This window comes from Crinia signifera, chromosome 5 (assembly GCF_055691185.1).
Source record: "Crinia signifera chromosome 5, ASM5569118v1, whole genome shotgun sequence".
Taxonomy (NCBI): Eukaryota; Metazoa; Chordata; class Amphibia; order Anura; family Myobatrachidae; genus Crinia; species Crinia signifera.
Genome location: NC_139221.1, coordinates 200,506,357 through 201,590,501, shown reverse-complemented (window position 1 = coordinate 201,590,501; position 1,084,145 = coordinate 200,506,357). Strand labels below are relative to the sequence as shown.

The following is a 1,084,145-nucleotide window of genomic DNA, read 5'->3' as shown; positions in this document are numbered from 1 at the left end:
ACTAAAGATGGTGTCCAGATATCCGTGTGAGCGAAAAAACATGAAGTATATAATTATTTATCAAGATAGCATGGTTTAAGTTTCTGGTGTTTTTACACCAGAGATCCATTGAGTACATTCATAGTGTGGGCATAACATGTAAAATATGGTGTAGTGGCCCCCACAACCTCCTAAAATATCAGGACTTACTGCTCACATGATTGGCATACACTCCAATTCCCATTGCGCATCGGGTCCGACCCAAGAGATGAATCCTCCTGCACATAGGATCTATCTAATCGGGTCCATAATGCACGCATCAGGGGACATTTTCTCCTACGATCCCCATGGCAGCCATAACACTGGGATATCCTCCCTCCTCCTAGTTTAGACTGGATCTTTTTCAGGGACCGTCCACCTTGGGTATATCAGGCTCCTCCTCCCATCCCTCTTTTTCTCCTGTCTCAGAGGCAGAGCAGGGGTTTTAATTTTGTTTCTAGCAGGGTTACCTCTATTACAGCTGGAGCTGGTAGGGTGGCTCCCTGGGAAGAAGGATATTATGTGAAGTGTGGTCTGGAGATTTCTCAAATACTGCATATACCTGTCATATTCACTCTTTAGAAAAATTCATGGTCATTATGGTACCTGTAGTGCGCCAGCATGGCGGGTGTTGCCGGTGGTCTGTGGACGAGTATCGGTGCAGAGAGAAGCTGTCTAGAGACCTGTAGGTCTGGGACAGCGGGGACTGCATGCTGCGGCATCTCCGGCAGAAGGGGCGGAAGTGCACGAAAGCCTTAACTTCCGCCCAGCACTGATGCGGGTGCGCCATCTAAACAGGTCCCCCGGAAGCTCGGCTGGTGAATAAGCGGTAAGGATGGGGTTAAGGCGCCATATTTAAACCTGCATGTGCTAGCATGGCTGTCAGTCTATGCAGCGTGCTGCTGGACTTCAGGATGGAGCAGCCTTCTTCCCCTAAACCTGTTGATGCCCAGGAGAGGTAAACCGTTTGTTTTTATGGGCATTAGATGTTTTATTTCTAGCTTAGTTAGTAAAAGCGTTTCTTGGTTGTTTGTAGTGTGCCTTCACAGATTCCTAAAAAGAAGACAGCCAAGAAGAAATGCTTATCTTATACATGCATGGCCTGTGATAAGTTTAATGCAGCTCAGAAATCAGCGTTTTGTCACCAATGTATGGAGTCTCAAGTTAAACTGACTAAGCAGAATGAACAAACAGATGTATTGAAAAATGTAATGGAGTGGGTGAAGAAATCTTTGTTTAAATTCCTCTTTAGAAAAAAAATCTCAGTATCCTAAAAGATCCAACACTCTAGCAGAGTTTTCTCAGGAGGAAGAGTATCTCCCTGAAGAGGCTGATGTACAGGTTGTTGATTCTGAAGAGGAATCGGGAGGTTGAAGAGCCTAGAACATTCAATTTAGAGCTTGTAGAAAGTTTATTAAAGAATATTTACAAAGCGATGAATTATAAAGAAACTCTGTGTACTTCTGATGAAAACCCACTATTTGAAGATGGATCAAAGAAAAATAGGGTGTTTCCTGTACATAAAGTAGTAAGGGAATTGATAACCAAGGAGTGGTCAAATATAGATAAGAGCTGGATTGACTAACAGATTAGAGAAACTGTATCCATATAAAGATGAGGAGTTCTTGAATTGGTGCCTGATTCCGAAAGTAGATGGAGCGGTGGCAGAGATTGTGTCCAAGACCACTATTCCTGTGGAGGACGGAGCAGCATTCCGTGATGCAATGGACAGAAAAATGGAGAATGCGCTGCGCAAGGTACATTCTACATCCGCTTCATCATTGAAGGCTAGCGTGGCAACTGCCTCAGTGACAAGAGCATTAAGATTATGGGCAACTAATTTGCATACAGACCTAGAGGATAATATTTCCAAGCAATATCTTCTAAGAAATATTGAAGTAATGCAAAAAGGCATTGACTAACTTTGTGAAAGTTTCTCTGGATACAGTCTCGTTGGCAGCAAAGAACATAGCAGCAGGAGTCACTGCTAGAAGGGCACTTTGGCTGAAGCCGAGTAGTGCGGATGCTAGTTCCAAGAACAGATTGATTGTTACAGTTTGAAGGGTCTTACCTGTTTGGGTCCAAGTTGGATACCATAATCCAAAAACTATCTGGAGGAAAATCTACCAGACTGCCTCAAGATATATCCCAACTTCCAGCAGGCAGAACTATAGGGATTATAAGGAAGCAAAGACTTACCGTCCTGGTCATCCCTACTACAGATGGGGCAATCCGAACACATCTAGACAAGCCTTTCGGTGAGGAGCTAGATCATGACTATACAATGAATGTAGGGGCAAGACTTCTTCAATACTCAGATCTGGAAGAAGAATGTCTCAGACAAGTGGTGGTTGAACATCATTCAAGATTGTTATACGTTAGAATTCCTGACAGTTCCCTATCAGGACAGATTCATGTTATCAAGAACACCAACAGACAAAGAACAAAGAAAGGAATTGTTTCAGAAAATTCTTCAAATAAAGAAGATAGGAGCCATAGAAGAAGTTCCGGAAGAACAGAAGAGGGATTATACTCGAACCTCTTCTTGGTAAAGAACACAGGTGGTTACAGGACCATCTTGGATTTGAGGGATCTCAACATCTTGATAAAGACTTTGAAATTTCGAATGGAGACGTAAAAATCCATAGTCATAGGGATCAAGAGCCATGACTTCCTAGCGTCCATAGACTTGTGGGACGCCTATTACCCTGTAGGAGTATATCCCAAAGACAGAAAATTTATAAGGTTTGCAGTCTTGGGTCATCACTTCCAGTTTACATGCCTGCCCTTTGGCCTCAAGACCTCTCCCAGAGTCTTTACGAAAGTATTGATACCACTAATGGCAGAATTAAGGCAGAGAAATATCCAAATATGGCCTTATCTAGACGACCTGTACGAACGTAGAAGCAACTATCGAATTCCTACAAAGCCATGGGTGGAACATCAATGGAGAGAAGAGCCAATTACAACTGACTCAAGCTATTCAGGTCCTGGGGGTACAGATCGACACAGTAAAGTTCTCAATAGCTCTGTCTCCAGAAAGGTGTCTCAAGATAGGTCTGCTGACAAGAACACTGTTACAGAGAAAGAAGTTTCAGCTGTCCTTGGTGTTGCAACTATTAGGAATGATGGCTTCATGCATTCATGTGATTCTGTGGGCACAATGGAACATGAGGACTCTACAGTAGCAATTTCTCTTCACAAAATGCTCCTACAACAATCATCGGTTGGTATCTTTAAAGCCCAAGAGAAGATCTCTGATGTGGTGGACAGAAGGTCTAGATTCAAGATTTATCAGCCTGGAGTCTCCAGAGTATCTAGTCCTGACAACAGAAGCACGTCTAGTGGATTGTGGGGGCCCATGTACTGGGAACATCAGTCCAAGGTGTATGGTCACTAGAAGACCGTCTCAAATCTTCAAACTTTGAGAGTTATTGGTGGTTTGGAAGGCGATAAACTGTCTTATGAAGCTGGTGCAGAACTGTCACTTGAATATCAGGACAGACAACAGAACAGTAGTCTCTTATGTCAACCACCAAGGTTTCACCAGGTCCAGATTTCTGATGGAAGTCTCAGAAAGAATTAGGAGTTGGGCGGAGAAGAATCTATGGTCCATCTCAGCAATTTATATCCCAGGTCCAGAAAATGTGGTGGCGGACTTCTTAAGTTGCAAGGAAGTTCTCCCAGGAGAATGGGAACTGAACAATGACGTTTTCGAGATGATTGTGAAGAAGTTGGGAAGGCCGGAGATAGATCTCATGGCTCAGTTTACCAACAAGAAGGTGAGAGACTTTTTACTCAAAATTATATCACCCACAAGCCCAAGCCTTGGATGCCCCCTCCATAAAATGGCGGTTCAATCTGGGTTATGTATTCCCGCCTATCCCAATGATAGACAAAGTGCTAAAGAAGAGAAGACAAGGTGGTCATAGCGATCTTGCCTTTCTGGCCCAGGAGGCCTTGGTTCTCAACAGCATTCAGAATGTCATTACAGAAGCCATGGAGTCTACCATTCCGACCAGATCTACTGAGTCAGGGACCAATCTATCATCCAGATCCAAATCTGTTCTCCTTAAGGGCATGGAAATTGAGCCGCAGATATTAGGGCGATACAACTTATCTCATCAGGTCACCTCTATGATTCTGGAGGCTAGAAAGAAGGTGTCTTCGCTAGCATACTAGAAGACTTGGCTTAAATTCATTGCCTGGGGACAATTGAAGGACAAATTTCATGAGATTCCTACAACCACAGTTTTGCAATTTCTGTTCGACGGATTCGAAATGGGCCTGGCTAATGCAACAAAGCTCATCTTTCTGCACTGTCAGTGTTACTTGACTGTAGTCTGGCAGAGGAGAAGGTGATAAAGAGATTTTCAAGGGCAAGACCGCCCATAAAATCTTTAGTTGCACCCTGGGACTTAAACTTAGTTCTGTCAGTTCTATCAAAACAACCGTTCAAACCACTATCAGAGAAACTATCAGAGAAACCCATGAAGTTCCTGTCTTGGAAGGTAGGCTTCCTGATCGCGATCACTTCCGCAAGAAGAATTAGCGAACTGCAGGCCCTATGGATAGAACAACCTTACCTGGTAATATTGCCAGACAGAGTAGTCCTAAGGTCAAATCCTGACACTTTACCCAAAGTAATAACTTCATTTCACCTTAACCAAGATATTATATTACCAAATTTCTTTCATTATATTACCACATCTCCTGTCCTCCTTTCACCATATGGGCTGGTCTCCCTGCTGATGCAGAGACTTGGTCTCTTCCTGCCCTGTGTTTGGCGCCTTTTTCACTGTGCTGCGGAGCTGACGGTGATTTTTACAGAGTCTGCAGTCTCTTCACAGAAGCGCTTCCCTCGCTGATCGCTGACAGGACTACAGCTCAGATAAGTACACTGACACATTGCTCTGTGTGGTGCCTGTTCATTTGCATTGTGTTAAATACATGGCTGAGGGGTTTACTTCTGCTGCTGTGGAGGAGGGAGCGCTGGACATGTTTATTTACTGTAAAAAATGTGATGCTACATTTACATGTGAACATGAGGATCAGGGGGATTTATGCCTGTCCTGTGAGGCTGTTCCCTGTGGGTCACGCGCCCCCAGAACGGAGATAGCTGAACCTGCTTGGGCTTTGGCGCTGGGCAGGTCTATGAATGCTCTTACTGAGGCTTTGAATAGGCAGAAGGATTCCTTGATAGGGTCTCCTGGCCACTTTACTTAGTCTCAGGTGTCTGGGGGGTCACTTACCCCGGCTCAGGGGGACCCCATTTTGCTGCAGGCTATGCAGGATACTGCCCAGGGAGTTCATAAAATGACTGCCCTGATGGAGCAGTTTACAAAATCCTCTGATGTGTGCTTAGGCACCCTGTTTCTACACCACCAATTATACAGGATTTGGATGATGATGGTGGGTGTGAGGAGAACTGGAGTTGGGACATGAGTGATGAAGCTGAGGCTTTGACTTCAGGCATTGAGGATTTGATTGTGGCTGTTAAGCAGACTTTGAATCTTGCAGAGGAGGAAAAGACTCCTGTCTCTTGTGTGTTTAAAAAGAGTCGCAGGGACCCTGTGTGTTTTCCCTCTGAGGGAATGTCATCTCTTTTAAATGAGGCAGGAAAGACTCCTGATAAGAGATTGTTGATGGCAAAAAGGTATGCTAATATGTGCCCTATGCCAGAGGAACATACCAAATGGTGGGAAAAAGCCCCATTAGTGGATGCATCAGTTGCTAGACTGTCTAAAGCCACTGTCCAGGGGGGTGTTGCCTTTAAGGGCCCTGTGGACAAAAAGTGGAAGGCTGCTGGAAGGCGTGGGTTATACCTTGAGACCCATTACCGTGTCTGCTTGGGTCACAAAAGCCATGATTAAGTGGGGCGGAGGAGCTGGCTGGGCTGCTCCACCAAAATTCAGAGGCTTTTATTCTGGCAGAGAAATTGAGATCTGCCATGGAGTATGTTTGTGAGGCTGGTGAGGAAGGAGCTAAAATGGCGTCCAGTGTGTCTGTAACCTCAGTGTCTGCTAGAAGGGCTCTTTGGCTCAAGGCTTGGAAGCTGATAGTGAGTCTAAGAAGTCCCTTGAAAACTTGCCTTTTAAGGGGGAGTTATTGTTTGGCTCGGAGCTGGAAGCCATTATCAAGCAGGCTACTGGGGGCAACAGTACGTTTCTTCCCACTACTTCCAAGAGTTCAGGCTGCAAGTTTGGAGTTTTCAAGCCGTCCTTTCGGCCGCCATTTCGGTGCGGGGCGTCCAGCAGAGGATAGTCTGGCTGTGGCAAATTTCAGGCCGGCAGAGGAAAGGCTTCCAAAGGCCGTTTTTGTGCCTTTACAAAAAAGCATGCAGCAAAGGGTGATGACAAGTCCTCTGCATGACGGGGCGGGGACTCCCCATTCTGTGCTCAGAGTGGGGGGTCGCCTCCTACACTTTCGGGACAGGTGGAGAGAATCCATAGTGGATCCTTGGGTCCTTTCCATCATTTCCGAAGGTTACCGGATAAATCTCAGGGGCATGCCACCCAAGAGATTTCTTCCTACACCCTTGCCGCGGACAGCATCACTGAGGCCCGCTCTGTTGGGAGCAGCTGTGTCTCTCAAAGAGAAAGGAGTAGTGATTCCGGTTCCCAGGAGGAGAGAAAACAAGGGTTTTATTCAATCCTGTTCCTAGTCTGTTTAAAGTCTTTAAATCTTCACTTGTGGGTAGATCACTTTCGAATGGAGTCTCTACGCTCTGTGCTCCTGAGCATAGAGCTGGGGGGGGTTTTGGCATCGGTCGATATTCAGGATGCATATCTCCATGTACCCATTTTCAAGGACCACCATGCTCTCCTAGGGTTTGCAATTGGAGAAGACCATTGGCAGTTTCAGGCACTGCCATTTGGTTTGGCAACGGCTCCGAGAGTGTTCACAAAGGTGATGGCGGTCATGGCCTTCCCAAATCGCATCTAACACCTACACAGAGTCTGCAGTTCCTCGGGGTTATTTTGGACACACAACTTCACAGGGTGTTCTTACCACACCCCAAAGCGGTGGAGATTCGACAGATGGTGCTGGCAATTCTCCGGGCCCTTGCACCGACGGTGTAGCAGGGAGTAAGGCTGCTGGGCAAAATGGTAGCGGCTTCCGAGATGTTGCAGTTTGCCAGATACCATTCAAGGTCCTTCCAGTGGAACATACTAGCATGCTGGTCCGGCAATGCCAAGACAATGAAACAGGAGCGGCTAGTCTTGTCTCAGGAAGCAAGAATATCCCTGGAATGGTGGACGGATATAGAGACTCTGCAGATGGGGCGGTCCCTTTGCTCCTGGGACTGGTTGGTCATCACGACGGATGCCAGTCTCAGGGGCTGGGGGGCAGTGGTGCTTCACCTGAGATTGCAGGGCCTTTGGTCAGTGGAGGAATCCAGTCTTCCCATAAACATACTGGAACTGAGAGCAGTATGGAATGCCTTGTGCCAAGCAGAGGAATTTCTGAAGGGTTTGCCAGTACGAGTACAATCCGACAATGCCACTACAGTGGCATACTTAAATCACCAGGGTGGTACTCGGAGCAAGATGGCGATGGCAGAGATTGTGAGAATCTTCACCTGGGCGGAGGTTCAGGTTCCAGCACGGTCAGCCGTTTTCATTCCGGGGATCCGGAATGTGGAGGTAGACTATCTCAGCAGGGTGGACCTGCTGGAGGGGGAGTGGTCACTCCATCGGGAGGTGTTTCAGAAGATGGTAGAAAGATGGGGACTGCCAGACATAGATCTTATGGCGTCCAGGACCAATTGTCAAGTGCCGAAATTTTGTTCTCGGTCAAGGGATCTGTTGGCTTGGGCAGTGGATGCTATGACAATTCCTTGGTATTTCAATCTGGTCTACATCTTCCCTCCGTTCCCAATGATCTCAAGGGTGTTGAAGAGGATAAAGAACCAGAGAGTATCGGCCAATCTGGTTGCACCAGAGTGGCCCAGGAGGTCATGGTACTCAGACATACTGAGATTATCGACGGAATCGTGGCGACTTCCTCTTCAGCCGGACTTGCTAAGCCAAGGACCGTTTTTGCACCAGGACCTAGCTCGTCTAAATTTGACGGCGTGGCGTTTGAATCCTCCTTGTTGAGAAAAAAGGGGTTTTCAGAAGAGGTCATACAGACCATGCTAAGGGCCAGAAAACCGGTGTCTGCGGCCAATTACCACAGGGTGTGGAGGATCTACATCAGGTGGTGTGAAAGGCAGAGAGTTCATACCTCCAGGTTTAAGGTAGCGAGGCTACTGGAGTTCCTACAGGATGGCCTGTCGTCTGGGTTAAGTTTGCAGTCTCTGAAGGTGCAAATTTCGGCGCTTTCCATTCTCTTTCAAAAGAGTGGCTCTGCTGCCGGAGGTACAAACTTTTTTGCAGGGTGTGGCCAGGATTAAGCCTCCTTACACGCAGCCAGTTGCACCATGGGACTTGTCTCTTGTTATGTCCATGCTGCAGAAACCTCCTTTTGAGCCACTGAGATCGGCTGATCTCAAGTACCTTACCTGGAAGCTTAATTTTTTATTGGCCATTGCTTCGGCTAGGCGTGTGTCAGAATTGGGTGCCTTATCTTGCAAGTCACCATTTTTTATTTTTCATGATGACAGGGCTTTACTCAGGACAGTACCAAAATTTTTACCTAAAGTGGTTTCCGCTTTTCATTTGAATCAGGACATTGTGCTCCCAGTTTTTTCACCGCCTGAGGGTGAACAAAAGTTTGTGGTTCGCACATTGCGAATCTATATCAGTAGAGTAAAGGATGTTTGCAAATCAGATTTGCTGTTGGTTTTGTATGATGTACATAAGATTGGGTGGCCTGCTTCAAAGCGGACTATAGCCCGCTGGTTGAGATCAACTATTGCGTTTGCCTACTGTAAGGCAGGTAGGCCTGTGTGATCTCGCATAAACGCCCATACTACAAGGTCAGTTGCTTCGTCATGGGCGGCGAGGCATGGGGCCACGGCGGAGCAGCTGTGCAGGGCAGCCACCTGGTCCTCTGTTCACACCTTTACAAAATTCTACAGGTTTCATGAGTTCGCGTCGGAGGACGCTTCATTTGGATGGGCAGTGATGAGAACTGGCAGTCTGAGCGTACCCTCCCAAAGGACCGGCTCGTGAACGTCCCATCATGAGCTGTGTCACCGGACTGGACGAAAGAGAAAAGGGGATTTTTGTAAGAACTTACCGTTCGAACCCCTTTCTCTGAGTCCAGTCCGGTGACACATCGATCCCTCCCTAACGCCCAGTAAGTTGTACCGTTCATGGTTGCCATGTTATGTTAGAAGTTGCATATATGATGTTCAGGCATTGTACTGAGTTGTGTATCCTAGTGTGCTGTTGAAGTTTAACTGAAGCATTATGGGATGCAGTAGGGAGGAGCCTGCTCCCAAAGAATTAGAAGCATAGGTGCCTGGCTCCTGGCGGACCCTCCTACATACATCTTGAGCTGTGTCACCGGACTGGACTCAGAGAAAGGGGTTTGAACGGTAAGTTCTTACAAAAATCCCCTTTTCTTCCTAGAGATCCCATGGCAGCCATTTGATTCCCTCCCAGATATGTGTTTATCAGGAACCTTCAGAACAGAGACATATGAAAGACACAAAGGGTGGGAGGAGGAGCCTGATATACCCAAGGTGGGCGGTCCCTGAAAAAGATCCTGTCTAAGCTAGGATGAGGGAAGATATCCCAGTGTTATGGCTGCCATGGGATCTTTAGGAAGAAAAGGAATTATCGGGGAGTATAATTCGCAATTTTCCCCCACGGTTCAATTTATCGCCCGCCCTCCTGGGAGTGACTTGCTGATCTGTACTGCCCACACAGCAGTAGAGGAGGCAGCCATTTCAAACCACAGTCAGCCGCCAGCATAGCAAGTTGTAAGTATATTGTGGCTGGTTTATGTTTTTTTTTTTTTTTTCTGCTACCCATAGCAGATTCCCCCATCATTTGCATAGGGGGTCCTGGTACAGATCTGATTCCCAATGACCTCAGGCTGGGCGTCTGTCTCTGGGAATCCGCTCTGTACAGGTGATGAAGTACACAGGTCACAACGGATCACCCTCTCCCCAGCCTATTTCCATGCAGCCTCTTGCTCCGACACTGGGCGCTCACTCGCAGTCACATCTGCTCAGTCGAGGCGCCATCCCCCAATCACTACAATATATTGCCTGTATAGCCAAATCCTTATTTATCTTTGTGTCTTTATCCTTTAACTTATACCAAAGAGATTGTATTCAACTGTATAATGCATTTTTATGTACAAAACGATTAACAGTGCGCTTTTTATTACATTTGAAGGTCACGTGATTAGTTTGACAGGTCATTAGTTTGAAAAAATTGGTTTAAAAAAAATCTGGGGATTCCCTACATAGTTTGTCCTGTGAGTTTTTTTTATTAGTTTCAAACGGTAATGACATTTAGTTAAACATCAAATGTCAAAATGTTGGTCACATATCCAACACGTGTTACATCATGTCTATATCTTAACTGAACGTCAATAAACAAAACAGTCTGAGAAAACATGAATATATTGTGGAGTTGAATTTGTCATTAAGTATAATTCAACATGGTAGGGGAATATTCTATTGAACATGACTGCCTTGTTGTAGAATTAACAACTAAACACTACATTATAACACGCTAGAGGGGGGGGGGGGAATACAAGACATAAATAAGGTAAGACAAAAGGGGAGCATATATGGAGGGGTAATAAAGGGCGATGAGATGAGTATCAAATGCGATCAATGTCAGAGTAGGGCAAATTTAAATGAGGAAGTAAGTCTAGGTATACAGTCTATAACATTGCACTATTATTCTAGAGTCTATGAATATAGCTGTTGTACATAACAATTGGGATTATTTTCGAGAAGCCTGTACCAAAATGTACTTCATTGATCTCAGAGGTATCTAGAAAAAGGTTCACTGAGATCTAAGCCTGGGGTAGCCAACCCTAGTCCTCGAGAGCTACCAACAGTGCATGTTTTGCAGGTCTCCTCACAGAATCACAAGTGAGCTAATTAGCTCCATCTGTGTATCTTTTAAAATGTGTCAGTGATTAATGAGTGCAGGTGTGAAGCAGCTAGGTTGTCTGGAAAATGTGAACTGTTGGTAGCTCTCGTGGGCTAGGGTTGGCAACCACTGATCTAAGCACTGCAGACCACGTGATTTAGTAAATTAGTGCTATTACCTGGAGTAATGTAAGCATATGCCATCTTTCTCGGTGCGTCATCCAAAGAGCAAATAAATGGATTCCATTTTCATAGGAAGTGGTTATATCCATGGAGAGCAAGATTGAACGTTTTTCAAATAACATCAGTTGGAACAATTTAGCTTCCAGCTCTTTAATTGTGGGTGCAACGTGTGAAATCCATTGAATTGGGATGAGTTTTTTTGTTACTGTAAGTATTGTTACTAGAAAGGGTATGAGATGGGAGCATTTGCAGAAACCCATCCATCAAAGATTAAGCAGAGACAAACATTTGGGTCTAGCGGGAAATTTATCAATGTGAGTCTATGTAGATAATTCTCTGCCAAAACTTCAGAATTTTAGAGCATGACCAAAAACAGTGGAAAAAAACTTGGCATCTCTCATACCACATTTGGGGCATAGGCCAGTTGCTTCTGTGTGCTTACTTTGAGCAGGGGAGATATATAATCTATGTATAGATGGAGCGCCTCTCAATATTGCCGCCGGCTCGCCTTGGCGGAGGTTCTGGCCTTCTGATTTTCTTCTTGCGCTGCCGCCCGCCAAGGGGCGTGGGCGCACTCCATGCAATACAATCCACCACCACTGGGTGGCTAATGCTCCATCAAGCTAGCGTCGGAGTGATATACTGTAATGTGCCAATGGAATCCCGCCATTCGCCGTACGGAGCGCGCTTACAGTATGAGATGCTTGTGCGGAATGAGATGCTCATGAACATTGCTGCGAGCAAATGGGCTGTGTAGTGTAATGATCCTAAACAAATATTTACATTCACGTAGCCGATGCTGAATATTTTGAACTGTGCATAATGTGTATGCAGCTGAAGTCAACCGCCTCCTCCCCTTCCCCCTGGGGTGGAGGGGGTCGACTTGACCTGGATACATTACTTTACAATATCTGCAGCAGCGCTAATCCACGAAGGGACCATCTGGAGTGACTAGTATCTGAATTAACGGGTCCATTCTAGTCAATTGGGAAAAATGTGTCTACTTTGCACCCTAAAATATCTCCGGTTCTCTGTATCTTAGAGACTTGAGACTGGTATATGAAAGAGGAGACTCTTGACTTACAGAGGAGACTAGTAGTAGTTTATATGATATCAGGAAGGGAAGCGGAAAGCATCCATAGTTAGGGCCCCCTCCAATTGTCCACCTAATGCAACTCATTACTACTACAGTGTTTTTGCATCCAAGGACTTAGGGAGGAGCTATTATCTGTCACCATTAACCTTTTATTGCTATCCTTTATAGCTGTAACTGTTACAGCAGAGTACAAAAAAAAGCTGTTCGTGCTACTAAGTGCACAAAGTGCTATTGAGTAGCAAGTGCTACTTATTGCCCAAATAGGAAAAACTCTATGGACGGACTAGGAACAATGTTTTTTTTATTGTTATAATTATTTTTTTAATTGAAACATTTACAAACCTTATATTTAATAGCACTGCAAACAAGGAGCTAAAGATCCGCACAGACTAACAATCTGTAAAACTGTTTAGAGACCAACTTTTTAACTACAAACTGGATAGATTCTGGTAGTTAGATAGTTGGCAGTGCGCCCAGCGTTTGAAATCAATGGTTATACACTGGGGTTTTTTTGTCAGAGAAGAGGCTGACAAAGAAAGAAAAAATGCTTTTTGGGCTCACTCTTTTGTTGATGAATTTATTGCATAATTTAAGACATAACTTTTATTAAAGACTTTTTTTTTTTTAAAATGGTTTGCACAATTTTTTGTTAAAAAAGTAGTGTGATCCTTGAAATAGTATAATTTAAGGAGTATTCATAGATTTCACACATTGCTTTATCATTTGAGCACTGTTGTAATCAGAGGTACAATTACCTATGATCATAGGCAGTAAAATGATTCCAATCCCCCGGGTTTATGTGATAAAATGCTTAATGACACAGAATCGTACACCTTAAATGATTGTTAGGGGAAAAGAAATAACACAGCCTCTAAACGGGGTAAATAATAATCTTTAATAGAAAACTCACTCTGGCAGTCATTAATACAGATATTAATTGATACGGCAGCTCCTACCCCTTGTGGCAATATAAGATTTCCCACATTTGAACACCTTAAGACTAAATATGATATTCCATCCAAGTCCTTTTATCAATACTTACAAATCCAGAGCTATTTTCTGAAAGCAAGTAAAAAGCAAAAAGGGCAGCCCAAGTCGGTAATAGAGAATATATGTCAGAGGAGGGCCGCTTGTAAGGGCCTGATCTCAAGTACATATAAAATACTCCTGAGCTATGATGTCCAGTATAAATTACCACATGAATTAGTATGGGAAGGCGAGATGGGGAAACAGCTCACCCCAGAGGCATGGATTGGAATTAGGCAGAATTTGATTTCCATATCACGATCGACCCGCTTTAGAGAAAACACCTATAAAATATACACGCGATGGTATTTAACCCCGAGTAGATTGAAATATATCTATTCAGACGCCTCAGATCAATGCTGGCGAGAGTGTTGATATACGGGCACCCTATTACACATATACTGGGGTTGTCATCGAGTCCAGTGTATCTGGAAAAGGGTGGGCCATCTAATTCTGCAGCTAACAGGGTATAAAATCCCCATGTCTCCAGAATACTTAATCCTCCCTCTGAGAATGCCAGGGATTGATACCGCAACACAGAAACTCATATGGTTTGTCCTGGGCGCAGTTAAAATAAAAATAGCAACGAACTGGAAATCAAAGTCAATACCGGCCTACAACGCAATAAAAGAAGCCATATGGCATATATATCAGATGGAATTGATGTCTAATTGGGTGGACGATAGATCGGACATATTTAAAGAAATCTGGGCCCCATGGCTAGCTTTCCATAACATCCCGTCGGAGTAAAGGCCGAAAGATACATCAAAAGATAGTAGTGGGAAAAATAACCTAATAAGGCCAAAAATTATATGTAAATATAGAGAATTATTAATACCTAAAGAAAAAAAAAAAGAAAAAATAGGGTGACAGTCTGGCAATACAACACCTTTCCCTCCCCCCCCCCCTCCCCCTTCCTAAGTTTAGTCTCATAGGTTCTAAAGTGTGCATGAAGAAAGGAAGTACCAATGAAAATATCCGAAAAGATGTGTAATAAAAACCTCAGAATAAGAAAATTTTACTGTAATATGAGCTTATGTGATTAGAACAAATATTTAATAAGAAACGGAAATACTAAAATAAGAAATACAGATGTTGATGGTATCCTTCCCCTTATCCCCCCCCCCCCCCCCCCACACACATATTTATTTTGTCTTTGTTATTTGTCCTGTCTGTCGATCTGCCCGTTAGGTTGTCGAGTATTAAGTATTGTAAATGTACTACAATACAATGACGTGATTAAGCGATACAGATTTATTTAGTTTACTCATCCCAATGTGGCAGACCAACATCTTTGTGACTTGACAAAAAAAAAAAAAAACTGATGAGATGTAATGAATTAACATGGTCATGTTCTTTATGTTTTTGTGAGTGAAAAAAAATTGCAATAAAATATAAAAAAAAAAAGAAAACTCACTCTGGCAGTCATTAATACAGATATTCATTGATACGGCAGCTCCTACCCCTTGATCTTATATTGCCACAAGGGGTAGGAGCTGCCGTATCAATTAATATCTGTATTAATGACTGCCAGAGTGAGTTTTCTATTAAAGATTATTATTTACCCCGTTTAGAGGCTGTGTTATTTCTTTTCTCCTAACAACCATTTAAGGTGTACGATTCTGTGTCATTAAGCATTTTATCACATAAACCCAGGGGATTGGAATTGTACCTCTGATTACAACAGTGCTCAAATGATAAAGCAATAAATCAGGAGGAATGTCTAATTGGCTATCACATTTCCCCCATCTTACAATACAGACCATAGAAAAAGCACTGGAGTTCTCTAGAAAAACACTACCAGCTAGCAAATATACGGAACTGTTCCTCAACAGATTTCACTATACATACCTCTCTCCATTGTGACGATTCCACATGGGAACAATAGATAACTCCCTATGCCCCCGATGCCACCAGACAGATGCTGATTTATTCCACTGCTATGGTCATGCCCTCTAGTACAATACTTCTGGCACCTAATCCGACAGTATGCAGAAACCACACACATAAATTACGTTCCATTCACACCAGATTGGGCAGTATTGGTGATTTTTGACCCGAATCAATGCATGACTCGGGAGAGCAAAAAGATTTTATTGTCCCTCAGCGCAGCGGGACGCAAAACCATACTGCAAAGTTGGCTAGACAGTACGCCCCCACAGATCCCATTGTTTAAAAAAAAAAAATCACTTTATCTTTAGAATGGAATGGATGGATACATTGCTAGATAAAGAGAAAAAAGTAGCCAAATTTCTATCCCTATGGGAAACTTACATATATACATTGCCAATACCAGTAAAAAGACAGCTTCATAGTAGTCTTAAAAACACTACCTGGTATCTCACCAGATTAGCTACCAATGACCCCCCAATTACATTGAATGAATAAAGGACAGATGCAGAATGGTACAACCCAGGCTCCGAGGTAAAACTTGCATATATAACAAAGAACTCTAACTGAAATAATATAAAAAGGAAGCTTTGTTTATTGTATTGTTTGATGTAATACTTGATTACAATATATAAATGTCTGACTATTAAAATTGTGTAAAGTTACTATAGAAAGAAGGTAATCGTACAATCAAACGCAACATTAATGTAACTGTAATTACAAGATAAGTCATGTTATGTTTATCTTCAATGTACAACTGTAATGCCTTGAAGTAATAAAAATATTTTTTTTAAAAAGCATGTCAGCGAAGAGGGCTCGTTTTAATTCAGTGGTTTTTATTTGGATGCCAGTAAATTCCTGAGAAGATCTTGGTGCAATGGTGAGGGGGTTGTAGGGCAATAGCAAGCAGAAGGGGAGAGAGTGGCAACCTTGTCTCGTTGGTCTTGTAATCTGGAAAGGAGGGGAGAGGAAACCGTTACATGCTATCTGTGATGATGAACCTTTCTAAAGAGTATTAAGGAAGGAAATGAATTGGGAGGGGATGCTGAATTTTTTCATTGTGTGAAATAAGTGTGGCCATAGCACCAGATCAAAAGCCTTTTCAGTTTCTATAGATCAGATCAGATTCGGAGAATCTGAGCATTATCGTGTACAGTGCTTGTGTGGCTGCTATGACTTTGCGTATGTTTTTTTTACTGAATGTCTGCCGGTAATGAATCCAGTCTGAACCTGGTGTATTATGTGGGGTAATATGGGGCTGAGACGGTCCGCTAATATTTTAGTTAGGGGCTTGTAATCACAATTGAGTAGTGAGATAGGTCTATAAGACCCTGGTTTAGATAGGTCCCTACCTGGTTTTGGGAGAACTTTTTTAATCACAGTATTGAAATGAGGCGGGGGAATGGTTGATTTTAGTATATGATTAAATACGTTGACTAAGACGGGGCAACCGTGTCCATCTACTGTCATAAGATTGTTGCACCTGGTTCAATAGAGGTACTGTACTAATCTTCATATTTCTGTCACATGAGAGCTATAACCACAGTAGGTATAACTGAATATACTTAGTGAACACTATGGTACATTTAAAAAAAGGCAGAAAGTTGGACTCTAAACTAATACTAAGTCTATGTAGCATATTGCACTAAAATATCCAACTTCTAACATATGGTAGTGTAGCCAGTGCAGAAATAATATAGATACAGTGTGATAACATTACCTTTTTGTTTTGTTTCTTTTTTTGTTTGTTTGTTTCTTTTGTTTTTGAAAGTGCTTTATAATATATGAAGTCTCCCGTTCTCGCTATCTTTGCTAAAATGTAATCACAAAAGTTTACTCATAGGTAGGCCATGGGGACTATTGAACTGTGTTAGCACTTACTTACGAAGCCACTGCCTAGACAGACTATTATTACTTATTTCTTACGGTGATCTCACATTTGACTATAACTCCATACTGTGTGCACTATAAAAGAAATAAAAATTCTACAAAAACACAATATTGACAATTGAAAATAACACAGTCCCTCTGTAGGGGCGATGGACAAATTTATTGACAAAAATATGCCATCAAAGACCCCTGCAAACTCTAAATCCGGAAAATCTAATAAATCCTCCCAAAAATCTGGTCCCTCCTCTCCGACTTGCTCAGACGCAGATGTCAGACTCACAGGGGGCCAAGTCTACTCCGCTAACTGCTAAAGAAATCTCAGACTTCATTATGCCCCTTTTAGACAAAAGATTTGAGGACCTCCAGATGATAATGGAGGCAGGATTAGCTAGGATAGATTCACATGCATCACGACTTGTAGCCTTAGAGACTCTGGTAAGTGACGCAGACCACATACAAGAATGTCAAAGCACAGTTGAGTCTCAAACAACTCTTATTTTAACTATGCAAGACAAAATTGAGTGTTGACACATATTAAACGCTTCACCCCTGACATTACATTTCTTCAAGAAACCCATTGGATAGACACAGAGGAGAATAACCTGAGAGCAGCATGGATAGGCTCTTGTGTATCGGCTCCATTCCGTAGAAAAGCACGAGGAGTAGCTATTCTGATTAAAAAAGGTCTACCAGTCACTATCTTATCTCAGGTCCTAGACCCTGAAGGACGATATGTGATCCTGAATATTGAATTATATGATGTCTGATACACCCTGGTAAATGTGTATGCCCCTAATATAAATCCTCACTCTTTCATACAAGACCTAGAACACACTCTCCTGAGTAGTCAAACATATGCTTTAATTATAGGTGGTGATTTCAATTCCGTGGAAAATCCAGTTCTAGATAGAACCTCAACTACAAGATGAGCTCAGGGACCACACACAAGAGCTTTCCAATCCCTATGAATAAGTCTGAACTTACCAGACCCTTGGCGCCTGCTAAATCCCACGGATAGATCCCACACTCACTTATCCTTAGTACACGGGATGCTCTCCCGTATAGATAAAATACTAATAGCCGATACTTTGATGACCAGACTTAATAAAGTGGACATCCATGACATTCTTATCTCTGACCATGCCCCAGTCTCGTTGGCTCTCACCCACCCAGCAGCACAAGAGGTAGATCATTTGTGGAGATTTCCACACTATTTGAAAGACTCAGCAGATTTTAAATCCTATTTTATATACAACTGGATTAATTACATTGGCGATAATCTGACTTCATGGGATCAACCAGTCCTGTTTTGGGAAGCCTCTAAGGCTGTAATGAAGGGGCCATATTACCAGTTATACCTCCAAAAAGAGAAAAGAAGCTAAGGCAGAATGAGGCTTTACGCGCAGTAATGCTCGAATCCTACCAGGCATACACAGCACATCCAACAGACAAATTATTAGAATCCTATAAAAAATCTAACCAGATATTAGAAAACTATTTTGCAACACAGGCCAAGACATCTATGGCATATACACAACATAAATACTACAAATGGGGAAACAAGGCCGGAAAACTGTTAGCTTCACTATCGCGACCCCCCAGATCAAGACACACGATCACCAGCCTAAAAGACCCCTCCAATGGCTCAATAATTAATAAGTCAAAAGATATATTAAAACAATTTCAAGATTATTTTGAGACAATATTCAGCCCTACCCCGGTCAACATGGAAGAACAAAAACTATTTTTAATGACCCCACATTACCTAAATTAACTCAGGATCAAAAAGAAACCCTGATGGGAGACATTACAGCAGAGGCAGTTAATGAAGTCATCTCGGGATTCTCCCTGGGTAAATCACTGGGCCCTGACGGCTTCTCAGGGGAATATTATAAGCTAATGCAACCTCATTTAACCTCAACTTTACTTAATTTGTATCGTGACATACAAAAAAATAGCCACTTCTTGTCATTTAATGAGGCATTCATAATGCTTTTCCCAAAACCAAATAGAGATCCACAATCAATGGCCTCGTATAGACCCATTAGCCTACTTTATGTAGATCTTAAACTACTCACAAAAGTTATGGCCAACAGGCTTCAAAGTATCCTTCCCTCTCTTTTAATGGAACACCAGGTAGGCTTTGTTGGCGGGAGACATGCAATAAGAGCTATACGAACAGCAATAGCTGCAGTTGCTGCAACAAGCGGTTCGTCCGGTGGCAAAACCATGTTACTGAGTCTGGATATCAATAGGGCCTTTGACCCGGTCCTATGGCCTCATTTGTTTGCGGTTTTGGAGGGAAGAGCCTTTGACACCAATTGTATTAACATGGTACGATTCTTGTATAATACCCCTTCGGCTTCATTAATAGTAAATGGAAAAGTTGGAAATAGATTCTATTTGGGAAGGGGCACGCGCCAGGGATGTCCACTTTCCCCACTATTGTTTAATCTCGCTCTTGACCCCCTACTAAGAAAACTCCAACATGAAACGACCTTTCAAGGAATCACATGTGGACAACAAACTATTAAGGTCTCGGCGTTCGCGGATGACATTCTTCTGTATATAGATAACCCAGATCATTCCCTCCCTAGCATCTTACAAACTATCTCTCAATTCAGCAACATATCAGGATTATGTATTAACCTGAATAAATCCCTAGCGATGTCTCTAGAGTCGGGTAGACAAATCCCCAGCTAGGCTGGCCCTTATAACCTACAATGGGCAAGAGAATACATCCCATACCTTGGGATCCTATTACCGTGAAATTTAGCTAACCTATACAGTTTAAATATTAGAAAAACAATCCATGCCTTCAATAATACTTTAAATACTTGGGAACGACTTCCGCTCTCTTTCTTTGGTAGAGCAAACTTACTAAAGATGGTGGCAATACCCAGATTACTATATCCTATCCAGTCCCTACCAATACTATTGACCAAATTGGATATTACACAAATTAACGCCCTCATCAGGCGGTTTATATGGAAAGGGGGGAGGGCCAGAATGGCATTAAGAAAACTTCAGCAACCACAATTCAATGGGGGAATAAATTTACCTGATATAGTAACATATAACCATGCAGCCATCTTGCGGCATCTACATGACTGGCTTCATAGAACATCAATATATACAGACACGGTATTAGAACAGAATTTCCTCGACAACCGTGACTTGGTCTGTTTCCACCATTTGTATGATCAAGAGATTCATGATCATTTTAAATTAAATCCTCTATTATGGACCACACGCAGACTATGGCACATTCTACGACACAAAAAAGGCCTCAATCCTTATTACTCTCTACACCTCCTTCTAATAAAAAATCCCAACTTCTTGGATGGTATGGCCGCACACCCCTTCACTATGTGGAGATTAGCTGGGATATCGTCACTACGAGACCTAGTATCCACCGACGAAAAAAAACGTTCTGACGTACACTAACTTCACTCACCGATACGCAATGGTAGCTCCCTATCCGCTGGCATACCTACAGATGAGATTTTACATTAACCATGCTATAGGACACTTTTCACCAAAGGATTGGCAGAACACACTTTATACCCTGTTAACATATATAGTACCAGACAAAAGAGCAATAACGATCCACTACAATTTTTTGAGGACCATAGTGGACAATGAGAAAGCCAATTAGACATTCCTCCTGATACTATCACATTTCCCCCATCTTACAATACAGACCATAGAAAAAGCACTGGAGTTCTCTAGAAAAACACTACCAGCTAGCAAATATACGGAACTGTTCCTCAACAGATTTCACTATACATACCTCTCTCCATTGTGACGATTCCACATGGGAACAATAGATAACTCCCTATGCCCCCGATGCCACCAGACAGATGCTGATTTATTCCACTGCCTATGGTCATGCCCTCTAGTACAATACTTCTGGCACCTAATCCGACAGTATGCAGAAACCACACACATAAATTACGTTCCATTCACACCAGATTGGGCTGTATTGGTGATTTTTGACCCGAATCAACGCATGACTCGGGAGAGCAAAAAGATTTTATTGGCCCTCAGCGCAGCGGGACGCAAAACCATACTGCAAAGTTGGCTAGACAGTACGCCCCCACAGATCCCATTGTTTAAAAAAAAAATTCACTTCATCTCTAGAATGGAATGGATGGATACGTTGCTAGATAAAGAGAAAAAAGTAGCCAAATTTCTATCCCTATGGGAAACTTATATATATTGCCGATACCAGTAAAAAGACAGCTTCATAGTAGTCTTAAAAACACTACCTGGTATCTCAGCAGATTAGCTACCAATGACCCCCCAATTACATTGAATGAATAAAGGACAGATGCAGAATGGTACAACCCAGGCTCCGAGGTAAAACTTGCATATATAACAAAGAACTCTAACTCTGAAATAATATAAAAAGGAAGCTTTGTTTATTGTATTGTTTGATGTAATACTTGATTACAATATATAAATGTTTGACTATTAAAATTGTGTAAAGTTACTATAGAAAGAAGGTAATCGTACAATCAAACGCAACATTAATGTAACTGTAATTACAACATAATAGTCATGTTATGTTTATCTTCAATGTACAACTGTAATGCCTTGAAGTACTACAAATATTTTTTTAAAAAGCATGTCAGCGAAGAGGGCTCGTTTTAATTCAGTGGTTTTTATTTGGATGCCAGTAAATTCTTGAGAAGATCTTAGTGCAATGGTGAGGGGGTTGTAGGGCAATAGCAAACAGAAGGGGAGAGAGTGGCAACCTTGTCTCGTTGGTCTTGTAATCTGGAAAGGAGGGGAGAGGAAACCGTTACATGCTATCTGTGACGATGAACCTTTCTAAAGAGTATTAAGGAAGGAAATGAATTGGGAGGGGATGCTGAATTATTCGGAGAATCTGAGCAATTATCGTGTACAGTGCTTGTGTGGCTGCTATGACTTTGCGTATGTTTTTTTTTACTGAATGTCTGCCGGTAATGAATCCAGTCTGACCTGGTGTATTATGTGGGGTAATATGGGGCTGAGACGGTCCGCTAATATTTTAGTTAGGGGCTTGTAGTCACAATTGAGTAGCGAGATAGGTCTATAAGACCCTGGTTTAGATAGGTCCCTACCTGGTTTTGGGAGAACTTTTATAATCACAGTATTGAAATGAGGCGGGGGAATGGTTGATTTTAGTATATGATTAAATACGTTGACTAAGACGGGGCAACTGTGTCCGAGAATGTTCAATAAAAATCACTGGAGAAGCCATCTGGGCCAGGTGCTTTGGCTGCTTTTAATGCTTTAAAGGCTTTAGTTACTTCCTGCAGATAGGAGATCGGGTAAATAAGGGGGGAGACAATGTGTGGTGGGGACTGTGGGTAAGAAAATGAGGACCAATATTCTGAGTCCCTATGCCAGGGATTTTGTGTGGTATCTGGCGAAGGGGGTATGGGCACCTCTGGGGAGGCAGTATAAATAGAGGAATAAAAGTCTGACATTACTTGAGAGATCTGGGCACTGGTGGAAGTAAAGGAGCCATCCGGTAGGGAAAGAGGGTGAATTACCATAGGGGTCTAGATGAGTTCAAAATATTTAATAAGTTTGCCAGTTTTGTTACCATATTTATGATATTTAAAATTTGAGTAAAATTAAAGTTTATCTGTCATGTGTGTTGTCTAAATTAGTTTTGGCCTGTAAATGTGTGGCTCTATTGGTCGGAGTAGTGAAGTACTCAGAGTAGGCATCAGTAAGTGCTTTCTGGTGTGAGAGATATGTTTGAGTGCTGTTTCTTTAATTTAGCTTCATATCTCAGAATATTTCCCCTAAGGAAACCGCCTTAGCAGCCATCCAAAAATTGGAGGGGTTGTCTAAATAAGACTGATGGTTGTGGGTAGCATATTCAGACCAAGCATCATTTCAAATTTGTTTGAAAGTTGGGGATAGAAGCAAGTGCGCTGGAAACCTCCAAGAATGGTAAGCAGAGGTTTCTTTATTTATTTGGACATTAATGGTAATTAGAGCGTGATCAGATAGGAGTATGGGGTGTAGGACAGCATTTTTAATTAGTGGAAACACAAAGGAAATCAATCTGTGAGAAGGTAGTATGTGCCACTGAAAGACACGTGTTTTCTCTTTGGGTTGGGTATATTGCCCTCCAAACATCCACTAATTGCAAAGAACACCGTAAAAAAGGGATGCCGAGTGTAGGAAGGGTTCTGGGATGTTTTTCGGAAACTAGATCTATCTAGTATGGGATGAGAGGTCAGATTAAAGTCTCCACATAGAATTAGAGAAGAGGAGATGTGTGGGAGAAGGAGAGTAATCAATTTTTTTTAAAAAGGTTTAGAGTATGTATTGGGGGCCTAGACCGAACATAGAGTAAAAAGTTTGCTGTGCACACTCCGATGGATTAAAAAATATCTGCCCTCAGGGTCTGGAGTAGTTGAGGATACCTCTGCAGGTAATGATTTGGAGGCTAAAATGACTATTATATGTTGCAGAGGCCAAGACCCTCCAGCCCAGCGTCTGTAGCTTTTCTATTTCAGGAGGCAATAAATGCGATTCCTGTAGGCAAGCTATGTCACTACCTTGTTTGTGGAGATATAGTAGAACTTTGCGCCGCTTTGCCGGAGAGTGAAAGCCCCCATCATTGTACAAACCTTCAGATCAGTCATGAGTATTTGAGTGAAAGGTAATGAGTCTCCACTCCACACAAATCACATTCACAACTGCAATTCTGGACCTGTAAATGGGAAAACAAAGGGGAAGAATGGGGTAGGGGGACAAACTTTGACATGGGGGACACATTAATAGCCACAGATGATGGTCAACGCATCACAAATGAACAGTAACAGGCTGAACTTCCGGACACTGTACAAAACCTGTATATCTATCGTAGAAGACCATCAGTTTGTGGGCCTCATATTTCTACATAACCGAAGCATAATGAGCTTCCCAACCCCTAAATTAAATACTAATGCAGGGATAATGATTCATAGTATCTATGAGAAAGTATACCACATTCTAAGCTGGGTTTGAGGGGTTAATATTTTTCACATACAGATGTGTCCACATACATCGTTGCTGCGTACTGTACAGCGCATGCCTCTAATAGCCAACAGAGTTTTTTGTCTATACTCTGTGGGTTGTGGTATAAATAGTAGACGGACGTTTGATCGACAATCATTTGGTCGACCATGTTATATCGATTGTAACAGTAGTTCAACATACATTTAATTTATAGTATTAAGAGATCGTCATTTTATATGTCGATTGTATAAGTTAGACATGGACTAAAAGCCAACAGAATTTACAGACGCTTATAAAGATCGCCAATGCACTGATCGGCATTAGCAGTAGGTTGACAGTTGTTAGGTTGACCGGTAATAGTTTGTTATTCATTAGATCGACAATGCACTGATCAGCATTAGCAGTAGGTTGCCAGTTGTTAGGTTGACCGGTAATAGTTTGTTATTCATTAGATCGACAATGGCACATACACTATGGTACATTTCATCAACATTACTTTGATCGGCTTTTATTAGATCAACTTCTCCATCGGTCGACAGTGCATAGGGTCGATCGCTAATAGGTCGACAGTTAATAATGTTGCTTGCTAATAGGTTGACTTAATTATTCTGACCGCTAATAGGTTGACTGCTTTCCGTGGGGCAGACCTTAGGTTGATAGCTACACCTTGCCAACCTTGCCCCTTCCCTATACCCACTTTTTCACCTCGTAAAATGTCTTCATCTGCACCCTAACAGCCTGTAAAAGCCCCGTTATCGGGGGGGTTATACCGCTTTTTGGGATGCTCTAAGCATCCCCTGCTGGGTTATCACGACGGGGGCATCGACAGATTTTTCTATGGGCTTCTAATGAGACCCGCCGACCCCCCCTCACCTGTGTCCGGGCAGCACAGTGCTGTGCTCCCTGGACCTGTGACCTCCTCCTCTATGATCCTCTAATGGGTGCAGGGAGCCGAGGAGCCCAGCGCTGCTGTAAGGGAGGGGGGGGGAGCCGCCGGGTCCCAGTGGGACCCGCTGTCTCCCACCGCAAATGACCGCTTTTAACGCAAGAGATGTCCTTTGCCATAATTATCGCATATGTTAGAGCAGTGTTTTTCAACCACTGTGCCGTGGCACACTAGTGTGCCTTGAGCTGTTCTCAAGTGTGCCCCCAGATCTAGAGATGCCCAAACCAGTTTACAGCCACCACCAGTTCAACTGTTATTTACTGGTCTCTTCTTTTCATATAAAGGGCCAATGTACTTTATTTTGTTACCTGTGAGGACCAGTGTGATTGTTTTTTATAGGGGGGCCAATAGGTTGTATGTTTTCATGTGTGGGCCAATGTGTTTTGCCCTGTGGGGATCTCATGGTGTGCCTTGGCAATTTTAAAATCTTATTTAGTGTGCCGCAAGGTAAAAAGGTTGAAAATCACTGTGTTAGAGCATATGTGATAATTATGTTTGCGGTAGCCGGCGGTAAGGGGGCGCGGATGTTAGAGCATCCCCCACTATGTGCATAGCTTTAAACATGTGGATGCGCAGACATAGCCATCTTAGTAACTCTCCTTGTAAACTGTGCCACTATAAATACCAAAATGCCCTGGCACTGCTCCCTGCTAAGCTCGTGTTGGAACCCCCCCATGATGGCTAGCACCCATGGGAACCCTCCTTTGCCCCTGCTGCACACTGCCCCCTTAGGCACTCTAATAGCCGTCCTCTAGTCACCCCGCTGCCGATCTACATGTAGAGGCAAACCCCATCTTTATAGCCGTACTGTTTTGTTTTCACCATAGTCGTTTAAACCTGGACAACGCAAGCCTGTCCCTAGTCACCCTGTCCACATGTAAATGCACACGTCATCTTTATAGCAGATTGCTGTACACTATTGTATCCACCATTGCCGTCTAAACCTGGATGCTGCATGCCTGCCCCTAGTCTCCTCGCAGCCTGTCTGCAAGCCTGCCCCTAGTCACCCCACAGCTTGTCTACATGTAGATGGCCAGCTACACCCTCCTGTAGAGCAGTTTGCATGACTGTTTTTTTTACGGGGCACTACAAGTACCAGAATAACCTGGCACTGTGCTATGTTAGTGCTGCAACCACCATCAGCCACCTAAACCTGATGTTCAGCAACCTTGGGAACCTTCCTTAACTCCTAGGGCACACTAAAATCTGCACCCCCAATGCTCTATATATGCTACCCGCTGTCTAAACAGGGATGCATATATTCAGGTGGCTGCAAACTTTGATTCAAGACAACGATCATTGACGAAGTACAGAAACAGGAGACACAAGACAGGTTTCTTGGTATTAGCTCTTTGCTGGTGGTGATTTCTGATTCGCATATCAGAGCTTTTGGATTCAAGTGACCGGGAGGAGAGTTCTGCCGATGCTGGGAAGGAGACCCATCTGGAAAGGAATCCATTTATTTTTCTCTTCTTAAAAAAGTAAGCGCTGAACTCCTTGTCTTTCTATAACTCTCCTTCCACATAAAATGGCCTCTTTCTTGTCTTCCACCCTCCACTTCTCATTCTCTAAACAGCTATCCAACACCTCAAGGTAATCTCTGGGACCCACCTCCTTTCCCTCGCACATCTCAAACTACTACCTAACGCCACAGAGTAGACTCCAGAACCCACCTCTGTGCCCTTGCTCCCCCTTCCCCTCCATCTCCAAACAGCTCCTTAGCACCACAGTGTCGTTTCCGGGACCCAACTCCGTACTCTCGCACCCCTACACCCCTAGATCTCCTTCTCTATACAGCTCCCTCACACCACAGGGTAATCTCTGGGAACCTCCTCTGTTTCTTTGCACACACTAACCCTAGCATGCTGTACACATGGTTTTTACACACACTGCGCTACTGTACTTGTAGTTCCCACTAGCTGTTTAAAAATACAATCTTCTATGTATATATTTTCCTTTATTTTAATGTTATTTTTTAGTACTGATTTTGAGTTTTCTATGTAGTGCATAATGTATTGTGTGTAAATGTTTTCCTGTGGGTTTTTTTCTGCATGGTTTATTGCAAAGGGTTTAAAAATCTGGTTTCTTTGTTTTTACTAAAAACAGTCATGCCTTGCTTTATGGATTTTCAAGTTTATGCTGTGTCACTTATTTGTATTGGTAATAGATAATATATAGGTATATCCAAATCTGCGCAGTTGCAGTACCTGTGATGGATTACAAAGGGGATTGTTCTTCAGCACTCCTAGAAACAGGTGATTACAGAAAAAAAGTGTTTGAACCCTTCACCAGTGCGTACCTTTATAAATATTCAGTCCCTGTTGGTATTGGGAGGTCCTAGGGTATTTCACTGTAGTAGTATCAGATATGTATCCACATTATTGGTCCATATGAAACAAAAATGATTGTTATAGTGTATTCCAGTTTTTGATATACAGAATCCCTAATATAATAAAATCTATCACATGAGGCAAATAAGTATAAAATTGGCACACAAACACAAAGTCTTCCCTGTGTGGGTGATGGCTGTAAGGCTCTTTACCAGAGTTGTTAGAACTGTCTGGTGAAAGAACAGTCCAAAAGCGACTAAGTGAAGCAGGGCAGCAGCCCGGGCAGCCAGCCATCTGGTTCACAGTCATCGGGCAAAGCAGCATACAACGTCACTCCTAGCAGGGGAACGCCGTCGCGTTTCAACCTATGATAGGTCTTTTTAGCTTCTGTTCCGGTTTGTCCTTATATACCCACAGAGGAACGCCTTCATCGGGTGCCGGACGGCATATCGCATAGCTTAAGTCTGTGTTTTTCAACCACTGTGCCGTGGCACACTAGTGTGCCTTGAGCTGTTCTCAAGTGTGCCTCCAGATCTAGAGATGCCCAAACTAGTTTACAGCCACCACTAGTTCAAGTGTTATTTGCTGGTCTCTTCTTTTCATTTAAAGGGCCAATGTATTTTATTTGTGTTACCTGTGGGGACCAGTGTGATTGTTTTTTATATGGGGGGCAATAGGTTTGGTTTTTTCCTGTGGGGACCAATGTGTTTTGCCCTGTGGGGATCGAATGGTGTACCTTGACGATTTTAAAATCTTATTTAGTGTGCCGCAAGGTAAAAAGGTTGAAAATCACTGCCTTAAGTTAAGGTATGCGATGGGACCTGACGGGCGCCCTGCTAGGAAACAAGTACCGATAATTTTAAAAGAGAACAATGTATAGTTTAATAAACATAACTCCTAAAAACCACTTCAACTCAAAGTCAGCATTTAACCCATGCGGTTTGGGGGTGTTAAATTCATGAATAATTTTAATTTCCATTCTGGGTTGTTGTGCATCTATATCCCTTCTCCTATCTCCTTCCACGTTTAAAACCTAAAAATATTTTTATGTGTATAGGGGAACAATTATGATGTACTTTAAAATGTTGGGCAAGGGAGTATGTTTCCATCTCCTTTTATATGTTTCTAAGGTGTTTCATGCGAGTTTTCAATGGACGAGAGGTGCGTCCTACATAGAATAAGTTACATGTACATTCAAACAAATAGACAAAGTTCTTTGTATTGCACGTAAGGAATTATTTTACCGTTTTATCAACACCATTTATTTTAACCCCTTATATTTTCCTGTTGTGACTTGGTATATTTATACATGCCAGGCATTAACCGTATCTGTGGAAACCCACACTGCATATCCCTCTTCTGATGGGATTTATCAGATGGATTCCTCTTTTGAGGGTGTTGCCCAAGTTGGGCGCTTTGCGATAAATAAAGGATGGTTTCATGGGTATACTAGTGCCAATAACTGGATCTCGTTTTAAAATGTCCCAATGTTAATATATTGATTTTTCCAGTGTTTTGTATTGTGTACTAAAATTGGTGATAAAAGGTCACTCTACGTTTTTCTTTTTGGATGATGTTTTAGGTATATGTTTGTTTTGTAGGAGGTCTGATCTTTCAATCTTTCCAACATTGTCTTGTTGGAAAGTTTGAGAGAGATCATATATTGAGAGGACGATGGGGGATTTTGTCATGAAATGCATTTTTTTTTTTATTGGGTCTCTTTAAGACTGATATATACGAGACTAGAGCACTACTAGTTCCCATCTGCCACTGGGACCCTGCCGCGTACTTCCCATTCGCCTAATGGACCCCGCCACACACTGCCCATTCACCTATCGGACCCCGCTGCCTCCCAGGCACAAACTCCACTGCCGGGGCCAGGGGGGGGGATGGGGGATGCACAGCTTAGTACCAGGGGAGGGGGGAGCGCTGGCAAGGGGGGGGGGACACCAGTGTAGCGGTTCAGACCCATTCACACTGCACAAATAACCGTGTAGGGTCCTTCTTTTTACCTGTTTTCAATTACCGGTTTTCTCACACTGGTGCTTTCACACTGCAGCTTTAACCGTTTTAAAAAGCTAAAAAATCAGCAATATACCATTTTAGAGCTGCAGTGTGAAAGGGGTATAACGTGTTGGTTTGTGCATTCTCCATTCTCCTGCTCATGTTAATGTCCTTTCACATGCAGCCCTGTCATCACTGCATACTTGCCTACTTTTGAAAACTAGATTCAGGAAGATTATAGTTGGTATTAGAATTTTGCACAGCTCCCCATTGAGGGAGCATGTCATGCTCCTCCCAAAGGGCGTGTCTAGTTCCATATATGGAGAGATTGTGAAAAGAGATTGTGAACGTGGCACCCAGAAGCGTGGGTGTGTATGGCTACATCTGAGAGGAATCTTGTAAAATGACTTATATACAAATTTAGATGAGCCCCAAAGCATTAAGTAAGAGATACTATACTTGGTAAAGTGCTGGGAAATGGTGCTGATGATTCTGTATCCATCTCTCAATCCTTTTTTTCCAAAAGACAGTGTTATGTGGGCTAGGTGACATGAGGGAGATTGGTAGACTAATGAGGCAGGGAGGTCTCCTGCAGAATGCAGGAGGGTAGAAAACTATGCATCACTGACATATCATGAATGTCCTGATATAGTCTATGCTGCTGCCCCACCCCAAGGAGTGCCCGGGGTGTTTCCCCTACAGTATTTTTATAATTGATGTGTACCATACTTTGTGTCAATTGCTCCAGTCTTTCCAGAGTTATGCTGTAATACTCTGTGCTGCTACATCAGTGCTAGTGGTGTGTTACAATCTGGGAACAAACACTGTGGGGGCAAGTAATATGTATACTATGATTGGTGTACATTGCTGCAGTAATTGCTGGAACATAAATGAGTGTACAGCAAAAATTGTGTTTTTTATTAAAAATGAACAGTAATTAATTTAAATTTTAATTCTTAGAGTTGATTCGGCCGGTATTCAATACGCTTGTATGTAAAAGATCACTATCTTCGCTTGTAATCTGGATTTTTATAGAAAGACAATAGGACAAAATTTGTCTGTGGTGGGACATTGCCAGACCATGCAGCAGACGATTGATGCGATGACCACAACACAGAATCCACCGAGGGAAGAACAGTTGACTCTGCAACAACTGAGTACACAGCTGAATAAATCCTGGGCAAACCTTTCAATCCAATGGCAGCAGATGCAGCAGACTCTTCATAGCATGCTAATGTGGCAACAGCAGTGCAATGCGAATACCAGCATGATCTGTACAAACCTTCAGCTGCTGATGGGAGAAAGAATATCTTCAGGCACACAAGTTGAGACAACAGAACTGCAGAAGTGCACAATCAACATCATCCATTGATCCTAAATGGTATGCACAACAAGAGTCAGCTGAAATGGAATATCAAATAAGATAGCACTTTAACAAAGCATGCATCAAAGACAGGATCAAATGGAGCAGTCAAGAGAGCGGTACCAGTTTATGCAGGCCAGAGTCCATGATGAGCTGAGGTGGGACACAGCACAGGAGGAGGAGAATTGTAAAAGAGCCCAGGAGCGGGCCAGAGCAGAGAAATTGAGGTGGGAGAGAAAGCAATAAAATGTGGAACATGGCACAGAAGGAGATGGAGGATACAGTCCACGATGAGAACCAATCAGCAATAGCCCAGCAGAAGGAGCAGGCGGACATAGCCCAATAGGAGATGCAGGTGAGCATGTTCTAATGAAGATGTGAGAGACAGCACAGGAGGAGCAGGCTGCTGCAGGAAACCAGGAACCACAAAGGAGTTTAAGGTGGTCAGAGCAACAAAGGAAAAGGAGGACAGAGCACGGCTACAGCATGCTTTGAGAGTCGTGCACAAGAACCTGGACACAGCACAGCAGAAGGAGCAGGTGGTCAGACCTAAACATTATCAGCAGGTGGCCAGAGGCCCAAAGGACAAGCCGGGAAGAGCCCAATAGGAGCATACCTGGAGAGTTGTAAAAGAGATGTCGGACACAACCCAGCAGAAGGACCAGGCAGGCAAAGGTCAAGGTGGTAAGAGCTGAAAAGGCGGACCAGGGGGGCAGAGCCCAAAAGGTGGACCAGGCCCAAAAGAAAGAGAAAGTACAAAAGGAGGACCAAGCGTAACATAAAGGTAAAAGCTTAATTTGTTTTGTCTTTTTTATTGAATAGGTTTCATAGTACTTATGCTGCAATGTGTATGTGAACTACTGTTTCCTCCTAAGCTAGGTGTTTGTTTTGACAACGGTAAGTTAGGGAAAGGAGAAAACAAGAAGTAGGAAGGGACAGTTCGGAAACTTGAGGAATGTGTCAATAATTGACTTGTGGGTTTTTTAGAATACATTTAGCATCAAGACTCTGGAACAGAAGACTGCCGCACTGAAGAATCGCCAAGTCAAACAAGAAAAAGGGTCCAGTCTGCAGACAGACTGGCATGGAGCTGCAATGGGTATGTGAACTACTGTTTCTCCTAAGCTAGGTGTTTGTTTTGACAATAGTAAGTTATGAAAAGGAGAAAACAAGAAGTAGGAAGATATCAACAAGAAAGTTTGTGTTATTGGAAAACTCTAGGGCATGGTGGGAGAATGAAATAGTGCCCGAAGCATTACAAGCGATGCGAGGGAATGCGGTGCACTTCAAACTCTGTCCATGTCGACTGTGTTGACATTCGGGTAAAAAAACAGTGAAAAACCCCATGTCTGACTTTTGACTGTCTACCTTGCCTATGTCAAATTAATGTCCTGTCGACTTTGATCCATGTCCACCTTGCTGCCTGTCGACCTAGTGGTGTCGACCTAGTTGTTGTAGACATAACAAGCCAAACCCTTAATATCTATGAATGAGATTATGCATGTTCTGATCCATTTAGAAACGGAAAAGAGGAGACAATAATCCCATATCAGGGATGTTCATTTTCTATTTTCCCTGTTAGCGCCGGTGAAAGGAACACGCCTTTTGTGTTTTCCAATAGCACAAACTTTCTTGTTGATACTTTGTCTTTGGTGTGGGGACACCATTCCAGTGTTTTGTTTTCACCAGCTGCTTTCTAGTGCATTTAATAACCGGTTTATCTTTTCCTTTCCAAGAAGTAGGAAGGGACAGTTAGGAATCTTGAGGAATGTGTCAACTGATTTGTGTTTTTTTTCAATGTTACATTTATTGAGTTTAAAGGTTTAAGCATATAATACAAACAAAACATAAAAAACAATAATATAACAAAGGAAAATTAAAGAAATTACGGTACTTGTTTCCTAGCACGGCCACAATCGCGGCCATCGGGGGTAATTTTTAGTGGCCTGCGACGCGACCGACGCGATGCACCCGATTTTTCCATTGAAATGCATTGAAAACAGTGAAAAATCGGGTCGGTCGCGTCGTGTGCACCTAAAAATGCTTAAATGGTCCAGACGCGATGCCCCCGATTTCCCCATAGGGAACAATGTTAAATGCCTCAATTTACCCGCGATGACCACGATTTCCCATAGGAAACAATGTTAAATGGATCAATTTACCCAAATCAGCATAGGAACAATAGTAAATGGGCCTAAAACACCCCTGAACATTGAAATGTCCCCCCAAAAGTAGTTGACGCCACCCCGCCATCAACGTGAACCCGAAGCGTGGCGAGCGCAGCGGTACGCGTCCTCTGACCTTTTCATGCCCTACTATCCACTAGGGCGTGGAGTGAGAATAGAATAGTGTGGCGAGCGCAGCGAGCCACCTAGCCCGAAGCGTGGCGAGCGGACGCGGATACCTTCACAGGTAAACGCTTCCCTTCGTGGGCTTCCCAGGTGTCCACGTCGCCATGGACACCTGGGAAGCCCGCGAGGGGACGCGTATAACTGTGAAGTTATCCGCGTCCCCTCGCGGGGCTCGCTGCACTCGCCACGCTTCGGGCTCGGTGGCTCGCTGCGCTCGCCACACTATTCTATTCTCACTCCACGCCCTAGTGGATAGTAGGGCATGAAAAGGTCGGAGGACGCTTACCGCCGCTGCTCGCCACGCTTCGGGTTCACGTTGATGGCGGGGTGGCGTCAACTACTTTTGGGGGGACATTTCAATGTTCAGGGGTGTTTTTGGCCCATTTACTATTGTTCCTATGATAATTTGGCTAAATTGAGCCATTTCACATTGTTTCCTATGGGAAATCGTGGTCATCGCGGGTAAATTGAGGCATTTAACATTGTTCTCTATGGGGAAATCGCGGGCATCGCATCTGGCCCATCGCACCCGATTTTTTAGCGGCCGCGATGGCCCCGATTTTACCCCCGATGACCGCGATTAAGATCGTTGTGGCCGTGCTAGGAAACAAGTACCGAAATTACATCGCTACATGTATCAGCTGTAGTATAGGTCCAGTAAATTAAAGTATACTGCGAAAACTTGATAAAAGTCATAGAATAGGCAAGAAATCAATTCTGATAGGATTACTAACAATAATTAACTATCAGATCCGGATATGTGGCTAGGCGCAATACAGATACGTCTGTAATGGTGTTACGGGTACATGAATGGCCTGCTTTCTACCTGTATTAACTCCATCTGAACCATTTGATATGGATAGAAGATGCCTTAGAGGAATAGACAACATCAGACGTCTCAAATAGGAAATGTTTATGAATCTTGTTTTCAATCATAAGTAGAATAGGTATATCAGGGGACTTCCAAAACTGAGCTATAGAAGCTTTAGCCGCTATCAAAATGTGACCAAGGAGGTATCTATCGCTGCTGGATAACACACCAGGATAGTAGTGGAAGAGGGCAACAAGGGGGTCCATTTGGATGGACTGGTTAAGTACATTGGAGAAAAATCTCTTTCCATAAGGGTATAAAACCGGACAGGACCAGAAAACGTGCAGAATGTTTCCCACCGAGCCACAACGTCTCTAGTATTGCAAGGAGGCGGTAGGTCAGAACTGATGAAGTCGGTTTGGGGTGAGGTATGCTCTATGGATCAATTTAAAGTAAATCTCTGAATGGTTGATACATTTTGAAGCAGGAATGGTAAATGAACTTCCACACCTCATCCGAAAAAACATTTGGCAAATCCTTCTCGCACCGACATTGTGAAGAGAATTTTTTTTCAAGCATTCAGAAACCAAATATCTATACCAGCGAGAGATACCTCCTTTTGTGGCTGAAGCTTCAAAGAAAGAGAGTAGTACTGCAGCATAGGTATTGAAAGTTGGACAGGGGGTTTGGGAAGGAAGCTGCAAATATTTGTAGAAGTCCCATTTCGGGACTTGATATTGTGATTGAAGATAGGAAAAGGGTAATACATTCCCATTAGCAAGAATATCATGTACAGACACTAAGCCTAGGGTAACCCAGGAGTCTACATTGAGGGATTAGGTTCGCAATGGTTTTCAATGATAATTGCGGGGAGGGCAGAGAAATGCTCGCACTTTAGGAGACTAACCTGCGCCCCACACGAAGTGTCATGTGGACGGCTTTACAGGTATTCATTTTAGATGTGGAAGCAGCCGGGGGCAATCTAAGTAATTTGGGGAGATCAAAAGGACACAGAATAGCTCTTTTAATCGCCACCCATTGTTTAACATTGTCGTTCTTGAACCAATCCCTCGATTGGTTCAAAATACACATAGTACATTCTAAAAAGAAAAGGTGCATGCAGGGGATAATGGATAGTGGCTCAGTCCTTACTGTCCGTTCCTATATTGCCTGGTATATTGATTGGACCACCTCTGTGGCTCAGAGTGTAACAGATGGGTATAGTTACCGTCCACTTTGATGGATGAAGGGGGCACTGGATCCTGATGGAATGAGGAATTTCCCTTTGATGTCCAAAGTCCCTTATTTGTAAGTCCAATTGTTTGGTAAATACCAAGTGGTACCGATTGGTAGAAGCTGTTTTTTCTGGTCCTTTCCAGGCTGGTTCGGGCAGATTGGAATTACTGTGATGTTATCACGGCTGAGAGTCCACTCCTGCTGGGAATTGTAGGTCCACCTAACGCGTTTCGCTTATAAAAGCTTTTTCAAAGGTAGCATGGGTACCTTTGAAAAAGCTTTTATAAGCGAAACGCGTTAGGTGGACCTACAATTCCCAGCAGGAGTGGACTCTCAGCCGTGATAACATCACAGTAATTCCAATCTGCCCGAACCAGCCTGGAAAGGACCAGAAAAAACAGCTTCTACCAATCGGTACCACTTGGTATTTACCAAACAATTGGACTTACAAATAAGGGACTTTGGACATCAAAGGGAAATTCCTCATTCCATCAGGATCCAGTGCCCCCTTCATCCATCAAAGTGGACGGTAACTATACCCATCTGTTACACTCTGAGCCACAGAGGTGGTCCAATCAATATACCAGGCAATATAGGAACGGACAGTAAGGACTGAGCCACTATCCATTATCCCCTGCATGCACCTTTTCTTTTTAGAATGTACTATGTGTAGCCATTAGGCTTATTAAGTTGTAATTTTTGTGTAGCCAAAAGGCTTATTAAATTGTTATATGTTATTTTTTATGCCATATTTTTATATATAAAAATCTGCTAAAAAGTCAATCCAATAGTCAGAAATTTCTTTAATAACTACAGAGCGCTGCATATTTTATTTTTCTTTTCCATGTGTATTCTTTTCAGGCTTGACACACCTGATATTATTGCAGCTGCTACTGACTAAGGCAGCCCAGGTTTCTGCGCCCCAAAGGGTTCCCGCCCCCACCTTTACAAGTGGGAGAGGATACCCCCAATTTGCACATATGGTTCAAAATACAAGCTGAGTGATATTTTTCTAAGTTTGGGTATGCTAGGCCACCGTCATTTTTGGTATATGATAAATTGGTTTTCGCTATTTTGGGTTTAGCACCTCTCCAAATATAAGATGACATCAACTTCTCGAATTTGTTATAAATTACAGATGGGAAGGACCGAGGTATAGTACGAAAAAGATACATTAGCTTGGGTAAGAGTACCATTTTAGCTGCAGCTATTCGACCAAGAACATGCAACAGGTGTAAAAGTATTGATCAGATTTAATAAAGTAAAATAAATACAATAAACGTTAAAAAGCAATCAAATGGATTTGCTTAATAGCAATATTAAAACAACTGTTACCAAGAAAAATTGTATTGCCATGGATAATCACAAAGTCCAGATGAAATAGTGTCCTGTGTTAATACCCATGATGCTTTCCTTAGATATGTCCCAAGTGTTGAAGGCTTGTAGGAAGGACTATGTGGGAGAAACTGGGTGTCTGTGCTGTATTACACCAACCTGTTTTGCTTTACAGCTTTCTCAAGATCACCTTTCTCAAGGTGATCTTAAGAAAGCTGTAAAGCAAAACACATTGGTGTAATACAGCACAGACACCCAGTTTCTCCCACAAAGGTCTCCCACCTGGTCTCTGAATTTGTCCTCATCATTTGTGACCGAACCAGCATCCCTTACCACCCCAGCAGCCATGTATTATTGGGACTCAAACTTGCCAGTTCATTCAGTGGATCCCCATGCCAGCAGGCGTTCCCTGGGCAGGAGAACACAGTTTCTCCCACAAAGTCCTTGCTACAAAAATCTGCCTTCAACACTTGGGACATATCTAAGGAAAGCATCATAGGAATGGACACAGGACACGATTCCATCTGTACTTTGGATGATTATTAACGTTTATTGTATTTTTTTTTTTTTTAATTGAGTCTTTATTTATACCCCAAAAAATCAACAAATTTATATGACAATATGCTATTACATTTTCCCCGCATTTTGACAGATACATACCCACCCGCCCCCACACAAAACATACATACATACATTTGGCCCACATTACACTTCAGTTCACATTTCTCTTAGTAATCTTTTCACTAGACATAAGACAAGGCATTGATCATACCCATCGTACTCCTGAAGTAGAGGCATTTTCTAATCATTACTCCCTAGTATAGTTGATGCGCCTTTGATTCTAATGTGTGATGAATCTGTTCGGTCACAGCAGCTTTCTCTAAACACTGTAACTGCAGCTTGAGCAAACCCACCCTCTTAGGACTCCAAGTGCCCTAACCCCCCTGCTTAGCTATTCGACCAACCCAAGACACCTCCTGCATCATCCATTCTTTTGTGAGGGTATCAAAAGCTCATAACAGAGGGTCATAGTTGGAGTCCAAAATGTTGCAGTCTCTAGCTAATCTTTCCAACAATATTTAATAGACTTATCTTTCCAAATATACCTATATTTGTCTTTTAACTGATTTATGTGGTCACAAGCCACTGCACCCCAACCTGGGAATGACGAGTGCTGTTAGCAAAAAGGAAAAATAGTGGTGCGCTACCAACAGCTGCTGGCACTGGGTTGTCAAACCCAAATAGTTTTTAGGAAAAAAAGAGATTGTGTGCCAGCGCTGGCTAATCCAATTTGTAGACAAGACGGTTACTCGGTTTATAAAATTTATTTAGTAATCACATATATACATAATACATTGACTAAAATCAAGTTTCATATGCTAATGAGCAATAACAGGGGAATGCCTGAATTTGTTGGCTCCATATAATATGGCTTATTCGAGGTAAGGATGATGTTAAATATTACCATCCGATGTTTTCTGGCGATTTTGTGAACCAGAACGATGAAGTGACAGAGTCCCAGAGATCCCTTGTATTAGGGTATTCACCTCCCTATTCGGCGTCTTCTCCTTTAAATGGATGTTTAGGAATAATGCAGATATCCCATACGATGTTTGTAATCCAATGGAACCAGGAGAGTAGTGGATGTCATTGGGTGGTGGGTTGTCACAAAGTGGATGGATGCAGAGTCAATCAGAGAGCTCAACGCGTTTCCCCGGATGTTCACTGTCCGGCTTCCTCAGGAGCAAGCTCCTGAGGAAGCCGGACAGTGAACATCTGGGGAAATGTGAGTGCTGTTAGCAGCCCATTCATAGGACTGGTGAGTGCGGTGGTATCCTGAATCTATCTATCTATCTATCTATCTATCTATCTATCATACTTAGTAAGTATACTTACCAATATATACTTGGTGTCACCCTATCCCCCTTATTCCTCCCTTCCAGAAGATTAACTCTCCTTGCTAGTGTTTAACCATAACCCCTGTACCCCTTAACCTAAACCTAACCTCCCTGCCCCACAGCCTAACCCAAACACACCCTTTTAAGTGCCTAATTCTAATACTCCCCACAGCCTAACCCTAGCCTTCCCCCGCTCCCCTCAGCCTTAAACATAAGTGTCTCCCCCCCAGTGCCTGAACTAAATCCACCCATTCCCAGCCTAACCAGAACCCACCCGGTATATTTACATTTGGAATTCAGTCAGTTGGGTTCTGGTGCCTATCTCCTGACAGTAGTTGTGATGCTGACTTTATAATAGATGGTATACTGAGCGCATTACTATAGAAATAGATAGATAAGTGTATAATTCCACTGGCGAAGAAGGCACTCACAGGTGTATTAAATACTAGCCAGCATAAACCTAGTGCCTTTGGGGACTCTGCCCCATCCTCATGGTGTCTACACACCGCAATACACTGATAGATTCTTTAACAAGTCCCTTCGATATATTCAGTCACTGCTTCTGGCCTTTTGCCACTCGAGTGGGAGAATACAAGAACTGACACCAGGCAACTTTGTTTTAAGCTGCATTCTAACTTTATTACACCTCATTTGTCTTCTTATACACAAAACAACATACTTGCAACACACAGATATAGGATAAAAGTAGTATAGACACAGTGCGCCTCAGGCGGAGTCAGCAAATACGTACGTGGTGATAAAGGGGTAACCCCAAATTACCCCAACAAAGTACACGTGGAAAGAAAAGATTTAACACCAAAACGTTATCTGCGCCTCCACCTTTACATGTATAAATAAAAGAGAGTTATACAACCCTTTTCTTCACAGCTGCGCTGTGGACGGTACCTCCAGTACAACAATCACAATGATGTTCTCATCAGATGGATATCATATTCATATGAAAATAAAACAGAGAGTGGATCATAGCGTAACACAATTTAATACAATACAATAAAATCCAGTATGATGCTTCAAGCTCCCTCCTGGGATATCACAACTTAAAGCTCAATTACCAGAATAAAATGAGAACCTTAATGAAAAGAGTTCTCAAACAAGCATAAAATGACAGCCTTGGAATCAAAATACATCCTGAGGTAGGTGAAAAGTCTGCAATTACCCAAAAGTGTGGAGAACTAGATGGAATCAGTTCTCAACAAAGCTTTTCAGGAAAAGAACAGCTTGGTGTTCAAGTTACCAGTCCTGGACCACTGCAGCAGGTTCCTGGCTGATGTCTTCCTCCCCAGAAGGTATGGAGCTCCTCTTGTGGCTGTAGTATCGCTGCCAACGCGTTTCAATCACTACTGTGGTCTTTTTCAAGGCTGAAGTCCTTGAAAAAGACCACAGTAGTGGTTGAAACGCGTTGGCAGCGATACTACAGCCACAAGAGGAGCTCCATACCTTCTGGGGAGGAAGACATCAGCCAGGAACCTGCTGCAGCGGTCCAGGACTGGTAACTTGAACACCAAGCTGTTCTTTTCCTGAAAAGCTTTGTTGAGAACTGATTCCATCTAGTTCTCCACACTTTTGGGTAATTGCAGACTTTTCACCTACCTAAGGATGTATTTTGATTCCAAGGCTGTCATTTTATGCTTGTTTGAGAACTCTTTTCATTAAGGTTCTCATTTTATTCTGGTAATTGAGCTTTAAGTTGTAATATCCCAGGAGGGAGCTTGAAGCATCATACTGGATTTTATTGTATTGTATTAAATTGTGTTACGCTATGATCCACTCTCTGTTTTATTTTCATATGAATATGATATCCATCTGATGAGAACATCATTGTGATTGTTGTACTGGAGGTACCGTCCACAGCGCAGCTGTGAAGAAAAGGGTTGTATAACTCTCTTTTATTTATACATGTAAAGGTGGAGGCGCAGATAACATACTTGCAACACACACCTAGCCAGCCATTTGGGCTGGCTGCATACACTAATCTTCCCCGAAGGGAGGAGTCACAGACTAAATATTTTTTTTTTTGTGTAAGAACGTGTACTCCATCTTGCAACATATGGGATGCTCCTTCCCTTAACTAACTAGACCAGGGGTCTTCAACCCATGGTCCGTGGGCCACGAGTGGCCCGCTGAGTTGTTTTGAGTGGCCCGCTGCCTGTCATTGCCATGTAAAAAAAAACTTCCGCACTAGTCCCCTTTGCACATGGGACACGCCAGAGGTGAATCATGGTTTGTGGCATAATGTGTAATGGGCATCATGGTGTGTGGCATAATGTGTAATGGGCATTACGGATAAACAGTGTATATTATTAAGGAGCCTGTCATTGTTTGGGCTTGATTTGTGAGGCGTACTAGGTCACTGTGTGGGCCTTCATGTGTATATGTCACTGTTCGGCCTTTAGCCAGCCAACTTAAGCGAGGAAAGACAACAATATTCCTGCTGTAACCAAGGTCTGGTCATGCAGGTTGCAAAAGTGAGATGCCAAGTAATGGTTTTCCTGCTAGTTCACACTCTTATAATTAGACAACGCCCCTTAGAAATAGGACACACCTTTTTGGGGTGCGCAATTTCTTCAATATATTATGTATGGGGGAGCTGCATTTTTTTTCTGTTCGCACTGGGACCCTAATTGTCTAGAAATAGCCCTGGTGCTGACTATATTTTGGAGGTGGGGTTTATGTGTATGGGCAGCTGTGCCAACTATGTATGCGGGGGCTGTGCTGTCTATCTATAAAGGGCTGTGCTTTATGGGGGCTGTGATGTCTGTCTAGGAAGACCTGTGCTAAATACCACAGTAGAGATTAGTGGCCCTCGGGCTTTGTTGAATTTTTTAATGTGGCCCACACTGTCGTAAAGGTTGAAGACACCTGAACTAGACTGTCGTCGTCCCCCCCCCCCCCCCCTGTGAAGACATGGTTCTATCTCCAAACATTTCTTCTGTTACCAAAACAATCCCTGAGAGAGCAACTATTTCCCCTAGTACAGAATGGAGACTGTTCTTTTCTCTTGTGTACAGACAGTTTCTGCAGATATAAGCATATAATAAATGTCATGGCTAAGTCTTAAGTGGTTTACCTCATTGTAAATCTTATGGTGCCCAAGGAAGATGACTATCTGCTTGCATAATTGAAGCTTGGCTTTAGACACTACACACACACACACACACACACACACACACACACACACACACACACACACACACACACACACACACACACACATACATGTGTCTGTGATCTACAGGTGTCAGCACTGTGACTCACCCAACAGGATAACCACAGCACAGACAGTATTTTCTCCAGCCATCATATGCGCTAGGCCTGGGGTAGCCAACTCCAGTCCTCGAGAGCTACCAACAGTTAATGTTTTCCAGATCTCCTCACAGAATCACAAGTGAAGTAATTAGCTCCACCTGTGGATCTTTGAAAATGCTTCAGCTAGTAAAGAGTGCACCTTTGCAGCAGCTAGGTTGTCTGGAAAATGTGAACTGTTGGTAGCTCTTGAGGACCGTAGTTGGCTACCACTGCGCTAGGCCATCTCAATGGAGGGGAGAACCACCAGGGGGCAGAGCTTAGTGTAATCAGGAATGGAGCCTTGTGACAGGGGCGGAGCTTAACATGATCAAGGGGCAGAGCCTAGCAGCAGCAGTGTCAGGTGGAGCTTATGGATGCTAAATTGCTGTTAATAACAGTCAGCACCCAGTGCAAGCAGTGCCCCAAACCTCTGGCCCTAGGCTAGGCTTGGAATGCCCCAGGCATTTGCACATTCTGCCTATGCCTATGGACAGCTCTGACCTCGGCCATTGCAGACCACTGTCTAAAGAAGACTGGAAGACCTGCATTTCATATTAGAGTTGACTGTGGTCGTAGGTATTGCTTGGGGACATAACCCTGACACCTCCCTGCATAGCCAGCCCCCATTGCAGGCTTTCCTACCCTCCTGCATTCAGCATGAGATTCCTGATTTTTACAGGAGCCTCCCCGTGCCCCTCAAAACCCCTCTATCCTCCTGATTTCTGCGATCCCTCCATAGAAATCCAGAATACACATGCACGAGTCCAGAAATGGTGGGCACAGGGCCCGCAGGGACTACATCACAGCCAGCCACCACGGTAGCGGTGGCCGAGCTGCTGTGCGCAAACAGGAAGTCACTGTGTGTGGCAGATCATCGGGAAGAGCAGAGAGCTGGCAGCCAGGGCTCTGCTGCTACTTCCCTAAAGCTGGCCCTGCCCACCACTGGCAGTGAGCTACGTGAGGCCTGCTCTCTTCCTGCTCCTGTCACTGTGCCTGCAGTGAGCTGCCTGCCTCAACACACTGCTGGGTCCCTGCACCTCATCGAGCAACATAGACAGGTGAGTGCTGTGTATACTGATGGAGTAGAGGCTGTATATAATGTGTGTGTGTGTGTGGGGGGGTGTGCTGTGTATAATGCACAAAACAGGATTAGTCTCACTTGCGCTGAAAGTAATTTCCCAGTGGAATTTTGAAAAAGTTCTCCTTTTTTCAAAAAAACCCATGTAGTATTACACGATTGTATATTCTCCTTTTTCTCCACATATTCAAACCTCTGAGCGGGAGAAATAGTTGGAGATTATGTGGATTACATCATTCCACTGGGACATTACTTTCAGAGCAAGTGAGACTATTCCTGTTTTGTGCATTATCTACTGTGACCGGTGACCGCTATTTTAGCCTACTGTAGCTTTAAGTTTGCAGTGCCCGAGGTGGAATTTCTTTTCCATGTGCTGTGTATAATGTATCATAGGGGTGTTTATACCGGCTGTAATATGGGGGTGTATAATGTAATATGTAAGGGACTGTGTGTAATGTAATAGCAGTGTGTGTGTACTGGGTGTAATATGGGGGTGTATAATGTAATATGTAAGGGACTGTGTGTAATGTAATAGCAGTGTGTGTGTACTGGGTGTAATATGGGTGTTTGCGTAATATATCATAGTGGTGTTTAGACTGGTTGTAATGGGGGGTATGTAATGTAACACAATTCCCTTGAGATCGAGGAGTTCATGGAAAACATAGATCTCCCAGCACTACATAAAGATGCTAAAATAGAACTGGAATCTCCTTTAAGGATCACCGAGGTTGTCAAAGCAATTAGGGACTCACCGAGTGGGAAGGCCTCGGGCCTAGATGGGATCCCGATCGAGATATATAAGAAATATATTAATCCCCTGGCACCTCTACTCTTGGAAACATTCAATAACTGCTTTGTGGAGGGTATCGTCCCGGCATCTTTCTCCAAGGCCAAAATTGTTGTTATCTTAAAGACGGGTAAACCAGCCTGTGATCTCGACTCATATAGGCCAATATATTTGCTCTCCGTTGAGGCCAAGATATTGGCAAAAATACTAGCTCAAAGATTAAATCAACATATTCATACGTTAGTGCATTAAAACCAATCGGGATTCATGCCGGGTAAGGATACATCTGCAAACATCCGTCATCTTTATACCCATTTACAGGCCACTGGCAGGGAGTGCAGCAGCTCAATTGTTGTTTCACTCGATGCTATAAAAGCATTTGATGCGGTTGAGTGGCCGTACCTTTGGGCGGTGCTCCGAGCGTTCGGGCTGGGTCCTAATTTTATCAAATGGGTACAGCTCTTGTATACAAGTCCGAGGGCTCGGGTTGCCGTTAATGGATGGACCTCGCCGGCTTTTGCGCTTGCCCGGGGGACGAGACAGGGGTGTCCGCTCTCCCCTGTCTTGTTCGCCCTGGCAATAGAACCATTGGCTTGTCTGCTAAGGCAACACACGGCAATTGTGGGCCTTCCGCTGGGCGGTAGTAACGATGTTGTCTCTCTCTACGCTGATGATTTGCTAATTTATTTACGGGACTACAGTAAGTCCCTTCCTGTGGTCCTGAGATTGATTGACGACTTCGGTGATTTTTCGGGATTCAGAATTAATAAAACAAGATCAATCATCTTTCCAGTTAATCCATCCCTAAAACCGCCCCCAATACCCACTCAGCCACTGAAATGGGTTACAATCTTCAAGTATCTCGGCATAAATATATCCTCGGATCCTGGAGATTATGTGCAACTTAATATTCAACCCCTATTGGTTTGGCTAAGGGACAAAATCAAAGCCTGGACCAAACTCCCTTTGATAGTTACAGGTAGAATAAATCTTGTAAAAATGGTGGTTCTCCCCAAATTTCTGTATGTATTTACCCACTCACCCATATACCTCCTGAAATCCCTATTCCGTAAAATGAAAAGCATGATAGCTGCATTTATCTGGAACGGAGCTCGGCACAAAATAAGTCTAAAAAATCTGATGAGGGACAACGGAGAAGGGGGATTAAGGTTGCCGGACATGAGGCGATATTATCTGGCAGCTCAGCTGGCACAGCTGAGACCGTGGATAAGGCAGGGGGAGTATGGCTGGGAATACGCCAATAAATTAATTTCCTCCTCTACTATTAGAGTCGACCCATTACAAAAAATCCTACATGGGAAACTCACTAGTGTAGACCCTCCATTAATGATACAGGCAATAAAGATCTGGCGAGAGGCAGATCAAATATTGGGTGTAGACTTCATGGATATAGATCACCAAATTGTAGATCAACTCACTGACCATGAAGTATCCAATCTACAGATCATAGAAGCCTGGCACCCCTATGAAGTAACTAAACTCCAACAGATCTACACTGCATCTGGCCTAAAATCATTCACCCAATTAAAAACAGAATTTAATCTACCTCAAACGCACTTCTATCGCTATCTGCAGTTGAGAAGCGTTGTCCAGTCATATTTTCCCAACGACCCCCCGATATTCAGGGAATCACTGACAAAAACGATATTAAAATCTAATAACAAAAAAAAATTAGTCTCTAGGGTATATAAGACCCTGGGGAAAGAAGTGTCTAGCGATGGTTTGAAATATCTCCGGGAGAAATGGGTACAAGATATTGGTGAACTGAGTGATGAGGAATGGCTATCGGCAATGAAATCCATAAACAAGGCCACTAGTTCTCTCCGGGTCCAGTTGACGCAATTATACATATTCCATAGATCGTACCTCTCAGTTAAAACACTAAGTAAATTCCCAGGCAGAACCGCCGTAGCATGCCCCAGGTGTGGAGACACCACTGGCACTTTCCTGCACTCGTTGTTGGAGTGCCCGGGGGTCGCCAAATTCTGGGAAGAAATCAAAAAGGTAATAGTAGACACTGGGTCTAACATCGAGGTATTAACCATTAAGTGCTGCTTATTAGGCATTATGGGTGATAATATGAGCGGTAATGAGAAAACCTATATTAACAACTTAGTCTCGCTGGCGAAGGTCGTAGTCGGGAGAAATTGGATGGCGAAAGCACCACCCGAGCTGAATAATTGGGTAGCATAAGTAAACTACATTATCAGACAGGAGCAATTTGTATACATAAACCGTAACTCAGTGATAAAACACAAATTAATATGGCACAAGTGGATTAATTCCACATACTACCAAATGTAACACATATTGTTATGTCACAATGATAGTCAGAAATGACAGGAATGGGGGGAGGGGGAGGGGGGAAGGCACGGGATAGAAACAATCACGATAAGTAATATATAGTAGATATTGTTGGGGGTATCACGTGGTATTAAATAGCAAGATATAGCACAAGCTTAAGATTCGTTTGTTGTCGTTTTATAATCATACAGTGTGAAGTATAAATGCCACTACTACATGTAATAGGAACTGTAGAAGCGATTATTATAAACTATTCCTTCATACACTTTTTCTCTCTCATTAGTGTAAATCTCATAAGTTTATTCTATACACATGCACTTATTTTCACCAAATTGTAGAAACTTGTATGGTATGGTAATACTATCCTGTCTGAACTAAAACACCCATACTTTAGTATATTCAGCCCACACTTCCAGGGGTCATTACCGCGACCTTAACCCAGGGATAACACTAACTCTTGAAAGACCTTACAATGACTAGCAACACAGGTGGGTCCCCCATGACATCTAGCCTTCAAACGGGTTAATAACTAAAACCACTACCCAGGTAGCGCTAAATATATGAATAGGCTTCTGACCTTTCAAGAAGGCTCTAGGGTAGTATAAAGGTTAATAATTTTACCCAAGGGAGGAGAGATGTGACATCCCTCGCTATACAGGCCAAGCTTTGTGTAACATGAGTCTGGGCAGCAAGAAGACGGCGCAATGAGTTAAAAACTGTACTTTATTCTGTATATGTAACAAAAAGACACTGAACTGTAACTATATGTATGTGTTTGTATGTTGTAAGTCCTTTTCTTTCATATGTCTCTATTTGTAAAAAAAAGAAAAAAAAAAAAAGTTTGCAGTGCCCGAGGTGGAATTTCTTTTCCATGTGCTGTGTATAATGTATCATAGGGGTGTTTATACCGGCTGTAATATGGGGGTGTATAATGTAATATGTAAGGGACTGTGTGTAATGTAATAGCAGTGTGTGTGTACTGGGTGTAATATGGGGGTGTATAATGTAATATGTATGGGACTGTGTGTAATGTAATAGCAGTGTGTGTGTACTGGGTGTAATATGGGTGTTTGCGTAATATATCATAGTGGTGTTTAGACTGGTTGTAATGGGGGGTATGTAATGTAATATGGAGGAGACTGTTTAAGGTTATAGTGGTGTGTGAACTGGTGTAATATGGGGGGATGTTTATAATGTAATATGGAAGGGGCTGTGTGTAATGTAATATAATGGTGTGTACTTGCTATAATATTGGGGGTGGATGTGTGTAATGCATACTTACCTATGCTCTGGCATCCCACGGGAGCCTCACAGGCAAATGCAATGTCTCCCACAGCCCAGGAAGCCTCATAATTCTACCGGATTCCCCCCTGCCCTGTCAAAATATAGGTAATCTGGGTATTCCAGAGACCCCACTGCCCCGGACGGAAGTAAAGAGGCCGGCCACCGCAGCGTAGGGGTAACGGTGGCCTTTTGCATTGCCTCAGGCAGTCAATATAATTCTGTTCTACATATATTGATATCTAAAGTAACAATGCCATCTACTGGACCCCGAAAACCGTTAATACTTAATGATCAAGCTGCATCTCACTCTCATATAAAGAAATCTAGGAATTTGCCCAACCCTTGCAAATTACACAATCTCTTGTTCTGAATTATAACCAAGAAACAGTGCCACTTACTGGAGACTTTATACTACTGATAATACAGAAAATCAACTAATCAATAAATCTATGCTTTTATTATATTCTGTTTTCCTGACTGCTGCTATTATTGCTGCAGATGACTTTAGCTTGTTGCACACTGTACTATTCACTGCGTATGAGGCCTTCCCTTTGCGCTAAACAGTTATAATATGTTAGAAGCAGCAGCCATTTTGTTGAACCATGACTTGCATAATAATATTATAAAATGGCTGATCATTCAGAACAGAGCTGTAAAAGTGATTTCTTATAGAGAATTGTTTTTGGTTTTAGAAGCTTAAGAATGTGATGTTGACAGTATAATAGAACAAGAACAGACACCTAGACTCCACAATCATCAACGGTACTTGTTTCCTATCTGGGCGCCCAGGTTTTCTACGTACGGCACCGTAATGAAATCAGATCGCATCGCATCGTACACATACACGATATTGAACGATGCGATGCGATTCGATTTCCCATAGGAAACAATGTGAAATGGCTCAATTTAGCCAAATTCTCATAGGAACAATAGTAAATGGGCCAAAAACACCCCTGAACATTGAAATGTCCCCCCAAAAGTAGTTGACGCCACCCCGCCATCAACGTGAACCCGAAGCGTGGCGAGCGCAGCGAGCCCGCGAGGGGCGGCGGTACGCGTCCTCCGACCTTTTCATGCCCTACTATCCACGTCGGCGTGGAGTGAGAATAGAATAGTGTAGCGAGCCACCGAGCCCGAAGCGTGGCGAGCGGACGCGGATACCTTCACAGTTATACGCGTCCCCTCGCGGGCTTCCCAGGTGTCCATGGCGACGCAAACACCTGGGAAGCCTGCGAAGGGACGCGTTTACCTGTGAAGGTATCCGCGTCCCCTCGCGGGGCTCGCTGCGCTCGCCACGCTTCGGGCTCGGTGGCTCGCTGCGCTCGCCACACTATTCTATTCTCACTCCACGCCGACGTGGATAGTAGGGCATGAAAAGGTCGGAGGACGCGTACCGCCGCCCCTCGCGGGCTCGCTGCGCTCGCCACGCTTCGGGTTCACGTTGATGGCGGGGTGGCGTCAACTACTTTTGGGGGGACATTTCAATGTTCAGGGGTGTTTTTGGCCCATTTACTATTGTTCCTATGATAATTTGGCTAAATTGAGCCATTTAACATTGTTTCCTATGGGAAATCGGATCGCATCGCATCGCATCGCATCGCATCGTTCAATATCGTGTATGTGTACGATGCGATGCGATCCGATTTCTCTACGGAGAATAGCATGGTGCGCAATTAACTTAGTGGGCGCCCAGATAGGAAACAAGTACCTCATCAACTATATGGGAACAAGGCCACACATGCGTAGACCCACAAGGCCACTGAAGTTGGGTGTTGGGTTAATTATGACATCATGATTGAAAGCAGAGCTTTCCAATAAGACTCAATGCTTATGAGTAATTAATTAATTAATGTGATTTAGGTTTAAATATCAGAGTTATAGAAGGAGGGAAAAAGGCAGTTGAGGAAGAACCAGCAAGCACGGGGGGCTGGAGGTAATTATGAAGAAGGTTTAATCATGGCTGATCACTGTCCTTGAAAGGTGTCCATTTTGATTTGATTTAGAATTACTGTTTAAGTATTAGCTAGTCAGTTTTATGTTTCTTGTGTTAGTCTGCATTTGCAAATACCTGTAATGAAGCTATTCTTTAAGTAAAGCATTGTCATACCTTTTATAACAAGGTTGTGTGGGTGTGCAATCATTTCAGCGTTGCCGTTATATTTAAAGGTAATAAGGTAAATATATACAAGTTTGGGTTATCAATCATATCTAATCTTATCAGATAAACATCTGTGTTATCAGTTGGAGGCCCCAGCGAGATGTGTGAGCAAGTGAGAAGGAATAGAAAATACTATGCTGGTCATAGTTAGTTGGAATTGGCGATGATGATGCACCTGTGAGGTAATGATTATTTGATGAGAGTGAACGCGCAATGGTCTGGTGACAGGTGGTGAAAGCTTCAAGAATTGAGATAGTATATCCCACTAACCCACATATGTTTGGAAAGATTGTACTGTCCCACTGAGGGGTTAATTCTGTTCAGTGAGAAGTGAGGAGAGGTGATATGTCTTTTAGAGCCTTAGGGAGAAAAGAAAAATGAGGAAAAAAAGAATAATTTAGACATTTTTGTTTATTTTTGAAAAAGCAGAAGGGAAGAAGTTTTTTTCAGTGATAAGGTGAGAGTAACATCAGAAATAACTCTGTAGGAGATTAAAGGCAGGAAATGGTTAATGAGATTGATAAGAGAGTAAAGTTTTATTCCTAAATTATGTGAAATATCCAAGGAGTGTTAAAGAACTGTTTTCCATAACAAGGACATTTAAACAATTATGTGTTGAAAGATCTTAGAATTGAAGATATTGTTTACCCTTTTGAAAAGGCACAATGAATAGATTAAAGTTATTGCAATGTTTGTATGGGACAGTGATCAGCCATACCCAAGGATGACCTCCAGCCCCCTCCCCTCTGCTTCCCTCATGTGATAATGTTGTTTTGTCAACATCTGTTTAAAAACTGCCATTTTTTTTTCCAAATGACAAATGCTAATATGATGTCTGAGCTCAATAATGCTATTGCTTTTGCTTGTTTTATTTAAATTAAATCCCAGCCAATAGAGGTGTGACCATTCCAGAAAAAAGATTAATTTACAAATTGATGCATTTCATTTTGCACAGAAAAAGCAAGTGTTTTAAAAAAAATATTATTATTATTATTATTATTATTATTACTGAGCCACTAGAAATTATTTAGAAAAAATATTGAGTCTGCAGGTAATGCTGCAGAATCATTATCAAAGCCCTTATTGGAAAATATAGATTTTATAGTGATTATTATAAGATGTATATTGAGTTGCATTTTTATGCTTACTGATTTATCTGATTGCATGTTGCCACTTTACTAGATCTATTGGTCATGCATATGAACCCACAAATAAGGAATGGAGGTCACAATTAGGTGCAGCACTACTGGGTACTACTACTAGTAATCGCATTTGCTGCATAACTAATCATGATATTCTCTCAAATATTTGTAATGATTTAATGATTTTTCTCAGAGTGGTTTGGAAGAAATTGTGTATTATTAACAGGAATCCATGAGACACTGCTGTCAGAAGGCACTAACCGATATGAGGACCCTCATGGGGCTAGAGGATATGAGTGATGCTCATAGGGCATTAAGCAATTAGTATTTTGATGAGTTTTTCATTACTAATCATGTCACAAGTTTCTGAACATCTATGGACCACTGACAGGCAGGTTACATATATATTGAACTGAAATGAGATGCCCAAAGCTTCCATGGATTCCACAATGCCCTCTAAAATCTGAGGCAGAAATAGTTTTTTTCCAGATTTTACAACAAAGCATATTATCTAATACCCATAGTATTTGCAACACTCCGTTATTGTAGGTTATCTACCCAATGCGATTATTCTTATTATTTTTTTAGTGTAAATCAATTCACTTTACAGTTATGGAAGTATTACAGTCATCTAATCATTGATTTATGATCTGCATATCTCTTACTATCAAATAGCAGATAGTCAGGACTTAATACATTTATTTACAGCACAGTCCAATATACGTGGACTCAATTAAGCCAAAGTTTTATGGACAGCCCCACTATGTCCCACAATGAGTTGCATGATTCCTACCACAATGCTGATTCAATATGTTTATGATCTAATGATGTGTTTAAATTCTTTACAGGATTCTCTTACTGACACCTTTTCTATTACTAGTACTAAATCTAACTGACACAGAGCTGACAAAGTACAATATACTGACATAATTGCTTCATTTGAGGCTCTGATACACGCACTGACAGAAACCACAGCACTGGATATATCAGATTTATCATATACCTGTCTTTACTGTAATGAACAACAAGCAGCGGTCTTGGGAGTTTGAACACATATACATGGGGGTTCACATAGACCCATCAGGTTCTACAGTTGCACACTTGACCGAGTGGCATCTGCTTTACCAACATGTTTAAGGACTGTGGCGGCTGCTGCAGCCTTTGTATAGAAATTACAGAACAACGCACATTATGTGTCTCTAATGCTACATCTTTTCTAATGAACTCTTTACGGACAAGACACATTTCCAGTGCATGGTTCTCTCGTTGGGAAATTTTGCTCCCAGCGCCACATGACCTGACTATTGTCAGGTGTGGTACGCTAAATCCTGCTACTCTGCTACCTGGTGGGACCCGGGAGTCCCAGAGGATGGATGAAAGGCAGGATTTAGAACATGATTGTGAGGAATATTTAAAGCAAAATTTCTCCAATTAGACCTGATATCTCTGACACGCCACTGCCATCTACAAAGATTGTAGTTGTCACCAACAAGGAGACTCAGGATGGCCATATACGGGATATGCGGTAGTATTGGATTTAGAGATCCTCATATAATGATATAATACGCTAATATCACAGCAAGTAAAGGAGCTCATTGAGGCTGTGCAACTCCCTGCAAAGGGAGTAGTTGTTAAGTGTCAAGCTCACATGTTATAAAGTGATCTTGTTGCACTTGGTAACAAAAATAAGATGGCCACTGTTGTGAATCACACCACTATACAATTTAATGTTTTTACAAATTGACCAGCAGAATCTCATAAAACATCAAGAGTTGTGTATTTAAAAGGAATGTGCCAATGGATGATGAATGGATACAGTCAAAAGGCTAATGGCCTATGTAAAGATGGTGGGGGCAGATCAGTAGCTCCCCAAACCCCTCCTCCTGGCATATGCGGAAGCTGCCCATGGGATGACCCATGTAAGGAGAGAGAGGGCATGTATGTTGATTTCATCTTATGCAGAGGCCCAAACGCATCTGCAGAAGAATGAACTCAGGAAAATTATTCCTATAGAACCATCAAACATTTCTCCTACCACTGGTCCATTCCTAAGGTTAAAAATATTTTTTTGGGAATTTACATGCATTTAAAATTGTCATTATATTTAAATGGTATCTGATATGTTTTCTTGATTATAAGGAACATCCCAGCTGTCCCATGTACAGCATCCATTACAGCAAAGAAATTTATTGAAAAATTTGTGTTCAGATATGTTATCCCATAAGGTATATGGTCTTAAAAAAAAAAATTATAGAGGTATTTGACAGGAAAGGTATTCTAAGGAATAAATCAATGTATGGTTATTGAAGGTTGGTTGCACTCACCATTCACTAAAATGTTTTAGTCAAAATTGAACATGTTAACAAATGCACATTGAAAACACATTATTTAGGGTGGGTGTGGAAATTACCATGAGTTGACTTGAAGTTTTGTCTTCGGTTTTGTATAACATTCACACTACTCCTCAGCAGCCACTGAACCTGTCCTCTTATAAGATCATTATTTTAATTTATATATACATTTTTTTTTTTTTTTGGGAGACCAGCAAACCCTATTCAACATCCAGCAGCAGACTTGTCACTCTAATTCTCACATCATCTAAATACTTTACCAGAAAAGCAAACAAGCTTATGAAGGGATGTTGTTATAAGGTCCAGCCTGGAGACTATGCAATGGTGAGAAAATTCTTACAATTAAATGTCTCGTAGATCAAAGGCAAGACCCGTCCCTGTGAAACAAACCAATTGAATTAATGCGTCTCACTGCAAGAAGGTTTCCGACCTGGTGGTGATATCAGTTGAAAGAAAAAGAAACTGATGCAGATAAATATTGTGACTGTGATTCTAACTTAATAAACTTATTTGATGATGGGCCTGTCCAGGGCCCCCACACAGACCAAGACAAGGTCCACGGAATCGGGGGGCATCCTTAGTGGTGTCCCTGCGGGTTGTGGGCAAGAAGAGGTTCACGGAATCGGGGGATACCCTTAGTGGTGTCCCTGCGGGTTGTGGACAAGGTGTAAAACAATGATCCCCATGAGTGACCAAGTTTCCCATACACTCACTAACTGAAGAAGTCATTTTTGTTTTTTAAGTTTTCATCTTTTTATAGTGAATGAGGGTTACCAGGGATTGGTTGCTGGCAAGGACAGTGTGTATAGTTATCAAAGAGGTATTACTAGAGTCATGGTGGTGTATTCTACTTCTGCTTTTAATTTTAATCCCACAAGTATAGTAATAATCATAACAGACACACATATACATCATACTACTGATGCTCCCAGGTTTCGATATGCATCAGAGGATGGTAATAAAATACTGATAGCCAATATGTTAAACTAATTAGAAGGTTTAAAATAAATATATGAGTAATAACATAAAAGTAACTGAGAACGCCCACACCAGAATTATTGATAGAATACATCTAGTAAGGTATCAGTAAAGAAGAGGCATTCCAAGTAAGGATGGTAACAATGGTGCAAACATAATATCTATATGCAAACTGACATTTCTTCCTAAGACGCTCATCATGAGCTGATAGAAAGAACAATAAGGTAAACTGATTGTTGGTTAGATTGTCATCTACGGTATCACTCCGGTAATGTTGGGTTAATGGCTACTTATATTTGCAGTCTAATCGAACAACACTTCATTTTCTATGTAGGATTTACACAAGTGAATCTTATAAGGTTACTGACTCTCCCAAGGTTTAAAATTGGTAAAGTGTGTAACAACAGGAGATATTTTGGAGTACAACAAAACATGTAGTTATGTGACAGAGTTGGGTGTGCTAGTATAACATCTAGATAAAAAAAGGGTACTCATTGAATTGTTTCTTATGATGTTTTCTCAAACATACTGTCTCTTAAGATATGGACATTACCACAAGGATTATATTATATTTACAAACTTAAGGTTTCTAAATGGTTACAAACAAGATCTATTGTAATAAAATTGTACTTTTACTAATTAATACAGTGGTGATTCAACATGAAGATTTGAAAGTAACACATGGTATATTAAAGAAACACACTTATTTACATTATCCCAAGTTTATAAAATTGTATTTGAATTTGTGAATATAATTAAAATATGGTACAAGCATCACAAATACTAAATGGATGATGACGTTAAAAGGAAAGTTGAATGAAATTATTTGGGTTAAAAAATTAGTTTATTGAACAGGTGTGAGTGATGTGATTCCCTACAGTTGGTTTATTTGGTTGAACCCCAATAACTGGTTCGCATAAGTCAATGTTATATATGCTTTAAGAAATTTAATGTTTTTGCCAAGATAATATTATTGATTTTTCTGTATACTAGTGAAATGCTTCAAGCAGGTTTTCCGATGTATTGAGAAAAACAAATGATGCACAGTACGAGAGATATGAACTTTCTTCTGAGATATGAAAAAAGTTGAGGATGGACTGATAATACAGAAAATCAACTAATCAATAAATCTATGCTTTTATTATATTCTGTTTTCCTGACTGCTGCTATTATTGCTGCAGATGACTTTAGCTTGTTGCACACTGTACTATTCACTGCGTATGAGGCCTTCCCTTTGCGCTAAACAGTTATAATATGTTAGAAGCAGCAGCCATTTTGTTGAACCATGACTTGCATAATAATATTATAAAATGGCTGATCATTCAGAACAGAGCTGTAAAAGTGATTTCTTATAGAGAATTGTTTTTGGTTTTAGAAGCTTAAGAATGTGATGTTGACAGTATAATAGAACAAGGACAGACACCTAGACTCCACAATCATCAACTATATGGGAACAAGGCCACACATGCGTAGACCCACAAGGCCACTGAAGTTGGGTGTTGGGTTAATTATGACATCATGATTGAAAGCAGAGCTTTCCATTAAGACTCAATGCTTATGAGTAATTAATTAATGTGATTTAGGTTTAAATATCAGAGTTATAGAAGGAGGGAAAAAGGCAGTTGAGGAAGAACCAGCAAGCACGGGGGGCTGGAGGTAATTATGAAGGAGGTTTAATCATGGCTGATCACTGTCCTTGAAAGGTGTCCATTTTGATTTGATTTAGAATTACTGTTTAAGTATTAGCTAGTCAGTTTTATGTTTCTTGTGTTAGTCTGCATTTGCAAATACCTGTAATGAAGCTATTCTTTAAGTAAAGCATTGTCATACCTTTTATAACAAGGTTGTGTGGGTGTGCAATCATTTCAGCGTTGCCGTTATATTTAAAGGTAATAAGGTAAATATATACAAGTTTGGGTTATCAATCATATCTAATCTTATCAGATAAACATCTGTGTTATCACTACATATTTGAGTTGTCCATTGGCAGATTCAGGGGGGGGGGCGGGGCGGAGGGCAGGGCTTTCCAAAGAGCTTAGCCCCGTGTCTCTAGCCCCCAGGAAACCGGAGATATCGCCTGCAAAGCTGTAACGTTTTTCCCCATAGGATAATATGGGACCCGTTAATTCTGACCCCCACCCTGTTCCGACGGCTGTCAGTTCCTCCCCTGGCATCACAGAAGTTTGTGATTGATTTCATTCAATTCCAAATCGCTGGGCCTTCAATACCAGGCTGGTCTATATCGGTCAATTGGTTCCAGAGATATTGCGGATAAATAACCAAACGTTCCAGTTTCACTAGACCAAAATCATTCAAAGACCACTCAAAAGTTCTTCAATATGATACTTGTCTCATGTAAATGAGTCAGTTGGTTCCGGTATATAACCGGTTAAATAAGATAACTGGTTAAAGGGGGAGGGGTGGTTTTCTCTCCCCCTCACACCAGAAAATGCTTTTACTAAGCTGGTGTAAAAGGGGCCAACCTGGGAATGCATTTTCTGGTGTGAAAGGGGTATTATTTTAAATAGCCAGGACCTGAATACAGCCAGGCTCTGCCACTGTCGGTGGCTGTCACTTCTGCCTGGCGGCGGCTGTCCCCCATTTACCGCAAGCATGTATTCCCCCTTTGCAATGAGCATGTAATCCCACATGGAAATGAGCATGGAACCTCTGGCAATGAAATGAGCATGGGACCCTTGGCAATGAGTATGTAGATAAGCAGCATTTATGTAGCATACTTTTTAATAGACATTTTTGTGTTTGGCATAATACATAATGGACATAATGGCGTGTCCATTATGTATTGGCAGACAATGTCCCTGTTCATGAAGCGTATTATGAATTTTGACTTAATCTGTGTGGCATTATGTGAATTCTGGCTCAATCCGCGTGGCATTATGTGAATTTTGGCTCAATCCGCTTGGCATTATGTGAATTTTGGTTCAATCCGTGTGGCATTATGTAAATTTTGGTTCAATCTGTGTGGCATTATGTGAATTTTGACACAATCCATGTGGCATTATTTAAATTTTGGCTCAATCCATGTGGCATTATGTGAATTTTGGCTCATTCCATTTGGCATCATGTGTAAGGGTCAAGTATAATGGGGTCTAGTATTTTGTTGCATAATGTGTAGGAGTTGTATATGGTGTGGTACACTACACTCACTTTGTCGCCATGGTGGGCCTGCATACTTTAAATGCCAGGGCCTATTTTTGATCCCATTCCGACCCTCTCTCTGCCGCTCTCTTAGCATGTACACTGGCAGCACTTACACTGCCCCTCCCCCACCCAAACCCTCTTTTATCATGGTGCCCCCCCTGTCATTTTATACTGGATCCACCCCTGGAGTTGTCTCTTGCTCTCATATAGAGATCTTTCCAGGAATTTGTCTAACCTTTACAAGTTACACAAGCTTGTTCGGTATTACACGGTACAATTATTGTATACAATATCGCGATGAGATGCAATCTAGTACAAAAAGTATGTGTTGCGCATGCTTTTTGTACTAGATCTCATCTCATCGCAAAACCTGTGCGATGCAATGAGATGAGATGTGATGCGATATTGTATACAATAATTGTACCGTGTATGGGCACCTTTACTGACTCCAAATGTCACTCTCTGATATATTAATATCCAGGGGTAAAAGTGGGGGGAACAGGGTGGAACTGAGGGGTAGATTTATTAAGCTCTGTGATAGTGTCGGGTTTTGATCAGCTCCTACCTGTCATTTTTTAAACAAAGTGGATAGAGGTTTGGGCGGGTTCTGCACACAAGAAATAGAAAATTGATGCCCTCTATTTGGCGGGCAGTCTACCACTGTATGTCGGTTCACAACAGTGGGGGTGCTATCCCAAACATTGGCATACAAAGTCAAAGAAGAGAGAAGAGAGTTTGTACGGATGCACTCCTTACTGGACAATCATGGGAAGTATAACTGGTTTTATTCCTTTTCAAATATTGTTAAAAAGTGGAGGTTCCTTTTATCTTTATTAGGACCTATGATGGATAAGGAAACCACCACATGTAGCGAAATAAGAGGTTAAAAGATTTTTTACATTGATCAACAAACAGTGATTTAGGAGAGAAAATGTGATTTAAAGATTTTAAAAGTGTAGGTAGATACGAATGTTGGTGCTAGTACTTCGATATCAATTAGGGTGTATTCCCACTGGAGTCCTTACATTTACAAATCTGTATCAATAAAGAAATATTACCACACGTGTTTATTTATTATTGCTTTATGGGGGCTTTTCTTGGGTATGATGGGTTGAATACTCTGAGATGTGTCAGTATGGTGTTTCACCCATAGGAGGTCCCTAGATATATTTAGTATAATTTAGGGATAAATTTCCCATATACCAAAATGTGTGTTGGTTCGCCTATACAGGTAAGTTGACTCTTTATGTGGCAGGAGGTATCTCAAATTATGATATTATACCAGTTAGTTGGTACACTCCCCAGAATTTACGTATTTTAGGGGTATATTCCCCAAAGAGTATTTTGTACACTGACAGAATCAATGTATTCAGTGTAATTAGGGATATCTTCCCAAAGAGTGTTACATACATTGACCCAAAATCAATACGGTTGGAGGTATTTTCCAGAGAGTGTGCTCCCATATAATTTTTAGGGTTGAATTCCCTGTGGGAGTCCTAAGGTGTATATACTGGTATAAAGTCTATATAATTAGGGGTGTATTCCCCATATAGTGTTGAGTACCCTGGCACAGAGTTAGGGGTATCTTCCCCAAGTGGTATTACACACACTGGTGCAGAGTCAGTATAATTAGGGATATCTCCCTCAGAGAGTGTGATCCCAAATGATTTTTATGGTCAAATTCCCTATAAAATTCCAACAAGATTTTTTAGAAATAAGAATTCAGAATTTTCTGCTAAGGTAGCCCAATACAATTTTTATATAAACAGGCAATATGTCATCTTGGGGGGTGTATATTCCCCTTTAAAGTGGTGGTAATTGGTTCTAAGCGTGCAGATGTTTAAACAAAGCCTGTAACTTCACAGTTGGGAGCTGAATGGCCGGTGATAAAAACCAGTCACTTTGTCACTTCTCCTCCCTTACCTTATCACTGCTTCATAAATCTAATCCAGAGTTCCACCTCTACCACAGCCCTGAACAATAATTCCAATAGAAAAGCCTGTCCCAGCGGCTTCTTCTGTCACAGCGTATGAGATGTTATGCCATCACCGCTACAGAATTGAAGAAGAGAGACTAAGAGGAGGCTCTGTGCTTGCTGAAGATAGGGTGAGAGGGGGCTGAAGGAACTCAGAGGTGGAGAAGCTGCTGGGAGACACAGGGCATATAGCTGCTGAGGGACATGGTCAGTGAGCTGCTGGAGTGACATAGGCAGATGCATATAAGCAGCACAACTGTGTGTATAAGGGGCACTTCTGTGTGATGAATCAATGGCACTATATGCAATGTAATGTGTATATAATATTGCTACTGTGTGGATCCTGTATTGCTCTGAGTTGCAGGTACAGTATAACCACTTTGATATTAATTTTCAGGGAAATAATGCCATCTACTGGTCATACATCATAACAATTTGTAATTATTTGCGGTTCATCACTCTGGACTTGTTAAAGCTTGTTTTATTTCAATTTACGATGACATCATACAAAATAATTGAGTTCTCTTATAAAGAACTGTATAGAATTATATCTGCCTTTTCCAAATTACATAACCCTGCTTAATATATTAATCAGGGTGATAACAACACTCACTGACTTTATTGATATATACTACTAACTTATATGTAATTTCGGTATTCGATTTGACCCTAAGTTGCAACTGAACTTAATGTAGCTGGACTTATTTAATCTCTCACATACTGTATTAAGAGTTTATTCACTTACTATAATTTGGGATTTTGAGATATTAATGATGTACTTACTAACCTACTTATTACTGTATTGGATATATTCTAGATTTAATGAATGTATTTATTTTTATTGTTCGTGTACACATTTTTCATGTAATTACTATATTGATTCAGCTAACTTAGCTTTTACTACATTTTCAGCAGTTTCATTAGGGTGGTCCATTACCTGTTAGGGACAGATATTTGGGGCATTATAACTCGGTTAACCCAAATATGCATAGACGTCCATCCTCACAAAAATCAGTTTCCACTCTCTTGTGGCGAACTTGGGTAACAACCCTGCCTTTTGCTAGGACAATTATCCCTTCACCACCCCTTCTCGTCCGGCCTTTTGGCAGCGCCTCTCCTTTCCAGAGGAAAGTACAGAGACTTAAAATGGCACTGTTCATCCCTCTTGATACCCCAGTGGGACATTTAAGTACTATAAAAATTCCTGTGCACAGATCAGTAATAGACTGAGCTGGATTTCTGGTATCGTTACTCTAATACCGGTTAGTTGGTGCAGCAAGGGCCCTAAGCAATTACTGTGAACGGTTCCCAATTTTGTGTTGATTACTGTGGTATTTATGTGCCAATAGGGCTTATCTGTTAGTCAGTGATAGGGGTATCGCTACAATTCATATTAACGGAGTAGTGTGTGGGACTGCTCAAGTGATTGACCCAAAACGAATAAGGCGATTTCCCAACCATTGAATTGTCCGGAGCAACTTAGGCTCCTTATATAAGTCACGTTTCAGATGATATTGCAAGTGGTTCTGTATCGTTAGTGTAGAGATCCTGGAAAACCCAAAGCCTAGAGCAGGGGTTCCCAAACTTTTTCAGATCAGGGCACCCCAGAGTATCAGAATTTATTTCACGGCACCCCTAGGCAAGAGTTTCTCATTGAAAAAGTCAGAAAAAAATATAAAGTTAAGTATAATGTGTCTATATCTCATCCTAGTGGTTATTTATGTTGTAATGGACAGGATTCACTTCTGTTTTCCAACAATTTGACTATTATATTGGCCATAAATAACTTGAATTTGTCATAGACCACCAATCCAAGGCACCCCTGCAAGTCTCTAAAGGCACCCCAGGGTGCCATGGCACACAGTTTGGGAACCACTGGCCTAGAGTATTGTATGTTGTGTACACAGTCAGGGACTGCAGTTGTGCCTTAAACAAAAAGTGCATTATATCATTGACTACTGAACCTCTTCCTGCTGACACACAAGTAACAATCTACCTCTATTCCTCTGTAATTTAGAGTGATATACTGTTTCTAATGAGTGGCATGCAGCTCAATGGAGTATTTATTGTATTATTCAGAAATTTAGATACTTTTTCACTGGCGTTCTTGTTACTGTTTATTTTGTAACAATTTTTTACACAGGGTGTACAGTTTTTATGGGCATTCGCAAAATTATGCAGGATCTCTCTTATTGTGGAGATCACTTACAGTGTGGGTGTTAAGTTTTGATTAGGTTATTATATATTTTTATGCTGTGTTTATTACATTGGTTTTATTATCACTTTCTTATATCTCTACAGGTTATCTCAAGGATTTTATGCTGCTTTGCAATATGTTGAGAGAGATAATCTTTATGCTGTATTAGTGATAGTCTGCTGACCTCTTGTGGCCAGGGAACCCAGTTTCACTAGCATATATATTATAACCTTTTATTGCATTAAACTCTATCTGTATTATGGCTAATTGCTCTCTTCTGGATAGGGTTGATTGCTATTCCCAATATGGGGATGTCTCCTTCCCTTGGGAGGGTATACCTTTATTGAGCACCGTTTAGGTGACACTTTATTGGAATTTTCTGTGGGTGCTGTTATTTATAATGTGGCAATAATCCCATGTAAATTGTAATTAGGTTTATTGCTCTGCAGGTTATATACTCAATAGTACTGATTTTATGAGGTGTATTCAATGCCGCAGCGAGCGGCCGGCGAGGGGGTTAAACAGCGAGGATTGCTGAAAACCAGCGATCCTTGCTGTTTAACCCCCGCGCCGGCCGCTCGCTCTATTCAACATACTGGGGAAATCCTTACCATCACAGGACGGCGAGAATTCCCCAAAACAGCGAGACCCGCGGCTGCTGCAGAAAACTCGCAGTTTTTAGCTGCGGGTCTCGCTGCTTCTGGAGCCGTATCCGTCAAAAAACGGAGCGAGGGGGAATTGGCGGATGCGGAGGCTGTGTTGAATGCTGTCAGGGTGAGTGGTGACAGCGAGCAGGAAGACCTGCTCGCTGTCACCACTTGCAAACAGCATTGAATACCTGGCTTAGTCTCTGCAGGCTATCTCACTAGTTCTGGTCACTCTTTACACAGTCTGGGAAATCAGCATATAATTTCTATGCTGTCTTCCGATATATATTGAGGAAGATGGTTTTATTGGTGATCACACAAAACAGCGAGTTGTTTGACCAACCCTTGTCCCTTTCATTGAAGTGTCTTATCTCCGGCCCATCGGATACAAGAAAAAAAGAACTAACCTGTACCCCATACGTGAAGGTAAGGAGAGGATTTCCTCTAGAGAACTCGACCATCACAAACCCATGCACATTAACATTCCTATTTCTGCTGATAATGCTAAAGAAGTAATAAATATGTTGATGTCCTTAATGTTACGCTGCCTGGCGAGGCACCACGTGACTTTTACGGGCGACTGGAGGTGGAGGGTCAGGCGTGAGCCCGTAGCTGGGACCGCTGTTTAGGACGGCCACAGCGAAGCCTACACTAACTCTGTTGAGTCCCCCGGGCAGATGGAATACCCTTGCGGTTGTGCTAGGCTTCGCCTGTAGCCGCCGCATTCGAAGGAGCCGGTTAAGCCTGCTCCAACCCCGATGCAGCCAGGTGTTATGTGGAGACAAAGGGAGAACGATCGCCAGGGGGTATCTCAAAAGGCAGATCTGGCTAACGGGCCTAACTGATAAGGAACCCCTAACTAACCGGCACCAGGCCAAGGACAGGACAACGCGACCGAGTCGCAAACCCAACAGAGAATAGGGAATCCTTGGAACCACAAAAAACAGGAAAAGGATATTCCCCAAAACCGGGTGCAGAGAGAAAAGGGGAAACCCCCTACCTGACGGAGACTAGGGAACAAGATCAAGGGAGAAATAGGCGACAGGGATAAAAAGTACACTGAAATGAAGAGAGAACAGTCCCGCGGAGGGGAACGGCCACGGCGGGCCACAACTGAATCAAAAGAAGTACCGGGGCTCCACAGGAGCACTTACGTGACCCACGAAGTGATGGAGAAGGTGGAAATCACGCGGGCTCCGTCCCGGGACAGGAACACACACAGCGGGAACCAGGAATTCCCCAAGCAGGAACACTGGACGCTGGGACACAGGAGACGCAGGACACAGGAGACGCTGATACAGGATACACAGGAGACGCTGACACAAGAGATGCTGGACACAGGAGACGCTGACACAGGAAACGCTGGAGACACCGGGAAAAGAACCCCAAAAACTCCAGGGACCGGGGTAGCATAGAAAACGCTATAGCCGGCGTCTGTGCCCAGCAGACGCCGGCTATTTATTCAAAACCCGGCGCCTGCGTGACGTCACGCGTACAGCGCTGCCGGGCGGAAGTTCGGGGACGTTGCCTAGCAACGCCCCGACGCCCGGCTCCAGATCGAGGCCTGGAGCGCTGCTCGGCAGCGTCCCCAGCCTCCCTGCGCCGCCCAGCTCCTGCCGTCCGTCCGGGTGCTGGGGGTCCCGGACGGCGGCATGTGACAGTACCCACCCCCTTGAGGAGGGGTTAACAACCCCTTACCACCGGGCTTGTGCGGAAACTGTCGGAAAAAAGATCTCTTGAGATTGGGCGAATGCAGATCCTTATCAGGAACCCAAGACCTCTCTTCGGGACCGAAACCCCTCCAATGTACGAGGAACTGCAAAGACCCTCTCACAAATTTGGAGTCCAGAATTTTCTCAACTCGGAATTCTTGCCGACCGTGCACCATAACTGGGGTAGAACCGCTCCTGGTCTTGCGTGGAAATTTCTGTGAAAAGATCACCGGCTTAAGAAGCGAAGCATGGAAAGTATTCGTAATTCTGAGAGACTTAGGTAGCGAGAGCCGGAATGCTACCGGATTAACTCTCTTGATGATCCGAAAGGGGCCGATGAACCGAGGTCCCAACCTTGCCGAGGGTTGGTGAAGCTTGATATTCCGGGCAGAGAGCCACACCCAGTCACCAACCTTAAAACGGCAAGGACGTCTGGATTTATCCGCAAATACTTTCACCTTAAATGCAGCTTCCTTAAGCGCCATGTGAACCTTCCTCCAAATGACTCTGAGCCGAGTGGCAGCCGAAGAAGAGGACCTGGAGGCTTCTGGTCCCAGAGAGTTGGCTCGCGGATGGAACCCATAGACTGCAAAGAAGGGCGAGGTCTTAGAAGCCGAATGATATGCGTTGTTATACGCAAATTCGGCTAACGGCAAAACGTTCACCCAATCGTCCTGCAACTTGGATACAAAACATCTAAGATATTGTTTGAGAGACTGATTCAACCGTTCCGTTTGCCCATTAGCCTGTGGGTGAAACGCAGAAGTGAGACTGGTCTTAACCTTTAGGGCAGAACAAAACAGTCTCCAAAATTGTGCCACAAACCGAGGGCCTCGGTCCGACACAATATCCGCGGGTAATCCATGTAGTCTGAAGATATGCTGCAAAAACAAGGTGACCAGCTCCTTGGCTGAGGGTAACTGCCTAAGGGCCACAAAATGGGCCATCTTAGAGAACCTGTCGATGACCACCCAGATGACTCGACAATGAGAAGAGACTGGCAGTTCAAAAATAAAGTCCATGGCCAAGTGGGACCAAGGTCTAATAGGAATAGACAGCGGCATTAACTCCCCCACTGGTCGTGCCCGCGGAACCTTATGCCGGGCACAAACCGGGCAAGATAAAACAAAGTCCTTGGAATCCCGAGCCATGCCTGGCCACCAGACCACTCGAGAGAGCAGGGCCAGAGTCTTAGACACCCCTGGGTGACCGGCAGTTTTAGAATCATGACATTCGACAAGCACCTTACGTCTCAGAGATGGGGGAACAAATAACCTGTTCTCAGGAGTTTGGGCTGGCGCCTGACCCTGTGCCTGACAAAGAAGTCCCTCCAAAGTCTGGCTAATGCCTGCATAAATACAGGAAGGCGAAACGATGGGCCCTTGGCTGAATCTGCTCTCATGTTGAGGAATGAAACATCGAGAGAGAGCATCCGCCCGGGCATTCCTTGACCCAGGTCGATAAGAGATGATGAAATTAAAACGCGTGAAAAAGAGGGCCCAGCGAGCTTGCCGGGCATTCAACCTCTTGGCTGATTCAATATACTGAAGGTTCTTGTGGTCGGTCAAAACAAGAACCTGATGGGCGGCGCCCTCTAGCCAATGTCGCCACTCGTCGAAGGCCCACTTGACAGCCAGCAATTCTCTATTACCAACATCTTAGTTGGACTCAGCTTGTGAGAATTTCCTGGACATGTAGGCACACGGGTGTAAAACAAGAGACTCGGGATCTCTTTGGGACAGGACTGCCCCAGCCCCAACCTCGGAAGCATCTACCTCCACTATGAAAGGCAAGTCAGGATTGGGATGCCTAAGAATCAGAGCCGTGACAAAGGCCTGCTTCAGGGTCTTGAACGCTTGTTCCACCTGGGAGGTCCACAGAGAAGGATCAGCTCCCTTTTTGGTCAAAGCTACCAGTGGAGCCACAATGGTGGAAAACGAATGTATGAAACGCCTGTAATAGTTGGCGAATCCAAGAAAGCGCTGGATCGCTTTCAAATTCGTGGGCCGAACCCATTCCACCACGGCTTGCACCTTCTTGGGATCCATTTGGAACCCCCGAGAGGAAATTATGTACCCTAAAAAGGATACCTGGGACACCTCGAATTCGCATTTTTCCAGCTTGGCGAATAAGGAATTTTCCCGCAGCTTCTACAAAACTTGACGGACCTGAGACCGGTGCGAAGCTAGGTCTTGAGAGAAAATTAAAATATCGTCCAGCTAAACGACAACAAATTTTCCCAGAAAATCACGGAGGACGTCGTTGATCAAGTCCTGAAAGACGGCCGGGGCGTTGGAGAGGCCGAAGGGCATTACCAGGTACTCGTAGTGCCCCGTCTGTGTACTAAAAGCCGTCAATTTTGGAAAAGATGGTTGCGGACCATAGCTGGTCAAACAGTACCGTGATAAGGGGGAGAGGATAGGTGTTCTTCACCGTGATCTTGTTGAGTGCACGGAAGTCAATGCAGGGTCTCAACGTACCGTCCTTCTTGGCCACAAAAAATAATCCGGCACTGAGGGGAGATTTGGACGGCCGAATGAATCCCTTCGTGAGGTTCTCCTGAATGTAGTCATCCATGGCCTTTGTCTCTGGAGCAGACAAGGCGTATAATCTGCCCTTGGGTAAAGGGGCATTAGGGACTAACTGGATCGCGCAGTCATAGGGACGGTGAGGTGGTAAGACATCCGCTTTCCCTTTAGAAAAAAACATCCGTGAAGTCCCGATAAGGATAGGGAACCTCCGGGAGTGATACGGAACCCAGGGGTAGTGAGATGTTCAAACAATGCTCACCACAGGTGGAACTCCATCGAGCAATCTCCCCTTGGTTCCAGTCAATGATAGGATTGTGCCTTTTCAACCACGGGAACCCAAGTACGATGGGGACCGCTGGGCAGGATGTAAGCAAAAAGGAAATTTCCTCTTGATGAAACAACCCGACAGACAGATGTAGGGGAGGTGTCTGCAAGGAAATTGTCCTGTTAGAGAGGACACTACCATCCAAACCCCGTAACGTAATGGGTCTTGGGAGCTTGACATGTGGAATGCCTAAACCCTGGGCTGTCGAGATATCTAAAAATTTCCCGGCCGCACCGCTATCAATAAATGTGGACCCGGAAAACTTAACCCCTTGGTAAGAAACAGTCCCCGGAACTAGTAAAGAGTTAAGAGAGGAAAAGAGCTGGAGGCCTAAGTGAACCCTCTCTTCGTTCACTTGGCCCGAACTTTTACTGGCCTGCTGGGGCAGTTGCGGAGGATATGCCCTTTACTCCCACAATACAGGCAAAGGCTCGTACTCATTCGGCGGGTTCTCTCCTCTGGAGAAATGCGGGATGCACCAATTTGCATTGGCTCCTCACTCTCCTCTGGGACTGCCGACACAAAGGGAACTGGCTGGATCTTGGAACCCCGTTCCGACCTCCGCTCCCGGAGGCGACGGTCAATCCGAATGGATAACTCTATGAGCTTATCAAGAGAGGTAGGAGTGGGGTACTGGATCAGGCAGTCTGTAATTTCTTCGGACAGACCGCAGCGGAACTGACTGCGTAATGCAGGGTCGTTCCACCCGCAGTCATTAGACCAGCGGCGGAACTCTGTACAGTAGACCTCTGCCGGATCCTTACCCTGCTTAAGGGCCCGAAGATGCGTCTCTGCTGAGGCCTCCCTGTCGGGGTCATCGTATAGCAGACCTAAAGAACTGAAACAATTGTCCACCGAAGACCAAGCCGGACTATCAGAAGGCAAGCCAAAGGCCCAAGTTTGAGGGTCTCCCTGCAGTAAAGAGATGACCAGGCCTACCCGCTGAGCCTCAGACCCGGTTGAACGTGGCCGCAGCCGAAAATATAGTTTACAACTCTCCCGAAAGTTGAAGAATGACCTGCGATCGCCTGAAAACCGATCAGGCAAGTTCATTTTCGGTTCCGGAGTACCGAGGTCTAGAGGACGCGGCCTCTGCTCTTGGGATGCTACCTTCAGGGACAGGTCTCGCACCATCTGGGTTAACCCCTGAATTTGATCCGAAAATGCCTGTGCTGATGGATTCATAATGATAACTCCTTGGAGAAAAGGGAAAATCTACAGAAAAATTGGTGATACCTCCGACGCAACCACCAGTCAGTCCGTCTTTTGGGCCGGCTATAATGTTACGCTGCCTGGCGAGGCACCACGTGACTTTTACGGGCGACTGGAGGTGGAGGGTCAGGCGTGAGCCCGTAGCTGGGACCGCTGTTTAGGACGGCCACAGCGAAGCCTACACTAACTCTGTTGAGTCCCCCGGGCAGATGTAATACCCTTGCGGTTGGGCTAGGCTTCGCCTGTAGCCGCCGCGTTCGAAGGAGCTGGTTAAGCCTGCTCCAACCCGATGCTGCCAGGTGTTATGTGGAGACAAAGGGTGAACGATCGCCAGGGGGTATCTCAAAAGGCAGATCTGGCTAACGGGCCTAACTGATAAGGAACCCCTAACTAACCGGCACCAGGCCAAGGACAGGACAACGTGACCGAGTCGCAAACCCAACAGAGAATAGGGAATCCTTGGAACCATGAAAAACAGGAAAAGGATGTTCCCCAAAACCGGGTGCAGAGAGAAAAGGGGAAACCCCTACCTGACGGAGACTAGGGAACAAGATCAAGGGAGAAATAGGCGACAGGGATAAAAAGTACACTGAAATGAAGAGAGAACAGTCCCGCAGAGGGGAACGGCCACGGCGGGCCACAACTGAATCAAAAGAAGTACCGGGGCTCCACAGGAGCACTTACATGACCCACGAAGTTATGGAGAAGGTGGAAATCACGCGGGCTCCGTCCCGGGACAGGAACACACACAGCGGGAACCAGGAATTCCCCAAGCAGGAACACTGGACGCTGGGACACAGGAGACGCAGGACACAGGAGACGCAGACACAGGAGACGCTGACACAAGAGATGCTGGACACAGGAGACGCTGACACAGGAAACGCAGGACACAGCTGGAGACACCGGGAAAAGAACCCCAAAAACTCCAGGGACCCCGGGGTAGCATAGAAAACGCTATAGCCGGCGTCTGTGCCCAGCAGACGCCGGCTATTTATTCAAAACCCGGCTCCTGCGTGACGTCACGCGTACAGCGCTGCCGGGCGGAAGTTTGGGGACGTTGCCTAGCAACGCCCCGACGCCCGGCTCCAGATCGAGGCCTGGAGCGCTGCTCGGCAGCGTCCCCAGCCTCCCTGCACCGCCCAGCTCCTGCCGTCCGTCCGGGTGCTGGGGGTCCCGGACGGCGGCATGTGACACTTAATTGATATTGATATGAGGATTTACACGCAAAGCATGCTGCTTCATTATCTAAAATTGACAGTAATACCACCAGAATCGTCAACCTTGAACAATTCACAAGTGAAACTAAAGATACAGGTCATGTGTTGCAACAAAAATTGGCTGCCAAATCTTTTAATTCAAAATATGTCTGAAAAACTAGCCTATTTAGAAAATTGCAAATTACGTAGCAATTCACGTTGTATTGGGATCCCAGAATCGATAACAGATGCTCAGCTAACAAGCTATGTGAGTATGTTGGTCCTGAAATCTTTGGGTCTGGATGTAGAAACAAATCCCATCCAGATCAAAAGAATAGGTAGAGTACACAGAATAGGTTTAGGTTGCAGAGAAAGAGATGACCGTCCTAGGCCTACCACTGCAAACGTTTCGGATTATAAAGAAAAAGAGAAATTGCTACAAGCTTATCGCTCTAAACCTGTTCTCAGACTTGAAGGACAATGTATACTTATATTCTGTCTTGGTGTCACAAAAATGAGGAGTTTTCTCAGATGTGTGCATATTGTTAGTCGACAAACATATCAAATTTGCCCTTTTATATCCTGCTAATCAGAGGGTGATTGAAAATGGTTGTCTGATTATATTTTCTGACCCCCCATCCATCAAAATTAAATTTTGCCGCATCGTAACCTCCATCGCCTGCCCGTTCTAATGCTAGCTCTAGGGATGGATAAATCTCTATTGCAATTAAGTTAGGTAGTGTAACGTAAATGTTAAGTAGCATCTCCATAGATTAGAATGGACATGGTAGTCTGCAAAGACATAAGAAGTGAAGCATCCCCTACCCAATGATGGGTATCACAACCGGGGTGAGACACAAAAAAACATCATGGTGTAGTATTATGGTACAAGATACATTTTTAATTTGCACATAAAACTCACAATAAAATTATGTTAAAATCGCATAATCAAATTACCACTAGCAATGAACTGCAACAGGATGTTTGTCTGGGGCCAGTCCTCTTTGATGTCATCAGAGGGAAGAAGGGATGCACAATTCGGTATTAAGAACCACCTCATAGGAACGCCAGGTAAGCAGAGCAGTCAGCAGGGAAACCATGAAGCAGGTAAGTGTACCACCACTTAACGCGTTTCGGATGTTGGGGTCCTTCTTCAGAAGTGTGGCAGAGTAAATACTGGTTGCTTTATGTTTACACTGCAATATAGATTTCAGTTTGAACACACACCACCAAAATGCAACTCTGCTCATGTTACATCTGCCCCACCTGCAGTGCACATGGTTTTGTCCATTAAAGAAGGAGTTTGCTTTTGCAAACCATCGAAAACGTGGTGTTGTGTTAAAGGACACTTATCCTTCTGGCGCTAAGGCAATTAAACTTATTCTGATTAATTAATTGTTAATGTTAACAATTGTTAATGGAGTGGTGATATAAAAATAAAAAGGATTAATTTGGAGAGAGGGATCTATTTAGTATAAGGTCCTCTCAATAACTCTGCTGCAAGTGCTCAATGGGATTAGCCGTCCCAATGATAAAGAGAAAAAAGAAACAGGAGTGCACTGCGCCAGGAGATTAATTGGGTTAATTCAATAATTAGATATATAAAGATAGGTAGTGTTTGGTTTTTTCTTTGTGTTAATTGTAGGTGAATAGTTGCTTGCTCGTAGACATCAATAGAAACTATGTGTGATCTTTAAGTAGATTTTAATATATAAAACAGAATATACATAACATACACATATATTTAAAATAAGTAATTAATAAATTCTTGTATTGCAATAATGAGTTAACTTGGCATGACCCACAAAAATGGTAACTTTGATCCATATAATAAACAGATTCAACTTGTCTATAGATGTTTAATGCATCTATTAAATGGATACTTTTCTGGCTGCTTAAAAATATATCGTTTGTATCCTAAATGGACACAGTTCTTTCAATTGTGAGCCTGGTAAATTCCAAGGACTATATTGCAATGTTTGGCCGGCGTCCCGGCTAAAGGCTCAAAAAGGAAAAAAAAATGGAAGTTTTTAAAAGCAGGAATTAATCCTTTCAATAAGGTTAGATCACTCGCCACAATGTATAGTGGAGCTCTCTGCAGGTTTGCTGTAGATGAGCTTTTGACGGTGACCCCAGAGTCCGCCATGGTTAAGTAATATCTGGGCTCTCACCGATGTTCAGCGGGAGCGTCGGTATAGGTTAGTCAGCTCGCAAGTGGAAAGGGAAAGCGAGTCCAGGATTTCCGTATTGTCAGCACAGCTACGATGATGTGTGTGCTGGCCGGGATGGAAGCGCTCTACAGCTTGCAGCAGGAGTGTGAGCAGGGAGAAATGTGTGCTCACCGACGGTATCTATAGTCCTGGGATCTCTCTCCAATGCAGTTGTGTGGTGACTGGCTTGCGTGCCTGTGGAGCACACATTTCTCTCTGCTCCCGGTGCAAGTGGTAGAGCGCTTTCATCTCAGCCAGCACACACATCATCGTAGCCCTACAGTTATGTATATATATATCTGCAGATATATGCAACCAAAATCTCTGTGTTATCTGATTATTATGTAGATATCTCTCACTCAGTGTGCAATTGGGATACAAAATGTTGTTTTCCTAACCAGAATTGCCCCTCCCTTTTGGCACCTGAGTGACAGACCTCTGATTGAGCAGCTTACCAACAAAAGTGTTGTGCAGTTGAGAGGCATAGATGGGTCACCATTAGGAGGGATTGCTGACACCTGAGTGCCATTGGAGAAGCCAGGGGTATCTCCAGGTAAGCTGGCTCTCAGACGTTATATGCCATTATCATGTGGCCTTACACTGGGCCAGAGGTTCCCAATCTTTTTTGATTCACAGCACCCTAGAGAATCAGAATTTTTTTCACGGCACCCCTTGGTCCAAAAAAATTAATTAGATTGGGTTTATATGCGATTCTTAGCGGCAGTTATGTGGTAAAGGGCAGGATTTGCTTCTGTTTGTACACATTTTATGATTGGCAGCCACCAGCACTGGTTTTGCTCCTAAATAATTAACCATTAATAATTTGAGTTGGTCCTGGACCACCAAGCCGCGGCACCCCTGCATGTGTCCCGAGGCACCCCAGGGAGCCACGGCACACAGTTTGGGAACCACTGCACTGGGCTATTAAGCCCAGACATATATGTTATTGCTAATGGGATGGGTTTGGGAGTGTGGTCCCCCTCATGTTGATACGGCTGGTCTGCTCCAGGTTAGCACACCCTAACACTTTATTAACACTTATTTTTTCATATCACATTGTATATATTTTGTATTTTAATCACACCTTCACTTCCTTACATAGCACCTATGTGCTTCTTATTAACCCCTACTAATTTTCATTTGTGTGCTGCCCTGGAGTACTCAGCCTGTGTCGGCATGTTGGGGGCCCACACCCCAGACCCATACCCAGTATTAGGGACCCCCAGTGACAGAGATGCCTTGACGTACGGCCTGGGGGCTTAGCCCTATATCTGCAGATACAGTATACGCAACCAAAATCTCTGTGTTATCTGATTATTATGTAGATATCTCTCACTCAGTGTGCAATTGGGATACAAAATGTTGTTTTCCTAACCAGAATTGCCCCTCCCTTTTGGCACCTGAGTGACAGACCTCTTTAAGATTGAGCAGCTTACCAACAAAAGTGTTGTGTAGCCCTACAGTTACCTTACACCTGTGATAAGATATATGTAGCTATTTAAAATTTGACCACTAGATGGTGCTCATTTAGCAAGTACACATTAACAGCCTTAAATGATTACAGCTAGGGATATTACCCAGTGCACTAACAAAATTGTCTAAATTTGAAGACTACTATTAATATTAACAGATATTTTGCAAGTCCTCTAGAGTGAATCAGATCTGTGAGAGAATGTAAACATTGTTTCTCGAGAATTTTTTTGCTCTAATTCTCTTGCATACCAGCAAAATTATTTAATTTACTACGTCTGCAAATATTGTATCAGTGTAGTGTATATATGTGCTGCATATACTTTTTGTACTAGATCTCATATTATCTTAAAACCGAGATGCACTGAAATGCGATATTGTATACAATAATTGTAACGTGTCTGGGCACCTTTTAAGAATCTGATAACAATACACTTTTCAACAGTAAAATACATAGGGCTTAAATTAGGGTGTGAGTCCTGAAAATGTTCTTTTTTTATCTTCCTGGGATCTGTAGTCCTCCTGTAAAAACAATATTATTTACAATCCAAACTTAAATGTTATCATCTCGGTACCCACAGCCCAGAGGTGGTGAGTATAGCCATATGCTTCAGCCCAGGCCTCTAATATTGAGGAGGGAATCCACTGTCTAGTCTAATTAGTTAGCTGGGTTAATGCTTCAGCGTTGGCACTCCATGAATTGTGTCCTCTGGATATGGTATCAGTGGCGCACGCAGGGGAGTTTCTGAGTACCCACACCCCCCCCCCCCCCGGAGTCTAAGGGCCCTAATCTGAAAGCTGAGGGTCCCCTCTTTCCATGGGTACAAGAATTTTAAAAATCGGCCCATGGGAACTGGAGATATCTGACTTCAAAATAGTGGTCCCCATCCAAGCCTGTTTATTGCTCTTCCCAGTCAGATATTTCAGGTTCTGTCAGGTTCCCCATCTCCCACCATCTGTGCAGTAAAGGGGAGCGGTTGATATAATACCCCCTACCACCTGCAGGACATCAAAGCTTCCCCTACCACTGGAGGATCGGTAGGGGACCCAATACATTGCTATGCCCAGGGGTCTACACTGCTGTTGACCCCCTGTATGTATATATATATATATATATATATATATATATATATATATATACCGTATTTGCTGGCGAACAGGACGACTGGGCGTATAAGACGATTGGGCGTATAAGACGACCCCCCAACATTTCCACTCAAAATATAGAGTTATATAAGTGCACCCGGCGTATAAGATGACCCTGCCACTTGGAGGTATGTTTTTCAGGGGAAAAAAGTAGTCTTATACGCCAGCAAATACAGTATGTGTATATATATATATATATATATATATATATATATATATATATATATATATATGTGTGTGTATCAATTCATGAACCAAATCTCCACTATTTGTTATCAGTTAATTTAGTGTGTACAGAGCCCCTACAATGTCTTTTTAAACTATGTGGTCACAAGCCATAGGGCACCCCAAAACTAGGAAAGGTGAGTGCGATGTTTAGTGTATATATTGTTTATTAGATTAATTTTTTAAATTAGTCTTATTGTGGTCACATTCTCTCATGCACCCTGTTTTAACTAAGATTCCATAGCTTATGTAAACCATTTGCCTAGATGATTAGTGACAGGTGTGTTGGTAACTGCTCACCTATAAAAGCATAGTCTGCTGTGAGCTTTAGACCAGATAGCATGCCTGGAATCAAACATTGATGTGATAGCTATGTGTATTGTAGCCATTTTCAGCGATAGTGTTAGGACCTGCAGAAAAGTGGGGTCCCGTGAAGGGGGCTGCAGGCTTAAATGCATTGATCAATTCATGAACCAAATCTCCACTATTTATTATCAGTTAATTTAGTGTGTGCAGAGCCCCTACAATGTCTGTTTAAACAATGTGGTCACAAGCCATAGGGCACCCCAAAACTAGGAAAGGTGAGTGCCGATGTTTAGTGTATATATTGTTTATTAGGTTAATTTTTTAAATTAGTCTTATTGTGGTCACATTCTCTCATGCACCCTGTTTTAACTAAGATTCCATAGCTTACGTTAACCATTTCCCTAGATCATGGGTCCTCAAACTGCGGCCCTCCAGATGTTGTGAAACTACAAATCCCAGCATGCCTTGCTACAGTTTTGCTATAAGGGAGTGTTAAAACTGTGGCAAGGCATGCTGGGATTTGTAGTTTCACAACATCTGGAGGGCCACAGTTTGAGGACCCATGCCCTAGATCAGTGTTTTTCAACCACTGTGCCGTGGCACACTAGTGTGCCTTGAGCTGTTCTCAAGTGTGCCTCCAGATCTAGAGATGTCCAAACTAGTTTACAGCCAGCACCAGTTCAAGTGTTATTTACTGGTCTCTTCTTTTCATTTAAAGGGCCAATGTATTTTATTTGTGTTACCTGTGGGGAAAAGTGTGATTGTTTTTTATATGGGGGCAATAGGTTTGTTTTTTTCCTGTGGGGGCCAATGTGTTTTGCCATGTGGGGATCTCATGGTGTGCCTTGGCAATTTTAAAATCTTATTTAGTGTGCCGCAAGGTAAAAAGGTTGAAAATCACTGCCCTAGATGATTAGTGACAGGTGTGTTGGTAACTGCTCACCTATAAAAGCATAGTCTGCTGTGAGGTTCAGACCGGATAGCATGCCTGGAATCAAACATTGATGTGATAGCTATGTGTATTGTAGCCATTTTGAGCGATAGTGTTAGGACCTGCAGAAAAGTGGGGTCCCGTGAAGGGGGCTGCAGGCTTAAATGCATTGATCAATTCATGAACCAAATCTCCACTATTTATTATCAGTTAATTTAGTGTGTGCAGAGCCCCTCCAATGTCTGTTTAAACAATGTGGTCACAAGCCATAGGGCACCCCAAAACTAGGAAAGGTGAGTGCCGATGTTTAGTGTATATATTATGTATACATATATATATTTATTTTATTATTATTTATATACATTTGGTCTATCTATAATACTGACCCGGCATATACTGTGTCACCTAAGTGTCCATCTCCGTGCTTTGCTCCGCCCCTCTTGAAACCCCCTTCTGAAAATCCTGCGTTTGCCCCTGGGTATTATACCTCTGCTAGAGGAACTCCGTGCTGGTTCGAGAGCTTGATAGAGATTCTTTGAATACAGTAAAATCCAACACATATTTTCCCTGTAATTTAGAAATAGGAATTAGAACCAGGGTTTTGGCCTGGGATTGGTTATTATTTAGGGGGCAACACTGTTAATGCAATGTTTATCTGGAAAAGTCTTCAACGCTTGTTTTCCAAATATAGGGTTTTTTATTTACTAAGCTTTGGACAGAAATAGTCGACACCAATCAAGCAGCTTCTGTCATTTTTCAAACACAGCCTGTAACATGGCATTAGTAATTGGTTGGTTAGTACTCTCTATGCTTTTCCAATGCTTATTAAATAGACCCCATAGAACCAATGTCAGATCTGGGGTAACTGGTGTTCCTGGAAAGTGCCCTGTGAATCAGTAGTTGGAGGATTTAGATAAAATATTTTACATAGTCAATTTCTGTCACTGACCCTGTGAAGGGCATGTGGTAAGGCATGATGGCATTTGAGAAGCTGTATGGAGGTCTTTGGGGCATATAACAGACATGCAGGGAGATATTTTGGCATTTGGTTTTGGGGGCTCTTAGGATACAACTTAAGAATGTAAATTCTTAACTTTATATTTTAGTACAGTAGCTGTTTTTCTTCAATAGAACCATAACATTCCAGATTTGGCAAAGCAGCAACGGAGTTTAGGACATGAGCAATAATATCTAGAGATGAGCGGATCCGACCCCCCCCCCCCCCCCCCCCGCCCACGCCCAAATTACCTAATCCAAGGAGTCCGCCGGGTCCCGCCATCTTTACGAGGCCAAAGTGTTATAATCCTGCATCGGATTCTTGCGAGACCAGATCGCTGTATAAGTCCCAGCTCCAGTACCATCTTTATTCGGCAAGTGAATGTCAGACAGCAGGGATGTGTCCATGCTGTCTGTAGAGGGGGAGGACGCATATGGGGGCTGCAAGGGGGGGGGGTGTGACACACTAACGGTAATATGTGCGGTCTGAAAGGTGCAGAGTGATTTTACCGTTTCCAAAAAAACTGTTTTTGGAAACGGTAAAAAAGCAGGGTCCTACCCATTTCATACCCGTTTTTTTTGCCGTCTGAGCGGGACTGAAACGGTACCCAGGCAGCAGTGAGCACAATTGGTCCCCAGCGCAGTACATATTTAATGAGCCGGCCGCTCATAACATATGCGCATATGTAATGAGTCACTCATTACATATGTGCATATGTAATGAGCGGTCGGCTCATTAAAAATGCACAGTGCAGGCTCACCCTAACAGCATCCTGCAGCTAAGAGAGAACTACTGTGGAATAAACTAAGGGGGAACTACGAAGGGTACTATTCTGTGGCACTACTCGGGGTGCTGCTATGGTACTGTTTGGGATAAGGGGCTCTCTGAAAAAATTTTTTTTTTACTGCAGGGTTGCATGGTATTAGTCCAGTTGTGCTGCCCAGTGTCCCATATCAGTCCAGCTGTGCTGCCCAGTGTCCTGTATCAGTCCAGGGGTGCCCTATAATTCCAGGGGTGCCCCCATGTGTCCCATATCAGTCCAGGGGTGCCCGCATGTGTGCCGAATAATTCCAGGGTTGCCCCCATGTGTCCTGTATCAGACCAGGGGAGGTGCCCTTTTTTTTTAATGAAAAGGAAAAATTTATTATTTTTTATTTTTACTACAAGGGCTGTTAAATGTGCTGTATAGGTCCAGGGGTGAGCCAAGAGTGCCCTATAATTCATGGGGTATTGCTAAGTCTGCCGTATAATTACAGATGTGTTGCTCTTTTTTTAATTAAAAGAATAACAGTTTTTCTTTTTTTACTGCAGGAATCTTGCCATGTCTGCCGTATAATTCCATGTCTGACTCCCATGTGTGCCGTATCAGTCCAGGGGTGCCGCCATATAATTCCATGTGTACTGTAGCAGGTCAGGGGTACCCGCATGTGTGATGCATAATTCCTGGGGTGAACCAAGTGTGTCATATAATTCATGGGTTGCTGCCAAGTCTTCTGTATAATTCATGGGGTGCTGTATCAGTCCAGGGGTGATGCTAAATCCAAAGGTGCCCGCATGTGTGTCGTATAATTCCAGGGGTGAGCCAAGTCTGCTCTATAATTCATGGAGTGCTGCCAAGCAGTGGTGTAGCGCGGGCGGAGCACCCGCTCCGGGCGCAGAAAGTTGACTTGGCGCCTGATCCGCACACCGCATCCCCCTGCCATTTATGCCACCCGCCCGCTGTCTTCTCTCAGTACAGTAGTAGTCAGTCTACAGAAAAATGGCCGCCGGCCTCCTGCACTGAGGACATGTCTAGTGCAGGAGGCCGGTACATAGGGAGAGGTAGCTGGAGTCTGTGATGATCACAGGCTGCTGCGCTGCCTGCTGTGAGCTCTCTATCTACCTACAGTTCACTGCAGCCCACCGCTACCCGCCTCGTTCACACGTGCACACAAGGGGGTTTCCGAATACATAGAAACCCCCCTGCCCGCCGATACAACTGCTGAGGTGATGATCAATGTTTTTTTTTCTTTATGAAAGCCTGCCTCGTATTGTTCTGCTGCTGGCTGACAGCAGCATCTCTCTCTCTCCATGAGAGAGACTGGTCAGCCACTGTCTGCCAGTGGGGGGGTTGCAGCGTTAGTGCACAGTGTGCAGCTCCTCTCAGTTCTCCCATCTCTTCGTCTTTCTGACAGTGCTGGGCTGACTGGGTGTCGTGGGACAGTGAGTACTAACAGTAGAGTAGTGTGAGTGTCTCATGTAGGGGTAGTTATATTGTGCTGGTCGGGCAGACAAGGGGACAAACAGCCCTGACTCCGTTTGCCACTTTTTAAGTGCATTCAAACACTGCTGACAACACTTTATAGTGGGAAGTAGTTTGCAGACTGTCCCTTACTTTCAGCGTGACTTGTGAGATCTGGCTGGCAGCAGCAGCATTCCTGGTAACTTTTATGGGTGGAATGGATTGTGTGGGGTGTCACTTATCCTATTTGTGTGTATCCCTTGTACTTATGACAAACCCAGGTGGGCATACCCTTAGCAGTACTTTTCCCACACTGTATCACTGCCATGCCCTTCTCATGGGAGCGTACGTACCTGAGATACACAAAAATATTCCTGTGACTGCTAACCCCTTCCCTATCAAAGTGTCCCCCTGTGATTTACTTCTGGATCCACCCCTGACTTAAATAGTTTTGAATGTAACCATACTGCTTAAATAAATTAAAGGGTGATCACAGGTTTTCTGGGGTATAGTTTGAGTCTCTAGTGCACAAGTTCACAAACTCGGTCCTCAGGACCCCACATAGTGTATGTTTTGCAGGTCTCACAGAATCACGAGTGAAATCATTATAATACACGGGGAGGTGTCGTCCTGCTACAAATTGGGGGGGCGCGAAGCATGCCCATGCTCCGGGCACTGTGACACCTAGCTACACCGCTGCTGCCAAGTGTGCTGTATTATTCCAGGGGTGATGCTAAGTCTGCCATATAAGTCCCGTTTTTGTGCTGCCCACTTTTGTCGCTTATCAGAGTTATCCAGCAACCTTGGTGCAACCTTTTGGCCTAAAAACAATATTGTGAGGTATTCAGAATAGACAGGAAATTAATGTTATTGAGGTTAATAGTAGCGTAGGAGCAAAAAGAAAAAACAAGATTTAACCTGATTCTGGTAAGGCCCCCATACATGCTGCGATGCGTTATTGGCAGGATCGCAACGCATGCATTTTGCGTGCGATGCAATCAGCGGGCAGTACAAAAAGTATGTGCAGCACATACATTTTTTTACAATGCGATGCCCGCAGAAGCGCGCATCGCATCGCGATGGGGGCCTTTATAGAATATTGAAGTAAGTCACGATCGCTCTTTCTTACTATCTTTCACTGTGACTGGCAGTGACTTCCTACTGGAAGGCCTAACTACCAGCCACCCGCAGTAAAGTAGTCTGCCATCCGGGACTGCCATTTTGTGATAAGCAAAGAGCTGGCTTCTTGTAGTATGCCACTCACTGCCTAACAGCCTATAGATGCTAGGCTTTTGCGCATGTGCAGTGCCATCACCATGTGCTGTGCAAGTGTCGGGACTCTGGATGGCGGAGACCTGGCAGCTACCCTTTCGAAGTAGGAGCCGCCTCTGGTTGTGATCAAATTTTAGGAACAAAAGAAAATGATTCTGTCAATTAGACATGATACCACAGCTGCCAGATTGCCTTTTGGTGCTAGAGGTGTCCCCTTTTTTTTTTTAACTAGCCACAGCTCTTCATTTACTATGGCACACAGTTGGGAAGTGGTTAACTATTGCTGGTTGATGGCCATGGGATACATACGGATGACCGGTGGTCAGGAAGCCAGTGGTCAGAATACAGATGCCAGCATCCCAAAGGAGGGAATCCCAACAAGGGTTAGGTAAGTATTTTTACCTTCCCTTTACCTCTGCTAACTCTACCGTGCTGCAGCCTAACCCTAAGAACTTCCACCAGTGATTAAACCTATCCCCCTTCTCTGGCCTGACACTAAACCCTGCACACTCACCGATCGGGATGCTGGCTGTTGGTATTCTGTCATTGGTATCCAGCACAATGGGTGAGATTTAATAGGATGAGAGATTCAGAAAGTGAGAGATTTGGGAAGAAATCTTCAGTTTTTTTTAAAGCGGCAATCAGTTACACTGCAAAATCAAACTGGTTTTGCAGTGTAAATGATTGCCGCATTAAAAAAAACTGGAAATTTCTTCCCAAATCTCTCACTTTCTGAATCTCTCATCCTATTAAATCTCACCCCAGCTTTCTAGAGGTAGTCAGGATGCTGGCATCAGTATACTGAATGGCCAATCGCAATGGCCACCATTGATGTTATATGTTTAATATTTATTTATCATAATTTGGCTACTGAATTAATTAACATGAATTATAATGTAAAGGTAAAGAATGATTGTATTGTTTCGCTATCTGACAAAATCATATCAAGTTCATTGGATCAGGATCCATAGTTATCTTTTCATTTAAGAGAACACATTTTTATAGGCGTGCAAAAAAGTTGTTTACTACTGTTGCAAGATAATACCTTTTTGTTTGAATAAAATATTTGTATAAATTCCAGATGGAATTTTTTTTCTTCACGGTTCCATGGACATTTTGATAGACATTCTCTGAGGGCATTGTGCTAAAAAGCAGCCCATGCGCAGATCAATTTGCTGGACAGCCTACTCCATGTAATTGTCTGTAAAAACACCATAAATCTCATTCCTAGCTCACATCCAGATGGCAACCACTGTTATGTGCATGCAGTTGTAATGCTCCCATTTTTTTGGTTTCTTGATTAATATATTAATTATATTTAAACTTTTAAACAATAGCAAACTATATCAAATTTGCTCCACCTATTTAACATTTTCATATATTGTCAAATAAGTTAGCTTTAACGTGACAAAATAATTATTATAAGCATTTAAATTGTATGCTACTTTAAAATTTATTTTCATTGAAGTATTTTATATTGATTGAACTTTGTTATATTTTCATCAGTAAGGTGTTTGCCTTTGGTGTGACATGCCATGGGTTTAAATTGGATGGAGTTCAAATCCCGGCATTCAAAATCCCGACACTTTCTCCCTTCCGTGGGTGTCCACAACACCCATAGAGGGAGAATAAATTAGTATGCCGGGCATAGCGAGGCACCGGGCCTGCTGCGTGGCGAGCCTGCAAGGGGGAGTGATCCACGCCCCCACCCTCCCTTGTCAGGATTTCGGCGGTCGGGATTCCATATCAATCCCGTTTAAATACCCGGATGCCAACAAATAGTGGTATAAAATGTAACTAAAAGTGTCATGAAAAGGATTGGTGTCTAAAACTGATTATCTTGTAGTGTTAAAAAAAGATATATATATATATATATATATATATATATATATATAGCAGACGTTGTTAGAAGCAGCACCTCCGCCAAACCGATAACTGTAAGGGTGCCGGACCAGAGATTCCACAGTATAGGATCCCAAATATAAATGCATACGGCCGCACTCCCAATAAGTAGTCAGGACACAGGTCAAGTAGAATAACGTTTCGAGGTCTTTAATACCTCTTCATCAGAGTCTGATGAAGAGGTATTAAAGACCTCGAAACGTTATTCTACTTGACCTGTGTCCTGACTACTTATTGGGAGTGCGGCCGTATGCATTTATATATATATATATATATATATATACCGTATATACTCGAGTATAAGTTGACCCGAATATAAGCCGAGGCACCTATTTTCACAACAAAAAACTGGGAAAACTTATTGACTCAAGTGGAACCCTCACTCGAGTATAAGCCGAGGGGGGCTTTTTCAACATAAAAAAATGTTCTGAAAAAGTAGGCTTATACTCGAGTATATATGGTGTGTATATATATATATATATATATAAAGTCAGAACCAACATTATATGCTGTGTTGAAAAAAATAAAACAGCCTTTTTGTTTATTACAGTATAAAATGTGTTGTGATGTTATTAGATACCACGTCAAGAAGGAAATTCCTTTTTGTACAGATTTAATGTTTTTATATTATTCAAACACGGTCTTTACATGCGATCCTGCCAAGATAATTGGCTCCGATTTCACCCCTCAGAAAAGTCTCAGTAATGTATGGGGGCCTTTACATTTACCCAGGCTGCTGTTGAAGATGAACATCACAACTGATGGTCGCAATGTTCCTCTGGAACTCTGATTGCAAATTAGTGTACACACGGTGCGACTCAGGGTCACTTTCTACTTGATTTGGAAATTTAGAGTGAATCACACAGTGTTAGCTGCCTTCGTTGCAGATTCAATCCTGATGCGCAGGCCTGCAGCATCGAAAACAGAAACAGATAGTGCAGGCAAGTCTGTTTCTGCCTGATCGAAAGGAGAGCCATGCTGCACTGCTCCCCCCTCCAGCCGATGTCGGCATCCCACAAGGTCCCGGTGGTCATCGATATCAAATCGATTTGGCAGCCGTCACATCGCCTCATGTGTACATCTCCATAATTTACATCCATATACTGACAGTATATCTGTTGAGCTAAGTCCCTTATCTATAATTTATTGTAATATTTATGGGTCTTCCATTTAGTGTAGGTTCAGAATATGTCTCTCCAACCAATATTAAGGTATATCGTAGAAAGTTCAGCAAAACATATACATTAATCACATTTTCGATATAGAAAGAGATTCTTCAAGAACTGTGCATGGGTTTGTTCATTTGACCTTAATTTAACCATACTGTAGAGCAGCGGTTCCCAAACTTTTTTCTCTCCCATAACCCTTAATAAAGCTTTTCATTTATGAGTACCCTCTCCTCTCAATTTGAAATATCCAAAGTACTTTCGAGTGGAGTGGAAGTGAGCAGTTTGCATGTCCTTATATTAAGGAGTAGCAGAGGAATCAGGTCCCTCTGTGTCTGGCTGCTGGCTTCATACTGTCTCCAGGGTTCCCACTTATGCCTGTAGGATTTATGCTGCTGCTTCCTCCACCCAAGTCAGCGCAGGGCAGATGAACGCGGATATCTGAGGGCAGCGTGGGTAGCTCCCAGTGGATTGCTGGTTGGGTAAAAGCATGAGGAGATGCTGATGACACTGCAGATAGAACCGCAAGTTATACAACATGGTTCTTCTTCATGGCAATGGGATACTTCCGCCATCGGGAGACTTCTTCTGCAGTGTACAAAGACCCCAGGTTGGGAACCACTGCTGTAGAGAAAAGAAACTCACAAGATAACTTTGTAATTTATGGGTGAAACAATAACAATGAACAACAAAATACATTGCCTTTTGAATCAAATGTTATAATAATATTTCACATTTTTCTTTTACAAACTTTTCAGAAGCCATGCTATTGCAGGCACATATTGCTTAATGTTAATAATTAAAAAAATACTGTGGTGGTGTCATCTATACTTACAAATTCATGAAACAAAATGCTAGCATCATATGTATGATGCAACAGTGTGTGGTACAAAATGTCAACAAACAATGTACTGTATGCATGCCAATATATAGAATGTTAGATGGTGTTAACAGAATAGTATAGAATAAGCAAAAAAGCATGACCTAATAAAGTTCTAGATGTGGAACACCTATGAGTAACAGGACAGACAGAAGTCTCAGGCAGAAGTCTAATTTAAAATAATTTCAAATGTATGATACATACATGGGCATATTTAATAATGTGTGGTATTCTTGTCACCACTTATTACTAATTATAAGTGGTGTTTCAATCAATTAGCTTCTGTCATGTGTAAAATAACAGAAGCTGATTGGTTGGAACACCATTTAAGATTACTAATAAGTCATAAGAAGAATATAATTTGTTACAAAATGTGCCCCACAGTGCAGGCAAACAATAGCAATAGAGGAGTCATGAAGAGTCACAGTTCTAAAGGACTGAGGCAAAGTGCAGGCAAACAGTATTGGGAACAGAAGGAAAAACAGAACACTGCGCTATGATGAAAAATTGTGTATTTTATTAAATAAAAAATTGTATATATATATATCTCAATTCTCAATAATAAAATTGTTTATTAAAAAATTGGTACTTGTTTCCTAGCACGGTGCCCCCGATTTTGATCGTATTACATCTTATACAATCGCATTGCATGCAATATAGCGGTATGCAATGCAATGCGATCCGATTTTTTGTACAAGCACCCTGATGGGTGCTTTCAATGTTAAATGCACCCCCATTGGCAATGCCACCCCCACTATCAACGCCAACTCGAAGTGTGGGAAGCGTAGCGAGCCCCCGTGGTGCGGCGGTACGCGTCCTCCAACCTTTTCATACCCCCACTATCCACGTCAGCGTGGAGTTGATTTTAGATAGTGTGGCGAGCGCAGGAAGCCACCGAGCCCGAAGCGTGGCAAGGGGACACGGATTACTTTACATGTATTCCGCGTCCCCTCGCCACGCTTCGGGCTCATATTCCGCGTCCCCTCGCGGGGCTTGCTGCGCTCGCCACACTATATGAGATCAACTCCACGCCGACGTGGATAGTGGGGGTATGAAAAGGTCGGAGGACGCGTACCGCCTCCCCTCACGGGCTCACGCCACGCTTCGGGTTGCCGTTGATAGTGGAGGTGACGTTGACAATGGGGATGCATTCAACATTGTAAGCACCCATCAGGGTGCTTGTACAATTGAAAATCGCATTGCATTGCATGCCATTTGGTGGCATGCAATGCTATGCTATATTTCATTGTACATGTTAATTTAATTGTACATGTTATAATTGCACTATGCTATATTTCATTGTACATGTTAATTTAACATGAATATTGTATCACACACCATTAAGTATGGTATGCGATGGGTGCCGTTCTAGGAAACAAGTACCAAAAAATTAAATATAAAACTGGATATTTGGACTCATATACTGGTTTTAATTACACCACATTAATGGTCATGCACAGACTTTTCCACTAGATGTCACTATATACCATTAATTAATACACATCATTATATCATTGAAAATAATAATTATCATCCAAAATTATAAAAAATGAAGAAAACAACAATATACCAAATAATAGAAAATGGATAAATTAATAAAACCACAACTAATATAAAACTTAGCAAGGTTCAATTTAAATGATGGAAGATGGAATTATTCCTCAAATTGTTAGTATTAGTTAAATTCAGCTGTTAGATCAAGATGGAAAACTCACTGTCTGAGCTTTTTTAGTTAATGGTCCAAAGCAGAAAGGTAGTCCTGTTAGTAATTGTAAGCAACTGCACAATGAAGCAGGAATGAGTTTAAGTGAAGAAATTGTGTGATATAGTTACCACATAAATTGTCCTTCTATGCATGCACAATGATAAATCGACAGGTGGCCACCTGATTAGTTCTGAAGATTATCGGTCCCCGGCTTGGATCAGATTCCAGCCATATCAAGGTCCGCAATCCAGGAAGTCCTTATTGTCCAAAGGAATACTGGTACCAGAAGTATAAAATGATAACTTACGCGTTTCTCCACCTCTAAGACACTCAGCGGCTTCCTCAGAGACATTATGCATAGTACTTGGACTTCTACATCTATATTAAGGTCCTCCATTTACCACTTATTGCTGATTTCGCAGGCATTTGGGCAATACTTCCGCATTCCAAGTAGGGAAGCCAATCCCGGGGCATTTTTTCAATCCCGGGATTCGGGATTGAAAAATGCTCGATCCCGGGATTGGCTTTCCTAATAAAAAAACGCCCTGGCCGCCCCGCATTTACTTACATTTGCAGGGGCGGCCGGCGGCCGGGTTGATGGGTGGGAGCCGGGATGCCAGGTGGGCAGCTTCATCCGGCCGGCGGCAGGGTGGGAGCCGGGATACCGGGTGGGCAGCTTCCTACTTCGGGAGCCGGGTTGCTGGGTCGGCTGGCTGGCTGGCTAGGTGGGCGGGCGGGCGACTTCATAATGCGGAGTTACTTGCTTGCTGAGTGGGCTGGCTAGGTGGACGGGCGGCTTCATCTGTGCCTGCCTGCCTGCGCAGCGTGACCTCTCGTCACGCTGAGAGGTCACGCTGCGCAGGGTTGCTCTGCCGGGTATGGGAGTATCCGGGCAGCGGCTGAGCGAGTGCTCAGACGCTGCCCGGCATTAGACTGCGCATACGCAGTCTAATCCCGAAAATCCCGGGATTGGAAACTCCAATCCCGGGATTGAAATCCCGGCGTTTTGGGGGCCAAATCCCGGGATCCCGCCGATCCCGATCCCGGGATTGGCCACCCTAATTCCAAGTCTTGCATAGGGCATTTGCCCTCCACACCTCAACCTTAGCTTGCAGCTGTGATTGGACCAACTTGGTCACACGACATACCACATGATCAAGGGCACGAGGTGTTCCCTCCGCACTCCATATTCAAATTTCTAATCATTTGTCCTTCACACCTTGACATCAGTTCGCCACTGTGCTTGGCCTATGATTTTTTATTTTATTTTTTATGTTCCTGAAGTGTTCTAGGATTCGTATTTTCAGAACCCTTCTTGTTTGGCCAACATATTTTTTCCCACACGGGCAACTTAACATGTACGCTACATATGTGGTATTACAGTTGATAGGACCTTTAATTTTAATTTCTTTTTCATTTCTGCCCATCACTGTTTTACATCCTTTTAAAACCATGTGAGCACATTTTACACTTCCTACTTTTTATTACCACTTCAGTAGAAGAAAGAAACACTGACAGTTTTGGTAATGCACCATTCCAAGGGTTTCTAAGTTGTGGGAAGTGTAAAATGTGCTCACATGGTTTGAAAGGATGTAAATGGCTCTTAGTGCAAGCTTCTCTCATTGAGAGAGAAGCTTGCAGACTAAAGTGAAGCTTGAATACTTAAGTGACTTGTGAGTTGGAAACAGAAGCTGGTGAGTTAGAATACAGAAAAGGTGAGTTTGCACACAAAAGTCTAAATTTTCATATTCTATTTTATTGTCCTATATGTATCTTCTTTTTATCTTATTGTAACCTGTTGCTTAATTTTGACACTTAATTCATTTTATCTATATTTTATCCCACATTGTATTTTTTTTTTCTCATTCACTGTTACTTTCTCTTATCTTTGCCATACATTTATTGCACTCTGTTTCCCTCTTCACGCCTGCTCACATTTTCCTCTCTTCTCTGTTCCTTTCATCCTCTCGCTTGTTGTTTCATACTTAATTGGATTACTCAATCAACCTGATTTTATCCACTTGTCTCCTCTCAGCTGTTTCTTGCCTGTTACCTTCTCTCCTCTTTCATATCCCAAGTTATCTCACTCTGTTATCTACCATATCTGCTCAATCTACTACAGACACTGTCTGTCTTCCCAAATCCCTGCTCTCTGTCTTCTTTCACTAATCTACCCTCTCACCTCTGGTCCTCATGGCTGTTAATCTCTCAACTTCACTTTCTCCTACCGCTCCTCCCCTCCTCCCTGTGTCTATCTCTTCACTGGCTCCGCATTCCTTTCCGGGTTCTCTTTAAACTCCTCACAGCCACCTACAAGGCTCTCTCCTTCTCCACCGCTGCTTACCTCTCTTCACTGATCTCTATCCACACTCCCTCCCGTCCTCTTCGCTCCGCTGCTGACTGACCTCTCACCTAATCACCTCCTCCCACTCCCGTGTCCAATACTTCTCTCGAGCTGCCCCCCCCCCCCCCTGCACTGGAACAACCTCCCGCCACCCATCAGGATTTCTGATTCCCTTACCTCCTTCAAGCGCTCCCTCAAAACCCACTTCTTCCGATTAGCCTATCCCTCTTCCTCCTAACCTCTTTTTCTTCTCCTATTCTGCCAACTCTACCCCTCCATCCGTTTCTACTTATCATATTGTTTTTCGTTCATCCACCCACCTCCTTTTAGTCTGTTAACTCTTATGAGTAGGGCCCTCCTTCCTCACGTACTCACCCTACCTCTTTACCTCACCAGTGCTCCTGCCCGGTTCTTCCCTTTCTCTACTTCATCTTCAGTCTCCTCGACAATTTCCACACCTACTTCAGAACTGATGCTGATTTTAGTTCTACCAGCTATACCCCTATTTATGCTGTATTTTATCAACACACCCTGTACGTTACCTTGTAATTTGTTTTTTGTTTGCTATGTACGGCGCTGCGGACACTTTGTGGCACCTTGTAAATAAACGTACAACAACTACTTAGTGTGCCTCTGCTGCCTCTCCCGCTGGCTCCTCTGATGCTGCTGCTGGCTGGGACTGGCCCACTGCTGCCTATGCCACCTGCATTCCCACACACTGCTCCTCTCCTGTCCATTCTCCTCACCTTACTACCTTTCAAAGGTCAAAATGGCGTCTGTGCCCCTTTATATAGGGGGTGTGATGCATATTGTAGGGGACTTAGGTGGGCCAATAGGTTAGGGGGTTGTTTGGTATGTGGAGGCAGTGTAGTAATTCGCATTCCGGTTGGCCAGAAAATCGCACATGACCTGTGCTGGAAATCGCACATGACCTGTGCCGGATATTGCACATTACTGTGTCATACATTTGCACCACATAACACCTCTTTGCACTTTACCGCACTTTTTGGGCACATTTTTGCATCCCATTAAATTATCGGTTTTGGAGAAAAAATGCAATTTCAAAAAAGTGCGATAAGGTGTGAATCTGGGAAATGACTAAAATTTACATCCTATTAAATGTCACCCAATATGTTGAAATAGTTTATTATAGATTATCCTTATCTGGGCATAATGGCCTTTAAGCTCTTTGCATGGCCGCCATTAACCAAGACTTCTGGCACCTTCCTGCATCTTCACCTGGGGGGGGGGGCTGAGAACCTTCAATCTCATTTGCATGGCTGCCTCCTCCCCAGCGCTTATGGTCTCTTCACCAGGTTGGCAACAGACTTTAAGCTCTTGTGCATGGCTGCTGCTCACCAGAATATCCAGCTCTTGCATGCTCCATCCCCACTAGCTGAGTCAGCCCTGTAATGGTGCAGGTTCTGGTTCATGTTCAAATAGACACATCACAGCTAACTAGCCCTATCTCTTGGGAATTGCACATTTTATCAGACTCCAGTCTGGTTCCAGTTTGCTACATTCCACCAGTTCAGTGGAGTTCCTAGTTGAGGCAAACAGATTCATGGTCCCGGGGTTTAGGCCTGAAGCAGAGTTCATCTCATTAGGTTCCATGAGGCTTTCTGGTGATTTCTCTGGTTCAGAAAAAATCCTTGACCAGAGTCATTTCTTCTTGAGTCTACACTGGTTAATGCACAGAAGATACATACAAGCACCCAAGTTCCTTATATCCTTAGTCCAATCTAAGGGTACTGACTCAGAAACGCCAGACCATGATGGTAGGACTATAGTTGGACACACTCTTGTCGATATTTGTATACAAAATGAACAATAACAATATCTTTAACAATATAATATGTACACACTAGTAAATATTGTTAATGATGCATGCTCTCGTAGGTCATTAGTGAGCTACGACTACCTATTTGTCTGGATGTGCAGTCAAATCCTGACTATATAGGCAATAACAGCATGCTCGTGGAATGGCCATTGATTCTAGATCATTTGTAAAATTGTTCTGGGTATATGATCTACACCCTTCAAACTCATTCTGAGGTAGCCCCAGGGCCTCGTTGAACGCAGCCGTTGGGTGCCTGGATCTAAAGGGTTGAAGGTGTCCTCTCCCATTTTCAAAGTACACCTGCCTCCCCAGGGAGGAAACCGAATACCTTCATCTCCCCAGGGTCAGACAATTCCTCCTCCCCCTACGGTCTGCTATAGCCAGTGATTGATGCAGAGCTGCTGGATGGCATACAAGGGGAAAACCCTTGGGATATCCCCTGCTTTCCCTCTCTTGTTGCCCTAAGGACACGACTTTGGGAGATGGACATTCAGGAGATTGCACGAATGATGATGTAATTCATTGATCAGAGCTCACAGGTTCAGTTAGGTAGAGGACCTAGTGGTCTGCCTGACTGTGGAGGGACACTGCCAAAGCCACAGACACTTGATGGGGCATTTAGACCTTTTACCTACCTGTGTTTTCTCGGATTCAGTATGAAATCCCGGCGGTCGGGATCCCGGCGTTCAAAATCCCGACCGCCGAAATCCCGACAAGGGGGGGATGTGGATCCCCCCCTTGCGGGCTCGCTGCGCTCGCCACGCAGCGGGCACGGTGCCTCGCTACGCTCGGCACACTAATTTATTCTCCCTCCGAGGGTGTCGTGGACACCCACGGAGGGAGAAAATGTCGGGATTTCGGTGTCGGGATTCTGAACGCCGGGATCATGACCGCCGGGATTTTAACTGCATCCCGTTTTCTCTGCTGCTCACATGGCATAGCTGAGGGCAGTTACAAGTGTTTGCCTTTCCCCTTCTAATATAAAAGGGATCTGACTGCCTTTGGCTGTTAGCTCAGAGACAAGGAGGAAAAAAAACAATAGGTGGATCAGACATACAGGAGGGGCTGAGGTGTAGGATGTACTTGGCATCTGGGGTGGTCATCTGCAATAAAGGACTTGAGAGCTTATTTTTACTAAATGTAGCCTCTAGTTGTGGCTCTTGCAGGCAGTTGCCTGTCCTGCCCTTCCATCTACTCACTATCTTGGCCTGTGCAAGGGCAGGTGCCCATAGGAACCAGAATACAGTAGCTGTAAGAAAGGAGGTGACATGCCTGCCGTAGATCCCATTACGAGGCTTAATAGTTGGCATCCAGCAAAACTCCATGGAGGGGCTTAATGGTCCTCTCTCAAAGAGGCCGCAACAAGAAATTGGCCTGGGAAAGTCGGGCGATCCCGTCATGGTCTTAAGGGTATGTGTAGTATTATTTGAATTCCTTCAGTGAAAAGCAGACCCTCATGACCCTCATGGTTAGAAGACATAAATATTAAAATATTGTGGAATCTTAAGCATTCTCTCCGGCCACCATTGTTAAAACTTGCCATGCTTTTTCTACTTTACCTATTTGCATTCTACTTTTTTCTTTAATGAAAATAAATATTATTTTAAAGTTCACCCTTGTGTTTATATTAAATTATATAGAATTTTAGATAGGTCCATTCATATATAAATATATATATATATATATATATATATAGAAGACGACAACCCGGCACTCACTTCTCACAATAAGGCTCATAAACACATGAATTGCTTTTTCAATGTTTCGGATCTCTTTAATGGATCCGCGGTCAGGCAGTACAGTATGGATCCGTCGTCAGAGCGTATGGTCTTACCCACATAGGTTAAGCCACAGGGGCATTTAATCAGGTATGTAACGTAAGATGTACTACATGTTAAGGGATGTCTTATAGTGTATTTGGTGCCATTGTGGGGGTGGTGGAAGTACTTTCCAGCGATCATGTGGCTGCAGGTAGTGCACCCTGTGCACTTATAGCACCCGGCACTTCTCGAGTTGATGCCCTTCATTAGTTGTACATGCTCTGTAACATCTGACCTGATTACCCAGTCTCTGATGTTTTTGCCCTTTTGTAACAGGAGCGGATTTTGGTTCTTTTTAAGCACTGTAAACCCTTGTCATTTTGTACAATGGGTCATAAATTGTTTGTGACACGTTTGATTTCTTTGTGTGCAGTATCATAGTTATGTACCCAATTAATCACATCAATGCTGTCTTTTTCTGGGGATTTCTGTGTGAGTGTGTCCTGTCTACTCATTTTGTCGACTTTTTCTTTAGCATTAATCAGAGTAGATTCTTTGTAACCTCTACCTGTTCAGTAGATCTTATGACATTGGTGGTAGAAGAGTCGGCACGGGAGCTGGGTATTATAAGAAAGAAAATAGATGAATATCAACTCAGCCACGTCACCATCTATTCGCAGGCCACTGAAGCAGCGATGTTTGATAAATTGCAGACACAAGTGAACAGCTACAAAAAAAGAGTTGGTAGCATTCAAAAAGAAGAAATTCGAGGTTGTCGACAAGGACTACCAAGAATCACGAGTGTACCGCTGGCTATCAGGTGGACCTGACAACCGCCCCCCATATCAACACAGGAGACGACAACAGGGCTGGAGAGGTAGAGGTGAACAAACCTCCAGCGATTTTCAGAACTCATCTGATGACTCAGATGTACAACCTAAAGGCTCACGAAATTCCAGAAGACCCCCTTTAGGGGTACAAACCAGGAGAGGCGGACCTCCAAAAAACCCCGAATCCGGCGGGGAGGTCAGTGCCGCCGGGGGAGAAAGAACGAAGACCGGCAAACAGAAAGCTTAGTTTTCAATTTGTCCAAACTTGAGTTCTCACCTTTAGAGATTGCAGTCCTAGACAAGGGACTGGGGTATGTGCCTACCAATCCTTTTAACACCTTTGACTGGCGAGTGGATCATTATAAATTCAACAGGACATTGAGATTGCGAGAATTTTTTGCCAACACTGATGACACACAGAGTCGACCTGAAATATCTAAATTTCGAAAAAAATCGACATTCGACCCTTTCTCCAAAAATGTCGCCATAATAGGATTCACTAGAGCAGTGGACAATCAGATCCTGGAGCCTAAAAAAATATCTCCTGTTTACAATAACAACCTGAACCCTGATGAGTGGAGAGCCCTCAAACAAATCAGTACATACCGTGATGTAATAATCATGGCAGCGGACAAGGGGGGAGGGGTGGTTATTCAAGATGTGGACAAATACACCAATGAGATCTATGGGCAATTGAGTGCCACTCAAACTTATATGAAGTACCCAGAGACCCGACCAATAGATATAAGGTTGAGTTAGATACAGTACTCAATGAAATGCTCCGATTATGTGTTATTGATGAAGCCACTGTGTCATTCTTGAAAACTGATTATCCGCGAGTTCCCCTCCTGTACACATTGCCGAAGGTGCACAAGGACAGGGTTAACCCCCCCTGGGAGGCCCATAATATCGGCCCGAGAGTCATTATACAGTAATGTCTCTCAATACCTGGACCACCATCTGCAACCTTGTGTACAGGCGGGGCGAACTTACTTAAAAGATACTACGGATCTATTGTTGTGTCTACAGGATCTGGGGGAATTGCCAGACAATGTATGGCTGGTAACATTAGACATCACCAGCCTCTACACAAGTATACCACATGATGGTGGTGTACAAGCTGTTGAAAAATTGTTGACCAACAATGAGTTATACACGGGTCCTGATGGTTAATATTTTCTCAAGTTATTAACACTCATATTGGAACGCAATTATTTCTATTTTATTGGTGATTACTATGCCCAGCTTACGGGGGTAGCGATGGGTTCTCACGTCGCACCCACGTATGCCAATGCATACATGGCAGTTATGGAGGAGGATCTGTTCTTTAACAGAGACATCAGAGAAAGAATCCTCTTCTATAAGAGATTCATCAATGACCTGCTCCTAATATGGAGAGGTACCTTTGATGAATTTCATGAACTTATGATGGCAATTAATGGGCGTAACAGTCCAATCAAATTTACTTTTGAAATGAGTAGAGAAAATGTTTCTTTTTTGGACGTGAATATACAATTGGAAGGAAATAAGTTGGAAATCAAACTATATAGCAAGCCGACAGATCGCAACACGTTGCTCAAAGCTGATAGTTTCCATCCACACTCAACCCTGGAGAGCCTTCCTTACTCACAACTTCTTAGAGTTAAAAGAATCAATAGTAAGGAGAGTGAGTGTGAGATGCAAATGCATTCCATGTTAGCCAAATTTAGAGCTAGAGGTTACAAAGAATCTACTCTGATTAATGCTAAAGAAAAAGTCGACAAAATGAGTAGACAGGACACACTCACACAGAAATCCCCAGAAAAAGACATCATTGATGTGATTAATTGGGTACATAACTATGATACTGCACACAAAGAAATCAAACGTGTCACAAACAATTTATGGCCCATTGTACAAAATGACAAGGGTTTACAGTGCTTAAAAAGAACCAAAATCCGCTCCTGTTACAAAAGGGGCAAAAACATCAGAGACTGGGTAATCAGGTCAGATGTTACAGAGCATGTACAACTAATGAAGGGCATCAACTCGAGAAGTGCCGGGTGCTGTAAGTGCACAGGGTGCACTACCTGCAGCCACATGATCGCTGGAAAGTACTTCCACCACCCCCACAATGGCAACAAATACACTATAAGACATCCCTTAACATGTTGTACATCTTACGTTATATACCTGATTAAATGCCCCTGTGGCTTAACCTATGTGGGTAAGACCAACATCTCTTGTCTTAAACATATGGTGATTGATCATGTACCCGATGATCACAGGGGAGGGGATCGTGGTAAAAAACTATTATGCTTAGAAACCAAATGGATACACATCCTCGATACAGTGTACCCGAGAGGGTTAAATGAAAATTAGAGTTTAGCATGTTTTTTATAATGCAATATAACTTCGATCTGACCCTGCTATATAGTCAAGATGTACAGCTGCTATGTTCTTTTTGTATATATGTAAAAAACTTGTTTATATGTATGTGTTTTTAATATCTCCTATATATTTGGCTACATCTGTCACTCAAAGTGGGTGTCTGTGTCTATAACGCTCTGTTCCTGGACTTTCCTCTTAATGTGTGATTGCCTTCATCTGTGCTGAACACCTTTCTGAGAAATTAACCTGTTTAAAACAGGTGATGGCAATCATACATTAAGGGGAAGTCTAGAAACAGAGCATTGTGTCCCTCCTGGAGAGGGTCATGTTGGGAGGTATGTGACAGAGAACCAGCCCAGTGAGCCCACAGACAGTGCCAGACACCCACTGCCTTCCCATGTTGCCCAGCACTGCTACTCCACAGCCACCAGGTGAGCGCCCCCCTCCCGCGATTTGCGGCAAAACCTCCCCCCCGCGCCCCCCCCCCTCCCGCGTTTCGCGGCAAAAACACCCGCTCCCCCGCGACCCCCCCTACCGCGATTCGCAGCAAAAACACCCCCGCGACCCCCCCTCCCGCGATTCGCTGCAAAAAGAACACCCCCACGACCCCTCCCGCAATTCGCGGCATAACCACCACCCCGCGACCCCCCCTCCCGCGAATCGCGGCAAACCCTCCCCCGTGACCCCCCCTTTTTGCCGCGATTCGCGGCAAAAAGAACCCCCCCGCGACCCCCCCTTGCACGATTGGCGGCACCCCCCTGCGACCCCCCTCCCGCGATTCGCGGCACCCCCCCCCCCCCCTGCAATTCGCAGCAGCCCCAGGATTAAATGGCACATGCAAAACACTGACATGGCTATGGTCGACAATGAAAAAGGTTGACATGAGTTTTTGAAGATTTATTTTTAATTTTTTTAATTTTTTCATATTCATTGTCATGTGTCGACATGGACACCAATGAAGTGGCACACTTATGTCAACATATACATGTGTTGACCTTTCTGTGTTGATTTTTTCTTGTGGCGATTCGCATCACACCCCCCGCAACCCCCCCTCCCGCGATTCGCGGCACCCCCCGTGACCCCCCACCTCCCGCAATTCGCGGCAACCCCCCACCGGAACCCCTGTGAACCCCGACCTCCCGCGATTCGCGGCACCCCCCGCGACCCCCCCCTCCCGCAATTCGCGGCACCCCCCCGTGATTCGCGGCAGCTCCAGAATTAAATTGCACATGGAAAACACTGACATGGCTATGGTCGACAATGAAAAAGGTTGACATGAGTTTTTGAAGTTTTTTTTGTCATTTTTTGAATATTTTCATATTCATTCTCATGTGTCGACATGGACACCAATGAAGTGCCACACTTATGTCAACATTTACATGTGTTGACCTTTCTGTGTTGATTTTTTCTTGTGGCGATTTGCGTCACACCCCCCCCACCCCCCCACAACCCCCACTCCCGCGATTCACGGCACACACACACACACCTCCCCCGCGATTCTCGGCACCCCACCCCGTGACCCCCCCTCCCGTGATTCACGGCACACCCCCGCGACCCCCCCTCCCATGATTCGCCGCAACCCCCGCCCCGTAACCCCCCCTCCCGCAAATCGTGGCACCCACCCCCGCGACCCCCCCTCCCGCAATTCGCGGCACCCCCCCCCCCCGCGATTCGCGGCAGCTCCAGAATTAAATTGCACATGGAAAAAACTGACATGGCTATGGTCGACAATGAAAAAGGTTGACATAAGTTTTTGAAGTTTTTTTTTTCATTTTTTGAATATTTTCATATTCATTCTCAGGTGTCGACATGGACACCAATGAAGTGCCACACTTATGTCAACATTTACATGTGTTGACCTTTCTGTGTTGATTTTTTCTTGTGGCGATTCGCGTCACACCCCCCCCACCCCCCGCAACCCCCACTCCCGCGATTCACGGCACACACACACACCCCCCGCGATTCTCGGCACCCCACCCCGTGACCCCCCCTCCCGTGATTCACGGCACACCCCCCGCGACCCCCCCTACCATGATTCGCCGCAACCCCGCCCCCGTAACCCCCCTCCCGCGATTTGCGGCAACCCACCCCGCGACCCCCCTCCCGCGATTCTCTGCAATCCCTCCCGCGATTCGCAGCATCCACCCCCCCACAACCCCCCCTCCTGCAATTCGCAACCCCCCCCTCCTGCAATTCGCGGCACCCTCCGCGACCCCCCCTCCCGCGATTCGCGGACACCTAAGTTGCAATACAGGGCATCTTTCATACAATTCTAACCATATTTCTCATATACAAACGTTCACAAATTAAGGGGGCGCAGCCCCTTACGACGGTGTGAAGAGCGCCCGTAGGGCGCGATGAATCACCTAGTTTTCTATATATTCTCACTTCTAGGCTGCTATGTATATGTATATTAAGTTCCTGAGCTGCCCCGACCGGGTCACCATGGCTACGTAACAAACTCCCGATGTGAGAGGGCGTGATCATACAGTCCACACTTCCGGTTGAGAGCTGCGAGGCGGGGACCTGGACGGCGTGGAAGCACAGAACTCACCTAGTATAAAGGTATGCTTTGTATGTTTCATTGTTGATACTGTACTGCCTGACGACGAAACCATTAAAGAGATCCGAAACATTGCAAACGCAATTCATGTGTTTATGAGCCTTATTGTGAGAAGTGAGTGCCGGGTTGTCGTCTTCTACATACCCCCTGGTCCCGAGCACCACGCTGCTGACTCAGAAAGCGAGTGCCGACTGTTCGCAACATATATATATATATATATATATATATATGTGTGTGTCTATTTTCTGATTGTGTGTCTCCTAAACACTGCCCTCCATTGGCAGCAAGTGAATCTACATCTCTTTTTCTTTCACACATGCACAAACACAGAGGCAATCACAAGGTAGCATTTGCTTCAAGCAGGCTTCCTAGTAAGGTGTAAGTTTTAAATGCTATAGCATTACTATCGAGTTATGAAAATGCTATGTGCTTACTTTCATACTTTTACCACTAGATGTCCTTCTCCATCTGTTTTTTGAAAAAGAATAAGTAGACAATTGACAGAAATTATGGGTGAAATTTAATAGGATGAGAGATTCAAAAACTGAGAGATTTGGTAAGAAATCTCGAGGTTTTTTTTAAGCGGCAATCATTTACACTGCCAAATCATACTGGTTTTGCAGTGTAAATGATTGCCATTTTTCTTACCAAATCTCTCACTTTCTGAATCTCTCATCCTATTAAATTTCTCCCTATAATTTGTTACTTACACCACCTAAAAAGGTTTATTGATATGTATTATCCTGTGCTTCTATTAATACCGGGTAATAAATGGCTAACTTTTTTTAAGTAGTTAATTAAAAATGAGCACAGAAATAAAAATTAAAAAATAGGTACTAGTTCCCACCAGCTTCTAAAACACGTGGCTTATTTATTATTACTCCAATGCTGTGTGTCCTTTTGCACATTTGTTTTAAACATACAGTGATTCATTTTTATAAACAATTGTCATTAAGCATATGAAGATGCAGGTAAGATTCGGCAAATAAAATGTTCTCTATGAATGCTATTCCTTTGTTTTTAGAAATTGTTACAGTATTTTGTTCCTTCATCTTCTGACTTTAAAGGTGCCCATACACACTACAATAATTTTATGTGTTATGGACTAGATCGCATGCAATGCGATCTAGTTCAAAAAGTATGTGTAGCACATACATTTTGAACTGTGCAATGAGATCTTCGCAGCAGCGCGCATCACATCGCACACAAAAACGCACCATGTTTGGACACCTTAAAGTTGAATATCTGTCAATATTAAACTGCTAGTACATCATATTACATTTTAAACACAATTGTAAAAAATCATGAACTGACACCGAAAGTCCCTCCACTACTAAAGGGGCCTACACATGTAGCGATTTTGGGGTAGTTTCTAAGATGTCTTACTAGATCACTTAGAAAATGTCCCTTCATCGATTCGTATGTAGGGGCACAACAATTGCGATGCGCATCGCTTTTGCTCTGGCAATTTATTATACATTTACATGCTGGATAAATTTAGTTAATCGCCGGGTTCAGGGCCAGTGTTCTCACCGGAGAACACTGGCCCTGACAGATCACTCAGCGCCGGCACATCACTGTGTGCTGAGCGACCTTTCTGAGTGCAATCTAGCGTCACTCAGAATGCTCAGCAGTGTCGCTGTGTGTGTGTATGCCCCTTGAGTAACTGCATTCTGAATGCAGTATAGCACATAGCCCATAGGCAATATAAAAAAACAAAACACTGACATAGATTCGGTAACTCTTAAAGCCAAACAGATGTATGACACTTTGTATACGGAGAGTCACTACAATAATCGAAATGAATAAGTTTCATAGATTGGGTAATTTTTTTTTTTTTTTTAATTCTATTAAAGAACTGAGACATAGAAACTGATTATACACATAGCCAAAAAATTGTTCATTTGTTTCTGATCAAACTGCTATACAGTACACAATACTTAATGTTATCAATCATTAATGGAAGGTATTCAATGTTAAACAATATTTTTAACAGGTCGAAAAATCGTTTGTTTCGACATTAATCGGTCAAATTTGCAATTGCCTATTCAATGTCAAGGCCTTTTCTCCGACTGTCAGAATAAAGCCGACGGTCTGAAAACACAGGGATCAGCAAATTAATTCCCAATCCCTGTGTGTGTTTTGTCAGAAACGGACGCTAAATCGACAATTTAGCGGCCATTTCCCACAATTCCGCTCCGATTATAGAAAGTGTCAGATTAGGGGAAGGGGGGGCAGGCATCTAGACAGGAAGTCATCAATAGCAGCCGCTGTATCAGCCCTGATACTGTAGCTGTGGCTTCTGCTACATAGTGCTGACAGCCGCTGGAGGGAGCGAGAGGAGATCTGTCAGCCACTGCAGGGCTCCCTTCACTGACAGCAGCAGCGGCTGGACACACTGCCTATCTATCTATAATTCTCTCTCTCTCTCTCTCTCTGGGTGACTGATCAGTGTCGGCTCCGGAGAGAGAGACTGTCCCACAGGCAGTGTATCTGGCCGCTGCTGCTGCATTAGTGAAGGGAGCCCTACTGACATATATCCCTCAGCTCCGTGCAGGGCTGTCAGCACTTTCCCCTGGCTACCGCCAGCGACTGTAAGCACTCTGCAGCAGTGGTCACAGTATCAGCCTTGATACAGTGGCCGAATGAAGATATTTCCACCAGCGGAAATATTGGCACAGATTGAATACCTCCCCATTGTCTACTTAATACCTAGGTAAAATTTCCCCCAAATTATTACTTCTATTAGAAGGGCCCATATTTAAATTTGGAAGTTATGACACTTTAAAAGTGATGTTAACAGTCCAGCCATTTACCATCAATTGGGACTCAAGAAATTAAGAGAATAGGGAGGTATTCAATACGGGATTCCGACTGTCAGATCGTCCTGACAGTCGTATTCCCAGGCTGTTTTTGCTCTCAACAGCTGGAATTTATGTTCCGACTGTCAAGTGTTGGAAAGTGGGCTTATTGGCAAAAACGGCCGCGGATTGAAAAAAACAGCCATTAATTCTACAATCAGTGTCCACTTACAACAAAAAAGGCAGATCTGTTTTGTTGGACTCTAGCTTCAATGCCGTTGGAAAAGGCAGCATTAAAAAGGCAGTAGCCACTATTTCTCGCAAATAGCTACCAAGATTGATTACCCCTCTAAATGGACAAATCTCAAATACTTCTTATATCATTGTCAGGGGACAATTATCTCTCACCCTGCATTTACCTTTATCTCAAGCTACTTAGTTATCATTTGCATTATATTCTGGCTGCATTAAATCAACAAGTAGAAAACAGTACAATAACAATGCAGAGCAAAACAGAAGTACAGTCAATAATCCTATAAACACAGTGGGATATTGAAGAGTGTACAGTGAAAACTTGATTTAAATAATGAAGCTTCTCCCATTCCTCTGTTTTCAATCAATTCTCTCCCACCATAGCCCTACTACCCCACCACTAAGCCCTTCCTTATCTCTCAGCCATCTCTCAGCCATCTCTCCTCACATCTAACCCTATAATCTGATGCATAACTCGTACTTTAACTTTCCCCCCGTTCCTGCGCTCTCTAAAATGTCAGATATGTCTGTTACAAGCTGGTACACATCCATGACCTCTCTAACTGCAAAACCTGAATCTCCTAGCGATTACTGAATCCTGGATTTCCTCTTCAGACACCACTTCACCCGTTCCAGTCTTCTCAGTTGGCCAATCATTTTTGTACAAACACAACATCCTGGCAAACCATACAACCAGAACTCTCCCTTTTTTATTTTCTGTATTTGAGGGCTTTAATTTCATGTAGCTGCCATGTATGATACCCATGGCCCTATTTCCAAATTACTTGATATCTTTGTTTCCTGGCTCGTCCTTCCTTTATTCAGATTTTCATTCAGATCTTAGGTGGCTTCCATAATCCTATCAATGTCCCCTTTGACGTCTCTGCCACTAAATATCTTACTCTGGCTCACATCAAATTTGGTCTCATCCACCCATGTCAGCGGCACCCGCTGTTCAAGTCTCTGTTGGCGGGTTGCAGAGATGTGGCTGTGTTCGATATGAATGATGTTGCTGCCTATGTTAACTGTGGCGGCTTTTAATGTGAAAGGACAAACGTGGTGTACAGTCATGGATCTGTTTGTAAACTTGCGGTCCCCCTTTTATAGGCTCTAGTATCATCTGGGATCTGCAACTGTACAATATGTTCCACTACAGCTAAGAGGCCACTATTTAGATGCCACAGTTAGTGTATGTCTAGTTCCCTGCACATGTCACCAAGCGATCTGAAAGCAGCTACCAAATTCCCAGAACATGGCTCCATGTTTCCTCAAAGAGGGTGTATACATTTTGGTCATTTGTCCAGTATTGTGTATTCACAATCTTTTTTTTTTTTATTGCAGTCTGTTTTCTAACACATTTTTCTTCAGGCCTTCTTTTCTATCGCTTGTTTTTCCCAATTTCCAATTTTTTGCTTCACTCTGTTTTTCTCTACAGTACACATACAGCACACTCGCACTCGCTTTCCTGTCTCTAGCTGCACCTACCTGTATTTCCAGTATTTTGTCTCAAATTTACTGAGCCGCTTTACACGATCGGCAGCACGGCATACCATTGCTTTACATTATGGAAATTGAGATGCCTATTTTAAACAAACAGTATTCACTATGAAAGCTATTTTGCAACTATTTCTAATTGATCATTTTACATCATTATTGAAGAAATATTTTATGTCTGACAAACCACAGAGAACTGATTTTTATTATGATATTGCTGTTACTTAATGTACTGTAAACATAAAAGTACAAAAACCAGTAATTCTGGGGAAAGAGATTAATCTTGCTGACCAGAGCCGGATTAAGGCCCGGGGTACTTAAAACAAACAGGGCCCCTAAATATTAAAATAACAGACACACTTAGCATACATTCCATCCAAAGCACACTGCATACATATACAAACAAGATACCTGCTTGGGGTTGGTGGATAGTGTCACATGACGTCAACGCCCGCCCCTAGGTTGTGGGGAACCATCTGAGAAAAGTAAGTATAGCCATACTTTTTTTTTTAATGCACAGAGGGGAAATCATTAGATGATGACTATCCATCGAATGATTTCATCCGTTCACATCATAGCATGAGGATTCGGGTGATAAGGGGGCATTCATTAGGCGGAGCAGCGTTTACCTGCTTTCTAGGCAGCAAATATACGCAGCCCAGCCAGCAGGTCTGAATTACCCCTTTATAACAGTGATCACACAAAGAGGTGTTTATTTCATAAATATTTGCTGCTTTAAACAAAATGGCAAAAAAAGATAGAGATAGATATATTTTTTTTATCTAACACCTCTACCAGCTATTACAGTCAATAGTTTTGTGGATATACTCTATTTAACAGATCTGTACATGGAAGCAAATAGCAAATTATTGCTTAGAGTGTAAGTACAGATGCTAATTTACACATTTTTGAATATCTCTGTTCTCTGTCCTGTCCTGAGTCAGACATAACTTGTCTAGGTATATTTTTCCATGACAAGATGGATCCATGCAATCCCATCACCGCTGACCCATAATGTCCCTGATTTGTATTTTGTAGAGGTGCTATGGTGTTCCCTAAAGCTCAGTCACACGCACGGTGAGTGGGCATTTGTTTTCCGCAGATCTCATGCTCCTACCACCGGACTGCTGTAAGTGCTGATACCAATGCAAACTGTTGGGTTAATTACCTCAAAAAAATCACAGGGCAACACAGCTTCCCACTTGCAGAAGCAAAACACCTGCATTAGTCCTATGGATTTTTGCATTTGCACTTGATAAAAAAAAAAAAGTTTGTGTTGGGGCTGGGCGGAACTGAATTCCACCAGCTGTAATGGTGGAATTCACAGTCCTGCACAGAAATTCCAATAGAAAACTTGTCCCAGTGGCTTCCTTTTCTGGCATGGCGTGTGTGATGTTATTCTGTAACTGCTACTGAAGTGTAGAAGATCCATGTGAAGGAGCAAGCTATGTGCATGATAAAGACAAGGTATGAGGTGGATGGAGGAACACAGAGGACGAGAAGCTGCTGGAGGGGCACAAAACAAAGATTCTGGAGGGACATGGGCAGAAAGCTGCTGGAGTGACAGAGGTAGATATGTGCAAATAGGTTTTTGTTTGGTAAGGGATAAGGCGCTACATCAGATTAATCATAGATAGTTTGAATACTTAGCTTCTTATGGTTGGTGGTGATCAATTTTTATCTTCTTATATAAGAATGATCCTCGTTGTTGTTTAATATATGGATAGAAGAGAAAACAATTGTTTAGTGATGTAAACGTCCCTAGGGAAGGAAAGTATGTCCTAGTGTCTAGATGTTCATACCTCACTTACATAGACATGTAGTGAGAATAAACTCATCTGGGTTTCTTTTGGTGAATGAATCTCATGTATAGATATCTTCCTCATACGTGAAGATTCTTCTTATGGGGGTATCTCACATGTGAGAATGCGTACCAGTACTCACGATAAAGTGTGCAGTGTCACATTCATAAAGGTTTCTTTCTCCATTCGAAAATGCTTCTTTAAAATTTGTATTTCATTATAAAAATCTTTTCAAAAATCAATATAAAATTTCATAAAAAAAGGCTGTCTGTTGGTGGAGTGACTGCTCCGTCCTTCGGGGATAAGGCAGGGTACAACGGGGCTGCGGACCGGTATCGCAGTTACCGTGTACAAAGCTTCAATCCTACCTTAATCCCAGAAGGGTGTCGCTAAATCCAAAGCATGATGCCTTGATAAAGAGATATACATCTCGAAACGCGTCGGCAGGAGGAATTGCTATTCCATGTTGTGACACTTTGTGCTGGAGGCTTTGTACTTAGCGACACCCTTCTGGGATTAAGGTAGGATTGAAGCTTTGTACACGGTAACTGCGATACCGGTCCGCGGCCCCGTTGTACCCTGCCTTATCCACGAAGGACGGAGCAGTCACTCCACCAACAGACAGCCTTTTTTTAATGGAATTTTATATTGATTTTATAAAAGATTTTTATAATAAAATACAAATTTTAAAGAATCATTTTCGAATGGAGAAAGAAACCTTTATGAACGTGACACTGCACACTTTATCGTGAGTACCGGTACGCATTCTCACATGTGAGATACCCCCATAAGAAGAATCTTCACGTATGAGGAAGATATCTATACATGAGATTCATTCACCAAAAGAAACCCAGATGAGTTTAATCTCACTACATGTCTATGTGAGGTATGAACATCTAGACACTGGGACATATTTTCCTTCCCTAGGGACGTTTACAGTGAAGTTCCCTCATCACTAAACAATTGTTTTCTCTTCTATCCATATATTAAACAGCAACGAGGATCATTCTTATATAAGAAGAAGCACAGGAGACAAAAATTGATCACCACCAACCATAAGAAGCTAAGTATTCAAACTATCTATGATTAATCTGATGTAGTGCCTTATCCCTTACCAAACAAAAACCTATTTGCACTGCTTCTATTGGGGCGAAGAAGGAATAGCCCTCTCAGGTTAAGGCAAGGCAGCATAACACCAGAAAGAAGTGCCCAGGACTCTGTTTGTAACCCTCTTTTTTTCAAGAGGTAGATATGTGTTTAAGGGGCACTACTGTGGGCATTATGTGTAGAAGAGACACTACTGTGTGGCATAACAAGTATAAGGAGTACTACCATGTAGCATAACTTTAATAAGGGGCAATACTATGTGTCATAATGTTAATACGGGGTATGACTATGTAGTCTAATATGAATAAGAGGCACTACATGCAGTGTAATGCAAGAAATATTTATACTACTGTGTGGGGTATTTTGAATTGGGGTTACTATTGTGTGACCATGCCCCTTACTTGTAAGAACACTGTCCCTTTATAAAAAATGGGAGGTAGTGCACAAATTTAAAGTCTACAGGAGGCAGCCAAAACTCTGACACTGTCCTGGGTGCCACCTAATTGGGGGTCCGATGTAAGTGGAGGGAGAAAAAAGTTCCACCACCTCTCCAGTACCACTTTAAGCCCTGGTTTTGAGTCTATCTTTGTATTTTCTGATTATTATTATTTTTTTTGCAAAGGAGTTTTTTTTTTGTATGTTTCTGACCACAACTTTACTTACAAATCAGAATCAGTCCTATGGATTTTTATGCAGCCCTGCTCTATTTTTATCTGTAAAGTCGTTGTACAGTTCTAGCGACCATACAGTATCTGCACAAAGCACACATGGTAAGCTATTAACATTGATCAATAAAGTAAAAATGTAGTTTCTCATTATTCTACCAATCTCTGTGACTTTTCCCACTGATTGCTGTGTGTTGGATAACAAAGAACACTATTATGTGATAAAATGTGTATAATTTGAATTGGGGGTTACTATTGTGTGGACAAGCTCCTTTCCAGCAAGAACACACCCCTTTATGGATTGTTTGACTTTGGTGCACTGTGTCGCAATTTAAAATATAGAGGATGAGGAAACAATGCTCTTGCTGGCACAGGGCACCAAAATGAAGATTGCTATAAGATGTGATGATTCTGGAACAGTAGTGCTGGGTCAGAGGTGGAATGAGCAGCGGTGCTAGGAGGTACAAGACAAAATCTTGCCTTGGTCATCAAATTGATTATAGATGTCTTTGGTAACTATGCATTTGCCACAGAGTTTATCAATAGGACTTGATTGAAAGACACAGTGCCCTGAATTCGTGGGCATTCATGAAAGTAAGATTTTTATTTCCCATTGTCTGATGTGCTGATTGTCCCTTCATGTTCACTAGTATTAAAATAAAATAAAAAATGCTAAATTCAATCAAAATAAAGATTTCAAATATCTTAGTATTTACAGTATATCTTGCTAATGTATTGACATATATAGGTACAAATCCTTTTGTTTCAAAGTCAGAAAATGTGTTATAAATAAACAATAAATGGGAGCATTACAACTGCATGCACATTACAGTGTTTGCCATCTGGATGTGAGCTAGGAATGAGATTTATGGTGTTTTTACAGACCATTACATAGAGTAGGCTGTCCAGCAAAATGATATGTGCATGGGCTGCTTTAACACAATGCCCTCAGAGAATATGTCTATCAAAATGATGTGTCCGTGGAACCGTGAAGTAAAAACTTTCTATCTGGGATTTATACAAATATTTTCTTCAAACAAAAAGGTATTTGACCAGACAGTAGTAGCACAAATGACCAATGTCAGGTGTGGTAACTTAAGAAGTTGACAGAATCATCTTCTTCGGTATTTTGATCAAAGCATACAGTATTGTTCTAGTGTCTGTTGTTTGGAAATTGCATAAATAAGTCAGTCGCAAGACATTTAAAGAAAGTAGCAGATTCAAATTAATAGAGAGAAAGAGAGAGAGCAGGGAAAGAGATGCTTCAGGATACCATAGGATAGTAGCACTGCACCAGAATCAGGTTAATTGTCAGAGTTATGTTTGATTAAAGTTGAAAAAAGAAATTCTGGTGGGGTGCAAGCTTCATTCTGGACATTGGCCCTTATTCTGGTTTACTCGCAAACGCAAATTCCTTTTCAAATGGACAATACCATGTGCACTGCAGGTGGGGCAGATGTAGCATGTGCAGAGAGTTTTCTACAGGTTGAAATTGTTGTTCTTTATTTGTAAACAATAGTAGGTATATAGCAATTAACCTTTTCAATATAATTGCCTGACGCTGTGGACTGGAATATTATATTCCTTCAAGGTTTACGATTGCTATTGATAGATAAATATGCGACACATGCACGATGTGTCCGAATCATGTGTATTAGTTTACAATGCAAGTAATTAGTACATGACAAAAGATGCAGGAAAATAAAAAAATATAATGATAATAAAAAATGAAAAAATGGAAAAAAAGTCAACACACATGTGTCGTCAGTTATCTGTCCAATAAATTGGGCGGTGTGTATACACTTGTTGCAATAGTATGCAATAGATTTGGGTTCCTCAAAGAGAATAAAAGTTTAAACTCAGTCTGTGGTTTAGACAATGTCAAGCGGCGTCCCGCTATTTGTAATCTTCCTTTAGGTGTCAGTTTTTAACGGTCAATGCTGGTACCTGTATGGTCGGTTTTCGTGTTCGGTAGCGGCTTCTCGTCGGGAGGTGGCTTGGGATCACAGGGTCCCGGACTTGGGTGCTGCGTCCATCTACTACGTGGCACCGGCGGATCCGTGTGTTGCACGGCTGACCGGGCTGCAGTGAAGGCAGACGCTACACCCTGTCTGGAGATGATGCGGCTCACCGTTTCTGGATGGAGATCCTTCACGGTGACCGCTTGGTCTCCTGTACAAGACCCTGTTTGACCGGCCTGGCTCCCCCTCCTCCAGATACTCACCACTGCCAGTACACTGGGTTCCCGTCAGTCTCACTCAGGTCTCCGTTGCGTGGCGGTGTGTGCACCCACCGGCCGCTTCGACGTGGGATCCTTCCAGATGTTGCTAGCTCAGTTCCTAGCAAGTATGAGTTTAGCAATAGTGTGTATCCTATCTATGGTACTTATATAATTCTCTTTATATTCTACTAGTGCCTAACACAAAAAGAAAAAATGATTGAATTGATACTTAAAAAATCAAAACAGAAAAATTACAATTCAGTGATCGAGTAGGGATCATAATGTTACATCATTTCATTAACCATCTGTGCCATATTTTATAAAAAATATTTATAGTGTTTCTATTATTATAAAGGTGCTTCTCATGTGATACCGTATAATCCATCAATGCACTCCATTTCCCATGGTCTGGGGCTTCCTTAGCCATTCATCTTCTGGCTATTATAACTTTAGCTAGCGCGCTTGAATTCATGATGAACACCTTATCCTCCCTCTTTGTTATACCGGGGGGGGATCTTAGAATGCACACCCGATTTACATGAGGTGCTATCATGCTGGGACTTGTAGTTCTGCAAAGAAAGACATGTGGTGCAGATGCACACTCCATATTATTAATCAAATTCAATCAATAATAGAGGTTCTTGGTATATTCATTGGCCAAGAAATATTTGCCCACCAACCAGCTTCACGGTAACCTCATTTCTGGTGGGTCCCTAATACTAAGGATCTGGGGCGCGGAACCCCAAAAAGGCCAGCATAAGCCAGTCACCCCAGGGCAGCACACAAGTGAAAAACTAAGCTATAAATGTGTGTTAATAAGAAAGAAGCAGGAGCTAGAGGTTAAAAAGTGTAGTGCTAGGAAGTATAATATTAGTGAAAATAAATAGTGCTAAATAAATGTTAGGGTGTGCCACCCCGAAAGCCTACTCGGTTACACCAACCCAAGGGGAGCCGCGCCCCAAATCCATCTCCAAGACTAGCAATTAGTGTAAATTTTTAGGTCTTACCTTCATTGTGCCCTCAGTTTGCAGTCTGTGGCTACCAGGGACCAAACTGGTGAACTAATGTTCAGATCAGGTGGGCGGGGTGCTACTCTAAGTTGAAGGAGTCCCAACCTTCAGGTGTACAGGTGTACACAATGTTAGCTTAGGGGGGGGGGGGGATCTTAGAATGCACACCCGATTTACATGAGGTGCTATCATGCTGGGACTTGTAGTTCTGCAAAGAAAGACATGTGGTGCAGATGCACACTCCATATTATTAATCAAATTCAATCAATAATAGAGGTTCTTGGTATATTCATTGGCCAAGAAATATTTGCCCACCAACCAGCTTCACGGTAACCTCATTTCTGGTGGGTCCCTAATACTAAGGATCTGGGGCGCAGAACCCAAAAAAGGCCAGCATAAGCCAGTCACCCCAGGGCAGCACACAAGTGAAAAACTAAGCTATAAATGTGTGTTAATAAGAAAGAAGCAGGAGCTAGAGGTTAAAAAGTGTAGTGCTAGGAAGTATAATATTAGTGAAAATAAATAGTGCTAAATAAATGTTAGGGTGTGCCACCCCGAAAGCCTACTCGGTTACACCAACCCAAGGGGAGCCGCGCCCCAAATCCATCTCTGCGCCTCTCAGTCCACTGCGGGGAGATGTCAGAGTTGCCAGCAGCTTGAAGAAGATGGAAGAAGCCCAGGACTATGGCGGATCAAGACTGAAGAACTTCCATGGCGGACCTGGGTGAGTAGGATTTCCTTCCACAGGTCCACCATGGATTTCTTCGGACCGGACACCGACCCCCGGACCCCGGACACCGGAGCCAGGGACCCAGGGACCTACCGACGGGATCAAGATACGTAAGTATCAGTATGTGTGTGTTATGTATGTATTAAAGTTTTATTTTACTGGTGTGTCAGTGTGTATTTATTTAACTATTTTTTTAACTGTGGAACTACAAGACCCAGCGGGCCCTTTAATGCCCCGCAGGCTGGCACTTGTGGTTCTCCAAGTTCCAGCTTGCGGGGGAGGCTTGCTGGGACTCATAGTTCCACAGTTTAAAACAATAATTTTTAAATCTATTTTTTTACACTGAATCAGCCCGGTGGCCACCGCACAGGGCCACCGGGGACAGCACCAGGCTTCATCCTGGTCAGGTAAGTCCTGGAGGGGGGGGGGGGACCGCTTTATTGGGGGGAGTCCCCACTCCCCCAAGGCCCCTGGCCAGGCTTACTTTTCAGAGGGTTAATGCTTTGGCCAGGGGGACTTGTATAAAAAGTCTCCCCCCGGCTGTGGCATTACCCTGCTGGCTGGTTTGGCCTGGGGCTGGTTCTTAAAATGCGGGGGACCCCTAGTAATTTTGTCCCCCGTATTTTGGGAACCAGCCCCGGACCTGGAGCCTGGGGCTGGTTGTTTAAAATCAGGGAACCCCTTTTTTCCTCTATCAGCCTGGTGCTGGTTACAGCTGGGGGGGGGGGGGGGACGGGGGACAGACCCCACGCTCTTTTTTGTTTTAAATTTATTTCTTTTTCAATTTTTTTTTAACACTAAAGCCTTCACGGATCTGACTGATCCGTGCAGGCTTCTGCCAAATACGACAGGAAAATAAAGTGTATTTTCCTGCCATATATTCGTGGCAGTTTAACACTAATTAGCATTTTCAATACGGCTGCTTAGTAAATCAGGAACTACCATTCTTTTGAATGGTGATTCCTGTCATATTCTATCGATGGTGTAGACATTCATATTTGTAAATACAAATATGAATGTCCCATCACTATGAATACGAATATTTGTATTTTTGGCATAGTAAATGCCAAAAATACGAATACACCCAAAAAATTTGTATTTTCGTAGGAAAATACGAATTTTTTCTACTAAATCATCTTAGTAAATTTCCCCCAGAGTGTGAGTCATTTTTAAAGACAGAATATGATTCCTATTCGTACCCCTGGATGTTTCTATCCAATAAATGCCTGTCCAACCTTATTTTAAACGTATTTATTGTGTCCGCCGACACCACCTCTCCAGGAAGAGAGTTCCACAGTTTGACTGCTCTGACCGTGAAGAAATATTTTCTTTCGAGGGAACGAAATCTTCTTTCTTCTAATCTAAACTTGTGCCCTCGCATCCTAGATTCTTTTCTTGCAGTAAAAAGGGCGATTGACAGTTCCTTATATTGGCCCTTGATATATTTGTACAGGTTGAGCATGTTCCCCCTTAAAGATCTCTTCTCTAGTGTAAATAGTCCCAAAGTGCTCAATCTAGTTTAAATTCCCCATTCCCCTGATGAGCTTAGTTGGTCTTCTTTGGGGTTTTTCTAATTCTATAATGTCCTTTTTATAGTGTGGGGCCCAAAACTGTACTCCATATTCAAGGTGAGGTCTAACCAATGCCTTGTACAGTGGCATAATTACTTTTCAGTCCCTAGTTTCCATGCCCCTTTTAATACATGCTAGAATTCTGTTGGCCTTTTTTGTTGCTATGTGACATTGAGCACTACACCCCAGTTTGGTATCTATTTGGACTCCAAGATCCTTTTCAAGTACTGAAATACCCTATGCCTCCCCACTTAAGTTATAACTAGAACACTGTTTATGCCTCTCGAGGTGCATAACCTTGCATTTATCCACATTGAATCTCATCTTCCACCTTTTAGCCCACTCATCTAGATTGCTAAGATCACTTTGAAGTGCGATGACGTCCTCTGCTGATTTAATAACTCTACTCAATTATGTGTCATCAGCAAAGATTGATACATTGCTGAGTAACCCCATCCCAATATTGTTAATATATATGTTTAATAAGATGGGACCTAATACCGAACCCTGTGGCACTCCACTTAGTACTGGTGTAATATTTGATACAGCACTGTTCACAACCACTCTTTGTTCTCTATGACACAGCCAGTTCCCTACCCATCTACAAATGTTTGCCCCTAATCCCAGGTCCTCCATTTTATTTATCAACATCTTGTGTGGTAAACTTTTGCAAAATCTAGAAAGACCACATCTACTGTGTTTCCATTATCAAGGTTTTTGCTGACATCCTCATAGAATCCTAGTAAATTTGTCTGGCATGAACGATTTTCACGAACCCATGTTGGTTAATAAGTAAACTATGAAGGTCTAAATATTCCATGATACCATCCCTTAAAATTCCTTCAAATATTTTACCCACTATTGATGTTAAGCTCACAGGTCTGTAATTAGCTGGGTCATCCCTTTTACCTTTTTTGTATATCGGCACTACCTCTGCTATTCTGCAGTCTTTTGGTACCTTACCTGATGATAGTGATTATAATAAATGCAATATAGAGGGTTCGCTAGTTCCTCCCTTAATTACATTAGTACCCTAGGATTGATCCCTTCTGGCCCTGGTGATTTATTTGTTTTGATTTTGCTGAGTATCAATATTATCTCGTCGGTCGTGAAAACAATATTAAGATCTGGCGTATTCGTCCCATTTGTGGTATCTATCTGCTCTCCCTTAGTAAACACTGATGAGAAGAACCCATTTAACAGTTCTGCTTTTCCCTTATCCTCTGTAAAGCTTTCTCCATTTATATCGGTTAATGGGCCTATGTTCTCTTTAATTATTTTCTTGCTATTTATGTACTTAAAGAATTTCTTGGGGTAAGTTTTGCTATCAGTAGCTATGTGCTCTTCGTTTTCCCTTTTGGCAACTTTGATTACCTCTTTACAAATTTTCTTTGCTTCTTTGTACTTGTTGAACGCCTCCTCGTTTACATTGTTCTTATCAAATTTAAACGCTTTTGTTTTATTGTTGATTGCTGTCCTTACTTTTTTGTCCAACCATGATGGCTTTTCTTATTGAATCTACCCTTATTGACTTTTGGGATGTATATAGTAGTTAGTGATTTGAGCACATTTTTTAGTGTATCCCACATTTCAGCTGCATTCTTCCCTTCAAATAACTCTTCCCACTTAATTTCTTTTAGAGCTTCCCTGAATAATTCGAAGTTAGCTTTTCTGAAGTTTAGTTAGTTTAGCCAGCCCTGTGAATGGTTGTATGCCTGCCCCCCTTTGGGGTTCGTTCGCTCGTTTTACTTAAACATCCATTCGCATGCCAGTGGGAACCTCCCCCATCTTTCGATGGTCGCTGACCATCGAATGATGTTGAAGGTGCACGCATGTAGGGGTGGTCCAGACCACTCGTACATATGCATGTAGAAATCCAGGGAATTGGGCGGGCAGCTGACATCCCGTTATGTCAGCTGTGCTCCCCCCGCACATGCGTCCCGAATGCATTAGCATGTGTACGCCCAGTGTTTTCATGGGAACGTCCATGAAATGCTGGGTGTTCACATATGCTAATGGGCATGCCTGGCACCCCACGCTCCTCTCCACCCCCCACTCGAAAGGCAGGGAGCGTGCACTAGGCGAACAGATTTTGCGCCGAGTTCACATGCTCCCAGTGTATGCACATGTGCAGAAATGCTGCTGTGCATGCGCATATGCAAAACATCAGTCCCCCTTGCAAATTTGTGCAAGAATGAGTCAACCAGAATAAGGGCCATTGATCAGGGCTTAAAGTGGTCATGGAGAAGTGGTGAGACTCACTTTCCCTTCACCTGCTCCACCCCCCTCCCTGAGCAGGCAGACCCAGGGCAGGAGCTAGCGAGTTCAGTTCCCTCTACAATTTATACATTTGTGCCCTACCACCAGGGTCGGCGCCACCACTAGGCAGCTCTAGGCATTTGCCTAGGGCGCCGGCCTCTGGAGGGCGGCACTTTGTAGTGCCGTATGGAAGCGGTGGCCCCTGCACCTCCGTGGAGCCAGGTGAGCGTTCCCCTGTGTCTCTCTCCAACCTCTCCCCCCCCCCCCCCCTGGGTCAGAGGCGCGAGAAGCTGCCTTAGTGCTTCCACTGCCACGCTGCGGGGAGGAGGGTGGGGAGAAGCTGGCCAGTGCCGTGGAGCAGATAGGCGGGATCCCCCCGCCATGCCATGGAGCAGGTGAGCTTTCCCCTGTGTCTCCCTCCAAACCGGGTCAGAGGGGCAAGAAGCTGCAGAGTGCTTCCACTGCCGTGCTGCCGGGAGAAGATGGTGTAAGGAGAAGCTGGCCACTGCCGCACCCACCCGCCCACACCCCCCCCCCCGCACCGCCGTGGAGCAGGTAAATGGCCGGACCGGGTCAGGGCGGGGAGCAGGGGGTGTCACCTGGGGCGCTGAAACAGCTTACACCGGCCCTGCCTACCACCAGGCTAGAGATGAAAAAAGGGGTGTAATGTTGCAAAAAATTCCCTTAACCAAACAATAGTAGCCCCAGTTCAAATTATGTAGAACAATCCTATTCAGATTACACAACGCCTAGTGACCCTTATTCACATTACACAACACGTAGTGACTCATTCACGTTACACCTCATGTAGTGACCCATATTCATGCTATGCCTCATGTAGTGACCCATATTCATGTTATAAAACATAGTAATGTCTCTTATAGACATAATAATGGCCACTGTAGTGCAAGTATACACTAATTACCACCCCCCATGCAATTCACACAGCCACGTGACTGGATCAAAGGCCAGATCTCCCCAGCAGCCGCAATTGTGGTCAGCTCCGCATGAGCAGTTCTTTGCCAGAGGCATCTGTCCCAGCATCGGTCCTTCTCTTCCTTCTCCTGTGTTCAGTTGCAGTGTAATCACCAGGGGAAGCGAGGCTGATGATTACACTTGCAATATCTAGAAACAAGCAGTATAACCAGCCCAAAGCTTAGCGCAAACTGGGTAATATAGGGAGCAATATCCAACCAGAACAGCTAGAATGGAAAAGCCCCCTTAATGAGGTAAGTCACTGCATGTGAGCAGTCTCACACACAAGGCAGAGTACTCATTGCCTAATTATGTTACAGGTGAACTCCACACGGAACAAATACAAGAGTCAGGTTGCATTTACACAGACCCGCCAGAGGTCCTCTACTTTAACCCTTGGTTGCATGATTTATTTGCAGGAAAAATAATTAAAAAAATCTGGCCGTTTGGTGAACTAATCACATAGTATTGCTTTGTAGCAAAAAGTCCACAACATGAAATGTTTTACTGTCTGAGTTTCAAGTGTTTTATAGTGAGATGTTTGGGTATGTAGCACATTTGCAACAGTATGCAACAAAGGGTTAACCCTGCTATGGGGAATCATCTGGATAAGAGTTTAGGAAATGCAAGTATTGGATTTCCGGATAACATGAGAGTTGTGTGTTCTTGTAGCCTATGTGCCTGTGCAAGTTGTAAAAAAAGTGAAACTTAAGGTGTGTAAACACTTACTGTTTTATCTGTCCAATCTGTCTGGTGGGAACAAAATCCTGGAAATGTATAGGAGCAAATGGCATCAAATATCTGCTCCCAAATGCAGGAAAATGGAAAAATATGCTTGGATAAATTTGTGATATCAGATTGATTTAAACAATTTGTCTTACTGATCATTGTCAATATTTGATTGTCATCTGCTCCTATACATTTCTAGGTTTTTGTTCCCACCAGACAGATTGGACAGTTAAATCTGTAGATGTGTATGCACCTTAAGTGCTAAACTGCATACCTTCCAACATGACCCTCTCCAGGAGGGACACAATGCTCTTTTCCTCTTAATTTCTGATTGCCATCACCTGTGGTGAATCACCTTCCTTAACAATGACCCTGTTGAAAACAGGTGATGGCAATAATAATTTAAGAGGGAAGTCCAAAAATAGAGCATTGCGTCCCTCCTGGAATGGGTCATGTTGGGAAGTATGAAACTGACACCCTATTACATTTAGCCCATGGTTTTCTTGACCAGCATGTGAATGACTCTCTGGCCAGAACAATACATTCAATTTAGTCATAAAGAGCCAGATGTAATAGCCTCCAAGTTTGGCGGCTGTTCGTGATGACAAACTCTAAGGTTTTGTTAAAGGGGCAGTTATTTACTAGGCATGGTTTTCCCGGCCCTCCAAGAGTTGGGAGGTATGGTTTTGTGCACCGCCGGCCACTAGATGGTGCCCAACAGAGCAAATGCAAATGTTGTTACATTCAGCAATGCACAGCCCCAGTCCTGACAATACTGTTATGCTGGTAATTTGTTTTATGATGAAGTACTGCAATGTGCTGAACTACAGTATATCTCATCCCACATCTAGTAACGTTTACCATCCTGAAACAGTTGTTATTGCTATTGCTGCTATATCCATAGTTTCTGATTGAAGAGTGATGTTCAGTTGAATTTCAGCTCTGTGAAAAAATTTTGATTCTGAAGTGGAATGTGCTAATTTACTTTAAGTGTGAAAAAGATTAGAGCATTGGAGTACATGATGTAAAACATTTTCAGTAAGTGTACAAATAAATCAAAACAAAAAATAGAGATCAAACATCTTTGAATTGATTACTCTGCTTTTTATTGCATCTAATGTTAGAATTAATTAAATTTGAGCCTTCAATTAATCTTTTCAGCAACTACAGTACCTGCCTCAACATTTTTTGAATCTATCTTAATTGAATATTATTTACTTATTTTTTTTTGTACAGAAAACTTGATATAAAAATTATGGGTCACTCATTCAAGACAATAGTAAGTACATTGTGTGTAAGCAGCACTACAGAACATATCAAAAATATCCCCACCCCTCCCCCAATGGAGCCCAGAAACACCCTCAGATAGCACCCTCAACAGTGAATATATGCACTTAGCTGTTTACGGTCACAGCTTCTTCATTATTGCTGCAAAGCCCCCACTTGAGTGCCACCAGCACTGTGACTTATCTACCTACCATTGGAGGGAACCTGGGCCGCTGATTCCTGTCTTATGGAGTGCTGGTTTCTACATATTATGGCAAATCCACCACTGCCCTACAAAATGCACACTGCCTTAAAGGAGACAGACGTCCTCCTGCACCTCTAGTATCTGTCAGTAGCATGCAGTGTTCCCAGCAATACCCAAAAGTTTGGATTCCTGGGACAGCTGGCGCGATATGCACCTGCAACCCCCCTCCCCATAGCAACAAGTTTGTAACCCCCATGGTAATGAGCATTTCACCCTGCTCACAATGAGCATATAACCCCCTGGCAATGATCATGTAACCCCTGCTAGACATGAGCATGCACACCCCCCACCCCCCGGCGATGAGCATGTACTCTCCCTGGCAAGGAGCATGTAGCACCTCCCCCAGGCAACGAGTATGTAACCTCCCTGGCAATAAGCATGAAACATTACCCTCTAGCAACAAGCATGTAATACCCCATGGCAAGGAACATGTAACCCTCCTTGGCAAGCAGCATATAACCAATTTGTATGTAAACCCTGGCAAGAAACATGAAAGCACTGGCAGTGAGCAAGAAAGCCCTGGTAATGAGCATGTAACCACCTAGCCTCGAGCATGTCGGAAAGCGGCACTTCAGGGGGAATTATGTGTGTAAGAGGAACTAGTGTGTGCATTGAGTGTAAACAGAACTACAGTGAACATTATAGGTGTAAGAAGCATTACAAGAGGGCATTATGTGTGTAAGCAGCACTTCAAGGAGCATTATGTGTGTAAACGACGCTAGTTGGGGTATTACATGTGTAAGCGGCATTCCAGGGGGGCATTATATGTATAAGCTGCACTACTTAGGGCATTATGTGTGTAAGCAACACTACAGGGGGCATTAAATGTGTACTCAGCACTACTGGAGGCATAATGTGTGGGATCGACACTAGTGGGTGCATTATGGCCCTTATTCAGATCTGATCACAGTACAAATTTGTTCTCAAAATGGGCAAAACCATGTGCACTGCAGGTGGAGCAGATGTAACATGTGCAAAGAGAGTTAAATTTGGGTGGGGTGTGTTGAAACTGAAATATAATGTGCAGTGTAAAAATAATTCAGCCAGAATTTACCCTGCACAGAAACAAAATAACTCACACAAATTTAACTCTCTATACATATTACATCTGCCCCACCTGCAGTGCACAGGGTTTTGCACATTTTGAGAGCAAATTTGTACTGTGATCAAATCTGAATAAGTTCCTATGTGTGGAAGCGGCACTACATGGGGCATTAGCCCTTATTCTGGTTCACTCACACAGACAAATTCCTTCGCAAATGGACAAAACCATGTGCACTGCAGGTGGGGGGGGGGGGCAGATGTAGCATGTGCAGAGAGAAAAAAATTTGGGTGATTTATTTTGTTTCTGTGCAGGGAAAATACTGACTGCTTTATTTTTACACTGCAATATACTGTAGATCTCACTTAGAATTAGATTTGAGTGGGGATTTACTTCACTCTGCACATGTTACATCTACCCCCCCTCCTGTAGTGCACATGGTTTTGTCCATTTGCGAAGGAATTTGCCTTTGCCAGTGAACCATAATAAGGACCATTATGTGTAAGTGGCACTAAAATGCCAATGAGGGTTTGTAACATTTATAATTAAGCCATGCGTGTATAGCTTTACCCGGAAGTGCCGGGAATGTTAGCTCTACCAAGAGAAGATGCAGAAAGCTGCATCTTTTGCCATGAATCCACTGGAAACAAATAATTAGAAGCCTTACTGTGGGGCATCATTTGCAAGGGGCATTTTTGTGTACGTGACATAAAATGGTGTCAGCAGCATAAATGTATGTGGCATTAAATATAATAGGCATTATGGTGTGTGGTATAATCTGTAATGACATTGCGAGGTGTGGCATAAAGTGAATTAAGTATTACGTATGTGGCATGTGCAATGGGCATTACGTTGTATGGCATAATCTGAAATGGGCATTCCAGTTTGTGTGGCATAATTTCTGAGATGCATTACTGTAAGAAGTAAAAATGACTGTGTGTGGGGGGGGGGGGGTGCTAAAGCATACCCTTGCTCTGGGCACCATGTCCCCTACTGTAGCTTCTCCTTTGGTTCTATCTGCTGCTGCATAACAGTGTTAAATGTTGTGGACATTGCTGGGAGGTTGCATGGGGGGCTAGGCAGATACTAGAATGATGCTGTAAGCAGCTGCGTCAAAAGATGCTCAACCAGTCACACAGGATGCCATACTAAGATGGAGAATCTGCTCTTGCTTTAGGGCTAGTGAACAGCACTATTATGCAGTCTCCAGGATGCTCCTTTGGGGAGTCATCAAGTACTTTACTAGGTAGGTCTTCTGAAAGAGCACTGCACCATCTTGTCACTAGAATACCTCCCAATTGTCCCGATATTCATGGGACAGCCCTGTTTTTTGGGACTGTCCCACCCGAGGATGGCAGTATCCACAGGGAAGAGGGGGGGGGGTTTGGGAGAACCCCTGCATGCCGCTGCTCTGTTCAACAGAGCAGCAAGGAATAGACTATTCACTGAGACAGAGGGGCTGGGGACATGTCCTGCAGTACACACCGCATAAGCCATACCCCAAATGTGACGTAAAAGGGGCCGTGGCATGTGGCAGTGACATCCATGTGAGGGCATGCCCCTTCTGTGTAGGCCAGACCCCTTTTGGTCCCAATTTAGGGATTTTTAATGTTGGGAGGCATGGGTATACAATAACACATAGTGCACCTAAACAGATGGGTTTAAATAGTGTATTTTAACTAGCAGCTTTTTAGAGCTTAATACTCAGCACCAGTCCTTTCTGGTATAAGCTTTCTGGCTTGACATCCCTCTGCCTTGCTTACCCCACTTAGAGGGTTGCAATCACCCTCTCAAACAGGGGCTGGCTGGCAACTTTCAGCCTGGGGGGCAACACAAGCAAGTGGCCCACCACCATCGATTCACTACCCTGCCCTCTCCCTTCTCCCCTCTAGTATGCAGCAAGGATTAAACAATCATTCCCCCACACACACATACACCAGAAATGGGGACAGTGCGTGCCAAAGGCGCGTTGCAAAATTTTACCATGTAATGCCCATTACACATAATGCCACACACTGTAATGCCCATTACACATAAAGCCAACACCATAATGCCCATCAAACATAATGCCACACACTGTAATGCCCATCAAACATAATGCCACACCTTAATGCCCATTACACATGCCATACCGTAATGCCCAATACACATAAAGCCAACACCATAATGCCCATTAAACATAATACCAACACCGTAATGCCCATTACACATAGTACCAACATCGTAATGCCCATTACACATAAAGCCAACACCATAATGCCCATTAAACATAATGCCACACAACGTAATGCCCATTACACATAATGCCACACAACGTAATGCCCATTACACATAATGCCAACACCGTAATGCCCATTACACATAATACCAACAATGTAATTCCCATTACACATAATGCCACACACCGAAATGCCCAATAAACATAGTAATGCCTATTACATATTATAACACATAACTGCTGCTTACCTAAATGCTCACTGTCAGAGGTATATTGCTCGATGCCAGGAGTTACATGCTCATTTCTAGGTAAATTACATGCTTGTTGCTATGGAGTGCTACTTGCTCATTGCTGAAGGAAGGGGCATGAAGCACTCCATATGGGGGGGGGGGGGGGGGGGGGGTGCTTGTTGCCAGGGGGAGTGATATATTTTTTGGCATGGGGGAGCCAGGGTACATACAGGGGGGGAAATAGTTACATTTGCAGAAGAGGAACTGGCTGGGATAATGGAAAAGTGCTATTATACAATGCAGTAACTCTAACTGAAGGGGAGCTATACTCTATCACTCCTTAACCAGCGCGCCAGCGCTACCCGAATCCGCACTTCAAGGTAGCACTGGCTGCACTGACAGACACTTAGGGCCGGTGCAAGGTTTCTTGGTGCCCTAGGAAAATCTAAATAATAGCACCCCTGCTCCTTCCAAAGACTCTCTGGCCAACCCCTCACATACACATAAATGGTTTCCAGTAATTAGGTCAACAGTGTCTAGGTGGACAGTCACTAGGTCGACAGACAGAAGGCCGACATATTAAAAAGGACAACATGCATTAGATTGACATAGTCAAAGGGTCAACATGAAAAAAGGTTGACATAACTTTTCATGATTTTTTTAATAAAAAAAGACTATTCAAACTTTACCATCCCAGTGGGCATACAGTTAGATTATAATACTGTGTCACGGGCACACTAGATAGTGTCCATGTTGACTTATGTTGACATAGGCAAAAAAAAAGTTAAACTTATTCCATGTCAACATTTTTCATGCCGACCTTTTGACCATGTCAACCTTCTGTCTGTCGACCATTAATGGTCAGTCTAGTGCAGGCATTCCTAACCATGGTCCTCAAGGCACACCAACAGTGCAGGTTTTGTAGATATCCAGGCTTGTGCAAAGGTGACTTAATTAGTATCTGAGGGATTCTGATTAATCCATCTGTGCTGAAGCCTGGATATCACTAAAACCTGCGCTGTTGGTGTGCCTTGAGGACCGTGGTTGGGAATTCCTGGTCTAGTGACTGCCAACCTACAGACTGTGGACCATTCATGCCATAACCCACGTAAATGCCCACTCCTGCCCTGTAGGCCTACACAGGACAAACTGTGAATGTGCTGCATTGGCAATGCACATGCAGATGTTCCATGGCTGATTTGGGAATGTACTGTATATCTTCTGCTGCTGTGGCCAGTCTGCATAGTCATGGACCAGCTCTTAAGCCCCGTACACACGGGGGAGATATATTGCTCAGTTTCTCCTTTTCATCAGCGACCAGAGATGGTCGCTGATGAAAAGGAACCTCTGCTGGGGGAGCCGCAGAGGTAATCAGCTGGTCACAGGAGCAAGCTCCTGCGACCAGCGATTACAATGGGGCTGAAAACGGGAGCGCGCACCCAGCGATTTATCGCCGGGGCACACTCCAATCACTGGCAATATGGTCGCCAGCGACCATATTCACAGCGATTTCAGCCCCTATCGCCCCCGTGTGTACACAGCTTTACTCTTGATGTTTTCCATAATAGCATATACTCAGCTAATGTGGACACAATTGCAAGTCTGCGATGGCTCCTGTTGCCGTATCTTTACAATCCTGGGCGGCAGCTTCACTTGTAAATGTTAGCAGCTCAACGGCCCAGAGAATCAGAATTGCTATTGTATTTGCCGGGATCCTGGTTGGTGAGTGTGTGGTGCTAGCTAGCAAGCACCCTGGAATGGGGGGGGGAATTTGGTTAATGAAACCCTGGGGGGACGTAGGGCTAGGCTGTGGTAATGGGAAGGTTTAAGGTTATGCTGTGGGAGGTTAGGTTTAGGCACATACAATGGGGGGGGGGTTAGGTGGTGGGGTGCGGGGGTTAGGCACTAGTCGGTAGGGTAAGGAACAGGCTGTTTGGGGGTTAAGTTTAGGCAGTGAGTGTTAGGCACTAGGGGTTAGGTTATGTCCTGTTCAGGGGGGGTTAGGGCTAGGCTGCAAGCTGTGAGGGGTAGGCAGTGGGGTGCTGGGCTAGGCACTAGTGGGTAGGGCTAGGGTCAAACTGCAGGGGTGGTTAGGGTTGGAGTTAGGTTGCAGGATGCAGAGGATTTAGGCATCATGGTGCGGGGGTTATGGTTAGGCAGTAGCGGGTAAGCTTAGGGTCTGAATGAAGGGTTAGGGGGTAGAGGTGCAGGTTAGGGTGTCATTGGAGCCCCTGTCAGGATGCAGGGACGGTATTATGACCTCTGGTATCCTGATCATTGGAATGCTCTATGTGTCCGAGCATACGCTATGCAGAAATGAAGAAAAATTGTTATAGTAAAAAAAAAAAACTGACGCAAGATGTAGTACTTACACATACTCCTGTAGTGGCACTACAAGTACCAGCACAGTATGGTGGGACTTCTAGTTTAATTAATGCTGGACAGATGCAATATAGGTGTATATATATATATATATATATACACACACAGGACACCTAGACACCCCCCAGATATTTAGAGACCTCAACCTTCTCACAGCTCACCTCTGCATTTCAGCTTCAGGGACAGGACTGCAGCTACATTGGGCAGAGAAGGCAGATGGGATGGGTTGCATATGCCATGGATCTGTCAGGCCAGCTTCAACTTTGAGCCCTGGCCGCTGGGGTCTCTGACTGTCGCTGCTGCAATCTGAAGATCCTCAATTGATGATCATCATGCAGCTCCCCAGCTCAGACCAGCTCCATGTCTTCCCCGGAGGCGGAGCTTCTCTGTGTCTGGCTGAGGGGGAGAGGCAGCAGTGCACTGAAGCTGCCGACATCTCTTGCTGTGTGGTGACCACACTAGAGACTTGTGACTGCAGACAGACTGACAGAGGGCTGGTAAGTCACATGGCCACCGAAGGATGTCTTTTTTAGAGACATCCTTCATTCTTGTGCTAAGAGAACGTAGCAGCGCCCCCTAGTGGCCAGCACTTATAGGCAGCTGCTTAAACGTAGCTCCGACCCTGCAGACACTAGAGGTATGGCAGTACCTCTAGTGTGTGTCTCCTCCAGGGCCGTCGCCTTACAAAAGGCTGTCTGCTCTGCGCTGCGGCTGGACCCGGAGGAGGAGGCAGCGGCTGCGGCAAGATGCACACAGCCAGCCCAGCCCCAGCCAGTAGATACCGGCCCGGGGGGCATGTGGCACCCTGCCCCCCGGCCCAGCCCGCCCCTGCTCTCAAATAACATTTGCCAGAAAGGTGCTCCCCTCAGATGCACAGTGTATACTGGGCACTGAGCAAGTAACTCCCCCTGGGCAATGAGTGTGTAATTCACTGTGGCAATGAGCATAAAACCCATGATAGGAAGCATTTACCCCCCCCCCCCCTCCCCTATGACAATTAGCATGAAACCCTTTTCAAGGAGCATTTAACCCCATGCAACAAAATGTAACCTCTGGCAATGAGCATATAACCACTGGTATCAAGCAAGAAACCCCTGGCAACATGCCTGTAACTACTGGCAATGAGCTTGCAACTCCTGGCAATGAGCATTTAGGTAAGGGGCAGTTAGGTGGCATAAAATGTAATAGACATTACAGTGTGTGGTATATTATGTAATAGGCATTATGGAGTGTGGCTAAATATGTAAAAGTCAATCAGGGGCGGATTGGGGACTCAGGGACAGATTTATTAAGCTCGGTGAAGTGTCTGGTTTTTATCACCGGCCAATCAACTCCTAACTACAGGCCACTATGCGGAACTAATACACAGGGATTGGGATTCGGGCCAGGAAGTGTATATTTATGAAGAAGGAGGCGGGTGCTTTATGCAGCTGATGGAGGTGGTGCAGCCAGTGGCAGTCGGAGCAGGTGGGGCCATTCGTGAACATGGACTGACAGTGATAACTTCGGCCTCACGGGAAACTTCCCGGTGAATATAATGGCCAATCCACTCCTGTAGGCAATATGGTGTGTTGTATAATAGATAATAGGTAATAGGCACTACGGTGTGTGGCATAATATGTCATAGCCATTACGGTGTAAGGCATAATGGCCCTCATTCTGGTTGACCTGCAAAGCTGTGAAATTTGCAGCTTTGCGGGTCATATAAATGCCATCCGCCGCCCGCAAAAATGTCTGCCCCCCCCCCCCCATCGCATGCCAATTTCCCCGCACTCACACACATGGATGTTTAGCATAATCAATTGATGGTCACCGAGCATTGAATGATTTTGCAAGTACCCGCAGATCTTGTACGGGAAGTGGGCAGGCAGATGACATCCACTGATGTCAGTTGCACGCCCCCGCAAATGCATCATGGCCACAATACCATGGGAATAGCCAGCATTTTCATGGGGATGCCCATGAAACTCTAAGCATTAAAATGTGTGGTATTTTATTTTTTACGACGTGTGGCAAAATATGTATTAGGCATTATGGTGTGTTGTATAATAGGTAATAGGCATTACCGTGTGTGGCGCACAATATGTAATAGGCATCACGGTTTAAGGCATAATATGTAATGGACATTGCGGTGTGGGACAATGTGTAATGGCCATTACAATTTGCTGGTGCAGTGTGTCTAAGAGGATGTACCTGGCGTGCCGTGTAATGTGAAATGGTACTATGTGGCAATGCCCTTTCCCCACAAAGCCACGGCCTACATTTTCAGTGCACACTGTCCCTATTTTTGGTGTGTGTGTGTATATGTGTGTGTGTATGGGGGCACCAAATTCTTTTCTGGTACATGGCACCAAAATGTTGCATTGTGGCACTTAATCACATTATATGAATAAGTAGCACTACTACTACAGGCACTATACACTCTTTTTCAGTGTGTGCCTTTGGCACCCGCTGTCTCTTTGTAAAGTATGCGAGGGCGCAAATTTATAGTTTGCAGGGGGCACTGAACACCCTAGCACCGGCCCTTTCTATAGTCATCATTGTATTTATTCCTTCTGATAAGTTCACAGAGAAATAAGCTACAGATGGAATTATTGTGTATCACTGTTAAATATCATTATTACTAATTACATATAATTAGGTATTTCTAGTTGCTGCTCATTGCAAACCCCAGCTAGTGATAGCTCTTAAGACAGTGATGATGCAATGTACAGGCATCAAACTTTAGCAGCCATGTACAGTAAATTATTTTAAAGACCTATAACTATTATGCAGTGTCTTCTATCTGGAGGTTTTTATTTGTGTGTGTGTGTGTTTTGTGTGTGGCTAATACAAATATTGTAAGAATGTTATGTTGATTAACATAAGCCATACATATATATACACACACACACACACACACATATTAATATGATAAAATGTCTATATTTGAATGTTAAGGACATACCAGGACACAGTGTAGCATGTTGTGTTTATACTGAGACCTGTTCCTGAATCCCTTGTTACATCAGGTGACAATGTGATGGCAAAATGTATCTCCCCTGACATTTCACATGATAGGAATGAACAGCTTGCCATGCAGAAAGCCTGGAGTTCTGTCATAAAGAGCCCCCAAGAGATCAGAACGGTAAAAAGAAAATACAGGATCCAGACTTAAAAATTAAATATGCTTTAAATATTAAAAGAATGCTGTGAAATCTTCTTTAAATACAAAAAAACAACTGTGATGGCTGTTGGATGACTCTGCATCCCAGGCTATGGCCAGTAATTTAACACTATTGCCACCACCCATGCAAAAGTGGTCCCATGTCCCCCAACACCCTTATATAACACTTTGGCTTGGAGGTACCCACATCCATACAATCTGTGGTATCGTCCATCATTAATAACAATTTATAGCATAGCCTTGCAGTCTGACATGGCTACGCTACTGGAGCAAAGTTCAATTAACTAACAACAACAAAAGCTTTATTTATACTTATTTGGAAAAGAATGTCAAGAAGAAAATGGTTACAAAAGTACATACTTGTAAGTAAATTCAAATAAAAAGGACAAAAAGTACAGTTTCTTATGCAGAAAATCTGTCCATGCGGTAAGAAATGCAGGTAAAAGCATGTTAAACTTTAATGCATCATTGATCCCTCAGTTTGAACCAAGAACAAAAGGTTCTCAACTTCTCATACCTTTTACCAGCAGACTATCACACCTTGGATGATGTCTACTAAGTCCCTGCAGATTGGCTGATTAGTTAATTAAGTCTGAAGTCATCTCTCAAATCACTTTTAACTTAAATCCCCATAATTGTGCATAACTCCCCCTCAAAATGTCATAAAATCATAGTCATAAGTCATAGATCATATCCAATATGATGTGCCTTTAATCTAGAGTAGTTACCAATGTGGGTACCTGAATACACATGTGAGCTGATTACCTCGCACTGGGTTCCATTAGATGTCAGTTACCTTTATTATTGCAGATTTTCCCTTCAGATAGGTGAAGGTAGGCAATTGTATTTATTAAACAAGAGTCAGACTTGTAAAGGAACAGATTAACCCTTTCAACAAAAGCAGTTAATACTCTACAATGGAAGTATGGTAAGGTAGTCCAATAAAAGTTCAATTCCAATAAAATATACAGGTAGGAGTAGTTTGTTACAAATAACTCATTACAGACACAAATGAGAAGTGTATTGCTCTTCAGATGCTTCTGGTTAGCAAATTAAAGGGCAATAAACATTTTGCCAATGATTAGATCTATAGTCAGGGCCGGATTAACAATGGGCCTGATGGAGCTCCAGCTCCAGGCCCACTCTCTAAATAGATGAGGACTGGGGCTTTCCAACGAGCCCAGCCCTGCATCACTAGCCTCCCGGGAACCGGAGATACTGTTGGGCAAAGCTGGAACGTTTTCCCCATAGGATAACATGGGACTCGCTAATTCTGACCCCCATCCAGTTTCGACGGCTGTCCCCCTGGCATCACAGAAGCTTGTTTGATCTCATTCGAACCCAAATCGCTGGGCCTTCAACCAGGCTGGTTTATATGGGTAATTGGTTCCAGAGATATTGTGGATATACCAATAATTTCATGGCTGTTTATGTTCTTTGACGGCAGATTTCTCTGGAACCAAATGGTCCAGTTTCATGGGACCAAAATCATTCTAAGTCCACTTAAAAGTTCTTCAACATGACACTGGTCTCGTGTAAATTAGTCAGTTGGTTCCGAAGATATAGACGGTTAAACGATACAGGCGGTTAAATGGGGTGGTGGTTTTCTCTCCCCTTCACACCAGAAAATGCAGGGACTAGGCTTGTGTAAAATGGGCCAGCCCAGGAATGTCCCTGCATAATCCTGGGACCATATTGCTGGGTAAGTCCCTGCATTTTCTGGTGTGAAACGGGTATTATTTAAAATAGCTGGGACCTGCAGTGCTCTTAATACAGCCGGGCAGCCCCCCCGCTCTCTGCCGGCTGTCAATGGCTGTCACTTCTGACCGGCAGCAGCTGTCCCCCAGTTACTGCAAGCATGTATTCCCCCTTGGCAATGAGCATGTAATGTCACATGGCAACTAGCACATAGGTAAGCAGCACTTATGCAGCATAATTTGAAGACATTGGCGTCTTGCGGGTGCACCTTTGGAGGGCACCCGGCAACATATCTCCCTGCATCCTGTGAGTGTCGGCATCTGTAATTTATATATATGCATTAAACTGCACCAGCACTTTTCTTAATACATTTGGAGCCTTATGTGTGCCGCCTACTTTCCTGGGACCGTATAGATTGGAATCACCCCTAAGGGGGTAACCCAGATTTGAGGGAGTGTGTATATATATATATCATCTGATGCTCTTAGTGCTGGTGATACATGGTCGACACTGAAGCCCAAAGTCTGCAGCCGACACTGGAAGGCAAGTATATTGTATTGTCCCTCTTTTCTGTGCCAGGCCCTTGCATATGCCAACCTCTTTGCCATTTTCCACCCTATACTAAATCCTTTGCATTTTTCCTATTTCCAATTTAAGAATAGACTAATAGTTCACAATATGGCAGCCCAACCACTACCATGTTGCCCCGATAATAAGACCTACCCCAAAATTAAGCCCTACCCTTGATTTTGGACACTGGTCCAAAATAAGTCCTACCCCGAAAATAAGCCCTAGTAAAATTTCCTTATAAGGAGTTCAGATACTAAATTCTACCCCATCACCACCCCCACTAACCCCTGCTAACCCCCCTCACCTCCACTTCAGCTCCCGGTCCTGGTCCCAGGGATGCACTATGAGCCACGCATGACGTCACCGCACACATCATGCGGCTGCAGCACAGCGTAGTGGCGCAGCTAAGAAGATATGGAAAGTTCTTTATTGTTTGTGACTGTGACGGTATGTTATTCAAAGGAGGACTGGGGGCATGTAAAAGAAGGAGGACTGGGGGCATGTAAAAGATGGAGGACTGGGGCATCTTTAAGGAGGACTGGGGCATTTTTAAGGAGGACTGGGGGCATTTTTTAAGAAGAAGGACTGGGGGCATATTAAAGGAGGAGGACTGGGGGCTTAAAATAAACCCTACCCTGAAAATAAGCCCTATGGTGTTTTTTGATGAAAAAAAATATAAAAAAAGACAGTGTCTTATTATTGGGGAAACACTTTAGATTCACAGAGGGCCAGAGTATCAACAGAAAAATAAGGGATTTTGCTATGTACCCTTGATTGAGGATTAACTTTTATATTCTGTACATAGGCGAATCTAGAATTATGGTAATGGGTGGTCCCAGATCTAGACATAATCGCAGGGGGACCTTTGCGCGGCATAGCCGCGCTGCAAAAAGGGGGTGTGGCCTCATGGAAAGGAGGCGTGGCATCACAAAAAGGGTGTGGTATTACACTTTAGACCATACACAGTAATGCCCATTACACATTTTAGCAAACTCCGTAACACCCATTACACATAAAGCCACACGCCGTAATGACAATTACACATAAGGCCACACACCATAATGCCCATTACACATTGTGCCACACATCATGATGCCCATTACATACCATATAACAAACCGTAATGCCCATTACATATTTGCTACATAAGTGCTGCTTATCTACGTGCGCATTGCTAGGGGGTTCTTGCTTGATGGCACCATAGTACCCATTACACATGATGCCGCACACCATAGTACCCATTACACATGATGCAGCACACCATAGTACCCATTACACATGATGCCGCGCACCATAGTACCCATTACACATGATGCTGCACACATAATGTCCCTTAAACATGATGCTGCACACATAATGTCCCTTAAACATGATGCTGCACACCGTAATGCCCCTTACACATGATGCTGCACACCATAATGCCCCTTACACATGATGCTGCATACCGTAATGCCCCTTATACATTAAGCCACACATATATGCGTAATGCCCCCACATACTACCACTTGTAGCGTCCCTTAAGCAATGCCCCCAAAAGTGCCACTTACTGTAAATTTTTATATGAGCCTTCGCTGCTGCTGCAGGGAGAGATGGAGAGCGGTGCAGCTGCTTCTATGGGGAGAGGAGCAGAGCGCAGCGCAGAGCACGCTCCCACTCCCCTCCTGGTGTCCCCTCTAGCCGAGTGGACATTTGAAACATTGTGCGCGCTGTTGTTGTGCGTGACGTCGGGGGAGCACGCCGGGCGCCGGCACCACATGATTAAAGGGGGGGCGGGCTGAGGTGAAAGTGGGGAGAATTGGAGCGGAAGCTGCAGGGGTGACAGTCATTGAAAGCTGGGCAGAGAGCAGGGGGCTGCCCGGCTGTATTCAGAGCACTGCAGGTCACGGCTGTTTGAAATAATACCCCTTTCACAACAGAAAATGCAGGGATTTACCTGGGAATATGGTCCCAGGATCATGCAGGGACATTCCCAGGCTGACCCCTTATACACCAGCCTAGTCCCTGCATTTTCTGGTGTGAGGGGGAGAGACAACCACTCCCCTCTCCCTACCCCCCTTTAACCAACCAGCTATACCTTCGGAACCAACTGACCCATTTACATGAGACCAGTATCATATTGAAGAACTTTTGAGTTGGCTTCGAATGATTTTGGTCCCGTGAAACTGGGCTGTTTGGTTCCAGAGAAATCTGCCCTCAAAGAACATAAACAGTCATGAAATTACATTTAAGAAATGAAAAAAAAAATAGGTTTACCCGCAATATCCCTGGAACCAATTAACTTATATGGATCCAGCCTGGTATCAGATTGAAGGCCCAGCGATTTGGCTTCGACTGAGATCAACCTCGAGCTTCAGTGATGCAGAAGGGGGAACTGGCAGCCGTTGAACTGGGCGGGGGTCAGAATTAGCGGGTCCCATGTTATCCTATAGGGAAAACATTCCAGCTTTGCCTGGCAGTATCTCCGGTTCCCAGGGGGCTAGAGACACGAGGCTGGGCTCGTTGGAAAGCCCCATCCCTCAGCTACAAAATGGGCTAATGGGTGGTCCTGTGCACCCCCGGACCACCCCCTAGATTCGCCTATGATTCTGTACCTACATCCGAAGAAACAAATAAATACGCCCTTTGGATGAACAACGTCTTTGCTTACTTCACTAAAAATTGTGGACTTTCTTACCGGAATTTTATGGTTTAAATTAGTTAAAAGTATTTACACAAATATAGACACACCAATGAGCAGACCACTGGTCACGCCCCCCCACATTATTACGTGCTGGCCACAACCCCTATTGCCCATAACAGGCCCTTGATAATTTTCAGCTCCAGGCCCTTTTAGACCTTAATCTGGCACTGTCTATAGTAAGCACCTAATTCGGTACTATTAAATGTATGTCCAGGGGGAGGGACAGACAGACTGGGATGACACAGAAGGGTTAGCGTAAACAGAAGGTTTATTCAACCTGTCACTCTTTACTGACATCTTTTCCTCACCATTAAAACATGCTATTGTCTCACCTATTCCTAAAAAGCTCCACCTTTGACCCATCCTCACCCTTTAGCTACCCAATCTCTCTTTGCCTCCAAACTATGTGAGCGGCTTGTATACATCCATCTCATTAGCTAACTCTGATAATTCCATCTTCGATCCTCTTCAGTCTGGCTTTCGCCCACTCCACTTCACTTAAACTGCCCTGTTCAAAGTCACCAATAACCTGCTTCTCATTACTAATACTATTGGATCTTTTTGCTACTTTCAACACTGTGAATCATTCTCTACTGATCAACATCCTCCAGATTATTGGCCTCTCTAGCACTGTTCAGGCCTGATGGTCCCTCTGTACCCAATGATGATCTGGTGACTCATGAGACCAAATCTAGACCTCAGCCCATTTATCCCACTGCCCTATTTACTACTACTCGCTGCTTTACTCAGCGGACAATTAATTTATTAACAAGTTCTCATATAGTGCAGCAATGGAGGCACAGCACCCCGCCCCAGCCTGCGCTCAGATGCACCAATAAGATGCAGATGAGACATAGACATAGATTTGACTCAAACTGCCATTATGAAGACTATTCAAATGGTGCTTTTGCATTTGCCACGTACTTAAATCACAGTTATTACACCTACTGTATGTAGCATGGACCGTTCATTGACATGTGAATCCTTACAAGGAATACACACAGGAAGAGATCTCCCCCAATCTTGATCTCCCATACAAGCTGAGAGATTTGAACAAGAGTTTTTTGCTGAGTGATTTAGTATTGGAGATTTGTGGGTACTTATGTAGTATCTGGGCTGCCGATTTCTAAATCGGGTCGGATCGGGAGATCGCATCGCATCGCATGCGACCATGCGATTCGATGCGATGCGATGCGATGACCCGATTTTTCCATAGGAATCAATGTTAAAATGGACTGAGTCCATTTTAACATGGAATTCAATGGGAAAAATGGGTCCTTTTCATACCCCTACTATCCAAGTGGGCATGGAGTTGGATATAAACCTGTGGCGAGCGTAGCGAGCCACCGAGCCCGAAGCGTGGCGAGCGAAGCGAGCCCCGCGAGGGGACGAATACCGTCCCCTCGCGGGGCTCGCTTCGCTCGCCACGCTTCGGGCTCGGTGGCTCGCTACGCTCGCCACAGGTTTATATCCAACTCCATGCCCACTTGGATAGTAGGGGTATGAAAAGGACCCATTTTTCCATAGGAATCATTTTAACATTGATTCCTATGGAAAAATCGGGTCATCGCATCCGATATCGGATGCGATGCGATGCGATGCGATGCGATATCGCATCGCATCGCATCTGATTGTATGCCTTAACTTAAGGCATACAATCAAAAAATCGGCAGCCCAGATACTACATAAGTACCGATTTGTGTTAAGCAAAAAATAATAATTTAAATAATGGGTTGGTATTACAGGAGTGAGGGTGACATAGATTGCTCAGATCACTCAGATCGCTTCTTAAAACACGAGCGATTTGCAGTTTCTTGCTAAGTGATCTGACTAGATCTATCAGGGATGGGAAACCTTTGGCCCTCCAGCTGTAGTTGAACTACACATCCCAGCATGCCCTGCAAGAGGTTTCACATTGCCAAATAGTAAAACTGTAGCAGGGCATGCTGGGATGTGTAGTTCAACAACAGCTGGAGGACCTAAGGTTCCCCATCCCTGAGATATATACTGCATGCTTGAATGATCTATATTAGACTGGCGATAGCGCCGCGCATAGTCATGGCTATGGGGCATACACACTGTGCGATTTGTACTTAATTTCCAAGAGATTTAGACAAATCGCTTAGAAAGTAAGCAGAAATCTCCCCATTGTGTATGCCCCATTAGAGTACAGAGATAAAACTGATACATTTTAAGAATTTATTGAGAAAATAACTTCAGGGATAATTTGAAAAGAAAAATAGGTACAGATGGGGCCACTCTTCCTGTAGATGGGGCGGATGGCAATCCTGTGGCCTGGGCTGGGACATGTACATGCAAGCACCTCACAAGCTAATGCGTCCATTGCCAAGAAAGGGACATGGGAGCGCCTTGTGCGCACACAGCCCTTTCTGGTGTACGGCGCGTGGCAGCGGATGGCGGACGATGGGAGCTGCTTTGAGGAAAACAAGACATACAATTATGATATGCACAGAATGACTTAAAATAAATAAATGAAGTCAAGTGAGAAAGCCTAAATCTTCCTGTGAGGTTTTGGGAGGCAAAGTTTCTGCCCTCCTATTCCATTTACCTCTCAGAAATTCAAAAAATCTAAATAGAAATGTTGCAAGAATTTTACATTCCCTCCTTTCACAGTAGTTAATACACACACTTGGAGTAAGAAGGTAGTTTCTTGATACATAGGCGGAAATTTACTAAGCTTGGCTGCAAGGGCTGAGACACTATATGAATGTCTACGAATGGGATTGGCCACAAATAGCTGTACTTTCGGCCTGAGAGCTCAGCAAATTAGGCTTCTATAGAGCAACACCTATCTGAAGATGGCTTTGCCCACTGATTCCAAGACCCAGAATCTACTGGATTTTGGAAGGTTTGGCTGCTTGCTGCCCTTTTGCCTTAGTGACATTTTTAACTTCTCATCCGGTAGTTTCAGCAATAAATGAATGGGCAAATAAACTCCAGCTATGGGTCACAAGGGACCACCTTCTAGTGTAAATTAGCCCAAAAAAATATTTGTTATTGTTGCTATTCAACCAGATTGTCAGAAAATATGCCTATGCACACTTATAAATGTCCTCAAATCCCCAAATAAAAAATATCCTGTAAAATTAAGGAGATACAAGCTGGTCTGCCTCACCTCTCAGGGGATACAGTAAAGCTATAGTGATTGTATTTGTTTACAGTGACTAGCATTTCTTGATTGGTGATACCCACTATAGCAACTGAACACAATGAAAGGATCCCCTAGGAGCATTGCTGTAGGAGAAACTGCGCTAGGGAACAGAATACAGAGAATTATATTCTATGATACATCCTTGTTTCTAGAGATATAATATTGCCTGGTAAGAATTATTTATATATGAACTATTGTTTCCATGACACATACCCATTTTAAGTTTATATAAGCATCTAATATATCAATTCTGCAAAGGTTGTAAATAGAGGTAATGGCCCTCCAACAGTCACTGTAGAATATAATATAATAAAATATAGAAAAATTAAACAAACTTCAATCTGTGAAAAAGCTAATTATCACATATGGTCATATACCTAAGACCTAATGTTACCAGGATAATTTGACATTTGACCTTCATATAATACATGTTAATAATTGAGCTTGCCTGTAGGTAAATGCCTATATCCAGTGGCGTAACTATGGAGGGTACAGGGGCTGCAACTGCTATGGGGCCCGTTCCTTTGGGGGGCCTGAGGGCTAAGCAGGCATCCCCTGCACCCATTAAACTTTTATTAGCTAGTGCCTTGGCAGCTGCAGTGCCGCTGTCCCGTCCCTTTCTTCCTCTGATCCCCACTGCGGCGCCCCGTGCCTCTCCCCCCCCCCCACCCCCACCCCCTCCAAAGCATCTTTGGTTTGGCCAATGAAGGGGGAGGAGCAGGTCTGGCTAAACCAGCCTCTGCTCTCCCCCCTCTCTCTCTCTGACGTTGATGCCGGGGCTCAATGTCACTATCTGGTGACCAGCCCCAGCACTAAAAAGGAGCTCACACTGGCTACGGCGACAGAGAGACCCAGGCTGGCAGCCTGACATCTGCGACGCTGAGGAGACACTGCTGAAGTTCGCTGAACTGCTGAGGAGATCTGCTGGCCACCGCTGCTGACATTAGTGTTATGTTTCTGTTTTTGACAGGCTGGGAACTAGTTATATAATAAAACATTGTCATATATTAAGGGGAATAGAATTCAGGAGGGTAATCAGAGGCAGATTTTCCACAAGGCAACCTAGGTGCCTACCTAGGCCTCCACAGGTCCCTAGCGGCCCCATAAAAATATCCTGGCCAACCAAAATTTTCCCAGAGGAGCATTGTGTGACTATTGCGTGATGTCATGGCATCACATGGACCTGCAAAGTCCCTTTGATATTCTTTGATAGGATAAAAAATATTGTAGACACAAACCTGTCCTCAAGTTCTACCAACAGTTCATGTTTTTCGGGCAACCCCTGGATCTATAGAAGGAATGAATGCAGCATTTTTGAAAATGTGACCGTTAGTAAAGACTACATCTGTGCACCAGCTAGGGGATTTGGAAAACGTGACCCATTGGTAGATCTCGAGGACCAGTTTGGCCACCCCTGCTCTATTGTGACGAGGAGAAGAATTTAGTATTCCATTTTGAATTGCATTAGATTAAAAAGCACAATGCACTGTAACCAGAATAATTAATACACTTTGCAATGAGTTCCCTATGGGGGTGATTCCGGTTTAATCAGTCCCCCACACGTTTGCACAGAGGACCAATTTTTCATGACTGCGCATGTGCATAGTCAGTTATGCGTATGTGCAGCCGCTGTGTGCGAGTGGCCATGGCAAATAGATTATTCACTGAGCGCTTGCACTCAGCAGTGCGGACGGGGGGCGGCAGTCTGGGGGATTCGCCCATGGGAACACCCAGTGTTTCATATGCGCTCCCATGAAAAAGCTGGGTATTCTCATGGTAATTCCCTGATGATGTGGGTGAGGGGGACGGGCAGCTTGTGTCAGCGGATGTCAGCTGCCCGCCTGCTTTCAGCACAGGGCGCCCACAGATCTGAGACTCCACAGAGGTGTTTTAGATCAGCGAGCCCTGGAGAAATCATTCGATGGTCAACGAAAATCAAATGATTCCCCACCCAAGGTTGCAAATGAATGTCTATGCTAAACAATTACAACTGTGCGGGGCTTTGTGGCATGCAAAGTGGGGTAGGCAGCTGTGCGGGAAATTCGCAGCCTTGCGAGTCAACCAGAATAACCTCCAATATCAGGAGAATTCCTATTTTCCCCCCAAAAAAACTGCTTCCAGAATACAAAATGTGAACAATATAAGAATCAAAACATGCTTTAGTTACAGATGATTAACTAAATAGGTTGCAATGCTGCATTATTATTATTATTATTATTATTATTATTATTATTATTATATATAAACAGCATGACAAAAAACAATTGTGTAAATCAGGAAATGACATCCACAGATCTGTATATTCCTTACAAAGAAGAGGAGTTTGTGAAGTTCATTAAGATGTCTAATATGAAGATGTGAAATATGAAAAACTTCACAAAGACATGCTAACTAAAAAGAAATGAAACTAAGAAATCAAATTTCAATGGGTTCACTTCACTTTAATCGTCAAGATATATTCTGAGATTCATGGTGGGAAGGATGAAATATAACAGAATATGTATATAACAGATATGTTCTCCAATCGGTGTGGTGAAGATTAATATTTTAATTATAAATACATGGATACATTTTAGGTGATTATAACATCTTCAAATCTGAGACACGAACATCAAAAACAATATAGAAATGATTGCAAAAAGTATATAAACTACTGTACAATCAGGCATTAATATGGGCCCAGAAAACAGGATAGACAGACTGGGTGCCGGATGGGTTCCCGACAGTCGGGATCCCGACAATCATTTACCCGACGTCGGGATCCCGACTGTCAAAACGCTGACAGCCGGGTGCCCGACGGCCACCCGCTATTTTCCCTCGTGGGGGTCCACGACCCCCATAGAGGGAGAATAGAATAGATGGCTCGCGTAGCATATTGTTCACATAGGCTAGTATGCACGCTTCAATGCGTGCCTTTGTGCATCATTTGTTGCGTCTTTCGATCGGCCAGTGTGTACAGCCAAAAGACAAATGCTTCCATTTTTCATGCCATCATCCACAATCTGGGATTGTCTAGTGCAGTCGTAATCCAACCTGTGACCCTCCAGCTGTTGTAAAACTACAAGTCCCATCATTCCTTGGCACAGTTTTGCTATTAGGGAATGCTAAAACTATGGCAAGGCATGCTGGGATGTGTAGTTTCACAACAGCTGAAATGCCACAGGTTGGACATGCCTAGTCTAGTGTGTACCCACACAAGACAATCTTAGATCAACAGCAAAGTTTCTTAGGGTAAGAAAGTGATAAATGCGTCCAAACCTGCGAAAAATGCCATTTTCAGAGGTCTAGCCAACGTCTGCGTATGCATCACGCCTGAAATGTGTTACATTCTGGGGCTTGGATGCGGTAGGTAATGCCATTTTCAAATTGGTTTTGCCCATAGAGGCCTATGGGCTTCTAATGAAGATGGTTGCTGTCACTGGACGCATGCGCAGATAAGACTTCAGGTCCAAAATGCAGAAGTCCTATCATCACAAAAGACATCTCTTACTGCAAGAGCCGTCCTTTACCATATTCTTCATGCATATGGCATTACTACGGTATGCATGCGGAGAATGGAGGCAAGCTTCGCAAGTTGCATGAGAGGCTTGCTGCATTCTGCCCATAGGGTGAGTTGTACTAAGTATTAAAAAGTGAAAAAATGGAGAGTGATAAACAACGAGCCAATCAGCTCCTAACTGTCATGTCACAAGATGTGCTTGAAAAATGATAGATAGGAGCTGATTGGTTGGAGGATTATCACTCTCCATTTTAGCACTTTTCTAGCCTAGAACATCTGGGCCACAATGTTTCAACAATGTATTCAATTCAAAAGTTCTACAGTTCACACTGTTCTGTAACATACAGTAGTATTACAAATATTTATTTAATGTAATTCACTTTTAAAACATATTACAAAATAAGCTTTTTTTTTTATCAAGCATGAACTATAATTGAACCATGATTTCAATTTATGATTTGTCTTTATTTGCCCACCACAATCTGGTGAACACAGCCTTACTTTAAAGTGTGCTGGGGGGAGGCAATGTAAGAGGTACAATAGTTTCGGAGTGACAGGGTCAATATGCCAGTTAGATATAAACCTTATTCGTTTTTTGGTACTTATGTAATATCTGGGCTCCCGTTTTTCTTATGAGACCGCGTCCCCTCGCGGGGCTCGCCACGCTTCGGGCACAGTGGCTCGCTGCGCTCGCCACACTATATAAAATCAACTCCATGCGTAGTTGGATAGTAGGGGTATGAAAAAATAGGGTGCATTTAACATGGGAGCCCAAATAATACATTTTTTTTTTACTATGCCATTGATAACACAAGCTTCCTAACGATTCAGCATCCCCTTACATTTATTTTAGATATATCCTTTCATGTATCCTTATTCTGCAGTCATCAATGGCCGCTGAATAGTAGTAACCCCATAATTATGACTTAAAGATTCCTTTTAAGTTTTCCTGATTTCAACCCTACTGTACATTTAAAACTGTTTGCCCAGAAGACTGCACATTGTGCACATACTGTATGATTTTAAGTGGCACAAAAAGCCTGAATCATTGTCATAATGGTGTTCACTTAAAAATACACCTATGCTAAAACCCTTATAATAAATATGTATTTATTGCATCCACAGCAGTTCTTTTCCCATAATCAGATGCAGCTTCTGATTATTTTCATATAAGAGGTATTGCCTGTGCACATTTAATATTCCTAATAATGAATAAACAACAAAGCATAAAGCATGTGTCTCTGAGCCTGGTCTGCTGTCTAGAGACCGAGCTGTGCTTTACTGCTGAATTAGATGACAGCACACAAGCATTAGGAGCAGATTCATGTGAAGACTGATCCAATGCTGACAATTAAAATAATTGCAGCAATTCGGGAAATCGCGTGTGCTCTGTATTACCTGCTTCTTATCATCTACCACACGATAAAGACATGTTGTTTTGTGGCCCTTTATGGAGCTTATGTACCTGTTCTCCCCATGATCATTGCATGTATAAAATAACAGGCAATACAGTATATACAGTATAGTTATACATGAAGGTGTCTGCACCATTATCGCTATCACCCATCCTTCCAAAAGCTCCAAGAGGAAAACCACAGATGTGCCTGTATCCTGTGCGCTGTGTGAGGACTGGTCCCAAACCAGCTGTTCCCCCTCCTAGTTGCCAGAACACAAGGCAGGAAAGCCTGCAGAGCGTCTGCATGACCACCGACCCCAGCATCACCGACCAAGGAATTACTGATCCTCCGTCCCTCAGGACCAACAAACCCCCCACAGCCCGCAGCGCCGGACACAGCAGCCCTCTCCCTGCAGCACACACAGCGCAGGCACTGCGGGAGCATACTGTACGCCACTCTGCAGATAATACATGTTGTCTATAGGTGGAATCATCCGGCATAGGGTTTGGGTGAACGGGCCATAGAAGCCTCAGGTCTGCCATGTACAGGAAGGAGTGCAGGAGTGTGCCTGTGGGTAGCAGTGCCTGGATTCCAGCAGTGCCAGCAGCAGCAGCATTCGTGCAGCCACCCTATCAGCAGCAGCAGCAGCAGCAGCAGCAGCAGCAGCACACCTCTCCCTGCCCATGCCTGTGATGCCTGCACCGGTGGTGGCGGTGTTACAATTGGAAGCTGAGGAGGAGGAGGTGCCGCTGGCAGTAGGACTGTCAGGGGTGTGTGTGTGAAGGGAGGAGGGAGACCCTGATCCTCGAAGGAAAACAAATAGGAAGCGGAGGAAGAGGTCTCTTGGAAGAGGAACCTTTGGGCACCTGCTATGTGTGACTTGCGCTGTCTCCCCCGGGTGTTTCTGTGCAGGTAGCAGATGGCATGCAGAAGATCTAAATGATATCCAGCTACGCGTCGCCCCTTCATCTGTAGCGGGAGGCGAGTCTCCGGGGCGCCCTGCACATCAGCGTGGTGCGGCGAGTGTGTGATCTCCCCTCCCCGGCCCGCCTATGCTTGGGGAGCCTCTGCCTGGCTTTCTCTCCCTGACATGAGAAGAGAGTGAGAGGGCGGACCTGCTCCATCTCCCCCGCAGTCACACACAGGAATGGCTCCGTCCCCGAGGAGACACTGGCGATCGGGCTGCGCTCTCCGTGGTGCTGATCCTGCTGGTGCTGAGGCTGCTGGAGGCTCCGTCAGAGCCGCCGCCGTACACATGGCAGTGCTGCCGCCGCAATGCCTCTTGCTGGTGCTGGGCTTGGGATTGGGACCTGGTTTGGTGACTGGCTCCAGCGGGACAACGATCGAACAGCCCACAAACGGGACCTCTTTGTCTATCATGGGCTTGATGCCCATTAGCGAGACGGTGGCAAAAGGGAATATCGGCAGGGGCATCCTGCCCGCTGTGCGGCTGGCTATAGATCAGATCCACAATGACTCTCTGCTGCATCCCTACTTCCTGGACCTGAAGCTGTATGACACCGCGGTAAGGCTCACCTACTGCCCAGTGCTGCTGTGCCTGTACCTGCCCTATATATGTACCAGCAGCATCTTGCACTGCTCCCTATTGTGTAGGTCCTTGATATGTGCAGGGCACCCACTGGTTATACAGAGCTATCATACCTTTCCCTGTGCATTGGGGCTGCAAAGGTATGCCACAGATCAGAGTGGCTTGCTATAGGGTAATAGGGATGAGGTGTCAGATCTTTATTTCTGTACATTAAAGCATTTGCTGGTAGCTGTCACTATGAACACGGCTGTGTGACATGATTGATTGTGCTGTGCGTGATTTTACCATAACATAGCAACAAGGCACAATTCCGTGAGTGGGAGTCGGTGTAATGATGGAGAGAATGCAGAAATGCAGCACAGTCTTCCAGCACCATGATGCTGCATAGGTGCATGCTCACCTTTCTCGCTGGATCTGGAAGCTGACTGTACCCACACCTTATATCTTTTCTACCATTTGCATCTCTAAATCGTTCATATGGTGTAAACCACATTGAACAGTATGCATTATGTTTAATATCTTTAGTCCAGATGCCTCCTCCATTCCTTGAAATAGATTAAGTTCAGATGACTGAGCAACAGATACATTAAAATGTCTCTCATTTCATGCGTTAAGCATGCCATTTGCAGAAATTCATTTCTAGACATGATACATCAAATGATGGCTCTGTAGGTGTCTTGTTGGGGGCCAGAATAAAAAGGATAATGATCATTTGGATTGACCAATGCAGTCTCTATACCACACATAAGGGAAAGACGCTAGTAGTATATAGCTGCTAGCTAGTGAATACTAATCAGCATTGCTGAGAATGAGCCACACTTATCTGCTGTAGCCTGCATCATATGAGATGTATTTGGGTATTGATAGATCAGTCTAGTTACAACAAAGTTACTCATAGATTACAAATAACAGATTCACCGGTTATTAGGTTTAAAAAAGGCATACACCTGTCTGTCATTTATACAGTCTGCTTCATTGTGATCAGAGCCAATACTTGCCATGCATACTAAACTGAAGACATTTCTTCTTCAGTGTGTTCCATCTTTTTGTGATCCATAAAATATTCATAGATATATAGGAAATAAGATACTTTGTACATTGAACTATTTAGTTTGGTCAGACTCATTAGGTGCCTTTATGTACTGCATATGATTCAGTAAGTAAAGTTTACATTCATTGGAAGAATTGTATCGGCTTTCCCCGCAATTAGTTGGTTCTTGTCATTATTCTATTGAACATGTTTGGGATGACCCTGTTGAATGAGCTTGTACCTGAAGATGGCAGTCATTTTGAGGAGCTTGATTCCATTTCCTAGGCAACCCCTCGGAAAATTCAGATTATTTGCAGGACAACACCTATGCCCCTTTGACTCAGATGACTTGTTAAAATAAAAAGTCAAATAAATATTATTCCCTCAAATTTACCTTAAAAAGTGAGTTATTTTGTATTTGATATAAAAGTGTTTCCTATAAATACAGTAGTAATATATGTGATAAAGCAAGCACTTAGCAATGAATGCTACAGATAATTGTAATAAGATTCACATAGAGTACATTTATACACCCAAGACAAGCTGTTTCTACAAAGGGTGTAGCGTGTGCAGCTCACATGGGCCCCTGGGTACAGAGGGGCCCATACCACACACCTTGCACTTATATTTAATAACTTAACTTTCTGTAGTCCCATATTGGCACAGCCGCAAGAGAAATCACTTTGAAAATATTGTGATGGCCATTTTCCCAGTGATTCATGCCCGTGTTGTTCATTTGTCTCCGGGAACATGGCAGGAGCTATGTTTTTAGAGATTCACACATGCGTGCTAGAAATTGGTTCCCAGGAACAGTGCAGCCACCATGTTTCCAGAGACTAGCACATGACCAGAATCTTTGGAACCGCAGAGAGGAGGGGGCCCACACAAAGTCTGCACACAGCCCTACTCCTCTCCTAAAAGTCCCATGCACCCAAATGCACATACAAAGAATATATACACTAACAGTACATGCACATATACATGCAAGTTCCAAATTAATTACTTTATCATATTTTGTGTCAAAAAATATGAGTGAATACAATTTGTTCAACAAACTATGCAATACAATGAAATTGCTCATGTTTGAATTAATTACCCATTTTACATGCTTGCCATCTTTTGGATTATAAATTATTTTATTTATTTATAAACAGTTTCTTATATAGCACACACATATTCCGCAGCGCTTTACAGAGAATATCTGATCATTCAGTGGAGCTTACAATCCATATGTACAGGCACACAGAGACGATCTAGGGGTAATTTAGCTGGGAGCCAATTAACCTACCAGTATATTTTTTGGATTGTGAGAGGAAACCAGAGTACCTGGAGGAAACCCGCACAAGCATGGGGAAAATATACAAACTCCGCACAGTAACACACCAGGACGACTAGTGCCCGATCCCCTCAATCTAGATCTAATTCCGACCAATTGGATGTAGATTGTGTGCTGATTGGGCCCTTTTCTGTCCTGGTGTGGACCGATACCGATCCGATGCGCGGTCCCACAGGTCGGTCGGTCGTTATTGAGATCCTACCTGGTGCAGGTAGGATCTCAATGGCGACCATACAGCCGGGTGCGGGTCGCCATTGGATCGGACCCGCTCACGGTGCACATCATGAGCGGGTCGTGCCCCCCCGCGTCACCGTGAGCGGGTCGGACGAGACACTGACGACCCGCTCACGATGTGCATCGTGAGCGGGCCTTGGTGGGAATCGGGTCCATGAATTTTTACTGATAAAATTTGTTCTTTATAAATAATTAATATGGTACAATCTACATCTACATCTGCATCGCAGGAACTTCTATTTCTGCATGGCTGCCACTTTAAGTCTATGCTTTTGCCATTTGGTATTCAGAGCAGAACAGTAGCATTTGCTTAAGTTTAGTGTATCCTAAAAATATGGTTTCCTCTTGTTTTGGGTCCAGCAATCCAGAGAAAAGTGAAAAGTTAAGTAGGTTGTAACAAGTTCTAAAGCTTCTTGCCTGTGACATTATATGTAAATGTAAGAATCTGTATTTTTATCTACATAGCTTTATTTCCGAAGGGAATCATATGATTCGATGTAATACTCCATTATGTAAAAGAAAAACAACCAAGAAAATATAATAGATTTTTTTAATGCTTTATAAATACTGCTGTACATTTATTGGTGGCACCATTTATTATTAAGTAGTGTGATAGGATTGCTACCATAAAGCTTGGTTATTATTTCAATTGTCCATTGCTTAAAAATGTATTGTACTTTTGAGTAGCAGTTTATTTCAATTAATCAGTAATAGTAAATATATACAGTATCTCACAAGACAATATTAAAATTTTGTGCAGTATCTGCATATTTTGTTCAATGTGTTAAATATTTGGTAAGTGTACATTAGGGACCTGAGAAGCTGTATCTGTTTTATTGTCAGTTAGTCAATTCTACTTCTTAAGACCATGTTTCAGACTGTTGCTTTGCAGTTAAGTTGTGCTTGACTCAATCATCTACACATAGTTACATATTTCATAAAGAGAGTTGCATTGAGCCCTTGCTATCATTCTCATTGATGTAGTACAGTAACTTTGGTGCAGGTAATGTGATTGCTGTATTATGGGATTGGACATATTGTATGTGCCTACTGTCCCAAAAATCATGTGGCACTCCAGGCCCCCTGGAAAAGTGGGCAATTCTTCTGCATCTGGCTCATGTGATCATTATAAAGTGGGGGGCGGGACTATGATGATGCAAGCACATCTCCTTGCCCTTTACCACTGTCTCCTGTGCAAAATGGAAGCAACAGATTATACTATGGAACAGAACCTTTAATTCTATGTTGGCACATGCTATGGGGAGCATTGTCCTACCACGGAAAAGCATTTTTTTTTAATTTTTTTTTACACGATTAAAATGAAAATCAGCAAATGAAATAGAAAAATTTGATTTTGAATTATTAATATGACCTTTGTTATTTTATACAGTATTCTGCCAGCTAATCAATAACCTTCCATTAGGATTTAACATATGTTCTACATTTGACTAATAATAGTTTAGGATACTGTAACATAATTAATTATTCATAATTGCCCAAATCTAAGTATCTAAAGAACCAGTGGATCAGAACCAAGTGTGCGTTTCACTTTTAAACAATGGTGATGCTCAAGGTACAATAGTAAATACAGAATGCGGCCAATTACAAATTACTTATTTTACCATCCATTTACAGACGATTTAAAAAAAAATCGTAAACCTTGGTTCACAGAAGTCACCTAATATAAGGGCAATATGTATTAAGTCTTGGACATAGATAAAGTGCTACTAACCAATCAGTGTCTAACTGACATTTTACAGGCTGATTGGTTGGTACTTTATCTCTCTTCACTTTTTCTCGTGCTAAGGCATCTCATCCTAAGGCTTGCCAGAGTTATGGTATGATGTAACTGATTACCGGCGTTCAGGATAGACTTAATTACATGTGATGCCCTGTATATAGAATATTTCGTTAACCAGTATCTTAAATGCATGCACATAGAAACCCACAATGTTATGTAAATGAGCCAGCTACTGTACATAAAGATAAAGCAGAATTGAATGATATGTGATGTTCCAATCCTGATCGATTTGAAACTGATCGTGAGTCTGACAATCAGGGCCAGATTCTCTAAGCTTCAAAATTGATAAACTGGAGAGTGATAAACAGCCAGCCAATCAGCTCCTGTCTGACATGTCACAGGCTGGGTTTGAAAAATAACAGGCAGGAGCTGATTGGCTGGCTGTTTATCACTCTCCATTTTATCACTTTTGAAGCTTAGAGAATCTGGCCCTAGGGAGTTATCTGCACATTTAATCAATAATACAGAAATATAATGCTCTACACAGGTTCTAGGCACATGTACTGGAGCCATGGCTATTGTATCTCAAATTCAGGCTTACGTAGGTTATCTTAAACCATTTGATCTACCTAATTTCTTAGGAACAATAAACAACAAAACAAATGTATATAGTAGGTGAGAGTACACATTAAGTATATACTTCACTCACCATTACTGTAACTGTGGCGCTCCACCTTGTGAACTTGAACACAGACAACGTAAAACTTCACTTTATTGTCCCTTAAGGCCATTTAGGCATGTGCTGCTCAATTTGCCAGTTTTCTGCACAGTTTGTTTCGCCCCACACTCAGTCCATTTGCAGAGGACAAGATCAGTGCATTGTATTTTTACACCTGATCTAAACACCATTCTCTTTTAGTTTGCAATGTTACTGCCTCAGGCACATACCTTTGTGACCTCTTAAATCCAGGTCTGCCCTCAGACACAGAGCTCTATACACTAAATCTATACACAGTACATGTATAGGGTACCTCCCTGTTGTTTATATTTTTATATATATATATATATATATATATATATATATATAAAAATCAAGCTAACAAATACATATTATTATTGTAAAATATTGTATATTTTGGGTATTTGGCATTTTCTTTTGGATTTGTATATACATATGTTTACATGGTGGGAGTTCTATTGAAGATGAGATGTTGCCACAGCTACCAATTAGATTATAGTTCTTATTTATTTAGCACCTTCTAGAAGATAGATAGAATCTGATTGGTTGCTATGGGCACCATTACATCTTCATTAGAACTCCCATCTTAGTAAATTTACCTTTAGTGGGTTTTGGGCCCCAGGATTGCAGTAATGCACTGTTATTGTTAGGATATTCAGGGGTTTATTTACTAAAGTGCGGGATAAGAAAGTGAAAGAATATAAAACAATAGCTTAATCTGGCTAATTACAATTTCTGCTCCAAAATACATATGGGAGGTGAGCAATTTGACATGAACAATATGAATCCATGGATTAATTCTGCCTCGTCTCAAAGTTTTAGGCTAAATTTTTAAGATCAACAGTGAAAGAAATGTGAGGGGAATGTTTCTAGTGCTGAGTGATTATATGCCGTACCATACTTAAATATTGTTTTCTATATGACCAATGTACACAATTTCAAGTGTAGAATACTGTAATGCCATAAAGTGCTGAGCAACTAAAGCTGGTTCCATGAAAATGGCAATGAGTTTAGGATGCTGTTATTGTAATAATGACTGTATACAATGTATTTAGCTGACGTGAGCAGTTGGTATGTTATTATTCAAATACCTGTATAAACAATATTACCCTGGCTGCCTGTAGTACAAACAGTATTGCCCCTGCGCATAGGATACCATGAATGCATGGCCTCCACGCAAGTCTTCTTAATACTATGGGACAGATGCAGAACTGAATGGAAGTCAATTCAATTCTTGCATGTTTTATCACTGTGGGACTGATTTAAGGATGTCTATCACCACCAATGGTTCATTGTCATAGAGGGTTTATGACTAATGTTGATGGAAGAGAACCACATGATTCAGTGGGCACAATCTCACCAAAATTGGACAGTTAAAGATTGGAAAAACATGTGTAGTAATGTCGAAGTTGATGTACTTTACACTTAGTCTGCTTCGGCTGGTCATGGGTTAGGCATAAGTACCAGTGGAAGCCCTGTATACTGAGGAGATTACTTACAGAAGCCTTGTGGTAGTGGGTTGCAAATACCAGTGCAATGCAGTAAGAATTGGGCGCCAGGCCATCTTGTTACAAATAGCAAAGAGTTTATTTAAAGTTCAAACAGGGTTATCACAGAAATAACATTTATTTTTCTCTCCAGCACTACACTTGTAATGGTGACATCAATTTGCATAACTCCAGCAGTTCCACTCATTCACACTGAAGAGCATCTTATATACATTATCATGGTAGACACGCTGCAGGAGACAGGAACGGGGCAGAGGGCATGGGGAAGGCAGCTACAGCACTACTACTATTAAACCTTGCAGCGGCCAGTGGGAAGTAGGTGGTCAGTGGCAGCAGCATACAGATCCTCCTCATTTAGCCTGTTAATTGGATTAAGTGAGTAATAGGATTACTATGCTAATCCCCTACTGTATTGTTCTATGTATTGTATTGCTGCTGAGAACAATAGGATAGCCATGGCTAGCCATGTTGAGCCACAACCTAAGGAACAAAGTTGACAGGGGCTCCTACTGTATATGGCATTAGAAAAATTGGCTGAAATACCTGTATGGGTTCTGGAGAGGGGTGTTGTATAACACACCGACAGTCGGGATTCCGACAGTCATTAGCCCGACGTTGGAATCCCGACTGCACAGCGGGGGGAGCGCAATGAAGCCGCTTGCGGGCTCGCTGCACTCGCCACCTACTTTATTCTCCCTCTATGGGGGTCGTGGACCTCCACGAGGGAGCAGTCGGGATTCCGATGTCGAAGTAATGACTGTCAGAATCCCGACTGTCGTTGAGTCGTCCGGCACCCCTGGAGAGCTAAGGGTTCTGTTAGTATGATTCTGCAAGCGTGGCGGTTCCAGGAGTTCTAGGGACAACTGAGTAGAATACGCAGGGATCTGGAAAAGAATGCTACCAACAAAGGTCACAGGAAAGACTGTAAGTCAGATTTGATCAGCCACCATGGGACAGGGTTAGGACAGGGGAAGGAAGTAACTGACAGACCAGGAGCCGCAGACAGACCCTCAGAGGAGGTGGCATCAGGAGGAAACAACAGCAAATTCAGCCATAAACTGAGGCGTCAATATAGGCTTGCAGTGGGGCTCGAGCACCGAGTACCACCTAACTTTCTGAGCAGATTGCCACAGGCAGACCAAGGGCGGGATGTTGTAAAATTCGCCGCCCCCCTTCGCTGGACATCGCATTATTAATAACGGCATATGTTAAAACATATGCTGTTATTAACGCAAGGGACAGCTCTTGCGATAAGAGCTGTCCCTTGCGATGCGGTTCCGGCACTGGACTTCCGGGTCTGTGACCTGGGAGTCCATCTGCGCATGCGCAGACCCCGGTCGCAGGGCACGCTGGGAGGGATCCGTGATGGATCCCTCAAAAAGCGCTGCGGTAGGAAGCCCATAGGCTTCTGCAGGGAATCGCCAGCTTTTGTTGGCGATTCCCTCCGCAGCGCTGTCTCTGCGGAGGGACAGTACAGCATACAGAAATGCGGTAAAAACCCCGATAACGGGGTTTTTACCGCATTTCTGTGATAGAGAATCTCCCTCCAAGGGAGAGTGGGTAAATGCCAGGAGGAAGAGCAGCAGTTAGATTCCAGCTTAGCTGCGGTTGTCCCATTCACTGTCATCAATTGCACCAGCACTCTCATTAGTCTGGTGCTCTGCACAGCAATGTTCCCAGTATATGTTTCAAGCCAGCAATGATCATTAGTATTGCTATTTCATTGTCATTTTGGAGTAACTGAGTAACAATGTTTTTTTCTTTAGTATCATGCTTGCTGGTGGAAACCCAGGAGAGTTGTTCCCATGTTTAATGTCAGCAGCTGTCATCAAAGAGCCAGCAGATATCAACACAGGATGAATACCAATGGGAATGCCATGATAGTTGTTAGAAGTGACAGTTGAACTTTCTCGGTCCAGTTGCTGAGCATGGATGATATTCTGTGTATCTTTTAAACAACTTTGTCATTGGAGTGATGACATGCCTTGTTACCATGTCATAAAAAGTAAATAAATATTGGAATACAGAGAAAGGTAGATATTGGAATATTGGAATACACATGCATTTGTTTTTGGCTGCTCCCTCTTTAGGAGAGAGCAGCTACATAGTGCTACAAGGGCATGTCGCAGTATAGTGGGCGGCATGGGGGTGGGTGTAGTGCAGGCTAACTGGAAGTGCAGGGAGATCTATCTCATCATCATGACCTTATCTTTAACTATTCAATGGCATGAATACTGGCATTATAAAGTGGGGGCTTGGGCCACGATGATGCAATTCAGCAAGAGTATCGTCATCAAATTGTCCATGTGTAGGGATTCCATAGCATTAGCTTTTTCCACCAAATATTTTGCCAAGTGTTTCGTCAAAATAGGTGTAATAAATGGCAAGCAAACATTTTTATTTATTATAATGAATTGTAATGCTTACTTTATATAACAAATCAGAGCGATGCGGATATTTTAAGCAAATATTTTGAACATCTCTCACAGAGATATTGCCACTCAAAGGGTTAATATCCAACCTTATCTCTTTGATGAAGTCCATTATTGAGATGAAACATAATGAAACCTTTACATTGGCATCATAACTAAAGATGAACCCACCTGAATGTACCAATTCCAAATGTATCTAGATCCCAGCTCTGGTCTTCCTGCCATGTTTGCATCTAAAAACAAGGTAAAATGTCACGTCCTAGCCCTGGATTTTATGAGTTTCGTATTCAGGCGCCATTTTAATTCCCATTGAAGTCTACTTGCTGACTCTTGATTGGTTCAGAGAGCCATTCTCACATCTCTCTGCAAATATCTCCCTACATTCTTGTACAGCCCAGAGGCTGCTGCAGCCACACACAAGTCAGGCACTGCTCATGCTGAAACAACAGCATGTACACAGCAGCACCCAGACCATCATCATCCAATTCCTCACATTTTGAGGAGCTGATAGATGAATGGGACACCGGTTCCTTAGCTCTCATAAGGATCTGGCACTGATCACCTGGCTGTTGAGAGCACAGGGCCCATGACACACAACACTGTCTGCTGGGTTATTGTGTAAAACATAGACTGACTCATGATAGACAGTGATATTTTTGACCGCTAATGGTAGACAGTCACAAGGTCGACAGGGTCTAAAGGTCAACAGGTAAAAGGTTGACATGGTTAAAAGTTCGACATGAAAAAGGTTGACATGGGGAAAAAAAAGGTCGACATGAGTTTTTAATGTTTTAGGGTGTCTATGTTGACATAAGTCGACATGGACACTGTTTAAGTGTACCGCGTCCCCTCGCATTGCTCACTGTGCTCGGGACACTATTATTATTATTCTCCATCTACGCCCTAGTGCAGTGGTTCCCAACCTGGGGTACTCTGCAGACCAGTTGGGGGTATTTGAAAATAATATTGGTAATGGCGGACGATGAAAAGGTCTTTTGATGGCTGAAGAAGACCCATTGCCATGGAGACAAACCATTTGAATCATATGCCTGACCAGCAATCCACTGGAAGCTTCCCATTCTGCCCTCAGACATCAGCAGTCATCTGCCCAGCACTGACAAAGGTGGAGGAAGCAGCGGCATTAATCCTACCGGTGTTGTCGGGAATCCTGGAGATAATACGCAACCAGTGTCTAGACACAGAAGGGCATGATTCCTTGCTGTATACTACTCCTCCGCTCCTCCTTAATATAAGGACATGCATAAGGATCCGCATACCACTAAGTACTGTCCATAGTTCAAAATGAGAGGAGGGGGTACTTATCAATGAAAAGCCTAATGAAGGGGTATGGGAGAGAAAAAAGTTTGGGAACCACTGCCCTAGTGGATGGTAGGGCATGAAATACCACCTGTCGGCACATGTCGGCTGAAAATGTTGTAAATAAAATCTATGTCTACCTTTTTCATGTTGACATTTTCCATGTCGACCTTTTGACCATGTCGACATATTGTGTGTCGACTGTTAAACCCCATCAACCTTTTTGACTGTCGACCTTTTGACCCTGTTGACCTTTTCACTGTCGACCATTAGTGGTCGACCATATGACTGTCTATCATGAGTCAGTCTATGATCAGTTCGGATACCGTCTGCTGATGCCTGGATGCACACCCCTGCCCCCCACCCGTAGGAAGGAATTGGCTGCCTCAACAATAAGGCTGATCAATAAGGGTTTTACATGGACACAGAGTGACAATTATCACTGGCCCAGGGCCCAAAAGAGAGGTTACAGATTAGGCACTGAAATTTGCATATGCTAGGAGAATGCAGACTAAAGTCGGGTGCATCAACTTCTGCTGTTTTTTACATGTTACTAATTGTTTAGGGTTTTTTCATTCTGTTTGTTTTCTACTACTACTATTGAGCAATGATTTTCCTACATGATTCTTATTAAATTCTTATTTAATTTCCGTGTTGTACTGTTTTCTATTGAAAGTAATTGCTAGCTGGTTCGATTGGTTATTGCTAATACATTGCTAGTTTGCCACACATTTTTAAACAGAAATAATTGCTTTGTGCTGCTGCACTGTTGCTTAGTTTAGCTAGCTAGCCTTTTGCCTATGATACAATATTGGTAAACAATATTGTGAGCTTTGGGGTGGTCAGATTTACTGTAAATGACTGGAAATTAATGTTATTGAGGTTAATATTGCCGCAGGAACTGGCTCAAATTACATGATTTTAGCATTTTTGTAAAAACTAAATACAGATCCAAAACCAAAACATGTGATTGTAGTTTTGCAAAATTTAGAACCAAAACATGAAATTGAATACACGTCAAAAATAAAAACACAGGGTCACAACCCGTCTGCACTCATAACTAGACCGATAAGCAGAATTTGGGGATTTTTATGACAAGAATTTAATTTTTGTTTTGCAAAATTAATCATGTTTTAAGCATCTGGGAGGGAGGAAAATGTTATAGTGTATATTATATAAAAGGCTGGGTGGCATCAGGGCTGTTATAATAATAACAATGGGGTGGATGGAGCTACAGCTCCAGGCTTCAATTGAAAATAGGCCAACGGGATACCAAATTGGCAGGATGAATTTGCTATCACATCACAGCCTGACTGAAGATATGGGGCCTTATTTTGGTTCATTCTTTCTGACAAAATCCTTCTTAGATGGGCAAAACCATGTGCACTGCAGGTGGGGCAGGTGTTACTTGTGCAGAGAGAATTAGATTTGGGTGGGGTTTTACTTCAAAGTGAGATCTATATTGCAGTGTAAAAATAAAGCAGTCAGTATTTTCCCTGCGCAGAAACAAAATTACTCACCCAAATCTAATTCTCTCTGCACATGTTACATCTGCCCCCCCTGCAGTGCACATGGTTTTGTCCATCTAAGAAGGATTTTGTCAGAAAGAATGAACCAAAATAAGGCCCATGGTCCGGTCTTTTAGCTCTGTCTCGGCACTCCTTGTGAAGCTCCTCCCTCTATTCTGTCGAAAGTTATTGCGTACCCACTACTCTGTGTCTCTGCCCACTATCAGGCATGTGGCTAATATTGATAATCTATTAAATGGTGCACCAACTATTGCTAAATGAACCAATAGATCACTAATTGATATTTGACCTTTATTTGCAATGTATGAAGGGCATTTGGATGCTTGGTGTATTATTTGGCAGTCATTGAGATGCTTTCTGTAGATACTTAGATTTTTAGCCGTGGGTTGCTTTGTGAATCCCATCGAACTTTCCAACATTAAGGTGTATAGTCTGGTCCAAGTGAATACATTTATGTACCCACATAACTGGTGATGACTGATGGGTAAACCTATGTGATGGGAGTGGACCAGACCATTTGTCTAAACTTTGGGATGGTCAATATGATCCACAATAAAACCCACAGATAAAAAGCAATTACCATATATACTCGAGTATAAGTCTACTTTTTCAGAACATTTTTTATGCTGAAAAAGCCCCCCTCGGCTTATACTCGAGTGAGGGTCCCACTTGAGTCAATAAGTTTTCCCAGTTTTTTTGTTGTAAAATTAGGTGCCTCTGCTTATATTCGGGTCGACTTATACTCGAGTATATATGGTATGTTACAAATCAGGGCCGTTAACTAGTTGTGTGCCAGCTGTGCCTTGCCCACAGCACATCTGCATGTGGGTGCATCCGTTGGCACACACCCTCCAGCCCTGACAGTGCTAGAGCCAGTTACAGCATGTCCCCTTTGCGCTGCACTGTCTTTCCCAGCTGCCTGCTGAATAGAGCCCCGAGTCTAGGATACATAGGGGGAGCTATACTGTTTCCTAGACTCGATGTTCTGCTCAGCAGGCAGCACTGTGACTGACCGAGGAGCTGCCTGAGGCTGGGAAACAGAGTGCAGCGCTGAGGAGGACGCACTCTCACTGACTATGGAGTCAGAGAGAGCAGCAGCAACAAGTGGGAAGTGGGGGAAAGGGGACAGTACTCAAACTGGGGGGATGATGGGAGACAAGGCTGACTCTGGTGGAAGGAGGATAGGATTGATTCCGGGGGGGGGGGGGTATGGGCAATGGCTGACACTGGGCAATGCTACTCCTGTGAGCATTGTGTATAGAAGTGTCAATAGTCCTTTGGGAATTGTGTGCATGAGGGGTCCTGATGGTTATGGTATAGCGGATAAACGGTGTCTAGATTGACCATGTTTAGTCACACCTATCTAGTTCTACAGTTACAAAAGTTATTCGCAAGCGTTAGATCAACAAGGTTTTTTTTTTTTGGCACAGGGTATCAAAATGTTTAGTTACGGCACTGGTAGGCATATTACTGTATTTCTTTAATTAACTACCAAGTTTATACACTAGAGAGCACTGTTTCTCACCGTCTTTTGGACAATATCTCTGACCAAAGACATTGTAACAACAATTTATTATTATTGTTATTTTATTTATAAGGCACCACAAGTGTTTTGCAGCACCGTACAAAGGAACAGTACAGGGAGACAAAACGTAACATAACCGTAAATAAATAACAGAAATAGAGTACAGGTAAAATTAATGCCACAATTCAATACACATTACAGCTTAAAAGTAAGTAGTGAGGACTTGATCAATGTACTACTAGGGGCTGGTGGTCAAAGATGGACACTGAGTGTTTGAGTATGGGAGAGCTGTGAGTGAAATGTGAAGAGAAGAGAGCTCAGACGACAGGAGGGAAGAGGGCCCTGCTCTGAAGAGCTTACAATCTAGTAACATTCCAGTAGGAGAAGGGATAGCTGCCACCCAAGACACTGGGAGGGTATTTAAAAATTGGAGAGTGATATATATTTGGACAAAACATGGACATAACACACACACACACACACACACACACACAAATATATATCAAATATATATCATAACCATGCCCCTGTCCTGATTTACTGTAAATGCTGGGAGGTATGTGATTATGGCTAAGTACTTTGTAAGTCAGATGTATTGGTTGTTTTATGTGGCACCAACAGGTTGAACCGAGCAGTCTATTTAGATTTATTTCTTCTGTATTTATGCTGTTTCAGCACCTTATTTGTTTGAATTGTATGGAGAGACAAACCAGGAAAAGGAAATGAATGAAGTAAATGTCCATGTTGACCTGCAATCCTGCAGAACATTGTACCTTCTTAAATGGTGGAGTATCCTTCCCAAAAGATAAATTAGGGTGCATCATGAGATACTAGTTAATAGGGCCTTCTGTGTGTAAATCACCGACATAGGGCCTTATTTTGGTCCATTCTTTCTGACAAAATCCTTCTTAGATGGACAAAACCATGTGCACTGCAGGGGGGGGCAGATGTAACATGTGCAGAGAGAATTAGATTTGGGTGAGTAATTTTGTTTCTGTGCAGGGAAAATACTGACTGCTTTATTTTTACACTGCAATATAGATCTCACTTTGAAGTAAAACCCCACCCAAATCTAATTCTCTCTGCACATGTTACATCTGCCCCACCTGCAGTGCACATGGTTTTGCCCATCTAAGAAGGATTTTGTCAGAAAGAATGAACCAAAATAAGGCCCATTATGTTTTATTTCTATAGCGTCAGCCTGTTCCAAAGCTCTAAAAAATGGTTTAGATAGAAAGACACACAGTGGTGACTGTAAACAAGTACAAAAGGCAATCAGAGCTCTATTGTACTTGCAAAAGCAGATAAACTGCAGGGAATATGAACAATAGGACACAATGCTAGTGATTCTAATGTAGCTGATCCAGTTTTTCAATTAGGAAATGCAAAATACCTAGCTTCAAAAATTATTTTATTAATGACCACAACTAAAATATTCTTGTACGCACAAAACAGCTCTGTTGTCATTAACTCGTCCTCTCTAAAACACAGTATTGAAATAAAATGTGCAATGTTTTCCCAGGACCAATGCTTCCAGCCTGTCATCAAAGAAACAATGGGCCTAATTCAGACTTGATCGCAGAACAAACTTGCTCTGAAAATGGACAAAACGTGCTGCACTGCAGGTGGGGCAGATGTAACATGTGCAGAGAGAGTCAGATTTGGGTGGGGTGTGTTTAACCTAAAATCTAAATTGCATTGTAAAAATAAAGCAGCCATGGTTTACAGAAACAAAATAACTCACTCAAATCTAACTCTCTGCACAGGCTACATCTGTCCCACCTCCATTGCAACATGGTTTTGCCCATTTTGAGAACAAATTTGTATTGTGATCAGGTCTGAATAAGTCCCAATGGCTCTGATGGATGCAGATAATATAGCTGATTTGTCTTTATACACAGCTGCTGTGTGATAATATGCTTACGCCGCAGAAGTCGTCTTGTGTAAATAAACTCCTCCTACCGTCTTCTCCCATCTTCTGGAATTCCCCAGTCCCTGCCCTCAGATAGCAACAGCATGTCAGTCATCTTGTATTAGTACACTTTTTGCAGATACATCATAATGAAATTTTAATTAAAATAATTCACTGTTTTACACACAGGCAGCTTTAAATGTCATAAATATTTTCAGACCTACTCTAGTTCTTTTGCAAAATTTGCTACATTATGTGGATTACACAAGTACTATAATGTACTGTAGCTGATAAATCTAGTAAATGCTCTTGTATAATCTGTAAATTATGTTTGACATTGGAAAATATAGTCCTAACAGTTGTGTGTAAATCATCGCAGGTAATTAAGTCAAATCAACTTACTTTAATAAATGTCACTTCAATATTTTTGACACTGATTTGACAGTATTTCCATATACATTTACTGTTTGATTTACTACAGAAACCATTTACAGGTGTTTAAAGTGTAGGAGAAAACATGACTTAGCATTTTTGCAGAGTTATGCTTTTATCATTATTGAAGGTCAAGTACTCAAACAGAAAGAGGCATATGTTTGTATTCTCTCCCCTAAATCACATATTTTGTGAATGATTGGTGCTTGTACACAGGGCATGTGACAGGGGGGGTCAAAGGGGACACTTGTACCGGGCCCCAAGCTTGTGAGGGGCCCCAATGCTCTGAGGGGCTATGGGGATGTAAACATGGCTAGTTTATAAAGGTGCTGCCTGCCCACCTGGCTTCCTGGAAGGAAACTTACATGGATCCCAATCCAGTAACCCCCCCCCCCCCCCCCTCAGTCTGGTCACCTGTCCGGCTACCAGTGACATCACACAACACAGCTAACCATAGGACGAACCAATGCTGCGCTCTCCCATGCTCAGTTGTACCAGGAGCATAGAGCACACCTGAACCCTGTGATACAAATATTAGCTTGACAAGTTACAAAATGATCTTGGGGTGATGAAGTTGTACTTGTCCTTGCCTATAAATGCATTACATTGAACCTGAAAAGGACCCAAAGACTATGTGGCAATCAGCGGCAGGAATATTTTCACATCATCATTTAGCTTACTGATTCATATCTCCGATTAAGTAAATTTGAAGGAAATGATGGTTCTTATTGGGAATAAGTAGCAGTGATCCTACTCAATAGTAGAATTGAGTTATAATGTTGAATCATCCACTGGACATGTTGCTCCAAAGGATGTCATTACTGGACCTGTATTAATGTGAAAAGTGTGATCATTGCAGCATGAGTAAAATCTGTAACAGCTGGGCAGTCCATGGCCCTGGATGAAACAATTTGTGCAGCCTTGATTGACTGGCATTCTTGTCTTGCAGCTGTGGACTCCATGTTCCTTAAGGCTGCATGTCTAGCAGCATCAGATGACTGATGTGTTTGTCTGCAGCTAGGAACTCCATGGCCCTAGACTCTGCATGTCAAGCAGCAACAGGGAGTTGGCGAGCCAGCCTTATATTCAGTGATTCTCTTTTGAGTTGCTTCCTGTCTCTCTTGTTGAGCTGCCAAGTATGCTTATACTTTCTCTGAAGTGTCCTTATGTTGTGCCACTCTTTAACTTCTAGCAGCTGAGAAACTGAGACCCAGACTGGATAATTGTGTTGGTGGCATGGCTTTTCTGAATCTTAGAGTCTAATTACGACCTGATCGCAAAGCTACTTGTTTTAGAAGACAAATGATATGCATTGCAGGTGGGGCAGATGTAACTTGTGCAGAGAGTTAGGGTTTGGGTTAGTTATTTTGTTACTGTGGCAGTATTTATACTGTCTGCTTTATTTTTAGACTGCAATTAAGATTTAATTTGCAGTCTAATTTGTGATCAGGTCTGAATTTGTGGTCCTTCTGGAAATAAGTAACCTGGGTTTAAATATGGTATACTAAATGGGCAAAGCATTGAAAAGGAACACAGAAGGCCTTCAGACCTGTAATGCAAATCAGGAATAAACAATAGTGCAGGCAGGCATATTCCCTGCCTGTTTGGAATGTGGTATCTCAAGAGCAGACTGACTTACAGTACAGAAATCAGTATAGCTTCCAAAATTATTGCTGTTTCAGAAATGAATGCAGAAAATAAATCATAGCCAAGCAGAAATCTCTGCATACCAACACTGGAGACGGTGGATAGTAACTGACAGTGCATGGGCAGAGTTTAACCTCTGGTCTAATGCTTTTCCACTGGAGCTCTGCCTGTCCCGTCCCCCCACAGGTACATATTATACTGTGCTTTCAGGTCAGTACAATTTTTGTCGTTGCGAGATATCCTGAGATTCTTAATCAAACATTTATATTCAAAGGCTCCAGGGCCTAACTAATGGCCACCATGTAGACCCCATGGAGTTTTCACAGCAGCTAACATTTAAAACAAGCATTTTGATATATATATATATATATATATATATATATATATATATATACATACATACATATTTGGTTACATCTGGCATATTAATACACACAAAATCTTGCACTCCAATGTCACTATCTAATTTTCGCCAGGCCCTCACAGAGATAATTGTACACATGGTACATAGAGTGGCTTCAAATTGATAACAAATCCTGCAGAAAGCTCAAGTGATTTTCAACATTTCACAAGTTTACCACATGCAATTCTGGCATTGGGGCTGTAACAGTCTGTATCCTGATCCCTAGAGGAGGAGGTGGGCAGTAGGGCACACAGTGATTTGATCCTCGGTACTCCTGTGGGCCTGTCACCATAGTAACAAAACATAATGGGGCAGATGTATCATAGCAGCGCTTATCGCGCCGCTATGATACTTCCTGCTTCGCCTCAATAGCGAGGCGAAGCAGGAAGGGACATCGACAAGATGTATTAACATCTTGTCTGCCGAAGCGGGGGAGCGTTAACTCCCCCCTTCGGCGATGTCCCTTTCTGGAGATAGCGCATCAGTTAATACTGATGCGCTATCTCCTGTCCCCCGGCCGGCCGCACTGGGCATGCGCGAGATCTCGCAAAAACCGCGAGATCTCCAGCGCAGCCCAAGCCAGACGCAGGGCTAGCGTTGTCCCCATAGTGGGGGATAGGACAACGCTAGCCCTGAGCTGGCGAAGCGGCCGGGGCGAATTAACGCCTTGAAGGCTGTTAATACATCGCCCCGGCCGTTAATCCCTGGGGGGGATTGCAGGGACAGCCCCGCCGAGCGTAACTCGGCGGGCTGTCACTAGCGCACGTTAGGTGCGCTAGTAATACATTAGCAAAATCGTAATTCCCCCCCCCAGTTAACCAGCGTTATGTGCATTTTTGCACTTAACGCTGGTTAATACATCTGCCCCAATGGGGCAGATGTATTAAGCTTTAACAAGAGATAAATCCAAGGGTGATAAGGAGAGATAAACGTCCAGCCAATCACCTGCTAACTGCCATGTTACAGGCTGTGTTTGAAAAAAGGCAGTAAGGAGCTGATTGGCTGGACGTTTATCTCTCCTTATCACTCTTGCATTTATCTCTTGTTAAGGCTTAATACATCTGCCCCAATGTCTGCAATGGGACATAGATTGTATAAGAAACTTCATACACCCAGATATCTTCAGAAACATAAAGTAATTGTATAATAATGTTAGATCTAAATGCTATATAAAAAATACTGTATGAAAAATCTCATATAAAACATGAGTATGAAATACTATTATTTAGACCCTTCAAATGGATAACACCCAATCAGTGAATCCATCTTGCTTAAAACTACAGCAATTTTAAAGGACAAATTCCCCCCCTCAATGACAGAAGTACTGTACATGATCAGTCATTTAAAGGCTATATATATATATATATATATATATATATATATATATATATATATATATATATATATATATATATATATACTAGTAAGCAAATGCTTTGAAAGCTAGTCTGCTACCTTGTGTTTGTGCATGTGTGAGAGAGATAGAGATGTAGTTTCACTCACTGCCAACAGATGCCAGTGTTTTGGAGACACACAGACACTATATACTGTATAATCTATCTATCTATCTATCTATCCAGGAAAGTCCGGCACTCACAATCTCCAATGGCAGCCCAAAATGCCGCAGACTGCTGCTCCAGGAGAAAGTAGAGATATGCTGTAGTAGTACAGTGGGAAGGGCTTGAGGAATAAGGGCTGTTTAAATGATTAGACAGCAGTCAGATATTCAGCCAACATTTCAGAACGGATGTGTTTTTTCACGTCTTAAAAGAACATCCATTCTGAAATGTTGGTTGAATATCTGAGCGCTAATCATTTAAACTACGTTGCATAGTTCTGTGTGCTTTTCCACTGTAAAATACTTTATATATCTATACCACTAGTGGCGGATTCAGGGGGGGGGGGCACCCGGGCACATGCCCCCCCCCCTGTAGATGAGGACCAGAGCTTTCCAACGAGCCCAGCCCCATGTCTCTAGCCCCCCGGGAACCGGAGATATCGCCTGGCAAAGCTGTAACATTTTTTCCCCATAGGATAATATGGGACCCGTCAATTCCGACCCCCACCCAGTTCCGAAAGCTGCCAGTTCCCCCCCTGGCATCACAGGAGCTTGTCATTCAATTCCAAATCGCTGGGCCTTCAATATGATACCAGGCTGATCCATATCGGTCAATCAGTTCCAGAGATATTGCATGTAAACCGATTCTTTTATTTTTGAAATGTAATTTCATTGCTGTTCATGTTCTTTGAGGGCAGATTACTCTGGAACCAAACGTTCCAGTTTCACTGGACCAAAATCATTCAAAGCCCACTCAAAAGTTCTTCAATATAACTTCAATATAATACTTGTCTCATGTAAATGGGTCAGTTAGTTCCGAAGATATAGCCGGTTAAATGAGATAACTGGTTAAAGGGGGGGAGGGGTGGTTTTCTCTCCCCCTCACACCAGAAAATGCAGGGACTAGGCTGGTGTAAAAGGGGCCAACCTGGGAATGCATTTTCTGGTGTGAAATGGGTATTATTTCAAATAGCCGGGACCTGCAGTGCTCTGTATACAGCCAGGCTCTGCCACTGTCAGTGGCTATCACTTCTGCCTGGCGGCGGCTGTCCCCCATTTACCACGAGCATGTATTCCCCATTGGCAATGAGCATGTAATCCCACATGGCAACGAGCATGGAACCTCTGGCAATGAGCATGGAACCCTTGGCAATGAGCATGTAGATAAGCAGCATTTACTGTATGTAGCATAATTTTTAATAGGCATTATGGTGTTTGGCATAATACATAATGGACATCATGCCGTGTAACTTAACGTGCAATGGACATTATGGTGTAAATGTTTAATGTGCTCCTTTGGTGGACAATGTCCCTGTTTATGAAGGGTATTGTGAATTTTGTCTTCATCTTTGTGGCATTATGTGAATTCTGGCTCAATCCGTGTGGCATTATGTGAATTTTGGCTCAATCCGTGTGGCATTATGTGAATTTTGGCTCAATCCGTGTGACATTATGTGAATTTTGGCTCAATACGTGTGGCATTATGTGAATTTTGGCTCAATCCATGGGGCATTATGTGAATTTTGGCTCAATCCATTTGGCATTATGTGAATTTTGGCTCAATCCATTTGGCATTTTGTGAATTTTGGCTCAATCCGTGTGTTATTATGTAAATTTGGGCTCAATCCGTGTGGCGTTATGTGAATTTTGACACAATCCATGTGGCATTGTTTGAATTTTGGCTCATTCCATTTGGCATCATGTGTAAGGGGCAAGTATAATGGAGTCTAGTATTTTGTAGCATAATGTGTAGAAGTTGTATATGGTGTTGTACACTACACTCAAGGACATGCCCCCTGTTGAGTGGCCACACCCCCTTTTCCAGAGCACGCCTTCGGCGCGCGCACAACTACATCCTTCACTTTTGTTGCCATGGTGGGCCTATTTTTAATCTCATTGCCACCCTCTCTCTGCTGCTCTCTTAGCATGTACACTGGCACCACTAACACTGGCCCTCCCCCACCTAAACCCTCTTTTATCATGGTGCCCCCCTGTCATTTTATCGTGGATCCGCCCCTGTATACCACTGAACAACCAGATGCCAGGAACTTTGTCATGGCCAAACACAATTATCTAGTTTATGCTCTTGTATTATCACATGCCACCGCTAGTGAGGGTGGGTAATAGATCAAGGAAACTTTTAATGTAGATGCTTTGGTCCCACATGGTATGTATTCTATTTACTTTTAATTTACAGTACTCTTTGACAAATAGGAGTGGTGGGGGAGATCCGTTGGTTAAATAACAATGGGGTTGCCACCTCTGTTAGAGATATGTAGCTATATTACTAGATTGGTTTTATATACACGAGTATATTTTTGTTGCGGAATAATGTCTTGCTAGTGTTAGTTTTCATGTTTTGTAATTATTTATGTATAATTAGGCACTATTTTACATTGTATTAACATATTTTTTTAAATGTAGTTTACTATGTATATTGAATAATTTGCTGTTTGCTGACCAGAAATGGGTCTTGGCATTCAATGGGCCTGATTCAGACCTGTACACAGGGTTGCGAAGGAAGGACGCTTATGTCACCCAACAGCCTTCACAGCACTGAGTAAAGGTGCCCATACACGTTACAATTATTGTATCCAATATTGGATACTATATCGCATCTCACCGCATCTTGGTTTTGCGATAAGATAAGATGAGATGAGATCTAGTACAAAAAGTATGTGCAGCACATACTTTTTGTACTAGATCTCATCTCATCTTATCGCAAAACTGAGATGCAATATTGGATACAATAATTGTAACGTGTATGGGCACCTTTAGTCTTAATCAGTGCTGCAAGCAGTGGTGGGGGGAGTTAGCTCTGCGGTGCTTCTTTTACCTGTTTGCTGGACTCCGAATACTTGCAGCCCAGTGAGCAGGTCTGAATCGGACCCAATGTGTCTGGTGACAGTGTATGTTATATATGTTGATGAGTACCTACTTTTTGTATTATGTTTGAAAAAAAACCATATTAAAGCACTGAACCATGTTGCAAGCTCATGGTGCGCTGTCTATTTCATTGGCATTCATATTGCTGCCTTTCCACTCGGATGATGTATCCCATGCTGAAGGTCTTTGGCACGTCCTGTATCAACAGCTTTGATTTGCAAGTACTGAGATGTCAGAGCCTTCTAAACATCTTGTGTGTCTTCGGAAAGGAGAGTGGACTATGTAAAAACAAGTACTTTCCTGGATATTTTTGATAGAACTTATATAAATATAACTAATATAACCTACCGTATTTATCGGCGTATAACACGCACAGGCGTATAACACGCACCTTCATTTTAAAAGGGAAATCTCAGGAAAAAAAGTAAAATTTCTAAATAAAAACTTTGAAGCAAAATAAGGGTAACTCAGAACTTTTTTTTATTAATATTATTACCACTTATAAGGTAAATAATGTAAAAGGACTGTAAAAGCAACTGTTTTAACAAAAGAAACTTGGATATTTTGTTTTTACAAAAGTTTACTCAGAAATCACTATCTGCGAAACCAAGAAACTCTTCATCTTCACTGCTATCTGCAAAATCGCAATGAACACTGCTGCTTTCACTGCTACTATCTTCATAAATCAGCTCATCTTCTTCACCATCCAAAGCATTACTTATGCCACATTTCTTAAAAGATTTGATAACAATATCTTCTTTAACTGCGTCCCACGAAGTCTTTATCCACTGACAAACTTTTGAAATGCCAGGTCTTTTCATTCGCCCAGAATTTGTCATTTCATGTTGGTTTTCATCACACATGTATTTATTCCATTCTTCACGCATTACGGCTTTAAAGGGCTTGTTAATGCTAACATCCAATGGCTGCAATTGTGATGTAAGTCCTCCTGGAATGACAGCTATTTCTGTTTTGCATGTTTAAAATTCTCTCTTTGTTGGTTCTGTAAGATGAGATCTGAATGAGTCCAGTACTAACAAGGATGGCTTCTTTAACAAAGCACCTGGGCGCTTCTCCCACACATTTCTAATCCAAAGCTTCATGCCTGCTTCATCCATCCAACCTTTGGGATGAACATGCACCTGTATGCCACTTGGAATTTTCTCTTTAGGCAAAGTTTTCCTTTTAAAAATGACCAATGGTGGCAGCTTGTTTCCATCTGCAGTGACAGCAAGGACCACGGTATAATGATTTTTTTCATGCCCTGAAGTTTTTATTGTTACTGTCTTGGCACCTCTTGCTTCCACAGTTTTGTTTGAAGGAACATCGAAGGTGAGTGGTACTTCATCCATGTTGCCTATTTGACCAATTTCAAAAATTTTTCTTTTCCTTTGTTTGATAATAAACTTATGAAAATTTATTATCTTCTCTTCATAATCATCCGGCATACGCTGGGCAATCCTGGTTCTTGTTCGCATCCGAAGCTCATGCCTCTTCATGAATCTTTGGCACCATGATGCTGTTCCTTTGAAATCATGTATTTGCAACTCTTTGCTGATTTTCACTGCTTGAATAATGATCATTTTTGTTGATAAAGCAATACCAGCTTTTCTATGATTTACTACAAATTCCTTCACCTGTTCTTCTAATTTTGGCCATTTAACAATACCGCTGCGAAAATTGCATTTTGTTTTTGATGATGTCTTGAGTTTTTCTTCCATTTTTCGCCACTCTCGTATTGTGCATTCTGTTGGTGGCTCTCCAAAATGCCTTGCTGCAGCCCTATTTCCGTGTTGTTTGGCATATTCCACAACCTTCAACTTGAAAGCAGCTGTATATGCTCCACGCTTTTGTTTTAAATCCATTAGGGATACCAGTAGTCACACTGCAGTGGTATACTTTTTAACCTAAGTTTAAATATAAAAAAAGAGTAAGGTACCGTAGTATCAGGGGGGTGTAAATTTTACCACAAAAAACTGTGAAAACTTATTGAGTATAAGCCTAGGGTGGGAAATGCCGCAGCTACTGGTAAATTTATTTGACACATCAGTAGGTTAAATGTTTCTGAATATTTATTTCACAGAAACACAGTAAACAAGCTAGCTCTTTCAGTGGAAAAGAAGGTCAACCAAAACAATTGGAGATTTATTGAGCTTGGTGTGGTGATAATGTGGCTGGTACTTTGTCACCGACCAATCAGCTCCTAACGCTCATATTTCAAACCCAGCCTGCAACTTGGCAGTTAGTAGCTGATTGGCTGGTGAGAAATTGCCAGCCACGTTTTCAGTTCACTGGGCTTTATAAATCTGCCCCTGTGGACAGTCTGCTATATTTTATTTTCTTGGACACAAATCTTTATTTAAAATACGGTAAACTTACTTTTTTAAATATACCCCTGCACTAAGGAAGGTGGCTGGCTGCACTGGCACACTTCACGGAGTCAAGAGCAACAAATCTCAGACTCCGCAAAGGCCCATGGGAAGAGCTGCTCTGGGCATGCTCAGCAGCACTCCTTAAGGACCGGCAGCCATCTTAGACACTGGCAGCCAGCCTCCTCGCATAAGTACCGTACAGGCTGCACAGAATCCCGGTAAATATGAGCGCTGGAGCGGGTGCCTTCGGGGGGGCGGGCGGCAGGACTCTGCACATGATGTGCTGGTGTGGCGCTGGAGCGGGTGCCTTCGGGGGGGGCGGGCGGCAGGACGCTGCACATGATGTGCTGGTGTGGTGCTGGAGCGGGTGCATGCGGGGGGACAGGCGGCTGGACGCTGCACAGCGTCCGGCTGCCTGTCCCTCTGCATGTGCCCGCTCCAGTGTTGCACCAGCGTATTTATTGTGTGCGGCGTCCTGCCGCCTGTCCCTCTGGGGGTGCCCGCTCCGGCGCTCCCTCGCTATATCGACGTATAACACGCACATATCGGCGTATAACACGCACCCATCTTTTCCCCCTATTTTCAGGGGGAAAAAAGTGCGTGTTATACGCCGATAAATACGGTAATTAAATTAATTAATTTAGAATATATATTCTTTAATTTAATATGAAACAATTTGACTTTGGCTTTTTTATCATTAATTGTTCTGAAATCATGTGAAACTTCTGCTTTTTGCATGATTATAGAACATTAGAGTATCAGTGGCATAAATTAAAGCTTAATGCAGGAGATATCACATACATTTCATGCATACATTAAGGACTCACAGTACAATGCAATTATGGGAACAGCAATGTAGTCCAGTTTACCAAGATTCAAAAACTCTTTAAGTTTGGCATCTATGGCTCATGTCATCTTCAGATAGCATTAGGCATTTTAGCCTATAGACCTCCCTTTTGACAGAGAGGGATCTTCAGATCCCCATGTTGGGATCTCATATGGTGCAAATGCACAGCTCAATGGTCAATTATCTGCAGTAGCTAAACCACATTTGTACCTCTTTGTAATGTAATAGTGAAGCTTTTGCTTTGCAGTTCACTCTTTGCTCTAATTGAACAGCGAAGATTACAGTTTGATTCAGTCAAACATAGACCCCTTTCTCATTGATTCACAAATGTAGAAATATATATTCAATATTTCTATTTGATTTGGCTAACTTCATATATCTATACACAAGTATGATAAAATTAAAATAAATTGAACACGTTATTCAAATCAAACCTCACAAACCAGAACTAATTCTTTCAAGCACTTTTTTATATTCTAATCTGTGTTCATTGTATGATTACTGTTATGTAAGGGCATTATGTGCTTATATATTAAGCCAGTCACAATGTTTTGTACTAGATATATTGTCCATTGATTTAATTTTCAATAATTTATGTATAATTAGTGCATTGTGTCCTGATAACTTTGCTTACTTCACAAAGATAGATCTTCCCTGGAACTTTTCTCCCAAACTCTTAATGATCTCAGCATAGTTTATTTTAAAAAGTTGTTTTTGTGTGTTTTAATGTTTCTGTGCAGGGTAAACACTGGCTACTTTATTTTTACACTGCAATATACATATCAGTTTGAAGTACACCCACCCACCCACCCACCCAAATCTAACTCTCCAAATGCAGTGCACATGGTTTTGTCCATTAGAGAGTGATTGTGCCTTTCCGAGTGAATCAGAATTACCCCTTATGTTTGTATTAGTAAGTGGGATATTACCTAAGTAAGCTGTGCACCACTCATTCATGATTACACTTTAGAGCTGGACAGTGGGAAAAAAATAACTTTACTAATGGGTGCAATAACCTTATTAATTGCCTTAAACTACTTAAACATTGTTGTAATAGTGAAGCTGGATCCTTAGATGGTCTGTTTGTGTCACTGAGGGAAGAACAATATTAAGTACAATATAATCAGTGGCATCACAAGGGTTTGTGGGGTGGTGAGGGCCACATGGGGTGCCAAAAAGACTGTTTGCGGTGGCAGACCACATCTACTGGACCACAGAGTGACACAAATAGTGGTAAGGGCATTTAGCCACACTTGCTCCAGCAAAACCACACCCTGTCCCACAAAGCCACATATCGGGTGTAGAAGGGGTAAGTCATGCCAATGAATATAATAATAAATGTGGCACAACATAAAGAACTGGCCTACTGGACCTGGCAATCCCAGGTAAGGGGTCTCTCTCTTCTTCCCTACACTTAGCATATGGCCACATTTTCCTTCTGTCCCTTCTATTTTTCTCCCAATGCAGAAGCTATTAGCAAGAGGGGGCTGCTTACTCCAGCTCCCACTGTGCATGCCTGACACAAGACAGACCGTGCATGATTATTACATAGATATTATGGGGGAAATTTACTAAAGGAAATTTGTAAAAAAATAGGTGTATTTGTATCCAGAAATACATTTACTTTCCCGAAAATACGACAATTCGTATTCGTATTGATAGCACAGCAATACGAATACGAATTGCCGTATTTTCGGGATAGTAAATGTCAAAAATAAGTATATTTCTGGATACAAATACACCTATTTTTTTTACAAATTTTCTTTAGTAAATTTCCCCCTTAGGGTCTCCTTACCTGTATAAATTCACTTAGCTTATTCTCACAGATCTACTTGGGTATCTGACTTAAATAAATATATAGATCTAATTTTTACTCTTTTTTTCTAAACTAAGAGCTGACTACCTGGGGCAACCCCATAATGCACCATGTGGCATGTCAAGACTAGCACCTCCTCCTAATTCCAGTTGCCTGTGGGCTAGATGCAATAAGCTTCAAAAGTGATAAAAATGGAGAGTGATAAACACCAATCAGCCAATCAGCTCCTACCTGCCATGTCACAGACTGCGCTTGAAAAATGTCAGGCAGAAAGTGATTGGTTGGTTGTATATCACTCTCCATTTTATCACTTTGAAAGCTTAGTGCATCTGGCCCTATGTCTCTCACCACAGTCATATATACTGGTAGACGCTTAATCAGTTTAGTGATATTATTCATGTATGTGAAAAGGAGGGGTAATCCTGAGGAAGAAAACATAAATTGTTGAGGATGTAGCAGTTTCTTTACACACCAGTGGAGTCCTAATTACGTAACCCATTTAGAGGTTATATTGCAGATAAAACAGGAACAGCTGTACTCACTTTTATGAACACTAGTAGTTGGAGCAGAGCAGGTGTCATACAGTTTACCATCTGGTGAGTGTATGCAGGTAGTGGGTAGTGGTACAAGACTCTGGAAAAGCATTATTAATGAAAAATCTCTGTAGTAGATCTGGAGAAGTGATATTTAAGTAGTGTACACACAGTGCAATTAACTTTCTATTCAATCCCAATTCTATCCCATATCGAATCACACGGCACTGTATACACATTCGATTTTGAGTATATAGTACAGATCTGTACTACAGTATATAGTCTTGCGTGCACTGTCAATTTTTCTGGGATCTTCGGTGTGATCAAATTAATTAACATTCCCGTACTTATGGCATTGGTAACCTATATCTGTAACTTCAGCAAAGATATTTGGAACAGAGTAAAAATGTTACTGGAAAATAACAAATGATAAAGCACTACGTTTGCTTTTGCAAATGTTTAGTTTTATGTTTGCTCAGCAGGAGTTTAGAAATGCCTAATTAGAGTCATTAGCAATGTCCACAGGAGGTATTTAGTCTTATGTAAAATGGAGCTTAAGATTCAAACTGAGCCACAAGCCATATTTACTTTTAAAAAAAAATGTATGCACATACAAGGGAGTAGACATGTAATGGCAGTTATGTAGCAATAAATCAAAAATGTATAAAAAATCACATTAAAAAGTGTATTTATGTGTTGTTTAAAATTTCTACTTTAGATCTAGGCATATATAAATCCAAAAACCTGTTCTTTGCTCTCACATTAAATTTCCAATTTCCAATCTGGTTTCTTCTTGTGGGTACAGATCGCCCTGCCAAACTCAAGGGGGCAGGCAGTCCAACATCTCTCTAATCTTGGTACTACAGGAGATTGAGGACAGACTTTGTTTCAAAAAGTAAAGTAATACTAACATGCCTCCAGGAACTGGCGATCAGTGATCTGGTGAGGACAGCCAGTCATCCTGTGCAGTAATGTGATGCTGAGAAGCCGACATCTTAAAGCACAGGGGGTCACAGCAAACACAGATTCACATGATTAGCTTCCCTGCTAGATCACCAGTATGGCTGTATCACCAGTTGTAAGGCATGGGTCTTCAACCTATGGCCCTCCAGACGTTGTGAAACTACATGTTCCAACATGTATTGCCACATTTTTTCCTATAAGAGCATGCCAAAACTATCAGGGCATGCTGGGACATGTAGTTCCACAACATCTGGAGGGCCACAGGTTGAAGACCTGTGTTGTAGGGGGTCTTGTGGTGTGTGTGTGTGTGTGTAAGGGGGGGGCAAGCCAATGGCTGTGACACAAGCTCATGGTATTTTTTGTGAAAATACCCTGGGTAATGCGGTAAGAGGATTCGCAGGGATATAGCTTTCTTGTAAGTTCTGTCCCTGTATACAATAATTGATACACCATTGCGGATTGTGATAACTATAGTACTCTACTCCTTTCACTGGCAACCTGTAAGATGTAGAATTGTCTTCAGAATTGGCAATTTGTCCCCTGCCAAAAAAGTTTCTGCTCCCCCCTCTTACATTAATTATAAAACAAATGACATACCTGCTTGTTCCTGGAGATAATTATGCTTGTTTCCAGGGGGCACATAGCAGCGTTTATAATGCTTCGCCACCATAATGACCCTCCTTACATCTACCCCACAGCCTGTAATATGACAGTTAGAAGCTGATTAGCTTGTACTTTATATCTATCCACTTTATCTCTCTCCAAGGCTTCATACATAGACCTCTAAAACAATTTATTTTCTTCAACTACTTTTCATAATTTCCCTCTATATTGTGTCATGAGTTAACATTTTTATTTTGTAGCGTATTTAATCAAATGTGATTTTCTTTTTTTTTTTGTTACCCTCTATTTGAAGATATTAAAATACAAAAATCTATATTTCATGCTATAATCAAAGGATGCTTGCATTTCAGACTTGCAGAAGGATATTCACCAGGGACATTGCTGAAGATTATTGCATGTCTGCATTTCTTCTTACCTAACCTTGGTTTAAGTGATCATATTTTATTTCTTCTCAGCATAGATGCTATCTAGTACAAAATAATCTACAGTTAGGAATCTACCAACATTGTGTATACTATAACCTCACATTAGTAGTCTCTCTGAAGGTGATATAACAGCAAGATATTCATTGACAGCCTTTGAGTCACTGAGTTTATCTATAGCCACGGATTTGTTGAGCAGGTTTACTATGCAGTGTAGAGTTGCTGGCTCTGGTGAGCTCTTTATCCCTTAATAACAGTCATCCCTTTCTCAGACACACACAGAAGACGATGTTGACAGATAGCTCCAAGGCTCTAGTAATGAACATTCCAGGAAAGGAGAGCAACAGACCGAGTATAAAACATGGTGACTGGGAAGAGGAAGAGGGGTATTTTTGGAATATATTTGTTGCTCATGATACTGTTCTCCAGTGAATCAAATCCCGTTGGATTATCAATTCTTGGGCTCCTTCCTATTAGTCGCTTTATGGGCCCAACAAATCTTACAGCAGGTGTCCTGCCTGCCATTCAGCTAGCCTTAGAGCACTTAGAGAGCCACCCTGCCATCCTAAAGGACTACCAGCTGCAGTTATCCTTTACAGATACACAGGTACAGTAAGTAAAGTACTTATAATCACATGAACAAGTAGTTTAATAAATTAAATCCTAAAGGCCAAATGTAATCGGGTGCGAGTTTCAGAGAGTGGGAGATTTTGGGAGAGTTTTCCCATTATATTTTAAAGTGGCAATCATTGACACTGCAAAACCAGGTGGATTTTGCCCTGTAATTGATTGCTGCTTTAAAAAAATGGGAAAGCTCTCCCAAAATCTCTCATTTTCTGAAACTCTCACCCTATTACACGTAGCCCTTTCTGTTAGTATTTTATTTTTCAATTGATCATAATTGACTGTGCTATAGGGTTACCAAAGGGAAGTGTTTAAGGTTCAATTAATAAATATATTTTAGAAAACTGTGCTTTATCAGGAATTTGCCATTGTAGAAATGCAGGCATAGCTATTGGAACTATCATTATAGGAACTGGAACTGTATGAAAGTGGAAATATGTATTAAATAAATACCTAATGATGTGTAGTAATAATAAAGATATGTGATAAATAGCACAAACATTTTACATTATTACTTTATTGGGACATTTTACAGGTTTAAAAATATATGTATTTGTCTACTCTGACATGTTATCCAAATTACAAAAATATATCCTTTACTCCCAGGACAAAAAGACGTCCCCTGGATTCTGCTAGCTGTACTAGTAAAGTGAGTGGGGCAGGTCTTTGATGATGTGCTGCAGTGGTGGTTCTAATCCATGTACAGTGTACTGGATTGTGTTGCATAGCAATGGCCAGGGCTGTGCACTGCTGACTCAGCTCTTCTGTCCATATTTTCAATCAGAGTGATGCTGTTTTCTTTTGCAGCGATGAAGGGTAATAGATTCCAGCTCTATTGACACTATTGGCATATGTGCCCATAAAGAGTTTAATAAGAACTTCTTCCCACTAAACAGAATTGGGTTTAGCAGTTACATATTCTTCTTTTGGGGACTACACAAGGGGAGATGTGCTGTTAAGTGCTCAAAACGCATCACAGCGCTGCATATTGATGTTCCGACGAGCGATATGTCAAGGCCAGTCTTTTCCGGTGAGAACACTGGCCCTGACACCAGCGATTATAGATTTATCCAACATGCTGAATATTAAATGCCAGGCGATAGCGTTGTGAGGGTCCGCACATCTCTATTGCTATGGCCCCTACACACACAGATATCTAGGGCCATTTTCTGAGTTATCTAGTTAAATTAAGCAATATTGCTCAGAAAATGGCCTGAAACCGCTACGTGTGTACGCCCCAATACTGTCTCCTTTAACTGCAATTTCTTATTTTTTTTAAGTGGTTAGATGTATGAAGCAGTGAAAAGAGTGCAGAAGATAGCCAGTGGAGAAGTTGCCCATAGCAACCAATCAGCTGCTGCAGATGAGTCTATGCTCATCATCTCTACAATGCGTTAACACATGCGCATGCATAGTGGCATACTACTATTCGTGGCTGCATTGGAATTGTCATGCATGCATATTCACCATGGGAAGCGGTTGCATACACAGTGCCTATGAGCAGCTACAAGAACGCTCCCGGAGCCCATGCATAGCCGCTGTCATACTGGCCATGGCAAATGACCAACAATTATGAATAATTAGATGCGCGTGGCCACATCTGTACCTACATGCACTTGATAAATGTTACCTCAAATCTGACTGGTTTCCATTGGCAACTTCGCTTCTAAATCACATCTCCACTTTTTTCACTGCTTCATACAGTATGTGGGGCTTTCTTTCTCTAAATGTATATTTCGGATATTTTAATTTATCTAAGGGAAACTGATCATCCTTCATGCACTGGCAACGCTAATTACAGTTGCTGTCACTTATTTCCTTCCTAGGAGCCTCATTCAGTAGTTGAAGACCCTGGTAGGTGTATGCCCTCCCTTTCCCATAGTTAAATACACCAGCTTATAAGACAAGGCTTATTTAAAAAAATATATATACAAAGACATATATTCTAACCAAAGATAGAATGGGCAAGAATAGACTTGTAATTGTTAATAGTAATTAGCTGTATAGTATGTATGTATAAAACATTTCTACTCTAAAAATACCTAAAAAAGTTGGGTCCTATTTCCATTTGGAGCGTTGAAAAGTTGGACATTCTAACTTCCGACTTTTAGGGACATTTGCCCGACCGCTATCATCGTCTCTCATAACATCCCTGCCTGTATCTGTTATGTATCTGATATTTTCATGTCATTCAATGTATTATTTATGCAGTTGTAATGCAAACCATTTTTTTTCTATATTTATTTATTTACTAATTATTGGGGGGGCTTTTAGATATACAGTATACAGTACAGTACTTGTACAAACCTTTTGCTTTCTCACACAACAGCCAGCTGTTGTATACACTTTCAATACTCAAATTAGTGCCCGTTTCCAACAAATAAGACGTTGATTTGCCAATCCATTTTTGACTTGAATGTTTTTGAAAATCGAAAGATTTAAACTTGATTAAATTGGTTGAATGTCAACTCGACTGATCTAGGAATGGTTGTATTGAAAACTGTTATTGGGCCAATGAATGTGAGATAGCACAGTTAGATTAGAATAATTAACTCTCTAATATCCAAAGTGGAAATAGGGGAATAGTGGTGATGAATTCAGCAGATTTTACTCAATGAGGGCTTTTTTGTGTTCTGAAAACAGTTATACATAGTGGCGGCTCCTATCTTAGCATAGAAGGGGGTCACTGTTGGCCGTGATGCCGCCCCCCTCCACTGCTGGTATCCCCAGCCGCCAGTCCCCGCTGCTGCTGCTGCCACTGTCGGTCCCCGCTGCAGTCATGGGAATGCACATGTGCAGTATCATCCTTGGTACTGCAAATGCGCTGGCCTCCAGCTTCTATGGGCTGCTTCAGCAGCTACCCACAGAAGCTAAATCACAGACCTGGTTCCTGTACTCTGCAGATGACAGGCACCGGGACCGGCGCATGCGCAGTATCAGCTTCCGTACTGAGAATGTGCATACCCTAGATTCTATGGGCTGCTGACATAGCAGCCCATAGAGGCACCCCGGAGGGAGGAAACACCTCCAAAGGGAACTGCCTTGAGTGACTGGCAGGTTTGACTTCCAATAGGAAGTCATTACCAGTCACAATGAAGCCAGTGCAGTCTCACAGACTGCATCTGGCATCACTTTTTTGAGCACAGTGGTGGGTTTTACCTGGGGGGCTGCAGTTACTGCACTGCAGTCCAGCCACTATTTATACAGTATGCTGTAAGACAGAAGGTGGTTTAAAAGTGATAGAAGGTAGTACTTGAGGTAACAGTTTTGTTTCACAGTCATGCATATTTTAGTCAATACCAAATGTTACTGTACTTAAAGCAAATACATTGCAGAATGAGGACTATGCATTATGCATGAATGGAATGTTTCCTCAGAGTAAAGCTCACCACACATTTGTACGTGAGCTATAGTAGTTTAGTCATTTAGACCATTTACTATCTTAATGGATCTGTGGCCATGAGACAGAACAGGCTATTGGGGCCAGGCTGTAACCAGCTCATACTGTATGTCCTGGTTGGCAGTGGATTGCACACATGTACTAGTGCAGTAATCTGCTCTTACAGATGTTCAATCAAAACAGAGCAACATTGGGTTAGCTAGATCCAATTGTTTATATATGACATTACCTAATTGCCTGACAAAATCGTTTTTCTTTACGCCAGCTTTATTCTCATGCATCCTAATGTTCAGTGTTTCCCATTTCTCACTATGTAATCAGTTTCTACTATTATTGTGGATGTGTGGCATGTGTAACGTGTTTCTGCAACATAACACATTGACTGCATCCAAGGATAGCAACAGTAAATAGTGGGTTACAGCGTAACACATTTTCTAATACGCACATTTGCTTTTGTTAGTATACTTTTGCATTGTGACACAAATAGTGATGGAATAGATTTGGAAGATTCCTTTTCAGAACTTAATGACAGATTGCTAAAGAATAACAGGTGTGATTTGTCTTTTAAATAAAATATGTTGTTGATGGCCTCTATCATTAAGCTGGCATTATATAATGAATAATAAGGAAAAATTTACATAAATGACCTGGATGTGCATGCTTATTTATAGATGTATCAATTAACTCAATGCTATATTGTACAAAAGGCTGTATATTTTAAGGCAATAGTAATGGTTATAGGCTTTGATTCCATTTACGTTTGTAATTATATAGTAATTGCTTTGGATGGTGCGTACAGTACTTTTAGTTACTAGTGGAAACTGGTCACTGTGCAAAAAGTTAGTGATTTGTGTTCAGGTTCTAAACACAGTATTTTCATTTATGTTAAATATGATCATATTCCTATATGGCGAGCTGTGTTTAACCTGAATTCACGATTTGCATGCTATATTAGGAGTCACTTCAATGTCATAAATTTAGGAAGCAGGTACAATTACATAGCCTTGCTGATGGGTGGATTTTGCATGATTTTCCACTTAAAGGAACTGAATTACAAAGCCATAGACACTTAGATTGTGGACATGTCGCACTTGTCAAGCGTTAATTATAACTTTCTGAAACTCCCATATTACCTTCTCTATTATTAGAACAGCTGTCTCACTCAATGTACAAAAAAAAGTACTCAATGGAGCATTTAAAGAACTACATCCCAGTGTTTTCAAGTGATGAATAAAGGGCTTGAGAGACAGAAGAGAACTTGGATTCTTGTTGCAACATTTGTACCTGAAAATACCATTTATCGCTGGGTACCCACGATGCACGCTTCTGCGGGTCATCAGCAACATCCTCCGTTGGCACTACATGCAGGCCTGACAGGGGATGTCATTCGCAAGGGCCATGTTGCCAAATGTCCTATTGGCCCTACTGTCGATGTCCGCATCTAAAAGGGGGTATGCACTTGCCAATACCGGCTCCCCCATCTGCTCCTGGCGCTGCTGATGTCAGGCTGGGTACACATTGTATAGTGTGTGCCAAGCTTCATGCTACAAGTGGGAAAATGGTAAAAGTACTACCTGATACCATATGCAAGTTGTGAGGGAGGCATGACTTAACCCAATACTGTAATGCAGGGTACAATATGTGTCACCATGCTACAGTTTGTTTCCATCTCTTGCATTGGAAGAAGCGGGCTTATATGAAGTTCAAGGTACTATATGCCTTTTGGCGGATAGTATTTTATATGCAAATATATGTGATGCAAGCACGTGTGATGTACAGTACACATTTCAAGTACAACTCCATTTACACCTAAAGAGACTTACCTGTGCTGAAATGGGGCACTGAGCACTTTTGTGTCACCCCTCAGAGGTTGTGGTCCTCTGGAAACTACTCGCAGCCACCTTTACACACCAATCACCACCAATAATTTCATATCCACTACTTTCTACTAGGACATTCCCAAGCTATTGTATTTTGGGACTAAGGGGGCTTTGTACTAAGCTTTGAAGAAAGATAAAGTGGGCAAAGATAAAGCACCAACCAATCCATTATATGTTACAGGCTGGGTTTGAAAATTGAGCTGGTTTGTACTTATTTCTATATCTATTCACTTTATCTATCTCCCAGGCTTAGTACATAGACCCATATTTTACACAACACATATTTTCAATGATAAAGATTGAGGTGAAGATTATGGAAATTGTGAGACAGAAAAAATAACAGTACTATAATGGGGCCCTTTTTTAAACAGAAATGAGCACTCAAATAAGCATCATATTTATATTCTAATAAAGTTTTCAGGTGACTAATTATAATTAGAAAGAATATTATTATTATTATTATTATTATTATTATTATTATTATCATCCTTTATCTATATGTTCCATAAAGTATCCGCAGTCCAAATGACAGAACTAATAAGGAAAACAGTGACATAGAGTTGAATACAATAGAGGACAGGTACAGGGTACATAAACATAGCTGCATCGGCAGATGACACTGGAATAAACACAAGATTTGGTGCCATTAAAGATGGTCAAGTGAGAGAAGGAAAAGCACATGAGGGAAGAGGCCCTGCTCATGAGAGCTTACATTCTAAAGGAGAGGGGCAGACAAACAGCGGTGGCTCAAATGGGGTAGACAGCATGGATGGAACAGTGAGAAGTGGGTCTTGAGAGCCCATTTGAAGTTTTGTAAAGAGGTGGAGAGTTTGAAGGAGAGATGTAGAGAATTCCAGAGGTAGGGATCAGCAAGTGAAAAGTCTTGGATGTAGGAGTGGGAGGAAGTAATCAGCAAGCAGGAGAGGCAACATGCATGTTCAGAGCAAAGACGAGGAGCAGAAGTGTAAAGGGAGATGAGGTCAGAGATGTAAATGGAAGAGGAGTGGGTGAGAGCTTTGTATGTGACTGTGAGAAGCTTGAAATGGATTCTCAAAAGGGAAGGAAAGCCAGAGAAGAGGGGAGGTGGATGTAGTGCAATTGGTGAGGAAGATGATCCGGGCTGCAGCATTGATAGATGGGAGTGGTCAGAGACATTTGTCAGGGATTCCACATAGGAGGAGATTAGAGCAGACAGTCTAGTCTGGAGATAGTGGAAAAGGGTTTTGGTAGAATCCTGCTTGAGAGAGGTTCTGATCCTGGAAATATTTTTAAGATGAAAACAGCAGTAAAAGGTGCTGCATGTGTGGTTTGAAGGAGAGGGAGGAATCAAAGATTACTCCAAGACAGTGCACTTGGGGCTAGAGGAAAAAGTAGTGCCAGAAATAGATAATAAGACTGTAGGAGGTGAGACTGTGCGGGATATTATTATTATCTCTGTCTCCACACTTACCACCACTATCTCACAATTCTCTCTACTTTCATTCTGCATTCCCAGAGCAATGTATAAGGACAACTCTGTATCATACAGTATGCTTACCATATATTACTTCACTGTTAATCAGTTTGAAATGTTTTTGATTCTTTAAAAAAAAATGGTTTTGTCAAATAGAGCCCTATTTATTTCTCTGAAATGAATGTAGTCGATTATGTCGACATTCAGAATGTTGGTCTGAAGTCAACATTAATCATTTGCTTGGAATAGTCATATCAGATGAAACCACACCAGGATGGGCTTTCCCTGTCATGGTCGAATCTGATGCTCCTTCAGCCTGAAAGCACCACTCACTAGGCAGCTGCAGACATTAGCAGCCGCTGGGGAGATGTAAAAAAAACTGCCACCTTACCTTTCTTCTGGTCCCCCAGAGGCTATACATACAGATGAAGCCAGCCTCTTTCTTGCAGGGGCTGGCGATTCTATCACCAGCCCCCACCAGCAGCCGGCTCTCGTCAGGGGTGCGCGCGCACAAGATGCTCGCTCACTCCCCGTAGCTACCGAGCTTTCTCCGCCGCCCGCCCCCTCCCCCAGTGCCCCTCGCCGCCCCGCTGTCCCCCCTATCCCTGCCCATCTCCCTGAAGAGGAGACGGGCAGGATGCAGCGGCGGCGCTTTCATGAAACTGGGGTGCGCGTGCGTGTGACAGATGAAGCGCCTCTGCGTCGGCAATAGCCAGCGCAGGCATGCTGGCGATCCCCGGGCAAGGTTTAGAGGCACCATCTGTAGTAGCAGGCACCAAAAATTTAAATATGCGGTGGTCACAATGTTCTGAACATCAATGGTCTGATGTTCCAACCATCAATATTTGTGAGAAATGCATTGTAAAGAAAAATAAGTATTTTTTTATAAATATTTTATTAGTAAAATGAGAAACATTACAAAGATAACTTACGAAAAGGTCCAAAAACAAAATCATACAGTCACAAAAATAAGCAGATGAATAAATTGTGTATTGTATAGTACACAGCAAACACTGAAAAAACACGTTCAATAATGAAAATGATAAAGTCTCCTCTAATTTTCCTATATCAAAATAAAACAGAAAAAAAAAAAGTGGTAAGAGAAGAAAGTGGTTGATATTCTCCAGTTAAGTGGTTAACTCTCTGAGTGGCAATGTTGCTGTGAGAGATGTGCAACATATCTGCTAAAAATGCCAGGGCTGTTATTGAGGAATATGAATCACATTAGTTAGTGACAGTAAATGATCTGAAGTTCCGCCCACAAAAACAACAAACGATGTAAGTGATGCTGGAACTTTAACGTATAAGTTGGCACTCAAAGGGTTAAGGATGTAGACACATTCAGTATTATGGCCCTTATTCTGGTTGGTGCGGTAATATCCGCGTGCGTTCGTGCCACCGATGTTTTGTGTCTGCGCATGTGCAGAGGCGTCTCTGCGCATGTGGGAGCGGAACGCACGGCCACATTCCGCATGAAATGTGTACACTACGAACAGGGGGTGGAGAGGGGTGTGAAGGGCTGTTTGGGCTCATTACCATATGTTTACACCCCGCGTTTCATGGGCGTTCCCATGCAAACGCTGGGCGTACGTATGGTAATGTGGCCCTGACGCACGTGTGGGGGGCGGACATATGACATTGCCGGATGTCAGCTGCCCGCCCAGATCCCTGCTTTTGCACGGAGAAATGCCCGTGTGGTCTGAGGTTGCGGGAGCTGCCTGACCACTCGGTCCTGCATTCGATGGTCTGCGACCATCGAATGATGGGGGAGGTTCCCTGAGATGGAGGACAGCTTCTTACCGCGTACGGACGGAGTTGGCGATCCGTATGGAAGGCGGGGTTTAGGACGCACGGTGCTGGCCGCATATTCGGATCCGGCCGCACCGATCAGAATAAGGGCCTATGTCTTGACATTGCCAGAATGTTTGCCTTGTGAAAGTGACATTCATAATGTGGACAATGTTAGCTTAATATCCTAACACCGACCCTATTTGCAGAATAACTAACATGAATGGATCCCTAAAATCATGTATCGGAATTCTGGCTGTTTGCTGTCACATGCAGTCTTGAAGAGTATGTTCCCATGTCCTCCCTAAAGCACAGTATATTATGAACCTAATTGATCTTGTTTGTATAAAGTTGCTGTGTTCCATAACATGCAGATGAGGTACAATAGATACTGGATGCAATCATATCCTGGTAGCCGTGCTCCTAACAGTATCTGATTTCAGGAGAAGTAAATGAGACGTGGACAGGGATAGGTGCCAGTGCTGGTCTCCCATAGCCATGTTCTACATGAAGTGATAGCTGTCTTCTTTGACATAAAATGAAGTGAAGTGGACAAAGGTGAGGTGGAATTAAGGGGGAAGAGGGCCCTAGAGGAGTCTGGGTCCCATAGCAACTACACTGCTTGCATCCACAACAATAATACCCTTGTCAGTCATTGCAAGTTTTTAAAACATTTTTATACAGGGAGTCAATACCCTCAACCAAGCTGTTAATAAGTATCATCATCATTATTTATTTATAAGGTGCCACAGAATCCCCTGTGACCTACAGTACAATCAACAAAATGTAAACAGTTATTGAGTAATTACTTTCAGTTTCAGTGCTAGTTTGATACATTATCTTCCACTTTTTAATGCTTTACTAGTAATATTTTAAAATACCGGTATGTGTTGCTAAGCCTTTAAATCATGAATAATATAAATTAAGGTGTTCTACATGATGGGACGCACATCTAGTAAATAGGCTTTAATGTATATATATCAGCAGTAGCTTTCCTCATTCAGATTTTTAACCACATTAAGCCTTGATCGGACCAGTGAAGAGTTATGTGGCTGATAAAGTGCATTTAGGATGGAAGTGAATACAAAATTAATGAAGTTTTAACTGGAGAGATATATTACAGCACTTTCCCATTTATAACCACTCACACAGCTCCCGAGAGTAACCGAGATGAAGTGTCTCAAGAAGGAAGAGTCTCTGCTCAAGCTTGTCTTCACTGTACATGCTAAAGTAGTTTCTTTCTTACATTTTCTAATTAAGAATTTTTCTATAAGATTGCATAAACCACATGACATACAAGAATATAAGTAACAGCATTTTTGGGAAAAAAAAGAGCCAGAATTCAGAATATTTGACATAAGATAATTTACAAAGCCACAAAAATGTGGTCTAGCAGGGTAAATTCTGTTTTGTGATACCATGCGCCATGCGTGGGCATGGATGGCTTAAAGCTTTTAGATAATGAGACTACAGAGAAGCAAAATGTTCTAAAGTGCTGCTTGAGACATTCTTTTCTAACTACAGAATACTGTAGATACAGGAAAACCCTTACTCTGAGCCATGATATCATTAACCATGATAATTGTTAATGTTGCAGGACAAATAGGGACAACATTTGTAATTGTGGGCCTTGGTACTTAGAGGGTGTGGCCAATATGTTGGGGCATGGTTACTACCTTTTAGCAATATCTAGATGCTGAGGGGACACAGTAATATCATCATGGGGACGTGGCTGCACCTCTGACATACCTTCCCCACTCTCTTAGGTAGCTCTGAAGATAAATCTTTAAATTAGTTTTAAGACATAGAAATGACATATTTAAGAGGCCACCCTCTATCATGTGTCCACAGAATCTATTTCCCTAGGCAAAATCAAACACATTTTTACATATTTGCAGAGATGGTGGAGATTGGACATTAGGGTACTTGTTTCCTAGAACGGCCACAATCGGGGGTAATCGTGTACCTTAACTTAAGGTACATGATTACCCCCGATGGACCCGATTTCCTTTGAAATCAGGTCCATTTTGCCGGCAAAGGCAAAATCGGGTCCATCGCGTCGGTCGGGTGCATTAACATGGCACGCGACGCGACCGACGCGATGGACCCGATTTTGCCATAGGGTTCAATGTTAAAAAAAATTTAACATTGTAATCCGGAAAAAAATTGGAAATGGCCCAATATGGGCCATTTCTCATTGTATATGGCCGCCCCCATTGTGAACGTCACCCCACGATTGACAGCAACCCGAAGCGTGGAGAGCCACGCGAGGGGACGCGTATACCTGTGAAGTTATAGGCGTCCCCTCGCCACGCTTCGGGCTCGGTGGCTCGCTGCGCTCGCCACACTTTATATTCTCAACTCCACGCCGACATGGATAGTAGGGGTATGAAAAGGTCGGAGGATGTGTACCGCCGCCGCTCGCCACGCTTCGGGTTGGCGTCAATCTTGGGGTGCCGTTGAGGGGGTTAAAATTGGGGTCTGGGGAGAATTTTACATTGAATCCAATGTAAAATAGGGTCCCAGGGACCCTATTCACATTTCAATCAATGTAAAAATCGGGACCATCGCGTCGGTCGCATCTCATGCGATTTGGTCGCATGCGATCGACGCGATGCGACCGACCCGATCAAAATCGGTGTGGCCGTTCTAGGAAACAAGTACTGACATTAGTGTTTACATTCAATTTGGTACCTTTCATTGGCCTACAAATTGGTTGCTGCGTAGCTGAGAGAGAAAGGTTAGTCCACACATTAACTTCAACTAGATTAGGTTTTATTGACGGTAATATAAAACAGGTAATAGAAGAACAGCAGACATTATGATAAGGTATTAATCTTTCCTGGCTAAGCACTGTACCACTCCAATAGCACAGTGACAGGTTTGGATATATGCAGATCCGTGTATAAACCAATGACACAAAAAGCACCTGCAGTCTAAGCAGCCTGGTCTTTAAGTCTGTTGACTTATGATGTTGTTGTGGCATGACAGTAACACTCAGTTAAGCGACGGCTCATAGCATTTAACCATTAAAGGATATATCTACACGTTTGGCATTATCTTTTCACATCTAATGTAGGGCACAGACCAGAACGACCATGGTCGTGCGACGATCGTGTAAAAGGATTCCCTTGATATTGTACAATGGTCGCACGATGGATTGGAATACACGATCTGCATATGATCTGCATGTGATTGGTACCCAATCCAGTTTAGATGACAAATCTTTATTGCAGCAGGTAAAATCGCCAAAGCAACCCATCGATCGATGCGCATTGGATCGGAATCGCATTGAAAACATGCACCATTCGGCTCTTTTTGCATACAATCGGTCATAAGACGCTTCAAAATTGGGAAAATTGAGCCCAAATCGTTCTGCTGTGTACCCAGCATAACATTACCCCCATTCTTCTACTCTATATTTCACTTCATCAATTCATGTTAATTCACATATAGAAATAAATAATAAAAATATAGGGAATATTAAGATAATATTAGTAAAAGTTATATTTTTAAATAAATAGCTTTGCGTCCCCCATAACAGTCCTTTCCACTCTCTTGTGAAACTTCATCACTTTATCAAACTTTCTGCCAGTCTCTGTACCTTTATACAAGCACTTAATAATCAACTTATTATAATACAGTAACTTATGATTCCTCATCAAAACTCACTACTACTGAAAACCCCCCATGTTGACCTTTTGACTGTTGACCTAACCATGTTGACCGTATGAACCTGTCGACCTAACCCATGTCGACCTAGACTCATGTCGACCTTCCTGCATGTTGACCTAGACACATGTCGACCTCATGGTGTCGACCTAATGACTTGCTGGTGACCAACTGATCCACACCCATTAATACACCCTTCCTCTCCGCAAACCTGGGTACAAGCTGATTGAATTCTGCTTTGCTTCATATTTCCTTACCCTGTGTGACTCGTTATTTCATGCTTCTACAAATCTTTGTGACTTGGACTACTATACACAATTACATTTCTTAATATACTCTAAAATTATAGCATAAAAACAAATGAAAAATTGTTGATAAAAAGACATTATAGATTTATTTTTTAATAGAATGCAATATAATTGTGTCATTACTTCCCATTGTAATGTTTATAATTATCCATAGAAATATGTAAATTGTGTTGTTACTTACAGGGCTGCAAGGACCTTATAGCACCCAATAAATAAAAACCAACAATAAACTTGAAAATATATTTTTATGTGCACAGAAACCAGTGCGATAAAAACATAAACATTTACATATGTGACAAAAAATGAATATAAGTATATAAGTCCTAGTGCCCTCTTACTATCATTACTTAAATGAGAAATAAATCCCTTGATCCCATTGAAGAAAAGTAGTGCACATAAGGTTTTAAACAAATTGGATGATGAGAATGGGTGGTGGAGGAAAGCAGCACTTACTATACTGGCCTTTATCTGCGTTAATAATCATTTTATATTTTAAAGTTTGAGTGAACATTAAAGGGCATATTTATAAAAAATATTTGTACTAAAATAATGTGAAAATTGGTGTTTTCACACCCTTTTTCACAATATTATTGTATTATCACCTGAATGGAATAAAGGGCTTCTGGAGCAGTTTTTGTGATAGGTAATCTCTTTTAGGCAAAGTAGGAAATGAAGAAACTGTTGCAATTAGCCAAACGGGAAAATACTAGGGTAGAGAGTGCAGGAAGGAGCACACACCTCTCCCTAGCACCTTGACCAACCAGGACTTTCACAACCCTCTATGTTGTCACACAATAACACTATAAATCATATATTTTTAAAAAAAAATCACATCTCTCAGGAGCAAAAACAAAGGGGCCTATTCATTTTCAGGGGTCTGGTGGTTCCCTAATAATTAAGTTAAGTAATGCATGACCTTGAGTTTATGCATAAATTACATCTAGCAAGGGGGCAGAACGTGGAGTAGTAGATTATGCATCATCTGAAGATTACGTAGGGTCACACTTTCTAGCTACAGAAATTTAGACTTTAATTAGCTTGATGATACTTCTATATGCGGCCACATTGTATGCCAATTTCTACAAGAGAAGATAAAACATTTTTACCAACTTTTGTAAAAATGCAGGCATAGTGAAAGACCCTAAAGTCACTTCCTACAACATGGGATCCTTGAGTGACACTGAGAAGACAGATTTCACTGTATTATTGAACACACTGTCATGGAGTGAATTAAGTAAATGCTATAGATAGAGTTATCTCTGATAGTTTATTTGTGTGCCTTTGCATTATTAATCTGCTGATATTATCTGATGTGTAGAATTGATTATTTTAGATGTGTACTTTGATTGGACAGAAAACTACTATTTTCGAAAACTGAAATATTGATTAGTTGCAAATTAAACATGAATATAGTAGATCTCATCCTGCAGAACACAAGCAATTTGTAAGATTACAGATAATGTAAATTCCTTAACTCAGACTATGGGACCTCTTCCCAGAGGCCAGGTGGAAACAAGAGTGTGGCTATTAAAACGGTGGGACTTGCCACAAAATGCAGCGGACTCACTGCATTTGTAGCAAAGCTCACATTTAAGGGGGATCCTCGCTGTCCTCTCATGGCGAGGATTTGCCCCTTACATTGAATATGCAAGGGGACAGTGAAGGGGTTTGATGGCGAGCATGGTTTGTTTTCAGTGAGGAAAATCCATACCGCCTCGCCGCCGCATTAAATACCACCCCATATCGTAAACAGTGAAACTCTAGTACTTCTTTTGCTTTTTATTTTCACTAGGATTAATGCAAAAATGTTATATATTTTTAAGGTTTATCAATGTTGCTGCAGAATTTTATGAAAATTTAATTTTGGAGAGGACAGGCTAAACAGTTTCAAAGTCAGCGATACCGTGTTGAGTTTTCCATAGCAATGATCATTCCTCAATGAATTTGTAAATTCACAATTCTGAATCATTCTAAAGGCCAGTATTCAAAGCTGTAGGCGAGCTGTGACAGCTCACAGGGCTGCCTGCTTTCTGTCACAGCTCACTGGGATGCCTGCTCATTGTCATAGCTCAACTGACCCTATTTAACTGACCCCCTGCATGTGCCAATTCCCCCTCACTCCATTTTTTAAACGAGGGGGAATCGGCATATGCGGTCGCTAAAACAGTGAGACTCGTGGCTAAATGCTGCCCTGCATTAGCCGTAGGCCTCGCAGTTTAAATAGAACATTGAATAGAGTGAGCGGCCGGCGTGGGGGTTAAACAGTGAGGATCGCTGGATCCCCACCGTTTAACCCCCTTGTCGGCCGTATTGAATATGGGCCTATACTGGAATGTGATTGGTGATAGGGAAAGTCAAAATGTGTAAGAAAAATATTCAGCATAAGGTTTTTTTTTTTTTTTTACCTTTTTTCAAATGTATATTCTCCATCAGTTATTACAAAAAAAGCTCAATTTTCTTATTTTATGGTTCCCTTATTTATACTGCAAGCAATTATTGAATTTGTTGTTTGTATTTATATGTAATTAAATAATTCTAATTTCAGAATCTGTATCTCCTCAATGGTGTTGTCACACGCAGCCGCGACGGAGCGCGGCGGGTACAGTACTCACCCGTCCGCGCCCGCCGCCGGCTAGCGTGTGCAGGCTCCACTCTGAGGCGGGCAGGTGGGGGCAGCGCTGGGTAGAGGCGGCAGCGACGGAGCATCAGGTAGCAGCGTCCTTGACGATTGCGGCGCCGGGAGGCCGGCGGCGCCATCTTGAGTAAGGGCAGGTAGCGGATTGGGCCAGAGTAGAGAGTTCCTCCTCATCCTGCACGGACAGCCAATGGCAGCCACTCCCTGGGGATATAGTGGAGCTGCCCAGGCTGATCCGTGTCAGTGCAATGAGTCTTCTGAGTCGTTCACATCTCCGAGCTGACTCCTGGATCCTGGTTCTCTCTCCTGACTCTGGTGCCTTGCTCCCTGCACCTTATCCAAGGAAGGTTTTCTCCTGACACCAATGCTGCAAGCGCTATCTAGTGCTGGCTCCTGCTTGTTGCAGAATTCCCTTTCTTCATCATCCATCCATTCCATCCTCTTCCAGTCTTCCGGATCCATTTCTTCCATCATCAAATCAACCTCTTCCTGCATCTTCTTCTATGTACTCTGGCTCACCTAAAGACTGGTTCCAGAATTACCACTGGCATTATATTGTGCTGGACTTATTGATTTATTCTTTTGCCACTTAAAGAAGTATTTAAGTGAACTTATTATTTATGAAACCAGTTATTAAACCTGCACGTTTCAATCCTACTCGCCCTGGTCCGTCTCCAGCTTCTGTGCACCACACGACTCCATCCAGCCCTTCTGCCGTGACAGTTTGCACTGACCCGATGGAATCGGGTGAAGCACAGGCTTCCATGACGGATGTTCTTCAAGGCATCATGGCTCGCCTGGAACAAGTAGAAACCACCCAGCGTCAAGTGGCTCACTTCCTCCAGTCCTTGTCACCACCTCAGGCGGCTCCCTCAGCTTCGGCCGCACCCACTGCTGGAGTCTCTGCCCCTCCTGCTCCTGCGAGTCCATCTGTTCCTCACCATCTACAGCTGTCGACACCCAGTAAATATGACGGGTCTCCGAGAGGATGTCGAGGATTCCTAAATCAATGTGACGTGCATTTTACCCTCCAGCCTTCCAATTTCCCTTCGCCCAAAACCCGGGTGGCCTACATCGTATCCCTACTGGCTGGTCCAGCCCTGGAGTGGGTGTCCCCCCTCTGGGAGCGTGCGGACCCTCTTCTCAATAATTATGAAGAGTTTGTGGCCTCCTTCCGTCGTATATTCGACGAGCCCGGCAGAGTGTCCTCTGCAGCCACGGAGATCCTGAGGATTCGTCAAGGCAGTCGCCCAGTGGGACAATATGTCGTACAGTTCCAAACCCTGGCGTCCGAACTTCGATGGAACGAAGAGGCTCTCGTATCTGCCTTCTGGAACGGTCTGGCTGGGCGCATCAAAGACGAGTTAGCAACTCGCGATCCTCCTTCCACCCTGGCAGAACTCATCTCCCTATGTACCAAAGTCGACCTGCGACTCCAAGAACGCCAACTTGAGAGGAATCGTTCTGATCGCCTTCGTCCTCGTTTCTCTCCCAATGTTGCTCCGGGTCCCAAGGCAATTCCTTCGCCTGCTGCACCAGCTGATGAACCCATGCAAATCAATCGTTCCCGCCTGTCCCTCGAGGAGAAGTTCCGAAGACGGCGAGAGAATTTGTGTATGTACTGTGGCTCATCTGCTCACCTATTGGCTGCCTGCCCACTGCGGCCGGGAAACGACCGCTCCTAATCCCCCCGAGGGAGGTCCGATTAGGAGTATTGTTTTCATCTCCCTCTTCTACTGACTCTATTATTCCAGTGACTCTTGTGTGTCCCCAAGGCGAGAGAAGACTTCAGGCCTTATTGGATTCTGGAGCAGCGGGGAACTTCCTTTCTTCTTCTTTTGTCAACCAGCATGCCCTGCCTGTGCAACCTCTGGATCATTCGCTGGTCCTCACGGCTGTGGATGGGAGTCGAATTCGGAGTGGACAAATCACTCATCAAACCATTCCGCTGAAGTTGCTCATCGGAGCCTTACATCAAGAGACCATTCAATTCTTCATTCTTCCACAATCTTCTCATCAAATGGTCCTGGGTCTTCCCTGGCTCTCCAAACATAATCCACAAATTGATTGGACCACTATGGAGATCAAGGCCTGGGGAACAGTCTGCCAGTCTACTTGCATTCCTCAGATCCTTCCGGTCTACCAGACCCATCCACAATGTGAGGATAACTGCTCTTCATCTTCTTCAGCTCCACCCTTGTCTATACCCGTACCGTATCGTCCATTTACAGATGTCTTCAGTAAAGGAGGTGCTGACACTTTACCTCCCCACCGGCCTTGGGACTGCCCAATAGAATTGATGGCTGGGAAATTTCCTCCTCGTGGCCGCATCTATCCTCTGTCGCTACCCGAGACTGAGGCCATGTCCTTGTACATCCAAGAGAACTTAAACAAGGGGTTCATCCGACCTTCTACCTCTCCGGCCGGGGCTGGGTTTTTCTTTGTGAAAAAGAAAGATGGCGGTCTTCGGCCTTGTATCGACTATAGAGGCCTGAACGACATCACTATAAAGAATCGCTATCCCTTACCCCTTATCACAGAACTGTTTGATAAGATCAGAGGAGCGACTGTCTTCACCAAATTGGACCTACGAGGGGCCTACAACTTGATACGAATCCGTTCCGGTGACGAGTGGAAGACGGCTTTTAATACAAGAGACGGTCACTATGAATATCTGGTGATGCCCTTCGGCCTTTGCAACGCCCCTGCCGTCTTCCAACAGTTCGTGAATGATATCTTCCGGGACTTGCTGTACCATTCCATTGTAGTCTATCTAGACGATATACTCATCTTCTCCTCCAATCTTCAACATCACAGACAGACCGTGTCCGAGGTGCTACGACGTCTTCGTCAAAATCAACTATTCTGTAAGTTGGAAAAATGCGTTTTTGAAGTCACCTCCATTCCATTCTTAGGCCACATTCTCTCTGCTACTGGTATCGAGATGGATCCAGAGAAGGTGAGAGCGATCCAAGACTGGGCACCTCCCACAACACTCAAGGGAATTCAGAGATTTTTAGGATTCTCAAATTATTACCGGCGATTCATCCGGAACTTCTCTACCATCGCTGCTCCCCTCACAGCTCTTACCCACAAAGGAGTTGATCCAAGTCAATGGCCGCCAGAAGCATTCTCAGCCTTCCAACAGTTAAAGAGGGCGTTTATGACGGCACCCATTCTCCTCCAACCAGATCTCGACAAGCCCTTCATCCTCGAGGTGGACGCATCCTCGGAAGGTATTGGGGCCATCTTGTCACAAAAAGGAGAGGATCAAGAATTACATCCTTGTGCTTTCCTCTCCAAAAAATTCCTTCCGGCAGAGAAGAATTACCCCATTGGGGAACAAGAGTTACTTGCTGTCAAAACTGCGTTAGAGGAGTGGCGATACCTTCTGGAGGGTGCGCGGCATAAGATCACCGTGTATTCAGATCACAAGAATTTGTCCTTTCTCAAACAAGTTCAATGCCTCACTGCTCGTCAAGCCCGATGGGCTATGTTTTTCGAACGTTTTAATTTTCAAATTAAATTTCGACCTGGCACCACTAATATTAAAGCTGACGCCCTATCCCGTTCCTTTGAAACGACTTCTGATATAGAGATTCTTCCTCGTCCAATCCTTGATCCAGTGGTTTTTGCTCAAGTGTCCGTACAGCCAATTCCTCCTCCAGGCAAGACGTTTGTTCCTCTCGAACTGCGAAAAAAAATATTATCATGGGCACATTCCTCCCGTTTCGCAGGTCACGCAGGAATACAGAAGACCTTGATGTTCCTGTCACGTTCTTATTGGTGGCCAACCATTCGTCACGACGTCACCAACTTCATCGCGTCTTGTGTAAAATGTGCTCAGCATAAGGTGCCCAGAACAACTCCTGTTGGTCCTCTCCGTCCTCTGGCCATTCCCACAGAACCATGGACTCATCTATCTATGGACTTCATTTGCGAGTTGCCTCCTTCCAAAGGTCATACAGCAATCTGGGTAGTGGTTGACCGATTCTCAAAAATGGTCCATTTCGTCCCACTAAAAGGTCTTCCCTCTGCTCCAGTACTGGCTCAGCTATTCATTTCCACCATTTTTAAATTACATGGTCTGCCCAAAGAAATTGTGTCTGATCGCGGAGTACAGTTCGTGGCGAAATTCTGGAGAGCTCTCTGTGCCACGGTAAAGGTTAACCTCAAGTTTTCTACTGCCTTTCATCCCCAGACCAACGGCCAGACGGAACGGGTGAATCAGGACTTGGAGGCCTTTATTCGATTGTTCATCTCGTCCTCTCAAGATGACTGGGTAGATCTCCTCCCGTGGGCAGAATTTATGCATAACAACTCCTATCACTCTTCCTCCGGAACCACGCCCTTCTTTACCGTATTTGGTAAACACCCACGATCTCCAGACTTCTCAGAATTACCCTCTTCTGAAGTTCCTGCAGCGACCACTTCCCTCCAACGCTTTGCGAAGATTTGGTCGGATGTCCACACCGCTCTCCTTAAATCTTCTGCTCGATACAAGAGAATGGCGGACAGGAAAAGAAGAGCAGCGCCCAGATTAAAACTCGGGGATCGGGTATGGCTATCTACCCGTCATATACGCCTCCGTCTGCCTTCTATGAAACTGGCTCCCCGGTACATTGGGCCATATGCCATCACCCAAGTCATTAATCCAGTCGCTTATAGACTTCAACTTCCTCCTTCCCTAAGGATCTCGAATTCCTTTCATGTGTCCCTCCTCAAGCCTTTAAGATTGAACTCTTATCAGAAGAAGGTTCCCAAACCACCCAAGATTAACTCCGAGAGTGGGATCGAATTCGAGGTAAGACGTATCATAGACTCTCGTCACCGCAATGCTCGTACTCAGTATCTGGTGGAGTGGGTCGGTTTTGGTCCTGAAGAGAACTCTTGGGTGGACTCCGCTGATTTGCATGCTCCAAAGCTGATTAAGCAATTTCTGCAGCGAAATCCTCACAAGGCCCATAGGCGTCCTGGGGCCACCCTGAAAAGGGGGGGTACTGTCACACGCAGCCGCGACGGAGCGCGGCGGGTACAGTACTCACCCGTCCGCGCCCGCCGCCGGCTAGCGTGTGCAGGCTCCACTCTGAGGCGGGCAGGTGGGGGCAGCGCTGGGTAGAGGCGGCAGCGACGGAGCATCAGGTAGCAGCGTCCTTGACGATTGCGGCGCCGGGAGGCCGGCGGCGCCATCTTGAGTAAGGGCAGGTAGCGGATTGGGCCAGAGTAGAGAGTTCCTCCTCATCCTGCACGGACAGCCAATGGCAGCCACTCCCTGGGGATATAGTGGAGCTGCCCAGGCTGATCCGTGTCAGTGCAATGAGTCTTCTGAGTCGTTCACATCTCCGAGCTGACTCCTGGATCCTGGTTCTCTCTCCTGACTCTGGTGCCTTGCTCCCTGCACCTTATCCAAGGAAGGTTTTCTCCTGACACCAATGCTGCAAGCGCTATCTAGTGCTGGCTCCTGCTTGTTGCAGAATTCCCTTTCTTCATCATCCATCCATTCCATCCTCTTCCAGTCTTCCGGATCCATTTCTTCCATCATCAAATCAACCTCTTCCTGCATCTTCTTCTATGTACTCTGGCTCACCTAAAGACTGGTTCCAGAATTACCACTGGCATTATATTGTGCTGGACTTATTGATTTATTCTTTTGCCACTTAAAGAAGTATTTAAGTGAACTTATTATTTATGAAACCAGTTATTAAACCTGCACGTTTCAATCCTACTCGCCCTGGTCCGTCTCCAGCTTCTGTGCACCACACGACTCCATCCAGCCCTTCTGCCGTGACAGGTGTTTAGTTTATTGGAAGAATGCAATAAGCTAAAACGTATGTCATTATATTGTCTATACAGGCTATTATAGATATCCAATTAGTAGTAAAAAATGATTGGGAAGTTTTTGTGATTTTTCCCTGATATTTTTGAGGGGCAATCCAATTAAGAATTCTGAAAAAAAATTTGGTACTTGTACTTGGGTTCGGCACTCGGAAAACTATCTAAAATAAAGTCCACGCCAACGTGAATTGGTTCATACCCCCACTATCCACGTTGGCATAGAGTTGATTTTAGATAGCGTGGCGAGCGTAGTGAGCCACCAAGCCCGTAGCGTGGGCGAGCGAAGCGAGCCCCTCAAGGGGACACAGACGCTGCTGCGACTGAGACGCTGCCGCAGTGAAACTAAACAAGTACCAAAGATTCTCACAAAAACACAGTTTCAGTGAAATAAATGTGTCACAGCACTCTGCTCCAGCCTGCACTCAGATACGCCAACCTAACGCAGATGGGCAGTCGTGAGGTGGTCTTAAACAATGCAGCCACAACTGTGGACTAGTAAAACTGATACTCATAAGGTATTTACTTTTTGGGAGCAATAAATAATAATTCCTGTAAGGTTATGATCACAGTTTACCTAGGAAATACCCAATGGGCCTTTGTGAAGTCACGTTAACCCATGATAAATCCACAAAGTGCTGCAGGTGAAACAAAATCCCTGATAAGAGATGGCCTTCACCAGCATTTCATGGCTAATTGGATAGCCCTAGGTAAATCCATTAGCCTTGGGTACTGCCAATGAGTAAACTACAGTAATGCATTTGTGTTGCGTTCCATTTGTCTGCTCTGAGGCATATTTATGTACATCAAGTCTTGCCCCCAATTTCTATACTGTATGTCATAATCACTTTTATACAGTTTATACAGTATGGTGGATTTATGGGACATTGGCGAAAAAAGGAGCTCTTACAGTATAATTGTAATTAGTGATGTGCGGTCCAGTTTTGACTTGGTTATTCCTGACAAAATTCTGTTGAAAATGAGGGTCATCCATCAGGGACAACTTTGATTGTTATAGGCTATCAAATACAAGATTTACATAAAAATGACATTTATCCTAGCTTTGAGGTCCAAAGTTGGCGGGAAGAACCAAGTCAAAACCAAACTGAAACCAGATCGTACATCTCTACTTGTAACACTTTGGAAGATCCAGGTAAGAAGGGGGGCCACACATATACTTTTGCATTATTTAGAAAAAATTAGAAAGGGAATTTAGTAGAAATTGTATTAAGTTGCCAATCTGATTTTATTTAAGATTACCAGTAACAAAAAATTATCCCAGGTTACAGTATTTTATATCTTTTCATTTAAAAATCGAAAAGCTACATGCACAGTTTATGTATGAATATTTAGGGTTGCTCGTCAATATGCTAACACTTGATTTTCCATGTTGTTGTTTTTATTTGTTTGTTTTTAGAAATAATTTGGTTTCCCGGGGGCAGCTATAAAGTTGCACATAACAATCATGTATCCTGTATAGGTTTTTAGTACAAATCCTACCACAAAATGACCACTATAACCTGAACAGGAAGTTAAAATAAATGACAGGATCAGATAACATCTATGTGAAGTATATTTGTGTTTGTTAGTATTGTACCAGTCAAACGTATTAGAAGAACCCCCCATTCTTATAGTTCTTTATGAAATGTGTACAGTTTAGTGTCTCAATATGTTCTGAACCTAAAGCATAGAACAGTGGATAGCAAATGCAAGGCACCCAACCATCCAGGTTTTAAGGTTATCCATGCTTTGGCACAGGTGACTTAATTAGTTCCTCAGTCAGTGTGATTATATCTTCAGTGCACAAGTGGCATTATTTCTACTTTCTGGAGTAGTCTATCTAGCCACCACCCACTTGCTTGCACCTCTTGTAATCTGTCTTTCTCCCATTCCTACTAGATTGTAAACTCCTCTGAGCAGGGCCGTCTTCCCTCCTGTTGTCAAAGCCCTCTTCTCTTCACATTTTACTCACAGCCAGGGCTGCAAGCATGGCGGTACGGGGAGGTACGGCGTACCGGTAAAACATATTTCGCCGGTACCCCGTACCGCCATAACAAATACTCCCCCCAAGTGCTTAATGCGCATGCATGCATATGTAAGTGGCGGGGGCATGGCTTCTGACACCCAGCCAGAAATGATTCTCTTCTGAGGGGAGGGGAGTGCATCGCGAGTCTCTCCTTTCCCTCCCTGTGTCACTGTGACTGGGCTGTCAGCCAATCAGAGCTCGCGGGCTGGCAGCCAATCAGGAGCCAGCCCGCGAGACATGATTGGCTGACGGCTCAGTCACATAGTGAAGCCGGGGTTAGGAGAGACACACGATGCGCTCCCCTCCGAAGGGCAGCGGGCCGCATGCCGCTGTTTGAAGCAGGTGGGATCAGCTCTGTGTTGCTCCTCGGAGAACAGGGGGGGGGGATTAGTGGGCTGAGAGCCGGCTAACCCTGAGCGCAGGCGGCAAAGGCAGTGCTGCTACTGCCGCTAGTGGAGACAGAAGGAGACTGTGAGACCGCTGCTGATACGTCGTATGCTGCAGCTGCTGGGAACTTGCTTCAGGGCGGATTGGGATCCCGGGCAGGGCTAGTGCTGAGCAGCCCAGACCCTCTGCTGCTGTGCTCAAGGGCGTGGAGCTAGAGAGAGGGATAGTGAGTAGGGGACTTCCCACCCCTGCCAGTGCAATCCAGCTGCGAGGCGATGAGGCAGCGGGAACAATGAGAACACCTTGGCCGCATTCACTCCAGGAGAACCGTCCAGCCCGATCCAGTGGGAAAGGTGACTAGTAACCACGCCGTGTATGTACATTGTTCAACCAGGTGCACGGTCCCTGCCCTGTGCACCCCACCCTCTGCGCCCCTGCCCTGTGCATCCCCACCCCTGAAACCCCTGATTCCATTGGTACCACCAGCACTACTACTACTGTACCTCTGCATTTGCAGCACTGGTAATGCTGGGTGGCAGGGCAATTGCTCTGTGTATACTGTCTTCATGGTAATAATAATAATATCTCTGGCCAGCATACTGTTCTCCTAACTCCCTGTATGTATAGGCTTGGGAGACCTGCGCCTTATTTTCCATACTCCCCTGCGCTGGTTCCTGGGATACAGGGACTTGTGTAAAAGCTGGAGAAAGACGGATGTTTTGTTAAGGATCATGTGCAAATCCTTCTGCCTAGACGTCTCCCATTGAGTAATATGTGATACAATGTAACCCCTACATGGCTGGGAGGGAGCCTGTGTATTGCCAGTTTGGCCTGCCCTGTGTGCAGTGCACTGTATTTGGCAGCTGAACGCCCAGGAACTGTGCTGGGATATAGCCATGGTACATACTGTGGGAGCATATCTGGCACTGGGGGCATACTTATCACTGTGGGGGCATATGTGTGGCACTGTGGGGGCATATCTGGCTCTGGGGGCATATGTGTCGCTCTGGGGGCATACCTAGCACTGTGGGGGCATGTGTGGCACTGGGGGCATATCTGGCTCTGGGGGCATACTTAGCACTATGGGGGTACATCTGGCACTGTGGGAGCATATTAGTAATGGACATCAGTTGTGCGGTAGCGGTTCAGTTGTGCGGCAGCGGTGCAATGAGCATTATGGTGTGCGGCATAATGTGTAACGGGCATTATGGCATGGGTAATATGTATTGGGTGTGTGACGCGTAACAAGCATTACTGTGTACATTTTGGCAGCGCACCTTCGGCGTGCAATATCCCTGTTTGTAGTTTATCTGGCGCCTACATTTTGTGTGCAGGATGCAAAGCACAAGCCCAAACAGAAATGTCATTGTGGTCAAAAGTTTTCTCATGTAGCCACTCCCCCTCATGTCATACGAGCACACCCTAACCACGCCCATTTTTGGCATGCGCCGAAGGTACGCAGCACAGTACCACTAGGTCTTTTTTTCTACTTGCACCACTGCTCACAGCTCTCCTATAGTCAAACACCCTGTGACCATCTTCATCCACATACTCATCTCCATCATTGGCCTCAAGCCTCTAGTTGTATGTTAATTGAGTCCTCACTACTTATATTTAAGCTGTAATGTGTATTGAACTGTGGCGCTCTTTATTTCTACTCTATTTTTGTTATTTATTCAATGTTATACCAAGTTTTGTCTCCCTGTACTGTTCCTTTGTACGGCGCTGTGAAACACTTGTGGCGCCTTATAAATAAAATTATAATAATAATAATAATAACCCTGTCCATTTCATTCTAAGCTTACATGATGGGATTTAAGTATGGCGTCTATGCTGTCAATTCCATTTGTGCATTCTTCTGCCTTGAAGGTAGTTCTGACTAGGGTTGCCATCATTGGGGGATTTTACCACCCAGGAAGATGCCACTGGTTGACAGATGGGAAATCAGAAGATCTGTCCAGAGTACTGTGGGCTGTTACATTTGGATGTATATTGTCAGGAAAATGTATGGGGGGTGGTGGTGCTAAGAACTACACTACAATCAGTGCTGGAGGGCTGCTTATGCCCACCCTGTCCCAGACCATCCACCCATGGGCTACTGCACTGCTGTGAGGATTCATGATGTCCCAGAAACTCTCTGCCATCCTTAGGATCAGGCTTGCCCTAGTGTACTGTAGAATACAATGTGGTGAGTTATATAGTGCAGTGTATAGAGTGGTCAGTGATGTAGTGCAACCTACAGAGGTGTAAGGGTGGTAATATGTAAAATGGGGGGCCAGGGCAGTCGATAGCCAGGCAGAGCCAAGGTACCTTTTAGGGAGAGTGGACTAATTGTGAAATGTGTGGCCATTATTCCACCCTTAGAATAAAGCTAGAAAAAATTGTAAGCATCTCGCTACCCACATTGCAGCGCAGCAACACTGCAGCATGTGCTGGGTTGAGAAGAGCTGCAGCAGCTGCTTCTGACAGTTAATGAGGGCCCCACCGGGCCACTCCATCATACCTGGGACCAGGGAATTATCCCCCCCTGCAGCTGGCCCCACTGTGGAGTTCGTAAAGGATCAGGGCGCATGCAAAGGCACGAACAATTGAATAACTAAGAAAAACATAAAATGAAGTTAACATTTCAAAATTTTCCTCTTTGTAAAAAGAAAATTGAAATAACGTCCCTGTCAAATTGCTATCAAAGCTCCAAAGTCACTCACAGATCTCTTATGATGTATGATAATATAACTAATGAGAGAGAGAGTTATGCAAATGTTCTCCTCTTTTCTGAATTTGCAATTCAACTTTCAATTTAATTAATTTTAGTTCCTCTTATTTTTTGTTTGTACCTTTTCATGAATTGTACTTTGTACACTGCTATGTTGTGTATACATATATACTGTAAATTGCAAGATTCTATAGAACTTTGGTTACATTTTCACTTAGTTTAGTAAATTAATATTAGCATTAAGATCGTTATAGAAGCATAAATTGCATGAAGCAACCATGTAGAGTAATCGAAAAAGACAGACACCCTTTTCTATATATTTCTTAGACAGTGAAGGAACATAGAAAATAGAAACTGCAGTATTATGTTTCTATGGTAACTGAAGTTTTTTGGGAGACTGCAAGATTTGAAATATTAATTCACTGGAGTGCTCATTAAATCACGGAAATGTCTGTTTCTTATACTGACAACATTGGGTGAGCTCTGAAGTCAATGGGAATCCACAGAAACTGTGCCGTAAACCAGAGGCTTTCATATTATGTAGAAATAATATTTATTAATATAGTATGTGAGATTGTTTGTGAATTATTGACATTCCTTAGGATATCTTTATAATGCATTGTAAACTTTGCATTGTTTTATTTCATGCAATCGAACTGTCTGTTCATTAATTATGATACCATTTGTCCTTATGAAGTCAAGTAGGCATATACCGTGTCAGTTGTTTATGTGGTTGTCATCAGTGGCGTAACTATAGAGGGTGCAGGGGATGCCGCTGCTATGGGGCCCGAGGGCTTGGGGGGCCCGAGAACCAGCAGCCAGTCCCCTGCATCCTCTATAGTTACAGCACTGGCTGCTACCTTTTGAATATTATTTGTAGCTTTTCATTTTTTAATTTATTTTTTTAATAATGTGTTGCGGCGCAGTGCTGAGTTAAGGACTCGGCACTTCCTTCCTAGCTTGGAATGAGGACGGGTGCTGTGTTTCTGGGGTCCTAAAAGGGCAGGCTGCTTCTAGCGCCAGACTAGAGAGCGCTGCGACTGCCCCATCCATTTGCCGGGCGCTCGCTGAGATTGTTACAAGCGGCTCCTGCAGGGACATCTGAGTGAGAGCGGTGCATGGTGCAATACTCTCACAGTCACCGCTACCCACCGCAGCAGCACAGCAGAGAGTCGGATGGCAGCTGTTCATCCGTGCTCACACCTGGCAAAGTGCAGTCCACACTATCTGAGATCAGGTAACAAGGGGTGAGGGAAAGGGGAGATTACATGTTCAATTTAAAAAAACTTTGTGCCTGCTTCCCATTTCACCTTAATATTCCTACTACCTCCGTGACAGCCTGCCCCTCTCCCCCACCTGCACTTGCCTATCCACCCCTCCCCCCAGCTTGCTTCCTTCCCTCTCACCATAATGTGTCTGCCACGGACACCCACCCTGTGACAGCCTGTCCCCCTCTCCAAGCAGCATGCACCTGCCGCCCCCCCCCCCCCAGGAAGTGATAGCCTGCACCTCACTCTTGGGGGGGTGGGGGGACCCCATAGCAAAATTCCATAAAGTTCTAGTTACGCCTCTTGTTGTCATATACAGTATATGCTATATTTACAGTATATCTTGCTTGGAATATTAATAGTGCATTCTACATGTTTATTTAATTTAAATAGTGATTTCTTTAGTAAAAAGATGTCTATAATTTTTATAGTTACTACCTTTTGTTCAGCTTCCAGTCTAGGGGGTATGGCCATGAGTCATGACCAAACCCGCAATAGGATTTGAAATCATTACCCCAGTGGCGCTGCTGGCTGAACTGAAGGACGACTGAGGCAGCAGTGTGCTGAGCTGGTCCTGCTCTGTGCATATCTAATGAGCGGGGACCCAGCGCAGTGTATATTTAATGAGTGCCTGAATGCCCCGTGCATATGCTCAGTGCTTACTGCTGCCTGGGTCGCCTGCCAGCTCAGCCAGTGGCGCCCATAGTCAATCGCCTCAACCCTTCTTGGGGGGTGCCGGAATTTTTTGGCAAGGGGGAGGAACATTTCTAGCTACACCACACTGCAGTAGCACCCCCCCCCCCCCCCCCCAAAAAAAAAGGGAACGGCCTTGTTTTTGTTGAATTAGATTCCCAGTTATGCAACTTGCATTCAATTGGATATTTCCTAGCTTTGGATTGGCTTCTATATATAGAGTCCACATTGCACATTTACCTGGGTTGGTACTGCTAATGGTGTGTCTAATACCAAGCTGTTGGTATCTCAGCCGCTGATACACTTTGGTTAATTACTGATGATGTCATCAGGTCACTGCTATCAGTGAACCTCTCAAGGAAATGTCATGGTTACTTTGGTTACCTAATACATACAAGAAAATGATTAAAAACAATCAAAAACAAACTGCAATGACACATAAGAGGAGTGAGAGCAGCCGCCTTTGAATAAACAGTTGGTAGTTGTCATGTTATTGCTATTATTACTCAATATAAAAGAGTAAATATATTCAATGTAACACCTAACATTTGTAAACCTAAACTTTAATTTAAACCTTGAGGGGTCAATGTGTCAAAGTATTATATATTCACCTACTTATTAATTGAAGCAATTTAGTTGCGCCAGTTGAGGACTGACAGAAACATGGTCAATGTTCTTGGAACTAATACATATACCCCTTTATATGTCAGCATGAACCCCACTGAAGCCATGCCTCTTTCTATACTATCATATAAGGGCTCCCTCATGAGTAACTCCACTTTGTATATCGGAGCCCCCTCATCTCATGAGTCACGTTTCCATTTATATGGCAGCCCAGAGTATCCTAAAGTCATGCATCATGTACCCACTCACCTTGTGCTTACTATGTCTCACTAGCAGTGTTCCAAAGACTGTCTGACCGTACTATATCCAGAACTCACGGAACTGCCACTTCAAAAATGTGCTCTCCTAAAGCAATTAAGTTTTCTTACTTACTTAAATTTTCTTACTAATGTATTAAAAAAATAGTATATTCAGCATAAAGAATCATTCATGTTTTCTTCCTTCTTATTCCATAAATATTTATTGCTCTCATTATACCAGACATGTCCAAACTATGGCCCTCGAGCTGTTGTCAAACTACAAGTCCCATCATGCCTTGCCAGTTTTGGTATTAGGGAATGCTAAAACTATGGCAAGGCATGCTGGGATGTGTAGCTTCACAACAGCTGGAGGGCCATAGTTTGGCCATGCCTGGATTATACTGTAGGTGTATTGTAATTCCTTACCCTCTAATACATCATATAGATGAGGTAGTTTGATGGTGATTTGGGTTGAGATTTGAGTTCTAAGATTTGAAAAGTGATAAAATAGAGAGTGATAAACAACCAACCAATCAGCTCCTAACTGCCATTCATTTGAAAAAATGACAGATAAGAGCTGTTTGGGTTTTTGTTTATCACTCTCCATTTTATCCCTTTTGAAGCTTAGTACATCTGGCGCATGTCAATTTGTGGTGGTTTTGGTCAAAATCCCATGAGAAGACATCAGAAAACCAACATAAAACAGAAGGACATTGACAATGGATTACACAACTCAAATCAAAACTGCTGAATAGTAATATTAGGTATGTTTTCATATTTGGGAAAATCTTTGATTGCAAAACCTTCTTTACAAATATTTTAAAATGTTACTGATTAATCAGTAAGCTTAGGTACAGTACATGGTGCATATGACCAAAAGTTATTTCCTAGGTGAAACGGGAGCAGGCTCTTGTGATTGATTTTGGTTTTGGGAGAATGGAGGCATAGTTACACAGATTGTAGCCATAATGTAACTATAGGGTGGCTTGGACCCATTAGTAGCTGAATTATTTTGTCCCATTTCTGATTGGGACAGATGGTGGTATTATATGTGTTACTATATTGTTAACAATTAACAATCTTTCTCCTTACGTCAACAGATTACGCAATATGATTACACACATGAAATGTAAATGTGTCCAATAATCATTTCTTGCCCTGAACAGATGCATAGTAAAATACATGTATTTACGTAGCCAAAAGATGTGGACAAGTATGTGATAACATACAACATGATGCAAAAATAAAGTACACAATTAACATTCAAATGAAAGAAATGTGTCTGGCAGCTGCCTCATTGTCCATGTGCATAACAAAGAAAGTGACACAATGTAAAATTATGCATTAGCGCTATTATACACAGAGGCCAAAAGTAGTGCATAAATGATATCCAATTTGTGTTTGGAGAGTGTGTTGGCAAAATGACAGAGTTTATTTATTTGCAAATGAAGGTATCTAACAGTTTATATCATGTCCTCATATGGCTGAAGACAGTGGGGTTTTCAAGCTTTTTATTTTTTTCTTATTTTACCATTATAGTTTATAAGAAAGAATTACATGTCAGTAAAACTCTGCAATAGCAAATACCAGCTTGTGACAATGCGGGAAGGGGGGTGGGGCTATGTTACATTGAGTAGGATGGCCCTTGTTCCGATATAGTAGAAATAGACTGTGCTGCCCTGTTTAGTTCTAAGTTCCATTAAGATGCCTCAGGGCTGTACATGGGGACCGAATTGGGATCGGGTGCAATTTGCACTAACTTGCTATCAATTTTGACTTTATAGTCAAAATCAATAGCCCAAATCTCACTATGTGTACACAGCTTAATACTTCTCGTCAGTCTTCTGTGGTTTCTTCTTGTGTTGTGGGTTCTTCTTCCTGCTATCAGCTTCAGTTGCTGAGTTCTGTGCTAGGAATTGGAAATGACCAGATATTGTTGATGCTGGGAGATGGGGAATATATAGCACTAGAAGAACTGCTTCCAATGCATTTGTACATAATTTATATGTACTTTGTCAATTAAATTCTTATTCAATACATTATTGCACTCATCTGTTTGTTTAATATAGATACCAGCTGCCTACCTTGGTAAGCTCCCTTAAAAACAACAACCATAAAACAATGAAAACATGACAGAAATTTTGGCTTTAAATTTTGTCTTCATTTATTGACTACAGTTTACAAAGGATAGAAATGATATGAGTGAAAATAGGGGGTGGACAGATCAGCATCAGACTGTCGAGTTCTACAAGTCACCTGTTTGACTGTCAGAAAGGAAACATCAGCAATATTTATTTCTAAGCTATTTAACATATGGAGCAAATTTAATTGTGTGCATACATATGTTTGAAAAAAAAACCTCTTTTGTCGAGAAATTACTGTAGTTCATATATAAAGTAAAGTGGATTATTTGTTACAGCTCAACAGCAGTTATCAAGTCATTTAAATACCTGGTTTACGTAAAAAATGTCGGTGAAAGCACCAGAAACCCTTGCCCCCTCATGACTAATTGTTGGGTTTTAAAAAAAATGGCCTCAAATAACCCAAAAATGTATTTGAGGCCAGTATGTTTATGCAACCTACATTTATTTTAATGCAAAAGTTTTTTTTAGATACATTTTTAAATGGCCTTACATTACCCCAAAATTGCATTTTCTACTTTTATTTTCGCAATTTTATTTTATTCATTACACTTTCATATGTTTAGGTTTTCTGAAACCTGCACTCATCCTAACTTACCGATTCAGAGTGAATCTGAGTTCGGGTTTTCCCACCAGGCTTAGATTCCAAAACGAGGCAAAACTTTATCTTCCTTCTAGATTGTAAGCTCCTCCGAGCAGGGCCCTCTTCCCTCCTGTTGTCAAAGCCCTCTTCTCTTCACATTTCACTCACAGCTCTCCTACAGTCAAACACTCAGTGACCATCTTCGTCTGCATACTCATCTCCATAATTGGCCTCAAGCCTCTTATAGTATGTTGAGCCGTATATTTAAGCCGTAATGTGTATTGAACTGTGGTGCTTTTTATTTGTACTCTATTTTTGTTATTTATTCAATGTTATGCCAAGTTTTTTCTCCCTGTACTGTTCCTTTGTACGGCGCTGCAAAACACTTGTGACACCTTATAAATAAAATAATAATAATAATAATAATCTTCCCAGCATCAGATCTCGCCAGAATGCCCCCACTAACGAGCGGGCGCTACATCTGACTGGGACGCACGAGCATCCCACACGCACGTGCATCCCATTTTCCCGTCAGCGGGGGACGGGAACCCTGCCCATTTCTGCTTCAGGGTTGGGGGGGGGGGAGGTGGGGGAACGTGGCGGGTACCAGCGGCGGGGCGGCAGGAAGAGCTCCATTGTAAGGGGACGTACGCGCATCTCGTGCACGCGCATCCCCTTCCGAAGTCTGGCGGGGGCTGACCCGTGGCAAATCCACCGCCAGCCCCTGCAATGAAGAGAAGAGCTACATCTGTAAATCCCTCCTGAGGTGATTTGGGTGTTATTTCACACAGAACCTCCAGAGAGGACAGTGGACTGGCTGCAGTGTTTCTAATCCTTATACATTACAGGCAGGGCCAGATTAACAATGGGCTGAATGGAGTTGCAGCTCCAGGCCTCCAAATAAAAATAGGCCCATTATCATGACAGTATGAGGTTCACCAGACAGGTTCCAACTGGCCACATGGTTGGCCATACATCATAAGTATTATAATTGTATTTTTATTTACACATTTATGCAATTTTTGTACTTTTATATATTTAGGGAGACATTGTGCTGTATATTATATGGGTTCTACATGTCTACATGGCAATGGCCTAACCTATTACACTTCTTATAATAATAGGCCCTTGAACATTTTCAGCTCCATGCCCATTAGGCCCTGATTACAGGTCAGCATTAACTCTACTGGTGCACACTGGTACTTCAACTGCCCATGGTGCAGCCCAGAGCTCCTAACCCTAATACAGGGCAACATTAGCCTTACTATTACACACTGGTACTCTAACTGCCCACAGAGCAGCCCTGAGCTCCTCCCTTTATTGGTGCACAATGATACTCTAACTGCCTGCAGTGCAACCCAGAGCACCTAATCCTAATACGGGACAGTATTAATCCTTTATTGGTGCACACTGGTGCTATGACTGTCCACAAAAGTTTTTGGTGTGTGCCAATTTGAAAAGCTGCCTGTTTACCATCATTAATATAAGCGCAGCAAGTTGCAGCAGTGTGTACAAATTTTGTGTGTGCTGTTCATGTTCAGACTATGGCCCTTATTCAGATCTGTTTGCAATACAAATTTGGGTACTTGTGTACTAGCACGTCTCCCACGATAATTAGTCGGCCGATTTTTAATCGCATCGCATGCCATACACCCGATGGCATGCGCTGCGATGTGATTTTGACCCATATACGATATTAAATTGTATAAGCACCCTAATGGGTGCTTTTAAGCACCCTAATGGGTGCTTACAATGCTTAAATGCACCCCACGCCACCCCCAAGTATGAACGTGAACCCGAAGTGTGGCGAGCGGTGGCGGTACGCGTCCTAAGACCTTTTCATACCCCCACTATCCACGTCGGCGTGGATTTGATTTTATAAAGTGTGGCGAGCGCAGCGAGCCACCGAGCCCGAAGTGTGACAAGCCCCGCGAGGGGACGCGGATACCTGTGAAGGTATCCGCGTCCCCTCGCGGGGCTCGCTGCACTCGCCACACTTCGGGCTCGGTGGCTCGCTGTGCTCGCCACACTTTATAAAATCGATTCCACGCCGACGTGGATAGTGGGGGTATGAAAAGGTCATAGGACGCATACCGCCGCCCCTCGCGGGCTCGCTGTGCTCGCCACACTTCGGGTTCACGTTTATACTTGGGGGGTGGCGTGGGGGTGCATTTAAGCATTGTAAGCACCCATTAGGGTGCTTATACAATTTATAATCGCATCCCATCGCATTGTATGGCATTGTATGTCATATACAATGCCATACAATTTTAAAATTGTATGGCATTGTATATGACATACAATTTTAAAATTGTATGACATTGTAGAACATCGGCCGATATCGCATCGCATCGCATGCGATATGGTCTGCGATCCGATGGGCGCCGTGCTAGTACACAAGTACCTAAATTTGTTATCAAAATGGCCAAATCATGTGCACTGCAGGTGGGGCAGATCTAAAATGTATAGAGAGAGTTAGATTTGTGTGAGTGATTTTGTTTCTGTGCAGGGTAAATACTGGCTGAATTATTCTTACACTGCAATTTAGATTTCAGATTCAACACATCCCACCCAAAGTTAACTCTCTCTGCACATGTTACATCTGCCCCACCTGCAGTGCACATGGTTTTTCCCATTTTGAGAACAAATTTGTCCTGTGATCAGATCTGAATAAGGGCCTATGTATTGTAAAATAATAACATTCATTAGGTAGCAATGTACCTTTAATGGCAGTGAGTTGCAGAAGTGTGTAATTTTTTAAGTTTGTATTTTTCAAGATCAAGCCTTGTGATGAAAAATAATAATTCTCAGTATGTGCTAGTGTGCCTATAAGTACAGTATGTGAAAATAAATTCTATAAGTTGATATGGAAGAGAAGGAGCAGCAACCAAGTACTCGTGCTGTTTCTGCTGCCAGTTCTGCTGGTCCCTGTAAAATGAGGGGGTATGGCCAATTTGAGAGACGTGGTCAGACTCCTTTAAAAAAAAGATACATTCGTTAATATGGAAACATAGAATTTGATGACAGATAAGAACTATTTGGATCATTTAGTCCAGCCCTTTTTTACCTATATTTTTACCTCAAACCCTATTAGTTAGTTTGTGTATCTACAAAGCTGACTCTCTCCCTAGCTCAGCACACAGCACTGAGCAACATGTGCTCGGCTAGGGAGAGAGGATGCTGCAGTAGCAGTTAATTTCCTCTCTCCTGCCCGGCTCTTTGCAATAGGAGATGGGAAGCGGGACTTGGGACCCTCCTATAGGCCTGGGTAAACAGTACCTGCCCCTCTCAGTACCACTGACTAAAGCCATTAATTAAGGGCATATAGCACATATTATATCTGCCCCACTTGCAGTGCACATGTTTTTGTCCATTACCAAACCAAATGTGCTTTGCGAATTAACCTGAATCAGGCCCCCTGACTCAGAGTCTAGAAGAGCTGCCAAAATGAAACAGGCAAATTAGTGCAGAAAAAGGCTAAGGCTGAGGAACACACTCTGTATTCAGAAATGTCACACATACCTAAGGGTAATCTAAGGGTGTCCACAAGTGCTATGTGTGAGTCTGACACTTCTGATACTGTACTCATAGAAAATCCTCTTTGCACCATTTTCCCACCATCTGCAAATATGAACATCAAGTAAAGATGTAATGATGACAAAGGCTGACTAGCACACAATACTGTCCTATGTTCACTAAAGCTGGAATATATGTATGAAGGGTGCACACTAGTTTCCAGATGTGCAGTGCATACAGTAGGTAGACACAATCTGACTGTCTGAGTGTAAACTGTAATCTTTAATGTCAAAGCACAGAGCAGTATATAAACAACACTGTGCACCAAAGAAGGCAGCATGTTCACTTCCTTCTCAAACTCGTTATGGAGCTCAACAGAAGCTACTGGAGAGCCATGATCTTGTACGACTACAAGAGTTGTCTGTCACAGTAGAAAAGTTTTGGCTGACTAAACTATTTTTAAGGAGGGTGCACCATCCTGAACCACTGTGATTGAGTGGTTTTCAGGATTTGGGCATGGGAGAAGTGGCATAACAATTGCCCCACAAACCATATGGTGGCTTGGAGGTCCTGGGTGGCTTGTGGGCACTGGGGATGTGCTATTGCTACACCCCTGCCAGGACCTGCAGACTTTCATGTTGTGCCTGCCATCATCGAAAATGTCCCTCGCGAAATGGAAGGGATATTTTTAATGGGAGCAGCAGCGAAAGACCCGGCAGCAGCCGGAGGGCGGTCTCCCTTGACAATGAACAGGACTGGTCAAGTAGCTTCTATACCACTCGCGCAGCAATGAACCATCACTGGAGACTGGTATGCCAAACACAACCTGCCACAGGAGCTGGAAGCCATTTCTAGGTACCATCCAAGAACTCATACTCATGGTGCCCTTCTGTATCATGACAATGTACCTGCCATACAGTCTAGGCCTGGCCCCTTGCCCTTATTTATATTCCCACAAATACAGTGCAAGGTTCATGGCATTCATTTTGAGTCACTGGAAGCTACAGTGGGCACCTTCATCCTGCATGTAGAATAAATACTTGATCAGACTGGTCCACTTTCAGTGCATGCAGTGGCATTGCTACATTAGGTGGCTCCCGCTGCTTTTTTCCTGACTTCATTGCTGGCAAGCATGGTCTCATGGATGGTGGTCGTGGCCTCGCACCCTGAACCATTGTTTCCATCATTTCATGGGTCCTGGATATGCTGCTTGCCACCAGAGACTACCTAGTCTGCAGTGCCCACTTATAAATGACACTCAAACGTATTTCCCCCATTTGCACCCCCTTGTGACACTGAATGCATGCAACTTTGCATAGACTCCTCTGGCAAATACTTTGAAAAAATGTGAACACTTTCTGTGCATTCGGAAACGTATTGCATATACAGTGCATATTATATCCCATGAGTTCTTTGTGAACTGAGCTACAGTATTATAACCTACCTGTTGAGTGTAAGCAACCTTGTGCGCTGGCAGAGTTACTGTACCTGTTACCAATGAGTGCTAGTAAAATGCTCAGCCATCAAAAACAGCTAGAAAAGCATTAAATAAATGATCTTAGCCTGTTGAACTATGGGAAGCATCTTAAGGACAGAGAGTGTAGCAATAGCATTTATTTTGAGCATAACGCTTACATCCTGAAATCAAGGATGAATCCAATACTGTATGTTTGGAAGGCTGAAACCCAATCCAAGTATATTTAAATTGCACAATGAGACATAAAAACTCTTAATCTAAGTGTAGAAAATTGTGAACAATTAAATATCTTTATACAAGCTGTAACTGGAACCCGAATCATTGCTTAAAAAGCATGAATGAATATATTCTAGAAGAAAATGAATTAAGGCTTTGGATATGATTCTAATTTGAAAAGTCATAGGAAAAGATGGAGTTTCCTTCTACATAATATTTCAGATACTGTATTATGATAGACTTTACTGCTTTACTGCTTTCCCAGGTTTGGTAACATTGGTAGCTATGGCAACAGTGATAATGTGCTTCTATACAGCTAAAATTAATTTAATAGTTTACATCATTTAACCACTTCACAGCTCTATGAATGCAAAGCCTTAGAGCCAGTATAAAATGTCCATTTGAAGCTTTAAATATTTGGTTGATATAGTGTATCTGTTTTCACCTGTAGAATGCACTGATGTAACAACACAGTTTACTGTGACATGTAGAATATATACTGTTGTATAATTTTGGTTATTAGGCTTGCGTTGGTAGTTTATATTTATTAATTCACAAAAATCATGATATCCTAGTGTGTTTATATCCATGTTTAAACCATACTTGCCTACCTGACCCGCTCTATGAGGGAGAAAATGCTCTGTTCCTGGACTTCCCTGGTAATGTATGATTGCCATCACCTCTAGGGAAACACCTTTCTTATCAATTAACTAGCTCCCCACAGGTGATGGCAATCCTACATTACCAGGGAAGTCCAGGAACAGAGCATTTTCTCCCTTACGGAGAGGGTCAGGTAGGCAAGTATGGTTTAAACTCACAATGTCACCACCTCTGGGGATATAATTGTTATTTACACCAATAATAAAAGAAAAGGTAACTTCTATGGGTCTGTCTGGTTTTACCGTCCTCATCAAAAATAAAATACTAGGTTCGTAAAAGCAGTAAGATAATGCAATGAATTACAACACATTTTTGCATGAACATCTCTATATCCATTGTATTATTGTTAAACAGTTTTCGTGTCACCTCTCCTAATATTACCAGCCTAATGGTCTGCATGGGGGAAAATAAAGGGTTTTGATTTAGCCATGGTTGACTTTAAATGACATAGTCAATTCCATCTATTACTATATTCTCTTTCATCTCATGCTGTTTGCAATGTTTTCTTTCACTGTTGTAATTAAACAAAATAAGGTGTTTGCAGAGCAGTGGGGAAAAGTGTAATTATTACTTCATTGTAAGCAGCATATCAAAGCAAATGTTCAATCAAAGCATCTAAAAAACAGGGTTTCAGAATATTTCCTATAGTGTGGTACATATTAAATGCAATTAGAGAAGCTATTCATGTATAACAGTCGTTGAGTTTGTTAATAATGATATATATGTTTAATGTCCCTCGTTTGTTTTAGAATCATTAAAAGCATTTGGATCTGTGCTCTCTTCCAATCACAATGATCCTGCGGTCTAGGTCAGATGGGTGAAATATGTGCATCCGTCTATATAGTTTTGTGCTGAACAGTTGTCAATTACATGAAGCTTTTTCTTAATATGCCAAAACTAAATGAGTGACTGTATAATGTATACATTTAAAAGAAAATTAAATACGTTTTACACACAATATCTATAATATTAATATATCAGTAATATTAAAATAATTGGTACTTCCTCATCTTTGAAAACCACTGCTACACCAGTTACATTAGCCGCTACTTAACTGCTTCGGCAGCTTCCAGGAGTGTAGGCAAGTATGAATTATGCACCTTGGTTTTAGGACATTCCAATTTCATACTGTATGTCCAAAATTTTAATCAATATTAAGAATGGCAACATATAGAACATTTATATGAAATGCACTCCATATTGTAATTAATTCCCCTCCAACTGTCAGAAATGCAAAACGCATATGCTGATTGGACAAGCAACTGTAGAAGTTTGCATTGCAACAATTGGGGGATCCCTACTTAATTTTAGTAGTGGTACTGTTGCTTCCCCCCAGCTGCTTGTACCTCAGCATGTGCAGAAGCCGCGGTGTGACTGGTCATGTGCAAACCCTGCCTTCTATGGACTGAGAGTGGGGAGAAGCTGCAGTCGTGCCCACAGGACAGTCACTAATTACAGGTCTGCCACTAATTACATTTCCAGGCTTTGAGCCTCTGTGTCGCTGGTCTATAGCAGTTAAACAGGGAACAGGCAATCTACCTAGTGAGTTATACAGAACGTTACTTAAATAACATTTATTAATAGAGTTAAAGACTTAAAGTGTATATTGCGCATATCCACACCCTTGCAAGGACCCATACCCCTGGTTATCAGGTAAGCCTGTGTCCTGATCATATTTACAAGCTCCAATGCAAGTAGCCTAAAGCTATAACTAGGCTATTTAAGACACTTGTATGATCTGGACTCTATAATGGCAAATTAAATTTTTCTATAGGTCAGGTCATGTCATGCAGCCTTTGAAATGAAGCAGTTGGTGTTACGATTGATGTACAGGCTCACTGCCTGCAGTCAGCTACAAAGGATTTCACATGATTCTGTAATTGCAGTTAAAATTGAATTGCAACTAAGTTTCTTCCTAGTACAGTATGTAACTAATTAAAGAATATTTAATGCAGATGTTTTAGAGTAATGTACAGACTTATTTATTTTACGTGACATTTTGAGAACAACTATATATCCTACTATTTTTTAGCAGGAGTCCAAATTTCTTCAATGTAGTAAATCCTAACTATTAAGTACATCATATATTCTGTATTCCATTTTTTTGTGGCACTGGGCTGGGTAGATTCTTTTAAAAATGAAATGAAAAGTCATCCGGCATAATATTGAATTGCAACCTAGAATGTAAGAATAGCCCTAAGAGGAGATGCTAAAAATATAAATCATAATAATCTTGTTCCCATACCCAAGTATGATTTCTAATAAGATCAATAGACTTAAAATGAAAATAATATATATTATATAACTGTTGCTTAAAAAAAAAAAAAAAAACCTATGAAAACTTATGAACTTAAGTGACCATGTCCCTGAAAAGATTGCTAATATCTGGCTGACATGTGGGATTACTGTAATGCCATAGTGGGAGGGTACTGATAATAATGAATTTTACACATTGGTGAATTGTTCAAGAATAGTATTAGGGTGATACGCTGCCGCTCCCAGTAATGTTTCCCTGTGCGGAATAGAGACGGCAGGGCAGTCGTCCCCCTCCCCGGGCCTGCCCGCTTCCGGCTCCCAGCAGTGTTTCCCTGTGCGGAGATAGAGACTGCAGGGCAGTCATCCCCCTCCCCCCCGTCACCGGGCCTGCCCGCTCCCGGCTCCCCACTGTGTCCGGGGGATGTTCTGCTATTTAAAAATCATGTCTCCCGCTGGACCGCTAGCCAATAGGCGCTTGCGGTCCAGCAGCCAATCAACTGGTGGCTGCTGGACCGCGAGAGCCTATTGGCTAGCGCGGTCCAGCGGGAGATGTGAATTTTAAATAGCAGAACATCTTCCGGACACAGCGGGGAGCCTGGAGCGGGCAGGCCCGGTGACAGGGGGAGGGGGACGACTGCCCTGCCCTGCAGTCTCTATCCCCACACAGGGAAACACTGCTGGGAGCCGGGAGCGGGCAGGCCCGGCGACGGAGAGGGGGACGACTGCCCTGCCGTCTCTATCCCGCACAGGCAAACACTACTGGGAGCGCAGCATATCACCCTAATACTATTCTTGAGCAATTCACCAATGTATAAAATTCATTATTATCAGTACCCTCCCACTATGGCATTACAGTAATCCCACATGTCAGCCAGATATTAGCAGTCTTTTCAGCAATTACTGTAGTTAATACACACAAGCGTTTATGAAGTTGTAACTGCTTTACTAGTTGGGAGAGTGAAGCATCAATCACTCCAGAAAGCAACTTTTTGCAGTAATAAAATTGTACATGTATGCTTGTATTAGCACTCTCCTCACCTATATTGTGCCACCCAATATTAGTATTTGTATGGAGGTCCCCACATTATAAGGGCCACGATTACGGCAACCACTACTTAAACTAAGCTGTAAGCAACTACACATTTATTCTTCGTGAACAAAGTAACAGTTTAGCTCTTTGACGACACACTCTTGATACAACACTAATTTAACCATTCAACAGACATCTAGTCTGCAGGACTGTTTTTTTGGAATCAATACACACAGACTTCACACTAGGGAATATTAATCCATATTACCCCACAGATATCAGTGTAGGAGCCCCATGATTTCTCCCCTGCACCATCAGGGGAGCTGGTGGTGCATTGAATTGAAAATAGCGGCGGGGAGCCGGGAGCGGGCTGCTGCACAGTTCTGCCCCCCTTGGCAACAAGCAATTTCAGTCCCCCTTGGCATTGAGCATGAAGCCCCTGGCATCGAGCATGTAGATAAGCGGCACTTATGTGTCAAATGTGTAATGGTCATTACGGTGTGTTATGTAGTATGCAATGGGCATTACGGTGTGTTATATAGTTTGTCATGGGCATTGTGGTGTGTTATATAGTATGCAATGGGCATTACAATGTGTTATATAGTATGCAATGGGCATTGCGGTGTGTTATATAGTATGCAATGGGCATTACGGTGTGTTATATAGTATGTCATGGGCATTACGGTGTGTTATATAGTATGTAATGGGCATTACAATGTGTTATATAGTATGCAATGGGCATTACGGTGTGTTATATAGTATGTCATGGGCATTACGGTGTATTATATAGTATGTCATGGGCATTACAATGTGTTATATAGTATGTCATGGGCATTGCGGTGTGTTATTTAGTATGTCATGGGCATTGCGGTGTGTTATTTAGTATGTCATGGGCATTGCGGTGTGTTATATAGTATGTAATGGGCATTACAATGTGTTATATAGTATGTCATGGGCATTGCGGTGTGTTATATAGTATGTGATGGGCATTGCGGTGTGTTATATAGTATGTTATGGGCATTGCGGTGTGTTATATAGTATGTGATGGGCATTGCGGTGTGTTATATAGTATGCAATGGGCATCATGTGTGGCTTTATGTGTAATTGGTATTACAAAGTTCACTAAAATGTGCAATGGGCATTACGGTGTGTGGTATAATGTTGGGCCACGCCCACTTTTCACTGCGCAGGAGCCTCACCTACTACAATTAGAGGGGGGGGGGGGGGAGAAACATGCCCTTGCTCTGGGCGCCGTGGCACCTAGCTACACCACTGCTTACATATATTGTTGTGATACAGGCATGCATGTAATGTAGGCATTTGGTTTCATGTTTTATTTTAAGTTGACTTTAGTCAAAATCAGGCAACCAGTGTAGGGATGGACAGCAGCAGAAGAGCTTTTAGTGAGGAAAATCAGTTTATTCACTGCAGTCAAAATAGATTGTAATGACGAAAGTCTGTTTAGGAGGAGACAGCAATAAGAATGCAATTAGAATTCAACAGTTGATAAATATATGAATTAAGTTTAAGCAGTATCTTATGTCAGTTATTTTAATGTAATTATTTAATATTAATTTCATTTATCAGAGTTGGTAATTGTTGGTTATTGTTGTTTGCAATAAGTCTTATAGTGGCCTATTACTCTAAACTAATTGCAGAGGTGGATAATTAACTAAGAGCATTGCTTTAGTGCAGCGGTTATCAAACTGTGGGTCCTGACCCCTCAAGTGGGTCCCGACCTTCTCAGTATGGGGTTGCAACTATTCAAAAATCTGTTGAATTGTTTATTTTAGACTCTTCCCATCATGTTATGCCTCCACAATGCTGCCATGCAGGTGCTCTCTGATGACTACACATGTTATGTGATCTTCTGCAGTAACTTTTTGGGGTCCTGTAATTATTTTTATTGTCTGATGGGGTCCCAGAGCAAAATAGTTTGAGGACCCCTGCTTTAGTGCAATAATGACCTCTCTGGCACTGTATGGATGCTACTTTTGGAGCTTTCTTGACAAAGGCACATCAGGGTTGAAATGTCGACAACTGTACTAATGTGGTAATGTAATGAAATCCCCTATAAAACTATGCTGGATTGGTCAGTGCCTGTTTTAGACTCTTATGGGTCTGACTAATATGTACTGTGTATGTATGTATGTATATATATATATATATATATATATATATATATATATATATATATATATATATATATATATATATATATATATATATATATATATATATATATATATATATATATATATATACACTGTTATATTGCGGCCTGGCACTCTCCAATACACAACAGTTGCCCCGGTGCCCTCCTGTAGATAAAATGCAAGTACTGTATATTCAAATACTTTACTCTGTACTTGTACCTGTACAAATTCAAATGCTTTACTCTTTACTTGTGAAGAGTGTTACCCTTTCAGGTACAGTATATGTAACCAATATCTCTGAATTCTATTATCATGTAGTGTTCAAGATTGGTTACTAATACCACTCAGTGTGCTGGGGGGAAAAATGTCTTGTTTTACTTAACCAGTATTAACCCCTCCCTTGCATGCACCTGAATGGTATTACTGAACTAATTTGAGCATCTACCACCAGGGGCGGATCCAGGATAAAATGACAGGGGGGGCACCATGATAAAAGAGGGTTTAGGTGGGGGAGGGCCAGTGTTAGTGGTGCCAGTGTACATGCTAAGAGAGCGGCAGAGAGAGGGTGGCAATGGGATTAAAAATAGGCCCACCATGGCAACAAAAGTGAAGGATGTAGTTCTGCGCGCGCCGAAGGCGCGCTCTGGAAAAGGGGGTGTGGCCACTCAACAGGGGGCATGTCCTTGAGTGTAGTGTACAACACCATATACAACTTCTACACATTATGCTACAAAATACTAGACCCCATTATACTTGCCCCTTACACATGATGCCAAATGGAATGAGCCAAAATTCAAACAATGCCACATGGATTGTGTCAAAATTCACATAATGCCACATGGATTGAGCCAAAATTTACATAATAACACACGGATTGAGCCAAAATTCACAAAATGCCAAATGGATTGAGCCAAAATTCACATAATGCCAAATGGATTGAGCCAAAATTCACATAATGCCACATGGATTGTGTCAAAATTCACATAATGCCACACGGATTGAGCCAAATTCATAAGATGCCATACGGATTGAGCCAAAATTCACATAATGCCACACGTATTGAGCCAAAATTCACATAATGCCACACGGATTGAGACAAAATTCACATAATGCCACACGGTTTGAGACAAAACTCACATAATGCCAAACGGATTGAGCCAGAATTCACATAATGCCACACAGATTAAGACAAAATTCACAATACACTTCATAAACAGGGACATTGTCCCCCAAAGGCGCGCATTAAATATTTACACCATTTTAAGCTACACGCCATTATGTCCATTATGTATTATGCCAAACACCATAATGCCTATTAAAAATTATGCTACATACAGTAAGTGCTGGTTATCTACATGCTCATTGCCAAGGGTTCCATGCTCGTTGCCATGTGGGATTACATGCTCATTGCCAATGGGGAATACATGCTCGTGGTAAATGGGGGACAGCCGCCGCCAGGCAGAAGTGATAGCCACTGACAGTGGCAGAGCCTGGCTGTATTCCGAGCATTGCAGGTCCCAGCTATTTGAAATAATACCCATTTCACACCAGAAAATGCATTCCCAGGTTGGCCCCTTTTACACGAGCCTAGTCCCTGCATTTTCTGGTGTGAGGGGGAGAGAAAACCACCCTTTCCCCCCTTTAACCAGTTATCTCATTTAACCGGCTATATCTTCGGAACTAACTGACCCATTTACATGAGACAAGTATCATATTGAAGAACTTTTGAGTGGGCTTTGAATGATTTTTGTCCAGTGAAACTGGAACGTTTGGTTCCAGAGTAATCTGCCCTCAAAGAACATGAACAGCCATGAAATTACATTTCAAAAATAAAAAAATCGATTTACATGCTATATCTCTGGAACCGATTGACCGATATGGACCATCCTGGTATCATATTGAAGGCCCAGCGATTTGGAATTGAATGACATCAACCACAAGCTCCTGTGATGCCAGGGGGTGGCAGCCATCGGAACCGGGTGGGGGTCGGAATTGACGGGTCCCATATTATCCTATGGGGAAAAAATGTTACAGCTTTGCCAGGCGATATCTCCGGTTCCCGGGGGGCTAGAGACATGGGGCTGGGCTCGTTGGAAAGCCCTGGTCCTCAGCTACAAAAAGAATGACAGGGGGGGCACGTGCCCAGATGCCCCCCCCCCCTGAATCCGCCACTGTCTACCACTATCTGTATGTCAAATTGGATTATACCTGGTCCAGAGGTGTGAATGAAATAAATCACTTTCTTTAAAAGTAATTTAATTGGACACCTGAAGCCAAACAAAATGCAAAATGATCCTAATAACTTATTGGTAGAGAAAGAATTTGCACACGTTTTAACACATTTGAAGCACAAGTTCAATCCATTCCAAGCCAACAGGGACTGTCAGACAAATGTATAAACCATGTCATGTATTTCTATACATGAAAAGTCACTTTAGGCTCAAAAATAGATGTACATAGTTACAAAAATGGTGAATTATGTACCCAATCTATGGAGCCAGGACTCTATGAGGCAGATGTGGAATAAATGGGGGTCATTCTGGTTGGCTCAAAAAGCAGTGACAGTTTGATGCTTAGTGAGCCTTCTAACATCACTCACCGGGCATGCAAATGCACGCCCCCGCCACCCTCCTAACATCCCCACCCCTTTACAAATGGATGCTTACAAATCTATCAGTCTTGGCTGACTTAGACTTGTGGCGTCCGGCTCAGAGAACTGGGCTGAAGTCATGAGACGTCAGCTGCCCACCCCAGGCAGGAAGCTGCCTGCCTTTATTCGCATGGGGACGTCCAGCGTCTTCCTGGGTACACCCAGCGTTTTGGTGGGTAAGCACAGGAACCTGCCCATTTCCATCCTGCCCCCCCTGTGCGAGCACCATGCTAACTGTATAAGTCGAAAAAGGTGTCCGCACAGAAGCCCTGCACATGCGCATATGCAAATATGCGCATGCGCTGTGCTAAAACATTGTTCCCCGGTGTGAACACACCAGGGACCGAGTGAACTAGAATCAGGCACAAAATTTAGACCTAATTAATTCCATGCTGGTGGCAGCCACAAAGCTTAATCAAAGCAACATTCAAGGCTACTGGCTGACGCACAACTTGTTAGTTATCGGGTCATACTAGATTTCTAAGAGTGAGCTCCAGGTGGCTGCATTGATGTCTGGTGAAACATTTAGTGTTTGCAGTTTCTGCTACAATACAGAGCCACCTGGGTCAGCTATTAAGCTACATGGGATGATTTTTACAGTAGAGGTGGCTATTAAATTCTTAACCATCGATGGTGCTATACATGTTTATTATTGATTGCATGAAACTATCGACATAGAGCCATCAGTGATTTTTTTTCTTTAGTTTTTAATGTATTTTCCAATTAATACAGAAAAAACACAAATTCATCTGAGATATGTTATTTCCCAGAGAGAGGAGGAGAAGCGAAGGACAGATTTGCAGAAGCAATTGAAAACTACAGTAGAATGTAAGGCATAACACTTCAATGGTACATTCCAGGTACTCTGCACACTATCTCCTGGCTGCCTAAAAAATAACTTACTGCAGTGGAGGAACTTGTGGGTGTTGAGCCCAGATGCAAAAACATATTTTTGCTCCCTCCTCCACCCCAGTCTATGTTCATAATATGCAATATTTCAGTGGGTGACAGGGACAGGCAGAAGGTGATAGGGTGAGGCATGGGGAGGCAGAATGTGGCAGGGAAAAACAGTAGGTGAAAGAAAGGAGGTAGACAGGGGCAGCATCAATGTTAGTTCTGTCATGAGGGTGGAGGTAGACATGAGAGTGAGTCCTGTAATTAGACAGTGTGCATACATGCTGGAAACACAGTTCTCAGTGCAGGTCCCGTATCCTGCAAGTTGCGCTGTGACGGTATAGGCGGAGTGTTGCTCTCTGCTGCTCCTTTACTTTATGTTGCTGCCTCCTTTGGGGATGAGGGTAAAACATGGGGGCAGAAAAGTTGAGTTAAAGCAAGGAGGACTTCCCTAACTTGACAGCCAGTGAGAAATGCTTGGGTACACCCTTTTTACTTTTCCTTACTTGTCTTGCTTTCTGAAAAGATGCCATTATCACCCTTGCCCTGCCTTATCAACATGTCTAATGCTGCACCTGGCCTTGTTCTCCCTGAGATTGTGAATTCCATTCCATTCCATTCTTCCCCTTTCCGCCAGCAATCCATATCTGCATAGCTATGAGTGCTGGCAGATGTCCCATTTTGGCGGATGGTGCCAGAGGATGTACACTGGTGAAAATGGCTCCATCTGCAGGTGTGGTGTGCTCTGTTTGTGCCGATTGTGTTTAGATCAAGTTGATTGGTGTTTTTTTATTTCTGTAGCTTTTTCTACCTGAATTGTCCTGTTGTGAGTGTAAAGCCAAATTATCAATGTTTTTCTTTTTGTGGGGTGTGGGAGTGTTTATATTAAAGTTAATATGTAACCAAATCCATTAGACAAACCTTTTTTATGGTTATGGTTAAAATATATATTAATTGTGTATATACTAGGACTGGTTTCACTATTTCTCAAATTCTAATAATGTATGATAATGTGAGAGATGTGCAAAATATCAGCTAAAAATTACAGCGTCACTCACATTTGTTATATAAATTCAAATACAAAAATGTTGTGTAAAAATAGATTACCTTTCCTATACAAGTTAACCATTACAGGTCATTATGATTAATAAAAATGTTTGCTTGGCAACTTTCAAACCTATTTTGACAAATTCACTTGACATATTAGATGCCAAAAGGATTTTGCAGCTATAAATATACAGTTAATACAACATTAGTATGTCTGTATACAAAAAGGGCCAGATGTATCAAGTTTAAAAAAGGGATAAAGTGGAGAGTGATAAACCACCAGCCAAATACAGATGGGTCTTGTCCCATCTTGGCAGGGGATGGCGCTGGCGTCGCCAGCCGCCATCCCCCGCCAGCGCCATGGCGATGGTGAGAAGGGGACGCGCGCGCACGAGAGGCGCGCGCGTCCCCTTCCGACGGCGCTTCCATCCGTTCCCCCGGGTCCCCGCCGGCTTGCCGGCGGTAACCCGGGGTCCCCGCCGCCTGCCCGCATCCCCCCCTAACCCCCCTAACCCTGTCCGTCTCCCTGAGGCGGAGACGGACAGGGTTTCCGTCGCGCTGGTGACGGAGACTGAGACGCGCGTGCGCGTGAGACGCACGCGCGTCTCAGTGCATTCGCTGGCGTGGCTGCTGGCGGGTCGCCAGGGCAGACGCCATGGCGACCTGCCAGCAAGGATGGGACCTGACCCATCTGTAGCTCCTTCCTGTCATTTTTCAAACATAGCCTGTAACATGACAGATAGAAGCTGATTAGCTCACTCTCCATTTTACCACTTTTTGAAGCTTAATACATCTGGCCCTAAAAGAGAGAAAAATAACATGAAAATCAATGTGTATTCACTTTTGGTTTTATATATATAAAAAAAAAAGTGAAGAGTGGGTGAGTTGTGCGAGAGGAAATGAAAATCCACACAAACACAGAAACCAGATTTTCTAATGAGTATTTCAGCACTTAAAGATTAACAGAATAATCAGCTACTATGGCAACAACTGTTGTCTATACGTATTGAATATGACATTTTTTCACCTTAAGAGCACAAATAGTTTTTAGCAATTGGCAGATTCTAACATCGTAATAAGAACCACTAATTAGTGTACAGACATATGTAATCGAAGTGGTTACAAGAAAAGGAATAATATAGCACGAACATTGCTGCAGTGAATGCAAGGTTGTTGTTTTTTCAGAAATGGTCCTTGCATTTATTACTGGTGGTGTGTTAAATCTGCTATAAACGCATCTTTTATATGAATAATCTGATGGACACCCTCATGCTCATCAGAATTCTTATTTCTCTTGCACAATTAGAAATAGGTTGGAGTATTTCAGCAATCCCTGCTTTCGCCTTGTTGCTAAGAAACATGTTATCTCACTCGTACTGCTATACCATAAACAAAGCCAGGTTGCTTTGGTAACGAACTCTGGCAAAGCAAAGAACGAAGATGGAAAAAAATGGCTCACAGTATAACATATATTTTACATGTCTAAAGAACAAATATATATAGGTACAGGAAATACCTTGGGTATTTTCAATATTGTATATTAACACCTTGAGTGGTGTGTTTTACTGGGACAGGACAAAACTAGCAGGGCAGGTTTGTCCTCATAGGCGAATCTAGCGGGTGGTCCAGGGGTGCATTTTGTAGCTGAGGGATGGGGCTTTCCAACGAGCCCAGACCCGTGTCTCTAGTCCCCTGGGAACCGGAGATACTGCCAGGCAAAGCTGGAACGTTTTCCCTTTAGGATAACATGGGACCCGCTAATTCCGACCCCCACCCAGTTCAACGGCTGCCAGTTCCCCCTTCGGCATCACTGAAGCTCTAGGTTGATCTCAGTCGAACTCAAATCGCTGGGCCTTCAATCTGATACCAGGCTGGATCCATATGGGTTAATTGGTTCCAGGGATATTGAGGTTAAACGTTTTTTTTTTTCGTTTCTTAAATGTAAATTCATGACTGTTTTATGTTCTTTGAGGGCAGATTTCTCTGGAACCAAACAGCCCAGTTTCACGGGACCAAAATCATTCAAAGCCAACTCAAAAGTTCTTCAATATGATACTGGTCTCATGTAAGTGGGTCAGTTGGTTCCAAAGATATAGCTGGTTGGTTAAAGGGGGGGGGGGGTAGGGAGAGGGGAGTGGTTGTCTCTCCCGCTCACACCAGAAAATGCAGGGACTAGGCTGGTGTATAAGGGGTCAGCCTGGGAATGTCCCTGCATGATCCTAGGACCATATTCCCGGGTAAATCCCTGCATTTTCTGTTGTGAAAGGGGAATTATTTCAAACAGCTGTGACCTGCAGTGCTCTGAATACAGCCGGGCAGCCCCCTGCTCTCTGCCCAGCTGTCAATGACTGTCACCCTTGCAGCTTCCACTCCAAATCTTCTCCCCGCTTTCACCTCAGTCCGCCCCCCCCTTTAATCATGTGGCGCCGGTGCCCGGCGTGCTCCCCTGACGTCACACACAACAACAGCGCACACAATATTTCAAATGTTCACTCTGCTAGAAGGGACACCAGGAGGGGAGTGGGAGCGTGCTGTGCGCTGCGCTCTGCTCCTCTCCCCATAGAAGCAGCTGCACCGCTCTCCATCTCTCCCTGCAGCAGCAGCAAAGGCTCATATGAAAATTTACAGTAAGGGCATTACGCATAATGTGTTGTGGCTTAATTTGTAAGGGGCATTACGGTGTGCAGCATCATGTGTAAGGGGCATTATGTGTGCAGCATCATGTGTAAGGGGCATTATGTGTGCAGCATCATGTGTAAGGGGCATTATGTGTGCAGCATCATGTGTAAGGGACATTATGTGTGCAGCATCATGTGTAATGGGTACTATGGTGTGCGGCATCATGTGTAATGGGTACTATGGTGTGCGTCATCATGTGTAATGGGTACTATGGTGCCATCAAGCAAGAACCCCCTAGCAATTAGCACGTAGGTAAGTAGCACTTATGTGGCAAATATGTAATGGGCATTACGGTTTGTTATATAGTATGTAATGGGCATCATGATGTGTGGCACAATGTGTAATGGGCATTATAGTGTGTGGCCTTATTTGTAATTGGCATTACGGCGTGTGGCTTTATGTGTAATGGGTATTACGGAGTTTGCTAAAATGTGTAATGGGCATTACTGTGTATGGTCTAAAGTGTAATACCACACCCCTTTTTGTGAGACAACGCCCCCTTTTTGCTGCTCAGCATAGCCGCAAAGGTCCCCCTGCTGTTATGTCTAGATCTGGGACCGCCCATTACCATAATTCTAGATTCGCCTATGTTTGTCCTGCCCCAGAAATACTCACCACAGAATTTGGGGCAGCCACTACCTTCTGCAGCAGCCCCTGCTCCCCCTCAGGGTTCGGGGCTGCTTGGGCGCACTCAAGCATTAATGTGTTTGAATGCCTGAGCAACCCCAATCTTTCCTGAGTGGGCCTGCTCACTGGTATGAATGGCGGAGCGGGCATCGGCAGCGGACTTGCAGGTGACTGGCAGGAAGGTGAGCCTCGGTGGCGGGGGAACAGGGTTGGTCCTAGAAGTGGTGCGGCAATGGTATACAGCTGGAGACACCACTGGCACACACCTACAGATGTAGAGCCTGTCATTCAATTCCGGCGCCCACGAACGCGACGGATGGGGACCGGGCCACGCATGCTTTTCACACACACGTGTACCAGTCTCTCGGCGACTGGGCAGAGGGTCGCTGCCCGTCTCCGCTTCAGGGGCATGTGGGCGTCTCGTGCGCACGCGCCCCCCTGGCGGGAGCTGGCGGCTGTCAGGGGCTGGCAATAGTTTTGCCAACCCCTGCAATGATGGAGCCGGCTCCCTCTGTACTAATCGGTGGTATGGAAATTTCCCGGGAGAGACCGCTTCTGCAGTGCAGTTTAGCCCGGGATATTTCCAGTCATACCACTGAAGTGGTTAATTAAATGCCATTTAAATTGTGAAAACCTTAATGAAGGGGACAGTTCCAAATAGTTGTATTGTGTAACCACTGTCCTTAATATAATTATTAACTATTTATTATTAATATAATTAATTATTATTAATATAATTAATTCATAAATATGTTATATATTCATATAATAGAAGTCCTTAATCTTTCACCAAAGCAAAGGTCTCCCGAGTCTTTATAGGTAGAGAGCACGTATACACTCCAATCAGATTTATTGGTATTCAACCACTAGGACGACAAGAGGAAGGTTGATGTGCATTGGGTCGACCAGTGAAGGTTGACATGCATGAAGGTCAACATGTCTGACGGTTGACAATGGGTTAGGTTGACAGAGTCATTAGGTCGACATGGGCTAGGTTGACAGTCAGAAGGTCAACATGGGGTTTTTCACTTTGAGCTGACAGGTGGTATTCCATGCCCTACCATCTACTAGGGCGTGGTGGGAGAATAAAATAGTGTGCCCATGGCGAGCACTGCAAGCCAGGCCAGGGATGTGGTGCTACGTTTCAGTGTCCATGGCAACTGTGTCGACATTAGGGCAAAAAAAGGGAAAACTCCATGTCCACATTTTGACTGTTGACCTTGCCCATATCGACCTAATGCCTGTGTTGACATAAGCCCATGTCGACCTTTTCATGTATCAACACAAAGCAGGGGTGAGGTACGAATAATTTGAGAGAAAATTTACACTATGTATAAATTAATAGTAATAAATGAATTATAGCAAGAGTGGTATAATTAAAATTATAATATTTTTACTACATATAAATAATGAAATGGAATGCATACAAAGAATAAGTAAAATCACACTTGTTATACCTATGCCATCATAGGTACAGTAAGCCATTTGTACATTGGTGATCGTGATGAAGTCTTTTTGAGAAGATAATTCCCAATTGAGAACTTTAATGCTCTGATCTATTTTTTTTTAAATACATATGTTTAAGGTGAGCTCACCATTGTGTCCCAAATTGAGGGAAGAATCTGTGCATCCAACGTTGCCCTCCTAACGCAGGGATCTGGGTAGGAAAGTTGGTGGCTTGCTCACCATCTGGATGGTAAAGGACAAGTCTCTTCCGTTCGTCCAAGCTCCCGAGTGGACAAGCAAGTGAGCACATCACCGACTGGTGCAGGCTACTGCTGCACTGGGAAAATTTGTTGTAGGCTACATGACGACAATCCTTTACCTGAAGAGAATGAAAATCTGCAGCATAATGTACCATGGCAATAGAGAATAAAGGCAAAACTGAAACATTGATAAAATTGAATATTCATTGAATTTTAACATTATTAATTTCTGAGACAGCTTCACATGCTAAAAATATTGTCATCATATTTTTTTCAATTTAACTATGACATAATTGCTATGGCAATAACACAAGTATTAAGGCTCATATACACAGGGCGATGTGTAGGAGCCTAGTATGCTGAGCGATCTAGTCTACTCAGATCACTCAGCACACAGGGCTTGCTAAATCCCCACGCCCACTTAGTGATCCATTTTATCACTTTTCAAAGGCTTAGTACATCTCGCTTTTTAAATTGTACATGAAAATGACTTTTGAGACACATTCATGACAAGTAGAAGAGGTAAGCCTTTAGTTTCTACCTTAGTTTTGGCAGTTTCTCTTGTTCTGGTCTGTTTTTGTGTAATACTGTTAATAGAAGACTAGTAAGGGGCAATGCCTACGGATGTGTCAAGTTTAATGACATGGAATCCATTTTCTGAAGAGCCTGAGCACTTGAGGGAGTCAAAATAAGCCCATTCCTGGCATGTGTATGGAAAGTGCTATTGTCTCAAGCACTTGTTATTTCAAAGAACCTTGGGGAAATGTACTGTACTAAGATGTGTATTTTACTTCACATGGGATGCTGCTATGGGCAACCAATCAGAATCTACTGCTTATTTATTTAGCAACCTCTAGAAGATAGTAGACAGGATCTGATTGGTTGCCCATAGCAGCATCACATGTGAAGTAGAATAGACATCTTAGTAAATTTCCCCCATTGTGTAGTCAGAGATATCTTCTTAATAATAAGGAACCTAATTTGTTAATTTTCCTTGTCATGTTGTTTAAACAAAGGATAATTAATGTTTTGTATGCACAGAGCCTTCCACATACAGCCCCGTTTATTGCACCACAAGATTCACTATGTTGCAATCTATGAGGAAAATGTAGCAGGGTGAAGGGAAAAAACTGTTGAGCAAAAAGTAGCAAAGTTGAGGAAAGTACACAGTGCTGGTCATAGGCACGGGACCCTTACTATGCATAATACCGCTTAATGTGAAACCTTATACCAATTACTTTGCAACAAAAACCTAGTAGACAATTTGACAACTAAGATTCAGGAAAAAGTAGAAAGTGTGAAAGAGTATGCAGCATGGAAATTATGGCAGGCATCTCATGTCATATGGCCCAAAGGGGGAAAGATACTATACATTTTTATACAGGAGGGCTAATATTGCTGAGGAGAGACACATCTGAAGTCAAAGTCAGAATCGAAGGAACATTTGCAAACGGTCTTGGGTATGGATGATGAATTGTAGCCCAGTTCTCATCTTATCTATATCCTGGAGGTGTCATGTCTGACCACTGGAGATGGGCTTTTAAGTGATGTTTCAGGAGAGCTTGTGAGTTTCTGCAAAGGAGCGGAACATGGAAAAAGCCTGGATCAAGGGCTATCATTTCCATTATTATTATTATTATTAACACTAGATCTCTGAGAGAAATAGCTGGTGTTTGTAAACAAAGTGATAGTGTATTTATTTTTATTCTCTTTTGTCAACGAGAAAGAAGGGGTATCAAGAGTGAACCCCAAATTGATTATTTGGTGACAAGGATAGTTGTTGTGAATCCCAGATCTGTTCATTGTTATGGTTCTGTGTTGAACTAAAATGAATTATTATGAGTTTGATATACAGGTAAGCAAATCATCTAAATATATGCGATGCACATTTTGTCTCCAGTGTGTATTGACATCTTTAATGACAGTACCTTGGTAAATGTGTAAGGGACAATTAATAAGCCAAATATCATTACAGATTTGTAGTACATACTGTAGTTCTTTCTCAGGAAAAACTAAGATTGTCTGTGGATGGGAATATAAATACAATATCTACAGTATCTGCTGTATAAAAATGTCTTAGCATGCAGGTCAACGCAATTAAGGTCGTCAGTCAATAGGTCAACAACTAACACATGAAAAGGGTCGACATAACTTAGATCGACATAATCAAAAAGCCGACATAAGCAATAGGTCAACATGGAAAAGGTCGACATGAATTTAAAAAAAAAAAAAATTTTTAAAAGGACTTTTTTCATACTTTACCATCCAAGTGGACATAAAGTCAGATTATAATAGTGTGCCGAGTCATGTGAGGTGACTCTGTACACTTACTGTAAACGGTGTCCATGTCAACCTATGTCTAGGTCTAGATAGAGGTCAGTTTAACTCACCTAGACATAGGTTGACATGTGTTGCATGTCGCCTGGTGTTGCACGTAATGACCCTGAGCAGGAGAACGCCAAAACGGCTCATCAACAAGGGGGTTGTGACACCACTGATGAGCCATATTGTCATTCAGGTAATTGTTTAATTGCTTATGATTAACAAGTAATGTTTCCCTTCTTTATTGCCTCTAGTACGGTATATTTTGAAGCCATTAATGCGTCTAGTCAACAGGTAGATTCTCCTTCTTTTTCTGTCATTTTGAACCTAATCTCCCTGCTTGCTATATCTGTGGCATCGGTTATACTTTTTCATAAACTAGGGCATTTAAGGAGGAATCCGTTGTCCTGATTCAAAGTTGCACCTGATACTGATGTTCTCGGGGTTGAGTGATTTTTTTGGCTACTATGTGAAAATCCCTAAAAACTCCCATGGCATATGCATTACACAGAGCACAAGCCCAAAGCCACTGTTTAGATTGAGACACACTGTATCAGAAATGCCGGGACTGGGAGGTGGCTAAACCGAAGAATGGAGATGATTAGTCCTATTTGTGCGTTATGGGAGTGTTACTGAGATGTGTGCATGCTCAGATGCTCAATTATTCACTGTGGAGGCTATACACAGGATGTAAGTTTGCACTTACTATAGGGCTGGTGCAAGTTTTGATGATGTAACCGATGTGCTGGCGCAGGGGTGGCCAAACCAGTTCTTGAGATCTACCCACTGTCTACGTTTTCCAAATCACCCACCTGGTGCACTGCTGTAGTCATTAGTAACTGTCACATTTTCACAGGGCCGGCCTTAGGCATAGGCAAACTAGGCAATTGCCTAGGGCATTTGGAATGCCTAGGGGCATCAGCAGCTTCTGCTGATTAAAATGATATGCAGCATGCCTATATTCTGTATGTGAGTGAGGCTGTATCTGCATAGGAAATAGTGTATTCACTGAAATCACTGTAACATAGCATTCTGTATGCAGGTACAGCCACAGTCGCACACAAAATATAGGCATGCCGAATATCATTTTAATCATCGGAAGCTCCTTGTGTGTGCTGGTCATACCAATGCAAATAAGACGAATTTTTAGGCACCCAACGTTAGCAGAACTGGCCAGGAGCTGCATGGCCTATTGAGACAAGATGTATGAGGAAACATCTGTATCCAAGCAGAGGCAGAGGTAACAGTGTTAGCGGCTGTGCGAGTGCTGTCTGTGGGTGGGTTGGGTGTGCAATAGTGTTCGGCATATGTGTAAGGGGCATTATGTGTGTCATGTATAAATGCATTCATAATGTGTGACATATGTGTAACAGGCATTATGTGTGTCATGTGTATAAGGGCATTAATAATGTGCAACATATGTGTAATGGGCATTATGTGTGTCATGTGTATAAGGGCAATAATAATGTGCAACATATGTGTAAGGGGCATTATGTGTGTCATTATGTGTATGAAGGGCATTCATAAAGGTTGGCATAATGTGTAAGGGGCATTATGGTTATAAGGACATTAATAATGTGTGTCATGTGTAAGGGGCATTACTGTGTGGTATTATCAGGGGTGCCAAGAGAAAGGGGTATGGGGTACAAATTACCCAGGCCAAAGTCTGATGGGACTCCCCCTTAAGTGACAGCAGCAGCTGCAGCTCTTCTCATCTGCCCAGCACACACTGCTTTGTGCTGGGTTGCAGTGTGGCCATGGAGGTGGTTAAAATACAATATTTTCTCAGGATTTCTTTCTAAGGGTATAATGTGAATAATGTGAGGAGTAATGTATATAAGGTAAAGTGGTACTACAGTGTGATGTAACGTGAATAAGAACCACCATCACATGATATAATGTGAATAAAGTTGCACTACTGTGTGGCATAATTTTAATTGGGGGTAAAATTGTGTGGCCATGCCCCTTCCCAGCAAGAACACACCCCTGTTTGGGCTGCGCACCAAATGTGTGCACTGTTTCTATTTAAAATATTGTGGGTAGGAGCACCAAAATGATGACTGCTATGATGAGGGTTGAGGGGAAAGGGGAGCAGGGTCAGAGGCGGAACTAGTGGCGGTGCTAGGGGGCACCAGCCAAAATCTTGCCTAGGGGTCATTTAGGCTAGGGCCGACTCTGCATTTTCAAGCATGCTGTATTCATTCCTACAATAGGTCCACAGATTGCCTGATAAACATGAACTGTTGGTAGATCTTGAGGACAGGTTTGGCCACCCCTGCTCTAGGTGGTATTACATTGCATCTTCACAGCCCCATACACAGCAAGCTGTGATACACAGTATACTCTCACCCCTTTCTATCATAACCAGCATAAACTGCATACCATCTAACATAACAATTTGGCATCAAAGTTACTCAGAACCTTACACCTGCCTAATGTTCCTACTTCCACACATTAACTGCAAAAGCTGTTTAATTACAGCCACATATATAGTCCAATCCTTAAAAGATGTAATGAGATAATATATGCTATTCACTTCACCTACCAGTGGTATTAATGTTATTACAGTATACCCATGTATTCCTCCATGTGACCACCTCTCCCTATCTGTATGTCTGCCTTGGCCACCATCCCTTCTGTGCCTTTGCCTCCTCCCCAAGGCTGGTGGCTGCTGATCAGAAGTAGCATGAAGATTAATCTATGACAAAAGCAAGCAGAGCAGTGACAATTTTAGTGAAGTAAGTAAAAGAAAAGCAGCCATCTGGGCATGGGGACAGTTAAAGGCGCAAAGTGAATGGCTCGGCATATGTGAAAGTCGCTGAATGCTGCTCGTTTATGGATTTTGCACATGCAAAAACCCCAAATATCGCGTACGGGGGCCAAATTCGGACCCAAATGATTTTAGTATTCAGTGAAGATTTCAATAGTAAGAACCATTTATATGTTTAGCTGTGCTTCCGCTATCCTGAACATGCAAAAGGAAGAAGAGAAATGAGACAAATGTAGTCATAGCTACCTGTATAGCATGACAAATGTTCTGTAGGCCTCCAGCTGCTTATTGTACTGCTACTGTACATGTCTCTGTAGTCTGTATTATCGGTGTTTGTTCTGCCAGCTAATAGAAATTGTCCCATACTGTCTAAGCTGTTTCCAGCAGTGACTTTATAGTGCAGCACAGTAATAGGGCTTATTGCAGCCAAAATAGCTTTGTACTATGGAGTTCTAGCATGTGGTATTCAAACCTATGGTATGTATTCATGTATCACAAGTTGAGCATCTTGCACTGGTACCTTTATTCTGGGCTTTCCAGGATTATGAATTCAGGGACAATAAACATTTGAGGGAAGATGTATCCAAGCTGGAAGAAGTAAAGTACCAACCAATCTGCTTCAAGTTCTTACTGACATTGTTCAAATGCAGCATATAAAATGCAGTCAGTAGCTGGTTTGTACTTTTTCCCACCACAAGGCTTAAATAATCTTCATCTCTAACATTCCATATGCAATTTAAAGGCTTACTACAGGAGGACACTAAAGGAAAATATGTATAGTAAAGCAATTACTTATCTACATTCTAATAAGTTAAATGTCAAATTATATTTGTGAAAGTTGTTATTATAACTTAATCTCTGATGTAGCAAATAGTACGTTTAATTACGCCTCTTTGAATATGAATGGAAATTCCCTTTATTCTTGCTACAGTTTTAAAGTAGACATTTAAGTTATGTGATGTAACCTCATTAATGTTTTATTTAACCCTTTGAGTGCCACCATCTCTGTGAGAAATGGTTAGAATCTGAGTGTCAACATCTCTGTGCGAGATATGCAAATATTGGCTTCATTTGTTATATAAATTCAAACAATAAAATTGTGTTCAAAAAGATTAGATTTGCTATATAAGTTAATCATTACAGGTCATTATGATGAATAAAAATGTCTGCTTGGCTTCACACATACTGTATTTTGACAAATCCACTTAGCACTCAGAGGGTTAAGGTATAAAATGACCTAAGCAACGATCGTTATACAGTACATAAATTATAAATGCTTTACATTCATACACTTTATATTCTTTTATGGCTTTTGACAACAAGTGATTGTGTATTGGAAACTTCTGTTACTCATATTAAAAACTACCTGGTTTACTGGGAAATTGCAGATGTTTCTCTCTACATTAACAACATACAGTAACTGGCTTATGTAATGTCCAAAAGGTGCTCATATATTGTACTGTAGGTTGTTTTTAGAGATGTGCATTTAAGTTCCCCAGAAATCTGAAATCAACCTGAATTTTGTTCTTCTGAACCACACCGAAACCTGGTCCAGATCCCCAAGGAGATCAAATACAAACTGTGGACCTTATTCTAGTCTACACGCAAAGCTGCGAAACTCAAAATTGTGCATGGATTAAACACCACCTGCACGAATGCTGCCCCCCTCACATTCGCAGTTTGCTTGCGGGGAGGGAATCATTTGATGGTTCTACAGCGCTCACAGACCTAAAACACCTCTGGTGTCTTAGGTCTGCCAGTGCCCTGTGTGGGAAGCAGGCGGGCAGCTGACATCCGGTGACGTCAGCTGCCCACCCCCCGTGTCATCAGGTAATTATCATGGGAACACCCATGAAACACTGGACATTCCCATGGACGCAGCCCGACACCGTCGTCCCATGCCCCCCTGCTCGCACTGCTAGGTGCAAATGGGATGCCGAACAGGTAGTTTGCCGTTCCCGCTCGAACCAATAAACATTGCTCCCCCGTGCGACCATGTGGGGGGAGCAAATCTATTAGAATAACACCCTTGGTTTGAATCTTCCTGTGGCACAAAATATGGATTTTAAATCTCAATTTTAGGTTTTATATTGCAAAAATTAAATGCTTTTAATGCAAAAACAAAGATGAAACAAAACATGGGTGTCTGCACATCTCTTGTTTTTTTTATGATTGAATTAGGTTAGAAATATATATTTTAAACTTCATTTATGTAATTTTTTTATTTATAAAGAAAATTCAGATACCAATTTTAAACATAGGTGATCAATATATAAATATATATTGAGGTATTGTTGCTTTACTTTTCACCAGTGGCTGCTCCTCTCAGCAGTCACCGGGTATACTTTGGAAGGGATGCTACTGTATATTTGCATTTACCCATCAGCTGCTCCTTTCTGCAGATATGATCACTACAGATCAACTGCACTGGACTGGGATCAAGAATGCTGAGAGGCAAGGAGATCTCTCCGAGATTATCTTCCAGAAGCTGTCCACCAGTCATTTCTAACCATATCGGGGAAAGTCCAGCCTAGCATCATAATATCAAATGCAACCTAGCCAGGCAAGTGGTTAAACCAATTATCGTATCATTATATGGAAGCCACTCGGTGGTACTACTCAGTTGATTCTAAATATTAGCTTGGTGGTTTATTATAATTGATGGCCAGGTGCTGGGTACACGTTGACCACTAACAAATAATAGTGCTTACTCAGCTGTAAAGATGTCTTCTTCCCTGCCTTTCAGTAGTTACTGCATGCTTAAGCAGTACAGTCTTGTCCCTTCCTATCAATTGATCAATAATGGCAGGATGAAGTCATCTGCAAATCTCTTTTAGCAATAAATAGGAGGGAGGGCAATATAGAGTGAAAAGTTTGAAGGGGAGATGTACAGATGGAGCGGGCATCATCCTTGGCCGGCGCTCGCCAGATCCCTTGCACTGGCGAGCACCGGTGATAGAGACCGGGACACGCGTGCGTCTCACATGCACATGCGTCCCAGTATCACGGCGGCTGGGCAGCGTCTCCCTGCCCATCTCCGCTTCAGGGAGACGCTGCCCAGTTCGGGGGGGGGGGCGGTGAATCGAGGGGGACCAGCGGGGGAGGCGGAGGAGGCGGCAGGGACCGGCGCCAGGTTCCATTTGCAAAGGGGCAGGCGAGCGTCTCGTGTGCGCGCGCCCCTTGCGGAAGCCAGCCGCTGCAAAGATGGAGCTCGCTCCATCTGTATCAAATCTTCGAGAGAGATAAATATAAAAAGTTGGTTGCCCATAGCAACCAACCTGTCATTGGATCAGATCAATTAAAAGATGATCATTGTCTAGTTACAAAACAATGAATATTTAACCAAGTAAATATGTGTGAAGACAGTTTAAATCTACATAGAAAACATAAAAAATGGCTACTGTATGAAGCAGAGAACTTGCATTTATAGCAATAACACATAAGGGCCTATGCAGTCCCGACATTCAGACCTGGCATAAGGGCCTATTCAGACCCATTCATAGAGGGACGAATTTGGCCCCTTCCTTAATGTTTGGGGTTTTTGGTTGCGGATTTATGTGCATGTGCAAACCACAGACGCAAAAGGCTTCATCGAGATTCACAGGAGGGGGGCGTGAGTTCAATAGGGCAGCGGATGGCGCTGACCTGTTTGCTAGGCTGCGAGTCTGAATCAGCCCCATACAATACTTGACTACTTTTAATTTCACCTCTCCGGGAGAAGCCCGGAGAGGCAACACGTCAGGGGGGCAGGAGCAAGTCTGACATCATTTGCTTAAATGACGAGAAATGGAGCGATCGTGTAATTTTAGCCCTGCCCCCTTTCCGCGGACCCGCAATTTCAGGTAATTTAACCAGCAGGCAAAGGGGAATCGGGGGCAATTAGCAGAATGCGGGAGACTTGGCCACCTTCCCGGGGGGCCGGGAGAAGGACCCGATTTCCGTTCCGGAAGGGTAGGCAAGCCTGCGCCATACTGCATGACAGGAACATGCATTAATCCATTTACTTTGTAATGGAAGAATGCAGTTATATACTACATTGTAAATCACTTTAATGGTATATCATGAATTCATGGATGTATCCAATTAGTGGTGAAAAGTCTAGTCAGCATGTGCGAAAAAGGTCTCTTTTTTGTGCTTTTTCCCAATGTTTCACCAATATTTTGTTTACAGGCTATCCAATTTAGATCATCTGTTAAGTAATGAATTGTTTCATGAAAACACACAGGTTCAGTGAACCGGTGTATTTTGGTTTCACTTGCAGACCCGTCGTTGCAACCCCAGACCTCCTTCCCATGGAAAGGAGAACTTAAGATCACAAAGGTTTCTGCTGCAATGGTCTAAAAATGTATTATTTTAGGCGCTTGATGACATTGGTCCCCATATAATAGCATAAAGACAGCAGGCTAGATTGAGAGTAACACTTGGAACACTTTTCAACCCTAATGTAATTTATTTTTATGTACTGTTTTATTTAACTTTTAAGATCATTAAAATGAATAATCGACAACAACGTGTGTTTTTTATTTCTTGTTTATATTTGAACACAATACAAGTCTTGATGTGAGTAACATGACAATTCTCATACAAAGACCTAATCTTGCACTAAATCTAGGGTGGTATATTTTAACCTTGTTACTTTTACCAGTGTATGCTATGTTTGTGCAATGAAAATGTTGCGACACATCAGAGGTGAAAGGCTGTGCTTCGCTGCACACGCACCGCCAACTTTGACTGATTCCACTTGGATAAGTAATGAGAAACTACCATGGTGACACTTTTTTCTCAGAGCAAGTAGCACCAGAAGCATTTTTTTTGTGGAGGCTGCTAAGTCAGCTTTGTTAATTTATTATATTATAAGTAGAATTATCCTGTAATTTATGTTTACAAGTAAAACATGTTTATCATTTTAGCAGTGTATAATTTTTTATAGAAACTGATGTTACAAAAGTGTATTCAGAAAAAAGGTGTCTTTGGACTAGCTAGTAATATATTTAAACATTCAAATACTTGAACAAAGTTCAGTGCTATTGAAGGAGAAAATTAACTAAGATGGGCGTTCTATTGAAGCTGGCCATAGGAACCAATCAGCTTCTGTTTTTGTATTTAGCACCTTCTAGAAAATAATAGATAGAATCTGATTGGTTGCTATGGGCAACATCCCATCTTCAATAGAACTCCCATCTTAGTAAATTTACCTCGAAGAGTTCAACATATGCAAAGATAGCAATCTGCACCGTCCGACATCCTCCGGTGTGTCCGGTGGCTCAAGTTATCAGGCAACAGCTCTCTGGCGGTTCTGGTTATCCCCTACGGGTATGGGTTCCGCCATCTTGGTCGGGGACTTTCAGGTCGGGGCATGTATATATACCCTCTCCAGAGGTCATTAATCAATGGCAGCCTCTCCTGGGGAATAAAGGCCACAGCCTCCTCTTCCCAGACACAGGTGCTACTTCCTGGATTCCTAATTTGAAGCTGCAGTACTCTCTGATCCTGGGTGCTCTGGTTCTGTCCATTTCATTCTGGTCATCTTGAAGTCCAGTGCGGTCCACAGCCCCTTACCATCTGCTTTGGTTCCAAGTCGCATCCGGTACTCCTGCTGCCAGTCACCTGAATTGTCTGCTCCCTACAGACTCCCTGCTACTCATTGGAGTATATCCCATTACTTTGTTATTTTCTTGTTATCTGTCGAGTAGACCATCCTAAGTTGCCAGTTAGGCTTTTTCAGTTACCCTTTGATTATTTAGTTTCACAGATGAGTAGGCTTCCAGTTTAGTTGTTACTGAATTTGTATATTTACCATCCAGGTTGTGTATCCTTCAGTTTGTCCATTCGGATCTCCTAGAGTCTTTTGTTGCCAGTCCAAAACCCTGGTTCAGTCTTCAAGTATCTCCAGAAACAACAGTCTGGTTCCAGCCGCCAGTCATGAGATTCACTCATTCCCAGCCAATTTTGACACCCCTGGACTTCATCTGATTACACCCGACAGTCCAGAGTTCCTGCCGGTCCCAGATGGTTTGAGCCAGATCTCTGCCTCCATTCCCAACTCGTTACATTCGGGATCTCGGGGGTACTCCCTTCAGAGGGCCACAACCTGCTGGGCAGAAACAGCCAAGTCCAAATCCCCTTGCGGGGGTCCCTGGTGAACACCGCTGTCCAGTTAGACTTGCACTCTTTTTGGAAATCTAGCCAACATCCCTGTGGTTCCCACATATGCAAAGGCAATACATTTGACCTGCTATGCTAACTCTACCCAATCAGACCATGCCGGAACAGCTATCTGAGGTGGATCCATGAAAACCTGTCATGACACACACACGTGCACTCAAGAAGACTAAAGTTGAGTACACACTATCAGATGAAGCTCCCAATTAGATGCAGGTTGTTATCTGAAAGAGCTATTTTCGGATTGTGTTCACCCGTACAAGCTACATTTTTAGCTTATTCTTACTGTGTTTAGATATCTGCCATTGGAAAGGGAGGTGAGGAATAAGATGGCGTGTGCAGCACCGCAGATCTCAACCTTCTGATGTGATCGCAGCAGGATTGTTTGCAGCCATTTATCAGCTAATGCTCCTGCATACACATTATTCAACTATGGGGCTGTTTAGCCAATTATCAGCTTATTGGCCCCATAATTGAGTAGCGTGTCCAAGGTTTTACATGTGTCAATAAAGAGAAAATGTTAATTTCCCATGCTAATGTGATTTTCAGTTGAAAACCTCCTTCAGTTGAAAACCTCCTTATCTAACAGAACTGTAGGGGTTCTATAAATGGGTCTTCTGCAATTCAGTAGTCAGTATTTTTTTTATATATTTAATCTGGTAAAAGTCTCAAAGAAAGGTCCAAGCTGAAAATAAAATACAAAAATGTATTCGCTAGCTGTCATTTTTAACAATCATTAGAACAAAAAGCATTGCAGATTGCAATTTTAGGACCTTTAGACACATGTTACCTATACCTGAAGTCACAAAATACAACACTATGGGCCTTATTCTGATCGGTGCAGATATTCCCGCATGCGGACGGACCGCCGATGTTGATCGTCTGCGCATGTGCAGAGGTCACTCTGCGCATGTGCAGGCGATTTCGCCGCACGGATTCTTTATACGCCGCACAGGGGGCGTAGAGGGGCGTGAGGGGCTACCAAGCCTCATTACCCTATGCATACGCCCCGCGTTTCATGGGCGTTCCCATGCAAACGCGGGGCGTATGCATGGTAATGAGGCCGTGACGCGTGGGTACGGGGCGGGCATCTGACATCGCCGGATGTCAGCTGCCCGCCCCCATACATGATTTCACACGGACAAGTGTCCGTGTGGTCTTGTGTTGTGGGACCTGGTGGAGCATGCGGCCCTGCATTCGATGTTCGGCGACCATCGAATGCAGGGGCTGCTCCCAAGACGGAGGAGGCGTATCCCCGTCCAATTTCATGCGGATCGCCACATATCCGCGTACGGACGGCAGGTGGCGATCCGTATGGAAGGCGGGGATTCGCCTGCACGGTCGCGGCCGCATATTCTGATCGGGCCGCACCGATCAGAATAAGGGCCTATGTGAGATGGAATTAATACAATGAAAATTAAAACTTACTTAGACTCATTCACAAATATACTTTGAAGTTTAGACAAACTATTTCTGTTTATGTAAGCTTGCCAAAGGTAGGATTACCGGTAATGCTATCATATTAATTCTGTAGCTAAAAATAGAATTTAAAATGAATGCATATAATCTCAAGATAGTGTTTGTATTGTGGATTTGTATTTTATTTACATTTTGTAAGTATTTGACTTCTTTTTCTTATTATCATCTGTGAACAGATTTGACTTTATCATATTCATTTTCACTAGATATAACCTAATGTATATAACATTGTAATAGTGTTGTTTGGCTGATAGTATTTTATTGTAAAACAGCAGGCAAATACAGTAATTAAACTATATTACATTATTTGTTTGAAAACATAAACACTTTATCAGTAGATAACTGCTAGATTAAAAATACAGAAATAATTATCTGTATAGATCTGTATAGAAAAAATATCCAGACAAGTACAGTGGGGTAACTTTACTAATATGGGAGTTCTATTGACCTAGGATTTTATTTTTTCATTTATTTTATGTGGTATATAAAATTTCTGAAATATAAATGTAATTTTGTACCCAGTTGATTTGTGACATCTGACAGGGTAATCATTGAGACACAACTGGACCAGACCGTAATCTGATACACTGGGGACGTTAATAGGATCCAGAGATGATTCCGTTGGTTTTAAAGACCCTGTGATATGCACATTATTCTAAACCCTGTGTGCAAGTTACTTTATTCCTCTATTCAATATCAAGATATTACACTAGAGAGCGAACAGCTGGCACATATATATATGTGTGTGTAATCACCTCTCGTTCCCACGGCCTGTGAAGGGTCTCGGGTGACGTCATCAACAGCCGCCGGAGACGCCGGACCAAGCCGCGGGAATCGACAGGGACTGTTCAGGTATTTAAACACTGTTTGGAGTTTGTTTTCACTTGTTAAAGCACCTTGATAAAGAAGCCGCCGTGCTTCGAAACGTTGGAATCACAACCTGGTGTGTGCGTGTTCATTTTCGAGTGCCGCCGACCCCACAGAGACGCGTATATATATATATATATATATATATATATATATATATATATATATACATTAATGTTACTCCCAGCTGGTAAAGCTGAGGCGTAATTGAAGCACTCTGAAGATATTTGATGGTCAAGTAGAAATTTATAGTACATGGATCAGGGAAAAAGAGTATACTAAAGAACTTATACAAACAGCTATCAATAAATGCAGAGGACTGGAGCGGAAACAGTTAATACAATATAAACTAAAGACTTAAGATAAAAGAAGTGGGAAAGAATTGTTCTGTCCCTTCTTCACTCGATATAATGCTAGAAGTGACGATACAATACTTAATAGACCAGGCATTCCAAACCACGGTCCTCAAGGCACACCAACAGTGCAGGTTTTGTTGATATCCAGGCTTGAGCACAGGTGACTTAATTAGTATCTGAGGGATTCTGATTAAACCATCTGTGCTGAAGCCTGGATATCACTAAAACCTGCACTGTTGGTGTGCCTTGAGGACCATGGTTGGGAATGCCTGTAATAGACACTGGTCCAATATTAAAATAGACCCAATTTTACAGAAGGTAGTATGCGGCCTGAATTAATATTCAGGAAAATGACTACCCTTAAAAAACATCTTGCGCCCAATCTATTGCAAATTGATCCTTCAGCAAACTTATGAAAACTCGACCAAATGCCATCCCCACAAGGGTTTTTCCAACTGTGGGAAATGTAAAATGTGCCCTCACAGCCTTAAAGACTTGAAAAAAAAATAAAGTCAATAAAGAGTTATTGATAAAAGGGTTAATAAATTGCACTAAAACGTATGTAATATACTTATTGATAAGTCCTTGTGGAAAAAGATACGTGGGGCAAACGAAAAGGATGTTAAAAGTGCGTATAACAGAACATTACATGAATATTCAAAATAGAGTGAGGCACCACTGTGTACCCTGACACTTTGAAATGTGCAAAGATAGTGATCCAAAGGGGATGAGATTTGTAGATCTTGAAAAAGTAGTCCTTAATATGAGGAGGAAATAGAGATGTGTTACATCATATTGGATGTATGTGCTACTGTAGATATGCTATTTCCAGCCAGTTTAAATGATGTGATAGAGATAACTTAGTTCTTTAAACAAAGGTAATATCGCTGTTCCCTAATAAGATGTATATTATAATAGGGTGTTTTTTACATTGTTTGTGTTATGTTATCTAATTTTATTAATTATAAGAGTTTTTATTATGTGGGTGTGATGGTTGCTGAGAGCGACCGCAGCAGTGAGCCAATCACAGATAATCAAGTACACCAGAAGATCAGGTACTTGAGAAGTAACTGAGCAGCACTAGACTGGCCCTCTGACAAAGCCTTTGAAGAAACACATAGGGGCGTGACCTAGCTTCATTCTAACTGTGTTGCTCAGGTGAGTGTAACCGCTACAACATTGTAAGGTGCTGTGCAACACCTTTTTGCTGATATAGTGCAGTGATTGTGTGCCGCCGTTTGCAATATGTGACCCCAACCCTTCTGTCTACTTTGTGCAGTAAAAGTCTTTTGTTTGACAAACATGGGCGCTCCATAGTGCAATTACCACTTTGTTTAAGTTTAGGATTTATATATATATATATATATATATATAATGCTTAAGCGTAGGAGGGGAGCTGCTGCTTTTGTCCATGGTGCCCTTGGTACCATGTAGCCCATAGAAGCTGATAGGGCTGCATCTCTCTGTTTATCGCAGCCTGGACTAGCATTCCCAGAGGAACAGGAACTGCCTGTTCTGAGGGTAACTGTCAGGTAGGACTTCTAATAGGAATTCACTGCCAGTCACAGTGAAGCCTTTGCAGTCTCATGGACTGCATCTGGCTTCACTAATGCTGAGCAAGGTGGTGGATTTTACCTTGACTCTGCAGTCCTGCAACCTATAGCTATAGGTACCTATATGCAGGGCTTAATTAAGGGTTCTAGCTGCCCTAGACTAATGCAGAGGTGGTCACCCCCCCCCCCCCTTCCCTACCCCCAACCGCTAACCTTGTTCAGTAAAGAACCTTCTCGCTCATCTCTCGCCACTGACAGGGAAATGAGGGCCACTGTTGCCGCTTAGAAGTAAAATATAGTAGAGAAAGAGAAACCTATTTCATCTATTGTGCCAGCGTTGAGCCCCCCCCCCCATTAATAAGTATAATTGCACTATAATGGAAACTACTGAAGAAGAGAGGGATCTAGGTGTCACTATTTCAGGGGACTTAAAGGCAGGTAAGCAATGTAACAAAGCAATGAAGAAGGCAAGTCAGATGCTTGGTTGCATAGGGAGAGGTATCAGCAGTAGAATGAAAGAAGTAATAATGCCACTGTATAGGTTATTGGTACGACCTCATCTAGAGTATTGTGTTCAGTTCAGGAGGCCATATCTCCAGAAGGATATAAATACATTAGAGACTGTACAAAGAAGGGCAACTAAAATGGTGCATGGCCTAAACGTACAGGAAAGACTAAAAGATCTTAATATGTATAGTTTAGAGCAGAGAAGGGAAAAGGGGGACATGATAGAAACTTTCAAATATATCAAGGGTTTTAACAAGGTACAGGTGGGAGACATTCTTCACACGAAGAGGAGCAACAGAACACGAGGACATGCACTGAAACTAGAAAATTACTTCATTACTTTACAGGAAGGGTAGTGAATAAGTGGAATAGCCTCCCATCAGAGGTGGTAGAGGCAAATACAGTAGAACAATTTAAACATGCTTGGGATAAGCATATTGATAAACTAACAAAAAATTAAGGATCAAATATGGTTTGAGGTAACATGTTTAAAAAAGTGGCAGACTAGATGGGCCAAGTGGTTCTTATCTGCTGTCAAATTTTATGTTTATATGTTTAATTGTGTCAACTAATCTGTATATCTGTGAAGAAAATGTACAGTTTACTGTAAATATCTAATTGGTAACATAATTTGATAATCCTAAAAAAATCATTGTTGTGTGACCATATCATACAGCCCACCAAGAACCTTTGCAATTTGGCAAACCTTTGTGCAATATATAATACATATCCTTGTGTATTAGACCATAAGCTTGACAAGCAGGGCCCTCTGACATCTATATTTGTCCGTTATTACCCAGTTTGTTTTATTATATTTGTTTCCTATTTGCTGCGCTACCTTTGGCGGAACTCCAGACTTGTAAAATGAAAACACTATACTGATATTAGTAAACAAATTTTCAACGCCTTTAGTGGCGCTTGTATCAAGCCTTTTATGACTTGATAAAAGCACTAATAAAGGCATTGAAACATTTCTTTATATATATCTTTTTGGTACTTATGTAGTATCTGGGCTGCCGATTTTTTGATTGTATGCCTTAAGTTAAGGCATACAATCAGATGCGATGCGATACGATATCGCATCGCATCGCATACGATGCGATGCGATGCGATGCGATGACCCGATTTTTCCATAGGATTCAATGTTAAAATGGACTGAGTCCATTTTAACATGGAATTCAATGGGAAAAAGGGGTCCTTTTCATACCCCTACTATCCAAGTGGGCATGGAGTTGGATATAAACCTGTGGCGAGCGTAGCGAGCCACCGAGCCCGAAGCGTGGCGAGCGAAGCGAGCCCCGCGAGGGGACGGTATTCTGTGTCCCCTCGCGGGGCTCGCTACGCTCGCCACGCTTCGGGCTCGGTGGCTCGCTACGCTCGCCACAGGTTTATATCCAACTCCATGCCCACTTGGATAGTAGGGGTATGAAAAGGACCTTTTTTCCCATTGAATTCCATGTTAAAATGGACTCAGTCCATTTTAACATTGAATCCTATGGAAAAATCGGGTCCATCGCATCGCATCGCATCGCATCGCATCGCATGCGATATGGTCGGGTGCGATGCGATGCGATGGACCCGATTTCAAAATCGGCAGCCCAGTTACTACATAAGTACCATCTTTTTATATATATATATATATATATATATATATATATATATATATATATTAGTATGGTGTACTAATTCTACAAGTAATTATACGTTCCAATCAGTTAAACCAAATTCGTTATCTCCAATATGTCTGCTTGCAGATAACAGGCAGCACACAACCCAGACTCAGCAGATAGAGATTTAGTGGGGTATTCAATCCCTGGTCAAGACTGTCGATCCGTCTCGACAGCCATGACCCTGGCCCATTTTCGTTTTGCTCAACAGCATATAGCCAGGCGGTATTCAATGTCCCGCCTGCCGATCGGCAAAAAGGGGGCATGTCCACATAACAGCCTTGGATTGTCCAGATTCGGCCGTGCTCGCGGCAATTCACAGCCGTCATCGGCAAAACGGGCCCGACAGCTTTTTTTTTTCATTTTATAGTTTAGAAAATGAATTCAATGAAACAAATGATTGGCTAATATTGATTATATTTCTCCCACTGCACCAGTTTTCATATATATTTACTGAAATGATGTATGCTACATTGGTTAAGTATGTTTTCCTTTTGTTTTTAGTATAACATGGCTTTTTACTGATGAAATTTTAATCCATGTTAACTGGATGAATATTGCCCATCCATGCAAATGCATGCACTGCTTCCAAAACTAATTATGCCAAATCATTTTGATGCTAATTAAGGTGAATAGAGAAATGAATTATTTACTTTATGCAATTTTAAAGAGTCTAACATTGAAACATATTTTATGGATAAATGAATGCATAAATCAGTGTCCAATTAACCCCATAAATAAATAACACACATTCAAATCAATTGCCAGCATATTCTTTTACCATGTAAAATGTTATGACTTAATTACATTTGGATTTTTTTATTTTAAATTTGGATTTTTTTATTTTACTTGTGTAATATCTGGGCGCCCGATTATTTCATTGTATTGCATCGCATCGCATACAATATAGTGGCATACAATTCATGCGATGTGATTTTTCATTGTAAAGACCCGATTTTTAATTGTATAGTCACCCATGGGTGATTTCATACCCCCACTATCCAACTACGCATGGAATTGATTTTATATAGTGTGGCGAGCGCAGCGAGCCACCAAGCCCGAAGCGTGGCGAGCGCAGTGAGCCCCGCGAGGGGACGCAGAATACATATTAAGTAATCCGCGTGCGCTCGCCACGCTTTGGGCTCGCCACACTATATAAAATCAACTCCATGCGTAGTTGGATAGTGGGGGTATGAAATCACCCATGGGTGACTATACAATTAAAAATCGGGTCTTTACAATGAAAAATCGCATCGCATCGCATGCCTTAAGGAGGGGCATGCAATGAAAAAATCGGGTGCCCAGATAATACACAAGTACCCAATATTATTACAAATATTGCAATAATTTATCAAGCTAATAAATATGATCATAGATATTTGTATCTATTGTGCTATCTTGCTACAAGGTTAGAGTTAGTGCTGGAAGGGAGGGTTGAGAAGGTTGGGACCCCTCGGGATGCTGGAGTTGGCATTCTAAACACCAGCATTCCCACTGCAGGTCATCCATATGTATCCCATTGGTGCAGCTCTAGACTAGTATACAAAATGTACATGGGAAATGGGAAATGGGAAACACAAAGACTTAGGCAGCAAAATTAAGTGGCAACAAGTAATTGAGTTAATTTTTCATAATGACAATTCATTAATGCAACAGTGAAAAAAATATTTAATAGCATTTTGGGGAACAATAGTGCTTAAACATTACAATATTCTACAATTTACCGAACTTGCATGCAAAGATCAATGGTACAATAGCATAAAGTATAGTTAGGGAGCAAGAAGACCACAGAATGCTAGAGCAAAATCAGTATGGGAAAAGGTTATAAGAAAGCATAATAAAGCAAAATCATGGGGTAAATTTACTAAGATGGGAGTTCTATTGAAGATGGGTTGTTTTCCATAGCAACCAAACAGATTTTACTTATTATTTATTTAGAACCACCTAAAAGATAATTGTTTACTACAAGCAACATCCATCTGCAATAGAACTCCCACCTTAGTAAATTTACTCTTAGATGTCTAAATGTTATTTTTTTAATTTTTTCTCATAATATTTATTGTATAAAGATGTTTGTTGTAATGAGCTTGGTTATATTGAGGACAACACACCTTATGTGTCTTATTTACCTACTTTATGGAGAAGATACTTATTTGTATTGTATGCCTGCATCTAGATTGTTTGTACCACATTATATGAGCCTTTAGTCCCTGTATGTTTGGAGAAGCCAAATGTGGTGGAGCAAATGTAAGCTTACAATACGCATGTGGCCCCATAAACACAGCATGAGATCTTAGGAGGTGCATCTCATACGGGCACTGGATAGCTAGTGCAATAATGTCTAATGGTCATGGTGCCCAACAGCAGAATTAACTTAATGCCTTCAGACTGGCTGTTTGCATATTGACCTTTTCGTTTGATAATTCATTAGCATTTGGCTATATTAAATCAAATCTCTATTTACAATACTTGTCATTTTCAAGTAATTTCATTCAAGTAGGATTTTCCCATTTCATTTTTAACTATTGAAGTCATTGTATTTCATTACATTTAATATGGATACTACATCTTTCACATTTATTTATAACACTGTGAAAACACTATTCCTTATTCTGTATGTGAAACTTGCACATTCACTTCTAAGAGGGAATGCCTCTGCATAGTTGACAGGCAGAGGAGTTCCCAAATAGGGCCTAGAGCAGGGGTGGCCAACAATTTAGACACATTTTCACAGGTTGCAGTTTCCTTGGACTCACAAGTTGGCCTGGGACTGCAAGCAGAGTTGTATTAAGGGGGGGGGGGGGGGGTGGTGCTCTGTGGGTACATATCCCCAGACCCTCCTCTCTGAAGGGGCCCCCTTGCCCAAAGATCAATCTGATCCAGCTGTGACAGTTGTTGTTTTTTATAGAGTGCAGGGGAATGCAGGGAGGCAGCTGTAATGCTGAGAGCTGCATGTATGTGGCGCTGCAGCACACAGCTCATCTCCTCAAGGAGCTGCTGCTGGTCTGACCGGGTGATACTGACTACATGGGTGCGTGTCCTTTATTGCAGGTGCCAGCTGCAGGGGCATGGGGGGGGGGGGGGGACAGAGAATGTTGTCACCTTTAATACATTACTGTATGCTGGCCCAGGGGGTGGGGGGGTGGGGTCTATGACTGCTTGTGGGGTTTATTTGCCTTAATACTAGTTTGTTTGTAAGTATGCATACTATGTATATGTGAAAAAACTGAAATTGAGAATTTCAAAATCGGCTAATGTGGGAAAGTTGTGACTTGACCTGAATAAGAAACGTGCAAAAGCTTTTTGGGCTTTTTGATGAGTCAACATCTTCTGTTCTGGCAAGAGGCCTGAAGTTTCACTTTTTTGGTGAAAATGACGAAAACTGTGAAGATGCTCCGATCTAGTTAAAATGATGTCATGATGTCTTAGAGTGGTTTATTAATATACTTTAGCTTAGTAAAATATAGTACAAGCTTGTCCTAGTGCAAAGTGTCTGACTTTGTCGGGAGAAAAAAATCCCCGATAATCGAGCCATTTTCATGGTTTCAATTGTGAATGTGGTGTTTTCTCCGAAACGTGTTTTTTTTTTTTTGGGGGGGGGGGGGGGGGGGGGGGGGGGGAGGGGGAAGTTTGCTCTGTAATTGATGTGATCAAGAAAAGAAACTTGGTGAAAAAAAAAAACAGGGTAAATCCCTTTTGTTTGCCTTTAATAGAATAGTGCACCTATGTGTCTTCTAATGTCCAACAAACTCTGAATGCTCCAGTAAATTCAATAACAATGCATTACACTCTGTTCTTTAGGTGCAGTATTAAAAAACTCCTGTTTATTGTCTTTACTTATGGTAACAGTTACTGTTTTTCAATAACAGACTGCAACAGTTATTTCTTATTAGCAAGATCTGACAACCGGACACTCTTATTGATAAGACACAATGAGGCAGATGTATGAAAGATCATTATGGGGAAGAAGGGGTATCAGTGCACGTTATGTGCACTGATGCCGCTTCTCTCCCATGTATGATGGAGCCAGCATGCGGAAAAGGACTGCAGAAAATCTTCTGTTCTGGCAAGAGGCCTGAAGTTTCACTTTTTTTGGTGAAAATGATGAAAACTGTGAAGATGCGCCGATGTAGTTAAAATTATGTCATGATGTCTTAGAGTGGTTTATTAATATACTTTAGATTAGTAAAAGAGAGTACGAGCTTGTCCTAGTGCAAAGTGTCTGACTTTGGCAAAAGAAAAAATCCCTGATAAATTACCCATTTTCATGGCTTCAATTGTGAATATGGTGTTTTCTCCGGAACGTGTTTTTTTTTTGGGGGGTAGGGGGAGATGATGGACAAATAAAAAGTGCACCACGTCCCCTCGCATGGCGCACAGTGCTACACTCCCCACACTATTTTATTATCCCGCCACGCCCTAGTGGATGGTGGTAGGGCATGAAATAACACATGTCGGATCAATTTTTTTTTAAACCATGTCGACTTTTTGACTGTCGACCTAATGCTTATGTCGACTTAATAATGTCCCTGTCAACTTAATCCATGTCAACAACCAGTCATGTTGACCTTCATGAATGTCGACCTTCATTGGTTGACCTAATGCTTGTCATCCTAGTTGGAAACAGAGAACGTACTTACTGAGCTATTTGGGGGGCACCAATATTAATCTTGCCTCCGGGCAACTTGGAGGAACTTATGCCACTGGTCGAGCATAATCTCATGTTCATTAAATGTGTATATATACACACACACACACACACACATACACAGAGACATTTGTATTATGATTTTCATTTTAGATCTCAGAGCCATCTGTCATAAGTACCCCGGGCCCTCCAGATCCTTACTCCAACTCTTACTGCAAGCATAATTAAGTAGAAGAACACTGCAACCATAAAGAAAGGTTTCAAAACATGAAACAAAGTACTATCTCACATACTGATTTTGAACACCAGCAATCATTTTCTTGCACATATTTATTGCCAGTTACATATCCTGTCCTCAGTAGTGCTTTTAGCACTACCATACCTCCCAACATCTGGGACCCCTGCGGCGTGACAGGGTGTGCGCCGAAGGCGGGGGCATGCCCAGCAGCTCTGTGAGCTGCTGGTCAGCCCCCAGCCCCTCTGCCTGCAAGAATAGACGCTGTGCGCATGCCAGTGGCCTAGCTAGGTTTTGGGCGCCCCCCCGCCATTAGGGGGGGGCGCCCCCCCCCCGTTGCCGCCCCGCCAAGCACCCCTACCCCGCCGCCCCGCCGAGCACCCCTACCCCGCCGCCCCGCCGCCCATGCAAACCCCCCTCAATCCCCCACAGCTGTACCTATCGCGCTGGTCCCGGCAGCTCCGTTCTTCTGCTGAGGACCACCAGAAAATGGCCGCCCCCATACAGCAGACAGTTTCAGAGAACTGTGCCGCCGCCCCGCCGCCCATGCAAACCCCCCCTCAATCCCCCACAGCCTTACCTATCGCGCTGGTCCCGGCGGCTCCGTTCTTCTGCTGAGGACCACCAGAAAATGACCGCCCCATACAGCAGATAGTTTCAGAGAACTGTGTGCCATATGGGGGCGGCCATTTTGTGGTGGTCCTCAGCAGAAGAACGGAGCCGCCGGGACCAGCGCGATAGGTAAGTCTGCGGGGGATTGAGGGGGGGTTTAACTATAGCACCGCAGCCCCCGGCGCCCCCACATGCACAGCGCCCCCCCCCTCGGTGGCGGGGGCTGCGGTGCTATAGTTATGCCCCTGGCGCATGCATATAGCAATATATTGAAGATCTATGTGAATCTTGTCACACACAGAATAGCTCCATAGATCTTCCTTTACAATCTATTTGTGTATTATAGGTAGAATTTGTTTTGTGAAACACTCCATGTAAACTCTATATTATAAAACAGATCTGTATTATTCAATGATACAATTAGTCCAATGTCCAATTTCTAAAACTAATTTGGATAGCTGGATATATTCTAGTACAGGTTGGGTATTCCCTATCCAAAATGCTCGGGACCAGAAGAATTTTGGATAACGGAATATTCTGTATTTTCGAATATTTTCATATTTGGATGAGGTATCTTCAGTTATCTTGCATTTATGTTGTATAAACACACCAAACACATGAAATACACACAAATATATTTTTTTGTGCATGAAACAAGGTTTTAAAACATGACACAAAGTTTGTGTGCAATCTCAGACACTGAATTTGAATGCCAAGCAATCATGTCCTTGCACATATGGGTATTCAATCTGGGGGTCACGGCTGTCGAGCTTGCTCGACAGCTGTGACCCTGTCCCTGTCCAGTTCTCGGTCTGCTCGACTGAGAACACGCAGGCAGGATTCAAAGGGGGCGTGGCCGCGAGCTGCGGCCGGGAAGAGGCGAGCTGCAGCCGTCACTTCCTGGCCGTTCTCGGCAGGACGAGCCCGACTGCTTGTGAAGTCGGGCTCCTTCTACCGAGCTCCCCAGTTCAATGCTGTCAGGGAAGACAGCATTGAATAGGGCCCAGCGGCCATCTCCCCCTCAGGAGATGGTCGCCGGTGATTGAATACCCCCCTTATTGTCAGTTACATGTTATTTCCCCAGTAGTGCCAGTTACAGATGTAGCCAGCAGGTTTTTAGCACAAAATAAAAAAAAATTGGGAGACTATAGTTTTTGGAATAATTTGGATAATGGATATTTGGATAAGGGATACTCAACCTGTATAAATAAAAAAACACATAAAAAAATAACACCAAAATAGTGCTGTGCTCTTTAGCTCTTTACCACAGATACAGAAAGTGGAATATAATATACCACAAGTTGGTCCTTTACACCTTGTGCAGCGTTTTTCCACAATAACATTTTGCAGACATCAAGAAAAATCACAGGTTAAATTGAATGAATTGCCTGTAGGTGGAAACTTTTTAAACAGCTACAAGTGCCTAGATACAGGGGCATGATAATATGTCACCCACTGAAATGAATATTTTTTTATATACAAAAAAGTGTTAATTTTTTCCCAATTTTTGCTCCATGTTTATTTCCCACACACATTCATAGAAAATTAGACTAAACTGCAATTACTTAATTTTAACAATTGAATATTACATAATACAAATTAAATTCTCCAAACTTTGACAATCAACGTAGTTTGAAAGTGAATATTTACACCAGTTGGACACCATTTATCTCTTATCACTTCCCGAGGAATAATTTCTAGATTCATTTGAAAAAGCATAGGAAATTGAGCTCAGATGGAACTTGGATCAGGAGTGATTGCCACTTCCCGATATCAAACAGCATATTGCCAATCCATGCATTAACACATGCTTCAGAGGCAATGTTCTGTAGATAAGTTTGCTCCTTTAATAAGATATTGTAAGTAAGATCTCATATTTCATAGCACTGATTCTAGTGACTCTCGGATTTGATAGTACTTATTCAAGAGACACAAATAGTTCTTGATCTGTTTATGTGACTGCCACCTGATAAACAAAAATAGGCAATAAAATAAAAAAGTGTTCTAAATAGCTAAAACAAAGTGAAATAACAGATAGTTAAAGTGAAATAACAGATAGTTAACAGATTGTTAAAGTGAAATAACAGATAGTTATAGTGCAATAACAGATAGTTATAGTTACATGCGGTAATTTACTGCAAGGTGAAAACTGGCGTTTTAGCCAGATTGGGTAATAATGCATGGGATCCCGGATAACTTCCATGTGTATTCAGCCATAGAAAGCAGTCTCCTAGAGCTTCTTTTTGGGGATTCTGCTTTGCACACCTGAGGCAGCACCAGTTTGCAGGGCTAATTGTATAGTCCTCAGGGGATCCAATAGCTGCTGTAATTAACAGAGATACTAAGATATTATACTTAGCATATTAGATAAATTACCTAATATGCTAAATCTCACTATTACCATCTCTCATACTTGGTATATTACTTACATGGACTATAACAAGCTCTCTGCACAATAGGCCTTGGCTACAAACTTACTAGAGTGAAATAGGCATTGATACAAAAGGATAATTATTACATATTGCTTTTTGGTCCAGTCAGATTGCAGAGGTTCTTGGTGGGGTCTATGATTCAGTAACACAGTAATTTTGGCCTAGAGTCAGCAGGATGTTAATTTGTTGTTAGTTTGGAGATAAGCAAACATGTATTTTGGTGTAGTTTAACCCCTTCCCGACATTGCCTTTTTTGTTAATTTTTTTTTTTTTCCTCCTTGCGTTCAAATAAGCGTAACTTTTTTAATTTTCCGGCTATATAGACACATGAGGGCTTTTTTTTTGCGGGACAAGTTGTACTTTGTAATGGTACCATTTACTATACCGTATAATATTCTGGGGAATCAGGAAATAATTCAATGTGGGGTAAAAAAAAAAAAAAACGCCATTCCACAATTTTGCGCTGGTTACGCTTTTTTTGGAGTTCATAGTTCGTTTAAAATGATGGGTTATCTTTATTCTATGGGTCGTTACGATTCTGGTGATACCAAACTTATATAGTTTTCGTTATGTTTTACCACTAAAAAAAAAAATAGCAACTTTTACGGTTTTTCTAATTTGCGTCGCCATGTTCTGCGGCTTATAACTTTTTTATTTTTCCACCTACGGACCTGGGTGAGGGCTCATTTTTTGCGGGCTGAAGTGTACTTTTTAATTAATACCATTATGGGATATGGGCGACTTTCTGATCTCTTTTAGTTATTTTTTTTTGGGTAGGCGATGCGACCAAAAAACGTAGTTTTGGCGTTGGGAATTATTTTCCGTTTACGCCTTTAACCGTGCGGGATAACTAATGTTATATTTTAATAGATCGGACTTTTAGGAACGCGGCGATACCAAATATGTTTATTTTTTTTATTTTTTATTTATTTTTATTTGTGAAATGGGGAAAGGGGGGTGATTTGAACTTTTAATATTTTTTTTTTTTTTTTTTTAACTTTTTTTTTTTTTTTTTTTTTACTTTTACTACAAGGCCCCCTAGTGTACTTGACCACTAGGGGGCGCGATCGCCTGTACTAGGTTCAGCCATAGAGCTCTATGGCTGAACATAGTGATTTTCAGCACTTTCTATTACATCCTGCCTCAGGCAGGATGTAATAGGAATGCTGACACGGCCAGCACAGGGGTCTACATTAGACCCCTGGCTACCATGGCAACCGATCGGCACCCTCCGATCTCGCCGCGGGGGGCCGCGATCGGCGCCGGAGGGGGGCGCCCCCCCTCCGATCAGCTATTTAAGCACTGCGGGCGCTTTGCCCGCGGTGCTTAAAGGGTTAAACGGCCACGATCGGCGAACTCGCCGCTCGTGGCCGTGAGAGCAGGTGCCTGGCTGTAATATACAGCCATTACCTGCTCTCTTTCAAGCCAGCTCACTCCGTGAGCTGGCTTGATTCCCCCGCAACCGACATATGACGTAAATGTACGTCATATGTCGGGAAGGGGTTAAGTGATAGCCTTATGTATGTAAAAGTATTTTAGATTGAATTCAATATAATATAGGTAGTCAATGGTGGGACTGACAGAACAGAGCAGCAGATAATAAATGTTTACCAAAGAAGGTCAATCTTGCAGTTACATTGAGGTGGTAAAAGTCTGTTTGAGTGCAGACCAATAATCAGTGTAGGAGTGCATGAATTAATAGTGTCTTGTGTAAAATAAGATGTGTTATGGACATGTCTTTTATATATGTAACATGATTTGGTAAAAGATTGAATGTGGGGAACAAACTAAATGATGACATATAGGCAATGACCTTGTGGAGTAGGGTTGATAATTGAGTTATTATCAGTGACAAAGATGTCAGACATTAACTATTATTAACCAGTGGAAATGTTTTTCATTTTGTTTTGGAAATATAAAGATTGAGGTGGCAAGTTGACATTTAAGATGAAATGGCAGAAAGACATTCAGTAATATAGTTCTGTACAGACGGTTACACATATGGAGAGGTTAGGTAGATTTGAATATCATCCACATACAGTTGATACCAAAATCTGAAAAAGCTGATAATCTTGCAAAAAGATATGGTATCGATTGAGAAAACCAGAGGACTGAAGAGTGAGACTTGAAGTACTCCAACCAGGGTCAGACTGGCCCAAAGGGGTACAGGGGAAATCCTTGGTGGACCCAGTGCCTCTGGGTTCCAACACCTCCTCTACTATTAGCTTCCAGACTATTCACCCATGTTATACAACAAAACGGGATTTCCAAGTCCTTGGCGCAACACTTGAATCAGGTAAGTCTGGAGATCTTTTTTTCTCAGAGGCACTGGGTCCACCAAGGATTTCCCCTGTACCCCTTTGGGCCAGTCTGACCCTGGTTGGAGTACTTCAAGTCTCACTCTTCAGTCCTCTGGTTTTCTCAATCGATACCATATCTTTTTGCAAGATTATCAGCTTTTTCAGATTTTGGTATCAACTGTATGTGGATGATATTCAAATCTACCTAACCTCTCCATATGTGTAACCGTCTGTACAGAACTATATTACTGAATATCTTTCTGCCATTTCATCTTAAATGTCAACTTGCCACCTTTCAACAATAAATAAAAAGAGAGGGGGAATCACTGGTTAGAAATATCTCTACCCCAATACGAGGAAACGGCAGTGAAGGAGATATAGGTATAGGCGTACCCCTACTCACGGTAAGTAAGGTGATGTATAGGCCCGTAGCAGTTTCTTTGTGATTCTCTTCTTTTGGTTTTCTATTTTCTCTGTCGAGGTTTTTGTTCTCCGTTCAAAACGTGGGAATGAAGACAAGGGGGGGAGGTTAGTAAGTGGATCTTATGGTGTAATGAACACCCCGTGCAGATTCAGATGTGAGAAAGATGTGATTATCGTACCTTACTCACCCCAAGATAGAGCAAGATACACATATAAAGGTTTCTTTGTGAGAAAAAATAACTGGTTGCTACAATAGAAGGCGGATATGCGTACCGCACTCACGTAAGTAGGTGCGGGGTATATACCCATAGCGTTTTCTTTGGCTGTGTGAATTTCTGTTAATCCGTGAAGAACGGTGTTTCTCCCGAATGGATGAGTGGAAGTATACCCCTATATATATATTCGGTGTCTAAGAACACCTTTTTCAAGATGTCTTGAAAAAGGTGTTCTTAGACACCGAAACGCGTTGACCAGTTCTGTGGAGAGTGAGCAGCCATCATCCTTTCCATCTCGGATACATTGTATGTATTTTAAACATTGTACTTTTTATCGGTATTTTTTTATTTTTATTTTTGTATTTATATTTTTGTACCTTTTTACTATCCTTTTGGATGTGATGTGGATACTTGTGGACAATTCTTGGACTCTTGTATAATCCTACCATTGTTGTGATGGAGGATTTTTTATTTTAATTTTTTTTACTATGGAATAAAGGACTAACAATTTTAAACAACTTTTGGTCATATCTGGGAGAAAAAGCATCCTCACTGATTGATTTCCATCCAGAGTATAAAGAAACCATTATAGGTGGTGAAAAATCTTACATCACTGTAAGTTTGGGTACGCAGATTTCCTATTGGTTCATTCTTGGGTATATACTGTTATACTAATATACATCACGTGGTGAAGCTGTATCTTCTTCCATAAATAGAAACCTTTCTGGGTGTTTATCTACACACTCCATTGTGAGTCACGGTACGCTTGTGTTACCTCTACTTTGGTTTATAAAAGAATCAAGACACCAATTTTCCTTATACCCACCAATATATATATGGGGGTATACACAATATTTAGCTTGATAAGCACATATTAATTTATTTTATTTTCTATATTTACTTCCACTCATCCATTCGGGAGAAACACCGTTCTTCACGGATTAACAGAAATTCACACAGCCAAAGAAAACGCTACGGGTATATACCCGCACCTACTTACGTGAGTGTGGTACGCATATCCGCCTTCTATTGTAGCAACCAGTTATTTTTTTCTCACAAAGAAACCTTTATATGTGTATCTTGCTCTATCTTGGGGTGAGTAAGGTACGATAATCACATCTTTCTCACATCTGAATCTGCACGGGGTGTTCATTACACCATAAGATCCACTTACTAACCTCCCCCCCTTGTCTTCATTCCCACGTTTTGAACGGAGAGCAAAAACCTCGACAGAGAAAATAGAAAACCAAAAGAAGAGAATCACAAAGAAACTGCTACGGGCCTATACATCACCTTACTTACCGTGAGTAGGGGTACGCCTATACCTATATCTCCTTCACTGCCGTTTCCTCGTATTGGGGTAGAGATATTTCTAACCAGTGATTCCCCCTCTCTTTTTATTTATTGTTGAAAATATCCTTGAAAAGTAAGAAAACCTCTGAGAAAAAAAGATCTCCAGACTTACCTGATTCAAGTGTTGCGCCAAGGACTTGGAAATCCCGTTTTGTTGTATTTGTGGTAATCTATGGTTATTGGGTGATAACCAGGGAAAGTACATCTCGCAGGCAGCAGCACGCCATCACAGGTCATATCCTAAACTCTATTTTTGTATTGTATTCACCCATGTTATCCATTGTTACTATGGGGGTTATTCTAGTCCATTCTTTCTGACAAAATCCTTCTTAGATGGACAAAACCATGTGCACTGCGGGTGGGGCAGATGTAACTTGTGCAGAGAGAATTAGATTTGGGTGGGGTTTTTCTTCAAAGTGAGATCTATATTGAAGTGTAAAATCATGCAGTCAGTATTTTCCCTGCACAGAAACAAAATAACTCACCCAAATCTAATTCTCTCTGCACATGTTACATCTGCCCCCTGCAGTGCACATGGTTTTGTCCATCTAAGAAGGATTTTGTCAGAAAGAATGAACTAGAATAAACCCCTATATTAGAGGGTCAGTTACCTGGCAGAGTAGGAACATGGATAAACATGGCTTTTTGGTTTAATCCTATAGAAACTACATCAAGATCTACCTTCCTGCCAATCAAATTATTGTTTGCGTTTATGGGTACTTATGTATTATCTGGGCTCCCATGTTAAATGCACCTCATTTTTTCATACCCCTACTATCCAACTACGCATGGAGTTGATTTTATATAGTGTGGCGAGCGCAGGGAGCCACCGTGCCCGAAGCGTGGCGAGCGCAGCGAGCCCTGCGAGGGGACGCGGTCTCATAAGAAAAACGGGAGCCCAGATATTACATAAGTACCCGTTTATGTAATTATATGGGCCCAGGCACTGTAATACTAATATCCATGTTGTTTGCATTTATGTCCTCTTTAATGGTTGGCCAAGTCTACTAGGAGTGGGGCTCTATTACTAGTGGACCCTCAAATCCCCAGTCTAACATTGACTCCAACTGATCAAAGTCACAAAGAGGAAGTGAATTTATAGAACCAAATTCTGAAACATCTACTGTATTTCATAAGTTGGATGAGAACCAGGGACTATGCCCTGAAGACCTAGGGATTGTGGTGTTTGTATGAGAAGAGAATATCAAATGCAGCAGCGAGAACTAGAAGAATAAGATGTGAGTAAAGGTCTTTAGACTTAGCAATGATGAAATCATTCACTACCTTAGTCAGAGCATGTTGGGAATTTAAGTGTAATGGAAATTGGTCCAAAAAATTGTGTTATTGAAGAAACTGTGTGAGGTGGATGTTGGCACATCTCTTAAGTAGTTTGTATGGGCATGGGAGCAGAAAGATGGGATAGTAATTTGTGAAAGAGTTAGGGTTCCCATACAAAACTCATTAACTTACACAAGTCCTTGTTGGAAAATTTGAAACAAAAATATATTTAATCTAACACATCATTTGGTTAAATGACATTAAACGTAATTTAATGTTTTCAAACACCAAATACAGTATGTATGATAAAACCAGGTACTATAAATATGTGGATAGTAATCGTATAGTTGTTTAGCCAGTGCTTTATACTTTTGTAAAGTACAGAATTTATAATATCTGTTGTTGTTGTTATTATTATTATTAATTAATGTATGTTAATAAATGACTTACTGAAATGAGCAAGTTCAATAAACCATGTCACCTATGAATTTAAAATGCAGAACTATTTAATTAGCACTTATTTAAAGACGTGAAAAACACATACTGTATTCCATCTACACCAATCATTAAAAAGTATGACATGTCTACAATATAGATAATAGTGAAATATTGGAACCTATGTTATAGTTGGTGGATTTGGATATTTTCCAAATTTAAATGTGAAATGACTTTAGAACTCTAATAAACAGTAATTAGGCCAATCTACACAGAGAAAATAATATAGTTTTTATATAGCTTATCTTCTAGCAAAATACATTGTATAATCCAGCAAATGTTTCCAAACTACAAATTAGCAATTTCTCATTTGGCTTGTCTTTTGTTTGAGTCAGATTGTCTTTAACTGTTTCCTGTCCGGTCTTTGTATGTTTACAACTTTCTTGCTGACACCTAACTCTATAGTGACAGCTGGGCATTCCAGCTGGTGATGGTGCTCTCATATGTGCTGCCATGAATGGTGGGATACATCATGTATGAGATACATTGTGATGCTTTGTGCTGAGGGTTTGTGCTAAGCGGGGCTTTGCCTATTTTTATAATATCAGCTGGTGCATTATCACCTTCCACTTTATCCCTTCTCCGGGCTTAATACATCTGCAACAGAATTTAGTTTTATTTGTTTATTCCTTGTTTGGAAATAGAGCATTGACAGTAGTGTTTCATCCAATACTTGACAGATGAAGGCAGGATACAACTTTCATTCTATTCTCTACACATTTCTAAGATGGAACTACTACTTAAACTTGGAAAGAGATCAATATACTATACCTAACAGTAGGTACAGATGGTGCCCCTCTCATTCTAGCCCGGCTCTCACCAGAATGTCCACGCTGGTGAGAGCCGGTGGAGAGGGACTCTCCATCAGACTGGGACGCATGTACACATGCACGCGCATCCCAGTCTCTCGGCGGCTGGGCGGCGGGACCCTGCCCGTCTCCGCTTCGGGAAGACGGGCAGGGTTAACGGGGGGGGGGGTGTCTGGGCGGCGGTGGGGATCGGCGATGGCGGCGGGGGAGGCAGCTGACAGCTGGTGGTGGCTGCCGATGGAAACACCAGCCCCTGCAATATCGAGTGGCGCTCCATCAGGATTTAGACAAAGAAGTGGCACAATATCTATGAACTATTCGGTTTAATGAAAAGTACGATTTTCCTAATCAATGCAGAAATCTGACATTTCTGTATAGTGTAATTTCTAGACACAAATCCCTACATTTAGATAAATCCTTACTATTGGAAGAAAGTGAACGTTACTGTAGTAGAACATACAGTATGCATGTTGTTGCATATTGCAACACACCGTAAAATAATATGTGCAGTGTAGAGGGCAAATTAAAATCGTATCTATTAAGATAATGCTATGCATTTATTTTTCAGTGTGTTTGATGAGGGGTTAAATTACAAAATAATTTTGCTAGCCATCAGTCACATAACATAATCAGGAGTGTAGGTAACTGTGTTACCACGATCAGCACACTGATATCCTGAAATACGATGTCCAAATGCTTTAACCCCACAAAATTCTAAACCAAGAAAAGCATGAGTTTGAAAAGGAATTCATTATAGTCTTATTTGGCCAAACAAACTATTTTTTTTCAATGTTGTTTGCAGAGTTTATCAATATTATTTTGACAATCAGTCTTCTTAGAACAAAGGTTCTCAATCTCTGTTATAACAGTCCAGGTTTTATGAATCTCCTTGAGCACAGGTGACTTAGGCCCTCGTTATGGTCTGTTCGGTCCCTGACAAATTTGCAACGGGAAGCGATGTTTACGCTCTGCATATGCACATGTGCAGGACTGCTGTGCGGACGCCTTCGGTCACTGTGGCGTTCACACAGGGGTGGGGGAGGCAGCAGGGGGCATTCACCTGCAAACACCCTGCGTTTCCTGGGCTTATCCTTAAAAACGGTAAGTGCACCCAGGAAAATGCAGTGCTTTCCCATCTGAACGCAGACGGCCACCTGCCTTCATTTGATGGTCAGCAAAATTTTAATAATTTAGATGCTGTACGCTATCCTGCGAATGGATGTATATGCAAAACATCCACCGCAAAGCAGCGGGGATGTTCAAAACACAACAGGGGGCGGGCATTCGCTCATCCAGAGGGCAGCGATTCAATCAGAAACACCCCCTTAATTAGTAAATGTGACAAAACTGAAGTTTGGATAGCCTTAAAACTTAGACTGTAATAGTGAAGTTTGGGAAACTCTGGCTTAAAGAGTGCGCACCTGCATTTTATTTCCCTGTATGGTATTAAAAATCTCAGCATGATAACACCTCTTATTATGTTTAAGATGAGTGTGTGCAATCCAAGCACCGCAACCCTTTTTCACAAATAAATGTCAGTCCTTTGATAAGTATAGTAATATGATCATTTACACAGAATTTTATTTTGGCTTGCATTGTACACATTAAAGTCACACCCTGCTGTGAAGAGTGCATACAATATACTGTATGTGTCCCATTTTATTATGTAGTCATAGAAACCACCCCATTTTTTTTTACGAATGCATCACTTGTTTAAATGACAAACATATTGTGTTTTATTTGAAAAAGAATTTAGATTGATTGAAATGTATTATTTTTTCAAAGCCTGGAAATAGGTCAGACAGGGAGTGGGATTGCAGAAATGAAGCAGTTGAAAAGAGAGAGCAGAAATTCATGGAACTACGAGGATTTATTTAGTTTAGTGACATAAAAATATGTAAATCGCAGGATTTTTTGCATTTTGCTTAGTTCACATTGGCCTGGATGAAATAGCACATACTGTAGGCAGTATAGTCCAAAAAAGCTTATTTAAATATAGTGGGTCAGATGCACCAAGCTTCAAAAAGTGATAAAGTGGAGAGTGATAAACAACCAGCTCCTTACTGTAATTTTTTTCAAACCCAGCCTATAACTTGACAGTTAGGAACTGGTTGTTTGTTTAATACTCTCCACTTTATCACATTTTGAAGCTTGGTTCATCTGCCTAGTGTCTCAAATATCACTGTGATATACACTGTAACCAGTTGTTAACTTTAACCCCTTCAGTGGGGGGATTTTTATGGGAGGCGCTCCCTAAAAAAAAACAGCACTCTTTCTACCAGGACAGGGCAACGCCGCTGAGCACTATGTCAGCCGCTACCCAGCCCTGCCCCCGGCAACCTATCTCTGCCCCCATCAACCCGGTGTGACGTTACAGTCCCATTGCAGATTGTAACACAACAGCCGGGGTGGCGTGGAGAGGAGGAGGCGCTGCCGAATGCTAAGCAGTGGCAATCCCGAGAATTTTCTGTGGTTGCCAGTCTGGGCACTGAAGCATAGCCTGTTAAATTCTCGGGATTACCACTGAAGGGGTTAAATGACAAATTCACCCAAAACTAAAATGAAGCTGTACCCTGTCCACATGTCATTTGATTTTAAATCCAGCTCCGTCAGCAACAGATTTGTTTTCATTAGTCTTACTTCTACTAGAATGATTAAAGGATAATTGCTCCCAAAATGTAAAACTTAGTAGAGAAGGAAATGAAGTAAGTAAGTAACAAGTTAAGTCAAACATTCACTTGTCGGTCAAGTTAGACCTAGGAGAGGACCTTATCTGTAATCCAGGGTTATTAAAAACCTGCTTGTACTAGAACCTCTTAGTTTACTCACGGTCATTGCAAATTTTACTGTAGCCCTGTCATTGTGGATATGTTTTATATCCATCACGTGTTTGGCAGTTGTGAGTGTTCTGAGCTTGCTGAGAGAGGAGTTGTTTTTTCTATCAAGTGGAATTACTGGTAATTTTTGGGCCCCCATAGCAAAATTTTGTAGAGAGCCATGACCCGCACATTGGTTAAAAAAAATAAAAAAAACCCCTCACATACTGTAACAGAGGGTATTTTGACAGTGAAGGTGGACTTCTCAAATCTGTTGGTTGCGTAGCAGCTGCATCTCCTTCACCTGATAAGAGTTTTTGGATACTTGTGTATTATCACGGCGCCCACGATATTCAGTCGTATGGCATTGTATTCCATTTAAAATTGTATGCCATTGTATATGGCATACAATGGCATACAATGCAATGAGATGCGATTTTAAATTGTATATACAATCTTTAATTGTATAAGCACCTTAATAGGTGCTTACAATGTTAAATGCACCCCCACGCCACTGCCACTATCAATGCCAACCCGAAGCGTGGCGAGCGCAGCGAGCTCACGAGGGGCGGCGGTACGCGTCCTCCGACCTTTTCATACCCCCACTATCCACGTCGGCGTGGAGTTGATATTATATAGTGTGGCGAGCGCAGCGAGCCACCGAGCCCGAAGCGTGGCCAGTGCCCGCGCATTACTTCACATGTATTCCGCGTCCGCTCGCCACGCTTCGCGTCCACTCGCCACGCTCGCCTCGCGGGCTCGCTGCGCTCGCCTCGCGGGCTCGCTGCGCTCGCCTCGCGGGCTCGCTGCGCTCGCCACGCTTCGGGTTGGCGTTGATAGCACGGGTGGCGTGGGGGTGCTTTTAACATTGTAAGCACCTATTACGGTGCTTATACAATTATTTATCTTATAGGGGGCACATTTAACATTGAAAACACCCATTAGGGTGCTTATACAATTTAAAATCTTATACCATTGTATATGCCATACAATGGCATACAATTCAATGGTATACAATTTGAAATTGTATAACATCTGCTAACATTGTATCGCATCGCATACCATCGTATGCCTTATGGTATGCAATGCGATAGGAGCCGTGATAATACACAAGTACCAGTTTTTGACTTACATGTGGTCCTGTGATGCTCTACTTGTATATTTAACGCAGCCTAATTTTCTTTCTACAATCCACGTAACACAAGACCAATCAGCACTAAAGTGAGAAATGTGCTGCTGCTCTAATTCAGGATTAAATGAAAGCATGCTCACACACACCGTACCCTGGCCTCCTGTTTAGGTTTTCTAGAGTGTAAAATGGAAATTGTTTTGGTATGGGTGAGAGCAAATTTGCTGGTTACTACTAGTTGCTAAATAAATCATGACATTTTACTAAAAAGCCAGTGGATCTACTACACAAGAACAAAAATCAATAACCCCTCATGCTTAAATGCGATGTAATCATGATGCTCCTTTATCCCTCTTTACTAATTTGTGATACAGTTAAATCTCTGAATCCCAGCAAAAATCAATGAAACCTCTAACATCTTATATCTGTGAGATGACCCTTAATCCACCACTTTCTGTATTGTGGCACCTAGTAATGTCTATAATTTGGACACACACACAGCTTAAATGCTAGAAAAAAATCCACATTACAGTATTCTCTAGATCTGGGGTAGCCAACCCTAGTCCTCGAGAGCTACCAACAGTGCGTGTTTTGCAGGTCTCCTCACAGAATCACAAGTGAGCTAATTAGCTTCATCTGTGTATCTTTTAAAATGTGTCAGTGATTAATGAGTGCAGCTGTGCAGCAGCTAGGTTGTCTGGAAAATGTGAACTGTTGGTAGCTCTCGAGGGCTAGGGTTGGCTACCACTGCTATAGTAGATAAAAAATTGCCTGATTTATTGACCTTTTAATTAAACATAATTTTGCATTGCAATTAAGCCTACCTGTTCCATTCATGTGGACATAAATGTTTGCACTTCTTATAAAGAATTATGAAATTGAACTACATTTCTAAGTTATTTTTTCTATTAATATAGATTGTAATTTCTCATTGAGCAGTCTATTTTTGAAAGGGAGAAAATGTAAAAAGTACCCTATTTATCAAAGGCTTAGGTGGTGCCTTCACCAGAAGTAGCACCTGACAGTGAAAAGCTTCACTGAGGTTCTTGTGGAAAAAGATTCCCTGACATAACATGACGATGCCTGTCAAGAAAGATTAAGACAATACGCATATGGCTGAAATTTCCAAATTGTTATTTAAATCTCAGTCATATGTCTGAAAATATTTTCTTGCTCAATTGTGGTGGCAATAGATGTTCTTTTCAATGAATCACAAGATCCATTTGAAGAGTGAATTGGAGTGCTACTGTAAATAGAGCCCTTTGACGGTAAATTCCTTATCTAACACAATTAAAATAAAAAGAAAATAAGCAGAATTCTTCATGGAACAACACTCACAATTGGAAACTACATAAAGCACTAAAGGCAGAAATCCATGGGAGAGAAATGTGAAATTCTGCATCTAAAATGAAGTTGATATTCAGCAGAACAGTTTAGACATCTTTAGCAATATCTGAACCTTATTTAACATGACTATATCAAAGTGTCCTCTTTTGCCATAATTTTATTACTTCTCATTGATTAAAAATACTGATTGTTAATATTTTTTAAAGATAGCATTGAATAGGGCCCGGGGGCCATCTCCCCCTCAGGAGATGGTCGCCGGTGATTGAATATCCCCCATAGGGACTGATTTTGATTATTACTTTGCAATTAGTCAAATCCATGCTGCATTGCAGGAGGGCAGATGTAACATGTGCAGAGAGATGTACATTTAAAGGGGGTATGTCCAAACTCAAATATAAATTGCAGTATAAACAATGAAGTTATCCAGCATTTCTTTCATATGTAAATACAGCCAATATTTTCTTTAAAAAAAACTTTTTACATTGCAATAGGGTTTACTCCATATACAAATTAATTTGATTATTTTTGAAATCCTGTAAGTATCAGGCCTATTATGTAAATCATCTATAGAATGGCCTCAGGTGACTATGGATATTACAGTGGTAATGGTGCATGCTGCAAAGCACTGATGTGAGGTACTTTGACCATGCGCTGAACCGCAATGTGTATATGCAGTATGGGTCTGTGATGTAGGTCCCACTACAGCATCAGATTGCCAGTGATTGACAGTCTGATATCGCTTAAGAGTGGCAATGGCATCCATTTCCCAAAATGGAAGTGCATCATTGTCACTGTGGGGGGAGGGACAAGGCAGGATTTAAGTCCAAGGATGGAGATTTCCTGACATCCTTGGTGTTGCTGCGGTGACAGTGTTGCAGATAATACACTATTGCATCCTAGGATGCAGCTCAAATCAGTAATGCATACAGAAGGTGTGACACCTTACCATAGCATTACCATAGTATTGCTGTCGCACTGCTTCCAGGCCCTGTGTGCAGTGTTATATTAGTGGCATATTGTATATACCAGTGTTTAGAAATGAAAGGCATGTGTGATTATGTATAATAACTAGTTAAATGTCTGGTGTTACAAAGGGTTGAAGAAATCTGAAGAGATAGTATGGTAAGACTAGTGCAGCATATTATGTATGAGAGGGTGACAGTGTGTGGCACTGACGCTGTTCAAACCTACTATAGGCAAAAACCTAATCCTGGACAAACTACACCACATACTTGTCTACTCGTCTACTCTCGCAGAACTCCCTGGAGGCTCAGATAGTGCTCATGGCTTCCTGGGGAAATGGTCAAATGGTCAAGTCTCCCAGACTCAGTCCCCTCCCTACTATCCAGATGCTCACAAGCCAAGTAAAGTGGCCAGACGGAGGTGACACAATTTGCGCTGAATCACGTCATCGTAGCCACTCCTTCACTGTAAAATGCCTATACAATAAAGTGCTCTAAGGGCATGACAGTTCTTTATCCCTCACTACACTTGACACCTGTGTTCTTGCGGGAAACTAGGCTTAACCATATTGAAATTACTGCTGTATGTTTTAACAGTCTTATGCTGTGTACACACGGTGAGATTTGACATTAGATTTTGACTATATAGTCAAAATCACATGCAGATCGCATGCAGATTGCACAGGTTTTTTACCCTGTGACCCCGATGTGTGTTCCCGTAACAGCACAAATCAAAACCCAGATAGACAGGACAGCAATGACTATATAGTGTAAATCTAAAGCAAATTGTATGATGTGTATGTAAAATGTACAGAGATAGCAAAGATTGCATAGCACTGGAATCTTAAGTCGAATAGCAAGGGAATCTAACCATGTGTACACACCATTAAACAGACAATGAAAGCAAAATTATAAACAAATAACAAAAACATACAAAAAACATTACATTGTTGAAGTATTGCCTGCAATGTTTGAATAGTTTTTGGGATGCTTTGCACAATGGCGTGGTTGATAGAAAAATATTTACCCAATAAAGGACACAATAATATTTTATAATAAAATGATGACATTTCCCTAGGAATTCAAATGAAGTAGTGACAATGACAAATTGGCATGTTTTTAGAACAGGAGATTTTTTTCCTTAAATCTCCTGACTAAAAGAGAAACATTGTTATGAATTTGCTCCGGATCAAAGAAAATTAACCATGGCAGGCTTATAAATGAATGATGAGTGAATAAATGAATTATGCTTTCCTTATAATTATGTAACGAAAGATTTCAGTTTTGACTTTTTGATATATTTCATTTACCGTGATAAGTAGAGATGTGCAGTTTACTGTGAAACAATTTGATTCTGTCCTATATTCATCTACGATCATTCTCAAAATTTGTTGTGTATCTAGTATTAGTTAAATTAAAATGTAAATATAAGAAGGTCATTTTCAAACAATTGTGCCCAAAATAGTATATATATAACACAATACTCCATGACGCGCTTAACAATATCAAACAGAAGAACTTTCTTTTAACAATATATACTGAGGCTGCTATACCACAATGTTACCCAAGGCCTGGGTAACTTACATACAACATACACTTCCCAAATGTGGTTCAGCGCCCTTTACTCAATTGATAGTTCATACGTCATTTCTCCAAGATAACAATTTATTAAAATCTTCAAAGTTTGATTGACTGTCTGGCCGTACAACAGATTTCCAACGCGTTTCGTCCTAAAACTTTGTCAGGGGATTGTATACAGTCCGAATATTAAATTTCTTATTGAAACGATTAGGAGATGCGATGTCGGTGAACAATTTTTACACCAAAAAGAATATATGATATGTCTCCTGTCCTTCTCTTGTAAGCCCTATGAGGCTAACCAATTGCACTGGTAGAGATTAGTTTGTTCTGTAAAGAGCTCGGCCTGTTACAGTCTCTCTCAGGGACCTCTATCTCTTGCAAGGAAGGAAAGTAGAATGTGTGTATATATATATATATATATATATATATACTATCCAAGAGATTGTCCTATATCCCGACTACTGGGTTCAATAAAGATAAATGGACAATTTAATACCATAAATTGACAACTTCAACTACACGAGTATTTTACACGTCCTAAGGAAAATCCTTTGCCATCAATTCCTGTAAATAATGAACCCAAGTTACCTCCACAACTACGGAAGATCCTACCGGGATCTAATTTTGATCCACAGACATTTAATGCGTCTATTAAGTCATTTTCTTGTGTATTGAATGAAGATGTATTATCTGAATCTACTGAATTTAAGCCACCTTTTGTCAACTTCAGTAAAGTGGACCATAAAGTACTGCGTGATTTAGCTTCTAACAAAACGTTGGTATTCCGTGTCATGATTGGATGCCATCTTGTCATGAGCGACCGCCATTTTTACGCCAGAAGGACCGTAATTGTACCACGCCATTCTGTCCTAATTGTAAATGCCCTGGATGGTTGGGAGGAATGGGGGTGAAGCAGGAAGGCAGATGAGATCTCTTTCCGTTGAAGTCTATGCTCTGTTTACAATACTGTTTCTGATATGGTGTGCTATCTACTCATCCTATATTTTTATGAAGAAATTGTGGGTAAAAAGGTTATTCCAACAACCCTTGCCCATCTGTTTGAAAACTCAACAGGAAAGCAGAGGTTATCTCCTTCCCCCCTGCATCTATAAAACTTGTACTGAAGTCCAGGATCTCTGGCAAATGTCTTCCCAGACCAGAAGAGATGTCAGAAAAGCAATTCCCTTAGAACGCTAGAATGACACCTTATTTGAGATAAGAATTAGGAGGCCCCAGGGGGGTGATTGAATGGCTAAATTGCTGAGCCTCAAAAGGGAAGTCAATTAGCCAGCCCCTGGGTATATCCTAAGGAAACCCCTTGACAGGGAGATTCCTGAGGTGGGGGCTGTGATTGTGTGTGTTTTGCAAATCTTAAAAGGGTGTTGTTCACAAGACATGTTGTTCATTTTCTTTGGAATGGGATGGGTCCGATACCTGTCTCTGAAATGATCCAGTATCCGGAGAGATTTCCACTCCAAACCCCGCTTCATGCTGTGTGTCCTTGAAGTGGTTTGTTTCTTTATTCTCATTTTGTTTTATTTCGAAACTGGTTTTTACATTTGACTTACCTATTAATCATATATCTTGTAACTTATGTTTCTGTAATATACTGTAAGCCTTGTAGTGTTTTCACTTAATTAAAAGTCATAATTAGTTCTGGTATCTGCTGTTTTCCAGCCCAAGTCTCTGACGAATTCGCCAGAATGCTACCATGTAAATCATAATTTGGTGTGTCGGCAGAATCAAAGCTGTCGCGGACTTAGTCCAAAGAGCTTACTTTGATTGGTGGCAAGCGGAATCGTGGTGAAATACGCACACGCTTGGGATACTCAGTAGAAGTGTCATGTGGCCGGGATTCTCAGATTGCCGTATCTGGGGAATCGCCGACTAGGGTCGTGACAAACGCTCCGTGGATAAAGGTGGAGCTTTGGTAGTTCAGGATGTCGATAAATACCATTTACAAGTCTACAGGACAGCGTTACTTACAGACAGCTAGACAAGGATCCCACTAATTCTTTCACTAATGAACTTAGAACTATGCTACAAGATGTGATTGATGATGGCACTATTACGGTTGAATAAAAAAATAATTCAGTCAAGATTATTTTGAAGCGTGGTGACCTCTTCTGATGATTTAATTACTCTGCTCAGTTTTGTATCGTCCGCAAAGATTGATACATTGCTGAGTAACCCCATCCCAATATTGTTAATAAAAATGTTAAACAAAATGGGCCCAAGAACCGAACCCTGTGGCACTCCACTTAGTACTTGTATCATATTTGATACGGCACTGTTCATGACCACTCTTTGGTCTCTATTACACAGCCAGTTCCCTACCCATCTACAGATATTTGCCCCTAATCCCATGTCCTCCATTTTATTTATCAATGTCTTGTGTGGTACTGTGTCGAAAGCTTTAGCAAAATCTAGGAAAATCACATCTACAGCGTTTCCATTATCAAGGTTTTTGCTAACCTCTTCATAGAAACCAAGTAGATTTGTTTGGCATGAACGATTTTTCACGAACCCATGCTGGTTATTACTGAGTAAACTATGAAGGTATAAATATTCCTGGATATCATCGCTTAAAAATCGTTCAAATAGTTTACCCACTATTGATGTTAAACTAACAGGTCTGTAATTAGCGGGATCCTCCTTTTTTTCCTTTTTTGAATAATGGCACCACCTCTGCTATTCTCCAGTCTTTTGGTACCTTTCCTGATGGTAGTGAATTATCAAAGATATAATGTAGAGGGGAAGCTAATACCTCCCTTAATTCCATTAGTACCCTAGGATGAATCCCATCTGGCCCAGGTGATTTATTTGTTTTTATTTTGCTGAGCCTCAATATTATTTCCTCGGTAGAGAAATCAATATTGAGGTCCAGCTTGTTCATCCCATTTGAGGTATTTGTGCTTTCCACAGTCTGCTCTCCCTTAGCAAAAACTGATGAGAAGAACTCATTTAACAGTTCTGCTTTTCCCTTGTCCTCCATAAAACCTTTTTCATTGATATCGGTTAGTGGGCCTATGTTGTCCTTAGTTATACGTTTACTATTTATGTATTTGAAAAACTTATTGGGGTTAGTTATACTTTCAGTGGCTATGTGCTCTTCATTATACCTTTTAGCTACTTTGATTGCCCCTTTGCAAATTTTTTTTGATTCTTTGTATTTGGTGAACGCCTCCTCATTTAAGTTACTTTTATAGAATTTTAATGCTTTTGTTTTATTGTTGATTGCTGACCTCACTTTTTTGTCCAACCATGGTAGCTTTTTTTGAATTGAATTTACCCTTAGTTACTTTAGGAATGTATTTAATAGTTAATGATTCAAGTACATTTTTTTAGAGTATCCCACATTTCCTCAGCATTTATCCCCTCAAAAACGGTTTCCCACACAATTCTTTTTAGGGCTTCTCTGAATAATTTGAAGTTAGCTTTTCTGAAGTTTAGTATTTTTGTCATCCATTATGATGTAATTTACTGAAGTTGATTTCCAGGTGACAGAGGCAGAACTCGCAATGGAGTCATCTGCCGCCGGGCTCCTGCTCCCAAGGGGGCACCTCTCCTCGCCTGCAACTTTGAATCAGTTAATTGAAAGCCATTGATATCACTTCTGTTGCTAATTCCTCCTAGCAGAACCATAGATGTCACAGTTTCTTTATTTTAAACATAAAACACACACGTGCATACATACATTTATATAATGTGGGGTGTGTGTGTGTTGGGGGGTCACCAATATTTATCTTGCCTCCGGGCAACTGGGACGAATTTACGCCACTGACAGGTGAGGATCTTCCTCCCCTCCCTGCTGTGACCGCACATCACTGATACTGACAGCCATGTTTACGGAGCAGTATGATTACTTTTGTTAATGAAAATCATTTACAATACTCTTGGGAGCGTAGGATAAAATCTGTGAAGTCATCACTGTTTTGGGATGTTTAATATGCTCATTCCACAAGATAGTTCCTTTACAGCCATAGTTCTTGGAGGATTGAGTAAATTACAGGATTAACTACGCTTCACCTACTTTAATCTCATTTATCATTTATGATGTAAAGTCATTTCAATCAGAACAGTTTTCCAAGACTTTGATGGGAAAAGATACACCCTCCTTATACGTTTATTTAATGTCTTTCTTTTATGTGAATATGTTTTGAGGGGATTCAGTTGAGTGTGAAGGGTGTGTATACTCATTGTTATGGCATTTAATCGGTAGCAACAGCAGCCTTTCTCACACCCTTTGCCTGGCCAATCCGCATACTGCCGTAAAACAAGGCAGCTGCTGTGTATGATTGGCTATGTGAATGGATTTTGAATTTCCAACTTATTATTTAGAATGCATATTATTGGTTATAAGAACACTAGGCAAGCCTGGCCCTCAACTAATGGAATTATATTTGCTCCAGTACCCTTAGTGTAAAAGTAAAATACATGGAAAATGAGACTTCATCTTGACAAAGTGGCTTGTGGGCCCTGAACGTTGGTGCTTTTAATAAATACTAACTCTCAGACAAGTCATACCTGTGTTTGGGGGCCTAATGTTATCTGTGATTTATAGCTAACAAATCATAATCAAACCAATAGTAAAAGAAAAAACAGCTTGAATATGTCAGTAGAGTGAATCTTAGAAATATACACAAAAAGAAAGAGGCATCCAGATCAAACAAATAAAAAAAAATACCATATATACTCGAGTATAAGCCTACTTTTTCAGAACATTTTATATGCTGAAAAAGCCCCCCCCCCCCCCCCCCCCTCGGCTTATACTCGAGTGAGGGTCTCACTTGAGTCAATAAGTTTTCCCAGGTTTTTTTGTTGTAAAATGAGGTGCCTCGGCTTATATTCGGGTCGATTTATACTCGAGTATACACGGTAGTAACACATCAAGATCATTTTTCTCATTATTATATTTTGGTATTTTTTAACATTACATGAGTTGATGAACTATAGTAATTGGACAGGATGGCAGCACTAGCAGGAGCCCAGTGGAACAGAGGAGGGCCCAAAGAGAGGTCTTTGTCAGATAACTGTAGCACCTCAGGCTAATTAGTAGTCCACGGCTAAGAAATCAGGCCACAGTACAGATAGGTAACTTAGGGGTAGATTTATTATTGCGGCGCTAAGAGCGCCGCTATAACACTCCCTGCTTTGCCTCAGTAGCAAGGCGAAGCAGGAGGGGACATCGAAAGGATCTACTAAGACCTTGCCGCCGAAGCGGGGAAGCGCTAACTCCCCCCTCCGGCGATGTCCCCTCCAGCTGACAGCGCGTCAGTTAACACTGACGCGCTGCCTCCTTCCCCCCGGCCGGCTGGACTGCGCATGCGCGGGATCTCGCTACTCACGCGAGATCCCAGCGCAGCTCAGAGCCAGCAGCAGGGACAGCGCTGTCCCTGCTGTAGGCATAGGGCATCGCCACCTGCAGCTGTGGAAGTCGATAGCTGCAGGCGGCGGAACGGTCAGCGATGCTGACCATTCATAAATCAGGCAGGAGGCAGGGGCGCAGCACGAAATATCGTAGCTGCGCTATGCCTCCTGCCCCACACCGCCGCCGATAAAGTACCCGGCCAGCAGGTGTGATAGATCAGGGGAAGCGCTATCCCCTGCCTTAAGGCACGTGGATAGCGCATATTCCCCTGATCACCAGATAATACATCTACCCTTTAGGGACATATCAGACAGTTGACAAGTTAAGGCTGAAAAGAAAAATAACTATAATATGTACACCATTATACAATGCATGTGCATCATTGAGGCAAATTCTGAAGATGAGGAGATTATAATGTTGATGATGATGATGATATTGAGGACAACTAGTTACACAATATATGTAAGTGATTTGATATTTCCTTGAAGTGCTGACCTCTACAGTATGTGTTTATTAAAACCAATGACTAATAACATGATGGTACAGTCATGTAGCTGGTGATGGTATGTAGAGATAAGTGAAAAGGTAAAAGGTTTACATACACTTAATCTACCAGTACCTTAATCTTGACTTTTCTTTGACATTTCCAATGGTGTATCTATTATGAGTGCAAGGTGTGTGGGTGCCCACACTGCACATCCTGCACCCATTTCTTCAATATTGACCCCACTGGAATCCCACATCACATGGGGAATGTGTCACATGGGCATTTTCCCAGCATTTGAGCATGTGCACTCCCAGTAGAAAAATGACTATGAAAAAAGCCACTTTACCATTTTCCAGGAAACCTCTGCATGTGCACTAGACTCTAGCACTCAGTACTCGTGTCTACTAATGACCCCAGTGCTCAGAACCTACTGTACAGCCAGCTATAGAGGAGGGCACCAGATTGGAGGTTGCACACATGCCTCCTCTCTTAATACGACCCTGGACATTTCTCCTGTTTTGCTGAAGGAATTTGGAATTTGAACTTAAACCTAAATACACAACAGACTGTGTTCCCAAGCTCACTATGGGCCTTATTCTGGTCGGTGCGGTCGGAGCCGAATATGCGGCCAGGACCGTGCGTTCTAAACCCCGCCTCACTCCGTCCGAATGCGGTAAGAAGCTGTCCGAACGGACCGCAAGTGTATTTCTCATGAATACACCTCCTTCATCTCAGGGACCCTCCCCCATCATTCGAGTGGTACGCCAGCTCCCGCAACCTCAGACCACACGGGCATTTCTCCGTGCAAAAGCAGAGATCTGGGCGGGCAGCTGACATCCGGCATTGTCATATGTCCGCCCCCTACACGTGCGTCACGACCGCATTACCATACGTACGCCCAGCGTTTTCATGGGAACGCCCATGAAACGCAGGGTGTACACATATGGTAATGAGCCCAAACAGCCCTTCACGCCCCTCTCCACCCCCTGTTCGTAGTGTACACATTTCATGCGGAATGTAGGCGTGTGTTCCGTTCGCACATGCGCAGATATGCATCTGCACATGCGCAGACACAAAACATCGGCGTACCGACCGCACACGGACATTACCGCACCAACCAGAATAAGGGCCAATGTGCTGTGAAATATGAGTTTGCATATTTGTGCAGAACACTATGAACGGTCATCAAACCCGCGTGCAAAATTGTGGTAATGCTGCATGCAGTGTTTTGTGTAAATGGATGCTTCTGCAGACTTCTCTGATCAGCTTCAGCCATGGCCAAAAATGCAGGCTTTGGATCACTTGCGTGATCATTGCCCATCTGAGGAACCCTAACTTTACTCAGAAGGCTGTCTCAAATCTGTAGCTAATGCCAGCATATCTGTTTTGGAAGACACAGAACTGGCCTCCCTACTCCCACTGTTTTCAGAAAAAAACTGTCCAATGCCTCCATCAATCTGCATCAATAATCATATCATCTCAACACCTATACCTCCCAACTTGACCCATTCCAGGAGGGATAAAATAGTCTGTTCCTGGATTTCCTTACCAGTGGCAGTTGCAGAGGTGGGGCTGCAGCACAGTCCAAAATTCAAATAGGGAGCACCACAACTGCCATCTCAAACACTTTCAAACACCAGAGCATGGGACTCACTGGTGGATTGGTTTGAAATCCCGGCGGTCGGAATCCCGGTGGTCAAAATACAGACTCCGGAATCCCGACCACCGAAATCCAGGCAAGGGGGGGACGTGGATCGGGGCGCCCCCCCCCCTTGCGGGCTCACTGTGCTCGCCACGCAGCGGCACACTAATTTATTCTCCCTCTTTGTGGACACCCACAGAGGGACAAAGTGGCGGGATTTTGGTGGTCGGGATTTCGACCGCCAGGATTCTGACCGCCAGGATATCAACTGCATCCCCTCATTGGCATTTGGGATGCTCCTCTATTTGAATTTTGGACTGTGCTGCAGCCCCACCTCTGCAACTGCCACTGGCAAGGAAGTCTAGGAACAGAGCATTTTCTCACTCCCGAAATAGGTCACGTTGGTAGGTATTAGTCCAAATTCCTTTCTTTACAGAACATCAGGACCCTTGTGTACAGTACATACCAAGTTAAATTATATATGTAGTATATCAAATTAAGGTTATATGTTTCTAATTCTCATGTGATGAACAAATATATCATGGATTTTAATAAACCAAAATCCTTGTTTAATCTGTAAGTGAATGAGGCTCCACCTTATAAAGTAACTTATTTATTAGTAAACATTTTAGAGCAGTGACGCTGTGAGAAGCACAGAATAGTGCATAGCCTGAGCTTTGGGAGCAGAAGAGCAACACTAATAGAAATAGACTCACGTTTCACATAAGAAAGTCTGCCTTTGTCCATTTTTCTTATTCCATTGTAATTGGAGTCATGTTACATCATGCTATATAAGCTGTATATATATCACCACATTCACTTCATATTCAGCTCAAGGAGAGCAGTATGTTCCTTTTCTTCATCTCTAATAACAGTTTCAGGGCCAGATGCACTAAGCTTCAAAAGCGATAAAATGGAGAGTGATAAACAACCAACTAATCAGCTACTGCCTGATATTTTTCAAACACAGCCTGTGACATGGCAGGTAGGAGCTGATTGGCTGGCTCTTTATCACTCTCCATTTTATAACTTTTGAAGCCTAGTGCATCTGGCCAATTACCTAATAAAATAGCAAATGATGTCTTTCAATACAGGATTAGTGAAAAATAAGTTACCCACTACAGAGGGTTCTACTTCTGTAAATGAGACGCTAGTCATTTGTTGAATAAAAACATTTAAAAAAATTAGGCGCAACTTCCAACAATAAAAATTAGAATTTAAATTAAACAATTAGTATGGATTATAATTATAAAAGGAGAATATCCGGTACTTCTGTAGTTTCACGGCGCCGCCGCGTGCACACTCTGGCTCAGAAACTTGGCAGACTGCCAGGGGCTCTGATTAACCGTGCGCGTGCCGCTCTAGCTCAGACAGAGTGTGCTCGCGCCGCTCTAGCTGTACTGACAGCTACGTAAACAGCGTGGCGGCCAGGCAGCAGCAGCAGCGCGCTGCCCAGGTGCTGGCAGGTCACTGTGGTACTTGTAGTTCCACAGTGAAATAGGCAGCGCCTGGGCACCGCTGACAACAACGGGGGCAAGTGGACACACCCCGGGCACAACGCTGACGTGCCGGGGCTTGTAAAGTGCACACCCCTGCACACCGCTGTGTACACGCTAAATTCAATGGCTTGCAGACTAGATCTAGGCGCTAATGCGCCTGGATTCACACTCCCTGCAAGCCGCTAAGAAGGAGGGGGGCGGGCTTCCGGTTCCGGCTCCGGCATGTGAGCACGCTCTGAGGGAGAGCTCCGCCGTCACGAACCCCAGCATCACATAACACGGCCCTAAAAAGCCTCCAAACTGCTCCAAACTGCTCCGCTACACTCCCCCACTCACCCGGCCGCAAAACCGCCGCATGGAAGGATCCCTGACGGCGTCCATGGCCCGCAATAAACAGAAGAAAGCGCGCCAGGACGAATCCAACATGGCGCCCGACACCGGAGCTCCACAACCTCCTGCCAGTCTGTTCTCACACGCAGACTCCACAGACAAAAACAAGCAGCATCTACAACAGGTGAGCGCTGAAAACTTACCTAAGTACACCCTCCAGGCTGAACAACAAGCCGTAGTACGCTCAAAGCAGCCCCAGCAGATAGACGCTATAAGGGAGAATCCTTTCCCTGCAGACAAGCCTGTCACTCATGGGGAGCTGGTACAGGCTATTAGAGAAGCAATCAGCCCGATTCTGGCCACCCACACAGCAAGCATCACAGCCCAGATTGCCACTCTCTCACAAAGGCTGCAAGAATCCGAACGCCAAACAGGCTCACTATTTGGCACGGTAGCACAGCTGCAGACAACCCAGCTCAAGCAAGAAAAGGAGCAATACCATATTTGGAATAAACTAGATGACCTAGAAAATAGATCCAGGAGGAACAACCTCAGAATAGTAGGTCTCCCTGAATCCCTTAAAGGTACAGACCTCCTAGCATTCCTCAAGAATACATTACCAGCACTACTTCAAGTAACGTCTGCCTGCACAGATATGGTCATAGAACGGGCCCACAGAATAGGCCCCACACGACCATCTCCCAATCCACGTCCAAGGGTCACTATCCTGAGAGTGCTAAACTATCTGCACAAAGAAGCATTATGGATGGCATCCAGACGACACCGGAACATAACCTGGGAGGGACATAGGCTATTCATATTCCAAGACTATTCCGCAGAACTAACCAAGGCGAGAAAGGCCTTCTCCCCATTATGCTCACAACTGGTGCAGAAGGGACAAAAATTCGCTCTCCTATACCCCGCCAGGCTACGTCTCTATGAAGGAGACACATTCAAAGATTTCAACACCCCTGAAGATGCCATGGGCTACCTCAACGAAACAGCTGAAGATCAAACCAGAGGCCTCTCCAGCCCCCGTGGACCGTCATCACCAAAACACCTTTCAACCACATGATTATGAAGCGAGATGGCAAGCACCTGACACCCTCACACCAAACCCCTCCCCCCCCACCCCCTTTCCCTTTCCCCCCCCCCCCCCTTCTCACAATTAAATATACGACTGGAATCTACCTGTAATATGAACAGCCCCAGGGAACGGTTTCAAATCTGCTAAAACCTATGTTTTGGATGCTACCCACCCTTTCTGGACACCCCCCCCCCACTGCCGTATATAACCATGCCACTTACCTTCAACCTGCCGCATAAAGATATACTCTTCTAAAGATAACTGGAGCAACACATTCCTTTACCCCAAAGCTGGGATCATCGTGTGGACGGTAGCCTTCCCAACATCTTTTACCTAGAGTCCTAACTTATGGACACGTATCCACACCTGAAGCCTCGACGTTGGCTAAGATGGTCAAATCTCTCCCGGTTGGTGAGATTGCCCGTCATACTTGTTATTTATGTTATTTTCTCTTATTTTATCTGCTTTAATTGTTTAGATTGTAAGTTGTCTTTCGTCTTCTGTCCCTCCCCCCCTTCCCTATGCCCCTCTCATTCCCCTGAGGTTATCGAGTATCAAAGTAGACCGTATATTAGCAATAACCAGGATGCCTGTATCAGTCTATGTTTAGTCAAAACTGCATATACCAATGTCAATAATTATCTATGAGTGAGTTGTGTTTTGGAACGTGGAATGTGGGAGGCATTAACTCGCCCCAGAAAAGAAAGAAAATTTTAATGTATTTAAAAAAAATGAAAATAGATATTGCCTTTATTCAAGAGACACACCTAACACAAGTCGAAACCTTGAAGCTCAATGCCCTCCAATGGAAGGTGCTGGCTTCATCCCCATACTCCTCAAAAAAAAGAGGTGTGGCAATCTTGGCCAAAAACTCGGCAGTGATAGAGGTGATCTCGTCAATAATGGACCCAGAAGGCAGATATGTTTTAGCCGAAGTGAAAATAGCCTCTCGTCATTATATTTTATGCAATGTTTATGCTCCTAACGTTTATGCTAAATCCTTTTTTCAGTCCCTAATAGCCCTACTACAACCATACACACATCTCCCCTTGGTACTGGGAGGGGATTTCAACCTGATTACTTCCAATGTACTAGATAGACAGACTAGCATCAAAACAAGGAAAGCTCTCCCGTCGCTGGGTATCCCGGCGTTACTTAGGAGACTACAGATAATAGATTTATGGCGTAGTCTACACCCCACAGACAGAACCTACACATGCTTATCTGCCGCACATAATACACAATCAAGAATTGATTATCTATTCATTTCTCAAAGCCTACTACCCAAAATCACCAGCACTAACATAGAACCGATAGCACTATCTGACCATGCCCTGGTATGGTTTAAAATGAGAACAGACCTAGACATGGGCCCCTTCATTACATGGAAATACCCACAAGCTTTAGTAAACTCCTTACCCTTTCGCACCAAGGTAACGCAAATGTGGAAGGACTACGAAACTGACAATCTACCCACACTAGAAGGCAACCCAGTACTATACTGGCAAGCCTCCAAATCAGTTATCAGAGGCCAAATCATCTCTTACGTAGCTAATCATAAAAAGACCCTCACTAAAGATTACACCCTTGCCCAAGCCGACCTCAATGACAAATTCCACACATACACAACCCATCCTTCCCCCCGAACCAAACAAGAATACATGCAAGCCAAAACAATATACGAAGAGGTATTTACAAAAATGGAAGCTAACTACTCCTTTAAAAAAGACTACAGGTTTTTCAGATTTGGAAACAAGTCTGGAAAACTTCTCACTAACCTGCTAAAGGGCCAATCCCCACCAATGATTGTCCGTCCTCTAAAACTTCCTGATGGATCAATTACAAAAAACAGTAAACAGATCGCAGAGGTAATGAGATCCTTTTATAGCAATTTATACCAACACTCCCCAGAGGATGTAGAAGCATCCTCCAATTTCTGGGAAAACCTAGATATACCCTCAGTTAACACAGAATTCCACGAAAATCTGCAAGCTAAAATCACAGAAGACGAAGTTAGACTAGCCATCTCTCACCTAAAGAATGGTAAAGCACCAGGCCCAGACGGCTTCTCAGCCGAATATTATAAACTCCTCAGTACACAAATCACACCAGTTCTAACATCAGTATTTAACCACATCTTAGAACACCAAGACACCCCCAAACATTTTAACACAGCCATAATTAAAGTCTTACCGAAGAAAGGCCGAGATCTCAGTAGCCCAGGCTCTTACAGGCCTATCTCACTACTCAATGTAGACTATAAGCTTCTTACAAAGATATTGGCAAACAGACTCAAACATGTTCTCCCACACATAATACATGAAGATCAGACAGGCTTCATCATGGGAAGAAACTCCGTCATAAATATTAGAAGAGTCCTCTCAACCCTACACCATTCCAACACACATGCACCAACCATCTCCTCAGCTATTTTATCCCTCGACGCCGAAAAGGCATTTGACATGGTGTCATGGACACATTTGTTTGACACCATGTCAAAATTCCAATTTCCCCCTAAATTCATTACATTTATACACACTTTATACAAATTGTCCTCCTCACAAATCTCATGCAACGGCTACCTCTCAGAACCATTCGATATTCAAAGGGGAACACGCCAAGGCTGCCCCCTGTCCCCACTCCTCTTCGCTATCGCCCTAGAACCCCTGGCCATCTCCTTAAGGCAAAGCACAGAACTCCAAGGAATAAAAATAGGACCCTTAGAACTACGCCTCGCACTCTTTGCAGACGACATGTTACTATTCATGTCGGACTTAGAACGCTCCCTACCAGCAACCCTAGACCTTATAACACAATTCAGTGCCTTCTCGGGCTATAAAATTAACATCGAAAAATCTGAACTTTTGCCCATTCGAGGCGGAGAGACTCATCATACTCACAATCTCGCGGGATACCCGATCAAAGTAGTCCAGACCAACTTCAAATACTTGGGAATACACATCCCAGCAGAGCTGTGCGCGCTCTACAAAATTAACTATACCCCTTTGATCTCAGCAGTGATTAAACTGTTGGAAGGCTGGATGTTGTTACCCTTGTCTCTTCTTGGCAGAATAGCAGTCATCAAAACTATAATCTTCCCCAAATTATTTTATACAATGCAAATGCTCCCACTCTGCATCACACAGAAAGACATCAAGACACTCAACACAGCCATATCCAAATTTTTATGGAAAGCGGGCAAACCAAGGATTGCACGTCACAAACTACAATGCCCAAAAGGGGAAGGAGGCCTAAATCTGCCTGATTTCCAACTTTACTCCCATGCAACTTTATTCAGATATATTCTAGACTGGCAAAATAACACGAACACATACACTATTACAACATTAGACGACGCACTCAACTACCCCTACTCCACTAAAGCACTACTCCATACTCCAAAATCCCAAATTCCACAAAAAATCATGCTTAACCCACTATTTCATGACACGTATTTAACATGGCTAAATATTAACAAAATACTCCGACGTCACCCAGGCCATTCTAAGGATATTCCACTCTGGGGAAACCCAACCTTCATCCCAGGCATAGAAAACCAGGCATATCTTCATCTCAGACATAAAGGCATAAAAGACACATCAGATGTATTTGACCCAGGAGGCAACCTCCTCACTTTCACTGATCTTAAAGATAAATTCGATCTTTCCAACAGATACTTATTTGCATACTTCCAAATTAGGCATTATATCAACTCGATCCCACCATCGGGCATAAACCCCCCCCAAACAGACACAATCCTTAAAATTCTGAACAAAACAGAAAAATCACCCTACAAAATCAGAACTTTGTATTACCCTCTCCTAAGCACATTCTCCAAGAATGTATGGTCTAAAACACTAACAGCATGGAAAAAAGACTTACCTCTCCTCCAATCTCAAGAGGCATTCACCTCAAAACTACCTTATATAATGAAAACCCTAGGGTCATCGTACCTTCAAGAAGTGCACTTCAAATTTACACACCGAGCTTATCTATCCCAAGCCCAACGCAAGCACTTCATCCCAGAGGAAGTCGGGCTATGCCCCAAATGTAACACAATTATATCTCCATATATCCATCAATGGTGGGAATGCAGGAAAATTAAAAAATTCTGGTTCAAAATCGTACACTTTATAAACTCCACCTTCAAAACTAACTACACCCTTGATCCAGTAGCACTTCTTTTTGCAAACTTTGAGGGCTGGATAGACTCAGACCTAAACAAAGATCTAACCCCGATACTTACGCTAATAGTTACAATAGCAAAGAAGACAATACTGAAACACTGGACGACTTCCTCTACCCCGTTGATAGGTGAAGTAAAGAACATGCTATTGAAATTCTTGTTTTATGACAGACATTCCACCCCACCCGACAAGGAACTTGGCATAGAAAAATTCTACAGGAAATGGGGTCGATACATCGACACACTAACTCCAAAAACTAGAGATCAGATAAGACAAATATTTGGGGAAAAAAAAAAAGGAGACATGTAATTTGATAACCATTACGATTCTGAAATGCCTACCCCCCCCCCCCCCCTCCCAATCTCCTGACTCTTATAATGCCTGAAGATACACTGTTATGAGGATAGACCAAGACCTATTCAGGCGCTACCTGGTTTACAACGACGAAGAAGAGAAGACTCGAACATCTCCCCCCCCCCCCCCCTCCCAAACACCCCCCCCCCTCCTCCCCTTCCCCCTCATGTCTCGTCTTTATGTTAATTGTTGTAATTGTTTATTGTTTATTAGTAATGAGTAAACAGTTGTATTATTTTACGCACGAATACATGGAAATGCACATGCAGGACTCCATACTAAAAGAAGTCATAGATGCTGGACATCTAGAAACAACCAAGGACACAACCTTCAGAAGGAGTATGTTAATGCAATGTAATACAAATGTAGACACCTTTATCAGATGCAAACTGTCAATTTATTTGTATGAGTACACATTGAAATTTCTATGTATTGTATTGAATGCCTTTGAAAAACCAATAAACAAATGTTACAAAAAAAAAGAAGGAGGGGGGCGCCTGGATTTAGGCGCAAAACCCTATGAATCCAGGCGCTGTGTACACGCTAAATTCAATGGCTTGCAGACTAGATCTAGGCGCTAATGCGCCTGGATTCACACTCCCTGCAAGCCGCTAAGAAGGAGGGGGGCGCCTGGATTTAGGCGCAAAACCCTATGAATCCAGGCGCTGTGTACACGCTAAATTCAATGGCTTGCAGACTAGATCTAGGCACTAATGCGCCTGGATTCACACTCCCTGCAAGCCGCTAAGAAGGAGGGGGGCGCCTGGATTTAGGCGCAAAACCCTATGAATCCAGGCGCCTTGCAAACCGCTAAGAAGGAGGGGGCGCCTGGATTTAGGCGCAAAAGCCAGGCTCCCTGGGAGCCGCAAAGGTGGTGGTGCTTCTAAATTTAGACGCTAAAGCGTCTGGATTTAGTTGGGTGTAGGGGTACATCTAAATTTAGACGCAAAAGCATCTAAATTTAGCTGGGTTTAGGGGTACACTATTAAAACCCGTCCACGGTGGCACTAGTCGACGCAACAGCTGTCGACCGTGTAAATCCCACTATCCACGCCCACCCGAAGCGTGGCGAGCGCAGCGAGCCCCGCGAGGGGCGGCGGTACGCGTCCTACGACCTTTTCATACCCCCACTATCCACGTCGGCGTGGAGTTGAGAATAGATTAGTGTGGCGAGCGCAGCGAGCCACCGAGCCCGAAGCGTGGCGAGCCCCGCGAGGGGCCGCTGACACCTGTGAAGCCCGCGAGGGGATGCGGATAGCTGTGAAGGTATCCGCGTCCCCTCGCGGGCTTCACAGGTGTCAGCGTCCCCTCGCGGGCTTCACAGGTGTCAGCGGCCCCTCGCGGGGCTCGCTGCGCTCGCCACGCTTCGGGCTCGGTGGCTCGCTGCGCTCGCCACACTAATCTATTCTCAACTCCACGCCGACGTGGATAGTGGGGTTATGAAAAGGTCGTAGGAAGCGTACTGCCGCCCCTCGCGGGGCTCGCTGCGCTCGCCACGCTTCGGGTGGGCGTGGATAGTGGGATTTACATGGTCGACAGCTGTTGCGTCGACTAGTGCCACTGTGGACGGGTTTTAATAGTGTACCCCTAAACCCAGCTAAATTTAGATGCTTTTGCGCCTAAATTTAGATGTACCCCTACACCCAACTAAATCCAGACGCTTTAGCGTCTAAATTTAGATGCACCACCACCTTTGCGGCTCCCAGGGAGCCTGGCTTTTGCGCCTAAATCCAGGCGCCCCCCTCCTTCTTAGCGGTTTGCATGGCGCCTGGATTCATAGGGTTTTGCGCCTAAATCCAGGCGCCCCCCTCCTTCTTAGCGGCTTGCAGGGAGTGTGAATCCAGGCGCATTAGCGCCTAGATCTAGTCTGCAAGCCATTGAATTTAGCGTGTACACAGCGCCTGGATTCATAGGGTTTTGCGCCTAAATCCAGGCGCCCCCCTCCTTCTTAGCGGCTTGCAGGGAGTGTGAATCCAGGCGCATTAGCGCCTAGATCTAGTCTGCAAGCCATTGAATTTAGCGTGTACACAGCGCCTGGATTCATAGGGTTTTGCGCCTAAATCCAGGCGCCCCCCTCCTTCTTAGCGGCTTGCAGGGAGTGTGAATCCAGGCGCATTAGCGCCTAGATCTAGTCTGCAAGCCATTGAATTTAGCGTGTACACAGCGGTGTGCCGGGGTGTGTACTTTACAAGCCCCGGCACGTCAGCGTTGTGCCCGGGGTGTGTCCACTTGCCCCCGTTGTTGTCAGCGGTGCCCAGGCGCTGCCTATTTCACTGTGGAACTACAAGTACCACAGTGACCTGCCAGCACCTGGGCAGCGCGCTGCTGCTGCTGCCCGGCCGCCACGCTGTTTACGTAGCTGTCAGTACAGCTAGAGCGGCGCGAGCACACTCTGTCTGAGCTAGAGCGGCACGCGCACGGTTAATCAGAGCCTCTGGCAGACTGCCAAGTTTCTGAGCCAGAGTGTGCGTGCGGCGGCGCCGTGAAACTACAGAAGTACCGTTTCTGAGCCAGAGTGTGCGCGCGGCGGCGCCGTGAAACTACAGAAGTACCGAATATCCTTGTATATTTAACTCTATAGAAAACCTGCAGCTTCCAGATACCTGTAATTCAAATGCTAAAAACAAACACAAATGATTGAGAGAGCGCATTGAGGTCAAAAATTCCTATTTTAACCCCTTCCCGACATTTGACGTACTTTTACGTCATGGTCGGGATGTACTTCCCGACACATGGCATAAATGTACGTCATGTTTTTAAACTGTCACCGCGTCTATAGACGCGGTGACAGAGGGACGATGTCTGCTGTCCCTGACAGCAGACATCTTCCCTCATTGCCCAGGGGGGGCAGCGATGCCCCCCGCCATCGGCGATCGCTGCGATTGGCTGTTCAAACGTGAACAGCCAAAAGCAGCGTTTACTGTGTTATGTGTAACATTTTGACTCTGCTGCCCCCTAGTGTCCAAAAAAATTAAAGGAGGTTGAAATAATGATGTAATAATAAAGTATACATATGGTCTATGTTAGTTATTAACTATTTTGAGTGGTATGATTATTTGTCTCACAAGCAGAAAGTTTAACATTTTGCAAATTGCAAAATGTTCAATTTTTTTACGACATTTTGGTATTTTTCACAAAAAAAAAAAACTGTATCGACCAAAATTTACCACTAACTTAAAGTACAATGTGTCACGCATTCGGATCGCAAGGTTTAAAAACCCATGCGATCTGCATATGACCCACATGAGATTTTTGACTATATAGTCAAATTCTCATGCAGATTGTACCCGTGTGTACACACCATTAGTGAGTAATGAGTGCACCTGTGCAGCAGCTAGGTTGTCTGGAAAATGTGAACTGTTGGTAGCTCTCGAGGACTGGAGTTGGCTACCACTGGACTAGTCTCATATTAGTGTGACTCTGGATATAATGTCATATCCATAATGAAGCTGCACTTAAATTGCATTCACCAAACAGCAATAGTTACCCGCACTGTGGAGAATCGTCTCTCACCGGCTTCCAGTGATTGTGCTGGCCGCTCCAAACATTCCTATGAATGACTTCATATTCCAAAACAGGAACACTTACAGGCTCTAAATATAATCATCCCTTTGCTTTTATAAGTAGAATAAGATATCATTTTTAAATCGTTTTTTTTATTTGAAAAATCAAATAACTAATCTAGATGTTTTATTGGTTCGTCCATATTCATTTCTGCAGCACAAATGAAAAGAAATGCAAGTGTCAGTGCTCACACGGAATTATATCCAATATAAGAGCATCATTTTGGTTTAGCAATTTGGCTGACATTAATGATTCTCCATCTCTCATTGTGCCAAGGGTAGTGACATACAGTTCACATTAAATCATCACCTGAGATTTGTTTCCCCATATGTCACTCTATTGTACAGTGTTATATCAATGACTCATCATCCCCTGTCCCTTCTTAACCATATTTTCACCATAACATTATTTAATATTACAGTGATTCACATAATTATGTCACATCTGCTGTGTATGTGCCTCTTGCCATGAAGCATGTTGACTCATAGAGCATTACATTTATTTAAACAGATTTTCACTGAATTTGCCGCCTATGGTGAGTAATGTTTCTTGTTTGTTGCAGTGCAGCAAATCGGAATGACTCATTTTAAAGAAATTTTGACTTTTTTTTCCTTCCGTTTTGTATTTGCTTCGGTGAGGGAGTTACAGACGGCAGTTTGAGTGAGTGGGTCATGCACTTGGAGAGACACTTAGAAGAACACTTAGTTGAAAACTGCAAATGGTTACAGATTCCCCCCAAATTCTATTTTTCCAGAGTTTATTTCCTAAGACAAAATCAGAACCGAGCCGCATACCTCCCATCTGTACCTATTTTCATGGGATAATCCCATTTTTGGGGGGACTGTCCTGCTGTCACCTGTGGACCAGTTTGCTATGATGGTGGGATTGTTGTAGGCTCCCTGTCACTCATTGCTTTACTTAACAGAAAAGTGGTGAATAGATGCTGTGCACATGGATGAAGTGATGCTGTACATACGGGCAAAGCATCTATTTACATGAAATAGAGGGACTGGGCTGGGGGCATAACCAGCAGCTCACAGAGTGCTAGGCATACCCCCAAAATGGCGAAAACAAGAGGTGTGACTTGTGAGTGCAGTATTCTTGTGAAGCACCCCCCAATACACACACACTTTTGACAAGGCCATGCCATTGACTGGGCCGCTCACAATGTTAGGAGTCATGCAGTGTGCCTAATTCAGGGACAGAAACCAGTTGTATGTTGCTTCTGACCTGTGTCCATACTTAATAGGGATTAATGTACAGCAACGTATTCAGAGTTGTATGCATATTTTCGTGCACCCACTCTCTATGTTTATGTTTGGTTGTCACCAGTGCATCCATTACTCAGTGCAAAAGATACATCAGGATATAGTTAAAGTCAATGGCTCTAGTATTATCCCGGGAACCTCACATTGTAAATTGAAGAATGTAAAGAAGACTGATTGTGGAAAAAAGCCGTACTTGGTAATGGAAAGTTAGTGAGTGACTGTTCTTGCACTAAATCACAGTTTGTTGGGTTGTATCAAATTAAATTGTGTTATTAATTGTCAGGAACTTCCATAGTGTCTTAATACTCAAAACAATATTGACTCAGCCCATATAAGATACTGTAATTCTAGAAATCTCTCTTTAGAGGGTCAATGTTTTATACCTTTTCAAAAGATGCTACAAAATTGTGTGAACTAGTGGCACTGCCTGGAAATGTTTTATATGGGAGAGTAAGGAATGTATTAGGACTTTCCCGCCATCATCCTTTTACTATTCCATGTGGTGATTTACAGTCGGTCTGACATTTTATGGAACATGACACAGTGTAATAGGGAGAAGATCAGCTGCATTCAGTATCTTTGAGTTTATTTTAATTCCATTTTAGTCACCATCTCTGGGAAATAAAATACTTCCAGTTCTACTTCCCTTAAAGCTATTTAAGTTTTTTTTTGTAGTGGAGGGAAATTATGAAAGTATATGTTATATAGATTCCCATGTATTTTAGACCTATCTTTCACTATTTAAAATAACATATAAGAGAGAGAGGTATTTTGTGACATGGTAGACATTGTCCTGAAGATGTATGGAGACTCTTTTAAGGATGTGAAATGAGTGATTTATTCATAGTTATACAGTATATACAGTGTATCAGTGTATGTATGTATATATGAGGGTAAGAGGAGGCTGGGACCACAGCACCATGTGGCGTGAGGCTAGCAGCAGGACCATAGGACAGGATCATATTGCCTGTGCATCACAGGAATAGGTTGCTGCCGCATGACCCCTGCACTGTGGATGTAATGTACAGTCTTTCTCCTGATCGCACAGCTCACCATTCATCTGCTTCTTCGGGACATAATTGCCTCTGCCATGTTTGGAGGTAGCAAGATGCCTCCACTTAACATCCCCCCCCCCTTTTTCCCTCCTTCCAATACCTATTTATGCTATGGTTATATTAATCTATTGGTATGTCAGAAAAGAAACTCATGACTTCAAGGCTGTTAAGTATTAATGCTAACTACTATGTCAAACATGTTGCAGCAGAGATGGTTGGTTGGATTGATTAAGTAAGGGAAGGGAGTATGTTTTGCCAGTGTAGGTGAGACTAGTCTCAATAAACCTGAAGGGGCTCAGGAGCAAATTAGTATTCTTTTATCAAATGAGTAACTTACATGCCTGAATGATAAGAAGATGCAAGTAGAAATGGAGAGTCTACAGTTCTTTGTTAAGGTTCCCACACACTAGAAAGATCAGCGATCTTAAGATGTGCGCATAAATTAGCCTTGAAATCTTTTGTCTGTCCTGGACAAAAGATTTCAGGCAAGAGCACATCTTCACCAAAGATTTTTCTTAAGATCTCATGTGTGTTCCTATGGGTCTTTTGCTAAATCTTCTAGTGTGTGGGCACCTTTAGTGTTAAGCTGAGCACAGGAGTCAGAGAACAAAGTGGGAGACGAAAAGAGATGAGACTTATGGGGAATTCAATTGCCAGTGAAGAGTGCAAATTACTTTTGCCCTGGCAGTTAAATGCCAGCAACAACACCCTATCAACACCCTTCATTCAGGTGTCCGAATGCCAGATTTGCACAAAAGTGCTTGCTACAGTGTAAGGCATGAAATACTTCTGTGCAAGATGAGACTGCCATACAGTGTGGCTAGAGTCGCACTGATTCGGCTGAGTGAACAGATTTGTCTGGAATTGCATCCATCTTAATGATCCTTTGCAAGACCAAATGTAGGTTCAGGAAAGTGCAATAGTAGTAGTAGTAGTAGTAGTACATTTATTTATAAGGAGCTGCAAAGTGTCCGCAGCGCCGTACATAGCAAACAAAAAAACAAATTACAAGGTAACGTACAGGGTGTGTTGAAAAATACAGTGTAAATAGGGGTATAGCTGGTAGAAATAAAATCAGCATCAGTTCTGAAGTAGGTGTGGAAATTGTCGAGGAGACTGAAGATGAAGTAGAGGAAGGGAAGAACAAGACAGGAGCACAGGTGAGGTAATGAGGTAGGGTGAGTGCGTGAGGAAGGAGGACCCTACTCATAAGAGTTAACATACTAAAAATAGGTGGGTGGACGAACGAAATACAATAGGATAAGCAGTGGGAGGAGGTGATTAGGTGAGAGGTCAGTTGGCGGTCAGCGATGGAGCGAAGAGGACGGGAGGGAGTGTGGATAGAGATCAGTGAAGAGAGGTAGGGAGCTGTGGAGGAGGAGAGAGCCTTGTAGGTGGTGGTGAGGAGTTTAAAGAGAACTCGGAAAGGAATGGGGAGCCAGTGAAGAGATACATTTATTACCAGCAACTATCGACCAGTGAGCCTTACATCAGTAGTAGGGAAATTGATGGAAACACTCTTAAAACAAAGAGTTGTAGAATATCTCAAAACCAGCAATTTACAGGATCCAAAACAGCATGGGTTTACTGGGGGAAGATCATGTCAAACAAATCTTATTGCCTTTTTTGACTGGGTGACTAAAGTAATAGATCTAGGTGGGGCTGTAGATGTAGCTTATCTAGACTTTAGTAAAGCTTTTGACACTGTCCCACATCGCAGACTGTTAAATAAACTTGAAAGCTTGGGATTGGATTCTAAGATAGTTAAATTTATAAGAGCGTGGTTGCAAGACAGAAAACAGAGAGTTGTAGTAAACAGAGTACAGTCAAAGGAGGGAAAGGTTACAAGTGGAGTACCCCAGGGATCTGTACTTGGACCGGTGCTTTTTAATATCTTTATTGGTGATATTGCAAATGGAATTGAGGGTAAAATGTGCCTTTTTGCAGATGACACAAAGGTATGCAACAGGGTAGACACACCAGGAGGGGTAAAACAAATGATTGAGGATCTAGGTAGATTAGAGAAATGGTCAAGAGAATGGCAACTACAGTTTAATGCCAAAAAATGCAAAATCATGCACTTGGGTCTCAGAAATCCAAAGACTCAATATAGTATAAATGGCACTATAATGGAAACTACTGAGGAAGAGAGGGATCTAGGTGTCACTATTTCAGGGGACTTAAAAGCAGGTAGGCAATGTAACAAAGCAATGAAGAAGGCAAGTCAGATGCTTGGTTCCATAGGGAGAGGTATCAGCAGTAGAAAGAAAGAAGTAATAATGCCACTGTATAGGTCATTGGTACGACCTCACCTAGAGTATTGTGCTCAGTTCTGGAGGCCATATCTCCAGAAGGATATAAATACATTAGAGACTGTACAAAGAAGAGCAACTAAAATGGTGCATGGCCTACATCACAAAACGTACCAGGAAAGACTAAAAGATCTTAATATGTATACTTTAGAGCAGAGAAGGGAAAGGGGGGACATGATAGAAACTTTCAAATATATCAAGGGTTTTAACAAGGTACAGGTGGGAGACATTCTTCACAGGAAGAGGAGCAACAGAACACGAGGACATGCACTAAAACTAGAGGGAGGAAGATTCAGGGGAAATGTGAGGAAGAATTTTTTCACAGAAAGAGTAGTAGATAAGTGGAATAGCCTACCATCAGAGGTGGTAGACGCAAATACAGCAGTACAATTTAAACATGCTTGGGATAAGCATATTGATATCCTTACAAAAAAATAAGGATCAAATATGGTTTGAGGTAACATGTTTAAAAAAGGGGGCAGACTAGATGGGCCAAGTGGGTCTGATCTGCCGTCAAATTCTATGTTTCTATGTTACCAGGCAAAAGGTTGACAAAAAGAATCACATATTAAATTCTTGATTTTTTTCTTAGTGTCAGAGGGGTTGGTGTGTAAAGAATCCGAATCATCTGTGGAGTTTGAAAATTGGAAACATATTTTCACCAGTGTCTTGATCATTTTGGTAGGAGTGGTAACAGCATTACTGTACTGAGCAAATCAGAAGAACAAGTCTTAAGCCAATGACGTTCTCTTTCTTCATACATTTTTCATGGATGTGATCATTGTTATGATAGTCTTCTATTTTTTCTGTGCATAGGAGGGAAAAAATTATAGTTCTAGGAGAACACTTATCAAATAGAGGTTCTAGCTCTCCTTTGTAAAGCGCAACAGAATATGCTGCGCTATATAAGAAACTGTTAATAAATAAGGTCGAAATTGATATCTCCACATGTAATACAATGGCAAAATGCAAGTAGGCCAAGTGATCAGAATTTCACTCAGGGGGATCTATGCTGCACACACTGTACCTGTACCTATTGTTTAACACTTACCTCTCCGAAGTCCTGCGATGAAGGCAGCAGCACGCCGGTAATGCCTTAAAAATATCTGAGGCACCATTATTTGGGAGTTCTGTGCATGCGCAGTAGAATCTGAACCCTCTGTGCATTGTCCGGTGAGGAGGGGGCCCGAGTACCATTGAGGGGGGGGGGGGGGGTGCGCCAGAAACTTTTTTGTCAGAGATGGAGCATAATTTAGAGTTATAGCACTGGTGTGGGGTGTGGGCTATTCATAAATTGTTTTTATTCCATTTTTAATTTTAGCATGTTGTGATTTCATTATTTGTTACAATGTAGTCCAAGTATTGCTTCCTCTGCACATGCACACAATTGCTGCATTGTAGTGTCAGAGAAGGACGGTGTCACAAATATTATTTTGCGAGTGACTTTTTATATTTACTTGTCAGACATGCAAAGTTTGTTTGTACTAAAATGTACCGTACAAGATAGTTTTGAATGAAAACGCAGTATACTGTATATACTTCTAAATAACTATACGTAATTTGCATTAAACAAAAACATTTAAATTTATGTTTTTGATTTTCAGTTATTTTCAAAATGTTATGCATTGTAAGTGTACTAGCAACCAATAGCAAGTTAATTGCTACTGGCTGCTTTTAGATACTATAATATATACATTTCTACTGTGAAAGTGAAAGTCCCCCTTACGTATTTGTTATGTTGTAAATAAGATACAAATACTTTGGCAATACATATCTCATAGCCTGCATCATCTTTCTCAGTGTGATTTGATTAAGATTCTTTTCTTGCCATTGCAGCCTCCAGTTTTTGATTTATTATTCCTTCAATATTATGTAAAACAGGATATGTTCCAATCTTTTATCTGGTTTTGCATAAAATGAAAGCATTCATAAGCATATTTCACTACAGTCTTTAACACTTTGATTTTGAAGAGGCTCACATCATTTGCAAATTAAACACTATCAGAAAATACATTTAAGTAAAAACAATGTGTAATAAATTAAAATGTTTTTAGTAGAGAAATCCAGTCTTGAAAAATAATATAAATAATATAAATGTTATGTAGCAATTTGCAGTTCACAACAATATAAAGTAATTGCTGCCATTTGCTGTAATATTTTAACACATGCAATCGACTTACTGTAAAGAACAAAATGCCAACTTTTCCTTTGCTTTTCAAGAAAATGCTGCTGCTTATGCATTGTGCAAGGAATTTTGCATCCTCACCATGGAGATACGGTCACTAGGTCGACAAGTATTAGGTTGTCATGCATGAAGGTCGACATGACTGAAGGTCATTATGTTGACATAAGCATTAGGTTAACATGGGGAAGGTCGACAGTCAAAAGGTCGATATGGGTTTTTTCACTTTTTTTAAGAACGATGCCCTACCATCCACTAGGGTGTGAATAGTATAAAAATAGTGTGCCGAGTGCAGCGAGCCATATGAGGGGACGCGGTGTCCATTTCAGTGTCCATGTAAACTGTGTCAAAATTCGGGACCAAAAAAGTGAAAAACTCAATGTCGACCTTCCCCATGTTGGACTACTCCTTGTGTCAACCTAATGACCCTGTTGACCTAGCCCATTTTGACCTTCAGTCATGTCGACCTTCAGTCGGGTCCACCTTCATGCATGTTGACCTAATGTTTGTCGACCTAGTTGCTGTCTATCCAATCATCCATACCTGGAGGAGATTTGTCACAACTTGGAGAGACATATAGCACCAACCAATCAGCTTTAATGACAGTTGTCAAACACAGCCTGTATAATAGCTGTTTCAGGCTGAGTGGTTAGCTTTGATGAATCTCCCCCATGATAAAATGATTGTAGATTATGGTAAAATAACAATCTATTATATTTTATTCTACAATAATCTATATGCTCAGTGTAATTAATATTTAGAGATACATATACTAAAATGGGAGTTCTATTGAAGATGAGATGTTGCCCATAGCAACCAATCAGATTCTACTTTGCTATGGGAAACATTACTGCTTCAATAGAACTCCCATTTTATTAAAGTTGCCCCTTAGTTTGATGAATTCATCCAGTAAGTTTAAGAAAAGGTGCCACTGTAGTTTTCAAATACTAAAAAGATATTGGTAGGGACAATGTTATGCTATTATTATTATTATTAATCTAAATAGTTCCTGCATAATGGGCCTGATTCAGACCTGTTCACACCTGGAGATGGACAAGGTGTAACAGGTGCAGAGAGAGTTAGATTTGGTTAAGGTGTGCGCAAAATGAAAATTAAGTTGCAGGTTAAGAATGAAGCAGCCAATATTTACCCTGCATTGAAAATAGCTCCTCCATATCTAACTCTCTCTACACATGTTACAGATCTGCCCCACCTGTAGTGCAGCATGGTTTTGACATCTGCAAAAATTGCAACCTTGCTAACAGGTCTGAATCAGGCTCAATTTACAGTATCTTGTTTATTCATTCACTGCTAGAGGAACATGGTAATAAAGGCTTCTTTAGTTAGAAACCAATAATCTTACCATTTTTGAACTATCGTATAGGAAGAAATTCAAGCAAGCTCTAGGAGAAAAAGCAATATCAACAATGCTAACTGCTGTGTAAGCTGTGCCCCCAATTTTATATGTACTGTAGAACATCACTTTAAATTATAAACCGAGCAGCAGGTCATAGTCACTTCATCGGTATGAGAGGGCCAATTCCTCGGGCAGAGGCTGACGGGGGGTGGTGAAAAATGTCTGCTCTTTTGTCTGTCTTACCCTATTGATCACATGGATTGTAAATCAACAGATCCAGAGAAAGGAGGTTGTGTGCGCTATTGATTTCCCAATCCATTACTGTTTACCTGCACACTAATGACAGCAACCAGCATTGTCAATATGGAAACTATCGTTGATGACTGTAAGCTCAGTGGTATTCCTCTGCACCTCAGCTTTGTTGTTAAAGAAACACATTATCATATATACAAATATAATAATTGTATTTAACAATCATTAGTTTTAAATCTATTTTATTTGGCTGAAAGAAAAGTGAATTGCCGTAGTTTCTTCTTTGATATGCCTTTGGCACGGTAAAGTAAGCCCTGAACCATACATGCCTACTTTTACATGTCCCCTTTGTGACAAAATCCCAGTGGTGACATACAGGTGGGATGTATAATTAATGTGGTATTGCATAGCCTTTAATTACAGTCCTAAATTCTTCTGTACGATGCACAAAATGCTGAATTTTGCAGCTGGGAAATTCACTGCAAATCACATCAATCCAGCAACCATTAGAATAACAGACTCTTCCTGATCTCCAAATGCAAGAAATACATATCTATACATAGGGACATCTTATGCAATAAATACATTGTGTTGGACTTTTGAGCCTTTTAAATATCTCGTGTTAAGCAATGTTAGAGTTATAAAGGTTTTTGGTATATTAAGGGAGTACTCAAATATGTGTTTTGGTCGTTAGCTGGTGCATGGTGAACAAGCCTTGTAATTAGACCTGGAACAGAAAAAAATTGAGTAACTCCAACATGTTGGAAATTCTTGATTCTCAAATTTTAATCCAAAAGTGTTCATGATCAACAAGTCTGGAATTTTTAAAATGCTGTATTTTGCCAATCCACTGGCAGATCCACGATCATCAATGTCTGATGACCAGGATTTTTGATTGCCGATCGGCTGGTTGGATCAGTCTCGTCAGATCAGGGGAATTACAGCTCAGGTGTATTGACACCATAAGCTTATTTTAAAAAGGATGGATTCAAAAAATTTAGGTGATGTTTGCACATACCTTCCTTAGTATAATCTAAGTGATATCAGCGACTCAGGCAGATTCTGTTTAGATCACAGACAAGTGATGTCCTGTTCATTTTTCTGTCAGAAAAAAGTTGACTGCTTAATTTACTTGGTTGTAATGCTGCTGACATATTTGAAGCAGGATATATTGACCAGTCACTATGATGTGACTCTAACTAATGTACATGGGCCAAACTTGGCTTATTTATAAAGTAGCCAAATCTATGGCCTCTAGAACTTTTTTTAGATTCATAGAAGCTACCTGTTTCTTAATTTCCTTCAGAGCAACTGGTACATTTAAAGCAGGGATGGGGAACCTTCGGCCCTCCAGCTGTTGTTGAACTATGCATCCCAGCATGCCCTGCAACAGTTTTAGTATGGCCAAATAGCAAAACTATAACAGGGCATGCTGGGATGTGCAGTTCATCAATAGCTGGAGGTTCATTATCCCTTATTAAAACAATTTAGACAATGCTATTGAAAAACTTACAGTCTTTATACCTGGGTTCTTGCATGTCACTACGCTGAACACAATCACAGAAACTATTGACACATTTACTGCACAACAATTACACATAATGATGGAGCTGGCCTCGCTCTTGCAGGGGATTGCTGCAGAATCGCCATCCACCATCCCCCGCCAGCCACCATCTGATCTGTGAAAGGGGACGTGCATGCATCCCCTTCCGACGGCGCTTCCCCCGGGTCCCCAGCCGGCTTGCTGGTGGTCACCCAGGGTCCCCACCGCCTCCCCGCTCTCCCACCTAACCCTGTCTGTCTCTCTGAAGCAGGGTTCCCGTTGCCCCACCGCCTGGGAAACTGAGATGCCTGGAAACTGAGACGCACGCGCATCTTAGTCAGATGGAGCACCTCGCCACTGGCGGATCGAAAGCGGAGACAATCTGGCGATTCGCCAGCAAGAGGGAGGCTGGCTCCATCTGTAGTAAGACACAAATACACTGACTCTGCTAGTCCATCAAGAGATTACCAGGTGGGCATCTTTATATCAACCTCTTCCCAGACATCTCTAGACTCCTCAAGTGATAGGAATTTCTTCAGACACATATCTAAGATGTTGGGGAACAAAGCAGCAAGGGAAGATGGTCCAAATAAGAGCAGACAGTTCACATCAACCTGTTTCAGTTGAAAACAGCCTAGTTTGACCTAAGACTTTTAGTTCCCAATCACCTTGGGGACACTGCAGGTCACATGTTTCTGGACAAAAGAACTGTGGTATCTTACCTGAACAGAATTGGAAAACTCAGTTTTTTACTATTATGTAAAGAAGATTTGGAATTGGATTATTTAAAAGGCTATTCATTTAACAGCTGTGTGCATTTTGGGTGAATTAACTGGCTTGTCTGAGCTCTACATTTGAGCAATGTGGATTTTAAGAAACATGGATTTTAAATAATAGTTCAAATGGGAATCAGTGTAAATCCCGGTGGTCGGGATCCCGGCGTTCAGAATCCTGACGTTCAGAATCCCGACGCTGGAATCCCGATCGCCAAAATCCCGACACTTTCTCCCTCCGGGGGTGTCCACGACAACCCCGGAGGGAGAATAAATCAGTGTGCCGAGCGTAGCGAGGCACCGGGCCCGTTGCGTGGCGAGCGCAGCGAGCCCGCAAGGAGGGGCGATCCACATCCCCCCCTTGTCGGGATTTCGGCGATCGGGATTCCAGCATCGGGATTCTGAATGCCGGGATCCCGACCGCCGGGATTTAATACTGAATCCGTTCAAATCTTTAGGGTTCCAGAAATATATATTTTTTAAAACCCTCACAGTGCTCAATTTCCATCTTTGTGTCCAGAGTATGGAGATAAGGAACATAAAATAGGGTTCCAATGTTTTCTCATGGTCAGGCATTATTCTCCCATACGCCTGCCCCTACATTGCACAAAAACATATCAGACCAAGTGCATGTGTATTGAGAGTCGTGGGGCTACTAACAGACTTGAGATTGTCTTTTTACAGTAACTGTTAACATTTCCTCATTAGGTCCATACACAAGAACAAAGTGTTTTTTTCTTGATTAGGCCATTTAATGCATGATATACTCCTGCTAATACAGCCAGATCAGGTCCTTGCCTTCTTGTGGCATTGGATTCTCTGGCTGCCAAATATATAACAGAGCTAGCATCACCCACCATCTGCTCTAATAGTTTGTTTCTAGTCATGGTTGTACCACAGCTACCTGAAATCAAGACCATTACCTACTTATAGTTTCCTTGCTTACAAATGTTCTCAGACAAACAAAATGTGATTATGAGTATTATCTCTGACTTATCATTTGTTTGTCCATACATTGAGTCCAGGGGCGGATCCAGGATATAATGACAGGGGGGGCACCATGATAAAAAAGGGTTTGGGTGGGGGAGGGGCGGTGTTAGTGGTGCCAGTGTACATGCTAAGAGAGCAGCAGGAGAGGGTGGGAATGGAATTAAAAATAGGCCCTGGCATTTAAAGTACGCAGGCCCACCATGGCGACAAAAGTGAAGGATGTAGTTGTGCGCGCGCCAAAGGCGCGCTCCAGAAAAGGGTGTGTGGCCACTCAACAGGGGGCGTGTCAACACCATATACAACTTTTACACATTATGCAACAAAATACTAGACCCCAATATACTTGCCCCTTACACATGATGCCGCATGGATTGAGCCAAAATTCAAATAATGCCACATGGATTGTGTCAAAATTCACATAATGCCACACAGATTAAGCCAAAATTCACATAATGCCAAATGGATTGTATCAAAATTCACATAATGCCACACGGATTGAGCCAAATGCATAAAATGCCACACGGATTGAGCCAAATGCATAAAATGCCACACGGATTGAGCCAAAATTCACATAATGCCACATGGATTGAGCCAAAATTCACATAATGCCACACGGATTGAGCCAAAATTTACATAATGCTACACGGATTGGGAAAAAATTCACATAATGCCACACGGATTGAGCCAAAATTCTCATAATGCCACATGGATTGAGCCAGAATTCACATAATGCCACACAGATTAAGCCAAAATTCACAATACACTTCATAAACAGGGACATTGTCCACCAAAGGCGCGCATTAAACATTTACACCATAATGTCCATTACACGTTAAGTTACATGCCATTATGTCCATTATGTATTATGCCAAACACCATAATGCCTATTAAAAATTATGCTACATAATTGCTGCTTCTCTACATGCTCATTGCCAAGGGTTCCATGCTCATTGCCAGAGGTTCCATGCTCGTTGCCATGTGGGATTACATGCTCATTGCCAAGGGGGAATACATGCTTGTGGTAAATGGGGGACAGCCGCCGCCAGGCAGAAGTGATAGCCACTGACAGTGGCAGAGCCTGGCTGTATTCAGAGCACTGCAGGTCCCGGCTATTTGAAATAATACCCCTTTCACACCAGAAAATGCATTCCCAGGTTGGCCCCTTTTACACCAGCCTAGTCCCTGCATTTTCTGGTGTGAGGGGGAGAGAAAACCACCCCTCCCCCCTTTAACCAGTTATCTCATTTAACCGGCTATATCTTCGGAACCAACTGACCCATTTACAAGTATTATATTGAAGAACTTTTGAGTGGGCTTTGAATGATTTTGGTCCAGTGAAACTGGAACGTTTGGTTCCAGAGTAATCTGCCTTCAAATTCATGAACAGCCACGAAATTACATTTCAAAAAGAAAAAAATCGGTTTACACACAATATCTCTGGAACCGATTGTCCGATTTGGACCATCCTGGTATCATATTGAAGGCCCAGCGATTTGGAATTGAGCTTCTGTGATGCCAGGGCGGGAACTGGCAGCCGTCGGAACCGGGTGGGGGTCGGAATTGACGGGTCCCATATTATCCTATGGGGAAAAAACGTTACAGGTTTGCCAGGCGATATCTCCGGTTCCCGGGGGGCTAGAGACACGGGGCTGGGCTCGTTGGAAAGCCCTGGTCCTCAGCTACAAAATAAATGACAGGGGGGGCACGTGCCCAGGTGCCCCCCCCCCTGAATCCGCCACTGATTGAGTCCATACTTCCATTCTTTCACTTTTTTACCATTTGGACCAATAGTTGCATCTAGATTGTGCAAGGCTTTCTTCAGATGTTATGTTATTTTCTCATAACTTCATTGCATTGTTCCAAGCAATGCTTGGGTGTCCCCATAAAAAACTGGGCGTTCTCCTGCATACGCAGGTATGTCTATGACTTCGATCTGCACCCAGAATAAAAGTTCAGGCTGACTTTTATTACAGCGTGGATGGGTCTTAGGAGTAGCAAGAGACCCTTCGGGTGGCATGGATGAAGATATCGGCTAGAGCCTCTTACTATTCTCCAGACCCATCCACAAGGCCACCTTAAAGTAGAGGTATAGAAAGCCCAGGTTCAACACTCATGGACTCAAAATACTCTTATGGAAGAGTATAAACATTTATTTTAATAATATTTTTTTCCTTACAGATGCATTTTCTATCTTACTTATCCTTTATCTTTTCTTTCACATATATTTACTCCTTTAGTGCTCATTTTGTATTTTATTGAGCTGCTTTCCAAATATACACCGCAGTGCCCAAATACTATTTATGACTTTCATTACCTGGGAGAGAACTAATTTGATGGTGTGCGACCATTAATGATTTCTCTCCCATTCGGCCGCATGTGAGGGGATGTGTTAGGGAACATATCCCCTCATATGCTATCACAGGGATTTGGGCGGGGTGGGGTGTAGGTGCTGGCGGACGTTGGTCGTGCGGTGGGCAGCGTTGTATGATAGACGGTGATTAGAAAACAGGTCTGAATAAGGCCCTTTGTAACTTCTTTGCAGCAACTTTCTTCCTGTAAAGGATGTACCTATTTGTCTGTCAGTGATAAGAGGAAGCTGCATTAAATAGTGAACAGAGCTAGAACTGTAGCATTCTAGAAATAAAAATGTAGCATTATGCTATAGATGTTAATAAATTAAAATAAAAATATTTTTTAACAGTAGATATGCCCAACTTTTGATTCTTCATGTGTGTATTTTCAAAGGTCTTCCTTTAAACAACCTAATCGAATTGACCCCTACTAAATTGGTTACTGAAAATACATAAATCTCTGATTAATTCTCCTGGCAGGCCAATAATCTCAGCAAAAGATTCTTTGTATTCATTTATATTGCAGCTGATTGATTTCTATACACAAAGGCAAAAAGGACACAATGGATTTTGAACGGAGAATATAAAAAATGATGTATGTAAAGAAAAAATACTTTGTTCCTGTCATTATTTAATGTGTATATTTCTTGTTATGCAGTCTACATTACAATAGCAGATTTTATGTATTCACACATTATTGCTTCTTTTTATTCAATATTTATACAGCTTCTATAGCTTTACATTACATAATTCCATCACTCACTCCCTTGAGTGTTTAATGTAGTTACTTTTCTTTATAATAATAATTATTATTATTATCATTATTATTATTATTTTATTATTTATTCAATCATCGGTATCCGGTCCATAGGTCAACAATCAATAGGTCGACAGTCAGTAGGTCAACCCCATATGTTTACCATGCCAATGATTGACATGGTCAAAAGGCCGACATAGTCAAATTGTCAACATAACAATGGTCGCCATATGAAAAGTCAACATCCCATTTTTGGAATCATTTTCTTTTTTTAAACTTTTTCATACTTTTCCCAGTCGGAGTCCACGTGGATGGTAAAGTACACGAGTGAGCAAAGCAGTCCATGTGCTGAAATCTTCAAATTGACGCAAAAAAACCTCACGTTGACCTTTTCATGTGTGGACCACTTCTGCGATAACTTTTTGTCTATGTTGTCCTTGTCCACGTTGACAATTTGGGTGCAACTTAGACACTGTTGACCTTTTGACTGTCATCCCGTTATACAATAACCCCAATCATCACCAACAATATAAATGTTTGCCTCATAGTACAGCATCTGAGGCTAAAAAATAAATACAATATAACAAATGATTATGTAATTATTATTATGAAAAGTATTTTCATAATTCTTCTTAGATGCTTTGACACAAAACCAAATACAGTTCACAGATATGTTCAGTTATTCTATCCAAACAACTTGTCTGTCTCCTATACTGTACATTTATTCAAAGTTGTAATCAGATTGTAGTGAAGAACACTGTCCCAAAACTGCAATAATGTACTTTTGAAGTTGCCAGTTTAATAGAATAATAAAAATGCCACTATGATTTTTTTTTAACTATGTGCACATATGAAGTAAGGCAGCTTACGGGGCAGTATGTGCATGTCCTACCAGTTTACTCTCTATGCACGATGGCATATGGTACAGTGCAGTGAAAATATTGCAGTTACTGGTCCATTTTGGGCTGATAATACTAAAACAAGCAACCAAGTGACACCCCTCCCTCCCCAGCAAGTGCCACTACTAGGCACGTGCATAATGAGAAATTCATCACTGGCAGTAATTTCTTCGCGAGCACTGGAAATATCATTCAATGGTCGTGACCTTCAAATGGTTTTGCCACCGCACTCAAGGCTGCGAATGGATGTTTATGCTAAACATCCATTCACAGCCATGCAGGGAACTCGGCAAGCGAGGGTGGTGGCTGTGCGGGCGGCGTTACATTCACATGCCACGCTGCAAATTTTGCAGTGTTGCATGTGGACCAGAATAAGGTCCTATATGTAGAGTTATTGTGCTATCATTGCTGCATATGTTCCTACCTACCAACACATTTGGTTGGTTGGGTTTTATTAGTTGAGTGTGGTTTTCACGTTCTTGTCTGATCTTAGTTATGGCAAGGCAGTAGGGCATTGCCCTGAGTGGTTACAGGAAATATTTGTGGAGCAGTGACCAGGAGGGCATGGCAAGGGATCCAGATACCACCTGGGGCAGCCTGACCACAACTTGATGCAATGATCTAGTTTGTGAAATAGAGATAGATCCAAACTAGGAAATGCTGGAATAACAATATCAGTTTCTATTGGATTTCTGCTGTTTAATCCTTTCACCTAGTGGCAAATGTAAAAAGGGTGCATATATTTACAGGGTTTTTTGGAACATTCATTCAGTTTGTGGGTTTTTATTCATATACAGTGTGTATGTGTAATGGTTAGCATTACTGCCTCACAGCACTGAGGTCATGGGTTCGATTCCCACCATGGCCCTAACTGTGCGGAGTTTGTATATTCTCCCCATACTTGCGTGGGTTTCCTCCGGGTACCCCGGTTTCCTCCCACATTCCAAAAATATACTGGTAGGTTAATTGGCTCCTAACAAAAATTAGTGTGCGTGTACATGTGGTAGGGAATATAGATTGCAAGCTCCAATGGGGCAGGGACTGATGTGAATGTTCAAATATTCTCTGTTAAGCGCTGCAGAATATGTGTGCCCTATATAAGAAACTGTTAATAATAATAATAATAATATTGACATATTTTTCAAATATATCCAATTATTTGTATATTTGTGCGTGTTTTATATGTGGTTCTTTGTGTAGCTGAGTTCTTATGTTTGAACGAGCTGTCTTTTATTAATTGTTTTATTTCATTGTCCTAGGTACTTATATAATTTTGGCAAAAACAAGAGCCTTTCATTGTTTTTTTTCCCTTCTTTGCACTGAATGGAGACTGTAATCCCTTTAGGTTGAAATGCTGCTTTTTATGAACCTATAATTTATACTTCCAGCTGTCATTAGCAAGGTGCCTGGTGATTATTCTGTTGTTGTACACATTTCAGGCACATCTGCACTTCTGACTGAATGGTGCAGCTGGGCTGTAATGGTCAAAGATCAATGGGCTGTTGTGTTGTTAAAATCAATTTGCATGAAAACTTGACTATTTCAATACTGGGCTCTATCTTCTTTATAGGTTATAATGGTTTCCCTTCCTGAAAATCACCAAAATCTGAGTACCACTCTACTCAACCTGATGGACACAATATCTAAACACCTAACTAAATGGATGATTGTACAACTAACCCTATAAAACAGTTTTCTTAGCTAAACAGTTGCATTGCCAATAGTAAACCATTATCTCGGTTACTGTACATCTCTCAAGGATGTAGCTCCTTTTCTAGATGGTTATACAATATAAAGATCTCCTTACATAGGATATATTTAAATACATTAAAATATTATTTCATTTATCCAGTCTGCTCATTTTTTATGTTCATATTTAACAGTTTCCATGTATTGTTTTTTTTTATATATACAGACTACTATTAATGATTTATGATCCTAATTACGTAACATGGCACATGATGTAGCGAGGAAAGAAGGTTTGTATGTCATCTGCCATCCAATTATAAGCCGAGAGCTGTGTGTATGCACAGACTAATGCTGTACAATCCACTTCCCGATCACCCAGTATTGGTTGAACGGACCAATGGCTGTATAGGTGTTTATGCAGGTCCGTTACAGGAGTGTTAACGATAAGCGACTTAAAACACTCCTGCAATGGCAAGGGTCAGGAGATCATATCTTGTGCGCTGTTTACTACTGGATTTGTTGGTTTGACCTCCTAATCCCATTGAAGTTCATACACACTGAGCTATTTCTATCACAGTGTGTATATCTTGCAGGCAGCTCAAGGGAGATTAAGCAAGGGACACATTAGCGAGGGTGAACCAGTGCTGCATAGGCACAGGATCTCTGCAGATTCCATGAGGTCCACTAGGAATCTGATGAATGACCCTCAAACAATGGCCACCGCCTTGTAGGAAACAGATGATGGAGGTCCTATTAGACCGCTAGCATCTGTCTGGGTAGCGCAGCTTGTACAGCCTTTCTTGGAAGTCCCGGATTCCGGGAGCACTGGCGCTCTGTGACCATGTGACCCTGGCACACTGCTCTAGTTCAGGGAAGGCATTACAGGGGGTGTTTTATGCAAACTCCCAAATTACCCTTCAGATATATTTTACTGGATATAAGAGTTCAAAGTGTCCATCATAAAAAAAACTGAGACTCATTATTGCTATCAAAGTAACAAAGTGCCTCTTTCTGAACATTCTTGGGTTGTTATTTGAGTACTATGTAACAGAAGGACTCCTACCCCTCGGGTGTGGTTTGACAACTGCTGGGACTCCTATAAGGGGGAGGGCAAGTACTAAGAAGCCCCTTGTAGACTCGCCATGCTGCGCTCACCATGCTGCACTCACCTCAGGTTTTATTCTCACTCTATGGGGGTTGTGGACCCCCACGGGGGAGAATAGCCACTGTTAGTTGGGATCCCAACTTTTGGGCATTTAACAGACGGGATTCAGATGTCGAACTAATGACCGTCGGAATCCCAACTGTAGGAGCGTCATCCAGCACCCCTTCCCCACTCCCTTCTGAATGTTAGTAGAAGCCATTGGACAGATGTGTGCCTATCAATCTCTCCCTATTTGACAGCTGTTTCTGTGAGTTCAGTATAGTTCCTATGAGCTGCTGATTCCTGCTAATCCTGCCTGTTTATTATGCTGGATAGAAGCTGTATTGAAAATTAGTTTTGTTGCTGATTCAAATCTTTTTTTTCTCCCCCAATTGTATTCTGCCATTCTGACAATGAGGAAATTAGTTAATTTCAATAAGCATGAGACTCATCAGTGGTTTCCTACTACAATTGTAATTCTGTATTGTGTGGTGTTTAGAATGTTCACAGCAGCATTGTCCCCTCTAGGCTAAACATAGATTTAAATAGAAATTCTAATGACATGTCCACCCTCCATTTAACACTATTTGCAATCTGCAGTACATGGGAGAGGAAGTTATCTGTCCAGCCATATGATTATGTTGGTGAGGACACTGCAAGTGATGCCATGAGGACAACAAAGGCAAGCAAGAGGCCACATATCCACATATAAGTTAGATAATATAAAACCATAGGATAGATGTATTATTTGTCATTATGGGGGAGAAGTGGTAACAGCATCCACTATGTGCATTGATACCATTTCTCCCCCATGTACTATTATATTGAGGGGTATTCAATGCCCCTGATGGCGAGCTATGACGGCAAGCAGTGCCGATAGCTCGCCGTCAGAGTATTCAACTTTAGTCACCATTTTCACCTCGCTGGTTCTCCCCACGGAGAGATTGTAATGGCGAGTGAGGCCATTAAAACATCGGGGCTTGCCACAAAAATGCAGCGGACTAGCTACATTTGTAGTGAACCTCGCCATTTAAGGGGTTCCCTCTGACAGCGAGGAGTCTGGACAAACATTGAATACGGTGAGTGGGTTTGACAGTGAGGATGGCTTTTCATCGCTGAAAATAAGCCATCCTCGCCATAGAAAACCCCCATGCCACGGCATTGAATACCACCCATTGATGTGCAATAAATGACAGTGTGCCAATATGCAGGGCAATGTATAAACAATCAGCAGCACTGACGGTTACGCAACCTGTAGCTATCAATTTCGACAGCTGGAATTGTTGATCTATTTCCACAGCAGGGACAACGCTGTCCTTTGCTGTGGCGGGTGCCAGCTTTGGGCTCACACATGTGCACTGGAGCTGGGAGACACAGAACATCAGCACTAAGCTGATGCACTGTGTGCTCTAGTGGGGAAAGCCGGAGGAGGAGTTTTCATTCCCCTTCTTCAATGTAGCATTCTGCTTTGCCATGGTAATGAGGCAAAGCAGGAACTCCTTCCCCCATAAGCCCTAACAGCAACAACAGTTGTCATGTGATGCTGTATAAATGGTAGATATATGCGCAGACCAATGTGTTTTGATTTTGGTTCTAAATCAGTGTCATGTTTTGGTTTTGGCAAATCCACACTCAAGTATTTTGGTGTGGATCAGGAGTTAAAGCATATAACTTGTGACATGTTTTTGTTCCTAGAGTAATTTTAGGATACATTGATTTAGGATAAATAAACATTAATTTTCAGCAATTTCCAGGTAATTTTGGGGGATTTTTTTATAAACATAAAAATAAATAAGTGGAATTATATTTTAACAAAAACATCTTTTTTTATTGTGAAAAAGTTAATTAATGAAATCCATAGCAGGAATTAAAAATGCAGACACATCAAAATGAATTTGATATTACCTGTAGCAGCATTTAATTGGCAATCAGCAAACTAAATACATCTAATTGTTGCCTTGTTATCACAATGTAATAGTGGTTCTGGTCACTGAAAATATAAGTTTTAAAATTTTTAGCAATTTTTTCTCGGCTTCTGTTATAATAAATATAAATAATGTCACAGATATAATTATAATCTCCTTAGGGTTGAGGAATATGATAATTAACAATAAATACATATTTAATATTTTTTGGGTATCAATATGAATAATGTACTAATAATACCTCACAGCGCTGAGGTCATGGGTTCAATACCCACCATGACCCTGACTGTATGGAGTTTGTATATTCTCCCCGTACTTGCGTGGGTTTCCTCCGGGTACTGCGGTTTCCTCCCACAATCCAAAAAATATACAGGTAGTTCAATTGGCTTCTAACAAAATTAACCCTAGAATGTCTGTGTGTGCGTGTATATGTGGTAGAGAATATAGATTGTAAGCTCCACTGGGGCAGGGACTATATGTTCAACTTTACTAAGTAATAAATAAATAAATAAAAATAATGTACCTGGTTCATTTTAGTTTGTTACTGTTATTTGATGCCTTACACAGGATTATAATAAATCTGATGCACTGGAGCATTTTAAAATACTATATTGATTTAGATGCTGATAAGCTCTAAGCAAGAATATTACATATAATGAACCAATCTTCTGAATAAATATGCTAAAATCAAATTCATGTTAACATTATTATATTCACAATTTACAAGTTCTTTTGATTCAAGATGCCTTAAAATACTGATATATCATTTCTTTGGTAACATCATATTTCTATTTTGACCTTTTAAACAATGATTTAGGCGGTACCCAACTACTGTACATGCCCTAATTAGAAACAAGCTGATACATTTTTGACAGATGTTATTATCGGTCTTTCCAATTATAGGCAGTTTTTACCGGACAAAAGAAATGTTTTCTGTTTTCTAGCGATAACACAGGAGATCTGGCATATGTATCTGGACACGTGTTACCGCTGAAAAACAGGACTGTTCACTCCAACATCGGGAACTACATTTTTTATAAATGTATGCAATAATACAATAAGATATTTTACTTTTTGTTTTAAAATTTAAAACAAATAAAAAAAGTCATTGTTATCTGTGGCTTAGAAAAGGTCATTAATGGGATGGGAGTTCTATTGAAAATATGATGTTTCCCATAGTAACCAATCAGATTCTAATTCTTATTTTTTAGCATCTTCTAGAAGATAATAGATATAATCTGATTGGTTGCTATGGGCAAGATCCTATCTTCAATAGAACTCCCATCTTAGTAAATTTACCCCATAAATACTGTATACCTAAATATTAAACTTGAGTTCCATGCACAATAACAAAACTGACATTTGTCAGTCCAGTTGTGTCACCTTAATTTTTAGTCATTTCTGTTAGCCTCCATAGGGTTATACCATTGATATGTAATGGGGATTGGTATAGAGTTGTAAATATCACTGTTTTGTGCTATATAATTTACATTAATGAAACAGTTCCTACATATCTAAAGGTGCCCATACACGGTGCGTTTTCTGTATTTATCCTATCTTTTGAGGGATAGGATTTCCACAGTTTTGAGTATATACAAAACAATTATAATACATATATAGTTGCTTAGTGAGAATTTTACATTAGCTTCTTTCAAATAATGATGAGACCATTTATATTCTCCTTGAGATTTGATGAAATTGCAAACTGTCTCTTTCCATGTTCATGGCAATCTCACAGATTTCACTTGGTGTGTTACTTGACAAATGGGCACTATCTACAGCGCTTGTGCGTCATCTAAATATTCTAATGTCATTTAATTAAATGTATAGAATTTACATTAGGTTGTGCTATGCTCAGCAGTTCATAGCATCACTGAAGGGTTTATCAGGCACTGGACATTGAACTTTGCTTAATAGTTGACAGCATGAAACATTTTATATCTAGAAATTGAAAACTGCACTGCCTTTGCATATCCTGGAAGTAGCAGCAGTTTAGCAAATTCATTTATTTTACCACTATCTACTAAAAGATAATGTGCAGATTTATATGCCTCTAACCTTGTTGCTTATATTTTAATTGGATTAATTTGAGTTGAATGCTGAAAGTTAGAACTCTGATCAGAAGAAAGATACTAGTTAACTGATTTCTGACAGAGATTTTTTTTAATGCTTTGTTCTGCATTTGGAAAGAGAATTCGAATTGTTTTCAACTGGAAATTGGTCTGAACTATTCCCATTTCTTCTCCACCCAGCTACACAGACTAATTATTTCTCATCATCCCACCTCTGTTCAAACATTATAAACTACTAGCTGATGTGCCTGGTTTTAACTGGGCAAAGGCTGCTGGGAGAAATATTTTACCCCTTAGGAGTCACATTTAGATAAAATCCTGACTTAGTGGGTGGCTGCAAATAACTGTCACAGTTACCAGGTCAGTCAGCACAGTGCACAGGTAGAATTCAGCAACTGTCGTCAAGGAGATGCATTGTAAATGGCAGATGGATGTTTTGTCACATAACAAAAAAAACATTTAGGCTGCTAATATAATTCTACAAATTTATGGATCAAGAGCTTTAATTTGGTATCGCTCAGCCAACGACATCGTCATACCTCCCAACATGACCCTCTCCAGGAAGGACAGAATGCTTTATCCTTGGACTTCCCTTTTAACTTATGATTACCATAACCTGTGTTGAATCACCTGTATTATCAATGAACCTGTTTAAAACAGGTGACGGCAATCATAAAGTAAGAGGAAAGTCCAGGAAAAGAGCATTGTGTCCCTCCTGGGATGGGTCATGTTCGGAGGTATACATCATAGAAATAAGTTACTCATAAATGTCATCCAGATGCTATTAATATATACATGCATTTAAAATATAGTGGAACTTACTTTGTTAGCAATAAGCACTTACAGTATAATGGATGGTGCATTGTTTACAAGTGATGTTATTATTGGATGAATACTGTATATTCTTATTCTTGTCTACTTTAATGTTGCAGAATCAATTTCCAACAATGGTATAAGATATTTTTTAATAGCTTGACAAAAGTTTTGTTTATCCAGGAGTGAGTGCATTACAGCTTTACCAGGAGCAGAGTGTTAATGAAAAAGTCAATCCAATTTTTAATACTTTCTATTAATTGTTATTGTTATTATTATTATTATTATTATTATTAGTTCATAGTACTTCAGATTTAGGCTCCTTTAGGCACCATCTAGTGACCGTTGATACACAAAACACTTGAATTCCCCTCATAGAGGTATAGAGAATGTGTTAAAAAGGGAAAGAGGATGGGGCTCAAAGCTGAGGTTTTGTTCTTTTGTAATAGAAGCAGAGCTTCTCCCCTTGGTTTGGAGTCACTTATTGCAAAATAATTCAAAGGAAGAGATGATCAGTCTACAAACTTCAGAGCACCCCTCTGCCCAACCCCATCCCATGTATGGATATTTCAAAGATCTCCGAGGCTCATTCCACCCCTATAACAATGCCTACCGCACACTACTTGAAGCTTTTAGGTATATGACAATATTGTTATACTGTTACCCAGGGCTATTTTTTCTGCAGGCTCCAGCAGGAACTGTGGCCCTTATTCTAGTTCACTCTTTCTGACAAAATATTTCTTACATGGACAAAACCATGTGCACTGCAGGTGAGGCAGGTGTAAAACCCCACCCAAATCTAATTATCTCTGCACAAGTAACACCTGCCTCACCTGCAGTGCACATGGTTTTGTCCATCTAAGAAATATTTTGTCACAAAGAGTGAACTAGAATAAGGGCCTCAGTTCCTGCTGGAGCCTGCAGAAAAATAGCCCTGCTGTTACCGCCTTTTGCATAGGCAGATTGTTCTTCCATTCCTACAATTCAAAATATAATAACGGGGGGGGATAAATTGTTCAATCCCTGCAGCCAACCAATGGAGCAATTCAATTAATGCTCTGTTTAGATGATAAGCCATGGGGAGACGCATTTCAGCTCACAGCTTTCCATGCTGGATAGCTGCAATGTGCAAATAGTGACCTAATGGGTACTTTTCATGTCACACCCATGAGCACATTGGGTTTCGTAATTTTATGCAGCTAAACCAGTTCTCCAGTCACTTTAGTCAGGAGATTGGATGCAATAAACAATTGACTAGCCCCCAATAAGTACAAAAGTAGTTTTAAACCACCCTAAAAGACTAAGAATAAATGTATAGCTTTAAAGAAGGTCACAAAACACTTTTTTTTTTGGTTTTAAACTCCTAGTAAAAACAAAATTACACATTTTATAATGACCAAAAAACTAAATAAATGAGTTTAAGAAATGTGCCACTGGCATCAAGATAAGGGAAGTGGTTAGTAATTATCCGGGCACGATATTCTGTAAGGACCAACAATTGCGTGGACTCACACCCCAAATGCCACAAACTTTTTGGCAGAGGGCTTTAAAATTTATAGTTACGCCACTGATGTAATAGTACTGTATGTATCAATCGTTGCCAGATGAATTCTGATTGGTGCACTGAAATAGAAGGCAGAAGTAATGGGAGGCCAAAATACCTACTTACCTTGAGGTGGGGCGTATAGCACAGAGAACCTATAAAGAAACCTTTTGATATATGTCATTGCTTTCTAATGTGTGAGTTGGGGTACGCATTTTTCACCAGCATAAAAGCACGCACATCTTCAGTTTTTCACCTTTGAATATTACCCCTGTTTATTTGAAACAATCATACACATTGTGTGTTTTATTATTCTTTATTTCATAACACATGACAAAATCATGGGCTAAACATCTGATTCGGAAGTTCCAACTGGAAAAGGACTCTGATCCAATACATAACCTAATATCACAAGAGGAGTACTATTATTATTTTTTGTTCACAACACTTGTTTGATTTATGATTTCATGTATAGTGGAATTTTGTTAGCGCCTTTGATTATTTTTATTCAAAACAGGTGTTCGGTGACACCCACACACAAATTTAAACTACACATTGGCAATGCAGACCGTCAATAGGATACATCCAAAATACATCCCATATTTAAATATCTAGACATAGAGTTTACATATGGAGTGTGGCACACACCCCTCCATACACCCGGGTCCAATAGCGCTCTCAGCGACCTTTATGTTCCCATAAAATAACACTGTGAATGATATAAATACAAAATCACATCTCGCAAGACAAAAAACAAAGATACTTATTTCAACAAGGGAGACTTGTGTGACATCATTTCACACATTGCTTTAATTATACTAGGCATTGTTAACAATGAATGGCAAAGTATGTAATGGATGTCATCAATGCCTGGTTACCCACTTTGCAAGTGATAAGGGCTTGTTTCAGTGCTGTACATAAACCCAATGGTTTATATTCAATACTAACAGTGAGAAATCTGGGCATGCAGAATGGAGACAGCAACGGGGGGCAATTTTTAAACACTGTCACGTCGCACCCATTTTGTAGGCATACCGAGGCCAGACCTCAACAGAGGAGTTCTAGCACGCAGTTTGAGGAAGCTTAGGTATTACTCAGCTGACTGAGTGTCGTGATGGCAATTCAATGCTGTGTGGCAGCACTCTGATCTGCGATGCTGCCATGAGGCATCATGGTTGCTGTGCACAAATACTTATTAGCCAATATGTCTGCACCAACCCTTCAGTATGCTTATTGTGCTCTCTACTATGTCATCAACTATCTCTGTTTTTCAACTTCATGCAATTCTAATGCCTTTCTACAATGTACCATGTTTTTGATGTATTTGATGTGAGCAGCATGATCAAGATGGCGCTGCAAATGACTGCCTAGGAACTGTGCCACTCAGCCATATGTACCGCCATGTCTCCCCTGTCTTGCATACTGCATAGCAACCTAAAACTGTACTGTCCCTGCTTAACTGGAACCTACCTGGCTGTTGCAATGACCAGTGGTGCTGCTGATGGCTGTCTAGGCACTGTGCAGCTCAGTGAATATATGTTTCCTGTTTAATAGCTGTACTGTCTCTGCTTATAATGTTACCTACCTGACTGTTGCAATGACCAGTGGTGCCGCCAAAGGCTGCCTAGGTGCTGTGCAGCTCAGCATCTATAACCCCCAGGTCACATCTAGTATATACCTGTATGTGTTATGTATATCTGTACTGTCACTGTTTAAGTGTTACCTAAACGGCTGTTGCACAGCAATCCAAACCCAATTCCTAGTCTACGCAAGTATACCTGGCCAATAAAGCTGATTCTGATACTTCTTGAGGTACGTAAGGCAACACATTCACAAAATTTTCAATGATTCTCCATTAACTAGCCCTCATTCTTGAGGCACGTTTGCAGCATAGCTTAGCTTGGCTAGTCACCACGTTGCTCTACAACAATATAATCTGTAAATAAAGCATACAGTAGCATCATGTTGTACAGGCAGCTGTCAATTGTGGTAGACTATGTATTAATGATAAAATATTCAATGAAAACTAGAATACTCAAAACCCTAAGATCAAAATTATATCCATTACAGCTTTTTGACCAAATGTACTGTATGTATAAAACTATTATTATTTAGGCTTGATGAATATTTTCCAGCATTTTTTGGTCTGCTGAGTTCCAATATATTTTACATTGTTCAACCGTGTAATACTAATTGATATTCCAATTAATTGCTATCTTCTATTTCCAAAATATTTTTTCTCAGTGTCTAATCTAGTTATATGCATGGCAAAATAAAAGTCAGCAGGTAACCTAGATGGAATAAAGTGAATTTAGAGCTGTCTGTCTTCATCTTTGTCTGTGTCCTACGGGTATTAATTGTCTTGACATGAAATGAGCAGAATCTTTCACTTGGATTTCAGGCAACTTCAACAACACAGCATATAGCGTAGCACTGTAAATGTCCCATTCATAACATATCCCAAGTGACCATGATCTATTACAAACACTGAACTGGTTTAATAATAGATAGGAGACTTAAGGAGTACATTAACTTTTGTCAGTCGTATAGATATACGTGTATTGGGTATCTAAGAAATATATATTCACTGCTTCTCCATAGTCCAACAGCAATCACCCAGCATATATATATATATCCGTGTTGGTGAAAGATGTTTTTTTTTTTTTTACTACTGTAGGTTACACTTCATAATACATATTGCAATGGCTAATAAACATATCATAGAATGTAAATTTATTTAAAGGTATAGGGATCCCATTGCACTGGCATGATTCATAGTCATTATAATGAGTATAAATCCATACTTCTCTGACATAAGGGCATGCTGCTTTTGACATCACACAGCAGCCAGCAGCTTCAAGCCATTCAATTACTGCTTTTAAACCCTTTCTCATAGTGTAGATCACAGCTGACTAGTTAAATTCCAACTTCAGTTCTCTGCAACACGCATAGCTCTCTCATATGGATTGGTGTGCACAGGGCATTTCTTTAGGGTGCGCACTCAGGAAAAACTAGAAGAATAACATAATGACTGCAATAGACATGGAGAGAGTTAAACATCTAAGGCTGTGTGTATCTTGGGAAGCATGTGATTCGGATGACTAATAAGGATGCAGGGGATGGCAGAGTTCGTTTGGATATTAGGGACAGGAAAGGGAGGAGTCTTCCTCTCTTTCCTGAAAGTTTTCCTGCCCTCCCCTTGTTGGCTTGCTGGTGGGTGGGTGTTAATTGCGTTGACTGATAGGCGGGAAAGAACGTCAGGTTAATTGATTTAGGTCTTCATTAAGTGATGATGCCGCGTATATGGTTTGTTTTCGGTGCGCTCGTCTCTCATTGACTTTAGGCCTTCGCTGGATCACCTACTCGGGGACAGAGACCCCACCCGGACAGGTGGGCAGTCAATGCAGTAGGTGGAGTGGATACCGCTTGATAGGGAATGTTTGATTACGTATGCCAGTTGTGGGGTGGAGTTTAGATAATTAGCCATTCTTTCTGGGACACCATTAATAATTAAAATAAATTAATTAGCTTAAAGTGCTTTAAATAATTTCAGCTAACACTGTCTGCCAAACCTAAGTCTCTGAGTCTTTGGGCCTTATTCTAGTTCAGTCTTAGAGGCAAATTCCTTCTCTAATGGACAAAACCATGTGCACTGCGGGTGGGGCAGATGTAACATGTGCAGAGAGAGTTAGATTTGGGTCGGGTTTTTCTTCAAAGATCTATATTGCAAAATAAAGCAGTCAGTATTTTCCCTGCACAGAAACAAAATAACTCACCCAAATCTAATTCTATCTGCACCTGTTACATCTGCCCCCCTGCAGTGCACATGGTTTTGTCCATCTGAGAAGGATTTTGCCTCTAAGAGTGAACTAAAATAAGGCCATTTATTTCAGGTTTTAGATAAGTAAGATCATTAAATGTGAAATGTTATACATGCTAGAGGTCACACATCAGATGCTAGGATGTTTAAGAGATACTCACCATCTCCCCTTCTCATTGTCATGTCTAAAGGTCCATACACACTGGGCAATTTTGCCCAGCGTCTATGCTGACCAATGATGGGGAAAAACGCTGGGGTGAAAAACGCTCAGTGCATACACACTGAGCGGTTTTTGTATGTTTTAGTGATTTTCCTGGGAGTGGACGAATTTCCATAGGGGTCTGCACATGCACAAATACGCTCATGGGCATGTGCAGACCCCCCACCATCGGAACAGGGACAAATTCAGCCCTATCCGATCACAGCCCTATCATCCCCCATAGTCTGGTAATCATACAGTAAGACTTTTTTTTCAGTAATGTGGCCTTCAGTAGGAATATCTGCGGTACTTATGTATTATCTGGGCTCCCATGTTAAATGCACCCCATTTTTTCATACCCCTACTATCCAACTACGCATGGAGTTGATTTTATATAGTGTGGCGAGCGCAGCGAGCCACCGTGCCCGAAGCGTGGCGAGCGCAGCGAGCCCCGCGAGGGGACGCGGTCTCATAAGAAAAACGGGAGCCCAGATATTACATAAGTACCATATCTGCATTATATATTAGATTGCATAGCATAGAATGCTCATACTGTTTAATATGTGTCCCCTGTTGACTTTCAATCTGCATGGGGCTTCTATGGTATATCTAAAAACGAGGCTTAATTTTCTGTTTCAGCCATAATCAGTTTAAATTACTGATGTTATTACGAATTACTTAATGACACAAAAGCAATGTAAGTGGCAGGCAAGAGAAAGTGTTGAAATTTAATTATTTCCCATCACTAAATTGTTTGAAAGTGTTTTCAGCAGAAGACAATAAATGAATCTTTTGTCTTCATTAATATTCGGAGACTGGCCACTAAACAAACTTTGCATACAGTAAATTGTGAAAGTTTTTTCTGCTGCTGGTAATATAAAAAAAATAGATTGTGTTTCACTTTTAATAGAAGTTTAAAAAAATAAAATCATAATACATTTAGAAATTTAGCTTTACAGTTGGAAAAATGAAGAATATACAATAACAAAAACCTTAATTAACTTTATGGTTAAATTAAATGAGTTTGTTGCTTCGAAATTCTACATGAACAAAGTTTAATCACAGCACTGTGTACTGCACAATCTCCTATGTTAAAAATATCCATTGTAAAAAGTCAATGAAGCTTGACAGTGGCTTTTATATTACAGTATTCAATGTTATAGATTTGAAGTGTGAAACATTGGTACTGTCCTCAGTATAGCCCTGAACACATAATAGTCCTGAGCAAAAAAGAACTAACCAATGTCTTATATAAATTCAGCTTTACTCCAATTTCGATTTTTCATGTTTCCTTGTGCTATTGTGTATGAATCTGCATATTGTGATTAGGGATTATTACTATTCTGTACTCTTTTATGGATCTATTTATGATAAACCACCATTTTTGCAGCAATTACTGGGGCAGATGTATTAAGCCTTAACAAGAGATAAATGCAAGGGTGATAAGGAGAGATAAACATCCAGCCAATCACCTGCTAACTGCCATGTTACAGGCTGTGTTTGAAAAAAGTCAGTAAGGAGCTGATTGGCTGGACGTTTATCTCTCTTTATCACCCTTACATTTATCTCTTGTTAAGGCTTAATACATCTGCCCCACTGTTCTGTATGGACTCCTACCCCAGCAATTCATAATGCTAAAACGTTTGATGTCTCCATATTGGGCATGAACAAGGCAATACGAATGTGCATGGCCAGTAACACTTTATTTGATATCTATACCTCTCATGCACATGACAGCCAGTCTTGAATGCACAGTATTATAGTCGCACAGGGGAAATTCCCAGTGTGCCCTACTGCCTACTGCCTGAATGCCGAACCCCATCCTCTATGGTCCAGGATCCAGACTGTGCACAAAATTATACATGCTACTTATGTTACATTAAATTGCACAAAACTATGGTGTATATTCTAAAGTGCATTGCTGCTGCTGTTGTTGTAGTAATAAGAATAATAAGAATAATAATATTATACTCTTTTTTAATCAGGACTCATGGCCATTTTTTTCAAAAACAAAGCAAATAAATACAGATGATTTGAGTACAAAAAGCAGTAGACAAGCCACATAGTAATAAAAACAAATGAAAACCTAGAGCACACAATAAGCATATTGCATGGTTTGTGCATTTGGTGAAATAACCTCCATTGGTACTATATTCCCCCTTATGGGATCTAGGTCAGACAGCCATCTTGGTTGCAACATGTAGTATTAGCTTGGGAGTAATATATTACACCTAGAAGAGAGGAGACCATTTGCAGCATCCTAAAGGTGCCCATACACGTTACAATTATTGTATACAATATTGTTTACAATATCGCATCTCATCGCATCTTGGTTTTGCGATGAGATCAGATGAGATGAGATCTAGTACAAAAAGTATGTGCTGCACATACTTTTTGTACTAGATCTCATCTCATCTTATCGCAAAACCGAGATGCGATGAGATGCGATATTGTATACAATATTGTATACAATAATTGTAACGTGTATGGGCACCTTAAGGCTAATAACTCCCAATATAACAATCAGGTCCATATATTTTTCATCCAATCAACAGGCATTTTACATGAAACAGCCACGTTGGGTACACCTCTACCAATCCTTCTAGAGAGACACAGTGGTTGTTCATTTTTTTTTTCATATTCAATTAATTAGAGTACTACAGCACTATGGGACATAAAATAAAAGACAAAAATGTATGTGTTGGCTCTGTGTTAGGAGGCTTGCCATTCAGGTCTCTTACTGACTGTGAAGTTATAGGAACCATGTATTTGGAGTAATGTAAGGAATCTATATGAGAATTGTATTAGTGGAGGAATGTGGAATGAAAATGAAGTATACAAAGCAAGGAGAGTACATAATTTATAACCTTAGAACTTATACATCGGTGGTGACTAGCCAGTAGTTCTCACTCCAGGTGATTCCTTATAAGTAGGCTATTTAGGATGTGTGTGGTGTCTCTGGTATTCTGAGAGGTTTGAGGTGAGGGATGAGATGCATGAGATGATGGGTCTTCCTGGAGGGTTTGTTATCTTTGTGGATTTTTGGTAGGTAGTAGAATACAGGGATGACTGGGTGTTTGTTCTGTATGAACTTGTATTCTTGTTGGTTGAGTATGCATGTGAGTCCATTCATGAGGTGCTGTTCAGATTTATTGAGATTATGATGGATTGGAGGTCTTGGAGTTCTTTTAGTGCTGTTCTTTTCTGGTTAGGTTGTTGGAGTTATTTTTCTTGGTGGGTTGTAGTTATTGTGTCTTTTTGTACCATTCTGATGAATGCATTCACTTGTGGTCCGTTCATATGGCTGGGGTAGAAACTTGTGGGGGGTTTGAGGTTTGTGTGCTTTTAGGGTCCTGTTCTGGTTTTGATCTCTACTGGTGTAGTGTTGGCAAATAATTTTTTCAGAGATAGTTTGTGTGTAAAATTATGGCGGTCGAGATACAGTATGTCTGGAACTTGTCCAGTTTGTTTGTGGGTGCAAATTTGAGGCCTTTGACAAGTAGTTTTAGATGGTCTGTAGTTAGGGTGTGTTCACTGAGGTTGAAGATACCCTTGCCTGTTTCTATTTCTGTTTCTTGTAGTTTGATTTCTTAGGGTTTTTGTTGCCTTTTGTCCTCCTCTGCAGCACCCTCTTGTTCTGTCCGTCTTCTTTTGTTGGTTCTCATTGTAGACCAGCCACTTCCCCTGGCGGCGAACAGCACAGGCAACAGGGGCAAACCCTGGCTGCCTATGCCACTGCGCTCACCCGTGGGACTGACACACGGCAGGTCCAGAACTGCCCACACTGCTACCCTCTTCAGGAACCTCTGCATTTCACAAAGCACTCCCACCACTGGACTCAGGCACTGGACTCCCCAACATCCAGCCCCTCCCCCTCAGGAATGGCGCACCACCATGTGCCAACACCTGGGCCCCATACCCATTCACTACAGAAACTGTTAAAAGCAGGTCCAGACCAGCAGGATGCCGCGGTCGGACCAGGTGTCTTGGACACCCTCAACACACATCCTATAACCAACTGGACTGTAGTTTACTCCATCACCATTGAACCACCTACATTGAAGCAGAGATAAGATCTCTCAATTCTCTTGTTACGATTGTCAGTTATATTGTATGCTAATTGTATCTGAATTGTACCCTCTGCATTGTATCATTAATGCACGATTGTGTATTGTTTTATCAAGTAAACCTTGTGCTAGAGCCCAAATGTTGAGTCAAATGAGTGGATATAGATTTTCAAGTGCTATTATTTTGATATTTTCAAAAGATATTGGGCAATGTTTTAGGAGTTTAGCTCCTGGGTGATGTTTAGTGCCTAGGGCAGTGGTTCCCAAACTGTGTGCCGTGGCTCCCTGGGGTGCCTCAGGACACTTGCAGGGGTGCCTCAGGTTGGTGGTTTAGGACCAATTCAAATTATTTATGGTTAATTTTTATGGGCAAAACCAGTGCTGGTGGCTGCCAATCATGAAATATGTGTACAAACAGATGCAAATCCTGCCCTTTACTACATAACTGACCCTAAGAATTGCATATAAACCCAATCTAATTCATTTTTTGGGGGCCTAGGGGTGCCATGTAAAAATTCTGATACTCTAGGGTGCCATGATTCAAAAAAGATTGGGAACCCCTGGCCTAGGGGGCAAGCCCTGGAAGTATTCCTGGCCCTATGGTAATGGCATCGCATGCATTTACTTTAGATATGCTTTAGCTCTTATTAAAAAGTAAGCGGCTTTGATAATGCCATAAAAAAAGGGAAAGCTTGATAGAAAGACCCCTAAGTTTTACTTTGAATGTGTTATTTTATCCTCTACACATGCAGACATTTTAGGCAAAAGCATTGTTCATAGGAATGCTACTTAATCGGTCACTGTGGCCCCTGTGGTATTAATGAGATTGCAACCATCAATTACTTCACTTGTAACATAATTGGGGACAAAATGCAGCATATAAATCCAGCAGGTATGGAGTAAATCAGAAACATGTTATGTGGAACTTTCAAATTAAAAGCAAGCATGAATTGAGCACACAAAAATCACAGCAAAAATGTTCTGTTGGCCAAATATCCTGGTTTTACATGTTGGATTATGAGTCTAGTGGATGCAAACGATGAAATGCTCCTAGTATTACAGCAAAAGCTGAAATTACTTTTTTTTTTTTTTTTGAGGGAATGAGATTCTTTAAATGTGAAAGTGTTGGATAGAGAACATTAGCTGGGCGTTCCCTACTTTCAAGGAAGTCTAGCAGCCTTTTTCATCCAGAAAAGGTCTTGATTTCTCAAACACCTAAGGGAGCAAATCTCATTCTATCTTCTTAATGGGATGAACTTTGTACCTTCCAGTTGCACTTTTCTGTGAAAACACATTACTATGCATGCACATTTTAAAATAAAGTATTTAAATATACAAATGTTCAACAGTGCCAATGTTCCCGCACTTTCATGATTAATTTAAGTCAAAGCTCAAACTAAACTAAACCAAACTAAACCATATTTTAGGTGAAAAAGAGAAATGTTCTCTGAATAACAGAGTAGTAGATTAAACTATTAAGTGACAACAGTACGTGCATTTGCATGTGGATCCACCTCAGGGCCAGATTAAGCACGGAGCGACAGGGGCGGTCGCCCCGGGACCCCCACACTGGCACTGCTGCAGCATTGGTGAGTGGGTGGGTGGCAGGCAGCGGGGGCAGGCAGGGGGTCCCTGATGTATGGGGACCCCGGAGCACTGCAGTCAGTGGCAGGGTCCCTGCAGCGATGGGAAGTCAGCTGGGAAGTCAGCGGTGGGGTCCCTGCGGCGGATGGGAAGTCAGCGGCGGGGTCCCTGCGGCAGATGGGAACTAGTAGAGCTACTAGTTCCCATCCACCGAAGGGACCCCGTCGCTGACTGCCCATCTGCCACAAGGACCCACGCTGCCTCCCCAGCACTGCACAGACCCCGCTGCGGTGCTGCACAGATCCCCACTGCCCAGGTACCACCTGCCCCCCGGGTGTGTGTGTGTGGTGGGGTTGGGCCTGGCAACTTTGTTGTCAAGGACCCCCACATCTTTTTTATGCGAATGTCGACACAGTCGACAAGGACACAAGAAGGTGCACCACGTCCCCTTGCATGGCTCGCGGTGCTTGCCATGCTTTGGGCACTGTGCATTGCTACACTCAGCAAACTGTTTTTTTCTCCTACCATGCACTAGTGGAAAGTAGTTCATGAAATACCGCCTGTCGGCATGTCAGATCAAAAAAAGTGAAAAACCCCATGTCGACTTTTTGTCTGTTGACCTTCCCCATGTCAACCGTATGCTTGTGTTGACCTAATGGCCCTGTCAACCGACCCCCATGTCGACCTTCCAGTATGTCATCCTTCATGTATGTCGACCTAATGCTTGTTGACCTTCCCCTTGTTCACCTAGTGACCGTATACCAAATGAGGATTATACAATACTGAAATTAATCTTATCTAAATATTACAATGATCTTACAAGTATCTTACATTTGCTTGACACACAAATCCTACATAAGGTTCCTCCTCACTTCTATTTGGGGAGTCAAGTGTTGGACACGACAGCAGCCCCTAGATGGTGTGAGGCAGAGCAATTGTTGCTCCATCAGGAGCGGAAAGATGCAGACGCTGACATTACTGTTTTGTTGTTGACGGGCTGGTAGAGTGCAATAAAGACACTCAAAAGGGGGTATTCAAGTAGTATTGTAGTTTCTGCATAGGAAAAAAACTGGACTAATCAGACGCGACTATTAATGCTGTTTTCAGCATTATAAAAGGCATTTTTCACCAATGTCTTTTCACTTTCTTTTTTTTTACAGCAAAAAAAGCAGTGTAAACAGCTGCAATTTCACCGGCAATGTACTGAAAACACATGTATCAGCAGTTACTGTAATTCGACAACCCAGGTGTTTTTCACCACTTCTGATTTTTTTCGCTTAGATCGCAAATCGGCCCTCCAATTGAGTAGGGTTAATCCTTATTCATCCTAAAGACGGAGAAAACTGCAGATTTTTTGCCTATGTAAAAAATCTTCAAAGGTTTTTCAAACAGGTTTACAATTTGATCAATGTAAAAATTTTAGTCAAATCAATCTTAAAAATACTGTTTAGTTTTTGGTTCAACCACTATGGTGTGTATTTTATAATTCCTGGATGCTAACGTGAATTTGAAGTTCAAACTTCAATTTCACAGCTTACGATTAATTAAACAGTATAAATATTTTTTGGGGAAAAACCATAAATTATATTACTTGAACTATGCTGAACTACTGTATGCTGAAGATTGTTCATACATGTTTTAGATGTTGATGATAGAAACATGTAATAAACACTGTGCAACTTTGTGCCTTTCACCTCAAACAAGCTCCACAATGTTGGTATACCTCAAACACGTTTAAACTATGTAACCCATAGCCAATTCTATTTGGCAAATTTAGGGTTTTTAGTTTGAAGGTGCCCATACACTTGTCCGATTTAGGCTGATTTAACCCGATCCACTGAATGAGTGTGATGTCCCACTCGGGTCCGATGCACGGTCCCATGCGCATCGGATCTGAGCAGGAAGACGGACCTGCGGCCCTTCTAACCTCCAACTCAGCCCCACTCCCGGCATCCGGGAACAGGGTCACATGAGATGTACAGGTATAGCATATGATTCTCCCCTGGAAGGTCCTTGGCAGCTCGGGGGGGGGGGGAATCGGATGGTCATACACTGCTGCAATACATTTTAGTGTATGCCCACCTTAAGTTAAATAATTTATTACACATTCTAAAACTTTTATACTCATTTTGATTATCTCTAACCTTCACTATCTAGAATAGCAATTGCCAATTGCATATTTCCTACTCCCAAAAAAATTGCTCCTAAATTGTTATTTCACAGCTGAGAAACCACAGGTGTCACACTACTCACAGAGATAATGCCTAGAATATGTGATAGGTGCTAATAAAAGTTACTCTTGTTACAATTCATGTTTAAATAAAATATTTAGCAAGGTATAAAAGCTAATAATAGTGACTAATATATAATTATTTAACAGTCAGGTATTATATACAGTATAAACATTATACAGTATAGTGCAAATGATGCACATCCAGTAGAATAAACAAGCAATGGGACTGTACCATACCACTTAATTCTCTCTTTACCCAAATAGCTAAATCCAATGGAATTTTAACAACAAAGATAACTGATGCATTTGTAGTCTATTGGAACATAATAGCACAAACAAAATCATTGTTTAATATAAAAAATCCAGTTCTCGTTAACAATGCAGTCACTCTTTTGGTTATAAGAAGATGTTATATATAAATTTGATTGCAATATGTGAATTTCTCACTAAGGAGAACTAAAAAGTAATGATTTGTAAAATTGTTATTTACTGCAAGACTCATAGTGACCATTCAATTCCTAAATTGTGCCATTATTATTATTTACACACGTTTTATCATATATTTGATATATGTTTTATCATATATTTGATATATTAAAATATTTTTCATTTTATCTTTTTTTTTTTAGTGTGACAATGCAAGAGGATTAAAGTCGTTCTATGATGCAATTAAGTATGGACCTAATCACTTGATGGTCTTTGGTGGAGTATGCCCTTCAGTAACTTCTATTATTGCGGAGTCTCTCAAAGGATGGAATTTAGTTCAGGTAAGAGTCATTCATTTACTTCAAATTATATAAAGAAAAAAGGATTTGTGTTTTCTTTTAAGTACATATCTTATGAATAAGGCATTCATGATGATCAATTTGGCCTTACAGTATATTCGTTTTCAACTATTCACTTACAGACTCGATGTAAGAGCACGTGAATCAATTTTGTCTTTTGTTATTCTGTGTGGGATTAAATACTCTGGGTCATGATTTTCCATGTAGTGTTTTGCATGAGTGTGTCCAATGCCATTTTCCCTATGGTGTTTCATTTACAGTTAGTGACACATATCTCCTGGTCTTACCAATCATAGCACAGTGTGTGGTTTCAGAAAGAAAACAGGATGGGTTGGGGTCAGGCTGGGAATGGGGGAGGTTAAGTTTAGGCACTAGGGAGGACTTAAGGTCAGGCTCGAGGGAGGGGGTTTAGGTTTAGGCACCAAAAAGGGAGGCTTAGAATCAGACTACGGGGTGGGAGGAGGCTATGTTTCGACACCAGTGGGCAGGGTTAGAGTCAGGATGCCATGGAGAGACTCTGTGTTAGGCTGCAAGAAAGGGTGATTAGGGTTGTGGGGGGCATGGGGATGGCAAGTACATTCACCTGACCCTTGTGGGGAGTCTCTCTTTTGGAATGCCGGTGTCAGTATATAGACCACTAGAATCCTGTCCGATGGTCATCAATATATATCCCTCGAATACAATGTTTTGTTGTACAGGATATTAACAAAGACCTATTAGACGCTATTATTGCAATGTTTTTTGCCAGTAATTGGGACTTGAACACAGTATATTAATTATGTATATTTTTACCTTACGTTAATTGAGTATGCATGGTTCTGTAGTAGGATCTTACTTATATGTATAGCAATTAATTGGCTTCAGTAAGTACTGTGATGATGATGTAATTTAGCCAATTAAAATAGAAATTGAATTGAATTTTATAAATACACTATGTTGGATGAAGTAACATTGAAAATGGAAATATACTAGTTTTAAATCAGACTTTGGAATTGTTGTACTTTTACACAGCTATACCATAAGAGCATTTCAACACATTTCTACAATTAGTAATAATTCAGTATAAAATACAGTTATTTCTAGGGATTCCTTAAACCAGTTGTTCCCAAAAAGAGTAACAGGATTTTTTTAATGGCACCCCTAAACAAAAAGTTTCTTATAAAAAATATCAAGTGAAAAAATATAAAATGTAATACAGGTTGAGTATCCCATATCCGAATATCTGTTATCCAAATTATTCCGAAAACCATACATTCCAGAAAGTGAACAAAAGTTGGTACTCTTTACCTAGAAGGGCGCCCATCGCGGGCATCGCATGTACCAAAAAATCGCATGCGATGCGACCGACGCGATTACCGCGATTTTCCATAGGGAACAATGTTAAAAGGCCCATAGAGGCCAAATACGGCGGTACACATCCTACGACCTTTTCATACCCCCACTATTCATGTCGGCGTGGAGTTGAGAATAGAAAGTGTGGCGAGTGCAGCGAGCCACCGAGCCCGAAGCGTGGCGAGCGCAGCGAGCCCCGCGAGGGGACGCGGATACCTTCACAGGTATCCGCGTCCCCTCGCGGGCTTCACAGGTGTCCGCAATGGCGATGCCCCATAGAAGCCAATGGGCTTCTACCGCATCCCACCGCCGCCCCGCAATGACCCGCCGCCGCCCTGCACGGACCCCCGCCGCCCTGCTTCGCCCTCCTCCCTCACCTGTGTCCGGGCAGCACAGCGCAGTGCTGCCTGGACCTTTGACCTCCTACCTGCACTGATCCTCTTCCGGGTGCAGGGAGGAGGAGAGCCCGGCGCAGCAGCAGCAGCGCCGGGTGTGTGAGGGAGGGGGGAGCCGCCGGGACCTGCTGGGACCCGGCGACTCTCACCGCAAAGGACAGCTCTTAACGCAAGAGCTGCGACTCTCACCGCAAAGGACAGCTCTTAACGCAAGAGCTGTTCTTAGCTATAATTATCGCATATGTTAGAACATATGCGATAATTATAAATGCGATGGGCGGCGAATGGGGGCGGAGATTCTTAGAGAATCTCCCCCTCAACCTGTAAATTGTGAGTACCAGTCATTGTTAGGGTTGGTTATTTGGTGGTAGGCAGAGTTGCACTACTGCTTCTCCACATGCTTTATAATTGGCAGCATCCAGCACTACATTTGCATATCACATGGACCATAAATAATTAAATTTGGTCCTGGACCACCAAACCATGACTGCCTTGCAAGTGGCACCCAGTTTGAAAACTGCTCCTTTAGACATTAGAAGGTCTGCAACAAATAAATTGGACCTTATTCTATGCCACCCAGAATAAGTTTATTTTTTTGATTATCTACCATTTTCTGAATCTTAAGCATCTATGAGTTCATATTACCCCAAACCTTATTGCCGCAACAGAAACCAACATCACTAGTCATAGCAGTGACATATACCCCATGCTTGTTGCAAAAGATACAGTATGACTGAAAATTGCATGCACACACCACATGCAAACCTTGGAAGAGGTTGCAACTCACACCCACTATATGCCAACAGGACTGTCCTCTTACGTGCAAAATCCCAGTTGTCACCCAATAACACCCATTCAGCTATTGTTGTAAATGCTCTAAATTGGTGGAAGCAGATAGTTACTCGCATGTTAATGCCACATGGAGTTTATTCTCATAAATTGGGCTGCTAACAATATCGTTAACAATTTCCCATGACCTCCCCATTTTGCTTTATAAAAAATGTACCTTTATCTTTCATACACACTGAACCTAGTCACAAATGACATATGAAAAATTTGACTGCGTGAACAGATGAGAAAGAGGGTCAACAATGACCCATGGGAGCGTGCATCATTATCATTCGTACACACGGAACAATATGCACGATAATATTGTTAATGATATAGTTAATGTGAATATTATCTGCCTTTAGAGCATAGCGTATGCACGGCTATAGTTTCATACTGCAGGTATAATATGTTTCCTGTAAGTACAGTATGTTGACACTTATAGGTTATATCATGCACCTAGCAACAGGTGTGATTTGGTCAGTGGACGAGTTCCGGTGCAGTGGTCTGGGTTATGGGAAGTGGAAAGAGTTGTGGGATCAGAGAAGCTATTCTGTACATTGTGACTGATCATCACAATTAACTTTGAAGGCCTCTTTGTTATGCTGGCAACTAGTCACAACCTTTGTTAGGACCCTATATGAGTTGCACACTATGGCCCATGAACCTCCTATTAATTTCTCTTGCATAGCAGGCAGCTTAACCCCTTGACTGCCAAGTGAATTTGTCAAAATAGGTGTGCAAATTGCCAAGCAAACTTTTTTAATCATCATAATGACCTGTAATGTTTACCTTATATAGAAAATGTAATATTTTTTCCACAATATTTTTTATTTGAATTTATATAACAAATGTGAGCAAAGCTGGCATTCTTAGCCAATATTTTGCACATCTCTCACAGAGACGCTGGCATTTTCATCAGATATTTTTCACATCTCTCACAGAGATGTTGGCATCAAAGGGTTAAAGCACTGGGTACATATTACATAAGGTGCTGGTACATTCTATGGGTTTATTTACTAAGATGGGAGTTCTATTTCAGATGCCATGGGCTACCAATCACATTCTATCTATTATCTTCTAGAAGGTGCTAAATACATAAGAAGTGGATTCTGATTGGTAGCCCATTGCAACATCCCATCTGAAATAGAACTCCCATCTTAGTAAATAAACCCCTATGAATTAATTCAGAGTACCCAACATTATAAGACAGTTGTTCAAAGTTTCCATGTACTGTATATCTAAGCTAAGCTAAGCTGACCAAACTGCTGGAGAGAGAAATATGTTTATTTGCTTAGTTCACAACTTTTATACGACTGGAAATAATTGCTATATACTCTAGCAAAATAAGTCAATGGATCAAATAGATAGATGTCAACTAGATTAAATGCAGATGTTTAAAACTTATTTGGGTACTTCCTCATCTTTGCGGCCACCGCTATGCCAGTTACGTTAGCCGCTACTTATCTGCTGTGTAAGGATTTTCAGCACCATTGTCCCGTCGCGTGCTAGCTTCACTCGCCACACTTTGGGCTTGGTGGCTCCCTCTGCTTTGCTCAGCACAACTTTACCAAAGGTAATACATGGTGGCGTGGACACAGGAGGGTGGCATGGACCCAAGGTGGTGGTGTGGACCCAGTACGTAAGTTCCGTAGCGTACGCGGTGGCCGCAAAGATGAAGAAGTACCCTTATTTTTCATGTTTAGCATTAGTGTACCAACACACCAAAGTAAAAAATCCTGATAAAAGAAACAAATTTAGCACAGCCCAAGTCCCCATTTACCATGGCCAACCTGACTTAGCAGCCCACTGACCCTAGATATTTGTCTGTATGCTGACAATTTTAGCTTTGGCACAACCATAGTGATGAGAATTCCCACTGAGTCTTTGTAATTGTGCACATAATGACGCTTATGTTTCTAAATAAAGAGTGCATCATGTGTAATGTTGCTTGCGAATCAGTTTTTCCCAGTGCATTTTCCATCTGTGTCCCAGAAAATTCCACACTTCTTCTAGTAGCAAGAGCTGCTGTATTGTCCACATCCATTTGTTTTCATCTAATGGGCAGGATTGTCCCTTTGAATAAAATGCTTCTCTACAACCTACTGAATGGTGGCTTCTAATATATAATGTATGCACTACTTAAAAGCCTTTCATAATGTATACTCAAACATTACATTACATTTTACTCTGCAAAGTTAGACGTTTGCCTTTAGCTATGCCAACAGGCTTTCAGCCTTCCAGGCTTAACTTCTAAACATATACGGTAAATGCCTTTTGACATTAAGTGAGAACAGGTACTTGCATCCAGGCAGAATATAAATTCATTAATGTATTTAGCTTAAAAACTCTGAGGTTTCCTACAACAGTACATTCATTTAGGCTATTTAATAGTAAGAATTTGAAATTGTTAAAATATATACTAAGCATTGGAACAAGAAACACTGACAGTTTGCAAATCACTCTGTGGTGCAGCTGTGCTAAGCCTGGGAAAGATATAGGGCAGGCATGTCCAAATTGTGGCCCTCCAGCTGTTGTGAAACTACACATCCCAGCATGCCTTGCCATAGTTTTAGCATTCACTAATAGCAAAACTGTGGCAAGGCATGATGGGACTCTTAGTTTCACAAAAGCTGGAGGGCCATAGTTTGGACATGCCTGATATAGGGGGTTCTGATTATATCGGGGACCGATATTTTGTGCCTGCGCATACGCATTTTAGGACCAGGGTGATCCCAGGGTCTGCATCATTGGATGCAGACTTCCTGGACATGGCTGTGCGAATAAGACGTTCAGTCTGGGGAACTTTTTTTTAAAACAAATGTTTTCCCTCGATGTGCTATAGATAACCCGATGTCAGGATGATGTCAGGAGGGGGAGTCAGCCACAGAAGAGATATCAACGGCTCTCAGGGGAGGAGCAGTGCCCCCATTTTGAGCAGGAGCCCGGCGGCAGATGACTCCATTGCCTCCCAGAGTTACGCCTCTGATAGATGATAAAGTGCACAAAGCAACTTTAAAAAGTTGCAAGCAATCAGTCCCATGGAGAGATGCTCGGTCTAAATAGTATGTCCAGAGTATATTAAAGTATATTAGGAATCCATTTGGTTGTTCCAGTGACATATATTGAGCCAGCCAGCAGCAGCAGACTGCAGTACTAATGCCCAAAGATGCAGCATTGGGGGATCTGGAGGGACGCAACACTGAGTGTTGCAGTTGGGCTGGGTAGAGTGGCTGCACCTGCTGAGTCCCAGGTTCTAGATTTCTCTATCCACTAGTAAAATGTAATTGCTAGTGCTAATGAGGACATTATTGATAAAACCTTATGTATGAACAGGCATTTTGTTTGAATCAAGAAATAGACATTGACCCCTTCACTGCTGAGAATTTTCTCACCCACCCAATTTTTCACATTTGTCCTCGTTATATTTCAACATCAATATCAATGATTTTTGTACCAACACATATCATGCTCTGTATTTTTCAGAAGACATCTTACTCATTCTAACACATCAAAATATTTTTAACCCAGTTGCCAAAAAAGTGATTTTAATAAAATTTAAAGAAAGGGAACCAAAAGCAAACATTACTTTTTTATCTCATAAGCACCATAAATGAAATCCTTTGTGGTTCTTGTTTTGCCAATAATGCACCACACCAAACTAGTAAAAAGCAAAATTCTATATTTAGGTTTGGACAAAAAAAAAACATATGCCGGTGAAATTAAAATTATTGTTGCCTTGATTTACTGTAAATGCTTCTTATGTGTAGGAGCAACAAGGCCTACCATTTTGACACAGGATAGGGATGACATGTTCCCCAAGTGGTTCCGGCCTATTCAATAAGGGCAATTTTTTTCCAACAGGTTGGAATAGCTGCAGACCCAAATGCTTTTGTTGAAAACAGGCCAAATCTCACAGGTTTTGACCCCGTTTCGGACAAGCTCAATCAGACTTTAAAAAAGGTCGAATTAAGGCCTTAATACATGCTGTAGATGTGATTTTCCTAGATTTCGCTAAAGCATTTGATACTGTCCCACACAAGAGATTGATTAATAAAATGGAGAACCTAGGATTGGGTGAAAATATCTGCAGATGGGTAGGGAATTGGCTATGTAATAGAGAACAAAGAGTGGTTGTGAATGGTGCCGTATCAGATATGATACCGGTACTAAGTGGAGTGCCCCAGGGTTCGGTTTTGGGGCCCATTTTGTTTAACATTTTTATTAACGATATTGGGATAGGGTTACTCAGCAATGTATCCATCTTTGCGGACGATACAAAACTTAGCAAAGTCATCAAATCACCAGAAGATGTCACCATGCTTCAAAATGATCTTGCAATTCTAGATGAGTGGGCAAAAAAATGGAAGATGAGGTTCAATGTAGATAAATGTAAGGTTATGCACCTTGGGAGACACAACCAGTGTGCAAGTTACAACCTTAGCGGAGAGGAACTGGGTAATTCCATACTTGAGAAGGATCTAGGAGTCCAAATAGACAGCAATCTAGGATGTAGTGCCCATTGTAATGTAGCTACAAAAAAGGCCAACAAAATTCTGGCATGTATTAAGAGGGGAATGGAAACTAGGGACTCAAGGGTAATTATGCCACTATATAAAGCATTGATGAGACCTCACCTACAGTACGGAGTACAGTTCTGGGCCCCACACTATAAAAAGGACATCATAGAATTAGAAAAAGTCCAAAGGCGAGCAACAAAGCTTATTAGGGGAATGGAGAATTTAAGCTACGGGGAGAGATTAAGCAATTTTGGACTATTTACATTAGAAAAGAGACGTTTAAGGGGGGATATGCTTAACATGTACAAGTATATCAAGGGCCAATATAAGGAACTGTCACACAGCCTATTTTCTACTAGAAAGGAATCTAGGACGCAAGGGCATGAGTATAGATTAGAAGAAAAAAGATTTCATTCAGCTAGTAGAAAGAATTTCTTTACGGTCAGAACAGTCAAACTCTGGAACTCTCTTCCCAGAGAGGTGGTAACGGCTGGCTCATTAAATGCGTTCAAGGCAAAGTTGTACAAACATTTACTGGAGAAAAACATCCATGGGTACAAATAAGAAATATAATTTGTCTGTAAAATACCAGAACCTACCAAATCAGCAATGGATATCTATACCAGGTTGAACTAGATGGATGCAAGTCTTTTTTCAGCCTTACCTACTATGTAACTATGTAAGGCCTCCCATACCCTCCTACATCACTCACTGGATCCCACCACTGAACCAGGTGAGAGCAGCTCTGCCGGCATCATCCTGCCTCCAGAAACCTTTTGCTGTCGCTGACACAGTCCCGGTGCCAGTTGGGTGAGCAGCAGCTGCCAAATCTGACATTCGGATTTGGCCGCTGATTGAACAGCTACTGTGTAGTGTCGGAACCATTGCATCAATTGAATGTCGGAATGGATCCGACACTAATTCAATATACCTCATATAGAAGCAAAAGGTTTTTGCCCAATGTTCCTTTTTTATACAGTATTCATCATTCCAGGTCTCTGGAAACCATACTTTCAGACAGGATGCAATGTGAAGAAATATCATAAAATTAGTTGAGATTTAAAACACAATTTATTAAGGTAAAGTCTGGTAAAGTGATAAAGGGGTGGGGAGCATGGCCTGGACTAACTAGCAGTCGGACGTGTCCTCCAGCTCTCCCTCATCAATCCTGCTTAAATTCCTGATTTTAGCAGTGCTACCAACTCAGGGCTGAGGCATTCCCTCCTGCCAGATACAGGCTCTTGCGGTGAAACTTCTATACGACAGGTAACTACTTACAGCCTGGTGACTGTAGCGGCCTGCTCTTTCTGCATGGCGCTCCTGGTCAGCTGTCTCTGCCAGGAGCCTTGGGATGATCTGTCCCACATCCCGCTTGGAGCTCCCTCGCTTGTCCTCCTGGTGTCTGGCAGCAGTCTGTGGGGCTGTGGGTCGCCCTTCCTGCAGCTGCCTCTTGGAAGTGTGCTCATCCTGCTCTGGTGATCTGGGTATGGTTGCGGCCATTTTGAGTTCTACGGAGTCTCAATATTAACTGCCCTTCTCTCATACAGCTCAACCTTGTGATACCGCTGCTGGCTAGGTTGCCTGGCATCCTTGCAGACCTGTTGGTGTGCTAGCCACCACCAATTTCGGTTGAAGGTGCCTAATACCAGGCAGTCGTTTCACATATCAGGCTGGGCCTCTCTGCAATGTATCATGCAGGCTTTAAGCACCTCTGCTGATAGGCTTTATCACAAGCTTACTGATGTGCAGGTGAATAAGATTTCCATCTCCTATATGTGCGCTAATCTTGTTGCTGAGGATACTGCCTTTACACTTCAAGACCATTCTACTGCAGCCCTTATAACTCAGGCTGGATCTGACTATATCCTGGAGGAGTGCTTTGGGGATGAGGAACTCATACCTCAGGAACGTGCAGTTACAGCCCCTATAGATCCTGTAACTGATTTTACCCTAGAGAGGAACTGTGAGGATGGGGAACTTATTCCTCAGGAACATGCTATATATGTTTGTCTATATCCTGGACGAGTGCTCCTTGCAGGCCCTGTCCGGATTTGAAGTTGTGCAGTATCCTATCCTCCTATGTTCAGATGCTGATATGGTATATCCAAACCTTTATTTGTTGCTCCTGAAGGCAGCTTTCAGATCCTGGACTGTATTATGCGAGTGTTCCAGATTTGCTCCATTTGGTATGCGAGTGCCTGAAGATGAACTGCTTGTTAAACATAGACCCTTTCAGGGATTTAAGAACTGGCCCGATTAGCTTTACTGTACACGTCATATAGAGGCTTAAAATGTTTTCCCACTTTTCTCAGCCCTGTATATTTTTTATTTTTCTTATTTTTTTGTTATATACTAATGTGCCTCTTTATATATTCTGTCCTTATTGTTTTGCCACTGACTGAATATTTTATGACGTGCTTACATCTGATTTGTATCTGAATCTGCTGAGGGGGAGCTGGGTCAGGTTCCGTGTAGTTTAGAGGTCATTAGTTTATTGTCCCCATTTCTATGGGGGGGGGGGGGGGGGGGTAGGTAGAAGGCTGTTCTAAGGGGGGGGGGGAGATAGGCTATAATTAATTGGTATAGATAGTGGGCAGTAGGTAAATGGTTAAGGGATCCAAGTAAGCCTAAACTTCAGATGGGTCTTACAGGGTGGGGAATTCATGGATAGTTTTTTCTTTCAAGGGTTTTTTGTTATTTCTATATTCTTTTATATATTTATGAAATGTTGATGCCTACAATTTGTGTTGATTGCTTTATGCATATGATTGTGCTTGAGATGGTACATATGTACTTCTATTTTTCTCCACTGCATACCTACCCGAATGGCGCCTTTGGATAATTACGTTATTAATAGACATATAACTACTGTAGGAAGTGCTTTATATATCCTGTTCTTGGTACATGCTCGTACATCTCATATGATACAATATGCCAATAATCCAACATTTGCCACATATGTGTTAACGTGTCTATTTGTTGCTATTCTGGTGTTTTTGATTCTTCATTTCTTCTGTTTTGAGAAAAGCAATAAAAAATTATTGAATTTAAAAAAAAGTGGCGATAAAGTGGAAGGTTTGAAAAAAAATGCCAGTTAGGGGCTGATCATAATTACATGTGCATTTACAAGCATTTCAAACAATAAATGTGTCCCATGGTCACTTTAAAGTATGTATATTTATATGTGGCAAACTTATATTGCTTAGGGTTTTTTTATTTTTGGTTGTAAGTCAATTTTATGACACCCCTCTCAGGGAGTACATACACCCCCATGTTGCGCTCATAGGTGTTGTTTTCACAGTCTCCCTGAAATGCTTTTTCAAACTAGGCAAGTATGATCCCCACACATCATAGTGCATATGACCTTGGAATTCTTTGTTCTGACTGTGACATTCAATATGTACTGTAGACTTAAAATTAAATAGTGCAGTTGACACATTATCCCTTATTGATGTTCACATAAAATGCACAGAAAGCAATGTTCTTTGCTGAACAAGTCAATAAAATGTTTTTAAGGAACATATAATACAGAGGATATAGAATACTTCTGCTGTTATGAGCAATTTAGCCAGTTCTTTCCAGGTTAACTAGTTTATTAGATAGTTTTTATTTTGCCTGCCATGAAAAATTGTGGCCCTATGACTTCTGGACCATAATTAAAGTGAAATTGCAATTGTGTTTTGTTCCAAAGTTTCAAACAATATACCCAAAAGAGAAGTCAGCAAACACATTTCACTCGTATGTCCACTTACACCTAGGGAGGTAGAACAGGAAAGTGCAAGCTCAAAATGAATACAATAAGGAAGAAACTATAACTGTAAGAGAATTAGATAATTATTTATTATTACCATTTATATAGCTCAGGGGAAAACGCAGCAATTTTATGGGGGGGTTTCCAAATGTGTGTGTGTGTGTGTATCCATACATATACAGTATATAGGATACATACGGAGGTCCGGCAGTGGGGCTGCAGGTGTTCTGAATACTAATGCCGGCTGTCTGAAGGAGGGAATCCCAACATTGGTCAGGTAAGTATACCTACCTTTCCTTCTGCCTCTCCTTAACCCTCCCTCCACACAGCCTAAGCCTAGACCCCCCACAGCATAACCCTAACCCCCGTACTCCGCTGCCTAAATCTAACCCCCCACCCCACAGCCAAACCCTAACCTCTCCTCCCCACACTGTAACCTTCCACCTCTGTAGTTAAAGGTCTAAGTCCCCCCTAGTGCCTAGTCCCCCTCCCAAGCCCTCAGTAGCAGTACTCCCCTCCCCAGCCTTCAGTGGCCGCATCCACACCCTCCCAAGCCCTCAGTGGCAGCACCACCTATCCCCCAGCCTTTGGTGGCAGCATGACCCTCCCTATACCTCAGTGGCAGCAATCCCCTTCTCCTCTGCAGCGTTCAGCTGCAGCTCTCCCTCTCCCTCAGTGGCAGTGTCCCCCCTTCCCAGTCCTCAGTGGCAGCACCTCCCTCCTCCTCCGCATTCAGCTGCAGCTCTCCCCCTCCCCAGCTCTCAGTGGCAGTGTACCACTTAGTCATAGTGAAGACAATATTCTCACATGTAAAATTAGCAAAAATGTATACTGAAATGTGTTGTAATAAAAAAAAATTATTGTAGTCATGCAATAGACTGGCTAAAAGGATGCTGTTAGTTTAGAGATGGGTCTAATGCTGTGTTTTGGTGTTACTTTTCCATTTTGGTAATACCATCTTCAAGTGTTTTGGTTCAATTCGGATTTGTTTTTTAATTTCTTGAAAATTTATGTTTGTCTATGTAAATGTAGACTGTCAACAATCACCCTCCCCAATAAACAAAATAGATTATTATACAGTTACTAGTTAAAAGACCATCAAAATGAAGACTTCTGCAATGTGCTTTTACTTTGAGCTGTGACCGTTTTTACTCTCACTTTGAGCTGTGACGGTTTTTAGCACACAAACTCTACACCCCACCCCCAGTCCCTATCTGCTCCAACCTCCAATCTCTGTATACACAGCTCCCTCTCTCCATATCCAGCAAGTTTGAATCAAATATGTGTCCCTGAAAAAAATTACTTTTACTTTCTGTTATGGGTACTTGTTTCCTAGCACGGCGCCCCTGATTTTGATCGTAGTACATCTTATACAATTGCATCACGCAGCATGCGATGCGATCCAATTTTTAATTGTTCAAGCACCCTGATGGGTGCTTTCAATGTTAAATGCACCCCCATTGGCAATGCCACCCCCACTATCAACGACAACCCAAAGAGTGGCGAACGAAGCGAGCCCGCGAGGGGCGGCGGTACGCGTCCTCCGACCTTTTCATACCCCCACTATTCACGTCAACGTGGAGCTGATTTTAGTTAGTGTGGCGAGCGCAGCGAGCCACCTAACCCGAAGCGTGGCGAGTGTAGCTAGTCCCGCCCGGGGACACGGATTACTTTACAGGTATTCCGCATACCCTCGCGGGTGCGCTGCACTTGCCACGCTTCGGGCTCGTATTCCGCGTGCGCTCACCACGCTTCGGGGTCGGTGGCTCGCTGCGCTCGCCACACTATCTAAAAACAACTCCACGCGACGTGGATAGTGGGGGTATGAAAAGGTCGGAGGACGCGCACCGCCGCCCCTCGTGGGCTCGCTGCGCTCGCCACGCTTCGGGTTGGCGTTAATAGTGGGGGTAGCGTTGACAATGGGGGTGCATTTAACATTGTAAGCACCCATTAGGGTGCTTGTACAATAAAAAACTGCATTGCATCACATGCCATGCCATTTGCTGCCATGCAATGCTATGCAATATTTAATTGTACAAGCACTCCTGTTAATTTAACATGAATTTCGCATTGCATCGCACGCATCGCGTACCAATAAGTATGGTATGCGATGAGCGCCATGCTAGGAAACAAGTACCCTGTTATGACATCTTTTAGGACAGAAAGGAGTAATTTAATCCCTCTAGTGGTTAGTGGTGGTACTTCACCTCATAGAGGTGACGCGTGGTTAGATTTTTATATATTTCAAATAATTTTTTCTTAATCATTTATTATACACTGGCAGTGATATTGTAAATAACACAACATGAGCTGGTAAAGGGTCAATTTGCAAGACAGAAGACCAGTACTAATGCCCCCCAACATATTGTCCATTATTAAAAGAAAAGCAGTGAATGATGGAATTATTCTTGGGTCCCCCCATTCACCCTTTTGTTATATATTAAAAATGATATGCACAGTTTATAAAGCAAGCACTTCAGTTATAGGATCTGGCAATTTTGTGAATGATATGCTTGGTGCGTTTGGGGCCCCACAAGCCAAGCTATCAATGTGCTTAAGGCAGCTAAGCTTGCTATTCATCAACCTATTTGGAACAGATCATATTTGTCATCTGCATCTGCATCATCATCATCAACCTCCTCACTGTTGTTTATATATCATCATCATCATCATTAACACACAATATTTACTCATCCCAATGTAATCCACCATTACAGAAGACGTTTCTGGTTGTTGTAATTGGCGACACAGTTCTTTTGGTAACAATAACACAAAGTAACAATAGGATGATGGATAATTTTTCTAATTATGATGCACAAATGGGACAGAGGGGATGAGGTATGAAGCAGTGATAAGGGAGGAGAAGTGATAAAGTGCCTGCTACTTTATCACCGGCCAATCAGCTCTTAACTGTCCCTTTTAAAACTCAGCCTGTAACTTAACAGTAAGGAGCTGATTGGCCGGTGATAAAGTACCAGGCACTTTATAATTTCTCTTCCCTTATCACTGATTTATAATTCTACCCCCAGAGTACCTTTGAATACTGGTAGTAAGAAAAAAAAAAGTCCATTTGGATCCCTTGGCGGCTGCTTCAAAATTTTTTTGTTTCTTACCAGTATTCAAAGGTACTCTGGGGTAGAATTATGAATCAGTGATAAGGGAGGAGAAGTGATAAAGTGCCTGGTACTTTTTCACAGGCCAATCAGCTCTTAACTGTCCCTTTTAAAACTGAGCCTGTAACTTAACCCAACTAACGAAGGACCTTATGGGTTATTTTATTGACGATATCGCATCTCAGGTCAATTCTTTGCAATCTTTCTGAGTATCTCAGTCTATCACTAGAGAGGCTGCTCCAGACCCACATAATGTCCCATGTGTGATGAAAATGTACCATAATTATGGTCGTTTAACCCTTTGAGTGCCTGTGAGAGATGTGTAAAATATCAGCTAAAAATACCAGGGCTGTAGGAATATAAATCACTTTAATATTCTGGCAAATTGATCTGAAGTAAATTAATTGAAGCTTAGTTAAATATGGCGACCCCCCCCCCCCCCCCCCCCTTAAAAAAGAATCACTGTGAGTGAGGCTGGCATTTTTAGCGGATATTTTGTACATTTCTCACAGCAACATTGGCACTCAAAGGGTTAAGCTCCCTAAAACCTTACTTTTCTGCACACTTCCCAATAGGCCTACCCACTGTGCCCAGTTAAGTATTCATATCTTACATGTAGATTGTGCCATGCTTATTATTAACAATGCGGGACAGATAAAGAGTTTGGAGTCAGTTATCAGCTTTACACTTATTACATATTTCATACATTTTCTAACGTTTGGTCACTTTGTTTTGGTAAATCTCCTTCGGTACTTGTTTCCTAGCACGGCGTTAGATTTAATGAAGTGTGGCGAGCGCAGTGAGCCCACAAGGGGCAGCGGTACGCGTCCTCGGACTTTTTCATTACCCCACTATCTACGTCGGCATGGAGTTGACTTTACATAGTGTGGCGAGCCCGAAGCTTGGCGAGCGGACGCGGATTACTTTACATGTATTCCGCGTGCGATTTTACGGCAGATGCGATGGCCCGGGGCTGAGAGAGCAGTGAATAAATTACATAGGAAAATCGCATCACATCGCACATCGCAGATCGCATGTCCCTAAAATGGCCCATGCAATGCGATGCGATTCGATATCACTACACAGAATAGCCCACTAAGCAAATTGCTTAGTGGGCGCCGTGCTAGGAAACAAGTACCTCTCCTTCAGTTTGTTCTGTGTTCCACATCACTTGTTGCCCTTTACTAATGTCTGACTTTCTACTTTAGCCATTTCCTTACCTTTTTATTACCAATCACATCTATAGGTACGATGTTAGAAACTTGCTTATATCCAATAAGATTGATGTACCTACTTTGGGTTGTATTATTACACCACTCACTGAGTTCCTGTCTCAGTTGATATGCTATACTGTTATTCTGTATAATTCTTTATGATAAGATCCCCCCCCCTCTCTTCCCCTTCTTATTTATAATTCTGTGCCTTCTTCATCCCTTACAATCCAATACAATGTCTATTACAACAAAGTAAAGACTTTAATTTACTTTATTTTTCATAATGAAACATTTTCTTCTTTTTATATCTATGCAATATGTGGTAGCAAGCTATCTGTAGCTTAACATGTATCAGGCACTATGGGCAAATAATCATACTTACTGTACAGTAACACCAATTGAAACATATATGCTGATACATTCAAGATAGGTAATATGAATGCCAGAACTAAATGTTGCAGTAACCATCAGCAACCAATTATCTTGTCTGGTTAAATATAAGCTATAAATTAAATATCTGAATTGGTTGCCATACATTACCGCACTAAATAATGAAGTCAGCATGTTGACAGTCAGAAAGATGACTCATAATGTTGACATTGTCTTTTGTCATCATGGTCAAAATGTAGACAATATGAATGTTGACATACAGAATCCTGGCACATGTAATTAAGGTTAGGGTTAAAGTAAGGCTGCAATTCGGGTTAATGTTACAATTTGAGTTAGGATGAAATAGGTGTGTAAGCATAATGTTGACGTTTTAACATATCTAAATTATATCAGAATCAGCATTACGAACATGTCAACATCCTGAATGTCAACAATCAGTTCATGTTCATGACATTCTTTGATGGACGCCTGGTCCATGTACACATGAAAGGTCACCAAACACCAACCCAATGCATTAACAAAGTATTTGTGTGGGTGTGGTGCTTGGTAACCTTCCATACTTATGAAGACCAGGCTTCCATTAATGGGGTCCTCCTTGCCCCTTCTACTTCCCAGGCTGTGGAAAAGGGTTGTATTTTGTACCTCGGTCCAGCTACTTTCAGGTAATCCATTTAGCTCATATTATTGTGGAGATATGTACTTTGCTATTTATTTATCTTGTGGAGTTGTATGTGAGTACCACAAGATGTACGTTAGCACATTAATAAACATATTGGTTTAATGATAATGTATCATTAGCATGATTAGAGATTAAAGGCAACTACAAACCTACCCACCAGGTTTATGAGGATTTAATTAGTCTTCTTTTGTTTATTGACTATAAAGTGCAGCACTGCTTGGCCTTCCTCTTCTTTTCACATACTGTTCATTTATATGGAGTGGGTGACCCTAGGGTAGGACTGCAGCAGATGTGCATTGCAGGTTATCACATTCATTATTTCTTATCTGTATGTAAAGATAATGTTTGCATGCAAGCGTGTTTTGTATTTAAACAATTCTAAATTTAATTTAATGGACAAACATTCCCAGTGTTAGTTTTTTCTTTAATGTTTGACAATGTATAAAGGTTAAGTGGATGGAAAGGTTTTCCATGCAAATGGTGAGGACACTCTCCTTCATTTGCCCAGCACTAATGTTATGTTGGGTTACGAGAACATATGCTGCTTCTCTGTGACTTTAAGTATACATATAAAGTGTTGTATATGTCCCTGAAATGCAAGGATGGTATTGACATTGCTTTTTAATTTAAATTCAACACAAGTAAATAGATGTGCCCACAACTGTGGATGTCATTGATTTTTATATTATTGATAATATAAAGAGCAGTATACTGTAACTATAAAACTAGTGGCCAACATAGAAAAATATGGAGATATGGATTTCTTGCTGCCCAGAGGAGAAGCGGAAATCAGTACCCACTTACGCTGGCCACACATTAGACCAACTTTCCTCCAACCATCTAACTAGTTGGTAGGATAAAACAAAAACCTGGTACTGGATAGGAGTGTCATCATGGTTTTTATAGTAGGTCCACTCTGACAATACCTTATACTTTTCATTGTTTTTTATTGAGTTTTAAAAATATATTTGACAGTACAACATAGTTAGGGACCGGGCATTGTCCCAAAGTACATATAATATGCTTACATTCAATTACAAATACATACATAAACAAAGACACAGAGGACAGTGAGGCTGCACCACTGACTTAACCGACTCCAATTAGTTGCTTAACTGGGGCAGAGCCAAATATCTAAAACAGCTTAATGCTGGCAAGTACTGGGGTGTACTATAACATGTTGCCCAGCAAATACATTGCTATAATCTCACCACAATGAAGCCTATGGACCCAGAAACGTGGGGAGAAAAAAACAAATACTAATTTTAGGCCAGCCATAAATTGTGGATACTACAGCCCTGGGTAATAAAGTACATAGTATACACTGCACCCAAAATAATTACTATACTTAAACAAGAGCAATTAGGTGCAACAGAGCTGTGCCACCACTCCCACTTATCAACATTTATATTACTTATATACTATTGTAGTTACTACCTCACTATTGTGCCATCTGTGCCAAAACTTTACATAGTTATTTTTATTATTTCTACTCATAGATGTGCTTCTCATGCAAAGCCATGAAACTGACCATAGCTACCCATGCAACAAAGTCAGGGCCATCCTTAGACAGCCAGGGCCTTGCTACCAGTACCTTGGCCAGTGCACATACTGTACATTAAATATATATGCTTTATCGAATACAGTTAAGGTGCCACCTAAACAAATATAAACATACAGACTTTAGGAGACAACACAGAGCTGGGTATGCCCATGTTGATCATGGCTTGTAACACTTTATCCCAAAATTCCCTCAGGACTACACATTCCCAAACTAAATGCCAAAAGGAGCCTGGCTCACTTTTGCATTTAGGGCATTGCGTCAAAGTCCTAACTCCCATTTTTACCAATCTTGACATAGATAAGTAAGACCTATGTAAAATGAAAAGTTGCACCTGCGGCACCTTTATTGAATTTGTTTCAGTTTGCACTGAGGCCATAGCCATTTACCATTCCTTTGGTGACAATATGGTCTGACCACTTTTCACTAAGTTTAATCAGCCCATCTTGGAACAGAGCACTTCTTAGCTGTAAAAATCTAAAGAAATATGATCTATGGAGAATTAACTAATTTTCCAATTACCTAAATGATTTCAACCCTTCCGAGCCATATAGCTGACTCAGAAAAATGAATCCCATATCGCTCCCAGGTATTCCAGCGCTTTCAAATATTTATAATCCACTATAGGGTGATCAAAATTTATGTCAGAATATTTAATTATCTTCTCGCCATATTTAAAGGGATTGTGTTACCAGCGGTGAATCATTCAGATATATCCAACCTTTCAATAGATGCTGGGCCACTAGTATCTTAACTACATTACTACCTATGTCTCTATCACCCAGTCCCTTATATGCATCAACCAACCGGATAGATAGTATAATCTAAAGTTGGGAACAGCGATACCACCCTGTCCTTTCTTTCTCATTATTGTATAGATTTTCATTTTGGCCTGTTTATTGTTCCAAATAAATGAGGAAATTAGACTATTGATTTTGTTAAAGAAAGACATCGGCAAATATGTTGGTGACGGTTGTAAAACATATAGAAATTTAGGTAGCACGGTCATTTTTATCTGATGCGGCCTGTAACAGTAAGTAATAGTTTACTCCAAGATTTAAATTTATCACTAAGGTAGACCAGTGATGGCTGCATGTTCAGTTAAATAAATTCATAAGGTTCTCTCGATATCCAAATTCCAAGGTATTTAAATGAATCAGTCCATTTTAAAGGAGGTGCCATTAGAGGGGAGGACTCCGATTGGTACTTTAATGCAAAAATACTTAATTTGTTGAATTCACTCCAAACCCTGAATAACTGCCATTGGTCTTTATGATATTCAATACACTAGGGGCAGATTTTACATAATGAGATAAAAAAAATCAACAAATCGTCTGCATAGAGTGCAACCGTATCATGGATTTGTCCTGCTTTAGACCCGACAATTTCAGGATTTGAGCTTATGGTGCACGCCAAAGGTTCAATTGCCAAGGAAAACAAACTTGGAAACAGAGGGCAACCTTGCCTTGTCCCTCTATACAGAGGGAAGGCAGAGGAAGTCCAGCTATTGACAGATATTCTGGCCACTAGATTAGTATAAAGCAGCTGACTCCATTTGATATAGTTTGGCCTGAACCCAAAAGCCCTCATTACCTCGCATAAATACAGCCATTCTACCGCATCAAAAGCTTTAATAGCATCCAATGATATTATTGCTGCATCATTTGCTTTATTCTGTGATATCTGTAAATGTCTGAACACCTTTCTTATGTTTATAGAAGTTGATTTGCCAGGCAGAAACCTAGTCTGATTGGGATGAAAAATATTTTTCTATATGTTTAACTTTGTCACCAAAATTTTGTTCATATTTTAGCCTCCCATGGCGTCAACGATATTGGTCTATATGCTTCTGGGTCTGTAGGGCCTTTACCCTGTTTTAATAAAAGGATTATTTTAGCCTCTAGCATTGTGTGGGGGCATACCCCATCCTCATAACACAGGATGAAAACACAAACAGCAATTGGGCAAAATATCTACATACTTTTTATATACATAAAGCTTAATCCCATCCAGTCCTGGGGCCTTGCCTCCCGGTGAGTTTTTAATAGCCCACACAATTTCTTCCAACCTCAATGGTTCCTCTAGATCACAGCTGCCTTCCACTGTGAATGATTGAGGATTTATTTGCCTACAAATTCCTGGATTTGGGTCTGGGTATATGACATTCTTGATAGATAAATTTTACTGAAATAATCCCTAAATCTTATACCTACCATATGTGTGCAGTATTATATTGCATTACCCCTTCCTTATTTAAGATCTTTGATATAATATTTGTAGATTTATCTGCATGGGCTAGGTATGCTATGTAGCTACTGTACCAGATCTATCCAAATTAGCATAGAAATTTTGCAAATCATGGGGTAGATTTATTAAGCTTGGTGAAGTGATAAACTGTCTGGTTTTTATCACCGGACAATCAGCTCTTACCTCTCATTTTTCAAACCAAGCCTGTAACTTCACAGGTAGGAGCTGATTGGACTGTGATAAAAACCAGTTTATCCCTTCACCGAGCTTAATAAATCTACCCCTTCATCTCATGATATTGACATTTTCTGCCCTTATTTGATCAAGCCAGTTGTTCTTAGCTATATTCCATGCCTTTTATTCCTGGTTTTATCGGCCAAAAATTTAGCTTCACAGATGTTACAGTTATTTTCCAGATCCAAAGTTTTCTGCCTTCTCACCCTTTTAATCTCACCAATTCTCTTTACACCAATTCTCTTTACACCTTATATGCATCGCAAGTTTAATGCATCACAAGTTATAGCCCCTGATGCAGACCCCTTGTTAACTGTCCAAAATTCCCTTTAATACACCCTCCTGACCCATTTTTGTCAACCATGTACAGTAGCATCAAATTTCCAAAATGAGCACCCTTTATCAATGGACTCTGATATCTCTATTACTAATGTGGAATGGTCTTAGATCCCCTTGGTTTTATATACCACATCTATTACATACGGCAAGAGGTTTCTTGAGGTCAAAAACCCCGATCAATTCTGGAAAATGTAAAGTAAGATGTGGAAAAACAGGAGAACTGTATTCCCTCAGGATTTTTCTCTCTCCAAGGGTCCAAATAACTCATATCTGTTATAAAATTCCCAAAGCCCTTATTTCCTCTGGAACTACTCATCTGAGCTTTTTTTCATATGTCCAGATGGGGGTCATTCACATTTTTGTGAGTCCTCCATGCAGAAATCATCTGGCGATGATGTCACAAAATCCACCTCCTTTACCAAAATATCAAAGACAAATGAGGGAGGAACATTCATGGCTAACAAGTAAACATGTAAGACATTAATAATAGAGTCTAAAAATATATACCAACCACCTGGGTTGATTTTAACCCCATTGCATACAAAGGCAACTGTACCCTTAATGAGAATAGAAATACCCCATGCAGAGGATGTGAAGGAAGCATGGTAAACGTAACCCACCCAGGCCTTTTTAAGTGTCTGTAATTTCTCCCCTGTCAGGTGGGTCTCAATTAAGCATATTATATGCCCCGTAATGTCTAATGTGTTGCATGACAAGTGACCATTTTATCTTATCATTCATGCCTCTAATGTTCCATGTTAAAATACAGATCATTTACTTAATACAATAACAATTTTTGGCACATACCATGCTCCTAGCACTCATTTTGCAGGATACATCATGAAATATTTCAGGTCAAGTTCCTTTAGTCTGCTCTTGATCTCAAAAAATTGTGCTCTGCTTTTCTACACCACCGATGGAAAGTCCGGGAACGCGGACACTTTAGTCCCTTTATAATCCAATGGGTCTTTTATACAGGAAAATCGCAATACTGTATCCCGATCCTGATAATTGAGCATTCTAATGATCATGGTGTGGGGAGGAGCCCCTTTTGGTAATGGCCTAGCTGGTACCCTGTGGGCCCTTTCCACCACAAATTGACCAGAAATTATGTAGCTGTATAGTTATCACATAACAGCTGCTTCACAATTTTAGAAACATCTTTCCATTCTGCTCTCTCCGGAATCCCACAAGCCTTATGTTGTTTCTACGTAATCTACTTTTGACATCTGACAATTTATATTTGATGTAACGTATTTGTGTTGCCAACTCATCTACTTTTTTATCATTATATTATTAGAGTCTTCCTGGATCTGCTGCAGTGAGATATCACGGGTGGCAGTGGAGGTATTCCCTTTCGAGGTAGTAGTGGGTGGGGTTGTACTGTAAGTACAGATTGTCAAGTATTGCTTGTTGGAGATCTGGCATATTTCTCCAGGTGTGTAGCCGCAGCTGCGTTTCTTGTTTTACCCATGTCAGTGCCCAGGGGACCGAAGAAGTACCCTGTGCACACAGGAGTTAATCCAATAAACTGACTGCACCCAATGAAGGATTGGTGCCATTTTAGCCCAACCAGGCCACATGCATTGGAGCAGGAGACCATCAATATGGTGTACCAGTTAAGCTGGTATGCTAGGCGTTAATCACAGTTCCAGTGTATGTCGCACCGCAATACAGCATGCAGCAGTCAGCAACAGACAGTCTGATGTACTACAGAGGAACCATATCATACAGAGGTTTACAAAGAAAAAGTCAGAGTTCCATACCTTATATTAGAGCAGTGCACCTGTTGTGAGGGCACTCACACTGTAATCCAGAGCTACAGTCCCCCATATCTGTAAGATCAGAGCACTCCACCACAAAACAAAAAAAAACACCCCACAGATAGACACAAGCTGACTGGGCACAGCCACTCACTATGTAATGCGGAAACTGGCTTCCAGGCCTGACTCACCCCCACTGTACATACTACCGACTCCATCCCCTATGTTCTCACCTGATCAGCCACCTTTGCCGCACATCCGCTCCACTCCCACTATATGTCAGCGGGAACCCGGTGGCTTACAATGGTCCTGTCAGTGGTAGCAGCCTGGGACACTTACCTGCTAACCGCTGATGCTGCACGCCTGTGGCCAGAAGCAACCAGCTGCGCCGTCAGCTCCTGCTCAGATCGATGCAGCCAGGGACTTGCTACTTTCCTCTCCTCACTCCTGCTCAGATGTGGCCCCGCCTCTTAGTAAAACCAGTAAAACTCATTGACAATACCTTATAGACTTTAATTTTTTTAAGAATAATGTAAGAAATACAAAATTGAAATCTGAGTCCTTTGTGTTACTGTGATGCCTCAAATTGGGTGGCTTTATTTAGTATATATATATATATATATATATATATATATATATATATATATATATATATATTATATTTACGGAACTCTTGAGTGATGCTGATTTGTAATGTTGCTTTTTTGTGTAATAGTTTTGGGAAAACAATATATAGACTGATTTTAAGGAATTTTATTATGAATTATTGTGTACATGGAGACGTGTTATGAGCTGTAAACATAATGTATATTGTGAAAGACTCAGGTGCCACAGTTTGAGCACTTAAAAGATGGTTTGGATCCTTGGAGAAGCCATAGTTTCGGGCTTACAACCTGGTTATAGTCCAGAATCCAGGTTTTCCAAGGAGCACAAGGAGGGATTACTCATTGTTTTCTACTGCCTCTTTTTAATGATTGGTGACATTTTGGTAGCAGCTGGTTCCCAGGCTGTGGATGTAGCTTTGAACCAAGTGACCAAGGGAACATACCATGAGCAGTGGCAGCAGCAAGGTTGGTGGAACATCAATTTGACTATCTTCACCACCATCTATTCCTTTCAGTAAAGGGTGGCGATCAAAGTGAGACACCTGGCCCGAAGCGTGGCGAGTAAAGTAAGGCTGCGAAGGTAACTTTGGCTCTCCTTTTGGCAACTTTCAGGCTCTCCCGCCTCAAATGGTACTGTATGTCCCATCAGCATAAACATTTACTGGATGGAATCTATATTTAACCCTGACACCTTGGTGAAGCCTGCACCCTAATAGTGACGCCACTGACTAGAGACTACACATGTTTATTGTGGACACATGTGGATCTGGAAATACTATGTAAACGATATAAAAACCATATAAAAATCATCCATGCACATTAAGAACCACCAGCGAGCAAATGACTAAAAGTGATCTTTTCTATAAAAAAAATATTAAAAACTGCATTTATTACCGCTGCACGAATGCAAAGGCCGTGATTACATATTTCATTGGAACATTTTGCATTCATTAATCAAAACCGTGATCATCACCTGCAGGGGTGCTAACAAGTCATTGTATTTTATTTCTTTTTAAATGTTTTATTGTGATATTTACCACTTATTTATTGTATGTATTTGCATAAACTGTGAATAATTTTATGTTTGTTGTGTGTTTTTTTAGTTTATTGCTTATGCACCCAATTATTTAGACAACAGGCTTGGTCCCTAGTTAATCCTGACAGCCTAGACAGTCATGGACTCATATAATAACTAAGTACAAATGACTAGAGGGTGTTACCAACTCCTCCTCATCCTCCTTATCCCTCCCCCCTCTTCCGATTGGCTAAAGAAAAACAATTGCAAATTATATTGGAACAATCTTGCATTAGCATTTATAATATGAAAATGTTTGATGCAAATGTTGTGACCAGGTTCTGAGTAAGGATTTTTGGAGCACTACATTTGTATAGATTCACAATAATGTGTGCATGGTTTAGCTGGATCTGGACATGCATTGAATGTATTTCTGTATGCAGATAGGGTTTTCTTTTTTTCTGTACATAAATGCCATAGAATGGTTACTTTTATATGACAGCATTCCAGAATGAATAACAAGAGAGAGGGACCATTTTACACACCTGCATTTGCTGTTTTCTAAGAAAGAAAAAACTCCTTAGGATCGTAATGTTTTAGAATACTATTAAGTTGAATAAAGATGCATTTTAGGAGCTTGTCAAAAGCATATCCGAAGTGTCAAATTACACTCCAACAATATACCAATTTGGAAAGTTGCCTTATATAGATGATTATAGTTTAATGCAATCAGGGCTGTCATCACAAATTGTGGGGCCCAGGAATGACAAAATAGGCAGGGCCCCCCTTCCCTTTCTCGCACATCTGGAATGCCTGGAGAGTTCTGTATCCGCAGCACTGCCTGCACTACTCACCCTCTGCATTGCATCAAGGGAAAATTGAACTTTGTTTATGACAAATGATACTTTATAAACTCCAGTCCTGTTCCTCCGTTCTGTCTGGGCCTGGAGCTGGAATCCCCGCCCCCCAATGGCTGCCCTAAATGCAATACTGTCCACCTCTTTCTGTAGGCAGTAGTTAGGTTATAAATACATGCATGACATTTGTGGTTCCAATTACAATTAATAAGCAGACGTTTTATGTAAACCATTGGTACTCCCACCATATTTCTGCTGCTATACGAATAGTAAAAGTTAAGCACTATTAAAATGAATCAGTTACACAATGCTAATTTCACATTCAATGTCAAGGTTTATTGTATACACAATCTTTGTCAGCATTACAACATCTGCCCTTAATACCGAGGCTGCTACTACTGACAAGTAAGAGGGGTGGGAAGGGGAGTATCAGGGTTCCCCCCGAACCGGGCCGCCCCTCTAGCAAACCCGGGCCTGGGTAATTAGCACGGCTCCTCTCCCCTGCTCTCAGCAGCAATGTAAACTGCAAGCTTTATAGAGTTCACAGTAAGTGTAAGCACACCTGTTTCCTAGAGATTCTGTTATAGGGCTGGCGTAACTGAACACTAATGAGTAGCACTGCAAGATGCATACAGGTGACTTTTCCAGTTTCTACAGCCCTGGCCCCTAGCTTAGTTACATTCATTGCCATTAACATTTTCAACATGTACAAATATGTTAATGGCCTTTGCGGAAAATAAATGAAAGGTTATCATCTAAGCATAACCTCAAAAACTGATTTTGCTAATGCTATTTATAAAGCAGCTTTAGGACTGTTGAGTATTCAGGATCTTTTTAGGGAATTGCTTATCATATAAACAGCCACCTGCAAAAAAACTAAAATAGATTTAATGGTTTACTTGTGTACTTATAGGAAACAATTAGAGGCACAGTTTAATTTTGAGTGCAGTCTACCAGAAAGAAGGATGTTAAGTCTCTATTTTGAGCGTTTTTTTTTATTTATTTATTTTCTGTACGGTAGGCTCTTAAATAACAGCTACTGTACATAACATGCCTCTGCCAACATGATTTATTGCAACTGTCTAATTGGTAGCAGTCTATATGACCTACAGTACTAGTAACCGTTTAGCAGTTTGACCTAGGCCAGGCATGGGCAACCTGTGGCTTTCTAGCTGTTGTGAAACTACAATTCCCATCATGCCTTGCCACAGTTTTGCTATTAGGGAATGCTAAAACTGTGTCAATGAATGCTGGGATGTGTAGTGTGACAGCAGCTGGAGAGCCACAGGTTGCCTATGCCTGGCCTATTCATACTCCAGGGGACTTCAACTCATACTTGCCTACTTTTGAAAAAGCATTTCAGGGAGATTTGAAAAGCAATGCCTATGAGCATGGTGTTAAAGCGGGCACATACTGCTATATCTGGGAAGCGCCAAATGCAAATATGCCCCAAACCAGTTAGCAAGATCTACTTATTGTTCCATTCATTAATTTTCTACCCTGCCAGAATGGAGGCTCACAAAAATAGGGTACGCCTCCCTTCCCCTTGTAAAGGTGGGAAAGTACCCTACATCCCCCTCAGACCCCCAAATATTTTTTTATTTTGATCTCTTTGCATAATTATGATTATTTCATAATCTCATAATCTCATATCTCATATTTCAAGTCACAGTTTTGGATTAATAAATTAACTTCAAATATATCAAAATATATCACAAAGGGGTATTTTTAAGCTTTAATAAATTCTCTTTCCGGCATATATAAAGGCTTGAAGTGTTGTGATGCTATATAAAACAAATGATATAAACATAAATGAGTGGGTGCTGTCTGGCATATACAAAGGCAGGAGAGGGCACTGTCTGGCATTTACAGAGGCATGAGGAGTCTCTGACATCTACCAAGGCCAGAGGGGCTCTGTACTTTATATTATTTCAATGGGTAAGGCCTGGTGTCAGGGAGTGGCAGTGGTGGAAGGAATGTTTCCATGTTTGAGCTTCTACGGCCCATGGAACATATTTTTACATCTTCTCTCCCACTCCTGACAGAAGCTGGTTATACCATGGCACCAGTGACACAACACATTGGTTGTGGCAGAGACCAGAAAGAGAATAAGCAATGTCATACTGTGACACACAGGGTGACATTTATTAGAGATCGGTGGTGGGTTTTTGGCAATTTTTATCGCAAAAACGGCCGTTTTTTCATTTTTTTCGCAAATCGATTTTTTAATGGGTGGGGATTTGCGGCATAAATCGCACTTTTTGCCACGAAATCGCACTTTCTAAAAGTGCGATTTTTTTTAACTCCGGAATTCGCATCCAGATGTTTTCCCCATTGAAAAAGATACAATTCGCATTTTTCATGAGATGCGAATTTGGAAATCGCCAAAAAAAATGGTCTAAAGTTCCCAAAAAAAATAGACCTGATCCTGACTGGCGGTTTGGTCAGAAACATGGCGATTTTGTCAGAACCATGCACAGATCATTGTGATTTGTGTATGGTTCTTTGTTAAAATATGTGTAAAAGTGAAAAAAAAAATGGCGTGAGGTCCCCCCTCCTGTACATAACCAGCCCTGGGCTCATTGAGCCGGACCTGGTTCCAAAAATACGGGGGACAAAAAGCGTAGGGGTCCCCCGTATTTCTGAAACCAGCCCTGGACTCTTGGACCGGTCCTGGTTCCAAAAATACGGGGGACAAAAAATCTGGGGGTCCCCCGTATTTTGAAACCAGCACTGGGCTCCAACAGCCCGCAGTGTCATGCCACAGCCGGGGGACACTTTTTACACAAGGTCCCCCGGCCGCACCATGAGCACCGTGGCTGGTCAGCCTTGGACGGGGTACCTGGAGGAGTGGGGACCCCCCCAATAAAGGGGTCCCCCCTCAGGCTTCACCCGTCCAGGGCTGATGCCCGGGGCTGTCACCGGCGTCCCTGGCCATTGGACGCCGGCCTGATATGGTTAAATTCTCATTCCTAACATTGCTTAATACAGGAGAACTGCAAGTGCCAGCAGACCTCCCCCGCATGCTGGGACTTGGAGAACCACAAGTCCCAGCATGCGGGGCATTAATGGGCCCGCTGGGACTAGTAGTCCACCTGTAAAAAGAATGTTAAAAGAAAACACACACACAGAAAAGTACAACTTTATCACACACACACACACACACACACACAAACACCTCACTTTTACACCTCTATACATACCGATCCAGGATCCAGCGCTGGTCTCTCTGCAGCAGAGCCGGTCAGCCCGCACTATCAGCGGGCTGAACCGGCTTCCTCCGATGCAGCTAACAGCTTCTGTCGCGCTGTCCCAGCGCGACACAGGCTGAGAGCGTGATTGGGCGATGCGTCTCCATGGAGACGCATAGCTCAGCCCTGATTGGCTGAGCTATGCGTCTCCATGGAGACACATATGCCGGAGACGCTCTAAGCCTCTGTTGCGCTGGGACAACGCGACAGAAGCTGTTAGCTGCATCGGAGGAAGCCGGTTCAGCCCGCTGATAGTGCGGGCTGACCGGCTCTGCTGCAGAGAGACCAGCGCTGGATCCTGGATCGGTATGTATAGAGGTGTAAAAGTGAGGTGTTTGTGTGTGTGTGTGTGTGTAATAAAGTTGTACTTTTCTGTGTGTGTGTTTTCTTTTAACATTCTTTTTACAGGTGGACTACTAGTCCCAGCGGGCCCATTAATGCCCCGTATGCTGGGACTTGTGGTTCTCCAAGTCCCAGCCTGCGGGGGAGGTCTGCTGGCACTTGCAGTTCTCCTGTATTAAGCAATGTTAGGAATGAGAATTTAACCATATCAGGCTGGCGTCCAATGTCCAGGGACGCCGGTGACAGCCCCGGGCTTCAGCCCTGGACGGGTGAAGCCTGGGGGGGACCCCTTTATTGGGGGGTCCCCACTCCTCCAGGTACCCCGTCCAAGGCTGACCAGCCACGGTGCTCATGGTGCAGCCGGGGGACCTTGTGTAAAAAGTGTCCCCCGGCTGTGGCATGACACTGGGGGCTGTTGGAGCCCCGTGCTGGTTTAAAAATACGGGGGACCCCCAGATTTTTTGTCCCCCTGTATTTTTGGAACCAGGACCGGTCCAAGAGTCCGGGGCTGGTTTCAGAAATACGGGGGACCCCTACGCTTTTTGTCCCCCGTATTTTTGGAACCAGGACCGGCTCAGTGAGCCCGGGGCTGGTTATGTACAAGAGGGGGGACCTCACGCCATTTTTTTTTTTTTTCTATCACAAAATCGCACATTTTAAAAAAATCGCACCTTTTCATGACTAAAAAATTGCACTTTTCATCCCGAAAATCGCCCTACATCGCACTTTCTCGCACTTTTCATGCCGGAATACACACCTCATTAAATATTCGATTTCTGGAAAAAAATGCGATTTTAAAAAATGGCGATAAACGGCGATTTGAGCAAAAATCGCATTTTCGGAAAAACGGTAAACACAATAAATCTCGCCCACAGAATCTGATATTAGGAAGTGGAACACAAATATGGACAAGTAGGTTTAAATGACATGTATTAGAGATACAATGCATATTGTAATACCTTGAATGCATGATGGCATGGTCTTTCTGTGCTGTAGATGTGATAACAGCAAGTGAGAGGTACTAAGACATCATAATCCTCCCCATAACCCTTGACAATAGAATAGTCATGCATACAGTATCTGCCTACACGCTCGCCATGGAAATGAATGATGTATCTCTATAAAGATCACATTTATCGCTCGATGAGCCTGATTCTGAGTAAGAAGTAAAGTGATTATTTTTGTGTGACACTGTGGAAGCCATATTTACTACCTTATGCTAATGTGAGGTCCATACAGTTAAGTGAGAATTTGTGTGTCTTCAAGTAGGAAGCCAGTCTGATTTTATGTTAAATGTCGTCATCACTAGTATTTACACTTGCACCAGCCCCACACTAAAGGGTAAATTTATTAAGATGGGAGTTACATCTTCAATGTAACTCCCATCTTAATAAATTTAATGGGATGTCACCCAGAACAACCAATCAGATAAATATATGGTACTTATATGTTAGTTGGGTGGGCGCCCACTAACCTATTTGCTTAGTTTTCAGCGTACACCACGCTTTGGGCTCGGTGGCTCGCTGCACTCGCCACAATATATAAAATCAACTCCATGCCGACATGGATAATGGGGGTATGAGCGTACTAACTATAGTGGGCGCCCAACTAACATATGAGTACCAAATATATATATATATATATATATATATATATATATATATATATATAACTATATAACCAGGGGGCGGTACTGGGCAAAGAAGAGAGTCTCAGGCGCAGGCTTAATGAATCAACGTTTCGAACTCTTTTATTTCAGTTCGTCATCAGGATATCAAAAAGCATACAATACAAAGCAGTATTTATACATACCATCCCATGCACCCACCAAATCAGCGTGTCCACTCCATTCCCACCGGAGGGACAACGTCATCAGGTGCACCAGCGCACACCAATGTGCGTCAGCGCACCGGCGTCGTCTCACCGTGCATGGAACGCAGCGGACCAGCATCACCATAGCAACCAAACATAAACAGGAAATATATAGCATCGCCCATTACAAAAAATTGTCAATATATATATAGTAGTGCTGGGCACAAGAAAGCGTTATTATTGCATTAACGCCGTTAACACCTTTAACGAGGGGGGCACAGCGGCAGGGTGGAGCGGTGCCCCAGAGGCGCAGTGTCTCTGACAGCATTACAGAGGCCCTGTGCCCCTCCAAGACACTTCAGAAGTATTCCTGCACCTCGAACGTCTGTCGTACTGACAGATGCTAGAGGCAGGGCTATATTTGTGGCGGAACGGTCCGGAACGCCGTTCCTGAAGTTCAGTTGAAAAATGACCTCACCAGGAACGGCGTTCGGGAAGTTCAACGCCAGGTGAAGGCTGCAGCATAGAGATTGTCTGCAATCTCTGTTTCCGCAGCGGCAAGGAAGATGTACTTCCTGCGACCGCCCCTTGACTTCCTACTCCATGTATGTGCCTGACGTCAGTGTGCATCCATGATGACTCCCGCGCCCGACACCTGCCGATACACGCTGTCCCGCCCGGCGCCCGCCCGCCTCTCTTGCTGCTCTCTTCCGCCCGCCTCTCTGGAGCGCCCCAAGGAGTCACTCTCCCTCCGCCTGCCTGCCTGAGGGCGCAGGTGACTGATGGGCTGGAGGTGGTGTGGTAAGTGGTGACTTACTGGTCTAATGCTGCCCCAATCACTGTAGACTGGCCTATTGGAGGGGTTATGCAGCCACTAAGGAGACAGGTCAGTTGGAGACCTGCCCAGCATACCAATCTGCCCCTGCATGTGTGTATCCCAATCTGTCCCTGCATGTGTGTATCCCAATCTGTCCCTGCATGTGTGTATCCCAATCTGTCCCTGCATGTGTGTATCCCAATCTGTCCCTGCATGTGTGTATCCCAATCTGTCCCTGCATGTGTGTATCCCAATCTGTCCCTGCATGTATGTATCCCAATCTGTCCCTGCATGTATCCATCCCAATCTGTCCCTGCATGTGTGTATGTAAGATAAGTAAGAAATTGTAAGAGCCATAATGAGGATTCACAGCTGAATCCGTGCACCCCTGAAATAGTCACAAAATCATAACTTTAATAGTGGAAAACTGTACAGCCATTTATACAGGATTGTATCACAACTGGATGCTCTGATACTGTGTGGCTTGTAGGTCTAAACTGTATTGGGTGTTAGATGTATGTTCTATGGGTTCTTTATCCAAGACTGTAAAATATACACTGAATGGGATGTAGTTACCATCCTGACACTCAGGATAGTTATACAAGAGAGCAAGCAAGCTTATGTATAACGGGCAGCTCTGTGTGGGGCATATGTATAACAGGCATCTCTGTGTGCGGCATATGTATAATGGGCATCACGGTGTGGGGCATATGAATAACGGGCATCTCTGTGTGGGCCATATGAATAACGGGCATCTTGGTGTGGGCCTTATATATAACGGTCATCTCTGTGTGTGGCATATGTATAATAACTGTTACGGAGCGGGGCATATGTATAATGGGCATGACGGTGTGGGGCTTATGTATAATGGGCATGATGGTGTGGGGCATATGTATAATGGGTGTCTCTGTGAGTGGCATATATGTATAATGGGCATCTCTGTGTGTGGCATATTTATAATAAGCTTTACAGTGTGGGGCATATGTATAATGGGCATCACGGTGTGGGCATATGTATAATGGGCATCACAGTGTGGGGCATATGTATAATGCAAATCTCTGTGTGGCATATGTATAATAAGCGTGACGGAGTGAGGAATTATGATTTTCTTTTTCTTTTCTATTTTTATGTAATGCCCCGCTCCTTTTGTAGCTCCTCCCACATCACCGCCCACTTTCTGCCTCCGCCCACAGTTCCTGAACCTATTTTCCTACAAAAATAGCACTGGCTAGAGGTGTAGGAGGACCTCTAGTGGCTGTCTCCTTTGCAACAGCGGCCATCTTTGGAGGAGCACATGGTCTTTAATGCTGTCAGAGACTCTGCAGCTCGGCGTTGCGAGATCCTCCCTGCAATAAAAAGATTTAACTTCCCTTGGACAACGAGCATTTACCTCCCCCTAGGCAAGAAGCATTTACCTCCCACTGGGCGGTGAACATGTAATCACCCTTGGCAACAAGCATGTAATACCCCCTGACAACAAGTATGGAACCCCTGGCAACGCAAACGTAGGTAAGCTGCACTTATGTGCCTAACAATGCAATTAATCGCAGAAAAATCATGCAATTAATCGTGATTACAAATTTAAATCGTTGCCCAGCACTAATATAAAGATCATTTTATAGGAGCACTGTTCCGAACATGCAGTTTGTTTATATTATACCTATATTAATGTAATATATTAGATACATGCGGTTTATAATTCATTATAATCAATAATGTGATTATTTCTAAAATAGCCTAATTAAAGTATTCTGTGATGTCCTCATTCCCAGTTTCAGATGTTATTTTACCTAATCTGTCGATATGAATTTTTAGGAAAATATGAAAATTCTCATGTTGAGCTCAGCCTTTTATGTTGGTTGCCAGGGAAACAAGAAAAATGTGGCAGAGCCTTGCTGTTTATTCCATCTGAAGCCGATCTGCTAAGTGTACGCTGTGTACAACACATTAGCTTCTTCTAACTAAAATCCCAGGCTAATCATTTGATCAGCAAAACTTATACTATTCTGTAAGAAAAAAAAAAAGAATGTTTAGCTTGGTGTTTTTGCCTTTATCCATATACAGCATTGCTATCCTTTAAGTGCTTTTCTAAAATGCAAAGTCCTACTGACCTTAATTCTGATGGCAATTATTTTTATTTGTAAATAAATATAGATTATGGCTGCACTTGTGGTTGCTTTTGCATTTTGCGCCCCAAAGTAAAATGTAATCTTGCATCTGATTGGAGTATTTAAGATGCTATGGGCTTGATTCTGTGTTAGTGAGCAAATGCAAAAAAAAACAACAACAAAAAAACAAGTACTGTACCTGCGTACCTTGGCCTATGCTGCTCTGCTCACTTTATAAATGTAACCCTTGCAAGAAGCTGAAAATTGAGGTACAATTTAAAAAAAACGGACAAGAATAAAACAAACATTAAAAATGTATGTTAATGCTTGTTTTGTGTTTATTTTATTCTTGGCCATTTTAAAAATTTAATCAATTAAATCATTGTAGATACCCATATGGCCTCCTTTAAATACCCCTGAAGAAGTCCCAAGAGAAGAAATGTGTTGGTTGACGCTATGATCTGGGGTACTAAGTGGACTTCAGCAAATGTTCACACCGCACTCATACAGTTATTTCATTCAATTTGGATGCATTTTATACTTTTATTGTGATACAGAATAAAGAATGAATATACATATATGTATCTACGGGATGCAGTTAAGATCCCGGCGGTCGGGATCCCGGCGTTCAGAATCCCGACGCCGGAATCCCGACCGCCGAAATGCCAACACTTTCTCCCTCCTGGGGTGTCCACGACACCCCTAGAGGGAGAATAAAATAGCGTGCCGAGCGTAGCGAGGCACCGGGCCCGCTGCGTGGCGAGCGCTGCGTGGCGAGCGCAGCGAGCCCGCAAGGGGGGGGGGGGCGATCCACGTCCCCCCTTGTCGGCATTTCGGCTGTCGGGATTCCGGCGTCTGGATTCTGAACGCCGGGATCCCGACCGCCCGGATTCAATACTGAATCCGTATCTACAGTATGTTACCATACAGGCAATAGGGAGCTGTATAAGCAAGTGTGGCATATATAATGTATTAGCATATAATGGGACCCACACATTCACTTCTGTATATTAGTTATAATATGATAATTTGCTGTTACTATACACTTTTCTATTTGAAATAAAAAAGGTGGAACATCCAATATTTTAGGAAATTGGGAGTTAATGTATTATGGGGCTAATCCAGTATAGAATGCAGAAGTGCAAAAATCGCAAACCGTTGAGTTTTGCACTTCTGCATTCTCTGTGTCTAGGCACGGGGTACCAAAGTGCAATCACAGCCTGGAAGGTGACAGTAGTGGTGGTCATCAAGAGGGTAGCGAAACGGCATTTGGGGGAGTGGTCTGGACAACACAGGCATATCTTCACCATTTTCAGGACGGCTGCAGGATTTTTTGTGACTGTCCCTCGTCGCACCTTTGGCCAGCCATGTCCTGCGGTGGGGGTGGTCTGGGGGGGGGGGGGGTGTTCACTACTGTGCAGCTATTTACTATTAGAGAGGACAGGGGTGTGGCCAGCAGGTCACAGAGCTCTGGCCATGCCCCCACAGTCACAAAACTGGAGATGTGGACTAGCATTTGTGGACATTCCCATGAAGCCACACACCCTTTTCCTGTTGCCATGCCCCCTTTTCAGGAATGCAAGAGGTGTACATTACCATCAAAGTAGTAAAAAGGAGTACAAGTGGTTAAAAGGAAGCACAACTATGGGTAATGGGGCCAGAGAATCAGAAAGTGAGAGATTTGTTAAGAAATCTCCAGCAGCAATCATTTCTTACCAAATCTCTCACTTTCTGATTCTCTCACCCTTTTACATGTCACCCCATATCTTTTAGTTATAAGTCAGCACTGATGAATGGTTATATTACTGCAGTCCCTGCAGTGGTGTATCTATTATGAGTGCAGTGTGCACAGTGAACACGGACCCCTGAGTCCTAGTGGGGCCCACACCTTGCACCCATTTTTTAAACATTTACCCTCCATGTCCAGCGGCGTCAATAACCAGAAAAATGACTGCTGCTGCATTTACAGTAATTAAGGTCTGAGTGCTCTAATGCTCAGACTCTACTGCTCTTAGCATAAAGGAGGAAGCCCGGCCAGAGGAGGCTGCACACGGGCATCCTCCTCTATTAAGACGCCCCTGAGTGCCGGGTTATTATAAATCATGATAATGCTGCATTGAGGTATTGGGAATGGTGGTATTGTTTCACTGCAGTGGAGTGGCTGTAGTGCATGTTTGAACTTGCACAGGGTGCTAGTAGACCTAGGGCCAGCCCAGCTGTGAAGAAGCCAAATATGCCCAATTTATGAATATTTTTGCATTTTGGCCCATTACATGGCATACGACAATGTAGCTTGTAGGCTGCGGAGATTTTTCAGTTCCCTCCCAGACACTCTTGCACATGTAAATGGCTGTGTGTGTGCACAGTAGGCATACTGAACCCAACAGTAAAGTGGTAGAGAGCAAATTTAACTTTAATATGTACTCTTTACTGGTACAGGTTCCCAGCCACTGTTCTGGCAAGATGATCTTCATAACTGGGTCAGAGAAATCATTATGGTACTGTATGTGCATTAAAAAAATGATGATGAGTGACATTTGCAAAGCTACTTTGGGCCAGATGTACTAAGCTTCAAAAGTGATAAAATGGAAAGTGATAAACAACCAGCCAATCAGCTCCTACCTGCCATGTCACAGACTGTGTTTGAAAAATGTAAGGTATGCGCTGATTGGCTGGCTGTTTATCACTCTCCATTTTATCACTTTTGAAGCTTAGTACATCTGGCCCTTTATGTATACAGTTACCCTAGCACACACAGGCTTGTTCACACTAATCATCACCATCGGACATATACAGGACAAACTTGCCTACTTTTGAAAACTAGTTTTAGGGAGATTATAGTTGGTAGTAGAATTTTGCACAGCGCCCCATTGAGGGGGCGAGTCATGCTCTTCCCAAAGGGCATGTCTAGTTCCATAAATGGAGAGATTGTAAAAAGAGAGGTGAAATGAGGGATATTGCTAGACTAATGAGGGAGAGAGGGAGATTGGTGTTATTTCAGGGAGTCTCCTGCAGAATGCAGGAGGGTAGGCAGCTACGATACAGTAACAACATTGTTGGCATGCACCCTAGCAAACATGATTACTTCCTTCTATGTCCAGAGGTTATTCATGCAAATTCCCCATAAAAAAAGATATCATTCCTTTTCAATAGTATTTTTGGTACTTGTGTATTTTGGCGGCGCCCGTCGTGGGCATCGTGTGCCTTAACTTTAAGGCACAGGACGCGACGCGATGGACCCGATTTCTCCATAGGCTTCAATGTTAAAATATTTTTAACATTGAACCCGATGGAGAAATCGGGTCCATCGCGTCGCGTCCTGTACCTTAAAGTTAAGGCACACGACGCGACCGACGCGACCGACACGATTTCTCCATAGGCTTCAATGTTAAAATATTTTTAACATTGAAATACTGTCGGTCGCGTCGGACTTGTGCCATTATAATGGCACAAGATCAAATGTAGTTGTTAAAATCCATCTAACATAGAAAACAATGGGAAATGGGCCAATATGGCCCATTTCTCATTGTATATGGCCCCGTCATGTCCAAATATAAATGCCCCCCATTGTCAGCGGCACCCCAGTATTGACGCCAACCCGAAGCGTGGCGAGCGTAGCGAGCCCGCGAGGGGCGGCGGTACGCGTCCTACGACCTTTTCATACCCCTACTATCCACGTCGGCGTGGAGTTGAGAATAGAATAGTGTGGCGAGCGCAGCGAGCCACCGAGCCCGAAGCGTGGCGAGCGCAGCGAGCCCCGCGAGGGGACGCGGATACCTTCACAGGTATCCGCGTCCCCACGCGGGCTTCACAGGTGTCCGTGGCCACGCGGACACCTGTGAAGTCCGCGAAGGGACGCGTTTACCTGTGAAGGTATCCGCGTCCCCTCGCGGGGCTCGCTGCGCTCGCCACGCTTCGGGCTCGGTGGCTCGCTGCGCTCGCCACACTATTCTATTCTCAACTCCACGCCGACGTGGATAGTAGGGGTATGAAAAGGTCGGAGGACGCGCACCGCCGCCCCTCGCGGGCTCGCTGCGCTCGCCACGCTTCGGGTTGACGTCAATACTGGGGTGCTGCTCACAATGGGGGGGCAGTTATATTTGGACATGACGGGGACATATACAATGAAAAATGGGCCATATTGGCCCATTTCCCATTTTATTCCATGTAAAATGGACTTTATCAAGTCCATCTTATCTTGTGCCATTATAATGACACGATTTCAATGTTAAAATATTTTAACATTGAAGCCTATGGAGAAATCGTGTCGGTCGCGTCGGTCGCGTCGTGTGCCATGTTAATGCACACGACGCGACGCGATGGACCCGATGGACCCGATTTTTCACACACGATGGACGCGATCCTCATCGTGGGCGCCGCCAAAATACACAAGTACCGTATTTTTAAAAGAATTTGGGTTAAAGACATTTCATTAATACCATAGAAGTCCTTCCGTCCTTCATTACTGCTTATATTGTAGCACAGATCTAAGGGAGGGATCACATTTTTGTTTTTGAAGGCTGGAATTTATTATTCAACAAGGTTAACCTATTAGAAGCTAATATTTCCTTATCTCTTGAGAAATAGAATGTATAAAAGAAAAAACAGCAGTGTCTTCCCAGCAGGCACTGCTTCACAGAAACATATTGGCTCAAACAATTAATAATCCATGACATTTGCTTTCTGTTTACTGCATTAAAAAATAAGTGTCAGACGCTGCCATCTCCCAAGTGCAAACTGGGATTTATTTTGAAAGGATACTGTAAAGGATTTGGGAGAGCACCTCATAATCATCCACTATACTGTATATAAATGATACCATGAAACTCAAACTTCAGAAAACCGAGGGCTGATTAAGCAAGAGGTGACATAAACCACTGAAGGCATCTGAACTGCCTGCACTTTAAGCTGTTTTGCTAGGGGTTATGACAAGATCAGTGTTAGCCAATTAGGGATCAAGGGAGGAGTTCCATGAGCTAGGAGTAGTCAGGAAGTCAGGTGATCTGCCTCTCTCTGGTTGGAATTTCTCTTTACTGTATGCTACAGTATATTAAGCTTTTCTTCAGTAAGTGATCAGGCCTGATTAAAGGTTCCCTGTGCCCTAGGCTAATATACATGTAATTCCCCTTGTAATGCTGTTAAACACATGTTTGAGTGCTCATGGACTCGCCATTCATACTACCCATGTGCATGTAACCAAGGTTATACAACTGACATGTATGATCTAATACTTGTGGCGTGGGAAGGAGACTTTGGCTTTAGGCTGCCCAGCTGGCACTGTAGCACAATGGGGCCAATTCTGACTCTCTCGCAGTGGGACGAATATGGCCCCTTCCCCAATATCTGGGGTTTGCAGGTGCACGTTTATGTTTCATTTCACACTTGTCGAGCCGTTTGGTCCAGAGGGGTGGGTGGGAGCATCCGAGATGGAGCTGAGGAGAGCCCAGCATTTTATGAGTGTCTCCTTGAAAACGCTGGGCATTCCCCTGGGCACGCAGATGGGCCGATGCCTGCTCAGGGCAGGCGGATGATGTCACATGATGTCAGCGCCCATAACCCTTTTTGACCATCTCCGGCTGAAATGAAATTCAGATTTCAATGATTTTTATTTTTGGAACGGGAGAGAAGTCCTCGGTGGTCGGCAACCATCCACATCTCCTTGGGCCGCATGTGAGGGGATGTGTTCTTGAACGAATCCCCTTGAATGTTACCGAGGGGATGTGGTCGATCGTCGGGGCAGTGAATATACATTACCTAGTGAATGGGTTGAAATCAGGCCCAATATCTATAAAGTAATGGGTAAGTTACATTGGCACAGCCATCTTGCTGTCACCTTAAGGACTTTACCCCCACAATGCATTGGGATGGGTGATAGCTTACAAGCATGGAACAACTTAGGCCTTAATTTTATTTGTCTGCTGTCACTTGCAAGGTGCTGGCGCAGCCTAATCGCATATCACCTACTGATACATCAGGCACTGTAAGTGATCAACCTTCAGCGATCTCTGCATAAAGTGAACTAATGTGATCCAATATTATATGCCAATAATTAATCTTTGCAATACTGATTATAAATTTGGGGTTCAAAAAAAAATTTAAATTTAAAAGTAATTAATGACCAATTCGCTGCTCTCATGCTTGGAAAGAATGCAATTGTATTAGAAATGGCCATTGACCATCAATTAATATATATAAATATATTTTTTTAAAACATTGATGGTCTCTGACAATCTTCAGTCAGCAGGCTGCATTCAGTATAGACTAATAAACATTGCCAGCAAGTCAGCTTCCACCTATAGTCTTGGAAATGTGTCCTCTGTGTTCAATTTGAAGTTGAAAGTTTTATTTTAAACACAACAATTTCCAGAAAACTTCAGCTCATTTTCTTATTTACTGTTAGAGGACTCCCCTTTTCCCAACTTCTCCGAGCTAGACGTATCACATCTGACCCGAACGAATGCAAAGCAGCATTAACCACCATGGGGGACAGATTTCTCGAGAGAGGCTACAGCCAACGAGAAGTCAAGGAGGCTATAACAAGAGTTGAAAGTTTGGACAGACAAGATCTCTTAGGCACCAAACCACAGCCTGTGACAGCTACCTCCAAAACACTAAATTTTTGCAGCACCTACACAGTGGCATCCAACCACATTCGCAAGAAAGTCAATGAACACTGGCATCTGATAGCTAGTGACCCAACCCTGTCCAAGGAACTGGCCGCACCACCGCGCTTTGCCTATAGGAGAGGACCCAACCTTAGAGACCTTTTAGTGAAAACGGCCCCAGGACCCGCACCAGCCAGCAAAGTACACTGGCTCAGTAAGAAAAAAGGAACATTCAAATGTGCAGGATGTTCCAACTGTCAGTTTCTCATCACAGGTGACAAATTTATTAACCCCCAAGACCACATCTCATACTCCATTAAACATCGCTTGGATTGTAATAGCAAGTTCGTTATCTATGCCCTCAAATGTCCCTGTAATCTTCTGTACATTGGCAAAACCTCCAGGATGCTCAATGAGAGGCTGAGCCAACACTGATCCTCCATCAAAAAGAGCTATACAACGCATGATGCAACTAATGACTTGAAGAATCTCCCAGTGGCAAGACACTTTTTATCCAAAGCCCACAAGGTTACACAACTCCGATGTGCCATCATCGACCACATACCCCCACTTAAACGAGGGGGGGACAGAGACAGACTTCTCCTCCAAAGAAAACTCCAGTGGATCTTCAGGTTGAACACTATGGCACCATCTGGTCTTAACGAAGATTTCAAACTGGGCTGCTTTATCTAATAACTAGTACTCCCTGTATACCCCCTTTCATACCCCTGGATTGGACGCGCCCCGTTTCCCCGCACCCACTCGCCCCCTTTCACAGTGCAAGACTTTTATTACCATCCGTTTATTATGCATTTAATGTTGACACCTCCGTGTGCCATTTTCATATGTTCTGCTGTGATGACACCGCCGTGTGTCCACACACTATGTTGTTTGCCGTGGTGACACCGCCGTGTGCCCACACGTTGTCTCATGACTACTATTAATATCACCTCGTTACTACACACTGGCTCTAACATGATCAGTTTCAGTTTTGACTGTTCTGACCATTTGGCATTTAGTCGACACGACGGGGTGTCTACCTCTTTTTCCATTCATTGATAGATGTTCAAAAATACGATGTGTTTATATACCCATCCCTGCAGTGCAGTGCCCTTGCCAATTGTCATGTGTCCTGATGCTATCAGAGCGGACATCGCTGTATGTCGGCGCTCTTTATTAGTTATGATCCCATGCTTGCCGTGGGTATCCTCTGTTTATGCACCAGGATTGATCGTATGCCATTGTGACACCCTGCTAGTGGACCCAACGCCGTGGTGTGTCAGCGCTCGTTGTTTTTAGGAGCTGAAGGTGTGTCAGCACTCACTTCTGTGTTGACAAACCCCCGCACTGCGTGCGCCCACAACTGTGATTGTATTTTGCATTTGGCTGTGGTTCTGACATTCACGGAGGCAGCCCCCGTCCTAGCCATACAGACGGGATCACCTCCGTCCAACCCGCCCACATTCCTCGCGCGTCACTCTCCCTCTTCACATCATCACTGCCATTGGACGCTAGTGTCCATCTCCTAGCAACGCAGCGCGCACTCAGCTGACAGCGGGATCCCCGCAGCGAGCCTATCACAGGCTGCCAGCACGGGGAATCCCGCTGTCACTCACTCCAACGCCACCCGCCCTCTCCACCTGACGGGGCACAGTGGATGTCAGACCTAATCAGTAAGGTCAAAGGACCCTCATTAACATATGTTTTGGCGCAATTGTTACACTATTTAAACTGGGGCTGCTGAGTGCTCTGTTCCCCTGATGACAACTGGTTGATGCCCAGTTGAAACGGCTGTCGGGACAGCCCGTGTTGCTATCACCTGTATTTATGGAATAAACACGTTTTTCTTCACCTTCATCTGCGTCTGAGTGCTGGTCTTCATCCTCTATGGGGGGGTAAGTGTTCTGCATTTCAATTTATGACCTGGCACCGACGAAAGCTTCATCACTGGAGTGCCGTCCTGTTACCCATTTACCTTATTTACTGTTAGGAATCACAGGATGAGCATTACAATACTAAACTGGGGCAATCATGGTTTGGCAATCTAGGGTTCTGTAACATAACAATTAGGGCCTGACTCAGAGATGGGTGCACTGTTAATTTTGTATGAAGAGGAGTGCCACTTGGCATGTGTATAAGTCACACTGCACATGTGGCACAATGATCTTTTGATAATGTGTCGCAGTGAGGATTTACCTACAAAGTGAATGACAGTAAATGTCCATTTGTGAGATGTAGCATGAAACTGCACATGCAGCGAGGTTTCTGAGGGGTAGATGTAAGAAGCAGTGATAAGGGAGGAGAATTGATAAAGTGCCTGGTATCACCGGCCAATCAGCTTCTAACTGTCAATTTGTAAACCCATCTAGTATAGACCATCATCAGGAATTAGTGCATTGAGCATAGAAGTAACATAGTCAGACAGGCAACCTGGTATCCATCCTCCAGAGAGGATGGATACCAGGTTGCCTGTCTGACTATGTTACTTGTGATAAGCAGTGATAAGGTGATCGGCACTCCGGACAAAGCATGGGTAAACCGCGGCGCCCTCCAAGTATTGGAATATATACAGACACCCACTGGTACTGCAAGAGATCAGTGAGATTAAAAGTTACCTGCAGTTACCCAATGACCAAGTTTATACTGCCTTTACTCTGTGTTTTGACAGTGTAATATTCTCCCACGCAGGTTGCGGCCAGTAATTACAAGTGGGAGGAGCCCCCCCCGTCTAAAGTACCCTGGACCCCCGAAGGCTTAATCAGGCCCTGATTAGGGGACATCTTTGAATCAAGTCCTGTGTTCTGCGTATAAGCAAATGGAAACATACCTAGCCAAAGTATGTGGTAGTGGACTGGCATCTCCATGCAGGACACACTGCATCATTTTTCTGTGTCTGTTTTGTCATTACAACACATCCAGTGGCGTAACTATAGCCCCAAAGCCCTCTGCTGTGGTGGAGAGGTGCTGAGTAACTGTGGGCGCTGGTCTCCGGGGGCTATGGTTACAATGCGTCTTTGGCCGGGACTCTCCTTCTCCTCCTGGTCCCACAGCGCAGATCTCCTCCTGGCTCCGTTTCCTCCTGCCAGGAGGAGATCTGCGCTGCAGGTCCCTGAATGTGGTGGTGGCATGCGGAGGGGTAAGGGGGTGTTTAACTTTACTTGGGTGGGCGGGAGAGAGGGCTAGGGGGAGGGGGCGGCGCTGCCAAAATTGTTGGGGGAGGCGCATATATCCTGATTACACCACTGAACACATCACTGCTGCACATGCTAGAGTGAGAATAACTTTCAATTGGTAGTATGTTGAACTTCATTGGACAAAGTTGAATGGTTACAGTGACTCTATAAAGGGTTAAATTAACATACTTCTCGTAACTTACTAGTAACACTTATACCTTCTGTTTTAGCAGTAGAGGGTTATTTTAGCTGGAAATTAATCCTCAGCGTAAAATAAATGCTCTCATGGTTTTGCTGCAAATGTAGCTTTTAATGCACTATATGTTTTCTGAGTTTCCATACTTTTCAAATCTTTGTAATCTTGTACCGGCCATACAATGTTGATGTATAAATGTATACTATCCTTCCGATGGCATTTTTAAGATAACCAAGGAGAGGAACAGCGCCTTTCAACTGATCTGTTTGAAATGCCACTACATTTTCTGCTGAGTCAGTGAGGATTGGCAGCTCCAGTCAGAAATAGGGAGGAGACAGAGACAAAGACAAGCATAAGAAAATAAAATGATAATGGGGGAAATACAATAGCAATAAGTATTTAATGTACAATTTTTTTTTTTCCTGGTATTGTAACACATACGTGTTTATTACACTTCACTAATTTATTCAACAGGCATGTACTGCAGGTAAAAAGAACACATATATATGCTCTCATGCAAGACACATTATCAAGAGACAGAAGTGAATCGGAGATAGATGACTTAATTATTATTATTCACTGGTGTTATTGATGAACTTGGAGTCAGCTTATGCACGCTTCTCTGGGAAAATGTCATGTCGTGCTGTGGTAACTGCTGTCTGTAAGAGATGTATTGCTTTATAAATAATAAGATGGTGCGAGAAGCTTATTTTGCCTACCACGTTTAGTAATGTAACTAGCAAAGCATGAGGACACATGCTATATTTTCATTATTAACCTGCTCAATTTTTCACCATCAAAGCAACAGCAGGAATTATATATGAAAGTATTCCTGCTGTAAATACATTAAAAGAGCACCAAATCTATCAAACACAACAAATGGGATCTCTTTTCATAAATGGTTTAATCATTCTAATATTATTTGAGAACAATTAGCTTGAACCTCAACAGGAGATTGATTGCTATTGTGGCTGGCATTCATGATGCCTTTTGTGAAAGCGTATTGGACAAAGCATACTGTACAGCATCGTTATTATAGTCATTTGCATTTCCCCCCACACCCCCACAAAAGCTACATACTGTACTGTACAGTACAACCACTTGCTTTATCTATTCACTTGTGTGCTTTACTGAGCATTCTCAGCTGTATCTGATTTCCTGCTGACAGCAGAGCTTACAATCTAAATTTGCTACCTTCTTATTTATAGAAATGAATCCAGCCTTTCATATGTCCCCCTTTTATGGTAACAAAGCACCCTAAGCACAGGTAATTTTAAAGGTTGTGCAGATTTCTTTGTACAGTACATTTTCCCATACAGTCTTAACCAAAAAAGACAGAAGAGTTTGCTAACTGTACTGAGTCATACCTGATTTCTGTGCTCATCTCTGCTGTGCGGAGGTGTGACTAAGGTAGAAATTGGAAAAGCATTCTAGCGTGACATGTTTCAGTCAAGCCGAGAACTGAAAATTTCTGAAAATTAGAGAGGGAAGAATATAAATGACCACAAGGTAGTTTTGTTCTGTACTGTGACCACTGTATCCAAAACACAGCTGGCTGAAGCAAGACAGTGGTTATAGTATGCTATTTGGGGAAGCATATACATTTGCTGACTATTTACCATAGTTAGACACTACAGTAGGTACTGTAGTTACACTGGTGAGAAAGAACATACAGTATATATTATGCTACTTTTGCTTGTATTGAAATATTCTGCTATGGTTGATGTCTGCAGTTTATCAAGCAGTGGAAAGCTATTATTGCCATTTATATAGTCAGATGAATTATTTATACTGTAGCTGTGTCTAGTGATCCTGATCTCCTGAAATGGAAGAGGGCCTAGGTTCCTATCACAGAAAAGGTTGCTATAAGCTGAAGGTAATAACTTCAATATTCACATGATAAATAATGTTTGAAGGGCTTCAATATGCAACCAGGGACATAACTAAATAAGTATTTGAGCATACATTGATATTGAGCTTTGTAGAGCGACCTAAACCCAAAGTAATTTTTCTTTTTTAGATTTTTTTTGGAGGACACTGGAGGTATTAACATAGCTGATTGATCAAGAAACTGTTATTAAATAAATAAAAATAAATAGCTGTTACAGTTATGGACTGGATACACTGAATGATAATTAATAATATTTAAATGTTATTAACAGTTCTTATATACAGTAGTAGCATATTCAGTTGCACTTTAAATCTAGAAACAACAGTTAAAGAACAAACCATGTAATAACAGACAGACTGGATGTGGTTAGCACCCCGGCAGATGGGACACCAGTAGTCTGAATCCTGCAAGAAGACCAGCGCTGGAATCCTAACATTGCTGAAGATACCAATGCCAGAATCCTGACTACTTGCTTCCCATTCATAAGTATGCAGGGTGGGTTAGTGTTAGGCTGGGGATAGGGAATGAGGGTTAGGTTAATCACTAGGGTGATTAAGGATTATTCTTCAGGGGGGGTTAGGAGGCAGGAGAGAGGGCTAAGCACTAAGAAGAAGGGTTGCAGGGAGGAAGGTTTAGGCAGCGGGGTATGAGGGATAAGGTTAGGCACTAGTAAAGATGGTTAGGTTGCGGGGGGAGATGTTTAGGCATAGGTTTAGGCTGCAGGGACTCCCTCTATCGGTATGCCAGCATCATTATTCTGACCAACGGCATCACTACCACTGATCATGCATATGTATTCTCAGACAGACACAGAGGTAAGAAGGCCCTGCTCACAAGCTTACAATCTATAGGGAGAATAGGCATTGATACACAAGTACAGGTGCTATCTATTGCAAAATCCAACTGGATTGTAAAGATTCATGAAATTGTCATACAGCAATATTGGCCAGTGGTCAAGAGGACGGATAGTGAATAAAGATAGTGTGGACTCTACAGAGGAGATGTAATTACATACAGTAGGAAAGCTTATGAAGACTGTGGTGGTTCTTGAATTTGATAAGCTTGCCCGAAGAGGTGAATTTCAGTGAATGCTTGAAGGTTTGGAGATATAAGGAGAGCCTTATTGTGAGTGGGATGGTATTCCACAGAGTGGGTGTGCTCCAAATAAAGTCCTGCAATCAAGAATCATACTTGTCTACTTTCCCAGACATGGTAGTACTTCAATAAATTCTTTAAATTTCTTCACCTTGGCCCCACCACCCTCTGCAAAATGGTACAAATTGCAGAATTTTTCAATGGCACTAATTACAGAACCACAATCATTAATTGTGTAATTGTAAACAATGAATTGCATATATGTAATTAATAGAAAGACGTTAAGGGATGAACAATATGACCTGAAATAATAGACAAATACAAGTTGAGTCTCCCATCACCGTAAGTCTAAAATCTCAAATAATGTAACACGGAGATATTTTTTTGCAGCCATGACATCAAGACAAGACGTGATCTCATGACAACCTCTAGTGATTGAAGGAGTAGAATTGGCTTTGCAGCCATTCCCTCATTGGAACTGCTTTTCTATGGGCCTTATTTTGGTTCATTCTTTCTGACAAAATCCTTCTTAGATGGACAAAACCATGTGCACTGCAGGGGGGGCAGATGTAACATGTGCAGAGAGAATTAGATTTGGGTGAGTAATTTTGTTTCTGTGCAGGGAAAATACTGACTGCTTTATTTTTACACTGCAATATAGATCTCACTTTGAAGTAAAACCCCACCCAAATCTAATTCTCTCTGCACATGTTACATCTGCCCCACCTGCAGTGCACATGGTTTTGCCCATCTAAGAAGGATTTTGTCAGAAAGAATGAACCAAAATAAGGCCCTATATTCTCCACTCTGGCAGGCCCCCGGGTAAATCCCACCAAACCGCACACAGCACTTGTCGGACCCCCATGACACTTGCCGGACCACACACTGGCAATCACAACACCCGCTAGTGATATTCCAAACTTTTAAAAAATCCAATATTTGAAATGACTCTGGTCACAATTATTTTGGATATTGGAGAACCAGCCTGTATAGAGAGATATACTGTATCTGTTTAGTCTGCCACTTTTCTCATGCCTCAGTTTCAGTCCGCATTGCTTTTTTGTGCATTGCTTTTCATACACATGCAAAGGTATACAACATTGGTCGGGACTCATTTCCGATCCATCTGGATCTCAGTCAGCATTAAACTATATGATTTGCAGAAAAGTGTGTGTGTGCTTGTGCATATTGGGCCTAAATCAGACCTGATCGCTCATCTGCAAATTTGCAGATGCCTGCAAGTTTTTAGCTGCTGCCCAGACAGAATGAAAACCCTCCCTGTGCAAATATGCAAATGGTTGTGTAATTTTTGCAATCCTCTATCTTATCACACATCCATATGCTATTCACTCAGCATTGAAGGATTGGTATTGTGCATTATCAGGGCGCCCAATTTGCCTATGTACGCTGGCGTAGAGATCGCATCTTATTGCATGCAAACGCATGTGATGGTACTTTTTAAATTTCAAGGCACCCCTGGCCGTGGATCTGATCGCACACAAATCACATGCGATTGCATGCGATTTTATCGCATGTGATGTGATGCAATGCGATTTAGCACACCCCCCCTATCCACTTAGCAGCAAGCCCCGCGAGGGGACATGGAATACATGTAAAGTAATCTGCGGCCCCTCGCGGGGCTCGCTGCGCTCGCCACTTTTCGGGCTCAGTGGCTCACTGCGCTCGTCACACTTTATAAAATCCGCTTGCCAACATAGATAGTGGGGGTATGAAAAGGTCAGGAGGACGCGTTCCGCATCCCCTCATGATTCTTGCTGCGCTCGCCACACTTCGGGGGTGAAGTGGATAGTGGGGGTGTGCTAAATCGCATTGCACGGTATGCGATCCGTGGCCAGGGGTGCAGTGAAAATGAACTAGTACCATCGCATTGCATGCAAAATTGCATGCGATGCGACCTCACTATGCAGAATAGGGCACTAAGCTATTTGCTTAGTGGGCGCCCTGATAATACACAAGTACCAAAGGATTTTCCCAGTCTGTAAAATGTGAGAAAATCTGACCCTTCCCCAACTCTGCGTGAGATACAGGCTGATTAAGACTGGCACTGATGTCACAGACCCTCCCAGAAAATGCCTGGGCACACCTGCGTTGTTTCGGACACACCCTGAAAACGAAAATTTTCCAACCCTAAATAGCAGCATCCTGTCCATCAAATTGCAAAAGGATTGCGATTAGATATTTAAACTATTTCCTTCGCTATTTTGGCTTGCACATGTGCTCTACAATAATACGCATGCACAGTCCTTTAATAATCAATAGGATTACCGATTCGCACAATAGCGATCAACTCTGAATCGCCCCCATAGGCCCATTTCCTGGGGAAACTGAACTGGGTAACGCATATATAATAGGGTTGGAGAATAAATATTAATAAATATTAAATGCTATAAAATAATGCTTGGGTGTAAGAGGCTAAATAAATGTCAATGGGGGGGGAGGTATTCAATCTCCACCGCTATTTCCAACGGGGGAAATAGCGGTGGGAACCTAATCAATGCTGTCCTGCATTTAATAGGCAGATCAACAGAATGGGCCCGACTTTAGAATCTGCCAGGACTGTTTTGCCAAGAACAGCCGTGAATTGTCACGATCATGGCCAGATCTCAACAATCCACTGCCATTTACATGGACATTCCCCCTTTTCACTGATCAGCAGGCGGGACATTGAATCCCGCCTGGCGATTTGCGGTCGAGCAAAACAAAAACGGGACAAAGTTTCGGCTGTCAGTGCGGACCAGGGATTGAATAACCCCCAATATCATAATAAAAAATAAGTTGGACAGATGTTATTCTCTTTGTGTCATGTTCATTATATTAAAAAGTTCTATATCCATAAAAATCTTGTTTTTTATAGCTAAAATCTAAGATGTTTATGTCTGAATTGTGCTCCTTTCTCTTATTTGTAGTATCAAATGTGTTTTAGAAAAGTATTAAAGAGATTATGTGTTCTATATAGAACAAAAGAGATTAAGAGATTACTTGATTTGGGTTTACAAGATCGTGTATTTAAGTGAAGATTGTAAACTGCATCTCTGTTATATATGTAGTGTGATGAAAATGGAATAATAATAACAATATTTTACACAATGTTTTCAAAGTATTTTAAGCTAATATTTAGACTTGCATATGATAAAGGGGGTGCAGTTTCTGGAACCACCCATGTTCTATGTTTTGGAGGATTATGTATACAGCTATAAATAATGCGCATGTGTAGTGTGAAGAGTAAAATTTTATTATGAAGTTTAATCTATTATTTTTACCATCAGACTTCATTTCACCAACATATTACACAATGCTTATTAAAGCCTAATTTTTTGTCTAAATTCATAATGGGGGAAGGGGCATTAATCACATTGCTATTATGTATTTGGGTATGCAGGTACAATATCAACAATATAAGGTTGAAAATTATAAATGCGACATTATTAAAATGTGGATAACTGAAAAATAGCTTATACTGTAGGCAGGATTTCCAATAGAATTAAAACAATTCATAACATCCAAACATAGAAACGAACATTACATTATGAACAAGTAATGGCAAAGGTATGATTTCCGTGACCTCTGTAGACATGTACAGTATAAAGCAAGGCATGAGCAATCAAATCGCTTTACGACTGCCAATAATAATCTTGTTCTCACAAATGTTTCTAGGTTACCTCTATATTCAATTACAGAACATGCTAAATGTTGCACTCTAATGATCATTCCTGCCCACCTAGCAACATGTCAATGGCTGCCACTATACATAATAAACACCCAAATATAAGCCAACTTTGCAACTACATAAAGATGGTTTGCCTCCTGGTGTCACCAGGCAAACAATATATGGTAAGGCTTATAAGCCATTTTTTTATTTCAAAACCAAATGTGTTGTTATAAGCACAACCCTTGTTTCAAAAATAACTAGGGACATGGCAGTGACTCTGGGGTAGATGTATGAAGCAGTGATAATGAAGTGATAAAGTGCCTGGTACTTTATCACCAGCCAATCAGCTCCTGACCAGGGGTTAAAGTGAGGGGGAACCGGGTTGGAACTGAGATCCACCACCTCTAATGGTGAGGTGGAACATTTTAACCTCCACATTGGCCCTGCACAGTAATTCTCACAGATAAGCATTCTAGTCTGCAGGGGGATGCCAAAAACCCTAACTCTGGCCCTGTCTCTGCCTAATGGGGGGAGGGGAGGGGGTGTAATTAGGTCGCATAGAGAAATGTGGGGTAGATTTATTAAACGTCGATCAGGGGAATATGCGCTATCCGCCGAGCGTTTCCGCTAACGCCGGCGGTGTGGGGCAGGAGGCATAGCGCAGGGGCGATATTTTGCACTGCGTCCCTGCCTCCTGCCAGATTTATGAACGGTCAGCATCGCTGACCGTTCCGCCGCCTGCAGCTGTCGACTGTCGATGCCCTATTCCTAACAGCAGGGACAGCTCTGTCCCTGCTGCTGGCGCTGCCGCAGAGCTGGGATCTCGCGAGACTAGCGAGATCCCGCGCATGCGCAGTCAGCCGGCCGGGGGGGAAGGAGACGGCGCATCAGTATTAACTGGTTCAAAAAGGGACAGTCAGCAGTTGATTGGCCGGTGATAAAGTTCCAGGCACTTTATCACTTCTCCTCCCTTATCACTGCTTCATGCATCTACCCGTCTGTGTAATCAGGTAATAAAGTTTTATTATGGCCTTGGAAAAAAATGTATTATATCTTTTATAGATCTATTCAACTAGCCATGCACTATACTCTCAATTAGAGGATTCCTGCATGTTCCCTCCGGAGGTGCAAAGAGAAATTCAAATGAAATATTTCTGCAATGTGAGTTGCAGGATCACCACCCATGCTAACAGTATCAAACCATGCATTTAAGTCTGTGAATGCTATTTACCATGACTAATATGCATTCTTTAGGTGCATCTCCCGATTTAAGTGCTGGGAACGATGTGACAAATTAAATACCTTCGGTATTCATTCATGGTGGGTGTGGATCATTAGGTCAATAGATCGACCGCTATTGGTCGATAGGCAATATTGCAATATGTCAACAGGCTTTAGGTTGACATTGATAAAAGGTCGACACAAGCAAAAGGTTGACATGAAAATGATCATCACAGGAAAAGGTCAATATACATTGTCTAATTCTGCTGATGTGGACACTGTATAAGTGTACCACGTCCACTCTCATGGCTCACTGCGCTCACCATGCTTCAGGCCCGGTGCCTTTCTGCGCTCAGCACACTACTATAATCTTACTCTATGGGGTAAAGCTCTACTGAAGATAGGATGTTCTCCATAGCAAACAGTTAGATTCTACTTCTTATTTATATAGCGCCTTCTAGAAGATAATAGATAGAATCTGATTGGTTGCTATGGGAAACATTCTTTCTTCAATAGTACTCCCAGTTAAAACAAGTCAGTTTAAAAAAAACAATATGCACAGTGATCACATTGATTCACAAGGCAGGCTCTCACTCTAGCCATGCGGCATCTTAATAGAATGCTGGCCAGGCTAATTTGCACCCATGCGATCATGTGTGAATCAGACCTGAGGCGAAATGTAATAGGTGGCAATTTTAAAAATTGCATTTTTTGCGGCGAATTCACATATGTAATGAGATGCGAAGTGCGCATTTTCAAACAGGCGATTTTCCTGGGGAAGTGGGGACCCCCGAAAGAAGGGGTCCCCCCTCCAGAACTTACCTGCCCATGCTGAAGGGGCTGTCCTCGATGCCCCTGGGCAGTGGGCATCGAGCTGATTATAGTGTAAAAAAAAAAGGATAAACCATTGTGTATTGCTGGGGCACTACAAGTCCCAGCAAGCCAGCACCACATGTAGGGGACCCCACGCCCTTTTTTCCACCATGTTTTGGATTTAACCCTTTTTTTTTGGACAGAACCATGCACAGATCACAATGATCTGTGCATGGTTCTGTCAAATTCGCCAGTCAGAACCTGGTCTAATTTTTTGGCGATTTTTGGTTACGTTTACCAAAAATCGCACCCTATTACATGTGCAATTTGTATACTTTATAATGGGAAAACATCTGGATGTGAATTGAAGTGTCCCTAAAAATCGCGACTTCAAAATGTGCGATTTCACGGCACAAAGTGTGCTTTTTTCCCCCCGCAAATCGCACCCTATTACATGTGCAATTTTTGGAAAACATGCAATTTCGGTCGTTTTTTACCAAAATCGCAGATGTCTAAAAAGTCAACCCCTATTACATTTCGCCCCTGATTATTGCTTCTGAATATTGCTGATACAATAGTGTTGATTTCAATGTATCTGTGCTACAATGATAGAAAACATCAAGCTGTTGTAGAATTATAAAACTGACTGCAGCAGCTTTGTTTTTCTATGTCTTATAACTTCTGTATTTTACAATGAGTCTCAGAATTAAAATTCCTGAAAAAATCAATAGTTATATACTGCTTCCACTTCAGTTTAAATAATTGATAGAAAAAAATATTCAAGTCTAACCACAAGAGACATACTCAAAGGCATTGGCTTGAAACAGCATGTTTTTTCCAATATTTCATTCTACATGTTCAATATGAACATTTTAATTTGCATGCTCAAGATTTTCTACATACTATCTTGGAATACTGTAAAGTAAATCAATGTATTGCTCACAGTATGAAGTAATTTATCATATAAAGTATGGCTATTTGAAATATAAGATAAATGGGTACTTGTTTAGTTTCACGACGGCAGCAGCCGTGCGTCTGAGTCCCCTTGCGGGGCTTGCTTCGCTCGCCCACGTTGCAGGCTCGGTGGCTCGCTGCGCTCGCCACGCTATCTAAAATTAACTCTATGCCAACGTGGATAGTAGGGGTATTAACTATCTTCATTGGAATAGAGTTCATTTACCTTATTTTTGATAGTTTAGTGAGCTCAGCAGCCGGAAGTTCACGGCGGCCATACTGCCGCCGTGAAACTAAACAAGTACCGATAAATGCACTATACACATGCTTAAAAATATTTAGCAAGTATTTTATAAGAATTGTTTAAAGGTGGCCACACAGTGTCGCAGCCAAAATACTGACAGTCAGAATATCGATAGCAGAATTGCAACATTAGAATCCCGATGAATCCCTGAGGTAAGTACTGTGGTTGAGAATAGGTTTAGGCAATAGAGAGAGGGCTAGGGTCAGAGTATGGGAGCGGGGGATGTCGCATCCAGACGCCTGTTTCCAATCTCCAGTTTTCTAGTTACCTGGTTCCTGTGTGCTGTCAGCGTGTGTGTATCATATGAGGCTGCTTGCTATAATTAGCTTCATAACTTCGCCTCATTAGCGTGGTGAAGCGGGAAGGGACATCGAAAAGATGTATTAACATCTTGTCAGATGAAGAAGGGGGAGCGCTAACTCCCCCCTCTGGCGATGTCCCCTCCTGGATATAGCGCATCAGTTTACACTGATGCGCTGTCTTCTGTCCCCCGGCCGGCTCGACTGGACATGTGCGGGAACTCGCTGCTCACGCAAGATCTCCAACGCAGCCCAGAGCTAACAGCAGGGACAGCGCTATCCCTGCTGTTTAGATAGGGCTTTGCCAGCCTGCTGCTGGCGAGGCCAAAACCAGCATCGGGCGGAACGGTCAGCGATGCTGACCAATCATACATTCAGCCTGCTATCATTTAGATAGCAGTGCCTATATGGACAGGGGCACATAGCCCCCCTTTCCTTTACCGCATCCCGGCTCCTTCATACATGGGGGAGAAACGGTATCAGTGCACATAACGAACATTCATACATCTGCCCCACTGTCAGCTCCTAGACACCATCCGACTCCCAGACATTTACTGGACGTTGTCTGTCTCCCAGACACTGTACACCTCCCAATTGCTCACCGAATGCTGCCCGGCTACTCAGCCGCATATGTATTCGCTAACCATTAGTGAATTATCTTTCCGGATTCCATCTGCTGCTTGCGAGTCAGCTGCAAACCTGCACCAGTCACTATCTGTGTTTCGTCTACAATTCTGTTGCAGTCGCAGCTCAGCTGTCACCTGGACTCAGACATTCATAATGAGCCGCTTAGCCTCTGAAGCCTCCTAGCTTCCATCTACCTTCCTGTCACAGTCACAGTTTGCATATTATTTATGTACCCTGCTGAGTTGGCAGTTATTACTTTTATTTTGTCACCTTGTGTTTACTGCGAAGTTGGCTATTTCCTAAGTTCAATTAAAGTAATTTCTGGTATCCTCGGATTCTCAATAGAGAGAACACAAGGGATGACTACATTTATACTGCATCAGTATAAATCTAGTACGACGACAGCTCTGGGGGCCATACACACGGTGCGATCCGTGCTTAATTTCTAATTGATCTAGTCAGAATTGCCCTGTGTGTATGCCCCATTATGTCTGCAACTCTATAGCCCCATACACACAGGGCAGCTGAGCGTGGTGCTTAAACACTGATCGTTCAGAACACATTGCGGCACACATTCTATGCACCCACGATGTGTGCTGGCCGATCTGTCCTGAGTAGGGTTATAGGCAAAACCCTGCAATCTAAGCAGGACAGACAGTGCATGCACTGTACATCTCTGAGGGCGATGGCGACGCACGGCACCAGGCATCACCATCAATATAGGGTGTACGCACAGAGAGATCCAATGCTTCATTTCTAAGCAATCTAGTGAGATTGCGTAGAAATGGGGCTTAAATCGCCCCATGTGTATGGCCCATTAGTTTTATCAGTTACTTGAATAATTAAGCAGTCACTATTTCTGGTGCAGTTCCCCTGGTTGCATATATTCATCCAGTCATAGTACTGATAATCTGTACTGATACTCAGAGAAGAGAGACTATTTACTATAAGATATGTTCTTACACCTTTAAACATATATTTGAGATTTTATATGTACTGTATGTGTGTGTTCTGTTGTCTTTTTTTAGACATAAACATTTTACTATAAATCATTATAAGCAAAGTTTCATTGACACTATACAGTGCCCCGGCAAAGAGAGATCTCTCCCCTGATCCCTCTTGGATCAATTTTTGTTCTGCATTTGTACCAAGCCCGGACACACAAAGGTTAATCCTGTCACTAGATTTACAAGTTAAATGATTGAAGCTTTCAATTCAGTGCTCAAGTATTCAGCTCACATTGCAGATTTAGACAGGTAGATACCATCTGCTGACTGGATTTTAGGGCGTGCCAAAAATCATGAGATTAATTTTACTGACATACAGTATTGATGAGCGTCCTTTGATCATTGATGGGGGTGTGAATAGTAAGTTAATCGTTATTCTGAATAGAAATTAAAATGTCAAAATTTATAAAGACACCTATCTCAAAAATTAAAAAGCACGTGCACAAATAGCTATTTCAGCACGTTTCAGACAGAATTAGCACAACTTTTAGCAAGTCTGTAAAGTAGGAGATGTCAAAGCTCTTTTCTGTTTTGTGAACAACAGTGTTCACAGCAGCCACCGTAACCATCATTTGTTAGATGACAACTGTACCTTAATAATTAGCTTTCAAATAAAATTCTAATTCACCACAATATGCAGCAATAAGAATGTTAATTTGTAAGCTGCATACCAAGTTGTGGTAAATACCATATAAACATATTTGGGTACTTGTGAGTTATCCGGGCGCCCGATTTTTGGTCGTATACGCATCGCGTCGCATCGCATGGCATCGTATGTTAACCAAATGGCATGCGATGCGACGCGACGAGATGACCACCCGAACCCGATTTCGCATCGCGTCGCATCGTATGTTAACCAAATGGCATGCGATGCGACGCGACGAGATGACCACCCGAACCCGATTTTACATCGGGTACCATGTAAAGTGATCACGTCGCATCGCATGTTAACCACATGGCATGCGATGCGATGCGATCGCACCCGATTTTAGCAGTGCAAAACCCCCAGAAAGTGTCACAAAAAGTGACACAATGTCAGTCCCATCCCCATTGTGAACGCCACTCCACTATCAACGTGAACCCGAAGCGTGGCGAGCGCAGCGAGCCCGCGAGGGGCGGCGGTACGCGTCCTACGACCTTTTCATGCCCCCACTATCCACGTCGGCGTGGAGTTGAGAATAGAATAGTGTGGCGAGCGCAGCGAGCCACCGAGCCCGAAGCGTGGCGAGCGCAGCGAGCCCCGCGAGGGGACACGGATACCTTCACAGGTAAGCGCGTCCCTTCGCGGGCTTCCCAGGTGTCCACGTCGCCATGGACACCTGGGAAGCCCGCGAAGGGACGCGCTTACCTGTGAAGGTATCCGTGTCCCCTCGCGGGGCTCGCTGCGCTCGCCACGCTTCGGGCTTGGTGGCTCGCTGCGCTCGCCACACTATTCTATTCTCAACTCCACGCCGACGTGGATAGTGGGGGCATGAAAAGGTCGTAGGACGCGTACCGCCGCCCCTCGCGGGCTCGCTGCGCTCGCCACGCTTCGGGTTCACGTTGATAGTGGAGTGGCTGTGAGCATCCAATATCATTCATCAATATCATTCATATCTGACACATTAAGGACAACTGAATTAAAGGGAATAACTGTGTAATTAACATATTAAGGGAATAAATTAGAATAACAAACAATCAGAAAGCACACAATAATCAATCAACATCATTATTTATCAAGTAACGTCAGCGCATGCAGAATGCGCTCAAATGCACTGTCTCCCGCCAGGCACTTTCGCCAGACGAACTCCTGCATGTATGAATCCAGATGATGGCGGGCTGTGCCCCGCTGGCGTTTGTTGCGCCATTTTGCACAACTCCACAGTCTCTCAATGTTCTGGGTGTGTGCACCAGTGTCCGGGTCTACAAAATTAAACCGGTGATTCACCCGCAAGTGGCTGTAACCAGCCCGCTCCAGTTCAGTCGTTTGGTAGGCGCGCCAGCAATCACTGACGATGGTGCTGCCAGGTGCCACGTGTTCCACAATTGCACCGAGGAGAGTGGGTGCATCTCGCTGGGCAACCGCGACCATGAAACAGTCCCCTGTCTCCCGGCACACTCCTCCGAACACCCACTGCTGTGGGAGGATTCTGCCAACATTGGCTTTCCGCTTCACAAACAGTGTTTCGTCGACCTCCACCATTTGCCCTGGGCCTCCAATCTGCCGTTGAGGCTGTGCCAGCAAGTCACATTGGCATGCCTCCCGCATCAAGGCGTTATAGAAAATGGTGCTTTTGTTACAGAGCTTCAAATTCTTAGCGCAGAACTCGATTGACGTCAGTTCATCGCACCAGCACCAGATGAAGCGCAGGATAGTCATGAAGGGGAGCCTGCACCCAGGATAGAATAGGGAGGCCCGTAGACTCTGTTTTTTGCTGCAGCTTTTAATGTAGCAGCGCCATTTGCGCTCTTTCAGGGACAGGCGCATAGGGTGGCCATTTGGGCATGTGGCAGTCGATGGGAGCAGCCCTTTCTCCTGCAGGAAGACGACTGTCTCTTCCTCAGTTTTTGGGAGGCTGAAAATGCCATCAACCAAAGCCATTTTGGGACTAATGGGGTAAGGGCCAAAATGGGGCAGGTGTAAGGGACCAAATGGGGCAATATTGGGGCAAATGTCCACAAATTCACCTCACAAATATACTCCAACGCTGTACAACACTTTCTCTCTCTGAATATCACTTGCTCTCTCCTCTGGAAACTACCTCACACTGAATTTCTGCCAGATGTGCCAGAGGGCGGGTTTAAAAATGGGCGGGAACTGTTAACATTGCGTCGCGTCGCATCGCATACCATACAATAAGCATACGATGCGACGCGATGGTAAAACGCGTCGCATCGCATCGCATCGTATGCCTTATTATAATGGCATGCGATGACCACATCGGGCGCCCGGATAACTCACAAGTACCCATATTTGTAACAACAAAATTGACATTCACAATTAAAATAATTAAAATGACATTGATCTTTCATATTGTTTTACAAATGTACCTTACATCCCATACCTTCTGTTATTCCCCTGGTCTGCAAATTTGAAGCATCCATTTAGGATATTAACAGTAAATTGGAGCAATTTCTTACAGTTATTCCTCAAGCACAGAAGGTGTAATGGTTAGCACACTTTTTCTTCACATCGCTGAGGTCATGGGTTTGATTCCCACCATGGCCCATAACTGTCCAGAGTTTGTATATTCTCCCTGTGCTTTCGTGGGTTTCCTCTGGATTCTCCGGTTTTCTCTCACTATCCCAAAATATACTGGTAGGCTAATTGGCTCACAACAAAATTATCCCTAGAATTAATGTGTCTGTGTGTATGGGCGTCTGCAGACCATCTGTACACTTGCTGCAGAGACTGTTGGTGAATAACAGCAGAACTGGGTGGGCATACAGTATGTAATTGCCCATCCAATTGTGACATTAGGCAAAAAACATCAGGTAGACAATCTGTTACAATATAAAGCTTATAAGGACTGACCTATGCCAGAATGAGTGGTCATTTTCTTCTCCTTTCACTGGGTGCATATTTTTAGTTGTATGTCATATTGTTCAATATTATGTCACAGTTTTTCTTTTTACTATTGTCTGAAATCTATGGGTTAATAACATATGTCACCACATTCCCCCTATCTTCCTCTGTATTGGGTATCTGTGTGACCATATGTTCATTTGAGCTGGTTGATCCCCCATATAACCCAGAAGCATTAAAGGATTGTACTGTATTTGGGGTGGACATTTTAGAATAGTTTGACTTCTGAGAGAGGAGAACTGGAAGGTACTGGGACTCAAATATATATTATGGACAAAATATTGGTGCATTTTGGAGACAGCCCAAGTGGGAAGGTTTCCACATTTTAAATTTTTCTAGATCTTTTGAGTGTCAATTAGGAAAGAATGTACCAGATCATTTAAATGTGGCAATTAGTATTACAGTAATTTAGCACCAGCCAGGTGGTCTATGAGGACCAAAATAAAACTGAGTTAATGAATACACCATTGTACTAAGATAACTTTGCTGCGTGGCTTCAACACTTTCTTGCCTCTGACCTCCCCTCTATCATCCTCGGTGACTTTAACATTTCTATTGACATCAATAATGCTGCCTCCTCTAATCTGCATGACCTTACCACCTCCTTTGGACTTTCTCAATGGACCTCCACCCTCACTCATAATCTCGGACACTCCCTTGACCTAGTCTTTACCCACCATTGTAATCTCTCTGATTTCTCTAATTCTTCCTTCCCACTCTCTGACCACAATCTGCTCTCTTTCACCCTCTCATCCTCCCCTCTCCCCTCATTGCCCAGACCCACAGTCACCAAACGTAACCTCGGGTCTCTTGACCCTACTGTCCTGTCTTCCCTGGAGACTTTCCTCTCTCCTCTTTCAACCATGACTTGCCCCAACCAGGCTGCCTCTTTCTATTACTCTTCTCTCACCTCTGCTCTCGACTCTGTAGCCCCCCTCCACACTGTCCCCCTCCGACGCTCTAAACCCCAACCCTGGCACAACAAAATAACACGATTCTTGCAAAAATGTGCACGCTCTGCTGAACGCCTCTGGAGGAAATCTCACTCTCTGGCAGACTTCCTCCATTTCAAGTTTATTCTCTCCTCCTACAGCGCTGCTCTCTCCTTTGCCAAACAATCTTTCTTCAAATCTCTCATCTCTTCCCATTCCTCCAATCCCCGACGTCTCTTTGAAACTTTCAACACTCTATTTCGCCCTGCACCACCCCTACTCCCTTCATCCCTCACTGCCACTGACTTTGCCTCCTTCTTCCTCTCTAAAATTGAGATAATCCGACATGATATCTCCTCCCATACCCCCTCTGCTGCCCACCCCAATCATCCTCCCCTCCCAACTACCGCACTCTGTCATCCTTCTGCCCTACTACAGCTGAGGAAGTCCGCTCCCTCATCTCATCCTCTCCCCCCTCTACCTGTCCCTTGGACCCTCTCCCCTCCCGTCTCCTCAGTTCCCTCTCCCCCACTGGCTTCTCCAACCTTGCTCACCTCTTTAACCTATCTCTTTCTACTGGCATCTTTCCCTCACCCTTCAAACATGCTCTGGTCTCGCCTATTCTTAAAAAACCAAACCTGGACCCTTTATCTCCCACAAGCTACCGCCCTATCTCTCTTCTCCCATTTGCCTCTAAAATACTAGAACGGCTGGTTTACAGGCGTCTCACCAGCTACTTGTCTGACCACTCCATCCTTGATCCCCTTCAATCTGGCTTTCACCCACTTCATTCCACTGATACTGCCCTAGTGAAAGTCACCAATGACCTGCTGTCAGCCAAATCCAAGGGTCACTTCTCCCTGCTTATCCTTTTGGACCTATCTGCTGCCTTTAACACTGTGGATCACCCTCTCCTCCTCCACACACTCCAAAACATTGGCCTCTCTGGCACAGTCTACAACTGGTTTTCCTCTTACCTCTTCAACCGTTCCTTCTCAGTCTCTGCCTCTGGCTCTACCTCACCACCTTCTATCCTTCCTGTTGGGGTCCCTCAGGGTTCCGTCCTTGGCCCCCTTCTGTTCTCTCTGTACACCTCTTCTCTGGGTGCACTCATTAACTTTTTCCAATATCACCTCTATGAGGATGACACCCAAATCTACCTCTCCTCTCCTGATCTGTCCCCCACTGTTTTCTCTCAAGTTTCCAACTGCCTCTCTGCCATCTCCACCTGGATGTCTGAAGCTGAATATGGACAAAACCGAACTTATTATCTTTCCCCCACCCAGAGCTATGCCCCCTACTAATATCTCTATCATTGTTAACACCATCATCTCCCCCGTTCCCCAACTCCGCTGCCTGGGTGTCACTCTTGACTCCTCCCTCTCCTTTGCACCCCACATCCAAGCCCTGGCCCATTCTTGCCGGTTCCAGTTACGCAACATTGCTCGCATCAGGCCCTTTCTCTCACAGAGTTTAACTAAGCTGATCATCCACTCACTGGTCATCTCACGGCTCGACTACTGCAATGTTCTCCTCACCGGCCTCGCTCAATCCCAACTGGCTCCTCTCCAATCTGTCCTCAATGCTGCAGCCAGGCTTATCTTCCTCTCCCACCACTCTAATTCTGCCACTACCCTTCAAAAAAATCTGCACTGGCTTCCATTCACCTACAGAATCCTCTTCAAACACCTCACACTCACATACAGGGCCATCTCTAATTCCATTGCTCCATATATCTGTTAGGGACACGGGAGACCTCGCCGACCCTAACTCCGTTGTCACCTAGTGGAGTTGGCGGATGCGTGCAAAGCTAACCTTCACCAATAATAGCCGCGTTCGTGGGAGCCCGTTAGTCAGGCTCCCACCCCGATGCCACCTGGTCTTACTAGTGACAACGCAGCCGCCAAGGCCAGAGGTGAACAAGGGGAAAACTAACTGAACAATGATAGGCGAGGACTACCCTGCCCTACGAAGGAGGGTGCAAGTGGATAACACCCTAGGCAGGAACCCCCTAGGCAAATGCTGTTGCCAGCGGGTGTAACAATACACAATAGCTGATACAATAAACAATACTGACAGGTGTAACAATACACAAGATGGACCCAATAAGAAATACTGACAGGTGTAACAATACACAGAACGCTGACACAATAATAAATAATCAAAAGCAAGGAAAATGAGAGTGGGGAATTCCCAACTTATCTGAACAAGAAGGGTAGGCAGCCAAGAGGAGTACCGCCGGGATCTGCAACCAGGAGATTACAGGGATCCTGGAGGCAGCTAGGACCAGGCCACTGGAGACAGGAGAAAACGCTGTGCAAGAGCCTGGAACACTCAAGACGCTCAATCAAGAACTATAGCCGGGATCTGAGTGAGCCGGCCAGGCAGTTTAAATAAGGCGCCAATCTGCTGTCCTGCCGCTGCGTGCGGCGTCATGTGCACCCCTTCCTCCCTGCGGCCGCCAGGCGTCCCCCGTCGCCTAGGCAACCGCTGCGGCAGGGGAGGAAGGGGTTGTATCATAGCTGCCGGGCGCCCGTCTCCGTCCGCCGGAAGTATTCGGCTGGTGACGCGACGGCGTCCCGGTAACCTGGCAACCGCCGGGACACAGTAAGTAGAGACTGCCGGGCGAGCGCAGGCGCCGCCCGTGCAGCTCCTAACAGTACCCCCCCCTTGAGGAGGGGTCACCGAACCCTTAGGCCCAGGTTTGAACGGGAAAGTCTTAAAAAACTCTGCTTTGAGCCTGGGTGCATGTAAAAATCGCTCAGGTACCCAAGACCTCTCCTCCTCTCCGAACCCCTTCCAATGGACCAAAAATTTGAGTTGGCCCCGGACGATCTTGGAATCTAATATCTGCTCCACTATGAATTCTTCGTGCCCCTGAACGAGGACCGGTTTACGCTTCTGATCAGGCCCCGATTGAGAAGCCATCGAGACTGGTTTGAGAAGAGAACAGTGGAAGACATTATTGATTCGCAGCGCTCTGGGAAGCTGCAACCTAAATGCCACCGGGTTGACCTGAGCCGTGATAAGAAATGGACCGATGAACCTGGGTCCCAGTTTTGGGCATCTCTGGCGAAGCTTGATGTGGCGAGTTGACAACCACACCTTTTGTCCCACTCGGAATAAACATGGTCTCCTATGTTTGTCAAAAAAGATCTTAGAACGTGCAGAAGACTGTCTCAGAGCTAAATGCACCTTTCGCCACGACCTCCTAAGGAGGGACACCGTAGAAAAGGGCGACCGAGAGGAATCCCTAGGAACAAAAAAGGAGTTGCACTTGGGATGGAACCCGAAATTACACAGAAAAGGCGAACTCTTGGAAGCCACATGATAGGAGTTATTATAAGCAAACTCAGCCAAAGGTACCAGCTCAGCCCAATTGCTCTGACATTTGGAGACAAAACAGCGTAAATATTGTTCCAAGGCCTGATTGACCCTTTCGGTCTGTCCGTTGGACTGTGGGTGATATCCAGATGAAAGACTGACCTGTATTCCTAACCCAGAACAAAAACTTCTCCAGAACCTGGCCACAAACTGAGACCCCCTGTCCGAAACTATATCCAAGGGAAGGCCATGGAGCCTGAAAACATGAGTGATAAACAGCTGTGCCAATTCTTTGGCTGTGGGAAGTTTACGCAAGGGTGTAAAATGTGCCATCTTGCTAAAGCGATCGACCGTGACCCAAATGGTGGTAAAGTGAGCAGATGGAGGAAGGTCGACAATGAAATCCATAGAGATATGGGACCACGGTCTTTCTGGAATGGACAATGGAAGGAGTGTACCCACAGGTGATAATCTGGAAGACTTATGTCGAGCACAAACAGGACAAGAAGAGACAAAATGAACAACATCTTGCTTTATGGTGGGCCACCATACCGCTGTGGACAAGTGCTCAAGGGTCTTAGTAACGCCAGGATGTCCCGTGACCCTACTGGAATGAAAGTCCTTGAGGACAATGTTTAGGGACAAACAGGCTATTATGTGGAGTCCCCTGAGGAGCTGAAGGCTGAGAAGCCAGAACACGAAAGGCCAAAATCCTGAGTCAAACCAGCAAAAATGATGGAAGACGGGACAATGGGTGCATCTTCCAGCCCAGCACTCTGACAAGTCTGGAAACTACGAGATAGTGCATCAGCTTTGACGTTTTTGGGACCAGGTCTGAATGTAATAATAAACTGAAACCTGGTAAAGAACAATGCCCACCGGGCTTGTCGCGGGTTTAGCCGTTTGGCCGACTCAATGTAGGCTAAGTTTTTGTGGTCGATGATCACGGTGATGACGTGCTTGGCCCCCTCAAGCCAATGACGCCATTCCTCGAAAGCCCACTTAATGGCCAACAATTCACGATTCCCGACATCATAGTTCTTTTCAGCTGTGGAGAACTTGCGGGAGAAGAAGGCACAAGGATGAATCTTCTGATCATAGACATCCTTCTGGGAAAGGACAGCTCCAGCCCCTACATCCGAGGCATCAACCTCCACAAGAAAAGGAATCCTGGGGTCCGGGTGATGTAAGATGGGAGCCGAACAGAAGGCTTTTTTAACTTGTGAAAGGATTCGATGGCCTGTGGGGACCAATCTTCCGGATCGGCTCCTTTGCGAGTCAACTCAACAATGGGGGCGACAATGTCAGAAAAAGAACGTATGAATTTCCGATAATAATTAGAAAATCCTAAAAACCTTTGGATCGCCTTGAGGTTGGTAGGGCAAGCCCAGGACAGGATGGCCTGAACCTTGCTTGGGTCCATTGAAAACCCCTTGGGAGAGATGACATAGCCCAGAAATGAGACTTGTGAAACTTCGAATTCACACTTTTCGAGTTTGGCATAGAGTTGATTCTCACGCAACTTCTGGAGGACCATGCGGACATGTTGCCGATGTTCAGGAAGGGACTTGGAAAAAATCAAAATGTCATCTAGGTAAACTACAGCAAATAACCCCAGGTAAGGCCGGAGAACCTCGTTGAAAAGGTCCTGAAAGACTGCAGGAGCATTGGCCAAGCCAAACGGCATTACAAGATACTCGTAGTGGTCCGAGTGAGTATTAAAGGCAGTCTTCCACTCATCTCCTTTTCTAATCCTAATGAGATTATATGCTCCTCTAAGGTCGATTTTAGAAAAGACTCTCGCCTCCCGGATTTGGTCGAACAATACAGAGATGAGCGGTAACGGGTAGGAGTTTTTTATGGTGATTTTGTTCAGGGCCCGATAATCTATACAAGGACGTAATGACCCATCTTTTTTTTCTACAAAAAAGAAGCCTGCGCCCACGGGAGACTTTGAAGGACGAATGAATCCTTTTTCAAGACTCTCTCTTATGTATGAATCCATGGCCTGGGATTCAGGTGCTGAGAGGGCATATAGGCGTCCTTTGGGCAATCTGGCATTGGGGACCAGGTCGATGGCACAATCAAAGGCGCGGTGAGGGGGCAACGTATCTGCTTCCTTCTTGGAAAATACATCGGCAAAGTCTCTGTAGGGTAAAGGTAGGGAAGAAAGAACGTGCAGAACGAGTCGGAGAGGAAGAGAGAGACAATGATCAGAACAGAAGGAGCCCCAACGTGTGATTTCTCCTGTGGTCCAATCGATACTGGGATTGTGCTTCCTCAGCCACGGTAACCCCAGGACGAGTGGCGTGAGTGGACAGTGAAACAAAAAGAAGGAAATCTCTTCTGAATGAAGAGACCCCACCGAAAGCTGGAGAGAAGGAGTGCATGCGGTTATACTGCCGTTGGAGAGCGACTGACCATCTAGGCCACAGACCGACAAGGAAATGACCAAGGGAATGGACTCGAGACCCAGCGAACGAACCAGACTCTCGTCAATAAAATTGCCGGCTGCGCCGCAATCAACAAAGGCAGTAGTATCGATGGTGCGGTTTTTACTGGTGACAGAAACCTGAATAAAGATAGAGTCTAGGGGAGAAAAACAGGATAGGCCCAAGTGAGTTTCCCCTAAATCACTTAGGCCCTGTCTTTTCCCGCCTTCAACGGGCAGACAACCGCACGGTGACCCTGACCACCACAATAAAGACACAGACCCTTGAGCCTCCTGCGATTTTTCTCTGAGGCTGATAAACGAGTGGCCCCAATCTGCATGGGTTCGTCACAGGCAACCTCTTAAGTTTCCCCCAGGGGAGACGAGGGAAATATCCCAGACTCCCTCTCCCTCTGGCGCTCCCGAAACCTCCGATCTACCTTGATGGCTAATTCCATAATTTCATCAAGGGAGGTCGGGGTAGGGTAGTGAACCAGCGCATCTTTTAAGGTTTCAGACAGACCAATTCTAAACTGGCTGCGGAGTGCAGGATCATTCCAACCTGAATCAATGGCCCACCTCCTAAACTGAGTACAATAAGCCTCTGCATTTCCCTGACCTTGCCGTAGTGCCCTCAGATTGGCTTCGGCCGAGGCAGCACGGTCCGGGTCATCGTACAGCAACCCCATGGCAGAAAAGAAAGCATTTACAGAGGTGAGGGCCTCAGACCCTGCGGGGAGGCCGAAAGCCCAGGTCTGTGGGTCCCCCTGCAGAAGGGAGATAACCATTCCCACCCGCTGGGATTCCAAGCCGGAGGACACCGGGCGGAGCTTGAAGTATAACTTATATGACTCCCTAAAGTTAAAAAACTGGGAACGCTCCCCGGAAAAACGGTCCGGGAGACTCAACTTAGGTTCAGGGCTTCTTGAGGATAAGGCCCCCTGTACCCGTTCCTCTTGTGAATTAACCCAGAGAGTCAATTCCTGGAGCTTTTGTGTCAGGGTATGCATCTGTCCCGCCAAAGCGTGACTAGCAGCTTGCTGGGCCGGATCCATGACAGCTGAACTATAGCCTGGGGGGTGGAGTGTGAGGTATTGGCCGGCTATAATGTTAGGGACATGGGAGACCTCGCCGACCCTAACTCCGTTGTCACCTAGTGGAGTTGGCGGATGCGTGCAAAGCTAACCTTCACCAATAATAGCCGCGTTCGTGGGATCCCGTTAGTCAGGCTCCCACCCCGATGCCACCTGGTCTTACTAGTGACAACGCAGCCGCCAAGGCCAGAGGTGAACAAGGGGAAAACTAACTGAACAATGATAGGCGAGGACTACCCTGCCCTACGAAGGAGGGTGCAAGTGGATAACACCCTAGGCAGGAACCCCCTAGGCAAATGCTGTTGCCAGCGGGTGTAACAATACACAATAGCTGACACAATAAACAATACTGACAGGTGTAACAATACACAATAGCTGACACAATAAACAATACTGACAGGTGTAACAATACACAAGATGGACCCAATAAGAAATACTGACAGGTGTAACAATACACAGAACGCTGACACAATAATAAATAATCAAAAGCAAGGAAAATGAGAGTGGGGAATTCCCAACTTATCTGAACAAGAAGGGTAGGCAGCCAAGAGGAGTACCGCCGGGATCTGCAACCAGGAGATGACAGGGATCCTGGAGGCAGCTAGGACCAGGCCACTGGAGACAGGAGAAAACGCTGTGCAAGAGCCTGGAACCGGGAACACTCAAGACGCTCAATCAAGAACTATAGTCGGCGTCTGAGTGAGCCGGCCAGGCAGTTTAAATAAGGCGCCAATCTGCTGTCCTGCCGCTGCGTGCGGCGTCATGTGCACCCCTTCCTCCCTGCGGCCGCCAGGCGTCCCCCGACGCCTAGGCAACCGCTGCGGCAGGGGAGGAAGGGGTTGTATCATAGCTGCCGGGTGCCCGTCTCCATCCGCCGGAAGTATTCGGCTGGTGACTTGATGGCGTCCCGGTAACCTGGCAACCGCCGGGACACAGTAAGTAGAGACTGCCGGGCGAGCGCAGGCGCCGCCCGTGCAGCTCCTAACAATATCTCTAACCTCATCTCCATTCATACACCCTCCCGCCCTCTACGGTCGGCTGATGACTGTTGTCTCTCCTCCACCCTGATCACTGCTTCCCATGCTAGAGTACAGGACTTTGCCCGTGCTGCACCCCTCACTCCATTAGACTCTCCCCGACCTTGCAAAGCTTCAAACGGGCACTGAAAACTCACCTATTCATCAAAGCGTACCCTTCCACTGCATAAACCAGCTGGTTCTCCGACCCCTTGCCTTTTTACATCCTGCTATCTAACCACCACCCACTCGCTTGCACCTCTTGTAATCTGTCTGTCTCCCCTTCCTACTAGATTGTAAGCTCCTCTGAGCAGGGCCCTCTTCCCTCCTGTTGTCAAAGCCCACTTCTCTTCACATTTCACTCACAGCTCTCCTATACTCCAACACTCAGTGACCATCTTTGTCCGCATACTCCTCTCCATCATTGGCATCAAGCCTCTAGTTGTATGTTGATTGAGTCCTCATTACTTACATTTAAGCTGTAATGTGTATTGATCTGTGGCGCTATTTATTTGTACTGTATTTTTGTTATTTATTCAATGTTTTGCCAAGCTTTCTCTCCCTGTATTGTTCCTTTGTACGGCGCTGCGAAACACTTGTGGCGCCTTATAAATAAAATTATAATAATAATAATACTAAGTGTGATTAAATATAATCTAGGTACAGTAGATGTCTGATCAGCTCTGTGATTGTAATGACCAGTTTAATTGCCTTTACTGTTACTATTACAGGTACACCCCGATAATCCAGCCACCCTTGGTTCCAGCAAGGTGCCGGATTATTGGTGGCACATACGGTGGCAGCCTGTCCCCCACCACCTAAGCCTAAACCTTCCACAGCCTAACCGTGCCCTCCTGAAGCCTGACCACTCATATGTACTAACCCCACTGCAGTCTAACTGAGTGCTCCCGCTGCCTGGGAGGGCCATAACTTGGCCAATGTAAAATATAGCCTATGAGGCAGCTTGAAATGCATCTCCAGAATAACGTCTCCTATTGCTGGGCCGTAAATGTTATTTGGAGATCCATTTCCCATTGTAGCTGTGCTTTAGTTTTAGTCACACCCACATCATTCAGGGAGAATAAGTACCATAACCGCATAGCATCTCTAGAATTGCCTATTATCATTTCAGTTAGAACAGCAGGTGGGGGGAGATTAAAACAGCCACCTATCCCTCCTCCTCCTAACCTCTTTCGCTCCTCCTATCCTGCCTCCCCTACCCCTCCATCTGTTCCTATACGTTCCTACTTATCCTATGGTTTTTCGTTTGTCCACCCACCTCCTTTTAGTCTGTTAACTCTTATGAGTAGGGCCCTCCTTCCTCACGTACTCACCCTTCCTCACGTACTCACCCTACCTCTTTACCTCCCCAGCGCTCCTGCCCTGTTCTTCCCTTCCTCTACTTCATCTTCAGTCTCCTCAACAATTCCGACACCTACTTCAGAACTGATGCTGATTTTAGTTCTACCAGCTATACCCCTATTTATGCTGTATATCTTTCGTCTGGGGGCAGCCATTTTCCAAAAGTCACTTTTCTTATAGGAAAAGTGACTTTTGGAAAATGGCTGCCCCCAGACGAAACGGGGTTTCCTATGGGGCAGCCATTTTCTGAAAGACACTTTTTTTCATAAGTGCTTCCGACCATACAGAACTGCAGTGCCGGGATCCACAACGGAGGTACCGGCTGCAGGGGGGTAGGTCGACACGGGGGGGGGGGCGTCGACACGCGCGCGGGGGGGTCGACACGCGCGGGGGGCTCGACACGCGCGGGGGGCATCGACACGCGCGAGGGGGCGTTGACGCGCGCGGGGGGGTGGATGTCGACACACGCGCGAGGGGGAGGGGGAGCTGCACGGAGGGGAGGGCTGAAGGCTGCACTGGCTTTGACCCTGTATTTGGAAAGTTTCCAAAAACGGGTCTGCCAGTGTCAAAAAATCGGCACTTAAACGGTAATATACCGTTTAAGAGCTGCGGTGTGAAAGGGGTTTTATCTGGCAGACCCGTTTTTGGAAACGTTTTGAAATACAGGGTCAAAGCCAGTTATGCGGTCTGAAAGCAGCATAATTTGTGCTGATAAGTTCTCTGAGAGGCCTTGAGAGCCTTGAAAAAGAGTCTTCTAGACTCGAAACGCGTTGGCCCAACAGGATTGCAGCCTACCACGGAGGACCATTTGCCCAGCCTAAGTTTGTGGAGCCGACAGGGTGAGCCCTTTTCTTGGACCCCCTGTCAACCTACCATCCTGGCTCCATTTCATCAGCTGGGTGAGAAGGACTTATATTGTATCCACCACATTTGATGTTTTTATCTGTGCCTAGTACTGCCCAGTCTAAAGTTTGTGGAGCCTACAGGGTGTACCCTTTGGAGCACTCTGTCAACACCATCCTTGGCTCCACCTCTCTAGCTGGGTGAGGAAGGATTTCTGATGTTATTGTAATTGTTTTTGCCTTTTATCAACTTTGTGTCACAATAAAATTTTTGGATTAACCTACTCCATTACTTATTGGAAGAAATTTCTATACCCAGTGCGCCAAAGGTCACTTCCACCTACTCTCCTACTCCTGTCTTTTTTGGTGCCTTTTGGGAAGACACCAGGAAGTTTTTGACCCAGGCAGCAAGGGGGTGCGCAGGAAACACAAGGTCATTACCCCTTTTTAGACTAAGCTCTCTGAGAGCTCTATGGAAAGGAAGGGACAGCCAGACCACTGAAAGTTTGGATTCTGTGAATCTGTCAGAATTTGCTTATGCTCAGAACAAAATATTTCTAGGGGACCAGATATGGGATGGTGCAGAACAAATATATATATACATTTTGGTAATCATCATCTTAAAGACTGCTTTTTTACCCAGCCAGGATATATCAAAGCTTAACTAGTTTTTGAAGACACTAACTTAGTCTCTGCAAAATTCACTATATGTCATATTTATAGACAAGGAAAGGAGTAAATTCTTCTCCAAATTATAGGTCTATATACAGACTTAAGAAGATTTAATGTGACCCTTGGAATTTAAAAGGGCAATGCCTCAGTTTTGATTATATTCAGGGCCAGATACACTAAGCTTCAAGTGGTGAGTGATAAACAACCAACCAATCAGCTCCTACCTGTCATGTTACAGGCTGGGTTTGAAATATGACAGTTAGGAGCTGGTATTTATCACTCTCCATTTTATCACTTTTTGAAGCTTAGTGCATATGGCCCTTAACCTGCACATGGAGGTTGCACTAAAGCTATCAATAACAATATGTAAAGAGCGTAGTGGGGACTCCAGGCTGGTGACAATTATTGAATGCCAGCAAATAAACATAACATATAGTATGTGTAGGTTTGGCTAGAGTAATACCAGAAAAAGACATCAAGTTCGGTTTAATAGCAGCTAAGAGCTCATTGTTTGGTACAGTACATATATTAAGTCAGTTATCTTAATGATGATTGGATGTCTATTCCTTTCTGAGGATATCTGCACCTCACAGTCTGGGCTGATATGATGCGAGCGCCAAATATAACAGGCTATATTGTTCCCTGTTAGATACAGTAGGTAATCATGTTTATAAACTGTGTCTTATCTGTAATTAAACAGCCATTATTATATATTTTTTCTGTTGGGCAGTAAGAGCTTTTATAAAACAGTAATACATTTCATCAGAGTTCAGCACATTAAATTAAATTACAAATGAAACCCCAGTTCAATCTGTCAAGTGAGATTTTGGCATCAAAACTTATTAGAACCTTCAGTGTCATGTTCTTATTAACTTGATGTATTACGTTTAATATCCTGCTGTCAAACCTGTACTTTTTGGGATGCATCCAGCCTACTTTATGAAGATCAATGCTGTAATGAATCGTTCTAATTTAGTGCTTGAATAGAAAGCTTTAATACCATATTAGGCGCAACTGATACAGATTTATATTTCATTTTTTTTATAGATGATCAGTATATATATATATATATATATATATATATATATATATATATTTGTCGTGCAGTCGGCAGCTCCACCAAAAAAACTGATCCACAGACCCTGGTGCCTTCCCTGGCAGGGAGACTCTCACCACCACAGATACAGAGACGGTTAGGGCGGCACTCACTGGTTTTCAGAATAAAGAATGACTCATGGACACAGGCAGTTCCGTTCAACGTTTCAAACTGAAACAGATTTTTATCAAGAACACAGATAACAACTTACTCACCAACTTTTAAAGACAAGTGATGCTGGAAAAGTGCCATAACGTGCAGTGTTCCTCCCCCAGCGTTCAATCAGGCTGCCGTGCTGTGCGGCATGACGTAATACCGCCCGTCGGAGTGATCAAAAAAATCTCACTCTATCAGGTTGCGCGTGCTACTGCGCATGTGCAAACCTTAGTGCTGGTGTCATCAGCATCCTACGTCAGTCAGGGAATCTCCTGTACTGATGCGTGCGCAACTGTGCGCTCGGAGACATGTACAGTCTCCCTTCCATGCCTACCAATAGGAACTGACATCACTGCACCTGAAAAAACAGCAATCAGACAGCCTGGGGTCCCCCGCTGGAGAGTTACAAAGCACTAAACATATAGATATACAAATTAAGTGAAAATGGAGTGACATCGTGACATTGTCGACATAATGTCGACACCTAACACCATATATAGAAAAATATATAGAAAAATAATTTAAAAACACATGTGATCCTGTGGAAGGATCTGAATCGGGCAATAGAGCCCTGTCAGCCAAGTCAACTATGACTGAAGGCATAATGTAACATAATATTGGAAATAGGCATACATAAGGCACAATTGACTGTGGATATAGCAGGCAAGTTTGTAAAAATACAGCAGCTTAAGTTAGCAAAGGATAGAAAAAATGCAACAGAAAAAAAACAGGGTATATGCATTGGCTGTACAGGCTGTGATGAAAAAAGGTAAATGTAAAATCATATAATTGTGATAGACTACTCCTCAAAATAGCCTGTTCGAAAAAGCCTATGTAGCAAAATAATCTCCCTGGCTGTTAATGGCATCAAGAGCCTAGAATGATGAAGGGGGAAAAGGGCATCACTGGAAACAGGCAAAAGAAATTGACTCATTAAGGCCCAATGGGGCCACCGAGTTCAATTTATGAATCCAGAAGGTCTCTAATTGTAATAACATCTTCTCTCTATCTCCCCCTCTTTTGGACTTAGGGACGTGGTCAATTAATCTGTATCTTAGGGTAACCAGTGAATGTTTTGCCTCGACAAAATGTCGGGCTACTGGTTGGTCTATTTCTTTGCCATTCAATGCCAATCTGATGGCGGAGCGGTGTTGGCCTGCTCTTTCCCTAAACATGCAGATAGTCTTCCCCACGTAGATGAGACTGCAGGGACAAGTGATCATGTAGATCACGAAACGAGAAGTGCACCCCAACACGTGCTTTATGGGGAATTTTTTACCAGATCTTGGGTGGGTAAAGAACTGGCCAGTGTCTAGATGACTACACGTTGCACATCCAGTACAACGGTAGCATCCAGGCTTCCTGCTCAAAAAATTGGTTGGAATAGTTGACCGATCCGATACATCGTTATGGACCAACCAGTGAGTACCAGGGCCCCCCCGTTCAGCTATTTGTAGAATTGTTGGAGAAAACGCTTACCAGGAATTATTTCCTTTTTGACAACTCATTCTACCGACAGCTGCGGGGGTGTGCAAAGGGATCTCACGTGGCTCCTTCTGTGGCGAACATATTTATGTTCGATATTGAAAAAAATCTGTTTTTGGATAATGATGCTTTCTCACAACATACCCGCTTTTTTTACAGATATATAGATGACATCATTGTCCTGTGGGATGATGATGCCTCCAAATTCCATACAGTCATGGCAGAAATCAATCAGATGAATACTGATATTAAATTCACCTACCAGTGCAGTCATGAAAGTATTGACTACCTTGATGTTAACATCAGATGGTATGAAAATACATTTTTCACAAAAATCTTTCATAAGCCCACTGACTGTAATGTGGCGCTGCATGCCAGTAGCCACCACCCTGTTTCCCTCATACAAGGTCTCCCGTACTCACAATTTTTAAGGGCGAGACGGATTACCAACGTAGACGTTGAGGCAGAAAAGGAAGTGGAAAATATGTCTGATAAATTTAGGGCAAGAGGTTATTGCCCCAAGACCCTTGTAAAAGCCAAACAAAAAGTGTTCAAAAAACCCAGAGAAGAAATCAAACAAGTCCGCAAGAAAACTGAGGACATGTCCAAAACAATGATTTTTGTAAACGAATACAGCACCATGAGTAACACCGTAAGAAAAGTAGCCAAAAAATACTGGCCCTTAATTAATACGGACTCAGGGATACAATCACTGAAGTCCTCTAAACTCATGATAGGCCGCAAAAGAGGGAAAAACCTCAAGAATTGGTTGGTCCATAACGATGTATCGGATCGGTCAACTATTCCAACCAATTTTTTGAGCAGGAAGCCTGGATGCTACCGTTGTACTGGATGTGCAACGTGTAGTCATCTAGACACTGGCCAGTTCTTTACCCACCCAAGATCTGGTAAAAAATTCCCCATAAAGCACGTGTTGGGGTGCACTTCTCGTTTCGTGATCTACATGATCACTTGTCCCTGCAGTCTCATCTACGTGGGGAAGACTATCTGCATGTTTAGGGAAAGAGCAGGCCAACACCGCTCCGCCATCAGATTGGCATTGAATGGCAAAGAAATAGACCAACCAGTAGCCCGACATTTTGTCGAGGCAAAACATTCACTGGCTACCCTAAGATACAGATTAATTGACCACGTCCCTAAGTCCAAAAGAGGGGGAGATAGAGAGAAGATGTTATTACAATTAGAGACCTTCTGGATTCATAAATTGAACTCGGTGGCCCCATTGGGCCTTAATGAGTCAATTTCTTTTGCCTGTTTCCAGTGATGCCCTTTTCCCCCTTCATCATTCTAGGCTCTTGATACCATCAACAGCCAGGGAGATTATTTTGCTACATAGGCTTTTTCGAACAGGCTATTTTGAGCAGTAGTCTATCACAATTATATGATTTTACATTTACCTTTTTTCATCACAGCCTGTACAGCCAATGCATATACCCTGCTTTTTTTCTGTTGCATTTTTTCTATCCTTTGCTAACTTAAGCTGCTGTATTTTTACAAACTTGCCTGCTATATCCACAGTCAATTGTGCCTTATGTATGCCTATTTCCAATATTATGTTACATTATGCCTTCAGTCATAGTTGACTTGGCTGACAGGGCTCTATTGCCCGATTCAGATCCTTCCACAGGATCACATGTGTTTTTAAATTATTTTTATATATATTTTTCTATATATGGTGTTAGGTGTCGACATTATGTCGACAATGTCACGATGTCACTCCATTTTCACTTAATTTGTATATCTATATGTTTAGTGCTTTGTAACTCTCCAGCGGTGGACCCCAGGCTGTCTGATTGCTGTTTTTTCAGGTGCAGTGATGTCAGTTCCTATTGGTAGGCATGGAAGGGAGACTGTACATGTCTCCGAGCGCACAGTTGCGCACGCATCAGTACAGGAGATTCCCTGACTGACGTAGGATGCCGATGACACCAGCACTAAGGTTTGCACATGCGCAGTAGCACGCGCAACCTGATAGAGTGAGATTTTTTTGATCACTCCGACGGGCGGTATTACGTCATGCCGCACAGCACGGCAGCCTGATTGAACGCTGGGGGAGGAACACCGCACGTTATGGCACTTTTCCAGCATCACTTGTCTTTAAAAGTTGGTGAGTAAGTTGTTATCTGTGTTCTTGATAAAAATCTGTTTGAGATTGAAACGTTGAACGGAACTGCCTGTGTCCAGGAGTCATTCTTTATTCTGAAAACCAGTGAGTGCCGCCCTAACCGTCTCTGTATATATATATATATATATATATATATATATATAGAGAGAGAGAGAGAGAGAGAGAGAGAGAGAGGTAGACGGCCTGGCACTCCCTCAGCTGGGATTCAGTACCTGGGTGCCTTCTGGAACAAACAGGTAGTCTCGTAGGAAGGAACAGACAGCGGCACTCCAAGGGTTTTCAACAGCTGTTGAAAACCCTTGGAGTGCCGCTGTCTGTTCCTTCCTACGAGACTATATATATATATATATATATATATATATATATATATATATAAAGATTGAAATCTAATGCTTGAACAGCAAATATGCAAATCACTTTTTGTTAATTTGCAGGTGATAAAAATAAAAGTTTAACCAAAATGACCTATGTTTAGTGCATGACTGCAAGCATAGATAATCATCTACTCCAATCAAACGCAGTGGCTGAATCAATCAATCATTCTGCAACTTTCATTGAAAAGTTTTCATCCATAGAATACTGGATTTAAGTGGATTGGAAGCTTATGTAGGGTATTTATGCCAGAGGCAATGAAGTCAACTGCCGCCGGGCTCCTGCTCCCAAGGGGGACACCTCTCTCCCCCTGCAAGTTTGAATCCATTATTTGAAAGCCGTCAATTTCACTTCTGTGGCTGAATACACCTCCTAACATCATTTTTGCAAATGTTACACCCTGTATTAGAACCCATGACCTGTCTTACTGAAGACAGACACCTTACTGATTGAGCTATTTGGGGGGCACCAATATTTATCTTTCCTCCGGGCAACTGGGATGAACTTACTCCACTGATTTGTGCTATTAAATTTTAAGCATTTTATTTCTCACATATACTGCAAAAAGTTAAGATAAAAACAATTGTATCACATAGAATGTGCCTCATTTGTGTATTGATTATTTGGACAGAAACAATGATGCACTTACTGTATGTGATCAGTTTAACCAGCACTAGATGCAATTACTTGCTAACACTCCAACAACTTACTGTATTCTAAGAAAGTGGAGGTAAAGAAAGAGTGTTTGTCAGAAACATTATGCTGTTTATAGTGACAAGCACTTAGCTTATGTTTAACTTAAGATACTATATAAAAAGTTTACATTAAAGAAGAGCTGACTATATATATATATATATATATATATATATATATAAATATATATATATATATATATAATATTCCAATAATCTACTACGTGCTAGATTTAGTACAAACATATAAATTGACAACAATAAAAAAATTGTACAGATGGCAGCCTAATCACTAAATTCCTTGAGAGCTCGGGAATTAACACAGAAATGTATAGCGCAATAGTGATATGGTGCTTTATAATAATCTATTTAAGTCATAGATTTTAAATAAGAATGTCCATAATAAGCTCTGACTTTCTCCTTGTAGGTGACAGAGCTCCACTTTAAAGGCTGTGTAGTGTGAAGACCTAAATCTGGATAAAGTTGTGTATAAGTATATTTCTTTTAGGTGATTTTAAACAGATCTTTTTGGGATAATTCTAACCCCCCTGAGGGTGAACATTAATTTCCCATCAGAAGCATGATCTGATATTATTCTATCTGCATAGGTATATATTTTTTTTAAATGGGACTACAAATAAAACTGTCTCGCATTTTCAAAAACTCTGATTTAAAGGGACATATAAAAAATGTCCCCCGATGAAGTCATTTATGACAAAATGCGTTGGGTTGCATTGTTTTGTTGATTGAGGAACAGATCATACGTTTTATACCAATACTGGAAGAAGCCAATAAAAGTGCATCGATTGTGCTATATCTATAGATATATATCTATAGATTTAAATATATATATATATATATATATATATTTATACTACTAGTAAGCCTGCCTGAAACAAATGCTTCGAAAGCTAGTCTGCTACCTTGTGATTGCCTCTGTGTTTGTGAATGTGTGAGAGAGAAAGAGATGTAGTTTCACTCACTGCCAATAGATAGTCGCTCACAACCTAATGGACCCACAATGGCTGCTAGTGCTTGCTAATGACTCATGGTAACCAACTCAAAAGCAAGCACTAGCAGCCATTGTGGGTCCATTAGGTTGAGTGTAAGTTCTAGGCATCATCAGGAGTAGGGTCCAAGATCTAACATACTTACCATATCTGACTTGATAATTACCACGATTGACTAGGTAGTAGGTCCGACATAGATTGTGGTTACAGTTGGTCGCCCATCAATTTCTGATAGTAAGTAGACCATTCATGCTAGCCCTTGGGTAGATGGTATCAATGGGGCAGTGGTAATTTGATGCCTTTGGCTGGCATTTTGAATATAGTGTTTAGTCTAATTGGATGGCATATAGGCATCACCAGTTACTATGTTTATTGTGCATTCTGACAGCCATTAATAGTTTAAATAGTATCCATAGATATGGAATCTGGCAGATGCTGGATTATATGAATGCTTATTAGCATAGATTGTCTAGAGAATTAGTCACCTTGCTGTTGTATGTAATCAGTTTTTCAATGTTGTTTGTATTTGTAAAATATATATCACTATGTATCACGTTCACACAAATTTTACTGCGGGGACTGGGGAAACGTGCTGACGGCGTGACAGCCTGAAAGCCGTGCCTCCCGTTGCCATGGTGATCATATTGTTTACATTACGGCCGCAACAGGCCGCATCTTACTGACGTCACGTAGTTACACGCCGGCTGCAGCGTGAGTGGGTTTCGCGGGCAGACGGCTCACAGGGGGCTATTTAAGGTTGGTCTTTTTATTGTGTATATTAAGCCTGAGGACAACACGCAAGTGTTGAAACGTTTCTGTAAATTACATTGTTTTCACAAATAAGAATCTTCTGTATATACGCTGGAGTGCTGCATTCATTTTTTTCTACATGTGCCGTTTTGTGCTATGCGGGCACCCGCGGTGAATTTATTTGATGTGTGGATGTGCCGGACCATACTTGTTTTTCTATACATATATATATATATATATATATATATATATATATAGATTCGGATGGGGTAGCACTCCAGTACAAATGAGTGTAGAAGCGGTGCCTTCCAAACGGAGATCCCCGTGCAGGAGCTCCACAGGTATACCAAGGCAGGCGGCATCCATGTATCCATTTTTGTATGTACTTTTTGTTACTATGTTTCCTTTTTTTGATATGTCATATCTTTCTTCTGCCATTTGTTTTTAAATAAAGTTTTTATTGTATTGCAGCGTTCGTGGTTGCTATGGCACTGGCAGGTGAGGGAATGACGTCACTATTTGGGCGTCCTCCTCCCGCCGTGGAGCCTGCACACCTGAACGCACTTACATCACGGTGGGGGTATATAGGTGAGTTCTGTTGACTGTACATTTGTTATAGCCTGAGGACGATGTGAACAATAAAATACATCGAAACATTGCACTAATTGCTTGTACTGTGACCTTCATTCGAGTGCCGCCTGCCTTGGTATTAGGGTTACCACCTAGTCCCTTTAATTCCGGACACATATTAATTACACAGGTTCTGTGGCTGGCTGACTTCAAGACTCCACTTCACCTGATTTTAAACTGCCACAGAACCTGTGTAATTAACATGTGTCTGGAATTAAAGGGACTAGGTGGTAACCCTACTTGGTATATATATATATATATATATATATATATATATATATATATATATATATATATATATATATATATATATATATATATATATATATTACACACATATATAAAACATAATTGGAACATTCAGCATATACAAATCTGTATATGAAAGAAATAGGAACATATAAAAAAAAAAGTTAGATTAATCCACTATATGGACAAAAGTATTTGGCCACATCTCTTAATAATTGAATCAGGTGTTTCAATCAGACCCTTTGCCAGGTGTATAAAATCAAACTAGCCATGCAGCCTCCATGTGCAATCGTTTGTTATACAAAATGGTCATTCTGAAGAGCTCAAAACTTCTATCATAATACTGTTATAGGATGCCACCTTTGTAATAAGATGGATCGTAAAATTCCATCCCTGCTGAATATCCCATGGTCTTGTGTAATTAATATTATTAGAAAATGGATGCCTTAAGGAACAACAGCAACTCAGCCATGAAGCGGACGACCATGTAAAAGGGGGGACAAAGAGTACTAAGCTGCAAGGTGATATAAGTTGCAAATATTCTGCACATTCCATAACTGAACTGTTACTAAGATCCACTGGCATCAATGTAAGCACAAAAACTGTTTGTCGGGAGCTTATTGGAATTGGTTTCAATGGTAGAGCAGCTGATAGCTTTGGATGGAGTCATGTAAATCTCATTGACAATGGACTGTGGAGCAGGGAAAATGTGTTCTGTGGAGTGATGACTCACACTTTGTTTGACAGTCAGATGAGTGCGGTTGGGTTTGGCTGATGCTCCCAGAATGTTTCCTGCCTGACTGCATGAGGGATAATGGTATGGTACTGTCTCCATTAAAGGACAATCTAAATGCTTTATTATGACATTTTGAACAATTCTATGCTTCTTTGTTGGGGATGGCCCTTTTCAAGTCATGACTGTGCACCAGTGCATAAACCAAAGACTATAAAGACATTGATTGATGAGTTCAGTGTGGAAGAACTTGACTGACCTGCACAGACCCCTGACCTCAACCCCACCAACTACATTTGGTATGAACTGGAGTGGAGATTGTGATTATGACTTCTTGTCCAACACAAGTGCCTGACCTCATAAATGCTCCACAGAATGAATGGGCACAATTTCCCAAAGAAACATCTTATGTAAACCCTTCCAACAAGAGTGGAGTTATAGCTCCAAAATGGGAGGAGCTCCATATCAAAGTATATATATTTGAATACAATATTATTACAATCCCTGTTGTTGTAATGGTCAGACATCTGAATTCTTTTGTCCATATAATAGTTTTTTTTTTTTAACACCTTAGGGCATGATTTAAAAGGCAAGGAAGTTGCAATGCATTAATAGGTTTATTCTTTTTTTGCATGCTATAAAAATACTTTTGCATGTGGTGAATAATTCCAGAGCAGCTGTATTTCACACAGAAATCTAGAAGTTAGCAAAACCGTACCAATTTCCCAAATATTAATCTCTGCACTTTATAAATTTGTCCCAACTGCAAGCAGCATTGGTTTGCCAAGATTTAAATTACTTTTATGCAATAATGTTGTTATCCTTGTATTAAGACAGATACACTTTTTGTATTTTGTTTGTAATATACTGTAGCTAGATATTCCATTATTCTTTATATACTGTACTATAACTATTCTCTGCTACAGATACCTTGAAGTGTAAAACAAAAGCCTAATCATAACAAGTGAGAGTAAAGCAAAAAAAATAAAAGTTACTTTGTATCTGGAACAAACTTTGGGCCTAATTCAAAGAAGCAAAAATCACTGCTTACCGGGCGCTTAAATCCTACCCGACAGGTGTGCGAAAGCCAGTCCATTGGCACCAAGTAAAGGCCCTTAGCAGCATGCGAATGCATGTGTTCACTGACACATCCATTCGCATATGGCCGTACGTGCTAAAAATTAGAGATGTGCAGGTTCGGATTTACTCAGATTTACCCGGATTTTCTTATTGGCTATCGGCTGTTACATGTTTTGACTCCAAATCATGTGACAGCTGATAGCCAATAAGATCCCGTTTTTGACTCTCGGGTAAATCCAGGTAAATCCGACTAAATCTGAACCTGCGCATCTCTACTAAAAATCCTTCAATGGTCAGTCAGAAAAGTCAGTCTGAGATAATTTTATCTAGCATGGAGATTGCCGAACTGGGGCTGGATTCTGACGTCCACTTCATGCCCCATGCAGATTTCAGCACGCCTGCATTCACATGAGGACGCCCAGCATTTTTCTGGGTGCACCCTCTGTTTTTGTGGGAAAACACTTGGCATCCCCATGCTTTATCCCCTGTCCACCCAATGCCCACCCCCTCTGTACAAATGCCTCAGCTACTGTGATAGTTACATAGAAACATAGAAACATAGAATTTGACGGCAGATAAGAACCATTTGGCCCATCTAGTCTGCCCCTTTTTTTTACCCTTTAGGTAAACTCAACCCTTTTTAATCCTTATTTCTTTGTAAGGATATTCATATGCCTATCCCAAGCATGTTTAAATTGTTCTACTGTCTTAGCCTCTACCACCTCTGATGGGAGGCTATTCCACTTATCCACTACCCTTTCTGTGAAGTAATTCTTTCTAACATTTCCCCTGAACCTACCTCCCTTCAGTTTCAGTGCATGTCCTCGTGTTTTATTACTTGTTTTCCTTTGAAGAAAATTTCCCACCTGTACTATGTTAAAACCCTTGATATATTTGAAGATTTCTATCATGTCCCCCCTTTCCCTTCTCTGCTCCAAACTATACATGTTAAGATCTTTTAGTCTATCCAGGTAAGTTTTGTGATGTCGGCCATGAACCATTTTAGTTGCCCTTCTTTGTACACTCTCCAATGTATTTATATCCTTCTGAAGATACGGTCTCCAGAACTGGACACAGTATTCCAGATGAGGTCGTACCAATGACCTATAAAGTGGCATTATTACGTCTTTTTTTCTGCTACTGATTCCTTTCCCTATGCAACCAAGCATCTGACTAGCCTTCCTCATTGCTTTGTTACATTGCCTCCCTGCCTTTAAGTTACTTGAAAAAGTGACTCCTAGATCTCTTTCCTCCTCAGTAGTTTCCATTATAGTACCCTTGATACTATATTGAGCCTTTGGGTTTTTGAGTCCCAAGTGCATAATTTTGCATTTTTTAGCATTAAACTGTAGTTGCCATTCTCTTGACCAATTCTCAAGTTTACTTAGATCATCAGTCATTTGATTTACCCCTCCTGGTGTGTCTACTCTGTTGCATATCTTTGTGTCATCTGCAAAAAGGCATACTTTCCCTTCAATACCATTTGCAATGTCACTAACAAAGATATTAAAGAGCACTGGTCCAAGTACAGATCCCTGGGGTACTCCACTGGTAACATGTTCCTCCATAGAATGCACTCCATTTACTACAACTGTCTGTTTCCTATACTGCAACCAGGTTCTTATCCATTTAATTGTTTTATAATCCAATCCCACACTTTCAAGTTTATTTAGCAGCCTGCGATGTGGGACAGTGTCAAATGCCTTACTAAAGTCTAGATATGCCACATCTACAGCCCCCTTCATCTAGTATTTTGATCACGGAGTCAAAAAAGTCAATGAGACTTGTTTGGCATGATCTCCCTGCAGTAAAGCCATGCTGTTTTGGATCCTGTAAGTTGTTTAATTTAAGATATTCCACTATTCTTTCTTTTAATAGTGTTTCCATTATTTTCCCTACTACTGATGTAAGGCTTACTGGTCTGTAGTTACTTGCTTCTTCTTTGCTTCCGCTTTTGTGCAGTGGAACTACATTTGATTTTCTCCAGTCCTCTGGAACTGCACCTGTATCTAGTGACTGGTTGAATAAATCTGTTAATGGCGCTACCAACACATCTTTTAGTTCTTTTAGTATCCTTGGATGCACTCCGTCTGGCCCCATTGATTTATCCACTTTCAGTCTTGAAAGTTCTGTTAGGACTTTCTCCCTAGTAAATGTACCTCCATCTACCTTATTTTTATGAATGTCCTTGCAACTTAACTGTGGTCCCATCCCTTCTCCTTCTATAGTGAATACAGAGCAAAAGTAATTATTTAGATGATCTGCAATTGCCTTGTCTCCCTCCACCAAATTCTCAGTGTCTGTCCGCAGTCTTATTATTCCTCCATTTGATTTTCTCCTTTCACTTATATACTTAAAAAAAGTTTTGTTTCCTTTATCTACTGACTGAGCTATTTTCTCCTCAGCTTGTGCCTTGGCACGCCTGATCACTTTCTTAGCCTCTTTGCGTCTGGCAAGATACACTTCTTTGTCATTATTATTTTGAGTCTGCTTGTATGTCCTAAAGGCCATCTTTTTTGCTTTTTCACTAGTTGATACCTCTTTAGTAAACCACAATGGCTTCCTTTTCCTGGAACTTTTTTTAACCCTTTTGATACAAAGGTCCGTTGCCTTTAGTATTGCACTTTTTAATTTTCTCCACCTCTCCTGCACTCCTTTCAAGTTCATCCAATCCGCTAATGAGTCGCTTAAACATCTCCCCATTTTTGCAAAGTCAGCCTTCCTAAAATCCAACACCTTAGTTTTTGTGTGACTGGAGTTGGACCCTGCCTTGATACTAAACCATACTGCTTGATAATCACTGGATCCCAGGTTCTCACCCACATATATGTCTGATATCCTGTCACCATTTGTGAGTATTAAATCTAATATTGAGTCTTTGCGAGTAGGCTCCCTCACCAATTGCTTGAGAGAGGCTCCCTGTAGGAAATTTTGAAATTTGCCACTTGTAGATGATCTTGCAAAAGACTCCTCCCAATTCACATCAGGTAGATTAAAGTCTCCCATGATTATGACTTCTCCCTTTAAAGCCATTTTAGTGACATCAAGCAATAGGCTCCTGTCCAAATCCTGCCCCTGGCCTGGTGGCCTATAGATGACCCCAGTACGAATAATGTCCTTCTCCCCCATTTCTATGGTCACCCAAAGGGCCTCAGTTTTTTCTTTAATGTTTTGTATTAAAGTAGCATTTATGCTTTTCTTTACATACATTGCTACCCCTCCTCCGATTCTTCCCATTCTGTCCTTCCTAAATAAATTGTATCCTGATATAGCTATGTCCCAGCTATGGTTCTCATGACACCATGTCTCTGTGATAGCCACAATGTCTAGGTCATCCCTTGTCATTATTGCAATTAGATCAGGAATTTTGTCTCCTAAGCTTCTAGCGTTTGCACACATAGTTTTAAAAATTTTGCCTGTGCATCTGTTATTCCTAGCCATGTTCATACAGTACAAAATCGAAATCTAAAGTTGAAATTACCTGTTTGATGATGTTGTTCAATGTCTGTTTATATTTTTTTTACTGTTCAGAAAAGCTGCAGGCCACTAATTCTAAGAATATAGTGGGTCTGTTCAGGTCAGGCTACACCTGTACACTAACGCCCAAATGGTCAAAGGAGATAATTTGCACTGTGTTTGAGTAGACATCAGGCAGAATGCAACACTAAACTATGCTTCACTGAACAACGTCCCCAAACAAGTAATAACAATTACAATCAATTCATTAAATCAGAACTTTTCAAATCATACAAGAGTTTGCATAACACAGAAATAAAGAGAGCATATTGGAGATGAATTACATACTCTTGAGGTATCAATGCAGTCCATGTGTGTTTTTGTTGATTTGTAGTAGTTTGCCTTCAGTTTTCCTTCGGTGTAACGCAGGTATAATGCTTGTAGTTTTGACTCCGTTTTCCCACTTTAAAACGGCCCACTTCAATACAGGGCCACAGCTAAACTATGGCCACAGCCTATCCGGCCACAGCCGTATGCAATGAGAACTAATATACTCTAACAATGCCTTCTTCCCAATTTCCAATAATTGGAATCTACACCCTCAGTCCCCACCCACTGCTATACAGAGCAATAAAAGTGGCTTACAAAAACAGTTCTGGCATTCCAGGATACTATATCTCATTTAGAATAAAAAATACATGCCTCACTACACACAGGCAAGGTACTGTTGTTATTTACACAGATCAGATATTTGGTTGCTTTTACCTATAAGACAATCCCACACACAAGGGATGCAATGTTCTGCAGTGAAGACACTTGGTTGCAAATGTACCCAGTAGAGTTCAAAAGCATGTGGATGTTACAGCAGAGAGAGATAGTCTGCACGTATGCCTGTGATAAAGTTGAATTTACCTATAAGACAATCCCACACACAAGGGATGCAACGTTCTGCAGTGAAGACACTTGGTTGCAAATGTACCCAGTAGAGTTCAAAAGCATGTGGATGTTACAGCAGAGAGAGATAGTCTGCACGTATGCCTGTGATAAAGTTGAATTTACCTATAAGACAATCCCACACACAAGGGATGCAATGTTCTGCAGTGAAGACACTTGATTGCAAATGTACCCAGTAGAGTTCAAAAGCATGTGGATGTTACTGAAAGCGTTCATAATGTGGCCCTGCACATGCATATAATCACCTACACGCATGTGTTGAGCCTCAACTTTGGTCCCCGGTGCGAGTAGGCCTGGTAACAAATGATACTGAATTAGGCCCTGTTTCAAAATAGTTTTAACCCTTTGCAGTCCGATTTTTTTTTTTGCAATTCAGTCTGGTTTAAATGGTTAAATTATTTGTAATTTTTCTTTTAATTAAAAAATGGTCTACATTAAATGTTGAACAATGTTAATGTTCTTATTTTAAAATGGCTCACCATTGGATCTGCTACTAGCGCTAGGGCTGTTGAGCCTGACTAGACATTGAACTTGAAAGAATTAAATATAGGCTGTATTTGACACTGCAATTCAGATATAGGTTTGGACGCATGGCTTGGCATGGCTGTACCAAGGACTTACTTGATTTTTTGCTTTGCATCAAGTTCAGAATCCCCCACTATACACAGTACAGGTTGAGTATCCGGTATCCGGATATCCGTTGTCCGAATTATTCCAAAAAACGTGTTTTTTGGAATAGTTTGAATCCCCCCCCCCCCCCTGACCCTTTTTTTATACTTACCTAGTCCCCCGGCGTCCACGGCAGGCCTTCAGCTTCATCTCCATTGTCTCCAGCGGTCCCAGGTCTCGCTGGAGATGAAGCTGAAGGCCTGCCATGGACGCCGGAGGACTCCATGGATGCCGAGGGACCATCCGGGACCCGCCAGGGGACAGGTAAGTATGTAAAAAATATATATATCCCAAAAACCGGAAAAATCCCTTATTCGGAATGCTCGTGGTCCCGAGCATTTCGGATAAGGGATACTCAACCTGTATATATGTTTGTCTCTGGCTTAGTTGCTAAAGGGATACTGCAAATTAAGTGTAGCAAATGTCAAAAAATAGCTCATATCATTTTGTACAGTATTGTTCCCTTATGATTTATGCTGTTAAAGTTCTTCAAAGTATAATAAGTGTAACTGGATTTTTTTATCAAAATAATTGTTATCCTGTTTCAATATTGTAAGCCTTTTAGAAGAACGTTAGACTAGAAATACACTGATTTGTTTAATGATTTATTAAATAGAGTTTCTTTAGTAATTGCATTTATTTTTTAAATTCACCTTGATTGGATTCGGGCTGCAACATAATAAAATTATTGTAATTAATTGATTAACTTCATAAAAAGAAAATGCATTTTCCTTTACATGTTTAAACAGTTTTACTGGCACCTCTTGTGCATTATGTAGATAAAGAGTATACTGTATGCTGCACTCTGGTTTAGCAGCTCTATGTGGTTGCGATAATCTGGGTATATATAAATAGAGCGCTTGTTTAGTGTGAAGATAAATATGTGCAGAAAAATATGTTAAAATAATACATGTGGCATGCCGTTTAAAAAAAAAAATTTAAAGTGTATCACCTTTATAACAATCGTTTCGAAGCTCTAGGCTTCTTTGTCAAGGACAAAGAAGCCTAGAGCTTCGAAACGCATTGGATGACAGAGACCAAGCCAGACCTAAGCTGCAGACGTGCCGAGTAGCTGAACATGCTGGCCAGGAGTCACGGACCCAAACTTCCGGTATCGAGTGCACGCTCTGGCAGGAGGAACCCGCCACGCTGTGAAGCCGGCAGAAGGAAGGTATTAGATAAGGACAGATAGGGATCCCTGCTACCAGCCTGTTGAACGCTCCCAGCAGTCGGACCCTCCTCGCATTAACACCCCGGCAACGGCATCTCATCAACTCTACATACTCCAAAAAGGAGTTGTAAACATTTGTTATAAAGGTGATACACTTTTAATAAAAATTAAAAAAAACGGCATGCCACATGTATTATTTTAACATATTTTTCTGCACATATTTATCTTCACACTAAACAAGCGCTCTATTTATATATACCGTATATACTCAAGTATAAGTCGACCCGAATATAAGCCGAGGCACCTAATTTTACAACAAAAAACTGGGAAAACTTATTGACTCAAGTGGGACCCTCACTCGAGTATAAGCCGAGTGGGGCTTTTTCAGCATAAAAACTGTTCTGAAAAGTAGGCTTATACTCAAGTATATATGGCTCCTCTTGTGCATGATTATGTTTTTTTTTTCATATTGTCTACAGGAAGTTCACACTAGTTGTAAACATTAAAGTTGACTTATAAATGCGATCATCCATAGCAAGCAATGTACCAAAATAGACTATAAAATTGTCAATTGCCATGTAATAAATCAAATTATAATTGTATTTATGGAAGTGATTCAAATGTTGAATGTAATAAAATGTAATAAAATGTATTCTACATATTTGTAATATTTGTAACTAACATTTTCATAATTTATTTGCTTTTAGCTATCTTTTGCGGCAACAACTCCAGTTTTAGCAGACAAGAAAAAATATCCCTACTTTTTCCGGACCGTACCATCAGATAATGCAGTCAATCCCGCAATAGTAAAATTCCTCAAATACTTCAAATGGCAAAGAGTGGGGACATTAACTCAAGACATACAGAGGTTTTCAGAGGTAAAGTAAAATTTACATTTACTGAAGTGAATTGTGTGACTATAAAGCCTAATGAAGATTATTATCCATGGGGGTGACTGAATATGGTGTCTAATTTGTAAATGAATGTCAGGAAAGGTTGGAAAGTAAACTATATTCTATTTTAATGTACTTTAGTAAATATTTTCATGTGAAAACATTGAGAGGCACTTGGATAAAAAACAGAAAAGACCAATAGATCGTGCGCAAATGAAAAGCTGCTTAGGGTGCACAGACAGTGAAGAACCACTCCACACACGAATACAATACCAATGGGTGTCTGATGTCCCCAGAGCGCTTATAATAGGATTTTTCTCTCTCAGGTTAGGTGAAATGACCCAAAAATAGAGGAGAAAAGATACAATAGTGTAATATTGTTTATAACAAGAGATGTCACATATGGATAGTGGGTGATAAACTCGTACCAAAGCGATATGTCTACGTTTTTAAGGCAGACAAAAGCACTTGATTGAGGGGAGTCTTCAACTCTACCACAGGATTCTCTTTCTTTCGTATACCCAATTGGATGGCAATACACTCCAAAGGATGAGAAACAAATTATGGTGCAATACGTTTTAATAAGAAAATCTAAAACCAGGTAACATCGGGGGATAATAACAGAGGACTCTCACCATGACTTTGGGTCTACAGGTGGAAATGTAGACAACAGAGCATAAACAGATGTAATAACAGGCGTCCCTGGATGCTGATCGTCACGGAAGAGTTCCCTGAAGTCCTTCCCTTGTTCCTGTGTCACTGGCTGTGACACAGGAACAAGGGAAGGACTTCAGGGAACTCTTCCGTGACGATCAGCATCCAGGGACGCCTGTTATTACATCTGTTTATGCTCTGTTGTCTACATTTCCACCTGTAGACCCAAAGTCATGGTGAGAGTCCTCTGTTATTATCCCCCGATGTTACCTGGTTTTAGATTTTCTTATTAAAACGTATTGCACCATAATTTGTTTCTCATCCTTTGGAGTGTATTGCCATCCAATTGGGTATACGAGAGAAAGAGAATCCTGTGGTAGAGTTGAAGACTCCCCTCAATCAAGTGCTTTTGTCTGCCTTAAAAACGTAGACATATCGCTTTGGTACGAGTTTATCACCCACTATCCATATGTGACATCTCTTGTTATAAACAATATTACACTATTGTATCTTTTCTCCTCTATTTTTGGGTCATTTCACCTAACCTGAGAGAGAAAAATCCTATTATAAGCGCTCTGGGGACATCAGACACCCATTGGTATTGAGAGGCACTTGTTTCCTAGCACGGCGCCCGTCGTGGGTCATCGCATACCTTAAGTTAAGGTATGCGATGGACGCGACCGACGCGATTTACGGCTATTTTTAACCTTTTCCCCAACAATTAAAAAATCACGTCCATCGTGTCCATCGCATGCCTTAACTTAAGGTATGCGATGCGACCAACACGACCGACGCAATTTAACATTGAATGCATTGTATTCAATGTTAAATTCCTATGTAAAATCGGGTCCATTGTATGCCATTATAATGGCATACAATGCGACCGATGCGATGGACCCGATTTTACATAGGGAACAATGTTAAATGGCCCAATGGACCCGATTTTTGATTGTATACACACCCTGATGGGTAATTTGTATGTAAAATGCCCCCCATTGTTAACGCCACGAGACGATGAACGCCAACCTGAAGAGTGGCGAGTGCAGCAAGCCAGAGAGGGGCGGCGGTACGCGTCCTCTGACCTTTTCATACCCCCACTATCCACGTCGGCGTGAAGTTGATTTTCTATACTGTGGCGAGCGCAGCGAGCCACCGAGCCCGAAGCGTGGTGAGCGCAGCGAGCCCCACAAGGGGACGCTTAATACCTGTGAAGTTATGCGCGTCCGCTCGCCACGCTATATAAGATCAACTCCACGCCGACGTGGATAGTGGGGGTATGAAAAGGTCGGAGGATGCGTACCGCCGCCCCTCGTTGGTGTTAATCGTGGGGTGGCATTAACAATGGGGGGGGGGCATTTGACACATCAGGGTGGGGATACAATGAAAATTGGGGTCTGGGGGGCATTTAACATTGGGGCCAATGTAAAATCGGGTGTCAGGAACCATTTTACATTGGTTCCAATGTAAAAATTGCGTCGATCGCATGCGATTTGGTTGCATGCGATGCGATCGACGCGGTTTTTTAGGTCCCGATGGATACAATTTTTATCACTGGTGCTGTGCTAGGAAACAAGTACCCATTGAGACATTTATTATTAGTATTCATTTAAATACCTCAAACATCCTTAGGGGGATATTCAACCACGGGCGAGCATCTCCCATGGTGGAGATGCCCGCCGGGCACTAGTCTTCCCCGACAGCATTGAGCAGGGTATCTCGGCAGAAGGAGCCCGACAGCACTAGCTGTCGGGCTCCTTCTGCCGAGAACAGCCGGGAAGTGACAAGCTGCCGGCTGCAGCTCACCTCTTCCTGGCCACAACTTGCGGCCACGCCCCCTTCTTGCTCCCCGTCAGGTGGGACATTGAATCCCATATAGAAAGAACCACTAGGAGAGAGGAAATAAAGGTGTATTGCGCTGCTGAATATAATACGCGACACCCTCACTACGCTACAGCCCGAGCATACAACCCAGTGCCCCGCTGGCTAACTACAACATCTGCCGCTGACTTCGTTCCAAGTCCCGCTGTGGTCAGGACGTTGACTCCGTCACTAGCTACTCACGGACCGGACTGCGTGAATTCCACCACCGCTAAAGCAGGCTTCCAAAAAGGAGAAGATAAGCTTCTTTCTCTCGATACAGCCGGGACCCTACAGCAAATATCCAACAGCCTAAAGCACGCTGCAAAAAAGGGTGAGCATTTCAACTCAGTGTGTGGCCACACAATAAATATATACTATACCAACAGTATTAATTGAGAAGGTCAGCCTCATTAATAGCTGGACATAATACCACTGTCCTTTGTGCACTGTTTCATCCAAACAGACAATAATTGGAGAACATATATTGGCACCATAATTTGGTAACAGGTGCTGCTAAGCTATATTATAAGATCGGGATCCCAGTTCAGCAGTTAAATTGGTTATTTTTTATATATTAGATTAATAATTATATGTATTGTCCATTTTTGTATGTAATTAAATGTATCTTTTTATAATGTTTATAATTTTTCTTATATAAATTTACAAAACAAACAGTGTGTCCGTCATTCATTTTATTACAGCCAATATTGTATATTTATATTATTCCAAATTTTTGTGATTTATTATATTCAGCAGCGCAATAAACCTTTATTTCCTCTCTCCTAGTGGTTCTTTCTATATTGTTTAGTGTGAGTCTGGGCGGACTCATCAAGGTGTCTGCTGCAGCTGTCTATATATAGATTGCATTGTAGCCCGGAGAGTCTCAGTATAGGCCCACTCCGGACTATAAATTCACTTGGGTCATTGAATCCTGCCTGCATGTTCTTGGTCGAGTTGACCAAGAACGGGACTAGGTCACGGCGGTCGAGCAAGCTCGACTACTGTGACCCTCACATTGAATACCCCCCTTAACCTCTATTAACAGTTGGTGAAATTATCAAAATGCACAATAATACTTTAAATGAGACATTTCATAATAATAAAATGATCACTTAACTACCATAGTTAAAAATCCCTTCAAAATGACGGCTTCTGCAATGTACTTTTATTTTGCGCTGTGACAGTGTTTAACTGTTACTTTGAGCTGTGACAATTTTTATCCCCTTAACTCTCCATCCCACCCCAGTCCATATCTGCTCCTACATCCAAACTCTTTCTTCAAACTCCCTCTTTCCATATCCTGCAAGTTTGAAACATATCAGTGTTCCTGCAAAAATTGCTTTCACTTTCTGTTATGACATCTTTTAGCACACAAATTTTTTTTTACCATGGAATGGCCTCTATTGGTCATAGGCAGTACTTCATTTCATAGATCTCAAGGGGGAGATGTACTATGGATCTTAATCTGGTTGACTTGCAAGGCTGCGTATTCACACCAGACGCTGCACTGCGAATAGAGATTCACTGCCCCCTCTCCCCCGCAACAGTATATTCGCCATGGCTGCACGCACCCGGAACCTGCGCAAAATCATTGGGCTTGCATGTGAATTCGCATGTGAGTGAACGGACCAGAATAAGGTCCATTATACTTGCTATGAGAAATATTCAATTGAAGCAGATATTTACCAAAAATCTTGCAGTGTGAGACTTTTCTGAAATTTTTTAGGTATTAAGTTGGGTGCAATTTTTATTTCTTTTTTCAACACTGTTTGTGGAGCTAGTGAAATTTTTCCTTAAACCAATATTTTAAGAGAAATCGTAAGAACTTCCATCTGGAGCACTAAGATCTAACTAGAATGTGCAGTTTTGTACTTTGTAAAAACTTATGATCATATGACATTGTGACCTAACAACAAGGGGTGGGGCAATTAGGACCAAGGACAAGTTCAGTGCCACTGCACAATCCAGGACAATCCATGTGGCAGCTTTCTAGGCTGCAGGGTGTCATGTTAGGTGCCCTAAATACTAAATACAGTACCGTTCCCTAGTCCAGGTGCCTTGGCTGCAGCATAATTGCTAACATAGACGAATCTAGGGGGTGGGCCGGGGGTGCACCTGACCACCCATTTTGTAGCTGAGGGATGGGGCTTTTCAACAAGCCCAGCCCTGTGTCTCTAGCCCCCTGGGAACCGGAGATACTGCCAGGCAAAGCTGGAACGTTTTCCCTATAAGATAACATGGGACCCGCTAATTCCGACCCCCACCCAGTTCAACGGCTGCCAGTTCCCCCCTTTCGGCATTACTGAAGCTCGAGGTTGATCTCAGTCGAACCCAAATCGCTGGGCCTTCAATCTGATACCAGGCTGGATCCATATGGGTTAATTGGTTCCAGGGATATTGAGGTTATTTTTCATTTCTTAAATGTCATTTCATGACTGTTTATGTTCTTTGAGTGCAGATTTCTCTGGAACCAAACAGCCCAGTTTCTCGGGACCAAAATCATTCGAAGCCAACTCAAAAGTTATTCAATATGATACTGGTCTTATGTAAATGGGTCAGTTGGTTCCGAAGATATAGCTGGTTGGTTAAAGTGGGGTAGGGAGAGGGGAGTGGTTGTCTCTCCCCCTCACACCAGAAAATGCAGGGACTAGGCTGGTGTATAAGGGGTCAGCCTGGGAATGTCCCTGCATGGTCTTGGGACCATATTCCCGGCTAAATCCCTGCATTTTCTGTTGTGAAAGGGGTATTATTTCAATCAGCCGTGACCTGCAGTGCCCTGAATACAGCCGGGCTCTCTGACCAGCTGTTAATGACTGTCACCCCTGTAGCTTCCGCTCCAATTCTTCTCCCTGCTTTCACCTCAGTCCGCCCCCCCCCCCTTTAATCATGTGGTGCCGGCGCCAGGTGTGCTCCCCTGACATCACGCACAACAACAGCGCCCACAATATTTCAAATGTCCACTCGGCTAGAGGGGACACCAGGAGGGGAGTGGGAGCGTGCTCTGCGCTGTGCTCTGCTCCTTTCCCCATAGAAGCAGCTGCACCGCTCTCCATCTCTCCCTGCAGCAGCAGCGAAGGCTCATATAAAAATTTACAGTAAGTGGCACTTTTGGGGGCATTGCTTAAGGGATGCTAAAAGTGGCAGTATGTGGGAGCATTAAACATAATGTGTGGCTTAATGTGTAAGGGGCATTATGTGTGCAGCATCATGTGTAAGGGGCATTACGGTGTGCAGCATCATGTGTAAGGGGCATTATGTGTGCAGCATCATGTGTAAGGGGCATTATGTGTGCAGCATCATGTGTAAGGGACATTATGAGTGCAACATCATGTGCAATGGGTACTATGGTGCGCGGCATCATGTGTAATGGGTACTATGGTGTGCGGCATCATGTGTAATGGGTACTATGGTATGCGGCATCATGTGTATTGGGTACTATGGTGCCATCAAGCAAGAACCCCTAGCAATGAGCACGTAGGTAAGCAGCACTTATGTGGCAAATATGTAATAGGCATTACAGTTTGTTAAATAGTATGTAATGGGCATCATGATGTGTGGCACAATGTGTAATGGGCATTATGGTGTGTGGCCTTATGTGTAATTGGCATTACAGCGTGTGGCTTTATGTGTAATGGGTATTACGGAGTTTGCTAAAATGTGTAATACCACACCCCTTTTTGTGATGCCACGCCTCCTTCCCATGAGGCCACACCCCATTTTCCCACGCGGTTGCGCCGCGCAAAGGTCCCCCTACTATTGTGTCTGGAACTGGGACCACCCATTACCATAATTCTATATTTGCCTATGATTGCTAACTACTAGTTACCACCACAGTCCTGCTCAAACCATATTGCACAAACTAGGGTGGGAACAAATATAACATTTACAGATAGATTTATAATTGGGAAGGAGGCATGGCAGGGCTAAATTCCTAATTTTAGTCTAACAATAAAGCTGCTAAGCATTGTTTGCACTAAAAACAGGGAATAGTTTCCATGCATGCAAGATAATGGCATTTGCCATCCTTGTATAACAGCATGGTTTATCTAAATACAATATACAGTTTTCATTTGCTTCAGTCCTATCTGTAAATTACAGCCTCTAAGTGTATTATATTTTAATTAAAGTCACATTGGCTGAACTCCACTTTTACAGACTAATTACACAGTATTTATTCAAAATTCTATTTTTATTTATAAATGAATTTCAACATTATTATTTTATATAAATTATGCTTCTTTATTTGTGTGTTTATTTAAAAAACACCTTTGTTTCACTAAGACACTGGTTCTCAATCTCGGTCCTCATGACCCCCCAACAGCTCATGTTTTCCAAGTCTTCACACAGAATCGCAAGTGAAGTAATTAGCCCCACCTGTGGATCTTTTTTCAGTGAATAATGAGTGCACCTGAGCACCTGCAGATTGACCTGGAAAATGTGTACTGTTGGGGGGACCAAGATTAGAACCACTGCTCTAAGACATAAGGGGTTAAAGGTGCCCAAACATGGTACAATTGTTGGATGCGATGAGATGCGCGCTCCAGCACACATCTCATCGCACAGCTCAAAAACTTTGTCCTGCACATATTTTCTGTACAGGTTGAGTATCCCTTATCCAAAATGCCCGGGACCAGGAGAATTTTTGATAACGGATTATTCAGTATTTCGGAATTTTTTTATATTTCAATGATTTATTTGGTATGCTATGTGATACAATCTATTCCAAATTGCATACAATAATTGTACTGTGTATGGGCACCTTAAGTGTGTGCTAACTTCAGAGAGGTAAGAACATGATCCCGATATCCAATTTAAAAAAAGGTCCCTGAGTTTTCTTCTCTGAAAACTTCATGGAATGAGTAGAAAAAAATGATACTCATCGGTCCAGAGGTCTAGGGGCTCCCCATGGTCTCTCCTCCATCTTAACGCTTGTGGAGTGTAGGATGCTGGGATTTTTGGAGACTGCTGGTAGGGGAGGTGGCTGCTGGGACATGTAATAACTGACAGGGTACCAGAGAATGTCTATGTGATTTTTCCTATAATTAACAATTACAGGCAAAAAACATCAGACGTTCTCTGAGTGCAAGAAAAATCTAATTGAGTAGCAAAATCTTGGGTACTTGTTTCCTAGAATGGCCACACCGATTTTGATCGGGTCAGAAAAATCGCGTCGGTCGCATCGCATGCGACGCCACCGACGCGATGGACCCGATTTTTACATTGAATCCAATGTGAATAGGGTCCCTGGGACCCTATTTTACATTGGATTCAATGTAAAATTGTCCCCAGACCCCAAATGGCCCCATTGTGAACGGCACCCCACGATTGACGGCAACCCGAAGCGTGGCGAGCGTCGGCGGTACGCGTCCTCCAACCTTTTCATACCCCTACTATCCATGTCGGCGTGGAGTTGAGAATATAAAGTGTGGCGAGCGCAGCGAGCCCGAAGCATGGCGGGCGGACGCGCATTACTTCACAGGTATGCGCGTTCCCTCGCGGGGCTCGCTGCGCTCGCCACGCTTCAGGCTCGGTGCCTCGCTGCGCTCGCCACACTTTATATTCTCAACTCCACGCCAACGTTGATAGTAGGGGTATGAAAAGGTCGGAGGACGCGTACCGCCGCCCCTCGCAGGCTCGCTACGCTCTCCACGCTTCGGGTTGGCGTCAATCGTGGGGTGCCGCTCACAATGGGGGGGGGGGCATTTATTTATAGGTATGACGGGGGCATGTACAATGAGAAATGGGCCATATTGGCCCATTTCCCATTGTTAGCTATGTAAAATGTGCTTAATCGCGTCCATCGCATCTTGTGCCATTCTAATGGCACGAGACCGACGCGATGAACCCGGTTACAATTTTAAAAATATTTTAACATTGAACCCTATGGCAAAATCGGGTCCATCGCGTCGGTTGCGTCTCGTGACATGTTAATGCACGCGACCGACGCGATGGACCCGATTTTGCCTTTGCCGGCAAAATGGACCTGATTTCAATGGAAATCGGGTCCATCGCGTTAATCGTGTACCTTAAGTTAAGGTACGCGATTACTCCCGATTGTGGCCGTGCTAGGAAACAAGTACCAAATCTTGCAGCTGCAGAATGTCACCTGTAGCTGGAGAAGTAGCAAGCAAACTCTGTCACTTTGGATGACTGATGCTAAGGTTTGTTTAAACAAAAAAAACTTTTTTTCCAATTTATTCATGGATTATTGCTTGCATATTAATACCACTTTTACACCAAAAATGCCAGGTCTGCATTTGACTCCTTTTACACATCCCCACCTGGCATAATGCGGGGTGGGAGATGTCAGCAGAGGTGGGTCATGGGCTGGCTCTTGGAGATATCATCATCAAGCCCAAGAAATCTGTCAGCCGGCTCCCCAACGACGCCAACAGACACGTTGGGGCAACCCAGGAATGCTGGGCTGCTCCCAGCCTCTGTGTGCCCCCAGCCTACGTCCATGAGGTGAATGGATGCCGCAAACAGGCATAGTACAGCAGACAGCAGCAGAGGCTGTACACGCCATCTGTACAACCTCCAGACTGACCGCAGGATGCTGCAATCGGTATGGTCTCCCTCATTGGTGTAAATAGGTCATGGATTGGATGACCCGGGTTACACGTTTACACTGCCTCTGAACACGGGTCTTACCCAGGTCTTTCATTCTTTTTAAGGGGCCTATTTACACCAAACCACAACCTAGGTTGACCCTGCAATAATCCTTGAAATGTTCTTGATGTAAAAGGGGTATTAAATAAAGTGTCAATAAAATGTAAATAATAGTTTGACAACATGGGCACATAGAAAGGAAGCTTAACCTCTGTTAAAAATATTATTAATAATAATAATAATAGATACAAAAAGAGAATTAAAACTTATATTGCATTCAGCATTAGTGCTTTCAGCCTGCCATTATTACTCCAATAGCAGGTGAAAAAGCAATGTGGTCGAACCATAGATGATGTTGGACTCCTCCAACTTGATTACAACCAGACCTACTGTTGGCCAGTTGGCACCAGAGTTCTAATTGGGCCTGCAAAGAAAGTGCAGCCATCCATCTGTGGGTAATCAGCCCTAATGTCAAACTGGTGCTCTTTCCCCATTCTTAGTTTGTTGATAGATGGGGAAAAGTAACATAAAAAATAGATATATTACTCTTTGTTTTTGGTGCACTACAGGTACCAGCATGGAATTGTGCCCAAAATGGTTGCCAAGGTTGCTGGTCTTGGGCAATGGCATCAGGGAGAATTTAAAGCACTGGTTATAATGTAGATACAAAATAAAATGTTTATTGAATTATTTTGTTTTGTACCAGAGTGATGTCTTTTTATATGCCTTCCAACAAATGGGAGTACTTCCTATTAGAAAAAATTTCCTCAAAGAATCATGAATACATTTACAATTTGAAAGATATCTGCTGAAAAAAGTCAGGCTGATCATACAGTACCTGCTGTAAAATCAAATGAAGAGATCACAAATGTATTTTGCCATTTTTCGTTTTGTTTAGATCAGTTAAGGGACCTAATTTCAGAAATTATTGTGTATGGCAGCTTCATACCCCTTTCAAAACGTAATCCTGAGTCTGACCTTGGACAGGCGCATTCAGATTCAACTTGGGTCGCCCATTTTACAGAGGGTGACCTAAATTTAACCCTTTTTATAATCCTGGTCAAAATGCTGGGTTGGTTGACCCGGTTATTCTGTGTGGTGCATTCACAACGTATCTTGACTCGTCAACAACCCGGGTCAAACCTGGGTAATTTGTTTGATGTGAAAGGGGTATTAGTTTTCATCTTTAAATGTACTGGTTAATCGAATAAACTTTAGAAAATTAAATTTTGATTCTGAATGGTGTGTTTTGTTTTTGTCTAGAAAATTATTATTTTGGTTCTTTATTATAATAATTGTTCTATAGTTATAGTAGTAGTTGTACCATATTATAGTAATTAAAACCAACTTTTTTGGAATAAATGACTATGTGGATTTCTCAACACTTGTTCATACGAAATATAATCTTGTGTTTCAAATTACTTACTAGAGTTAAACCAGAGTTTTTTCTATATGTTGTGTCCATCATATAACTAACTGTACTGCTTACCGTAAACAGTAGCTTTTGTGCTAATGGACACAATCAACACATGTTGACTTAAACCACAGCCTCTGAAACATTTATCCTACAGTCTCGGAGAAGTGAATGTGGTTTTTTAAGTACAAATAGGCTGGGTGAACAACCCTGTTAGATAGACTTTATAACCGCAATGACCTTTAATCTTAAATCAGTGTTAGTTCTCTAATCCGTGCCAGTGCTCTTTTTGATGAATTTTAATTTTAATCTGAGAATCAATCACTCTCACTACTTTTCATCTCTAATGTATTTGCTAGTAGTTGATATGTGAGTTGTTATTTAAACTCATGTGTTAACTTTAGTTTTCTGACACATATTAGCTGCATAGTCTGTTCTATAGTAAAAATACAACAATATAACTTTGGTGGTTTATATTTTTCATTACTGTATTTTGTTTGCATGTTTATGTGATAAAGGTAAAATGTCTCAAAATAAGACCTTGAGGTAGAGTAGACATTAAAAGTTCCACAAAAAGTCACTTGATTCTGAAGGCATGTTATAAATAAGTCAAGTTTTAATTGAACACAAGGCAGAATTAGAAATATACTGTAAAAAAAAACAACTAAATACTGTAGTTTATCTGAAAGTTACTATGAGGATACCTGGTATTGGTACCAGAGTTATCTAAGTGTACCCAGAACACATAAGTAAGGAGAAGAGTAATAAACAACAGCAACTTTAAGAAGCACACATGAGTGCAATACAATAGTTTACCTAACCACTATAAAGTGTAATACATTAAATAACATGCCAGGTAATCAGGAGTGCCAACAGTTCTGCCAGTCCCAGGTAAAATTAGGGGGCGTGTTTAAATGGAGGGCATGGAAAACAGAGGAGATGTCAGGGGATGAGGTTTTAGCCAGTGGATGCACCCACACACCACTGACACACACCTAATTATGGCCATGAATTAGATCTGGGCCGGGTTAAGAGGACGGGGCCTGGGTAAAGAGTACCCACTCCCCCTACAATCTCTGCCCCACTGCCAGCCCCCTTAACAGCCCCTGCAAAATCCCCAACTTTCATTAGCAGTTACTACAGATCTGTGCAGTCTCACATGGGGTTACTGTCCTGATGGCACCCTATGCAGCTGCTATATATCCTCTTGATTGCTGACTCCATCCAGTATTCACTGGTTCTCACTCCCTGAGTACAGCAGATTATCCACTCAAGGGAACCTGCCTGGCCACTGGGCAGCATTTAAAAATGTGCAGTCCATGTAAGGTATTATTACAGTTGCTACAAACCATTGTCAAACAGGACCTTATACATAGTGATGTGACCGTTGCTGCTGCCCAGAGTACAAAGCCAAGGGGTGACAAGGTTGCTGCCTGACACTACCACTACTTTCAATCTTGTTAGGCACATTGTTGCATAGATAAAGTAAGTACTATGCCAGGGGTGGGCAATTAGCGGCCCTCCAGATGTTCATAAACGACACATCCCAGTTTAAGCATGGCCAAATAGCAAAACTAAGGCAATGCATGCTGGGATATGTAGTTCATCAACAGCTGGAGGGCCACTTACTACCCACCCCTGTACTATGCACATAATTAGGATCAGTTTGATATCAATCTTCATGCTCCTGACACTTGTTCTGTAATGTCATAATGCCATGTTCAGGAGTGTGTGTGTGTGTGTGTGTGTGTGTGTGTGTGTGTGTGTGTGTGTGTGTGTGTGTGTGTGTGTGCTATGCATACCAAAGTTTCAAATCCACTGCAGATTGATGTGGTGTAGGGAGTTCTACTCCAAGTCAGTACTTCCTAATAGTCTTTTGGATATTCTAAATATATCCCATCATCGATGTGGCAAAACTACTTCCGGAGAAATAGATATACAAGGGTTGTATATCAAATTAATCAGTACAGTCTCACGTTCTGGCATTGTCACATCACATTGTGGCAAAGATAGAAATTCCACGTGAAAAAGACACTCCGCCTAAGCGGAGTTGCACAGGACTTGGTGGCTCAATTGTGCTGTATGGGATTTTGAGGTTAGGTGTCTGAGGACACATCTGTAAAAACATTGATTGTCATTCAATGTGGTTTCTCTGTGGTATTGAAAGGATTTCAAATCTGACGCTTAGTACAATCTACACTCTGGTGTCAAAGTAACATTGATGAGCATTAGCAGCGTATCTATGCTCACAACTATTAGCCACTGTAATCTGAAATTACAGCATTAACCCTTCATCAGTCAGAAACAAGTCTGCTTAATTTGCTTATCTTCACAAAACCACAGGGAGACAGATCTTGTAACAGATGCCAGGTAGTACATTTTATCTAGACAGAAGTGTAATCCTGCAGTTCAACCAAAGTGTGCTAATTGGCACCAGGTTTACTAGCTGTTTTCTAAACCCTAATCCTCATTTGTTTGTGACTCTTTATTTTTGTTGTTTTTCATGTTTTACTTTTTGTTACTTAGGGCCTGTGGATAGAAATTTTGATATCCTAACATTACTTCTAAATGTTGTGTATTTTGAGTTCTGATTCATTGGTCAGTATAGATAACCTTTATTTACTGCCCAAAATAATTAATTGTTGTCTTATTTTAGATAAAACCTTCTAAATGTGAAAAGTGTTTAGATTTTTGGCTAGAAAAAATAGCCCTTAATCATGTGTAGATTTTAGGGCTGGAGCAGTCTTGGAATATATGTGTGTGTGTGTGTGTGTGTATTTGTGTGTGTGGTGTTTCTTGTGTACATTTGAACTGTACATTCTCAGAAAATTATTGCACATAAATACAACTACATAATGTGAAAAGGATAAGAAATAAACCATTTCTTTACAGCTTGCCAATTCAGAACACAGTTTAGCAGGATTTACAGCAGTCAATACACAGGCTTCTCAAGTGGGTACAAAAATCCAGAGGTCCCAAGCATAATCCCCACACCCCAGGCCTATTGCCCAGCCACTAAAAGGTGTTGGAAACATTGGGGTTTATTCTAGTTCATTCTTTCTGACAAAATCCTTCTTAGATGGACAAAACCATGTGCACTGCAGGGGGGCAGATGTAACATGTGCAGAGAGAATTAGATTTGGGTGAGTTATTTTGTTTCTGTGCAGGGAAAATACTGACTGCATGATTTTACACTTCAATATAGATCTCACTTTGAAGAAAAACCCCACCCAAATCTAATTCTCTCTGCACAAGTTACATCTGCCCCACCCGCAGTGCACATGGTTTTGTCCATCTAAGAAGGATTTTGTCAGAAAGAATGGACTAGAATAACCCCCCATTGACCCTCTGTCCTGACCAGATATTTAACAGCAAACTACAGGTGTGGTTAATTAGCCAAACAATGAATCACATCAGACCTTGACTGGATCTAATCAGTCCTGCTGCTGCTCTAAACCCTGAGATCCTGTTCCACATTGACTTTATTTATTATTTATTTATTTATTAACAGTTTCTTATATAGCGCACACATATTCAGCAGCTCATTACAGAGAATATTTGAACATTCACATTAGTCCCTGCCCCAGTGGAGTTTACAATCTATATACCCTACCACATGTTGAGAGCCAATTAGCCTACCAGGGGAGAATATACAAAATCCACACAGTTAGGGCCATGGTGGGAATCAAACTCATGACCTTAGTGCTGTGAGGCAGTAATGCTGACCCTTACACCACCCGTACTGCCCCATGGAACTATACTGCCCTTGCTACACAGACAGATTTATAGATTTATTGTTTTATAGTCTTTTTTAAAATAAGTAAATATAATACATTTTTACATTTAAAAATTTGAGAAGGAAACAGAGTGGATTACAAAAGACATAACAAGAGCATTAACCATAAACTTCTGGATTGTATGCATTGACAGAAATAAGACACTCAAACATAGACATATAAGTCTAAATGAAAATTAAAAAGGTAAAATTACATTAAAAACAAGCATAGATGGTTGTTACGGATCAGATGCCCACAGGTAATAAGGTATCGGTGATAGGGTTACCACCTAGTCCCTTTAATTCCGGACACATATTAATTACACAGGTTCTGTGGCTGGCTGACTTCAAGACTCCACTTCATCTGATTTTAAACTGCCACAGAACCTGTGTAATTAACATGTGTCCGGAATTAAAGGGACTAGGTGGTAACCCTAATCGGTGAGGTCTCTGCCCAAAGCAAACTGAGACTCCTGCCATATTGACCATATTTTATCATACTTTATAAGGCACTTTTCCACTGTCATACATCATTCATGACCAAAGCAGTTAACTAAGGCCTCCCACTCTATGAAAGTAGGCAGTTATAGAAAAATCCCTCGCCTGGATAAGCAAATCTCTGATATGATAATGCAGCAGCAGGTGTGTGGTATAAGTAGACACCTTCTACATGCATTATGTCCTAGGAAGCAGCATCCAATAATGTGTGACATATTTGGCCATTTGCGTGGCCCAGGGTGTCATCCAAGCTGGCCACCACAGTTCCTACAAAGAGGCCAGGAAATCGCCTTCTTCCAACAGAGATCTTGGCCTCGGTATTCTCACAAAATGGTATTAGATCCTTTGTTCGAGCCTACTGTTTGAGTTTTTTCTAAGCCCAGGTGTCTGTGAAACAAGCATCCATGCCAAAATGATGCGCCTGTGCATGCAATCACTGTTTTTTCCCCCCCAAAATCATACAGTTGTCATCTTGGAACTGAATGATGAGTACTTTTTCTGTCATGAGTCTACCTACTAAGCTCGGATCACACTGTACATCCTTTACTGGCATTATCAGAGTGTTCCTGTTGCATTGGATCACATCAGTAGACTGTGCCAATTCCTTCAGTGGTGACATTACTTCCATCAGAAAGATTGGTTATTTCTTCTTTACTAAGAGTTTTTATCACTCATCATGTTACCTGTTTCTCCCCAATGTTGCACCTGATATCGAACACATTACTCCAGTTTGCTTTAAAAGTTTTTACTTTCCTGATTGCTCGTTTTAAGTATGGTTTTATCTTTCTGCCTGAACCCTTTTGAAAATTGTACTGTTTCTCTGGTTTCATATAGCTGTGACATGTACTGTAGCTGGATGAAGGGCATCCAACAGCTTTATTGTCATACTTCATTGTTGCAGTTGTGCCCTTCTTGGAATGCCAGGTTCTGTGTGAATCTGCTAACATCTGGTGTCTTTCATTTTACTGAAAAATACATATTATTCACAGTGTGATGTGGCTAGGATGCATCCTGGGACTGTGCTGATTCATTTGATATTTGATATATTGTACTATAACTATGTGCCATTGAGTCTCTGAATCTGTACACAAAGTGCTACAATGTAGCAACCCACCACAGCTATTCACAGGCTCAGTCCCATTAAGTAACAATTGTAATATATCAAAGTAATCATCAAATTCTCCCAGATTTTCATAGACATATTGTGCTATAATTAAGATGCATTTCTGGAAAACTGCCGCACCCTAGTGGATGGTAGGGCATGAAATACAGCCTGTTGACACATGTCGGGTCAAAAAAAACTGAAAAAAACCCATGTCGACCTCGTGACCTGTCGACCCAAAGTCATGTTGACAGTTTCACCTGTACATTCTATATGTCAGTATTTTGACCTTATCGAGATTTTAAATGTGGGGATTTTGTCCTTGTCTGTATTTTAAATGTTGGGATTTTGTCCTTGTTGGGATTTTGTCCTTGTCGGTATTATGACCCAGTCAGGATTTTGGCCCTGTCTGGATTTTGACTGTCGGGATTTTGACTGCATCCCGTTAGTCTAACCCTGAATATTGATAACTGCAGCAGATAGTAGTATGTGGACACAGTGGGGTGTGTTCAATGCGGCCAGCGAGGAGGTTAAATGGCGGGGATCACCAAAAACACGCGATCATTGCCGTTTAACCCCCGCGCTGGTCGCTCAACGTATTCAACGTTCCAGGGTAATCCTTGCTGTTGGAGGACAGTGAGGATTCCCCCAAACACGAGGCTCACGGCTACTGCAGGGAGCAAGCTGCATTTAGCCGTGAGTCTTGCACATGCTATTTCCCCCTTGTTCCAAAAACCTAGTGATGGGAGAAACGGCATGTGCAGGGGGTCAGCTGACACCCTCGCTGTCAAAGCTCGCAGAAAGCATTGAATACACCCCAGTAACTCAACACTTGCCTACTCTCCCACAAGTGCTGAAAGACTCACACTTTTAAGAGCAACTTCATGTACCCATTGAAGACTATTTAGGATAAGGAGGTAATGCAGGAAAATGCAGTGCCATACGCAGGAGCTGTGCTACAACATGTGACTAGCCCTTACCAGTAGATCTGCAAATAGTCTAAAGGTGCCCATAGTCGGTCCGTTCCCGGACCGTCCGTTTTGTACTATGTGATACGCGCTCCCGCGCATCACATAGTACGGTACAATAAGTATGTGCTGCACATACTTTTTGTACTAGCTAAACTTCGCATCGGATCGCATTGCATGCACACCGCATGCACTAGGCATGCGATCCGATGCGAAGCGTGCTAATTAAGACCCAAATGGATCCGTTTAACGGACCGTGTATGGGCCCCTTTATTTTGAGAGCAGGCCTAATGATGTGCAGCCAGGCCCCTCACACTGTAGTGGAATATCCCAGAGGAGCATTTAATTGTCGACAAATAAGTGTAACGCCCCTAAAGCAGAAGTAAAGAACAAATAACATGAACAGGCTGGCTTGCAGGAAAGTACTGTTACTGAGAATGATATAACTTGCAAGTTGTTTCCAAAAGCCAATGGGATGCAGAGCAAATAACAGAAAAACACAATGCAACCTAATAAGCTCGTAGTAGATTCTCTGAGAACCTGCAGTATTACAGATATACACACTGCTGGTAATCAGAGGATCAAGAGGAAAATTAACCATTTCCTTGCAAGATGGAAGAATTTAAAACAAACTGAAAGTCCAAATAAGGGGCCAAAGGCAAGCATTCATTTGATCTTTTATGAAGACGTTAACAATATACATTTAAATATAGTGCATATTATTTAAAGTATTGTCTAATGTAGTGGATGTTAAACTCGGTCCTCAGGACCCCACACAGTTCACAGTTTCCAGGTCACCCAACAGGTGCACACATTACTGACTGACTTATTTTAAAAGATCCACAGGTGGAGCTAATTATATCACTTGATTCTTTGAGACCTGCAAAACATGCACTGTGCGGGGTCCTGGGGACCGACTTTGAGAACTTGTGGTCTAATGTGTAAGCAGCTTTACAGTAGTCATTTGCAGAGCACTCAGTTTATGAATCTAGCATTCTTTCTACAACAGATCCTATTTCTTGCATAAAAAGATACTTTTTTTATGTGACTTTATATTTGTAAATGTAACCCTTTTTAGTCCAACATCTATTCAGGCTCAACAGCCCTAGCACTGATAGCAGATCCAATGGTGAGCCACTTTAAAATAAGAGCATTAACGTCATTCAACATTCAATGTAGACCATTTTTTAATATAGAAAAATGACAATTAATTTAAACATTTAAACCAGATGGTTTGAATTGCAAAAAAAAAAAAATGGACTGCAAAAGGTTAATGGTCATTCGGACGCCAATTTAATTGTTGTCATGCATGAGTCCCAATCTATGCTAATGCAGGTATGGTTTTCACAAAGTCTAAAGCAGCCCATACACGGTCCGTTTAACGGATCCGTTTGGGACTTAAATAGTACAAATCGGATCGCATCCCCAGCGCATGCAGTGTGCATGCACTGCGATCCGATGTGTACCTAGTACAAAAAGTATGTGCAGCACATACTTTTTGTACCGTACTATGTGATGCGCGGGAGCGCGCATCGCATAGTACAGAACGGAGCCGTACACAACGGACCGTGTATGGGCTCCTTAATGTTAATTCTGCTTCAGGGTTGGTTCTAGAGTACACAAAAACAAACTGATCAATCAAATGAATAGTGCCCCTCAGATGATCAAAGGGTAATAATAAGTGCACTGTTTGTGGCAGGTGGATTGCATTGAGTAATGGGCCCCATACATCAGCAATTAATTGTGACAATCCTGAGATCTGGAGATGATTGCCACAATTAATTTTAGATGTGTGGGCTCCCCTTTTGGCAATCCCAATCAAAAATTAATAGGGATCGCCAATCGATTGCTTAATCAGATTTTTAAACATGTTTAATAATCTGGTATTATCTGCAGATCTTTTTTATATGTGTCTTCTTCATCTATTTACATTATGAATAGCTGAAATGACAATCGATTGGGCAATTTCCAGATATGAAGATGCAATCTTTAGATGGAAAAATCTGCCGATCACTGAAATAAATCTGTAATGTGTGGGCAAGTCAGATAGATTGTAGAATCCATTTATCTGGCCAAAAAATCCCTGGATCTGGAAATCCAGTAATTGTGATTGCTGATGTTACACTCCTGTCTCTAGCAATCCTTTTTTTTTTGCTTCTGCATGTCCTTTACATTGCCAAGTCTAATTTGGTAGTTTGCTTTTTAAAGGTAATCTTTCATGCGGTTTCTATAATCCATCCCACATGCCTTTTGTGGTTGTCTCACAGCTTAGTACAATAAAAGGGGAAAACAGCGAACAGATGGCTGAATGGCAAGCAATACGCAACCTTCTGCACTGGATTTCTTCACCATCATTGAACTGTCCGTCGCCTCACCAATTGAAACTATGGAGGTTAACCTGATTGACACATAAAGCTGGGATATTCGCATGCCGAATCCATTCGCAGGCTTGCATGTGGGGACAAAATCATTTGATGGTCACCAACCACTGAATGATTTTGCAAATGCTCACAGACCTAAGACACCTCTGTGTTCGCTGTGCCCACTGGCATCAATCATCATAACGGTATATGTGGATGCGTAGTCGCTCACCGTCGCTCCCCTACACAAACACGCAGGGGAGCGTGGAGATTAGAATAAGGTCCTATAAAATAAATTTTTTAACGGCTTACTATTGTTTGTAATACATGGCCAGGCCAATACATTGTCTTGTGGCACAAGAGCATTCGATTTTATGATTTTTTATTCAATTGTATTTTGACATGATTATTGCGTGAAATATGGGTTGAAATATGGGTTGTATTATATGGATGATTTATAGTATTGCTACTTTAGTTAGAGGTGACATATTTTAGATTAAAAGGGGCGTGTGATGATTGTGAAGGGGATGTAGGCTATTTAGTTTGTATGAACATTGCTTAGAGAGAGTAAGATGTACAGAATGAGGTTATGAAGGAACTTTGTATTAACGGGTGTGTAGTGGGTGTGTGCATGGGTGGCATTGGTGGGGGAGTGGCGGGTGAAGGGGTACAGAAGTTGCGTGTGGCTTAGGTGTAGGGTGGGTATGGCTGTGGGAGACGTATGTGCAAGTGTGCTGTGGGTGGGGGAGGGATGGGTGCGATTATGCTGGGGGTGCAGGAGGTTGTCTGGGGGTGCTGTGGGTGGGGGGAGCTGTAGGGGCAATGGTGTAGATACGTCTTAGTCTAGACTGGAAAAATGATTTGATGACCCAGAAATAATGATATTAAGACTATTTCGAGTATATTTAAAGTGCATTAAAAATACACTATGCTAACAACATTTTCTTAATATTTTTTTTAATGTACCTCTAATTTTGTGGCTTTAAACTTGGTTTGCATTTGTGATCTCCCTTTTGAACAGGTGCATGTATAGTGTAAGATGGAATTTGTAGTTTAACAAAGGTTGTGTCCACACGGAGAGATTGGCACCAGGGCTCAGCCCCCCCCCCCCCATCGCCCATTCATCAGCAGGCAACTCCAGTACCTGTAGGAAACCTGGGCCTAGCCACTGCACCTCATCATTCCTACCACAGGCTCCGTGACTCAAGTGAGGGGCGGCTGTGGAGGATGAAAGAGGTGATCACACAGGCAGCTAACCGGTACCTGCTGGTCTCGAGCGCTGCACCCCAGCCTGTCTCCCGCAGGATGCTCGGTGGTGGCGCTTCTATGCTGGGTGAATGCACACAGTGTCTCTGGGGAGGAGAGAGTGAGAGCGGAGGGTTGGGGGGCGCTGTACTTCATCCTGTCTCCCACTGGCGGCTCGGAGGTGGCGCTGCTATGCTGGGTGAGGGCGTGCAATGTCTATGGGGAGGAGGGGGAGGCAGCAGGAGCAGAGGGTAGAGGGGCAGCGGCTTCTGATGATGGAGGTGGGGAGGGCGGGGCAGAGATAAGAGACGGTGGGTGGAGTAGATGGAGGGCATCACCTCAGCAGCAGCATCATGTGCTGGCTGAGGGAGAAAGCATTTAGTCTGTTTGGGGTCATTATGCGGGCTCGCCCTGCAGAACTTTTGTTATTTTTTCCTATATATTAGCCCAGAACTGTCACTCCATGACTGTGTGACTCCGCCCAGACCCCGCCCAGCCTTATACACACACTCACAGATTGACAGTTCTGGGCTATATACACACACACACATGCAGCAATGACACTAGTAATGGCTGGCGGAGTAATGCGACATTTAAGAAATGAACTACAAATGTGTATCACAAATTAAGGCAATGACCCAGATGGGATATACAAAACCAATTGTAAATAAACTGTATTCAATGCAATTTTGGCCGGCGGCCGCCGGCCTCCTGCACTGAGAACATGTACTCAGTGCAGGGGGCCGGCGGCCATTTTCCGTGTTCCGGAATCCGCGGCCAGCTCAGGAGGGCTGCCTGGAGGAGGTGAATGGTGATCCAGCGCGGCCCACAGCCAGTGACTGGCTAAGCGGCCTGGGGGGGCACATGGCACCCTGCCCCCGGCCCAGCTGCCCCTGGCAATGGCAATACTTTTTGTTATATATAGTATATAAAAGAACAACAATTATTTGTTTTCAAGTGTATTAAAAATGATATAGAGTAAGTACTTCCATATAGATCATTGTCAGTAGTAACACATAAAACAGCCTGATTTAGTATATATTATTGTTGCCCCTTTAAATGTAGCCCTCGCAGGCACCAGAATCAGAATGCACCTTTTATTTGGAGAGAGCCCTGCAGTTAGGGCAGTAGGAAGTAGGATATATTGGAAGGCTGCACTGTCTGCAGTAGGATATATTGGTAGGCTGCAGTGCCCACAGTAGGATATAGTAGTAGGCTGCACTGCCCGCAGTAGGATATATTGGTAGGCTGCACTGTCTGCAGTAGGATATATTGGCAGGCCGCACTGTCTGCAGTAGGATATATTGGTAGGCTGCACTGTCCGCAGTAGGATATATTGGTAGGCTGCACTGTCTGCAGTAGGATGTATTGGTAGGCTGCATTGCCCGTAGTAGGATATATTGGTAGGCTGTACTGTCTGCAGTAGGATAAATTGGCAGGTTGCACTGTCTGCAGTAGGATATATTGATAGGCTGCGCTGTCTGCAGTAGGATATATTGGTAGGCTGCAGTGCCTACAGTAGGATATAGTAGTAGGCTGCACTGCCCGCAGTAGGATATATTGGTAGGCTGCACTGTCTGCAGTAGGATATATTGGCAGGCCGCACTGTCTGCAGTAGGATATATTGGTAGGCTGCACTGTCCGCAGTAGGATATATTGGTAGGCTGCACTGTCTGCAGTAGGATATATTGGTAGGCTGCATTGCCCGTAGTAGGATATATTGGTAGGCTGTACTGTCTGCAGTAGGATAAATTGGCAGGCTGCACTGTCTGCAATAGGATATATTGGTAGGCTGGTAGGCTGCGCTGTCTGCAGTAGGATATATTGGTAGGCTGCTTTGTCTGCAGTAGGATATATTGGTAGGCTGCACTGTCTGCAGTAGGATATATTGGTAGGCTGCGCTGTCTGCAGTAGGATATATTGGTAGGCTGCACTGTCTGCAGTAGGATATATTGGTAGGCTGCACTGTCTGCAGTAGGATATATTGGTAGGCTGCACTGCCCACAGTAGGATATATTGGTAGGCTGCACTGCCCGCAGTAGGATATATTGGTAGGCTGCACTGTCTGCAGTAGGATATATTGGTAGGCTTCACTGTCCGCAGTAGGATATATTGGTAGGCTGCACTGTCCGCAGTAGGATATATTGGTAGGCTGCATTGCCCGTAGTAGGATATATATTGGTAGGCTGCACTGTCTGCAGTAGGATATATTGGTAGGCTGCACTGTCTGCAGTAGGATATATTGGTAGGCTGCACTGCCCACAGTAGGATATATTGGTAGGCTGCGCTGTCTGCAGTAGGATATATTGGTAGGCTGCACTGTCTGCAGTAGGATATATTGGCAGGCCGCACTGTCTGCAGTAGGATATATTGGTAGGCTGCACTGTCCGCAGTAGGATATATTGGTAGGCTGCACTGTCTGCAGTAGGATGTATTGGTAGGCTGCATTGCCCGTAGTAGGATATATTGGTAGGCTGTACTGTCTGCAGTAGGATATATTGGTAGGCTGCACTGTCTGCAGTAGGATATATTGGTAGGCTGCACTGCCCACAGTAGGATATATTGGTAGGCTGCACTGCCCGCAGTAGGATATATTGGTAGGCTGCACTGTCTGCAGTAGGATATATTGGTAGGCTTCACTGTCCGCAGTAGGATATATTGGTAGGCTGCACTGTCCGCAGTAGGATATATTGGTAGGCTGCATTGCCCGTAGTAGGATATATATTGGTAGGCTGCACTGTCTGCAGTAGGATATATTGGTAGGCTGCACTGTCTGCAGTAGGATATATTGGTAGGCTGCACTGCCCACAGTAGGATATATTGGTAGGCTGCGCTGTCTGCAGTAGGATATATTGGTAGGCTGCACTGTCTGCAGTAGGATATATTGGTAGGCTGCACTGTCTGCTATAGGATATATTGGTAGGCTGCACTGTCTGCAGTAGGATATATTGGTAGGCTGCACTGTCTTCAGTAGGATATATTGGTAGGCTGCACTGTCTGCAGTAGTATACTGTATATTGGTAGGCTGCGCTGTCTGCAGTAGGATATATTGGTAGGCTGCGCTGTCTGCAGTAGGATATATTGGTAGGCTGCACTATCTGCAGTAGGATATATATTGGTAGGCTGCACTGTCTGCAGTAGGATATATTGGTAGGCTGCACTGTCTGCAGTAGGATATATTGGTAGGCTGCACTGCCCGTAGTAGGATATATTGGTAGGCTGCACTTACTGTATATTTACAGACTTAACCACACAACTTTTAATATCTTTTGGGAGTAGAATCCCTATGCCCATTTCATAGCATACGGATTTATATTACTAATCTGAATGGACTGGTAATGCTATTACTTGACATCGTTAAATTGATTTACATATCTAATCAAGGTGGATAATTGTCTGAATACATTTATAGTTGTCTAGAGACTGTTGTAAATGTGGAAATTGCTCCCTACTGTACTATAAGGATTTCTAAGATTGGCTTTGCCCAACTGGACCTTTATACTGTACTTTTAAGATTCATTTGTATTAAACTGAATTGTTGCTAAGGTTTATTGAAAAAAATATTGTTGCTTTTTTATTCATTTCCATTCTAATTTCATCTGATATTTCATTTTACATTTACTCCAAGTATAAGCAAGTTTACATTTTGTATAATAATTAATGTTTATTTGAAGTTTTTCTCTAAAATATTTACTACTCAGAATATCCACCTCTCAATTAATAATTCCTAATGCAATGTTATTACTGACTTTGTACACTTATGATGTTATTAATGCCTATGAATTTTAAATAATCATGTGGAAACATATTCAATATTTCTTTTACTTATTATTATTTAGTTCTTTATCTCAGTTGAGTATCTACGTATTTCCCATTCCTCTTCCTTTATTGATTAGTCAGAGGGCTTCAGGGCTGGATTAAGATGTGTGAGCTGAGCACTACAGGGTAACTAAATTGTGGGGCCAATACCAATAAAATTGGCAGATTGATATGCTGGCATTGTTATTAAAAAGTAAAATATGTAAATACAGTACGTCAAGCACCAGAAACATATGAAAAATACTGTAGGGTCCCCAGTGTGCACATGGAAACCCAAGGTCACCTTGAACATATTGTCCCCCACATTAATAATTTGAAGGCTGTACTTTTGTGTAGATGTGCCCCCCTCCAGATTTCCCAGATTGTCATGTTTTTCATCTGCCACCGGTGAGATGTATTATTGATCACAGTTAAAATGTGATCCATAACATCCATTATCAGCTACTTACAAATCTTGCCAAGACAGCTCCAGAATAACTAGCTGTCCCGGCAATGTCTTTACTTCTAACTTCATGTGCCAGCTAATATTGTTCATAAGGTTTGCTGCAAAAATAGTTTAATACATCTTACCCATTGTCTTTGATTCAAGAAATGCCTCAAATCTCAACATACATATAGTAGTCAAAGAATAATTTTGTAGGTCATTGACATCCCAAGAATCCATAAACTTTTCATGAGGAAAATGTTCCTAGTGTAACAGATAACTAATTATGAAAATGTAATACACTGCAATCATTTCCCTGTGTCTGTGCATTCCCCAGCTCACTATGGCCCTTATTCTGGTTGGTGCGGTCGAGCCGCATATGCGGCTCCGACCGCACCAGACGAATCCCCGCCCACCCTACGGATCGCCACGGCCGTCCGTACACGGACGGCTGGCGATCCGCATAAAAATGGTGGAGGCTACGCCTCCACCATGGTGGGAGCTGCCCCCTGCATTCGATGGTCGTCGACCATCGAAGGCAGGTCCGCACGCCGCGGCAGCTCCCGCAAGCTGAGACCACACGGACAATCGTCCGTGTGGTAGCTTGTATGGGGGCTGAAAGCTGACATCCGGCGACGTCAGCTTTCCGCCCCCATGAGTTGCGTCATGGCCTCATTACCATGCGTACGCCCCGCGTTTGCATGGGAACGCCCATGAAACGCGGGGCGTACACATAGGGAAATGAGGGCATGATGCCTCTCACGCCCCTATACGCCCCCTTTGCGGCGGACGAAATACGTCTGCGGCGAAGGGGGCTGCACATGCGCAGATTCACCTCTGCGCATGTGCAGAGTAAAAACATCGGCGGTACGGCCGCACGCGGGCCGTACCGATCCGATTAGAATAAGGGCCTATGTTATAACCCTAAGGTATGCATCTGTGACCAGCAGACAAAAACAATTATATGTAAATTGACGTGAATGCATTCCTGGAGACTCAGTAATTCATTCCATCCAGTCCACTGTGACACCCAAATATATTATAGTTCATTATTAAAATGTATTAGCAAGGGAAGATAAGTCTCATGAATAGTTCCCACATGAGTGATGCCATCAAGTATTTTCACAACACTAGTCCGCTAAACTCTTACCTCTTGTGCAATACATGGCTTCATTGTAAAAGGAAAGAGGATTTGTGAAGCTTAAGAGAAGTTAAGCTTTCCTTATCACCATTTATTATATCAGGAATACAATATAAATAGACAAACATTAACAATAGCCTGCTAGTGCATTTATGCATATACAAACGGCAAACATTTCTGAGTGTGCAAAACCATCTGCCATGACTAGTTCTCATTAGGACTCTCTTATGATCACCATCTGGTGGGATTAGAGACTCCTCTGAATGACAAAAGGATTTACTATGCAGTGCTTACATGTAGCTTTAGCTTCAGAAAAAGCAACTGAAAGTATGGTAAAAAAATACAGTTCTGCTTTATTTTAAACAGCATTACGGTTTATACAACTAAAATAACTACAATCAAACTATGAATGTGAAAATGCAATAACAAACACACCCCAATCTTCTATATGATGATGATATGATGAATGAGAAATGTAAGTGTCACCACATATAGGGGCCGATTGTGGTTCACTTGCAGTGAACCGAAATCTCCCCCTGCCCCGACAGTCGGGTTTGTGCAGGTGCAAACTCCGACTGCAAAGGGTTTGCAATATTACCGGGCCGGGCAGGCAGGAAGCATATAATGGCGGACTCGAGTGTCACCCATGGGAACGTCCAGCATTTCGTGGATGTCCCCATGAAAATGCTAGGCATTCACATGACATCAGTCGCCCGCCCTGTCTTCATCCCGTTGCCCGCAAATGTAAGTCAGTCTCCATGGATTTCTATTTGTGAAGGCAAGGGAAATCACCAACCATTGAATTATTTCTCCTTCTGCAGGTACATGCGAGTAACACATCCCCTTGCATCGGTGCGAGGAGAAATTGCATGGGGGGGGGGGGCGTGTATTCGCCAGGGTGGGGGCAGCATCACAAGGACTCGTAAGCTGCGAGATTCGCAGCTTACCGAGTCAACCACAGTCACCCATATAATATCATAAATGGCATGACACCGTTGCGAGGCATGGGCAGCTGGCGGCAGCAGATGTCCGCTGCCTGCCTGCCTCCCATACAAGGGTGCCGCAGAGACTGACTTAGATCTGCAAGCACTTGCAAAATCATTCTATGGTCGGCGAACATTGCCCCGGCATGCGATTCTGTGAATGGATGTTTATGCTAAACATCCATTCGCATGTGTACAGGGAAATTGGTGTGCGAGGGGGGGCGGCTGTTTGTGCAGGTGGCGGGCGGCAGTTAGATGACCCGCAAAGCTGTGAATTTTGCAGCTTTGTGGATCAACCAGAATGTCCTCCATAATGTACCAGATATTTGTTAGGGAGACAAAGCTAAAACCTATTGAGCCATGCCTTAGAACCAGCAATAGTCATAGACACAGTATTAGTTCTCACCTCTGGGCAGTTGTTGATTAGAGACATTCTACTAGGCACACTAAAATGCCATTTGTTCTTGGCTCTGGGCATTACTCTCTATGAAACAGCAAGTTTGAAGCTGACTGGGATCATTTGGCTTCCGTGAATCTATATTATGTAGGGGCACAGTACATACGTTAGTATTTGTCTCTATCATCGATTTTCCTCTTCCCTTGAGTAGGTGTGCATGTTACTTAGCAGTCCAGCGTCTAGCATCCTACATGTGTGTCCACACCTTCAACTTCTCTCCTATCGCAATAACTTCCCCTGCATTGGTAGGACCTATTACTGCGCACTACATAGCCTAGACAGACAAGACAACATCAGTATATTAAATATAACCTCTGTATACAGATCTATTTCCCATCTAATATGTGTCTGATTGTCTCCCGACAACCTATTTCATCTATGTGTGCTGCAACACCATTTTTGTCTCAGTTCCCTCCTCATTTCGTCACACCCACACTCAATATGTGCCTTGCTGAATCCCTGTATGTGCTTCTGGCTCTCCCTCATTTTGTAACTCTGCCCTAATACCCAGTGTGAGGGCAATGGCAAATCTTGCCTTACGGAAATTATGTTGTGCCTCTGGATATGGGTATTACCAGACATACTGTACTGTATAAAGACGAGAGCCTTGCTTGAAGGTTACAGCCAATGGATCAATAGTAATTACTGGGCTATATATTTCATATTAATGCAGACATACTGTAGTACAATGGGAGTTTTGTCTGGTCATGTGATCGAGTCCTGCAGCAATGTTTTCAGTATAAAAACATAATACTTGTACATTTTATGTGAGCTGTGTAGAAGGATGATAGATACAGAAGGCTGGGGAAGATAAGAGGGTATTTAGGGAAATTGATAAGGCTGTCTGAAGAGGTTAATTTTGAGGGGATTGATAGAAGACTTGATGGTAGAATAAGTGAAGTGAATAAGTGAAGTTCAAAGAAAATCCGTTACACACAAGTGGGAGCAGGTAATGATCGTAGATGAGAGATTCCGATCTTGTTCAGCATGGAAGAATTAAGTTGACAGAATATTTGGGAACTAGTAGACATATGCATGCATTTTATATTATAATTATTTTATATTGGCTTTGGAAAAATAATGAAAAGCAATGTTAAAAGCAAATTAAGGGAGCAAAACATCAGTTTTAAGAGCAAAATTAGTCTGAGAAATCAGTTAGACATGCTCATAAAGTCTTTGTCCATTGGTATACTGAAATCAGGTCCAGATTAATTGGTCCAGCACAGCATACCCTTCCCACAATTAGGATATTGGTATATGTTACTTACAGTAGGACTGACATTTTTATACTTAAGCAGTTTGAAGGATTGTAGTGGAGATAAAACAGAAAAACGGGCCCTGAAAGACAATTCAGAGCCTTAGAGACATTGAATGTAGCACTTGTATGAGAAAAAAGTGGTAGGCAGAAAAAAAATGAGCAGAGTGACCCAGAAGAATTATAATTTGGTTATGATATTTTGGATTAAAAAATATGAAATCATTGATTTTGGCAATGCCATCTGTGTGGGATGTTTTAATTAAAACATGGCAGGGCAACTGTAGACAATTCTCTCAATAATCATGTAGTGACATGGAGCTAATAGATGGGATGGTAATCTGAGTGATAGTTTTAGTCAGAATTAGTTTCTTTCATAATATGAGCAATATCACATGCTTGAACAATGATGGAAGAGTGTAAAGTCAAATGGACAGCTTGTAAAGTAGCAAGATAAGAAGAGATTAGATGTTTCCTCTTTATTTGTGAAAAAAAATGAAGTACAGTTGACAGAAGATACAGATAAGCATAACTCCTTCATTCATCCTTTTATTGGTATGGATCTCTCTTTAAAGGGGGAGGGGGGTCATTATTTTCGATTATATTTTAGCCACTAAGCTAAACTCGGATGAATTTTTTTTTATCTTCTAATCTGTTGTCTCAAATGTCCAGAGTTGCCAATTTTTTTTTTACTAATTTCCTACTATCGCTTCCACTCTCCATTTTTTATAAATAATTTATCGTACAAACAGGGCTATTTTTCTGCAGGCTCCAGCAGGAACTGAGGCCCTTATTCTAGTTCACTCTTTCTGAAAAAATATTTCTTATATGGACAAAACCATGTGCACTACAGGTGAGGCAGGTGTTACTTGTGCAGAGATAATTAGATTTGGATGGGGTTTTACACCTGCCTCACCTGCAGTGCACATGGTATTGTCCATCTAAGAAATATTTTTTCAGAAAGAGTGAACTAGAATAAGGGCCTCAGTTCCTGCTGGAGCCTGCTGAAAAATAGGCCTGCATACAAATAACCATTAAGATGTTCGAGTTCTGCTCTTGCTTCTATAGCTGGGCTATACAGAATTTGGCTGCCATGAATATGTGTGAAATAATATATTTTTGTTATTGTTCAAGTTCTATCTGAAATAAATGGAACAATATCAGCTGCGAGTTGAGCTTCATTTTACAGTACTTCCGCAGACCTGGTGTATCAGTACTTCAACTTCCCATAAGGGCCTTAGTTTTCTACAAGACCAAAACATATGGATCATATCTCCAGCCTCTTCCCTGCCTCTCCAACATGTATCGGTCGTGTCTGATAAAAAAATTCTTAAATGTCTTTCTATATATGTGCAGGATTTGAATGTTTTATAAGCTGTCTCAAGCATCTGTGCCTACTCCACCCTGTCCATGGGGAGACCCACATCCTGCTCCCAATTTTTTGCCATTTAGTCTTCTCCAAGATTTATATGTCTCAGTTTTCTTTATATACTGTATACATTGAGATCCCCCTGGCATTGAGATGATTTAAAACCTTACCTGCCTTACTCTGCAATGCCACGGGGTCTTTAGGAACGGAATCCAGCCAATGTCAAATTTGAAGTCATTTATAAAAATCAGACTTCGGTATCCCAAACCTTTCACTTAATTGAGAGAAGGACATCAGCTCTTCTTCAATATACAAGTCCTTTAATGTTTTAGGCCCTTATTCAGATCTGATCGCAGTACAAATTTGTTCTTAAAATGGGCAAATCTTAAACTTACACAAATCTAACTCTATCTCTATACATTTTACATCTGCCCCACCTGCAGTGGGTTCCACTGCAGGTGGGGCAGATGTAACATGTATAGAGATAGAGTTAGATTTGTGTAAGTTATTTTGTTTCTGTGCAGGGTAAATACTGGCTGCATTTTTTTTACACTGAAATTTAGATTTCAGTTTCAACACACCCCACTCACATTTAACTCTCTCTGCACATGTTAGATCTGCCTCCCCCCCTGCAGTGCACATGGTTTTGCCCATTTTAAGAACAAATTTGTACTGCGATCAGATCTGAATAAGGGCCTTAGTCTATCACTGGGCAGCTATTCGATCAGACTATACATGCAAAAAGTTTGTGCTCTCAATTAGCGCCACCAGATGTTATCATCCACCAGAATAAATATTATAAGAACTTTCCTTTCTTCCTTATAATACGTGAAGACCTCCAATATGTATTTAATTCGAATTCAAATACCGAATCTGAAACTTCAAAAACCAAAATAGTGCGATATTGTTTCAATACCATAAGTGTAATTGTTGGAGAGTCCACTGCCAGGATGTCCAAGTGATGGTTTAAGGAAGCAGTCTGGTTACAGTCCCGGTAACTGATAGTCCAAAGTGCGACTCCTTACTTGTAGACTTATAGCCTGAGCGCTTTCGGATGTGTTGTCCTTCATCAGATGCCTCTGATGAAGGACAACACGTCCGAAAGCGCTCAGGCTATAAGTCATTGAATCCCCATCTGAGGAGTGGAGTTGCTGTTGGGACTACAAGACTGCTTCCTTAAACCATCACTTGGACATCCTGGCAGTGGACTCTTCAGAGGGGCAACAACCATATATATGGTGATATGCAAATTTTTTATGTCTTAAATGTGAGTGCAATTGTGTAATAAAGTATTCTTTTAAATTATAAGACAGTATTGCACTATGGATGTCTGTTTTTGAGATTTCACAGTATCTGCACAGAAGGAGATAACACCCTGCAAATACCCACATCTGGTGGACTGATATGCGATCTTAAAAATCAGTTCATGTGAGTGTAAAATCAGACCAACAATTACACTTATGGTATTGAAACAATATCGCACTATTTTGGTTTTTTGAAGTTTCAGATTCGGTATTTGAATTCGAATTAAATACATATTGGAGGTCTTCACGTATTATAAGGAAGAAAGGAAAGTTCTTATAATATTTATTCTGGTGGATGATAACATCTGGTGGCGCTAATTGAGAGCACAAACTTTTTGTATGTATATTTGACCTTGTTTGGAGTGATTGGTGGAGGCTCCAGGTGTCTTCTCATAGCAGCCTAAAGAATTCTGATTGTTGCGCAAAGGAAAAAACAGACTTTTTTTGCTCTATATACGATCAGACTAGCCTGCTCTATAGCTCCAGAGCTAGAGCTTCCAACCCTCCCTGTTTTTTTGACATATTCAAGTATTTTCTTGCCAGTTTGGGCCTTATATTCTTCCATATGTATCTAATAATAACCCTATTGAATCTATATAACCAAAATGTAGCTAACATTCTATGAATTTCTGTAAACAATTAAATAATTTTTGGCAGAATTTTTTTTTTTAATCATCACAATCTGGCCTACTCATGAAACTTCATGGTTCATCGTCATCTGACTGTTTGTTCAGTTGTTTCAAAAAGGCACCATAATTGTGGTCTAGAAATTTTGACTCTGATAGGTTTAAGAAAATCCCTAGATTCATCTTTCATCTTTCCATTTTAATGAATACACATTTTTAAGCTCAATTAGTTCCATAGAATCTATATTTATGGGGAGTGCTTCAGTTGTATCCTTATTTAGTTCATAATAGGAAACCAAAAGAAAATTCTATGATCTGTGATTTCTAAAACTTCCGGAAATGATTCTACAGGATCTCTAAGGAATAGTCATAGTAATACTGTACATCATCTGCATACAGCAGGATTTTGTGTAGCATCTGTCCAATTTTAGGTCCTTTTACATTTAGTGTTTCTCTGATGGTTTCCGGAAATGGTTCAATTGCTAGTGTGTATATTGTTGGGGACAAGGGATATCCCTGCCAGGTTCTGTTTGTAATAGCAAATCTTTTAGACCAGGGGTGGCCAAACCGGTCCTCGAGGTCTAACAATGGTCCACGTTTTCCATATCAGATAGCTGGTACACATCTGCAGTTATTACTAACTGTCACATTGTCAAACCTGAAGCATTCATTCCTACTTAAGATCCACAGGTTGCCTTAAAAACATGATTTTGAGGACAGGTTTGGCCACCCATGTTTTAGACAAATAACCATTGCAGAAAACATGGGCTGTTGGTGATGTATACAGGGCTATAATAGAATCTAGCAAAAGCTGCTTTATTTTTACACTGCTATATAGATATCAGTTTGAAGTAAAAACCCCACCCAAATCCAATTATCATGTGTTACATCTGCCCCCCTGCAGTGCACATGGTTTTGAGAGAGAATTTGCTTTTGCAAGTGAACCAGAATCAAAGCCCATAGACCGAAGCCAGAGTCAATTTCATTCCGTTCAGAGCTCCTCTCAATATTATATATCTCACTTCTTTATAAATTATTTGTTTATCTAGCTCTTTTGCATACTGAGAATCAGGGGCTGGCATAGCAGCTCTTCCACCCGGCATTCTGCTTACCAGCCCAATAAACAAAATAATGAAAGCATGATAGAATACTGGGGCCATTTAAGACCCCCCAGTCTGTCCATGGTGATTGACTGTTCAAAACTCGTGCTTGTTTAGAGGACCCATTGTCCATAATAATGAGTATTGTCACATCCACATTCAGGGGGAAATTTACTAATAAAAATTTGTGAAAAAAACGTATTTTCTTACGAAAATACGATTTTTTTGGCATATAAGGATTTTGGGCATTTACTATGCCAAAAATACGAATTTTCATATTCATGTCGATGGGACATTCGTATTTGTATTTACAAATGATTACACCATTGATACAATACGACAGAAATCACCATTCAAAAGAATGGTGGTTCCTGATTTACTAATCGGCCATATTTTCAATACAATGCTAATTAGTGTAAAACGCCCGCGACTGGTGGGCCAAATACGGCAGGAAAATACACTTTATTTTCCTGTCGTATTTGGCAGAAGCCTGCACGAATCAGTCAGATCCGTGCAGGCTTCAGTGTAAAAAGTCTCCCAGCTGTGGCATTACCCTGCTTGCTGGTTTGGCTTGGGGCTGGTTCTTAAAATACGGGGGACCCCTACTCATTTTGTCCCCCGTATTTTGGGAACCAGCCTTGGACCTGGAGCCTGGGGCTGGTTTAAAAAAATCGGGGAACCCCTATTTGGTTGGTTTCCTGATTTTTTATTACCAGCCCGGCTCTTTCAGCCTGGTGCTGGTTACGGCTGTGAGGGGGACCCCACACAATTTTTTTATTTATTTATTTATTTTTCTATATTTTTTTACACTCTAAAGCCTGCACGGATCTGACTGATCCGTGCAGACTGGCTATACGAATTTGTATTAGCAGCCGTATATACGGCCGCTAATACGACTCATTACGCCATCAGAGGGTTACAAAGCAGTCTTATTTGACTGCTTTGTAAATTCCCCTCCAGAACACGACTTTACATACGACTGAAACAGCCTTATGCAGTCGTAGTCATTCATATTAAGAATACGAATACGATATTTTGGTGTTCGTATTCTTAGTAAATTTCCCCCTCAGTGTCAAGTGAGATGAAGGCATTGGCTCACACACCCCTTAAAGGTGGCCCATATTGCACTCATACAAGACATCATTAGGTTGCAACACATAAATGTTGGGCCTGTAGGAACGTCCATGCACCATGCTGACACTGTCAAATTTGAAAGGGGTCGGTGACTTCAATCATGAGTTCTACAGAGCATCCAGCACAGTGATTAGGATTTTGAATTTAGTGGTGGAATGATGATGCAGCTATTCTTGTAAAAAAGGTGTTAACAGGCTAGAGGGAAGCTCTTCTCTTTGAGTATACCTCAGATGAAGGAGCACTATAAGTACTGTACATCAGAAGCATCTCTGTAACATTAGATAATACGTGCTTCTCAGAATGTACTGTCCATTGGATTGTGCTATTCCATTGGGCTTGTATAGCAAGGACTGCTGGTGTCATGTGAGATGTCCCATTCACTGTTAAAAGCCTGGAACTCACCAACAATAAAATGCATGGTATTGTCATGCCTTTTCATTCTGTTGAGGACTGTGCTGCTTGTCAGTATTAGAAGATAGCCTATCTCAAGCAAACCACAATATAATGCCACTAACACAAGGTGTTACATCCCATTCCACTAATATATGGCACAAAAAAAGAACTAAGGGAGTTCAGGAAACTCATGGAGATTGCGCAGCTCCTTGGGATGATGGGTCTATAAAGCATTGCAGGGGCCATAGGCAGAAACATCTCTCAATATCAGTAGCAATAAGGGTCAACACATGATATCACTAGACCCTCTAATAGCCACCTCACACCTAGGATGTCCCTGATGGGCCTTGAGCACAGAAATTTTGAAGGACACAAAATATGAAGAAATGCTGACCACACAGAAGTATGCCCTTACAGAGGGTCAATTCATTTCAAAAGTTGAAGAAGGACTTGAGTTCATGATACAATTCCTTGGAGGATGAAGGCCAACCATGCAGGGATCATTCCTGAGTTTTGCATCATAGATCTTTTCCATGGACCTGGAGAAGAAATGCCATAACATTCAGGTTATCATCAGCATCAGGGACATCTAAGTCTGGGAGTTGGGTGTATGACAAAGGTATTTTCTGTGTTACCACATGTAGAAGATACCTTGGATTTTGAGCGTTAAATGTTGATTATGTGCTACGGCAGTATGCTGCCATGGCACACCATGCCCGTGACACTATACCCATGATAACTTCTAGAATTGGGCATCTTTTTTGCTTTATTTTGCTCTGTATACATACACGCACACATAATTACAAGTGTCATATATCAAGTTTACCTGTATAGTCTCCTCACATTGCAATCTGATAAATACACATTTTCACACAAAAAAAGATGCTCAGTGTTGGCAGATTGGGACCTGGCTGCTCACTCACACAGGCATCCTGACACGCATGGCATACTGTTGCTAAATGAATGCCTTTTTTCCCTGCATCAACCATAACTTCTACCACAAGAAATTATACCTAACGCTATCATGCACTTTTTCCTTGATGGCCAGATACACATCTGGTAGCACATACTGGGGGAAATCACGCTGATCTACTGCATGTGATAGTTAATTTGCTAGTAGTTTCAGAATGGATTTAGAATTGAGCAAATTAGCTTAGTATTTTTACTTTGTAACATCCTGTTGAAGGACATGCACTTTAGCAAATAAAATGAATAACGGTAATTTTATGCTGTCCAGCAAATTTATGAGAGGTTTGATATTACTGAACACGATGGGAAATTGCAGGGGGAAGTTTATGTATTGCAGTTTGGCCACCCATGATCTTGATACCTGACCACAAAAGCTATTAAATGAGTGAAAGCAATCAATAGGTGTTTTAGGGTTTGTGCACTGGAGACTCACATGAAGACGTTGCACTTGGTGCCAGTGTATTACCTCCTTATCGGTTATTGTGGGAATGGGGGGAGGGGGGTAAAGGCATGTCCTCCCACTCTTCTGAGAGTGCAGGCTACTACATAAAACATTGTGAGTCACCTTCCAGGAGAGTAGGCAAGTATGATTAACTTAAAATATAGTTACAACGGGTATGGGTCATTGGGTCAACCAAATTAATGTCGAGATGCATTGGGTCAACCACTGAAGGTCAACAAGCTTTAGGTCAACACATAAAAAGGTCTACATGGCTAAGGTTGACAGGGTCAAAAGGTCAACACGAGCATTAGGTCGACTTGGGTTTTTATCCCGAATGTGGACACAGTCCACATGGACATTGAAAAGGTGCACCACCTTGCTACGCTCAACACACTATTGTATTCTATTGAATGGTAGGGCATGAAATACTTCCTGTGAAAAACCCATGTACACCTTTTCACTGTCGACCTTCCCATTGTCAAACTAATGCTTGTGTCGACCTTGTGAATCTGTCGACCTAAAGGTGGTCATACACACGCAGATGTATCTGCAGATCTGTCTGGTTGGAACAAAAACATGGTTATTGATGAGAGAAAATGACAGTTGACTATTTGCTTGGAATTGCTGTAAAACTGACAAACTGTCACTCATCCATAACCAGTGCTATTTTTCAGCAGGAACCAGCAGGAACTCAGTTCCTGAACCTCTAATTAAATATGACATCATCAGGAACTGAAAATGTACTTTTCATAAGATAAGTTTTATTTTAAAGTCACCTGTGAGTGCCTTTGTTTCTAAATACAATATATACATCTATCTCTCCCTCCCTCTCTCTATTATATATGTGTTTTTTTTATTAATTGATCCACCCCCAGACCTGCAGTTCCTGAACCTATTTTTCCAGAAAAATAGTACTCTCCATAACCATGTTTTTGTTCCAACCAGCTAGATCTGAAGATAAATCTTACTAGTGTATGGGCACCTTTAGCCATGTTGGTCTTATTCATGTATCGACCTAAGGCCTGTGGTCAACTCAATGCATGTCGACCTTAATATTGTTGACCTAACAACCGTATATCACTTAACACTTTATGACATGGAAGGGTTCATAACAAATACACTGTAGTAGGAATTTAACCAAGAACCCAGCATCCACAACTATGTGCAATGCTAAGAGGCTTACAAATCAAACATATGTGTAACTGCAAGAGAAGGGGCACAACTGGGTTTGAGAGGACGTGTCAATGGAATTGTAAAGCTTCTCACTATGGGGGTTATTCTAGTTCATTCTTTCTGACAAAATCCTTCTTAGATGGACAAAACCATGTGCACTGCGGGTGGGGCAGATGTAACTTGTGCAGCGAGAATTCGATTTGGGTGGGGGGTTTTCTTCAAAGTGAGATGTATATTGCAGTGTAAAATCATGCAGTCAGTATTTTTCCTGCACAGAAACAAAAAAACTCACCCAAATCTAATTATCTCTGCACATGTTACATCTGCCCCCTGCAGTGCACATGGTTTTGTCCATCTAAGAAGGATTTTGTCAGAAAGAATGAACTAGAATAAACCCCTATATATCAATATATTTTAATAGCATAGAGGCAATTTTTTTAAGTGGCTTATCTCTATGATCCCATACCATGCCAGGGCACATCATAAACCAAATTAATGCGCTTGGACTGTAGATGTACATAATTATTTTTGGCCTTGTAACTGGTTGCTTTTTTGGGGGAGTTACTGTATGTGGCAAAACATATGCAAGCCAATCACAATACATCATATTTGAGCTGTTTGAAATTCTGACAATTGGTCAATGCTCATGTGTACCTCATGGGTGATCTGGAACATGTGATCTGCCGGATAGTCTGGAAACTGTGACAGTTATGTACAGCCCCGCAATAAACTGGGATACTAAGGGGTATCGACTACTAAGGGGGTGAAAGAGATAAAATGTTCTGTTCAGAAGTTAAAACAGGGCACATCATCTGGGGTAGATATAAATATATATATATATATATATATATATATATCTCAAATGGAAGGATATGGAAAAGCGCTAGCTTTAACAGCCTCACATGCCTGAATGGTTCAAAGTCCCAGAGTCAAAAAACTTCCAGGGGGTTTTTGAGCACTAGACCTCAGGCTTCCAGGCCGCTGCTTTCCAACATTTACAGGAGAATCCGGGGACCCCACGGGATTAATAGGTATCTAGAATGGAAGATGGAAGGAAGCGCTTCATAGTGCAAGTATTGTTTTTTAAGCAAAAAGGTAAATTTTGCTTTAAAAAATTCAATTAAAATGTTCAACTCGTACCGTTATACATCAGCGTGGGCTAAAACTACCACGTGGTTTTTAATATCAATTACCGCATCCACCGCCAGTCTCTCCTCCGTGCGATCGGGTACGGCTGCCGCGTCCTGTGTCAGTCTGACACGCTGGGATTGCTGGCGCACTTTTCCCCTCTCCGCTTTCCTGGCTGGTGGCCGGTACAACAATTGCATCTGATGTCATATCATGTTATCATGTTAACATGTTATCATGTTAAGCATCGCATCAATACAGGTCGGCGGGAGACTTACGGTGGAACACCGCTGGATACGGCGGCCTCGCCGGACAGTTCAACACGCCACACTAAACACAAGGATGCTGAACGCTGGAAGGGGGTGGACCCGGATTGACAGTTTGTCAGGATTCTGGCACGCCCAACTAGTTTCATCACTCAGCAAACTTCGTCAGGGGTTGTGTCATTTCCCACATATCCATGGTTTATATACATATCAAGTGCCCATCACAGGTGTCGGCAATTAGATAACAAACATCACGGAGGTTCAATTTCAGTGGTCAACAAAACACACACATAAAATATACAAGACAAATTATACAAATATATATATATATATATATATATAGGGTTGGGGTCCCGGCACTCCAGCAGTAGTACTGCAACAACTTAGGTGCTCTTCTATCCCGCTAGGAAAATGTACCGAAGATAGTAGCAGAAGTCACTCTAAGATTTTTAAACTGCACGGCGGCAGTAATCAATAAGAAAGCAACAGACACAAGAGTAGTGCAAATCGACGTTTCGGGCGGGTAGCCCTTTATCAAGACATGTCTTGATAAAGGGCTACCCGCCCGAAACGTCGATTTGCACTACTCTTGTGTCTGTTGCTTTCTTATTGATTACTGCCGCCGTGCAGTTTAAAAATCTTAGAGTGACTTCTGCTACTATCTTCGGTATATATATATATATATATATATATATATATATATATATATATATATATATATATATATATAATATATATATATATATATCCAACAGATAGGAGCTTCACAGTCAAAACATCACGAAACGATTCACAATATATATATATATATATATATATATATATATATATATATATATATGTGATTAGCAATACATTTAAAAAAACATTACAATTACTCATATTAGATCAAATCTGAATAAATTTATGAAAAATATATTTTATTAAATGAACAATAACATATAAATTCATATTTCTATTAAAAAACTTTTATTTAATTTCAAAAGCGAGGTTAAGTCAAGTAGCTCATACCTGTTTGGATTCACACAAAAAAATATAAATATATATATATATATAAATATATACAATCAATACACAACATTAATACTGACAAATTAATAAAAAATTATAAAAATAAATATTAATAAAAAATAAATTATACATAAAGGACCAACAAGGGAAAGAAACAACATCACTACTGCACATCATAACGCGCATGGTCCACCCTATAGGAAAAACAGATGTAGCACAGCTCAACATCATCTGCTACCCCAGTGCAGACCCGCAGCCGAAACGATTTTAGTGCAGAAAGGGGGTGATGTCACATCTTTTGTTTAGACTTACAGGAGTTAACGTTCCAAGTGTATAGATCCAATAAGTTTTTCTCTTACTGAGTTTATTATAAAATATCACACCTCAATTATCCAAACTAACCTGCTCTATACCCTTAAATGTAAAATTATCCAAATCTGAATTACAACACTGCAGAAAATGTCATGGAACACTATGGGGAGTATTCAATGATTTTTTTTCTCCATGTGCAGCGAATCCTGTTTAGGATTCGCTGCACATTTGCAGGGTTCCGGAGTGCTGCAGCATTCGCTGCCAGCCCTCCCTGTCACCCTATTCAATGCAGCAGGGGCTTGCTGCCCCTGCTGGTGAATATTAACCCCTGCGGCGAATGCTGCAGGGAGTCGGGGGACAGAGGCAGGCAGGGAGATGTAAGCCTCCCTGCCTGCCCCAGAATTTGTGGGGGAGGGCTCCCGGGGCACAAGAAATAAAAATGTAATATATATTAATGTGCTTCAAGCACATATAGTATGCCCCTTCATAGAAAAAAAAATCCTTTATTTTGAAAGATCACTTTCCAGTTCACCTTAAAAAAAAAGTCGAATGCAAAATAGTGAATCATGGCAAAAACCAGGGAGAAAGCAACTCGCCATCCTAGCATTGAATACACTTTCGGCGAATCCCAGTGAAAACCCCATTGAAATACACCAGCGAATTGCAGCAAGCATGAAATGGAGAACTGGCCGGCATTCATTGTTCGCTTTCGGTGAACAGTGAACATTGAATAGGGTGAATCATATTTCAGTGAAAAAAATTCACCGCAAGGAGTGAAAACAGACAGATTCGCCGAAAAAAACGGTGAATCGGGAGCATTGAATACTGGCCTATGTAGGGTTACCCTTTTTGGGTATGCTCTAAAATCCGTATTTTTAACTGTCTCTTAGGGGCAGATTTATTAAGCTTGGAGAAGAGATAAACTGGAGATAAAGCGGAGAAAAGGTAAAAGGAGATAAAGCACCAGCCAATCAGCTGTGTTTAAAAAAGACAGTTGGGAGTTGATTTGCTGGTGCTTTATCTCCTTTTACCTTTTCTCTGCTTTATCTCCAGTTTATCTCTTCTCCAAGCTTAATAAATCTGCCCCAGAGTTTTCCCCACAAAGCGTTTCCCACGGCTACATTCTAAGATATAAAGAGATAAATTACATAGGTTGTGGTACAAAATACATGTGACTTGATATCAAAGGATTTACTCTTATCATGATTATAAAATTTAGTTTTCTCTTTGCTTATATATTTACAGACCTTACACTTTTTGCACAGAAAACAACCCTTCGTTTTACCTAACCAGCTAGGTTCTGTCTACATCTTTAATATTTATATATTTCTGGTAAAGCCCCTCATTAATACCTACAGTATGTGAGCTGCAGAATTAGTGGAGAATAGAAAAGCCAGAGCAATCTATGATTTTTCTGTCATTTTCTTTAGACTGAATATGGAGACTTGATATTTTAGGCTTTCTGTTGTGCATTAAATGCCTGAGAATAGACCCCTTAGTGTTTTTTTTTTCAATACAATCCTATAAATCCTGTAGAAATAAAGCAGCCAAGGACAAGTTGTCACTTGTCGTTCCATGTTTATTCACTATGTCATATAAAGTGCTCCAAAACCACAGGGTCATTTCATCGAGATACTATAGTGACAAGATTTACAGTACATGATGTTTTATTTGCTATTTCTCTGTCTGGTCAAGTGTCATTATTCATCTTTCATTTCAACTCTCCTATGTGCTAACCTTTTTAAATAGGTTAAACACTGAAGAAACAGAGTAAGGTTGCAGAGGCTGACAGATGCATATCAGTCCATCACACTGCCAACAAACTGATTATCAGGCAATCCTCTTCAAATGTAATCACTTTAAGCCATCCCTGTGAATTGCTAACTTTTTAATTCAGCTCACTGTCTCTCCATTAATCATGAACAACATTAGTAATTACAATAGGTAGATTCAGAATGTAATGGAAATATATCCACACACATATCTATCTATCTACAGACATATACACACCATATATACATATATAAGGTGTGCTCAAATGAAAAGGAGACTACGGTTGTATGTAAAGAACATTTAAATAAAATAATATTTCATTACAGTTCATGTGTAAAATGACAACTATTTATAACATAGTTGCCTACCCTCCTGCATTCTGCAGGAGACTCCCTGAAATAGCAGCAATCTCCCTCTCTCCCTGATTAGTCTACCAATCTCCCTCATTTCACCTAGCCCACATTACAGCTGAATGAAAGACAGATACATTTACATTGAATGATCAGCACCATTTCCCAGCACTTTCCCAAGTATAGTAGCTCTTAATAACTGCTTTGGGGCTCATCTACATTTGGATATAAGTCATTTTAAAAGATTTCTCTCAGATGTAGCAGTACACACCCACGCTTCTAGGTGCCACGTTCACAAACTCTATTCACAATCTCTCTATATATGGAACTACACACGCCCTTTGGGTGGAGCATGACACGCCCCCTCATTGGGGTGCTGTCTAAAATTCTACTACCAACTATAATCTTCCTGAAACTAGTTTTCAAAAGTAGGCAAGTATGATGTATAATTGACATTGACATTGACGCACTGATCCCAACGCGTAGTTTGAGAGTGGATGGCTTCAGTTTAGAAGCTCCTGGGTTGCAGGTAGGGTTGCCACCTCATCCCTTTAATCCTGGAGACATATTAATTACACAGGTTCTGTGGCTGGTTCACTTCAAGACTCAATTTCAACAGTTTTTTTTTTTAAACAGCCATCAGACTTCTTTCCAACTGTGTTTTTTTAATCAGCCACAGAACCTGTGTAATTAATATGGCTCCAGGATTAAAGGGATGAGGTGGCAACCCTAGTGGTGTCCTACACTTCCTTGTCACAGGTGAACCGTTGACCTTCCAGTGTTTTTTTTTAAGGGGCCAAAGATATGGGTGTCACATGGGGAGATATTGGGGCTGTATGAGTGATGTTTCAGGACCTCACATCGAAATTTTGCCAGCAGGTCGAGGGTCTTATTTGCCACATGTGACCTAGTGTTTTCCTGGAGCAGCACTCGCTTATCCACAGTGCAGCAGCAATTTCACCTGTGGAGATCCGAGGATTCTGACTAATGAGATCTTCCACAGCTGAAATCTTGTCAGACCATGGCAAGTCCTTGATACTTTCGCTCCCCGTCTCATAATGCTGACACCATCGGCATATGGTGCACTATGCCAGACACCTCTCCATACACCTGCGATAAATTTCTAAAGCATGGTTACCTTCTGCGCAAAGAAATTGGATAACAGCTCTTTGCACTGATCTGTAGGAATCCATCATGCATCCGACCGCGCAAATCAACTTCCCAGGAACTGTCCATCTATTGGCAAACACATAAACCATACTGCGGTTAGATACAATGCTGCTACAGCAAGTCTCCTTTTCATTTGGGCACACCTTATACATAAAAACACACACACTTCCCCACAGTGACATAAACTGGGGTGTGCTACGCTCCGGCTCATTTCCTGAGGCAAATGCTCCAATCTTGCCACAGTATGTCATAACTGCATGGGTAAAAATAGGCATACTATCACCTGGGGTAAAGACTTGGCTTGGCACATTTGCAGGCACACATGGGCCTATTTCTGCAGCTGTATTCCTACTACTCTCTGAAACGACCACTGGCGCCTTGATTCTTTTATAACCTAGTTTTCCCTAGTTACTCCCCTGTGTAACTGTCAGCAACCTTTTAGGCACTATTTTTGTCTTAAACTGCACTAAACTATATGATTATTTATACTATACACTTATAAGATCATAAACTTATGATTGACACACAAACATAAAATATAATGTTAACCAAACTATACTTAAAATCAGTTTCGATTTTGACATGTGATTCATGTTACATGTGAGTGTGACTCGCGTTACATTTCACCAGTCAAAGGGCTCTGGTACAAACTAATCAAACCTGTAGAATTCCTGATTAACTGTGAAGATGTATAAAATATTTAATCTGGTAATTATAGCAATTTCCAATAGCCGCTTGATTGTTCACTAAGCTTCACCATCTCTGATGTCCTTGATCTCACCTGGGTAACTTTTTCCATAATTTTCAACATAGAACCTACATTAAATACATCATCTGAAGTCAATGTAACATTGAAATTAAGTTAATCAGTAGCATTTAGCAGCATAATAAAAGTAAACTGTTAGTGGTTATGTAAATTTAGTTTTCAAATATTATGGCCTATATTTCATGTAATCACCCAGCCACAAGTTACAGCATGCCTGTGTGTACCTATTTTGTGGTACACCTTCTGCCACTGTCCCCAAATGCCAGCAGCATGCTAATCATGCTACAGCTTTTGGGGCACTAAACAACATTGTATTACCTTACCTGTACATGTGCAGAAACCATTGGAGAGTTAAATGAACATTAGAGTTCCACTTCTCTCTCTCTCTCTCTCTCTCTCTCTCTTGCTCGCTCTCTTTCTCCTCTCTCTCTCTCTCTCTCTCTCTCTTTCTCTCTCCCTTTTATGTTTTATATTTATATTTTATATTCCGTGGCCAGCATCTGTCGCCCCTCTCTCTGCTGAGCATTTGTCGCCCCTCCCTTTGCCCAGCATCTGCCCTCCATCTATGCCCAGTATCTACCCACTCTCTCTCTGTCCAGCATCTGTTACCTCTCTTTCTGCCCATCATCTGCACCAGCTTTCTCTGCTCAGCATTTGTCACTATTCTCTCTTCCCAGCTTCGTTACTCTCTTCTCTCTGTCCAGCATCTGTACTCTTTAATCTCTGCCCTGCATCTCCACCACTCGCTCTGCCCAGTATCTCCTTCCACTTTCTCTCTGCTCAGCATCTGTCACCAGGGGCGTAACTAGATATTCATTGGCCCCATAGCAAAAGTTTGTAAAGGCCCCCTATTTAGCGACTTATGGTGATAAATGTATGTAAAGAATATTATTTAGGCAGTAATGATGGGCCGCCTTCAGCTCTGGGCCCCATTACAGCTGCACCCCTTGCATCTATGGTAGTTATGCCCTTGTCTGTCTGTCCCAGTATCTTAACCCCCTTTCTGCCCAGAACCTGTGAATGTTGCTAATTTATAGATTGCAGGAGGCATTGGACACCCTAGCACTGGCACTGTGTAGAAGCATGGGTACTTGTTTCCTAGAACGGCCACAATCGCGGGCATTGTGTACCTTAAAGTTAAGGTACACGATGCCCGCGATGGACCCGATTTCCTTTGAAATTATTATTATTAACATGGCCCCCCGACGCGACCGACGCGATGCCCTCGATTTTGCCATAGGCTTCAATGTTAAAATATTTTTGAACATTGAAATCGGGAGCATCGAGTCGGTCTTGTGCCATTATAATGGCTCACCGTTTTTTTCTTTGCACGTTGTGCCATTATAATGGCAAAAGATGAGATGGACTTGATTAAGTCAATCTCACATAGGAAACAATGTGAAATGGGCCAATATGACCCATTTCACATTGTATATGGCCCCGTCGTCACCCCACGATTGACGCCAACCCAAAGTGTGGCTAGCGCAGCGAGCCCTCGAGGGGCGGTGGTGCGCGTCCTCCGACCTTTTCATACCCCTACTATCCACGTCGGCGTGGTGTTGAGAATATAAAGTGTGGCGAGCGCAGCGCGCCACCGAGCCCGAAGCGTGGCGAGCGGACGCGTATACCTGTGAAGATATACGCGTCCCCTTGCGGGGCTCGCTGCGCTCGCCACGCTTCGGGCTCGGTGGCTCGCTGCGCTTGCCACACTTTATATTCTCAACTCCACGCTGACGTGGATAGTAGGGGTATGAAAAGGTCGGAGGACGCGCACCGCCGCCCCTCGCGGGCTCGCTGCACTCGCCACGTTTCGGGTTGGCATCAATTGTGGAGTGGCGGCGTTGAGGGGGTAAAATTGGGGGTCTGGGGAATATTTTACATTGAATCCAATGTAAAATAGGGTCCCAGGGACCCTATTCACATTTGATTCAATGTAAAAATTGGGTCGATCGCGTCGGTCGCATCGCATACGCGATTTTTCCGACACGACCACCCCGATGCAAATCGGTGTGGCCGTGCTAGGAAACAAATACCGAAGCATGTTAGAATCAGGCCCTGTAAGTGCAATTACTACAGCACTTTGCTGTACTAACTACTGATAATGGCTCCCTGTACCTCCTCCTCTGTCTTATTGAAAGCTGTCATTTTTAAAATGTAGCCCTCTGTGTACTATATATGTAATTGTCTTTCAATACTCACCTGCCGACATTCTTTATCTAAGAAGATGTTAGAAAAGAATAACTGCTGGCAAGACAATAATCAAAATAAATGAATAATAAAATGCAAAAAAAAAGTTTGAAATACCTAATCTTATCAAAGGACAAGTAAGGACACACTTAACACAATACTGTATACTTTACAGAAAATACTGTATACATTTTCTTACCATGCAGCTTAATTCACCTCCTTATGCTTACTGCTCTAAACTATACATATTAAGATATTTTAGTCTATCCTGGTACGTTTTGTGATGTAGGCCATGCACCATTTTAGTTGCCCTTCTTTGTACAGTCTCCACTGGTGGATTCAGGGGGGGGGGGGGCACCCGGGCACGTGCCCCCCCCCCCCCCCCCCCCTGTTGTCATTTCAGACTTTTTTTTCTGCTGCCCGCTCCCCCCGCTGTGCCCGCTCCCCCGCTGTGGCCGCTCCCCCGCTGTGCCCGGCCGGGAGAGAGATGTGCTACTGTATAAAATTCACTTCTCCTGCTGGACCGCTAGCCAATGGGCGCTTGCGGTCCAGCAGCCAATCAACTGGCGGCTGCTGGACCGCGAGCGCCTATTGGCTAGCGGTCCAGCGGGAAATATGAATTTTACATAGGATAGGAGCACATTTCTCTCCTGGCCGGGCACACTGTGGAGCGGGGGAGCGGGCACAGCGGGGGAGCGGGCACAGCGGGGGAGCGGGCGAGCGGGGAGACGCGGGCGAGCGGAGCGGGGCGGGGTGGGGGGGAGGGATGGCTGGCTGTCAGCACAGGCGGGGGGGTGCACACACAACCCTCCCACCCTACTGCACCCACCCTGCTGCAAGCACCCTCCCACCCTGCTGCACCCAAGCAGATTCAGTTGAGCATGAAGCCCCTTGGCATCGAGCATGAAGCCCCTTGGCATCGAGCATGAAGCCCCTTGGCATCGAGCATGAAGGTAAGTGGTACTTATGTGTCAAATGTGTAATGGGCATTATGGTGTGTTATATAGTATGTAATGGGCATTACGGTGTGTTATATAGTATGTCATGTAAACCAAACTACACCAACATACATATCTTCTCTTATCTCAAAATATCATCCAACTCCTCCCAAGATCTGCGTCTCTCATCCACACTCATTACCTGCTCCCATTCCCGACTGCAGGACTTTCTTCGGGCTGCACCCACTCTGTGGAATGCCCTCCCAAGCACAATAAGACTCTCCTCCAGTCTCCAAACCTATAAGCGTTCCCTGAAGACTCATCTCTTCAGGCAAGCTTATCAAATTCCAGAACCAGTCATAGAACCTTGCGTTCTGGTGGAATCGATGCAATAAAGAATACAGTATCTATCCTTATGTATCAATGCCTATTTCCCTATAGATTGTAAGCTTGCGAGCAGGGCCCTCCTACATTTTGACTGTCTGTAAATACCCTGTTTTGTTGTATCACTGTCTGCTATTGTAAAGCGCAACGGAATATGCTGCGCTATATAAGAAACTGTTAATAAATAAAATAAATAAATGTGCATTACGGTGTGTTATATAGTATGTGACGGGCAGTACGGTGTGTTATATAGTATGTAATGGGCATTACGGTGTGTTATATAGTATCTCATGGGCATTGCGGAGTGTTATATAGTATGTAATGGGCATTGCGGAGTGTTATATAGTATGTAATGGGAATTGCGGTGTGTTATATTGTATGTGACGGGCATTACGGTGTGTTATATAGTATGTAATGGGCATTACGGTGTGTTATATAGTATGTGACGGGCATTACGGTGTTTTATATAGTATGTAATGGGCATTATGGTGTTATATAGTATGTAATGGGCATTACGGTGTGTTATATAGTATGTAATGGGAATTGCGGTGTGTTATATTGTATGTGACGGGCATTACGGTGTGTTATATAGTATGTAATGGGCATTACGGTGTGTTATATAGTATGTAATGGGCATTACAGTGTGTTATATAGTATGTTATGGGGATTACGGTGTTATATAGTATGTAATGGACATCATTTGTGGGCTTATGTGTAATTGGAATTACAAAGTTCACTAAAATGTGCAATGGGCATTACGGTGTGTGGTATAATGTTGGTCCATGCCCACTTTTAACTGAGCAGGAGCCTCACCTACTACAAATTGAGAGGGAGGGGGGGCGCGAAACATGCCCTTGCTCCGGGCACCGTGGCACCTAGCTACACCACTGCCGCCGCCTTATAGGAGACAGACACTAGAGGTACTGCTATACCTCTAGTGTTTGTCAAAACAGAAGAGTGTGGCCAGCGCTACCCGGAAGTGTGGATTTGGGTAGCGCTGGCGCGCTATTTAAATGGAACCCTTCACAAGCATGCACCCTGGCTCCCCCCTGGCAAAAAAAATATATCAATCCCATGGCATGGCAACAAGAATAAAACCCCTGGCAAGAAGCATGTAACCCCTGGCAAAAAGTGATACTCCTCTGACAATAAGTATGTAGGTAAGCAGCAATTAAATGGTATAATATGTAATAGGCATTATTATGTTTAATGGGTATTTTGGTATTGGCATTATGTTTAATGGGCATCACAACGTATGGCATTGTGTTTTATGGGCATTACTTTGTTGGCATTATGTGTAATGGCCATTACAGTGTGTGACATTATATTTAATTGGTATTACAGTGTGTGACATTATGTGTAATGGGCATTACTGTGTACATTTTTGGCTCGCCGACGGCACGCAATGTCCCTATTTATACATCATTATCTATACTATAGCTTAATCCATGTGGCGTTATCTGAATTTTGGCTTAATCCATGTGACATTATGGAAATTTTGTCTCATTCTTTTTGGCATCATGTGTAAGCGGCAAGTATAATAGGGTCCACTATTTTGTTCCATAATGTGTAAAAGTGGTATATGGTGTGGTACACTACACTCAAGGACACGCCCCCTTTGGAATGACCACGCCTCCAGAACTGAACACAATACTCTAGGGACGGGATGTATTAATATACATCGCCGCCCTTCGCCTAACAGCCGCCGCGATGCTGCCGCATATGTACTAACATATGCGGCTAGCATCGGGTTGCGTTGACGGAGACCCCCGCGATACCTGTGATGTGGTGTGTGGGGGTCTCCGTCACCTCCCGGCGGCTGCCAGCGTCCCCCTGCGTCTCCTCCTCCCCCCTGAAGCCGGATGTCCTGCCGGCTGTGACACCTGGGGGAGGAGGAGATCAAAGGAGGACGGGAGGGGGGGGGGCGCAGACGGCGGGCGGCGTAAGAAGCCCATAGGCTTCTATAGGGTATCGCCTACCCTACCCTACAATGATACCCTACAATGCGTTGACGGGGCGGCGGGGTTTTAATACATAGGGAAATGCGGTAAAACGGGTGTTAGTACATCCCGCCCTAGATGAGGTCGTACCAATAACCTATACAGTGGCATTATTACTTCTTTCTTTCTACTGCTGATACCTCTCCCTATGCAACCAAGCTTTAGAAATAGGCGAAGAAGGGTGTAAGAGTAAAAAATTATGTTTATTGGATAAGTGCGCAATTAACAGGTATAACTGCAGCCTTTTGTCTCACCAAGAAGAAGGGTCTAAGCCTAGTACAATAGTGTGATGTTCACACCAATGCAATTATTGTAAAACAAATAAACATACTTAGCATATGCAATACTTAAACATTGCAAATGCAGGAGGGGGTGCATACCACCCTCTGCTTGCATTTGCGATTGCACTAAATTGCGATTTGATCACATTTTTAATAGCAACAGCGTAACCATCGATGACCCGGCTTGAGAGGCCAAGGAAACTGCATCTCATGGCACAGTCCTTGGCCTTGTTACTCCTGGAAAATGAGGGTGACACGAAACCCCAGGCCGCCTCTGCCCCGCCCCTCTCCTCGAGCACCGGCAATGCGATTGCAGGACCTGTTCTGCACATGTGGAATGATCCAAGATAAAATAGGCCCATAGTCATATCATGGAGCATATAACTTGCAGGTCCTCAAACCCTGGTATAAAGCCCCTCCCACTGATTCTTTCACCATTAGGCTATATACACATTAGAACGATGAAATGCTATAAGATATTGTATACAATTGAATTTGTTCTATCTGGCATGTGGATATATAGGGTGGGTAAAAGTGCTTAAATTACTCAAATGTAGTGGAGATATGTAACTTTAATCAGTGTAAAGTACTGTAGCTGCTGAGTAAAGGGTTGTCCAGAACCCTGCAGGTATAGCAGTAACAGTAGAGGATACTAAGCACTCATCTTTAGGTGGGGTACAGGTTTATGGTGGAGTGTGAAGGATAGGTAAGATAAGACAAAACACTGTTTTGAAAACAATATGGGTGGAATTTACTAAGATGTGTATTCTACTTCACATGTGATGTTGCTATGGGCAACCAATCAGAAATTACTTCTTATTTATTTAGTAGTAGACAGGATCTGATTGGTTGCCCATAGCAACATCACATGTGCAGTAGAATACACATCTTAGAAAATTTCCCCCTATCTGTTTTACTTATTCTAATGAGTGATAGCTGTAGTACCCCTAACTGATCTGCAGCTTACCCCCAGGAGTACAAGTACCCCAGGATGGGAACCACTTCTGCACAATATTGCATAATGTGTAGGCATACCTCCCAACTTTGGGAACATGCCCGGAGGGACACCCACACCTACGTAATGTGCCTGAAATTTTGGGGCATGGCTTATCGGCAAGGGGGCATGACCTGCAAATTGTGTCACTCCCATGAGGCCACACCCTAATTTTTGCCACTCTGGAAGCATGTCCAGCACTGCATGAGCTGCTGGCCATGAACCCCCAGCCCCTCTGTGGGAATAGATGCTATGCATCTGCGCACAGCGTCTACCCACAGTTGCTCTGCTGAGCAAAGCCGACTGTCCTCTCAAAATGGGACACTGCCGGCATTGGGAGGGACACGGGACTATCACAAAAAAATGGGTATGGGCCCTTAGTCTGGCTGCTGAGAATGGAATTATTACTGTTAATATTCAGAATCATTAAAATAGATTAGCACGTGATTTGTATTTAAGGAGAAAAACCTCAAATCTTTTACTGTTTTTCTTTGAAGCAGTTTACAGAAGTGTAGTGTTTACAATGGATTTTCACCATGAGCAGAAAGCAGCAGTCACCTCTGCCCTATGCTCCTTCTTTCCTGCTCCAACTCTACCCTCTCATAATCCCCTATAGCTTGTTTTATCTTTTCCCCCGGTTTCTGCTCACAGTGGCATTAAGGGGTGATTTAGTGATTAGAGAGGAAATACAGCATTATTAAGTGAGCGGAATTACAATAGCTTATTTGTAGTGAAGGTAGTTTTATTTTTTCTGTCTTCTCTGCATTTATGCAAATTTAATTTACAATAATTTTAGTTGTATTTATATTCATTTGTATTTTACTTGGTAAATGAGAATATATTATTTATTGAGAACTATGGAGTTTATTCTAGTTTGATCGCTCCCTTGCGCGTTCGCACAGGGGAGCAATGTTTAGCGACTGCGCATGTGGATAAACATTTATGCACATGTGCAGCCGCATTGTACGAGCGGTCATGGCAAATTGCTTATTCACCAGCCGATTTCACACAGCAGTGCAGGTGGGGGGCATGGGACGATGGGCCATGGTCGCTCCCATGGGAATGCCCAGTGTTTCATGGGCATTCTCATGACAATGCTGGGCATTCCCATGGAAATTCGCACAATTTCAACCCTGCATGCAAGACTGAGAATGGATGTTTATGCTAAACATCCATTCATATGCATGTGGGGAAATCGCCATGCGAGGGGGTGGGGGGGGGGTGAACGGACCGGTGTTTAGATGACCAAAATACCCACACACAGTCTATAAAAGGATGCTGATGAGGAGGTTGATGCTGATAGGTTGCTATAGGCAATTTCTCTACTCGCCCACTTCTCCATGCTTTTCTGATTGATATAGCACCTACTGTAATTAATATATTGTGTATTATTTGTGTAAAATGTCTCCTGGTGTTAACTATTTTACCTAGCATCACCCTAGCTCAGAGGTTCCCAAACTTTTTTGAATCACGGCACCCTAGAGTATCAGAATATTTTTCAGGGCACCCCTAGGCCAAAAGTTTGTTACCAAGAATAAAAAGAAAAAAAAAAATAATGAAAAGTTGAGCTTAAATGTCATCCTTAGGTCCAGTTATGAGGTGAGGAACACGATTCACTTCTGTTTCCCCACATATTTTATATTCATTGGCCATAAATAATTGGAATTGGTTCAAGATCACCAACCTGAGGCACCCCTGCAAGTGCTCTGAGGCACCCCAGGGAGCCTAGGCACACAGTTTGGGAACCACTGCCCTAGCTCATAAAAATATTGGCAGAAAGGAAAAGTGAATAACTTCTGCAAGCTGAGCAAAATGTGTCTTATTTTGGGTGCATTTTATGGGTATATTTCTGATGTAAAGGGGTTGCAAAGTTGAATGCATGGGACTTTTTATGCATTTGTCAGAGTGCAGAATTGTATGCATCCCTGCAATCAAACTGCTCTTTTCCACTTGGTCTCATAGCCATTATAATTATTATTGTGCTTTGATGATTTATTTCTCAGCTCTAAAAAATTTGAAAAAAGTGCCCACTCCCCCGCTCTCGACACCACTGAGTGTACTTATCCTCCCCCTGTCCCCCCAACCCTAGCCCTTCCATCCTGCAGCCTAATCCTCCCACCGCAACCTTAGCCTAACCTACCCTGCTAGTGCCCAAACCTAACCCCCATACTCCCCCTGCCTAATCCCATCCTTCCCTTCTAAGTGCTTAACCCTAACCCTCCCTCCCTGTAGATTAACCATCCCCTAAGCCTAACTCCCCCCACTATTATCTAACTAGTAAACCTAACCCCCCTTTCCTTGCTCCATGCAAACAATGGCTTCATACTTATCTTTGCCATCCCAACAATCAAGATTCATGCACCGGGATCCTAATTGATGATGATTTGACACCGGTCTCCCAGTGGTAGTGGGGATGCTGGCATGGGTATAATGAACTGACTGCATCAGTTGTGGTACAGTCCTAATGTGGGATGGGATGAACTGTACTCTGCTTGTTTCTCTCGCACTACTGGGACTCTGCTGCACCATTGATGATACACACTGTGGCAGGTACTTAGTGGCCCTGCTCTTTTTATATACAAGATAAAATAACAAAGAGTGTTAGGTATCATTGTACGTCTTGCAGGAGTGCTGAAAAAATTAGATTATTATCAAGTTAAATGTCATACTTTATTTGAGTGTTTCTCAAATTGTGGGTCCTGATCCCAAAGTGGGTCCCAACCATCTTACAACTCCATGTTGCTGACCAACCGGCTAATAATCTCTCAGTCAGCGATTCATGGAGTCTGGCATCATTTAGTGCCTCCAATGCTTCCATGCATGTGTGGATTAAGACCATGCGTTTCCTGACCATTCTACGGTAACTTGTTGGGGTCATGTAAAAGATTTTGTTGTTTGATTGGGTCCCAGAGCAAAATAGTTTGAGGACCCCTGCAACTAACTTTTTTAATGACACAGTTATTTTAGACCAAAGTGACTTAACTCTACCGTATTTTCCTGCCTGGTCAGATAATGGGCTGGGCTGATTGAGTATAATTTATCTACTGCTTCATTCAGACAATTGGGATGTGTAAATCCATTATTATGGCACTATACAATTTGTGAAGGTACTTTGCTTCACAATAGTCAATAAGTTATGTTTCTAGTTAATTTGCAAGTTGGTATTGCTAGACATCTGCTGTATTACCTTGATGATTTTATCCTTCATTCTGGTCAGTAAAACACTAGTATTACTTATACCATTATTACTATTTCTACTGCACATCTATCATGTGTATGGAAGAATTACAGCCTGATCTCATTACGCTTTAAATAGTACTTTAAAAGTCATTAAAATGGTAATGTCCTTATAAAGCCAGCTTTGCCTACCATATTCAGTATGACCTCCTTAGAATCCTGTTACACAATGCTTGATTATTATGACCATGTGCCAGAAGATTAATTAAAGGCCACCTATGATTTTTTAACGATTAGTGACACTGTGCATACATTTCATAATTACCATTAATAAATTGCTTTCATAAATTTTAACAGGTTGCTGGATGTACTGTAGATCTGGCAAAATGTAAAAATCAATCATATGTGTTACAGTTATTTCTCAACGCTTCATTTTATTATGCTAAATAGTCTGCTGCTATGATGATGCTATCAATGAATTGTTTTAGAGTCCTGTAAAAAGAAAATGGAACCATTAATCATACTGTATCTATGTACTTTATCAAGATAATACTATGCAGTCCATCTGCTCTCAACTAGCAGTCACCACTTTTTCCATTTAGCCTCTCTTTTTATTTCCTGGCAGGTGAGAAATGACTTAACCGGTGAACTGGAAGACTCCTATATCCAAATAGCCGACACTGAAAGTTTCTCCAATGATCCATGCATCAGTGTGAAAAAGCTTAAGGTACAGTATTCACACAACATTTAAAGGTAGAGAATATTTTGAAAGGAAACTGGGCAAATTTATTTGTATTTTGTACTAAGGTCATAAATTTTTTTTTATTTTATAAAAATGATCGCCACCATCAAATGATTTCTCTAGCGCTCGCAGACCTAATACACCTTCCTGGTGTTTTAGATCTGCGGCATTTATGTACGGGAAGAGGGCGGGCTGCTGACATCTGCTGACATTCCCCGCACCCGCATCATGGCCACATTAGCATGGGAATGACCAGTGTTTTCATGGGGATGCCCATGAAACACTAGGTGTTCCCATGGGCTGCTAGGTACAAACGGGCCAGCAAATAAGCAATTTGCAACGCCCGCTTGCACAAAGCAGCTGCACATGCGCAGTTGCCCAACATCACTCCCCTGTGCAAATGCGTAGGGGAGCATGGCAATTAGAATGAGGGCCTTAAGGCATATTTTATTGATTGGCTGGTTTCTCATGAAGGTAAGATACTGGAGCACTTTATGCTATTTCCTTTTGTAGGCTATACAGATTAGATCCAACCCAGCATACTGTACGATAAAGCTAGGCAAATTATTATTATTGTTCTTTATTAATATGGCACCACATAAATGAATAATCAGAATCAGCTTTATTGGCCAGGTATACGTGCGTATTTTGGTTTTTGGTTTTCTGTGCAGCAGCCAGGAGGGTAACAAGTAAACAGTATACAGTATAAACAATAAACAATATAAACAGGTGGGGGAACAAGTACATAAGTAAAACAGGAAACAGTGACTTACAGTTGAATAGAGGACAAGTACAGGGTACATGGACATAGCTGCATCAGCAGACAACACTGACATACTGTTAGGGCTGTTTCACACAGTACGGTTCCTGCCGCACGGTGAAATCCCGTACGGTCAGGGAGCCGCGCCGCACTCAGAATTTTATAATGGCAGGGATGGCCACAGCCCGGCAGCCGTCCCTTCCAGTGGGGGGATCCGGCTGCAGCCGTGCGGCCGGGCCGTGGCCGTCCCGTGTGAATGGACACAATAGTGTCCATTCACAACTGCTGAGTGCGGCACGGCTCCCTGGCCGTACGGGATTTCACCGTGCGGCAGGAACCGTACTGTGTGAAACAGCCCTAAGTATCAGTATAGGTTGAGTATCCCTTATCCGAAATGCTCGGGACCACGAGCATTCTGGATAAGGGATTTTTCCAGATTTTGGAATATTTTTTTTAAAACATACTTACCTGTCCCCTGGTGGTTCCCCTGATGGTCCCTCGGCATCCACTTTGTCTTCTGTCGTCCACGGCAGGCCTCCAGCACTGTCTCTTGCATCTCCAGCGGTCCCAGGAGTGCATTGCGCGAGTTCCTAGGTGCGCCGGTGACGTTACCGGCACACGCACACACTTGCGCAATGCACTCCTGGGACCGCTGGAGACGACGGAGAGGATGCTGAGGGCCTGCCGTGAATGCCGAGGGACTTGGTAAGTATAAAAATCCGTAAACCACAGTGTGGCAAATACATTTTATTGTACAATGTACTTTGTACAGGTTGAGTATCCCTTATCCAAATTATTCTGAAATCATACATTCCAGAAAGTGAAAAAAAATTCTTGCTAAAAGCACTACTGAGGGCATCTGTAACAGCACTACTGAGGACATGATATGTAACTGGCACTAAGTATATATGTGTTAGAAAATGAATGCTTGGCAACTATAGCGACATACATTAACAATTAACAATAATGTTTGAAAATATTTAATATAAAAAGTTGTTAAATCTATTCACTAGAACAATTTACAAAATATGGACCATTAGAACTTCACAATACCCTGACAATTAGGGGTCTATCCATTTAGGTGGGAATCTTCAAGTGCGGGTTATGGGGACCTACACACAATGGAATTCTCAAAAACGTTTTGACCTATTTTTGATCAAAACACATCCCTTGTAGTTCAAATGGCACCGTGTTTCTTTTGGCATGCGATGTGTGCTCTGTGTAGTTCATATCGCAAAAAAGTATGTGCAGGCAGTACTTGTACTAATCACGAGCTGTTTTAGGGTTTTGCATACGATTTGAACAAGATGCTATGCTATCTAGTACTAAACGCATATAGCACAAAATATACCATGTGTGGGCACCTTTAGTTTCATAAAACTCACAGACTTTGAATGAATGCACACAACAGACATTCCTTAAACCAAATAAAAATTCCTATTTGCAGTACTTGCAGCAGGGGTGTGGGAATTTTGTATAATATGAGATGTGGGATAAATGTACGAAATAGTGAAGGGACCTTTCTGGACCCCAGAAAAGTGACAATTTCATTAGCAGAATCAAATAGAAAGATGTTAGTGGGCAAAAGGAAAATACTAGATGCTTTTAAAAGATGTCAAATGGCTCATTTCTGCTTTTTATTTTAAAAAGTAAAAGTATGTACAAAGCTTACAAATATTGTTTAATTACAAATAAATTAAATAAACAAAAAACTTGTAAATTTCGGGGTAACTTGCACCAATTAAAGCAATCATTCTTGGCTGAAATAAATACTTTCCTTAAATGTGGGCTGCATAGTCTAATGAAAAAGGGATTTTGGGGTAATTTAAGGCCATTTATATTTTTAACCCCAGAAATGACATACTATAATTATTGGCCCAAATAAGCTAATTGAAAACCTCAACATGCCTAATTAGTTATTAGGGGGAATGTCATACAAATGTAGAATTTGATGGCAGACAGGAACTATTTGGCCCATCTAGTCAGACCCTTTATAACCATATTGTTACCTCAAACCCTATTTGATCCTTATTACTTTATAAGGATATCCTTATGTCTATGTCCTGTATGTTTACATTTCTCTATGGTTTTAGCCTCTACCACCTCTGATGGGAGGCTATTCCACTTGTCCACTATCCTTTCTGTGAAGTAAGTTTTCCTGAAATTTCCCATGAACCTACTGCATGCACCTTCCTCCGGTTTCAGTGCATGACCTCGTGTTCTAATTCTTCTCTTCATTTTAAGATTTTTTTCCCTCCTGCACCCTGTTAATACCTTTGATATATTTAAAAAGTTTTTGTCATATCCCTTCTTTCCCTTTTCTGCTCCAAACTATACATATTTAGATTTCTTGGAAAAGTTTTGTGATGTATACCATGTACTATTTTAGTTTCCCTTCTTTGTACCATCTCTAATGTATTTATATCCTTCTGGATATATGGCCTCCATAACAGGACACAGTACTCTAGCTGAGGTCATACTGTACCAATGACCTATACTGTTGTATTATTGTGTCTTACTTTCTACTGCAGATTCCTCTCTATATGCAACCAAGCATCTGACTTGCCTTCCTCATTGCTTTGTTACATTGCTTACCTGCCTTTAAGTTCCCTGAATAAGTGACTCCTAGATCCCTTTCCCCCTTGGTCGTTTCCAATATAGTGCCATTAAATCCTACAGTATATTTAGCATTTGGATCTTTGAGACCCAAGTGCACGATTTTGCATTTTTGGCATTAAACTGTAATTATCATGATCTTGGCCATGTCCAAAGGCTACTGAAGCAAGTCCGAACATTATTACATTAGAATAAACATTTCCCTGCTATATCTCACCACCAGGAGGTACTGTAACAGACAAAAAATATGAGTTTACTCTGACTGCTTTAATGCAAGTTTATAATTGGATTGAAAATGAGGTTCATGAAAAAGTTGACAAGTACTCACATACCAGATGGACAAATAGAATACAATTATCTGCTAAAATATGGCTATTTAGTTGCTGGTCAGGTGTATGGACTGCTCAGTTCATATATAAATAGCACAATAGTGTCATATAAAATATAAATGATAAGACAAAGAATATGTTCTGTATACTGCATACCAAACATTGTGGCAGATGTATTTAGCCTTAACAAGAGATAAATGCAAAGGTGATAAAGAGAGATAAACGTCCAGCCAATCACCTCATAACTACCATGTTACAGGCTGTGTTTGGAAAAAAGTCAGTAAGGATCTGATTGGCTGGATGTTTATCTATCTTTATCATCCTTGCATTTATCTCTTGTTAAGGCTTAATACATCTGCCCCATTATGCCTGATGATTCAAGTTCAGACAGAAACTGCAGCTTACTTGGAACTTCCAAGTTGGGAGGGGCAGTGATGTCAACATATGGCTATGCAGCAGGAGGTGCATGGTATAAGTAGATGCCTCCTTGCTGCATGTGTGATCTTCTGCATGGTGCAAGGATACGTCCCTGAGGCCAGGAAATATCTGTCGGAGGATGGAGACCCTGGCCTCAGCACTGCCATACAATGGAGGTGACGCACCTCCATTTTGGGAAATGAAGACCATTTCTGCTCAATCCCTACCCCCAAAAGGTTGCAGACTGTCATCTTCAGCTTTACTACAGCCGACGATGCAGGAGAAATACTGCTCATGCGCAGTACTGGTCCTGCACACGCACAATGTACCAAAAGCTAGTATATTGAGATATTCTCCTTACAACAAGCTAAAATCAGGCACACTGTAAAAAAATTTTTGGCTCTTGATCTTTTCCTCTTGCGGATCCACACCAATTCATTGATCTCATAATGAAAGAAATTATTGTCCAATTGTGTGTTATCACAACCAACACTATTTTAATTAAATACAAATAGAAACATTCAACACAGAATACCACTAATAACGGTAATATAAATAGGGCTTATAATGACATGATAACCGTTGTCAAGTGTTAGGCTAGATTCAGTCGTATGGAGATTTCAAATAATACCAGCAAAGAATAGAATCAAAGCCGAAAAGAGTGCTACAGTATTTAGAGTACATAACAATATGTTCAACAATGGTGCAAGAATAATAAAATAACATTACATACTGTATATTGTATATGCGTAAGACCTCTATAGAATAGAATAGAATTCCTTTATTCGTCTCACAATGGAGAAATTTTCAATCGTTACAGCAAGGTTCAAGTACAGATAAGAGTAATAGCATAATAATAAGAACACACATAATAAGATAATATCCAAACAATATAACTCAATAATCTAGGAACATGTAGGTCTTCTTCAGACCATGACAGTTGTTCTAATTGCAGCCGGAAGGAAAGATCTGCGATATCTCTCCGTTGAGCATCGAGGATGAAGCAACCTATCACTGAAAGTAGGGTGGCCAATCCAGGGATCGGGAACGGCGGGATCCCGGGATTTGGCCCCCAAAACGCCGGGATTTCAATCCCGGGATTGGAGTTTCCAATCCCGGGATTTCGGGATTAGATTGCGCATGTGCAGTCTAATGCCGGGCAGCGTCTGAGCGGGTGCTCAGCAGCTGCCCGGCTTCTCCCATCCCGGGCAGCGCGGCTCTGCGCAGCGTGCCGACGTCAGAGGTCACGCTGCGCAGGCCGCATAGGATTTCTCCATGTTGTCTGTGAGCTGTGACTGACCCCGGGCACGAACACCCGCCCAGCCACAGACCAGACCGCCGGCGCCCACCCGCCCAGCAGCAGACCAGCCCGCTCCCCATCATCAACACAGCTCGTCCTCCCACCCGGCTCCATCTCCTCTGCTCGCCCACCCACCCGGCCGCACCACGCAGTAAGTACATATGCGGGGCGCCGAGGCATTTTTTTTTATATTAGGGAAGCCAATCCCGGGATCCCGGGAATCCCGGGATTGGGCATTTTTCAATCCCGAATTCCGGGATTGAAAAAATGCCCCGGTATTGGCTTCCCTAACTGAAAGTGCTACACAGATCCGTCAAAATGTTTTTGAGCGGATATGAAGCATTATCCAATAATGATGTCATCTTGCTGATCATTCTCCTCTCACCCACAATCTCTACAGAATCCAAAGGCATTCCTAGGACAGAAATGGCCTTCCTTACCAGTCTGTTTAGTCTCTTATTGTCGGCTGTTGAAACACTACTGCCTCAACAGACCACTCCGTATAATATGGCCGATGCCACTACACAGTTGTAGAAGGTCTCTAGAAGGATAACTGAGCTCAACCAAAGTATATTCGTACCATTAGTTAAATTAAGGGATGTACTCTGCACATCTTGAAAATAGGGTCTACACATGTGCACAAAACCAGTAATGCTTTTAAAGGAGGAGATTTATGCTTGGCTTTGCTACCAAATTGTGCATGCTCCCTACAGTTTGGGATCAGAAAGCACATTTAACACAAGGCTTGATCTATAATATTAAATCGCAAGGGACTAATGTCATAAAATATGAGCAGTGTTTTAATGACTTACATCTATGCTCAGGGAAACAGCTATTTCTCAGTGGTTGCAACAATTTTTTGGTTGGCAATATCCATGAACTAAGGAAATAATTTCCAGTTTATTGGTGGGCTGAAATAACATCAATATATGGTAGGATTAGCACTTGGACATTTGACCCCATACCACCATCTAGTAGAAAGCAGAATCTCCTTCATCATACAGTGGGAAGTGACATGATGAGGTATATATACTAAAAGTTGAGTTTGGTTCCCTTTAAACCAGAATAGAACCAACATCCCCACAAAATTAACTACAGTGTTTTTATTCCACACAGTACACATATACATGAAACACACACACATCACACCAACCCTTTCTCCTCATCAGGAAACCATTACAGAGATAACTTACTAGGCCACCGCACTACCTGATCTCACTGTCATCCAGGTAAAAAAGTCCCCATCCACATAATACTTTAATTGTCCATTTAGTAAAAGGCCTAAAGCAAAATATAACCTGTCAACAAATTCTAGAAGTGTTGATGAGTGGTACAATCTAGGACTATTCAGAGCAGGATTAAGGCTGTGTAGTCCAGCACTCTTTAAATGAAGAGGTAGCTGTCCCTATGCCTGAAGGCAGAAATATACATACAGTAAATGGCACGCCATTTACATTTATAAGAAAATTTTCGCCATTTAAATTTATAAGAAAATTTTCTTCCTGCCAACAATCTTCTTATAAATTGAAACATTGACTGCATTTATTGCCATATTTTTTTCATCTTAAACCTGGAGGGCCACTTACTGTATGGGTGTATGTACAGAAATGCTCTCACCCTGCACCTCTCCATCCTCCTGTAACCCCTGAACCTCTCCATCCTCCTGTCACCCCTGCACCTCTCCATCCTCCTGTCATCCCTGCACCTCTCCATCCTCTTGTCACCCATGCACCTCTCCATCCCCCTGTCACCCCTGCACCTCCCTGTCTCTCACCACCCCTGCAGCTCTCCATCCCTCCATCAAAATGCTCCCTAAAACGTATTTAACTTTCCTAACCTATGGGCAGACAGCAGGCATCAGGCAGCCGGGTTGGAAGCAGGGAGGCGAGCGACAGTGTGGTTTGTAGATGAGGGAGGAAAAATAAGATTCACCTCCTTCCCTCTCTCCTGAGGTAGCTGCGGCGGCTATGTCCCTGCCTCCTTCAATCGAGCTTCACAATCACAGCCGTCACAGCCCATGTTGGCTCTGCAGCACCTTCAGCTGTGACGGCTGTGACGGGACAGATTGGATCGCTAACACAGATCCGATCTATGGCAGCTGGAGGGGGCCCTTTCAGAGAGGGGGTCCCAGGGGTACTAATCATCAGAGATTGCATACGCAGCTCTCATGGAAGGATGGCAGCGCCTGGTAACCAGGGAGAGCTGCATCTACATGATTAAAGTGATCGTACAGAAACAAATCATATATGTAACTTGTAGTTATATTGGCATTCTGTTATCATGTTCTTTCTAATATGTCTTGTAAATAATAAGAGAATAAATATTCATTTCTACTACAGATGATATTAAGACAGATGGGCTAATAAAATAATAGGAATATATATATATATATATATATATATATATATATATATAAATGTGTATATATATATTACACACATACACACACACTCTCTCACTGTATTTCTTATCCCCAGCAATTATCAAATAAACAAGCTTTACATTTCTGAGAAGCTTTCATTAACATGTACATATTTACAAATATTACTGCGCTTACTTAGGCATAGGAAGTATTTATTTTAGAATGCATTACCTTCAAGGATACAATGCTTCCTGAGAGCAATGAATGTCAGCTGAGGACAGAGGTACTGTGTTGTAAAATGCTTTTTAAATATTTAACTCTCTCCAAAAGTATCTTAATGATGGAACCTTGACTTGTCTCCAAAGCTCTTTAGCTTCTCCGTCTTTGTTTTGCAAGGTAATTATCATGCCATCATTAGTCAAGACAATAAGCAAAAGGACATGATGTGCTTGTTTTCAAGGCTAAAATGTATAATTTGTAAGCAAAATGAATGTACAATGCAAATAGAATGCACAAGCTTTAAAAATAATTATAGAGAATAACGCCATTTACATTAACGATCAGTGAGGTGTACAATATACATCACAGTACAATATACGATGTACTGTATGTTGATATTATTTTACTGTGTCTTTATCAAGTTCAATAAACATTCTACTTCAATTTTTACAAATATTTAATTGCAACTTATTCCCCAAACATTAGTACATTAGTTATGTATAAAAACAAGTAAAAAAATAGTGAACTACAGATGGATCTCAGTGATTGGGATTGTACCACCAAGCCGCCATGGCACACCTAGTCGCAAGACAGCGCAATATGTATTACAAATTGGTGATTGGCGATGGTGTTACTGGATGAGTGCAATACCAGTAATCTTCCACCAGATGTTGCTTTTTAAAATCTCCACTGCGCATGTGTAAGATGTGTACTGCGAAGCTTTAGCGAAAGAATCCGGATTGCTTGTGTGTGAAGTGACTATTAAAATGCTCTGTAGCAAAGGAACTACTTTGCTACTACGGTACATTACTGTACTGTACAGTAAATTAAACACTTAATTACCTAAATATAATTGCATAGACGTGTCTCATTACACTATTTTATAACTGGCTATGGGGACAAGTGAGCGAATATTTCCACACACCAGCTCCCCTTAGTTATTCCACAGACCAGTCCCCATTAGTAATGCCACACACCTGCCCCTCCATTAATAATGCCACACACCTGCCCCTTATTAGATATTCCAAAAATCGTGCCATGCAGTCAACCATCCTCGGCGGCGGTGCTGCGGCTATAGTGACATGCGGGGGCGGGTGGCTCTGCGCTGCTGTATGTGTGTCCAATGGCGGCTGTGTGTGCATGCGACGTAGTCCTGCAGCCTTGCGCGAATGCACCATCACGCGCCTGGTGCCGACTACACAGGACTACGCCATGCAGACACAGCCGCCATCGGACACACATACAGTAGCGCTGAGCGGCGACACAATCAGGAGCTGTTTGCGGGCCGCATGTGGCCCACCCCTGCCATAGCGCCTTCCCCCAGCAACACTGACTGAATATATTGGCCTTTCCTTTGGCCTTTCCTTTGCTTTCACGCCAACCTCCTTCTTTGTGCAAAGAGTAGTTTACTAGAGCTCAAATAGAAAATGGGACGCTCGGTGTATCTCAGACGCTAATGCGTCTCATTTGTACTGTATAAGTTATTTTTACATTTGAAATGGTAAAAACCAGGCATAATAGGCCAGGGGTTCTTTGTTAGAATCTGTTCAGGATATTGGTACTTTCTCACATGCCGAAAGTCTCAAAGTGCACTTGCTTACAGTTTTCGGCTACGCGGCTTTTAAGGAATGTTTTCAGGGCCGCTCCACAATGTCACATGCAGCCTCCGCCAGGCTGTGAAGCCAATTGTCAACCTTAATCATTGTGCCTGCAGCGATTTCTGTGATGCAATCACAATTAGATTGCGATCGCCGGGTGGTCCTTTCCATGGGGGATGGCCTTACATTGTGCTGGGCGGTCACCAGCATGCAAGAGATTGCAGTTTTGCTATTTTAGAAATATTGCAATAGCTACATAGTTAGCCTCTTTATCTCCTCGTGTGACAAGAAAAAGGTAGAGTAATACATGACAACACTCCTATTTCTGTTTTTCACACATCCAGAAAATGCAATTCCTAATTTGTTTCTAAATCTAGTATCTTCAAATATGCCACTGGTTACATTCTTTTCCACACATTAACATGGTTTCCCTACTGTCTGGCAGGGTTGTAGCTAAGCTTCACTGTCAGGCGCATACCGGGGAGTATTTTGTCCTCCCACAAATGTATTCATTCCCTAAATAATTGTATATAATTATACAAATTCACGATTCAGCCTCAATGGGAAGCTGAACTAAATGCATCCTTTTCATACAAGGCTTAAGAAAGCATCTTTCTGAAGTCATATTTCTAAATGTATGAGTCATATTGAAATGACCCAACAATTTTTTTTACACTACACCAAAGCAAGACACCTTATGAATATGTACAAAGCTATTCCATTAAGGATTGACAGTGAGAAAAATATGCAACTGCCCTATAGTCACAGAAGGGATCTGGCAAGCTGGGTTACAAAACATCTTCCATATTCAGGCCGTGATCCTATTAGTTGCAATCCTTTTTTTGGCCACTAAAAACTTGTTTTTTTTTTACCAATGTCATTATCTCGCTATCCAATTACAGCCCATTTTTTTTCATCCAAAAATGGACCCCCAATTGTGCAATAACACATGGCATCCGGGATAAGTTCCCAATATCATGTGTTATCGCGGACTAAAGCTGTGTACGGTGCTGAGCGACCATACTGGCAGCAATTTGTTTGTGCTGCAGCGATAAATCAGCGGGTGCATGCTCCCGTGTTCAGCCTCCTGCGATCAGCTTTTTCCCTCTGCAACTCCCCCAGGTCAGCAATATATTGCACCGTGTGTACACAGCTTTAAACACCTAAAGCATAATCCCTGATACGTGCCCCATATCAGTGCTAATTAAATAGCCCCAGGTAATTCATTGGTTGCTGTAAATTACCGCAGCTGGTTGGATACCAATCATAGGGAAAGTAATGGGAGATTTCATTCTAGCAAACAGAAAATAAATTGATTGATTAACCTGACAGATCTGCAGTTATTTATTTATTTACAGTTTCTTATATAGCACAGCAGATTCCATTGAGTGTAGTTTGACTGGGTTGTAGTTTCATAATAGAGGACATTTCTCTATGGTTTTACATTTTAACTTGATCTTGATCAAAATAGTCAAAATCTAGAATATGATTGATTTGTGCTTCTTTCGAAGCCTCTCTGTGCAGAAGATATTACAAAATATATGCAAATAATATCAAAATATAACACAAATTAATTTAGTGTTTTTAACTGTATGCATCCTATTTATATATTCAGGTTCCCCCTGGCTTGTGAATGGATGTTTATATAAAACATCCATTTGCATACTGGGCAAAGGAACCCGGCTTGCGAATGGTAGGCCGGCGTACCACCATTCGCAGGGCGGGTTCTGGTTGCAAGGGTGTGAATTCGCATCTGAGCGAATCAACCAGTATAACTCCCATTGTACTGTATATCAGCAATCTAGATACCCATTATGGTAATAAGAGGAATGTTGTCACAAAATCTGATTAATGGATTTGTGTATCCATTGCATATCAACCAAACCATTATTACATTGATAAAATGAATGTTTAAGGTGTTCCATTTTACAGATGTAATTGTTAAATATTGTAATTAAATTCAAATTATAATCAAATATTTTAACATTTGTTTTAATAGGGCAATGATGTACGGATTATAATCGGCCAGTTTGATGAGCATATGGCAGCAAAGGTCTTCTGTTGTGTAAGTGGTATTTTTGCTAAATATTTATCATATTAATAAATGTATAATGCAGAAGTGATGTTAATACATATAAACGGCTGCAAATAATATCAGTATTTGGCATGTGTAAGGTTGTGTGGGTTTGTGCACTCAGGCACCAACCTCTGGAGAAGTTTTTATGTACTGTACCAACCAGGTTTTTCCCACTTTTTGTCTTGAGATATGTAGCTGCGTACTAAGTATTGTTAAAAAAACTTGCATATTACAAATGCATAGTACAATTAAGTTGGGTACACACGAGACAATTTTTTTTGTCCACTGAGTATGCTCTGAGTTGCTGATGATGTGTGCTCCAGTGCCTCATCACCGACATCCTCCGCCATCTTTACATACAGGTCGGTTCAGTTTTGTCAGCCACGTATTGTCAAATTCACAAATGTTTTTGCGACATTTCCACGGACTTTCCGACACTCGACAGTTGGAACATTAAAGTTTGTATGTCGAGTTACTGTCCGTCCAAACAAAAATGGCCTGAGATTCCAACTGTCAGTAAGTTCCGACAGTCAGGGTCCCGGATTGAATGCCCCCCATAGTGAGTTAAGGAGAATGTCATAATATTTTGATATCATGCCATGACATAAGGCAGTATCTTCATATGTATTAGAAAAGGCTGTGTGCAGAATCAGTGCTCGAGAAGGTAATCTGGTAGGAATGATTACCCAAGTGTTCTAGTTCAATATCATGAAGTCCTCTTCCATCCCTAGGAATAGGTCTCATAAAGATATTAGAGAATATTCTTGGTGGTCTATCATTTATTTTTATAGAGAGGGAATGCAAATAGAAGGGTCTGGAACAGGTAAAACAATTTGGAAATGTTACATTTTATTGATAAGATCCTACCCAGCCTTACAATAATGAGCTGATTCCATAAAGCCAAAGCCTTCCAACGATGATAATAATGTAGGTGAAAGTGTTCTATATTGTGATGCTAGGAAGATTACTAGGTACTGTATATTTTACTGTTACCAAAGATTTACTTTTATTTAAGGGATTTGGCATTCCAAGGGTATACATGGCCTCTGACTTAGAGTAATTAAGTTTATAGCCATATTGTTCACTATTAATTTAATAAATCTGCAGGGAGTTTCTTGGCTAAGAGATCCTCAGTAACATGTCTTCAGCAAAGAGACTAACAAGCACTACCTGGGTGTTGGGATCCAGTCTTCTATTAAGAAGCTACTGTATTATTTATTTGATGTAGGTACATTTTCAGAAGGGGCACCATCTATTAAATGTTGAGGGTAGAGATTAAGAGGAAAATACACTTCAGATAGTTCTATGCGATGCCAATGAACTGAAAGTATGTGACATAAGGCTGCAGGAGATGATATCAAACACTTTCTCATTGCCTAAAGACAGAATAATTGATGGGAGTCTCCTGGAGTTAAAGATGTGCAAAAATATATGGACAGTTGTTTCTCACCTGATGACCAATATGAATCTCCGTTGTTGTGAATAGGGAAAGGAAGAACTTGATTCAGCCTGTTTGTCTGGATTTTAGATTAGATTGAGAAGTACAAAAGTTTTTGTGGGTCTCTTTCTTACTTGTAGAGTAATTTAGTCCCAATTTAATTACATACAGTATGAAGAACATTTGTGGAGTCAGGAGGTCTGAAAATGTTTTCGAATATGTGTCATAATGCTATCAGGGCCTTTGGATTTAAAATGATCCTGTTCTTTGATGCTTGATGTTATTACAATACAAAGGAAGGTAAAATTATTCCTTAATATTTATCTTGAGTTGGGTGACTGTTTCATTATTATAAAGCAGTGCATCATATAGATGTCAACGATGATCAATAAAACCAGTAATATCAGCAGACATTGTGGCATGCACAAACCAGATCAGTGTGTGGACATGAACTTCTCTAAGGCTTCAGACTAGGTTTGGCTAAACAGGATCATATCTAAGCAAGAATGTGAATTTTGAACTGTGGAAAATATGTGTAATAATAAATAAGATGCTCACTAACTATCCAGGATCATAGCATGGAGAGATTTCATGAAGTTTAGGTATAACTTGGACATTCAAAGGTCTGATTTGTTTAAACTAGTGGTCCCAGAGGTAGAATTGTCAAAGCTGTTGTTTAATACTGTATTAAAATCTTCAGTGCCTATAAGAGCTCTTTGTTTTAGAGAGAAGAGGGCATCAAGATTCCTAAAGAACATATGATAGTTTGCTTGACTAGAAATGTACACGGTATACTGTATATTAACTATAATGCATAGTGCATTGTTAGTAAGCCACTAGAATTTAAAGCACCCCTTCATGTCTTGAAAGGATTTGATTAATTTGAATAATAGATGATTAAAAGGATTGCTCCTCCTCTTTTATGCTTTTAGACACATTTGTGGTAGTTGTCTATGCGTCAGGTGCAGGTTTTGTACGAAGAGGTTCTCCTGAAGAAAGATTAGTTCTTCCTTAACATGTTTCTATGACAGTGGACGTAATGAAATAGGTAAACTTTGTGTATGCTTGTTGGTCAGAGGCAGGATCAGCCTTCACTGATAGGAGTATGTCAGCTGAAATGGAGTAAAAGGAGAAACATAGTAGAATGGGTTATATGCAGCGACAAGGGCTCAAAAGGTGGTGAATACAAAAAAAGCACAAACATACTGTATAACATGTAATAATATATGTAATAATATATAATTCAGGATGATTGCTCTCAGGTGTCCACCCATAGTCATCACTGTGATATGATAAAGGAATGTGAGGAGTCTGGAAACATATTTTAAAACCATTAAATGTAATTTATATTAAATCATTTAAAAAGAAATGTCACGCAGATGAAATCCAAAATATCCTTAATATCACCTATAAAGGTTAAAAGAAACCATAGACCTTACAGCAAGCAAAAAAGTCTGCAATAATTGTACAATTAAATATCACTGCATGTAATGTAAAACATTTAATTCATTGTTAAAGCCGAGTGGGATGTGATTAACTAATGGAAATTATCAAAGTACTTCTCAGTATTAACTCTAAAGCTATGGTTTATATGAAATTATTTAATTTACTTGCTATATTGGGCATTAGATAGATGTAGGAAAATGAGTGAGAATGTAGTGTGGGATGAAGAGAACATTGTGCTAAGCTGAAACATGCAGTCCATACACCGGGGCTTTTTTTTTTTTTTTTCAAATTGTCCTTGTAAGCCCCCACAGTGCTGTGCTTGTTTTCCAAATCTCCTAAAAGCACTGGTGTAATAATTAGTGAATTACTCATTCGAAAAAAATCACAGGCTTTCAGAAGCCACAGTTCCAATACGATGTAAAAAAAACAGCATATTTGTCTGTGCCCTGTCTTACTATGGTAACATTAGTAATAACCACATCCAGCAGTACTCTGTTCACCATAGCTCCTGGATTGTTATTGTAATTGCATTCCATCAGATTGCATAACACTACTTAGCAGGAGTAAGGACAATAAATGTTGATGTCCTAAAGGTGGAAATGTTTTTGCTTTTATGGACAGTGCCCAGGGACAGATTAAAGAGGAAGTTTGCGGGGAATGTACCTCTGGGCCTCTGCTCTAAGAAGCCCCCTGTCTAAGATCAGCTGTCCTTCACTGAACAGCAGCACTACAGCTGTCATACTGACGCACTGCAGTGGCTCACAAATGGGAAAGGAAGGGCAAACTTCAGCTGCACATGCTATCTATGTAATCAAGTGTTTGGCCACTGCGCCGGCTGCAGGATACTGAACATATCAACTTTATTACAGTAAGTAAGCACTGCAGCTTACTGCAGGGTACCTGGAAGTGTGCTGAACCTATTTTGGAGCTCAGAAAATGCTCCACTGACCCCTTCTAAAGATTTTACCTAGAGCCCAGTTAGGTTCTGGCTAAACATGCTAGTCCACTGCAGAACCTCTCATGCGACTTGTTGACGATAGTCTATCTATAATGGGTTCACACAGACACCCACTGCACATCCTGCACCAATTTTGTCAATGCTTAACCCTGCAAAATCGAGGTGGCGGGCATTTCCCTAGTATTTTGTACATGCATAGTAGGTAAATACCCAGCAAATGGCCACCATGCCATTTTCCCAGAGACCTGGAATTGTGCTATGTTTGACACTGTGTTACATAAGAGGCTGATTATTAAATGAAGGATTTGGGACAAGGCAGTACAATTTGCAGCTGGGTAAGGAGCTGGCTGCAGGACAGAGAACAGAGGGTTGTTGTAAATCAAGCTTATTCAAGCTGGATACTAGTATTGAGTGGGGTAATAATAGTAATAATTTTATTTATATAGCGCTCTTTCTCCAATAGGACTCAAGGCGCTTAACTGATAGAATAAATGTAATACAGCACAGGAACAATGAAGTACAGAAAAGCTTTTCATAAACAATCCTTAAGGGAATGAAGGAAATGCTTGCATAAACAGAAAAGTCTTGAGTCTGTTTTTGAAGCATTTCAAGGGCCTCTTGAACTGTGTGGGGAAGTGAGTTCCATAATGTCGGAGCCACAGGGCTAAAAGCTCGACCCCCCAGATAAATTACATGATATCATAGGTACTGCTAAAGGTCCTTCATCCACAGATTGCAGTAATCGGGTGGGACAGTATGGAATCAGAAGCTGTTTCAGGTACCTTGGTCATCTAGGGCTTTGAAACTCAGTAAGTTGATCTTTAAAATGATTCGCCATTTTATGGGCAGCCATTGAAGGGGTTAGAGAATGGGAGCTATGTGGCTAGAACGGCACTGGTTGGATAACAACTTTGCCGCTGTGTTTTGTACCAGCTGTAATTGGTGCAGTTCTTTTGCTGGGAGACCGAGGTAGAAGGTAATTCTCAGATGGAAAAAATCATGTGCACCCCTGAGGTCATGCGTTTGATTCCCACCATGGCTCTAACGGTGTGGAGTTTGTACATTCTTCCTGTACTTGCGTGGGTTTCCTCCTCCTTTCGGTTTCTCCCACAATCCAATAATATACTGGTAGGCTGATGGGCTTCCAACAAATTAACCCTAGAATGTCTGTGCATGCATGTACATGTGGTAGGCTCCACTGGGGCAGGGACTGATGTGAATGTTCAAATATTCCCTGTAAAGGACTGCGGAAGATGTGTGCGCTATATAAGAAACTGTTAATAAATAATAAATAAAATAATATAGATCTCACTTTGAAGAATCTAGATCCAAATCTAATTCTCTCTGCACATGTTACAACTACCCCCCGCCGTGCACATGGTTTTGTCAATTTGAGAAGGAATTTGCTTTTGCGAGGGAACCAGAATAAGGGCCAAGTACAGTTGTGTAACATCTGCATACAGCAGTATTATTAGACCAGACCATGGCGCCTAATTATTTTACCCATTGGCAGCATGTACACTGCAAAAAGCATGGTGGATAATATAGAACCTTTGTGGGGCACCACATGGCAGTGGCACAGATGAAGATGAGTATACTCCAGATGACACTCTCTGTGACTGGCCAGTGAGAAATTATTTAAATCAGCTTAGTACTGTGCCATCGTGTCCACAGAGATTTTCAGGTGCTCAATCAGAAGCCCATGGTCCACAGTATAAAATGCTGTGTAATTGGATCGCTGGGTTTTTATTTCCTTATTGTTATTTTACTTGAAACAGTTTTTTACTTGACTTTTACCAATATATCTTGTAACTTTCCTTTTGGTTGGTGGCGATGATTGAGGCGGAATACACACTCTGGTATCCAGTAATGGTGTCATGTGGCAGGGATTTTGAGATTGTCATATCTGGAGAATCACCATGCCTAGGATCGGGACAAACTGGGTACTACAGGGTTCAGTGCTGGGGCCTCTTCTATTTAACATATTCATTAATGATATAGAGAACGGAATACTTGCAGTGTATCCTTCTTTGCTGATGACACAAAACTGAATGGTTAAGGATGTCTCCACTCTACAGAGATATTTAAATAAACTAAATGGGAAGATAAATGGAAAAGGAGGTTCAATGTTGATAAATGTAAGGTTATGAATCTTGAGAGGCATAACCAGGGTGCAACTTATAAATTAAATGGGATAGATTTGGGCAATTCAGAATTAGAACAGGACCTACAGTAGGAGCCTAAATCAACAAAAAAATAAGATGCAGTACACAGTGTCATGGTGCGGCCACTAAGGTCAACAGGATACTAGCTTGTATAAAAAAGGGCATGGAAACTGGAGAATATAAAGTAATTATACCACTCTATAATGCACTGGTTAGACCTCATCTGGAATTCTGTGTTCAATTCTGGACCCCACAACACAGAAAGGACATTATAGTGATGGAAAAAGTCCAGAGAAGGGTGATAAAACTGATAAAACGGATTGAGTCTTTAACCTATGCCAAAGAATAAACAAACTAGGAATGTTTACACTAGAAAAGATGCATTTAAGAGGAGACATGCTTAGCATTGTAGAAATGTATCAGGGGGCAATATAACAAACTATCAGGACAGCTGGGCATGCACTTAGACTGCAGGAAACTGTAGATTATGTACCATAAGGAGGAAAGGCTTCTTTACAGTTAGGGCAGTCAGAGTATGGAACTAGCTTACAGAGGAAGTTGTATGGGCAAACACTGGAATTTACTGGAAAGACATTTACTGGAAAACACATCCAGGGGTACAACCCAGAATCTGTATTTAGGCCAAATAGGTAGATTATATAACAGGGGGTATCACAGCTAGACCATACACCTTAGTTAGATCTGCAAAAAAGGTTGAACTTGATGGACGTATATCTTTTTTTAACCTCAACTACTATGTTACTACTGTATGTTACTATGTAGTCAACCTAGTGCTCAGAGTCTACTGCAGTGAGAAGCCTTGATGGAGAATGCACATGGGCAAATGTCTTTCCAGTAAATTCCAGTGTTTGCCCATGGCTGGTTGTTTATCACTCTTTATTTTATCACTTTTGAAGCTTAGTGCATCTGGCCTACAGTAATGCAATCTTTAGTCTGTCCAGTATCATACTGATGCTCTTCTATAGACTGATTGGTTTTATATTTTACACCAAGACATGATTAAAACTACTGTGGTTGAACTTAACACAAGTTACTGTAGTTGAACCGCAAACACAAGTGACAGGGCCGGCGCCACCACTAGGTAGCCTTAGGCATTTGCCTAGGGCGCCAGCTGCTGGAGGGTGGCAGTTTGGAACTGGTCCCCCAGCGCCGCATCACCCAGTAAGTCGCCCCTTCCCTGGAGACCGTCACTTCGACCCGCACCACCTGCCAAGCTCCCTCCCTCCCTCTGCAATGTCACGGCACCTGACACCCCCTCCCCTCTCTGGGGAGAGTCATGGTGGCCAGCGCCGCATCACATGACAAGCCACCCCTGGGAACGTCATGGAGCCGGACACCCCCTCCTCTCCCTAGGGCGAGTCACGGCGGCCAGCGCTGCATCACACGGCAAGCCCCTCCTCCCCCCCTGAAATGTCACGGCGCCGTGCGTCGCATCACTGTTCACGGCACGCAGGCTCCCCTGGAGCGGGTAAGTGATTGAGCGTCCTCCTGGGGCGCTCCAGTGCCTATCACCGGCCCTGACAAGTGGCCATATGTAATAGTCTGAGAGTTTGGCTAATTCGGCCTGCAGCGAGCAGGTCCCAATCATTCCCCATATTTGACAGAAAGACAGGATTCAGTTTCATTAAGAAACCCCAAGTTTGTCTGTTTTCTGATTTACCTGAGCCAGACGCACACATCTGTAGCTGAACCCCGAAATATTATCCTTCTACACCTATAAATGTAAAAGAAACTATAAAACAATAAACTTACAATAACCAAAATACATTCACAGTTAGAAACTAAACTTAACTTATTGTAACACATTTATTTAACTCACTGCTAATACTGAGTGGAATGTAGTTACCTAATGGAAAGGTTCAATATACCTGTCATTTCTAGCTATAGAGCTTAGGCTTATATGAAATTATTTCATTATCTAGCTACAGTAAATAGGGCACTAGTTATAAGTAGCGAAACGAGTGAGTGTGGGGTGGAAAGAACATTGTGATAAGCTGGGAACATGCAGTCTTTATAGAAAGCTGTTTTAACATTGTCCTTACTATACCACACAGTGTCATGTTTGCTTTCCATATCTCCTAAACTAATTGGCATAATAATTATAATTAACAGATCAGAGGCTATTAAAAATCACAGCTATATACCTTTGTATTATGTAAAAAAAAAACACAGCATGTATAGCTGTACTTTAAACATTACTAATATGGGCAGTACGGATGGTGTAATGGTAAGCATTACTGCCTCACAGCGCTGAGGTCATGGGTTCTATTCCCACCCTATGGCCCTAACTGTGCGGAGTTTGAGCATTCTCCCTGTACTTGTCTGGGTTTCCTCCAGGTACTCTGGCTTCCTCCCACAATCCAAAAATATACTGGTAGGTTAATTGGCTCCCAACAAATTAACCCTAGAATGTCTGTGTGTGCGTGTAAGGTAAGGAACATAGATTGTAAGCTCCTCTGGGGCAGGGACTGATGTGAATGTTCAACTATACTCTGTAAAACGCTGTGGAATATGTGTGCGCTATATAAGAAACTGTTAATAAATAAATATCCATGTCCACTAAAAGAAAGATGAACTCATTTCCTTCATTGTTATGCTAATAACATTGCATCAGAGGGAAATGTGTTACACGTTTCCGCTATACCTGTGCTTTTTCTCCTGTGTTACCTGAGGCTTTATAGCCTAAATATCAAATAGATCCCAAATAGACTCTTTCATAAAGTAATAACTTTTATACATTTTTGTATTATTTATTTATCTTAAGAATATAAATGTGTAAAAAAAAATGAAGGACAATAAACTCAAAGAATGTACACATATATAGTATCATCCTAAGGGTGCTGCTAGGAGGGGGAGTCAGCCACATAACCGTTATCAATGGTTTTCAATTAAGTGATTCAAACTTGCAGGGGAAGAGAGGTGCCCCCTTGGGAGCAGGAGCCTGGCGGCAGATGACTCCATTGCCTCCCAGAGTTCTGCCTCTGTCATACTGTACATATTCAGTATAACTTGTCTTGCTGAATAGTGGCATATGGCATTGCTAGCTTTCTAAATCATAATATGCTGCTGCAATGAAGTTAAAAGAAGTGCATTCAAAAACATAATTGTCCAAAGGAGACCAAGAATTCTAACATCTTGTATAATTCACATTCCATCTGTAACATACTCATTTCAGATATACTATTTAACCCTTTGAGAGTCAACGTTGCTGTGAGAGATGTGCAAAATATCTGTTAAAAATGTCATTTTAGAGGATATTTTGCACATCTCTCACAGCAACGTTGACACGCGAAGGGTTAATCAGCAGAGATGAATGTGAAGTAAAGTATGGATACCCCAATGTCTCCATCTATATAGACATACTTGCCTACTTTTGAAAACTAGTTTCAGGGAGATTTTAGCTGCTAGTACAATGTGCCACACCGCTGAGAGGGCGGACCATGCTCCGCCCAGAGGGCGTGTCTAACTCCTCCTATGGGCGTAACACATTTTTCTGCCTCTCTTGCTGTCTTTCCTAAGATGAGAGAAGACCAGAGAGAAAGAGAAAGAGAGAGAGAGAATGCATGTGTAAGAGACAGAGGGGGGTGTGAGAGACACAAAGGTGGGAGAGACAGAGAGGGAATGTGCGTTAGAGGGAGAGAGTGTGAGGGATGAAAAGAGAGAGTCTGTGAGTGAGAAACAGACAGACAGACAGGGAGAAAGTGTGAGGAAGAAAGGAGGAGAGAGAGTGTGAGTGTGTGAAAGGGAGGGAGAGAGGGCGCAATGTACTAAGCCTGAAAAGTGATAAAATGGAGAGTGATAAACAACCAACCAATTAGTTCCTACCTGTCATCTTTCAAACACAGTCTGTAACATGGCAGTTACGAGCTTATTGGTTGGTAGTTTATCACTCTCCATTTTATCACTTTTCAGTATTAGTACATCTCGGCCAGAGTGAGAGAAAGAGAGAGGGGTGAGCGTGAGAGAGAAAGAGAGAGTGGTGAGCGTGAGAGGGGGGGGCAGTGTGAGAGGGGGGGTCAGTGTGAGAGAGGGAGAGAAGCGAGAGCTTTAGTGCAGGAGAGCAGCATTCATATCCATATTACTCTCTCTGTCAAAAATGGGAGTGCTCATGAGGAGGGAAGGTGCCCAATATCCTGCAGCTGTGTTTTGGCTCCCGATGTGAGTCCCGCCCCCCTCAAAGGTGGCATGCAGGTCGACCGGCTCCTGTGGTAGGTGATATGGGGATTGGCTGTTTATATTGATGTCTATAAGCGCACACTGCAGCTCCTCATAAAATCAGCTTGTGGATTCCAGGAGGCTCCCTTCCGACTCTAGTCTATGACGGTGACGTGGGCAGCGGCTCCTCTGTTGTGTCACACCCATGACCAGTCACTAGCTTTAACAGTGTTGGTGACAGAGCGGGAATCACACTAAACGTGTGCTCCGTGACCCACAATCACTGTTAAACAATAGCACTGCAGCACATGGAGCCAGTCTGGAGACAGCCTCTTTTGGGACAGGAACCCAGCCGCAGGCAACTCCATTCCCTCTGGCAGTTCATCCCCCGTGCACCATTATATTACATTACACCCCCACCCTGTTAGAGCTAGTACACACACCACTTTATTACACTACACCTATGGTAGTTTCTAAATCCAAGTGGGCTAAAGGACCTTTCATGCCCAGGGGGAGGAGCAAGGCCAGGGGCTGTGCAGCTCCACCATCCATGCTACCACTGGTTAACTTTAGTAACCAGGTGGAGAGCGAAGCCACTGCGCCGAAGCGTGGCGAGCGAAGGGAGTCCATAAGGGTCCGTTTGTGTCCCTTCCCTGGACCTTATTCCTCCCCTCTCCTCCCCTGTCACATGACAGGTCCTTTATCCCACTTGGATTTAGACCTAACCCTGCACCTGCTCCATAATACAGCCAGTAAATGCACCATTAAATTACATTACAGTCCCCCACCCCATATTACATCCAATACATACACCATTATATTACATTATGTGCACATCAGCCACCCCATATTACAGCCAGTACACACACTTCACGTACATTACACAGAGCCCCCTTTCCCCCATTACTTACTCACTTGGCAGTGTTGCTGCTCCAGGGAGACACCTGGCAATGTGGTGGAGGAGGCAGCTGACCGGAGGCAGATTAACACGAACGGCTGGCCTGATGCACGGACTGAGCCTGCTGCTGCTCTGTGTGTGGTGGGCGGGGCCAGGCTCCGGGAAGCAGAGGCTCAGAGCTGCCAGCTCTGGTCTCTGCTCCTCTGTCCTGATCAGTCACACAGAGTGACTTCCTCTCAGCGGCGCACAGCAGCTCGGCCACAGCGAACCACAACCCTGCGGTGGCCGGCTGCAATGTTCTCTCTGCAGGCCCCGCCCACCACCATTGCGCCGTCCAGATTTTAATAGAGGTGTCCCGGAAACCGGGAAGAAAGAGGGGGTTTGCGGGGGAGCGGGAGGCTCCTGTGAAAGTCGGGAGTCTCCCGCTGAATGCGGGAGGGTAGGCAAGCATGTATATAGATTTTAAAGGTAACCACAGAGAGTGGCAGGGGCAGAGCATGATTCCATATTTGTATAATGGACAGAGCACATTCAGTATCTGACCTGAACAAATGAAGTTCTGTTTGGTAGGGAGTAAGTGGATTCATAGATGAGAAAGGACATGAATGTGAATAAATCACAGAAACTAAGCGTGCCACAGGAGACCAGTTAGATAAAGTAATTCCCCTATGGAAGGGGAAATTTACGTAAATGGCAGAGTTTATCACAGGCCCTAAAAGTAGCAAATTCAGCCCTAGCAGAAGCCATGACATAATTTGGGAAGGATCTTCATTTTAACTGCTGCCAATCTTGCGCAAAAATCAATATGTACTAGAGTTGATATGGCCACCACTGTAATTAAAAGTGTTTCTTTCTGGAAATGGTACTGTACTTGTATGTCACCCTTGCAGGAGCTTATTAAACATGACCTCTGCTCTACTTTTCCCCTCGGAGATGGAAAGCCAACAGCCCCAATGCAAAAAGAGGCAACTTTCATACCCAGGAAATAAAGATAAAATTCAAATTTGCAGTGTCCTAATAATGTTATGGATTGATTACACCAGGGTTGCCTACCCTCCCGGAATGGCCGGGAGTCTCCCGAAAATCGGGTCCCCCTCCCGGCCCCCCCAGAAAGGTTGGCAACCCTCCCCGATTCAGGGGGCCCCCCATTGCGCCCTCCCATTGCGGCCGTCTTCCCCTGACCTCTGCATTTAAATGCCGCAATCCGCTGGTCTCAGAGGTAAAATGTCACAATCGCGTCATTTTAGCCCCGCCCCTCCACAGAGATCCGTGAATTCGGCTTAATGACGCCACGCTCATGCCCCGCCCCCTGAGCTGCTGCTGAAAGTTGGCAACCCTGGATTACATGATATAAAACCACATGTAAACCTTTGTGTTGTTTAAAATGTATATTTTTTAAGGATCTGCAAATTATCTTCTAAGTGTATTAACATTTATTGTTCCCTCCCTTGAACTGACCTGATTGGAGACAGACAAGCTTGGATCCAGTAATAGATAAAGATCTGTATGGTCATAACGTTTTGTATGGTAATCTTGCTATGACTGCATCAGTGTTCATATGACATGTTAAGGAGTGTACAAACGAGTTGTAACTGGGCGATTTTTACTAAGCGATTTTGCTTAGCCAAATTTGCCCAGTCGCTGCTGGAGATAAGTCGGCGGCCATCTCCAGCAGCAGCCCATGCATACAGCACGGGGAGATTCAGGGAAACATTCTAAGCGATTTCAACAATGTAATCAACATTGCTTAGAACAATAGCCCCGTGTGTACTGTACATGGCTTTAATCTACTGCATTTCTCAAATTCCTATAAGATCTGTAAACGTCAAAGATCCTGACAATGGAACTGATTCAGAATTACTGTAATCACAGGGCTGCAACATTTTGCAGCCATGCGAAGAGATGAAAATCAATTAAAAATTACTTAGCATAAAATGAATTCCCCCCTTCCCGTGTGCAGCACCACACAGCTAAATCTTACTCGGAGCTGTGATAAGCCATTGGGAGATTGGGCCAATGTCAACACCAAACCTACCAATGGCCGGTATCTGGCCTGTCTTTTCCTGTGGCACTCGCAGAAAACAAAGGATTGCCGCCTACAAACACCTGCCACTTAACATCAAATATCTTTCGAAAGGTCTGGCTTTGTTTGCAGAGGGACCTCGCACATGCGCACACTGTACCCATAGGTGTGCGCACATTGAGTGTTAGGGGTGCGCAGGCACCCCCAAATGCTGTGCCCACCCTTATGGACAACTCCCTGCCGCTAGCAATACCAGCAATACCTTTTACCAAAGTCTTTTGCTTTTTAGACCTGTATTCCATTAAAATTAGTGCCCATCAATCAATTGTGTGTTTTGCATTGTTAATTGTACTAGACCGTTGTCATATCACTACAGACCTGCATAATCCATATATTTTTTTACTTTATATGCATGTACTGTTATACAGAGTAATAAGAATATTAAAACTGAAATAGGCCGGAGACTATGTTCTGGCTGAGAGACATTTTATATTTTAGCGAGTACCAATAGATGATGGTAAACATGCATGATTGGCAGTGATAGACACACCCAATGGGCAATGCTGGACACGCCCAATAGGTGGCGCTAGACACACCTCTTTGACGGTGCACGCCCTAATAAAATGGGCTGCGCACGCCTATGACTGTACCGTGTACATGCATGGTCTCTCGACCATCGGCAGGGCTACCAATACGCAGCCCTGCGACAGGGTCTGAATCTGGCCCAATATACCAGTAGTAGGATTTTTATTTAGGGCAGAGTACTGTCTACCGAGCAGAAGCTATTTTCACAGCTGTGGGCTCCATGTGAGGAGCGATCAGAGAGGTATGGGGTGAACCAGGAGAAGACCGTGCCAGTGATGCCAAAGGAGCGGAGGGTGTTTTGCAGGAGAGGGTGGTCAACAGTGTCAAAGGCAGCCGACAGATCAAGCTGGATGAGGATGGAGAAGAGGTCTTTGGATTTAGCCATTTAGCCGATAGTAGATCGTTAGTGACTTTGGTCAGGGCAGTTTCAGTGGATTGTAAAGGGCGGAACCTGGATTGGAGGGGGTCTAGAATGGAGTTAGCAGTGAGGTGGCTTAGGAGAAGATTATAGGCCAGACGTTCTAGGAGTTTGGAGTCAGAAGGGAGGAGGGAGATGGGCCTGTAGTTGGACAGAGAGTTGGGGTCCAGATTTGTTTTTTTTTGAGAATTGGGGAGACAAGAGCGTGTTTGAAGGAGGAGGGGAAGATCCCAGAGGATAAGGAAAGATTAAAGAGGTGATCCAGGTCTGAGCCGGACTGAGAGGGGAGGCACAGGCTTGGAGGCAATAAGGGGGAGGCACAGACTGGGACACAGGTAGGGGAGGCACAGGATGGGATGCAGGTAGGGGAGGCACAGGGTGGGACTTAGGTAGGGGGAGGCACAGGATGGAACACAGGTAGGGGGAGGCACAGGATGGGGCCAAGTTAGGGGGAGGATCAGGTTAGGGCCCAGGTAGGGGGAGGAGTATGCTGGGGTGCAGGTAGGATGAGGAGCAGGGTGGGCACAGGTAGGATGAGGAGCAGGCTGGGGCGCAGGTAGGATGAGGAGCAGGCTGGGCCCAGGTAGGGGAGGAGCAAGCTGGGGAGCAAGTAGGATGGAGCACAGATAGGGTGGGAATAGGTTGGGTGGTCACAGGCAGGGATACAGGTAAGGTGAGGCTCAGGCTGGGGCACTAGGTCGGCTGAGGCACAGGCTGGGGCACTATGCACTGGAGGATGAGGATCAATGAGTTATCTGCCACCTGCCGGAGGTGTAAGCAGATTGGAGCCGCCGCGCAGCCACCGAGGATGTACGATACCTCTGTGGGGCACCTGTAAAGCAGTGACTGGGGGAGCAGCGGGGGAGTGGCAGCAGCTAACCAGGGGAGTAGAGGGGTACAGCGTGTGACTGGGAGAGCAGTGGGTGACCGAGGGAGCCAGCTCCAGCGGCAGCAGTGACTTGAGGGAACCAGCAGCGGACCAATGACGGGATGGGATGAAACCAGAGGTACTTCACTGCGCTGTGCAGCCGCCCGCTGGAGGTGTAACCAGATTGGACCATAATTGGGCGTGCAGACTCCGAGAATGTAAAAAAACGTCGGTGGGGTACATGTGTACCTGTGAGTTGGGAAGCAGTGGGGAAGGGGCAGCGCATAACCGGGGGAGCACTGAAGCGAAGATCAGCGAGTGTGGGGCAGCGGGTGACCAGGTAGCCACCTCCAGCGGCAGCTGTGATGGGAGGAGACAGCGGTTGCGGTCACTCTGGAGGGGACCAGAGACGAGATGGAATTTCAAACCAGATGAAACACACTCCTCTGCCTCTTGGTGCACAGCAGCGCGGTGCCTCTGCAAACTTAAAAAAAAAAACCTCTTCCGGATCAGTGGTGAAGAAGTGCCGATATGTCATACCGCAGCATACCGGCCCACTTCGACCACTGGTTTTGACTATACAGTATAGTCAAAATTGAATAGTGATCGAAATCTAATCGTATTCAGCTGCATTTGATGCCGATTCAATCTTGATGCACGCTACTATTTAATAGAAATTGAACATAAAAATAGATGGTGCAGACAAGACTATAAACAGTAGTATAGATCTAGATCTAGATAGATCTTGCCGTGAGATTCGATCCCAATTTGATCCCGCTCGAATCAGGATAGAATTGTAAGGCAATCACACTGTCATTTTCTGCTAGCACACTTAAAGAGCCTAGTAAAAATTTAGTTAACAAAAGCACACCAATGTCATTTACTTCTTCCCCGAATAAACCTTATAAAGTTTATTATGAGGTTTTACTTTAAGTCAACAAAATATTGCTTTAAAACCATTTAAAACAATGTAATTGTTACATTTTTTTTCAACATGATTATTTAAATTATTTCATTTTTTTGTAGGCTTATGTTGAAGAGATGTTTGGCAGTAAGTATCAGTGGATCATCCCTGGATGGTATCAAGCACTATGGTGGCAACAAGCCAATGCTTCCACATGTTCAACTAAAAATCTTCTCACTGCTATGGAAGGATACATTGGAGTGGATTTTGAACCTCTTAGCACAAAACAAATCAAGACAATATCAGGAAGGGTGAGTATTTAACAGACTATAAAGTATATTATTGTAATTAAGTATATACTTTAGATTGTAAGCTTGTGAGCAGGACCCTCATACCTTTGACCATCTGTAAATACACAGGGGGAAACAAAACTACGCATAAAATAGGCGTATTAGCATAAAATATCTGCCTATTTTATGCATATTCGTATTTTCGGCATTTAATATGCCGAAAATACCGCAATTTGTATTTATGGCACATTTGTATTTGTATTTCCGAATATGAATGTATAAGCCGTCGAAAGAATATGAATAGTTAATTTACCTAATTTACTAAATGGCTGTATATAATATACGGCGGGTAATTTGCGGGATACGGCTTCTAATTGCTGGTAAAATACACCTGGAAAATACACTTAATTTTCCAGGCATATTTGGCAGAAGCCTGCTCGGATCAGTCAGATCCGTGCAGGCTTCAGTGTAAGAAAATTAAAAAAATAAATAAATAATAAAAACCAGCGTGGGATCCCCTACGGCCACAACTAGCCCCATGCTCAAAGAGCTGGTCCTGGTTTTAAAAAATCAGGTAACAATTTAAATAGGGGTTCTCCGTATTTTTTAAAACCAGCACCAAGGGCCGGTCCTGGTTCCCAAAATACGGGGGACAAAACGACTTGCGGTCCTCCGTATTTTGTGAACCAGCACCAGGCCCAACCAGCCAGCAGGGTAATGCCACAGTTGGGGGACACTTATGGGTACTCTTTACCTAGATGGGCGCCCGCGATTGAAATCGCGGGCGTCGGGGGTAAAAATCGCGGTCATCGCGGGTAAATCGCGGGTACATAAAAATCTGCTACCCGCGATGACCGCGATTTTCCCATAGGGAACAATGTTAAAAAGGCTGATTGAGCGCGATTTTCATGTAAAATGCCTCAATGCCCGGGATTTGGACATAGGAATCAATGTTAAATGGCCTACAGAGCCCAAATAGGCACAATTAACCCTTAAATGTCCCCCCAAATTTTTAACGCCACCCCACGATCCACGCCAACCCGAAGCGTGGCGAGCGCAGCGAGCCCGCGAGGGGCGGCGGTACGCGTCCTCCGACCTTTTCATGCCCTACTATCCACTAGGGCGTGGAGTGAGAATAGAATAGTGTGGCGAGCGCAGCGAGCCACCGAGCCCGAAGCGTGGCGAGCGCAGCGAGCCCCGCGAGGGGACGCGGATACCTTCACAGGTAGACGCGTCCCCTCGCGGGCTTCACAGGTAGACGCGTCGCCACGGACACCTGTGAAGCCCGCGAGGGGACGCGTATAACTGTGAAGGTATCCGCGTCCCCTCGCGGGGCTCGCTGCGCTCGCCACGCTTCGGGCTCGGTGGCTCACTGCGCTCGCCACACTATTCTATTCTCACTCCACGCCCTAGTGGATAGTAGGGCATGAAAAGGTCGGAGGACGCGTACCGCCGCCCCTCGCGGGCTCGCTGCGCTCGCCACGCTTCGGGTTGGCGTGGATCGTGGGGTGGCGTTAAAAATTTGGGGGGACATTTAAGGGTTAATTGTGCTTATTTGGGCTCTGTGGCCCATTTAACATTGATTCCTATGGCCAAATCGGGTCCATTGAGGCATTTAACAGTAAAATCGTGTCCATCGGGCCTTTTAACATTGATTCCTATGGCAAATCGGGAGCATCGCGTCGCGGGCATCGCGGGTACATTTATGGCCGGCCGCGACGCGACCGACAAGATTTTCATGTTTAACATGGGTTTCAATGGGAAATCGCGGGCATCGCGTCGGTCGCGTCGCGGCCACACATAAATGTACCCGCGATCACCACGACGGGCGCCCATCTAAGTAAAGAGTACCCACTTATGATATAAGGTCCTGCGGCCAAAGCCTTACTGCTCAGCCTGGGCAGAGGGGGGAACCCCAATGTAGGGGTCCCCCCCTCCAAAAAGTACTGTGTGTAGTAGTCAGAACATCTTGATGGGTTGTCCTATTGTGGACACAAATTGCATGATAAACCAATTGCTTGAAAACACAACAAAACTTCAGGGGAGGGGAGGGGGGCAATAAAAAAATGAACACCTTTCCCCACTCTGTCTGTCCCTGATGGCCCTGGGCAGTGGCCCCCGGTCTGAAAAACTGAGGAACTATGGGTCCCTGCAAGCCTGGGCCACATACTGGGACTTGGAGAACTCGGCCCACTAATGAGATAGCTGGGACTCTTATGGGCCCTACATACATAGAGATTTGTGTCAGAAATTCATAACGGGAGATTCAGCATGGGAGATTTGGTGACGTAAAAAACTGCACTTCATCACAAAAATAACCTTTTAAATTATTGGAATCCCCCGCAAACAATCGTTGGTGGTACAGTGGGAGCAAAAAAAATAACTTACCCAGTCCGGAGTCCAGCGTTGCATCCTCTCACTCCCGCAGCATCAGTGAAGAGAGTGGGCGCGGCGGACCAGGAGGCAGAGTCAGCGGGACTGCAGGTAGGCATAGGCGGCGGCATTCGGCGTCTTCAGTTGCTCAGAACAGCCCTGCTCATCTACCACACATGCGGGAGATGAGCAGGAGCTTTCTGAGCGACTGCTCTGAAATGTCCGGCGGGTCCGTTCTGAATCTTGGACAGATTCAGAACGGCGGGTGCGCATGTAAATCGCTGTGTGGGCTATACACACAGAGATTTCAATGCGTTTTCAGGCATTTTCTGAGTGATTTGTTAAAATCGCTCAGAATATGCCTGCATATCGTGCTGTGTGTGGGGCCCTTTAGTTCCACAGCAGAACCGATAGTTAAATAAATGTACACACACACCAGAAAAATAAAACTTTGTTACATATGGAGCCCATTCATACAGATACTCACCTTTCTTGATAGTAGTTTGGTCCCCTTCTCCAGTAGAAATCCAATTAAGGTTCCTGTGGAAGGAAACCATAATTACGGGATCTCCAGCGTAGATCGTCAAACAGTAGAAACCTCAGACAGTTTAGGTGGCCATACATCAGAAAGATATTGTACCCAATCATACAATCTCAATTGATTGTAAGATGGATTGGTAAAAATTTTCGCGGCAGCCCGCAAAACAATATTATCCTAATGGATTACAGCCAATACTTTGAGCATAACATTAATTGAACCTAGAATAACACACTTATTCCAGATGGACTGGGTGGAGATGCTCCAGAACAAGGAAGAAAGGGTAAATAAATTTCTATCAATATGGCTACCACATATAAAAGAAATGACCCTGGACACAAAAAAATTATTAAAACAAACAATAAAATCAACGGCCTGGTTCGGTACAGAAGTCATACGATTGGGTAAAGATCCCTTTTGAAAAAATGGGAAAGAAGCAATTAGGTCAAATATGCAGCCAATAGTCTAGAAAGAAAGAATAAGGTATAGATAGACATGACTAGGCGAAATGTATAAACATAACAGAATAGGGAGGGGGGAGGAGGGAAGGGGGGGGGGTAGATAAAAAAACCCAACACAGGGAATATAAATATGGAACATATATGTATAGAGCAATAAGTTATATGCACACTTTTATATGTGAACTATTTGTTAATGATGAAAATTTAATAAAGAACTAAAAATGAAGATGGATTGTATGCAGATTGTGTGCACATCGTGTGTGCACAATCATACAATCACACATCTCCTGGCCCCGGGAGATTGGAGGATTGGTCCTCTGATCTGATGTGCAGCACGTCAGATCAATTGGGATTGGGAGCATATTGCATGTGCTTTTAAGCACATGCAATCTGTCTTTAGATGGCTCATACAACCAGAGTCATGTGACATTCCCTCTCTGACTAGCAGAGTACAGAGGTATAGCTTCCAGGCAGACACTGGCAGTGAAGATGTTGGGAGCCGCAGAAGTTTCCAGCTGCAGGCGGGCGTGAGGCTTAAGAGAACAGTGGACGTCCTTTTGCACAATTCTGTCACTACTCTGAAAACAGTTTTCAGAGGATTACTGCATTCAGGCTATTTAATAATGGCATAACACAGCAGATGTGAGTAGATTTGTAGTTGCTTGCAACCTGTAAATTTGAAAAAAAAAAAAATTGATTATTGGTACTCGTATCCTTTTATCCTAGTAGGCCAGCCCCCTATTTAATTGAAGCTTCAATCATACAATCATGCAGCAGATGGATTGTATGATGGATTGTATGACAGATTGTGAGTAAATTGTGTGTCCAAAAACCATCAAGGACTGCCGGGGAGTTAAAGAGAAATTGGACACAATCATGATTGCAAGACCGGTCTTTCTGATGTATGGCCACCTTTTCTCAACAAAAGCCATTTCTCAGTCAAATAAACACCAATGGGGTTACAGGTTGAGTATCCTTTATCGGGATATCTGTTATCCAAATTATTCTGAAGACCATAGTTTCCGGAATGTACTTTTTTTTTTCGCTGAAAGCACTACTGGTGACATTTGTAACTGTCACTACTGGGGAAATGATATGTAACTGGCACTAAATATGTGCAAGACAATTATAGTTGAAATTGAAATTCAGTGCCTGAGATAGGACACAAACTTTGTATCAGATCACGAAACCTTGTTTCATGCACAAATAAAATATGTGTGTATTTCATGTGTTTGTGATGTGCTCATACAACATAAATGCATTTTGTGTTGACACATGGATCCCATCCTCAAGATACCTCATTGAAATATAAAAATATTCTGGAATACGCAATAATCCGTTATCCAATATGCTTATGCATTTTGGATAAGGAATAAAAAAAACTCATAACTGCCATTGGACAACAACATTTTTACAACAATTGCATTGACTTTCTTGCCTTATTTATGGCTGCAAAATCTATCACCATTCCACACAATAAATGGACAAATAATTTTGCAGGAAGGCCAAGCCACCAAAATGCAAATTATGAGCCACTGGGTAAATCTTAATGCCACATCAGAAGACACCCAGCATTTTGAACATTTAATTTAATATATATGTGGGGTGCTCCCTAGAATAATGTTCACAGAGTTTAAGGACAGACAAAAGAAAAGCATTATTTAATATGGCACTCAACTTTAGCAGTACAACGTCGAATGTATATCGGTTACACACAATGCTGATTTATGAAATACTATGAATGTATTTAATATACCAAATCATTCATGTTGTTTGTTTGTTACTTATTTAGACACCGCAACAATATGAAAAAGAATACAATGAAAAGAGGTCGGGTGTGGAGCCCAGTAAATTTCATGGTTATGCCTATGATGGAATGTGGGTAATAGCCAAGACACTGCACAGAGCAATGGAGTACCTCAATGCAACCAACCGGCATCAAAGCATTCAGGATTTCAACTATACAAACCACAAGCTTGGAAAAATATTCCTTGATGCAATGAATGAAACAAATTTCTTTGGTGTAACAGTAAGTGGCCTCTTCTCTTTATTGTTTTCTGTAGCTGAGAATCGTTTCAAAATATGTCAGAAGTACAGCATGTATTGCAAAGTACTGTGGTAGGAATAACATTATTGAATATTTCAAAGCTGAATTTATTTATAAAGAAATGATATTACACATTGTCTTGGTTAAATTGTATCACAATATAGAATAGGATTTGAAAGTTATCTTTCTGGGGTTTTCTATTTTATCATCTAAGTATTTTTATCAACCAACTTTGTTAAATGTCAGGCTGGTGATAGTGTTTATGGTAATTTGAGGCTTACAGACATGGTAAAACAATGTCATATGGCAATGAATGAAAAAAAAAATATTTAAATTAATCTTGATTTTATAAATCAGGAAACACTGGTCAGCAAAGAGTCAGTAAAGTAAATATACTAGCCTTATATGGAATATGTCAATTATCTCTTTTCTGATTAACCTATATACATAACTATCAGGCGGTCGCAATCTGGGGTGTAAGGAGGTTACACATGTAGGGGCAACATCCTATCTTCAATAGAACAGCCATCTTTGTAAATTTACCCATAGAGTCCTCAGCTGTCAATGAAGCCTTGCGGTCATGAACCAGTTTGGCAGAGCTTATTACTTTACGCTGTAATTAGTTTTCACATACCTCCCAACTCTTGGTTGGCTGCGGTCTTGACTTCATCCGCAGTCCCAAAAAGGGGCATGGTCTCGCAAAAGGGACATTCCCATATTGGCACTGCGGGGGTATGGTCATCACTGTTAGCTGCTAGCCATGCCCACTGTCCCCCCTGATTCTCTGAAAAGACTCTGTGCACAGCATCTATTAATGGCAATCCCAATTGCCCCCCACAGTGGGACAATGCCGGCCATGGATGGGATGCGAGACAGTCCCAAAAATTTGGACTGTCTCGTAAAATTTGGTCCAGTTGGGAGGTATGCTATCAATCTGTCCTAAAACCTGAAGCTTAAATAGGTGTCAGTGCATTTTTGGTCTCCAGAAAAATGGCTACTTCTTGCACTGTACAATTCCATCAGCACTGTAATTCATCAATGTTCTTAAGACATTATTCTGCAACTGCCCTTCAGCAGGCTGAACAAGCCAAGAAAGGGGGGAAAGGAAGAATGTCACAGTGTGGTGCACCTACAGACTTTGGATAAAATATAACTTTTAATAATAGATTTCTAAAAGCTGCGAAATATACAACACACATACATGAATGACACGGACAGTGAATTTAAAAATAATCCTCACACCGTGAGGCTCCCAGGATCTGTGTATTGTTCAGTAGTAGTGCTTGGGGATATGTGTAAAAATGTTGCGTGATTCCACCGCACAGTAACAGTTATAATACAAATGTTGCAACAGTATCCCACTGCCCAATAATAAAGGAGATTCCTCCTATCAATTAAGTAAAGGCAGTTAAGTTAATTGATAGGAGGAATCTCCTTTATTATTGGGCAGTGGGATACTGTTGCAACATTTGTATTATAACTGTTACTGTGCGGTACATTGTTACACATATCCCCAAGCACCACTACTGAACAATACTAAGATTAAAAGAAGGGACACAGATCCTGGGAGCCTCACGGTGTGAGGATTATTTTTAAATTCACTGTCCGTGTCATTCATGTATGTGTGTTGTATATTTCGCAGCTTTTAGAAATCTATTATTAAAAGTTATATTTTATCCAAAATCTGTAGGTGCACCACACCGTGACATTCTTCCTTTCCCCCCTTTCTTTGCAACTTATCCATGTCCAGTGGTAGCACACCCCTAATCAATATATGTTTGATTAATCATTAATGCCTATTAGGGGGCCATTTTGAAATACCTGTGGATAATTTCTGTGCGACCGGTCACCACCAAAAAACCTCCTTCTCTGAACAAGCCAAGATCTGTTTATATTGGTATTTTACTAATAGCTATATTCCTGCATTTTGGATACTGTTTTAAGCCTCCACGATGTATGGGTCTGTGTGTGTTAAAGCATCTTCTCGATCCAATGTGTGTAGCATGGAAGAGGTTACAGACACAAAGGGGGGAAATTTAATAGGATGAGAGATTCAGAAAGTGAGAGATTTAGTATGAAATCATCAGTTTTTTTTAAAGTGGCAATCATTTACACAGCAAAACCAGTTTGATTTTGCAGTGTAAATGATTGCCGCTTTAAACAAACTGGAGATTTCTTACCAAATCTCTCACTTTCTGAATTTCTCATCCTATTAAATTTCACCCAAAGGGTTTAGAGGACCCTGCAAGTTTAATTTGTTCTGGGCACCACAATTTTGATAGCATCCCTGGTAATGCTGACTTGCATGAAATATTGTATACATTTATATTTTCAGCATATGGCTAAATTATAAGAAGACTACTAGTAAAGCCACAGTCTGCTCCACTCCATCCTAGCTCTGTCTACCTCTGCTCCCTTTTTCCACTGCTCCATCTCCCATGCTTCTTGTCCCATCATGCCCCTGTCCCACCCCTGCTGTATCCCAACACCTGCACATTGCACCCCTCCTCTGATCCAGGTGGCCAGGTGCTCCTCTTCTGTGGCACTTCATCTATCCCATCTCCAAAGCAGTGGGACTTGTTGGATAGGCAAGGAACATCTCAGCTCCCACTGCGTGCATGCACGTTGGGGAGGGAATGACAGACCTTACACAAGCAATATATAAATGAACCAATAATGTTTAGCTTACATTTATATCTATACAATATTGATTTAGTTGTTTTTCTTTTGTGGCCTAGCAAATACAATAAAACAACACACAAAAAAAACCTGATTAAAACTGGCATTTTAAAAGTTTTGTATAGACTAGACACAAAGAGGGATGTACATATTGTGGAATTAAAGTACCAGCAGTGAGGTTGTGTATGATAGTCTTTTATTTTCTATTTAGAATTTGGTCAAGTTTCAATGTACATTTTATCAATGTTACATCACCTGATCAGCTGTTGTAACTTGTAAATTATAAAATCTTTTTCAGACCAGAAACTAGAATGTTACTTTTAAGATAATACTATTGTATTCCAAATGATGCATATTAGCCTGGATACTTTAGTAAGCCACCTTCCATTGCCCTGTTCTGTGTAACTAAACCATTGAGCAGCAGGACCATAGATGTAATAGAATTAGACTGCCATGGGAGTCTCTTTAATGAGGCAAATCTATAACATTCCTTTGGGAGATATTCCTTTCTGAAATGTTCCATGCACTTTATTTTTATATGATCCTTGTGGCAGACCTGACTCTTGTGTAAAGGGACTTTTTCAAATTTTGACATTCATTTATTTGACAGTCATTTTGCAGCTTATTGTCCTTCAAAAATGTCTTTACTTAACAGAATTCCCATTATTAGTCCTCAGGTTATTCTTTATAATGAAACACCGGGATCAAAAATCATGCAGTGCCCTTACTGAAAACTTAAGGGGTAATTTACTAAGATGGGAGTTCTATTGAAGAGGGAATGTTGCTGGGCAACCAATCAAATTATATTATATTCTAGAACATGGGTCCTCAAACTGCGGCCCTCCAAATGTTGTGAAACTACAAATCCCAGCATGCCTTGCCACAGTTTTAACACTCCCTTATAGCAAAACTGTGGCAAGGCATGCTGGGATTTGTAGTTTCACAACATCTGGAGGGACGTAGATTGAGGACCCAATGTTCTAGAAGATGCTAAATAAATAAGAAGATTTTGATCATCCCATCTTCACTAGAACTCTCAACTTAGTAAATAAACCTATGCCTGGTGGATTAATTGATATTTCTAAATGCATATACTGTACATGACACACTTTTCTTTGTGTTTTTCTGACTGTGTTGTATGAGTTTATTACAGTTTAGCATTAGTATTTTCTTAGTGTTAAATATTCTTATATGTTTGCCACAGTGTGCCCCCACCCCCTGCTACATCCACTGTGGTTGTAGCCGATCTGTCTGAAGGCCAGGGTGAAGAGGGTGTGGCAGGCCCTGGATGCAGCCTGTGACTGGTTGCAGAAAAAGCAGTGAGTGGAAACATCCCGGGCCCCATAGCAGTTACACCACTGCAGGAGCTTGTTATATTGGCTTATATCTATATAGCTTTAAATACTACTACTCATCCAACAATTTTCTAAGGCTAGGAGTTTGTGTAGTCACAATAAAAATGATTGTTTCAAAATAGCCCTGAGGATCCAGTAAGACATAGTTGCATTTGAAATCACACTATAATGGATTTGTCACTCAGACAGGTGACACATCCAGGTTTTACCAAACAGAAGATAACCCTATATTAATGTCTTGAGGTATATTGAAAAAACTGTGTTCCCATGTTAAAATTTGAATGTTAGGATATTATGAATTAGCATTTTAAGAATATGACTATCACTAAATATGTCAAAGGGCGGCTCCAGAAGAAAATGACAGGAGTGCACCATTAAAGAAGGATTGTGGCTAGTGGAGATAGGTACATTTGCATGCACCTACTGCACATGCACTCGTGCTATAAAGGGTGTGGCCTCACCAGATATGCCATTATTTGAGAACCATACACTTAGTACTAATGCCCTTACATATTACACCACACTGTAGTGGTGCTGATTACATATTATGCCCACATACAGTAGTAGTAGTGCCCTCTACAAAATGATCCTAGAGATTAGTAGTAACGCCACTTGCACATTAAGCCACACAGTAGTGTGCTGTTAGTGTATTAGAATGCTTAATATTTGTAGACACTCCCTTACTAATACAGTATGTCGAAGACTGAATCTTCGGTGATGGTCCCTAGGACAGGGGAATGCTTGGAAGTGGGTGGTCCTGAGGCAGTGTGTCTGGAGTTGGATGGAATAAAACAGCACAGCACTGAACTCACATGTCTCTGTGTCCTTATGACTTGATTTACAAACATATGAACAAAACAAGTACAGTAGTAGTCAATTACACTGATGCCACATAGCAGAGGTAGTGCCATATCGCCATAAAGTATGTGTAGTGTATCTCGGCAAATATACATGTTTTTTCCCACGTACATGTAAAGTAATGCAAATATTCCCCGCTCTGTCTATTCTTCATTGTGCCCATAGGGAGGAACTTTCTCTCTGACAAGCTAAACAATGTAAAATCAATATACACATTTATTTGTAATAAATGCCACTGCCCCCAACTCCTTCCCAAATATATCTTTATTGGTTTATATATACTATCACACACACATATATATATATATATATATATATATATATATAGTATCCAAAAGGTCCGGCACTCCCAATAAGAAAAAGTAACTGTGGCCGGTGCCTGCAAATATAATGGAAGTATGCAGCAGGAGGTGCGGCACTCGGTGCAAATGAAATAAATGAATACCAACAGCAGTGGTTCAGACAACGTTTCAGTTGTATTATCACAACTTTTTTCAAGTCACATAAAACATGATACAAAACGACATACCTTTATAGTGCTTTAACACCCTTGTGCAGTGTGGGCCGGGTGGGACGTACAGCCGGCAGGCGCCGTACAATGACGTCATCACGCCGACCACTAAATCGTGACAACAATAGTAAAACCATCACCAAGGTTACCAGCAACGCTGTAGGAAGAAACAAGCGATGTATGAAAAAAATGGCAATATGCTAAAAACAAATACATGACATATGAAATAGCAATGCAGACTGAAGGAAAGCGTCCATCAGAAAATACACAAACTACCATGGAGGAAAATATAAACAATGAATAAGCAATCATAATAAATTAGCGATAACATGCTAATGACGGACTTTCATTAAGACCGCGGGGTGCAATGACATCCAACTTATGGATCCATTGTGCTTCACGTTTGCGAAGCAGTAATGCCCTGTTGCCACCTCTGATCAATGGGGGTATGGTATCAATGATGCGGTAGCGCAGTGAATTGAGGGGATGGTTGTGCTCCACAAAGTGCCTAGCTACAGGCTGTTCGCTACTGCCAGACTGGATGGCTTTGCGGATAGCTGAACGGTGTGCAGCCATCCGATCTTTAAATTTACACTCTGTTTTGCCAACGTACGATAATCCGCACGGGCAAATGAGTTGATACACCACATGATTGGTGTCACAATTGACATGGTGCTTGATGTAAATTTTGGTGCCATTATGGGGATGTGGAAACGAAGTTCCTGCCAGCATGAACTGGCAAGTAACGCAACCACATCTGGTGCAACCCCTGGGTTTAGAATGTAAAAAACTTTTGCTGGTATCAGGGGAATCATGTAACTGGGCGACATCAGTTTTTACTAGCCAGTCCTTGAGATTACGGCCCCGTGAAAAACAGGGCATAAGGTTGGTATTCTGGAATGGTAGTGCTGGATCAGTTGCTAGGACGGGCCAGTGTTTTTTCACTGTTTGAGCAATGGTAGGAGAAGCTACAGTGTATTTATTGACCCATGGTATTTTGATCTTTTTCTGGGCATTGGGAGGGTTTTTTTTAAGCAATTGGGACTGATTCCATGTCAGAGCTTTGGCTTTGGCGTCTCTAAGAATTTGATGAGAGTAACCTCTGGAATGAAATTTAATTATAAGCTCATCCATTTGTTTGATGGCTGTCTCGCGATTACTATTGATCCGTAAAATGCGGATCATTTGCGAGTAGGGCAAACCGCGTTTGAGGCTGGTGGGATGGCAACTGCTAATTTTAAGAGGGACGTTCCTGTCAGTGGACTTTTTAAATAAAGTCGTGGTGATGAGACTATCATTTAGAGTGACCGTAACGTCAAGAAAATTCATGGTTTTTTGATCCAGGGAATAGGTGAATTTAATGGGACTGTCAGAAGAGTTATGCTTGTCAATGACTTGTGAAAAAGACTCGTTAGTAGATGACCAGATGATGAAGATGTCATCTATATACCTGCCAAAGAAGATGATGTTGGACATAATTTCAGAATGATTATACAGTAATTCATCTTCAATGGCATACATTACCAAATTAGCATAGCTCGGAGCTGCGCTCGAACCCATCGCACAGCCCCGAGCTTGTTGGTAGTACTGACCATCATACATAAAAAAGTTGTTAGATAATACCAATTCGAGTAAGGCTAAGATGACAGTAATTTGGGCAGTGGAAATTGACTTTTGTAAGTAAGAAATTTTTTGACAGCCTGTAAACCAAATGAATGAGGAATGGATGTATATAAACTTACTACATCTAAACCGACCAGCCAACTCGCTGGTGAGATGTTGGTAAATGCATTGAGTTTAGAAATAAAGTCACCAGTGTCCAATAAAAAACTTCTTTCTTGTTGGACCAGCGGCTGCAGTATAGAGTCCAGGTAAACTGCAGTGGGTTGAAAGAGGGAATCTCTGGCTGCAACAATGGGACGTCCGGGGGGGTTTGAAAGGCTCTTATGAATTTTGGGCAACGTGTAGAAAAGAGGGACAACCGGGAAATCTGGAATGAGAATGTCACTGATGTCCTGTGATATGAGGTGAACGTCAACCGCTTGCTTCAAGGTTGTAGCTAGAGTGCGACGAAAGAGAGGGGTTGGATCCTTGGTGAGACGTGTGTAAATGTCTTTATTAGCAAGTTGTGACTCGATTTCCTTACGATAGTCACAAGTGTCCTGAATGACAATACCCCCTCCTTTGTCGGCACTGCGAAAAATAATGTTAGGATTTGTCGATAAGGATTTAAGAGCACAACGTTCAGCGGGTGACAAGTTAGGATGGATGGTGATTTTGGACTCGGTATGATTGTCCACATCTTTTTCAACCATACGCATGTACGTTTTAATGCTCGCGTTGTATGACACAGGCTCGAAAGTAGAAGCGGGTTTGAATTGTTTCAGTTGCGCTGGTAGCTGTATGTTGGTACTGGTAGGCTTAGGTGGCTGATTAAAGAAAAATTCTTTTAATTTCAGGTTCCGATGTAACGATGACTGTTCAATTTTCCACTGAAAGGAATCAAACTCCACGGTGGGAACAAAGGTTAACCCTTTATTGAGCAAGCTGGTTTCGCTCAATGAAAGTTCATATGAGGACAAGTTAAATATTAACGATTCGTCGCTCTGGGTGGTTTGCCCCCTCGAGCACGGTCTCTGATTCTGCCGTCCGCGACGCGTGTGTCGGCGCGGCCTCGACCTCCACCTTTGTTGGTGGTTGTAGCAACCCCTAAAGGGTGATGTGATGTCGTTGCTTGGTCATGATCCGTATTGGAGCTGGCAGAATCATTAGATGAGGCAGTGTCAAACCGGTCAGCTGGGCGGCGGTTGCGCCAAAAGAACGGACGTTTGCGGTCCTGAGAGTATTGATTATAGACCCATTTATACACTGTGTGTCGCTCATAGTCAGTGTCGACTTTTTGTAGTTTTTCTTTCTTAAATTTTATAAGGTCACGTTTATATTGAGAGACCTGGGTGTTAAGTCTCTCGATCCAATTGGTTGAAGTGTCGAGGGTTAAGGAGGGCATGTGGGCAGACTCGAAGATGGCGATTTTCTCTTGAATAGAAGACAATTCTTTGGAAGAATGTTCGGTGACTAAGAGTATGAGGTCGAACGAGCATTTATTCAAAATTGCTACCCACCGTCGACAGAACTGGGGATCATGTCGACCTATGGTGGGGCAATTTCGAACTCTAAAACCTCTGGGTATTTTGTTAGCCTTAAAATAGTCACTTAATGACAGTCGATGCAAATGATAATCTGTTTCTTTCTTTTTCAAACGTAAGAGATCGCGAAAAAGAGATTCAGGGGAATTGGCCTCATTTTCGTCGTTGATGCCCGCATTGCATACAATTGATTCAGCCTCTGATTGCGAATAAGAAAAACGTTCACCCACAGGAAAACTCGCTTGTGGGAACTGTTCATCTGTTTCATCCGCCATGTTGCGGGTAGGGGCACCTGGATGTGGATAGTGCGTGGAAGAAGTGCACAAATGATCAGGACGATCAAATGGTTTCCATAGATGACACAAAAAGTGTAAGCTTGAATAATAAGTAATGGGTGTCCAGGACAAGATCTCTCACTCGTGGTCCGGTGTCAGATCCGATATTGTATCCAAAAGGTCCGGCACTCCCAATAAGAAAAAGTAACTGTGGCCGGTGCCTGCAAATATAATGGAAGTATGCAGCAGGAGGTGCGGCACTCGGTGCAAATGAAATAAATGAATACCAACAGCAGTGGTTCAGACAACGTTTCAGTTGTATTATCACAACTTTTTTCAAGTCACATAAAACATGATACAAAACGACATACCTTTATAGTGCTTTAACACCCTTGTGCAGTGTGGGCCGGGTGGGACGTACAGCCGGCAGGCGCCGTACAATGACGTCATCACGCCGACCACTAAATCGTGACAACAATAGTAAAACCATCACCAAGGTTACCAGCAACGCTGTAGGAAGAAACAAGCGATGTATGAAAAAAATGGCAATATGCTAAAAACAAATACATGACATATGAAATAGCAATGCAGACTGAAGGAAAGCGTCCATCAGAAAATACACAAACTACCATGGAGGAAAATATAAACAATGAATAAGCAATCATAATAAATTAGCGATAACATGCTAATGACGGACTTTCATTAAGACCGCGGGGTGCAATGACATCCAACTTATGGATCCATTGTGCTTCACGTTTGCGAAGCAGTAATGCCCTGTTGCCACCTCTGATCAATGGGGGTATGGTATCAATGATGCGGTAGCGCAGTGAATTGAGGGGATGGTTGTGCTCCACAAAGTGCCTTGCTACAGGCTGTTCGCTACTGCCAGACTGGATGGCTTTGCGGATAGCTGAACGGTGTGCAGCCATCCGATCTTTAAATTTACACTCTGTTTTGCCAACGTACGATAATCCGCACGGGCAAATGAGTTGATACACCACATGATTGGTGTCACAATTGACATGGTGCTTGATGTAAATTTTGGTGCCATTATGGGGATGTGGAAACGAAGTTCCTGCCAGCATGAACTGGCAAGTAACGCAACCACATCTGGTGCAACCCCTGGGTTTAGAATGTAAAATTTTTGCTGGTATCAGGGGAATCATGTAACTGGGCGACATCAGTTTTTACTAGCCAGTCCTTGAGATTACGGCCCCGTGAAAAACAGGGCATAAGGTTGGTATTCTGGAATGGTAGTGCTGGATCAGTTGCTAGGACGGGCCAGTGTTTTTTCACTGTTTGAGCAATGGTAGGAGAAGCTACAGTGTATTTATTGACCCATGGTATTTTGATCTTTTTCTGGGCATTGGGAGGGTTTTTTTTAAGCAATTGGGACTGATTCCATGTCAGAGCTTTGGCTTTGGCGTCTCTAAGAATTTGATGAGAGTAACCTCTGGAATGAAATTTAATTATAAGCTCATCCATTTGTTTGATGGCTGTCTCGCGATTACTCGCAAATGATCCGCATTTTACGGATCAATAGTAATCGCGAGACAGCCATCAAACAAATGGATGAGCTTATAATTAAATTTCATTCCAGAGGTTACTCTCATCAAATTCTTAGAGACGCCAAAGCCAAAGCTCTGACATGGAATCAGTCCCAATTGCTTAAAAAAAACCCTCCCAATGCCCAGAAAAAGATCAAAATACCATGGGTCAATAAATACACTGTAGCTTCTCCTACCATTGCTCAAACAGTGAAAAAACACTGGCCCGTCCTAGCAACTGATCCAGCACTACCATTCCAGAATACCAACCTTATGCCCTGTTTTTCACGGGGCCGTAATCTCAAGGACTGGCTAGTAAAAACTGATGTCGCCCAGTTACATGATTCCCCTGATACCAGCAAAAGTTTTTTACATTCTAAACCCAGGGGTTGCACCAGATGTGGTTGCGTTACTTGCCAGTTCATGCTGGCAGGAACTTCGTTTCCACATCCCCATAATGGCACCAAAATTTACATCAAGCACCATGTCAATTGTGACACCAATCATGTGGTGTATCAACTCATTTGCCCGTGCGGATTATCGTACGTTGGCAAAACAGAGTGTAAATTTAAAGATCGGATGGCAGCACACCGTTCAGCTATCCGCAAAGCCATCCAGTCTGGCAGTAGCGAACAGCCTGTAGCTAGGCACTTTGTGGAGCACAACCATCCCCTCAATTCACTGCGCTACCGCATCATTGATACCATACCCCCATTGATCAGAGGTGGCAACAGGGCATTACTGCTTCGCAAACGTGAAGCACAATGGATCCATAAGTTGGATGTCATTGCACCCCGCGGTCTTAATGAAAGTCCGTCATTAGCATGTTATCGCTAATTTATTATGATTGCTTATTCATTGTTTATATTTTCCTCCATGGTAGTTTGTGTATTTTCTGATGGACGCTTTCCTTCAGTCTGCATTGCTATTTCATATGTCATGTATTTGTTTTTAGCATATTGCCATTTTTTTCATACATCGCTTGTTTCTTCCTACAGCGTTGCTGGTAACCTTGGTGATGGTTTTACTATTGTTGTCACGATTTAGTGGTCGGCGTGATGACGTCATTGTACGGCGCCTGCCAGCTGTACGTCCCACCCGGCCCACACTGCACAAGGGTGTTAAAGCACTATAAAGGTATGTCGTTTTGTATCATGTTTTATGTGACTTGAAAAAAGTTGTGATAATACAACTGAAACGTTGTCTGAACCACTGCTGTTGGTATTCATTTATTTCATTTGCACCGAGTGCCGCACCTCCTGCTGCATACTTCCATTATATTTGCAGGCACCGGCCACAGTTACTTTTTCTTATTGGGAGTGCCGGACCTTTTGGATACAATATCGGATCTGACACCGGACCACGAGTGAGAGATCTTGTCCTGGACACCCATTACTTATTATTCAAGCTTACACTTTTTGTGTCATCTATGGAAACCATTTGATCGTCCTGATCATTTGTGCACTTCTTCCACGCACTATCCACATCCAGGTGCCCCTTCCCGCAACATGGCGGATGAAACAGATGAACAGTTCCCACAAGCGAGTTTTCCTGTGGGTGAACGTTTTTCTTATTCGCAATCAGAGGCTGAATCAATTGTATGCAATGCGGGCATCAACGACGAAAATGAGGCCAATTCCCCTGAATCTCTTTTTCGCGATCTCTTACGTTTGAAAAAGAAAGAAACAGATTATCATTTGCATCGACTGTCATTAAGTGACTATTTTAAGGCTAACAAAATACCCAGAGGTTTTAGAGTTCGAAATTGCCCCACCATAGGTCGACATGATCCCCAGTTCTGTCGACGGTGGGTAGCAATTTTGAATAAATGCTCGTTCGACCTCATACTCTTAGTCATCGAACATTCTTCCAAAGAATTGTCTTCTATTCAAGAGAAAATCACCATCTTCGAGTCTGCCCACATGCCCTCCTTAACCCTCGACACTTCAACCAATTGGATCGAGAGACTTAACACCCAGGTCTCTCAATATAAACGTGACCTTATAAAATTTAAGAAAGAAAAACTACAAAAAGTCGACACTGACTATGAGCGACACACAGTGTATAAATGGGTCTATAATCAATACTCTCAGGACCGCAAACGTCCGTTCTTTCGGCGCAACCGCCGCCCAGCTGACCGGTTTGACACTGCCTCATCTAATGATTCTGCCAGCTCCAATACGGATCATGACCAAGCAACCACATCACATCACCCTTTAGGGGTTGCTACAACCACCAACAAAGGTGGAGGTCGAGGCCGCGCCGACACACGCGTCGCGGACGGCAGAATCAGAGACCGTGCTCGAGGGGGCAAACCACCCAGAGCGACGAATCGTTAATATTTAACTTGTCCTCATATGAACTTTCATCGAGCGAAACCAGCTTGCTCAATAAAGGGTTAACCTTTGTTCCCACCGTGGAGTTTGATTCCTTTCAGTGGAAAATTGAACAGTCATCGTTACATCGGAACCTGAAATTAAAAGAATTTTTCTTTAATCAGCCACCTAAGCCTACCAGTACCAACATACAGCTACCAGCGCAACTGAAACAATTCAAACCCGCTTCTACTTTCGAGCCTGTGTCATACAACGCGAGCATTAAAACGTACATGCGTATGGTTGAAAAAGATGTGGACAATCATACCGAGTCCAAAATCACCATCCATCCTAACTTGTCACCCGCTGAACGTTGTGCTCTTAAATCCTTATCGACAAATCCTAACATTATTTTTCGCAGTGCCGACAAAGGAGGGGGTATTGTCATTCAGGACACTTGTGACTATCGTAAGGAAATCGAGTCACAACTTGCTAATAAAGACATTTACACACGTCTCACCAAGGATCCAACCCCTCTCTTTCGTCGCACTCTAGCTACAACCTTGAAGCAAGCGGTTGACGTTCACCTCATATCACAGGACATCAGTGACATTCTCATTCCAGATTTCCCGGTTGTCCCTCTTTTCTACACGTTGCCCAAAATTCATAAGAGCCTTTCAAACCCCCCGGACGTCCCATTGTTGCAGCCAGAGATTCCCTCTTTCAACCCACTGCAGTTTACCTGGACTCTATACTGCAGCCGCTGGTCCAACAAGAAAGAAGTTTTTTATTGGACACTGGTGACTTTATTTCTAAACTCAATGCATTTACCAACATCTCACCAGCGAGTTGGCTGGTCGGTTTAGATGTAGTAAGTTTATATACATCCATTCCTCATTCATTTGGTTTACAGGCTGTCAAAAAATGTCTTACTTACAAAAGTCAATTTTCCACTGCCCAAATTACTGTCATCTTAGCCTTACTCGAATTGGTATTATCTAACAACTTTTTTATGTATGATGGTCAGTACTACCAACAAGCTCGGGGCTGTGCGATGGGTTCGAGCGCAGCTCCGAGCTATGCTAATTTGGTAATGTATGCCATTGAAGATGAATTACTGTATAATCATTCTGAAATTATGTCCAACATCATCTTCTTTGGCAGGTATATAGATGACATCTTCATCATCTGGTCATCTACTAACGAGTCTTTTTCACAAGTCATTGACAAGCATAACTCTTCTGACAGTCCCATTAAATTCACCTATTCCCTGGATCAAAAAACCATGAATTTTCTTGACGTTACGGTCACTCTAAATGATAGTCTCATCACCACGACTTTATTTAAAAAGTCCACTGACAGGAACGTCCCTCTTAAAATTAGCAGTTGCCATCCCACCAGCCTCAAACGCGGTTTGCCCTACTCGCAAATGATCCGCATTTTACGGATCAATAGTAATCGCGAGACAGCCATCAAACAAATGGATGAGCTTATAATTAAATTTCATTCCAGAGGTTACTCTCATCAAATTCTTAGAGACGCCAAAGCCAAAGCTCTGACATGGAATCAGTCCCAATTGCTTAAAAAAAACCCTCCCAATGCCCAGAAAAAGATCAAAATACCATGGGTCAATAAATACACTGTAGCTTCTCCTACCATTGCTCAAACAGTGAAAAAACACTGGCCCGTCCTAGCAACTGATCCAGCACTACCATTCCAGAATACCAACCTTATGCCCTGTTTATCACGGGGCCGTAATCTCAAGGACTGGCTAGTAAAAACTGATGTCGCCCAGTTACATGATTCCCCTGATACCAGCAAAAGTTTTTTACATTCTAAACCCAGGGGTTGCACCAGATGTGGTTGCGTTACTTGCCAGTTCATGCTGGCAGGAACTTCGTTTCCACATCCCCATAATGGCACCAAAATTTACATCAAGCACCATGTCAATTGTGACACCAATCATGTGGTGTATCAACTCATTTGCCCGTGCGGATTATCGTACGTTGGCAAAACAGAGTGTAAATTTAAAGATCGGATGGCTGCACACCGTTCAGCTATCCGCAAAGCCATCCAGTCTGGCAGTAGCGAACAGCCTGTAGCTAGGCACTTTGTGGAGCACAACCATCCCCTCAATTCACTGCGCTACCGCATCATTGATACCATACCCCCATTGATCAGAGGTGGCAACAGGGCATTACTGCTTCGCAAACGTGAAGCACAATGGATCCATAAGTTGGATGTCATTGCACCCCGCGGTCTTAATGAAAGTCCGTCATTAGCATGTTATCGCTAATTTATTATGATTGCTTATTCATTGTTTATATTTTCCTCCATGGTAGTTTGTGTATTTTCTGATGGACGCTTTCCTTCAGTCTGCATTGCTATTTCATATGTCATGTATTTGTTTTTAGCATATTGCCATTTTTTTCATACATCGCTTGTTTCTTCCTACAGCGTTGCTGGTAACCTTGGTGATGGTTTTACTATTGTTGTCACGATTTAGTGGTCGGCGTGATGACGTCATTGTACGGCGCCTGCCGGCTGTACGTCCCACCCGGCCCACACTGCACAAGGGTGTTAAAGCACTATAAAGGTATGTGGTTTTGTATCATGTTTTATGTGACTTGAAAAAAGTTGTGATAATACAACTGAAACGTTGTCTGAACCACTGCTGTTGGTATTCATTTATTTCATTTGCACCGAGTGCCGCACCTCCTGCTGTATATATATATATATATATATATATATATATATATATAGAATTCGGGATGAAGCAGCACTCCTCAATCACAGTAAGTAGCGGTGCCGGCCAATAGCTCCCCAGACTGGGGGCAAATATCATACACAGAGCTGGCAGCACACGTCAAAATAACGGACCAGGAATCACGTTCTTGCAAGAACGTGATTCCTGGTCCGTTATTTTGACGTGTGCTGCCAGCTCTGTGTATTATATATATATATATATATATATATATACTGTATATACTGTATTAGCAATAAAGACAGGCGCTCTATAGTTCATGTAACTGTTCAAAGATGATGTAATAGATGCACATAGAAACACAGAAGGACGGGATCACGTACCACAATATGTGGTATAATAAACTGCAATCATACAGCATGAGAAGGGTGCCAGGCACCCGTAGTGTTGGAGCTGGTTACACTCACATCCAAACTCCTTTGTTCAAGTGACGACGTTAGGCCACGCACCTATGTGTTTCGTCATAGACTTTGTCAGGCCCTCCTCTGCCATACACCTTCATATACAGTATATTTATTTACATTTTTTATGTGATTTTCTTGTGACTAGTTATAGTATAGAATAGAAAACTATAGAGATTGCTTATGTCTAGCAACAATCTTATTACATTTTTGAAGATACTTAATTCTGCCCTTAAACATGCAGAAAGCAGAAGGTTCTGTATATTTTGAGGGTTGGAAATAAATTGGCCACTTAGAAAGTGTAATAATGATTGCTGAATATAAAGCATTTGTCCTAATTTACATGTAGTCCGTATAAGAAGATTTGCTATTAGGCTGTTCATGGATCAGCAACATTTTTCTGGCTCATAAATTAATTGCATTGCAGTCTTTGCACTTATCACAATTTTCCTTTTAAAGTGATTATAAAATTATATTCCAAAATTTTAAGAGTATTGTGTAATGGACGTCATTCTGAAAATAAAATGTGATGATGCTGATTCAGCTGCTGTATCATTAAATATACATGGAAAAGACAACAAACATTTGTCCATAGAATGAACTAAAGCAGAAAAATGGCTGGGTAAGGAGCAATGGATTTAAAAAAAAAAATCTAAATATAGTACTTGTAATCAGTGGCAAGTGGGCTAGGAATTAAGGCATATCAATTATCATTATCTCCTTATCATTGGGGGCTTGGTGGGAATATTCTTTGATCACATGATGTATCCCTGAGTAGATGCTGGGAGGGAGGTAAGGTAGGGGCGGCCCATCTGCTAAGAGAGCGCTGGGCATCCAAGCAAAATGCTGAACATAGGTTCATGCCATGAGGCAAACCCACTCCCACCTTATGTGCCTTCCCCCTTTTTGGGTCCCATTGTCAATGACCTGACAGTTGTGAGCTATGCAATAATGCTCATTGGGATAGGGAAGCACTGGGTTATGAATTGTAAGCTGTCTATTTTTCATACTGTTCTTCTAGTCATAGATTTCTTAAGCAATGGGTTTGAAACACTGGCAGGGCTGAAACATTTTCATGATGGGATACAATCTATTAGTTACTATTATAGGAATATATGGTATTGCTTTGATAGCTGAGAGCAGCTTCTACACTTTAACCAATCAGAGTGCTCCCATTCATTCCAATGTCAATGGTCTATTGTGACCTGCCATTTGTTTTCAACCTATTTTGAAACAGTTCTCCAAATTTAACAGGGTTTTTGTCACAAGCAATGTGTAAGTAATAAATTGGTTAATGTGGACCCAGGTGGTTTGGTTATATAATGAAGAGACATCTGTCTTTATTGTCATTTTCTTTACAGGTGTGTGCACGGTCTGCCCGGGCATGTTGGTTTAAAGGGCAGAGTACTTTTAGTTTAAACAAAAATGGCATTTTTTTTTACATTTCCTTTTATTAAAATAGAAACTTTGATCTGTGCAGCACTTTTAAACCTTTCTATTCGATTATGGCAGAATAGGTATTTAGAAACGGATGAACTATTTTTTTTTTTTAGAAGGTAAAAATGACCTTTATTTTGCAATTATTCCACAGAAAGGCCTGTCAGTTTGTAAACACATTGCTTAGTAAATCTATCTACTAGATTAGTCACCTGGAACTGAATCTATTTAATGTTCACCTTACACTAGTCACAAGGCTGATGTACTGTAAACATGGTCCTGTCAATAACAAGGTTTCATTAGGAAGGGGAATACTGAGGTGATAGAAAACTTATACTGTGCTTTGCATAGGCTTTTAATTATGGCCATGTTCTCTCAATGCTTCAGTAGCATAATGATACTCACTGCTAACATTTCTAAACAATGAAAGCAACATTACATTTGATTCAAAGTGAAGCGAGCACCTGAAAGTGTATGTAGAGTAGACCCATTCGCTAGCATAACACTGCAAGTGTCAAAATGATATGTATCATATACTTGTAGGCTTTAAAAATGTGCATTATATGGGTAAAATTAACATTCCTGTATATAAGGTGTAAATGATTCACTTGCATGCAAGCAAAATATCATACAGAAGTGTATTTTTAGAATTGTATTGGGCTAAGCAACAATGAAGGATAATAGATGTTCTAGATTTCATTTTGTAAGGACACATTTAAAAGGTTTTGCTTTTCGATTGTATTCAATATGGCAATATGTTACCATACCATTACTCCAGTGTATACAGTATATGTATCATTGACAGATCTTTTGGAGAGCATGCTTTCCCAATCAGTACCTGTGTTGGTAGAACTTCATGCTAACTGGCTTTGCCTGGAGAGGTTCCAAAGTTGTCAGGTTTAATGTTGATCATTGGATTCGTTTTTTCATACATGACTGCTCCTCTTCTCAGGCAGACACACAGTCCTAAACTAGTTTACTTCCTTAGAGAGGTGCTCCAATTGCAGGCTCAATTTTGTGAGCACAGAACATGTAACTCTTTCCTTTTCAATATATATTTTGCTGCATGAAACCCAGATTGAAATGGTCACTTGAATTAAATGTGCCTCCACCCCATCAATTTCCAGTAAATAAACATTTTTAGCAATGATGTCATAATGAAAGTATTTATAAATGTACTAATTTCTATTTCATTTTGTAGAAGTCATAACTGATTATTACTAATATATTGCAAGGACAGATAACACAATTCAAAGCATACCTGATGACTTTTTTAAAGTCTTTAGGGGGATGCAACTGATCACTGATACGGGAGAGCTGGGTGTTTCTCATGATAAGGCCACAAATCTCATTAAAACACCTCATATAGACCCTTCCCATCCTCATAGACCTATGAATCCCCCCCACACACACACACACACACACACGCACACACTCACACACACACACTTAAAAAGGAAGTGGGATAAATGAGGGAGAACCACCTACTTTCCATGGTTTCGGATACCATCAATGTTTTAGGAGATTCCCTACATTCCAATAGAGTAGAGAAGTATGATATACTATAAATGCTTTAAATAAAATCTGCAAATGGGATTTCCAAAGTTATTGATAATAATCAGTCAGTTCTGATATCGTCACCGTTCAGTAGGAAAATATAGGGCATATGTATTAAGCCTGGTGAAGTAATAAAATGGAAAGTAATAACAACACACCAGCCAATCAACTCCTAACTGTAATTTTTAAAAAAGAGCTCATTAGCTGGTGCATTATCACCTTCCACTTTATGTCCGCTTTATCACTTACCCAAGCTTCATAGGCAAACGCAGGGGGGAGGTGGGGTGGTTCTGGTTACCTGGAAACCCCCCTCCTCTTTACAAGTGCCTAAAATTAGGACAACAATAGCACTGGTATATAATATGATCAATACAGCTGCCACCACATCATGCAATTTAAGGGACAGAGCAGGGCTGCAGCACATGCCTAATGTACCAGCTTCTTCTACCACATTTACTGTATGTGTGGATCTGAATTCTCAAACATTGCAATGGATCAGAGAGTAGCTGCCAAGAGGAAGAGACAGGAGCCTTACCATGAAGTGGGAGATTGTGAGCTTAAAAAGTGCAGTACTGGTTCTATTATGTTTGTGTATTTATTTATTTTATATTTAAACATTTCCTGACCACTTTATTTGTTTGAAACAGCCTATACTAGAGGCCATCTGTACTGTAAAATATTAACACTGTACTCCATACAGTATCCAGTGTATAAAAAGACCAATTTTCAGGGCTGTTACCACTCCCACAGACTCCTGTACTTACTCCAATGTGCTGCAGAGTGGGAGATTGTGAATTACATTTGGAAACCCCCCCTTTAAAAATCCTGTGTTTGCCACTGAGCTTAATACATCTGCCCATGTCTCTTATAAAGAACAATGTACATTGCTCTATTAATTTGTCAATTGTTACAAATACAGTATTAGAAGCTGGCTTAGATTATTTTGTCCCGTAGTAAAACATTTCACCTGTATGCCCATGCTTTTATATGGTAACAGGACGCTGTGACTTCTGTAGAAATATCAATATGACATACATTGAAAAATTCAGTATCGGATTGCATTTCTTTTAGTTGCAGATGCATGTTTGCATAGCTGCAGTTGCAGTTGGTAAGCAAACATTTGGAATTCCTCTCACTTAGAACAGCTCTCCATGTCATTCTCTGCTTTTAAAATGATTCAGTTACTGCTCATTAAACATTACATTCTCTGTCACATCAAGTAGATTCCACAGTCTACTTTTGACTGGTAATCAGTTCTCAGATTAACTAATTGCAAGCAGATGGCAATGCGAAATTATAACAGTTCTTCATCGATCCAATGCTAAAACATTTTAAAAGGATTTAAACTGCTGGTTTCTACATTACATGTAATAAACAGGCAAAAATGATTTGTGCTACAGTTTATTATTCGGAGTTATTAAGATAAGTGTGATAAAGAAATAAAAATAGTTGTATGGAAAGGTTTATTTCTGGCAGAGTGGCACCAAATGGTGGATGTTAGGAAGTGTAGCTGAAAGGAAACAATTTAAGCTAAAAAAAAAAGAACAGGAACAAAAGGAAAATTAAGTGATCAGTGAACTATGGGGATGATTCCGGTGCACACGGTGTGAACCAAATGCATCCCCTGCCCCGATCATCGAGGTTTGCGCATGTGCACTTCAGCGCATGCGCAAACCCGACTGTGAACAGCCATTATGCTGTTGCCAGGCCATTCGGGATGGGGGTGGACAGGGGCGGTGGCGGCGCTGGGACGTGGGAACTCCCAGCGCTTCATGGGCATCCCCATGAAAACAATGGGTGTTCTAATGGGTACATGGACAGGCTGATGCCTCCCGGGGTGATGTCAGCAGCCCACCCTGTCTTTGCCCCGGGTGCCTGCAAATATAAGTCAGTTGAGACTGACTTATATTTGTGTTGGCGACCATTGAATGATCTCTCCTGCTGCACGTACATGCGAGGGGATGTGTGTTGGTAACACATCCCCTTGCATGATTGCTAGGGGAAACGTCTGCAGGGGGGGGGGCGGAGATTCACTGGGGTTGTGTCACATGGAATCGGTAAGCTGCGAGCTTCGCAGCTTACTGAGTCAATTACAATGACCCCCTATATGCCTCCCAAGTGTTCTGATTTAGATGAGCAATCCTGATTTGTGATTGATATTCCACAGTGCCAACCTTCGGCATATTAGTACAGTTGAAACACATGTGAGGTTGCTATGGGCAACCAATCCGATCCTGTCTACTATCTTCTAGAGGGTTCTAAATAAATAAGAAGTAGATTCTGATTGGTTGCCCATAGCAACATCACATGTGAAGTAGAATACACATCTTAGTAAATTTCCCCCATAGTAATCTATCCTGATGGAGTACAACTGACATTTGTCTGAAAGACCCATGACCATGGTGCTGAACCTTTTTATATTTTATGTTTAGATACAGATTTTTATTTTAAATAGACACAGATAAAAAAATGAAATAAACAAAAAATGTAGATCTCTATAGAATTACGATAGTTCTATGGAATTACCCAGAAAGAAGAATCGATTTTTAAAGAAATCGTTTGTGGCTGAGTTGAGTAATACAGCTTTACTGACTGCCTTACAAAATAATACTTACACTGATATGTCCCTTTTTTTCTCCTTAAATTGATGGGTCGTTGCTTAAATACAGTAACTTAGGAATCAACTCCTTTCAACGCACTTTATAATTCTCATTCACTCTTGAGTTTCCTATACTGTAGCTTAGCTTGAATACACAATACTTAAAACATACTGGTAGGTTAGTCTGCCACTGCTGTAAATGAATTAAGGATAGCCATGCTTGTGTCTAGATGTTAATTAAGTCCTCTGTTCTAAATCATCGATATCCTTAAAACCTGGACTGCAATGGCAGAGATTGTAAAGCTCTTTGTTAGGAAATGTTTTATTAATATTATTATTTTTATTTGTATTACTATCATTATCAACATACAACTGAGAATATAGCTGTTTTCTCCATTGACAGATCAGTAAAATATTGAACTACAGTATCATCCACATCTACATCTGTCCAAACCATGTTCCAATCTCGTAGTTATAAGAGGTCTTATCCATTTTCTTGTGGTCTACTTCCTCTTTGGCTAGCAGTCACTAAAACTAATGAACTATGAACATTGAAGATTGTTACTATTGAAGGGTACACTACAGCCATACAGGACCTGTAGACCAGCTCATAAACCGGTTGTAAATCCTTATCCACTGTTAATGGGCAGCTTTTTTTTTTTCTAAATAATCACCTAATTCATTTCCTCTCACTAAATATATTCACATTATTCTCCCATTAATGACATTTTATAATTAAAAACTGTTTAATCCATTCTGTACTAAATGAAGAACATATTTAATGTTATTGGTTTGAAAGTGCTGAAATTATATTCTGATATAGAAATCTACCTTTTATAATTAGGACTCCTCCCTATTACAGCGTTTGCCTTTATAGAACAAGCAAAAATGGTAAGGAAATTGACAATGTAATTAGCACAGATAATGAGCCTTGGTAGAAATTCCCATGTGTACAACATTGCTATAGGATGTGTAACATTTTCAGAGTTTAATTCCAATTAAAGTAATTTGCAGATTAGTGTTGGTAAAATTCTAAGTCATGTATGCAGTGTTTTCAGTTTTAATGGGTCAACAAACATTTCTAGTCTTTGAACTTCATGGCTGTTTACACAGTTTAAAATGCAAAACTCATAGGAATTCTAAACGGCTCAGAGGATATAATTTGTCCTAATTTCAGTTTTTATCCATATACAATACCTAAACTTCATGTTAAACCTGGTATTTGGGCGAATGCAAGTTGGCCACATAGTATGATACAAATGGTGTCCAATTTGTGATCAGAAGTTACAAGACCTATTTTCTATCTCACTATCGGTATAACAAGGTCACTAATTTCATCACAGTACCATACTGTTACCAATATGTTATCTTACGATCAGGGAAAGCACATATATGTATCTGTAGGAGTCATGTATGTCCAAAAAAACTTGCCGTGGTGGGGGGCGGCTGCCCAACACATGGAAAGACGCAGTTAGCCAAAACTGAATAGTTAAAATTGGATAGTCACCATGTGTCCACACCTTTAAGGCCACCATACACTATGTCATTTTGGCCCAATGCAGATTGGGCTGAGTGAGATAGCATGTGTCTGATGTCCGATCCGATGCGTGGTCCCTCGTACATCAGATCAGACCCGGAGATCATACTTCCTGCACATAAGATCTCCGGGTCGGGCCCCCTCCCAGCGGCAGGCAGCAAGGAAAGCATGCGATACATCACTTGAAGAAAGGGCGCATACAATGTATTGCAATGATCCTGCTACCCGGGAGAGTCCCAGGTGGCTCAAGGGGAACTGAATATGACTTCTTCCATAGGAGATTCTGTACTAGGTTGCTAACCTGCTCCGTGCGAGTAGCCTTACATTGCATAGTATTGTGAGAGTATACAATATGGACACCTTGCTATGCCTTCTGCATAGTCATTAATATAAATAATGAAAATGACAGCATCCAAGGCTTAGTTCTTTGGCACATCACTAGATACTTTAGCCCAATTTGAATATGTTATGTTTATAACCATGTATTCTATCCTTCAATCAGACTTAAGGTGTCCATATGCGGTGCGATGCAATCTAGTTCAAAAGTACGGACAGCACGGGATGCGTGTGGAAGTGTGCATTGCATTGTTCCCATACTTTGCACCGTCTATGGGTATGGGCACCTTTACCTTCATTTTACTTACATAATTAATTTTTAGTCCTTTCTAGTTTTAAAGATTTCAGTTCTATCTATTTATTTTTTTCACTTATAATCTAAAATATTTTACTATGTTACTACTTTGGTTTTACCTTAATCTTTGTTATTTTGTTGCTCTAGAGTATTATCCAATACCAGTGTCATTCTATGTGACTCGTGTTACATTTCTGCCCACAGCCAAAGGCTCTGATACCTAGTATTCACAGAATCCACATGAATGTATCAATGTAGGCCTACAGTATTTATCTTTATTAAAAACTGTAAAGAATGATAAAATATTTAATGTGGTAATGATGGCAATATAATTTCAGGTATAAATCAAGTGGAAATGTTTGCATCCACTTTAACAACTTCCATATATGTTTAATGTTTACACATGTGGGAAATCTTTACACAATAAATATATACATTTCCAGTTATCGCATAATATAATACGATACTTTAGTAGCATAAATATGATAAAATGTTAGTGGCTATGTAAAATTACATTTTTCATTTAATGGGGGGGAATTCAATTTTTATTGCCACCACATTTCCCATTTAAAGTAACGGGAGTGATATTCAATTGATCTTCATATAATCAAGCTATTCGTTCATTTCAGCTTGACAATCCTGGAGATTGCGAGCTGAAATCCCTAGGACGGCAGACGAATGTGCCTGAATGGAGCTGCAATTGAATAACTCTATTGTGGGCCATCTGCTGGCTGCTGCGGGGGAAATTATTGAATTAATCCCATTGCATTCTATATCACTGTTGCATTTCATTATGTAATAATAAGGGCAGTTCTGTACACTCATCTAAATGGGTTATTATAAACTCCAATGAGCATTTTTGTGTCTTTTTATCCAGCTATGCATGATCTTAATATATGTAACAGTCTTTATGTATATATTTTATAGGATAACTGCTTTCTGAAGAGAAAGCATACCTGTACTTTGTTGTGCAATGCAGTGAATTAAGTAACTCTTCCAGTCAATTTACAAAATGGAAAATAAAATGTGATTTAATTTGAGTTAGCAATTATTTGCATTAGCTGTTGCATAATTATGAATTCCTGTGTGAGCAGCAGACTGGAAGGGAAGAATCAAATCTCAGTAACTGCTGCTTTATAGCATCACTCAACATTCTTACACACTACAGACTGCTATGCATATCATTTGACTGATTGGCATCAGGGGAGAATCCGTACTACCACTCTAGGGGAAAGTGGGAACTGTAGCACATTGTAAAAAAAATAATGATACCTGGTTTTTAGTGTGCTTGACTGTATGGTAAATTGAACATGACAAATGGAGCATTTTATTCATGTGTATATCTTAATTAACTGCTCATTTTTATGGTAGAATATTGATAATAAGTCCTACTAGTTTGAAATACAGTATAAAATTAATATAAAACAAATAGTCCTCGGGGTCAAGATGGTTTTTAGAATTGGACAATGTTTACAATGGGAAAAGTGTCTTTCAGTTGAAGAGTTGAAGCACATATTTTTAGATCTGACCGACAACTCTTTTATGAACTTATAGCAGTATATTAATGATATAGGAAAAACGCTTACTTTCACCTGCTATAGTTCGTCACTCTATACTGTACATCAAAGGGGAAGCTCCAGTGAAAAGATTTTCTGGGTTTGATCTTTGGCTTTGCAAGAGAAAAACTATTTATTAAGTACCGTAACAATTCTTCTGTTATCGCCATATTAGTATGATGATAACAGTAGCAAAAGAAGGATATATATTTTTTTTTTTAAAAAGCATTTTCTCATCAGACTATCATTTCAAGATAGGAATACATATATATTTATCTATTTTTAACAATTATTTAGAATTTTTTATGGAACTGAAAGGCCATGTCCGGGATTTCAGTACCACTGTGCATGCATGAATTGGCTAGCCAGGCCATGCGTGTACAGATCCCCTGAGACTTACCCAGCAGAGCTTTAAGTTAACCCTTAATATTTCAGAACAGTATCACTGCGCATTAATGGCATTGAGAATTGCTCAAATGTATTGATAAATTGTATTGACTACAAAGTTTTTCTTTGCTGCCATAGCCTTGGCTACTGTGTACTTTTCGATTATCACAGTTGATCTATAGTTTACTTTATCAGCTAGTGCTGTTGTTGTTGCAACCTATATTATACTAGTCTAGGCTAATGCAAGGTCTGTCACTTGTTTTGGTCTATTTTAAGAGACCCGGATTGACCTGTAACTATGGGGGTTATTCAGACCTGATCACATGGCTGCTAATTAGCACAGCAGCCAATTATTGATGAACTGCACATGCATATGGGCTGAATTTTCCATTAATGAAGTCCTGCTACTTTTTATATTTGTAAGCTTTTCGCAAGGTAATTGACAGGAAGTAGGCATTTCGGGGATGTAAAAAAAAAATGTGTCCAAAAAAATTCTAAGTGTGCCAAAAAAAAAAAAAAAACGCATGCGTCCGTAGCGTTTTAGGGGATGGTGTGTGATGTCAGTAACAGACTGGATCTACTTGTATTCTTTGCAGCTGCCGAGTACACTGAGCCTGCAATAGTGGTGCACTGTGGGAAACTCATTAGATGGTCTGCATTTTTACGAAGGGCTTTGGACATAATTGCTCAGCTGCAAAGTATTGACTAGGAGTACACTTGAATTCGCAGGCATGTACATGAATTGCCAAGGTGAATTTTACTTTAGCAGGGCAGCGTCTACCTGATGGCTGCCCGCTGCACATTCACGGGCATGCAATTTTATTACCTGGAATACAGAGACAACCAAATAATATCTATAAAAAGTATGATTTGTTTTTGTTTAGGTTGTGAGTTTCTTTATAACTTTTGGGAGATCTCTCTGCTGCTGGTAGGAATTTGGAATGGTGTGCATCATTGACCCCATGTATACCTGTGTAGGAAGCACAGTAGACTGCTGAGGAAAAATGGTCTCTCATATGGAGTACTCATTGCAGACTAGAACTATACCAATCCATGTTTCAGAAGACAAAATAATGTAAATAAAACTTAACTATTAAAACATGACTTAGAATAGGTATGTCATACTATTCCCCATAAATACAGAAAAGTACACTATACCACAGGAGTTATAACGCCGAATATGTCAGTAAGATTTGTATGGATTGAATTGTTGAGCAAATAGTGTCCAATGTGTACAAATAAGTGTAGGTACAGTAGTGTATTATTATGACATTGTATTTAATCCTTTTATATTGATATTACTACATGACAGCAAAAACAGTTGCGGTTCACAAAATAAATTGATCACACAAGGGATCCAGAAAGACCTTTGAAAAACCGACTGATAATACTGTATGCACTTGCAGTAACATTTTACATATTTTTTTTTTACCAAACAACAAATAATCAGAAAGAAAACAATTATCTTATTACTATTGATAACTAGTAATAAATATAAAGAGAATCTAACAAGAGCCAGTAATGACAAAGAGAAGAATAGTGCATGCAGAGGAGTAAGATAAGGGTAGGATAGCTCTGAAACACAATGGGAGTATCACAAAGGAGCTACCGGTATAGATGATGTGTGGAAAATGAACCACAGGTTTCATACTTGCTGGTAAAGGGAAGTAATATATTCCATAAAGGAAATGTAGCATTACCCAGTGGATCCCAAACTGTGTGCCGTGGCTCCCCGGGGTGCCTTGGGACACTTGCAGGGGTGCCCTGGGTTGGTGGTCCAGGACCAACTCAAATTATTAATGGTTAATTATTTATGAGCAAAACCAGTGCTGGTGGCTGCCAATCATAAAATGTGTACAAACAGAAGCAAATCATGCCCCTTACCACATAACTGACCCTAGGAAGCACATATAAACCAAATCTAATACTTTTTTGGGGGGCCTAGGGGTGCCGTGAAAAACTTCTGATAATCAAGAGTGCCGTGATTCAAAAAAGATTGGGAACCACTGGCATAACCTATTTCCAGTACTTGGGTATTGGGAGCTTAGAAGCATTGTGTAATCAGCTTGTTCTCTGACTTTGATGCCGGACACAAGAAACCATGAAGCAAGATAATTAATGGATCCATGGTTACAGAGCAGAAGGTAATGGCGGATATAAGTTTTACTGCCACAGACCAGAACTATTGAATGACAGGGCATTCACACCAAATCTGGGAATAAATGGCCACTATAGGACAACTCCACCAACATTGATCAGAAGAGTGTGAATATAAGCTATGTAGCCTTTCATGGGTCAAGTACCATTGTTTTAATGCTTTATACGATGTTTCCCTGATTCTGGCATTAATGGAAGCTTTATCAATTTGCTGTTGGGTGTGAGACCATCCATCATCTAGTTGTAAAGCAAGATCACACTCTAATGCTACCTTGAATGGTTCATTAGGGGGTAATCAGGGGCTAATTATAGTTATATAGCACAGATATAGCTACCCTACATCTTACAGAGTACACATACTGGAAATTGGGAAGGGTGTCAAAGAGATCTTGAATGGCATTGGCTCTGTACAAAATGGCTGACCTGTAAATAGGTGTATTGTAGAATAGGGGGGATTTTAAAGTTTCCCATAAATCTGCAAAAGTAGTCGGTCAGAGTTACCAGACTTGTGTAAAATCCCAGAAGAAAGGCACAACACAGTCCATCTGTCTGTGGAAAATAAATAGTGTCTGCATAATGCTGTAAACGAAGATGGGCAGGTGTAAAAGAAAAACATTGTTGAATGCCAGATCATCAGTGTAAAGTCGATATAGTGGTGACCTTAAGCAGTGGCCGATCTGTGAATATGAGGGAGCCATGGGAGTGAGTCTGCTCCCAAATCTGGGGATAAAGCATTTTCAATATTAACCCATTTCTTTACACTAGGCAGGGAGTGCCAGGAGATAATATCACTCAGTTGGGTGGCATAGTAATTTGCAACAAGGGGAGGCTGCTGGTGCTGCCTTTTGGTTTGGGAAAAAAAAGATGAATTTGCCAAATTAGTTTTGAGAGAATTTATTTTTGTTGCATTACGCCTGCTTATACATGATATATACTGAATTTCAGGGAGAAGTGTTAGAAGTGTTAAGTCTCCAGAAGTGCCCTCTCATGAATGATAGATTAAGGTCTAAACGAAATCACCACAGAGTGAGCTTACCAAGGATTGATGTAAATGGTCAAATCAACCAGAGAATTAGTCAATGAAGCGAACATAAAAACAAATCGACCCTATAGTAGGAGTCATGTGGATTGGAATAAAATGTATAATCCTTGGTAGTAGGATAAAGAGTTTGCCTAGAATCAAATAGACCAGACTTTGTCATCTGTTGTCTTTGGAGCTAGTGGCAGAGAAAAGGTCTAAGTTGTGTGAAAGAATCATGACAAGTCCTCCCCTAATGAGACGTCCCCATGGTGGAAATTATGGAGCTCTATAAAGAAGCTACGGAAAAAGGCAAACTGACCTGAATTTGGGGCATGCACTGATTCTAAAGTGATATTTCGCCCTCCAAGTTGCTCTTTCAATATTACATTTTAATTATGAAGTGCCACAAGTGGTTCGCAGCACCATACATGTGGTACACATTAAAACAATTCAGGTTACTCAGAACTAAACATTACAGTAGCTGAAAAACACACACAGCAACAATCAGTACCACAATTCTCAGTACACAATGCAGATGAGATGTAGGAAATTAGTTGACCACGTACTAACAGTAATGGTGTTTCATTGGTAAAATGAACAGTTGTAGGTGAAAAAAAGGTGGGGAAAACTATGTTATGAAAATAAAGATGAATAAGTGTAAAAATTAAACAGAAACCTAACATTGGGCTAGTAGTTTGGGTCCAATATCTGAATTAGTATTCCTTTGTGGGGAAAGAGGGGGTCTTCCGAACAGAAATAACAGGTGACATACAGTGGTGCTTCTACTGTCTGATGTGTGCAAGGCAGTAACATTAGATGATGGGACAAAACTGCAGTCAGATAACACAGGATAAGTACTGGAGCGTTGATTGCTGGACAGACCACACTGCCCTCATCCCTGATGTAAGTGCACAGTACAGAGCTCAGATAATAAGTGCCATGGTAGTAGGAGTGTTCCAGTGCTGGTATAATTCCCTAAGTGGGTAGACACGCATTTTGCTGTAAGCTTGTACATTATGGGGCCATGGAAGAGGTACATTTTGAACATGTTTCATTTGGAGAAACTCTGGTACTTCCCGTTCGCAATTGTAAGGTTGCAAGAAGCTAGGAGGACAAAGATTGAGAGAGATGACATTAAATAGGTCTAATTATTTGCATAGCCCAACTCTCCCTGCCACACAGATATCAGTATGGTACATTTATTATCTTCTAGAAGATACTAAATTAATAAGAAGTAGGTTCTGAGTGGTTGCCCATAGCAACATCCCATGTGAAATAAAACTCCCATATTAGTAAATTTCTCCCCACAATGTTTTGCTGCAACTGCCATTATTCTGTATCTCAGATGGTTACACATGACATGCCTCACTTACAGTATGTGCCCCATTCTAGCACTGACCTTCTTACTACTTCCCAGACATATTTCTGCACCGGTCCCTCCTTCACAGTTCAGCACTGGTATTTGTTTTCCTCTTGCATCCAGCAGTTATATTTATTTCCAAGGATTTTGGTTTATATACTAATGCAATGTTATTTTTTCATTATCATATTGAGGCAACCTGTCTAGATACCGTACTGCTTTATTATGGTGTACTCTGATTATAGGAGGCAGGGTAGTGGTTCTCAAACTGGGTGCCTCAGCAACCTAGGGCAGTGGCGTGTGGTGGGGTGAGGCAGGTGAGGCACAGCCTTTTCTGTCATACTAACGTATACGCCGGAGTTTTGAATTTATAAAGTATGTCAAAAATGCAAAGAATATATAAAATAATTCTTACAGTATTTTTATTATTCTAATATTTTTTATAGTCAAAACTCTGGAGTAAAAAGTCTATGGCAGGTGAGGCAGTGGCTCACCTGGCTACATTTTCTGCACATCTCTTATCAAAACTCATTGATTCTCCAGCAGTGTATACTGCTGCACATGTGCATAATGCCAGCATGCACCATATATTGCGTGCAAATCTGTCTCTTGCCACGGTCTCCTCATCCATTTACCTCACTGCACGTCCCTGCCCTAGGGTGTTGCAAAGCTCATGCAGGGGTGCCTTGGGTTGGTGGTCCAGGACCAAATCAAATTATGATCAACGTGATAAGAAAAACCAGTGCTAGTAGCTGCCATATATAAAATATGGATTATCAGAAGAACAGCTCTCTATACTAAATAACTAAACCCAAGGTTGACAGGTACTGTGCGTACAATTTACTAAATTCAATCAATAAAATACTTTAAGCCTAGGATTGCAGTGAAAAAAAAAATGCTGATACAGTATTCTAGTAGGGCGCCATGATTCAAGAAAGTTTGGGAAACAACCTATGGCATTTTAGGGGATTTGAAGTAGAATATACAGAAGAAGCATTTCTATATACAGCACTTAATAATTGTTCTCGTTTGAAAAAATAACATACCATAGCTTGTTAAAATGAACTATCCAAAAATACAGACTAATTGCATGTCTGTGTTAGAAGGGCCAATTAGAAATGGGAAAGCAAGCATAATGATTTCTTAATCATGCACATTTGTGTGGTCACTAGACCATGTATAAGCTCTGAGAAAGAAGTTAATCAAGTCAGGACTAGTTTTTGTTCATTTATACATAAAGTCATAGTAAAAACATCATACACAATTTATTGGGATGATATTAATATTAAATACGTTGTAACCCTCAGAAGTGAAGCATGGATTGTAAACAGAGAAATATCATTCTTTTGTTAGTCGTATAACAAAACATTGCAGGGTATGTTGCCTGTCAAACACCATACAATAGACAGAACAATCACTTATTTGTGGAGAAGTAAGGTACATACAGTATGTGTTCCTATACACCTAGAGGGAAATTCCATTAGGTTTGGTATAATACCATGGCTAATTGATCCCCAATTATATTCAATTATCCCCAATAACTGGCACTATTGTTGATTATTTTTTTTTTCATGTACCCTTAAGCCTGAGTTTTCGTGGCCACAATCATAAAAAACATATGTATGCAGGAACTTATCCTGTGTTCGGTGTGTTTCCGCAGAAAAACTGTCACAAAAAAATGAATGGGGGTAATTTATATACCCTGAAAATTGGAATTGGTGCATTGTTTTACCATGAAAATTGATTGTGGATAATCGAATTCTCGACCTATTGTTTATATAAAATAAAGCATAAAACACACAGCGTGACCTAGCCATTCTGGAGATGTAGTATCATTTTCTTTCCATTTTGAATCTTATTCTCATCGTAAATGCAACAGAACACCACTAGTGTACAAAGATGGTTGATTGTGATTAGTTCTTAACTCTTGCAAAGTTACAGATGAAGCACAATGGATTTTGGTGTGAGTGAAACACTCAGCCACTTCATCGTAGCACCTTTTATACAGATTCAGACTCATTCTGATGTACAAATGTCGCACATAATATTGATCAGTGTAATCTAGCAATGAGGTGATAGAGCGGCATCTCTTTACAATGGTCTGGTTGGGGGAGGGATTTGCTATTAGAGGAGGTTCAACTATGTAGTAAAGGCTGTTATACATCCCTTCAGTAATTTGTGTTATCTTGAGTTCCCCACTTACCCTTAAGATTACCTGCAATTGGGTAGAGTAAAATGATACACTCAGTATAATAAATATTATCAGTAATATTACATTTCTTTAACTGTTTTTAATACAAGCGTAACACTTTCCAATCCACTACTGCTATGATAGGTCTGTCAATAGTTTATTATATGCCAACTGTCGTTAAACCATTGCATTTTATACATCCTTTTTTGGCTAAATCTTTGTATAAAATTAGTAAATATCAACAGTACGACAAAACGAAAACATTTTTTTGGTGACCAAGGAAAGAGATCAATGCGCAATAGAGAAAAAAATTATCATAAATAAGCGCACCTTTGATGCTTTGTTTTTATGTCGTTTTCTTTCTTGTTACTAATCAAATTACTATTTTCAACATTCATTTGAATAGGTAACATATTTAATTAGGATTAGAAAGGCCATTAAAATACAGATCCAATATTAATCTATGTGAAAAGCTTAACAATTTACCCAGAAGACCAGATTCATAGTTTTCGCAAAGCAGCCATGTCTGCTCACTATGCCCAAGGAGACATTCCTATGCATCTTTGTGGCAGGGCTATTGACAGTACCACAGAAGTCTGGACAGACTTCTGCCGCATATCTGGAAGACAGAAATGTGCCCTATGCAGAGGTAAACAAATGCAAACATCTTGTGGCATCAGATGATCTCGTGCTCCCAGAAAGTGGATGTTGCAAATGCATGCTGATAGTGACAATGCTTGCTCTACATTGGTTGTAGACTAACTGCAGAGCCTATGGTGTGAGGAAAATGTAACAGAAGTGTCTATTAAACATTTACATATCCTATACCAGACCTGGTGTAGAAAAATTATTACAAATATTTGAAGAACATTTTGACCCCTTTTATTCAAGTAGTGACTTGAGCTAACTATCCATGTATATCTTAAAATACCACCATACTGGCATTCAAGAAGTTAGGGACCACCTCCTTAGAAAGAGGGAGTCCCCAATATGAAAACTAGTACTCTGTACTCTGTTGGCTGTCTGGTAATGATTTCCATGTATGGGGACGAAGGCACTTTTGGGCTGATTTTAAGTTGGGAGTACACCAAAAAAAGGAGTAAGCAATTGTGTGCTTGGACAAACCATGTTGCAAATGTTAGAAATGTTTTGCTGTCAATATCTATTTCCTGCCACCAGGGGTTAGCAGGCTTTATGTTTGTGAGCTGAATTTCCAGTCCTTGCAGGAGTCCTCTATTGACTCTGTGACAAGGTGATAGGTAATTGATAATTCAATAATCAGCATAGATCACACCTGATACCTGGGTATTTAGCTTGCCTGTTGCAAGCACTAAGGGCGGTGTTATAGTTTTGCCTGCCAAGATAAGGAACTTCTATCTGGAATTGTGTTCCTGTTAGTTTCTGTATTATGGGCCTCCCAAGCCAACAAACTTTTGCAATGCATCAGGTTCCCTGCTGATTTTTCTTTGTCTAGTCACAAAGAACTTTATAAATACAGTATATGCATTGCCAAGTAAATCTGAACTGTCAAGAGCCTCTGCCGTGCCACATACAGTATATTTGCCTTACCGAATGTAAGTCATCTTCCTTGGTATAATACTTCAATAAACATCATTCTGAATTTATACCTACTGTACATTCCATGACTTGTTACTCAATTACACTCAGGGGTAGATAACTACAATGCAATATGGAACCTTGTGTGGTGTGGCCATGCACCGCATAAAGGGGATGTGGCTTAGCAGGAATGTCGATCCCGCAAGCCACTCCCCCAATTTTTCCATAATATTTGCTGCTACGGGGGCATGCACAGCACACTGTGATTTTGCTGGCCATGCCTCCAGCCCCTCTCTCCAGGTGAATAGACTGCTGTGCACATACACAATGTAATGTGTGTTTCCAACACACTACAGTTTCCCCCAGCACATTACTCCCCCCCAACACATTATTCTGTGCCCCCCAACACACTACAGTTTCCCCCAGCACATTACTCCCCCCCAACACATTACCCCAACACATTATTCTGTGCCCCCCAACACACTACGGTTTCCCCCCAGCACATTACTCTGTGTCCCCTTCTCCACCTTACTCTGTGACATTCTTTTCTCCACAACAAAAAAAAGGTATTAACCAGAGAGCTTCTGTGTGGCAGGCTGCTGCTCCGCTTGTTTTGTATTTTGGGCTCCTTCAGTGTGCACCACGTGACAAGATGACTCCCTTTTCCATATCAGAAAGCAAAGGAGAGAGACAGGGGAAGGAGCATTCCCCTCCCCACTGATGGGAGGAGAGAGATGTGGGAGAGGGGAGGGCATGATGGAGGGTGGAGCTGCTACCTGTCTATCTTCCAAAATGACAGGTAAACAGCAGGGCAAGGAAGAGAGAGGAGATCTGGCTGCCTGGCGCTGCTGCTGCATTTCAGTGAGAGTGTGACAAGCGCAGCACAGGCTCTAGCATTCAACAGTAAAGAAGCACACAGCAGGGTATGAGAGTAGGGAGAGCACCTCCCATACCTCGCTGACCGGGTAGTGCAGGCCCTAGAGCCTATGATTAGCGTTATAACTGATAAATGGACCAGTGCACCCCTGGACCACCCCTTAGATTTGCATATGTTGCCAGTAATAGTAGTCTTGTCTGCTGATGGGGTTGCAAGAGATTTTTGGGAGCCTCCTGGGAATTACAGGAGAGTATACAAGTACAGTATGTTATACATGTATATGTGGGATAGCTCACATATGAAAGAGGGAAGCCCCATCTTTTAAATAATGTAATCCCCTAGGCAGCTGTTGTTTGGTTATCACCTTTGCACCACCAACAAACTTAGACTTTTTCGCAGATGGTATTCAAAAATTATCAACTATTTTACTCTGCAATACACACACTTTCTAATCTCCTTGTAATTCATTCTTAAATGGAGGAGTTATAAATTTATGATAACTCCTCCATTTCTTCTTCAAGGCAATAAAAGTGCCAATTTCTGCTCATCAAGCAAGTAGGTAAACTGGTTTGTGTTTGTTTAAATGTCTGCTTTAAAGTACTTTACCAATGGTAATACTGAACTCGTTACCGTCTACTGTCCCCTTGGTGGGTAAGCTGGAAGTGTTATTTGTAGTTGTGCAATCAAAAAATATTAATTTCATAACAGAGATTGCTTGCCTTGTCACTCATTGTTTAGTATGTGCTCTGCTGCCCAAGCATTTTTTAATTGCTTTGTAATTTGATGCTGCATTTTAATCACCTTACATTAACTGCAGGTGATTTATCTTCTCCACTGAGCTTAAAGGGATAAGTGATTCATCATATACTGTAGGACAGTTAAGGCAGGTCTTTTTTTTATAGGTGTGTGTGTGTGAGGGATAGCAATTAAAATAGGCAAGTTTATTTTCCTTTGTGACAGAAATCTAGTGTCAGAGTCTTTAATCTCAGAGACTTTTGCTTTTATTCTTTGAAAAAAATTGTTTCAATAAGTAAATGATGTTGTTGGAGCAATTTGCCATCTGAGAATGTGTGCAGACATGTTTGATCATAGCCTCCAGTAGATGATGCATATAATCACATGATGACTCGAGGCAGTGTTGCGAGAAATTCAGTGCTAGGTGCAAGTGAATAAAGATATACAATGGACTTTTTCCAAAAGCATCAATGAATATGCTTATGTATCATATGTAACTGGAACTTCAGGTTGGTGCCTCTCAAGTTCTGAACCCATCCCTCTCATCCAAATGTTGTGCTATAAACAATTAAAGCTGACCAATAGTTTACTCATAGTCATACTAACAAAAACCAAACCTCTGCTAATATTAAAGCCCAAGTGGGTGCATACTGTGGGCTAATCAGCTAATGTATTTTAGTATTTTATGTTGTAGGTTAGGAATAGATTTTTAACAGTGATATTATGTATTATTAGAAATCTCTGTGCACAAAGCTTATAAAATTGTCTGCCCGGCCGGTGGCATTGTGATATAAATTATCTTGTTAATAAAACATTTTCTATTTTTGGATACTTGTGTTATGGTCCATTAGCGCCGTTTACTTTTTTGCCTTACAGTAACAGAGTTTAAATCCTTTACACTAGAACAGTTTAAAATAAGTGAGTAAGTAGTCAATTAGTAGAAGGGAGGGGATTTATTTACTAAGATAGGAGTGCCATGGGCAACCAATGAGATTCTATCTATTATCTTCTAGAAGGTGCTAAATATATAATAAGTAGATTCTGATTGGTTGTCCATAGCAACATCCCATCTGAAATAGAACTCCCAATCTTAGTAAATAAAACAGAAGTTGGGTGACATAACAAACTCCAAGTATGTTCATATTCAGTTTAATTTTCAGTTTCCTACTGTGCATGAAAAGTGGTGGCCATTTTGGAGTAGCTTATTTTAGGAAAACAGTATCCAGACTTCTAAACTACAGAGCACAGTTCAAATAAATTGTTGTATAGGATGATATCATAAAAAAATTGTGCAGGGAATATTCATATAAATATGCAAAGAACCATCCTCAAATTGTTATAAATAGCTGATTTCGCACCTTTCCTGCACCAAAACGCTAATTATAAATGCATACTGCACGATAAGTGAAATAATAATTTAATCGGGGATCAGGAAGAGTTGTCAACTTTTTCCTTTTTCTTGCAACCTGTTGATTAAACCCAAAACCACACAATTGACAGACCATCACAATATGTGTTTATATAAAGTAGATATAGTTAGTTATTCCACAGTGCTTTTGGTCATACACATCAGACCCTGTTTCAGTGGACTGTGCAGAGTTGATGGTGATGATAATTAGGAACTCAGTTGTTAAGACGATAAAATATTTAATATTCTAAAGATAAACACACATAAAGACATATAAGAACCTAAAACATATACATAATAAATCAATGCATAAAAAGTCCTCAAATTTTTGGATGTGGAGGGATTTTACCCCTTGATCCTCCAGGCATCCAGTGACTTAACCGAAGGACCTAAGGAGACTCTGCCCAGTTGCATGCCTTTTGGAGCCTAGTAGGGTGCTTCTCCAGACTGTAGCTTGCTAGTTACCATCCTAACAGGTTCCAGGTCCTCTGGGTAAGACAACCCTACATCCACAAATTTTGAAGACTTTTTATGCATTGTTTTATGTATATGTTTTATGTTATCTCTGTGTGTTAATCTTTGGAAAATAAATATTTTATCATCTTAACACTGAGCTTCTAAATATTGTCACCTCCATCTCTGTAGAGTACACATCTACGGTCTGAGGGAGAACGCAGGTGACTGAAACAGCGCTTGGAGATAGTGCTCCAAGGTTGGTGCACGGCACCAGAGCACCCCCGGCGGGAAGCGCTCCGGTGCTCACCCACTCCCCTGGGACGGGGGGTTGCCAGGTATTGCGGTGGCAGGCCGAACGCATTGTTCCAGGGGGGTGGGTTGCCAGGGGCGGGAGGTACCGGTGATGCTGCGAGTGCCGCTAAGTAACTCCAGGGGTGGGGAGGGGGAACGTATGATGCGGCGGTGGCCGCCTAGACACTTGGGGGGGGGACACCTGCCGGTGCCACTCACCTCCATCCAGGGGGGGGACCTTCTCCAATCTGCCTCCCTCCAGTGGCCCTGAGTGCTCCGCCTATGTTTGTACACATCCTGTTTCAATGGAGCTTACAATATTTTATTTACTATCTTTCCTACTACACATATGCACTATTTTGTGTAATTATTAACCCTTTGAGTGAGAACTCTGTGAGAGATGTGCAAAATATCCGCTAAAACTGCCAGCGTCACTCACATTTGTTACAATTGTTACATACATTTGGAAATTGCTTGGCAATTTCCATACCTATTTTAACAAATTCACTTGGCACTCAAAGGGTTAAATGATGAGACTGAGACTATAAGATATATTTTTTTATATATTTATTACTTTTTCTAAAACAAACAAATCAACATTTGATACATATAATTAATATCTAAAGCATATCGACAATTTATAAAAACATAAAAAATTTTGAGAAAATCTATATCCTCAGACTTGAAATGCTACTAGGAGAAGGGGGTTGAGAGTTTAAGAAATGCCTGATTTGTGAATACTGTACATAAAAAAAGTGATGTTTAGATAGCTGATATTGATAATGAAAATCTACACATATATTTCCCCCTGGATCAAATAATTTTGATAAACAAGAAAAACCTTTATCTTTCCATAGAGAGTATGTGGAGTTAGTTAATTAAGGAGGAAATGAGGGGTTGCCCCATAGTGGAATAAATTGGGTGAAGTAAGGATGTCTGTGGATGTCAGCTGCCCTCTCCCTTCCAGGACAGGGTGTTCGCAGATGTAAGACTACTAAGAGGTGTCTTACAGATGGATACCTCTTAGCCAGTGCCAGGGCTTTGACCGGAGCAAACTACAAGCTAAGGTACTCCGGCTGTCTATCAGCTGCTTACAGCCGCATGTATTAACACTCCTCCATTGGACTTATTGGTTCATCATGCACAAGCATTTAAAAAACTAGTGGATTGCACTGCTGGGACTGTGAACAGAAAAATAATTGGTGTCCATCACCAGGGAAGCTAACAACACCCCCACCGGTTCCATTTTTATCCATTTTTATCCATTTGTTCACACATGCACACACAATCTGTCTGTATATTGTATCGGCCGGTACACTTTTTGTATAAATACTAGATGTTATATACTTTCTTTTTTTTATGTGTTTTTTATGTATCTAACATGTTTTTATTTACATTGAGAACTTAACATAAATTAATTTTTCTACAATTCCTATGACTGCCATTATTAATTTATTCCTATTTTTGATTATTAATGTTTTATTAATTTATTAATTTCATAATCATTTCAGTGCATCGGTTCCTAGCGCTACTGTTAGAGTCTTTTTTCATGTCATTTATATATGAGTTTGTTCATTAAACCTGCTCGCTTTAAACTTATATCTTCTAGTCAATCTTCTATTCCTGTGCACCACACGATACCATCCAATCCTTCACCTGTGACAAGGAGATGCTTGATTAGCTACAGCCAATGGCTCAATTGGCAGTGCAAATAACAGGAGAGAGAAAGTGGACATCCCTGTTTTGTACCCCCACCTATTGCAGGGGTTAAAGAAACACAATTACACAATACTTGTTAAGTTGAGGAAGTATATAAAGTAGATACAATTTCATGAAAAGAACCAAAAAGTCAAATTGATGTAGAATATGGCAAATATGAAGCCATAATAAAAGGTGAAATGCCTTTTCTGCATCCAATAATACAATAATATTGGGTGAACATTTTTTTTCAATATTGCGTTTATATAATCTATGGCTGACAGGACTCTCCTAACATTCACCACTGAATGCCTTTAATAAAACCAGTGTGATCATTATAGATCATAGAAGGTAATATTCATTTTAAATGGTCTGCTAAAATTTTCATGAACAATTTATAATCTGTATTTAATAATGAAATTGGCTTATAAGAGACAGGTAGAGAAAGATCTCTTTCTATACCAAGCTCTACTTTAATCACTGCAGCATTAAAATAAACAGTCCTTTGTTCCATAATATGATTATAAAACAAAACTAAAGATTCACCAATATTATTAGATAAAATCTAAAATTCCCTAGTGAGGCTATCAGGGACTGAGATTTAAGTTTTAAATAGCTAAATTTACTTAATCCAAAATTATTGGGGCTACAAGCATCTAGCAAGCTTCATTTGAGGTTTGTAGTAAGAACGATTATCCCAAAATATTGAAGACATATCTGTGGATAAGGAAGAAGATGAATCAACAAATATATTAGAATCACCTTAAGATATTTCCTCAGTAATCTGGGTGTTCGAGACTGTTAACTACCTTAACAAGTTTTGAGTGGGGTAAACTACCATCTGGGACTTCCTTCCCACTAATAAATTCATTCATAATTTTCATGTTTTATTTCCAAATTTATGGACTTTATCATTAACCTGAAATACATAAATTTACCCACGCAGTTTCTATTTTATTGTTGAAATTGATAGATTGTGAAAGGTAAGATGGAAATCTCCACAATTTATAAGGCATTTGTTCAAACTTTTGATAAAAAATGTTGGTACTTAGTTTCACAGCGGCAGCATGGCTGCCGGCTACTTCCGGGTTGTGCGCTCGGCAAACTATCTAAAATAAACTTACTTAAACTCCATGCCAACGTGGATAGTTCATACCCCCACTATCCATGTTGTCATGGAGTTGATTTTAGATAGCGTGGTGAGCGTAGCAAGCCACCGAGCCTGCAGCGTAGGCGAGTGAAGCGAGCCCCGCAAGGGGACTCAGATGCATGACCATGCTGCCGCCGTGAAACTAAACAAGTACCAACATTTTTAAGAAAAATATGTAGTCTATACAAGAGAAAGTATTATGTGCTGCAGATAAACCAGAAAATGTCCTCACTGTTAGGTGTAAGGCCCCCAAACATCTATATGTTGTATGCATTTTGAGAAAAGAGGAATCCCTAACTTTGGTAGTGACAATATTTTTGTGAATTGATTTGAGCAATTAAATATAAATTGAAGATACCAAATTCAAATCAACATATGCTATTAAAGAAGAGGCATCACATTTAGCAATTTAGCCAATAATGTTATGGAAAAGGAATTGCAATAAAAATTAGGGGCAAATAAATAATATTTACAACCAAAATGTGTAATTCAACTTCCTCTGGATCAGCATCAACGGACAATATATAAACACTAATTTGGCTTCAAAATAGGATAAAACCCCTCTAGATTTACCATGCCATGAATTTTTTTACTTCAAGTGAGGTTAAATACATCTCTTGAAGAAACGCTATATCAATCATGTTTATTTAAATATAACAGTATTTTCCTTCTTTTAGCTGGAGAGTTAATTGTTCCAATATTTAAGGTTCCAATTCTAATACAGGTTGAGTATCCCTTATCCAAATATCTGTTATCCAAATTATTCGGAAAACCATACATTCCAGAATGTAAAAGCACTGCTGGGGACATCTGTACCAGCACTACTGAAGACATAATGGGGGGAATTTACTAAAGGAAATTTGTAAAAAATTAGGTGTATTTGTATCCAGAAATACACTTATTTTTGACATTTACTATCCCGAAAATATGGCAATTCGTATTGATGTGCTATCAATACGAATACGAATTGCCGTATTTTTGGTATTGTAAATGTCAAAAATAAGTGTATTTCTGGATACAAATACACCTATTTTTTACAAATTTCCTTTAGTAAATTCCCCCCAAAATGTAACTGGCACTAAATATATGCAAGAAACTGATTGCTTGGCATCCAAATTCAGTACCTGAGATAGTACACAAACTTTGTTTCATGTTTTGAAACCTTGTTTTATGCACACATAAAATATATTTGTGTGTATTTCATGTGTTTGATGTGTTTGTACAACATAAATGCAAGATACCTCAAAATACATAATTGAAATATAAAACTGTTCTGAAATACGGAATAATCCGTTATCCAAAATGCTTCTGGTCCCGAGCATGTTGGAAAATGGATACTCAACCTGTAGAACACATATATCAATGATAGGTGAAGTAAGCATAAATGATAAACCATACTTATTTGTTGTCACCAAAGGGGACAGGAAAGACACATAAGTAAAGATACAATAGAAGACAATGGAGTAACATTGGGAAATATTAATAAATAACAACAATAGAAACAAGAGCAGATTGACTTCAAGCAATAGTAAGAACCTTCAATTATGGAATAAAAATATGATAGGCATTTTCGAGCTTGCTTTCCTCCAACTTGACAGTAGAACCACAAAAGAACAGTGAAATAATATAAAATAGTAGGGTGTATGAACAGAAATAGTGTGATAAATCTAATAAAATATATTAGTCAAACAGCCATACAGGCATTTGCATAGGTTAACTAGCGAATCAATGTCTTTAATTAGATATCGGGAGCATCAGAAAAATATTATTGGTCTTTTGGGGGAAGGGGATCTTAGAATGCACGCCCTATTTACATGAGGTGCTATCATGCTGGGACTTGTAGTTCTGCAAAGAAAAAAACACAGTGCAGATACAGAATCCACATTATTAATCAATAAGCAAGGTTCTTAGTATATTCATTGTTCATTGTTTTGTTGTGTACATAGTTCAGACATCTGAACAGGATTACCCACAGTCTGGAGGCAGCTCCATGTGCAGTAGCACCAATTCTATGCACACGTCAACCACTAGTTTAGAACATTCAGTGCACATGTTCAATAAGTTTTTTGCATAAAGTCTATTAAAGCTGATCCTTTTACTGCCCAAATGTCCCACTATGCACAAATTATTACAGAACCATCTACTTTCAATATTGTCTATTTTTTTTTTCTTAAACAAAAGGTTTTCTTTTTCCAATTTAGCAACATTAATAGTGGGGCCATGGTTTTTTTTTTATGGCTTACAAACTGTCACCATATATGACAGGGGAATCATGTGCGTGATGCACCTGGGACTGGTCTGGATCTTCAATGGCTGCCACTTTCACTTTCTTACCAGCAGGAGGGCCCAAGTTTCTGTAAATAACAACACGTTGGGATTTTGCATAGCGTTTCTCCTGCCATGGCATGCATGCTGACATCAGCTGCTTTAATCCAGCTTGCAGGGCCAGAAATGTATCCATGGGGGTACAACCTGTTTGAAAGGTTGGCAGTGTCAGGCATTTAACTCTGTATTATTATTTTCCATTGGTCATAGCATAACAGTAACTGTTGCAAAACGGGTTGCCTTAAGTACATATTTGATTTTAGGAATGAAGGAAGTCACACAGTTCTAGGTCTAGAGAGTATGGAGTGTATTCTAGCACTGCAATCTGTTTCTCAGCCACAAAAACTTCACTAAGACAGCTGTGTGGACTGTTGTTTTGCCTTCAAGGAGGATGAAACCATTTTTCCACAACTCTAGTCTCTTTTATCTGATATTTTATTGCAAAGTTGCTAAAACATTTTTTGTAGTAATGTTGATTTAGCGTTGCACCTTCTGGTACTCTGTCTTAAAAATTATACCCTTGATATCAAAGAAATATCAAACATGGATTTGAATAAGGATTTGCTTTGACAAGCTGTCTTCATGCTTGGTGACGATGGTGCTTTCCAGTGGATGGACTGGCATGTGTCTACAGATCATTCTGGAAGATCCAATTTTCATCACAGGGAATTCACAGATCATCACAGAACATCACAGATTCTGCAGCGCTTTACAGAGAATATTTGACCGTTCACATCAGTCCCTGCCCCAGTGGAGCTTACAATATATATTCCCTACCACGTGTACATGCACACACAGACATTCTAGGGTACATTTTTGGGAGCCAATTAACCTACCAGTATATTTTTGGATTGTGGGAGGAAACCGGAGTACCCAGAGGAAACCCACGCAAGTACGGGGAGAATATACAAACTCCGCACAGTTAGGGGAATGGAACCCATGACCTCAGCGCTGTGAGGCAGTAATGCTAACCATTACACCATCCGTATTGCCCTGGAATAACGTTATCTAAAAAATGTGAATTCACTTGAATTTGTTCCAAGATGTCTGTACAAATTCTCTATCTGCTCAAAAGTGAGAAGCCTTCTAACCATCTTAGTACAAAATGTTGTCATGCTAAGATCTTGACGCAAAATGTGCTTAATGGGGCCTACACACAGGAAGATGCAGCTGTGCTGTGTGCTGAGCAGTCTGTCAAGGCCAGTGTTTTCCAGTGAGAACACCGGCCCTGCCCATCAATTCATATCAAAGGTGCTAGATATTCATCGCTGGACAATATCGACACCTAGGGCCACACATCGCTGTTGCAATGCCCTTACCCAAGGAGAGATGTAGAGGCATGCCTCTAAATCGCTATGTGTAGGCCCCCTTACAGTTTCTTTGTTTTCCATTTCTTCTATCACTCAGATGCTTAACCGATAGTCAACTGAAAAAAAATGTTTGGTTTTGCATAAACAAGGCCTTCTGGGAAATCCTTGCAACTGTCACTAAATATTCTGTGCCGCTCAAACATATGCATGACATACAGTCTGCCCTGTAAACGCTGTGCGAGAGGGGTGAAACTTGCAAAAGTGTTTCAGGATAGTAAAAGGTCCGTGTCCCTTGCTACCTTTTAACTCACTTACGGTGAGTATAGTCTTGTTATTTAATAGCTAAACATAAGCACACGTGCATCGCTTAAAAATTGAGTCTCCACTAAACTAGACTATTAAACCAATTAATTTCTAAAATGCTGTTCTTTGCTGGATCAATAGTTCTAACAGATGGGATTCAACTAAAACTACAGACTTACTGTACAATGCATGACACAGCAAGTGAATAGTAAGTGCTCTTTTATTAGAAAGAAAGCGGCACACAGTGATACAAAATGTAAACTGATTCTTGCCTGGTAATGGAGACAACGGAAATAAGCCTATTTGACTGATGGAAATTAACCAGATGTCGACATAATTATCACATGTAGACTATATGTATACAAGCTAAATACAGATGTGCTCTAGTTACCAATCAAAAATCTATTTTCATTAACTAGCTACCGGATGTCAGTTTGAAGGACATTTGTTAAAAAGGCCAATTTGTCAGCAAAGTAAGAAAAAAACTGTGTACAGAATTTGTAACAAAGAATAGCCCAGTTGAAGCCTCTTTTCTTGAGTCTCTTCCATCTGTTGTTAGATTGTGATGGAACAAAGGAAAGTGCTTTGTATTGCAAACTGTTTTTTTTTTCCTTTTCTTTTTTATTGTGCATTTGAATCAATTTAAAGACTGAAAAAGTGCAAACAAACCTAACATTTAAAAAGCAAGAATCATACCAGCACAGAGAGAATGAAAATCTAATAATAAATAATACTAGATAGGTACTCTGACTGACACCCATGAACAGTACAGATATATTAATCACTAGCATCACTGGACCCTACAGACCTGGTTCGGATTTATTAATTCTGATTCCTGAGTGCAGGATTGTTGGAAATAACTGAATCAGTCACTTGCAATAATATTAATAATAAAAATAATAATAGTAAATAATTAATTTATATATAATCTTTTTTCCATTAAAGAAAAAATTTAAACGCTGATTTAAAGTCCAATATTAGATTTAATGAAAAATACTGATGCAGAGAAAAAAGAAAATAACAATATTTAGATTTAGAAAGAATATGGCTGTTCTGGTGCACCTTAGCATCATAGTGGCATCATAGTGTTTTGTGTGAATGGCATCCCTGCAGAAGAACTAGGAACTTTTGGTCTGTGTATTCATATTATGTCTAGGACATGGGCATGGATTCTCTCTTGCTCAGGACAAATGATATAATACCTATAGGCAGAGAAATTCTGCTGGGGAACTATCACCTCCTGGGCAGAGGGTGGGGTTACAGTTGTATTGTCTTTTCTCATAGGCTCATTTTGAGAACTGTCTCTAGAACTATTCGTATCTTAGACTAATATATACCCATCGTTGTGAGCCTAGACATACTGTGTTGCTGAATCAGGGGATTTTATGCCCACGGGGCACGAATGAGTCAGTGTGACTCTATATATATGTTATATGTTTGTGTGTGAGCGCCTAAAAAAACGTTTTTGTCTAGTGTTTATTTTAATAAAACTTAATAAAAGCTAATTTTTAAATAATACCAGACTCTGGGTTGGAGTTATCCACCCCACCCTTCTAAGTGTTACTAGCACTCATACCAGTCCACCCCATCCGAGTGACACTGGCTCCATGGTATTCCAACTTACATCATCTCATATAACTTGTGTTACTACGCACAACTTACTGACAATCTCTTAAGATATATTTCTATCGATTTTCCTGTAAGATTACAGTATTGTAATTACAACCAAAGAGTGCCCCAGACAAAGAGAGAGTCTTTTCCTTTCTTTTCTCGCATCCCTGCAGAATAACTAGGAACTTTTGGTCTGTGTATTCATATTATGTCTAGGACATGGGCATGGATGCCAGATCTCCACCCCTTACCATTTTCATCACCACCACTAGGCCTCTGTAGTGTAGCCTGCATAATCCCCCACCCCCACCCTAATCCCACTTAATACCAACATATTCTGAGCTTTAATTGTTTGAAATGTCCAACAAATCAATGATAATGAGACGTGTTTATATCAGTTGTTGCACCCAATGTGCATTGTGAAATTAGAAGAGACTTCAGATATAGAAGAAATACATTACATAAATTAATTAGTAATGATCTTATTAATATAAAGACCCTTTCCTATTTCCACAATTCACACGCCAAGGCATTGGCAATGTTATCACTGCAAGTTAATTATATTGTAACAAAAATACAACGAAAATTAATAGTGATGGTTATATCTGAAGTGAAACCCGAATGAGGGCGAGTGAACCAGAATGAGGGCCATAGAGTGTTCCACCATCTCCTGATTAACATAAACTATGGGGCTAAACTCATCCCTGTTTTAGGTGAAAAAGTAAATAAAACGTTTATTTGATTGAAAGGGAAGTGGTACTAAATTGGGAATAGCTTGAAAGTTGCACATTATTTTCAGACTTTCCTCACAGTTAGGTGTGAGGAGTCAATCTGCATTTTGTGGAGTGCATCGGGTACTCATGGTGTGCTCTAAATGGGTTCTTAATTGTTATTACCATACTGTACATACGTAAGTTACAGTAATCAAACTACTCAGCTTGCAAAACTTCTAACAAATAAGTTATAGGTGGATTATGGCAAATTTTTTATTATACTAAATGATTAAATGAATAATTAATGAATGTGTCTGTGCATGCATACTTTAATGCAGTTATATCCAAATGTACTAGCATCCTTTGTATTGTCAATACCTAAATTAGTGTTATAGCAAAGGTTGTGCTACAAAGAGGTTGTCAATGCTTTCTTTCCCTCTTACTAAACTACTCACTGTAGTCAGTTTGCTAAGTATTAATATAGAAAATGTGGCATCTCTTTAGTGTCGGACTGGGGCATGAAGGGCCCACCGGGTAATTCAGCGGTAGGGGCCAATGTTTAGGGGATGTGTCTCCATAGGGGATATGGCCAGCTACAGATATTTGGATAACCATGAGTGCATGGGCTGGGCCCCTTGATAACTCTATGTAGTAGATACTGCTAGTGGATGCATGATAATGTATTAATAACAGTAATAATAATATAAATACACTGTAAAAAAATGCACCATTGTCCTATGCAATATAAGGTAACGTGTAATGTATAATTCAAGTGCACAGTCTGGAACCCGTTTCCAAGAGGAGATGGAGCCAGAGGCAGACAAGCCCACGGGGTGTCCCCCTATACCCCGATTGGCCAGTCCAACGTTGCATCTCATGAAGCATGTGAAGTTTCTGTAAACAATCACAATGTAGTACTTACTTTTAAGACACAAAGGCACAACAATTTAAGACTCACAACAATGTATATTTCCAATAACTTCTACTTTTTATTATCTTTTTTCAAACAATTTAACCCTAAAACCGTCATTGCTGTGTGAGTGGATCATATTGCCCAATTGAGCCTTATTTCCTTTGCAACCGGTGTGGACCAATATGAACTACAAAATGCCCCTTAATCACGTGAAACTCCTATTTTGCTAGAGTCTGTAAACTGATGAGCAAGACCCTCTTACTTTTATGTTGGTCTCTTATTAGCCAGTCATTTTATAATAATATATTTGTTCCCATTTGTAAAATGATGCAAAAGTATGCTAACTGTGTATAAATATATGTTAACAAATAATAAATAAATACTGTATATTAATCCATCTATGCTAATAAGAGACTACATGTACTGTAGTAGCGCTTTGAAATATTATGAATGTGTTTTTGGATGTTGGGATCTGTGCCATAATGCACAGTTATGAATTTGTTAGTTGTCAAAGTAATTATAAGGAAAGTTAATTCCCTTTGCATTTAGTTCAAACCCTGTAATAAAACCAAGCAATGAAAGAGAAAAATAATCACTTGAGTATTTCTGAAAATTGCTTAGCATTTCAGATTTTCCTTAGTGTCACATATTATATAGTGATCTGAAAATGCAACATATCAGATCAAAGTTATGAGTTATAATTATGTTTAAATGTATTCATGTTTGTATTCACTTGTGATGCCTACATTAAATTACTATCTATTTGTATTAAATAGCATACTGCCACAGCCACAGATAATACGAAGTATTAGCTGAAGCATAATGACAATTTTAAAATATATGTTACCAAAAGAGAGTTTCCTCTTGCAATATAGGGTCATTTATTATTATGTCACATATGCCATTTGTACAACCATTAAGAATTTATGCAATTTATACAATGCATTACAGTCTATGTACAATCCAACTAAACACCAATAACTGAGACATCTACTATTTGCTCCTGAATGCTGGAAAACACACAAACCCTTCAATCAGACAAATTGATCAAATCAAATTATTTTATTTGTCTGCTCCCATATATTACCAGATTTTTGTTCCAACCAGCCAACTAGATTTTTGAAGAAAAGGACCTCTCTCATATTGTTCTATAGATTATGTTTAGTCCTTGGATTTATCATAATAAACCCATTGAATCCATCCATAAGTGTAAAAAAAGAATCTAATTAAATATAATTATATCTAATTCTTCCAATATGTTAAAACATCATTATTCCAATGTAAAAGCCTGTGAAACGTTGCAATTCCCGTGACATACCCAAAAGACTTAAAGTATTATTTTTGAGCTGACTATACTATTGTCCCTTCGCACCAACATATTGAATCCTAGGTACACTTTGAATGATGTATTGAAGGTTTAGCTACATATTATTAATTTCTTTATTACAGATAGCATGGGTGACAGTTTTGTTACTAGGTTTAATGTGCGCACCAATACTGGAGACTTCGCTAGCAACTACCAGCACCTGCGTATTGGGCATTTACGCTGATTGATATGCATTATGTTATTCCAAATCATTCCAACATGAAATATTTGGGCAACATTGGCCCATTATGTAACCAGCTATAGGGTATTACTTGGTTGGCCCATATTGCAAACATTTTAAAACAGTATTTAAAATAATCATGCAATATTGTTATTATGTTACTTTTGCATTTTGTTATAATTGCATTAGTACTCGTGTTTAATACAAGAAATATCTTGTCCATTTTTCAACTGCAGTGTTTTAACACAAAGAAAAACATTAAAGACCACTTACATACACATATACAGCTAAAAATAATCAAGCTAACATACATACATTGACAGAAAGAAATTGCTGGAAAATAGGTGTGGTGGCCATTTTTCCAGTGATTTCGGCAGCACTACTGCCTTCATCATGGGACTCTACAGGGGTGAGAATTAAAAAAAGGCGGTAATGTGTGAAGTGTGGGCCCTCCAGGGACTTGGGCCCATGTGCAATGCACCCAATTTGTAAATATATAACTTTTATTTATTTAGTGATTATTCTAAACACTGGAAATGAATGCATGGAATGCATAGAAAACTAAGGCTTGGTGGAAAAATCGAATTGCATAGTTTGATTCATCATAAAAAATTAAATAAAATCCAGGGACAAAAGTGTTGACCAATGTAATTTGAGGGTTATAAAATGTCTATAGTACTTAGGACCTGGTTCAGACCTGCTCACTAGGCTCCATATAGTCACTGCCTAGCGAGCAGATGAATGCCATCCTGCTGAATGCACGCCACCCCCGCCGAGTGAATTGTCGCACTAGCATGTGAGCGGATGTATGTGCTTACACATCCATGCAATCATTTGATGGAGGCTCACCATCGAATTATTTCTCCAGCCTTCGCTATGAAAAGTAAGTCTGTATTTACTTTTCAGATACAGATGGAGCGCCCCGGGTTCTTGCCAGGGGATCGCCAGCATGCTTGCACTGGCGATCGCCAGCACAGAGGCGCTTAATCTGACTGTGACGCGCATGCGTCTCTCACACACACGCGTGTCCCAGTTTCCGGACAGCGCCGCTGCAGGTCCCTACCCGTCTCCACTTCAGGGAGACGGGCAGGGAGAGGGGGGACGGCGGAGTGGCGAGGGGCGGCGGGGAGGTGGTGGGCGGCGGTGACAGCACTGTAGCCACGGGGACCGCGCGCGCCCCTGCAAGAAAGAGGCTGGCATCATCTGTACCTGCTATAGACCAAATTGGGGATGGGCGCTGATGTCTAGTAACATCAGCCAACCGCATGAAGATGCATGGGCTCCTGACATGTTACAGACTGTGCTTGAGTTAGGATCTGGTTGGTTTAGTACATCTCCCCCAGGTGTTTCTTGGAATGGGTGGTGCATCAGGAGGTAGCGGAAAGACATGTAATTAACCATAAAGCCATCATACGAATGTCTTATTTCTTTGTGGATAGGCTTTTAATACATGTAGGAGAAGCAGTAATAACCCCCTTTTTCAGCCCAAAAAAAAAAGAAAAAAAAAGGGCTGATCAACCCTTGATACACCTGCCCTTAGTCCACTTAGCAGGAACCTGCTACCAAGCTCTAAATAAAGTACTATGTGTTCACATGGCATACAGTTGTTATATCTAGCACATATATAACAACACATACCATATATACAGTACACTAGTACCACTTTAACAGTATGAGGCAAGTCTGATGTCTTAGTTTTAATCATAGTCAAATGCATACATCATCTGTGTGTATAATCTATCTGTTCAGTCATTACCATAAGGCGCGGCTCTGTTACAAACCTGTGTTCCCAAAAGGAGTCACTAGGAAAATGAATATATCTTCAATGCTGTATATATACGCTTGTTGTCACTCAACTTTGACTATTATAGATGTGAACATTTGCCTTTTCCATTGTTTTTTTCATAGCTTGATATAATGAAACATTTCTTTAATGTGCTTAGTATGCAACTTATAAATCACCGAAAGAGAAGACACAAAAGTATTTGTTAATAAAAATGAAAGTGCACCCATTTAAATGCATTTCAAAAAATGTGTCACAACTGCATGTGGGTGGCAGGCTCAACAACTGTGATTTGTTCCAACACCACATAATTTATCAAGGTTTAAACTTCAACAACAATGTAAAGCAGTAATCAAAGAGAAAGGAAACAAATTAATCTGCTTTTTAGTATAGATAACTTTTAACACCCCTTAGAGACAAATTAGTACAAAAAGAGAATCAATAGACAGTGAAGTGTGAAGATGATTAAAGGTCCATAGACACTGGGCGATTATGCCCAGCGTGTATGGACAGCAATGACCACTGTCATCACTGGGGGGAAAGCCGCTCAGTTCATACACAGTGAGCGGCTTTACTCCTGCCAGGCGCTGTCAGCGGACGGCGGACGGCTTTGCATAGGGCAGTGCTATGCAAAGCCATCCACAAAGCCGCTTATCTGCTGGTAATATAAGCAGATGAACTATTTTCCCTGCGATGATGCAGGAGCATCAGCTCCTATATGTAAATTGACAGTTAAAGCTGATTGGCTGGTGCATTATCACCTTGTACTTTATGGGGAAAAATATCACTACTCCAAGCTTCATACTGTATAATTACCCCTCACTCACTATCAAATTACTGTATATTTCCAGTCCGTGCAAGTGAGTTCAACTGTGACCCTTCCACAACTCTGTTACAGAGCCAGGCTGATGGAGGCAGGAACTAATGTCACAGAGCCTCCCTGAAGATGCCTGGGCATGACTTTTTTTTAATCTGACACCCCTAAAAAAATAGACAGTTACATCCACAAATGATGACTTCCTATTAATCAAGTTGTAAAGGGATTAAGAAAAAAGAATTGCCAATTTTTTACATTGTCTGTTCTTGCGCATGCATGCTATAATCAGTATGTATATGCAGTAGTTGATAATCAATCAGCTTGTGAATTTGCACAACAGCAATCAGGTTTGAATAACTCCCATAATGCCCTCCTTCATCAGAATCATATGTTTTTTGATCTACACAGAGCGCCAGTCGAGGCAGCCATGTCCAGTGCACTACTTTGGTGACAATGTGCAAATCATTACTACATAAAGACATACGAGGATTAAAGTAACAGTAAATAGTTAACAGTATATTGTGCACTACATAACTTACAGTGGACAGGATGAGCAATTCACAGTGTAGCCTGCGGGAAATTACAGAGAAAAGAAAAAGAACAGTGTACTGTATGAATTACAGAGATGGTGTCCATGAAATATGAGTTATAAAAGACAGTAGGGTCAATATCAGCTTAAGCTATTTAGAAATGGAACAAAATGTAAACAAAAATAAATGATAGTATTTTGCATACAACAGATTAAGCAAATGGCATATGGCAGAATGCTAAATTGTGTACAAAACCAGTGGGCAGGATAAAGGGGCCTACATTAATATGAATATCTAAGGCAATGTATATATGCAGTTCGAAAATCGCGATTAAGATGACATGGTCAAGATGCAGGTTAGGAGGTGAAATGCTGTATATCATGCACCAATAAAATGTTTGATGTATTGGTTACAAAATATACTATGAAGTAATTTTACCATTGTTGTCGATATATATATATATATATATATATATATATATATATATATATATATATATATATATATATATATATATATATATATATATATATATATAAAGGTAGGGGTGTAGGCCTGGCACTCCTCCAGCAGTACAGGTAACCCAGGTGCCTTCAGGAACAGAAGTACAGGATAGTGAAGAGACAACAGCTGCACTCTGGGGATTTTTTGAAAAAATATATTTTCAGCAAAATAAGCTTCCAACGTTTCGGGGTATGTGACACCCCTTTGTCAAGGTTATTGCACGTATAACCTTGACAAAGGGGTGTCACATACCCCGAAACGTTGGAAGCTTATTTTGCTGAAAATATATTTTTTCAAAAAATCCCCAGAGTGCAGCTGTTGTCTCTTCACTATCCTATATATATATATATATATATATATATATATATATATATATATATATATATATATATATATATATATATATATATATATATATATATATATATATAGAAACCAGGGATGTAGACAGCCTTGCGGTGAATCATCAGCGTGGCACTCCAGGACTTGTGCAAAAAATCATTTAATGGTGCAACAGTTTCGGGGAACAAATCTCCCCTTCTTCAGGCGGACAGCATAACACAACATAAAACTTAGGGTCCTACCTTATATCGTAGTGCATTGTATGAAGGTACCTCCTCCCTCCCTTCACTGCGCCGGCAGACTGCCCCAGACCGTCGGGTGCCGCTCGCCGGAACTGGCTTGTGACGTACTTCCGGTTCTGGCGTCACCCGGCAACCGATGAAGCGTCCTGCCTGTTGCCAAGCATACAGGCGGGCGCAGATGTAAACAACCGGCTGCTGGGCTAGCCGGCGCGATCATTGGGGGGGACAATGGAGAGTACTGTAAGTGAAAGAAAAAACGGTGCTGTGATTCTAAGATAAAAACACATACATACATCGATATAAAAAACACTTTGCCAGTTTAAAGTGCACGGGTGCATACATGTTTACGCTTATAGTGCTATGAACTAAGCAGGAATAATTAACCTGCAGTGTATCTATAATTTTAATGAGTCACACTAAATAATATAGGCAATGAAAGCTGTAGATCTCATCTGCTATGGATACTATAGAGGGACAATAAGTGATGATATTATGGAGCATAATGAGTAAAGATGATATTTTATGTCCATTATTAGAGTAATTGTTATTGGCTATTGCACGATTAGACAGGAGTCCTAGTAGGTGTCTTCATCTTGGGTCAGTATAAGGTGTTCCACATGATTCGTTCGTTAAGTCCATTTGGACTGACTGTATTCAGTCTATGCATCCACCTGGCTTCCAGGCGGAGCAGCGCTTTAGACCGCTTTATATATATTAGAACAAGTGGAGACGGCGGCACTCAAAGGGACTTTAGGAAAATAAGTCAGACCACTCTGGGGTTCAGTTCAACGTTTCGGTCGGTTAGACCTTTATCAAGAACTGTGTGTATGCATTAAGTTCTTGATAAAGGTCTAACCAACCGAAACGTTGAACTGAACCCCAAAGTGGTCTGACTTTTTTTCCTAAAGTCACTTTGAGTGCCGCCGTCTCCACTTGTTCTATTACTTTGGGTGCTTACTGCATCTTGGAAGGCACCTGGGCAGGTTACTACACCACAAGGAGGAGTGCCAGCCTTTCCCCCAGTATAAATATATATATATATATATATATATATATATAAATGAGAGAGAGAGAGAGAAATATATGGTAATGTAAAGGCGTGTATAACGCCGAAACGGGCCGTTAAGGGATTCTCTCTGTGGCCAAGAAGCCGGATACGTAATGTATACCTGAGGGTGTTATTGAAAACTGTTTTTGCCATGTGATGCTGGGACTTTGGCTCATAATTATATGGATTATAAAGATTTTACTTGCAATTGAATTCTGGTGCTGGTTTGTCTGAGGACTTGATTTGTCATTACTTGGATATGGATATATATACATATACATACACACACACACACACACACACACACACACATGCATACACACCCATATGTATATGTCAATACAAGTGTAATCTGGTTCATTTGCTATATATAATTTTATAAATATGTTTTCTTTTTAGGGACAAGTTGTATTTAGAAATGGAGAAAGAATGGGTACCATCAAATTTACTCAGTTTCAAGGTAAGGTATTATTTCTTCTGTTTTGACTTAGAGCAAATCATTTATACATCAACATGTACATGCGATATAGTCATACTTGACTACTTTTGAAAATTAGTTTCATGGAGATTATAGTTTGGATGGTGCACGGTGAGCCTTACTTCATTAAAAGGTCATGTCTAGTTCAATATATGGACATATACTGTATGTGCTTAAATCCCTATTGTGACATTTTCTATATAACATTTTTAACTAGATATATTGGGAAATTTAGCATGTATTGATCGTAACATTGCTGCCTGCAATATTGTATTAATTTGTTATTCAACTATTTGCTGTGAAATAAATTTTCTTCTCACTCAGCATAATATACAATATTACATTTTATTATATTATTATAATATATACATTTCATTATATTTTGATATTTGGACTTTGGCTATTGATCTACAGTATTAAAAGATTTTGCAATGAAAGTGACAATGGGCCTGATGTGGTTGTAACATCAATAGTGTCGCAACTGAGAGATTATTGGTAGACTGCACATGATTCGCAGCAAAAAAGATCTGTAGTCAACATTTTAAGGGGATGTTTCGGCATGCAACTATGATTGTGTACACGTACACATTAAACATGATGCTATTGTTGCAGCTCCCATGGCCATTTTGTGTGACCATGGAGGCACTTAGGAACCCCTATTTCTGCATCTGCTTGTGGTACCAACTGAGTATGCAGATGCTGAGCATGTTGAAATGGTTCGGCGGGTGTCTCTGTTCACTTGTGGCGGTTGGTAACCATGCATTGTCTCTAAATTCCCTCACCAAAAATAGTCGCTGCTGTGTCGGCATTGTTATTTCATTGATTATTGAAAACCTCCTGTTTGTTAATTTGTAAATGTGATTAGAAATTAACAACACTTTACTTTTCACCTAAGACAACAAAGTACTTATTTATCCTAGTGTTTTCCACATGGTATATTTATGTACATACTGTACAGTAAACCATTTACAGTGGTAACTATTTTTTTGTTCCAAAGCCTACTGCATCAGTATCTCGTGAGGAATCACTGAAGTTCACAGAAGTGGACCCCTGATGCAGTAACCTGCTGTAACTGGGCCCCCTTACTAAAGGCCACACTGTTAGTTTACTACTTTTCTGGTAGGTTTCTTAAAAGAGTCCCATTTTGCCTTAAAAAAAAAGAAGCAGTGTGCTGGCAGCAGATGAAGACAGATGCAAATAATATTGATAATATACAGTAATCTATAAAATGAGCCCCTACACAATTGATACAATATATGACAACAATAAGTATTTATGGCATAATTGTCTATGTTTCATTTCCCCACCCCCAGTCTGGGTTTCTGCTTCCAGTCACTTAAAGATGTGGCTATAAACTTCTTGTAATTAGGCCCTCACTGGATAATGCAGTGAAGGTACTTGTGAGTTATCTGGACGCCCGATTTTTTGATTGTATGCCTTAAGTTAAGGCATACAATCAGATGCGATGCGATGCGATATCGCATCGCATCGCATGCGACCATCGGATGCGATGACCCGATTTTTCCATAGGAATCAATGTTAAAATGGACTGAGTCCATTTTAACATGGAATTCAATTGGAAAAAGGGGTCCTTTTCATACCCCTACTATCCAAGTGGGCATGGAGTTGGATATAAACCTGTGGCGAGCGTAGCGAGCCACCGAGCCCGAAGCGTGGCGAGCGAAGCGAGCCCCGCGAGGGGACGGTATTCCGTGTCCCCTCGCGGGGCTCGCTACGCTCGCCACGCTTCGGGCTCGGTGGCTCGCTACGCTCGCCACAGGTTTATATCCAACTCCATGCCCACTTGGATAGTAGGGGTATGAAAAGGACCCCTTTTTTCCATTGAATTCCATGTTAAAATGGACTCAGTCCATTTTAACATTGATTCCTATGGAAAAATCGGGTCATCGCATCGCATCGCATCGCATCCGATGGTCGCATGCGATGCGATGCGATGTCCCGATCCGACCCGATTTAGAAATCGGGCGTCCGGATAACTCACAAGTACCGCAGTGAATTGTCCCTACCTGAATCATCTTGCACCTTCTCTTCATTTAATCCCACAAATGAAGATGAAGTATAAACTGTAAACTGTAATCTTTATTTCTCTACTGTTATCTTTAATTCACTTTACAAGCATGCAGTGATTACTCCCATATGAAAAACTAAATTCTGATCTAAACTCTCTCTCTTTTAAAGTACCATCCCATCTCCTAGCCCCCATGTCCTACCAAACTACTTAAGAGACTTGTCTTCACTCACCTTACACATTTTTTTTAACTTCACAACTTATTGGACCCACTTCAGTCAGGCTTTCAGTTTCAACATTCTACAGAGACAGAACTGACTATAGAAGTAAATAATCTGGTCACTGCTAAATCCAAAGGCCACTACTCACTTCTTATTCTTTTCAACATCTCTGCTACTTTTGACACCATTGACCACACTCTTCTCATCCAAGCACTACAATCCCAAATACTTCAGGACACAGCCCTTTCTTGGTTCCCACCCTACATATAAAATTACTCTTTCTAGGTTTGTTTCTCTGAACCCACCTCCTCTTCTCTATCTCTTTCAGTTGAAGTACTGCAAGGCTCAGTTTTAAAAGGTGTGCCTAAATGAAAATTAGACTCTTCCTGTAGCAGCATTGTATCTAATTGCATTGGGTTAATGTGTTTGCCGATAGATGGCAAGGCATTTTTACCACTTGAGCATGTGTAGTGAACAGCTTTGCCTCAGTTTCTTTATTCCTGGAAAGTTGATTTGGGTGGTCAAATGTATAATGGATTACTCCAGATTAGCGCAAGGAGCTGTTATCCAATGTATTCATGTAGGAGGCGAGCATTGTAGTACATCAGCAATTTCACATGTGGTCATCCAACGATTCTGATGAATGAAATCCTCCACAGCCGAAATTGTGGCAGGGTTGGTGTCAAGTCCTTGATGCTTTCATGTGCCGCCTCCTAATGCTGTCACTACGGTAATAGGGTGCACCGTAAGAGACACTACTCTCTGTACACCGCCTTAAACCTGTGATACATTTCTGAAGCATGCTTGCATTCTGTGCAAATAAATTGGTTAACAGCTCTTTGCGCTGATCTGGAGGAATCCATCATGCATCCGACCGCGCAAAACAACTTTCCAGGAATGAAGAAACTGAGGTGAAGCCGTTCACTACACATGCAAACACATTAACCAACTGTGATACAATGCCTCGTTAGCAAAAGTCTCCTTTTTGGCACACCCTATAGTTCCTTTTCTTTCTCAATATACTGTATATCACATCTCAACTATTCAGCTCTTTTGGATTTCATTATCATCTGTATGCGGATGATATTCAAATCTACCTATTCTCTCCAGACCTGTCACCATCTGTATTTATTCCATGTCACTGACTACATATATGCCACTACATCATGGATTTCATCTCATCACTGCAAATACATCAAACATAAAAAAAAATCCAAAATACAACCATACCTTACACAAGACACTGAAATCATTCTAATCCATGCTCTCATTATCTCCCACATTGATTATTGCAATAGTCTTCATACTAGTCTTACCAAAAAGAGACTCTCATCACTACAATTCATCCTGAATGCAGCTGCAAGGTTTATCTTCATTGCTAGATGTTCATTGTCTGCCCATCTGCTTTGTCAGTACCTCCATTAGTTACCTATATTTTACCATAATCAAAATTAAATCATTTTACACACATACAAGGCCATTAACCAAACTACACAAACATACATCTTTGCTTGTCTCATAAGATCTCCCAACTCTTCACAAGATCTACCTCTTATCCACAAACATTATTGGCTCCCATTTACAATTGCAGGACTTTCTTTGGTCTGCACCCACTCTGTGGATTGCCCAACCACACACAAAAAGACTCTCCTTCAGTCTCCAAACCTTTAAAGTGTTCCCTGACAACTCACCTCTTTACTCAAGCTTATTACATTCATGAACTACCCATATAACCTTCATACACTTTTCTATCCTGTTACATCCCCTCTGTATAGTCCAAACATATCCTGACAAATATTATTTTTCTTCACTTTTTCTTCCTCCTCTCCCCAGGCCTACATTGTTGTGTGACCATATCATAAGCCCACCAAGAACCTCTGCAATCTGGTGGACCATTATGTAATATTGTAGATAACACCTATCTTTGTGTATCAATGATTACTTACCTATAGATTGTAAGCCTGTGTTACGGACACCACCAGGTGGTACTAGGAGGCACTTGCCCGGCCATCCTTAAAGCCTCCTGCAAGCTAAAGCTTTGCCTATAACAGACAATTTTCCCTGGCAGATTAGGTCCACCAGGTACTGGGGTGCCACCAGGTTTTAAGGTGGACAAGGCTGCTACAGGAGGCTGGGCAAGGCAAGTACAGAACTGGAGTCAAACTGGGACACAAAAGGAAGGACCAGACACAAAACAAATACTAACTTTAGCACACTACCATGTGCAATTAGCACAGGACGACTGCAGCAATAGCTAGAAACAAGCAGTATAATCAGCACAGAGCTTAGGGCAGGCTGGGTAATATAGGGTGTAATATCCAATCAGAACAGCTGGAATGGACAAGCCCCTTAAATGAGGAAAGTCACTGTAGGTGAGCAGCCTGACACACAAGGCAGAGTGCTAATTGTCTTATTACTGTATGAGTTGTTTACAATTTTAAAGCTCAAAAGGAATTTTCTGCGCTACTGTATATATGAAACTGTTACTAAACAATTAATGGTTCTTCACTTACATCATGTGCAATATAGTATAAGCCCCTATGTGGAATAGCTGTTTTACTATACATTTTTAGGAAAGGAAATGTGTGTGTAAAATATATTGCAACCAATTGTTTGCAAACACTCCATACATTATGCATAAAGGAATAAGCACAAAAACATCATAAACATTAGTCAGCATAATACACTTCCATGCAAAGGCAGATTTCAACAATATTTGCCTTGGGCTCAATGAATAACAAGGGCCCCATAAAGATATTCTGGCCATTCAAAATGTTCTCAGAGCTGCATTGCTACACAACCATGTGACTCGTATGCAAGCCAAGAGTCCCACTGTCTACACTGTGCATCGCACAGTCACAGCTGGCACTACTAGCAGTGAAGAGTGGAGAGAGGAATCACTATCTGGATGACAGTCACAGACTTGAAGTGCAGCGGCAGGACCTGTGTAAACAACAAACAAAATATATTATTACATAAGTTATTATTAAGTAAGTTACTACATAATGATGATTGGGTGTACTAGAAAAAAAGTGGAGGGGGTTCATTATGTCTGTATGCTTATACCAACATCTGCAAATTGTCAATTGCATGGTAATTCAATTGGGTAGTCAATGTCTAGCTTGAAATTACCCTGGCACCCCATAAATATAATTGTTTTAGTGGCCAGGCCACCAGTGCTTACAAAGTAACATTACCCTGGCACCCGTGTAATTGAACTCATGTTAAGCAGACACCTAGTTCTAACAGCATGGCATTACCCTGAACCCCAGTAATATTGCTCTTATATTGGCCCAGTGCTTGTGGTGTGACATTATCCTGGCACCCAATAATGGCACTATTATATTAGCCAGGCACCCAGTGCTTGCAGTGTGAAAATGCAAATGAAAGCACTGTGCCAGGCAGTCTGGGAGAGATAGCCACCATTGTCTGTAGTTATGACTCGTCACCTTTGTTACATGTCATATGCATTAAATGGGCACAGTCACACACAAACATTACTGTACATGTACCCTTACCCATCCTAACCCATCACACTGCCAAATCACAGCATCCTTTTAATTTCTAGTTACAGCTCTGTTGTTACTAGGAGCAATATGTATATAAGAGGCACTAGAACTTCAGGAATTATACATCTATTATTTTCAGCGTCCACCTTCGTCACCTGCTGCCTTTTTGTAAAGTATTGGAGGGCACAAATTTATAGTTTGCAGGGGGGGAGCCAAACACCCTAGCACCGGCCCTGCTCATAGCAGAATTTGTGATTTTGTGGCCATTTGTCAGAGAATATGAATGATAACTCACAAACTTTTCTTTCACTCATGGTTAATGGTTGGGTGAAGCCATTTATTGTCAAACAACTGTGTTTACTCTTTTTAAATCATAATGACAACAGAAACTACCCAAATGACCCTGATCAAAAGTTTACATACCCCAGTTCTTAATACCTTGTATTGCCCTCTTTAACATCAATGACAGCTTGAAATCTTTTGTGGTAGCTGTGGATGAGGCTCTTTATTTTCTCAGATGGTAAAGCTGCCCATTCTTCTTGCTAATGGAGGGGTTAGGTTAGGTGCTACAAATCACTGTGTTTGCGGGAGCTGCTCGACTTGAGTGGTCTAATCTCATAAAAGTGCAGTTTTAAGAAAAAGGTAGTCAGGCGCTCACCTATTGTGTGTAGGTAAATGTACAGATGAGATACAATGCAGTGTGTAATGTGAATATATAGTTATTGTGACAATACAAGTAGATATCAAGGTAAAACAATGGGGTGTCAATGCTCTGGGCAAAAGTCTGTGACCTGAAAATAACTGCAGGTCGATGTGGTTAAGTCAATTGCAATGAGCCCTAGTGGGAAACGAGGGTGTCAGCAGAACCCTTTCTACCATAAACCTAGTACGGTTTATGTCTCAAAGCAGTAAGTGGGTGCGGGGGTGGAGTGTAATGTGCATGAGCCCTTGTGGGGGATGAGGGTGTCAGCAGAACCCTTTGTAACCATAAACCTCCTTTGGTTTATGTCTCATGTACTAGTCCGTATGGGTGTGTGGCCCAGGGGGGTCCTTATGAGTCACAGGGTAGTGTCTTTGTGGTGGGGTGTGATGGCAGTGAGCGGCGTCCCACTCACTAACCTCTTACCCATCTGCCCGGCTCCACGGACTGTGCGGCTGAAGCCTCACATCCGGGTAGCGGTGATTTGCTGTGCGCCGCTTGTCCCGGAATGATGTCACCAGGCGTCCATGCGCTCAACTCAAAGGGAAGGAGACTTGCCCGTGGATGGTGGATGTGCTGTTCCAACGCGTTTCGGCCACTGGGGGCCTCCTTGACATGGACACCTGGTGACGTCATTCCGGGACAAGCGGCGCACAGCAAATCACCGCTACCCGGAAGTGACGCTCCATCCGCATAGTCCATGGAGCCGGGCAGAGGGGCAGCAGCGGACAGCACATCCACTCCCAGCTGTACCATCTGTTGAACTTCCAGCACCCACAAGGCTGGAACTTAAAACAGCAAGGAACACAGAAACGGTGCATCAACCCGAAGCTCAGCTGCGCATCTCTGCAAATGGCTGACAGGGTAAGAGGTTAGTGAGTGGGACGCTGCTCACTGCCATCACACCCTGCCACAAAGACACTACCCTGTGACTCATCAGGACCCCCCTGGGCCACACACCCATACGGACTAGTGCATGAGACATAAACCAAAGGAGGTTTATGGTTACAAAGGGTTCTGCTGACACCCTCATCCCCCACAAGGGCTCATGCACATTACACTCCACCCCCGCACCCACTTACTGCTTTGAGACATAAACCGTAGGAGGTTTATGGTAGAAAGGATTCTGCTGACACCCTCATTTTCCACCAGGGCTCATTGCAATTGACTTAACCACATCGACCTGCAGCTATTTCCAGGACACAGACTTTTGCCCAGAGCATTGACACCCCATTGTTTTACCTTGATATCTACTTGTATTGTCACAATAAATATATATTCACATTACACACTGCATTGTATCTCCTCTGTACATTTACACACAATAGGTGAGCGCCTGACTACCTTTTTCTTAAAACTGCCCATTCTTCTTGGCAAAAAGCCTCCATTTCCTGTAAATTCTTGGGCTGTCTTGCATGAACTGCATGTTTAAGATCTCCCCGGAGTGACTCAATGATATTGAGGTTAGGAGACTGAGATGGCCACTCAAGAATCTACACTTTAATCTGCTGTAGACAATGACAGGTCGACTTGGCCTTGTGTTTTAGATCATTGTCATGTTGGACCATCTAAGTACATCCCATGCGCAGCTTCCGGGCTGATGAGTGCAAATTTTCAGTATTTTCTGATAACATGCTGCATTCATCCTGCCATAAATTTTGACCAAGTTTCCAGTGCCTTTGTAGCTCACACATCCCTAAAACATCAGCGATCCAATTCCGTGTTTCACAGCAGGAATGGTGTACCTTTCATCATAGGCCTTGTTGACTCCTCTCCAAATGTAATGTTTATGGTTGTGGCCAAAAAGTTAACTTTTGGTCTCATCGCTCCAAATGACTTTGTTCCAGAAGTGTTGAAGCTTGTCTCTGTGCTGTTTGGAGTATTGTAAGTGGGATGATTTGTGGCATTTGCGTAGTAATGGTTTTCTGCTGGCGACTTGACCATGCAGCCCATTGTTCATCTTGAAACAACCACATCACTTTTTTTCAGAGTCCTGTATTTCAGCTGAAGTTATTTGTGGATTTTTCTTTGCATCCTGAACAATTTTCCTGGCAGTTGTGGCTGAAATGTTTGTTGGTCTACCTGACTGGGATTTGGTTTCCACAGAAATCCTCATTTTCCACTTCTTAATTATAGTTTGAACACTGCTGATTGGCATTCTCAATTGCTTAGATATCTTTTTATATCCCTTTCCTGTTTTATACAGTGCAGCACTGGATGAAAGATGCAAGAGTCCAGAAACTCACTGACCTTTTATACACGCACACTGATTACAAACAAACAGATCACAAGTGAGGATGGTTACCTTTAGTAGCCATTGAAACCAATTTGTGTCACTTGTGTGCATGTTATCAGGCCAAAATATCCAGGGTATGTAAACTTTTGATCAGGGTCATTTGGGTAGTGTATGTTGGCATTATGATTAAAAGAGAGTAAACACAGTTGTTTGACGATAAATGGCTTCACCCAACCACTAACCATGAGTGAAAGAAAAGTTTGAGAGTTATCATTGATATTTTCTGACAATTGGCCAGAAAATCACAAATTCTGCTAGGGTATGTAAACTTATGAGCACAACTGTACCTATGTACAATCGAAAAATGGGATATATATATATATATATATATATATATATATATATATAAAACAGGATGTGTAAACATAAAATAAAATTGATATTTAAATATATATATATATATATATATATATATATACACTGTATGTACAATAAAAATAATAGTATGGTGCACTGTCCGCCTGTCTGATTGCATTTATCCAATTCCTGACAATCCGTTGACTGTCCATCTGTGCATTCCCCCCCCCACCCCCCCCCCCCCACGAAACAGTCTCTTTCTCTCCCTTTCTCCTTGATGCACTCTCTTGCCCAGGCACCCTCTCTCTTTTTGCCTCTCAAGATTTAGCTGCAGTTCCACCAGATTCTAGTTAAGCCAATGGTTAGGGTATTAGGGTTGTATTTACCAATATAAATATCTTTCAAGCAGGAAATTGGTATGTCATATTTGCCTACTTTTGAAAACTAGTTTCAGGGAGATTACAGTTGGTAATATAATTTTGCACATCGCCCCTTTGAGGGGGCATGTCATGTTCCACCCAAAGGGCATGTCTAGTTCCACATATGGAAGAGACTGTGAAAAGAGATTGTGAAAGTGGCACCTAGAAGCGTGGCTGTGTACTGCTACATCTGAGAGGAATCTTTTAAAATGACTTTTATACAAATATAGATGAGCCCCAAAGCAGTTAGTAAGAGCTGGAAAATGGTGCTGATGATTCAATGGAAATGTATCTATCTCTCATTCCTTTTTTCCCCAAAAATGTAACAGTGTAATGTAGGCTAGGTGACATGAGGGAGATTGTTAGACTAATGAGGGAGAGAGGGAGATTGCTGCTATTTCAGGGAGTCTCCTGTAGAATGCAGGAGGGTAGGTAACTATGATATAAGTATGCATAGCATTTTAATGGTTTTGGCAGCACAACTGTAAATATGCTGATGAATAAGCAGTGTGGCAACACTGTTAAATTGCTTTACACTGTATTTTAACTGTGGCAGTATACTGGTGAAGGCACATTAGTGCTGTTTTCCCGGATGTCAATATTATGAATTTTGATATGCAGACTGAATGCCAATTAGAGAACTATAGTATTTTGATATTTTTAACTGTATTTTTTGTGCACAAAAAAAACTTAGTCTATACAGGTAAAGAAATTGCTGTTCCATAGAAAAGTAATCCTGTAAATCAATATGTTATACTGTGTTCCAGCAATAAGTTCTCTTTAAGCGATTTCTTAAATGCTGTATTGCTTTGTAAAATTCTTCAGCGTTTTAGATCAATTCTTTTCGCTCCTGACTTTAACAATCACAAAAGTAATAAAACACCATGAGAATTTTATGCTATACTGTTTTACTGTATAAAATGATTTTCCTAGTTTCTAGAAAACAGTGTTTTAATATATTTCACAAAATATTGTTCCTCCTGTGTATATAACTGCTGCTGTATAACTGGATAAATGTGGTAGTATGGGAGATATCTGCAATAAATGGATGGTGTAATGGTTAAAATTACTGCTGCACAGCTAGGGTTGCCAATCCCGGGGCATTTTTCAATCCCGGAATTCGGGATTGAAAAATGCCCAATCCCGGGATTCTCTGGATTCTCGGGATCCCGGGATCGGCTTCCCTAAGTAGAAACCCACCCCACCCGCCCCACATATTTACTTACACGTGCGGTGCGGCCGGGAGGGTGGGTGCCGGGCGGTGAAGCTGGGAGGGTGAGCGGCCGATCACTGAAGCCGGGAGACAGGTGGGTGAGAGGGCGGCCACTTAGTGAAGCCTCCAGCCCGCAGGATCAAGGAGCCAGGCGGGTGGGCTGGTGGGCGATGCAGTCATTCTGTACGCCCAGGACGGGTCTGTGCAGCGGCTTGGCCTGCGCAGCGTGACTTCTGGCCTCGTCAAGCTGCGCAGAGCCACACTGCCAGAGAAGGGAGAAGCCAGGCAGCGTCTAAGCACACGCTGAGACGCTGCCCATCATTAGACTGTGAGTGAGCAGTCTAATCCCAAAATCCCGGGATTGGAAACTCCAATCCCAGGATTGAAATCCCGGCGTTTTAGGGGCCAAATCTCAGGACCCCGACAATCCCGATGCTGAGGTTATGGGTTCGATTCCCACCATGGTAGTTTGTATATTCTCCCTATACTTGTGTGGGTTTCCTCCGGGTACTCTGGTTTCCTCCCACAGTCCAAAAATATACTGGTAGGCTAATTGGCTCCCAACAAATTAACCCTAGAATGTCTGTGTGTGCATCTACATGTGGTAGGGAATATAGATTGTCAGCTCCACTGGGGCAGGGACTGATGTGAGTGTTCAAATATTTTCTGTAAAGTGCTGTGGAATATGTGCGCGCTATATAAGACACATAACAAATAAATAAATGTGTTCTCCTTTTCATAAACAAAGGCATATTTTTGAAAATGGGCACACATATAATATATCAAATGAGGTAAAAATCGAAAATCTCCTGAAATACTTCTTATATATCCGCATACTACAAAGTACAAATGTGAGTGCTCATAGCAAAATCGTTCCATGGTGTTTGTCTCCTATACTTGTGCTCCAAAGGCTTTGGGGTGTGATTCAGTAGTGATCAGACTGGTCCAAACAGGGGGGATTGGAAGCAAAATCTGTCCCGTGAACAATATCGAAGCAGCACGGGGCTGGGGTGCTAACGCTACTGCTGGGGGGTTAACATTACTGCCCGGGGGGGCGCATCGTAACGCTACTGCCCGGGGGAGGGGGGGTGGAAACGCTAATGACCGGGGGGAGGGGATCTCCACACAGGTTCCATCCACGCTGCAGCTGCTTCCGACCGACGTCACAGAACAGCGGCCGCATCCTGGTCACAAAGAAGGGCAGCACAGCCCAAATCAAATATGGGCACCGCATATATTCCCCACAGGATGACGCCAGCTCCGGCCCTGGTAGAATGGTTGGCAGCCCAGCCACGGGGAAATCTGCACCGGCCCACAGGGACATGACCCGGTTTACCAGTGGGCCAATCCACCCCAGGGTCCAAATGGACAGATATGTGATAAAACAGGTGTGTAGGTTGGAAAGACAGAACAGAGAGAGCAAGAGAGAGAGAGAGAAGAGAGAGAGAACAGTGGGAAAGACATGAGAGTAGGAGATTCAGAGACCAACAGTGTTGGGGATGGAGAGAAGAAATGAGAGAAACAGTTGAAGACAGGAGGGACAGAGATGAGAAAGAAACACAGATCAGGAGAATTACAGATAAGAAAGCAGAGAGAGAGATGAAAAGATAACTCTAGGTCTGCTCTCAAGCTACAGTCTATATATATATATATATATATATATATATATATATATATATAACACACTATGATTTATGGAAAAAAATACAAGCTTTAAGATAGTAACAATTATTTATTATATTCTTTAAAGTCAACATTCTTTATAAATACTGTATAGCAAATCTGGTTGCAGGATGTTGTTTACAGTCACAGGGTGGCATATTAAGTTATAATGTGGCACACTGCGTTGCCGACAAGTGCAATACTGGTGTTTGTCCACCAGGTGTCACTTTTTAAAATCACATACAGTATGCAAAGTTTCTAGTGGTAAAATATTGTAAAATGGTGCTTACGCTAGAACTATTTTTCTCAAATGTACAGAATAATACATTACTGTATAGTGTGTAGCATGTTCTTTTATGGTAGATATATTTTTTATCTGCAAGTCTTACCATTATAGTATAGTATTTTCTTACACACTGCCATATATGTGGTTCTTACAATTGAGGCCGTGATGTGGTGGCAGACATGCAGTGATAATATGCCTTTCTGAAACCATAGTTTATTTATAAGACATGCTAAAATATCACGGGAAGAAGGGGGACTGAATATCACTGCTGAAATTGTGAGGACAATAAGCACAAATTGCAATGTGTAACATATTCAGACAGTAGGAAACACATGCGTAAAGTGTACCCTTCTCCCAATTTTTACTGTATGTATTCTGACTGGATTAATAGGATTTTCCTGTTTAGCACATTACAGCAGTCAAACATGGATCCAGGCCAGGTTTTGGTTTCAGCTCAGGAACCAGCTTCAGCAGAGTTGATTAGTGGCCCCTGTGAGCTGCCTTTAAAAATGGATGATGGTGGACATATCCAATGCTCCTGATGATGGACTAGCTGCCCAGGTGATAGACTGGGGTTATTTGCTAAAGAAGGGGGCGTTGGAATTCTGTATCAACTTGTTGGAAGTTTGTAAACTCCAATGTTATCTGTATTCTGCTTCCTGAGATCCATTTGATTGTCCTGACTGCTGTGGAGAAATACATGTACTGTTTGTTCTTTTACCATGTCCGTATGATCATTGTCACAGTATTCAAACCATTTGTAATGAGAAAGTTAAAAATTTATTTTTAATATTTCTGCGATTGAAATGAAAGAGGTTACTGCAGGAGCCACTAATAAACACATTACCCAATGTGAAAAAATAAATATGAATGTTATTGTTTAAACAAATTATTGTAATAATGTTTATACATAACTATCATTTAGGGAAGATCCTTTCAAAAATATATGTTCCTACAGTGTATTTGACAGGGCCTAAATGATAAAGGGGGTATTCAATCCCCGCCGCTATTTCCAACGGGGTGAAATAGCTGCGAGCGCCTATTCAATGCTGGCTTTCCCAACAGCATTGAAGAGGCAGATCAACAGAATTATCGAGCCCGTTTTGCCGAGAACGGACTTGAATTATCGCAATCATGGCTGGATCTCACAAAAACGGGCCAGGGTCATGGCTGTCAGGACGTACCGACAGTTGTGACCTGGGTTTGAATACACACCCCCCCCCCCCCCAAAGTATTTGCAATTAATTTATCATTAACAGTGGCTTTCTTTTCTTTCCCTTTATCCACATGGCTACTTTTCTCAACACTCCTTAGCCTTTCTCCTATTATGCCTAATGCACTTCCATTAACGTTTTCAACTTTTTCTCAAGAATCCCTTTAGATCCCTTTCCCAGTAACTCAAAAGCTTCATTGGCTAACATAGGCCCTTATTCTGGTTCGTGCGGTACGGCCCGCGTGCGGCCGTACCGCCGATGTTTTCCGTCTGCACATGCGCAGAGGTCAATCTGCGCATGTGCAGGCGAATTCGCCGCACATAACGTTAGTACGCCGCAAAGGGGGCGTATAGGGGAGTGAGGGGCTTCATGCCCTCATTTCCCTATGTATACGCCCCGCGTTTCATGGGCGTTCCCATGCAAACGCGGAGCGTACGCATGGTAATGAGGGCATGACGCAACTCATGGGGGCGGAAAGCTGACGTCGCCGGATGTCAGCTTTCAGCCCCCATACAAGCTACCACACGGACGATTGTCCGTGTGGTCTCAGCTTGCGGGAGCTGCCGGGGCGTGCGGACCTGCCTTCGATGGTCGACGACCATCGAATGCAGGGGGCAGCTCCCACCATGGTGGAGGCGTACGCCTCCACCATTTTTATGCGGATCGCCAGCTGTCCGTGTACGGACGGCTGTGGCGATCCGTAGGGTGGGTGGGGATTGGTTTGTGCGGCCGGAGCCCCGTGTGCGGCTCTGGCCGCACCAACCAGAATAAGGGCCATAATTTGGATATGGCATTAGCTGCTAGGACCAAGCTACCACATGCATAAAATTCTGGAGCTTGGAAAAAATGTGGCCAATTTTTTTTTTTTTTAACCTCAATAGGTGTTTTGGAAAATATCCCACAAATATTAATTGATAAATAAGGCTTTAGTCTAGTTTGGATGAGTACACTTACTTTTTACCTTAGTAAGCACAAATACACTACATGGACAGAAGTATTTGGATGCCTAACCCAACCCTAACCAACAGGAACTGTAATGACGTATTAAAATATTAAAATACATATAATTTATTGAAGAGTGGTCCCACTTTGGCAGCTATAGCAGCTGCCACTCTTCTTGGAAGGCTTTCCACACGATTTTAGGGTTCTTCCGTGGAAATGTTTGCCATTGATTTTTTAAAGTATTTATGAGGTTAGACACTGATGTTGGATGAGAAGGCATCCCAGTTCATCCTAAAAGCACTGGGGCACAACAGACAAGATGGAATAGAAGAGAGCCTTCCACAAACTGTTACCACAAAGCTAGAAGCATAGCTTTATTCAAAATGTCTTGATATGCTGAAGCACTTAGATCGCTCTTCGCTGGATTTAAAGGGCATAGCTCAAACCCAGAAAAACAGACCCATACCAGTACCCCTACTCCACCAAACTTCACTGTCATAATGCAGTGAGGCAGCTAATGTTCTTCCAGAATCTACCAAGCTCAGACTCACCCATCTGACTACCAGAGAAGTGTGATTTGCCACTGCACAGAACATGTTTTCATTGCTCCACAGTCCAGTGTTGGTGTACTTTACACCACTCCATCCAATGCTTGGCATTGGATTTGGTAATGTGACGCTTTCATGCAACTGCTCAGTCATGACAACCCATTCCATTAAACTTCCACCCCACAGCTTTTGTTCTTACATTAATGCCAGTAGAATTTCAGAAGTTTTCAGCTGTGACAGGCAGAGGACGTTCACAAGGAGGGCAACAGGTGTGGGGGCGGGGGTGACTGGAAATGGGTGACTGAAAATTCTGCCCCCATTTTCTGCCCCCAGGCTAAGGACTGTGCCGCAAGGCACATTTTACTTGGCTTCGCAAGGCGGCCTGTGTATAATTAGATTGTATGTTGTTGCTGTTGTTCCTAATTACAGGTTGAGAATCCCTTATCCAAAATGCTTGGGACCAGAAGCATTTTGAATAGTGAATTATTCCGTATTTTGGAATATTTTTATATTTCAATAAGGTATGTTATGTTTTCTTGCATTTATGTTGTATAAACACATCAAACACATGAAATGCAAAAAAATAGATTTTATTTGCTCATGAAAAAAGGTACCTGCCCCTACTTCAAGGCGAATATCCCCGCAGGCATGCAAATGGATGTTTTGCATAAACATCCATTTGCAGTCTTGCATGCAGTCCGAAATCATTCGATGGTCACTGCCCATAATATGATTTCTAAAATCTAAACAACTCTCTGGGGCCTCAGATTTGCGGCGCCCACCTATGTGAACAGGGCGGGCAGCTGGCATCTGATGACGTCAGCTGCCCTCCCCCAGCACCCAAGTCACAGCGCCATTAGCATGGGTACGCCCAGCATTTGCATGGGAACACCCATGAAATGCAGGGCGTTCCCATGGGCGCCCACATCAATTTGCATACAGAGCTTGCATAAATGCTTATACGCATGGGTACTATTTACCTAGAAGGGCGCCCATCGCGCCATCGCGGGCATCGCATGCACTAAAAAATCGCATGCGATGCGACCGACGCGATGACCGCGATTTCCCATAGCGAACAATGTTAAATGTCCCAATTGACCCGATTTTCCTGTTCAATGTCCCAATTGACCCGATTTTGCATAGGGAACAATGTTAAATGGCCCACAGAGGCCAAATAGGCACCCTGAAGTGTGAAATGGCCCCCACAATTGTTAACGCCACCCCACGATCAACGTGAACCCGAAGCGTGGCGAGCGCAGCGAGCCCGTGAGGGGCGGCGGTACGCGTCCTACGACCTTTTCATACCCCCACTATCCACGTCGGCGTGGAGTTGAGAATAGAAAGTGTGGCGAGCGTAGCGAGCCACCGAGCCCGAAGTGTGGCGAGCGCAGCGGACACCTTCACAGGTATACGCGTCCCCTCGCGGGCTTCACAGCTGTCCGCGTCCCCTCGCCACGCTTCGGGCTCGGTGGCTCGCTGCGCTAGCCACACTTTCTATTCTCAACTCCATGCCGACGTGGATAGTGGGGGTATGAAAAGGTCGTAGGACGCGTACCGCCGCCCCTTGCGGGCTCGCTGCGCTCGCCACGCTTTGGGTTGACGTTGATCGTGGGGTGGCGTTAACAATTGGGGGGGCCATTTCACACTTCAGGGTGCCTATTTGGCCTCTGTGGGCCATTTAACATTGTTTCCTATGGAAAATCGGGTCAATTGGGACATTGAACAGGAAAATCGGGTCAATTGGGACATTTAACATTGTTCCCTATGGGAAATCGCGGTCATCGCGTCGGTCGCATCGCTTGCGATTTTTTGGTCGCATGCTATGCGACCGACGCGATTTTTTTTCCTAACGATGCCCACGATCAAAATCGTGGGTGCCCTTCTAGGCAAAGAGTACCTACGCATGCACAGAAGCTAAACATTGCTCCCCAGTGCGAACACGTGAGGGAGCAAATAAATCAGAATGACCTCCAAAGTTTGTGTAATATCACAGGCACTGAATTTGAATGCTAAGCAATCATTTTTTTGCACATATTTAGTGCCAGTTCCATATCATGTCCCCAGTAGTGCCAGTTAAATTTGTCCCCAGTAGTGCCAGTTACATATGCCCCCAGTAGTGCCAGTTACATATGCCCCCAGTAGTGCCAGTTACATATGTCCCCAGTAGTGCTTTTAACAACAACAACAAAAAGTACATTCTGGAATGTATGGTTTTCAGAATTATTTGGATAACAGGTATTTGAATAAGGGATACTCAACCTGTTCTTCAATTTTCTACTAATATCACTTAAAGTTGACCCAGCTTATTGCAAAGTACACACAGTACCACACTTAAAGTCATTGCCTTCTTCGGAACAACTCATCACAAATGTTTACAAATGGAAACTGCATGGCTAGCTGCTTGACTTTATACACCTTTAGCAACGGGTCTGATTGAAACACCTGAATTCAATAATTAACAGGTGTGGCCAAATACTTGTGCATACACACGGTGAGATTTATTTTCTATTAGACCACTATTAGATTATTAGATCTGGGTCTGTGTCTGGATCTGGGTTAGGTGCATACACACGGTGAGATTTCACTTTCTATTCAACCTCTATTTGATCTGTGTCTGGATCTGGATCTGTGTCTGGATCTGTATAGTCTTGCCTGCCAAGTCTATTTTTCTATTAGATTTCTATTAAATTTTGCTTGCATAAGCAAAATTGAATAGAAAAATAGTGCATATCTCACCGTGTGTAGTAGTAGTAGTAGTACGTTTATTTATAAGGCGCCGCAAAGTGTCCGCAGCGCCGTACATAGCAAACAAAAAAAAAAAAAAAAAATTACAAGGTAACGTACAGGGTGTGTTGAAAGATACAGTATAAATAGGGGTATAGCTGGTAGAACTAAAATCAGCATCAGTTCAGAAGTAGGTGTCAAAATTGTCAAGGAGACTGAAGATGAAGTAGAGGAAGGGAAGAACAGGACAGGAGCACAGGTGAGGTAATGAGGTAGGGTGAGTACGTGAGGAAGGAGGGCCCTGCTCATAAGAGTTAACATACTAAAAATAGGTGGGTGGACGAACGAAATACAATAGGATAAGTAGGAACGGAGGCAGGATAGGAGGATCAAAAGAGGTTAGGAGGAGGGATAGGCTAGTCGAAAAAAGTGGGTTTTGAGGGAGCGCTTGAAGGAGGTAAGGGAATCAGATAGCCTGATGGGTGGCGGGAGGTTGTTCCAGTGCAGGGGGGCAGCGTGAGAGAAATCTTGGACACGGGAGTGGGAGGAGGTGATTAGGTGAGAGGTCGGTCGGCGGTCAGCGATGGAGCGAAGAGGACGGGAGGGAGTGTGGATAGAGATCAGTGAAGAGAGGTAGGGAGCTGTGGAGGAGGAGAGAGCCTTGTAGGTGGTGGTGAGGAGTTTAAAGAGAACTCGGAAAGGAATGGGGAGCCAGTGAAGAGATAAACAGAGGGGGGAGGCGGAGGTAGAGCGGCGGGAGAGGAAGATGAGCCTAGCAGCAGCGTTAAGAATGGATTGTAGAGGTGCGAGGCGGGTGAGAGGTAGCCCAGAGAGAAGGATGTTGCAGTAGTCAAGGCGGGAGATGACAAGAGAGTGAATGAGAATTTTGGTCGCGTCAGTGGAGAGGAATGGTCTGATGCGTGATATGTTGCGTATCTGTTGGGTATCTGTACCCTCAGATCCAGACCCAGATGTAATATTGGTCTAATAGAAAATATATCTCACCGTGTGTATGCACCATCACCGTGTGTATGCACCAATAGTGTATTATACATTTGTCTTTGTCAAAATGTTTTTAACATTTTGTAAGAAAAATGCTCTATCAAATTCAATATATGTGAAATTATGTTCATAATTATTACGGATCTGTATAACGCTTTCACCTCACAGCAGAAGATTTTAATGTTATTACATCTGTGCATCTCTAATACAACATTACTGTAGCAATTAAAAGCTATATAGATTTTATTTTAACAAATTAATGGCTGGCTGGATTGACTCATTGATCTATTGATTGATTCATACACATTTGTAGATTAAGTGATGTCACAGTAATTTACATAACTCAGGGTTGCCTACCTGACCCTCTCCGTAAGGGAGAAAGTTCCTGGACTTCCCTGGCAATGTATGATTGCCATCACCTGTGGGGAGCTAGTTAATTCATAAGGAAGGTGTTTTACCAAAGGTGATGGCAATCATACATTACCAGGGAAGTCCAAGAACAGAGCATTTTATCCCTGAAGGAGAGGGTCAGGTAGGCAACCCTGACATAACTGCATTCAAAGCTTTTTTACCTTCATCAGGATTCCATACCTCCAAACATAACCCTTTCCAGGAGGGACAGATTACTCTGCTCCTGGACTTCCCTCTTAATTTTTGATTGCTATCCCCTGTTTTGAACAGGTTAATTGATAAGAAAGGTGCTTCACCACAGGTGATGGCAATCATACAGTAAGAAGGAAGTCCATGAATAGAGCATCCTGTCCCTCCTGGAGAGGGCCTGTTGGGAGTTCTGGATTTCATATAAGCACTTTCCTAGATTATAAACTAGCGAGCAGGGCCCTCCTACCATTCTGACTCAAGGTAACTACAATTAAAAATAGGGATAGAACAAACTGGGTAAAGAGCAATAAAACTTGTTGTGCTCTATAAAAAAACTGTTAATAAAGAAAATAAAGATGTAGGAGGCACTTCAGCTGTCCGTAATGGAGTAGGGAAATGAAACATTATTGTATAAATGCAGATGCAGTGTAATATGATGTTAACTCTCATCAATGTACAGTATCAATGTCTCATATCTGACAAGGTCAATATATGGGTTTAGTATTCATTTAAATCTTGTTGTATTGTAATAGTTAACAAACATTATTAAATGAATGAAAAAATGAGTTTCCCTTTTCCCAGATGAATTATTTATGCTGAAATGACTGTGCTCTGAATCTTACAGTTCAGTGGCTGACTTATATAATACCAGTCAGAGTAACATCATTCTCAGTTAAACCTGACAGCGAAAGTCTGACATTCTAACATAAACAAACAATCAGGTTTTTTTATATTTTCCTCTTATACAAGTTTACGGGATTTAAAAAACAACAACAATTTTTAGAAAATTTGAAGGTTTTTTTTTCCTTTTGTTTGGCAAAGTGGTTTGTAGGACTAGTGACAGCAGAAATGAGTTCAAAATAAATATTAACTTGGTATTCATGCATAATTCATCTTGAGAGTCTACATTACTTCAAACCAAATCACTCCTGTCATAATTCATGTATGGGCTACAGCTAAAATGTATGCAAATATTATGGCTTCTTTGAAGTCTAGGGCCCTTCTTTTTTTCCTTAAGTCGGTAAGGCTCATTTACTGCTATTATATATAGGTGCAAGTACCACACTAACCAATCTGCAGTAAGCCTTTCTTTGTCTATCAGTTCAAGTTGAAGAACGCAAGTCATTGTTTGTGTCATTGCAGTAGTGCACTGCAAATACTGTCCCTAAAGGCACGGTGAATACAGTATGTGACTCTTTACTATGCACTAATCATTAAGAGCTGGGTAGAACATTGCTCAGTTAAAATGCGCTTTGCAGATTTGCTGCTTACTCTTACTGGTATGAATGTTTTGTCTCCCTCAAATAGAGTGAATAATTCTAACAGTGTATACACATGGCCAATCATAGCAAAATAAAGAATTATGGGTATTAGGCTGCTGGTCATCAGCCATGTTACATGTGGCATTTCTTAGCTTCAAAAATGTGGGACTGCTGCTGCTCCCGGCTCATTGGCGCATACAGCGTGAAGTGTATTAGAGCAGTGGTAGCCAACCCTAGCCCTCGAGAGTTACCAACAGTTCACATTTTCCAGACAACCTAGCTGCTGCACAGCTGCACTCATTAATCACTGACACATTTTAAAAGATACACAGATGGAGCTAATTAGCTCACTTGTGATTCTGTGAGGAGACCTGCAAAACATGCACTGTTGGTAGCTCTCGAGGACTAGGGTTGGCTACCCCAATATTAGAGGAAAAATAACCCAACTTGCTTAGCTAGTATACCAATTTTACAGCCTTTTGTAATGCTTCAAAAGGCCTTATTTTTAGCATGCTTAATGGTTGCATTCTGTGATTTGATTAAGATGGCCACACATGCAATAATCTCAGACAATCATATGGGAAGAGATCTGGCAAGTATTGTCCTGTGTCCAGGGCCAGTGCAACCCCTGTCAGTGCCCCAGATGACCCCCCTCCCTCTCCCTCCACTGCACTCCGCTCCCCTGCACTCTGACCTGGTCCAGGGGGGGTGAGGGGTGGATGCGGCTGTCTCCGACCTGCTCCACGGCATGGTGGGGTGTGGATGCAGGTGCCATTTGCCGTGATCCATGGGTAGAGGCTGCAGCGGGCAGCTTCTCCCGACATCCCTACCTGCTCCCCGCAGTGCAGAAGTGGAAGCAGACAGCCCTCCTCCCCCCGGCGGCACTGTGCAGCTTCTCCTGACATCCATCCTTCCTCTTCGCAGCGCAAACACCAGGAAACAGGACCTCATTACAGCGAGTGTAGGGGAGGGGAGGTGGTTAGGGGGGCGGTCGCCTCTGACCCAGTCTGTATGGGTGGCGGGGGTGCGGGCAATGCTCACCTGGCTCCACAGGGGGTGCAGCGGCCGCCGCTTCCATGCTACAAAGTGCCGCCCTCCAGTGGCCGGCACCCCAAGCATATGCCTAGAGCTGCCTAGTGGTGGTGCCGGCCCTGCCTGTGTCTGGCATACAAGAGAACTGATTCAATGTGAGCTTTGCACAGACAGCTAGAGGCAGAAGCCTCCTTGCCTTCACCATAGCCCAGCACTTGCCGATGTGTGCTGGCTGCAGTGGTTGCAGGAATGCTGCTGCCTCTGAACTGCAGCAGCAGTCTCCTCTGGCTGTTTGTCTATAGAGGAGACATCACACTGATCATGCCCACCATGTTCACGAGGGGCACGACGACGCTCCCCTGCGTGACACCCCAAATACTATTTTCATGTGGATTTTCCTTGTGAGACTTGGCCATGTCTCCTAGCTTTAGGCCACAGCCCCAAAGTTTCCAGCCCTAGCCCTGCTTTTTACAGCCCTGGTTCTAGGTAGATGATACTATCACTGTGCTTTGGAGATAGACAGAAGCCTCCCACCCGGCACACTACAGTACACACATCTCTCCATGCCTGGCACGCTACCCCCGCCCTGTACTCTACTCCCGCCCTGCTACCTCTGGTAAGCTCCGACTGCGCAGCATGAAAAATAAAGATAAAAAGAAATTAACTACAGAAGGGTACAGGGTATATCAAGCTGGTCCTTGGGGGCCCCCCAAGCCCCGGGCCCCATAGCAGCTGCATCCCCTGCACCCTCTGTAGTTACACCACTGTCTCCCACCCATTGCATCAGCTAAGCAAAGGCAGGAACAAGCACATTTCCTGTATCAATATTCTGCATGGAGACAGGAACTATCACTGTGCTAGTATCTACTGATAAAGGGGATGCTTCTGTCACCACTTAGTTCACCCAAGTACAGTGAACCAATTTCCTACTGTGGAAAGTGGATCACTGCCTGTGAAAATCACGGAGGGATTATCAAGCCAGCAATTTTGAAATCATTGCTCCTCATACACGCTAGGCAAAAACGCCCAGTATTATGCACCTTAAGATAACGTAACACTTCTCACTACTAAATATACGTATACAACAGTTAATATTATCTTCAGTATATACGCGTATCTTATAGTTTTAGCCAGTTAAATATAAAACATGTCAAAAGATAAGTATTTATGGTCCATGACTTAAATGTAACCATCTTTAAAAATAAATACCCTTTCATACTGTATGCCTCTGTCCTACAATTTGATTCTGGTTCACTTGCAAAAATAAGTTTTCTCTCTAATGGACAAAACCATGTACACTGCAGGTGGGGCAGTTGTAACGTGCAGAGACAGTTACATTTGGGGGAGTTACTATTTTTACACTGCACTACAGATATCAGTTTGAAGTACAAACCCCGCCCAAATCTAACTCTCTTTGCACATGTTACATCAGCCCCACCTGCCAGTGCAGCATGGTTTTGTCCATTAGAGAGAGAATTTGCTTTTACGAGTGAACCAGAATTAGGCCCATTATGAGGTTTCCTGTGTGTAGGCCCTTTAACCAAGAACTGCAAAGCACAAATTGCTGCTTTGGACTGTCAGATGCTGACGGGTCTTCCTTTCTTGTACAATACAAACAATGAAAAAATAAAACATGAAAAAACCTTGTTAAAAACTGCTACACTAGGTTATTCCACAAATGCCAGTTCACTAGGTTATTCCACAAATGAATGGCCCTGGTTTCCTCACTGGCATCTATTGCTGTCATGGTATTACTGCTGAGAGAGGTCACATGATCTGCTGGCAGGTCTTTATTCCATCTCCCCAGTGGTCCTTACATCAATGAGAGATTTAAAAAAAAGTAATGATTGCAGCACCGCTGCTGACAGGTCACATCTGCTAGTAGATCCTGTCAATGTGTGCTGGGCATTGTGGGAAGGGCCATCATGTCTGCTTGGCACCCCAGGAACCAATGGTGCCCTCGGCATTCCTCATAATATCCTGTGCCCACTGACAGCTCTGTGGCCAGGCGCATACCTTCCCCCAAGCTGGCGAGGTCCAGAGCTAACAAATTCTGGTTATTCCAAACCATGTATACCATCATACAACACTGATAATCCCACATAAATATATCATTAGTTTTATGTTATGGAATTTAGTTAAGCAGTATTTCTGACCCTACCTACAGTATTATCACATTATGATTCAGAGTCATATGCAAACATAGCAATAGAAGCATCTTTTGTCGCAGTCTGCTAATTCAGCAGACAGTTTTTGTAACAATGAGACACCCATTTGCAGCACGGGGCACTTCTGTCTCAGTGTATCTTTAGACGCGCAACTAAAACTTTTTCCAGCAATAGGGAAGTTGCAGTTTCCCGGACCATGAGCAATTGTGTGAATAGCATGTTACTCTGAATCCAGCCCCATCTGACATAAGGGGTGTACACACGATGCGATTGCCTTGCTATTCAATCTCTATTCGATTGGGATCAAATCGCACAGCAAGCAAAATGCATTACATTTTTACTATATATTACAGATCTGTATTACATAAACTTGCCGGCACAGTGTATTTTTCTATTCTATTTTGATGCTGCGGTGCTGCGCACCAGGATCGAATCAGCATCAAATCCGGCTGAAACATGTTCGATGTCTATTTGATTCTGAAAACATTTTGACTATATACTGTAGTCAAAATCCAATAAAAAGCTAGTCAGAATCGCATCTTGTGTATGAGTCATTAGCCTTACACTGTAAGTAAGGTGAACCCTTTCAGGTCCAACGTCTAGTCAGGCTCAACAGACCTAGCGCAAGCAGCAGATCCAATGGTGAGCCACTTTAAAATAAGAACATTAACATCGTTCAACATTCATTTTAGACCATTTTTGAATTAAAAAAAAATACAATTAATTTAAACATTTAAACTTAAATTGCATTGGACTGCAAAAGTTTAAATTCTAATCATTTTGGTCATAAGAAACGCTTAAATTGTCCTTGTGTTGATATAGCCCTCTATTCTCTTTATTTACTTTGGGTGAATAAACACCAAATGAGTTAGTGGAGTTAGGGGTAGACTTATTAAGCTCGGTGAAGTGATAGTCTGTTTTTTATCACTGGCCAATCAGCTCCTACCTGTCATTTTTCAAACCAAGCCTGCAATTTCACAGTTAGGAGCTGATAAATACCAGACACTTTATCACTTCACCGAGTCTCCAACTGGGTGACATCACTCTGTAATAAAACTTGTGAATCCAGTAATCACTTTTTTTCACTGGCTACAAACATAATTTTCATTTTCATTTTCAACATTGTTAATACTTAACTAATAATTAAGGTATTAGAAACATAGTTTGATAAATAATGTTGCTACAAATAGTTTTGGCATATTATTAGGGGTAATATGGCTTGTTTGTACACAATAGGTACTAAATGTAAAGATTTTTAAACATTTTAAGTAACAGATTCCTCCTTTAGAATCTTATAGTGTGAGAGGATAATCGCACCACTTGGGAGTTTGTTTGCAAAATTTATAACAGATTACTCCTTTAGAATGTTATATTGTTATATTGTGAGATGATAATCGCACCTCTTGGGAATTCGTTTGTAACGTTTATGGGAATTAAGTTTCACAGCTGAACTAATGACATGTTGTTAAATGGTTACATGCTACAAGCTTTCTATATTATTGTGCATACTCATTTGCCACAATAACATCACATGCCTGTCTTATTGTGCATGACTCACCTGCCACAATAGCATCACGTCTGTGTTATTGTGCATGACTCATCAGACACAATAACATCACATGCCTGTCTTATTGCGTATGACTCACCTGCCACAATAACATCATGTCTGTGTTATTGTGCATGACTCATCAGACACAATAACATCACATGCCTCTCTTATTGCGCATGACTCACCTGCCACAATAACATCATGTCTGTGTTATTGTGCATGACTCATCAGATACAATAACATCACATGCCTGTCTTATTGCGCATGACTCACCTGCCACAATAACATCATGTTTGTGTTATTGTGCATGATTCATCAGACACAATAACATCACATGCCTCTCTTATTGCGCATGACTCACCTGCCACAATAACATCATGTCTGTGTTATTGTGCATGACTCATCAGACACAATAACATCACATGCCTGTCTTATTGCGCATGACTCACCTGCCACAATAACATCATGTCTGTGTTATTGTGCATGACAAATCAGACACAATAACATCACATGCCTCTCTTATTGGGCATGACTCACCTGCCACAATAACATCACGTCTGTGTTATTGTGCATGACTCATCAGACATAATAGCATCACATGTCTAAATCACCAGACTTAAATGTCAGGTTGATTGGACTGCAGGTACATCTTCTATAACCTGTATCCTGTTACCTTCAAATAACTACTCAGGTTTTGAGTCAGCATGTGTATTTATCTACTAGATCACATCTGCTATGCTCCTACCAACTTGTAAGAAACTGTCAATAGGCTATTGACAGAAGTTGTGAAAGACATGTTCAACAGGAATACAACTTCGTGTTAGAACTTTGTATTGGACATTAAAATGTATACAACATGTGCAAGTATAATCTTCATAAAATTGAAAAGTTCAGAGAATCACTCTACTTGGAAATTTGCTATAGCAATGCAGTTACAGTATCAAAAGCTGTGAAAGGTCACGATTGATCCATGATTTCACAGCCCAAAGCCCTAAGAGGTGAATTTAGGAATTGGAGCCATTGGCTTAGCTGTGGAACAGCATGTATAATCAATCATCAATTGGAAGGCATCTGCAAAAGAGCTAAAAGATTAGGATCTTATGAGGAGAATAAACCTCAGACACAATTTGTATAGGACTAAACTATACAATAAATACATTGCTGAAATTTCCATCACCCAGCAATTGGCATCCATTTGAGTTAAATTAGAAGATGAAGAGGTTACTATGGCTATATTGCAATACCTAAATGTAGAATTATATTTGTTGGTAGTGGCATTGAAATCAACTACCGATAACATGAGGACAAAGCTGCTACACTTTAAGAAACGGATACCTAGCGAGCCGTACCAGACCAGTATGGACCATCTCTCCCTAAGAGACCAAAGTGATATGAAGAAAAAGTTTTATATCAAAAGTAAGTCAGCTTTGAACATAGCCAACAGTCATAGGAGAAACTGTTGGTGTACGGAGTTGGGGGCCTCTAGACATTTCAGTTGTAATGAAAAAATGATTTAACTCACAGTGAATGTGATCCCATCACAGTCGTATGAATAAGGGAAAGTTTCCTTAAGTCGGGACAATTACAGTAATCCTAAAAATCAAATGCAAAACTGCCATCACAGATATTTAAGAACAATTTATTAATTATTTGTATGAGTCCATGGACATAACTTAATCACCATCATTATCCTTGACAAAACTATAAAATTAACTTTACAGAAGGCAAGTGTACTGTGCAGACAATAATGGCTACTGCTACCTGATACCAAAAACTCTATTTCTTAGATAATGAAAAGTGTTATGTGATGGCCGCTACCTACTCTAGACAAACGGCTGTATGGAACTATGGTATAGACTATTGGGATATTTGAGGGTATGAGTAATTTAAAAACTTCAAGAACTGACAGGAATGGGTATAAGCATTCCTGATCATCTGGTGTGTGACAGTTTGATCAAGGGTAAGCCAACCCAGTGCATTTTCCTGAAGTCAGCAACTAGAATAGAGGCACCACTACTGTACTGTATGTAATCCTATGGAGCATTAATCAATTAGTGGATTCAAGTATTTCAGGAAGATAATAGACAATTTTACAAGGATAACCTATGTGTACTTCCTAAGAGCAAAGAGTGAAGTGCAACATAAAACATAAAAGACTACAGGAATTTAGAAACGAAAATGGGTTACAAACGAGGAGTGTACTGAAACAAGCATTACTTCACTTGAAAATATGGGATCAAATATCAAATAACCATGGTACAGTATATACTGGTCCTTCAGAATCAAATTTTATCAGTAAGCAATTAGTGCAGTTCTAAATGATTCTGGCCTTGAAAAAAAAATGTTTTAGCTGACAGTTCAAATTAGATTTGTGTGCAGACCCCAATTTTTGGGTTTTGGTTCTAATTGTATCCTTGTGTTTTGGTTGTGCAAAACCACTTTCAAGTGTTTTGGTGCAGGTTCAGATTTTGGTTATGTTTAAAATTGATTAGACAATATTGAGGAATAATATTATGAGCTGTGAAGTGGTCAAAATTGACTGGAAATCAATGAAAGTGGATGTAGTTGAGGTTAATAACACTGGAACAATAACAGACCCCCCAAAAAACCAAAACACGTGAATGGTTTTCAAAACCAGAAAACAAAAACAAAATATTGATGGTGGTTTGGGTACAATAAAAACACAGGGTCTGCGCATATCTCTAATAAATACAGACAGATTAATTGGCCATTACAAGGTTCACCTTTTGCAAAGGGATTTACTCAAAGATCTAGAATGAAAGCTATTGTTTATCATTGTCTATGAAGATGATTTGCTACTAACTGGTAAAGAAAGTCACATTGAATATCTAGGGAGACATTTAGGAGAAAAATGTAAACTGAAAGACCTAGCTCCTACAAATAACCTGATGGGTATAAGGATTCTGCAAAATGTAAAATCTAAATCAGTGTGTCATGCTGTGCTGCTGCTTAATGCAAAATAGCGGGCAGTATGCATATGCTCCCCTTGCAGCTGTTTCTGCTGGGGGACTGGCAGAGGTATCAGGGAGCTACTGTATGCTTCTGTTGCCCATAGATATTCATAGAGAACCCTACAGACAGAGGAACAGAAGCAGAAGTAGTGGGAAGATATTCTCCTGCTACCCATACTGTAACTTTGAAAGGGAAACAAGCGGAAGTCTGAATGGAGAGTCACTGTATGGACAGAAGCAGAGTTAGTGGGAAGCTATGCTCCCCTTACAAATACTGTTACTTTGAATGGGGAGCCAGTGGAGGTCTGAATGGGGAGCTGACAGATCAACAGAAGCAGTGTACAGTAGTGGGAAGCTGCAGTATGCTCCCACTACCTATACTACTGGCAGCAGCAGGAGGTTGTGATATACTGCAATACAGATAGAGCCAGGCTCATCTTGACTAAGTTTCTGCACCTGGGTGCAGAAAATGCTTCCTTTCATCTATTGTTCTCAGCTGCAATGCAATAGAGAGAACAATACAGCAAGGGGATTAACAGAGGATTAGTGTGACTGGTCTTTCTCAGTTAAGGTGCCCATACACATTACAATTATTGTATACGATATTGTATATAATATCACATCTCATTGCATCTCGGTTTTGCGATGAGATGAGATCTAGTACAAAAAGTATGTGCAGCACATACTTTTTGTACTAGATCTCATCTCATCGCAAAACCAAGATGCGATGAGATGCGATATTGTATAGAATATAGTATACAATAATTGTAACGTGTATGGGCACCTTTAATCCTATTAAAGGGCAAGAAGATAGAGGCTACATCTGTATGTACGCATCATGGCAGTACAAGCATACACCAGTAACAGATACATTTGTAGACCAGCAATACTATATTGAATCTGTACCACTGAAATACTGTATGGTAGGTCACATTCAAAACCAGTACATCTTCCTGTCCACAAAACTATCTATAAACATGTCACCAAATCTGAAATAGAGCTATCAGATAGCATAATGCAACTGGGAGTCTGATGTACATACTCAATTGTTGGACATTGCCCGGGCATCACACGTACAATAAGCTGCATTTACACAGTTTTCATTGGATCCAGGATATCAACATTGGTCAGCAGTTAAGTGGAACTTGAGATACTGAACCTAATAGGTTCTAGCTCATTAAAACTTATGCTTTCGCAGACTAAAACTTTAAAACTTTAGATATTCTTTCAATCAGATTGGGAAGCAGATGAAGACGACAGGCGTTCTTATAATGGCTATCTAGTTGAATTAGCAGACAAGACAATATGTTGGTCAAGTAAGAAATAACCATTGGTTGCTTTATGTTTAACAGAAGCAGAATTTATGTCCTTGATTGAAGCAGTAACAGAGGCACTTTGGTTTAAAAAACTTTCTCTGAACTAAAAGTTTTAAACCCTAAAGAAGCTCTCAATGTCCTATGCAACAACAAAGGTGCTATAGAGTTGGCAGATAAAGCAATTCATATCAAACATCATTTCATTAGAGAACTCAAACAGCAAACTAGAGACAGGTGCTAATAGAAGCAGAGCACTCCCTTTAAAATAAGATGAAAGATAATGCACTGTTTGAAAGACAGCTGCTACCTCAGGAGTAGCTGACCCTCAAATACTTTATATAAAGGCAAAAATGAAAAAAGGAAACAAAGAAGAACTGTCTTCCTTAGCGGGAAATACCTTATTTATGAATGCATATAATAATAACATAAAAATCTAATAAAAGCAGCACAAACCCTTAATGGTATCATTTGACTGTCTTGGTGTTACTAAAGCAATCTTACCTGTCTGAGATAGTCATGAAAACCAGTTTTGTGTTGGCAGTCTGGTTGTTCCCTGTAAAATGTGACTTACTAGCAATCAGAGCCAGATTGGATCGCTGTTGCAGATCTGATCTGCAGCACTGCGCTCCTGGCTCCCACCCTGCTGCACTCTTTGGGCCTTATTCTAGTTCACTCTTTCTGACAAAATCCTTCTTAGATGGACAAAACCATGTGCACTGCAGGGGGGGGGGGGGGGCAGATGTAACATGTGCAGAGAAAATTAGATTTGTGTGAGTTATTTTGTTTCTGTGCAGAGTAAATACTGGCTGCTTTGTTTTTACACTGCAATATAGATCTCACTTTGTAGTAAAACCCCACCCAAATCTAATTCTCTATGCACAAGTAACATCTGCCCCACCTGCAGTGCACATGGTTTTGTCCATCTAAGAAGGATTTTGTCAGAAAGAAGGAACTAGAATAAGGCCCATAGAGTACATTATGGGTCTTAATGAAATAATTAATATGTCCATCTTTATCTGAGTGATGAGGGTGAACCTGCTGGAACAATATTTGGTCTGATTAGTTATGGATATAGTAGGATAATTGTATAACTATTATGTACAGTACTGTATATCTGATGTATCTGAATGTATCTGGAAAGAGGTGAGGAAACACGTCATATGCCACTACTATCCAAACTTGAATATTATAAGGACAATTTATCATGGTCCCAAGGAGCCAATACAGATACTAAACTTTCCGGATACAAATTAGGTTAAGCACCAGCAGCTGGGACTTGATTAAGCTGAATCTCCAAAAGGTACTTTTAAATCTGGCCAGGCATATATTCTATACTAACCAAGAAGAGCCACTAACAAAAACTTGCTTTCTTTATTATTAAAAATCCAATCATACAGCATGGAACTATTAGTTTTATTATAAAGAACAGCCACACAATCCAGGAATTGTTGAGCAAACAGAGGCTTTCCTATTAAGGGCTGCCCAGTTATTAGAGGCTATTTTATTATACAATTTATATATATATATATATATATATATATATATATATATATATATATATATATATATATATATATATATATATAAAAAACAAAATTATATATTTTAATACATTTCCCTTTTTTTATTGTATGTCTATGTTTATTCATATTTATTTGAATGGCCAGTGACATATGTTATAGTAATAAATATTATTCACATATATATTTTACTTAGCGCAGTTTTATATTTTCTGTATGTTTTTTGTCTTTGGGGGCGTAGGTATATGTAACCAATATCTCTGAATTCTATTATCATGTAGTGTTCAAGATTGGTTACTAATTAGGGTGACCAACTCATCCCTTTAATCCGGGACACATTAATTACACAGGTTCTGTGGCTGGCTTTCACCTGGTTTTAAACTGCCACACCTTAAGACTCCATTTCACCTGGTTTTAAACTGCCACAGAACCTGTGTAATTAATATGTGTCCCGTATTAAAGGGATGAGTTGGTCACCCTATTACTAATACTATTCAGTGAGCTGGGGGAAAAACTGTCTTGTTTTACTTTCTCAGTATTAACCCCTCCCTCATGCACCTGAGTAATATTACTGAACTAATTGAGCATCTACCATTATCTGTATGTATGTTTTTTGTCTTTGCCAAAGGGGAATCAAGCATTCCCCTTTTATAAAACGCTGCAGGAAATGTATATTACTTTCATTAAGTGGTTGGTTTTGAGACCCTATCAAGTTCTAGTTATTGTGGTTTTTAATTAATGGCTAGCTGTTTTAGACCCTCATAAGTGAGGCAGATATTGTTGATATACTCACTAAATGATTTATTGTACATGACAAGCATTGAGAACATTTTGTAAAAAATGAGGACCAAAAGGTGATGATTAATGTAGTGTTGTTATTCTTATTATTATTCTTATTGTTATTAATATTATTCATATTATTGCTGGGATCTTTTATTACATTTTGTTATAGGATGTTTTGAAAAAGTTTGAGATACTGTAGTTGGAGCTTGCAGCAAGACATCTCTAAGGGAGGTGGGTGTTGACTTGTAGCTAAATGATGAAACACTTAAAACTAAGACCAGGCTGATTAGATTACAGGAGCATGTTGTTTACTTGGTTCTATAAAAATGTCTACATATTTTATGCCCAGTGTTTCACAGCAGTACAGTACTTAGCCCAGAAGTCATTGATACATTATCATATTGACCGCTGTTTATCTGCTATAACCTCTATCCTGTTATCGACAATAAAGTCTACTCTAGTTTGAAGTCAATATTTGGTCTATCCTCCCTGCTCACATCCATTATGTACAGCTTGTAAGCATCTGCCTATAAAAATAAGTCATTTAGCAGAGGTTAATGTTTTGTGTGGTCCACACTTCCAGTGCCACCCTGCAGTTTTAACATCATTTGGATTACACAGAATTGTTACTCTATACAGCAGTGGATATTTTTTTCAGGTCTGTGTTTTGAGTGATACTATGAGCATTTGAGGAGGCCACAATCAGGCCCAATATGAGAACCAAAGGAAGAGCCTCCCTTTTATGGGGAGAAAACCTATGGCTTGGCAATGTCGCTAAAGTGGCCTAATTCAGCATGCATTGCTAATCAGAAAATCCGCAGTGGACTGTGAGGAGAAAGCCAACTCCCAGAAAGAAAGAAAAATTCCATTGCACGATTGTGAGAGAAATGCTAATGGTTTGGTGATCAATATCCATTCGTAAATCTATATGCAATTCCTAAATTATCAAAGAAACTTTGTTGTCTTTGCAATTGTGAGTAGGGTTGAAGCTACCACTAATTTGCAACTGAAACAGACTGGAAGCAGGGCCGGCGCCACCACTAGGCAAATCTAGGCATTTGCCTAGGGCGCCGGCCACTGGAGGGCGGCATTTTGCCCCCCCCCCCCCTGTGCTGCCCGGGTACCTGTCCTGCGGCGCTGTGTATTTAAAGCTGGCGGCGGAGGCAGCGGGGGTCCCTGCAGTCCATTAGAAATAACGAGCGCTATCCGCCGGGCTATGCGGAAGCGTTTCTGTTGTGAAAACACTGGCAGCACGGCGCACGCTGATCTCAGCCAATCAGCGTGCTGCCAGTGTTTTCACAACAGAAGCGCTTCCGCATAGCCCGGCGGATAGCGCTTGTTATTTCTAATGGACTGCAGGGACCCCCGCTGCCTCCGCCGCCAGCTTTAAATACACAGCGCCGCAGGACAGGTACCCCCCTCCCCCGGCACCGGACAGCGCCGCAGGACAGGTACCCCCCTCCTCCGGCACCGGACAGCGCCGCAGGACAGTTCCCCCCCCCTCCCGGCACCGGGGCGCCCCCACGCCGACTCGCCTGGAAGTAGTCAGTGCTGATGTCATAGACTCTGCTGAAAACCCCATCAAGCTCTGGCCACATTGCGTTTACGATCCATACATACTTTCAGTCACTATTTCCCCTCATACATGTGCAATGTGTTAGCAAGCACATTCATTTGATAATGGCTAGATGCAGATTCTCTATTCTCTATTTAAACAATGGGATGCATATTTAGATATATATTTTCTTTTATGACAGGTACACCCAAGATACATTTTAACTAAAGGAAAACAGAAATATGAATAATATCGTTTTTTACATACTGTTACTTACTTTAGTAGATAGGATAGGAATTAAAATAATAGGAAATTTACTAAGATGGGAGTTGTATTTCACATGAGATGTTGCTATGGGAAACCAATCAGGTACTATCTATTATCTTCTAGAAGGTGCTAATTAAATGAGAAGTAGTTTCTGATTGGTTGCCCATAGCAACATCCCATGTGAAATAGAAATCCCATCTTAGTAAATTTTCCTTGATGTGTTTAGAAAATTTCAGCTACAGTATATCACTAGTGACTACAATCCTACATTTCCCCTGGTTTTAAATCAAACAAAGAAACTGTAAAATTCATATATTTTTCTGTATCATAAATTTGCCCATATCCACAATGTGATATTTGAATGCATTGCAAAGATGTATTAAATATTGCATGTATGGACAGAGCTTGCTACAAAGGTCTGTCCCTGTGATTCCACTTGACACACTTCTGAGATTATGACTGCGCAGCAAGCAGGTTCATGGTCATAGACAGCGTGGCCAGTACCAGGATGTGGGGTGTGTGTTCTAATTTAAGTGGGCAATGCATTCAAAAATGTACCAACATAGATGCAATTATTCTGCAGAGCAGTTATAAAAATGTGTACAAAATGGGGGATGGGTGAGAACAGTCGCACAGGAGGAATTATACACAGGTGACCCTCATCGATAATGTTCCTCTAATAGTATAATATGGAGCAAGAGAGGGTGTGCTATCACTGGACACAAATTGACATAAAAAACACAAGAAAGGAAAGAATGTCACTGTGTGATGCACGTGGAGAACAATTTTATTAAAATTTAACTTTTATTGGATACATCTAAAAATAGCAAAGTATGGACACACAGTAGACAATTGACACACATGAAACACTTAATGTCATTTAAAAAGGATAATATATCCTAACTCAGTTGTGCCCAGATAATCTCCCTCTAATATTTGGTGCAGTCAGTGGATGCCGCAGGTGCAATCAATATTGTACTAATGGGGATGAATAAACATTAATATGCCCCAAAAGGATTATTTGTATAATAAACAATTTGCATAACCCGCATAGATATTGGCGGCGGGTCCATGGTTGACCGCAAAACTCACTGGTGTCACTCAGTGTGTGCAGCGTCTGATGTGAACTGCAATTTATAACAGTTACAGTTATAAAAATGACACTAATTTCTCAATACAAATCATAGTAAATGTGTTTTTTGTAAAAAAAAAAAATATTATTTTATCAGTTTTTTATATAATTCTTTTTGTAGACTTTTTTGTTTACACTTTTACATCCCTGCACAGCGTGGCACCTACCTGACTCCATGCTCAAGTTATGCATGTGTGTTATTTTATACAGTACCATTGTGACAAATACTCATATTGACATTTAAGCTTCAAGCATTATGACAGCACCACAAAGACAGAAATCTTGCTCAGTCATGCATTGTTAAATATGTGGATTTAAAAACAAAATTATATAAAATTATAATTTTTGGTTATAACTGGAATATTCACATCATTTTATAAACGAGATGAGGAGATACATACCATAAAAGATAAAAGATAGCCCACCTAACCAATACGTTACTGGAGTATTAAGTTTTCCCATTTTCTGCACAGTTCTTGAACCAAAGGGGTGTACTGCGACTTTTGTATCACCTTGTGTATGTGTATGTGTATATGTATATAGCGCGTTTCAGCAAACGTAGCACTTTTATCAAGAAGATTATATTATAATATACCTTGTGTATATATATAAATATATATATATGTGCATGGAGGTATTAACACTTTGCGCTAATTAGTGACTAATGAGAAAATACCTATGAACAAATGGAGGAGGAGCTGTTGCTGTCGCTGCCCTGAGCCACACCATTAATGAGAGGAAGGTGTAGACTGTTGTTGGCTGATCCAGGGAAGGTAAACATCCATCCTGTCAGTCTGTACCACCATATAATGCTATGTCCATTCATCTGTCTGTGCTGTGTCCCCCCCACCCTTCCGCCTGTTTGTGCTACACCCCCCACATGCATCTGTCATTCTGTCCCTCCAAATGGTGCTGTGCCTGTTTGTCTTTCCATCCACCTTTCCTTCTGACTATGCTGCCCACCTGTCATTCTGTACCCCCATATGCTGCTCTGTCCATGAGTCTATCCCCCTCATTTGTCTTGTCAGTTTGTGCCCAGTATTGTGCTCTCTCCCTGTCTCCTATGCCCACCTCCCATCCATCTTTCCATATATGCCCCCATTCTGTCCATCTTTGCCCCCCCCATCCCACCCCTGCCCCTTGTCCATCTGTGCCCCCATATGTTGTTCTTTTCCCATATTTCTTTGCCCCTGTCCACCCGTCTATGCTTCCTCTCTCTCCACTAGGTGGTCTCTGTCATTCTCTCTGATCTTTTCTCTCTTCTTGAAACTCTTATTCTGTCTTTCTCCTCTCTTTCTCTCTCCCTACCTGACATTCTCTCTCTCTTTCGTTCACGCAAGCCCATCTCTTGTTCCCTCCAAACACTCTCTCTCTGACACCCGTCCTCTCTGTCTCTCTCCTCTTTCTTTCATTCCTTTTTTTCCATGAAGCCTTCATTTTCTCCCTGACCACCCCTCTTCCCTTTCTTTCTTGCCCCACTTTTTTTCTTTTTCCCAGACACCCTCTTTGCCTCTCACTCCCCTTACTCTTTTCTTCCCCTCCCCTAAGCCGTATTGTAGTGACAGTGGTGGGGTGGGGGCCCTTTCAATATTTTGCTATGGGGCCCACAGAGTTCTAGTTACGTCCCTGTGTACCTCTATTACCTTAATTGAAAAAAAACTTTTGGGGGGAAATTTACTAAGAAAAATTTGTGAAAACAAATAGCATTTTCGTATTCTTATTGATGGGACATTCGTATTTGTATTTACAAATACGAATGATTACACCATTGATACAATACAACAGAAATCACCATTCAAAAGAATGGTGGTTCCTGATTTACTAAGCGGTCGTATTAAAAATACGCAGCTAATTAGCGTAAAACGCCTGCGGATGGCGTGCCAAATATGGCAGGAAAATACACTTTATTTTCCTGTCGTATTTGGCTTTAGCCTGCATGGGTCAGTCAGATCCATACAGGCTTCAGTGTTAAAAAAAATGGTTAAATAATTTTTTTTTTTTTAAATGGTGTTGGGTCCCACAGCTGTAACCAGTACCTGGCTGAAAGAGCCGGGCTGGTATTAAAAAATCAGGAAATCAACCAAATAGGGGTTCCCCGATTTTTTTTAAACCAGCTGGCTGGTTCCCAAAATACAGGGGACAAAATGACTAGGGGTCCCCGTATTTTAAGAACCAGCTCCAGGCCAAACCAGCAAGCAGGGTAATGCCACAGCCGGGGGGAGACTTTTTATACAAGTCCCCCCGGCCAAAGCATTCATCCCTACTGACCAGTCAGCCTGGCCAGGGGCCCTGGGGGAGTGAGGACCACTCCAATAAAGGGGTCCCCCTCTCCAGGACTTACCTGACCAGGCTGAAGCCTGGTGCTGTCCCCGGTGGCCCTGTAGCGGTGGCCACCGGACTGATTAAGTGTAAAAAAAATAGATTAAACTATTGTTTAATACTGTGGAACTATGAGTCCTAGCAAGCCTCCCCTGCAAGCTGGGACTTGGAGAACCACAAGTCCCAGCATGCGGGGCATTATAGGGCCCGCTGGCACTTGTAGTTGAAAAATAGTCAAATAAACACACTGACACCCAAGAAAAATAAAACTTTAATACATATGTATGGGTGTATACATATGTATATAGATAGATGATAGATTTTACTTTAATGAACAAAATTTGTTAACCCCTCCAGTAATATAACATGTGGTGTATTCTTTAAGCAATTGAAGCAATTTCTTAAAGCAATTGAGAGAGATTGAGATGGTTGATGGTAGGCGGTAGCTTTGCCCTCTATTGTGCTAGCCACCCTATGGCACAGTCCCCACTCCCTGTACAGACCAATCCCAAACAATAGTAGTCATGCCCCTGCTGAGCTGGTGACATACTGTACCCTGCTGCAAAACATCCTTAGCTTTCTTTTCTAAAAGATCAAATAGGACTCTGCTATCTTCTTGACAGCAACTGTACAACCAATGTTTAAAGTATTAGTGGGAGGGGTTAAGGTAGACTCAACCAATACAATCAAATCATCATCACTTGTAAATTTGCACTTGGGTCATGCCCCTGTAAATTATCTCTCTCATCACAGATACAAATACCTCTTTCTTGTGGATAGCATGGGACACATTTGGTTTAACATGTCCTTACCATCCTTTTAACATGCCGCTAGGTAACCTCTGTTCTACAGTACCTCTCTAAATGCAACAAGTGCAAGTGCCAAATACGTACCAGTCCCTATAGGACAGGGGAGGCCAATGGTCCACATTTTCCAAATGCCCTAGCTGGTGCACAACTGTAGTCATTACTACCTGCCACATTATCAAACATCCTGACTGGGGCACGCGCGCCCCAGTCAGATGGAGCGCCTCTGTGCCGGCGCAGGCATGCTGGTGATCCCCGGGCAAGAACTAGAGGTGCTCCATCTGTACATGTGTCATTCTATGAGCTAGACTAGACTATTGAATTTAATGTTGTCACTCTTAGTCACCCAATCAGCATCTACCTATGATTTTATATAATGTACTTTATAAATACTTCTCAAAGCTGAATGGTTCTTACTACTTATGATTCCATATTGCTTAACAATGTGCACTGTATTCTCAATGCACTGTGTCTAGATCAGGAATATACAGTAATATACATTATCTAAGGTGCTTAACTATCTATTGCACTTACAATAAGAGTACACCAAGTGTTCTAATAAAATTATATTTACCATAATATATTATCTTATATTAAGTGGCAGAGCCAAGGGACATGTGGCAGCCCCCGTGGCTCCAGCTAAGATGAGGGAATACTTAAAAAAAAATCTGAGGTGTTTTTAGCTGTAATTACATTAAAAGATCATATAGCATAATTAAATTTATCCTAACTAAAGTGGTTTTGTAGCTACTAGAGATCTTTTTTAGTTAGTACATTGTCAGCAATAAAATGAGATTTAGGGGGCAACTTGCTTTGGAGAGATAAAGTACCAACTAGTCATCTCTTAACTGCCATGTTACAGGCTGCATTTGAAATGTTAGAAACTGGTTGGTACTTGGGGGCGGTTCGTCAGCGGCGACCCCCTTCTCAGTTTCCCGATGGTCAGGAAACTTCACAAACCTCTGCCTGTTTGATACCTCTGTGCCACAAGTGAAGTTTCCTTGTCCTCATAAGTGGGGCTGCAACAGGCAACCTAAATAAGATTATGCAATTTTGGTGGGTTCCGCGCTCACTTGGTGTGTCTCAATATATATGTGGCTGCTGGTCTTCAGGGAGGGAGGCCACCCTCCAGTAAACAATAATGAACAATCTTTATTCTCTAATAATGAAAGTCAAAAATGCTGGATAAGGGAAGGGGTATTGGGAGTAAGGGGGGCAGAGTGGGGTGGGATTGGTGGCAGGGCAGTGCAGCTAAGTGGGGCATAATGTCACTGAGTCTCTTACAGCATCAGGTAACTGTTGAGGCTGGTGTCCCATCCTGCTCGCGGTATAAGGTTACCTGGCTTCCTGCGTCCCTCATGTCCTCTCTCAGCGCTGTGCGATGCACACGCTTCCGGGTCCCCACAGTGCAAAAAACCAGCGCACAGCACTTTATATTTATGCACGCCCTGATGACAAGACTCAGGTCTTGAAATGTAGGCTAATGGTAACTTGAAATAAAATTGTTTTCGTCACACATGTACCGTTGGAGTGCTGCCTGCCTTATTGGAGCTGGATGACGGCGCATAAGGACTGTTATATATGACAATTTAAAGAAGGCAGTACGGGCATTACTTTGTTTCAGCAGCAGTGCCGAACTATGATACCTGTATATATATATCGCTGTAGGAACCTGCTGTGTGGTCTGAGCTGTGCCCTCTGTTGGATTGCTGTATCTGTTGCTTACCTCCTGACGAAGGTCCCAAGTGGACGGAAACGTTGAGTACCCTGATATTTATCCTTTTTGTACATTTTTTCTTGAATACACAGCTAATTTTAATTGCATTTAAAATACTGGAGAGTGTGTCCTTTTTTTCTACATACATGGACTTTGGTTCTGGATGACACCCTAGGAGATGTTCTTTGTTGGATGGAGTGTGATCTTATCTCTACACACATAAATATATATATATATATATATATATATATATATATATATATATATATATATATATATATATATATATATATATAAAGAAATCTTTCACTGAAAGTTGTACAGCAGACAGTGATGGGGAATAAACACCCTAATATACAATAAGTAAGCATGACAGTCAGGTGATTTTGCTAGTTATATATGACATAGAGTAAACCTAAAGTGCTTACATACAGTCCCTCACAACAGTCAAGTTAGAAATAAATACAGCTGCTTGCATTGTCTCATGGAAAACAATGCTTTGTGCTGTCATAACTTCTAAGGGATTATCAGACTACTTTCAGAACTTTGTCAAAACTAATGTAATCATAAAAGTGCTGTAATCATGTCATCATGTAACTACTATAATCATGCTTCATCGAAACACTTTCACCATTCACCCGTGTCCTTCACTCTTACTGTTTGTTGTGACTTGTGTATACTGTAGAGTCTTCTTCCTTCCAAAGGATTATGCCAGAATATATGAATACATTGAAGACAGTGATTTGATTCCATTATGAAACATTAAACGTCTCCAAGACATGTTTTATGAAAAAGTCACTTGTTATTAGATCTGGGAATGCTCAGTGACATTTTCTGGGCTTTCATTAAATCTCCATATAATCCAGCTCGGAGACTCTTACACCATGATTTTGAATTTCAAGCCACACCTTCATCAAGATTACACCGCTATGCCAAACGTTTGATGGAAATTTATATGTTGCTACATATGAAGAAACACATTCCATAGGAATTGCTAAAAAAAAAAAAAAAAATTCAGAATACTGAAAGGGTTCCTTTGGGAATTTCAACGTTTCCCCCCAGAAAATATACAGTATGACCTTTACTGTCTTATCCTTGGTAACAAAAATCTTAAGTGGCCTACACACAGGAAGATGAGGAGAAATGAGCCTTCGGAGTGATGCTAGAACACTCAGATCACACAGCGCTGCACAGCAATGTGCTGCTGAGCGATCTGTCAGGGTCAGTGTTCTCCATTAGAACATTGGCCCTGAACTTGGTGACCCCGGCGATTAACTTGATTTATCCAGCGTGCTGGACATTAATCGCCTGGGCAATATCGATGGGCGGGGCCATGCATCATTATTGCTATGCCTCTACACACAGAGCAATGCAGGGGTATTTTCTAAACTATCTCACTAGATGCCCGGCGTTTGCTACGTGTTTCGGCCCCATTTATTTATTCCCTGGGTTTATCTGATGCTCTGAAAAACTGCACACGTAAATATGTAACTATTGTACTGTATTGTACTGATAAAACCTAATTTTCTATTGCATATACATGTTGAGTCTGCCATATCGGAAAATCTGATATCCAAAATATTCTGAAATTCAAAAAAATTTCAGTGCAAGTGACATCTTTGCTTTCTGGTGGTAGTAGACTGTTGCATGAGTAGACTATTGTATTCTTAAAACAGAGGACACCAGCACCATTGGATGTCTTAAAATGGAATTCAAGTTTTATAGAAAATGATATAAGTTGCCAGTTTTTTTTTTAACAAGAAACTCCATTCTGGTAACTTATCAAAGTAACCAACGATAAATAGTAAAATAGTAAATTTATTTATATAATGCCATCCATCCTATGTTGTTTTAATTAAGGCTGTATCTATTAAATGGGTTACATGTTAATTTACTATTTATGAGCATATATTAAAAATATACAGGCCTTATTTTTGTCTCCTCGTGGTTTGAGAAAAATACCTTGATGACACAAAAGTACCAACTGCCAGACTTACTAAATACCAAACTGCTAAGAACCATTAGTTTCACATTTCCACATTAGATACAGTATCACATGCTTGTTATTTTCAGTGATACGAATATACAGTATATTGGCACACCTATTAAACTGCAGTTTGAACAGCTGATGGAAATCTAGACTAATGGCCATACACACGCAGATTTATCTTCAGATCTGGCTGGTTGGAACAAAAACATGGTTATGGATGAGAGCAAATGACAGTTGACCATTTGCTTGGAAATGCTGGAAAACTCACAAACTGTCACTCATCCATAACCATGTTTTTGTTCCAACCAGCCAGATCTGAAGATAAATCTTACTAGTGTATGGCCACCTTTAAGAATACAATGTATCTGATAGGTGAAATTGCTGTACAAGGACACGTGGGGCATTCTGACCCTGAATAAATATTATGGCAATGTGAAGGACTGATTAATATCTGCAGACACATACAGTACTATTTTATCCTTTTTTGAAGCTTTATGATATGAATACTATGAAATCATATACTGTACATGTAATAATTACCGAATATTAAAAGTGTTCTATCTTTGAAAAGGGTATATACTGTAAGCTAGTGGGTGTCTGGTGGATGTATTTACTTCTTGGGATAATAGTGAAAGGCCTCTGCCCAGAGGGGGATTTAGACCTCGTGGGGCCCTAAGCAAGGGAATGGTTTGGTGCACCTGCAGTCAGTGTATGGATCCACATCCCCCCATCACTGTATGTTTATGCATCTCTCTCAGCCATGGTCAGTGTATGCAGCTGCACACATAACCCCACCTTCTTAGTCTTCTTAGGGATAAATATACTAAAGCTTCGAATGACAAGAGGTGACATTACCCATAGCAACCAATCAGATTCTTTCTATCACTTTCTAGGATGCAATAATGAAATGTTAGACATAATCTGATTGGTTGCTACAGGCAACATCAACTCTTTTCATTTTAGAAGCTCTATTAAATTTAACCCTTCTGGAGATGGATATCAATGTAATACCCTGTAAATACACACATACTATAAGGGTTGATTGTTAATGGTACAATTTGTTTTACACATATTACACCATTGTGTAAATTACTTCTGTTTTCTATTGTTAATGATATGAATAGTTACCTTTTTCTTGATATATAATGTATGGTTCAAAGTGTTGAGGTAAATTGCTGTTTGTAGAAGTAATTTCTCGTGCTGTAGAGCCCCTCATGCACTATGGGACTTCTCCAGTGGGAGAAGTTGCATGCAAGCAGCATGAGGGCAGCATATAGTATGTGGTCCTTTTGCATACGATATATCGTATGCATTCCCATTCCCCGTTGCCAGGAGGCTGCCTGACTCAGAGGTCAGCTGTGCAGAACCTTTGATCTCTGAATTTGATCCAATGCGCATGGGACCATGTATCGGATGTCAGACACATACATTTTAACCACTGTCGGGTGAAAAGTGGCCAAATCACAGTTGGCCAGTTTAAGAGCCAAGTGCTACTCAATATATTAAAATCTGTTAACATGTTTACTCAATAATAATGAAAAAAGACACAGTACCCCATATACTAAATAATTTACAATAGCTACTCCATTTCTAAATTGTGCCAAAAGTAATATATTTATGATGGATTATCATCCCTAAGGGCGAGATGTACTAAGCCTTGAAAAGTGATAAAATGGAGAGTGATTAACCACCAGCCAATCAGCTCCTACCTGTCATTTTTTAAACACAACCTGTGGCATAGCAGTAAGGAGCTGATTTGCTTGTGGTTTATCACTCTCCATTGTATCACTTTTCAAGCATAGTACATCTGGCCCTAACAATTCAATAGTCCCCCATTGAATACAGAAATGAATAATAATGCATCCATTTAATTAATAATCCACAGTAGTATCCCAAATAAATGTAATTAATAAATAATATTGTTGATAAAAAAAAGAAAACAATGAATGGTCTGTTTATTTTCCTCGAGCATAGAGTACATGATAAATACCTTCTTTAAAATAATTTTCTTGATTTAGTATAATTCATATGATGAAAAATTAACTACTCCACATAAAGAGGACAGCACTGGAAGCTAACTGAGTTAAATGGGTTATTCAATTACTGCATGAGTGAAAAGTACTCAAAAAAGGGAAAAAATGCTATGGGAGCTAATTAGTGCCATTTTTAATTGAATACCTCCTAATGTCTGTTATGCTATATACTTAATAGATCAGAAGCCATCTCTCACTGATAGACATAAATATACTGGTATGAAGGTTTGAAAATCTAAAAAGAGCTTTTTTGTGCACTTTTTATGAAGAGCTCTGCTGAACAAAACAGATTCCATGGGGTACATTTACTAAGGCGCAGAATTTTACAAGTAGATATTCTACTTCTCATTTATCTCAAGATAATAGGCAGAATCTGATTGGTTGCCATGGGCAACATCTCCACTATGAAGAACATGCACTTTAGTAAATATACTCCCATGTAAAAATGGATTTGCAAAAAAATGTTATAGCTTACTTCGCTAAAAGTTGTTATTAGGCATTCACGTGTAAGTTCAGTAAACTAAAGACAAAACTTTATGAGTGGTAGAGTTTTGCGAGTAGACAATCATGGTGCCACATTATCACCTCAGATGCAGCTATTTGCTAATATAAAACTTGCATATATTTTAAGGTATGTTTAACTTAAATTACAGCTTTGTAAACTAACTTTTCCATCTTTGCAAAAGTTGTAGTTGTATTGTACAAAAATTCTATATCAGGCATTCAGGATTAGTGACACTGACCATGCATTTCTAAATCAGTATAGACGGGTTTGATAAATAATGTGATAAACAATGTGATAATGATATGTGACCAATAAATTAGATGATTCTATGTAAACAAGTCAGTAAAGCGCGTCTGTTTTATGTGTTTCAGATACTTCCTTCATAATTAAAAGGTGGCTATAAAATTTTAGTGGTTGGATCGGTAGACCGACACAGATTCTGAAGACAGTATAAAAATATGCATCTAAAAGTGCAGTATTCTCAGAATGTAAATTACCTCAAAGATAAAGCTGATAAGTACTTATGTACCAAATTAACATGCAGATACAGGAACTTTAGATGGGTTCTTGGGAGTCGTCAGACGTGTAGATTTCCCAGTCGATACATGAATGTACTTTAATATTGTTTACCGCATATGAAGACAGGACATCATTTGCAAAAATCTAATTATTTATCTATCTTTAATGGTCCCTGTTGTGTTTCATGGGAGCTTCTTCTCCACCAATTATTGGAGCTCATAAAGAAGGAAATAATGGCCCCATAGTGTCTTATCACAGCAACAACTGTTTTAATTAAACGCAATAGGAACATACAGTACAACACAAAATTAGTACACACATATGTAAGTAATAAAAATAGGCTTACCTTAGTATGAGGACAGCTCACTCAAATATGTATATAGCTACAGTACACTCAATAATATTAAGGTTCAAATCAATTACTAATAAATTCCCTAATGGCAATCCAACAAAGTGTGCAGGAACAGAACTACACCCAATGCGTTACATCTACATCAAAGACTTACCTCTGGACATATGGAAACATTCTGTGATGTATTTTGATCTACTGTGATTTAAAGTAATTCTCAAAAGGAAGCAGAAATATGTTTGCCCATCAGTCTGGTCAACAAAATCTGCACCACAAAGGGACACAATGGGACAAAATCATAAGGGAGTTGCAAGAAATAAAAGCATATAGAGTATATAATACAGGTTGAGTATCCCGTATCCAAAATGCTCGGGACCAGGAGAATTTTGGATAACGGATTATTCCGTATTTCGGAATATTTTAATATTTCAATTATGTATTTTGAAGTATCTTGCATGTATGCTGTATAAACACATAAAATACACACAAATATATTTTATTACCACATAAAATACACACAAATATATTTTATTTGTTCAAAAAATAAGGTTTCAAAACATGAAACAAAATTTATGTACTATCTCAGATATTGAATTTGAATGCCAAGCAATCACTTTCTTGCACATATATAGTGCCAGTTACATATCATGTCACCAGTAGTGCTTTTACAAATGTTCCCAGTGAGTTTTTAGCAAAAAAAATATTTTTTTTCACTTTCTGGAATGTATGGTTTTCGGAATAATTCGGATAACGGATACTCGGATACGGGATACTCAACCTGTAAAGGTAAAATGATGAAATGTAACAAGAGGGTTGGCAAGAAATATAACACTGGTACCTGACAATAAAACTAAAGACTTGTATTCATTACATGAGCTGCACATCCCCTTGGTTTGCTACATCAGTGTCAATGTGTTTACCTACAATATGATTTTATATCTCAGTTGTGAGGTGCTATTAATTCTCATTCCATACATTGCCCTATTGATGCATATAAAATCTACTACACAGGATGCCGGCAGTGAAATAGGCCAATCAAATTAAAGATTAAAAAACATCTAGCCAACTTCTTATTAATGACCAAACTATATCTACAGACAAATTTTGCACACAATAGCTTGTTTTCCTCTTAATGATACTTAATGTTACTGGCAACATCTTCTGCAGACAGAGGAAACAAATGTGGAGTTGTCTTGAAGAAATTTACAACATTTTGAATCTCCATTCAGATGAGAGGTGATTTTGCTTCTGTGTGCTGCACCTTTACTTCTCCAGGTAAAGGCGCAGCACACAGAAGCAAAATCACCTCTCATCTGTAAATTATAGTATTGGAAGCATCATGGTTTGTGGCTGCTCCGCTGCTAGGGGGCTGCATTGACTGTTTATAGTCTATCAATAAAGATGTATAATTGTGTTATTAATATAGGCAGACTATAGATTACTGTAGCTGTAGATCAGATCACATTTACTATACCTATACATATTCACGCTGCATGCTTTCTGCCCCTAGCGGGTGTGTTGGGGCATTGGCCACAGTGCAGGGCTGTTAAGAGTTGAGGGTGCAGGCGGAGGAGGGGAGAGGTGGGTAGACTGAGGGAGAGTACTATTTTGGTCTGTCCACTCTCACTACCTGCTGCCTCATGCCCTGACTATTCCTGTCATGCTCACAGACTGTAAGCTCCTTGGAGCAGGGTCCTCGTCCCTCCTGTTCTCACAACACTCTTCTTAAATTTCAATTACAGTATTCTTTCTCACCTGCTATCTACAGTATATTCATATCTCTTTTCACTTGCTTCCCTATATCTCAGCTGTATTGTGTACTAAGAACTGTGCTGCTAATTGTTACTTGTGCTCTGCTTTAGTTCTTCTGTTGCTGTTATGTTTAGTTCTGTGTACCCTGTATTCAGGGCTTAAAGTGTTCCTAGAGAGGTTGTGGAATTCCTTTCCCCTAAAACTGACCCTCCCCCCAAGTAGGCAGAGCCTAGACAAGTGCCAAGGGATAATGGTCCCACAAGGAAGGGGTGTGGTCACACAATAGTAACTCCAATTACAACACACAGTAGTACAATTATGTACACATTGCACTGCATGTAGTGCCCCTGATTCATATTACACCACATATTAGTGCCCCTTCTACACATAATGTCCAAAGTAGTGCTTATACACATCTGTAACTGTCACTCCAGTAGCTCTCTGTCCATGTCCCTCAGAAGCTCCATGCCCTGTGGCTCTCCAGCAGCTTCCCCTCCTTTGAGTTCCTCCAGTCATCTCTCACCCTTCAGCAAGCACAGAGTCTGCTCCTCTTAGTGGCTCTTCTTCACTTCAGTGGCGGTGATGGCATGACATCACATACACCATGTCAGAAGAAGCTTCTGGGACAGGATTTTCTGTTGGAATTACTGTTCAGGGCTGTGGTAGAGGTGGAACTTAGTTCCACCCCGTTCCCCCTCACTTTAACCCCTGCCTGTATTGTTCTAATGTGTGCTATATGTACGGTGCTGAGTACACTTGTGGCACCTTATAAATAAAAGGTAATAATAATAATAATTTTATGACCAATATTACTGAAATATATTCCAAAGGGTTGACATATGTTTTCTTGTCAGTGTATAATAGCCCTTATTCTGATTGATTTGTTCGGACACACTTTCCCACGTAGCATAGCAAACGCACTGCACATGGACACGGGCAGCGAAGGCATGTCCATTAGATTGGTGAACCCGTTCATTCTCATCTAAAGGCAAAGGGGAGTGGTGTGCTCCTGCGAGTATGCTAACGTGTTCACACAGAGCTTGGCCTGTCCGCTCGGACATCCAGTGTGCGGCCGAGTAACAGGCTCTGCGGGTGTTTTCACACGCAACAGCACAGATTCGCTCGGTAGTAATTTTCCACCCACTAACCAATTAGTCTCAAATTATGGTATTTATTGTATTCCACTAACTAGTTGCCTTCAACAATTACACTACAAATTAACCATTATTATTATTGTTACATGTGTACTGTATTTCTTGTGTTCTGAATGTGTCACTTTTCTAAGTATCTCTCAATCTATGTGTCCCACAAATGGTTTGAGTTGCATACAAGTATGACACAGCCAACTTGTTGTAATTGTGTGTACTATTTTTCCAAAATGGCAGGCACACTTGTGTGTTAAGGTTGCCAATTTTGAAATGGCACATAATAGCAGTTAAAAATGGTGGTGCAATTGTGGGTAAAAACAGAAAAATATATAAGAGATATGAATGCAGAGACCTTTAAATGGTTAAAGTGGAAAAGTGTGCTTCCCGTGTGGCTGCCATGTAGTTAGTTAATTGATTAATGAGAGAAACTTGTATGCTGCATGGGTGTGTATTGCATGCAGGTGCATGTAGTTTATCAATTGTGCGTGTTGATCGCCGGGCGAATGCAGGGTCGAGAAGCGGCAGGCCTGCGAGGCTTGAGACTTACTTTTACAGAGCGAGTGATTTTGAGCTTGAGTAGTCCACCACCCAGCACATGTAGCCACCACCCCATGTATGCCATGGTTACTGTCAGTTTTGTGGCCGCGCCCATCAATACGCCCACATTATGCCTACTCTGCACAAATTTGTTCTCTAGACCATTTCTACTCGTAAGGTCACAAGTGTGCATGGCTGGCCAAACCTGCACATGGTACGCATGTGCAGTGAGATAAGAACCGATCTGCGTACGAATACGTGTCTGAGCGAGTCAACTAGAATAAGGGCCAATATGCCTAAAGTTGATTTTTTTTTCAACTAAACTGCTTGTCTCCCTTGTAAAACTAACTCAGCAGCCTATGCTGCCTATTTATGATAACGATACAAACTATTGACAAAGTTATCCAAACTTTTTGGTCAATACTTTAGTGCTCAAGTGATACTGGCCTTGAGTGGAGACAATTTACCAATTCACTTGGTCAGTCTCTGCCAATGTACATGTCAGTCAGATTGCTTAATTTGGGATTAAGGGCCTCACTGATTGAGTGATTGTCGAATGACTATGCTTTGCAGCGACAAAAAGTGCGTATGGATCGTAAACACAATGTGGCCAGAGGTTTTCAGGAGGTATCTAAAGAAACACAGATGTGTCCAGGTTTTTTAAGGGTGGGTCTGTGATGTCAGCACTGGCCTTGAACAACCTGTCTGTGATGCAGATGACTGGTAGGCTCAGACATTTGCACAGACTGGAAAAAAATCAATCGATAGTTTGTGAATTGCATATGGATTTTAAGATTGATAGTGATTTATGCTAATTTTGCAATTCATTTGCAGATTTATATAGGGTGGATTTTCTTTCTGTCTGGGCGGCAGGAATCTACTGTACTCTAGTTACCTGCAACTTTGCGTTCAAGTCTGAATAGGACCCTTTATTATTGTAAAAATATCTACCTCATTCTAACAAAAGAACAACTGCATTTACTTTACAGGAGTACATAGTTTGCTTTTAGAACTGTCCCATTGCATTGTAAATAATCTACTGCCTGTGTATCTATTTTAGACTTTGTAATTATATGTTAATCCATAGCAGCTTCACAGAACAAATGTAAGGTGGTGAACAACTAATCTAACCTATTACTTCCTCCTTTTGTCTCTGCAGATGGGAAAGAAGTAAAGGTGGGCGAATACAATGCGGTAGCTGACAGTCTTGAACTGATTAATGACTCCATCAGATTTCAAGGTATGCGCAATGATGAGCAGCAGTGGGCTTGGTGCTATTATTGTATATCTGATTACATAGCAATAGACAGATATACAAAATGTCCACAAAAGAGAACTACAGTACTGTATAAGCTATTAATTGCAAGATCCATATACAGATCGAAAATCACACCTTATAATTATATTTTAGGGGTGGAACCTCCAAAGGATCAAACTTTCATCCGCATGGAGCGACGTCAAATCTTCCTGCCACTTTACAGTATACTGTCAGCCATAACAATAATTGGAATGATCATGGCTGGCACTTTCTTATTCTTTAATATCAAAAATAGGAACCACAAGTAAGTAGTGATTCATTGCAACAAAAAGTCATTTGTTTCCTTTCTCTGATCTGTCATGATTTTAGATTACATATTTTTTTAAGTCCATTTTTATGTGCCTCCTATAGAGGAATAATTCATGGCAGTTTCTGATTGTCTGTCAATGTTTTACAGGGCCTTTGGTTTTTGTATCAATTCTAAAATGTCATTTCTAATCATCTCGACTCCATGTTTGTTCTTTGTCATGCAGTGTGATGTCTGCCACGTCCGCTGTACCATAATCTAAAATTACTAGAATTGATAGTCTATAAAATCCAATGGTCTCTTTAGACCCTCCACCTACCTCTCACAAAATAGAGTAGAGGAAAGAGTTATCAGGTTTTCAGTGACAGCCAGGGGTATTGAAGGCAAAACTGGGACACATATGACATGAGCTATAGATTTTTCAATTTTAAAATGATAAAGTTTCTGCAATGCCTCCAAATCCTATTCAGAACCAAATTTTAAATCCAGTTACTCACCTACGAAGCCCAAAACCATTCATTTCTCTTAGTAATTCTCCACCTTATCTACACACACGGGGGTTATTCTGATTCACTTGGAAATGCACAATCACTCTCTAATGGACAAAACCATATGCACTGCAGGTGGGGCTGATGTAACATGTGCAGAGAGAAATAGATTTTGGTGTTTTATTGTTTCTGTGCAGGGTAAATATTGGCTGCTTTGGTACTTGTGTATTATCACGGCGCCCATGCCCATGGATCACAATGTATGCAAATCATATGCAAATATCACATGCGATTTGTATACAATTTGCATACCATTTGCATATAATGCGATTTAGCACACCACCACTATCCACATCAGTGTGGTACGCGTCCTCCCGACCTGATCATACCCCCACTATCCACGTCAGCGTGGAGTTGATTTTATAAAGTGCCCGAGCCTGAAGCGTGGTGAGCGGTCGCATAAAACGAGCCCGAAGCTTGGTGAGCGCAGTGGAATACATGTCAAGTAATCCGCTGGGCAAAACCAGTGCTGGTGGCTTCCAATCATAAAATGTGTACAAACAGAAGCAAATTCTGCCCTTTACCACATACTGTAACTGACCCTAAGGGCTATTTCATATGCTCCAGCTCCTGCCGGGCGGCAAAACCCTGCACGGCGAAAAGCCGTTCCTCATACAGCAGTTTACAAGTGGTGGGATCCGGCTGCAACTGATCGGCCGGTCCATGGCAGTCCTGTGTGAATGGACACAATCGTGTCCATTAACAACTACTGTGTGCGGCAAGGCATTTGGCCGTGCAGGGTTTTGCCGCCCGGCAGGAGCCGGAGCGTGTGAAATAGCCCTAAGAATCGCATATAAACCCAATCTACTTAATGTTATATTTATTCTGCCTTTTTTTGTTGGCCTAGGGATGCCTTGAAAAAATTCTGATACTCTAGGGTGCCTTGACTCAAAAAAGTTTGGGAAGCCCTGCTCTAGAAAGTAATCTCCAATGATCAGAGCCATCCACCTTACATTTACTCCCAGTAATCATGTATTTGGCAAGTTTATATTATGTTATTGTGTTAATCTGCCAACCTGTAAACTGGACTGTTACCGTTTAAAGTACCTTAATTGTTCATTGTATGCTATCCCATACATAGGGGGCATGGTACATTTGTGATGCTAAATAAAAGTGAATGATAATAAAAATCATCATCATTATCATGATCATCATCATCATCATCATCACTAGACCCTTGTGGTTTTAAGTAGTCTGCACTCTCATGTTTGATCCTGGTCATTTTAGGCAGTACGGTTTGTGTAATGGTTAGCATTACTGCCTCACAGCACTGAGGTCATGGGTTTGAATCCCACCATGGCCCTAACTGTGTGGAGTTTGTATATTCTCCCTGAGCTTGCATGGGTTTCCTTCGGGTACTCTGGGTTCCTCCCACATTCCAAAAATATACTGGTAGTTTAATTGATTCCTGACAAAACATTTAAACTCTGACCAAATGGTTCTTATCTACTATAAAAAAAAATATATATTTTAAACATAAATACATTTTACACTGTTAGTAACCCCAGTCAGGGAACTAGCACACAGTATGTGGGACTGATTTTAGTTCATCCAGTATGGTCTGACTGCAGCATAAGGCACAGGGCCGGCGCCACCACTAGGCAAGTTTAGGCATTTGCCTAGGGCGCCGGCCACTGGGGGGCGGTAGTGAGCTGCAGCCGGGGAGAAGCAGCAGCAGCAGCCAGCAGGAAGCTATGCTGTTGACGCTACCGCAGAGGAGAGCCTGGAGAAGCTGCCAGGCCTGCAGAGACAACAAGCAAGCAGCTATTTGTGAGTAACTCTACTTATTTGGACCCCCACCGTCCCCGGCCCGTCCCCCCGCCAGAGCCCGCCCGCGTACTAGCCAGCTGCTGCTGCGCTGACAGACAGACAGTTCCGAATCCCCAGTTATCAGGCCTGCCGGCTACAGCGGGAAACTTCGCAGCCCCTGTCAGTCAGTCAGCTGCCTGTCAGCGTTAATCCCCTGCCCGCCTCCCCACCCTGGACGGTCTGGACCGGACATCGACACACATGATGATGCGGGCGGCAGAGCAATGTACTGACTTTAGCGGGTGGAGGAGCCGCCGCCGCCCGCCCAGCTACTTAGTGAATGTGTTTGGGCGCTCCTCCACCCGCCGGAGTCAGTACATTGCTCTGCCGCCCGCTCGTGTGTGTCGGTGTCCGGTCCAGACCGTCCAGGGTGGGGAGGCGGGCAGGGGATTAAGTAACGCTGACAGGCAGCTGACTGACTGACAGGGGCGACAAAGTTTCCCGCTGTAGCAGGCAGGCCTGATAACTGGGGATTCAGAACTGTCTGTCTGTCAGCGCAGCGGCTAGCTGGTACACGGGCGGGCTCCGTGTGTTAAACAGTGAGTCAGTGGAATTAAAATATTAAAAGAACCTGGATTTGCTCATGGGGGTGGCCGGGTGCAGTGTGTGTCTGCATGATGCAGACAGTCTGCATCATATATGGTGGCAGTCATTTACAAGGTGGTTTTGTTCATTCTGACTGTGTTGTTATCAGGATTTGAGTCTAGGGTAATGTGTTTTTTTTTTTGGGGGGGGGGGGGGGGGGGGGCGGTATCCTGTAGGTTTGCCTAGGGCACCTAGATGCCTTGCACCGGCCCTGATGAGGCAGAATATTCATGTCACAGCACAGTTTAAAACAGTGAAAATAGCAGACTTTTCTGTTTATGTTATTCTAGTATTATTTTGTATAGAGATTATTCTGTGTCTTCCTTTTGGCAGGTTAATAAAGATGTCTAGTCCTTATATGAATAACCTTATTATCCTTGGAGGAATGCTTTCCTACGCATCTATATTTCTGTTTGGCCTTGATGGATCATTTGTATCAGCAAAAACATTTGAATCATTATGCACTGTAAGTAATTCTCTGTCTGCTGTTTTTATACCTTTTTCACCTTTGTGAAATTGTATTGTCAGTGAGTTTTCCAGCTGTGTGATTCATACTATGTGAAATATACTCTATGCTTGGTATTCCTACATTGCAGAATATAGTCACTCAAGCCATTTCATATTATAGCATCAGTGTAAACCATTTTTATAATTCAGAGATATTGATCTGAATTGTCATGTCATATATTAAGTTGTGGGCACTAGCTTCAACTTGGTTAACCTTAAAATCAATGTTACAGTTAGGGATGCAGGCAGCATACTCAAAACTCTTTCACAGAAAATTGAACTGTTTCCCAGGCACCATTTGGGCTTAAGTGTTGCCCCCTTCAGTCACATATCCCAGAGCAGGAAGATTATCACAGCTTTCTTTATAACCTCTAAATGACACAAAATGCTGAATGGGTGAATACATCTCATAAATATAGTGCAGCAAAATTGAACCTTAAATCAAATCATATTGCCTGAATTTCATGCATTTGCAAAGCTGAATGTTCTGCTGCAAAATTAGTATTTTAAGAAATACTTTCTCAGATCTGCTTATTCCTTGTTAATGTATATCGCTATTACTACTGTAATTATACTGGCAGTGCCAGTTTATTGCTATACTGTAGCTAACATTAGTGTTGAACACGTGCAGAGAAAATTAGCCACATTTAGGGCCTGATTCTGGTTCACTCGCAAAAGCAAATTCTCTCTCTAATGGACAAAACCATGGGCCTTATTCTGATCGGTGCGGCCCGATCAGAATATGCGGCCGCAACCGTGCAGGCGAATCCCCGCCTTCCATACGGATCGCCACCTGCCGTCCGTACGCGGATATGTGGCGATCCGCATGAAATTAGACGGGGATACGCCTCCTCCGTCTTGGGAGCTGCCCCTGCATTCGATGGTCGCCGAACATCGAATGCAGGGCCGCACGCTCCACCAGGTCCCGCAACACAAGACCACACGGACACTTGTCCGTGTGAAATCATGTATGGGGGCGGGCAGCTGACATCCGGCGATGTCAGATGCCCGCCCCGTACCCACGCGTCACGGCCTCATTACCATGCATACGCCCCGCGTTTGCATGGGAACGCCCATGAAACGCGGGGCGTATGCATAGGGTAATGAGGCTAAGTAGCCCCTCACGACCCTCTACGCCCCCTGTGCGGCGTATAAAGAATCCGTGCGGCGAAATCGCCTGCACATGCGCAGAGTGACCTCTGCACATGCGCAGACGATCAACATCGGCGGTCCGTCCGCATGCGGGAATATCCGCACCGATCAGAATAAGGCCCCATGTGCACTGCAGGTGGGGCAGATGTAACACATGCAGATAGAGTTAGATTTGGGTGTGGTTTGTACTTAAAATTTATATTTATATTACAGTGTAAAAATAAAGCAACCAGTATTTACTCTGCACAGAAATAAATAAGACCCAAATCTAACTCTCTCTGCACATCACATTGTTAGCAAGCTGCTCAATCAGATTGTGGTGTCACTCAGGTGATAAAAGGGAGGGGTAATTCTGGTAAGGAAAAAAACATTTTGTATTCCAATTGCACACTGAGTGAGAAATATCTACATAATAATCAGATAATTACATCTGCACATGTTACATCTGCCCCACCTGCAGTGCACATGTTTTTGTCCGATACAGAGAGAATTTGCTTTTGCGAATGAACCAGAATTAGGCCCTTAATGTCACTAATGTAGTGCAAAATATGTTGACGTACATGGCTTTTCAAGTGCACATCGCTGCCTCTGTAACAACGAACATGACCACATTTAACAAAGGTGATATGCAGAGGTCTAGGCTAATATGTCAGAGCCAGGATTTTGCTTTGTAAATTTAATACAGCTTATTCTAGGATGGGGATCCCAAACAATTGTTATTATAAATGGGAAGGGACTTTGATTATAATACCAATATATATTGTAAGCCCTTTTAATTGTCTAGACGGTTTTTTATGTGATGGCTGAAAATCTCATCTTCCAAGGAATATATTGTACATTCAATCCCTGTATCAGACCACCCTGTCCTCATAGGACAGAGATAATTACTGTACAGAGGCTCTTCTACATAAGTCATCATTCATTACTTCACACCAATTTTATCAGTGGTAGACTGGAACATGAGGAGCTTAGGAGTGTGGCCAGTCTCCAGAGGTATGGCTACCAATCAGAGAATGTATGGTTTTGGTCCCTTGTGATATATATATATATATATATATATATATATATATATATATATACACGTTCAGCCTGGCACTTCCAAAACCTTTAACAGCTGCTGCGGGTGCCTCCTGGCACAGTAGGATATGAAGCAATATGAATCATACAGCGGCACTCCACAGACGGATTTAAAAAAAGGTGCTTTATAGGTGTCCCAACGTTTCGGGGGATGGATACCCCTTTATCAAGGTGTACAAGTACACTTGTACACCTTGATAAAGGGGTATCCATCCCCCGAAACGTTGGGACACCTATAAAGCACCTTTTTTGAAATCCGTCTGTGTAGTGCCGCTGTATGATTCATATTGCTTCATATATATATATATATATATATATATATATATATATATATATATATATATATATGTGTGTGTGTGTGTGTGTGTGTGAGGAGGAGGGTTCAACAGGCTGCCCCCTTCAACTTCTCCTGCTGGGGGGGGGGTGGGGTTTGCGGCAGGCTGCCCATCGTGCAGGAGGGGTGTGTGACACCCACTTAGTGGGGAGCTTGGTGCCGCAGGTTGCCAGCTGTGTGGGGAGGCAGAGAGGAAGCAGGACATTCACCATAAGGGGAGAAGGGGAGACAGAGGGGAAGCAGGGGAGGCTTGAGCTGCTTGATCACTGCTGCCCACTGTGATCGGGAAGAAGTGAAGGAATAAACACTGTGTTTGAAATGCCCGGTGGAGAGGGAGAGTGTCCACATTCCTCTCTCCTCTTCCAAGCACAACCGCCGGCACATGCCCAGGACTCTGCCTTCACCCTTCTTACAGCCACTCACGGAGCCGCAGGCAGATATAACATGTGCATAGACATTTAACTTTGAGTTGGGTAATTTCAATATGAAATCAAAATTTGCAGTGTAACATTATAAATGCCCACCCAGCTGAGAGCCTTATGTCATGCCGCACAATACACCCGTGTGTGCTCTCCCTCCTATAGTGTGCTGACGCTGCACTGCCTGGAGAGGGAGGAGGGCTGTGGCTGCTCCTGCTCCTCCTCTGAGGAGAACAATTACCTGCGTCGGCGGTGGCACATATATGCAGACCAGGCCAGTCCCCAACTTAAACTTTAACTAAAATAAGTTTATTTGTATTGCTGCATTAGCAGATTGGCTAGCCTTGCCTGCAGGTTGAGTCAATCTGTGTGGACAGTGCAGTAACAACTGCAATGGTGGACAAACACAGAATGGTTTATTATTCCCACCTACACAACCTACTGTATACTATTTATCCCTAGTGCACCCCTGCCCCTTTGATTTACAACTGCATGTATCTGGTCAATGTTGTGTACCCCTACTTTATGCTGCAGAGTGCAGAGCACTGGGGCATCCTACCAATCAACAAAAAGAATCATGATTCTTTGTGGTATGTGGCGTAATGGGAAAGGGGCATTATGGGAGGTGGAGGGGCGGGCAAGAAATTGTTTTGGCAGGGGGAAGCAAATTTTAGAGTCATTGACAGGATGAGGCTGTTTGGGGGAGATGATGGGGAGACCATAGCATTGCAACTCCTGCAGCCATTCTGCATGGCTGTGCAGGCACTCAGCAGTCAGTGGGCATCTCTGCTCACTTATGTGTGGCTGCTACACTTGGATTGCCTTCCAGTCTTGTCACTAAAAAAGGTCACTGCTGTGTAGGCATTACATCCGCACCTGAATCATGCCCTCATTGCCCTTTATGCTAGAGAAAGTCATTGTATACAGTTGGGTAAATTTACTAAGATGGGAGTTCTATTGAAGATGGGATGTTGCCCATAGCAACTAATCAGATTCAACTTCTTGTGTAATTAGCACCTACTGTATTAGAAAGTAATAGATATAATCTGATTGGTTTCTATGGACAACATCTTATCTTCAATAGAACTCCCATGTTGGTAGCTTTATCCCAGGGAATGCCTGTCCCTGACTGGTATAGAGCTGGTATAAATGCAGTGTCAGGCAAGTTTCAGGAAACCTTGGAACTTGGAAGGTTTTCGAAAGATTTCATCCGGTCTGTGTATGTGCCATTGTGTACTGTTTATCTCACCAGATGTCAAAATACTGTAAATGGCTCAACAAAGAGAAAACATGTAGATTTTTTTTTTTAAATATGTACTTGTACAGACTGAAAAACCCTTTGTCCATAAATTAATTTTATAAGCAAATATTGGATAAAACACTGTTATAGTGTTATAGTAGGGGCATGGCAACTTCCACAATGCTTAATAGTTCTTGTATGGCATAAAAAGGATTTTTTGTTCATAATCTTATTGGTACTTTAATAATATTTCCTGAAATAAACACAGGGAGGGAATAGGAATTCGATGCTGTGCCTCTGTGATTTAGCCAGACGTTAGCAAGTTTATCTCTGCATAGGATGTTTTTGCCAGAACTCCTACCTCCATCTGTCAGATACCATCTTTCACCTTCTACAAAACAGGTTTTCTCCATCTCAAAGTGACCTCCTCTACATACAAAAAATACCATTTCCAAGAATAAACATAGATGTTTGCAAAATAATTTCCACTTTTGCAAATTAATATCCAAGTTTCTTTCCTTTATTAATATCTCAGTCAGCACAAAGAATATTAAATTAGTCTGATATTTGGATCCAATCTATATTTGCTACGCCTGATTTTACAAAGTGAATTTGTGCGTAACACGATTACACAGTTTATTATACACACACTATAGTGCAATAGTATGTGTAAGACCATTTAGTATACTTATAGCATTTTGAGAGGCCTATTTAAAAAGTTTTTTCCTATAATATTATTTCAAAACTGAGATTTCTGTATACAGTAATGTATTGTATTTGGCAATGTACTTATAGCGTAAAGCAGTAGATTTCACCGAAATGTAAGTGTAAAGTTTATTAAAATTGTTTGGATTATCCGTATTCTCAGGCAGGGCCGGGCTGGCCATCTGGCACTTCTGGCAGATGCAAGAGGGGCCGATGGCCAGGTGGGTCGATTTCTTGCCCAAGGTGGAGGCTCCGCCTCACAATCGGCGCACAGAGAGCAACTGGACGGGGTCCAGTCGAAAGGGGGGCATCACATGCCACTACTCCCCTCTCTCCTGCAAGCCGGTAAATGCGCAGTACATGCGCGCGTGTGCCCGGGGGTGCACAACTACCAGGGCCGATTCAGCGGCCCAGTCCGTCGCTGTTCTCAGGGCTGAGAGTGTGCACCTGCATTTTCTTTTTTCCTGTGCAGCCCTACATACATAGCCAGGCTATTGTCATGTGTTGATAATCAAAGCAGTTCTATGAATATTGATGCATATGCCCCAAAAACGTGATGGTGCAGATTTGCAAGCAAAGGGATTAAGCAAACCATTCTCATGTTCATACCTCGCTGTAGAGAATGAGATCTTTCGGTACTTGTGTAATATCTGGGCACCCAATTTTGACATTGGGTCCGAAAAATCGGTTGCATCGCATCGCATACGATGCAACCGATTTGACCCGATTTTTACATTGGATCCAACATTAAATGGTCCCTGAGACCCGATTTTACATTGGAACCAATGTTAAATGCCCCACAGACCCCATTTTTAATTGTATACCCACCTTAATGGGTAATTACTATGTGAAATGCCCCCCCATTGTTAACGTCACAGCACGATCAACGTCAACCCGAAGTGTGGCGAGCGCAGTGAGCCCACGAGGGGCGGCAGTACACATCCTCCGACCTTTTCATACCCCCACTATTCACGTCAGCGTGGAGTGGATTTTATATAGTGTGGCGAGCGCAGCATGCTACCGAGCCCGAAGCGCAGTGAGGGAACGCGGAATACATGTTAAGTAATCCGCGTCCCCTCGTGGGGCTCGCTGCGCTCGCCACGCTTCGGGCTCGTATAATGCGTTCCCTCGCGGGGCTCGCTGCGCTCCCCACCTTTCGGGCTCTAAATAAAATCAACTCCACGCCGACGTGGATAGTGGAGGTATGAAAAGGTCGGTGGACGAGTACCGCCGTCCCTCGCGGGCTAGCTGCGCTCGCCACGCTTCGGGTTGGCGTTGATCGTGGGGTGGAATTAACAAGGGGGGGGGGCATTTGACCTAATAATTAACCATCAGGGTGGGTATACAATGAAAAATCGGGTCTGGGGGACATTTAACATTGGATCCAATGTAAAATCGGGTCTGAGGTACAATTTAACATTGGGTCCAATGGCAAAATCGGGTCAGTCGCATTGCATTGCATGCCATTATAATGGCATGCGATGCAACCGATTTTTTAATTGTACAGCAACGTCTTAAAAACACTGAAAATCGTGTCCCATCGGGTCCCATCGCATGGCTTAAGTTAAGGCATGCGATTAAAAAATCGGGCGCCCAGATATTACACAAGCACCGATCTTTCTAGCCACGTCCCTGCTGTGCACATGTCACAAGTCAGACCAATATGAAAACATTTCACTTACCACTTGGTAGAAATTGATATATACATGCACAATAATTCCATACAATGTTTCAAAATTAATCTTGTTTTTCCCCCTTCTTTATGATCCAATATATAGTGACGTGCAGCTCTATACTATTATTAGATTTTCTTTATATAATGCCAACATATGCCGCATCATTGTACAGAGTCAGTAATATAGCACCATGTATTGCCTCTTTAATAAACTGTTCAAGATCAGCCAGCATCCCACTCCTCTGTCAAATTTAGACCCTATTACATATGCCCCAGTATTTTGCTAGTAGCGACTACCTTCTTTCCTTCAGTTACACTATTGTCTTATAATGGTTCAGCAAGAAAAATAAATGTACAGATTATGAATACAGCAGATTCAAGTCAAGGGCATAGCCAGAAGCCTGTGGATCCAATATCAACACTTTGAAAAGGGCACTTGGGCGCTTCTAGAGAGACACCTCTCAATGCAGTGTATACTTATTTTATGTCTTAAGGGGTGCACTCATGGAGCGATTTTTGCAAGTGAGCAACTTTGACTAAGCACAAGTACAATAGTGTATTAATTAATTTTATATTTTGTAATAGTACCCTAGTTTATTCTATATCCCATAGTTAAACATCATAGTGGTTCCTTAATGAATATTAAAGATTGTAATAATTACCTAGTTCATTTTATGACCCATAGGAGTAAACTAATTCATTTTGTAACTCATAGGTATGCCCTAGTTGATATTATACCACAGTGCTCTGAGTTTACTTTATGCCACACCTTGTTCCCAGTTCACAATACATTTGCAATACCAACAGTATATATTATGCTGCACTGTATTGCATACATATAAAGCCAGACAGAGACGGTCTTAGGCATAGGCAAACTAGGCAATTGTCTAGGGCATTTGGAATGCCTAGGGGCATCAGCAGCTTCTGCTGATTAAAATGATATGCAGCATGCCTATATTCTGTGTGTGAGTGAGACTGTATCTGCATATGAAATAGTATATTCATGGAAATCACTGTAACATAGCATTCCGTATGCAGGTACAGCCACAGTCGCACACAGAATATAGGCATGCCGTATATGATTTTAATCACCGAAAGCTCCTTGTGTGTCCTGGTCACATAACAATGCAAATAAGATGAATTTTCAGCAAAAAAAGACACCCAACGTTAGCAGAATTGGCCAGGAGCTGCATGGCCTATTGAGTCAAGATGTATGAGGAAACATCTGTATCCAAGCATAGGCAGAGGTCACAGTGTTAGCGGCTGTGCGAGTGCTATCTGCGGGTAAGTTGCTTGTACAATAGTGTTTGGCATATGTGTGTCATGTAGGGGCATTATGTGTGTAATGTATAAATGCATTGATAATGTGTGACATATGTGTAACAGGCATTATGTGTGTCATGTGTATAAGGGCATTAATAATGTGCAACATATGTGTAGTGGGCATTATGTATGTCATGTGTATAAGGGCATTAATAATGTGCAACATATGTGTAAGGGGCATTATGTGTGTCATTATGTGTATGAAGGGCATTCATAAAGGTTGGCATAATGTGTAAGGGACATTATGGTTATAAGGACATTAAAAATGTGTGTCATGTGTAAGGGGCAATACTGTGTGGTATTATCAGGGATGCCGAGAGAAAGGAGTAGGGGGTACAAATTACCCAGGCCAAAGTCTGATGGAGGGACCCAGTGGGGGCCCTGGGCCCCCTCCCCTTAAGTGACAACAGCAGCTGCAGCTCTTCTCCTCTGCCCAGCACACACTGCTTTGTGCTGGGATGCAGTTTGGCCATGGAGGTGCTTAAAATACAATTTTTTCTCATGATTTTTATCTAAGGGTATAATGTGAATAATGTGAGGAGTAATGTACATAAGGTAAAGTGGTACTACTGTGTGATGTAACGTGAATAAGGGACACCATCGCAAGATATAATGTGAATAAAGTTGCACTACTGTGTGGCATAATTTGAATTGGGGGTACTATTGTGTGGCCATGCCTCTTCCCAGCAAGAACACACCCCTGTTTGGGCTGAGCACCGAATGTGTGCACTGTTTCTATTTAAAATATTGCGGGTAGGAGCACCAAAATGATGACTGCTATGATGAGGGTTGATGGTGCTGGGAAAGGGGAGCAGGGTCAGAGGCGGAACTAGTGGCGGTGTTAGGGGGCACCAGCCAAAATCTTGCCTAGCGCGTCATTTAGGCTAGGGCCTGCTCTGAAGCCACATGGGTTTGCCCCAGTTCATATTATGAATCACTATACTGCCTCTATTTCATATTCTTCCAGATTAGATACCTTAGTGCCAGTGGCGTAGCTATACTATAAGCGCCCCCCTGCCGATAAATTGGCAGCACCCACCCTCCTCTGTGTCCAACGTGCCTTACCTCAGTGCCCCCCCCCCCCCCCCCCATGGACAGCTGCAGGCAGCCACAGATCTTGTCTGCGATACGGTCCGGCTCTCCTCCTGACTTCTGCTAATAAAAACGGACCATAACAAAATGTCCGCCCTCATACAGCAGACAGTTTCAGAGAAATGTCTGCTATATGGGGCGGACATTTTATGATGGTCCGTCTCCATAGCAGGAGAGGAGCCGGGACAGATCAATATGCATACCTTTGGCGGCGTTACAATAGCCCCACAGCGGGGCTGCAGGGCTATTGTTACGCCACTGCTCAGTTCCTATTATGCAACATTACAAAGACTTCCTGCTCATATTATTCCACATCAGCGTCCCAGTTCAGATTATGCCACATTACAGTGACCCAATGCATTTTAGAATCCAGTACATCTGCTCTTACAAGTATAACATTTACTAAAGACACCTATTAGAACTCACTGAAAATGGGATGTAACCCAGTTGTTAGCCAGCCTTATGCTATATAGAAGTCTGATAACATCATATCATATCTTGCATTATATGCTGACACTTCAAGCACTTCATCCCTTTTGGCAGTTTTTGAATCTTACATGTTCAGCCCTACATCTGCAGGTCCTTCATTGCTGAGAAAACTGCAGTTTACAGTGAGTATAAAGACAGGGGAGGATAGTTTGATATCCAGCCTACTTGAGGGGGACACTTCCTAAAACAGGAGATTTCACTTTGAGTGAAAACTTTAGTTTCAGAGCATTTGTCTCCTATTCCCTAAACTTGATAAGCACCCTCAGCGCACTCTTGGACAGTGCCAAGTTCATAGATTAGCTCTGCCATGCCTCTGAGAGTAAAACAGAAGTGCTGGAGATGGATCATATCATATCAGTGAGCAGAGGCGGAACTACCATTGGTGCAACAGGTGCATTGCACCGGGGCCTCTGAGGACAAAGGGGCCCATTGCTGCCCAGACAAGCAGCTTATACCCCTGTCACCCACTGGTGCGGGGCCTAAATTATACTTTTGCACCTGGGCCCAGCACTCACAAGTTCCGCCACTGTCAGTGAGGAGCTTTGCTGAGAGGGAGAGACAGAGACCACAACTTATGGACGAGAATCCTTTTTCGAGGAGTAGTAAAGCCTGTTATTTATTGGCTCTAGGAAAACATGAATATCCCAATATACAGGAAGCTAAAACAAAATTGTTTTTTTTTGCCTTAAGGAAAAAGTTTGCATGGGAATGTTAGTTAACTAAATGAGGGGCAATGTAGTGTTCGGCTAAAACTTTAGGGTATATATGTGATTTATTTTCCTTAGAAAAGACAGAATAAGAAAAGAGAAATGATCCCTTCTGTTGCACAGGAAAATAGCATCAGAATGTTAATTGACATGACGAGCTTTGTCATGAATTTGTAACAACAAATTGTTATTCATGATTAATACCAGATGGTCGGTGTACTTACTAGCTTACTAGCTGGAGGATTCCAGCAGCCAAAGTGTTATTGATGTTGGCCATAAGAACATTTTTTGGCAATGCAAATGAGCTTGATGAGGTTGGCATATAATGTTCTAAAAACAAAGTGTATTTTTTCTGTTCAGTGCAAAATCATCTGAATAACAGAAATTAGAACCAGGAAGGAAACCCAAAGGCTCATTTAATAATATCACAGAGAGAGACAATCTTCTTCTGGTAGCCAAATGCATTCATACAGCTGTGTCCACATACATCTATCCTCTGTGCAATATTATTTGCTTTACACATCAAGGGCGGAATTTAATGCTGCCCGAATTCAGCGGCACTGCGACATGTCCGCCGAACTCGGACTTTTTTTAAAGGGGAATTAACTTACAAGGCTTGGATTAATTTACATGGCAGCATTAAATTCCACCCCAAGAGTGAGCTCTGTGTTAATCAATGCAGCTGAGCATATTCACATGTGATTTTTTCCATTATAATGCGTCTTATTTGCAAAACAGAGCAAAGAGAACGCACATGCAGCTTCTACTGATTAAATTGATATGCTGCATTCCTATATTCTTTGTTTGGCCGAACCCATATCTGCATATGAAATGTTGCTTTGCAGTGTTTTCCTAGAAAATGCGGTAACGTTTCATTTTGTTTGCAGATACAACCAAAAAATTACAAATGAAAAATTACAGGAGCTGACTGGTTGGTTCATTGGCACTCAATCACATGATCAAATTAATTTGCAAGAAAACTACAGTGTCAATATCATTATATAGTGTGCAGATAATCAAATCAGGGTCTGAGTTAACTGGCAAGAACTTTTTTGGGGGATAGAGGTACATTTTATTATTCATTATATAAAATCGGATTTTATTATAGCATTTTACATCTCTATGTTATGAGTTAAATAATCATTTTAAATCATCTTTGCTTTAGAAAACAAGCAAAGCCAACACCATCATTTATTTATGTGTTCATTAATTTATATAGAACACTCAACTTCAGTTTTTGATAAATACATTCAAGCTCAGTAATTATTCGGGCTAAGCGATTCCATATTTTAACAGGATCTGCTCTTACTAAAATAATAACAACATGAAAAGTAACTAACATTATACATAACTGCTTTCATTATTATTATTATTTTATCATTTATTAAAACAAATGCATTTCTCAGACTTATTGATGTCAGAATTCATACTGTATTTATTTAAAAAAAATGTTCTACCTTCTGATGTCTGTTTTTTTTTCATCGTTTTTTTAAAGGTGAGAACATGGATTTTAACAGTGGGCTACACAACAGCTTTTGGGGCAATGTTTGCAAAAACATGGAGAGTTCATGCTATTTTTAAGAATGTAAAAATGAAGAAAAAGGTGAGTTACATGATTTTAGGTACAATAAGACCATTATTATTATTATTATTATTATTATTATTATTATTCTTTATATATGGCACCACAAGGGATCCGCAGCGCCCATTAACAGTGTACATAAATGAATAAGCAAAACAGTGACTTACAGTGGAATACAATAAAGGACAAGTACAGGGTACATAAACATAGCTGCATCAGCAGACGACACTTGGTGCCACCAAGGATGATAAAGTACAGTAAGAGAAGGAAAAACATATGAGGGAAGAGGGCCCTGCTCGTTTAAATGCAAATGTACAGTATTTAATAAAAATACATACAGTATAGCAAAGTCATGCCTTGACAAGTACCGTATTGTGTCTCAGTGTGTACTGCATTTTGCTAAAGAAGGTTTAGTAACATTGGGGCTCATTTAGAATTGAATGTCACCACAAAAGTAGCATGAAATAGAGAGCACATTTACATGCTTAGGTCGCACACATCTCAAGGTACATCCGGCTGGGTACTTGTGTACTTTCACGGCTCCCACGATGTGCATCGTGCAGGGAAAAATCGCATTGCATCGCATCGCATCGCGTGCGATCGCATGAGATCGCATGCGATCTGATGCGATGCGATGTCATTTATCACAGAAATTATGGACATGAGTTGACATCATGTAAAATGCACCCCAAATGTCATTTTTCACACTGTACCACCCCCACTATCAACGCCAACCCGAAGCGTGGCGGCGGTACGCGTCCTACGACCTTTTCATACCCCCACTATCCACGTCGGCGTGGAGTCAAGAATAGAAAGTGTGGCGAGCGCAGCGAGCCACTGAGCCCGAAGCGTGGCGAGCGCCGACGTGGATAGTAGGGGTATGAAAAGGTCGTAGGACGCGTACCGCCGCCCCTCGCGGGCTCAGTGCGCTCGCCACGCTTCGGGTTGGCATTGATAGTGGGGGTGGTACAGTGTGAAAAATGACATTTGGGGTGCATTTTACATCATGTCAACTCATGTCCAGAATTTCTGTGAAAATGACATCGCATGCGATCACATGCGATCTCATGCGATTTTATAAAAATTGCATAAAAACACGTGAAAATCGCATTGCATCGCATGCCACTACATATGGCATGCGATGGCAAGCGATGGGAGCCATGAAAGTACACAAGTACCTCCAGCTGTAACACTAGCATATTAGCCCAGTATATAGCAGAAGCAGTGGCGCTGGAACGTTTTTAGGTTGGGGGGGCAAGATATAATCTCATTTTGGCGCCCCCTAAATTGCTATATGTTACCCCCTGATAGTTAATGAAATATGTTTTCATCAATAGTAATAGAGTAACAGAAAAACACTATAGTTTTATTAGTAACAAAATAACATTTGTCCAGCACATGTCCCCACATCCCTCATATGTTCAGCACATGTCCCTATAACCCTCATTTGCCCAGAACATGTCCCCACACCACTCATATGCCCAGCACATGTCCCTATAACCCTCATATGTCCAGCACATGCCCCCACATCCCTCATATGTCCAGCACATGCCCCCACATCCCTCATATGTCCAGCACATGCCCCCACATCCCTCATATGTCCAGCACATGTCCCTATAACCCTCATATGTCCAGCACATGCCCCCACATCCCTCATATGTCCAGCACATGCCCCCACATCCCTCATATGTCCAGCACATGCCCCCACATCCCTCATATGTCCAGCACATGCCCCCACATCCCTCATATGTCCAGCACATGCCCCCACATCCCTCATATGTCCAGCACATGCCCCCACATCCCTCATATGTCCAGCACATGCCCCCACATCCCTCATATGTCCAGCACATGCCCCCACATCCCTCATATGTCCAGCACATGCCCCCACATCCCTTATATGCCCAGCACATGCCCCTACATCCCTCATATGTCCAGCACATGTCCCCACATCCCTCATATGTTCAGCACATGTCCCTATAACCCTCATTTGCCCAGAACATGTCCCCACACCACTCATATGCCCAGAACATCAATTGTTCACACACTCCCCATAACTTAATACATCCCCAATGTACATTAACTCAAATTGTGAGCAAGTTTAGAGATCTCCTCAACTTCCTTTTTTTGTTTTGCTGCCTGGATCCCTCCCATACACAGCAGGGCAGACACGCTGGCCGCAGCAGGATGGGGTTGGAGCGCGCTGGGGACCTGGATGCTGGATGCCATGCCCATGCGACGCTCGTCGCTGAAGCAGCAGGGGGCGGGCGGCCGCGGCGTCGGACACTGTAAGTGTCAATCAAACACCGCTGGGCAGGGCGGCCGACAGGGAGGGGACTGAGTCTGACAGGGAGGACGGATGGAGAGACCCGGCGCAGCGGCGCCAGCGCGCATAGCACTGCAGGATATGTGAGTGTAGAAAAGACCTCACACATACATCAAGACACAGACGGGCCCCGGCCGGGCTCTGGGGCCCTTCAGATCGCCGGGGCCCGTCACACATGTCCCCCTTGAACCCGCCTGTCGCCGGCCCTGACAGCGCCCCCAGACAACGGTACTTTAGCGCCTCAGTAATTTTGGGGGGGGGCAAGCTGCCCCCTCGCCCCCCCCGTTCCGGCGCCCATGAGCAGAAGTAAAAGCCCCACAAACACATCATGATATTATAGAGATGTGGCGTATAGTGTTAGCCATACATAGAAAAGTCACATTTATAAACCACTTGCCTGGCTTGGTCACATGTGACGCAGCCGGAATCAGAAGCACGTTCAGTGCAAAACAGATCTCCTCTGGCTCACCGGATCCCCCAGCAGTGATGCAGGGGTCTCTGGATGCTGACATCATTTCTGAAATTACTCTCATTCTGGAGCACATGCTCCTGGGCAACACAGTGCTGGGAGGGAAACTTAGTTCCTCTACCAGAACAATTTGGCTGATCCCTGGTCTCCTCGGTGTCCCCATATCCCTCGGCAGTGATGTGGTGGTCTCTGGCCACAGACATCACTTCCAGAACCGTGCCCCAAAATGCTATGCACTGTGCATTCTGGAGCACATGCTCCAGCGAATCACAGTGCGGGGAGAGGAACTTAGTTCCCATCACAATTCAGCTAATCTCTGCAAGTGCAGTGATGATCTGCAACAGGGCGGACTTATCAGCAGTCCACCCTGACACACACTCTGCACGAGGTGGAGGGGGGAGTGTATGACTAATTAATAAGTAATAAAAAAAAGCCCTTTTGGTTTCTGAGCGGTTTTGTGGGGGGAAATAATTGTGAGTTACAGTAAGTGGATAAATGGTATACAACATAATTTACTGTAATTATGTTTCCTATACAGAATAGCTTATAATGTTTAGTAATAAAAAAAAATAGTTATAATGCATATACAGTAATATAGTCTTGAATAATTTAATAAAGTATAAGCTGGTAAGATCAATACAGAATCTGCCATTCAGAAGAAGCAAGGTACTATAATGCTGTCAACATTACCATTATGAAAAACAGGTAGAAAAAGAAGACTCTTTTTGGGGGGCACACTTATAATGGATGATGTATGCGTCAAAATTATACTGTGAGGTAAATGAGTAATTGGTCAATTTAAAACTTAGCTTTTAATTGATTTAATTTCTAAGATAGGCTGATCTCAAGACAAGAGATACAGAAAAGTACACACAAAAAAACATATAAACACTGGTTAAAAAGCAATCCTCCCGCCACTTGCGGGGATTCTTAGACCACACCCCTGAATGCAGTTACTCAATTGTGACTAAGCTGAGAGAAAATACACATGTTTATGTTGATAAACTTCAATTAACAAGGCACAGTGCTAAGTTACAATTAAACGTCTGTTCAATGGTGTGTTTAAACTGACACAACAATAATTCACCAGTTTACACAAACTAATAATTGCTCACAATTTCAATAGGGATTCTATTTTCCGTTAGTATGAGACGTTAATGTTCGAGCTGGTTTAATTGCATGCTAGAGAATTGAAATGTTCAAGGAAGAAAATACTAGCAAAGCTGTTCAGACTATGTAACATTGTTAAGTACTCTTGTATCAAATTTGAAGCATATATGAGTACCCTGGTAAACTGTAACGATTTGAGGCCTATTTACATATGCAGAAAAGAGAAACAAAGAACGGCTACACTATCTGGTTTCTCACCCTGTTTCTGCTGTCTCATCATCTTATATAAATATATAGTGGATGATCGATGAGAGAACAGGGGAGAGATAATGTATTGCCTGAAATTGGCCCGATGAAAGGTCTTTCTGCTGTTCCTGTGAACAGCGTCTGGTTTGGGCTGTTGCGTATTTGTAGCAGAGCAGCCGTTCACCAAAACCGTACCAGCGAATGAGAGAAGATTAGGAGGAGATTCGTAGTTCAGAAAGATAAAGGCTTTGAGAGGTAAAGTATACACAAAGATAATATTTTTACCAGAAAAGGATTCTGGTTTTAAGGATAGAAAGGTGTCTACGTAGCCTTCAAATGCTCCCTACAACCTCAGTCATCATGAGTCAGAGGATGATTGCTTAGGTACTGTGTGGGAGTATGTGGGGCATACAAGACAGAAGAATAGTATGGCCGCTATAATCCTTCTGCTGCTCATGTATACCCAGCCTCAAAACACTGATGCTTAATGGGCAGTGCAGTGAAATCTATAGCTGGCCCCATGAGTGACAGAGGATTTAAAAAGAAAAGTTTAGCTTAAAGGATATAGACGAAAATACTATAGATATGGGGAGAAGAGCCTGATTGGTAGATACTTACCAGGAAATAGAGATATGCACAGTTCAAAAAATAAAGCCAAAAATAACCTTAAAGAGATGGGGATACGAATAAAATAGGATATCAATATCTAAAGTCCTATTAAACAAATAACGCATGTGGAACTAATCAGCATCAGGCAATGTAGGGAAAGATAGCCAATGCCAGACGGTAACCATAGACGCTATTCATTGCCATAAAGGGCACTCCGTAAAAATGTCCCATGAATAAGCCAATCAAAGAGCACACAGAGAGATGCCAGCAGTTACTAAGGTGACGACGTCCAAGGACTTCTCCTCCAGTAGGAAAATACTATGACGTCAGCACGCATAGAGAACTGGCGTATCAGATGAGAGCCGCCAGAGTAGATGCGGCTAAACAGATCACGCAAGGCGGACGTAGAGAGTCCGCCGGAGGTAATACGTTATAGACAGCGGAGATGACCAATGAGAAGAGACCACGAATGTGACACTAGTCCAATTATATGAGAGATAGAGACACCCGTGAAAACGAGTAGGTACAAATACACGCTACTGTGTTATCATTACACATTGGTGAACAAGCCTGTAGGCGAAACGCGCGTCCAGGAACGGGTGATACTGTCACGAATGGGGTAATCAGGCGCTGGAAGGAGGACCCACGGAATCTTATGACGCTAAGTAGAACTTGAATTGATCTCCTCTATACATTTGTTTAAAATGATGTGTTATAACCCTGTATGTGCGTAGGGGATGTTCTTAACCAATAGAGTTTGAGTAACAATTTTTGATTAACTACATGTGGTGGAATCGAGTGTAATACGGTGCAGATACCAATAATCTTATGCTGATACATGTTAGGTGAGAGGATTTTAACATAGTATAATTCCCTATTAAGGGACAGTCATCTGTCTATACCGAAGGGACTCTCATTGGTCTCAGCACCAATCTTCTGCGCTGGTGATACCAACAGGGGTGACACTGGATCTGGGTCTCAACAACAGATCCCTATTCCTCTTCCTTCTACTGATCCTACCACAGGTCTCCACCATAATCACCCCCTCATCTGGTCCGTTCACTGTCTATATGACACACGGCCAGAAAGTAGGAATGATTGGAGACTAAGGGAAATCAGCTAATTTTCCACTATTATAAATGTCTTGTTATTCCTGGGAAATCCTATTAGTTCTATATAGATAAAATTATATATAAAAGCGCCATATTAATGTAGGCAATTTTGCCCATAAAAACTACAGAACTATATGCTGTGGTAAACCCGCCGTGACAGTCACCTGATAACAACCAGATATTTTGCCGAATTATTTCATTAACACTTTTTTTGCACCCTTTTTTCACCTGTAAATATATGTATGTGGAAATAGAATTTTTGCATCCTTTTATGAATCTCTCTTTTATGAGAGAAAAAAATTTTTTATGCAAATGTCACCACAATTATTTTTTAGCCAGGCCATTCTAATACCTCATGGGAGAATATCCCGATATTGAGATCATTAATTGATCAAGGCTGATACACTCACATAATTTGGTGCCCATTGCGAGTACCATTTGTCTTGTACCTTTTCACAATAATTCTGCATTATAAAAATATAAAAATATTTTCTGCATGAGCATCTTCCCATGAGCAGCGGCGTTAAGTGTGGTGAATAATGTGGTGTTTTGTCGTTATGCATATCATTAACTAATATCAAATTTATAAAAAGTTGTGCCCCGACAAAGAGAGTCATCCTTTTCCTTCCTTGTGTGAGTACTTAAAGGATATAGGCAATATGCACAAAATATAAAGTCATAGCCAGCATCAGTTAGGGAATCGCCTAGGCCTTGTGAGGTGTCAGAGTCTCCCGCAGAGAAGCGCAGCGGAAGCCGGGCAGCGTGTAGTGGGTATTCACATTTAGTAATCTCAGCCGGCGTATATCCAGGGATCGCCTGGGCTTATTGAAGTGTCACGATTTCCAGCAGAAAGACGCAGCAGCCGGGCAGCGTGCAGCGGGTATTAGCAGCTGCTGTGGAACTTACAGAGGGACCTCAAATTGGCGTGGATGGGGTGCGCACGGTGAGTGCAGAGTCTTATGTCCTCCCGTCAGCCCCAGTCATCCTACAGTCAGGCGGCAGGCGCCGGGTACTCGTAGCGGCTTCTGTGTGCTTTAAATAGTCAGAGAGCGGCTCTGTATCCTTTAAGCTAAACTTTTCTTTTTAAATCCTCTGTCACTCATGGGGCCAGCTATAGATTTCACTGCACTGCCCATTAAGCATCAGTGTTTTGAGGCTGGGTATACATGAGCAGCAGAAGGATTATAGCGGCCATACTATTCTTCTGTCTTGTATGCTCCGCATACTCCCACACAGTACCTAAGCAATCATCCTCTGACTCATGATGATTGAGGTTGTAGGGAGCATTTGAAGGCTACTTAGACACCTTTCTATCCTTAAAACCAGAATCCTTTTCTGGTAAAAATATTATCTTTGTGTATACTTTACCTCTCAAAGCCTTTATCTCTCTGAACTACGAATCTCCTCCTAATCTTCTCTCATTCGCTGGTACGGTTTTGGTGGACGGCTGCTCTGCTACAAATACGCAACAGCCCAAACCAGACACTGTTCACAGGAACAGAAGAAAGACCTTTCATCGGGCCAATTTCAGGCAATACATAATCTCTCCCCTGTTCTCTCATCGATCATCCACTATATATTTATATAAGATGATGAGACAGCAGAAACAGGGTGAGAAACCAGATAGTGTAGCCGTTCTTTGTTTCTCTTTTCTGCATATGTAAAAAGGGTACTTGTGGAGTATCACGGCTCCCATCGTATGGCATCGTATGCCATATGTAGTGGCATACGATGGCATACGATGCGATACGATTTTTACCGATTTTTGAGCATTTTAGCTCAAAAATCGTATGCGATCGCATCGGATGCCATACGATGGCATCCGATGCGATGGCACCCGATTACGATTTTTACCAATTTTTGAGCATTTATGCTAAAAAATCGTATGCGATCGCATCGGATGCCATACGATGGCATCCGATGCGATGCGATGCGATGGCACCCGATTTTGCACTGAAATGCATCAGAATGCATTGAAATGTGTATTAAACTAGTGAAATGCCCCAAATGCCATTTTTCATAGTGCACCACCCCCACTATCAACGTAAACCCGAAGCGTGGCGAGCGCAGCGAGCCCGCGAGGGGCGGCGGTACGCGTCCTACGACCTTTTCATACCCCCACTATCCACGTCGGCGTGGAGTTGAGAATAGAATAGTGTGGCGAGCCCGAAGCATGGCGAGCGGACGCGGATACCTTCACAGCTATACGCGTCCCCTCGCGGGCTTCACAGGTATCCGCGTCCCCTCGCGGGGCTCGCTGCGCTCGCCACACTATTCTATTCTCAACTCCACGCCGACGTGGATAGTGGGGGTATGAAAAGGTCGTAGGACGCGTACCGCCGCCCCTCGCGGGCTCGCTGCGCTCGCCACGCTTCGGGTTGACGTTGATAGTGGGGGTGGTGCCCTATCAAAAATGGCATTTGGGGGCATTTCACTAGTTTAATACACATTTCAATGCATTCTGATGCATTTCAGTGCAAAATCGGGTGCGATCGCATTTAGCATTTAGCATACGATCTGCATACGATGCAGGTCGTGGGAGCCGTGATACTCCACAAGTACCGTAAAAAGGCCTCAAATCGTTACAGTTTACCAGGGTACTCATATATGCTTCAAATTTGATACAAGAGTACTTAACAATGTTACAGTCTGAACAGCTAGTATTTTCTTCCGTGAACATTTCAACTCTCTAGCATGCAATTAAACCAGCTCGAACATTAATGTCTCATATTAACGGAAAATAAAATCCCTATTGAAATTGTGAGCAATTATTAGTTTGTGTAAACTGGTGAATTATTGTTGTGTTACTTTAAACACACCATTGAACAGACGTTTAATTGTAACTTAGCACTGTGCCTTGTTAATTGAAGTTTATCAACATATACATGTGCATTTTCTCTCAGCTTAGTCACAATTGAGTAACTGCATTCAGGGGTGTGGTCTAAGAATCCCCGCAAGTGGCGGGAGGATTGCTTTTTAACCAGTGTTTATATGTTTTTTGTGTGTCCTTTTCTGTATCTCTTGTCTTGAGATCAGCCTATCTTAGAAATTAAATCAATTAAAAGCTAAGTTTTAAATTGACCAATTACTCATTTACCTCACGGTATAATTTTGACGCATACATCATCCATTATAAGTGTGCCCCCAAAAAATAGTCTTCTTTTTCTACCTGTTTTTTTATGTTATCTCTGACTCAGGGGAGCACCTCTAACCCTATATAAGTTTTGACACTGATTGAAATATCAGGTTGTACAATTGGGACTTGGGTTATTTTGAAACTATATCCGCCCCCTATCGTGACTTTGATTGTCTCTAAGGTCACGGCGGTGAATCCTGTGCGGGAACCATTCAAAAATCATTAAGTATAATCGCAGGTGGGTAGCCTAGCGCTCACCTCTTATGTGACACAATGGTGTATGTTGCAAGTATGAAATGAGAAAAATGAAACGTAATGTTCCTTTAAGAGGTTTATTGTGCTATACAGAATAATAAAATATAAATATAAAAGTTATGAGGCAATGGAAGTCCGTCTGGCCAAACCAGAAGCTGCTGCACGATGGTAATTTATGCAGCCTGGATGGTGGTGGTGATCGTGCAGCAGCTTCTGGTTTGGCCAGACGGACTTCCATTGCCTCATAACTTTTATATTTATATTTTATTATTCTGTATAGCACAATAAACCTCTTAAAGGAACATTACGTTTCATTTTTCTCATTTCATACTTGCAACATACACCATTGTGTCACATACGAGGTGAGCGCTAGGCTACCCACCTGCGATTATACTTAACGTTTAGGAGTCTGGACCACTCCAGCCCAGCAGCCCCCTCGCCACAGAAGGTATTTAGCGCGAGCACTCACCCCCATTTCCATTCAAAAAACATTACCATCATCACTGCATTTTCACTATTCTGAACAAACCCTCAGCACCTGTTTCAGATACGCACCCAGACAATTGTATCTACTACTGTACATCTCTGTCCAGGTTTATTTCAGTCCAAACTACTGCATGTGGACTTGCCCTATTTGGCCTAGCATTGCCATCTCCTTGCTTTTCCTTTTCTGCTTTTCCTAACATACCTGTAATGTCTGAATGTGGTTTTGTTAGGCAAAACATAAACTGCACAACTGTCATTATTGTAAGTGCATTTGTGTAGAGCACACTTGTCATAAAATTCTTAATTGTCATAATGCCGTGCAGTTATAATAATAGTAAAATGGTATTGATAGATTACCAAATACTTTCCATGGAGAAATGGTTAATAAAAAATACACAATTGTGAAACCTTGTACTTGCTTATTGCATATCTGTACTGTAGATTTCCTTGCGTGACATTTAATAGGATTCAATTTTATAGCATTTTCCGAAATCGCACCATATCGCACTTTTTAAAATTGCTTTTTTTGCAGCGAATTTGCACATTCTGACCTGCCGATTTTTAGTCACATTTCAATTCGCATCCAGATGTTTTCCCATTATAACATTAGTACAACTCGCAAATTTAATGGGAATGCTATTTTTGGTAAATAATACAAAAAATCACAAAAGAAATAGACCAGGTTCTGACAGGTGAATTTGACAGAACCATGCACAGATTATTGACATCTGTGCATGGTTCTGTGTTAAAATATGTGTAAAAGTTAACATGTAAAAATAAATGGCGTGGGGTCCCCCCTCTCCTGAGCATAACCAGCCCCAGGCTTATTGAGCCGGACCTGGTTCCAAAAATACGGGGGACAAAAAAACTGGGAGTCCCCAATATTTTGTAACCAGTACCGGGCAATTTGCATCCTATAAAATGTGTGATTTTCGGAAAAAGTGTGAAAACTGCAGTTTTTTGCAATAAAATCGCAAAAAAAAAATAAAAAATTCTATTAAATGTCACCCCTTGTGTTGAAATAGAGTATGCTGTATTTCCAAGGCTGATAGTGCTAATTTTAGCTGAAATTAATTTAAAAGCTAGCATGAATAGATTATAAGTATACATAATGTTTAAGTCTGTGTTATGTGGCTATGACTTATTTTACCCCAAGTTTGTATTTTGCCAAATACAGCAAATAACATATTTATGTTCATATTTGTAACTTCTTGTGTAATTCATAATGTCACAAACACTATAACTAAATAAGGATGATGATGTTTTATTACTAGAGATGAGTGAAATTGTTGAATATACGTACTATTTTCTTTCAACAAATACATGTTTAATAAGTCCCTGGTTAAGGTGAGTTAGGAGGAGATAAAAATAACCAGCACCAGCAGATTCTGGTCAGTTAATGTCAGCAAATATAAACACAGCAGCCACGATCACATAAAAATATAATTATGTTGACTTCACACTTTATACAGTGCCTGTGTAGTGCTTCTCCCGCCAGCATTGCCAGTTACAATTTATAATAGCGGCTCTAGTCTTAGCATATGTCCTAAACCAGAGTTTCCCAAACGGAGTCATTGTATTCAAGGTTTTATTATAGCCATGCTTGAATCCAGATGGTTAATTAAAATTGACTGAGGCACTAATTAAGTTACCTGTGCTCAAACATGCATATCCTTATCCTGTACTTTCAGAGTATGGGAAACTCTATATTTGACAAAGTGGGACATATCCTAAACCTTGGTTATGAATTGGTTTTCATATTGATTGAATATGCTGCAGATTAATGCCACTGGATTTAGAAGTTTTATACTTAAATTTTGTGATTTATAGGGGCTGCAAAAGTACTGCATACTGTAAGTATCTATGCAACAGGGGTTTAACTCCCAGAGACAATGGGCTCCAAGCCCCGCCCCTGTCACCCCGTGGCTAATCCGCCACTGCTGAATATACTGTATATAATTATTACTCTATAGACAAAAAACCTTACTGTCCCATTGAGGCTTCTTAAGCAGCTCCAATATTGTGTGCGTGACAGCAATGTCACTCTGTTAAAATGCTGAATCTGCAGTTAACCAGAGGGTATCATGGCATACCATATCTCTATTGCGCAAGGAGCACATCCATTAAGGCGTCAGCCTTAACAATTGGAATTTCATTGCTTTTTTAATTTGAGTGGTAAAAATTCAGTAGTTTTGTGAAATTTCATGTCTAAGCAGCCTTAATGGGACATGTGAAATCATAAGCTTTTTGACTATGGAATTTCATAGCTTATTTTAAAATGTTTGCTGTCTAATTTAGAAACAGAGAATTTGACAAGCCCTGGCCTTCCAGCTTTGTCCTAACTCATCACCGTCTACCCACCAGCATAACCCCCACATGTTTCTCTGTATATCTGTTTTTTCCTGTGGTGGGTGCGGAGTTAATTAATTAATAGGTGTTTTACATAACTCAGCATATTATGTTGCAGGTTAATGAGTGTTAAACATAAAAATAAAATGGTCCTATACATAAGGACAACAATTCCCAGCAAGGTGGCCCCAGCATGCTTGTACTGTACTTGGGTAATGACAAGTACCAGCATGTCCAAGCGGTGAAGGCCCCCTGTAGTCCTGTAAAAAAGTAATGGGGTCTCCACTTTAAAAGCATAACCAGCACCAGGCTTTTGTAGACAGGGCTGTTTCAGGATAAACAGAAGCAAAATCGCTTAGGGGACCCCCATACTTCAAATAACCAGCACCTGTTTCTTGGGCTAATCAGGGAAGAAAAGAATATTGTCTTTACAGGAGAATTCCATGTTACAGCAATACAGCAATACAGTCCTGGCATGTTGGTACTTGAGTAACCAAGTATGCCCAGGCTGTAAGAGCACACTGGAATTTTTAGTCCATATGTAATATAGATCTTATTAAAAGACAACATTGGGGTCTCTGCCCAAAAGCATAACCAGCACAGGGCTTTTGGAGCCAATGGTTCATGAAATATAGGGGCAAAATGTCATGGAGACCTCTGTATTTCAATGATTCAGCTCTGAGCTCCTCAGCCAGGCCTAGTTGAGGAAATAAGGATGGCGGTGAATGAGTTGAGATTTTCATCAATCCGCACCTAGCTCTTACTAGTGGAGTTATGCCATGGCCAAGAGACACGTTTCATGTGGTGCTCTGGTTAAAGCATTAACCCTTCCCACTAGTCAACCCAAGTCTGGGATCCTGACGTAGTGGGGAATCCTCCCAATAAAGACACACAACCCCCCTGTTACACGCCGCCGTCCGGGATCCCCAGCACCCGGACGGACGGCGGATGCGATGCAGAGGGAGGCGGCTGGGGACGTTGCGGGGCAACGTCTCAAGCCTTGCTCTGAGGACGGGCATCGGGGCATTGCCAGGCAATGTCCCCGAACTTCCGCCCAGCGGCCGGGAACGGGCGCGCCTGACGTCACTCAGGCGGCGTGATTTTCAAATAAATAGCCGGCGTCTGCTGGGCACAGACTCCGGTTATAGCTTATTGCTACTGAAGAGTGCAGCTTATATATCCGGTCCCCGGCGGCCTTGGTTCCTTTGCCTGGAATACCTCTTTTAGTGGGTTCTTGTCTCCCAGCTTCTCGTGGGTGTCTTACATCTCATCAAATCCCTGGCCAGAGCCTGCATCTGATCAACGTTCTCCATCTCCCCGTGGGTCACGTAAGTGCTCCAGTGGAGCCTGGTCATTCCTTCCTTTGCTCTGTAAGCCCTCCGAGGCTTTGCCCCTCCGTGGGCCTTTTGATACCTCCTGTCTTGTTATTTCTTTTCTGTTCCCTTCAGGATCTCCCCCCAGCCTGCCTCCACTAGATCCATTTAGGCAGGGATTACCTCTCCCATCCTGGTCCCTGTTTTGGGGAGTCACTGTTTATGTTGTGTATTTGTGTGGAGACTCCTCTCCGTCTTTGGTGGCTGCGACTAGGTCGCAATCCCGTCTTTGGCCTGGCGCCGGCAGTCAGGGGTTATTTCCCAGCTAGGCCCAGTAGTTAGACGGTCCTCTTGAGCTACCCCTTGGCGATCGCTCACCCCTTGTCAATACCTAAGACCTAGCTGCATCGGGGTTGGAGCAGGCATAACTCGCTCCTTCGGACGCAGCGGCCACAGGTGAAGCCTAGCTCTGCTGGGGGACTCAATAGAGTTAGAGTAGGATTCGCTGTGGCCGTCCACGTCTGAACTCCAGACTCAGAGATCCAGTAGTATCTCCCTGTGCCCAGACGGGCATCGTAACACCCCCTCCACAATACGCTACAGTCACTATTCTGCACCCTATCCCTGTACCTCCTTTTCTGCATACCCTACCACCACTACCCTGCAACACCTTACCCGCACACACAACACTACCACTGCTACACTGACCCCCCTCCAAGCTCACACTACCATGGCTATCCTGTAGATACACTGCCAACACTACCCTGCATCCCACTGCCCACACACACTTCTTCTCACCTTGCACCCAACGACACTAGCACAACTACCCTGCACCCCCCCCCCCCACTGCAAACAATATGCATTTTTATTTGTTTGCCCTGAAATTTGCCAAAGAGTACCAGACGACAGTTCTACGCATCACTGCCAAATCAGTACGTCCAATCATTTTTGAGGTGTAGCACAAACACGATGTCACCTTTGCATGAATTCCCTGTAGGAGAATTCCATTTATTCCAATCAGCATTGGAATCTGGAATCTGGAATTTGATAAGCTTGTCTTTAAAGGTACTATACATTTTCAGTGAACACTTGAGGTCTTGGACTCTAGAGAAGAGTCTTATTGTGTGTGGGATGGTATTGCATAGAGTGGGTGCAGCACAAAGACAGTTTTGCAATTGGGAATGGGATGGAATGCATGTGAATGAGATGAGCTCCTGTGCAGAGCAGAGAGTGATAGTTTTAGATAAGATAAGAAATGTATCAGGGTGTGGCTTGGTTTATGGCCTTATGTGTAACATGAAATATTGTATACATTTTATAAAGAATCAATGCAAAGGAGGTGTTTGAAAGTGTAATATACATATATTTCCAATGAGCTTGGTATGTTACATTACACATATGATCTGTGAAATGTAAAAACAAAACAAGCTTATGAAACCTGACGTACTATGAAGACTAACAGCGTGGTGTGCTCATATTAATTTTACCACAACTTTACATTATCTCACCACTAAGTAAGAAACCTTTTCTGTTGTGGAATCTAAATGGAAAGTAAATGGAAATGGGGTCCCTTGGCAATGGGCTGCAAGCTTAAATGCATTGATCAATTCCATGAAATAAAACCCCATTATTTATTTATTAATTATTTGAATGTTAAGGTGAGTTAGTTTTTTGTAGTGAGTGCTGGGCCCCCTGTGTTTGTATTTACTAGAGTGTGTGGTCACAGGCCACCGCACCCCATTCCTAGGAATGGCGAGTGTGTTGGTACTTCTGTATCTATATATATATATATATATATATATATATATATATATATATATATATATATATATATATATATATATATATATATGCAAATACAAGAAATACCAAAACCTCGCCCTAAAGGTAAATAGCAGCACCTCTGATTGTCCCCTGTTAGCTGGGACCAAAGAAAGCGATAGAGATAAAGGAAAGTTCAGAGTGCCCTATAGATGAACACACAATTTGTAGTGAACACACAAATAGTGGACTGTACAAAAATACATATGTCGCTGATAATCAAATAATTGATTTAAATAGGGCCACAGACTGCCTGAAGAAATTCTCTACTTTTGGAGTTTTGATGAGGGTACTGTCAACCCTGAAATCCGTATACCATCAAAAATAGATTTAGAGCACCAGATGTGTGTTCATGGAGATCCAAGCACTGAATAATATATATATAAATATACATACACAAATACAGGGGCCCAGCACTCACTACAACAAACTAACTCACCTTAACATACAAATAATCAATTAAATAAATAATGGGGTTTTAGTTCATGAATTGATCAATGCATTTAAACTTAGAAACATAGAAACATAGAATTTGACGGCAGATAAGAACCACTTGGCCCATCTAGTCTGCCCCTTTTTTAAACATGTTACCTCAAACCATATTTGATCCTTATTTTTTTGTAAGGATATCAATATGCCTATCCCAAGCATGTTTAAATTGTACTACTGTATTTGCCTCTACCACCTCTGATGGTAGGCTATTCCACTTATCTACTACTCTTTCTGTGAAGTAATTCTTCCTCAAATTTCCCCTGAATCTTCCTCCCTCTAGTTTCAGTGCATGTCCTCGTGTTCTGCTGCTCCTCTTCCTGTGAAGAATGTCTCCAACCTGTACCTTGTTAAAACCCTTGATATATTTGAAAGTTTCTATCATGTCCCCCCTTTCCCTTCTCTGCTCTAAAGTATACATATTAAGATCTTTTAGTCTTTCCTGGTACGTTTTGTGATGTAGGCCATGCACCATTTTAGTTGCCCTTCTTTGTACAGTCTCTAATGTATTTATATCCTTCTGGAGATATGGCCTCCAGAACTGAACACAATACTCTAGATGAGGTCGTACCAATGACCTATACAGTGGCATTATTACTTCTTTCTTTCTACTGCTGATACCTCTCCCTATGCCACTGACTTGCCTTCTTCATTGCTTTGTTACATTGCCTACCTGCCTTTAAGTCCCCTGAAATAGTGACACCTAGATCCTTCTCTTCCTCAGTAGTTTCCATTATAGTGCCATTTATACTATATTTAGGGGGATATTCAATCTTCAGGTCACGGCAGGCGAGCTTGCTCGCCTGCCGTGACCCAGTCCCGTTCTCGGTCAGCTCGACCGAGAACACGCAGGCGGGATTCAATGTCCCGCCTGCAGCGGGGCGAGAAGGGGGCGTGGCCGCGAGTTGCGGCCGGGAAGTGACGAGCTGCAGCCGGCAGCTCGTCACTTCCCGGCTGTTCTCGGCAGAACGAGCCCGACAGCTAGAGCTGTCGGGCTCGTTCTGGCAGGAAACCCTGTTCAATGCTGTTGGGGAAGACAGCATTGAATAGGGCCCGTCGAGCATCTCCCCCACGGGAGATGCTCGACGGAGATTGAATATCCCCCTTAGTCTTTGGATTTTTGCAACCCAAGTGCATGATTTTGCATTTTTTGGCATTAAACTGTAGTTGCCATGCTCTTGACCATTCCTCTAATCTACCTAGATCATCAATAATTTGTTTTACCCCTCCTGGTGTGTCTACCCTGTTGCATACCTTTGTGTCATCTGCAAAAAGGCACATTTTACCCTCAATTCCATTTGCAATATCACCAATAAAGATATTAAAAAGCACTGGTCCAAGTACAGATCCCTGGGGTACTCCACTTGTAACCTTTCCCTCCTTTGACTGTACTCCGTTTACTACAACTCTCTGTTTTCTGTCCTGCAACCATGCTCTTATCCATTCAACTATCTTAGAATCCAATCCCAAGCTTTCAAGTTTATTTAACAGTCTGCGATGTGGGACAGTGTCAAAAGCCTTACTAAAGTCTAGATAAGCTACATCTACAGCCCCACCTTGATCTATTACTTTAGTCACCCAGTCAAAAAAGTCAATAAGATTTGTTTGACATGATCTTCCCCCAGTAAACCCATGCTGTTTTGGATCCTGTAAATTGCTGGTTTTGAGATATTCTACAACTCTTTCTTTTAAGAGTGTTTCCATCAATTTCCCTACTACTGATGTAAGGCTCACTGGTCGATAGTTGCTTACCTCTTCTTTGCTTCCACTTTTGTGCAGTGGTACTACATTCGCTGTTTTCCAGTCCTCTGGGATTACTCCAGTAGCTAGTGACTGGTTGAATAATTCTGTTATTGGTTTTACCAGCTCCCCTTTGAGCTCTTTTAGTATCCTTGGATGTATCCCATCTGGCCCCATTGATTTATCCACTTTCAGTTTTGAGAGTTCTGTGAGGACTTTCTCCTCTGTAAATGTACTTGTTTCTCCCTCAGTTTTCTGACTATACTTGCAACTTAATTGTGTCCCCTTCCCCTCTCTTTCAGCAGTGAATACTGAGCAGAAATAATTATTAATATTATCTGCTATTACATTGTCCCCCTCAAGAAAACTTCCACTCTCTGTCTTTAGTCTTATTATTCCACTTTTTGCTTTTCTCCTTTCACTTCTATACCTAAAAAAAGTTTTCCCCCCTTTACTCACTGATTGGGCCATTTTCTCTTCAGCCTGTGCTTTTGCACATCTGATTACCTTCTTAGCCTCCTTCTGTCTAACAAGATACACCTCTTTGTCCTCATTCTTCTGCGTCTTCTTAAATTTCTTAAAAGCCAACTTTTTTGCTTTCACAATACTTGCTACTTCTTTTGCAAACCACAATGGCTTCCTTTTTCGTGTGTTTTTCTGAACTCTTTTGACACAAAGTTCTGTTGCTTTTAGAATTGCACTTTTTAATTTTTCCCACTTATCCTGCACTCCTTCCAAGTTCCTCCACTCTGCCAAAGAATCCCTTACAGAGTTTCCCATCTCTACAAAATCAGCCTTCCTAAAATCTAACACCTTTGTTTTTGTGTGCGATGAGTCAGTCTCTGTCTTTATTTTGAACCATACTGCTTCATGGTCACTGGATCCCAGGTTTTCACCCACATTTATGTCAGATATTCTGTCACCATTTGTAAGTATTAAGTCTAATATTGCGTCCTTACGAGTGGGCTCCCTCACCAATTGCTGGAGGGATGCTCCTTGCAAGGAATTCAGCATGTCCCTACATCTTGTGGAACTTGCAACAGGCAGCTCCCAGTTTACATCAGGTAGATTAAAGTCTCCCATGATTATCACCTCTCCTTTTAATGCCATTTTATTGATGTCCTGCAATAGGCTCTTGTCAAGTTCCTCTTCCTGACCTGGTGGTCTGTAGATCACCCCTATACGAAAAATCGCCTTCTCCCCTGTTTCTATGGTCACCCAAAGGGCCTCAGTTTTTTCTTCAATACTTTGTATTAAGGTAGTCTTTATACTTTTTTTCACATATATTGCAACCCCTCCTCCAATTCTTCCCATTCTGTCCTTCCTAAATAAAGTATATCCTGGTATAGCTATGTCCCAGTCATGATTTTCATTGCACCATGTCTCTGTAATAGCCACAATATCCAGTTCATCCCTTGTCATTATTGCAATTAGTTCTGGGATTTTATTTCCTAAGCTTCTAGCATTTGCACACATAGCTCTTAAAGTTGTGTTTGTGCTTCTCCTGCTGCTAGCTATGTTCATCTTTCTGCCTATATCTATTCGGTTTTGATTGGTATTATCTTTTGTTGCAGTGGATAGGCTTCCTGTTCCATTTTCCTGCTGAGACAATACCTCTAGGTTGGGGGAGCAGATTTCTTCATTTGGTTCACTGCCCCCCTCTGCTAGTTTAAATAGTTGCTTATGAAGCTTCCAAACTTCTCACTTAATATTCTCATTCCCCTTGAAGATGGGTGCAGGCCATCACATTTATATAAGGCTCTGTCTTGCCAGGTAGCTTGACTTTGACCTAAATATCCAAATCTCTCCTCATTGCACCAATTCCTTAGCCAAACATTGAAGTTTCTGATTCTCAGAGTTCTATCTTCCCCTTGGTGTACTGGCAATACTTCTGAAAAAGTTACAGTGGTTGCCACCTGTTTTAGAGCAGTTCCTAACTTTCTAAATTCATCTTTTACGGCCATGACTTCAGCATTAACCAGGTCATTTGTGCCTAGGTGGGCGATGACATCCACCTCCCCATCTTTTGCAGCCCATCGCCAAGGGACCCCATTTTACTGCAAGTCCTACACTAACAACTGGTCTCTTAAGAACCTGGCTACTACTGACACATCATAGCTAAAATGAACATGTGTTTTTTCTTGGTTTAGAGCTCACCTGCCAACTACCTTATGGCTTTTAAAGATGAGGCAGTCACCTAACACACCTGAATTAGTATTAAAGGGGCAGCTGGCACAGGTTTCAGGTAAATGAGCTTATCTAGGGTGCATGAGAAAGCTATGATCACAGTAACAGAGGTTAATTAAAAATTCACCCACACATATAGAGATACAGATGTACCACCGCACTCGCCATTCCTAAGAATGGGGTTCAAACAGCACCCACACTTCCCAGGTATTTTAGTTGTTCTCTGTCATATACATGTTTTGACTGTGTATCTATTCAACACAGTCGGCTGGGCGGTATTTACCCATTCGCTAGGTTGCGATTACATGCAGTCTAGCAATGAGATCTGAATCAAGCCATTGGTGATAGTTCAATGTTTACTTTATTTGCAATAATAATTAGTTTCACTTGCTCTCTATTAGAAGCTATCCGTGAGGCTTAATTATTCAATAATATTTTGTTTTATTTAGGTTTTATAGTATACCCCAAAATGGATGAACTTGGTTACATCGGTATTTCAGTATATATAATGTAGACTACAGTATATGCTCCTTTGCGGCAGGGACTGATATCAATGTTTAGATACATTTTTATCAGTGGACATATTTTAAAAATATGGAACATATGGCTGTTACGGTTTGAAATGATTTGTGCGTTCTAGAAGATTTATTTCTTTAGCATAGAACAATGCTATCTGATCATGGGGCAGTGCCTCAGGCTTGGGTGATTTGCAGAGCACACTGAACTTTGCTATGTTTCAAATCTAAAACAAATTTTAGAGAACAGTGACATAGCCTTTGGAACACTGACCTTTAATCTAAATTTAAGGCACAGCCAATCATTGTTGGGCTGATGTAGAGTAATACTGACTTTCTGTTGTTGAAATTAGTATGTGTAATGCTAAGTATTCGTATTACACTAAACTCCATGTGACATTTAAACATTGACAGCAAAGAATAGATAATAAGGCTCCAAATTAGTTCAAGCATATTTGAGTATATATCTGGAAATCTGCAACAGTGTTGGGTCTGGTTTGAATCTTATTTATTTGTACTACTTTTTATATTTAAATAATATTAATTTTACTGTAGACTGTGTTAAGATTTGCACATTCAAAAAATAAGTAAGAAAATGTATTATGTGGTCAATACTGCGGTTACAATCAATATCTGTAACGGAGTGAAAAGGTCACTCTAGTGGCAGTCCACCACTCTCTCTCTCTTCTTGTGATGTGCCACTCTAGGTTGCATAGAAAGGCCCCGTCTGCTTGTTTTCAATGCTCTCCAGAGCTTATTGTATTAGGCACTGATATCACATGCACTGAGGCTACTGCACTAATTCCCTCACACTGATTTTCTCATCTACCACAATCTATGCATGATTTGGACTGGGTAAAGGCAATATATACAATATGTATTGTAGATATTCCCATTAGAGATGACAAGTGATATTACAGGGGTGTAATCAGAACTTTGTGGGCCCCATTACAACATATTGAAAGGGCCTCTGTACCAATTATTCTTGAGCAGCCCCCTCTGCAGTAGTCATTCATTTATGCCCCATAATAGACCCCTAGTTCTATTTTGTACCATAGTAGTGTCCTAGTTAATATTCTGCCCAAAGTTGTACGTTAATTTATTTTATGAACCATAGTAGTTCCCTAGTTTACATTGTCATATTGTAGGGCTTGCAGTACACATTATGCCACACAGTATCACTATTTCACATTATGACATACAGTACACCGTCCCCTTTTTATATTGTGCCACATTACAGTGCCTCTTGTTCATACTACTGTGTTACATTCAAAGTTCCCCCCAGTTCAAATAATACCATGTTTCAGTTACCCGGTTCATATTATGTTACACTATGGTGCATCCATTTCATTTTTTGTCACTTTACAGTGCCTCAGTTCTTATTATATAACATTATAGTGCCTTCCACATTACAATGAGCAGCTCAGATTTTGACACATCACAGTGCCCTCCAGTTCATATTGGGCCACATTACATCCACTAGACACCCACAATCCTCCCATTGAAAATTAAATGTCACACAATTCAGGCTGGGCAATGGATCAGACCCAATTGTTTATCAGACAAATCAGAAAAATTGGCATGACATGAATGGCACCCCTGGCACCCACTATAGTTACACCCATGTGATATAAAGTAATAGAATAACATCCTTAGAACACAGTTTATTAATAAAACAAAATGGACAGCATTGCAGTGCTCCAATTGGTTATAGTCTAGTGCCAACTTGTGTATCTTATTCGCATACTTACAGGTGAGTGGCAGTAAGGCATACTTACCATCCTCCACCCCCTAACCCACCCTCCCTCCCTCCCTGCAGACTAACCCTAACCTGCTGCTAATCAAGTTTGGCAGTCTGGATTCCAGCTCCATTTTCCTTATTGATGTTAGTATTGTAGTGATGTTCTCCAGGTGGAAGTCAGGATGCCGGCATCGGTATTGTGAGTGCTGGCTGAACACATTCCATCTTCTTATCTAAGCTACTGAAATTATATTATTTTGTAAATTGCTTGACCATTTGTTCATCCCACAAGAAGCCATGATTATAACACCACCAGAGTGAGGGTATTATTCAATAATTCCAGTGGAATGCTTGGGCTTTGCCTATGATCATACAACAATTCACAATATCATACTATATTAACCTTTATGTAGGGTACACACCACGACGACCCACTCACGATGCACATCGTGAGCGGGTCGTCAGTGTCTCGTCCGACCCGCTCACGGTGACGCGGGGGGGCACGACCCGCTCACGATGTGCACCATGAGCGGGTCCGATCCGATGGCGACCCGCACCCGGCTGTATGGTCGTTCTTCAGATCCTACCTGCAGCAGGTAGGATCTGAATAACGACCGACCGATGCGCGGGCCGCGCATCGGATCGGGGTCGGACCAGAACAGGGGAAAAAAGGGCCCAATCTACCAACAATCTACATCCAATTGGTTGGAATTGGATCTAGATTGAGGGGATCGGGCCCTAGTCGTCCTGGTGTATACCCAGCATAAGACTGCACAAGTAAAACTATGAGATTCAAAAAAATGGGCAACTAGAAGAAATTAAACCACTTTAAAGTCCCCCCTTAGAAGCAAGAAGTTCAAGGTGGCCACTTCTGTTTCTCAGATTGGAATTGCAACGTTTGGCATTGACATCATAGCCAAGCAGTACACTCCTAGCCTAGCAGTGACCTTGAGAAGTGCAGCCAACAGCTTCACAATGTTCCATGTAATCAGCCAGGACTAATTGTGTAGGATAACCTGCCTCCTCTTTTTCATAAGTTATGTACATACCAACATAAGCCTAAATTACATGGCACAGCTACTTACCAATGTCATAAATACATTACACAGCAGGGCTACACACCAACATCACATCTATATTACATGGCAGGACTACATTCCAACATCACACCTAAATTACATGAAAGGACTACACACCAACATCCCACCAACATCACACAGCAGAGTTTCAAAGTGCATACTGACATAGCATAGAATAGTAGGGTGATGCGTGTGCTGTTTCTCTCTCTCTCTCTCTCTCTCTCTCTCTCTCTCTATATATATATATATATATATATATATATACACTTAACATTGGCACTCACCTTTCCTAGTTTTGGGGTGCCCTATGGCTTGTGACCACATTGTTTAAACAGACATTGTAGGGGCTCTGCACACACTAAATTAACTGATAATAAATAGTGGAGATTTGGTTCATGAATTGATCAATGCATTTAAGCCTGCAGCCCCCTTCACGGGACCCCACTTTTCTGCAGGTCCTAACACTATCGCTGAAAATGGCTACAATGCACATAGCTATCACATCAATGTTTGATTCCAGGCATGCTATCTGGTCTGAAGCTCACAGCACACTTTGCTTTTATAGGTGAGCAGCTACCAACACACCTGTCACTAATCATCTAGGGAAATGGTTAACATAAGCTATGGAATCTTACTTAAAGCAGGATGCATGAGAGAATGTGACCACAATAAGACTAATTTAAAAAATTAATCTAATAAACAATATATACACTTAACATCGGCACTCACCTTTCCTAGTTTTGGGGTGCCCTATGGCTTGTGACCACATTGTTTAAACAGACATTGTAGGGGCTCTGCACACACTAAATTAACTGATAATAAATAGTGGAGATTTGGTTCATGAATTGATCAATGCATTTAAGCCTGCAGCCCCCTTCACGGGACCCCACTTTTCTGCAGGTCCTAACACTATCGCTGAAAATGGCTACAATGCACATAGCTATCACATCAATGTTTGATTCCAGGCATGCTATCTGGTCTGAAGCTCACAGCATACTTTGCTTTTATAGGTGAGCAGCTACCAACACACCTGTCACTAATCATCTAGGGAAATGGTTAACATAAGCTATGGAATCTTACTTAAAGCAGGATGCATGAGAGAATGTGACCACAATAAGACTAATTTAAAAAATGAATCTAATAAACAATATATACACTTAACATCGGCACTCACCTTTCCTAGTTTTGGGGTGCCCTATGGCTTGTGACCACATTTTTTAAACAGACATTGTAGGGGCTCTGCACACACTAAATTAACTGATTATAAATAGTGGAGATTTGGTTCATGAATTGGTCACATTCTCTCATGCATCCTGCTTTAACTAAGATTCCATAGCTTATGTTAACCATTTCCCTAGATGATTAGTGACAGGTGTGTTGGTAGCTGCTCACCTATAAAAGCAAAGTGTGCTGTAAGCTTCAGACCAGATAGCATGCCTGGAATCAAACATTGATGTGATAGCTATGTGTATTGTAGCCATTTTCAGCGATAGTGTTAGGACCTGCAGAAAAGTTGGGTCCCGTGAAGGGGGCTGCAGGCTTAAATGCATTGATCAATTCATGAACCAAATCTCCACTATTATCAGTTAATTTAGTGTGTGCAGAGCTCCTACAATGTCTATATATATATATATATATATATATATATATATATATATATATGAAAAGGCAAACGGTACCTAACACCGCGCCCTAGTAACCCAAAGCAGCACCTCTGAAGGTCCCCTGTTAGCTGGAACCCAGGACAGATAGAAATACAAAAAGAATCAGGGTGCGCTAAGGTAAATCATACAACTGGTAGTTTTTCAAAAGTACAAATATTTAATAAAAACGCCACCAAATTGGCTGAAATAGAAAACATGCAAAGTTACACCGTCATTTCACACAATATGTTTACAATCTGATACAGAAGATAGGCCCAACGCGTTTCGTCAACCACGTGACTTCATCAGGGGCGTTTGATATGTTGATTGAAAACTGGTGCGAAAGCACTTCTTGGAGCGGCAAATGTTAATCCCAAACAAGCGGCAAATGTCAGAACATCCCAAACAAGAACTGTACAGATGTATATAATATTGGTGGAAATAGACAAAAACAGGTAAATCCCCAGATATTCTGTATTTCCACACCTTTGTAAATTGGTGTTAACATCAAGGATCAACCAGAAAATAGGGCTGGGTGACCAAGGTGCTCACTCTAGTGTATCCAAATGCTGAAACGTTTGGATACACTAGAGTGAGCACCTTGGTCACCCAGCCCTATTTTCTGGTTGATCCTTGATGTTAACACCAATTTACAAAGGTGTGGAAATACAGAATATCTGGGGATTTACCTGTTTTTTTCTATTTCCACCAATATTATATACATCTGTACAGTTCTTGTTTGGGATGTTCTGACATTTGCCGCTTGTTTGGGATTAACATTTGCCGCTCCAAGAAGTGCTTTCGCACCAGTTTTCAATCAACATATCAAACACCCCTGATGAAGTCACGTGGTTGACGAAACGTGTTGGGCCTATCTTCTGTATCAGATTGTAAACATATTGTGTGAAATGACGGTGAAACTTTGCATGTTTTCTATTTCAGCCAATTTGGTGGCGTTTTTATTAAATATTTGTACTTTTGAAAAACTACCAGTTGTATGATTTACTAGCGCACCCTGATTCTTTTTGTATATATATATATATATATATATATATATATATATATATATATATATATATATATATATATATATATATATAATGATATGTCTTTATATAAAGGAGAATTTTGTAGAAAGGAATGAAATCTCCTGAATAATCTTGAGGGACATCTGTCCCTTCCTTAGCGGGTGCTTCTTTAGTTTTTATCTCCTTAGTCTTTTGTGGATCCTTGGAATCCTATACTGGTGTATGTGAAAACACCAAAAAAACCTGGGAATCCGTCCCTGTAAAATGACTTTCCGATAGGAGCCAGCAATGGAGGTAGAAACAGGTTTCTCCAATAATAAGCATTACAGGGTTTCTCTCTTTGAGACCTCTTTCATCAACAGGGAAGGGCTGCATACTCAGCATACATCAGTATGCATTTACCTGTTGATGAAAGAGGTCTCAAAGAGAGCTGTGCCGAGAAGTACAGTTGCACAGACCTTGGCAGATTGCATTAATTTAGCAATAGTATAAGTTGCAGAGTTTCAGATGCATTCAGTCAAACACAAGTGTTCACTTAGCGCCATCTAAGTAGCGTTATCTTATGAGAAAACTCTAAATTTCACACCGGAAGAGATAACTCTTCTGATTGGCTGGTCAGCTTACCATCTATTTACTAATTGGGTATCAGGAGGCTTTTGTGAGCAGTCTACTTCATATACAGTAGGAAGGTTTTTGCTTGCATATGTATTACATAAATTCAAGTTAAAAGAAAACTCAACTGTTTAATAATTATACTGCAGTTATGGACACAATATAAATTATAATGGTAGAATAGTAATTAATAGTATTTAAATATCTCTACAATTAATGGGGCACACTGATCTATTTTTGTTAATACAGTACAATGTTTTGTTTCTATTAATAATGTAAGACAATTCTTATCTGAACTTAGAAATTTTCCACCATACTATCAAGGTGTGAGCTTTTCCCGTCATAAAATATCTGACATTTTTCTTAAAGTTGCAACCTTGTAGAAAATAATATATTCAATGACTTTATTTTCTCAGATTATCAAGGATCAGAAGCTGCTGGTGATAGTTGGTGGGATGCTGCTGATTGACCTATGTATCTTGATTTGTTGGCAAATAGTGGATCCCTTAAAACGAACAGTTGAAGAATATAACCTTGAGGTAAGTTCTTGATTTTATTTATTATGATGCTGTTGGAAAATTGCCATCGGTATACCATATTGTTTTGTGAGCCTTTATGAGCAGAGCCATCTATTCCACCTTTGTTGTATTAATTGTTCTTGTATGTAATGTATTTTCACTATGTAGCAGGACATAAACCGTTGAATCTTTGAAATGTACATACTTAATAATATTAATAATAATTATAATATTAATAATAATAGTAATAAGCTAAAATAGTCTCTAAGCTAAAAATGTGGTAAAAACCCCGTTATCGGGGTTTTTCCTGCATTTGGGATGCTGTAAGCATCGGGCATCGCCAGAAAAATCTGGTGATGCCCCATAGAAGCCAATGGGCTTCTACCGCATCCCACCGCCACCCTGCAACGACCCCCCGCCGCCCCGCACGGACCCCCGCTGCCCCGCATCGCCCCCTCACCTGTGTCCGGGCAGCACAGAGCTGTGCTGCCCGGACCTGTGACCTCCTCCCTGCACTGATCGTCTTCTGGGTGCAGGGAGGAGGAGAGCCCGGCGCAGCAGCAGCAGCACCGGGTGTGTGAGTGAGGGGGGGGCCGCCGGGACCTGCTGGGACCCGGCGACTCTCACCGCAAAGGACAGCTCTTAACGCAAGAGCTGTCCTTTGCTATAATTATCGCATATGTTAGAACATATGCGATAATTATAAATGCGAAGAGAGGTGAAGGGGGGCGGAGATTCTTAGAGCATCTCCCCCATACTGGGGCATTCGAAAATATAAGTCTTACAGTATCTACAGTACACAGTACACAGGAAAAGAAAACATACAGTAATGATATGCCACCATGTTGAAAGCTGTATTAAAATTTACATACATTAAAGGTGCCCATACACAGATTTGGTCCGATCACGACCAATCGGCCCATTAATCACCTCTCCCTGATATGCAGTCGGGTCTGATGCGCGGTCCCATGCGCATTGGACCCGTTCACCCTTCTGGGACCTCCCTCCCGGCAAGGTGGGCGGGAAGCAGGGACGCATGCGATCCATCACAACAGATCGCATGCGTTCCTGCCACCGGGAATGTTCCGGCGGCTTGCAGGGTATTGGGTGTCCGAACACTGCTGCGAGACATCGCAGCAGTGTATGGGCACCTTTGCTGTGAGGTAAATTTAAACATTTTAAAATGATAAAAACAAAGGCAAAAGGTGTCTTCTCAGCCTATGTTTCAGATATTTTCTGTATTTTTTATCAATTTTAAAAGTATTTCAATAAAAAATATACCATGTTACAAACATAAATCACTACTACAAGTGAAAAATTCAAGATTTTATAGTGTACAGCTACAGAAACAATAAAAGTGTTTATTATTTATATTTTGTACATCATATAGAAATGTTTTTGTGACAGCTGCAGCATCATCTCACAATATTATGAATTTAATCAGTGCCGCAGGCTCTTGGTTGGTTGAATTTTTTTGTATTATAATACAACTATCAAATCATTTATGATACAGTGCAACGTCTGTTTGTAAATAATAATGCATAAAGAAAATAAAACATTCATGTTCCCCAGCACTGTAGGTCAGTATTTGAGTCATACTTGCATTTAAAAGCCAGAATAAAATACATGGATTTGATAGCTGTAGTCCTTTCTACCGTCCACTTGTAAGTTTTCTGTGGGAGAGATATATAAAGCTGCGTTATTGGGATTAGGGGTGTGAGAGCATGTTGTGTGCTGCCGATACCACTTCGTCCCCATGTATTAAATAATGAGGAAATGTGTTGGTAATTTGCTACCTTTATTTATCGGCGCTGCTATCTACAAGATAGTGACCAATCCAATAGCTGCAGCTATAATTTTTTTTTTGCCCCACAACATCAGTGACAGCACTGTCCCTGGCTGCAGTGGCTGCAGGGTTGTGCATGGACATCTTGTGATGCTTATGAGATCTCACACATGCGCAGTGAGCTGCCTATGGGTGAGACACAGCTCATTTGCACTAGGCTGATGTGCTGTTGGGTCTGGGCGGGAGTTTTCACTCCCTCACTCTGGCAGAGCAGGACTACAGATTGTGCCACAATAGTTCTTGTTGCTGTACCTCTTTACTGAGGCAAAGCAGGTAGAGCTACAGTATAGAGAGAAAGTGGGCGACCCGCACCATCTGTGGTAAATTTTATAAATTTTTGTAAATGTTTGCAATTATGAATGGAGATAATCCCACCAATGGGGATTTATTATATATAAATCTGCCCCAATTGGTTGAGGGTGCCGTAGACTGATTTAATATATATAGAATACAGATAGAAGAAAAGCAAATCAGTTTGGTATGACGCACTCCTCATTCATAGTGTCAGCAAAGTGACTAAAAATTGTGCTGTACCTTTAATAAGTGTAAATACTTTTTAACCTAGGTATAGGATATATGTGAACTGACACCCTATATATTGTACCTATAGGCAGTCTACTGGGCCACACGGCAGGTTACTACCTTTCTATCATCCATACAATTCATTGGCATCGTGTTTAAATATAATTGTAACATTGTGTGACTAGCTTACTTTCTGATCATAATTGATACAGAAGCTAGGATTTGCTCACAGTGTGCTTGGACGCACACTACAGACAGTAAGACGACTGCAAGCCATTTATGTGGCATTATGACAATGTATCTTGCAAGTAGCAACATACACTGAATTGTTGCAAACAAGACATTTTAAGTGTGGATATCAGCAAACATAAACTCCACATATGAGAGGAGATTGCTTAATAAACCATTAAAACACACAATATTATTAGACATTTGACTCTACATTGGGATTAGAACCATCTATTATATACATTTATACTGAAATAATATATACCATACTTACCTGCATGATAAATTAAACTAAACAACAACGGTTAGCAGAGAGTTATTTTAATCTTTCATAACTTCTTTTTCTCTATACCTCACATCTTTCTTTTTTTAATATTTTCGCCACTGTAATCCCTGATACAGGGAAACAGATTATCGGGTCAAGCATAATTAATAAAAATTACAGATTATTGCTGCAACAAATGATGGCCTGTAAGTGATATGAATAAAAATAAAATATAAAAAGTATTTACACTTATTAAAGGTACAGCACAATTTTTAGTCACTTTGCTGACACTATGGGGGAAATTTACTAAAGGAAATTTATAAAAAATAGGCTTATTTGTATCCAGAAATACACTTATTTTTGAAATTTACTATCCCGAAAATACGGCAATTCGTCTTCGTATAGATAGCACATCAATACGACTACGAATTGCCATATTTTCGGGATAGTAAATGTCAAAAATAAGTGTATTTCTCGATACAAATACACCTATTTTTACACCTATTTTTTACAAATTTCCTTTAGTAAATTTCCCCCTATGAATGAGGAGTGCGTCATACCAAACTGATTTGCTTTTCTTCTATCTGCAGAGCTACAGTATACCAAGAACATCCATGGCACTATACTATACAGTCTCTCTGTGACTGTTTACAGTGTGTCTGATATTTGTAAGATGCTGCAAATGGAATACATGTACGAATGTTATGATTAAACCATGGCATACATGTAAATCCCATTATGGTGTCTGCATTTTATACTGTGTCATTAAATGATTACTTTGTCTTTTCTTATTAGATTTAGATTTCTGCAAATGTACAGAAACTCCAATGTTCCAAAATTGTCTGATTCTTGAAACGCCATTTCACAAATTCAAAGTAGAGCAAGGAACTATAAACAAGAGAGACTTTTTTGCTCAGAGTTTATAATAGATTCTGTGGCAATGAATAATAGATTTGCAGGACCCATTAGTACACTAGACATGCTTGGTAAGGCCTAACGTAGATGAAACTAGAAAAAGCTTCCACATGGCTGCAGGAAAAAAGTCAATTGAAAGCCACGATCTTTCCTGAAGATGCTTAGGTATTTTTTTTTTTTTATCATTTGTTTGAGAGAACACAAAAAAAAACCCTTTCTGTACTATCGTCGGAACATCAGATGAAGCAGATCTTCCTTCTGGCATTCAACATATTGCATTCCAGAATGAAGAATCTGGCACTGCAGTGTTTTACGTCATATTTTGAGCGTAGTATAAGGTCTGATCACTGAGATTATGAAGTATTAATAAGTAAAATGCGCCATTCGCAGGGATAAAATGTTTGCTGATGTGGAATGTCACTGTAGATTAGGCATAGCCTTAATGCATTCGTACAATGACGTAGTGATAAAAAAACCCAGCAATTTAACTATTTTAGAGCTTCTGGCATCTGCATAGAATTGAAGAAACTTAAATACTCAATTTCACATTGCATTGATTGCCTGTAAAATTTATTCAGCTCAAATGTATGTATATAATACGACAGCTTTCTCCATCAACTCAATCAATTCTACAGAGGTTTCAATAATGATATCCCATTCCATGCCTTTGTCTCCTTAGTTCCGGATTGAGCATCTCAGTAATGGAGTAATTTAAGGCTGTTCCTGGAAGTTAGGCTGAAACAGAGCCAGAAATTCACATTAACCAACCTTGCCAGGAACAACTCTTATCTTAGCTTCTGTTGCAAAGTAATGGTATGCCATGTAAAATGTTTTATATAACTCTGGAGGGAAAAATATGATGATGTTACGTAAAAATAGCTGTAGGAGCTGGACTTAAATATCACTTAAAAAATCCTTTACAATGATGTTCCTCATATTGATACACTTAATGATTCGCACAGTCCAACAAAATAGTACTATTTCTCACAGTACTCAATTAGACAACACAAATAGCCAGAAAGTGCACTTTGGAGATGAGAATTTCTATGAAAGTTATGAAATGTAGAGAGTGTACAAAATTATTACAGAATATTATATATTTGCTTGTGTAGTAATACAGTACAGTTCAATGTCCATTGACAGATCGTTTTTTGCATTTTGAGTTGGCAACAGTGGTGCGATTGTCTCAGTTGACAAATGAATAAATGTCACATACAGATGTAGCGCTGCTCATTCAGCCGCTGGCTGGCAGTAGAATCGCCAGTTGCTGCCAGCAGCCGCGCGCCCCATTCTGACAGAGCATTTCCGCTGCCTCCCCACGGGTCCCCATCGGTCCTCGAAGCCTCTCCACACTCCCCCTAACCGTGCCTGTCTCCCTGAAGCAGAGATGGGCAGGGTTTCTGCTCCCCGCACTCAGTGACTCAGACGTGCGCGCGCGTGTGTGTGTGTGTGTATGTGTGTGTGTGAGACGCGTCCCAGTCAGATGGAGTGCCTCTCCATAAGCGCTCACCAGCAGGGGCATTCTGCCAAGCCCTGGAGCTGCTTGAGAGGTGCTCCATCTGTACACATTTTATCTCAACACATGGGGAATATATATATATTTTTATATATATATATATATATATATATATAAAGAGAACAATGATACCCAGCGCAAATGTCCTTAATGATATCAGAGTCCACAGTATCCTGCAGTGTGTGCAGTCTCCTTCCACAACAATCGTACCAGGATCAGTTCAATAGACACTTGTAAAAAACCAGAGAAGAGACGCACCAAATGAGCAATAAATTTGATAACACATTTACTGAACAATAAAGCTCACATACATAGCAGTTTAAAATGATGTGCTTGCCAGCCTAGTAGTTTTCAGAGTCACCGCAGACCCCTCCGACCAATGCACACAGGACACCGCCACTCAGCCGCAGACCACTTTATCCTAGACCAAGACGCCGGAGCCTCTCACACGGACGAACAGGAACAAGCAGGACTTCAGGTTGAAGACTGACGTCACTACGTCGACAAGAATAAGCCACGTCCAACGCCTTTCGACTACGGTCACCCCCTGACGAAGACCGTAGTTGAAACGCATTGGGCGTGGCTTATTCTTGTCGACGTAGTGACGTCCGTCTTCCACCTGAAGTCCTGCTTGCTCCTGTTCGTCCGTGTGAGAGGCTCCGGCATCTTGGTCTAGGATCCAGTGGTCTGCGGCTGAGTGGCGGTGTCCTGTGTGCATTGGTCGGAGGGGTCTGCGGTGACTCTGAAAACTACTAGGCTGGCAAGCACATCATTTTAAACTGCTATGTATGTGAGCTTTATTGTTCAGTAAATGTGTTATCAAATTTATTGCTCATTTGGTGCGTCTCTTCTCTGTTTTTTTACAAATTTATATATACTGTATATATATATATTCAGTTAGCCATGGGGCTTTAAAGCTCGGAGCTATTCAGTTTGAAGCCCATCTGCTTCTGTGGTAAATAAAGGGTAAACACCTGCTGGGTTAATTGCCTTGTGCCATGGGATAACGCATTCACATTCACTAGTCCTACTTACTACTTCGCACTTCAGGAGGATGTGAGCAGTAAGCCACAGTAAGTGCAGCCTGTCTGACTGATACTGTATAGAGCTCTAGACCAGTGTTTTTCAACCACTGTGCCGTGGCACACTAGTGTGCCTTGAGCTGTTCTCAAGTGTGCCCCCAGATCTAGAGATGCCCAAACCAGTTTACAGCCACCACCAGTTCAACTGTTATTTACTGGTCTCTTCTTTTCATGAAAAGGGCCAATGTATTTTATTTTTGTTACCTGTGGGGACCAGTGTGATTGTTTTTTATATGGGGGCGAATAGGTTTGTTTTTTTTCCTGTGGAGGCTAATGTGTTTTGACCTGTGGGGATCTCAAAGGGGGGGCCATGGCAATTTTAAAAGCTTATTTAGTGTGCCGCAAGGTAAAAAGGTTGAAAATCACTGCTCTAGACACTTCAACCAGCCCACACAAAGCCTCATTGCTACTTGAATATGACGCAGGGATTTCTCGAGATTTTGGAAAGTATATTTTGTATATAAATACCTTAGGTCAGTGAGCCTAAAGTCTTTCTACTCCTGTGTTTACTAAGTTAAGTCAGTACTGTGTATTGTTTACATAAATCACAGACTGATTTATGGTATTCCATGATAAATATGGAGAAAACAGGCAGAAAAAGGTACCCAGGAAACATAAGCAAAGCTATAATATTTACTCCAAGACTGGATGGTAGTCAAGCAAGAGTTGCACATGATGTTGTCATCTTGCGTCAAATAGCCAGTGTTTGGATCTGTGGGACTGGGGCCATGTCAACTACATTGCTATGGCAATGATGATTCGAAAAAAGTATGTAGCTGATCCCCACAGGTTTGTTTTGCAATTAGCTCAAGATTTATGGAAAAATAAAATAAATGTCCACATTTCGACTGTAAAGCACCAACTGGAGGATCCGAGTTTAATGAGTTACTATCCAAGCAAAAAGCTCTTGAATGAATAGGAGAGCAAGGGTTGAATAAAGAGTGGACTGTATTAGACATAATTCATCGGTTAGATCTGTTTTGCTGTGATCTTCATCAAATTACCATGTAGATGTTGACATTTAGGGAATGAAATTCGCATAGGAGGTGATTTCAGTGAACAAAATAGAAGAATCTAATTTACCTGTGACATCTGTGTTGCTGTGACATCAATTTGCTATTGAGTAAGGACTATTCTTATTATTGTAATCTTAAGTGATCCCCCATGGATTTCATTATTCAAGGTGTTCATTTTGACATTTTACACTATGAAAATTTCCTCTTTATGTTCTATGCAACTAACTTCTTATAATGACACATGTAACCAGAGGAGGCGCTAGGTATGGGGCAAATATCTCCATCTGCAGAAAAAGTATTTGTGAAAAGTATTTTGGAAACTACTGCATACAGTATTTGCAGAACAGCCATATCTGTAAGTGGCAAGCACAATGGTCCTGTAGTTTTATTCCTATTCTTTTATTGTTTGCTGGAAAATTCCACCCAAGCCTAAAGAAACCTATAAAGTACTGTCATCTGTTGAGTAAATAATTAGGAATTGTAGCAAGTGGAAAACTGAAAATTTGGAGAATTATTTTGCCTTAAATGTAATTGTGCTTTTTATAACAAAGAATAAAAATGAAAATTAATCCAATATTTTTTCTCAAGGAAATTGTGTAACTAGGGGGATGAGCATACTGTAAGTAAGGTCTTTCTACATTACAATTTTACTAGTTTATTGAAAAACCATTACAACACAGAGAGGTATGATTCCTGCATTTTGTGTGTGTGTGTGTGTGTGTGTTTTTATTTATCCACAGTTTAATACTGTACCATCTTTTTTTTTCTTTTTAAATTGCTTTTGTGATTTACACCTCTCTATATGTGTATTATTATAACTTGAAAAATAATATATGATACATAATGTTTAAAATGTCACTTTAGCACCTGGTAACATGGTCCAACATTTATAAATATGAGATTTATGGATCTGTTAATCATCACTTCATTTTCATCTGCTTTTCTAAAAGGAAACAGAGCAGAGTAGCACTGGTACTGAACAAGGAGACAGGGTGCTAATGCTCTGAGGGGTAGATGTATGAAGCAGTGATAAGAGAGGAGAAGTGATAAAGTGCCTGGTACTTTATCGCCGGCCAATCAGCTCCTGAAGTTACAGGCTGGGTTTAAAAAGGGGCAGTCAGGAGCTGATTGACCGGTGATAAAGAACCAGGCACCTTATCACTTCTCCTCCTGCTTCATACATTTACCCTGGGCCCTGAGAGAGTTGTTGTACTGGCAATGTGTTGTTCCCCATTTAAATAAAGTACTCTAGGAACAAGTGACCAAGGTTGCTGGAGATTGGTTAGCAGAGTGTTTTTGGTGTGATCAGATTGAAAATGACACTGCCTATGGTTCAGAATGGTGGCAACTGCCATGGGAGAATGCCTGCCACAATAACAGATATATGCCTAAGCACTTTTGTGGTGCTGAAGGTGGCAGAAACAATATGGGATACTGCAAAGAGACCCTGTAAAGGCATCTCAGACTCTGGTGTGTGACAGTGCCATGCTGTGAAACGTGCAGAACATTTACATATGTTAAATATTACTAAATAAGGTTTTAAGTAATACTGTAACTAATAAAAGATTCACATCAGGAATGGCTACATTATATTTAAAACCGTCTCATGTGTGTCCCAGTTCAGTTTGTAGGTGGTCGTTATTGCTTTCAGAAGAGATGAAAGGCGTTCAACATTCAAAAGAATGTTAAAAATACATTGGTTCAAATACCGTACATCACACGCTGACGTCTTTCTCGTTGTGACTTACGTATAGAGCACAATAGGCGATTCATTCACAGTAAGAAGCTTAACTGAAAAATGCTAAGGATGTCTTTTTTTAAGTGTACAATAATGGTATTTAGAGCTAAAAGGAATGGGAGTAGTGGTTAGAGCTTTAACCATACCTTGGGATTCATGTATGAACATCTGTTATCTCATTGTATCAATAAAGCAGCATTAACATCAACACTTTCAGAGCACTGCACTTGGTGATAAGAGACCCGCACTGAAAACCTTTGTATTTTTGCTAGCAATACAATAGAACAGATGTTATTACAATTTTATTACGTCTCACCTACGAAAGCCAAACAGTGCATTTATATATAGTGAATATCTATTGTCTTCCAAATTATTAAAAAGGAAAAAATATATTGTTATATATTGTGATCTCTTACATACAGATAGTGGTAGATGCTCAAATTAGTTCAGTAAAACTTTTCAGGTGCATGCAAGGGAGGGGTTAATACTTAGTAAGTAACAAGACATTGGTTCCCCCGGCACACTGAATAGTTTTAGCAACCAATCTTGAACACTACATGATAATAGAATTCAGAGATATTGGTTACATATACCTGCGCAGGTATATGTAACCAATATCTCTGAATTCTATTATGTCCAATGTCTTGTTATATTGTCATCTCTCCCAACATTTACCTCTCAAATCGAGATAAATAGGACCCCCCCAAATCCTTCCAAACATTGCCTAAAGCTGATCAGTCATTTCCCCAGAGTGGCCACACATGGCCACATTTATTTGAAACTCCAGCGCTTTTGTAGCCCAAAACAATTGGCATTTGGCTGGTAGGTTTTATATGCACAAACCTGTCTATTTGTCACATATACAGTATACTGTAAGTGGGTGCCTATATCCTGGTTTTGATACTGCCACCAGAAATATGTATGAATGCAGGTTTTTAGCCTGATTGCAATTCTATTGTGGAAAGCTTTAAAGTGGTACTTCAAGTTCAATCTTACCTCATTAAATTTAAACCATCCAACTTGTCTCTTTAAAATACTGCGGTTTCGTCACCATTATCTCTTAAATTAATAATATTATAAAATATTAAGATTAGTCACAGAATAAGGCATAAAATGCCCAAATTTAGTCACGTATAATTAAAATAATAATAAACGTAAAACACCCACTTAAATATGTTACTTTACTTTTTGCCTCAAAGATCCCCCACTATAAAACTGGTTAAAATAAATAAAGGTGACCGGAAAATAGAACCCTGCAGCATCTAAACCCTCAAAAATATATGTAATTTGAAAGAAACTGTGACTCATAATTGCAAATCTATGTTCTTGAAAGCAATGGGAATGTTAATAACTTGTAATATTACTTTTTTATTGAAAAATGAATGAAAAAATAAAGATTGAATAAAAAAAAAAAATTATAATAAAATTGAGGGTCACCAGTATGGTCTGGTATTACTTGTCTCCTTTGATTGTGTTTCATTCTATGTGCTAGATCTGGATTCCGGTTGTTTAGATCACGATGGCCAGAATTCTGATAGCAGTGTCCCTGACAGTCAGAATCCTGACTTTGACCATCTTTAACCCAAGTGAATTTGTCAAAGTAGTTATGAAAATTGCCAAGGAAACATTTTTATTCATCATAATGACCTGTAATGTTTACCTTATATATGAATTATAATCTATATTTACACAACTTTTTTTATTTGAATTTATATAACAAATGTGAGCGACGCTGGATTTTTTTGCGGATATTTTGAACATCCCTCATAGAGATGTTGGCACTCAAAGGGTTAAGTACTGGGTTAAAGTTAGGTTTAGGGATAGGTTTAAGCAATAGGGGGAGGATTAAAGTTAGGCTACAGGGGCAGTTAGTTATAGACTTCAGCATGGGACAGTTAGTGTTAAACTGCAGAAGGGACAGGTTAGGCTGCAGAAGGGGTGGGTTATGGTTAGGGTTAAAGCACAGCACTCTCTTCCATTCCCCAGCCACTTTTAATGATGTCCACTGAACATAACATTACCCCCCATCTACAATGTCATTGATGGTTCCACCCTTCCACCCCTAATTACTTCTCACAGCAAAGGCACATGGCAGGTTTCCTGGCTTTATGTGTCTTCTCCCGCACATGCACAATAGCTTGTCCTGCCGGGCAGACCCACAGCACTACTTCACACTGTTAGAGCTTTTTAAATGTCTCAACGTGTCAAGTCCTATTTATACAGACTTCTAGTAAGTCATTTATCATAGCTCTTGTATTTAATAATACTTCTTTTTTATTATAATCAATAACTATAGATGATTGGTTTATATTACCAATTCAAGGTAATTATCTTAATAAGTAAAATAAATTAAATGAATGACAATGTTTGCTACCGTCCTTCTCAGCATGGGGTCGCGACTCCATGTTGCTGACCATCAGGTTGATGACTTTTCTAATCCCAGTCAGAGATTCAAGGAGTCTGAAAAATCTGTTGAAATGTCTGTTTTATTAGACTCCTCCCATCAGTTTGTGCCTCCACAATGCTGCCATGTATATGCTGTCTGCCGACTACACATGTGATGTGATGATGTTCTGCAGTAACTTGCTGGGGTCCTGTCATTATTTTTATTGGCTGATTTTTATTGTATTACTGTAGATGTGGATGATAGCTGAAATCCAGTTAGTTGATTTCTTATATGTCATATTCCACATAAAAATCAAGTATATATAGGACTTCTATATGCTTCTTTAAACAACTTTTAGGATCGTTAGCTTACAATTATCTTATTTTCCATATAATTTAGGATTTTGATGGATCTAAATCTACAATAAAATTTTGATTAAGTACTTATTTATTTGGTAACATTTAGAAATTACAGTAAGTACATTATAAGAGACTAACTTTACACTATAAGGTATACTACAGATTTTGCATTATGACTTTAGGGGTCTAGGTGCATTCTCTGGTACTAGTGTATTATATGGGCGCCAACGATGTACATCGTAGGGCATTATGGTCGCATTGCATCGCATACGATCATATCGCATGCGATGCAATGCAACGCGATTATTAATTGTACGGTCACCCTGATGGGTGATTCCTATGTTAAATGCACCCCCAGACCCCATTTTTAATTGTACAGCCACCCTGATGGGTGATTACTATGTTAAATGCCCCCCCATTGTTAATGCCACCCCCAGTATCAACACTAACCCGCAGCGTGGCGAGCGCAGCGCATGCCACGTCGGCGTGAAGTTGATTTTATATAGTGTGGCGAGTGCAGCGAGCCACCGAGCCCAAAGCGTGCTGAAGGGTTTTGTAGCCCAAAACAATTGACTTTTGGCTTGTATGTCCCGCGAGGGGCCACGTAATACGAGCCCAAAGCGTGGCAAGCGAACACGGATTACTTTACATGTATTCCGTGTCCCCACGCTTCGGGCTCCTCACAGGGCTTGCTGCGCTCGCCACGCTTCGGGCTCGGATTTTGGGGCCCTTCACGGGGCTCACTGCGCTCGCCATGCTTCGGGCTCGGTGGCTCGCTGTGCTCGCCACACTATCTGAAATCAACTCCATGCTGATGTGGATAGTGGGGGTATGAAAAGGTCGGAGGACCTCCACACAAATTCTTGCATGTATGAATCAAGGTTCTGGCGAGCAGTACCTCGATGGCTCTTGTTTCACCATTTCGCACATCCCCAAAGGCACTCAATATGTTGTGTGTGAACTTCACTGTCAGGATCGACAAAGTTATAGCAATGGTTAACCCGCGCATGGTGGTATCCAGTGTGTTCAAGTTCTAGTGTGCTGTAAGCACGCCAACAGTCGCTTAATATAGTTGTGCCGGGCTCAATATTCGCAATGATTGCCACCATGAGGGTAGATGCGTCCCGTTGCGGCACAGGAGTCATGAAACATTGTCCCGCATCTCTTGAAATTCCTCCGAAAACCCACTGTTGGGGCAATACACGCCCCACATTGCTCTGTCTTTTGACAAATAGGGTCTCATCAATTTCCTCAATTTGACCCGGGCCCCCAATGCGGCGCTGCGGCTGTGCCAATAAATCAAGTTCACAGGCCTCCCGCATTAAGCCATTATACATTACATCTGTCTTGTTTGACAGGTTTGGGTGCCGATCACAGAAGTCAATCGATGTTAGCTCCTCGAACCAGGAGTATATAAATCTGACCAACTTCACAAACGGCAAGCGGCACCCAGAGAAGAAAAGCCCTGCCCTCAGGCTCACCTTCTTCTTACAGCTCCTGATGTGGCACCTCCACTTATATTCTTTTATGGACAGCTTCATTGGATGTCCATTGCTGCATGTTGCCGGCACTGGCAGCAGATTACGATCCTGCAAAAACCGCACAGCATCCACCGGATTCAGTATTGAATCCCGGCGGTCGGGATCCCGGCGTTCAGAATCCCGACGCCGGAATCCCGACAGCCGAAATGCCGACAAGGGGGGGACGTGGATCGCCCCCCCTTGCGGGCTCGCTGCGCTCGCCACGCAGCGGGCCCGGTGCCTCGCTACGCTCGGCACACTAATTTATTCTCCCTCCAGGGGTGTCGTGGACACCCCAGGAGGGAGAAAGTGTCGGCATTTCGGCGGTCGGGATTCCGGCGTCGGGATTCTGAACGCCGGGATCCCGACCGCCGGGATCCCGACCGCCGGGATCTTAACTGCATCCCCATCCACCTCACTCTGCAGCAGGCTGAACAGGCTCACAGAAGATGCTGAAGATGCAGCCATTGTCAGCTCGATCAAATTAAATCCAAAACACCTCACAATCACAGCAGCTCTCCAATACACTTGTTACCACCTCACTAAATCACCTCAGAGTGAAATTCTGCCAGATGTGCCAGAGGGCGGGATTACAATTGGGCGGGAAGGGTTAAATTGCATCGCTTCGCATTGTATGCCATTTTATACCATACAATGCTATACGATTTTGGTTGTACAAGCACTCCCCATTAATTTCACGGGGAAATCGGCTCCCATCGCATACCACCCAATAGGGCATGCGATGTGATGGGCATAGGCGTGCGCAAGGGGGGTGCCGGGGGTGCACAGGCACCTCCTAATGACCCCCAGCACAATTGCAGGCAGCACCTTCTAATGACCGGCAGTGCCCCCTCCCCCGGCCGGCTAGCAGTTGCTGCGTTGGGCTGGCCAGGCTACTTCAGCAGTCAGCAGCACGAGTCTTTTCAAAAGGGGGCGGGGCCACGGGGGTCCGTGATTAGGCAACGCCCCTGCATTTTCCTATGCCCGGGTGGACTAGTGCAGCTGCAGGCTGGCTCCTGGCTGAAGATGTGTGCAGAGACTGGGGACCAGTGAGTAAGTGTGTGTGAGTGTAACATATATTGTGATGGAGTGGGCTGTGTGAGAGAATGTAGTGAGGGGAACAGGGGGCCCAATTTAGGATTGCTCACTAAGCAGCAATCTTTTGCTGCTTAGCCAGGGCCGGTGCTAGGCTTTAATGCGCCCTAGGCAAAATTTTAGCTTGCCGCCCCTACTCCCCTGAAAATCTACTTTTGAGCCTCTCACATAACTCTTCAAAACCACTATACAACCCCTCCCCCCAAGCCCGAACCAGCCCCTCCTCCTCCTACCCTCAGCTCGGAACGCGTCCCTAGCATCCAAGTCACTCACCGCCCCCGGAGCGCCAACACAGGGTTTGCACTTTGCAGAGAGTCGCGCTGTGTGCTGCTGTGCATCCCTTTGTGCGCCCGCTGGCAACCAGGCACTGTCTGCGTAGCTGTGTCAGTGCTCTAGCAGGATTTCACCTGACTGCCCGCCTCTCCTCCGTCCGATTTACAGCATTACTTTTGACAGCCGCCAGACAGTCACGCAGACAGTGCCGGGTTGCCTGCTGACGCACAGAGAGATGCACACAGCGCGGTTCTCTGCAACCCCGTGTTAGCACCTCTGCCATATTTGGGGGGAGGAAGCTTACCCTTGCCCCTCACCGATGCCCCTGCTTGTGTTGTAAAATAATGAAGTCTCTTTCAGAGACATATTAGTGTGCTGATCCCTTCAGTTCCGCCCCCACACTGCCGGTGCCCTAGGCAGCTGCCTAACGCTGCCTAATGGTAGCACCGGCCCTGTGCTTAGCAAGCAGAACACCGCCCAACGAACCCCTGTGTAATTTGAATATGGGTCAGTATGTGCTAATATTATTCATTATGCATTGTGTAATTTGAATATGGGTTACTATGTGCTAATATTAGTCACTATGCACTGTGTAATGGGATTCAGTATTGAATCCCGGCGGTCGGGATCCCGGCGTTCAGAATCCCGACGCCGGAATCCCAACAGCCGAAATGCCGACAAGGGGGGGACGTGGATCACCCCCCCTTGCGGGCTCGCTGCGCTCGCCACGCAGCGGGCCCGGTGCCTCGCTACGCTCGGCACACTAATTTATTCTCCCTCCAGGGGTTTCGTGGACACCCACGGAGGGAGAATGTGTCGGCATTTCGGCGGTCGGGATTCCGGCGTCGGGATTCTGAACGCCGGGATCCCGACCGCCGGGATTGTAACTGCATCCCGTGTAATGTGACTATGGGTCAGTATGTGCTAATATTAGTCACTATGCACTGTGTAATGTGAATATGGGTCACTACGCTCTGTGTAAAGTGAATATGGGTCACTATGTGGTAATATTAGTCACTATGGGGTTTATTCTAGTTCATTCTTTCTGACAAAATCCTTCTTAGATGGACAAAACCATGTGCACTGCAGGGGGGGCAGATGTAACATGTGCAGAAAGAATTAGATTTGGGTGAGTTATTTTGTTTCTGTGCAGGGAAAATACTGACTGCTTTATTTTACACTGCAATATAGATCTCACTTTGAAGAAAAACCCCACCCAAATCTAATTCTCTCTGCACAAGTTACATCTGCCCCACCCGCAGTGCACATGGTTTTGTCCATCTAAGAAGGATTTTGTCAGAAAGAATGAACTAGAATAACCCCCTATGTGCTGTGTAATGTGAATATTGATCACTACACTCTGTGTAATATGAATATGGGTCACTACGTGCGAATATTGGTCACTGCGCACTGTATAATGTAAATATGTGTCACTCTGTGTAATGTGAATATCAGTCACTATGTGCGAATATTGCTCATTACATGCTGTGTAATGTGAATATCGGTCAATATTGGTCACTGCGCACTGTGTAATGTGACTATGGGCCCAAGCGCTGTGTAATGTGGCTGGGTCACTACGTGCTGTGTAATGTGACTATGGGTCAGTACGTGCTGTGTAATGTGACTGGGTCACTACGTGCTGTGTAATGTGACTATGGGTCCAAGCTCTGTGTAATGTGACTGGGTCACTATGTCCTGTTTAATGTGACTATGGGTCACTACATGCTGTGTAATGTGACGTGTTACTACGTGCTGTGTAAATGTGAATGTGGGTCACTATGCACTGTGTAATGTGACTATGGGTCACTATGCACTGTGTAATGTGTCTATGGGTCACTATGCACTGTGTAATGTGACTATGGGTCACTATGCACTGTGTAATGTGTCTATGGGTCACTATGCACTGTGTAATGTGACTATGGGTCAGTATGTGTTGTGTAATGTGACTGGGTCACTACGTGCTGTGTAATGTGACTATGGGCCCAAGCGCTGTGTAATGTGACTGGGTCACTATGTGCTGTGTAATGTGACTATGGGTCACTAAGTGCTGTGTAATGTGACAATGTGTTACTACGTGCTGTGTAAATGTGAATTTGGGTCACTATGCACTGTGTAATGTGACTATGAGTCACTATGCACTGTGTAATGTGTCTATGGGTCACTATGCACTGTGTAATTTGACTATGGGTCACTATGCACTGTGTAATGTGTCTATGGGTCACTATGCACTGTGTAATGTGACTATGGGTCAGTATGTGCTGTGTAATGTGACTGGGTCACTACGTGCTGTGTAATGTGACTATGGGCCCAAGCGCTGTGTAATGTGACTGGGTCACTATGTGCTGTGTAATGTGACTATGGGTCACTACGGGCTGTGTAATGTGACTATGGGTCACTATGCACTGTGTAATGCGACTATGGGTCACTATGCACTGTGTAATGTGTCTATGGGTCACTATGCACTGTGTAATGTGACTGTGGGTCAGTACGTGCTGAGTAATGTGACAATGTGTTACTACGTGCTGTGTAATGTGAATGTGGGTCACTTTGGCCCTTATTCTGATCGGTGCGGTCGGAGCCGATTATGCGGCCAGGACCGTGCGTGCGAAACCCCGCCTTCCATACGGATCGCCAACTCCGTCCGTATGCGGTAAGAAGCTGTCCGAACGGACCGCACGTGTATTTTTCACGGAATACGCCTCCTCCATCTAAGGGAACCTCCCCCATCATTCGCTGTGTAATGTGACTGGGTCACTATGTGCTGTGTAATGTGACTATGGGTCACTACGGGCTGTGTAATGTGTCTATGGGTCACTATGCACTGTGTAATGTGACTGTGGGTCAGTACGTGCTGAGTAATGTGACAATGTGTTACTACGTGCTGTGTAATGTGAATGTGGGTCACTTTGGCCCTTATTCTGATCGGTGCGGTCGGAGCCGATTATGCGGCCAGGACCGTGCGTGCGAAACCCCGCCTTCCATACGGATCGCCAACTCCGTCCGTATGCGGTAAGAAGCTGTCCGAACGGACCGCACGTGTATTTTTCACGGAATACGCCTCCTCCATCTAAGGGAACCTCCCCCATCATTCGATGGTCGCAGACCATCGAATGCAGGACCAAGTGCTCCACCAGCTCCCGCAACCTCAGACCACATGGACATATTTCCGTGCAAAAGCAGAGATCTGGGCGGGCAGCTGACATCCGGCGATGTCATATGTCCGCCCCCTACACGTGCATCACGGCCGCATTACCATACGTACGCCCAGCGTTTTCATGGGAACTCCCATGAAACGCGGGGCGTATGCATATGGTAATGAGCCCAAATAGCCCTTCACGCCCCTCTCCACCCCCTGTTCGGAGTGTTCACATATCATGCGGAATTTCGCCGTACGCCCCGCTCGCACATGCGCAGAGACGCCTCTGCACATGCGCAGACACAAAACATCGGCGGGCCGAACGCACGCGGATATATCCGCACCGATCAGAATAAGGGCCTTTGTGCTGTGTAATGTGATTATGGGTCACTACATGCTGTGTAATGTGAATTTGGGTCACTACATGCTGTGTAATGTGAAAATGGGTCACTACATGCTGTGTAATATGATTATGGGTCACTACATGCTGTGTAATACCCAGTCTCTACATGCTGTGTATACCCAGTGGCCTTTACCACTGCTCTGCCGGACCGATGATGAGGTGAGTAGAATTAAAGGGGTGAACAGTGTACAGCGTGTGGGGCCCCCAGCGACATTTATGTGGTGATAGCCATTACAGTGTGTGATATAATATGTAATGGGCATTATGGTGTGTGGCATAATGTGTAATGGGCATTATGGCACAATGTGTAATGGGCATCACGGTGTGAGGAGTAATGTGTAATGGGCATGGCATAATGTGCAATGGGCATCACGGTGTGATGCGTAATGGGTCTAAGTCATAATATGTAAGGGGCATCATGGTGTGAGGTGTAATGGGCATCACAGTGCGAGGTGCAACATGTAACGGGCATCACAGTGTGAGGTGTAACGGGCATCACGGTGTGAGGCGTAATATGTAGTGGGAATTACAGTGTTTGGTACGTGTATTGGGCATTAGGGTGTGTGGCATAATGTGTATTTGGCATTATGGCATGTGCTATACTATGTAATGGGTGTGTGACGTGTAATAGGCATTACGGTGTAAATTTTTGAATTTGTCAACCCGTGGCATAATGTGGAATGTCCATTACTGTGTGTGGCATTATGTTTGATGGGCATTATGGTGTGTGGCATTATATGTAATGGGCATTACGGTGAGTGGCATTATGTGTAATGGGCATTACAGTGTGTGGCATTATGTGTAATGGGCATTATGGTGAGTGGCATTATGTGTAATGGGCATTACAGTGTGTGGCATTATGTGTAATAGGCATTACTGTGATAGGCATTATGTGTGATAGGCATTATGGTGTGTGGCATTATGTGTAATGGGCATTATGGGGAGTGGCATTATGTGTAATGGGCAGTACAGATGGTGTAATGGTTAGCATTACTGCCTCACAGCCCTGAGGTCATTTGGTTCAATTCCCACCATGGCTCTAACTGTGCGGAGTTTGTATATTCTCCCCGTACTTGTGTGGGTTTACTCCGGGTATTCTGGTTTCCTCCCACAATCCAAAAATATACTGGTAGGCTAATTGGCTCCAAACAAAAATTAACCCTAGAATGTCTGTGTGTGCGTGTACATGTGGTAGGGAATATAGATTGTAAGCTCCACTGGGGCAGGGACTGTTGTGAATGTTCAAATATTCTCTTTAAAGCGTTTCGGAATATGTGTAAGAAACTGTTAATAAATAAATAAATTACAGTGTGTGGCATTATGTGTAATGGCCATTACAGTGTCAATTTTTGCAGCGCGCCTCTGGCGCGCACTTTCCCTGTTTTTGGTGTGTCTGGTGGGAATGATAAATTCTGAAGCCCATATACATAAATAAGTCACCTTCTATTTAGTTTGCATTGGTGCCCAGTAGACTTTGATGGACATGCCCAGTAGGCGTGATGTACACGCCCCTCCAATGGTGCACCCCCTAATAAAATGGGCTGTGCACACCTATGGCGATGGGCACCCAGATAATACACAATTACCCTTTCTCCTGATTTCAGTTTAACATTGTATATCATGGAAATAAGAAAAGTACTCATGTAATCCTTTTTGTGGACTCTAATTAGTTTACTCTAGCTTTCTACTTTAAACTAAATATTAATTTGTAGAATGCTAATTTGATTTAAAGTATGCTAGTTATTGGAGACTATTTGTATCTGAAGCATTCAAATGTCTTTTAGATTTCTAACTTAATAATTTAATTGTGAATGAATAACAGAGATGCAAGTGTGTTTTCCTATCATCCAGCATAATGAGTAAACAGTTTCTCAGACAATAGTAATAGTGCCTACATTGATACTGTACGTGTCATACCGAAGGACGCTGCAGAATTGCTGTGTAGGTCAGTTTAGGGCAAGGGTAAGAGGACATGACAAAATTGCCTCTAGAGCTTCATTAACATGGCATAGATTGAGGGATAAATAGAAGTACTCTATAGGGACCACCCGCTAGAAAAGGTTAAGGTATTGAAAGCTATATCTTCCTGCAGGGTTTGTTTGCTCAGGAGAGTTACAGCTTGTCACTTTGAGACCTGTACATGTCATTGTAACAAGATAATATTGCAAATGATGTATACTTTGTGACAAGGGAACTACAGACACAAATAATGACAGTAACAACTGAGATTTTTTGTCATTTCTTCTCTACAATAAAGCTAAGCCGTCAATAACAAATATTCAAAACTGTTTACAATCAATTTTTTAAACTCTCAAAATCTTTACATTTATTACAGTGGCAAATATACATATGATTTAGGGATTTAAGAATGCAGTGGTACAGGTATTGGATTTTTTTCAAGGCTGCCACAAGAAATCATCTGCCCCCAACAGGAAAATAAAACCACATTGGTCCTCACAGAAAAATATAAATCCCATTGGCTCCCACAGAAAAAAATAAAACTCATTGGCCTACATAGAAGAAAAAAACACAAAATGCATTGAACCACACAGGAAACAAAATAATTGGTCCCAATAAAAAAAAAAAAACATCTCTTCCAAAGAAAAAATGTTCATAGAGGCAATTGCAGTGCTCCTGAGTGGTCAACATCCAAGCCAGATGTGTAGCGAAGAGCTGCAGAGCCCAAAGCAGGCCTTTGCTATAATGTCCCTCCCTGCAGTACAGAAGTGTGTCTGGGAACTGGAATAAGCCAGAATGTGGTATGCAGCATTTCTACATGAAGGGCAATACCCTTGTGTATATTTGGCTCAGGGGTGCAGGTAGTGTATGTCCCTTGTGTTAAGGTTGGTAGTAATTGTCCCTGGGGACAGGAGGGTAGGGTGGGCAATGTGTGTATCTAGGGCTACAGGGAAAGGTGGTAAACTGGGTAGTATAAAGTATATTTCTGGTTAGGGAGATACTGTGTCTAGGAGCCCAGGGGAAGTATATGTCCTTTGTGTCAGGTCTTTGGGGATGATGATATTATATGTTCTTGGGACTGGTGGTTGAGGGAAAGGGGAGGTAGTTAATGTTTCTGAGCTGGTGGGTACTGTATGTCTAAGGGTTGGGTATAGCGTGGGGAATGTATGTCCCTGGGGCCAGGGGGCAGAGTGGGTCATTTACATTTTTAGGGCTGGGGAGGAGTAGAGTGAGTAATTTATAGCTTTTGGGTGGGGGGAAAGTTATGACCATGGGGCTTAGGGTAGGGTGATGATTAATGGCTGCTGCTGTTAGTTGCACTAACAGTGGTGGTCAAGCACCTGCTGCCCTGCTAGAGAATAGAGGAGCAAAGGTTGTTCTGGGTCAGGAGTAGAGATTATAGAAGAGGAGAGCCAGGCTGAGCACACAGCAGCCAGCAATTGAGTTGTACTGTATATGGAGGCCACTGGACAGATTCTGATATGTATTCCACAGTGGAACACAAATCCTGGGAGTAATGCAGCTGGCACGGCAGATGTGTGGACCAACCTGGGCCAGCAGAGAAGCTGTCTGGCTTCTGCACGGGCCCGCTATCTGTCTAGGCAGGAGACTCCAGTTCTGGCAACCCCCCTGATGGTAGCCCTGATTGTATGTTATAGAATGCAATTGCTGGTCTACAAAACAAATAGAAAATATATTGACACATCTTAGTAAAAAGTACTTTCTTTATTTTTGTTTTGATTACAATCTATAAAATAATACATTTCCTATAAATTCCCATACCGTATAATGTGTTTAATGGGTACTCACTCTCTTTCATAATTGGAAAATTTACTAAAGGTTGATTTAGGTTAATTTTATTTTCTTAAAATTTAAAAAAAAAAAAACAATTAATGTTGTGTTTCTGAGGCTGAAACACACATTTGGAAGTAGAACATTGATTTTGATAGATTCTCATCAATTTTGAATCTATTCAATTAAACCTCTAATAAATTTCCCCCAAAGTCTCTCTGTCATTACAATGAGCATTCTATTCCTTCTGTATTTCGGGTTTTATTCCGCATAAATTGATATTTAAAAAAATTCAGTAGACTATGAGCAGAAAGCTGCCCAGACAGAAAGCAAAAACACCCATTGCAAATAGCGATGTATTCACATACTGTATCCATTTGCAAAAACAGGACCATCATTTTTTTTCCATCTGTGCCAGTCTATGGCTTGCATCAATCTGCTCAAGAATCAGGCATAAACAACAGTTGTCAATCAATCCTGTCAATCAAACTGCAACTAGTCTCTGATGCCTATGGATATATTTGTGCTAATTGACCCTGTGCACACCCTAACCAAATGCTGCGCATGCGCAAATGTTCGATAATTGCTTGATTTGAGAATTCTCTGACTAGCGATCCTTGCTAAATTAGGCTCTTATTGTGGCCAATGTATAATTATACGATGGTTCTCACTTTTTGCATGGCATAGCCTGGGTGGCCCAAGATGCTAAGCTCCTAAGCACTGTGTGGTTCTTTATTAGCGACTCGCTGCATTTAGCAATAACTAAGTAAAACTGTAGCACAAAGTAATATAAAATAATACAATGAATACATTACATGGAACGGTGTGTAGGGATATAAAAGTTAACATGATTATATAGTTCACTTACATTCGTGTGAAGAGGGTTGTCTCTTGCTAATACAGTAAAAAGTATAAGGTGTTGTGTATATCAACTGCACATATATTATACTAATTCATCAGACTGATGTAATTTTTAAAACGCCTTAATGCCCTAATTGCATAATTGATGTCAATGTTTCCAAGACAATGGAACACTTGTAAGTAAATATATTGTGTCTTGTTTACCTCCACTTATTTTAATCAATACATTGCCATCATTAGCAAATTATAAGTGTGGATAAACTACTGGAAAGATTCCTTTCAGAAGCATGTTATAGATATAGATAATAAACTCTTTACATAATGACATAATGGAATCATGAATGTGATTAGTTTTATTAGAAATACTCAAACTGGTAAATGTATGCAATACACTTTGTATTTTTTTTTTGAATAATAAATTTTTATTAGATCTCCAAGGAAGGAACATTATACAAATACAGACCGTATATTTAGGTATCATATTGTACACTTCCAACAGAACAAGTGGTACTATTATCAACTACCAATCTGAGAATGGAGACCTATATTATAAAACAATAAGTGTTGGGGGTATTACAAACCAAGAGGGAGACAAACATATACAGTTAAAAGTTAAAAAAGAGCAAAGGAAAGAGGAGAGGGAGGACAAACACATAGGGGGGGGGGTACATGTGAAATCTTATAGATCATTATTCCATATGTGGAGGTCAAGCACAGAGCTCATCCAGAGAGTAGGTAGAAAGGGTTTCTCATTATACGTCAGGTGTGTGTGGGGGGGAAATAAGGGCCAAAGTTCCCCAAGAACTTTCATTAGACAGAGAGAGGTTATGGGACTCCCTAAACTCACACCATTTGAACCACTTAAAGTGTATCGATGAGGCCTCAGAGGAGTATTTAACGTTCGCGGTCTCAAAGAGGAAATGATTATGAACCTTGTTAGCAACCTGGCCGATTGAAGGTATCTCTGTGGTTTTCCAAAACTGGCCGATGGCTGCTTTAGTTGATATTAAAATATGTCTCAGAATGTACAGGTCTCCACCTTTCAACTGATCGGTATGGTGTAATAATGCTAATACCGGGTCAGGCTGGACAGTTATTCTAAGAACCTCACTAACAAGGGTGAAAACCTCCGTCCACATTGGGCGGATAACTGGACAGTCCCAGAAAATGTGACATATAGAGCCCACTGAACCGCAGTTTCTCCAGCATAAGTTAGATACAGTCGGCCATATAGCGTGTAGTCTGGTAGGGGTGAAATATGTCCTATGGCAAAGTTTATAAAACATTTCAGCATGTTGTATACATTTAGACATCTTAAATCCTGAGTATATAATAGAGTCCCATTTGGACTGGGCAGGTAGTTTGCCCTGCTTAGAGTTAGTTATCAGGTAGTCGTACCACCTAGAGATGCCTCCTTTATGCGCCTGGGGTGACAGTTTGGAAAGTAATAATTTAGGAATGGGAATAACTACAGCGGGGTCTTTATGAGTAGCAGAGAGCCAGTGTCGGATTTGGAGGTACTTGTAAAAGTCATTTTTAGATAGGCCAAATTTCTCCTGTAATGAGGAAAATTGATGGAGGGTTCCCCCCTGCACCATCTGGCCAAGAGAGGTAATACCTGCCGCCACCCATGAGTCTAGGTTTAGATTCGGAATAAGCCTAGAAATAGATTTAAGTGATAAATCTGCACTCGGCAGGGCAACGTCTTTGTTGTCTGCGGTCGCCCTTCCCCATACTTCTAGAGTTGCCTTAATGGCTGTACCCAGTCCATGCCCACCTGGAATAGCTCGATAAGGGAGCCATAATATATCCGTAATTGGGATTATCGGGGAGAGGGAGCGCTCCAGAACTACCCATGGTTTCGGGAACTTAGGTTCAAGCCAGTCTCTGGACTGGCTAAGCAGGCAGGCCATATGGTATTTATCAATGTCGGGGTAACCCAGCCCCCCCATACACTTTGGTAGGGCCATGATCGCCCTGGACAATCTGGGCTTAGACCCTTTCCATATGTATTTTGAGAATAAAGAGTTTATTTTGCAGATTAAGGGTCTTGGGGGGCGTCTGGGTATTGCCCGGAACAGATAAATTAGTTTGGGAAGAAGAATCATTTTAGAGGCTGCCAATCTACCCAACCAAGATATTTCGTGTATGGACCATTCCTTTATCAAAGTTTCAAAAGATTTAATGAGCGGCATAAAGTTACATTCAAACAGGTGTTCGTCTCTTGCTACATTCACTCCCAGATATTTAATTGATCTAGATTGCCATGCATATCTGTATCGGTCTTTGAGACGTACTACCTCCTCAATTGGGATGTTTAATGGGAGGGCCTCCGTCTTAGAGGTGTTTAGTTTATAGTAAGAGACGGAAGTATATTCCTCTAAAACCGCATGTAATGCAGGGAGTGAGTTCTCAGGCTCCAGAAGACACAGGAGTACATCATCCGCAAACAAACAAATTTTGTGCGACATCTCACCAATGTATGGTCCTTTAATTTGTCTGACTGATCTGATTTTTTCAGCAAGTGGTTCCATAGCCAAAACAAATATTAGTGGGGATAAGGGGCATCCCTGTCTAGTGCCATTGGTAATTGCAAAGCTGGAAGAGAGGCAGCCATTTACATACACCTTTGCGGAAGGACATGAATATAAGGCAAAAATGGAGTCTAAAATTCTGCCTTCGAAACCGAATTTCGATAGGACCTCCCGCAGGTACCCCCAGTGTAGCCTGTCGAACGCTTTCTCAGCGTCTAATGAAAGGAGCAGCAAGGGGGTCCCACTACGGTTACAGACCTCCATAATGCCCAATACCCTTCGTGTATTGTCCGGGGCCTGTCTACTTGGCACGAACCCCACTTGGTCTGCTGCAACCAGTGAGGGGAGTAAAGGTGCCAGTCTGTTGGCTATCAACTTAGCGAAGAGTTTCAGGTCTGTGTTCAGTAAGGCAATAGGTCGGAAATTTTGAACCGAAGTGGGGGGCTTACCAGGCTTGGGGATAGTGACAATTCTTGCCTCGAGCATTTCTTTTGGGAAGCTTTTAGTCGAAGAGGCTTCATTAAAGAGCGTTGTTAATATCGGGCCTAATTCCGATTTAAAGCATTTAAAGAAGTTGGAGGGGAAGCCATCGGGGCCAGGGGCCTTGTTGTTTGGTAGGCTATCGATAGCGATCTCAACTTCGGAAATCGACCATGGGGTGCACAAAGACTGGCAAACCTCGGGGGCCAAAGCGGGTAAGCTGATACTGTTTAGGAAAGCCTCAATGCCCGCTTTTGAGGGTTGGGGGGTGAGAGGATCTGTGTTGAGGTTATATAATCTCGAATAATATTCCGCAAAGGTGTCTGCAATCTGGAAGGGGTCAGCTACTCTAGTACCATTAGAGTTGATTAAGAGATTAACTTTGGCTTTAGCCCTTTTGCCCCTCAATTTCCTCACCAAGAGGCGACCTGCTTTATTACCAAAAACGTAAAATCTCTGATTCAATCTAGCAATATTTCTTTGTATTTCCCGAAAGGAAGATGAGTTTACCTTATCCCTAGCCTGAGCTAGTGTCTTATATAGGGTCCTATCAGAGGGATTAGCCTTGTGGGCCTCTTCTAATCTAGCGAGTTCTTCCTCAGCAGCTATGAGGTCTTTAGTATTTGCCCTTTTCAGTCTGGCCGCCGCCTGTAATGCGGAGCCTCTAACTACAGCTTTTAAGGCGCACCAATGGGTAAATACTCCCGTGTCTTCTGGATTGTTAGTGGAAATATATAGGGCTAGAGAGTCCTGAATGGCCTGCTTTGATTCTAAATGAGATAGGGCTGAACTCCCTAATCTCCAGGGGCCTGGAGGTGTTCTAAAAGACCCCTGATCCCACACTAAGAGCAACGGGGAGTGGTCTGACCATGTTATAGGCAGAATGTCCACTTTGCGTAGGGAAGCTAAGGTCCATTTGTCGGTGAGAGCTAAATCTATCCTTGAGTACGTCTGGTGAGGATGCGAGAAGAAAGTATAGTCACGAACTCCAGGGTGCCTAGCTCGCCAGGCATCGTGGAGGTCGAACTCGTTAATAATCTGGTTGAATTTGCGGGAGAGATCTGGGAGATGTGGGACTCTTTGTTTAGTGGGGCGAGACTTATCCATAACTGAGTCTGGGACTATGTTGAAATCACCTAAAACCAGGAGGGCTCCCTTAGCGTATTTCTGTATTACTGAGAAAAGTTTCCTACAGAAAGGGACTTGTTTGGTGTTTGGGGCATAACAGGTGACCAGGGTAGTGACAACTCCATCCATCTGCCCCACTAGTATTAGGAATCTCCCTTCAGGGTCAGCGTGCTGCCCCGCGACAACAAAGGGGCAGTCAGCAGATATCAATATCGCTACTCCTGCTTTCTTGAGAGGCCCGTTTGCTGTAAAACAATGTGGGTATCTATTATCACAGAATCTAGGGGGGGCTGACTTGCTGAAATGCGTTTCTTGGACTGCTACTATGTGGGCTTTCCGCTTATGGAAGGAGGTTAGTGCCAATTTCCTTTTCTGGGGTGAATTGAGCCCTTTCACATTCATGGAGAGAATATTAACCATTTTCTAAATACAAAGTAGGTGAATAATTGGCGCTGTGTGGAACTCCGCACAATAGAACAATATATACATATTCATACTGGTAATAATGGGAGGGAAGGTAAGACACATAAGGGAAGGACAAGGAGAGAAAGAGAGAGCAAAGGAGGTAGAAAATAAGAGAGGCGACTCTAAATAGAGCCGTAGTGAGGAACCAAACTAAGGGTGCCTCAGCCAGAATGTTAGGGGGGTAGTGGCTGTCCACCCCGCCCCACCTGAGTGTAACTATAACTTCACACATTAATACGCCATAGTAGAACCAAACTGTTATATAAGTGCTATCTTATCTTAACGGCAGATAAAATATATGTAGCAGGGCCAGAGCTACTCGGTCGTCTTAGGGAAGATACTCCGGATAGCAGGTTTTTATAGGTAGCCTAACTATAGTGGTAATAATAGAAAGAGGTATATGCCCGAAAGGGTATAACTCAGACTACATAGCCCAGGCATGAGGTAGCTACCGAGCCGAGAGTTAGATTATTGAAAATAATTTTGAAGGGGAAGATCCTAAGTACTAAAAGGAAAGGGGAAACAAGACATATCTAGCCCAGCAAGAGTGACCTGCAAACATATATAGGGAGAAGCAGCATTAGTAGTCGTGCAATGAAAAATGGAAAAACATGTAGGCAGCTTAATGTAGCCAATGGTACCTGAGCTTCATGAGTCCACAGACGAACTTAGGGAATGAGGCAGCAATAATGTTCATGCAACCTAAACCTGTGAGTAGCTTATTAAACTTGAAAAAAGAGAAAAAAAAAAAAAAAAAAAAGGGGCTACTAACAGAGGAACATTGAGAGGCGTTAAGCCTAGTAGTCATAAACCTTCAACAACACAAAGGAAATAAGGCAGTATTGCTGTTCGAGCAGCTTGCGCTTGTAAACAGCTTAAAATAGCAAATGGGGTCTGAGTTTTCTCTGTCTGCTAACAGATGCAGTCACTGATGCGGCAATAATGTTCGTGCAGCAAAAAACTGTAGAGGTGCTAATATGTCAGATAGAACCTGAGCTTCAAATGTAGTGGGTGCTATTCAGCCGCCGACCAGTCCTGCTGGAGTCGACGGGCAGGGGAAGCACCTGGGGACGAGTCTGCCAGGCTCCATCTGGACAGTAGTTTCATCCCCTCCTCAGTTGAGGAGACAGAAACAGTAGAGCCCTCATGCTGGATAAGTAAACGGGTCGGGAAGCCCCAGCGGTAGAGGATGTTCGCCTTCCTTAAGGCCGATGTGATCGGTTGCAAGGCACGTCTTTTTGCAAGAGTCTCTCTAGATAGATCGCCAAACAGCTGGTAAGGGCTAAGAGCAGCAGCGGTCTCTGATTGAGGCCTGGCGGCTTTCAATAGAGCTTCCTTGATGTGGAAAAAGTGGACTCTCATAAGGACGTCTTTCGGGACCCCATCAGGGGCATTTCTAGCTTTGGGCAGTCTGTGGATCCGGTCCAGTAGGAGGTCAGCAGGCGAAGCTGAAGGTAGTAGTTTCTTGAAGATGTTTAGGACGAAATCATGGAGGCTGCTATTAGAGATGGTATCAGGTATGCCCCGGATCTTGAGGTTATTTCTGCGCGACCTATCCTCCATATCGGCCAGTTTGTCCCGTAGGGCATTAACCTCTTCCTCCAACGTTGCATGAGAATCTATCAGGACATTATGGGATCCTACAAGTTCGCCCATCTTATTTTCAAGAGCGTCAGTACGTTCGCCCAGGTCATCAATGGAACGCTGACATGACTGGAGTGACGTGCGAATCTCAGCGGTGACATCGTCCTTCATTTGGGTGAGTAATAGCTTTAAGGTGCCAACTGTCAAGGCAGCATCATCTGCAATCTCTGTACGGACCAGCTGGTCCCCAGCTGTGGTTGAAGGGGGGGTCGGGGTAGCCGGAGAGGGGGGGGTATTAGAAGTGGCCGAGGTCGATGCCACTGGGTTGCTACCAGTCCCCTTGGGTGATGGTTTAAAAAAAGGTACCTGAGAGACAGGTTTACTCATCTTCGTGCGTTTGGCAGGCATGGTGCAGGTAAACGGTACGCTGTATAAATGACGCTGGGGTCCAGAAACGTATGAGGGCTTAAGAGCTGAGAGCTTTAGCTACCCATATCTTCGGGCAGGGTTAGTCAAGTTTAATTCTTCTTAAAAACTCAGGTGTGAGCAGGGTGGAGAGGGTAGCTCAGTGTGAGGGGTGAGCCTTCATGGGTTCTGTATGAGGGCTATTCCACCTGTTAAATGCTGTGCAGGGGAGGACATATGAGCTGGGGTGCAGCAACCACCCCCAGTGCAGTGTGTGTATGGGCTGTTGTATGGGCTGATATGGTAGCCCCAGAGCTCCCTGCTCTGCCACCCACAGCCCTCAGATGTGGGATAGATATTCTAGGGGGTGGGGGTGAGGCCCACCTCCCCGTTTCTCAATATATGCAGGCAGGGAGAGCTGTTACAGTCTCTCATTCACAGCTGCAGCCGGGCTTAAAATCAAAGATGGCCGCCGCTGCTGGAGTCAGAGGAGGACGTCTGACTCCCTCCTCCTAATTGCAGCCAGGGAAGCTGCCCAGAGATACCAGGGGCACCAGGAGAGGTAGGGGCATCCCCCCCTTACCTCCAGCCACAAGGGCTGTGCGAAACGCCGCCTCCGGGGTCCGTTAATCGGCGCGATGCGTCGTGGAGCTCAGCAGCTGGGCACCGGCGTCTACTCGAGGCCGCGGCTTCAGGCAAGGTGAGGGCCGCAACCTGCAGGGTTGGATTTCTCCTTCCCCCGGCTCTGCAGCGCGCTCAGCCTTGCTGCGGATAGTGCCTGTGGGTCTGCTGGGCTGATGTAGGGGCAGAATCCGCGTCCCAGGGGCTATAAAAGGGGTATTTATGTGGGGAATAGCAGGAGCTCTCCCAAAGTGTGTCCTGCTCCTTGCTCCGCTAGGCCACGCCCCCACACTTTGTATTTTTAAAGGCGGTACGTGAGAAATTGAAATACTGCAGAGGAAGGAAACTATTAGTTGATTGGATTACTTATTATTAGTATGCAGGCAATACCTTATAAAGAAACATTATACATACGTTTATTGGTAAAAGACACCTTAATTGTGAGCAATGAGAATGCACTGCACAAATATACCCAAGGTCAGTGTACAGATTAGTTTCATGAGCTTTTCATAGTTAATTCTGTGCAGATGACAGGAAGAAATCCGCTTTCAGTGCAATATAGACAGCTTCACCATAAGAATAGTAACACTGTAAGTACAGCCAGGCTGTAAAAGTGCTTCTCGACAATTCTTTAACTGTATCTAAAAGTGCATTGAATTATTTTATAACAAGAACCTATATTTCTAAGTATAGCTCCCAAAACACATTATAGGGGATGTTCATACAGGATTTTTTTCTCAACTGTGGGAATGTTGGAAACTGGGGATTTAATATATAGAAATAGGTTTTAGTAGTCATGTGTCTTTAGTCTCTGTGTTGATTGTGTAATCACAGAAGTAGTATCCTTTTGGTTATTCGATTGAGCACCTGTCACAAAACGCTCATGCTGTTTAGAGTTCAGAGTGTAGAGTAGAGCTGTTTAGAGTACAGCTCTACACTAACCTTGCTTAACAAAAAGATGATGTGGTTATTAATACAAGTGGAAGCTTGATACATACTTTCTCATTATTGTGATACAATGCTGCCCCTCCCCCCTCCACTGGTGAACCCCACCGCCACTTCCCAGCTGGTTCCCAATGCCGTCACCAGTGCCTGCTGGTCACTAATGCCAGTCCTGACCCCATCGCGGTTGCATTACCAGCATATGCGCAGTATCTTCTTCTGTACTGCGCATGAGCTGGCCCCCACCCTCTATGGGCTGCTTCGGCAACAGTTCACAGAAGCATATTCACGGTCCCGGGTCCGGCGCATGCGCAGTATCATCCTCGGTACTGGGTATGCGCAGAACCCATTTTTATGAGCTGCCAACGCAGCAGTGGCCCATAGAGGCATTTCAGAAGGAGGGAACGCCTCACAATGGGACTGCCTTGGATGACTGGCAGGTCGGACTTCCAATAAGAATCCACTGCCAGTCACAGTAAAGTCAGCACAGTCTAACAGACTGCATCTGGCTTCACATAGTGATGGATTTTACATGGGGGGCAGCAGCCCTGCAGCCCATAGGTAAAAACCACCACTGATAAAAAAAACTATAAAAAGTTTAGATAAAGAAATATAAAGCCACAACTCATTGTTGCAAATAAACAAGTGCTACCATAGGAGTAGCCTTATCACCAAATAGAACCATGCCTCTAACTGTGTAAAGTTTGTATATTTTCCCAGTGTAGAATGGGAGTACTCCAGTTTCCTTCCATGCCTAAACAATTGAGTGATAGGAAAAATGTATTGTAACCATGGCAGGGATCATGTGAATAGCTAAGTATTATTTGTAAAGGTCTGTTGAATAGATCTTTGCTATGTCAATAACTGTTAACAAATACATAAATTGGTATGCAATGTCACATAAGCAATGTTCTGTGAGGGTATGTCAATGTAAATGCAGGCTTTGTAGGGCTGTACATACAGTAAGCCAAAATGCACATGTTTCCTTGTGTACCTAATACATGGTAGATGCATATACAGTATAATGGCAGATGTCCCTCAGGATGTGTTTAATCATACCTGTCAACTTTGCAGAGCTGCAAAAAGGGATGCCTTTGAAACTAGGGGGCATGGCCCATGATCGTGGTCCTCCCACGAGGCCACACACCCATTTTCCTCCACTGTGGGGGCATGGCCAGAGCTCTTAGACCTGCTGGCCATGCCCCCAGCCCCTCAGCCCGGATGCACACAGCATCCATAAACATTGCCCAGCAGAGCAGTGGCAGGCATGGGGGACTCCCAACTGCCACACCCCCAAATGCAGGACACTGTCGGTCCCTGGCAGGATGCAGGACAGTCCAAAATACAGTCCAAAAGAACTGCCCATTAAAATCAAGACAGTTGGAAGGTATGGTTTAATGCTTTATATGGGTATACCTATAATGGGTGCAAGGTGTGCAGTGCACAAGGGCCTCAGGATCTTATGGGAGACACACCGCTTACCCTGCACCCACTTCTTCATTGCTTACCTCTCCGTATTTCATATTGACAGCAGCAGTACAGCGCAAATCTCTGGGGAAATGGCCCTGCGTTTTAATACACATGCACAGTTGGGAAATCCCATGCTCTAGGGCTTATTTTCTCTGCTGCCAGCTAGAGGGGAGGGGAACTGGATGGACACTGCACACTGGCCCCATCTCTCTTAATATGCCCTTGAATATGGGTGAATATGCACATCTTTCTAGTTCGGGATCAAAATACACCTGATATACGTCCTACTCTGCATCAGCTTCAGTATGTACTGGAAGTACTGCATGTACAGCCACGTCAGAATAAAGCTGTGTCCATGCCTGTTCTGATAGTGCAGAGACATACAGTATTTTCCCTGCCTGCTGCGAGAATGGCTACTGTGAGTCATTCCTTTGAAGTGCAAATGCCACTTTAGAGGCATGTTAAATATTTCAAGTAATAGCAATGAACTTGAAATATCTCATTAGACGATGCTGCAGAATGCAGATAAGAGTGTGGGCATGGGCACAGGGAAATATTTAAATTCATGTGAGAATCTAATTCTTCCTGGACATTATATCTATCTTCTACTCTTTGTTTTCCATTCTTGTATCCCCTTGTCTAATGGAAAAGCTGTCGTTGAATGGGAAATGAGACTCTTATATGTGCGTATTAATCTCAAAGCCTCAGAACTTCATGTGAAAGCTGACATGATGTGAGATCCCAACTGTGAACTTCAGCTATTCCACCTGCATCAAAGGCTTTTACCACTGCCAGGGTTTTGCATTTTTAATTTTCTAAGTGACATTTAGGTTGTGTTTGTATCCAGCCGATAAATTATGTAACATAGTAAAGGAATGGCCACAAATACATAACAAATACATAACAACAATATATTATATTAGATCAACCTGATTCCTGTCTGATTTTAAGGTTTCCTATTTGAAATGAGATATTTAGACTCAATCACAATGTTCGGAATGTGAGGAAGCATTAACACATGTCACATTCCTGTAGCTTAATAAATAATCTCACAGCCTCTTGGACACGCATTATCCCTGCATTGTACTAGGAGGACTGTAGATGCTGTGACTTGTGATCTTAGTGACTGTCCCACACCTGTGTATGTTGTACAAAGCCCACTGATCAGTATTACAGGATTTCCTGGTTTGCCTTGTTTACATCCTACCAAGAAACTCCTATTGTCCTAATCTATTCCACATAAGGCTATTAAACAAAGTTCACCAACATGCATGTTTTTACTTATCTTAAAATATCTCCCAACGCGACTTCTGGTTATCTGGGGACGGTTATTTTGTTTCTTCTGCTCAGAGGCATAATAAAACCCTAATAAATGCTGCTGACAGTGGCTAAGAGAATAGACCTGGGATCAATTAATCCACTATAATGACAATGTATAATTCAATTCCCTCTTGTTTTTTCCCATTTTTAGATAATCTAATAAAATGCCAGCTCCATCAACATCACCAACATGACTGTAAGCTAGTCTACCAATAACCTTTCCTTTGAACGGTCCAAACATATTTCTACCACAGTATTTTTTCTTCCTAAACGCAAAGATCCCACTGACCCTAGGTTAACAGTACCGTGTGACAGTATCATTCAGCTCACCAAGTACCTTTGCAATTTCGCTGAACAAATATTCAATATGTAGCACTTTTGTATCAAATACCTATTTCCATATAGATTGTAAGCTTGCAAGAAGGGCTCTCCTACCCATACTTGCCAACCCTTTCAAATCATGATGGCAGCTTCTGTTTTCTGTACCACTCTCCCCCGTGCGGTCAAGTGAGGCAATGATGCTGATTAGTGCCAATTTTATGGGACTGTCAGGCTGCCCATGTTTGTTGTGTGCGGTGCGCCAGGGCTGCAAACTATATATAAAGGTATCAACATGGTAAGCTGTGGCTGTGTCTACACACAAACACCACAGTCACAACCCCTCCCAATACGAAATCTCCCAATGTTTGAGGTATATTTTATTACAAGGTATGTCTGTTATTAATAAACTACATCAAACTGGCTTGTATTATTCATTCTAAATGCCCCACTTTGGCTCCCTTTCCTTTGTTGTAATATTTTGTTTTTTTCCTATCCTCTATGTCACTGTTTTATTTGTGCCATGTTTTTCCCACTGTTACCACTGAGCACTGTGATGTCTTACAGAATGATAATAAAAATTGTAACAATACTCATAATAACCATAACTGCTCAACAACTGGTAACTGGGGGGCAATACGGTCATATATTATGCTAATTTTCTTACTTTTTTATGTTTCACAACCATGTATTTCCAGGTATAAGACAAGGAGGTCATGTTGATCAAAAAGACATCAACATATGATGTGCACAGTTGTGATGTTAGGACATAATATGCGACAAGCAATGCGCAGCGATGTGCAGCTGTGTACATCCTGCTTTATACATAGCCCAACATGGCAGATGGTGCACCTGCATGTGGTGTGAGGAAAAATATAGGTTGTTGGTAATTGAGAAATAGCAGTAAAACTGTTAGAATGCTGGCTCGTCTCACCCTGCCATGGACAGCATCAATTGACAATGAAACTAGATAGGCCTGTAGTAAAATGTAAAAGAAGCTCACACTGACTACTTTATGTGTACACTACATTTTTAGCATGCAGATGAGAGAGGATAGCATTTTGTAGTGCTGATAAATTGTTGGTACGCTTTCGAATATATCACAGCTTGTAGTGCGGATGGAGTTGTGACATACCTCCTTGTTTTTGCAGGACAGTCCAGAGTTTCACCTGCGGCCGGCAGTGTCCTGCAGTGTCCTGCAGTGGGTGCGGGCTGTTCAGGGCTGAATTAAGGTTTGGGGGGACCCATGGCACTTAAGACAGGGGATCCAGGTAAAGGGTGGAGGGTATATTTTAGATTGTGCATACCTCCCAACATGACCCCTTCCCACTTAATATATGATTGGGGTTACCTGTGTTAAACTATTTTATTTATTTCAATACAGGTGATTGCAATCATAAATTAAAAGTGAAGTCAATGTTGAGAGGATTTTGTCCCTCCTGGAATGGATCATGTTGGGTGGTATGGATTGCGTATCTTAAATATAAACCACTGGAGTATATTAGATTTAAATTAGTTGTTTAATAATAACAACTTTAGTGGAACAAAACAACTTAAACAACAAATATACATAGAAAAAAAACCTACTGTATCATGTCACATGCAAGATAGCAGCAGCCTCTGTAGTACTTACGCAATAAGACAGAAATCAGGAGAAGTAGTGTTGTCACTGGATACATTATCTCCTGTGTCCCCTTAATCTGGCTATGGGGCTGTTTGGAGTCCCACCTGTCAGTCAGAGCACCAGGGAGTAGATGGTGCATACACAGCATCTATTCAGGGACACAGAGGGGCATGGCCAGCCGCTCACAGAGTGCTGGCAATGCCCACACATCAGTGAAAACAGGGCGTTGCTTCATCATTGCAGATATTTCAATGAAGCCACACTTTTCCTGAGGTCATGTCCCTTTTCAGGAATGCGCGTGGGCTAGGGTTACCACCCATCCGGGATTACTCCGGACAGTCCAGTAAATAAGCACGGTGTCCGGAGTCCGGACAGGTGGCATTCTCGGACTATTAAATGTCTGGTAATGGAGTCCGGCAGGCCGCTGTTTGTCTGACTTCATGGTAGCCGTTGTCTGCCCACCCCATCCATTTTTTATTTATAAATTGTATTTATTCATATTATAAGCGTGTCCTGTATTATTGTACTCAGAGTGGATTATTATTAATATCGTATTACAAAACTTTTTTACCCTTACTACCCAGACAGCGCAGTGTAAAATATTGTTGGATTTTTGCAGCTCAGCAGGGGCTCGGGCTTGCGTTGCTGATAGGCTGTGCGACGCTCACTTAGCTATTGGCTAGTCTAGTCTCATTTGACTCTGACACAATCAATCTGTGTGAGCCCAGCACCAAGGACAGCGATGCAGACTCTGATTGCGCTGTGTGCGCGAGCAGCCACCTGGAGCCAACCCGCTGTGCCTGTGCTTCAATCAACTTTGTGTGTGCCACCCCTCCTATCCCCTGTGGCTGCCGCTGTGTGGCAGAGTGAGTCAGTGGTATAATGTGTAATGGGCATAACCGTGTTTGGTATAACATGTAATGGGAATTATGTAATGTGGCATGTGTAATGGGCATCGCAGTGTGGCGTAATGGGTAATAGTCATTGTGATGTGTGGCATAACATGTAATGGGCATATCGGCATGTAATGGGCATTAGGGCATTTGGCATGTCTAATGGGCATTATGGCATGTGTGATATGTAGGTGGCATTATAGTGTAAATTTTTGGCATGCACCTGCAGCCACACTGTCCCTGTTTTTAGTTTGTCTGACTTCTACACTTTTAAACCTGGCTCATAGATTTAAAAAAAAAATTGTCGAGCCCATGCATAATGTGTAATGGGCATCGTAGTGTGTGTCATAACATGTAATGGACATTACATGTGTAGCATAACATGGGCATCGTGGTATGTGGCGTAACATGTAATAGGCATTATGTGTGTGACGTAACATGTAAATGGCATTACGTGTGTAGCAAAGCATGTAATGTGCATCGTGGTGTGTGGCGTAACATGTAATGGGCATTACAAGAGTGGCATAACATGGAATGAGCATTATGTGTGTAGCATAACGTGTAATGGGCATTACATGTGTGAAAGATCAAGAATAGAATTGAAGCAAAGGTTAAAACAAAAAGCATGATAAGACGGGTCAAGGGGCAGGGCTGGGGGCGAGTCAAGGGCTCAAGGGGCAGTTCACTGTCCAGGAATCTCTCAACAAAAAGGTGGTAACCCTAGCATGGGCGGGTCACGCAGTAGTCCCGACTTGGGGCAGGAAAAAGTTGGGAGGTTGTTGTGGTATGCTTTGGAACATATCATAGTTTGTAGGGCTGATGGCGTTGTGGTAGACTTTGGAATATACTGTATAACACCTCCTAGTGCTGATAGATTTGTGGAATGCTTTAGAATATAATCTAACACCTTGTCGTTTGTTTGCATTATTAAAAGAAAAGGATATACATGTTTATTGGTGTATGGGTCATTGGTCAATCCAATTAAGGTTGACATGCATTGGGTCGACCACTAAAGGTCGTCAGGGCTTGTCGACACCTGATATAGTTCAACATGGCTAATGTAGACAGAATTGCAAGGTCGACACAAGCATTAGGTCAACAATGGCAAGGTCGACAATTAAAAGGTCAACATGAGTTTTTCATGTTTTTTTGTCCCGAATGTCGACATGGACACTGTCAAAGTGTACCGTGCCCCCTGCAATCAGCACACTATTATATTCTCTCACCACGCCCTAGTGTATGGCAGGGCATGAAGTACCGCCTGTCAGCACATGTCGGCCTCAAAAAACATGAAAACTCATGCCGACCTATGTGACTGTCGACCTGCCATTGCCGACCTAATGCTTGAGTCGACCTTCCAACTCTGTCAACTTTAGCTATGTCGACCTATTTCAGGTGTCGACCTAAGCCCTGTCGACCTTCAGTGGTTGGCCCAAAGCATGTCAACTTCTATAGGGTTGACCTAGTAACCATAGCAACAGAATGTTTTATATGATTGGTGAAATCTTCTACAGAAATTGCTCACTTTCTTTTTCTTTCTTTGAAATATGTATTAATTTGGTATCACTGTCTGTCTTTGCTTTTTGTACTTAATAACCTGTGAGAAAATGTGTTGCATATTCTATTAGCATTACATAGGATTTAAATGCAGCGTTAAACACTGTGGTGTTGGCATATCAGCGATTAACTTAATATGTTCTCTTTTTTTCATTCAAGATCCTTGAAATGTATCACACAGTAACGATATGGGAGTTAGAGATTACATTGTAGCTATGTTAAAATGTGCTGAGCATTGACAGTTAGGCTGTATTTATGGCCATAAAATCCCTCAACAACATTCCACATTCTGCATGCTTAAGTCACTAAGTTATAACTGCAACAGCTTTCAAAATTGCAGCTTAAATTTTAAAAATAGTTCACTATACTGTACGTGAATAATTGATCTTTTGCAAACGTAATCCTACTGTATGTAATAAAAGGCTAGCACTGCTATGGGGTGAATTCAAATGTTTCACAAGCCAGTGGCCACTAGGAGATGTCCGACGGGACAAATGTTGCTCTGTCAGGCCCACACAGCCGCCAGTGATGACATTACTGTTATGTTGTTCTGTCAGTTTGACAGGCTGGTATATTTCTCTACCGAGTTATATATATATATATTGTTTGCTAAACGAAACAGTTGGGCTGCGACTTCAAAGTTTCAAGCAATTTGATAAAAGAAGACAATGGCATTGTTTGCACTTTCAGTAGCACGATTTGACCTTAAATTGTACCTTGTCATACCCTAAACTAACCACCCTCATGGGCCCTACCATGTTCATAAACCATAAATTCTGCTAAATGTGAGTTGACAAATACAATTCAGAACTACATGTTATGAAATGGCAGAGGAAAAACAGAACTTGGGGATTGCATTGGCAGAACTTCACTCATACCTTCTAAAAAAAAAACTTTCATGACGAAGTACGCTGGTTTTCATGATACAGACACACACATACCAGAGGTAGATTTACTAACTAGTCGTTTTCAAAACAAGCCTGGTTTAGCATTAATTACTGTTTTAAATTTGTTATTCAAAGATGCCCATCATCTCCTAGGTAGGTACATTTACCTCTAGGAGCAATGTTACCCAACATCGATTGCAAGGGCACCTGTAATTCAATTGTGCATGCATCCAAGCAAAACAGATAAACCCAACTAAAGTCCTGACTGGGCTACAAAAGTGGCATTTGAATCAATGGGGCAGATAAAGAACTTTTGTTTGCCAGCTCAGGAGGCTAGGAGCACAAATGTCAGCAATGACAGCATGTGCACCCATAGGCAATGTAAATTAATTGCTGCTGGTAGGCATTTTCTAGTAGTGGGCGCCCAAACAGCAATTGAACCACCTTCTAACAGTACAAGATTTAAGGCTATCCATTCTCAAGCCAGACTGTTAAATCAAAATAACAGAGGTACTAGTTAAGTCATCTGTGCTCCTGTATGGCTTTCCTTAAAACTTGGACTGTTAATTTACCTTAGGACTGAGGTTAGGTGTTTATTTATTTTATATTATTTTTGTTTTTCTTTTACATTACTTTCTTTAGTTTGGCCTTTAAAGGTGCCCATACACGGTACAATTATGGTATACTAGCTGACCTGCCTGGCATTGCCCGGGAAAACCTTGGGGGGGGGGTTATTTCCAAAATTGCTGTAAAATGTCATGTTATGCTGTGCCAGAACCTCCACCATAATGTTAGAATGCTTTTGCATTGATAATCAATGCCAGCAATAAAAACAGGTGAGGTGTTGTTGTTGTTTGAAACGCACCAATCCTGCTAGCTTGTGCGTGTTGATGAACTCCACGTGCACTCCTGAGATTTAGCACCTATGATGCATTTTTTTCTGTGTTTGTGTGTGTTGTACTGTTTTTGTGTGTGTTGTAGTATATGTGGGTGTGTGTACTGTGTATGGTGTGTTGTGTGTATCTGTCCAATGTGTAAGTGTGTGAGGTGCGCTACGTATACAGTATATATGTGTGTGCAGTGGTCGAAGTGGAAATTTTGAAGTGGGGGTATGGGAAATTGAAAGCTGAAGTTATGTGCACACTCCAGAAAAAGAGGGTGCCACCACTCAAAAGGGGGCATGTCCTTGAGTGTAGTTTACCATGCCATTTGCCCCTTATACACATTATGCATAACAGTAGTAGACCCTCTTACACTTGCCCCTTAAAAATTATGCCACGTGGAAAGAGACGAAATTCCCCTTATGCGACACAGAATGAGCAAAAAAAAATCACATGGAATGAGCCAAAATTCACATTATACCACCCAGATTGAGCCAAAATTCATGTTATGCCAAACTGAAAGAGTCAAAATGTGCATTATGCTACATAAATTGAGCCTAAATTCACGTTATGCAACATGGATTGAGGCAAAATTCACATCATCCAACCGGATTGAGCCCAAATTCACATCATGTCACCTGGAATAAGCCCAATTTCACATCATTACTCCTGGATTGAGCCAAAATTCACATTATGCCACATTGAAAGAGCCAAAATTCACTTTATGCCACACAGATTGAGCAAAATGTAACATTATGCCACCCGAATTGAGGCACATGAACAGAGATGGCAGGGTGATGCAGGGACATGCACCTCTATGTCACATTCCTCCCACCTGCTACCTGTCACATTCATCTGAGCCGGCTCCTGTTTACATCAATGGGGGAAGCCCAACCTCTGGACAGCAGCATCCTGCTGTCAGTATGGAGGTTGGGCAGGGGTCGCACACATCCTCCGCTGTTGTCTGCTGTACTCTGCAGACAGCAGCAGAGGCAGGTAGGAGTTGAATGGATGCATGTGTGCAGCATCCATTCACCTCGTGGACATGGGCTGGGGCAGCACAACAGCTTACCTTGGTGCTAGGCTTGCCCCCAATGCGATGATTGGCGGTCCTGGCAGGTGTGATTGCGATTCCAATGCTTGGAGATGATGTCATCTTTAAGCGCCGCCTCCGTCTACACTGCAGATAGGCACCACAGTGTAAATGGTGCAAATCTCAGATCTGAACTGGCTTGGATCAGTGTTCCAAATGCCGGGTTGGATTCAGGATTTTTGGTGTTAAAGGGGTATAAATGTGTGTGTTCTGTGTGTTTGTGTGTGTTGTACTTTTTGGGGGTATGTTGTAGTGTATATGGGTGTGTTGTACTGCTTGTGGTGTTTTATGTATGTGTGTGTTGTGTTGTGTTGTGTTGTGTGTATCTGTCCATTGTGTAAGTGTGTGAGGTGTGCTACTGTATGTACATATGTGTGTAGTGTGCTTTGTGTGCATATATGGTGTACTGTGTGTGTGTTGTGTTTGTGTGTACAATGTGTACCTGTGTGTGTGATGTGTGGTTTATGTATTTCTTCAATTATTCCCAATTGTTTAAAGCCTCCACCATAATGTTAGAATGTGTTTGCATTCATAAACTGTGTAAACACGGTGCACTATAGCTGGCAATATGGTCACTGAGCGACCATATTGCCAGGTATTTGTTTGTGCTGCAGCAATAAATCCCCGGGTGCACGCTCCCGTGTTCAGCCTCCTAATGGTCGCTGGCTCCTGCGATCTGCTGTTTCCCTCTGAGGCTCCCCTGGCAGAGTCTCCTGTCCATCAGCGACCATCTCTGGTCGCTGATGAAAACTGGACACTGAGCAATATATTGCACTGTGTGTATACAGCTATACTCAATGACAGCAATGAAATCAGGGGGGTTATTCAGGACTGATTCGCAAGGCTGCGAATTCGCAGCCTTGCGAGTCCACCAAACCCCGCCCGGCGAACGCACGCCCCAGCATTCGATGGTCGGTGATCATCGAATGATGTTTAGCGTGCACGCTTATATAAGTGACTTTTGAGTTACTTACATTTGCATGCACGCTGGCGTGATATGGGCGGGCAGCTGACATCCGGTGATGTCAGCTACCCGGCCCACACACCCGCGTCACTGCCTCATTACCATGAGAACGCCCAGCGTTCTCATGGTAATGCCCATGGAACGCTGGGCATTCCCATATGGTAATGGGGCAGCCCGGCGCTCCCCGCCCATCTCCGCCCCCCCCCCCCCCCCCCCCTCGCTGCCATGGGTGCGTGCACCCGGCGACCCGAAAGGTCACCGTTGGTGCACGCACCATATGCCTGCACATGCGCAGATACCCGTCTGCGCATGCGCAGATGGGCAACATCGGAACTGCGTGCGAATGCACGCAGATCTGAATAAGGCCCCAGGTGTGGTGTTGTTCATTTGTCTTCGGTTTCCCACATCGTCTATCTTTTTCCCAGATCATCAATTAAGGCAAATTGAACCTTGGTGTTTTTTACCTTTCAAAGTGAAATTTCCCAAAAACGATTTTGAGGTGCACACCACCAGGTCCAGAGGTACCTTGTTGCCAAATTTGGTGGCTCTGAGTGCCATGGTGTGCCCCTAATGCAACAGAAACACACACAAACACACACACTCTTCAATTTATTATATAGAAAATATCGCATCGCATTGCATCGCATCTCATCTCATCTAATCTCATCTAATCTCATTGCATCTCATAGCTTTTGCAATGCAATGAGATGAGATGAGATCTAGTACAAAAAGTGTGCAGCATATACTTTTTGAGCTATGCAATAAGATGTGTGATGGGAGCGCGCATCTCATTGCACCCAGCAATTGTAACGTGTATGGGCACCTTTAGACAATTTTTTAGATCCAGGGTTAAGAAAGTTGGTACTTATGTAATATCTGGGCTCCCGTTTTTTTTATGAGACCGCATCCCCTCGCGGGGCTCGCTGCGCTCGCCACGCTTCGGGCACGGTGGCTCGCTGCGCTCGCCACACTATATAAAATCAACTCCATGCGTAGTTGGATAGTAGGGGTATGAAAAAATGGGGTGCATTTAACATGGGAGCCCAGATAATACATAAGTACCAGAAAGTTTTCATGAAAACACTAGTTGAGCTGAGTATGATCCTGTTACCACAACAGTATATTAAGGTGATGATTCTGTTAAAGTGGCGGTATTTGCAGGCAGCCCTTATTTTGATGTGATATTCCATTCATCTAATGTATCTTCAAGTGAAATGTCGTGCTGCCCATTGATTTTATGTCAGACTCCACAACTGTGTCATCATTAGTATAGGCACTTGCACCAGTGCCAGAGAAGTACTGCACAAATATGCACAATTTTATGAGAAACTTAAAAAACAAACAAAAAAACCCCAATGATTTTCATGCTCAAAACTCTGGAAGGGATACAAAAGGATGACTAGCAGTCAGAATACCAATGCCAGCATCCTAAAGGAGGGAATCCCAACAGGAACCCCAAACCTCCCTTGCAGCAGCCTAATCCTAGCTCTTCCTCCCCACCCCCCAGTCTGACTGTAACCCTTCCCGCTACTGCCTAAACCTAACCCCCATACCCCACTACTTAAACCTAACCTCTCTCCCCTTATCTTAACCCTAACTCCTCTTCGTGTTTAAACCTCTCTCCACGTAGCCAAATCCTAATCTTCACCCCTCCCCCACACATCCTATTCCTAAATCCCCCCCACTGGTGCCTAAACCAAACCTCCCCCTTTCTCTCAGAACACTAAGCGTTCAGCCTCATGGTCAGGGCCGGGTAAAGGTTCCAAGCACCCGTAGCGAATACACATGTAGCTCCCCTTGTAATGCTGCTAAACGCATGTATATGAGAGCTCAGGGACTCGCCATTCATACTGCCCATGTGTATGTAGCTCAGTTTTATACAACTGACATGTCATGTGCATAATTCAAATTATACATCATACATACAATATGTTATATTATACCATGCAGGACTATGGTGTAATTTCTACAGTGTAGTAATCTGGTAAATTATCATGCTTGAAATATATATTTCAGGGTTGCCGACTTTTTCTGTCTCCTCTCCGGGAGAAGCCCGGAGAGGAGACTTCCAGCTGCAGTTCGGGGGGCGGGGCTTGAGCTTTACATCATTAAGCCCCGCCCCCAGGATGTAAAAACCCCAATTCACGGATCTCCGTGGAGGGGGCGGGGCTAAAATGACATGATTGTGGGCATTTTAGCCCCGCCCCCTCTTCTGAGGATTTACATCCAGGTATTTGGAAAGACACTGCAATCGGGGGGTGGCGTCCCCTGGAATCCGGGAGGGTTGCCCACCTTTCCGGGGGGCCGGGAGGACGACCCGATTTTCGGGATCCTCCCGGCCATTCCAGGAGGGTCAGCAACCCTGATATATTTATAAAAGGGGCCCAGTCATTACAGTCTCTAAGGGTTAACCAAGCCTCTATGATGGCTGGAAATCCCACATTTGGAGTCTGTTCATATCTGTTTATTGGCCCAATCACTGCATTCCCCATGTGGGCCCTTCATGCCCCAGTCTGGCACTAGACCCCTAAGCAACCCCTTAGCAACCCATAGGGTGATTCAGTCTCATTTAGGGCCTTATTTTGGTTCATTCTTTCTGACAAAATCCTTCTTAGATGGGCAAAACCATTTGCACTGCAGGTGGGGCAGATGTAACATGTGCAGAGAGAATTAGATTTGGGTGGGGTTTTACTTCAAAGTGAGATCTATATTGCAGTGTAAAAATAAAGCAGTCAGTATTTTCCCTGCACAGAAACAAAATTACTCACCCAAATCTAATTCTCTCTGCACATGTTACATCTGCCCCCCTGCAGTGCACATGGTTTTGTCCATCTAAGAAGGATTTTGTCAGAAAGAATGAACCAAAATAAGGCCCATAATCTGGTGATCTTTAGAGCTTTATACACTATTACCTTCTAATGTGAGTACAGCATATCCACCACCATCATAGTGTGATAAATTGCTTAGTCTTTTGTTATTTTGTATTTCTAATCATAAATATCTGTAAAACTATACAAAGTAAATGTGTTTGTTAATTTAAGCAGAGTGTCCTTCATTTGCTGCCTCAGACACATCCCTGATGGTAAGGTCATATGACTGACACCTTGTCGCGTCTGCTACCAAACAGCTGTAGCACAATAGACAGATCCCTTGCAGTCTGTCGGTACAGTACACTATCTGTGGAAGGCACTTCTGTTTCTGTTTCCACATGAAAGTACTGTATACAAAGCTTTTGAATAATTGTCTCGCACATTGGCAGAAAATGAAAGAGGTGTCACTAAGGAACAAAAGATGTCATTTAGTTAATAAAACAAATAGCTTCACGCAATTCTTTCTCTGTTGACTGACGCCATCCAGTGGCTGGACAGAGTGACATACAGTATTGTGAATAGTTCAGCACAGGTACAGTGTTAGGTTGCTGAGACAGTTTTGCCATAACAAAACCAGTATCTGTTAAGTCCCCTACATTACTAATTGCTTTAAGAATAATTAAATTGTATTCAATTTTCATGATCAAAGCCGCATGAAAATTGAATTTTTTTTAATATTGTAATATTATGAAAAATGCATCTGTATTGAACATTTGCATAAATTATACATGTTCCGTTTAAATTTCGGCATCTGCTGGCTTCAGAATTCGGATTATAGTTGTTTTTCCACCCACTGTATCCGGACTGTACAATTTTTCAAGCAAATAGTGTGTTTAATTAAACTGTTATATGAAAGGCACTGCTAATTCCTCTGGTGTATTTATATCCAGCCTGTGTAGCTGAAGGTAAAGTATCTATCTCGAAGGGGGGAAAATACATATTTCCTCTCATAAACTTCCCCAGCGGTATAATTCCTTTCTCCTGTACGCTTTGGATGAAAATCCTTTATCACTTAGAACTGTTACTTCTGTCGCTAAAAGGAAATCGCAGATGTTGCATGCATGGAACAAATTCTCCTGTTCCCTCGCGTTTGACCAGCCGTGCATCTGTTCTCAGTGATATCATTAGACACATTTTCAAGTGCATCAGCAGCTTTGCTGTATGACACCTAACCCTCTGTGGTAATAGCACACTTTTTCATAATCAGTCTCAAGCTGTTTTTTTTTTTTTTTTTTTTTTTAATGATGGGAAAATATTGTCTGCTATAAACCTGTGATTTGATTAAGAGTCACTTTAAACAACATTCTTAGTGGGAAATGATGGTGGAGGGAGATAGATTCATAAGAAATCAGTCATTGAAACTGTAGATCAACTGCACAGTGAGAAATGAAAAATGCCAAAGCCCATAACTGTCTCAAGTGATAACACCTGTATATGTAGCTATAATATTTTTGTTAAGTGGCCTATTCATCACCACTGGTGCCATGGGGGTAGGGCATTCTGTGTCCCTGGAGATGTAGGCACAGGGCATTCCATGTCCCTGGGGCCGTGGGGTAGGGCATTGTGTGTCCCTGGGACTGTGGGGGCAGGGCATTCCATGTCCCTGGGGCCGTGGATGTAGGGCATACTGGGGCAGATTTATTAAGCTTGGAGAAGAGATAAACTGGAGATAAAGCAGAGAAAAGGTAAAAGGAGATAAAGCACAGCCAATCATCTCCCAACTGTCTTTTTCAAACACAGCTGATTGGCTGGTGCTTTATCTCCTTTTACCTTTTCTCCGCTTTATCTCCAGTTTATCTCTTCTTCAAGCTTAATAAATCTGCCCCACTGTGTCCCTGGGACTGTGGGGGCAGGGCATTCCATGTCCCTGGGGCCGTGGATGTAGGGCATACTGTGTCCCTGGAGCTGTGGGGGCAGGGCATTCCATTTCCCTGGGGCCATGTGGGTAGGGCATTCTGTGTCCCTGGGGCCATTGTGGTAGAGCCTTTTGACAGGAAAAAAACAGTGGGTGACAGGGGCTGAAGTGATCCCCTTAGTACTCAGGGGCCCTGGTGCACTGCACCTGCTGCACCAATGTCTCTGGTCTTGGGTGAAGTCTATCCTAATTATACAAAGCATTGGGGTGGCTGCTGTATGTCCCAGGGGGCAAGGTTTATCTTTCTTCACTGGAGTCACTACTCCGCCACTGCTCACATCTAGTTAACAGCCTGGAAGTGTACACCAACTGAAGCTTCGGTTTGTGTTACACGGTGATATGCAAATCACGGAAGTACTGCAGCTAGTCCGGTAGACATATGGATCAGCACACGCTAGCAGGCAGTGTGATGCAGCCCAGCAGTCACTGTATGCCTATCCAGCAAAGCAAAGAAAATAACTGGACCACCGCCACTGTACATTAAGTTCAAGGGGTGACTTCCGATGAAAGGAACCTAGCAGTCATAGCAGAAATAAGATTATTTTTCACCTGCTTTTGTATAGAGCAAGGGTCATCAAACTATTTTGCTCTGGGACCCCATCAGACAATAAAAATAATGACCGGACCCCAGCAAGTTACTGCAGAAGGTCATCACATCACATGTGTAGTCAGCAGACAGCACATACATGGCAGCATTGTGGAGGCACAAAATGATGGGAGGAGTCTAAAATAACAGACTTTTCAGACTCCTTGAATCTCTGACTGAGAGTAGAAAAGTCATCAGCCTGATGGTCAGCAACATGTCGTGACCCCATGCTGATAAGGTCGGAACCCACTTTGGGGTCAGGACCCACAGTTTGAGAACCGCTGGTATAGAGTATGGGATGACGAATAAACCCCTTAGGGCCCTAAGAATTCATTTCTTTCAAGACTGCTCTCATTTACAGTTCAGGTATCCTCTGTAAATTCCAGAAGAGACTCTGTCAGCAATACCACATTGTTGTAAAGCAGAAGCACCTCTTTAGCTGAACAGGTCGGATGAGGGGTTTGCTTGCATTTTTTTCCTGATTACCTAATTTTTTTTTTTACTGTGAATCCAATATAGGGGCAGATTTATTAAGCTTGGAGAAGAGATAAACTGGAGATAAAGCGGAGAAAAGGTAAAAGGAGATAAAGCACCAGCCAATCAGCTGTGTTTGAAAAAGACAGTTGGGAGTTGATTGGCTGATGCGTTATCTCCTTTTACCTTTTCTCCGCTTTATCTCCAGTTTATCTCTTCTCCAAGCTTAATAAATCTGCCCCTAAATCTGAAAAGATACAGGTTTAGTGAAACCTGTGACTTCATGTGTTAGTGTCCCTTAAAAAGTCAGGGATTTAATGTTGCCTCCATGAGACAGCTTTTAAGGATCATTAGGATAGCTCCCAGTGATTTTATATTCCCCCCTACCTCATGGTGACTGCCAAAACAATCAGAAGCCAATAGCCTCTACATATGTAGAAATCCTATATCATATGCTACATTATTTGGCGAATCACCAGAATCTGACCTCATAACTCATCTACCAGAGAAAAACTGAACATTGTCTAGGGGATGCGGTCATTTGGTCTACTGCATTATGGTAGAAAGTCATTAGGTCGAATCCATTAGGTCGACATGCTAAAAGGTCGACATGACTCTAGGTCGACATAGTAAAAGGTCGACATGATTCTAGTTCGAAAGGTCATTAGTTCGACAGGTCATTAGTTCGACAAGGTCATTAGTTCGACATTGTCTATGTCGACATTCACAAGGTCGACATGGAGTTTTTCACTGTTTTTTGAGCCAACATGTGCCGACAGGCGGTATTTCATGCCCTACCATCCACTAGGGCGTGGTGGGAGAATAAAATAGTGTGCCGAGCGTAGCGAGGCACCGTGCCCGACGCATAGCGAGCGCAGCGAGCGATGCGAGGGGATGCAGTGCACTTTAAACTGTGTCCATGTCGACTGTGTTGACATTCAGGTAAAAAAACAGTGAAAAACCCCATGTCGATCTTGTGAATGTCGACATAGACAATGTCGAACTAATGACCTTGTCGAACTAATGACCTGTCGAACTAATGACCTTTCGACCTAGAATCATGTCGACCTTTTCCCATGTCGACCTCAAATCATGTCGACCTTTTAGCATGTCGACCTAATGGATTCGACCTAATGACTTTCTACCATAATGCAATAGACCAAATGATCCCAACCCTTGTCTAGGTATGCAGCGGTGGCAATCCCGCCAGATAGGGTCAGTAGCGCACGCAGGGGGGGTTTCTGAGTACCCAGAAACCCCCCTAGGAGTCTAAGGGCCTTAGGCTGAAAGCTGAGGGTCTCCTCTTTCCATGGGTACAAGAATTTTAAAAATCGGCCCTTGGGAACCGGAGATATCTGACTTCAAAGCAGTGGTCCCCATCCAAGCCTGTTAATTCCTCTTCCCAGTCAGATATTTCAGGTTCTGTCTGACTTAAAGTTTTTCTGAGGATATATTCCAAAAGCTGAGACTCTCCCCCTTTGAAGGACACTAGTAGCTTGTCTCTACTGTTCCCAGAACCAGAGATATCAGCCTTCGAGCAGCTGGTTACTGCTCCAGCTCCACACACCTGGTATGTAGTTTTATATACTTGTTGGCAGATTGCTCTGCCTCCTGAAATCTGATCCCCTAGTCCCCAGTACCATTTGGTAGGTGGGATTCTCTAGTTTTTAATTCCATTAAAATCCAAGAAATCTATTTCTGGAAACTGGAGATATCTGTAGTCAAGCAAGCTGTCCTCCCACCAGAAAATTATGAATAATAAGCCCACTCCACTATACACCCCTCCTCTGCGTATTAAACATCCTCTACCACCCTGGAAGTAATGTATTATGGCCCCTTCATTCAGCCCAATGCCCCCTTCTCCCACTCCATCTCCCACATCTGTGCAGTAAAGGGGCAATTAGTGGAAATTACTGATCCAGGCCCTACATGCTTAGCGGTTGATATAATACCCCCTACCAGTCGCGGGACATCAAAACTTCCCCCACCCCTACTGCTGGAGGATCGGTAGGGGCCCCAATACATTGCTATGCCCAGGGGTCTACACTGCTGTTATGTATGTATGTATATATATATATATATATATATATATGTGTGTGTGTGTATATTATTATTATTTATATACATTTGGTCTATCTATAATACTTTAACTGACCCCGCATATACTGGGTCACCTAAGTGTCCATCTCCGTGCTTTGCTCCGCCCCTCTGGAAACCCCCTTCTGAAAATCCTGCGTTTGCCACTGAGGGTGTTGGCACTTGGCAGTCAAAATACCAATGCCAGGATCCTGACTTGCTGCTAGAAGATTGGCGCCAAAATCCTGACATCGATGAAGATACTGACTAGACTACCTGCATATGAAACCTGTGTCAGTATTCCCTCCATCGGGATGTTGGCGATAGTATTCTGACCACCAGCCTGCTTGCTGCGAGTCATCTGTATATGTGCCCGCCAGAGTTTTGAACATAAAAATGATTAGTATAAAACAAAGAAGATAAATACATTTATAAATATCACTTTTTATTGTTCATTTCAACTTTGTGTTTTTCAAATTTTTTTATACTCAAAACCAAATCAGATATGTGTATATAAATCTGTTTCATCTGTCATCAACATCACTCACCTCACTTTTGGGCCCCAGATGTGGAAATTGAATTTTTACAGTTTTTTTTTATTAGTTACATTCTTTGTTTCATTTCTTTATATAGTACTTTTAGTTTCATTTATTTTATATTGTCCTTTATAATACTTGCTGAATGGCTCAACCAGCTATAACTATTTATAATCAGCGATTGCACTATTAAATCTATAGGAGTTATTGGAGCAATTGCTGACAGTGAATAGTCACAGAATGGCACGCCATGCAGCAAGCCCAGTTGCAGCATGCCACATCACAGCAAAGATGAGCGTGGCTACATCTGTATAGGGATAGCTACTGTACAGTGATGATAGCAGCATTAGAGCACCTAGAAAAAGAGTTGCTCAGTTGAAGTGTGTCATGCCAACACTTAGGACAGGACAGGCCAACCTGTGGCTTTGCCATCTTGAATTAATCCATACTATTGAATAAGAGACTGAGGAATGACATGTTCTCAAAGAACCCATTTAGCCACATGCATCCTTGGATTAACCCTTTGAGTGCCAACATCTCTGTGAGAGAGGCGCAAAATATCTGCTAAAAATGCCAACATCTCTGTAATGCGCAAGATATCCAATAGAAATGCCAGCAAGATATCCAATAGAAATGCCAGCATTGCTCACATTTGTTATATAAATTCGGTACTTGTGTAGTTTCACGGCGCCACTTACATAGTTAGCGTAGCGTCCCTTTCAGAACCGGGTTAGCGTAGCATTGCTGCTGGCGCTAAGCTGATAATGTAGCATCCCTGTAGTCGCGTAAGCGTCCCTGTCAAAACCGGCATAGTGTTCCCGCGACTAGCATAGTCAGTCATAAATAGCGTGCCGTTGACCAGCTTAGTCAGCGTAGCCAGTCGTTTGTGCAGCAGTTACGTAGTTAGCATAGCATTTTCACGCGGCCGCTTAGCGTAGCCAGCGTCCCTGTAAGATGCAGCGTAGTGTTCCCGCGGACAGCGTAGCGTAGTCAGTCAGCTGGTAGATTGAGCAGTACGCAGTTAGCGTAGTCAGTCAGCTGTTAGATTCCCTGAGAGTCAGACATATTTCAGTCATGGCTGCTGGAAAGCTGACATTGTTCAACCTGCCACAGACCGAGGAGGAGTCGGTGGCCAGTGCAGTTTCTGAGGAATGACTTTCTCAATTTTTTGTGTATTTTTTCTTGTTCTTGTACATTGTATTGTTATTTGATCATTTTTCCTTGATTCTTCTTCTTAATCTTAACTAAAAACCAGTTACCAGTTAATACATGTCGTCATTACTGTCTCAGATGTATGATATGGCAGGTGTGAATGTGTTCCTGAAACACCCCCACCATCCACGCCAGCCCGAAGCATGGCGAGCGCAGCAAGCCCTGCCAGGGGACGCAGTATTTGTCCTACCGACCTTTTCATATCCATGTCGGCGTGGAGTTCATTGTATAAAGTGTGGCAAGCTACCGAGCCCGAAGCCCGGCTCGGTGGCTCGGTGGCTCGCTGTGCTCACCACACTTTATAAAATCAACCCCACGCCGAGGTGGATAGTGGGGGTATGAAAAGGTCAGTAGGACGCATACCGCGTCCCCTTGCGGGGGTCGCTGCGCTCACCACGCTTCGGGCTGGCACGGATAGTGGAATAAACAAGGTCGACAGCTTTTATGTCGACAAGTGTCATTGAAGACAGGTTTACTAGTGTTTTTCACATTTTTTTGGTCTGTGTCTTTTTTGGAATAATGCTGCACCCCCTATACCTGACTAAAATGTAGACGCTCTAGCGTCTAAATTTAGATGCACCCTTGTTAGCGGTTTGCGGAGCATCTAAATTTAGACGCAAAAGTGTCTAAATTTTAGATGCGCACTTTTGTTAGCGTTTTGCCGGCGCTGTACTTAAACGCTATAGCATGTAAGTACTAGACGCACCCTTCAGACGCCCCCTTTGTTAGCTGTTTGCGGTGGTGTCTACTTTAGACGCCCCCTTTGTTAGCGGTGTGCTGGGCTGTCTATTTCTTTGTGGAACTACAAGTGCAATGTTTAGTCAGGAATATTCATACTTAGACTGGCCAGAAACACAATACTGACACCGGAATACTGACACTGAGAATGCTGAAGGATACCTGTGGTGAGTATGAGAGTTTGGGTTAAACACTAGGACCAAGGATACAGTGAGGCTGCAGCGGGAAAGTAGTGAGTTAGGGTTAGGCTGCAAGAGGAGGTGGTTAGGGCTAGGCTAGAAGAGGGAGTGGTTAGGGATAGGCTGCTAGAGTGATTGGTTTGGGATAGGCTGCAAGAGGGAGTGGTTAGGGTTACCCAACCCCTTAGGCTATGTACTTATGCTGTGGACTGCTCTTGTGTATTACCCTTTTGCTCTTATGCCTTAAAAATAAAATGTATTATTATTAATAATAACAAGAAGAAGAAGAAGTAGAAACTTTAATTGTTTGACTGATTTCACTTTCCCTTTATTTTGTACTGCTGGCTTGAGTTTATTCGCAGATAGTTCTAGCAACGTCAGCATGTATAATTTAGTGTTCTTGATTTATATGTATGTGTTTAATGTAGTTTGATTTTTTTTAAAATGTGATTAGTATTAGTTTAAAAGAAAAATAATGATACTAGGGTTTCCTGCCACTAAACCCTTGAACATATACATCAGGGCATAATGGCGCTTTGTGTTTCGTTGTACAAAATTACCTCCCAAAATAAAAGTTTGCAGTACAGTAATATATCCCTTACCACAGGTTTTATAATTACAGTAATAGACGAAAGAAAACAATCTGGCGCTCTCTCAAGGGACTGGAAAGCCTTATATAAATAGATACATATGTTCCACTGTAGTTAGTCGGAACTGTATTGCCCCTAACAAGAACACGTGAACCACAAGAATCTAGCAAGTAATAGATGCATTCTTCTATGCACCCTCTGAGCATATAGCTTTATTATATGTCATTCATAATGCAATGTATGTTACATAGAACCAAGGGGTGTGTACACTGGTTTGCAGTGACTGAATATACAGTATAATACATTGAAAATGGCAAGGACATACATGAAGTAGCCAAGGACTACATATACTGTACTGTAAGGGAAATCAGTAAGTTATGCACTACTGATAAACGGGATGCGGTCACTACTGTAGGTAGACCCTAGAAAGGTCGACATGCATTAGGTCAATCACTGAAGGTCAACAGGGCTAGGGTGGACACCTGAAATGGGTCGACATGGCTAAGGTCAACAGCATCGTAAGGTTGACACAAACATTAGATCGACAATGGTCAACAGTCAGCAGTCAAAAGGCCGACATGAGTTTTTCATGCTTCTTTTTGAGCCAACATGTGCCGACAGGAGGTTTTTCATACCCTACCATCCACTTCTTCGTGGCAGGAGAATAAAATAGTGCAGTTCAGGAGCCGCGGTACACTTAGACGCTGTCCATGTCGACATTCGGGACACAAAGTGAAAAACTCATGTCAACTTTTTGGCTGTTGACCATCCCATTGTCGACCCGAACCATGTTGACCTCTTTCAGGTGTCGACCTAGGTCCTGTCGACCTTCAGTGGTCGACCTAATGCTTGTCCACCTTCATGCAGTGTACCCTATGACCAATACTCCTGATAAACTTGATCATTATTATAAAAATAAAGGCATGATATAAAATATTTCAGGAGTGCTTCTCCCTCTTTGAGATAATTAAAACAGTTATATACCCTGGTTTATACTGGAAGAAATTAAAAATAGAACAATTGTTTTGCAAACTAGAAAATACACTCGGATCACCATAAAATTGTGCACCTTTACGCCTACATAACTAATGGAAATAATGACTGGTTACTATGTTATATGGAAGTTATGAGTGTAAGAAAGAAACAGAGAAGCCAGGCAGAAGGCTTAACAGGCTTGTTTCCACGTGTATGGGTAAAAACCGGACCAAGACAAGACCCCCGGACCAAGACCGGGGGGTGTCCTGTCCGGGGGGCTGCCTGTCACTCCTGTCACCAGGGAGAAGAGGAGGGGGAGAATAAAGCCTCTCTGTATGGTCTGGGCATGTAGCAAAAACCGGACGGTCCAGACAACACGGGAAGGCTGTAATCTCCCCTTCCCCATGTCCCTGGTGACAGCTGTCACAGGGACACCCCCGGACAATACACCCTCCGGACGGGACACCCCCCGGACCAGACACTTCAAGCTCCGGACTGCAGATTTTGATGTCCGGTCCAGCGGTCTGGGGTCTTGTCTTGTTTACGGAGTTTGCCTGCAAGAACAAATGCAAACTACATATGGAAAGGAGGTCCGAGGTTGCGAAGCACATCCATCTACTGCATCCTCACTGCACAACCTTTGACTTTGAGCAAGCGTGACCTCAGTTCACATATGCCCATAGCCAGCACGGGGGGGGGGGGGGGCTAAGGATCTTTGCTACTGAAGTAGCAGTATTACTGATTGTAGAGACAGCTGCCTTTGGGAGCAGTGTGGTGGAAACCCAGGCAGGGCCAGTACAGTTTTTCTTTGTACCCTAAGCAAAATGTTTGCCTACTGCATACCCCTCCCTAAAAAACTCTGGGAAACAACCCGCTATGTGACATTAGAATGTAGGATCACAGCACAGTCAGCTGTGATGTGTGATTGATCCTGGCACGGGGCGGCACAATACGGTATGTTTATTGCACTCACTCCTATTTAAGGCTGTCATGTTTTGTATACACTGTTTTTGACCAACACACCGAAACGTTGGTATGGTCATCTTTAATACACTAATTTGAAAAAACCTGCCGAGTGCCGCTGTTTGTGTGTCACCTTCTATCAATCTTATCCAGAAGGCACCGAGGTAGCTTCACACAGAGGGGGAGTGCCGGGCCGCTACACATTTATATATATATATATATATATATATATATATATACAACAGAAGAATATGGCCTCCGTAGTGCGCTAAACTCAAATAGTACTAAGCTGCTCCTCCGATAAGGCTCTCCTGTTAGTGAGAGACAAAGTAGACAAGACAAACAAAGGGGTTTATCGGAGTGCACTCTCAAGTGTATCAGCCTATATAGATTGTACAATTCTACACAGACATCATATGATTGTCACAATCGTAGTCCTGGACTTCTGTAAATTTCCAGAATAAACTCATAGGGTGACATTTATTAGAGGTCGATGTTGGGTTTTTGGCAATTTTTATTGCAAAAACGGCCGTTTTCGCACTTTTCCCCGAATTCGCATAATTAATGAGATGCGAAAATCAGCAAAAAATGCGGGATTTGCCGCAAAATCGCACTTTCTGAAAGTGCGATTTTTTTTAACTCCGGAATTTGCATCCAGATGTTTTCCCCATTGAAAAATATACAATTCGCATTTTTAATGAGATGCAAATTTGGAAATCGCCAAAAAAAATGGTCTAAACAGCAAAAAAAAAAATAAACCTGATCCTGACTGGCGATTTTGTCTGAACCTGGCGATTTTGTCAGAACCAGGCACAGATCATTGTGATCTGTGTATGGTTCTTTGGTAAAATATGTGTAAAAGTAAAAAAAACGCGTGGGGTCCCCCCTCCTGTACATAACCAGCCCCGGGCTCATTGAGCCGGACCTGGTTCCAAAAATATGGGGGACAAAAAGCGTAGGGGTCCCCCATATTTCTGAAACCAGCCCCGGACTCTTGGACCGGTCCTGGTTCCAAAAATACGGGGGACAAAAAATCTGGGGGTCCCCTGTATTTTGAAACCAGCACCGGGCTCCAACAGCCCGCAGTGTCATGCCACAGCCGGGGGACACTTTTTACACAAGGTCCCCCGGCCGTACCATGAGCACCGTGGCTGGTCAGCCTTGGACGGGGTACCTGGAGGAGTGGGGACCCCCCCCAATAGAGGGGTCCCCCCCAGGCTTCACCCATCCAGGGCTGAAGCCCGGGGCTGTCACCGGAGTCCCTGGCGATTGGACGCCGGCCTGATAGTGTTAAATTCACATTCCTAACATTGCTTAACACAGGAGAACTACAAGTGCCAGCAAACCTCCCCCGCATGCTGGGACTTGGAGAACCACAAGTCCCAGCATGCGGGGCATTAATGGGCCTGTAAAAAGAATGTTAAAATAAAGCACACACACACAGAAAAGTAAAACTTTATTACATACACAGACACCTCACTTTTACAACCACATACTCACCGATCCAGGATCCAGCGCAGGTCTCCCTTCTGCTGCAGAGCCGGCTACCCCGCACTGACAGCGGGGCAACCGGCTTTCTCCGATGCAGCTAACAGCTTCTGTCGCGTTGTCCCAGCACGACACAGGCTGAGAGCGTGATTGGGCGATGCGTCTCCATGGAATCGCATAGCTCAGCCCTGATTGGCTGAGCTATGCATCTCCATGGAGACGCATAAGCCGAAGACGCTCTCAGCCTCTGTTGCGCTGGGACAACGCGACAGAAGCTGTTAGCTGCATCGGAGAAAGCCGGTTCAGCCCGCTGATAGTGCGGGCTGACCGGCTCCGCTGCAGAGAGACCAGCGCTGGATCCTGGATCGGTATGCATAGAGGTGTAAAATTGAGATGTGTGTGTGTGTATGTAATAAAGTTTTACTTTTCTGTGTGTGTGCTTTGTTTTAACATTCTTTTTACAGGTGGACTGCAAGTCCCAGCGGGCCCATTAATGCCCCGCATGCTGGGACTTGTGGTTCTCCAAGTCCAAGCATGCGGGGGAGGTCTGCTGGCACTTGTACTTCTCCTGTGTTAAGCAATGTTAGGAATGTGAATTTAACACTATCAGGCCGGCGTCCAATGGCCAGGGACGCCGGTGACAGCCCCGGGCTTCAGCCCTGGACGGGTGAAGCCTGGGGGGGACCCCTTTATTGGGGGGGTCCCCACTCCTCCAGGTACCCCGTCCAAGGCTGACTAGCCACGGTGCTCATGGTACGGCCGGGGGACCTTGTGTAAAAATTGTCCCCCGGCTGTGGCATGACACTGCGGGTTGTTGGAGCCCGGTGCTGGTTTCAAAATACGGGGGACCCCAGATTTTTTGTCCCCCAGATTCTTGGAACCAGGACCGGTCCAAGAGTCCGGGGCTGGTTTCAGAAATACGGGGGACCCCTACGCTTTTTGTCCCCCGTATTTTTGGAACCAGGTCCGGCTCAATGAGCCCGGGGCTGGTTATGTACAGGAGGGGGGACCTCACGCCGTTTTTTTTTTTTTTTTTTTATCACAAAATCGCACATTTCACAAAAATCGCAACTTTTCATGACTAAAAAATCACACTTTTCATCCCGAAAATCGCCCTATATCGCACTTTCTCGCACTTTTCATGCCGGAATACACACCTCATTAAATATGCGAATTTGATTAAAAAAAACGGCGATATAGGGCGATTTGAGCAAAAATCGCATTTTGCTAAAAACGGTAAACCCACTAAATCTCGCCCATAGACTTCGTTTGAAGGAAGTAACTCTTTATTAAAAACCAACCCATATATTGACAGCACTTCCACACTGTCACTTTTATCAATGCCCCTCCCTGGTACGAGGCTCCAGCTTACAGTCCATGTTGCTTGTGTTTCTCCAGCAGTCCTGCTCAACTTAAGTGGATAAACCGTCACTATTGCAGGGACAGGACAAGGAAAGGCAGATGGGAGTGCACAGCATTGCAATTATGTGGTACGTCGCATGATGTCACTCTCAGTATCATGGGGAGCCAGACAAGTGACCAGGTCCAGGGGGCTTACTGGAGGGGGACCGGGAAAGTTACCTTCCACAAATCTAGCCGGACTGACGGTAGATGCCCTTATAAACCACTGCTAAGTGCTACACTGCTGCAGCCATGCTTACAGCCCCTGAATCCCTCAGAACCTTGGGGCCCTACACAAGGTCAGAAACCAGTATGGGTGTGCGCTTTCACCCCCATTGTTGCTGGCCCTTGGTGGATTAGTGGTATCTGCACGTTATGTGCTGCAGATACTCCCTTATTGTATCATTGTGGAAAAGATTACAAGATAGAGGGCCCTGTCATTACATCATTCCTATATGCTAGATGTGCCGAGGGGCCCACTTAATGTATGCATTGTGGCGCTGACTTATAATTACTACTGAAGTGGTTTGCAAACAGGGTTCCACAGGTACTTACAGGGGAGCAATGGGTTGGTGGTCCAAAATCAAATCAACTTATTTATGGTCAATATGATAGGTAAAACTAGTGCTGTTGGCTGCACTCATAAGTGTATTGCAAACAGAAGCACAGCCCTGTCCACCTTCACATACCTGATCCAAAGGAAGCACAATTTACTGACTTTAGTCATTTTTGCTCAATTTCCCAATAAGAAACTTTTGGTTTAACTGTAAAAAAAAAGGGCTGATACACTAGGGTGCTGAGATTCAAGAAAGTTTGAAAACCACTCTGTTGCATTAAGCAGTCTATATCAAACAAAAAAATAAGTTTAGAGTACACTTGAATAAATGTATTTAATGAAAAGCTTATTCATTATTTCTCTAAATTGTGTATATCTCCCAGAATTCACTGGGTGACATACATTACACTTTGGGGCACAGGCATTGATCTAGAGCTCCCGCACTTAGCACCACACAGCACATTCTGTGCTTTGATGCTCATTTGAGAATGACACTGACCTTTTGTACCGTTCTTGTTTTCCTCAGTTTTAAGAAAAGATTTCAACTTTGTAGCATTTAAGAACCTGACTTTTATAGATCTGTATTGTTATATAACATAAAATAATGTCATTGCATGATACACTGCTGAAAATGTTTATAGAAAGAGGCAGTATCGGATACTTAAATATTTTTTATCTTTGAACGGGGAGAGGTACAGTACTAAACCTCCGAGAGTGATAAAGTGGAGAGGTAAACCAACCTATCGGCTACTAACTGCTGCACTACAGGTGTTGTTTAAAAAATGGCAGTTGGAAGCTGATTGGCTGGGAGGTTATCTCTCTACTTTATCACTTCCGTAGGTTTAGTTCATCTGCCCCTAAATCTTTAAAAGGCTTAATTTCCAAACTGACTAAAAAAAGATTCCCTGACAGGGCTGGCTCTACCATTAAGCAGCTTTGGGCAGCTATCTAGTGAGTTGGAATTTGGGAGGGGGCACAGAGTCTGACTATCATTATTATTATTATTATTATTATTATCCTTTATTTGTATGGGGCCACAAGGGATCCGCAGCACCCAATTACAAAGTTCATAAATTAATAATAGACAAAATGGCAACTTACAGTTGAATACAATAGAGGACAAGTGCCATTGAAGATGGTTTAAGTAAGAGAAGGAAAAGCACATGAGGAAAGGGGGCCCTGCTTGTCAGAGCTTACATTCGAAAGGGGAGGGGTTAGCAGATGGGGGTGGCAGATGGGGGTGGCAGATAGGGTTGACAGTAAGCAGGGAACAGAGAGTTAAGGTGAGATTTGGCTGGGTTTGGTGAAGAAGTATGTCTTGAGAGCCCGTTTGAAGTTTTATAGAGAAGTGAAGAGTCTGAGGGAGAAAGGTAAAGAATACCAGGGAAAGGGAGCAGCCAGTGAAAAGTCTTGGAGGTAGGAGTGGGAGGAAGTAATTGTTAGGTAGGAGAGGTGTCAAGATAACTTCAGAGATGTAAATGGAGGAGTGGGTGAGAGCTTTGTTAAGGAGTGTGAGTAGCTTGAAATGGATTCTGAAAGGGAAGAGAGGCCAGTGAAGGGTTTTTAGGAGAGGAGAGGTGGCTCTAGTGCATTTGGTGATGTAGATGAGCTGGGCTGCAGCATTGAGGATATATTAGAGTGGAGAGAAGCATTTTTCAGGAATGCCACATAGAAGTAGTCCAGTCTGGAGATGACTAGAGAGTAAATAAGAGTATTTGTAGCATCCTGGGTGAGCAAGGGTCTGATCCTGGAAATAATTTTGAGATGAAAGTGGCAGGTTTGTGAGAGGTGTGAATGTGATATGTGATGGAGAGAGAGAAATTAAGGATGTCTCCAAGACAGCATCTTGGAGGCTAGGGGAGATAGTAGTGCCATCAATAGATAATGCTTGTGGGAGGTGAAATTGTTTTGGAGGGTGGGAAGATGATCAGCTCAGTCTCATAAATGTTAAATATAAGAAAGTGCTGGGACATCCAAGAAGAGATAGTAAAGAGACAGTTGGAGACCCACAGTGGTGGAGAGGTCAGGGGAGGAAAGGTAGATTTGCGTATTATCAACATAGAGATGATATTGGGAGGGGTAATCCAGGTTTTAGTATTATCTAGGAGATGAACGGAGTTGGTACTGAAAAGGTCAGGAGTGTGGTCCATTTTTTTTACAAACAGTTCTGGCATTGCATAGGGCACAGGATATGGGGCAGGGGTTCTAACCTATTCAATGCTGGTTGCTTTTTTATGACAGGTCGTAATGCTCCGACCTGTCAGAAACCAGGTGGATTGACGGAATAGCTGCGGATCCACTTTCTTTTTTGACGGAAACACGGCCAAATCCAACAGGTTTGGGCCACATTTCTGGCAATCTCAATCCGACTTGAAAAAATGCACAGTCCTGTCTGCCATCCTCCTGCCCTCCTCGCTCACCACCCCACCGCCGAGCTAGGTAAGAGCAGTTCACTCGGCACCACCCTGGCTCCCGCTGCCTCACGCCGTCATTCACCTGGTTCTGGCTCCGACCGGAGAGCAGTAATCAGCGGCCAAATCCGACATTTGGATTTGGCCGCACATTTGAATAGGTAGTGTCATATCCATTCCGACAAATGAATGTCGGAATGGATCCGACACTAATTAAATATATACCATAGTTACTAAGGGGACTTATACTGTATATCTATTTAAATCTACCATCCTAATTATTTTTCTTATGATTGTTATACCGGGATGCAGTTTAAATCCCGGCGGTCGGGATCCTAGCGTTCAAAATCTCGACGCCGGAATCCCGAACGCCGAAATCCCGAACGCCGAAATCCCGACACTTTCTCCCCCCGTGGGTGTCCACGACACCCTCGGAGGGAGAATAAATTAGTGTGCCGAGCGTAGCGAGGCACCGGGCCTGCTGTGTGGCGAGTGCAGCGAGCCCGCAAGGGGGGGCGATCCACGTCCCCCCCTTGTCGGGATTTCGGCGTTCGGGATTCTGGCGTCGGGATTTTGAACGCCGGGATCCCGACCGCCGGCTTTTCATGCCGAATCCATTATACCATGTGCTGCTGTTATTGATATCTATTTTATTCTCTTTGCAATATTTAATTGAATTGGTGTTTTTTTATCAGTAAAAGCAAAACTTTATGGGAACATCACAAATAACTTTTGCAAGCATTTATGTGGACTTGGCAAGGCATTATTAAGCAGTTTCCAACAACACTTTATTAATTACTCTCAGATTGCTTTTACATTTGTCTGTCTTGGCAAATACTTAGTTTGAATAAAGCAAACTCAACAGAATAGCACCTGAAATGTATTTATTTTTCTGTAGATCTTGACTTCTAACATCTACAATATATAGTGTACAGCAGCACCAACTAAAATGTGTAGGGGCGGCTAAGCACACACATATATATATATATATATATATATATATACATGTTACCATGTATGTAATAGATGTGCTAGATCGATCCCACCAGACATTGCCAGTGCTGGATGCATCAGGCGCCTTGCAGCATCTGGGAACCAGCATAAGTCACTGCACACTGTTAGGCCCGCCCCTGGGATTCAATTGGCTAATTTCACAGGAGCCTGGGACAGGAAGGGGCTTAACAGTTTGTAATTACTTATGCTGGTACTTGGGTCACTTGTCACTACATAAAGTAAAGAGAAATGCTCCACTTATCAGGGCCAAGGGAGGGATGCACTAATGCATCAGCGTTTTCACAGCATTTTGGGATTCACTAAAACCCCACCCTCGGGTTACCGTGACGAGGGGTATTGCCAGAAAAACCTGTTGATACCCCATAGAAGCCTATAGGCGTCTTACCACGACCCCTGCCACCCCGCACAAACCCCCATTGCTTCGTACTGACGCACTGTCCCCTTCCTCTCCTGAGTCTGAGCAGCACACTGCTGTGCTGCCCGGACCAATGACCTCCTCCTCCCTAGCCCCTACAACTCCACAGCAGTAGTAGCAGCCAGATGGGAAAGGGAGCAGGGGGCGCCGCTGGAGAGTTGACAGGAACCTGCTGCACATCGCCGGTGCAACGCAAAGGCCAGCTCTTAATGCAAGAGCTGTCCTTTGCAATAATTATCGCATATGTTAGTGCATATGTGATAATGCACTAACATCCGCGCCCCCACTTCACCACACATCGCTAGCTACCGCAGGGATAATTATCGCATATGCACTAACATATGCAATAGTTATTGCAAAGGACAGCTCTTCAGTTAAGAGCTGTCCTTTGTGCTGCGCCAGCGATGTGCAGCAGGTCCCTGGTGTCTACCCAGTGGCTCCCCCTCCCTCCCTTACCCGGCTGCTGCTGATGATGCTGGGGCATCAGAGTGGGCTCTCCTCCTTCTCCCGGGACGCAGAAGAGGATATACAGTGCAGGGAGGAGGAGGTCCGTGCAGAGCAGCAGTGGTCGCGTTTTAAAAATTATGTGACCATTAAAAATATTTCATTATTAAAGTTGTGATAATACTTTTATGAAGTGTTAGTGCACCTCTATTTTAGCACAGTTTTTTCTTTATTCTTAGTTCATTTGTTTTGGGAGTGACATCCCTAATTTACTAACAGCAGCTTGGCACACCAGCTCTGCTACAAGCGGCCTTTTCTGATAACTTGTTTTGCAACTATGTGTTTACCGTTGAATACAATCTAGAATGACATTGTGCTACAGTTGTGTAAGTGAGTGCTCTAAAGGTAATAATAGAATTGGGTGTATAAGGTTCACTTTGTGTTACCCATTTATCGTGATCAATGTAGAAGGGGCCTGATCCAGATCTAGATGCAGTTTGACAAAATTTTGTGTATGGGGCACATCACTACAATGCGGGGTGCAGGCCTTCCATGTTTAAGCCCCAGTTACTGCAGGTGACATCATGTAGCTGCCGCAGACCTCCCCCCAAGCGGTCCAGACACTTCAGCTCTGTCTGGTCCACTCCCACAAAATGCCACGCCGCCACCCCCACAACAGTCCATCGCCGCCTAATTGCATCAGTGCTAATTAAACTGTAAACTAGATATGTAGAAAGAAATAATTTAGAAATGTAATTAATATCCATCAAATCAGCGTCATAATAGATACAATTTGTATTTATTTTGGAACATTGTTTTGCAAGCGATTGAATGAGCCACCTATTCCCAAAGAGGTGAGAGCTTAAATGTTAAAAACCAGCAGGACAGCAAAAAATAGAATTCCCTACAGAGAGGTTCATTAGATAAATTAAACTAATAGATGGCTCTAGATAGGGTGCCCTACTTGCCATTCCTAAAGTACCATGGGGTCTGTGGCAGTGTTTTGTCAGTGTATTAAATAATTCAGTTACATATCAATTTCTCAAATTCAGGATTGTATCCCAGCAGGATTCAGCTTTCTCTGTTTTTCATTATTTAGAAGACACGCAGGAGGGATTCCATCCAAGAATGAGATCCCATTGTAGTGAAAAGCCATTGTAAGCGTCATCTATAAATAGTAAAGCACTTTACTCTTTAAAAAAAGAGAAATACAATGGCATTTCCTTTCATTTATTTGAATAGTTTAACATACAATATGTTCATCATCTGCTAAATAATGAATAGACTAATCTAAATCGGCTAAAATACTTTGTAAGTCACTGTAGGCAGGAAAATAGTAAGTATTAATAGATGTGTGTTGGTGTGTGTGCATATGAGTTTGTTACCGCAGTGGTAGGGAACAAACATCAGAACTGCCACCACTATATCAAATTGCATTTCTCAACACTGACACCTGATACTGAGGCAGATGCATTAAGCCTGGCGAAGAGATAAACTGGAGATAAAGTGGAGAAAAAGTAGAAGGATATAATGCACCAGCCAATCAGCAGTGTTTGAAATATGACAGTTGGAAGTTGATTGGCTGGTGCGTTATCTCCTTCCACTTTTTCTCCAGTTTATCTCCAGTTTATCCCTTCACCAGGCTTAATACATCTGCCCCAATGTAAGGTATGGTGCTCATATTTTAGCCAGTGAATGGTTTCAGAATGACCATGAATGCTAGATAAAGTTACCATTTTCTTTGTATTGGAAGGGTGGTAAGAATGTGTTTGCCATGAATAAAAAAAAATAGGTTTTCCTTTCTCCATGGATTTCTCCGGATATAGGTGACTTACTTTATAGGCACTTGCCTATGGTAACCTACCTCTAGGGGGGCACCCAGAGGCGAGCTGCAGGGGCTCAGCCAGCTATGGGAAGGGACCAAAGGAGCATGTTCCATGAGTAATAGAGGGAAGAATACAGTATATCTGTGTTAACCTGTAGTTTATGGCCCAATTCTTCATGTATACTTAATGGCAGAGGTTCCCAAATCCGATCCTTTAAGGCACCAGGTTCAGGTTTTAAGTATATCCATGCTTGGCCACAAGTGATTGAGGGGCAGATTTATTAAGCTTGGTGAAGTCATAAAGTGTCTGGTTTTTATCACCGGCCAATCAGCTCCTAACTGTGAAGTTACAGGCTTGGTTTGAAAAATGACAGGTAGAAGCTGATTGGCCGGTGTTAAAAACCAGACACTTTATTACTTCACCGAGCTTAATAAATGTACCCATTAATTACTTTATCAGTCAATTTTATGTAGCCATCTGTGCTCAGCTATGCATATCTTTAAAACCTGGACCATTAGGGTACCTTAAGGACAATGCTTGGGAACCTCTGCTTTAAGGAATGATGAATTGGCCTAAAGAATCTGAAAAATAAAAAAATTACATACTCAATCTCCTACAAGAGGAAATAGTTGTATAGTTGCATTTTATGTATGGATATATATATATATATATATATAGATTCTGTGGAAGGCCGCACTCTCACGGGGTATATGGGGAGATAACTGGTGGGGTGCCTACAGGGGATTCATGCCCTAAGGAATGAATTCCAATTATAATCCAAGGTTTCTCAATTGAGAAGTAGGCACTCTCCTTGTGCAAATGAAGCAACTCCAATAAAATCCAAATGATTTATTCATCCATTTTAAATGTAAACTGTGCCCATTGTTGCCCTGACGTTTCGGTCCATTGTAGGCGGACCTTTATCAAGGAGCCTGCAATAGATGGAATCAACATGCAAACAACACAGTGAATGCATGATATCACCACCATTACAAAGTGCACAAAACATCATATAAACAAAATCACTTACATGGGTCAGAAGGTCAACAAGGTAAAACATAGATCAGCGTAGCCAATGATGAAGAACCTCCCTGGGCAGGAGGACACTATGAATAGACCTGCCCGGGCCCGGCTTATATACCCTGTGTTTTTCTAATGATTGTGTCACGTGGAACAGGAGATCTCCCACCACGAGTGATGGCGCCGGACTTCCTGTCCTAGACCGGAAGTTCCGTTGCCGCCGGAAGCGCGGTTAGTTGTGAACCGCACGTGGCACGCATGGGGAACCCGGAAGCGGGTCCTCAGCATGTATCAACGCTTGAGATGCACGTTTGGAGCGCACACCAGAGACCGGAAGTCGATGGTGATGCGCTATCAGCGGTATATACGGGACATCTATTCCTGATCAAATGTGGCATTGTAATGAATTAATTTTAACACAAGGGAGCCGGGGTTTCCTGGAGCATCCATTAAGGCTATACCCTACAAATCCCTTAACGTAAATATTATGGGCTATTTGCAGAACTCTTTTATTAGGGGCAAAAGAATGCCCTCTATTGTCAATGTACATAAGGCAAATGTGATTTAAAGGGACATGGGTATGCCAAACATGGAATGCTCGCATAGAACATTGTATAGACAGACAGGTGTTCTATCTTAATAATATAAAGCAATACAATTGATGGAAATCTATACAGAAATTAAATATATTGAGGGCCAGCTAGTGACTGTTAGGGGCTGGATCCAGAAAACAGAAAAAATCTTTAAAAGTGTTCCTTCAAATATTATTATTTCCTGACTAGATTGGTGAACGTTGGTATTGGTCCATAAATTATTTTTACCTATTTTTCTATTTTCTGTATTTTTTTAGAGATTTTATTATTGTATTTTTCTTTTTTCTTTTTTATTTTCATCTTTTTCTATTTTATTTCTGTTTGTTTAATTATCTATATGTGAAATATTTAATTATCTCATCATACCTGTTGGTATAATGCGAAATTATTGGGTCTATAGTACAACTTAGGGGTATGGATGAATCCATACTAAAGAATACCATAAATGGATAACAGAGACCGAAGGTCCGGAGATAAGTTCTAGCTAATATCGGAATGAGACTATATCATCTGGCACACATAGATATTATTTAGGGAAGATGTTCAATGGATTATTTTCATTAAGTCCATTCGGCGCTAGTGTTCCCAGTCGGAATATCCAGCGATTTTCTCTTTTTTTCAACAATAGTCCTCTATCCCCTCCGCGAGCCAGAGGTGGTATCCAATCTATCAATCGGCAGCGAAGACTTGAGATTTGATGGCCAGCTTGGAGGAAATGTCTTGGAATTGGTAATTCTGCTTTTTTGGAGTCCAGAGCGGCCCGGATGGAATTTCAGTGATTGGCCATGCCCCCCCTTAAACTTTCTGGTGGTCAGCCCCACGTATGCGAGACCACAGGGGCAGTTGAGCAGATATATTACATGGTCCATAAGGCAATGTAATCTGAACTTGATTTTTATTAGTTTTAGTGACTGAGGATGCGGGAAGGATGGCCCCGCCGTCATACTATTACATGTCGTGCACCCGGACGACCGAAAGTAACCGGGGCGCTGTGTATGCAGCCATGTGGTTCCCCCGGTGGACTCAGGACTCAATGTGGGTCTCATTAGCAATTGTTTTAAATTCGGCCCTTTCTTATAGGCCATCATAGGCAGTCCATGTTTTTGTAGTTTAAGGGAACTATCAGAAGTGACTATGGGCCAGTGTTTTTTAATGCTTCTTTGGATAGCCGTTGATGCATGATTAATTGTGTTCACATAAATCATGCGAGAAGCCTCTTTCGGTTTTTCTTCTCTCTTCATGCTCATATTATGTCTGGCTTTTTTTAGGCACTTCTTCAATATTTTAGGTCGATATCCTCGTTCCTCAAATCTTTGTGTCATTTCCACAAGCTGTTGTTCTAGTAGATGAGAGTTGACATTGTTCCTGATTACACGCATATATTGTGATATCGGTAGATGGTTTTTTAAGGCAGGCGGGTGTTGGCAGGTAGAGGTCAGGAGGGTATTCCTATCTGTGGATTTGCGATGCACACTTGTTTGTAGGACCCCTTCGATGATGGAAACTTGAATGTCCAAAAAGTTGATGTTAGCTTGGTCTATCTGATGCGTAAACTTGATGGGGCTCTCAAGGTTATTCACTGCAGTGACCATCTCATGGAATATTTTATTTATTTATTTATTAACAGTTTCTTATATAGCGCACACAAATTCCGCAGCGCTTTACAAAGCATAATTAGGAACAAAAACACATATCAAATTACAGTACAAGACAGTTTAGGACAAGTACATGGTAAATATGGATAGTTGCATCAGGGGACAGGACACTGAAGCAATCATCAGGGTGGCAGAGGTTTATATATTCTAAGAAAGGCACAAGAGGAGAGAGGGCCCTGCCCGTGAGAGCTTACATTCTAAAAGGGGAGGGTTAGACAGACGGGGTGACACAGAAGGGAAAGAAGTGGGCATAAACAGTAGGTTAGGATGAGAGATGGTCAGGTTTTATGCTGGAGGGTGGGAAGAGGTCAGCTTAGTCTTTGATATTTTAAGTCTAAAAAAGCGCTGGGTCATCCAGGAGTAGATAGCAGAGTGACAGTAGGAGATATGAGTGAGGATGGAAGGAGAGAGATCAGAAAAGGAGCGGTAGATTTTAGTATTATCAGCATAGAGGTGATAGTGGAAGTTAAGTGAGCAAATAAGTTCACCCAGAGAGGACATATAGAGATATAGAAGAAGAGGACCAAGAATAAAATTTGGGGGGACACCTATTATCAATGGAAGAGCAGGAGAGGTGAAGTCATTAGAGGTACAGCAGGGCATTTTCAAAACAGACAGTGCAAATACCAGCATTAACAGTGATATTCAAAGTTTTAGCAGTTGCAGAAATGGTGATAAGCTGGATGAACAGTCAGATACCCAGGAGTAGTATGTTGTGAGTATGAAGTGAGCTCACTCAAAGCAGTCCTTTGGTTTTCTGAGTTGCTGTAGTTTCTGTTTTTCTGAATCACTTTGATATCAAGATGTTAAGTTGGTTGGCAGTTTCTGTCCAGTTTAAGTCCAGAATAAGTCCAATCTTTAATCTATGTAACTTTTTCTCCCTACTTAAAAATCTTCCTACTTTAAAAGCTGACAAAATATCAATAGTCAGCTTTCAATAGTCAGCCAGGCTGTGTCAGCCTAGTATTCTCACTAAATACTAAATGCTGTTTCTAAGTTAATTGATTAAGACCCCACCCAGCCAGAGCCCCTCTCCCACTAGCAATAAAACTAAGATAAACAAATGGTAAGAGGTTACATACCATCCCAGTCACTAATACATTCAAACTCACTTTAATTCTTAATACAATTGCACAAATACCTATAAGAATGCAATATGCAGGCAGAGTGATGGTGACTCAATACTGGCAATGGCATGTAAGGTTAAATACCTATAAGAATGCAATATGCAGGCAGAGTGATGGTGACTCAATACTGGCAATGGCATGTAAGGTTAAATACCTGTAATGAGATGAATAAGAAGAAGACAGGCGTTACATCACAGTCGTTCCAGAATAAGTCCAATCTTTAATCTATGTAACTTTTTCTCCCTACTTAAAAATCTTCCTACTTTAAAAGCTGACAAAATATCAATAGTCAGCTTTCAATAGTCAGCGTATTCCTATCTGTGGATTTGCGATGCACACTTGTTTGTAGGACCCCTTCGATGATGGAAACTTGAATGTCCAAAAAGTTGATGTTAGCTTGGTCTATCTGATGCGTAAACTTGATGGGGCTCTCAAGGTTATTCACTGCAGTGACCATCTCATGGAATATATCAATAGAATCAGTCCAAACGAGGAAGACATCATCGATGTATCGTTTATAGAACCGAATTGCGCTGGCATAATTAGACAGAATGCCTGGATCCCCCAACTAATTTCTTGGTGGAGATGACAAGATTAATTCTGACGTGCAATCATTTTTTGTATCATCATAAATACTACATCCAAACAACAGGCACCACGATGGGGTCCAATTTGGCCCCAGCATATGCGGGTCTATACATGCTGGAATTTGAAAATGTGCATATTCTGTCTAATTATGCCAGCGCAATTCGGTTCTATAAACGATACATCGATGATGTCTTCCTCGTTTGGACTGATTCTATTGATAGATTCCATGAGATGGTCACTGCAGTGAATAACCTTGAGAGCCCCATCAAGTTTACGCATCAGATAGACCAAGCTAACATCAACTTTTTGGACATTCAAGTTTCCATCATCGAAGGGGTCCTACAAACAAGTGTGCATCGCAAATCCACAGATAGGAATACCCTCCTGACCTCTACCAGCCAACACCCACCTGCCTTAAAAAACCATCTACCGATATCACAATATATGCGTGTAATCAGGAACAATGTCAACTCTCATCTACTAGAACAACAGCTTGTGGAAATGACACAAAGATTTGAGGAACGAGGATATCGACCTAAAGTATTGAAGAAGTGCCTAAAAAAAGCCAGACATAATATGAGCATGAAGAGAGAAGAAAAACCGAAAGAGGCTTCTCGTATGATTTATGTGAATACAATTAATCATGCATCAACGGCTATCCAAAGAAGCATTAAAAAACACTGGCCCATAGTCACTTCTGATAGTTCCCTTAAACTACAAAAACATGGACTGCCTATGATGGCCTATAAGAAAGGGCCGAATTTAAAACAATTGCTAATGAGACCCACATTGAGTCCTGAGTCCACCGGGGGAACCACATGGCTGCATACACAGCGCCCCGGTTACTTTCGGTGCTCCGGGTGCACGACATGTAATAGTATGACGGCGGGGCCATCCTTCCCGCATCCTCAGTCAGGAAAACTAATAAAAATCAAGTTCAGATTACATTGCCTTATGGACCATGTAATATATCTGCTCAACTGCCCCTGTGGTCTCGCATACGTGGGGATGACCACCAGAAAGTTTAGGGAGCGCATGGCCAATCACCGAAATTCCATCCGGGCCGCTCTGGACTCCAAAAAAGCAGAATTACCAATTCCAAGACATTTCCTCCAAGCTGGCCATCAAATCTCAAGTCTTCGCTGCCGATTGATAGATTGGATACCACCTCTGGCTCGCGGAGGGGATAGAGGACTATTGTTGAAAAAAAGAGAAAGTCGCTGGATATTCCGACTGGGAACACTAGCGCCGAATGGACTTAATGAAAATAATCCATTGAACATCTTCCTTAAATAATATCTATGTGTGCCAGATGATATAGTCTTATTCCGATATTAGCTAGAACTTATCTCCGGACCTTCGGTCTCTGTTATCCATTTATGGTATTATTTAGTATGGATTCATCCATACCCCTAAGTTGTACTATAGACCCAATAATTTCGCAATATACCAACAGGTATGATGAGATAATTAAATATTTCACATATAGATAATTAAACAAACAGAAATAAAATAGAAAAAGATGAAAATAAAAAAGAAAAAAGAAAAATACAATAATAAAAAATCTAAAAAAATACAGAAAATATAAAAATAGGTAAAAAAAATTTATGGACCAATGCCAACATTCACCAATCTAGTCAGGAAATAATAATATTTGAAGGAACACTTTCAAAGCTTTTTCTGTTTTCTGGATCCAGCCCCTAACAGTCACCAGTTGGCCCTCAATATATTTATTAATTTCTGTACAGATTTCCATCAATTTTATTGCTTTATATTATTAAGATAGAACACCAGTCTGTCTATACCATGTTCTATGTGAGCATTCCATGTTTGGCATACCCATGTCCCTTTAAATCACATTTGCCTTATGTACATTGACAATAGAGGGCATTCTTTTGCCCCTAATAAAAGAGTTCTGCAAATAAGAGTTTGAGGAAAGAAAAGAATGCCTTTTTTGCTTCGGCACTCAGGAGGGTCCCTTTTTTGAAAATTTATTTTGATATTTACCTGTGCGATTGACATATCTCCCCCCAACTTTGTCGAGTTCTGCAAATAGCCCATAATATTTACGTTAAGGGATTGGTAGGGTATAGCCTTAATGGATGCTCCCGGAACCCCGGCTTCCTTATGTTAAAATTAATTCATTACAATGCCACATTTGATCAGGAATAGATGTCCCGTATATACCGCTGATAGCGCATCACCATCGACTTCCGGTCTCTGGTGTGCGCTCCAAACGTGCATCTCAAGCGTTGATACATGCTGAGGACCCGCTTCCGGGTTCCCCATGCGTGCCACGTGCGGTTCACAACTAACCGCGCTTCCGGCGGCAATGGAACTTCCGGTCTAGGACAGGAAGTCCGGCGCCGTCACTCGTGGCGGGAGATCTCCCGTTCCACGTGACACAATCATTAGAAAAACACAGGGTATATAAGCCGGGCCCGGGCAGGTCTATTCATGGTGTCCTCCTGCCCAGGGAGGTTCTTCATCATTGGCTACGCTGATCTATGTTTGCCTTGTTGACCTTCTGACCCATGTACAGTAAGTGATTTTGTTTATATGATGTTTTGTGCACTTTGTAATGGTGGTGATATCATGCATTCACTGTGTTGTTTGCATGTTGATTCCATATATTGCAGGCTCCTTGATAAAGGTCCGCCTACAATGGACCGAAACGTCGGGGCATCAATGGGCACAGTTTACATCTAAAATGGATGAATAAATAATTTGGATTTTATTGGAGTTGCTTCATTTGCTCACTGAGAACCTTTGTTATTAGATTAATTAAAATTAATTATATGAACCACACCTAACTTCAGAGTAATAGCAGAAATATAAAATATTTTAGGTTAGCAAGAAATTCTACTTTTTCTACTTTTCTGTTTCCATAGAAACCATCTTATTCGTGCTGTTTCTTCAGCTCATCACTGAGTGCTGACAGACACGGTTGTTTTTTTGGCTGCTTACCAGAGAGTTGTCATTTGTCTACTAAACTATCTTGATGAATGGGTGCATTGAGCGATAGATGAGCTGGATAAGACTCCAGGGCACGTAAAACAAGGGGAACCCTGTGGTGCAAAGTTGTATGTATGTACAGTACAGTATATATATATATATATATATATATATATATATATATATATTATGGAAATGTGAGGCGTCACTCCGGGACTTTAGTGAAAAAACTATTTTTATGTGAGGAGGTCAACGCCGTTTTGGGAGTAACCCCGTTGTCAGGACCAAAATCTCAAACCCCTGACGACGGGGTAACTTCCGAAACGGCATTGACCGCCTCACATTAAAACAGTGTTTTTCACTAAAGTCCCGGAGTGACGACTCACATTTCCATATTACATACAGTGAATTCCCCACCTTGGATGGCACCCGGGCACAACTGCTGTGAATGCGAGGAGTGCCGGACACCACTGTGACTTATATATGTCATATATATGTCATCTATATATATATATATATATAGAGAGAAAGAGAGAGAGAGAGAGAGAGAATAGACTCATCTTTCGTGCCACAAACTTTAAAGTTACTGTGTCCGGGCTGCCTGGCTTACAAAATCCCCTGTTGAATTTGTAAGATGGCGCCCTTTTGATGACCTTAGGGATTAGATCAATGTAGCCTTGTTGTAAATTGTAAAAGAAGCAAAGTAAAGTCCAAAATTCAAAATCATTTATTAAAAAAAGTCTCTTATTCCACATAGGTGGCTTTTCCAGACTGTTAAAAAGTTCAATGATGTATTATTTATAATTCAGAAAAGCAAACGAGTGTTCCCAACGCGTTTTGTCCCTACATGGGACTTCATCAGGGGTTCGCAGATGACACAACTATTAATTCCAATGGCTTTTGCAAGTGGACTGTGTCTACAATAGGATGATTTTGCTTAGGTTCTTATAAGGATTCGGAGATACACCATCACTTCACTCGTTTCTTTCAATTGTAGTGTCAACGTGGGTGCTTCTTAATTGTCACAATTAGTTACACCTTTATGAGAGTAAAGAATTTTTTGACAGCTCCATGTTTTATTGAAAGGACCCTTTGGAACGTTTTTCTAAGATCTGGGGCAATTTCAAAATAGAATGCTCTGTCAATGCTGGATTAAAAGATTGAATAGATATACTCAGTACAAAGTCTAGGATTATTCGGGATGCAATTCTCTCCTTCTGGAGATGTGCACTGTTTGAAAGGCTCACTCCTACAGAAGTCATCAAAAGGGCACCATCTTACAATTGCTATCCATATATATATATATATATATATATATATATTTATATATATATATTTATATATTTGAGGTAATATTTTACCAAATAATTATTAAAAACCTCTTGTGAGTAAACTAACTATGTTTTTGCAATGACACATACTTTATAAAGCAATCAGACATAGGGCCTGTTTCTGAGCCGGATGCAGCTGTGACTGTACCTAGACCCAGCTGTGATTTAATACTAATGCCGATACAAAGCCCTTTCCGGGTATATATCTGATGCATTCAAGGATGCTGCATTACTATCTGGTGCATATTGACACTGTGAGAGGCTGTATGTCTCTGTAAATAAACACTTTCAGCAACCATCCCATAAGATGCAACATCTGTGTGCATCTGATTAGCCACATCCCTGTTACCTCCAAATGGCCACCTGGGAACAATCCACGCTACCCACCCTTTGGCCTTTATTCAGATCTGATAGCAGTACAAATTTGTTTGGAAAATGGGCAAAACCATGTGCACTGCATGTGGGGCAGATGTAACATGTGCACAGAGAGTTAAATTTGGGTGGGGTGTGTTGAAACTGAAATCTAAATTGCAGTGTAAAAATAATGCAGCCAGTATTTACCCTGCACAGAAACAAAATAACTCACCCAAATGTAACTCTCTCTATACATGTTACATCTGCCCCACCTACAGTGCTCATGGTTTTGCCCATATTCCAAACAAATTTGTACTGCGATCAGATCTGAATAAATACCCATGTGAGTGTGTCTGAGTCTGTACCGTGTCTCTGTATGAGCGCCATATGGATGCATACACAGATGTTGATATATGGGCTGTGTAACTAAATATCAGCATAGCGATCAGCTTACAAATGCACTCAGGGCCTGATTCGACTTAATTCGAAAGGGTCCAAATTCGGCTCTGTTCGGATTGTGGGGGCTCTGCACATGCCCATGCGTGTATTTGCGCATGTGAAGACACAGAGCCATTCCCTCCAGAGGGTTCAGACAGAGGAACGAATCAGGGGCTTCCACATGAAAACGCTGGGTGTTCCCCTGGGAACGCGGATGGGCTGATGGCTGTCGGGGTGGACAGCTGACGTCACACGACATCAGCGCCTGCCCCCTCTTCAGCGAACAGTCTAGGCCAGTGATTTTCAACCTTTTTTTTACCTTGTGGCACACTAAATAAGATTTTAAAATGGCCAAGGCACACCATCACGGTCCCCACAGGAAAAAAACAAACTATTGGCCCACATATAAAAAACAATCACACTGGTCCCCACAGGCAACAAAAATAAATACATGGGCCCTTTAGATGAAAAGAAGAGACCAGTAAATAACAGTTGAACTGGTGGTATCTGTAAACTGGTTTAGGAATCTCTAGATCTGGCGGCACACTTGAGAACAGCTCAAGGCATGGTGGTTGAACAACTCTGGTCTAGAAAACCTTTTATTTCCTAAGGGGAGAAAAATCATTCAAAGGTTGGCGACAATCAAATGATTTCTCTCCCATATGGCCGCATGCGAGGGGATGTGTTCGTGTACATCTTTGCACATGTTACTGAAGGGATTCCCCCTCCCCATGCTTGCGTGGGTTTCCTCTGGGTACCCCAGTTGTGTCCCATACTCCCAAAATTATTCTGGTAGGTTAGCTATCTTCTAAAAAAAAATGAAGCCTGGTGTGTGCATATACATGTAACATGTGTAGACTACATGGGCCAAGTGGTTCGGATCTGCCATTCAATTCTATTATACAGTGATATATTTAGGAATCATTTATGGAACATTAGTGCCAGTTCCTTAATACAGTTTGTGATATTGCTTATATATTCGAAGCCCAATTTTTCTGAAGTAAGATCTGTTTGGAAAAATAGAATAACAAAGTAATCTCTAGGTACTAAAAGGTCTGACTTTTATAGTGTTTAAATCCCTACGCTGCTTGAAACAAAAAGATGGGGAATAGGAATAAAAAGCCTTTCAGAATACAGATAAACTTTACAAGGGATCACAGTGGATCTAAAAATAGCATAAAACAAGAAGACCGCTTGATAAAATTATGGCTGAAGTATCCTGCAGGAAGTGTTGCATATAGCCAGCTAGTAAATTGTTCTCATTCCTGAGCATATTGGGAGCATGTGTTTGATGGGTGGACAAATAATGGACTACAACATGGAACTTGGAAGATTACATTCTAGATGAAGTCAGTAATTTTAGTAATGGCTTACCCTTTTATAAAATCATGTTCAATACATTATAAATACACATAAAGTTCACAATTGGAAAATAATCTTTTATCTAACAATAAAAGCAAACCTTTTTTCTAGGTTGCATTATGTCACTGATTCTATTATGACAGAGTGCATAGCATTAAATGTTTTATCTAGAATGTATGTTTATATATATAGTATATATACTACTGTATATGTATGAATATATACATATAGTATATGTGTAAGTTAAGTTATAAATAATTTAGTTTAAAGCTGAATTATATAATTAGCAGTTAAGTCTGATTGGACAATATCTTGTGTCCTCTTGGCATTTTTGGATTAGCTTGGTTTTGGATTTATTTCTATGTTTTGTTGCTATTGGTCACAGCAAGCTAATGGGATTCACCCATGAAGTGGGTTATCTCTCCGCAGGTGTGTTTGGTGTAATGAAAGAGGAAAAAAATCCTGAGGAATGTAGACCTGCAAGGTAGAATGAGGTTGGTGTGGAAGGCTTCAAATTAGGTAGCTCTCCAACCTTGGTCCTCAAGGTACAATAACTGTCCAGGTATTAAGGATGGCCATACTTGAGCAAAGGTGACTTAATACCTAATGGTTTTGTTTTTCATTCAACCATCTTTGCTCAAGCATGGATATCCTTAACTTAGGTGGTTAGTGTGCCTTGAAGACCAAGATTGGGGAACATTGGTCTAGACCAGTGATGGCTAACCTTGACACTCCAGCTGTTGTTGAACTACACATCCCAGCTTGCCCTGCATCAGTTTTAGCATGGCCAAATAGTAAAACTGTAGCAGGGCATGCTGGGATGTGTTGTTCAACAACAGCTGGAGTGTCAAGGTTAGGCATCACTGCTCTAGACTGTTTACAGACAGTGTTGATGATCCCTGTAGCCTCCTCACAAATAAACTTCACAAATTACATGGTCAACCCATATGTGAGGATACCCAGATCCTACTGTGCACACAGGCAAAATAGGCATAGGGAAGAGACAACCTATATTTATTCAACTCAAAAGCAGAACACCACAACTTTATGAGTTGCCCAGTAAGTCTCACAACTAGATTCATGAGCAATTTCCATGGTAAGTTGTTAAGCTCATACTGTCAGTAAGCAGTGAGGACTATTTATCCAAATTAGCAGAGTTTGTTAACCAGATTGGATATTGGCCCTTATTCAGATCTGATCGCAATACAAATTTGGGTACTGTAATATCTGGGCTCCCGTTTTTCTTATGAGACCGCGTCCCCTCGCGGGGCTCGCTGCGCTTGCCACGCTTCGGTCACGGTGGCTCGCTGCGCTCGCCACACTATATAAAGTCAACTCCATGCGTAGTTGCATAGTAGGGGTATGAAAAAATGGGGTGCATTTAACATGGGAGCCCAGATAATACATAAGTACCCAAATTTGTTCTCAAAGTGGGCAAAACCATGTGCACTGCAGGTGGGGCAGAGAGAGTTACATTGCAGCACAAATTTGTGCTGCAATCAGATCTGAATAAGGGCCCTTGTGTAGTAATTGCAATTTCCCCATTCTTGATCTCCTTCACCCACTCTCTCTGCTGGCTTATAAGGAGACGGGATGTATACAACCCAATTCCTAAATTTCACTCCTGTGAGAGAGGGCTCTACACATATAGGCCCTTATACTAGTTCACTCTTTCTGACTAATTCCTTCTTAGATGGACAAAACCATGTGCACTGCAGGTGGGGCAGATGTAACTTGTGCAGAGAAAATTAGATTTGGGGGTACTTGTGTAATATCTGGGCGGCCGATTTTTTGAATGTATGCCTTAACTTAAGGCATACAATCAGATGCGATGGACCCGATTTTTTTCACATTTCTGGGGGGCATTTAACATTGGACCCCCGTTACATCAGTTTATTCCCGGACTCTTCCTAAGGTGTTGCTGGTTGTTACTTATTTATATGTCCTCCTTATTCCAGGGATATGGCAAGGAGGCTTTCAGTTCCCATACTATATACATCCTTTTACTCGGAGAGCGCATGTGCGATTGTACAATGTTATAATCAAAATCATTCGGGATTCTTCATATCAATTGGGTATAGTTCTATTCAGGGACATAGATTGAGCATGTAAAATACTGTTTAGAAAACACATATAGAAGACTATATATAGAGAGACGGTATATATATATATATATATATATATATATATATATATATATATACATATATCGGGTCAGATGAGATTTTATACTATCAGACATTCAGTGCAATACAAAAAATATGTATAAACAGAGTAACTTACATAGCATGTTAGAAACAACATTAGTACAGGAATAAGAATGGATATTTGGACATGTGTATCTGTTTACACTTCTCATATTAGGAACAGGTCCGTTCTTACTGTATATGGAGTAATGGCCTTTCATATCTGGATTATATATAGTATACATCATTAAATAGCATATAATGTAGCCTAACAAGATTTTCCGTAGTCAGAATTTGTGCATACAGTACTTGCATTTTTGCATAATGGGAATTTTTGATATATTAGGAATTTATTTAAATAAACAGAGTTACAGTGCGAAAAGGGACTGTTCTTTGGGGTATATATATTTATAATTTCATCATTTTGTTGGGGGAAAAAAAAGAAGAAAGTGGGGGCGAGGAAGATGTGGATATATTGGGGCAAGAGGAATGGGGAGGGAGGGATGGGAGGGAAAAGGGAGGGACAGAGGATAGAGACGGACAAGGGGGGTAGGGTAGCTGGTTCTGTAGTAATTCCGGGGGAGGGAGGCAAATGATGATGGGCCTCTCAGTATACATATGTATATCAGACTATGGGTATATTGTTGTACAAGATGTCTAGATGACAATATTTAGCTCCACAGCTTCATTCAGTCCCCCGGGGTGTATGGAGTCCATCTTGTACATCCAATATACCTCTTGTCTGCATAATGTTTTATATCGGTCTCCCCTCGTGGGGTCCTCTTGACATGTTCTAGACCTACTAGTCTAAGGCTCTTTGGGTCCCCTCCATGGTATTCATGGAAATGTCGGGACAAACTGTGTGTTAGTACATGTTTCATGATATTACGCCTATGTTCTAGGAACCGAACCTTGATCTTCCTCGTGGTGCGTCCTACATAGTAGAGTTTGCACTCACAACTTAGCATGTAGATGGTGTTACTCGTATTACAGTTTATGAAACTGTCGATTTTAACACTGATGCCCTCTCTATCCTTTATATCATGACAACTCCTGTGTTCAATGTATTCACAGGTGGTACACCTCGATGTACCACACCTAAAGAAACCTTTAGGTTGGTTTCCAAGCCAAGTATTTGAGCCTTCTACATCTGATGTTGATATGATCGGTTTAAGGAAACTCGGGGCCAGGGAACTTTTGATGGATTTATTCTTTCTAAATACGAATAGTGGTTTCGGGGGAATTACGTCTACCAGAAGATGGTCCTGTTTTAATATTCTGTAATTCCTTCCTATTATTTTTCTAATCTCGTCTGAATGACTGTTATAGGTAGATATATAAGTTATTTGTTGATTCTTTTCTGTAGGTTTTTTGGGTTTGGTTTGAAGAAGTGTTGCTCTGTCTAGAGCTAGCACTTCATCATAAACTTTTTTTGTTAATTTTTCGGGATACCCCCTCTGTGTAAAAGAGTTTACCATTTCTTTTGCCTGTTTTTGAAATGTCTCTTTATTTGTACAGTTACGGTATATCCACCTCAGTTGGCCCTTAGGGATTCCCTTTTTCCAAGGGGGATAGTGGGCGCTGTTGAAATGAAGGTAGGCATTTGTGCCCACTTCTTTGATAAAGTTGGAAGTGATTATGTTAGGGCCCTGTGCCTCAATGGTCAGATCCAGGAAGGTAGTTCGTCTCCTGTCCAAGTGATGTGTGAACTGTAAATTATTAGGGTTGGAATTTAGGTGCTCAACGAAGGAAAGTGCTGAAGTGTGGTCCCCATCCCAAATGATAAATAAATCGTCTATGTATCGGCCATAGAGGACCAGGTTCGCCCCGAACTCGCCACCCCAGATGTAACTTTGCTCCACCTCCCCCATATATAGGTTTGCGTAGCTCGGGGCAAACCTGGTCCCCATGGCCATCCCCATCACCTGTAAATAAAAAGTGTCCTGAAACAAAAAATAATTGTGACGTAGTATGTAAGAGATAGAGTCAACTATGAATTTCGGGTGTCTCTCCCCCAGGTCCCCATCCTCAGTTGGTCTCCGGGTAATTACTTGTAGTCCAGTCTCATGTGGGATATTTGAGTAGAGACTGGTGACATCCAAAGTAAGGAAAGGAATATGAGTCCTTCCATTGGATGTCTTTTATTAACTGTAAGAAATGTATAGTGTCCTTTATGTGGGACCTGAGGGTAGAGACACGTGGCTGAAGGTGTGAATCTACATAAAATGATAAATTGGATGAAAGTGATTGAATTCCAGAAATTATAGGGCGCCCAGGTGGTGAAGTGAGTGTTTTGTGTATTTTGGGCAAATGATAGTAAATGGGTGTGGTGGGAAGAGTCCGGGAATAAACTGATCCGGTTATGTGGGACCCAGAAGTACTCTTTCCGCCATATTTGTGAAGGGCATAGCAGTTCACAGTACAAGCCTGAATACATAATACCGGTGGAACGCATTTGCAGTTCACCTGACCCGGAAATGAGGTATCCGGATATCCGGAAACGGGTCTGCACTGTGTAAATAAATAAACAGTATTTTCTGTATTTTAAAACACTCGTTTTCGAATCAAAAGGTCACCATCAGCTATAGTTTTGTCTCCTATTCATGATGATTACCTTATATGTTGAATTTGCACATGAGATTAGCTCACATCAATTAACAGAGACCCAGGACACCCACAGCTAAACCTGCAGATACAATTCAACCCTGTGACCGGACCAGCCTCTTGAAATTCATCCCCATCAGCCTGCCACTTGGGACCTCACCATCATACACCAGGTAGAGCACCTCCAAACATCTGGCGCTCCCTGGTCCCCATCAACACTATTCCAGGTAGAGCACCTATCTAACATCAAGGAGCTCCCTGGACTGGAGATCATTTCTCTCCTAATAAGGCTTCTAATTGGGACACAATATAGAGGCATCCTAGGAACGGACTCGGGACTGTGCAGCATATTGTGGGTGACTATACCTCTCACACATCACGCATTGTGGTATCAATGTTTTTATGGGATATGTAATCCTTTTAATTTTATATTTTACTTCATATTAAATTTATCATATATTTTTACCTATACCTGTTGCATGTTTTAGTTTGAGCGCGGTTTCACCCCCCCTTTTTTTCATGTCACAGACTGTGTTTGAAAAATGTCAGGCAGGAGCTGATTGGCTGGCTGTTTATCACTCTCCATTTTATCACTTTTGAAGCTTAGAGAATCTGGCCCTGTATGTGAAGATGTATAACATATTTCATTTGGCCAAGAAATTCTGTACACATGTTGCGTGACTCAAGCTACATGAGAATCACATTGTAACATATAAGTTTTCAACAGCTTCCATATATGTTTGATTTTAATACATGCTGTAAATACATATAGCCGTGCAGTGCTATACAGTCTCAGCAGTAGAGGGGTCAATCTCTAATGTGCATGCACTGATCACCTGAAAAAATGGTACTGCTGCCATCTTCCTGGAACTCCAGAGGGGTAACTATAAAAAAAAAATATGTGCAATGTGTGGGTATTGGGCCTTACTGACCTCAGGGTCCCGTGTGCCCCAAACCTACACTGCACCCATTAAAAATACACCACTGCGAGTAGGACATACACATACTGCCCCTGTAAACTGCCCTACTGAGTTAATATTTTATTTAGTTAGAATTTTTTTTTATTCTATGAAATTGCCTATCACCAAATGAGGACTTAAAGTATGACCAATCAATCAACATAATAAAATAATAAAATGAGGCAAAGGGGGCAGCCAATACTGTTGTACCTAGGGATGTCCTCACCCATAAATATGCCACTGTCTGTACTTCTTCCCACCAATAGACCCATAAATGTTATTTCTTATGATTGGTTTTAAAAGTGGTAGAAAAGTGATAACAGTAAAAGTGAATACATAACCCCCAAGTCTGTCTGTTGTTACCCAGTTTGTTTTATCACTGTCTTCTATTGTAAAGCGCAACAGAATCTGCTGCGCTATATAAGAAACTGTAAATAAATAAATATATACATGAAAAGTGATTTTCTATCATATCCCAATGGTGGTGTACTCAGGTGTCACTGAATATCCCCGGGTTCTCAAATATCAGTTCCTGCTGGGAATAATCTGTTACTTTGATGATACTTGTGAGTGGGCTCTTTAGATTGAAAATAATAACCATTCCGATTAGCAGGTAGTATAGGTATTGGAGGAAAATCTGTTAATGGGAGAAAATGTTTTGAAATGAATGCTACATTTAAGGCAGCTCATGACATGTCCACTGCACACTTTTAAAATGACTTGGTTAGTCATTTACATTGGAACATATGGAAATATATAGATCCTGAATGTTTTCTAGCTGTGAATAATGCAATAAATTACAATTTCAATCAGGAGGTTTAGTTGGCAGCTGAGCCTTTAACTAACGAGAAGACTCAGCTGCTGTGAATCATTTATAAGAAAATCTACCTCCTCTTCACCCAAAAACAAAAGGGTTTTATTTTTGTCAATGTCAAATGGCTCAGGAGTCTAAATATGATCAAAACTGATATCAGAAACAACATTGGCCATGGGTGAAGGTATGACAGACTAGCTAGTCTTGATTACATAGCTGTAAATATTAAAATTTAAAGAAACTTCAAAACTTTTATACTAAGTAAGTAAAAATAAATAAATGTACTACAGCCTTTCTTTTTTATGCTGTTATAATATTTATGTATAGGGGGGTTAATAACACAATTATCCTCTCACATGATTGTATATACAAACTAGATAATTATGATCCATTGATTCAGTTATTAATGTAATGGGGGAAAGTCAAACATTTTGCGTCTGATCTCCCATCTAAAGTGTTAGGAGATCTTGTTGCGATATTCAAATGGTGAATTTTATCTCACATTTGATGCTCATTAAGGTCAAGTTTAGGCGTGCAACCAGACCAAACTAATGGGCGCAACAAGAAAAGTCCCGCTTGGATGCCCAAAATGGTAATTTTTAGCATCTTAGTAAGCTGAAAAGATGTGTGCTGGCCCAACACCAGAACCATTTGAATGCTGACGGTGGGTGTGCATGGGTGCCAGGACGTGCATGGGTGCCCAACAATTGAATTCCTCCCAATATTTGATACTTGTTGCATTGAGCAGTTGATTAAAATGCACAGAAGTAACTGAAACAAAAAAGTGTTTGAATATATACTATATACAAAAAAAAGAGTCAAGTTGCTTCCAGTATTTGGATCCTCTTTTAGCTAACTCCTCTCCTTACAATAATAGTTATGAGAGTCAAGTAGGAGGAAGAATCCACTACACTCCAATGAGAAATAGTCCAACATGTTCACATCCTGCTAGTAAGTTTTAAAACCCTGCTAATTTTCTGTCTTGCAATGCTATTTTCCTATTTGTTTCTATGGGGGTTACTATAGACTTGATAGGCAGCATACAGTATGTGCATCTTCTAACCAAAGGTGATATTGTGAGGTCAGAAATCCAATTCTGACCCATTTAAATGTGACTATCTTGGCTTTCTTACACCTGCTCCAGGGGCTGGCTGGCAACTTTCAGCCTGGGGGGCAACACAAGCAAGTGGCCCATCACCATCGTTCCACCACCCTATCCTCTCCCATCTAGTATGCAGCAAGGATTAAACAATCCTTCCCCCCCCCCCACACACACACACACACACACACACACATATACAACAGAAATGGGGAAAATGCAAAAATTTACACTGTAATGCCCATTACACCTAAAGCCATCACTGTAATGCTAATTACACATAATGCCACACACCATAATGCCCATTACACATAAAGCCATCACAGACGTAATGCCAATTAAACATAATGCCACACCGTAATGCCCAAACATAATGCCACACACCGTAATGCCCGTTACACATAAAGCCATCACAGACATAATGCCCATCAAACATAATGCCACACACTGTAATGCCCATTACACATAAAGCCATCACCGTAATGCCCATTACACATAAAGCCATCACCGTAATGCCCATTACACATAATGCCACACACCGTAATGCCCATTACACATAATGCCAATGCCATAATGCCAATTACATATAATGCCACACACCGTAATGCCACACACCGAAATGCCCATTACACATAATGCCACACCGTAATGCCTATTAAATATAATGCCACACCGTAATGCCCATTACACATAATGCCAACACCATAATGCCAATTACATATAATGCCACACACCGAAATGCCCATTACACATAATGCCACACACCATAATGCCCATTACACATTATGCCACACACCGTAATGCCAATTACATATAATGCCACACACTGTAATGCCAATTACATATAATGCCACACACTGTAATGCCAATTACATATAATGCCACACCCCGAAATGCCCATTACACATAATGCCACACCATAATGCCAATTAAATATAATGCCATCACCATAATGCCCATTATACATAATACCAACAATGTAATGCCCATAAAACATAATGCCAAATACCATTATGCCCATTAAGCATAATGCCAATACTGTAATGCCCATTAAACTAAATAATTATACCATATAAATGCTGCTTACCTATATCGCTTGTTGCCAGGGGTTACATGCTTCTTGACAGGTGTTTCATTATTGTCAGGGGGATTTTTTTCCAGGGGGGAGCCGAGCCAGGGTACATGCTCGTCCCCAAGGGGTGCCATTTAAATAGCGCGCCAGCGCTACCCGAATCATCACTTCCGGGTAGCGCTGGCCACGCTGTTCTCTTCTTACAGACACTAGAGGTATAGCAGTACCTCTAGTGTCTGTCTCCTATAAGGTGGCAGCCATTTTGGGAGAGGCCGTCACCTATATTCGTGCGGCCACTGCCAGGAAGCCGGGAGTGTGCTGGACACACGGAGGTGGCCGTCGGCTGCAGCGGTGATGGCTGGGCTGCAGCAGCGTGTGCAAGATGCAAACAGCGGCCCAGCCAGCAGCTAGTTATACCGGCCTGGGGGGCATGTGGCACTCTGCCCCCCGGCCCAGCCCGCCTCTGACCTGCTCCAATCCAAGGGTCACTTCTCTGCCTTCTTCTTCACCACCGTACTCTCTACTCTAATAGTCTCTACCACCATATCATGAGTCATATTCCACCACATCAACTACTTATTTTCTATTTCCTTTTCTCCAATTCTTACATGAATTGGGAACACTAACGATCTAATTATGTTTTACAAAATACAATTTTTTTGCACCTCAACACTTGTAATCATAATCGGCTGGTAACAAACATGATTGGGACTGTTTGTGTGAGAAAAAGCAGTTTATTCGCTATGCTGCTGTTTTCTCATGATTCATATTTTCCAATGGTAAAAGGAGCAGTATGTGTTTCCACCCACTGCTCCTCTGCGAAAATGATAGGGTTCCCAATAACTTTTGTCAGTGGGAAACTCCTTGAGCCAATAACCATAGAGCTCCAAGAGGAGCGCTGCTGGTGACTGCTCTCCTCGTCCCTTAGAACTTATTGTTATAAAAATAAATATAACCATAAATATGGTTAACTTAAATGAACAGAAGGATCAAATGGATCTCACTGGTTCGTGAATGTTTCTGCAAACTCTGCTGCCAAAAAGCGTTTTGTTTTTTTTGTGTGTGTTTTCAGCTGAATTATCAACAGAGTTTATTGATACAAAATGTTTATAAATTTACAGGTTGTCCTGGTGGCTATTGAAAGTCCTGCCGAGTTTGATCGATGTTCTATTGATTCATACATGTGTGTTCTACCATGATTTTCATTCGTATTTAACCAAACTCTGACTGTTTTAGTGTTTTTGTGTGCGTAAATTGCTGAACTGGGATTTCCAGTTGAGATTGCCTCATTCATACCCCTCCAATCTTAGTCAATGTTTGTATATTACCCACTTTATCTGGAATTTGAGCTATCACAATAATGTGCATAAAGTTGGGCAGGGGTTTCCTTATGCTGGGTACACACCCAAACGATTTGTCCTCAATTCCCCCAATTTCGATACAATATTGACTGATTTTATGTAAATTTGGAATGTTTTAGATCCGATTCCGATCCGATGCGTGTCCCCGCTGGTTGTTTGATCATTTTGGAGATCCTAACTGTTGCAGTCAGGATTTGAAAATGATCCCTTCAACTGGGAACAGATCATGATTGGATCGTGATCGGATCATGTGCAGATTGTGTGCTCCTACAGATCGTGCAACCATCGTATGATCATCTCACGATCTGCTCACGATCATAATCGTTCTGGTGTGTACCGTACATTAGTCAACAACTGGTGGATACTGCTAGGACCCATAGCCCAAAAAGAGCCCTTATATATCTTATATATGTCATTCTTCCTCCGAATTGAACAATTAATTCAGAGATGGAAAACATAAAGTAAATTATATGGTTTAAATGGATATTTTTTATAATACATATCCAGAATCAATGACAGTTATTAACTGGCTAACACATGGATCAATGTCATTCCCTGTCCTTTACAATGTTTTAATTAATGTTTGTGATATTTCTAACTTCATGATTGGGTAATGGCAAATTCAAGAAAAATTTGAAATTTAATTGATATTTTTCTTACAAGAAAATGTATATGAATAATAATTAGCAGAGAATATTATATGGATGATTGATCCAGGCAATAATTTGTCATTTTCAGGGTCATAAAGGTCAAAGTAGAGATGGATACATTTAGAATCACATAGAAACATAAAAACCTTTTTTAACCGTATTGTTACATCAAACCTATTTAATCCTTATTTCTTTGTAAAGATATCCTTAGGTCTATCCCAAACATATTTAAATTGCCGTATTGTATTAGCTTCTATCACATCTGTTGGGAGACTATTCAACATGTACTGTACACTACTCTTTCTGTGAAGTAATATTCCCTCAAATATCCCCTGAACCTCCCTCACTCCAGTCTCAGTGTAAGTCCTCGCGTTCTAATACTTCTCTTCCTTTGAAGAATGTTTCCATCCTGTACCTTGTTGAAATATTTGAAAGTTGCTATCAAGTCTCTCATTTTCCTTCTCTGCTATACAAACTTTACATATTAAGTCTTTTAGTATTTCTAAGTTGTATGATGTAGGTCATGAACCATTTTAGTTGCTTTTCTTTGTACAGCCTCTAATGTCCTTCTGCAGCTATGGTCCCAGAATTTAACAACGTTTTCTAGAGGAGGCCATACCAATGACCCATACAGTGGCATTACTACTTATTTTTTTCTGCTACTGATTTTTCTTCATGTGCAACCAAGCATTCTCATTGCTTTATTTCATTGCTTACCTGATTTAATTATCCTGAAATGTCTCCTGCAGTATATCCCTTTCCTCCTCAGTAGTTCCATTATCGTGCCATTAATACTATATTTAGCCTAACTGATAAATTTGTTAGACCTGAGAGACCCAAGTTTTTTTTTCTTTACAGTATTTTGTTTTACTACAAGTATTTAATAAATGTGCTGAAATGTTTGTACCAGATTACAATATCTAATATTCTGACCATGTGACTCCCAATGCTTGATAACTGAGTTGAATTTTGCTTGCAGACAGCTCTTAAAAGCAAGTGTTCTCCAAGTAATAGCAGCTATTAAATATGTTGAGGATTACCTGACAGATATTGCATAGGGAGATTACAGGAGGCGAATAATGGAATCGGGCCAATTATAATTTTCATTGTACAGTACATTATGACTGTAAAACAGTATAAACAGCAGTTGTGTACCGAAAGCATCAATGAGTGATTCATGAAGATTGTATTGCTACCATTTACTCTAAGGTTTCTATGGAAACTCCAGTTTCCAATATATTGGAATGTTCTTATGTTATATTCCTGCAATTATAATTTGCATCAAAGGACTCAAGCATCATAAATCCTTTTATTTACAAATTGATCAAATCAAATTCTATATCTAAGCTCTAGCTAAAGTATATTTGTCACATATGTAGTTACAAATGATGGGCAGTTGTATTAAAGTAAAAACACTGTAAAAGTGATGGACTGTTGTAAGTTTTTAGAGTTCCAGTAAATGGTTTCTACACAGTTTTCAGATCTCTGAGGACAGAAGAAGGAGGAGTCATTGGGGAAAATGTGATTCATATTTTATATGTAGACCCTTTTATCTCATGCAAATCTATTTGCAATCTATTACTGTGTCTATTGTGTTTTATATGTAGCTGAAGGGTTATTCAGATCTGATCACACGGCCGAATATTCACACAGCGGCCGATATAGATAGACTGCGCATTTGTACAGCCCATATTACACATGCATGAGGCCGTCACGTGATAATAGCCGCTACTTTTTTAATCGTTGACCGTTTGTGCAAGGTGATTGACAAGAGTCGGCATCTGGGGGTGGTAACTGGCTGTTTCATGGGAGTGTCAAGATACTGTAACTGGTAGGTGTGCCAAGAAGAATGCGGGGAGTGACAGGAAAATGCAGGTTTTCCCAAGTGATTTAGGGGAGGGTGTGTGACGTCAGTAACAAGCCAGATATGTCTGTTTTTATCGCAGCCGTTGACTACTCTGAGCCTGCGAAGGTTTTTGGAAAGCTTTTCTAGCCCATGATCTTTGCACTCATTGTGCTAATAAGCTATACAAATATCTTAACAACTAGCCCTCTAATGTTATGTCAGGTACCAATGGGTACCCAGGTCTGCATGCCTTAAAAAATGGCAGCCGGTTTCTGCCCAACACCTTCAATGGCTGTGAGCAGGAAATCAGTGCGATAAATAGGCCTCATAGCTGTTGCTTGTTTGTGGCTAATAAAACTGCCCCTGTATATTGTCTCATATCTGTTGAATTGTGTTGATGGCCTTTGACAGCTGTTATAATGCTATAAAGGTAACATTTTGTTACATGCATTATATAACAAGTATTGCTATTTATTTATTTATTTGTTTATTTTAATTTATTTTAGCACTCTAATTAATACAATATTAGCATATACTTTATACATTATTCTAATTCTTATTTAAAAGAATGATTTTTAATTCCTAAAGGCCATTTCATTCCTAAAAAACAAGCAGCCCTATTCTGCAGAATGTCTGCAGATTTCCAGCCATCTGCCCATTCATTCTGCCATTTAAGCCACATTAACTGCCAGCTGTAGTCTTACACATACAATCATCTTGAATTTTTCATATTGGCTGTTTAATATAAACACTAGAATATTAATTTACAGTACATATTTCTCTATTTCAATCATTCTTGTCATTTAATTGTGCTTAAAAGGCATTAATTTGTTTCTTTCATCAAAGCTTTGCTAAGAAACTGAATTCTTGAGTAAAATCCTTAAATATATTAAAATAAATCTCTTACTTAAAAAATATGTAAAATATGCTAGATCAGGGGGTTCCACACTCATGTATCTACTGTATAAAGGCCACAGAAAGATCTCTACATTAGCTTGAAGCCTATATTATATTGGAAGACAAGATTATTACAGGCAGCCTGAGTGAAAAACAAAACCCCCAATGGTCGTGATCTTCTTATTGAATTTGTCACAATTCCTCTCCTAACATGCCCCCTTGTTTATTGATTAACTGATTTTTTCCCATTTTCTCCATCTGTATACATACTGTACCTTCTAACTGTCCAAATTTTTGCTGGACAGTCCCATCCCACCCATGGCCTTTGGTGTCCTGTGGTGGTGGGATGGGGGAGGGGGGGGGGCAGTTAAGAGTCATCCTGTCAGTGCATTTAACATCTACTCAGAAAAACAGAGGTACTGGGGGTATGGCCAGCAGCTCACATAGAACTGGTCATGCCCCCACAGCAGCAGAATTGGGGGGTGTGGCCTTGCAGGAGCACCAGAATCATAGGTCATGCCTCTGGCTGTAAGGCTGCGCCACCAAATTTTGTTGATTGTGCCCTGTACTGTAACCATTGCCTTATGTTGTCTATTTCTTTCGATTTTTGGTGCTTTTTTTCTCCCCGCAAAATGCCTCTTTCTATATTCTATTTATTTAAATGATGCATTTTTGACAGGAACACCCCACCACCACCATCAGGGCCTGATTATTCAATAAGCTGATTAGGCTGCAGCATGGGGAGCTGGGTCCTGGGTGTGGGGGGGGGGGGTAGTTCTTGCACAATAGATTTTACTGAGATGTGAGCACAGGGACATCTAGGAGAGGAAAGCCTATGAGAGCCGTGAATGACTTCGCCACCGAAGCTGTGAATAATGAACCCGTTGCCAGTACTGCGGTGGGTGGCATTAAGAATTGAGCTGGGCCCAGAGCCTGATACAGAGTTATAGCTGAATACTGTATGAGAGAAAAAAATGATAGTAGGGAAAGGAGGGGGGGGGTGGCTGTAAGCCTTAAAGAGGCCCTGACCAACTACACCTATTTGCAGTGTTTTAGACATCAACATAACAAAATTCCGTTCCACATACTGTATTTTCCTGTGTAGCATTTTCTCAGCATATATTATTTTATTATTTCAGTAAAGTAATTTTAACCATGTCGGCAATATAACTTCCCAGATATATGACATCAGCCAAATCCAGTGTCTAAGATGTTAGGTGTCCATGATAATCTGAACTGAAGGTAAAATAATAACACCAGTGGTGTAATAAGCCGCATAGGTATGCCAGTGCCCTTATGACAGGCATGTCCAAACTGTGGCCCTCCTGCTGTTGTGAAACTACACATCCCAGCACAGTGGCAAACGCAGGATTTTCAGAAGGGGGTTTCCAGAGGGGCGGAGCAAAGCACGGAAATGGACACTTAGGTGACCCAGTATATGCCGGGTCAGTTAAAGTATTATAGATACACCAAATGTATATAAATAATAAAAACAAATATATATTTAACCCCTTCCCGACATTTGACGTACATTTACGTCATGGTTGGGATGTACTTCCCGACGCATGGCATAAATGTACGTCATGCATTTAAAGTGTCACCGCGTCTATAGACGCGGTGACAGAGGGGAGATGGCTGCTGTCCCTGACAGCAGACATCTTCCCTCATTGCCCAGGGGGGGCAGCGATGCCCCCCCCCATCGGCGATCGCTGCGATTGGCTGTTCAAATGTGAACAGCCAATTGCAGCGTTTTCTGTGTACCGGCGAATAACGGCGCTCGGTAACACAGGGATCGGTGGTGATTGGTGCTGTTAAGTACAGCACCAATCACCACCGGGTGTAAAGGGGTCACTGGTGGTCACCCCACCTCACCCCACCTGCCCCCAAGGCTGTGATTGGTCCGTCGGACCGACGGACCAATCACAGCCATTACAAATCAAATTCCTGTTGCCTTTGACTGATCAGCAGTTTTTTTTTATTTATTTTTTTGGAGGGTGCTGTGGGGTCTTTTTTTTTTTAAATTTTTACACCCACGGTGATTTTGTGGGTGTCCTGTGGCCGCTGAGCGCTGATCAGTGACGTACATCACTGATCAGCATTTTTGGCACAGGGTTGATCTAATTTTTTTTTTGGGATCAAATTCCTGTTGCCTTTGACTGATCAGCAGTTTTTTTTTATTTATTTTTTTTGGAGGGTGCTGTGGGGTCTTTTTTAAAAAAAAATTTTACACCCACGGTGATTTTGTGGGTGTCCTGTGGCCGCTGAGCGCTGATCAGTGACGGACGTTACTGACCAACATCTGTGCTCAATTTTTGGCGCAGGAGCTTTTTTTTTTTCTTTTAACCCCTTCAAGGTTGTACCGAAAGCTGCCTTGAAGCTGCTGCCCCTTAAGTGCACTTACACGTGTTAAAGCACTACATTCACACTACATACCCCCCGTGTTGAAATAAAGTTTGTACCCCCCCTACACTATACACGTGTTGAAACACTACACTTACACAAACACAAAAATAATAATAAAAATGTCCCAATCATCCCAAAGACTGTTTTTAGCGGAGGAGGCATATGCCCTTATTGCCTCTGACACTGACACAGCCAGTGATGTAAGCGATGAATTTGCATTCGTCTTAAGCTCCTCTTCCTCCTCTAGTGATGAGGGACCCCCTCAAAGACGCCCCCGTAGAGCAGCTGAGACACCCCCCCCAAATGATTGATCCCGTATGGACCCCACCACCAGACAATTTTGAGCCCCAGGTTCCTGAGTTTTTGGCCAACCCAGGAATCCAATTTGATACTACAGGCCTCAAAGAAATTGACTTTTTCAAAGTCTTTTTCTCTGATGATTTTATAAATTTAATGGTGGACCAAAGTAATTTATATGCCCAGCAGTTTATTGCCCAAAACCCCACGTCATCATTTGCTAGGTGGACCCCTGTAGATGCAGTAGAGATGATGACGTTTTGGGGTCTGGTGTTACATATGGGCATAGTTAAAAAGCCAGAAATTAGACAATATTGGAGTACAGATGTTCTGTACAGCACCCCACTTCATCGTATGGCCATGACCCGGACTCGTTTTGAAACGATCCTTAAATTTTTGCATTACAACGATAATGCACAGTGCCCACCCAGAGATGATCCCACCTTTGACCGGCTATTCAAAGTCAGGCCGGTCATTGATCATTTCAGCGCCAAATTTGCTGAGATGTACATCCCCCAAAAATTCATTTGTGTAGACGAGTCACTTATACATTTTAAAGGAAGGGTTAAATTCCGCCAGTACCTTCCCAATAAGAGGGCAAGGTATGGCATAAAAATGTATAAGCTGTGCGAAAGTACCTCAGGGTACACCCACAGGTTTAGGGTATATGAAGGGAAGGACACAAGAATTGAACCGCCAGAATGCCCCCCCTCCCTCGTAGGTGTTAGTGGAAAGATTGTCTGGGATTTAGTGCACCCCTTCCTGGATAAGGGTTATCACCTCTATGTGGATAACTTTTACACCAGCATCCCCCTGTTTAAGGCCCTTGGTTCAAAAGGTACAGCAGCTTGCGGTACTGTGCGCAAGAACCAAAGAGGCCTCCCAAAAACGCACGTTGCCCAATTACTGAGAAAGGGTGAAAGCAGGGCACAATCCACCGAAAATATGTTGTTGGTCAAATATAAGGACAAGAGGGATGTCCTTATACTGACAACAATTCACGGAGACAGTACCACCTCCGTCCCTGTACGAGGTACCAGTACCCACACCTCAAAACCTATTTGTATCCTAGATTACAATAAGTACATGGGCGGAGTGGATCTTTCAGATCAGGTACTGAAGCCGTACAGTGCCCTGCGGAAAACAAAAATATGGTATAAGAAGCTGGCCGTGTATATCATCCAGATGGCACTGTATAACGCTTACGTACTATTCCGTTCTACCAGCCAGACGGGACATTTATGCACTTTCAAGAGGAAGTCATAAAGGGCCTAATATTTGGGAACCAGCAGGCAGAGGGCCCCAGTACTTCTAGTACTGGCCCCAGTACTTCTAGTACTGGCCCCCGTATTGTATCAGGGCAGCATTTTCCTAACGAAATCCCCTCCACTGGAAAAAAGGGCAGGACACAAAAAAGGTGCAAAGTTTGCTATAAAAAGGGAATAAGAAAGCAAACTATTTTCCACTGTGAAACTTGCCCCGACAAACCCAGCCTATGTATGAAGGAGTGTTTTAAAATATACCACACATCTATGGATTATTAGGTTCATCATTTCACCGTGCTTCGGGGGTCTTGCTAATGCGACATAGCACCCACCATTCATTCCACCAGAATCTGTGCTGCAAAATCCAAATATCACTCCTTCCCTTCTGAGTCCTGCCATGCACCCAAATGGTATTTTTTGGTCACATATGAGGCATTGCCGTACTCGGGAGAAATTGCGGCACAGATTTTGGGGTGCTTTGTCTCCTTCATTCCTTGTGAAAATGAAAAATTTTGAGCCAGAACTGCATTTTTGTGTAAAAAAATGTAATTTTTCATTTTCACAGCCCAGTTGTACCAAAATTGGTAAAACCCCTGGGGGTTTGAAATGTACACTATACCCCTAGATGAATTCCCTGAGGGGTGTAGTTTGCAAAATGGGGTCACTTGTGGGGGGGTTCCACTGTATTGGTGCTTCGGGGGTCTTGCTAATGCGACATAGCACCCACCATTCATTCCACCAGAATCTGTGCTGCAAAATCCAAATATCACTCCTTCCCTTCTGAGTCCTGCCATGCACCCAAATGGTATTTTTTGGTCACATATGAGGCATTGCCGTACTCGGGAGAAATTGCGGCACAGATTTTGGGGTGCTTTGTCTCCTTCATTCCTTGTGAAAATGAAAAATTTTGAGCCAGAACTGCATTTTTGTGTAAAAAAATGTAATTTTTCATTTTCACAGCCCAGTTGTACCAAAATTGGTGAAACCCCTGGGGGTTTGAAATGTACACTATACCCCTAGATGAATTCCCTGAGGGGTGTAGTTTGCAAAATGGGGTCACTTGTGGGGGGGTTTTACTGTATTGGTGCTTCGGGGGTCTTGCTAATGCGACATTGCACCCACCATTCATTCCACCAGAATCTGTGCTGCAAAATCCAAATATCACTCCTTCCCTTCTGAGTCCTGCCATGCACCCAAATGGTATTTTTTGGTCACATATGAGGCATTGCCGTACTCGGGAGAAATTGCGGCACAGATTTTGGGGTGCTTTGTCTCCTTCATTCCTTGTGAAAATGAAAAATTTTGAGCCAGAACTGCATTTTTGTGTAAAAAAATGTAATTTTTCATTTTCACAGCCCAGTTGTACCAAAATTGGTAAAACCCCTGGGGGTTTGAAATGTACACTATACCCCTAGATGAATTCCCTGAGGGGTGTAGTTTGCAAAATGGGGTCACTTGTGGGGGGGTTCCACTGTATTGGTGCTTCGGGGGTCTTGCTAATGCGACATAGCACCCACCATTCATTCCACCAGAATCTGTGCTGCAAAATCCAAATATCACTCCTTCCCTTCTGAGTCCTGCCATGCACCCAAATGGTATTTTTTGGTCACATATGAGGCATTGCCGTACTCGGGAGAAATTGCGGCACAGATTTTGGGGTGCTTTGTCTCCTTCATTCCTTGTGAAAATGAAAAATTTTGAGCCAGAACTGCATTTTTGTGTAAAAAAATGTAATTTTTCATTTTCACAGCCCAGTTGTACCAAAATTGGTGAAACCCCTGGGGGTTTGAAATGTACACTATACCCCTAGATGAATTCCCTGAGGGGTGTAGTTTGCAAAATGGGGTCACTTGTGGGGGGGTTTTACTGTATTGGTGCTTCGGGGGTCTTGCTAATGCGACATTGCACCCACCATTCATTCCACCAGAATCTGTGCTGCAAAATCCAAATATCACTCCTTCCCTTCTGAGTCCTGCCATGCACCCAAATGGTATTTTTTGGTCACATATGAGGCATTGCCGTACTCGGGAGAAATTGCGGCACAGATTTTGGGGTGCTTTGTCTCCTTCATTCCTTGTGAAAATGAAAAATTTTGAGCCAGAACTGCATTTTTGTGTAAAAAAATGTAATTTTTCATTTTCACAGCCCAGTTGTACCAAAATTGGTAAAACCCCTGGGGGTTTGAAATGTACACTATACCCCTAGATGAATTCCCTGAGGGGTGTAGTTTGCAAAATGGGGTCACTTGTGGGGGGGTTCCACTGTATTGGTGCTTCGGGGGTCTTGCTAATGCGACATAGCACCCACCATTCATTCCACCAGAATCTGTGCTGCAAAATCCAAATATCACTCCTTCCCTTCTGAGTCCTGCCATGCACCCAAATGGTATTTTTTGGTCACATATGAGGCATTGCCGTACTCGGGAGAAATTGCGGCACAGATTTTGGGGTGCTTTGTCTCCTTCATTCCTTGTGAAAATGAAAAATTTTGAGCCAGAACTGCATTTTTGTGTAAAAAAATGTAATTTTTCATTTTCACAGCCCAGTTGTACCAAAATTGGTGAAACCCCTGGGGGTTTGAAATGTACACTATACCCCTAGATGAATTCCCTGAGGGGTGTAGTTTGCAAAATGGGGTCACTTGTGGGGGGGTTTTACTGTATTGGTGCTTCGGGGGTCTTGCTAATGCGACATTGCACCCACCATTCATTCCACCAGAATCTGTGCTGCAAAATCCAAATATCACTCCTTCCCTTCTGAGTCCTGCCATGCACCCAAATGGTATTTTTTGGTCACATATGAGGCATTGCCGTACTCGGGAGAAATTGCGGCACAGATTTTGGGGTGCTTTGTCTCCTTCATTCCTTGTGAAAATGAAAAATTTTGAGCCAGAACTGCATTTTTGTGTAAAAAAATGTAATTTTTCATTTTCACAGCCCAGTTGTACCAAAATTGGTAAAACCCCTGGGGGTTTGAAATGTACACTATACCCCTAGATGAATTCCCTGAGGGGTGTAGTTTGCAAAATGGGGTCACTTGTGGGGGGGTTCCACTGTATTGGTGCTTCGGGGGTCTTGCTAATGCGACATAGCACCCACCATTCATTCCACCAGAATCTGTGCTGCAAAATCCAAATATCACTCCTTCCCTTCTGAGTCCTGCCATGCACCCAAATGGTATTTTTTGGTCACATATGAGGCATTGCCGTACTCGGGAGAAATTGCGGCACAGATTTTGGGGTGCTTTGTCTCCTTCATTCCTTGTGAAAATGAAAAATTTTGAGCCAGAACTGCATTTTTGTGTAAAAAAATGTAATTTTTCATTTTCACAGCCCAGTTGTACCAAAATTGGTGAAACCCCTGGGGGTTTGAAATGTACACTATACCCCTAGATGAATTCCCTGAGGGGTGTAGTTTGCAAAATGGGGTCACTTGTGGGGGGGTTTTACTGTATTGGTGCTTCGGGGGTCTTGCTAATGCGACATTGCACCCACCATTCATTCCACCAGAATCTGTGCTGCAAAATCCAAATATCACTCCTTCCCTTCTGAGTCCTGCCATGCACCCAAATGGTATTTTTTGGTCACATATGAGGCATTGCCGTACTCGGGAGAAATTGCGGCACAGATTTTGGGGTGCTTTGTCTCCTTCATTCCTTGTGAAAATGAAAAATTTTGAGCCAGAACTGCATTTTTGTGTAAAAAAATGTAATTTTTCATTTTCACAGCCCAGTTGTACCAAAATTGGTGAAACCCCTGGGGGTTTGAAATGTACACTATACCCCTAGATGAATTCCCTGAGGGGTGTAGTTTGCAAAATTGGGTCACTTGTGGGGGGGTTCCACTGTATTGGTGCTTCGGGGGTCTTGCTAATGCGACATAGCACCCACCATTCATTCCACCAGAATCTGTGCTGCAAAATCCAAATATCACTCCTTCCCTTCTGAGTCCTGCCATGCACCCAAATGGTATTTTCTGGTCACATATGAGGCATTGCCGTACTCGGGAGAAATTGCGGCACAGATTTTGGGGTGCTTTGTCTCCTTCATTCCTTGTGAAAATGAAAAATTTTGAGCCAGAACTGCATTTTTGTGTAAAAAAATGTAATTTTTCATTTTCACAGCCCAGTTGTACCAAAATTGGTGAAACCCCTGGGGGTTTGAAATGTACACTATACCCCTAGATGAATTCCCTGAGGGGTGTAGTTTGCAAAATGGGGTCACTTGTGGGGGAGGTTCCTAACTTTTAGCATCTTATGGTGCCTAGAAACCTACATGGTGCCTAAAAAATAATCTCATAAAAAGGAGGCTCCAAAATCAAGTAGGTGCTCCTTCTATTATGAAGCCCGTGGTTTGGTCAACGTGCACACTAGGGCCACATATAGGATATTTATGAAAACAAAAGAATTGGGGGAATCAATTTTTAGTCACATTTCTCTAGTAAAATCTACTGTGTTCCTTAGAAAAATGTATTAAAATTGAAAATCTGCTAAAAAAAAAAGGAAATTTTGAAATTTCACCTACACTTTGTTTTAATTCCTGTGAAACACCTAAAGGGTTAACAAACTTCCAAAATGCTGTTTTGAATACTGTGAGGGGTGCAGTTTTTGAAATGGCATCATTTATGGGGGTGTCTCACATACAAGTCCCTCAAAGTCACATCAGAACTGAACTGGTCCCTAAAAAAATCAGTGTTTGAAATTTTCTTGAAAATTTGAGAATTTGCTATTCATATTTTAAGCCTCCTAGTGTCCAAAAAAATTAAAAGGAGGTTGAAATAATGATGGCAACATAAAGTAGACATATGGTCTTTGTTATTTATTAACTATTTTGAGTGGTATGATTAATTTTCTCACAAGCAGAAAATTTAACATTTTGCAAATTGCTAAATTTTCAATTTTTTTACGACATTTTGGTATTTTTCACAAATAAACACAGACTGTATCGACCAAAATTTACCACTAACTTAAAGCACAATGTGTCACGAGAAAACAATCTCAAAATCACTGGGATAAGTAAAAGCAATAAAAAGTTATCCCCACATAAAGTGATACATGTCAGATTTGAAAAAAGGGCTCTGTCAGGAAGGCAAAAACAGGCTGCGGCGGTAAGGGGATATATATATATATATATACACATACATACATATATATATATATATAAATATATATATATACATATACATACATACAGGGGCATCAACAGCAGTGTAGGCCCCTGGGCATAGCAATGTATTGGGGCCCCTACTGATCCTCCAGCGGTAGGGGTGGGGGAAACTTTGATGTCCCACAGGTGGTAGGGGGTATTATATCAACTGCTCAGCATGTAGGGCCTGGATCAGTAATTTCCACTAATTACCCCTTTACTGCACAGATCGTGGGAGATGAGGTGGGAGAAGGGGGCATTGGGCTGAATGAAAGGGCCCTGATACATAACTTCCAGGGTGGTAGAGGATGTTTAATACGCAGAGGAGGGGTGTATAGTGGAGTGGGCTTATTATTCATAATTGTCTGGTGGGAGGACAGCTTGCTTGACTGCAGATATCTCCAGTTCCCGGAATTAGATTTCTTAGATTGTAATGGTATTAAAAACTAGAGAATCCCACCTACCAAATGGTATTGGGGACTAGGGTATCAGAGTTCAGGAGGCAGAGCAATCTGCCAACGAGTAGCCAGGTGTGTGGAGCTGGAGCAGTAACCAGCTGCTGGAAGTGTGATATCTCTGGTTCTGGAAACAGTAGAGACAAGCTACTAGAGTCCTTCAAAGGGGGAGAGTCTCAGCTTTTGGAATATACCCTCAGAAAAACTCTAAGTCAGACAGAACCCGAAATATCTGACTGAGAAGAGCAATTAACAGGCTTGGATGGGGACCACTGCTTTGAAGTTATATATCTCCGGTTACCAAGGGCCGATTTTTAAAATTCTTGTACCCATGGAAAGAGGGGACCCTCAGCTTTCAGCCTAGGGCCCTTAGACTTCTGGGGGGGTTTCTTGGTACTCGGAAACCCCCCCTGCGTGCGCTACTGCAGCATGCCTTGCCATAGTTTCAGCATTCCCTAATAGAAAAACTGTGGCAAGGCATGATGGAACTTGTAGTTTCACAACAGCTGGAGGGCCATAGTTTGGACATGCCTGCCTTATGACATCTATGGCATTTGTTTAAGGTCATTTTTTTAAAATGAATTTTTTAAACAAAATGTAGTAGGGAGGACATCTGTCAGACCAGAGCTTAATTCATAGTAGATAAGGTTTATCAGGGTCATCCAACTTTTGCTGTTCCTCTCCTGATCATCTCCTTTATCCCATCCACTGTTACTTCTCTACAAGGATATCCCTGACAACTGTTTGACATCTCGTACTGTACTGTACCGTCTACTGAAATCATGTGGTTGCTGTTGAAAGCAGCCCTCTGTGCTGTCTCCTATGTTCCATACATGCCAGACACTTGAGTGTGCAGAGAGGTGCGACAACCTGATGTGCTACAACATGTGCAGACTGTAGACTTTTAACAACTTTTAAAATGCAGCCCCATACACACTTGGCGATCCCCACTGACAGCGATACTGGCGGCAGCAGGGACCCGTTGGGGTGCTAGCATCGGAAAGTGCATACACACTTGCCGATGCCAGGGGGAAGGGTGCAACGGGGAGGTGGCCACGGTGGGAGTGATGGCTGTGCTGCAGCATGATCATTGTTACCAAGGTCCTCCCTCATCTGAATATGCAGGATGAGGGAGTAGGTCATTAATGATATACAGTGTACACACTAGGTGGTATAGTAAACAATATTGCTCAGACTGGCCCTTCTGAGCTATATCTTTTACTATATCACCCAGTGTGTATGGGGCTAAAGTTGTTTCCTTCTCATTTGTACGTTTTCTCAAACTGTTTCTTCTCTGTATCATATTTGTATACTCCACATATGCATATAAATCCGAATGAGGCCATTCAGTGACTGTACCTAGCATCAAATACAGCAGGTGCCCTAGCTTAAGTGGATGATTTTCCAGAAATGATAAAAGCACTTTATTATTGGGATATTTCATTGTCAATGTTATTTCACAATTTATTGGAGTTGTGAATATGTGGGAAATGGAATTCTACAAAAATAAATGTATGTAGATGAATGAATACAAGTTGCATCTCCAGATGGCATCTGACATCATAGACATTATGTCTGTATAGCCATCATGTGCTAACAAGCCAAGATCAGTTTCCTCTATTGCGAAGCAATGACTATGCTCTACATTGGATTCCTTTACTAACAGTAAACTTATTGACATGTTTTTTATATATACAGTATACTTGACAGCTCATTCTATATTCAACACTACACTACAACACATGTAAATTGTGAGTTTTATCTTCTTGCCTAAAGATACTATACAAATATTAGTAGAGGTTATTAGTGGCGGCTCTTACCGTTGTGGAGATGGGGGGCTGCCGCAATGCATGTGCAGTAACTTCATACATACTGTGCATGTGCTGGCCCAAACCTCCATGGGCTGCCTTTGCAGCAGTCCCCGGAGGCTTAATCAGGTTCCTGGGTCCGGCGCATGTGCAGTATGGTCTGTGGTACTGCGCATGTTCAGAACCTTTTTTGGGGGCTGCTGCACAATTGTGCAGAGAGGCATCCCGGAGGGAGGGAACACCTCCCAATAGGACTGCCTTGAGTGACTGGCAGGTCGGACTTCAAATGGGAAGTCACTGCCAGTCACATTGAAGCCAGAGCAGTCTCACAGATGGCATCTGGCTTCACTTTAGGCAGAGACAGTGGCGGATTTTACCTGGGGGGGGGGGGGGGCTGCAGCTCTGCAGCCCATAGGTAAAAACCGCCACTCTATGGAACCTACTTTTATAGCACTCTTTTTTTCTACTTTATATCTGGCTTTTCCTATGAGATGGTAATAGGAGTTTTTTAATGTTTGCCTTGCTATAACTGTTCCGCTAGAGAATATAACATAACTACTTCACAACACATTACAATGTAACCCATTGTAGTGCATTAGTAACCCCACTGGTATACTCATCCATAGTCAGTAAAATTAAAGCTGTAATCCAGACTGCAGCAATGCTGCTAATTAGTCTTATATGCTGTGCACACTGTATGCTTTTATCACCATCATTATTCCTAATGGGAGCATTGCAGCAAGGTGTTGGATATGTATTGCCTAAACTTTAAGCAGTTTTTGTGACAAAAAAAAAATCTTTTACTTTGTGAGACACTTTCAATCAAATTTTACTCTGGGCTTTAAGACGTATCATGTAAATAAAAAATAGCTGATTTACTGATGATAGTTTGTACATTTTCTGTTGCATTGTTTGTATTTCTTAGCTGATTTTAGTCTTGCTGCTATTAGCATATGGTGCAGTGGGAAGACCTAACAAAATGTCTTTGCCTATTTTACTATTGTTTGTTTTTATTTTTCATTTGGTCCCAGCCAGGTAAGGTTATGTAGATGCAATTCATATAAGTAAATATAATACTCGCTGGCCTCGCACGGTGAGGATTTCCTTAAAACATTGAATATGGCAAGGGGGTTTGACGGCAAGGACAATTATTTTTTTTACAATGATCCCCGCTTTAAAAACCCCCTCGCTGTCGCCATTCAATACCGCCCATAGCCTTGCCTGGCATGACTATTTTCTTTTCGATTACCAGTGATGTCAACTGCCCACCCCCAGCAGCCACGTCACTGCCTAATTTCCATGGGAATGGCCAGCATCCCCTCACTACAGCCCACTGACACCCAGTGTATGCACATGCACAGAAATGCACATTAGCAAAACATCAGTCACCCGTGCAAACGCGAGGGGAACCCAATAAATTAGAATTACCTCCTTAGCATCTTGAACTAATGTCAGAAGAACAATTTATTTCAAAACATTAGAGACGGGAGAGAAAACATCTCCTTAAAATCATTGAATACTTTATGCTTTCTTCACTACCATGAATTTGAAATCATATTGGGTGAGATGCGCCAAACAAAAAATGCCGTAAAAACCCAGTGTTCAGGGTTTTTACCGCATTTTCAAATGCAGCAAAGCCCCACCGCCGGGGCTTCACTGCAAGGGGTTAGGCCAGTTCTAGATGGCGTAACCCCATGGAAGCCTATGGGCTTCCTTTTGCGTCCCCTGCCACCCCACGCGCCCCCCACCGATCCGCACTGCCCTCCCTAACCTGTTTCCGGTCAGCCTCCTGCTGTGCTGCCCGGACCAGTGACCTCTTCCTCCCTGCACCGCTTCTGGGTGCAGGGAGGAGGAAGCGAAGCCCTAACAGACGGGTAAGGGTTCAGGGAGGGGGGACCCGCTGCACATTGCCAGCCATCGCTTTTGTGTTAATAATCACATATGTTACATATGCAATTATTACCAATGCGAATGCCGGCGATGTGTTGCTGGGGTTATTAGAGAATCCCACCCATTTTCACATCAGCTTCTGAGATATAATTGTAAAAACAATCTAAAAATATACTGGCAAGCTAATTGACTGCCAACAAATTAACCCTAGAATGTCTGTGTGTGTGTGTACATGTGGTAGGGAATATAGATTGTAAGCTCCATTGGGGCAGGGACTGATGAGAATGTTCAACTATACTCTGTAAAGCGCTGCAGAATATGTATGCGCTATATAAGAAACTCTTAATAAATAAATAAATTTTACAGTTCAGACCCTGTGCTGTTAACATGAATGATAAAACACCATTATTGTCATGTGACCCACATTCCCAACAGCCCTTCAGCTATGTAGAACTCAACCTATTCCTTTGGCGAAGAGGAGGTTAATAAATGTGAGTGAACAGCTCCTCTTTCATAACTACAACCCCCATACTAAACTGTTCTCTCCCCAACCAACCTACATGTTATGTCCCATAAACATTATTAATAAAATGCTGCAATGTCCCGATCCCCCGACTTTAATAGTTTGTTATATATTTTTAAATGTTTCATTTGCCCAGTTTCCCAATAGATCATTGATCATTGCTAAATGCAATCAGCAGATCGTCATGGCAGCGGAATGGGAAAACGTGCAGCCTGATGTATGAGGGCCGTTACTTGTTATGGGAAAAAACAACCTATTATCCCAGTAAAAAATATTTTCTAACATTGGCTTAATGGATCATCAAAAATTTCCTTAAAACATTTCCTTCTCAATATCTCTCAAAAACATGCAGCATATTCATGTCGCTCAGTTACATTATTCAAAAAATGATGTTAGCTTTCTCACATGTTAGAAACTTTCCAAAATTGTATTATACATTCTACTGTACACTGTATTTTCAATGTCTCTCATTTTATTTCTCTGTTTTGGGATTGAAGTTTATATAATATTTACTATCTACTGCCTTGGTACAGCCCAGGTCTTGGAAAAGTCTGCTTTGCCTAATCTTCTAAACCAGCTATCTTGATGTGAATGCAATATCTACAGAGCTATGGCTCAGTTGTCCTTATTATCCCCCACAGAGTATTTAAGCGGTGCTTCTGAACAGTCTTCATATCAAGTAGGCTCATTAACTCTCTTTGTAAATTCATCACAGTCTCCATGGCCTCCCCAAGAATTAATTCATCATTGGTCTCTGCAGGTGTACACAGCATCTGCAGGCATGTGAATCCCTAATTATATAATAATGTTTATGGTCGTCTGTACAAATGACAATTGCTCCAGATTTTATGCCTGGAACATTTACTTCTAAACCACTGACATTAGGAGTGGGCTCATAATAATATTATTATACTCCAAAATAAAAAGTATGAAAAATAACATAGTAACCTAACCATAAATGCATAACAGTTTTAGGACCAGTTGACCTACTTCACTTACGTGTATTTTTTTATTGGTAAAGATGGATCTAAAAAAAATAAATACATGAGTCATTTAGAAAGCAATTACAGCAGTAGTGTTGCAATGTAAAAACCAAGCACCAGTTCCTCTAGGCTGATTAATTGACAGTGAAGAAGATCGAAATTGATGTAGGATGGTTTAATGTTTTCCTGAATGGTTTGTTTTTCTTTGCATAAATGGTAATACCCATTGTTTCTATAGAGAGACACCAGCTGTTTACCTGTGCCTTACTATAATCCAATGATACCTTATTTAGCTCTGAGCTCATCCCCTATTGAAATTGAATAGGTGCCTTTGAGATTACTAGTCTGTTTAATAAGACATTTTGTGACAGCTGAGGTTTGGATACAAGTGAAAAAAAGGTGGGGAGGTTTCTTGAAGCCACACTGTAATTTTAAACATAATAAGTTGTGCTACCATCCTGAGATTTGTAGTGCCATGCAGAAACAAAGCTGCATACTCTAAGCACTAACAATACGGATATTCAAAACAACAGTATTTCTATAAACTATCCAATTAACATACAATTCCTTTAAACCGGGACACTCATGAATTACACCGTTTCTGTGATTAACTGCCTTCGAGCCTAAATATCAGCTCAATTTAAGTAGCTAGGTAATCTGTGTAATTTATGAAAATCTCAGTTGAAAGGTTTACTATGGTAAGCCTAAGTGAGGTTCTCATCATATGTTTGGGCAAATATGGAAGCCCACCTCCCATGTCAATGTGAACCCCATCAAATGGGTACCTAACAGCCCTATTTCTAACACATTATATTAATATATGGACGGGCCCATCAGAAAATGTATGGTAGCGCAGGGCTTCCTGTGGCGGAGGGGGGGTGCGAATATATGCAGCCTAGCAAGCTTGTCTGAATCGGACCCTTAGTCCTTCATCTAGAGATCGCAGTAAGGAATCAGCAACTGCTTCAATAAACTTGGGCTCGGGTCATGTAGGACTTTGGAAGTGCTGAAAGGAGATATCAATTTTCATTGCAACTAGTGACTGACAGTTGAGCAACCTTTGTTTCTAGAAATAAAATGTACAGTTGGTGAAAGCATATAAAGGTTGCATGTATTTCATGGTAACTTGAAGAGTGCATTCTCAACTTGTGGCTTTTATCATATTCAATCAGGACATGGCCTTAGTATGAGCTTTAGCTGTCCATTGTTGGACAGGGAATGTAATATACTGTAGCACCTTTCTTTTGCTTTCAATATTAAGGTAATTAAGCATCTTCAAACACTTGAATATGGGTACAGAAAAAGTGAGGGTGGGAGGTCACAAGGGGTGACAGCACTTCAATGCATAACGCAAATACTTTTTAACAAATTTACCGACTTTGTGTGTCGGGAAGTGGCAACCAGTTTGATGTAAGTAGGGGTGGAACATAGGCATATGTGGGTAGTGCAGGGTTGTGGAGGCGCAATCATGTAATCATGTCCCCGCCCCCAATATACAATGCCATGGTTACCAGCTTTATAAAGCAGGCGGTGAGGGGGCGGGGGCAGCAGCAAAGACGATGAGTGACAACACAGAAAAGGTTTTTCATGTTTCTTTGGTGACAATTTGAACATTAGATGACATGGACCTCTAATGAGTCTACCAAATACCCTCGCTTTACTTCTTAGGTTTTTAAAAAAAAGACAAGGTTTTTAAAAAAAAGACAAAAAACTTGTGTGACCTTTTCATATGTTAAACATTACATGTTGGCATTGTCCTTGTTTTCATTGTGTTGTTTGTGTCTTTGGACCATAAGGTGTTGACGTATTGACTGCCACCTATCACCCTGATCTGCTTTTACTTACATGATTTACAGATACAAGTTACAATTTTATTTATTTTATTTATTTATTAAGTTTTTTATATAGCGCAGCATATATTCCGTTGCGCTTTAATGTTGATGATTATGGTCCAACTTGTTGGGCCAGCTTTGAGTAACCAACCTTACAATCTTTTCCAGGGCAGTGAAGAATATAGACTGTTGTATAGAACTGGCTTTTAAACATTAAGAAAACAATTATTTTACCATATAATCAAAGCAGGTTTTATAATTCTCTATTATAAATTAATTAGAGATGTATATGGTTAGAGCCATTAGTAGCTTGAGTACAATGTCAGATTGTCTCTCTCATATAAGGAGGAATTTAACAAAGGATGCAGAGAGATAAAGTGGAGAGAAATAGGGCACTAACCAATCAGCTGCTGACTGTAATTTTCCAAGCATAGACTGTACAATGAGGGTTAGAAGCGGATTGGTTAGTGCTTGGTATCTATACTCTTTCCATGCTTTGTTAAATGCCACCCTGTATGAGGGTTGCTCACTGTACACTATATTGCAACTGACAACAAGCTACAATCATTTTGAAAAATGTAAATTTAATTTGCATCTGGGAATAAGACATTACTGATGTAAGATCTATTTGGGAGGATTACATATGGATTTTTTTTATCTTTGTGTTCGTGTTTTTCAAGAAAATGTAAGATATAACTACAAATCATAAACTGTATTACAGTATTTTATAATTACTAACATAAAAGAAACACCCACTTCAAGAGAGATCATACAGTTAAATGTTTATAATGTAGAGCTGATAAAAATAATTTACTAGCTCTACAATTACAAACCATGATAGCCGACTGTTCAAAGCTTCCCTGGAATATCCAGGGCTTTTGACAACCTGATTATCTTTTTAATAATAATTTATTTATCTTCCAAGCCACTATTACTTTTTATTTAAATGATTGTATACAAAACTGATCATTTGCATAACCCCAAACTGTTAAAGCCCCTTGTGAGCTACATAATTGGACACTTATTAATGGCTAATCATTACTTCACACCAAATATGTAATTGCAAATGATTTCTAACATTGATACTATGACTGGTATGAACAGATACTGTAGAACAACCTCTCAGTTTTCTGATTTTGCATAAAACGATAACCATGGTGACTATGAAAATATCAGCTTCCTAAGTAAAAGTAAGTTCCAAGAACAGTGAAAGTTGTATTATCATTTTAAGCATTATTGTTCCATATTTGTGTAAATATCTTATCTGGCAGTGATAACATGACAAACATCATGAGTTACTGCCAAGAAAAGTATTATACATAGATGAGTCAATAATGAAACAGGTCTCCCAGTTAGTATGCTGTAGAGTGCAGCTGAACATACAGAATGAATTGCAAAAAATAACTTACTGATTTGAAATCCATTGTTAGATCTAGTCATTTATATTTAAAATATTATGGAAAAGTCTAAGATAGTAGGCATAGACAGTGGCTAATAATGGTGGAACTACCAGTATTTATCATATAAAGAAATGTTTATGATGAGGATATTGATGATATAGAAAGCAGTATACTACAGCAATCTTTGGATAGTTCTCTCTATTTGAATCTCTGCATGTTCTTGCTTTACCTTTCAGCCTGATCCAGCAGGGAGAGACATTGCCATTCTTCCATTTCTAGAGCACTGTGAGAACACTCACATGACAATCTGGCTTGGAATTGTTTATGCCTACAAAGGGCTTCTCATGGTAAGTGACACTTAAGTATATTGTACAGTTGGCAAAAATCCATGCTCGAATGAAACATTTATTCTTTGATTATATTGAAGCATACACAGATATTACTATAGAGGCAATTTGGAATGCATATATAGATATATGTGGCTATACATGTGTCCAGTATTCTCATACCCTCCAACATGACCCATTCCTTTAGATACCATATGCTCTGTTCCTGGACTTCCCTGCCAGTGGCAGTTGCAGAGTTAGGGCTGCAGCACAGTCCAATATTCAAAAAGGGGAGCCACACCTAATGCCACTCCAAACATCGCTGTCTTGGACTCACTGGACACCCCCCCCCCCCCTTTGAATTTTGGACTGTGCTGGAGTCCAACCTCTTCAACTGCAACTGGCAGGGAAGTCCAGGAACAGAGCATGTTGTACCTAATGGAATGGGTCATGTTGGAGGGTATGTATTCTGTTCAACATACTGTCAGGAGCCATGTTGTATGGTTCAGTCCTGTCATGTCTATTCCTTGTTGTTTTCAGTCTGTGATGGTTTTTGACTCTGGTGGGCTCTGGTGGTGAGTCTGTGCATTTTCAGCTCAACATTCTGTGAGCTTAATTTATGCACAAGTCTAAGAGATAAGGATCTCATTATCAGCTTGGGAGCTGTCTGGATCTCTCCCAGGTGAACATTCACTTGAGCTCTTCATATGGCATTCTCTCCAGCACTGCCCTGCCAGTGATAGTTTCTAGTTCCTGGTTCCTAGTTTCTAGTTCCTGTTTCCGGTTTCCTGCTGGCCCTCTGTCAGGTTACTGCTCTATTATGATCTCACCAGCCATCTGCTGGTCTCTTGTCTGATTCTCTCAGCTCTGACTAAGTGCAGCTTTTCCTGGCCCTGTGTTGGTTCAGCTTGCTTCTATTTTGTTACAGTATCCAGTCCGTCTGCTCTAGTCTGTCCCAGCCAGCTCTTTACCATTCTGAGCTGCTGGATGTCCCTTGATATTGCTGTGCCTGTTATAGGTCACGTAAGAGCTCCAGTGGAGCCATGTTCTCTTTCTTTATCCCCGTTTGCTGGCAAGCTGCCAATTTCTTATGTTGGTTTTTCATTAATTTGTTCCACCTTTGTTCAATCCTCCCTGGAGTGGCGAGGCGCATTATACTCCTTGGTTTGGTCGTTTTGGGGTACTGGATTATTTGTGCTATTATTTATGATTTTGGTTAGCTGTGTTACCTGCATAGGTATCGCTGGAGGTACCCCAGTTCTCCTGTTAGAGGTATCCGCGACTAGGTTGCATTCCCCATCATTGGCCTGGTGCCGTTAGGCAGGTTGTTTCCCCAGGCAGGCCCAGCAGTTAGATTTCCTTTTGACTGTACCCTTAGATGATCGCTGATTCCTTGTCTCTCCATAACAACTGGTTGCATCGGAGCTGTAGCGGGCCTAACTCGCTACTTCAAACATGGAGACTACAGGCAAAGCCAAGCATTTGCAGGAATCAGCCATCTCTCTTTTGGGGTCAACAGAGTCAGCGTAGGATTCACTGTGGCCGTTCTAAACAGCGGTCCTGGCTGTGGGCTCACACCCAAAACGTAACACATACTGTATTTCTATTGGGAGCAAGCATCCTAAAACTGCAGCCAAAGCAAAGAATAGCCAAAGCTTTTTGACCACTTTTGTATTGGCCCATTGGGTCACATTTTTTTCTTTTCATTATTTTGATTAGTTTTCTTTTAATTAGTTTCACGTCTGTTGGGCAATCTTAGGAGGCAGAATGGAGACAAAGGAGAATTGTATCTATCATCTATAGAGCAAAGAATCAGTGCTTGTCCGGGGTATTCCCATTTGGATTAAACCAAAGCTAATAACTCTATAATGCATCTGGTATGTCTCAAAATGGGAATGAAACAAATGCACCTAAAGCAAGGGACCTAGAGAACCTTAAACCTGCAGAGCAGAATGTGGTTCTACATGCTGCAAATTAAATTTATTTCCCTTGTTTTATACAGTATTAACACAAACAATATTTCAGAATTAAGCTTGCATTTAAATTATAATCTTTATAGAGAATAATAGTAAATCTAGAATATCCATGCATTTAGGAATTTGGATAATAGTATACCAGTGATTAAGCCTAAAACCTATTATGTATGATACATCCAACATAATACAAATATACTGTGCTACAAACAATTAATAGAAGACTATTCTGCCCAATTTACTATTATCTTATCACATGATCATTTGTTATGACAGACAATCTCTTTGCAAAGTGCTGTTTTTTCAGTGTCAGACATTAATGCAATAATAACAACTTCTGACCTTTTCCTGGACATGTTTTTAGATACAGTACTAGCTAAAATTTGTCTGTCCTTAACATCCTCACAGGAAGAGGGTGAAGATGAAAAGTAGGCATCCCCAATCTATTCAAACTATGGGGGAAGATAATCTGTTTTTCCTCATGGCTGCCACAAGGTGGCACCTCACAGATCAATCCAATTGTTGCACCATATGGACAGCCTCCTGAGGTGGCACCTGGGATGCCCAATGAAAGTTTTGTCGCTCAAAGCAAAAGTTTATATAGGTTTAGCCCTGTGCATGGCTAAATCTGGCACTAATGAGCATGAACAGGTGATACTCACGTCTAATGGGTGGAGACAATTGAATTATACTCCCCCATGATATAATGGAGGTGCATTCTCACTACAATGCATTGGTGTTAGCCATCTAGGTGTACTCATACCTGTCCATGTACTCCCTATAATGCCCATCAGTCAGCAGCATTTAAACAAAGTGCGGAGTGTACTTTCATTCATAAACTAAAATAAGGCATGACATGTTCTTCATTGTTCTGCACACATCATCTACCTTTTGTATATAATCCAGGGATGGGGAACCTTCGGCCCTCTAGCTGTTGTTGACCTAGAATGCGTTGCTACATTTTTAGCATGGCCAAATAGCAAAACTGTAGCAGTGCATGCTGGGATGTGTAGTTTAGCAACAGCTGGAGGGTCAAAGGTTCCACATCCCTGATAAAATCTATCAAATTTAATTTAGGCTTAAAAAAAAATATGCATTTCTATTATGACAATAAATATGTTATTGCTCACTGGGTGTACTAAGGGGAAAATGCGGTAAAACCCACGTTTTACCACATTTTCCTATGTACTATTACCCGGCCGCACCGATTTTGCCGGCCAGGGTATCGCCACCCGGGAGTCCCTTTGTGCATGCGCAGAGATGCTGGCAGCCACGCCCAGACAGAAAGAAAACCCACCCTTTGTAAATCTACAAATAAATTGCAGAATTATCGCAGATCACTATCCACTTACAAATGCCCGGGCAATTCATGAAACATCAAATGATTTTTCCAGTCTATGTAAATGTGAGTAAGTGTGACACTGGAAGAAACACAGGGGGTGGTGGAGCGCTACACAAAAAATAAATATGAGTGTGTTTGACCAATTGGGTATTACAAATATTTTATTTTTACTAATTAAAAGGGTAAATAACTTAAAAGCAATTGCATAGTTCAGAGTAAAATAAAGGTATACAGCCTGATATGGGTTATACAGATATTTGAGCACAGGTACAAATAATAGACAATATCTCACTAGTTCCCAGGGATACTCTCCTGAGTGAAATAATCACAATCTCCCACATAAATTTTTGTAGAAGCTGGAATAGCAGGTGTCCATAGGTCTGCTGGAGGTTTTGAACCTGATCCTGATTTTGTAGGGATCCTATGGTTCCAGTCCTTGGTACAGGAAGCTCCAATGAATGGCAGGTGGTAGTGTCCCTTATGGTGTCCAGTAACAAAGTCCAATATTTGGAATGGTTGGGAGAAGGAGAATAGGTCCATGTGAGAATTTATTTTTGTAATCCCAAAGAAGTCGGGCTGTACACGCTCGTCCTGACGTGTTTCGTCGTCCACAGACAACTTATTCAAAGGTATACAGGCATGGGTCTGGTCAGGGTTTATATCCCTCTATACAGGAAGTAAAACATTTGACATTTCATCTAGTTACCCGATTGGTCAGATCAAACAACAATTGAAAATCCATATACATCTAATGATAGCAGTCATAGACAATAATATATGTAGTGTTAATCAAATAGGAGGCAGTATACATAATAAATAATATCATAAAACAAAAATGTGTGGTCTAAAAATGATTATTAAGATTATCGGCACTTCACTTCCGGTCGTTGGAACGCACGCTGCGTCCAACTTCCGGTTTCTGTGGAACGCATCTACCGATACTAGTTCCAAATGCATCCTGTTATTGGTATCAGGCGTGGAAAATATGGGGAGAATATAGAGGGCATGTTATCTTGGATTATATTGTTTTGTGGGGTGTAAGATACATGTTAGAGCCGGAACTTCCGGCTTCCGGCAGTTTGTTCTTCTGGTGTGTGGAGAAGATTTCTGTTACTCCGTGTGTTTCCTGGTGCTGGAACGCATTATTCAAGAGACGTATTTCCGGTACATCGGCTGCATAGTAACACATACATTTAAAAATAAACTTCTATTTATGGTGACATTTTCTTCTGAGAGATTTGTAAGATTATTTGTGTGACTTATAAAGCATATCACAGGGACACTATCATTCATCTGCGACACAGACAGGCTGATCGAGGCTGGCACTGGCATCATAGACCCTCCCTTAAAACACCTGGACACACCTGTGTTTTTTTCTGACACTCCCTGAAAACAGCAGATGTCGACCTTTTAACACCGGCTTCCTGTCAGTCATCCACCGGCCACATTGCATTTCCAATCCCTACGCAATTTTTGCCACTATTTACCCACAAGCATGCATGCTACGATCTGTACGCTTGTGCAGTCATTCGATAGTTGCTTGATATGCAAATTTGCTGATCAGTAATCACCTCTAATCAGGCCCATAGTCTGTAACGTGGCAGTTAGGAGCCAATTGGCTGGTTTTTTAATCTCTCTTCACTGTATCACTCTCCAAGGCTTAGTTCATCGCCCCCTTGTGTCCCTTGTCCATTGCCAAAAAAAAAAAAAAACAGATTATCTGAATCTGTGACTTGAATAAAAATCCAATATGATAGTAAACATATATAATATGCAATGTTCAGATACATCAAGGTTATCAGAAATGTTATTGTGCTATTGCTATTTAGAGGCAGGGCAGTATATGGATTCAGTTATATTTACGATACAATTTCTTTCTTTTTTCTACTAGTTGTTTGGTTGCTTTTTGGCATGGGAGACCAGGAACGTAAGCATTCCAGCACTGAATGACAGCAAGTATATAGGAATGAGTGTTTACAACGTGGGGATCATGTGTATTATTGGAGCCGCAGTCTCCTTTCTTACCAAAGACCAACCTAATGTCCAGTTCTGCATTGTGGCTCTAGTCATCATATTCTGCAGTACCATTACACTCTGTCTAGTTTTTGTGCCAAAGGTAAGTTATTTTGCAGTCTATTTTTATATACTAATTTATTGTGCTCTGTAATCAGTTTCTCCGAAATGCAGTGTGTTGTGACCTAGATTTAACAAGACGTTCTAAAGATCAGTAGTGCTCATCTCTCATTCATACAAATGTGTAGTAAACGCTTAAGTGAATTTTTACAGCAATATAATAAACAGATAATATAAATAATAGGATGTATACAATTTGCTAAAGTAAAATGTATGAAATCCAATTAATTACACTTATAAATAACATTGTAAATTGGTAGCTTTACAAAACAATGTTAATCCATAATTAATGTTCACGTCTAACTTACTCCTAATAGTAGGCAGATTCTATCACTGGGTAGCCGTATCTTAAATACTGTAGTTACATTTCACATAGTTGAAAGATCTATTAAAATTTATGTGCAAAGAGTTAAACCATACACACTAGACAACCAGGTGCATGGGGGCCCCCATTATTAATGACATTGAGCATATACAGTAAACCTTTCACACCGCACAAATAATCTGTGTCCGACCCGGGTCTCTATGCAGTGTGAAAGTGCCATTTGGAGAAATCTGGGTCCAGCAACCCGGGAATTCCCAACCTAGGTAAAACCAGGTTTTACCCTGGTCTGACCCGGGTTGCTGGGCAGTGTAAATGGGTAACCTTGGTCAACCTACCCGGGTCTCATTTACACTATATATGGAGGAGGCAGTGTCAGCACCAAGTTCTGCCTCCTCCCCGCCCCCATGATTCTGCACCCCCCCCCCCCCCCCCCATTTTTGAAACTTTTAAAAATGATTACAAAAATGTAAATGATGTGTTTGTGTACAGGAATATTCTTTATACTCTAGATAGTGAGTCATTAGGTCTACCACAAAAGGTTGACATGCAATAGGTCCACAGGCTCCAAAGGTTGACAGAGGCAATAAGGTCAACACACAATAGGTTGACAAGAACAAAATGTTGACATGAAAAGGTAGACATGAGTTTTTCTATGATTTTTTTTCTTAAATTCAGCTTGTTCTTAGTTGACCATCCATGTCAGAATAGAGGGAGACTATAATAGCATGCCAAACATAGAGAGGCACCAAGCCCGAAGCATGGCGAGTGCAGCAAGTCATGCAAGGGTACAATTGTTAACATTGACATTAAAAATATTGTTAAAGGGGGGGCGTGGCCTGGACGCGTGCGAGGAAGGACGTTTACCCTGGAGCTCCTGCTCCTCGCTCAACTTTAAACATTCCCCGGGGCTTACCAGCAGCTCTAGAGACTCCCCCCGGCTCCCCTGTGTCACTCAGAGCGGGCGGAGAGGTCCCTGAGTCCCGCGCTCCGCTCAGCGGTGATCCGGGCATCGCGGCCTACTCTGCAACTGAAGCCGGGGCCTAAATTTATTGCGGCGGCCGCCGCGCGGGCTCCGTTGCTGCTCGGCGGCTCCAAAAGGACAGAAAGACGGCCCCAAGCCCTCCTGCCTCCTCCCTGACGCAGCGGCCACCTGCCCAGACCAGTGGGGACCCCTGGCCAGGGCATAACATCAAGAAAAGGATCCACAAAGGCCCCAGCAACCAGCCAGGTATTTCTCCCCTGCCTGTACCCATAGCCCTTCCAGGGCTTCCTATTCTTCCCTGAAGGGCCCCAGAGATTTATGTTGCCGCACCCTATATGGATCCTACCTGGGCCTGGTGAGGTGCCTGCTGTGTATTTAGGTGGTGTTTCTCATCTCCAGGGCTCCTTTTCCTTCTTGCCCCATTACAACAAACTTCCATTGTGCTGCATTATTACTACTACTTTCTCACTGCCTCAGCAATTCCTTAAGCAGGAGCGCCATCTAGCGGCGTTGGATATTGTTGTGTCTCTCAACAGCCTATATGACTCTGTAGTAGCAATGTCCTAGGCGGGCGATCTTATACCTGGATATGGTTTTTGGTTGATGCAAGACCTGTCACTTTCATGCTACACGCCTCTATCTATAGGATCCTGATCTTTTTCCATCTCAGCTGAAGAAGGGCTGTAGGTTTCACAAATGCCTAGCAAGCGTTGCAAGACGCCCAAACCGGTGTCACAAGTTGACTTCTTTAAGTCTCCCTCTCGGGGCTCTAAGAAAGCAGGCGAGTCAGGCTCAGGTTCACCTAAACTGCTCTCCTCCTCCCCCTCGGCACAGCCCTCCTCAACACCAATGGACACCCCCCCCTCAGACGCTAGTGCCTTAGATGACAATCAGGCTCTCACAGTAGGCACTATGAAGCTTCTTTTGTCCCAATTCAAGAAAGATGTGTCAGAGGAGTTTAAGAGCACACTACAAGAATGCCAGAAATCTATAGACGATCTGGGGGACCGTACAGATCACATGGAGTCGAAAATGGGTGAATTTGCTGCTTCGCATAATGACTTGATCTCTTCTCATGAAGCATTGCAGGCTGAAGTTGCTGTCCTGCGGGATAAACTCTCCGACATTGAGGACAGGTCAAGGCGTAATAATATCAAATTACGAGGGGTCCCAGAAACAATTTCTAATAGCAGTTTGAACGACTATGCTACAGATATCTTCCGGAAACTCCTCCCAAACAGCTCATCCTCAGATCTACTGATAGATCGGATCCATAGACTTCCCAAAAGCAAGGGTGCCCCAGCAGATGCCCCTCGTGACGTTCTCATGAGGATCCACTTCTTCCATGTAAAGGAAGCGATTCTAAAGGCAGCCAGACCATCGGAGGATTCAGCTAAAGCTCTTGGTACCCTACAAATTTTTGGGGATCTATCCCAAGCTACGCTAGCCAAAAGACGGTCCATGTACCCTATCACGGCTGCCCTCAGAAAAGAACGCATCCTCTACAGATGGGGCTACCCGACTAAACTGCTGCTTAACAGAGGCGGCTCCACAGTAGTAATCTCGACCATTGAAGAAGGGAAGCACTTTCTCTCCAACTTGAACTCTGCTAGACTCTCCCCAGGCCACCCGTCTGGGAGTGGACTTCAGCCGGACTGGTCTGCTCCTGGCACGGATCATTAGAAGTGGTATCTTTTGAAATGCTTTTTCTCTAATGCCCTTATTGGCTCGCTGTTGCTAGATATAGTTCTTGAATTTACCTGACATTGGCTAGATTTACTATTGTTTTAGTATATTCTCGTTAAAAATGTCTTCATTTAGGACATGCTATGGCCGCCGGATACTCGGTTTGTAGTTATTTCACAGTGTTTGGTGTTGTAATCTGTGCGGCCTAGAGTTTCCTTACTTTAGTTATCCTCACTGTTGAAAGTACCTTCTTCGAAGTTAGGTTAGTACGTATCAACTCTTTTATCTGTTCTTTTTGTACCTTTGTTATTGATCTAATATCCAGGTGTAATGGGTCCCCGCCCACTCATCCACTACCCCCCACATATTCTCTGAGTTGCCATGGTTTGGCATCCTACCACCTCCCCTCTAGGGGGACGTTACCTCACCCAATTCCTTCCCCCTACCTCCCCTCTTCTTTGCTATTTTATCACATTTACCACATACCAGCCAATGCCACTTTCCTGTCTGACTATGATTTTTATTAAGTACCCATTTTGCGATTATGGTTAACGTTGTTTCTATTAACGCAAAGGGCCTCAATTCACCCAACAAGAGGAGGCTAGCACTAGACTACTTCCATAAACACAAGGCCAATATTGTAGCTATACAAGAAACTCATTTTATGGCCTCTGCCCCTCCACTATTGTACGATAGACACTTCCCTCACTGTTATACAGCTAATGGCCCGGCTAAAAGGGCGGGGGTCGCAATTTTGGTATCTCAACACTGTCCATTTTCCCTCACGTCTCAATTCTCAGATCCTGAAGGCAGATATTTGATTTTAACGGGCCTCCTGGAGAATAGGGAAGTAACCATTGTCTCTTGTTATGCCCCAAATGTTAAGCAATTTGCATTTTGCAGAAAACTTTTCACCAAGATCAAACAATTAGCTAAAGGGGCCTTGCTATTGCTAGGGGACTTCAATTTAGTCCCAGACCCGTCATTAGATAGCTCTCGAGCACGCTTCACGTCTCGTAGTCATTCCCTCCCTCCCTCTAAGAGTCTCAAGCAGCTCCTCGCAGAATATGACCTGTTTGATCTATGGCGGGTTAAAAATCCGACAGTGAGGGATTATACTTTCTTTTCCCACCCCCACGGTACATATTCGAGAATCGACCTTGCCCTCTCGGATAAATGGTCTATTCACTCCTTCCGTCAGGTCAAAATACTCCCCAGATCATGGTCAGACCACTCTCCGTTGCTTCTGAAATGGGATATAGCCAATAGGAAAACCGTCCCAGGCCCTTGGAGATTAGGTTCTCAGAGTCTCTCCCAGCCGGAGTCCCGCAAAATAATTCAAGAGTCTGTAGAGCATTATATTTCGGAAAACTTCCCCGGGGACACCTCTATATTTACCCATTGGTGCGCCCTCAAGGCGGTGGTTCGTGGTTCCGCGATACAGATAGCGGCCAAAATTAAAAGAGACTGTAGAAAATCACTAGAACAAGAGGAGGCTTCCCTTGCCTCTTTGGAGGCTGCCCATAAGGCTGACCCGTCCGACAAATCCCTTTTTAAACGGCTAAATGAAACTAGAGACAGGGTTAATGGTTTTTATCTAGCCAATGTTCACCGCAATATAGCTAGGTTGAATCAGAGGTACTACCTCCTGGGTGACAGAGCGGGCAGAATGTTGGCTAGAAAGCTAAGGGGAAAGAGAGCCAAAGAAAAGATACATATGATTCATTCGGAGCATGGAGCGAGAGTGTATGATCCGAATGAGATTGCTAATGTCTTCTCTACTTATTACTCTAAACTTTATAACTTGCGGGAGGATCCCTCTACCCCCCAGCCTAGTGCTGAGGGGATGAGGAATTTCTTTGATAAGATTACCTTGCCTACACTGTCTCCTGTGGACTGTGTATCCCTTAACGCCCCTTGGACTTTGGAAGAGCTTCAGTGCGCTATTGACTCTCTTCCTAATGACAAAGCCCCTGGTCCGGATGGCTTCCCATCTAATTTCTATAAGACATTCAAATCCCAGCTATCCCCTATTCTTGTCCAAGTCTTTAACGAAGCTTCTGAATCCAGGCATTTCCCCTCAGAAATGCTGGAATCTCGTATTGTCACCATAGCTAAACCAGGTAAGCCCCCCACCTCGGTCCAAAATTACAGACCCATTGCACTCCTCAATTCGGACCTGAAGCTTTACGCTAAACTTGTTGCAAATCGAATAAGCCCTCTTCTCCCTTCCCTCATTAAAAATGATCAAGTGGGCTTTGTCTTAAACAGGCAGGACCCAGATAACACGCGCAGGGTAATAGACGTCATTGAGCATTGCTCAGCAGAGAAGATCCCCTTGCTAGTCTTATCATTGGATGCCGAGAAGGCCTTTGATAGGCTCCATTGGGGCTTCATGCAATCTGCACTGGAGAGGTTTGGCTTCCAGGGACGAATATTAGATTCCATCTTGGCCCTCTATTCCAACCCCTCCGCTAAAGTTTTTACTAATGGTTATACCTCCTTAAGCTTCCAAATCACTAATGGCACCCGTCAGGGGTGTCCCCTATCCCCTTTAATATTTGCACTTGCAATCGAACCTTTAGCTGAACGCATTAGAAGCGATGATTCTATTTCAGGCCCGGTAATTGGCAATCTCCCCCATAAGATCAGTCTGTTTGCTGATGATGTTCTGCTATGTATCCTAGACCCTGTAAACTCCCTCCCTGCTCTACATAGGGTGCTGCAAGAATATTCCGAAGTCTCGTACTACAAACTTAATACTAGTAAGACAGAAGCACTCCCATTAGACCTCCCGTCAGACCTGGTTATTAAGCTGAGAGAAACATATAACTACTCCTGGCAGAATTGCTCTCTGAAATATTTAGGAATCCTATTGGCTCCTGGAAAACATATCATCGACTGTAACTATAACCCCATGTTAAGAGTATTCTCCGACTTGACTAGAGATTGGATGATGCATGATGTGTCGTGGCTGGGGAGGATTGCTGCTGCCAAAATGGTTCTTCTCCCAAAGTTAATGTACTTATTTAGATCTATCCCAAGACTTCCCCCTAGATCCACTCTCCTAAAGTTCAACCAACTTGTAACTAAATATGTCTGGAAAGGAGCTAGACCGAAGATAGCAAAAAAAACACTAATAAAGCCCAAAACCGGTGGGGGCGTAGCATTCCCTGATCTAGATCGTTATCTTGCTTCTTGTATTTTAAATCAAATTAGGGACTGGACGTCTCCTGCCGCTCAAAAACCCTGGGTAGCCCTAGAAAGTTTCTATTCCCGCCCTGTCCCCCTGGTTGATCTTTTGTGGCTCCCTCCCTCGATCACGCGCCAATATGCAGCTAAGTGTAAATCCATAGATGTAACATTAGAGGTATGGCATAAATTGGTAGAGTCCATAGATAGGGCAACCCTCCCAGCCCCTTCTTTGTCACTTAAAACCCTTAAAATTCTAATCCCTATACCCCAGTTAGAAAGATGGATCAACCAGGGCTTATCATCGGTAGGTGATCTCTATATAGGTGGGCACCTCAGGTCATTCACTGATTTACAAGATAATTTTAATATTCCAAAATGGGATTTTTTTATTTACCTACAAATTAGAAGCTGGCTCCAAGCCCACCTAACGGCATCACACCATTCTCCTTTTCTTCCACCATATCTTAAAAATTTAACAAGTGCCACCTCCCACAGGGGTGGTATCTCTAAATGGTATTCTCATCTCCTCTCAACCTCAGACGGACATACATCAACTTCCCAATCACAATGGGAAAGAGACCTAAACGTGTCCATCTCTGAGGATGATTGGGATGGTATTTACAAGTCATGCTTCAAGATTTCGCGTTGTTTACACCATTCTGAAATGTTTTTTAAGCTTCTACATAGAGCATACTATACCCCTGCAAGATTGCATAAGATCTGGCCATCCACCTCAAACACCTGCTGGAGAAAGTGTGGGTTAGTTGGAAACCTTTTCCATATTTTCTGGGATTGCCCGTTGCTGCGACCTCTTTGGGTCGAGGTGTTCCACCTGATAGGTTCTATACTCAACCTTACCATCGCCCCTGACCCAGCCCTAGCATTGCTTCATATTTTCCCACCCTATTTTTCTGCGGCTGACAAATATGTAGTTGGGCATGTGCTGATCGCTACTAAAGCCTTGATTGCTAAAGTGTGGAAATCAGACGTTATCCCGATCATAGACTCCATTCGTAGAAAAGTCCACAAACATTATATTTTTGAAACTACTGGCGCAAAATACTCCAATGCGCCTAACTCAATATTGACAAAATGGCTCGGATGGTCTCTTTACTGTGACAAGGCGGGCATCTCAAATTTGCTTAGTGACCCTATTGATATTCCATCTCTAGCCTCAAGTACTAATGGCCTCTAAATTTGCTTAATGTTACTTTACTTGATATTAGAGTCAGACTGTACCTGTACTGTTATTACACCCTTACTGTTTATTAGACTGGTGTGTGTATATATGTATGTATGAATATATATGTATGTATATATATATATATATATATTTTTTTTTTTTTTATTATTAATATTTTTTTTTATTTTCCTTTCTCCTTGTCTCTATATCTGAGTTATCTATCTGTGATAATTTGTCTGTTATTCCATAAGCATGTATAAATGCTCCCTCCCCTTTTGTTTTCTGTACTCCCTCTCCCATACCAAACTGTCTTTCAGACGAAATTTCTTGAAATAAAAATCTAATGTTTAAAAAAAAAAAAAAAAAAAAAATGTTAAAAACTAATGTCTACCTTTTCATGTGTCTACCTTTTTATGACGACATTTTGGCCCTGGCCTATGTCGATGATTTGACTCGGTCAACCTTATGGGGTAGACCAGGCATGTCCAAACTATGGCCCTCCAGCTGTTGTGAAACTACAAGTCCCATCATGCCTTGGTACAGTTTTTGTTATTAGGGAATACTAAAACTATGGCAAGGCATGCTGGGATGTGTAGTTTCCCAACAGCTGGAGAGCCACAGTTTGGAAATGCGTGAGGTAGACCTATTGCCTGTCTATCTAGACACTGTCTATGTAATAATCCACGCTCACTATTGCTGCCATATAAAGGCAGCACAGGGCACTCTCGTACAACATTCCTCATTTGTGTTAAAGGTATAAGTACCCTGTATACAGTACCTGTATTAAGTGTATGCATTAGTCTGGGAGAGCTATAGTAATTCTATTGGAAACTAAGAGCTAGAACAATCTAGTCTTCATACTGATTTAAGGTTCAGCATCCAGGCAAGAAGTAGTAGCTTCTAAAATACAGTGAGAGAGTGCAGCGTGGTCTTTCCAAAACACTAGGATTTTGCAACTCCCAAGTAAATTAAAATAATAATATAAATGTTCATTATTTGTGTTTTCATCCATCTTTCTAAATTCCTTTCCTTATCTGTTATTTTCATTCTGCATCCTCCCGGAACAAGGCTGTTTGCGGATTACACATTTTGCAAGAGGATTATCATGTGATTTTGTAGTTAATAGTAGCTTCATAAACTGAGTGGACGTAATGTGCAAATGCACACATGTCCTGGCCAGCTGTTTCCACACACGAGTCTATTCTACTTAGGGGCTACAGCAGCGTATCCTTCTATATGTTTTTCTTTACATTGGCCTTTCTTTAATCATATGGAAGGATGAATACTGCCCACAACACTACAGATTAATTAGTAACGCTCCCTATTCATTAAGCAGCACTAATCTAATAAAACCAAATCAATGTTCCACTAATTTACATGGTGAACTAGCACAGCTGCGAGCTTAGGATAGCACTGGCGCCTGACTAATGAGTCACAATTATTTTAAATGTCCCCACCCGTGTCCCTGAATTTGCAGACAGTCTACTTAAAGTATGTGGTACCACCAGCCAAAATCATATTATGCATACAGCACATTAACAAAGTGCAGGCAGCTCTATTGCAGTCTAGAGGTCTGAACCCAGGCAGGCTTTGCAAGTGCAGCAAAATCTTCCCACGCTACAGTTGTTAGCGTGGGTAATCACAACTGATTGGCATCAATTATTTCTCCTTTTTTTACTGTCATAGCTCAGTTGACTTCTAGAAAATGTTCTAGCGTGGATGTGACAATTATAACAAAAAAAAATGCTGAATGACCCCACATTATGTTTGCTTAATTGTGATAATGTTATTTGTTTGGCAAACTCAAATTTCATCACGTAATTTAAAGATTTGAAATATGACATTTTTTATAATTACAGTGATTTTATTTTAATAAATATTTTAGAAAAATTTAAAATACTGTTGCTGAAAATAGGGGAACATTTCCTGACAATTTGTTGAATCATCCTTAAATTACCATAGCAAAATGAAAATCGCCATGGCGAACAGGCGCTCTCGTGGGGCGGCGGCAGGTAGTCACCCCCACGGGAATGCCCAGCATTTCATGAGAGTTCCCATGAAAACACTGGATGTTCCTATGGAAATCAACCTGTGACGGATGTCAGCTGCCTGCCATTTTCCCCTTACAAATACACGCAAAGCTAAGACACCTTACAGTGTCTTAGTTTTGCGCGTACCCTCCACATCATTCGATGGTCAGCGATTATCGAACGATGTGGGTGTTTCACCATAGGATGCGAATGGATGTTTATGTAAAACATCCATTGGCATCTGTTCGGCTGATTTCAGAAGGGGAGTGGTGACATTTACGAGCGAAAAATGACACGCAGTGCTGCAAACTTTGCAGTGCTCTGTGTCAACCAGAATAACCCCCAAATTGTGCCTGATTTAGAAATGGATGTAAGCCCTATAATTTAGCAGTTAAGTGATTATTGGTCATCTATCCGTGTGTATGAGTCACACTATATAGACCAAAATACTGTAGATCAGTGGTTCTCAACTCAAAGAGGTGGCATAAATACTGACCCAGCAAAATAAATGAACTCACCTGTGTATGATTATAGAAATCCACAAAACATGACTTGCTGGCGGTGCTTGAAGACTGGAGTTGAGAACCACTGAAGTATGCTATTATAATTAAGAAAACTAAGGGACATGAAAAGTGGCAATGGGGCCCATTTATCACGGATTGCATTTACAATGCGATCTGGCCAGAATGTTACCGCCCAGGATTGTATTGTAGGAAGTATGAATGTATGAGTCATGAGCCTTAAGAATCTGCCCAGTGTGCCTATATGTTAAGATGGCCTTGGATATACTCAGTTTTAAACCAGTCACACATTTGTCCGTTGTAATACCAGATCTATTCAATTACTAGATATTCTTAAAAAATGCTCATTTTCAAGTTCTGTACAGAGGAAGTTATTCTAATTGATTTTCTACCTTGCGCATTCGCACAAGGGAGCGATTTTTAGAGACTGCACATGTGCATAAGCGTTTATGTGCATGTGCAGCCTCTTTGTGAGAGTGCCCATGTGGAATTGATTATTCACCGGCCGCTCGTGGGGCGCGGGGCAGCGGGCCGTCGTCATGCCCAGCGTTTCATGGGTGTTCCTGTGAAGACGCTGGGCATTTCCATGGAAATACACTGGTAATGCAGGTGCAGGGGTGGGCAGATGAGGTCAGCAGAAGTCCGCTGCCCCCCCTTTTCCCGTACAAGGTGCCGCAGGTGTAAGGCCAGCAGAGACTGACTTAGTTCTGCAAGCACTGGCAAAATAATTTGTTGGCGACCATCAAATGATTTCACCCCGGCACACAAGCTGCGAATGGATATTTATGCAAAACATCCATTTGCATGCCTGCAGGGAGATTCGCGGTACCTCTGTGAAAATGTCTAACTTCATATAAGACTATCAGGGATTTATTTAATAAGATGGGAATTCAGAAAGTGAGAGATTTGGTAAGAAATCGCCAGTTTTTTTAAAGTGGCAATCATTTACGCTTCAAAATCAAACTGGTTAAGCAGTGTACATGATTGCTGCTTTAAAAAAACTGAAGATTTCTTACCAAATCTCTCACTTTCTAAATCTCTCATCCTATAAATCTCACCCAGGATGTTGCTATGGATAACCAATTAGATTCTATTATCTTCCAAAAGGCGCTAAATAAATAAATAGATTCTGATTGGTTGCTTTGGGAAACATCCCACCTTCAATAGAACTCCCATCTTAGCATATAAACCCCCAAGACTTCATAAAAGATTTTCGTTTCTCATGCCTTTGTGTGTTTAAGAACTAAAGTATATAACAGGCAAATACACCTTTAATATTTATTGCTGAATGCACAGTGCTCCTACCCTACCCACTTAAGCAGAGATTGAACGGAAGACCCTACAGAAATTCTGCTATATACTATTAACCAGTCTACAGACACACAGCACTCGGACTGTTTGCTTTATAAGCTTTCTAAGGCTGCTGCAGCTGTCCAGAAAAGAGAAGAAAAAATATTTTTTTTTGCCTGCAATCTTGTTTAAAAAAAAATTGCTGGCGTTATTAATGCATAATTGAACTGTTTATTTTTATAAATAGTTAATGTTGCTTACTGTACATCTATGGAGCACATTACTTTTGCACTGACAAATACAATTAATCTCTAAATTGCTGGCATAATATAGCACCTGTCTGTTAAAGAAGACTAGCGTTTATTAAATTAGGTTTCAGCATTGTTCACGTGCTGCCTAGTAAATATTATTGTTCAATTTTCATAGTTAATTACCCTAAGGACGAATCCTGATGCAGCAACACAGTGTCGGAGATTTCAGTTCACGCACAATCAAAAAAAAGAGGATTCCAAAACATCGACCTCGGTTACCAGTGTAAACCAGGCCAGCACATCCCGGCTAGAAGGGCTGCAATCGGAGAACCATCGCTTACGGATGAAGATAACAGAGGTAAAGCACTTACAGTGTCACTATCACAAACAAAAATGAAATGCTAGTTTTTCTTTTCTGAAAATCACACAAACAAAAATATAATGCCACTAGGGCATTAACTTGGTGCTACTTGTTGGGACTTATTCAAATGTAAGCAGCAATTTGAATAAGGGATAGTCAGTCCCTGAATGCAAAACAGACAAAAAGAAAATTTGAACTGCACTTTTGAGGAAAGTGAGACCACAGTTAATTTCTAACAATTTATTTGCTTAATCAGCACATTTTAAATTTATTAAATCATAAAAACAATAAACACATTAAAAATACACTAAGAAACACTATAAAATAGTTTTTTTGCTTGGTGCAGGCCTTTGAATAATGATAAATATCCTCCAACTTTCAATAAATATAAGTGGAATTTTTTGGAAAAAACACCCCACTGATCCTTCTTTGGATGGATCCTGTTCCCAGGGCCGTCTTTTCGTATGGGCTTAATGGGCACTTGCCCAGGGGCCCCAGGTGAATAAGGGCACTATTCTGATAGCTGAGGATCTCCTTTTTCCAGGGATACGAGAATTTTGAAAATTGGCCCTGGGGAACTGGAGATATCCAACTTCAAAGCAGCAGTCCACATCCGACTTGTTAATTGCAATTACCAGTCATATTTCTCAGGTTGCCTCTGACTTAGAGTTTTTCTGAGAGACTCTCCCCTTTCTTGTGACACTAGCGCCTTGTCTCTATCATGCCCAGAACCAGAGATATCAGCCTCCCAGCAGCCGGTCCCTGGTCCAGCTCAGACGTCTGGTGTACAGTTTTATATCTTTGTCAATGGATTGCTCTGGCTCCTGATCTCTGATCCCCAAGTTTCCAGCACCGCCTGAAAGTTGGGACTCTAGGTTTTTATACTATTGAAAGCTAAGAAATCTATTTCCAGATAATGGCGAAAGCTGCAGTCAAACAAGCTGCCCTTCCACCGGAAAATGACGAATATTAAGCCCACTCCATTATCCAACCCTCGCCTGTGTACAAAACACCCCCTACCTCCCTGGAAGTCATTTACAAGGGACCCTTCATTCAGCTCAGTGCACCCTTCCACACGTTAGTGTTCACCCTTCCACCACCTGTGCAGTTAAGGAGTAATTAGCAGAAGTTACTGCTCCAGGTCCTACATGTTGAGTGGAAGATAGAGCACCCCCTGCCACCCATGGGACATCAAAGCTGCAGCACCCCCCACCCCTAGATGGGGAGAATGGGTAAGGGCCCCAGTGCATTACTTTGCCCAGGGGCCCACACTGCTCTTAAGATGGCCCTGCCTGTTCCTATTGGACTCAGGTTGACCAGATGGTTTTTATGGGGGGACAGTTTATTTTGGCACTCACGTAACTGGGATATCTGCCAATGCTGTGGGCTGCAGTTGAAGTGGTCCCCGTTAAGATGTTGCTCTGTCCTTAGTTGACTTGTATAGCCCCAAATTGTAGCAATGTCAACTTTCAGTCTTGGTTCAGGTATCCACTTGGAAAAATAATTTTGTATTCCACAGTCCACACTTGGAGGCAGGAATGGGGGTGCTGTAGGCTGAAGCGTTTCGCTGGGTAACTCCCAGCTTTTTCAAAGGTGTGATTTAATTTTAAATGTGCTGATTAAGCAAATAAATGGTTATTGTTATGTTAAGTGCAGTTCAAATTTACTTTTTCTTAGTTTTTCTATTCTACTTAAAAACATTTTGAATAATCACACTTCAGTTTTGTTTATCTATGCATGGACGAGTCAACAAAAAATGACTATAGCCATGAAAATAACATCTGATGTCATGGTAGTACATTTATAAATGTCTAACATATCTTGCTGTGTGATAAATGAGTACTTACGCTAACATAGAATCCAGCTATTTCTTACCCACTTGGGGAGAACATTAACATTGATGAATTTGTTCAACAGATACTTTACAGCGCCTAAACACATTTTTAAAAAGTTTACAGTGATTTATTGGTATTGTCAACAGCAAGTTACTAATTAGATATGTTTTATACCACATCAACTCTGAATAATGGAAATAGGTAATAGGATAGATGTTTCTCCATCATTTCAGATATGTAGGTAACATTTTAAAATACAAAGACCTCTAAGTCAAAATGAAGGTGAACTGTAAACTAACCAAGTTAAGGGGGGAAAAGAAATGGGTTATGCAGGGTTACACTGAACAGCAAGTTTTTTATACTGCCCCTCACAATGGAATTCCTAATGACAGTCATGTTTAATCTATTTCATTTATCTTATATAAAGTCGAGCAATACAGGTTCATTTTCATTTAACCCTTTGAGTGCCAACATCTCTGTGAGAGAGGCGCAAAATATATGCTAAAAATATAGACATATAGTATGCAAGAAATCCGCTAAAAATGCCAGCGTCGCTCACATTTGTTATATAAATTGAAATAAAAAATGTTGTGTAAACAAAGATTATATTTCCTATATAAGGTTACAGGTCAGAATGATGAATAAAAATGTTTGTGTACCAATTTTTACACCAGTTTTGACAAATGCACTCAAAGGGTTAAAAATAACCATGTTACATCAATCAATAACCTTTACAGGATTTAGCCATTCGGTCTAGCTGGTAAAAATCTAGAACACCTGATTGGAGAGATTTGCAACATTACAGATGCTGGGAAACGAAACAAACTCAATATTTTGTGTTTTGATGTGATTTAGCGGGCTATTAATTAACTTGAATGGTACTGTAAAATATGCAGAAATAGTAGTTTCCAAATATTCTTCATGTTCCTTAAATAGTGAACCCATTCTGTAATGTAGTACAGTAATGTAATACAGGTTGAGTCTCCCTTATCTGATATTCTATAAACTGTATTATGTAAAAACCATGATATATTAATATTACACCTACTTTTGCCTTCATACATGCACCAGGACCTCTGCTGCATCAGTCAGACCCTTTCTGTCACCACGCAATCCCCTTACCTGCCTACACCCCCCCCCCCCCGGTGGCCACTGTCAGACCTTCACCCGCACAACTGGCCTCAATGTCCCGAGTGCCAAGAATTGTAAAATCTGAAAAAAATCCAATATCCTGATTTTTTTCTTATCCTATGTATTTTGATATCAGAAATTCAACTTACTGTACAATGTAGAACATATCACAGAGGTCTCCTCCGTCCACTACAGATCTATATTTCCATGCAGTCCCCACAGACATTTGGGTACTTATATGTTAGTTGGGTGCCCACTGAGCTATTTGCTTAGTTTTACGCTTCGGGCTCGGTGGCTCGCTGTGCTCGCCACACTATATTTAATCAACTCAATGCCGACATGGATAGTGGGGGTATGAGCGTACTTGCTATATTGGGGGGCGCCCAACTAACATATAAGTACCGACATTTGTGTAAATGACTATTGATCGAACTCCAAAAAACTGTTTTCCGAGCTTGACTGTGGAACTGATGCCATTTGCAGAATGCATTCACACACTACACCCCAGTCCTTCCTTCCAGAAGAGGGTATTAGTCCCTTGTATAAATATTACATTGTACGCCCTCATGTTTATATGTGATTCATTAAAAACTGTAATTTACATAGTATTTTCATGGTATATAGTTATTATTTAGAAGCTACAGGTATTCATTTGATTTAATGTTGTCAAACCTGTATGGAGATCACCTACTAGCCTTTAATGAATGGATTGGACAGCATTTAATTCTCTAAGCACTGGGGCCATGGGTTCAAATCCGAACCTTGATACAGCAACAGACCAAACTTCTGTTTGCATTTTTTAATGGATTTCCCACAGTCCAAAAACATAGTTGTATGTTTGTGGGATGTCCCCTCGCCTTAATTCTCATAATAATAAACAAAAATAATACATTTTTCTACAAGATATTAACTAGTTAGGGCTTTAATACAGACACCATTTTGTGATACTGCTCATACTCTCCTACAAATTACTTATCTGCAGCAGCATGTGTAACTGAGGTGTTATACTCTTACAGCTTGACAAAGATCTTGAGGAGGTAACAATGCAACTTCAAGATACACCAGAGAAAACAACCTATATCAAGCAGAACCACTATCAGGATCTGAATGATATTCTCAGTATACAAAACTTTACAGACAGTAAAGGTAAGATATAAATAGCTCATTTATTTTGTTACAGTATGTGTTGGTAATTATAAAATGTTTCATACCCCCACTATCCACGTCGGCACGGAGTTGATTTTAGATAGTGTGGCGAGCGCAGCGAGCCACCGAGCCCGAAGCGTGGCGAGCGGACGCGCAATACATGTAAAGTAATATGCGTCCACTCGCGGGGCTCGCTGCGCTCACTAAGCAGGAATTTGAATCTGTTACAGAACTTGTAAGTAAGTACAGCACGGGGGGGGGGGGGGGGGTGGTTATCTCTGGGCACCAGGAGGGGAGGTTCTGGAAAGCAGCAGCAGGAGAGAATGAGGGGGGAAGGAAGGGTGGGGATAGGGGAAAAATCATTAGGTAAACATCCACTGCCTCCCTCATCACCTACTGCCTCCCTGTTGTATTAGTGGTCACTTCATTTGATTTGTGCCTCTGCAATGCTACTGTACAATTCTGCAGTAACTTGCTGTGGTCCTGTAATCATTTTTATTGTCTGGCTGGGTCCCGGAGCGAAATAAATTTAGAGCCCCTAGCATACTGTTATGATCCAGAGAGAAACTGAGTAAAGTAGATGAAGCAGGCTTGCAGGATTGGATGTTCCGGAAAGGTGGCACTTGGCAACCGTCTTCTGGACAGTCACCCCGGTACACCCAAGTGTAAGACTCACAGAGGACACCAGCAGTTCTTCGTGTCCATAATAGTCATGTTCCCATAAGGCTTTATATGCCTACCAGTACTTGGATGCCATCAGGAATTATGCCACTGGGGCCAGTGTAAGCTTACACCAAATGACCTGGTCAGTATAGATAAGTGAGCATGAAGAAAGGTGAAGAAGAGGAAGAATACAAGCAATACAGGATTCTCCAGAGTGTGTACTGGTGGCAAGTTGACAGGACATATGAATGAGACAATTTACTATAGTAATAAAATAGCAAGGTGTAAAAGATAAGATGCAATAATGCCTATCACAAGATACTGTACAGTATGTAATAAGGCAAGAGGTAGCAATCACTAAACTGCCAGACAAGTACATATAAAAGACCGCATGTGGAAATCGCAGTGCTGCATAACATGTATATATATTTAAACAGTATATGAAAATAGAGGCGCCGCAAGACATAATAATAATAATAATAATAATGATATTTATATAGCACTTTTCTCCCAATAGGACTCAAAGTGCTTCACACATTGTCTTTACAGCTCAAAATACAAAACAAGTTTAACAGTAGATGTCAGTGAAATGCTTGAGTAAATAAGTATGTCTTTAGTCTATTTTTAAAGGATTCTATAGTGGGCGCTTCTCGCACTGTGCAAGGAAGAGAGTTCCACAGAGTTGGAGCAGCAAAGTTGAAAGCTCGACCCCCAGATGAATTCAGGGAGATTCTGGGTACTGTTAGTAGTCCTTCTTCAGTGGATCGTAGTAATCGAGTAGGACAGTAAGGGATCAGCAGCTGTTGCAGGTACCTTGGGCCCTGGTCATGTAGGGCCTTGAAAGTGAGTAAGCCAATCTTGAAAACGATTCGCCATTTTACAGGTAGCCAGTGAAGGGCGTAGAGAATGGGAGTTATGTGGCAGGAGCGGGGCTGGTTAGTTAATAGTCTGGCGGCTGCATTTTGTACCAGCTGCAAGCGGTGCAATTCTTTTGCTGGAAGACCCAGGTAGAGAGCATTGCAGTAGTCTAGTCGTGATGATATAAATGCATGTATGACTTTAGGAAGGTCTTCTGGGGGAATTAAATGCTTGATTCTGGCTATGTTTCTCAGATGAAAGAATGAGGATTTGATTGTGGCTGACACCTGATGTTTAAGTGTCAGGCCATTATCCAGGACAACACCAAGATTCCGCACATGATCAGAGTTTTTTAGTGCTGTGCCCCCCAGCTTAAGACCTGTCAGTTGGCTATGCTGCCGTCTTGTCCTGTGATTTATCATCAGGACAAGACATATATATATAAAACAATGTGTAATAATGGCAGAACTGCAAGACATATGAATATATGAATATAAGATAATGGAAATACTGCAGCATATGTGAATCAGACAGAGTGCAGCATGTACAAAGTAATATGTTGTTGTACGCAGATACTGGCAGTGAGGGAGACTAGAGACAAAATACACTATTGTAATCACAAAGACAAAACACTAAATAAAGCTAGGTAAGAGAAGAGATAAGAACTAATAATGAAAAGAGTTCACCTGATCACAGGTGTACTCTGACAATAGCGTGCCCGTTGCTAAGTGATCAGCAGCTCCCCAGTGCTGCAGTATCTGCACTGTCAGATGCCGGACCGACGGTGCAATAGCTGGGAGCTGCATCCCTGAAGCGCTAACACATATAATATAAATCGAGGACCTAATGTACTCATACCACAGGACTAATGATGGTGGATAGTCTTAGCATAAATTCTTAGTAGACTACTGTACCTCAGAGTGGAGTGGCTGTCTTCTGCGTAGCTCAGTGAATAGTAGTACTTCTGTATACAAACTTCCTTCCAAATCTCTGCCAAGCGATTATCTGTGGATATAGCAGCTGGAATGCCAGAGCAGGAAGAGGAAAAGACCAGGAATTGGTCTAACGCATCATTGGCTCTTTCAGATTGACTGATAATTTCCACAGGTTTAGGAGTAAGATACAATGATATAATATAATCATATGGAGCAAAGCAGATCGAAATCTGGATATGAACTAGTACCTTACATTCAGAACATATTTGTAGAAACACAATGATATTTAAATGTATGAACACGAATAATAAAGATAGTTATTTGGCGGAATGCGCAGTATACAGTGTATACATGCAATTAAGCCTTTTTTGTCGAATTCAGGTTATTTACCCAATTCAAGAGGAAACTCACAGTACTTGAGCCAGTGATGTAGCGTGTTCCCACAGTGCCCGGAGCATGTGTGCGCTACGGCGCCCCCTCCAATCCAAGGGCAGTATTGCCATACAATTATGCCATTCAAAATGAGACAAATTTCACTTTATGCCGCATACAATTAGACAAAATTCACACAGAAGGAGACAAAATTCACAGGGAATGAATAAAAATCACATTATGCTGCACAGAATGAGCCAAAATACACACTGGTTGAGCCAAAATTCACGCCATGCCACACGGAATGAGCCAATATTCAAGCCCTGCCACACAGAATGAGCCAAAATACAGGGAGAGACAGCGGGGGATGTGGGTACAGGTACAGTGGGGGTTGCGGGCACAGGGACAGTGGCAGAGGGGAATGTGGGCACAGGGACAGTGGGGAGAGTGAAAGGCAGCAGGGAATGCGGGACAGGTACAGCGGGGACATGGGGACAGTGACAGAAGGGACAGTATTAAGAAAGCTGGGATGGCAGTACTGGATATTTATTACTGCTAGGACAGCAGTGCAGGACCCTCTGGAGATTATATATATATATATATATATATATATATATATATATATATATAGTTTTAATTATACATACACACACCTTTATTGACACTTACTGTTTAAAGCAAGGGATGCAAACAGTTAAACTGTCTGCTCCGGACACATACGTGCAGCAGCAGCAGCAGGAAGAGCGGAGGGAGGGCTTGGTAACTTGAGTGGACAGGGAGAAGTTCTTTGCCTCTTGAAGTTGTAAGGAACAGACGGACTCCGGAGTTTAAGGCTGTCCTGTCATTGAGTAAGCAGGCATGCTGCATGAATGCACTGCTCGGAAGGAGGGGGACGGAACTGTATCTTCAGGCTGCCGGCGCTGTGCTGTCCAGAGTGTGACAGGTACAGCGGCAGCAGAAGCAGCGCACAGCCACAGTAGTGGGGATGCAGAGCAGAGAGCTCATCCCTGCACTGCATTCAGCGAATGCCCGGCGCCAACATCAGAGCAGGCGCCTGGAGCATGAGCTCCACCAGAACCACCCTAGCTACGCCTCTGACTTGAGCTACTGGGAACCTCACTACAACTCTGAGGCATAGTCTTTGTAAGACACCATACCAGGATTTATTCCAATCCCAACCTTGTCTATGGAAAGACACTACATACTGTAGACCAGGGGTTCTCATACTCGGTCCTCAAGGCCTCACACAGTTCACGTTTTCCAGGTCAACTGGTAGGTGCACATGTGCACTCATTATTCGGATACACATTTTAAAAGATCCACAGGTGGAGCTAATAATTTCACTTGTGATTCTGTGAGGAAACCTGCAAAACATGCACTGCGTGGGGTCCTGAGGACCAGGTTTGAGAACCTGTGCTGTAGACCAATGCCAGATAGTAAACGAGTTAAAATGTTCCAAATAATCCATGTATGTGCTCTCATTATTATAAATGATTATCAATATGAGGATACAGATTTGCTGATTACTCAGAGAAACACAACCCTTTCATCTTTACACTGAACCACACTCAATTCACTTGCTTCAGCTGTGCCCTTTTCCAATAGATGGTAAACTCTCTAATGAGCAGGGTTATATCCCTATCGCTTTGTGTTCATTTTGTCTACACTGCTTCATGTCTGCCATGGTTTCCCTTCTGTATATAGTGTAAGCCATTGCAGTTCTCCATACTGTAGTTCAAAACAGCAACAACAATAATTATAATAATCTCATTAAAATCATCTAGCTAATGACTACATTTGATCATTTAGCAAAACATAACTTGTAAGTTTCAACCTCTTAACTGGCTAATATTTTTTACCAATTGTTGGGGGGTTTGATAGAACGAGGTTAAGAACATCTATTTTAAACATCCAACATGATTTTCAAATTTGTTTTTTTTAAAGAACATTAGTTGAAACATTAGTGGCTGAGATATTCAAAGTGTCTGCATAGAGGAGCAGGCACCCGATACACACAGGGATGCTGCTGCTGACTTCCCTGGTGCTTGTAGAGAGGCGAAGGAACCTGACACAGAAAGGACTGCTACTTATTGCATTAGATTTGCCTACAGCCACAAGGTAGGGGTGCTGATGGGCTGGCCAATCGCTGTATCCATCACTGATTGGCAGAAATTGGGGACTGATCCATAAGTGCAGGAAGGTGGGGATGTCCATCTGAGAGGATGGCTGCTGGTAGATTATTTTCCAGCAGCCACAAAATGAGCTTTACTGAGTGGTTGCATTAAATGCGACCATGTCAGGGAAAGCCCATCCTGGTATGGTGATGGTCACATCTGATGCAACCATGCTAGGCAAGTGGGTTAGAAAACTAGATAGTCTGTTTTGAACTGCTGTACATACAGATCCATTTCCTTTGTTGAAGTATGATTAAAAATGATAGAAATGTGATTCCAGTAGGTTTCGGGTCTCAAGAATATAAATTACAAATAAATGACAAATGTTGCTGTTTTATTTAATGTAAATCTGTTTTTTTGTATAATACAGATGGTGAAAAGGCTGTTTTAAAAAATCACCATGCTCAAAATATCCCTCCACAATGGAATACTATAGAATCTTCCAGAACCAGCAAAGAGCCTATAGAAGATATTAACTCACCAGAGCAGTAAGTACATTTCATATCCCTAGAAACATGTGAAATGTAACATTTTGAATCGTGAACTTTGCTTTACTGTGCCCAAGATCTCTGTTGCCTTGCCTAGGAGACAGGGTGAACTATAGTGCACCACTTCCACTGTTCCTCCTTATTAAAGACATCCTGCAAGTTAGTCAAGCTCTGCAAGATGTGCTGTTCAACCTCACCAACCTCACCTCACTATACCACATTGTGCTTTTTTTATATTTCCATCAAGCATAATGTGGTTTCTGAGTGCAAGATTTTCACCCAGCGGATGGATTTGCTCCTATTCACGAGGACTGCTCTGAGAAGGAAGAATCCTTGTCACTGCAAAATCTTATGGATGAGGATCTTTATTCCTCTTTAATGTACCAATTTTTTTTTTTAATAAGAGCCTGCTCCAGCGATCAGGAAGAAGAAAAGTTATCTTGTAAGAGTGCCAGCTAAATGATACAGGAGATGCTTGAAAGTTTATAATTGTCACACTGGGCCTGATTCAGATACATACACTAATACAATTGCATCTGGTTTCCTGTGCACATTGTAATGTGTGAAAAAAAGCCTTTAAATGTATTAGAAATAATGCCAACTTATAGTCGCGCTAATGTCAGCAACTGTGTACAGACATGCAGCAGTGCTAGCAGGCTCCCCAATAATAAATCATCTGAGTGGTCATGCAGAATGGCTGCAGGTAATTAGACATAGGGCCAGATGCACTAAGCTTCAAAAGTGATAAAATGGAGAGTGATAAATAGAGACAGGATTATATGCATTTGCATATTTGCATATGCATTCGCATATTTTGCCCATTCTCACTTGTTATTGCATATTTTACCTAAAATCTAGTGATGGTGCATATTTTAGGACCCACCACCTTTCCATCCACGAATCACAGCACTGATTTGCCCTCCTGCTGGCCAGTTAGTGGTAGAGTGTGCAGGCCGGGCCAATATGTGCGCAGTGTTGGGGACATTGCTCTAGGCTGCCAATCTTTTTTAATAAAAGTCAGTTGGGGCGGGTTATGCCACAAAGCTCCTGAACCTTTGCCTGCCCCTGTCCTGGGACTTTGCGCCAAGAGAGAGACTTCTGCAGCAGAGGAGGTGGGCGGAAGGATTGTGACATCACGCGGAAGGAAACTCCGGGTCACAGTGAGTATGCGGCACAGGGAGAAAGCCTTCCACTGTGCCGATTTCACATGCTATGCTGACATTTGATCCATCGGCGCTGGAGATGAGGGTCTGTGTAGTTGATAACAGAAGAGTCTAGGACGCTGCAGTGTGCTGTAGCAGCCTGGAAGAAAAAAAATCCTGTGTACAGCACTAAACATCTGCAGATGCTGTGGGCCTATTTTTGAGGTTTATTTGCAACTAATAGGCTGCTGATTTTTAAATAAATAAGTTAAAAATGACTTTTTTTCCATTATTTAATGTAGCATATTTTAACACTTTTCATGCATATTTTAAGTATTTTTCATGCATATTTGCATGCATATTTCAAGCTTTTTATATTGCATATAATCCTGTCTCTAGTGATAAACAACCAACCAATCAGCTCCTGCATGACATTTTTCAAACACAGTCTGTGACATGGCAGGCAGGAGCCGATTGGCTGGTTGTTTATAACTCTCCATTTTATCACTTTTGAAGCTTAGTGCATCTGGCCCATAGGCTGTTTTCTATATTAGAGATGACTGATATACTGTAGGCAGAGACACGCACTGCAACCTTTCGCAAAATGCCAGAGATTTTGTCGCAACTCCACACTGCTTTTCACAAAATGGTCTCTTCCTGTCAATAGTTTGCAATTGAATCCTCACTGTTAGCGTCCTCGGAAAACTACCTTGACATGTGTGTAGTGTGACTGTGCTGCATGAACAGTGGGCCGAGAATTGCTTCACTGCATTAATATCTGCATTATTTCCGCATCTAAATCAGGTCCAATGTACAGTGACAGAACATTCCTAGCTCGTCATGCTGTATGAGGCGGCCGGTATTGCTTTTGGAAATTCTGGCCCTTTGTAGAAGTTACTGAATAAATAATGAAACCAAATTTTACTTCTAATATAGGTTGTGATTGCGAGTATATTACTCAAGTGGAGATGCATCAAACCATACCAACCAATCAGCTTCCTGCTTTAAGTCTATAAAATAACAGTTGATGGTTGCTGATTGGTTGCCATGGTCAACTTTTCCACTTTGTCTGTCTCTCCTATTCAAAGTACTGGAAAGAACATGATGCATCTCATCGTTCATCAGTCAGGAGTAGGAAAAAAACGTTGTGGCAGGAGCCTGCACTCCTCCTAATACTGCAATCTCTGCAGTGCCATACCATACATTTTTGCAAGAGGAGTATCACAAAGAGAGCTTCTTACAGTCACCAAATACCATGCACCTTACTTCAATTTCAGTATGGTTTAATTAGATTTAATTCTACATGAAAAGCATATTGTATTAAGCACCTAAGGCTGGGTGCATACTGAGTGTTCATACTAAGGCTCTCCCAACTACTCTTGATTAAAAGGTGATTTTTGCAGCACTTTTTGCTTCTGCAAGACAAATAATGAGGGCGGGAATGTAAAATGAATAATATTAAAAGCATCATCCATTGTCACATGGACCCTCTGAGATAAGATGGTATAAATAGTTATAGGCAGGTCAGAGACGCTGCAGTCAGTTATATGAAAACCTGTTGCCTTCTGTCTGCAGTGATTAGGGGATAAATGAGAGTATTATGGCCAGGATTCAAATTAAGGGTAAGGCTTGGGGTGTTAGTGTTAGGGTAGTAGGATTAATTGTGAGGGTTTTGGATATTTGTGTTAAGGTTTATGATTAAGGCCGAGGGTTAGGGTATTAGTGTTTAGTGTTTTCTCTTTCGTACCCCTTGATTCGTTTTTTTTCATTTCGTACCCCCTCCTCTCAATTTGAAATACCACAGTACTTAAGTAGAGTAGTATAAGAATGACAAAAGTAACTGGTACTCAGAAAAGGATACAAATAGACATGAGATGTACAGCAGTTTCTACATTTTGGATATGTCATCTATTGCCTATTTTATTCATTCCTGAAATGATTTCATGGATTACTTTCTGTCGATTAAACTAATTGAGCACTATCAGAAAATGCGCGTTATATATTCATATGCACAATTATTTACATCATGTAGTCTATTTCTAAACTTGGTCATACCAAGAAGTTACAGTATACTGTGTACATAAAAAACTACACTGGGACAGTCAATGATGTTAATTTATTTCCTTTTTTATTTCTTAACAGTATACAGCGAAGGCTATCATTACAACTACCCATCCTCCATCATGCCTACTTGCCATCAATAGGTGGCGTAGATGCAAGCTGTGCCAGTCCGTGCGTAAGCCCCAGTGCCAGCCCTCGGCACAGACATGTGCAGCCTTCCTTTCAAGTCATGGTCTCTGGCCTGTAGGAATGGGTGAATCAGGCTTCCTAGACTACTCCTGTAATTTCTCAAGAGAGACTCAACTGCACATTCTGATATAGAACCTTTGCTACACACACATAACATTTGCTCTTAATATATAGAGACAGAGGAATTCTAAGGATGTCATCCTGGGAGGCCGATTTCAACCAGCATGGGCTAGAAGCAAGTTAGAGAGATGCACAGAGTTATACCTGGAGCCTTATTTGTGGAGTTTTTGTTCCTTTACTCAGAGGACTCGGATAAAATAATTCTTCCCAAAACTCAACGAGCAAAAGAACAAGAGTACAGCATTCTGAATCTTGCACAAAGGAAAAGAAGAAATTCAGAAACGTTACTTTTTAAATCCAACTCACAATGCTACGAATATGGCTGCTATGAACTTTGGTTAGTACACTTTATACAAATGTAAAAACCTAATAAATAAAAAAATAAAAAATAATAATAAAAAAGTGGAGACAGCACAGCTAGGAATTATTTGCAGAGAATCATACACGGGTTTGCACAAATCTGCTGAAATGCTGAACATGTCCTATTAATGATAAGTTCTGCTTGTGTTTTACATGTCAGACAATACACGGCAGAAAAAAATAAGAGCATCATTACAAATGATCCCTCAGGTGACAGCAAGACATGCAGTATTACCAAGGTTTTGTCTCTGTAACTGAACTAAGCTGTTTTTACAATGGTATAATATATTTACAGAAGCAGTATGGAGTTATTTGGAAACCAAGGTTTTACTGTACTGAGCCAGAACAATTGCAGCACAGCACTTCTGAGAATTTGGGAACAGCCATGTTCCTACGCTCGCCATTTGGGACTATGTTTTATCAAGGTTTCTGTATTTTTTGTAATGCACAGAACTGAGCGACTTGCAGGCTTCAGACCTAGTAAATAGCTTATATGTCACAAGATGGATGATTTGTCACAATTTGTGTTTGATTTGTTCCATACAGTGCCACAGAAAAAGTACAATAAAACCAAGTTTCAATGGATTCAGGTCCTTAGGCTCTTTGACACTGATGCCAGTAATTTTTAACAATCTATACTGTTGCGCCAGAATTGTGTTACGTTTTCTTTATCCATAAATTCAGCCAATCCCTAAGTATTTTGTTTCATTTTCAAAGAGCTATATGAAACGAACACTCCATTTTCAGAAATAAAGGTCTTGGATATGTCAGACAAAATTATAGGTCTTTACAAATTTTTTATTATGTTGTATGTATATAAACACCTGAATTGTTAAATACACCAAAATTATTGATAAACATTGGTATACATCTTATACTATATGGTGCCCAGTAATGATTATGATGATATGAGCCATCAATGTTTCAAAGTAAAAAAGGTCTCACCAATACTGTACCCATATAAGGTGTATTTAGTACCATGGCGGACATAGCACAGATGAACTGTGACCCTCAGTTAGATCTTCAATGATTTTTGGAAATCTATCATCTAATAGATTTGTTAGCTGGATTTTTACTAACTCGTTTCCTTATGGACACAGTGGTGAATTTAGACTTTTGTGGGGTGGTTTATCAGTTATTCATGAATAACTTTCTCCACTCCTGATGATGCACATAAGACCACAACACGTCTGTGTCTGGAGGAATGGAAGGATCATGTTGATCAAATTGGCACTGCATGCTGGGGGGAGGTCTATCCTGATGACACTCCTTGCCTGGTAAGCGGAAAATAACATCCGCATTATACCTCTTTTTCACCACCACCACCACCTCCATTCCTCTGACTATCTTCAAACAATTAATGAAAATAAGGTTCTAATAAAACTATTATATATGGCAACAAAAATAGATATAGGTTTTTTTAACACAGTATGGTTGCCTAGCTTTTTTATTTACTCAAATTGGGTATTTGCTTTCATTGGTGAAATGTGCACTTGACTGAACAATATTAGCCCTTCTGTATTCTACCGCCACCAACACATGGCTCCACACAGACCATAATTACATCTCTATAAATACATCATGATCATGTATTTTTTATGTTGGCAGCAATAAAAAAAATATCACAACGAAAAACATCTACATAACATGCAAGAAAGGAAAATAAATAACAAACCACCATTAGGAGCATAAAGGGCAAATTGCCACCATGTAATTGTTCCGCTCTAGGGCCAGGCATGATTAATGCCAATTTTGGTTTGCTGTTTACAGCATGTTTGTGCTATTTGCCTACTGTTATTAAATACGCCTTACAGTATATAATTTGTTAAACAGCATTATACTTTTTAACATTAATGGGAGTTATCAAGCAATAGGCAGATGGTACAGATGTTTTTGTGATCCACACTACAATAATCACAACATGAACTAAAAATAGAATTCACAATTACCAAAATGTAACTTTAATATCAATGCTGAGATTTGTTTTTAGATAGACATACCGTAAATGGTTAAAGTGTCTTGATACTCATTTATATGTATTAACAGCCATTTCATTGTATTCAAATCTGTAGTTTTACTTGTTTGATAAAAAAGAGAAAATCTTAATGAAAATGGTGTTGTTTTTTTATTATTATTTTGTAATTTAAAGTCAGCTGTCCTACATGTCAGACGCGCTCATTCTGCAATAAGAAACTATAACTGATACAGTAAGTACATAATGTCTTAAATATTGTAAATGGCATATAGCATTAATTATCATCAACATTAAGTGGGCATCAAACCTGTGTCCTATCACAAAAAGCTACCATATTCATTTAATTTCATTTTACTAAAATTCATTGCCATAAACTGTTGCAAAACAGAATAATCATAAGTAATACAATTACCATATTATAACAAGTAATCTCAATTTGAAGCATTTTTTTTAATTTGCAGAAACACTTTTTGCAATGTGGCAAACATTAGATGTAATACAAAGCGTATCTACTTTTTGAGAAAGTTTTAGTTCAATGACAAAAATATAATTGCATTTTTCAACACAAGTCTGTATCATTTGGGTTTTGATTGATGTGTTTTACTTTTAGGACATATGAACACAAAGTAAAAACAATGGCATTTTCGACCTTTGATTGTGAGCTTATTTTATTTATTATTATTACCAGGTATTTATATAGCACACACATTTTCTGCAGCGCTTGTTACATACAATGAATGTGTTTTTTCTTTATTTACAATGAGTTCAACCACAATTTTATCATACCCTCCAACATGACCCATTGCATTCGGTACACAATGCTCTGCTCCTGGACTTCCCTGGTAATGTATGATTGCCAGCACCTTGTGGGGAGCTAGGTAATTGATGAGAAGGCTGTTTCAACACAGGTGATGACAATCATACATTACCAGGGAAGTCCAGGCAGAGAGCATTGTGTACCGAATACAATGGGTCATGTTGGATGGTATGTTTTATGTGAGATTCAAAGTTTAATCCAGTGGATCTCAAACAAAGTCCTTACGGCACCCCAACAGTCCAGGTGTTAAGGATATCCATAATTAAGCACAGGTGAATTAATTAATATCTCTGTTATTTTTATTTAAGCATCTGTGCTAAGCCAATCATAGCCTTTAAAACTCAACTGTAAGGCAGGTGTGTTGCTACTGCAGCTTCAGCTCCACGCACAAGTAGTGACAGAAGGTGCCAGCTCCCTCTGTAACAGGCTGGGACTTGGGACTTAAGGTAGGAGGAGAGGACTTGAAGAGAGCAATGACATGTTCCATCATGTCATTGTCATGTGCAGAGATTCCAGTGCAGCGCAGTGTGGTGTTGGGGGGTAAGAGGAGGTTTAGAGGCTTGTTAAACCTTCTGGCTCTCAGGTACAGATGTAGCTGCGGTCATCGTTGCTGCGCCACAGCTGCTCATGCCCATTTGGCAAAGCATAGTTGGTATAGCGTGGAATCACTATACCATGCCATTGCCGGTGAATGCATTTCTTTGAGCTGTGGGAGTGAATAAGATGCATGAGCATGGAGAAGGATCACACCAATTGGCATGGCATCATTGAGCATGGTTAGATCTGTATCTGACTATAGTGATGTTGAACATGCAGGCAGTGTGGCCGTCAGCTCATCCCTCTCCTCAGGCTTTTCCCTCCAACAGAGGTCCAGACTGTCAATCACATGGCCCCTCAAGACCAAACCCAGGAGCTGCTTCCCTCTTCTTGGTGAGAATTGATGTGTGTATACTGTATGCGTGTGTAAATGTGTGTATCATATATATATATATATATATATATATATATATATATATATATATAAATATACAAAGAAATAAGGAGAGTGAGCGCTCTATAGTGCATGAATCTGTATGATAAGTTTATTCAAGGTACACACAGGTTTACAGGTTTACAGATGGCTTAAAATCACGTACCAGACAATGCGGTACTAAACACCGCAGATATGAAGCATAGGCATGCTGTCTCAGCAGCCGGGTGTTGGAGAGGTTACACTCACACGGCAATCCGACTTAGCAGCAGCAGCAGCGGTGAGACTCCACACGTCTGAGCGGCACGATATCCCCACAGGTAACTCCGGTCAGAGACGACGCTAGGACACGCCCCAACGCGTTTCATATTCAACTTCGTCAGGGGGCTGACGAAGTTGAATACGAAACGTGTTGGGGCGTGGCCTAGCGTCGTCTCTGACCGGAGTTACCTGTGGGGATATCGTGCCGCTCAGACGTGTGGAGTCTCACCGCTGCTGCTAAATCGGATTGCCGTGTGAGTGTAACCTCTCCAACACCCGGCTGCTGAGACAGCATGCCTATGCTTCATATCTGCGGTGTTTAGTACCGCATTGTCTGGTACGTGATTTTAAGCCATCTGTAAACCTGTAAACCTGTGTGTACCTTGTATAAACTTATCATACAGATTCATGCACTATAGAGCGCTCGCTCTCCTTATTTCTTTGTAGACAAGCACCTGTTGGATCCAGGATTACCTCACCTGAGGTGGAGAGCTTGGAGCTGCCGGGTTAATTACCTGAGTGCCTATTACATACACGTGGAGGAACATTGTGTGGTACATCTTGCCCAATTGGACTTAAATTGACATTTATAATTCCTTATTTTTTGCACACTGTTAGTTTGTCCTATTATATATATATATATATATATATATATATATATATATATATATATATATTCTTGGAGGATCCGCACTCACAGCCAGCCAAGGTCATCAATTGGGGTGCTTAACTAGAGTGACAATCAATGTGTTCCAATAATATTCTGTGTGTGGGATAATTAATCCACGAAAAGCACTCACCAGTAAAAACATCAATCTTTTAATTTCGTACTTGCTTGTAATAATACAAAGATCTTACTTCAAGGATCCTCAGATCCTGTAGGTCGACGTTTCGGCCACTAGAGGGCCTTTTTCAAGACAGCTTCAAATACTCACAACTGCACAGTTCAAGGATTTCAACAGTGACGTGCGGTGAGATCAGTCACTGGTGAGGCTCTGTATTTTTTAAATTATTATTTTTATTATTACCAGTTATTTATATAGCGCACACATTTTCCGCAGCGCTGTACAGAGTATAGTTGAACATTCACATCAGTCCCTGCCACAGTGGAGCTTACAATCTATATTCCCTACCACATGTACATGCACACAGACTTTCTAGAGTTATTTTTGGTTGGAAGCAAATTAACCTACAGTACTAATATGTAAGCAATCAACTTATGCTTTTAAGTGATGCCCAAATAAACAGACATCAATTACAATAGTGCTCATGAAAGGTAAACACTTTATGCTCCAAATCCTTACTCTGATAAAGTATTTATCCAAGAAAACCAAAAGTTTGCATTACAATGTTGCCAGTCTGGAAAGTGAAGGATGACAGATAGTACAAACAAGTACAAAGGAAATCCCAAAATACCCACCAGTGAGGGAGAGAAGGAATACATACTGTATCTAAGCCGTACCTGGGCTCACAGAGTCTGGATCTCCCCCTGATGCATCCTTCCTCGCAGGGGCGTAACTAGAACTTTGTGGGCCCCATAGCAAAATTTTGCAAAGGGCCCCCCCTAGCCTTTGTTACTACATTGCCCCTTAGGGGGTAGGAGAGAGAGACAAATAGGGTGTCAGGGGGGAAAAAACACAGAGAGAGTGAGAGGTTAGATATAAAGAGAGGTGTTTCATGGGACAAGAGGGAATTAGAGAGATAAGGGTGTTAGGGAGAAAAAAGATAAAGGGATTAGTGTGGATAAAGAGATGGGGCATTAGAAAGACAGAGAGGTGGTGTCAAAAGGGAGGGGAGAAAGAGAGAGTGAGAGAGAAGGGGACAGGTGCGAGCAGGAATGAAAGTGTGCCAGGAAGTGAGGAAAAGAGAAAGAGGGGATTCAAGATAGAGTTTCAGTGAGAGAAAATGGAACAAAAAGTTGTTCATGAGAGACAGTGTCCAAGGCAGAGAGATCATGTCAGGGACTGAGAGAAAGGATGGGACAGTGTCAGGGAGACAGAGAGAGTGGAGCACCAGAGAGTGTTAGGGAGAGAGAGAGAGGAAGGAAGGAGTGAGCAGGAGAGACTACAGCACAGGATGGGGTGGCATAGATAGACATATGACCATAGGGGGGCATGGGCAAATTAACGTATAGAGCACCATATGGGGGTGTAGGTGGGGGGGGGGGGAGAGGTAAGTGAATCATATGGGGGCATAAAATGGTGGATGGACAAAAAGAGTGATGGAAGCGGGGCTAGACGGACAGAAGTATTGGGCACAGACAGACATTTGGATGAGAAAGGGCATATATGGACAGATGGAGCACCATATGGAGGCATACATTGATTGAGGGATTGATTGAGGGACAGGGGGTGGGCATAGATAGATGGGGGCATGGATAGACAGGGTACAATGTGGGTCACAGGTGGAGGATAGAGGAGAGTGGATCTCATGTGTGGCATGGTTCAAGTGCGATCATTCTGTGCCCATCAGCCATGCAGCACTGACACTGTTACTGAAACTATGCTTTCAGGGTCTCTGGGCACACACTATGAGCAACTCCATTTCCTGCCTCCCTCCAAGGAAAAAAACTTAAGTGCCCTGAACCCAGCAAACAGCAGTACTAATTAAAAATAAAATATAAAAAAAAAATAATTCAAAAGGGTGCAGTGGAATTGCCTACACTATGTAGATATGTTCGACTTTACCAATGTAGAAATGCCAGTGTAGATTTGAAGTTTGGGGATAGGGGGGCAGCTCACCGACAGCGGGACTCAGCAGGTACCTTCCGATCAGCTGTGCCAGTCATGCTCCAGACAGGGGACCTCACCGGCAGTCTCTGATCCTTCATGTGACAGCCGCGCTTCTGCCTTCTGAACTCACAGGATGGTGAGGTCATCATCATCTCTGACGATTAGGCTCCTCGACTATGCACACTGAAGCTCCCTTCAGTGTGCGGCTGCCCCAGGTCTCCTCTGCAGCGGCCGACGATGGGTCCCAGCTGAATCAGTCATGGAGTCTCCTCTGGAGCGACTGCTGGATCGGCCACCGGGTCTCCTGTTATGCAGCTCTGGCAGTGGCTGCGCTCCCCCTGAGCTGCTGGCACACAGAACGGGGAACGCTACTGTACCGGCCCCTGCTCTGTATGCAGACTGTGATGTGCTGCCCTGCACTCCCGCTCCCAACGCCGGAGATGCCGCTACTCTCACCGCCGCCAATGCCTGCCACCACAGATGCCACTGCCGCGCCCGCTCCTCACTACAACCGCCGCCGATGCCCGACATTTTGCAGGTCATACAGTACCTTCTGGGGTGGGGGTGTCTGATTATGAGTGCCCCTCGGCTGGACCAGCTGCTGCAGGCTCTGGTCACAGTAGAAAGGGCCGGCACTGAGCGCAGATACAGGCTGTCAGTGTATGACAACCTGTACCCGCTGTCCTATCACATCTGTCTCAGTGACATCCCTGTCACTGAGGCAGATGTGTAATTGCCGCTTCCCCGTTGATTTCTAATGGGCTTTTCTGACTCTTACTGTGCCTGTCCTAAGCTCCGCCCCTCGCTGCTGACAATATTCAATTATCAGCAGGAGGCACCGCTCTCACTGCCTCCCAGCTTCCTCACAGTGTCCCACCACATAAATGATTTAAAAAAAAATACAAATAGGATATTTCTTGCACAGTATACGTGTTTTAAATATGTTTGTATTTTTTTTTTATCATTTATGACAGGTGAGGCACTGCCTCCCCTGCCTCCCCTGACTGCACGTCCCTGGATTTCAAGTACTTATAATCCTTGAACTGTGCAGTTGTGAGTATTTGAAGCTGTCTTGAAAAAGGCCCTCTAGTGGCCGAAACGTCGACCTACAGGATCTGAGGATCCTTGAAGTAAGATCTTTGTATTATTACAAGCAAGTACGAAATTAAAAGATTGATGTTTTTACTGGTGAGTGCTTTTCGTGGATTAATTATCCCACACACAGAATATATATATATATATATATATATATATTTATATATATACATAAAATGTGTTTATACTTGTGTATATGTCTGTGTGCATACATAAATCTTTATACGAGTGTGTAGTGGGGGGCGCTGTGACATGAGCCTGCACCGGGTGGCACCTCTCCTACATGGGTGCCTTGAGCACCGTGTTCAGGAACCACTGGTTTAATCTATTGAACTGTTACATAGAATGCTAACTTTTTCTCACCTTCTTTGTAACACCTTACATTAGTGTTGCCAAACTTTTCCCTGAAAGGCTTCAACCTCTGGCTGTACTGGCCTTGAACTTGTGTAATGGGATAATACTGCCTAATCATAAACATTTCTTAGCACCTATGATTACATAAGTTATATACTGCAAGGTCATTGCATGTATGTTATGTGTTTGAGCAGTGGAGAAGTAGAGAAAGCAACCACTTTGTAGACTGATAAAGTAGTTATGAGAATATGACATGTATATTTCATGGGAACCAGTGAACATCATGATGTATACAATGTTCAATACATATGACTAATGTTTGCGAGGTACTAGATAAATAGTGTGTATTCTAGAAAATATCAAAGAGGTTCATAGACTGTCTTTCTCCTTGTGTATTGAGTGACAGGTGCACATTAGGGAAACCCTAACGCAGGAGATCACACTAAAGGTTCATACACACTCTACAATTGTTTTGACCAATTTCATTATTTTTTTCCTTTCTGAACAATATTGATCAAAATATCTTTCAGTGTTTATGCAACGAACGACGGATGATGATGTGCACACCCACCAGTTGTTCATCAAGGTTGTTCGTCAACTGTGCATGCAGCTCAATATGGATATTTTTTTAACAAAAGCCTATTGACTGAACAATAGGTTCACGGGAAATTGGTCATCAATGTCTTTCAACAAAATTGGTCAGTGTGTATGCACCTTTACAGCATCTTTACAAATTGAACTAATTACTTTTCCTGAGCATGAGTTGGAGTAATATACATGTGAAATTCCACTTGTGTATGAAAATGCACAAATGATGAATGTAATCCTACACATTGCCAGTTATATCATAAACTTCTGCACTCTCCTTTTTAGCACATCTATTTTTACGTGTGCAAAGTACACTTTTCACTATATGGCACACAGTGGGCTTACACCACTGATCCTAACATGAGATTATTTAACATGAAACGTTGTAGCTATCCATTAACTGTAGTGCACAGGATGAGCTTCATTAACTACTTAATATTCTGCATTTTCGAGTACCTGGTGGCAAGTTCCAATGATGTCATTACATAAACGCTTTAATAGACTGGAAATAACAGCATAAAGATTTTCTTGTATCCGTATACTGCATGCTGCCAATTTTGAATATATCGTTAAGAATCTTTTTATGAATAAAATATTTAAGCATATTATATTCTCAATATTTATGTACCTGAAAAAAAATGAACATAATTTAATATGTATGTATATTTTACTGCATATTTGGTAATTCTCCCAGAATGCCCAGGAACTCCCAAATTTCAGGATGTTCTACCTACTCCAAGTCAGGGAGACGTGATTCATGGTGACCCATGTACTCATTGCCTAGGCCTACAATGTTGCATTTCACGGAATTGTCTAGTGCGGTGTAAAGTGCTCTGTGTGCAAATCACCACAGGATTCATGTATGTAAGTCAGGGACAGTGTACAACAAAAAAGAAAACATAAACTGTTAATAATGGGAGGTTTAATAACTAAGGGCATTATTCTGGTTAGGTCGGTGAAACGTATGTACGGTCCATTTCACCGTACGTTTCCCGTACGCGGATGGTGAGCGAAAGTCCGCCCACAGAACAGCCGGACGGTCACAAACACCGACAATGGGGAGTGGCGTACACTTGAGCGTACGCCACCGTGTACGGATGGATCTCCCTCTTAGCCACCGATACCTGGCGTACATCAGAGCGTACGCCACTGTGTACAGACAGATGTTGTCCGTTTTCACACCGACACCTTCCGTATATCTGAGCGTACACCACAGTGCAAGTAGAAATTGAGTCCAAGAACATCCTTGTTGCTCTTAGTTGAAGGTCTGGATATTTGAACAATTCCTCCCTAATCGCAGAAACTGCGAAAAGGGGATAATGGGATTTATTCTAGTTCATTCTTTCTGACAAAATCCTTCTTAGATGGACAAAACCATGTGCACTGCAGGGGGGCAGATGTAACATGTGCAGAGAGAATTAGATTTGGGTGAGTTATTTTGTTTCTGTGCAGGGAAAATACTGACTGCATGATTTTACACTTCAATATAGATCTCACTTTGAAGAAAAACCCCACCCAAATCTAATTCTCTCTGCACAAGTTACATCTGCCCCACCCACAGTGCACATGGTTTTGTCCATCTAAGAAGGATTTTGTCAGAAAGAATGGACTAGAATAACCCCCATTGTCTTTCCAGGGGCCAAAATGACAGCTGCGGTAGTCCAGGTAACTATTGGAATCTACCAACTTAAAGAAGGTGCAAGTTTCTATGTGCTCTATTTCTGGGAAATTTTCAACACTCAAAACCAGATCTAAATATTCAATTCTAGAACTCTGAAAATTCGATGTAAACTTTAAATTATATTCATTTACATTCAACAGCAGCATGAACTCATTGAAAGACACTTCACGTTTGGTACTTGTGTAGTTTCACGGCGCCACCGCGCGCACAGTGAAACTTTGAAACTTGGCAGTCTGCCAGACTCTGTGTTTACTGTGCGCGTGCCGCTCTAGCTGTTCTCAGCGCAGCGTGTGGCTGCTTTCCTTATGTAAGCTACGTTATCAGCATAGCGTCCTACGACCTCTTCATACCCCCACTATCCACGTCGGCGTGGAGTTGATTTTATAAAGTGTGGCGAGCGCAGCGAGCCACCGCGCCCGAATCGCGGCGAGCGCACGCGGATACCTTCACAGGTATCCGCGTCCCCTCGCGGGCTTCACAGGTATCCGCGTTGGCGTGGCGTGGATAGTGGAATTAACAAGGTCGACAGCTGTTACATCGACTAGTGTCATTGTGAACAGGTTTAATAGTGTACCCCTAGACCCTACTAAATTTAGAGGCTTTACTGTCTAAATTTAGATGCCCCCATCTTAGCGGTTTGCAGGAGTCTGGATTTAGACGTCTAAATCTAGACTTCTAAATTGCCGGAGGAGTCTAAATTGCCGGGTTGTCAGCGGTGCGCAGGACTGCAGGGAGTCTGGATTTAGACGTCTAAATCTAGACTTCTAAATTGCCGGAGGAGTCTAAATTGCCGGGTTGTCAGCGGTGCGCAGGACTGCCTATTTCACTGTGGAACTACAAGTACCACAGTGACCTGTCAGCGCTGGGTGCACTGCTGCTGCCCAGCGCTATGCTGATAACGTAGCTTACATAAGGAAAGCAGCCACGTGCTGCGCTGAGAACAGCTAGAGCGGCACACGCACAGTAAACACAGAGTCTGGCAGACTGCCAAGTTTCAAAGTTTCACTGTGCGCGCGGTGGTGCCGTGAAACTACACAAGTACCGGTACTTGTTTCCTAGCACGGCCACACCGATTTACATCGGGGTGGTCGTGTCGGAAAAATCGGGTCGATCGCATCGCATGCGATTTGGTCGCATGCGATGCGATCGACGCGACCGACCGATTTTGGACCCGATTTTTTTTTTTATTGAAATGTAAATCGGGTCCCTGGGACCCGATTTTACATTGAATTCAATGTAAAAATATTCCCAACCCCCCCAAATTTAACGGCGTACACCGCACCCCACGATAGACGCCAACCCGAAGCGTGGCGAGCGCAGCGAGCCCGCGAGGGGCGGCGGTGCGCGTCCTCCGACCTTTTCATTCCCCTACTATCCACGTCGGCGTGGAGTTGAGAATAGAATAGTGTGGCGAGCGCAGCGAGGCGAGCGCAGCGAGCCCCGCGAGGGGACGCGGATACCTTCACAGGTAAACGCGTCCCTTCGCGGACTTCACAGGTGTCCGCGTCGCCACGGACACCTGTGAAGCCTGCGAGGGGACGCGTATAACTGTGAAGGTATCCGCGTCCCCTCGCGGGGCTCGCTGCGCTCGCCACGCTTCGGGCTCGGTGGCTCGCTGCGCTCGCCACACTATTCTATTCTCAGCTCCACGCCGACGTGGATAGTAGGGGAATGAAAAGGTCGGAGGACGCGCACCGCCGCCCCTCGCGGGCTCGCTGCGCTCGCCACGCTTCGGGTTGGCGTCTATCGTGGGGTGACGACGGGGACATCTATAATGTGAAATGGGTCATATTGGCCCATTTCACATTTTTCACATTTTTTCACTATTTCAATGTCAAAAAATATTTTAACATTGAACCCGATGGAAAAATCGGGGGCATCGCGTCGTGACCATTGTTAATGGTCCCGACCGACGCGATGCCCCCGATATTTTACCTTTCCCGACACGATTTCAATGTTAAAATATTTTTTAACATTGAAGCCTATGGGGAAATCGCGGGCATCGCGTCGGTCGCGTCGGGACCATTGTTAACGGTCCCGACCGACGCGATGCCCCCGATATTTTATCCTAGCCGGCCAAATGGACCTGATTTCAAAGGAAATCGGGTCCATCGGGGGTAATCGTGTACCTTAAGTTAAGGTACACGATTACTCCCGATTGTGGCCGTGCTAGGAAACAAGTACCCAAGTACCTAACGTTTTGCTAAAATAACATGCTCATCCTGCAGACCTGTGAGACAGCTGGCTTCCCACTCTGCCATATATGTTGGCAAGACTGGGCGCGCAAATCGTGCTCATCGCTGTCCCACAGGTCTGCAAGGAATTCAAAATAATTGTGCTCAAGCACAAAACGCAGGCAGTTACACAGGAAATGAATTCTTACTGGTGACATCGTGGGGTCAAGGCGTAGCCTTCTCTCCACAGAAGCAATACCCTTAGCGTGCGGTATGCTCGTATAAAGAGCTTGCACGTCAATTGTCACGAAGTTAAAATCAGATTGCCATTGTATGGGTTCAATCATTTGTAAAAAGTGCGTGGAATCTCTGACATATGTCTCAATTAAAGGAACATACAATTTAATATATGAGTCAACAAACTCTGACACACGAGAAGTCAGGGATCCAACCCCGGCCACAATCGGACAATTTTTATGCACTTTTGGCAAGTGATAAAACGTGGCTAGATTCGGAGTTTCATTAAATAAGTAACGATACTCATCCAAATTAATAACTTTGTGACTGAGTCCATTTTTAAGCAGGATTTCCAATTCATTGAGAAATATCTTAGTGGGATCACTAGCAAGTTTAGTATAAGAAAAATTGTCAAGAAATAAATTATATGCTTCATTTACATAGTAGTACCTGTCCATGACTACAGTGCTACCGCCTTTATCGGCACTCTTTATTACAATTGCCAGGTCTGACATAAGATTGGTAAGCGCCTCCCATTCCTTACGGCTAAGGTTATGCTTATTTTTATTCCTATTAGAATTTTTACAGACACCCTCGAGATCTTTTTTTTTATTAGTTCAGAGAAAAGGTCAATATATGGACCCTTTGATTCGACAGGATAATATGTGGATTTCAATTTTAGTCCTGAGGAAACAGGTGCAATAATCTCCTGTGAAGCATTGTCATGTGTGATAGTTTTCCGTAGAAAGTGACGTTTTAAAGTCAACTTTCTGGTAAAGAGATTAAGATCAACCAGTAGGTTGACCCGATCAGGGTCTTTATTAGGGGCCAAGGATAATCCTTTTTTCAGTACTGATAACTCAAACTCTGTTAGCACCTTTTTAGAAATATTAAAGATGCCTCCTGTTGGACTTTCCACACTGTGGAGTGTCGACAGGGAGTGTTGAAATGGCAGTTGACATTACTGAACATATCTCATTTTTGATTCCCTTCTTGGAGCCTTCTTGTCCACACCTTCCCCTAGTCGTCTTTTTAGCCTTAACGGTGTCCTTTGGGGGGTAGGCTGTCGACCTAGACTGTCGACAATTGTGCCTGTCTCTAAAAAATGTTGTTCATTTTCAGGCTGTCTATTAAGCGGCTCAAATCTATTTTTATGAGTCCAGGATCTCTCTCTATTCTGCTCAAAAACTGGTATATTCAAAGATCTCCTGTTTCGAAAGGGCACTTCGTGCCATCTTTGAGAAGAGTTATCTCTATGGAAATTGCGTGATCTAGAGTTATTCCGAGGGGACTGAAAATTCCTAAAATTATTAGAGCGGGATCGGTTTTGATATGGACGGTTGCCTATTTCATTTTGCTGTATTTGCGAGGCATTTACCTGTCTCTCCCTCAAGTGCCAAGTCCTCACCTGGTCTTTCTCATAATCTGTTTTATCACGTAAAAATTTTTTATGTTTTGTCTCCATAATTTTATTTTCAATGCTAGACACTTTTCTGTCTATCTCAATTTTTGCACTACTAAGTGAATCCTTGTCTAATTTTTTTTTCCAGTGTGGGTATAAGGACAGTGATTTTAGTTTCTACCTCTTTAAGAGTTTTTTTCTTTTCAAAAATCAATAGACGCATAAGCTCAAGTGAGCACTCATCAAGCATCCTATGCCACTCCTTCATGAATTTCTCATCATTGAGACCTGTGGATGTGGGCTTATTTATTCTTAAACCTCGCGGTATCCTATTGCAAGAGATATAATTATCTAACCCCTTTATATCCCACCACGTCTTTGCTTCTTTAAGACTTCTTAAGTCTTTCAAGGCCCACAATATCACCTTCATTAGTAATGACGTTTTAACAGCTTCATTAGCTACAACAGGTGTTTCAGAAAAAATTCTAAGACATTCATGTGTCCTCTTATCATTTAGCTCATTATTCCTAAACATGTTAAACGCTATATACAATGCAATACATATATATATATATATATATATATATATATATATATATACATACAGGGGCATCAACAGCAGTGTAGACCCCTGGGCATAGCAATGTATTGGGGCCCTTACCAATCCTCCAGCGGTAGGGGTGGGGGTGCTATGAGCAGAAGCTTTGATGTCCCACGGGTGGTAGGGGGTATTATATCCAGGGCCGCCAAGAGAAATCCTGGGCCCCGGTACAACAACTTCCTGGGGTCCCCACGGACGGAGCTCCCACACACTCTGCGGACCCGTTGTTACGCCACTGCTTCCAAGGTGGATACACGTACAAAAATGTACACTGTAATGCCTATTACACATGTCACACACTCATTACATATTATACCACATGCCATAATGTTAAGGAGTTAACATGCTCTGCCAGGGGTTAACAGTCTCTGCCAGGGATTAACCTGTCTGCCCTGATTTACATGCTCTGCCAGGGGTTAACATGCTCTGCCAGGGGTTACATGCTCTTTGCAAAGGATTTACACATACCCTCCAACATGGCCCATTCCATTAGTTACAAAATGCTCTGTTCCTGGACTTCCCTGCCAGTGGCAGTTACAGATGTGAGCCTGCAGCACAGTCCAATATTCAAAAAGGGGGGGTCATATATACTGCCACCCCAAGCATCACAGTCCTGGACTCACTGACAGTTGATGTGACTGCCCCTCTTTGAATTTTGGACTGTGCTGGAGTCCAACCTCTGTAACTACCACTGGCAGGGAAGTCCAGGAAAAGAGCATTTTTTACCTAAGGGAATGGGTCATGTTGGGGGTACTTGCCACCAAATAAAAAAAAACCTGTGTGTCCAGATCAGGGCCCCCCTGACAAGCCCGGGCCCGGGTAAATTGTACCTGCTACCCCCCTCTCTCGGCACCCCTGATTATATCAACCGCTCAGCATGTAGGGCCTGGATCAGTAATTTCAACTAATTACCCCTTTATTGCACAGATGGTGGGAGATGAGGTGGGAGAAGGGGGCATTGGGCTAAATGAAGAGGCCCTGATACATAACTTCCAGGGTGGTAGAGGATGTGTAATACGCAGAGGAGGGGTGTATAGTGGAGTGGGTTATTATTCATACTTTTCTGGTGGGAGGACAGCTTGCTTGACTGCAAATATCTCCAGTTCCCAGTGATAGATTTCTTAGATTTTAATGGAATTAAAAACTAGAGAATCCCACCTACCAAATGGTTTTGGGGACCAAGGGATCAGATTTCAGGAGGCAGAGCAATTTGCCAACGAGAATATAAAACTACATACCACGTGTGTGGAGCTGGAGCAGTAACTAGCTGCTGAAAGGCTGATACCTCTGGTTCTGGGAACAATAGAGACAAGCTTCTAGTGTCCATCAAAGGGGGAGAGTCCCAGCTTTTGGAATATACCCTCAGAAAAACTCTAAGTCAGACAGAACCGGAAATATCTGACTGGGAAGAGCAATAAACAGGCTTGGATGGGGACCACTGCTTTGAAGTCAGATATCTCCGGTTCCCAAGGGCCGATTTTTAAAATTCTTGTACTCATGGAAAGAGGGGACCCTCAGCTTTCACTCCTTGGGGGTTTATGGGTACTCAAAACCCCCCCTGTGTACGCTACTGACGCTGTATACTAAGACCACCCAAAACCTTGCTGGAAGGTATCATCAGAGATCACAACATGAACATGCACATAACACAATGGAGCACCAGGCTGGAAGTGAGCATAGCCTTGAGGCATAAAATAGCAACAACACGGCAGTCTAACCAATATGGCTCAATATAGTTGTGCAATAAATGGCTGAGCGGGCTGTGACCTCACTGTAAAATATTTGAAGGGCAGTTGCTCATTATCAAAAAGTGCTGTATCTTGGCAAGATCCATCTTAACACCACCTGAAATTAGGAAATAGCCAACAAATGGGACCTGAGGAATTTTAACATGCCATTTATCAGGGTTTAACTGCATGTAGATTTCACAGATTCTTTGTAGGACCCTGTGAAAGCACGTCATGTTCTTCCATTGTGAGAAAATGAGAATATCATCCTACTACCAGTGGGTTAAGTTGAAGGAGACTCAGATCGGTGGATTCCCAGAAAGTACTTAACAAACAACTTGAATATAAAATATAAAATATACATTTATTGGTATACAGTACTTAGCTAAGGTTATTCAGCAGATCCAATACAGCATACACATCAGCAAACTCCGGAGTCCCGCCCTCTGTGTCAAGAGGATAAGTTGTTTTCAGATCTTCCTGGCACTTATGCAGTCCGTGCTTCTTCCAAAAATGAGGCTAACACTAAGCCGTTTCACCATTTCAAAGTTCAAATATGTAATACTAAAATGACAGTAGATGGCACTGTTGCCTCAATTATGAGTATAAGAAATAGCATACATTTTAGCAGGAGGCACTGTTGCCTCAATTATGAGTATAAACTGAAAAATGGGCCTGATTCTGGTTGACTAGGTAAGCTGTGAAGACTGCAGCTTACCATGTAACATCAGCCGCATTTGCATGGAAACGCCCATGAAAAACTGGGTGTTTCCATGTCCCAGCACCACAACCACCCCATCTGTCCCCATCCTGCCCCCCCCCCCTCTCCAAGATGTTGACACATTGATGTTTTGTACTGCCATGCTGCCCGGTTAAAAGTAAGAACCTTGTTTTGCTGAAAGACTGATGAGTGTGCCCTTCTGTGAATACTTTATATACAGTAAATGCATTATCTATATATTTGCTCTATTAAAACCACCATATTTTATTCATATAACAAACACCCACCACACTTCTACAGATTACATTGCATAAAAAGGACACATGTGTGTGTGTGTGTGTGTGTGTGTGTGTATATATATATAGAGAGAGAGAGAGAGAGAGAGAGAGAGAGATAGATAGATAGATAGATAGATAGATAGATAGATAGATAGATAAATAGTTCCAGTGTAATCCACCAGGGAGGGCACTCACCACCAATGGCAGATAAAAATCTTTTTTAATTGACAGAAGTCAGCATGTTATGTCGACGTTTCGACCCCGGAGGGCCTTTTTCAAGACAAAGATCAGCAAATGTAATGTGTCACCAAGCGAAGCTTTGCTGATCTTTGTCTTGAAAAAGGCCCTCCGGGGTCGAAACGTCGACATAACATGCTAATGTGGTGCCCCAAAGCCCCATGCGGCACGTGAGGGGTTAACTTTCCCCAGGGATTCGCGCCTCAGGGCTGACTGACAGGCAGGGGAGCTTGGGGATTGGCGAGGAGGAGGAGACTGAAGGGAGGAAGCAGAGAGAAGAGGAACTCACGTGGGTGGACAGAGGAGCAGCGTGACGGCCCAGAGAGTGAAGACGCGTGGGGTACAGCGGAGAGGACCGGGCGGCAGTCAGGACGAGGACCAGAGAAGACACCCGCCGGGCGCAGAAGCGCTGACGTCACCGCCCGACTGCAGAGACCCCGGCGCGGACCGCATGAAGAGTGAGGCGACGCAGCGTGGAGAAGACCCAGAGGCGAGTCATCCAGCCGTCGCCCGAGACCAGGGGAGCCAGCGGAGCCACGGAGTGGGGCAACGCTGCGCCTGCAGTGCCCCCACTAGTGCGCCCCAGCGAAGACAGCCAACAGCAGCGGAGACGCCAGCGGGGAGGAGAGCCGAGCTGCCGATCGCGACGGGCAGGAGCCCGCAGCTGTATCCTGACGCCAGGTACCCCCCTCTAGGCCAGCCCGAAAGCAGCCAGCCCCCGCGTGGTCACCCCAGCAGCTTTTCAGACCCCCGTGTTGCCACCCCTCACAGACCGGCCCAGGGTACCAGGCCTCAGCGTCCCGCTGCCCCGCTACAGTAGCGTGACCCCAGCGCTGCCACCCACCAACGGACACCCCAGCAGCTAAACCCAGTCCAACCCCAGTGCTCCTCGCCTGCATAGAAGGGGAAACTGACACTAGGGCATCCCCCACCTTCCACCCGGGACCTAGTGGAAATATTGAGAGAGGTCTCAAGGGACTCAGATCCTCTCCGGGGAGTCCCAACTCCCATGCTTTGAATTGCACTTTCCCCAGCATTAACTTTCAGTCCACTTGGCCATTAGTGAGGCAACAGTGCCATCTTGTGGCCGCCTTCGGAAATTGCTAGCTAGCAAAGAAGGGGATATCTTCTCAGGACGCACCATAAGCCTTGTTTTCCGGAACTTTCTGGGACATCGATATACCGCTAGGAGACCAACTCAAGGGCGGATAGACTGACATATGTTACAAGTCACGCTATTGCAGGTGACCCCCGGGGAACCGTGTTGATATGCAAATTTTGTCAGTGTTATGTGATTTGATAAATATTTACTGTTATATATACATGTTGTGAGGTTTAGCGTAAAGAGTGGAGTGTACGGCGCATTCCTGAGTTAACAGTACGGGCACGGCGTGGCGATCCCTTAGTCACCATAAAGCGGGGGTGTTTCGCCCCATAGCACACCGGCCGGTATTTGTAACATAGGAAGTGCCCGAGGCCAGCTCGGACTTGGGGGAGTGAACATACCCCAAACTAGGACCGTTGCCAATACTGCTGGCCAGGTTGGAGTCAGCCGATACTGTGCACTAATTAGTCAGAGAGATAGTGTGTGGTAGTACTTATGTTCATTTGGTGTCCAGTGATAACCGCTGTTTGAATAATTACTGTTGTGTACTGCTGTGTTTTCACGTTTGCACTATTGCTGCTCGAGAGGGTCGGTGGGTAACGTTTACCTCCATCCCTGCAATAAACCTGAGTTAATCCATCAACAAGTGTCCCCTTCATTGAAGAGTCATCTACTGCCCACCCGGGAGAACAAGAGATCCGACGGACCTGGAGCGCCCCGAAGACGCGAGGTAAGAGGCGAATTCCTCCCTTGTATTCCGGTGCACCACATCTCTTTTGGCGTCACGAACAGGATCCGGGTGCATCAGGAGAGTGACAGCTCGGTGAAAGATGGAGCAGCAACAAGGCGGAGGGGCGGCACAGCCGCCAAACCCACAGAATCAAGAACATGACGTAGACGTAGAAGATGCGACACCGGCCGCGGCCATCACCCTACCGTACTATTTCGGAGCCCCGTGGCTCCTGACCTATAGCGGAGACGATGACCAGCTACAGAAAACCCCATTTGCGGACTTCAGGAACAACATAGAATCCACGTTCCGGATGTATAAGCCTAGCGAACGGCAGAAGGTGGAAATGCTGATGGGGCAGCTGACTGGATCGGCGCGCAGAGAAGTGGCCTCATGGTCAACGGAAGATAAAAAAAGTGCGACAGACATGCTAAAGAAAATCTTCACGACATTTGAAACGAAGACCATCCCTGAGCTGAAGATGAAATTGTATGCTCGCAAGCAACAGCCAAATGAGTCCCTACGGGACTACGCCCTGAGCCTACAGGAGACGTTAAAGGCTATCCAAGCAGTGGACCCGGAGGAGGTGCGCAACGCCGACGAGGCCTTAACAGTTCAATTTGTCGAAGGGGTGGCCCAAGAAAATGTCAAGGTCCAGTTACGGCTGTTGAGGTCACAGATACCTGGCAAGACCTTCCGGGACTTCAAGACGGCGGCCCTCGCTATCATGGGTAACCCTAAAAATAGGGAAGAGGGGTATCCAGAACTGATCGGCTTCAAAGAAGGAGCGAACTCAACCGGAGCCACAGCCAGTTCCACTGACAGGGCAAAACGGACCCAAGGCTTGGCGGTGCAAGGTGGCCAGCAGCCCGACAGAGATGCGATGCAGACGCTCCAGAAGCAAATGGAGGAACTGGCCGTTGGGATGGCGGAGATGCAGAGAGAAATGCGTCGGGTGGCAAGTGCACCGGCACCGAGCTATGCAGAACCAAGATGGAGAACCGAAAGACGAAGTCCGGCCCGAAGCAGGTGGGAACCGCCCCGAGAGTATGGGCGGCAGCCTCCCGACCGGTTGGAGGGGCAGGGACGTCCGACGTACTACCAAAGCCAGGAGGCCGGAAGCACAGAGAGAGACGGCAACCGGGACGAAGATTTAAACACCGACACCCCGAGGTCGAGGGCCGAACCTCGGGGAGCACGGGAAGCTTAGGTCCAGCCCCAGAAGATGGGCAGGCTTGCTATGGCAGACAATGCTATATCAGTGCGAGCGAATCACCTGCCACATCGGATCGTTACTCTTCAGCCCGCGTAAAGAACCAGGGAAGGGTAGTCTGGTTCCATGTACGACGGGGGTACGGTTTCATCAATTGTGCTGATACAGAAAGGGATGTCTTCGTCCACTTCACAGCTATCCCAAAGAAGAATGCGAGAGATCTTTACAGAAGCCTCGAAGCCGGGGAGCCGGTGTAGTTCGACATCATCAGGGGAAGAAAGGGCCTCCGGGCAGTCGACGTCACTGGCCCTGGTGGCATCCCAGTCAGAGGCACCCGATATGCCGCAAGAAGAGAGTGCCGTTGGAATTACTCAAGCCACAGAAGTCATCCACGGTACTACCCCCCGAAAGATCCACCCCAACAGAGTGGTGTGTACCCCGAAGGAACAGAAGATGGGGTAGAAAGAAGTAACGGGAAAGCGTACGGATGTGGCCAACAGAGTTCACAGGTTCGAGTACAGGGCGAACCAATGAGGAGGAAGCGGTCACATACCGAAGTGAACTCAAAACGGGGGATGAACTCGAGCGCAGTCGAATCCATGTTAATAGTGGCGGGTGGCCAGACCTCGGAGTTCGGCGGCGCCCATCCAGCATCGGCCCATAGAAGTCAGCGTAGGCTCCGCCTAAGACAGGACCAGAAGCTAAAAGAAGCACCAAAGGATGGTGGGGATGAAGAGCCGAAGAGTGAAGCGGTCCTCTCGCCTCCACTGCCCACTGATCCTCTCGAGCTATTAATGACGGTGGGCTGGTCCGTTATGCCACGGCAAACCCAGCCTAGGCCGCCAGTTGAAGTACCCGTGCCTTGTGCAGCTGTGGAAGTGGCCCCCGAGCCCGAACTAAGACGCTCCGAAAGGAGTACTCGGGGTACACTTCCCCGGCGATACCAGGATTAGATCCCTCACGTGAGAGCAAATGACAGTTGACCATTTGCTTGGAAATGCTAGAAAACTGACAAACTGTCACTCATCCATAACCATGTTTTTGTTCAAACCAACAAGATCTGAAGATAAATCTTACTAGTGTATGGGCACCGACTCAGTGGCAATATACTAAAGTGCATTAGTGCAGTAAATTATTAAATAACACAGACATATATAAACGACACATATACACAGAGGCGTAGGGAGGGCGGAACCACCGGAGCTCTTGCTCCGGGCGCCGATTGGTCGAATGGCGCCGCCGGCACGCCCCCCCTCCGTAAAAATGATCCCTGCACAAGTAAGATCATCTGTACTAATGGGCAGCGTGCGCCGGCGACTGCCCTGCCCGACGCCTGCCTCCTGCCCCCTGCCCAGCTGCTCTGGCCTGCTTGCCCGGTCCATGACGCTTGGGCGGCTGACTCACTCCGTCCAATCTAAATCGCTGCTGCTGCTGCTGCTCGGACCGGCTTCCGGGCAGCGGGGTTTGAGTGATTCGTGGGTCCTGGGGGAGGGGAGGAGGGGGGGGTGTGCCAAGTGAATCTCTCTGGCATCTGCTGCTAACCTGCTGTGCTGTATTTATATTTATTTACAGCTGTCAGTATCTTATATAGCGCAGCAGATTCCGTTACAGTGTCTTATATAGCGCAGTAGATTGCGTTACAGCGTCTTCTATAGCACAGCAGATTCCCTTACAGTTTCTTATATAGGGCAGCAGATTCCATTACAGCGTCTTATATAGCGCAGCAGATTCCGTTACAGTGTCTTATATAGCGCAGCAGATTCCGTTACAGTGTCTTATATAGCACAGCGTATTCCGTTACAGCGTCTTATATAGCGCAGCAGTTTCCGTTACAGTGTCTTATATAGCGCAGCAGATTCCGTTACAGTGTCTTATATAGCGCAGCAGATTCCGTTACAGTGTCTTATATAGCGCAGCAGATTCCGTTACCGTGTCTTATATAGCGCAGCAGATTCCGTTACAGCGTCTTATATAGCGCAGCAGATTCCGTTACATTGTCTTATATAGCGCAGCAGATTCCGTTACCGTGTCTTATATAGCGCAGCAGATTCCGTTACAGCGTCTTATATAGCGCAGCAGATTCCGTTACATTGTCTTATATAGCGCAGCAGATTCCGTTACAGTGTCTTATATAGCGCAGCAGATTCCGTTACAGTGTCTTATATAGCGCAGCAGATTCCGTTACAGTGTCTTATACAGCGCAGCAGATTCCGTTACAGCGTCTTATATAGCGCAGCAGATTCCGTTACAGCGTCTTATATAGTGTCTTATTTTTTAAGTTTTTTCTTTTCAAATGTAAAATGCAAACAAATGTTAGCCACGCCCCCAATTAATTACCGGGGTAGGGGGGCGCGAAATATGCCCTTGCTCGGGGCACCATGGCACCTAGCTACACCGCTGCATATACAGTACATAATATAAAATGACAGCACTTTGACAATTCCTAATTAAATGGTTTAGTACACTTTCTCAGTTATCATAAAAATATAATTTTATGAGCAGACATTGAGATTCAAGTGTTCATTTAGAACTCTTGGTCTAACTGTGTCTAACAGGTGTATCCATTTGGATTCTAGTCTGAGGAGCCTCTTGTTTCTATCTCCTCTTCTGTTGTCATCAACTACCTGATCTATGATCATGTGTTTAAATGTGGCCATGGAGTGTTTGGCTTCTGCATAGTGTCTGGTGACCGGCAGCTCTGATGTTTTACCACCCAGTGCAGACCGTATCGCCATTCTATGCATAGCCATCCGCTCCTTGAAGGTCCTGATAGTTTTGCCCACGTAGCATAAGCCACAGGGGCACTTGATCAGGTACACAACATGCGTGCTGTTACATGACAGTGGATACTTGACTCCAAATTTTCTTCCTGTATGAGGATGACATTTTTTTTTCCGGATATCATTAGTACATCTGATCGAAGGTGTGTGTGTGTGGTGTGGTGTAGTGTGTGGTGTGTGTGTGTGTGTGTGTGTGTGTGTGTGTGTGTGTGTGTGTGTGGTGTGTGTGTGTGTTGAAGGTTATTTAGATAAAGCTGTAAATTATGTAAAAACAACCTGAGATCAGACTCAAAACCAATGAAACTATATTTTTATATTTTTATCAGTTCTGATACACATCTACAATGATTTCACAAGGGTATCACTCTAAAGGTGCCCATACACTTGTCCGATTGGGGACGATTTTGCCTGCTGCAGGTTCAATCTGTTGGATCGGACCCATCCGCAGCATATTGCGGGTGCTTTTTAGCACCCACAATGTGTTGGTCCAATCCGTAAGTGTGTGACAGCAGTGAAGCACCGCTGTCACACACCTATATGCAGTGGCGGCGGCTGGGAAGCGACGGCCGTGCAGCACGGGGCGGGCAGGGGGGTCCCTGCGGTGCTGGGCAGTAAGTCAGCGTGGTCAGGTGCGGTGTCTGGGAACTAAGTAGTGCTAAGGGCAAACTTGTCCGACTTGTCCTGTCCTTACTGTAGCATATCAACCATCTGCAGCATAAATCAGCGTTCATTGGTGGGTCCCATCTCACAATCCTTCACAAGCGATGGCTGCTTACTGCAGTGCTGGCTGAGCTATGCAAGGCAAGAGCCCGTCTCCATTGCCTCTGGGAGTTACATCCCTCCCCCAGGTAAGTAGTCAGACACAATAGAACAAGCATAAGGCACCTGTCTGTCCTTTCTCTGTTAGCCAATTCAGACCTGTTTGTACGGGTCCGACTTCGGACACTCCCCATTGTTCGGGGTCAGCGAATCCGAGAAAACACAGAGAGTAAACGGCTACAGTAAGGACGGTATGTTTCACACTCGCTGAGCCATTTGCTTGAGGAAGGGAGGGAAGGGGGTGGGCAGAGCATAACAGCAGAGGAAGGGACAGCGTTTTTTGGGCATCCCCATAAAAACACTGGCCATTCCTCTGAGAAAGCAGGTGTGGCAATGACTGCTTTTGGTGGGTGGCTGACATCACATGACATTAGCCCCCACCCCCAATTCAGTGGATAGCTGGCATCTGAAAAGTAAGTTTGGATTAGCGAAGGCTGCAAAAACCATTCAATGGTCAGCGACTATCGAATGATTTCTACTCCGTTCGGCCACATGCGAGGGGATGTGTTCGCTTACACATCCTCTTGCATGCTAACAAGGGGATTAGGGTGCCAGGGGGGCAAGTATTCGGTCCTGTCTGTGTTCCATATATTATGTCTGCCTGTTCTGTATTCCTTATTCTATGTCTGCCTGTTTTGTAAGTGTTCCATATATTGTGTCTGCCTGTCTGGCTGTCTTTCATATGCAGCCGCTCTCGGTGTATCTGCCGGCACGCCATCCGCTGTTATCTGCACTTCCTGTTTAACAAACCCTTCCTGCATAACAAGTAGATAGCAACGATGAAACTTCCACCATCCACATGCTGTTTGTATTCTATAATAAAAGGAGAGAAATAATTCAACATCCACAATAAGATTTGAATACTACGTGATAATAGAAATTCATAGATCTTCATTGCATGTACAGTACTTACAACAATATATTTAAGCCACCAAGCTGCATCAAGATTTTGCAGTTCCTAATGCTACAGTACATGATAATAGCACAAACTCTGGGTCATCCAATTGCTTTTGTTATGCTACCAAACAAGTATTGAAGTAGCTGTTTGCATACTGCTATATTTTATATCTAGGTAACTCATAAACTCCACACAGACATAGGCATTCATCCACACTCACACCACTTATCTAAGAAATAAAGACGCTTACAACTGAATTGGGCTTAAAGGGGACGGCTTATTTATTTTGAGCAGGGGCGGCCTATTTGAATCTAACTAAAATTTATGTCCCTGCTCTAACTAAGGTGGCGGGCAAAGAACGGCATGCAAAATAAATCACATCGCTGGTAAAAATAACAAAGTAATAAAAATAATAAACTCCGGATCCAAGGGCCTCCTGCCCTTATTTGCCTAGGACCGGCCACCTGCCAGCGTCCATGACAACGGCACAATTTCGAAGCAGACTTTTCAAAGGGGCCACTTGCCCTTAAGGTCAGGGGGTTGACCTTCTGCCTCTGCCCCTGACCTCGCATATCACTAAGGCAGAGCTCACCACTCTGCCCGAGTCAGAAAAAATTGGGCCACCTGCCCTAACCTACAAATGTCCGCAACAATTTACCCTATCCGAAGTAAATGATTGTTAAGGTCCAGATGTGGGCCCACCTTGATCGGTGATGCCCACATCTCGACATCAACCACCAGTTAAATGTAAATACGGCTCTAATTTAAACTACCGTTCTTTCCGCCACATCAGTTCAACCTGAACTGACCCGCCACCAAACTAATGACAAAATCTCCCTCAACTAACCCTCTAATCTTCTCAAGGCATCTATCAAATTCTGAAAGAACAAGTCCATGCCGACTATAGAGAGATGCACCCCATCCGGCCTATACAGGGTCTCGTTTCTAAAGGATATGGCCTCATGCCTGACGACCACTCCGCCCTCCATTACTATAGCGCTGCCGACAACTGAATTAATCCGCCTCCGTACCAAATCAATGGCACCCGGATTAAGTGCATCCCTCCAAACCCTTCTAGGAATAATCTCTGACCAAAAGAACCGGCAAAATCGCCATTCTCTGATCAAATCCAGCATTAAATTCCTAATCTCAAATCGTATATTGAGACCGGAATTATGCGTGAGGTCGTTGCCCCCCAGGTGTATGATGACAAAAAGCGGGTAACCAAACAACCTAACCGACTCCTCAAGAAGACCCCTCAATGCGGGCCACCTCATACCCCTACGCCCCAGCCAACGGATAAATCGCGTCTCAGGGAAACGCTCAGTATCCGTGGTTACCTGGGACAAGGACAACCAATAAATAAATGAATGCCCCACCATCCAAATCATATTGGTGTCCAAGTGTTGACCTGTAATTCAAAATGATAGATACTGTTAGAAAGATTGAATATAAGTAGATATTGGGAAAAATTAACGCGCCCGGGAATTCCCTTAAAGGTGATTTTGGATTTCTATATTAAATTGGTAATAACTAATATGACTGTGATTTGGGTGATCTATTTAAAACTAGTTGTTTTTTGACCCACTTAAATTATTGATAATCTATTCTAATTTACCGCTAATCGTTTAGTGGAAAAGGGGGTGTGGGGGGGGGGGGGGGTGGGTCACCCGATTTGACTTGAGGCAAAAAACACCAGTTGGCTAGAGCCTAATTTAAGACTGGTGGTAACACAAAAAATTCCTCAAGGCCCCCCAAACACAAAAGCGCGTTTGGGCGAGCGGCTACTCCTCAAATGGGCTCACTGGACTATGTCGGTCTGATGTATCGCCTAAACGCACCAGACCGCCATCTTCCAAGTGCTCGTATGTCGACCTGGGACCAACCCGCCGCAGCGGCGGCCGAAGCGGCGCCGATACGGAAAGAGTGTGTCCCAAAGTCGGCTGGAGAAAGACCCTAATGCAATATACAGCGCCTGAAAACCGACCTAAACTGAAAGTTAGTAAGGGGCGACCCGTCGATGTGCATCAGCCAGGCCCCGGGCAATTGAGGTCGCAACTCCACATAAGCCAAAGCTGCCGCCACCGGACAGAACCGGCGGTCGCCACTCCGACCCAAATGGACCCACTGACCCCTGCCTACTACATCAGTCTTTGAGCGCTGTATCTTGCACCATAAACCGTCGTGGTGCACGTCGACATGGCTGAACAGCATAGGCGAGGCAGCTGCCCTGGTTGGGGACACCAGTTCGCCTACTCTGAACGCCCCATGGAAAGCCATGACAAAGGCCAGTCTATAAAGTCGAACCTCGTAATCGGTTGAGCAAATTGCTCTTAAAGACGCAACAGACCGGCATCGATCGGCCGGCGCCTGTCGGGCAAAACCGGCCTGGTTCTGGCCCACCCTATTAGCATTCTGGAAAGGATGAAAGACTTGGTAATGTCTATCCTCCCACCAAGACGCAAAAAGAATGAGATGCCTGCCAGAGAGCGTCCCACGAAACTTCAGGACTTACCCTCCAAGTACAGGCTCCATACAAAGTCAATAATAAGACTCTTAGAGCTCTTACCTGTGCCACCCCTTTCAAGAATAAACTCGCTCCAGCGCTCCCATGAGGCCAGATATGCTCTGAAAGTCGCTGGCGCTAACGATCGCAGGGCCAGCTCCTCTACCCCTCCAGAGGCACCTGCCATAAAAAAGATGGACACTGCTCACCATATTTCTGGGCTAAAGGCACAAGTTGCCTAAATCGTACCCATTCAAAACGAGACAGTACATCCGCTACTTTGTTAAGCACGCCTGGGACGTGCTTGGCTCGCAACGTAATGTTGTTCGCCAAGCACAGCATCACTATCCGAGCTAAGATGCGCAAAACTGGCAGGGAAGTTGACCTTAGGCGGCTAATGGCTTGTACGACCCCTAGGTTATCGCACCAAAAGACAACTTCCCTGTTACTCAATTCCGTGGCCCAAAGCTCTAGGGCGACCATTATTGGAAATATTTCCAATAATAGCATGTTTTTAATTAACCCGTCTCGTGCCCAAGACTCAGGCTAGGCATCCGCGCACCAACGTCCTGCATAGAATAAACCGAATCCGGTAGACCCCGCTGCATCCGTATATAATTCTAACTCAGCATTCGCAACGGCTGGAGCTTGCCAGATGCAAATGCCGTTAAAATTATCCAGAAAATTTTCCCACACTCTCAAATCCCTCTTCATTTCTGAAGATAGACGGAGAAAATAGTGCGGTTTGCGAATGCCCACAGTTGCTCGCTGAAGTTTCCTACAAAATATTTTGCCCATGGGTATAACTCTACATGCGAAATTAAACAGGCCCAATAGGGATTGCGCCTGTCTAAGCGTTAACTTAGCCGCCGCCATGGCATAAAGTATTTCGTCATGCAGGCGGCTTACCTTATCGAGAGGAAGTTTACACAGGCCAAGCTCAGAATCAATTTCTATTCCGAGGTACACCAGGCGCGTAGTAGGGCCCTCGGTTTTTTCCCCTGCCACAGGAACACCGAAATCCTTAAACAAATCAAGAGCTGCTTCGAGTAACTTAAAGCAAGCGTCAGAATCTGGAGGACCTACCAGAAGGAAGTCATCCAAATAATGAGTAATGCTCTCAGCTCCCGTTACCTCTTGTATGCACCATTGCAAAAATGTACTAAAACGCTCAAAATAGGCACATGAAATAGAGCAACCCATGGGCAAACATTTATCTATGTAAAAACCCCCATTCAATTTAAATCCCATATATTTAAACGCTTCTGTATGCAAAGGCAACAGTCTAAAAGCCGATTCAACATCTAACTTGCACATGAGGGCACTGGGACCAAGCCTTCGAATTATTCCTATTGCGTTCTCAAATAAAAGATAATTGACAGTGCATAAATCGTCATCAATGGCATCATTGACGGACGGCCCTCTAGGACATGAAAGATGCTGAATCAGCCTAAACTTCCCTTTCACCTTCTTAGGTACCACCCCAATAGGGGACAAAATTAGTCCCTCTACTGGTGGTGTTAAAAACGGTCCTGCCATGCGGTCAACTTTTTGCAATATTACAGTATATTCCATGGCTGAACGTAAATTTCCCCTAGCTCCCGTATTAATTGGGGCGGAAACAGGTAAATTAAAACCTTCTGAAAATCCGGACTGTAAAAATTTCGCTCCATCTCTGTCCGGATAACGTTCCAGCCATGGTAACATCCTGACCAATGATATTGGAGTTGGGGCTCTATCCAACGACAGGTGCCGCTGGACCGCGGCTTTGCTTTGCCGTGGACTGAGCCACACTTCCCCCTCCAGTTGGCGGTTTCGTGCAATCCTTGATTGCGTGTGAACCTCCGCATCTGAGACAAAGGTGCCGAAAACGACACCGGTTTCCCAGATTGCATTGGCCATTGTTAAATGCGTAGCATTTTCCATGGCCAGGCTTACTATTACCTCCCCTATTATTGTTGTTGTAAGGCCTATTCCCATACTGTCTAAACCATCCTTTGCCCTCAGCAGCCTTGAGAGGCGTAGCTGATTCGGTAACCTCAACATATAACTCTACGTCCTTTTTACCGAAATCAAACACCTCTCGGCCTTGCTGCTTCCTCCTAAACTCCTCGTCGTAGGTCCGCCAGCCCGAACCCACATATGAGGTGTACAGTTTATGAATAAGAAACTGGTATCTCACCAGGTTCATGTATTCATCCGGATGGCTTTCCAGGTAACAGGCTGCGAAAATAAGCATGCCTCTTACTCAGTTATTATAAGTACGAAAGGCCTCCTCATTTGAGGGTCCTTTCTTCCTAGCTGCCAGGAGGGCACGCCTATCTTTGCTTGTTAAAGCAAAGATGTCGACGTAACGCCCTTTTCTAATTCTGTCCCTAGCCCTAGGGCGCAAACCACGCTTAACAGCGGTGTTTGCACACTGTACGGTGTCGGATTCCACGACACATTAGACGAGCCCGAGCTATGGGACCTATATTCTCTACGCCTCTTCCGCTTGCGCCTTCGCACGCCGCCATCCAAAGATGAATTACCTTCGGAAGACGTCGACGCCAATGACGAATCAGAAGTTTCATGTCTGCGTCGCCTCTTACGAGACTTGGCAGACCTTTTACGCTTGGACTTCTCTGCTGAAGATGAGCCCCCCGACCCATCGCTATCCGAAACAGCATTACCCTCACTAGTCCAGTCTGGATCGTTTGAGGACTCACCCGCTTCAGATGCTCCAGCTCTTCCTCCCGCTCCTTCAACGTTGGCCTGGCTTGACGACGGTCTGTCCATACTTTGCTGCGATAATCCCTGACCTGCCAATATAGTATCATTAACGACTCCGATAACAGGCGCATTAACAGGCGATGGATTTTCCCTTGCGGTAATTGCTCTTTCGCCTCTCGCCGCGGTGATGGTAGGCGCTATGGCTCGGGCTATGATGTCAGACACCGAAGCCACTGTAGCCGTAGAAGCAGCACTCCCTTGTCCACCTGGACCGGTGGTCAGCAAAGGAGCCACTGCGGATACCACTGCCGCGCAAATGGACGTCAGAGCCGATGAATTTAAAGTCACCGTATCTCCGGCCCGATTAGACCCCCTCACTGCATCCGCATAGGAGCGACCAGGCATTATCTCATTACCTTGTACACCTACAGCACTTTGCCTGCCTGTTTCGCCTGCTACCTCCTGCGTTCCCTACGCCTTGATCTTGCGTTACCTACCAAAGTCCTATCCTGCGCATGTCCCTGTTGCTCCCTCTCATGCTCGCCGTCCGACGACCCCCTCTGGTGGCCGGATACTTCCTGCCGATTTTGTGAACCACTGCAGTTACTACTGCATACAGTCGTCCCTGAAGTCCTATCAGATGACCTTGAATCATCTGATGAGTCACTGTTGGACTGCCACCCTCCCATAACTGACTCAAGCATTTGAAATTCCCTGTCAGTCAATTTATTCCTAAACTGCTGAATAAATTGATGCCTATCCTTGCTATTTTGAGCCTTGCCACTAGATGGAGCTGCAGGCTCATTATTCCTTTCATTTACCATAATTTCCCTATTATGCCTGCGGCGGCCACTTCTAACAGCAGCCACCGCAGTATTACTCCCAGTGCCATCCGGCACTGCACCCTTCCCTCTGCCCCGTTTATTTTGTGGCGTTATGGCGCTACTAGGGGCAACGGGGCGTCTACCCCGTCCCCTAGTGTGCCCGCCATTTTTTTGTACAGGGGGAGAGGGAGCCGGGCCGGGCTGTATCCCGGCATCCCCCTAACCCACCATGTCATTGTTATACTGTGCCGCGGTGCCTGCTGGCGGCCGCGACACCCGGCATCTATTGCGCACCTGGGCGGGGGGAGGAGAGACCAGTGACGGTGGAGAGGGAGCCGGGCCGGGCTGTATCCTGGCATCCCCCTCACCCGCCCCGTCAGCTTCTAGTTGCGCCGTGGTGTCCGCATTCTGGCGCGACACCCGGCGCCTACTGTTTACCCGGGCGGGGGGAGGAGAGATCAGCGACGGTGCTCCTGACTGACCACCGCGCGATCTCCCCGCCACCCGCCGCCATTGGAGCTGGATGCACGCGGCGTCGCGGGTTGAGCTCCGCGACGCCCTGCACCAGCAGCAGGAGTTTTGAGCAACCCCTGGGAGGGGGAAAGATCCCTGGCGCCCCCATTTCTCCTACGCGGCGAAGGGGATAAGCCCCTTACATCGCCGCGTACAGGAGGCCTGGCCCTGGCCCTAACATCAGCCTCACTAAGGGTGGCATATCTAGTGGGAGCCCCCACAGAACGCCTAGGCCTGGCAGACATTAGAGAATAGAGGGGGATAGAAACAGTTAGAAAGGAAAGAAAAGGTGGCAGAAATAATAGGTTTAGTATCTAGAGAAATATAGATGGGTGAAAAAAGGGTTTATTAAAGCAAAATACAGCAACAAGGTCAGTGTCTAGCTAATCAAAAGAATCTCTGTACTCAACAGTCCAACGATTCCTGAAGCAAGATGCAGAATCTTCTGGAAGCAGGATCATCATCCCATCAATCCCCACCTCTAACTTCAAAACAGCCTATCCTGGACCATCATTCAAATCAGCCACCCGTCAATCAAGACCAGCTGAACCCCCGAGCCCAGATCCAGTGTGTGAGCTAAGGATTCCTGCCAATAGCCAGGTGAGTTTATGCTGTTTTCAGCCAGACAAGCTGGCTTCTACAGTCTTATCATCTGTTACACCAGTATTGAAGTAGCTGTTTGCATACTGATATATTTTATATCTAGGTAATTGTGCAAATATTTTTATAAGATTTGAAAGTGAGTTAGAATGTATTAGTGGCTGGGATGGTATGTAACCTCTTACCATTTGTTATCTTAGTTTTATTGCTAGTGGAAGAGGGGCTATGGCTGGGTGGGGTCTCAATCAATTAACTTAGAAACAGCTTTTAGTATATATTGTGAATACAAGGCTGACCTCAGCCTGGCTGACTATTGTTAGTTTGTCAGATTTTAAAGTAGGATGATCAGGGCCGGCGCCACCACTAGGCAGGACTAGGCATTTGCCTAGGGCGCCGGCCACTGGAGGGCGATACTGAGCCGCCGAGGTACCATAGAGAGGTACCAGAAAGCATCCATCCCATCCTGCCTGGCGTGAATCAACGCTGCCCCCCCCCCCCCCCCCTACATGTCCTCTCTGGGTGAACTTATTTGTTCACTCGACTTCCACTATGCTGATAATACTAAAATCTACCCCTCCTTTCCTGATCGCTCTCCTTCCATCCTAACTCATATCTCCAACTGTCTCTCTGCAGTCTACTCTTGGATGACCCAGCGCTTTTTTAGACTAAAAATATCAAACACTAAGCTGACCTCTTCCGACCCTCCTGCATAAAACCTGACCATCTCTCATCCTAACCTACTGTTTATGCTCACTTCTCCCCCTTCTGTGTTACCCCTGTCTGTCTAACCCTCCCCTTTAGAATGTAAGCTCTCACGGGCAGGGCCCTCTCTCCTCATGTGCCTTTCTTAGAATATATAAACCACTGCCACCCTGATAATTGCTTCAGTGTCCTGTCCCCTGATGCAACTATCCATATTTACCATATACTTGTCCTAAACTGTCTTGTAATGTAATTTGTTATGTGTTTGCTCATAACTATGCTCTGTAAAGCGCTGCGGAATTTGTATGCGCTATATAAGAAACTGTTAATAAATAAATAATAAATAAATAAAATACCAACCTGATAATATTAAATACAAAAATATTTCTAAATGTAGTGCAAACTCACCTGGAGTCACCTTTAGATCGTCCAAATGGTATTACAAGGACCAGCATGCTCTCCCAATGTTGGTCTCAACAATGCCTGTCAGAACAGAAATATAAAATGGTAAGTGCTACATCAATATAGTAATACTTCTCAGGTGCATGACAGGTACGGGTAATCTAAACAATAAAAATATATGCAACTGAATTTTTATTATAATTTAGTGCCCAAATTATATTTCTGATGTTTTAGTGTGCTAGGGGAGAACTATTTTATTTTTCATGCACCGGAGAAATATTAGTAAATTGATTGGGTAACTGTAAGGATTCAGCACTAAATCCCGGCGGTCAAAATATCGACCCCCGGAACCCGACCGTCGAAATCCCGACAAAGGGGGGTCCGTGGATTGCCCCCCCCCCCTTGCGGGCTCGCTGCGCTTGCCACACAGCGGGCCCGGTGCCTCTCTACGCTCGGCACACTATTTTATTCTCCCTCTATGGGTGTCGTGGACACCCATAGAGGGAGAAGTTGTCGGGATTTCGGCAGTCGGGATTTCGGCAATCGGGATTCCGGCGTCAGTATTTCGACCGCCGGGATTTTAACTCCATCCGAACTGTAATTGTATCCCTGCCTGCTTGCTGTCTGCAATGGGCAGGAGGGGGCAGTGGGACCCAAGTTCCTTGTGTGCCCTTCCAACAAGCCGGGCCTGGATAGAGTACCGACTCCCCTCTTCTCAGTGCCACTGTTATCTTCTTTTCCTTTCAAGCTGTATTTGTGTTGTTAATGGGGTTTTCCATCTTTCAGTAACTTTATTTACTTATGTTTGCAGAGATGATTCCACAACCCTGGTCCTGACCAGGGTTATTCCTGGGTCAGATAGCCTGAGGTGTAAAGGAGGGAATCTGGGTTATTTTTATATGGTTATATTTATATGGTTATATATATAAGGTTATATTTAAAGGAGGCTTATTGTCCTTTTAATGACTCACACTTTCTATGCAGGTCATACACAGGTCAAGGGTGAAAAAAGATACCCCAGGATTAACGGTTTGAACCGCATTCATTAACTTGACTCTGAGATTTAGGTCTGAAGGGGATATACTGTCCTGTACTTTGCTGAGTTTTTTTAGCTTTTGTACTTTTGATTATTTATATAACAAGAACAAGGGGGAATACTTATTTATTATTTATTTATGTATGCATAAATAGTCTATGCTTCTTAGTGAGAATTAAATCTTTATTTTCTTGCTAAATAAGATTAGAATTTTTAGTGAATAATAAAATATCTATAGAGAACTTCAGATGTTGTTATTACTGTATGTACCAAAATTATGAAACAATTATTTGCTAATGGGATATTAAGACACACACAAAACACTACATACAGTACTGCGTATAAAATAATACTTAAATGAGACATACTACGACACATGTACAAGCGTGGCGGTACAGTGGACGTTATTGCTTCATCCTGATGGGCATGTCAAAACCAGTGACCTACAGAGTGCATGGTAAACAGATCACAAGAAGTTTTTAAGAATAGGTTTTTAAAGCAAAGAACAGGCGCTTTGTCCAATCTTATGCAGCCACAACCAGTTAATCTGGGAAATGCTACTAAAGTAGAGAAACAATGAAAGGTGCTAACCTGGAGCCACAGCTCCAAGAGATAAAGAACGCATGCTAAGAATTGTAAAAGCAGCAAGAAAAGATGGGGAGGTGGATGTCATCGTCCACCTTGGCACAAATGACCTGGTTAATGCTGAAGTCATGGCCGTAAAAGATGAATTTAGAAAGTTAGGAACTGCTCTAAAACAGGTGGCAACCACTGTAACTTTTTCAGAAGTATTGCCAGTACACCAAGGGGAAGATAGAACTCTGAGAATTAGAAACTTCAATGTTTGGCTAAGGAATTGGTGCAAAGAGGAGAGATTTGGATATTTAGGTCAAAGTCAAGCTACCTGGCAAGACAGAGCCTTATATAAAAGTGATGGCCTGCACCCATCTTCAAGGGGAACAAGAATATTAAGTGAGAAGTTTGGAAGCTTCATAAGCAACTATTTAAACTAGCAGAGGGGGGCAGTGAACCAAATAAGAATGAAGAAATCTGCTCCCCCAACCTAGAGGTATTGTCTCTGCAGGCAAATGGAACAGAAAGCCTATCCACTGCAACAGAAGATAATGCCGATCAAAACCGAATAGATATAGGCAGAAAGATGAACATAGCTAGCAGCAGGAGAAGCACAAACACAACTTTAAGAGCTATGTGTGCAAATGCTAGGAGCTTAGGAAATAAAATCCCAGAACTAATTGCAATAATGACAAGGGATGAACTGGATATTGTGGCTATTACAGAGACATGGTGCAATGAAAATCATGACTGGGACATAGCTATACCAGGATATACTTTATTTAGGAAGGACAGAATGGGAAAAATTGGAGGAGGGGTTGCAATATATGTGAAAAAATATATAAAGACTACCTTAATACAAAGTATTGAAGAAAAAACGGAGGCCCTTTGGGTGACCATAGAAACAGGGGAGAAGGCGATTCTTCGTATAGGGGTGATCTACAGACCACCAGGTCAGGAAGAGGAACTAGACAAGAGCCTATTGCAGGACATCAATAAAATGGCATTAAAAGGAGAGGTGATAATCATGGCAGACTTTAATCTACCTGATGTAAACTGGGAGCTGCCTGTTGCAAGTTCCACCAGAAGTAGGGACATGCTGAATTCCTTGCAAGGAGCATCCCTCCAGCAATTGGTGAGGGAGCCGACTTGTAAGGACACAATATTAGACTTAATACTTACAAATGGTGACAGAATATCTGACATAAATGTGGGTGAAAATCTGGGATCCAGTGACCATCAAGCAGTATGGTTCAAAATAAAGACAGAGACTGACTCATCGCACACAAAAACAAAGGTGTTAGATTTTAGGAAGGCTGATTTTGTAGAGATGGGAAACTCTGTAAGGGATTCTTTGGCAGAGTGGAAGAACTTGGAAGGAGTGCAGGATAAGTGGTAAAAATTAAAAAGTGCAATTCTAAAAGCAACAGAACTTTGTGTCAAAAGAGTTAGGAAAAACACAAGAAAAAGAAAGCCATTATGGTTTGCAAAAGAAGTAGCAAGTATTGTGAAAGCAAAAAAGTTGGCCTTTAAGAAATTTAAGCAGACGCAGAAGAATGAGGACAAAGAGGTGTATCTTGTTAGACAGAAGGAGGCTAAGAAGGTAATCAGATGTGCAAAAGCACAGGCTGAAGAGAAAATGGCCCAGTCAGTGGGTAAAGGGGGAAAACTTTTTTTAGGTATATAAGTGAAAGGAGAAAAACAAAAAGTGGAATAATTAGACTGAAGACAGAGAGTGGAAATTTTCTTGAGGGGGACAATGTAATAGCAGATAATATTAATAATTATTTCTGCTCAGTATTCACTGCTGAAAGAGAGGGGAAGGGGCCACAGTTAAGTTGCAAGTATAGTCAGAAAACTGAGGGAGAGACAAGTACATTTACAGAGGAGAAAGTCCTCACAGAACTCTCAAAACTGAAAGTGGATAAATCAATGGGGCCAGATGGGATACATCCAATGATACTAAAAGAGCTTAAAGGGGAGCTGGTAAAACCAATAACAGAATTATTCAACCAGTCACTAGCTACTGGAGTAATCCCAGAGGACTGGAAAACAGTGAATGTAGTCCCACTGCACAAAAGTGGAAGCAAGGAAGAGGTAAGCAACTATCGACCAGTGAGCCTTACATCAGTAGTAGGGAAATTGATGGAAACACTCTTAAAACAAAGAGTTGTAGAATATCTCAAAACCAGCAATTTACAGGATCCAAAACAGCATGGGTTTACAGGGGGAAGATCATGTCAAACAAATCTTATTGACTTTTTTGACTGGGTGACTAAAGTAATAGATCAAGGTGGGGCTGTAGATGTAGCTTATCTAGACTTTAGTAAAGCTTTTGACACTGTCCCACATTGCAGACTGTTAAATAAACTTGAAAGCTTGGGATTGGATTCTAAGATAGTTGAATGGATAAGAGTGTGGTTGCAGGACAGAAAACAGAGAGTTGTAGTAAACGGAGTACAGTCAAAGGAGGGAAAGGTTACAAGTGGAGTACCCCAGGGATCTGTACTTGGACCGGTGCTTTTTAATATCTTTATTGGTGATATTGCAAATGGAATTGAGGGTAAAATGTGCCTTTTTGCAGATGACACAAAGGTATGCAATAGGGTAGACACACCAGGAGGGGTAAAACAAATGATTGATGATCTAGCCAGATTAGAGAAATGGTCAAGAGAATGGCAACTACAGTTTAATGCTAAAAAATGCAAAATCATGCACTTGGGTCTCAGAAATCCAAAGACTCAATATAGTATAAATGGCACTATAATGGAAACTACTGAGGAAGAGAGGGATCTAGGTGTCACTATTTCAGGGGACTTAAAAGCAGGTAGGCAATGTAACAAAGCAATGAAGAAGGCAAGTCAGATGCTTGGTTGCATAGGGAGAGGTATCCGCAGTAGAAAGAAAGAAGTAATAATGCCACTGTATAGGACATTGGTACGACCTCACCTAGAGTATTGTGTTCAGTTCTGGAGGCCATATCTCCAGAAGGATATAAATACATTAGAGACTGTACAAAGAAGAGCAACTAAAATGGTGCATGGCCTACATCACAAAACGTACCAGGAAAGACTAAAAGATCTTAATATGTATACTTTAGAGCAGAGAAGGGAAAGGGGGGACATGATAGAAACTTTCAAATATATCAAGGGCTTTAACAAGGTACAGGTGGGAGACATTCTTCACAGGAAGAGGAGCAACAGAACACGAGGACATGCACTGAAACTAGAGGGAGGAAGATTCAGGGGAAATGCGAGGAAGAATTTTTTCACAGAAAGAGTAGTAGATAAGTGGAATAGCCTCCCAACAGAGGTGGTAGACGCAAATACAGTAGTACAATTTAAACATGCTTGGGATAAGCATATTGATATCCTTACAAAAAAATAAGGATCAAATATGGTTTGAGGTAATATGTTTAAAAAAAGGGGCAGACTAGATGGGCCAAGTGGTTCTTATCTGCCGTCAAATTCTATGTTTCTATGTTAACCTCAAAATCTATGGGGCCAATCCCTTGGGTCCTGGGTGTTTAAAAATATTACTAGAGTGGGTTGAGATGAGGGTGAGAGGGTGCTAGGCTGGTGTCAATCTTAGAAATATAAGAATCCTGATAAGAATGTCATGTGATTACTCCTTCTATTATTCTCCTCTTATTTTTTCTTCTTTAACCTTGTGGTTATTTCATTCAGTTTACATGGATTGATAAGATTAAGGGTAGTTTCAGTTGGGCTCTTTTCTAATTAGGAACTATTGAAAAACAATTCTGTCCCAGAGGTGATTATTTGCATGCCTCATTTACATATTAATGTAGTGAGGATACGTTTATCTGGGTTTCTTTATTTTACAGATGTTCTAATTGGTCAGTCAGGCATACCTCACTCACATGTATATAACATGAATTTATCTACTCAAGTTATCTTTTTGGTGACGTACTGGTACTCATGGTTGAATCGACGATTTTACTCACATAGGGCCTTATTTTGGTTCATTCTTTCTGACAAAATCCTTCTTAGATGGACAAAACCATGTGCACTGCAGGGGGGGGCAGATGTAACATGTGCAGAGAGAATTAGATTTGGGTGAGTAATTTTGTTTCTGTGCAGGAAAAATACTGACTGCTTTATTTTTACACTGCAATATAGATCTCACTTTGAAGTAAAACCCCACCCAAATTGAATTCTCTCTGCACATGTTACATCTGCCCCACCTGCAGTGCACATGGTTTTGCCCATCTAAGAAGGATTTTGTCAGAAAGAATGAACCAAAATAAGGCCCTAAGTTTCTTTTTCCATAATAATTTCAATTTTATTTGGATAAAATCAGAAATTCTAAACAAATATACTAAAATAGAATAATTTCTTCATAAAAGGGTGATTTTGCTGAGAGGGGAGACTTTTAAGTTCTCAGGGGACAAGCAGGCTTAATCACAGTACAATATCCGGATCATCGCCATCTTTAAACTACCACATTATAAAAGACAGACCTCTGAGCATACCCTCCATGCCTTGATAAAGAGATTTTGGAAGGAGGTCTTCTTGTATTTGCATTGGAGTCTGTTTTTGCTGGAGGAACACAGAGCCGCAGTGTCCAGAAGAGGAAGGTAGGACGCTTTTATTAATATCAGTTACTATAATATTGGATATCGTACTGTAATTAAGCCTGCGTGTCCCCTGAGAACTAAAACGTCTCACACTTTTATGAGTAAATTATTCTATTTTATAATATTAATTTTTATTATCTGATTTTATTCCCAAAAAAATTAAAATTCTTATGGAAAAAGAAACTGCTATATGAGTGAAATCGTCGATTCAACTGTAAGTACCGGTACACCACCAAAAAGATACCTTGATAAGATTAATTCATGTTATATATATGTGAGTAAGACTAACAACTTAGGACATCTGTAAAATAAAGAAACCCAGATAAACTTATCCTCACTACATTGATATATCAGGGCTGCAACTAGGGGGGGGGGGGTCAGGCGCCCCGGGCACTGCATGGGGGGGGGGGGCGCTGTGAGGTCCGGGCAGCTCGGGTCCAGGGACAGGCAGCGGGGATCCAGGGACAGCCAGCGGGGATCCGGGGACAGCCAGCGGGGGTCTGGGGTCAGGCAGCGAGGTTCCGGGGACTGGTTTAGCCGCTGTAGCGGCAGCTTGCTTTCACTCCGTCTCCTACTAGCGCTATTTGCCTGGCGGCGGGAAGCGCTGATGACTTTGAAAAGACTTGCCGGACACTGATTGGCTGAATTCAGTAGGAGACGGAGTGAAAGCAAGCTGCCGCTACAGCGGCTACACCAGTCCCCGGAACACCGCTGCCTGACCCTGGACCCCCGCTGGCTGCACACAGGTATGTTGTCAGCCCAGCCTCCGGTGCCAGGGGCAAGGCGGTTATTTGGTCGTCGTCGTCCCCCCCCCCTAGATATATAAGTGAGGTAAAATAATCCCCTCTGGGACAGAATTGTTTTTAAATAGTTCCTAATTATAAAAGTGCCCAACTGAAACCACCCATAATCTTATCATTCCATGTATACAATGAGCAGTGGCGGGTGGTGCTGGATTCAGTTTACAAGCTTTATGGTACATTTATTTTTCAATATTGAATTCAATCAAATGAAAGTTAAGTAAAAAACATGTATGAGGAAAATGCTCAACCATATTGCAAACAAAGGTGTGGATAAAATAAAAATAAATGGGCGTACCCCACTCACACAGGGGAAGGAAAAGATGTGTGCAAAAGGGTATCTTTATCGGTCACCTGGTTGGTATGAAAGATGGTAATTACCATTTACAATAATAAGATACATCCTTAATTTTATGCGGTGATGTGTGTACCATACTCACAACGCAACTTGCCGTGATCCTCTCATAAAGGTATCTTTATACGTCCTCCCTTGTGGCCAGTCTCCTTCAATTACACTAATGATTGTCCTCAGAATGATTGGGATATGGAAAATAAATTAAATAGATGTAAGAGCACTTGTAATATAAATGATGCAGAATTTTGTTATAGATGGAGGTACACTTCCTCCATCTATAGCAAAATCTGCATCATTTATATTACTACTTACTGTGTGAATACGATATCATCACTGCATAAAATTAAGACTGGGATTTAGTAATTACTATCTGTCATACCAACGACCCTTGAAGATACCCTTGTGCACACGTATTTTCCTTCCCCTGTGTGAGTGGGGTACGTCCCTTTATTTTTGTATCCATACCTTTATTTGTAATACGGTTGAGCATTTTCCCCATACATGTTTTTCTTCTTAATTTTCATGTGATTGAACATTGCAACTACTTATGACACCTGTACCGTAAAGCTTGAAAACTGAATTCAGCGACACCTACCACTGTTCGTATTATATGTCCATTTTATGTGGTGATTCTCTGTGGTGAGGCAGCAGGTACTCTACGCCTCGGGACTATTTTACATTTTCTGTTTTCTTAACATTCCATGTAAACCCCTCAACCCTCTCTAGCAAGAAGTGTTTCTGCAAATGGATGCCTGCACACATTTGCACACACCCATAGATTGGGGGGGGCAGAGAAATATGTGACTCATGAGGGCGGAGCTACACAGGACCCGATGGAGCAGAGATACAGGGACGAAGTGGGAGGCGGAGCTGATGGGCCTTAGGCTACTGCTGCTTTTGTGCAAGATGGAGCAGAGAGGCTGCTGCATTTCCAGGACTACACAGCCTGTGAGACTGTACTCTGCTGTTGTTGTTTGTAAGGTAAGAGGAGAGATGCATGTCAAGAGACCTCAGGGTAAACTTAGAGTTAGTCTATAGGGATGTAGAGTAGGGTTAGTCTGCAGGTGTGTGTGTGTGGGGGGGGGGGGGGGTTGGTGGCAGGGTAAGAGTGTTTAACACTAAAAGGGACAGTCATGTTAAGGCTGCGGGGAGGGTGAAGGAGTGCATCAGTGTGGTAGAGCACAGGCCGCGAGCTGAGGGAGCGCTTCAGTGTGATATAGCATGGGCAAGTCTCGCACATTCAACTGCCACCCAGCGCTCAACCTCTATCACCGCATTCACCGAAGCTCATTGAACAAAAAAGGACTGGGTGATGACATAATTCATACTAAATGACATCATTGTGGCCCTGTCCTCTGCTTTACAATGCCTGCAATATTGGCATTGTAAAGCAGGGGCACAGGGCTGTGGTGTCAAGGTTATGTTTCCACACCACCGAAACGCCCATAATTCATCCACCATGCCACCTTTGTGTGACTTGGCTGCTGCTTCACAGTGGACAAGTATGATTAAAGCATGCAGACTACAGCTGGGTACACATGGATAGATTTGAAGCCAGATGTGGGCGTTCCCGATCAATGAGAACGACCAATCGTTCAAATCGCTCTGTGCATCGTTAACGATGCGCGTACCCATGAATCGTTAACGATGGTCTATGATCTTTCCTGCATGCAGGAAGATCATAGACAAATCTTTTGTCAAGTGTATCCAATCGTTTCGTGTGTACGCAGGATAAACAATTTGATACACTCGTTAATGATGTCGGAACGCTTCCGACATCGTTCCGTGTGTACCCACCTATAGTCAGGAGGTAAAAACACAATGGATGGTGCGTTATCTCCTTCCACTTTATCTCTACTTTATCTCCAGTTTATCTCTTAGCCAGTTTATCTCTTGCCCTATTGTTTGATAGTCAAGAGGTACAGTTGTTGATCACTTAAAAAATAATCAGAATAGAGAAGAAATGTGATTTTAGTAACTTTTACTATAGAATGGTTGTTGGTGCAGACTGGATTGAGTTTACTGAGAATGGTGGGTGATCTTGTTAATGAGAGATGTCAGAGGAGAATGGTCATGCAGACAGAAATAATTTCAGCTATGTGATGCTATTGTATTAAGAAAGACCAGAATCTCTAAGGCATGAACCTATATACCCTTACCATATTACCATATCTGTAATGTCACAAATGCTATTCCAAAAAATACAAGCATGTCAAATGGCTACAAGAAATTTGTACTTAAATCTAGAACTAAAGCAAATTGCACGATTCATATAATGAATATACAATATTAAAGGTTTGTATAGAATTAAGGCAAACTAGAGACATAAAATGATTTGCAAGTATAACTAGTCAAACTGTGATAAATTATTCATCTCAAGATCAAAAGACAAAATGTTATTGCATAATAAAATGTGCGAATGTATCTTTATTCAAAGTAAATAGTGTTAGGAACAGTGGATACAGCTATTAATGCAGATTTGTTCTTGAGCTAATGATTTATTAATGATATGCAAGAACAATAAGTTACATCATTCAGGAACATTGAAAGAAAAAAAGAAAGAATACTGAAAGAACAAAAGCAACAGAATACACAGTAAAGAAAATGGAGTTTAGACCTTAAAAGTAGCAAAGAGCTCAAGACACAAGATGCTAAGAGTCCCTCTTTTCCTTAGTAGATGAAGAAATTAGATTGCAGGAGTTCTTTATATTGTTTGCAGGGCTAACATAAATAAGTAACTATCATAGATGGTATTTTAAGGATCTAAGAAGAGCAAATGATATTCTTATGTGCAGTGGTGTAGTAATATACCCATTAGCTTTAGGATTTGCTCAAGCCGTAAAGACACCCCTCCGACCCACCCCAGGCCTAATTGAAAACAGTTTGAAATGCACGCTTAAGGCCCATACACACTAGAAGATATTCGTTTCCAAAGACTTTGCCAAAATATTTGATAGATTTATCTATCACCAAAGTAGTGCGTACACACTGAGCTATTTTCCCCAAAGATCAAGAGATTTTCAGGAGGCGAAAGACTTTGCTGAAAATCTTTCATATAAAAAGATATTTACATTATGGGAGGGGTTAAAATTCCAAGGGTGGGGGCAGGGGCCATTTTATTCAGTGCTTTTCTGTTCTTGGGGCCTGATTCAGAACTGATTGCTGGGCTGCGTATATTCGGAGCCCAGCGATCAGGTAAATGCCGCCCTGCCCAGGGAAATCCCACCCATGTGCATAGCTACGATTTTATTTGCAGCTGTATTTCCCCTTACACGTTATGCCACACATCATAATGCCCATTACATGTTATACACACCAGTACACCTTATGCCACACACCACGATGCCCATTACACATTATGCCACACACCATGATGCCCATTAAGCCACATACCATAATGCCAGGGGCTTAATGCTCGACGCCAGGGGCTTCATGCTCGACGCCAGGGGCTTAATGCTCGATCCCAGGGCCCTTCATGATCGATCCCAGGGCCCATCATGATCGATGCTAAGGCCCTTCATGATCAATGCCAGGGGTGGGGGTGAAGTGCTCGTTGCCATGGGGGAGTTTAAGAGCATTGAGAGTGGCAGCCCAGTCAAGAGTGTGCTGCCATAAAAAATATTCATTGGTGACCAGTATTGCCAGTAATATATACATTGCTGGCATGTTCCAGCAATGTATATATTACTGCATTTAAAATAACATATGTGCCAGTAATAAAATATATATATATATATATATATTTTATTTTTTATTTCTGGCTTATTAATAACATTGGTGCCCAGTGGTGCCAGTAATATATACATTGCTGGCATGTGCCAGCAATGTATACTGTATATTACTGCCTTAAAACAAAATCATTGGTGCCCAGTGGTGCAGTAGTATATACAGTACATTGCTGGCATGTGCCAGCAATGTATATATCACTGCCTTAAAACAGCTTCATTGGTGGTCAGTGGCGTTATGTCCACACAGCAGGAGCAGGGAAGTCATCCTGGGTTCAGGGCTTTCTGCTGGGGGCGGGTCGTCACGCCGGGGGAGTGGAGCAGAGAAGCTGTCACTGTGCAGCCGCAGCGTTGGAGCCGGAGGAGCAGTGGCGTAGCTACAGGGGTCGCAGCGGTCGCACCTGCGACCGGGCCCCTGAGCCAGGGGGGCCCAACCCCCGCCACTGTCCGGCAGAGGCGTAGGGCCCTGTGTGCCGTACGCCTTAACTCCGCTCTGAGCCTGGGGAGAGCAGCGGCAGAAGTTAGTGGACCTGCTGCCGCTCTGTGCACCTCATGTTCCTCCTGGCTCCCGGGCGCTCTGTGTGCTGTCTGGAGTGGACTGTGCCGCCGGCTCTCCCCTCTCCCCTTCACCCGTTCCCAAGAGTGCAATGCGCGGGCCGGTGCTGTGCGCCATGATGTCATGCGCCGACGCCAGCACCGCGCACCCTGTGCAAGCGCACTCATGGGAGAAGAAGTAGGACTCTTGTCTGCCCTCAGTTTCCCTCTTGGCGAATCTGCCTGAGTGCTCAGGGGTGCGGTGGCTAGCCAGGAGCCCCAGCGTGCGTGACACACTGGGCTGGGATTCGGAGGAGCCTGCCGCAGCACACAATGTAAGTGCAGCAATGTAAGGTGGCTCAGCCTGTACTAGTACTTTAGATACTCTTCTTTATATACCCATCATGTGACACACCTGCTGCAGGCTGCAGCTCATGTCACTTGACATGTGTGATGCCATTACAGCTCACAGGTGAGAACTTGCTTCCGCAGGGCTCCTGTGCTGTATGTGGGTAGAATGGGGTGTGTGTGGTGGGGATTGAGGGTTATTGGGGGGATTGTTGGGGGACGAGAGCTGAAGTGCAGGATGTGTTTGGGGTAGTGGTATATGGAGTGTTTGTAGGAGATTAGGGTGAGTAGGGTATGTTGGGGGTAGGGGGTATGGGGTGTATTTGGGAACACATGGGAAATAGGTTATGTAAGGATATGGGGCGTATGTGAGTGGACAGGGGGAGTAGTGTGTGTGGTGGGTATAGGGGTATGGAGACAGAATTGATTTACAGGTATGAGGAATTAGCCATATTTTGAAGCGAAATACATATGGGAGATTACAAATAGAGTATTAAAATATAAACAGACAGAGATTTTAATTTTGTTGTATGTAGGGGGGCCCCAAGCTGACCTTTCGCACCAGGGCCCATGAACCCTTAGCTACGCCCCTGCGGAGGAGAGGCAGGTAGCGTTGGAGCGGGGAGGGGTGAGTATGAACAGGGGGAGGGAGTGGGCTGTCAGCTGGACTGAAAGACTTTATTTCAGCCCGGCTGCTGTACACACTTGGCGATGATGGCTGAAAAACCAGCCATCATGGGAGGGGGGATACCATTTATTTTTTACTTTTAGACACAGTTTTTTGACAGAACCATACACAGATCTGTGCATGGTGATCTGTGCATGGTGATCTGTGCATGGGCCTTTATTCAGATCTGATCACAGAACATATTTTTTTGGGAAAATGGGCAAAACCATGTGCACTGCAGGTGGGGAAGATGTAACATGTGCAGAAAGAGTTAGATTTGGGTAAGCTATTTTCTTTCTGTGCAGGGTAAATACCGGCTGCATTATTTTTACATTACAATTTAGATTTTAGTTTCAACACACCCCACCCAAATTTAACTCTCTCTGCACATGTTACATCTGCCCCACCTGCAGTGCACATGGTTTCGCCCATTTTCCAAACAAGTATTTACACTGATCAGATCTGAATAAGGGCAATGGTTCTGTCAAACTTAGCTGCCAGAAGCAAGATCATTTTTTTTGCATTTTTTTGAGGATGCTTAAGAACGATTTAAAAAATTGCACCCTATTAAATTTGAGATTTTGATGTCTTTAATGAAATTGGGATGCACCTTTTGGGATTGGTTAAATGAATCTTTTTAGCAAGACAAGGAGTTTAATAAATGCAACCAAATACAACATTTTTATAATACCAAAACATAAAGCCTAATTCAACAGCAGTCACAAATGTGTAAATGCACTCCATGAGCGATTATCGGCATACTGCACAAAATGGGAAACACTAAATGTGCAAACTGCTCCTAGAATTGATGAAAGCAGTGAAATCCAATCGCCAACGCATTTGCAATGACATTGCCACAGAACAATTAAAGGGAGTGCACTGGTGATAACTTACAGAAGCATAAGCAATTTCTGAATACATGGGCATGGTTTCAGTGGGTGTTGTCAGTGGCGTAGCTTGTGTAAGGCAGCCGCTTTGAGGAGCGAGCGACAGCGGGGACTGTGTGGGTGCCTGGTTCTCATGGCCCTGATCAGGGAGTAGGTGTTATCTCGTCTCCCTGTCAGTGCAGGAGCGACTGGAGTGGCGTCTAAACTCAAACACACACACACCCTCCCCCTCTAAACCCGCCCCCACCCACTATCATGTTAAAGCGCAGAGGCGGCCGGCTTCTCCTTGCCAGGCTGGAGGAAAGGTGGTCTCTCCCTAAGTCTATGGGCAGCTGTTGTGTTCACAAAACTTTGATGTTTTGCACTACAAACACCACATACTATATCTGCAATATATTTTCATAGTAGCAGAAGGGTCATGTAGAACATGTTGATAATGATCAGAGGCGTAACTACTTTTTTTGCGCCCCCCCCCCCCCCCCCCCGCCTGACATTTCGGGCTCCCCCCCTGAAATATTAACCCCCTCCTTACCCGTTCCCATTGCCGTCGGCGCTTCTGCCTCTAACCCGACACGCAGATCTGTGTCGGGTGACGGGCGGTCCCCGGCTCCGGCTGCAGTGCTAATATAATAACAGACACTCGGAAAATGGCTGCCCCCATACAGCATTATGGGGGCAGCCATTTTCTGAGTGTCTCTTATTATATTAGCACTGCAGCCGGAGCCGGGGACCGCCCGTCACCCGACACAGATCTGCGTGTCGGGTTAGAGGCAGCGGCGCCGGCGGCAATGGGGTAAGGAGGGGGGAGGACAGGAGTCGGGAGCCGGGACCAGGCGGTAACTATAGTCCTGCAGACCCCCCAGGCGCCCACACCTGCCTAGCGCCTCCCCGCCACCGCGGGGGCTGCGGGACTATAGTTACGCCAGTGATAATGATGAACCCAGGACCAGACAGTGGTGGACTACTGCAAGTAAATCATTTGGAACCTGAGGATTTAGAACCCCTTTTCTCTTATAAAGCACATTATGGACCTTATTCTGGTTCATGCGCTCCCAATGCGAATTCTTACTAGAGCACAATGTTTTTATTCTGCGCATGTGCATGCGCTGTATGCAAGCGGCCACGGTGAATAGTGTGTTGACCGGGTGCTCGCATACTACAGTGCGGGTAGCGGGCCGGGCGGTGCACCCATGGGAATGCCCAGCATTTCATGGGCTTTTTCCATTAAAACACTGGGCTTTCTTATGGTAATGCCCCAATGATGCAGGTAGGGGGATGTCAGCTGCCCACCCTGTCCTTGTACAGGACACACGCGAAGCCAAGACACCTGAGAGTGTCTTAGTTTTTTGTGTACGCACCACATCATTCGATGGTCGGCGACTATCAAATGATGTGGGTCTCGCCCTCTAGGATGCAAATAGATGTTTATACAAAACATCCATTTACAGCCGTGCGGGCGAATTCACCCTGCGAAGGGGGGCAGGTGGGAATGCGAAGGGCGGGCATAAAAAGACATGCAGTGCTGTGTGTCAATCAGAATAAGGTCCTATGACTACAATAAAACAGGAAAAAAATATATACTTTCAGAAAAATATTTCATTATAGCTACTACAGACACAAAGTGCACAGATTGATATATTCTGGATCCTTTTGAAACAAATTGATTTTTGCAATCATAATCTTTCCAGAGTAGAATCACATGCTTTTTTCTTATCGTGCCAGGGCAGGGGAACAATTATCAAAAATGACTGAGGACACAGTCAGAGGACTACCTTAGTGTGGATTATAAGCAGGGCATAAAGTGGTCATGCAGAGGTGGGGGAACTCATTTATCTATGCCACCTAATTACACCCCCTCCCCACCCCCCCCCCCCCACCCCATTAGGCAGAGACAGTAGTAGTAGTAGTAGTATGTTTATTTATAAGGCGCCGCAAAGTGTCCGCAGCGCCGTACATAGCAAACAAAAAAAACAAATTACAAGGTAACGTACAGGGTGTGTTGAAAGATACAGTATAAATAGGGGTATAGCTGGTAGAACTAAAATCAGCATCAGTTCAGAAGTAGGTGTCAAAATTGTCAAGGAGACTGAAGATGAAGTAGAGGAAGGGAAGAACAGGACAGGAGCACAGGTGAGGTAATGAGGTAGGGTGAGTACGTGAGGAAGGAGGGCCCTGCTCATAAGAGTTAACATACTAAAAATAGGTGGGTGGACGAACGAAATACAATAGGATAAGTAGGAACGGAGGGGAACGGAGGCAGGATAGGAGGATCAAAAGAGGTTAGGAGGAGGGATAGGCTAGTTGAAAAAAGTGGGTTTTGAGGGAGCGCTTGAAGAAGGTAAGGGAATCAGATAGCCTGATGGGTGGCGGGAGGTTGTTCCAGTGCAGGGGGGCAGCGCGAGAGAAATCTTGGACACGGGAGTGGGAGGAGGTGATTAGGTGAGAGGTCAGTCGGCGGTCAGCGATGGAGCGAAGAGGACGGGAGGGAGTGTGGATAGAGATCAGTGAAGAGAGGTAGGGAGCTGTGGAGGAGGAGAGAGCCTTGTAGGTGGTGGTGAGGAGTTTAAAGAGAACTCGGAAAGGAATGGGGAGCCAGTGAAGAGATAAACAGAGGGGGGAGGTGGAGGTAGAGCGGCGGGAGAGGAAGATGAGCCTAGCAGCAGCGTTAAGAATGGATTGGAGAGGTGCGAGGCGGGTGAGAGGTAGCCCAGAGAGAAGGATGTTGCAGTAGTCAAGGCGGGAGATGACAAGAGAGTGAATGAGAATTTTGGTCGCGTCAGTGGAGAGGAATGGTCTGATGCGTGAGATGTTGCGTAGGTGAAAGCGGCAAGACTGTGAGAGAGCACGAATGTGGGGGGTGAAAGAGAGAGAGGAGTCAATGATGACACCGAGGCAGCGCGTTTGGTCGGTGGACGTGATCTCGGTTTCACCAATGCTGATGGAGATAGTGGAAGAAGAGGGGATGTTCGGGGGATGTAAGATTAGAAGTTCAGTTTTAGCCATGTTTAGTTTCAGGAAGCGTTGGGTCATCCAGGCTGAGATGGCCGTGAGGCATTCGGAGACCTTGGACAGGAGTGATGGGGATAAGTCGGGGAAGGAGAGATAGATTAGGGTATCATCAGTATAAAGGTGGTAATGAAAACCATAGGAGCTGATGAGGGTGCCCAGAGAGGTGGTGTAGAGGGAGAAGAGGAGAGGGCCAAGGACTGACCCTTGGGGAACACCGACTGGCTGGGGGGTAGTAGGAGAGGAGGAGCTCGGAGTGGAGACGGAGAAGGAGCGATCGGAGAGGTATGAGGTGAACCAGGAGAAGACCGTGCCAGTGATGCCAAAGGAGCGGAGGGTGTTGAGCAGGAGAGGGTGGTCAACAGTGTCAAAGGCAGCCGACAGATCAAGCTGGATGAGGATAGAGAAGAGGCCTTTGGATTTAGCCGATAGTAGATCGTTAGTGACTTTGGTCAGGGCAGTTTCAGTGGAATGTAAAGGGCGGAACCCGGATTGGAGGGGGTCTAGAATGGAGTTAGCAGTAAGGTGGCTTAGGAGACGATTATAGGTCAGACGTTCTAGGAGTTTGGAGGCAAAAGGGAGGAGGGAGATGGGCCTGTAGTTGGATGGAGAGTTGGGGTCCAGATTTGTTTTTTTGAAAATTGGGGAGACAAGAGCGTGTTTGAAGGAGGAAGGGAAGATCCCAGATAGGGAAAGATTAAAGAGGTGAGCCAGGTGAGAGCAGACTGATGGACTGAGATGACGGATAATATTGGAGGGGATAGGATCAAGCGGGCAGGTGGAGGGAGAAGCGGATTGAAGGATAGAGTGGACTTCAGCAGCAGTGGTGGGGTAAAATGAGGACAGGGGTTGGAAGGAGGGGAGTGGAGATGTAGGAGGGGAGGAGGGAGAGGGTGAGGTCATGGCAGCAGTGATGGCAGTCCTGAGAGAGGAGATTTTGGTTGAAAAGTAGGTAGCAAAATCAGCGGCTACGATGGAGGACGGAAGAGCTGGAGGAGGGGGGGAGAGCAAGGAGTTGAAGGTGGCGAAGAGCCTGCGGGGATTGGATGATTGGGAAAGGATGAGGGACTTAAAGTAGGATTCCTTGGCCAGAGCAAGGGCAGAGCTGAAGGAGGAAAGAATGAATTTGAAATGGAGATAATCCGCAAGGGAGCGTGATTTCTTCCAGAAGCGCTCAGCAGTGCGAGAGCACTTTTTAAGGAATCGGGTGATAGGTGAGTGCCACGGTTGGGGGTTGGAGCATCGAAGGGGGATAGAGGAGGGAGGGCAGGCAGAGTCCAATGCCGAAGATAGGGTATCATTATAGAGGGAGGCAGCGAGGTTCGGGCAGGACATGATGGCGATTGGGGCGAGAAGAGGACACAGCGTGTTTGAGAAGGCAGCAAGATCAAGTGTGTTGACGTTATGCCGTGAGACAATGCGCTTGGGTGGGGGGGTGGGAGAGGGGGAAGCAGTGAGGGAGAAGGAGATGAGGTGATGGTCAGAAAGAGGAAAAGCTGAGATAGTGTAGTCAGTAAGGGAACAAGAGCGAGAGAAGACGAGATCGAGGGAGTGTCCTTGGATGTGGGTGGGAGAGGTAGTCACTGAGATAGGCCAAGAGAGGAGCAGAGAGAGAGGAGTTTGGAGGTGCCAGGATCAGCGGGGTTATCCAAGGGGATGTTAAAGTCACCAAGAATGACAGATGGCAGGTCGGAGGAGAGGAAGTGTGGAAGCCAGGCGGCGAAGTTGTCAAGAAATTGGGAGATAGGGCCAGGGGGGCGGTAGATTGCAGCGACACGGAGGTGGTAGGGGTAGTATAGACGGATAGAGTGAGACTCAAAGGAGGAGAAAAGGAGAGAGGGTTCAGGGTGAATGACACTGTGGGTGCATGAGGCTGAGAGGAGAAAACCCACACCGCCACCTTGGCGACCGTCAGGCCTGGGAGTGTGAGAGAAAGAGAGGCCACCGTGGGAGAGAGCAGCTGGAGAGACAGAATCAGAGGTGGAGAGCCAGGTCTCGGTGATAGCAAGGAGGTGGAATGCTCTAGAGATGAATAGGTCATGGATGGCAGGGAGTTTGTTGCAGATGGATCTGGCGTTCCATAGTGCACAGGAAAGAGGGGGGGGGTGGGTTGTGTATTTATGTGGATAAGGTTTTTGGGATTGCAGAAGCGAGGGGGGGTCATTGGGAGGGTGGGGGTGCGGGGGCGAGTGGTCAGGATAGGTATGGGATGGGAGGGGGGAGGAGCAGTTGGGGAAAGTGAAGTTGAGAGATTAACAGCCATGAGGTAGGTTAGTGAAAGCAGACAGAGGGATTTGGGAGGACAGACAGCGTCTGTAGTAGATTTGGTAGAAAATAGAGTGAGAGAGAAGGTAACAGGCAAGGAACTACTGTCAGAGAGGAGACCAGTGGGTAAAATCAGGTTGATTGAGTAATCCAATTAAGTATGAAACAACAACAAGTGAGAGGATGAAGGGAACAGAAAAGGTCAGAAGTGAGGCAAATGTGAGCAGGCGTGAAGAGGGAAACAGAGTGCAATAAATGTGTGGCAAAGATAAGAGAAAATAATAGTGAATGAGTAAAATGAAATACAATGTTTGGAAAGATATAGATACAATGAATTAAATGTCAAAATTGAGCAACAGGTTACAATAGGATAGAAAGAAGATGAATATATTACAATAAAACAGAATATGAAAATTTAGACTGTGTTCAAACTCACCTGCTTCAGTTTCCAACTCACTTAAGTAATCAAGCTTCACTTTAGTATGCAAGCTTCTCTCTCAATGAGCAAGCTCCCAAATGAGCTCTGCCCCTCCTTATATAGTATGTCAGGCCCCTGTTACACTCAGCTCCTCCCCCTAATCTTCCTTGACACCTAGATTTAGCTCCTCCTCCTAGTATCTGTTCACACCTAGTAACAATACACTATACAGATACAGGCACAACCAAAATCACACTCAGATTTCTCCCTCAGACAGGGCCAGTGGTAGGGTTTTTGGCACCCCCCTGCAAACTAGAATGCTTTTCTGTAAGAATAACTGTGCAGGGCCAATGTGGAGGTTAAAATGTTCTACCTCACCATTAGAGGTGGTGGAACTCAGTTCCACCCCGTTCCCCCTCACTTTAACCCCTGATTATAAGGAAATGACGAGAATTTATTTCCTACAGGATAGGGATACTTTTGTGGAAGTTATGAAAGAAATCAGGGCTCTACTTAATAAAGTACATGCAGAGGGGAAAATTCACAGAGAATTACCACTTATCTAAAATTAGAGATGTGCAGGTTCTGATTTACTCTGATTTCAAAGCAGGATCTTATTGGCTATCAACTGTCAACAACTGTCATGTGATTTGAGATGTCCTATTATTTCAGTTGTTGATTTTCACTGGCCAGTGTAAAAATCATTCAAGGGTGAGCTGGCTTCAATGTCTTTTGTACGACTGCGCATGGATGTATAGCAGTAAACATCCATATTGAGCACATTGATTCACAGGGCGAGTTTTCACTTTAGATGGGTGGCAGCTTAATTGACTGCTGGTCGCTGCAAATTTGTAGGCCATGCATTCAGGTCTGAATCATGCCCGCCCTATGTTGGTATTCTAATGTCAAAACTTTATGGGTCTGATTCTGGTTCACTTGCAAAAGCAAATTCTCTCTCCAATGGACAAATCCATGTGCACTGCAGGGGGGGCAGATGTAATATGTGCAGAGAGTTAGATTTTGAGAGTTATTTTGTTTCTGTGCAGGGAAAATAGTGGCTGGTTTATTCATACACTGCAATATAGATATAAGTTTGTACTAAAAACCCCACCCAAATCTAATGCTGGGTACACACCGGAATGATTTGGGCTCAAGTCCCCCAATTTTGACCTATTGTATGTAAAAAGAGCAGAATTGTGCATGTTTCAATGCGATTCCCATGCAATGCGCTTCCCTGCCGGTTGTTGGGTCACTTTGGAGATTTTACCTGCTGCACTTAAGATTTCTCATCTACATTGTATTGGGTACCGATTGTGTGCAGATCATGTGCACATCGTGTACTCCAATCCATTGTGCGACCATCGTACGATTTCAAGGAAATCATTTCACGATCTTTGCACGATCTTGGTCATTCTGGTGTGTTCCCTACATAACTCTCTCTGCACATGTTACATCTGCCCCCCTGCAGTACACATGGTTTTGTCCATTAGAGAGAAATTGCTTTTGCAAGTGAACCAGAATCAAGCCCTAAATGTGACCATTATTATTTGTGATATAGTGTACCCAACCCATCATCCATCAGTAACGCTACCTTCATAATATTCTGTAGTTCTCCTTTGTGCTGTTTAAAGGCAAAGACTGCAAAAGAGCTCTGAGTTTTTCCTTTGATGTCTGGCACCAAGATGTTAGCAGCAGATCCTAAATGTTCTGGTATTTCTGAGGTGAGGTGCCCATGGTTCAGACTTTTTTTGTCAGCACATCCCATAGTTGCTCAATTAGATTGATCAACTATGGGCGGCCAAAAGCCAAGCAGTGCTACTTATTGTGCTGACTTGCGACTAGGCGCTCTGTGGCGGGATTGGCAGGCCAAACACCATATGCAGGCTAGATGAGTGTGGCTCCATCTGTATACTGTGTCCATTTCAACCTATGTCGACATAGACGTCCCAAAAACTAAAAACTCATATTGACATTTTGTTTTTGCCGACAATTTGGACATTATACTAGAACTAGATACTGATAGTGTACATGAAGCATGACTGGTGCAGCGAGTCGTGCACTACACTTGTATAGAGTCCATGCCGGCTGATTTCAACATAGACACCAAAGACAGTGAAAAAGTAATGTCAACCTTTGTGTCGACCTATTGACTGTCAATGAAAAGTGGTTGACCTATTGACTGTTGGCATAATGATCCACACTCAAAATGTTGACGTGTGTTTTTTTTTTTTTTTTTGGAAAAGTTGTTGGACAAAAGCATGCCACTCATGATGCTTGTGGATGTTAACATTTTTTAGCAAGGCACCTCATCATATTGCTTATATTACCTGTGGCAGTATGAGGGTAAATTACTGACACATGGATTAAGAGTGTGGCTGGAGGGATCCACCCACAAAGGGAAGATAAAGCAGGTGTGAGGGACTCTACAAACAAGACAGTCATCAAAGTTCAATGGGGCAGATGTATTAAGCCTTAACAAGAGATAAATGCAAGTTTGATAAGGAGAGATAAATGTCCAGCCAATCAGCTCCTAACTGGCTTTTTTCAAACACAGCCTGTAACATGGCAGTTAGCAGGTGATTGGCTGGATGTTTATCTCTCTTTATCACCCTTGCATTTATCTCTTGATAAGGCTTAATACATCTGCCCCAATGTGTCTTGTGGCAAGAAAGTCAAATTTTTAACTACAAAATGAAGGGGTTTGTATAATAGATTGTGCATACAGTACCACCCAATGTGACCCATTCCAGGAGGGACAAAATGCTGTTCGATTGGACATCCCTCTTAATATATGACTGGTGTCACCTGTTTTGAACTATTTAATTGATAATAAAGGTGTTTCAACACAGATTATTGCAGTCATAAATTAAGAGGGAATTCCAGGTAGAGAGTATTTGTTCCTCTTGGAATTGGTCATGTTGAGAGGTACTGATTGTGTATATTAAACTCAAACTACTAGAGTATCTTAGATTTAAAGAAATAGCTTAATAATGTCTAGGTACTATTCATAGCTCCACCTAAATAAGAGGCTACTATTTTATAATATTTTCTTGTACGGGAACAAAGACAATTTGAACAATGTTAAATCCACATAGAAAAAAAAAATCTACTGTATAATCTATCTTGTCAAATGCAAGGATTTCAGCAGCATTTGTGCTACTTACACACTGAGACAGGACTCAGGAAAGCTAAGGGGGGCCTGGGGTACAGTATCCCCTGCGACATCTTCCCCCTTATTCTGGGTATGGGGAAGATCTCTAAAACTCTAAAGACCAGTGATGTGTGGTGGTGGCAGTGTACACTCACCGCAGCCGCCACCCTAATCCCCCTCCTTCCCAGAGCCGTATTAACAATGGGCCTGATGGAGCTATAGCTCCAGGCCCACTCTCCAAATAGGCCCATTTTGTAGCTGAGGGCCAGAGCTTTCCAACGAGACCAGCCCCGCGTCGCTATCCCCCCGGGAACCAGAGATAACGCCAGGCAAACCTGGAACGTTTTCCCCATAGGATAACATGGGACTCGCTAATTCCGACCTCCATCCGGTTCCAACAGCTGCCATTTCCCCCTACAGCATCACAGAAACTCGAGGTTGATCTCAGTCGAACCCAAATCGCTGGGCCTTCAATCTGATACCTGGTCCATATGTGTTCATTGGTTCTAGAGATATTGCGGGTAAAACTATTTTTTTTTTTCATTTCTGAAATGTAATTTCATGGCTGTTCATGTTGTTTGAGGACAGATTTCTCTGGAACCAAACGGCCCAGTTTCACGGGACCAAAATCATTCGAAGCCTACATGTAAATGGGTCAATTGGTTCCGAATATATAGCTGGTTGTTTAAAGGGGGCAGGGGTGGTTTTCTGTCCCCTTCACACCAGAAAATGCAGGGACTAGGCTGGTGTAAAAGGGACCAGTCCGAGAATATCCCTGCATGATCCTGGGACCATATTCCCTGCATTTTCTGGTATGAAAGGGGTATTATCTCAAATAGCCGGGACATGCAGTGCTCTGAATACAGCCAGGGCAGCCCCCTGCTCTCTGCCCGGCTGTTAATGGCTGTCATTTCTGCCCGGCGGCGACTGTCCCCCAGTTACCGCGAGCATGTATTCCCCCTTGGCAATGAGCATGTAATCCCACATGGCAACAAGCATGGAACCCCTGGCAATGAGCATGGAACCCCTGGCAATGAACATGGAACCCCTGGCAATGAACATGTAGGTATACGTAATGGAGATTATGGTGTGAGGCTTAACATGTAATGGGCATTATGGTGTAAATTTTTAATTTGCGCAATGCCCCTATTTATGAAGCATATTGTGTATTATTGCTCAATCTGTTTGGTACAGTGCAGGCATGTCCAAACTATGGCCCTCCATCTGTGAAACTACAAGTCCCATCATGCATTGCCACAGTTTTGCAATTAGGGAATGCTAAAACTATGTCAAGGCATGCTGCGACATGTAGGTTCACAACAGCTGGAGGGCCACTGTTTGAACATGCCTGGTATAGTGTGTATTTTGGCTCAATCCATGTGGCAAAATGTGAATTTTGCCTTAATCTGTGTGCCATAGTGTGAATTTTTGCTCAATCGGTGTGAGTTTTGTCTCATTCCATGTGGCATAATGTGTAAGAAGCAAGTACAGTAGCCTTTTGGCTAAGATCAAGTGTAGTATCTGTTCTTATCAGTGGGTATGGACTGGCCTCTGGCAGAGAATAGAGAAGGGCTTGACTGAGTAGCTGCTCTGATGGGCGGAGGGTGTGGGACCCCTCTTTTTTGCCTGGGAGTGGTGAAAAGTCTGGCTGAGTACCTTCACCTCTGCCTTTGGTAGGAGGTGTTGTTTCCGTAAATCCACTGGTAAGAGGGGGGGAGAAACACTGGGTCTAGTAGTTTGACTCTCTTGACGGGGTTCGTAGCCCCCGAAGGATGAGACAGCGAAAGGCTCAGTCTAGTATCCATTCCCAAGGAGCGGAGAAAGGCTGGGACTGAGTAGATGGCTCCTGTTCCAGAGGTTCGTAGCCTCTGATGGGGAGACCGTGAAAGGCCCAGCTTAGTACCTTAACCTTGGGATCGGAGAAACACTGAGACTGAGTAGATTGCTCTTCCAAGGGGGTCGCAGCCCCTAAGGGAGTCATTCGAAAAGCCCAGTGGAGTACCCATTCCCATGCCAGGGGCTGGAAAATGCCCTAAGATGGGAACAGAGAAACCTTGGTCGGACGCTGATCGGTCGGTTGCTTGGAGTCCGAGGCTGCACTGTGCCCCCGGGGAAACTCGGGGTGCCGAACAGGCACAGGTAATCCCAAAATCACCATGCACTAGTAAGCACTTGAACTGTGCACTTCCCTTCAGGTAGCGCTGCACGTCCTTACCTCGTCCTTTTGGATGGGGTAGGACAATTTTTCACACCCCCACCCTGGCCTTCTGGCTAGGGTATCTTTATTATTTATTTCTCTTCCCCCTCTCACGTTCGTCACTTTTCACGTTCCTTGTTTTTTGTAGTTTTGTCACGTTTTTTTGGATAGTGTGGTCGACCCTTTCGGGCCTTCCATTTCCCCAATGTGCCGAAGCTCTCGCCTTTTGGGGAGAGCTTCGTGCCCCCCGAGGACGACCCCGAGCCGCAAGGCGGAGGGAAGTCTACTGAGGGTCTCTCCAAACCTTCGGGTGCGGAGGACCCACCGTCCTAACCCTTCCGGGGGTTGAGGAATGAGGGTCTCTCTAAGCTTCGGCGAAGAGGACCCACCGTTCCCTATTTTCCCCTCTTCGGCCTTATGGTTGAGAGGGGTTAGGGGAAAAACGGGGCCCGTCTCCTTCGGGAGATGGCCCACTTCGATCGCACGGCCCCCTTTGCACGTGTTTAGGCACAGCACTGGTGGTAGGGAGCACACCCGGGCTCCTGAGTTTTTGCAAACTCATAAGGGGTTACTATTGTGTTGCATGATTTGTATAAGGGGTATATGGTGTGGTTAACTTAGGTTACCACATAAAAGGTGCTGACATATTGTCTACCAAGTTTCGGCTTTCAGTATTTTTTTATGACTGGAGTGCCGCCTCACCCCGCAGGTATCTTAGGACATCAGCGTCCTGCGGGTGCACTTTTGGAGTGCACCCGCCATTATATCTCCCTGCATTTTTCTTATGCCAGCCCCCTGCCTTTTCCAGGCATATATAAATATAATATAAATATATAAACAGAACACTGGTCACGCCACCCACATTATTAGGTGCTGATCGCAACCCCTATTATTGCGCATAATAGGCCCTTGATCATTTTCAGCTCCAGGCCCATTTAGACCTTAATCTGGCTCTGCTCCTTCCCAGCCATCGCTGACTTCCCAGGAGCGGGCAGCCAGATCTGGAAAGTGGGGGGCCAGAGCTCACCAAAGGAGCCTTGAGTGGGAGTGTGTTCTTGTGATCACATATTCGTTAGCCCCCCACACACACACACACACACTGTGCATTGCCAGTTTTGCAGGCAATGCACAGCGGGGGGGCAGGGCTATGATGATGTGATTAGAGTTTGATCTGATCTGCATGACCCCCACCAATGCCAAAGGAGGACCACGGGAGGCTGTGGCCATTCCAAAAAAGTTTCAGTGCCTCACTGAGTAAACAATACAGCCGGCCAGACCATCTCCCGTTCCCCACCGAAAGCCTAGGTACAGTAGGGAAACTGATATGCATTGAGGTAAGCCTGCTTCAGTGTGTGTGTTGCTGCCTGGCTGTTTATCACTCTCCACTTTATCACATTTTGAAGCTTGATACATCTGGCTCTAATACCCCCTACACACATGTCAATATTGAGGCATTTTCGAAGTGGCTTTGCTTAGTTTGGCAAAGTCACTTAGAAAATGCCCCTACATCAGTGTGTGTGCGTGTAGGGGCTATAGGACAGCAATGCATGTCTCTGCACACTGCTGTCACTGGCTGAGATTGATGGTCATTGACCATCAATCTCGCTGGTCACCAGTGTTCTCCACTGTGTGGGTGTGTCAGCTCTGTGTGCTGAGCTAAAGCACTGCAGCAAAGGTTGAACTAGCATAGCTAGAAAGCACTCCCACACATCGCTGTGTGTGTGTAGGGCCCATTAGAGTTATTCAAAATGAACAGCTTAGAAGAGAGGCTGTGTGGGGTCAGAGAGCCAATGAGAGTTATTGGTGGAGAAAGAGGGCAGAACCTCTGTCACAAAATGGGTGTGTGGAATCAGTCGTGACTGGAGTGGTCAGATGGTGGATTGATGGAGTGGTGCGGATCTCAGGAAGAGAGGCGTGACCAGCCGGAGATGGGTTAACATAAACAGGTTTATTGAAGGAACTCATATAACAGATAATGTAACCAGGATCAATAATTCTTGATTGGACAAATAATAACTAGATGCAAGTCTCTGATAAATAACAAGTAACAAAGGATGGCAGTCCTTTGCAAAAATAAACAAGATGGCAGTCCGTTCAAAATAAACAAGATATGTGCCGGTAGTTCTGGGAGGATAAGGCAATGTTCAGGATTTGAGTTTAGATATAAGGATATAAGGATACCTGAAGATTGGACGATTGGATGACTGAAGATTGGACGATTGGATGACTGAAGATTGGACGATTGGATGACTGAAGATTGGACGGCTGGATGACTGAAGATTGGACGGCTGGATGACTGAAGATTGGACGGCTGGATGACTGAAGATTGGACGGCTGGATGACTGAAGATTGGACGGCTGGATGACTGAAGATTGGACGGCTGGATGACTGAAGATTGGATGGTTGAATGATTGAAGATTGGATGTCTGGGAACAGGATACAGCTGAATGACAGGATTACTGGAAGCTTACAGCAGAGACATAGCACACAATGGCTGGATGCAGCTTGTAGCAGGCAGGTCAGGAAACTGGTATCAGGACAGGGTAGCGACTTGGCGTTGACACAGGAACAGGTGACGGAGATAACAGAACTGAAATGGCTGACTTGGCATATAACAAATAACTGAAGAAAACCGAGTATAAACACAGGAACTAGATGAGCAGGAACTGGAGCAGGAATTGGACCATTTGTGGACCAGACCGTGAGCGATGGACCAGCCGGACAATCAGAGCCTCTGGGAGCTGAACACTGAAGACTCACGCAGGGATTCCAGGAAGCAGGCTTGAACTGCACAGAACATCCAGCACATGCAGCAGGAAGACAAGTTGCTGAAGTCAGTTTCTGCCTCTGTGAGCAAGATATTTATCCCTCCTGCCTTGTATTGATTGGAGGAAATGACAGAGGGCAATCTGCAATCTGAGGCAGGAATCCAGAATTTCAGTCTGAACTAAACAGGTGAGCCACATGGAACAGGAGAGCAAAGGGTTACAGGTGATTCCAGCTTCTGCCAGGATTTCCATCAGGTGCAATCAATCAATGAACCAGCAATGCACAGACTGTCTGGCAGCATGAATGGAGACAGGACTGAGTCAGACTGAGACACAGAGCAGAATCACCATACAGGTAAGCTTGACTAAGCAGATCTGTGACAACCTCCCTGCAGCAAATGTGTCTCCATACGCCCAGAGTGAAATCACACCAAATAGCCACAGACTTGTACTCCAGCCTTGCTTCCGAACCTCTCCGCATCCCAAACGCGTTCCATCATATGAGACTTTGTCAGTGGGTGTGTCTGGACCTTACTAGCGTATATATAGCAGTTAGGATTGGTAATTTGTTAATCAATAAGTAGTGTTTTGAATTTTTCTCTAATTTTTTCTATTTCTAAATATTTACGGCATTGTTTCACCACCTTTCAGATCTTGGTGTATTACCCCTGAAGAAGCCCCCTAAGGGATGAAACGCGTAGGGTTTTCTTTAAGATCAATTTTCACCTATGGTCGAAATCTTGTACTGATATGCAATGATCCACCTGAAAAAATCTTTGTAAACGACTCAGAACAAATGTATTTTAAATTGTTTTATTGTTTGGAATAAATACATTCTGTATTGCTTTTACTTATTTGTGGACTGGTGAAACTACACTCTGAGCGCACCTCTACATCTCCTGTTCTATCTTCTACATCAGACTCCCATTAGCGGCGGGGTCTTAGAGTAGTGCTGCCAAACCATAAGCGCAGGATTAGGTCACAACCCCCCTTCTTTCCCAATAAGTAGCACTGTTTGGTAGGAGTGCCAGGTTTAGACCATTACCACACAGTCATACAATAATCACTATTCTTTCCTATCTGGCCATATATAATACAATGATTGCGGCAGCCATTTTGTCTCCGTTCACAAAGGTGGCCATATTAAGCAAAGCAATCTAATAGGAAGTTATACTGGAGACTTCCGTTTTTCTAATAGGTATTTATATATATATATATATATATATATATATATATATATATATATATACAGTATATATATATATATAAATATATATATATATTTATACGGGATTGGTATGTAATCCTGGCAGTCGGAATCCCGGCAAGGGGGTGACATGGATCCCCCCCCCCCCTTGCGCTCGCCACACATCGGGCCCGGTGCCTCGCTACACTCGGCACACTAATTTATTCTCCCTCTATGGGTGTCGTGGACAGAGGGACAAAGTGCCGGAATTCCGGCGTCGGGAATTTGGCTGCCGGGATTCTGACCGCTGGGATTCTGACTGCATCTCATTTATACACACACAAATAAACTTCACAGCAGCGGCACTCCAGTAATAGAGAGTAGTCTAAACACAGAAATTCTTGCAATGTTTTAGCACTTTTTTGGGCTTTAATTCAAACAATGTATTTATTTATTTTATTTACAGTTTCTTATATAGCACAGCATATTCCATTGCAATCTTTACAATTGGAAACAACATTGGAGGAAGAAGGAGGGCCCTGCTCACAAGCATAAAATCTATAGGGATAATAGGAGGGATACATAAGGATAAGATTCCATAGCATGGCAGTCCCACCAGACTACAAGACAGTCCTGATGGGCTGCAATTAGATATGAATGCTACTGGAGGTTATGTGAAGGTTCAGGAATATGATAAGCTTGCCTGAAGAGGTGAGTTTTCAGGGAACGCTTGAAAGTTTGGAGGCTAGAGGAGAGTCTAAATGTGCATGGAAGAGCATTCCATAGGGTGTGTGCTGCCTGACAAAAATCCTGCAAGTGTAAGTCGGAGCAAGCAATGAGTGTGAATGAGAGACAGATCTTGTGCAGAGTGGAGAGGTTGAGTTGGGGATATATTTTGAGATAAGCGAAGAGATACAGTATAAGTCGGTATAGTCAGAGTAAAGGCTTTTTATGTAAGTAGAAGTATTTTATACTGAAATGCAATAGTATACAAATACAATAAATAAGCAAACAAACACACACACGCACACACACACATATATATATATATATATATATATATATGTGTATATATATATATAGAGAGATGAAGAAAAAGACTGGCACTCGTGGGTCTTTTTTAAGATTGTATTAAACAAACAGTGGAACAACCAACGTTTCGGGGCTGCGCCCCTTTGTCAAGGTGTGTGTGAACACACACACGCACACACACACATATATATGTATATATATATATATATATATATATATATATATATATATATATATACATACACACACGCAGTAACTAGTTTAAAACATTATAAAATGAACTATCCGAAAGAGATATTTTATGCACTTTAAGAGTACATGTATATAAAAAATGTAAAATAGGTCATGAATTGAGGCTTTCACAATTACTAATGAAAAAGTACAGAAATCCTATTTAAGTTTGTAGACTTTGAAAAGTTTAGAAATGATCTCATGTTAAAGACCAAAGCAGATTCAGAGCTTTTTTCATTAATGTTCAAAGCAGTAGTGACTCTTTATATATATATATATAGATAAAATAGTGGTATATATATATATATTCACCGCTATTTTATGTGTGTGTGTGTGTGTGTGTGTGTGTGTGTGTGTGTGTGTGTACACAACTTAATCATCAAAAAAGCTAAGAAAGATTAGATTCCTGGAGCTGTCTTCAACCATGAAGTATTGCATATTGCAACACATTTATATCACAATACCTATATTCCTTGCAAAGCTCATTCTTTTGATCATAGACCATTATAATATAATAAGACATTCTATAAAAAGATAAGATATAAATAGATTTGGTAGTGTGCTTTGTAAATAATGTCCACCTAATTGGCCTGAGAAAACAAGTTAATGAATAGAAATTGATTTCAGTATCCGAACATGATTGAATTTCTTTTATGTGAAGAAAGCAGTATTTTATATTGAGTCACAATCTATAAACGTGACTATTTTACAGCTCAATATAAGGTGTTTTAGGCTTAGAAAAACAGGGTAAATGGGATGCTTGTTCCTATGTCATCACTTAATTTATGGGGAGAGGAAACTTAATTTGCTTTTCCATTATTTGGAGTTCATTTTAATTCAGTGCTACATTTTCATTTATGGTTTGTAAGCCTGTTAAAAAAAAAGTCTGTCTGAATATGTCCTAGCATTGCAATACTTTATCATCTTGGTGGATTCTGAAAATGATAAAATATCTATATATTACAGGAACGTACCAGAGTTAGGATACACTATTCTATGGATACAAACATAGGCGTGCGCAGCCCATTTTCTTAGGGGGTGCACCATTGGAGGGGCGTGTCTATCACTACCTACTGGGCGTGTCCGTCATCGCCTATTTTTACACATAATGCAACACACTGTAATGCCCATTAGACATAATGCCACACACAAAAATGCCCATCACACATGCCACACACAGTAATGGCCATTCCACATTATACCAGGGCTTAAAAAAACAGGGACACTAGGGACTACCAAAAATTTACACCGTAATGCATATTACACATCACACAGCCATTACATAGTATACCACATTCCTTAATGCCCATTCCACGTTGCGCCTCACACTGTGATGCCCCTTACACCTCACACTGTGATGGCCATTACAGATTATGCCATGGGGGGAAGGGGTGTGAATTGCTCTTTGCCGGGAGTCACATGCTCCTTACCATGGGTTTTATGCTCTCTGGGAAGGGGGGTGGTTCAATGCTCGTTGATAAGGGGAGTTTCATGCTCATTGCTGGGGGTGCGCACTGCACGCCAGCGTGCCCGGAAATCCGCACTTCCGGGTAGCACTGGGTGCTCTTCTTATAAGATGCCCACAGGAGCCGCAGCCTCCTTCCCTTTTGAGCCGCTGGCCGGATGCTGCACGCCGCACACTGAAGCTACTTTACTTGTCAGTGGCAGGCAGCATCCGGCCAGCAGCTCAAAAGGGAAGGAGGCTGCGGCAGGCCCGGGACACTTGTACCCCAAGTACCCAGGGGCAAATACCCCCCGCACACATAGTATACATATACACAGCCCTCTATGCATTCACACACAGCCTGCACACATACAGATGTAGTATACATATACAGAGCCCACACACACATAGTATACATATATACAGCCCCCTACAGTATGCACACAAAATATATACTGTATATACAGTATATATATATCCATACATACACACAGCCCCTCTATGCACACACACACAGTATACATATACACAGTTATACATAGCCCACACATATACACATAGTATACATACAGGCACAGCATGCGCACACACAATGTACTGTAGTATACACAGAGCCCCCTCCCACACACATAGTATACATATACACAGCACCCCTATGCACGCGCGCGCACACACACACACACACACACACAGATATACACAGCCCACACATATATACACACATAGTATACATACAGGCACAGCATGCACACACACAATGTACTGTAGTATACACAGAGCCCCCTCCCACACACATAGTATACATATACACAGCTCCCGTATGCACACACACAGTATACTTAAAAAAGCTTACACACACACACACACACACACCTTTATGACATAATAATACAAAAATCAGCCAGCATTATTAAAGACCAATATACCTTCCCCCTCCCCCTCTAAAACAAAGTCATAGCCTCATATAACATACAAACCCCCCTGTTCCAGCTCACCTTCAGCACATTTTAAACACCAGGAAGTCCTCACTGATGACTGATTCCTGATTCCTCACCCGACCACTCGGACAGCACTGTAAAGTAATGCCTGAGAGGAGCTGTCTGTCTGTGCACTTCAGCTCCCCCTACAGGCAGCCAGGGGTCCTGTCTACGATGTAGTGTATCCTGCTGCAGTCTGATGCGTCTGTCACTGCAGCCGGCTATTGAACTGTGATGTCGGACCTGGCTGCGATCATGCGGGGGGTGCCTGTCATTAGGAGGTGCCTGTGCACCTCCGGCACCGCCCCTGCGCACGCCTATGGATACAAACACATTTGTATGTGTATGTATATATATATATATATATATATCCGGTAAGTATTCAGAGCGCTTAACTTTTTCCAAATTTTTTTATGTTACAGCTTTATTGGCTCAAAATTCTACATACAGGGTGACATTCTATGGGATAAGATTTCTGTTTTTTGGCGTTAATTAGTAAACAAAATGGCGACATCGCATTTTTCCGTCAAATCGCCTATTTAATAGGATGCGCTAAGGGACTGAAATTGCATATTATGTGCGTTAACGCATGCGGACCAAAAGTGCGTGATAAAATCGCATTTATATCGCATCCAGATGTTTTCGTACAGAAAAGTATACAAATCGCTTATTTAATGCAATGCGTTTTCGCAAATCACACTTTTTAGGTGTCTATTAATCGCACTTATTTCAGACCAGGTTCTGTTTGGCGATTTGGCCCAGAAATCACTTTGGTCAAGGGCACACATGGTTAATTTCAGCGCAGGTGCCCTCATTTTCACTCAGAAACACCCCTACATAAACCCCAACATCATTAAGGACACCTGTGAGGGTTTGAGACATGGAGATTTTGCAGAGTGGTTTGGAGTTGCTTATTTGTGATGTGGCCCATTTGGAGGAGCTGCGCAGGAGGGAGGAAGCTGCGCGCCAGATCCAGGTAGCCCCCCGACTACTGCGTACCCCACGTATGTATGGTGCTCGGCTGTACCTGGACTCCCTCTCGGATCAACAGGTTGTGGGGATGTTTAGGCTGAACCGCATTAACCTGTTGGACTTATATGAGCAGGTGAGAGATGATTTGGACCCTTTTGGGGGAGGCAACTATGCAGTGTCTGGGCTGCACAAATTAATGTGTGCCCTCTACTATTTGGCCACAGGCTCCACTCCACCTCATGGTCACTTTCTCTAAGCATTTTACTCAAGTGTTACTTGCTTTAAAGAAGTTGTGGCGGACATACATCAGATTCCCCAGTTCTGAGTTGGAGTGGCAGGACCACAAGTTGGCTTTCTATAGACTCTCAGCATTCCCTCACGTGCTGGGAGCTATAGACTGCACACACATTGGGATTAGGGCACCACACGTGCGGGGCCACGTCTACGTCAATAGGCGTGGGCGGCACTCCCTGAACGTGCAGGTTGTTTCCAATGCTCACCTCAAAATCCTGAGTGTTGTTACAGGCTTTCCTGGGAACTGCCATGATGCCTATATTCTGAGACACTCAGCCCTCTGGAACCGATTTACCGACCACCAAATGCCAGAGGGCTGGCTACTAGGTAAGTACCTTTTTACATATTACCCTGTCTGTCCTTATTTGTACCTGCTCTAATGTGTGTGTTTCCTGTTTCACAAGCATATTATTCTTCTACCAGTGTCTCCTGTTTGCAAAAAACACATACCTTACCATATAAGGCAATCACTTCCTATCTGTGTTTTAGGTGACTCAGGATATGGGTGTGTTTCCTGGCTCATGACACCTTTGCGCTCCCCAGAGGGCCCTGCACAGCACCGGTATAATGAAGCCCATATTGCAACCCGCAATGTGGTGGAGCGCACATTTGGCGTTTTGAAGAGTCGATTCCGGTGTTTGGACCGGTCATCGGGTACGCTGCTTTACCACCCTGCAAAAGTAGTGATGATCGTCCAGGCTTGCTGCATGTTGCACAACATAGCCCTGTCCCAACCTGCCTACGTGGAGGAGGAACATGCAACAGTCGTGCAGGAAGCCCAACCTACCACACCTCGGGTAGTGAGGGGTACGCAGAGAGGGAATCTGGTGCGCACACACATCATCAGCCGTTACTTTTCTGGTTAGCACATGTGCCCTGTATTCCAAAATGTACCTTTGCTGTAAGTGTACTCATAAACAAATTATTTACCAATACCATCTGTTTCCACCCACATTTAGCCTAATACACAGAGCCCAACGGATGCAGCTGGTGGTGCTGACCTATCCCTTGCTGGTATCAAGCTTGTAAGTACATTTGATACATGTATAAATGAAGTTTGCTGTAAAAAATGGCTCACTGGTGTTGTGGAACTACACGTGCCAGCATGCCCTGACACATTATAACCATTATAGCCCAAACCATGAGTGTCAGAGCTTGCTGGAATATGTAGTTCCACAACCTTTGACAGGCCAGGAGTTACCCAACACTACTTTACAGCAATCCCATTGTCATATACCATTACACTATGTCATAATTCACACAACAATTGGTTCATAAATAATACACTGACAAAATGGTATGCGGTTAGACATTTTTACTGCAGTATACTATGTCAGAAGCAATCTGCATTTTTGTCAGTAAAACATTAAAACTGTCGGGGGATGTAACAAGATGTACTGCATATTAGATGCATATTACAAAAGTATCAAAAATATGACCTATCTTCTCCCACCATCAGGCCACCCTACACCACTTCTTGAACCTGCACCCAGGCCACCACGGGTCCTAATACTCCGACGGGGTGGGGAAGTGGGGGAGCCACTTATTGGGGTGCTAGATACACTACTGAGAGTTGATGCTGCTGCACCTACGACATTGCCTTCCATCTGCTGTAGTTGGGCCTGCATACCTATTAAGGCATTGGTCTGCGCTGTGCATGATTGGCTTAGTGAAGCTATACTTTGCGCAAGGCTGCCAATATGGCTATTCTGTTCCCTTACAGCAGAAGTTAGATCTGCAAAACGGGTGTCAATGCTATTAGCAATGCGCACATGAGTACCTACACCTACCCGTACACTACGTGCAATTTTTCGTAATTGAAGAAACGTGTCACGCATGTACCCCTGGATGTTACCTATTTGCAGGCTTTGGGAGGCCATAAATTCTATTTGTTTGTCCTTGAAATTGACCAAGGAGTTAGCTACTTGGGAAGCAGAAGCTGCTGTATGGGGTGTGTTTGTGGGTGGGGGTGGGTTGGGAGACACCCCACTTGGGGGAAGATCACTCTGTGATGAGGTCTGCATTTCCTCCTCTGCCGCAAAGGTCTCCACAGGTTCAAGAATGATGTCCATTTCGTCCAACAGCATCATCAAAGAATCTGTTTGATGTGTTCCTACAGGTAGTTGTATAGTACCTGTGGATACAGATGAGGAGGTAAGTACTGATGCATATATAGGCCAGACTCTCTTCAGTACTGTTTTAGAAAGGGCTTAAGATGCTGGACGCACATACCTAGGGGTCTTATGTACTTACACATGTACCCCGATACAGCATGTAACATTGACATTAATAATAAGTGAGATGGCTTGGTCAGATTACATTCATTTCCGTTGCAATGTAGCAGCAGGAGATGAATGTAGTGTGACATATTGTTGATGTGACATGGGTGTGTGTACTGTATGTGTAATGGCCTGTTTTTTGTTCATTTACCTGCTTCCACAGATTCTGCAGCAACGGGCCTTCTTGTCTTGGATGCGTGAGCACTTCGGGATGGACAATCTGTGAAAGGAAAGATGGGCAGCCATTATGTACCTTGCAATGAATAAGCATTTACGGCAAACATGCATTGAAATGACATTAATGGACAATACTTCCTTTGGTTAAGGACTACATTATTTAGTCCCCACATTATTTGACATCTGTTTTTTACCTGATTATTTTGTTAGAGTATTATTAAACTATTGGACACATTACAACTGTTGGATAATCTGTGGTATGTAGCCATGGCAGCTAAACCACCAGTACACCTATGTGTTTTTGGCCACATACATGTTAGGCTGCTAGAAAGAATGTTACAGTGTTGATCAATATCAGCAGTTGTGGAACTACAAGGCCCAGCATTATGAGCAATTTGAAAGTAGGAGCAGGCAATTTATTGTGCATGACCTTGCTGGGCTATGTAGTTCCACAGCAGCACTTTACTTAGCATAACAATTCAAGTGAACATTACAGTTTGAAAACATTGGCATGTATGTTTAAGATTGCATGTGGTCACACTTACCAGCTCTGGATGGCGTTTGCGGCCTATCGGTATCCGCGACGTGCATGCCAGGCAGGACCTCAGGGGGTATGATTCGCTTCAACTCAGGGCCGGTGCAAGGCCCCGGAGCGCCCCAGGCGAGTCGGGGTGGGGGCGCCCCGGTGCCGGGGGGAGGGAGGGGGGGTGGTACCTGTGGAAAAAAACTTGCTGCCCCGGCGTCCCTGCAGTGCTGGGGCGGTCAGGGGTGTCCGTGCCGTAGGGGTACCTGCGGCGCCGTCATGTGTATAAAGCTGGCTGCGGCCGGCGGGGTCCCTGTAGTGAATAGCAAATAACTAGAGCTTCCCGCGCCACCGCGCGCATAGCGCTAGTTATTTGCTATTCACTACAGGGGCCCCGCCGGCCGCAGCCAGCTTTATACACATGACGGCGCTGCAGGTACCCCTATGGCACGGACACCCCTGACCGCCCCAGCACTGCAGGGACGCCGGGGCAGCAAGTTTTTTCCACAGTTCGCTGGGAGTGAGGGGCGAACTGCCGCCCTCCAGGTGCTGGCGCCCTAGGCAAATGCCTAGAGCTGCCTAGTGGTGGCGCCGGCCCTTCTTCAACTTGACCTCATAGGACGTGTAGCAGACATTGGTGGGGCTTCCTCCGCCAGTCTTGGTGGCCTCCTCCAACTCCATGGCCATTTTACTTTTCAGCTGCCTTTTGATGTCATTGAATCTCTTCTTGACATTTCTGACCAGGCGCTTGTGCTGACTTACAGCGTTCACCGCCTGGGTGAAGTCCTTCCACATAGCCCTTTTCTGCTGTGCAGTGGTCTTGTGGTGAGTTTTCCCAAGTAACGGTCAAACACAGGCATGATAGCCCGGACAAGCGCAGCATTTTCCTCGTATGAAAATCTGACCTTTCGGCCACTTTTTGTGCGGCCAGCTTCTACCTCCTCCTCCTCCTCTTAATTTTCTACTCCAGCCATGTACCCCTCCTCCTCCATGCCAGTGTCTTCCTCCTCCACCCCTCCATCTTCCTCCACCTCTGACATGTGGCCCTCCTGCAGCTGCTGTGGGGTATGGTCAAGGTCTTGGCTATAGGATGGGGATGCCAGCGGATCCTCCACCTCCTCCTGCTGGGGCTGGACAGCCAGGGCCTGGTCTGGGGTTGGCCTTGCTGTGGCCATGCTGCCTGCCACACTGCTGCCTCTCCCACTTGGCTGGCTGCTGCCACTGCTCCCTCTGCCACTTCTCACTCTGCCACTGCTCCCTCTGCCACTCCTCACTCTGCCACCAACACCTCTTCCTCTGCTCACACTGCCACTGCTCCTCTCCATGGGGCAGATGTATGAAGGGTCGTTATGGGGGAGAAGGGGTATCAGCGCACGTTATGTGCACTGATACCGCTTCTCCCCCATGTATGAAGCAGCCAGCGTGCGGTACAGGACAGAGGCGCTATGCGCCCCTGTCCATATCGGCGCTGCTATCTAAATGATAGCAGGCACGCTGCCATTTTTGGCTTCGCCAGCATCAGGCTGGCGAAGCCCTATCTAGACAGCAGGGACAGCGCTGTCCCTGCTGTCAGCTGTGGGCTGCGCTGGGGATCTCGCGTGAGTAGCGAGATCCCGCGCATGCCCGGTGCAGCCGGCCGGGGGACAGGAGACAGCGCATCAGTGTAAACTGATGCGCTATCTCCAGGAGGGGACATCGCCGGAGGGGGGAGTTAGCGCTCCCCCGCTTCGGCAGACAAGATGTTAATACATCTTGTCGGTCTCCCCTCCTGCTTCGCCTCGCTAATGAGGCGAAGCAGGAAGTATTATAGCGGCGCGATAAGCGCTGCTATAATACATCTGCCCCCATGCTCCTTACTTCCTATCAAAGAGTGAAAAGGCGCCAGTGCCCCTTTATATAGGGGGTGTGATGCATAATGGAGGGGACAGAGGTGGGCCAATAGGTTGGGGGGTTCTTAGTCATGCGGAGACAGTTTTGTAAATCGCACTCCGGTTGGTCCAAAACTCGCACATGACCGGCGTAATAAATCGCACTTTTTTGTGACTTAAATTCGCACCACTTCGCACTTTTCAGCCTCCTAAGCGCATCCCATTAAATATGCGATTTATTACCAAAAAATGCGATTTTAAAAAGGGCGAATAGCGGCGATGTGGTGCGATATAAAAACATGCGCATTTATCTCACTCCATAGAATGTCACCCACAATATCCCATAATGGCAGAGTCCAAAAAAAATTAAGAAGATTTTTGCTGATTTATTAAAAATAAAAACTAAGAAATCACAATTAAATAAGTATTCAAAGACTTTGCCATGGTGCTCAGAAATGAGCTCAGGTGCATCCTGTTTCCACTGATCAGCCTAGAGAAGTTCCTAAAGCTTAATTTGAGCCCATCTGTGGTAAATTCAGTTGATTGGATATGATTTGGAATGCCCCACACCTGTCTATATAAGGTCCCACACTTGACAGTGCATGTCAGAGCACAACCCAAGCATGAAGTCAAAGGAATTGTCTGTAGACTTCCAACACAGAATTGTCTCAAGGTACAAATCTGGGGAAGGGTAGAGAAAAGCTGCTTTGAAGGTCACAATGAGCACAGTTGCCTCCATCATCCGTAAATGGAAGAAGTTTGGAACCACCAGGACTCTTCTTAGAGCTGGCTGGCGGTCTAAACTGAGTGATCCGGGGAGAAGTGCCCGAGTCAGGAAGGTGACCAAGAACCCGATGGTCAGAGCTACGGCATCCCTCTGTGGAGAGAGGAGAACCTGCCAGAAGTAAAACCTTCTCTGCAGCAATCCATCAGGCCAAGCGGAAGTCACTCCTTAGTAAGGAGCACAAGGCAGCCCACCTGAAGTTTTCCCAAAATGCTCACGAAGGACCCTCAGGTCATGAGAAACAAAATTTTTTGGTCTGATGAGACAAAGATTAAACTTTTGGGCTTGAATGCAAGGAGTTATGTTTGGATCTATGAGACTAGTCAGGATAGAGGGAACATGAAAGAAGCAATGTACAGAGACATCCTGGATGAAAACCATCTACAGCAGGAAAATGAGAACTCAGAACTAAGAACACAGCCAAGAGATCAAAGTATTGGCCTCAGAACAACTCTGAAAATGTTCTTGATTGGCCCAGAGACAAGACTTGAATCCAATTGAACATCTCTGGAGAGATCTGAAAATGTCTGTGAACCAATGCTTCCCATCCAACCTGATAATAAATTTGCAAAAATCTTTTTTTTAAAAATGGTACTTCATGGGGGCGTGGCTTGGCCTGGTGGGTGAGAGGACGTGGATCTCCGGGGCTCCGCAATTATCTTACTAGAACCTCCTGACCCGGGGACCGCGACCCTCTCTCCCTTCTCCCTCTCCCCCATAAGTATTTCCTGCACGTCCTGTGGCACCCGCTACCTCGTGCTGGGTTCCCGTCTTCTGCTGCGGCGGCTCTGGCCTGTGTGCGGGACTCCCAGGCGCCATCTTGGAATCACCGGCATCCTCTTTCAGAGCTTCCCCGGAGGGCGGCGGCTGGGGCTCTCTGGTGACCGGACCCCTGGGGCTGCCGATCCCAGTCCTCTCTGCGGTGACTGTTTCTGCTGCCGAGGGGTGGAGGAGCCAGTGTCCGGGTCCTGTGTGTGCCTGCACCCTGCGGTTGGTGGGCGCCATTTTGGATTTCTCCCTTCCTCCGTCTCTGGCTGAATTTGAAACTGGAGGGGTGCTGATGCTCCCCTGTCTGTTTCCTTGGTGTATGCTGCTCTGATTAGGACATCAAACTATACAGTAATTACCTGCTGATCCTCCTGCTGAAGGTGGTGTGCTAGCCACCACTGACATACTTTGTGTCAATTATACTGCTTATACTCTGCCTCACCTATTCTCCCATCTATGACAATGGAATCTCAGGTACATATTATCCTGCATGAAATATACGCCTCCTCTACCAGACTGCTTTTACAACTGGATGAGATTCGGTGCCTGGTGTTATGATGGCCCCAGCTGTTTCTTTGCCAGATTCTGTTTTGCATGATCTGCAGGCTGTTACCCTTCCTCACTGTACATCTCCTAAAGCTCCTGTGCTTGTTGGCGAGGGGGGGAGATGCTACTATACTTCCCTGTCGTTGGCTGTGGTCCACGTGGGGGGCCTCTTCTGCTGCTGCGGCTGCCGTCACACCACACCCTGAGTCTGCATGCCCTTTGAATTTGGCTTCACCAAAGTTTACATACAAATGTGGGATTGTATGTCATCTCATGGAGGGATTCTATTCAGATGCTACGGATCCTATAATGCATCAACCTGGGGTCACCTGCAACTTGGGTTCATACAAGGATCCTGTTATAATGCCGGCGCTACCCTTTTGGACCATATTGTAGCGACCCACGCTGTAGACTTGGCTACAGGACTGTCATACTTCAAGCATGCAGCTCTTTGCTATTCGCCACAGGGATCTTATCCCTGTCCTGAATATGTATCTTCTTCCACATTTCATCCATATACCAGTGATCCTACTGCGGGTTACCATCTGCCTGGGAGGGGGGAGCGTTGACTTCATCTATGTTCTTTCGCCAGACTGATACTTTCATTTGATCTGTTGTGGATTATGTTTTATTTTATACTGTATATGTTGGTGATTTCCGTTTGAAATCTATATTCTGCCACATGTATACTCAAGTACTTTATCCTTACTAGTGTAATACTATTAGTGACCTTGCCAGAAGTAAGATGCTGTGGTGCGCCTTCACCCTCATATCCTATTATTGGGGGGGAGGGCTGGGTTTGCCATAGCTGACTCTGTTCAGCTGATGTCCTAATACTATCTGCCACACTATGGAGGTTATTCTGGTTGGTGCGTAAATGTCCGAATTCTTTCGGAGCGGTCCGCACGCCACGCTGTGCGGACATGGTACGAAGAAATGCCCACCGGTCCTCCGCATTCGGACGGACTTACACTTTAAGAAGAGGGCGTGTTTACGGACGACATCCAAACCTTGCGTGTGCGGTGGACACACACATATTCTGCACGGTCTTACAGCGTCTGCACGGTCTTACCACGTCAGAACGGACGGGAACCTGGCCGTACGCACCGATGCGGTGTATTTCCGCAAAACATACTACTATCATCGGAACTCATACATCACACACATGACACACTTATGCAATTAGGCTACCTCATTAAAAAGGGATTGTTTTTAATGGTCATCTATTAATTCTCAAATTTATAATTAAACACTTTACTACCACTTTAGATTAACCCTTACATCATGCAAAGTTCAAAACATTCTTTCTTGCCCCTTTACGCCCATGTGTTATGTATGCATATTACATCATAAATTATTCTTCAAATGCAAACACACACATACACATCAACACACTATGTACATCTTTACATTACCCTTCACTTTCAAGCACTTGTATGCTATAAACCCATCTATATACTGTAAATACCTTTTGCACTTTACATAAATAAACATTACTATTTATACCTATACTGTAAAATTGTACAAAAACACACAGACCACTTCTAACTTTCATATAAACATTTATTGAAATACAACATAAAAATAATAAAAAAAATTAAAGCAGCAGGTCGCAGAGGTCCTGCACATCTGCTGCCAGGATGAGCAGGTGCTGGCGCAGCCTTAGGAGGGCCCCTCGCACACCCTCGCCTTCTTCCCTCTGGTCATCTGTGGGCATGTTAAAGGGGGTTCAACATTAAAGTATGCTATTCAGGTTGACATTGCACATTTTGATACCTACATTCAATCCTAACTACCTACAGCATGATAAATCATACATATCCACAATTATATAGGAATAGTGTTTTAAATTCAAATAAATACTATGATGGTGACACACACACACAGTGGCTTACGCTACAGAATATGTTACTTATAAAATTGCCAATGTATCAAAACACTTGAGCCTCACTCACACTTGTCCTGCCTTTACACTCACCAATGTACTAGAAAGCTACATCCACTAGAACTTGTCACATTTTGCCATACATATAAACCTGCATGTCACTGCTCAATGCTAAACTGCATGATAGATAGATAGAAAGATAGATAGATAGATAGATAGATAGATAGATAGATAGACAGATAGATAGATAGATAGATCACATGCATACCACATTAAAAGGCTAGGCTAGTCCCTCTACCCCTTACTTCATGAATCATTGCCACATTGCCAGATAGGTGAAGGTGCAGCACTAATCCTCTCCCATGCACCAAACATTTTCTAAGGAAAATCCATCCTACATAATTGCTTTCAAAAATACATGGCAACAACACGGGCCCACTGGCTAGAGGGGGGCCCAGGGGAACTGGCCACTTGTGACTCCATTATAAATCAGGCCTGGCCATACTCCATTTATGTTTTATTTGTGCTTGTATAGAAAGACCCTCCATAAATAATCACTCATCACCTACATGAGCCTCCAGATTCCACGTTTGCAGCATGGCCCTATAACCCCAAAGTGTGTCTGTTGTTATCCATTTGTTTTGACTAGTCTTTACTATATTAAAGCAAAATGTAATCAGCTGTGCGACATAACAAACTGTACCTAAATAAGTCAGTAATGAGGCATTACGTCTACTTACCACTGCCTGCCAGCTCCACACCCATTTCATGCTTCACGTTGCTGGGTGGTGGGTAGTTGGGTAGGGGTAGGGCTGGGTCATCCTGACCAGGGTAGATGGGTGGGGAAGGAAGGGACAATGAGGAGGTTGGTGAGTGTCTAGGGGGAGGGATGTGTGTAGGGGGAGTGGAGTAGAAGTGTTCCGCCTCATGGCGGCCCTCCTCCACCATCTCCACCTGGCCCGCCTCCTCCTCCTCCACCTCCACCTGGCCCTCCACCTCCTGGACCTCCACCTCCTGGGCCACCACCTCCTGGGCCTCCTCCTGGGCCTCCTCACGGGCCTGTCTGGCTCTCTCCCGCGCTGTGGGTTTAAAAAACAAAATGGATGAGTGTCATTTTACAGTCAAATTGCTATTACAATTACATATCATATCCACATTACTGCATGTGAAAGAGGAAGTATCACACATATAGTATATGCCATTTCTAAATCATCAACACCCAATTGACCTCATGTAATATAATTTTTTAATAATGTGAAAATGAAAACATTCACTGTGCGGGCGAATATTCGGCGCCGGGCTGCAACGTAGCCCCGGCGCTTGTCCCTATTCGAAATGTAGGGACCTGCCTCCACTCCATAACGGAGACTAATTGCAGCAGCTCCGCAGTAGTAAACGGTGCTGCACGCTGGTATGTCGCCATTTTAGCACTGGCACATGACAAATATTCATGTCCTGTGATTGGTTGTTAAGTGTAGTATTTGGTATTAACTTTATTATTCATTTTGACATGCACAGTGTGTATGCGCTACAAGAATCGGCTAAAACATCGCACCGCCAAGCAACACTTGCTATAGCTTGGCATCGCATAGCTGTACTTCGCATTACTTACTGTATGCATTTATGTGTATGCGTACATTTATAAAAAAAAAACACATACACATACGTGCAGTTCTCCTGACTACACCATTATATTGGACACATTATACACCTAAGCTGCCTGCCTGCCTGCCTGCCTGGCTCCTACTTCAAATATATTTTAAGAAATATATATATATATATATATATATATATATATATATATATATATATATATATGTGATACTAAATAATAAATCTACAAATGAAATAATAACCAACACATACAAAACATACATGGTGAAAAAAGTTTGAAAATCAATATACTCACCAGACATGGATGATAACATCAGCTACAATATTGGGAAAAAAAAAAAAAAAACATTTCAAAATCTCTGAACAAGGTATAATTGCGAACTGCAATATTGGACTAAAACCAATACACTTCAAACATGATACGTAGTGCAATCGAATTTGGCATTAAGAGGCCATGGTGCCTAATTGTTACTTCCTAAGACACAAAAATAACATAATTTTAATCCTTGATGGGTTTAATTGTAGACAAATTGGGTTGGTCTGTGCAACATTCAAAAATGTACCTGAAGAATCGTTGGGCCACAGAGTCCCGCAGCTGGTACGGCTTTCCGGGGAGCGGGGTGGGCGCAGGGGAGCATCTTGCAGCTCAGATGGAACCTCCCACTCATCAAAAGGGATATCACGCCGCACAGCTATGTTGTGAAAGAATGCACACAATCCCACAATCTTCGACACCATTTCAGGCGCATACTGTAAGTCACCACCAGTCCGGTGGAGCACTCTAAATCGACCCTTTAACAGGCCAATTGCGCGCTCCACCACTTGCCTGGTGGCAACATGCGCCCTATTGAATGCCTCCTGTGGTCCCGGTGTTGGGGAGCTGTACGGCGTAAGCAGCCAGGGCGTACATGGGTAACCAGAGTCACCCAGAACCCACACATCACGGCCTTCAAGCTCTTGGAGTCTCTGCCAAATCCCGGTTTGTCGGATAACATGAGAGCAGGGGCGTAACTATAGCACCGCAGCCCCCGCCACCGCGGGGGGGGCGCTGTGCATGTGGGGGCGCCGGGGGCTGCGGTGCTATAGTTACCCCCCCTCCCCCCAATCCCCCGCAGACTTACGTATCTTGCTGGTCCCGGCGGCTCTGTTCTTCTGATGAGGACCACAACAAAATGGCCGCCCCCATATAGCAAACAGTTCTCTGAAACTGTCTGCTGTACGGGGGCGGCCATTTTGTGGTGGTCCTCAGCAGATGAACGGATGGAGCCGCCGGGACCAGCGCGATAGGTAAGACTGCGGGGGAGGGGGTTAGCATAGGCGACGGGGCGACGGTGCGGCCGGGGGGGGGTGCTCGACGGGGCGGCGGCGGGGGGTGGGTATGGGCGCCCCCCCCTAACAGCGGGGGGGCGCCCAAAACGTAGCTACGCCACTGCATGAGAGTCATGGGCACTTCCGGGAAACTTCGAGTTGAAGGCGAGAATTTCCATGGATGGGCCACATACCACCATCACGTTGAGTGAGTGGAACATTTTTCGGTTCCTATAGATCTTCTCACTGCGTGATGGAGGCACAAATGAAACATGGGTGCCATCCACAGCTCCTATCACATTAGGGAAGCCAGCAATTTGATGGAATGCCTGCTGGTTCCTGTGAAGGGTCTCTTGTGCAAAAGACATGGCCATGAAGTGCCCCTTGCTCCTAAACATGGCTGACATTACACGCCTCAGGATTCTGCTGAGAGCGGGCTGGGATATTTCAGCAAGTACTGCCACTACTTGTTGGAAAGATCCTGAGGCACAGAAATGCAACACCGCCAGCAGCTGAGTGTGAGGCGGAATTGCCGTCGTGAGCCCATGACAAGGTTCTAGATCACTCTCAATTAAAGAGAGTATATCTAGAATGACATGTGGGGGTAACCGGTACCTAGTAAGTACCTCATCATCGGGCATCCCAAAGAGTGTCACCCTCTGCGAAAGATTCTTGCACGTCCTGGCCTCCTTTGGCGACGAGGGGGTGGAGCCGCAAGTGCCCTCAGCCCATTAGCCACAAAATCCATCATTGCTTCTGCAACCTACAATGAAATGACCACATAAAAAGGTACACCTATGCAAAGAATGGCCCACAATAAACTCACGTAGAAAACATATGAATCCATACGTACAATTGAAGGGCGCCCGCTCAGGTCCCAAATATCCATAATGATCTACAATTATGTCAAAATAATATAACCTCACACAACTATTTTATATCAAATATGTTTCTTACATGGAACACTTAACCCCTTCCCGCCGCAGCCTGTTTTTGCCTTCCTGACAGAGCCCTTTTTTTCAAATCTGACAGGTATCACTTAAGTGGGGATAACTTTTTTTTGCTTTTACTTATCCCAGTGATTTTGAGACTGTTTTCTCGTGACACATTGTACTTCAAGTTAGTGGTAAATTTGGGTCGATACAGTCTGTGTTTTTTTGTGAAAAATACCAAAATGTCGTAAAAAAATGGAAAATTTAGCAATTTTCAAAATGTTAAATTTTCTGCTTGTGAGACAAATAATCATACCACTCAAAATAGTTAATAACTAACATAGACCATATGTCTACTTTATGTTTCCATCATTATTTCAACATCCTTTTAATTTTTTTGGACACTAGGAGGCTTAAAATATGAATAGCAAATTCTCAAATTTTCAAGAAAATTTCAAACACTGATTTTTTTAGGGACCAGTTCAGTTCTGATGTGACTTTGAGGGACTTGTATGTGAGACACCCCCATAAATGATGCCATTTCAAAAACTGCACCCCTCACAGTATTCAAAACAGCATTTTGGAAGTTTGTTAACCCTTTAGGTGTTTCACAGGAATTAAAACAAAGTGTAGGTGAAATTTCAAAATTTCATTTTTTTTGCAGATTTGCAATTTTAATACATTTTTCTAAGGAACACAGTAGATTTTACTAGAGAAATGTGACTAAAAATTGATTCCCCCAATTCTTTTGTTTTCATAAATATCCTATATGTGGCCCTAGTGTGCACGTTGACCAAACCACAGGCTTCATAATAGAAGGAGCACCTACTTGATTTTGGAGCCTCCTTTTTATGAGATTATTTTTTAGGCACCATGTAGGTTTCTAGGCACCATAAGATGCTTAAAGTTAGGAACCCCCCCACAAGTGACCCCATTTTGCAAACTACACCCCTAAGGGAATTCATCTAGGGGTATAGTGTACATTTCAAACCCCCAGGGGTTTCACCAATTGTGGTACAACTGGGCAGTGAAAATGAAAAATTAATTTTTTTACACAAAAATGCAGTTCTGGCTCCAAATTTTTCATTTTCACAAGGAATGAAGGAGACAAAGCACCCCAAAATCTGTGCCCCAATTTCTCCCGAGTACGGCAATGCCTCACATGTGACCAAAAAATACCATTTGGGTGCATGGCAGGACTCAGAAGGGAAGGAGTGATTTTTGGATTTTGCAGCTCAGATTCTGGTGGAATGTTGGTGGGTGCTATGTCGCATTAGCAAGACCCCCGAAGCACCAATACAGTGGAACCCCCCCACAAGTGACCCCATTTTGCAAACTACACCCCTCAGGGAATTCATCTAGGGGTATAGTGTACATTTCAAACCCCCAGGGGTTTCACCAATTTTGATACAACTGGGCTGTGCAAATGAAAAAATACATTTTTTACACAAAAATGCAGTTCTGGCTCAAAATTTGTCATTTTCACAAGGAATGAAGGAGACAAAGCACCCCAAAATCTGTGCCCCAATTTCTCCCGAGTACGGCAATGCCTCACATGTGACCAAAAAATACCATTTGGGTGCATGGCAGGACTCAGAAGGGAAGGAGTGATTTTTGGATTTTGCAGCTCAGATTCTGGTGGAATGTTGGTGGGTGCTATGTCGCATTAGCAAGACCCCCGAAGCACCAATACAGTGGAACCCCCCACAAGTGACCCCATTTTGCAAACTACACCCCTCAGGGAATTCATCTAGGGGTATAGTGTACATTTCAAACCCCCAGGGGTTTCACCAATTTTGATACAACTGGGCTGTGCAAATGAAAAATTACATTTTTTACACAAAAATGCAGTTCTGGCTCAAAATTTGTCATTTTCACAAGGAATGAAGGAGACAAAGCACCCCAAAATCTGTGCCCCAATTTCTCCCGAGTACGGCAATGCCTCACATGTGACCAAAAAATACCATTTGGGTGCATGGCAGGACTCAGAAGGGAAGGAGTGATTTTTGGATTTTGCAGCTCAGATTCTGGTGGAATGTTGGTGGGTGCTATGTCGCATTAGCAAGACCCCCGAAGCACCAATACAGTGGAACCCCCCCACAAGTGACCCCATTTTGCAAACTACACCCCTCAGGGAATTCATCTAGGGGTATAGTGTACATTTCAAACCCCCAGGGGTTTCACCAATTTTGATACAACTGGGCTGTGCAAATGAAAAATTACATTTTTTACACAAAAATGCAGTTCTGGCTCAAAATTTGTCATTTTCACAAGGAATGAAGGAGACAAAGCACCCCAAAATCTGTGCCCCAATTTCTTCCGAGTACGGCAATGCCTCACATGTGACCAAAAAATACCATTTGGGTGCATGGCAGGACTCAGAAGGGAAGGAGTGATTTTTGGATTTTGCAGCTCAGATTCTGGTGGAATGTTGGTGGGTGCTATGTCGCATTAGCAAGACCCCCGAAGCACCAATACAGTGGAACCCCCCACAAGTGACCCCATTTTGCAAACTACACCCCTCAGGGAATTCATCTAGGGGTATAGTGTACATTTCAAACCCCCAGGGGTTTCACCAATTTTGATACAACTGGGCTGTGCAAATGAAAAATTACATTTTTTACACAAAAATGCAGTTCTGGCTCAAAATTTTTCATTTTCACAAGGAATGAAGGAGACAAAGCACCCCAAAATCTGTGCCCCAATTTCTCCCGAGTACGGCAATGCCTCATGTGTGACCAAAAAATGGCCGGACTCAGAAGGGAAGGAGTGATATTTGGATTTTGCAGCTCAGATTCTGGTGGAATGTTGGTGGGTGCTATGTCGCATTAGCAAGACCCCCAAAGCACCAATACAGTGGAATCCCCCACAAGTGACCCCATTTTGCAAACTACACCCCTCAGGGAATTCATCTAGGGGTATAGTGTACATTTCAAACCCCCAGGGGTTTCACCAATTTTGATACAACTGGGCTGTGCAAATGAAAAATTACATTTTTTACACAAAAATGCAGTTCTGGCTCAAAATTTTTCATTTTCACAAGGAATGAAGGAGACAAAGCACCCCAAAATCTGTGCCCCAATTTCTCCCGAGTATGGCAATGCCTCATATGTGACCAAAAAATACCAGTTGGGTGCATGGCAGGACTCAGAAGGGAAGGAGTGATTTTTGGATTTTGCAGCTCAGATTCTGGTGGAATGAATGGTGGGTGCTATGTGGCATTAGCAAGACCCCTGAAGCACGGTGAAATGATGAACCTAATAATCTATAGATGTGTGGTATATTTTAAAACACTCCTTTATACATAGGCCGGGTTTGTCGGGGCAAGTTTCATAGTGGAAAATAGTATCCTTTCTTATTCCCTTTTTATAGCAAACTTTGCACCTTTTTTGTGTCCTGCCCTTTCTTGCAGTAGAGGGGATTTCGTTAGGAAAATGCTGCCCTGGTACAATACGGGGGCCAGTACTAGAAGTACTGGGGCCCTCTGCCTGCTGGTTCCCAAATATTAGGCCCTTTATGACTTCCTCTTGAAAGTGCATAAATGTCCCCCTCTGGCTGGTAGAATGGAATAGCACGTAAGCGTTATACAGTGCCATCTGGATGATATACACGGCCAGCTTCTTGTACCAGATTTTTGTTTTCCGCAGGGGACTGTACGGCTTCAGTACCTGATCTGAAAGATCCACTCCGCCCATGTACTTATTGTAATCTAGGATACAATTAGGTTTTGAGGTGTGGGTACTGGTACCTCGTACAGGGATGGAGGTGGTACTGTCTCCATGAATTGTTGTCAGTATAAGGACATCCCTCTTGTCCTTATATTTGACCAACAACATATTTTCGGTGCATATTCCCCTGCTTTCACCCCTTCTCAGTAATTGGGCAACGTGCGTTTTTGGGAGGCCTCTTTGGTTCTTGCGCACAGTACCGCAAGCTGCTGTACCTCTTGAACCAAGGGCCTTAAACAGGGGGATGCTAGTGTAAAAGTTATCCACATAGAGGTGATAACCTTTATCCAGGAAGGGGTGCACTAAATCCCAGACAATTTTTCCACTAACACCTACGAGGGAGGGGGGGCATTCTGGCGGTTCAATTCTTGAATCCTTCCCTTCATATACCCTAAACCTGTGGGTGTACCCTGAGGTGCTTTCACACAGTTTATACATTTTTATGCCATACCTTGCCCTCTTACTGGGAAGGTACTGGCGGAATTTAACCCTTCCTTTAAAATGTATAAGGGATTCGTCGATACAAATAAATTTTTCAGGGATGTACATCTCTGCAAATTTGGCACTGAAATGATCAATGACCGGCCTGACTTTGAATAGCCGGTCAAAGGTGGGATCATCTCTGGGTGGGCACTGTGCATTATCGGTGTAATGTAAAAATTTAAGGATTATCTCAAAACGAGTCCGAGTCATGGCCATACGGTAAAGTGGGGTGCTGTACAGAACATCTGTACTCCAATATTGCCTAATTTCTGGCTTTTTTACTATGCCCATATGTAACACCAGACCCCAAAACGTCAATCTCTACTGCATCTACAGGGGTCCACCTAGCAAATGATGACGTGGGGTTTTGAGCAATAAACTGCTGGGCATATAAATTACTTTGGTCCACCATTAAATTTATAAAATCATCAGAGAAAAATAATTTGAAAAAGTCAATTTCTCTGATGAATCAAATCCCTGTTGAATCAAATTGGATTCCTGGGATGGCCAAAAACTCAGGAACCTGGGGCTCAAAATTGTCTGGTGGTGGGGTCCATACGGGATCAATCATTTGGGGGGGGGGGGGGGTCTCAGCTGCTCTACGGGGGCGTCTTTGAGGGGGTCCCTCATCACTAGAGGAGGAAGAGGAGCTTAAGACGAATCCTTTAAATTCCCCGCTTGCATCACTGGCTGTGTCAGAGTCAGAGGCAAGCATGGCATATGCCTCCTCCGCTGAATACATTCTTCTGGATGACTGGGATGACATTTGGGATGACATTTGGGATGCCATTTTTATTTTTGTGTTTCTGTAAGTGTAATGTTTCAACACGTGTATAGTGTTGGGGGGGGTACAAACTTTATTTCAACACGGGGGGTATGTAGTGTGTAGTGTGTATGTAGTGCAGAAAAAAAAATACTTTATACAGGAATTTGATCCCAATAAAAAAAAAAATAATTGAAGGGGTTAAAAAAAAAAAAAAAAAAAGGTCCTGCGCCAAAAATTGAGCACAGATGTTGGTCAGTAACGTCCATCACTGAACAGCGCTCAAAGGCAACAGGTGTAAAAACAATTAAAAAAAAAAAAAATACCACAGCACTAGGGTGGCCAATCCCGGGATCGGGATCGGCGGGATCCCGGGATTTGGCCCCCAAAACGCCGGGATTTCAATCCCGGGATTGGAATTTCCAATCCCGGGATTTCGGGATTAAACTGCGCATGCGCAGTTTAATGCCGGGCAGCGTCTGAGCACTCAGACGCTGCCCGGCTTCTCCCAATCCCCGCAGTGCGCAGCGTGACGAGGTCACGCTGCGAGGTCACGCTGCGCAGGGCACAGCCGCACGTCCACGGCTGCCCGCCCGCCCGTCCAGCGCTCCCGGCCACCTGCCCGCCCACCCACCCAGCGCTGACGGCCGGCAGCACTCACGGCCGGCCACCCGCCCGCTCACCCACCCAGCGCTCACGGGGACCCAGCGGCAGCGGTCCCTGCCACCCACCCGCCCACCCAGCGGTACCTGCCACCCACCCGCCCACCTAGCGGTCCCTGCCACACACCCGCCCTCCCACCCAGCGCTCCCTGCCACCCAGCGCTCCCTCCCACCCAGCGGTCCCTGCCACCCACCCGCCCTCCCACCCAGCGGTCCCTGCCACCCACCCGCCCTCCCACCCAGCGGTCCCTGCCACCCACCCGCCCAGCGCTTGGGCGGCCAGGGTGTTTTTTATTATTAGGGAAGCCAATCCCGGGATCCCGGGAATCCCGGGATTGAGCATTTTTCAATCCCGAATCCCGGGATTGAAAAAATGCCCCGGGATTGGCATCCCTACACAGCACTCTCCAAAAAAAAAACAATTTAAAAAAACTGCAGAAAAAAATATCAACCCTGTGCCAAAAATGTTGTTCAGTGATGTATGTCACTGATCAGCGGCCACAGGACACCCACAAAAGCACCCACAAAAGCAACGTGGGTGTAAAAACAAAACCCCACTGCAATCCCCCCCCCCCAAAAAAAAAAACTGCAGATCAGTGATGCAGTGATGCGACACTGATTAGCAGTGAGGGGCAGTAGGCAGACAACTGTGGGTGCAACCTGACAGGGTATATATATATAAAAAAAAAAACCTGGACCCCCAAAAAGTTGCTGATCAGTTAATTAATTTAAACTGATCAGCACAAAAGTGGGGGCAGCAGTCAGTTGCACAGGCAGCACAACCTTTGGTGCAACTGACAGGTATATATATAAAAAAAAAATCCCAAAAAAGTTGCTGATCAGCACAGATATACTGATCAGCACAAAAGGGGTGCAGCAGACACAAAATATATCACTCTCTATCACTCTCTATCACTCTCTGTCACTATCTCTCACGATCTGTGACTATGACACTGCAGCAGCAGGACACAGGAAGTCACAAGATCCAGGAAGCATCCAACTGCTGGCAGCACGCTACCAGCGGTGATCAGCGGTGATCAGGTAAGTATCAGGCAAGGTTCAGGTATGTATATCACGAGAGAGTGGCCGGTGACCGCTCTGCACGCAATTCCAGACCGGAATGGCGTCTGCAGCGCAGTCACCGTTAGTTTAAATGGCGCGCCTTGGCTGTGATTGGTCCGTCGGTCCGACGGACCAATCACAGCCTTGGGGGCAGGTGGGGTGAGGTGTCGTCGTCACCGATGACCCCCTCATGCCCCCTCACACCCGGCGGTGATTGACACCTGTGTTACCGAGCGTCTGAATCGCCGGTAACACAGGAAAACGCTGCGAATGGCTGTTCACATTGAACAGCCAATCACAGCGATCGCCGACGGGGGACAGCAGACATCGTCCCTCTGTCACTGCGTCTCGAGACGCAGTGGCACTTTGAAGTCATGACGTATATATACGTCATGTGTCGGGAAGTACATCCCGGCCATGACGTATATATACGTCAAATGTCGGGAAGGGGTTAAACACTAATTCAGTAATATCTCTAATAACAATTGTACATGAAATCATGTAGTCATACACATGAAGGAAGAATTGTAACAAATATGTTAGAAGGTAAAGCATGGGGCATCAAAGTGTGCGCCTTCCGATGTTGTGAAAGTGCATGTTGCAGTGACGTGCGGTGAGATCAGAGGCTGGTGAGGCAGTGGTGCAAGCAAAAAAATGATTTTGTGGTACCAAAAATGGTTGTGATCCTTTGTTAAGTGCCCCGGAATATGCTGCACTATATAAGAAACTGTCAATAAATAAATACCACCGCCGCACCACCCCCCTCTCCTGCAATCCTGGGTGGCTGCACCCAGTGAACACCCTGTTCGCCATGGCCGCATGCACCCTGCATCTGCACATGCCCAGAAATGCGTGAATAAGGTCCCTTATACCAAACACTGCAATGCCCATTACATGTTATGCCACACACAGTAATACCAATGACACATTATGATACACATTGTAATGCCCATTTGCACATTATGCCACACACAGTTAAGCCACTGACACCTTTTTATGTTCCACACACAAAAATGCCCCTTGCAAAATATGCCCCAGTTTCTAACTGCCAGGGGTTTCTTGGCAAAAGAGGCAACTGTACATCTTCTCCCAGCGGTGGTGCCAACTTCCCAGCACTTCCGGGTATCGCTATACACGCACTGGTGTAATAATACATTTTGGGCCCATTCATGGAATTTTAGTGTTGTTTAAAAGCATAATGTCCCCAGCAGTGTGGTGCAGACGCATAATGCACCCACTAGTGTTGCTGAAAAAGAATGCCTCTAGTAGGAGTCTAACCATTCTACATGCTTGTTTCTATAGGGGTTACATGTTTGTTGCCATGGAGGTTACATGCTCATTACCATGGGGGTTATATGCGCATTGCCATGGGGATTACATGATGTCATGGGGGTTACATGCTCAATGTCAAGGGGGTTAAATGCACACTGCCATGGGGGTTAAATGCACACTGCCATGGGGGTTAAATGCACATTGCCATGGGGGTTACATGCACATTGCCATGGGGGTTACATGCACATTGCCATGGGGGTTACATGCATATTGCCATGGGGGTTACATGCACATTGCCATGGGGGTTACATGCACATTGCCATGGGGGTTACATGATCACTGCCATGGGGTTAACATGCTTGTTGCCATGGGGGGTGATGGCTGGTAGAGTAATATGACAAGGGACATGGGTGCTTACTTACCCTGTCCTCGGTCTGCAGCTCCTCCAACAGGGCGCTGACAGATAGGTTGACAAAAAACCTTTCTAAGGAGCCCGGAATGCGGCCTCTCCATAATGTCCCGCAGGGCAGCCATGCGAGGCTCTCCATATTGTCCCGCAGGGCAGCCAGGCTTCAGGAGGACAACGCTGCTCCCGGGCCTCAGACTCCTCTCCTCCTCATAGCGCCGGCGAGGGGAGGGATTCAGGAGGACAACGCTGCTCCCAGCCCTCCGACTCCTCTCCTCCTCATAGCGCCGGGAGCTCTGCATGTGCTTGAACTGCAGTGCCCCAGCCAGGAGTGGACTCCTTGATGAGCGCGTCGAGGAAGGGAGGACGCACTACTCCAGAACCTGCTGCAGCATCCCGGCGCCCAGCGATCTTCAGCTCTCTAATCGAAGGTAGCTGCTCCCTGGCCCGCTGGTACCGGTCCGCTCCCCCTTCCGTCTGGGAATCGGCTTCTGGTGCCGGCTGAAGGGAGGGGAGGGTGCAGGGCGGGTGCCGACAGCGGGGAGGGGGGTGGATTGGCTTTAGTGACAGGGGCATGCTTTCATAGTGGTTGAAAGCACACCCCTGTCACAGAGTCACTTGAAAAGGTGCCGCTTTTACTAGTATTTTAAATGGGCTATTACAGCCCTCTGTATGGCCCCACCCCCTGCCAGCCCCCTGCTTCCAGCGTTTTACAAGGGGCAGATGGAGGCACTGCTTTCGATGCCTCCAAAACCAAGTTTGAACAATTATTACAATTAGAATTATTAAATTAATAGAAAGAAGATACTTATGACACAGAATATGTGCCATAAGTATCTTCTTTGTATTATTTTAATCGTTAATGACAGGGGAGGCACTGCCTCCCCTGCCTCCCCTGACTGCACGTCCCTGGCATGTTGTAACATGAATAACCACATTGTGAACTCTAACAGCATGGCACAAATGTCAGCTATTGCTGGGACATGTAGTTCACCAATATATGGAGGGCCACAGGTTTAACACCTGTGTGTCAAATGGTGCCCAGGTAACATGATTCATTAACGCAAACAAGCATTTGCAGAAAAAATAGTGTGTGATATGTTAAAAACTGGTGCATAAATGATTACCCTTACATTGTTAATGTATATCATCTCTACAATGAACATGGGAAACCTTACTTTACACCTGGCCACAATACAGATCTTGAGACAAATGAACCTAGCATCAAGCCACTATTTATAGGCCTATCACATGTGATGTGCATGACATCAGAGATGACTATTGCATGAGTTGTGGACTGGATAGAAAAATGGAATGGGTTACTTACATTTGTTGTACATACAAAACAATAGCACAGTACAAATGAACATTCACAGATAGCATTTATGTTTTTCAAAAGTAGTAGGTGGAATTCTGAAAATTTCAACTAAATCAGACTTGGAATGTACGCCAGGTTTTGTCCAATATAATTGCCGCTGGTATGGGCGTGGCCTATGCGCCGCACAAACAGCACGGTGTACGCTGCCGTACGGAACGCTGCCGCAAAGAACGCAGGGTGTGGCTGATGTACGCCAATGACAGAAATGTGTATATAAAGGTGTGCTAGAAAAACAAAATGGTGTTGCAAACATGTCTGGTTCTCAATCAGAGGGAGAACAGGAGTATCAGGGCCTCCTAGCTTGCCTGGACTTGTTTGCATGCCATAAGTAGTTTGTACTAATTTTCAAGGAATGTGTTGTAATTGTAAGTTTCTCTTTCAGCAGCATCCACACCGTTTGGTCGTGAAACTCTTGAGGAGGCGGAGGAGTCAGTGCCACCTGCCACCAGTGGCAGCCATGTGCAGCAGCAGCAGCCAACGGCCACACAGGATTTGGACAGGTGGGTGCAGATGCTTGGGCAGATTCACCAGCAGGGAGAGTTAGCAGCAGAGCGGCTGCGTAGGACCGAGGAGGTCATGCAGGGTATTGTCAGCACCCAGCAGGCAATAGCTGGGAGCCAGCAGGCAATTGCTGGGAGCCAGCAGACAATTGCTGACACCCAGCAGGCCATGGCTGGCACCCAGCAGGCCATAGCTGCCAGCCTGCAGGTGTTGGCAGATCAAGCCCTGCGCCAAAATGCCCTCCTCCTCCACCATAATGAGCTTATGGTGGAGCTAGTTACCACCAATAGGGCCCTATTGTCAGTCGTTTCTGGTGCATTTCCAACACCAGCACTCCCTGCTGGCAGAAGGGGAAGACCACCCCCCCCCCTTCAACATCATCTGCTCCACCTGCCCCACCACCCCAACGTGGCTGTGGCCGTGGCCGAGGAACTGCTGCACGTGGCAAGGGCCCAACCACGGCCAAAAAGTCCCGCAAATGAACTTGTGTCCGCATTAATCTCCACCCTTATGTCTTCCCAAATCCTTCATTTAGCTGTGTGTGTCAGCTTCCTGTGTGCAACCCAATCCCGTGCACAGGGTACCCACATTTGCCCTCGGTTCGAATGTTTTGTTTGGTTCCCCTGTTGCCCTCTTTCGGCTACCATTACTGTCTGCTGTACTTGAAGTGTTGGTGCTATACTTTTCTTGTGAAGCCACCTGATGTGTTCCTAATGATTCTGCTGTGGCTATGTATGCTTTTTTTTGGTTTAAAATTCCTGTTATGGTAACTTTAATTTTTGGCATGTGCCAAAGCATGTGCCAAAGAACATGCTTTTAAAATCTTATGTTTTATATCTTACTGTAATAAATTTTTCTTTTTATCCCCAAATGTGTGCTGTTATTGGTGAATGTAAAAGTGACATATACATTTATATTAGTGATAGCAAGTTCTGTCCATTGCTTGCAGTGTAAATGTGTGTAAAAAATGCAGCCAAGCTTTCAGCATAGATTTGTGTGTTTTGTAATGGTCCATTTAAGCTGCAATGGTTCCAATTGAAGCAATGAAAAGAGTGTATTTAATGAGTAATGAGTAAAGGAGTGGATTGTATTGTGTTCAGCTGACATTGGTTCAGGTGCGGCCGTACTGATTGGGCATTCCGAATGCCTAGCGCATGACCGAATGGTGTCCGCAAAGCAATACTTGCTTATGAAGACCGCATATTTCCTGCATTTTGGTTCGTGTGCAGTCGGTGTTCTGTCCGAATGCACGCCTACCAGAATTAGTGCACTCCCTCGTGTACGCCCATGTTTACGCCCAGTTTAGCCCACTTTGAAACTACGCCCCTGTGTACTTCCGAATGACGCCCATATTACGCCCATATTTCCCAAGTGAATGCGGTGCACTTTTCTGTACGGTATTAGTGAGAACGAGTACGGAGACCTTGCGTGGCACATGCGCATAGCGTTGCCCACGCATGCGCAGATGGCTAAAATACACCATCCGAAAGAATTCTGAAAATAACGCATCGACCAGAATAAGGCCCTATACATTTAGATGTCTATATCCTGCTATATGTCTTTCATTTATTATGCTATGCTGCCCAGTATTGATTGTGACGGGTCCCTCTCCTACATTGTGGCCATGTCACTGCCCCAGTCAGTACATTTGGTTATTATGCTTTAACGTGGGAGGGGGTGGGGAGGTTAGATAGGTAATATTTAAATAATTGGGTGGGAGGGTGGGTAGGGCGGGAGGGGTAGATTAGCTACTTGGCGTAGATAAGTTAATTTTTAGCTGATGGCCACTAATCTATTCCCTCCTGAGTTAGTGTAGTTTAATCTAGGTTGGGGTAGGGTGCAGTTTATTGGGATCCAAGTATGCCTAGGGTTGGGTTAGGCCATACAGGGTGGGGGGTTCTTGGGAAGTTTGTGTTGGGAAGTATTTTTTTATTTATCTCTATTTCTATTCTCTTATCCGGTTGATTAGACATGATTTGGCGATATATATTTAATAGCTATTACAATGATGATCTATAATTTTGACATTCTATGGCTATTCTCTTAGCACTGGGGGGTGGGTTGGGTGACTCCGAATGGCGTCTTCAGTCGCTCAATCTACGACCACTTCTTGATACAATATTTTGCTATCTACCATGCTACCCTAGTTGCCTGTCACTGTGTCAATTGGGATATTTGCAATATGTGTCTGATACGCCCGCTACTTGTTTTGGGAGTTTTGCTTTGTTTTCTGTTTTGCTTTTCAAAAATCTTAATAAAAAAAATGGTACTTCATAACCTACCATGCACTAAGGCATGGTGGGAAAATTTAATAGTGTGCCAAGCACTCAAGACACTGTGCACAAAGCTTGGTGAGCTGATGCGATACACTTAGACAGTGTCCATGTCAACATTCGGGACAAAAACTAGAAAATCTAATGTTAACCTTTTAACTGTTGACTTTCTCATTATCAACCTTAAGGTGGCCATACACATGCAGATTTATCTTCAGATCTGTCTGGTTGGAACAAAAACATGGTTATGGATGAGAGCAAATGACAGTTGACCATTTGCTTGGAAATGCTGACAAACTGTCACTCATCCATAACCATGTTTTAGTTCCAACCAGCCAGATCTGAAGATAAATCTTACTAGTGTATGGGCACGTTAATCCTTGTGTTGATCTTCCGACTCGGTTGACCGTAGCCATGTTGACCTCTTTCAGGTGTTGACTTAAGTCATGTCGACTTTCAGTTGTTGACCCAATGTATGTTGACCTTAATTGAGTCAACCCTATGACCCATACCAATACATACGCAATTCATGAAACATCAAAGAAACTTTGCTGTCTGTGCAAATGTAAGTAGGTCTGAGACTCCCACTAATCTGTGACTGAGATAGGCTGGAAGTGGTCAATGTAGACATCACAGACCCTCCTCAAAAATCCTGAGCAGGTCTGCGGTTTTTTAACACACCATGAAACAACAGGTTTCAGTCACCAAACATGTTCCTGCCAGTCAATCTCTGCCCACATTGCATTTACTATCCATACACATTTTCAGTCGCTCTATGCCCTCACGCATGCATAGTGCATATTTTTCGTATGCACAGTCATTCAATAATCGATTGATTTGCTAATTTTCTCATTAGTGATCCATACCAAATTAGGCCACCGACCGCCGAAATCCCGACCGCCGAAATCCCGACACTTTCTCCCTCCGTGGGTGTCCACGACACCCCTGGAGGGAGAATAAATTAGCGTGCCAAGCGTAACGAGGCACCGGGCCCACTGCGTGGTGAGCGCAGCGAGCCCGCAAGGGGGGGCGATCCACGTCCCCCCCTTGTCGGGATTTCGGCGTCGGGATTTAGAACGCCGGGATCCCGACCGCCGGGATTTCATACTGAATCCCTGGATAGATGTTATAGTCTAGAAGTTCTTTGATCGTATATTGGTCTGAATATTACTTGATGCTGTGGTAGCCAGAATGGCGACAAGGTAAACGGTCAAAATATAGACATGAAAAAGGTAGACACGTGAAACCTACACATGAGGTTTTCACATTTATTGGTGTCAATTCCGACAACTGTCAACATGGACCCCCAAATAGTGTAACACATGCACTCACCATGCTTCGGGTTCGGTCCCACTGTGCCGACATAGTAGGTGAAGAAAGAACAAGCCAGTTTTTCATGCAACATTTTGACCCTTTCGACCTATTGCATGTCAACCTTTCACCCTGTTGACCTATTGTATGTTGACCTTTTGGGGTAGACTTATTGACTGTCTGTCTAGACACTGTAGATCTGTCAATTGGAACCAATCCTAAAGATATTAATACAGTGCAAGTAGTGATACAAGTTTAGGCAATTCAGATAGTGATTTTCCAGACATATTTGACCTGACCGAAGTGCAATTGTGCATAGTAACAAACTGTAAAGGATTTGAGACCACCAATTGAAAAAAAATGGAGCCAACTGTCCATATTAACATTGATGGGAGGGGCAGCCCCTTTATAGTACATAAAGGAGCTGCAGGATTATTGATGGCATACCTCAAGGAAGGAAGACCAATAAATATAAATAATACTCGCAAAAGGGATTTATTGTGTAAACTTGGAGGACAAAGCATGATGACATGATTTATCCATGTAAGCAGACCTTGCTGCATGATACAAAAAATGCTATCCTTCTTGACATATGACAGGCTTTAATGTATCCAGAGATGAGTTTTGCCAAATAACAACTGGGCACATACTGTACAGAGGTGACAAAAATTACATTTCCATACAGAAGTACTGTACATGTTTTTTTAGGCATGGCAGGAAACTTCAGGCTGTGAATTCCTATATACTTGTATTTACAGTTTTAGTAATCCCTTTGACCAGGTATCTCTAGGTTATCCACGGTTTCCTTCACAAGGCTCACTTGAAATTTCAAAGAAGAGCCTGGCTGGAGAACGGTTAGATGGCCTCTTATTGAAGTGTTTCATTATGATTCCAATAGCACTCTTAAAGGAATCTGCAGCTTTAACCCTAAGCAGGTGTTATTTATATAAACATCATTCATTAAAATCGCTAAAAAAAGTGTACTCTAGTAGCTGTCCAACCTGCTCCTAGTCAAATACTTTGCTTCTCAGCTGTATTATGTACTGAGAATTGTGCTGTTTATTGTTACCTGTGCTATGTTTTAGTCTTTCACCTACTGTTTTATTTAATTCTGTGTACCTTGTATTTGTTCTAATGTGTGTTCTATGTTTGGCACTGCGAACCTCTTGAGGTGCCTTATAAATAACTTGTAATAATAATAATAATGGCAACCTAATCAGTACCTAAATTGTATGTGTTGACAGTGTCAATGATTGAGATTCACAATGTCAACATTTAGAACATGTCAACACTGTTGATGTTAATACGAGTGTGTAGATGAAATTTTGGAAAACACAGAGTTGTGTGAACGTGCAATGTCTGTATTTGGACTGATATTTTAAACTTCGAAGCTCTTTCTAAAAACACACCTGCGAGCTGGACCAGAGGTCATATTACAAGCTTATGATAGGTTAGAACATGAGGTGCCATAAATACTGGGTGTACATACCACAACCAAAGTGGCAGTCTTCTGGGCTCACAAGGAACAGGCGTCAGCAGAAAATCTTTGTAAAGCTGAAGCAGAAACTGTACCTCACACATTTTCCAAAATCTTCCATATTTCAGTTTTTCAAAGAACACAGAAATTCGGTAAAAAGATTCTTCTGACAGTTTGAGAACAATATTTACTTGTTCATTATGATTTACATACACACTCTGACCGGATTGATCATATATATGGGGGTTTGGGGGAACCCTAGAATATTTAAAGCCAAGTTCGTGAAATGGAATAAAGACAGAGGCAACTCTATCAATTGCTATAGAAATCTAGGATAATCCTGTCTGTCTATGCTTTTACCATCACCACCCTCCTTTTTGTCTTTCCTTTATACCTTACATGTATGAAAAGAACTATTAAGAATGGAAAAAGAGCAAAGGTATTTGCTACTTAGATAAGTCAAAGGCGGTGTTCGTGTTGCTCTCTAAACTCCTTTGATATTTTTGGATGACAGCAGCCAAGAAACTGGTTTGCCTACGTGTTATTCATATGTCAGAATGCCAGTGCTCAATATTATCAGGGCAAAACCTTGCACTACACAGAGCCAATTCTTCTATTTTCCTTTTTAATGGGTATATAATATTGTTGCCATTGACATTTCAAGATGCAAGTGATATTTTTAGAGAACACATCTAAAATATTGTGCAGAGAATTGCTTTGCATATTCCATTTATTTTAATATGGATGATTTATAAAAGGAAAAATTTATTTTATACATTGAAGCCAGTGTATGAAGCACAACATGTATTACTTTGGACAAACACCTCAGGATTGATTGTTTAAGGCGATGGAAATCAATAAACATTTAGAGACTCTACAGGAGGGCATTAGATGCACTATGTGACAAATGCGAGTGTGAAGAGATTTATCAGACAATCCTCAGATGATTACTCAGTCATAAATTGAACACTGTACACAACGCCAGGAGGAGCGATTGTAGTTTATTTATAGCATTTGTAGTACACACTTTCCCATTAAACTACCATACTCCTCCAGGTATTTTCCCACTTTTTATTGTCATGTTATTGCATTTTACAAGTAGAGTACAAAAATAATATCTGAACATTAATATGAAAAGATGGAAATGATAAAAATGATTTTACCATTGAGGGAGGTAAGGATGAAGGATGGTGTAAGGATGAAATGTGGAATGAAGGCATCATGGATCTGACTTGCTTCATGTATATTCTGATACCTTAAAATGGAAAGGTATGTATATATCTCTGGGTGCGACCAAAAAGTGGATTAAAGATGATGTTATGGAAAGGGATAAAAAGAAGATGATAGAAATTTTATAAATATAAAAATGTTACATTCCTAGGACTGTGTCTCGTTGTTTGATCAGATATGGCAGATGGGTTCATTCATTGTGTGAACTGAAGGATCAGACATACCTGTATGAAAAACAGGGAAGGTACAAACAATGAGGTGATTCAGGTTGGCTCACAAAGCACTTACGGTTTGCTAATGGACAAAACCATGTGCACTGTAGGTGGGGCTGATGTAACATGTGCAGAGAGAGTTAGATTTGGGTGAGATGTGTTCAAACAGATATCTATATTGCAGTGTAAAAATAAAGCATCCATTATTTACCCTGAACGGAAACAAAATAACTCACCCAAATCGAACTCTCTGCATGTTACATTTGCCCCACCTGCAGTGCACATGGTTTTGTCCATTATCAAACCAAATGTGCTTTGCAAGCCAAACTGAATCACCCCCCAATGTGGAGTACTATCTGGTTTATCAAACATATAGTGTTGGTAAGGATCTTGTTATAAACTTAATGCATACCCCAATTTACAGAGGGGGATATGAATGTCACACATATCATGCAAGCATATCAAGAAATCTTTCAAATTTACTTGGATGCGCACCAGTACTCACTGAGATAAGTGAAGGTGAAACATATACAGGTATCATTCTTTTTGGTCATAGTAAAAACTAAGTAGTCTTTTTATTATCCAAAGGATTTTATTGTTTTAAAGTAATGCAAGAAAAACCAGACCAAGGGGTTTATTCTAGTTCATTCTTTCTGACAAAATCCTTCTTAGATGGACAAAACCATGTGCACTGCAGGGGGGCAGATGTAACATGTGCAGAGAGAATTAGATTTGGGTGAGTTATTTTGTTTCTGTGCAGGGAAAATACTGACTGCATGATTTTACACTGCAATATAGATCTCACTTTGAAGAAAAACCCCACCCTAATCTAATTCTCTCTGCACAAGTTACATCTGCCCCACCCGCAGTGCACATGGTTTTGTTCATCTAAGAAGGATTTTGTCAGAAAGAATGAACTAGAATAACCCCCCAAGAGAGGTATGGAAATTATGGTGTTCTGTCCACACTTTCTAGATACCTTAGATCAGGGCTGGGCAACACCGGCCCTCCAGATGTTAATGAACTACACATTCCTGGATGCTTTGCATTAGTTTTGCTATGTGGCCATGCTGAAACTGATGCAAGGCATGCCGGGATGTGTAGTTCATCAACATCTGGAGGGCCGGTGTTGCCCAGCCCTGCCTTAGATAATCCAGTCCGTATTTTGCAAATTGCGTGGAACGTAAATTTTCCTTTTAAATTGTATTGACTTTAATGTCAGTATATTTTGAAAAATTTCTGATCTGTTTGCAGGCGATACATGTTCCACATTTATGGAATCCTTTAGTATGAATGATATATCTGTTTCTTGTGGTAATGCACTTCTTACCAATGGTTTTTCAAGTTACAGTAACTGATTTTTTATGACCATTGTATGTATAGCTATTACATTATTATATGACTACTGGAACACTGAAGCATTCAAATTAGCATGTTTTGAAATTATTAATTAAAATGTTGGGACTCCAATTAATCTGGTTGCATATAAAACACGTGCCGATGAAGCTTGGAATTTAAGGTGCGTACACATGGTGCGATTTTAGCTATGGCTGATTTTGACTATGTGATTTCTCTTGAAGTCGCTGGAGCCCAGAACCACCGATTTAGGCTATATTTCTGTGCGATTTTGACTACGGCTGATTTTGACTATACTAGAACACTAGATTGTATAGAATATAGTGTAAATTGACCTATGGAAAAGAGAAAGTTCAGATAACAGTTTCTAGTGGCGCAATGCAGCCTTAGGAGAGAGTCCTCCTGGGTGTCACCTGCACCACAAAAGTCAAAAATACAAATGGGTTGGAGGAGACTCTTCCAGAGGTGCACACTTTAAATGATATTAACAATTTAATACATTAGCAGAGAACCTTTATATACACAATAGCAACTTCTGAATAAATCCTGTGTGGCTCGTGTCTCTTATTTTGATAGAGTGATATTTCTTAAGCAGCCCATACATGGTCCGTTTAACGGATCCGTTTGGGACTTAATTAGCACACATCGGATCGGATCCCTAGTGCATGCAGTGTGCATGCACTGCGATCCGATGTGTACCTAGTACAAAAAGTATGTGCAGCACATACTTTTTGTACCGTACTATGTGATGCGCGGTAGCACGCATCGCATAGTACAGAACGGAGCCATACACAACGGACCATGTATGGGCTCCTTAATTGTGATGGCTCCCAATGTTATGGATTTCAAAGGTGCGTATATAAAATAAAACGAAACAAAACAAGTGGTTAGGAAAGTGTTAGAATAAATGCTTGCAGTTCTGTGTGTTCGTGAAGTGGTGGGCGTACCCCAACTCACTGTGAGGTGTAGTGTTTTCAAACCTGTAAAGGTTTCTTTTTCTTCCCCGTGATATGGTGATCTTCCCAAATGGATATCCTTGGTGTCATGAGATGATTTGTGAAGATATGCTCCGAAAGTATGGAAGATAAATAAAAAAAACACCAATGTGTAGATACTTTTTTGACTCTTAGAATTGTGAGTTTTTGTTATTCTGGCATACCTCACTCACCGATGTAGGTGTAGTGAGAAGTATATAAAGGTATCTTTTAGATGATAACAATTTAAATATTCAATATGTAGGGCATACCCCAAACTCACAGGGTGTATGTCCGATGAGGCCTATAATGGTATCTTTTCCCAACTTCAAATATTATATATATTCAGGGGCTTGATCTGCGTACCATAACTCACGTGGGTTGGAAGGTAGCAACTCTTGTAATGGTTTCTTTATGATTTCTTCTGTCCTATCTTATTCTCCACCAATGGCTCAATTCGTGATTCATAGATGGAGTAGCAGGAAAAGGAACAAGAAGATATTCCAATGTGTAGTATTGAATAGGTGTAAAGTAATTATTTTCAGAACTATTTCTATGGTTCGGGGTATCACCCAGGGAACTTAACACCAAAAGGTACAGATAATTCCTTCTAGTGGGTGATTTGGTTGTAGAAACAATACGTACCTTACTCACCCTAGTGAAATAAGAAAAGTGCCCGTAGCAGTTTCTTTTTGTAGGGAGATTCTAAATGATGGACCTTGCCCATTATTCTCCCAGTGCTCGTCAATCAGTAGTTGATATTCAAATGGGTGTACCTCACTTACTATTGTGTATAGAGGTCCTCCACGTGTAAAGGTTTCTTTACCGTTCCCATGAAGTTTTTAAAAAAACTTTTACTTAAAGTACCACATAACATCTCAAAAGGTTTATTGTAGATACATGGGGTAAAAGGATAGCAGCAGTAATCCAACAGTTTAAAATACAATATGGAGAACAGAGAAAAACCCCATTAGACCAAAGCACGTTTTCCGTTCTTCATAAAAATCAAGTTTAAAAACAAAAAACAAAAAGATAAAAAAGATAAAAGTACATACATCCGGTTTTGAGTGGTGTGTAAGTGGCTGTTAACCCTACTCAAGTAGTCATCTACTTACATGAGATACCTTTACATGCACATACCTTCTGAGGAATCAGTTGATAGAACTGTGAAATGCATTAAGGCCCTTATTCTGGTTCACTCGCAAAGGCAAATTCCTTCTTAAATGGACAAAACCATGTGCAGGGGGGCAGATGTAACATGTGCAGAGAGAGTTAGATATGGGAGAGATTTTGTTTCTGTGCAGAGTAAATACTGGCTGCTTTATTTTTACACTGCAATATAGATCTCACTTTGAAGTAAAACCCCACCCATATCAAATTCTCTCTGCACAAGTTACATCTGCCCCACCTGCAGTGCACATGGTTTTGTCCATTTCAGAAGGAATTTGCCTTTGCGAGTGAGCCAGAATAAGGGCCTAAATAGCAGTACCATCTGATTCTTCCTGGAGCAACTGGATGACTGTCTGATATCACCGTGTCATATGGCTCTATTACAATCACAGGTGGAGTCCCACTGGTCCTTCTACATCATGGTGCCATGAAGGACGAGCTCCCACTGGTTGATCTATTTTGTGACACTGCATTTACCTTTCAACTAATAATCCTTTATCATCTGTTGAGACCACGGAGCTATGCTTATTAGAAAACAGCTGGAGCGATGAGCTATTCCCCATTATATTACATTCAGGTAAATTAATATTGGCAGCATTTTCAATCATAATTGACTACTTCCCTTTATTATCCGAGGGATACATTTATCCTTGACTAGACTGAAGATCTATTTTCTAATGACCCAGATCCATTCAATGAGGACCTAAATATATAGCAGAGGGTATACTGTATAACTCCTGGAGTATCTACGGCATTTTTAGTTTAAAAAAAAAATATATAGGGGTATTACATGTGACACTATGGGGGAAATTTACTAAGATGTGAATTAGACTTCACATGTGATGTTGCTATGGGCAACCAATCAAATCCTGTCTACTATCTTCTAGAGCAGTGTTTTTCCACCACTGTGCCGTGGCACACTAGTGCGCCTTGAGCTGTTCTTAAGTGTGCCCCCAGATCTAGAGATGCCCATGCCAGTTAACAGCCACCACAAGTTCTACTGTTATTTACTGGTCTCTTCTTTTCATGTAAAGGGCCAATGTATTTTATTTTTGTTACATGTGGGGACCAGTGTGATGTATTTTATATGTGGCTAATTGTTTTTTTTTTTTCCTGTGGGGACCAATGTATTTTGCCCTGTGGGGATCTCATGGTGTGCCTTGGCAATTTTAAAATCTTATTTAGTGTGCCACAAGGTAAAAAGGTTTAAAAACCACTGTTCTAGAGGGTGCTAAACAAATAAGTAGATTCTGATTTGTTGCCCATAGCAACATCACATGTGAAGTCTAATTCCCATCTTAGTATTTCCCCCCTATGCGTATGGAATGCATTCAACAGCATTATGTAAAGTGTATGCCACAAGTGGGGTTGGAAGAATCCTGGAGCATTTAAAGTGAACACCATTGTGATTTCTCATATGCTTGAGCATTTCTTCTTTTTGGGCACAATAATGTAAACTACAGATGACATCAACAGTGACAATAACTAAACTAAAAAATAATAATAGTACTAATAATAAAATAATAATAATAATAATAATAATAATAATAAAATAACCTCATACTGGCAGCACTAACTTCAACCTCTAGCTAAAACCAAATATCAGCAAGAAAAGATGTCAATAAATGAGGTGAAGTATTGAGCGGTAATTAAATAAAAAATATGGTACTTGTTTCCTAGCACGGCGCCTGTCGGGTTGATAGCATGCCTTAAGTTTAAGGTACCTAAGGCATGCGATCAACCCGATGGACCCGATTTTATGTCAATCACCAGTGCATTTGCCAGTGAAAGACAAAATCGCATTGATCGGGTCCATTGCGGGCCATTATAATGGCCCGCGACGCGACCAACGCGATCAACCCGATTTTCCCATAGAGAATAATGTTAAATTACTTTTTAAAGTTAAAATCGAATTGATCAACCCGATTTTACATAGGGAACAATGGGAAATGGGCCAATATGGCCAATTTCTCATTGTATAGGGTTATAAAGTATGGTTAATGTCCCCCCATTGTTAAAGCCACCCCACTATTGATGCCAACCCAAAGCGTGGAGAGCGGCGGCGGTACGCGTCCTCCGACCTTTTCATACCCCCATGTTGGCGTGGAGTTGATTTTATACAGTGTGGCGAGTGCAGCTCGCCACCGAGCCTGAAGCGTGGCGAGCGCAGCGTATACCTGTGAAGTTATGCGCGTCCGCTCGCCACGGTTCGGGCTCGGTGGCTCGCTGCGCTCGCCACACTATATAAAATCAACTCCACGCCGACGTGGATAGTGGGGGTATGAAAAGGTCGGAGGACGCATACCGCCGCCCCTCGCGGGCTCGCTGCGCTCGTCACGCTTCGGGTTGGCGTCAATAGTGGGGTGGCGTTAACAATGGGGGGCCATTTAAATCATCAGGGGGGGGGGGGTTGCTATTAAAATGGGGGGTTGTGGGGCTTTTTACATTGAAATCAATGTAAAATCGGGTCTCAGGGACCATTTTACATTGATTCCAATTCCAATTGGCATGCGATGCGATCAACGTGATTTTTCCGACCCGATCAATACAATCAAAATTGGTGGCGCTGTGCTAGGAAACAAGTACCAAAATATATAATATGTATACATTATAAAAGGGAATGAATAATAAATAAGATGTTAATGGAATGAAAAAATTAATGGATACATGTCCAACACAGATAATCAAATATCTCTTATGGAGAAGACCATATATTTATATTTAAATCACTGATGATCATGCCATGCTGCTATCAATGGAGTACATTTATGCATACTAAGTAGAAGTAATATTTTTGAGTGTGTTTTATTTACACTAAATAGACATTTATCTGAAAATATGCAAATCGGGAGCTGGTTAGTAATGGTATTTTTATGGAGTTCTAAAAACAATAACATAGCTTGAGGATTTCAGAATGAAAGATATGAACAGAACATATGTTTACAGTAAATACACAGGTTAATTTGAAGGAGGGTGTAAAAGCAGGTTGTTTCTTGGTGGTTTCTTAAGGAGCATACACACATAGAGATCTGTGATAAGCAATTTTGCTTAAGCAAAAAAAGACCGGGTAGTGGATCAGAATGAGAGATTGCGATCAGTATCTCTCATTCTGTACACACAGAGAGATTTGCAGTCATTTGCTAAGCAATCTGACTATATTTTGACTGCATGCACTGACTTAGTTAGCAAGAGATATTTTATCTCTTGGAGCATACACACGGAAAGCACAAGCATGAGAGAGGGCCCTGCTTATGAAAGCTTACATTTTTAAGGAATGCAGATTTACGTGAGGCCAGTTTCAGTGGATGGAAGCCAGACTAATAAGTCAAGCAAGGAATGGGAGGAAATAGAAGTAGTAAGGTAGTTGTAGATAATTTGCTTGAGGAGAGAGATGGGTAGGATGTTGGAGACAGTGGCCCTTATTGTAGATCACTCTCAAAGGCAAATTCCTTCTCAAATAGATAAAACCATGTACACTGCAGGGGGGGGATGCAGATGTAACATGTGCAGAGAGATTAAGATTTGGGTGAGTTATTTTGTTTCTGTGCAGGGAAAATCCCACTGCAATATAGATCTCAATTTGAAGTAAAACCCCACCCTAATCGAATTATCTCTGCACATGTTACATCTGCCCGCCTGAAGTGCACATGGTTTTGTCCATTTGAGAAGGAATTTGACGCTGCGAGTGAACCAGACTAAGGGCCAGTGTTAGGTTTTTTAAGAATAAGTGAAACAAGTACATGGTTGAAGGCAGAGTGGACTGTGCCTGGTGTGAGGGAGAGATTGAGGAAGTGGACAATATGCTAACAGGCAGAAAGGGAGAGGTAGTGGAGGCGACAAAAGTGTATAGGGAAGGCATTCCCAACCACGGTCCTCATAGCACACCAACAGTGCAGGTTTTGTAGATATCCAGGCTTGAGCACAGGTGACTTAATTAGTATCTGAGTGATTCTGATTGAACCATCTGTGCTGAAGCCTGGACGTCACTAAAACCTGCACTGTTGGTGTGCCTTGAGGACCGTGGTTGGGAATGCCTGGTATAGGGAATAGGGTGTTAAGGGGGGGGGGGGGAGACCATGGAATGAGGGAATGAGGGCCATTATCTCATCTCTAGATACAGTAGAAAAACATAGTAAAAGTTGTTGAGATGGATGGTGGTCAAGCAAAATGATGATGTTCTTTGTAAAAAAAAAAAATTATTCCAACATTATTAAAATATTAGGAGACACACTGTGGCCTTTATTCAGATCTGATCGCAGTACAAGTTTGTTCTCAAAATGGGCAAAACCATGTGCACTGCAGAGGGGACAGATGTAACTTGAATAGAGAGAGTTAGATTTGTGTGAGTTATTTTGTTTCTGTGCAGGGCAAATACTGGCTGCATTATTTTTACACTGCAATTTTGATTTCAGTTTCAACACACCACACCCAAATTTAACTCTCTCTGCACATGTTACATCTGCCCCACCTGCAGTGCACATAGTTTTGCCCATTTTCCAAACAAATTTATACTGTAATCAGATCTGAATAAGGGCCTGTGTTTGCACATATACATATATATATATATATATATATATATATATATATATATATATATATATATATATATATATATATATATATATATATATATAGCTAGAAGAACACAGCGGCGGCACTCGGAGACTCGTGAAAAAAACAACTTTATAAAATCATCAAGCAGGTGCAAACAAAGACCGACGTTTCGGGGGGAAGCCCCGTTTTCAAGGTGCAGAAGTGACAACAATAACAGTAAGACTCTTACCTTTATCGGGTAGGGGAAGACAGAGGCGGGAGCCCGTCACCTGCGTCCATTGCCGGCGTGTCGCCGGAAGTGGTGCGTGCTTCACTTCCGGTTCTTCCGCCCGGCATCCGCGACGCTGGGTTACCAGGGCAACCTGTGAGTAAACAGATCATAAAAAGTGAAAAACGTGAAATATAATAGGATATGCAAGAAACTTTACAACAACAGTGGCGTGGATGTGGCATTACTGCATAATGGTCGCTGTTGCTATTATAACAGCGATAATCTAAAAACGGCATATTATCAGGCAGTTATAAGTGGGAGATAGTGCATACATCTGATTGGGTCAAGCTAGGTAGCATCATCCCACTTCAGCTCATGCGTATAAGGTGCGTTATATTATCACCCTATTGCAGAGCTGTGACCTAGGGGCTATCTAGTCACAGACCTGCAAGGGGCTTCTGAGATTGTGGATCTGGGCTAGCAAGCGCTTACTGGGTAATGGGGGCCCTGGCATTATTAATGGGGCACATGCTGGAAGTCCATTCAAAAAACATTCCAGGGCATCCTCTCGTTAAGTCCCTGGGGGAATACTGTCCCCAATTTAAAAATCCAACGAGCTTCCATCTGTAGCAGCTTGGAATTCCTGTCGCCACCTCTCCGTTGGATTGGAACATGGTCGATGATTAGATGCCTGAGGTCACTTAGTTTGTGGTTCTCTTCGGCAAAGTGCCTGGCAACCGGGTGTTCAGACACCTTTCCTTTGACTTTGTTGTTTAACGCCGCTTTAATTGTGGATCGATGCATAGCTGCTCTCTCCTTAAAGGGCCTGATGGTTTTACCGACATAGCCCTTTTTGCACGGGCATGTCAGTAAGTACACTATGTACGATGTTGTACATGTTACTACATGGTGAATTCTGAAACAACCCGGAGCTGAGGGGATTTGAAACGTGAAACCTGTGTCCATGTGTTGGCATGTGGTGCATTGCACACATTTGTAGCAGCCCGGTTTCTTGGTGAGAAATGTGGTCCCTGCGTGGGTTTGAGTTTTATCCGCAAAGCCTGTGATGTCCGTGTGGACGACCATGTCTTTTATGCTTCGCCCCCTGGTGAAGCAGGTCATCGGCCTTTTGTTTTTGTAGCATGTCAGGTTTTGATCAGTGCTCACTATGGGCCAGAGTGCCCTGGTGGCTCTTGGTATGACAGGGCTTGAGGTAGAGTACCTGCTGGTCCAGGGGATGACCTCTTTCCAGGACCTTACTTTAGGTTCCAACAACGTTTGTCTGGGGATATCCATAACCTCAGCCTTTTGTCGCTCCAGCGTGTTCTTGTCATAGCCTCTGGCTGCGAATCTACGGACCACTATGTTAAGGGCTCCTTCAACCTTCAGGGGATCACTTGTAATTCTGGCACTACGTATAAGTTGTGATTTTGCCAGTCCCACTTTCAGAGCTTTCGGGTGGTGACTTGAGGCTCTGAGTAGTGTATTTTTGTTGGTGGGTTTATAATACACCTCTGTGTGCAGTCTCCCATGCTCTTTGCTCACCAATACATCTAGATAGTTAATTGCTGTTTGTTCTATTTGTGATGTAATTTTGATAGGTGAATTCCTGGAGTTGATGAAAAGGATAAGATTTTCCAAGCTGTCCTTGCTGCCCCGCCACAGAATAAAGACGTCGTCTATATAACGGCAGTATACTAATATCTGTTCCGCCCAGATGGCATTCGAATAGAACATCTGTTGTTCCTCGTGGAGCATGAATACGTTGGCGTACGATGGAGAGACATTGCTCCCCATCGCACACCCGCTCTTTTGCAGGTAATATACCCCGTCAAAAAGAAAATAGTTCCTCGTTAGGATCAGCTCCAACAGCTCAAGGAATAGGTCTATGTTGAGGGAAAGTTCTCTTTCATTCATGAGGAATGACCTCATTGCTTGTAGACCTTCCCGATGTGGAATCGCCGTGTAGAGGCTACAGATGTCCATGGAGCACAGCAACGTGTCTGTGCAATCAGTATTTAGTTGTTGAATACGTTTTAGGAAGCTTTTGGTGTCTTTGATATGACTTGGATGTTTCTGAATAAGCGGTTGAAGCAGGCCGTCTAGAAAGGCTGATATAAGGTGGTAAAGACTATTCCTTGCAGAAATTATCGGCCTGCCTGGCGGTCGCTCGTGGTTCTTGTGCATCTTGGGCACTGTAAAGAAGACAGGACATATGGGAAAATCTTGCTTGAGGGCTGTAGCTAATTTGTTAGAGATTACATTGCTCTTAGCAGCCTCATCCAGCACCGCATCCAGCTCCTTTTTGTACTCGCTGGTGGGGTCCTTATTCAATTTGGCATATGTTTGATCATAGCTCAGTTGTCTTAGGGCTTCGGACCGATAGTCAGCCGTATTCATGATGACTATGCCACCGCCTTTGTCGGCCGGGCGCACAATAATGTTAGTATTTGCGCCCAGCGTGCGGAGGGCTTGTCTCTCATCTTGGGACACGTTGTGATGGATAGTCTCCGATGCTCTGGTGTATTTGGACACCGAGTCTCCTAAAAGCCTCATGAACGTTTTTATGGACGGATTTGATGATTGGGGATCAAATTTTGACTGCTTGCGGCTGTCTATAAAAGACTGATGAATTTCTGTGGTGGGGGGAGTGGAGGAATGTTGGAAGTGCTCGCCCAGTCTGAGTTTCCTTGAAAATATGTAGGTATCTATGCCCCATTGGAGGTCGTCGCGCCCGGCCGACAAAGGCGGTGGCATAGTCATCATGAATACGGCTGACTATCGGTCCGAAGCCCTAAGACAACTGAGCGATGATCAAACATATGCCAAATTGAATAAGGACCCCACCAGCGAGTACAAAAAGGAGCTGGATGCGGTGCTGGATGAGGCTGCTAAGAGCAATGTAATCTCTAACAAATTAGCTACAGCCCTCAAGCAAGATTTTCCCATATGTCCTGTCTTCTTTACAGTGCCCAAGATGCACAAGAACAACGAGCGACCACCAGGCAGGCCGATAATTTCTGCAAGGAATAGTCTTTACCACCCTATATCAGCCTTTCTAGACGGCCTGCTTCAACCGCTTATTCAGAAACATCCAAGTCATATCAAAGACACCAAAAGCTTCCTAAAACGTATTCAACAACTAAATACTGATTGCACAGACACGTTGCTGTGCTCCATGGACATCAGTAGCCTCTACACGGCGATTCCACATCGGGAAGGTCTACAAGCAATGAGGTCATTCCTCATGAATGAAAGAGAACTTGCCCTCAACATAGACCTATTCCTTGAGCTGTTGGAGCTGATCCTAATGAGGAACGATTTTCTTTTTGACGGGGTATATTACCTGCAAAAGAGCGGGTGTGCGATGGGGAGCAATGTCTCTCCATCGTACGCCAACGTATTCATGCTCCACGAGGAACAACAGATGTTCTATTCGAATGCCATCTGGGCGGAACAGATATTAGTATACTGCCGTTATATAGACGACGTCTTTATTCTGTGGCGGGGCAGCAAGGACAGCTTGGAAAATCTTATCCTTTTCATCAACTCCAGGAATTCACCTATCAAAATTACATCACAAATAGAACAAACAGCAATTAACTATCTAGATGTATTGGTGAGCAAAGAGCATGGGAGACTGCACACAGAGTTGTATTATAAACCCACCAACAAAAATACACTACTCAGAGCCTCAAGTCACCACCCGAAAGCTCTGAAAGTGGGACTGGCAAATTCACAACTTATACATAGAGCCAGAATTACAAGTGATCCCCTGAAGGTTGAAGGAGCCCTTAACATAGTGGTCCGTAGATTCGCAGCCAGAGGCTATGACAAGAACACGCTGGAGCGACAAAAGGCTGAGGTTATGGATATCCCCAGACAAACGTTGTTGGAACCTAAAGTAAGGTCCTGGAAAGAGGTCATCTCCTGGACCAGCAGGTACTCTACCTCAAGCCCTGTCATACCAAGAGCCACCAGGGCACTCTGGCCCATAGTGAGCACTGACCAAAACCTGACATGCTACAAGAACAAAAGGCCGATGACCTGCTTCACCAGGGGGCGAAGCATAAAAGACATGGTCGTCCACACGGACATCACAGGCTTTGCGGATAAAACTCAAACCCAAGCAGGGACCACATTTCTCACCAAGAAACCGGGCTGCTACAAATGTGTGCAATGCACCACATGCCAACACATGGACACAGGTTCCACGTTTCAAATCCCCTCAGCTCCGGGTTGTTTCAGAATTCACCATGTAGTAACATGTACAACATCGTACATAGTGTACTTACTGACATGCCCGTGCAAAAAGGGCTATGTCGGTAAAACCATCAGGCCCTTTAAGGAGAGAGCAGCTATGCATCGATCCACAAGTAAAGCGGCGTTAAACAACAAAGTCAAAGGAAAGGTGTCTGAACACCCGGTTGCCAGGCACTTTGCTGAAGAGAACCACAAACTAAGTGACCTCAGGCATCTAATCATCGACCATGTTCCAATCCAACGGAGAGGTGGCGACAGGAATTCCAAGTTGCTACAGATGGAAGCTCGTTGGATTTTTAAATTGGGGACAGTATTCCCCCAGGGACTTAACGAGAGGATGCCCTGGAATGTTTTTTGAATGGACTTCCAGCATGTGCCCCATTAATAATGCAGGGCCCCCATTACCCAGTAAGCGCTTGCTAGCCCAGATCCACAATCTCAGAAGCCCCTTGCAGGTCTGTGACTAGATAGCCCCTAGGTCACAGCTCTGCAATAGGGTGATAATATAACGCACCTTATACGCATGAGCTGAAGTGGGATGATGCTACCTAGCTTGACCCAATCAGATGTATGCACTATCTCCCACTTTCAACTACCTGATAATATGCCGTTATTAGATTATCGCTGTTATAATAGCAACAGCGACCATTATGCAGTAATGCCACATCCACGCCACTGTTGTTGTAAAGTTTCTTGCATATCCTATTATATTTCACGTTTTTCACTTTTTATGATCTGTTTACTCACAGGTTGCCCTGGTAACCCAGCGTCGCGGATGCCGGGCGGAAGAACCGGAAGTGAAGCACGCACCACTTCCGGCGACATGCCGGCAATGGACGCAGGTGACGGGCTCCCGCCTCTGTCTTCCCTTACCCGATAAAGGTAAGAGTCTTACTGTTATTGTTGTCACTTCTGCACCTTGAAAACGGGGCTTCCCCCCGAAACGTCGGTCTTTGTTTGCACCTGCTTGATGATTTTATAAAGTTGTTTTTTTCACGAGTCTCAGAGTGCCGCCGCTGTGTTCTTCTAGCTACCTACTTTGTATTGGAAGGCACCGGAGCAGAACAAGCATCTGGGACTGAGTGCCGGTCCGCCCCACCCCGCTATATATATATATATATATATATATATACTCTGGCCCATGATTGCCACTGACGAGGATTTGCCCTTATTTAAGGGAACTAAGTTGTTACCCAGTTACACCAGGGGTAGGAACATTAGTGACTCCATTGTCAAGCTAGATATAACAGGGTGGGGCAATCCCCAGAAGGAACACTTATTAACAAGAAGGAACGGGTGTTACCGGTGCTTGGGGTGCACCACCTGTAGGGCCATGAATGCGGGCACCACATTCAGTCACCCACATTCCGGCAAGAGGATTCCTATTAAATATCCACTTACGTGTAGTTCCTCTTATGTAGTGTACCTGCTCATGTGCCCATGTGGCCTGACCTATGTGGGGAAAACCCAGCGCACCTTCAAGGAGCGTATGGCCCTACATAGGTCAGGCATTAATGCGGCACTGACCAGTGGATCCTCTGATCAACCGGTCCCCAGGCATTGCCTCAAAATGGGACACAGCGTGGCAAGCATCAAATCTATCATTATTTACCATGTACCCCACAACATGAGAGGAGGTGACAGAAACAGGTTATTACTGCAGAAGGAAAGTAAGTGGATTTACACCCTCGACACAGTGGCCCCTAGTGTTTCCTGTGAACCTGAGTACCATCCTTGTCAGATATTTTTTCTGATTTTCTTTGATTCTATTTATTTTATTTATTCATTAATTTATTCATTTTTTCTAACTTTCCTTTTAAAACATTTTTTCTGTTTGTTATGTGATGCATTTAATATTTTTTTATCATCATGCTTGTATTTGGTTAGATTTGTCCTTTACCGAATAGTATACAGTGCTGGAGGCCATCAATATTATAATTAATGATATTATTATTTATTCCCTACTATTGGTTGGCCCAATTGTTGTCATAACGTTTTGTATGGACAGGTCATCTGCTTCTATACTCTTGGGCGCATAGATGTCCTGACAAGGGGTGCCTTGATCATTATTTTTGACAGTGCATATACGGTGCTTGAGTGGCAGCATTTTTTGACACATGTGATTGGTATATTATTAAATCGTATACGCCCTTATAGCTTAGATACCCTTAACATCATTATATCCAGATTGTTACAAGCCCACAAGTAGTTATATGTCACTATCCGTTTTCAGGATACATGTTTTTTCTGTATAATTTCTGTATATTGTTTGATCTTTATTGTTATTATTGTGTATAGGTTGCCTGGCTACCAAGCTATGACACTGCTAAATGCTGATTGGATAGGGGCGGTCACCTGACCGCTTTCCCGGGACGTGGGAGCTCCATCTGGCTCTAAGAACCCTGGTGATGTGACAGCAGGCCGGGGGAAGCTGATTTGAGCTACACACTCCTGGAGATCGGCGGCGTTTGCCTGCAATCCACAGCTGATCGCGGTGATCGTGAGTATGGGCATATCCACGCCAGGGGTGTGTGGGGGTGGGTTTATTCATGTGCTTATGTGTATTTATATGGTTTGGTGTTGTGCACAAATCGTCTGTCCTTGAAAACGGGGGTACAATACCCCGAAACGCCGTTGGAATAAAGGCTTTTTAAATTCCTCTCTGAGTCTGCGTTGAGTGCCGCCTGCTCCTACACACACACACACATATATATACACACACATACATATATATATATATATACACACACATACATTATGGATGCTCCCCGGCCTCCTAACTGCACAAGACCTCTAGGTATGGTAGGAAAACTTTTTATCTTTACAGATACATGCTTCAGCAAAACTCAATTATATCCCATTATTACTTATATTCCAACTGGCCAAGAACAGTTACCATCCGACAATCTACCCTACCCAGAAGCTTGTTTCCTAGGGGTCATCCTGAACTGTCCTTCGTTCCCCACATTCAATCAGTCTCCAAATCATGTTACCACTGATTCCTTTGTTCTGTTGGATATAAGGTAAGATGCTGGAGCTGCTGCAGATGTGTCTTGTCCTAGCTGGGGTAATGAATACAAGCACTCCTTAATCTATCTATTCAAGAAACATACATACTGTAGGTAAGATAGCAGCTGTCACATGCCGAATTGGTAGTGTTTTCAATAAACTTATTTTTAAAGGGTCCAAGTGATGGGTACAAATTAATATTTAGGCATAAAGATAATATAAACTTTAATTAATCTAATGTAACCATAACATTTTTTTTTGTTAAAAAATCACACAGAATTATTTTTTAAAGTTTAAATTAAATACAGCTTTTAGTGAAAATAATTGTCTGCTGCCCCCGAAGTGTCTTCATGACCCTATTCTAGCACTACCAAATAGAAGCAATAGATCGTGCAATGATAATTCCCACCACCACTATTGCAGCATTATTACCATTTTCCTCAGTGGCAATAAAGTCACATTATAAAAGAACCCACACCTCCATTCCTGTGTGGTGGTAAATCTCTATGATCTTTAATCCCTCATTAATCCCCATGAGCTTCAATATCCCCTTTCCCTCTGCCTAATGCAAAGTGCGTCACAGAGGGGATGGCATTCTGGGGTGCAAATATATAATATGTGTTGTTGCTGGTCAGAGACCAAAATATCACAAGCTAGTAAATCAGACTACCAGGGATTCTACACTAGTGCATATTCTTTACATACTAGCAGGGAAATCTGACTGCAATGCCGCCTGCCTCTTCCTTGCACTCCACGATCCCCAAACAGCTGCAAATTGTTCTTTGCATGAACATCCATTCGCAGCCTAGGGGGCGACACCCACATCATACGATGGTCACCAACCATTGAATGATATGATGGGTACACGCAAAACTAAAACACTCAGCTTCCCACCCGGCACCTGCGTCACTGGGTGAATACCATGGGAATGCCCAGCATGTTCATGGGAATGCCCATGGCCACATTCTCCAGACCCGTCTCCCCACCCACAGTCTTGTGTGCGAGCACCTGAACAAAAAATCTGTTTGCCGTGGCCACTCACACACAGCCCATGTGCAGAAAGGCCCAGTTAAAAAACATTGCGCACGGGTGCGCATGGACCAGAATAAGGTCCTTTATTTCCGTAGCACATTTATTTTGATCGGCTTATGATTCTTGGTATATTCAAAAATAAAAGGACAGTGATGCTTGTAGCTATATTTACTTTGAAAGCATTGTGTTCTTGGTGTCATCTCTGCCCCTACATCAATCTACGTTTCAGCATCTGGAATCTATCCTGCTCTTAAGTAGAGGCTCTGGCTTCATTAAAAAAGGCACTGGATAAACCCTAAGGACAAATTTCCGACCCAATAAATTTACTTGTCTGATTTAGTCAGAATGCAAAGTACAGTACACTTAATGTCGCACTAATTGTCCCTTAATAATCACATAAATCCATGGCTTTTACTAGATTATTGTATGATGACGATAATTACAATAGTGGTTTACAATAATTAGCAGAAATCATTTCTGAGCCTTGTGTGGATAGGGAGTTTATAGTGTCTAAATGAAAATCTTGCAGAAATTGTACATTTCAATTTGTGTTTAAATGTGAAACAAAATTCTCTACTAAAATCAGAACTCTCACATGACATACAAAAATCATCTATAGTATATACAGACCATAGTGCATGAGATTCACACAGAAGTCACCATCCCAAATATATTGGTCTTCAAATTGACCAATGAAATATTCACAAAACTCATGGCAAATCTGGTGTTCATGGTTGTTTACAGTGCCCTTGATTATAAAATAACTAACAGTAAGAGATCAAAATCCAGGATAAGGTCATACTGTCTCTTGTTAATATATTTCTAACAAACATAGCTTTTCCATGTGTGGAACCAACAGCCAGGTACCAGTTTATTTTTCGCCACTGTTTTGATCATTAAGTTAATCATTAAGTTAATATTCTGACTGATACATTATTATTCAGATCTGATCGCAGTACAAATTTGTTCTCAAAATGGGCAAAGCCAAGTGCACTGCAGGTGGGGCAGATGTAACATGTGCAGAGAGAGTTAAATTTGGGTGGGGTGTGTTGAAACTGAAATCTAAATTGCAGTGTCAAAATAATGCAGCCAGTATTTACACTGCACAGAAACAAAATAACTCAGACAAATCTAACTCTCTCTATTCAAGTTACATCTGCCCCACCTGCAGTGCACATGGTTTTGCCCATTTTGAGAACAAATTTGTACTACGATCAGATCTGAATGAGGGCCTATATCCGTAATGAGCTCCAATTCCAGGGAATATTAGGACAACAAAAGCACAATAACATTGTGTAATGCTAGAGAGTACATACACACTCACATTGTTATTACAGTAGCTTTCACTTTTTTTGCCTTACAGGGGACTCAGGGTATGGATGTTTTCCCTGGCTTGTGAGTTCAGTGTTTCTTCCTGATGGTCCTGCAGAGCACAAGTATAATGATGGACAGAAGTCCATTCGATCTGTGATCGAAAGTACATTTGGCCTACCAAATTCTTAGTTTTGTGGTCTTGATAGCTCATCATGGACAAAGTTGTAGAGTATTGGTAAGATCCGTGGCATTGTGTGCTGTTGTATGTTGCATAATATGTGCAGCATTGTGGAAGCACATGTGAGGAGTCAAAAATAACAATTCAACAGATTTTTCAAACTGCTTGAATCATTGACTGAGATTAGAAAAGTCATCAGCCTGATGGTCAGCAACTTGAGTGGAGTCGCGACCCCATGCAGACAAGGTCGGGAGCACTTTGGGGTTAGGGCCCACAGTTTCAGAACGGCTGGTCTAAATCAACCACCTCTGCCAGATTATGCAACACACATAAAGCAAGCAAGGCCACTGGTTTTATCTGGAAATTAAGCACAGAAATTAGGAGATAGGTTATTTTATATTATTTCAGATTGCATTGCTGTCTCAAAAGAAACTAAAAATGTGTTTCCTTAAAATGAACAATTTAGTCAACATTCAGAGCAAAGTATGTAGTTCCAACTGAAATGCGCGGCAAGTACCGAAAAATAGCTTCTTTTTTTAACCTATGTCAGCTAGAGACAAAGGGGGGGTATGCAATCCAGGATCACGGGTGTCAATTCCTCCCGACAGTCGTGATCCTGGCCCGTTTGCGGTCTGATCAACTGCAGAACAACAGGCGGAATTGAATGTCCTGCCTGTCGGCGCAAAGGGGGTGTGGCCATGAAAACTGCCATGGATTGGCGATCTGCGACTGGGATCGTGACAATCCACGGCCATTATCGGCAGAACAGGCCCGACAGCTTCTAAAGTTGGACCTGTTCTGCCATGATCCCGCATCAATGCTGTCGCTAAAGACAGCATTGAATAGGGAGCCGCCGCTATTTCCCCGATCAGAAATAGTGGCGGCAGATTGCATACCCCTCAATGTATATGGATGCATTGGTCCTATATACTTTCAAAGATATGTCCATGTATTTACACATATGTAACCCATACAAAGTACACTAAACCAACTACACTTCTTTTAATGTGCCTATTGTTTTCAATAAACAAACTGCATGTAAATAGGCTTCACATTTATAAAAAAAATAGTATATATTAATTCACAAAAACAAAACTGAGTTTCAACAGGTTTTATTTGTTCCAAACCATCATATAGATGCGTTTTTATTTTTGTAAATTAAGGGAATATTTGGACGCATACATAAATGAAAATACTTTCATTGGTTCTACCCATGCAAATACATTTAAAGGAAAATTCTATATAGTAACTTTTTTTTTTTAAATCTGCAATATGCAGGCCAACATGCAGAAGGTAGGATCTGGAAACAACCATACTCCCGGGTGCGGGTCGCCATCGGATTGGACTCGCTCACGGTGCACATCGTGAGCGGGTCGTGCCCCCCCGTGTCATTGTGAGCGCCCCCGTGTCATCGTGAGAGGGTCGGAAGAACCACTGACGACTGGGTCGTCCTGGTGTGTACTCCGCATAAGATTCTGGGTATTTTAGTAAAACTCAGTTAAATTGGTGTTGTGCTGCCTGATCTTTTGATTCAGAATACAAACCTTTTTCTTTAAAAGCAATATATTTGCATCAATTTAAGAAAGAATATGGTCACATTTTCGCAATGGATGACAAATTCTTAAACGTGCATTTCTATGTCTAACAGTGCCACATGGAGCTCATGAAATAAATCCATGCAGGACAGGAAAGTCAGAGGCAACATCAGTGCCTGCTTGTGTTGTTGACTCCTATATTAAGACAGCACGATCAGGCATTAATCCAATTGCTTGCGAAGGGTGGTGCAGGTTTTCAACGCTGACATCGGTATCCAATCTCATTTGCAAGCTACAGCATTCCAAACTCACCCAGGGCTCACTGCCCATGGGTCTCCAATAAATTTGGCGCAAATCTTGACTGAAAAGTCAAGATTTGCACAAAATTTATTGGAGTTCTATAAGGCAATGAGCCCTTTATACCACGGTAGATACCTACCTCCTTATTACTTATCAGTCCTTCTCATCATCATTAGTGCTTTCCTTTCCTGCAGCTGCACACAGTCTCACTGCACTGTATCAGCACACAACAGGGTTACACCAAACTGTAGCAGAACACACAGGGATACAGCATAGATTGCATACAGTGTTTGTTGGATACTGTGCAAGATACAGTACCGTGCTCATCAAATACAGTGCTGGATAAAGTGTGGGTCAGATACAGTGAGAGTCGGATAGAGGCCCTCATTCAGCATTGATAATTAATATGCACAATCTCATAAACTGTGGTAGCATTGTGAAAATTGTGACCCCAGTCTGAGGCATGATGGGTAGGAGCAACGGAGTATTGTGGAGCAATGGATACAGTGCAGGGTGGATACAATACAGGATACAGTTGTATAAACTATTGGTTGGATACAAGGCCTGACAGTTGTAGTTTAGCAAGACTTTGCTAAGCTACAAATGCCAGGTGCTAGGCTGCGGGGGGCACCCAGCACAGGGCAAAAGGTGGTGGGAGGTGTCAGAGGTCTTATTCAGGAGTGAGGATGCATCAATATACACTTGTGATTTTAAAAAATACAGTGCCCGGTCTACTTTTCAAAATTTCAAGCACAAATTTTAATTACAAAATGTACAAGTGAAATACAAAATGTGTCCCGTTTAGAATAGTGGATTAATGATGAAAATTATTCCTTGGTTTATACTTCTTTAAGTTGATTCAGGATTATAGTTTCTAAATTTAAAGGTAATTCTTCAGTTTTATCTTTATTTAATTTATAATAAGAAACCAAAGGAAAAATTATCTATAATTTTTATTGCTTCTGGTAGGGTATTTTTTACAAATAGTAAAACGTCATCTGCGTAAAGCAGTATTTTATGTTGAGAATAGTTTCTTCCAGAGGATCTATTGCTAGAGCGTAAACAATGGGGGACAATGGGCATCCTTGTTTGGTCTCATTTGTAACTTTAAAACTTTCAGAAAGGTACCCATTACAAAAAGCATGTGCTCGGGGAGATGTACAGTATATATGGCTTTTATAGTCTCTAGCATATATCCCTTAATCCCAAATTTCTGGAGGGTTTTGATCATATATTTCCAATTCAGCGTATCGAAAGCTTTTTCTCCACCTAGAAAGACCAGGAGTAATTCCTCTGCCCTCTTCCCATGATATTCCAAAATATTTATCACTCTGCGTATGTTAATAGTTCCAATCCTTTTAGGTATAAAGCCTGTCTGGTCTTCATTAATGAAATCCTATATAGCTGAATCCATTCTGTTCACTATCATTTTAGCAAAGATTTTGATATCTGTATTAAGTAAGGCTATTGGTCTATATTTTTGGGGATTGTTGGGTCTTTGCCTTCTTTATGTATTGAAACTATATAGGCTTCTAACATCTCCTCCAAGAATCCCTCTTCCGTTCTCAGACTGAAAGACCTTTAAAAGGATTGGGGAAAGTTCCCTCTGAAATATTTAATAAAAATTATTTATATATCCATCCAGTCCTGGTGCCTTATTAATACTTAATGAATTTATTACCTCAATAACTTCTTTTAATGTCCAGGGAGCATTTAGTGTAGTTAATTGAGCACTAGTTATTTTAGGGAGATTGATTTTAGATAGAAATAAATCTATTTCTTCAGAGGATGGTTTAGGCGTATCTAACATATAAGTACCACATAATCTTTCAGATTATACAGTTTACTATAATAATCTGCAAATATATTAGAGATTTCCTTTGGATCTCTCATTTTAACACCATTTTTATTGTACAAAGCCCTAACTGAGTTTCTGGTTCTTTGTCCTTTTAGCTTCCTATCCATAAGTCTAGAAGCCTTATTACCTTCAGCATAATATTTTTGATTTAATTTTTCCATATCTCTCTGTATTAATATAGAGTTCTGGACTTCCAACTCCTCCCTAGCTTTATCAAGTTCCTTCATATAGGTTGCATTTTTAGGGTCAATTTTATGTTTTGTTTTTTTTCCAGAATCTTAATGTTATTCTCCATTTTTATTCGCTCTGGTACCTTTTTTGTTAAATTCTAGATGCTAACTGGATGAATTTACCTCTAATAAAGGCTTTTAAAGTACACAATAAATTCACTGATCTAGTTTGTTGTAACATCGTGAAATGCAGATTTTTTTTAAATTATACTAATCTCTTCTGATTCCAACAGGAAATTTGTGCATCTCCATATTCTATGGATGTTTTGCTCTTGCTTTTCATCCCACCTAGCTAATACTGGGGAATGATCTGACCAGGTTCTAGGCTAGATCTCTATTTTTTTAATCTTTTTCAATGAGAGCCTATCCACTAGTATATAATCTATCCTAGAGTATGTTTTGTGTTTATTAGAGAAAAAAGTGTAATCCCTAGATGTTGGGTGCTTTACCCTCCATGCATCAAAGATTTCTGCTTCATGTAATATGGTTTAAAATTTTACAGTCAAGTTCATAACCTCCTTTTGGGGACTTCAGGTTCCCATAGTCAGATTTATCCATACAGGGGATCTATAGGCATATTAAAGTCTCCCATTACTAATAAAACTCCTCTAATTTTTTTCTAATTTCTGTATGAAGGTCTTGATAAAGGGTATCTGTTCCGTATTTGGAGCATATACGGAAGCCAGCGTAGTTTTATTTCCATTAATAAAGCCCCTTAATATAATAAATCTACCTTGGCTATAATTTTGCTTCTCTAATTTAAAATCAATGTATTCAATAAATAGGATTGCCACACCCTTTTTTTTAAATTTAAGGCATTTGAGAAGTAACCTTTTGTATATTGGGAGTCCAAAAGTGATGGGGGATTAATACTTAAAAAGTGCGTTTCCTGTATTGCTACAATGTTAATCTTATATTGACTAAAATATCTAAGTGCTTTTCTCAGTTTTAACGGTGCATTTAGCCCCTTAGCATTGATGGTCATTAGATTCAACATGATATTACTTTATTGGTTTTACTTTTAGTACCCTATAAGTCTCTTTTATAATCTGGCCCCAAACGTTGCCACCGTATATCCTTATATCTGTAAAGCCCTCCTGCTTGCTCTTCTTATAACTTCCCTAACAAAGAGGAACACCCTCCCTCCATACATACACACCGAATACAAAACAAACAAGACAAATCTCAACAACATGCATGAGGCCACACCAGGGGCCCCCTTGTCCTTCCATTTGGAGGATAATAACGTCCTTGGGGGTAACAACCAGTTTTTATATATCCAACAAAAGATAGGATGAGAGGGGAAACTAACACAAAGAAAGAAAAGAACAAAACACTTATTAGCCCTTTACTTTCCGGTTCCCTTATTTCTGTATGTCACTTAGGTGTAAAAGATTCATTTACTTACTAAAAGGGAAAAAAAGGGACAAAAAACAGCATAGAAAAGCTATGGTTTTATATATCATGACATTAGCTTAGAATTTATCCAACAAGTCATCTATCATTAAAACATATACAGTATGGAGGAGAAAAAGGGAAGAGAAACAAACAAACAAAAAAAAATATATAATAGTCAATGAGCAAATAAACTTCTTTTGTCGACTTTTAAAGATTATATAATATTTCCATCTGATAAGGGATAGCCCATATCTATGGTACCATCATCACATTCTAGCTCTCTTTTCACTAGTAAAAACTGAAATGGAAAAATCAATCATTGAAGTATCTAGGGATTCACTTAACAATCTGAGACAAAACTTTTAGATAGTAATTATGGAGTATTACTCAAACATTAGATAGACTGACGGATGACTGGATGCTTCATGATGTTTCCTGGGTAGGGCGAATAGCGATGATTAAAATGTATTTTTCTCCCAAAAATCCTTTATTTGTTCAGAGCTATCCCTAGGTGGCTACCAAAGTTCTGGATTTATAGAGTCCTCAATAAATATATATGGAATAATAAAAGACCCAAACTAGCAAGAAAATATCTGGGAGGGCTCGAAGCCCATGACCTGGAGTTATACCAGAGGGCTTGCCTGATTGAACAAATTAAGGAATGGTTCCTGGTAGATAGCCTAAACCCAACAACTAGGCTAGAGGAAGATCTGGCAGGCGGAATAAAGCTTAGGGTATGCTGATATGCATTCCAGGGAAAAATAGGAGATTACACACATCAGTTTTGAAAGCCACTAAAGCAACCTTCAAAGCATGGGATGAATGGATGGAGGAGAGAGAACCTCCAAATACTTTCTATGCAGGCTCCAAATACTTCCTATGCAGGCTATATCTAAACTCATTCCTGATTTAAAAGTGGAGTGATGGAGACAGAAGGGTATATTATCCTTAAAAGATCTATTCCTGAATGGGGAATTCATATCCTTCTCCCAATTGTCAGAAAAATTTGGAATAGTAAAATATGAGGTACTTGTTTCCTAGAACGGCGCCCATCGCATGTACATCGCATGCCATTATAATGGCATGCAATGCGACCGATGCGATGTCCGCGATTTTACATAGAAATGCATGGTAAAATGTAAATCGCGTTGGTCGCATCGCATGCGGCCAAAAAAATCGCATGCGATGCTACCGACGCGATTACCGATTTTACAAAGGGAACAATGTTAAATGACCCACAGACCCCAAATAGCCACCCTGAAGTGTGAAATGGTGCTCCCAATTGTTAACGCCACCCCACGATCAACGTCAACCCGAAGCGTGGCGAGCGCAGCGAGCCCGCGAGGGGCGGCGGTACGAGTCCTCCGACCTTTTCATACCCCCACTATCCACGTCAGCGTGGAGTTGAGAATAGAAAGTGTAGCGAGCGCAGCGAGCCACCGAGCCCGAAGCGTGGCGAGCCCCGCGAGGGGACGCGGAATACGAGCCCGAAGCGTGGCGAGCGGACGCGGAATACATGTTAAGTAATCCGTGTCCCCTCGCCACGCTTTGGGAGCGTGTTCCGCGTCCCCTCGCTGCGCTCACCACACTTTCTATTCTCAACTCCACGCCGACGTGGATAGTGGGGGTATGAAAAGGTCGGAGGACGCGTACCACCGCCGCTCGCCACGCTTCGGGTTGACGTTGATCGTGGGGTGGCGTTAACAATTGGGGGGGCCATTTCACACTTCAGGGTGGGTATTTAGGGTCTGTGGGCCATTTAACATTGTTCCCTATGTGAAATCGGGACAATTGGTCCATTTAACATTGTTCCCTATGTAAAATCGCGGTAATCGCGTCGGTCGCATCGCATGCGATTTTTTGGCCGCATGCGATGTGACCGACACGTTTTTTTATCCTTGCGATGCCTAAGATCAAAATCGTGGGCGCCGTTCTAGGAAACAAGTACCAAATATGATTTTTATAAATATCTCCAAATCCGGCACTGGGTGAAGTACTTAACTGGGGAGGGCCCAAGGATGAGAAATATACCAGAAAAGATCTTTAACTATTTGAATGTCAGAGGAAAAAAAGGAGGCATCTCACTAATCAATAAGGAGAACTTATGTAGGGTACATACCAGGACGACCACCATCGACCGATAGACGACCATGGAACGATTTCCCTTGGACTGCCCGGGAGCTCCCAGGCAGTCCCCAGCAAACGATTAGCAAAAATTGTGGTTTTTTGGCGAAACGATCCAGATCCGATCCTGATGCGCCCGCGATGGTCGTTAAGACGGTCGGATCGCTGGTTTTTGTTTTTTTGCAAGAACACATGCGACCGTCGTCAGATTGGCCTTTGAAATTTGAATGAAGGGGCTGGACTAGCAGAGGGGGATAGGAATAGCAGCAGCCATTTTAAACCAGTGTATTTCTGCTTTGTTACTAGTGAGGCTTGGTTTATACCTGCTAAACGCTGGACATAGCTATTTACACATTACTTTGTTTTGCCTGCCATTACAAAGTGTCTTTTAACCCTGCACTATGGAGAATGCAGTGATGGGTAGTCACCAGCAACAGTACCTGCTCTATTATGCAGTGTTGAAGCTCAGACGTCAGAGAGCCCAGCGCAGGAGAGAAAGATCATGCTGGACAAAGCAGTGGCTACTTCAGCGTCAGACTCGTTCGCACATGCCACTGCTCAGGGACATCAGGGAAAATAACCCAGACGATTTTCGTAACTTCTTGAGGATGGATGATGCCACATTCCAGGAATTGCTGCGTCTGGTGACTCCCCACATCGAGAAGCAGGATACCAAGTATCGCATGGCTATCCCTGCTGAGGAACGGCTGGTGGTGACCCTGAGGTTTCTGGCGACAGGACGGTCTCTTGCAGACCTAAAGTTTGGATCCCTCATCTCCCCCCAAGCTTTGGGCCTCATCATCCCGGAGACCTGCAAAGCCATTGTGAAGGTGCTGCAGTACCAGTATTGCAAGGTAAGGATGAAATATACACCGTACACTTTATTGTGCAAACAAAATATTTTTATTTATAATTTAGGCCTAGGACAGAAACAGGTTTTTTTTTCCTTTCATATGTAAAACATGTGTAAATAGTAAAATAGTAAATAGATTTATTGTGTCAACACAAATATATTATAATACCATATAAAAGCTATTGTACAAAAAAACACACTATATATAAAGATTTAAAGTATACCTGTCACCCCCTTTTACTACCCCCAACTAACCCCTAGGCTATGTAGTATAGGTCTATGTAAGCTGTGCTGTGTTTTTTTTTTTTTTTTTTTTAAGCGCTATTTTACTCACTAGAACGGCTTGAAATCCTTCCAGCGTCCCCTGTATCCAAGGGGAGCTGAGTCCGTTGCTAGGGATCGAGTCTAATTCTTCAAAAACGTCCCTCCCCCTGTGTGCTAAGCATCACGGCCCTGTGATGCTTTCTCAGCCCCCTTCCTCCTTCTCCCCCTCCCCTTTGCTGAGATCTCGCAGCTGCGCGCAAGTTTCCCTGAAGCCGTCCTGGCAATCTCCATAGTCCCACCCTCCGATGTCATCAGGCCGCGCACCTGTGTGATTCCAGACAGTACAATCAGTACACGCCGCGGAGAGAAGACAGAAGGAAGACTCGTCGCTGCTGCTGCCTGTTTCCTGTCATCCCTCGCTGATCGGTGAGTGCTATGTCTCTGTGTGTCTGTGTGTGAGTGAGAGAGAGAGAGTGTGTGTGTGTGTCGGGTTGTGGCTGTGGTTTGTGTGAGTGTGTGTGGCTGGCTGGTTGAGGCTCTGTGTTGTGTTGTGTGTGTGTGTCCGGTTCTGGCTGCGTGTGTGTGTGTGTGGCTGCGTCTGTGTGTCGGGCGGTGTGTGGGTGTCGGGCAGTGGCTGTGTGTGTGTGTGTCGGGTTGTGGCTGTGTGTGTTGGGATCTGGATATGTGTGTAGACGTTTGTTGTGCGATCGCGGTATGCGCCCGGGGGGGAGGAAGGGGGGGGGAGGAAGGGGGGGGGCTGCAATGGTGGTCTAGATGTGATGGGCGGGGGCTGGAATCCTGCAATGGGGGTCTTGGAGGGATGGTGTGTGGAATCCTGCAATGGGGGTCTTGGAGGGAGTGGGATGTGGAATCCTGCAATGGGGGTCTTGGAGGGAGTGGGGTGTGGAATCCTGCAATGGGGGTCTTGGAGGGAGTGGGGTGTGGAATCCTGCAATGGGGGTCTTGGAGGGAGTGGGGTGTGGAATCCTGCAATGGGGGTCTTGGAGGGATGGGGGGCTGGAATCCTGCAATGGGGGTCTTGGAGGGAGTGGGGTGTGGAATCCTGCAATGGGGGTCTTGGAGGGAGTGGGGTGTGGAATCCTGCAATGGGGGTCTTGGAGGGAGTGGGGTGTGGAATCCTGCAATGGGGGTCTTGGAGGGATGGGGGGCTGGAATCCTGCAATGGGGGTCTTGGAGGGAGTGGGGTGTGGAATCCTGCAATGGGGGTCTTGGAGGGAGTGGGGTGTGGAATCCTGCAATGGGGGTCTTGGAGGGAGTGGGGTGTGGAATCCTGCAATGGGGGTCTTGGAGGGATGGGGGGCTGGAATCCTGCAATGGGGGTCTTGGAGGGAGTGGGGTGTGGAATCCTGCAATGGGGGTCTTGGAGGGATGGGGGGCTGGAATCCTGCAATGGGGGTCTTGGAGGGATGGTGTGTGGAATCCTGCAATGGGGGTCTTGGAGGGATGGGGGGCTGGAATCCTGCAATGGGGGTCTTGGAGGGATGGTGTGTGGAATCCTGCAATGGGGGTCTTGGAGGGATGGTGTGTGGAATCCTGCAATGGGGGTCTTGGAGGGAGTGGGGTGTGGAATCCTGCAATGGGGGTCTTGGAGGGAGTGGGGTGTGGAATCCTGCAATGGGGGTCTTGGAGGGAGTGGGGTGTGGAATCCTGCAATGGGGGTCTTGGAGGGATGGGGGGCTGGAATCCTGCAATGGGGGTCTTGGAGGGAGTGGGGTGTGGAATCCTGCAATGGGGGTCTTGGAGGGATGGGGGGCTGGAATCCTGCAATGGGGGTCTTGGAGGGATGGTGTGTGGAATCCTGCAATGGGGGTCTTGGAGGGATGGGGGGCTGGAATCCTGCAATGGGGGTCTTGGAGGGATGGTGTGTGGAATCCTGCAATGGTGGTCTTGGAGGGAGTGGGGTGTGGAATCCTGCAATGGGGGTCTTGGAGGGATGGTGTGTGGAATCCTGCAATGGGGGTCTTGGAGGGAGTGGGGTGTGGAATCCTGCAATGGGGGTCTTGGAGGGATGGGGGGCTGGAATCCTGCAATGGGGGTCTTGGAGGGAGTGGGGTGTGGAATCCTGCAATGGGGGTCTTGGAGGGATGGGGGGCTGGAATCCTGCAATGGGGGTCTTGGAGGGAGTGGGATGTGGAATCCTGCAATGGGGGTCTTGGAGGGATGGGGGGCTGGAATCCTGCAATGGGGGTCTTGGAGGGATGGTGTGTGGAATCCTGCAATGGGGGTCTTGGAGGGATGGTGTGTGGAATCCTGCAATGGGGGTCTTGGAGGGATGGGGGAAGGGGATTCTTGCTATTGAATGTCTATGTGGGAAGGAGGAAGGGGATTCTTGCTATTGATTGGTCTATGTTGGAAAGAGGGAGGGGATTCTTGAACTAGGAATTTTTAGAACACATTACTAATCTACTTTTTTTTTGCTTTACTCTCAAACAGTTTGAATGCAGGAAAAATGCCGACTTGTATCATCAACAATTGTCACAGCAAAACTGGGAAGAAGGGTCAACTTCCTAACATAACCTTACACCCTTTCCCGAAGACAATTGAGAGAATAAAAGCTTGGCTCCTAGCAACGGGACAGGTTTTCTCAGATTTGGAAAGCATTTCTCAAAAGATATTGACAGAGAATAAAGGAAACAAGTACCGATTATGTTCTCTACATTTCACAGAGGACAGTTATCGGCCTACCCAACTTGGAAAGGTGTTAACAGCAACTGCCGTTCCTTCAATCTTTATACCACCACGTGAAGGAGAATTGTTAATTGAAGAATCTTTTGATAATAAGAAGAAAAGGAGGTGGCCTTTTGAAAAAACAACAACTTCGGCTTCTACATCTGGAAATGCCGAAGGGACCAGTACGGACCAATCCAGTCTGGATCAAAGTCTTCGTACCTATTCGACCGTATCCACACAAACGGACTTTACTCTACAGAATTCTGTCATCCAGCTAACATTGTGGGAACCCGATATATCACCAATCCATATTCATTCTACTCCAAACCAGCCGACGCGGTGCGAGCTTGCATCCCCACAGAAGAAAAGGGCACACATTCAGCTGTTTGAAGAAGTAGTTGAAAACGCAGAAGAAGACATGGAAAGTGTCAGACCTCTATCAAGTATTCAGGAGGTAGTCGACCAAGCTCAAGAAACATGTGGTTCGACAGAAGTAAAAGAACATGGAAAGGATGAGGATTATGTGCCCGGAGATTTAACCGCTATTGATTCAGAGTTGGTGGGCTTTGCCTCTCTCATTTATGGCGAAGAAGTACCAAGTCCACCAGAAATTATTCCACCAACAGAAGAAGACCAAGTAAAAGATAGAAAAATTATTATTTTTGAATCATGTTTGGATAATTTGCTGTACAAATTAAAATGTCAGCATTCCAAATCATGTAAGTATTTTGTAAAAAAAATATTTAAAAAATTTGATGGATCGGGTTGCAGGATTACTGGCAAGTGTCATCAAGGCCATACATTTACTATCATGGAGACGCAACCGAGAAAAAAACAAATTTATTCCGGGAATCTTATATTGGCTTCAGCAATTCTATTCAGCGGCTTGAATTTTCAAAAAGTGAAAGAACTTTTTAATATATTTGGACTCCAAACCATGTCTGAAAAAACTTACTACAGATATCAATCCAGATTTTTATTTCCTGCGATTGATAAAGCATGGCAAGAAGAAAAGTTCCAGAATTACGAAAAAATGAAACAGAATTTGGTCTGCCTAGCAGGAGATGGCCAATGCGACAGTCCGGGCCACAATGCCAAATATTGCGTCTATTCAATAATGGACTGCCTAAGCGAAAAAATTGTAGACTTTGAAGTGGTGCAGCGATCTCAGTGTACCTCTTCAGTGGCGATGGAGAAGTACGGTTTTGTCAAAGTAATCAATCGACTGATAGCAGAAGGAGTCCAGATAAAAATATTTGCCTCTGACAGACACGTCGGCATCAGGAAGAAAATCAGAGAAGATTACAGTCATATCAATCATCAATTTGATATATGGCATTATGCCAAATCATTGAAGAAAAAATTAAACAGTGCAGGCAAGAAGAAATTTTGTAGAGAAATGGTGCCCTGGATTGAAAAAATTATTTTGCATTTCTGGTGGAGTGTACAGACATGTGATGATGACGTCGAACGTCTAAAAGAACGCTGGCTTTCCCTTTTGTATCATATACAAAACATACATGAATGGCAAGGTGTCAAGTACAGCCGATGTAGTCACGGTCCACTCGAAGAACAAGACATGGAAGACTGTATGTGGCTGAATCCCGAAACACCACCTTACCTTGCCGTTGAAAAAGTAGTGAGCGACAAACAACTAATTGCGGACTTGACACATCTGGTCCACAACTGCCACACAGGAAGATTGGAAAATTTCCACAGTTTGGCCTTGAAATATCGGACTAAGAGAATACACTTTGGCATCGATGGCATGGAAGCTCGCACAAAACTTGCAGCGCTCACGCATAATTATAATGTCGGCAGAGATATAGCACGAGTCAAAGTGATGCGTAAAAATACTGAGGACATTGGAACCAAAAGAACCAAACTCGCCTTACCCAAAGGAAGACATAGATGGATTGTAAAAAATGTATACGAAGATATGAATGTTGGTTATTTAGAAAATGTATCTACCTCAGTTTTGAAAATGGCAACCGGAGAAGTGAGCCATGATTGGATCACAAAGGCTCCAACTCTTCCACCAAACCTTGCCAATATGGAAAAGCCTAACAAATCTTTCATAAAAAATAGACAATTTCATCGTTTTGGTTGGACAAGTGACAGCTCGACTTGAAAACATTACCTTTATTAATGTTTTATTTTTATGTCATAAAATGGGTGCTCATTTTTAAAATGGTTATTGTGTGCATCTACACCAAACTAATTTTATAATCATTCTAACGAGTATCCCATACAAATATTGATATACTGTTACTAGTGCACATAGTCACTAACTGTTTTTTCACCTATCACATAATATCTGTGTGGTTGCCCTACCAAAGCACAAAATTATACTCAAGGTTATAGTAGTTGTTTTTTATTGCTAATATTGAAAAAATTTCTAACAGAGTGTAAAAACACGTGTTTATAGCTAATGCTTGTTATCAAGTTTTTTATAAATTTTTTTAAATATCATTATACAGAAAAGTTTGGATTGACTTCATCCACAGTTCTGCATTGGTTTTCTTGGATATTCAATAAATCAAAAAAGGAAGTTTGTCCAGTTTCTTATTCCATTGATGTATAGATTGTAAATTTATTACAAATTGTATACTAAAATTTTGTTTTTTTTAATCAAATTTTTAAATAGCTGATATGTTTCTAATCCAGACTAACACTATCTCTATCCTATTTTAATTACATTCATTTATTTCTCTCTTTTTATATAGCTTCGGCTTCCTATCACTAATTATTAACACTTAGGATATCACTGGCATGCCGCGCTGGGCTTCCCAGCTTATGATGGTTTTTTGGGGTGCTGCACCCTGCACCTAGATATAACGCTAGGGACACCCAATATACAGAGAAGCCTTGACGTGGCTTGGGGGCATAGCATATACCTGCGCAGCTATATGTAGCCAATATCTCTGAATTCTATCATCATGTAGTGTTCTAGATTGGTTACTAACATTGCTCAGTGTGTTGAGGGAAAAAATGTCTTGTTTTACTTACCCAGTAATTAACCCCTCCCTCATGCACCTGGGCAATGCTACTGAACTAATTGAGCATCTACCACTACCTGTATGTATGTTTCTAATCCAGCCAGAAGGACCAATAGCATTCCTTTTTTATTACCATATGATATGCTTTTCAAAGATTGCAACAGACAAAATAGGACAATTTTACCAAACAAACAAACAAGAGTAATGTTTATTTTTGAAACACAAGTTATCATCCACTCACAATGTAATAAATAAATTTTCTAGTTTGAAAAAACATTTTCAACTTTGTTCAGGGCCAATACTAATGTTACATTATACTAAGTTTATTCATACGCCATAAATTCAGCAGCATAGTGGTTCACCGGTCTGAAGCCAACATATTGTCCCTCTGGGTCAGGAAATGCTGAACGAACTTTTTTAACTACACACGATGGAATAGGACGTCTGTTTCCAACGCCAAGATATCCGTGGATCCAAGCGGTGAAGGCTCTATATGCAGTTTTACGTTGCAGGCTGTTAACAAATGAAATAAACATTATATTATTGCTTGAAAATAGTCTGCCTTGAAATATTTACATTTGAATAAATAAACATTGGAGGATGCCAGTATTAGTCGCAATTATAAATTGATGACCACTTCAGGGTGACAAGACTGACTCTAAATCCGGCAAGTTCAGAGAAGCAAAGCTAATTGTACTCATCCCCGTGATACACTTTCCAGTTCTGAAGATGACTAAATTGAATACAGCCAGAGCACCTTGCCACAGCTGTATCTCTGCTACTACGGCTATGACGCCAATATAACATACATTTTGGGGTATGTTAGTGCTTCTCATTGCCATCCCGAGCGTTAGTCTAACTCCAGAAAATGGTGTGAACCATAACCTATAAACAATTTAAGTATCAATAATTACCGGTTAATATCTTTTATTAATGGTGGTTTTTGATACTCCCCGATAGCTCTGAAAATTATGTTTACTGTTTCCTCCCGCGTACAAAAAAAATTAAAAAATTCGTGTTCGCATATACAAGTTTTGTCTTGGATATATGGGCCAGCATTTTCTATTTCCATACAGCAAACTGATTCAACATGGGTGGCCATAGCAACGCATTGTCCACATTTGCACCAATCCACTTGACCAATCCGGCATTCCAAAGTATTTGATTGAAATTCGACATATTTGAGATTATCTTGACGCTTTGGATTCTGTGGGAAACATTGACTCATCCTTGTGCTACCACTATATTTTTCGCGAAGCTTAGACAGCAGTTCTTTGGTCTGTCAAAATGAACAAAATAAATTTAATTAATTTGGCATATAATATAGTACTATTTTTGTATAGTCTAACAGATCTATAGTAATATTTGAGTCCCCATACCATGCTCAAAATCAATCTGTCAATCTATCAAAATTGAGCCTAGGCAAAACAAATGGAAAACTAGTCTCTGTAGGACAGCCCATTTCTCAATTATAAAACAAGCCACATCGCTGACAGAAGGACATTACTTGTGGCAATATGAACAAGCTGACAGGATAGCTTGAATAACTCTGCCGATAGTCCTGTACCAAGGCACATTGTAGTGCAATGAAAAAGCACATGTCTCGGGCATTAGAATGTGAAAATTTTTTTTTCTGGAATGCTCTCAATTTGACATATTTTATACCAATATTTTTATTTAACTTTGATTAAAATTTAATTTACTTTAATATTTACATTTTCATCCATATTTGATTGGCTTGCTTGACTGCAAACGACATTTTGGCTATCAGCGGTTACTTCAGGTTCTCTGTTCACTTGCATGCATTGTGTATTCTGATTGGGATATAAATTTAAAATAATTAACTCAATGAGTATAGTAAAAAAAAAAAATGATTTAATCTACTACACATATTATTTATGTACCGATTACAACAGATTTGTACTGTTTGACAAAACAATTTTGGCTTCATTAGACCATATGCAAAGTGTCACGGAAATATTAAATTTTTCACAATAATACATGCCATTGTGGTCCTTTGTGATGTTGTAGAAAGTTGTTCTTGAGATGTCGGAATTTCTAAATTTTCCATGTTTCCGATAAAATATTTGCCAAATTGTCTACAATAAGAAAAAATATTTTGTAAAATACATTAAAATACAAGTATAATCACAATAAGAAACATTTGTTACAGAATTGGATTACTGATTTACATTTAGCTCGTGGAACAGGATTGTGGAGTGCACCATGGATGTAGGGTTTAGCGTTGATTGATGATAGTGTCCCATGGATTCCATAAGTCTTGTGTCGATCGCTAACATTCGTCTATGTCCCATGTGATATATGACTGTAGTCCATGGCTGAGGATTCTCCTTTGTGAATCTGTGAAAAAGGAGCGTTGGTGCGTAATGTCCACTGTGGATGTGATAATAGGGGACCATGGATGAAAAGTATGCCATGTGGAATAGGAAAGACTATATAATGTATGCCGATTGTCCAATTTCCAAATATGACAAATGGACCGCATAGAGTTTGACTAGCATTGAATCCTTAGGGGGCCATTCACAAAGTTGTATTGCAATCTGTGAATTGGATGTCTGTTGCTGCGAAAAAATAAAAACAAATTTATATAATTTGACATTCATTTTCAGGAAATAGGAAAAGATAAATGTAAAACAACATCATTTTGGTTAGGTTTGACTGGCTATGTATTGTGTTACTGTTTTTATTTTCTGCAATTCAAAGCGTAGTATAGCGCGTTATTATGCACTCCAAAGTGTAAGGATTCTATATTCTTTTTATTTTTAAATACTTGAATTTGTAAGGAATGCAAAAAAAAATATATGCTTTATCTCATACATTAAAAGTTGTATTTGGTGGATTTGTAATAAGGCTAATACCACAAACATACCGCAGCAGCACTGATAAAAAACACACAAAAACCTCGCCTCACCATCCAATCCTCAACTCCAGGCACCTGTCCCTCACCCTCCAATACCTAACTAACGTGACCTGTCTCTCCGCCCACCCTCCAATCCCCTATTGCAGGCATCATGCCCCCAGTCCAACAAGACCACCTATCACAGGCATGATCAAACCCATCCCACCAAGACCCCCTATTACAGGCATGATCAAACCCATCCCACCAAGACCCCCATTGCAGGATTCCACACACCATCCCTCCAAGACCCCCATTGCAGGATTCCACACAACATCCCTCCAAGACCCCCATTGCAGGATTCCACACACCATCCCTCCAAGACCCCCATTGCAGGATTCCACACACCATCCCTCCAAGACCCCCATTGCAGGATTCCAGCCCCCCATCCCTCCAAGACCCCCATTGCAGGATTCCAGCCCCCCATCCCTCCAAGACCCCCATTGCAGGATTCCACACACCATCCCTCCAAGACCCCCATTGCAGGATTCCAGCCCCCCATCCCTCCAAGACCCCCATTGCAGGATTCCACACCCCACTCCCTCCAAGACCCCCATTGCAGGATTCCACATCCCACTCCCTCAAAGACCCCCATTGCAGGATTCCACATCCCACTCCCTCCAAGACCCCCATTGCAGGATTCCACACCCCACTCCCTCCAAGACCCCCATTGCAGGATTCCAGCCCCCCATCCCTCCAAGACCCCCATTGCAGGATTCCAGCCCCCCATCCCTCCAAGACCCCCATTGCAGGATTCCAGCCCCCCATCCCTCCAAGACCCCCATTGCAGGATTCCACACACCATCCCTCCAAGACCCCCATTGCAGGATTCCACACACCATCCCTCCAAGACCCCCATTGCAGGATTCCACATCCCACTCCCTCCAAGACCCCCATTGCAGGATTCCACACACCATCCCTCCAAGACCCCCATTGCAGGATTCCAGCCCCCCATCCCTCCAAGACCCCCATTGCAGGATTCCACACCCCACTCCCTCCAAGACCCCCATTGCAGGATTGCAGCCCCCCATCCCTCCAAGACCCCCATTGCAGGATTCCACACCCCACTCCCTCCAAGACCACCATTGCAGGATTCCACACACCATCTCTCCAAGACCCCCATTGCAGGATTCCACACCCCACTCCCTCCAAGACCACCATTGCAGGATTCCACACACCATCCCTCCAAGACCCCCATTGCAGGATTCCAGCCCCCCATCCCTCCAAGACCCCCATTGCAGGATTCCACACCCCACTCCCTCCAAGACCCCCATTGCAGGATTCCACACCCCACTCCCTCCAAGACCCCCATTGCAGGATTCCACACCCCACTCCCTCCAAGAACCCCATTGCAGGATTCCAGCCCCCCATCCCTCCAAGACCCCCATTGCAGGATTCCACACCCCACTCCCTCCAAGACCCCCATTGCAGGATTCCACACCCCACTCCCTCCAAGACCCCCATTGCAGGATTCCACACCCCACTCCCTCCAAGACCCCCATTGCAGGATTCCACATCCCACTCCCTCCAAGACCCCCATTGCAGGATTCCACACACCATCCCTCCAAGACCCCCATTGCAGGATTCCAGCCCCCGCCCATCACATCTAGACCACCATTGCAGGTCCCCCCCCCTTCCTCCCCCCCGGGCGCATACCGCGATCGCACAACAAACGTCTACACACATATCCAGATCCCAACACACACAGCCACAACCCGACACACACACACACAGCCACTGCCCGACACCCACACACCGCCCGACACACAGACACAGCCACACACACACACGCAGCCAGAACCGGACACACACACACAACACAACACAACACAGAGCCTCAACCAGCCAGCCACACACACTCACACAAACCACAGCCACAACCCGACACACACACACACTCTCTCTCTCACTCACACACAGACACAAAGCACTCACCGATCAGCGAGGGATGACAGGAAACAGGCAGCAGCAGCGACGAGTCTTCCTTCTGTCTTCTCTCCGCGGCGTGTACTGATTGTACTGTCTGGAATCACACAGGTGCGCGGCCTGATGACATCGGAGGGTGGGACTATGGAGATTGCCAGGACGGCTTCAGGGAAACTTGCGCGCAGCTGCGAGATCTCAGCAAAGGGGAGGGGGAGAAGGAGGAAGTAAAGGGGGCTGAGAAAGCATCACAGGGGAGTGTCCGTTAGCCCACATTGGGACGGACATCTCCAGATTATGCTAATGAAGGCAACAGCGCGAATGGATGATACACGGTAATGAAAAGGTTTTTTTTAGTTTGAAAAGCGGATTCTGCGTTGCTGTACTCTGTACTAGTAGACATGGGGGTTAGTTTGGGGTCCTTGATGGGGGTGACAGGAACCCTTTAAGTATGTATGACCCAGTTTAAACTTTCCCAATAAGTACGGGCTACTGTGTGGCAGAGGATGTCTGCCGCAGATAAGTAAAGGCTGCGGCCCACATGGCGCATGGCGCAGATGCAATGGCCCCCGCCCCATTGATGTGCGCCATACACAATGTGAGCAGTGGCCATCACATACCTGCAGCTGAGACCATGTCTGCCGCACAGTACCCCATACTATTGGCAAAGACAAAAGGGCAATAAATGGAGTTTGCTATCCAGATTGAGGAGAATCCTGTTCTCCCTCTGGTAATGCAGGTACAGGTAGCAGCATATAAAAAAACAAAAAACACACTCTGGTAACTTCTGGAACAGGCACTTACAACAGTAGGGATAAGGTACTGTGTGGCAGAGGATGTCTGCTGCAGATATGTCAAGGCTGCGGCCCACATGGCGCATGGCGCAGATGCAATGGCCCCCGCCCCATTGATGTGCGCCATACACCATGTGAGCAGTGGCCATCACATACCTGCAGCTGAGACCATGTCTGCCGCACAGTACCCCATACTATTGGCAAAGACAAAAGGGCAATAAATGGAGTTTGCTATCCAGATTGAGGAGAATCCTGTTCTCCCTCTGGTAATGCAGGTACAGGTAGCAGCATATAAAAAAACAAAAAAACACACTGTGGCCCTTGTGTGGCAGAGGATGTCTGCCGCAGATATGTAAAGGCTGCGGCCCACATGGCGCATGGCGCAGATGCAATGGTCCCGGCACCATTGATGTGCGCCATATGCCATGTGAGCAGTGGCCATCACATACTGTGGCCCTTGTGTGGCAGAGGATGTCTGCTGCAGATATGTAAAGGCTGCGGCCCACATGGCGCATGGCGCAGATGCAATGGTCCCGGCACCATTGATGTGCGCCATACGCCATGTGAGCAGTGGCCATCACATACCTGCAGCTGAGACCATGTCGATGGTAAATGATAAAATAGCCTATTTTTTAAGACAGATCCTCAAATACAGCAGACTCTGGATCTTCTATCAGTAAAGAACTGTAGAATTGACGGTACTGGGGGGGTTGAGAAGGCTGTGTAGGTGTTGACTGGGTATGTGTTGGAATTGTGCTCGACTGGCCTGCTACGGTGGCAGGCGGAGTAGGCACTGGTGATTCTAATGACAGTGGTGTTGCCAACTATTTTAGTGCCACTGTTGAGATACCCTAAACTGCCATTATACACCAACTCCATGCATAACTTTTCAAAAGTAAGTTGCTGATCCGGAGCCATGTTGCGAACACACTCTGCCACATAAGTGAAGTAGTTGTCATGTTTGTCCGGGTTTCTTTGCAGGACTTGATGTGCCCGCATCATAAATTCTTCATGTGCTGATGCTTCTCCTTTTTTTCCTTTGCCACGCATTTTTTTGGTACGGGGGAGTGGTGGAGTGGGTTCCAGGGTGGGTGGCAGAGTGCGTGCCGGAGTAGGAACTTCGCTTGATGTGCATGCATTATCGGATAGTACAGATAGGTCTGGGGTTGCAGGTGGGTAGTCACCAAGCTGTAAAGAAATTGAACATGTTTACTAATCAATTCTATTTACTTCTAATTTCAGTTCCCTACCAGCGTGAATGAATGAAAAGTCATCGCAGAGGAGTTTGAACAGCGATGGAACTTTCCAAATTGCGGTGGAGCCATTGATGGCAAACATGTCCGCATAGCCCAGCCTATCAATAGTGGGTCCTACTATTTTAATTACAAGGGCTATTTTAGCATTGTACTAATGGCTGTTGTTAATGCCAACTATGAGTTTATCTTCCTGGATGTAGGAAGGAATGGCCGTGCATCGGATGGTGGCACTTTCAAGGACACAAAGTTCTACGAAAGGCTCATAGCGAACACCCTTCACTTGCCGTCTGTCCAGGAAACTAAACAGGGCCTTAACTTTGTTTTTGTGGCTGACGAGGCTTTTGGCCTGCACGAGCATGTCATGAAGCCATATGCGCAAAGGGGCCTGAACCATGACAAAAGGATCTTTAACTACAGGCTATCCAGGGCACGGCGTGTTGTGGAAAATGCTTTTGGCATCCTGGCTAACCGGTTTCGCATTTTCCACACTGCCATTAACCTGAGGGTGGACAAAATTGACTGGGTTGTCACGGCGTGCTGTGTCCTGCACAATTTGCTCCGCAGAAAAGCCACACAGCAAAAGGCTACAGGCACAGCACTCCAAGAAGACCAAGAACTGCCGGAGGAGGTAGTGCAGATATCCTCCTTGCAAACCCCAACACAACACTACACAGGGAGTGCACGAGCCAAACAGGTGAGGGAAGAGTACATGGCCTACTTTAATGGGGAGGGCGCTGTGGATTGGCAGGAGGAATCAATTAGATAGCCAAAAAAATAGACTCACCGATGCAGACTGCGAATTCTCCTCCTCCTCCTGCGCCGTGACTTCTTGGTTTTCATGTTCTACCATAAGGACTACTCCTGTCCTCATCGACTCCTGGCTGAGGGTGAATGTCAACCGGTCATAGTACCAGAGCGATGTTTGGTACATCTCGTCGACTCCAGCACCAGACTTCTTTGCAGCCTCCACCTTCTTGTGTTCCTTTAAGAACACCGTGCGCAGATTCTGGATGCGTTTCCTCACCCATTCAACATTGGCCTCTGGGTGAAATGGAAGACTGTAGCGTGCCAACTCCTCCAAGGCTTGGTTTCTTTTCATTTTGTTCGAATACTCTTTGGATTTTGTTCGCCACAGGCATTCGTGCGAACGATATTTTTCAATAAACCCTTCAAGAAACTCTTGTTCCTTTGCGTTGGACATTGGGACTGTAAAAAGATAAAACCATTTTAGTTGTTATAGTTATACCCATGTTTTGTTTCATATTTAAATTTTTATAGTTATAGTTATATCCATGTTTTGTTTCATATTTAAATTTTTATAGTTATAGTTATATCCATGTTTTGTTTCATATTTCAATTTTTATAGTTATAGTTACCAGTTTACCTAGTTCTTATGTTTTAAGTATTTAAAATGTTAATAAACTTTTATGAAAACCACTATACATTTTATTGTGCATATTGCTATTCACACACACACACACACACACACACACACACACACACACACAGGTGAATGGGGCCTAGCAGAGAGGAGTGCATGGAATACTGCAATGGTGGACAATGGTTTATGTATATATCTATATATACACAAACACACACACACACACACACACACACACACAGGTGAATGGGGCCTAGCAGAGAGGAGTACATGGAATACTGCAATGGTGGACAATGGTTATATGTATATATACACAAACACACACACACAGGTGAATGGGGCCTAGCAGAGAGGAGTGCATGGAATACTGCAATGGTGGACATTGGTTATATGTATATATACACAAACAAACACACACACACACAGGTGAATGGGGCCTAGCAGAGAGGAGTACATGGAATACTGCAATGGTGGACAATGGTTATATGTATATATACACAAACACACACACAGGTGAATGGGGCCTAGCAGAGAGGAGTGCATGGAATACTGCAATGGTGGACATTGGTTATATGTATATATACACAAACACACACACACACACACACACACACACACACACAGGTGAATGGGGCCTAGCAGAGAGGAGTGCATGGAATACTGCAATGGTGGACAATGGTTATATGTATATATACACAAACTAAACACACACACACACAGGTGAATGGGGCCTAGCAGAGAGGAGTGCATGGAATACTGCAATGGTGGACATTGGTTATATGTATACACACACACATGGGGCCCAAAACAGTGACATGGTCGGGTGCACGGTTGACAAACCAGTGCTCTATACACACTATATACATTGGTGGCAACAGTGGGCATGCATAGGAGAGCATTGGGAGTGCAAACATACCAGGTTGTTGTTCTGGGAGCTGAGACAAGAAGGAGAGTCCAACTGCTGCGCCAGCGCTGTTTGCTATGTGGAAAAACATGGCGCCGGGGGAGTGTTTAGGAAATGGCACTCAAATAGGCTGGATCAAACGACGGACGCACCGACGGACGCACGACGGAGGCGGCAAAAAACACTCACGATCTGCATACGATTGACGGTCGGTCGGCCTGGGATTGCCGGATCCTACCTGCAGCACGTAGGACCAAAGATGCGACCAAACGAGTGGCGGGTACGCGCATTGGATCGGAATCGGATCAAATAAATGGCAAAAACACACAATAGTACATACAATCTGCATACAACCGGTCGGAATTGGATCTAAATTGACAGAATCGGGCCCTAGTCGTCCTGGTGTGTACCCAGCATTAGATTGGAAATGCTCTGAAAAGACTAAATGGCAAAAGAATTGGGAGAGGGACCTGAATTCCTCAATGGATGGGGCAGAGTGGGCTCAGATGTTTGAATTGACTTATAGAACATTCAGATAATCCACATATATAGAAAGACATATCAGAATTTACCATCAATTTATATTGGACACCGGTTAAGTTAAATAGAGCATGGCCAAACTTAATAGATACCTGTTGGAGATGTGGAGAAGAGGCAGGGGACATAATTCACATGTTCTCCGTCTGCAAAATGCTGATCCATTATTGTGCAGAGATAGAGGTCTTGATATATAAATTTTGTGGGATCAGAATTAAGATTACCCCGCATCTTTTGCTTCCCTACAGATAGACCTTCCATATCCCCAGAAATGTATAATATTACATATTTTGATGGCGGCTAAAACCTCCTTAGCACAACTCTGGAAACAGGAACTTATCTGTGGTATACATATGGTAATGCTTAAAATAGACTATGGTTATGGAATGGAAAGGGGAATTCATAAAAAGGGGGCATCTAAAACTTGGTGCTTATGTTCCCAATTTAGAAACACATAAGGAGAGATGTGGGTTGATCGCTAATGTATCTGGATGTAACCTGGACCTCTCTTACACATTAGGGTTATTAAAGAGAAATGGAACAAGAACAGTTGGGTGTGGTATATGGTCCCGACAGTCGGGATCCAGACAGTCATTAGCCAGACGTCGGGATCCTGACTGGAAGGTCTCAGACAGTGGGGCAAGCGCAACAAAGCCCCTTGCAGGCTTGCTGTGCTCGCCACGCTGCGGGCACGGTGGCTCGCTATGCTTGCCACCTATTCTATTCTCCCTCTATGGGGGTCGTGGACCCCCACGAGGGAGAATAGCCGGTGGCCGTCGGGACCCCGAGTGTCGGGGTTTTGACTGTCGGGATCCGGACGTCCGGGCAATGACTGTCGGGAAACTGTCCGGTACCCGAACAGTTGTATATCTTAGATCCGGTGTAAGAGACCCCACACTGTATGAATGTTATGTAATTATTGTATGTTATTTAATTAATATTATTTTTTCTGTAATAGATGAATGTATCTTGATGTATTTTTGTATCGCATTGTTGTATTGTCCATGTTTGTTTTAGAGGAGAGGTTATGGTTGGATACCACCCCTCTTTTTGTAATGTAATTTGTTTATACTTAAAAGGAAATAAAGATTAAGATTAAAAAAAAAAATAATTCCTTGGTGTGGATTTAAAAAAAAAAAATAACAACACACATTTACTTTTAGTTGACTTTTTGCAATTTCAATAAAAACACAGAGAAACATAACTTTTTGACCATATTGTACAGACTTTCAAAAGAAAACAGGTATAAACCAATTAATGCTATTCTCTGACTTTTCAATGTCTAATTGGAAAAACAATGAATAACTTGTGTGGGTGCTGTACAAAAAAATTTATGATTTTGATGTTGGAATGTCACCAGTGTAAAAACAACCAAAATTAGTACAGCACAATATAAGTAAGCAAAAGAATAAAATAGAAAAAAATAATTACCAGGAACAGAAATACGATTGATGGATCTGCAATGACTTATACCAGTCCATGAGAAAGGAAGAACATTTGTTTTGCTTTTATTTTATCACTTTTTGTTGTTTAAAGTCATAGCTATACCATTCCTATAAATAAACAGGATGACGAATGTTACACATCAATTGAAATTCTACAGGATTTCCTTAAACCTTGACCATTTGCATTAGAATAGAGTGCACAGTCATAAAGCAGGATAAAGAATGATGCTAAAATTAATTTTACTTCTACAAAGGTAAAGCGATGTTTGAGCTGAAATTTGAAGTAAAGACATGTAAATTTCAGTTGTCGCATGTATTATTTATTTTTACTTTTAATAGAAAACAAAAAAAACCCTTGAACTGAAACTAAAATGGCATTCAGCTTCTTTGAAGCCATGTTCTATAAACACTGGTAGTGCGATTTCATTTATAAATTATGTTCATTATACTAGACACTTCTATAATGAGAATATGCTCATGTTAACATTGTATATCTTTACACCATGATCAGCTCCACAACTCGCCAGCTGTAACCATTGTCCATTGTCTGGATCATCATGACCGGCACGACCCGGCTTATTTCTCCAACAGAGCTGCTTGACAGTCAGAGTGTGACAAAGGCTGAAAGAGATGTAACAGAATAAGGAAGGGATCTGTGTGACAACAGTAAAATGTCAAACTCAGCTGGCTGCAGGATTCAAATACCATCTTACATCTAATTAGTCTACTTTATCTCACTACTGCCAACTGAGAGGAATTGACTTGTCACAACCTGCAGGTATTAAATATGTTGGAATTGCCAAGGTTATTAACAACACTAATGATACTTTATCCCTTCTCTTGTCAATAATTTAAACTGAAAACTCTTCATCAATTTTAACTTTCAACACATTAGTGTCAGGTCACACATCTCAATTACGGGCTAATGATCTCTGGGGATGCTCTTCAGTTTTATTTGTTTCTTCTTCTTTAAATGCATATATGTTTGCACTAGCACTCCAATTTTTTGAAGATTGGTGCATCTTGCACATTGACTTGGAGAAAGATAAAGTGGACTTCGGTAAAGCACTAGCCAACCAGCTCCTATCTGTAATTTTTCAAGCACAGGTTTTTGAAGCTTGGTGCACCTGGCACCATGTCAAAAATTATGAGATCATCAGCAAGAACCTGCAACAAAATGGTGACCCAAGAAGCCTTAGAACAGGGATGTGTACATAAATTCTAGTGTAGACAATAGGAAAATAAAGGATAATCTCATAGATTTTGATTACATGATATATGAAAAAAATAACTTAAAGCGGCATACACATGGGCGATTTAGAAATTAAGCACGAATCGCTCAGTGTGTGTATGCCCCCTGGCAATGACGATGCGTGGTCCCGCACATCGTGGTCACCCGACTACATTTTGACTGCATTCCAGTCCTTGCCAGCGTTCCCTCAGCAGCAGGTGTGCAGCGATGTGTGCTAAGCGATCCGTGCTTAAGCATGTCGCCAAGCACAGGTTCCGCTCCGTGTCTATGGGGTTTAAAGGCTCCCATCCACTAGGGTGGCAGGATCGCATACGATACATTGTATGCAAAAGGACCGTATACAATGTATCACATGCTATCCCAGCAAGGGCTACAGGCTGCCAGCTCAATCCGTACACTGTAAAGGCTCAGAGCTAAATATCACTGACGGAAATGTGTAGCTGAGACATCCCCTTCACCCATCCCACCCTATAGCGCCGCCATGCGCCTCTTTCTGCATGGCGTAAAGTCTCATTACTTTCTGGACAGACCCTGTACTGATCCAGCTGCTCTATACAGCAACAACAGTAATCTGACAGAATAGATCTATCAAGGTTCCAAATACAACTTCACCTGTACAAACATGGTTTTATAAAAAATACGGTATAGCAATCAAAGGAAAAGACATACTAACCTTTGATCCATCTCATAACTCTTTATCCATTCATCAATCATAACATTGAATTGCCATCTGTATAGATGAATTTTGCCACATTCCAACCCAACAGCAATGATGTAACTAAGATATAGGAGAAAAGATTCTATTATTAACATAAATTATTAAATAATTAAGCAAAAATGTTCCAGTGCAGTGCTAGGATAAACCAATATGATTTTTGAAAAAAAGAATATAAAAGAATATTCTGAATGTACAGAACTAGGTTTTTTTTTGTTTTATTAAATATGCAAAAATGCAAGAATACAGAACATTTGTGTTAAGGGTAAGAAGGCAAATATATACCCTCTATCTATACCCCTATTTTGTCTCCCATTAACAGGGGGGACCTATAGAGTTGCTGCTTCACATTCTGGGGGCGCACTCAGGGTCATTCTTTTGTTTAAATATATATATATATATATTCCAATCGGTCAGGCACAACCCCACAAATTTGTAACAAAGTCCCAGTGCCAGCTGTAACCCCACAATGAGGGCCAATATGCAGTATACTCACGCTGCCTCCAAGCAGCCACAGCAGCACACGGATGAGAAAGAAGGAACACTGAAGCAGGTAACTACTGCAACATTTCGATTTTAATAATCGTCATCAGGCATAAAAGTTACAATGCAAACACTCACCTTATATCCCCGTTCACCCATGCACGTACGGTCACGTCTCCCAGCGGGCGGCCTAGAACTCCATCATCAGCGCGCGTCCGCTGCGTCACAGTCTCCATGACCACCGACCACAACAAGCATGGACGCATCGTCATGGCAACCCATACACAGCGGTGCATGGCCAGAAGGCCAACTCGCTCCGGGCACACGTGACCACCCAATAGATTACGGCATTTCAGGAGGATAAAGGCCTTATCTATTCCCAAGGACGGACCTTCTTAAACCTAAAAACAAGACTGACCAACCAGTACGTGCCAGATTACCGTGGGTCAATCACTTTAACACCAGCAGTGACTCTATCCGGACAGTAGCTAAACGACATTGGCCCATACTTAATAGTGACGAAGACCTTAAACTGGCCAATACTGACCTTATGGCATGCTACACCAGGGGCAAAAATGTAAGGGACTGGGTAGTCCGGACTGACATTTCTCCACGGACTGATGCGGCACCCCAGTCATCTTTTCTGGGTAGACTCAATGGGTGTTTCAGATGTTTACATTGCATTACCTGTAGTAGCATGAGCTTTAATCATCCTTTCAGTGGGAAACGTTACAACATCCGACATAAGGTGACTTGTACAACACAGTACATTGTTTACTTGATATCATGTCCGTGTGGACTCCACCATGTCGGCAAGAACGACCGCACATTGCGGGAACGGATGTCGGGACACCGTACTGCCATACGCGCTGCTCTGGCCTCAGGGACCAGTGACCAGCCTGTTGCGTGACTTTTCGCACAGGCTGGCCACAGTATGGCTAACCTACATTACATTATCATAGACCACGTCCCAGCGCGACTTAGGGGTGGCAATAGGTCATTGGCTTTACTTCGGTGTGAATCCCGCTAGATCCATCGACTTAGAACCATGTCACCTTACGGTTTGAATGACCATTTAGGTTTTCATGCATTTTTGTGATACCTATTTTTTGCCTGTGTGATCTATTTTTTCATTCAAATTATTAGGATTATGTGGAAGTAATTGTGCATTAGACATATATCCTTGTGTACACGCTTTTGTATATGTATATTTATACCTATGTGTATTAATAGGTAGGGAAGAACAGGCGGCACTCCAAGGGTTTGTATAAATAGTTGTATTAAAGCTGATACGACACCAACGTTTCGGGGCCACACTGCCCCTTTGTCAAGGTGGTGAAAACATACAGTGAATGACATATGATTACAAAATCTTACCTTAAATAAGGTGAGTGCACCGCCCCTCCTCCTGTGCAGTCGGCGCGGGTTCCCGCATCCGTCCATGTCGCAGAAACTCGGAAGTGTCTGCATAGAATGACCACTTCCTTGGAGACGTATGGAACGCATGCTGCGTCTGTTGGACCGCAAGCTGATTGTGTTGCCGGAAATGATAGTAGTGTGCAGACATGTCCGGTATACGGGTTCGCCGGCCGCTGTAGCAAGGAGAGAGCGTTTACAGTGAATATGCATGATATATTCAAAACAAAAACCTGTGTAGGAACACGGAGACATGATATAAAAAAATCATGAAAATAGTGCATGAAAACAAACATACTGAAAAAAATATATTAAGCATATACTAAGGATAATACAGTGAAGGACACATCATACATAGGGTCATCAGTGAGAACACTATATGTAATGAATAGAATTACTTTATGACTATAAATTATCTTATATTCTATATATAGACCAATATATTTATATATTGGGTTTACAGTCCGCATACGATTCCATCGGATAGAACTGGGGTAGTATAGGGACAATAAAGGAAATACTCGGTGTCTTTAGAGGAAAACTGAATAAGGCAGTTTATCATTAAGTCCAGCGGGTTTCACTGCGTTCAATCGATGAATCCAAGTCGCCTCCAAGCGTAATAATTTGCCCTCGCGGTCCCCTCTCCGGATCGAAGGTGGCACATGGTCAATAGCCATGTGTTTAAGGTCTGAGAGTTTATGATGGGCCAAAGCGAAATGCTTAGCAACCGGTAGGTCTGTACTTTTCGAGCTACCGGTGAGAGCTTTCTTTATGGAGGACCGATGGTTGGCCATGCGTTCACGCATGGGACGATTCGTTTTGCCCACATATATCAGTCCACACAGGCACTGGATCACATAAACAATGTAGGCTGATTTGCAATTAAGGATGTGATTGATGGGGTACTTTTTCATGGTGGTAGGATGGATGAAGGCAGGACCTGTCAGCATATCCGTGCATGTAGTGCACTTTATGCATTTATAACACCCGTTGTTTCTGGTGAGTATGTTTCTTATAGGGTCCTGGTTTTTCTGTTCAAATCCTGTTATATCCCCATGAACAATTACATCTTTTATATTGCGTCCCCTTGTATAACACAGCATAGGGCGTTTCTTCTGAAAGCATGCCAATTGTCGATCCGTCTTAACAATGGGCCACAAGGCCCGAGTTGCCCGAGGCAATACTTTGCTGGTAGGGGTTAATTTGGTGACAAATGGAATCGCTTCTTCCTTGTCCTTATTGGGGTTTCTTACTGTGGTAGTAAGAAGTGAAGCTCTCTCCATACTCAGCACCTCCGACTTTTGTTGTAGGAGTTGTTTTTTGGGGTAACCTCTATCGGCGAATTTTGTCACAAAGGTGTCAAGTACTTCAGGTAACCGATCCTGTTGACTTGTGATTCGGGCTGCTCGGATCATCTGCGATTTTGCTAATGATTTTTTTAAAGGCATCGGGTGGAAGCTATTGGACTTCAATGTGGTGTTTCTGTCTGTGGGTTTCACAAACAGCTCTGTATGTATGGTGTTATTGCTGATCTTTACACACACATCCAAGAAATTGATCGAATCTTTAGAATGTTGGCACGTCAATTTGATCGATGATGGCCGGTTATTGATGGTCTCCATAAGTTGTTCAAGTTCTTCTTCCGATCCCAACCAGACCATGAACAGGTCGTCGATGTACCTACTATATGTCAGAATTTTATTCGCAGTTATTGCATTATCAAAGAACATCTCTTGCTCTTGTTGAAACATATAGATGTTGGCAAACGATGGTGATACCGGGCTCCCCATCGCGCATCCAGTCTTCTGGCGGAAGAATTTTCCATCGAACAAGAAATAGTTCTTGGTAAGCGTGAACTCCATCAACTTCATATACAGGTCAAGCTTAATGTCATGCATATTATTAGACATCAGGAAGGTTCGCATCACTGCCAATCCATGTGTTTGCGGGATGTTTGTATATAAGCTGGTCACATCCATGGTGACCAGCCATGCCTCTTCTGGAATAAATTCTAAAGCGGACAAAGAGTTTAGGAAGGCAGTAGTGTCCTTAATATATGACTTCTGTATGGCAATGATGGGTTGGACGATGGCATCCAAGAATTGTGAGATAGGTTGTACGATGGAGTCTGGGGCGCTAATGATGGGGCGACCTGGAGGGTACTGGGGGGATTTGTGGATTTTAGGGACCGTGTAGAAAATTGGGACCCGAGGGGATTTTTGGGTCAGTGCCCCGGCCAATTTTTTTGTAATTAAGCCATCTTGTGATGCCTTTGTCAGGATGGCATCAATCTCAGACTTGTATGCATCTGTTGGATCAGCTTCCAGTTGTTCATAAACTTGAACGTCCATTAGTTGTCTATATGCCTCCGATTTATAATCAGCCAAATTCTGTATCACCAGTCCGCCCCCCTTGTCTGCTGGTCTAAATGTCACATCAGTATATTCACCCAATTGTTTGAGGGCTAATTGTTGATCCTTATTCAGGTTTTGGTGAACAGGGTGGGGTGCCAGGTTGTATCTTGTGACTGAGTCATCCAGTAATCTTAGGTATGAAGCTATGGAGGCATTGTTGGACGGTGGATCAAACGTGGAGGTACTTCGGTTCCTGACGAAATTTTGGTATACAGGAACAGTGGTGGAAGTAATAGTAGGCTGTTGTTGGAAATATTCCTTCAAACGAAGGTTTCTGCCAAACCGATATAATTCAGTTTTCCAAGCCAGTTCATTGTGTTTAGTAGTAGGTATAAACGATAAACCAAGGTTCAAAATTTGCATTTCTGTCTCAGTGAAAGAACGAGAGGATAGGTTGTAAACTATCGATTCGGCGTCTCTGCCGCTTTTTTTGCAGCTGCCCCGCGAGTTTTGGCCTCCCCTACGGGTGGTCGGCCGCTTGCTTTTCTGGCGGTGCTCTTTTTTGAAGTAGCAGGGCCTAAAGGGTCACATGTTTCAGGGGCATCTGACTCAACTTGAAAATCACTATCACTGTTTGACGAGTGAGGTGCATTTTTAGGAGTAGTGCTCCGAGCCCGTCTAAACGGTCTGGATTTCTGTGGGCGACTGAATGAGCGTTCCGAGGAGGTTCCCGTGAGCCATCTATATACCATGTTGTGTTCATAGTCATCTTTGACTATCTGGTATTTATTCCTTTTGAACTGGATAAGTTGTTTTTGATATGCTTCTATTTGATGCGGACTGTAAACCCAATATATAAATATATTGGTCTATATATAGAATATAAGATAATTTATAGTCATAAAGTAATTCTATTCATTACATATAGTGTTCTCACTGATGACCCTATGTATGATGTGTCCTTCACTGTATTATCCTTAGTATATGCTTAATATATTTTTTTCAGTATGTTTGTTTTCATGCACTATTTTCATGATTTTTTTATATCATGTCTCCGTGTTCCTACACAGGTTTTTGTTTTGAATATATCATGCATATTCACTGTAAACGCTCTCTCCTTGCTACAGCGGCCGGCGAACCCGTATACCGGACATGTCTGCACACTACTATCATTTCCGGCAACACAATCAGCTTGCGGTCCAACAGACGCAGCATGCGTTCCATACGTCTCCAAGGAAGTGGTCATTCTATGCAGACACTTCCGAGTTTCTGCGACATGGACGGATGCGGGAACCCGCGCCGACTGCACAGGAGGAGGGGCGGTGCACTCACCTTATTTAAGGTAAGATTTTGTAATCATATGTCATTCACTGTATGTTTTCACCACCTTGACAAAGGGGCAGTGTGGCCCCGAAACGTTGGTGTCGTATCAGCTTTAATACAACTATTTATACAAACCCTTGGAGTGCCGCCTGTTCTTCCCTACCTACCTCTTCATCGTGGAGGGCACCGAGGTCGAAACTGCTGAAGGGAGAGTGCCGGACCGCACGCTACTTTGTATGTGTATTAATATGTACTTTGGATCTTAGTTGTTATTTGCAATCTTTATTGTATATATTATTGTGCAATTCCTGTTGTATAAGCGCCTTTATCCTCCTGAAATGCCGTAATCTATTGGATGGTCACATGTGCCCGGAGCGAGTTGGCCTTCTGTCTTCTGGCTGTGCGCCGCTGTGTATGGGTTGCCATGACGATGTGTCCACGCTTGTTGTGGTCGGTGGTCATGGAGACTGTGACGCAGCGGACGCGCGCTGATGACGGAGTTCTAGGCCGCCCGGCGGGAGACGTGACCGTACGTGCACGGGTGAACGGGGATATAAGGTGAGTGTTTTTATTGTAACTTTTATGCCTGATGACGATTATTAAAATCGAAACGTTGCAGTAGTTACCTGCTCCAGTGTTCCTTCTTTCTCATCCATGTGCTGCTGTGGCTGCTTGGAAGCAGCGTGAGTATAATATATATATATATATATATTTCTTCTACGATCCCCATGGCAGCCTTAACACTGGGGATATTCCCATCCCCCATAGATTCAGACAGGACATTTTTCTCTAGGACCGCCCACCTTGGGTATAATAGCCCCCTCCTTGCTCTCCTCTGTGTCTTTTTTCCTGTCTCCGTTAAGAGTAGGACAGAGTAGGTTGTTTGATTGTTTTAAACAGGGTTACCTCGATACAGTGATGGGGTGGCTCCCCGGGGAGAAGAAGATGCTAAGGTCAGTACACTGCCTTAGGCATATATGCCTGCCGTTTTACAGGGACACTTCCTCATACAGTGTCCCTATGGGAAACGCTGATTAAACCCTGATATGCGCTATGGGAAGAAAACTGTACATACCCAGAAGCTGCAGGCTGTGGGAGCAGCGCGCGGTGTCTGTCACAAGCGCTGACGCTGGCAGTAACAGGAGGAGGGAGCCATCAGGCCGGGCTGCAAGCCGCGTCTGTGTGCTCCGGAGTACAGGCAGAAGGGGCGGAAGTGTGCGGTGCGCGTCACTTCCGCCCACAAGCGCCGGAGGTGCGCTGGTAAATGCTTCCCCACGGAAACAAGGGGAAGCATTTGTGTTCCGCTTGGCCATCCTGAATAGGAAAAGCGGCTAACATAGGGTTAAGGCGCCCTATTTAAAGAAACGCCTGGATGAATAACTTGTGCAGCTATTCTAAGGATTCTCTGGACCTTGTAGCACTGAAGCAGAGAGCAGTATGGATACACCTTCTCCCCACAAGCCGGTTGATGCCCCAGTGAGGTAAGCCCTTTGGTTTTGGGCATTAGTTCTTTTATTTACAAGATACTTAGTGTAGTTTTTTCTTGTAGTGTGCCTGTTGCGGATACAGTTCCCAAAAAGAAAACAGCAAAAAAGAAGTTTGTGGAGACTAGATGCATGTCTTGTGATAAACTGTTTGCTTCAGCTCAGAATAAATCACTGTGTGACGAATGTGAGGCTGGACAGAGAAGAGTGGAGAGAAAGGCTGAGCAATCAGAGATTCTCAAGGACTTGATGACGTGGATGAAGGACTCGTTTGTCTCCAAAGATGAATATTTGCAGGCAAAAACGCCAAAGAGATCTAGAGCTCAGGCGGGGTTCAGTGGTGAAGAGGGCTCAGCTGATGAAATAGAGCATCAGGAGCCAGAGAAAGACTCCACGGATGAAGGGGAGTTAGAGGAAGCCAGAACCTTTAATCTGGATTTGGTTGAAGGTATACTGAAGAATATATACAAGGCGATGAATTACAAAGAAGAGCCTAGTACGTCGGGAGTGAAGAACCCCTTATACGATGAGAAACCAAAAAAGGGGAGAACATTTCCGGTCCACGCCATGGTGAGAGATATGATCGCCAAAGAATGGACGAATATGGACAAGAAATTGACATTGGGTAATCGGGTCGATAAAATGTACCCATACAAGGACGATGAGTTCCTAGGCTGGTGTTCACTGCCCAAGGTGGATGCCGCGGTGGCAGAACTTACATCAAGGTCCACCATCCCAGTGGAGGATTCGGCGGCCTTCAAAGACTCCATGGATAGGAAAACTGAGAACGCCTTACGTAAGGTCCATTCGGCCTCTGCAGGGGCACTGAAGTCCACGGTGGCAGTGGCATCTGTGGCAAGGGCTTTAAGGCTATGGGCGTCTAACCTCCATACGGATGTTGAAGAGAGAATATCTAAACATCATTTGTTGAAGAGCCTTGAAGTTATGCAGAAGTCAATAGACTACCTATGTGAGGCTTCATTAGACTCAGTATCATTCTCAGCGAAAACTATGGCTGCTGGGGTCACAGCCAGAAGAGCGTTATGGCTTAGGCCATGGAGGGCGGACGCCAACTCTAAGAATAAATTAGCAACGCTGCCTTTCGAAGGGAAGTTCCTATTCGGGTCTAAATTAGACACAATGATCCAGAAGTTGTCGGGAGGAAAATCGATTCGGCTTCCTCAAGATAGAAGGAATCGTTTCCCTTACCCGACTTCATCCAAACAGTCGTACAAGGAGGCTAAAACGTACAGACCGGGCAGGCCGTACTATAGAAGAGGCTCCAGCACTTCGAGGCAGTCCTTTCGTCAGTCCTTTCGTGGGCGTTTCCAGACGGATAGAGGAGGAAGATCATGACTATCCTCGGGAGTTGGAGGTAGGAGCCAGACTGTCACTGTTTTTACAGGAATGGAGAGACACCATAACAGACAAGTGGGTGTTGGGGATAATTCAAGAAGGTTATCACATAGAATTTGCGAAGTTCCCAGTTCACAGCAGGTTCATGAAGTCGAGGGTGCCAGAAGGTCGCCAGAAGAGATCAGCACTCTGGGAGAAGATAGAGCAACTATTGAGGCTGAAAGCAATAGAGAAGGTGCCGCAGACCCAACACAAGGAAGGCTTTTACTCCAATCTCTTCTTAGTGGAAAAAGCCAAAGGTGGGTTCAGGACCATCCTGGACCTAAGAGAGCTGAATTACTTCATAAGGAAGATAAAGTTCAGGATGGAGTGTCTAACTTCAATACTATCAGGCATAAGGATGAACGAGTTCCTAGCCTCAGTGGATCTAAGAGACGCGTACTACCACATTCCAGTATGCAGAGATCACAGGAAGTTTCTAAGGTTCTACGTGGCAGGTCAGCACTTTCAGTTTACATGCCTACCGTTCGGACTGAAGAGTTCACCGAGAGTCTTCACAAAGGTTCTGATCACAGTAATGGCAGAACTGAGGAAAAGGAAAGTCCAGATCTGGCCATACTTAGACGATTTGCTAATTGCTGGGGACTCAGCGGAAGAGGTAAGGCGGAGCCTATCGCTTACTCTAGAAACATTGACAAGACTGGGGTGGATAATAAACGACGAGAAGAGTCAGTTCAATCCTACCAAGATAATACAGTTCCTGGGTGTCAGAATAGACACGGAAAAGTACTCAGTGGCCTTGTCGGTGGAGAGATGTACGAAAATAAGAGAGCTGACGGAGTGGATACTTCTGAAGAAAAGAATCCCACTTCTAAAAGCAGTTCAATTGCTGGGGATGATGGTGTCATGTATAAAGATTGTACCTTGGGCACAGTGGAACTCAAGACAGTTACAGTGGCATCTGCTTCCACTGTTGAAAAGAGGATACAAAGACCATCATATGATACAGCTGCCTCAACCAGTGAGAAGATCCCTGAGATGGTGGATAGAAGATCTGGAGAGCAGAACCTCCAGCTTAGAAAATCCAAGTTTCCGGATACTGACAACAGACGCAAGTTTGTCAGGATGGGGAGCCCACATGGGCGAATCGTCGGTTCAGGGAAACTGGTCTCAGGAAGAGGCAAAGAATTCCTCAAACGCAAGAGAACTGCAGGCTGTTTGGGAAGCAATGTCTATGCTCAAGACGAAAATTCGAGGCTCTCATCTCCGAATTATGACCGACAACGTGACAGTGGTGTCCCACGTAAATCACCAAGGGGGAACCAGAAGTCAGAAGTTGATGAGATTATCGGAAAAGATCATGAGCTGGGCAGAAGCGAATCTGCGGTCGATTTCAGCGGTTTACATTCCAGGGAAAGAGAACATAGTTGCGGATTTCCTGAGCCGCAGGGCGATACTACCTGGAGAGTGGGAACTAAACCAGGAGGTGTTCCGAGAGATTGTGAAGAAGTTTGGGGTGCCAGAAGTGGACCTGATGGCCACAGCCACCAACAGAAAGGTGAGCAGATTCTGCTCAAAGTTTTGGCATCCTCAGGCAGAAGCGCTGGACACTTTCGCGATCAAATGGTCGTTCGACCTGGGTTACGTCTTTCCCCCTTTCCCAGTAATATCCAAGATACTGAAGAAGATACGGGAAGACCAGGTACAGGTGATAGTAATTCTACCACATTGGCCGAGGAGGGCCTGGTATACCAATGCCCTGAGAATGTCAATACAGCAACCTTGGAGATTGCCGAACAGACCAGACCTGTTGAGTCAGGGGCCACTGTGGTATCAAGACCCAGCAGCATTGTGTCTAGAGGCATGGAAATTGAACGGCAGATTCTGAGAAAACATAATCTATCGCCACAAGTCGCGGAGATGATGATGAAGGCTAGGAAGACGGTTTCTTCGGCAGCCTATTATAAAACTTGGAATAAGTTTATTACCTGGGGTGAATTCAAAGGAGACTTTGCATGTATTCCCACGGACAAGGTGTTACAGTTTCTGTTTGAGGGATTTCAAATGGGCCTAGCCACGGCCACAATCAAAGCACAGACTTCAGCTCTGAGTGTTCTATTGGATAGGCCTCTGGCAGAAGACAAGATGGTCAAAAGATTTGGTAGGGCGATGAAAAGAATCAGACCACCAATCAAAGCCATTGTAGCACCTTGGGACTTGAACCTATTGCTGGCGGTCTTAACTAAGGAGCCGTTTGAACCTCTAGCCGAATGCGCATTAAAATTCCTCACCTGGAAGGTGGTGTTTCTGGTTGCAGTCACTTCTGCTAGACGGGTCAGTGAGCTGCAGGCCCTGTGGATAGAGGAACCATACCTGGTAATATATCCAGACAGGGTAGTTCTACGTACGCACCCAGAATTTGTCCCTAAGGTCGTCTCTTCCTTCCACTTGAACCAAGAGATAACACTACCTCAGTTTTGTACCAATCCGCAAAACGAGCAGGAAGAAGCCTGGCATACTCTAGACTTGGTCAGGGCTATATCCATTTATCTGGAAAGAACTAAGCCTTTCAGAACCTCTAACCACTTGTTTGTCATTCCAGAAGGAGTAAAAAGAGGGAAGGCACCGGTGAAGCAGACAATATCCAGGTGGATCAGAGAAACCATCCTGTTTGCATACAAGAAGGCCGGTAGAACAGCTCCTCCTATTGTTCAGGCACACTCTACCCGGGCAGTTTCCACTTCCTGGGCAAATAAGGCGAAGGCGTCGGTGGCAGAAATCTGCAGAGCAGCTACTTGGTCGTCAGTTCATACCTTTGCAAATCACTACGCACTTAATGTATCGGCTGCCCACTTTGGGAAGCATGTCTTACAAGAGGCTACTTCGGTTGTTTAAGAGCCTACATATATAAATAAATATTACATGCATGAATTCAGCCCTCCCGTGTGTTTACTTGGGTATGTCCCAGTGTTAAGGCTGCCATGGGGATCGTAGAAGAAAGAGGCGAATTATACTTACCGATAATTCCTTTTTCTTCATAGAGATCCCATGGCAGCCATTGGTTACCCTACCTGTGTATTATGCTATGTTGTGTTTTTCTCCAGGACCAGTGTTACGGAGACATCAAAGACACAGAGGAGAGCAAGGAGGGGGCTATTATACCCAAGGTGGGCGGTCCTAGAGAAAAATGTCCTGTCTGAATCTATGGGGGATGGGAATATCCCCAGTGTTAAGGCTGCCATGGGATCTCTATGAAGAAAAAGGAATTATCGGTAAGTATAATTCGCCTCTATATATATATATATATATATATATATATATATATATAGAGACAGTGGAGGAGGAAGGCACTTGGGGTCTTGCAGAAAAAAAGACAGAGTCAGTGGTTGAGTCCACGCTTCAGGACACTCGGTCCTTTTATCAAGACTTTCACGTGTGAATTTGCTAATTTACTTGCTTTTCTAATTTGTTTCTATTTTCCTATTTTTTTTTTTTTTTAATTGATGAGCATCCTGATATGAGATGTTTAATGAGCTAGAGGCCTGCTGTTATTACTGTCGGCATTTGGTTGCCATTGGCAATGACTCTGACATCGCTGCTGATTGTCGGCGACCATCGAATGATGTGGAACGTGCAGGCATATCTGAGGCTGCTCAGAGCAAGCTTAAATCTGCATGCACATTCAAGGTTGGGTGCGTGCATTCTATTCGCCGTCGCTGCACATACCAAGCTCATGCACATATTACAAAACATTAGCCGCATGTGCCGTGCAGTAGCATTCTTTGGCGCCATATAGCCTTGTAGCGCAATTATAGTGTTCCCTAGGTAATGGTGGAACGCATGATGGCATTGCGCTCCACCAGGCAAGTGCGGATGTTCTGGACGTGGTGAACCGCATATTGACGTCACTTCCGGCAGCCGTGAAACGCATGAAGGAAGTGACTCGGCCAGGAAGTCCATCTAAAGATGAAGGACTCTGTCTTCATGTATCACTGCTGTGTCTCTAAGTAAAAGTTTAAAACTTTTGGCGCCCATGTAATTAGTTTGATTTATTGGCAGCCTGCTAAATATGAGATTTGAGTGTTCTGATAGTCGATGGGAGTGGCTGGCTGGTGGATAAAAGGTGGCCCCTATTAATAGGGATCTGTTTGTCTGTTCTTGTGATGTGGTCGACCTGACCCAATGCTGTATGCATTTCCTCTTTAAGAAATAAATGATTTGCTGAATAAGTAAGAAGATCTGGTGAGTGCCATTCTTTATTTGGATTATATTATATATCATTGGATTATATTATATATATCTCTATATCTATCTATATTTATTTTTTTGACTTTCTTCAATATTTTATCTAGAATGGTTTCCCTGTGCACCACAAATGTGGTTTTATTACATCTGGGGTAGTCTCTTCTATAGGTTCCACAGTGTCATTCGATTAACTGCTGTAGTAAGGCTTACAACTTTGCCACTTAGCAGGTAGCAATAGCTTTAACCAGATCTACAGTAAAAGGTGAAAGTAAAAATATGTAAATGTAGGTATATATCCACTCTCTTACCTTCCATAAGAAGCAGGTACTTGGCTGACACCAACAGCTGTGACTGAATCTCCTGCATCTTGAAGAGTGGAGCAAGGTGTAATAGGAACACAGCTTTGGTCACTTTTGCTGTCTGACACCTGGCAGTCACCCCATACAATCACCTAAGAAACATTTGCAGATAGAATGAACACATTATAAACTAAAAACAAATTTCAAAAGTTTATGATTTTAAGTTCATATTTCCACAGCTACCCATCTAAAGCCACCCATGTAAGAATGGTTAACACATCAAATATTATGATGCTATTCAGAAAAAAAGAAGTTCTAGATCAGAATTTTCACAATTACAGTCCTGGTTTTAAAGGCTATCCATCCCTCCACTGAGTCCAGATTAACCAAATTGACTAAGGCACTATTTAAGTCACCTGTGCACAAGAATGGATAAACGCTGCACTGTAATGGCAGTATTTGGGGAACTTTGTGCTAATTAATTTTGGTTATTTAAAATAAAATAAAAAATAAGAGGTGGACTGAGGTTGCTGCATAAGGGCCTTAAACAATGGGATCTGTTCAGTCAAGTAATTAGCAAACTTCATCAAGGACATATGAAAAGCTAGATGCCCAATGAATATATATGAATATGAATGGGCTATTGCAGGGGTGGCCAACCCGTGGCTCTCAAGCCGCATGCAGCTCTTTCTTTAATGAGCTGCGGCTCTTCAATCACCCTCCGTTGCAGTGTAGTGCTTTTCCCCGACCACTGAGAGTAGCAGTGATTGGGCAGCCCACGCCTCCCCACTCAGTGTGCCGCAGCATAGTGTGTGTCACCCCCTGGCCCCATCCCTGCACTGCTTGTGGTCATTTGCACCCTCCTCCCCGCTTTTACTTTTCCTGTGCAGGACTCAGGACCATCGGCAACAGAGCGGAGTTGAAGAGCAGTGGCTGCCATAAACAGGGAGATATGAAGGGGCAGCATTCTTCTATCAGTAAGTTACCCAGGGAGGGTGGCCTTGTGCGGCAAGCAGAGGGTTGTGTTAGAGAGAGGGGAGAATTTGAATACATGAATGGAGCGGGGTGGGGGGGGGATATGGGATGGGAGATGTATATGAAAGAGACAATGTATGCATGGATATATGTATGTATGAGGCAGTGCATGAGGGTGGCAGTGTATAAATGTAGGCATGAGGGTGGCGGTGTATAAATGTATGTATGTATGTATGTATGTATGTATGTATGTATGTATGTATGAGGGTGGCGGTGTATAAATATATGTATGTATGTATGTATGTATGTATGTATGAGGGTGGTGGTGTATGTATGTATGTATGTATGAGGATGGTGTTGTATAATGGTGTGTATGTATGAGGGTGGCAATGTATAAATATTTGTATGTATGAGGGTGGCAATGTATAAATATATGTATGTATGAGGGTGGTGGTGTATAAATGTATGCATGTGAATGATGTTGGCTCTTCGGCATCCCTATACAATTTTTTTGTCTCTGTCTCTGAATGGTTGGCCACCCCTGGGCTATTGCAATTTATTTGGCTATTCATAATTATATACTCCTCCCCTACCAGTCACTCTGATTGATAGGTACTTAAGGGTCCAGGGTGGAATCTAAAAGTTCCTATTTCCAAGACAACTGTTGCATCTGGGTGTCTGCAGTCTTGGTCTTTTGGTCAATTATACTGTAATCCATCAGGTTTGAACCGGGTTGCTGGCTGAAGCGAATTGGGTGCAGAGGAAGGGGGTTTCTTTTCGGGCTTGTGAGGAGCCTTCCACTGTAGTGAAGGGGGAGGGGAGATCAGCCATTGTTGTGTACTTGGGAAAAGGAGGAAGTGTGGGATGGCTGCTGTCACTGTGTGCTGTTCAGGGTGCATACTGCTCCTGTTTTGTGTGGGGCCCAGATACAGTATATGCTCCCTACATTGTCCCCTTTTCCTAACCTGTATATAAATATATATAGGGTAAGTAAAACAAGACATTGATTCCCCTCAGCACACTGAGTAATGTTAGCAACCAATCTTGAACACTACATGATAATAGAATTCAGAGATATTGGTTACATATACCTGCGCAGATGTATGACATGCCCCCAAGCCGCGTCAAGGCTTCTCTGTATATTGGGGGTCCCTAGCGCTATATCTAGGTGCAGCACCCCAAAAACTATCATAAGCTGGGAAGCCCAGTGCGGCATGCCAGTGATATACTAAGTGTTAATAATTAGTGATAAGAAGCCGAAGCAATATATAAAGAGAGATATAAATGAAATGTAATTAAAATAGGAGAGAGATAGTGTTTCCAGTGAGGGAAACGTGTTAATAGAATGTAAGGGCATGCCGCACTAAAGCCACCCAGCCCATCCAGTCTAGGAGCACCGCACCCCACACCACCGTTACCCTAAATTGGGTCTACGATTAACCAGCAAGGAGCCACATGATAATGGCTCCTTACTTCATATATCCAAACTAAGAGCTACCTACCTTGGAGCAACCCCAGACTACTCCATGTGGCATATCAGGACCCACATCTTCTCCTAATATGGGCTCCCTTCTGCCTCTAACAACATACAAACAGATAGTGGTAGATGCTCAATTAGTTCAGTAACATTACCCAGGTGCATGAGGGAGGGGTTAATACTGGGTAAGTAAAACGAGACATTTTTTCCTCAGCACACTGAGTAATGTTAGTAACCAATGTTGAACACTACATGATAAGAGATATTGGTTACATATACCTGCGCAGGTGTATGTTATGGGGTGCTCCTGGACTGGATGGGCTGGGTGGCTTTAGTGCGGCATGCCCTTACATTCTATTAACACTTTTCCCTCACTAACACTATCTCTCTCCTATTTTAATTACATTTCATTTATCTCTCTCTTTATATATAGCTTCGGCTTCTTATCACTAATTATTACCACTTAGGGCGGTATTCAATGAGGCTGATTCGCCATGTTTTTATGGCGATTTTGTGCTGTAAGGCGAATTTTTGACTAAAACGGTGAATCACCCTATTCAATGACCAGATGGCGAATACATTTCAAGGTTTTTTTCACCATGATTCACCGAGTAGCAATCGCTATCTTTTTATGGTGAAGTGGAATGTGAACTTTTAAAATAAAGTGTTTTGTTTTTTACATTTGGTGTCAAAAAATCAGGAATTTTATTCTGAGGAGGGGCATGCTATTTTTATTCATGTGCTGTAAGCACATGAATATATATTTAATAAAAAAAAAAAATATATATATATATATATATATATATATATATATATATATATATATATATATATATATATATATATATATATATATATATATATATATATATATATATGTTTCCAAACAAAGGGCACTCGAGGACTTCAAAGTAGGTGAAGACAAGGGACTGGTTTATTTCTCAGTCAAGATGATGTCAACGTTTCGGGGTCTTCCCCGTCGTCAGGACAAATTCGGGGAGACCCCGAAACGTTGACATCATCTTGACTGAGAAATAAACCAGTCCCTTGTCTTCACCTACTTTGAAGTCCTCGAGTGCCCTTTGTTTGGAAACATATCTCTGGAACTACAAGGTTCCTTATTGCAGGCACCGGGGCAAGCCACCTTGGCCTACACCTAAGCCCGGGAGTGCCAGTTTATCTGGAATATATATATATATATATATATATATATTAATTCTTTTTTTTACACAGACCAGCCAGCAGGGGGCCAGAGCCGAGCCGCTCATTAGATATTCATATATTCACTGCACCCCATCATTACATATGCATGATCGGGTGTAGTGAATATACCCGGTTCCCTGCTGGCACCCCCGGGCGGGGCAGCCTGTGCTGCCTGGCACCCGGGGAGCCCACCTCCCCCCCACAAACGTTCTGGGGCAGGCAGGGAGACTTCCATCTCCCTGCCTGCCACCGTCCTCAGGCTCCCTGCGGCGTCCGCCGCAGGAGCTCAAATTCGACGGTCAGGGGCAGCGAGCCCCTGACTCATTGAATACTGGAGCCGGCGAGGCTCCGGAACGCGGCGGGTAGTGGTGAATGTGCAGCGAATCCTAAACAGGATTCGCTGCACGTCGTCAGTATTCTCATTGAATACTGCCCTTAGTATATCACTGGCATGCCGCACTGGGCTTCCCAGCTTATGATAGTTTTTGGGGTGCCGCACCCTGCACCTAGATAAAGCGCTAGGGACCCCCAATATACAGAGAAGCCTTGACGCGGCTTGGGGGGCATAGCATACACCTGCGCAGGTATATGTAACCAATATCTCTGAATTCTATTATCATGTAGTGTTCAAGATTGGTTACTAACATTACTCAGTGTGCTGAAGGAAAAAATGTCTTGTTTTACTTACCCAGTATTAACCCCTCCCTCATGCACCTGGGTAATGTTACTGAACTAATTGAGCATCTACCACTATCTGTATATATAAATATATATGTAAACTAAGGGTTGGTGCAGGAGTCCAGGGTGAGGTTGGGGGTCAAGTGTAAGGGTAGGGGGAGTCAAGAGAGATCCCCAGGTATAACAGTGTACCGACTCCCAAGATTTCTGTTGCTGGTCCTGAATGTACTCACCCCCCTCACAAAAGAATTTCCAGATAATAGTGGACAGTAAGCAGAAATAGTTGTAATGACAAGAACAGTAAATAATCATGTAAAAATAACCAATTTATCATGTGCTCTGAGTTGCATAAAAACCTTTTTGTCTCTGCTTCCTGTGACAAAAAACTTGCTGTCAGCAGTCCAGTCACATGACCATATGATTCGGCTATGGGCAGATGTATTCTTGTCAGTGTTGGAATGCAAAATGAATTGGGGTTCTGCTTCTGGAAAGAACAAAAAATAAGGAGACCAAGACATTATAAAACAATTTTGTTTATGAAAAATAAACATTTAACACAAAAATTTTACATTCATAATAATAGAGAAAAAATGGTCTTAGATAATTGAGAAAAGTATATAACTTGTACACTTTGAATATACAGATGAGGCCACGCTCCTATTTGCGTGGCTGTATCTGTAGTGGCAACCTGTCTGCTGCCCATGGAGTTGATTAGGGTGGCGGTGCTGACGTACATGTGTGTGTCATTCATGACACACTAGTCACTCTATCCTACACATGATGATGGATGACCATGGCTACATCTGTATATTCTAAACATAAGAGTGTAAAATGTTGACTATCTAGAGAAGCAGAAAAACCAAGACACAAATAAGTAAGTGCGTCCAATTATCAGTGATATGCCGAATACATTGTTTATGGCAACGTAACTTGATGACAAATGTCCCAGCATTGAGATCTTGGAAGTAGTTTGCGATTGGTTTGTAAAACAGGGGTTTTATAATGAGCAGTTACATTCTGTTTGACTCTAGAAGAGGTGCTTGCACTACCCCATGCTACAGATGTGTCCTCATACGCTATTGCTGCAATAACGGCCAACCTGCTTTCTCAGTGCGCTAGGGCATGCAAAGGCATCTTTTTATGCAAATTTGCATCTTAATTGCAATGCAATAACCCACTTCACAAGACTGCACTGATTAATTTGATATGCAACACTTGAATATCAGAGACCTAATCTGTATATGAAGTGCTACAATGCTACAGACATACAAGTGTTGTATACAAAATTAATCAGTGAGTCTCCTGAAGTGGTTTTGTTCAATGATTAAGATGCACAGTCCAGCGAAAAAGACGGTATACTGCTCGGCCCTGCTCACTCCCACCAGGTATCTTATGGCAGATGGCGGCCTTTTGGCTAAGATCAAGTGTAGTATCTGTTCTTATCAGTGGGTATGGACTGGCCTCTGGCAGAGAATAGAGAAAGGCTTGACTGAGTAGCTGCTCTGATGGGCGGAGGGTGTGGGACCCCTCTTTTTTGCCTGGGAGTGGTGAAAAGTCTGGCTGAGTACCTTCACCTCTGCCTTTGGTAGGAGGTGTTGTTTCCGTAAATCCACTGGTAAGAGGGGGGGAGAAACACTGGGTCTAGTAGTTTGACTCTCTTGACGGGGTTCGTAGCCCCCGAAGGATGAGACAGCGAAAGGCTCAGTCTAGTATCCATTCCCAAGGAGCGGAGAAAGGCTGGGACTGAGTAGATGGCTCCTGTTCCAGAGGTTTGTAGCCTCTGATGGGGAGACCGTGAAAGGCCCAGCTTAGTACCTTAACCTTGGCATCGGAGAAACACTGAGACTGAGTAGATTGCTCTTCCGAGGGGGTCGCAGCCCCTAAGGGAGTCATTCGAAAAGCCCAGTGGAGTACCCATTCCCATGCCAGGGGCTGGAAAATGCCCTAAGATGGGAACAGAGAAACCTTGGTCGGACGCTGATCGGTCGGTTGCTTGGAGTCCGAGGCTGCACTGTGCCCCCGGGGAAACTCGGGGTGCCGAACAGGCACAGGTGATCCCAAAATCACCATGCACTAGTAAGCACTTGCACTGTGCACTTCCCTTCAGGTAGCGCTGCACGTCCTTACCTCGTCCTTTTGGATGGGGTAGGACAATTTTTCACACCCCCACCCTGGCCTTCTGGCTAGGGTATCTTTATTATTTATTTCTCTTCCCCTTCTCACGTTCGTCACTTTTCACGTTCCTTGTTTTTTGTAGTTTTGTCACGTTTTTTTGGATAGTGTGGTCGACCCTTTCGGGCCTTCCATTTCCCCAATGTGCCGAAGCTCTAGCCTTTTGGGGAGAGCTTCGTGCCCCCCGAGGACGACCCCGAGCCGCAAGGCGGAGGGAAGTCTACTGAGGGTCTCTCCAAACCTTCGGGTGCGGAGGACCCACCGTCCTAACCCTTCCGGGGGTTGAGGAATGAGGGTCTCTCTAAGCTTCGGCGAAGAGGACCCACCGTTTCCTATTTTCCCCTCTTCGGCCTTATGGTTGAGAGGGGTTAGGGGGAAAACGGGGCCCGTCTCCTTCGGGAGATAAGCCCATTCGATCGCACGGCCCCCTTTGCACGTGTTTAGGCACAGCACTGGTGGTAGGGAGCACACCTCGGACTCCTGAGTTTCTTCAAACTATTGAGGCCAGATCTTTAGTAAGGTACAGGAAATAGTTATAGTTGTAGTTGTGATGAGCTCAGCCAAACTAGTTCTGCTAGATAGAAGGGTACTATTTAAAAAAAAAAAACTTAAAATACAGCAGGTAAATATATCCATCTAATAGCAGTTACACACACACTGTAAATCTATGTACTCTGAACTGTTAAGTCATGAATCCGGTGCCCATCTTGCGATGTAGCCCAAATAATGTTTACAAATTTTAGTATTTATCTTTGCCAACTCTGTCATGATCCTGATGAAGCTGGTACAGGCGACACGCGCGTCGACCAGACACTCTCTGAGTGTGTAAATCCCCAATATCCCTTCCCCACTGAAATGTATTTTGTATATGTTTAGAGGGCGCATGGTATCCGCTACACAGAGGCACTGAGAGGCAATTAACCAGAGACGTGGGGTCAGACCCTGACCACGTACTCAGAGAAGCTAGGTGTACGGAGCACGGAAGTGCAGATACCGAGTACAAACCAGCCCTGACTGCAGTGTGTAGCAACGCGACATACGGATCTGAAAGGGTTTTAGAATCGAAGTGTCACTCTCACTGACCTCGATTCCCCCTCAGACACCGGCGTGTGCGCACACTGACTAGCAGCGAGTGGTCTCATACTGTCAGCATTGGCAAAACAGAGAGACGCGATAATTACCGTTAAATCGTGAACTCTTGCAGTGGAATACAGACGGTCACTACATAAAGAGAAAATGCTCTCTGATTGAAAAACAAATTTGAGTGGTTAACCTCTGAAATTTCAATCTATGTATGGCAACAATAAAAACGTTATGTGGCATGAACGATGAACCAAATCTCTTATCAGTACTTCTTTAGATGCTTGACACTTATCCATTTAACCCAATGTTGATAGATTGTAACCCTTCAAATGTTGAAACACTATCATTAAAAATTATGTGGTAACAAGCATTCATATTATTTGTGTGGCAACAGTGGATACGCCCTAATTAGGGATACTTGAGGAGTAGACATTTAATTCCCTTGTATATGTATAAACTCTCCAGACAAAGTCTGCCCAGTACACCATAATACTGGGACTAGGGACGAATAGTATAAATCCAGACTTTAACAAAGGAGAATTACTATACCATGGTCCTCCCTACACTTCTCCCCCTCTAAAGACTCTAAGAGAGTGGTTGAAAATACAAAACTGATAATATGAGGAAGAATGTCACACATCCAATTTGTGGTGTAATTTCTTTATAAAAGTAGAGATGGATATGTATTTCTAGTACAACAATTTACGGTAATTAACGCTGACTAAAATAGCGTGTGAGTTACATATAGCACCACTCGCTGAAATCTCTATTGCCTCACAAGAGCACTTACCCAAGATAGAATGGTCTCGCATAGTGGGTATTAAGTGACTCATTGCCAGAGGACTTGTATGTATAAATTATATATCAGAACAGTGATACAATACAGCCCTCTGCAAGCAAGCGGATACATAATATAAGACGCCTTAACCGATCTATACAGGGTGTGAGGTTATCAGATTCACTGTAAATCTGTAATTACTATATTTTATTAGGTGTAGTAATTAATGTACTATTTTAGTCCGTCGGTACCCTCATATTCCCCATAGATGTTTCTATTCCCCATATCTGTGTGTACCATAGTATTAGATGCTGTTAAGCAAATCTGGTCGGACAGGAAATAACCTTGTGGTGAATTCTTTCCTGTGTATGTCCAATTACCATCCTTTTGTTCCTGCTATCACAGGAGGGTGGAAGCTGAGGGACAATCTTCACAGGGGGTGATCAGCCCATAATGTAATCAGCCGATTATTGTTCCTGCTGTTTACATGAGGGGGATAGCTGAAGGACAATCACCACAGGGGGTGATCAAATTCCCCTACTATCAACAGGAGGGTTGTCCACAGGGGGTGACCACCACATAATGTAATCAGACTGTGTTTTATATCTTGGGTTGACTCTGCTATGCATATCTTGGCCACTTCCAGACTTTCTGGAACCGACCCCAGCAGGGGGCAGAAGCAGATGGGCAGCAGCAGTACCTGGGAGGGGGGATAAACCTGACTTGAATCCACCAATAGGGATTGAGTGCAAGCCCACTGTTGGTATGGAGAAGCGTGGGAATTGGAAGTTTTTAAAATGACTCGCACACAAGCCAGGAAGAGAATTTGATGGACTGTCCTGGACTAAGAGGTTATGCTCTGTCTAGGTATCGTGTGGACTTATATGCTATCACTGCTGTGTGGGCTAAGTGATAGTTTGCCCTGTGGAACTGATCTGGGACTGTGACTATACAAGGACTGTCTGTTTGGGCCTGCTACCTGAATATCTTTCTACTCTGCAATTTACATTTGCCACTGTTTATTGTCTATTTGTGCGTGCTGTGGAAAATAAACCATTCTTCTGGTTTCATCTGCTCGGTGTCTGAGTGATTGAGGAACTCGTACTCTCACATTTGGCGGCAGCGACAGTGGGATCATTCAGACACCAACCTTCGAGCACAGAAAGCACAGAGAACAGAGGATCAGACCGTATGTAAGGAAACGGAAAATGCAATAAGGTGATGTTCAGCAAGTGAGCAGGTGTCATTCCTGTGGAAAGGGAAAATGTTTCCAAGGAAAGAAAATCGATGCCTCAAGACCCCTGTAGCAGAGGAGCTCAGGGATGGAGGTTCTTCAGTGTATCGGCAGGCTGGGAAGCCGGATCTGTTATTTATTGTCAGGAAAATGCAGTATATCTGGAAGTACTGGGAAGACGCTCAGCAGATGGTCAGTGGGTGGAGAGTATCCAGCATACAGGACAAAGTGTGTTACCTGGGGGATGCATTCCTGCACTGTAAAGGTGAGGCCACTTCTTGGAATCTGCTAGGAGAGCCAGAGTTTGTAGAATTTACAGAGGAAGTGATTGCTACAGTTACCCAGATGCTACAAAGAGGACAATATTCTGAGGCTGAAGGACAAGTCCAGAATAAATTGATGCCCCAGATAGAACCAGAGGAAAGGTCTAGAAGGGGGCTACTGCAATCTGGGCAGACAACCGAGGGGTCTGCCACAGAATTAATTGTTACCGCAAGAGAAGGGTCGTTGTCAGGGGGGCCCCTAACTGCCCTTGAAGAAATGAGTATGGAGGAGCTGATAGCAGAAGGTCAGCTGCGAGGTATACCCATCCAATCCTGCACTCGCGGGGAAATCCTTCAGCAGATCCTTCACGATCAGGGAGATCCTACAAATGCATTTGCTGATTATCGAGCCTGGATCCTCCATTTCGGTGCCCAGTTGAGTGTGTGGGAACAATTGCAGTGTCTGGAGGAGTGCTTCGTGGTGGCAGAGGAAGAGGCGATTGATCGGGGGCTCCTGGATACCCCAGCATGGCAAGATCAGTGTCGCAGGGGGCGTGATGAAAGGCACCGTTTGCAATTGCTTCTCCCCCATCCTAGGGAGGAGCTGCACTACTGCTTCCCTTTTGCTGAGGTGGGAGATGCAGAGCTATTATCCTGCTGCCAGGGGATCTATGAGGACTGCGTCCAAGAAGAGATCGCCGTGGTTAGAGGAGTATCCGACAACATCCAGGCCACCAGCCCACCAGTCACAGATGACGTCGTGTTTCGGGCTGCCCAGCATACTCAGCTGGGGAAGGAGGCTATCGCGGAGAAGGAGGTGTGCGCAGAAGTAGCTGCAGGTGAGCATCTGGCTTTTAAGGGGACAGAGCTGACACAGCCTGTCCTGCAGCCACCAGCGGAATTGTTTGTGATGGAGGGTCCCTCCTCAGCCCTGGACATTGAGACCAAATGCTGGACTGAAATGTGCCATGCCCCTAGTTTGGGTTTGGGGGAGGAAGGACATGACGGGGTGGTGGAAGTGCCAGGGCCAGAGCCCCTATATTGGCCTGCTGTTTGGCCCCTGTTCCTTGGGCAAGAGGGGGAGGTGGAAAGTGGTCCCTGCCCCATTGTGCCCGAGGCAAAAGTATTAGTAGGTTACAATGTTGCAGAGGGGGGGTACCCAGAATCCGAAGAAGAGGAATTGCTACAGCCCTTGTTAGTTCCAATGTATGACTTAGACTGTAATCATGCCCTTGCTGGTTCTGCAAACCAGCCGCCTTTTACAAGATGGGTTTGGTATGATGTCACCCTGTGGGACTCAGGTGGTATATCCAAACCCCAGATTCTCGGCTCTGCATCCCGCTATTCCAGGTTGTTATTGGTTCCTGAACAGCTGGGTACCGGGACTACAATAGTAGGGGAAGGAATGTGAGGTTATCAGATTCACTGTAAATCTGTAATTACTATATTTTATTAGGTGTAGTAATTAATGTACTATTTTAGTCCGTCGGTACCCTCATATTCCCCATAGATGTTTCTATTCCCCATATCTGTGTGTACCATAGTATTAGATGCTGTTAAGCAAATCTGGTCGGACAGGAAATAACCTTGTGGTGAATTCTTTCCTGTGTATGTCCAATTACCATCCTTTTGTTCCTGCTATCACAGGAGGGTGGAAGCTGAGGGACAATCTTCACAGGGGGTGATCAGCCCATAATGTAATCAGCCGATTATTGTTCCTGCTGTTTACATGAGGGGGATAGCTGAAGGACAATCACCACAGGGGGTGATCAAATTCCCCTACTATCAACAGGAGGGTTGTCCACAGGGGGTGACCACCACATAATGTAATCAGACTGTGTTTTATATCTTGGGTTGACTCTGCTATGCATATCTTGGCCACTTCCAGACTTTCTGGAACCGACCCCAGCAGGGGGCAGAAGCAGATGGGCAGCAGCAGTACCTGGGAGGGGGGATAAACCTGACTTGAATCCACCAATAGGGATTGAGTGCAAGCCCACTGTTGGTATGGAGAAGCGTGGGAATTGGAAGTTTTTAAAATGACTCGCACACAAGCCAGGAAGAGAATTTGATGGACTGTCCTGGACTAAGAGGTTATGCTCTGTCTAGGTATCGTGTGGACTTATATGCTATCACTGCTGTGTGGGCTAAGTGATAGTTTGCCCTGTGGAACTGATCTGGGACTGTGACTATACAAGGACTGTCTGTTTGGGCCTGCTACCTGAATATCTTTCTACTCTGCAATTTACATTTGCCACTGTTTATTGTCTATTTGTGCGTGCTGTGGAAAATAAACCATTCTTCTGGTTTCATCTGCTCGGTGTCTGAGTGATTGAGGAACTCGTACTCTCACACAGGGGAAGGTATATTGGGGTTCACCATAAGAGGATTATATCCCCTTTTTTAAAAGTTTCCTACTTTTTTCACGTACCTCCTATGGTCAATGTTTTTTATATGTCGCAGTTCTTTTAAAATGAGATACTATTAAAAGTTACATTTTACAATTGTTTTTTCTTTAATATTTCTAGTGCGCCACAAAAAATGACAGTCTTTTCTTTCCTGTAAATGTATGCCTAAATTTCCTGTCTTAGTGGCAGCACACCCCGGGTGAAGAGCAACTTTGCTAATATCAGTGATATAGGGGTCTACATCAGATTTTTCCTGTGCGACTGGTTACAAAATTCCTTTTTTCATAAAAAATATATATGAAAGCTAAAAGTCCACACTGTATCAGAAAATAGAAGGCAAGTTCTGAATTGCAGGGCTGAAGGGAGGGGTGGGTGGATGCATCCATTTTTCTTACTTTTGCAGGGAATGAATGTTCTGCAAAATGAAATAGTAGATGCTAAAAACCTGCATTATATAAATGTCATTCTTACTAACCTTACTTGCACATAACTTAACTTTAACTAACAGGTTCGGCAGAACCAGGAAAGTGAAATGAAAAACCCTCAATCCAACTTAAAGTGTATAGTACTTTACAGGAAAGTATTGGAAAACCAAGAAAATTGAGCCAAATAGTACGTAAAAATATTTTCCACCAATTTCAACAGATTGGTTAAAAAAAAAAAAATCTGGTTAAATATTTAATAACATTATAAAAAAAAGTAAGTTGGATATTAAACGGTCAAAAAAACCCCCATCACTGCTCTTTATTTAACTATTAGGGGCATACAGTATGTATTAACAATTGCAGTGTTGGATACTTTCTACATACATAGGGAAACCCATAGCTGATGTCTCTACGAGTTACTTCACCAGTATAATGGATAATGGAAAAGGCTTTGCCTTGTGTCAGTTTCTGAAATTGGGGCTGGCACTTCAAGGTGGCTGTAGGAGGGGGATTGGATGCGCTCTCATCTGTACTATACCACAAAGGGGCTTCAAGTAGTTTACACCATCTGAAGATTGTGTAGACTAACATGGCCAAACTCTCAAAAGCTTTGTTTTTCAGGGTTTTGAACAGAGGGGTCATATCGTAGTCCCAAGTAATATTAATGTAGACTGCGATCTGCAGTGGTAATTAGCGACCATGCAACAGCATTGAGCGGTCTCATGGGAGGGTTATGTGAGAATGGAAGCCAGATCTGTTGCAGCCAGCATGGGACTGGTGTAAGTTCCAATACTTATGTCGAGAGCTGTGCATTTAGGAACAGTGGGCAGGATAGGCTGCCACATGCAGTAGCACAAGGGGATTCTGGAATTAGCAGAAACTAGTTAAGCATGCTGCCACGGATTTACAGTCAGAATGCCTTGAGATCAACATTTGCTTGGTAATATAGGATAAAAAATTGTAGTGAAGGGCTTAAAATGTAAATCAATTCAAAATTTTTTTTAGTTTTGGTGGCGATCTATGAAATAAATAGTAAATAATAATATTCAAGTTGCTCCAGCAGGTCCCTCAAACTAGTCCATCTGTCTTCACAGGGTGCTGTTATGTCAGGATGCTGGAGATCAATATACCAATGCCTGATCTGAGCTGGCGCTAGATCTCTGAATAGATCACAATGCTGACTGGGGAGGGGGTTAGGTTTAGGCACTAGTGGGGGGACTTAAGGTTAGGTTTAGGCAGCGGAGAGCAGGACTTTGGTTTAGGCACAAGCAGGAAGGTGGGGTTAGGTTTAGGCTGCAAGAAAGGAGGGTTAGTATACAGGTTGGGTATCCCTTATCCGGATAGCCCATATCCAAAGTATTCCAAAAACCGTAGGTCCCTGTCCCCCCCACACACTTTTTTATACTCATCTCGTCACCTGTTGTCCATGGCGGGCATGGGAATCCTCTTCAGTGGCATCCCCAGTTCAAGGATTTATTGCATGGGAGTGTCACTGGCGCACCGCACCGACCGGGAATGCCGCTGTATTGGATTTTGATGGTCGCCGTGGATGCCAGAGTACACCGTAGATGTCGGGGGACATCGGGGCATTGCCAGGGGACCAGGTAAATATGAAAAAAATATATATGTATTTCGAAATCCGTAAAAATCCCTTTTTTAAAATGTTCGTGGTCGCTAGCATTTTGGGTAAGGTATACTCAACCGGTAGTACCTTGCCCCTGACGGGATTCCATCCATCAAGAGGCCAGCGTCTGTATTCTGACAGCTGGCCATCCACATGTGTAAGGTCTTCACTATGTAACTAAAGTGTTGTCAATGACCAGTATGACAAAACTCTACCCTAACAGCAATTCTCCACCACTACTCCGTGAAGAGCATCCTAAATGGCATTGGGAACCTTGCCAAAAACTAAATCCTGATAAATAGCACGTTTTTCTTTGCCACTTCCATGTTAAACTCATGGGACCAGGAGCTTATCCTGGATTCTATGTCTTAATATTGTACAGGTGAGAAAATGTCATTGAATATTCCAGGGCATCAAAGCTACCCATCTTTTTCACCCTCGTTCTATTAACGGGGCTAATTGAATTCCCCCCTTAATGTAAAATACATTTGCATAAAATGTCAAAAGAGTTTAACACAAATAAAGAGACAATACTGCGTTTTTATTAAACACAATATTTGGAATTACTGCAAAAAAAAAAAAAAAAAACTACCTGAAAAGTTATATGGTTAAGTACACCCATATAACCAGTCATTTGTCAATAATAATGAGTATACATCTGAAAAATGTGTATACATCTGAAATTACCTTACTTTCCTGGTCAAACAACTAATTAACAAGAGAGCACACAAACACATCTGCTATTCACCTGACTGTGTTGGGATTCCCTCCTGCTTCCTCCACAGGGACCAGTTTCTATCTCTGGAAACTGCTAATAGGAATTTGTCATCAGGAGAAAATGCCATCTGAGTAACAGTCAGATTGTGAAAAGACAAGCTCTGGGTCTGCTTCCAGCTTGTAGTACTCCACAAGATAATTACTGCATGTTCTCTTTTGGAAGCCTTAACATGAGGAAAGAAATTGAAAGTGGGTCAATCCCTGGCAAGGCAAGTCTGACCTATCCCTACAGATCAGTTTTCATGTATAAATGTTGCAGCAGGGATTTTTCTTTGAAATATCTACTGTACACTAAAAACAAACCCTGTCATAGTATAGCTAAACAAGCAAAATGTTCTATTTCAAGCCAGTGGCAAACGCAGGTGGGGGTTTCCAAATGCAATCCACAATTTCCCACATTGTGGAACATTGGAGCAAGAGCAGGAGTCTGGGGGTGCAGTAGTAGAACCTTAACATTATTGTACACGTTAGTCTGTTTGTACACAAATTATAATTTAACAGTATAGTCTTTAGTATAGGCAGGGTTGGCGATCCTCCTGCATTTAGCTTTTTAAATATTTCTCCCGTCTGTGTTTTTTAGCTGCCCGGCAATAAGCTGTGATTATCACAAAGTGCCGGCGGCGGGTGTCTCTGCGAGATGTGGTAGCGCTGCCTGCAGCTTTGCATCACGCAGCAGCAGCGCACCACGGAGAGTGGGAGTGACCGCAGAAGCCACGCCTCCAAATGGTGACCCTGCCCCTATCCCGCCGGCAAATCCGCCTCCTTTGCCTCACTGAACTGGCTCCCCTCTCCCAGAGAGGGCAGCCAGAAAGTAGGCAACACTGAGTATAAGCTGTATCCAACATTTACATAAGTGGTCAGGAAAAGGTGAAACATACCATTACAAATACACAAACATAACAGAATCTGCACTTTCTAAGCACACATTCTGCCACCTCATGGTGGGGTTCATGCTCATTCTTCCTCCTAGTAGCTACTCTCTGGTCTAGTGTACTGTTTGAGGAATGGAATCCACATGAACATCGCATTTGGAAGCGGCTACCACTGCGTATGTGGAGCAGCTCTGCTCTGTCCTTAAACTGCAAGATGTGGTGGCAGCTCTAGTAATCATATTATCAGGGGCGGATTGGGGACTAAAAGTGGCCCTGGAAAATTTCTGGCAGTGGCCTCATGTGGGCGGCTACAAATCAATAATGGCCGCTCTCATAAATACATGCACCCGGTCCCTGCCGCTCTCATACATACATACACCCTGCCGATCTCATACATACATACACCTGGTCCCTGCCACTCTCATACATACATACATTCACCCTGCCGCTCTCATACATACATACATACACCCTGCCGCTCTCATACATACATACATACACCCTGCCGCTCTCATCCATACATACATACATACATACACCCTGCCGCTCTCATACATACATACACCCTGCCGCTCTCATACATACATACATACACCCTGCCGCTCTCATCCATACATACATACATACATACACCCTGCCGCTCTCATACATACATACACCCTGCCGATCTCATACATACATACATACACCTGGTCCCTGCCACTCTCATACATACATACATACACCCTGCCGCTCTCATACATACATACATACACCCTGCCGCTCTCATCCATACATACATACATACATACACCCTGCCGCTCTCATACATACATACACCCTGCCGATCTCATACATACATACATACACCTGGTCCCTGCCACTCTCATACATACATACATACACCCTGCCGCTCTCATACATACATACATACACCCTGCCGCTCTCATCCATACATACATACACCCTGCCGCTCTCATCCATACATACATACATACATACACCCTGCCGCTCTCATCCATACATACATACACCCTGCCGCTCTCATCCATACATACATACATACACCCTGCCGCTCTCATACATACATACACCCTGCCGCTCTCATCCATACATACATACACCCTGCCGCTCTCATCCATACATACATACACCCTGCCGCTCTCATCCATACATACATACACCCTGCCGCTCTCATCCATACATACATACACCCTGCCGCTCTCATCCATACATACATACATACACCCTGCCGCTCTCATCCATACATACATACATACACCCTGCCGCTCTCATACATACATACACCCTGCCGCTATCATCCATACATACATACATACACCCTGCCGCTCTCATACATACATACACCCTGCCGCCCTCATACATACATACATACACCCTGCCGCTCTCATACATACATACATACACCCTGCCACTCTCCTACAGACATGGTCCCTGCCACTCTCATACATACATGCATACATACACCTTGCCGCTCTCATACATACACCCGGTCCCTGCCGCTCTCATACATACATCCTGCCGCTCTCATACATACATGGTTCCTGCTGCTCTCATACATACATGGTCCCTGCTGCTCTCATACATACATACATACACCCTGCCGGTCTCATACATAATGTACATTCATACACCCTGCTGCTCTCATACATACATACACGCCACTCATACCACCACTTTTATACATACATACACTGCTAATCTCATACATACACTGATGGTCTAATTTATACATACATGCACCTACCTCCACTCTCATCCATATATATGCAAATATACACTGCCTCTCTTATATCCATCTAATCATATATACTTTGACCCAGTAAACGCCCCCGCCGCCCCCCCCCCCCCCCACCCCCCACCCCCCACCCCCCCCCATATATTAATCCCCCATCCAACAATCACAGTCACACAGAGACCGCCCGGCCTTACCAGGGATGGTGACTTCAATCAGCCACTACTCCGGGGCGGGTCTCAGTTTGCCGCTTCTTCCGATGGGGCACTTGCACTGCTCCCAATCCTGCTCCCGGCTCCATAGTCCCGCTGGCGCGTTGGTGGTCTCGCTGCAGGGGGCGGCAGTGGCACCTGCACACAGGAACCTGCGTCCAGTCCCGGCCAAGCACACCTCCTCCCGCCCGCTGTTCTCCTCCAAGCCCTGCCTCCTCGAGTCCTCTCGAGTCGCCGTCGCCGACCCAGTGCCCCCTGCGGCCCCGCCTCCTCCCGCCCGCTGTTCTCCAAGTCCCGCATACAGTAGCAGGGCACCAATTAATGTGGTTGATGGAACAACCATAGAGGACTCGAGGAGGAGGTGGGGCAGTGGACAGCAGCGCCGCACGAAGAGAGCCTGCGAGGAGAACAGTGGGCGGGAGGAGGCGGGACCACTCTGGGAAGAATCTCCACTCCGACTGCAGCCACCAGTGACAGTCGGAGGAGGCGGGGCCACACGGGGACTGGGCTGAGGCTGAGCCTGCAAGTGAGGCCGCCTACCGCTGAGCAGTCAGCCCGGCCGGAGGTGAGCTGAGCTCGTTGTACATTTGTCTTGTTTATTTGTTTGCGCTGCATGCGCATCTTTCGGCCTCACTACCATCGGCCTCCCGGGAAAGTTCCCGGTAGATATAATGGCCAATCCGCCCCTGCATATTATACACCAATGCTATTGTAGTCACATTTTAAACCACTTGCAGAGAGGAGGAGGGTTTCTGTGGAACACCCCCCTCCCCTGCGTCTGCCTATAGGAGCTACAGTCTATTTAATAGCAGACTTAGAAAAGTACACACACATTTTTTCCAATGCCGTCCCCTTACCTTACATGCAGATGCAATAATTGTTCTGGAGCTATTACAAGCTACAGAAAAGATTTCATAGCCATGCCCATACCTAGAAAATGAGAAATCAAAGAATCTATTTAATACAACATTATTATATTTATGGTTGAGGCAGCTTTTATTACTCAATTTGGCTCAATAATTAGGATTGCAACCACACTTTTTCCTATTAAAATAATAAGTATTTCTATCTAATCACATCCTTACATATCTACTCTCTTTCTTTTTCACATTATCCATCCTCCTGACCCAGGGCCCTAAGTGCTGGGTCACTATATCATACAGCACACAGGAACCTTTGAATTCTGGTGGAATTAATGCCTATATCCCTATAGATTGTAACCTTGCAAGCAGGGCCCTCATACCTTTGACTGTCTGTAAATACCCAGTTTTTTGTATCATTGTCTCCTATTGTAAAGTATAAGGGAATATGCTGCGCTATATAAGAAACTTTATAAGAAATCGTTAATAAATAACATAACTAATATGAGCATATCTAAAATCACAAGTACTATACAAGTCTTAGGAATGTGTTACAGTAATTCTTAATAATGTATTTTTTGGAGGTGAGATACAGGGGGAAAAAAGGGGGTTTAAACAATTGTGAGACCGTGAGTAATAAATTAGGAAACATACATATGTAGCGCTGCTCATTCAAACCCGGCGCCTGCCAGATCCCTTTCACTGGCGAGCGCCGGCGATAGGGACTGGGACGCACGTGGGCAGCGTATCCTTGCCTTTCTCTGCTTCAGGAAGATGCTGCCCAGTTCAGGGGGGGGGGGAGGGGGGTATGTTGGGGTGGTGAGGGGGACCGGTGGCGACAGCGGGGGAGGCGGCGGGAACCTGCAAAGATGACCCCCGGTACATCTGTATACAAAATTGAATATCCAAAAATGTTACTTACAAAATGGATTATACCTAACAGGTACAATACACAAAGATGAATCAGTTTTCCAAGTTAAAGGCACTGTAAGTATAGCTCCTGGATATCATGCAGCCAGAATGTCACTGAATAAAATGTTAACAAATGTCGACAGCATTCAGTGAACAATGATAATGTCGACATAATTAAAAGGTCAACATTATTCATGTAGATACATACAATACATCAACATTTTTACTAGGCTTTGGGTTTAAATTACATGAGAAACAATATGTTGACTAAAAATTTGTGTTTGCATACTGACTCTATATGGTCGATGATCAATATTATGAAAATTTGCAATATTGACATTACGTCCATGGCGGCATTCTCATTGTAACATAATGAAAAAAAAATCAAACCAAAATATTTTGCAATTAAAAAGGGGAACCTTTTGAGGGGCGTCACTTGGAATGAGGTCATTGGGTTGGATCTGGAGAAACATACACAAATCCTGCTTTGGTAGAAACTCCGTAGATTGAACATATTGAAAGCTAAATCAATCACGATTAGAGATGTGCGGGTTCTGTTTTAACCAGATTTACTTTCTTCTCAAAGTAGAATCTTATTGGCTATCGGATGATGTTTTAGATAGCCCGTTATGAGAACAGAGTAATACGGATAAAACCGAACCCGCACTTCTCTACTTCAGAGGCCTTCAAGAAGATATCTATTCCTGCAACAGGGAAAGGAAAGAATGTCGCTGTGTGGTGCACAAATAAAAATGATTGATCTAAAATGTAACCTTTATTACAATTCTTTAAAATAGTAGCGAAGTATGGACACAAACATTACAGAACATGAAACATGAAAGTGATTTAAAAAGGATAATATATCCTATTAGATGTGACTACAATACTATATCCCCTTGACAGAATTATTGATTTGATGTCTGTCTCCACGTATGTGAAAAAAACTAAATTTGTTGGAGACTGTTTGTTAACCGGCTCAGCCCAAGCACTCGTAAATAACAGGTTATATTAGCTGTATGGAGTGTATTCCCGCTTGCAAGTCAGTGGCGGGTCCTGGGTCTGGGGTTTCAGCTCCGGTGCTGGTGCGTGGACGGTGTCTGATGTGAGCTGCCACTTTCACAGTCAGACCACCGTGCCACCGCAGTCAGTAGTATGGAGCCGCAAACACCTCCCGCTGAGAGACGGGATAAGCCGCGGCGTCTGTGAATAGTGCGCCGGGGGCTTGGAGCCCGTCTGAGCGGTCAGGAGAGAAAGTGCTGACGTCAGACACTGTGTGTTTGACCAAGCGTGCCCAGTGGCGACTGGCACACGCTCGTGAGGCAAAGGCTCGGCTGGTTACAAATCACAAATATATAAACATTGATATGTGGGGAAAGGGAGTAGGGAGTCACAACAATTAGCTGACGGGTCAGCGTACGCTTCGCTTATGGGAGCTTCATCAGGACCCACCTGGTCTGCACCGGTAAGCCCCTTATGTACCTAGTTTCTCATGCATATTCATGAGGGTTGCCGGATGTGGGCGTGTGCATCACATTGTTCCATTGATTAATTTAATTATGATAAAAGAAAGGAAAACAAGCGCATTGAGTTGTCTAAATATACGCACGAAGAATCTTCTTAAATTAATCTCTTTATTAGTATAATAATTGCTGTTCATTCATCTGTAAAACGAGCTTAAAAGGTTATTTGTTCCTTATACAAGTGTTCCCCTTTGTTAATGGCTATGGTGCTAGGATAATTGATTAATTGGTTTGCTTGTTAGGTAAGTATTCAGTAAGTCATTAGGTCTGTAGTTATGCATATGCGTATGCATATCCCCTCTATTGTTTGCACTGTTGCAGGTTTGTATGATTTCTACCGTACAGTATGTCCGTAAAGATTATTGCTGGTGACATTCCTCCCTCATTCGTAAGTCTAAATGACTCAGGGTTTGTTTATAATTCTCCATCTCTGGGACAATCCCGAATTTCAATTGGTATCTTATGGGATAATGTTTTAATTGCTGAGGTTGGACCAGAACCGTGGTTGGTGCTTTTGGCGGCCGTAATGTTAAATGGCCCACAGACCCCAAATACCCACCCTGAAGTGTAAAATGCCCCCCCCAATTGTTAACGCCACCCCACCATCAACGTCAACCCCGAAGCGTGGCGAGCGCAACAAGCCCGCGAGGGGCGGCGGTACGCGTCCTCCGACCTTTTCATACCCCCACTATCCACGTCGGCGTGGAGTTGAGAATAGAAAGTGTGGCGAGTGCAGCGAGCCACCGAGCCTGAAGCGTGGAGAGCGTAGCGCGCCCGCGAGGGGACGCGGAACACACTCCCGAAGCGTGGTGAGCGCAGCGAGCCCCGCGAGGGGACACGGATTACTTAACAAGTATTCCGCGTGCGCTCGCCACGCTTCGGGCTCGTATTCCTCGTCCGCTCACCACGCTTCGGGCTCGGTGGCTCGCTGCGCTCGCCACACTTTCTATTCTCAACTCCACGCCGACGTGGATAGTGGGGGTATAAAAAAGGTCGGAGGACGCGTACCGCCGCCGCTCGTCACGCTTCGTGTTGACGTTGATGGTGGGGTGCGCGTTAACAATTGGGGGGGGGCATTTCACACTTCAGGGTGGCTATTTGGGGTCTGTGGGCCATTTAACATTGTTCCCTATGTGAAATTGGGTCAATTGGGCCATTTAACATTGTTCCATATGTAAAATCGGTAATCGCGTCGGTCGCATCGCATGCGATTTTTTGGCCGCATGCGATGTGACCGACGCGATTTACATTTTACCATGCATTTCTATGTAAAATCGCGGACATCGCATCGGTCGCATCGCATGCCATTATAATGGCATGCGATGTTACTGCGATGCCCGCGATGGGCGCCGTTCTAGGAAACAAGTACCAAAAAATATTGTAGAAATAGTAGGGACAAGGAATGTGACAAAAAAGGGGGTGAAAAAAATCCATTCACACTGTGCTGATAAAATACGTGAGGGGAAAAGAAAAAGAAGGGGAAAAGGAGAATAGAGAAGTGACCCGTGTCATGCGGGTATCATGTGGATATCAAAGATGTGTGATGTGCCTTCATTGTCATTAGAGGGAGTGAGTTCCGTGTGTGGGGGGGTGAACAGTATTTCCTTTTGTGTTGCATGGAAACACAATAAATGAATGATAAAATTAGTTGTGAGTAGATTGACTTTGTGATTTTAACATTTCGATGGTGAAACGGGAACGGTATATACATGTCTGCGAATATATCATCTGATTGATGACTCATGTTGTATAATAATAAAGATGAGTATTGGTGGGTATTTTTATGGCACCCGTGGGTTCCGTAATGCCGTGCTCGGGTTAGCTTTCCCTGAAACTGATTTAATGATGGATTCTAAGTAGGGAATGTTCATACTTGGGGCCTTATTCTGATCGGTGCGGCCGGATCCGAATATGCGGCCAGGACCGTGCGTGCGAAACCCCGCCTTCCATACGGATCGCCAACTCCGTCCGTATGCGGTAAGAAGCTGGCCGAACGGACCGCACGTGTATTTTTCATGGAATACGCCTCCTCCATCTCAGGGAACCTCCCCCATCATTCGATGGTCGCAGACCATCGAATGCAGGACCGAGTGGTCCACCAGCTCCCGCAACCTCAGACCACACGGACATTTTTCCATGCAAAAGCAGGGATCTGGGCGGGCATATGTCCGCCCCCTACACGTGCGTCACGACTGCATTACCATACGTACGCCCAGCGTTTGCATGGGAACGCCCATGAAACGCGGGGCGTATGCATATGGTAATGAGCCCAAATAGCCCTTCACGCCCCTCTCCACCCCCTGTTCGGAGTGTTCACATTTCATGCAGGATTTGGCCGTACGCCCCGCTCGCACATGCGCAGAGACGCCTCTGCACATGCGCAGACACAAAACATCGGCGGCACGAACGCACGCGGATATTACCGCACCAACCAGAATAAGGGCCTTGGTGTTTTCATCAGTATCCTTTCCCATATTTACTCGGGGAGATGAGCGGGAGATGAAAAAGAGAAAAAGGTCACAATCTCCAAGAAAGGGTCATTCAAGTGCGGGACATGCAAGAACTGTTCCCTAATGACCCCTCGAGATTCTTGGGTGTCCAAAAGGAAACACTGTTCACCCCCCACACACGGAACTCACTCCCTCTAATGACAACGAAGTCACATCACACATCTTTGATATTCACATGATACCCGCGCATGACACGGGTCACTTCTTTTTCTTTTCCCCTTACGTATTTTATCAGCACAGTGTGAATGGATTTTTTCCACCCCCTTTTTTGTCACATTACTTGTCCCTACTAATTCTACTATATTTTTTCTTCAGCATACACATGGAGCAATCCAATCACCAGATCCAATCACCAATAATCATGACAACATTGCATCTTTTCCAACCTAACTATTACCAACATCTAACCATAGGATTACACTCTGTACCTAGCACAGAATAAACCCCAAATCCCCCCCTCTTTTTCTCCACTCCCTTACTCTTATATACAAATTATTTTATGTTCAAACTCATTATGAATTAAGAGGACATTCACTCATGTCTACGGCCGCCAAAAGCACCAACCACGGTTCTGGTCCAACCTCGGCAATTAAAACATTATCCCATAAGATACCCATTGAAATTCGGGATTGCCCCAGAGATGTAGAATAATAAACAAACCCTGAGTCATTTAGACTTACGAATGAGGGAGGAATGTCACCAGCAATAATCTTTACGGACATACGGTAGAAATCATACAAACCTGCAACAGTGCAAACAATAGAGGGGATATGCATACACACATGCAAAACTACAGACCTAATGACTTACTGAATACTTACCTAACAAGCGAACCAATTGTTTTTAAAGCGCATGTAACAGGTCTTTGATGATGGTAGATACAGCTGCTCAGGACCTGGATGGGCTCAATGAAAAAAGCAATAGTGCAATACTGTTGTTCCAAAGAATTTAACAATTTATTAGTAACACTCACAATTTCAAAAGAAATTAAAAGCATATCACCCAATCGGGTCAGTTGAGACACGGATCAGCAGTGGTCCCTCCAATCAAGTGGTTCCCTTGTGGGGTCTTCAATAATCAATGCAGAGCCATCTCACCCACTCCATGACAAACTCACGATGAGTTCTATTGCTTTTTTCATTGAGCCCATATCCAGGTCTTGAGCAGCTGTATCTACCATCATCAAAGACCTGTTACATGCGCTTTAAAAACAACCCACATGTGAGTGGCCTGTGAAAATTAAAGCAATAGGACTCTATTTTACACTGTTGCACTATGGTCCTTTCTTGTTTGCTCTGCGTCTTTCAGATAATAAGCTGTGACCATCTTGTCGCCAGGACAAGTCATTTTCGGTTTCTGTTTCGCCAGTGGGTATACCCAAATTTGTTTTTTCCTATGTATCTTAAAAGCTATTTGTGGTGAAAGCTTTCTTCTGGGATTACCCTGGGCCGAGACTGTATTTGCGCTGTGGATATCAGATTTTCTTTGTTTCAAGCAAACCAATTAATCAATTATCCTAGCACCATAGCCATTAACAAAGGGGAACACATATATAAGGAACAAATAACCTTTTAAGCTCGTTTTATAGATGAATGAAGAGCAATTATTATACTAATAAAGAGATTAATTTAAGAAGATTCTTCGTGCGTATATTTAGACAACTCAATGCGCTTGTTTTCCTTTCTTTTATCATAATTAAATGAATCAATGGAACAATGTGATGCACACGCCCACATCCGGCAAACCTCATGAATATGCATAAGAAACTATTTACATAAGGGGCTTACCGGTGCAGACCAGGTGGGTCCTGATGAAGCTCCCATAAGCGAAGCGTACGCTGACCAGTCAGCTAATTGTTGTGACTCCCTACTCCCTTTCCCCACACATCAATGTTTATATAGTTGTGATTTGTAACCAGCCGAGCCTTTGCCTCACGAGCGTGTGCCAGTCGCCACTGGGTACGCCTAGTCAGAGACGCAGTGTCTGACGTCAGCACTTTCTCTCCTGACCGCTCAGACGGGCTCCAAGCCCCCGGCGCACTATTCACAGACGCCGCGTCTTATCCCGTCTCTCAGCGGGAGGTGTTTGCGGCTCCGTACTACTGACTACGGCGACACGGTGGTCTGACTGTGAAAGTGGCAGCTCACATCGGACACCGTCCACGCACCAGCACCGGAGACGAAACACCAGACCCGGGACCCGCCACTGACTTGCAAGCGGGCGTACACTCCATACAGCTAATATAACCTGTTATTTACGAGTGCTTGGGCTGAGCCGGTTAACAAACAAATCAATAATTCTGTCAAGGGGATATAGTATTGTAGTCACATCTAATAGGATATATTATCCTTTTTAAATCACTTTCATGTTTCATATTCTGTAATGTTTGTGTCCATACTACTATTTTAAAGAATTGTAATAAAGGTTACATTTTAGATCAATCATTTTTCTTTGTGCACCACACAGCGACATTCTTTCCTTTCCCTGTTGCTATAATAAATTTGTGTCCACCCTCCACTTGTTTCAATTATATATTAAAGAAATAAATATATGAGGGTAAATCCAATAAATCTTCGTTATATTCAAATCCTGTACGACTGTTCTGACCCCTTTCCCCAAAACTCCCCCCAACCTGTCTAGATATCTATTCCTACCTCAAGTCAGTTATAGACTGAAATTCTGTGTTTTATATAATTATTTTGGGCAAACATTTTCTTGCATTAATTTTTTATAACTTTCTCACTAACAATTGAAGGTTTTTGTTATATAAAAGTACGGTACATACATATATATTTTTGAATATTTTCTGTTTGAAATGATAGATTATGATTATTACGACAAGTGGAGCTATATGTAAATTTCACACTATACTCAAAGTATACAAATAAAAACGTTAACATTTAAAATAAAATATTAAACAAATTATTTTCTTACTATTTCTAAAATAACTGTAATGCCTGGTACTCACCAGAACAATCCTGATTGTTAGTAGATCGTTAGCAGATTGTGCGATGGTCACACGATCTGTTGGAGCACACAATCTGCTAATGATTTGCATCCAATCCGATCCCAATCCAATTTGAGTCTGTATCTAGTTGAATGGATCTTTTACAGATCCTACCTGCAGCAGGTAGGATCTGTAAAACGACCAAACGACAGCGGGGACGCGCACCGGATTGGAATCGGATCGGAATTGGATCTAAACATACAAAAACATGCCCAATCTACATACAATCTACATACAATCGGTTGGAATTGAATTCAGATAGTTGGGATCATTCTGGTGTGTACCCTACATTAGATTTTAACATAAGAAATTCACCATTTCCAGGTGTACAGTTTGCATAGTGATTGAACAATGGAAAAATAGCTGCTAAACACAATTGTAACTTACAACTTCTGAACCTCAGGCCACAATGTGTTCTGCAATAGATAGTCTTCCGTTGGGGGCTCTGCAGAAAAGACCATTTAGAATGCGGTCAAAAGTAAATCTTGAAAAACTCTAAATAATTATTTAAAAATCCCAAACACTATCAAGGTTTATTATTAACAAAGTTAAAGAACATTAGAATCAATAATACATCAGGTACTTATATGTTAGTTGGGCGCCCACTAAGCTATTTGCTTAGTTTTCCACGTCCCCTCGCTGTGCTCTCCACACTATATAAAAGCAACTACATGCCGACATGGATAGTGGGGGTATGAGCGTAGTAACAATAGTGGGCGCCCAACTAACATAAGTACCTTCATTCTAAAAATGAATAAATTATTAGAACAATACAAACCAACAAGTAGAAACTTAGCTGAAATAACATTTGCCCTATAAACTATATTTTAATATAATCTTTGGGTGAAATGCACATTCTATACTATGTTAGTCAGTAGTAATATATCTGAACATTCACTGTGTGTTGCAAGGACTTGATTTGAGCAGCAATACACTGCTGGCAATTCTAATGCCAGGATGCCGGCAGTCAAAAGATAGACAGTGGCATAAAGATGTGCAGAACACTGACACCAAGACGGTTAGTTTTCTAATAATTACCCCACCACTCTAATCCTAGCCCTCTCATCCTAACTGGTCGCCAAACAGCCAGAAGGTTTTGTCAAGAAACCCATGGACCTAGCTTTTTTAATGGTTAAATAGATTATCCGGGTACAGATTTTTTTATGATGGTTTAGAACCTTTTAACCAATGTTGCTCTTAAAATGTAATGGAATAAATTTGAATAGAATACCATTATTATAGCCTGTAATACAATAAATTAAATTGTGCATAATAGGTCATTTACCATAAAAAAAAATTGGGTTATCCAGAAAATGATTGATGTAGACAATTGCTAACTGACCTGTTAGTACAAAAGGCTGAAAATACGGATTAGAATACTGATCAGACACACTGCTAGAGGTCTCCTCTTCTGGAACGGAGGTTGTATTCAAATTTTCTAGAAAAACATGAATTTAAGAGTTAATATTAACATAAGGTGCAGTGTTGTCCTCATTTAGTGGTAACTTATAAATGCAAAAGAAAGAAATCCCCATGATGAAAAAAAAAAAATGGGAATTTGATCCGTACCCCAATTCTGTACACAGAACACATTTCAGTGGTCATATAACGTAATTTGCCCTCATTTTTTGGACTGTATGATTAATGAATCAGGAAAGTGTTTACAATTTAGAACAAAATCAAAAATGTGTCAAAACAACTTGCATAGGAGAAAATTAAGTGAGCAGTTAAGCAGCTTTTTATAAGTTTTACATTACGCATAAGGACCTCATTATACCTCTGTTGGCATCTAATGAGATAGGATGCCAAGCTATTCCGATAATTAGATAATCATTCATTAAGGAAGCATAATATAAAAATAACTTTTAAATACTCTGAGGGTTCAGAAAGTATCAAGTGATAATTCTAGAAAATGTTAAATATGAAAACAATACAACCTGTGGTTAAGACGGGAAATTCAAACACAGTAACCTGTACACAACAGTTATAAGTTATTAGATAGACAGTCAATAGGTCATTGCCAAAAGGTCAATATGGTCAAAAAGTCAACATGAAAAATGTTGATACATGAAAAGGTCAAACCAGGTTTTTCATGTTTTGTGTCAATGTCAAAACCTGTCAACATGGACCCTAAATAGTATAACATACCCTTGCAACGCTTCTGGCATGGTGCCTTGCTCGAATCGACTTTTTCAAGTTGATCTTTTGACAACGTCAACCTTTTTCATGTCGACCTATTACATGTCCAGATTTTGGTGTTGATCTATTGACTGTATATCTAGGCAATGTAGATCTATCAACCTGAATCAGTGCACAACTACAGAAAATTATATGATTTGTGCTACACTATCTTTTAGTCTAATAAATGTGACTAACTGCAGCCTATTTATACAGGTTTTATGTTAACGTTGAAAGAAAAACTTTTTGTCAAACGTTTAACACTGGAAGCAATCACCTCAGGGGTACAATTTAAAAAAAAAAAGGATTTAGGCCCAGTGCAAACGGAGGATGGCTAAAAAAGTAATAGGAGAGGCAAAAACCAAGGAGATAAAGGGTTAAAGCTGCAAGGCCACCAAAGAAAATAAAAAAAATAAAAGCATAAACAAGATCATGCATTGGGCAGGTCTTAAACTGAGCGTACACACACTCTGTCTGGTGGGAACAAAAATTTGGCAACCGATTACAATTGATCAATTGCTCCCAAACACTGGAAAATGGATTGTTTGGTTTAATCTGATAAATCAAACAACTTAAACCAGGGCTGGGCAACTCCGGCCCTCCAGATGTTAATGACCTACACATCCCAGGATGCTTTGCATCAGTTTTGCTATGTGGCCATGCTGAAACTGATGCAAGGCATGCTGGGATGTGTAGTTTATCAACATCTGGAGGGCCGGTGTTGCCCAGCCCTGACTTAAACCAATTTGTCTGAATTACTATTGTTTGTTTTCCAGCATTTGGGAGCAAATAGTTGAGTCTCATATGTTCCCATACATTGGTAGATTTTTGTTCCCACCAGATAGATTGGACAGATAAATCTGAAGGTGTGTATCCAGAATACGGTAGAGACCTCCAGCTGGTTTGGATGATATAATATGCTTTACAGGTCCTATTAACACATAAAATGACAAATGAAAAGGTGGAGTGAACAGAACCAACAATCAGGCACATGTATCGACAAAGTTTAAAGAAGCCTGGGAAGCATAATCATTTTAACTGCATTAATTTTGCCTAGTCAGGATAATTAAGATACCATGTATTGACAGAGCAAAAGGGGTAGCACCTCATATGTCAAGGGTGTGCAGTTTAGGGCCCCTCCCCCTATGTACTATATATTGTGTATTCATACACACTGGAAGGAACTAGAGACGCCTTCCTCCTTAACTAGCACCCCACCCACCTGTCCCAGATTGTTTTTAATCAGGTTGGAGTCCCAACATTCAAGACTGCACACCTCAGCTTGGCACTATGAGGGTAAGTCCTACTATACATATATGCTGAGTGTTGGTCTGTGGGACTGTGTTTGGGGCGCAGAACTCTTTGGGCTGCTGTTGCTTTGCTGCTCCATGGCATCATATCGTACACTTTCCATCACCCCTTTAGTTTGTTTAATATATATGTAGCACCCTTCACATTTATTATTACCTCTTACTTAGGTAAGTCTTATCACATATAATTTCCCCTATCCCTTTTACTTTCACTTTAATTTCACACTAATGTGATGCCATGGGGTGGCTCTGCTGGGCTGGCCTGGGGGGTCCTGTGCCCTGGACCTGTCTCAGAGTAGTGTTAGGGACTTGTCCTATTGAGGTAACCTGGACGCGGTGGACAAGCCCATAATAATGGCCATCATTATGCTAATAACCTCCAATGCAATATAGCAAAGATATTAAAAGGTCTAGCATTTTATATTTAGTGTGCACCTGTTTGACATCTTGCAGAGTAAAGGGGAGATCTAGATATTACTTTTTAGAAGAAGAAAGAGATAGAAAGGAGACCCAATAGAGATAATAGGACATCTCTGGAGAAATGTGGGCAGTTTAATCAAAGGGAATGAATTAGCAAGATTGTACAATTATAGTATAAATCACTGTAATTAATATAACATTACTTCTTACAAGTTTACTGTACAGGAGACATATGTGGCATGGACAAAATTATCGAGACACAAGAATAATAAATTGCCACAACATAGAGGAGATGGATATGTCTATGGCTTATAAATCCCGTGAGGATGGTATATGAAAGAAGGATGCAAGATCCTCCAGGAGTTAGCCAGCTGGTAATCATGAAAGATCCAACAAACTTAGCGGAATTCTGAACTAGAAAATCTAGGAGAGATGTTGGAGGTGAAAGGTCGAGTAAAAAAGGCCATAAAAAAGCTGAGAGAGTATGCAAGAGCAAGTTGTATAGTGGCTCTCAGGAATCTTTAAAATCAGAAGGATCATGTGCACTTTCAGCTTCCATTTGGAACAATGTGCCAAGAGTCATTGATCTCCATTTGGGACGCTACGATGACAGAGCTGAGGCAGAACGTGTTTACAATCAGCAAACCCAGAGTAGTATAGAAGGAATGGGGTATGAAGAGAGTTCAACTTGTTAGAGAATGTTACCCATTGGGAAGACCCCAGCTGAGCAGTTTGCTGAACATGTTTGTTAATGGTTTCAAGGCCCTGTACTGCTGCAATATATGCAAAATTGATCTTGATATATGTAAATAATTACTCCAATAAAGTCTACTCTATCCAGTTGCCTGACTTTGCATGTTGTTTCACTCCTTCTGTGTAAAATAATGTGTAGACGACCAATGACATCTCTGGGAGATGAGGGGGATTTGAGCACTAAGGCCTCAATATGCCCTGTCAAAGACTATTTGTTAATTTTGGATCATTACCTAGAATCTCATTAAAGACCTTTGTTACGGCATCCATTAGGCCAGAACATGGAACCTCTTCAGAAAGGCCTGTAATATGAATGGTATTTTGGAAGTCCGTTGGCAAAGTCTTAATGTAGGTCAAAATGTATTTGATCTCACTGATTGAGTTTAGCTGTAGGATGCAGTACAAAGGTCTACAAAAGTGAACTGGAATGGGTAGGGAAAAAATCTGAAGCTTGCTTAGCGTCAGCGGGTTGAAGAGGAGGCCTCATATCTGATTGAGAGGATGTGACGTTGGAATGACAGGTACGTTTTTTGGAGTGGAATTCTTGTCTTTGTCCACAGTTGGGGATTATAGCAGAAAATAACATTAAATGGTCAGGAAAATTAGAGGAGATCGTTAAGAAGTCACATAAGGGCTACCAGTTAGCACATCCCTTACCATACCATAAGCAAATATTTAGACGGCCATCACTCAGCAAGCAGCATCATTTTCATATGAGGTGATTACTGGGTAGAAACACCACTTAAAAGGCAGACAAATACAGTATTTGAGAATTCGCAATGCATTAGTCCTACTATATATATAGTATGGTGAATGCAGAAGTAGATACATAGGTGGCAGGTGTATATGCAACTTTAGACACAATACCACCTGCGGACACTAGATGATATTGGTGCTCCATAAAAGGTAAAAGCACTGAAGAGGCAACAGCAGACATGTTATAGCAACTACATTTACATAGAACAGTGGTTCTCAGACTCGGTCCTCAGGACCCCACACAGTTCACGTTTTACAGGTTACCAGCAGGTGCACAGTTGCATTCATTACTCATTGTCACATTTTAAAAGATCCACAGGTGGAGCTAATTATTTCACTTGTGATTCTGTGAGGTAACCTGCAAAACATGCACTGAGTGGGGTCCTGAGGTCCAAGTTTGAGAACCTATGATAGAGAATAATGAATTCCCAAAAAGATTTCTTCCATCTGAGCAGCAAGAATAACTAGGTACATGGTTAGGCACAGCTGCAGTCTGTTTCTCCAAAATGGAGCCTGAACCACAAACTGCAGGGAATAATATCACCACTGGCACCGATTTGCGTCAGGGAGCTGTTTCGAGGAGGAAAAGCCCCTGCAAAGTGAGCAGTTATTGCAGGAGCTGCACTGTGACGGTGAATGCACCAAAAGACAAACTGCTTCATCCACTATGGTAGAACTGGAAATCACTGATTAAACCAAGAAATTAAATGTGATAATAGGTTTTTCCTTATTATTTTCTTACAACAGCAGATCCATAATGTTGGATATCAAAATACTTATATAACATTACACACAGTAGGATTTTAAACTCACTCAACATTACACACCAAGTCACAGCATACTAACAACCAGTAAGCAATCACTGAATTGCCTTTTGGGTTTCCCTGAAGACTACAGATTGGCACTATGCCCTAACGTTTATAATGTGTTATCTTTTCGGTTAAAATTGCTGTCTTTATAAACTGTACAGTAGCAAACTGGAGACAAGATCATTTTGTGGCGTTTCACAATTTATACCTAGCTCATACAGAAAAGGTGAAGATAAAGAAAACAGAGTTAGTGTACTCAGTCATTTAAACAGCTAATTAATACAGTCTCATTAACATGGGATCATATTGTGTGAAAAAATCCTTATATTGCAACTGTAGTTTATTATGGTTAGGTTTTTAAAAGGACCCATCACCACTTCTCAGATTGATCATTAGCTTGTGTAAAAAGAGTAGACTTATCAAAATAAGATTTGAAGTGTATTAAATGAATCTGCTCTTCCTTGCTTTGCATATTACACTAAATCAGTAGATTACTTTACATTTTCTTCCCCTGCATTGAGTATGGACATACAGTAGAACATTACAAGGTTTAGGAGTATATTTATGACACTCTGCATTTTTTCCATGATGTATACATTTTCCTATCAACAAATAACAGCAATAAGGAGTTACTATCAGCCTTATGGGGTTATTCGAAATAGGGTCATGACTGTCGGGCTGGCCCAACAGCCATGACCCTGTCCCGTTCTGCTCAACTGAGATTTTGTAGGCGGGATTAAATGAGCGTTGAGAAGGGGGCGTGGCCGTGAGAAGTGGCTGGGAATCGGCGAGCTGCAGATCGTCAATTCCCGGCAGAATATGTCCGACTGCTTGTGAAGTTGGGCACGTTCTGACGAGATTCCTGTTCCATGCTGTCAATGAAGACAGCACTAAATAGGGCCCCGCCCCATTTCCCCCATAATTCCCAATCACTTTACATCCTGGTTCTAACTCATAATCCAATGATGATAGCTATTGATGTAAAGGAACAAAAAGCTTAGTAATTCAAAACTTTATAAATTGTTGAAAAAGGTCTTTGGTATTCATTATTAGCGAACCTAATTAAACAGATATCATACAACAGGCTTTTAACATTCCTGGTTTTAAAATATGCCTAAACCATGTGTAAAACAGCTAATTAGATCCATCTGTGAAACTGTAAAAGTGCTGTGACAGCTAGGAAAGCAATCTGCTAATAGAGTCCAATGCTGGTTCTAAAAATACGGGGGACTAATTTTTACCCCATATTTTTAAAGCCAGTGTCAATTCCAAAAGTTTGGGGCTAGCTATGCTTTAGGTAATGGACCCTCTTCCTATAATTTTATTTTATGAATTTATATCTATTAAAAAAGGGCTCACAGCGGTGTTAGTTCAAGAGTAGAATGTGGGCGGTGAATAGTTGTAGTACTGCCTATCATTTCAATCTTCTCCATGTGACTAGGAAAATGGCAATTGTGTGAGGGGATGTATGGGCACTTTCAAGATGTAAAGATGCTATCTTATGATGGAAAAAAAATCTGTCAAATCACTGAAAGAAATCTGTACTGTGTGGGCAAGATTGGAGAAAATGTATTTAGGCTGAAATAAAAAAAATCCCAGGATCTGAGAAACCATTATTGCTGATGTATGGGCACCTTCCTTCAACATTGAAGAAAGCGCCCATACATCAGAAATAACAATTGCTAAAAGTATTTTATATGAAAGCATTATCACTGAAGACACATGACAGTGGGAGCATGTTTATCCATTTCTTTTTGGTAACTATTTGTGTAGTTAAGTTGTTTTGTTTTCTGGAAAATGCTTAGTGTAGTTATGTTAGTATTTGCAGCTTGGTTTTTCTGATTTTTATTAACTTTACATGTCGTACTCCACATTTTAAAACTAAGCTTCCCTGTATTGCAAGGGTGGTTGAGCTGTGTAACTTTGTACCGAAGGAGGTAGTGATATTAAAGTCCCTAAAATAGTAAATACTGTATAATGAGCATGTTGACAATCACTACATCGACAATCACCACACAAATACCTGCAAAATATTATGGTTAGGCTTAAAATGGGGAGGTCAACATTATTTGCCTTTGAACATTCTGAACCCATAAACACTATGGTCAATATTCTAGACATGCAAACATTATGCTGTCTACATAATGACTGTTGGCCAACAAAAACCCAATCAAATCCATTAAAATGGATTGAAAGCCTTTTATACAAGAATTTTTTTTTTTTATAGCTATATTTAAAAGAGTGAATGTGTGGTTGATAGATGCAGTGATTTTATCCAATTACCATTTTACGAAGATTCTTTTTTTCCTTGCTGAATGGCTAACTTGTCAACTGTCCAAGTGGGGTGTTGTATGGGTATTGTTTTGGATTAACATAATTTATGAAAGGTTAAACTCATTGGACGGGTGTTTTTAATATGGCTACTGTATGTACCATTTAAAGTTATTTCTGTATTTAAGGTAAAACATACTGTAACAAAAACACATTTATATATAAAAACTATTTGAGGAGTCCCTCACCTTGATGTGAACAAGTCACATATCATAAATAGAGGACTGTGTACTAAAGGTGGCCATACACACGCAGATTTATCTTTAGATCTGGCTGGTTGGAACAAAAACATGGTTAAGGATGAGAGCGAATGACAGTTGACCATTTGCTTGGAAATGCTGGAAAACTGACAAACTGTCATTCATCCATAACCATGTTTTTGCTCCAACCAGCCAGATCTGAAGATAAATCTTACTAGTGTATGGGCACCTTAAGACTTGGGGCCAGATGTATCAAGCTTCAAAAAGTGATAAAATGGAGAGAAATCAACAACCAGCCAACAATCAGCTCCTACCTGTCATGTTACATGTTGGGTTTGAAAAATGACAGGCAGGAGCTGATTGGCTGTTGATGATCACTCATCACATTGTCAGTTTTTGAAGCTTAATACATCTGGCCCTATGAGAGATATAAAGTGGACAGAGATAAAGTACTGTACCAGCCATTAATCTACTGCCTGCCATGTTACAGGCTGGTTTTTTAAAATTGAAGGTTGAAAACAGTGCTTCAAAGATATCTCATTTGCCCCCCACCCCCACCCAATAATTACCCTGAACATACAAAATTTTAATTGAAGTAACTTCATAGGAGCTAAACTAGCCTGACAAAACTCTCTAAAACAGGAATAGGACATTTCCAATAATGTCCTCTTATAAAATTCACACTAACCCAAAACAAAAATTTATAAAAACACTTTGTTTTGGTTTTCTAGTGACTCTTATTATATATAAACACCAGCAGATTTATAATGTAGTAGTTAAATCATTTCTATAACCCTGCTAATATTATTCAGAAATGGTCCCCAATAAGCAACACTACCAACATTAATTACAGATACAAAGGAACAAGATGGCTGTAACAATATGTACACTGGAAGTGGAACATCATCACTGTAACAGTTCTTAATCCAAACCTTAAAGTAACTCAATCTGATATCTAAAAAAAAAAAATGTCCAAATCTGTAAACCGGAGGGTTTTTTTTACTTGAAAAGGTTGGCTTCTAAAGTAAAACAAACACCATACCCCAACAAAACGATCATAAAATCAAAAACCTTACCATGAAAGACTGCTTTATTTGACAATCCTAAAGCAGGAACAGTAGCACCTTCAGGAATATTGGTGTCTTCCTGCAATAATAAAGAAGTGTATAGTCAATACTGCATGCAAAAATAACCCCAAAACAAATACATTTTCAATTGGAAACAACAATGGTTACATTTTTATTTGGTTACAAAATACCTTAGAATGGTTTTAGTTTATCCATGACCCAAAAATGCTTAATTTTTAAGTTAAATAACCAATGTTAAGATGAATATACATAAGAGGGTATTCAATCCCGGGCCCCAACAGTCGGGATCCTGGTCCATTTTTGTTCTGCTCGCCAGTTTATCGGCAGGTGGTATTCGATGAAATGTGGGTGTGTCCACGAAAACAGCTGTGGATTGTTGAGATCCAGCCGTGATCTCGACAATCCACTGCCATTTTCGGCAAAACAGGCCCGACTGCTTCTAAAGTCAGGTGCGTTCTGTCGATCTGCCTCTTCAATACTTTTGGGAATGACAGTATTGAGTAGGGGCCCCCCGCTATTTCCCCTATCGGAAATAGCGGCAGGGATTGAATACCCCCCATATTGTCACGGATCTGCTTATTCAAGCTTACATGACTTGTGATTCTGCTGTTTCTCAGTCTCAGTCTGAATCAGTTCTGTCTGCATTCATGCTGCCAGTCAGTCTATGCATTGCTGGCTCCTTAATTGTGCAGCTGCGTAGAATCCAGTCTAAAACTGAAATCACCTGTAACCCTTTGCTGTCCTGTTCCCTGTTGCTCACCTGTTAAATTCACACTGAAAGCTCCTGGATTCCTGCCTCAGTTTGCAGAATGCCCTCTGTCCTTTCCTCCAATCAATGCAAGGCAGGGAGGTTAACTATCCTGCTCACAGACCCAGAAACTGCCTTCAGCAACTTGTCTTCCTGCTGCATGTGCTGGATGCTCTGTGCAGTTCAAGCCTGCTTCCTGGAATCCCTGCGTGAGTCTTCAGCGTTCAGCTCCCAGAGGCTCTGCTTGTCCGGCTGGTCCAGAGCTCCCGGTCTGGTCCACAAATTGTCCTATTCCTGCTCCAGTTCCTGCTCATCTAGTTCCTGTGTTTATCCTCGGTTTTCTTCAGTTATTTGTTATATGCCAAGTCGGCCATTTCAGTTCTGTTATCTCCGTCACCTGCTCCTGTGTCAACGCCAAGTCGGTCATTTCAGTTCAGTTATTCCCATCACCTGTTCCTGTGTCAATGCCAAGTCGGCCATTTCTGTTCAGTTATTCCCGTGACCTGTTCCTGTAGTAAAGCCTAGTCGGCCTTTGGTTTCCATTATACAGTCGGAGTGTCAACACCAAGTCGGCAAGTTCAGTTCCTTTATTTCCTGTTTTCATTCTACGGAGGTCTACCCGGTCATCCCAGTCATACTCCAGCCAGTCAGACTTTTATTCGTCCCACTTGCCTTCCGACCAGAAACTCCTACATCAAGTCCTCAACTGCGCAACCTCTCACCGTCAGTGAGCACTTCTAGGGAGGGGCCGCGACCTGCTGTCCAGATGCAGCGAAATCCAAACCTCCTTGCGGGGGTCCCTGGCGAAGACCGCTGGGCAGTTAGACTCCGCGCCCTCATCAAGAAGTTCAGCCAAGTCTCACATCCAGGGGGTTTATGCGCAGGTCCTATATCCAACCCGCTACACTTCCAGCTCCCCAAACACAGCATGTCCCGGTACCGCAGCCTGTGACTGATCCACAATAGCCATCCAGTGTGACCGTTTGCACCAGCCACCAGACCAGACGGGTCACTACTGAGTCCACAAACTCCTAGTCGTGACAGTTTGCTGAAGGCACATGGACTTGGTCTGTGACCAAAGTGTTTGGTCAGTGTGCAATAAGGATATGCAATCACCAGTCATGAAGCTTCTGCATGAGTTATGCAGCTGTTCCTGTAAAGTTTGACAATCTTTCCCAGCTAAGGACACTTCAAGCACCACATCTACATCCACTACATCAGGTGATCTGGCCCCACCTCATCCTACTCTCCATGATCATTCTACACAAAACAAGGTTACTTTGGCTTCTGAGAAGAGTGAGTTTCCCATGGGAAAGCCTTCCTCTTGTGGGGGTTGTAGATTCCCCCCGACTTCTACACAGTGAGAGGCAGAACATTTAAGGACATTACATCAATTGCTGGAGCAGTTACAGGAAATTCTGACCAAAATTTTTCCTGTGATTTCTGTCATCTTAGGTGACTCTTTTGCTTCCTTAACACCCTTCACCAGTGGTCCTGAGCTCAAAAGTTCATCTGCCTCAGCTACATCTAGTTCTGTGAACCCTTTGCGGTTACAACGAGAGGAAGGTCCACGAAGCAGGCCAAGACCCAAATTGTCTGAGGAGGAACGTCAGCGGCGCAGGCTGTTAGACCTGTGCTTCTATTGCAGTGGCTCTGACCATTTTATAGAAGACTGTTCACTCCGTCAGATTAGTAATGGGAAGGTCCCCACAGTTTTGCCTCAGAGAAAGATACAAGTTCATAGTTGGAGTCCTAGAACAAGGATCATCCTCACCAAAAGTGGATCTGCTACAGTCCAGAGAGATCCACAGAAGGTCTCTGTGTCCGCTACTGAATATGAGGTACCTTTATTTACACCCCAAAAGGAAGAGACTGAGTTGCGGATCCTAGGAGGGCTGCCTTGTGCCTCAACCCCAGCAGGGGTCTTCAGTCCTGAGCCCCAAGGGGGGGTCCGCAACCCTGAGCCCCAAGAGGGGGCACACAAATTCCAGCCCCAGGAGGGGGCCTGCAGTTTCCAGCCCCAGGAGGGGGTCTGCAATTTACAACCCCAGGAGGGGGTCCAAAGTTTCCAGCCCCATGAGGGGGCTCACTGTTTCCAGCCCCAGGAGGGGGTTCAATTTCTTCAGCCCCAGAAAAGGGTTCATCTCCAGCCTCAAGTAGAGGTTCATTGCACGCAGACCAAAGATGGGGTTCAGCCTCGTCAGCCCCAAGATGGGGTTCAGCATCGTCAACCCCAAGAGGGGGTTCAGTATAATCAATCCCAGAAGAGGGTTTCTTGTGTCCAGCCCCAAGATGGGATTTCAAGTGTCCAGCCCCAGAAAGGGGTGAATCCAGGTGTCCAGTCCCAGAAGGGGGATATTCCAGGGGTCTGGCTCCAGGAGGGTCTGAATTCAGGTGTCGAGCTCCAAGAGGGGGCAATTCCAAGTGTCCAGTCCCAGGTGGGGGTCCTGTATACCAGAGACCCTGGAGGAGAGTCAGACATTTCTGCCCTGGCCTCCGGGCCTGAGGACACTTCTGCCCTGGCCTCCGGGCCTGAGGACACTTCTGCCCTGGCCTCCGGGCCTGAGGACACTTCTGCCCTGGCCTCCGGGCCTGAGGACTCTTCTGCCCTGGCCTCCGGGCCTGAGGACACACCTGCTCTGGCCTCCGGGCCTGAGGTCCCTACAGCCCTGGCCTTCGGGCCTGAGGTCCCTAATGCCCTGGCCTTCGGGCCTGAGGTCCCTAATGCCCTGGCCTTCGGGCCTGAGGTTCCTAACGCCCTGGCCTTCGGGCCTGAGGTCCCTAACGCCCTGGCCTTCGGGCCTGAGGTCCCTAATGCCCTGGCCTTCGGGCCTGAGGTTCCTAATGCCCTGGCCTTCGGGCCTGAGGTTATTCCAGTTATTCCAGTGCAGACTGCCTTGCCCAAGGCATCCGAGGGGTCTGCCATTCACAAAACACTCAATGTGACTGCCTTGTCTGAGGCTTCCGTGGTTCCAGTTTTTCCTAAAAAGTCCAAGATTCTTGATCAGCCGAAGCCTTCCAAAGCCCCAATTCCATCAAAACCATTTAAAGATTCAAGCAGAGAATATTCGCCCATCTATTTTGATGGTGATCTTGTCCATTATGAAGCCCTGGTGAACCAATATTTGTCTGTATTGGAAACCGAACCTTCATCTGGTCTCACGCTAGCCAACATCGTCAGTTACCTGTTTTTGGCATTTAAAGGAGAAGCTTTGGAGTGGGCTAGTCCGCTTTATGAATCTAACGACTCCAGACTTCGAGATCTGACATCCTTCTCCAAGGCCGTAGTGGAAAGGTTTGGTTCAAAGACTCCCTGGAAGAATTCCTCCACCACTACAGTTAAAAGTCATCCGGTGGCCAAAACCGACCATTCTTTGCCATCCATCCAAGATTACGAGCCATCTCAACAATGCATTAGAACCTCCAAGGTTTCAAAGAATTATCTATCGATACCCGAATCTATGGACATTAGAATTGGGTACACATCCATGTCCACCCATTGTGTTGGTTCCTCTGGACTGCCCAATTCTCCAGGATCATCTTCTGAAAAGGAATCTGCCTCGTCAATACCCATATGTATTGGATCTTCCGCTTCATGCTACCTCGGTGGTCCTTGAGGGAGTTTGAATTCAACTAAGAGGTCTACAATCCTGACCGTAGACAAAGACTCAAATTCAGAGTATGATTCTGATTATGATGCAACTCCCTTCCTGGGAGGTCCTGTGCTCTCTGATGCCTGTTTTGCAGAACCTAAAGCTTCACCTTCCTCAAAAAAATCCAAGAATTCATCGAAGAAGAAGAAAAAGCATCGTCGTTGACCTTGAGCTTCCTTCCAAAGAAGGTTCTGGCATAGGTGTCCGGAGTCCACCCTGAAGGAGGGGGTACTGTCACGGATCTGCTTATTCAAGCTTACATGACTTGTGATTCTGCGGTTTCTCAGTCTCAGTCTGAATCAGTTCTGTCTGCATTCATGCTGCCAGTCAGTCTATGCATTGCTGGCTCCTTGATTGTGCAGCTGCGTAGAATCCAGTCTAAAACTGAAATCACCTGTAACCCTTTGCTGTCCTGTTCCCTGTTGCTCACCTGTTAAATTCACACTGAAAGCTCCTGGATTCCTGCTTCAGTTTGCAGAATGCCCTCTGTCCTTTCCTCCAATCAATGCAAGGCAGGGGGGTTAACTATCCTGCTCACAGACCCAGAAACTGCCTTCAGCAACTTGTCTTCCTGCTGCATGTGCTGGATGCTCTGTGCAGTTCAAGCCTGCTTCCTGGAATCCCTGCGTGAGTCTTCAGCGTTCAGCTCCCAGAGGCTCTGCTTGTCCGGCTGGTCCAGAGCTCCCGGTCTGGTCCACAAATTGTCCTATTCCTGCTCCAGTTCCTGCTCATCTAGTTCCTGTGTTTATCCTCGGTTTTCTTCAGTTATTTGTTATATGCCAAGTCGGCCATTTCAGTTCTGTTATCTCCGTCACCTGTTCCTGTGTCAACGCCAAGTCGGTCATTTCAGTTCAGTTATTCCCATCACCTGTTCCTGTGTCAACGCCAAGTCGGCCATTTCTGTTCAGTTATTCCCGTGACCTGTTCCTGTAGTAAAGCCTAGTCGGCCTTTGGTTTCCATTATACAGTCGGAGTGTCAACACCAAGTCGGCAAGTTCAGTTCCTTTATTTCCTGCGTTAATTCTACGGAGGTCTACCCGGTCATCCCAGTCATACTCCAGCCAGTCAGACTTTTATTCATCCCACTTGCCTTCCTACCAGAAACTCCTACATCAAGTCCTCAACTGCGCAACCTCTCACCGTCAGTGAGCACTTCTAGGGAGGGGCCGCGACCTGCTGTCCAGACGTAGCGAAATCCAAACCTCCTTGCGGGGGTCCCTGGCGAAGACCGCTGGGCAGTTAGACTCCGCGCCCTCATCAAGAAGTTCAGCCAAGTCTCACATCCAGGGGGTTTATGCGCAGGTCCTATATCCAACCCGCTACAATTCCAGCTCCCCAAACACAGCCCGTCCCGGTACTGCAGCCTGTGACTGATCCACAATAGCCATCCAGTGTGACCGTTTGCACCAGCCACCAGACCACCACGGGTCATGACTGAGTCCACAAACTCCTAGTCGTGACACATATAATGATATTTTGGTACAAGAAAAAATATTAACAAAACTAGTTGACTTTTTTTATGTTTCATCATACCATTCTTCAACAAGCCTGTATTGCTGAGATAGTGGCCCATATCATATTATTTATATAGAAAGATAATTTAATTATGTCCACAAGATTATGATGCTGTATGTATGAAATGGTCTTATGACATCAATTCTTTAATGGTTACCTCCTGAACCCTGTATTCAATTTACAATTAATTTAATCTAAATAAATGAAAACAATTTAGCCAAGTAAATGAAGCAGATGAGACTTGAAGGACACACAAAGTCACATACTGTATATGAGGACCTTGATAATGTATAAAGAAGCTAAATAAATACTAAATATGTAACCACTGATAAAATACAATATAGGGACACTAGTTAGAATAATAGATCAAGCAAGATTAAACACATTAAAAATGGTTTTTAATTTATTTAGGAATGATGAAACAGATCTGTGGTTACTTTGAGGCTAAAAAATATATATATATATTTTTAAACAAATTTCATCTACTGTATTTCTTGTACTACTGTATTGCTGAAGACCATTGTCCTGTAGCCCCTACAGCATGACTGAGATCCAATCATTCCTTATGGTTATCATATGAATAAGAAAGCAGCTGTCAACACAGATTTTTAAATGTAAAGAGGACTCTGACAGCTCAACGGAACATTTCTTTGGGGGAACAATAGAAATCATATTCTAAAAACATTGTTTTTAGGCAGACTATATATGAACTTATGTTATCAATTCACTAAAAGTAGCAGCAAGGTGGCACAGTGTTTAGCATAGCTGGCGCATTTCAACAGGAACATCAAAGTGGACTATGACCCCTATTCTGATTTACACACTCCCCTGCGTGTACTCGCAGGGGAGCGATCGTTTGTGACTGCGGATAGTTATTTATGCACATGTGCAAATGCTGTGTGCGAGCAGCCATGGCGAAAACATTATTCACCAGGAGCTCGCACACAACAGTGCGGGCGTGGCCCAGCAAATGCGCCCATTGGAACCTCCAGTTTTCATGGTAATTCCCTGATGATGCGGGGGGTGGGCAGCTGATGTCAGCACACACAGAGCGCCCGCAGATCTGAGAAACTACAGAGGTGTCTCAGATCTGGAAGCTCTTGCAAAATTATTCGATGGTCAGCGACCATTGAATGATTTTGTTCCCACACGCAAGACTGCACATGAATGTTTATGCCAAACACCCATTTGCATGCCTGAGGGGGATTACGGTGTGCGAGGGGGAGTGGCCATGCGGGCAGCGTTTGGTGGACTTGCAAGGCTGCAAATTCCGTAGCCTTGCAAGTCAACCAGAATAAGGGTCTATGTGTATTCTCCCATTTTTATTATGGGTTTTCTCCGTGGGCTCTGGAAGCAGTATAAAATCAGGTAAAGAAAGTTGACTGCAGTGTATGTTTGTTTGTTTTTGTTAAAAATAATGTAGACTGTACACCAAAACAGAGAGGGAATAAATCGAATTATTATTTTATGTACAACACAATGTAACATGATGCCACTATATAAATTACTGGTGATAACTAGTAAACCTAAAAAAAATTAAAAATAAAGTAAATCTATGGCACAGTGTATCTTACAAGGTAGCAAATTTTATACTGCGCAGTAGACACTTCGCACTACTGTCATTTACAAAGTGCTAACTGATTTTAAAGTCAAGCAGAACCCAAAAAAATAATGATCTGAACCAGTTTTTCCCCTCATGTCAATCCATATTCAGCGACGGCACTTGTTGATAGTCATTGCAAAGCAAACATAGCAGGGAAATTGCTGCTCGCCAAACTTGAAGGGTAGGAGAGGCGAGGGTAGTGAAGAACTCCATGGGGTACTGGACTGCAATATTTACTTGCACCACAGATCTGTACTTCATTTCTTCCTCTTTGTACAACTGAAGTAGAGTATCATTATTGAAGTAGAGCATCATTAATGGTCATCCAGGGAGTCAGAATGGCATCCTTGAATGCTGAATGGATATTTGCCCATTTTGGCATTGATTGGGAAATAAATACTACATTTGTTTTTTAGGTTTTTGAGTGGATAACCTTTATAAACCAAAATCAAGTTGAGGATTCATGGGGCCTAATAGGTATAGAGCAGGGGTGTCAAACACAAGGCCCGCGGGCCAAATCCGGCCCGCCAGACCTCTCTCTTCATGTGGCCCGCGCAGCCGCCGCCAGCCTTCACCTTTTATGCTCGTTTTTTTTTTTTTTTAAACAAGAAAGCCGCCTCTTCAGCGCATGCGCGGCAGCCTACAAGCCAGAGAACGTCTGCCCTCTAGCGCAGTGCTGCCGGTCGTCAGCCGGTCGTCAACCCCTCCTCCGCTCCCACCTGCTGTATAGGAGCCAGAGAGAGGAAAGAGCAGGTCCGTCGTGGTGAAGGGTGCTTCTGCTGCTGTGGGATCACGGCAGAACGGGCCTGACTTTAGCAGCTGCCTGGCCCGTTTTGCCCATAACGCCTTTTTGCGGCCACGCCCCCTTTGCGCCGATCAGCAGGCGGGACATTGAATTCCACCTGTTGTTCTGCAGTCAATCATACCACAAATGGGCCAGGATCACGGCTGTCGGGAGGGATCGACAGCCATGATCCTGGATTGCACACACCTCCCCCCAATGTCTTCCCATAATCACCATCCTTATAACAATAATTTGTCATTTGGGATCGATTTGATTTTCTATCAATTAAATTATATTTCAATTTTCACAGTGTATAAACACAAAATATACTACATTCGCTTTCCAGAGCTGGACTTCTTATTGTATCAAGTAAATAGCAGAGGCTGGTCTTGGGAGCTTCTCTAATTCCTGGCTGTGAATTAAGAATTCAAGATCTGATCTGAGGAAGCAGCCGACACACCAGAGGCGGAGAAACGTGTATGTGAGCCTCTATTCAATTGCCAAGTACCGCTGTTAACTACAACCCACTGCATATTGGGCTAACAGAGACTGTGATTGTTTTATGGACCTGAGTGACATCTGAGCCTGGGAGTGTGGAGTCCAGTTGGATACAATTAAAGGGGGCACTTATACCCCACAAAGAGAAGACTGCCAAAAGCACACCAGGAAGGAGTAATCCTAAAACTACAGTATATGGTCACAGATGAGATTGACTCTCTTAATGCGGGACTGGTAACTATATCCATTGCCTCATATAATCCAAAAAGCCTTAATTACCAAAGCCTCATTATACATTGATTATAGCCTCATAATGGTTTTAGATTAATTCTATGTTATATGTAGTCTGTCCTGTATGTCTATTATGTTAGAAGTGCACTTCGATAAATTGTTTTTTATGGTACATATGGAAAATAAATTTATATTTTGATTATACATAAATTGTGTTTATTGTTCTGGGTGTAGCTGCGCCTCCTATAAACAGAAGTTGGTGATATTCACCAATTTTCTACCCCCAAAAAGCTTTCCACCAGAGGATCACAAAAACCTCTGAATATAGGGGGCAGCAGCTTAAACCCAGATTAGAATAAAGTCCTCCTGTCTAGAACAATTAAAAATATAAAAAATATTGAAAATATCAGCGCTCCTGTGTGACATATTGTCACAAAACCCCCCCAAGAATTCAAGAAACCTGTAGACTTTTTGTTGCAGAAATATGGCAAATACTCAAACATTGCACATGATTTGGGACATACATTTACAAGAAGTTTGTCCACCGAAGTATTTGAAATTTGACTGAAGTTTTCAATGAAGTTTCTTGGTGCAGAAAACACTCTGAGAACTTTTTCATCAGCTCCAGACACAAACTGGAACCTTCCAATCATGGCTATACACTGCATGTCATACCCATGGATCTGAGGCCTTGCAATTTCATGCCAAGTTACCTATTTGTGAAAAGAAAAAAAACTCTTATTAAACACTTTGCAGCAATATGAAAAAAAAAAAGAATAAAATATATATGGACACAATCTAATTTGGTTATAATTATCTGCAGAGCAGCGGTGATCTCTGGCTCCCCCTAACGCCCCCCCGTCCATAGTACATTGCCAGCCACAGGAGGGACAGTGCAACAGACTCCAAATAGCAGGACTGTCCCATTGTCGGGACAGTTGGGATATATGGCCATGAGGTTCGGGTGCCAGTGAAAGGGTGTGAGCTCATGGGCGAGGGTACAGCCTTGCGGGCAAACCCAAAATTCCTCAGTCCGGGGGTGGAGGAGATGTGCGCTGCCTGACGGAGACTGCTGTGGCTGCAGTGTCGACTACAATACTTTGAAAGGTGGTGGCATTTTGCGGTCACCCCTCGGCGAAGGTACAGTCCACACCCCCCTAGTGACACCACTGTGCGTTGTTTCAAAAGATGATTTTCTGAATACAGATAAAATGCATAGCTGAAAAATACATTGATTGTGCCAGTTCTAAACGCAGTATCAAACCTGAATGCTCAGCTAATTATTATACATCAGTATTTCTTTATTCATCTTCCATAAAATAGCCTTATGTCAAATACATGAGTCTATCTACTGCATGATTTATTTGCAAAACATAAAATGTATTTGCTCCTCTTGTCTGCATTTGCCTCTGTAGGACAGTGCCCCAGACCAATAATAATTTTAATCACCATAATGTAAAATATCTCAGTATTTAAAGCAAGATCTCGATGCTGCTTTTGAAACCGCTATGTTTTTATGTAATTCAACATCCACCGTACATTATGTTTTGTTCAGCAACAGGAATTAGAATTAGAAGCATGTAGCCTTCCATAACTACATTATTCTAGGTAGAACAACAGGGATAGAATGGGAAAATGAAGGTCTGCCAGCTGCCCAGAATGACCTGTGAATAGCTTTTTAACTATGTGTCATGGAAGGCAACAAGCAGGTTCTTACTAATGTGGCACAACAATAACAATCCACCTCATACTGCAGACCAACTGAGATGCCCCTTGGAAAAAGAAATTCACGTAATTTTTTTTTCATGCTGGCTTGTTGCTTAGCAACAAACTGAGCTGTTTCACAGACCCTCTGAATAGATTTTTCAGGCATAAAATAGTTACTCAACAAAACTGTAACAGGTTTAGTTTTATTCAATTATAAAGATCCAAAATTGGGAGAAGATAAATGTAGAAGTGCTTAATTTACAAAGCAAATGAAATGGATGCATATTAACGTTTACTTAGCATGCATAAAATCAAAGCTTTCCCTAGATTTCATATTTATGGCATATATATATTTATTGCATATCGGAAGATGTATAACTCATTGAAGCCCTGATATAGGCATGTATATAGTACATGTGTATGATCCTACAGGAAAAGAACAACCCCAGAAGGATCCTCAAACATAGCAAAGCCTCAATATGCCACACAACAGGAGATGCCTGGCCTGAGTAAGCGGACCGTTCCCATGCAAATCTGCAAGCGCCAGGCATCTTTTTGCTGAAAGGGTCAAATTCAATTATCCCTGTTAAGTTAACAAGAGTGAAAAATGGTGGTAGCTCAGGATTTACGGCTTGGGGATAGTCAATTCCTGTCCCTTTTTCACCAGAGACCCTTTTTAATGATCTTTACATTAATATTTTACTGATAAGTTCACAGACTTATGCCAGTGGTTCCAAAACGGTGTGCCGTGGTACCCAGGTGTACAAGTACCACATAATGAAACCTACATCTAATTAAAACACAATTTACTTAATATAATATTATATAAACTTTTGTACTAGGGGGACGTCGTGAACAAAATTGCGATATTTCAGGGTGCCATAAATCAAAAGGTTGGGAGCCATTGACCTATGCTTTAGATGGGTCACAGCACTCATTAGGCATGCTACATACCGGTCATTTCTTTTTGAGCCTGCTCTGGCTTAAAAAAAAAATATCACAGAGAAGTGCAACCTGTGGATTAGTTTGATAGGAGACACTTGTATAGCTGTGTGCAAGCACCGCTAGAATAAGTGGTCTAGCTCGCTGATACGAAAACTGAAGTATGGCCATAATCCAACGGTCTTTTGGGATGCTGGCCAACCTCTTTTCTTAGAATTGCAAAAAATAAAGATGCATTCTTAACACTCTCAATACAACTGACCATGATATGTTGTATTTAGCAAAAGTCAGTATTAAAATGTCTTAAACTGTCTGAGAAGAATAGATCCTCTGGTATTTGATGAAAACGTTGCTGACAACTGGCTGAGGTTTAAAAGGGAATGGCACATGTACTGCATAGCCGGTCTTTCAGACAAATCAAAAAAAGTCCAGGCATACACACTGCTGAACCTCGCAGGCACCGACGCCGTGGACAAGTCAGATGCTTTAGTATACGCTGATGGAGAAAACGGAGAGGATCCTGACATCCTACTTGCAAAGTTTGACGAGATCGGCAAGCCGGTAAAGAATGTCATCATGGACAGACATATCTTCAACAGCACAAACCAAAAGGGTGACGACACCATACAGTCCTACGTCCACGTTAAAGCTGCTCGCAAAGAAGTGCAATTTCGCATCCTCACAGAAGAGCTCATCCGTGACAGAATTGTGTACGGCATATGCAACGACAAGGTATGTGCACAGCTGCTGCGGGAAAAGGGCCTCACATTAGAAACTTCCATAAGTATCTGTATGCTACATGAACAGACTGAAAAGGGCATAAGGGAGCTAAAAAAATGACGCTGAGGTGTTTGTCATGGCGGCCATTCCACACCGATCACCCACATGTGGGAGCTGTGCAGCACAGCACCCTCCTGGCAGGCAAAGCTGCCCTACATATGATAAACGGTGTAATGGATGTGGCAAGTGGAATCATTTTGCAAGGTGCTGCCACTCAAAAGATCAAGCTTCCAAAAAGCAAAAGTCTGAGTCATGCTATAGTCGCTCATGCCAGCCGATTAACCAGGTGGAATCGGATCCAGAGTGTGACGTGACCCGCATGACAGTCTGTGACAGTGTAGACTACTTGAATGAGAAGGGTGAAATATTTATCAAGGGGAAAGCAAAGCACACGAACAAGGTGGCCACAGTCAAAACAGACTCAGGAGCGAAGTTCAATGTCATGTCCTACAAACAACTGCGTGAAATAGATCCTACTGCACAGATAAACCCACAGGACAGGATCAACTTGATAGCATATGGTGGCCAAATCATCACCACACTGGGCACCACACAGATACAGTTTACCCGTGCTGATCTACTATTCCACATTGTGGATCAGCAGGTTAAATCACTGTTGGCCCTCCCTGATAGTATGAAGCTAGGCCTTCTCAAATTGGGACCTGATGTACATGCAATACAGGTGACCGTTCCGGAAATGAAAGACTTTCAGGACTTATTTGATTGCAGCACACTTGGCAAGCTTCCAGTCGTGTACCATATGAGGCCAGATGACTCCATTGTACCTACTGTCTGTGCGGAGGGTCCCTATTGCAATGAAAGACAAAATTATCCAAGAAATCCAGAGAATGACTCAATTGGGTGTCAATGCCCCCATAGAGGAAGCAGCACAGTGGGTGTCTGGCATTGTGGCCGCATGAAAAAAAGATGGGACTGTACGTCTTTGCATTAATCCAGTACACTTGAACAAAGCAATCTTACGTCCATATCACCTTCTCCGCACCATCGAGCAAGTGATTGCTGACATGCCAGATGCCACACTCTTCAGCACTCTGGATGCAAAGTGCGGTTTCAGGAAAATCCCATTGGACAGAGCCTCATCCCTGCTCACTGCTTTCATGACCCCGATAGGGCGGTATGTCTTCCTCCGCATGCCCTATGGAATCACTACGGGCAGTGAGGTCTTCCAGCGTTGCATGGAGCAACAGTTTGCAGGCTATCCCTGTGACATCATCGTTGATGACATCCTGATATGGGGCAGCACCGTGGAAGAACACGACCAGCGACTGCACCAGGTGCTGGAACGGGCCCGTGCTTTGAACCTCAAGTTCAACCCAGACAAATGTAAGATCAGTCAGAGAAGTAGCGTACGTGGGCCATGTGCTCACCAGTCAAGGTGTCAAACCAAACCCGAATAAGGTCACTGCCTAATTGCAAATGCCGCTTCCAGCTGACCAACAGGCACGACAGCGCTTCCTGGGGAAGACTAACTACTTATCCAAGTTTGTTCCGCAATACAGTGAAACCACTGTGCCTCTACGCCAGCTGCTCCACCAGGACTCAGAATGGTGTTGGCTGGACACACACATGGCTGCTGTTGATCGATTGAAGACCATGCTGACAAATCCACCAGTCCTGCAATACTTCAACATGCATGACCCAGTTGTCCTTTCCGCCGACGCTTCACAGAGTGGTTTATGGGCCGTGTGCCTCCAACACTGCAGACCAGTGGCTTTTACTTCAAGGGCTCTCACCGATACTGAAACAGGTATGCACAAATGGAGTAAAAATTGTTGGCACTTGTGTTCGCCTGCAACCGTTTCTATGACTTCATCTATGGCCATCCTGTCACAGTGGAAACTGACCATCAGCCCCTCATTACTATACTGAAGAAGCCCATCCACTCTGCCTCCTTTCGTATTCAGAGCATGATGCTCAAGCGGCAGTGGTACAACCTGGATGTCGTCTACAAGCCAGGCAAGGAAATGTATGTTGCTGATGCTCTATCTAGAGCAGTGGTTCCCAACCCTGGTCCTCAAGTACCCCCAACAGTGCACGTTTTCCAGGTCACCCAGCAGATTATTCAGGCACATTTTAAAAGATCCACAGGTGGAGCTAATTATATCACTTGTGATTCTGTGTGGAGATCTGGAAAACATGCACTGTTGGGGTACTTGAAGACCAGGGTTGGGAACCACTGATCTAGAGCCTTCCTTTCTACCACTGACATGAACAATGCAGAGGATGACTATGAGGTCATGGATGTGGAGGTGCTCCCTACCAAGCGGCTGGAAGAGCTGCGTGCTGCCATACTTGCGGATGATCTTTCCCAGTGCCTTCTCTGCCGTGATCCTCAATGGTTCGCCATCCTCTTCTAAGAACTGCCGCACTGTCTTCGCCCTTTCTACTGTATGAGAGATGAACTCACCTTATCTGATGGTATCATCCTGGGGGGTCACCGCTTTGTGATCCCGACTGCCCTTCAAATGTCATATACTCAGCAGATGCACCAGGGCCATGCCGGCCACCAAGCGTAGGGCCTGGGAAACCGCATTCTGGCCCTCCATGTATGGCGACATTGACCGTGCTGTTTCACTCTGTGCACCCTGCAATGCTTTACATCCACACCAGCCACGGGAGCTGCTCCATGACATTTCTGATCTTCCATGGTCCATTCTGGCAGCTGATTTATTGGAATGGAGGGGGAAGTTGACTCCTATTCAGGATGGTTCGAAATAAACTACTTGCCCACCACCACAAGTCACATGGTAATCTCACAGCTGAGAAGACACTTTGCAGCACATGGCACCCCAAAACAGCTGATCACTGACAATGCCATGCAGTTCAAGAGCAGAGAGTTCAAAGACTTTGCAAATACATGGGACTTCCAGCACATCACTAGTAGTCCACACTACCCACAGTCCAATGGGTTGGCGGAGCGTGCAGTCTGCTCTGCAAAGCACCTAATGGAAAAGTGTGCACGAGATCATCAGACATATATTTGGCACTGCTGAACTTGAGAAACACGCCCAGAGATGGCCTTCCATCCCCTGCACAATGCTTACTAGCACGGCGCACTCGAACAGGCATCCCAATGGCAAAGCAGCTCCTGCAACCCAAAGTAGAGCCACAGGTATGGGACACCATCAAGCAAGCGCAGAATGGTTGCCAAAGCTTCTTATGACAGATCAGCATACCGCTTGCCACCACTGTCTCAAGGCCAGCCAGTCCGTATGCAAACCAAGCAAGGTTTTGACAGAATGGCAGTGGTTCAGCATCCTGCAGGTCGTCCAAATAGCAACGTGGTACAGTCTGATAATGCCCTCTATGAACGCAACCTCCACCTTCTGTTAAGTGTACCAGTAAACACCTGTGTTACATCCTTGCAGCACGTGTGTTTGTGATTCAGTTACCATACACATCTACAGTAATAATAATAAAAGTATTGCCACATAGAAAGAGGACATATTATAATTAGTTTAAACCAGCTTCTCGGCGGGACCCCTAGGGCAAGGTGATGAGCATCGAACAAAGACAGAAGTGTGCATCTGGACTAAGCTAATCAGAAGAGGTGAAAGCTGACCCCTCGACCAATGGAAGACCAGCTGGATCCTATTGTTTTTCCCTTTAAATTACTGCTCCCCGGGCTAGGAGCTCATTATGCTCGACTACAGACTCCTGGCCCAGGAAGTGCTGCGTATGTATGATGGTAACTGTTACTTTTTGTATTGGTGTAGTTGTATATTGCTGACTGTACTTGCATTTGTTTTCCCGTTTGAATGTTAGATGTTATTGTAATATTGTATCATTGATTTATACTGTGTATATACATAGTTTAAGTGTGTAAATTGCTGTTAACATAGACAGCCATAAGGGAATAACGAGAGCATCACGAACGCTGATAAGGTACACTACGTGGCGCTATGCTTAAGTACGCCCAGTAGCGAGGAATAAAGGGTAAGTTTGGTATAGCATTTTGCAAACTGTGCAACTGACTTATTGTCCATCAGTTTACTTAATAAGATTTAACAGTCTATATTTCCGGGATAAAGACTATATTTCCGGGATAAAGAATGGAGATACACTAAAACATGAATCTTTTCTCAAGATTGATGATGAGAGAATTGTTTTCACCTCCTGAGAACTCTTTGTACCTCCTTGATGATTTATGTAAGCTTCCAGCTGGATTTTTATGGGTTTTTCCCTGCATAAGAGACTGTGGTTCCTTCAATGAGTTTAGAACTGCTTTTAGATCCAAAACATTGATTGGAAGTTTTGTTTCCTTATGAACCAAAGTCCCTGAAGAAAAAATGTCAGTATATCTGACCTACAATCTCTAGAAACCGACATTCTGCATGAGGAAACACAGAAAGTCTACAATTTTAGGATATTTATATTCCAAAACATGATGGACTCCTCTGACCAGGTCATCTACCCCTGGACACCCATCTCCTTTCACTATTATGAAAATTATATCTTCACATCCATTAAGTTCTCCCACATCCAAGAAAACGTCAGGCTTAGAAAAACACGACTCCATTAGCTGTCACGAGATTTTTTGGCCTACTAGAAGATGATAATCTATCTCAGGGTTGCCTACCTGACCCTTTCCTTCATGGAGAAAATGCCCTGCTCCTGGACTTCCCTGGTAATGTATTATTGTATTATAATTATTAAGCTGTGATGTTTACAGCTTACCGAGCAGGCCAGAGCCAGGGCCATAGTTATGCTGTGATCAAGTCTGAATTAGACCCAATATGTACAGAAACGATACAAACTAGTTTTTGTCCTCCAAATTTAGACTTTAATCTCTTTTTCAGAATTTTTTACATAAACACAAAGAAATAATTTTACAAAAGCTGTATTAAACTAGAGTTTAAGCTGTATTGAACAAAAAGCATGGTTACCGAAAAAAATACTTAAATATCGCAACAGAATAAGATACTCAACTCAGACTTTCAGTCAAGTGGCGGCTTGTCTGCTTACTCCCAACCCTCCAAATACAATTACGCAAAATGCCAAAACCGTGTTTTCTTTTTAAATGAAACTGCAAAATTGTGAACTAAATGTATTTGTATACCTACTGCCCACCAATAAATGCTTGGTTCTGACTCATGCTCCTTGTCTTTGAGGTCATGAAAGTACTAAAAATAGTGAAATTCTACTCATAATGTGGAAGATCCTTACAAATGTACATCTGGTCTTTAACAAATACCTGTGATTTATTGTTGGTTTTCCAAGGAGCAAAGAGCCTGGTAGTTTGGTCTGTGCCAACTGTTATTATAAATTCTCCATCAGGATCCCACCTCAGACCATTCACACTGTTGAAATGCCCAGAAATGACAACCATGGGCATCCACTCATCCTAATGAAAAAATAAAAATAAAACAAATATGTAACATTGTCAAATAGTCTAATGCACTTTACAACATTTACCACATGCCACTATATAACAGCTTCAGTATCAATTTTGAAATGTTTATCGATACCACTTTCTGTTTTGTTACTATCTAGTAAGTAGCTGATGATGCTTTACGTGGGGTGTCCATTTCGCATCAACCAACATATGTACACAATATAAATGGGGATTAAACCTGTTAACTGCTGAGCCCACAGTTCACCCATAGCTACCAACAAGGCTCTTTGGTAGCTTGCTCATATGTTGCTTTGTCAAAGATAAGTGCAACTTGCAATACACTATGGAAAAGTAGCTATGCATTGCTTTGTGGCTCTCAGATTCAGGTAAGATGGAAGGTTCCTTCCTATTTACTGCATGTATGGAGAAGCTAAGATAACATAAGTAATACTCAAACAAGATAAAACGTATACACATTTCAGCATAAATTTCATTCAGGTTTACCAAACCTAATGCACTTAAGCCCATCTTAAAAACTATGATCTGCATCAGCATGTCCTCCAATATAGCCCATTTCACTAGGTACAAAATGCTCTGCTCCTGGCCTTTCCTCTTAATGTAGGAATGCCATCACCTGTATTGAAATAGACCAGTGGTTCTCAAACTTGGTCCTCAGGACCCCACACAGTTTTCCAGGTCACCAAACAGGTGCACACATTACTGACTGACACATTTTAAAAGATCCACAGGTGGAGCTAATTATATCACTTGATTCTGTGAGGAGACCTGCAAAACATGCCCCATGTGGGGTCCTGAGGATCGACTTTAAGAACCTGTGAACAAGATAATTGATGAGAAGGGCGTTTCAACAAAGGTGACGGCAATCAAGCATTAAGAGGGAAGTCCAGGAGCAGAGCATTGTGTGCAAAAGATATGCATCGGATGCTCAGAACACGTTGTTTGCCATTATCTTTGGCACTTGATAGAGGTAAATGTAACAATTGCTGAGTAAATACGATATCTTGTCCATTATTTGACAAAACTCTATAAAAGCATTCAAGGCCATTCTGGGCAGAACACTATACAAGTCATGTCTGCTAACATTTCAGTCAACATAACCACAAGTTCTGTTAGTGCAGACACTAATGCATTACTGGCTGTACTGTTATTAAATCTTTGCAATTACCCTCCAAAACATTAATACTGTATTATGCTCATCTGCACACTATAAACCCAAACCCATATGTACAACTGCTGAGATTTGCACAAACCGTAAGCCACACACGCTCTTACACTGAAAACACCTGTTTCTACCATTACACAAGACACAAATAAATGACACATATTAGAATATATATGCCTTTTTTTCTATTTAAACAGTGATCAGCTTACAGCAATAACCATTTAGAAAGCTGGGAACAAAAACATGGCCGTCTCATGTGGATAGTTTTGAGCCTTTTACTTATCATGGACAAACAGCATGCTGTAAGGTGCAAGGCATACATAATGAAATGAACTGAGGCAGTCTGTAGATCAGCACCATGTCGCCTCACCAGCAGGCAGCTCATAAGTTTTATAAATAAAATAAGGAAGTGCCAGTTGGACTTCTGCTGCAATCAGCTCTAATGTGCTGCAATTCTGATTGCCATCTGCCCTGCACTGATTAGCATAGCGTACCCACAAAAGGAAGATCATCGTAGCATAGAATAAATCACTAGTGGAGAGGGGAGGCTGAAACGTTCCTTTGTCTTACAGTTTTAATGACTAATTAGGAGCTCTTTGGCAGGGATTTTACCATGCTTCTAATGTCATGACTCATACTTACACATATTAAACAGAATACATATAGCCCAAGTAGCAAATCAGTGTCATTTAAGACACCTAGGGTAGCCTGGATTGTAGCTCTTTACTATTTAAAGACATAAGACGGAACACGGCTACACTGGTGCCATTCTTCTTCCTTGGTGCTGCAACATTATTAATCACAATACGTTATTATTTTAAAAGTATATCAATTTTATCATAAGTTCCAAATACAGGAAACAGGTCAGTATAATTAAACTGTAAACCACGTTTTCTCTATAAGTATGCAAGAGGAATGACACATTGATATAGTCCCCCTGCTCAAATGATTCCTGAAATAACCCAAAGATGTAAAAAAAGTGTACACAGTAAAAATAAGGTACAGGCCGAAGCAAAGCAAAAAAATATACACCTAGACAAAATAATACACTCAGTGGAAGAAAGCAAAACTTTAAAATGTCACACGCATATAGTACACATTTACGAAATACAAATACTCACACATATAATGCACGCAAGTGGTAAAAAGGTAGCAGTGCTTGAACATTATCAAATTATTATGACACTATTAACGATGTGTCTTAAATGGAGACTTAAAAGAAGTTCCTTTATAATTGTGTGGGTTATAGTATTTTAATGGGGAGTCATGAAACAAGTTCTACTACAGAAAATATTGTATGGATTGTGTGTGACTTACATGTCTGGTTGGATTTCGGCTCCACATGTGCAGGGCTCCATGAAATGCATGCGCGAGAATCATAGATTTCTCAGGGCTAAACTGACAGCCATAAAATCCTAAAGTGTTGCCTCCAACTTCTCCAACACGGACCTTTATTTTAAAGGGAGCAGAAATATTTTAGAATTTAACTTACTTTTAGTACAACAGAAACCTGAAATGAAATTATTTAAAAATTAAGTAACCTTCAATTTCACAACACAAACTAATGAAACTAAAGTACCCAAATTCTACACAATCACTAATTTCACACAATCACAAACCGTTGTGCAGGCCCTTGCTATACCTGCTGCTGGGGGGGGGGGGGGGGGGGGTGAACCACTTTCACTCAGCTGGTAAAACAGGGACTAAAATTTGGTAAAAGATAGGCAAATAGGGCAAAATCATGCTTTGATAATATTTACATAGACAATAAAGCTGAAAAGACAAGGTATCCAATCAGCAACTGAGCTTACATAGAACTTCTACTCAGCTACCTTCTATAAACGCAACTCTTCTCACTTGTAATTGCTCATCTCTACTCTCAACAACCCGCCGCCCCTGGTATTGCGCAGATAATTATTTTGCTTCCCTACATCTCCGCTATATTGTCTACTGCGTATTCGTACCTGTGCTCTGTTTTAGTTTTCCAGTTACTTTAATGTTTACCCTGTATTGTTCTAATGTGTGCTGAATGTACAGCACTGCAAACCACTTGTGGCACCTTTGTAAATAAAATGTAATAACAGGTGTTCAGTAATGATACAAGCCATTTTATCTGGTATCCTATAGACCAGGCATGTCCAACGTTGGCCCTCCAGATGTTGTGAAACTACACATCCCAGCATGCTTTGCCACAGTTTTGCCATTAGAGAATGCTTAAACTATTGCAAAGCATGCTGGTATGTGTAGTTTCAAAACATCTGGAGGGCCAACGTTGGACATGCCTGCTATAGACAATGCTGTTCCAACAGGGCACTGGTGGCTGAATATTTCAGTATTCTTAAACTAGATAATGAACCTGAAACGTCAGGGTGTCCAGTCAGCAACTGTGCTTTGAACTACAGTATAAGCAGTAAATGGGTCTATGCAGAGGCTGCTTACTTAGCGACCTTATTGCCATGAGCGCAACTGGCTAAATTTCAAAGATACTTCTGTTTGGTATCAAGCAAATTTGCATTGTCTGAAGGCGTCATTACTGCAGATGGTCAAGTGACTTCTGTTACAATCAACAATGGACACATCCTAAACAAAGAATATTATTAGTTTTTTAAGTCATATGTTGAAATATGTGGCCAGCCAGAGCGAATTAGCTGCTTTTGTAATGTTGCACCATATATGAGCTCCTTAAATTACAGAAATTACCTGGTTGATTTGAAGTGCACAACCTAATATAAAAGGCCAAACGCATTTTATACCATAAGTCTAGGAATACATATAGTAATAGCTTGTGTCATTACTATAGTACGGGCTTAATAAAACAATATTTCATCCTCAGCCCTCCTCTCTATCACATATACTGTGAATACAACAACAACAAAAAGAAGAGCAGAAATGTTTTCTTGCTGAAAGACAAATTTTGCCTTTTCTTCAAAGCAACAAATTGTGTCCGATGGGATCTTAGGCATTCGCAGCATCAGTGAACTGGTAACCTAATGCTGTTTTTTCAGAATACAATAGAATAATAAACAAAATGCCACAAAAAAAATGCCTTTTTTGTTCTAACTACAAAAAAAAAAGCTGTAACTTATGGGTAGTAAAGATGGAGTAATGACTAGCATAACTGCCTGACAGTATGTTCGATTGCATGTCATGTGTTCGATTGCATGTCATGTGTTCGATTGCATGTGTACACGTGGTAGGGAATGTAGATTTGAATCTCCACTGGGGAAGGGACCGATGAGAATGGCCGGAAATTCTATGTAAAGAGCTGTGGAATATGTGTGCACTACATAAAAACACTACATGGACAAAAAGTATTTAGCCACACCTGCTAATTATTGAATTCAGGTGTTTCAATCAGACTCATTGCTACGGATGCATAAAATCAAGCATTAGCCATGCAGTATCTATTTGAAGAGTTCCAAAATTGCATTGTGATTAATGTACCGTAAGCACAAAAATTGTGCAGTGGGAGCTTAATGGAATGGATGGGTTACCCAGGATCAACATGCTCATGGATAGTTGACTTTCTAACGGCAAGGGAACAGGGGGTCAAAGCCGGTGCCTTCTCGTCCAGCACACGAACAATCAGTACTGGAGCCCCCAAGGATGCGTACTCTCCCCTCTGCTCTTCGCTCTCTACACGAATGACTGCACCTCAGCTGAACAGTCAGTGAAAATAATCAAATTCGCAGATGACACCGATATCATCGGCCTAATCAAGGATGGTGACGAGACCGTGTACAGGTGTGCAGTGGAGAAGTTGACACAGTGGTGCAGCAGCAACAACCTCGATCTAAAACCCACCAAAATAGTTAAGATGGTGGTCTACTACAGGAAAAAAACAAATGCACTAGTCAACGCAGTGTTGTCGCGGGTTGAATCCTTCAAATTCCTAGGGACAACCATGTCCAGCGACCGAAGATGGGGATTAAACATAACCACAAACATCAAAAAGGCCCAACAGCGCCTGTTCTTCCTGAGGCAACATAGGAAATTCAACATCCCACAGGAGCTGCTGTGCGTACCGCCATTGTGGAGTCTGTCTTATGTTCCTCGATCACAATCTGGTACGGTGGCGCAAGCGAGAACGACAAACAAAAACTGCAGAGGGTAGTGAAGACTGCGGAAAGGATCATAGGGACCGACCCCCCCCCCCCCCCGATAAGGTATCGGTTCTCATCCAGGGTAAGGAAAAGCGCTGAGAAGATCGCGAAGGACAAGCTGCATCCCAGTCACAACCTGTTCGACATCCTACCATCCGGAAGACCATTCAGGTCCATCCCCATCAAAATGTCCATATCCGCAAGAAGTTTCTTTCCGTTAGCCGTCCATCACCTGAAAAATCCAATCAAAGCGAATGCAAACCCAATATCAACAGCCAAACAACGTGTCCCTACTTAGCGACCGGACCACCATAGTAGTAGCTAGAAATGGAATGCATGTAATGTCTTTAAGTAATATAGGTTATGTCCCCCCCCTTTTCAACCCTGCTTGATGCTGCACTGTAATCTACAAAAAAAAAATCCTTGTGTGCGCAAGCATACATAAGGCCAAAAAAGTTGATTCTATTCTGATTCTATTCTACAATGGCCATGCAGTTGCATGCAAGTCTCATATTACCAAGTCTAATGCCAAGCGTCAGATGGAGCGGTGTAAAGCACACCAACACTGGAATGTGTTCCGTGCAATGACGAATCATGCTTATCTATTTGGCAGTCAGGTGGGTGAGTCTGGTGTTTGGCGGATTCCGGGAGAACTTTGCCTGCCTGACTGCATTATGCTAATTGTGAAGTTTGGTGGAGGAGGGATAATCGCATGGTGTTGTTTTTCAGAGTTTGGGATAGGCCTCTTATCTCTAGTGAAGGGCAATCTTAATGTTTAGCATACCAATATATTTTGAACAATGCTATGCTGCCAACTTTGTGCCAACAGTTTCAGGAAGGCCTTTCTATTCCAACATAACTGTCCCAGTGCACTAAGCAAGGACTATAAAAACATGGTTTGTGGAGTTTGTGGGGAAGAACTTGACTGGCGTGCACAGAGCTCTGACCTCAACCCCATTTCAACTTTGGAACTGATCCAGATATTGTAAATCAGGCCTTCTCCTCCAGCATCAGTGCTCAACCTCACAAATGCTCTACAGAATAAATGGGCACAAATTCTCACAGAAAAATTTAAAAATACTGTAGCTCAATAGCACCAAGCATCATTTTAGCAATTGTTCTCATTAAAGTGCATCTTTTTTTGCAAAACAGAGGGAATAGAATGCACATGCAGCTTCTGCTTAATAAAATTAGATGCATCATTTATCTGATTCCTCAGTTCTTAAATCTTTTCAGCAAATAAAAAAATCGCATTATTTCATTCCAGCATAATAGGTTTATAAATTACCTTCATATTAGACGCTGGATTCTGACAAAAACACCTCCTTCACAACCTCTACCTTCTCCACCACCCTTTATTCTGTCTATATTCTCCTCTTCTAATGGCGACAGGGCTTGCACCGGCCCTGCCCTCAAGATAGTTGGAAATCAGCATTGAACATCCAAATGACAAAGGATGAAAGGAATAAAGTATTTTTACATTTTTTAAACTGTCCAGATGCATTAATCATTTGGAAATGCTGTTCAAATTAGCACACAATGGCCAGTATTCAATGCCTCAGATTCACCGTTTTTTTCAGTGAATCTGGCAATTCGCTGGGTTAACGGCGAATTTTCTGTTAGAAAAAACAATTCGCCATATTCAATGGAGGCAATTCGCCACAAATGAACAGCGAATGTCTGCCGATTCGCCGTAAATGATTCTCCACAATTCGCCTGTGATTTTCAATGGGTTTTTTTGTGGAATTCGCCGACAGTGTATCAATGCTGAAATGGAGAACTGCTTTCTCCATTGATTTTCGTCATGATTCTCCATTTTGCATTCGTCATCTTTTTATGGAGAATAGTTATGTGTACTTGGAAAATAAATGTTATCTTTTCTTTTTTTAATGTAAAAAAATAAAGTTTCCATTTTATTTGAAGGGTCTTGCTTTTTTCCACATTACAAGCACCTCCTTATTTTATTTTGTTCCCCCCCTCACCAAACTGACAGCCAGCTGAGCAGCGCTGGGGGAGGGGGGGGGGGGTAGTTCGGGTAGGGATGTGGGTGCCATCAGCTGACAATGGAAGGCAACATATGCACTCCTGACACTGCAGTGAGGGGGCCGTGTAATGCAGGCAGAAAGCCTAGCTCCTGCAGCCCCAGCAGAAATCCCACTGGTAAAGGCATGCTGCTACTTTTAGTTCTACCACAGCTGTAGAGAAATAGCCCGCTAACTCTCCCAGGTACCACAGACACCCGCATCCATTCCTTGTTCCCTGTCAGCTCGGGTCCATACTGAGCCTCCTGAGATGAGAGACCAGGGACATCTGGAAGTCCTGCAGCTGTAATGTTGTATCCACCGATATCCTCCCCTCTGTCCTGCCAGCGTGAAACAGCCGCCGCTCTCCCTCCCCTGCATCTCTCCTTCCCCTGCCTCGTACAGCCCCAGCAGCAGCAGCGTGAGTAGGAGGGGAGAGAGCCGGGACACAGACAGCCAGGCAGCCGGGCGGAATGAGATAAAATAATAATATAGACACATGGGCAGCCGGGGACCTGCACTGACACCGCGGATGGATGACTGGAGTCTGCCTGGTCCTGTGCGCACAGGTATCGGGAGCCCATGCAGCAGAGCTGGGGTACAATACCACCCCCCTGCAATAGTTCTCCGGCAGCCTGTTCATTAAAGTGCAGACCTCTGTGGAGGGGAAAGGGGGGGCGCCTGGAGGAAGATGCCGCTCAGCAGCCTGGGACACCCCCGACACAGCGCCCGCTCTGCTCCCCGATCCAGAAGGGCAACAGGCGGGACACTGACCTGCCTCTGCCTCAGCAGCTATCAGTAGGGAGAGACGGCTCCAGCAGCAGTAGCAGACCTCCAGCAGCCCCAGCGCGATGATAGCAGATGTCAGCGCTGGAGCCCGAGGTCTGCTACTGATGCTGCTGCTGGACCCGTGCTCAGGCTCCCGGCGGCATTAGTGTGATCCCCCGCCGTGACTCCGCTCCATCCCCTGCAGTGGCAGTGTAGCCACAGAAGCAGGGGAGAACAATTCGCCATGGGGGGTAATTTTCGCTGTCAGGGGCGGAGAGCCCCTGACGCATTGAATACAGTGGAAGGGCGGCTGCCGGCGAATCTCCCAGCAGGGAGAATCACGGCGAAAGCGCAGCGAATCCAACACAGTATTCGCTGCCACCCACGAGCCCCGGCCATTGAATACTGGCCAATGTCTAACACACCACCATGAAGCCACACAAAATTTGTTTGAAACCTTGCCGTTCCTTAATCCGTAGTGTCTTCATTTTGGGACACAAACAAAATATATAGATTGAGGCCCTTGATCTAATTAAACAAATTACAGGTGAATCCCTCCCGTTATTCTTTGCAGTGTTTTGAATTTAGTTTAACCATAGTGAAATTCAGGGCCGGTGCAAGGCGCCCCAGGGGAGTCGGGGTGGGGGCGCCCCGGTGCCGGGGGGGGGGGGTGTACCTGTCCTACGGCTGTGTATATAAAGCTTGCGGCGGCAGCGGGGGGTCCCTGCAGTCAAGAAATAACGAGCACTATCCGCCTGGCTACGCGGAAGCGCTTCTGTTTTGAAAACACTGGCCGCACGGAGCACGCTGATTGGCTGAATCTCAGCCAATCAGCGTGCGGCCAGTGTTTCCACATCAGAAGCGCTTCCGTGTAGCCAGGCGGATAGCGCTCGTTATTTCTTGACTGCAGGGACCCCCCGCTGCCGCCACCGCAAGCTTTATATACACAGCCGCAGGACAGGTACCCCCGCGGCACGGGGGGGGGGGGGGGGGGGAAGGGGCGGCGAAATGCCGCCCTCCAGTGACCGGCGCCCTAGGCAAATGCCTAGATTTGCCTAGTGGTGGCGCCGGCCCTGGTGAAATTGAGTTATTTTTCCTTCTACCTCTAAAAATCCTCTGATTGTTACCTTTGAGGATTAATATTGCTTTTGAGAACATTTCTCATATTGGCAGTGTTCTCTACCCCTTACAAAGTGAACTCTGTATTACCATGGACTTTTATCAGTCTGAAGTTCGGAAGCATGTGATTGATGGTTTCTTATATTTGTAATTTAGACTTGTTTTTATTTCCCCATCAATTTTTTTTCTCCCCTCTTTCCCCCTTTAGTGTTTATTATAATACTGTTACAGATCATATAAAGAAGTTTTTCAATGCATGTATATTTATATTGATTCAAAGGGTCTAATGTAAAAGTCATATATTTCTTTGGTACATATATAGTGGCATGCGATTTTTGCAGTTTTTTACAGGTTTTATACAAAATCGCATGCGATCGCATGTGTTTTTTAACAGAAAAGCATCCAAATGCATTGAAATTAGTATCAAACATGTTCAATGGCCCCCAAATGTCATTTTTGAGGCTGTACCACCCCCACTTTTAACGCAAACCCGAAGCGTGGCGAGCGCAGCGAGCCCGCGAGGGGCGGCGGTACGCGTCCTACGACCTTTTCATACCCCCACTATCCACGTTGGCGTGGAGTTGAGAATAGAAAGTGTGGCGAGCACAGCGAGCCACCGAGCCCGAAGCGTGGCAAGCGCAGCGAGCTCCGCGAGGGGACGCGGACACCTATGAAGCCCGCGAGGGGACGCGTATACCTGTGAAGGTATCCGTGTCCGCTCGCCACGCTTCGGGCTCGGTGGCTCGCCACACTTTCTATTCTCAACTCCACGCCGACGTGGATAGTGGGGGTATGAAAAGGTCGTAGGACGCGTACCGCCGCCGCTCGCCACGCTTCGGGTTCGCGTTGATAGTGGGGGTGGTACAGCCTCAAAAATGACATTTGGGGGCCATTGAACATGTTTGTTACTAATTTCAATGCATTTGGATGCTTTTCTGTTAAAAAACGCATGCGATCGCATTTGATCAAATCGCATGCGATCGCATGCAATTTTTTTTCATGTGCGATGGCCATCGTGGGAGCCGTGATACTCCACAAGTACCATTTTTTTTTTTTACAATAAACACTTAAGTAAAAAAAATATATATATACACTTTTATAGAGAAAGTCATACACAATGATGATCATGTCCACAGAGGAAAGATGGGGACACATCCCTATGCGTTTTTCGGTTAGTCCATTTGAGTATTGTAAAAAGGTAATGTGAAGGCCCTCGTACAAAGTTTGCATTACGTGTACGCAGTTTTCAGTATGCCAGGAACCTTATCAGTGAGGAAAAGAAATACCAAATCCACAACCAATTACATCAAAGTACAGATACTTTCATAATGGTGGGATTCCAGAGGGAATTAAACAGTATTGTGAGTGGATTATGCACACATTGATGGAGTGTGAGAATGGTAGGGATGACATATATGCAACCACAGAGCGGTTAGCATAGATGTCTTAAGCCCATTGGTAGCTTGTTTTGCAGGGGCAAAAACAAACCAAGCACTTCAGCCACGAAAGTTTCAGGGTTTTTTTTGCTGGTCGCACTGTCACTCGTGGTGACGTATGTTTAATGACCATTATCCCGCCAAGTTCCACGCCCGTTTCTCCAGCAGCAGCCAGCACCCAGCAGCATCAGCTCACGCTCTACTCATAGTTGCCAAGTCAGCTTGAAACAAGCGGATTTGGGCTTGTTTTTTTCGTGATTTAAAGCCACACTGGACACAGCACACAAATCATCCAGGAGCCTTGATAAAGACCAGACGCTGGTCGAAACGCGTTGGCGCAACCCTGATGACCCTGATGGGAGAATAGACTGCCAATTACTGCACCGTGGGATTGCTTTCGGATACAGGCTGCCCGGGCTGCTACTCTGCATAACAATCCCTATATGAACTGTTTTTTAACACTCAGTTCCACCATCTCCGGTAAAAGTATTTTGGCTGTTTTATTCTACCATCGGAGACATATTCTATGTTTTGTGTGCAACATCTTGCTTGTTTGTAATTTTTATATAGATGTGGATTTGCTTTTAAAGTGTTTTAGAATTATATGTGTCATTAAAACGGTATTATGCTATGCCCATATCCTTTTTTCACATATGATACAACCGCATGTTAACTCCTGAAAAATCTCCCTGAAACAATAGGAAAAGGGAAGTATTTGATCTTTGCTTATATACTTTATTGAAGCGCTGGTGAGGGGTACTTTGCCTGCCTTTTTCTTGCCTGTACAAAAGTTTCAGCCCCTGTCCCTGAAGTGCTTGGTTTGTTAAACTTTGAATGTCATTATAATATTCAAACTTATGGTGGGTAATAGAGCTAAAAAAACTATTTAATCTTGAACCACTTTTCATTTCTGCCAATTCTGTGTGACCATATTTGTTATCTGTGTGTTTATGCCCCTACTCTGTCATTTCATAACCATTCAGCTTGCAGCAGCCTTTGGCCTTAAGTGGATCAAAACAACTGAGCTGTGAGGTGGTCAAGATTTACTGGAAATCACTGAGGTTAAATGATACTCTAGTGACAAAAAAGGCCCAAATGACACAATTTAGGCTTTCAGTCAATTTCCTAAAAGAAAACAAACCAGTCACGGCCAACCCACACAACTTAGTGATGAATAAGGTCTAAAACCAGCAAAAATAGTCCTGCTCACATCTCTAGGTATGAGAGACTAATGTTATGTGTTCTATTTCTATTTATAACTGAAACTAATTTTTCATCTGGTGATGCAAAAGACGGGGGGGGGGGGAGGGAGTGCATTGCAAATTGTGGCAGCTTCTTTTTACATCTCACAAAAAGATGAATATTTAAAGTACAGAGTAAATAAATACATAGTCGTTTTCAAAACAAACAGGTTTTTCCCTAGATAGGGGCAGGACAAATGTTTGGAAGCAGCGAAAAAGTTATTAACCTTATCTAATAATCCACTTAAAAACAAGCAAATGCCGGGTCGCACCTAGGATTGTGACACTGATCGATCTCGGGAGCGACCCAGCATTTGCCTATGCAAGGTTTCCCACAGTTACCCGGCAATGAGCCGGGTCTCCACCTTCATCAGGGGGCGGGTCGAATCAGCGGCATGTCATCAGTGGGGTGGGGGAGTAGGCAGCGCTTGGAGCAGATGCTGCCTCCTCCCTGTCGTTCAACCCAGTTTATCTGTTCGCACTTCGCAGCAACCCGGGTCCAACCCAAGATTAACCCTCCTTTTAACCCAGACCGGAATGCCGGGTTGCTGGACCTGTTATTTTTAGAAGGACCTTTCACACTGCACAACAACCCCACAACAACCCAGTTTGGACCAGAGTTATTTGTGCTACGTGAAAAGGGTATAAGAGGGTCTTTAGAAATGTCCCTCTACATCTTTTGCTCAGTACAGTGTCAGGATTTATAGTAAAACCCCAAATGTAAAACCTGACAATACAATAAAATAACTGTATTCAAAGCTGTAATACCATGTGCCCAGAGCATTAGAATGTCATCAGACAGAAATTAAGTTTGAAAGAACTAATAGCTAGCAATTTCAATACTGTTAAAGTATTTTCGTTCTCCAGTGCTCTGTCAGAACAGCATTGCCTATAGGAAAAATCTGAGAAAATGGCTTACAGCACTCAAAATGAATGCCTATAAACAGATAAACATGCATACAATGCACCATCATTATACACCATGAACTAATGCTGCCTGGTTTGCAACGGATTCCTATTTTTTACAACAGATAGCCTGAAAGCAGACTGAAATGGAATCCAACAGAAATGAAACAACTGTCCTTGTATGTTTGCTCAGACATGACTGCACAATATATTCAAGCAGGCAGCAGACTGAAACATTCCAAATGGAAGAATTAAGTGTTGCCCCCTTAGGGACATATTCTATATCCATTGATGGCTTACAGTGTTTTTATCCTTGAAATGAACTAAAGCCTAGTTTACTGCACTAGAGGATGACTTATTCAACAAGCCAACAACTATATAAAAGAGTGGAGAAGGAAAGCAAGGATTATACTTACGATAATACCTTTTCTTCGGAATACTTCATGGCAGCCATTACATTGGGTTCATCCCTCTCTTTCGCTCAATTAGACAGATAGTTTTTTCTCCTAGGACCAGACTCCTCCTCTTCCATATCCTATATAACTGAGCACCTCCCCTCTGACCATAGTCTTTTGAATGTCTCCGCCCAGATCCTAGGGAAAAAAACAGAAACAGGGAGGGCTAAAAAAATATAGGCTGCCATGAAGTATTCCGAAGAAAAGGTATTATCGTAAGTATAATCCTTGCTTTCTCCTTCATACTTCATGGCAGCCATTACATTGGGATGTACCAAAGCAGTAGGGAGGGCTATACAATACCTCAAGCCAAAGCTTGCCTCAGGACTTCACCTCCAAACCACACTTCTGCCACATCCAGGGCGTAATGCTTAGAAAACGTGTGTAGAGACGACCACGTGGCTGCCTGACATATTTCTCTGGCTGACACATTCGCCTCTCTCGCCCATGATACCGACATTGCCCGTGTGGAGTGTGCTTTAATACCCTCAGGGACTGGACGTCCTACTTTTCTGTAGGAAAAGGAAATAACATCTTTAAGCCATCTTGAAATTGTTTGTTTTGCCGGCACGAATCCTTTCTTCGCCCCTTGCGGAATCACAAACAAATTTTCTGACTGTCTGAAAGCTGCAGACCTGTCCAAATAAATTTTAATGGCTCTGACCACGTCCAACGTGTGTAACTTTTCTTCTTTTATCTGTCGGATTTGGATAGAAACAAGGTAATATAATCTCTTGAATTAAATGAAAAGAAGACACCACTTTTGGTAAAAAAGAATATTTAGTCTTTAAGACCACTTTGTCCTGAAAAATCTTCAGATACTGATCCTGTATACATAAAGCTTGGAGTTGGACCCTTCTGGCCGAGGTGATCGCCACTAGGAAGGCTACTTTCCATGTCATAAATTTGAGATTTGCTCTATCTAATGGCTCAAATGGTGCTGACATGAGTCCATTCAGGACCAGATTAAGATCCCATTGTGGAATCATAGATCGAATCCTCGGGCGAATCCTCTTGATAGCCTGACAAAACCTTCTTATCAGACTGTGATCAGCAAGTTTTCGGTCCAACAAAAAACTTAATGCTGATATGTGCACCTTCAGTGTAGACCCTGCTAACCCCTTGTTGAAACTGTCACATAGGAATTGCAGCACCTGCGATATGTTCGCCTTTGGAAACTGAAACTTTCCTTTGGACCATTTGGCAAAGATTCTCCAGACTCTGTAGTAAATATCGGATGACACCTTTTTCCTAGCCTGAAGAAGTATTTCAATCACCTCCGGTGACAAATGTTTTCAACTCAACTGTTGCCTCTCAATTTCCGCGCCGTCAATGACAATTTCTGAGGATCTTGACATGTGACTGGTCCCTGGGACAGCAGATCCACTGAAACTGGCAGGAACAGGGGCTTTGCCACTGACATACTCTCCAGCATCGGGAACCAAGCCCTACGGGGCCAGAACGGTAGGACTATTATCTCCTGACACCTCTCTGTCCTGATTTTCCACAGTACCCTGTGAATGAGGGAAAAAGGCGGGAACACATAAGCTAGAGCATAGTTCCACTTCTGCGACAGGGCATCGATCCCGCACGACCCCTGCGTCTGGTACCTTGAGAAGAATCGAGGGACTTTTTTGTTGACTGATGATGCCATGAGGTCTATTTCTTGCACGCCGGAGCGCTCTACTATTAGCTGGAAAACCGACTGCTTTAGTTCCCATTCGCCTGGAACTAATGTACTGCGACTCAAGAAGTCAGCAATTTGGTTTTCCTCTCCTGGAATGTGCAACGCTGAGATAGACTGGAGATTTACTTCGGCCCAAGACATTATGTTCTCCACCTCGTCTAGCAACACCGACTTCTTGTACCCCCATGGCGGTTGATATAAGAGAGCGTTGTGATGTTGTCTGAGAACACTCGAAGATGGGTTTCTTTGATATCTTCTGCAAAAAATTTTATCGCCTGCCACACTGCCCTCAATTCTCTGTGGTTTGATGACCATTCCTTTTCTAGCATCGACCACCTTCCTTGGCACGATTTGCCCAACCCGTGTGCCCCCCAACCGGAGGTGCTGGCATCTGTAGTTATTACTACGAACGTTGGACTTTCTAGTGCCCATTTTCTTTCTCTCAGACGTTCGTAACTCCACCTTACTGCATTTGGGATTTTTATTATATGATCCAACGACATGTGGCTTTTGGAGAATCTTAGAAGGAACCATTGCAGTGGCCTCATCCTCCATCTCGCCCAAGGAGTTACTGCTGAGGTCATCATCCCCAGTAAACTCATTGCAGTTCTTAGGGATATGTGGGGATCGTTGTAAATAAGTGTAATCAACTGCTGGATTTTTTCGCACCTTCTTTCTGAGAGGCATATTTAGAAAGACACTGTGTCCACTAGGATACCTAGAAATTGAATGCTCTGAGAAGGAATGAGTCGGCTCTTCTCCAAATTGATCATCCACCCGTGATCTTGAAGAAACTTGATGGTGTAATCTCGTGCGATAACACTTTCTTCCTCGGACCGTGCTGCTATCAGTATGTCGTCTAGATACGCCCATAACATAATCTTCTGTCTTCTTAGTCTTTCTACTGGAACCACCAGAACCTTCGTGAAGACTCGAGGGGATGAAGTCAGGCCGAACAGCAGGCACGTGAATTGAAAATGCTTTTCTTCTAAGGCGAACCTCAGATATTCTCTGTCGCCTGGAAAAATTGGGATGTGAAAATATGCATCTTTTAAATCGATTGCCACTAGATAATCGTCTTTTCTGATCCCCATCAAAATCGATTTGGTTGTTTCCATGTGAAACTTCTTTTTTCTTAGGCGATCGTTTAAACTCCTCAAGTCGAGGATAGTTCTGAATCCACCTGACACCTTGCTTATCACAAACAAACGGGAGTAATATCTTAGTCCCCTTTCTATTTCTGGGACTTCTTCTACCGCATTTGTGTCGATAAGTGCTTGCCAACTTAACTTTAAAACCTCTTTTTCTGTTTCTAGCAGAGGCACTCTGGAACTCAAAAACTTTGCCAATCTTGGCCTTGAAAGAAACTCCAAACGGTAACCTTGTGTTACTATCTCTAGCACCCATTTGTCTGAAATGCTTTGCTCCCACATATGAGCAAACTCCAGAAGCCTCCCTGCTACTGGAACCTGCTCCATGGGGCATCTGGCATCACTGTTTCTGACTTGCGCCAGAGCTTTCGCCTCTCTTTTGTATGATCTGGCTTGCCTGTATGACTGCCTGTTGGAGTAGGACTGAAACCTGCCTCTCTTATCTTGAGGCAACCTCACGGATTTGCCACCGACTTCCTCTGAATCATGAGGTCGAGTTTACTTCCAAATAGAACGGCACCTTCATATGGAAGTGTTGCAAGTTTATTCTTGGAGTGCGAATCTGCCGCCCAAGATTTCAACCAAAGGGCCCTTCTGGCCACAACCCCTGAAGTTAGAGACTTAGCAGAGAAATCCAAAACATCTAATGACTCCTTACAGATGTAATCTACCACCATCTGAATCTGCGCCAGATTCTTGCTCATCTGGTCACGAGATGCTCTGTCCTGCAAGTCATCCTGCAATGCTGCACACCAAATTCTTAATGCTCTGGAAAGGGAAGCTATGGCTACACCTGACTTCATCAACACCGATGTTGATATATGTAACCGCTTTAATGCACTCTCCATTTTTTTCTCCATGGGGTCTTTTAAGGACGCACCGTCCTCCAATGGTATGGTTGTACGAGTGGTGACTTCAGATACGGCTGCATCTATCTTAGAGATGTTACTTCATTTCAAAAAGTCCTCATCCTCAATAGGGAACATTTTATCGACCCTCTTAAAGGAACCCACTCCCTTGTCTACATTACTCCATTCTTTAGTTAATATGTCTTTAACAACTTTATGGACAGGGAAGCACCTGACCTTCCTTGATCTGTCCTCAAACAGCGTGTCCAACTCTGTCTTTACTGGTTGTTTGTAATTCAGTTTTATAGAGGTTCTTCAACACCACTTCTACTAAACCTAAATCAAATAGTCGTTCCTCTTCAATGACTTCCCCTGACTCAGCAGTGGAATCACCTGAGGCATTATCATCAGACCCCAAAATAACTGATCCACCATTATCATCCAGATCCAAACTGGTTTGTGAACTAGATCTCTTGCTGCTAGAAAACTCCTTTTTTGATACAAAATTCTTCTCCATCCATTCTCTAAGCTCAGAGATTTGGTTAGACACAGAAGCAGCTTCTTTCTTCTGCAGACAATTTCTACACAACACATTTTCCCCAGTAAATGATTTGTCACATTCAGGGCATATCTTATCCAATCTCTTCTTAGCTGATTTCTTTTTTGCAACCACAGGCACACTAAAACGACAAAAGAAATATACTAACTATCTTTCCTAACCTCAGCAAAAAGTAAAGAACCAGTCCTCACAGAGGACTCACCTTGGCAGCGGTACGTTTGGTTTGGGAGAGGCATCCTCCATAATGTGCAGCGCTAGTACTCAGTACACCTCCTTGGCTGACTTCTCCACACACACTGTGAGTAAGTAAACAGCAGCGCCTGTTACACCGGCCAGGCGCTATAAATACCAGCCCTTCCGGTATTTGAAATGCACGCGGCCTGCTGTGGAACGCAGACCGCGTGTATGCGCGCCGGAAGTTGCGCGTCACTTCCTCCGGCGCTTGCCGCACGGCGCAGCTACAAACACACGCCGGGACTAGTGACCACGCCGGACATGCTGCAGCTGCCTCTCCCCCTGCTCCGGACAACACCACCACTGGGGTCCAGCCACCGCTACTCGGACATACATATGTGGTGAGTCCTCCATACAGAATATCCGGCACATCCAGTACTGCCATTTTTCTTAGGGTTTCTAGGCACCGCCAACCCATAGTCTAGAGCAGAAAGATCCATGCCGCCGGCTCGGATCACTACACAGAGTAAGGCACCGCCATCCCCTCACTGCCAGGTCATATATCTATCTCCTAAAATAGCTAACCTAACTACCTGTTACAGACAGAGGAGACAGGAAAAAAGACTATGGTCAGAGGGGAGGTGCTCAGTTATATAGGATATGGAAAAGGAGGAGTCTGGTCCTAGGGGAAAAAACTACCTAATTGAGAGAGGGATGAACCCAATGTAATGGCTGCCATGAAGTATGAAGGAGAAATCATAATTACATTAGATGTTCTGAAAACCTGATTATTATGCATTTTTACTGAGGTTGTCTTTTTGGGCAATCCTTAGCACTATAACCTGTAGACCCTTTGTATAAGTTTTTATTTTTAATTAACAACTTTACATATAAAATGTATGTTTGGTGTATGGTTTCTACTTGCATGTAGTCTGGTACTGGAAGCAGTGACAAGTGGTGGGTCTGCCTCACGTTACACCACAGAAATCTTAAGTGACGGTTACTGGGTAATTAATAACCTTAGGACTAGAATAGTTTGTATACTGTCAAACATTTAGAACACCAAAAAGATGACAAAATAATCCACATTTTGATTTGCCCCTGTCTAAACAAACACCCACTCTTGGACAAAACGTCCCTTTCGAGGTCTGCTTTGAAGGGCTGTCCTGCAAAAACCAGGAGAGTTGGGAGGTACGTCTACATTATAAATACCTATTAGTAGATGAAGCTTTAGGGAAACCGCTATTTAATGAAAACCGGCAGATAATAAAATATTCTACTGCAACAAAATATTAACTCCATCCAAAACAAAAAGAAATAAATTTTGGCCAAACGTGATTTATCTTAAACAATATATTTTCATTAAAGGATTAGTACATACTTCACAAAATAAACCTCCTATCTGCAATTTCTCCTGAGTTTATTCTTTCAGAATGCTATTAAATTATTACTTTTTCTTCAGAGTTTGTTCAGCGGTATAGGACTACCATGGCAACCACAGTTGCATGATGTAGTGAGCAAAGAGGCATTGCTACATAACTATGAGCTACAGATGGGGCAGGCCTTATGCTTGCTGGCGAATCGCCAGCAGCATGCCGCTGGCGATCCGCCAGCAGCACGGCGCGCCATCTGACTGAGACGCGCGTGCGTCCCCCACGCACGTGCGTCTCAGTATCCGGGCGGCCGGCGGGCGAGGCGGACGCAATACTGTCCGCCTCCCGCTCGAGGGGGGCTGGGGGGACCCGAAGCGGCTGTGGGGGGGTGCGGGCGCCCGGTGTGGGCACCGGGCGCCCGTCGGACGAGGACGGCAGCACCGTCGGAAGGGGAAGCGCGCGCACACCTCGTGCGCGCGCGTCCCCTTCCGACACACAGATGGCGCCGGAGCAGGGAATGGCGAATGGCGTCGCCATCGCCATCCCCTGGAAAGATGAGCCCGGCGCCATCTGTATGTTTTCTCTGTGACAACTTTCCTGCCTTTTGTATGAAATATTGATAGCTGTGAGATGATATTTATGAAACTGGCCTACTGTATATGACAGCCAATATGCTTTTATTATTTTGCTCTGTGGAGTGTGACATCCTGCTTTTACTTTTCCTACCTTTGCTATCAAATAACACGCACTGAGCTATGGTAGCCATACTTTGTAGAACTCCAGAGAAGTATTTAAAATAAAAAAATGATTAGTAGAAGGCTTATGAAGAAAATTTAGCTAGGGGGAAAGCTGATAAGAATTCTGCTATTCAATCTTTTAGTTATTTTTAAATAATGGGGCAGATGTATCAATCTGCCCCTAACGTTTTTAAAATAACGGGTCCCGGGTCCCGGAATAACGCGGAAAAGCGGGCATCCGTTGCGGACGAATGTATTACGCCACCCCCAGCTGATTAGGAGAGCCGTTATGCCCAGCATTTCTGCACTTAACGCTGGTTAGTACATCTGCCCCTATGATTGATAATGCATGGATTATTACAACCAACCATTTTTAAATAAATACAGTTGTATGTATAGGAACTTTTAGTGAAGAGGTGACCCTGTCTTCTGTTGTTTAGCTTGGGAACCTATACCAAAAAGAGTATGGAACTTAAATTGAAGATAACGATGATTACTTAGAACAGGCATGTCCAAACTATGGCCCTCCAGCTGTTGTGTGTCCCATCATGCCTTGCCACAATTTTGCTATTAGGGAATGCTAAAACGATGGCTAGGTATGCTGGAATGTGTAGTTGTACAACAGCTGGAGGGCCATAGTTTGGACATGCCTGATTTATAATCTTATGTACAAATTATACTTGAAAGACACCAATGGGTTTATTTATAATTGCTTCCCAATACAGTAGCTTCAAAATCTAAAGACAAACAAAATATGGTTTTATGGGATCATTTATTTATATAATGTATTTAATTGACCCAATACAGAAAGGGCTTGTTTGTGGGGGGTTTTCTGCATATACTGTATAACACACACTTTGCATTATTAGTGATTTTCTATAAATAAATGGTTCACCAAGAGACTTCATAGATGAATGACAAGTAGCAGAATTCAGATGAAACCTGGAGCAGTGTGGCAGATGGTTTATATATTTTTCATATGGGATAGAGATGGTCATTATTTCCAATTCTGTGACTCAGTTTAATAGAAAAAAAAATAATCAAATATTCTCAATATGACCATTATTTATCATAAGTTTCTGTTTTGATCCCTTTCAGCAAGTTCCAAAACCTATACTACGTATAGCTATCAAAGGATGTTGACTACAATGAATTCATAGTCATAACTACCATAGTAAGACTGACCACAATAAAAACATCCCTAGGGCTCATCTCAAAAAATTTAGAAGAAACTGTTCCACTAAAAAGGTTTTGATATACTGGCCAGAAACATTTCAAAAGCTTGTAAAGAAAGTACAGTACAATCAAGTTGATATATTACAAAAAACTTAAATGGAATTACGAATGTTTAGGGAAAAAAAACTAACTTAAAGTAATTGTAGAAAGTATTTAAACCGATTATTGCGTATTAAAACTAAAACATAACATCGTTACGTAATAAAAAATTACCAAATTTTCAAAAAGTACCAAATTTATTTAATGAAAACTGAATAAATGGCAAAATATGTGTGTCATGGGAAGACAATGGGCCTTATTGTAGTTCACTCTTTCTGACAAAATCCTTCTTAGATGGACAAAACCATGTGCACTGCAGGGGGGCAGATGTAAAATGTGCAGAGAGAATTAGATTTGTGTGAGTTATTTTGTTTTTACCCTGTGCAGGGTAAATACTGGCTGCTTTATTTTTACACTGCAATATAGATCTCACTTTGAAGTAAAACCCCACCCAAATCTAATTCCCTCTGCACAAGTAACATCTGCCCCACCTGCAGTGCACATGGTTTTGTCCATCTAAGAAGGATTTTGTCAGAAAGAGCAGAAAGAGTGAACTAGAATAAGGCCCTATATGATCGTGTTCACTTAAATTGCATATCCACAGAGTATTCTTATCCCATGGCTATAAAACTTATTCAGAAGTACTTTGCACACACACACCTCATTTTATTATTAGTGTATGCAAAACAGAAAGGCAAATCCATTCAGTACAAGCAGCATAGAGTTAGTATTTCTTAATCTGGGCAATTAAAATTCACTGGGGTTAATAAATATGCACAGTAGTCAAAAGGGTATAACATTTCATTGTTCAATTTGCACAAGCTAATTATTTTTCATTTACAATTTTTAGTTGGGTCAAACAAACACATACAAAATACTTGTCAAGAGGTTTATGATAAAGTACAGTGTTGTGAACAAAATAAAATGTATTACAGACCTGTTCTAGCCATACTCCAGACTCCTCATCTGGTTTCCATAGAATCATGGTTTTATCCATTGAGGCCGATAAGAGACTCATTGGCTGTACAATGCTGCCATCTGTGGGACAGTAGACAACATTTCTGATCACATTGAAATACATTGATGGTGAGCACTTTTTTTTATTTGCAAACAAGTGTGTTCTAGTAAGTATTCAATAGATATTTATATAGGCAAACGGCTTGATATAGGTATAGTTGTTAGTCACAGTAACAGTCAAATGTGCTGCATTCATTCCTACCCAACCCATTCTACAGAGATCTACATGTGGCATGGAAAGCATGAACTGTTGGTAGATCTGGCAGGAGCCATCTTGGTCACCCCTGGCTTATAAAAACTAATGGGACCTACACATGTGGAGATGCGCTGAGTGTTCTAATTGATGCTAGATTTCTGGTGAGAATATTGTCACTGACCGATTAATATCCAGCATGCTGGATATCAATCGCCAGCCGATATCAATGTGTGGGGCCGTGCATCGCTATGGCCCCATACACACGGAGCGATGTAGGGGCATTTTCTAAGCGATGAGTGAGATCGCTTAGAAAATGCCCCTACAATCTAGTGAGATCATTTAGAAAATGTCCCTACAATCTAGTGAGATCATTTAGAAAATGCTCCTAAATCTCTACTTTTGAAGGTCCCATAAACGATATCAGAGATTTATCAAACTTAATAACTGATAAATTATATCTATTCAAACAGCCAGTAAAACGACCATTAAAAGCAATATAGTTAGTAATTTATCTCGCTCTACTTTAGTGCTCTCCAAGTTTTTATAAATCTCCTCCAAAGAGTTCTGGGGGTAGGTGGGTTATGGAATGACCAAATAACGGGGAAATTAAGCAAAGCACGCATTCACAGGACTCCAGGTCTGCTTTCCACTTAAAGTCAACATGGGAAAAAGATCGACATGAGGTTTTCACGTTTTTGAGCACATGGTCACACAATCAGTGGCGTAACTATATATTTTGCGCCCCCCCGCCAAATTTTTTCGGCGCCCCCCCCCCCCATACTCTTACCTGACGGTCACAGTCCCGTCCAGTCTCCCTCAGTCACCGCTGCGCTGCTGCCCGGCCGCATCTGCGTCACTGTCCCGTCACTCGCTCCCGGCGCCGGCTCCTGCTGATAATGAAAAGTGACTCTTAGAAAATGGCTGCCAAAACTGTCTGCAATACAGGGGCAGCCATTTTCTAAGTGTCACTTTTCATTATCAGCAGGAGCCGGCACCGGGAGCGAGTGACGGGACAGTGACCGCAGATGCGGCCGGGCAGCAGCGCAGCGGGTAACTATAAGGAGGCTTAGTTACGCCCCTGCACACAATTAGATTATGGTGGCCCCCTCACATGGCGAGCAGCTTCGCATTTTACCATTTTCAATTGCAGCCCAGAAAAGTTTAAAGGATAAAATAAAAAATTTGGAAAAATACTCATGCTGACTATTTGCCTATATCGGCCTTGCACATGTTGACCATATACATAGTAACAGTAAATTAGGTTGAAAAAAGATGGAATTCAATCGAGTCTAACCTATTTATCTTGTCTAAGCCATGACTCGACTGTCATAACTACTGTATATGATTCCCTTTATGTCCAAGAATTTATCCAGTTTTATTGTACTCGCTGTTACAACATTTTCTGGAAAAGCATTCCAGAATTCAACTGCTCTGGTGAGGAAACGCCATCTTAATTCTATAGTAGGGATGCCAATCCCAGGGCATTTTTTCAATCCCGGAATACGGAATTGAAAATGCATAATCCCAGGATTGGTGTCCCTAATAAAAAAAAAACGCTCCAGCCGCCCCACATATTTACTTACATGGACGGTGTAGCCGGGAGCCATTTGGTGCAGCCGGGAGGGTGGGCGATGGAGCCGAGTGGGTGGGCAATACAGCCAGGGTGGGTTGGTGGGCTGATGGAGACGGGAGGGCAGCACGCTCAGGATGAGGCGGGCTGTTTGGCCTGCACAGCGTGACCTCTGACATTGTCACTCTGGGCAGAGCCGTGGTGCTGGGGATGGGAGAAGCCAGGCAGTATCTGAGCACCGCTCAGACGCTGCCCGACATTAAACTGCGCATGTGCAGACTAATCCTGAAGTCCCGGGATTGGAGTTTCCAAAATCCCTGCGTTTTAGGGGCCAAATCCTCGATCTTTGGGATTGGCCACCCTATTCCGTATCAAATATGGTGTTGACCTAGACACTAACCGCTCTAGCATCTGGATTCCATTCACACATGGAATATAAAACAAGATATGGTACAGAGAATGTGTGCACAACCTATTGCAGTGTTTCACAGCTGCAGACCTCAGATACCTGAAGCGGAGACGGACAGGGTTAGGGGGGGTGCGGGGAGGAGGTGGGAATCACTTAAAAGCAAGACAACACATTTACGCAGGTTCGGTGGCGGACTAAATGAAAAAAATGTATTACACATGGTTTTATGTTGGGTATATACTGAGCGATTTCCAGTACTGGTTAACTATACTGTATATCGATGTTGTCGCAGGCAAATTATATGGCGCATACACTGACAAACATCGTTAACTATACAGAACCCAGCTTCAAGTACAGACAATGATGACATGGGGGAGGTTTTTGTTAATGATGTGCAGAAAAGCATATTGCTAATGAGCAATATAGCACATATTGCTAATAAGCATACACACTGACCGATCCTCATGAAATATCATTAACAATATTGGGACTGTACATATCATTAATTATATATCGCTCAGTATGTACACAGTGTTCCCTGGATTACAGAGATAATTAGGGAATTTTATTTATAGCTGATCGACAACTAATTAAATTTAAGGTAGATTAAAATATGAACTGTAAAAATGTATATTTCATTATACTCCTGTATTATTCTGTACCCAAACAAGTGGCTACACACCTACCTTCCATGAAAGCTGGCTGCCAGTGAACAGCATACACAACATTTTCGTGACCAGCCAAAACAGTCTCTAAGGTTACAGCATAAATCAACTCTCCATCTAGAAAAAGAACATTATGATATTTCTGTGTAAATGAAAAATACCAGTACTCAGTCCTCAAAGATTTCAGTAAAGATTTGACAATATGCAGGCACCACAGAAATGTTTGCATTTTTCACCAAGTGGGAATTAAGAATTTGAATTAAGAATTTCTTTACTGCAATAATAAAAAAATAAAAAAAAAGTTTAATAATTAACATTGCTTGAATTTAAAAATTCAGAAAAATCATATTATAAAGAAAATAAAACACCAATAAATTCAAGTTGTTTTTAAAGCTGACCTGTCATGTCCATTTATAGCTATTTTAAAAATAACAGCACATAATTAAGCATTACAAACTGCTTTCAAATGTAGTCATGAGGAGGGTTTGATGTGCAGCTATTAACACGTGGCTTAATTTAGAAAAATAAGTGCTGGCTTATGTCCACGACACAATCAAGGCAACTATTGGTTGATCTGTGGGTCTTTTCCCCTCTACTGATTTCTTGACTGCAGCTTGTGAGCGGATTACTTGCTCACAACAATAAATATTTGTTTAATTCTCATAAATCATAATTTCTTTTACATTTATTGGGGTACAAGTGCATTAAGACATTAGTTTTGCCCTATTAATACCATAATCCTTGCAGTGTTCTACATCTTTCTGCTACATGATGTGAGTAAACAATCCAAAAAAATAAACACAACAAAAGTCTGCAAGCTTCAGTGTAATTGCTTGTGGTCATACATGCTGTTTGTAAAATGTGCATTTTAACGGTGCCCATACACTACTTCGCTATATCGCAGCAGTGTACGGACCATGGAACCCCCGTGAGCCGTCCGGGACCATCCCGGGTGGCGGGAATGCATGCGACACAAAGCATGTGGTCCTTTCATATGCGATGTATCGCATGCGATCCTGTCCTCCGCTGCCAGGAGGAGGGCCGAGTCAGAGGTCAGATGGGCAGCAGGTATCTCGGCCTGATCTGTCAAGATCGGGTGAAATTAGCCCAAATTGGACAAGTGTATGGGCTCCTTAACTCTTTACCTTAGATTAGGCAGAGTAAGAATTTGTTATCTGCAAACTCGTAGTTTGTATATTACCTGTTTTCAATACACAAAGCATCACACTGCCTAAGCTGAACTGCTTTGTTTCCATAGTGCAGCCTGGTTCTAATCGTTTTCCTAGGTATATGATGCAATCGCACCCGAATGCCCATATGATTTTAAAGAAAACTGTGATTGACGAGGCCAGGCCACCTTCGGCCTTTGTTTGATTGTCTACTTCTGGTGCTCACCTGCCCATTTTATACTCTTTCAGCCGTGTGCAGTGGTTAGCATAGGCACTCTGATCAGTTATAGGCTATGTAGTAAGCTGCGATGTGTTGCGACACCATTCTATTATAGAGGAGTGGTATATCTCAAAAAGTCTAGGTAGACAGTCAAAAGGTCGGCACAACAAAAGGTGACATGAATTTTTCATGTCATTGTCGACACCTCAGCACATGGACCCCAATTAATGTAGCAGGTTTGCTCCCTCCGCTATTCCTGCACACTTTACTGCTCCCAGTCTAAGTCCATGTAGATGGTAAAGCATGATCAAGTGCAAAGAAAGTTGGAAAAAAAAAACGTGGAAAAAATCATTTAGACCTTTTGTTTGTGTTAACATTTTTGTCACTGTCAACATAGACATTGTTTGTAAATCATATGGATTGATGCTACAGTAGCTCTTTTCTGGCATCAATGAGCATTGGGTACCCATGAGACTGTTGCTTGGATCACTTTGGTTGGTACTGAAGACTGGAAACCAGGAACAAGCCACAGTACCGGATATTTTGGAGATGCTCTGACACAGCTACGTTAACGAATATGAATGTTAGTTACTGAACATATAGGGCCTGATCCAAAACTATTCACTGGGCTGCGTATGTTTGCAGCCTAGCAACCAGGTAAACGCCGCCCAGCACAACACCTACCACACCCTTTGAATCCCCTCTCTAACACGCGAGGGGATGTGGTCACTAACACATCCTCTCGCATGAGGCCGAACAGGAGAGAAACCATTCCATTCTAATTATTTTTGTCCCCTTCAGTAATAAAAGTCTGTTTAGACTGACTTTTATTCAGGCCCCTACCTGCCAAACTGATGACATCAGCCACCCGCCATCAGCCAAAGCTCTAAGCAACTAAAGCCCTTTCTCCCAATATCTAATGATAATGTTTATGAGTCCACCATCAGGAGGACAGCTAACAATGGTGTGCATTGCAGGTTTGCAAAGAAAAAGATGCAGATTGTTAAAGAACACTTGGACAAGCCAGAAGATGATTTTGTGGACAGATGAGAACAAAATACATTTTGTTTAAATAAATAGATTTTTTTGGTTTAAAGGAGAAGCGATATGTTTGGAGAAAGGGAAATATTGCATACTCGCATTAAAACCTCATACAATACGTTAAACACAATGGTGGTGGTGGTGGTGGTATCATGGTTCGAATCTGTTTTACTGCATCTGGCACAGGATAATTTGTAATCATTGAAGAGACAATGCTTTCTGAATTATACCAAAATATTCTAAAGAAAAATGTCAGGCCATCTGTCCATGAGCTGCATCTCAAGAGAATGTGTGTCATGCCACAACAATGACCAAAGCACACAAGTCATTCAACCAAAGAAGGGTTAAAGAAGAATAAAGGTAAAGTTTTGGAATAAAGTCAAAGTCCTGACCTGAATCCAATGGAAATTCTGTGGAAGGACCTGAAGCTAGCAGTTCCTGGGAGGAAACTGACCAACATAAATAAGAGTTAAGAGTTTTGTATGGAGGAATGGGGTAAATTTCCTCCAGCCGATGTTCAAGACTAATCACCAATTACCAGAAACGTTTAGATGCAGTTATTGCTGAACAAGGGTCTCACACCAGATACGGAAAGCAAAGGTTCATATACTTTTGTCATGCAAAGATGTGTGATATTTGATCATTTTGTCTAATTTTTTATCATTTGTTTTATTTGGTTCTCTTTTGTCCTGTACAAACAGTTCGATTTAGTCTATTTTTCTATTTGATTTTGCTTAAATAAGCAAAATAATATCAAAATCGAATGAACATCGAATGTTTTTCAGCCACATTCGATTCCAATGTGCTGCACCAAAATGGAATAGAAAAATAGATTATAGTCTTGCCTGCACATAGTACAGATCTTTGCTATATATCCGACAATAAGTGTCGGATCCATTCCAAGATGCATTTGTCTGAATTGATCCAACACTACCTATTCAAATCGGCAGCCAAATCCAAATATCAGATTTGGCAGCTGCTGCTGCTCGCCCGGCCCACGCCAGGATTGGTTGAGCGACGGTGGGAGGCAGGACGGCGCCAGGTGAACTGCTCTCACTCAGTCTGGCGGCGGGACCCGGTGAGCAACAACAAGGCAGCGGGAGGTGGGTGGGGGGACGGCGCCGGGTGAGCTGTAGCTTCTCACCCGGAACTGTCCTTTCTGCCTCAAACTGACATTTTTTCAAGTTGAAATGAGATTTTCAGAAACAGGGCCAAAACCTGATGGATTTGGCTGCGTTTCCATTAAAAGCAGGTGGATTGTCTCCTATTCTGCCAATCCATGTGGTTTCCAACCTGTCAGAAAAAAACAGTCCTTATTGAATAGGTCGTAACCCCTTCCGACCTATTCAAGTCTAACTGCCATCTTTCCAACAAGACAGCAGTTTAGACTGGAATTGAATATACCCCATAGTCCAAATCAAATGCGTTTCGCTTGCCGTTCATATAGATCCCGATCGAATCGCAAGCAGAATCACACTGTGTAAACACACCCCTTTAATCTACTTTTAAGGTCACCTGTGAAAATCTGAGGCAGCTTTCAGACAAATTTTAGCAGACATAAAGAACATTCTGAAGGGTTCACACACTTTCAAGCACCACTGTAATACAACATTTGTAATTTTCATCTGCATTCTGAATAAAAAAACAGTGATAAAGGTTTTTTTTTTGTAATGCTTTAAAAGGATTACTGGTAATGGAGAGCAGCAAAGACAGCAGACTTTAACAATAGGAAGACATGTAAAATGTCCCCTCCTCCAGTTCTGCACGGATTCATGGTATCATTTGTGTACTCTCCAGAATAACAATGACTATTTCAGAAGACAAAGCTGATACCCTCCTAGATTACAAACTTTCTTTGACAACAAAGGTGATTTCAATGAAACAAACAAAAAAAAAAAAGCCTGCAAAGGGATTTTTTTTTTTTATTAAACATACAATGACACTTTGGAAGTCAAATATTTTAGTATAACATACATCTTTTTTTTTTTTTTTGAATAATTTATTTATCCAATTTCAGATACAAACATCAGACATGAACGTATATTATACATGTCCACATTTAAAAAACATACAATACATATAAAACACCTACTACATATAAAGACAACCACAAATACATACAATCAATCAGAACTTATATAAATAGCTTTCTAGGTTTCGGAATCTATCCCCTAGCTTTTAAGGTTTTTTTGTTTTTTTTTTTAGGGTTTTTTTGTTTTTTTTTTGGTTTCAGGTTTTTGTTTTATCTAGTTGCCTAGAAAGGTTCCTATAGATTTACCTTGATACTCCCATCTGTTATTTAACATTTATACATCTTTTATGGCCTCCCAGAAGGCATCTCCCTCCCGTTCTATATATTGTTTCCAGACTTCCCACTTTTTAAGTGTTTTCACGTTTCCTATCGAATCGTTTGTCTCCATTCTATAAGCGTAGTTTATTTTATTTACTATCAATATAATGGGTGGATTTTTTTCTTGTCTCCAATACTGGGCTATTGCCGTTTTTGCAGCTATAAACGCTTGATTTAAAAAATATGCATTTGTCTGTTTTCTATCTTGTGTATCAACGTGAAGTAGTGCCTTCTGGGGGGTCAATTCCACTTCTTCTCCTAGTACTTTTTTTAGTAAAGCTGCTACTTCTCTCCAGACCTCTTGTACTTTATTACATGTCCAAAAAATGTGTATTAAATCTGCGCTCCCCTCCCCGCATCTCCAACACACATTTATTTGCTGAGGATGTATCTTATTTATTTTTTCTGGGGTGTAGTACATTCTATGCAGTAGCTTCATATATCTTTCTATATGTGTGATGGATTTAGTCATCTTGTGTATTGTCGAGAAGGTCTTCTCCCATTGTTCTTCATTAATTTCGAGATCTAGGTCTTTCTCCCATCTAAGCTGTCCCTTCATTTTTCCTTCTATTTTATTGTTCATCAGAGTTTTATACCAAAAGGTAATCCCTGCTGGTTGATATCCTCCCCTTATTCTATTAATTAAGCTATTTGTCAATTGTTTTAACTCTCCTTCTTTTATTTGCTGTTTATTTACCCAGCTTCTTATTTGTAGATATTTATAAAAATCTATTGTCATTACTCCATATTTTTGTTGAAGTTGTGCAAATGGAATTACTCCCTCTTTGTCCATTATATTTTCCAGAGTTTTTATACCTCTGAGAATCCAGGTCTCGACCCTAAGGTCTGGGATATGTTTCATTATTGTTTGTATTTCCATATATTTTAGAGGCGTTCTAATTTCTTCATGTGTATTCAGAAACAGGTCCCAGACTTTGAGTGTGTCTTTAATTGCTTTTGGGGTATCATTGCTTATTTTTCTCATACTTGGTGGTATCCAAATTAAGTCTTTTATCCCAAACTCTCCCATTAATTCTTCTTCTAGTTTTACCCAAGGTTTCTCTTCCCCTTTTCTTATACTTTCTGGGATCTGGTTCAGAATACATGCCTGTTTATATATTTGTATATCAGGGAGCGCCACTCCTCCCTTTGTTTTTGGTTTTATCAAATGTTTTTTTGCAATTATTGCCTTTTTATCCTGCCAAATGTATCTATTTATTATTGTATTAAATCTGTTTAACCCCTTCCCGACAATTGACGTACATTTACGTCATGGTCGGGAAGTACTTCCCGACACATGGCGTAAATGTACGTCATGGCATTTAACTGTCACCGCGTCTATAGACGCGGTGACAGTTTCAACATGTCTGCTGTCCCTGACAGCAGACATGTCCGTGCATGCCCAGGGGGGGCTGCGATGCCGCCCCCCCGTCGGCGATCGCTGTGATTGGCTGTTCAGTGTGAACAGCCAATTACAGCGTTTTCTGTGTCACCGGCGAATAACGTTCGCCGGTGACACGCGATCGGAGGTGATTGGTGCTGTAAAGTACAGCACCAATCACCGCGGGGTGTAAGGGTGACACTGGTGTCACCCCACCTCACCCCGCCCGCCCCCAAAGGCCGTGATTGGTCCGTCGGACCGACGGACCAATCACAGCCATGGAGGGGGGTTTAAACTAACGGTGACTGCACTGCAGACGCCATTCCGGTCTGGAATTGCGTGCAGTGCGGTCACCGTGCCAATCTGCCGCGATATACTGACCAGAACCTTGCAAAATACTTACCTGATCCTTGCAAATATCTTGGCTGCTTCATCTGTGCTTGTAGTGTGCTGGATGCTTCCTGGATCCTGTTACTTGTGACTTCCTGTGAACTTGTGCTGCTGCAGTGTAATAGCGTTAGTTAGATAGAGAGAGATAGAGAGAGATAGTGCTGTATTTTGTGCTGCTGCAGTGTGATATAGTTATAGAGAGAGAGATAGAGAGAGATAGAGAGAGATAGAGAGAGATAGAGAGATATAGAGAGAGATAGAGAGAGAGAGATAGAGAGGCCTAGTGACAGAGAGTGCTATATTTTGTGCTGCTGCAGTGTGATAGTTATATATAGAGAGATAGAGAGAGATAGAGAGAGATAGAGAGAGAGATAGAGATAGTGACAGATTGTGCTATATATTTTTTATATAACTGACTGCTGCCCCCCCTTTTGTGCTGATCAGTATAAATTAACTGATCAGCAACTTTTTGGGGGCGCAGGGTATTTTTATATATATATATATATACCTGTCACTGCTGCTGCTGCAGTGTCATAGAGTGTTAGATAGTGAGAGATAGAGAGATAGAGAGAGATAGCGACAGAGAGTGATAGAGAGTGCTAAATTTTGTGTCTGCTGCCCCCGCCTTTTGTGCTGATCACTATATCTGAGGTGATCAGCAACTTTTTAGGGGTGCAGAGGTTTTTTTTTTTTTTTTATATATACCTGCCAGTTGCACCTGCTGCCCCTCACTGGTAATCAGTGTCGCATCACTGATCACCTTTTTTTTTTGTGTGTGTGCTGTGGGGTCTTTTTTTAATTTTTTTTTTTACACACACTGTGATTTTGTGGGTGTCCTGTGGCCGCTGTGCGCGGATCAGTGACGTACATCACTGATCATCTTTTTCGGCACAGGGTTGATCTATTTTTTTTTTTTTTTGATCAAATTCCTGTTGCCTTTCAGCGCTGTTCAGTGACGGACGTTACTGACCAACATCTGTGCTCAATTTTTGGCGCAGGACCTTTTTTTTTTTTTTTTTAACCCCTTCAATTTTTTTTTTAACCCCTTCAATTTTTTTTTTTTAACCCCTTCAATTTTTTTTTTTTTTTAACCCCTCCATTTTTTTTTTTTGTATAAAGTATTTTTTTTTTTCTGCACCCTACATACACACTACACACTACATACCCCCCGGGTTGAAATAAAGTTTGTACCCCCCCCCTACACTATACACGTGTTGAAACATTTCACTACCAGTAACACAAAAATAAAAATGGCATCCCAAATGTCATCCCAAATGTCATCCCAGTCATCCAGAAGAATGTATTCAGCGGAGGAGGCATATGCCCTGCTTGCTTCTGACTCTGACACAGCCAGTGATGCAAGCGGGGAATTTGAAGGATTCGCCTTAAGCTCCTCTTCCTCCTCTGGTGATGAGGGACCCCCTCAAAGACGCCCCCGTAGAGCAGCTGAGACCCCCCCCCCAATAATTGATCTCGTATGGACCCCACCACCAGACAATTTTGAGCCCCAGGTTCCTGAGTTTTTGGCCATGCCAGGAATCCAATTTGATTCCACAGGTCTCAGAGAAATTGACTTTTTCAAATTATTTTTCTCTGATGATTTTATAAATTTAATGGTGGACCAAACTAATTTATATGCCCAGCAGTTTATTGCTCAAAACCCCACGTCATCATTTGCTAGGTGGACCCCTGTAGATGCAGTAGAGATGATGACGTTTTGGGGTCTGGTGTTTCATATGGGCATAGTAAAAAAGCCAGAAATTAGGCAATATTGGAGTACAGATGTTCTGTACAGCACCCCATTTTACCGTATGGCCATGCCCCGGGCTCGATTTGAGACGATCCTTAAATTTTTGCATTACAACGATAATGCACAGTGCCCACCCAGAGATGATCCCACCTTTGACCGGCTATTCAAAGGCCGGTCATTGATCATTTCAGTGCCAAATTTGAAGACATGTACATCCCAGATAAATTCATTTGCATAGACGAGTCCCTTATACATTTTAAAGGAAGGGTTAAATTCCGCCAGTACCTTCCCAGTAAGAGGGCAAGGTATGGCATAAAAATGTATAAGTTGTGTGAAAGCACCTCAGGGTACACCCACAGGTTTAGGGTATATGAAGGGAAGGATTCAAGAATTGAACCGCCAGAATGCCCCCCCTCCCTCGTAGGTGTTAGTGGAAAAATTGTCTGGGATTTAGTGCACCCCTTCCTGGATAAAGGTTATCACCTCTATGTGGATAACTTTTACACCAGCATCCCCCTGTTTAAGGCCCTTGGTTCAAGAGGTACAGCAGCTTGCGGTACTGTGCGCAAGAACCAAAGAGGCCTCCCAAAAACGCACATTGCCCAAGTAATGAGAAGGGGTGAAAGCAGGGGAATATGCACCGAAAATATGTTGTTGGTCAAATATAAGGACAAGAGGGATGTCCTTATACTGACAACAATTCACGGAGACAGTACCACCTCCGTCCCTGTACGAGGTACCAGTACCCACACCTCAAAGCCTAATTGTATCCTGGATTACAATAGGTACATGGGCGGAGTGGATCTTTCAGATCAGGTACTGAAGCCGTACAGTGCCCTGCGGAAAACAAAAATCTGGTACAAGAAGCTGGCCGTGTATATCATTCAGATGGCACTGTATAACGCTTACGTGCTATTCCGTTCTACCGGCCAGAGGGGGACATTTATGCACTTTCAAGAGGAAGTCATAAAGGGCCTAATATTTGGGAACCAGCAGGCTGAGGGCCCCAGTACTTCTAGTACTGGCCCCCGTATTGTACCAGGGCAGCATTTTCCTGATGAAATCCCCTCCACTGGAAAAAAGGGCAGGACACAAAAAAGGTGCAAAGTTTGCTATAAAAAGGGAATAAGAAAGCAAACTATTTTCCAGTGTGACACTTGCCCCGACAAACCCGGCCTATGTATAAAGGAGTGTTTTAAAATATACCACACATCTATGGATTATTAGGTTCATAATTTCACCGTGCTTCGGGGGTCTTGCTAATGCCACATACCACCCACCATTCATTCCACCATAATCTGAGCCGCAAAATCCAAAAATCACTCCTTCCCTTCTGAGTCCTGCCATGCACCCAACTGGTATTTTTTGGTCACATGTGAGGCATTGCCGTACTCGGGAGAAATTGGGGCACAGATTTTGGGGTGCTTTTTCTCCTTCATACCTTCTGAAAATGAAAAATTTTGAGCCAGAACTGCATTTTTGGGTAAAAAAATGTAATTTTTCATTTTCACTGCCCACTTGTATCAAAATTGGTGAAACCCCTGGGGGTTTGAAATGTACACTATACCCCTAGATGAATTCCCTGAGGGGTGTAGTTTGCAAAATGGGGTCACTTGTGGGGGGGTTCCACTGTATTGGTGCTTTGGGGGTCTTGCTAATGCGACATAGCACCCACCATCATTCCACCAGAATTTGTGCTGCAAAATCCAAATATCACTCCTTCCCTTCTGAGTCCTGCAACTTTTTGGTCACACATGAGGCATTGCCGTACTCGGGAGAAATTGGGGCACATATTTTGGGGTGCTTTTTCTCCTTCATACCTTCTGAAAATGAAAAATTTTGAGCCAGAACTGCATTTTTGTGTAAAAAAATGTAATTTTTCATTTTCACTGCCCACTTGTATCAAAATTGGTGAAACCCCTGGGGGTTTGAAATGTACACTATACCCCTAGATGAATTCCCTGAGGGGTGTAGTTTGCAAAATGGGGTCACTTGTGGGGGGGTTCCACTGTATTGGTGCAACATAGCACCCACCATTCATTCCACCAGAATCTGTGCTGCAAAATCCAAAAATCACTCCTTCCCTTCTGAGTCCTGCCATGCACCCAACTGGTATTTTTTGGTCACATGTGAGGCATTGCCGTACTCGGGAGAAATTGGGGCACAGATTTTGGGGTGCTTTTTCTCCTTCATACCTTCTGAAAATGAAAAATTTTGAGCCAGAACTGCATTTTTGTGTAAAAAAATGTAATTTTTTATTTTCACTGCCCACTTGTATCAAAATTGGTGAAACCCCTGGGGGTTTGAAATGTACACTATACCCCTAGATGAATTCCCTGAGGGGTGTAGTTTGCAAAATGGGGTCACTTGTGGGGGGGTTCCACTGTATTGGTGCTTTGGGGGTCTTGCTAATGCGACATAGCACTCACCATCATTCCACCAGAATTTGTGCTGCAAAATCCAAATATCACTCCTTCCCTTCTGAGTCCTGCAACTTTTTGGTCACACATGAGGCATTGCCGTACTCGGGAGAAATTGGGGCACTTATTTTGGGGTGCTTTTTCTCCTTCATACCTTCTGAAAATGAAAAATTTTGAGCCAGAACTGCATTTTTGTGTAAAAAAATGTAATTTTTCATTTTCACTGCCCACTTGTATCAAAATTGGTGAAACCCCTGGGGGTTTGAAATGTACACTATACCCCTAGATGAATTCCCTGAGGGGTGTAGTTTGCAAAATGGGGTCACTTGTGGGGGGGTTCCACTGTATTGGTGCAACATAGCACCCACCATTCATTCCACCAGAATCTGTGCTGCAAAATCCAAAAATCACTCCTTCCCTTCTGAGTCCTGCCATGCACCCAACTGGTATTTTTTGGTCACATGTGAGGCATTGCCGTACTCGGGAGAAATTGGGGCACAGATTTTGGGGTGCTTTTTCTCCTTCATACCTTCTGAAAATGAAAAATTTTGAGCCAGAACTGCATTTTTGTGTAAAAAAATGTAATTTTTTATTTTCACTGCCCACTTGTATCAAAATTGGTGAAACCCCTGGGGGTTTGAAATGTACACTATACCCCTAGATGAATTCCCTGAGGGGTGTAGTTTGCAAAATGGGGTCACTTGTGGGGGGGTTCCACTGTATTGGTGCTTTGGGGGTCTTGCTAATGCGACATAGCACCCACCATCATTCCACCAGAATTTGTGCTGCAAAATCCAAATATCACTCCTTCCCTTCTGAGTCCTGCAACTTTTTGGTCACACATGAGGCATTGCCGTACTCGGGAGAAATTGGGGCACATATTTTGGGGTGCTTTTTCTCCTTCATACCTTCTGAAAATGAAAAATTTTGAGCCAGAACTGCATTTTTGTGTAAAAAAATGTAATTTTTCATTTTCACTGCCCACTTGTATCAAAATTGGTGAAACCCCTGGGGGTTTGAAATGTACACTATACCCCTAGATGAATTCCCTGAGGGGTGTAGTTTGCAAAATGGGGTCACTTGTGGGGGGGTTCCACTGTATTGGTGCAACATAGCACCCACCATTCATTCCACCAGAATCTGTGCTGCAAAATCCAAAAATCACTCCTTCCCTTCTGAGTCCTGCCATGCACCCAACTGGTATTTTTTGGTCACATGTGAGGCATTGCCGTACTCGGGAGAAATTGGGGCACAGATTTTGGGGTGCTTTTTCTCCTTCATACCTTCTGAAAATGAAAAATTTTGAGCCAGAACTGCATTTTTGTGTAAAAAAATGTAATTTTTCATTTTCACTGCCCACTTGTATCAAAATTGGTGAAACCCCTGGGGGTTTGAAATGTACACTATACCCCTAGATGAATTCCCTGAGGGGTGTAGTTTGCAAAATGGGGTCACTTGTGGGGGGGTTCCACTGTATTGGTGCTTTGGGGGTCTTGCTAATGCGACATAGCACCCACCAAAATTCCACCAGAATCTGAGCTGCAAAATCCAAAAATCACTCCTTCCCTTCTGAGTCCTGCCATGCACCCAACTGGTATTTTTTGGTCACATGTGAGGCATTGCCGTACTCGGGAGAAATTGGGGCACAGATTTTGGGGTGCTTTGTCTCCTTCATTCCTTCTGAAAATGAAAAATTTTGAGCCAGAACTGCATTTTTGTGTAAAAAATGTAATTTTTCATTTTCACTGCCCACTTGTATCAAAATTGGTGAAACCCCTGGGGGTTTGAAATGTACACTATACCCCTAGATGAATTCCCTGAGGGGTGTAGTTTGCAAAATGGGGTCACTTGTGGGGGGGTTCCACTGTATTGGTGCTTGGGGGGTCTTGCTAATGCGACATAGCACCCACCAAAATTCCACCAGAATCTGAGCCGCAAAATCCAAAAATCACTCCTTCCGTTCTGAGTCCTGCCATGCACCCAACTGGTATTTTTTGGTCACATGTGAGGCATTGCCGTACTCGGGAGAAATTGGGGCACATATTTTGGGGTGCTTTTTCTCCTTCATACCTTCTGAAAATGAAAAATTTTGAGCCAGAACTGCATTTTTGTGTAAAAAAATTTAATTTTTCATTTTCACTGCCCACTTGTATCAAAATTGGTGAAACCCCTGGGGGTTTGAAATGTACACTATACCCCTAGATGAATTCCCTGAGGGGTGTACTTTGCAAAATGGGGTGACTTGTGGGGGGTTCCACTGTATTGGTGCAACATAGCACCCACCATTCATTCCACCAGAATCTGAGCCGCAAAATCCAAAAATCGCTCCTTCCGTTCTGAGTCCTGCCATGCACCCAACTGGTATTTTTTGGTCACATGTGAGGCATTGCCGTACTCGGGAGAAATTGGGGCACAGATTTTGGGGTGCTTTTTCTCCTTCATACCTTCTGAAAATGAAAAATTTTGAGCCAGAACTGCATTTTTGTGTAAAAAAATGTAATTTTTCATTTTCACTGCCCACTTGTATCAAAATTGGTGAAACCCCTGGGGGTTTGAAATGTACACTATACCCCTAGATGAATTCCCTGAGGGGTGTAGTTTGCAAAATGGGGTCACTTGTGGGGGGGTTCCACTGTATTGGTGCTTGGGGGGTCTTGCTAATGCGACATAGCACCCACCAAAATTCCACCAGAATCTGAGCCGCAAAATCCAAAAATCACTCCTTCCGTTCTGAGTCCTGCCATGCACCCAACTGGTATTTTTTGGTCACATGTGAGGCATTGCCGTACTCGGGAGAAATTGGGGCACATATTTTGGGGTGCTTTTTCTCCTTCATACCTTCTGAAAATGAAAAATTTTGAGCCAGAACTGCATTTTTGTGTAAAAAAATGTAATTTTTCATTTTCACTGCCCACTTGTATCAAAATTGGTGAAACCCCTGGGGGTTTGAAATGTACACTATACCCCTAGATGAATTCCCTGAGGGGTGTACTTTGCAAAATGGGGTGACTTGTGGGGGGGTTCCACTGTATTGGTGCAACATAGCACCCACCATTCATTCCACCAGAATCTGTGCTGCAAAATCCAAAAATCACTCCTTCCCTTCTGAGTCCTGCCATGCACCCAACTGGTATTTTTTGGTCACATGTGAGGCATTGCCGTACTCGGGAGAAATTGGGGCACAGATTTTGGGGTGCTTTGTCTCCTTCATACCTTCTGAAAATGACAAATTTGGAGCCAGAACTGCATTTTTGTGTAAAAAAATGTAATTTTTCATTTTCACTGCCCACTTGTATCAAAATTGGTGAAACCCCTGGGGGTTTGAAATGTACACTATACCCCTAGATGAATTCCCTGAGGGGTGTAGTTTGCAAAATGGGGTCACTTGTGGGGGGGTTCCACTGTATTGGTGCTTTGGGGGTCTTGCTAATGCGACATAGCACCCACCAAAATTCCACCAGAATCTGAGCTGCAAAATCCAAAAATCACTCCTTCCCTTCTGAGTCCTGCCATGCACCCAAATGGTATTTTTTGGTCACATGTGAGGCATTGCCGTACTCGGGAGAAATTGGGGCACAGATTTTGGGGTGCTTTGTCTCCTTCATACCTTCTGAAAATGACAAATTTGGAGCCAGAACTGCATTTTTGTGTAAAAAAAATAATTTTTCATTTTCACTGCCCAGTTGTACCACAATTGGTGAAACCCCTGGGGGTTTGAAATGTACACTATACCCCTAGATGAATTCCCTGAGGGGTGTAGTTTGCAAAATGGGGTCACTTGTGGGGGGGTTCCTAACTTTTAGCATCTTATGGTGCCTAGAAACCTACATGGTGCCTAAAAAATAATCTCATAAAAAGGAGGCTCCAAAATCAAGTATGTGCTCCTTCTATTATGAAGCCTGTGGTTTGGTCACCGTGCACACTAGGGCCACATATAGGATATTTATGAAAACAAAAGAATTGGGGGAATCAATTTTCAGTCACATTTCTCTAGTAAAATGTACTGTGTTCCTTAGAAAAATGTATTCAAATTGCAAATCTGCAAAAAAAAAGAAATTTTGAAATTTCACCTACACTTTGTTTTAATTCCTGTGAAACACCTAAAGGGTTAACAAACTTCCAAAATGCTGTTTTGAATACTGTGAGGGGTGCAGTTTTTGAAATGGCATCATTTATGGGGGTGTCTCACATACAAGTCCCTCAAAGTCACATCAGAACTGAACTGGTCCCTAAAAAAATCAGTGTTTGAAATTTTCTTGAAAATTTGAGAATTTGCTATTCATATTGTAAGCCTCCTAGTGTCCCAAAAAATTAAAAGGAAGTTGAAATAATGATGTCAACATAAAGTAGACATATGGTCTTTGTTAGTTATTAACTATTTTGAGTGGTATGATTATTTGTCTCACAAGCAGAAAATTTAACATTTTGCAAATTGCTAAATTTTCCATTTTTTTACGACATTTTGGTATTTTTCACAAAAAAACACAGACTGCATCGACCCAAATTTACCACTAACTTGAAGTACAATGTGTCACGAAAAAACTATCTCAAAATCACTGGGATAAGTAAAAGCAAAAAAAAGTTATCCCCACTTAAGTGAGACATGTCAGATTTGAAAAAAAGGGCTCTGTCAGGAACGCAAAAACTGGCTCTGTCAGGAAGGGGTTAACCAGTATTTTGGGAGCACTCTTGGTATCGCCCTGAACAGGTATAGTAGTTTGGGTAATAGAAACATTTTCATTGTTGCTATTCTGCCCATCCATGTTATTTCTTTATAGATCCAGTCTCTGGTTTTTTTTTCCAGTTGTTTTAATAGAGGCATATAATTATGCTCTATCAGGTCTGATTCATTAGCTACCAAGTTCACTCCCAAATATTTTATGGACTTATCTTTCCACTGGAAGCTATATGTCTTTTTTAGGTTCTCCACTACTCCTGTCTCTATATTTATTGGTAATATTTCTGTCTTGTTTTTATTTAACTTATAATATGAGACTTTTGTGTATTGATCTATTATTTGCATTAACTTGGGTATTGAAGTCTGGGGTTCAGTAAGAAGTATCAACACATCGTCTGCGAACAGTAGTGTCTTATGTTGTTTTCTATTAATCTCAGGAGCCTCTATTGATTGTGTTCCTCCTATTGTTTCTGCAAAGGGTTCTATTGCCAGTACAAATATGATTGGCGACAGTGGGCAGCCTTGTCGTGTCCCATTAGTGATGGAAATTTTGGGGGATATACAAGAATTGCACAGCACATGCGCTTCCGGGGCTGAATATAATGCCATTACAGCTTTCAAAATTTTCCCTATCATCCCAAACTTTTTTAGTACCTCTTCCATGTAGCCCCAATGGAGCCTGTCAAAGGCTTTTTGTGCGTCTAGTGACATTACCACTAGGGGTTTATCTTTTTTTATATGGAATTCCATCACGTCTATCGCCCTTCTTATATTTTCTGTCCCCTGTCTATCTTTGACGAATCCTGCTTGATCTGGGTTGATAAGGCTTGGTAAAAATTGTTTTAATCGATTTGCTATAATTTTCGCATATATTTTTATGTCCGTATTTAAGAGGGCTATTGGTCTATAATTTTGTACGTTTTTTGGATCTTTACCCTCTTTAAGTATTGTCACTAACCTCGCCTCTAGCATTTCTGCTGGAAAATTTTCTTTTTTTATTGCTTCTTCGAATGTGGCCATTAGGATTGGTCCTATTTGTTTCTGGAACAATTTATAGAATTCATTACTGAATCCGTCCGGTCCTACAGCTTTATTTAATTTTAAAGTTTTGATTGCCTCTCGCATTTCTTGGTCTGTCAAAGGTTTATTTAATTTTGTTATCTGATCTGTGTCTAATTTTGGTAATTTTATTTTCGATAAAAACTTGTTTATTTCTTCCTTTGTTGGTTGGATCGTTTCCTTATCTGTTTTAAGATTATATAGGCTTTTATAATATTCTGCAAACACGTTTGTTATTTCTGATGGGTTAGTAATTTTCACTCCATTTTTGTTATAGATTTCTCTTATTTGCTTTCTTATCTGTCTCCCTTTTATTTTATTTGCTAGTAATTTAGTTGCTTTATTGCTCTCACAATATAGTTTTTGCTGAAATTTTTCCATATTTCTTTTTATTTGTATTATATTTTTATTTTCTATTTCTGCCCTTACTTTATTCAGTTTTCCCAGTATTTTATTTTTTGGGTTATTTTTATGTATTTCTTCTAAATTTTTTAGTTGGTCTTGTAAGTGAGTTTCATATCCTGTTCCTGTTTCCTCTCTTTAGAGTTTATTTGGATGATTTTACCTCTTAGTACCGCCTTCAAGGTGCACCAAAAGTTCACCTGATTTGTTTCCCCTGGTGTATTAGTGGTACAAAATTGTTCTATAGTATCTTCTACTTGTTGTTTTAGATCAGCTCTTTTTATCAGATATTTTGGTATCGTCCACATTCTATGTTTAGGTACTCTACTTTTATTATCCCATATTATCATAACTGGGGCATGGTCAGACCAAGTTTTTGGCAAAATCTCTGCTCTTTTGACCTGTTGTAGTGTGTTTTTGTCTGTTAATACCAAATCGATTCTTGAATATGTCTTATGTGGATTAGAAAAAAAGGTATAATCCCTTATATTCTGGTTTTTCACCCTCCAGACATCGTACAATCCTGCTTCAAAAATGTTGTTACTCATTTTTTGTGAAAATTTCACAAGCGTTTGTATATTTTTGATGTTTTTTATTGTCGATTTATCCATATGTGGGTCTAGTGTGGCGTTTAGGGGGGCGTGGAAGTTACGCCACGCTACGTCCGGTCGGAGCAGGCAGGAGCGACCCAGCAAGAGGGACTCCTGCCTCTGGAGCCCGGATCTCTAGCGTGGATCTACCCCGTCGGGCTTGATTGATTGCGGCACGGACGTGCCTGCTAGCCCCACGGAAGAGAGGCAAAAGCACAAGTGCACGGAAGAAGGTCTGGAGAGAGACGGAGGACACCGACTAAAGTACAGACGGCAGAAAGCTCAATACAGCCAGCGCAGCATCGCCTGAGGGAGCTGAGGGGAAGCAGAGCAAGCAGCCCGCCCCGGCACCGATCTCCACATCGACGGGAGCTGGAGCAACCTAACCACGCTCCTACTAATTATATAGGACGCCTGAACGGGCGGAGGCGAAACTGAGCAATCTTTCTGACCGGCGCTGATTCCCTCAGGGACAGAAGCTGGATTAATTCAACCTCCTGCGCAGCATACAAGACGCATCCACACAGGACAGACATGTCGCTCGGTGATCCTGGGGAGCAGCTCCGATACTGAGCGTCCCCTGCAAACAGCCACTTCACCGCTTGGTGACCCTGGGGAGTAGCTCTGACATTGAGCGTCCACCCACAGCAGCCACTTTTAGTCTGCTAAAGACCTTCTTTAAAGCCGCGTCAATTGGGATTCTCCAGGCACCCTCCGGCCTCACAGACAGCAGCCCGCACAGTGAGCAATAGTCACCGTACACTGAGAAACCAGCGCGGACACAGGACGCCGTCTGTAGCAGCTTTCACTACTAGCAGGAGACTGTTCAAGTGCCACACAGGTGTACGCTGTACACAGGCAGCATACAAGACGCCTGGACAAGCTGAGAGGAAGCAGGTCAAGCTGTCCTGCCCGGCGCTGACCCCTACAGTGACACGAGAAAGACAGCAAGGAGAGGTGAGATAACAAAGCCCCTTACTCCCTCTCCCCACCTCCACCTCCACTCACACTAAGAGACTGTGTATAAACTTAATATATAGAAGTGGACTATGCTGAAAATCCTAAAACTTGTCAAAATAAAGACAGAAGCCACACTCACTACCTAGCCTACCTTAGAATAAAAAAAGGGGAAAAAAATCTTTCTCTCTAACGGTGGGGCTTTAGAGAAAATGAAACCCTAGACAAAATCAAGAAGCCGGGGTAGAAGAGAAATAATAAAAAAAAAAAAAGAAAAAAAAGAAATGGTTAACATAAAATGAGCTTACCGAACAGCCAACGCCAATAGAATGTGTGTATAAAGGCATAGAGAAAGGAAGGGGGAAACAGAATTAAAGAGGAAAAAGAAAGAGGTGCAAACCTGTATAAAGGAAATAAAAAATATGTCTCCAAAAAAAGTTAAGCCCCCCCTAGATACCTCAGTAAATTTCTTTAAACCTTCCTCCTCCAAAGAAAATGAAAAACAAAAGGGAAGACAGTCGACCTCTTCCACATATGCCCAGTCAAGCAACCCCTCCCCACTCAAAACGAAACAAGCATCCTTAGACACTGACAGAGAAGACGAAATGGATGAACCAATCACACTGCGAAAAATGGTACAATTACTCTCAGAGTTAAAAAAGGACATTACCACAGAATTTACATCTACAATGCATGAAATAAAAAAAGAGGTAGAGGAACTGGGAGAAAGAACAGATCAGGTTGAAAACAAAATCACAGAGATGGTACAATCCCACAATGAACTCTTAAATAAACAACAAAGTATGCAAGAAGAGTTGAGAAACTTGAGAGATAAAACAGCGAATCTGGAAGACCGATTGAGGAGGGGGAACCTCAAGATAAGAGGGATAACATAAGATATACAAACAAAGGATCTTGAACAGCATGTCCAAAAGGTTTTTCAAAAACTGTTACCAGAAACATCGCCCTCAAAAATATTGATAGACCGGATACACAGACTACCCAAAACCAAGAGGGCCCCCCCAGAGGCACCCAGAGATGTGATTATGAAAATACACTACCCCCAAATAAAAGACCAAATTATGAGAGCAACGAGAGATAAAACAATGAAAGAGATCCTGGGTACATGGCAGATATACAACGATTTATCAGTGGAAACTATGTTGAAGAGGAAAGCTCTAATTAAAATTACTACAGCATTGAGAGACGCAGGAATCGAATATAAATGGGGGTTCCCAGTAAAACTAATAATTCGCCACCAAGAATCTCTCAAAATCATAGCTTCGGAAGAAGAGGGATTTAAGGCACTAAAAGAATGGGGAATTGGATACCCAGAAAAGAGGAGAGAGACCCTCCAACCAATCCGAGAGGACTGGATTCGAGTTGGACAAGGAAACCTCGCACTGTGAAATGAACTTGACCTGAGGAGTCGGAACCCCCACCTGCAATTCGCTCTAAAGTGAAGAAGCGGACATACCCCAAACTGCCGCCTCTCCCCCCCCTTTTTTTTTTATTTTTATTATGATTATTATTTGGGGGGGGAGGGGGCGGGGAAGGGACTGAAGAAAAAGGAGGCAGAGTAGAAGGGAGAAGGAGGGGGAGAGGGAGATGGAAGGAGGGAGGAGGAGGGAAAAGAAAGGAAAAGTAAAAAACACACTATGGAAGAGAAGAGCATGAATATAGAGTAATGAACGTAGGCGTATGGTTGGTAAACCACTACCCCCTGTAAACAAAAGAGTCTCGATGGATAGAGACCAAGGCTCTAGAAATAACGAAAGAGCACAAAAAATGGATGTGTGTAAGTGTAGATGTAAATGTAACAATCAGAACTTAGAATATGGGTTGAAATGTCAGACTCAGGGATCGGAAACAAAAAGAAGGTTGGAAAGGTTAGATAAGAAGGTCAAAGGAAAAGCAGGGAAAAGCAAAAATAAGAGAAATAACTATGATTAAAATACTGACGGTTAATGCAAAGGGCTTGAATTCGCCCCAAAAAAGGAAAAGAGTCCTCCAATATTTACATACTCATGAAATCAAGGTGGCGGCCATACAGGAGACCCACTTCTCTAGGATCGCAGCTCCCAAATTGGGGGACCACAATTATACAAAGGCCTATTTTGCTAGCGATGTATGCAAGAAAAGAGGAGTGGCAATCCTCTTTAGAAAGACCATAAAATTTGAATTGGAAACCCAAATAGTTGATAAACAAGGCAGGTACATAATACTTAATGGAGTATTAGAAGATCAAGAAGTAACCCTTATAGCAATATATGCACCCAACTCGGCGCAGGACGTTTTTTTAAAAAATGTACTAAAAAAATTAAAACAAGTAGCAAAAAAAACATACATCTTTTCTTTATAGTCACACTAATATATGTAGCAGTTTGAATAATATTCTGTCACAGAACATATCAGTGGTGTCTGCCAAGGTGGTGAATCTAGAAATAATTGAAGTGACAATTTTTTTTCTTTAACAGTGTATTTAACATGAATATAAAAGTTTATGTGTACTTGTATAAAAGGATGAGAAGGTAGCCAATTAAAGTACTTTCTTAAATCAGGGCTGCATTATTTTCTATATATATATATATATATACATACATACACACAGGTTGAGTATCCCGTATCCAAAATGCTCGGGACCAGGAGAATTTTGGATAACGGATTATTCCGTATTTTGGAATATTTCAATATTTCAATGATGTATTTTGAGGTATCTTGCATTTATGCTGTATAAACACATCAAACACATGAAATGCACACAAATATATTTTATTTGTTCAAAAAACAAGGTTTCAAAACATGAAACAAAGTTTGTGTACTATCTCAGAAATTGAATTTGAATGCTAAGCAATCATGTTCTTGTACATATATAGTGCCAGTTACATATCATGTCATCAGTAGTGCTGTTACAAATGTCCCCAGTGAGTTTTTAGCAGGATACCGTAGTTTTTACGGGATACTCAACCTGTATATATATATATATATACGCCAATTCATTGCACAATTTTTAGATCCAGGCTTGTTTGATCATAATCTATTCATTGAATTGCTGACGCTTACATTACAGCGCAATTACTTTTTATTTGACGGGGGGTACTACTTACAGCTGAGAGGGTGTGCCATGGGTTCTCCTGGGCCCCCTCTTATGCTAACATTTTTATGTTCTTTGAGGAGGAAATTAAATTTTTTGCCAACCCTGCTGTACGCGACAGTTTGCTCCTGTACACCCGCTACATTGATGATATTTTCATCTTGTGGACGGGTGGGCAGGAGCAACTGTCGACATTGATTGCCGACATTAATTCCGGCAATTCTTCTATCAAATACACAGCCACTTACAGTAATACTGTTACTCATTTCCTGGACGTAGCTGTTACCATCAGCAATAATGTAATTGGCACTGACATTTATTTTAAAGATGTCGACAGGAATACTTTTCTCCTTGGTTCCAGCCATCATCCCCCGGCTCTCAAACGGGGGCTCCCACGATCGCAGATGATGAGAGTGGCTCGCATTGTCAGCGACCCCAGCAAGGTGGGACCACGCTTGGACAATCTCATTTCCAAATTTGTGACGCGGGGCTATGACCCCAAAATTCTACAGTCACAAAAATTGGAAGTGTTAAAAATGTCCCGCTCTGATTTACTCAAACCTAGACCCAAAAGCTCTGCAGCAGTATTACCCTGGTCAAGCTCATTTTCTACAGCCAGTGTAGTGATCCGCCATGCCACCAATGCCTTGTGGCCTATTGTTAAAACAGACCCGGATTTACCGGGACTGAATAAGCTTAGACCACTGGCAGCCTTCCGCAGGGGTCCTAATTTACGTGACCGTCTGGTTAAGGCAGACATTACGGGCATGGGGATACCGAAACCCCCAAACACTTACACCAAGGCACCAGGTTGCTATAGCTGCGGGTCATGTGAAACTTGTAAACACATTGTGTCTTGCAAAAAATTCAAGCATCCACATGGTCCTAAGATGTTTGACATCCGGCAGGTTTTGCACTGTAGGATGTCTTACGTTGTTTACATCATAGTTTGCCCATGTGGTCTCTACTACATTGGGCAGACCTCTCGTACATTCAGAGAGCGCATGACGGCCCACCGGTCGGCAATCAACCTGTCCCTACGGGGCAGGGAGGTTGACCAGCCGGTGGCACGCCATTTCAAACAATGTGGCCACACTATCTCCTCCCTCAAGTATTTCATGATCGACCACGTGGCTGAAACACCACGTGGAGGCGATAGAATAAAAAAAACTCCTCATCAGGGAGTCCGAATGGATCTTTAAGTTGGGTACCATCCACCCTGATGGTCTCAACGAAAAGATCAATTGGAACACCTTGTACTAAACATGGTTGTTTACCATGGTCCTTGGCTATCATTCTGTGACCAGTCTATTATGTTTTGATTTTTGAAGCTATGTATATGTATTGTTTTGCTGTTCCACCGTGTTAACATGTTTTAATTATTGTATCATGTTTTTTCATACAGGCACATATGCATGATCAATCAAGATGCCCAGAGGTCGACACCGTGTCGGCAGGTGCCCCTGTGGACTACTCCTGGTATCCCATGTTAGTCTACCGAGTGGGAGTTCCACGGTAAGACACACTATTGTGATCATGATATCGGTTTAAAGTCAGCAGTGTCCCAGCCGCGCGCGGTTGGCTTTCTGGAGCTGGATTGGTATGTGTTTTCATTGCCTGTTTTGTATTTGTTGTACTCCTGGTCGCAGGCGCTCTGAGTGAAGGCGCTCTCAGCGAGTTCCACCCGGCAGGGAAGGTGGAACGCTGTGCTTCCTGTTTGGTGAGGCGCAAGCCAGGTGTTGCCTAGCAACTAAGGCTGCGCATCGCGTACCGGAAGCTGTCAGCGATTCACTTCCGCCGGCTGGATCCACGCTGCCAGCGCGTCCTGGGGTGTCCTGTGGCCAGGTAAGTATAAATTGTGTTTGTAATGTTACTTCCAGTGCTGTAGGTTGGGGCTGAAGAAGGGGGTCACTCCCCGAAACGTTCACCTGTACACCTGAATACATCGTTTTTTTGCATGTAACCAGTCTCCTGAGTGCCGTTATTGTTCCTTATGGAACATTGGAAGATATATATATATATATATATATATATATATATATATATATATATATATATATATATATATATATATATATATATATATATATATATATATATATATACATACATACATATATTATAAAAATATACATACACACACACACACATACATACATATATATGTATACATACATACATACACATACACACACAGTGGGGCAAAAAAATATTTTGACAGCCACCGATTGTGCTAATTCACCCACTCAGAAAGATGAGAGGTCTGTAATTTCACTCATAGGTACACTTCAACTCTGAGAAACAGAATGTGGGAGAAAAAAAAACAGGAAATCCCATTGCTGAAAGTAAATATTTGGACACCTACGAACCAGCAAGATTTCTGGTTCTCACAGACCTATTACTTCTTCTTTAAGAAGCTCCTCTATCCTCCACTCGTTACCTGTATTAATGGCACCTGTTTGAACTGCTGCCAGCCTGATCAGAAGGTCAGTCACTCTGACTCACAGGCAGCCAGGCTGCTGCCCGTAATATGTGCCACCCCTAGGCCCATGCTTCATTGGCAAATTTGGCCCTGGAACTACTATTATACAAATTAATTTATGAAGCATCGACGAGAAATTGCTTATCTACATCCAGTTACAGAGTGCAAAACATGTACCCCTTACTGTAAACCAGTGCTGTTATGTTCTTACATAGGCAAGAGTTGTTGATGGCCCCCAATCCCCAGCAGAAGGTAGGTAGTAATAAAATAAGAAACCACCTAATTGGTGTAGATTTTTATTTGTGTTAACAGCTTTGTTAAAACTGTATTTAAATATTTAAGGCAAAAAAATCCTAGGGGGGTGTTCTGCAAAGTAACATTAACTTCCCCTTATTTTTCCAAACAAGTATCACAAGCCCAGGCAGAAGAGAGAAAAAAACAGTATACGCCTGAAAACATTTCACTTCAGAAACTCTCATGTGGTTATAATACTATAACATCTTCAGCTTTCCAAATTAAGAAATCCCAAGTACACAGAGTTACACAAATTACACATTTTATGTACGAAAAAAATTCCTCTGAATCAAAGTGAAGGAAAAGAAGGTTGTAACTGACAAGAGCAAGTTTGAGGTTGCACAAAATACTGTTTGGACGTTCAAACTGCTGAGTTTGCAGAACGGGTGTGTTATAGTCGAGTTACACACACGCCATTTTAGGATAGTATGGTCGCCATTTTGGTTCGCAGAGTTGCGCAAATAAAGTATAATACCCGAGTCTGTGTAACGAAGTGGACCATAAGCGCAGCCATACTAATACACATAAATTCATAATGTGCCACTAACACTAAATAAAATATAGTTAATTAAAGGATTAGTGCACTACACATAGTTTAATTAGAAATACACGATTGTTTCTGTACATGTTTGGTATTTTTATGTTCAGTGTCCCGTGCACAGCATTCCGGTCGCAGCCAAATATTCGCAAGTCCTATGGTCTGATAATTACGGACAAAATACCTATTATATGTACTTTTTATCATGTGTCCTGTGTGAGACAAAGGAATGCAGTTGTAACAAGTTCCTGTTGCTGTTTACGACCCCCAACGACGATGCCAGCAAACAAAAGGACACCAAAGTACCCTTCCCCTCCCTGCACTTCTCCAAGCCAGATGTAATACTTTGCCCAATCACTGAGGACTGGACATTTGAACCCTTGACCAATCGTAAGGGCCTTTGACCCCCCCTTCCTGGACCCTATAAGATAGCCATCCCTGAGCTGGCTCGCTCTCTCTTTGGCACTGCTGATATCCCCTCACCAACCCGGGCTATAGTTCTACTTGAATATAGCGAGCTCCGACCGGACTGCGCTGCGCATATTCCATGACGGTAACATTTGTGTTCCCCTTCTGTGTAACGTGGCTTATTATAATTGTATTCTGTATATGTTACTGTTCCCCTGTTTAGTTTAGAGTATATTAGTATTGTTAGATAATTGTATCACGTGTTATCCTATATTTTCTTCTTTCTGTAATCCCCTTTTGTCCGCTAGGGACTAAATACACTATTTATGGAGAATCTATCTCCTCACTTGTTATATGATGGTCTCGTCTAATTATTCGCATCTAGCGATATTGTGTATTACGAACCTTGTCCTTAAAAGATTATTCGCAGATTAGAGACTAAGTACTGCGAAGGGATCTCCTATTACTGCATTGATTCAAGCGTGTACAATACAAAGTAAAGGTACGCTATGCTGCGCTGCGCTTTGTTCGCATGTAGCTAGGAATAAAGGGTACGCAAGTTACGGAAAAAGTACGTAACCTACGCTTTTCACTTATTGTTCTTTGATCATATAAATATCGATTTTGATAATTGGGGAGCTCGTCCTCCGGGCGTTACAACCTTTAAAACACCTATACCAAACGCACTACTTGAGCCTATACCAGCAAAAGGGTGGAAAGTGATCATTTAACCATTGCTGGAGAGGCCAAGTCTGCGGCGGTACAGGGTTTGAAAGGTGCTAGCGTTTGATCCCGAGGTACAATAAGTGAAAGCCAGAGAGAAATTACGTGTTGTGTTTAAAGCATATAAAGTATTTGTATTACGTAAACTATTTCTGCCTGCCACAAGTAGTTTAACGGGGTATAGTGTCTTGAATTGCTTGTTTATAGTTACGGTACATGTGTGCGTGCGATAAGGTTTGCACACGTGGAGGCAAAGGCCTGTGTTTATTATAGTACATAGAGGATCCCTTCTGTGCAAAACTATAACTTTTTATTGTTAGTTACTGCAGGGCCAGGGACTCCGCCACGTGGCGATAAGTTCTGGGCCTTTTACAGTAACGTGAAGCGTCTGCAGTGTATTACGTAAGGTACGCACACACGTCCTTACGTTAGGAAATTTCGCAATTTTGTGCGTAATTTACGGATTTATTTTCGCATCTTGTCCGTAATTTTCGCACAGATTTAGGGGATTTATTCCATATTTATGCGCAATTACTGCGTGTAGCGAAACCCGATCGCGACCTTACAAATACACTGTAGAACACGTGGGTGGCCGAGTCATCGGCGGCCTGGGAACAGGTTTAATAAACACACGTGCACACGTGGCTGTTCACTGGCACTGCACATGCAGCACACATAGGAGCCCAGAGGTGGCTAGTATTAATCACAAGCTTTATTTAAAACAGTATATTAACATACTGTGGATAAAGCGGTAATTAATAAAAGTAAATAATTTCTTTTATTGTTCATTTTTCCCAAAAACAAGCAATTCAAGCATTATTTTAATAGATTCCTATAGCAATTAAAAGGGATTTATACCTGCATAAGTATCTAGTGAGAAACTACCAACCTGAGAAGATTTTCTGTACAGAAATATTGCAAGTTTAAGCGTAAGACCAAGGTGTAAGTAGCACCCAGTGTGAAACAATCATTGGGTGAACGGGTGTGTGACGACACGACTCAGCGCAGTCCAGAGTAGGACAAGGTTTAAGATATAGAGGCGCACGTGACGACGTGCCCATAGGAACTGCCCCTTCCATGGACCTACCTATTTTGATCCACCGGAAGGGTACAAGAAGCTAAATCGGAACCCAGTGATCTGATTAGCCACTTTAGAAATATACCAGTTTTGAGGATACAGGAAAAACAAGTTCTCTTTTGTTCTGCAAAACTCGGCCGCACCCCGCAAGTCGTGTAGTTATGCGTTTCTGACCGTAAGCGAGTGGTGATTGAGTACATAACCTCGCAGAGTGGGCTTCACGCTTAAGTGCGGAATAGTGTCACTCTGTTGGGGAGGAGTTTTGGGAGCTACTCAAGGACAAATGACCCACCGGTTTCTGCTAGCTGTGAACTTTTATTCCTGTAACAATGGGAAATAACGGGTCACACAGGGATGCCGTGCTAGTTAGGGAGGAATCAAGCCGACCTAAAGGGTCGGCAGCATTCATAAAGTGCAGGAAGCACGGTGAACGAGCAGTTGTTTACCAAGAGAAATGAAAAAAGATGACACAGGGCAGCAAGTTAGAATTTCCCAGTGTTGGTAGTTTCGATCCAGAAGTCTTATCTGCAGTTAGAGATCAGATATGTATGCTCTTGCTACTCAAGGAAAGAGTTGAACAGAATGAATGTCTAAAATTGTGGCAGAAGGAAAGTACAATTCAAAGGGAAGATACAGTAGTTATCTGTCGGATGCAAGTGTAATCAGCCACAGGAATACGAATGTTTCTACCCCCCAATATGTAAAAAAGGGAACAATTCAAGTCCAAAGTGAAACCAAAAAAAAACCTGAAAATGAATAACCTGTATACTGTTTTTACCCCCTATAAGCAAGATACAGACCAACAGGAGAGATTCCTGACATCGGCCATCCCTTGTGAAGCTAGCGGAAAGGAGAGAAAGGCTGAGACAGCCCAACCTGCTGCTGCCATCCTGGTCGAGGAGATGGCTGATGCCAGGAACACAATTGGAGACATAGGTAAGTACACACAACACAGTACAGAGATAGTTATTCCTGGGATGTTGTCCAATGGTGCAGGGGGGATACAAATCCACCCTCCGCACACAGTGGAACCTCCTTGTGGACGGGGAGGCAGGGATGAGGTAATGCCTGTAAGGGATAGCGACATGCACAATACGTGGACACGATTGGAACGTCGTTCAATCATCAAAAATTTCCATGATCCCAGCAAAGATCTGGCAAAGTGTCAGAAATTTGTAAGGGAACGAGGAAATTCAGATGAGCCCACCAATAAGGATTGGCGATACATGTTGAGAGCTTGCCTCCCTTCACACATAGATGTCCCGAAATTCATTTGGGACAGTGGTGTGGAGGGCGATAAGATTTTAACTGAACAGGGCAACCAGGAAAATATACGCCTAATAAATATACAATTGGGTGTATATTTCCCAGCGACGGTTGAAAATACTCTGATGTTCACCATCAAACAAAAAGATGGTGAGTCTACCAGCGGATATTTCAACCGTGCTTTGCAGGCGTTGCCAAAACACTCTGGTATCCCCGACCCCAAGGACAACATACATCTTAAGGGAGTGATTGCCTCTGTGCTGATACAAGGTCTTAGGGAAAATTTGAGAACCAGCATAGAAACCATTTTCCCCAACTGCAGACAGATGACAATACATACTTTAAAGAAATCTGCTGTTGATCTAGACAAACGATTTATGACAGAAATGCAGACAAACGGCATGCGGAAACTGATAACAGCCGATAGTCACACTTTTAGTAAGGATCCAACCAAAAACATACAACACCCAAGGCCAGACACGGTAAGACGGAAACAAACCGTATGTTTCAACTGTGGAAACAAAGGACACCTAGCCAGACATTGCAGGGTAGGTAACCATAAGAAACATAACACATATGTAAGTGACTGGGAGACACACTGGGAGGAGACAGGTAGGTCTCAACACATAGCCATAGCCCCACCTAGTAGCCAACGCCGTCCTAAGCATGACACATATATGCAAACAGGGAATAGGACATACATACACCCCACAACCAGGTAACATGACACAATATCTGAAGGAGGAGCCTCTGATATGGGTAAGTGTAATGGTTTAAACGGAAAAGTTTTTTTTTTAATTAAACCCGTTAACAACATTCCCTCCTGATCTAGGTTGTGCCAAGCAAATGGCAGGTACAATTGGGGTAACAGGAAAAGTGCAACATTACCCATTGATAAAACAAATAGAGATCATAACCCTTGCATATCAAATACTCTGTCTTATTGACTGCAGTGGCTGCGATTGACCTTCCAATTACAGAACTACCTTGAAAAAAAATAATAAAATAAGTTATGTCTGCTTCTGGGCTCCAGAGGATTCATAACTTAGAGACTACAGGACCAGTATGCACGAACTAGATGCAAAATCGTTAGATATACCTCCATGACTAATGCTGCACTGTGCTGTTATAGATTTTTTTTTTTTTTTAACCCATCAAAGGTAGCTAAAAACTACAGCACAAATACAGAGTTCCCTTTGAACTAAAGATGGGCAGGACACAGGATTAATGGTAACGATAGCTTCAATAGAAACCCATTTAAAAACAGAGAGCATAGCGCCCCAAAGTACAGCTTCACCATTTTGAAACATGAAGTCGAGCTGGAAAAGTACCCAGTGAAATAACAAGGTTCCCAAAAGAGAACTTTTTAGCAAATACCCCTAGACACAGCCCATAGTCACAACCCCACTGGGTAAGAGAAAGGAGGGAGGGCTTACAGATCAGAACAGGAGTTGAAAAGGGTGAGAACCAAATAGTTGAGAGCCAATTCCCCCATAGTGCCAAATCCTGGTGTCATCCAAATAAAAGAGAAATTTCTGTTGCAATAAATGTACACATTGCTGTCATTAATTTTTCTACCCTTTTGATTTTTTTTTCTTTTTCCATTTTTCCTCCTACTCTTCTGTTCCAGAATCTTTAGAGAGCCACAAAAGCCTTTCCCCCAGGTCTTGCAGGATTGCACACTGTCCTTACAGCCCACAAATGGTCTGATACCGATACAATGGGTCAATGACTTATTGTTATGTCCCTTCTCATCCACAACACCAGCAGATGTCAACTTCTGGTGTATCCTCCTGAGGCAGAACATAAGGTATCGCAGGACAGATTGCAGTTGTGCCTGAACGGGGGGGGGGGGGGAGAGAATCTGGGACACATTCGTAACCACAACCCCACAAATGATAGAAAAGTAGTTCGAAAAATCTGTCGCACACCCAGCAGAGAAATACCTATCATGAATATGCAGTACCCCATAAAACAGCACGAGTGGACAAGAGAGTAGTCACACTATTTTTCAGTAAATTTTGAACAAAGTCCCAGTAACCTTAAGCATTGCTCCTTACGTTACCCAGGGCAACCGCAGCCACCATCTTGTGAAAAGCAGTCCAAGAAGTGCACAAAGCATTCCCCTTCAACAGAGAATGAAAAGGGTTGTAAAACGCATTTACATATGAATAGGTGCAATCACAAAACCCATGTCCTCACAGACAGATGTGGATAGTAAAGAATGAGAAACAGGCCTGATTACAGCCTTTGCCCTGGGTATGACTGACACAAGAGACCATGTGATTTGGAATACTAGACATCTGCTGAGTGTGCGACAGATATAGTACGACATTGGTCAGGCTGGCATCACCAGCAGTGTACAATTAAACCCAGTTACTCGAGCACTTCCTACTTGTCTACACAGTGTAGTTGCCATAGCACTACCGGTAAACAAGACTGAGAATGTGGTGTTGGGGTGTGTTTTAACTGGTTATGCTCCTCATATAGTCTGGACACTCCTAAAATTCTGCCTAAACATGAGAAAAATATTCACCAGCCAAGTTCACTAAATGGGAACTTGCATTGATGAATTTTATAAATGTTACCAGTAACATGGGTAATATTGTAAACCCAGCAACACTCTTACCAGGTGTGCCCTTCAAGGCACAAAGGGTGGAGGTTGATGCTGAGGTTGCTGGAATGGTGGAAGTTAGTGGGAGCCGAGACGAATATGATTGCATGACATGTTTGAATCAGACCTTTGCAGCATGTCCCCAAAGGGTGGTAACAACCCATTGGAAGAGGTAATTCATTTTTTTCTCTCTCCTTTTTCACTGATGGCAGCTGCCACAGAGAACACCGAGATGGGAAAATTGTACAATGGCTATACCGTGATAGATGGAGAAGGTATAGTAGAGGCTGGACCCCTTGGACTATCTCACTCAGCAACAGTAGCCTAATTAGTGGCACTGACCAAGGTGTGAGCTGGCTGAGGAGAAAGCAGTCAATATTTATGCCGACTCTAAGTACGTTTGTTGGGGTAATGCAGAAGATTTGGGGCCCTATGGCGCCTCAGAGATGTTTGTTTCAGTAGCTGGCACTCCAGTGGCGCAAGCGTTGTAAGTTAAAAGATTCCTGACAGCCGCACAGCTGCCGGACAGAGTGGCTGTTATCAAGTGTAAAGCCCACACCTTCGATAAGGATTCAGTGTCACTTGATAATGAACATGCTGACAAGGCAGCTGGGTGAGCCATGCGCTCTGCGGATAATGTTTGTGTTCCCCCTGAAAATGTCAGTGTATTCACATAGAAATGCAAGATTTGTGTCCCCTGCAGGAGAAAGCAGTCTGGAAGCCGAAGGGATGTGGACAGGAATAGAAAGATGGACCAGTGACTCTGAGAACATGCCAAACTGTCAGGGCAGAGATAGCCTATGGCCTGACTTGCCTTGGCAGGGAAGGTATGTGGAAATTAGTCCAAAATTACTGGTGTACCCACAGACAGGTAAGACGACAGGTTCATGCCTTACTTGTCTGGGGAAAGATACTGGATGGCTGTTCCCACAGAGCCATCTCCACATCCCTCCTCCAGCAGGATCCTCTGCAGGTAATACAAATTGACTTTGTACAGTCAATTTGTACTAGAAGCGTTTTAGTTATTTATTTACTTATTTTTTTTATATGTGTTGATGTTTGTGTGTATAGATATGGTAGCCCAGAAGCACCGCTGAGTACGCAAGTGTATATGAAAGGTTTTAAGTCATGTGTAAACCTCTAGGGACTGATGGTACACCCCACACTCTTTTTTTGTAATAGTAGAATCACTCTCAAAACTCCACCTCATTTGTCCCCATCGAAACATTGCTTGGCGGGCAGCCACACGTTATGGTAATCCCACAAGAAGATCCTAGACCCCACCACGAACTGACCCATGTTTCAAATATAATGCAAATGATGTATCCACACCTGGAAAACTGCAGCAAAAGGACTTTGTTGACACCTGTTGTGAACTGTCATAACCATGAACCAGGAGATGTTGTTGTTTCCCATGCTTTGCCATATACAGGTTGCTTGACAGACCTTTGAAAAGAACCACCCCAAGTCTTGTTGACCAGCACTACCTCAATAACAAAGTCGCAGAGAGAGAGATTCGGGTACGTTCGTCCTACTGCCAAAAGACCAGAAACCCAGAAGGTCCTTACATTCAAGAGCGAAAGAAAGAAATCGCTAGAGGCATCATTTCGGGAGGACTGGAGAGCAGCTAAGGTCAAGCAACCTGTACAAGCTACAAAAAGGACTGTGACACACCCCACTGGTAACAGGTTGAAAGGATCACTAACAAGTTTTTTTTTTTTTTCCTTTCTCAGTTTTTCTCCATTATTTTGGGTCCTATTTTTGTCTTCCCCCCACTATCCGTTCTTATCCCCAAAGTCAAGGATACTGCTTTCGCACTGCTGCCAGGTATTGGGCAGATGATACCGAGTTCTGAGAGTGTGTTACCCGCCCCAGTTTAGGTCAAGATAGAATCTCTAAGCTTGACACGTTACCCAGGACCGGATGTCTGATAGTAATAATACCAGCATACTCAAAAGTATACCAAAAAGAGAGACAACAAAGAATTCAAGGGTCTGTTGTCACAAATAATGCCTACCAAAGGATGCCATATCTGAAAAACAATTGTATATAGTGTAACCTCCCCTGTTTTTATTTTTATCCCAAAAATTGTACATTATCCTTCATCACCCTGAGTAGATTGTTCGATAAATGTGGCCCCTCATTTATCCATGATCCTGGATTGGCCAAAGAGCAGATGGTTTACTCCCCTTATATGTTTAATTCAAAGATCCCAAATTTCTCTGTTAGGATTATGAATTTCTGTGTTTTAGGAAATATTTTGTACTGTGACAGTATTGTATTTACTGTCAAAGGGTGGACTGTTAAAGTCGAGTTACACACACGCCATTTTAGGACAGTATGGCCGCCATTTTGGTTCGCAGAGTTGCGCAAATAAAGTATAATACCCGAGTCTGTGTAACGAAGTGAACCATAAGCGCAGCCATACTAATACACATAAATTCATAATGTGCCACTAACACTAAATAAAATATAGTTAATTAAAGGATTAGTGCACTACACATAGTTTAATTAGAAATACATGATTGTTTCTGTACATGTTTGGTATTTTTATGTTCAGTGTCCCGTGCGCAGCATTCCGGTCGCAGCCAAATATTCGCAAGTCCTATGGTCTGATAATTACGGACAAAATACCTATTATATGTACTTTTTATCATGTGTCCTGTGTGAGACAAAGGAATGCAGTTGTAACAAGTTCCTGTTGCTGTTTACGACCCCCAACGACGATGCCAGCAAACAAAAGGACACCAAAGTACCCTTCCCCTCCCTGCACTTCTCCAAGCCAGATGTAATACCTTGCCCAATCACTGAGGACTGGACATTTGAACCCTTGACCAATCGTAAGGGCCTTTGACCCCCCCTTCCTGGACCCTATAAGATAGCCATCCCTGAGCTGTCTCTCTCTCTCTCTCTCTTTGGCACTGCTGATATCCCCTCACCAACCCGGGCTATAGTTCTACTTGAATATAGCGAGCTCCGACCAGACTGCGCTGCGCATATTCCATGACGGTAACATTTGTGTTCCCCTTCTGTGTAACGTGGCTGATTATAATTGTATTCTGTATATGTTACTGTTCCCCTGTTTAGTTTAGAGTATATTAGTATTGTTAGATAATTGTATCACGTGTTATCCTATATTTTCTTCTTTCTGTAATCCCCTTTTGTCCGCTAGGGACTAAATACACTATTTATGGAGAATCTATCTCCTCACTTGTTATATGATGGTCTCGTCTAATTATTCGCATCTAGCGATATTGTGTATTACGGACCTTGTCCTTAAAAGATTATTCGCAGATTAGAGACTAAGTACTGCGAAGGGATCTCCTATTACTGCATTGATTCAAGCGTGTACAATACAAGGTAAAGGTACGCTACGCTGCGCTACGCTTTGTTCGCATGTAGCTAGGAATAAAGGGTACGCAAGTTACGGAAAAAGTAAGTAACCTACGCTTTTCACTTATTGTTCTTTGATCATATAAATATCGATATTGATAGGGTGCTATCTAATGGTGGAAGCAATAAAAACAATTGAATTCCTGTTAAATGATGGGAATATCCTCTTATCTGCCAACCCTGTTCACGTGTAATAGGCTTGCTCAGGTCTATCTAATTTTCCTAATTTTTAACTGGGAAACTGTCTGATCTAGAACCATAAGCAGTTTCTCGTTGATGCTTCATACATTAATTTGTATAGCAAAGTGATTTCTGCAGAAACCCTACTGAACTAAATTGGCTACTGCAAGCACTGTGTAAAGCACAGCTTGGGCACTGAACTCATTAACAAAATATGCAAACATATCCAAAAGCACAGCTTTAGCTGAATCATGGGTATACAGCAAAGACAACTGTATTTCATAATTCTGATATGCAGTTTTAGATTTTGACACAAACATAACTCTAGTCAACCTGACTACGCTGGCAAGACGACCAGCAGACATCCAGCTACCGTCTTTGACCAAAGGTCTACGCAGAACATGATCTCCGAACTGACAAGCAAGTGGCAGGTTTCCCTAAGTTGGTGCTGGACTCCACTGAATACTTTTTCACTTTCTACTATAGGCATCAATTTAAGCTTTTGAAACCAAGCAGTGTGGCTCGTAACACCAAACTTGGCTTGAAAAGGGCAGGGAACAGTTTATACTTCACTAGGAACACAAAATAGACAAATGTAGCTCCGGTGTTCTATGTGCAGTGCATCCCCAATTAGACTTTCAGATAGGACTCTATTCTAGAATGCACATGAAGTAATTCTGGAGCAATTGTATGGCAATTAAAGCAAATATATTATTGCAATCAAATGTATTCTTTAAAATTAAACTTTTGCTAACAAAGTGCACATGAAGATTATACCAAATCCATGTAAAAACAGTTGACTGGTTCTTTGATAAATTGGTTTGCCAAGCTTGCTCATTAGCTTAGTGATAGTCTAATGTAGTATAATGATAAAACTTAGAGGTTACTTACTATCCTCCTTTACTGTAAATACTTTCTCCTTCAGCTTGATAAAGTTTTTTTCATACTCATCATCAACTTTGGCATCATCTACCACCGATTTGGCAACAATTTTCCAGATCCGGATAAGGGCATCCTGGGCACAGCTTGCCAAGTACATATCATCTCCTACAAAGAAAGAAAAGAAGAGTAGCAGCTTCTCACAGCAATAACACATGACTTTCATCTAAAATTCACATTAAAGTTTCTGCATAAAGGGGTTTAATTTGACTTCTTTCAATACTGTATTTGACCGGTGAACGGAAAGAAAAGTTGAGATCCTAAACAGATCATCGGAACAACATGGACTGGAGAACAAAGAATTTAATGCTATGCATGTTTCTTAAACAAGCCTGTGCTTCACTTCAATAATCTCTGTGTAAATCATCAATGTCTCCTATGTTTATATGTCAGAAACAGAACAAAGCGAAGATAGATGTAGGGACCAGATGCCCATGTGCACCTTCCTTGAAAATAGAAAAATATTATGACCACACTACAGAGATTACATTTTTTTTTTATGGTTTGTACCTCTTCTATGAAAATCAATTGTATACTGTTTTGCTGTATACTTTTTCACACTGAGGTTTAATAAAGTTATATTGGAGGAAAAAAAAGGCACAAAGTGAGGAGCACTATGCACACATCACGGTCTCTGTAATATCACCACAAACCCGATTTTGCATGTCATCGGTTTGAGTAACTCAAGTCCTCACCACTCAGAGGAAAAAGGATGCCTCTCTATGTACGCTGGGGTATTATTTATTCCTTTAAAAGGTCAAGCACGCACCATGACAAATTTTAAATATCTTCGGAATCTTATATCAACCATGGCCTCGATGTACACTAAAAAGCGAACTAGCCACTCCATAATCCAACATGTTGCAACTAATGGGAATTAGTTGAAAGTATCAGTTTCAAGTATCTACTTGTTACTTCATCACCTATGAAACCTATAAATGAATATCGAAAAATAGGGAGGGGGAAAGGAAAGGAAGCTTCACTTTGCCCCTATGTGGTTAAAAAATAAATATATCTATAAATCTATCTATAAGTAGCCTGCCCTCTTCTGAAAATTCATAAAAAAAATTTGAAGAAAGTGTGAGCACTGATGCTTAGGGGGGTATTCTATCCCGGGTTCCCATTTTTCGGCCCGCTAGCCAGTTTATTAGAAGGTGGGATTCGATGTCCCGTCTGACAATCTGCTAAAAGGGGACGTGTCTGCAAGAACGGCCATGGATAGTCGTGATCTGGCTGTGATCTCGACAATCCACGGTCATTTGTGGCAAAACGGGCCCAACTGCTTTTAAAGTCGGGTCGTTCCTGGCAACAATGAATAGATGGCCGCACCTATTTCCCATGACAGAAATAGTGCCAGAGATTGAGTATCCCTGGAGTTAAAAGAATTTCTTAATTGTAATATTTTTTTTTGTATTAATATATAGATATATATCCCTGAAATATAGGATATCCTTGCTAAAATGGGTAATAGCTAGCTTAAAAATAGCACCCTATCCCAAATATACAAGTTCCTCAAATATTGTTCAGCAAGGTGATCTCTCCATAATATATACATATATTTTCTTTTATAAGTTACATGTGGTATTATTATTATTGATTTTTTGTATATTATTATTATTATTATTATTATTATAGCCACTAAGTGCGCTCTCTTGGTCAATTGTCCAGACAATATATTTCTAACTTTAACTTGGACTATTCCAGAATACTCATTGGGGGCAGCAATATCTGGAGTTTTTTTTATTTCATTAATTTATTAGTGCGCCTGAAAACTACTTTTCTTTATTCTCTTTTCTCATGCTGCTCACCTCCTGGTTCCAAATTGTATCGATTCACAGTGCCCTAGGAATGTCAGCATTTTTTTCACAGCACCCGATAGAGAAAAGTTAAGTTAATTGAGAATGAAATACCTACCCCTTTTGACCATAAATATTTGATTTGGTCCTTTCCCACCAACCTGAAGTAGCCATGGGTGCCTAAGTACAGTGTGGGAACCTCTATACAAGCCTAAGTAGTGCCAAATATATTCTGGAAACCCATCTGTTCTCTGAAGCCTGAACGTTCTCCTCACACTCTTATAACTCATGCGTTCTGTCTTCCCTTTTCGTCTTTTCCCATTTAACCTGCCAGTTATACCCTCGTTCACATAAACTAAGAAGTCATGAGCAGGACTCTACTCTGTTTATATTGTAATGATAGTGTATATTTTTTGTTATCTTCCTTTTGCAGCTCTACAGAAACTGAAGCAGCCTACACACAGAGCGATATGGGGAGATGCTAGATCGCTCAGAATCATCAGCACAGCAATGTGGGACCACTGGCCCTGACCACAGCTACAAACTATATTTATCAAGTGTACTGGATATTAATCGGCAGGTCAGTAGCAACACAAAGGGCCGCGCAATGCTATTGCTATGCCCCTAACATGGAGCGTTGTAGGAGCATTTTCTAAGCGATCTAATGAGATTGCGAAAAAGCCTGGGGATCGCTATGTGTGTAGGCCCCATTAATGGCACCAAAATAACGATAATATTAAATAATAGTAATTAGCACAATGCAGCAGCATAAACCAAAATAGGACCCAAGACTAGCTGAATAAAGCTGTGTACACACGGGGGCGATAGGGTCTGAAATCGCTGGAAATATGGTCGCTGGCGACCATATTGCCAGTGATGGAAGTGTGCCCCGGCGTTTTCAGCCCCGTTCTAAATCGCTGGTCGACCAGCTGATTACCTCTGCGGCACCGCTCAGCAGAGGTTCCCTTTCATCAGCGACCATCTCTGGTCGCTGATGAAAAAGAGAAACTGAGCAATATATCTCCCCCTTGTGTACGGGGCTTATGAACAGGCAATGCTGTGGGCTTCGATTCTTAGCAGCTGTGACTAAAAAGGGGTAGTCAGTCCCATGATGCGAAAAAAGATTTGTCCATAAACATTTATTCCTAAAAATACATGTGGTGGGTGACAATTAAAAAGGGGCTGTCTGGTAGTCCTAGGCAGCCCCTTTTAATTGTCACCCATCATATGTTTTAAAAAAGTAGTTTTAAGCACATTATTTTTAGGGATAAATGAACATACATCCCCTGAATGACAATGCAGCATCACGTTGATTTTTGTTTTCTAGTTCTTCCCCATTCAGCTCAAACCTGGCAGAAAATGTGCTGGTATAGTTTAGAAAAAGCAGAGCAACATAAAGCAGTAAGAAATCAATAAATAAGGGCATTATTCTGGTTCACGCTCAGAGGCAAATTTCTTCTCAAATGGACAAAACCATGTGCACTGCAGGTGGGGCAGATATAACATGTGCAGAGAGAATTAGATTTGGTGTTTTTTTCTTAAAAGTGAGATATAGATTGCAGTGTAGAATTAAAGCAGTCAGTATTTTCCCTGCACAGAAACACCATAACACCCAAACACTCTCTGCACATGTTACATCTGCCCCCCCCCCCTCCTGCAGTGCACATGGGTTTGTCCATTTGAGAAGGAATTTGCCTTTGAGAGTGAACCAGAATAAGGCCCTAAGTGTGTGTGTATGTTCTATTGAAAGCTAATCTTATAGAGCAGAAGTACATACCATGAATAGCCCATTCCACACCTCTCACCCAATCCTCATGTCCATGAAGGACTTGTGTCTTCTTAAACTATAATGAAACAAGATAAAAATTACAACATTTAAAAAAAATGTTTTGTACAATTACTAAAACTACTTGTACAAAATATAGTATCGCTCAGTATGTATGGGCCATAAGACTTCATTGGGATATAGGGGGTTAATTTGGTTCACTCTGACAAATTCCTTCTTAGATGGACAAAACCATGTGCACTGCAGATGGGGCAGATGTTACTTGTGCAGAGAGAGTTAGATTTGGGTGGGGTTTTACTTCAAAGTGAGATCTATATTGCAGTGTATTTTCCCTGCACAGAAACAAAATAATTCACCCAAATCTAATTCTCTCTGCACATTTTACATCTGCCCCCCCTGCAGTGCACATGGTTTTGTCCATCTAAAAAGGATTTTGTCAGAAAGAGTGAACCAAAATAACACCCATAGTGAGAATAGAACACATATTAAAGATCTACTCATGCCAGCTTTTGCTATATATCCCCTGTGAGGTTTTTGGACATTTCCCTAAATAAGTATTTGTTTTCCAAATAGAAACGATCTCCACCCACTGAACACAATAGGCAAGGCACAGATTACGGTGCCCTAATTACCGAAGGCTTAAATCTGCAGAATTTAAATGAGAAATGTTTTGTATGATGATGGTCTGGGGAGAACTTGTGTAGTTACAGCAGTAGCCAGGAAAGACAGCAGCAGGCTGTACATCAAAGAAAATGAAAATAATGCTAATTTCTACAAAGAAACCAGTACCAACTGTGGAAGGAATAATTACCTGCCCATCCTGTTTTACATACAAATGAACCTGGCTGTCATCTCCTCCGCAAGCTAAAATGGGCACTGCAAATAGAAAGAAACAGTGAGACACCTACATTAAAGGGAAAACAAGCAGGAAGTCCAGATACAGAGGGAACTCTGTGGTGTTCGCTGAATGGTAGTGTGGAGTACCAGACTGAATGTTCTGTGGATTTATAAACCTATAATTACACTGTGGTGCTTTACCGCAGGACATTCTACATTTCTTAGATTTATAGTCTGTTTATGGGACCCGGAGAAACATTAAAAAAAATTATTAAATAATAATAATAATATGATCAAAGCTATGTGTAGCTAAAACCATAAGAAACTTTCTGCGGTTGATTAAAAAAAATTCAACACATATCAGAGTATTTATTTATGAATAAATTATAAACTCTAACACTTAAATGAATGTTCTGTAATCCTGAACTTAAAAATCAGTAGCATTACCAAGCCCACATATTGGACACATCAGACACTACTCCATATTAGTCAATAGTCATCAATATATTTAACAGAATTGCTGTTATTGACTTTTAAACAATGTAAAAATACTATGATACACTAGATTTTCTTTTGCAGTCTCCACGGCAGTCCTATTGTGTGGGTTAAACCATGGTCTGCTAAAAAGTCTAAGAGGACATTTCTGCAGCAACCTAAGAGCTGGCCTGCTAGGCTAAACTAAGGGGGTAATTCAGACCTCGAACAGTACATGTTTGAGGATGTCCTGCGATGAAATCATTCTATTTTTCCTATTTGCCGTTAGCAAGTTGATCAACAGGAAGTAAGCCTCTTTGTCGCGGAAAACTGCCATTTAGTAGAGGACTAAGAAATAATGTAGGTGTGTCTAGGAAAACACTGGGAGTGTTCTTGGAAGCGTTTAAGGGGAGGGTGTGTGACGTCAGCTTTAGGCCGAATATACTTTTGTTGTTATCGCACCAGTGAGTAAGTCTCTGGCTACTCTTAAAACAGCAAAAAATCTAAGAAATTGCCAACAAAAAAAAAGCTTTGTGCAGCCCCTGGAAGATGTTTATGACACTCCCACATCAGACCGTGTCAGAGAAAACCCAACTTGGTGTAGCCACAATGACAGGCAAGGGGTTAGTGAACTTTAAGCATAGCACTAAGCTTATGAACTATTACTACATTATTAGTAGCGTTTGCTTCGTGCTGAAATGTTATCTCTTATCCTGTGTACACACGGTCCAATTTCCTTTCCGATGTTGACGATATAGTCAACATCGGATCGGCATCGGATGCAGATCGCAAGTGTTTTAACCCTTGCGATCCCGATGTGCGTTCACGTATCGGAAGCCAGAAAGTTTTGGCTGCCTTGTCTATATAGTGCAGATCTGCACTATATAGTCAAGATAGGATGCAAATCGGATGTGCCTTAAGATCCTATCCACGATCCTATCTGATCAGATCGTGGATAGGATCTTAAGGCACATCTGACCGTGTGTACACACCATAAGACTAGATGATACAGAGCACACAGAGTTGTGCAATTCTTTGTTCTTACCAATTACATTACATTTGATTGGAATTACATAGAAGTATGTCATATATAACCCACTTACCCATCTAGTCTGCCCTAATAAGACACACTTATACACTAGGTTTCATTTTTTTCATGGACCTACCAGTATATTTTTGGATTGTTGGAGTAAACTAAAGTACCTGTTGGAAGCCCACGCAGCACAGGGAGAATATACAAACTCTGCACAGTTAGGTAGTGCTTATTCTAGTACCCTGCATCTTTAAAAAACCCATGCAGTTTCACTTCCCTGCCTTGAAGAGTACTTCTAACACAATGTGGTCTGTATTTCAGCACGGATATGCAGACCAGACCTGTGCTAGAAGCACCGCAGCAGAGAGAGACACCCTAGGCAGGGAAGAGCAACTGCATGAGTTTTCACATATGCAGGGTGGTAGAATGAACACTAGCACGGGCCATGGTGAGAAATGCTAACAAATTACCACGTCAGTATTTTCCAGTTGGTTAAATAAAATATTTTTGTCTATCCATCCTGGACTTTCTATAAATTAAGATAATTTGACTTGCACAGGTATCTTAAAATTATGTTTAATGATTAATTTAGTCACAAGCTTCATAACCTCAAATGCATAACATCACACAACAGCATACACACTTTTGTCTGCTTCCCAGGAGAGAGGAGTTTGTATCATGTTAGGACTCAATCCTCTACAAGGACCATTATGAACATACTGAAAGTCTTAATGAAAGTGCTCAGAAAATAAATCCCAATTTGGCCCTATATGGTCAATACTAACAGGAAGAGCAGAAAACCGTTCCTAAAACAATATCCTCAAACATATCTGTGATATTTTTACAGGAACATGAAGGGATCATAAATGATGGCAAAATTCACCTGGTGCTTTCCCAAAAAATTACTATTTCTGGAAACCATTCAGATACAGCAAGGACAAAGCAACACCGTTGCAAGAGTGTATCTAAAGGAGTTATCAACTGTTAACAGGTCCAGTCTCAGAAGCCATCTTCAGAAACAGAATGTATCAAGAACTAAAGGTGTGGACACACATTGCAATTCAGCTTCGATTCGATTTTGACTATCCAATTATGACTATTCAGCTTTACTGGTTAATAACTTAATAATCATTGGTGGGCAGTGTAGGAAACTGTTTGGCTGGGCTCCATGCAGGGGGGAGAGCAGGGCGGTCAGCCGGGCAGGGGCGTCCTTCAGGCTGCATGGCCAGGCGGGGGAGCATCAGCACACCTTGTGGAGCAGAGCGGTCATCTGGGCGGTGTGACGGTGGGTATGCTCCAGGTCCGCGGAGCAGGGGGATGGGAAAGAGAAGTCAGCAGGGCTGAAAGTGTATAAACGTTCAGCCCGGTGGCTGTACACACACAGCGATGATGGATGAAAATGATCCATCATCGCTAGTTATTCTGGCAAAACCAGCAGACGGGGGACTTTGCTACCGATGATGCGGGAGCGTGCATCATCGCTAGTTGGCCACCGCTGGGGCATACACACTAGGCAATTTTCAGCTGAAAATCACTCAAAATCCTTTAGAGAGAGAGGAAGTGCTCACAAATAAAGTACCAGCCAATCAGCTCCTGTTATTTTATATGCTGTGTTTAAAAAAAAAAAAAAAAAGGACAATAAGGAACCGATTGGTTGATACTTCCCTATATCTCTCCTCCCTTTACCGCTAACTGAAATATGATGCATCTTCTTCTAAGTATTTACACCAGCCCCTATGCATAGCTGTACACATCTATGCATCTAGATGCAACGCCTGTTACTGCACTATGATGCCACAAATATATTCTTTATATTCAGAACACCACCCATATAGGTTTAGATGACTTAACTGTATGGAATACTGGTAACCACGAGGAGGAGGGGTAGTAGTATGACCTGTGATATGTCACTTTAGTTTTGCAATACTTTTCACTTAATTTGCAATGATAAATGCAAATGAACTCTACTCACCCCGACTGCCAGGTAAAAATGATAAGCAGACATCCAGAACAAATCCATTTCCAAAAGACAAGATTTGAACACAGTCAGCTACGAAAGCAATCGGAAGAAAAAAAAAAAAAGAAGTATTAGGCATTTTCACCAACCTGAAGGAACCAAAGAGATTATTACTGCTAGAAGCTTGGGGAATAGTGGTAACACGTTGACTTTTAATGACTTGACCTCCGATGCTGAAACTGTTGCATCTGTTTGACCTTTTTGGCTTCTCAATACCTACCCAGCAGATAAATGCAATGAATATTACTCATTTTCCACCACAGTGTAGTCTATTGATATTTTTCAAAAGACTAGCGAGGACTGTGAGGTTATCCTCTCAGGAAAGGTTACAGCATTTACTTTCCTTATTGGTAACAAAGACCCACAGCATGGAATATCTTACTGCCATATAAAGCAGTAACACATATAAGATGTAGAATGTATCTTTAGGTTACCTTTATAATGAAAGTCCAAACTTCACCAGTATATTCATATATCTATGTAACCTAAAATCTATAGGTATGTAATAAAGAACCATAAAGTACATATTTTTATATCTATGTTTATTCTGTATAAGCAATTCTCCTCTGTCACAACCAGCTACGTTTCTTGACTTATTTTTCCATATGCTTGAGAACTTGGTGATTATTAAAATCAGGCAATACGTATTCATAATGCTGGAAAAAATAAATCAGGAAGTAGGCTTTTTTTATTTGTAACTCGCCAACATATTAAAGGCCTGAAGTAGGATGTGCAATAAATTGTGTCAAAGTTATCTAACCTCACGTAACTGGTACGTACTGTAAATAAGCCCATCCTCCTAATTTTTACTGAATCTCAGTGGTAACGAGTATGGCACTAAGGGCATGATTCACAGATGTATGCAAATCCTGTACACAGATACAGTGTTAAAATACGAAAACAGCTCAACCGTGAGGATTTAAGTTGTAAATATCTGCATTTCATTCAACTCTGAATCAGGCCGAATGCAGCATTACAGCAAATTATGGGTCAGATGTATGAAGAGTCGATATGGGGGAGAAGAGGTATCAGCGAACGTTATGTGCACGGATACCGCTTCTCCCCATGTATGAATGAGCCGGTAAGAGCTAAATAAAATTCCTCCTCCCAGAGACCGAAGTTTTTTGCTAATGTATATTTATGTGCTTCAAATGGATTTTACGCAGGTCTCTTTATAACATTAAAATCTGGATAAACTTCATTATGTACCTTAGTTGTTAATGGATAAAATCTGGTCCAATTAACAGTAATGAGGACATTGCGATGTACATAAATAGCCAGCTATGGGAAGCATTAACCCTTTGTGTGCCAAGTGATTTTGTCAAAATTGGTGTGAAAATTGCCAAGTAAACATATTTATTCATCATAATGACCTGTAATGTTTGCCTTATATAGGAAATATAATCTTTATTTACACAACATTTTTTATTTGAATTTATATAACAAATGTGAGCGACGCTGGCATTTTTAGACAATATTTTTTTGATCTGTAACAGATGTTGGCACTCAAACTCAAAGTCCAGCTTGTAACTTCTGGCATCCAAGTTGCAAAGTTCTATTTTATCATAGCTTCGATTTCAGTAAAAATGGGGAAGTATTTTTGGTAGCAGTGGTAAGTGGAATAGGCAAATTGAAAAAATGACATACTTGTTAATTTGCTTCTTAACCATATTCGGACTGTGCAGTCTGAGGCAGCAGAGGCCACAAGAAGATCATCCTCAGAATCTGTTGTCATGTACACAGCATGAACTGCACATACTGCATCAGTGTGACCCTGCAGTACATCAGTGTGTACACACTAGAAGAAAGACACACTGTATTATTGCATGAAACTGCTTACACTTTACTACGTTATGTTCAGTGGTTATTACGGTGACATGTACAGTATAAAGTCGACAAGAGAATATCAACATGGTTAGAATGTCAACACTGACCATTTCAACATTCATTATTTCTACAATCGATAATATATCAATAGCATAAAACTTAGGCATAATATGCCTTTTAGCTCAGCAGTAACTTACCTGGTCCAGCTGCTGTGACAACTACAGCATAGTCTTTCTGGATCTGGAGGTTATGTGACTAGTAGTTCCAGTAATAACTCTCCCATATGCCTAATACCTACCCTTAACACCCAGCCGCAGCCCAGCCCTAATTGCACACTGGTGCCTAGCCATCCTGGTGGCACCTAAACCTGCCCACTAGCATTCTGTTTGCGATGTCTGTAGACAGGATGACATTATGATGTTAAGATGGTAATGGTCAACAATGTGATGAACACCAACGGAACAATCATAGACTTGACTAGAGATTTTGTACAAAATTGGTAGTTCATTTGAATGACTCACATTGCGCTCTTGCCCTTAAATTGTGTATGCAACTTTACCTGTGAATGCACTCGTGCCTCCATCAACCGTGAAAACTTCATGTGGATAGATTCATTTTCCAGGTGGCACATTGTATAGATGTTACCACAATATCCCACTGTATTACACAATTCTCATACTCAAACAAAGAGCACTTGGCAGTATGTGTGTCCATACACAAGCCCAAATCATGCACACCCAGACCCTTCCAACAGCTCCCTTATCCCCCATTGTAATATATTTGGGAAACTTCAACCTCTCAATCGGTTGGGGTCTAGTTGTGGTCATCAACTCAATGAGAAAACATTCATACACACTTCCTCATTACAACTACCTATGCATTTTAAACTGTTCCAGCGAGTAGGCATGATGACCACATCAGTACAACTATTCTGCCAAGTGTTCACTCCCCATCGAAAACAGACGTAGGACAGCCCTGAAGCTAGTAACACATTACTCATGAAGCCTAGTTAGCACACTGTGTAACGGCAAGATTGCCTCTAAATAAAGCAAATAACCCCAATTTATAGCCTGGAGTGGTTAATGCAGAGATAGGTGGGATGGTTGTGATTTGTCATCTACAGAACTTAATAATAAGTGGTGTCAATTTGTCCAAAATGCAGAAAAGTTGGTACCTGTACCGAGAATTATTTGCACTGAAGAGAAGTTTGCAATATTTCAGGAACATCTAAGTTGATGTTAGGTGTGTAAAGTACCATGAGCTCCGAACTGTGTATGAATGTAGTCAAGTCATTGGGTGGTATTCAATGCTGCCGATGAGGATTGCCAAAAAAAAGCCATCCTCGCCGTCTTACCCCCTCGCCCTATGCTATGTTCCGGTGAATTTTCGCCTTCCTCTGATGAAGAGGATTCCCCCGAATGGCGGGGTCCGCTGCTAATGTAGCGAGCCCGCTGCATATAGCAGCAACCCGCACCGTTTAGACAGCCACAATAGCCGTTTCCACCTCGCTGAAAAAAAAAACAGCAAAGTGGACACGGCGAGTGCAGGGGGGGGTCAGTTGAATCCTGACCTGCAAGCTACCGGCACTGCTCGCCGTCACAGCTTGCCACTGTGGTGACGGATGTACAGTACAATATATAATATCAATTCAGTGATAAAGAATCTGAATACCTGACAGTCCTTTGTCTTCCAAATGATCACCTTTTTATCAGATCCACCAGAGACCAGTTCTGTTTCAGCACCTTAAAAACATACTCTATTAGAGAAATGCGGATAGCATGGATTAAATATTTTAATGTATTACTAGTTAATATGTTTTGTCAGACCATTTATTAATGACATTTATATATTAAAAAAAGTTGCAATGCAGATTTAAATGTTTAAAAATATTTTTACATGATGTAATAGACAAAATATGAACATTTTGAGATTATAGAGATTGTGACATTTACTAAATCAAGTACAGAGGAAAACATTTTTTATACTAGAAGATACAGAAACAGTTGTCAAATATTGTATTTAAATTAAAATAAGAAGTCTCAATAAGTATACATTGAACATCCCAATTCTTAAATCCATAATAAAGACAACTTAAAAATCAATGATACAAGTATACTGATCTACCACTATTAAAATGTTCAAGGAAGCATGATTGTCGAAATCAACTTTAAAATAATAAATTGCAAAGGTGACGTATTACAGACTAATTAAGCCAAGCGTGAAAAAAGACGCAGCGATTTTCAGCTTTTATATAGCAAAACCCTGCAGCTGCAAAAAACTACACGCTGCACTTTTTTTCTATTTTCCACCCTTAATTGAATTCCCCCTTATTGTTTTTACTACTGGGGGGATAAATATTAAATTAAGTATTTTGTTGACTATTTTGCAAGAAAAATGTGATGTTTCCACTGAACCATACAAGTGTTGTTATACTGGATACACGATATAAGATGCATACAGCCAGCAACATCGCCTGCATGGGGAGACAGCATCAGCAAGTGCAAGAACAACACCTGATGCAAGCAGCGACAGGGCAGAGGTGCCCTATCTAGCAAGATCTTCCATCAGTTCTGCATGCAAGGCCAATAGAGGATGTCGCCGTCACAACGCTATATGCTTCAGTGAGTAGGTTACACTTATGCCCTATACATAATGGGCCTGATTCTAATCTAATCGGCCCCCTGCGTGTTCGCAATGGGGACCCACTTTGAAGCAATGCACATGCGCATATTTGCTTATGCGCATGTGCAGGGCTTCTGTGCTGGCACAACACGGACTTGCATAGACTCCATGGCGCTTGCACAGAGAGGGTGGAGGGAGTGGAGGCGGACGGGAGGCGTTCGCGTGCAAACTCCCTGCGTTTCCTGGGCATACCCACAAAAAATGCTGGGTGAAGCCAAGAAAATGCAGGGTATATGCAAAACATCTATTCGCAGTGTGGTAGGGATATTCGCTGAGTGGTGGTAGTTGGCGTTAGAAGGCGAGCTAAGCAGCAAACTACTGCTGCTTAGCAAGCCAACCAGAATGACCCCCTATATGTGTAAAGATAGATAGATCATCTATATTCACCCATCTACAACGTATCATGAAATCATTGACCACCACAACCAGCTAAGGGGAGTATACATGTTTTTGCCTGTACTGACCCTTACATCTTATGTGGTTGACATGAATGCTCGATAGCTACCCTAGATATTTTGTTCCGGTTATATGATTTTCTTCATCAATTTCCTGTACCTTTTCACAATTTTTCAGGTATCAAATCTTATTTGCCACTTTTTGAAGTTCAGGGTGATTTCAAGGCACTTTCCCTAGAGTGCGCACTGTAGAATCAAAGACCAACATTGCCACCAGTGCCTCACACAGAGAGTGATGAAAATAACCCATGGAGTCCGTGGAAGAAACTCACAGCTAATGGGATCAGCCTAATAGGATGCCAGACAACACAAATGTCCTAGACTGCTGACACAGATAAGGTTAAAAATACTTACTGCAATCATGTTTCTGAATCCACAGCACACAGTTTACTCTTCCAGTATGCCCATTAAGAGTGTTTATCACAGTTTTTTTCTAAAAGAACAAAAAAATATTAACAAATACATACCGTATATACTCGTATATTAGTTGCCCCGAATATAAGCCGAGGAACCTAATTTTACAACAAAAAAAACTGGAAAAACTTATTGACTCAGCTTATTGACTTCAGAATAAAAAATGTTCTGAAAAAGTAGGCTTATACTCGAGTATATATGGTAATTGACCACATTTTCTGCTAACTCCCAGAATAATACTGGGCATACATCCACAGATAAAAAGGTCTGTCAGATCAATTATCTGTTGCCAAAAATCTGATTTTGACAACAATATTGGATGCTTCTGGGCTATCTGATAGTTGAAACTGAAGCACCAATTATTGGATCTTTCAGACATGTTGGAAACTTTGCATGGCTGACAGTCCAATAATTGCTACTTCATAGAGGCAATACACTGATTACCGGTATGTGCTGATCAGGCCAGTAATTGAATGGGGTGTCATACTGTACTTACGAAACTCTCCAGAAACATATGGAAGGCTCAACCTTTCGGATAGTCCGTCACATACCTAGAAGATTGGAAACTCCTCCAGCATCATGCTCACTTCCTAGTGAAGTGGGCAGAATGGGGAGAACAAAAACAGGAATCCGTGGTCCTTGTGGAAGGGGAAGGGCCTAATGATGCACTTTTATGTTTATTGCAATACAGTATATTAGGTCCCAACCCTATTTAAATATGCACGATTCACTGAACTTTATTGTGATGTGTGGGGTCTGATCATGCAAAAGCTGTCACACTCTCATCACTGCCCTCTGCGAGCTTCTTCTGAAGAAGACAATAAAAAAAAAAAAATAGGCAAGTATGCCCAGCACAACTTACAATAATCATAATTAACAAGTAATAATACCAATCTCTTTCACAATACTACACTGCTCCTGACTTTTAGCACTGAAGCTGGGTACACACTTGCAGATTAGATGAATGCTATGAACCACAGAGAGATTGTCCAATCAGAGAGCATTCGGTACATAATGAGATATTTTTATGAGTGTGTACGTCCTTTGACAAAAAATTCTGACCTTCTGGTCTAACTGTAGCTGTAGAGCTGAAGAAATTTATAAGATAACACTTGGCTGTACTGTATGCAGCACATAGCATATAATTTTTAGATCTGCCAGATAATTGTATAAAGTGCACCCGGCTTTAGACATAAAAAATTCCAAGATCTGACAGTAATGTCTTTACGGATTTCTCAAAAAAACTGGATAGGAGGCTTTGGGGCCGATTCCACAAGGTAGAAAAACAAACAATAAAAAACAAACAACAAAATCTGAGCATTGTTAACTAGATCAAGTATTCAAGAAATAAGTGGGTAGTATTTCAAAAGTTAAAGACATTGGCTTGAGGCACACTTGTATATAAATGAGTTATAAGATATGCGTGTAATTAATCAAAAGCAGCAGATTATACTCACGATAATTCCTTTTCTTCAGAGTACCTAATGGCAGCCTTTACAAAGGGTTCATCCCTCTCTTCCTCCTATTTAGACAGGTAGTTTTTCCCCCAGGATCTAGCTCCTCCTCTTCCTTTCCCTATATAGTTCAGCACCTCTCCTATAGCCATAGTCATGGCAGCCTTTACAATGGGATGTACCAAAGCAGTAGGGAGGGAATACAATACCTTAAGCCAATGCTTGACGGAAGACTTCAGTTCCAAACGGATTCTCAGACACATTCAGCGCATAATGCTTGGAGAAGGTATGCAGAGATGACCAAGTGGCTACTTGGCATATTTCCTTAGCCTAAATATTTGCCTCTCTTGCTCATGAAACCGCCATTGCCCTGGTCGAGTGTGCCTTTATACCTTCTGGGACCATGCGTCCCACTTTCCTGTAGGTGAAGGAGATCACTTCTTTAAACCACCTTGACATTGTTTGTTTCAAGGGAGCAAATCCCTTCTTTGCTCCCATAGGGACAACAAACAATGACTCAACCTTAGTGTTCATTCTAGCACCTGCCATATTTGAAAACCCATGCAGTTCCTCTTCCCTGCCTGGGGTGTCGCTGTCTGCTGTGGTGTTTCTAGCACAGGTCTGGTTTGCTTATCAGTGCTGATATACAGACCACACTGTGCTAGAAGCACTACAGCAGACAGCGACACCCCAGGCAAGGAAGAGGAACTGCATGGGTTTTCAAATATGGCGGGTGGTAGAATGAACACTAAACCTGCCTAAAACTTCTAGACCTATCCAAATAACTTTAATGGCTCTAACCACATCCAGTGTATGTAATTTCTCTTCCAACTTACTGGAGGGTGTAGGGCAAGAGCTCGAGAGCTTCTGAGGAAACCGTTGTGTGTGTAGGACGGAGAAACGCGTCAAGCCTGTCATACCTCCAGCATTGCTCTGCAAAAATCATCTTGAACCCTGCTCCAGCCTGTACCCTTAAACTGGTTCCCAGGATTACCGCAAGATTGGCCGCCCTCTGTGAGTGACCTGTGGCGAACTCTACAGCGTGCTACAACATCAGGCCGGCGAGTAAGACGTCTCTTCCCTCACACAACATCCAGAGGGTATCGGGAGACGGGGGACGGACGGTCTGCACCCGACGGTGGCTCTCAGCACAACTTAGCTCCGCTGGTAGTAGCGGAAAACGGAGGTGTATAGTCTAATCTATAGACATATATACAGAGCTGGTCTACATCAAGTGATGGGACTTTACAAATAATTCAAATGAAATCGTTTCAATATTGATTGGATACCTCATCATTAATACTGGATATCGATTACTATTGCTTTTAACATTTTTATTTTATATGTATGGTTATGTGTATTATAATTGTTTCTTTTTATATTCTTTTTAAATATATTAAATTGTTAAATCAACACAGTGCGCTCTCTTCTTTTTCTTTTTGATCTTAAGAGGACTTACCTGGGCGGCGGTACATTTGTTTTTGGAGAGGCATCCTCCATTCTCCTGACCAGCAATCCTTACAGCACAAATGCAACAGTATTTTGCAAAAACTGCGCCTGTTACACCAGCCAAGCGCTTTATATACCCTACTTCCTGGTCCTGGAATGTACGCGATCTGCAATGGAATGCAGACCATGTGTTTCACAAGTGCCCGCCAGAACTAGCAGAGACGTGAATACAGTGAAGCATGCGGCAGACTGTAACAGCCGCTGGAGATGCCGCCACTGCTTTTCACCAAGTGCCCGGCCTCAGAACCCCACACATCCATACCCAGACCAGGGGAGTCGTGATTTAGAAGGAGCATGTCCACATCACCGGCCAGGACATCAGAATAGGGTAAGGCACCGCCAACCCACACCGCCCAGGCCCAGCAGCATAACCAGCCTACTGGGACATAAAACAAAAAATAACCTAACATCTAACTACTTGTGACTTGATAGAGGAGTCAGGAAAAAGGACTATGGCTATAGGGGAGGTGCTGAACTATATAGGGAGAGGAAGAGGAGGAGCTAGATCCTGGGTGAAACGACCTGTCTATATAGGAGGAAGAGAGGGATAAATGCATTGTAAAGGCTGCCATGAAGTAGGAAGAAGAAATTTAACTTTTGTGTTACCCCTTAGGGGTGTATTAAATGCAGCCGGCGAGGGGGTTTTTATGGCAAGGATGGCTTGTTTTCGTCGAGGATCATCAAAAGAAAGCCATCCTCGCCGTTTAACCCACTTGCCGGCCAGCCGTATTCTATGTTCCGGGGGTATCCTTTCCATCAGAAAACGGCAAGGATTCCCCCCGAACGGCGAGGGTTGCGAGCCTCGCTGTTATGATGGCCGCACTCGCTGTTCCACCTCACTTTTTAGAAATAGCGAGGTGGAAAAAGCGAGTGCAGGGGGAGAGTTGAATACTGAGGGAGGGCTTTGACGACGAGCAATAGGCACTGCTCGCCGTCATAGCTCGCCTGATCAGCATTGAATATACCCCTTAGAATATTGGGTCAGAATACACAAAAAAATGCTATATCAATTTAATTATTTTTTTTATGAATATCGCATATAAATGATCAGGAATCTTGCACCAAACTTAACAATTTTACATGAAGCAGCCTACTTTTACTCCCCTACTGGCTCATCCTCTCCTCTGCTTTCTGCTAAATTGCCTGCATTAATCTGTTAGTACATAGTGGGAACACATACAATTATGCAGAAACTACTGTTTCTGCATACTTTAATACAAAATGGGCATAATAAATAGGCACTAAAATTACAATTGTGTTTCTAATGACTACTGCATTTTGCTCTGGCAGAAGTAATAACAGAATGTTTTCTAGTAACTAATTTTATACCAAAAATAAAGATAAAAAAAGGATGTAGCTTAACAGTCGCTTTGCAATGGAACCAGGAAAAAATGTGGGGAAGACTTTTAAACACTGGAAACTTAAGCAATTAAAAAAAAGTAATGAATATAGAGCAATGGGTCTTCCATTTAAGCGGCAGTCTAATTTAGGTACTTGTACCACATGGAACTAAGAGAAGAAATGTAAACGAGACCGATAAGATAAGACCAATGCAATAAAATTAATTAGTAAAGAAATGTACGTAATACTAATAATAATCATAAATGATCATTAAACAATAATAAAAAAACATTTACATGTTCGAAAATAAATATCACTGTTCACGATAGGGATAGTAGAATGGGATGCATTAGTTAAAGTCGCTGCGATGATGTGGATGATGGTATGATTCATAGAAAAGACTGTACACTAAAATATAGTAATCAGAAGTTGGTATTAGAAGTTAGTATTAGAGTGACGTCTTGATGGAAACAGCATACTTAATACAACATAAATTTTAATGGACAGTCTTTTTTACAAATCATATCATCATACACATCATTACGGCAACTTTAACTTACGCATCCCATTCTACTAACCCTATTATGAACAGTTAATAAAGGGATTTATACCTTGCGCTCTCCTAATTCTATATGAGTGTGCTAAATAAAGAATGACAGTAAATAATTAAATATAGATATATTTAAACAAGATCATAATACATTTGTAAAAACGTGTGTGTAAAATGTATCTTAAAAGTTAAAAAGCAGAAATACATACCGTATACAAGATTATGAACAGTGACAATATTTTATTCCAAACAAGTAAATACTCTCCAGGCTGTTTTTGTAGGGCGCTGTGCCCTGCCCATTTTTTTTAACTTCTTAATACGCCCCTTTAAAATGTTTTAATATGCGCCCTTCTACTGCCCCCCGTCATGCTGACATGCTGAGAGCAGGTGGCAATGAGATTAGGCTGGAAGAGCGGACAGCTGCTCTCAGCGCAGTAGGGGGTCGGATGTGTCTGGATAACAGCAGTGATTGCATCCGCTGAGACGCACTCTGCCTAAAGTGGCGTGCATGCCTTTACTATTACATTGCAGGAAAGGATTTGCAGTTACATCATCGGTCGGCAGCAGCTTCCACCACCAGCTCCTATCAGATTAACTGTCGTCCACGATCCTCTTCTCTCCTCCTCCTCAATGTTGCCACCCGATCAAGGCTCCTTTTCGAGCAGGCAGCTCAGGAATCCCATGGACCTCTGCTGGGTCCTCGAACCGGGAGATGGATACTGTCTCTGCCACCAGGGTTCTTACAGTCTTGTGGAGCCTACTGGGCCCATGCTCCAGCTACTCAACCGTTTCTGGCACATCCTCTGGCTAACTTTAATCTGCGGCTTACAGTAATTTCTTCAATGCCTCCTCCTTAAGCAGGCATTGGCTTGGACGGCTATGTACTGGCAGAGGGGTCCTTTAACAGAGTCTAATTCCTGTAAATCATTGGGCTGTCTTGCATGAACTGCATGTTTGAGATCTGAGAGTGGCTCAATGATATTGAGGTCAGGAGACAGATGGCCACTCCAGAACCTTCACTTATTTTGCTGTAGCCAATGACAGGTCGACTTGGCCTTGTGTTTTGGATCATTATCATGTTGGAACGTCCAAGTGCGTCCCATGCGCAGCTTCCAGGCTGATGAGTGCAAATTTTCCTCCAGTATTTTCTGATAACATGCTGCATTAATCTTGCTATCAATTTTGAGCAAGTTTCCAGTGTCTTTGTAGCTCACACATCCCAAAACATCAGCGATCCACCTCTGTGTTTCACAGTAGGAATGGTGTACCTTTCATCATAGGCCTTGTTGACTCCTCTCTAAATGTAACGTTTATGGTTGTGGCCAAAAAGTTAAATTTTGGTCTCATCACTCCAAATTACTTTGTTCCAGAAGTTTTGAGCCTTGTATCTGTGCTGTTTGGAGTATTGTAAGCGGGATGCTTTGTGGCATTTGCGTAGTAACAGCTTTCTTCTGGCGACTCGACCATGCAGCCCCTTTTTCTTCAAATGCCTCCTTATTGTGCATCTTGAAACAACCACACCACTTTTTTTCAAAGAGCCCTGTATTTCAGCTGAAGTTATTTGTGGATTTTTCTTTGTATCCTGAACAATTTTCCTGGTAGATGTAGCTGAATTTTTTTTTGGTCTACCAGAACGTGATGTGGTTTCCACAGAATCCCTCATTTTCCATTTCTTAATTAAAGTTTGAACACTACTGATTGGCATTCTCAATTGCTTGGATATCTTTTTATATCCCCTTCCTGTTTTACACAGTTCAATTACCTTTTCCCGCAGATCCTTTGACAATTATTTTGCTTTCCCCATGACTCAGAATCCAGATACGGGAGTGCAGCACTGGATGGAAGATGCAAGGGTCTTTCAGGAGACCAGAAACTCACCTTTTATACACGCACACTGATTACAAGCAAACAGATCACAGGTAAGGATGGTTACCTTTAGTAGCCATTCAAACCCATTTGTGTTAACTTGTGTGCATGTTATCAGGCCAAAATCTCCAAGGTATGTAAACTTTTGATCAGGGTAATTTGGGTAGTTTCTGTTGTCATTATGAACTAAAAAGAGTAAACACAATTGTTTGACAATAAATGGCTTCACCCAACCACTAACCATGAGTGAAAGAAAAGTTTGTGAGTTATCATTCATATTCTGACAAATGGCCAGAAAAATCACAAATTCAGCTAGGGTATGTAAACTTATGAGCACAACTGTATATGAAACCAACATACAGGTTAATTAACTGACTCAAATGTCCCAGAAAGTAACTTTGTTGGTGGTGCACCCTAGAGTCATAAGTATGGACATATCAGGAAATATGGAAAGGAAAGGATGACTTTTTTTGTTGGGGCACTTCTTATTTTGAATTTAATTTATATTAAAATTTATAAAAAATGTATTGATATGCATTAAAAATAAAACACACACCTATGATTATAGGAATAGTATATTACAAAAATAAGACAGGAGAAGGGAGACACGTGACTTGTGAACCTTAACTTAAAAGGTGTATCAGCTTAGAAGCTAATGTTCTCAGAGCTAGGATTTTTGATAATCCTGTGAGGCAGTAATTGATCCAGCTGCAATTTATGTGTAAGTGACACAACATTCATTTAGTGAATAACTCTAATGGTGCGTACACACGGGTGCAATTTCAGCACATATCGCTGGGAATATAGTCGCTGAGCGACCATATTGCCAGTGATTTGTGTGTGCTGTCGGCGATGAATCGCCGGGTGCGCGCTCCCGTGTGCAGCCCCTGATGGTCGCGATCAGCTATTTCCCTGCCTCTTCCCCCGGCAGAGTCTCCTGATTATCAGCGACCATCTCTGGTGTAGACACTCTCAAACCCAAAGGCCTCAACGAAGGCATAGACGTAGTGGCATTTATTTAACCACCAACTTATCTTTACTCCCTTATCTCCTACCATTTTTCTTATAAGTACTATCTCACTAATTTGCTAAGAAATTGGTTTATGTTGTAAATGCAAGTTCAATTCTGACGGGTAGGCTCTAATTTTTCCAATTTTTTTGAAATACTACTACATTGTATATACATGTGTATATGCACTTATATTTTTGACATATAGATATGTCAAAGGAATTTCTTTACATAATATTGTTCTCATATTTTTCTCTATATTTTTCTCTACATATTTTTTCTCTATATATGTATTTTTCCCACGTAAATCTGATGTCCATTTATATTATTAAAATCTTTCTTCACACTTGTATTTTTTCCACTTGGACCTAAAATCTGATGTCCGGGCCATCACATAGTCACTTTTTTAATGAAAGTCACAGCCATCACATTCTTTACATTCTTTAGAATAATCTATTTCACAAAATGTCTGTCGGTTGAAACGCATTGGCAATTGAGCGTTCCACCGACTAAGCCCCGTATGAGCACTTGCAATTATGTAGAATGTTGTGTTCACTTAGATTGTGTAGTAGGTATACTGCCCCTCCTTCAGCGGGACGTCACATCCGTGCTATGGAACGCACTCTGCGATCCATATACAGTTGCACACTTGCCCCTTCCGCCTTTTCAAAATGGCCGCCGGATGGAACGCACGCTAGTGATTATGCGTTCCACCGGCTTTAAAAAACTTCTTTAAAGATAGCGCTCATGGCTCCAAAAGCGGAACGTCACATCCGCACTATGGAACGCACTTTGCGATCCATATTTCCCTTGTACACTCCCCCTTCCGTCTTTCAAAATGGCTGCCGGTTGGAACGCACGCCAGTAATTATGCGTTCCACCGGCTTAAAAATAACGTTTAGGATAGCGTTTTTTGCACCATTTCAGATGTCTTCACTAGATTATGAGGCGCTTTAGTGCTGTACTGCAGCCTCAATATAACACAATATTTGTACATCACTTTTATAGCGTTATTATAGCTATTAGTAACCCGGAAGTGATGTCACACCTCCTGGGCTATATATACACACAAGAGACACAGGGCTATCATTCACACTGGTGAACCCCTGCTGTATGTGACTGCTCCTACTCTTTGCTAGTAAGTATTTTCCTTTGTTGATGCCTAAACGAAGAAATGAACTTGCATGTTTTCTTTGGACTGTAATTTTGCACTAAAACTGAGATTATTTTATCATTAGATTTGTTTGACGATTCTGTTTCATCTGGCAAAAATCTTTTGATCACATATGCCACATTAGGAACATCCCTTGTATTATTCCGGTATGTAAAAAATCTCTACCTATGAAGTCTGTTTTAAGTATATGGGTCAGATTGTGATATTTTGAATAAATCTATATAGATTGCTGGAAACGTACCGGATTGTTTTCTGAGACACCAAACTCCAGAGTTTTTGGTGCATAGAACACGTATAGGTATGTGTATAATTACTAATCACCACGTGGTGCTCATGGGCAATTTCATTGTGTCAATTGTGGTTCATCCATCTTGGTTATTGTTTCTCCTCTTCCATCTCCTCTTCTTGTTCTTTTGACATTACAGTATGGATTTATTATTGATGTTATGTATTATTACAACTTACAGTTACTGCTGATTGCAATATTTGCCCCTGATGAAGTCATGATTTGAAGAAACGCGTTGGGCCTTCTATCTGAGATCAAGAACTTCTGAATTAAGCAATTATTATTGATGTTCACCATTTATGTATCTGTGATACCCTATTAAGGGTTTGCTTTTATTGTACATTATGTACTTTTTATATATTATATTAAATATACAATTTTCTAAGTTACATTTATTGTATACTAGCGCACTCTGATTCCCCCCTTTTTCCATTTCTATTCGACTGGGTCTTAGTCTAGCAGAGAACCCTTCAGAGGTGCTGCTTCTATTTTATTAGCGCAGGAAGGGGTCTCTCCTTTTTGTGTATGTGTGTATGTGTGTATGTGTGTATGTGTGTATGTATGTATGTATGTATGTATGTATGTATGTATGTATGTATGTATCCAGAAGAACTGGCATTCCCGGGCTTGGGTTAAGCCAAAGTAGCTTGCCCCGGTGCCTACAGTTGGGACCTTTGCAGCTCCGATTGTACAAATCCAAGAAAAAGGGCACTCGGGGACTCCAAATAGGTGAAAACAAAGGACTGGTTTATTGCTCAGTCATGAAGTTTGTCAACGTGTCGGGGTCTCCCCCGTCGTCAGGACAGAAATTCACCATTTCTGTCCTGACGACGGGGGAGACCCCGAAATGTAACTTAGAAAATTGTATATTTAATATAAAATATAAAAAGTCAAGGGTCATCAAGACGGATGTCACAGGCTTCGGAGCAATTCCTAAACAACACTTCTTGTCCAGAAAACCGGGGAACTACAGGTGCACAGGGTGCGTTACCTGTGGCTACCTAGAACCAGGCAACTCCTTTGCCCATCCGCACACAGTGCAGCGCATTAGGATCAAACAGGTGCTCACTTGTTCCAGCCGCTATATAATCTACACCATCAGATGTCCCTGTGGATTGATATACGTGGGCAAAACTACAAGAACTTTTAAAGAACGGATGGCAGCCCATCGCTCAGCGATTAAATCAGCGTTGGAGGGAGCCCCATCAGATCAGCCAGTGGCACGGCACTTCAGGGATCTGAAGCATCCACTCCCGACACTGAAATACAAGATGATTGACCAGATTGCTGCCAACATACGTGGGGGCGACAGAGATAAAAAACTTCTCCAGTTGGAGGCCAAATGGATTTTTAGACTCAATACTATCCATCCCGCAGGACTCAATGAGTACCTATCCCTTGGCTGTTTTCTCTAATATCCCACCAACTCCCCCTTTTTCTGTTTTCCACTGAAGGCGCAGCTGTCTACTATTGACTCTATCTTTAAATCGGTCACGTCGGAAAAGCGTGACCACCTGAGACTTCTTGCAGCCCCTTGTATTTTCTTGGAGTGTATTTATTTGATATTTATTGATTGTTCACTGTCACACCACATCATTTGTATCACTAAATAGGTTGTTAGCACTTAGTGCACCACTCATCATCATCAATATATGTGTGTGTGTGTGTGTGTGTGTGTGTGTGTGTGTGTGTGTGTGTGTGTGTGTGTGTGTGTGTGTGTGTGTGTGTGTACCTCCTATTTCTATTAGGGCTACTCAAAATAAACTGAGATAAAATGAGATCAAAAGTAAAGAGTGTTAATAAAGTGAAAATTATAGTAAATGTGAATATAACATCCTTTTAATATGTGTACGTTATCAATTGAAATATGTGAGAGAAATATATACACAGAAAGATATAGGGGGATATTTACTAAGTGACCAGTGTGATTGTTTTTTATATGGGGGGACAATAGGTTTAGTTTTTTTCTGTGGGGTCCAATGTGTTTTGCCCTGTGGGGATCTCATGGTGTGCCTTGGTAATTTTTAAAACTTATTTAGTGTGCCGCAAGGTAAAAAGGTTGAAAATCATTGTTCTAGGGGGTGCTAAATAAATAAGTAGATTTTGCTTGGTTGCCCATGGCAATATCACATGTGAAGTAGAATACATATCTTAGTAAATTTCCCCCATAGTTTAAACAGTGGGCCAAATGTAATAGGGTGAGAGTTTCAGAAAGTGAGAGATTTTGGGAGAGTTTTCACCTTTTTTTAAAGCAGCAATCAATTACACTGCAAAACCAGGTTGATTTTGCCATGTAATTTATTGCTGCTTTAAAAAACATGACTCTCCCAAAATCTCTCATTTTCTGAATCTCTCACCCTATTACATTTGGCCCCGTGTGTCTAAGGGTTAACTGCAGCACTGGTTATATATGCAAAAGACTTCTTTCACTCTTTTTTTCCCCCATAGTATGCAGCGTGAACAGTAATAATAGTGCTACTAAGTGAAAAAAAATTGGAATAAAAAAAAAAAAAAACCTTGTGTAGTTACTGTATGAAGAAAATACAATATTGTCCTGATTTATTAGTGAGAATATGTGTAAAGATATACAAGTGTATGTATAAGTACCCTAGTGATAGTATTTTATTTATTAACAGTTTCTTATATAGTGCACACATATTCCGCAGCGCTTTACAAACAATATTTGAACATTCACATAAATCCCTGCCCCAGTGGAGCATACACTCTATATTCCCTATCCACATGTACACGCACACACAGACATTCTAGGGTTAATTTTGTTGGAAGCCAATTAACCTACCGGTATATTTTTGGATTGTGGGAGGAACCCAGGAGTACCCGGAGGAAACCAACGCAAGCACGGGGAGAATATACAAACTCCGCACAGTTAGAGCCATGGTGGGAATCGAACCCATGACCTCAGTGCTGTGAGGCAATAATGCTAACCATTACACCATCCGTACTGCCCGTATTTTATAAGTTTTTTGTAATCCTAATCGGTACCATTAGTATATTACTCATTGCTATGAGGAGGAAGAGAAACAAGAGGAGAAAAAGGAAGCGTAAGAAGAGGAAAACCCCTTTTCCCATATGGAGACATGTATTTATCCACCTCATGAGGTAAGTGTCCTAATGGTGCTATGTGGTGTTATTACTCTATTTGTGCTCAAAAAGAACGATCCTATAGGAGTCCACATATTAACTTATTCCCCCCCCCCCCCCCCCCAGGCCAGTGGAATCACTATGCTGATAGCTGAGGATCCCCTTTTTCCAGGGATACCAGAATTTTGAAAAATAGGCCCTGGGGAACTGGAGATATCCAACTTCAAAGCAGCAGTCCACATCCAACCTGTTAATTGCATTTCCGAGTCATATTTCTCAGGTTCTGTCTGACTTAGAGTATATGCCAAAAGCTGGGACTCTCCCCTTTCTGAGGACACTAGTGTCTTGTCTCTATCTTGCCCAGAACTAGAGATATCTGCCTTCCAGCAGCCGGTCCCTGCTCCAGCTCCAAACGTCTGGTGTACAGTTTTATATGTTTGTCACTGGATTGCTCTGGTTCCTGATCTCTGATTCCCAAGTTCCCAGCACCTCCTGAAAGGTGGGACTCTAGGTTTTTATACTATTGAAGGCTAAGAAATCTATTTCCAGATAATGGCGATATCTGCAGTCAAACAAGCTGCCCTTCCACCTGAAAATGACGAATTTTAAGCCCACTCCATTATCCAAACCTCCTCTGCATATAAAACACCCACTACCTCCCTGGAAGTCATTTACAAGGGACCCTTTATTCAGCTCAGTGCCCCCTGCCACACGTTAGTGTTCTCAATCCCACCACCTGTGCAGTAAAGAAGTAATTAGCAGAAGTTACTGCTCCAGGTCCTACATGTTGAGTGGAAGATAGAGCACCCCCTGCCACCCGTGGGACATCAAAGCTGCTGCTGATAGCACCCCCCACCCCTAGGAGGGGAGAATGGGCAGTGCATGGCTTTACCCACTGCTAAGACGGCCCTGGGCGAGGGGTATACTCCTCACTGCCGCCGGCCGCATCTGCACCCGCACCTACTAAGTAATGATTGTAGTGATGATGGGGAGGTGATGACGCCACCTCTCTCACCCAGTAGCTGATATAGCTGGGCTTTCTCTCCCCATAATGCTGTCCTTTTGGCTGGTGGCCTGTAAATTAGGTGGTTTGCCACCGTGATTGTGCACAGACAGTGCGGGATGGGCTGTGTCTGCAGCACGGTGGGTGTGTGCCTGTTGTGTGCCCGGTTTCAGGATGAAGTCACCTGATGAGCAGGAGCAGCGACAGCCTGGAGCTCCCTTGTGTGTGCACTGTCCGGCTGCACATACAGTTTGTTAGTATGTGTGATATACTATGTATGTATTTCGGATGAGCTGTGTGTGATGTGAAATGTGCATGTGTGTTTGTGGTGTGCTATCTATATGTGTGCAATGCAGACCCCCCATGCAGGGTTTATTATTATTATTATTAGTAGTAGTAGTAGTAGGGGGGGTATTTGCAGTCTTGCAGTGGGAGGAGTCGGGAATGGGAAGGGGAGGAGTCAGGACTGGAAGGGGAGGGTCAAGTTTAAACCGTAAACTGCCCCCCCCAGAAGAGAAGTCTAAATCTGCCACTGTTCCCGACCTTCATATATCTTATTGTCATGTTTAAATAAAGACTTAATAATTGATGTATTCAATCATAGAGAGAGACCCGTGCTTAGTCATTTTATCAAGAAACCACCTAGACCAGAGAGTGGACTAATTCATCCTGTAGATTTGGTGAGCGACGCCAACTCATTGCAACCATTTTTTTGTATTGTTGTTTGGATGGTTTTCCATTCATTGCAATAATTGCACCCAAATCTGATTTTCTTTGTGGTGTTCTCCTTCTCTTTTCTTTTTGGAAAGATGAGATTGTCTCTTCTTGTTTGAGACACTTCTTTAATGGATCTCTTGCTGTATCCCCGTTCTCCTAATCTCTCAGCTAGTTCTTGATATTGAATTTCAAAGTTTTTCTGATCTGAACAATTCCTCCGAAGCCGTAGGAATTCTCATCTTGGGAGATTTTTCACCATTGGGGGAAAATGATTACTAGTTTGGCGAAGTATAGTATTTGTTGATGTTTCCTTTCAGTATAATTGTGTTTGAATGGTTCAATCTTGGCTTCTATAGATGTTAAGATCCAGAAAAGGTACTGATTCTTTACTTGCATAGTGAGTAAGTTTGATATTTAAATCATTGTGGTTCAACAAGAGAAGTTTTTCTTGGTCTCCTTCCCATATCATCATGATGTGGTCTATATATCTCCACCATGCAATAACATGATTCGTATATTTACGGTTTTCCTTGCTAAACACTGTCTCTCGTTCCCACCAACCCAAAAACATATTTGCATATGTAGGGGCACATGCTGCCCCCAATGCAGTGCCCATAGTTTGCAAATAATATCAGTCTATAAATGTAAAATAATTTTGTGATAAGATAAAGTCAAGGAGTCCACTTATGAATAAATGGAATTCCATTTGTAAAAAATATCTAACTGCTCTTAGACCAATGGAGTGCTCTATACTCGTATACAACGATTCAACGTCCAGCGTCACTAATATGTGATTCTCTTTTAATTTGATATAGTTTAATTTGCATAGATATATTTATTGATCTCATTTTAAAATAAAGAAGCAGTCAAATTTGGCCACAAAAATATAGTTAGTTATGAGCACCAGTTTTCAATCTATTTTGCAGTAAATGACAGACTGAAAAATTCCGGTGTCAGTAACCAATCTCAAAATTAAAGTTACTGATGTCTGAGAATTATAATTAATCTGCAGTGCAAGCGATAAATCATTTCCACTGATGAATACAATTCTAACAGAACTGCAAGCTCTATTCTAGAATAGATTCTACACAAAACAAATTATAGTGACAGGCAAGAGAAATCAAGCAACATGCAGATATGGTATCCTGTCAGTCAATGGTTACTATAGAGCACAATAGTGTGGAATGTCATGGATATTCTGTGTATTTTTCTACTTGTGAGAGCAGTTTATAACCATCAGATACAGCAAATACTACTGCAGTAATGGCAGGACAGTGGATGGCAATGGGAGCAGTCATGCTGCTTTTTGATAGATAGGACAGATAAACCAGATAGATTGGCAATAACCTTTAACATACACTGTGCAGACTAAAAACATACACCATGCAGTCTATTAACATATACCTTACAGACTAATAACATACACTGTGCAAATCACTGACAACCATAGGTGTGCGCACATTGAGTGTTAGGGGTGCACAGGCACCCCCAAATGCTGTGCCCACCCTTATGAACAACACCTGTCGCTAGCAATACCAGCAATACCTTTTACCAAAGTCTTTTGCTTTTTAGACCTGTATTCCATTAAAATTAGTGCCCATCAATCAATTGTGTGTTTTGCATTGTTAATTGTACTAGACCGTTGTCATATCACTACATACCTGCATCATCCATATATTTTTTTATTTTATATGCATGTACTTTTATACAGAGTAATAAGAATATTAAAACTGAAATAGGCCGGAGATTATGTTCTGGCTGAGAGACATTTTATATTTTAGTGAGTACTAATAGATGATGCTAAACATGCATGGTTGGCAGTGTTAGACACACCCAATGGGCAATGCTCAACATGCCCAATAGGTGGTGCTAGACACACCCCTTTGACGGTGCACCCCCTAATAAAATGGGCTGCGCACGCCTATGCTGACAACACAGTTTGCATAATAAAATATAGAAAAACTGAGCAGGTGACCATATATAAAAAGGTAGGGAGATTAATTATATGTCTATGTATAATGTGAAACTTATTTACTTGCAATTAGAGGTCGTTGGGTAATTATGTAGCAATGTGTCAGTAGTGTAGTTTACTGTTGACGTTCATATGAACTATAGTACACTGCTGGCACTATACATTACTTATAACATTTATGGATGGTCATAGAAAAGAAACCCGTAAGCAGAGATTTTTTTTTATTACGTTTTACCCTGTATATACACATTCATTGGGTATTAATAGGTCTCTAACTAGATACATCATATAATTCAGGCTGTCAGGACTCATCTGCTTCCCCCCAGCCATGAATGACCGTGCAGTCTTCATACTTGTATTTATTAAAAGGTGTTTACCTGAGGACTGTACAGTGCTATGGAGTGACAGGTCCCACAGGCCAGCACATCCCCGCGTCCCCAGCTCACGCAGTGCGGGCATCGGTTGACAGAAAAAGCAGCATGCGACAGATGAACTGTGGAAGCCGCCATGTTTAGTCCTGGAAAATGCAGATTTCCAGCCAGCCCAGCAGCATGTCGATGACATCGGGTCATGTGACCGCCGCGTCCCGGAGAACATGTATCATGTGACTGCAACATAGTGGTTAATTGTTTAATGCTTGCTCATTATTAGATTGTTCGGGTGCAGCCGTAGTGTGAAGCAGCGCTTTAATTTGTGGTTGGGTTTTTTATCATTACCGCACGGGCAGATCTAGGGCCAAATGCACTAGTTTCAAAAAGTGATAAAGTAGAGAGCATACTTGCCTACCTGACCCTCTCCATGAGGAAGAAAATGCTCTGTTCCTGGACTTCCCTGGTGATGTCTGATTGCCATCACCTGTGGGGAGCTAGTTAGTTGATAAGAAAGGTGTTTTACCACAGGTGATGGCAATCATACATTACCAGGAAAGTCCAGGAGCAGGGACGGAGCTATCACTAGGCAGCTTTAGGCAGCTGCCTAGGGCGCCGGCCGCTGGAGGGCACCCTTGTTCAGCCCAAGGGGGGGTGGGTGGGTGTGCAATGTATGTATGGCTAATACATACACTCATACAGTATGGGAGAGGCATTGAAAGTATGTGGGCACTGTATGTATTGATGTGTGTACTGTAAATATGGGGGGGGGGGGGGGGATCGGATATTAGTATAAATGGATGGATGCAGTGTATGTATGGCTAATACACACACTCATAAAGTATGAGAGAGGCATTGAAAGTATGTGGGCAGTGTATGTATTGATGTATGTACTGTAAATATGGGGGGGGGGGGAATCGGATATTAGTATAAATGGATGGATGCAATGTATGTATGGCTAATACATACACTCATACAGTATGAGAGAGGCATTGAAAGTATGTGGGCAGTGTATGTATTGATGTATGTACTATAAATATGTGTGTATGTGAGGTAGTGTATGTATGAGAGAGGGAGAGTGTGAATGGATGTATTTATGTACTGTATGTATGAATGAGGCAGTGTATTTACGAGGGAGGCTATGTATGTCGATGGATGTTTTTATTTATGTACTGCATGTGCATCCTATTTGCAGTGTGACCAGCAGGTGAGGATGCCCTTGGTGCCCATAGCCCAGACACAGCCACCTGCAGGGCCTGGACATTACATTGGCGCTGCTGTACCCACCTGTCAGTGGACACTTTATTGGAGGGTTATTTAAAAGTTTCTGGATGTCAATGTTGCCAATTGCTGTTTAGCCAGTATCAGGGTGTCATGTTTCGGCTTATTAAACAGCTGCTGTTATTTACTAAATGTGTCTTTTTTCAGTGTTTTACTGCATTCAATGAAATATCTGTGGTACCTGTGGTGATTGTCTCTACTCCCTTCCACCCACGTCTCCTTATCCCTCCCAGCAGCCCTGCATCTCTGTCAAAGCCCTACCACCTGGTGTCTTATTTCCTCACTACCGCCCAGATCCTCTCTATCCCCTTAGTGCCATCCTGCTCCTCTCTATCCCTTCAGTACTGCCCTTCTTCTCTCTATCCCCTCAGTACAGCCCTGCTCCTCTCTATCTCATACCTACCAGCCTGCCCCTCTCTATCCCCTACCTACTGCCTTCTTCTCTGTATCCCCTCTCTATCCCTTCCCTACCGCTCTGCTCCTCTCTATCCCCTCACTATTGCCCTGCTCCTCTCTATTACCGCACTACTGCCCACCCCTCTCTGTCCTTTCCCTACCTCCCTGCTCCTCTCTATCACCGCACTACTGCCCTGCTCCTCTCTATTCTTTCCCTACCAAACTGCATCTCTCTATTCCCTCCCTACCTTTCTGCATCTCTCCTATCCCTACCATTCTGCATTTTCCTATTTTCTTGCCCCTTTGTCAAGGTACTTGCCAGCCTCGAAACGTTGGGATTGCTTTTTGCACATTATATTGAAATTTTCCTTGGAGGGCAGCAGTTTTGATTTATTACCCTATCTGAGTTATCCTATTGTATATATTGTATATAGATATAGAGATACAGTATATATAAAATCAGGAATCACGCTGATGCTGGAGGAAAGCAGCTGGTCAATTAGTTAAGGTATGTATTTTTGTTTATGCACTTTGTTCTATGTACACTGGTTGTGTGGCTTGAAAAGGGGGTTCTCCTGACTAAGTGGGTAATTAGAAGGGGGGGGGGGGGGGATTGGCAGAAGTTTTGCCTAGGGTGCCAAGAAACCTTGCACCGGCCCTGTCCAGGAGCAGAGCATTTTTCTCCCTCATGGAGAGGGTCAGGTAGGCAAGTATGGTGGAGAGTGATAAACTACCGGTCAATCAGCCCCTACCTGCTATGTTACAGGCAGTGTTTGAAAGATGACAGGTAATAGCTGATAGTTTGATTGTTGATCACTCTTCACTTAGTTACATTTTTGAAGCTTAGTGCATCTGGCCCCTAGACTTTTTGGTACTTCCTTATCTTTGTGGCCATTGCTTACACCAATTACATTAGCCGCTATGTGAATCACTTCGCTCACCACAACTTTACAGCCACCAGTTGCGCTAGCCACTACGTGAATCGCTCCGCTTGACACAACTCGACTCGGTGTATGCTACGTAAGTTCCATAGCATAAGCAGTGACCACAAAGATGATTATTTTAGGGGCAGTTGAGGAATTTGACTCTTCCCTCTACTGATTGCTCCTCCCACTTCCAACCCCAGAATCACAATTAGCGATGTACTTTGGAAGCTCACCATCAAATTCTGGCTTGGCATCCGTCATGAAATTTTTTTTTATATGATTTGTCAGTGCGTTAAAAAAACAGCTGCAGGCTAGCTGGGGATGAAACTGGGGGCTATACCATCACAACACTGGCTGCAAAAATTGGAATAGTTTTGGATTGTGGGAGGAAACCAGAGTACCCGGAGGAAACCCACGCAAGAACGGGGAGAATAGACAAACTCCACATGGTGGGAATTGATCCTATGATCTCTGTGAGGCAGTAATGCTAACCTGTACACTGTCTGTGCTTTACTAAGCACTTCTTTACCAAGAAGGGTGATCTTAGCCAGCTGTACGAATGGGTACAAACGGGATCGGCCCGAAAATACGGCCTGAAAACTCTGCAATTTTACTAAGCTGCTGAGTTCGCAGGATTCGGATTCAGATTTTCAGATGCCAAGGTCATTTGTAATTGGCTGCCAAGTTTCCTGGCAGCCAAATACAGACAATCCAGAAACAATGCACAGATCACATCCATGCGATGCTTCCCTGTTTAAAATTAAGAAAAAAATAAATAAATCAGAAAACTGCATGCCTGGTGCTGGTTCCAGAAATACAGGGGAAAAAGACCTGGGGTCCCCTGTATTTCAAAAACCAGGACCGGGCGGAGACAAAGGGAGTAGGGGTCCCCCGTATTTTTAAACCAGCACTGGGCTCCAACAGCCATCAGGATAATGCAACAGCCAGGGGACACTTATTATATATTGTCCGTGACCAAACATTAACCACCCCTATATTATCTCTGTCACCCCTGGGCGGTGGATGCTGGGTTGATAGTGTAAAAAAAAAAAAAAAGTAAAAAATACAAAAACAAGCATTGGGCTTTGTTGTAGAACTACAAGACCCAGTAGGTCTCCGTCGCATGCTAAGACTTGGAGAACCACAAGTCCCAGCATGCGAGGCTTTAATGGGCCCGCAACAGAACCTATACCCAAGTATATATATATATATATATATATATATATATATATATACATATACACTGAATAAAGTATAATTTTATTACACACAACATCCATACAGCCTGTCGGATCAGTCCTTGTCACCAGTAGTTATCCATTGGGTACTTGTTAAAAAAATTATACTCCACCACCTCCGGTGTAGATTGCGTCCT

At 42.5% G+C, this 1,084,145-nt stretch overlaps 4 protein-coding genes across 5 annotated transcripts; 1 reads left to right on the top strand and 3 right to left on the bottom strand.

Moving 5' to 3' along the window:
- Positions 1–138,382: 138,382 nt before the first annotated feature.
- On the top strand, positions 138,383–783,436 carry GABBR2 (gamma-aminobutyric acid type B receptor subunit 2). The gene is made up of 19 exons (XM_083188433.1): positions 138,383–139,623; positions 318,930–319,067; positions 406,708–406,878; positions 461,330–461,431; positions 473,047–473,112; positions 489,126–489,314; positions 494,458–494,694; positions 549,556–549,616; positions 599,687–599,767; positions 599,939–600,089; positions 603,368–603,500; positions 615,250–615,357; positions 642,016–642,138; positions 750,008–750,118; positions 755,304–755,528; positions 767,184–767,366; positions 771,352–771,481; positions 776,854–776,971; positions 780,256–783,436. Exons 1-19 carry the CDS (start codon positions 139,246–139,248, stop codon positions 780,419–780,421), a joined length of 2,871 nt encoding a protein of 956 aa, XP_083044559.1. The 5' UTR covers positions 138,383–139,245; the 3' UTR covers positions 780,422–783,436.
- A 125,951-nt stretch (positions 783,437–909,387) lies between these two features.
- On the bottom strand, positions 909,388–915,888 carry LOC146080780 (P2X purinoceptor 7-like). 2 transcript variants are annotated; one of them, XM_083188431.1, is made up of 5 exons: positions 914,568–915,888; positions 911,908–912,297; positions 911,431–911,814; positions 910,630–910,994; positions 909,388–910,228 (listed from the first exon to the last, which is right to left on the bottom strand). In XM_083188431.1, the coding sequence occupies exons 3-5, from the start codon at positions 911,515–911,517 to the stop codon at positions 910,039–910,041; spliced, it is 642 nt and encodes a 213-aa protein (XP_083044557.1). In that variant the 5' UTR covers positions 911,518–911,814; positions 911,908–912,297; positions 914,568–915,888; the 3' UTR covers positions 909,388–910,038. The 2 variants fall into 2 exon arrangements, with proteins under 2 accessions (XP_083044557.1, XP_083044558.1); XM_083188432.1 differs by lacking the exon at positions 914,568–915,888 and having other exon boundaries at positions 911,908–912,844.
- LOC146080779 (uncharacterized) lies at positions 915,888–918,139 on the bottom strand. The gene is made up of 2 exons (XM_083188430.1): positions 917,390–918,139; positions 915,888–916,537 (listed from the first exon to the last, which is right to left on the bottom strand). Exons 1-2 carry the CDS (start codon positions 917,804–917,806, stop codon positions 915,995–915,997), a joined length of 960 nt encoding a protein of 319 aa, XP_083044556.1. The 5' UTR covers positions 917,807–918,139; the 3' UTR covers positions 915,888–915,994.
- Positions 918,140–920,912: 2,773 nt separating this feature from the next.
- On the bottom strand, positions 920,913–1,080,390 carry ELP2 (elongator acetyltransferase complex subunit 2). The gene is made up of 22 exons (XM_083188429.1): positions 1,080,177–1,080,390; positions 1,063,757–1,063,835; positions 1,061,937–1,062,007; positions 1,060,086–1,060,236; positions 1,058,394–1,058,471; positions 1,054,889–1,054,953; positions 1,054,069–1,054,135; positions 1,050,448–1,050,603; positions 1,015,101–1,015,196; positions 1,012,160–1,012,260; positions 992,687–992,818; positions 990,046–990,195; positions 981,926–982,114; positions 972,358–972,427; positions 963,867–963,962; positions 962,912–962,969; positions 954,573–954,645; positions 950,868–951,060; positions 940,489–940,616; positions 935,809–935,951; positions 922,798–922,902; positions 920,913–921,493 (listed from the first exon to the last, which is right to left on the bottom strand). Exons 1-22 carry the CDS (start codon positions 1,080,369–1,080,371, stop codon positions 921,331–921,333), a joined length of 2,559 nt encoding a protein of 852 aa, XP_083044555.1. The 5' UTR covers positions 1,080,372–1,080,390; the 3' UTR covers positions 920,913–921,330.
- Between the last annotated feature and the right edge of the window lie 3,755 nt (positions 1,080,391–1,084,145).

Excerpts from the sequence above, each read along its gene's own strand:
- ELP2 (XM_083188429.1), bottom strand. The coding sequence starts at position 1,080,371 with ATGACCCGATGTCATCGACATGCTGCTGGGCTGGCTGGAAATCTGCAT. Across the intron at positions 1,050,604-1,054,068 it reads TGTGGAATGGGCTATTCATG|GAGATGATATGTACTTGGCA; the intron begins GTATGTACTTCT and ends CTTTCTTTGTAG. Across the intron at positions 922,903-935,808 it reads GTACCTGCTTCTTATGGAAG|TTACATCATTGCTGTTGGGT; the intron begins GTAAGAGAGTGG and ends CCTATATCTTAG.
- GABBR2 (XM_083188433.1), top strand. The coding sequence starts at position 139,246 with ATGGCTCCGTCCCCGAGGAGACACTGGCGATCGGGCTGCGCTCTCCGT. Across the intron at positions 642,139-750,007 it reads TTGAAGAATATAACCTTGAG|CCTGATCCAGCAGGGAGAGA; the intron begins GTAAGTTCTTGA and ends TTTACCTTTCAG. Across the intron at positions 776,972-780,255 it reads GATATTAACTCACCAGAGCA|TATACAGCGAAGGCTATCAT; the intron begins GTAAGTACATTT and ends ATTTCTTAACAG.
- LOC146080780 (XM_083188431.1), bottom strand. The coding sequence starts at position 911,517 with ATGCAAGTGAACAGAGAACCTGAAGTAACCGCTGATAGCCAAAATGTC. Across the intron at positions 910,995-911,430 it reads AATCAAATATGGATGAAAAT|ACCAAAGAACTGCTGTCTAA; the intron begins GTAAATATTAAA and ends TCATTTTGACAG. Across the intron at positions 910,229-910,629 it reads TTAATAAAAGATATTAACCG|CCTGCAACGTAAAACTGCAT; the intron begins GTAATTATTGAT and ends ATTTGTTAACAG.
- LOC146080779 (XM_083188430.1), bottom strand. The coding sequence starts at position 917,806 with ATGTCCAACGCAAAGGAACAAGAGTTTCTTGAAGGGTTTATTGAAAAA. Across the intron at positions 916,538-917,389 it reads AGAATTCGCAGTCTGCATCG|CTTGGTGACTACCCACCTGC; the intron begins GTGAGTCTATTT and ends ATTTCTTTACAG.